The sequence below is a fragment of the Homo sapiens genome, chromosome 2 (assembly GCF_000001405.40).
Source record: "Homo sapiens chromosome 2, GRCh38.p14 Primary Assembly".
Lineage (NCBI taxonomy): Eukaryota > Metazoa > Chordata > Mammalia > Primates > Hominidae > Homo > Homo sapiens.
The window spans coordinates 195,582,295-196,615,604 of record NC_000002.12 but is presented as its reverse complement, the minus strand read 5'-3'; the positions used below and the strand labels follow the sequence as shown (position 1 = coordinate 196,615,604).

Sequence of the window (1,033,310 nt, the reverse complement as noted above, 5' to 3'; positions counted from 1 at the left end):
TCAGGGATTAATAGCCAGAATATATAAGGAGCTCAAACAACTTAATAGCAAAATAATAATAATAATAATCTGATTAAAAATGGGCAAAAGATTTGAATACACATTTTTCAAAAGAAGACAAACAAATGGCCAACACATACATGAAAAAATGCTCAACATCACTGACCATCACAGAAATGCAAATCAAAACCATGAAATATCATCTCACCCCAGTTAAAACGACTTTTATCAAAAAGCAGGGAATAATAAATGCTGGCAAGGATGGGAAGAAAGGGAAACTGTCATAAAACGTTGATAGGAATATAAATTAGTATAGCTACTATGGAAAACTGTGTGGAGGTTCCTTAAAAAACTAAAAATAAAACTACCAGATATTTCAGCAATCCCACTATTGAATATATATCCAAAGAAAATAAATTCAATATGTTAAAGATATCTGCACTCCCATAATTATTGCAGCACTATTAGCAATAGTCAAAATATAAAACCAACCTAAGTGTCCACCAATGGATGAATGGATACAGAAAATGTGGTATATACACATAATGGAATATTATTCAGCCATAATAAAGAATAAAATTCTGTCATTTGCAGCAACATGGGTGGAACTGGGGGTCATTATGTTAAGTGAAATAAATCCAGACAAATTTCACATGTTCTCACTCATATGGGAGCCAAAAAGGTGGATCTCATAAGGCAGTAGATTGGTAATTACCAGAGGCCAGGAAGGGTAGACGGGAGGATGAAGAGAGGTTGATTAATTTCTTTTATCAAATGTACACTTTGGTAGAAGAAATAAAACCTAGTATTTGATAGATCAGTAGGGTGACTATAGTTTACCAGAATCTATTGTGTATTTCAAAATAGTTTAAAAATAATAATTTGAATGCTTCCACCATAAAGAACAGACACATATTTAAGGTAATATATATATCCCAATTGCACTGATTTGATCCTTACAAATTATATGAATGTATTGTTATCATGTGTACCTCAAAAATGTGTACATCCATTATTTATCAATTTTAAAAAAGAAAATTTAAAGGCAGTGCATTAATAAAGGTTCTAATTAATTCCCAATAAAGCAGAACTATCTTCTGGGTATTTTATGATTTTTTTTTTGTTTATGACAATAACATCATTTAAAACTTTTAAACAATCTGTTGTATCCAAAATTGTGTTTCACATATCTTGTACAATATTGCAGGAAGCCAAAGATAATTGAAATTTTACCAAAGTAATTAAAAATCTTGAAACACATCTAATAGTAATTTAAAGGAGTAAGAAGTGAACATGTAGTTATTGACATGTTTAACAAATTAATTTTGGCATCCCTGGTGAAGGGTAATAAATAAGGGAAAAATGTTACTTATACATTCAAAAGATTATCCTGGTTTAGTCTTTCAGATTTGAGAGTCAGAATTTAGAAGAAAAGTATATATTGTATCTGCCATAGAGTTCTATAAATTAGGTAGTAATGTTAGTTCTTTCAGTGTTATACCAAATGATCAAAAAAGCTGAAAAAGAAAGCGCATCAGGGTGATGACTTAGGGGGTATGGGTTTCTTTTTGGGGTGATGAAAATGTGCTAAAATTGATTGTGGTGACGAATGCATAACTCTGAACATAGTAAAGACCATCTAGGCCAGGCGCGGTGGCTCATGCCTATAATCCCAGCACTTTGGGAGGCCAAGGAGGGGGGATCACCTGAGGCTGGGAGTTTGAGATCAGCCTGACCAACATGGAGAAACCCCGTCTCTACTAAAAATACAAAATTAGCCAGGCGTGGTGGTGCACGCCTGTAATCCCAGCTACTCGGAGGCTGAGGCAGGAGAATCGCTTGAACCCAGGAGGCGGAGGTTGTGGTCAGCCGAGATCGCATCATTGCACTCCAGCTTAGGCAACAAGAATGAAACTCCATCTCAAAAAATAAAAAATAAAGAAAAACTAAAGACCATCAAATTGCACACTTTTAATAAGTGAATTATATAGTATTTGAATTATATCTCAATAATTTTTTTTTAAGGCAGGGCAATGGTATTTATGGTATTTATTTGCTAACAGCATTTGTTTCTGCTGTCGTATCTCTGTTTCCCACTAGGGGAAGGTGAAGGATAGAACACTCAGCAATTCTGAAGTTGTTCAATTGACAAGAAGACAAATCTTCTCTTGTCTTGCTACCTCCCTAAAACATCAGAGCAGAAAAACAAGTCTACCCTTTTCTTCAGGGAACTCTGGAATCAATCTCTCTCTCTCTCCATCGCTTTCTCTTTTCTTTTGTTGCCAATGCATAGTAGTAAACAACTGTAGTGTCAGAAATCAAACTTGTAGTTTAATAACTTGGATTTTTAGTTTATGGTTGTATGGAAGGAAGTAGTTAACACATCATTTTAAAATTAAGTTTATAGGCCGGGCGCGGTGGTTCACACCTGTAATCCCAGCACTTTGGGAGGCCGAGGCAGGCGGATCACAAGGTCAGGAGATTGAGACCATCCTGGCTAACATGGTTCTACTAAAAATACAAAAAAAAAAAAAAAAAAAAAATTAGCCGGGCGGGTGGCGGGCACCTGTAGTCCCAGCTACTTGGGAGGCTGAGGCAGGAGAATGGTGTGAACCTGGGAGGTGGAGCTTGCAGTGAGCCAAGATTGTGCCACTGCACTCCAGCCTAGGTTAGAGAGCAAGACTCCGTCTCCAAAAAAAAAAAAAAAAAAAAAAAAATTAAGTTTATGTACTATCTGCTAATATTTGTGTTAATTATGAAAGTACAAAACAATCACATTGATAATTATCTGTTTGCCTTTCCAAATCAATTTTCTGCCCTTCTCTTTCCTGTTCTGTGGTGCAAGAAACTGACCTTTAAGGACAGCATCATATATTATAGGTTCTCCTGGCTTCTGGTTGGTTTTGGTCAATGAAAGGCACAGACAGGAGATCAGAGGAGGAAGGAAAGAGGGCCTGGTATTTATTTTCCTAGCAGGCCTTGGTTTAAGCAGCAAGCGAGATCCTCTAATTTCTCTGCTGAAGTTCTCAGCTCTTTTCTGACTCCTGTACCACTGCTGCAGCCCATGCCAGGCCCTGGGATCATTACTCCCTCCCCTTCCCCCTTCATATTCAGAGGTGGTAAGGGTCTCCCACTGTCATCACTCCTTGGACGTTTTACCATGTCTTCTTGTTCTTTGAAATTGCCAATCTCTATTTAAATAATCCCTTAATTACCCCTCTATTTATTCCATCTCTAATTGACCCTTTGAGTGTGCCATCAGTTTCTTGCTGGGATACTAACTGATTGAACCATAGTATATCTTGTATCTGAATATATGCACATGAAGAAAACTGTTACCAAAATGAAACAAAAAACCCACAAATAAAGGATGGGAATTATATACATCAACTTCAGGGTGTGGTTATTTCTGAGGAAGAGAGGGAAAATGGGAATTAGGACTTTTTAGCTTAGTTCTTTTTAGGACTTTTTCTTGCTTAGTTCTGAAAATAGTATTTAACTTATAAAAAAATGTGAAATAAATATGGCTAATTGTTTGTTTAATCTCAGTCATAGACACCTGCATACCTCTTTTCTATATTTTTGAAAAAGTAAGCAATAAAATTTACCTTATTTTGGATTGAATCTATTTGTAAAAGAATCTATTCTGCATAACAGGTTGGCTGTACAGATGAATGAGAATTTGGTGTACATGGTCTAAGAAAAGGGAAAACAAAGACTGAACATTTAAGGACCTAGACTAGTTGTCCAAAAAAGTAGCCGAGTCTATACATATAACAGAGATAGACTCCTGTTGTTCTCACGAGATAGTGCAAATTCTCTTTCTGGGTTCCTGGAAAAATCTTTTAGGAAAGTGGTCTGCTGCCACCTTAAATGTTCTACACAACCTCTGAGTTCATGTACTTGCATACTATGGCACTTTATGATTCCCTCCCTGGTTCTCAGCCATATTGTTTGTATGGGATGGACCCCACTCCCATCCATAGAGGTAGATCCTGATTGGCATAAACCAAACCAATTAACCTATTTCGGCTTCTTTCCCCTGAGGTGACTGGTTCAGAAATACACACTTAGGCTGGGCACGGTGGATCAAGCTTATAATCCCAACATTTTGGGAGGCTGAGGTGGGAGGATTGCTGGAGACCGGGAGTTCAAGACCAGCCTGAGCAACTGTATTAGTCTGTTTTCATGCTGCTAATAAAGACACACCTGAGACTGGGAAGTAAAAGAGGTTTGATTAGACTTATAGTTCCATATGGCTGGGGAGGCCTCAAATCATGGCAGGAGCTGAAAGGCACTTCTTACTTGGTGGCAGCAAGAGAAAAGGAGGATGAAGCAAAAGTGGAAACCCCTGATAAACCCATCAGATCTCGTAAGACTTATTCACTATCATAAGAATAGCATGGGAAAGACCTGCCCCCATGATTCAATTACCTCCCCCTAGGTCCCTCCCACAACAAGTGGGAATTCTGGGAGACACAATTCAGTTGAAATTTGAATGGGGACACAGCCAAACCATATCAGCAACATAGCCAGAACCCGTCTGATATGGTTTGGCTGTGTCCCATCCAAATCTCAGTTCCCATAATCACCACACGTTGTGGGAAGGATCTGGTGGGAGGTAATTGAATCATGCAGAGGGTGGGGGGGTGGTTATCTCCATGCTGTTCTTGTGGTAGTGAGTGAGTTCTCATGAGATCTGATGGTTTTATAAGGGGGTTTTCCCCTTTGGTCTGCAGTTCTCCTTGCTGCCTCCGTGTGAAGAAGGATGAGTTTTTTCCTCTTCTGCCATGATTGTAGGTTTCCTGAGGCCTCCCCAGCCATGCTGAAGCGTGAGTCAATTAAACCTCTTTCCTTTATAAATTATCCAGTCTCGGGTATGTCTTTATTAGCAGTGTGAGAATGGACTAATACACTGTCTCTACAAAAAATAAAAAAAATTAGCAAGGTGTGGTAGCATGCACCTGTAGTCCCAGCTATTTGGGAGGCTGAGGTGGGAGAATCCCTTGAGCCCAGGAGCAGGAGGCTGCAGTGAGCTATGCCCTCTAGCCTGGGTGACAGAGCAAGACCAGGAAATTCACACTTAATCAGAATCAATAATTGATAGAAGACCTTGTAGGAGCTTCAGTAAAAGAGAGGCTTTCAGTCTTTTTCTGAGATTATGGAAATAAAGGTATGAGGAAGATGGGATTGTTGCAGCCATCTTGCTACCATAACAGCAGACAGCCTGATGAGGAAATCCCAAAGAGGCAGAGTCAACCTAGGTCCTAGTGTTCTAGTTTGACCTAAGTCAGGCTGTGCCTGATGCCAGCCCTAACTGAAGGCTTCAGTTATAGGGCCTACATACTCTTTTTCCTTTTTGCTAAGTTTAGTTTGATAGCTCAGCTGATACAGAGGCACACAGTGCAGTGTGACTCTCGACAAATACCCCTGGGCCAACTGACATGGTAGATTTGCTGAATTAGTTTGTTGATGTTAGGCAAGAATTGTGTTTGGCTGACAGTAACATGGACATCAACAGTGACTTATGTACCCAAGAGTTTATTCTCTCATATGCAATAAGCGCAGAGTTTGGCAGTTCAGACTGGGGTATAGGGGCCCTGCAAAGGCCTAGGCTTATTCTACCTTTTTTGTTTCACTATCCTAGACATAGATTACATTCCCAGTATTAATCTCACAGTCCAATGTACTATTGGACTCCAGCCATTATGTCTGTGTTTGAGGCAGAAGGGAGGAAGGAAAGAGGAAGAAGAGAAGAGTGTACATTCCAGCTAAATCAACATCCTTTAACCATTCTTCCCCAAAGGCCCACCTATTTGCATATTATTGCCCAAAATTTAATATTATAACTGTATCTGGAATATACTTATAAATGTATTATTTTAGATGGTGATATAGCTACATGTGGCAGACTGAATAGTGCCCACCCTAATCCCTGAAACCTGTGAATATGTTATTTTATATGGAAAAGGGGCTTTGCTGGTGTGATCACATTAAGAATCTTGAGATAGGGAGATTGTATTAGTCTATTCTCATGCTGCTAATAAAGACATACCTGAGACTGGGTAATTTATTTATTCATTTATTTTTGAGACAGAGTCTCGCTTTGTTGCCCAGGTTGGAGTGCAATGACACGGTCTCAGTTCACTGCAACCTCCACCTCCCGCGTTCAAGTGATTCTCCTGCCTCAGCCTCCCGAGTATCTGGGACTACAGGTGGGTGCCACCACACCCTGCTAATTTTTTGTATTTTTTTTTTTTTTAGTAGAGACGGGGTTTCACAGTGTTAGCCAGGATGGTCTTGATCTCCTGACCTCGTGATCCACCCACCTTGGCCTTCCAAAGTGCTGAGATTACAGGCGTGAGCCACTGCACCTGGCCAAAACTGGGCAATTTATAAAGAAACAGAGGTTTAATGGACTCACAGTTCCACATGGCTGGGGAGGCCTCATGATCATGGTAGAAGGCGAAGGAGGAGCAAAGGCATATCTTACGTGGTGGCAGGGAAGAGGTCATGTGCAGAGGAACTGCCCTTTATAAAACCATCAGATCTTGTGAAACGTATTCATTACCATGAGAACAGCATGGGAAAAACCTGCCCCCATGATTCAATTACCTCCCACTGGGTCCCTCCCATGACATGTGGGGATTATAAGAGCTAAAATTCAAGATGAGATTTTGGTGGGGACACAGCCAAACCATATCAGAGATTATCTTGAATTATCCAGATGGGGCCATTGTAATCACAAGGATCCTTATAAGACAGAAGAAAGAGGGTTAAAAGCAGAAGAAGGAAATAGAAGTTGGACAATGAAAATAGAGATTGAAAATAGAGGTTGGGGTGATGAGTTTTGAAAATGGAAGAAAGAGTCTCAGGCAAAAGGAGATAGGTGACCTTTAGAAGCTAGAAAGGACAAGGAAATAGAGTCAACAGAAGGTAGACCAGCTGACACCTTGACTTTAGTCCAGTGAAGCTGATTTCAGACTTCTGACTTCCAGGACTGCAAGATTATAAATTTGTGGCTTTTTAAAGCCATCAAATTTATGGTCATTTGTTACAGCAGCTGCAGGAAACTAATGAATTGCACCAGATGAAGTCAATATTCTGTTACCAAGGAAATAGACTCTATCAGTTTCTGCTGGAGTGGTAGGTAAAAAATGTCTGAAGTGTTGTGCATTTCCCAAACTCACTGCTCCTTGGGTGCAGCCAGTTGAGAAGACAATTACCATTACATTCTTCTAACCATAAAAGCGTGGGTCCTCTAGGCCGGGCATGGTGGCTTATCCCAGCACTTTGGGAGGCTGAGACATGCAGATCACGAGGTCAAGAGATTGAGACCATCCTGGCCAATGTGGTGAAACTCTGTCTCCACTAAAAATACAAAAATTAGCTGGGCGTGGTGGCACACGCCAGTAGTCCCAGCTACCTGGGGGGCTGAGGCAGGAGAACTGCTTGAACCCGGGAGGCATAGGTTGCAGTGAGCTGAGATTGCGCCACAGCATTCCAGCCTGGTGACAGAGCAAGACTCTGTCTCAAAAAAAAAAAAAAGTATGGGTCATCTAAAAAGATAATTGCCTTAAGTCAATGCACTTTAATTTGGAACCACATTGGTGGAAAAGTCCCCACATTGTCATTTTCATCAATTCTTTAGCTCATAAGAGGCCTTTTTTTTTTTCTGGTGGTAATGGTGGAGTGAGGAAGAGGAGTAATAGCACCTTATATTTGCCACAGCTTTAGTTAATAAAAGAAAAAAATAAATATTTGCAACTGGATTTCAAGAAGTGGTTAGAGAGCTTATAGTTATATTAGAAAAGCTACCAATGAAAGTCTGATTGTCATGAATACAATGGTTACAAAAAGAGTATTTGGACAATTTTAATCGCAGTGTAATTTTCTAATGTTGTTGATACATACTAAGCATTTTGGAGAAGTTTGCATGTTGAATGTCAATGAAGTCATAATGAACCAGCATTCTTCCCCTAAATGGGAAGGCCAGGAAGGTTTTCCTGTGTCTTTTGACAGCTGAGTGGTAAGACAAAACTTGTTATAAATAAACTAAATGAAAAGAATCAAATGCGTAAAATAATAAACTATTCATTACTAAAAATAATTATATTATGCTCAGAGAAAAACAATATTTTCTTTAAAAGAGTTAAGGCAAAGTGAAAAGAAATTCATTATTGTGAGGTTTCTTTAATGCTCATTAGTTTCATTTCTTGAATGATGTTTAAACAAAGTCCCTCTGGCATGGCAACCGTTGCCAGATAGGGCTTAGCTTCCTAAGGAGTTCATTGAGATAAGAGGCTGCTTTTAATCAACAAGCTAAAGGAACCAGATGTAGCCAGTAGGCTGAGCACACAATATTTGGTCCCACAAGTCAACAGCCAGACAAAATAAACAAAAACCAAAGCGGCCATGGTGCAGATCTCTGTCCATATGCAAAGCTGAGAAAAATGCTGGCTTTCAAATGGGGAGCTGCTGGCACCGTGGTAGTTTCTTAGATGTCCCTCAGGCCTGATTTGATGATTTTCCTCCAATAGTGTGACCCCCTTAGCTTATTTTGGTATAAAGTCAGCTAAATAAGACTACAGGAAAATAGTATTGTGTGTGCATAATTTTATTTTTATAAAATAAAATTAACAAGTTTAACCATCTTTTTTAAAATACAAAGTTCAGTGGCATTAAGTACATTCACATTGTTTTGCAACCATCACCACCATTCAGCTCCAGAACTTTTTCACCTTTCCAAAACAAATCTCTGTATTCATTAAGCAACAACTCCACTTCCGTGCCCCCCGCAAGATCTTAGCAACCACAATTATACTTTCTGTTTCTATAAATTTGGCTACTCTAGGTATCTCATATAAATAGAATCATACAATATTTTTCCTGTTGTGTCTGGCTTATTTCACTTGGACTAATATCGTAGCATGAGTCAAGATTTCCTTCCTTTTTAGGATAAATAATATTCCTTTGTAGGTACATGCCACATTTTATTTGTCCATTCCACTGTTGATGGACATTTGTGTTGTTTCCACCTTTTGGCTGTTATGAATAATGCTGCTGTGAACATTGGCATATAAATATCTGTTCACATAGGAGCATGGTTTTTAACTATGGAAGTTACAATTCACCTGGGACATATTCTCAAAATATGTATGACAAGAAAGTGGGAGGAGACTGTCTTAGTCTGTTTGGGCTGCTATAACAAAATACCATAAACTGGGTAGCTTATAAACAACAGAAATTTATTTCTCACAGTTCTGGAGGCTGAGAAGTCCAAGATCCCATCCCCAGCAGAGCTGGTATCCGGTAAGGACCCATTTCCTGGTTCATAAATGGTATCTTCTAGCTGTGTCTTTGCATGGTGAAAGAGGCAAACAAGATACCTGGGCTTTTTTTTTTTTTTTAAATAAGGGTACCGATTTCATTTATGAGGGCTCTTCCATCATTACCTAATCACCTTCCAAAGGCCCCACCACCTAACACTATCACACTAGGCATTAGGTTTTAATGTAGGAATTTTGGAGGGACCCAAACATTCAGAGCACAGCAGAGACTCTAAGTATAGAGGCTTTGATTCAGTGTGTGTGGTGATTCCAAGGCACACATCTGGTTACAAATCACTGCTCTTATGTATCAAGAAGACATATAAACATATAAATAATGAGATTAAAAATTGAAACACATCAATGGGACTCTCCAGAAATAGCCAAGCTTAGGAAATGATTTCTAAGCATTTTTGTGAATGGGAAAAGAGTGTTATCATCCAGAAAAGTGTTATGTTTCATCTGGAAGATATCCGAAAATGATAAGAGGCTAATGTAAAATAGTTGTAACACTGGATGTTATTACTTGAAATAATGTCACGGAAGAAGCGTTTAGTACTATCAATGAGTATCCCCTTGGAGAAGTTGGGTGGTAGTTTGTCAGTAGGTCTATAGCATTTTCCGAAAGAGAGCAAGCTTTGGTTCTAAAAGTGGTACTGGTAATTTTTAAAAATTTTTCATTGGCTTCCAATATAAATACAAAAGGTAAGCCCCTATTGTAAATGTACGGCTCAATAAAGTTTCACAAATGAATCTACCTGTATAACTAGCACCAAGATTATATAAGGTAACATCACCAGCTTCCCAGAATCCCCTCTCATGGTTCTCTTTCAATCATAACCTCCCCACCCAAGGTAATTGCTATCCTGACCATACAATATATGCTTTTTTGTGTCTTTTTTCGCTCAACATTACGCTTGGGAGATTCAACCATATTGTTTCAGACAATGGTTGTACAGACCTTGACTTAACAATGGTTCTACTTATTATTTTTCCACTTTACCATGGTGCAAAAGCAACATGCATTCAGTATGTACCTCAACTTATGATGCAGTTATATCTGGATAAACTTGTTGTAAGTTGAAAATATTGTAAGTCAAAACCCACTTTCAACTTACAATGGTTTTATTGGAATGTAACCCCATCATAAGTCAAGACGTATTGGTATGTAGTTATAATTTGTTTATCCCTATTACTGTATAGTGTTCCCTGTAGGTACTGTGTTTGCTTTTGTTTTTTGTTTTTTAAATGTAGGCATATACTTGTGTATATAACAGCAATTCATATGTCAACATAAATTCATGGGAAACTCCCTTAAAAATATCCAGCGCCTCTAGTTCTAACTCTGTGCTCAACACGATACAAACATCTGATCTGTTATTTCAGATTCTAAACAGTATTACCCACCAGAAGGGAGAACCCTGGGTGGATGGCCTAATAGTTTTGATGCCAGAGATTTTCTTCTGCAAGTTAATAAATTGAATTTTGGAATTATCACTCAGTGTCCTATGGGTTTGTTTGACATAAATAGATTCCCTATGGTTCCATTATCTCCAGGTAAATTGATAAAATTAAAATTTTTGAACCTTCAAAATGTAAGTAAAAATTCTCAATGAAGCTAGGTCTCAAATGACCTGATGGCAATTGATTTGGTTTGTATTGACTCAAACTCTATTAATCTGAACTGTAAAGACTGTCTACTCTAAATGTACTTCTAACTGTGTCTGAATCTATCATTTCTTGGAGTGTAAATATCCTGAAAAAGAATGTCTGTCAAAAGCTCAGCAGAAAATAGAAGGCATGTTGAGCTGGGATGTTGTACATAATGTCATGAAACATCTATTCGCAGAGGCTTGGGCAGGGTTAAGAAAACTAACAAGGAATGTTGAAGCACCCAGGGATCTGCAACACTGGGATGCTGCTACTATTCATAGGCACAAAGGGAGGAGGGAAGGCAAGGATGTCCCTGGAGTCCAGAGAGGGCTGGGGCAGTGGAAGGGGCATGGACTGACAGGAGGGATGCTGGACCTGCATCACCAAGTCGAGGAGGAAGTTGGGGAGGAAAAAATCACTCTCACTTTTCTTTTCTTTCTTTCTTTCTTTCTTTTTTTTTTTTTTTTGAGACAGAAGCTCACTCTGTTGCCCAGGCTGGAGTGCAGTGGCACGATCTCAGCTCACCACAACCTCTGCCTTCTGGGTTCAAGTGATTCTCCTGCGTCAGCCTCCCAAGTAGCTGGCACTACGGGTGCGTGCCACAATGCCCAGCTGATTTTTGTATTTTTAGTAGAGACAGGGTTTCACCATGTTGGCCAGGATGGTCTCCATCTCTTGACCTTGCGTTCTGCCCGCCTCGGCCTCCCAAAGTGCTGGGATTACAGACATGAGCCACCGCGCCCGGCCACTCTCAGTTTTCTCTCTCCCTCCTCTCCAACCTCCCCCAGTTCCAGAGGGCAAGAGAGCCTGTTGTGCAGTCCATAGTGTCAGCCTTTCAGGACTCAAAGAAGGGCAGGGAAGGGTAGAACATGGGTCCCAGAGAATTGGCTTGGCATAAGAGACAACCAGTGCCAAAGGATAAGTTTTGTGTAGTATAACATTGGCACAGGACATAGGTAAAGAATAACACTAAAAATGACACCATAATTAAAATTCTTAATTTTATATGATTTTTCTAGGACCTCACACTTTAAATTTAGCAATGTATTTTCTATGTTTCTGTTTCAATTTAGCTCTCCTTAGATTAATTGCTGCATCAGCTGTCACCTCTGTGTCCTAAATCACAACATAGACTCCTTGGCCCAAGTTTCAGTAATGATACAGCTTCTGGGAAAGGTCTTTCCTTTGGCCAAAAACTGTAGCATCACCCAGTCTTCTTCTCAACAAACAGAATCAAGTTTTAGGTTAGAATTTGGAGCCAAGGGGAATTGCTGAGTTGATCTGATATATTTTTCTATAAACAAGAAAAAATAGGTAAATTATATTATACATTTTGGATTTTTTAAAGCATTCACTATATGTATATATACACATATATACATATATACACATATGTACATACATACACATATATACACATATACACACACATACACACACACACACACACACACACATATATATATATTTTTTAGACAGACTCTTGCTCTGTCACCCAAGCTGGAGTGCAGTGGCACGATCTCGGCTCACTGCAACCTCCACCTCCCAGGTTCAAGCAATTCTCCTGCCTCTGCCTCCTGAGTAGCTGCGATTCAGGCACCCACCGCCACACGCCTGGCTAATTTTGTATTTTTAGTAGAGACGCGGTTTCACCATGTTGGCCAGGCTGGTCTCGAACTCATGACCTCATGTGACCTCAGCCTCCCAAATTGCTGGAATTACAGGTATAAGCCATCTTGCCCAGCTGATATTTCTTAGATGCATAATTATGCTTAAGAGATTCACCCATATTGTTATAGATGGTAACCAAATATTAGAGGATAATAACCAAAGTATTATCCTCTCAGGGATCTCTTTCTATATGTTTGTTTATTTTGCCTTCTCATCTCAGGAAGTCGTGAAGATATATATTCATTCAAAAAGTGATTTGGGGATTTTCCTATATAAATATTACTGAAAATGCTATAAGGGGGTAGTAGCATCATGAAATATACTAACAAATAAAAACAATAAGAAGGTAAGAAACTTTAAAAAAACGATTTAAACAAATGCAAAAGAAATCTGAGCAAGCGAGTAATTTGAATGAGAGTGAGATTAATTTGAGGTGTCTTCAGGAAAGAAGTAATTTTAAAGCTATCTTAGCTTAACACAAGAGACAATACCCCATGGTAGAAAAACCACTGCACGAGGAGTTCAAAACCTGGTGCTGATCCTGGTAAATGACTTATCCTTTCTGTGCTTCAATTTCCTCACAATTAAGTTAGAATAATAGTGCAACTAATTCCTCAAAAGAGAAATTATATAGTGAACTTACTGAGTTCAATACCCTTTGCCAATAATGCGAGTGTAATATTTTAAAAATACCTCCTGATTTAGTTTCCCTCATTGTTTAGCAGACCTCTTTCCCCATCTTTACCTCCATGGAGGCTTAGCAGTGTGGCTGCGTTTGGGAGGGAACACATGCCATAAAGGCACTGGGAAGCCCAGAGGCTCTGCTTCTGACCAGAGGAAGTCGTAGGTAAACAGGAAGGGGCGGTGAAAGCAAAGACATCTCTTCCAGGTCTCGCAGGTCATGGGATAAGGCAGACAGGAGAGGCCCACCGTGTGGCAGATGTATTCCTCAAAATATATGCCCTTTCTGGGCTTTGGCCCAGAAGAGTGGATATGTTAGGGCAGGGACGCTTGCTTCAGCTTATATTTAAGGGTTAGGAAGGAGACTGCCTTACAGGATGCCCTGTTGCCAACCTGAGAGCAGCTGTAGCCAAGTAAATTCAGGGGTGCAGTGTCATGGTTAGGCAGAGAGAAACTCTGAGTTTAACTTTATTTACTGAGCCCAGGCCATGGAATTGATGGCACATGTGACTAAATGTTAGAGGAAGCTATAGCAGCAGCAGCAGCAGCAGCAGCAGCAGCAACTATGAGGAGGTCAAATCCGCTAGGGAGCAATGCAGGGCCCCGTGCAAGCTGAGAGATCAAACTGTGAGATCAAACTGTGAGTCACAGCAGCCACAGGCGTCAGTTGCTATAAGTGGAATCACCAGGGTGGGACCAGTCAACCTTCTGCAGTCCAGGCAACCCAGATGGCCACTCCCCATGACAGGCCGGCACGCTCAAGGATGCCATGAGGACAGCTGGATCCAGCAACCCAGCCGCTGTCATGCAATCACAGAAGCCACCATTGCCACCTTTCCTCCCAGCCACTAGCTTGAGAGTGGAGACAAATCTGGGAGACTGAGGCTTGCCAAACTAAACAAGTTGAGAATTAATCTAAATAGAATCCTTTAACCATTATATTTTTTCAGCCAACTAATTTTATCAGGTTGGCTTTCTTTTTTTAGATTAAAAAAAAGTTTTTGTTACCAAGCAGGAAAGATGAAATCATACACACAAAACAAAATGAAACATAAGTATTAATAGTAATAATACCTTTGCAGCAGAATCATAACTATATTTACATTAAACTCATATCTTTGTATTAGTCCCTGGAATACTGGAATACTTAACTTTTTTGAATAAATGGATGAATGAAGCTCATAAAAATAATATATTTTTTGGAAACTTGGTATGGGCAAATACTACTGTAAAGAATCTTAAAAACAAGGTGATGGTGGACAGAATCTCTGATACAGTCAGCACCTTTGTACTTACTGTTTCCCTTCTCCTTCTCCTTCTCCTCCTTCTTCTCCTTCTCCTTCTTCTTTTTTTTGAGAAAGTCTTCTTCTGTTCCCCAAGCTGGAGTACAGTAGTGACATGATCGTAGCACACTGCAGCCTGGACCTCCCAGGGTTAAGTAATCTCCTCACCTAGCCCCCTGGACTCAAATGATCCTCCCATCTTGCTCTCCCAAACTGTTGGCATTACAGGCATGAGCCACTGCACCTGGCCTGTTTCTCCTTCTTAGAATGCTCTCCCCCCACATGACTGCTTGTTTGGTTCTTTTTCTCCGGTCTTTATTTAAAAGTCATCTTCTCAGGGAGGGTGTTTACTATCTAATATTCCAACCCCTTGAAAACTTTCTATCTCTATCTTCTTTTCTTATACTTATGTGAACATAATTTACATTTTTAGATTTATTTGTGCTTAGGATCAGTAACACTAGCAGTTCTGACAACTAACTCCTAAATATGAGTGATTTAACATGAGAAATGGTTATTTCTTATTCATGTAACAAGTCTAGGGGTAAGTGGAGCTATTCTCTTGGGTAGCTCTTTTCCAAGTGGAACTCAGAAAGCCAGACTTTCATGTTGCAGTGCTGCTATCTTTCAAAATGTGGCCTTTCATGGTCTCTAGGGAAGGGGAAAAGGGAGACAGAGAAGGCACGTTATGTAATTCACCATCTCGGCCCAGATGTGACCCATATTAGTTCTGCTCACATTTCATTGGATAGTTAGTCACATTGCCATTTAACACAAGGAAGCCTCGGAAACATATAGAAGGACATAGTTACTGGTAAAGACCAATATATTGCCTTCTGGTCACCAAATATCCATTTTAGGCAGACAAATGAGTGAAGTCTCTGAGTGTGGGTGACATCTAAGTAGCTTAACACTTTCTTTCTTGCTCACATTACAGGACCCCACCAAATGATGGCTCAGGGATCCAGTCTCCTTCCATTTTGTGAGGATACCTTTTCAACACATGGCCCCTGTGGTTTCCAGTGAAGGCAAAGAGAATGAGAGAAGTCACACTATATTCTTAATCTTCACAGCCACAAGTGAGCCCCATCAAAACTCCTTAAGTTCTATTTGCCAGAAGTAGTCACATGGCTATCCTAATTGCAAACGAGGATGGAAAATGTAGAAGAGCATATGGATTTTGTAAACACTGATACTCTGCCACATGTTGCTTATTATTTGATCTCTGCTTCCCTATCCCACTAGAAAATCAGCATCACAAGGGCAGGGATTTTTGTCTATTCCCTTCACCTCTGCATCCTCAATAGTTAGAAGAGATCCTTTCTCATTAGTAAGTGGTTATTAAATATTTACTTAAAGGATATGTGAAATGGAGAACCCAGAGATTCTCATCATTGGTAATGAGTGAGAACTGGAAGACAGAAAGAAAGGATACTGAGCAACCAAAATAGATATCACGAAATTTATGCACCAAAGTTCATGTCCATTATCCACTGAACCTCCTCCCTCCCACAAGCCATTTTAGACAAAGTTCTAATATTTATTTAGTCTATCAATTCCATATAAAACCACAAGCAGGAAATTAGAATGAGATAAGAAAGATTATCAAGAAAGGAAAAAAATGAGCGGTGACAGGAAAAAAATGCGAGGTCCTAGAGAAAAAGTTACTCTTAAAGTACCACAATAACAAAAAAACCGATAGAAGCCTGAGGCCATTTAGTCTAAGGGCAAGACCACTTCTACATAGAAGCTTCTAAGAGTATCCCTGAATTAGAGCATGATAAATAAATCATAGCCACTATGAAAATAATGAGTCAATTATCTTTAGTATACTTTCTTTAAAAAGGCAGAAAAGTCATAATACATCTAAGAATATATTTTGGCATTCAAATGGATATCCTTTGGTCATTCTACAAATTCCCTGGCTGTAACTATTAATTCATTCTCTTAGGATTGTTGACAGATAAAATACTACAGAAATGACTGTCTCAAGGCAATATTGTGCTTAAGTTAGTCACCTCTTCAGTTGGAATCTCCCACTTTTTTTGAGATGGAGTCTCACTTTGTCACCCAGGCTGGAGTGCAGTGGTGTGATCTTGGCTCACTGCATCCTCTGCTTCCCAGGTTCAAGAGATTCTCCTACCTCAGCCTCCGGAGTAGCTGGGATTACAGGCACCCATCACCACATCTGGCTAATTTCTGTATTTTTAGAAGAGACTGGGTTCCACCACGTTGGCTAGGCTGGTCTTGAACTCCTGACCTCAAGTGATCCACCTGCCTCGGCCTCCCAAAGTGCTGTGATTACAGGCGTGAGCTACGGTGCCTGGCCTGGAAGCTCCCGTTCTTTGAATACTACACAGATTAGGTCACACTGAGGACAGATTCAGGTTCTGTGGAGACTGATGATTATACAATTCAGGACACTTCTTCCCTCCCTCTCCCCATCCCCTCCCCCTCCTCTCTCCATCCCCTCCCCCTCCCCTTCCTCTCCCCTTCCCTTTCCCTCCCCTTCCCCTTTCCCTCCCCTTCTCCTCCCCTTCCCCTCCCCTTCCCCTCCTCCCCTCCCCTTCCTTTCCCCCCTTCCCCTTCCCCTCCCCTTCCCCTCCTCCCCTCCCCTTCCCTTCCCCCCTTCCCCTCTTACCCTCCCCTTCCCTTCCCCCCTTCCCCTTCCCCTCCCCTTCCCCTCCTCCCTTCCCCTTCCCTTCCCCCCTTCCCCTCTTACCCTCCCCTTCCCTTCCCCCCTTCCCCTTCCCCTCCCCTTCCCCTCCTCCCTTCCCCTTCCCTTCCCCCCTTCCCCTCTCTTTCCCCTCTCGCCCCCACCTTTCCCTCCCCCTCCCCTCCCTTTCCTTCCCTTTCCTTCCTTCCCTTCCCTTCTTTTCTTTTTTCTTTTTTCGAGACAGAGTTTCGCTCTTGTTGCCCAGGCTGGAGTGCAATGGCATGATCTCGGCTCACGGCAACCTCTGCCTCCCAGGTTCAAGCAATTCTCCTGCCTCAGCCTCCTGAGTACCTGGGATTACAGGTGCCTGCCACCACACCCAGCTGATTTTTCGTATTTTTAGTAGAGACAGTTTTCACCATGTTGGCCAGACTGGTCTTGAACTCCCAATTCAAGACACTTTTTAAGAAAAAAAAAATACACATTATACATACAAAATGAGGTACTGAAAAGAATATATATCCAGAATTAAAAAAATCACAACAATTCGCACATTCAAAAAATCTTATAAGGCTGGGCATGGTGACTCACGCCTGTAATCCCAGCACTTTGGGAAGCCGAGGCCGGTGAATCACTTGAGGTCAGGAGTTTGAGACCAGCCTGGCCAACATGGTTGAACCCCGTCTCTACTAAAAATACAGAAATTAGCCAGATGTGATGGTGGGTTCCTGTAATCCCACCTACTCTGGAGGCTAAGGCAGGAGAACTGCTTGAACCTGGGAGGCGGAGGTTGCAGTGAGCCAAGACCGCGCCACTGCACCCCAGCCTAGGCGACAGTGACACTCCATCTCAAAAAAAAAAAACCAAACAGCAACAACAACAACAACAACAAAACAACCTTACAAGTATTAGATCACCAAATACAGAAAAATACCACGATCTTTAAATTAATTAACTGCCTGACATACCTCTGTGATATGTCTTTCCTACGTATTTTGGCTTTATACTCTTTGATTTATTCTTCATATGAAAATGATTTTGTGACATTATGTTCTATAGAGTTAATAGATATTCCAGTGTTTTCACTAGTAAAGTTGACTAAAATTTGTTTTTATTACTGATAGTTTAGAGGAGTTTCTTTTCAGTCCACAATGCATTATTGGGAAAGTAACATATTTTTAGGATTGTTTCAAAATTTAGGAAAATCACTATTAAATTTATTTCACATATAAACAATAAGATGTGGGAGGGTTTTCCATATTCTAGTTCTGAATCCGTACATACATTTCAAACATCATTTACCCCGTTACCCATATACTTCTGTGCTGGGTGCTGAAGTATGCAGTTATTAATACTTGGTGGTATAATTTCCATCCCTTTACCTTTGTGTCACAACACTGAAGGGCCCAAGTGACTGTCTTTGCACAGTCAAAATAGACATCACTGTCACAACTTTAATGCCCACAGACCACATAAATGTATTCCACTTAACCAATTCAACTTCCCTTTAGCCAGATCCCCACAAATGTCCACAATCACTCCACTTCTTTCGGAACAAGGGGAATTAGGACAACACGGAAGTTAGAATGAAAAGGGACAGCAGTCTTGTCTTAATTCAAGCTGCAATAACAAAGCATCCTAGACTGGGTGGCTTATGAACAACAGAAATTTATTTTTCACAGTTCTGGACGCCAGAAGAATGAGATCAGGGTGCCAGTGTGGTTGTGATGTGGGTGGGAAGGCCCTCTTCCAGTTGCAGACTGCCATCTTTTCTTTGTATCCTCAAGAGGCAGAAAGAGGGTGAGAGAGCTCTCTTGGGTTTCTTTTATAAGGGCATTTATTCCATCACCTCCCAAAGGCCCCACCTCCTAATACCATCACATTAGGGGTTAGGATTTCAACACATGAATTTGGGGGAGCACAAACATTCAGTCCACTGCAAATCGCTTGAGATTAAAATATCTTACTTTGGAAGCTTTTATAAAAATATAAGACCACATGAACATGTCTCTCAGGCTCCTTCTGTGTTGTTGGAAGAGGGCTGGAGTATAAGTTTCTTGGAATCTGCCTTTGGGTTTAGCTTTGGCCATATGCTTTAGAAGGAGCAGTCACAAACCTTGGCACATCTGTAGAAAGGAAGTAACCTAGGATGATGAAGGGTCAGGACACATTGCCATGTGTCCTGCATGACTTATGGGTCATGCAAAGATCTTGGAAAAGAGACAATTCAAGTGGTTCACAAGTTTGTCTTCAGTGCTTGGAGTACTCTCAGGTGGAAGAAATATTTCAACTCAATATAAGGGATCACTTCCTAATGTCAGGCCAGTTTCAATGCAGAATTGACCAGCTTGTAAAGTACTGAGTTCTCTTTAAGGGAATGGCTCCAGGAGAGGATAAGTGAGACCCGGTCAGAGATCTTGTGAAGGAGAGTGGTGGTGATGACGAACGGGGAGTGCAGTGTGAAAGAACCTACCTAATCTTTACACACCTTTGCAAGTTTGAGATTTTTAGGATGACTTTGCTATTAATGTTCTTTGATGCCTTAGTCTCGGTTTTAATGGTCGATATGTAGAAAGTTTTAAAGGTAGTAGGGGCTGCTTTTAAAGTGAGAGAAAAATGTTTTTTAAGACCTAGGGCAGCAATAGTGATTCACTTTGCCTCTATTCATTTTTAGGGTTCTTCTTTCTCCCTCCTTTCCTCCCTTCCTCCCTTCCTCCTCTTTTCTTTTCTTTCTTTTTCTGTTTTTCTTTTCTTTCTTTCTTTTTCCTCCTCCTCCTCCTTCTTCTTCCTCTTCCTCTTCTTTTTTGACAAGGTGACAGGGTCTTGCTCTGTCTTCAAGCTGGAGTGCAGTGGTGCAATCACAGCTCATTGCAGTCTTGAAATCCTGGGCTCAACTGATCTTCCTGCCTCAGCCTCCAGAGTAACTGCGATTACAGGTTCAGGCCACCATGCCTGGCTATTTTTATTTTTATTTCTTTCTTTATTTAATGTATTATACTTTAAGTTCTGGGATATATGTGCAGAACGTGGAGGTTTGTTACATAGGTATACACGTGCCATGGTGGTTTGCTGCACCCATCAACCCATCATCTACATTAGGTATTTCTCCTAATGAGATCCCTCCCCTAGCCCCACAACCCCCGATAGGCCCCTCCTCCCTGATGTGATGTTCTCCTCCCTGTGTTCATGTGTTCTCATTGTTCAGCTCCCACTTATGAGTGAGAAAACGCAGTGTTTGGTTTTCTGTTCCTGTGTTAGTGGGGTCTCACTATGTTGCCCAGATTGGTCTTAAACTCCTGGCTTCAAGAGATCCTCCTGCCTCAGGCATGATTACAGGTGTGAGCCACTGCACCTGGCCCATTTTGACTAGAATGTAACATAGTGGTTAATCAACACAAAGAAGCTAAGGATTGCAGGTGTGGGGTTGCTGGATTTGAGTAAGTTGTGAAGGAGAACATCATGTGGGAACAAACCTCTAGGATCCCTGTTCTTCCAGCAAGAACTGGAATTGGGCCTTTTGTGGGGTGGGGCTCTTTGATTCTGTGGAGGATCCTAACAGTGATGCCTGGGCTGATAGATCCAGGGGACTAAGAAGTCAGGGCTCCTCTGAGACATGTGACAAAACACAGCTGACACTGACTTGAAATAAAAGAGAGAGGATTTATTGGCTTCAAGGGTAGAGTTCACTGCAGACACATCTACCTCCTGAGGTTCCTGAGAGGGTGGGACATCACCCTCTCACCAGCAGCTTTTCTTCCCTCAAAGTTGGCTTCATTGGCATGCACTGTTGGTCCTTGTTACCGTAGGCTTATATCCTTCCAATTTAGTTATCCTAGTTTAAAGAGCTTATTTTTCTGCAGTAATACATCCAAAGCCCTAGGCCGAGTTCCTGGATCAACATGCCCAACCCAGAACCGATCACTGCGGTCCGGAAGATGACTGGCTAGTTCTGGGGGTTGAGGGTGGGAGGTGTCAGTACCCTGGAGCCACAAAGACTCATTGTGGGTGAGGGGGAAGGGCAGTTCCCATAGGAATAATGAACTGCTGTTACCAGAAAAGGCGGAGAAATGGATAATATTGAGCACACACTCAAAAGTCCCAAAGGAATGGCTATCCATTATTTGGGGACTTACTCCATATGGATATAGTTAAATTGTAAAATTGAATAAATCTTCCCTAAATCTGGACAGATGCAAGGGTGGGTGGGGAGGGACACAATATATTTACACTTTAGCATTTTTACTTTTTCTCCTACGTGGGACTGGTTGATGAAGATGCTATAGAAGTAAACAGAAAGCCGAAAGTATTAATACAGTAATTTTAAATTTTAGTGCCCTCTTTAGGCAAAGTATCTGGGAACGCTTTCAATAATCCATTTTTTCATCGTGACCACACCCTGTGTGTGCGACATGAGTATTACCGTCTTGCCCTTGCAGTTGGGGAAACCGAGGCATGACACTCCCCTATTCAGCTTTCTGGTGGGGTTGAGGAACAGTGTTGTCTGCACGACCTCAGAGGGTCTCCTCCACCCTCCGCGACACCTCTAGGAATCCTCCTGTCCTTCGACTTCGCAGAAGGAGAGCAACTCAGGCTCCGCCGCAGCCTCGGGACTCGTCCTCCGCCCAGCCGCACCCGCCCCGTTCTTCCGCACCTTCCTCAGGGAGGTCCCGCTGGCCAAGGTCTGGCTGTCCCTCCTGTCCTCTGCCCCCGCCTCCCTTCCACCGGTCCCCGACGTGCCGCCAGCTCCCAGCCCAGCGTCCCGCAGGGCGGTGCGGGCAGATGCCGCCGAAGCGTCTAGCGGGAAGGGCGCCGGCGCGGCTGGAGGTGAGGAGGCCGGACTCTTCGCTCTCCGCGGACCGGGGCACCGCGGCTGGAGCGGACGCCCGGCACCCGGGCGGGAGGAAGGTGGCGGCAGGGAGCGGCGAGAGGGTGGCGACGCAGGCGGGTCGGCGCCTGGAGAGCGAGCGGCGGGGAGCCGGGCGCTGCGGGGCCGCTCGGGGCCGCGCCGCGCTCGGCCACAAACCTCCCGGAGGCGCAGGACCCCCGGCGCCCTCCCGAGCGCGGGCGGGAGCCATGGCTTCGCGCGTCCCCGCTGCCGCTGCTGACTCGACACAATCGGCGGGTCGCGCGGGGGCCGTGGCGTAACCCGGGGGTGGGTGGCGGCGCGGAGCCGCCTCGAGAGCTCTGGGTGTCGCTGGGAGCTAGGAAGATGCCAGCACAAAGGCGAGCCGAGACCCAGCCCGCTGCGGAGGGCGGCGGGAAGAGCCGCTGAGGGGCGCGCCGAGCGCGCTCTGCCCCTGCGCCGCGTCTCTCCGGGCGCTTCTCGCGGTCTCGGGGTCGGGGACTGCAGCGCAGAGACTCTCGGCTCCGTGGCAGCGGCCGCAGCAGCCGTGAGCTGCATGCAACGCGCGGCGGCGCCCCCGGCCGCCTGCTTTCTCCTCGGCGCGCACGGACCGGCCGCAGGGCGCCGGGGCCGCGGGTCCGGGCGACTTTGGGGGCGCCCTCCCGCCCCGCGGCCGGGTCCCCACCCGCAGCTTGTGGCGACGGGCGCAAAGCCCAGGTGAGCGCGCGGCCCTCGCCGCAGGTAGCGGACGGCGGGAGGTGGCTTTGTTTTTCCTCCCTTGCGCCCCGGCGCGGTCATTCATTTGCCATTTCGGTTTCCGCTGCCCAGGATGTGTTGGATGGTTTGGTTCTCCAGGGAAACTGGGACTTTGGGGTCTATTTGAGCATCAGTTGAGGGAGAGGACGCTTCATTTCCTTTTTGGTTGGGAATGTGCCGTGAACATCCTCTGCTGGAGCTTGGGGCCTGGAGCAAACTGGGGCTGCAGATTTAGACGTAGACGTTTCCGAGGACGCGAGACTGCAGAGGTCTGACTCTCTCATGCCTTGTCTTCACTATTAGCAGCGCTCGGGTGCTTTTCGTCGTTTATTATTATTAATTTAGAGAACATCTTTACAGGCACATTTCTTTTAGAGTTAGAAGTCTTTGGAGTCAGTACAGAGAGCTCACAATTAGAGTTACAAGGGTTCAATCGATATTAAACTTCAGGAAGGAAAACATTTGTGATCATTACAGATAGAGGTGGACAGCATGCAAACTTCGGGGGCCTTTAGCTTTTGGGTTATGATTTCTGCTTTCACTGTCCTAGACTCACGCAAACTGTTTTCGTATATATATACCTTTGTGAAAGTGTGAAACTTGTCTTTTCTGGAGTAGTGTTCTATAGTTTGTCATTTAGAAGAAGAATATTTTAGTGTAATTAGTAGAGCTCTCCATGTGTTTGTCTTATAAATATGATTTTCTTTTTACTATTTCTCCTATTCCCTCGAGGGTTCATTTCTTCTGTTGCTTTGAGAGAGCTTTTTTTCTTTCTCTTCCCAACAGATGGCTGTATGTTCCAAGAGGTTATCTTTAAAATGACACACACATTATCTACAAAGAAAGAAAGATCAGTTATTGACTTTATCTTTGGAGTTATTAAAATAAAAGGCCTAATCTGGATGGGGATATTATTAATGGCGTGAAAATCTGGAGTTTGCTAATCTGTTTGGTCATCAGAAGATTCCTGCGGGGATTGTTTATATAGCGTGGGAGACAGATGGCATCCCTAGCAGACTAGAGAAGCCAGGCATAAAGGGTCATTGTATTCTTCAGAAATTATCCACTTCACTATTAGAGGTGGGGTAGGGTGGGGTGGAGGGTGGCAAAGACATTTTGATCTCTTAAAGGAGACACTGTAACGTTACTATCCAGCAGTCTAACCAGCTTTAATTTTTCTTTTTGTTGAACATTCAAAAAGTCCCAATTGAGCTATTTGTTTTGATTATTTCATTGGCACATTTTGGCTTCGATGTGGTTGTGTGAAGCAGTTTATTAACAAAAATGTCTTTGAACTTAAAAATAATCGTGCTGCTTCTGGGGGAAAATCAGTTGCACCTTTCTTAGCTCTTGTATATAAATGGCCCCTTGGACTCAAACCGTCTTCTGGCTGGAAAGACTTTAGTCTTCATTAGTTTGAATCCAGTTTCCTTCACCATCTCCGTGACAGGTGATTTCCAAATCCCCACCATTTGGCCGCAGACTCTGAGGTTTGGGCACCATGATGATTTCCCAGTCTAAGACATTCGCTTCACCATCGCCTCTATCACGGTATTGGGCAACATTTGGCAATGAATCTTTATGAATGGCTGTGGTGTCGGTAAAGAAATCAAAATCATTCTGAACATTTGAGATAAACCAGCTGGAGCTTTTCTGCGCCTACCACTGTTGTGGATTATCTATGTGTTGTGTAGATTGCAACCAGATCACAAAGCTAGTTTTCCCTCTTTATGAATGTGAAGGAAAATATTCCAGTAAATTAACATTTGCCAGCCACAGGACTAAATTTAATGAAGATTATGAGCAATGTTTGACCCCTCTGAACAGGAGACAAAAAATAAAAGTAAGCACTGGTTCTGTTTCACTTGGGCAATGTGATCTTGGGAGAAAAACCTATATTTTCTTACTCTTTTAAAAGGCTTTTGCAACACTGATTTCAGCCAAAGGCAAAGAAACCAAGGTTGTTACCTGTAGTTGAGGACAGATGCTTTGGCGTTTTCTCCTAGATGAATGTGTTTTGCAGGAGAGGTGGCTTTTGGGATCTTCCCAGTTTTAATATGTGCCTACACATCAATGAAATGATCTTGCATTCAAAATGCTTGTTAAGTCTATATGGTTGGTATCTGTGTAACCTCTAACCAGGTGGCTTTCTCTGTTGTGAAGTGTTCCTTTAAGAGAAACCAGAGGCTTCTCGCCTGGGGCTTGCTGTGGGCCTGGCCTGGATCCACATTCTTGTGCATTGCTGACTACTTTCTTGGGAAAAACTGGAACCAGTTTTGCTTGGTGTGTTGGATAGGGAATGGCAGCATTGGGTGAAAACCTTTCCAGCTCTGTTATCAAAAGCCAGGCCTGGCCTGAAAGAGGGAGGACTATGTTTGAAGTTTGATTGATTTAACAGAGGCAGAGGTTGCTTCATTACACACAGGATGCCTTTTGTATCAGGATATGAATGAGAGATTAGAAAGGTGACGAGATGCCCTGCTTTGCTTGTGACAGTGCCAGTTTACTCCTGTTGGTTTATCTTAATTATCAAAAGCACCCCCTTTCACATGTAAAAGTGTCCTGGTTTGGGTGATAATTATCTGGTCACCCTAGATATTAAGGAATCCTGAATTTTTTTCATCACCCCTCTTCCGACACCAGATTTTGAGTCTTGCCTTATTTCAGTCTTTTATTTATTAAATGCAAAGCTAGAAAATCAGAAAAATTTAAACCTGAAAAATATATAAGAAAAAATGAAATAGGAGGAAGGAAGATAGGAGAATGAGATAATTGCTTGTCATCTATTTACACACATAGTGAATAAAATAGTTTTATTCTTAAGTTACTAAGCATCTGCCGTGGCTGTAAGCCCATATTATTATTGTCTTCAAGCACAATATGAATTAACACCTGTCCATATATCTAGAGCTGACACTAATTGGGACAAATCCTTTGATTTGGGAGAGCAGTTTCTACAAAACCTGTTTGCAGACCTAGTGGTTACCATGGCTCTTAGAGGTAGGAATGCAAGTTTCAAGATCTAGTGTCTGGTCCAGATCTTGGATATTTACTGAGATTCCAGAACACAAGTGTTGTTGTGAAGACTTGATTCCACATTCTCTTAGTTTCCAAGCTCTCAGGGCCATGAGGATAATAGGAGGGCTTTTGTTTTCTGTACTCCCTTGTGTCTCCAGTGTTTGGTTTGGGTCTCAGCTTTTCATACAGAGGGGTCGCAGAGAGGGAGAACTGTTGTGTCTGTTCACCACATGAAAATTCTCTTGGGGGTTTGAGATTGTGCAGGTGACCTGGCAAGGGTTTGGATTCTTTACCCAACTTAGATATATGAAGTTTGTGGCATTTGCTTCTGCAGTAGTTGCTATGCTCCTTTACCAAAGAATTGTGTGTTTGTAACACAGCTCACTTACTATGTTGGCCAGTGGATGTTATAATTAATTATGGCTGTCACCTTTCCCAAACTCACTCCACTGAAGTCCTCAAAAGCTTGGTCAGCATGTCTAAATAAGAAGAAATTTATTTATTTATTTATTTTTTGAGACAGGGTCTCACTCCGTTGCCCAGACTGGAGTGCAGTGGTGCAATCTTGGCTCACCGCATCCTCCGCCTCCTGGGTTTAAGCGATTCTCATGCCTCCGTCTCCCAAGTAGCTGGGATTACAGGCACGCACCACTACCATCAGCAAATTTTTGTGTTTTTAGTAGAGACAGGATTTCACCATGTTGGCCAGGCTGGTCTTGAACTCCTGACAAATGATCCACCCTCCTCGGCCTCCCAAAGTGTTGGGATTACAGGTGTGAGCCACCGTGACCGGCCTATGTATCTTTTTTATAAGTAGGATGACTATGTAATTTAAAAAAATCCAGACAAGGACACTTTTGAGAGTAAAATATGGTACTAACTGGAAGGGGCATTAGATCAACAAGTATAAACTGAGACTGTGCCAGGAAAACTAGGATTTATGGCTGTTCTAACTATGACTCAAGTGATAAGCTTGTATATGTATTATATCCATATGATGAGAAATGTCCTTAGCTTCTTCTAGTCTTGTTCAACGTATATGTGTGTGTGTGTGTATGCAATGTATGTATAGATAAACATTGATAATGTATCTATGGATATGTGAATTGTAGGTTTGAAATAAACCACTTAAGAAGTCCTGGTAATTGGAAATTTATGCCCTTCCTTATCTCTTTCATTGGTTGACTTTTTAACTAAACTCTTTGGATCTAGCCTCTCCAAACTTTAAATCATCTCCTGACCTTGTCTATTTTAATACCATTCTATTGATATAATTCTTTTGCTTAAAAACCTCTGATGGCTTATCATTTTCTTTTTAATTCTCAAAGTAAGATCCATAGGCAGTTTGGTGGTTAGAAGGGAAAAGCAATGAAAAAATTTAATTCATTCATCCATTCATTTATTTGTTCATTCAAGTAATATGTATTGAGCTCCATCTGCGGGTTAGTATCTGATCTAGGTGCTGGGAATATATCAATGAATAAAACAAAGATCTCTGACCTTGTAGAGTTTTCATTCTGTTGGGGGCAGGCAGGTGGGAGGTGGGAGACAGATAATAAACCAAATAACTAAATTATATATGATGCTAGAAGGAGATGAGTGCTTTGGAAGAAAGAGAAAGTAGGACAGGGTAAGTGTGGTTGAGTAGGCTTCATGGAGAAAGAGACCTTAAGCAAAGAGTTAACGGAAGGTAAGAGAAGTTGCTTAATACAAATACCTGAGGGATAGAGTTGCAGGATGGCCAGTGCAAAGGCCCTGAGAAAAGAATGTGTTTGGATATGTTCAAAGATTTGCAAGATCAGCATGATGGGGTGGAATGACAAGGGGGAAGTCAGAAATGAGACCAGAAGGGTGGTGTGGGTGTTGCAAAGCCTGTAGGGCCTTGAGATAGGCCATTTAATTATGATTTCAGCAGACATCCCCTTATGTTCTTAAAACTTATTATAATATTTAAGATTGTATTTGTGCTGCAAAGACTGCACTGGTGAGTGCGTATAGCTTACATTTTGTTAATGGTCCACTTCATGTTTGTTAATATAATTTTTATATCATTTACTTATTTTTTATTTGTTAAAAGAATATTTTTTGTTTTTGCTGTTCTTAAATTGTATTCCCATTTCACAAAACTAGATAAGTGGTTCAAAAGTAGTTCATTGAAGTGTAAAAATAGTGATGAAAATAGTACTGTAAATGCTACATTTCAGAATACCATAAACATACTTAGAGAACTGAATCCCACTGCATATAAAATGGGAATATGTATGTATAGAGACAAGGGAATCTCTGAGAGTGACAATTTCAGAACAGTAGCTGAAATTGAAAAGTGCAAATGGAAATATGACAATGACTATCTCAAAACTATTTTTTATTGGACTTGCTATCCCCATTAGGACCAAATGAATCCGTAATCGTTGCCTGTTATGAAACTTTGTCCAATAGTGGCATGAAGCCATGGATGTTTTTGTGTCATTTTCGAACAAAGCACAGTGGCTTCTCTGTTATACTATTGAAGTTTTCTAGGACAGGCACACAATAATGCTTTCCTTTATAAAATTAATGTATTATATGGCTAAAGGTAGGTAAGAGATTATAATTCTATTAGCATCATTAAAGGATCCTTGTAGCAAAATAAGTATGAGTCATATTATTGAAGAGACACTTGGAAAATCAGCTGGAAAGTTAAAGACAAACATTATCCTTAGAGAGAAACCAGAAGTTATTGACAAAACTCCTTTGTCAAATAACATGGTTGGCTGTGGCATAATATCAGTGGAGTGGAGTGTGGAAGAGCGATTACTATCAAGTGCACGCTAGCAGATATTTCACTTTATGGTTGGATGAAACCACCGATGTCATGCAGAGAATGAATCAGCTTTTGGCATTTGTTCAGAAATGAGTGCTCGGTGATGCTTTTGTTCATTTGTCACTGAAAACTTGTGCTATAGGAAGAGTTTTTTTTTGTTTTTTTTTTTTTGGTTAACCATTATTCATGAGAGTGGAAAAGTTGCTCGGGACAGAACTGACAGGGTACTGGGCTCAGGTACAGATAAGGTGATGGCTTCATGAAGAAAAGGAGTTGTACTTAGAAAGAAGCCAATCCACATGCTACCCACTTCATGGAGAAGACGTAATACCCTCTGATCTTGAGGAAATACAAAAAGAAACAGTGGAAACTATGGATTCAACCAAACTGTGGCCCCTGTGTCTGTGAGTTTGCTGTGCAAAGTGATGGGCAGTGAGTGTAAGACTGCTTCCCCAAGCTGACATATGCTAGCTGCATAGTGGAAAGGTGCTCGTGTAATATTTTATCTGTGGAGTAAGATATCTTTGGAGCAAGAAAAACATTTCCTTATGACAGTGATTAGAAATGATTTGTGTTATATCAAGTGGTATACCTAAGTCATATGCTTAGCCCGTGGTGAACTGTGGCAAGGACAGAGAGGGAAGGGAGAATTATTAACAAATAAAACAATATGCCACAATCTTAGACTATGAAATTTTTTATTAGGGAGTTGGAAGTTCACATTGACTGTAAATTAAGGAAGTGATATTTTCAGTAATAGACAGCCATTTATATCATAAGCATAGTATCTCTCAGTGACCTGCTAGAAGAATAAGAGCTCAAAGTAATAGAACTTAGACCCAGTAAGTTTTGATGGGGAGTAGACACGAGTGTATATTTGGTATTTGAGAGCATGTAGAGAACCATGGCAGGAGGGACCCAGACTTTTAGGATTTTGCATGAAGATATTGGGTGGCAGGGAGTACAGGCTGAAGGAGGTAGAGAAAACTGTCAGATTTCTCTGACAGTTGGATATGATCTTTCTTAAGTTTTTGCCTTAGGCTTCACTTCATTTTATCCAAATGGACTTCATACTCTAAGGTTTTCAGGACATAATCTTTATTGCCATTGGCATAATCTAGAAAAAATGAATGATTTCTTCTGGTCTTATAGTGGTATTGGATACCCTCCGTATAGGCCCCCACCCCTTCCTCCCTCCATTTTTTCCTCTCTTCTCTTTCTCCTTCTCCTCCTTTGTTCTCTCCTTCTTTAAGCCATTGAGTTGGCATCTCTAAGCTACACGAGCTAGAAGAGCTCATCTTCTGTATCACTGTTATCTAGGCAGATATATGTGCTATTCAGGGAACAAGGGAAAGGAGCCCCTAGGGAAGGGAAGTTCTGTACCTTGCTCAACTAACTCATCCTAATGTCCGATATCCAGCTATAGCATGCATTTAAATGTAAACCCCATTCTTTAATAAAGACTCATTTCCTTTTTCCCCTCTTTGGACTTTTAATAAAGATGGAATCATTGTCTTTTGTTTAATAAGTCATCCATTGTGATGGCCCTTATTTAATACTAGGACAAAAGTCATTCATGCATTATTCATTGAACCTTATATGCCAGGCTCTATGCTAAGTAATGGGTATAAAAGAGGTTAATAATCAGACATGGCTCTGTCCAGATAAGACAGAATCTAATGGAAAACAGGCCACACATATATGAATAAATAAATAAGTATATAATTGCAAAACAAGGCAAAAATATTAATGTTTGTTAAATCTGGGCGTTGGTATGTATGGTATACCTCAGTAATATACTTAGGCCACAGTGAATCATGGCAAAGACAAACAAGGAAGGGAAAATTATTAGCAAGTAAAACCATATGCCACAATCTTAGACTATGAATTTTTTTTATTAGAGAGTTAGATGTCCACATTGACCATAAATTAAGGAAGTAATATTTGGTATATGGGCTACTGTTATATTAACTTCTTAACAATATGAACTTCTAAATGTATATTTTAAATATTTCATAAGCAACAAATGAAAAAACCTAGTTGGAAGTACATTAAGTGCTTTGTCGAGGTGGGCTTTGGCAGAGAATGTTGTGTAACTGAGACTTCCTTTAGATGGAGTGCTCAGGGAAAACCTGAAGTGTAATTCATCACTTGCCTATATAAGAAGGATGAGGATAATTTGGAAAGGGTTCAGGGAAGAGTAACAAAGATGATTGATGACAGAGTTGAAAATAGCCCTATGAGAACAGTCTTAGAGAACTGGGGATGCTAAGCAGCAATGGAATGCTTAACCTAATGCAGTGATTTAGGTTTTTTTTTTTTTAATTTATAGGGAGTTTTACACATCCACATTCTCTTCACTTGTCTGCCATGGTCAACAGCAGGCAAGACAAGTGATTCAATTTAGAATTATGGGTTGGAGAAGAATCAGAATTTTGTTCTGCACTTGAGGAAAAATTGGAAAGGATCTGAGAGGTAAACTAGTTTAGCCTTTCTGTAAAGAAATATCTCTTCAGTGTTTTTAACAGGTGGTCATCAGGTTTTTAGGAGATAGTTTCCATGCTTCCTCCACTAAAAATAGGGTGATGGTGAGTGGGACACTCTAGTTTACTTTAATTAGACAGGTCTTCTTCCTGTCCCATAAATACCCTAGACTCATCTCCACCTCAGTACTTTTACCACAGGAAGCAACTCCCACCTGGAATGCCCACCACTTCTACTTACTCTTTCAGGCCCCAGGTCTCCATTGCCCTTCTGTATGCAATTTAAAAACAGTGGTTTTTGTCATTTTTCCCACCTCATCCTTCTGAAGAATATGCCATTCCTGGAATTCAGTGTAGTTTCCCTTGTCAGTGATTGACAGTAAGAGTAAGGGTGGAGTAAGTATCTTATAGGAGGAGTTGGGAGACAGTGTGTTTAGCCTTCCACCCAGATGCTGATATGCTACCCTCTTGGGAATCACTCGTTTGTAGCAATTAAAATCTTAATCATCTGCTGTTTTAGGTGGTACACTAGTTATTGTTTTCCATTAGTCTTCTTGCCACCTAGATTTTAAGCACTCTAAATATATGGAAACTTGGCAGATGCCCCTGTGTAATGCCCAGTATTGATCACATAGTGAATATTCAATAACCAATGCCTAATGGCTAAAGGAACCATCTATTTCTTCTTCATGGACCATTATGAAGGGTTGTTATTTATATAGATCAGATATTAATTGACACAGGATACTAAAAGATTAACATTTTGGACTTTTAAAATGTCAGAAAGTCAAGTCTTGGAGGCCTAGTTCATTCAGATAACTCTCATCTCAGAACTTTCTTCCTTCGTAAGTCTTCTAACTCCTTGCTATTCAAAGTGTGGTCCACAGTCCAGGCAGCATCAGGATCACCAGGGAGCTTGTTGGAAATGCAGAATCTCAGGCACCACACCAGACTTATTGAATTTGAATCTGCATTTTTAAAAGATCCTCACATATGTTGGATGCACAGTAAAGTTTGAGAAACATCATTTTAAATCATCAGAACTCAGAAATTTAGGAGTATTTATCTTCAAAGAGAAGTAAGTGTGGAAATGAAGATTTCATCAGTCTGTGGATGAGATCCTCAGTGCCTTCTGCCATGTGATCTGGAATTTTGCTACTTCATATAGGAGCTTGCCAGGCCAGAAGATACCTCTGCAGGAGTTCCCTGGGGTAGTTCAGGTATGTAGGTGATATTTAGGATTGGTGATTACAGGAAGAAGAAGCAGTTGTTGGCATGAGAAACTAGGAGAGGTTGTCATAAGTAGAGGAGCATGGCAATACGACCCTAAACCAAGAGATCACTTTATGATTGGACACAACTTCTAACTCCCTGAACATGGACTTGTCTCAAACTCCAATACCTCCAGAGCCAACAGGTCACAAATGAAACCAGCTGGATGTGTTGTGCATGGTAGCCTTGTGGAGTGGTGAGGATCATGGAGAGACACACTTCATCAAAAGGAAAGGCAGTGTCCCCACTTGGCTCACCTTATTGTTGCCACATGGGAATTTGGACCCACCATGGCCAAATCTTCAGATTTTTCAAGTGAAGCTAAACTTAATTACATGTAAGTTTGTATGTAAAACATCTCTTGGGTGTAATTTGTTGGTTAAGTATACTGTTTTCAGAACAGCTCATGCCAAACGAAATTCACGTGCTGTTGTGGTGTCTGTGTCTGGTTCGCAGTACCTGTTCTGGATCAACTGAATGTATGAGGTGGTTTTGATACCTGGCTTCTTCAGTGCAGGGCACCAGACACAGGTGTTATGGATCTCTACCAAGAAAATGAAATAAAAAGACGTAAAAGAAGGGAGCTGTATATGCTTTGATGGCCTGATTTAAAATCTGTGATAATCTGAAGAACCTCAGTGGTGTTTGAAGAAAGGGTTAGGTGCCTAAAGGAATAAAATCCAGGTTTTGTAAAAACAGTAAGCAGGTGTTGAGGCAAGGGCAAGGAGATACAGAAACAGAAACTACTTGGCATCCTCAAGCTAGGATCACACACTGCAACAAGGCAGTCAGGGCAAGGATGCTGGACCATAGCTGGAACCTTCTTGTGCTAGAAGAGAAGTGTAACCGTAGCTAGAATTTGAGTTAGTTTATCTTCAGCATCTGGTTATTGAATTTGGTGGCTACCGAAATTGAATTTTGCTGGATTTTCAATTGAAGTTTGTTGTGGTAAAATTACATATTTTGAGAGTGAAAACCAGGTGAAGAAACCAAAATTCTTCCTAATGATTTGCTACTTATTGTATTTGTTAAAGACTAAATTTCTTCAGGGTAAGGATAATTTATTATTATTATTATTATTATTATTTTTCGAGATGGAGTCTCACTATGTCACCCAGGCTGGAGTGCAGTGGCACAATCTCAGCTCACTGCAAGCTCCGCCTCCTGGGTTCACATCATTCTCTTGCCTCAGCCTCCTGAGTAGCTGGGACTACAGGCTCCCACCACCACTCCCGGCTAATTTTTTGTATTTTTAGTAGAGATAGGGTTTCACCGTGTTAGCCAGGATGGTCTCAATCTCCTGACCTCGTGATCCACCTGCCTTGTCCTCACAGAGTGCTGGGATTACAGGCATGAGCCACCGCGCCTGTCCATGGTTTATTTATCTTTACATCCCTAGCATCTATCATAGTCCAAATCAATGAATGTTTCTTGACCTGAACTGATTATAAGACAAAATAAAGTTTATTTTCTATCTTGGAAGTCTATCTGTAGGTGTTCATTTTCCTAACTAAATTTTAAAAAACAGCTTTATTGAGGTATAATTCACATACCGTAAAATTCACAATGTTAAGGTGTATAATTCAGTACTTATTATTTTTATCTTTTATTTTTTATTTTTTTGAGATAGAGTCTCACTGTATCGTCCAGGCTGGAGTTCAGTGGTGTGATCTCAGCTCACTGCAATGTCTGCCTCCCAGGTTCAAGTGATTCTCATGCCTCAGCCTCCTGAGTAGCTGGGACTACAGGCACATGCCACCATGCCCAGCTATTTTTGTATTTTTAGTAGAGATGGGGTTTTGCCGTGTTGGCCAGGCTGGTCTTGAACTCCTGACCTCAAGTGATTCTCCTGTCTTGGCCTCCCAAAGTGCTGGAATTACAGGTGTGACCCATCATGCCCAGTCAATTCAGTACTTTTTAGTACATTCACAACAGTATGCAACCATCACCACTATCTAATTCCTGAACCTTTTCATCACCTCTAAATAGAAACTACATACCCATTAGTAGTTATTTCCCGTTTTTCCTGCTCCCAAACTCTTATTAACCACTACTCTAGATTTGCCTATTCTGGACATTTTGTATGAATGAAATCATATAATATGAAGTCTTTTGTGACTGCATCTTTCACTTAGCATAATATTTTTAAGGTTTATGCATGTTGTAGCATGTGTCACTACTTCACTCCTTTAAATGACCAAATATTTCACTGCATGAGTTTTGTTCATTTTGTTTATCCATCCATCAGTTGATGGACAATGAGGATGGTCTCATTTTTCGGCTATTATGAATAATGCTGCTATGAACATTTATGTAAAAGTTTTTGTGTGGATGTATGTTTTTAGTTCTTTTGCATATATATAGGAGTAAAATTGTGGGCCATATGGTAAATCTGTGTTTTGAGGACCTGATTAACAGAAAGTAGGTGCAACATTTTATATTCTAATCGATGTATGAGAGCTCCAGTTTCTCCACCTCTTTCCCACTTTTTTTTTTTTTTTTGCCATTGTAGCGGGTGTGAAGTTGTGTTTCATTAAGGTTTTCGTTTGTATTTCCATGATGACTAATGATGTTGAACATTTTTTCATGTGCTTATTGGTTATTTAACTATCTTCTTTGAGGAATTGTCTATTCAAATTCTTTGCTAATTTAAAAAATAGAGTTGTCTTTTTATTGTTGAGTTTTAAGACTTCCTTGTATTATGGATACTAGACCCTTAAGAGATATATGCCTTGCAAATATTTTCTTCTGTTTTGTAGATTGTTTTTTCACTTTATTGATAGTGTCTTTTGAAGCAGAAAAGTTTATAAATTTAATGAAATCCAACTCACCTTTTTAAAAATGGTTCCTTGTGCTTTTGGTGTTATAACTGTCCTTGTTGATCTTTAGTTGTTTTATCCATGAGGAGAAGTGGGATATTGATGTCTCTGACTATTGTTGTCCATTTCTCCCTTTAGCTTTGTCAGTTTTTGCCCATGTATTTTGCTGCCTTGTTGTTAAGTGCATATATGTTTATAATCATTATGTTTTCCTTTTCAATTGATCCTTTTATCATTACAGAATATCCTTCTTTGTCTTAAGTAACAATTTTTGTCTTAAAGTCTATTTTGTCTGATACTAATATTATCACTCCAACTCTTTTTTTGGTTGCTGTTATCATGTTGTATTGGTTTGCTAGGGCTGTCATAGAAAATACCACACTCTGGGTGACTTACACAACAGAAATTTATTTTCTTGCAATTCTGGAGGCTGGAAGTATAAGATCAAGGTGTTGGCAAGTTTGGTTTCTTCTGAGGCTTCTCTCCTTGGCTTCAGGTGGTCACCTTCTTGCTGTGTTCTCATATAGGCTTTCCTCTGTGCATGTATGTCCCTGGTGTCTATCTGTGTGTCAGAATTTCCTCTTCTTATAAGGACACCTGTCAGATTAGATTAAGGTCTATACTAATGGCCTCATTTTAACTTAATTACTTCTTACCGGTTGTATCTCCAAATTTAGTTACATTTTGAACTACTTGGGGTTAGTACTTCAATATATGAAGTGTTTTTGTAGGAGGGCAATTCATCCCATAACACATGGTATATATATTTTTCGACTTAAAATTTTTATTCTATTTTTATCTCTGATTATACAGTATCTCTTGTAGACAGCATATAGTTGGATCACTTAAAAAGTATTTTCTGCCAATTTCTGCCATTTGACTGGATTGTTTAATTTACTTAAACATTTAATGTAATTACTGATAATCAAGTAGCATTTATGTCTGTCTCTTTCCTGTTTGTTTTCTACATGTCTTCTACTTGTCTTGTAGAAGAGTTCCTGAGTTCCATTACTGTCTTATCTTGTGTTAAATATATATTTTCCAGTGTACCATTTTAATTCTCTTGTTGATATTTTTCTGGAGGAGGAGATTTTCATAGGTGTTTACTCCATAATTCCTGATGATACTGTTATGATATTTTTTGAGTTATTTTCTTAGTAGTTGCTCTGGGGATTACAATTAACTTCTTTACTTAAAACAACCTAGTTCAGATTAATCAACTTAAATTCAGAAGTATATAAAACTTCACTCCAATACTTCACTTTGCTCTCATTGTAATACAGATTACATCTTTATACATTATAAACCCGTGACTACACTTTTTAAATAATTGCTTTATGCAATTGTCATTTAAATTAGATAAAAAGAAAGGGTTATAAATATAAATATATTTATCTTCTCTGTGTAGATAGCTTTACCAATACTCTATTTCTGTGTGGCTTTGAGTTAATGTTTGGTGTTGTTTTTATTTCAGCCTCAAGGACTCCTTTTAGTATTTCTTGTAGGATGTGATGGTGACAGATTCTCTCAAGTTTTGCTTATTTGAGAATGGCTTAATTTTGCCTTCATTTTTTGAAGGATAGTTTTCCCAGTTATAGAAGTCTTGGTTGACCTTTTGTTTCAGCACTTTGAATTGTTATACTGCTGCCTTTTGGCATCCTTGGTTTCTCATGAGAAATCAACTGTTATTTTTATTCAGGTTCCCTGTACATGCTGGAATATTTTTTTCATACTGCTTTCGTTTCTCTCTTTGTGTTTTGACATTTTGACTATGATGTACCTTGGTGTGAATCTTTTTTAGTTTATCCTGTTTGGAGTTTGTTTGAGCCTCCTGGATACATAGGTTAATGGTTTTCATCAAATTCAAGAAATGTATGGCCACTAATCTTAAAAATATCCTTTCAATTTCTTTCCTCTTTTCCTGGAACTCCCAGTGTGCATATGTTGCTTTGCTTGTGGGTGTTTCACAGGTTTCTGAAGCTCTGTTAATTTTTCTTTGTTCTTTTTCTTTCTATTCCTAAGACAGCATAACCTCAGTTGATATATCTTCAAGTACACTGATTCTTTTTTATGCCTGTTCAAATCTACTATTGAACCCCTCTAGTGAATTATTCATTTCAATTACTGTATTTTTCCACTCCACATCTTCTTTTTGGTCCTTTAAAGCTTTTTTCTTTATATTGATATTCTTTGGTGAAGCATCATTTTTATACTGTACTTTAATTCTTTAGACATGATTTACTTTAGTAATTTGAACCTATTACATAGCCTATGTAAAGTCTTGGTCTGGTATGTCCAACACCTAGGATTTTTTGATTGCCTGCTTTATTTCCTGTGAATGGGCCATGCTTTACTGTTTATTTGTATGTCTTGTAAGTCTGTTGAAAAGTGGACATTTCAAGTAAGATAATGTGACATAGATTGTCCTCCCTCTCGAGGATGTGGTATTGTTGCTCGTTGTTGTTGTTTATTTATTGACTTCAGAATGAATTCTGTAGTCTGTATTCTTTGTCATATGTAGCTACTGGAGTCTCTGTCTGGTTATATTAGTGGTCAGCTGATGGTTGAAAGAGATTTCCTTAATTGCCTTGGACTAGTAAATCTCAGTCATTGCTGAGAGCTCTGTGTACATGTTGGGGGCATACCTTCGACAATCAGCAAGACAGTTGACAATTCTGCCTTAGCCTTCACTTACTGCTTGCACACATCCTCAAGGTGAGCCAGAGATTAGAGCCTTCTTAGGTATGTCTTGGGTATGAGTAAATACATGTGGCGTTCTAGAGTCTAAGGAATACGTCAGAGCTTTGCAAAGACCTATATGGACATCTCATTCCCCAGATCTTTCTTTTAAATTTTTTCTTTTTGCCAGTCTTTCCCCCAACATCAGGTCTAATAGATCCTTTTTCTTTGTTAATATCAAAGCCTTAAATAGATGACTAACATTATTATATTTAGTAAAATTTAATAAATGACTTTTTAATAAAATGACTAATTTGCAAAAGTAAAAATAAAGGTATAGTAGAAAAACAACATAATTAGAAGTTATAATAGAAACTTAAGCACAGCACACCTAATTTTTTCCTTATATTTTTCTGGTTTTGAAGGCATATATATTCCAATTGGGCAACATTCTGTGAATGCAACCAGCTGCATGTGGAGACATGTGGTGTATATGAACCTGGAACATATCCACCTTGTAAATACTGATTCTGAGATTCAAATATGTCCCTAATAAGTTCTAGCCTATCATTATCTCTTTTCCTTCTTCTTACACTTGCCTTGACAAAATCCGTTATTTGCATCATTTTGAAATATTTGATGTATCATAACTTTGTTGAAGAGTCTTCAGCCATTTTCCTTCCTGTATAAGTGGAAAACATTTTTATTCTTAGATGATTGAAAACTGGATTGACTGATGAATCCAATGGTTTATTTTTATTTCTACATCCATTTCCTTTTTTTCTAATAAACCTTTTTCCAGCTTTATTGAGGTATAACTGACAAATAGAAATTATATATTTATAATGTGTATAATTTGGTGTTTTGATATGTGTATACATTGTGAAATGATCACCACAATGCTTGTTAACATTTGTTATCTCACATGGTTATCTTTTTTTTGTGGTGAGAACACTTAAGATCTATCATCTTAGCAAATTTGAAGTATACAATTAGTGTTGCCAACTATAGATATCATGCGGTATGTTAGATTTCTTGAACCTATTCATCTTGCATAACTGAAACTTTGTATGTTTGACGAATATATCCCCATTTTCCCCACCTTCCCAATTCCTGGCAACCACTATTCTACTCTGTGCGTCTGAGTTGGACTGTTTTCGATTCCACATATAAGTGAGATCATGCAGTACTTGTCTTTCTGGACTATTTCACTTAGCATAATGTCTTCCAGGTTCATTCATGTTGTCACAAATGGCAGGATTTCCTTCTTTTTTAAGACTAAATAATATTTCATTGTACATACATGTACAGTCATGCATCACTTAATGATGGGGATAATTTCTATGAAATGTGTCATTAGGCAATTTAGTCATTGTGTGAACATCAAAGTATGTATGTACACAAACTTAGATGGTATAGCCTACTACACACTTAGGCTATATGGTATATATGGTATAGCTTATTGCTCTTGGGGTACAAACCTGTACAGCAGGTTTGTACTGAATACTGTAGACAATTATAACACAATGGTAAGTATTTGTCTATCTAAACATATATAAACACTGAAAAGGTATAGTAAAAATATGGTGTTATAATCTTATGAGACCACCGTTAATATAGTTTAGATATTTGTTCCCTCCAAATCTCATGTTGAAATGTGATCCCCAATGTTGGAGATAGGGCCTAGTGGGAGGTTTGGGTCCCACTCATTTATGAGGGGGTGGATCCCTCATAAACGGCTTGGTGCCCTCCCGTTGGTGATGAGTGAGTTATTGCTCTGTTAGTTCATGCAAGAGGTGGTTGTTTAAAAGAGCTTGGCAGCTCTCTTGCTTCCTCTTGCCATGTGACACGCCTGCTCCTGCTTAGCCTCCCACCATGAGTAAAAGTTTCCTGAGACCTCACCAGAAGCCAAGCATATATTGGTGCTATTTGTACAGCCTGCAGAACCATGAGCTAAATAAACTTATTTTCTTTATAAATTACCCAGTCTTATGTATTCCTTTATAGCAATGCGAAATGGACTAATACAGCTGTCATCTATGCAGCCCATTGTCTATGTTAAATGTAATTATGTGGCTCATGACTGTGTGTATATATCTATATACATACACCATATTTTCTTTATTCATTCATGTACTGATGGACATTTGACTGTTTCCATACCTTGGATATTATGAATAATGCTGCTTTGAACATGGGAGTGCGGATGTCTTTTTGAGATACTAATTTCATTTCCTTGGGTTATATACCCAGAAATGAGATTGTTAGATCATGTGGTAATTCTATTTTTAATTTCTTGAGGAACTTCCATATTGTTTTGCACAATGACTGTACCAGTTTACATTCTCACTAAGTGTACCAGAGTTCCATTTTCTCCAAATTCTTGCCAATATTGTCTTTTTGATAATAGCTATTCTAAAAAGTGTGAGGTGATATCTTATTGTGGTTTTGATTTGCATTTCTCTGGTGGTTAGTGATGTTAAGCATTTTTTCATACATACGTTGGCCAATTGTATTTTTTTTTTTGCAAAATGTCTGTTCGGGATCTTTGCCTTTTTTTTTTTTTTTTTTTTTTTTTGAGACAAGGCCTTGCTCTGTTACCCAGGCTGGAGTATAGTGGTATGATCATAGCTCACCGTAAGCTTGAACTCCTGGGCTCAAGCAGCAATCCTTTCACCTCAGCATGTGGATATTTAGTTTTCCCAACACCATGTATTTAAATGACTATCCTTTCCCTGTGATGTGTTCTTGGCATTCTTGTCAAAGATCAGATGACTGTAAATGAGTAGATTAATTTCTTGGCTTTTTATTCAGTTCCGTTAGGCTATATGTCTGTTTTTTATGCTGGTACCATACTGTTTTGATTAATGTAACTTGGTAATATGTTTTAAAATTAGGAAATGTGGTGCCTTTAGTGTTGCTCTTTTTGCTCAAGATTGCTTTAGCTATTAGTGTTCTGTGGTTCTGTGTAATTTTTAGGATATTTTAAAATTTCTGTAAAGGATGCCATTGGAATTTTGATAGGAATTTCATTGAATCTGTAGATCATTTTGTGTAGAGTGGACATTTTAATGTTATTAATTCTTCCAATCCATGAACACGGATGTCTTTTTATTTGTCTGTATCTTTAATTTTCTTCATTGATATTTTGTAATTTTTGATGCACAAGTCTTTCACCTCTTTGGTTAGGTTTATTCCTAAGTATTTTATTCTTTTTTTTTTTCTTCTTGAGACAGAGTCTCACTCTATCGCCCACACTGGAGTGCAGTGGTGCTATCTCTGCTCACCGCAACCTCTGCCTCCTGAGTTCAGGCAATTCTCCTGCCTCAGCCTCCTGAGTAGCTGGGATTATGGGTGCATACCACCACGCCCAGCTAATTTTTGTATTTTTAGTGGACACGGGGTTTCACCATGTTGGCCAGGCTGGTTTTGAACTCCTGACCTCAAGTGATCTGCCCGCCTCAGCCTCCCAAAGTGCTGGGATTACAGACGTGAGCCGCCATGCCTAGCCAAGTATTTTGTTTTTTGTCGCTATTGTAAATGGGATTATTCTCTTAATTTCCTTTTTGGCTAGTTTGTTGGTTGTGTATAGAAACACCAGTGATTTTATAATGTTGATTTTGTATCCTGGAACTTTTTTTTTGAAATGGGGATCCCACTGTATTACCCAGGCTGGTCTTGAACTCCTGGGTTCAGGCAATCCTCTTGCCTCAGTCTCCCAAGTAGCAGGGATTACAGGCATGCACCATCCTGTCTAGCTGTTTATTATTTCTCACTGTTTTTTTTTTGTTGTTGTTGTTGAGTCTGTAGGGTTTTCTATGTATATTATTATGTTACCTGCAAACAGAGATCATTTTACTTCTTCATTTATGAGTTGGATGCCTTTTATTTCTTTTTCTTGTCGAACTGTTCTGTTTCCCCAGCCTCTTGTTTGCCACAGCTGGTATTGCTGCCGAGGCATCCGCAGTGTTCGGCAATTGCAGCTGATTGTTTTCAACACATGCTGTGGGGATACGGCTTTTCCCATTGAGTGGGCACTGAGTCAGGTCCTATTAAGACAAGTCCTGAGAATAGGGCTTTTCCAGCTAACTGCCAGGTCATATAGTGATAATTTTCTGGGTTAGGGCCTTTTTGAGGAGCTCCAGACCTGTTTGCTCCCTTGTCCATGCACTCTGCCAGAGTGCTGTTTTCCATAGTTACCATGGCTACAAGGATCTGGGTTTTCAAGGGTCCTGTGATGCTGGGGAGAGAGTGATGGAAATAGGGCAAAAAATTAAAAAAAATAAAGCACACTGTCCTTATTGAGACTTAGATATTTTTCTTGAGTAAATCATCCTCATAATGTTGTAAGCCTATTTTTGATTTCCAGAGTTGTGAAAAAGTTGATTTTGACATTTTTTTTTTTTTTTTGGTCAGCATTCTTATTGCTTTTATGGAGAAACAAATTTCTGGGGGTCTTTATTCGGTCATTCTGAAAGTGTTTTCCCCTCTTACTGAATTATAAAACTGCCTGCCACTCTCCTGATGTTTTATTTGATTGTTTTCTTTTTTAGATCTTGAAACATGGTTTGTATTATCGCATTTCTCATCTTTGTCATCTGTTTTTCCACCCCTCTTCTCCCATAGGTACATACTTAAAGAAAAGTCCATGTGTAGATTTTAAAAGACTTTTAATTTGGTAATATACACGTCTTAGTCAGCTCTGACTGCTATAACGGAATACCATAAACTGGGTTGCTTAAATAACAGATATTTACTTCTCACAGTTCAGGAGGTTGGACAACCAAGATCAGAGTGCCAGCAGGGTTGGGTTCTTGGTGAGGGCCCTCTTTCTGGCTTATAGACAGCTGTCTTGTGGCTGTGTAGACACATGGCAAAAAGGGAGCTAGCTAACTCTGTGGCCACTTCTTATAAGGATACTAATCGCAGTCATGAAGGCTCTACCCTTGTGACCTAATTACCTCCCAAAGTCTCCACCTCCAAATACCATCACATTGGGAGTAGGGTTTCAACATGAATTTGGAGGGGGCAAGCACAAACATTTAGTCTATTGTAACATATACCATAAAATTTGCTATCTTAAACTATTTTTAAATGTACAATTCAGTAATGTTAAGTACATTCACACTGTTATGCAACCAATCTCTAGAACTCTTTCATCTTGCAAAACTGAAACTCTGGGGCATGGTGGCTCATGCCTGTAATCCTAGCACTTTGGGAGGCTGAGGTGAGTAGATCGCCTGAGCCCATGAGTTTGAGACAAACCTGGGCAATACAGTATGACTTCGTCTGTACAAAAATTTAAAAAATTAGCCAAGCATGGTGGCACACACCTATAATCCCAGCTACTTGAGAGGCTGAGGTGGGAAGATCGCTTGAGTCCAAGAGCTGGAGGTTACAGTGAGCCGAGATCATGCCACTGCACTCCAACTTAGGCAACACAGTGAAATCCTGTCTCAAAAAACACAAAACAAAAACTTCTGAAACCCTGTACCCATTAAACAAAACTCCCTGTGTCCCTCTTCCATCAGTCCTTGGCAGTCACTACGCTACTTTTTGTTTCTGAATTTCTGAATCTGATTGCTCTTGCTACCTCATATAAGTGGACTCATACAGTATTTGTCATTTTGTGACTGGCTTATTTCACTTAACATAATGCCCTCAAGATTCTTCCATGTTGTAGTATGTGTCAGAATTTCCTTCCCTTGTAAGACTGAAATATTTCACTGTATGCATATACCACAATTTTTTATTCATTCATTCCTTGATGGATTCTTGGGTTGCTTCTACCTTTTAGCTATTGTGATTAATGCTGCTATGAACATAGGTGTACAAACATCTCTTTGTGACCTTGCTTTCAATTCTTTTGGGTGTATGATTGGTTTATTTTTGCTTTGTATGGAAGCATCTACAGAAATACCCAAGTTGATAATTGATTTTTCTTTTATTTTTTTTTTTGAGACAGAATCTCATCCCATTGCCCAGGCCGGAGTGCAGTAGCATGATCTCGGCTCACTGCAACCTCCGCTTCCCATGCCTTTCGTGCCTCAGCCTCCTGAGTAGGTGGGATTACAGGTAACTGTCAGCACACCCGGCTAATTTTTGTATTTTTAGTAGACTTGGGGTTTCACCATGTTGGCCAGGCTGGTCTCAAACTCCTGACCTCAAGTGATCCACCCACCTTGGCCTCCGAAAGTGCTGGGATTAGAGGTGTGAGCCACTGCGCCCAGCCTCAACTTGATAATTTTTAATAGGCCAGTAGACTTAATGATTTGCTCAGATTTTGTTATTTTTGATACATTCTTCAGTAGACACAACTAAGTATTGTTTGCTGTTTATTCCCAAACATTAGACATTACCTCACTTGTTCTCTTGTGTTTAAAGTGATAAAGTTTAAACAATTTTAAATGACACAAAGCCATGTCAGGGATTAGGAAATGAGTACATTACAAAATTAAATGTAATCTGACTTCTGATTCCTAGTTGAATCCTTAAACTGCTGTGCTTTGTTATTATTTTTGTGTAAAGGAAGAGTATAAGGGTAAGAAGTATTGTAGTTCTTTTGAATAAGCAATTAACACAGCATTTCATAGTCTAAATTTCATTGATAAATTAGTAGGTTATTGGGGAAATATATTTAGGGAAAGAAAGTTACAGTTTTAGTCATTGAGATAGATGTGAGTGGCCATACGTTCTTTGAACATCAGGGAAACAAACTCAAATACCTGCACTGCACAAGCAGGTAACATAAGTCCGTGAAGCAAATGGGGTGAAGAGTCTGGCAAACTGGACCTCACATGCACTTTCTAAAGGGAAAGCTTCTACTGGCTATTGCTGGTTATTGTCCCATGATACTAGCTAGATATGCCAATTTTTCAAGAAAAATCAGAAATAATAATTTGTATGTGAAATCTTTTTATTTTGAGAAGTGAGCAAATAATTTATTTCTATTTTTAAATTATACTTTAAGTTCTAGGGTACATGTGCACAACATGCAGGTTTGCTACATAGGTATACATGTGCCATGTTGGTTTGCTGCACCCATCAACTCGTCATTTACATTAGGTATTTCTCCTAATGCTATCCCTCCCCCTACCCCCTACCCCATGACAGGCCCCGGGGTGTGATGTTCCCCACCCTGTGTCCCAAGTGTTCTCATTGTTTAATTCTCACCTATGAGTGAGAACATGCAGTGTTTGGGTTTCTGTCCTTGTGATAGTTGAGCAAATAATTTAAACATTTCAATAAAATACTGTGCTGCCCAACCAGATAAGTTTGCAAGCTTGATTTATGACTCTGACGTCGATAAATTTGTGAATTCAGAAGGTAGCTGGTTTGATAGGTGCAATATAAATGATATGTTCATTATAATCTGAGATAATTGACTAAAATGATTATGGTAATTACATTTCTCGTGTTGTAAAGTACCATAAGGATCATCTAGTGTATCCATTTTATTTTATAGTTAAGAAAACAGGACCTTACAACGTTTAATGACTTTCTGTGTTTGCAGTCATATCTATTGAGACTTTTAGAACCATACAAAGCAAGCTAAAGGGTAACAGTGCCAGTGCCGCCTTCTGAAAATGCATTTGGATATCTCTTGTGTCTTTTATTTTCAGAAACAAGGTATTGCTGTGATGTCCAGGCTAGAGTGCGTTGGCTATTCACAGGTGTGATCATAGCGCATTATAGGCTTGAACTCCTGGGTTCAGGCATTCTCCTACCTCAGCTTCCCAAGTAGCTGGGACTTCAGGCATGTGCCACCATGCCTGGTTCTTGTGTCCTTATTAGTAATAACTTGGGTTTATATAGCACTTTTCCATGTGCCTTCACATATAGGTGTTATTCTCATTTGGTCACAGAAGAAACTGAGTCCTAAAGAAGTTTTGTAACTTGCTTAAGTTCACACAGCTCATTTATGAGAGATAGTGTGTTCATTATAATTTATCCTACATCCTGGTACATCTTTGAGTATGATAATTACACTGGGACAATAGGCACAAATCGGGGGTCCTGGGAAGTCTCAGATAGAGGGTCCCCCTAGTGATGGAACTGATGTTAGGATCTAGTACCTTTATTTGTAAACTTTCCCTGTCTTAGCAGGAAGATAAATAATATGACAAAATTAAGGTTTCTCAAGGGAAAAATGTATGTGTGTAGAATAGAGAAGCATAAAAAAGTATCATATGGAAAAAGTAGACAGAAGTCATTTTCTTCTTTATGGTATTTATTTATTAAGGAGAAGTTGATGCTTGAGACACAAAGCCTATTTTATTTTATTTTAGTTTAGTTTAGTTTAGTTTAGTTTAGTTTAGAGACAGTGTCTCACTCTGTCACCCAGGCTGGAGTGCAGTGGCACAATCATAGCTCATTATAACCTTGAACTCCTGGGCTCAAGTGAGCCTCCTGCCTCAGCCTCCTGAGTAGCCAAGGTTACAGATGTGTACCACCATGCCTAGCTATTTCTTTTTTCAAAGTTTTTGGAGAGATGGGGTCTCACTATGTTGCCCAGGCTGGTCTTGAACTCCTGGCCTCAAGTGATTCTCCTCCCTGGCCTCCCAAAGTGCTGAGATTTCAGGCATGAGCCGCCTTTCCCAGCCAGAGCCTATTTTATAACAAAGCTGTGAACATCTCATGTAATTTAGTGAATACTGCACTGAAAGTAAAAAACAGGATGGTTATATGGGCATTCACAATTAACATACACAACTGAAAACACCCTGGACCTGGGATGTTTGAAGCATTGAACTAAAATTAATTGTGGATGCTGGGGATGCTACAGCGACCAGGTTATCAATTTCTCTGTCTCCTGATGAGGCTCGAGAGTAGCTGGTAGGGGACCCTGGAGTATCTATACTTGTTGATGGTTTAGTGGGCGTAGTGCTCTTCAAGAAGTTAGTAAGTATTGGTTTTTTACCCTTGCGATTGTGTGGCTGACTAGGATCTGTGGCTTACCGCACTACCCAGCATTGCAAGAGTATCACATTGTATATTGCTAGGCCAGGAAAAGATCAGAGTTCAGAATCTAAAGTACGGTTTCAACTGAATGCATGTTGCTTTCACACCATTGTAAAGCTGAAAAATTGTAAGTCAAACCATGGTTAAGTCCAGATGCTTCTGGATTTATTATGGGGTTATGTCCTGATAAACCCATGGTAAAATTGAAAAATCATAAGTAAGCTCACCTATCATAAGTAAGGGGCTGTCTGTATTTCCTAGTTTTTGGCTTAGTGCTTTGTTAGGCTTTTTATTTTCCCCCATGTATTTTACTCACACTTCAGGTCTCCATTTTGTAGTAGATAGGAGTGGGCGAAACTAAGTACTGTTTGAGTTTTTAAGTTGGCTGCATTGTCTGAGATGCTTTTAGGATGTAAGATTTCATATAATGGGAATACAGAAGTAACTATCATAACATAGAGGATTTTAATTTAGATATATATTTGAGTGTCCTAATGACTTTTTTCCCAAATTTTTAAAAAGAAACAGACACACAACTTCATGTTATGAGGTTTTAATGGATCCTTGAAAAAATTTGGAAATGAAAAGGTAATAAAGAGAGAACAAATGTAGCAAAACATGCAAACCCTTCAATTAGAACAATTCAATGTTTCTAGGAAATATGTTTGAAATATTATATTTATTAATTACTTTATTTTTAGATATGTGTAAGGTTAAAGTAAAATGAAAGATTTACTGGATAACTGTGCTTAAAATATTTACTGGATAACATGATTAAAATATTTTCTTTCAAGCTTTAAGATAAAATATTCCATTTCTTAATTTCCAAAATGTGAGAAGACTTTATTTAGGGCTTTCAGTTTAATTCCCATTAGGGAGGAATGAAATTAATCTAGAAACAGATTTATTAAGACATCCTACTACTGAAATTTTTATTGTAGAAGATAAAGAAGACTATGACTTTTGCCAAAGAACATAATTATTTCCAGGATTTCTTTGTGATAATGGCCCATATCAGCGTTAGATAATTAATTCTGGTTGAATATATGGAATCAGAGAAATATCTAATTCCTGCGCTTTCCATCATCTACTTTCCCTAGGGCAATAGGCTCTATAGGCATGTGATTCCGCCTGCCTTCAAGGGAGTCTCAGGTGACAGGTTTGGCAGGCATTTTACTGTGACAAACAAGGGTCACCAGTTTATGACCTTTTTCAGTTAGCAACATCTGCTTTCTTGTTTTGAGGGACCCAACTGCCAAACCAACGCTTCATATTTTATATTTATGTAACATCAGCACACCACTTCTGGCACCAGTTTCTATGATTGTTTGGATATGAGCTAAGCTGCTATAATAGGCACTTCTCCAAAGCACAGTGGCCCAGTAAAGACAGAAGCTTATTTTTGTCTTAACATTCTTTCTGTTATTTCTCTCTTATTTCTACTTAAGGGAAACAGGTGGGTCAGGATGGACAGCACTGCCCATTTCTTGTATTTTGTTGCTCTGCCATCCCTTGTCATCTGTGCGGTCAGAGATGCCTCATCCACATTTGTACCCCAGTCTGTGAGAACAGAGGGAAGCACAAGATGTGGAAATGGCATGTTACTTCCACTAACATTTCATCAGTGAGAATTTAATCTTATGACTATGCCTGCACTCAGTCAGGGGCAGGCAGGTGTTTTCTCTCCATGGATGGTCATGTACCCAGCTAAAATGCTGTTACTAGGAAAGAAGGAGAGATTAGATTTTGGGGAATGCCTAGCAATCTGCCAGAGTTACTTAATTCCTCGGAATCTTAGCTTCCTCTTCTCTAAAATGTGGTAATAATTTTATCTACCTCAGAGAGTTGTCTCGAAAATTGGGTAATACATAGAAAGTATAGTTTCTGAGGCTGAGGAAGGCAGATCACTTTGAGGCCAGGAGTTTGAGACCAGCCTGGCCAACATGCTGAAACCGCATCTCTACCAAAAATACAAAAAAAAAAAAAAAAAAAAAAAAATTAGCTGGGTGTGGTGGCTGGCACCTGTAGTCCTGGCTACTCAGGAGGCTGAGGCAGGAGAATCACTTGACCCTGGGGAGGCAGAGGTTGCAGTGAGCCAAGATCGTGCCACTGCACTCCAGCCTGGGCAGCAAGAACGAGATTCCATTTCAAAAAAAAAAAAAAGAAAAAGAAAAGTATAGTTTCTGGTATATATAATATGCTCAATAAATGTTAGTTTTTAATTATGAAGATATTTTTCTAACGACAAGAGTAGCTATTGCTTTTTAGTTTATTAATGCATAAAGAACTTGTAAGCAATGCTTATTTTACTTCAGAAAAATTCTACTATTTAAAGCAGTAAAAGGCGCAGACCTAAATACGTGGAGACCGTAGATATTACAGCACCATAACATCTGGGTTCTTTTTTTTTTTTTTTGCTTATTTTTGAAAAAGCAAAATTATTAATGGAACAACCATTTACACTGTTTCTTAGAATGGTTTTAATGTAGATAAAGCATAAGTAGGTTTTGAGGTAAGTAGTCCATTAGAGTAATTTAATTTCCCTTGCAAAAATTTTAGTTAGTTTTTTTTTTCCTTCTAAAATGGGTCATCGCTAAAAGCAATTCATTTATTTGGCAAGATATTCTTAGCATATGGATTTGATGCGGCGGTGAGAATTCTAAAATGCCTATGTAATTTAAAAAGTTGTTTCCTGGTAATTGGCTGAGGGAAACAAACGATAAAGTTTTTACTAGCCTAAAGAAAAACAAAAGCTGAAACATATACAAAAGTGGAAATAATTTACTAATATTTTAAACTGCTTGAGTTTGAAAGTAGGGAAAGTAACCTAGTATTATGACTATTCGCATGTACTATACATTATTTGTCATTGATAGCTATAATGAAACATTTAAATCCACAAACAATTATTCTTTATTATTTTATAGACAATTATTATTTTTGAATAAAGAAAGATAACTTTATTTTGGGTTTTGGTTTCTTTACTTGTTAATTTCAGCCAGTTAATTGTTAAGGTTCATTATAATTTTTGAAAGCACTTTTTAGCAGAACTCAGTTTTTGGTCAAGAAGCAAAGATGAAAAGTGACTAGGAAGTTATTCAGAGATTTTTCACTAGTTTTGTGAAATTGGTGGTTAATGTGGTTAAAGCAGTCTGTATCCACTAGAAATATGTCTTAAAGATGAGGAAGCTGAACTTTAAATCTATTTGTTCATCTATTCCCCACTTTCAAAGGACATATGGGAAAACAAAGTAAAGAACATGTCAAGTTAAATTTTTTTTTAAACTTAGCATCTCTAAAGCATGTTCATTTGTTGCATAAGAATTCTTCTTTGGTTTCCTATTTTTTGGGCAAAATGCCGAAAGAGGATATGTGTGCCATCTGCTTTGTCATCATCAATTTTAGATTAAATTCCCCAAATTTAGATTGAGTTTTCACTGATTTAACCTGCAGCTTTTGGTAATTTTTTTCCTTGATCTCTGGCATAGCTTCTGACTATTTTGTGGGTGAGTTAAAGATGATGTTTAGATGTAGTAAGATAGGGGTTGGGTTACTGCAGCCACTGGCCTTGCAATTAGTTAAGTTGGACTTCATTGTGAAGTTAGTGGGGAGCATTGGGCAAAAGAGAGTGGTGAATTTTACCAAAAGGTTTTTCTGTTTAATTAATTCATTATTAGCTAGGCTCCGTTTAACTATCTCTGTGAAGAAATAGTTAAATTGCTTGCCTCAAAAAAAAAAAAAAATCAAAGCATAGAAACAAATTACCACTCAACTTTTAATGTATTGTCTACTAGACTGTACTGCTCATTAGGCTTTTATTTGATATGCTATTTTATTTTTCAATTTTAAATTATAATCTATGTAAATTTGGAATATTGAATGTATAGGATGGAGATGACTTTAATTGCTGTCAAACTCCAAGGATAAGTTAAGTAGGAGGCATGAGGTTGAGGAACATAAGTTTTTATGAGAAAAAATAAGGTTAAGAGGGAATAAGAAAAAACAGTAGTGAATGTTTAAATTAAAAATATTTCCTCTTTCCCTCAATTTTTAATTTAAAAAAACTTCTAACTGCAAAAAAAGTTGAAATAAAAAGAAAAAGCAGCACTCATAAGATCCATCTGTTGCATTCTGTCACATTTGATTCTCTATGTATGTGATATATTTATTTAGAAAGCTTTTAAAAATAAGTTATAGATACCATTAAACATCCTGCCTGAATACTTCCACACTTCCTGAGAATAAGGACATTATCCTACCATCCCTAATATTATTGTTTTTGTGGTTATTACTGTTGCTGAATCTTCCTAATTAATCATAATTCAATAATATCATCTCATGTACATTTTATGTTGAATTATCCCATTTTTTAAGGATCCAGGATGCAATAAAATTTCACACATTGCATTTGATTGTCATGCCTCTTAATCTCATTTTAATCTGGAAAAATTCCCCTGCCTTTTTTTAAAATTATGACTAATTTGAAGAGTGTAGACCAGTTATAGGATGTTCTATATTCTGGATTTGTCTGTTTCCCATTTTTTAGATTCACTTTTTTTGGCAAGAAGACAGCTGAGGTGATATCACTACTACTTCCCATCAGAAGGCACAGGATGTCTGCTACTGGTGATTGTGGAATGGGATTGTTTGGTTAAGTGTTAACTACTGTAGCTTTCCCATATACAAGTACCTGTGTCCTTTTGTGATTAGTAAATAGTCTCTGGGATGATACTGTGTGAGATCATGTGAATATCCTATTCCCCAATAATATTTTCCCAGGTACTTCTAGGCATTCATAGGTGATTCTTGCCTGAATTAATTACAGTGAAGATTGCAAAGGGATTATGTTCTAATTCTGTAATCCCTTTTTCATTTAATAGATAGCATTTTGCAAGAACTTCCCTCACATCCTTCCACTCCCCCTTAATATGGATTCATGGATTTTTAAGTTAAATGTATTATATTTAATACTTGATGATCAGTATTATATTTTTAGATGCACAAATTATTCAGATCTAGCTAGTGGGTGCCTTTTCAAGCTGGTTCCTGTGTTCTTTACTTGACTCCTGTAGTCTTTGAGCACTTTCTTGCATTCAGGAATGAATTTTGTTTGTTTGTTTTTGTTTTTTGAGATAGAGTCTCACTCTGTCACCCAAGTTTGAGTGCAGTGGTGGTGTGATCTCGGCTCACTACAACCTCCGCCTCCTGGGTTCAAGCGATTCTCCTGCCTCAGCCTCCTGGGTAACTGGGATTACAGGTGTCCGCCACCACATCTGGCTAATTTTTCAATTTTTAGTAGAGGCGGGGTTTTGCCATTTTGGCCAGGCTGGTCTCAAACTCCTGACCTCAAGTGATCCACCTGCCTCGGCCTCCCAAAGTGCTGGGATTACAAGCGTGAGCCACCGTGCCCAGCCAGGAATGAATATTTTTTACGTGACTAAGATAACGTTATAACATTTATTTTATAATAAAACAGTAAAAGTGGTTTAGACATTTTACACAAACTAATTTTCTTCTATCATCAATTGTTTGATGGAAAGTTCTTCTTATAGTTTCAGTGATAACTGAAATAAGTGTATACCTCTTAATTATTGAAGATTATAAGCATATCAAGAGGCTGGTTTCTGGTGTGTTTCTCAAAGCTAGTACTTTTCTCTAATTTTTGAGACAGGGTCTCTCCCAGGCTGGAGTACATTGTGCGTTCATGGCTCACTGCAGCCTCAACCTCCCAGGCTCAAGCTATCCTTCCACCTTGGCCTCCAAGCAGCTGGGACTACAGGTGTGCCTCACCACACCTGGCTAATTTTTTAATTTTTTGTAGAGACAGGGTCTTGCTATATTGCTGAGGCTAGTCTTGAACTCCTGGGCTCAAGTGATCCTTCTGCCTCAGCCTACCAAAGTGCTGGGATTACAGATGTGAGCCACCAACCCTGGCCAAAGCTGGTACTTTTCTGATTTGTGATTCGAATAAAAAATTCTGAGTGCTGCCTCCTGGGAACCTCTGTGAATGGATGCCTAAGATGGAGAAATACTTTGGGACAGCCCGCCTTACATGTATTTCTGCTCTGTCCCTCCTGCTTCTTGTATATTTTGGAAATGCAGTGATAAGGCTGGGGTTTACTTGTGCTCATTTTCCATTATCTTTCCCACATTTTAATTGGACAATATCTAAATTGCTTCTCTGTATCCACTTTACCTGTCTTTTATATTTCCAAGCCCTCTTTCAGCTTTAGCTACTGAAAATGCCATTGAAAACAGTTTAAATAAATAACTCATACAGGGAGAATATCATTAAATTTTAAATATTGTCAAAAGAATGTGCTGTAAAGTATACTGAATTCCTCCTTTGTAAAATTCTGGTATAAGTGGTTTTACTTCTTTATACATTTAAAGTACATGTAAGAAATTTAGTATGTATCACTTGTGCTATTGTTTCTAACTTGGTTGGAGGGTGGGAGGGTTTAAAGCTGGGAAAGGGAAGGAACTATGAAGGAGTCTTTTACTAGACTGACATTTATTCCACCAATTCATTGTCTTTGGATATTCTGCTTAACCACCTGCAAATCTATTCAGCGTATCATTATTTAGGCTGCATGTCTCTATTCTTGGCTACAAGAGTGTTTTAAGAGACTTCATACCATGCCGACATCTAAATATGCTGTCTAAAGCGTTGTCATACCCACCATTCTCCTAACCATGTCAAAAGGAAATAACGTGTTTGGCATAACTTATTCTTAGTGAAACCCTGCTGTTTTCTACTGATTGCCTCTTTTCATTGCCTCTAAGTTCTCACAGACCACTTATTTGGTAAACTATTTTAGAGGTGTGCAGGGTAGGACATCAGGCTCTGTGAGTCTCAGAATCTACCTTTCCTCCTAATCTTTGCCCATCCCAAGACATCAGTTCTTTCCCTGTAGCTGGATGTTGCCTGTGCTGCTGGGTAAGGCAAATCTCTAACTAAGAAGTCATTGTATGTATTAGGGGAACCAGCCCCTGATATTTCAACATAGGTTCTTTTCTATTTTCCCTAAGTGCCGGCCGGTCTGAGAAATAAAGGGAAAGAGTACAAAAGAGAAAAATTTTAAAGCTAGGTGGCCGGGGGAGACATCACATGTCAGCAGGTTCCATGATGCCTCCTGAGCCGTAAAAAACAGCAAGTTTTTATTAGCAATTTTCAAAGAGGAGGGAGTGTACGAATAGGGTGTGGGTCACAAAGATCACATGCTTCAAGGGCAACAAAAGATCACAAGGCAGAAGGTCAGGGCGGGATCACAAGGTCAGGGCAAAACTAGAATTACTAATGAAGTTCCATGTCCCACTGTGCACGCATTGTCATTGATAAACATCTTAACAGGGTTCAAGAGCAGAGAGCACATCTGACTAGAATTTGCCAGGCTGGAATTTCCTAATCCTAGCAAGCCTGGCGGCACTGCAGGAGGCCAGGGCGTGTTTTATCCCTTATCTGCAGCTGCATAAGGCAGACACCCCCAGAGTGGCCATTTTAGAGGCCTCCTCTGGGAATGCATTCTTTTCCCAAGGCTGTTAATTATTAATATTCCTTACTGGGGAAAGAATTCAGCGATATTTCTCTTACCCGTTTTTGGTAATAAGAGAAATGTGGCTCTGTCCTGCCTGGCTCCCAGGCAGTCAGACCTAATGGTTATCTCCCTTGTTCCCTGAACATCGCTGTTATCCTATTCTTTTTTCAAGGTGCCCAGGTTTCATATTGTTCAAACACACATGCTTTACAAACAATTTGGGCAGTTAATGCAATCATCACAGGGTCCTGAGGCGACATACATCCTCAGCTTACGAAGATGACAGGATTAAGAGATTAAAGTAAAGACAAGCATAGGAAATTATAAGAGTATTGATTGGGGAAGTGATAAATGTCCATGAAATCTTCACAATTTATGTTCTTCTGTCACGGCTTCAGCAAGTCTCTCCGTTCGCGGTCCCTGACTTCCCGCAACAGTATGGACTTTTTTGTGGGAAAATTATTTGTGTGGATCTACCAAGGAAATGTCTGCAGAGTCCACTTTGAGAAAAGCTGACTTGAGAAACTGATTTTCTGGACACATTGTATCAATTATTTCTGTAAATGAGAAGTCACTGAACTGGTAAAATATATATCTTTTAGATTATCCAAAAAAATGAACATGCAATTAAGATTTTTTTTAAAGCTCAGTTCCCTGGGACAGGGACAGGGAGTGCGGGCATATGAAGATCTCAGATAAGAAACAGTGGTTAAGGCTGGGCACAGTGGCTCAGGCCCGTAATCCCAGCACTTTGGGAGGCCCGAGGTGGGCAGATCACCTGAGGTCAGGAGTTTGAGACCAGCCTGGCTAACATGGTGAAACCCCGTCTCTACTAAAAATACAAAAATTAGCTGGGCATGGTGATGGGTACCTGTAATCCCAGCTACTTGGGAGGCTGAGGCAGGAGAATCACTTGAACCTGGGAGGTGGAGGTTGCAGTGAGCCGAGATCGCGCCATTGCACTCCAACCTGGGCAACAAGAGTGAGACCTTTGCTGTTAAAGGGTGGTCCCTGCAGCAGCAACATCATCAGGGTGCTTCATAGAAATACAGACTCTCAGGCCCTAATCCAGCCCTGTTGAATCAAAATCTGCATTTTGACACCATCTCCAGGTGATTCATATACAAATTAGGTTTGAGAAGCTCTGGAAATCATTTTCATGGGACCGTCCCTCTCTGCAAGTGAACTGGTAGAGAGATAAAGACTCATCTTGTGAAGTACCTGCAGATACTAAATAGCATAATTAGGAAAATCCTTTTAGAGTGAAAGGAATTCAGATATTTATTGTACATTGTTGGCTCAATACAATTGTTTAATATTGACCTTCCCACACTGTACCTTGTGAGATTTAAGATGTATGCAAATACAATGACTATTATTTTCAAAAAATGATTTTTGTAGTCATTTTACTAGCCATAAGCCAGAGTGCTCAAAACCTTTCCCCCTTTTTCTGCTTTCTGTATTCTTTCTAAAGGTGGCTAAATTGTCGAAGTTATAATTCAGCATGAAGAGAAAACTCCAAGAAAAAAGGCTTTAGCTGGGGCCATGCCTCTGTTGTTTGCATCCTAACTTTGTTAGAGCTCCTTAAGCACAGTAGAGCCTCGTCTGTTCCATGACACTGCAGGCTTGTCGCATAACCCTATGAGCAGTAATCAACTGGACTCCAGATGTTGCTGTCTCACATTAGCCCAACGTTAGCTTCAATAATGTTGATGGCAGCTTGATATATATCAGGGTTTCCTAGCTTTCTTAGATGTCTTACTTATATTGGGGGTGATGAAGGAATTGAACCTCCTCCCTTTAGCTGAGACATCCCCACGTGTTTCTGAAGGGTGGACATGTCAGGTAGGACTCTGATGGGCTGGTGTATGTGCTGTTGAAGAAAATACTTTAAGCCAATGTCAGATTGCAGGTGCATCTTACTGGCTCACTCAGGTGGGAGGGTCTAATGGGAACTGTGGGTGTTGTGAGCTGGCAGAGGGCATCAGTATGGTGTAGTGAAAAGAACATTGTGTTTCTAATTAGGTAGATGTGGTTTGAATCCCAGCTCTCCTGCTTATTAGTTCTGCAACCTAGTAGCAGTTATTTAGTCTCTGATTTTTGAGTTCCATAATTGTAAAAATAGGGTTAATTTCTATCTCCCTGGGTTGTTGTGAGACTCTAATGAGATGATGTATTAAGAGCCTAATATAGTGCCTGGCATAGAGTAGGTGCCCATTGAATGGTAAGTTCACATTACTAATCCATTTGGTATATTAAACAATTCCATACAGGTTTTTTTAAATGCCTGCCCCAGCTAAACTAAGTAAGGATTTAAGTAGCTTCTGATAGTTTTGCCCATCAAATGTATTTTCAAGTGATTCTTTGCCAGGTAAGCATCATCTTCTGTTATTGCTGCTGTGGCAGACACAGGCCTTCAAAGGCACAATGCTGTCAACCTGGCAGATTCATCAGCTGGATCAGAGCCAGCAGGGATTACATGTCCAGAAAGCTGAGAATATTCCATTTTACACAAGGGATACGCCAACATGTCAGCTAGAATCAAGGAAAAGGGACTACGTGCTTAAAACAATAGCAAGTGGTAAAAAGAGCTTTGGTGAATTAATCACGTTCAAATGGTTGCAGTACCTGGTGTTGTTTTCTATGAAGAAGGCTATGAAATGCAACATTTTGTTTCAAAAAGTATGCTCATGCTCATATAGTATCCTGGAAAGGACATTTTTCTTTATAATTATAAAGGGTGTAGAGTTTGATGTAAAGCTCTCCAAATTCACAACTCTGCTTATATCAGGAAACCAGGAGGTGTGGCACAAAATCCTAACTTATTAGTGTTCTACCTGTGAATATTTGACTGTAGACTTCTTCCATTACTTTTCTCTCTCTATCTCTGAATCTGAACCCATAGCCCATCTGAGTTTGAAAGCTCTGATTTTAGGTATTGAAGTAGTGCCTTGGTTATTTTTTAACTTTTAAGTGGTTGCTGTTTAGAAAATGTTAGAAAAATAACTTTAATCAGATTTAAGAAAACTACTGGATGAAGAATATTTTTTGTTTTGACTAAATTACATTGATTCATCTTTTAAATGGGGATTATAATGGTACCTATTCCATAGGATTAGTATCTACCTTACAGAATAAATAAAGTATTAATAATATATGTGAAGTGTTTAGTATATGGTGCTTGGCATGCCATAAACATATTTTATAATCGTGTTAAGTATTATTAATTTTTTGCTATTGGTTTCTCTCTGCTTACAAAACAGAAATTTTCATTGTAGAAAATGTAAAATAAAACAAAGAAAAAAAATCACATAAATGCTCTAATAACAGATACTGACATTTTAGTACATCTTCCCAGCCTTCTGTTTCCCTACATGCATATATTTTACATAAGCAAATCAAAATTGTAGTAGTTTTAAACTTGCATTTTTCACTCATTATATTAGCAGTATTTTCCCATGAAATATTATCACATGATTTTAATGTCATTTTATTTTACTTATGCCCTAAAACTTGTTTCCTCTATTGTTAGATATTTGTGTTTTCAGTCTTTCATTAGTTATTAGGAGCTCTCCAGTGAATTTTTTTTTCCCCTTGGGCTGAGTTGGAAGAGGAATTACTGGATTAAAAGCTGTATACACTTTTGTGCACATTGCAAAACTGTCTTTCAGGGAAGTTCTACAAATTTATACTCATACTTGGAATATATGAAATTTGGTGCTTACTCCTTCTGACACTGGGACATGATACTTTTTTTTTTTTTTGAGGTGGAGTTTTGCTCTTGTTGCCCAGGCTGGAGTGCAATGGTGCAATCTTGGCTCACTGCAGCCTCCGCCCCCCAGGTTCAAGCAATTCTCCTGCCTCAACCTCCCAAGTAGCTGGGATTACAGGAATGTGCCACCACGCCCTGCTAATTTTGTATGTTTAGTAGAGATGGGGTTTCACCATGTTGGTCAGGCTGGTCTCGAACTCCTGACCTCAGGTGATCCGCCCACCTCGGGCTCCCAAAGTGCTGGGATTACAGACATGAGTCACTGCACCCTGCCAGACATAATTTTTAAAAAGTCTCAATTTAATGGGTTAAAAAATACCATTTTTATGTAAAACTTAAATATTTTCTACTAGTATTGAACTTTTTATGTTCAGAAACTCTATTATTCTATATGAGTTTGCTTATCTGTGTCCTTTGAACATTTTGTGGGAGTTAGTTATTTATAGAAATCTCTAATTTTTAAGGCTATCAACTCTTAATCAGGAATACTGCAAGTATTTTTCCATAGTTTTCAATTTGCCTTTTAAGTTTGTTCACAATATTTTTGATAGAGATTTTTAGTTTTTGGTAGTCAGATGTAACAGTTTCTTTTTCTTCTTTGTTTCTGCCTCTGTGTTATGCTTGGGATATCTATCTCCACTCCAAGATTACACCATCGTCTATGTTTTAGTTCATTTCTTCATCCACGTACTTTAATCCCACAGATGTTCATTGAATGTCTCTTATATGGCAGGGCTAAGACAATTGCCAGGCAAAAAGTAATATACCTTACACATTTGGAGCTTCAGTCTGGTAGGAAATTGACCTTAATAAGGACATGATGCTAAGTGAAATATGCCAGGCACAGAAAGATAAATACTGCATAATCTCACTTATAAATGGAAGCTAAAGAAAGTCAACTCATAGAAACAGAGAGTAGAAGGGTCGGGAACGGGAGAAAATGGGAGATATTGGTCAAAGGGTACACACTTCTAGTTATAAGATGAATACATTCTGGAGACTTACTGTACAGCATGATGACTATAGTGAATAATAATATATTGTATACTTGAAATTTGCTACGAGAATAGATCTTACATATTCTCGCCACAAAATCAAGGTAATTATGTGAGGTGATGGACATGTTAATTGGCTTGATTTTGGTAATCATTTCATAATGCATACATATATCAAAACATCATGTACTCTTTAAATATACAGAATTTTCATTTGTCAATTATACCTCAGTGAAGCTGCAAGAAGAAGAAAATAGGCCTTAATTTCTCTTAAATTTGCACAAATAAAATTAAAACTGTGCTAAGTATTATGAAGGAGAGGTAAATAGTAAAATAAAAATGTCTACTGAGGTTAACTGACCTGCTTGGGGAGGTCTGGGAGGGATTTCCAGTGGAAGTGGCCTTGATGGAAGATTGTAGTTGAATCACATAAGGACGTGGTGGAGGAAGGCATTTCAGGCCTGGCAGATGCCACTGTGGCTGAAGCACAGAGATCAAGAAAGATAAAGCAGGATTATGTCAAGAAATGGCTGGAAAGGAGTTTTGAAGCTAGACCTTGTGGGGACTTGTAAGTCTTGTTAAGGATTTTGATACTTTGTTGTAAGAGCAATGGAAAACCACTAATGCCATTTAAGGAGGATGCTCAGAGTAGGTGATATGATGCTGTCTTTTCTTTTTAAAAAATACTTAACTCTTTAATTCTTTTGGAGTTTGTTTTTATGGGGCCTACAAATTTTTTTTCTAAGCAGTTAAAGTCACTGTACCTTTAGCTGAATAATTTTTTCTTTTCCCATTTTTCTGAAGTGTACTCTTATCATAAAGTAAAATTTTATATATCACTTGTGTCTTTTATGCAGCAAGATGTTTTGATAGGACCTATGTGCTATGATCTGAGTGTTTGTGTCCCCACACCACCAATTCGTATGTTGAAATCTAACCTGCAATGTGATGGTATTAGGAGGTGGCCTTTGGCAGGTGATTAGGTCATGACAATGGAGCCCTCATGAAAAGGATTCGCACCCTTACAAAACAGGCCCCATGCAGCTGCCTTGTCCCTTCCACCACATAAGGACCCAGCAAGAAGGAGCTCTGAATCAGAAAGGAGCCCTCACCAGACACCAAATCTGCCTGCTTGATCTTGGACTTGATCTTGCACCTCCCCGCCTCCATAATGATGATAAATACATTTCTGTTGCTAATAATCTACCCAGTTTATGGTATTTGTTATAGCAGTCCAAACAGAAAAAAAATTGCTTGTTTTTTCTTCCTTATTTAGTCTTACTTCAGTGGAATCTGTTCATTCCTATTTTAGGCCATATTTATCCTTATTCTCAGTGTCTGTATTTTGGGCGACCTTGAAGGTTTGACAATCCCCCTTTGGCCTTTTAAAGTAGAGGGCAGAGTGTTGTGCACAGTCTGGACCCAACTGTGTTTTATCTTGGCCTTTTTGGCTGTGGATCTGTTGTCCCGTGCAGGGATTTTTTGGTCTCTTGTTCAGGTCTTTTTATGAGGGCGGGAATTGATTCTGTAATGATGTGAAAACATAAGTATTTTGCAAGCCAACAATTTTGCACACTGCAGAGCCTACTGCTCTTCGTTCTTCTAGGCTAAACTTCTCCGATGATTGACTTATGGATCAAAGCCCCAGACCCATTGCATGCTGGAAGATGAAGCTGGTGGAAATTAAAGTGGAATTGGAATAAGAAAAGACTTACTGAGAGAAAGGGACAGTTCTCAGTGATTTTAGAAAGCAGGTTAAGGGTGTAGTTTGCTCCCCTTTGTGTCCAAAGCCCAGTTTCTGGGAGGTGGGGCACATATTTTGGCTAGGTGAAGGAAATTCTGCTGTTTGACCATCCTCCTCATTCTTTGATTAAGGTCTCAGGGCTTCAACTGAGTTTTAGTTTTACTAACATTTAGTTAGTAGATGTTTCTTCAGTTTTTTCATAGGTCATTGAGCCATTTGTCAAGATTCCAGGACTGTGAAAACATCAATACGATGATGAGCCAGTGAGCCTAAGTCACAAGTTGTTTTTTGCCATCATAATTCAAAAATCTTTTTTTTTTTTTGAGACGGAGTCTCATTCTGTCGCCCAGGCGGGAGTGCTGTGGCGCGATCTCCGCTCACTGCAAGCTCCGCCTTCCGGGTTCACGCCATTCTCCTGCCTCAGCCTCCCGAGTAGCTGGGACTACAGGCGCCCGCCACTGCGCCCGGCTAATTTTTTGTATTTTTAGTAGAGACGGGGTTTCACCGTGGTCTCGATCTCCTGACCTCGTGATCCGCCCGCCTCGGCCTCCCAAAGTGCTGGGATTACAGGCGTGAGCCACCGCGCCCGGCCCAAAAATCTTTTTAAGAGAAGCCCTCCAGCCCTATCCTAGATATCAGGGAGCTACCCTCCCTGGCAAACAACCTCTTGGCTTTTGTGCCATTTGGGGCTGTATTATTTTGTTTGAGTGAGATGTCAAGTTTACTGACTGAAGAGTTTTTTATTGGTTAGGTGGAAGTGACACTAGCACATAAATATATTTTGAGGCTTGTGTGGATTGGATATTACTGATTGGATATTACTGAGGCTCAAGTTAATGGTGTTTTAGGTTAAAAACTTACCTAGTATGTGGAGCATCAGTTTGTTCAGTATACAATTCTATAAGAAGCTTTCTTTGGTCTAGTGAGCCACTGGCCTGAAGACTTCTACAGACTGTTGTTCCGCAAATCAGAGTTTAAATGCAGATGTCTCCTAGACCAACAAATTGCTGCAATTTTCTACCATGTTTTCTTGGTCACTGCTTCATCCTGCTGAGGAGCCTGATGGCAGTGGGGTAGTGCCTGGAAGTATAATTTTGTTGAAGGGTGTAAGGCAAACACTTATTACCATTTGTAATGCTCTGCTTACTTGCTTATTATCTGTCTCCTCAGTAGTCTCTAAGCAGTGGCATGCATATCTGTTTTATTCTCTACTGTGTGCCCAGGGTCTAGCACAGTATCTGGTGCTCCATGTATATTTGATGAATGAATGAATGAACTTGAAAGAGTCTCAGTGCCAAGTACCCACAGGTTACAGGGAAGTTATAGACAAGTTTTTGCCTTTATTTGTTAACCTGCAACTTCAATTAACTTGGTTCCAAAACCTCTTCAGATGTAGTAGAATTACTACATGTAGTGCATACTGTTGGGTGGAATTCAAACAAAATGGTGTTTCTGAAGAAGAGCAATTGCATGTGAAATACATTTTCTTGTGACTAGCAAAAATAATTTATTAGCCTCTAGCTCATTTAAATTTGATTCCTAGAAAGCAGTTATAGTAAAACACAAAAGCCTGTGAGAAAAGATGCGATATTTTCCCCTTTGGCCCTACTCGCCCACCCCTTCTGGGGCTTGGGGCACAGTCATCTCCCCCTGGGGCCTTATCCAGATTAGGTAATGGAAACATTTTTCCTCGGGTGGGATGGAGATTTGGAGACTTTCTGGGTTCTAGGGTTATACTGAGAGGGACTTTATTTTGCTAGAGACTTCCTTAATGCCGGAGACATTTTGAGGCCAGATCTGGAAGTTCCTTTCCCTGATTCACTGAAGAGGAAAGATTCACCCTCTCACTGCCATTCTGGCCTCTACCCTTTCCATGGAAGTAAAATCTAATGGAACCAAATGGTGGAGATGCTTGGCCAGCCACAGAGAAAGAATGAGAGGAAGCCTCAGGCTCAGGAAGAGGAGGTAAGACACTTAAGGAACCATAGGGAGCGGGAGAGAGGAAGGACTTCCTTTGGCCTCTCAAGGTGATTATGTGAAGAGTTGAGCTGGTGATTTAGGGAACAATAAAAGAACTGTTTTGTACCATGCTCCTGACTCTGCACTTTATCTTTTAATAGTAAGGCTTCTTTGCTAATGGACTATGAATATATCTCTGTTTTCTCTGAAGATGGAGGCTAGGTCATCTTCTGTGAGTGAGACAGATAAAGGCTGTGTGGAAATTTTGAGGAGAATGGGGAAAGTAAGAAATAGTTGTCATGAAAGTGGACCAGAAAGCTTCCAGGAGAAAACTTAGAAGGATTTCCAGGCAGCCAAGGGCCTAAGGGTCACTTTGTTGGGAGAATATAAACGTTTTCTCACACAAACCTGATTGGTCAGCTGCACAGCCTTTAAGAAGCTTTCTTTAACCATAAAGCTTTAAGTTTGATTTACAACTTAAATATCTCTCCCTGGTACTCTCATGTCAACTTGGCCATGCATTATAATTCTTATCATTTTGGGTTGAAATATTAGTTCCCTGCATCTCTCTTTTCAAAGACAGGTCATACCTTGTTTCCTCTTTACCTGTAGGACCTAGTCCTGTGGCGCTGTCTTAATAGGCTCTGGGTAATGTTTGAATTAACCCAGATAAGTAGAGAAGGGTGAGAAGTGATTCAGGATGGTATGTTGTCATGAAGGCTGAGGAAGTGATAGTTGACAGTAAGAAATGCTAGGAAAATAAAATGAAGAAGTATTGCATATGAAGAAGGTCAGCTGATGACCTTGGAGAGGAGAGCTCCAGGCAAATTTGGATCCTGAAGACAGATTGCAGAGGCCTATGAAAAGAATGCATGACTGAATATTATTGTTTCCTCAGAATTTAGTGTAATTTTCAATTCATATTGATTCTCTTTCAAATCAGGGAATAATTATTGTACATCTAAGCTTAAAAGAAATTAATAGTCATGTTTACCATTTAAACAAAGTTATCAGATACTGTATTTAGATGACCTGAAACTGCAGAGATGTTAAATCTTTCTTTATATAGTATGCGCAGGGAAAAATTATATTATACCAGTATAAAGAAGCATGTTAAATCCAGACATTTGTATATTTTGAATTATCATCTGGAATAGTTTTAGAGTAAACAGAAGCCAAGTTCTGCTAGGTTATGTCTATGAATATCAGTCTTTCCATTTTCTAGAGTAGAGTGATTCAAAATAGTTGTGTTATCTACAGACTGTCACTTTTTAACAATAGCTTGACTTTTTTTGGTCTTTTAAGGTCTCATACAAATGTTTGCAAAAAAGAGTATTTACTTACTATTTCTTTTCACTTAACTTTCTCCTGCCCCTGTCCTTGGCTGTAAGTGTGTTTGTGTTTCTTCCTAATAAAATGAAGTGGGTGTGTCTCTTAGCTGTTTTCATTGTGAAACTTTTATTCTTTTGGTCCCTGAAGTATTGCATTTCTTTGGCTTCTTCTAAACTTATGTAGCCTATGGAGCTATTTATCTGGTCTGTTGTGATGGAGATGAGAGGAACATTTGGATTTCATTTAACTTCTTAGTTGCCTTTGGAGGCAATGGAATTTTTACTGGATAAAAAGACAAACACTTAGATTTCATCCTAATTGGAAGTTTGAATGTTTGGCACTGTCTTGTGTACATGCTAGCAATAAGGCATGAAAGGTTTAAAATCTTTATTGATCTTATTAGAAATTCTTTTTTATATTAATTTTCTTGGTTGTAACTAAAGTTCTTCCAGTTGACTGTATTTGGTCTTAAGCTATAACAAACTGCTTAGGCAGAAGATAAGAATTGGATGTTCTCACTGATCATGTATACATCTTCCTGAAAGAGATTATTTAAATAGATGCCTAATAAATTATAGTACATTCTTACAATAGAATTCCATTTTGCCATTTAAAATGACACTGTAAGGAAAAATTTATTGCCACAAGGTGGTCTCTGCAATATATTTTTAAGGCAATAAAGATAGTCACAAAATAGCATTTATAACATGTTCTCATTTTTGTTATCCCTTTACCTGTGTATTTATGAATGGAAAAGAAAGTCTGGAAGGATATGTGGTAAAATGTCTCTGAGTATTAGAAATAAGGGTGGCTTTCACTTTATTCCTAATAACATTTATAGAGACTAAAAAGCAATAGTAATTTTAAAAGGAAAAGCTATTTTCTTAAAGAATTTTCAATGAAAATTTCATGTTTCTTAATTTTTTTTTTTTACTTAGCTCATTTCTACTTCATAGAGATATATCTGGAATGACAGGGAAAACAACTTCCCAACTGTGATTCATTTCGTAGAGGAGTCACATCACTGTTCGAACTTGTATTTAAATTACAATCAGAAAATACAGCTGATCATCAGGACTAGGAAATGAAGTCTGGATGGAGACTTCTAAGCAGGAATTAGAGTCCAAGCTTAGAATATGAAGTGAAAGAGAGTCAGTCAGTCTACCTTTATATGGATGGTAGATAAGTTAACCAAACTAGTGTCCAATTCCAGCCTGTGTAGGCAAGGTCAGAGCACTGAGGAAACTTCAAGTTGAATCGATCAAGAAGCAAATATTCTCTGTTGAAACTCCAACAAGAATTGGTCAAGCCTCTAAAGTCAGCACAGTCTGGCAGGTTACATTGAAGATTCTGTGTTTATCAGTGAAGCTTGTCAGCCAGACCCTGCAAATGCCTGTCTCCTTCAACCACTGAATCATGCCCTCTTTCACCTTTACCTTGCCATTTACACACTTTGGGAGAAAGGGTCTATGGGCCAGTTCAGTTTAGAATATTATAGCATTGCCTGAAACATATCAGGTCGATTGGTAAATATACTTTGCTATGAGTATCATTTCTTTTTCAGTTTTTCTAGGAAAATATCTGTGGAGGCATTGCTGAAGAAAATTGCTTGTATTATAATCTGTCTATGTAGGAGCTTTAAACAAAAAGTGATTTTGTAAGATAAAAACTATAAAGTCAGTTGTAGTCATAGTAGTTTCAATGTGTAGATATAACTTTGATGTAGACATTGAAGGATGTGGGGATGTTAAAAAAAAAAAAAAGAGCAAGACTGGCAAATATCAGAAAATGTAGTGTTGACCAGCTAAGTTGGATTTAGGTTAATGGAATATTCTTTGAAACCATTTAAAAATGTAATTACATGGATGAATCTTACAAATATCTTGAGTAAAAAAAAGACTCTAAATAATGTATTACAATATCGTTTCACTCACATGCAGTTCAAAAACCAAACTGTATTATGTTTGGGATACATTTAAAAGTGGTAAAACCATGAAGGAAAGAAAAGAAGTCATTTTCCTTAAAGTAACGATAGTGAGACCTCCTGGAGGAGGGAGGGGAGTGTGACCAGGAAAGCGCATACAGGGGTCCCAGACTGCTGACTGTGCTCTATTTTTTGACCTGGATTGCAGTTATGCATGTGTTTCCTTTATAATTATTTGTTATGCTGTAGATTGATGTCTTAGCATTTTCCAAATCTGTTATATTTTCCAATAAAAAGGCTTTTAAGAGGATAAAATGACTATCATAGTGAGTACCTACTATTTGGTCTGAGATGTAAAGGGTTTCTAAGTTTGTGGGGTTGGATTGTGTCCCCCGCAAAGTTCATGTGTTGAAGTGCCAACCCCTTGTACCTTGGAATGTGACCTTAACTGGAGATAGGTTCGTTAAAGAGGTAATTAAGCTAAAAGGAGGTCATTAGGGTGGGCCCTAATCCAGTATAACTGGTGTCCTTATAAAAAGGGGAAATATGGGCAGAAAGACACGCACAGAGGGAAGACTATGTGAGGAGGCATAGGAGAAAGACCGCCACCTATAAGCCAAGGTGAGGGTAGAACAGATTCTTCCCTCACAGCCCCAAGAAGGAACCAACCCTGCCAACACCTTGACTGTGGGCTTCCAGCCTCCAGAACTGTGGGAAAATACGTTTCTGTTGTTTAAGCCACCCAGGCTGTGGTATTTCTTATGGCAGTCCCAGTAAAGTAACAGTTCAGAAGACTGACAAACATTTTAGCTTTTAATCAGTGGCTTTACTTATTACAATGACCTGTTTTGGGGTTTTTCAAAGTAGAATGGGGCAGCTACCTTTCCCATGTGACTCAGGAATTTCTAATTAAAGTGACTGAAGGCTGGGAGCAAGGATGTAGTTTATCCTCAAGTCATCCAGCTTTTGTTTAATATAATAGTTATCTATCTTTCAGAGCCTTGACTATTTTTTTGGTGTTTTTTTTTCTTTTTGTAAGCATCTGTATTATGTAAGATCAGTGGATTTCTTTTTTCTTTTTCTTCTTTTCTTTTTTTTTTTTTTGAGATGGAGTCTTGCTCTGTCATCCAGGCTGGAGTGCACTGGCGAGATCTCAGCCCACTGCAACCTCCACCTCCCCGATTCAAGCAATTCTCCTGCCTCAGCCTCCTGAGTAGCTGGGATTACAGGCAGGCAACCACCACAGCCTGGCTTATTTTTGTATTTTTGGTAGAGATAGGGTTTCTATATTGGCCAGGCTGGTCCTGAACTCCTGACCTCAAGTGATCCACCCATCTTAGCCTCCCAAAGTGCTGAGATTACAGGTGTGAGCCACTGCGCCTGGCCCATAGTGGATTTCTTACTGGTGTTACTTAAGCAATGAGTTGCATTTGGATTAAAATCATCCAGGCTATGAAGAAGACCTCACTCGAATTCCCTCAGGTGATGAGAGTTGCCCAGAGAAGAGGTCCCCCAAGTGATGTCTTACAATATGATTCCACTCAGTTGCCCCTCAGTTGCTGGTATAGAGATGAGTTTCCTCACTGACTGTGAAGCTGGATATGATCATGTGACGAAATCTAGCCAATGGGGGAAAATCTAGCCATTTCTCTTTCTTCCTTCCTGCTGACTGGGAGATGGTGAGACTTCAAACAGCCACCTGGAAGTAGAAGTGGAAGCCCTTCCTGTGTATTGCTTATCTCTTGACTGTTAAATGTGAAACATAAATATTGCTCCTGTTCAGGCCACCTTACTTCTTGGTTTCTGTGTGGTGGCACCTGAATCTATATCCACAACTAATACACACCACTAGTTAGAGGTAGGTGAAAACTGTAGTCTCCTATCAATGCCCCCACCCTCAGACATGAAAGCAAATCTTTATTTGTAAGAGGACACAAAAGTACACCTACAACCTATTTTGTAAGTTTGATAGAGTCTATGACTTTGCCCTTTTAGGTGTTCCTTGCATTGTTTAAGAGGTTCACTTGGGGCAAATATAAAGTTTTTATATTATAAAGGCAGGATTCAGTTAAACTTACAGTTGGCCTTGGACAGCCAGAATCTTCCATCTGAATTGTGCCTGAGTGCAGTATCCCTCCTAGGGTCCTGTTCTTGAGTCCAGCCTTCTGAACATGCTAGGTTATAGCCCATCATGGAATGCTGGGGTGCCCCTGAAGTATTTCTAGTCAATTCACAAGTCTTGAACATCTTAGATTTTAACAGTAAAAACCCATTTCTACATTTCTGATATCCATTTTGATAACTGAGAACCTCAGCTCTTTACTAGAGGTAAAGATAGCTGAAAACTTTAAGAGACAGTAGCCATCTCTTAATGTGGCCCTTTTATTAACTGAGTCTTCATACTGTATTGTAGAGGAAGTTTCAGGTCACATAACAGTGGCTGTCATACTTTCCCGATGCTTACTTCAGCTTCTTTCTGTGTCTTTTCCTTCTCCTCTTTCTCTGCAGTTGTATATGCTCCTTTCTCCCTAGTGTCCTCATAGCTTTTGCTTATTCTTGGCCTCTCCTGCTTTAGAATTTCAGTTTTTACTTTCTCTCTTTTTTTTTTTTTTTGCTGTCCTTCTCCTATATGACAGGTCTCTCTGTACGAGTTGCATTCAAATGCACTGCAGAAGAATCTTGTTGTGTTGCCTAATCACTGTTCAGTACAGTTTATCACCTATGCGGTTGAGCTGTCATGCCTGACCACCTTGAAAGCCAATGGTCTTTCTCATACCCAGTCCAGAGCTGAAACCTTTAGGTAGGTCAAGCACCAACCCCTGATCCAGATAGTTGTAGCCAGGGTTGCAGGATACATTTTGCAAAGGTTAAAAACTTGTGCACCATAAACTGTTTCTTAAAGGGAAGTCACACACCAGATTTCTAAGACTTCTCTCCAATACCTTCCTTGATGCTTGAAACCAAACAATGACATAAAAGCCACAAGCCAGATATTCTGGTAAAATTCTGACAAGTTTAGTTAATTAAATCCATTCGACTAATGTTTACAGAGCATCTGCTAGACACTGTGCTAGACTAGTCATGAAATCATCTGAAGTCTAGTAGGGGAGACGTGTAAACAAGTGATGACAAAGGTTTGGGGAGAGAACTACTTGCTTCTCTTTGTGGCTTGGGTTAATTAAGACAAGAAGCTGGGAAGTGGCACTAAGGGGAGGTCCTCAAAGAATCTAACCACAGACAGGATTTGTGCCTATAAGGAAGAAACCTTCATTTGCATAAAAGGTAGCTGTAATAGGAGATAAATTTGCAAACATGCACTTTTGTCCTCTGAATTTCTTATCGTGGTGAGCATAAACAACTCCTTGTGTTCGAAATAATGTGGGTTTAAAGAACTCACCTTTATTAAAGTATGAGTGATGTGTTCTCCATAATTGAAAATGTCATCAAAGATATAGTCAAAGATATATACTTGGAAACTATTCAGTGTGTCATTTTGCTACTGTAAGTGATTTTTTGATGCCAGAATTCACTGGAATGAATTCATTGCATTTAATTTGGAGGAATTGAGTTCTCTTGGGCAACATAGAATTTTATAATCTATTAAGTGGTTTTCAATTACTCTCAGTACTTGGGACCAAGTGATGCATCCTCTTAAGAACTTGGGAACAGGGGAAATGTGATTGCTTTCTGAGAGTTAACTTTTAAAGTTATTGTATAATGGAGCAGAGACAGAATGACTTGCAGTCCTGCCAGAACGGATTGAATGTAAGAGCATGGTTTCAGAGAGACTGTGTTAGTGGCAGGTGTGCTTGGTTAGGTGTCAGAGCAAGATGCCTAAGGATGATCCCTGGCGTGCCCTTGTGTAAATGCTTTCAACTAATGCTTATTAAATATTCAAATCATATTACAAACTCTCCTTAGCCAGTTCCATTTTCCCTATCAAAACTCTCATCTATTAATCAGGACTTTTTGTTTGCAAGAGATAGTGATGTTGTTGGGCTGTGGCTGTCTCCATTTCTTCCTTCTGCTCTCCCGTTGGGCTTTGTTTTCAGTCAATGCTCTCTCTTTGATATGGCCCTCAGTGTGTTCCAGCTCATATCCTTACCCTTTAGCAATCTGACTAATTACTGAGGAGTTTCAGCCCTGAGACTGGCCAGTCCTGGGACATGTGCCCACCCAACCATCTAAATTATAAGTTCTCATCATGGGTGATGAATGGTTCCCAGAGGTAAAATTTTGTGATTTCGTAAGAGGGAGTAGATTTGAATAGGCAGACATTGCAGGTTTCCTCTGTCACTCTATTATTTGACTTCCACATGATGAGCTTACAGGAAGCAGTTTTCCCTGTCAATGAATACATTAGCATTCTTTGTGTTTGGGTATGTGTGATCACACACACACACATCCACACGCCCACTCACATGTAGATCTTATGAGTTTCACTAAAGTGAGCTTGCCCTTGAGAGGGGTCTACTCAGAATGTGGCAACTCATGGGGTTTCTAAGCTTCCCTGGCTAAGAAGCAAAATCTGAACTTGAGCAAAACAAAGTATGAGGTTCGAGGTCCTGCGGGGCCCTTTTTCCTTTGCTGTTCCCTGTTCCCCCAGCCCCTGTTCTTTACTGTTGAATTCCCACACAGATTACCACATTGTGTGTGTGGTATGCCAGTTTTTAAAAAGGGCATGGCAACAGGAAGATGGAATTGCCACAACTGATTGGACCTGTCATCTGGCCAGCTTTGTGTTTAATAGAAATACTCTCCAGGGACCTGTGATTTGACTTGCTGTCTGCGAAGTAGCACCATTATTTATCCCATTCCTACATCGTGCTATGCAAATGACTTAGGTTGAAATTCATTTCTCAGAAATGGTGGTACCTGTGGAATTGTGAGGTAGTTTTGGAAGAGTGGGCTGAGACCTTCCAGTGCCCCCCAACTGGATTGGTTACAGCAATCAGGAGTTGGGGAGTCACAGGTGTACGCTGTGAAAGGGGAGGGGATGGCTGTTCAGGTCTTGACTGTCCGTCTCTCCCCTTCCTTTCCCTTTCACACTGAGGGACTCATGTTTCTTAGCTCAAGGACAAATGGGACCTCATTAACCACTCTAGCCTGCCTTTCAGGGGCTCATGAGGCTGAGGGAGGGAAGCCAGCTTGAGTTGGGCACTTGGTCCTGCTAGAGGCTGGGCTGGAGGCCTGCCATCCCACAGAGGCCTGTGTGGGGCCTTTGGATAAGAGCAAGGCCATACTTCCGGTCTTGATCTGAGTGGAGTTGTGTCAGTTCTTCTGAGGAAAACTGGTTACTGTCCTTAATGCTGGCAGTAGTTTTTATAGTGCCTGCTTTGAGAGCTGCTTGAGGTAGTCACTTTGCCTCCTTCATCTTTGTATCCCCTTTACCTAGCAGAGTCCTGGAATGTGGAAACATGGGACTGCCTGATGGGTAGATGAACTGAATGCCCTGAGAATGCTGCCTAAGGCTTTCTAGATGTTTTATTACCAATTTACCTGTCTTTCTAAGAAAAGTTCCTGGCTGGGTGCAATGGCTCACGCCTGTAATCCCAGCAGTTTGGGAGGCCGAGGCGGGCAGATCACGAGGTCTGGAATTCGAGACCAGCCTGCCTGGCATGGTGAAATCCTGTCTCTACTAAAAATACAAAAAATTAGCTGGGCGTGGTGGCACGTGCCTGTAATGCCAGCTACTCGGGAGGCTGAGGCAGGAGAATTGCTTGAACCCAGCAGGCGGAAGTTGCAGTGAGCCAAGATTGCGCTACTGCATTCCAGCGTGGGCGACAGAGCGAGACTCCATCTCAAAAGAAAAAAAAAATAAAAAAAGAAAAGTTTTTAAACCATGCCTTAGAATATGAACAGCAGCACACAAAGGCTGATTACATACTGAGAAGGATGGCAATATTAAAGTTAAATTTTTGTAATTACCTCGCATCTGCACATCTATAATAAGATCAATAATTTAACATTTGTGTATGGCATTTTATATTGATTATATAATTATATGCACATTTACAAATACATTAAAAATACATTATAATATTTCCAGATTTGTCTTTCTGGGTAGGACTTTAAAATGTATCTTGAATGTTCTACACACAGAACATTTTTTTTTTTTACCAAAAACAACAAATTTATATATATAAAAATATATATCTAATTCTGAGAAATTATAGGCATCTAAATATGTGACACTCTTCACTTGTAGATTTGTATTTAACTGAACTACTGAACCACTGATGTCTAAAATATTTTCTGACTGTAGCAATATTTGATTACTACATAGAATCTGGAAAATATGAAAAGGCATAAAGAAAAAATAAAAATCACTGAAATGCTACCTCCCAGTGATAGCAACTGCTAATATTTGACAAACTTACTGTTGTCCTTTTTTCCTTTGTGTGTGTGTGTGTATTACAACTGAATTTTGAGGCCTGATTTTATATATATTAGATATGTATAATACCTATATATCATTAATATATAAATATATAATATATAGCTATCTATATCTATAGATCTATATTACATATATTAGATATACCTATATATAGATATATATTAGATATGTAATACCTATATTTTATTAGATGTATATTAGATATTAGATTATATATAGATATGTCTTTCTCTGTGTATCCATGTATCTATCTAGATATATTTATATATATATGCACATATATATCTTTGTATCCTACATTATTTATATAGGATACATTTGTATCCTATATTATTTTCATACCCACCTGCTTGTATACATGGACTGCCCCTAGAAGGAAACAGAAGAGTCTGTTAACAGTAGTTGCTTCTGGGGAGAGGAATGGGTGGCTGACAGAAAAGGGTGTAAGGGAGACTTTTCAATATTTACCATCTTATTGCCTTTGAATGTTGTACCATGTGCATATGTTACTTTTTCTAAAAATATGAATAAACTATCTAAAAATTATGCTATGAGCAATTTCCCATGTCAGTAGGAACTTTTTCAAAACATGAGTTTTAACCACTGCTTATTTTTCTTAATGTTTATTTTTCATGTCATTCGGTTTTCCAGTGTTGGATTTGCCTTTCTCTATGTCCAGTGTGGTTTCAATTCTAGTTCTTTTGTTCTTCTCTCTTGTTTACCGTACTTTTTAAAAACTTGTGCCTTTGTCTTTTTTTTTTTTTTTTTCTGAGACAGAGTCTCACTCTGTCGCCCAGGCTGGATTGCAGTGGCCAGATCTCAGCTCACTGCAACCTTCGCTTCCCGGGTTCAAGCAATTCTCCTGCCTCAGCCTCCTGAGTAGCTGGGACTACAGGTGTGCGCCACCACGTCTGACTAATTTTTGTATTTTTTTAGTAGAGAAGGGGTTTCACCATGTTGGCCAGACTGGTCTCGAACTCCTGACCTCGTGATCCGCCCACCTCAGCCTCCCAAAGTGCTGGGATTACAGGCATGAGCCACCGTGCCTGGCACCTTTGTCTTTTTCTATGTTACATTCCATTTCTTTTGTTTGTCCTGCTATTTATATATTTACCAAATATAGAAGTAAAATTTCTTTTTTTCTGCAATTATTCCTTTAGATAGTTCTTGCATACTATTGAAAATGTTGAACATTTTTCTGAAAAAATCTTCAGGTGTTGGAAGGAGTTTGTTTTTAAGAGATAGAGTCCTTTCTGGTTTCTGGGACTTGTAGTTTTGGAATGAAAGCAACAAAAAAAAAAACCTTTAAATGTTTTCTTATAGGGATCTTTAAATGTAACCAGTTAAAGCAGAGAATCATGAAAGGTGATTGAATTATTCCTTATGCACACTTACCAATCTTTTGATATAAAACTGAGGTCTTCTCTTTGAGTCTGCATCTGCTAATTTGAGTTCCTCTGGGCTTTCTTGCAGAAGCCATACCCATAAGCCTTCCTCCGTGCTTTCATCATTAGTAAAAGGACTTAAAGGCTCTTGGGAAGCAATCTGAGATAAGATTTCTTCTAGAATTTTAAGATTTCTCCCAATCCTCTAGCCATTCTGAATTTGACAGAAGTATTTTTAGTTACCCGCCTTTTACTAAACCTTTCCAGAGCATCTAACTTGGTTTCCATAGATATAATCACTTTTTCTTTTCCTCTCAAATTTTCTGTGGTTTACATAATATTAAATTATACAATTAAATTACATAATATTAATTATGTTACATAATTATATAATTACAATAACAAGTAGAGCTGGCATAAAGAGGTTTGTTAACAAATACAGTTGGCTTTTGGGGGCAGCCAACCCAGCTGATAGGTACAGAGGTGCACAGGCAGTCTGCAGAGCCGCTCCCAGGAGGTCCAGTGGGCATCACTCAGCATATCTTATGGAGGAAATGTAGAGCATTGGCTATTTGGGTGGTTGGTTAGTGAAGGTTAACTTGGATGAGGTTGGTAAGGGAATCTGTAGTATAAAGATACTGATTGACGGAAGGGCACATTGATGGATGGCTTTATGTTCAGTCTCTTGGCAAGATGCTACATTTACAAGTTTGCTTTGTTTTTTCTTTCTAGTTCCTGATAATCACATTCTCTGTCATCAGTAAATGGGAGGAACAGCCATTTCTTTGTATGATTATCCTATGGAGAAAGTGTAGTGATTAAAAATATTGTGCTTCCTCATAGTGACTCCTGTTCATTGTTTTAGAAAAAATATATGGTAAAAAGAAGATGACATTTGAAATTTAGATTCCTGACCAGGTGCAGTGGCTGATGCTTATAAACCCAGAGCTTTGAAGTAGGAGGATTGCTTGAGGCCAGGAGTTCAAGACCAGCCTGGGCAACATAGCGAGACCCCGTCTTTACAAAAACATTAAAAAATTAGCCGTGCATGGTGTTGTACTCTTGTAGTCTCAGCTACTTGGGAGGCTGAAGCAGGAGGATACTTGAGCCAGAAGTTCAAGATGACAGTGAACTGTGAGCTATGATCTTGCCACTGCACTCCAACCTAGGTGACAGAGTGAGAACCTGTCTCTAAAAATAAAAATAAAAAAAAGAAAGAAAAATAAATTATATTCCTTAAACACAAATACCCCTTTCTTACTTGATTATTAAATTCTGATCAATGTCATTGACATTAACAGATTTCTCTAGGGGAGTAATTTAAAGATTGATAAGTCATTAATAAGTAGAACAACTACTTGCTCTTTCAGTTTTTAAAAGTTTAAAGGAGTAACATTCATGATGATAAAATATTTGTTTATTTAAAAAATTTTAATCTTTTTTCCCCCAAAAATTGTATTGAAGGAAAAGTACAAAACATTTGAAGTACAATGTTTACAGTTACAAGTTGTAGTGAATGAATTCCCAAAAATATAGTACAACTCAAGTTGACTTATCTTGTTACATTAAAAAGCCTACTTTTGTCAAAGTAGTTCAGACAGTACATACATAGTGCTCCAGCTGTACCTACGTCAAAACAAAGTGACTGCTCATTCATCCGCTGTCCTGAATAGCTTGGGAAACATTCCTACCTTTTTACATGGGAAAAACAAAACAAAAGATAGTATCAGTTTTGGAATTCTCTATAATTAAACAAGGCATATTCATGTACCACATATCCTTGCAGTGCTCAGAGGTAGCCTCTTCACTTTATATTTTTTAAAAGTGGTAAAATTCCTTTCCTTTTGTGCTATTGAACCTATCTTATATTCAGATTCTCTCAAGGACTAATAAACAAAATACTTACTTGATTGAGGAAGATTTAAGGCAAGTTCAAGCCCTTCCAAAGGGACCCTCATGTGAGATTACTCGTACACGTAAAAGTATTTGTTTTCTTTTTTTTCTTTTTCTTTTTGAGAAGGAGTCTTGCTCTGTTGTCCAGGCTGGAGTGCAGTGGCTGGATCTTGGCTCACTGCAAGCTCCGCCTCCCAGGTTCACACCATTCTCCTGCCTCAGCCTCCTGAGTAGCTGGTACCACAGGTGCCCGCCACCACAGCCGGCCAATTTTTTTGTATTTTTTTAGTAGAGACAGGGTTTCACCATGTTAGCCAGGATGGTCTACATCTCCTGACCTCATGATCCACCCGCCTCGGCCTCCCAAAGTGCTGGGATTGCAGGCATGAGCCACTGCGTCCGGCCTACGTAAAAGTATTTGTTTATTGACCAACATTTTATGGAAAGTTGTCACACGTTTCCTGACATGTAAGCCTTAACATTTCCTGTGAGGAAGGATGGGAGGGAAGAGTTCCCTCATTTCACAGGTTTGTAAAAATGAGCCTGAGAGGTTAAGTGATTTGCCCGAGATCCTACAGGGACTGAGCACCCCAGACAAGAACTTAGGAGTGCTCAGAGTTTCTCCACCAAACTACCTTTAGTCTCGGCTTAAGACTCCAGGGCACTTCTGGACTTCTGCCACTATTCATGCCTTTTGGGCAATAGTTCCTTACTTTTAGGACTAAAAAAGTTGAATCGAGTCTTCCCTTTCAGACCACCACTTCTCACTGTTGGAAGCACTTGGTGTCTTTTTTCAGGGATATTTAGGAAACCCTTTATTTTTTCCACTTTCAAAGAGTACCTGAGCTCCGAGGAAACTGCTGTGGTGGTGCGTTGATTGGTAGAGAGGAGGCGGCTGGTTCCTAGGTGACTGCTAAGCTTTTATTGCTGGTGAGTTTTGATGAGCAGCCTGCCAGCTGGCCTTTCTTATCACTGGAGCTGTCCTTCATATAAAATGAAGGTACCTGGGAGAAAAACTTATACGAGCAAAAGCAAAATTGTCAGAACATGTTAGCTCATGAGACTGTTATAGTTTTTTTAAACTGAAAGTTTTTAATAAGACAAGTCATTTTTTTCTTACATACTCAAGGCTGGGTATAGAGGGGCACTGGTTAAGTCTGGGACTAACCAAACTCCAGGGTGGCTTCCCTGATACAAGACTAATCTAAGCTGCCATCCTAAATCTCCCAAAAATGTACTGTGGGACAGGAGTGTAAAGAACTTTCCCAAAACCTCTCTGAGGACTGCTAAGTGCGGTGTACCTTTTACGCTGCCAGAATGAATGTAGGGCTGCTATGCCAGCTAGCATATTACCCTTTTTACTGCCCTCACCGCAGTTCAGTGTTTGCCAAAGTGTGATCCAGAACTGCTTGTATCACAGAATCTCTTGGGACAGGGCCTGGCGTTCTTAATTTTAAACAAGCTCTCCAAGTGCTCAGTGACACTCTAAAAATTGACAGCCACTGGTTCCTTTATCACCTTCCTTGTTTGTCTTTATCAGAAAAAGTGGAGGATATGCCTCAGGTCAAATCGTTTTGTGGAAGGAGGTGGAGAGGTTACAGGGGAGCAATCTTTGTAAGGTAGAGAAACGATGCAGGTACTTGACTGTCTCTGTCGGACTCCTTCGTCTTTCTGTTGAGTACGAGTGTTACAGGACAGGGGTCCTGATCCAGACACCAACAGAGGGTTCTTGGATCTCCCACAAGAAAGAATTCAGGGCGAGTCCACAGTGCAGAGTAAAAGCAAATTTATTAAGAAAGTACAGTGGTGAAAGGACAGCTACTCCACAGACAGAGTAGGAGGTTCCCTAGCTACAATGCTGGTATATATGGGGAGATGGGCTCTGTTACAAGGGTTTGTGATAAAGGATTAATTTTCTCAATTGCTATATTTTGCAAGAATCAATATTATTATCTTCAAAGAAAAATTGGGAATGCCTTTGTTCTCCAGATATCGGGATATCTGGACACTCCCAAGTCTGGGTCTGTTTAGTAAACATGATTAATTTGTTCCCTTAACCATAAACATCTAGAGGCTAGGAATGCCTCACTTTCTGAGAATGCAGCCCAGCAAGTCTCAGCCTCATTTTCCTAGCCCTCACTCAAGATGGAGTTGCTCTGGTTCGAACGCCTCTGACACCAGTACCGTTCAGCCACACCTCAGCTTCTCCTGTTGTCCGTCCTGGTTCATGCTGTCCCTGGTTTTCTAGACATGTTTTCATAATTATAATCATCTGTGCCCTGTCTGGTCTGCTTGGCAGGCCAAGAGCTTTGCTGCCTCCTGATCTCCAGCTTCAACTGAATTGGAAACGTTTTGAATGTAGCTCGCCGGTCTCTGGGTTGGATGTTTAAATTCCTCTTGGATCTATTGGCTTCCATCGTGAGGCTTTCCATCTTCCCACCTCCCACCCTGTCCCCATACATGGACAGCACATTCTCAGTTTCCACACAGGTTTCCCCAGTATCGCTTTGTCAGTTTTCTGTTTATGTCTAGGAGCACATTTTCCTGGAAACTCTATTGTAGTGTTTAGATGTTCAGGTTCTTCCACCAAAGCTCACTCACCCCATATGGAACTGAATTGTTCTTTCCTAGGAGCAGGAGGCCTGAGATATGGAGGGAGAAGGAAGAAGAATAGCTTTCTTCCTTCTTCCTAGGATGGAAATGATTTTAGGCAAAATTGAACAGAAAGGAATTGGTTTTCGCCCCTGCTTTCTTTTTACTAATTTCATCTTTCCTGGCCTCGTATGTTTGAGATTAGGTGATTAAGCTGTGAGATGTGAGTGATTTGTGTCCCTAGTGAATTTGGGGACCTCTGGACTTGCTCAGTTACAGTGGCTGCTGTCTTTCATCCAACACAACCACCAATGCAGCCATCAAAGATCAAATGAGTTTCAGTGGCCTTCTAACTTGGTGTATTGATGCTCAGTTTGAGTAGCACAGTGGCCATTTAGCAGATTAATGATGGGAATAACTGACTCTGTGGCTCTCAGCCCCTAGTCCAGAGAGTTGGATTATGTGCTCCTGAAGATTATTTGCTGTGTGACTTTTTGAGATCTATAATCTCCTTTTTTCCTTCAAGCTGGAGATTAGTCCTTGGAGGGGGTCTGGGAACAAAATGGCAGACTCTAGTGGTTATCGGGAACAAAAGTTTTTTAAAATTGCTTCTTCGCTTGTCGGTAGAGGAATTTTTAAGGTTGGTGGGAACAGAGATACATAGGCAGCAGGAGTTTTGTGAGGCTGAGCATGCCAACTTTTAGTATCTGTGGGCTTTAGACACATCCTCTGGAAAGCAAGTGCCCACTGACATTTCTGATCTTTCCAGCTCTCTCATGTAGTCCAGTGGCCTTTACAGTAGTCCCTTATGCAGAATACTCTCACAGCTGCTACAGTTCAGAGTGGCAAACCATGCACCTAGGTGTACCAAGAAAACTAATGAACTCAGAAGTTCTTTAAAGCCAGAGGGTCCCATCCCGTAAGTTTTACAGGAGCATCAAAGTGTTTACAGATCAGGTTACTGGTTGATGAGACCTATTAATTATCGGCTTGTTCAGTGTGTCCTTCATGCCCACCCTTGGCCATTTAGAAAAATTGGTATTTATTTTCCAAAAGTTTTTAGGAAGTCATGTAAGTCCTAAGGGCACACATTACCTTTCCAGGTTGTTCTAAAGTGCTCCCAAATTATTTAGCCTCTATCAACCATTTTTTCCTCTCTGTGGTTCTTTGATAGATGTTAGAGTGGAAAGCAATCTGATTGTATTTTTCATAGTCTAGTGATCCCCCTGGAGGTAGATTTTTTTTTAACACATAATACTTGTTAACTCAGATCTCTAATTGATGACATCTCAGGCAATGTATCATAACAAAATGAGCCATTTCAAACATTCTAGACAAACGTGAAGGGACAGCATAAAATAATTTATGGCAGTTTGTCCCTGGAGTCTCTTCTTCTAAACTGTTTCTGCTTTCTCTGTTTTTGCTAGTTTTGAACTCATAGCACCTCTGCATTTCCAAGGTGACTGTGATGATTTGGGATCGATGAGGAGAGGGTAAGGCAGAGAATATCCAGGACTATTATGTACACATTTAGGGTCGACTGTGCCACAGACATTAGACCCAGAAAGGTATGTGGTAAGCGGATAAGGGATTTTGATGCAGCATTCTCACTTACAGGATCTAAGTGCAGTGTGCTTGAGCCTTATAATTAAATTGCCTTATAATTTGCCTTTAGTAAGTCTCTTATCTTTTAGTATGTTATCCAAGGCATTATACCAAACTCACCACTCTAACCGCTGCATGTAAATTTGATGTGGTATGGTATTACATGTTTAACATTGATGTATTTGGAATCTTGTCCTTTGCTATACATTATGTTTGAAGTGGCGCTTAAGAATAACAAAACTAGCATGGTAAACAGGCTGCAGTTCTCACAGTGGTGGCAAGGATCCACCCACATCTAGTTTAGTACTGATCTTGATTTTGTGTTTCTTCATTTGGAGTCTTTGCCAGCTTTATGAATACAGCACTGATTTTCACAAACTGGGAAATCTATTTTTCTCTCTTATGGGAGTGTTGTGAGAAATGAAACTGATGAAGCTTTAAATGTGAGTTTTAGGGGCTAGCGTTTTTAGCAGTTGAAGGAGAGTGGGTTTTTTGTTTTTTTTTTTTTGTTATATTGACAATTTGTTTTCTTCCTAATCGTTTTGTCGTGCAAATTGGTATAGACTGAAGGGGACATAGATTAGTTGGGGAGTTAGCCACTTTGTTAAGTTAGTATTTGCTGTTTCAAAAATTTCTCCATTAAGATGTGGAGAACTAAGTGGCAATTGAAATAGGATTTGATTTTGGTATCTTGGACTTGCAGTGAGATGTCTACCCTATCCCGCTCATTCTAGTCAGCCACACCCTGCCAGGTGAAGCCACTGGAGTAGGCAAAGCAAGCAGCATCTTGTTTCACAGTAGAGACTGACAATGGAAGTGCTTTCTGAGGCCGGGGCAGGCGATTGTGTTAAGCAGGTTCTTGGGAGCTACTTTTAGCTCTTTGAAAAATTTATATCTCAAAGCCCCAGCTCTCCCTCCTGCGTCACAGCAGCTGGCCTACATTTACCAGAATATGCAGACTCTCTTCTGATATTTATGGGAGATGGAGTGAGGCATCAGAGACTAGAAGAAGATTCAGCTATCATTTCAACCCCGTTCTCATTTCTGAGGCTGAAAAGATTCTTCCATGCTCCTTAGGCTATATATTATTTAAAGAGAAGAAAAGTAACAAATTCCTCCCTAGTATTTCACACTCACTGAATTGAGATCTCAGAGTACGTTGCTACTAATAATTTATACCTGTTTATTAATGCTGACATATGAGCAGTTTAGTGCATGAGGCAGGGAAGGGCTACATAGTTGAAGAACAAAGTAGAGTAAAGATTTTTTTTTTTTTCCTGCACAAAAACGGAGGCCCTGACACACACCGAAGACTCATTTACAGTGAGAGTGAAGCTTTCCTGTGGTCAGGAAATACTTCTGTGAAATAGAACTATAAATACCTGATCTTGTAAAGGATGCTAAAATTATACATACTACTTTCAAATTGTCTGATCTCATTTAGTTTAGACACAAAGTTGGGACTTCTTAGCAGATACATATTATCAGTGAAAGCAAATGAAATCAGGATTCTGGGAATAATGTGCAACAGTAAATCAGGGAGCAGCAACAGAAAAACAAATCAAATCCCCAGCCCAGCTGACAGCTCATGAACAGTATCAAAGTAGCAGATGCACTAGGTAAGGTGGTTCATAGCAATGAGGTTATAAATTATGTACAATAATTATTTTCCAGAAAGCTAGTATTATATTTTAGTCCTAAGAAAAATTTGGTTTCTTGTTCTTGATACAAAGCAAAATGGAAGCAGTTGTAAAGCTTTCATCTTACACACTTAATTAAATTCTCGAGTCTACCATTGACCTTATAACTGTTTTACAGTGAGATAAGTTGAGCCAGAAAAAAGTCAGGCTAGTTTAAGGTGACAGTAACAGAGCTTCTTGTCTAGTTAAACACATTGTTAATGGAAAATAAAGAATGAAATTACACCTATATATATATTCCTTTTCCAGTGTCATGGACAAGGATACATATGACTTTGCTGAGATTAAGGAATAGAAGCTCTTCCATCCTGCAGCCTGCAAACTGAAGGGGAAGGCAGGAGGGTGGAGGAAGAATTGAGAATTAGATAAAAGATACCCCCCCACACACACAAAAAAAGATGAGTAGTCTCTTGGCTGTTGTGATTCAAAATAATTTAAAGGGCAAGTTTCATTTGTGGTGGTTGAGGTTGCTTCCTGTTATGGAAGGGGCTCTATCCCACGTCAATAATAAACATTTTTATGCTAGAAACTTAACACTGGAAATAGATAGAGGTCATTGGTTGCTAATTCGTAATCAACATAGGGATCTTTGCTACAGTTTCTCTACAGAGGTTAAGATTACCTGTTTGAACATTTTCATAACATTATAATTTATAAGTTCACCAAAAGATCAGCTGTCCAATTCCTGGTTACCACAAATAATTAAAACATAGTAGCTAAGCATCTGTTTTGGTCTTAAAACAAACATGACTAAGATGCAATTGTAATCTTATTTAAGGTAAGAATAGTAAGGGGAAATTCAGTTGGTCTCCACACCAGAAAAATTACATGGTATGCACCTAAAAATATTAATATGATAGCTGAAGAAACTGTATGTTATCTGACTTTCTTCAACTTCCTTCCCCAAATATTTTCAGTGTATTTTCTTAATAAGATATCTTGGGGAGCAGCCTAGACAGAAGAGTTCACTGAGCCACGCTAAGTTATGCCAAATTAATGTGTCCCTCCTCCTTCTCCTCTTTTCCCCACCTCTTTGCTCTCCTTCTCCTTACTAGTGTTACTATAAGTAAAATAAAATAATATAAGCAATAAATATAGATGATAGCAAGGTAGTTGATAAGATCTCTCCAGAGGTCATTGTAGCCAGTGTGGAGGAATGTGCCCTGGAAGATGGTAATTTTTTTTTTAATATTAACTTTTATTCCCTATTGCACATACTATTTTTTAAATTATTATACTTTAAGTTCTGGGCTACATGTGCAGAATGTGCAGTTTTAATACATTGGTATACACGTGCTATGGTGTTTTAATGCACCCATCAACCCGTCACCTACATTAGGTATTTCTCCTAATGCTGTCCCTCCCCTAGACACCCACCCCCTGACAGGCCCTGGTATGTGATGTTCCCCTCCCTGTGTCCGTATGTTCTCCTTGTTCAACTCCCACTTATGAGTGAGAATATGTGGTGTTTGGTTTTCTGTTCTTGTGATAGTTTGCTGAGAATAATGGTTTCCAGCTTCATCCATGTCCCTGCAAAGGACATGAACTCATCCTTTTTTATGGCTGCATAGTATTCCGTGGTGTATATGTGCCACATTTTCTTTATCCAGTCTATCATTGATGGACATTTGGGTTGGTTCCAAGTCTTTGCTATTGTGAACAGTGCTGCAATAAACATACATATGCACGTGCCTTTATAGTAGAATGATTTATAATCCTTTGGGTATATACCCAGTAATGGGATTGCTGGGTCAAATGGTATTTCTAGTTTTAGATCCTTGAGGAATCGCCACACTGGGAAGATCGTAATGTTAGATGCCAGTTGTGTGCAGGGCACATTGCTAGGTGCTGCCAGTGCAGCAATAAACAAGTGTGATGTGATCTCTTCCTTCAAGGAGCTTATAATGCTTTTGAGACTTTTAGAAAACTAAGAGCAGTGAAATATGTCAAAGTGATGATGAGAGGGTACAGGGTCTTCTGTTGGAGTGTGTGATAGGGATCTAATGGACCTTCAAGATTAGGGAGAGTCTCTCTAAGAAGACAATTTTTAAATAGTGATCCAGAGGCTAAGAAGTTAACTAGGTTAACATTAAGAGGTGGTAAAGTATTCTGAGCATAGGTAACAGCGTGTGCAAAGGCTCGGAAGTAAAAGAGAGCTTGGTCTCATCCTGAAAACTTTTTTTTTTGTTTTTTTTTTGAGACAGAGTCTCACACTGTTGCCTGGGCTGGACTGCAGTGGTACGATCTCAGGACACTGCAACCTCCGCTTACCGGGTTCAAGTGATTCTCCTGCCTCAGCCTCCTGAGTAGCTGGGATTACCGGTGCCCATCACCATGCCCAGCTAATTTTTTGTATTGTATTTTTATTAGAGACGGGGTTTCATTATGTTGGCCAGGCTGGTCTCGAACTCCTGACCTTGTGATCCATCCACTTCAGCCTCCCAAAGTGTTGGGATTACAGGCCTGAGCTGCCGCACCTGGCCAAAAACATTTAATAATAATAAGTTTAGTGTATTTGTTAAAGTACAAGCTAAGCTGCTGTAACAAAGTCACTCCATATTACAGTAGATCGAACAAGACAGAAGTTTATTTCCCCTCCTGAAATAGTTTGGAATTAGTCAGCAAACCAGGGTGATAGGCAGCTCTCCTCTTAAAGGTCATTCTGGAACTTGGGCTCTTTTTATCTTGATCACTCATTTCACTAATGAAACATTATTTCTGGCATCCCTTATGCTAATTAATGAACCACAGTGCGTAAAATGACAGCTGAAAGTCAGAGAGAAGTCTGCTATTAGAATACATATCAAGGGAAATGGAACCCAGTCTTAAGGTTAGGGATAATATTGCGGAGGAAGTGAGAACTGAAGTAGAAGTTGGCCAGATGAAGGTTAGGAGGTGGGAGAGTTCTAGAGGGAACATGTGCGAGAACTCATGGTAAGAGGATAGTGTATTTAAGAAAATGAGAAACACTGGGTGTAGTATTAGGACATACTTTAAGGTACTGCAACAAGGAGGCCACAAATTACAATGAATCAAACAAGATAGAAGTTTATTTTCCTCCCATAGAACAGTTAGGATTTAGTATAGTGGCTTGTGGAGAGTGGATACCTCCATAGGGTCCTTGCAATGCCAGTAAGAGTAAATTACTGATTAGGGAAATTGAATTGTTATATTTAGTTGTTTATGAATAACTAAATAACTGTCTTACTGTATTTTAAAGTAGATTATAAGACAGCTCACTAAACCATGTTAAGGAGTTTAGGATTTATCCAAAGGTAGACATGAAACCATTTGAAAAGAGGGAATTAAGCTTGCAATTTATAAAGGTGGCACTGGTTTTAATGCCATGAATTAAGAGGAGAGCAAGATGGAAGGCTGGAAGGTCAGTTAGGCTATTGCTGTAATCCAGGTGAGAAAGGATATGGTGGTGGTCTGGATTCTGTAGGGATGGTTATCTGTTAGGCATAATATAATTAGTAGGCAGAACTTCATGGAGAGGAGTTTGGTAGAAATTATTTTAATCTATTACTGTCCAGGCCTGAGCTTCATAACATTGTATGCATCCCTAGAATTCTAAATGTCCATACATTTATTTAATGAGGGTTGCAAAGTCAAATATTTACCAAGGCTTGCTTAGCACAGGAAAACTAAATAAAGCAGGCTTGCTGTAAGAGTGGGAGGTTTTGGGGAACTGGACAGCACATGCACCCTTTAAAGAGGACAAGTCTATTCAGTTGCAGGCAAGTGTTGCCATTTGTAAATAAGAATTATTGCCAGATCTTCTGATTTTTTTCTTTTTCCAAAGTATCTTAGATTCTTATATGAAATCTAATTTTTACATGTTGATGTCTAAGTAAAAATTAAACAAACTTGCAAACAGAATACTGAGTAGGCCAACATTGTTAGAGCCAAATAAAACAAGTAGGAGTGGGATTTTGTTTGCCTGGGTTCATTTGTGACCTCCAGCTAATAACTGTATTAGTTAGGGCAGGCTGATATGACAAAGAAATCCAATAAGAAAATGGCCAAAAGAACAGAGATGTTTGTTTCCCATGTGACAGTTCCAGTGTGAGTGGGCCAGGTGGCCAGACATTGTTGCTCTTCATGGTCACTCAGGTGCTTTCCAAATTGTTATCTCCTAGTGTAGACTTGTTCACTGGCATGGTTGTAGCTGGCCATCACCATGTCTGGATTCCAGCCATCAAAAAGGGAAGGAGAGTATGGATGAACATGAGCACACTCCTTGTCCTAAGGCCCTGGCCATCTATTCATAACAATGTAATATTTATGTATGTTTGTGTAGCATTCTTTTCTGTTAATTTTTTAAATCCTTATAGCCATTTGAGCCTGGCATGAGGGGTATTATTCCTGTGTGACAGATGAAGAAGTAAGGTTCAGGTGGGTTGTGACTTGCCCGAGATCACAAAGAGAATTAGTGGTGGAAGACCAGAATCCACCTCAACTCTTTTTTAGTAATAATAAAATACCTTTTAAATGTATTAATAATAATTTATATGAGTTCCTATTACCAAACAAAATTGAGTCACTTACCAAAGTGTGAAGGGAGATGGCAACATGTTTTTCCTCCTGAAATATGTTACCATATTCCCCTTCCAAAATATCATTCTTGATCACAGCTAGCAGCACATGGGGAGGTACACAAGAGCCAGAAGTCCTTTGAGTTCTTAGTAGGATGGTTTTGCTCTGGAATACCAGAACATTCTTTTGTCTTAAATATTACAGGGTAATTGTGTGTAGGAATATTGATTCCATGTGGTGTGGCTTCTGCATGTGGTTATAAGCTTCAGCCTCATTTGATTTCTGTTTCTGAGAAAATGATGAGAGAGTCATGGCAAGAATTGCTCTCATTAGTCAAATCACTCTCCTGGTTCTGGGTAACCCCAACTCCCTGCACAGATAAAGGAAGTCTCATTTAACGGTTTTTGGAGCATTTCACTAATGTAGAAAAAGAGAAAGCCAGAGAGTTTCCAGGTACCTGACTGTTCTCATTCATGGTTACCCAAGTCTTTGAATGAAACATTTAAACAGTAAATTTGGAGTTCTGCAGAATGAAAAGTTAGAGGGATGTGGAATTCTTTCTCCTCATTCTTTTATTAGAACTAGGAAAAGAACCAGGCATGACCACATAATTGTGACTGCTCCCATGAAGAATGGGCAGAACAATGAAACAGTGATGTGCTGACAGTGCCTTGGATGTGTACAATAGAAAAGCCTTCCTTTTTTCTTTTGTTTTGTTTTGCTTTTGAAGGAGCATCCTGTTCTGGTTGGTTGAGGCCAGGATTATAATTCCAGGATACCAAGGTTCTAGTCCTGGTGTTTCTGCCCCTGATTCTCACCACTGACTTTGAAAATCTATTAGTGTTTGGTTGTTTCTGGCAACAAATCAGTTTTAAATAGGTGAGGCCAAGTATGTTCTGCCTCTTATGTGGAGAACAGAATAGTGTAATGTTGTTTTTATGTAATTTAATATACGTAATTAAAAATAATACAGTTGACTCTGCTTTCCACTAGTCAATTTTTAATAATATAGGTACCAATGTTAATATTTAATTAATTGCTTGGTAATGCGTTTATATAATTGAAATCATTACACATTTATGTAATTGAATCATTTAAAGAGATATTTTTAAAAGTATAGGTCATGTTTATTGAGGGAAGAATTTTGCATATTAAGTGATGGCCCAAATGATCTCTTGGTAAATATGGGAACTCTAATCAAAGTTACTACCACCATTACAGTTGCTATCACCTCCATCATCATCTTTTTAGTTCCTGCTATGGGACTCATTTTCTAGAAGAGGAAAAAGAACCTTTTAGAGGAAACCAAATCACTCAATCTTTTATGGGCTTTATGAACAAGAAATTAAGGAATCATTATCATTGTATTTTTAAAATGTGGAAATAATCAGAAGTGAAACCTGGTAGTTTTCAAGTCTGTGAGCCTTTTTTAAAAATTAATTTACATGACTGCTTATAAAATTTTAACCAGGACATAAAAGTCACTTAAATATGTTTCTTAAAAATTTCAAGTGGACTCCTTCTAGGACAGGGCTATAAACCCCTGGGGCTTGAAATATGGTTCAAAGCGTGCTGCTGTTAAGTCTGAAGTTTCTCTGCAATGTATTACTTTAAAAATTCATGCAGATATAGTATTCTGTTTTGTATATTTTTTGTTTCAACATAAAAATACTGTTTTAAATTATTCAATGTAGGGTAAAATTTGACACTCCAGGAAGGTTTTCTTGTGGTTTGCCCTTAACGTTGCCTCAGACCTGAGTTGAGCTTGGGCAAGCCCATTTATGTTGTTCATAGTGGCTGGATTAAAATGAAGGGATTCGAGGAGCCAAGATGGCCGAATAGAAACAGCTCCGGTCTACAGCTCCCAGCGTGAGCGACGCAGAAGAAGGGTGATTTCTGCATTTCCATCTGAGGTACCGGGTTCATCTCACTAGGGAGTGCCAGACAGTGGGCGCAGGCCAGTGGGTGCGTGCACCGTGCGTGAGCCGAAGCAGGGCGAGGCATTGCCTCACTTGGGAAGTGCAAGGGGTCAGGGAGTTCCCTTTCCGAGTCAAAGAAAGGGGTGACGGACGCACCTGGAAAATTGGGTCACTCCCACCCGAATATTGCGCTTTTCAGACCAGCTTAAAAAACGGCGCACCACGAGATTATATCCCACACCTGGCTGGGAGGGTCCTAGGCTCACGGAGTCTCGCTGATTGCTAGCACAGCAGTCTGAGATCAAACTGCAAGGCGGCAGCAAGGCTGGGGGAGGGGCGCCCGCCATTGCCCAGGCTTGCTTAGGTAAACAAAGCAGCCGGGAAGCTCCAACTGGGTGGAGCCCACCACAGCTCAAGGAGGCCTGCCTGCCTCTGTAGGCTCCACCTCTGGGGGCAGGGCACAGACAAACAAAAAGACAGCAGTAACCTCTGCAGACTTAAGTGTCCCTGTCTGACAGCTTTGAAGAGAGCAGTGGTTCTCCCAGCACGCAGCTGGAGATCTGAGAACTGGCAGACTGCCTCCTCAAGTGGGTCCCTGACCCCTGACCCCCGAGCAGCCTAACTGGGAGGCATCCCCCAGCAGGGGCACACTGACACCTCACAGGGCAGGGTATTCCAACAGACCTGCAGCTGAGGGTCCTGTCTGTTAGAAGGAAAACTAACAAACAGAAAGGACATCCACACCGAAAACCCATCTGTTTATCACCATCATCAAAGACCAAAAGTAGATAAAACCACAAAGATGGGGAAAAAACAGAACAGAAAAACTGGAAACTCTAAAACGCAGAGCGCCTCTCCTCCTCCAAAGGAACACAATTCCTCACCAGCAATGGAACAAAGCTGGATGGAGAATGACGTTGACGAGCTGAGAGAAGAAGGCTTCAGACGATCAAATTACTCTGAGCTACGGGAGGACATTCAAACCAAAGGCAAAGAAGTTGAAAACTTTGAAAAAAATTTAGAAGAATGTATAATTAGAATAACCAATACAGAGAAGTGCTTAAAGGAGCTGATGGAGCTGAAAACCAAGGCTCGAGAACTACGTGAAGAATGCAGAAGCCTCAGGAGCCGATGCGATCAACTGGAAGAAAGGGTATCAGCAATGGAAGATGAAATGAATGAAATGAAGCGAGAAGGGAAGTTTAGAGAAAAAAGAATAAAAAGAAATGAGCAAAGCCTCCAAGAAATATGGGACTATGTGAAAAGACCAAATCTACGTCTGATTGGTGTACCTGAAAGTGATGGGGAGAATGGAACCAAGTTGGAAAACACTCTGCAGGATATTATCCAGGAGAACTTCCCCAATCTAGCAAGGCAGGCCAACGTTCAGATTCAGGAAATACCGAGAACGCCACAAAGATACTCCTCGAGAAGAGCAACTCCAAGACACATAATTGTCAGATTCACCAAAGTTGAAATGAAGGAAAAAATGTTAAGGGCAGCCAGAGAGAAAGGTCGGGTTACCCTCAAAGGGAAGCCCATCAGACTAACAGCGGATCTCTCGGCAGAAACCCTACAAGCCAGAAGAGAGTGGGGGCCAATATTCAACATTCTTAAAGAAAAGAATTTTCAACCCAGAATTTCATATCCAGCCAAACTAAGCTTCATAAGTCAAGGAGAAATAAAATACTTCACAGACAAGCAAATGCTGAGAGATTTTGTCACCACCAGGCCTGCCCTAAAAGAGCTCCTGAAGGAAGCACTAAACATGGAAAGGAACAACCGGTACCAGCCGCTGCAAAATCATGCCAAAATGTAAAGACCATCGAGACTAGGAAGAAACTGCATCAACTAACGAGCAAAATCACCAGCTAACATCATAATGACAGGATCAAATTCACACATAACAATATTAACTTTAAATGTAAATGGACTAAATTATCCAATTAAAAGACACAGACTGGCAAATTGGATAAAGAGTCAAGACCCATCAGTGTGCTGTATTCAGGAAACCCATCTCACGTGCAGAGACACACATAGGCTCAAAATAAAAGGATGGAGGAAGATCTACCAAGCAAATGGAAAACAAAAAAAGGCAGGGGTTGCAATCCTAGTCTCTGATAAAACAGACTTTAAACCAACAAAGATCAAAAGAGACAAAGAAGGCCATTACATAATGGTAAAGGGATCAATTCAACAAGAAGAGCTAATTATCCTAAATATATATGCACCCAATACAGGAGCACCCAGATTCATAAAGCAAGTCCTGAGTGACCTACAAAGAGACTTAGACTCCCACACATTAATAATGGGAGACTTTAACACCCCACTGTCAACATTAGACAGATCAAGGAGACAGAAAGTCAACAAGGATACCCAGGAATTGAACTCAGCTCTGCACCAAGCGGACCTAATAGACATCTACAGAACTCTCCACCCCAGATCAACAGAATATACATTTTTTTCAGCACCACACCACACCTATTCCAAAATTGACCACATACTTGGAAGTAAAGCTCTCCTCAGCAAATGTAAAAGAACAGAAATTATAACAAACTATCTCTCAGACCACAGTGCAATCAAACTAGAACTCAGGATTAAGAATCTCACTCAAAGCCGCTCAACTGCATGGAAACTGAACAACCTGCTCCTGAATGACTACGGGGTACATAACAAAATGAAGGCAGAAATAAAGATGTTCTTTGAAACCAATGAGAACAAAGACACAACATACCAGAATCTCTGGGACACATTCAAAGCAGTGTGTAGAGGGAAATTTATAGCACTAAATGCCCACAAGAGAAAGCAGGAAAGATCCAAAATTGACACCCTAACATCACAATTAAAAGAACTAGAAAAGCAAGAGCAAACACATTCAAAAGCTAGCAGAAGGCAAGAAATAACTAAAATCAGAGCAGAACTGAAGGAAATAGAGACACAAAAAACCCTTCAAAAAATCAATGAATCCAGGAGCTGGTTTTTTGAAAGGATCAACAAAATTGATAGACCGCTAGCAAGACTAATAAAGAAAAAAAGAGAGAAGAATCAAATAGACACAATAAAAAATGATAAAGGGGATATCACCACTGATCCCAAAGAAATACAAACTACCATCAGAGAATACTACAAACACCTCTACGCAAATAAACTAGAAAATCTAGAAGAAATGGATAAATTCCTTGACACATACACTCTCCCAAGACTAAACCAGGAAGAAGTTGAATCTCTGAATAGACCAATAACAGGAGCTGAAATTGTGGCAATAATCAATAGTTTACCAACCAAAAAGAGTCCAGGACCAGATGGATTCACAGCCGAATTCTACCAGAGGTACAAGGAGGAACTGGTACCATTCCTTCTGAAACTATTCCAATCAATAGAAAAAGAGGGCATCCTCCCTAACTCATTTTATGAGGCCAGCATCATTCTGATACCAAAGCCGGGCAGAGACACAATCAAAAAAGACAATTTTAGACCAATATCCTTGATGAACATTCATGCAGAAATCCTCAATAAAATACTGGCAAAACGAATCCAGCAGCACATCAAAAAGCTTATCCACTATGATCAAGTGGGCTTCATCCCTGGGATGCAAGGCTGGTTCAATATACGCAAATCAATAAATGTAATCCAGCATATAAACAGAGCCAAAGACAAAAACCACATGATTATCTGAATAGATGCAGAAAAAGCCTTTGACAAAATTCAACAACCCTTCATGCTAAAAACTCTCAATAAATTAGGTATTGATGGGACGTATTTCAAAATAATAAGAGCTATCTATGACAAACCAACAGCCAATATCATACTGAATGGGCAAAAACTGGAAGCATTCCCTTTGAAAACTGGCACAAGACAGGGATGCCCTCTCTCACCACTCCTATTCAACATAGTGTTGGAAGTTCTGGCCAGGGCAATTAGGCAGGAGAAGGAAATAAAGGGTATTCAATTAGGAAAAGAGGAAGTCAAATTATCCCTGTTTGCAGACGGCATGATTGTATATCTAGAAAACCCCATTGTCTCAGCCCAAAATCTCCTTAAGCTGATAAGCAACTTCAGCAAAGTCTCAGGATACAAAATCAATGTACAAAAATCACAAGCATTCTTATACACCAACAACAGACAAACAGAGAGCCAAATGATGAGTGAACTCCCATTCACAATTGCTTCAAAGAGAATAAAATACCTAGGAATCCAACTTACAAGGGATGTGAATGACCTCTTCAAGGAGTACAAACCACTGCTCAATGAAATAAAAGAGGATACAAACAAATGGAAGAACATTCCATGCTCATGGGTAGGAAGAATCAATATCGTGAAAATGGCCATACTGCCCAAGGTAATTTACAGATTCAATGCCATCCCCATCAAGCTACCAATGACGTTCTTCACAGAATTGGAAAAAACTACTTTAAAGTTCATATGGAACCAAAAAAGAGCCCGCATCACCAAGTCAATCCTAAGTCAAAAGAACAAAGCTGGAGGCATCACACTACCTGACTTCAAACTATACTACAAGGCTACAGTAACCAAAACAGCATGTACTGGTACCAAAACTGAGATATAGATCAATGGAACAGAACAGAGCCCTCAGAAATAACGCCGCATATCTACAACTATCTGATCTTTGACAAACCTGAGAAAAACAAGCAATGGGGAAAGGATTCCCTATTTAATAAATGGTGCTGGGAAAACTGGCTAGCCATATGTAGAAAGCTGAAACTGGATCCCTTCCTTACACCTTATACAAAAATCAATTCAAGATGGATTAAAGATTTAAACGTTAGACCTAACACCATAAAAACCCTAGAAGAAAACCTAGGCATTACCATTCAGGACATAGGCATGGGCAAGGACTTCATGTCTAAAACACCAAAAGCAATGGCAACAAAAGCCAAAATTGACAAATGGGATCTAATTAAACTGAAGAGCTTCTGCACAGCAAAAGAAACTACCATCAGAGTGAACAGGCAACCTACAGAATGGGAGAAAGTTTTCGCAACCTACTCATCTGACAAAGGGCTAATATCCAGAATCTACAATGAACTCAAACAAATTTACAAGAAAAAAACAACCCCATCAAAAAGTGGGCAAGGACATGAACAGACACTTCTCAAAAGAAGACATTTATGCAGCCAAAAAACACATGAAAAAATGCTCATCATCACTGGCCATCAGAGAAATGCAAATCAAAACCACAATGAGATACCGTCTCACACCAGTTAGAATGGCAATCATTAAAAAGTCAGGAAACAACAGATGCTGGAGAGGATGTGGAGAAATAGGAACACTTTTACACTGTTGGTGGGATTGTAAACTAGTTCAACCATTGTGGAAGTCAGTGTGGTTATTCCTCAGGGATCTAGAACTAGAAATACCATTTGACCCAGCCATCCCATTACTGGGTATATACCCAAAGGACTATAAATCATGCTGCTATAAAGACACAGGCACATGTATGTTTATTGTGGCATTATTCACAATAGCAAAGACTTGGAACCAACCCAAATGTCCAACAATGATAGACTGGATTAAGAAAATGTGGCACATATACACCATGGAATACTATGCAGCCATAAAAAATGATGAGTTCATGTCCTTTGTAGGGACATGGATGAAATTGGAAATCATCATTCTCAGTAAACTATCACAAGAACAAAAAACCAAACACTGCATATTCTCACTCATAGGTGGGAATTGAACAATGAGATCACATGGACACAGGAAGGGGAATATCAAACTCTGGGGACTGTGGTGGGGTGGGGGGAGGGGGGAGGGATAGCATTGGGAGATATACCTAATGCTAGATGATGAGTTAGTGGGTGCAGCGCACCAGCATGGCACATGTATACATATGTAACTAACCTGCACAATGTGCACATGTACCCTAAAACTTAAAGTAGAATAATAAAAAAATAAAATGAAATAAAATAAAATAAAATAAAATGAAGGGATTCAAGTGACTTTGTAATATTCATATATAAGTTTCTGAAACATAATTGGGAAGCAAATTTTTTATAACTAGTGTCTATTAGAAATTTTCTGTATAAAATTAGGTATGAATTGGCAGTGATAGGATTTTCTTTTTCTTTCTTTTTTTTTTTTTTTTTTTTTTTTTGTTACTCACGTTTCCTAGTGAGGATGAAATACAAGAAAGACTGCAGGATAGAGGAAAACCCTTTGAAGTAATGATCCTGGGTGTGATGCTGGTCTCACTACTTTCTAGCTTTCTGAGCTTGGGCCTGTTATTATTACTTTACCTACAAAAGAGCTTTGATTCTTCCCATGTAAAATGGAATGATAGTACCTACTACGTTAGCTTGTTGTGAAGATGAAATGAAATAATGCTTTTCTCCTGATCTGAACCCACCCTAGTGTTGCATGCCACAAGGCTGCTGGGTTTTGTAGGGCTCGTTCCCTGGCTTTAAGCATCTACTTTCTTCTATAAATCCTAAAATCATACTGTTTGAGCTAGCTCTCTTTATTTATTTTTTCTGACCTTATAAATAATTTTATGTCTTATACGTGGTGAGTTATTCTTCTTGCGTGTCCTTCTGTGTGAACTGAGCATTACTGTTAACTAAATTGAATCCCCTCTGACCTACCTGTTTTCATCTTAGCTATGCTGCTTAACTGTGGAACGTTGATATATGATAGTCATTAAAAGCTACAGTGGAAAAACTGTTTTGAGTATTGTGTTACAAACTGATGTGAGACATTTTGGTTCTGCACAACTAGTAGGTTCTTTTGCTTTAGTGAACATTTCTAACCTCCAATATTTAGGGGTGATTTCTTACCAGATTACAGTGAAAGCAACTTTTAGACTTCATTCCATTTCATGTAAATGTGTTTATTAGCAAGAATGTAAAAACAAATATGCAACCTGTCTTAAAAGCCCTATGAATTTCCCACTGTCTGCCCTTTCAGGTGCTCTTAAGGTGCACATTACATGATAGTTTTTCCTGCGGCAATTGCAACCACATTCTATCAGGAAGATTTTGTTAACTACGTAGGGTTGGGTAGACAGGAATCCATTGGAACAGAGACTATAGGTAGGGTCTTTAAGAATCAAGCCTAAGATGCCAGCCTTAATGGCACAGTCTACCATGCTCACTGGATCTTTTTTTTTTTTTGGTAATAATTTGAGATTGACAGAAAAATTGCAAATATAATACAGAGTTTTAATATACTTTACCCAGTTTCCTCTATTGTTAGCCTTCTGCATTATCATGGTATATTTATCAAAAGTAAGAATTCAACGTTGGTACATTACTTTCAACGAAACTTCAGACTTTTCTCCATAAATACCCTTTTTCAGTTCTAGAATCAAATCTAAAATACCACATTGCATTTAGTCACTAGAGTTTTGTATCATGTTCATGGAAGGAGGCAGTCCACACATCTTAAACACTATTAATTTCACTAATGAAAACTTATCTCTAATATCTGCAGCACCTATGATTACCATCACTAGTGTGGATTGGAGGGAAGATCACTTCCTCTGGGAGTGTAATTCTCTTGAGTTAGTCAGTTGATTACCCCTGGAGCATGTCTCAATTAGAATGGAGATTAAAACTAACACATATGATTCATATAGTTCTCGTATTTTAAAGTAAATTCCAGGTAATGTAAGTGCCATTACACGTATTTTCTTGGCTTAAACATTAATTTTTCCCTTAAATCTAATTACTCCTGTGACCCCTGGCAACAAAGGTAAATGTCAGAAATATTTGCAGTCCATGAATCTGCATTTATCCTTCTCCAACTAAATGTTTCTGGGAAGCTTTTACCTTTTTGCCTTCAGGGGTGGACTGGCCTGATCTCAAGAGATGAGAGGCAAGAACAAAATTTTTTTTCTGGTATAAAGCATTACTTTTATTTAAGCAGTTTCTTACAGAATTTCATATTACATATTTTAAGAAATAAGAAGGTGTGCATTTTCTTCAGAACATAGACGGGTTACCATGCTGATATTATAGCTGAAGCAAGTTGCTAGTGCTGTTTTCTGTTTATTTATTTATTTATTTATTTTTGGTGCAGTTTGTTGAGTACATTGTGGGAGAAATTGATGACAGTGGCTTTGCATGTCTGCTCTTCTGGTGAATCTATGAAAATGGAATAGGGTGGCAGACGGAAGTCAGTTTCATGTGAAATGGGGAGTTTCAGTCCTAACTCTACCACCTTCTAAAGGTTTGAGACTGGGCATGCTGCTTAGCCCCTTCCCACTTTGTTTCCTCACCTATAGCATGGAGGTAGTGATAAATACCTCCTCAGAGAGCTGAAGGTGACATGAGCTGAGGTGGTCTATGTAAAGCACTTACACATATGCTAGCTATTATTAGTATTAAATGTGTTGTTTGGGAAATAGTTGAAACAATTCCAGTTCTGAAGTAGACATCTATTGAACTGTAATTGTTAAGCTCTGGACATGGCACTAGAGATGCAGAGAAATGACATGTTCAGGTTCTCAAGATTCTGCATGTAGTAGTGGAGACAGACGCCAACACCGTGGGATACTGTGGGCCAGGCCTGGCAGAAAGACTGGTGAGGAGGCAGAGAAGGCTGCTTGTAAGAGGCAGAGATACAGAGAGGAGACCCAGGTGGGCAAGAGGGCAGCAGGCACTGAGCTAAGGCCAACTTTTAAATTATTGAGGGACGGTAGGTCATATCAGAGGGAGTGAAGGATCCTGTGGAGCTTCAGAGTACAGAATTCTCTAAAGGGTTTTTTTTTTTTTTTTTTTTTTTTGAGACAGAATCTCGCTCTGTTGCCTAGGCTGGAGTGCAGTGGCGCAATCTCAGCTCGCTGCAACCTCTGCTTCCCGGGTTCAAGCAATTCTTCTGTCTCCGCCTCCCGAGTAGCTGGAATTACAGGCACTGCCACCATGCCCGGCTAATTTTTGTATTTTTAATAGAGATGGGGTTTCATGATGTTGACCAGGCTGGTCTCGAACTCCTGACCTCAAGCGATCCACCCACCTCGGCCTCCCAAAGTGCTGGGATTACAGTCGTGAGCCACCGCGCCTGGCCTAAAGGGATTCTTTAAGGTGATGCACAGAAGCCTTTTGTAAAGTGAGCCATCATTACTTAGCTCTTATCTTATAATTTGGTTTTAGGCATCCCATTTCTCATAACATCAGACTCAGATGTCTTTGTGTGATTTTGCATTGTTTTTCTATTATATTTTATTTTTTAATCACATTTTTGGATTACAAGAGACCTGTAACATCATCACAAAGCTTGAAAAACAGAAGAAAGGAGGAAAAATCCCTACAATTCCATTGCTGTGTTAGTGTAGGGGATTTCTGTCTTTTTTCATTTAATCCCAGGTGTGTTAAAAGCTTTCTTTCTCCCCTTCGTATTTATATTGCTAAAATTTGATTAACACAAACATTAAAGGACATTTGAATTGTAAAGTGCATGGTCTCTAAGGGGTGCAGTGTGAAGGGATTATCCCATGAGGTTTTACCTGGGTGATGCTTTGAGGTGGAATTAGGGGAAGTTATGAACCCCAAGCCTTTTTAGCAGTAGCTGCCCTCCCAGTCACTGGTGAGCTGCTGTATCCTGAAACTCTGGGGAGGTTGAGTTGGGGTGGTTCAAAGTAAGCATGATTTAGCGGAACAATTTTCCTAAGTTTTTACCTTATATGAGTGCCACCTGTACTATTGATTATCTGATATTTTTGTTCTATTTACTCACTTTTTATTTAAGAAAACTTATTTTAAAAGGTAACTGTAGTATTATTATATGATTAAGACCAAGTAACTGTAACAATCTTTACAGTGAAAACAAAACAATGTCACTGACTTCTAATTGGATACTGATACTTGCCAAAGGCTCTAAGCTAAATGTCTGTTCTTTGTTAAAATGGGAGATTACCAAGTATTGAAGATTTATTAAAGCCATCTTATCATTAAATACAGACTTTATTTCAGTAGAAATATTGTAATAAAATTTTTATATAGTGTTGTAATTTCTTTTTCCTTTTTAAAATTTTATTTTTAGGAACCTGTGACCATGGCATTATTGTATGGTAATTTAGTTTGAAAGTGATTTAGTATAAAGGGTATGATTCTTCTCTAATTTTCTCCTTAGAATGTGGTTAGTTATTATTCCAAGAACCCTCATAAGGAATTAACATCTTTAGTATTGAATATTTAGAACTTCAAATACTGGCTTAGAGATCTACCTTAGAGGATTTAATGAGCCTGAGGGATATTAGGAATAATTTTTTATGCATGAGATGAGTGCCTCCTTGTATGAATGAGCGGTGGGAAGCCCAAGAGTCACTGTAGTTTCACCAGGACACTGGCTTGTCCCGCCATCAGGACACCTTGGTGTCTCTCTGGGAGGAAGTCTGTCAAGTTAGATAATGGCAGGAAGAAATTGGGACTTTCTAGACCTATAAAACAGATTTGGTGCCTGCTGGATAATGTATGTACCTTTGGTTGAATGTAATCCGTGACTTGATATCTTTGTAACAGCTTGCGAGGAATGGGATATTTTGCCTGGTAGCAAGCTTGTGAGGAATGGGATATATAGCCTGTACCTAGCTTAACTGATGCTTACTCAAAGACCCAGACCTCTTCTGAACAGCTCATCTCGCAATGACTTTCCTACTGTCTGATTCAATGTAATTTAATGCCTAGTCTGTTACCAAGCAACACATCCTGAATTTGGGAAAATATGGCCCTAGGGAAAACTATGATTGCATAACTGGCTGGTTTCTAGCAGTTTGGGGTAGATCAATATTTTTCAGTAAGGGACTAATGTTTCTTTTATTAAATTTTAATTCCCGATACCTTGTGGACTGATACTGTGAATTACTAGAAAAACAAAATAAGAGCCAGACATACAAAATATAAACCCAGACTTTTTATTATTTGATTCAACAGACACAATTAAATTTCATTATATAATACGAATAAACATAGCTTAAGGAAAAAATTACAAAAATTATAATTACAAAAACAGTACACATGTTCCTTGAAAAAGTGTGTGTGTAGGCAGTTAATATAAAGAATTAGTATTACATTTGTAACTTGGTAGACTGCAATTATAGCTAAACAAATGGCTTTAAGAGAAATAGTGATTCCCTGTTTGTTTATATGCTTTGAACATAGACTGTCTGTATTAGTATTTAAAGTTTTTCATGCTACAAATGAGCTTGCTTCCTAAACCATGTTGGAGTGATGATAATGCTACTCACAAGGCATAATCCAACCTAAAAATATTTCAGGTTTTTGTTTTGTTTTGTTTTGTTTATTGAGACAGAGTTTTGCTCTGTCACCCAGGCTGGAGTGCAGTGGTGCGATCTCAGCTCACTGCAAACTCTACCTCCCAGGTTCAAGCGATGCTCATGCCTTAGCCACCCGAGTAGCTGGGATTACAGACATGAGCCACCATGTCCAACTATTTTTTTTTTTTTGTACTTTTTTTTTTAGTAGAGAGGTGGTTTCGCCCTGTTGGCTAGCCTGGTTTCAAACTCCTGACCTCAAGTGATCCGCCTACCTCCACCTCCCAAAGTGTTGGGATTACAGGCATGAGCCACCACACCTGGCCTAGGTTTTGTTTTAATAACACTCATAGTAGCAAAACCAGTTTTGTGGAAGGGATCTTAACAGGAGTGGAAGAAGAGATTTTTAAAGTAATGTCAGCAACCACAGGATATTAACTTTCCACTTTTATCCAAAGTAAAGGTATTATTTTCAGAATTAATCTTTCATTCATTCTCAGTAAACAATTTCAACAATATTGTAGTAAAGAATTTGCCTGTTGGAGAAATAAATGATTTCTGGGTTTGATACCCTTTTGGGTTATAGTTGGAAAGGGTTGCATGTTGTTACATGGTCCTGCTGCACATTACTGGCATGCAGCCTGTGCCACATGTGTTCTAACTGGTCAGTGATGTGCTCGCCAAGCCAAATCCATGGAACATGAGTTTAGATGTCAGGGTGTCATGAGATCGTTAGGGTGTTGCTTTGCCAGCTGGAAACCTCTGTTGCCGGCAGCACCTTCTGCCTGAGTTTTGTTTGCGCCTGCTGGGCTTATTCTGCCCACTTGGCCCAGCAGCCTGCACTTGGCTTGTACTAACAGCCTGGGTCTCACACCTGCCAAGCCGGGTGCAGAGCAGCGAGAAGTGTGTGGGCAAGTGAGCATGGGATCCGGCCACTGTGCACAGCCAGGCACGCCAGCTTCTGTGGCAGGGTGGGCAGCTCCAGGCGCCAGCACAGGTGCCGGCTCTGTGCGAGGCTGTGGCTGGGCCAGATGTACTGCACATGGCTTCTGCTGCAGGCACCTGCGTCTGGACAAAGGGAATGCAGTGGTCCCTGGAGGCTTGGAGAGGCCAGGAACTGCAGAGCCCCAAAGAGGGTGTCACAGCCCTGGCTTGGGGAGTCCCTAGGTCTGGGCTCCCTAAAGGGCCGCTTCTCTCCTTCTGGACCTGTAATGTGGTAAGCAGGGGTGTATGTTTCAGCCCTGTTTGTGTTACAGCGCTTTTAGTCCCACCATTTGGCTGGTCCCAAGTTCTTGTCCTGCATCCAGGAAGAATGAGGTGTGCGGACAACTGGAGGGTGAGCAAGGCAGAGAGGAGCTTCACTGAGTGGCAGAACTGCTCTCAGGAGACTCAGAGTGGGTAGCTCCTTTCTGCAAGCAGGTCGTCCCAATGAGGGTCCAGCTCTCCTTGGAGAGGAGACCCAGAGTCGGTAGCTCCTGTCCTCAGGGGGGTTGTTCCATCATCTGCCCAAGTCTGGGTGAGTCTCAGATTTTTTATGGACTTCAGAGGGGAGGGAGTGCATGCCGATTGGTCCATGGGTAGCCATGGGCGTGCCGGGAAAAAGCACCATAAGTTCTCACTCCAGTTTATGGAACTGACAGCCTGGCTTCCAGGCTTCAGACTGTCCTTGGCTTGAAGGTGGGACTTCATCAGGGACCCACCCCTTTGCACCCAGGAGCCCTTCTGCCTCCTGCTGCTGTTCATGGCTCCCAGGCTTTTCTGCTGAGGAGCGCCTACAGGCCTGTGCCGAGCCGCCCTCAGCCCCACTGTGGTCTCCTCCTGTGCTGGTTGGTGCCCAAAGTCTGAAGGGAACTTTACAGACTATACAGAGGCGGCAGGGGACAGGTGTGTCAGCGCCCTCCGAAGTGCTTGCACACCTGGCTGGGTTGTGACAGTGCTCAGACTCGGCCACAACTTTGCTCTGAAATTGGAGTGGGCACTAGAAGCAGGGAGAGGCCGGGCAGTTGGAACAGGTACTTCTGAGACTATGGGGTTGGGGAGCTTCCTGGGCCCCTGAGAGTGCAGGGAAGCCTGGGTCTGCAGCCCTTGATGGGGTGGCTGCTGCTGTACCTGGGAGGGCGAGGCTCCTGCCCCTCCAACTCCAAAGTGGGTGGGTCTCCAGCCTGTTGCTGGCTCCCACTGGCTCTGGAGTGGGCAGCCCCAGCAGCGCCTCCCCCACTGCCACCAGCGTCATGGCAGTGGCTGCACCAGATGGGCTGCTGCTACCATCAAAGGCAGTGCCCAAATGCTAGAAAGGTTTCTAACCACTTACCCTCTATTTCTGTACTTACTTCATGGACCAGTAGCAAACTGTTTGCCAACTGGCATTGGTCCATGGACCCCTCTTTGAGCACCACTGGTGTGGATGATCCCTTTTATCCGCTCTGTCTCTTCACATGTGACTTATATACCAGGACTATTGGAATCTTACTTTTGTGGCTTCTTACTATCTTTATTTGTTCTGCACAGTTAAATATTTCATTATATACTGTTTTTATATTGTCTTCTAGTTGTTGATGAGATTTTTTTCTCACCAACAAGAATGTAAGCCCTTTGAGAATAGGGGTTGAGCATTATGCTGAACAGGTATTAAATGCTTATTGAATACTTTTTCTTTTTGAGACAGGGTCTCACTCTGTCACCCAGGCTGAAGTTCAGTGTTGTGATCATGGCTCACTGCAGTCTCGACCTCCCTGGGCTCGGGTGATCCTCCTACCTCAGCCTCCTGAGTAGCTGGGAATACAGGCATGTGCCAACGTGCCCAGCTAATTTTTCTATTTTTTGTAGAGATGACATTTCGCCATGTGGCCCAGGCTGGTCTCACTCCTGGGATCAAGTGATCCACCTGCCTTAGCCTCCCAAAGTGTGAATACTTTTTATATGGATTCTTGTGAAAGATGAAATTACTACCACCTTCATTGTGGTAGATTTATGTTTAAAGACAGCAACATTTACTTACAAAAATTTAGAATATTATAAAATATACTATTACATCTTCACTGTAATCCATTCCTTAAATGAGTATGATTTCTTAGGCTTAAGTAATAAAGGACAAGAATAGTGGAATGGATTATCCTATAGTTTTTTGTTTTCTTGGTCTGAAGTCTTGTGCTAATAGTATATTAAAAAGTAAAATCAGCTAGGCATGGTGGCTCATGCCTGTAATCCCAGCACTTTGGGAGGCTGAGGTGGGCAGATTGCCTGAGGTCAGGAGTTTGAGACCAGCCTGGCCAACATGGTGAGGCCCCGTCTCTACTAAAAATACAAAAAAATTAGCCAGGCATGGTGGTGTGCACCTGTAATCCCAGGTACTTGGGAGACTGAGGCAGGGGAATTGCTTGAACCAGGGAGGTGGAGGTTGCAGTGAGCTGAGATTGCACCACTGCACTGCAGCCTGGGTGACAGAGCGAGACTCCAACTCGAAAAAAAAAAAAAGTATAATCTGGCCAGGTGCAATCTCACTCCTGTAATACCAACACTTTGAGAGGTTGCGGTAGGATTGCTTGAGGCCAGGAGTTCAAGACCAGCTAGAGCAACATAGTGAGACCTCATCTATGCCCTCAAAAAAAATTAGCTATGTTTGGTGGCACGTGCCTGTAGTCCTGGCTGCTTGAAAAGCTGAGGTGGGAGGACTGCTTGAGCCTGAGAGCTTGAGGTTGTGGTGAGCTGTGATCATGCCACTGCACTCCAACCTGGGTGACAGTGAGACTATGTCTCAAAAAAAGAAAAAAGTTAAATCAGTTGAAGGGTTAAAAAAGTGACATCTTCTGTACCTAGATAACTGACATAAAATATTAAAGGAAGGTTGCAAAGTGGTGGGTCACAAATTTGCTTTATTTGCCCCGTATAGTCTTTAAAAACTGAAATGTTTCACATGAAAATATTTTCAGATGTCTAGCTTCTCTTTTGAAAATCTCTTATGTTTGGCCCCGTGGGTCCTGCATTCTCACGTGGCCCGTCATTGTGAATGGAATGAAAGTTACATCCTGCCTGTTCTCCAGGTCTCCACAGGTCTTTCACACAGAGTGTGCATACATATGTCTTCATTCATTTTCTTCACCTGCTCGGCCTTGTGGGCAATGAAATTTGTGACCTCTGGCATAGAGTAGTGTGTTAAAATCATTCCTGCTCCACAGAACATGCAGTGAGCAGACCTCAGTGAGGGACACCATCTAAAACAATCCATCAGTTTGCTTCATTAGTAACATCATAAATCCTGTTAGCAAGGGTGCCAAGTTCCTGAATCACAGGGCCTGCTCTGAATAGCTACTTTTTTTCTTTACCACTTCTCCCATCCTCCTGTGCCCTTACTCCCCTTCTGGTCTCTCTAGAAACCTCCTTGTTATATCAACCTTGATTGTTTGCCTGCCCCTTAAGACTCTGCCCTTTGGATCACACACTTTTCTCATGCAATACTAACCTTGCAATGCCCCTGGGTTTGCCTTTTCTGTCTTCCTTGTTCAGGAATATTTCCTCATAGCACTTTTTGTTTCTTTAATAACATCTGTCATAATTTGTAATGATATATTTATGTGCTTATTTATTTAATACCAGACTGTAAGATCTGTGAAGATCCATCTCTGCTTTCTTCACCAGTGAATTTGCAACCACTGCTCTTGTATCTGGCATACAATAAATAGGTGCTCACATATTTGTCGGATGACTAAAATGAAGTTATCAGTGAAGTAGGCTTGAGGGTAGGTTGTGGAATTAATTTGTACCTCTGCAGTACACAATACAGCATTCAATCTTCATTTAAAGTCCATTTCTACCTTAACGATTCTAGAAAATGAATGGAAATATTGATTGGTGTTTTGATAACATCATTTAATTATATTTTTTGAGGTTGTGATTTCACATTTAGGAATTTAATATTTTATAATTCCCAAAATATTTATTGTACCTATATGATTATCAGTCAGGTTACAAAGTTTAACTTTTACCAGCCTGGCCTGGCCCACATGGTGAAACCCTCTCTTTGCTAAAAATACAAAAATTAGCTGGGTGTGCTGGTGCACACTTGTAATCCCAGCTACTTGGGAGGCAGAGGTGCATGGATCACCTGAACTTGGGAGGCAGAGGTTGCTGTGAGCCAAGATCACACCACTGCGCTCCAGCCTGGGCGACAGAGTGAGACCCTGTCTCAAAACAAACAAACAAACAACAGCAAACCCAAACAAACAAGAAAAAAACCCCAAACAAACAAAAATTCCCATTTTTAGAGATTTTTCAAGAGAATGGGGGAGTAGTCCTCATAGTCCTCACTACTAATTGCTTGTGGTTATAATCCTGAGGGGAAAAATAAGTCACCATTAAATTAGCTTCATACTACTAATTAAAACCACAGTGCTACACAATAATTAGAACTACTTCTCTATAAGCTCTTCTGGGCTTTTGATCACACCATTATAAAAAGATAGCTAAGTAAAAAAAAATAACAATTCCCATATTTGTGGAAAATAACAATTAAAACCCTACCTTAAAAAAATCAGTGTCTTTAGTATTGAGGGATGGAAGACTTAAAAAAAAAAAGGAATTATAACAATTAAAGGAATCTTCTAAAAGAAAACCCCACAACCTGGAGATAAAAGCATGAAGGCCTGTAAGTCTTCCTGAGTGTGTGCTCACATTCAGCATGAGTGGGACTAAAGGAGCATCCCCACTAGATTTTCCTGTTTCTCTGGTTGATCTGGGCGAGAGTGGGTGGAGGAGGATGCTGGTAAGACTATGAAATTCTTGCCAAGGGAGGAGTAATGCTGGTTTAATGATTATACTTTTTCTTTCTTCCCCACATCACCTCAATTTATTTTTCCTTTCCCCTGCCTGATGTAGTAGTTCTAGGACTGGTCTGCAACTACAAGTACAGAATTCCTAAGGGCCTGATGGTGGCGGGTTGTGGCTTCATCCCATCTAGCCAAATTGGGATTGAGAGTGAATGCAACCATATTGCCTGGTGGTAAAGATGGCTATGTAACCTTATCCCATCTGAATGGGAGTGGATGGGGGAGGCACTTGCTAGGCTGGGATTGCTGCCTGTAATCTAGACTAGCAGTACAATGGTGGAGTCTCATGTTTCTTCCAAAAGTGGTAAAGTTTGGCTATTAATGGAGAGAAGGAGGAATAGTAGTCAAGGCTTAAGAAATGAATAAATAGATTATGAGTTGAGTGGAGCACAGTATTACATTAATATCTTAAAAGAGTCTCAGAGCAAGCGATTGTATTGTCTTTTAGCTCACTTATGCCTGAAGGAGTGAAGCTATGTGTTTGCCAAGACCACTCCTGCTTTTGGAACCTGGCAGGATTGAATGGAAGCCTACAAACTTGAGTGGCCTCACCCTGGAAGTCATTTTTACAATATGATGGACTGGACTAATTGCTAATGATAGAATGGGATTCTGGCAATGTGGTACTATCTTTTGAGTTGTATGTCCTTTTTATTTAAGGGATCCAGGTTCAAAGACTAGGAGTGGACTGTGATACTGTGAGTTTCATATTTGGTCTTTGTCCTTGTTTCCTGACATACAATGTTTAAAATCCTTGGGATCCCCAAAGTGATGCCTTTTTGTATGCTAATGATTGATTGATACCTGGAAGCCCCTAGTAGCTTCAGGATAGCCACTGGTCACCAGAAAAACAAAGGCACTATTAGAAGATTGGGACTCCCAGCCCTACTCCTTGACTTCCAGGGAAAGGAGAGGGGCTGAAGGTTAAGTTGATCACCAGTGGCCAATAATTTAATCAACCATTCTTACATAATGAAGCTTCTTTAAAAACTCAAAAAGACTGGGTTTGGTGAGCTTCCAGATAGCTGAACACATGGAGGCTTACAGGAAGGTGAAAGAACTCATCCATGAGCCAGGAGGGTGGCACACTCCCATTCCACAGGTACAGAAGTGTCAGCACTTGGGACCCCTTCCACAACTCACCCTATGTATCTCTTCATCTGGCTGTTTATTCATTTGTAGCCTTTAAAATATCTTTTGTAGTAAACTGGCAAATGTTAAAAAAAAACCCACAATCCTATTAAACCTATTTATTTTCCTGCATTTGAGCTGAAAGCTTAATTAAACATTTAATACTTACTTTTGTCTGGAGTGCAGTGGTGCAATCTCAGCTCACTGAAAGCTCTGCTTCCCTGGTTCATGCCATTCTCCTGCCTCAGCCTCCTGAGTAGCTGGGACTACAGGCGCCCACCACCACGCCTGGCTAATTTTTTGTATTTTTAGTAGAGACAGGGTTTCACCATGTTAGCCAGGATGCATTTTTACAGAGTAATAAGTGTGGTTATTTTAAAGCTTAGGATGAAAATATTCACAAAAGAGACTCTGAAAGGAAAGAATGAAGTTTTCTTCAGGGATGGGGACAATGGAGGAGGAATGAAAGAAAGGAATGGGGGTGCTCATCCCCTGCTAAGATGCCTTTAGGGGATGAAGTGATGGAGGAAAAAGAGAGAGTGGAGGAAGGTTGGGGAGCCCCAATGGGAGTGATTTGCATACTTCACAGATATTAGTGGGAGGCTGGGATGAAGGAATTAAATCCGCTAAAGAACCAAAATACTGTTCTTTCTTATTATACCCCCACCTACTCATCCTACACACAACTCTCTGCACACACTGAAGCTTTTTATAATCCGTGAACTTTGAAAGTCAAACATTTCCTGCTCATCAGCTTCAGCGAGCATCCAGTAGCTTTCTTTGACCAGCTCTTAAATGGTGATCTTGAAGAAAATGTTTAATGGTTTTGTTTTCCAATTTGTATTTTAGCTGCACCACAGGGAAAGATGGAAATACTCAGCCTGTTTGTCTTGAGCATACCCAGAGATTGATGGATTCAGGTTTCTATATTTGACACAGATGGTTTATTAACTGTTCTTTTCTCCCTTCTGCAGTTGTAGTAAAGAAGTCAAAAACAGTTTAGAAAAAGTAGGTCAAGAGTGTTAGCTGAAGAAAAGTAGTGTATTTATGTCTCCTAACTTTTGTTTTTCAGAAAGCAGTACTCTTTTAAAGACAGTTGCAGAGGGATAAAAATACTTGTTTCAAGTAATCCAATCCCCCTACCATACATAAGTTGTATAAATGGCATAAGAAAACAATATTTAAAACACACTAGCCTATTATAAAAATTTCCAGAACAGTTTGAAACAATGGACCCCTGCTTCCAGAGCATATTGGGGTTGAAGAGGAGTGTTAATGTCACAGGAGAAAAAATTAGCTGCACAAATGCTTTGGTGGACTGCTCTTAAACCATCTGACCATTGATAGGTGGTAGAAGGAATCCCTGAACTTTCCTTACTGCTGGAAAAGTCATTCCACTGGGGGAGGAACACACCCGTAGAGCATTCTCTCTCCCAATCATGACTGTTTTGTTAGGTGTAATGTTTAGGTAAATTTTAGAGTTGGTTATTTGGAATTCACAGTGCATTTTTCCATGGAAATAATGTTTTAACTCAGTGATAGGGTTGCAGTGGGTATAATGAGAAGAGTCTTGGAATCAGATTTGGAGTTAGATGTTGCATTTCCTTTAAGTCAGGGTTTCTCAACTTCATCACTATTGACATTTTGAACTGGATAATTATTTGTTGTGGGGAGCTTTCCTGTGTGTTCACTGTAGGATGTTTAGCAGCACCCCTGGCCTCTAACTACTGTATGCTAGTAGCAGCGACCCCAGTCATGACCATCAGAAATATCTCTAGACATTGCTAAATTTCCCCTGGGCACAAAATAATTCCCAGCTGAGAACCACTGCTCTAAACATATGAGTTCTAAGACTTTGGTCATGTTATGTAACACTCCACAGCCTGTTTTTCTCTGTATATGTTGGGTATTACTTACCTCAAAAAAGGTAATGAATGGTTTTGAATATGCTCCGTAGTCTAGCTACATGTGTTTCTATTTATATGTGTGTAATATACACATATTAGTGTGTGTGTAATATACACATATTAGTGTGTGTAATATACACATAGTGTGTGTATAATATACACACTAACGTGTGTAATATACACATGTTAGTGTGTGTGTAATATGCACACATATAAATAGATTTTCCAATGTTGAGCCATTCTTTTATGCCAATATTCCATTTATTTCTGGAATAAAAATTCTAATAGCCATTCCAATATTACATTTATTTTTGGAATAAAACCTGCTTGGTAATTTTATATATGCATTGTTCTTTAAAATCCTTTCTGTATAGATTTTTCTAATACTGTATTTAAAATTTTGTATACCTGGGGGTCATAAGTCAGCTTGGCCTGTAGCAGTGTTTTTCCAAATGTGGTCCATGTGCCAGTACCAAGTATTGGCAGAATGTGAACTACTCTCAGGTAGTATGTGGAAAAATATTTTAAAAATTGTAATAGTTATGCAGTTGTTTTAATTAATTTTGACAAGGGGTACTGGTTTTCTATTTATGATAGTAATACATTTTTGGCTACTTTGTAGCCAAAAATTTAAATAAATATTAATTAAATAATATTTCTGTGTACTACAGTGGTATCTAAGTATGTCAGAAATTGAAAAGGTGGTACCTGAATGACTGAGGTTTGGGGACCTTTGGTCCATGAAATAAGTGTGTATGTGTGCGTGTGTGGGTGCATGCTCATGCTAGAAAAGGGGCAGGGGTGGGAAGAACCCTGTGTATACCAGGTCTTCAATGATGTCCTTTCATTCAGCATCATTTCATTGACCAGAAGAAAAATATATCCCCTGCTGGTAAAATTAGTTTCGTTATACATCATTTCACTTGAAGTTGCAGTTTCCAGAACTATTGATTCTGCGAAGTGACCGTTTACTGCATATCTTGTCTGATTTGTTTTCTAGATTCTGTAAGCCTCATAAACATTCAGAAATTTTCTATATAGGGCTTATCACTTCTTCAAAGCCTTGGTGAAATCCACCTTTAAAGCCATCTGAACCCAGTTTCTCCCATAGTTATTGATCTGTACAGTACTTTCACCTCGTTTGGGTCTTTTGTTGACTTAGAATGCATTTTTAAGGTCCATATCATATTATGCCATCCCCTTTCTCCCCTCCTCACTGAACTTGAACTAGCTGAGCACTGGCCAGTTACTTTTTGCTTGACCCACGTGGCCCCATCCCTCCCCGACTGCCTTATTGAGAGATACCCCTGCTCTGTTGCTCCCACTTAATCACCTTCATCTTCCTTCATAGCACTTATCACCATATGACATGCTATGTATTTTTAAATTTCTGTTCCCAGCCCTACCTCCCAAAGGAAAACTCCACAGTTGGGGGGACTTCATCTGTTTTGACATTGATAGCTCCAGTGCTTGGTCTATAGGAGCTCCTCAGTAAATATTCATTGAATGAATTAATATTTCTATGAAGTTATCCACCTGGGTTAAAGATCCAAATTTATTAGTATAAATCTATAATGTTTTCTTGATAAGGATTAGCCATTATGTCCCCTTATAATTTTAAAGAAAATTCTGGTTTTACTTGTGTATTTCCTCTTTTGAAAAATCAGACCAGCCTGTGATTTGTCTGCTTTATTGGTCTTTTCCAAGTATCATCTTTCGGTTTAGTAATCAAGTCTAGTTTCTTTGTTTTCTCTTTCTTCTTTTTTTTTTGATGAAGTCTCACTCTGTTGCCCAAGCTGGAGTGCAGTGGCACAATCTTGGTTCACTGCAGCCTCCACCTCCTGGGTTCAAGCGATTCTCCTGCTTCAGCCTCCTGAGTAGCTGGGATTACAGGTACACACCACCACACCCAGCTAATTTTTGTGGTTTTAGTAGAGACGGGGTTTTCACCATGTTGGCCAGGATGGTCTCGATCTCTTGACCTCAGGTGATCCACCCGCCTCAGCTTCCCAAAGTGCTGGGATTACAAGCGTGAGCCACTGTGCCTGGCCTTGTTTTCTCGTTTATTAATTGCTGTTTTTGTCTTAATTCTTACTGCTGTCTTGGTTTTTTAAATTACTTTAAAAGTTTTTTTAAATGGTAAGGTGTGGTTATTAATCTAATTTTATCATTACTATTGTGAACAAGTCCTTAAAAGCCTATTTAAGGCATGATGGAGCTGATGTCTCTGTTGACTGATACATAAGACTCTTTGGAGTCAACCATTCATGCAAGCAGGAAACTAATACAGTGGAATGACAGTAACATTGTATTAATAGTTTTACAGATATAGGTAGAGCTCTGTTTGGTGTGGTCAGAGATATTTTTAGCATTGTGGTCTTGAGTACCTTGCTTAATCTCTCTGCACTCATTTTTTTTTTCAGCCTGAAAATGTGTACAGTAATTATGGTTGATAAAAGTTTTGTGAAGAGTAAATGAGATAATCTATGTAAAAAGCACAGTTCCAGAGACTGGCAGACATGTTCAAAAACTCCTCCCCTAATATTGAGTGTATAATATGTAAGGTTGGTTCATACACTCTCTGTCCCAAAGAACTCACAAATAAACAATTAATTCAAGTCCAAAGAGATATGTCACATAAAAGAGAATGGTCTTGAATTCTTATGAGAGTGAGGGCTGGTGTAGAGGCTTGCTGAACTCTAAAGAGTAGACTGGTGGGCTGGCATGGACCTGTTAGCATTTCCTTAAATACCATAGCATTTGCATGGTGGATAGATAGAGAGAGAGGAAGGAGAGTTCATTTCTATGATGATCATGTGAGGCAGCCTCCCTGCCATATATCCTTGCTTGGAGGGACTGAGTGGGCCTCAGTCAGGTAGGATCATCCTGCAGGTGAGCCAAGGTGAGTATGTACTGCATCTCTTTGATTGGGGTTGGGCATAACAGGGTCCCGGCACCTGTGGTTAGCCAGTCATTGCATGGCCTCCACCAGCTTTTTTTTTTTTTTTTTTTGAGACAGAGTTTCACTCTTATCCCCCAGCTGGAGTGCAGTGGCACAATCTTGGCTCACTGCAACATCTGCCTCCCGGGTTCAAGTGATTCTCCTGCCTCAGCCTCCCGAGTAGCTGGGATTACAGGTGCCTGCCACCACGCCTGGCTAATTTTTGTATTTTTAGTGGTGATGAGGTTACACTATGTTATCCAGGCTGGTCTCAAACTCCTGACCTCAGATGATCTGCCCGCCTCGGCCTCCCAAAGTGCTGGGATTACAGGCATGAGCCACCGCGCCTGGCAGCTTCCACCAGTTTTTAATGAAGTCGGCGTTGGATGCTCCCAAATTACAAGCATTTGTGTTGGATTTGACAGTGGGAGTCCCTGGGTTGGTGGTTCTGCAGTTGGAAGTCTCACAAGGAGCACAGTAAAGCCTGTGGTGGGAAAAGTACTTTTAAAAATATGGGGGTTGTGTGTAATTTAATAAACAACTTTTAAAATGCTGCGGCTTATTTTTGAAACTTTTGTGTTTGTGTTTCTATCCGTCTGAGATGGGCAGAACTGGCCTTGAGCAGAATCTTAATAAACATCAGTTGCTTTCCACTTTTTTCTTGTTTTTTCTCTCCCCTCCTGATTCTGCTGGGCTGTGTACTCTGCTGTTACGGGGAGACACCACTCCCTGCCACAGCAGAGTAGGGTCCTCTCCTGTTTCCCTTCCCTTTGCTGCTATTGGCCGACTGGGTGAGGGGAACAGGAGGGCAGAAGGAGTAGGGGGAGCACTCAGTAGCATCAGGATAGTATGTGTTTTTCCCTTGTCCCTAGTTCTTTTTCTGCCCTTTCCTCTCAATGCGGCTCTTGACTGACACTGAACAATCTACCTCTGCCTGTAGATGAACCCACTACTGCCCATAGATCTAGGCAAGAGGCCCTTCCCTTTCTCTGGCCCTCTTCTATCTTGCCCCTCTGCACAGGGCAAGGAGTCCGTAGGCCCAAGGGAATGTATGCACCTGGAGCCCGTGCCCTGCCTGTGGCACTCTGAGATATAGGATTTCCATGCCCAAAAGCCCCAAGCCTGTTTCTTGGGGTTGTTTGGGGTTCTTTGTGGGGGTTCCTACTGGGGGCAAACAGAGAAGCCAGTATACACACTCTCAGTCCCAAGGGGTGTCTAAGGAGCAGCTAATTGCAGAGATGTGAATGGAATTTCATGAGCTGGCACAGGTGCCCATGATTATGCAGAGGTGAGGCCCCTTGTGGTGCTGAATGGAGCTAGGGGTGGAAGGATAAGGGTACTTGTCACCTCCAACACTCCTGCATTCTGAATTCCCAATTCAAATCTGGTCTTTTAGGCCATTATGAAAGTCAAGGTAGAAGAAGAGATCATATTTATTAGCTTAATTTATAGACTTTAAAATATTTAGACATAGGGATTTGGACCTCCATGTGTACTCTTTGCAAGTATGAGAGGTAGCCCTGTGTAAGAACATTGCCCATGCCTGTTTTCCACTGCCTGGTGGTATTGGGAAGAGCAAGGCTGGGTGAAGAGCATGCCTGTCCCACCACACATGAGCTCCATTGGGCGGGACCGTCCATAGTTGCTCTTACCCATTATTGTTCCTTAGAACCATGCCTGACACGTAATTGTGGAAGGAAGGAAGGAACAGTCATGGGATCTGAGGAGTAGTAGAAGGGAGGGAATTAGCCAGAAGTAGAAGGGAAATACTGCCACCATTGGAGTACGAATATGTATAACATAATCAGTCACATTGGAGTGTGCATAATCAATTGCATTGGAGTGCGATTATGTGTAACAAACGAAAGCCAGCTGTTCCAAGATGCTTTCTGATACTAACATGAAGTTTGAACTTTTTGTAGAATTTAGGGGTCCTCAGTTATGTGAATTTGATAATATGTTATTGTTTGACTTTGTAACATATTTTCTCTCTGAGGGAAGGGAGCTCCACAATAATTTTTTAATTCAGATTTTCACTTTAAATATCCATTCTAGGATGACGTACAGTTCAATTAGGTTGGAACAAACAAATAAAAACAAAGAAAAGTCTGGAACACCAAAGTTGGTTAAATGAAGACAACATATTAAGAAATACATTATAGAAAACTGTTGTAATTGTTGTTGATTGAGACTGTATGTTTTCAGCAAAATGAGAATATTATATTTTTTGACAATTTTTTCATATAAATACCAGCACTATTTTGAAATCATTTTACAAAATAAACAAAACTACGTGAGCTGGATTCAGGGAAAGTCCAAGTTTTCATACTAAAGAACGTTAAATTCAATATGACTTGAGTGATTGTAATCTAAGCCATTTGTGGGGATTGGGAGACTGTGCTAGAAGAGAATGTAAAGTGAGATTCATCCTGTGTCTTTTTTCCTTTTTGGGAATAAATGATAGATGAAGGCTTAGGAAAATATTATATACTGCTTTTATTTAGGCTTTGGAAAAGTATGGACTAAACATTATTGAATGCTCAAGAGAAGTATAACCATTCATGTTTCCAAACCAAAAGATATTATTTTTTTCTAAAATTTAATTAGAAGTAAGCCTAAGTCACTTTATGTTTTGATCTATGACAGTACTTGTAGGTTTAGATATTGAGAGTCTTTTACATTTTAAATAAGTATTTTAAAAAATCTAAAGCAGGAGAAACTGTGCTGTCATAAATGTAATTGCAAAATACATGGAGAACTTAGGCTTTTGGTTCTAATTTGAGAATTGGTAGTTTTTTCCTTAAAAAAAAATTCTTGGCCAGGCATGGTGGCTCATGCCTGTACTCCTAGCACTTTGGGAGGCTGAGGCGGGCAGATCACTTGAGGTCAGGAGTTTGAGACCAACCTGGCCAACATGGTGAAAAATACAAAAACTTATATTTTTATAGAGACTCCCACGCCTGTCTCTACTAAAAATACAAAAATCAGCTGGGCGTGGGAGGTTGCAGTGAGCTGAGATCACGCCACTGTGCTCCAGCCTGGGCAACAGAGTGAGACTCTGTCTCAAAAAATAAAATTCTTTTTGTCAATTTCTGTAATTGTGGCATCCCTTCCAACTGTCTCTTTAATATGATGCAACATTTAAAAGGCAAGTTTCACAGTAAAGAAACCAGTTTTTAGAAAATATTAGTCACCTTTTATAACTTATAATTTAAAAAAGTTATTCTGATATTTTAGGGTTTTCATAAAAAAGATAAAATGTATTTCTGCCATTATAATCAGACTACTTATTACATGAAAATTCTGTTATTATTACTTCAATTTCTGAAAAGAGCCACCTTCTGGATAAGAATTAAGTAAGTCTTAATCTTTAGCCTTGGAAATGATTTAAAGCGGGAAAATAAGGAAGCCCTCACTGTTGGAATCTTGCCTTCCATGTGGGGGCTTTGTTTCCCTCCAATCAAGCCTGCCTTGACTGTAGATTCTAAAGTGTTGAGTCCTGGATAGGTGACTCATCCTGTTGACAGAGATGGGGTGGAAGATTAAAGGAAGTAACAGGGGAATACAGACAAGAAATGGAGGTGTGGTAGGTTGTCCTTGAAATCCAGTATAGTCTAGATAAGTTGTTTTCAAATGCTGTTCTGAGGCAATGTTTTTATGGGCTTAGAAAAACATAGACAATGGACTTTTTATTAATGCATAGGTTATTCAACGTAAGGAATTAAATGGTAAAGTGGTGTTAATTGAGCTAGTTTAAAAATGTCATTGATAAATAAAAGTTAGTTACTTTATGTCAGTCTGCAAAATGTTTTTGGAATTTTATTGTTCTTTGAAACTCAAAAGTTTTCCATTCATGCTTTTAGTGACAGCAACAATTACTTAGCATTTACTCTTTTTTTTCTAGCAGTGGGAATTGTTTCTATGCAGATTATTTGAACTGCTCACATCCTTTGATGGTGTAAGATTGCATGTATGTATGTATGTATGCATGTATGTATGTAAGTATGATGAAGTGGTCCAACATACTGCTAATGCTTACAGTGTCTGGATGTCATGGGATGGGGAAGTAAACTTTGAATTTCTTTCCCTCCCCTCCCATAAAAGCAAAACATTGATATTCACAGAGTTGTATCTACTAAAAAAACTTGAAGTTCTAGAGTTGTGTAGAGCATTTTCACATATATCATCTCATTTGATTCTTCTTGGGGTCACAGAGGTAGCACCAATCATTTGAGAATTTTAATTATTAGCAAAAGGTTTATATAATCTTTTTTTTTCTTGAGGAGGAACATTTTTGGGGATGCTTGATATTGGAACAAAATATGTGGTAGAACTTTATGTAAAATAGAATCCAAGACTCATTATTCCATCTGCTGTCATATGTGTATAGAAAAGAGTATAAATGTAATACACAAGGGTGGTTTGTTGTAACAAAGTCATGTCTCTTTGAAAGGTCATACAGCATAATCATTAACTCAGAATGATTCAGAACAGTGAGGTTAAAATAAATAAAACCCTTGAGGAAAAGAACTTTCTGGAAGAACTTGAGTTCTTTAAAGGAGGTGTTGAGGGTTTGGTCAACATCAATGTTTAGTTTATAGTAAGTACTTTCTGAACTAATTTTTGTCCCTTTTAAAAAATGCATGCGTTTTAATGCATTGTCAAGTCTTAGAGCGAGAATTAAGTCCCAGAATTTAATTGAATATGAAAATCTGCAGAGTGGCAGGCCATAAGTTTGCCTTTAAGAAGGCTAGCAATAAAGATAAAATGTGTCTGGAGCTATCTGTAGATGCTAAGAAAAAAGTTAAGCCTCCATCTAAATAGCTTATTTCCTAATAAGCTCTTCTGAAGTCTTTACAGGGTCCCCTGCTTTGAAACTGTTAGATGCAGAGGACATTATTTATATTTGTAATGTAAATTATTTATATTATCAAGGCATGTTTAAGTTAGGAAACCTGCATTGATTAAAAAAAGAATGCTTAATGCTGGCAGAGGTCCAGTAGAACGAATACTTTCATAACCTGCAGTCAGAATGTATTTAAGCTTTTTTTTTTTTTTAAGAAGTTTGTCAATGTGTCAACAATTTTTAAATATATTACTTTCCTATTTCCATTTCTGGTTTCTATTGTAAGAAGTAATCATGTTACAGCCCAATGGGTTCTTCTTGCCTACTGCCCAGAAAAAGCCAATACACTGAGATGGCGGGTATTGCAGCAGAGAAAGCGTTTAATAATTGCAGGGCAAGCTGAGCAAGGAGATGGGGGATATTTCTCAAATTTGCCTCTCTGAGAATTTTGAGGCTAGGGTTTTTCAAGGATAGGTTGGTGGGCAGGGGGCTGGGGAATAGGGAAGGCTAATTGGTTGGGTCTTGGATGAAATTATAGGGGGGTTGAAACTGTCTTCTTGTGCTGAGTCAGTTTCTGGGTGCATGTTACCAGTCTGGGTGGCACCAGTTGGTCTGTTGGAATGCAAGGTCTGAAAAGAAAAGTCTTAAACACTAGTTTTAGATTTTACAGTAGGGATGTTTTCTATAGAAGCAATTGAGGAAGTTATAAATCTTGTGACCACCGGCCATGTGACTCCTGTTAGTAAGCAGTTACAAAAAAGGCAAGCTATAAAACAATGACTGGTTAGAGTTTAACTATACCTACATCTTAGCAGAGTTCAGGCCTCTACCGTAAACTAACCCTGTGGCCTTTCATTAGTTTTACAAAGGTGATTTCAGTTCCCTAGCAAGGAGGGGATTAAGTTTGGTAAGGAACTATTAGCATCTTTGTTTTAAAGTTAAATTGTAAACTAAATTCCTCCCATAGCCTGGCCTATATGCAGGAATCAGCAAAGACAGCTTATGAGTTTAGCAGTAAAATCGAGTCAGTTATTTTAGGTCTCTCTCACTGTCATAATGTTTGCAAAGGTGATTTCAGTCAGAAATCCATACAAATCTCTATTCATAAAGATGTTCACCATGATACTGCACATAAAAATAAAAAAGGGACCTTTAGGCTATTTCTAATTAATAAGAATGGTTAGAAAAATTATGATGTAGTCATGCAATAAGATATTTACATAGCTTTTAAAATGACATGCTGGAAATTTTTTAATTAAATGAAAAAAGCACTTATGTTATAATATTATGTGAAAAAAACCAGGCTCTGAGATTTATATAAGTTTCAGTTATTAGGAGTGACATTATCTCTTGTAGTCCAAGATGCTTTTACCTTACTGGTTAGTTGGTGCTGTAGGGGCCAAGGAAGAGCTTTCCCCTTGGCCCTTTGAAAGTTCACTGAAAAATCAACTCTCAAAAGGCAGATTAATTGGAGAAAAGGCATAAGGATTTATTTAATGAGTATACATAGGGGGCTTTAGAGTGAAGATCCAAAGATGGAGATGAAATTCTCTATTTTCATGCTTAGGTTCAACAAAGTGTGGACAGCCACATAGAAATAGGATTGGACAAAAAGAGTACGATCTAATGTGAATGGACTGAGTGGGGAAACCCAGAAAGCCCTGTCTGTCTAGATGCTTCTTGCCCTCTGTGATCAGCATTCCTTTCTTCTGGGTATGGAGCAGGACCCTCTGTGGTTAGGTAACTTCTCTATGGCTAGGTTTTGCAAGGAAAGGTGGAGGTAAGTTAGGGTAATATTTTTAGCTTTTTTGGCTGGTGTTGGGGAAAAGGGGTTCTAGTTTCTATGACACGCCTTGTGGAAGAGGGATTCTAGTTTCTACAGCTAGCCTTGGTGGGGAGAATGGGACTGAGAGACAGGAACATAGGAGAAGGTCAGAGAAAACCTTTTGCTTCTAAGGCTGTTGCTAAGGCCTTCATTTGGGGTATTGTTTTCTGGATCCCGACAGTGCATTATCATCATCTAATACTGGTCTTATAATTCATTCAGTTAAGTCAACAATCTCCCTTCTACTCTACCAGATATTGAGCTGGTCCTTGAGATACAAAGATGAATAGCCTAGGAACTACAATATTTGAATGCAAACTTAATATTTACTCATATTTATTTACTAGGAAGCTATAGAGTTTTAGTCAAATGTCACAGCCTGAATTTCTTTCCTAGGTGAAATGATTTGTTTGCTTTAGGAATCAAAGTCGTACAAACTAAAGTCCAGCAGAAAAAGAGACCAGGAAATACAAGTTACCTTAGGAAATCTTAAGTGGATGACTTGGTCTAAACATTTTTAGCATGCATATTTTGGGGGAACCTATAGATCTTAGAATTGGGATTTGAGAATAAAATTTGATATACTTTTTAATGTTGTATTCACCTTTCTCCCTCCTTTGGGCTCCTGAAAACCAATCCTGGTTTGATTTGGTCTAGATTATTAACTGGGAATGGGTCTGTCTACCCCACTTAACTGAGAATTCCTGTAAGGCAGATACCAAGACTTAGGTGCGTTTTACTCATTTTTCCCCCTAGTTTTTCATAGTGTCTGGCAAATGCTAGGTACTCATTAATGTTTGGAAAAATGAATTACTGGTATAGTTATAGTTAACTGCCATGATATAGAATAGATGGATGGAGACATAACGTTTGAGTAACATGGCCTCCACAGTGTTGTCACTCTTTTGCAGTGAACTTTTAGAAAAAATATTTACTTCTCTTTTACAGGCCAGTGAGGTTATATAGTATTTCATACCTACTATCTCACAAGGACTTAACAAATTTTAGACTAATTATAAAGCAACATAAGCTGCTTGGAAGAAAAGCGCTTGTATATCTGAATTGGAAATTTGGTTATTTTTAATTCTAGTGGGAGTTCAATGGCAAATGAAGAGTGAAAAAGGGCTTAAGATTTGGATGAAAACATGCTGTAAAAAGAATATGAGCTTTATGTGTGATAATTATAAAAAATGTTTGAGATTAGTCATCCTGATAGAATATAAACATATGAGAACTACTTTATATGTATGCATGCATGTATAAATATATGTACTATATATATATATACATATATGGAAAGAGCTTATCAGTGTTGCTCATATCAACCCAGCATACTGCATTTGTGATTAGTAAAAAGAAAATATTATCAGAAACATCAACAAATATGCTGAGTCTTAGGTTTCACATACAGTACTAGTCTCTGAGGCCGCCATGGCCCAAGGACTTATACAGCACACACCTGCACACACACACAGACACACACACACATACAAAGGTAAAGTTAAAAAATATATGTAAGCTGTAGAGTTTCAGCCAATTTTTTTAAAGCAGATCTAGAATTAGTATTTTCAACCTCTGTACTTATTGAAAACTCGTGTGGTCAAGCATAGGATGGGAAGCAGATCATTTTATAATTAGAGTTTCTTATATTTTAAATAAAAAGTCTGATGTTTGGAAAGATAAAAGATGCTCATCTTCCTTTCCTGTTCTAAAACCTTCAGTGGCATCTCTTGCATGTAGAATGAAGTCCAAAGTCTTCTTTGCTTTTTTTAACCTCTACAGTCTATTTTATACTTTCCGCCCACTGCTCACCATCATGAACTATACACTGCAAATTCACCTTCCCCAGTTTTCTGTCTCTGTATATCTGCTAAATATGATGCCAGCTGCCTGTGCCCTGTGCTAAGAGTCTTACATATATTATCTCATAGAATCCTAATGGTGACCGAAAGGTAGTTGCAATTATTCTCATTTGGATTCATTATTTTGTCCAAAGTCATACAGCTAGTGAGTGTCAGAGTCCTAACATAAAGGCAGGCTCTCTGAGCAGAAGCCTTTGCACATGCTGTCTGGCCTTTTCCCACCGCATGGAATGCCCTTTTGTCTCTGTCTCTGCATGTCTAAATCCCACTCATTCTGCAGGCTGTTTATATAGAAGTTCTTCCCTAGATCTTTCCTATTGGTGGTCTCTCTTTCTCTGACCACTCATCACTCTATATCTTTTTTAGAGCTATCCATCATCTTTCACAGTATATTATGGTATTTTTATGTTACATATCTCATCCTCCTCCTCTCCCCCAGCTCACAGGGTTTCTAGTATAAAGAGTGATGACAGGGCGTGGTGGCTCACGCCTGTAATCCCAGCACTTTGGGAGGCCGAGGTGGACAGATCACGAGATCGGGAGATTGAGACCAGCCTGGCGAACATGGTGAAACCCCATCTCTACTAAAAATACAAAAATTAGCTGGGCGTGGTGGCGTACGCTTGTAATCCCAGTTACTTGGGAGGCTGAGTGAGGAGAATCGTTTGAACCTGGGAGGTGGAGGTTGCAGTGAGCCAAGATCACGCCATTGCACTCCACCTGGGTGACAAGGCGAGACTCCATCTCAAAAAAAAAAAAAAGAATGATATATGTTACATTTTACCAACTTTTATGGATCACATACAAGGTGCCTGGTATCACGCCATTCCTGAGAGTTATTTAACACTCTCAGCAGTGCTGGGTAGAAGAAATCTGCATTTTGCAGAGGAACAGAGTAGGTCAATGATTGTTGGAGACTACAGAGTAGGTGCAGCCTGGATTTGTAATAAGAGAATCTTGACTTCAAGTTTGGAGCTCTTTTCACCATGTACAGCAGCCTCATCAAATGCTCAGTGGAATACCTTGCGTCTGGGAAGCTGGCAATAAAGATCTGTCAAGTGATTAAGCCTGAACCTGCATAATAGTCACCTAAAGAGTTATACATGAAGAAAATGTCTTGGGAAGTTTCAGTAGTCTTAGACTCTTGGATTTCATATATTCAGTTTTTTATCTGCATGTTAAGTTTTACAAGTATCTTGAACACAACTATCCACCCTCAATTGTCATGCCTTCCCTATGTGCTCTGTTTTTGTAAATGGTAGTACCATCCACCCAGTTGGCTGGAGGAATCTGGGAACCTTCCTAAACTTCTCCCTTCTGTAACTGTCCCTCTCCCTGCCTTCTCCCCATCTGATTAAATACTAAAGTCTGGAAATTCTACCCCTTGAAAATATCTCTTGAATCTGTATCATCTTCCCTGTTACCTGGGGCCATTGTAATTGTTTTCAGGTTTTCTCCTTTCGGTATCATCCTCCACAATGCTACTAGAATGCTCTTCTTAATATGATGGTCTGGTCATATCACTTTGTGGCTGGAAATTACTTTTCAGGGCTCTTCCCAGCCCCCGCCAGCATATCAGCTTGACATACATGTTGCTTTATGATTTAGATTCCAACTCTCTGTCCAGCTTCAGCTCCCACTGCTACACTCTTGGCATCACAGAAACATTTTCCTGAACAAGTCCTGCTCTCAGACTTTCATTCCCCTATGCTCGGGATTCCTTTCTCTTGGAATGCCTCTCCTTACTGGTGAATTCCTACTAATTCTTCAATACTGAACTCAAAGCCATGACGTCTGTGAGACATTACTGAATCCTTGGAGCAGGTTAGTCACACCCTTTTTGTTTCTAGCGCAATTTATCCTTAAAGTTGAATTGTAGTGTATCTACTTATATGACTGTTTTATCTCTTAGATTTTGAACACCTCATCTTTGTAGTCTAGCACTGTGCAGGTAACCACTGAATAGTCACTCAGTAGATGCTTATATTGGGAAGCCAGTTTCCAATAGCATAAAAGGCTTCTCCCTCCTCCCCCAAATTTAGGAGCTAATGTTGACTATTCTTTAAACCTGATTATAATCTCTCACCTACAGCCCCAAATTTGCTTTTTGAAAAGCATTCAGAGGACCTGGGAAATATTTCTCTTCTGTCTCTGGCTTAAATCATGACCAATTAAGCCCTTGACAAAGAAGAGAAACACAGACCTAATTTTTTAAAAAACTGATCACTTTTAATTTGTGGTGAATCAGTCTACTTATTCATTTTTGAATTTGTTTGCTGTGAGAGTTACATCATACTGCTTTAAAAAATATACTTTAAAAAAAGAGATGGATAATATCTAATACACTGACAGACTCAATAGTTAAAAACAAGTATTTTCATCAGTGGCAAAGATATATCTGAGTTTCTGTTTATGTCATCTAATTTTTTTCTGTGCTTTTTTGTTGTTGTTCTGACAGGGTCTCAGTACAGGGTCTCTGAGCCTGTTGCCCAATCTGGAGTGCGATGGTGCAGTCACATCTCACTGCAGCCTTGAGCTCCTGGACTCAAGTGATTCTCCACCTCAGCCTTCCTCATAGCTAGGACTACAGGTGATGCTACCATGCTCAGCTAATTTTTAAAATGTTTTGTAGAGATAAGGTCTTGCTGTGTTATCCAGGCTGGTCTTGAATTCCTGGCCTCAAGAGATTCTCCCACCTCAGCCTCCCAAAGTGCTCGGATTACAGGCATGAGCCACCATGTCTAGCCTGTGTTATCCAATTTCGATCTTATTAGAAATAGGCAGATTCTTCTGAAATATCCTGAATGTACATATTTCAGTCAGCCATCTCTATTCTATTCCCCCTATAACTTTACAGCAGTGTTTTTGTCTATTTATTTTTAAGACTCAAGACGTTTATTAAAGTTAACATCTCTGTTCTCTAACATCACAAACTTGAAAAGCCTTTGTTGTTTTTGTCAAAAAAAATGAGTCTGTTGAATTTTGTTTATGAAATTTTTGTTAAAGTAGCAGTTTTTCTGACTACTTCAAAGGTATGTCTTGCAAAATTCAAGCTGATGAAGACAGTAAAAGCTGTGACAACACTTACTTGCCACTACTGATATTACTCTTTTGAGTACAGTTTTTTTCCCCCCAAATTTTCTTTTAAATTCAGGAAAGAGAATACTTTGGTAATAACAATGGTATCTTTGAATTAACACCTCAGAAAGAAACAAGTATTTCATAAGGATTCCACTCCCGCCCCTTTCCCCCACAATCCTTTGTCCTCTGACTGAGGATGAATTTGCAGGAGAGTTTAATAACTTCAGTTTGATAATCTGTTCTTTAACAGGCTGACACTTTATGGACTATGTGAATTTTTTTTCCTATTTACTCTTCCATAAGTTGTTGCAGGTTTGGGCATTCCACATGGCACTGGGCATTTTCCCTGTGGTTTGTGGGAGTAACTTACATTGGAGATTTTTAGTGAGGGGCAGGAGGTCACCATAACTCTGTCTAGTGGACTGGCATCATGGGAACCCATGGTCTGGATGACGGTCCAGGCTAGATGTTGATGTCTGTTGGGTAACAAAGTGACACTTGGTTTGCTCACTGTGGCGTCCCCTTTGTCCCTGGAGCATTCTGTGACAATCTGCAGGTTTTGTACTGAGGAGTGTAACTCTAAAAAATAAACCTTTGTTTTTCTCTATTTACATTGCAACATTTTTGACTATGTTAAATTGTTTTGTAAGAGATTGTATATTTTTATTTTAAACATTAAATGGTGGTGTATACTATGTTTAAATCAAGATTTTAAGTGTTCACTCAGATTCAGAGATATAACTTACTTATTTGAAAAAAATTTTTACAAAATTGTTTCTCTTTTTGTTCTGTCACTATTATATTCACTTTAAATGAAATCTTAGAAGAGCTGATCTGGAATTATAGTGCTTTGTAATTGTTATCTTTATCTCAGAAGCCAATCATGTACTTGGAAATAAATTTTTTTTCTTTAATTATTGTACTAGTATGTAGAGAATTATAATACGGAAGAGATTAGATTTGAGACCATTTGCAAATGATATCTTTATTATTTTAAGTTATATCAACTATCTGACAACATCTTGAAAACTAGTTTTGATTAAGTGTGATTGGATTTCTTTCCTTAAAGACACAAAGCTCTTTGTTAATAAATTAGTCAGAAGGCTTAAACTTTCTGTTTTTTAATTTTAAATGTTAACATTCTAATATATATGTATATATACACACATATCTATGTGTATATATTATTTTAGGCTTATCCATATATACATATATATGTGTGTATATGTGTGTGTGTGTGTGTGTGTGTGTATATATATATATGTGTATATATATATATACACACACCTAATATACCTAAGTGTGTATATATGTGTGTATATACACACAATATATGCATACACACGTGTGTGTGTGTGTGTGTGTGTGTGTGTGTGTGTGTGTATATATATATGATTTTGTATTTGTTTTAGACATGGGGTTTCACCGTGTTGGCAGGGCTGGTCTTGAACTCCTGGCCTCAAGTGATCCATCTGATTCATCCACCTTGGCCTCCCAAAGTGCTAGGATTACAGGTGTGAGCCACTGCACCCGCCAACATTCCATTATATTTTAAGTTTGTTCAGTATAGTAGGAGTGGAATAAACCTTATTTTTAAATGGTCTGTGTACTCACACTTTTCTTACAACTTTATTGTGGTATGATTTATATAACATAAAATTTATGTATTTTGAGTGCGTGATTTGGTAGTTTTTAGTAAATTCTCTGAGTTGTATAAGCATGACTAAAATCCAGTTTTAGAGCATTTTCATCACCACAGTAAAATTGCTCATGACCTTTTACAGTTAATTATTTTCCCACCCCCAGTCCCAAACAACTACGAATCTACTTTCTGTCTTTCTAGATTTGCTTTTTCTAAATATTTCTTATAACTAGAATCATACAATATATGGTATTTTGGTTTTGGCTTTCTTCACTTAGCATGATGTTTTTGAGGTTCATTCATGTTGTGGCATGTATCACTACTTCCTTCCTTTATATGGCTGAATAGTATTCCATTTTATGGACAAACCATATTTTGTTTAATCATTCACCAGTTCATGGACATTTGGGTTGGTTTTTACTTTTTGGCCTTATAAATAATGCTGCTGTGAACTTTCATATACAAGTTTTTATGTGGGTGAACATATGTTTTTATTTCTCTTGGATAGATATCTAGGGGTGGGATTGCTGGGCTTTATGGTAAATGTATGTTTAACTTCTTAAGAAACTGCCTATTTTCCAGAGTGACTTTTCTGTCTTGCATTTCCACCACCATTTTCACCAGTATGTGAGGGTTCTTCTTGTTGGAATAACTTTTTAGAGTCTTTGAAGTCTCATTTTGGATCAAATGAGAGCATCTTTGTGAATGAGTTTAGCTTGTGCACAGATATATCTCCTGTCATTGTCAGGTGACAGATAGTGTGGCTGATTTCACGAGAAAGATGAAACAAAAAAGGGAGAGAAAATAAAATGGAGGGAAAGAGGGACAACCTTTGAATAACCCCTCTTTTAATTTGTTGTTGTTTTGTTTAATTTGGGTTTAGTTGTTGGTTTTTCAGAGCTTATCAAGTGTAGTTAAATAAAATCCTTCCCAAGGAGGGCCAAGCCCAGAGGGCAAATGGAGTTTGCCGGGCAATTGGGCACCTCTGTTGTTTTTTGAGGGGTGGGGGTCCATTAGCCATCTCCCACAGTGGCTGAGTGTGGGAAGGTAAGGCTTCTGACATCTCCTCTTGCTTTGCAGTGGTCATAGTGGAGAGTGGCATGGACATTATGCAGTATGGAGGAGCTCCCATATGGAGTCAGATAGCTTTGGCTTTGAAATTTGTTTCTGCCTCTTACTTTGTAGACCTGTTTAGGTCCCTTGGCCACCCCAGTCTTCAATGACCACATTCTTCTTGGTCACCTGGCACTTCCCTCTCTGTAGTGTTCTCTGCAGAGTAACCTCAGATATGATAATGGAGGCTAAAGTGTCATCCACTGAACAGAAGAAAGTAGGGGACAGTGCATTCCCATTCTTTACCTTTTGCTGTGCTGCTGCCTTCCCACTTCTCTTTGGGTTATTTCCTTAGTAAAAGACCTACTTCCCAAGTCTGGGGCCAAGTGGATGGGCCATCCCAGACTTAAAATGGCAAACTTGAGTGTGTTAAGGGTAAGTATTTGAAACAGGCTTGTGGTCTGTTCCTTCACACGCCAGGGATGTTTTTCTTTGGAATTTTTTAGTTTAATGATTGGAAGGAAAGGATTTGGAGTATGTTAACCCTGTGGGACTTTCATTATAGAGTGGAACCATGATGTGGGTTCTTTGGTCTTTCTTCTGGTCACTCATTAGTCCCTGTTGAATTTAGCTGTGTCCTCCAGCACACCACTGAATTATAATAGTGTCTTTGGGAATAAATAGCTTTGAGGACCTTAGAAGAAAAACAGTACTTTGTTGCAGAAAATGATAGCTTTGTTATAATAGGGGAGTTATATATCTCTCTCTCTTTCAGTCCTTGAAAAACCTCCTCACAGTTTCTAGTCTAGCATAAAAACAAAGCACTATTTAAAAATATGTTCAGTATACGCTTCTATAAGCCTACTAATTTATGACCTCATGCTGTCTTCTGATTAACAAAGCAAAACAATGCCAAGGACTTATTACCTCTGTAAATTCCATGTTTTTTGAGATCCTCTTTCTGTAATTTAAATAAGACTACAAGAACAAAAGGTAACTAACTCTATTCGTGTTACTCCCAAGTCTCTTTTTTGTTTTAGTTAGTATATACATTTTAATATAGCATAGTATGTGTAGGTAATATTTTTCCCTTTGCTTTTAACTTACTTCTATGTATGCATTTTATGCATGGAATTTTTAAGTTAATGTTTATAGAGTGCTTCTTATGTGTAGGCACTGAGTTTTGTGCTCTTCTCAGATATAATCTCATTTAGTTTCTACAATATCCTGTGTGAGGCTAGATCCTATTTTGACCTTAAAAATCATGGTCATTGTAGAAAAGTAGGAAAAGTAAAAATAAAAAAACTGTATTAGGAATTCAGCCATTTAGAGATAACTTTTTGGATAAATTTTATTCCTTTCCCCCTTAGAGTTTTATGGAATCAGGTATGTTTTATGTGGGGTGTGTGTGTGTGTGTGTGTGTGTGTATTCATTCTTCATGATAAAATTAGTATCTCATTGTATATGTTGTTTTGAAATGTGCTCTTTATTATTTTAACAAGATATAGTGGTATAGTGGAATAAACATTTCTCCATGCCATTACATCTCCTTCTGTAACATTACTTTAATGATTTTCCCTGCTTACCATAAAGGGAATAGAGCTCATTGTCATTCAGTTAGTCAATTCAGAAAGATAAAGAAGAAAGAGAAAGAATTGCTGTTTTGTGTCTATGCTTTGAGACTTTTTTCTGGTCTTGATCTCTTTTAAAAGAGCTATTTACATGTGGGTGGAAATATTTGTCAGAAATATAATGTGATATATCTTAACTCTTACTGGTTTTTATTGTAAGAGGGGAAGTAAATGTTATGTTGTTTTGAATATAAGAAGGATATGGTCCTCTTCCCTACCATACGCCTTTGAGAAATGGGATCATAATAGACACCTTGGAGAATATTAGCAAGCTGACTTCTATGCTTGTAGATCCATTGCTTAGTGTGGTAATGACAGTCTTACTGAATAATCCCCTATCTTGGAATACACACATACAGATTCTCATTTTAAAAAGGAAGCACAGTAAGTGGAATTTCAAAAACATCATAGTCTTTGAAGCTATCTCAACTGTTAATTTGTAGTTCTAGAGCTTTGCTTTATTCTTGTTATTTTTAACTAAGGTTTGTTCTTATTAGCCAGCAAATTTAAAAATAGAAATGTCCTGAAAGACCTAAGGACTCCTGTTATAAAGATGTTGCATTCTGGACAGATGTCATTGATACTGTACCCTTGGGAATACTGCCTAGTAAATATGCTGATCTAATAGCATTGCTGTTTTTATGTGGAAATTTCATCTTAACAACTATATCAAAATGTTTGAGTCATGCATTTAGGGTCAGTACTACAGTTTTGAGATGGTTAAATCCATGCAGTCTTTGGCTGTTCTCTTAGAAGACCGTGTGTGTCAGAGTCAAATTATCTAACAAAGCATTGCTCGGTGTGGGATGTAATGCGAGGCACCCCTTCTGCTGGTGCTGTGACCAAATAGGCCAATTTCTTTCCCTGGAGAGTGGGGTGTGGTTCCATGGCAGGGGTAAAGTCTCAACATCAGCACATTGGAACATTAGTAAGCAAGGTCTGGATAAGGTTACATTTTCCCAGAAATAAACAGGGAGCCTTTCTTCATGATCTAACTTGAGCATTATCATCCAGAGATTGGGGATGGAGCGATAATTACCCACAGCTCATGGCACCACTTGGGCAATAATAGAAGTTTATTTAAGTCCTTGTTATTTTGCTTGTTTGTTTTTGAGACAGGGTCTTGCTCTGTCACACAGGCTGAAGTGCAGTGTCAACAGCATGGCTGACTGCCACCTCAACATCCTGGGCTCAAGTGATCCTCCCACCTCAGCCTCCTGGTAGCTGGGACTCCAGGTGGAAGCCACCATGCCTGGCTAATTTTTTTTTTTTTTTTTTAGGCAGAGTCTCAATCTGTTGCTCAGGCTGGAGTGCAGTGGTGCGATCTTGGCTCACCACAACCTCCGTCTCCTGGGTTCAAGCGATTCTCCTGCCGCAGCCTCCCAAGTAGCTGGGACTACAGATGTGTGCCACCATGCCTGGCTCATGCCTGGCTAATTTTTAAAAAAGTTTTTTGTAGTGACAGCGTCTCACTATGTTGCCCAGGCTGGTCTTAATCTCCTAGGCTCAAGTGATCCTCCTGCCTCGGCTTTCCATTAAATCCTAGTTTGAAGATTTAATATTAGCTCTGCTTTCCTAATTTTAGTGAATAGAGGTGAAGCTGCTTAAAATTATCTAAGCTTATATTTGGAATCACATGGATAAGAGGTGGACACTGAGGATTTCTATTCTTGTTTAATAGTTCCCTTGGATGCCGGGTCCCAGTCTTTGTTACTAGGTTAAAATATCATTCTATTCATTAAACCTCTCTAAAAATAGTCCAAGTTTGCAGTAATAATTAAGGGAGCTTCATTCCCTGTGTCTTCTTCCCATTTCTGTCTCTTCCAGGGGAGGGCTGCCACCCACACCCCGGGCCCATAGAGGAGGCTCAGTGTTGCCACTTCTTTGTCTTTTCTGTTAGGGTCACTCCTGTGTATAATGCTGGAATAATGCATGGGCTTGAGGGTTTTCCAGAATCATAGTTTTTCTCTGAGCCCAGGGGGGTTGCATCTGTAGTGCGTGACCATGTGAAGCTTGGCCACCCTCCCTGTTCACTGACATAATGAGAAGCTCTGTGTAACTGCTAGTCCCACTGGCTGACATCAAGGTTAGGAAACATGCAAGCAGCTCAGCAGGGAGGCTCTGGAGAGCTGTGAAAATACCATTTAGTTTGCATAGAGAAATGTTGTGACTCCATGTAAACGCTCCAGCTAGAACTTCTAGAACATTTTCTCACGTTTAGAATTGCTCTTTGCCCTTCTATTAAGCTTCCTTCCTTCCTTATTCATAACTTTCCTACCAGACATGTTCCACGTAGCCAGTATCCCAATCTAGACTATCACCAGACCCTTTACAAAACCCACAAAAATTGCCATGTTTCTCACACTATTTTTGTGAGATATAGTGGGGAAATTATAGGTGCCATATTTGGTATTGGTAAGAGTTACGAATAGTGTGGTATGTATGATGCAAGCTAATTCTGAATTGATTCAGGGAATAGCTTCCTGTGTTTTGAAAGTGTCTACCTCCTGAGTTGCTGGGACTACAGATGCGTGGTACCATGCCTGGGTCTCCATTTTATTTTTCTAAATATCTTCCTCCCTCACACTTTTGATCACATTTTTCTTCTTTACCCTCATTTTTATTGTTTTACGAATTACTTTTGTAAGCCTTGGCTTTTATGGTGATACATCATCTTATTTTCCTTATGATCATGTCTCTGGCCAGTTCCTTCCCAGTAGCTTTCCTAAACACGCCTTCCTCGGTCCCCTTGTTATGTGTTGATGTTTACTATGGTCTGGATATCACCCAAAATTTGGTGTTGAAACTTAATCACCATGTGATAATGTTAAGAGGTGGGGCCTATAGGAGGTAAGTCATGAGGGTGCAGAGCCGTCTCTGCTGTCTCATCCCCCTGCCTTCCACCTCCACCTGTGAGGACACAACAAGGCACCATCTTGGAAGCAGAGAGACCTTGCCCTCACTAGACACCAAACCTGCTGGGACCTTGATCTTGGTCGTCCAGCCTCCAGAACTGTGAGAAATGAATTTCAGTTCTTTTAAAATTACCCAGTCTTAGGTATTTTGTTATAGCAGTAAAACGGACCAAGACAATGTTCTACCATGTTTTGTCTTTGACCTGATATTCTTCTTTTTCTGGTTTCAGCTGTGTGCTATGCTCCCAACTCAGCTTCTCTAAGCCACACCTTTCTGGAGACCCCCACTTCAGTATTTCACAGATACCTCACACTCGGTGCTCCAATAGAACTCTTCTTTTTTTGATATTTTCTTTTCTCCAATGGCTCTTTCTCTTGTGATCCCACTCTTAAGAAAGTGGGGAGTTATTCTGGACTTTTCCTCCTCTCAGTAATCACACTCAGCCCTGTTGGCCCTTCCTCCTTGCTGACTGATAACTCTGTCCTCTTCTCCCCTGCTCTCCAACCATACTGGGTTGATTCAGACTTGCCTCACTTTTGACCTAGAATCCTGCAACAGAACCTCTAACAGTTTCATCTTGCTACCTACCCAAAGTACAGCCGGAGGGTTGCTTACCGCATTGAATCTTTAACTTTCATGCTTGAATCCCTCCATCACTTTCATAGTTTTCAAGATGAAGTTGAAAGTCCTGCCTGTACATTCGGAGTCCTCTGTGATTTGGCATGTGGAGTGAATGAAGTATGAACTTGCCACTCCCCGGGGTTGGGGAGGGCGGTGCCTGGCATGGGGTGTATTAGGGGGTGAATGTATGAACCAAAATAGGTTGTACCCAAAAAGACTTAGTTTAGGAGATGAACAAGAGCCATTTTCTGGAGACCCCTTGATTCCTGGGATGGTATTATCTAAGTCTATAGGGCAGTGAAGGATAAGAACAGGGATTTGTGGATTTGGCTGCTGGGAGGGCAGGAGCAGAATAGGGTGACTGTGAGGAGGGACCGCAGAGTGAATAGTGAACTCCCATTAAGTGCAGTCCTGCAGGTTCAGGGTGTGCTGGGCAGCCTTCAGGATCACGCTGTGTAAGCAACCTGAGAGAGATTGTGAGCAAAGTCATTTTAAACATAAATTCTAAAGAAAAACCTTAAGTTTTGAACACTTAATGAGTGTGCAGTATATGGAAGTTGCAAGAGGAGTAACCTAGTTCAGATATTAGAGTAACTGAGCTGAGTGGAATCAATAGCAAGGTTTTAAAAAGTTCCTAAACATCTTAATAGTAATATACATGGAATGAGTGCTCACTGTGAACCAGGCACTATACTAAGCACTTCTTCATGCTGTAGCTTATAAACCTCCAACAACTTAATGAAGCAACAACTATTATTATTTCCCATTTTAGAGAGAGGACATAAAGCCAAACTTACCTGGAAACTTACCCAAATTTTTGTTACCCAGTCTCAGAAGAGATACTTCCAATCAGAAAACGATTTCAAAGCCTGGACCCTCAGCCATTACTCTGTCTTGCCTTTTTAACCATACATACATCACTGTTATAACATCTAAAAATGAACGGTTCCTTAATTTCATTAAATATCTTGGTCTCATTAATGTCATGTTTTTTCCCCCTCAAAAGATTCAAAAACCTTTCACAGAAGGTCCACACTTTGCAAGTGGCTGATGTATTTTTAAAGTCTCTTTTTATTTAATAAGTGTTCCTCCACATTGCAATTTAAGATTCAAAGAAATTGAGTTATTTTTCCTAGTATAATTTCCCACAGTTTGGATTTTGCTGAATGTGTCCCTTATGGTTTGGTTAATATGTTTCCTTGTCCCCTGTATTTCTTGTAAATTGGTAGTTGAAACTGGAGGCATGAGCAAATTAGGGTTTGATATTTTTGGTAAGACTTATACTTTAGAGGTGATGGTGTGTTCTCACTTACTGGATTCTGAAAGTTTGTAGGAAAAGGACTGTAACTCCAAGGTACTATCGGTTTTCTTGAGAAAGATGTTTCTACTAAATGGGAAGGGTCTGGTAAACCTCCTCCCTGTCCCACTCAGCAGGGTTAGATGTTTTCCCTTTGTGTTCCATGGCAATTGATTCTGTCACACTTATCAAACTAAAGTGTCAATTTTTGTGTCTGTCTTCTCTATTTCAGTGAGCAGTCTTCATTCTTCAAGGAGTTGTATAATTCTTGATTTTTGTAACATGGAGCTTAGCATAATGCCTGGCATGTAGACACACAAGATTTATTAAATATCCATCGAGTAAATAAATTATTAGAGATTAATGCATTATGAAGGCATGTTTCAATCCCATATTATTGTTATGCTTGTCAAGTTGTCTATGTTGTCAGTATTTGGAGGCTACCACCAGGGTTGGAAACACGATAAATGAGGGTGCTTTTTTTTTTTTTTTTTTTTACAACTATGAAATCAACACACATTGTGGATGTTGCTTAGCTTTTAAAATACTAGTCTGAAAATAATTTGTTCATTAAAGGGACACCTTAGTTTTCTCGAGGTAAGCCAACGAGTTGTAGCTGTTGGCAAAACTGGACTATATTTGCATGTTAGAGTTGTGTCACACCCAAGGACACTGAGAAGGAAACAAAAAGTCAGAGAAGTGGAGCTGGTGTTGCGATGTGTAACCAGTGAGTCACATAGGGCATCCCACTCAGAAAGGCTCTGCATTTGGGGCTCAGTGCTCTGTGGTTGCTATCTTGAATTCTTAGTGATTTTATTCTTGAATTTGTGATTTTGTAAGTGAAGTCCAATAGGACAGTGGAGCATGCGTCAGCAGCATGGAGCTCTGCCTTCTGTCACCTCCTTGCCTCCCAGGACAGATGCTCAGCAGCCAGCTCCCCTGCCCCCTGGTACCCTTGTCTCTCCTGGCCTCCCTTTGACACCACCATCAAGCAACCACTATTACCCTCTGTCCCTAGTTGGAGTCTGGGAGCAGGAGGGTCAATGTCTGCTATGAATACCCTGTGGTATCTTGTAGGCATGGTGCTGGCTGTCCCCACTCCCAGCTGGCAGTGCCATCATTCTTTCAGCAAGCAACAGTGGCAAGCCTCCCACTCATTCCTGATTCAGGTGCTGAGTGCATCCCAGCACAGAGGTTGTAATCCCTTGGAGTTGCCTGTCCACCATGAGCAGGGCAGCATGCTCCTTTGCAAGGGGAGATGCCTGGCTCAGGCCCGCCACCTCTGGGTTGGCACCGTCAGTCCAATAACTTGCAGAAGGGGGAGCCCTATAGCTGATGGGTTGCACACTTATGCCCTTGATCATGGGACAAGGCCCTTGCATGCCTATGAGGGTCCATATTGGCCCTGTGAGTATCCCTGTGCTCAAGGGAGTTTGATATTAATAGCAATTTAAAAGCACCATGAGAGGTTGAAAGAGAGACACAGAAGAAAGGAAAAAATTTATACTTTGGTGCCTTTAATGGCACTTTCATCCTATTTTTTTCAGCAAGGAAACTCACATTTTTATTTTGGATTAAGCCCTGCAAATTATGTATCCCACCCTGAAGAGAAGGTAGTTAGAAGGCATACAGAAAAAGTGAGAACTTGGACATTGTGCAGGTAGTTCTTTCCATGGGATGGGAGTGGTGGTCAATTTTCTTGGATTTTTATGGGAACAGTCTCTTAAGGTGTCTCATCTGAAATACCTTTGGTAAGAGCATGTAAGTCCCTTTTTATCTGATTTCAGTGTTCACCCAAGCAATCTTAATGACCATGGTTTGTCTTCCATATAGCTTAGCTACAGGAGAGAATGTAGTGATTAGGGGAACTTTAAGTTTTCTGATTCTTGTGATAGTTATTTTTTATTGTAAATTAAACTCACATTTTGAATTTCTGTTTTGGTCTGTAAGCTTGTTTTATGAAAGTCCGTCTTTGAAGATATATTCAGTTTGGAGGAATGCCACAATATGTTTTTGAGCTTGCAAGCCTGAGGGCTTGAACCATGGTCAGTTAATCCCAGAATGAGCAATACTCTGTGAGATCTCTAGGGAGATGGTCTGCCGGTGGTTTCCACTGTGAATGAGTCCACAATATTGCAATGTGGCAGAGCACATATGTGCTTATTTTTCCAAAGCATTTATGCTCTAGGGCACAAATAGCAACTGTGAAGCTTACTTTCGCCTAGAACAATACAAGCATAACTGTATCTCTTTTGGCAGCACCTATAAGCCTATGGCTCCTAAAAAGGATGAAATTAATATGTAATTGAAAGGGTTGGGGAGGCCAAGCTAAAATTGTGACATTCCACCTAATTTTAGAAAGATAAACAAGTTTGTGGTCTTCAAAAGATCTTTTAAAAAACATTGGCTGCCAAACACCTGCTTTACCATATGCCACTAGTACTTAAGCAGTCCTGAAAGCAGGCATGGGTTTTCACAGAAGAGTTTAATTGTGAATCCAAAGCCTTCTTGAAACTTGCTAATGAAAGCTTTTCAGTGTCTACTGACTACAAGTGATAAGGTGATGACTAAAGAGACTGCAAAGGGCTAAAATTAACTCCTCTTTTTCCTCACAATTAAACTATCTATTCTCTAATTCATGTCAAAAATATTTCTTGAGTACCAGTACTTAACAAGTACAATGCATGTATGTCTATCTACATGTGTCTCATGTACAGTAACTCAGTTGAGCTATGCACAGAGGGAAACATGAGTCAGGATCAGACATTCTGCTTAACTAGCCAGTAGACAATAGAAAGGATGGTGTAGCAGGACTCTGTGATTGTGAGGGACCTTAAGCAAGAAGAGAATATTTTTTACTCACGTCACTGAAAATTTCAAGTATAAGACTAGGTTTTGCGTGGCATTGTTGCCAAGACAAGGTCTCTCACCTTTCAGCTCTGTGTCCTGCAGTGGATCCAGCTCTCCATCCTCCCTATTCAGTGCTCTTCCCAGTTCTTGAAGAAAACTCACGGACTGAGTTCTGTCCCAGCACTGTCTTGTTGACTTGTACAATGTCCACATCCAAGAACCCATCACTGTGGCTGGGGGATGGAATATGCTACCTGTCCTAGGCTGGGATCCTCTTCTCTACCCTTGGGGCCTTGAGGGAGGCCTCGCCCAATTTTAATGGACTGAGAGTTGGGGGGAAAGGGATCCCTAAATAGAAGTCAGGTTGTCTCACCACGTGGCAAACAACCTCAGGATGTTTTTTCACTACAGCGGATAAATGAGCACAAAGAGAAGTATGTTAGGATAACCAAGTATAAACTGTGTGTGGAAGGGCAGATAAAAGGAGAAAGAAATCTTATATTAAAGAAGTTGGCAAAGCTACACGAGAGGGACCCCCCAAACTGATGTGATTTGAGTAGGAGTGTGGAAAGATATTTCAGACAGACACCTTTTTTTTTGTTTTTTAATTGGAAGTGATGGGGAAAACATATGGCTGAGATTGGAACCTGGTTGGGGAAGAATATACAGATTGGAGAATAGGTATTTTGGGGGGAGTGGCAGTGGTGTGCCAGGAAAGACAATGGAGTCATGTTATAAAAATTCTCAAATTCTAGGTCAAAGCATTTAATTTACTAGGCAATAGAGAGTCCTTTAAATATTTCTAAGCATGAATAATGCATAAATAGAGTTGAAGACAGTAGAAGTAGTTTCAGGATGCTCTGAAGGAGGGAGACCATTTAAGAGACAAGCTAAGAGTTCTTCAGGCAAGAGGATGGTAACAGGAGTAGAAAATCAGGGCAAGATGGAAAAGAAAATTGGGGCTGGTAGGAAGAGTCAAAGATAACTCAGAGCTCTTGGGTCAGGGTTCTATTATAGAAATAAGGAGATCTGGAGAGGTTGCTGGTGGAGGGAGAGGAGAGAGATCCTGAATTTGTCCTTGGAAATATTGAGTACTGTGTTAACACAGTGTAATGTGCTTGGTTAAGCATTGAGTGGAGACTCAGCCAATGAGACAGAATGCATAGCTGTGGTCCAGTGATCCAGTGATTCACAATTAGAGGCAGCCTGGGAAATGTGGTGGGGCAATCTTGATTGTGACTGGGAATGGCTACTGGAATTTAGTGAACACTGTTCTGCAATACTGGACACATCCCTGCACAAGGAAGAACTGTTCCACCCAAATGCCAGTAGCACTTCTTGTTCTGGAGATTGGAAACTCCTTACTGATGAAAGCCTCAGGACCTTGGCAGTGAAAGAGCATGCAATCTTGCTGCCAAACATAAATTATTGCTCCTTGTTGTTTTTATGTCTATAACAGAATGATGAATATTATGCCAAGTGCCAAAGGTACTTTGGGGGTTTTAGATAAAAAATTTCCTTTTGGGAGAGAAGGAGAAGATGTGTGGCTGAGATAGAGTTAGAAGTGGTGTGAAAGGCCCTGGGTTCACTTTCTTATTTTGCCATCAACTTGTATGTGCTCGCAGTGATCAATTTTCTGCACCACTTCTTCTTTATCCATTACATTGGAAAAGGAGAGGGAAACTTTGCATCCCAGTGGAGTGAGCTGATGCTCTACTGTATTGTTCTGAATTATGTACCCCTCTTGTTGGCCCTCACATTGGCTGTGTTGCTCTTCACAAAGTGGGGTCCTAATGAGTGCCGCTTGGCCTCTTCTTTCTCTTGGGATAAAACCCAGTAATCATCAAGTTTGCCGTAAGATGACCCCTCTTCTATGTACCACAAATAGAGGTTGTCTTGGCTGTAGCCCTGGCTCCTGCTTGTTCTAACTGGTGCTGTGGGTGAGTTTCTATTTGGGGATGCACATCAGCACAGAAATTCCCATGACATAGAGAGGAAGGTAGCTTTCTAGGGCCTTAAACTGCCCTGTCCTCCATTGTAGGGCTGGATTGCTTCTTCTGCTGAGTTGGGGGTCTCCTCTGACTCTTTTGACATACTTTTTTTAATGATAAGTTCTTCATGAAAATGTTTGTGGGGATTAGGTAAAAAGTAACTGTTGAGAGTGAAGTTAAAATGAATAGTGATAATAATAATTATTCCCGTTCAAGATACCGTTTTAATCCACTCAGTTTGTTGGGTATAAGTAACAGAATGTTTAAACTTAAAGAACTAGATAGATAACAGTGACTGCAAAGCTACTGGGCAATGTGAAACCTGCTTTTTATATCACTGGACAGTAAAAGTAGTAATACCATCACAGACCAGCAGCCAGGAGACTCATCTGTGGAAATGTCACAAGAACCATTGTGAGTTAGTTGAGCAGGGACTTCAGTGGGATGTTTTTCCTTCTCCTTTCTGCCTGTCCAAATCCTACAGCTCCTCAGAGCCTAGATCAGGTCCCTTCTTGGCCTGAAGCCACTCCTGATGTGGTGACACTCTGATTTCTCCTTTTGAATTTTCTGCTGTTTCTGTGCCTCACAACCAAGTGTCTAAGTTTCTTTAGAGACACGGTTCATGAGTGGGACTTGTGTACTCTGTGAGTTTTTTTTTGTTTGTTTTTGTTTTGTTTTTTGGATGTTTGTTTGTTTTTTGAGACAGAATCTCACTCTGTTGCCCAGGCTGGAGTGCAGTGGCATGATCTCGGCTCACTGCAACCTCCGCCTCCCAGGTTCAAGTGATCCTTCTGCCTCAGCCCCCCTAGTAGCTGGAATTACAGGCACGTGCCACCATGTTCGGCTAATTTTTGTATTTTCAGTAGAGACGGGGTTTCGCCATGTTGGCCAGACTGGTCTCGAACTCCTGACCTCAGGTGATCCACCCGCCTCAGCCTCCCAAAATGCTGGGATTACAGGTGTGAGTCACTGCACCCAGCCTCTCTGTGAGGTGTTTAACTCCTAGAAGACAGGGGTGGTCCTTGTACCCGCTTCTTTCCAAGCCTCCTTCCAAGCCTGCCAGTGGGAGCTTGGAATGTTTCTGTCAGTTTTATTCAGATTTCATGTAAAAGAAATATGTAGCACTCATTCAGATTTTTGTGATTATTTGAAAAGGATTAAAGGGAGATAAATTAATAGCATAGACTTTGTGTGAAATTATGGCTCTATTGAAAATGAAATCCCCTGTGACAGTTGAAGGGATTTTGAGGAAAAATGCATTATGTATCCCATTTAGACTTTTCCTTCTGAAACACTTGAAAGCTGAGAACTGCCTGGAAGAACTGTTTTCTTTATTTTAAAAAGCATGTAAGATTTCATACAAATGGTCTATTAATTTCTAACTTTAATAAAGGAATTTTGATTGAGTTTGATGTTTTTTAATGGCAGCAATTTGATGAATTGAATAGACCAAATTTTTATTAGACAACTGCTGGAAAAATATTCATTACAACATTCTTCCACATATTAAATATGGCCAATTTCTCATTTGCATGTATTCATTTAGCTTTTTCTTTTAATAAGTTGAGGTCATGATATTACTTCTAATTTTTTTTTTTTTTTCGCTTTTCCCTCCAGGGAAAAAACCTCACCTACACAGGAGTGCAGTGGTGTAATCACAGCTCCTGTTAACCTCAAACTCCTGGGCTCAAGTGATCCTCTCACCTCAGCCTCCCAAGTAGCTAGGATTACAGGTGTGTGCCACCACGCCTGGCTAATTTTTAAAGTTGTTTTCCTTTTTTTTTTTTTTTTTTTTTTTTTTTTGTGGAGATGGGGTCTTGTCATGTTGCCAGGTCTGGTTTTGAACTCCTGGCCTCAAGTGATCCTCCTGCCTTGGCCTCCTAAACTGCTGGAATTACAGGCATGAGCCATTGCACCCAGCTGAAAAACCTCAATCTTTTACAGTTCAGAATTCCACTGTTCTGTGTACCCCAAATTTTAAGCTCCCTTCTTTTCTGAATTTATCAGTAACCAAATTAGATAATTGTCACAATATAAAACCAGTGAGAGCTTTGGACAAAATGTAAATTAACTATAATCTTTTTAGATTGTTAGATGTTTAATGTCTTGTGGATTAAAAAAAATCTACTTGATAGTTATTAACTGAACTTTTTCAAAATGACTCTGTTAGAAGACTTAATTCCTAACATTTATTGAGAGATAACTTTCTGCTGGGCACTGTTTTAAGCACTTTGCCTGTGTCATCTTATTTTTTGCCCCAACAACTTGATAGATGTGCCATTGTCGCCTGCCTTTTTTTTTTTTTTTTGAGATGGAGTCTCGCTTTGTCATCCAGGCTGGAGTGCAGTGGCACAATCCCGGTTTATTGCAACCTTTGCCTCCTGGGTTCAAGTGATTCTAGTGCCTCAGCGACCTAATAGCTGGGACCACAGGCATGCGCCACCACACCCGGCTAAGTTTTGTATTTTCAGTAGAGATGGGGTTTTGCCATGTTGGCCAGGCTGGTCTCAAACTCCTGACCTCAGGTGATCTGCCCACCTAGGCCTCCCAAAATGCTGGGATTACAGGCATGAGCCACTGCTCCCAGCCCACCTGCCTTTTTTTTTTTGATGAGGAAACTGAGGCACGGAGAGATTATACAGCTTGCTAAAATGATAGAGCCAGAATTAGAACCCAGGCTGTTTGACTCTAGGGTCATTCACTACACCAAATGGGTTTTCCCTGTGTCAGAGAAATGTATTGAGGGTCCTATGCTAGATGAACATGGTGAGGCACAGCGGGTCCGAGGCTGGAAAAATGTGCAAGAGGATTTGAAGACAAGGCAGAACAAGGAGAGTCCTGAGATTGGCTGTGGTTTGCCTGAATGCTCTCCTGTAGCAACACCCAGTTTGCCTTTTGAAACTGTCCTTCCTTCTGATGCCGGAAGTGGGCAAATGGCCCAGGCCAGGCCAATCAGAGGAGTCCTTGCACCTCTCAGACCACAGTGATTGGTTCACAAATGGGCAGATAACCAACAGAGGCCAATTAAGCTGATGAGTTTTCATTCTGGAAATTTTATTGCAGTGCTTTAGAAAGAGATCCTGTCTTTTCACTGAATTTAAAGCTGGGAAGATGTAGGCCTGGTGCTGCTGGCAGATATCTTGTCACTGCTAAGATGAGACCCTGCTAGTAAGTGGGGATCATGCAGAGAAAAGCAGAGGTTAGAAATCGGGAAAAAGAGGTGAAGTTCTGATAATATCCCCTGGATCTGGCTATGTCTGAAGGTAGGAGACCCACTCCTCAATTTTTCAGTTATGTGAGCCGCCCTCCTTTTTTCCCTCCCCTCGTCTCTCTCCCCTCCCCTCCCTTCACTCTCTTTCTCCCTCCTCATCTTCCTATCTCCCCTCTTCCCTTTGCGCATCCCCTCCCTCCCTCTCCCCCCATCTCCTTTATTCTCCCCACTCCCTTCTCCTTCCCTACCATTATTTGCAGCTGAAGGAATTCTAGCATAAATGGTGATTAGATTTGGGAACTCTCCGATCTGGCAGGTTCCTCATTTCTGCCCTTGGCTGGAAGGGAGAACTGTTCAACTCTATAAGGGTACAGAACCAGGTGGGTGGGGGCAGTGTTAGGTGTGTGTGGGTGTCTTCTGAACATCTCAAAGAAAACCACTGAGAAAGGGCCTTTGGTTGTTGATGGTCCCTGGGAGGCAGAGCCGTGGAACCATGGACCAAGCCACTGTTGGTGTATCAGAGAAATTCGTTAAACTGTGTTAAGCGTCTGTAACGATGCTGCTCGCTGGGCCCAGAGAGTTGAGGATCAGGTGCGGGCGTGTGATGATACATAGCATGTCTTCTGCTATTGAACATATTCTAATAAATGGGCCTCTGCCTTAAGAGTCTAGATGTTAGAGTGATTAATTTGCTTAGTTTCATGCCCTTGAGGGAAGAAATTAGAAATCTCAGCAAGTGCTTTTATCAAAAACTTACCTACCCTGGTATGAAATTATAACATTCCATGCTGTACCTTGTAGGAATCAATCCTAAAAAAAGATGGCAATGGAGATAGAATGAGAATTGCTTCCATTGTCAGATATGAAATGACAGATAGCTTTCTATATAAGCTTTGCACATATAGAGCTATGTAGCTTCCTTACAGCAAGGTACAAAATAGATGTCTGTGTCTACTAAAGGCCTGTGACCTTTAGTGAGATTTTCTGAGCTGGTGTCCAAATGAATGTTTGTGAAGAATTCTTTGAGAAGGCTTTCTTTTGCCTGCCTGGTGGGAGAACATCATTATTATTAAGGTAAAATGCACACTATCCTAATAAATATATTAATGTCTCTCAATTTATGACTAATGATATTTGTGGTATCCACCCACCTCCATTTCTACTTCTGCCAAAATGCAAGCCATTATGGTAGCTGGCTGATGTGCACTTTCTTACATTATCTGCTCATTGTTAAATTGATAAGTGGTACATGTGAATAGTCCTCTCATTGTCCCCAAAAGATATTGAATACTTATTTTCACCAAAAGCATATTTATAATACTTTGCTAAACATTTGACAAAACTATATCCTGTTTATTATGAATGCTATTGGCAGTAACCAAGATCACTAGCTTGAAGGCCAAGAGGAGGAGTTTATTTTAAAATACTGCTTCTTTGAATAGTTATTTATAGTAAGATGATACTACTTGATTTCGTATAACTTATTTTATTGGAAGATTACACTCTAATCTAAAAGGTTTGTGAAACAGAGTTTTCTTTTCTGCCTCCTGAAGTTGGTTCTAGAAAAATTCTCGCTGCATTGTATCAGGCAAAAGCCCACACTCTCACTCACATTTTCTGGTGATGTGCCATTTTCTAAATATGTCCTGCCTGTTCCAAAATGAATATCAATAGCTGGAAGCAGTTGGAGAATGTTAATTTAGCACTTGTGTTACAGAGTGGCATTCAGTTTCCTAGATTGTGTCCTGTTCCCACGTGGGCTTTTCAAGTGATTTATTATCTTTTTCAAGCAAAGCATCCAACACGAATAAGGCCAGACCTGTTACTGCACTGGTTGGCAGTTATGTCAACCTTTGTCTTGAAGCCTGATATGAAATTTGGTCTGTAGAAAGTTGGCAGACATAGGCTATTTTCAGACTGTAGTTTTAGTCATCTAGTTCAAGATATTTTTTGACTAATAAATTATCTCTAAAAAAAATCCAGTCCTCCTGTATAATCTCTATTTTTAACTTTCAGGGTCTGGATGTAGGTTACTTGGACAGGTGGTTTAGAAAGTCCATTAATGGTCATCCCTAACAGTGGTTTTTAAACTTTTTAGACCTTGCACTTTGATCAGTAAAAAATGATTTATAAATGACATGACATACCACTGTGCAGGAATATATTATATAAATTAATTTAGATTTGTGTCTGTTATGTATTTTCTATAACAGATGAAACCTAGAAATTGAAAGGATTTTATGGAAAAACACATAGTTCCAATATTTTCTTCTTGTGGCCCAATGCACTCCACTTTGGAAGCTACTGATTTAGAAAACAAAACATTATTCAGTACATGCAAATGGTTCTTTTGGAGCTATCACACTTATCCTAGTTTGATTTTTGAAAAATGTGGTTTTTAGTAAACTTCAGAATAAATGTGTCTTGAGTACAACTTCTGGTCACGATCAATTGCTATCAGTTATCTGTTTCAGTTATCTATTATGGGAGTGTGGTAACCAATTAACCAGGACAAGATTCTACAATTTCATTATGAAATATTTAAGACATACAAAAGTATAAAATGTAATATGACAAATGTGCATGTTTTAATCCACCACCTTAAAAAAGTTACCTTCCAGCTGAGTGCGGTGGCTCCGGCCCGGAATCCCAGCACTTTGGGAGGCCAAGGCGGGTGGATCACTTGAGATCAGGGGTTCGGAACCAGCCTGGCCAACATGGCGAAACCCCGTCTCTACTAAAAATACAAAATTAGCTGGATGTGGTGATGCATGCCTGTAATCTCAGCTACTTGGGAGGGTGAGGCAGGAGAATCGATTGAGCCCGGGAGGTGGAAGTTGCAGTGAGCTGAAATCGCGCCATTGCACTCCAGCCTGGGCAACCAGAGTGAAACTCCATCTCAAAAAAAAAGAAAAAGAAAAAGAAAAAAAAGTCATCTTCCTCCTACAGAGATCCACTATTCTGATCTGCCTTTTTAAATTTCCATGTAACTATAGACCTATGTTTGGGTCCTAAACAGTGAGTTACTATTTCACTTTTTTTTTTTTTTTTTTTTTTTGACGGAGTCTCTGTCACCCAGGCTGGAGTGCAGTGGTGCAATCTCAGCCCACTGCAGCCTCCACCTCTCAGGTTCAAGTGGTTCTCCCACCTCAGCCTCTCGAGTAGCTGGGATTACAGGCGCCCCCCGCCCCTGACCACCCCCAAATTTTTGTATTTTTAGTAGAGACAGGGTTTCTCCATGTTGGCCAGGCTGGTATTGAACTCCTGACCTCAAGTGATCCTCCTGTCTTGGCCTCCCAAAGTGCTGGGATTACAGGCATGAGCCACCACACCCAGCCTGTTTTGAACGTTTTAAACTTTATGCAGTACCTACATACAATATATAGCATACATTTGACTACAACTATTTTTTTTTCGCCCTCTAAATGTGGTTGATTATGGGTAAATCTAGTTCATTCATTCCCACAGCTGCATTCTCTAAAGTTTGAGAATGCCACAGTATATCCATTCGTCTATAAGTGACTTTTAGGTTCTCTCTTGCTTTTCTTTTTTTTTTTTTTTTAAACTTTTGTTTTAGGTTCAGGGCTACACATGCAGGTTTGTTTTATAGGTAAGCTGTGTGCCATGGGGGTTTGGTGTACAGATTATTTCATCACCCAGATATTATACTTAGTACCCGGTAGTTGTTTTTTCTGATCCTCTCCCTCCTCCTTTCTTCCACTGTCAAGTAGGTCCCAGTGTCCCTTGTTCCCCTCTTAGTGTCCATGTGTTCTCATTGTTTAGCCCCTACTTGTAAGTGAGAACATGTAGTATTTGGTTTTCTGTTCCTGCATCAATTCACTTAGGATAATGGCCTCCAGGTCCATCAATGTTGCTGCAAAGAACATAATCTCATTCTTTTATATGGCTGCCTAGTATTCCATGGTGTATATGTATAACATTTTCTTCATCCAGTCTACTGTTGATGGGCATTTAGGTTAATTCTATGTCTTTGCTTTTGTGGGTAGTGCTGCAGTGAACATATATGTGCATGTGTCTTTATGACAGAACAATTTATATTCCTTTATGTATATATCCAATAATAGGATTGCTGGGTCAAATGATAATTCTGTTTTAAGTTCTTTGAGGAATCACCACACTGCTTTCCACAAAGGATGAATTAACTTACACTCCCACCAGCAGTGTATAAGTGTTCCATTTTCTCTGCAACCTTGCCAGCATCGGTTAATTTTGATTTCTTAATAATAGCCATTCTGACTGGTATGAGATGGTATCTCACTGTAGTTTTGATTTGCATTTATCTATTGATTAGTGATGTTGTTTTTTCTATTCCAAATAATCCTGCTAGGGATTTTAAAAATAAAAATTTGTTGATGTTTTCTTAGAATATACTTAGGAGTAGAATTGCTAAATTGTAAGATGTGTACTTTATTGCATTCATGAGATACTCCCACCATTGTCCATATGAATCTCCCTTGCTCCTTGTCCTTGTTTACACTTGGTATTGTCAGACTTTTTTTTTTTTTTGCCAATTTGGTGGATGTGAAATAATATCGCATTGTGGCTTTATTTTTTTGTAAACTGTTTATTGGCTTTTTTGATTTTATTTTCTGTAACTTGCTTATTCATATATTTTGCTGTTTTCTTTTTTTCTTTCTGAGTTTTATACATTCTATATATATTCAGGATACTAACCAGTTATCTATTATAGATGCCTGCGACCTGTCTTCACTTTTAAAAAATGTTGTCTTTTAATGAACAGAACTTTCATATATAAAGCTTCCATATATCAATGGGTCTATTTCTCCACACTCTATTTTTTGGTCATGTACTAATAATCTAAATTGCTTTGACTGGATAATAAGTATTAGTTATGGCAGAATAAGTGCTTCCCTATCTTACTCATCTAATGTAAAATTATTTTCTTCAATCTTGCTTAGTTTTTTATGCCTCATTTAAAAAATTGAATGGGCAACCAAGAATCATTGGACATTTTCTGAAAACAAAACAAAACTCCAAAACACAACTTCAATATGAAAGCAAGAGACGAAGATAAACAGAAAAAATAAAGTTTAGCATCCACAAAGTACTAATATGCATAAAGCAATATTATTTAGGACTAATCCTTACTCATTTGCAAAATATCCCTAAATTTAGCAGTGTTAACAAATCAGCCTTACTATGACCCATTTATTTACTTAATATATTTTATTGGGAAACTCAAAATTGTATCCTTTTTTTTTTTGGAGACAAGGTCTTGCTCCATCACCCAGGTTGGAGTATAGTGGTCAGAAACTGGCTCACTGCAATTGATGCTTGTCCAGATGAATAAGTAGCATACTAGAAGTATAGTAAGGTTTTGTTGTCATTATTGTTGTTGTTTATTTGCCTGGTATCTCTGTTACTTGGCTGTGTTATAAAACAGAATATAAATTTTTATTTTGCTTATGCGAATTTTTTTCTGTGATCCTTGTCTTTTCTGATCATTCTTTTATAGTGAATATGTATATTATTTTTATAGATAGAATGGGAAATTTTTTTAAAGAAAGTTTTAACTAGAATTTTTCTGATAATTAAGTTTTATTCTAGAAATTCTTGTAAGGTGAACTTGAATTTTTTTTGGATTCATTGTAAAAAAAAGTCAATTTCCCTTATAAAAAGTCATCCATATATTTTTTACTTTTATGACCTCCAATTAGTCCCCCGCCCCAGAGGTAACAGCCTTATTTTTTTTTCTTCATACTATATATACTTCTTGGTTAACTACTTGTTCTCTCATATGGATTATTTATATATTCAGGATGTTAACCTTTCATCATGTTATAATATTTCCTCAACTTTTCATTTGTCTTTTACCTCTGTTTATGAACTTTCTTACCACCTACATTTAAAATTTTTGTTATGACTATTTAATGACATATGTAAATAACCTCTATCTCAAGATCATAAAACATACTTAATTTTGTTTCAGTACCCCTATACTTTTTATTACATTTTTTATTTTTTAAATATATTATGAATATTCTAGATATATAAAGAATGAGATATTTAGCACCTGTGAACCCACCAGGTGATTCAGGAATAAACTATAATCTATCCTCCTAAACTTCGTGGGTGTTCCTCCCCAGTTGCATTTCCCTCCTTTTGCCGCAGAGGTAGCCCCTCTGCCAAAGTGGTGAGACAGTTGTCCCCATTTTTAAAATATATAACACTCTTATTAAAGTCTAACTTCTTACAGAAACTTGGTTCTGTTTCTGGTCCCTCTAGTTTGTTCTGTTTAGTTGTCTCTACATTTTGGCACCCGTAACATGTTCTTTTATTTAAGGCGGGGCAGCTCCTCTTATATTATTCTTCCTTTTTACAATTTTCTTGGCTAGTTTCACTTATTTACACACACACACACACACACACACACACACGCACACACACACACACACAGGTTCAGTGACCTGCGATAGAAAATAAAACCATTCTTTGTCTTCCTTCTTCACATCTGGCTCTGATGGGAAGTACCATATCACCTCCTCTCCTTGAAAAAGAATTGTTGCTTCTTCCATCACGATATAGTGTAGTGGATGTAACCTGTCATTAGCCTGCTAAAAAACATTTTGCAACTTAAATGCTGTCTAGGAGGACGAGGCAGATAAATGTAGGAAAAATCTCAACAACACTGGCTTTCTGTAATTCTTGCTTGAACACCTGTAGGCTTGGCTTAGGTAACCCATATATGTATATCATCCTTCCCTTTGCTTCCCCGCTCCCACAGTCCAAGTCCCTTCTTACAGATCTTGCTGACCTGAGTTATTTTGAAAACACACCTCAGACCTTCATTCATGTGGAAAATCTGTAGCTTTGGAAGTGGAAATATTAACAAGCAGGGAAAAAAAATGGAATAGTTTAGAGAATTGCCACTTAAAGTGTGGTCTGCAGGTGGCAGTGTCACCATCACTTAGAAGTTTGTTAGAAATGCAGATTCTCAGGCTCCACTCCAATCCTACTGACTCAGAGGCTGCATTTTAACAAGTCACGCTTGAGAAGTTTTGCTTTAAAAATCAGAATCCTAGGCAAGGTTGACCTGCCTCAGAAGTGTCCACTCCTCCTCTAATCTTTAAAAAGTAACTGAAGCGTAGGGGTGGGTGGGTGTTGACAATATTGTACATACTCCATGCAATTTGAGGCTTTACCAGTGAGAGATTAATTTGAGTTAATGTAATTAATTGAAACATTCGTCTTTAAAGAACAACCAGCTGGGCACGGTAGCTGATGCCTGTAATCATAACACTTTGGGAGGCCAAGGCGGGCGGATCACTTGAGGTCAGGAGTTCGAGACCAGCCTTGCCAACATGGCAAAACCCTATCTCTACTAAAAATACAGAAATTAGCTGGGCTTGGTGGCATGTGCCTGTAATACCAGCTACTCGGGAGGCTGAGGCAGGAGAATTGCTTGGACCTGGGAGGTGGAGGTTGCAGTGCACTCTAGCCTGGGCAACGGAGTGAGACTCCATCTCAAAAAAAGAAAAAAAGAAACAACTGGGAGAATGAAGGGTTGTTACCGGCTACTGGCTATTTGTATTGCCAGTATGATTATTAGACACTGTTGATGCTGATGATTATTAGACTCTGTTGCTATATTCTATAAGGACACGTTTAGCAAGAGAAGAGAAAGTAATTTTGTAACATGGACACTTAGGGAATAGGCTAGGCCTGGATTGGAGGGGGCTGTCAGGGAAACATGACATTTATTTAGTAAGAAGAGGAATTAGAGGGTGAGATAAAGGTAGCATGGGGGTTTTGCTCAGAAATGAGAAAATCTTCCCTTTTCCTGCTTTTATGTTGTGATAATTTGTATGCTCAATATCCAGTATTATTCTTTTAATCTGACTTTTCAAGTTTAACCTGGAAAGTTAATTGCCACTTCCAATATTGTTTCTGTTTACAAATACATAGCAGCCATTTCCTGCATGTAGGGTTCCCTAAGAAGAGTCAGACGCTGAAACCAACATTAGAATGAATGACTGTAAGCGCATCATAGAAGTATTGACTTGAGCCTCCGTGTCTTCCTTTTTCACAGGATTACAAGGAGGATTAAATGGAATCTGCAAGAAAGCCCAGAAAGCTCTCAATAAATAGCAGCTCCTCCTCCCCTTCCCTCCCTCCTTCCTCTCCCTCCCCCTCATCCTATACCAAGCAGTTTGATTCCAGATTCTGTAGAGGCTAATAATACTAAGAATAGCAGTAGTGGTAGAAATATTTATAAGGTGCAAAGATAAGGAGGAAGTAATTTTGTATTGGAAGAGATATTTGGGGTTCCAAGGGAATAGCTTTAAGAATGCATATGCAGAGTTTTGAGAATTGTCTTCATTTAAATTATAATAATTTACAATTTACTGAAGACAAGCTAGGCTGAAATTTATCCTAAACCATTTCTTTGGGAACCCCTAACAACAGCTTTAGGAGTTAAAGCTGACATCAACTGGTACTTGTGGTAATCCCTAGCAGGAGGTTCAGGGTTACCAAGTGACATGGCAGCAGGCTTGGTACTAGTATGCATTCTAGTCTAGCAAGTCTGAAAACTAAGACGGTTGGAGTTATCAGAGATCAGAAAAGAAGTTAAAGATCAGAAAATCGAGGAGTCAACAAAATTTGAAAGAATATTCTTAAAACACTTCTTTATCACTCTCATCATAGAACTTCAGTAGCTCCTTCTGCCTGGCTGATTTTTCAAGGTATTGCCAGACTGGCCCAAAGCCCATTTCTAGCTCACCTTATGCTTTTACCCATTTTTCTGCCTATTCAGTAATTCCCCTGGAGATGACACTTTCTACTTTTTCCAGCTGTCTAAAATCATAATCATCAATTAAGATCTGCTTCAAATCTCACTTCCCTTTCCTCTCTAAACTCTTCTGGAGAATTTCAAACAATCTGAATTCCTGCTGGCCAACCCTCTCACCAGCTTCAGTATTATTTTTGCACCTGCTTCTCTATGCATTTCCTATGTCTCTTCCCTGTGAATATTTTGGAAGTGCCCTGAGGGCTGGGAAAGCTATAATTTGATGTTTTTATAAGTTCATACTTACAAGTAGTAATTTCTTAATGTAAAAGGTAACCCTTGCTAGCTAAACTTTTATCCCTGGATTATCTAAACCCAGGGACAGAATGGATTTGGATAACATTTTGGAGAGGGAAATATTTGGAGGAAAGTCATTGAAGTGTAAATATTTTCATTGTGGCTTAATTCAAGCCAACAACCTGAGGTCTCAGGATGGGGAAGCCAGCTCTAGCACACTGCTGAAAGGGATCCTCCACTTTCCAACTCTTTATTCAAATCTCTGGAGCCAAATATTAATAGATTTGGGTAACACTGTTTTCCTCACTGTCAACCTCATGGATGGAGTAGGGAGAGTCATTTATACTTGATCACTGGATTCTGCTGGTATATAGGTGTGACAAAGAAAATTCTTAGCCATTAGGTAAATATGGTCGTTTCTAAAAAATATTCTTAACAGCCAGTCTGTTAGAGAAACAATTAAAAGGTTATGGGATTGGATGTGAACATAACTTTGTAGCTACATATTTGGACAGCCTGTGAAAGCAATTTCTTTGAAGGACTGTGAATAGCAAATGTTCAATAAATATTGGCCAGATGACTGATAGAAGAAAAGGGCTAAAGAAAGGGGAATGATTGCATTGTACATCCAGTGGAATTGCATGAGGCTAAAGGAATAGAAAACAAGAAATGGTGGGGCTTCATTTTCATTTTCTGTCCTTTTGGATCAGTGGTCCAGATCAGTTTCCTAACTGTGCCATGCAAATACGTGTCCAGAACGGCCACGTATTTGCATGGCACAGTTAGGAAACATGAGTTTATTTAAACTTAATATAAGCACAGGAATTTGTAGAGAAAGTTTACTAATCTTTATCATGGAAAAGCAAAAGTTAAGGCAGGTTCCCTAAAGTAAGATTAGGCTTACAAGCAGTAGAAAAAATGGTGACTTTACCTCAAGAGCACCCTAAAAATCATGATGTAAGCTGGGCCCAAATTGTCCTAGGCACATGGTTATTTTTAAATCCATGATTCCTACTTCGGAGGACTAAGAACACTGAATCCAGCATTATTTTAATTATTTGAATTTGGATTCCTAATTAAAGCTAACTACTGCTTCACAGATTAATCTAGATAAGAAAGTTAAAGCAATTCTGTTGCCTTTAATAAACACCTCTGAATCTGGAAGGAGACTAGATTAGCCAAAATCTTATTTTATAACTTGAAGTTCTAAAAAGCAATAGCAAATCAGCCCCTTAGCATTTCCCAAAATATTCCAATCCATCTGCTTAAAAAAATTACTGCCAAATACTTTAATTTGTTAGAAATAAAATACTTTACTCTTAAAGCTATGCTTTGAGTTGTTCATTCTCCATTGAGGTGCATGTAGAACCCTACCTCTCCAGGAGAGCATATTAGGATTACAGGCAAGTAAGGGTATTGCTATCCCCTTCTTTTTTTGAAACAGAGTCTTGTACTGTCACCCGGGCTGGAGTGCAGTGGCGCGATTTCGGCTCACCTCCACCTCCTGGGTTCAAGCGATTCTCCTACCTCAGCCTCCTGAGTAGCTGGGATTATAGGTGTGCGCCACCATTCCTGACTAATTTTTTGTATTTTTAGTAGAGACAGGGTTTCACTGTGTTAGGCCAGGCTGGTCTCGAACTCCTGACCTCGTGATCCGCCCACCTCGGCCTCCCAAAGTGCTGGGATTACAGGCGTGAGCCACCGTGCCTGGCCACTGTCCCCTTCTTTAAGCGAAGATTTTTACAAGCACAGTCTTATCCTATTTGGAGGTTTATCATCCTTTTTCCTAACATGAGCTTAAAAATACTATCATTACACTAACCTTTTGCCTCCTCTGAATTCTTACGGGTTTGAGCATGGCCAATGGGATAATTATAGACTGAATTTTTGCCTCTTGTTTGTAAAATCCTGGGAGTTATACTTTAGGTTTTCCTTTGGCTTTTCCCCTTTCTTGCTTATTTGGTATATAGTAGAAAGAGGATTGAATGTCTCAGCTTAGTCACCAAAAACCTGTAATTTGATATCTTGAAAGGAAACAGGATCTGCTTTAGTTTTGGTGGCATCTTCATGATTAGTAAAACAGAACAAAACAAAAATATTGATGATACTTAAGTTATCATTCTAACTCCCAGCGTTACTATTGAACCCTAGTTCTACCTGAAATTTTTTCCCCTCCTATGTAACCTATGTAGTTTTTCAGATGGGAATTCTGGGGTATGTTTAAAGGCCCTAAAATGAGAGTTAAGATGAGGCAATAACAGCTGGTGATAAAGTGGCAGCATATGCTTTCTTAGGTGCCATTTTCCTAATGTTTTATGTTGAGAGATCCAAAATGAAATTGGAAGCAGTTGAGATGATAATGGCCGCAAAAGTGGGTAGCAATTTTAATGTATTCCTATTCAGAAGTATTGGTTAAACCATTTCCAGAAAAAAAAAAAAAGGAAAAGCTGGAAGATGGAAAGATGGATTTGAAAGTAAAATAAAAGGACCTGAGTTTTCATAGGTGGAGGAAGGAGAATGGGAAAGTAGATCAAAATAGTACTTACTTTCAGTTCCTTTGTATGAAGCTTTCAGCATAGTTTGATTTGCATTTTCTGGGTCAAGGTGAAGCCCAGATATTGAATGTTGCTAGTTGGGCTCGTTGCCCCTGTGGATTTTCAGGGAAAGGAAGATCACTGTACAGGCTGCCACCTGGTTGTAGCAGTATAAAGGGTAGAAGGTTTCAGAGTGAGGCAGATTATAACAAAAAACAGTGTTATCTAATAGAATTCAAAGAACAAAGAGATCAGGTAGTTCAGTTAATCACCTTGGAAATAGTTTCACTTTGTAATATAAAATACAATATTATATAAGCAAGTTTAAAACAATGATGAAAAAATTAGCACTTTCTCTGCAATTACTACTGTTATAGTCATAATGCAAACGAATGCCACTCTGCATTAGTATTCTCAAAAAGCCCAGCCTTGTAGTTTTGAAATTTCATTTCTATTAAAATTTCCCCTTTGCAGTTGGAATTTTTCTTTTCTTTTTCTTTTTCCTTTTTCTTTCTTTCTTTTTTTTTTTTTTTGCAGGGTAGAGGGTGGTGGTGGGTGGTGTGCAGCCTGACTTGCGTGACGAATCTACATTGGATCTGTTTCAGTCCATTCCCAAACATTCTAGGCACTGAGGCAGCTCTGTGGTATTTTTAGAGAACTCATCTCTCACTCAGTAGTAACCCATGCTAACAGTTACAATTGATAATGCAATCACCTGTTACAATAATTACTGCTGCTTCTCTCCTAATCTCATGTGAAAGAGGTTGAGACACCCCTTCTGTTATACACCCAACAGGGTTTTTGATGCTATCACTAGTGACCATTAGAGAAGAAAGCACTGGGTTATTGGATGTCCCTATGACTAATTGCCACTTAGTGACTACAGAACTTACAAGTTAAATTTCTACCAAGACTCAGAAGCCCTGGCATACTACCACTGGGGAATGGGGGAGTTTGCAGTTTCTTTCACTGCTGGTGTGAGTGGAGGGCACTTCTCTCTTGTATTGGAGTCTCCCCGGACCAGGGGATAATGAATAAGTGAGAGTTTGTTTCTTTCATCAGGCATTTGTACACATTTGTTTCATCTCCTTAGGCCACTCTCTTAAGGCTTTCCCTTGCGTTTTATTTTCTAGTCTTTGTTGTTGAGATGAAAAAGTACAGTTGTTTTGACCTGACTTGTGTCCAAGATTACTCAGAATTGTTAAGTGCCTTGAAAGATCATTTCATTTTGTTCAACATCTTTTTTCGGGGGGAGGGGTGGGTGCTTGGGAGCTGCTTCAGAGATTTACAAGTTTATAATTTACTAAAAATTTCAAAACCGTCTGCTTTGTAAATAAGTGGGCTTAAAGGAAGACCTGTTAATAAAAAAGATACCTGTTTTGGTTATGTTTCTGAGAAGGAATGATTATATTAGGTTTTAAGATTCTGTTCACCTAAGATCTGATTAAAGCATCACCAGAAATTGGCCGTCTGGAAAGCACTATTAATGGATCCAGAAATGTCATTGTCATCTTGATCATATAATAGAATTTGCATTGAAGAAAAATATGGTGGGCTGAGTAGAATTCAAAGTCTATGAAAAACTCAGAGTTCCTTAATTTTATTCTTTCTTTAGGTCAATTTATTGCACATATCATTTTTAATTACTATTTTTCCCCTTTCCCATTTTCCCCCATCAAAATTTACATTATGATAGACTGCTTTTCAATACATTTTGAAATATAAATTGAATGATTACATAAAAAATAACAATCCAGGTTTTATTATTATAACTTTTTGCCTTTATAAAATTTTTGCCTTTCTTTAATATGATTCAAATTATGTTATGAAGAGGAAAAAACCTGTTTCTAAATGTGTACATATATGTATACATATATGTATACGCACACACACATATATATATGAGTACAGAAAAGGTCTGACAGGATGCTCACATATTGATGGACATTTGGGTTTTTTCCAGTTATGAGTTATTACAAATAAAGCTGCTAGTGAACATTTGTACATAAGTGATATGGTTTGGCTGTGTCCCCACCCAAAATCTCATCCTGAATTGTAATCCGCATGGTTCCTGTGGTCCCCATAATCCCCGTGTGTCAGGCGAGAGACCAGGTGGAGGTGGTTGAATCATGGGGATGGTTCCCCCATGCTGTTCTCATGACGTTGAGTGGGTTCTCACGAGATCTGATGGTTTTGTGGGTGTCTGGTGGTTCCTCCTGCATTCATTTTCCCTCCTGCCACCTTGTGAAGAAGGTGCCTTGCTTCCCTTTAACCTTCTGCCATGAATGTAAGTTTCCTGAGGCCTCCCCCGCCATACTGAACTGTGAGTCAATTAAACCTCTTTCCTTTATAAATTACCCAGTCTTGGGCAGTTCTTGATAGCAGTGTAAAAATGGACTAATACAATAAGTCTTTGTGTGGATATGTTTTCATTTCTCTGGAGTAAATAATTAGGAGTGGAAAAGCCGAATGGCATGGTGTGTGTATGAAAATGGTTTTCCAAAGTGTTTGTGCCATTTTGTACTCTGATCAGCAATGTATGACATTTACAGTTGTTCTCTACCCTTGTGAGCATTCAGTATTGGCTGTCTTAAATTTTGGTCATCCTAGTAATGGGTGTGTAGTAGTATAGTATCTTATTGTGGTTTTTCAGTAGTTCCTTGTTCATTGTCTTCATGCCAGACTTTGGTTTGTAATGTAATTCTTCTGACATGTTTTTAATCTCTGTTGCTTCTTGCCTGCCTGCCTGCCTTTCTTTCTCCCTCCCTCCCTTTCTTCCTTCCTATCAGGCTGTGCACTTATCCATGTATGCTTTCTTTTTGTTATTACCCATCTTCAACTGAAGGCCATTTTATCTATTACAACTGTTTACTCAAGAATTGAATGGGGAGGAGACAGAGAGTGAGTTGGGCCAACATCATCATTAATTCAGGCATTTTATCTCAGAATATTTTCTCACGTAATTAATTTGATCCTGTGCTGTGCTGTGTCTCCATTTAGGAGTCTCTTTATTAGGCTGGAGATGGTGGCTCACACCTGTAATCCTAGTACTTTGGGAGTCCGAGGTAGGAGGATCACTTGAGGCCAGAAGTTTGATACCAGCCTGGGCAACATAGTGAGAGCCTATCTCTCCAAAAAAAAAAAAAAAAAAAAAAAAAAAAATTGCCAGGTGTGGTGATGCATGCTTGTAGTCCCAGTTACTTGGGAGGCTGAGGTGGGAGGATCATTTGAGCCCAGGAGGTTAAGGCTGCAGTGAGCCAGTTATGGCACCACTGTACTCCAGCCTGGGTGACAGACCAAGACCCTGTCTCACAAACAAAAACAAAACAAGACAAAAAACAATTGAGATTTTTCCCTGCCCTGGGAGAAAAGCAAAAAATTAGACAGAAATTATATGTTCTCTGCTCTTTAAAAGAAAAAGCTAAATGAATACATGCAAAAAAAAAAAAAAAGGTTTAATCGGTTTTGTTTTTGTATCCTCATTCAATTTGGTTCAATTTTTACTTCATTGGAAATTATTCCTCATGGCTTGTAGATGAGATGGCCTTCTAATTAGGGTGAATATTGAGTCTGTTCTTTTTTGAGTTCTTTTTATTTTGGTTGTCTTTAGGAGGAAAGTCGAATAAAAATGCCTCTCTTCTGTTAACTTCAATCAAAAGTCTTACTTGATATTTCTTAGAGTCTTTTAATTATGCCCATCCCCATAAACTGTTAGTGGCTCTAATGCATCAAGTCTGACTCCTTGGTTTTCTAGATTTTTTAATTCCAGCCTCATTGTCAGCTGAAGAATGATGAGGTTCATAAATTTGGAAAGGAGAGCTTTATTTTTCATAAAGGGTTGCAGCCTGCAGGGTAGCCATTCTGACAGACTGGGAAGCATAGCCTTCCATTGGAGACCAGAAACAAACAATTGGAGGGTGAGAAGAATAAGACAGGGATTCACACTGAAGGAGGTGGAGGAATATTCGTGTTCTGTAAGCAATAGGAGGAGTCATGTGTATTTAGGAAGGGAGAAACATGCGCATGCACAGCTGAGCCTCATCCTTCACCAGGGGACCCATGGTTTTTAACTATGGCGGCATTAGCATGATCCAGGGTGGAATTTTCGGATCTCTGACTTCAAAAGATGAAGCAGAGGATGCAAAACCCCTCCCTGCACATCCTCCGTGGACTGGCCAGAACCACTCTGTGGTCTGTGGTCTCTTATCAAGAAGGAATGCTGGTTGGTTATTTTGTTGAAAACCACAAAAAGGAGGGGCGGTTTCAGGAGGTTGATTGACATCAGGGGTGGAGTGGGGCTTTCCAAAGGGCTGGTTTCTGTTTAATCCTTACGGAGGAAATCCTAATGTTGGTTATGGAGGGAGGGGACATCATGAGGCACGTCTGACCTCCTGTCTGGTCATGGTTGGGAACTGAGTTTTCAAGGATTTCTGGGGTCCCCTTGGCTAACAGGGGGTCTGTTCAGTAGGTTGGGGGGGCTTAGGATTTCATCTTTATTTTTTACTGTATCTATACAACCTAATTTTTAAACCACTCTCCAGTACTCTCCTTTATACTCAAATACTCTAACCTGTACTTTTCCCCCCTTTAACTGTTTTCTTCTCCTCATGCTAAGGCTCATTGGAGTTTCTAAGCCCACTTCTGTATTTCTCATAGTCTACATCTCCCATCTCTCTTCAGCTAAGTCTTCTCAAGCTTTAAGACTCAGCTCAGTGTTACTGCCTCAAAGATGCCTTCCCTGTCTAATCTGATCCGAAGTGGTACTCCTTTTCTGGAAATTTCTCCATCACTTATGTGCAGAATTTAACATTTAATTATACGTATAGTCTTGTGGTGTTTCTTGTGCTGATTTGTTTGTTTGTTTTTTTAGCATTATCTCTCCCAGCTGGACTACTCAGAGAACTACTAGAGAACATGGACCAAATCATTCCTTATTCTGTAAATCCTGCAGTACCTAACATGGAACTGGACATATAATAAATCCTTAATAAACAACTAGTAGTTAATTAGTCATGTGAACATATGAGTTTTAGCCAGTGTGTTTACACTTATCTTTTTTGTTGTTGTTGTTGTTGAGACAGAGTCTTACTCTCTTGCCAGGCTGGAGTGTAGTAGTGCAATCTCGGCTCACTGCAACCTCCTCCTCCTGGGTTCAAGTCATTCTCCTGCCTCAGCCTGCTGAGTAGCTGGAACTACAGGTGCACACCACCACGCCCAGCTAATTTTTGTATTTTTAGTAGAGACGGGGTTTCACCATGTTGGCCATGATGGTCTCGATCTCTTGACCTCGTGATCCACCCGCCTCGGGCTCCCAAAGTGCTGGGATTACAGGTGTGAGCCACCACGCCCAGCCTACACTTGTCATCTTTATCATCTGGTTTCACAGTTTTCCATCTGGAGCTTTTTAGAGTCTTGTATGATTTGCCTCAGTACTAGTAATGCGAAGTCACATATTTTCATCCCCTTGGGGTGTGTGTATGTGTGTGTGTGTGTGTGTGTGTGAGTGAGTGAGAGGGAGAGAGAGAAACAGTTAAGATCCAGAGACTCCCAGCATTATGAGACCTTTCCTTTTCAGAGCCTGGATATTTCAGGTGTAGAATTTAATAGAATTGGTAGAGTGCACAGGAAAGAGATAGTTCCCAATATTTTACTTTTTTAATAATTCTTAGAGACAGGGTTTTGCTCTGTCACTTAGGGATGGAGTGCAGTGGCACAATCATGGCTCACTGCAGCCTTGACCTCCTGGGCTCAAGTGATCCTCCTGCCTCAGCCTCCTAAGTAGCTGAGACAATAGGCATGTGCTGCCACACCCAGCTAATTTTTTAATTTTTTGTAGAGATGGGGTCTCACTATGTTACCCAGGCTGGTCTCGAACTCCTGGGCTCAAGCAGTTCTCCCACCTCAGCCTCCCAAAGTGTTGGGATTACAGATGTGAGCCACTGTGTCCAGCCAGTTCCCAGTATTGTAGAGTATGGTGACTTTTAAGAATTGTGGCTATTATCCCTTTTGATTATTTGTTTAGATCAAATACCATAATGCTTTATTGATAAATACTTTGGCATATTTGGACATACTTCCTAAGTATAGCGTGCTTGTGTATATAATGCTTTTCAGGTTTTGTGTAGTAGCGGGTATGAGTATGCTCTGAGAAAAAGAAGAATAGAAGTGAAAGACCTGGTTATACTTATTTTTAAATGAATCACAGACTTACAAAATTTGTAGAGCTAAGAGGTATCTTGGAAATCATATAGTCCCGCTCCTTCATTTTTAGGGTCGGGAATATAAAGGACCAGTGTGGTTGACTTACATAAGGTCACAGTAGTAGTAAGGAATAGCACAGTACTGTGAATAGGCTGAGATAATCAATTTATATTATTTCTGGATTTTCTGACCCAGTTTGAGGAAAGTATTGTGTATTTGAGAAACTCACACATTCTTAAAAAGTAATTTTTTAAACAGCTTTTCAAAAGATCTTTCATATGCTAAAATATTGAACAACATGCTTGGAGTATAGTTAAGAGGTGACAGTACCATGTAGTGGGCAGGTAGTTAAGAAATCTACATCCTAATTCCAGCTCTGGTACTTACAACCTTGGAAAAAGTCGTCCAGAATGAAGAAAGTCAGTTTGTATTATTCAAAATGAATGGATCAGGCGAGATTCTCTCTGAGGGCCCTTTTAGTTCAAAAATTCTGTGTAAAAGTGAAGCAGTTGTAAGCCATTGAAACTTGATGTGATCAAAGCTTTATGACATCAGAGCAGAGACATATGTGTAGTATCTCTCCAAAACGTATCAGCAGCTCAACATATAGAATTTCATATCTTGATTCCATGCCGTACCTACTCATTAGGCACTGTTGATTCTTTCCAGATACTTTCTATTTCTTAGGCTTAATTTGGATGCTCCTTCTTTGCTTGAAGCTTGGTACAGGAATATGAATACCAGGAATAGATATATATGAAGCAATAAACTTATTTGATAGTCTTTTGGCTCTTCCAAATGAATAGTTCACACATGTGTTAGATGTGTTGGTGTATTAAAGAATGAAGAAAACCCGAGGTTGCTTAAATTTGTAGCATCTTTTACTGTAAGGTACTATAACTGCTCTGTGGGCTAGTTTTGTTGAATTGGTATGTTTTGCTTGATCAATTTCCCTTATTTGATATTCTGGAAAATCTGTAAAAAAGTAAATCCGGAGTTTCTTAGCCAGCCTTACTCTAATTCAAGGAAAGTGTCCCATAAGAGCAGTAAAAAAGAAGACCATCTGGACCCACTTCAGTGTCATTGTACCTTGTCCCCTATCACTGATGCTAGTATATGGTTACTCTTATTTGCTGATTGCAGTGGTCTCCAAGTAATCAATCTGTGACCAGCCTAAGCTCAGACCATGTTTGCAGTGAAGCTTCCCCAACCTTTCTCCAGAAGACATATGGTCAGTCCCAAGGAGCCATTTACAATCCATATACAGAAAGTGCTTATGGAAGATTGTGTAGCAAGGGCAATGTGAAGCCAGTAGTGTGGCAATACTTTCCTTGCTGGGATAAGGTAAATCAGTGATAGGAGATAATGTATATAAGGCTCATAGCTTAGAGTCTGGCTCATTTATAAATGTTCAGTAAATATGTTCTTATTCTGCTTTACAATTTTGCCTTTGGACTTACAACCCTCAAGCAATCATGTATTTTGTTAAGGCTTGGGAAATCTTCTAGAATATTTGACTTAGTGTAGAGTTTTGATATAGTGTCCTTTCTTCTGTTGTTTAACTTAAAGAAGAGCTTAAATGTTTTGTGACTTCAGTATTCCTCATTTTGGGGCTTAGCAATTTAGGGGCATGATTTATATTAAAGACCTTCATATCTAGAAATAATTTATATGCCTTCTCAGGGTGTGGGAGTATAGGGGTATGAATTGTGAAAAATTGAGTCTCCTTTCCAAATGTATATGCTGTTTTAGGTCGAAAACACAAGAAGTCAAGAATACTAGATGAAAATGTTATCCTTAAAGTTAAAGGGCTCAATATTTTTTATTGCAAATGGTGTTCTAATTTTTTCTGTTATTTATATCATATATATTATTTAACAAAATAATTGATTTTGGGTTATTGTACAAACTGCATTATTGTCTGAATTTCTTTTGTCTTGCAAATTAATTTGCAAGAATAAAATAATTTTCTATTTTATCCTTTGTATTTCCAGTGTTAAAAATTACTGTGGTCTTTATTAAAAGTATGTGTTCAATTTAGTTAAAAAAGATTGTTTTAATGTAAAATGTTTAGTACTTTTTTCCCAAAAGAGAATGTCACAATTTAGAAGCAATCCAGAGTTTGTATTTAAAGGACTGTTTATAAGAAAACTATATGGAAAAAGTTGTCTGAATTACAACATTTTATTATTTTGATGTTTGAAATATTTTTAAAATTCTTTTATCATAAAGTCATAAATGAGATAAGGATATTTATGACCACTATTATCACTCACCTTTGTTTTAGAAGTTCTAACCAATGTAGTTATCTCAGAAAAATAAATCAGGAAGATATAGAAATCACTATTATTTATAAATGATATGATTGACTACTTTAGAAAAAGTTAATAAAAATTAAGTAAAAGGGGCCGGGCATTGTGGCCTACGCCTGTAATCCCAGCACTCTGGGAGGCTGAGGTGGGCAGATCATGAGGTCAGGAGATCGAGACCATCCTGGCCAACATGGTGAAACCCCATCTCAACTAAAAATGCAAAAATTAGCTGGACGTGGTGGCACACACCTGTAATCCCAACTACTTGGGAGGCTGAGGCAGGAGAATCTCTTGAACCCAGGAGGTGGAGGTCGCAGTGAGCCGAGATTGTGCCACTGTACTCCAGCCTGGTGACAGAGTGAGACTCCGTCTCAAAAAAAAAAAAAAATTAAGTAAAAGGGTCTGTGGTCAATCCCAGAAATAATCAAATGAATACAGATTAAACCGAAACATGAGATTTGCTTTTACCTTTCAGGTGGACAATATCTCATATAATAAGTACACACTTATTAAGTGTTTATTGTACATCAAATATCATATTAACTCATTTAATTCTAATAATAACCCTTTCAGGTAGGTACAATGATACAATCCCCATTTAACAGAAATCTGCAGAAATGTTGAGTAGCCTTCCAGAGGTCATAGAGCATGGCAGAGCTGAGATTTGAACTCAGCTATAAAATTCTAGTTCTAGAACCTATACTTTTATCCACTAAGCTGCCTCCAAAGATGGATAACATTCAGTGTTGGTGAAGGTATTTGGAAGAAAATAGCTACCTTCTCTGCACTGCAGATATGGGAATGCTTATCATGCCTCCTTTTCAAAAGGCATTCGGTAACACTCATCAACAGCTTAGGATACAGCTATTTTGCTTCTAAGAAATAATCCTAAGGAAATAATCAGGCAAGTGTGCAATAATGAATGTGAGGGTGTGTTTACAGCATAGTTTACAACAGTAATCTAAATGACCATCTTGAGGGAATTGTGTAACTAAATTATGGTATATACATCATACAGTGGAATGTTAAATAGCTATTAAAAAGGCTGATATAGTTTCATGTTTATTAATATGAATGCCCACTTTACATTTTGTGTGAAAACAAAGCAAGCTACAAAATAGTTTTGCTCTATAGTATCATTTCACCTTATTTATACATCAAAGTGGCTATACATTAAAGTAACTATACATGTATTATGCATGTATAAATCTGGCGAGGCGGGCGGATCGCTTGAGGTCAGGAGTTTGAGACCAGCTTGGCCAATATGGTGGAACCCTGTTTCTACTAAAAATACAAAAATTAGCCATAAATTGCTTGAACCTGGGAGGCAGAAGTTGCAGTGAGCTGAGACCGTGCAACTGCACTCCAGCCTGGGCAACAGAGTGAGTCTCTGTCTCAAAAACAAACAAACAAACAAACAAAACCCATAGAAGTATTTCTTTTTTCTGTTCCCCCAACTCTTATTATTTTGTGGTAAAATTAGGCCGACAATTTCCAGTTTGGTTTTTTGCCTTCTGAATGTGAGGCAGTCTTACATGGAGCTTTTCATGAAGCTCCACGTCACAATTTTGTTTTTGAAGTTTCAACTTTCAAGGTTATATTGATTCTCTATCCCCGAACTGCTCCAGAAATCTAGGTGTGCTGTCATTAGGTGGGGCTAGTGAGCTTTGGATGTTCTAAACTGCAGGTCCCACCCTCGTTTGCCTGAGCTTCCTGATGAAAACATGACTTTTAGGTAATATAATTTATAAGAAAATAGAACTCTGTTAAAGTAACTAAATATAAGCTATCACTGACTGTTAAAGCAGATGATATTTTAAGCTGCATTTAAAATCAACAGATGTCATTATTAATCAGGAATCTTTTGTCAGACAGTCAGAATTTTTCTCTGAGATGCTCTGTATGGATCCTAATTACAATACTCTTCCTAATTACAATACTCTCCTTCCTAAGTGTTAGGAAGAGCTTCCTAAAGCTTGTACTCCACAGCACACCCCATCCTGGGTTCAGTCTTAGCCGATATTGAAGTGCTTTGAGGCAGTTCATTTTCTACTCAAACTTTTAGTTCACATGCTTAAAACTAATGTAGTTGGCTGCGTTCTTTCAAAGTCTTCTTTAGAAGTAATTGTCTGATGCATTTTAGCATCACCCCAGTCCAAGACCCTAAACTGATATGATGTAAAAGAAGAAAGAGTCACTACTGATTTATTGCAGAGAACCCAAACTCTTGGTGTTAGAGATCTTGAAATTCTGTGTCCTTAAAGAGGAATGAAGCCTACCCCTTCTTTCTTATGTGAGTGGATTAATTTGCTTACATGGTCTCTGTAGGCAGAACAAATACAAAGGTCTTGCTGAGTTGCCTAAACATATTCCTTAGAACAGAACTGCTATAAAAAGCAAATTTTACAGAAAATAAGCTTTAAAAAAAATTTTGTCAGAGGCCACAATTTCATCATGGAGTCTCACTGGTTCTTACAGATGGGGTTTAGTCTCATTTTTTGTATTCCCAGCCCTGGCATTGATTTGCTCAAATTAGAAGATTATCTTATTGGGCAGTCTCCCATTGATAAGCCCTGCTCTGGAAATATACCAGGCTACATTTATTGGGCCCATGTTTTTTTTTTTTTTTTTAGTGCTTTGGGGTCAGTCACTCATTTGATCATGCATAGAAAAATCCCAGAATTGTTTTCTGAGGAAGATTTTGCCCAGAAATGATCCCTCCACCACCCTCCATGCAGGAGAGGAGTGGTCTTTTGTGCAGGTGCTCATGTTGGTTAGCTTTCTTCATCTTCATAAAAGGATGAAACCCTTCCAAAGTGGCTTTGCACTGGATCACATGTCAGATGTTCAAGGTCAGATTTATATTAGTGGATATTACCTTGAACTTTCTGTTGCCAGTTCTTACAAGAAATTCATTATAAAGAATTACTTGGAAAATAGGAAGCCCAGACATGGCTTTAAGAGTTAAAATTTAAGTCTAAATTTACCCTTGGACTGAGTTGGGAGTATAGTTGTTTATCCAGCACCATTCTAGTGAGCCACACATGTTAATTTTTAAAAATAGCCAAATTCAAAACAGATGAAATTAATTTTAATAGTATGTATTATTTAACTCAGTATATCTAAAACACTACCATTTATAATCTTGTAAAAACTTATGATCAATATGTCTTATTGATGAGATATTTTAATTTTTTTGTGCTAATTCTTTAAAATCTGGTGTGCATTTTATACTTGCAGCATATCTCATTTTAGGCTAGCCACATTTCAAATGATCAATAGCCACATGTAGCTAGGAGCTCCTGTAATGGACAACACAGTGTTGTACCATTACTGAGCTATGTATGCTTGTTCCTGAATTGGGCCTATTGGTGTTAGGCCAATGAGATGACATAAAAATGGTAATACAACACTATAGTATTTGATGTAGTTAGAAGAATGGAGACTAATACTTCCTACACCATGAAGACCAATTGGAGAAAGTTCTCCAAATAAGAAATAAATCATTTCTTATTTATTTACTTATTGAGACGATGTCTTGCTCTGTCACCCAAGCTGGAGTGCAGCGGTGTGATCTCGGTTCACTGCAACTTCCGCCTCCTGGGTTCAAGGGATCCTCCCACCTCAGCCTCCCAAGTAGCTGGGATTAGAAGTATGTGCCACCACGCCTGGCTAATTTTTGTATTTTTAGTAGAGACGGGGTTTCACCATGTTGGCCAGGCTGCTCTCAAACTCTTGACCTCAGTGATCCTCTTGCCTTGGCCTCCCAAAGTGGTTGGATTACAGGCATGAGCCACTGCGCCCAACCATCAGGAAATCATTTCTGTTTATCTTATGGATGGGGAATGGGTCTGTGATTCTTGTAACTCTTTGGATGTTAGAAAGATCAGAGATAAATTAATGGCCTGTTTCTAGTGTCTGAACAGAGGAGAAAAGCATGAGTTCTGGGTATAAACTTTACCCCACATTTCTTTTCTTTTTTTTTTTTTTTTTTGAGACGGAGTCTCGCTCCATCACCAGGCTGGAGTGCAGTGGCGCGATCTCAGCTCACTGCAACCTCCGCTTCCCAGTTCAAGCAATTCTCCTGCCTCAGCCTCCTGAGTAGCTGGGATTACAGGTGCGTGCCACCACGCCCAGCTAATTTTTGTATTTTTAGTAGAGACGGGGTTTCACCATGTTGGTCAGGCTGGTCTTGATCTCTTGACCTCGTGATCCACCCGCCTCGGCCTCCCAAAGTGCTGGGATTACAGACATGAACCACTGTGCCCAGCCTACCCCATATTTCTTAAGCTTGCTTTCCTTTTTTGACAACTTTCAGCTTGTTGAATGTAATACTGCAGTGTTTCAATTCCTTTTAATTAATAAAAATATTTTATTTCAATTTTCACAATGTTTCAATAATTATATCTGTCTAAATTTTATGGGAAATAGAATTTAAAAATTCTTAGGCAAATCTCTCGGTTGACTTTTGGTTCATTTTAAATTTGTTTAACAAATTTGGATATACTTGGAGAGATAGTGTCAGTTATTTGGTCTAACTTGGGACTACATATAGATAATACCTGGTGATTTCTTATGTCAGCAGTTCTCAAATTTCAGCATTTATCAGCATCAAATGGGGAACATGTTAAAAACCTGATATTTGGGCTGGGCGTGGTGGCTCACATCTGTAATCCCAGCAGTTTGGGAGGCTGAGGCGGGTGGATCACCTGAGGTCAGGAGTTGGAGACCAGCCTGACTAACATGGTGAAACCCTGTCTCTACTAAATGCAAAAAATTACCCAGGCGTGGTGGCACATGCCTGTAATCCTAGCTACTTGGCAGGAGAATCTCTTGAACCCGGGAGGCAGAGGTTGCAGTGAGCCAAGATTATGCCATTGTACTCCAGCCTGGGAAACAAGAGAGAAACTCCATCTCAAAAAAAAAAAAAAAAAAATCTGATATTTGGGCAGCATCTAACAGGTGGCTTATGATCAGTAGATTTGGAGACTAGACAATGGTGGTTGAACATGCTGTCTGCTGTTATATTCCTGGTAGCTGCCTCTTCCAGCTTTCTTCTTCCTCTCATCTCCAGAAAAAATGCTGTAACCCCACAATCCTTTTCTTTCTTTCCCTGCCACTCTCTGGCTAAGCACCGTGTTTTTATCGGTCAACTCAGATTCTTTCCCTTCTGCTTCACCTATTATCTAGGTTTTGTGTACTAAACAGTGGGACATATCCATTGTATTACTGAAGTTCTTTACATCTATGACAGAAACCCAACCTAAACTCTGCAACGCAAAAAGGGCAAAGTTTTGGATGCATAGGGATGGACTTTGCCTTAGGCATACTGGGTTAAGTCTGGAGGAATGGCCCACAGCTTTCTTTCTGGTTCTCAGCCTGGCACACCACCAAGGCCCCCATACTTGCAGAAAGCCAGGGGAGGGACAACTGTAGGCAGAGAAAATGCATATAAGAAGAGGAGACAAGGAGTGCTAATATTTATGATTCCAAGTCTCTTCTTTATTCCTGTTTCCCATGCATTATGACTGAAGGAATCACACCATTGCAAAGGGTGGGTTCTTGTCTTATCTTTCTATAAATTTAAAAAAAAATGGATTAATGAGGTAATGGATAAGTGTGTAGTGTTTGAAAAGATTTTTCCTAATTACAACCAGTTAAAACTTTTGCATTTTAATGATATTTTAATTCATTTGAAATTATTATTTAAGGCCATGGTATTTTTACATTTTAGTAGTGCAGCATTCTTAGCAAAAATAATTTATTTATAAACTGAATGGATTTATTTCTTTGAATAGATTTTAATCTATTAATGAAAATGCAGCTTCTTTTAGTTTATTGAATTTGGGAGCAGGAATCCAATTTCTATAAATATAATGAGTTAAAATAATTTGACTCACTAAAACAAATGAAATCTTTCAGCATCCATAGAAAGAAATCGGCAATTTTACTTATGGTCATATAGTACTATCATTTTGTAAGGATTATCTAATTATCTATTCTGCAGAAATCATTCCATCAGACTTCAAACCTTGCTTCATTTATACCTTCTCATGTGTTCCATTTTTAGTGGATAGTTACCACAGTGTTTCTGCCCCTGCACTAGATACATTGCTAAACTAGTGAGATGAGACAGAGGTGGGGAAGACCACAGACCATACAACTCATAGTTTCAAGGTCAGCTGGAGAGCTATAGTAGGTCCAAAGGATTAGTTCTGTGCATAATGTACTGGGGTGGGAGGAAGCTGGTACTGTAGCCCAGCGAAATTCCCAGACTTGGCACCACAGTTTCTTCCTTTTTCCCCATATCTTTAGGCTAAGAGACCATCACCATCTTCCTTTTTAACACATAACCAGGTGCCACGGACACTCACCCCAACATTGAAGTGGGAGGCAGAACTTCACATCTCAACTTACTGTAGGATTCCTGAGTACAAGTGTTCACATGCTTGATTTACTTTGACTCAAGGAGACATCCAAATACTTATTATTTTTTCCCCCAAAAAATGGATAGTGAGAGAGGAAGGGCAAAAAGGATGTGATTTGTATTGAGCTGCTACTCTGGAAGGGTTCCTAGCAGCAGAGCTACTCCTTCAGGCCTCTTTAATTATGCCTGCTTATCAACGAGTTGTCAGGGTCCATGGAGACTGTCTTGAGAGTGGGAAATTGCTACTTCTCAACAAGGTGATGGGCTTCTAAAGTTGATTTAAATCTGTGGCTCACAACAAATAAATAAATAATTGCTTTCTATATCTGCAAAGATAACAGTAGGTGAACCACAAATGAGAGTGAGAAAGTGAGGAGACACAGCAGAGCCAATCAGGCAGTTCTGCTTTGGCGGGGGAGGCTGCTTGGCTCCTGTTTATGGCACTGATTTTAAAACCTGTAAACAGTTGATTACGTCTTTCTCCCCAAATTTTGTGGATAAACCTGGGTTCCATATGATATAGCTTTCATAACCCAGTTGTAACCCAGAAGCCACAGGAGGCGTAGCATATTGGAATAAAATCAGACTTAAAAGACCTCAGAGTAGGTCTCAGCTGTGTCATCCACTAGCTTGGTGCCTGTCTGGAAGTCAAATCTAGGATTAAGAGCTGCATGATAACATGGGAGTGAGGGATGGGAGCGGAGGATAGACAGGAGTTACCAGGAAAGCAGGCCTCTTAAAGTAAATCTATTTACATTGATTGGGAAGCCAAATTGCAGAGTAAATAGGGAGACAAAGGGCTTGATCCTGACAAAAGTTCAAATGATGGGAATCAGTTTATTTTATCTTACACCAACATTTAGGTTATAATCACAAATATGGCCTGATCATTAGAAGGAACAAATAACAAATGAAGTGTTGAAACTTTTTGTTTGTTTTTGAGATGAAGTCTCCCTCTATTGCCGAGGATGGAGTGCAGTGGCACAATCTCTGCTCACTGCAACCTGTGCCTCCTTGGTTCAAGTGATTCTCCTGTCTCAGCCTCCTGAGTAGCTGGGACTACAGGTGTGCGCCACCACGCATGGCTAGCTTTTTTTGTATTTTTAGTAGAGATGGGGTTTCACCATATTGGCCAGGCTTGGCTCGAACTCCTGACCTCGTGATCTGCCTGCCTCGGCCTCCCAAAGTGCTGGGATTACAGGTGTGAGCCAATGCCCCTGGCCCAAAGTGTTGAAACTTTTAGAGGGTTGGGATAATTCATTTTTTTCAAGAAAACTGTGTGATAGCACAATACGATATTTGATTTTCTCACTACAGTCATAAAGAAAGTCATATTGCAAAAACTATTTCAAGCCTCTGTTAACTTTCCCATGGCTTCTGTCTAATCCTAAGAGAGTCAAATTATCCTTAATTTTTTTCTCTTTAAGTTACCAATTGTTCTAACTTTGCCAGATCCTTATTACTCAGTGGTTTTGCATGTGACTTTAAAATCACTTTGACTTTTATGAATTCCTGAATCTTTTACCAGTTCATGTAATTTCTCTTTGCCATCAGTTTATTGTTGGAACATCTAACATTCAGTGAGAGACTAGCAGAAATGGGGTTGAAAGGGGTTGACAGGGGTTGACTCTCTCATTGTATGGGAGAAATGGTTGAATGGGGACTAATTTTACGTCTTCAGTTCATCGTTGTGTGATACTTTTTGCTTTCATTGTCAGCCCGTTAATAGAGTGGAGCTGGGCCATGAACACTTAGGTCAAAAGAATCTCTTCTTTGTTAAAAAAAAACAATTGGAAAATACAGTGCTTTGTAGGTAGTCCTTTTGGAAAAGATTCCAAGCATTTTTTTTTATCCCAGTATTTGAAGTAAAATTAAACTTGGTATCAACAAGCTGGATCATGACACTGAAGAGAACTGTTTCCTTATTCACATGTTGCATATTCATTTAGTTTTTTGGTTCTTCCAGATGAGTCTTTGCCCTCATTGGGGATCTCATAAATTGAGTAGTTTATTATTATTTTGAATTCATTCTTTTTCTAGTCTTATGACTGTAAGTTCCTTCAGAATGGAATTTGTTCCATTTGTTTGTTCTAGTGCAAGAACAGTACCTCATACTTAGTAGGCATTGGATAACTCTTATTTGTATGAAAAACCAGGCAGGTTTGACACTCTTGTTTGTGACTTACATGTGCCCTTTCTTCCTAATGTGGTTATTCCTTCTTGTTGGATTCCATCCCTTCTTGCTTTTTTCTGCTTTGATGCACCTTTTGTTGATTTCTGTAGTAATGGTAAGCATCAGTTGGTAACCTCAGACTTTAAAATTTAACCTGTGTGTTTGCAACATCTGCTTACAACCATTGCATTCTGCCCATGAAATCACTTAAATTAAAGATCTTACTGTGGTGCCAAATAGTTTGTAAAATTAAAAACAATAATTGATTAATTAAGTGAAACATTATTCCAGGTGCTCTACCAAGAAAACCATGTAGGTCCAGCTGCCAACTTAGAGGTGATGTCTGTCTGTCATTTCTGACTCCTCATGAAGCATACATTCTAGGGGGAGGAGATGCAATAAACAGGTGAATAAGTCATACTGTATATTACAATATGAAAAGTGCTGCAGGAGAAAAATAAAGCAGGAAAAGGGGGTAGGTAGTGTTGGAGCAGTTGAAATTTATCATGGGTGGTCAGGGAAGGTCCCTCTGAGAGGCTGCCATTTGGTAAAACCATGAAAGAAGTAACAAAGTGAGCCATGTGCATACTGAAGAGAAGAGCAGAGGGAATAGCATATGCAAAGGCCCTGTGGTAGAGAGTGGCTGGAACATTCTAGGAGCAGCAGTGGGACTGGAGCGGTGTGAACATGGAAGGTAGTAGCAAAAGATGAGGTCAGAGAGGACCAACAGCCAGATCATGTGGGGCTTTCTAGACCACTGTAAGGGTTTTGGCTTTTTCTCTGCATGAGATAGGGGTTATTGGAGGATTTTTGGTAGAGAACAAAATGATCTAACATCTGAACAGGGTCACTCTGGCTGTCATATTGAGAATATACAAAAATCAAGAATGGAAGAGGGGAAGGAGGCTGTTCATTCAGAGGAGAGATGATGGTGGCTGGATAGAGTGAAGGTAGTGAAAGCTAATTCCTATCTATCTTTACTTTTTAGTTGTATTGTATGGCCTAGAATGCACGCCATATTTTTTAGTCGTACTCTAGTATGGCCTAAAATGCATGCCATGTTTCATGGCCTTCATATCTTTCAAGGTCCACCTCAGATTTTCTCATTAGACTTTTCTTTACTTCAGCCCCTGCTGATCATGCCCCATAATGAGCTCTCTTACTGCCTTTTGCACTTATACATTACAGTACAGAAGGCAGTTGCTTTCTATTTCTTTCATGTAGCTTGACTTTTATTTTTTGTATGCTGTAGCAAGAGCCTTATTTTATACTTTTTAGCACACAGTAGGCACTTTACTCAAAAAATCCTTTTTAGTTGGCTAATGTGGCTAATTCTAGTGACACACAATTTACCTATATAAGAAGCCTGCACATGTACCCCTGAACCTAAAGTAAAAGTTTAAAAAAAAGCCAATAATGCTAATTAAACAAGTGAATGGAGATGCTGTTAACACTGTGTCATTTTTCTGTAATGGATCTACCTTTGTAACTCAAAAATAAACTCCAAGTTTGGGGGAAAAAAAGAAAAGTCAAGATTTATTCATACTGTTGACTTTGTTCTTTTGCATTGTTATTTTCTCACTGGTAGCATTTGAAAAATAAACACTATTTGTGTAAGAGAAACAGTAATTTGTCCTCAAAAAGCTTATAGTCTGGCAGGAGAAGACATGAATCTTCATAATTAGAATATGAGGCACTGTGAAGTATAAGTGATAAGAATAATATAAAAAAGACAACTGGAATTGACATATAGGAATGTTGCCTTCTGGCTGGGTGCTCTTCAAAAAGAGAGTGTTCTTTAGGTCTTGAAGATGGAGCAGGTGGTAAGAATTGCATGGACACTGCTGGACTTGCTAAGCATTTGCAAGGGTAACAGAATAGATAAATTTGCAGGGAGAAAGTTTGCATGAAACTTTTGGTTTATTCAGGGAATTATAAAGAAATCCAGGGAAAAAAAATCCACCCTCTGCTCTCCTCCCTGACCCCCAGAGCCACCACTGAAATCTGTGCCTTCCTTGCTACTCACCTGGACTATGCAACCATTTGCTAACTTCAGATCTCAGCCTAATGAGCTTTAATGTCACTACTTGTGAGAGGCCTTCCCTGTTCACCCTTGTCCAACTTGGTTCCTTCCCTGCTCCTTTGTTCACTTCCATCATGGCTTTTTAATTACGTCATTTACTTGATTGGAAGGGTTGGCATTGAAAAAGTGCTGTAGGGAGAGAGTAGATAGATTGGCTGGGGACAATGTAAGGACCAGAGAGGTCTTTTAAGAAGTGGTGGTCTAGGTATGAAATGATGTGAACTTGGCTTAGTGCTGTTGTGGCAGTGGAAATGAAAGAGAGAAGCATTAAGGGTTAAAAATGTACTCTATGGAGTATAGACTGCATGATAGAATTGCTAGAATTTGTAGTTATGACCTCTGGTGTTTTATGGAATAAACAATTATATTGAAATACAGTTGGTCTTTTCTGGAAGCTTTTGCCAATCAGTAACTAGGAGCTTAAGTTTTGTGATTTGCTTTGCAAAGAAGACTTTCCCACCTAATGCGCTTCAGCCACCACAAAGTAATGTGGAATTCTTAAATATTTGAATTTCACTTACCAATAGTTTACCAACTTAACTACAGGTAATGTTTTGAGATGTATTCCACACAAAAGAGAAAAGATATCTTCCGCTTAAGGTTACAAAGGAGTAAAAGTTTCGTATCTTTCAAAAGGAATGAATGTAAGAGGAAATGATTCCACTTCTCTCATATAAACCATTAATAATTGTTTTTGTTTTTATTTTTGCCACAGGGTCTCACTCTGTTGCCCAGGCTGGAGTGTAGTGGCCTGATCTCGGCTCACTGCCACTACCACCTCTCAGGCTCAAGCGATCCTCCCACTTCAGCCTCCCAAGTAGCTGGGACTATAGGCGCACGCCACCATGCCCAGCTAATTTTTGTATTTTTTGTAGAGATGGGGTTTTGCCATGTTGCCCAGGCCAGGCTGGTCTCCAACTCCTGAACTCAGGCAGTCTGCCCACCTCGGCCTCCCAAAGTGCTGGGATTACAGGTGTGAGCCACAGTGCCTGGTTAGTATTTGTTAATAAACGAGCAAACCACCAAAAGTGGTTGATATAAAAGCAAAGAGTTTTTCTTGTTTTCGTTTCTTCTTTTTTGACACTTGAATAGACTATGACTTCATGTATGTTTACTGAAAAATAGGTTGGAATTTTTAAAAGGTAGTGAAAATATGTGAAGTTTTGGCTTTCATTTTCCTAATCTGGCATGACATTTAAAAATGATTCTTAAAATGAAGTTTTGCTCTTCTTAATTGACTAACATTTTAAAAGTATAGGTTAATGTAAAAAACTGATACCTCTGCCAATAAATATTGTTACAGTGGGGGCTCATCACAATCTATCCTGTATTTAGATAAATGAGTAAGAGATGTTGCCCTTGTTCTTCCCATATTTGCTAGTCTATATGCTTCTCGTTACACATTTAAGGGTCTATGATATTGGCACTGGTATTTTGTTAGTGGCTTTTTTCTTTTATCTTTGTCCAGCATTCATTTTTTATTCATCTAGTAACAGCAAACCTTCGTTTTCACTAATTTAATTCTTTTTGAGGAATCACTTCTCCCCAACTGCCTTCAGTTTTGGTAGAATTGCCCATCCATATGCCATCTCCTCTTCTCTGTAGGTCCATAGGATCCTGTCTCCTACCAGTCAGTCCTGAGCAACATCATGGAGAAAGGACGGATGTTTAGGTGGATTGATCCTGGTGGCTACTGTTACCCAAGAGCATCTTTGGTTCATTATTTTCCTTTATTTTGATTCTGTGGGCTACCTAGTATCTTTCTAGTAAATTTCCTTTCTGTTTCGGTTTATCAGAGGGGGCTTCTGTTCCTTGCAACTAAGGAGCCCTCGAAGATAACCATTTATTGTAATAAATAAATAATAGTAGGAACCATCCTTTCATATCAGAGGTCTATTTTAAATAACATTATTATATATCTTATTTGTAGAAAAATTCAAAAATTGAGTATCAAGAGGTAAAAACAATTGTAATCCCACTGTCTATAACTTGAAAAAGTATACTCTTTTTTCTATGTGTGTTATTAACACAATTTAATTATATTGTATATGTAACAGTATTTGATAATACTTAACCTTATAGCATGAACAAATTCCCATGTCAAATCTTAAAAATATGTTTTTAATGGCTTCATAATAGTCTATAAGGTAGATATGCTATAATGTAAACACTTTTCCATTGTTGGACATTTGTTTTGTTGTTAATTTGTTCTCTATTTTGAATAATGTTGTGGTGATCATCTTTTTATAACTCTTTGCTGGCATCTCTGCTTCTTTCCTTAGGGTAGAGCCCTGGAAATGAATCACTGGGCCTAAGGGTGTGAGCATACCTAAAGCTCCAGAAAGCTTTGTAGAACTATCCTCTCAGCAACATATGAGTGTTGTTTCTCACTGCATTTTCACTTGAGTACTACTGCTTTTCAATGTTGATGTTTTAGTGGACAACAATTATATCTTTTTTAAAAATGTGTTTTGATATATACTTATTGATTCAATTTTTTGGTAAAATATCTACTCATACCTTCAAAGAAGGTTTTAATTAAATAATTGAATTAAAAATCTCACTGCGTTTAAATAACTAAATGAGTTAAATATTAATGATTTTCTCTTTTTAATCTAGTTGCATATTTAATGATTTAAAGCTAAACCAACATCTTGAAAGCATTCTTGAACTGTCTTTAAAATTAACAATTTTTTGGAACTTAAAATTATTTCTATTTGTGTACATCCCTTTTCCAAATTTACATTTGGGTAATTTTTATGTTGTGGATTATAACATATTCTTTAGTAAAATTTTGGGGAAAACACGCTTTTCCTAAAGGGCAGCAGGCTGGAGGATAAATTGCATTTTCTGAGACTTTTCCACCTGGAAAGAGGAAGTGAGGGGCAGCTCCAGTTACCCCAGGTTCTCTATTCAGTTCTCATTTCCTAGCAGGTTGTGTAGAAGGACATTTTCTGGTTTTCCTAATCATTTTATTAGCATACTCTTGCTGAGTAAGCTAAGCATCAAGTTATGATTATCTATGATAAACACGGAGTTTATCTGAATGTTCATTTATACTGAATGACTGAAAATGCTCTCTCTTGCTACACACAGGGGAAATCCACTGGAGGGGGAGCTTTGGTGGAAGATTTGGTGACGTCTTTGTTCATCTCAGATGCCAATTGGCCTTGCTGGGGATGGGTTACTGCTTTCTTTTCCTATAGTTCTCACATCTCTACTTACTGCAGGCTAATTATATCTTGACTATAAATGTAGTTTTTCACCCTTTGTTTTCCTCATTTAGATAGTAAAAAATAAAAATAAAAAATCACTTGGAGTTTGAAGCATAGTATAGTTGAACAAGTGTGTGTGTGTGTGTTTGTGTGTGTGTGTTGTATGTTGTGTCTTTTGGAATTTGAAGGGTTAAACAAGTTTGTCTTTTATTATTATTGGTTTTATTTATCAATGCCAACTCTAGGAAGTTAGATCCTAGGATGCATTTCTTAAATTCTATAAAAATCCTCTGACAATGTTTTTCAGTACCTGCCCTTCAGGTGAGGTTTAGTAAATTGACATTCACCTCCAGATTCTTTAGCAAAACTATTTTCAATAAAAAACACTTGCTTAATGTATTTGTCATCTGCTACTGTCTATATCTTCTGAACAAAATCTGCTGGTTTTGGAATTGAAGTTGTATACTATGGCATTTTGTGATTTGCTTAGTAATTAAATCTCTCTTGACCTCTTGAAGAAAAATGATTTTGTTTTCAGTTGTTTGAAACAGATGTCTTTTATCTGGGAGAGCAGCATGGTGCAGACCTAATCATATTTAGAAGGAGGGTTTTTTTTAATTTTTTAAGGAGTGCTACATCATGTTAAATTGTGCCCACTGGGAATGGGACATATAGCTGCAGCACAGACTCACCCTGGGAGGGATGAGTTATCTAAGGAGCTTTAAAGGACCAGCTTTCTACTTAAGCCATATAGTGAATATTAACCTGCTTCCCTTGCCGTCGCCTTTATTTTCTGAAGCTTTTCAAAAGAACGTGGATAATTTTCTGAAGAAAATGTGTCTTTCTTATTGCAGAAGGCAATAAGAAATGTGAAATCAAGAAGCAAATTGAGAGTTCTTAGGTTTCAGTATTAGAAAATGCGCAGCAGCTGTTCTCTGTTATTGAGTAACACTGGTTTTCCCATATGAGAATATTACATTGAATAGGGTAGCTAAAACTCAAATTTTAGGTATAAAATTTAGAGTGCTTTGATTTTTTTCATTTTTATGTGACTTTGCAAATTAATTTTTGCACAGTACTTATTTACTATCAAAACATGAACTCTAAAAACTATATTACATTTCCTATAAGGGAAAAGTTAAGGTTTCCAAAGCAATTAGATAATAGTCCCTTGTTGTAATCTAAATAAAATCATTGATTTATTTCCTTTCCAGTTGGCCTAAGTTATGTAAAGTAAAACATCTGAATGAGGTTTTTAAACCCTGAAATAAGACTTTTAGGGATATATTGGCATAGTCAATTTTAATTAATACTAAGGCTGTTATTGAGCAGAGACTTGCATTTGAATATTTGTTTTATCCCCGGCCTCATAATAACCGACAATTTGGACCCACCCTCATAAGAGTTATATTTACTTGGATATATTGCATTTACTTCCATCTCACCTGAAATAATTTTGATTTTCTCAGCCCTGTCAATGTTTCTGGGATTCTGTTGTCACTTAGATTGAAAATCCACAATTTAGTCCTAATTTCACCCTCACTTTTATCCCCTATATTCAATCTGTCATCATGTCTATGTGTTCTTCCTTTGAAACATTCCTGATTGATATTTTCTTTTCATGTCACTAAAATCCGTCTTCTGCCAACAGCGCTGGGTTCCTTGACTGATCAGTTTCTCACTGGTTTCCCCACCTCTGTTTTCTTCCTGTTATAATCAGCCCTGCATAAACTCTCAGATTACGTTTCCTGAGACTTCCCTTTCCTATTTTTGCCTCTCTTCTCAAGACCCTGGAATGGCTCCCCACTCCCTACTGTTGGTCAGGTTCCAACAGGACTACTTCAAGTTCTGTGGCCAAGTTTCTTAAATTCTTGTCTCCTCTGTCTTACATCTTACACTGTCCCGTCGCTGGCTTGTGGGCGGTGGGCTCTGCAATTCTTTTCTAAGGGAGTTGTTTGGAGGTTGTCATTACTTTTTAATACAGAAACAGTTCTATAAAAGCTACGGTTGAGTTTCTTAAGCTGTAACTCAAGGCCTGTATGACCTAATGTGGCTAATTTCTGAGCCCTGGAAACCAGGAGCCATGTGGAATAGGTGGAGACAGGGGAAGGATGGACGTTTTCTTCTTCTTTTCTAAGTACAGGGTCATCTAGACTAGGCAGAACTTCTAGTGGTTTTTAATATGTAAAGTTGGTCTTCAGCATTTGCTTTCTGTTCACTGTCTTCCAAATCCTGGTGTTCCTCTCCCCAGGCTCTTAGGCATAAATAGTTACCCTAGACTAAATAATGCATTAATTAATTCAGTAGCTATAATGTTTGCCTACTAAAATAACCATGGCTACTTTTTATTGAACACTTTCATCCACAGTATTTCAATCCTTAAAACAACCTTGCATGGTACATTAAAATTACTTCCATTTAATAGGTAAATAAATTGAGGCAGGGTGAAGTTTAAATATATACAGCTACTGATTTATGTACTGACTTACAAATAACCGGTATATATTTGAATATCACTTAGGAAAAGTTTGTATCATATATGAGAGTTTGTTAAAGGAATATATAGAAAACCTCCATCCCTTCCCCACTTCATCTCCTCCCCTGACACACAAGCACCTCTGGGACACTGTTCTGCTTTTGAAGACTATACAGCTTCAGGGTAGAAGAAAAGAAGCAAAAAGAGTTATAAAAAGTTTCTGATACTTGTCAACCTCCCCATCCTCAAGTCTATCCCCAGAAAACCCTCCACCCCCGGACTGGATGTCTTCATATAACAGGATTGAACAATGATTCCTATTAGAGATTTGGCTCAAAAAGCATCTTTGTGCTAAAGTGTAATGAAAGAACTCTTGGAAAGATTAAGGAATTCTTGGTTATTAGCACATTATTGTCAGCTAGTTCAATGACATCTTCTTCTGAGCTACCTTCAGGGTCTTTCTGATCAATGGAGTTGAAAAGGAAGTGGAGGCACCTCCATGGTTTAAATCTGTACTTCCCGGTCCTGTATGTAGCTGTGGAGGACGTGAAATGTGGTCAGTTTGAACTGAAATGTGCTTTAAGTGTAAAATTCACACTGGATTTAAAAGCCTTAGTATTTAAAAAAAGAAAGAAAAAAATTAGTAACTGTTTATATTAATGTTGAAACAATAAGTTTGGCTATAGTGAGTTAAATAAAATGTTATTAAAATTTTCATCTGTTTTATGTTTTTAAAATGTGATTACTAGAAAATTTTAAATTACACCCATGGGTTGTGTTATATTTCAATTGGACAGTGCTGGTTTGGACTAATTCTCCACCTGTCCTGTGTCTTCCAGCTTTTGTTCGTCCTAGTAGCCATGCTCTGTACTATGTCTCCTCTCTTTCCTACATCTTCATTCTCTCCTCTTTACTGGCCCTTTTCTCTCAGTTTTTATTCATTCAGCAAATATTTCCTGTTTTCTTAGTTCCTATGCTGGTATTAGGAACATGCAGAATCTCTTCCATCCTAAAAACAAAACAAAACGTGAAAGCAAACAAACCCAACTCTGTCTCAATCCATGTTGCCCTCCCCACATGCCTCCTCTTCGCCATCCAGCCTTTTGAGGAAGAGCCTGGATTCTTTACCCCACTTTTACCACTCCATGCTAACTCTTCTGGCCACCAATTTTACCCACTCCTCAGTCTTTCCCTGCAGCATTTGACACTGTCCTTGGAGTCTCTCCTTCCTTGACTTCGAAGTTCTCTCTCTCTCTTTCATTTTTCTCTCTCCCGCTTTAACTTTGTTTTTAAGCATGTGACTGACTCATCAGCTTTGTGACGCTGGATGGGCCTAACCTCATGGAGCCTCAGTATCTTCTGTGTCACATTGGGGCTTGCATTCGTCAGTGGGCACTGTGGTGACCCACCCCCTCCAAGGCTGGTGCTTTTTTTTTTTTTGAGACAGAGTCTCACTCTGTTGCCCAGGCTGGAGTGCAGTGGTGTGATCTTGGCTCACTGCAACCCTTACCTCCCTGGTTCAAGCGATTCTCGTGCCTCAGCCTCCTGAGTAGCTGGGATTACAGGCATGTTCCACCATGCCCAGCTAATTTTTGTATTTTTAGTGGAGACAGAGTTTTACCATGTTGGCCAGGTTGATCTTGAACTCCTGACCTCAGGTGATCTGACTGCCTCAGCCTCCCAAAGTGCTGGGATTATAAGCCTGAGCCACTGCGCCCGGCTGGTGCATGGTTTCTTTTGCAGGATTCTCTTCATCTTCACCGGGTTCTGTGGAAACTCTACATTTGTTTTTTTCTTCTCCGCCTCCCAGTACTCTTCCTTGGTAGTTTCTTTGTATCCATGCTTCCAATTAGAATGCTCTTCATGCGTTTCTTTTTTTTTCTAATTCTTTAAGGCTCACCTCAGATATCACCTCTGCCACCAAGTGTTTTCTGTCTTCTTCAGCCAAACTTTTGCCTCACAAATCTTTCTCAGTTTCCTCATCTGAAAAGAGAGATAATGATGTTATCTCTTGGAATTAATTTACAATATTCTGAGGGCTTACTCGAGATACCTGATGTGAAAGTGCTTTGGAAAAGGTTAAGCCCATTATAAATATGTTTTTATCACTTTCAGATGCCCTACAACATTTATTGTCCCCACAAATTTGTTAAGACTAATTATACATGTATATAAAGTGCCATTGATACCAGCTTGAATTATCTCATATATGAATATTTGCTTTTGTTCCCCAAAATTTCAAGTTCCCACAGGGAAAGGGCTATGTTAGGAAAAGAAAAGAAAGAAATTGAAAAAAAAAAAAACCTTACTCTTTTTACTATTTAGCATACACTGCAGCTTTATGGTAGACATGTAGTAGTAGATGCTCCATACATTTTTGCAGGTGCAATTAAGCTAGCAGATTCACACATTTCTAGCTCTTTTTGTTCTTTCACTGAAAACAAATATGTATTATGTATTTGGTTTTTGGCCCTTAGTTGCGTGTCTTTTCTTGTTAGAATGCAGGCTTTTTTGAACTAGGGACTTTGACTTTTGCTCTGTTGTATCCTTAATGCTTTTCACTTAGGAGGAGCACAGTTATTTTTGCATGAACGATGAACCCACTACTGGTGATGAAGTTGAGTTTCAACTTTTTTTTTTTTTTTTTTTTTGAGATGGAGTCTCGCTCTGTCGCCCAGACTGGAGTCCAGTGGTGCAATCTCTGCTCACTGCAAGCTCCGCCTCCTGGGTTCATGCCATTCTCCTGCCTCAGCCTCCCGAGTAGCTGGGACTACAGGCACCCGCCACCACGCCTGGCTAATTTTTTCTATTTTGTAGTAGAGATGGGGTTTCACCATGTTAGCCAGGATGGTCTCAATCTCCTGACTTCATGATCCGCCTGCGTCGGCCTCCCAAAGTGCTGGGATTACAGGCGCGTGCCACCAGGCCCGGCTCGAAGACCAGGGAATGGCTCTTGTCAGTGTTATGGGGCCAAAGCTTGGGCTCTGAGATATCTGAGGTCCTCACTGCCTACAAGGCTCTTTTGTTTCTGTTAGGCGCTATGCTTTGAAATACTGAAGATGCTGATTAAGTAGAAGGGGTGGTGGGAATTATGGGAGTATTAAAACCAGTTCTTGATATAATTAAAGTAGAATGTAGTCACATAATGGTATTAATAACTAAACTTGACCAAGCACTTACTATATGCCAGACACTGTTTGAAATGTTTTATCTGTACTGATTTATTTAGTTCTCTCCAAAATCCTATGAGGCAGATGTTATGTTCTTCCTGGATAGGTGGGGAAACAGAGGGACAGAGAGTTAAAATAAATTGTCTAAGATCATAGAGTGATAGAAAGTAAAGATATAACCGAAATCCAGAAGTTGGGCTTCAGAGCTTTTTCTCTTAGCTGCTGTGCTAACCTGTCTCTCTGCTTAAATACAGATAATTTAAAAACAGTAATGTGGGCATACATACATGTTATTTCACTTTTTTCTAGAGAGGAATAATTGTCAGTATTTCTTCTGTTGTGATTTTAAGCTATAAGGGTTGTGGCCTATTTCTTTCTTTCAGGGAAGTAGTTTAGTTATATACAGCCTGCATTTTTTATTCAACTACAATGTGTTAGGAGTTGATTATTTATAGTTCTTGCTGAAGCTGATGTGCTGCATGACTCACTGAGTTTATAAAGAAATAATGGCCTGTTGAAAGTCAGTAAAATGAAATTTCTTGAAACTATCAGATTAGAAGTTGACCTGTATTTTAAGCTTCATAGATTGGAGATTTTCTAATAATTATGGATTCTTTTATGGTATCAGAGTTACCATAGACCACATACAGAAAATAAGTGCCAACTTTATGAAGAGAGATATGGGATTTAAAACCATTGAACTGAGTAAATCAGCTTATCTGTTCATTTTTATTTCTATCCTTTTCACAAAAGATATCTTGTCCAAGTTATTTTCATTCAAGAGATAGTGCTCAAAGTATGAGATCTACTTTATGGCAGAAACTATTTGAATAAATACATTTGCAAGTGCTATAAACCTAGCACAGGAGCATGTCCTCTTCATCCAAAGTGTCTGTGAACTCAATGGGAGGATGGGAGAAAAAACCCTATCTTCCCTTGCCCTCCTCTCAGACTCAGTAGCCAAGGTCGTTAGCTGTCATGTAAATATTGCACCCAAGGTTACTTTGTTTGTTTTTTAAATGAAAACTCATGCAGTGGGTGTTGAAATATATCATATGAGAAGTGGTAGTGTGAGTGGCAGAAAGTTTTTTCATAGACTTCCCAGGACCCAATAGGGTTTGCCCTGAGATGAAACATGGCATAATGAAGATGGTGGCAGGTACCAAGATTGCGGAATAAATGTGAAATCCATAAATTCATGAGTGGATTATGTAGTTCTGAAAGGGATGGTACAGAAGAAAATCAGATCAATTCTATGTAAAGCTAGTGAGATCCGAGTGAGGTAATGTAAACCCATGGCAAACAGGTAAGGCGCTGGTAGATAGAACCTTAGTTGTGCTGCGTTAAAGTACAGGAGGTACTGGAGTCTCTGTCTGTATCTGGAAGTATTTTATAACTAGACTCAGTGAGCCAAAAAGGGGCTGTCTAAGTTCCAACAGGGAAGGCCTTGTTCCTTTGGAACCAAAGGAAATAGCTTATCGGGAGCCAAAGGAAATAGCTTATCATGATCCAGATGGCCCAAATAATGTGGACCAGCCAGAAAGTCAGGATGGCAAGGGGCAGGCTCAGGAAAGGGACTGGAGATAAAAGTTATTTCAAGAAGTATCTAGGAGAAAGATGCTTACTCTTCCTGCATCTGTTATTTAACAAATATTTATCGACATGTACCGTGTAGCAGGCACTGTTGTAGACACTGGGGATAAAGTAGCCAACAAAACAGATGAAAATCCCTGCCTTTGTGAAACTTACATTCTTGTCAGGGGAAGTAGACAATAACCAAATAAATAAGTAAATTGTATGGTACGTTAGATCACAAAAATTGCTATAGAGAAAAATCAAGAAAGGAGGGATGGGGAATGCTGGGGTGCTGCAGTTTTAAATGTGATGGCCACTGTATTTAGGAGAAGAGGTAACATTTGAGCAAGCTCCTGAAAAGATTTCAGTGAGTTACATTCTTATGCTAAGGAAACTGAGCAAGTGAACTTGTACTTAATGGTGTACTTCAACTGTATTTAGCATGTGTCTCGCTATTTTAAAATTTCATTGCAGCAGCAAATAAATATGTGTGTGGGATGGAAAACGAGAAGAGGATGCCATGTTTGAACGTGGGGTGTTTGGGAAAGGATAGACCTAAAAGGGATGGCAAGGAAATCCTCTCCTCCTTGATTGCTAGGAGAAAGCTGTGCCAAGTGAAATCGAGGGTCGCAGGCATGTGACAGCCTTTGCCATCATGTGACTTGACTCTATAGAAGCTGTTTCTGACATCATCATTTAACAGTAGAATAATAGGTTTTATTTTGACAACAGAAGATTATTGCATGATCAGGCTTATTAAACACCCTTTAAGGCTTTATGTCTGGAAAGCTTAAATCTGATTCTTCGTATTGTAGCACTAATGTTTTATGTTTATCTGTCTCTTGCAGCTTTGTAGGCAGCCAATCCCAGAGAAGCAGACGGGATGGCTAGTTCAGCCCGGGAGCACCTGCTTTTTGTGAGGCGTCGAAATCCCCAGATGCGGTACACATTGAGCCCAGAGAACCTCCAGAGCCTTGCCGCCCAGAGCTCCATGCCAGAGAACATGACCCTGCAGCGGGCCAACAGCGACACCGACCTGGTGACTTCTGAGAGCCGCTCCAGCTTAACTGCCAGCATGTACGAGTACACGCTGGGGCAAGCCCAGAACCTCATTATCTTCTGGGACATTAAAGAGGAGGTGGACCCCAGTGATTGGATTGGACTTTATCATATAGGTGAGTCAAGTGGAATGGACTTGCATGTGACTCAGAGCATACAAGTTTTTAGTTTGACATTTTTACCATTCTGTATTTTCTTCTGGAAAAAAATTCACATGCACATATACACATAGCAGATTCTGGGAATTTATTTTTTTTCTTCTTTGGGAGGAGGAGATTCAACAGTACATTTGCTTATATTATGAAGTTTGTGGTTACATCTCTACCTCATTAAATGTCAGAACCTTCAGAACCTGCAGGTGTTACAGTATTTTCTCTTAGGTCGATGCAAAAGTAATTGCACCAATAAAACTTCACCTTTCTCTTGATCAGCAGTCCCATTTTAGAAAGAGATATCTATTAACATTTACTAACATTTTTAAACTGATGAAAGAGACGTGTAGATTTAGATGACATATTTTAAAAGCTCTGTATTTTCTAAAATTTGAGTTTTGTTAAGAACTACTTGTAGCCTAAGATGTCTTTTTATTTTTAAATTTCATGACTCTGTTCTAGATCAATTAGGGGAAGGAAGTGTCATGTTTTCCTGACAAATGACTTATAAATAATTGCTATTTGCTTTAATAAAAACAGTTCAGCTCTGTTTAGCTAATTTACGCTTGTTGTTCTTAGTGAACTTACATTTGCTGAGTGAGCGATGAATGAAACATCCCAAAAAGTACGATGTCTGCCACATTGGAAAGCAAAAATCTAACCTACCAACTAAACAAAAAGAAAATTGAAATCCAACCCAATAATAAAATCTAACATTTTCCAAAGTTGGAGAACTTTTTCATTGAATGAAGAAAATTCTCTCCAAAATTTAGCATCAGATATTAGGAAGACATTGTTGCTTTCAATGTAAGTTGTAAGCCAAGCATCCCCCCATCACCCCGCCGCCCTTTTTTTTTTAACGAATAAATCAGAGGAAAAAAAGACCCATCTGTTTATGGCAGTACTTCTTAGCCAGGGAAGATTTTGCCCCCTAGAGGACATTCGGCAAGGTTTGGAGACATTTTTGGTTGTCACAACTGGGTAGGGGGATATGAAGCCAGGGTGCTGTAAAACATCCAACAATGTAAAGGACAGCCTCCCTCCACAGTGATCTAGCCCCAAATGCCAATAGCACCACTGTTGAGAAGCCCTGTTTGAGGCAAAACAACACTCTTGCTGAAATTTTGTTAGATTGTTAAAGCCACTGAAATTTATTTTTCTCTGGGATAAAGAATTTTATATTGACTGAAATAAAAACATTTGATTTGTATTCACTTATATAACTCTTAATGGTTAATCATGCTGGAAAGCAAAAAATCTAAACTGGGCAAAGCTTTAATGAATTGTTATCTCTCTTTTTTTTCCTTATGGTAAACAAAAAAGGGGAAAAGTCTTCACAGCATTTTCCCTAAGTGTGTTTTAAAATATAATCAAATTGAGGAAGATACATAATTTAAAAATTACATTTGTATCATTATGTTCACAAAAAGTCTTAGTTTTGTTGGGACTTTAGATGTAACCCTTTTGATTTGAATGTAATTTCACTCTTTTGCACTTCATATAACTTCTCTTTAGACTTTCTCATTTTTTACCATTTTAGCTTTTATTTTATAATCTTAATAGAAGACTTAATATGAGACTACAAATACCAAATTGTAGTTTAAAAAATCCTTTTATGATATTTATTTGGGAAATAATCAGTTTTACTTTCTCATATAAGATGATTTATTTTGTGTACGAATAACTTAATCTTTAAACTGCTAGAATCACTTAAAAAGTTGATTCCCATACACACACTTGCTTTATTTCCCTGTCTAAATTTAATCAGGAAGGAACTAAGGAATTCCAACCGCAATGAATCTTATCTCCAAGTGACCAAACCCACAAAATCTTGATGTTGTTATATTTTACTTTCTAGAGGAAGAAGTATAGGTCAGAGTCCTAAGTCTGGAATTAATCCAAGGTTGTCACTAGGAAAGCAGAATTAGGAAATAAATCCCTTTTGAAAAATGATAACTCTTCATCAGTTTATTTCAAGAAGCTTCTGTGTCTTTCTCATGTAAGTTATCATTGTGTCTTTGTTCCCCTGTATGTTACATGTCTTTTTTCCCCTCCTTTGGCTACTTTCAAGATTTTTCTCTTTATCTTGGTTTCCAGCAGTTTGTCTATGCTATACTTAGGTGTGATTTTCTTTTTATTTATTCCAGTTGATATTCTCTGAGCTTCGTAAGTTAATGTTTTTGATGAAATTTGGACAAATGTTGGCCACTATTTCTTCAAATATTTTTTCTGTTTTTATTTTTTTCTTCTTTTTCTGAGATGCCAGTTATGCATATGTTAGAATCATTTCATGTTGTTCTGCAAGGCCCCGAGGCTCTCGTTCATTTTCCTTCAACATCTTTCCTCTTTGATATTCAAATTTGATAATTTCTATTTATCTATCTTCAAGTTCACTAACTTTGCCCTTTTTTTGTCTTCATTCTGTTGTCAGTCCCACCCAATGGATTTTTAAACTTTGAGTTATTTGACTTTTCATTTCTAGAATATGCATTTCTCTTTTTCTAGTTTTCATTTCTCTTATGAGATTTCTTGTGTGTTAACTCATTCAGATCATATTTTTGTTCAGTTCTTCAAACTGAATTGAATATAGCTACTTTAAAGATTCTGTCTTCTAATTTCAACATCTAGGCCATCTCATGATCAGTTCCTATTGACTATTTTTTTTTTCATTGACCATGGTTCTTATTTTTTGGTTTCTTTGCATAGCTAGCACTTTTTGATTTTACACTGGATATTAAGGATTCTATGTGGTAGAAATTCTGAATTCTGTGGAATAACAGTGTTGATTTTTTTTCTAATAAGCAGGTTTATTTCTTTGAGCTTGTATAGGTTTGATTTTTTACACTTTGTTAGACTGGATCTGTGGAAAGGCCAGTGTATTTTTCTACTATTTCTAACTTGATGGAATTCATCCTCCGAATTTGGTCTCCCCTGTGAATTTTGTTAGGTCTTGCTTTTGGGCTGTGGTAAAATCAGTGTATGGTAGGCCTTATATTAGTACATTCTGCTTACTCCTGAGCAGCAGCATTTCTGATGTCTTAGCTGGATACCTGGAGTGCTAGCCAGGTCTCTTCACTCTGGCTGGGCTGTAGCTCCAGCATTCACCAGCACTGCTTAACCTCTGGTCACTCTGTTTTCCTCTCAGCCCTGTAAAGCTGCTCTCTATAAAGCCTTGGTCATTTCTTTCTGAGCATGTGCACCCCAGACCTTGGCCAAGATTTGTAGGGGATCCCCTTTGTGGACTTCTGGCCCTCATCCTTCTAGAGCTCTTTTCTTTCCAGGGCCCTGGCCTGGAGATTCTAGTACTCCGGTTGACTCAGACTCAGATCTCTGTATCCAAGCTCAGCAGAACTGCTATGGACTCTAGCTTCTTGCTCTACACTCAGGAAATTGTCCTCCATCTGAGATCTGGGTGATCATAGAGTCACCTCATAAGTTTCTCTTTTCTCTGAGATTATAGTCTAATACCATCTGTTTTCCAATGTCTGAAAACCACTTCTACTTCTAATTTTACAGTTATGTACATTGGGAAAGCTAGTCTGGTGCTAATTACTTCATTAAGGCCTGAAGCGGAAGTTCCTTTATAATTTGATTTAGGGTGGGAGATAAGAGGTCTCAATTTTCCCCTCTAGCCATTTCCAAAGAACTGAATAAAATTGATTGCTTACATCTATGTTGTCACTTCTTACTGTATTTTCTAATAGATTTCTATCCCTAGCAGGAAAGAGGGATGAGGACCTGGCATCCCAGACCCCACAAGGGTCCATTTTCTGCCCCCTTCGCTCTGTAGTCAGAACCCTGATAGGGTCATTGTGAGCAGTAAGTCCTTAATCTCAGGGCAGGTAGGCCCCCCCCAGGCTCAGGAAAGGTCTAAACTTGTATGCTAATCCAAACATTGAGTAGTCTAGAAGTAGACATGTGACTCGGTTCTTGCCCATGAGATCTAATGGGAAACCTTTGGGGGAACTTTGCTTTCCAATGAAAAGCCAGAGTTTCATGAAGAGTCTTTTAAACTTCCTCTTCTCTTGTACTTGGAACTCTGGTGAAAAGACACGATTTCTTGAGCTGTTGCATCCATGTAGCAATCATGAGGCATCAATCAAGAGAATAAAAAGCTATGGATGGCAGAGCAGAAAATAGATCTTGGACTGGCACTCTGAAGTTCATGTTATATGTGGGAAAAAATGTTCTTCTCTTGGTTTAAGTCAGCAGCAGGCTTTCTTGTACCTGCAGTTGTTCCTAATAGAGCCACTAACACAGCTAGAAATACAAGAAAGGGAAAAGGGTAACAACTGCTTTTAAAGGCAAGATAAAGAATGAGTGGGCTGCTTTGGTAGTTACTACTTCGTGGAGAGTGTTAAGGACTATTTTAATATCTGTGAAAGCCACCAGGTTGTTTTTAAAAGAAGCAACAACAATTTTGATATAAAAATTCTGAACACAGTAACTCCAAGCCATGTGGAAATTTTCAGTGCTTTAATAGGACCAATACTGTGTTGGGAATAATCTTTCAAATGAGTAATTAATAACATGAAAATGTGCAAAACAATTTTTTGGATACTATTAAATGAAAGTAGGTAAAATGATACATTTGGAGAGGAAGTGAAAGAAAAGAGGAAACACCATGCTAGAACAGGAAAAGATTTTTGAGGTTCAGGTTAAGTCACAAATTTAATACTGTGTGGCTAAACAGGAACATGCATAATAAATTCTCTCTTGGGCTCTGTGAAATAGATGTGCTGAGAATCCAGGTTTCGTAACAATAGCATGTATGTCAGAAATAGCTTCAGATTTCTATACCTTTTGGTAGGAAGCAGCCTCTCCCCTTCAGTTGTGTCCTGAGAAGCCTGTTTCCTAGCAACTTCTAGTTTTAGTTATGGAACAGAGAGATGGTCTCTATAGAAATAAGTCCCAAAGGAGAAGGAATTTAGTAGAACATCAAGCTGACGAGGTGTGGCTTGTTGGCACACTCTGCATTTTGATTGTGTTTCTCTTGGCTTACATTTTCTTCCCCTCTAGAAGTGTGAGTTTTGTTTTTGTTTGGCTCATTGTGCAGAATGTTTTGAACTGTACAACTCACTCCAGATGACTTGTAGCACTTCTAATCTGGAGGGAAAACATATGCATGTGAATCAGAAAAGTAAATCCTTCTTTAGGCATTTTTAGGCAGTAAATAGGCCCTATTGGAAATACAAAGAAAAAAGTTGAAAATATCAAAGCATTATTTGAGAAGACTTTGGGTGTGAACACAGTTCTCAAAACATATGCTAATTATATTTCCTCCTTCCAGAAAGCCTCATATACACCCTGAGATTTCTAGAGATGATCACAATGGAGCTATAGGCCCAAACCTCCAAATTACAACAATTAATCCCTTGCAGATGGTTTGCGGAAATCACTAGGCTTATAATTTATTGTTGGTCTCCAAAATTAGAATTGATTCCTCACAAATTTAACAGTGCTATTTATTGCCTCCTCCTAAGTGCACCAAATAAAAAGAACCAAATGCTTATCTTATACAAAGACACTTAGGTCATCCAACACAAACAGCTTTCCATGAAGAATCAGATGGAAACAGTTTAAAGAGGATGTAGATGATAGTAAATTTGTTTCAGGCTCACTATCTAATTCCCCTTCACCTTTGGACCTATGCTCATTTTTCTGGCTGTTCAAAAGAAAAACAAACACTTCAAAAGGCTCCATTTGCCATTTCTCATTTGTAGGCAACTTCAGGTACTTAACAGAACTACGAAAGTGCACATTAAGACAATTATTTATTTTTTAATTTTGCATAACGAAAATGTAAAAGTGTATACTATGCTATGTACCAGCAGTTATTCAAAGTACTGGTCTGCAAACTGTTACTGATCTGTGAACAGATAAGGTGCTCTCTCCAAAATGTAAATCAATATACTGATTTCTTCGATGAGAAAATGTTGCTATGAAAAAAAATCATCTGAAGTTTCTTGATGTAAGTATTTCAGATTCTGGCTCAAGCTTCTTACATTGTCATGGACTGGTAACAAATAATTTACCAGCATTTCTCTGGACCACACTTTAAGTAGACCTCTCAGTGTCTATGGATTGATTATGTCTTCAAAAGTGAATGGCAGAACAACTGTATTTTGACTGTCAGTCTTAAAAAAGTATCATGGTAATATATTTTGACATCTTTCATATTTCTTCACATTTGGAGAATAAAATAAAGTAAGATTGCAATAGTAAACCAAAGCATTATCATCATGTATCTTAGAGCTTTAAGATCCCAAAGTTTAAGCTTATGTTTTATAAATAAATAACTAAGGTCTAGAATGATGATACCCTACAGCTTGTTGGGGGAAGAGTCAAGGCTGGAACTTCAGTGTCCTATGTTCCAAGTCTTCATTTTTCTTTCCTGTGCTGAGAATTGTAGTCTCGTATTTCCCAACTGTTAAGTACTTGCTCACCACCTTCTTGATTTTTTGCAGTTTTAGATGATTGGCTATAGTGTTAATATTTTCCTTTAAACTATCTAATTGACAAAGGACCAGAATAGACACTTCTCAAAAGAAGACAAGCAAATGTCCAACAGGTATATTAAAAAAAAAAATCAACATCACTAATTATCATGGAAATGCAAATTCAAACCACAATGAGATATCACCCCACACCTATTAGAATGGCTGTTATCAAAAAGACAAAAGATAACAAGTGTTGGTGACATTTGGAGAAAAGGGAACCCTTACACACTGTAGGTGGGAATGTAAATTAGTACAGCCATTATGGAAAACAATACAGGCATAACTAGAGATAGTGTGGTTTCGGTTCTGGATCCCCATAATGAAGTGAATAGCAAATTAAAGCCAGTCACAGTTTTTTGGTTTCTCAGTGCATATAAAAGTTGTGTGTACACTATACTGTAATCTAAATATTAAGTGTGCAGTAGCACTATGTCTAAAAAAAACTGATGTACATACCTTAACTTAAAAAGACTTTATCATAAAAAAATGTTAATGATCATCTGAGCTTCAGTAAGTCATCATGTTTTTGCTGGTGGAGTGTCTTGCCTCCATGTTGATAGCTGCTGACTGATCAGGGTGGTGGTTGCTGAAGGTTCGGGTAGCTGCACAATGTGTTTAAATAAGACAGTAGTGAAGTTTGCTACATTGACAGACTCTTCCTTTCACGAAAGATTTCTCTGTAGCATGAATGCTATTTGATAGCATTTTACCCACAGTAGAACTTTTTTCAAAATTGGAGTCAATCTTTTCAAACCCTGCTGCTAGTTTTTCAACTCAGTTTATGGAATATTCTAATTTTTTTTGTTGTTGTAATTTTAACAATGTTCACAGCTTCTTTATCAGGAGTAGATTTTATCTCAGGAAACCACTTTCTTTACTCACCCATAAGAAGGAACTCCTTATCCATTCAAGTTTTATCATAAGATTGGAGCAACTCAGTTACATCTTCAGGCACCACTTCTAATTCTAGTTCTCTTGCTATTTCTACCACATTTACAGTGACTTCCATCACTGAAGTCTTGAACCCTTCAAAGTCATCCATGAGGGTTGGAATCAACTTCTTCCAGACTCCTGTCAATGGTGATATTTTAGTCTACCCCATGAATTGTGAATGGCATCTAGAATGGTGAATCCCTTCCAGAAGGTTTTTAATTTACTTTGCCCAGATTCATCAGAGAAATTCCTATCTATGGCAGCTATAGCCTTAAGAAATGTATTGCTTAAATAATAAGACTTGAAATTCAAAATTACTCCTTGGCCCATGGGCTACAGAATGAGTGTTGTGTTAGCAGGCATGAAAACAACATTAATTTCCTTGTAAATCTTCATCAGACCTCTTAGGTGACTTGTCGCAGTTTTTTTTTTTTTTTCCAAGCAGTATGTCTCAATAGTGGCCTTAAAATATTCAGCAAAATATTCCGTAAAAATATTCAGTAAATCTAAATGACAGATGTGCTGTCATTTTGGCTTTGTTGTTCCATTTCTAGAGTGCCAACAGAGTGGCTTTAGTATAATTCTTAAGGGCTCTAGGATTTCTGGAATGGTAAATGAGCATTGGCTTCAACTTAAAGTCACCAGCTGTATGAGCCCCTAACAAGAGAGTCAATCTGTTCTTTAAGCTTTAAAGCCAGACATTGACATCTCCTCTAGCTATGGAAGTCCTAGATGGCATCTTCTTCCAATAGAAGGCTGTTTTGCCCACATTGAAAATCATTTGTTTAGTGTAGCCACCTTAATCAATGATCTTAGCTAGATCTTCTGGATAACTTACTGCAACTTCTACATCAACACTTGCTGTTTTACTTTGTACTTTTATGCTATAGAGATGGCTTCTTTCCTTAAACTTATGAATCAACCTTTCCTAGCTTCCAGCTTTTCTTCTGCAGCTTCCTTACCTCTCTCAGCCTTCATAGAATTGAATAGGGTTAGGGTCTTGCTCTGGATTAGGCTTGGTTTAAGAGAATATTTTGACTATTTTGATCTTCTCTCCAGACTCCTATAATTTTCTCCATATCAATAATAAGGCTGTTTCACTTTCTTATCATTCGTATGTACTTTGGAATAGCATTTTAAATTTCCTTCAAGAACGTTTCCTTTGCTTTTACAACTTGGCTAACTGTTCGAAGCAAGAGGCCTAGCTTTTGGCCTGTCTCAATTTTTGAGATGCCTTCCTCTCTAAGTTTAATCACTTTTAACTTTTGATTTAAAGTGAGAGATGTGTGACTTTTCCTTTCATTTAAATACTTAGAGGCCATTGTAGGGTTATTAATTGGCCTAATTTCAATATTGTTGTGTCTCAGGAGTTAGGACAGCTGAAGAGAGGGAGAAAGAGGATCGTTGGGTCAGTGGAACAGTCAGAACACACACAATATTCATTGATTAAGTTTATAGTCTTGGGCACAGTTCATGGTGCCTCAAAACAATTACAATAATATCATCAAAAGACCACTGATCAGAGATCATCACGACAGGCATAATAATAATGAAAAAGCTTGAAATATTGCAATAAATAGCAAAATGTGACACAGAGACATGAAGTGAGCATATGCTGTTGGAAAAGAAATGGCACCAACAGACTTGCTCAATGTGGGGTTTCCACACACCTTCTATTTGTAAAAAAAACACATTATCTGTGAAGTGCAATAAAGCAAAGCATCATAAAAAGAGTTTTCTATGTAGGCTTCTCAAAAAATTAAAAATATAAATACTATATGACCCAGCAATCCCACTTATGGGTATACATATCCAAAGGAAATGAAGTCAGCATACAGAAGAGATATCTGGATTCCCATGTTTATTGCAGCACTATTTATAATAGCCAAGATATGCAGTCAACCTAAGTGTCCATCAGTGGATGAATGGATAAGAAAAATGTGATAAACACACACACACACACACACACACACACACAATGGAATACTATACATTCATTAAAAAAGAAGGAAACCCTCTCATTTGTGACAACATAGATGAACCTGGAGGTGAAGTGAAATAACTCATTTGATTAAAACAAAACATGCTCTCTACCCTGACAATGTTCTAAGCAATAGTGTTAGAGAAAGGTTTGCGTTGTTAGGTATATTTCTTTCTGACATGCATTAACTGTTAAGGAATAACTTTTGTCAATGAACTACCCAGGACCGTCACAGCAGCACACTTTGAGAAGCTCTGACGTTATCAATTGTTGAGATCACAGGCGCTATAGTTAGACACATTAGTAAATTCAGTGAATGACTAGCTGAATGACCATGGGCAGATAATTTAACTTTTTAAACCTGAATTTCTCCATTTTTAAAAAAATGACTTAAACCACCAATATTATGAGAATTAAATGAGATATTGCATATAAAATGCTCGGCACAGTGCTTGGGCAGATTGTAAGGTTATTATTATAAACTATCATTAATATTTTGGTAATTATTAATAATAATAAAATCATTTTACTGGTAGCCTGAAGCTGCAGCTCAAACTTACCCACTGAATGAATTCCCAAGAAGGGATTTCCAGTTTAAAGTGACACAATGGGCCACTTCTACCTAAGGAAAACAAAATTCATTTATTTGAAGCAGAGCTCTAGAAATTATATAAGCACTTAAAATGTGAATGCTAAATAATACAGTATTTTAATTTGAGTATTATTTAGGTTCTAAATCAACATGCTTTACAAGGTGATGGGAAATCCACAATTTAATCTGAAATTCAATCAAATGGAACAAATAATGCATTAGGTTTTTCATCTTCAGAATAGCTATCAAATATAGTTAAGAGTGCCCGATCCTAAGTTCTTTTGATATTTTATCATGATTCCTGGTGAAGAAAAGTTGTTTTAGGTCATATTTTTAAAATTTTAAAATGCTCTTAGAAAGTAAGAGCTTTGAACATGTAATTGTTTTTTGGAACAACTTAACTCTAAATTCTTTTCACCTAGTCAGATTATGCTGCAATAATTTACTAACCCTAAATCCTCAGGGCTTAACAGAACAAAGGATTATTTATTGCTAATGCTGCATGTCTCGTGTGGGTTGGCAGGGGGCTTGATTCATACTGTCACTTAGGGACTCAGGCTCATCACCTTCTTTATTTTTTCCATATTAGATTATTAAAGGCTCAACCATTTTATCATTATGCCATCTGGACACATGACCTCTTTGGGCAAGTGTCAGGGGAAGAGAGAGCTGGAAACTCTTATGCTAGCTCTTAAATACTTAGACACCAAAGCCACACATTTCACTTCGGCTCAGAGCTCATTGTTCAGCATTGGTAGCAAAATTTTGTCTAACTGCAAGGGGACTGGGAAATGCATAGAAGCCTTTGGCTATTCAGTGAGCAATCAGTGTCTCTCCCATAGTAGAATGTCTTGCTAACAATGTGTCTGGTCCTCCAGTCTGTTTCAAAGCTTAAGGCATCCTTGTATGGTCACTGCAAGAATAGATACTAGGGGTTAGAAAGTCTCATACTTTGGAATACACTTTGCAAGGTGTTCAGAGACTGAATGAGCAGGCATACCCAGGGCAGTACCAAGGACAGTGCATGACCATTATAGATGAAAAATAGCTTAGTGGAATCTGAATTCACAGGATCACCTTGGTATCTCAGACTATCACGGATCTTCCTTTTAATATGCGTGTGGAAGATTTGGTCCACAGAGGAGTCCACATGTTCAAAATGGTTATGAAAGACTCCCCTGGATATTAGATGGGTTTTCGAAAATTGCATAGGTTGGTGTAGCCAAAGAAGCTTTAGTGTATTTTATGCTTTAACATATTGACTGCAAGCGATACTTGATACAGGCATTCTTCTCTCCATAGATTGAGATGATTCTAGAAACATTACCCTTATTGTATTTTTATTGCCCCCCATGCTTATTTGTGTCACTTTTCCTTAAAGGAGACTCATATAGCCAAAATTAGTAAATGTTAAATAATTGTAAATATTTTGTGATTGAATTAAGATAGCTTTTGCATGCGGTTTAGAAATTCTTTGTTCTGATTGCAACCATTACTAACCCACAAAATAATTCCTTACTATACATACTGATTTTATCGTGTTTGTTATAATTAGCTTTTTATACTTTCTTAAGGACTAAATAGTGGACACACCTATAAAGTTACTTATAATGCAATTATTTTATCCTGCTATATTTCTTAAAGTCTGTTTTGTCTGTTATCAGTTGTCACATCAACTTCCTTTCAGTTAGTTTTTGCTTAGTGTATCTTTTCCCATCAATTTACTTTCAGCCATTCTTTGGCATGCTCTAGATTTATCTGCTGTAAATCATGTAAAGCTTTATGATTTTTAATCTAATTTAAGTGAGCATCTTTTAAAATTGGTACATGTAGAGTTTTTTACATCTGCTTTTACTTTTGATATGTTTGGACTTTTTACAACATCTTATTTATTTTCTGCATATCATGCTTTTTCTTAGTTTTTTCCCCCTATTTTTATACCCTCAATGGAAATGATGAGTTGTTTTTACTCCCACATCTCACATTCTTCCTGAGCATATTTGCTTGGAATTTAAACATTCTAGTCTATTCTCTTAAAAGTTTATCCTTTCAATTTTTGACATATGTAATTGAGTTAGCATATAATGAATTGGGATCTTTCAGTGCCTCAAACTGTACAAGAATCTTAGGATCTTTTCATTCCAATCACTTTCTTTCCCATCTTCTCTTTTATTGTTGACGACATTTAATTCCATCCTATTTTAAACCCCTTCTTCCACATTAGTCATTACTATTATTATTGTGTTTTTTTCATAGACATATTCTATGTAACAAACCTCCATAACATAATGGCTGAAAACAGTAATCTTTTGGATAAATAAACAATTTGAAGATGAAAAAAAAAGAACTGACTTATCTGAATCAGCAGCACCAGAGTACAACTGGGCTTGATTTTCTTATAGAACACATACATACAAAAAATGTTGCATTATAAAATAAATGGAAGCACACAGGTGAAGTTTACAATTTAACTTCAAATCCTTGTTGGTTTACCAAACCAAAGAATATATTTTTTTCTTGATTAATGTAGGTTATGATGAAAGGTGTCAGATATATCCAAAATCTTCTCTTCATTTTCTCCAGTGGGTCTTCCCCTTAACAGGCTCTCATGTGTTCTCTATTTCATTTTGCACCAGCTATTTTTATCATTATTTGTAAAGTCAAGGCCTTAAACCAATCTTACGCTTGCAATCTTTGAGTTACAGTGGAGCTGTGATAACTATCAAAGTCATTATATTTTTTTCCGTCAATTGTTTCCCACAATCTGGCTGACATTATTGTTGAATTGTTGAATAAATACAGACTTGCCTCACAGTAGTGTGCAGTTCATATGGACTTCAGAGAAACTGCATTGAGCAACTCAGATTTTCAACCTGTTTTAAGTTTAGAAACCAGAGTATTGTAACTCAGATTTAGTGGTGACGTTAAGGGATTCTTCCACATTTTCATAGTTTGAGTTTTTGTACTTATTTTATTTAAATTATGAATTGCAAAACTCCAAATGTATGTTCATTGAGAAAGCATGATATTTCTCTTCCTTCATCAAAATGTGTAAAACAACAGTCAAATAGTATAAATGATCACATTTTCTTAGCTACTGTAGTTCATAAAATCATTACCAGAACCATCGTAATGCCTTACCTACAAACAAGCTGGAACTGGATAGAGTCTCCATTAACTTCAACATTGGGTAATAATACAGTGGCTCTGAGGATCGTTTTGGAGTGGGGGTACGGGACAGTAGTTGGCACTTGGAAGAGTTGCTGAACCATTCCGAGCTTCAATTTCTTAATATACCAACCTCATAAGATTGCACTGAAGGTGGAACAAGATAACATTTGTAATTGTGATACGCGAGTAGCCAGGTAGCCACCCCACTACACACATCCCCAACAAACATTTGTTGAGAACCTACTGTGTGGCTGCCACTAGGCAATAGGATAAAAAATGAATCAGCTCATAATAGGTGAGATATAAGTAGGAAGGAAATAATTGTAATGCACTGTATTCAGAACAATATTACAAAGACCACAGGAGCATGGAGAAGGGGCAGTTTAATGCCTGAGATGGGTTCAGAGATGGGAAGGGTATAGAAAGGCTTTACCAAGAAGATGATATTTGGACTTCATGTGAAATTGAGATGTTTTTTGGCATTCACACACAAGAAAGGTCATTCCAGGAGGTGGAAATTGTATGTGCACATGCCAGTCTTTTGTCCCGAAGGGTTTGCAGATGTACTTGAAGAGAACACCTCCTGTTCCTTTCCCTTTTTCTGTCTGAATTCCGTGTATCTTTTAAGTGAGGATTCAGAAAAATCGCCCACTCTGTGGGTAATCTACCTAACTATTCTGGGTAATCAGTCTGTTTTCCTACTCCCTTAGGTATTTTATAATATCGCTGTCTCAGTGCTGATTACACTGTGTTATTTATAATTTGTCTTTCTCCATGCTTCTTCCTTCCATTGCACTCTTAACTCCTTAACTGCATCTTGTTCATGTTGTAGGCTGAGCACCTTACCCAGCTCTCTGTGCTGCATTATCTGTGCAGATTCATTAATTCATTCGAGAGTTGGTTTTAAGCTAGAGTAATTATGGTGTGAGTAAATACTTTTTTATTGAGGATGATTCCATGTTATGTAGCTTTCAACTAATGATTTTATTGAACAGAATATCTTTGGTATTCATTCATCTGTTTGTTTAACAATGTTAGAACTTTACAATGTACCAGGCTTCTGAAAAAATTTTTTAAATATCCTCTATATTCAGGATCATAGTTAATAAGTCATCATTGCAGGTTTTTCCTAATTTTTTACAGTGTACCAGCCTTTTGTTTCCCATTTCCTTACCTATAGGATCTGTCTTCAATATTGAAAGCATTTTATGTTTAAATAGAAATAACATTTTCCTGAATTCAGTATGTCTACTGCTTTATACTCTCATTTTTTGGTCTTTTCTTATTCTCTTGTTTCCGAAAATGTGCATCTGTTGCTCTAAGCAGTCATAGATGTTTTCCTGAAAGTTATAACTTGTTTGACATGAAGAATATCTATTATATTTTTGACACTCTGAAATATGTACCAGTATATTTGCGATATAGTTATTATACCTCTAGTACAAGCAAGTGCTGTTTTGAGATTATTGATGGATCAAGAAGTGATCATCTGGCCGGGCACGGTGGCTCACGCCTGTAATCACAGCACTTTGGGAGGCCGAGGCAGGCAGATCACGAGGTCAGGAAATCGAGACCATCCTGGCTAACACAGTGAAACCCCGTCTCTTCTAAAAATACAAAAAATTAGCTGGGTGTGGTGGCAGGCGCCTGTAGTCCCAGCTACTCGGGAGGCTGAGGCAGGAGAATGGCGTGAACCCGGGAGGCAGAGCTTGCAGTGAGCCGAGATGGTGCCACTGCACTCCAGCCTGGGCAACAGAGCGAGACTCCATCTCAAAAAAAAAAAAGAAGTGATCATCCTTTCCCTCTACAAAATTAAGTACTGCTTTTTTGGGGACTATATTTATAGCACTAAGCTATACTATTAGACTCAAATATGTTAATGAATGACTAACCTAAAAAATGTGAAATTTCCAACTGGGAATTTACATTAAATTAACTAACAGGAATCTAAATATTTACTATGTATCTTTTTAAGGCATCCAAGTAAATAGTAGGGTTTTTTTTCTTTAAGTGTAAGTCTGTGGCATATTTTTGACATTGTAAAGCATTCACCATGAAAAGGAAAGCTTTAAGAATTCAGCGAACATCTAGAGGTTAAATTCTTAGTTTGGGGCTCCATGACAGCCACTTTTTCTCTTTTCACTTTAACTGCCAAAACCTGTCATTTCTGAGACATTTCAAGGAGATAAACAAGGTGAACTGTGCTATGCACATGACTCGATGTAACTGCTGATTTGAGCAAGGTTACTGGTCAGCATATGTAAGGTAACTTGGAGTTTTCTGGTCCATCATGTGATTCATTTGCCTGAATGGAGTGCTATGCAACTAATAAAATTCTTTTGAAAAATCAGCATTGTTTGCCAGTAGTACCAGTTACTCGGGAGGCTGAGGCTGGAGGATCACTTGAGCCCAGAAGTTTGAGTCCAGCTTGGGCAGCATAGCAAGAGCCTGTCTCTAAAAATTTTTTTAATTAAAAATAATCAGGATTATTACTTGTAAAATTCTTTCTAACTGCATCAACACTGCTAGGGCAAGCAGCAACATTGTCATCTTAGTGACATCTTATTATGTGATGCTGTCTTTGGAATCTCCACAATTCTATGTTTTAAATAAGTTTCACTCAAATCTAAGGAAACTATATTACTTATTTAAGGAAATTGAATGCTAGCAGTGAAGTATGATATTTTTCATCATTTGGAATCATTAAAATATTATTTATCTGTTGAAGTGTATTTTAAAATATAGAGCCATAAAGGTTTTAAATTTAGAATTAAAATTAATGATCATTGACTCTATCGGTCTCATTTTACAAATTAGAAGCCGAAGGCTTAGATGGATTAAGTAATGTGTACCTGGTTGCTCAGTAAAACAACAGGGAAAAATACAGTGCCTAATAGGAATTTCCTTCATCGTGGAGTTGCTTCTTAAAAGGAATTAGTTGCTAAAGCCACTTCCTGAAGGTGATTTTTTAGTATAGCCAAAATTACCCCTGAAAACTCCTTAGGAAAGCAATATGACTTAACACCAAATTCAATGGCAGGTTTTTCTTCCAGCTTTAGAACAGACTGCTGTCTCAGACTGAGTGCCAGAGAAGAAGTTAGCTTGTGTTTATGGGCTGTTTTTATAAGAAAACAAACAAATAATAACAACAAAGCCCTTGTCATCAAAAACTAAAATTCCCTGCAGCCTGGCGGGATACTTGGAAGAATTGTATATTTCACGTTCCCTCTTGGGTCACACATGCAGGGTTTGGAATTGTTCCCATGCTGCTTCAATTGTCCCCTTTGGCAGTCTCCTCTCTTGCACCCAGTAGGCTTGTGTGGTTACACTGAAATATGTTAAATGGGCATTTACTGGGCCTCCCACTGAACATGAATCTGATCCTCCAAGATTCAGTAGAATATGATGATTCAGTTTCTTAGATGGAGGCTCATAGAGGTTTAATTTATAATTTTTTGCTAGTTTTTTAATAGCACCATTTAAAATATCTCACCAATACTGTTTTTGTAAAGCTGCCACAGTTTTTTAGGTGATCTTTATGATCAAATACATAGAAATACTTTTTTTTCTGTTATCTCTTATGTTTCCTTTTTAGTGCAGCACACTGTCCTTGGGATTTTAAATCCACAGGGCTGAGTGCTTGCTTATATAAGCCCTAGGCATAGGAGAGAGTGAGATGATCTAACATGATTGTATATAGTACAAACATTTCTTTGCCACAAAATTTAAAACTTATTCATCTTTCTCTAAACTGTAACTGATGTAATTTATTGTTTTCTAAAGGTCAGTGTGACCAATGCAAGTGTCTATAAGCTAAAATATTTCAGCATAATTTCTTTAATATCTCTAGTAAGAAAAGCTATCTCTATTAAGAGAAAGATACGAAGAAATAAAATTCAAATAGAAAATTCTTATTTTTATGAGAAATTACAACTAGAACCCCTCTATCCCTACTATGTAGTAAAACCATGCACTTGGAAATCAACAATAACTCTTAAAAGTCATATTACTAAACCTTTTGTTAATCTTCAACTCCCAACACCCTTTGATACTGTTTTTTGCCCCTTCTTTTTGAGACTTTTTTCTTCATTGGCTGTGACACTGTCCTGGATCTCCCAGTTTTCTGGCCAATCCTTTCATTTTTACAGAAACTTGTTTCTTTCCTTATTCTAAATATTCTTCAGGCTTTGTTGTGGATGTCCTTCCTTTTAAGAGGCCAGTTTAAGCAGAAAGCTTCATCTCCAACCAAAGGTGCCTGGAGCCATCTCTTACTGGCTCCTGGGAGCCCATTCTGCATGTCATGCACGAAAGCTCAGCTCCGCATTCAGCGCGTGCACATTGGTAGCAGGAAGTCAGCTGTGATGAGAGCATTTACACCACAGGAAGCAGCAAACACTACACATCAGGGCTTTCCCACCCTCAGAGAGCCAGTGTCCCAGCATACCCCTATTGAATCCCAACCTCTGTCTAAAGCTCCCAGGATCATTTCTCTCCAAATATGCTACTCACTTTCAAACTCAGTTTGTTCAAAACGAACAGACTGACAAGCAAAACCAGTTCTTGATTCCCCTGTTTTTGTTGGTAGAAATGCCATTTTTTCAATCTCATAGGCTTGGAAACCTTGTACAAGATTTTGACTCCTACTACACTTTTAACATGCACATCCAGTCTCCTACCGAGGAATATAAGTACCCTGCTTCTTTTCAGTGTATGTATATGTTTTTGACAAAGATAACAGGTTCACCAGAACATAGACAGTGGCCCCAGAGAAATCCCCTATGAAATCAACAACTCCTCTCTCACCTGGTAGCCAGGTAAGGGTCATGAGAATGATTCTGGACCACCTTCTTCCCATGTCCTGCTTGGACAGTGAGGCATCTCACTTTGGACTTTGGGTATGGCTGTCACCTTTCACTTCAGGGCCTCAGCAGGGGTACTTCCCTCTACCTTAAGTCAGATGAGAGAGGCATGAAGGGAACTGCTCTAAGAGCTTCATGAGTGCTGTCTGCAGTGGACTGATATCCGACCCACACCTGAAGACTCCCAAGGTGAGAGGCTGTGGCTGGAACTCAGAGTGAGAGGGGCTGTGCTGACAATAACCTGCACGGTTTGAGTTGTTGGGGCAAGAACACATGATTCTTGTGGACCAGGTGTGGGGGATCCGCCCACAACAAAGCTGGTGTTGGGGCACTGTTACTCCTGCTGGAAAGGAGTCCCCAGGGGCTGATGTTACCCAGGGGCCTCAGAGGCCAGATGGAAGACCCTGGCAGAAAGAGGCAGTGTGTGGTCCTGAAGCCTAGTGTCTAGGGCTAGTGACCACCTCAGGGGAATTTGCAAGTGCAAGTCTCCAGAAATGGGTCCTCTCTCTAGGACTCAGGAAGGCCCCTTTGAGGGAAAGAGAGACACTCCACACTCACAGAATGTTCGCACCAGATCATGGCGATACCAGCTCAATCAGCCCTTCCCTGCCTCCTAAGCACATTTTATCTTTGAAGTTAGAAGGGGAGAAGATCCTAACACATACTGAGATTTGTTTGGCTTTATTTTTCAAGTTGGAAATGGAGATGTTACAGGAATGGAGGACAGGTAGGGTTTCAGTCTCAGATTCAGAGGTGAAATTGAGCTGACTCTGGCTGAGTAAAGTGGGATACAAAACAGTGCTGTTGGGGGAAATGTTGCCTTTCTCTGGTCTGTTGCTTCTGAGTCAAGCTAACTGACAGCTGTGCTCAAGTCCCCTGGAGAGAACCACTTTTGAAGAAATATTCACGTGGCGTGAGGCTCTGAACTATTTATGGAAAAGCAAAGCATTTCACTCAAAAGCAGCAAAGAAGAGAAAATCAGGGGACTGTCTTCTCAGTGCTTTTTGATGACTGTGTTGGTGGGGTACAGCTGAGTGCAGAGGTGAGCTGCAGAGTAGTGATCACCAGCAACACACAACGAAGGCAGAACCTGCCTCAGTCCTTGAGGCTTGAAGCACGGGGTGATGGAAATGAGGTCATCTGTCACTAAGAACAGCTTCCGCGTTCCTATAGAGACCAGCACCAGCCAACAGGCTAAGAGAAGTGCAGGCTGGTGTGGGTGGGCAGTGTAACTGTAGGAAACCTCAGAGAATACAGGGAGAGCTCCAGATTAGAGAGTGGAAAAGAGCAGAAGTAAGGGTTCAAGTTTTTCATCTGCTGTCCATTTTATCCATGATAATATTTTTATAGTGCTTTTATATTGAGAGAGCTCTTCTAATAATATTATCTCATATAATTTTTTTTGAGACAGGGTCGGCTGGGCATAGTGGCTTACACCTGTAATCCCAGCACTTTGGGAGGCCAAGGCGGGTGTATCAGCTGAGGTCAGGAGTTTGAGACCAGCCTGGCCAACATTTGAAACCCTGTCTGTACTAGAAATACAAAAATTAGCCGGGCATGGTGGTGCGTGCCTGTAATCCCAGCTACTTGGGAGGCTGAGGCGGGAGAATTGCTTGAACCTGGGAGGCGGAGGTTGCAGTGAACCAAGATTGAACCACAGCACTCCAGCCTGAGCAATGGAGTGAGACTCAATCTCAAAAAAAAAAAGACAGGGTCTTGCTCTGTCACCCAGGCTGGAGTGCAGTGGCACAATCATAGCTCACTGTTACCTCACGCTCCTGTGCTCAAGCGATCCTCCCACGCCAGCTTCCTGAGTGGCTGGGACTGCAGGCAGTACACCACCATGCCTGGCTAATTTTTTAATTTTTTTGTAGTGACAGGGTCTCTCTATGTTGCCCAGGCTAGTCTTGGACTCCTGGCCTCAAGTGATCCTCCAGCCTGGGCCTCCCAAACTGCTGAGAGTACAGGAGAGAGCTATCATGCCCAGCTCTATTTCATGTTATTTCATATTTCATATAATTCTTAGGGCAGCTCTCCACCTGATTAACTGTGCCACCTGATGGTGGGAACCAGAGGAGGAAGTTAACAGGTTAAGTTGCTTACCCATGACAGATGATGGTGACAGAATTTGGACCAAAGTTGTCTAATAATTTCCTAATTCAGAGGGCTCCTTCCAGCCTTTAGGGCTATGTTGAACTGGGGTAAAAGGATTTCATATGATTCATGGGCAGTATTTTAAAATTTAATTGTAATGTGTTTAGTTTTAAATTTACTTTCTATTTTTGGCAGGGATACTGGTTTTCCATTAATGGACTGAGGTAAACTCACTTAAGTAAAAAGAGCAAAGATGAAAAAGCATCAAGTAAATAGTAGCATCAAGATGTGGCAGTAATTGTGAAGGGGACTGTGAACATGAAATTTCAAAGCCACTGCTCTAAAGGCTTCCTGGCCAAAACAAAGAGTTTATCATTTGATTACATTCCCTAAAGGGTGTTCTGAATGTGTCCTGTGACTAAATCCTGACCTCAAAATGGGATGATAAACTCTTTGTGAATAAGGACTGTGCCTTCTATAATCCAGATGCTGTGTCCTGGCACCCCCCAAATTCATATGTTGAAGTCGTAACCCCAGTACCTCAGAATGTGGTCTTATTTGGAGACAGCGTCTTTACAGAGGTAAGCAAGTTAAATGATGTCATTAGGGTGGGCCTTAATTCAATATGACTGTTGCCCTATGGAAAGGGGAAGCAGCATGTGACATGAAGACGGTCACCTGCACACCAAGGAAAGAGGCTTAGAACAGATTTTCCTACACTGGTCGCAAAAGAAAACAACCTGGTCAACATCTTGATTTTGGACTTCTAGCCTCCAGAACTTTAACATTCTGTTGTTTAAGCTAACCAGTTTGTGGTAATTTATCACGGCAGCCCTAGCAAACTAATACAATAGGTTTGTGCATAAATACTGGGAACATAAATAATGAACCTTAAACTGAATAACAAGATCTTCCCGTGTAATTTTTATTCATTTATTTATTTATTTTTATTTTTTAAGACAGAGTCTTGCTCTGTCACCCAGGCTGCAGTGCACTGGTGCAATTTTGGCTCACTGCAACCTCTGCCTCCTGGGCTCAACTGATTCTCCTGCTTCAGCCTCCCAAGTAGCTGGGACTACAGGTGTGCGCCACTACACCAGCTAGTTTTTGTAGTTTTTGTAGAGATGGGGTTTCCCCATGTTGGCCAGGCTGGTCTGAAACTCTTGACCTCAAGTTATCTGCCCACCTCGGCCTCCCAAAGTGCTAGGATTACAGGCGTGAGCCACCGCATCCAGGCTTCCCATGTAATTTTGATCCAAGTCACTCCAAGTTTCTAATTAAAAATGCCTCCTCTTGAGCTTTAAGGCCTTGTTGGCCAGCTCTTCTCTCTCTTTGCATTTCAACAATGCTTCCCACTGCCCCAGTACTGCTATCTCCTGAGCTTGGGCATTTCCTGGTGTGTCTCCTTTTACAGAAGTACAGTGCCCTAGATGTCTGGACTTTGCCACTTGATTCATGTGGAGAGCCATCCTCCTTTGCACAAGACCTTTGTATTGAAACAGGATTGCTTTTTTTAAACCTTAAATGCCTTGCGAGTTTTTTGTTTGTTTGTTTAATTCCTCTGAGCAGAAAATAATTGTTACCTTTAGAAGTGATAGCACCCACTAAAAAGGAAGAGCACTGCACCCTGGAACCTGGCCCTTAATTAAAAGATGCTGCTAGTCCAGGCATGGTGGCTCATGCCTGTAATCCCAACACTTTGGGAGATGGAGGTGGGAGGATTGCTTTAGGCCAGGAGTTCGAAACCAGCCTGTGCAAAATAGGGAGACCTTGTCTGTACAAAACTAAAAATAAAAAAAATTAGCCATATATGGTAGTGTGTACCTGTAGTCCCAGCTACTCAGGAAACTGAGGCAGGAGGATCACTTGAGCCTGAGAGGTCAAGGCTGTAATGAACTATGGTCACACCATTGCACTTCAGCCTCAGCAACAGAGTGAGACCCTGCCTCAAAACAAAACAAAACAAAAAGCTCCTGTCTCTAGCTGAGCCATTGCATTGCCTGGAATGGCATTATGATCTCAGAATCTGCATGTATCTTCTCGGTGGGCTGTTGTTATCACTGCTGTCTGTATGCTATGTTGTTACGTTTGTGGATGTGCTAGCCTTCTACTGTGCTCTGTGGACTTCTTGACTTTACAGACTGACCATGTCTGAATCATATTTGGATCAAGTTCAATAAAAATGTGTTGAATAATGAACATTTTAAAAGGAGAACTGAAGTTCAGTGTCCTGTTGGCTGTATTTCTGTTTGATATACAATTGAATTTTGTGACATGGTTCACTGGAAGTATCCCTTTAGTCTTTAGATTTAAAATCTTGTTGATTTGGGGAAAGCTGTTAGTCCTGGACTGAATTTCCAAGACTTCATGGATCCTATATTCCTAGGGAGCTTTAAGAATTGTTTTCAATGGCTTAAGTACTGATCTGATCGGACATAACAGACTGACCTAAAAAACTCCCCCCTTTTTGTTTTAGTCTCTAAAGATTTATTTTTATGAATTAGATTAGATACATATGATCATTTTCTAGAATTCATTCTAAGTTTAAACTGCTTTGTCTATTTTTAAGTTCTGCTCTCTCTGACTGAATTTTTAGAAATCTGGCTCCAACACACTTACAAATAGATCCTGCTAGATATTGTTCTTGTCATCACTTTTAGGATTATGTCAAAATGTACCATTGCTATTTACTTGATCCCAAAATATGTTACATGCATTTTTCTTTCAAAGCGCATGACCATGGAACAAAGATCATATTTACAAATCTTTGCATCCCTAAGTGAGAACACTTGGCAGAGCAGAAGCAACATTTCCATTTTTTTTCAGGATGAAACCTTGCACAATAACACTGCCATCCTACATGATAGGATAAATCTGTGCTGGCTTGTCATGAGCACTTATTTTGAGGAGTCCTCTGTTGCTCTGGGAGAAACATTTAACTAAATGTTATTCATTGCCCATATACCAATCTCAGGTCAATGAACCCCCAAACTCTACCAAACCAGGGAATTGACTTTAGCAAATCTTTTTATGATTCTTGTGCCAGGTTTTGTGGGTAATACGCAGTCTCTCCCTTCAAGGGATTTACTGTATAAGGGATTCAGGATGGTGGCTCAGGATCAAGACTGGAACTCTGGTGTTAGGATATGTGCTTTTTAAAAATCTTCTGGTAGCATGGCACTTTTCATTCCTGCCCTCATACCTAGAGGGCTTCTTATGGAACCTCACAACTGCAACAAGATAGAAGTAGCATGCACTTGACAAATAATGGCCAGAAATGCTCTGAGAGCCTCTAGCCTAAGTCTAAATGTAACGCTTGAGTCAGCTGGAGGCTGTCTGAAACTTTCTTTCATGCAACTAAAAAATTAAGAGTCCTGAGAACTTTAGAACTATGACTAAGTTTGAGTGTGGTGCGTTGGCCAAATGCATCAGACTGAAACAGCACTAGACTGTGGTCTAGCAGAAGATGGGAAGATTGATCCATGTCTTGCTGCTGCCCAGCTTTTGGTTCCTGGAGAATTTCCTGTAAGATCTCGGGAGTCAGGGTAGGTATGACCTGGACAGAGAATCATAAAATCCCAAGTTTTAGATCCTAAAGAGATATTTGAGTTCATTTGTTTAACTTCTCTTAACATTTTAGTCAACAGCACAGAGATTTAGAAACTTGCTCCAGTTTTCATGGTCAGTTAATGGGAATATTAGAACTAGAACCCAGGTTTCTTGATTTATGAATCTTCTCTTTGTTCTCTGTTGGTGTTGCATTATCTGTTTTTCCCAGAGCCCAGAGCCTTTCTAGCCAAGTGCCATGGTCAGTAGTGTGTTGACAAACTGGATTTCTCTTTCAAACAAAAACAAAAAACCCTGGTCTGTAGTATTTTTAGATTTCCATGGTATAAATACTTCTACCATGGCCAATTTCAAGCTACCAACATCTAACAACCAGCTTGCAAGTTTCCTGAAAAAGTTAACAATAGACTCCCGCACACCATTGATTGTATTCTCCTGTATGCTTGTTCTTTTTGGCATTGTTGGTAGCATATCAGTGACCAACCTTTTGTGAGATAGGTGGGCCCCTTATGGCGATGGGAGATAAATTAATGGAATTAAGAGAAGGACTTGTTTCATTGATTAGCTTACTTCAAACGAGTCCAGCATTCCTCAGATCCTAATCTCTCCATAACACTCAGTAGTCCTCTTGACTTAACATGTGATAAAAAATAATGGAAGCTAAAGGGAGATATTTCCTTTGTTTCTAAAGCATTTTGAAACTTTTGTGTTGTGGGACTTAGGATTTGCTGTTCATAAAGTTTCTACTTCTACTTTGTATCTTGAAAGAAAGTTCAATGGAGGGGTGTAGAATTTCTAGAATTTCCCATTTATCTAGTCATTTGTTCATTCATTCATTTATGTTTGACTATTACCACTGTACCCTAACCTAATTATGGCAATCCTCTAGCTATTTTGAGTTCAGAGACTGAGGGGGATAAGATACTGGATACAGTGTCATAAAAATCATGACCACTTAGAGAGTAACAGATTTTAGAGCTGGGAACGACCCTACAGATGATCATCACCCCTATGCTGTAGATAAGGAAGCTGAGAGACTGACAGAAATCTGCATAGAATCACGCAGTTGTTTGGAGTCTTCACTGGGTTCATAACTTGTGATTCTTGATACCTCATTCAATGTTTTTCCATTATACCATTATAACTCATTTTTCTCCCACATTCAGAGCATGAAAAAAATATATAGCATATGTCTCTAGCCTGTGACTTCAGATTGAATAAATCTTAGATTTTCAGCACAGCCTTTTGATCATATCAGGAAGGGGGAAGTGAATTGGAGTACTGATTTAGAGGACTGCCTACTGCTCTTCTAACCTCCTGCATCTTGTGGCACATACATTGTCAGTGAAAGACTCAGAAGGTGCTGGATGGTGTGAAACTTAGGGCTTTTCAGAAGAATCATTAAGGGTTTTATATATTCAGAGTGAAGTCTTTAGTATTGAGATAGAATAACCAATCTGTTTTGCATGGAGAAGAAGACTTGGCTCTGATATGAGTATTCAGTTAAATTCAACAAGCATTTTAACACCTACAAGGTACCACGCACTGTGCTAAGCACTAGGAATACACAGATGAATAAAACATCAACTTTATTTTATAGGAACACATAGCCTGTGGGAAAAGAGACATGAACAAGTAACTTCAGTATAGTCTTCTAAGTGCAGCACACACACAGTTCAATACATTGTTTTCATTTGTTAATTTAGACTTAGTGGGAAGAGCACTGAGCAAGGAGTCTAGCCATTTAGGTTTTAGTCCCAGCACTGCCACTGCCTGACAGTGTGACCTGGTATAGATCATTTAGCACCTTCCTCTCTGTGTTGGGGAAAGGAAGGATCATGAAGACCTTCTAAAAGGTAATTGGGAAAATTAAACAAATGTTTGTGAAAGTGTTTTGAGCCAGGTGTGCTGGCTCATGCCTGTAATCCCAGCCCGTTGGGAGGCTGAGGTGGGCAGATCGTGTAAGTTCAGGAGTTTGAGACCAGCCTAGGCAACATGGTGAAACCCTGTCTTTCACCCTTCCATGGTGGAAGTATTTATACCATGGAATAAAGAAAATTAGCTGAGTGTAGTAACATGCACTTCTAGTCCCAGCTACTTGGGAGGCTGAGGTGGGAGGATCACCTGAGTCCAGGAGGTAGAGGTTGCAGTGAGCCAGGAGAGACCCTGTCTTAAAAAAAAAAAAAAAAGTTTTGAAAGTATTATCTGCCACATAAACCTAAGTATATTATTTTTATTTTGCAAATAGGTAACTTTTTTATACCAGAAAGCTCGTATTCTTTGACTAAGCTCTACTGAGAAAGCACTTATTATCAAATATTTATTGAGCATCCACTTGGCGCTAGACATACTTCTAGATCCTGGGATATGGCAATAAATACAACAGAGCGTCTCCCAACTTGTGGAGCTTACATTCTAAAGAGAAAAGATGGAAAATAAATACACAAGAAAAATGTCAGATAGTATTTCAAGTAAGTACAATGCAGATAATAAAAACAGTGTAATGCAACAGGAATGATTGGGCAGACTTTAGATTGGGAGTCAGGAAAGACCTTTCTGCAAGGTGATGTTTAGGCTGAGTGACAAGAAGGAACAAGCATTGCCAACATCAGAGGTAGGAGCATTCTAGGCAGAGAATGGTTCCTAAGGCCCTAAGCAGGAACGAGCTTGGCAGGTGTCAGGAACAGAGAGAGGGCCAGAGTGGCTGGAGCATGGCGGGCCAGGTGGAAATGGGACACAGTGGGTTCAGAGAAGAAGGTTGGGGTCAGATCACAGAGAACTTTGTCAACCAACATAAGGAGTTTGGGTTTTATTCCAAGTACAGTGGAGACCAGGATTTTAAGCAGGAGATTAATAAGGTTTGACTTTTAGAAGATGACTCTGGCTTTTGGAGGAGAATGGATTATAGGTCAGTCTTGTAGCAGTGCAGATGAGAGGGAATATGGGCTTATACTGGGCTAATAATAGAAAAGTTGATAAAAGTAGAATATGTGTAGGGTATCACTGAAGATGGTATAAAGAGAAACTCCTCATGGCTTAGATTGGTGTGGGAAACAGAAGTATCAGGTGTGGTTCCTTGATTGTTGGCCAGAGTAGGACAATTTACTGAAGGAAAAGTAATTATGGGGAATGAGGAGGAAAAGGAGAGTCAGGAATTGTTTTGACCCTGTGAAATTTGACTTGCCTATCAGTCATCTTGGTGAATATGTCAAGAAGGAAGAAGCTGGGTCTGCAAATCTCTAGTGTAGGAATCACTGGCACATAGATGGAGCTGGAGGAGGTTACCCTGAAGGACAGTGTACACAGAGAAAGGAAGGGGTTCTAGCTTGGAGGCTGAGCCCAGAGAGGAGGCACAGAAGGCTGAAAAAGAATAGTCAGTGAGGAAAACCATGAGAATGAGGTGTCCTGGAAGCTACTAGAAGAAAGTAGGGGATAATCAAGTAGGAGGGAGGTCAAGCAGTGTAAGAACAGAGAAGCGACCACTGGGCTTGGCAATGTGTCAAGGGAAGCTGTCGGCTGGTGTCTTGACAGGATTGGTGGGGGTAGAAGTTGAAATGAAATGAGTTGAGAAAGAGATGTGAGGTGAGGAAGTGGGTATTTCAGCTGTAGAGAATTCCCTTAAGAAGTTTGCTGTGAAGGGGGACAAAGCAATGGGGAATGCCTACTGGAGAATTCAGAACAAAGTAAAGATATCTGGTATGTTTGCACATTAATGAATATGATCTAGTAGACATTGTCCACATGACATTGATGTGCACAAGGAGGGATAATTATTGGAGATAAATCCTTGGGAAGGTGTGAGCAGATGGGATTTAGAGCATAAGATGGGGGGTTGGACTTCAACAGGAGCAGAGACATTTCATCCAGAAGAGCAAAAGGGAACACAGAGAAGTATGGCAGATGAGTGGTAGATGTGGCATTGAAAAGGTGAATCTGTTTGCTTCTGTTCTTTATGCATTTGAAAGTGGTGGGGAGCTAGAGGAGAGAGGTAGACATGTGATATCGTCACCTGGAGAAGTGAGGAAACACGTATGTAGAGCACTGTGGCAAAGTTGCCTGGCAGTATTGAGTCCCCTGCAAGATTTGTGGTCCTGAGTCTAAAGTAAGACTCATGAGCATGCTTGTGTTTGGTTTTGTTTTATTCTTCTACCAGCTGGACTGCAGGTGTGGTTTAAGTAGTAGCTAGTTTAATCACTGTTGGGTTTTTCCAGGGGAGTACAGTGGAAGGGGAGACGGAAGATGGAGTTAGAAATATTACCAACAGGAGGGGCCGGGCGCGATGGCTCACACCTGTAATCCCAGCACTTTGGGAGGCCGAGGCGGGCGGATCACGAGGTCAGGAGATTGAGACCATCCTGGCTAACATGGTGAAACCCCATCTCTACTAAAAATACAAAAAAAAAAAAATTTGCCGGGAGTGGTGGCGGACACCTGTAGTCCCAGCTACTTGGGAGGCTGAGGCAGGAGAATGGCGTGAACCTGGGAGGCAGAGCTTGCAGCGAGCCGAGATTGCACCACTGCACTCCAGGCTGGGTGACAGAGCGAGACTATGTCTCAAAAAAAAAAAAAAAAAAAAAAAGAGAAGAAAAAAGAAAAAAAAAGAAATATTACCAACAGGATGATTATAAGAATGGATCAGGGAATCTGGCAGGATAAGGAGGAAATTGATAACTGGGGGTGATTAATGGAGAAAAAGTGGATTGGAGAGCTTGAGATGGAAGGGTTTCTGTAGTGGGAGCACTGGAACTGGTGACCTGGAAGATCAGGAAATGTTTGAATGCAGAAATGTGCCAAAAGACAGGAAACATTTTCCAAGATGATAAAAATCTCAGTAGTGAAAATCTCTTTGGGGTTTAATGTATTTTGAGGCTTTCACCACAATTAAAAAGTGACACTAATTCTGAAGTTACAGATCTTTGACTAGGGGAGGCAGTAGAAGACCCTCTGAACCTTCCTGGCTGGTCAGGACAAGCTTACTGGGTTTTGGGAAATAAAAACATCATTTTCTTCTCCTAGAAGGTCTAGGAAGAGACTTTGAAGAATCTCTTTATTACAGAATCCTAGCAGACATGACAGAGAGAGGCATGACTAATGCTTAGGCAAGTAAGTATATATTCATGGGGCAAATCATAGGGAGAATTATGCTTTTTAACTATTAAAGTTCATGTAATGGGACTTACGCCCAGTCTCCAACTCAAGTGCCATGTTTCTCCTCAATTATTACAAAAATCAAGAGTATCCTATGTGGATACTACAAGTTGCTAAGCTCTTTATTGTATGGATTCAAACAGAAGACTTTTTTCTGGCACTCAATTGCATTTAGTAAAAATGTAGTATAACATGGTTAGCCAACCATAGCCATTGCATGGTTCCATTATATATTACTAGAGTGTTTTTCTCAGATGAATGTGAGGCCTAAAACACTCACAGTGACATAATTTCACAAGAAATTCTGGGTTCTATAGAGAAGGTTGGCAGTGTGATGCTGAAATATGTAACAGGCCTGAAATACAACCTGAAGGAATACTTGAAGAAGTGTCTGGCTTTCTGCTACATATCTTAAGCAGGAAGACAGACATGTTCTTTTTTGTTATTATTATTTCCTTCAAAAGATCTGAGGATCTGTTACATGAGGTCATTCTTCTTCCCTGTGTACTTCCTTAGGCTGACTGGTCTTATAGCCACGATTATCTTCCCTGCAGAGAATGAATTTTCCAGAATGTTTTGGTTCATTTCCTTGAGAGCTTTTAAGCTTTAGAATTTTTTCACAGACTAGGTTAGCTGTAAAACTTTAGGAAAGTGACTCAGTCTTCTTAAATAAATAATGTAAGCCACTGAGTACTTTGTAATCAAGTCACATTTTGCAGAAATGAGCTGCATAGTATAAATGTCTTTTTAAAAGTACATTAAAAATTATGGGCATCTTGAAGGTTTGTGTTTACTGTATCTCTCATATGAGGAGATGCATTTTTAATGACAGATCCTACCTTTCCCTGGAAGTCTTTTTAATAGTCTCTATGGATACCCTATGTGGAAAGCAGAAACACTTAAGCATCTGTTGCTTTATTACTGTGATCATGTTCCTGAACATGTATCTGTTAAATACTTTCTTGTACATTACGTCAGCTGTCAAATGCAGTATCAAAATACAGCATTTAGTTGAGTGACATTTTAGTAGCCTGTGGCTATTTAGTACTTATTTGCTCTTTCTATGCCTATGTCTGTGTCCTACCCAGCACAGTTAAAATTGGTCATCAGTGGAAAGAATGACAGAAGAATAAGAATCCCAAGGTGGACAGGTGTGGTGGCTCATGCCTATAATCCCAGCACTTGGGAGGCCAAGGTGGGCGGATCACCTGAGGTCAGGAGTTCAATATGAGCCTGGCCAACATAGTGAAACTCCGTCTCTACGAAAAATACAAAAATTAGCCAAGCATGGTAGTGCGCGCCTGTAATCCCAGCTACTCGGGAGGCTGAGGCACAAGAATTGCTTGAGCCCAGAAGGCGGAGGTTGCAGTGAGCTGAGATCGTGCCACTGCACTCCAGCCTGGGTGACAGAGCGAGACTCTGTCTCAAAAAAAAAAAAAAAAAAAAATTCCCAAGGCAAGGAATCTGTTTGTTAATTGATTACTTTATTTGATTTACAATATTCACATTTCCAAGTATGTATTTGACCTCCCAAATTAAATTGTTAGCTATAGAAATTTTGTTCGTTCTCTTACAGTTTGTTTTTTGAGTTTCAGGACTATTGTTAAAGGTATACTGTGACAATGTGTATTAGATACCATGAAAAATATATCATTGAATATGCTGTATCACTCACACTGACAAAAAGCTGTTAAATAAATAACAGAGAAACATTATGGAACATAATATCTGTCAGGGGGACTGAATCAGTGAAGGAAAAGTAGCCAAAGTAACCCATGATGTGGAGGTGCACCATGCACACTATTAATGGCTCAGAGTCTCTCACTCTTATTCCCATGTTAGACAACTATTTCAAAGTTTCTTTGACTAAGAATAAAAAGTAAATCTCTTGCAAGCCATCCCCCCAGAAATGAAACTCAAGGTCTGTTAAAGGGCCAGTATATAGCTGCACAATTATCAAATTTCTGAGCTAAAGCTTGTCATTTCTTTTTTCCTTTAGTAACTTATTATGGCAAGTTTCCCTCTTTTTTTTTTTTTTTTTTTTTTTTTTGAGACAGAGTCTCACTCTGTTGCCCAGGCAGGAGTGCAGTGGTGCCATCTCGGCTCACTGCAAGCTCCGCCTCCCAGATTCATGCCATTCTCCTGCCTCAGCCTCCCGAGTAGCTGGGACTACAGGCGCCCGCCACCACGTCCGGCTAATTTTTTTGTATTTTTAGTAGAGACACGGTTTCACCATGTTAGCCAGGATGGTCTCGATCTCCTGACCTTGTGATCCGCCCGCCTCAGCCTCCCAAAGTGCTGGGATTACAGGCGTGAGCCACCGCGCCTGGCAAGTTTCCCTTCTTATGACGCCTAGTTATTTTTGGTACCCTCTCCATTTGAGAACATAGTAGGTCCTTGATTCCATGTCTTAACTTATCTGAGGGATTTTGTTTTCCATTGGAAATCATATTGGTGAAGAAAATATTCTCATTAGTAAAAATTTTTTCTCTAAGATTATAAATGAAAGCTCTTTAAATGTTCATTTTAAAACATCCTGAATATTCACATCTGTGTGATATACAGGATGAATATATACCCTGACTGTGTATTCACTCCTGTGTATATAAAACATCTGTGAAAGGTATATGTCACCTGAACCTAATATTTTGAAATATTTGACAAAAAGAACAACTGATCCATATTTTTTGAGGTAGCGTTTTTAAAGAAAAATTCTATTTAAAAATTCCAGAAGAGTATTGTATTTTTCATAAAATTTCAAATAATACTAATTGTTTCCCTTTCTTCACCAAAGGAAAGAAGTGTTAATGGTGGATTATATATAATAATACACACAGAGAAACACATATGCACAAGTGTACTTTTAAACAAAAATGTATTATGTTATATGCATTCTTCTGTAAATAGTTGCTTCTACTTTGCAATATGCCTTAGACATCAATCCATCTCAATATTCATTGTTTATAACTTCTTGATAGTACTCCTTAATATGCTTGTACTATAATTTCTTTAACCATTACCCTATTAATGGTCCTTTGGGTTGGTCTTAATATTTGATATTACAAATAGTGCTGCAGTAAACATCCCTACACTTACATTTTTGAGCATTTGTGTCAGTATTTCAAAAAACAATTTCTAGGCATGAAACTGCTGAGGCAAAGAATGTGCGCATTTAATTTGAGACATACTGATAAATATCCCTACAGAAATGTTGTTTCAGTTTCCGGAAGTCTGTTATTAATCATGAAACGAAATAAATTAGAAGTTTCTCAAATGATAGGAATTACAAGTCTGCTGAATGATTAGGGCATATATCACAGATGAAGTTTTATAACTCTTTTTGGTTTTGTATAAATTTAAAATTTATATTTTAAGTAGACACAAGTTGAATACAAGACATGGAAATTATTTTAGCTCTTTTTTTTTTTTTGCATTTTGTGGGAATGGGGGTTAGTGGCTCAGAGAGAGGAGAGGGCAAAAGAGTCACTATTTGGTCTTGGAAATGGAGAAATGTAGGTGAGTGAAAGCATCTTTATAAGAATATGCTTTCTGGAACAAGATGATGTTTAGTAAGGTTTTCATGATTTTCAAGTAAACCAGCTGTGACTGGGATTCAGTCCAAGAAGGTCTTTGTGCTGGGACAATACAGATCTTTAGGCTATGGAATAGGAGTAGAACAACAAAATTTCCTGTGCATATTTGGTTTATAAAAATAACCTCTTTGAAAGCACATTTTAAGTTTCAAGTATCCCGTGCTTCTGAACTATTTCTAGGCTATCCTGTTTCAGTCAAAGGGCTTGATTTTAATACAATACCTAAGCTTATCTTTTCACTCAAGAGCAAAAATTCTATATCTTTTCCAGAGTTATGCAGGCATTAGTCATATACTCTACTCTCCTTCCCCGCCAACACGAAAATCCTTCCTCTGTCTGTCCCATTTCCTCACTGATGTATGTAACAGGAGTGATGCAATTTCTTTGCAATGTTGGCAGTTATAATTAGGCTATCTCTTTTGGAAAGGCCTCAAGAATCCCATAGTGAAGGCTGCAAAGGCACCACATGCTTTTTTATTCACTGTGTGATTAGAAAAATTATTGAAAATTTGAGATTTGATTCTTAGACCTATGAAGAAGCTCTTGTGAAACTGGCCTGAGAAAGGGAGCCAGTTAATTTCTTTATAAGACAAATTTCTCCATGCTTTCAGATTCCAGCATATTTTATTATTTTAGCAGGCACCCAGTTATTAATTACTGTAGTAATTCAGTTAAATATAAGATTGTTGAGTGCTCCTTAGGACCTTCTCCAGGAGTCTACTTAATTCCTGAGGACCCTTTCTTATACTAATACTGGGCTTGGCAGTATCTGGTGCACTATTCCCTCACCTAGGAAATGTCAGTAGACACAGCTGTGAAAGGCTATTTAACTGTTTGTTCAAAGATACGTTAATACTTGCTTATAATTTGAAGTATTCTTTTGAAAACTAGTTAGGCCTACGGTTCTATCTGTCAGTCCTACTTAGGAGACTGTGTGGTTAGAAAGAACAATAGCATTGGTGTTCAAATAGGCCTGTGTTTTGAATCCCACTTTTGTTTTTGTTACCTACTACAGTGGCTTCAGCTTGGGCAGGTTATGTCAGATGGGTATCATAACTCCTGTAGGACTAGAGAAAGAAGTGAGCAAATGTTTGTAACATGCATAACACCACACTTAACTTGGGGGAAGAGCTGGATCAGCAATCGTTGTTCTCTTCATTAGCACTTCCTTCTCAGTTTTGGGGAATCCTTAAAATAGTGCTTCCCAGAGTGTTCCACAAGGGTATTCCTGCTGCAGAAGATCATAAGCCCTCTGGCCTCTGGCAGTTTAGCCCAGAGTAGTCTGCTGCCAGGGGGAAATGACTTGAAGTCTTGTTTTACTTTAACCTCTTTGTAATATACATATGTTTTCATGCAGAAATGATGTTAGAATTACCAATTGAATAACTTAATGTAACTTGATGTTTCCCCTTCTTCAAATCCTTGGGGAAAAAATTAGCCTCCAAAAGTATGCTCCACACTTCTAATGGGGCTGAGTCTGGGGAAGCCCATTAGTAGTGCTTCCGGAGTGTACATGCTCAACCTGAGAACCATACCCAAGAGAAGCTCTGGAGATTAAGAATAGATTTTGGGGGCCAATATGTCATCATGAATTGAAATAAAATCATATAATAACATTGGATTGTAAATATATGTTGGTTTAGAAGCCATACTTTTGTCTCTATTTTTTGTTTTTAAAGAGACAGGGTCTCCCTCTCTTGCCCAGGCTGGAGTGCAGTGGTGAAATCACAGCTCACTGCAGCCTCTAACTCCTGGGCTCAAGCCATCCTCCCACATCACCCTCCCAAATGCAAGTAGCTGGGACTACAGGCGTGCACCACCATGCTTAGCTCAGTATTTTTAAAAATTTTATTTCTCCTCAGAGTTATTGAGCTTCTGTATCTGCAGAATAACGTGAGTCTTTTGCTCTCACTGGGGAAACCAGATATGGGGATACAAGGTATCAGAAGATTCATAGCTACATGCAGTGGCATATGATTAGGTGAGAAATGGTGGTGTGGATCATAAATAACATGTTTAATAGAGAAAGATGCCACCTTGGACCGAAAGCCAGAGGTGGTTTCTTCGAGGTGCATAGATAACTTGATGAGTTTGGAGAATGGGTGGGATTTGATTGGTTGGAAAACAAGGCATCTTGGGATATTTCTTCTTTTCCATTCTCATAGCTATTACTAAATCTTACTGCTTATGTTTTCCACCAGCTCCTGAAACACTAATTTATTTGAACCTATGGCAATATCTCTTGTTTTTGAAAAGACCTGTAGTAATGGTATAACATTTTTGTTAAATGTGTTTATTTAAAACTGTCACATTTTACTATATGTCTGTGTTTCTCTGCATGCATAATCAAACAGTATTTTTTCCCACTGACTTGGCCATATTGTTCTGTCTTCAAAACCCTTAACCATTAACCTTTCTGATCAAATTATGAGTCTTTCCCATTTAGCTAAGATTATTTTCAGGCCAATGTATCCTCCCTACTCACATGCATGCATTTTGACTTCCCAGGCCATTTTCCCCTAACTCCCCCACCCACCCACAAACCCATCCAGCCACCTTTCCCCTACACTCACTTTTTTCCCCTTCTATTGTGTCCTTCCTTCTCCTTTGCTTGCCTGAAACCACCTACCTCTTATTATAAAAGACTCCACTTCCTGGTGAGGTATCTCGGAAGGGTATGCTTTCTGCAGGGCTGTTAGAACTTTGTGGAAATACTTTGGCTCAGTGCAGCTTTATTGAGCCCTTCCATGAATATCTTTGGGAGCAGGTGAGGAGGATGGGGTATATGAAGCAATGGTATTGGGACTGCTTTGAGTCTTAAAAGACTACATTGGAAGCATTTGGGAAACAATGTCTTGGCATATATGGAAGGAAATGATATCTAAACAGTTGGTGGAAATCCCAACCTAAAGAATTTAACAACTTCCAAGGGAAAACAGATTGTTGCAATTTACTTTCTTAATTTAAACGGGAAAACATGCCTTGGCCATTTTCAACTAATGATGCTGTCTGGTATTTGGTGGGGGACTAAAGGGGATTCTGTCACTATTATCTGGAGGTTGTATAGAGAGCCAGCGAAGCTGTTAAGCATAAATAGAATACATTTTTTAAAAATAATAAAAAGAAAAAACAAACCAAACTCACTTTTATCCTTGCCCTCCGCTGCCTTCACCCCAAAAAGAATTTAAGATTTCACAAAGCTACATCCCTAGAGGATGGCCAGAAGAGGTTTGTGTGTAGATCATTGAGATGATATAAAATGTGGTAGGTTCACATGGGCCCTAGGAAGTGAATGTCAGTAAGCCCTTCCAGATATGAATGTAAAGCTTTTCAGAAGAAGAGACATTTCTCTGGTACCTGCATCATATTAGGTGCTACCTTATGTTACCTTAGTTGGGACAGAAAGCAGGGACACACAGCAGTGTCTTTCCTCTGTCACACCAATCTGTCTAAACAGCTCTGATTCTTCCATATGTAGAAGAATTCCCAAAGACGGTTTTTTATTTTTGTTTTTTTTTTTTTTGTTTTGTTTTGTTTTGTTTTGTTGAGACGGAGTCTCGCTCTGTCCCCCAGGCTGGAGTGCAGTGGCGCCATCTCGGCTCACTGCAAGCTCCGCCTCCCGGGTTCACTCCTTCTCCTGCCTCAGCTTCCCGAGTAGGTGGGACTACAGGTGCCCGCCACCACGCCTGGCTATTTTTTTTTGTATTTTTAGTAGAGATGGGGCTTCACCATGTTAGCCAGGATGGTCTCAATCTCCTGACCTCGTGATCCGTCCGCCTCGGCCTCCCAGAGTGCTGGGATTACAGGTGTGAGACACCACACCCGGCCATTTTTTTTTTAATTGGAATATATGCAAACCTAGGTCTGTAATATTTTTGCAAGACAATAGTTTGCTGGAACTGGAGGGGACATTGCCACATCCCACCCAGGCCACTTTACTAATTCTTGTTTCCTTCTTGATCTCTGTTAACATTTCAGAGCCTCTAAGGAAATGCCTCTAGGCAAGGCTCTAGGTACCCAAAAACATTAGTCTGGGGCATATTTCTCCAAAAGGGGAAACAATAGAGATACATTGATAGCTTGCGTTGAACATTTATACATTATTCTTTAGAAGATTGAAATGGTCTTATATGTTGCAACCAGAAATGTGTAATAATGCCTGTTTTTATCTGTTTATTTTTCTTTACCAGGTGTTCAGGGAATCTGTAAAAATGGCACTTGTGAACTTTTCTCTATGTGATAATTTACTATCTTTTTGGTTCTGCATATATTTGCATTCATCATTTTGTAAAGAGATCCTGGGAATTGATTATATGTGTTTATCTAAAAACTATTTCTATAGTTTGAATAGTAAAGTTCTCAATTACTTTTGTGCTATTGCTTGTTTGTATACTTTTTATTCCATTTAGATATGCAAACTTTTTCTCATTCATTCTCTCCTCTCCCCAGCCCCTGGCAACCATCATTCTACTTTCTGTCTCTATGAATTTGATTACTCTAGGTACCTCATGTATGTGGAATCATACAATATTTGTCCTTTATGACTGGCTTATATCACTTAGCGTAATATCTTCAGAGTTCATCCATGTTGTAGCATATGTCAGAATTTCCATCATTTTTAAGATTGGATCATGTTCCATTGTGTGTATATACTACATGTTGTTTATTCAATGGACACTCAGTTTGCTTCCGCCTTTTGGCTATTGTGAATAGTGCTCCTATGAACGTGGGCATACAGATACCTGTTTGAGTCCCATTTTAATCCCTTTACGTGTATACCCAGAAGTAGAATAGCTGGATCGTATGGTAATTCTATGTTTAATTATTTGAAGAATTACCGTATAATTTTTCATAGCAGCTGCACCATTTCACATTCTACCAGCAATGCACAAGGATTCCAGTTTCTCCACATCCTCACTAACATTTATGATTTTCTTTTTTTAAAAAAAAAAAACATAGTCATCCTAATGGGTGCACAGTGGTATCATTGTGATTTTGGCTTGCATTTTCCTAATGATGATATGCATCATTAGTGATGTTAAACATCTTTTTAATGTGCTTAGTGGTCATTTGTATGTCTTTGGAGAAATGTCTATTAAGTTCTTTGCGCATTTCTAAACCAAGTTGTTTGGTTTTTGTTGTCGTTGTTGAGTTGTAGGAGTTCTTTATATATTCTGGATATCAATCTCTTATCACATACATGATTTGCAAATATTTTCTCCTATTCTGTATATTGCTTTTCCATTCTGTCGATAGTGTTTTTTGATGTACAAGAGTTTTAAATTTTGATGAAGTCCAATTTATCTATTTTTTTCTCCTGTTAACTGTGTTTTTGGTGTCATATTCAAGAAATCATTGCCAAATCCAATGTCATAAAGCTTTTACCGTATGTTTTCCTCTAAGAGTTTTAAGTTTTAGCTCTATGTTTAAGTCCTTGACCCATTTTTGAATTAATTTTTGTGTACTCTATAATGTAGAAGTCCGCTATGGTCTGAATCTTTGTTTCTTCCCAAAATTCATGTATTGATACCCCCAAGGTGATGATAGTAGGAGTTGGGGCCTTTGAGAGGTGATGAGGTCATGAGGGCAGACCTCTCATGAATGGGATTAGTGCCCTTATGAAAAAGACCCCAAAGAGCTATCTGGCCCCTTCTACCAAGTGGGCACACATAAAAGGCATTATTTATGAGGAAGCAGGCCCTCACCAGACACTGAATCTGCTGATGTCTTGATCTTAGACTTCCCAGCCTTCAGAGGGAAATGAGAAATAAAGGTTTATTGTTTATAAGCTACCCAGTTTATGATATTTTCTGATAGCAACACAAAGGGACTAAGACATGGTCCAACTTCATTCTTTCACATCTGGAAAATGAGTTTTCCCAGCACTATTTGTTCAAAAGATTGTCCTTTTCCCAATGAATGGCAGACATTTTTAGAAGTAATATTTTCAAAGCCATTTTTCTTTCTCAGAGAGGTATTGTGATATATTGAACTTTAGAATCATACAAATCTTACTTCACTACTAATTAACTGATCTGGGATACATTAATTGACCTTTCTGAGACAGGATTGGAGAGATCGTTCATCTTTCTGGCTCTCGTGTCTGCCTTTAGGTGGTCTGAACTCTCTAAAGGGGGGATGTTTATTGACTCACTAAAATTACACCAGCTCCAATTTCAGGCAAAAAGATGGAAGGAATATTTTATTTTAAAACATGAGATTTTAGTTTCTCTCTATCTAATTGGTCTATCTTATACCTTAGGTTATAAGAAAAATAGAAAATAAATTCTGGTCTATCTTTACATTTACCACCTGTACTATTTTTCTGGGATCATTTTCTTTTCTTTTTTATTTTTAATTATACTTTAAGTTCTAGGGTACATGTGCACAACGTGCACATTTGTTACGTATGCATACATGTGCCATGTTGGTGTGCTGCACCCATTAACTCGTCATTTACATTAGGTATATCTCCTAATGCTATCCCTCCCCCCTCTCCCCCCTCACCCCCGGACAGGCCCCAGTGTGGGATGTTCCCCACCCTGTGTCCAAGTGTTCTCATTGTTCAGTTCCCACCTATGAGTGAGAACATGTGGTGTTTTTGTCCTTGTGATAGTTTGCTCAGAATGATGGTTTCCAGCTTCATCCATGTCCCTACAAAGGACATGAACTCATCCTTTTTTATGGCTGCATAGTATTCCATGGTGTATAGGTGCCACATTTTCTTAATCCAGTCTATCATTGATGGACATTTGGGTTGGTTCCAAGTCTTTGCTATTGTGAATAGTGCCGCAATAAACATATGTGTCCATGTGTCTTTATAGCAGCATGATTTATCATCCTTTGGGTATATACCCAGTAATGGGATAGCTGGGTCAAATGGTATTTTAGTTCTAGATACTTGAGGAATCGCCACACTGTCTTCCACAATGGTTAAGCTAGTTTACAATCCCACCAACAGTGTAAAAGTGTACCTATTTCTCCACATCCTCTCCAGCACCTGTTGTTTCCTGACTTTTTAATGATCTCCATTCTAACTGGTCTGAGATGGTATCTCATTGTGGTTTTGATTTGCATTTCTCTGATGGCCAGTGATGATGAGCATTTTTTCGTGTGTCTGTTGGCTTCATAAATGTCTTCTTTTGAGAATTGTCTATTCATATCCTTTGCCCACTTGTTGATGGGGTTGTTTGATTTTTTTTCTTGTAAATTTGTTTAAGTTCTTTGTAGATTCTCAATATTAGCCCTTTGTCATATGGGTGGATTGTAAAAATTTTCTCCCATTCTGTAGGTTGCCTGTTCACTCTGATGGTAGTTTCTTTTGCTGTGCAGAAGCTCTTTAGTTTAATTAGATCCCATTTGTCAATTTTGGCTTTTTTTGCCATTGCTTTTGATGTTTTAGTCAGTCATGAAGTCCTTGTCTATGCCTATGTCCTGAATGGTATTGCTTAGGTTTTCTTCTAGGGATTTTATGGCTTTAGGTCTAATGTTTAAGTCTTTAATCCATCTTGAATTAATTTTTGTATAAGGTGTAAGGAAGGGATCCAGTTTCAGCTTTCTACATATGGCTAGCCTAGCACCATTTATTAAATAGGGAATCCTTTCCCCATTTCTTGTTTTTGTCAGGTTTGTCAAAGATCAGATGGTTGTAGATGTGTGGTATTATTTCTGAGGGCTCTGTTCTGTTCCATTGGTCTGTATCTCTGTTTTGGTACCAGTACCATGCTGTTTGGGTTACTGTAGCCTTGTAGTGTAGTTTGAAGTCAGGTAGCGTGATGCCTCCAGCTTTGTTCTTTTGGCTTAGGATTGTCTTGGCAATGTGGGCTCTTTTTTGGTTCCATATGAACTTTAAAGTAGTTTTTTCCAATACGAAAATCTTTTGTATGTAAATAGTGGTGGTTTCTTGTCTTCCTTTTCTCCATTTATTACTGTTGTTTCAGTGTTGATTTGTATTGCTTTTGCATTTCTTTAATGTTTTCCAGAAATATTTCTGAAACATGGTGGTGGCATTTGGCATTTTTGTATTTTATATTTTGTTAAGGAGAATGATTCATGCTTTTCTGTTACCTACTCCTACTTATAACATTTATAATTATTTTGATGTTAGAATATGGAACACCTTGTGTTGCATTGCTGACAAAACACAAACAAATCTTTAAATTAATTAACAAAAATTTTTTAATGTACCACACTTCCTTAAACTTCTCTATGTAGCATTTTAATTAAGGAATATAAAACTTAAAAGCAAAGAACTAGAAGGAGCCTGATAGGTTACACAGCCCTGGCACCGAAAGTAGGTTTTATCTTACATTCCTATCCGAGTTGAATAGTGGAAGCTGCATAGAGTGCTATGTTAGGAAGACTGAGGCTTCATTCTGGAAGGAGTTGTATAATCAATTAGCGATGTTGGGCATGGGCAAGAGATGAAGCAAAATATTACTCAATTTTATTCTATTCATTACCAATCTTAATATAATTTATTTTACAGATAAAGGGATTGAATCTAAAAAGGAAAAAAGTTTGCATAGATTTACATAGCATATGTGTAGTGCTTTGAATAGTGTCCCCATAAGTCATGTCTTCCTGAATCTCCGAATATGACCTTGCTTGGAAGTAGGGTCTTTGCAGGTATAATTAGTGAAGATAAGGTCATACTGGATTACAGTGGGCCAATGAATCCAATGAATGTTGTCCTTAAAAGAAGAGGACAGGATAAGAGAAAGACACAGAGAAGACCATGTGAAGACAGAGGCAGAGACTGGACAGATTCAGCTACAAACCAAGGAGTATGAAAGATTGCCAACAACCATCAGAAGCTAGGAAAGGGCAAGACAGGATTCTTCCCTAGAGCCTTTGGAGGGAGGATGGCTTGCTAACACCTTGATTTTAGACTTCTAGATTCTGGAAGTATGAGAGAGTAACTTTCTGTTGTTTTAAGTCACTCAGTTTGTGGTACTTTGTCACAGAAACTCTAAGAAACTAATACAGTATCTGGGACTAAAACCCATACCTCCTTAATCTAATTCCAAAGAGTTAAGCACAGCATGAGAGAAAAAATATAGAACTAAACTTTGAAAAGTAGAAAAACTATGGGGTTACATGTGATAAGCCTTTGGGTTCCAAATGTGAGATCCTATCATCTAAAACATACATTCATGAGAGTTAAACAGTATAATGAGAGCAGTATCAATTCAGTACAAAAAACAGTGCAAGGAAGTTCTTGATTGATTGTTATGTCAGTCAGGGTCCCTGCCAGATGCAGATGGCCATCTCAACTTAGATCATTTGTGTGACCTTTAATACAGGGACTGTTTATAAAAGCATAGAGAGATCATAGGGGTGATACATTACAACACAGCCAGTAACAGTGGGGCAGGGTACTGTTACTACTCCTAGGCCTGAAGATGTAAGAAGAGGGAACAGTTACTAGAACCTGGGTTACGGAGAGAGCTAGGTTGAGGGGTCACCTGGTAGAAGATAAATAACCTGCAGAGAGACTATATATTTAGAACTGGGAGTTTAAATATTCCAGTCTTACTCTCCTCCCTGCCTCCTGTCTCTTGCTGGTGCTCCCTGTTGACTAAATCCACTTGCAAATTTGAGGTCAGTGGAGCTCAGTGATGCAGTACCTATAGGTCGGTTTCCCAGGGCAGAGAGCAGAGTGTATGGGGGAGGGAGGGAGGCACATGGAAGATAACCAGCCAATGCCAATGAGTATAAGACAGCAGATTAATAAGGAAATTGAGCTCGCACAATGTAGAATTTCCTAGACAATATGCAAAGCTCAAAACAGAAAGTCCTCTTGTGTCTAAGTACGTAGCCCATTCAAGTAAAAACAACATTCCTGCCTGTTGTGATGTCTTAATCTACTTATCTCCAAGCATCTTATTTCTTATGGTGACATGTTTTGCAAAGAATGTATTTGTGTCTAGATCCATGAATGCCTTGGACCCAACAGGCATCAAGTATGAAACTGTTGTGTTAATAAAAAACAACAAGGTTATAGATGGCATTTTTTCCCTTAGGAGGCTAAACATGCAGTCACAGTACTTTCTCTACCACATTATGAATTAGTGCAAGTGTGATTTGTGTTTTTCAGGTGAGCAAAGACAGGCACAGAAAAGGCTAGTAAGCTACCTAGGGTCACCTAGTGTGTTTAGTTTTCCATGCAGCGACTTTTGCTGTTTAGTTTCAGAGGTGACCAAGTGTCTGCTGCAAAGTCACGATAAGTGATCATTTGGGGGAGTACAAGGAGTGCTGGCAAGAATGTAAAAGCAGTTCCTTCTGATAATTAAACTATCAAGTTGACATATTGATCATTCCAACAACTTGGAAGGTTCTCCGATCTTTAAACCAGTAAAGCAGCTGGTAGAGAATGTGGATTCCAAAGACCAATGGCCTGGATGCAAATTTTTGGTTGGCCTTTCTTTTTCTGTAATTTTGGGCAAGCTACATAACTTCTTTGAGCCTCAGGTATTCATGAATAAAATGGATATCATAATAGGGTCTACCTCATGGAGTTGTCAGGAAAATTATGAGATAATAAATATAATATAATATAGTATCTGAGCATAATATCAGTATTTCATGCCATATCTAACATTGAGAAGGTACTAAATAAATGTTAACTATTTTTATTTCAAGCCTAAGCTTTCAAAGTATCTAAAGAGGTCCTGAACCATCAGAAAGGGTTTTGGCTGGCTGTGGAAGCTTAGCATGAGTGGTGTAGTCCTTTGTAGTGTCCATCCAGTGGCTGTTCAGGGAGAGGATACACTCATCCAAGGATGAGGTCTGTGGTCCCCAGGGCCACATGTGCATGAATCAGACTGTTAGCTAGAAACCTTTAAACATCTGAACTCACTCCCCCACTTCTGATTTCTTACTACCAAGAAAACTTGTGATGATAAATTGGCTTTCTCTGTAGTTTTCCTAGAAAGCCAGAAGATGCCAAGAATAAGGCCCCTTTCAAAGTTACCTTTCTTAGTCAATTTAGTCTGCCTTTCTGGTACTGACCACCTCTGAGACCCTGACAAGGTCAAGACTCTTGCAGAGGCAGGAGGCAGATCTGGAATAGTGGGGGATTCATCAAGTTACATTCCCCAGGCTGTTTGTAGGTGTTCTGTTATAAAGTGTTCCTGGGTTAAATCAGTTTAGGACGCCGTAGAAGGCAGAGGGCTTCCAGAGCTTTCGTATTATTTACTAATGCATGTTTTGAACTTCTAAAGGGGGAGTATGGTATCCACCACATCCTAGTCGTATTTGACCAGGAGCCCATTTTTCCTAGTAACACCTCAAAACACTAGGGTTTCTCAAAATGCATTTTAGAAAATGCTGCACTAAGGAAATAACTCTCTGTAGGTCTTCTTGGTAACACATCCATTTGCCCATTTGCCTGCCACAGACAGTTTTGCAACATGACAGTTAATTTCATGTGCTAAATATTCTTTAATTAATGGTGTGAAGTGGCTGTGACTTATAAAGAGAGAAATCAGATATGGGTGAAAAATTTGTAAAACCAGATATGGGTGAAAAGTTTGTCCTGAATGGTCCATAAAGTGACTCCACAACAGATCGCACTTCAGTCACAATTGGTATTTGCCAATATATTTATGCTTCAGATTCTAGGAACTATATAGCTTTTCTGTTGCCTATAAAGGCTATCCTGTAGAGACTTATATTTCTGTTCAGTTTTTCACTGGGGTGCCCCTCAGAGTGGCAGTAACCATGCTTCCAAATGCCAGTCTTCCCCGTCAGCAAAAGTTAATTTATGTAACAGCAAAGCAGCTTTGTGGACCAGTGACTCTGGTGTCTGAGAAGTATATACCTCTAATAATCTTAACATTTTCACTTTTGAAAAACTACCACAATATTTTGCTTTTGATACCTAGACAAATTTGCCTCTTATCTTGTTTTTCTAGGTTTCCATTCTTATAGATTGAAAATTATGCATATGATTAGATGCTAGCCATACATTAAGGAAAAAGGAAAAAGATATATGTTGAAGTCCCACAAGTAAATATAGAGTAGCATAGCATAGCAGTTACATACCTATACTCTGAAGCCAGATATCTGGATTGAATTCGGGCCCTACTACTGACTGACTAGTTGTGTACCCATGGATATATTACGTACCTTCTGTGTCTCAGTTTCCCCCACAGGTAACATGGGAATGATAATAGCATCTAATTTATAAGGTTGTTGTTAGGATTAAATAAATTTACATTTGTAAAGCACTATAAACCATGCCTGACAGTAAGCACTATGTAATTATTAAATCGATAGACCTAAAGAAAGCCATGAAAAAACAAAAATCTCTAGAAATGACGTTTTGTACAATTATAATAAGAAAATTGTAATTTTTTTTGAGACAGTGTCTCACTGTATCATCCATACTGGAGTACAGTAGTCCAATCATAGCTATTGCAACCTTGACCTGGGCTTACATGATCCTCTTGCTTCAGCCTCCCAGGCAGCTGAGACTACAGGTGCATGCCACCATGCCTGGATAATTAAAAATTTTTTTTTTTTTAGTAGAGATGAGGTCTTATTACGTTGCCCAGTCTGGTCTTGAACTCCTGGGCTCAAGCAATCCTCCCACATTGGTCTCCCAAAGTGCTGGGATTATAGGTGTGAGACACTGTTTCTGGCCACAAAATTGTATTTTAAGGAGTGTTTACTAATAACTCAGTGCTTACAAGCCTTGTTTAATTTAGTTGAGGTGAATTAGGGCCTTTGAATTTGATAAAACTTATTTACTGCTGCTACTCTTCAATGAAATACGGAGGTTGCTAAATGATATTCCCAAAGTCACAGCATGGAAGACAAATGCTGTAATTTGGCATGTTATTTTCTTACCTACATCACTCACCACACAGACCCCAGTGGTCTCTTTTCTACTGTTGACTTCATGCTGAAATAGAGCCACAAGATTCTGATCCCTGGAGATATATATATCTCTCTCTATATATAGATATGTAGATATATCTATGCATATTTTCAAGAGTATGTTTTTAATAAGACATTTTAAGTTTTGTGTTTTTGTTCAAAATAATCCACCTGTCTTAGTCCATTCAGGCTCCCATAACAGAAGACTTTAGGCTAGGTAATTTATAAGCAACAGAAATTTCTTTCTCCGTTCTGGAGGCTGGGAAGTGCAAGATCAAGGTGCCAGCAGATTCGGTGTCCAGTGAGGACCTATTCCTCACAGATGGTGCTACCTTTGTGTCCTCATATGGTGGAAGAGCAGAAAGGCAAAATGGGATGAACAAGCTCTCTCTTTTATAAGGATGCTAATTACATTCATGAGGGCTTTATCCTCATGACCTAATCACTGCTTAAAGGCCTACCTCTTAATAATATTGCATTGGGGATTTGAAGTCAACATATGGTTTTTTTGAGAGACACATCCAGACCATAGCACCCCAAAGTACTTAAGCATATTCTAACTAATGGAGATCATCAGTTTATAGTCTTCCTGCTTATAATATTGCTGTCACCAAGTAATACTGCTTTAACTGTCTGAGCTTATGAAAGAAGGTAAGAAGTAAGTTTAATATGTAAATTATGTGTTTGTGCCAAGAAAGGGCCAAAACAAAATACTTTTCTAATAGAGAAAAATGAGAAAAATTGAGTCATCACCTAGCACCATGCATTATTCTCATGATGGACTCAAAACAATCTTTGCTGTTAGGAGTTAGTATTATAGCCTTGTTATAAGCTATAACAAGGCTTATAACAAGCCTTGTGATTTAGTTCTAGCAAACGACTACAATCATTCACAGTGAGTGAGTGTTGTTAATCAGAACTTGATTCTTTTTCTAGTTTTGTTTGTATTTAATGCATCATTTTTTGTTTTATGAATTTGTTTAGCACTATTGGCAGTTAACTGTATGTTTTTGTACATTTAATGATACTATGATAACAGTATCTACACTGGGGATTGTGCCAGAAATTAGTCACATTCAAAAATCATTGCCTAGGAAGGAGATGGTCTTGTCCCTGAGGCCTTCATTTTGCTTAAAAAGAGACCCAGAGCAAAGAAGGCCAAGGATATTTTTCTCACCTTTTCCTAATTTGCAGTGCCCAGCTTGTCAACAGAGACAAGTCAAAAACAGTGGCAGCAGTGAAAAGCTAATTCAAACAGGTGGTCTGCTTCTTTACATTGCTGTTAATATCTGCACTCCTTTTATCTCTTTGCTGCTTCTCAAGCATGTTAGCAAGCTCCCTCATGGGGGCCTTTGCACTGATTGTTCTTTTTGCCTGGAATGTAAGGCCAAATCCAAGACCTCACTCAATTCTTTGCTCAAACATCCCCTTCTGAATGAGGCCTACTATGCTTCCCTACTCTCAAGCCCCAGCTTTCCCTCTCTGTTCTCTTTCCCCCAACACTTATAACCATCCTATACACTATATGATTTACCTTAATATGTTCCTTGTTTACTGTCCATCTCCCCTTTCCATCTCCCGCTAGAATGTAAGCTCCATGAGGGCAGGTGGTTTTCTTTTTGTTGAATTCACTCATGTATCCTAAGATCCTGGCACAAAGTAGGCACTCAGTAAACAGTTATTGAGTTAATTAGTCTTTCTACCATCTCGTTAGTCCGATTCTTCATGAAGTTATAGCCTAAGTTTCTCCTTTCTAAACAGTTTCAGGGTTGAGGGTAGAGGTGGCACATTGGTGTATGTTAATAGGAAGAAGTTCTAGATACACAGCTCTACACTGTTGTGACATTTTTCACATTAAATGAGGCATTTTACATTCAATGAAACATACCTAATAGGTTTTAATAAATAGGCTTCCAACCAAGTTAGTTTCATTTGGACCAAATTCCTAAGTAATTAGGAAAAAAAACAAAACCCATGTACTACAGTAGTTATTTTAATCTAGACAAGTTATATTTGCATTTATATTGCACTTTACAGTTTGAAGAGCAGCTTATACCAAAATTTCCTTGGATTTTCAACCACCATGACTGGTCTGAACAAGTATTTTCAGTCCCCATGTGCTCCAGTTCCAGAGAAGTTAAAGGACTAGCTTCAGATCACAAAAGTGATTCTCTAAGACCTGCCACCCAGGTCTTCTAGCGTCCTACCTTAGGTGAGTAGAGTGCTCTTTTTAATAAGAGGCTTTTGGTATCAGGTTTAATAAGAGGCTTTGGTATCAGGGCATAGGGCTTAATGGAGAGGGATGGCCAATGATACATGATTTTAGGAAGAAGTTCTGCATGATGGAAAATTAATTACCTTCTAGTGAGATCATATTTTAAAAATTTGCTTTAATATCTCCATGTTCAGTGGTTTGTTGAATACTTTTCATTAAGTAACTAGAGCTTTTATATTCTGATTAAATAAATGAGCCGGGGCTTGTAAGATGGGGAAGGCTTTTACTGTCTTAATTAAATAAGATTATGATTTATTGCATATGAGATACAGAAAAGAAACCATCAGACCAGGCACAATGGCTCATGCTTGTAATCCCAGCACTTTGGGAGGCTAAGGCAGGACGATTGCTTGAGCCCAGGAGTTCAAGACCAACCTGGGCAACATAGCAAGACCCTGTCTCTACAAATAAAAATTAGCTGGACATGGTAACTGGTGCCTACAGTCTCAGATATTTGGAAAGCTGAGGCAGGAGGATTGCTTGAGCCCAGGAATTGGAGGCTGCAGTGAGCTGTGATTGTGCCACTGCCCTCCAGCCTGAGCGAAAGAACAGGACCCTGACTAAAAAAAAAAGTGAAAGAAACAAAAAAAGAAACCATCTAACAGGTGGCTGAGGAGATTTATTGTTAGTTTCATGAAGTTACTGAGAATTGCAGAGAAGGATAGATTAAATAAAAGTATTTAGGAGAAGTGATTAACATTTTATAAAGCATGCTAAAGAAGTTAATCAATTGGCAGCCTAGTGTTTCTGTTTTTTGTAACCTTAATTCAGGATGTCATAATGAATGAATGTAAAAAATACTAGGGAGGGGCAATAAGTGTTTTGTTCATCATTTCATTGTGTAAATACTTATGAATAACTCTTCAGACTTCTGCTATTTTATTTGCCACCTTATGATTAAAACAATTTTTTTTTGGAGACAGGGTCTTGCTCTGTTGCCCAGGCTGGAGTATAGTAGTGCTGTCTCGGCTCACTGCAGCATCTGCCTCCCGGGCTCAAGTGATCCTCCCACTTCAGCCTCATGAGTATCTGGGACTGCAGGCGGATGCCACCATGCTTGGTTAATTTTTAAATTTTTTTGTAGAGATGGGGTCTTTCTATATTATGCAGGCTGGTCTCAAACTCCTGGGCTCAAGCGATCCTCCTGCCTCGGCCTCCCAAAGTGTTGGAATTACAGGTACGAGCCACCGTGCTCAGCCTAAAAGAATTTTTTATGTAGCCTGTGAGAGCTGGGATCAAGCCTTAATCATTTTTTTTGTCCCCAGGTTCCAGTAAATTAAAGCCCATGGAAAGGGCTTAATAAATGTTTATTGCCAAGTGAATGAGTAAGGTTAATGAACAGTGCTGAATGAGCTTGTTAAACAATCCAACCTTCAATCAGGGAGGTCAAGATTTAATTTCTTTTTGGTTTTACACAGATGGAAGAGTGAAGAAATATAATAGCATCTGAATGACTGAGCAGGCACTAAGCTAGTTGCTCACCTCATCTAACCCTCAGTAACCTGTTGAGGTTGTACAATTCCCATTGCCATTTTACAGATGAGTAATATGAGACACAGTCACACAAGTGATAGAAACAGGATTTTAACTCAGGGAATATATTTAACCACTATACTGAACTGTTTAACCTTTTGCCGTGAAATAAATGAGAATATGATTTCCATGTTCACGTCTTAGGGATTTTAAATGAGTGATGTGTGAAGGGCCACTACTGAATGATTTAGTTTTCTTAGTTGAAATGTTCACCTTCCATTTTATTCCTCAGCCCACCTCAGCCTAGCTTTCAACTCCAAACCTTGACTGTCACTGCCCCACTGAGGACATTGGAGCCCTTGTCATTGCCAACTGGGTGAAGTGGGGCTTTGTCCTCTTAAATCTTGACAGTATTTGATGCTGTTGATGTCACTGTTCCCTTCTTGAAAAGGTCTACTCTTTAATCTTTCCTAGACCCTTCTTTTCTAGTTACCTGCCTGAAGTTATTTCTGTTTTGTCCTTTGCTCTCTCTTCTTCCACCTTAGTTGGTGTTCCACAGACTTTTCTCTCCTAGGCTCTTTTCTCCTAATTTTGCTCTTGGCACCCTGCAATCTCATCTGTTTCCATGGATTCAGCCAATACCTATACACTTACATCCCCAATCTTCATTCTTTTTCTGAGTGCCATTATTGTATTTCTAGCTGTGGACTTGGCATCTCCACCTGGATTGGCCTCAGACCCCTCAAATTCATTGTAGCCCAAACAGAATTTGACCACATTCTTCATCCTCCTTCATACGCCTCTTTAATGTTGCTGGCAGCAGTTACGCAAATCAGACATTTGAGACTTATGCTTGCATTTTTCTTCATCACTTCCATCCAGGTGGCCTGGTCAATTAACCTCTTCAACTTATCTATATCTGGCTCCACTGCTTCAACTTTTATTCCTATCTTTGTTATCTTTCTCCTACCTTGAACCACTCTTCTGACTGATGCTTCTGCCACCAATTTCCTCTTACTGCAATTCATCCCCCATACTGCCACCAGAGCCACCTGTCTTATGAAAAATATAGTTTTGTCCCTGATCATGAAAGTTAAGCTTAGTGAAAAACATTTAAAATACAGAAAATAGAATAAAATGAAAGCTACTTGTGGTCCTGCTACCATTTGCAATATCATTTTTACTAGTATTGAGGCTGGTTACATTTCTAAAGGTCAGGGTTATCATGGAGCTACCCTGGTTTAGAACATTCATGTAAAGCAAGTGCCATTTCCGTTGGAAATGCAGTTGCTGTAGATGCTTTTTAAAGCCAGGTTATTTATAAATAATGAAGACAAAGTAGGGCACGTATTGCTACAAGACAGAGAATACAATCCGCTATTATATTGTACAGACTCTCATTCTATCCTTTTTCATGTTATATACCTATTCAGAAATTCTTTCTGGGGTTTACTTAGGGCTTCATCAACTAGAGATTTACAAAATCTGAATACATCTCTAGTTTCTAATTTTTTAAAAAACTGTAAGATAATGTTATTACATGTTTTTTTTTTGCCCTATGTGAATAACCAGAGGCCTTTTTTCGATTAAGTAATATAGTCATTTGGCCCAAAAAACTTTCTAAATGCAAAGAAGTAGTTTGACAGGTTTCCTTTCAACCTCTCATGCATTTCCAAATTTTTCCCTTTTTTTCTCACAGGTAACAATGCTCATTAGTTTCAGGTTTATTCTTTCAAAGTTTTTATACATATATGGATGGATATATATTCCACACATGTATATATATATATATATACACACACACACACATACTATATGTATATACACACACACATATACATACATGTATATCAATAAGCAAATACAACTATGTAGAAATTTTCACCTCTTTTAATATAAAAAATAGCAAAATATATGCACTATTCTACACTTTGTTTCACTTATATATTGTTCAGATTTTTCCAGGTCAGAACATAGAAAGAGTCCCATTCTTATATATGTGCACACTTTTATTGTTGAGATGTAACATAATTTATTAACTGGTATATTTGATGGGTTAAGTAGTGGACATTTAAATTGTCTCCAGTTTTCTCTATTACAAACAAATAGTGCTGTAATGAATAATCATACATATATGTATATATTTAAATCACATTAGTGTTTTGTCTTGCTTAATATTACGTTTAATTTTATTTCAGTTTAAACTAGTTAAAGACTAATGTCAGCTGTGTCCTGCAGTAGATTTCTGCAGGAAATCTGGCAGTTTAGGAAAGCTGTCTTCTTTATATCACACTAGACTTCTAGTCATGGTCCACAGAGAACCTTATCATGGGGATGTTGCCTTACTAATGACCCTTATAACCTCAGCTGGGTCTGATTTCTGGGAAACTCTTGCCCTCCTGGTAGGAGGCAAATGTCTGCTTCCTGACTTCCCAGAACTTTTCGTCTACTTTTATTTATTATAATATAAGGAACATTTTCTGGCTATTAATAGACTGGAACCTGCTTCTTTATAATCCTGACGCTATGAGAAACCAGTGACCTGCTTGAAAATTTCACTGTTGGTTGATTTTGGGTAGAATTTTATATGGACATTGATTTTACTTTATTTTTCTATACTGATTTACAACTTATTAACAGCTAAGGCACCAAAGCATTATGAAATGAAGATAAAACCTTCATAGAAGCTACTATCATAGTCCACATGGTTAGTAGGACATGCTGAATTTAATCATTTTTCTAGTAGGAGGGATGACTTTGTGCTGAACTGATCCTTAGACTCAGTGACGTGAGAACCATGTGGGGTGATTGGTGAGGTTCATGGTCACAGAACAGTGTCTTAAGGGACTTTAGACTTTCTAAAGAGCATCATGCTTTAAGCAACTGTGCTTATTGTAAATGGCAGCTGAGAAGCCGGGTAGGGTTTTCCTACGGGGCTTAGGTCAGGGGTTTTCTTACCCCAATCTAATCTTCAAGGGATGATTGTGAGGAGAAGCACTTCGGGAATGGTAGAGTGAGAACCCCCACCACCACATTCTGCTCCCCAAAAAAGCAATGAAAACACTGGAGAAAATTGCAAAAGTCAACTTTTTTAGAACTCTGGAAATCAGCCAAAAGCTTTCAAGTACATGAGGAGCATTTATTCAAGAAACAGGTTGAACTCAGCACAGTAGGCTTTGGCTGTGTAACATTTTATTATGACTTGCCTTTTATCATTCCTGTCTCCCCAGCTCTGCAATAACTGAAAACCAGAAGCTCTGCAACCATGGTAGTCATGAAAACAAACACACCTTACGAGCCACTAACGGCAGCAGAATGGGTTTGGAGCTTCCCCAAAAACCTCATCCCTGTTAGAGAATTGTCACTACCTGACATGTCTGGCAGCTCTCTGGAAAAGCCCCATTTGCAGGACTTTCGTTAACCTGGCTCATAGCTTCTTTGGTGCAAACAACCCTATCACCAGAACACTTTTCAAAAACAACCAATGACAGTTGTTTAACACTGCACTTACCTGAGGTGGCAATACCACTTGGGGCACATAAGGGACTAACAGAAAAAAACGGAAAAGGACAATATAGAGAAAGAGATGTGCATAGCAGGCTTTGAAAAGCTCAAATATATTCCTGGGAATTGGGAAAGCCAAATGCATACAAAGGGCTGTGTGCATACCCAGGAGAGACCTTATTTTCTTCTGTGCCTGACCTTCAGGCTCTGTGCAAGCAGGAAGTAAAAGTTAAGGCAGAGCTATAAACTGCTTAGAGTACTGAAGGAGTGTTCCATCAAACACACACAGCCCATCAGCAAAGGCTGGGGGACTTACTGATTGAGTGCATTTAAGCAAATCTTTGTGCATTTGTTATCCAACCACTGAGTGAACTGAGCAGGGACTTAAATAGCCACACAGGACAACTGCTTCACCCCTATGAACTTCTAATAGGGATATTTTCTTAAATAAGCAAAATGTCTTTATTATGCTTAATATTATACACAAGAATTATCTAATATTAAAATTTCACTGTTTCTCAAAAATAATTGATTTAAGCAAAATCCAGTTAACAATTTATTTATTATGTCACCTTTAATGTAGAGCAGTACCTTCTCCCCTCATCCTTTTTTTTTTTTTTTTGCTGGAGAATAGCATACATGCAGAGAAGTAAAATCATCATAAATTTATGGCTCTTGCATCTTCTCAGTAACACTCTTCCTTAAAGGTAACCATTGTCCTGACTTCAAACACCATAGGCTAATTATGTCTCTTTTATTGTTTTATTGAGGAATTGCACATATTTAGGAAAGTCCTTAAGGTGCCATAATCTTTTTGTTTTTTTTTTTTTTTTTTTGAGACGGAGTATTGCTCTGTCGCCCAGGCTGGAGTGCAGTGGTGTGATCTCAGCTCACTGCAAGCTCTGCCTCCCGGGTTCATGCCATCCTCCTGCCTCAGCCTCCTGAGTAGCTGGGACTACAGGCGCCCGCCACCACGCCTGGCTAATTTTTTGTATTTTTAGTAGAGACGGGGTTTCACCATGTTAGCCAGGATGGTTTCGATCTCCTGACCTCGTGATCCACCCGCCTCGACCTCCCAAAGTGCTGGGATTACAGGCATGAGCCACCACGCCCAGCCAAGTTGCCATAATCTTAAGTGTACTGTGTAATGAACATTTACGTATGTGTAGACCTGTATAACTGCCACCCAGATCAGGACATAGAGTATTCTCAGCACCTCAAAAGTCCTTCTCATACTCCCAATCACAGCCTCCTTAAGGCTTGATTGTAGGTTAGTTTTGCCTGTTTTTGAACTGTAAATAAAAATAGACTTATTTAGAGTGCATTAGTTTTATCTGACTCTTTTCACTATCATTTTTTCCTTTCATTTTTCACAGTGCCAGTGACAACTGTATCTGTTGTCCTTGAGAATGTCTCACATTCAGGATTTGTTTTTTTTTTTGCTCACTGGTATTGTCTTTTAACTTGTTCCACTGACTCCCTTATTTCTTATAAATTGGAGGTTAACCAAAAGGGTCTTGAATATCATCAAGTTAATGTTTTTCCCCAAGGATGCTTCTTTGGTGGTGCTGTGTACTTCATGTTGCATTCCATCAAAAGTTACACAAGAGTCTGACTGCCCCATTCTTCGTGATGCTAAGATTGATTAGTGGGTTCAAGTTGTGGCAGCGTAATGTCTTCGTTAGAATGTTTCTCATTGATTTTTTTGTCTAATGTTTTCAAATATATTATTTTCTTATGCATTGAAAAATTATGAATTTTGTAATTATCTTATTTCTTCTGTACTTATTTCCTGGAATTCTTATGTAAAAAGCACTTCTCCTCATGGCTTGTTAGTACCTTTGAAATACTGTTCATTCTGGAAAAGCAAAATGATGCTTAATTCTTTAATTTTCAATGACAGTTTTCAGAATATGTGGGCATTGGTGCCCTAGTTATTGTCAATTGTGACTAATGAGTTTTACTTTTATTTTATTTAGGGGCTACATATATTTTAATATTGCTATGAACTCGTGTTTAAACATTTTATTTTCATGTGTTCTAATGAATTGCAGGGTTTTGAAAATATTCTAATTGGGCCAATGGGGAAAGCTATACAAGAAGGTGTTTTAAGAGTAGTTTTATATTTTATCCCTGGTATCTCCACTCTGAACACTTATTCTCTCTGTAGGTAACCATTTGTGGTGGCTTCTTCTTTATCATTTCCGTGTTTCTTTTCATAAATAAAAGCACATTGTATGAAATTGTGTGTGTATGGGGGTGGTGGTGCAGTATATATGCTATTTCAGCCCTAGGCAATGGGAATTAAAGTGATTTAGCCAAGATGACAAAAAGATGACATGGTAGGGCCTGAATTTAAACTTAGGAATCTGACTTCTGAGCTTGGGTTTTTAACCACTCTGCTCTACTTATGGCAGTCCCATTGACTCCCAACCCAAGGAAAGGCCAAAGAGGAGACAGTTGTGATTTTGCTACTCTTAGAGTAATACGTGCAAAACTAATCTGAACACAGATTTAACAGTGGAACTTGTTTTTAAAATAATTGCAGAAATGCTTTGTGAGACTGCATCTGAGTAAACTTGTGCCAAGAAAATATATACTTCTTGATTTTCTTTCCTTTTTTTCTCTTTTGTATTTTGCTTGTTTGTTTGGTTCACATTTTCTAATTTGGCTTAGCAGTATTGACTTAATCTGCTGGTAAGAAACAGTGAGAAAAACTTATTTTAAGTGCTTTCAGATGTTGCAATTGTTATTGCATGAGAAATTTGTAAAATGGAAACTTTGCTTCATTCATGCATTAACTATGCTGAGGATATTTCAGGAAAATCTGCATGATATGGTTTGGCTATGTTCCCACCCAAATCTCATCTTGAACTGTGGCTCCCACAGTTCCCACGTATTGTGGGAGGAACCCAGTGGGAGGTAAGTGAATCGTGGAGGTGGGTCTTTCCCATGCTGTTCTCATGATAGTGAATAAGTCTCATGAGATCTGATGGTTTTATAAAGGGGAGTTCCCCTGCACAAGCCCTCTCTTGCCTGCTACCATGTAAGACGTCCCTTGCTCTTCCACCATGATTGTGGGGCCTCCCTAGCTATGTGGAACTGTGAGTCAGTTAAACCTCTTTCCTTTACTAATTACCCAGTTTCGGGTATGTCTTTATGAGCAGCGTGAGAACAGACTAATACACTGCATCAGGACAATTTTTAGTACCTTATATCAAGAATACAATTGTTGCAAGTAGATAACTTTAAAACTGACAAAAAAATCAAAATGACCATAATATAATTTGCCTCTTAGGTTGTGTTTGAGACTCTCTCTTCGGGATTCTCAGAATTTACTCATTATTTTATCACTGAAAGTTTAAGCTACTTTTCCGTGGCACTAACTAGCGGATAGCTTTGGCCAACCTGGTTTCTCTTTGATTTAGGAATTAATGTTATTAAAATTTCCTTGGCATGTTTATGAAATTTGAGTATGATCAAACAATAATTTTTATAGAGTTTGTAACTCTATGTTTTTTCCCCCAAGGAATGAAAAACGATCTTAATTAATTCATTCATTTATTTTTATGTATTGATTTTTTTTTTGAGATGGAGTTTTGCTCTTGTTGCCTAGGCTGGAGTGCAGTGGTGTGATCTTGGCTCACTGCAACCTCCACCTCCCGGGTTCGAGATTCTCCTATCTCAGCCTCTTGAGTAGCTGGGATTACAGGTGCATGCCACCACACCTGGCTAATTTTTGTATTTTTAGTAGAGACGGGGTTTCATCGTATTGGTCAGGCTGGTCTCGAACTCCTGACCTCAGGTTGATCCGCCTGCTTCAGCCTCCCAAAGTGCTGGGACTACAGGCGTGAGCCACCATGCCCGGCCCTTTTTTTTTTTTTTATGACAGAGTCTTGCTCTGTTGCCCAGGCTGGAGTGCAGTGGTGTGACGTGATGTTGGCTCACTGCAATGGCCGCCTCCCTGGTTCAAGCAATTGCTACCTGCCTCAGCCTCCTGAGTAGCTGGGATTACAGGTGCGCACCACTGCACCCAGCTAATTTTTGTATTTTTAGTAGAGATGGGGTTTCGTCATGTTGGCCAGGCTGGTCTCAAACTCCTGACGTTGTGATTCATCTGCCTCGGCCTCCCAAAGTGCTGGGATTACAGGCATGAGCCACTGTGCCCAGCCGAAAATCTATTTTAATTTATGTTTTGTTGTTGGATTCTTGTTTTTTACTTCTCAGTATGATGAGATTATTTTTGATGTGGCTTTTTGTCTATTATATTCTTAGTATCTCTTCAAATTGTTGTTTAAATAGTTGCTCTTAAATATACAAATTTGGAGACCAATAAGTTATGAAGTACTTCACACTTCTGGTTTGGGGCAAAGTTTGAGGGTAATAAAAGCTAAGATTCAGAATGTGTTATTATTCTTTTAATCAAAAATATGTATTGTGCCCTTCCCACCATTAGGTAATTGTTAGGAAAATGGAGATTAATAAAACGTGGTTCTGAGCCTGAAGGAACGTAGACTGATAGAGGGAATTGGACCTGACAGTGTATCCAAATGGACCAGATTTTCCTAACTGGCATAAGAAGGTACATGCGAAAGTACTTTGAATAGTAGACATATAAGCTTCAAGAACGTGTTCATCAGCCTTGGAAAAATGTATGGCATTGGTGATATAGAACAAGTGTCATTCATAATATCTGCATAACTGCAATACAGTAATAAGTAGAGGCTATTTCACTTTTATTCTGGACAATCTCCATTAGAAAAATTGAAATAGATGATGTTTCTCTGTAGACGTTTTCCCACCTCTCATGTTTGATTCCTTTTTCCTAGCCATTGCATGATACCAATATCCACATCTTTTTCCACTGTTGTGTTCCCACTAATAATCAATTTTGATTCTCAAGTATACACTTGCCAGTCTTTTACCCGTCCTGATGTTTTGAAAAAGGTTACCACTTCCTTTTCTTTCAAAACCCAGTGGTAACAAGCTGTGAAATTAAAAACATACTTCCCAAACTGGCAAAAACTATTATTTCAATGAAAAAAGTAAAAGTAGAATCTATTAAAGTTTATAGAGAAACTGGAAATATCTGTGATCATGAATGCTCACAATGATTGATTGCAGTGTGATTTCTGTGTGTGTCTGTCTGTGTCTGTTTCCAGTCAGAGTTAGAGAGGCTCTAAGATAGACTGGGACTCCGAATTCTTTTAATATTTATGTTTGATTTAAATTGATGTCATGATTCCATTTGGGACAGTTCTCTTTAAGTTGATATCTGCTGAATACTTGAAGTTTTGAATACAACAGCTCAACAGATTGAAACTAGTTTTCTTTTTCTTTTTTTTCTTTCTTTTTTTTTTTTGAGACTGAGTCTTACTCTGTTGCCCAGGCTAGAGTGCAGTGGCATGATCTCAGCTCACTGCTACCTCTGCCTCCTGGGTTCCAGCAATTCTGCCTCAGCCTCCCGAGTGGCTGGGATTACAGGTGCGCACCACCACGACTGGCTAATTTTTGTATTTTTTAGTAGAGACGGGGTTTCACCATGTTGGCCAAGCTGGTCTTGAACTCCTGACCTTGTGATCTGCCCACCTCGACCTCCCAAAGTGCTGGCATTACAGGCATGAGCCACTGCGCCCGGCCAAAACTAGTTTTCATGTGCCGTCTTTGCTTCTTTTTTTTTTTTTTTACTCTTCCCTTACTGGATGTATCCCACGTCTATGCTTTGTCCCCTAGAGGTGACCTTATGGTGGATGATACTTGTATTTTTTAGAATCTTGAGATATGAGTTGTTGATAATACTTTGTGGATAGCTACAAGGTCACTTTTTGGGGAAACTGCTTGATAAATGAAAACTTCTTTCTGAATATTTCATAAATCCACAGTACAAATAAGATTTTCAAATGTCAAAATAGTTGATGATTAAAGATAGATTTGCAAGGGCAGTGCAGAGGATGTAGAAAGATAAGAGAGAGATGCCAGCCTTCATTTTTTTCCTGTATTACTGTTTCTGTATTTGTCTGTGACACTAAGCCACAATGAAGCGTTTCTTTTCTGATTAGTAAGGTAATGCAAGTTCATTGTACACCACTTGGAAATTATGGACAAATATGAAGGACTTAGGTTTTCCAGCCAAGCTATAACTACTATGAACATTTTGGCATATTTCTTTTACAACTTTAAATATAGATTGTATACATATTTATTTTATAATCCAGTTAAGCTCCTATTGTACATATAATTTTGCAGTATGTTTTTCCACTTATTATCTCATGAACGTTTTCCATGTTATTAAAAATTATTTGAGAATATCATGGGATGGCTACATAATACCCTATAATATGACTGTACCACAATTTACCTTTTCATTAATTTCTGGACAGTTATTTAGCTTCTAATTATTATGAATCATGACATATTATTCACCGTTGAATTTATATAATCTTTGGTGGCACATATTTATTTATTTATTTATTTTATTTTATTTTTTTTGAGACGGAGTCTCTCTCTGTCGCCCAGGCTGGAGTGCAGTGGCGGGATCTCGGCTCACTGCAAGCTCCGCCTCCCGGGTTCACGCCATTCTCCTGCCTCAGCCTCCCAAGTAGCTGGGACTACAGGCGCCCGCCACTACGCCCGGCTAATTTTTTGTATTTTTAGTAGAGACGGGGTTTCACCGTTTTAGCCGGGATGGTCTCGATCTCCTGACCTCGTGATCTGCCCGCCTCGGCTTCCCAATGGTGGCACATATTTCTTGAGCATGCACCTTATTTTGCTTATCAAGCCATGGCAGATAATTTTTTTCATGTATAATCATTACTTTTTTGTTTGTTTCCCCTTGTACTCTTATCCTTTACTGAAGGAAGTTGTTAAATTTTAAAAACAATAGCTTTTTTTAAGTTTGAGATGTTTGTATATAAACCCTGAAATAGGTTAGAAGGTAAAATTACAAATCCTGATGACAGCAGTTTATGATGGAAATGCTTACGGACCTTTAAATATAGCTTGGTAGGGAAGGGTGGGAGTGAATCAAGTTGTTACAGTTTGTTCCAGGAAGGACATTTTGGATGAATGCCATCTGCTTTTACAAAGATGTCCTGTGATTTTAGTTATATTTGCTCCACTTAACCTTTCCCAAAGTGTGCTGAAACAAATGTATGTGGTACACTAAAAGAAATTAACATAATTATAATTCCTTTGGTTAATTGAAAACAGGCAATTCTTTTTCTCCAAAGATGTTACTTGAATTACAAACAAAGTACTGAATTTGAACATGGTTTGGGCATGTTAGATAACCTAGATCAAGGAGACTGCAGAGGCCAGTTCATCTAGCCAGCTGCCTTCCTGGTGGACTATCCTTTATCTATTTTGTGTACTTGTCAGAGTGAGAAAATTCCAAGAACTTCTCTAGATTTTATTTCAGTGATTTAGAGTCTTCCTTGTTAAGAATAACAACACTCATATCTGAGCTTTTACTGCAGCAAGCGTGGACTCTGCACCAGGTCGTGTGCTGCTGACTTTATGTAGCTTCACAATCCTCTCAAAATTGTACTGGCTGTGCCTCGTTATCCCAATTGTACAGATGTGAAAACTAAAGTTTAGGGAGTTAAATCACTTGGCCAACCTCACACAGCTAAAAAGGTGTCCATTTTTGGCCGCGGAACCAAAGCTGTTCTGGACAGCCTACAAGCTGTCAGAGAGTTCTTAGTCATATAGTTAACCGATTACATGAGAAAATGTCTTAAAAATTGGGTTTCTAAAAAAAATGTTAAGCAAATAAAATGAACAAATTTAGTGTGCAACTTATAAGCATCAGAAAGCAAATTTGGACACTTAATAGTTGACTTCCTAACTCTTCTCAAAGGGGGACACAATTAGGTAGGGAGGAAAAAATCCTCATTTTTATTCTTCCTGGCCAGAGATCTTGGCAACTGGGAAAGTGGTTGCTATTATTGTGACTTTACCCATTGTATGCACAGATTCATACTTCCAGGTTCTCCATCCTACACCTTTTATAAACACCATGTTTAACTTGGAAAGGGAAAATGTTATTCTTGGCAACACTTATATACCAAAAGTAGAAACTGTAGGGGACCACCAAAGGATATTATCAACCAGGAAGCAGATACCGTAAAGAATATATCTAACATTTAACTTTAATACTGTTCACAGTGCAGGTCTTCAATAAGGGAGAAAATTATGATTCAAAGTTTACTAGGAGGCAGGGAAACCACAAAATGAGATCCGTGTCCCATGTATTTATGACTAGAATAATTTACTGATACTTTGTGCTTCTTATTACTGTTATTGCCACATATCAAGAAAATCATTAGATAGTTGATAGGGACCTGGCATTAAGATGAGCAAAGCAGTTAAAGGACCTGCTTTTTGAGAATAGCAGAATGAGAGACCATAGTTTCATGTTAGCAAAAATGCACAGATAGGGTACAGATATTAATACAATGATAGCATTCGTCACTGAATCCTCAAATGTTAAGACTCAAGGGTCTCTTTGAAAATTAAAAGAAAAATAAAAGTGAAAAAGTACTACTTTACACTGTTGAAAGTAAACTTTTAAGAAATGTTACTAAAATGTTATTCTAAAAGGGGATACAAGCTAAAAAGAAGTTGGTAGATTCACAGAAAACAGAGATCGTTCATTGCTGACAGATTCACAGTAAGTAATTATGAGAAGTTGAGGATATTCACTTTTGTATTAAAATCCTGGGTTAGGAGAGGCTCACTGGACTAACCAAGAAGGCCGGTTCTTCTCTGTAGAGTTCACCAGTGCTTCGCAGACTACCTGTGGACATTGATCTTTTGTAAAATAGAGTGAAAATAAGCTAGTAGAAAAAGAAATGGAATAAAATACAAGATCTATAAAATATGAGTCCAAAATTTTATTATTAGATTGAATAGACATAAAATTACTCTGACAAATTTCTGTAAAAGTTTCTAAGAGCTTCCAGTCAGTTTCTAGACCTATCTCAGATTATAAACAACCAATTCATGGACCAGCACTTACCCATGGCCCACATTTTGTGGAGCACTGTTCTCAGCTTAAATAGAATCTAAAACTTTGTTCTCATGTTAGTGCCCCTTTCTGTCTTCTTTATTCCTGTACTTGCTTGTCCTTTTACTATGCTTTTTTATTCTTTATTTAAAAGTAGATTGAACATAATAATTGTGAGCTGTTAAGGTAGGGGACACATTACAGGTACAGATGTATGTCTGTTTTTGAGTTTAATAAAATGAATATGCAAAATCAAAAATGACATGTACCTATACGTGTACATTAATATATGGACTATTGGATTTTAAGACTCTACACCATTGTCTGTTAGAAATGTGGTTCAAAGAGTACCTGTATCAGAATTAGCTGAGGTAACTGTTTAAAAATGCAGACTTTAGGGGGCAGAGCAAGATGGTGGAATAGAAGCCTCCACTGATTGTCCTCTTACAGTAACACCAAATTGAACGACTCTCCACACACAAAAAAACACCTTCATAAGAACCAAAAATCAGATGAGCAATCACAGTATCTGGTTTTAATTTCATGCCACTGAAAGAGGCATTGAACAGGGTAGGAGAGAGAGTTTTTCATTGCTGACACTGCATCCCCCCTATCCTCCAGCAGCAGCAAGTGGCACAGAGAGAGAATCTGTGCGCTTAGGGGAGGGAGAATGCAGTGATTGTGGGACTTTGCATTGAAATGCTGTGCTGTATTGTCACAGCAGAAAGCAACGCTGGGCAGAACCTAGCTGGCACCCACAGAGGGAGCATTTAGATCAGCCCTAGCCAGAGGGGAATCACTCATTCTAGCAGTCAGAACCTGAATCCCAGGAAGCCTCGCCACCATGGGTTAAATTGCTCTGGGGTTGTAAATAAACATTAAAGGCAGTCTAGACCACAAGGACTGCAATTCCTGGGCAAGTCCTGGTGCTGTGCTGGGCTTAGAGCCAGTAGACTTTGGGGGCTTGTGACCTAGTGAGACACCAGCTGGGGTAGCCAGGGGAGTGCTTGTGCCATCCCTCTCCCACCCCCAGGCAGCACAGCTCACAGTTCCAAAAGAGACCCCTGCATTCCACTTGAGGAGAAGAGAGGAAAGAATAAAGAGGACTTTGTCTTGCAACTTGGATACCAGCTCAGCCACAGTAGGATACGACACCAGACAGAGTCTTGAGGCTTCCATTCCAGGCCCTAGCTCCTGGATGACATTTTAGACACAGCCTGGGCCAGAAGGGAACTCACTTCCTTGAAGGGAAGGACTCAGACCTGTCAGGATTCATCACCTGCTGACTAAAGAGCCCTTGGGCCCTAAATAATCAGCAGCAGTATCCAGGTAGTACTCACCATGGGCCTTGCTGAGACTTGGAGACATGCTGGCTTCAGGTATGACCCAGCAGATTCCCAGCTGTGGCAGCTAAGGGGAGGGACTCCTTCTGCTTGAGAAAAGAAGAGGGAAGAGTAAGGGGACTTTGTCTTACTGCTTAGGTACCAGCTTGTCCACAATGGGTGAGGACACTCCCCACTGGTGTCCTCAATTCTAGGTCTTGGCTTTTAGATGGCATTTCTGGAAATACCCTGGGCCAGAGGGGAGCCCACTGCTCTAAAGGGAGAGTTCCAGGCCTGGCAGCATTCACCACAAGCTGACTAAAGAGCTTTGTAAGCCTTGAATGAATATCAGTAGTAGCCAGGCAGTGCTCACCATGGACCTAGGGCAGTAGTGGCCATAGGGAGAAATGCCTCTGTTTGTGGAAAGATGAGGGCAGAGTGGAAGGACTTTGTCTTGTGGCTTGGGTGCCAGCTCAGCTGCAGTGGAATAGAACATCAAGTATATTCCTAAGGTTTCCTACTCTAGGCCCTGGTTCCTTGATGGCATCTTTAGGCCTGCCCAGGACTGAGGGGATTTTGCTGCCCTGAAGGGAAAGACACAAGCTTGGCTAGCTTTGTTATGTGCTGTGCTGATTGTAGAGCCCTAGGCCCTTGAGTGAACATAGGTGGTAGCCAGGCAGTGGTTAACATGTGCCTTGGGTGAGACCCAGTGCTGTGCTGGCTTCAGGTCTGACCCAGTGCAGTCCCAGTGGTGGTGACAACAGGAGTCCATGTGTCATTCCTCTCTTAGGTTCAGAGAGCTCATCAGTGAGAGAGAGAGAGAGAGAGAGAGAGAGAGAGAGAGAGAGACTCCATTTGTTTAGGAGGAGTAAGGGAAGAGAAAAAGAGTTTCTACCAGGTAATCCACAGAATTCTTCTAGATCCTATCCAAGACTACCAAGGTGGTACCTATAGGAGTCTGCAAGACTCACGCTGTTACTAGGCTTGGGATGCCCCCTAATGAAGATGTGGCTGCAGTGATCAAAAACTTAGATCACAACACCAAAGTCCCTTAAATATCTGGAATACCTTCAAAGAAAGACAGGCACAAACAAGCCCAGACTGTAAAGACTGCAATAAATACCTAACTCTTCAAAGCCCAGACCCTGAAGAACATTCACAAGCATCAAGACCACCCAGGAAAACATGACCTCACCAAAGGAACTAAATAAGACACTGGTGACCAATCCTGGAGAGGCAGGTATTTGTGGTCAGTCAGACAGAGAATTCAAAGTGACTGTTTTGAGGAAACTAAAAGAAATTCAAGTAAACAAAGAGAAGGAATTTTGAATCCTATCAGATAAGTTAAACAAAGAGCTTGAAATAACTAAAAAGAGTCAAGCAGAAACTCTGGAGTTGGAAATGCAACTGACATATTGAAGAATGCCTCGGAGACTCTTAGCAGCAGAATTGATCAAGCAGAAGAAAAAATTATCTTGAAGACAGGCTATTTGAAAACACACAGTCAGAGGAGACAAAAAAGAATAAAAAAGAATGAAGCATGCCTACAAGATCTAGAAAACAGCCTCAAAAGGGCAAATCTAAGTTATTGGCCTTAATCAGGAGGTAGAGAGAGATAGTGGTAGAAAGTTTATTCAAAGAGATAATAACAGAAAACCTCCCAAACCTAGAGAAAGATATCAATATTCAAATACAAGAAGGTTATAGAACAGCAAGTAGATTTAACTAAAACAAGACTACCTCAAGACATTTAATAATGGAACTCCCAAAGGTCAAGGATAAAGAAAGGATGCTAAAAGCAGTAGGAGAAAAGAAACAACGTACAATGGACTTCCAATATATCTAGCAGCAGAGAAGTGCACAGCAAAACTGCAATGAGATATCATCTTACCCCAGTTAAAATGGCTTTTAAAATGCTGGTGAGGATATGAAGAAAAGGGAACCCTTGTACACCTTGGTAGAAATGTAAATTAGTACAACCACTATGGAAAACAGTTTGGAAGTTCCTAAAAACTAAACATTGAACTAACATATGATCCAGCAATTACACTGCTAGGTATATATGTAAAAGAAAGGAAATCAGCATATCGAAGAGATATCTGCACTGTTTGCTGCAGCACTGTTCACAATAGCCAAGATTTGAAAGCAACCTAAGTTTATAACAGCAGACGAATGGAAAAAGAAAATGTGATATATATATATGTATCATATATATGTATCTCATATATGTATCATATATATGTATCTCATATATATATGTATCTATGTATCTCATATATATATGTATCTATGTACCATACACACACACACACACAAACACACACACACACACACACAATGGAGTACTATTCGGCCATGAAAAAGAATGAGATCCTGTCATTTGCAACAACATGGATGATACTGGAGGTCATTATGTTAAGTGAAATAAACCAGGGACAGAAAGACACACTTCGCATGTTGTCACTTACTTGTGGGAACTAAACATGAAAACAATTGAACTCATGAAGATAGAGGATAGAATGATGGTTACCAGAGGCTGGGAAGGGTAGTGGGTTGCGGGGGAAGTGCAGATGGTTTATGTATAAAAAAATATGGTTAGATAGAATGAATAAGATCTAGCATTTGGTAGCACAACAGGGTGACAACAGTCAACAATAATTTATTGTACATTTAAAAGTAACTAAGAGTATAATTGAATTATTTTTAACACAAAGAAAGGATAAATGCTTGAGGTGATGAATACTTCATTTACCCTGATGTGATTATTATGCATTGTATGCCTGTATCAAAGTATCTCATGTACCCTGTAAATATAGGCACCTACCATGTACCCACAACAATTAAAAATTAAAAAATGCAAACGCCTAAGACCCATCCTATACCTACTGAATCACAATTTCTGTAATTTGCTCTATGGAGTCTGAATTTTAAACATGAGTCCCAGATGATTCTAAGACACGTAAAATTTAAGAACTACTCTTTCAGCATGTGGGAATCTGTGCGATATGTTTAATTCTGAATCATACACTATGGTGGTAAAGTATAAATGCCAATTTTGTTCACTAATGTGAATATGTTAGAGTCTCTGAATGTGTTCTTTCAGGAGAGCATCTCCAGGGTATATTATTGTGTTCATTGCTATATGCAAAGCATTATTGGAAAAGGGTAATGTTCCCATTTTACAGACAGAAACAACATATATATACACAGATAAAATAATTTTACATCTTTCTCTACTAGTTTCATCTTAATTGAAGATTTTTGCATGCTTAAAACCTATTCTTAAATTCCCCCTGGTTTACAATAATATAATTTAATTTGGAATGAAAAATAACATAGCTGAAGAACCCATTAACTGTGCAGTTAAAGAGTTATAAATTGAATTAGAGAAGGGGGATTGTATTTAAACCCCTTAATATTTCACTTGGAAACATTTGTGTTTCCATTAATATGGAGTTAATGCAACGTTAACACAAAGTTCACCATTAAGGAAAAATATAATACTCTTGATGTTAATATGAAATTCTCCCATGAGGAAAAATACTACATCCTAAGAGCTTCAAGACATATGCCAATCAAATAAAGCAGATACCACTATAGCTGGGTCTTTAATTCTGTGGTGGAAGTAGGTGAAGGGAAAAGAACTACATTTATTCTGATTTGTGTATAGCTTTCAGAGTTTTTGGCACATTACATATGCTTGTGGGTATTGATCTGTTAAACATAGATAACTGAGGGTCATTTATTTTTGTGTACGAAAGTAATGGATCACAATGCTGATATTTTGGCTTGAATGGACATTCCTAGAGGTATTTCCTTGTCCACCGAAGATGAGGAAATCAGTCCTTTGGGAATTTTCTTCTCTTCCAAAGCATATTAATAGTTTCCCAGATAAAACTGAAAAACTTTAAGAAAGTAACAAGTCCTTAATTACTTTTACTAAACTCATTGTACCACACAAATTTCTTCTGAAATTGTGCAGGGTTCTGGGAAATCTCCCTCTGCACATTTCAGCCTTGCTGTGGTGCTCCCTTGATCAAGTTCCTGGAATTCTCTGAGCTCAGTTTCCTCATCTAGGGGCTAAGAACACTTCTCAGAATTACTGTGAGAATTCTTTCAGTGGATGATTCTTAATTACTGAGCGTAATTCTTGACATTTAGTGAATGGTAGGTAGTTATTGTGGGGGGAAGCTGTAGAAGAGTGGCAAAAGTATGGGTAAGCTTTGATGTTATACAGACCCAAGATTTGAAATCCAGCTAGTTTCTGGCTATGTGATCTTCTGTGAACAAGTTATTCAATCTATCCCCTAGTTTTCTTCATTTATGACATAGGGATTGTTACTCTGGTGACTCTGAGGATTAAATGAGTGTGTGTACACACTTATAGGGCCTAGCATGTATTCAGTTATTATAACAAATAATAGTCATGATCGTTTTTAGTGAGTTTAACGGCCTACTTTCTAAGCCAAATTTAAAAATACACGTATTTTGTACACATGTATCAACTTGGGTTTAGATTTGAGGTCCTACCCTTGATATTTTAGCAGCTACCTCACTTTTGTATATATTTTCAAAAAGCTTTCTGATTTATACACAGACTGATGTGTATTCCCATTGAAACATTTTGGGAATCTGAAAACAGAGTGACAACGGGACAAGCATTCCTCTGGCTGCTTTAGGAACACAGGGTTCGAAGAAAAAGTCTCCAATAAAAATTGCAGCAGATAGGCAGACACATCCAGTGAGGCTTCAATAATGTATATAAGTGATGTCAGCCTCAGAGGCATGCAAAATGCAAAACACAAAGGAAATTCATAATGGGATTTTCAGGAAAAGGGTTGTTCCTTCCTGATGTGCTAACCTTGATTCTAGTTGTGTTTTTAGTACCAGCATAAAGATAGGTGGAGGAGGCACTGCTGAATTTTTCCATTGCCAATTTGTGTTGTAATCTAAGGACTGTGTCTTTGCTCTTCCCTGCTTTACTTGCAATAAATATTCTGCGAGCTTTGGGGAATGAGCTACTTTAGTTAAGTGATGTCTTTAATTGTGTATAATTAATCCATTCAGCATCCATAAATCACATTTCCACCCATGGGCATCCTTGCTAGATCAATAGCTTTGAATGTTGAAAACTGTAATAATCAGGTGGGCTTGCAGTGGGAGATCTGATGGAAATGGGAAAGATAATTGGGGGATAATTTCCATTCCTTCATTCTTAAGCTTCCCTTTCTATCCCTTTACATCAATTCTTGAAATTTCTAGATGCTGTTCTCCTTCACCAGCCTCATCCCTTCAGAGCATGGTTCATATGCCAATGCCTTGAGTGAGCTTTCTCTTTTTCTCCTGACCACGTCATGTTGATGGCCCATCCATACTCTGAGGATCTTTTCTTTTTCCTTTGTAGCATGTGTCATAATTGTAATTAAAGAATTCATTTTATATTTATTTAATGTTTTTCTCTTTAAAATATAAGCTCTGTGAGGGCAGGGGCTATGTTTATTTTGTTCTCAGCTACCTCCTAGTGCCTAGCACCATATGATATCATAGTAAGTAAAAACATAAGAGTGTTTTGTTGATAAAAAGTCGTTATTAATGTGCTTCCCCATTTTATTTGTTGCTCTTGGTTTTGCTGGACTTTCCCCACAAAGGGGTGTGGTTTGGAGAAGGGAAAGCATATGTGAATTATGATACTCTGGATATACCTTCTCAATATAATCATTTGCTATGATTAAAGTAGTACTGGCTGAATTACTTGTGCTTAAAAAATTACCATCCCAGTGAAAGAGTACATGTGTGATGGCTTGAAATTGAAGCTCCAACATTCATCAACTGCTGTGGCCCTACACTTTTTAGTTTCTTTCTTGGTTAGCTGGGAAATCTAATTCCATTATGATAGTGTCTTATGCTGGGGGGAAGTAGGTTTTCTCCATATAGGAAAATAGATAGTCACATGTAGGTGTTGGTAATACGTGGGTAATCCAGAACCTAGAGCGCAGGTAAAGTGGTATATGTACCAAATGTTATGGTATTTGGAAGGCAAAGAATCATTGCTTGGAGGACCAGAGTTATAGGAGCCTCAGGTGGGATTCAGAGACCAGGGAGTGAGTGATAGTAAGAGCTGCACCATAAGCAGAGTAGGTGAGTCTCTCTTCTACCCAACAGAGTCTATTGGTCCATAACTAGAAAGTAGTCAAGAGCTCAAGATGATACTCTATTCCTGCCTGGGGATAAAAACAGAGAGGCTTACATTGTTAAGAAGTCTATTTGTTGTCCATAGGCTGTAGCCAACTTTGATGCCAAAAAGAGGAAATATATTTATTCTTTCTAGATTTCTTATTCTTTCTTTTCCTCCTTTCTTTTTCTTTTTAGAGACAGGATCTCACTCTGTTGCCCAGGCTGATTAGCATTGGCAGGATTGTAGCTCACTGTAGCCTCAAACTCCTGGGCTCAAGCGCTCCTCCCACCTCAGCCTCCCGAGTAGCTGGCACTACAGGTGCATGCCACCATGCCAAGCTAAGTTTAAAAAACATGTTTTTGTAGAGATGGTGTCTCACCATGATCTTGAACTCCTGGCCTCATGCGACCCTCCTACTTTGGCCTCCCAAAGTGCTTGGATTATAGGCGTGAGCCATGGTTCCTGGCCTAGATTTATTTTTCTTAATCTCCCAGTGGTGACTGAGCCCACTGTGGACCCATTGGCCACCTAAATTAGTGAGGTTGCTGGCATTTTCAAGAGTGTTATATGAGGAAGGCAGAGTATCTTAAAAGAGCTTGGGTTTAAGTGTCTTTCAGATGAGACTTTAAATCCTGGCTGTTATCACTTCTTCTCGGTGAGCCTTAGTTTTCTCATCTGTAACATGGGCCTAATGACACTACTGACCTTATTCTTAGAGCACAGTGACACTCATTTGATACTATTTTTAAAGCATCTTCTATGTGTCCCTGGCACATAGTAACCATTCTGAACATGCTTGCTATTATTGTTGTTTGCTAGGACACTGGAAAGTCATAGTGATTTGTTCTAAAACTGGGCTGGGTTTGCATGTCCAGAAGAGGCCTGGACAGGGTGATGGTGATCCTGGAGTGCCTGGCTTGCTGTGTTCACTCATCCAATTCCAGAATCAGCCCAAAGCTCTGTGGCCCTTCGAAGCTTCAGGGCAAACTGTGTCTGGGTTAAGGGAACAATAGAGAGGTAATTGCAGCCATCAAATGTAGTGTGAAGCTTAAATCTAGTTTGCATCTTTTCACAGCAAATGTACCTGACATGTAAGACCATTTCATCTAGTTTTCCTGGAGGTTGCTGGAGAGAGATGGTCTTATAGCCTTTGATTACATTAAACCAGCACCTTGTAATTGCAACCACTGACACAGGTGGGCTAACAGCTTCAGAAAGCCCCTTTCTCCATTAAAGAATGGTGGATCTGGACTGGGGATTTCCCTACCCCAACTCTTTCCAGTATAAGACAAGAGCATTAGCTAGATTGATGATTCTATCTGTTTTCACATTAAAAGTCAGGTTTGAAAATAACTTCTGCATTGATAACCGCATGTTTGAATTTTCATTAAAGCTATATTACGTTTGAAAAAGCTTTAGTCCTTTTTCACAGTTTGAAATCACAAGTCCACAAATTTCTCTCTGGATTAGTTAAAATACTGTAAGCCCATTTCAGTAACCTAAATGAATGCTATGTCTGATTTATGGTAATGGTAAGTTGGAGTTCTCAGGTAGTGACCACTCTATTCTGAGTAAATCAAATAGCAAGCTCCCCTTTCTGGGATTGCAGTCAGCTTGTTTGACATCAGCCCACTCTGTGTGTGTGTGTGTGTGTGTGTGTGTGTGTGTGTGTGTGTGTGTGTGTGTGTGTGTGTGTGTACACATAACTCATTCTTTGGAATTCTCCCATGGAAAAGCAAAGGAAGGAAGCTGAGGGGAGGATGGGGCGATTGCATCCTGTACCCTTTACAGGGGTGTGGCCACGACTGCCTCAGCCGAGGGGATGTGATACATTTTTTCACTTAGGATGCCTGGACAGTGATAAGTCTTGATGAAAGGCAGGAGTGGCTTTTAGTGTCATTCATACTGGACAGGAGCCTCTTGTTAGAGACCTGCCGGAATCCTGTCTAGTATTTCATTTCTAGAACTTTGGGGGAAGAGGAAGAGAAGCAGGAGCATCCGTGAAGTGGACCTGCAGAGCTTTCACAGCCACCTTAGAACTCCAGACCCGCCTTGACTTCAGTTCAGCTCTGGCTGCTCCTATGAATGAAACTGCCACGTGGGTTGGCCAGGTGTATGATTTTAAGGAAGAATGCCATGTTTCTTCTTGCTGCTGCCTAAGTCTCATTTGACTGATGGATTTTAAAACCTTTGGGATTATATGAGGTAAGATATTGGAAAGTGCTGTGGAATGAATTCCACTGTCACTTGATTTCCTTGTCCAGCTGTTTGGGATTTACAGTTTTCTCTGCCTTTCACTTTGAAAAGCTCTTAAAAGTGGTCCCCTCCCAGCTGGCTGAGGGACAATTATTAACAAACTATGTGGCACATTTATCACTTGGCAACTGGATATAAGAGATCAGTGCTGAGATTAAAGCATGCAAAACTGTTACATATAGACAGTCACCTCATTGTGAATTTTTAGGGTTCTGCTTGTTTTAAATGGATTGTGTTGTTAAGTACAGGTTCTACCTACAAGAAAATGCTTTTGAAAATTGCCTTAGGTTGAGTCTAAATAGATTTCATGGCCGGTTATCTGTCCCTGGAATAATCATGGTTTTTGACAAATTTTAAAGTTCTTCTCTCAGGGAGTGAGATGTGAAAACAGATTTACTTTTAGGGTAAAGTTCAAATGGACAAGTATTCATAGACATCCATATTCTAGAGACTGTTGATTGAATGACAGTCTTACAGCAACACTTTTAACTTGAGAATAAAACCATGGTTTTTATGTAGTATCTTGTGGCAACTGTGGCAAACTGACTCAGTTTTCTATAGACCTCTAAAATTTGCAAGCAGAAAATCCACTTTAATTAATTATTTAAAAACTGGAACAACTCCAGGGCAAAATTTTAGTTTTATCCTAATTCCTTACAAGTTAGTTTTATACAGTGAAATTTTTTACTTTTTGGCTATTAAATGCCAGTCAGTGATTCTCAAGAGGGGTGGTGATGTTCATTTTTATTGCCATGTAGGGTGCAACTGGCATTTAGTGCCTGAGAGCCAAGGATGCTAATGTTTCTGCAATGTATTGGATAGACTCTCACAAAGAATTACCCACTAGAATGCCTGTAGTGCCCTCATTGAGCACAGTTTAGTGAAAAGTATGTTGAAGATTTAGTAAAGACTTACATGAGCAGTCATCTCTGGAAAGGTAACTGATCTTCTGATAAAGCAGTTTTGGGGAGGGACCCACAGAGAGCAGTCACTTCATAACACTATTCTTTAGGATCAGGAGCAATGAATGTTTCAGAAATATTTCTCCCACCTGTTTTTTTTCCTATTTTAGGTTCAGGGGTACATATGCAGGTTTGTTAGGTAGGTAAACTTGTGTCACAGGAGTTTGTTGAAGAGATTATTTTGTCACTCAGGTACTAAGCCACTAGGCTTAATTTTTTTTTCTGATCCTCTCTCTCCTCCCATCCTTCACCCTCGAGTAGGCTCCAGTGTCTGTTGTTCCCTTTTTTGTGTCCATGAGTCTCATCTCTTAGCTCCCACTTACAAGTGAGAACATGCAGTATTTGGTTTTCTGTTCCTGTGTTAGTTTGCTAAGAATAATGGCCTCCAGCTCCATCCATGCTCCTGCAAAATACATGATCTCATTCTTTTTTATGGCTGCATAGTATCCCATGGTGTATATGTACTACATTTTCTTTATCCCATTTGTCATTGATGGGCATTTAGGTTGATTCCATGTCTTTGCTCTTGTGAATAGTGCTGCAGTGAACATGCGCAGGCATGTGCTATTATGATAGAATGATTTGTATTGTTTTGGGTATATACCCAGAAGTGGGATTGCTGGGTCGAATGGCAGTTCTGTTTTTAGCTCTTTGGAGGTTTGCTACCCTGCTCTTTTTGTGTAATTTTTTTTTAGAGACAGGGTCTCTCTCTGTTGCCTAGGCTGGAGTGCAGTGGCATGATCATAGCTCACTGCAGTCTGGAATTCCTGGGGCTCAAGCAATCCTCCTGCCTCAGCATCCTGAGTAGCTAGAACTGCAGGTGTGTGACACCGTGCCCAGCTAATTGTAAAAAATTATTTGTAGAGGCAGGGTTTGCTGTGTTGCCCAGGCTAGTCTCTAACTCATAGCGTCAAGCAATCCTCCTATCTTGGCCTCCCAAAGTGCTGGTATTACAGGCATAAGCCACTGCCCCCAGCCATTCCCACATGCTTCTAACTAATATTTTCAGGCTGAGATTAGATGAGCTCCAACAAGTATTTGGTTTAGTTCAATAAGAGTAACCTCCTTCTTTAAATAAAATTAGCTATTATAGTTCCTCATCCATATTATATGAACTCATTAAGATCAAAGGAATAATTTACTCCTAACCAAAGGATGCTTTTGTATTGAACATTGTATTTCATAATGATTGTATATTTCTCTGAATTTTCAGCCTTAGGTGCAATGTAAAAGTAACATCCTACAGGTTCTAGAATTTGCTAAACTTCACTTACTATTAAAAGAGATTATCTTTGAGAGCAGGCTTAATATATGCATGGTTTTGTTTGTTTGTTTGTTTGTTTGTTTGTTTTAAGATGGAGTCTCGCTCTGTTGCCAGGCTGGAGTGCAGTGGCACCACCTCGGCTCACTGCAACCTCTGCCTCCCAGGTTCAAGCGATTCTCCTGCCTCAGCCTCCTGAGTAGCTGGGACTACAGATGTGTGCCATCACACCCAGCTAATTTTTGTATTTTCAGTAGAAACAGGATTTCACCATGTTGGCCAGGATGGTATCGATCTCCTGACCTCATGATCCACCTGCCTTGGCCTCCTAACATGCTGGGATTACAGGCATGAGCCACCGTGCCTGGCCTGCATGGTATGTTTTAAATAATTAGAGGAAAGAAAGGAGGGTGTGTAATCAAATTGCTATTATCATTCCTGGTAACTCTTTACACACATAGTGACAAGGTAGAGATTCTCAAGTTGAACACTATATTCAAGGTCCTGGTTTCATTGTGTTAGGGAGATGAGGGCACCTCCATCTGGTTCTTTATCAAGCCAGGCTTAAAGCTCATTGACAGAATTTTAAGCTTTGAGTGACCTTCTGTTGAAGAACTGGGCAGTATGGAGATACTACATGTGAGATACTGTGCTATGCTCTTAGTGGCATAGTTTACAATCACTGTACAGTAAGGACTTCACCCATGCTGCCTGTTCTTTTGGCATCTATGGATTAAGAAAGCAGAGTTTCAAGAAACATAAATAAGCATGCCTTTGTTTTAATTTATGTATATTTATGAGAAATTAGAATAAAATAAATTTTAAAAGTAAAAGCTAAGGAAATGAAGTTGGAGAATTGTGCTTTTGAGTAATGAAATGAAAACATAGCTCCCTTTAAAAGAAGGAATAAATAGAGTTTCTTTTTTTTTTTTTTTTTTTTTTTTTTTTTTTTGAGACAGAGTCTTGCTCTGTCTCCCAGGCTGGAGTGCAGTGGCGCGATCTCGGCTCACTGCAACCTCCGCCTCCTGTGTTCAAGGGAGATTCAAGCAATTCTCCTGCCTCAGCCTCCCAAGTAGCTGGGATTATAGGCACCTGCCACCATGCCCAGCTAATTTTTTGTGTTTTTAGTAGAGACAGGGTTTCATCATGTTGGTCAGGCCGATCTCGAACTCAAGTACTCAAGTGATCCACCTGCCTCAGCCTCCCAAAGTGCTGGGATTACAGGTATGAGCCACCGTGCCCGGTCCGAAATAGGTTTTTAAAACTCGTATGTTTAGCTCCTGATATATGCCAGGTTCACATACTATACTCATGTACTCCTCACAGCTTTCTGAGCCGAAGTGTGATTACTATCATTTTATAGATTAAGAAAATGGAGTCTATGCAGTTTTCAAGATTTGCCCAAGGTCATAAATCCAGCGAATGGGAGAAATGGAATTTAAACCCAAATCAGCTGTTACCCAGCAGTGGCAGCCTGGCAATATGAGTATCAAGTGGTGTAATATTCTCATTGCACCTGTAATGTGTGATATATACATAGAAAAGGAAAATGTACTTCTGTTGGTGTATTAGTCCATTTCACACTACTATAAAGAACTTCCCTAAGACTGGATAATTTATACACAAAAGAGATTTAATTGACTCACAGTTCCACATGGCTGGGGAGGCCTCAGGAAACTTACGATCATGGCAGAAGGTGAAGGGGAAGCAGGTACCTTCTTCGCAAGGTGGCAGGAGAGAGAAGTGAGCAAAAGCAGGGAAAACTGCCTTACAAAACCATCAGATCTCATGAGAACTCACTTGCTATCATGAGAACAGCATGGAGAGAACCACCCCCATGATCCAATGACCTCCCTCCCTCGACATGTGGGGATTACAAGTCCTTCCCTTGGCACATGGGGATTACAATTTGGTAATTTGGGTAGGGACACAGAGCCAAACTTTGTTGGTGAATAAAGGTTTATGTAGGCTGAACACTAGTGCTATAGTAAAAATGTTGCATTAAGGGTTTTACTGAGCTACAAAGTGATGGACAATCAGAGCTTTATATTTTGACTGATTAAAATTGAGTGTGGGGAAAATTGGACTTTTGGGAGTTGTTTGAATAAAGAGAGGGAGGAGAAGAGCATGGTGGAGGTAGACAGTGAAATTACAGGATGGTGTTTGACTTGGAGAGGGCTTAGAGGAGGATGAGTGCCGCCCCCCCGCCCAAGCCCCCCACCAGGGTTGTCAAACTGAAGAGTGCGAGATTGGGTCACAGCCTTTTGCACTAAGGTGGATATTTGTATCGGCTATAGCTCTGTCTGCACAGGGAGGATGGAGAAGGAGGTGAGTCATGTCCAGGTTATGGCTCCCATGCTTGGTCGTTGGCCTGGGCATGAAGCATCGTGTGCCATCCTCTCTTGCCGTTCTACCATCTGTTCTGCACACAGCAGCCAGAGTTATCTTTATCATTTTTTAATGCAGATCATGTCACTTCCCTGCTTTAAATCCTTTAATGACTTTCCATTATCCTCAGAGTGTGGTCTAGACAGACAGTAAGGTGTAGTGTTGAGGAGCATGGTCACTGGAGCAAGACTGGGTTCACTCTGTGCATACAGTAATTCCACCTTATCCACGGGGGATACGTTCCAAGACCCCCAGTGGATTCTGAACCTGCAGATAGTGCTGAACCCTACCATACACTGTTATTCCCTATACATATATACCTATGATAAAGTTTACTTTATAAATTAGGCACAGTAAGAGATTAACAGTAACTAAAACAAAATAGAACAATTATAACAATATATTATAACAAAAGTTAGGTGAATGTGGTCTCTCTCTCTCAAAATAGCTTCTTTGATTGTGATCTCTTCCTCTGAGAATATCTTACTGTGTTGTACTCACCCTTCTTCTTCTTTTTGTGATGATGCAAGATGACAAAATGCCTGCGTGATGAGATACCATGACAGCTGATCTGATAATTGAGATGGCTACTAAGTGGCTGACAAGCAGGGAGCATCTACAGTATGGACCTGCTGGACAGAGAGATGATTTACATCCGGGCGGGATGGAAGGGACAATGCAAAATTTCATCACACTACTCAGAATGTACACAATCTAAAACTTATGAGTTGTTTGTTTCTGGAATTTTCCATTTAATATTTTCAGACTAAGGTTAACTTTGGGTAATGGAAATTGCAGAAAGTGAAACTATGGATACGAGGTGACTGCCGTACCAGCTTTATCATCCTAGACAAATTTCTTAATCTCTTCCTGTTTTACTCTCCTCATTGTTAAAAATTTTATAGATAATAGTTCCTACCCTAAAGGGTTGTTAGAGGTTTAAATGAGTGAATCAAAGTAAAACACTAGAACAGCACTGGCACATAGTAGGTTCTAGAGAGTGTTATTGTTATTGTTACAGTCCGGAAGCTGGCCCCTGCCTGTCTGTTTCTCTCATGTCTTCTTCTCCCACTCTCTGCCTCATCCATGCTGCTGTAGCTGCATCACTTGGCTGTTCCTTGGAACATGGTAGGCTTGCTTCTGTTTCAGGGCTTTTGCATTTTTGTGTTACGCCTTTTCCCAAAATCTCCCTGTGGTTCAGTCCCCTGCTTCATTCAGGTTCCTGTTCAAATGCTTCCCTGACCAACCTATGTAAAATTGTACTCTCCTACCAACCTCTCTCCACCCCATTCCCAAGCTTTCTTTCTTTAAGCCAGTTACTACTACTTGACATTACATTTTTGCTTATGTATCTGCTTACTGACCACTTTCCCCACCAGACCAAAATCTCCACCAGGACAGGGACTTTGACTCTTTTACTCCTACCCAAATCCCTGTCACTTAGAATATTGCCTGGTAGATAGTAGATGCTCAATAAATATTTGTTGAATGAATTTTTGTAAATTTCATTTTCTCTATCCCTTCTATAATTGCTGTTTTCATTCTGTCTTTGAGGCTTAAAATGTTCTTTTCAACTGTCTTTGGCCTGTTTATCCAAATGGAAAAAGAGCATTTACTCTGCTCTTTCTTATGAAAGTTCTTTGACAGCAGGAAGTCTTGTTCTACTACTTTGAGCCTTGTTACAGGGGATAGGATTGAGGCATTTTATCATCATTGTCATAGAAAATTCTTGAAGGGCCTAATGTTGGATCTTGTGCTAAGGTGTTTACCGAGCTACCAAATGCTGGCCATACTTCACCATTTAAAAGGGTTCGGGTTTACATTTTCATTATAAAGCATAATTGCCAAAGGAAAGTAGCCATGCAAGTATGATGGGGAAAATCATGTACTGACAGCAGTGTGTACTTGAAAGAGACTTTGGAAATCTTGAAGTCTGAAGTTTTACAAAGAACACCTCATTCCTGCTAACATTTTTATCATGAAATTGGATGCAACTATTGCAAATGCCTTATTCTGTTTTCACATGAGATTTATAGTAAGTTTTACAATATCCACCATAAATTATAAGTTTCTTGTTTGATGTAAGTAAGCCTTTAGTAATTTTCCATTTGAGCATTATCAAAGAATTTGAGTTCTCACAAATCCTATGTAGTAAAACATTCAGTTTGGGGAAAAAAATCTTAATTTAGAAATGTTCTGAAAATCCTTGTCAAGAAGGAACTTTAAGATGTTTCAAAGGCCTTACTCGAAACTGGTTATGTGATCTTAGGTAAGCCTCTTAATCTTTTTTGTGCTTTGGTGTGACCAACTGTAGGATATAAACAAAGTTGAATGTCACATCAGCAGTGTGGATGAATTAAGTGTGAATGTTAATTGGAAATTCTTATTATAAAGATCCAGAGTTTAAGCTGGTTTTGTGGAATTCGCCTGATAATGCTTACCAAGAATTTGCAATGTTGTCCCTGTTTTTCTCTACACTGAATAAGATGGAGATCTCTTTAAAAAGGCTTTGTGTGTTCCATGGTGAAAATGTTATTTCTTTTTTGTATATTTAAAGAATATAGTACTAATATTCAATTAATATCATATAATCAAAAGAAGATATCAAGATACTGATGCAGGATTTTTCTCAGCCCCCACAGCAGGAGGCACCCTGTCTAGTCAGCCCACCAGGCCTTGGTTGGCTTGCACTCCAGTGTGGAACCCAGGGCCACTGCGACTGTGTGCTCAGCCCCTAGCGGGAGGGAGTATGTGAGCAAGTGAGTGTGGGGTCTGGCCGGCCATTCCAACCACTGGTACAGCAGCAGGCTCCATGCAGAGCTTGTGGCTGGACCAGCCATGTCACCCTGATGGGAATGCGGTGGTGCCCAGGCAGGGGTGGCCACAACCCTGAAGCCTCAGAAGGGGTGTTACAATGTGGTAATTAGCTCTTTTAGTCCCACTATCTGCAGCCTGACTGATGGTGGTGTATTAACAGCCCAGTTAGCTCCTAGCCCCACTCTGGCCTGTGGCTCCAGAGCTGGGGCTTGGCCCTGATGTTGCTTCCTGTTGCATGGGGTGGCTGCCCTCCACTGGCAGAGGGCAAAGGGCCACAGTATTAACAGCCTTTTGATTACTTGCATTCGGTGGGTCCTGAGTTCTTGCCCCACATCCAAGAAGAATGAGGTCATACTGACAATTGAAGGGTGATGAGGTTGGAGAATTATACTGAGCAGTGAAACAGCTCTCAATGGAGAGGGGACAGGAAAGTAGTCTCTAACCCTAAGTCAGGTCATCTATCACCCTAAGTCAGGTTGTCTCTGCCAGTGTGGCTGAGTCTGAGGTTTTTATAGGCACAGGATGGGAGAGGGACAGACCATAGGCAGTATTGGAAAAGGCAACATTTGGTTGGTTAAAAAGCATTATTCAGAAAGAATCAATGGGGAAAGGGTGGGCAAACATGAACAGAGGTTCTCACTCTGAATCACGGCTTTCATCCAGAACCAGCAGTGTGGTCTTTCAGCCTTCAGGCTGTTTTTGGCTTGAAGGTGGCATTTCATCAGGGATTCGCCCCTATGTACCTAGGCATTTATCTGCCTCTTGTCATTATCAATATCTTCCATTCAACCAAATATTAGCACCTACTATGTGTCAGGTTTTATTCTAGGCACTTGGGATACATCAGTAAACAGAATAGACAAAATTCCTTGACCTCTTGGAGTTTACATTCAACAGAAGAAGACAGACAATATATTTAAATGTGTAACTAGATTCTTATAGAGTATGTGAGAAGATGATAAGGATTATGGATAGGAAATTGAGCAAAGTAAGATAGTCTGGGAATGCTGGAGGAAGACTTGCGTTTCAAAATGAAGCAGTCAGAGTAGGTCTCATTGAAAAGGTGATGTATAAGCCACAAAATTGAAGGGAGGAATTGAGCCATAACAGTATCTCGGGGAAAGTTCCAGGTGAATGGGATGGCCAGAGCAATGTCCCTGGAGCCAAATCCTGACCACACCTTTGGGGACATCAGGGAGGTCAATGTGGCTGGAAGGGGGTAAGGAGCGAGGCGGGGAAAGTAGGAAAGGGTGAGGTCAGAGCTGTAATTGGAGGGAGTGGGAAGCCATGTCCTGTGGACACTGCAAGCCATCATAAACACTTTGGATTTCACTCTGAGAAGAATAGGGAGCCACTGAACAGAAGAGAGACATGTTTCTATATGCCAGTGTGACGTGTGTTTGAAATTGATTCTTTTGTAAGCCATTTCTGAACTGCTCCTTATTATCTGGTATACTGGGCCATGACTGTAACTCTTGGGAGGGATTTACTGAAATGAGTCCAAGTGTTTCTTCTCACTGGGCTGTCAGTAATTTCTTTTCCTTGTCAAATGAGTGTTTAATCAAATAGTTTAGGACCAATTGTTTTTATCTAGGAAGTTGCTGAGCAGAGCCTCCTCCCTTTGCCTAGTACATCTAGAAGTGTGAGTGTGCAGGTGACCCCTCAGGGGTGTGGTTCAGACTTGACTATATGTCACCCAGTTTGGATCTAGTAAGACATTTCACATTCTCCAGTTGGCTCCCTGCTTGTGATACCCTGCTATAGAGGATACAGCAATAAAACATCTCTCTTAAACTTGATAGTACATATTGTGAGTTCAACAAGTGTGCCCTGTGCCTCTCCACTCTGCCAGCATTCCTTTCCAGGGCAGTGATGAGGTCCATGTCAGAGATAGTGTCCTGCACACCTTTCAGTGCACAGATATTCCCAAGGCCAGACCTTGCAGTCTTGTCATTGGCTCTTCTAAGCCCGTGTTGTTTTTTTCTACCCAGTAATGTGCTGGTGCCCATTTCTGCATTCTCGGGCACACTGTTCTCAGCAAATCATTCTGGTGCCATTCAAGTGGCTTCAAAGCCGTAGTCGCCAGTAGGTGCCCTCTTAGCAGGTGGCCTGGTGGTGCCATGATTGTCAGACACACTCTTGTCTCCATTCAGAGAAGACTTTAATATAAAGAATTGGGCATCTAAGGAGATTGTGTTAAAAACTAATGCTAAGTTTGCAAATTCATAAGGAAGTTTGCCAGTGAATTCTCCTAGCACTTAATAAAATTGGTGCTCCATTTGGTACATTCAGTTGTGAAGACCCACCTGTCTTCCACAGTATAGCTCAGCTCTCAAAGTCGTCGTCACAGTTTTCTCCTCAATGTAGCTCTGGGATTCCAGTAACTGGCCTGGTACTTGCTGGTAAATTTGTACCATTTTAACAGTCAAGCAGTCCCTCTGAAGGGGTGTTCTTTGCCCAGGTCTAGAATGATAATCTTGATTCAACTCCTAGCTTAGTATTGCTCTCCAATCCCAAATTCCAGACAGGCATCTAATTCCCGAGTGTACCCATAATAAGATCAAGCATCTTTATGGTTCCAATCTCAGGACATAGTTGTTTTCAATTTATATACAAAAGATAATTGAAAATCAATTTAGAATTTATGCCATTTTTTAAGAAAATGTAGAGAGGAGATGGAATTACTTTAAAGCAAAAGAAAATTTGTAAGTATTATTTTTCTGCTCTCTGGCACAATCGGTCACATGGCATCTTTCTCAAAAAATTTCTCGTCTATTTTTAACTCTCCTGGGTTGATTGGTAGGAGGGTAAGTGCTTTGGATACTTTTTTTGTTTCTATTTTATTTCAAGTACCGTATGGAGGTTTTGGAGTTATTTAACATAGACATAAAAACATTTCCAAATCTAGAATATGTTTGGATATGTCTGATATGTCTGTTCATGTTTCCTATATATTCTCTTATTATCTTAAAAGGATAATTTTCTGGAAATCCAAGAATCATGTACAGGAAAAAAATTAATCTTTTAAAAATAGTTTTCACACCCATCTCTGTGTGTGGAATATTATGGGGAAGAAAGAACTTGAAAAAAAATTTAAAGTTTTTCTGTTTAAATTATTTTAGCTTGGTGTGTCATTTTTTTTAAAAAAAAAGAATTAGTTTTTTAAAAGACTACTCTTTATAATTACATTGTAGGTTAATATAATTATCAACTTTTCCAGGGAAGAAAAGGATAATCTCCTGAGGCCCAAGCAAAAATGGTAACATTGACCTCTGAATTCAGCTTTAAATATGTTGCTTCTGATGACCATTCATAGAACCAAAAATGTGAACTGTGGAAGGTAAAGAAATACATATGTCTAGGGAATGGATGAGGAAACAATGTCTGGCTTAGATTTGTAGACTTCTCAAAGGAGATCTCCGTAAACTCTTCCAAAGACACTTTAAACCTAACAGCTCAGAACCATATGAATCAAGCACAGACACCAGGATGACTAATCATTCCTCCTCTTTTTTCCTCTTTTAACAAAACATGGTTACCTTTACCATAGTAATTTTCGCATTGCATTATATATCTATGTGCCTTATCCCGTCAGCTCCTTATGGCAGGAAATATCCCCCCTTATCCCGTCAGCTGCTTATGGCAGGAAATAGATGCTTATGGTCTTCATAGTAGTCAGTCAATAAATACCTGTCAAATGAATGAATGAATGAACAAGGTAACAAATGAGAGGGACAATGGTCAAAGACATATGCATGGTCCACAGCATTGCTGTGATTGCTCAACTTCCCTGGAAATAACCATGAAGCAGAATTTTTCAAAATGTGGTCTTTATGGTACTTGCATCTGAATCATCTGGTTGGGGTGCTTGCTAAAATTCAGATTCCTGAGCCCAGACTCAAACCTACTAAATTCAAAGTCTCTGGAAGAGCAGCACAAGAATTAGCATTTTATTTGTTTATTTTTTTAAGACGGAGTCTCGCCCTGTTGCCCAGGCCGGAGTGCAGTGGCACAATCTCAGCTCCCTGCAACCTCCACCTCCCAGGTTCAAGCAGTTCTCCTGCCTCAGCCTCCCGTATAGCTGGGATTACAGGTGTGTGCCTCCACACCCAGCTAATTTTTTGTATTTTTATTAGAGTCGAGGTTTCACCATGTTAGCCAGGCTGATCTCAAACTCCTGACCTCAAGTGATCTGCCTGCCTCGGCCTCCCAAAGTGCTGGGATTACAAGCATGAGCCACCATGCAGGAAGTAGCATTTTAAAGAAGCACCACCCACCCCCTCATTCATTGTGAGCCATGAAGTTGGGCATTCGTTGCCCTGGAGGATCAGGTAGCTAAAAGAGATGGTGACCCGTGAGGATCTGTGACAGTGAATGTGCAGGAGATTTTGGTAAGTCTGCTTATATAGAGATTCTGTTTAAGACCCCTAGGTGTTCCTCCTAAAAATAATGTGGTTTTAATGAAGGAAAAGGGGCCTATTTCTCACCTCATTAACAAGCTCTGAGAAGTTTCTCTGTGTCATTATATAGTTAGTAGAAGAGGGTTGTGTGTTGTAATCTTCTATTTCTACTCTTTTATCTCCTGGGTCCAAACACTTTGTTTCTCCCTTGAAGAAGCAGAATTAACATAACTAATTCCAGTATTAGTAACAGGATTAATGGGAGTAGCTCTAAGTTGTAATTTAAAATAATAATAAATGAAATCACTTTGGATAAGTATCATGTTCAGGCATGGTGGCTCACATCTGTAATCCCAGTACTTTGGGAGGCCAAGGTACGCATGTGTGCGCGCGCACACACACACACACACACGTTTCACTTTTCTATTTAGAGAAAATGTGTAGCCAACTAGACTTGTAAGAGAATGAAGAAGTCGTGAGACACAAAGGGACAAGCTTAATATAAAGCCTACCAAACAAAATTAGATTTAGAAGGTATTTGGGTATATATGTATTAACATCTCCAATGTCCCTTTCTTTGTAATTATATTTCCACTAGGAAGTAACCTAAGAATCTAGAATATATACTCCTGTAATATAGACTGTTTTGTAACAAAAAAACAGACACTTTAATCCTAGTACGAGAGGAAATAGGAATGAGGATGGGAAAGAAGGCAAGGAAGGTAATAGTCAAAGAACAAAGACAAAAGCAGGAGAATATGCCTCATGGAAGCTGACAGGTGTCTAGGTTGAGTGGAAGGTCCCTCTAGAGAAAAAGGTTAAATATTAAGATGACAGAAAGTGACTGGTGGAGAAGAGGGTGCCGCAGGCACCACTGTAAGGGGGAGTAGAACCCTGGGCAAGAAGGCAAGAAGTAGGCACAGATACAGAGGAGATAGTAGTAGGGAGATGGAGAAATCAAGGGAGATCAGGCCTAATGTCCTCTTGGATGCCACAGAATGCATGAGTTTAGGGACACAGAGTTCACACAGAGTTCCAGTGAGGGTGGAAATTAGGTAGGGGATGTGAGGACAGAGACAGATTTGGAATTGTTAAGAGAAACGAGAAAGGGAAGTGGCCAAGTATAACTTGGTTTTAAAGACCAGTGGCATTCTATGATTTGTCGGAACCTTTACTCAGTTAAAGGAAGAAATAAAGTTATAATTACTTCTATATTACACATGTGGGGGATTTAGAATTGTTTCTTTGATATACCTTTTTATATTCAGTTATTGTTCTTTTTTTTGAGTTAGGGTCTTGCTCTGTCATCTGGGCTACAGTGCAGTGGTGCAATCGTGGCTCACTGCAGCCTCAAACTCCTGGGCTCAAGGGACACCCCTGTCTCAGCCTTCTGAGTAACTAGGGCTACAGGTGCATGCCACCATGCCCAGCTAATTAAAAAAATTTTTTTTTTGTAGAGACAGGGTCTTGTTGTGTTGCCCAGGCTGGTCTCAAACTTCTGGCCTCAAGCAATCCTCCTATCTTGTCCTACTGAAGTGTTAGGATGACAGGCATGACCCACTGCACCTGGGCCCACTATTGTTCTTACTTTGGGTTGGGGGCATTTTGAAAAAACCAAATCACCTCATACAGGTACTAAATGAGGATAAAAAAGAATAGTTCATTGAATATAGGAAAAAAAATATGTTGGCCTATACAAAAAAATCCATGAACAATAGAGCTGAGCAGAGAAAATGCTACCACTCTAAAATGATTCTCAGGCTAGACCAAAATTGACTGCAACGTAAACAAAGATGTGAACAAAAAATTTAATCTAAAGGACTAATTAAAATTGATCTTCTTGGAACAAAGGAATTAGTCATTCTAGGCATTTCTTAGCATGATGTGCCAAGGCTGGCCATAGCTCTGCTAGCCACAGTAGGAGCAGTGGCAGTTGTAGAGATTGTAGTAGCCATTTCACAGTAATGTGAACTCTGTGTCCCTAAACTTATTTCTCAGGATTCATATTTGCAATTAAGGGTTGCTGCCACTCAGTGGCGGAAGTATTTGTATCTGTCAAGGATAATGAATTATCAAGAATATGATCACATCAAAGAAAAATTTCCATCTAGAATAACCAGAATATTAACTTGAGGGTCTCTTACTTGACAAGCACCATGGTTGGCAAGGAATAACGCAGCAGCTTTCCTTCCTTATGAAGGCCAAAGGATGGTCACTGGCCATGGCATTTGAACTTGTTTTCTGTAATCAAAACAGGCCCATCCAGCTTCTGCTCAGGGTCAGCTCATTCTGCTTCTGACCCATTTTTTGTCGTATATGGAACATTTGTGTTCTGTGTGAACCTGAATACTCATGGTACAATTTACCCATTTGGCTTCAAAGGGCTAACTTTTATTTCTTTAAATGTCACAGATTTCACCAGGCCAGGTGTGGTGGCTCATGCCTGTAATCCCAGCAGTTTCAGAGGTTGAGGCAGGCTGATCACCCAAGGTCAGGAGTTCGAGACCAGCCTAGCCAACATGGTGAAACCTCATCTCTATTTTGTATTTTGTATTTTGAAAAATACAAAAATTAGCCAGGCGTGGTGGCTTACACCTGTAATCCTAGCATTTTGGGAGGCCAAAGCAGGTGGATCACGAGGTCAGGAATTCGAGACCAGCCTGGCCAACATGGTGAAACCCCGTCTCTACTGAAAATATAAAAATCAAAAAAATTAGCTGGGCGTGGTGGCAGGCGCCTGTAATCCCAGCTACTCGGGAGGCTGAGGCAGGAGAATCACTTGAACCCAGGAGGCAGAGGTTGCAGTGAGCTTAGATAACACCACTGTACTCCAGCCTGGGTGACAGAATGAGACTCCATGTCAAAAAAAATAAATAAATAAATAAAAAGTCACCAAACGGAAATGGAATTTTTTTTTTTTTTTTTGAGACGGAGTCTCACTCTGTCGCCCAGGCTAGAGTACGGTGGCGTGATCTCGGCTCACTGCAAACTCCACCTCTCGGGTTCAAGCAATTCACCTGCCTCAGCCTCCCGAGTAGCTGGGATTACAGGCGCCTGTCACCACGCCCAGCTAATTTTTTTGTTTTCTGTATTTTCAGTAGACACAGGGTTTCACCATGTTGGCCAGGCTGGTCTCGAATTCCTGACCTCGTGATCCACCTGCCTCAGCCTCCAAAAGTGCTAGGATTACAGGTGTGAGCCACTGTGCCCGGCTGGAAATGGAATTTTCTACATGGCCTATGAACTAACCAGGGGAACTAAGGCAGAGTTACAGAGATATAGAGTTTATCCCAACCTACAGGAGCTGGTGGGTGGATTGAACACTTAACTCTAGGCTTGTTTCATGGTAAAGGGTCTGGGAAGAAAGCACACGTTATTTATTCTCCCTTATTTCCTACTTCTGAGACTAAGCAAGGGTATGCAAGTAGTACAATATTTATACCTAGAGATGAACCTAACTAGCAAAGGAAGTGATATTAGTGACCCACTTAGAATAAGAGATGCTGACACCAGTTCTCTGTCCAAGCTCCCTTCTAGGGACCATGTAAAGGAGCCTCAGGATCTCCTCTGTCCAGGGTTCAGGCCTCATCCTCATCCCATTCCTACCCATCCATTCTAATTTTTGACCCTCACTGGTCCATGTTCCCAAAATTGTCATGTCAGAAATGCGTTTGGATTAATTTATTGGCTTAATTGATTGCCTGGGGAGAAAAAGTTTAGTAATACCAAATAATGCATACACTTTTACAGTGAGGTCACATTAACAGGTACAACTTTTTTACAGTTGCTTTTTATCTTCTTGATTCTAGTACTTGCTCCTTAAAACCAGATTTGATACTGCCTCATCTTTTCTGAGGCCTCAAGAGGAAGGAATCTGTTACAACAACGTTTTTAGGAAATTTCCCATGTACATAACTACTTTTTTAAAAAGCTTTGTGAATAGGTGGACACCCTCTATCTCCTATGTGTGTGTTCTCTTTCTTTTAGAGTCCAGCCTTCTGTGCCTTCCAAGTGACCAGTAGCTAATAAGTAAATTTATTTGTGAAAATAGGAGAGTTCTTCTCCCAGCATCCAAGCAGCTCTGCTAATTAAAGTATCTTTCAGAAGGTGAAGCAAATACCCTTGTTGTCTAACCTGGAGCAGTGATCCAAACTTGAGGATTCCAGATCAAGTCAGAAATGATGAGTCTGAATCACTGAGTGGTTTTTAGGATGGGTATATCTGTTAAGAATTGTGTGTAGCTGCAGGTAACAGAAACACAACCACAGTGGCTTAACCAAATGGGATTTTTTTTTCCTAGGTAGCAAGAAGCCTGAAGGCAGGTGGGTCAGGGCTCAATGGATCATCCTGATTGCGTCTTGCTTCTTGCTCTGCCATCTTAGCAATGTGGCTTTACTTCAAAAAGAGGGGACAGGGAAGAGCAAAAGGATGTTGAGTTTGTCCTTTTCTTATTAGGAAAATTACAGTTTTCCATAGGGTTCCACCTAGTAGACTTCCACTTACATTTCACTGGGCAGAACCAGGCCACATGTCACCATTAGCTGGATGGGATTTTGGAGAGGTATTTTTAACAGGGCACATTGTTGCCTTGAACAAAATTGGGGTTCAGTTGGCAAGGTAGAAGCTCAGTGGTTATGCAGCAAGCAGGGTCTGCCCTGAGGAGCCATGTGATACCTTTCAAATCCAGTGATTTTTAAGTGATTGCCCGAGTACCATCTAAGTATCAGCATCTTGGTTATATTTCTGTATGAAATGGAGTTGTTTGCTCGCATTGTTTATCTAGGAGAGGATGTGATGCCATGAATGGGTTATGTCTTTCCATTCTTATAAAGAACAGTGGCTGCTTCTTGGCCTTTCACAGTAAAGAACCTTTGACTTATAATGTGCTCAATGCAAATGCATGAAAGGACCATCCCTCCCAAAGTTCTTTGGCTTTTCAATATGATGAAACTAGTAGGGCAACCACAAAAAAAACCAGAAATCCCTCTGTCCCCTTGCTTTGACCCATTTTCTGTTTCTTTCATGCTTAAAAGAAGAAAGGTTTTTCTCCTCAGGACTATTCCTTTGGGCTTGGGACCTTTTCTCCATCTTTCCATTTTTAGTGTAGCTCATACTTCACCCCGTCTTCTTTATTCCAACTCTCAGTTAAAGTGCAACCTTAATCCTTCCTCCTTGGAAAGGGATTTGGGGAAACAAATGAGGTACATCTGGCATTAAGAGCCAGGATCACTATATACTTTTTAATGTGCCTATAAAACTCCAAATTGTCTCCTTTTCGTGTTTTCTAGTTTCATTTCCTATTCTGGGCCACTAAGACAGAGCTTCAAACTAGTGTAATGTGAGCAAATTATAGAATATGAATCCCCAGTCCTCAGGGTGCTGGGGGCAGAGTCTGAGGAAGCCAGAGCATCCCTGCCTGTCATATTAAATTGTAATCATGGCCTCTGTTGAATCTAGTGTTGCCATACAAATACTACCACTTTCTTTGTGCCATGAGGTCAGAAAGCTTGGAAAATGCTGCTTTCAGGCCTTTTGGGGGGATCACTGTTCTTTCTATTCTTCTTCAACACAAAAGCCTATAGAGACTCTTTTTTTTTTTTTTTTTTTTTTCTTATCTTGTCTCAAGGTCTATGCCTTTGGTCTTTTGCAAAGGACTGTCCTGACAGATGTGATGAACTTGGTTTGTGTTCCCTAAACACTGTTCCTGGCAAAGCTGTGCTGTATCTTGACTCACTTTCGTAGCTTAACGTCCCTTTTGTTCATCCCATCTTGAATTCTGTTATATTCTCCTAGGTCTGTTCTTCCTTTCCTTTTTATAAAAGCGTTTTACAAATGGGAGCACACCCAACCCCTTTGTTATAAATCAGCTCATAGCTAAAGTTGTAGCAGTTGTACCCTTTGTTCTTTGCAGTTTTGTCTTTTGGCAACATTGACCACCTTGGCCAAGCCCAGAGATGCCATCTTCTTTCCCCCCAGCCTTCTTTCTCCCACATAAATGCAAGCACAGAAACTCGGGTAATACTCTGCTGGGAGGTAGTCATTAAGAATAATGTGCATTATATTTTCTCATTTATCTTTTTTCCATTTATTTTAGAACTTATGTTAATCTTCCTGCTACGGAGAGAAAGGTTATAATTAATCTGAAAAGTGTTTCTTTGGTTTTTCTAGATGAGAATTCTCCAGCCAACTTCTGGGATTCTAAGAACAGGGGTGTGACTGGAACACAAAAAGGGCAAATTGTATGGAGAATTGAGCCTGGGCCCTATTTCATGGAACGTAAGTAACTAAGTGTGAAATATAAACTTATTATTGAACATTGCATAAGTATGCAGAATTCTATGGAGTCTTTTTGAATGTTATTTTGAAATTCTTTGGTTTGGATTTACATATTTATGCCATGATGGAAAATATATTGTTTTAGAAAATGCTCAGTAAAGAATGTTCACATATTTTGAAAAAACTGTATGTGTTTAAATATACAGTTAGCCATCCATATCCGTGGATTTCACACCTACAGATTCAACCAACTGTGGATCAAAAATATTCAGGAAAAAAAAATGTCATTTTGTCTCTACTGAACAAGTACAGACATTTTTTCTTATTATTCCCTAAACAATATGGTATAACAATTATTTGCATAGCATTTATGTTAGGTATTATAAGTTATCTAGAGATGATTTAAAGTATACGAGAGGATGTACACAGGTTATATGCATATACTCTGACACTTTATGTAAGGAACTTGAGCATCTGTGGATTTTGGTATCCCATGGGGGTCTTGGAACGAATCCCCCGTGGATATCAAGGGACAACTATATAATATGTGCATGTGTGTATATGTATATACACACACACACACACAAACATACACATTTACATATATATGCAAATATTACATGTACATACATATACATGTATATATACAAAAATATATATAGTATATTTTATATTTTACATATACATAATGTATGGTATATAAATTATATATGGTTACTTTAATACTTTACACATTTTTATATACCCTTTATATCTATAATTAATATTTATTCATATGAATTTCAGAAAGAATAAGTCAAGATATCGCTTAATTTAATAACATGACTTGCCTTTGAAATATCTCATTATAATTTTTGCCAGCGGCAGAATAACTTCGTGTGTGGACCCCAGTCTTTTCAAAGTGTTGATGAAATAGACGGGCTCACTGACATTGAGGTCGGCTTACCAGAAAATCAGACATTGGCTGCAGATAACTCAACTATTACCTAATTAATTCAGTGTTATAGTCATTTATAAATTCAAATGCTCATATATAGTGCCTGGTTCACAAAAATATCTTGTCCCTTTTTCTGTTGGGTGATGGTGTTATTTATAGTTGCCACCAATATTATTGAAAAAATAGTAAATACTCAGTACATTTTTGTGGAATATATAGAAGAAGGAAGGAATAAATGCTTTACTAGTTGGTCCAGGTTAACTTCTACATTTATAGAATTTATTTTTCTTTCTTTCTTTTTTTTTTTTTTTTCTTGAAACGGAGTTTAGCTCTTGTTGCCCAGGCTGGAGTACAATGGCGCAATCTCGGCTCATCACAACCTCCGCCTCCCGGGTTCAAGCAATTCTCCTCCCTCAGCCTCCAGAGTAGCTGGGATTACAGTCATGCACCACCACGCCCAGCTAATTTTGTATTTTTAGTAGAGACAGGGTTTCTCCATGTTGGTCAGGCTGGTCTCGAACTCCTGACCTCAGGTGATCCGCCCGCCTCAGCCTCCCAAAGTGCTGGGATTACAGACATGAGCCCCTGTGCCTGGCCATTTTTCTTTAATGTAGAAAAAAAAATGGGCTTTTTAAACTTTTTCTGAGTTGTTGAGCTCTGAGTGAGCCTTAAGATTAGTATATGCAAAAGATTTAATATAAAAGAGAATGTGTGGGTACTAGTACTTAAAGATAGCACTTACTAAACGTGAACATTAAAGATTTGATTAAATGGAAACCTGCCACAAGCATATCTTTGTGAAGCATATCAAACTTCTCTAATACACAGTTATCTTAAAAGGTTAACATCTGTTACTTTGAATTGCCATTAAAGGCATGAAATAATTTCTTTTACCATCCTTACTAGTAAATCAGCACTCTAGAACTTTCTCTAATCCTGCTTCTGCCCCATAAGAAATGTCTTCTTTTCATATTCCAGTTTTCTGACTGGATTCTCTCTTAGGCCTTAAAAGAAATGTCATTTTTAAGGGAAAATGCTCACAAAAAGCAGAGAGAAAGGAAGGTCAGAAAGGGGAAGTAGGTACATTCAGCAGAATCCTAGCTAATAGCACAGCATATAGGAAAGTTTGGAAGAAAACTTGCCAACATGTGAATGAGGATGGTTTCTGGCAGGTGGAATTATGGATGATTTGTTTTTCCGACTTATGTCTATGTAACTTTCCAACATTGCCCCAGCTGGCACGACTATCTAAGTAATGAAGAAATAAGTGATAAAAGAATGTGGGAAAATGGAATGGGAAATAGCTGGTTTTACTTTCAGTGTGATTCCTCCTTTGAAAGGATCCTGGTGTTTAAAAGGCTGATCTAGCTGAGAAATATTGCCAACTGAACTTCAGGGGAAAAGGTAAAATCACTTCCTTTGGAGTGATTTTGGCAAAATCACTCCAAAATGCTGAAGGCTGCTGGTAATTATTGCCTGTTGGAGTGCACAGATTGATATTACAAGGCTCATGTGAACCCATGGGAAGAAGTCAGTACCACATGCTGCTATAGTTTGGAATATAATGTGAGAAAAAGCCCATTTACAGAGTATCCCCTTTACTGTGATTGATTTTCTTTCTCCCTCCCAAAGTGTTAGAGATTCATAATGTCCTGGCTGATTAGGCTATAGTTAAATAGATCTGTCTTGACTGATTTCTCTACATCTCACCCTAGTATTTAATAGAAATGGGCTTGATATTGAAACTAGGAGTTGGGAATGAAGAAAAGAGAAGGGTTTTTTTTTTTTCTTTTCTCCGTATTTTAGCATTTCCACCTTAATTCTTCTCACATAAAATTGGGAGTATTGCGGAGCATAATTGTAAAACTGGAAATATTCAGTGATGCATTTTTTAAAGACTGAGAAATGTAGTATAAGTAAAGTTCAGGACAGTGAATAGGAATTTCAGAAAGATTCTCCTTTGAATAAGTCTTTCTTCATTAATCAGAATGAAGCACTCCTTGCCCCACCAAAACACTCACCCCCTACCCTTGCAATATAAAAGAAGTTGTAATTATATTTATAGTGCCTAGAAATAGTCTATGCCTTTGGGATGTCATTTTTTTTTTTTTTTTTTTTTTTTTTGAGACGGAGTCTTGCTGCGTCTCCCAGGCTGGACTGCAGTGGCGTGTTCTTGGCTCACTGCAACCTCCACCTCCTGGGTTCAAGCGATTCTCCTGCCTCAGCCTCCAAGTACCTGGGATTACAGGTATGCATCACCATGCCCGGCTAATTTTTGTATTTTTAATATAGACAGGTTTTCACCATGTTGGCCAGGCTGGTTTCAAACTCCTGACCTCCAGTGATCCACCCACCTTGGCCTCCCGAAGTGCTGAGATTACAGACGTGAGCCACCGTGCCCGGCTGGATGTCATTTTTAAAACCCATTGTCTGGCTAGAGCATTCTTAAAGGGACTCACAATGGAATGTTGGTTGAATCTCTGGAGCTGATTGCATGGAACTTTTTTTTAAAATTGTGAAGAGATTAGACAGTTTCTAAAATATTTTCCACCTCCAATCCTGAAAATGCAAAGTATTTAAAAATGTTTGTTTTTATCTGCAGAAAGGAAATTTGTTTATCTTTAACTCACCAGAAGTCCAAACAAAGGTTTAAAAATCTCTGAAAATTGATCTATTAAAGTTCCAGGGAAAACCTGGATTTGAGCACTACGTAGGCTATTTGTGAATTTAAGATGGCTTTAGTTTGTCTGGATAAATCCCCAGAGGAGGCAGGTAGTCCAAATTTATTTCATTATAGGGCTTACCTGAATGGATTTGAAGGACAAAACCAAGTATAAATGTGGGTAGATGAGCCTCAGGGCATTCAAGAGGAGGGCCAGCTTCATCTACACTTACTTGTCATAAGACAGTCAAGTATTCAAGAGAGCTCAGGCTCACAGAACCTGAATGGGTCATTTGTGCAGTATGCATTTGTGAGTTTTAAAATTTAAGAGGTTTCAAAAGTACTGGCAGGCCAGAATGTCTGTTTCATTCTATACAGTCTTTTATGGGTTGTGGTCATTCATTTATTCATATTTGCTTTCTGTTCTTCCTTCCCTCCTTCCATCCATCTGTCCATCTATCTCCTCATCTATCCTGAAATATTCATTGAGTGCTACCTTTGTGCTGGGTCTTATTCTAGGTGCTCACTAAATCTTGTATCAATGAGTGAGCTTAGAGTACTAAACTTCATCCTACATTGCTATGTACTGAATTGATATGTGATCATTGAGGAATATGACAAAACACTGATATTTGTATAAATTACATAGCGATTTCACATACTTACCCATCCCAGCCCTGGGAAATGTATATAGGATTAGGAAACAGTATGCAAGTGACAACTGTGAGTGAGAGTCTTTTCTCTGAGTGGTGCTCAGGTTGGTACCTTGCCAGAATAGATGTGTCATGGGTGCCTTTTTATTTGGTGTAGATGGGGTGGCCTCGGTCTCTTATTTTTACTATCAGAGCCTTTTCTGTAACTTTCACCATTCCTAAGTCCCCTCCCACCAATATCAGAAAGGTCTTTTTGCCCCTTGGATGGAGATTTAATGCTTTTCATCCCCCATCTTCACACTTTATATTTTAGGCCCAGTTAGTTCTCTAGTCCTATTAGGTTTCTGCCACATCTGCATGGATATTGTCCCTTTTGTTTTTCTGAGTTTTAGCAGAGGAAAGCCTGGCCATTTCAGGCTCCACTGGCCCTTGTTAAAGAGAAGACAACTTCCAGTGACATGTAACTGACAAGTGAGCATGTCACTGGCATGTGGGTAAATTTCCTCAAAAGCATGAAGAGTAAAGCTGTGAATAAGAATCATAATATTAATAGTTTAATGAAAACACATAGGACAATGGTGAAAGTCATGTTCTAGAATAAATTACGATTAGCTTGATTCTTTAAGATTATTCTACCTTTTAAGTAAAATAGATATGATTAAAGGAAGAAGGACATTTTTATTCCATCCATCTTTATGCTTCAAATATTCAACTTCTAGAAACTTGGGGAAAATCCAGACTCTCTAAATAGGAACAGGCTGTTAACTACTGCCTGAGTGAATCGTGTAGCTATTTAAGATGATGGATGAGATCCTAGTCTGAGGCAAAACCATTTCTTGCAGGGAGTGGCTTGTAGAACCTTTTTGCAGAGAGGGCTTGAAATATAATCTTATATAAATGCCTAGGGTTAATACAGCTGAGTTGTGATTGCTTTTCTAAAAAATAATTTTGAATAGGTAATATACGAAAGAGTATAATGTTTAAAAAGTATAAAAATTGAAAGTAAACGTCTCCCCAGCTTCATGTCCAATTGCCAGTTTTCCCACCCTGAAGGCAACCACTACAACCAGTGTCAAGTTATCTATCTGGAAATATTTTATTCATATACAAACCCAGAAATGTATTCTTCTTTTAAACAGGTGGTAGAATGGTTGATTTTAAATGCAGTGTCAGAATTTCACAGTTACAGAAACCCCTTTACTCGAGAACAGGTTTAAGTTCCTAAACACTGTTCAAAGCCCCTCCGCCTCCCCAACTTGCCCTGGAATATGCCCAAAGTGACGTCTCACAAATGACCACCCTCCAACCCATGGTAGAGGGGAGCAGGCATGCTGCTACCCTGAGGGACATCTTCATTTGTATTTATGAAAATTAGTAAGTCAAAAATTTGAAAATAATGGGGCTTTTCTGTTTAAAGAATATTCAAATACAGAGTGCTAAATCTGTATTTTAGCAATGCTATAAGCAAATGTATCCTGAAGATTATCAAAAGGGGCCCTTATATTGCCATGATCTATGACTGGCTTCAGCTGTCCAGAAGGGACCTCAGAGAGCAGATGCCGCTCATCCTCTGTTCTCTTCCTCCTGAGGCTAGACCTGGCTCAGCCGATATCAGGTCCTTACAGGTTCGTACAGGATGCCTTTCCCTTTTCCTAGCTCACTGCCCTCTGAGGCAACATGCTTTCGATTAGTGAATTCAAAATACTCTTTTTATAGCCCAAAAGAATGGAGGTAGATAGATATATAACATATATTATATATTTGGATACATATAAGTATATGCAAATATTAAAATGTTTCTATACAAATATATATTTTATATATATATATTTTTTTATTTTTTTCCCATAATTTGAGGCCAGCAGGGGGAGATGTTGCCTGCCACATCAGGCTGTGGGAAAAAGCAGCTAGGATAGATGGACTCATTCATTGCTCTTTGGTCCATGTCCTCCATCTCTCCTGCTTATGAACAGGAGGGCTGGGCTCTGTGGATCACTGGGGTCCTCCCTAATCAGTCATCGTGCCTGTGCTTACTTCCACCTGCCTTTGTATATATTTCTCAGAAATAGCTTTTTACAAAAAAAAAAAATGCTCCTCTTGCAGTCAGAGGTTACACATTGTAGGTGCAACAGAAGCCTGTGCCCCTGGGCACCAACTTCCCTTTTCCATCCTTCTGAGCATTCTTCCGTTACCTCTTCCAATAACCAAAATATTCAAATATATTAATCAAAATGCTGCTCTCCCCCTTTGTCAGAGGGGATGTTGCTTAGTTACACCATTTTAAAAAATCTTGTATGATGTTCTAAAACATTAAATAACATTTAAAGATGAAAACTCCCACTCAGAGTGGAACATTCTGATATTTTTAGGGGCAGGAATCTTCACTGATGTCCTGCTGAAGGATCCAGCTAGTTTTCATCCCTACGCAAACCACTCCTCATTCTGTCCAGGACTGTTTTCCTCTCTAGTGACCAGCGTGTGTGGTTTTGTAATGGGTGATCTGTGGAAATCCCCTCAGCTTTTTGTTCCTGCGACACACAGCTCTGTAGCACTGGTGGGGGTGGGGGGATTGGATCATGCCCACAAAATCTACTTTTGTGCAATTCGAGATACATTGATCTTAGTTTCAGGGATTCTACTTTGTCATCTGGGTTGGAGATTTTTGTTATAGCAAGGAATAAAGTAACACCCAAAATGGGTCAGCTAGCAAAGTTGGCATGATTATCATCATCCTCCAAAAAAAATAAGCAGTCACATTTTTTTTATCTCATTGTCTGTTACCTAGTCGACTATTAAAACCTTAGGAAAAGAAGATGGCATCCTAACTTGAGACAGAGTTAGGGGAAGATATCTTATAAAAATGCACTTCTCTCTGTGGAAAAATGGCCTGCTCACTCGCTAACCATTGATTTGATCTATGAGGTGCTGCCTGTAGACAGAGCCACGGATGTTTGCTTCCCCAGCATGAAGAGTGTGATACCAATGAGCTCATGTCCAGAGAATTCAATCCCCATGCATGTTACCACACTTTATTCTGCTCGGACCGTCCTCGTGCACACTACTTAGCTTTGTTCTTGCAGACTACATGCTATTCGTCTTGGAAAAAAGCAAGTGGGAGAGTAAAGTTTGCTCAGGTCTGTCCAGCTACTACTATTTCAGAAATAACCAGTAATCTGTGTTTGTGTTCAGGAAAGTCATTTGCAGAAGAGTTCTCAGGGAGGCAAAGTAATAGTAAAGCTAGAATTCCTGCGTAGGTCATCTCGCCATTCTTCAAACCCAGCATGCTTCATCTGTGCCTCCCTGCTTTTGCCACTCCTTAACTCTCTCTAGCCCCATTTTGCTCATCCATTAGACCTGTTTTTTCCATGACACCTTTCTGACTCCACCATGTCCTCTCTCATCTTCTCTACGCTCTCTATGCTGTTCGACCTGGTGCTCTTCCTTTTTAGTGTGTGTCTTTTGTATTTTGCCATGCCTGTGATTGGCATCTCAGCAGCTACACTACAGAACAGCCACTAGACCAGAAACCTTTCCTTGATTCCCTTGCACTTTCTGGCACATTGCTTCCTGGCCATGTGCTGTGGCAGGTACGTAGTAAAAATCTTCTGGCCAATGATGCTTATTAAATTATGAATTATTGGATAGTGACTCACATAAATAATATAAGGACTCAATATTTTTACCCCATAACAACTTTTGTTTTTTTGAGATTTAGTATTTGTTCATTGGTAGGAAGAGTGTAATGATATAAATTCCTGGAAGAGGATTTTTCTTCAGTTATCATATCTTTCTCTTAAAATAAGGAAACCAAAGACCCTGCAGGAGGCCATTTGGTACAGTCGAGAAAGTCAGTGAAAGATGAACTTCCTTAGGGAAATACATTGAGCAGCCCCACTTTAATAGTCCTGGTGACTCATTTGAGAGAGGAACTCCCTCCCGTAGCCTAGGATTCTCCCTCCAGGGCCTGCCCATCAGCATCCTTGCATATTTAGAACGACACCTTGGGAGAAATGCATCTCGCAGTGACACTTCAGTGACTCAGACGCTTTGTATACAGAGAAATTCCAGTGACTGTAGGTTTATCTTTAACACAGTTTGGTTTCGTGCTTTGGAATTGTAGTTACTTTCCAAAAACCATAATTGGCATTTGTATTACTTTCTATCAAAGTGGAATTATCAGAAAAAAATGTATGAAATGTGTGGATTGCCACAAGCTGTGAGATATAGACATCAGTTGTTTGTAGATTTGATCCCTGTCTACTGGGTGTATTTAAATGACTTGGAAAATTAAAATAATATAAATTTACAGATCCTGTCACTAGAGAATCTACTACAGTATACTTCCATGCTTTGTTAGACTGCTTTTCCTCTATTTCCATTGAGAGCTACAGTCAATGTAGATAGAGGTTATGAGTGAAGGCTTTGGAATCAGACAGCTCAGGTTTGAGTCCTGACTCTCATTTCTTATCTGTCTGACCTGCAGCAAACCTCAACATCTCTTCTGTAATATGGGGAAAGGAATTTCTGCCTCCCAAGGTTCTGTGAGGGTTCACTAACAACATGAACGTGAGACATAACATTGTGGCACGTTAAGGAGCACCTCAATAAATGCCAGCTAGTCCCATTCTTATCGCTACACTATTTCTATTTTGGCATGTTGTTTTGGTGCATCATTTTTCTGATATGTTCAAGAGGTTACAAAGTTTTGGAGGAGCATATAAAATCAAACAGAAATTGATGTAATTTGTTGGCGCTGAGTGGAAAAAAGAGGTCATTCAGAGTCATGAGTAGGATTCCCTGAGAGGTGGTATGGTGGATTTCCACAGCTGATTCCTCCATGACTTGTTTCACTGTTTAAATTACTGTTTTCTCCAATTGCTTTGCAGCGGAGATAAAAATCTGTTTTAAATATTACCACGGCATTAGTGGAGCCCTGCGAGCCACGACCCCCTGCATCACCGTGAAGAACCCAGCTGTGATGGTGAGTGCCCCTCGCTGCCAGCTTCCTTGTGAGATCCATGCTGGGTCTTGATTTCTATTTTTACCTGTGCGGCCCTGACAGGGTTATGAGGAACAATGAAAAAGGAAACACATAACAGTGTGGGCACTGTTATAGGAAAGGAAATAGCTTACAAGGTTGGCACACCTGAATCCCTAATTCGAATCAGTGGAAACATAGGATTTGATTTGTAACAGCCATTTGTAGAGTCGACTCTCCGGGGAACCCATTCATGAAGCAAAGTAGCAAGTGCCCCATTTTGGAAGGTTTAAACTTAGTGTGGGTGACCAGTTGGTAGGAAAGAGTGGCATTGCATCTTATGTGAATTTTAACTATTTAAATTATGGGTGATTTACCTGCCAGTCAACTTAAGGAGCCGTTGCTCGGAAGGGAGTCTAAGTTGGCAGTCACAAATGCACTGTTTTCCTTAAGGTCTTAGTGCTGGTTCCTTCTCAATGCTGAGTTTGGATCTAGTGTCTAGAGATATGGCTCATATTTTGGGTAAAATGTGGCCACTCAATGGAAGTCAACTTCTTTAACTTCAGAAGTTGACTTCAGAAGTCAGGCCTTCAGTTGAAGAAACAGATACCTAATTTACTTTTGTAGGAAACTTGTTGTGTTGGACTTTTGAAAGAAAGCCTGCCCATTTCCAACATGGCAATTTTGTGATTTTTTAAATTTTATTTTAGAATCTAACAGTCTCACAATACACAGCTACACTGTATATGGGTGGTTGGACTCAGATGGTTTGGGGAGATTCTTAGAGTCTAAGATATGTAAATTACTTCAGTTTTAATTAGTCATTACTAAAAATGAGGTCATGAAAGCATAGAAAAAATACTGACTCCTATGACATAGAATCTTTACAACATTGTATGTGTGGGTGTATGTGTATATACACATTTATAGATGCTTGCATTTTTGGAAACAGGCAAGTAGTCAGGTTGAAATTCAGAAAGCAGTCTTTGCAAATGGCACTTTGAAATTGTTCAGACTCACCCTATGCTGTCTCTGATAGTGCTTGTACCTATCAAGCACTGTATCAAGCAGTCTTTCCCTCTCATCTATTCATTTAAACAAATATTCATTAAATGTCTGCTAAGTACTAAGCATTGTGCCACCACTACAGATGAAATGATGAAGAAAAACGCCGTCATTGATCTCGTAGGTCTGGTGCAGAAGAGAGACATCAATCAAATATTATATTTATTTGAGTGATAATTGTATGAGAGGGAGCAAAATGGGGCAAGAGAGCATGTTCTGTGTAGTAGGATTTGTCCTGATCAGGAAATTCCTGGAAGGCTTACCTGAAGGTGTGTCCGAGAGACAAGCTGAAGAATGAATAGAAGTTTTATAGGTGAAGAGGGAGGGAAGAGCGTTGCAGGCAGAGGGAATAGTGTGTGCAAAATCCTCAACATCTAAGTACTCTGCTCACATTAGAATTATATTTGAGTTTCCATTGTAGTAAACATAGTGTAGAACATAGAAGAGAAGCCTACATTTACTATATAAGACTTTGAAGGTCACAAAGAGAATAGCAATTGTTGATTACAAAGTCTGCCATGTCACATAGTAAGCACTGGAACAGACTTTAGTTAATATTCTAAAAACGGAAAGTTACAAAACTAGAAGAGTGGGGCTGTTTTTAATAAAATCTTTAAAAAAATCATTGTGTCTGAAATTAGACAACAGCTTCCAAACATTTTTAAGCATTTTCTGGATTTAGATTTTTTTAGACTTGAGCAATTTCAGTATTTAGATATCATTGAAGGCAGTGGGAGTTTACGGTTTGTTGAACACTGATCTTATTCCATTGATTTTTGCATTGAGATTGCTCTGTCAAAGCCTGTGGATAGTTTGGAGATAATTTGCTTCAAACAGGTTTCAGAGCATCTTGAAAGTGTCACAGATACAACACTGGCAATCAGTATAGTGTATTTTGGTTCAGAGACTGAATAATGCCATGGGTCTTTAATCGATTTCTGACCAAGCTTGAGACAGTTTGGTCTATGTCCAAAATTGAAAGGCTGTACCTCATGGGCACCTCATTTTGGGGATCAGGACTATGTTTCTATAATAGCATGATGGTCATCTAGGTATATGACATGTGTTTAGTTATGTGACTGATTAACATCCTTGATACTTACAAATCCCACTTAGTACAATTATACCATGGCCAGATACAAAGAATAGACCTGGAAGATGTAATTGAGAAACTCCACAGGGAAGGAAATGAGCTGTCATGCTAATCATGTGGTCTCTTTTCTCACGTATCCTATTGCGATGAATTGAAGATTAAAAAAAAAAGGGGGACCTCTCTGTCATTTGTATTTTGTTTTCATTGTCATTCATCAGCATACACAGTGATATGTGTCTTAGATACTTGGAACAGGAAATCTTTCGGCTTCAGGGACAAATTAAGGCTGCCATTACTCACTACCATGTATTGTTTCAACACTTGGTTGACGTTCTTATTTCTGGGTTTTCCTGGAATGAATCTATGGAGTGAGTTTATTTTAAAGCTAGTCTCTAAACATTGAGTGCAGATGTGTTTATTATCCCTAATATCCCTGTATCTAGTGGTAATGCCTGGTTTTTCCTGGCTTTATTGTAATGAATGATAAAAATTGAATTATTTGGATATGATTTCAGATGAGCATTTTGCCAGAGTTGTTGTTCAGGACACTTTTTCTGTGAAGTCTTTGAGAATTGTTTCAGGAAGCCTTTTGCCAGAGGGTGAATTACATTTGAAAAATGAGAATTAGAGGACATTTTCTTTCGTTTCTCATAATTTCTTATAATTTTCAAATAGGTTTTAAATGAAGACAGGTTATGAATTGTTTCAGCCTCATTAAACTCATTTAGCACAAATATCCATAGCTGACAGAGATGTGTTTTGAGGGGTGGCACATCTTACTGGGGCGTGTGGCCCATTTGCAGAGAGGCCGCAGTTTCTAGGATATCTTCCTGTGCCCAGGCACAGAAGGAATGGCAGGTTACCGAGGGTGTGTCTCAGTCATAGTCCAGCGTAGTGTGTGGTGAAAGCAGGATGAGATAGCCACAGCAGTTAGTTCTCTGGCCAGTGTACTGCTGCCTCTGCCCTAGTTAATCTGGAAACGCTGAGTCAGAGGAGTACAATACAATATAATAAACCACACATGTTTGTTGAGAGCCAACTCTATGACCCAGGAATTGGATCTATAGATGGAAGGAAAAACAGATACCTGGATGGACCCTGGTGTGTTGCAGAGGACATGTGAAGCAATCAGGATGCAGTTAAGTGGCACACAAAATAGTTTGACTAAGGTACAGGAGTTACAGCGGAGGCAGTAGAAATTTATACTTCAAAATTTGAATGGAATTTCTCAACTTTGCTTGGATTAGTGATGGCTTTTATCTCCTGGGGATGTGTGATTTTTATAAGAGTGTGGGGAATGCAGCAAAGATAAAGGGGAGAAAGAGTTTAAAAAAAAAATCAGACCTGGGCAGTAGTTAAGTAGTAAAAGCAAATTCAAATCACGAACTATTGCATTAGGGGAAAAGAGAACTCAATATAGAATTGGCTCAATTCCAGATACAACAAGGGAAAGTGGGGGTTAGTAGCCAAGAAGCAGGGTTGGAGTGGAGGGATTGGCAGATGGAAATTTACCAAGAGCTTAGGGGGATTCTTGTTAAACTGACCTAACAGAATTCTTGCTGATGGCGGGGCCAGAGTGATCAGATATCGCATGGAGGTTGGTGGGAGATGAGGAGTTCGATCTGATATCAAGGGTGATCACATATTGAGGGTGGGGATTGACTCTAAACTGACTTACCAGGGATTTTGCTAAAACTAAACTCTATAAGGATGGAGATAAAAGCCCAAGGCCTGCCTAGTTGAGCAGAGAGCTCCAAAGAGCCTGAGTAAAGTTTGCTCAAGGAAATAATCTTTGTCAGAAGAATTTAATCTAAACTTCAGAATTAAAATGTGGTTCTATTTCCCACATTTGGGTATATTCTGCCTTCAATTCTGTTGACTTCTTTTGACTTATTTTGCAGAGTAATATGAAGGTTTTTCTTCCTAATGTACCACAAATTGTGCATTAATTGTACATAATTTGAGAGAAAGGTCTAAATTTGCTAGGTGGTTTATAAATTACTGGCTTCTTGTGAGGTATAATTTACTCAAAAGCTTTCAGGAAAAGGTTATCAGTATAATAGCACTGCAAATTCTTATTATTGCTAATTATAGTAGCATGTGCCATGTACCTGCAGCACAATAGAACACAAGCCTACAAGGGAGATAGGACTCCATGTGGATTTTCAGAAATACTTGACGAGAGAGCATAATTCTGTATATATGGGTAGGTCTGATATGAATCAATTGTTTCGTTTATTCTAGGTTTTCCTAACAAATCTGAAGGAACTTGATGTTTGGTTTTTAACTAAAGAGAATGTTTAATATAGTAATAGTAATATATTTACTACAAATCAACTATATTCTTATCAAAGGGAAAAAAAGACATAGTTTGATTCATAGTTATTGGAAATTTTGAAGCTTATATATTTTTTATTTGTGGTAAAGATTAAATTTTAGTCTTTCCTCCAAGAATCAGCATTTGTGTCTCTGTTCCAAGATTGGGAAATGAAAGGACACATGATACAATACCCGTTTGATGCAAAAATCATTGCATTTAGGAACATACATGGTTTCCTAGTCAGATCCAGTGGCATCATATGCTTCTGAAACTTCAGATGCATGTTTTTTCTTTTCAGATGGGGGCAGAAGGCATGGAGGGAGGTGCTTCAGGAAACCTGCATTCTCGAAAACTTGTTAGCTTTACATTGTCAGGTAAGAATGTCTTTAAACGTGACATCCAGTTTGAAAGTGTACAGTTTCGAAGGTATGAATAGTCACTTCTTTCTGCAGACTTTCGTATATGATATGATGATATGTGAACTAGTTTTGGGGGGTCATACTTCTGAAAATTCAAGTATATCTCTTACCATGATAAATTAATTATTAATATAAATTCAGAAATTATTTCTTCTACCAAGTTTTCTGGCGATAGACAGTCTATATAACTATGTATAGTTACTTCAAGAAAAACTGTAACGTAATGTGCTAACCTCACTGAGGAGCTTTGATTATTGAAAATAATTTATTCTTACTTCAGCTAGAGAAAGAAAAAATTTGAAGACTGGAAAACAAAAGCCAATATACTTCTTTATCTGTGGAGGAATACACATGCAAATTGGAAAGTGGATAAGCCAATTATTTTTGGCTTGTTTTCTGATTAGTAAAATGTTCAAATTGCTTGTATGTTTACCATACAAGTAAAGCACGGCTTTTCAAGTTATGAGACAAGACTCATTTCCAGTTTGTAAGTTTGATTTAGTTAAAATCAGTAACTGAAAAAAAAAGAATAATGTCAGAGTTTACCACTAAAGGGATTTTTTTTGGGTAAAGCATCAATTTATATAAACTGAAAATTTTCATATACAATAATATACATCCCTATATTTATGTGTAGTAGGTTGCAATGTAAAATGTATTTCATACATAGGACACTGTTGAAAAAGTTTGAAGGGCACTGATTTTAGAAAATAAATTGGTAGTCATAAAGTCAAGAATAAGAAAATCCATATTTGAAATAGACTTTTAAAACAGATAACTATGCTACAATACATAGAAAATAAAGTCTAATGGATCTCCTTCACTGGAATATGTTTTGTTTTCATTTTTCTGTAGTTGTAGTACTTCCAAAATTTAAATTAGATCCACTTTTCTTGATTGCAAAAAACAAACAAACAAACAAAAAACGTGTTGTGAGAGTGAGCGTTAAAAGACCTGATCCTGAAACAGACTATTCCACAAAGCATAATTACCACATATGACTAAAGTGTACACATCAGTTCATTGCTGGCCCATGGCCTTCTGAGTATCTGTGCTTGGTTTTGCATGTTTCTCCTTTTCCCATATGAGCTTGCTTTTTTGCTTGGCTTCCCTGGTGAATTTCAGCAGCTGTAAACTAGTGACTTATGGTTCAAATTTGGCCAATAAATTTGTTTTGTTAGGAACCATCAGGGTTTAAAAAATATCTAGGTTTGCAGAAGGGCACTAAAAATAACCACTGCCTGTGGTACTATCTCCCTACCCCTCTTATCTGCCTGTTTCCTAAAAACATTTTGGCTGGACACCTGTGCTTTAAACCTTCACAGTATTGAGGGTCTGAAGCTACTAAAATCCCTGGTGACAGGCAGGAAACAATTTGTCGACCCTGATAGCTCAGAAAATTTAGAGTATGACCACACCATGGGTTTCTTGTTTTTGTTTTTTTAATTTACAGGTAAAAAAAATTTTTTTATGGTGTACAGCATGATGTTTTGATATAAACCATGGGTTTCTTAGTTTAAAATTATTACCCTATGCTTTTAGGTGATCCGTATCATTCTAAGCATGACACACACTTATTGGTTTTGACTCCAGATGGGATGTTATTAACTGACTATGTGAGAATGACCATCTGCAAGTTAAAAATCCTAGGGCATTTTCCTAAAAAGTAGGAAGTAAGCTTTGAGGCACAGCCAAATGCTTCTTCCTTACACATTTCTTCCAACATCGCACCTCTATTCACATGGAGGCTAGCTACCTAACATCTGTTTTATTTCTTACCATATAGCCAGACATTTGCAGACAGTGTACAGAAATGACTAGGAGCTGAAACCAATTCTATAATGTTAATTCTAAAAATTAATCTGGTTGTAGCATACTAACAGCAGATGATAATATTTATCTGAGAACATTTAAGCACTTTAGAATGGCTGCCTACAAATGTTCCACTCTTGATTATCTATGGATAGGTAGGGGCACAAATACTTGAATTTTATGGCTAAAATTAAAAATGTATTTTCATTAATATTTTAAACATGCTGCAAATAAGGCTTTATTTAGGATATTTAACACGTCAAACCTTTGTGACTTTGAGTCCTTCTTTGGCCTATTATATGGTGTGGATATTTGTGAGCAATAGCATATGTAAAAGACAAAAAAGAAAAGATCAGAAATGAGATGGATAAAGGGAACTGAATAATCAGATTAAAAATCACTGGTAGTTTATTGTATTTATTAAGGAAGATTTATTTGTACAATGTCCCATTGTGGAAAAATTTTGTATCAGGCTTATCTAACAGTGATATTATTTATCGCAGTGACTTAATTGTCTGGTGGAATGCTTTTTGTTCAAAGGAATATTTTTTGTGAATGATTTAGCTCTGTCAGACCTTGTGGCATTCATTTCTGTCTATGTTACTCTTTATTTACTACAAAGAGAACCCTTTTTTGGGCATAGATTTAATATATAAAGAATATCATTCTTCTGTCTGGGTTCAAGGGCAACATAATCAAGAAAGGCAAGAAAATGAATGTGGCAATTGCATTTTCTTCTCAAAGCTGTTCCCTGCTGAAGAAAGCCAAGTGAAAGTAGCATCATTAAACTGACAGTAAGATGCAAATTCTGCATTTAATAATGAGTACATAGTTTACGAAGTGTCAGGAATGGGGACTGCACGGCTAATGAGATTATGGCAGCCTCTCTGAAGTGCCTATCTAGTTCTTTACCCGTCTTTTCCTTCTCCTACTGGTTTTCAGATCAAAGATCTTGCTATATATTTCATGCAGTGTTCTCAATGTGCAGTGGCTCACGCCTGTAATCCCAGCACTTTGGGAGGCAGAGGTGGGCAGGTCATGAGGTCAGGAGATCAAGACCATCCTGGCCAACATGGTGAAACCCCATCTCTACTAAAAATACAAAAATTCGCTGGGTGTGGTGGTACGTGCCTGTAATCCCAGCTACTCAGGAGGCTGAGGTATGAGAATCACCTGAACCCAGGAGGCAGAGGTTGCAGTGAGCCAAGATCACACCACAGCACTCCAGCCTGGCGACACAACGAGACTCTGTCTCAAAAAAAAAAAAAATTGCTCTTAGTTTAATTTTTAAATATTTGCAGATATATCAAACTTTCCGCCTCTACTGCCAGGTGTGTGTCATTAGACCTTTCTGGAGTGTTTTCAGCACATGTACCTGGGCCATGAGTTCTTGTGGGCCACTGGTGAGCCACCTCCTGGGAGCTCTCCTTCAAGAATACGGTTCTATGGGCAATTTCAGGCCAATTCTATTTTTCTAAGAAAGACCTTGTATTTCAGGAATGGGCTTATGTGGGATGACCCTGGTGACCTCCTATAATTTAAGAGTCACTATCCAGGATCTGGTTGCCAGCTAATCTGGGTAATTCAAAGGTCTTTGGAGGTTCAGGGGCCATATGCAGAATTTCTCTCTGAACCACAGTGTTCAGAACCTCCCTAGATTAATCTTCCAGCATTTTCTAAGATTATTTAGCTCCCAGGCCTATCTTATTCAAACTGATATTCTCAGAAATGTTGAAGACTCAGTGGAGCCAGCTTTATTTCCTGACATGTTTGTGTCTCTTAGCCTGACCATGGAAAAACATACAGTCTCCTCACTAAATGGACTTTGGCTAGGACTTTTAGCAGCATATAGTGTGAAACAGCAATTTGTGAATCTAAGGTGAGTTATAGGACATTCTTCAAATATTTAAGTTACTTTACTGGCTATTTAAAATAGCAGGTAGCACTTACATTTCAGAAAACATTTCCCCTAACATTCATCACATTTATGGAATATATATGACATTTTGTGGTACAAATGGATATATGCTCTGATGTTTCATCTCCAATTAAACTTAGTTCTATGTATATGTAGAAGATTCATTTTTCTCTCATGAAGGAACATGTTTTTCAGTGAACTGCTTACTCAGTATTTCCCTCAAGACATTGTCTGAAATTCTGGTTGCCGAATTACATTGCCCTAGGAAAAAGGTGGTGAAGATGCACATGTTGGAATCAAAAGAGTTCCCAGGAAAAGTCAGTTTAGGGATGTGAGGTGGTGCTAAAGGTTTGGCTTCACTTTTGCGGCCTGTTAGGTGACCCCTCTGCTGAAATTACTACCATAACCCATTTGTCTTCACTTATCTAAGCAATCATAGTGTGAATAACTGCTATTGTGTTACAGAGCCGTTTCTGTTTAGAGCCTCCTGTGTGTTTATTTAAGAACAAATTATCTTTGAGCTGCTTGTTCTAATCAGGACATATGAATCCTTCCTTCTTCTGTCCCTTGTTCTCTCCCTTCCTCCTTTCTTTCCTCCCTCCCTCCTGCTTTCTCTTTGTCCCTCCCTCCTTCTCCCTCTTTCTTTAAAGATCTTAGGGCAGTTGGGCTAAAGAAAGGGATGTTCTTCAATCCTGACCCTTATCTTAAGATGTCAATTCAGCCAGGAAAGAAGAGCAGTTTCCCCACCTGTGCCCACCACGGGCAGGAGAGACGGTCTACTATCATCAGTAACACCACCAATCCAATTTGGCACCGAGAGGTAAGATGATCCTCGGGGGTCTCCTACTTGATGGTGAGGAAGTCAGCCCAGTCTCTCTCTTTCCTTGAGACTTTTGCATCCCTCAGGTTGTTTATGAAGTGTCTAGGGGTTCTGCTGGGAAGGGGTACAATGAGAATGAGCTATTCCCATCTCTCCAGAGCCAGGTCTAGGGTAAGACAAATGAAGCTGTCACATCAGGGGAACAATTTAAGGAGCCTCCAAAAAACTCAATTGTTAAAATAAAGGTCTTAATGCAGTTTTTTTTAACTCACAATTAATGCAAAAAATTCATAATGAATAAAATATGAACATTTAAAATAAGGACAGGATCAGTAACATTGCCTTGTAGAGTCATAGTAGGGCCTGAGGCAAGAGGAAAAATCAGCAATACTGATCTTGTTTTATTTAAAATTTTGATATTTTGTTGTAGCATACATTTAGTACAAATTAAAGGAATTTCTCTCTCTGCGGGCTTTGGCAAATGTTTTATGAATTTCTAGAGTTTTGTTAATTAGATGAGCCATTCAAGGAGTCATCATCCTGAGTGAAGCCAGATTGTGTTGATGGTATTTTAGACTTCCTCACAGCTACAGTATGCTACCAGTCATCTTAGTGCACCATATCAGTGAAATCAAGCAAAGGGTTTTCTCATTTGAACTACGGAAAGTCAAAGAATGAACAAATAGACACTTCTTATCTAGTGAGCAAAGCTTGAGCTCTCCCTCCATTTCTTGGAGATCTGAGGCATGTTTTACATAACTAGTGTGAAAATCTTTCTGGGCTGGCATAGGAGTTACACAGTTAATTAGATCATACCCTAAATATTTAATGACAACAATATGTTCTAACAATATTGTAGAAATATTTAATTGGAGAGAGGTATATCAGGGGATCTAAAACCGATTGCAGAAAAGATATAGTTATCTGAGACTTGCCAACACAGCAAGGCATTTCTCCTGGGCAGTTCCTATGGTTTTAGATATTGAATATTGCTTGTATTCTTACACTTGGTTTAAGAAACTACTAATGATCTCATCATGGTAAAAAAAAAAAAAAAAAACAAACAAAAAACAAAAAAAACTCTTAAGGGCATGCCACTTAGTCTAATGCATTTCAAAGCCTAGAAGAAATAAAAATATATCTCAATATGATTCTAGAAAGCACATAATAGATATGATAATGAAACAAGCAGTAACTATTTTCCTAACATTTTAAATTTGCAAAGTTTTTGACCATGTCACCAGTGCAAGCCTGAAAGGGAGGCACGAAGGATGAGATTATTATGTCTTCATTTTGGTGATTAAGAAATTGAAGCTTAAAGTGTTTATGGGACTAGCTATTCAGAGACAGAAGTGGGGATTAAACTCGGCTTTTTTATTCTAAGCAAGTACTTTTTTCCATTAAGCAGACTGCCAAATTGCTTGGCCCTTTGGAAAACCTTAATTGTTATGACTAGATAAACCTAGAGGCACCTAAGTGAAAAGTTGGCTAACACTATTCACATCACTATAGTTGCATGGATACTGTCAGGGAAGCAGTGAAATAATTTAGGTTAGATTCCTGGCACCATCATTTACTTATCCTGAGATTCTCATCTTCAAAAAGAAAGTTACATCGTTGTAAAGATAAAGTGAAGATAATATATGTAAAAGTCTCTGTGAGTAAAGCTCTTCATATTTATTTTATATCCTTATTAATGTCCGATCCAAATTTCCCCAGTGGCATTCTTAAAATGAAAACAACAAAAGCTATCTTAACCTCATACTTTTATTTTTCTGTCCCAGAAGAAATGACCCTGTATGCCTTTTAAACTTAAGGAAAAATTCCATTTAAACATTCTTTTAACATTTATCAGGGAAACCACAGTATTCTGCAGATGTTCCTATTTTAACCACTAAGTGGAGGAGTATTTTCAACTATGTTTTGCAACTTCAGAATTTCATGAGATTAGGAATTCAAATTGTCAATCAAATATACTAGTTAATTCTAATCCATTCTATAACAAGATATTAAATATCAAAGAATTGAGATACAATAAATGTAGGGAGTACTAAAATTGCATTGTGCATAACTTAATATTTGATAACATCTCCTAAAACTGTGAAACTAGGAAGGGCTGCATGATTGACTGAGAGGGCTTCTTTTGTCATACAGATCCTTGACTGCTGCTTTTTAATCATGGTGAATGCTAATCATTCTGAGTGAATAAAGGATTGACAATAGCTGCAGCTATTTCTAGCTATGTGGAACTCTGTATGTTGTTAGAATTTAAGAGATACCATTTCCTATACAAATAAAATGATATAGTATCATATTTGTCTTTCTTTTAAACCAGCATGTTATCTGTTTGTGTTTTCAGAAATATTCCTTTTTTGCACTTCTTACTGATGTCTTAGAAATTGAAATTAAAGACAAATTTGCCAAGAGCCGTCCCATCATCAAGCGTTTTCTGGGGAAACTAACCATTCCAGTCCAGAGGCTGCTGGAGCGACAAGCCATCGGGTAATCAGCCCTTACCTTTGGGGATCTTGTTGAGATTAGTTCATATAGGAAAAAATGACATGAAACTTGGTAGTCCTAGGACTTTTCATACTGATAAGAAGTAGTAACACAATTCTTTTAAAAATAAAAGTGTCCTTACACTTATTAAAATGTACTTGACAAAAAAGTAGTTTATTTTAATTATATATGTTTTTTGCGTCTTTATCTTTTCCAAGATGTACCCACTGTTAATATTTCAGTGTCAAATCTCATAGTGTTTGATTGTCTCTCAGTATATTGGAGCTTTTTATAAAAACTTCTCCCTGGGGCAGAATTCTTGGATCAGGTTGATGCCTACCTTATCCTAAATAATTCCATCCAGAGAACTTGTTACTCTTGAAAAACGGAAACAATCTTGTCTTGGAGCCATTTAAAACGAGACCTAGACTTGAAGAAGTGTTATAATAAAGCTCCTAGACATATACATTCATTCAAGCAACTAAAATTTATTCATTGACATTCTCTTAAAATTTAATGTGTAATTAATGTCTATTTTCTTTTTGTGAGCTTTTTGTAAGTTGTGAGTAAAGTAGTAAGTCATACTGAGGAGATAGAGAAGACCAAAAACAAGTTATGCAAATTAATAATGCATAGCTGACTAGAGGCTCTAAACTGTACAGTGGAGCAAAGAGTAGATAGAAGAAACATTGTATCTTCCTTCTGAAATAGCCATTAGAGGGCAGAGGTGGAGTGATTTGGCACTATCCTTTTGATGATTTTCCTTAATTAAGAATAAGTTGGCCGGGCACGGCAGCTCATTCCTGTAATCCCAGCACTTTGAGCGGACGAGGTGGGCAGATCACCCGAGGTCAGGAGTTCGAGACCAGCCTGGCCAACATAGTGAAACCCTGTCTCTACTAAAAATACAAAAAAATTAGCTGAGTGTGGTGGCGGGCACCTATAATCCCAGCTACTTGGGAGGCTGAAGCTGGGAGAATTGCTTGAACCCGGGAGGTGGAGGTTGCAGTGAGCCAACATTGCACCACTACACTCCAACCTAGGCAACCCGGGCAACAGAGCGAGACTCTGTCTCAAAAAAAAAAAAAAGAGAGAAAAAGAATAAGTCATTTAATTCAGAATAAGATTGTTACTTGTGTGCAGGAAAATGAAATGACTGCATTTGACTTTGATAAAGAAACAGACTTGAAACAGATGGAAAACTCCATCCTTCAGGAGGCAGACAGTCCAAGCCCGGGGCCCAGGCAAGGCAAAAACTAAACCTGCTTCCAGATCTGGGATATGACCCCACCACAGGGGCACATCTGGCTTTGCCAACCATCCCATCAGCACTGCTTACAAGGCACCCTGAGAATCAGTGATAGGCCAGGCTTCCCAGCAGGGAAGGCCAGCAGCTCCAGCCTCCTTACTCTACAGGTGAGGAAGGAGAGCTTAGCGGTCCTCTCCCCATCACACAGCCAGGGCTGCTGTCTTGGCTATGAAGGGCGCTTTCATTCTTGTGTTCTTGTGCTTCTCTCCCCTAAGTCCCAGCTCCTGTTCTTCAGGGCATAGCACAGTGCCCTACGTGCCATGTTGGGTGATAATCCTTAGCTGTGAGTGTCCTTTTAGAACCAGCTTTCTGTTGTGCTAAATGCCGAGGAACCAGGCTCTCTCCCCTTTTACACCCGAGTCAAAAAACCCCTAAAACTTGAGGCCTTTCACAACTCCTTTATGACCTTCAAAATGTCCTTTTCCTGGTCACCCTTAAAAGTGAGAGAGTGAATCAGTGTCCTTAAAAATATCACATAGCATATGATGTCTTGTGCTCGTAATAATAATTTTTCTTATGGCAACATTTCCTTTTATCTCCGGGTTTATAAGTGTTCCATTTGTATGAATGAATAATATTACATTGGACTATAATGGGCTTTGAGCCTTTAATGTTCTTGTGAGTCTGAAAGTTTTAAGAGAGATAGGAGGGATTTGGTGGGTGGCCTGTGGAAAGACGGCGAAGGCTGACTCCAGCGTAGTCAGGATGAAAGAAGCATTTCTCTTCTTGCAGTGATCAAATGCTCAGCTACAACCTTGGCAGAAGGCTCCCAGCTGACCACGTGAGTGGGTACCTCCAGTTTAAAGTGGAGGTTACGTCTTCTGTTCATGAAGGTGAGATATAAATATATCTGTATGAATACATTGCTATAGGAAAAACTTGTTAAACCTAACTCGATTGTCAGTTTGCTTCTGAACAGAATTGAATTCATGTTCTGTTTTGAAAGTAAAATAGCTGTCAAATAATTACCTGCTGAAATTTTCTAAGCAAGTAGGAAAGGCTGTTTGCCCAAAAATGTCTCTTAGATTGATGCCTGCATTTTGAAACTGGGCTGTAGAGTTTTCAGCCATGCTAACATACATAGCTCCTGTGCCAAGCTGACTAGCAGTCTCCTCATTTAGTAGTGAGTGGTGAATCTTAGCAAGTCAGTAGAAAGCCCTCAGAATGACTGATTTCTTTGAACTTATTGGTGGCAAAGCAAATAAGTCATAAAACGTTCACTTATTATTTCTGGTTAATTTTTTAGAAATGCTGTTTTCTCATTCAGATGCCTCTCCAGAAGCTGTTGGCACAATACTTGGAGTCAATTCTGTGAATGGAGACTTAGGTAGCCCTTCCGATGACGAGGACATGCCAGGGAGCCATCACGACAGCCAGGTGTGCTCTAATGGGCCAGTTTCTGAGGACAGTGCTGCCGATGGAACCCCCAAGCATTCATTCAGGACTAGCTCCACTCTGGAAATAGACACAGAGGAATTAACCTCTACGTCTTCAAGGACCTCACCTCCCAGAGGACGTCAGGATTCACTCAATGATTACTTAGATGCTATCGAACACAATGGCCACTCCAGGCCGGGGACAGCGACCTGCTCTGAGAGGTCCATGGGTGCCTCTCCGAAACTGAGGAGTAGTTTTCCCACTGACACAAGACTCAATGCCATGCTTCATATTGATTCAGATGAAGAAGATCACGAGTTCCAGCAAGACCTGGGTTACCCATCTTCCTTGGAGGAGGAGGGAGGCCTGATCATGTTTAGCAGGGCATCCAGAGCTGATGATGGAAGCCTGACATCTCAGACAAAGCTGGAGGACAACCCTGTTGAGAATGAGGAAGCCTCCACACACGAAGCTGCTTCCTTTGAGGATAAGCCAGAAAATCTTCCAGAGCTTGCAGAGAGCTCCTTACCTGCAGGCCCAGCCCCAGAGGAAGGTGAAGGCGGCCCAGAGCCTCAACCCAGTGCTGACCAGGGCAGTGCTGAACTGTGTGGCTCTCAAGAGGTAGATCAGCCCACAAGTGGCGCAGACACAGGGACTTCCGATGCATCAGGAGGAAGCCGAAGAGCCGTCAGTGAGACCGAGTCTCTCGATCAGGGCTCTGAGCCTTCCCAGGTGTCCTCTGAAACAGAACCCAGTGATCCTGCCAGGACAGAGAGTGTGAGCGAAGCCAGCACCAGGCCTGAGGGAGAGAGTGACCTGGAATGCGCTGACAGCTCCTGCAATGAGAGTGTGACCACGCAGCTGTCCTCTGTGGACACACGGTGCTCCTCTCTTGAGAGCGCACGGTTTCCTGAAACCCCAGCCTTTTCTTCTCAGGAGGAGGAAGACGGAGCCTGTGCAGCAGAGCCCACCAGCAGTGGCCCTGCCGAAGGGTCGCAGGAATCCGTGTGCACTGCTGGTTCTTTACCTGTGGTACAGGTGCCCAGTGGGGAGGATGAAGGGCCAGGGGCAGAATCGGCCACTGTACCTGACCAGGAGGAGCTGGGGGAGGTCTGGCAGCGGAGGGGGAGCCTGGAGGGAGCTGCAGCTGCTGCCGAGAGCCCACCGCAAGAAGAAGGCAGTGCTGGGGAGGCCCAAGGCACCTGTGAAGGGGCAACTGCCCAGGAGGAGGGCGCTACTGGAGGTAGGATATGGACACCACTGTGGCTCTTGGCTCGAGCGTAGCTGTGCAGAGAGAAGTTCTGTAGTTTTCCCCTCAATGTAAATAAGGCTGCAGGTTACATATGACCTGAATTCCTCACCTTGAGGTTCAGCAGGCAAGAAGAGAGGCAAGATTGAAAACAGGGCCAGGAAGAGAAGGAAACAGGTAACAAATGAGTGGGCAGCTGAAACCCTTCCTCTAGATTAGGCCTCCTGTTTCTGAGCGGGGAGACCTTGGGACTTAATCACATAGCTAGGAAGAAGGCAGCATGGTTTGCATCCAGATGGGCTTGAGTTCAAATTCAGTGCTCTTTTAAAAAATGGCTCTTCTGCTGCTGAAGTAACAGGCCTGTTAAACAGCAATCTTCAAACTTAAATAATGGGTCTCTATTGGAACCGGGGTTTGTAGATACACAACCAAACAGGCTGGCAGCTTCAACCTTAGTGTAATCTGCAAAGGTTATGAGAAACACCTAGCCACTCTTCCTTTCTAAAATTTCACAGTGGAAGATTAATGTATGCTATGCATCAAAGGTAGTGTTTTTGTCTTCTACAATTTAGGAATGTCAACTAAGTTAGGTGATGTCTTCTGACTTGGAGAATAAGCTGTTTTTGTATCCAAGGACACAAATTTACACCTGAAATTTGTATTACGCTCAGTGAATGCAGCTCTCTAGAATGATTCCTTTAATATGCCCTGTAAGGATGCATTAAAAATCAAAGAGCAATTTCATATGTCTGGCTGGCATAACTCAGAAATAGGAATGATTTTCTTTTTCTGTAATGTATTTTTCTACCTACATGATCCCCTTCTTTTCTTCCTCCTCCTTTTTTTTTTTAAATTTTGTTTCCTTCATTATATTGTAGCCACCATGTGACCCTAAAGCATTAGCGCATGACCAGGACAGAGGCCGTTATGGGTGAGGGATGAGGCAGGGGAAGCTGCAGGAGCGGGGGATACATGCAGAGGACATTTCTTCAGGAAGCCCTCTTCTAAGCATTCACCTCCTATTCTCTTCTTTTGTTTCTAGGTCCTCATATGGGAAATGAGACTAAACAGAGAAAAGAAACTAGCCTTGGGAATTATGTTAGGTTTTTTGTATAGAGTCTGTTTTGATACTGAAAGAGAAAACAATACCTGGTAACTTTCTACCTTTAATCCTAGGTTCTCAAGCCAACGGCCACCAGCCACTGCGATCACTACCTTCAGTGCGCCAGGATGTTAGCCGGTACCAGAGGGTGGACGAGGCTCTCCCACCAAGTGAGGACCTGTTAGTTAAAAGGGCCCACCTTAATCAAACGGTGAAAGGTGACAGGCAGACCCATTCCCATGAGTCTCAAAAGATGGATACATGGTCTTCAAGCGGAAGGAATCTGGGGGTTGCCACTTGACATAGCAGGTGTAGTCCGGGACGTGCTAGGCCAATGACTCTTCTCTGGCACCATTATGCTGAAAGAAAGGGCAGCTGTAAATCCTGTGTTGCCCATGGGGTAAATAATAATGGAGGTAGATCCAGATATTTTGGGAAATTGGGTGCATAATAGAATTGTTTTAAATTATGCCTAACCACAGCATGAATGTTCTTTCAGCTAATAGACAAATTGGTACACTCTCTTAGAAAAACCTCACTCTATGTAATATACTGCCTTTTTGTTCACTTACAGCATTTAAAATCATTAAGCACAAGGTTCTGATTTTTTTTCTTAGGGATATGCGAGAAGTATTGTTAATTTCAGAAATTAGTCTACTAGTTATTTGGGATAGGACAATTAGCTGGGGACTTGAAAGACATTTCATTTATTTCACTTTCAGAAAACACTTAGCACTTAAGGAGAAATGGTGGAGGATTAGGGATGCTGGGATATAGTTACATAATCTGTATTCAAAGGTATGAGTGATACCCTTAGCCAATCATAATCCAAATGAAGTGTAAACTCTATTTAAATTTCGACAGTCCTTTAAAGAGATGTAGCTCTATGAGAGCAATGCATTTTGATGAATATTGATAAAGCCTGGTAAACATTGCTTTAAAAAAAACACTGGAAGGTATACCCTTTTGCCTTACCGCTTTCCCTTCTTGCTCACCCCCTCCACTTACCCATCTTATATGTGACCATGACAACAGGCTGATGCTTTGGTTCCTCTGTTTTAAAAATGGTGGAACATAAAGAAGGGAGGGGACGCGTTTAAAGGGTTACAATTCTGAGTGATTAGTCTGGCAAGTAGTGACAAAAGAGCTGAATGGTACTATGAAGAGTTTATCAAAATATCAGCTTAATCCTTTTGAAATTCTTTTGGGCACAGATCTTTCCCTTGTTTGTTTATTTGGATAACTAAGGGCCGTGACTCATAACAAACATATTTTAAGCAGTTTAAAATAAAATGGACTGAGAGATTAATTAACCTTGTATCATCTTAAGCAGGTAGAGGGGCCCAGGGACCCGAGAGGGCCACAGAAAACTTCCTTATTGATAAAACAATTGGTAAACCTTTAGAGAAAAGATGAGTCAAAAAAGGAAAATGTTTCTGGAAGATATTTAGGTATAATTGGAGCAAAACAAATTCAGAACACTAGGAGAGAGTTCTGGGAGAGCTTTATTTTTATGTATATACAGATTAATAGTCATTTAGAGTTTCAGAGGGTTGGACAGGAGCATTGCAGAAGTGTGTTGATAAATCACGTCTTCCTAGCCACATCCAATTGCTGTAATTTTTGCTGTATACAAGTTTGGTCTCCTGATTGTATTTAATAAAGACAGATACTTTCCTGCTGAAATTATGACCATAATTCATAAATGACATAAGATGTTTGTGACATCTCAATGTATTGTTTAAATATTGGTGTTTGCATTACACCCGTAGATACATCTTGGGAAATTTTTTTTACAATTGGCAGTTCCTTTTAATGAGTTGATGTATTTGCAAAAGTAAAGGCAACTTAGTGACTCATGGTATTTAATCAGTGACTGACAAACAGGAGAAAAATTCTTAAGAAGTGTTCCCTCTTATTCAGAGGTTTTCAGTGATGGCAGGGGGTGCCTCCCACTACACGATGTTTAGAGTTGAGGTGGGGTGGCCTTTCAGTATAACAGTGGTTGAAGGGTGCTACTGGCATTTAGTGGGTGGGGGGCCAGTGTATCAAACATCCTGCAATGGGGAGACAGTCTGATACAACTAAGAATTGTCCCACCCAAAATTCAACAGTGTGCACTCTAAGAAACACTTATCTGTGCTAATTTATTTAATACTTGGTAAATAACTTTTTTTTGTAAAATATAAACAGAATTTTTATATTTTAAAAACTCAGAAGTGAAGATGCCTCCCTCTAAAAATATAAGTTATGCACACACACACACACACACACACACACACACACACACACACTCATACACTCGTGCTGTAGGACCAAGCAACTTGCAAATCTGGGGATGTGTATTCTCATGGATAGGTTTTGGATTGTGATCTGAGCATACCTGATTGCTGTTCAGCTCTGTCTCCCATTCCCATGTGTGTCTCATCCTTGTGACAGTGTTAATCGCTTGGCTGCCCTTGCTACTTGTCTGTCCTCACCTCAGCTGGATCCCTGCCCTCCTTTTCTAACTGGACAACTTTGCTACCACCTCTGGTCATGCGTCTGACTTACAGCTGTGGCATCTACACTCTGTGGTGTCTTGTGGCTTCTGGGCTCAGCTTGGGGTGTCTGGCTGGATCGTGCAGATTGGCCCATCTCTTAAATGACCTGATTGAATTTTAAGGCTAACAGTTGTGATTTTTAACACTGTTAGTTATTATAACTTCATTTTTGCGGTGATTTACACTTTACAAAGCACACTTTTGCATGCTTTCCTTTATTTTTTGTTCTTTCAATAATTTTGTGAGGTAGGTGAAGCAGGTCTTGTCTGTAATTAATAGGTTGTTGCACAGAAGTCAGCTAATCTGATTCTTTTATTTTATAGTTGCAGAAACTGAAGCCCAGATAAATTAAGTAATTTGTTTAAGATTTCATGCAAGTAAAAGTTGACACAGAGTCTCAAATATTCCCTCTCCTCTATCAGGTATTCTGATCTGAGATTGGAAGGGAAGGGCCTATTGTGTGGGTAGATGAATGTAAATTCTGAAAGTCTGGTTTGAGGCAGAGGGTGGCTTACACGGTGATATGTTATTTATTGGGCACCACCAATGCCTCACATCAGAGGGTTTGGGGGTTTCACTGAAACTTCAATATATTGCAGTGCTTTGAGGTCAGACCCACCAGGAAGACTCAAAAGGTGCTCAGCTTTCTCTTCTTCTGGGATAGAGTTATGCAAAGAGGCCCTCCCCAAGGAGGCCCCTCACCTATTAGGGAAGTGGCTGCAGGGGTTTGAGCCAACATCATGTGGTCCAGATAGATGTGCTCTATTCAGCATCTGTATTAGACCCAGCAGCACCTTTCCTCTCTGTGCAGGTCACTCTCTTTCTACCCTAGGGACAAGCTACTGAAGCAGTGTAGTTTGAGCTTTGATGGCCACCATGTGGCATGATCATGGTGCACTGCGGCCTCAAACTCCTGGGCTCAAGTGAAGCTCCTGCCTCGGCCTCCTGAGTAGCTGGGACTATAGGCAAGCATGATCATGCCTGGCTGGTTTTTTTGTGTTTTTATTTTTTGTAGAGACAGGGGTCTAACTATGTTGCCAGGGCTGGCCTTGAACTCCTGGCCTCAAGCAATCCTCCCACCTTGGCCTCCCAAAGTGCTGGGATTATAGGTGCGAGCCACTGTGTCTGGCTTTGATTCTTTTTTCTTTCTCTTTATCATTATTATTGTTGTTCTTGTTATTTTAGCACCTTTTCATCATATTTTCAGGGATTTACTTGTTTGCTTTCTTCTTTTTTCATTCTTATTTCTCCCATCTCAAGAAGGGAACAGATCTTGGACTTAGTACTAAGTTTGATCAGTGGTGATGGTGATCTACCAATTGGTTCTCAAAATCTTACTCTTGCCTTAGACCACACAGAGTGCACTGTGGCCTTGGTGGCTTGTGTAACTCCAGCTCTGGTTGAGAGATATTCTAATGATTCGTAAAAAATAAGAAAGTTCCAGGCCTTGGAGTCAGCATGACACTGTTGAGAGCCTCCCAGGGAAGTAGCTTGGACTCAATTATGCCCAGAATGCCTTAAGAATTTTCTGTATCTTCTCATTCTGATGTTACTGATGGTCCTGTCAGCTAGAGGTAGTTGAGGGCTAAAGCCCTCTAAAATATTATCGGTGTGACAAATGTTGGTCTTTTTAGCATTAAGATGAGTGAAAAAACAATCGCCAGCCCAGCCCCTCTGAAAAACTATTTTCTTTTTCTCTTATTGATTCCAGTGTAATTGTGACTTAACCCATTGCTGCATTGGAGACAATATGGAATTGTTGTATAAACGTTTTTCCCCCAAAATGGTAGTTTTTCTAGGAATAGGCCTAGATTCAAGATGAACAGTCTGGGTTAGTGGACTCTGATAGGATCCCAGGATGTTGCATATTGTTAGGACTCGTCTATTACTTATGTGAGGGGTTCAAACTATGGGGGAACATTTATCATTTTTGTGGTTGTATACTTTCATTATTAAAGTATTTTTTAAAATGAAGGCCTAAAACCATGCAGTGAATCTGAAAAGTATAATTAATCTAAACTTAGAATTTCTACTATGTTTAGGGTTAGGGACTCTTATTCTCTAAGGTTACAACTTTGTTTTGAGGAAAAAATGGATACTTTTAAACTAAAAAGCTACCTTATTAAAAATTGAAGATTAAAGTGCCAAATATGCAACTACTTGACTTTTTAAAAAACTTTTTGTTCAAATAAAATAGCAGAAAAGAGCACATATGGCCTCCCGAATTCTTTCTACTAAACATACATGGCAGGCCACGCCATCAGCATTCTAGAAGTCCCCTTTGTACCCCCTTTCAATCACTGACCGCAACTCCGTATGGGGAAATGGACCTACCGTCCTGATTCCTAAAGTCATAGATAAGTTTAGCCTACTTTTGTACTTTATACAAATGGAATTTTACTTCCTTGAGTGTTCAAATAAGAAAAAAATATTTTTAAACACTGTCATCTGTCATTTATCACAAAGCTTATAATTTTCCTTGAAAGTACCTTTAGTTCATTAGAACTTAATCATCTCGCCATTTTGGTGATGATACCTGTGGTTATTATAGTTTTTTATAGTGGATTTATACATTTATTTCACAACAATCAGGTGCTTGATTTTACTAAATCCAATGATAACCAATTCAAAACCCTACCCATAGCACCCCCCCACCCATCCCTGATACGTTGTAATTCATGCTGTTTAGTTGTTAACTTCTCAATATCAGCATCCACTGAGATGTATTCACACCTCATCCGATCATAAGCCAAGTGGTCCAGTGGAGACCGAGGTCTGATTTGAAGGGAGTGGGAAAGGATGATGAGATGAGCAGAGGGATCACAGAAACAACCCTGCGCCCTTCCCACATATGTTGATTTTAAAAACTGTAAACTCTGAAGACCTTACGTTCTACCTGCCTCTGTTCCCTGCTGAGGAGACCAGTGCTGTGACAGTAACCTTGGAGTAGTTTTACCCACTTTCTAATTCTCCGACTTTCCCTTCATGTCCAGCCACTGAAAAGCGCCTATTTATATTTAAGTCTTAGGGTGTCTAAGAGTCTACTTGCACCTGGATTTTAGGCAAGGTTTAGGGTTTTGTTTGTTTGTTGTTGTTGTTGTTTTGAGATGGAATCCAACTCTGTTACCCAGGCTGGAGTGCAGTGGCGTGATCTCAGCTCACTACAGCCTCTGCCTCCTGGGTTCAAGTGATTCTCCTGTCTCAGCCTCCTGAGTAGCTGGGATTACAGGCATGCACCACCACCCCTGGCTGAATTTTGTATTTTTAGTAGAGACAGAGTTTCACCTAGTTGGCCAGGCTGGTCTCAAACTCCTGGCCTCAGGTGATCTGCCCGCCTTGCCCTCCCAAAGTGCTGGGATTACAGGTGTGAGCCACCGCACCCGGCCGCTGAGGTTTAGTTTCTTGTGAGCCCCCATTTCATGGTCTCTGAGAAATCTAGCATTTGCCTCATGGGTTTGTTCAGCAAACTAGCTACTGTTTTAAGTTCTTATTAATTTGTGTCAGTGTTGCTCAAATTTTAGTGTGTCTAGGAATAAGCCGAGAAGGTTGTTAAAAGTGTAGATAACTGAGCCCTAGCTTCAGATAGTCTGATTCTGAAGACCTGGGGTGCATCATAGGAATCTGCATTTTTATTGATCCTCAAAGTGATTCTGGCACATGTTGTCAGAGTCCACCTACCTTGAGAAACATTTCTGTAGGTAATAGTTTTCAAACCTTATTATTGTCATGAAGCTATTTATGCAAATGAAATATTATGTGGAACACCAATATACACAGCAATAACATTGGAGCTGTCATGGCTAAAATAGGATTGTCAGGTGTTTGTGGAGCCCTGTCCCTCAGGGACTCAAATCTCCTGGCCCTGTAAGGCTAGCCTAGACATAAAATGTTACTAGGTTCTTGCTGAACTTAATATAATAAAATGGGCATAATTTTATAGATTCCTAGAATACTAGAACTGGAAGAGACCTTTGCAATTGTTTGATTGTGTCCTCTAATTTTTCAAAACTGTGATTCATAGGGGTGTAGTGACTTTTTTTAAGGTCTTGTAGTGAAAGTGTGTCAAGCCACAGCCAGAAATCAGGCCTTCTACCTCCCAATTCAGTGCAAAACACACACACACACACACACAAAATCGTTGCTCTCGTTTTCACTGCACCCTGATTATATAACATATTTGACAATGTGGCAAGACAAGGAAGTAAATGTTAAGTCCTCAGCCTTCTAACTCTGCCTATCTCATTTTAGCATTGTCTATCTGAAAGAAACTTTGATGCTATGAAATGAGTTTTCATATGCTTTCTTATACCAAAAACAAACCAGGCCCAATATAAAGACATATAAGATGTTGGAGCAGTTGTACCCAGCAAAGTAACTTTGATAGATACAACAGAGAGCTAACCTTCCTGCAGGCACCTCTGCTGCCTTTGCCTGGGTAGAATGATATTGACAGCGTGGGTAGAAGTGGATATGTAGTTCATGGATAAACCAATAGCATAACAGCCCTTCCTGATTCAGAGCCAAGCATTCACTTGAAATTGGCACTATAGAATTTGTCTTTATGGGGTCTTGAGTAATTACATCAGTGTGAAGATACAGTATTTGATAGGGATAATTTTAATATGTGTTCAGTGTTCCATGACCTTAGAAAGCAAATTTTTGGTCCTTGTTTTCTTATTCTCCCCATTGCACATTGAAAGGTCTTTATTGAACTATAAATTAAGGCTATTACTGGCCTTTGTAGAAGATGAATACAAGAATCATTCTTTTTTGTGGCTTTGTGTCATTTTAAATTATTTTTTCATTTATTACATGCTATGTGCAAGACACATTAATTTGGCTGTTCTCTCTTCCACCTAGCCATTTTGCTATACATATAGACCTCAAGCAAGCCATAGTCATATTTCACTTGGTAAATTCCTACTTTGTTAGTTCCAGGAAAAAATTCCATCTTTGAGAATTTCTTTCACTGTTTTTGTCAGAAAATGGAAAGTATGCAACAATATGTTTTCTTTTCTGCCATAACTGCCAGAAAATTAAGAGCCAAATTTTAGTAATAATCTAATCTTGGGAGTTTGGCAGCATCTTCTCTCTCTGTTTCCTTTAGCTGGTCTAGTTGGTCTCTATTTTTTTATCCTGAATTGACCTATTCTACATTTTTAAAATTGGGACTACTGTAAACATTCTTTGGAGAAGAATTGGTCATTTCTTTTCATGTGTATTTGATTTGATGTCTATGTGCCTGAATTACCCTGACTCCGATGAGAAAGGAATGAGATGGGGTAATTGGTTCCCAAAATCTTTTGAGATGGAAAAGCATGCAAGGAGCAGAGCAAAACAGTGAAATAAATCAAAGTGTTTTGAAAAATGGTTCCTGAAGATGCTTTAATGTACTTGCTATTTGTGAGCATATCAACAGGCTGGGCGTGAGGTCTTTTGAAAATGTCTTATTGATGGGACTGCAGTGCCCAAAGAATTCAGATTTGGCAGGGTGTTTCATGGTAGAGTCTGTGTTACCTTGGAACATGAATGGCATTGAGTTGTTTGCTGTCTGTGTGGTGCTTTTGTTCAGCCCAATTCCTCTTTCTTTTGCCATTTGTCATAAATTACAATGTGCTGAGATCAACAAAAGATGTCTTTCTGCTCCTAGCTGAGGTGATGGCCTTCAGCAATGGTCTGGTGCAGGCTGAGCTCTACCATGCAGGTCTTTCCAACCCTAAGGACTCTGTTGGGATACTTACCCTGTTCCCTTACAGAGCAAATGCCATAGGTGGTCAGGAGAAAATATGCCCTCCTTCTGGTCTCCAGGATTAGCCCCACTGTGTCTGTTGATAAGCATGTGATCACATGGACAGTTTTGGGATAGTTGAATGTGTCAGGAGAAAAATGCTTATTAATTTCAAAAAATAACTTACACAAAAATATAAATGCACAAAGAATTTTCCTGGTTAAAGAATAGATTTCTGCTGTTTTCATGTTTCCTGTGCAAATTACCCTTCACACTTGTAATAAGTTTCAAAATTTTGCCTTTTGAAAAGATCAGCTCATGCTCTGTGGATTTCAGTAGGTGAATGGCCTTTTAGAGAGTCACAAAGGTGGGGTGTCTGACTCTGAAGACCAATCTGCCTTCTGAACATTCACTTGTATATCTCTCTAGAAAGATTTAACACACTTAAAAATAAAATTAATCTTTTAAAACGTTATGTTTATTTGAGGTTGGGAAGCAAGAAATTGCACTTGCTCTGAAAATGTAGTCATCTTTGGAAAAGTGCAAATAGAAGTTTGTAGATAATGATACTGTTTCATCACTAGGCGAGCATAGTTATTTTAGTTATTTTTTTCTGAGGACTAAATTTACTACAATTGTGCATGAATATGCGTGTGGAAGTCTCCAGCTATGAGGCTTTCATTGAAGCTAGAAAAGACATGGAGAAATCAGGTTTTTTTGGTGAAAATAAACATCAATACCCATTTTGACGTGAATATCTGAAGTGTTATGAAACCAACTACATATATTTTTAAAATGCTGGGGCTCATACGTGAAGGGTGAGCACTGTGGGCAAATTTGGAAAGATTCTCTACATTTAAAGATTATTTAAGGGACTGGTATTATATGCACAGGATAGGCTAAATAATCAGTCACAACAGATTCTGGAGTGAACTGGGGAGAAGTATGGGATAGTGCAGTGAGATGTATGTTATTAGTCTCAGATTATAGCATGTCAGAGAAAGAAAACACATGCCAAACTTAATGAACCCTATTAATCATCTCAGCTCCTCCTCCTAATTCCTTTCGGTGCCTCACTGCCATTTAGACTGGGAGGCACGCATTGACAGCCACGGCAGGATCTTCTACGTGGATCACGTAAACAGAACCACGACGTGGCAGCGACCGACAGCTCCCCCAGCCCCGCAGGTGCTGCAGAGATCTAACTCCATACAGCAAATGGAGCAGCTGAACCGGCGGTGAGGATGAACATTTTGCTGTGACTGTTGTATTTTGTGGTTGGGCTAATTTTTACTTGGCACAAAGTAGAAGACATGGTTGTCTCTTTGATCTTTGTGTGTCCTGTCGTTAAAGTGTAGCTGTTACCGCTTTTGATTCCCAGACTTCAATTGGACTTCTCTTGATTAAAAAAAAATAATAATACTCACCCACATATATACCTTGTTTGGAAACTAGAGAACAAATAAATAAATGTGACCCCTTTAGTCAGCCCAAGCATTGATGTTTACTAAAGCAGAACATATACATTTGTTATTTAAAGCCAAACATCTTTTCTAGTCTCTAGAATCTTTATTTGTGGCTTCTCATTATTATCAACCTAAGCTTTTTAGATGAGTCATTCTTTTTCAAGAATTAATTGCTGTGGAACATAAAGTTTTTTTTCCTTTAACAATATAGGAATTTACTTTTCTTTAGTTAAGGGCCACAGAATTTTTTTAGTGTTATTAATTTGCCAGGAAGATGTTCCCCAAACAATGGACAGAAGAAATTTAATGCAGTGTAATTTAAACAGCAGGTGGCCAAGAAGTCCAGGGAATGGGGGTTGGAGGAGGAAATAGTTGAAGCTGAGAAGATAGTGAAAAGTTCTAGACTCTTGGGGAGCAGTTGAGTCCCATCTCTTAAATGCTGCTGGAATGTAACTCTAGGCTCATGATTTTAGATATCAGAGTATCCGCAGAACCATGACCAATGAGAGGCCTGAGGAAAATACCAATGCTATTGATGGGGCAGGGGAGGAAGCTGACTTTCACCAAGCCAGTGCAGGTAAGAGCTTTGGGCTTTGTTTTTGTAATTTCATAAAAGTGGAAAAAGAAGCAAATAAGGATTCCCAACAAGTAAGGCTTTTCTTTTGGAGAACTTTTGCTCTTCAATAAGATCTGGTAATCCAACTCAAAAAACAGAATTCACCAGAAACCTCTTCTAATCCTCAATGTTTAATTAATATAAAGAAAGGAATCACAAAACCCAAGTAGAATATAAATTTCTTTAATTTCTTGATCTGTGGGATACTGGAAAAAGAATCAGATCATTTAAAATACGTAAGAATGCATTAAAATGTTCATAGTAACTAGAAATATTACTTAACTGAATTTTAGTGTAATTAAGAACAGCCATGTTTTATGTATGAATTTACAGCAAAGAAAAAAGCATTGGGGGATTAAAATGATGACACATGATGTAGGTATCCTATGATTCTTTTGAAATGCAGACTGAAGTGAGTAGATAGTTTTCACATCATAGAAAGATTTCCCTGACCGCCTCTGTGGTCTGCCCCATCTAGATTTCCGACGGGAGAACATCCTGCCTCACTCTACCTCCAGATCCAGGATCACGTTGCTGTTACAGTCTCCCCCCGTGAAGTTCCTCATCAGCCCAGAGTTCTTCACCGTGCTGCATTCTAACCCTGTGAGTAGCGAATCTGAAAGAGTGTGAAGGAAAACAGCAGGCCAAAGCAAATGATCGTTGTTTCTGTAGTAATAGCAGGAATGATAATGGCGAATGTTTCCAGAGCACTTAGTGTGTTCCAAGCTTTGTGTTGAGCACTGTACACTTTAACCGGTTTAGTCCAAAGAAACCGTTTGAGTTCATTGGGCTGCTATAACAAAGCACTGTAAGCTGGGTGGCCTATAAGCAACAGAAATTTATTTCTCATGATTCTGGAGCTGTGAAGGCCAAGATTGAGGCACTGGCAGATATGGTGTCTGATGACAGTCCATTTCCTTGTGTGTAGATAGCATCTTCTCCCTCCATCTTCATATGGTCTAAGGGCGGAGGGTGCTTGCTCTCTCAGGCTTCTTTTATAAGGGTATTAATTCCTAATTACCTCTTAGGTCACCTCCTGCCCCCATCTCCTAATACTATTATATTGGTGATTAGGTTTCAACATATGAACTCTGGGGGACACAAACATCGGACCCATAACAGGAGGATTTAAAGGATTATTCCACGAGTCTCCGAGGGCTGAGGGAGTGGCTTACTGAAGATAGTAATTAAAGGAAGGTCATTTTAACTGCACATGAAGTGATTTAGAATGAGGGAAACATTGGCCATAGAAGTCTAGCAGGATATAATCCATTCATCATGGCATGTGTTGATAGGAACCTGTACTAGGATATAAGAAAATAGACAAAAAGGATTCAGCATGAGAGGAATCGCAGACAGGGAGTTGACAAGATTTGGTGGGTAAGTAGGCAGAATAGAAACTGAAGAAGTTGACCTTGAGTATTAATAATAATAATACATAAATAATGAACAATACATAATTAATAATACTAGGAAAATTCGAATGAGGGACTTGTTAAAGGAATTGAAGGAGAACATATTGAATTTAACAAGACATATCCTACACTTTCAGAAAAACAGAGTAGATCATAGAGAAAAATAAAAGTCAACATAGTCCTATCACCAGGAGTATGTGGTGAGGTAATTAGTATATATTAATACATATTTACTTATGTTAATATTTTTCTGCCTTCTTTAGCTTTGCTTTACAAGTATAAACATCTGTCTGCCTTTCCTCATCATTGTCTCCTGGTTTACAGGTTTAGCTTGGAGCAGAGAAGACTTGGGAGGAGAGTAAGCAACGAATAACATGCTAGCTATCCTCATATATTATGAGAGAGGGGTTAGATTTACTGAGCACTCAGCTTCGCAAGTTTGTTGATGATTATGTGCTAGGCACTGAGCTAAGACCTAGGGATACAGAGATGACAGCAACTGTGGGCCCTGGCATCCCAGACTTGAGAGCAATTATAATGTCATAACCAGAATTACAAGTGCAATAATGGATGGCTATAGAAGATACACTGCTGGAGTGGACGATTAACTCCAAAGGGAAGGCACATGGAAGGGGCCATAGACAGGTTTGGATTTGAGATTAGTTTTAAAGGCTGATTAAGAGCTTGTCCCAGAAACAAGATGGGCAGGAGTACTCTAGGTAGAAGAAGCATCATTTGCAAAACAATCGATTCGTGAAGCTGCAAGTCTGTCTTGATAATTACTGCAGAAGTTCTAAAACTGGATTATTAGTATTGTAAGCAATTCGGTGTTGCTGGTGTATTGAGAACATAGGACACTAGTGAAAGTCAGATTTGAGCCTGGGAAGGGATACAGAAGCTAGGCTACACAAACCTAAACTCATATATGGGACAATTCTAGGAGGTGACAGGCTTTCATGCAAGGCAGAATGGGCTAACATTTAGAGTTGTCACTGTAACACAGAAAAAAATCATGCTTTAATAGGAAGAGACTCAGACTTGGAGTCAGAAGGCACAAGCTCCCCTTTGTTTTTTGTTCATTTGTTCATGCCTTCATTTAATCAGTATTTATTAAATGCCTGTGATTTGCCTGGTACATTCTAGACTCTGGGAATAGAGTGGTAAATAAGACAGAGTAGAATATAGTTAACAGACTAGTGAATAAAAAAGATAATGCAGGTACTGTAGTGTGGTGTGAGGCAACTGAAACCACACACTGGGATAGAGTTACTTGGGGATGAGGTGGAGGAGGCACTATTTTATTTTATTTTATTTTTTAATCTCAAAATCTCACAAGGAGGCACTATTTTAGATCAGGTGGACAGGAAGGCCTTTCCAAGGGAGCCACATTCAAGCCGTCATAAAATGCCCAGAAGCCGATAAGGTAAATGTCTGAGAACAGAACCTGCCTTGCCAAGGAAGTGCAGAGACTCAGGGGTAGGAATGAGTTTTCTGTGGCACATAATATGGTCAGGGAAGCGTGCAGGGCTACAGAAGGTTGGGCTTGCATGATCTGGCAAGGTATTTGGGCTTTATTCTGAAAGGGTTTTCTATATGGGAGTAATTTAGAGTTTTTTAAGTTCCTTCTAGCTGTTATGCAAAGAATGGGTTTTAGAGGGCAAGCTTGGCATCAGGGAGACTAAGTGAAAAGCTACTGTGGTAAGGCATGGAAGTGGCTTGGGCTAACGCAGTTAGCAGTAGAGACGGTGACAAATGGATGAATATTGGATATATTTTGAAGACAGAGATGACATTCTTGCTAATAGATTGGAATATGGGATAGGAGAAAAAAGGGCTTCAAGAAGGAGCAACTGTAGCTAGACTAATAAAGTAGAAAAGAGATAAGACTCAAATAAACACAATCAGAAATGATAAGGGACAGATTACCACTGACCCCACAGAAATACAAACAACCGTGTCAGAGAATACTATAAACACCTCTATGTACATAAACTAGAAAATCTAGAAGAAATAGATAAGTTCCTGGACACATACACCCTCCCAAGACTGAACCAGGATGAAATTGAATCTATGAATAGACCAATAATGAGTTCTGAAATTGAGGCAGCAATAAATGGTCTACCAACCAAAAAAAGCCCGGGATCAGATGGATTGACAGCTGAATACTACTAGAGATACAAAAAAGAGCTGGTACCATTTCTACTGAAATGACTCCAAAAAATTGAAAAGGAAGGACTCCTCCCTAACTCATTCTATGAGCCCAGCATCATCTTGATACCAAAACTTGGCAGAGATATAACAGAAAAAGAAAACTTCAGGCCAATATCCTTGATGAGCATTGATGCAAAAATTCTCAATAAAATACTGGAATCCAGCAGCACATCAAAAAAGTTATCCACCACAATCAAATTGACTTTATCCCCAGGATGCAGGGTTGGTTCAACATATGCAAATCAATACATGTGATTCATCACATAAACAGAACTAAAGACAGAAACCACATGATTATTTCAATAGACGCAGAAAAGGCCTTCGATAAAATTCAACATCGCTTCATGTTAAAAACTCTCAATCAACTAGGTATTGAAGGAACATACCTCAAAGTAATAAGAGCCATATATGGCAAACCAACATCCAGTGTCATGCTGAATGGGCAAAAGCTGGAAACATTCCCCTTGAAATCCAGCACAAGGCAAGGATGCTCTCTGCCACCACTCCTATTCAACATAGTATTGGAAGTTCTGGCCAGGGCAATCAGTCAAAAGAAAGAAATAAAAGGTATTCAGCTAGGAAGAAAGGAAGTCAAATTATCTTTGTTTGCAGATGACATGATTCTACATCTAGAAAACCCAGTCCTCTCAGCCCAAAAGATTCTTAAGCTGATAAGCAACTTCAGTCTCAGAATACAAAATCAGTGTGCAAAAATTGCTAGCATTCCTATACACCAACAACAGGCAAGCAGAGAGCCAAATCATGAATTAACTCCCATTCACAATTGCTACAAAAAGGATAAAATACCTAGGAATACAGCTAACAAGGGAAATGAAGGACTTCTTCAAGGAAAACTACAAACCACTGCTCAAAAAGAAATCAGAGAAGACACAAACAAAAGGAAAAACATTCCATCCTCATGGATAGGAAGAATCAATATCATGAAAATGGCCATATTGACCAAAGTAATTTATAGATTCAGTGCTGTTCCCATTAAACTACCATTGACATTCTTCACAGAATTAGAAAAAACTATTTTAAAATTCATATAGAACCAAAAAAGAGCCTGAATAGTCAAGACAATCCTAAACAACAAGAACAAAGCTGGAGGCATCACACTTCCTGACTTACAGCTATACTAGTAATTTCTAACTATACTAGTAACTTACAACTATACTAGTAACCAAAACAACATGGTACTGATACAAAAACAGACACATAGACCAATGGAACAGAATAGAAAACTCAGAAATAAGACTGCACACCTACAACCATTTGACCTTCAGCAAACCTGACAAAAACAGGCATTGGGGAAAGGATTGATTCCCTATTTAATAAGTGGTGGTGGGAGAACTGGCTAGCCATATGCAGAAAATTGAAACTGGACCCTTTCCTTACATTATATACAAAAATTAACTCAAGATGGACTAAAGACTTCAATGTAAAGCTGAAAGCTATAAAAACCCTACAAAAAAATCTAGGCAATACTATTCAGGACATAGGCACAAGCAAAGATTTCATGACAAAAGTACCAAAAGCAATTGCAACAAAAGCAAAAACTGACACATGGGATCTAATTAAACTAAAGAGCTTCTACACAGCAAAAGAAACTATCATCAGAGTGAACAGACAACCTACAGAATGGGAGAAAATTTTTGTAGTCTGTCCATGTGACAAAGGTCTAATGTCCAGAGTCTACAAAGAACTTAAACACATCTACAAGAAAAAAAAAAAAAAAACAATCCCATTAAAAAGTGGGCAGAGGATATGAATAGACATTTCTCAAAAGAAGACATACACGTGGCCTACAAACACATGAAAAAAAGCTCAACATTACTGGTCATTATAGAAATGCAAATCAAAACCACAATGAGATGTCATCTCATGCCAGTCAGAATGGCCATTATGAAAAAGTAAGAACACAACAGATGCTGGCGAAGTTACAGAGATAAAGAAATGCTTCTGCACTTTCGGTGGGAGTGTAAATTAGTTCAACCATTGTGAAAGACAGTGTGGCGATTCCCTAAAGATCTAGAACCAGAAATACCACTTGACCCAGCAATCCCATCACTGGTTATATAACTAAAGGAATATAAATCATTCTATTATAAAGATACGTGAACATGTATGTTCATTGCGGCACTATTCACAATATCAAAGACATGGAATCAACCCAAATGCCCATCAATGATAGACTGGATAAAGAAAATGTGGTACATATATACCATGGAATACTGTGCAGTCATAAAAAGGAATGCAATCATGTCCTTTCCAGAGGCATGGATGGAGTTGGAAGCTATTATTCTCAGCAAACTAAAACACAAACAGAAAACCAAACACCACATGTTCTCACTTGTAAGTGGGAGCTGAATGATGAGAACCCATGGACACTGGCGGGGAACAACACACACTGGTGCCTGTCGGGGGTGGGGTAGGGAGAGGGCGAGCATCAGGGATAATAGTTAATGGATGCTGGGCCTAATACCTAGGTGATAGGATGATCTGTGCAGCAAACCACCATGGCACACATTTGTCTATGTAACAAACCTGCACAACCTGCACACATACCCCTGAACTTAAAAGATGAAGAAAAAAAAAGAGCAACTGATTGCATGGTAGTGTTCATGAGTTTTCTAGTATATGTTTAACCACTGGCTTTCTGGAGAAAAAAGTGTGTGTATATTTGTGTGTATGTAGGCTGTGTTTATACACACACATATATGTCTGTGTATAAATATATGCATGTGAGATATATGTATATATGTGTATAGATATAGATATAGATATATATGTATAGATGGAGGCATCACACTTCCTGACTTATAATTTACAAATAATAGTAAAAGAGACACTGAATGCTTTTGTTGATTTTTGCTACCTACAGTGGTAATTGAAGAACAAGTATAATTCCAACAAGAATATTTTCATTTGCATTAACAAGTAAAGACAACAGTGTAAAAGGGAGACATGTTGGAGTTTCATATTCCTTTGTCAATAGTTTTTGAATATTAGACTTACATTTCTTCATGTTATGTGTGTTTGTGCTATTTGCAATGTAACAGCACAATTTGAAGTTTCATCTGCATTCTAATTTTCTCCATTAATTTCTTAAGTCTGGACCTTAAGTAAAGAAAAAGGCAGTAAACTTTTCCTATAAAGGGCCAGAGAGTAAATATTTTAGGGTTTTGGCCCAAAGACAACATGTAAGCAAATGGCCCTGGCTGAGTTCCAATGAAGCTTTGTTTACAAACACAGACAGCTAGCCATTGGGCCTGTAGATTGCCCACCCCAGTCTAGACAGCCTACAGAACAATAAATCAAGCCCTGATATTGCATTTCCTGATTTCTGTAGTGTTAATACGCCCACTATGGCCAATGTCAAACCACCAATGACATCATGAAGCACAGAGTTCTAACTTCTCTCTTTGGGCTGCCGTCTTCATACAAGTTCCTCATCGCTGCATTGTTTCAAGTAGAGACTGGATAAATAGTCACTGAGTTGTGGTATAAGGCTGCGGGAATTTTTTTTTTTTTTTGAGACAGAGTTTCGCTCTGTCGCCCAGGCTGGAGTGCAGTGGCGCCATCTCGGCTCACTGCAAGCTCCACCTCCTGGGTTCACGCCATTCTCCTGCCTCAGCCTCCCGGGTAGCTGGGACCAAAGATGCCCGCCACCACGCCCGGCTAATTTTTTGTATTTTTAGTAGAGACGGGGTTTCACCATGTTAGCCAGGATGGTCTCGATCTCCTGACCTCATGATCCGCCGACCTCGGCCTCCCAAAGTGCTGGGATTACAGGCGTGAGCCACTGCGCCAGGCCCAAGGCTGTGGTTTTTAAACTTGGTGACTTTAAAAAATAAAATGCATATTCTTGGTACCCAGATCTTAGAGATTCTGGTTCAGTAGGTCTGGAGTGGGTCCCAGCAGTCTGTTTTTATTTTGCTTTGTTTTGTTTTAGGCCCCTTAAGTGATTCTGATACAACTGTGGCCTGTAGTCTGGGAACTCCTAGGATAAAGAGATTTTGCATTAAATGTCCTTACCGTGTTTGTTACAACTATAACTCTCCTGGACTTTTGACAACTAACATGTTTTAACAGTATGAAAATACTAAGCAGCTTACAGGCTTTTTTTTTTTTTAACTTATTTTGTTTTCGTGTTTTTATCGTGTTTCCTTTTTCTTTAGTTGGGCATGATTTTAGAATTTATTTTGCTGGATAGTCTATCTTGATTTCAAAGTATTCTTTCTAAAGCATTTTAATTTTTTTCTTCCTCTTATGAACTGCATTTATATTAGCTAAAAAGATGATCCATGCTGTACATTTATACATTTCTGTAAGACTTAAATTCTGTGGGTTTAGGAAGTATTATTTTCCTGACTTATATATGGCAAATATTGAAGTAGCTGAATTTGTCTTGCTAGAAGTCTCAAGGTATGAATTAATGGAGATAACTCAGACAATTTTTTCTAAAGGGCATTACTTGCTGGAATGTTTTCTTTTTTCCTAGATTAACAGAAAATGTTATAAAATAAACTTTTATTTGATTTCTGTATTTTAAGATTTATTGTCTAGGGTTTTTTGCTAGAATTGTTTATGATCTATACCTCTTTCAGTTACTTCCCTGTTCGTATTATTGAAAATGTTCAATATGCAAAAGGAATGTATTTAATAATTTTCCTAACTATTTTTTTATGACTTGAAGGTATCAGTTTATGTTGAAAGAAAGTCATGAAAAATAGGTGGGAATTGAACAATGAGAAGAACACTTGGACACAGGAAGGGGAACATCACACACCGGGGCCTGTCATGGGGTAGGCGGAGTGGGGAGGGATAGCATTAGGAGATATACCTAATGTAAATGACGAGTTAATGGGTGCAGCACACCAACATGGCACATGTATACATATGTAACAAACCTGCACGTTGTGCACATGTACCCGAGAACTTAAAGTATAAGAAAAAAATAATAAATGTAAAAAAAAAGAAAAATAGATTACGTGTAGTTGTAATACCTAGTAATCCTTACTGGAAAGAAAAGTGTTAAATAGATATATGGTTGTCATAACACTAAAGTAAAACTTGAGAAAGAAAATTTTGTGGGTTTTTTCTTTCTTTTTTTGCATTGTGGTTGCTTTAGGAATTATTCTACTGCCCTCTAATGGTTGTGATCAGATTTCTTTCAAAATTGTCCTGACAAACGATTTCTCTTGTTAATTCAAGATTTAGTTATTAGTGCCATGTCTTTTATAGCTGATGTGCCTATATTTGTCTAATTAATGTCATACATAAATATATTTCATTATATTCAACTGAATAATTTTCCAACATACGTGCCAAATAATTACTACTGTGGCTTTTAATGAGCTCTAAAAATACATTAATTCTAGCGTTTAAGTTTCTTAGTACTTAATGAAGAAAAATACTGTTCCAAAATCCATACGTATATTCTTAAAACTTGGGAATTCCTGCTATTGCAAAATAGATGAATTGATCATTTGTAGATAGTTTTGTTAATGTGAAAATTCCCTTCCATTTTACTCTAGCTAGATGAGAACAATGTAAATCCTGTAAAATTAAAAATATTATGAAGACAGACTGTATAAAACAGGACTGTTTTGATATCTCTGCATACATATTATGCAAACATTTCTTGATTTTGTATATATTAAATTTTGTTTAGTGAATAATGTATACAAGTGCTCAAATCTGCTCCCTTGTGAATATGAGAGATGTTTGCTATAGATTTGGTGACGTGCTTTTCCAAACCTGAATTCAGAATGCCTATTCTTGATGAAGGCTTTCTGAAATATGAAAGAAAGACTTTATTTATCAGTAATGTACTTAACTATGTTTTGAAAACAACAGAATTAGGTGAAATTAGGACTGGGCCAGGTAATCTAGGACATTTGGTCATCATAACACTAAGGAAAACCTGCAAAAAAAGGAGAGGGGATTGATTATTATTTCCATTGTGGTTGACAAGAACTAAGTATTTGCATGTAATTTTCTTATTCTGCTGCCAAATGGCAATGACATTTACTTCTACAACCTCAAACAAACATGTAACCAAACAAAAACACATTTAAGTTCTAAGGAGTGTTATTTAACAAAACTCCACTCAAGAAATTCAGTTGATCATTCACTCAACCATCAAGTGCTTATTTCTTGCTAGGACGATGAGAAACAACCAGGAGGGAAGTTGGAACAGGGATTTTTGGAATTGAGAAGGAATAACTAAAAAGAATAGTTAAATTATGTCAAAGGAAAACAAAGTGTTGTTTCCTTTAGAGATCATTTAAAGGGGCTTTGTCTACTATTAACAATTACCAATTCCTCTTAACTACTCGAGTCCACGTGCAGTGGCTTCCCAGGTGAATTCTGTTCATTATCATGAGACTATGTTATGAAATAGGTATCATGGGCTCTCCTCTAACCTACTTTTGTTTCAAGTAAAATATCAGATTCATTTACTGCATCTTTTTCTGTAAGATAAGCAAGCAAACAAACAAACATAGAAAAGGATCCTTACCTAGTTAGAACCACTAAACCCCAGGAGAACAAAGGAAAATATTTTCTCTTAACCCACAGCTTTGTTAATATCAGCTTCATGAAGACTAAACTCTGTCAACCTAATCCTATCTGTTTAGTGTTTTTGGCTCTTTGGACTGCTCCCATTCTTACCTCTGTTCATTCTGTCCGTGTGTTTCAGTATTTTCACGACTGTCGTGGCCTTTGTTTTTCCAACTCTTTCTGCCTCTGGTGAATCTCTTCCTTCCACCTCCCCCTATAATTCTCCTTCTTCATCCTTTTGAATGATCAGGCCTTGCTCATCTCTGTATCCTCAGGGTTTAGCACAGGGCTTAGCACATGGCTTAGCACATAATTAATGAAGCTTAGGAGACCCTTGTTCAGTTTATAGAATGTGGGATGCTGGGCCAGGATCTTCAAAGACTAAAAGTGGTGAACAATTTTGCCACTTTCTTTATCTGTTATAACACAGGTATGATAGATGTAATCCCCTATATATTTTTACTTACTTATAGCCTGTATTCTTAAAGTGATTTTGACCTTTTCAAATTACTTTACCATCCTTTGTCCCACTGGATTTGAATCTCACGTGCCTATGGAGAAAGCAAGGGAGTTATTATTATCCCATATTACAGTTAAGCAAATTGAGACAGAGATTAAGTAGTTTTCTTTGTCTCTATGAGTGACAGAGCTGAGACTAGAATCTGCACTGTAGTTCTATATGAAGTGGAGTATAAATATCCTTCCCAAACTATAGATATATAAATTACATATATATATACACACACATAAACTATATATACATATCTATACACACACAGTTTTTGCATAAACATATGAAGTTATTCAAACATAGTTTTTTTTATAGAAACATAGCAGTCTAGAAGTATGTTCCTGTTTGGCTTAAGAGTTTTGTATAGACCCTAACAGTCATGTACTTACTATTCAGACTTGAAAAGGCTGTGGATCTAAAGATTGTTTACTAGTTACTGAGAGAAATCTCCTGCATTGAATTACTTTGGTAGATGCTCTTTGCAAGATCAGATGTGTTTGGCACCATACTACATGTTTCATTGAGTGGAGAGGAGGAAGATGAAATGACATAATTAATTATAAGACCAGCCTTAAGATTTCTGTGCTTAAAGAGCTATTCAGCCCCAGGGAATTACTTCAGGTCTGAGGCTGGGATGAGTTTCTTAACTTAATTGCCACTGCTTCTTGCCCTAATGAAGTTCTTTTTTAACAAAGTGAGGAGCATTTCTGGTGCTCTAGATAAGAAATCAGAATGTGGCCTATTTAGTTATTTTAGTGAGAAGAGGGAGCAGTGAAGGCGATAAAGAGGTATACCTATTTAGAACAATGGGTAATGTAATGATTTATCCGACAGAATTATCCCCCAAATAATTTGTCCCTGAAGAGACTTAATATTTGTTTTACTCTTAGGTAGTAAGACCTGAAAGCTCATTATGATCCCTACACAAACTAGTGTGGTCTCAGGACTCTAACTTGCAATGACTTATGTGAAAATATATCAGCAACACTGAGCCAAATGCAGAAAACAGTTGCCTTGCTGATTGTATTTAAAACTCAAAGCAGAGTCAGCCAATAGAGCCAAAACTGTTACTTAGCTGAAGTTAGGTTTTTTCTGACACTGCCCAACTTCTGTTATTTCCTTCTCTGCTTTCATGGTATCACTTTCCTATCCTCTCATGCTCTCTAATTGCCCAGAGCCCATGCATAGGCCTGCCTGCATTGACAGTACTCTCTGCTCTGAACCACACAACTGCTCACAGCCATCAAAACCTCCTCTTATTTAGCCTGTCGGTTGAAATATGACTCAAAAGTATTTTATACTCAAGTGTACTGAGGAATTAAGGTTCAAGGATGGTTCATTGTGGTCTTCTTTCTTCTTCCCTTCCTCCTCCCTTCCTTTCTTCTTTCCTTTAATTTGTTTTGATAGGGAACAAGTATTTAATGACGGTAAATCAATCAGAATAATTTAGGTTATACTTCAATAATAATGACCAACAAATCTCAGTGGCTTAAGCTAACAAAGGATTACTTCTCATTCCAAGTCAGGTTATCAGGGTCCCTGTGGTCACTCAGGGACCCAGAGAGCCAGGCTGGGGAGCATCCCTGTTCAAACATTGCCACTTGCTGTGTCAAAGGGAAGAAAGCTCTAGAGGGACTCACATCAGCAATAAATGCTTTGACCTGGACATGACACATCTTGAGGGATCCTAGAAAGACTGGAGCAATGTTGACTGTCTTCACACTCATTCTTCTTTGATCCCTAATAACGAACACAGTACTGGGTACAGCAAAGACAATAAATGTTTATTAAAATGAAATCATTTCCAGAGACTCTAGAGTCCTTGGGGTTTGCCTTGGGCTGTCTTAGACTAAAATAGATAACAACCCATAAAGTTTAGACTAAAATAGATAACAGAACCCATACGATTTAGACTAAAATAGATAACAGAACCCATAAAGCTGGAAGAGGTCCAGACTCAGTCTAGTGTCCCTGAGACACTAAAGATAAAACGAATCCAAAGCCCTTTGAATCAGTCTGAGAAGAATAGAGTTCCAGGATGATCATTCACGGCCTGGTCAGTTTCATGAATATCATATTCCCTCTGATGATTCAAGGAAACAGCTGCCATACAGTTATTCCTCTTCTGCTGTTTTGTGCATGGTATTATGCAATAAATATTTATTGACTGACTCATATGTGGACAATCATGACATAGTCAGTTTGTGGAATCTTCTTTAAATATCATAGAAATGAAGACTGTAAGGTTTTGGACAAAACAATCACTTTTCTGTGTGGTGGTATAGTGGAGTTTTTTTAAACTTGCATTTCATTCATATACATCCAACCAAATATACACAGGGAAAAAGAGAAAAAAAGAAAAAAGAATGAGATGTACAGCCCAGGCACCTCAGCCTGCTATTCCATTCACCAAGCTTATATGCCTCTATGAAGGGTGAGATTCTAAAACCTCAGTCTATTGTGATCTCAGTTGAGTGTGATGGTCAGTGAGAGCAACTCATTCCATTGCATGTCCTTCTAGTATAGAAATGTATGGCAAGCATTTTTCCATGCAACTTGGCCCTTAAGTGTATACTAGTTGTGTCATCTGGCACTCACTCAGAGAGCCAATAACCTAGTCCAATACTGGGGGAGAAACTGGCTATGTCAGGGCTCTCTGTAAGGTGGCATATTCATCGCCAGTGTGGTATAATTTTGACTGTGTGTTTCTTTCCTAAAACCAGCTTCAGGATTTAATGGCCCATGTGCAGTGAGACTCCACAACATGTTTGTTCTTTAGTAAATTAGTTCAACCATTGTGGAAAACAGTGTGGAGATTCCTCAAAGATCTAGAACCAGAAATACCATTTGACCCAGCAATCCCATTACTAGGTATTTACCCAAAGGAATATAAATCATTCTATTACAAAGATACCTGCACATATATGTTCATTGCAGCATCATTCACAATAGCAAAGACATGGAATCAACCCAAATATCCATCAATGATAGACTGGATAAAGAAAATGTAGCATATATATACCATGGAATGCTATGCAGCCACGAAAAGGAATGAGATAATGTCCTTTGCAGGAACGTGGATGGAACTGGAAGCCATTATCCTCAGCAAACTAACACAGGAACAGAAAACCAAACACCACATGTTCTCACTTATAAGTGGGAGCTGAAAAATGACAACACATGGACACAGAGAGGGGAACAACACACACTGGGGCCTGTTTCAGAGTAGGACTGGGGGAGGGAGAGAATTAGGGAAAAATAGCTAATGCGTGCTGGGCTTAATACCTGGGTGATGGGTTGATAGGTACAGCAAACCACCATGGCACACGTTTACCTATTTAACAAACGTGCTCTTCTTGCACATGTACCCCAGAACTTCAAATACAAATAAAAGTTAAAAAAAGAGAACTAGACACCAGCTGTGGATACTGCCTTACCTTCTGTAGTCTTTATGTTTCATTTTGTTCAAGATATTTTGCTCTGTCTGCTGTTTCCATACATGGGTCTAGAGTTCTGTCAAAGCTTATATATGCATTTCATTACTTATTGGAAGATTAGCCATACCCATGTGTAGTATTTCTGGTGCTTCTGCATGTCACAAGTGGGTTAACATTGGTTCTCCATTCTTTTCTTTAGAGTGCCTACCGCATGTTTACAAACAACACGTGTTTGAAGCACATGATCACCAAAGTCCGGAGGGACACCCACCACTTTGAACGCTACCAGCATAACCGCGACCTTGTGGGATTCCTCAACATGTTCGCGAACAAACAGCTAGAGCTGCCGCGGGGATGGGAAATGAAACATGATCACCAGGGCAAGGTAACACGAGGGAGATGCCTCAGGGAGTGCCAAATGCCTGTGGGCTGCTTGTGGCTTCGACACTTGGCCCTACCCTTCAAGTGAGGGCCAAGGCTCTTTGTGAGGTGAAACATTCCACCTTCTGTTCAAGTGAAACCTGGACAGCAGGTTGTTTGTGACCACAAACAGTGACTGTGCCATTCTGAAGTCGTGGAGGGAGCGGAGGGAGGGCTGTGACGCTGGCAAAGCATTCACTTCTCCCTGGAAACTCTCCTACCTGTCATCTCTCTCTATGCTCTGCTGATTAGAGAAAAGGGTTCTCAGGCAGTGCTTCCTTATCCCTAGTGATACAGCTTGTGTTGTAGGTATTTGAATAAAAAGTTGTGGTATTATTTGGAGAAGGTGGCTAGGAGGTCACTAAGCAAGCAACTACATGAGGTGTGTCTTTGTGACACTGTCTGGGCTTGGGCTTCAGTCTTACTGGTTCAGAACTGTGATTTTGTTAGCACATTAACCAAAACTCACTGATTGATTAATTTATGACAAGAAATATGTAACTGTGCAACACAGGCCAGAATAGCTACATCCGTACTTCCTCTGTAGGTGGATGAACCAGAAAGCCTGGTTACAATCAGGAAGTCATTCTATGAGTAAGAAATCAGAATGAGAAAATTAGTGCTTGTTATAAGGTGACCCTCAGCTAAGATTTAATTTTTATTTAACTCTTATGTAGTACCTACTATGAGCCATGAACTGTTTAAGCTCTTAAGGTCCTCACCACAACTTTGATAAAGCAGTACTATTATTATTGCCATGTACAGATAAGCAGCTCCATGTGCAGAATGGTTCAGTGACTTGCCTGACATCACAGAGACAGGCAGTGGCTGAGCCACGCTGTAGGCCAGCCAGGCTGGTTCCAGGAACCATGCTCTTAACCATGACATTATGCTCTGCAAGTATTGAGTAACCAACCTCAGTTTCTCTGTCTATAAAAAGTCTGGGAATATGTGACTTGAAGGGTAGGGAAAATTAAAATGACATATTTAAAGTATTTAACAACCCTTGGAGTGTTTGTTCAACAAATATTTGTTGAGCGCCTAAGCAAAACAGGTAAGCCAACTACTTTGTAGAACTGTCATTCTCATGAATGCAGCATTCATGTCTCAGAGACAGGCAATAGACAAATAAATAAACATACTATTCTTTGTAGGCCAAGAGCTGATTAATGCTATGATGAAAAATAACGCAACAAATGAGGTCTAGTGAAAGACAGGAATGGAGAATGTTATTTCATAGAGGGTGGTTGGGGAGGATGTCACAGATAAGGCCATAGGTGAGCAGATACCTGAAAGAAGTAAGGAGTAAAGTATATCAACATTCAAGGCAAATGGAACACGTAAAGTACTCAGTAAATGCCATTTACCCCCCAAAGTTCCCTCTAGCAGAGGGAACTTTACCACAATAGCCTCTTACTTATCCTGAACTCAGCTTCCAGCAATATTACCTGAGAATCTATGAGTAGTCAAAATGGTTGTTACAAAATGCATGTATTTTAATGCATGGGAGAAGCCCTTAAACTCTCATTGAAACTACTGACTTGATTTCTGCAAGTGTTTTTAATAAACCTCTAATTCCCAGCCAAGAGAAGATTAGAAGTGGCAAGCATGAAGTTTAGGAGAGATGAAAGAGAATTGGGCTTGTGATTATGTCCCTGGACCACAGGTAAAATGACACTGAATTAGAGTCAGATGGGCGTGACAGAGAAGCCTTTCCAGAACACTGAGCTGGAAGCAGGGACACCAGGGGAAGATATGGCTTTGCTGGTACTATATTTGGTTCAACAGCCTGAGAGCCCAGTGCCTGTAAATATTCCATTGGATGGAAGGGCACAGATGGTCCAAGTAAGGACTTTGAAAAATACTGGTAGTATTATACCTGGGTATAAAAGAGTAGTAGCCCACCAAGAGTTCATCTGTTTTCAGCTCTGACAAGATTTTACCTGGAATCATGAATGAGGAGCTGTGTTCATTAGAGAATCAGAGGTCCAGGGAAAACCCAAGTTAAGATAATGGATAATGCTGCATCTGTTTCTGCTCTGTGTTGAGATTTAACTTGTTAAGGCAGGGGTTGGTCCCTTCTTGCCAGTCATAACTTGCCAGACACACTTTAGGAGAGAGGTTCTTTTACTAACCCCTGAACCTTGAAAAAAGTTTCAATTACATATAGGATACTATTGAAGAAGAGTTGTAATGTATTCTTAAGAACAAGTTCTGTCTCATAGCTTTTATAAAAGTTTTGGTGGTTAAACAGGAGTAAACATTATCTCAACCATGTTCATAACATGACTATACAAAACATCCTATTTTCTGGGGATGTTTTTACTAATCTGGGTCTTACAACTTGAAGTTGGCATTGTAGAGAACCCTGAGTGTAGGCTGGTAGAGAGCTGACCTCACAATCTGCTGCTGGCTTTTACATTAGAATCCTGTTTGGGGTGAAAGATTTGAAGGACCCCTGCCTTGTGGACAAGACAGATTAACAGGCAGACCCAAAAGCTTATCACTTTAGCCTGATCTCTCTCTGTCATGCATTAAGACTTTAATAAGATTTTTAGCTAAGCTGGACACCTTAACTAAAGCAGATTTATCTCCATGCGATTCTCCCATGTAAGTTTCTTTCCAAGTGACCAGCTTCCAGTAGATTAAAATAACTTAAAGGAGCATTCAGGGAGGCTGGTGCTCGGTCTCTGTTTGGCTACTCTGCTTTGGGCTGCATGTTAGGAGTCCTGTCTCCTGTCTTATGAATAGGCAGCTAATAGGTTTTCTGTCAACCCTGGAATTTTAGCCCCTTTTAATTGAATTTAATAATATTTATTTTAAGAGACAGGATCTTGCTATGTTGCCCAGGCTGGAGTACAGTGGCTGTTCACAGATATGATCCCACTACTGATCAGCATGGGAGTTTCAACCTGTGCCATTTCTAACCTGGGCTGGTTCCTCCTACCTTAGGCAACCTGGTGATCTCCAACTCCTCGGAGTTCACCATATTGTTGGGGAACTTAGTGTGGACACCTGATTGGCATAGCACACTGTAGTCCAGAACTCCTGGGCTCAAGCAGTCCTCCCACTTCAGCCTCCCAAGTAGCTGGAACTATAGGCACGTGCCACCCTGCCTGCCTTGACCCTTTTAAAAATGAGTTGCTGTGCTTCTAGAACATTTGAAGGGAGAAAACATTTTTCGTGTAATGCAACATCAAAGCTATTAACTATTATGAAGTTATTTTCCCACAGTGATGACTGATTTCTAGAGTTGATATGAAACAGGATGTCCATATCCTCATCTGCATGAAAGGAAATGGTTCTTAACAGAAATGTTCTCAGGCTAAAATTTGCCTCCATCTCCTCTTCTCTAGTGTAACATCTTCCTTTCGTGTTTTCACTTATTTAGTCATTCAGCAACACTTCTGAGGTGTGTACCATTGTGCTAACAATGATAAAAATTTACCACTTAGTGTAGTATTCTGGAGTATGTAGCATTGCCCCTGGGCCAGACACTAGTTCATTTAGTGCTCACAGCAGCCTGGAGATGGGTGCTATTTTTATCCACATTATATAGAAGAGGAAACTGAGGCACAGCATGATTACGTGAATTGACCAAGGTCCCACAATTCGTAAGTGGTGGAATTGGATTTGCACCCAGGCAGTCCAGCTCCAGAGTCTGTGCTCTTCTCCTGCCTCTCACCAGTAAGGAGGGTGAAGGGATATCTTCAGCAATTATCATGAAGATAGCAAGGGCTTGGCAGGATGCTGTGGGAGCCTCCTGATAATTTATAAGGTAGGTATTATTATCATTCATAATTTACTGAAATTTAGAGGTAGAAGTAGGGATCTATATAGAATAGTAACCAAAAAATCTCATCAGTTTGGCATTTCATGAAAATAATACAGATTTGTTAATTGATGAATCTTTACTCTTATAGGAAATGCATGATGACTTATAAGGGATATACTGTAGGATTCATGTCAGCATCCTATTCCTCCTCTTAAGGAACGGCTGGTCTCCCTTAACCATGGTGGTCTGAGAGAATGGCATTTTCACAGCAGGGTTTCTTTTTGGTGTTACAGTTCTTTGCTGTCCATGTTGTTCTTGATCACTGCAGGGTAGTCTGACCTGGGCTGTTTGCTCCTGCCTTACACCTGTATAATGACATGGAATGTTCTCTGTTTCTGTATGATGCATGCTCTGATACTGTGGTGTCTGAGTGGATTTGTTCTCTTGCTGTATCAGTGGAATTCTGCTCTGGTGGTTGTATTCTCCGTCAGCCATGATCATGAAACTAGGGTTTTAGAAACATCCTTGAAAGCCAAGTAATTTAGAACTGGAACTGAAATCAGATCGACACATTGGCACAAAATCATGTACTTCCTGGGTAAAGCCACTAACCATCCCTTTCCTAGACATTGCTCTTTTACCCTAAATGCCTCTTCTTTGAATTATAAAAGAATGCGTGCCTGTACACATATGTAACAAACCTGCACGTTGTGCACATGTACCCTAAAACTTAAAGTATAATAAAAAAAAAAGATAAAAAAAAAAAAGGATGTGTGCCTTAGCACTGGTATGTGCTATGCAAGGGTCCACTGTAGAATGACTTATTTATGGCATGAGATACCTGGAAAGTTTTCATAGTAACAGCAGTGTTTGAGGTGAGCCTTAAATGATGGGTTGAAGTTTGGTTAAAAGAGATTTTGGAGGAGAGAGAAAATAGGAATGGGGTGGGGAAAACACCCAAAGGAAAGGCACAGAGACAGGAAAGCACCAGGTGGGTATTTCTGGTTCCTGTGAAGAAATAATGAGTGAATTTCAAGAGACACATATGAATTACATGAAATCAGTGGATGCTGTACTGCAGAGAGTCAAACTGAGAGAATGCTACAAGATGACTTGGATAATGAGAAAACAAAACCGTGAAAGTTGTTATTTCTCAAGTTTACATAATGGGATTATTTGATTTAATTTTTAGAAAAAAAAGTCTCTTTTTTTAAAATTTCCTTTAAGATGTTAAATACGGACTATTTCCCCCTGCCTCTTTGCTTTAGACTCTCAAACAATATTAACCCAGGGTTTTTTCCCCCAGATTATTCTCTTTGGGCCTAAATCAAGATGCGAAGAAACTTTGAACTTTATAAGTGACATATCATAAATGTCATGAGATTTTAAAAAATAAAAATATACAATGGGAACCATCTTCTTATTTAAAGTGAAATATCTTTCCCATAGTTTGTTGTGTTTTTCCTTACAGAAATCATGTGTTACAATATCTCCCAGCTAAATTGGCTTCCATTGCTATGTCCAAGCTTTGTAACTCTAGAGGTTTTGACTTTGGGTGTCAGATTGGGAGTTTAAGTATCAGAATGGTCCAAATACTCATCTTTGAGAACCACAGCAAATAGCAGTTATGGTTATGAGGACAGATTTTAGAACAGAACAAATATTTGTAGGGTAGAAAGTACCACAGGCTGAGCCTATTTGAGAATTCTCATTTTACCAGACCCTAATAGCCTGTGTGGCTACAGTTGTTTCAGTAATGACCCAGACCCTGGTTTCAATCTTGCATGAAACTGATGGCAACTATTTACTGGGTCAAGTCCTATTTATCTCAGTGAGTAAAGTGCAACTTAATATTTGGAGGCCACAACTTATTATAATTTCAAAAGTCTCTTAGCAAGATAAGTGCTACATTTTGAAAAATATGTTGTCTACTTGACCACCACATTTGTTACTTTTGTGACACATTTTTAATTGCTTAGAAACAACTGATACCTCTTGTGGTGGGTATCTGGTTTAATTACCTTAAGTTATGCAGCAATCTAGCTGTTGATGGAATTAAACTATAAAATGATAGATAGCACATGGTTTTTAAGGACTTCTTGTCTATTTTAAAAGGTAAAAATATGTTAGAAAGAATTAATGCGTAAGTGTACATAGAAGGCAGATGGCAAAAATAAACTGTCTAGGGGTTGTGTACCTTTTTGAATGAGAAAATAGAGCAGAGATCGGTTTTATGAATAAATTTCTGAGTAAAACAGTAGACTCATGGAATCTTGAAGGAATTGCCTAAGTACAGAGATGGTCTTTGCCTTTTCTTTTTTAACAGTTGTCTTTATGACCTGCATGGATTTAAATATATATATATATGACCTCCATCTTAAAATATATATATATGAATATATGATTTCAACATTTCATGGTAATGCACTTCTACTCCACCTAAAATGTGGTAATTTGGATAACTTTATTCCCACTCTTCCACAGCTGTAAGTTGGGAAATGTTGAACAATCAGCTCTCTGTGGCAGGTGGAGAGGAGGGCTGATTTGTAGCACTTGCCAGTTTTGATGGTGTAAATTCTCCCAACATGGTCAATTACATGCTGTCAGCATCACATCAACCTGCTCACAGAATTCCTTAAAATTACAGTCCGCTCTCACAAGCTGGTACAAGCCATCTCCAACATAACACTGGCTCCCCTCTTACAGGTTGAACGCCTAAATACTGTCACTCCCAACATATAAAATACCACTCCCTTAGCTAACATTTTACATCAAAGTGTTGTACTTATATTGTGCTTGTCCACATCTACTAACCGACTGTTTTTGGGACTCTGGCCCAAGTACCACAAATCCCTGTTTCCTCTCCTAGCACCTTTAGAGCTGCAGTCATAGCAGTTAAACGTAATACTTTTCTATAAGCTTTTTTGTGACTGATACAGATGTCATGAAATAATTGGGACTACTGATTCCTTCAAAAGAACCAAGTTAGCATGACGATTTTTTTACTGAGGATAAACTGTATCATTCAGCCCTTTTCATCTCCACTATTTGTGACAAAGAGTCTGTCTAAGACATAAAGAAAATAATAGCATGTTTATTCCTTATAACTGGGGGAATCTTGGGGGAAGGAGCCAGGAGCTGAGAAGAGAGTTATAATTTGGAAGGAAGAGAATGGGTAAGTAAATACAATCTTTAAAAAATGAAAGTAGATTACAATGAGCCTTTTTTTGAGCACTTCCAAGACTTTGTAGGCTAAGACACCAGAATTTACAGCAGATACAATACATAGTGCTTCTGGCTTATCAATTATTGTCCTTTCACTGTTTACATAACTCTTTACAGAAAGAAAAATGGAAGATCGGATGTTCTGTCTTTCTGTAGCGTTCTGTAGCATAGTTACAAGCACTTTTTGTTTTATTTTGTTTATATAGCCTTTTAATATGTATTCCTTAGTGGCAAAATAGTAACTGGAAACGATTTCAAACTTCTTTAACTTAGATTTGTTGAGCCTGAGGTTGGTATTTCTTCATAAATAGTGATGGCTTTTTCTTTTCTTAAAATAATAGAAGTTTTTTTAAAAAAAGAAAAAAGAAAGAATTGTGTAAAGAAAGAAATGTATTTTGTTTGGCTTCACTAAAATACCACTTGGCTCCAACTAGCCCATATTTCCTGACTCTGACTATGCCCTGAAGCAGTGAAAGGGTAGATGTTTTTAAAAATGAGATTCGAGTTTGTGTATTTGCATTCCTTTCAGTTTTTGAGTTGTTAGTTGGCCCAGCACTGTAAAGCTTGAGTGAATTTCCTTAATGAAACTTAGCATTAGGGAATCAATATTGTTCAAAATTTGCTTTGCTAGTAGCCAATGTGAAAAGGATCTATTTTTCCATATTTTTCTTTTTTCATGCCTGCATTCTCGACATACTCTACTCTAGACAGCATTTATTAATATGTGATAGATACTTACATAAATAATTGCAGGCTATTCAAAAACTGTGACATAAAGTGATCCAAATGTACTAGGTCAGCTTCATTGCTGGCTTGAACTAGGTAGCATTTCCTGTGGGAAAGTGATCCATTTTCCTGACATAATTGATATGTGTGTCACAAATAGAAATGGCATGCTTGGACTTTGCATGCTCTTCTCTTCATTTTAAAGTAGAATCTATTTTTCACAATTCAGCTGTGACCTGAGTAATTTCCTTTATGTGAATAAAGCAAAGCACTAAGGAAACCTGTCCAAGGTCACACAGTGGGCCCAGAGCAGAGCCAAAACTCACACCAAGGGATTGCTCCTTAGAAGTGCTATATTCAGTCAGTGCCCTAGCTGTGTGGCTTTGATGGAGGTCTTAATTGAGACTTTTCCCCTAAGTACTTGGCAGATGTAAAAAACATGTGTAAACAATATACACATTCCATTTGACTCTGAAATAGAGCCCCTTGTGGGATACAAATAGGACCTATTCTCCACCCATGGCCATCCTTCCAACAGATTAGCGATGAGAATTGGACGCAGTATGTAGAGCATGCTGTCTGGGATCAGTAGCAGTCTTTCCACTTGAAACTTTGCAGTGTTGAAACTGGTGAGGCCAAGCACTGTGAGTGGCTGTTACCGTCAGCCTCATTCAATACATAATGAAATGTTTTCCTAAAATAAAGTATGATATAAGGTGTGAGGGGAGTGGGAAGAACATAAAAAGGAAAAGATGGTAGGCAGAAAGCAGAATGGAAAAAAGGAGATGATGTATGAAAAGCAGAGAGGTGGGGAAAAAGATATTGCTCATTGGGCTTTGGGGTCAGACAGAAACATGGGTTCAAATCCCAGCTTGGTAAGTTCCAACTGTACATTTCACTTAAATTGGGAATTGTATTCTGGCTGTATTAAAGGTGAATGATAGATATATCATTATTCACCAAATAGGGAAAATCCCTACATATAATGGTGGTTTCTGATTTTACTTTTAGAGAGACTGTCTTTCCTCTGCAGTGTGGAAACTTCACTGTTTCCAGTGGGATTTGATTTGACTGTATTGTAGTGGAAAACCCATATACGTTTTAACATACAAGACTGTATTCTCACCAGGCATGGTGGCTTACGCCTGTAATTCCGACACTTTGAGAGGCCAAAGCAGGTGGATCACCTGAGGTCAGGAGTTCAACACCAGCCTGGCCAACGTGATGAAACCCCGTCTCTATTAAAAATACAAAAAATTAGGTGTGGTAGCGTGGTGGTGCGTGCCTGTAATTCCAGCTACTTGGGAGGTGGAGGCAGGAGAGTCACTTGAACCTGGGAGGCAGAGGTTGCAGGGAGCCAAGATTGTGCCACTGCACTCCAGCCTGGGCAACAGAGCAAGACTCCATCTCAAAAAAAAAAAAAAAAGTGTATTCTCTCACATAAAGAAGTTGAGAGGTAGGCAGTCTAGGGTTGACCAGGGAGTTCATCATGTTGCAAGAGCCCCCATCTCCTTCCAACTTTTTTTTTTTTTTTTTTTTTTTGAGATGGAGTCTTGCTCTGTCACCCAGGCTGGAGTGCAGTGGTGTGATCTCTGCTGACTGCAACCTCTGCCTCCCGGGTTCACGCCATTCTCCTACCTCAGCCTCCCGAGTAGCTGGGACTACAGGTGCCTGCCACCACGCCCAGCTAACTTTTTGTATATTTTTAGTAGAGACGAGGTTTCATCATGTTAGCCAGGACGGTCTCCCTCTCCTGACCTCATGATCCGCCTGCCTTGGCCTCCCAAAGTGCTGGGATTACAGGTGTGAGCCACCACACCTAGCCGCTCCTTCCAACTTTTTGCTCAGCCATCCTTCATTTTGTAAACCAAAAATAAAATTCTAAACCCCTCAACCGTCTGAATGGACCCCTCCTCTCAGCCAAGGACATTCCAAAGTTAACCTAAAAAAGCTAGTTCAGGCCATGATGGAAAGTGGGGGGTTGGATATGCCTTGCAGCTGACCAGCATTAACACCAACACAGAGACCTTAAGACTGATAGAACAGAGCCTTTGAGTCTGATAAGAAATATTTACAGTCTATTCTCTCTGAAGCCTGCTACCTGGAGGCTTCATCTGCATGATAAAACCTTGGTCTCCACAATCGTTATCATAACCCAGACATTCCTTTCTATTGATTCCAGATCTTTAGATAATAACCAATTGCCAAACAGAAAATCTTTGAATCTCCCTATGACCTAGAACCGCCCCCACCCCTGCTTCCAGTTGTCTCGCCTTTCCAGACTGAACTAACATATATCTTGCATGTGTTTTTGGTGTCTTAGCCCTCTCTAAAATGTATAAAACCAAGTCCACCTTGGGTAGACATTCTCAGGATCTCTTGAGGGCTGTGTCACAAGCCATTGGCCACTCATGCTTGGCTCAGAATAAATCTCTTCAAATATTTTACAGAGTTTGACTCTTTTCCTCAACAATCACCATGGTTCAGTATGGCTACTGGAGCTCCACTATTAAATTTGTGTTTCAGAGGGTAGGATGGGTGAAGGACAGAACGAAGGATCATCTGTCCCTTATCAGATTTCCCAGAAGTACTATGTTTTACATCTTACTGGTCAGAACTTAGTCTCGGCCACACATACTTACAAGGAGCCTGTTAACAAACACAGTTTTCACTGGTCCTCCTTTTTTTGAGCCTTGTGTATGGGCTTTAGCAAGAAACACTGTGATCCTTAGGAAACTGTTTCAGAAAAGAAAACTATTATTTGTGAAAATAATAGGACCTCATATTTGACGTGTCACAGGCAGCATGCTCAAAAATTCATATGAACTATCTCAGTTAACCTTCCTTTAATGTAGTTATGATCCCCATTTAACAGGAAAAGAAACTGAGGTTTAAAAATTTTAACTAATTTGCCCAAGGTGACATTGCTAGTGAGTAGCAAACTAGAGCTCAGAACCAGGCTTGTCTTTTTCCAAATTCAAAGCATTTAATCATTATGTTGCCTCCCACTTCTCAATTTTTAAACTGGTACATTTACAATGGGATTTTTAAAATCTTCTGTTTGTGGTTTTAGGGTCTTTAGCTTCCCTCATTTTTTTCCCCCAAATCTTAAGTATTTCGGTAAAAGAACACGCTTTTTTTTTTTTTTTTTTTTTTTTTTGAGACGGGGTCTCACTCTGTCACCTACCCAGGCTGGAGTGCAGTGGTGCAATCTTGGCTCACTGCAATCACCACCTCCCAGGCTCAAATGATCCTCTCACTTCAGCCTCCCAAGTAGCTGGGACTACAGGTGTCTGCCACCACATGCCCGGATAATTTTTGAATATTTTGTAGAGACAGGGTTTTGCCATGTTGCCCAGGCTGGCCTTGAACTTCTGAGCTCAAGCGATCCACCTACCTCAGCCTTCCAAAGTGCTGGGATTACAGGTGTGAGCCATCGCGCCTGGCCCAAGAACATGCTTTTTAGCACTTGGTTAGTTAATTGTTAGTTGTCTCCTTGTATTTTGGTTGGAAATTCAAGTTTTTGCCAATTTGTTTTTATCTGAGCACCCTTTCTCCCAGGCACAGCCCTAAAAGCTATTGGGGATAACAGAGTGACTAAGATACAGTCACTACTGCAAGGCTTTTGCAGTATAGTTCTTTTGAGAATGGATTTTAGACAAGCCTCTTAACATCACATTAGGCTATGACACTACATACAAATCATAGTTGACCTACATGTAGACACCCATTTGTCTTTATAATTACAAGTGCATCATTGTACCGTTAATGACCACCCATCCCTTCAAAACATTCCTAAGAAATTAGGTAAATAGGCCATTCTAATTTATGCTCTTTGTATTTTTCCCTTAAACAAGATGGTTAATAGGATTGTGTTAGTAATAAAAGCTTGTTACTCTCCATTTACATACAGAGGATATGGGTTTGGTTCTAATATGTATTATTTAAAAATAGGTATTAGCCACATCCATTGGTGCAAAATAGTTTAATTGCTATTTTATGACATTTTGAGTAGTGGCAGAAATAGTGGACAATTGTATTAGAAGCACAAACCAAATGGGACCAATGTGACATTTGGGGTCAGAACCTGTCAATGCAAGTCCACACAGGTTTTATCACTGGAGTACTTTTTACAAGACCTGAGAAGAAGGATGTTTCACTCAAGGTTAGTGAAGAGGAAACATTACCCAGGATGTGAGGCTGATGACAAAATCTCACACAAAACCTTTATTTTTTTGTACCCAGAATTGGATAGTAAGAGAAAGGACTGGGAAAGATTCCTGTTCTGTCCATTTTTCTGCTTTGTTTTCTGGTACATCCATTGCTTAAAGTTATTTCTTTATAAAGATGTAAAAATGTTTTCTATATGGGACCTGCCCCATTTCTTGATGATGTACATAGAGTTCCATATGAAACATTCTGTTCCATAATGGGAAAATAGGTTTCTAAATAGGCATAAATATACTATCTGCCTCTGGCATTTGCCTAGATACCTTCATCTCTAGGTGTTAAGGTACTTTGTTAACTGAGCTCCATTGGTTTGAAAGGTCAGTTCTTTTTTGCCTGTTATTTGGCATACATCATGTGCCTTGATACTTGGTTTATAGGTACTGAGTCTCCTGGCTCTCCTAATAGCCTCTTTCATCTTTGATGACCTAATTAACTATCTGATCATGGAAAACTTACAATTTCTAATTGTACTTAAGATAATGGGTTTCATTATTACCTTGAGTCAATTTTACTTTGAAAACTTACAACATTGGGCCCCTAAGGATAATGATAGATAGCACTTGTATAGTTTTAGAATTAAACAAACAGACCAAAAAATGCTTTGCTACATTGTAGTCCATCTTACTGCAATGCTGAGGTAAATGGTTTATGCTCATTCATGATTTCATGTTATCAGAGATTCTGCAGTGATCATGACAGACATGGCTTCCATTCTTCTAACACATTATGGGGGAGAAATGTCAGGAATGAAGGAGACATGTTTTTGTAAGAAACATATAGCTCAGAGAACTTAAGTGACTTACCCAAAGTTCTAGACGGTATGTGATGAGTTTGTATGGGTGTGTAATGGGCGACTAAACTGGAAAGGCATGTAGGCAGACTGTTAAAGAGTAATGAAAAACTGACCAAAGAGTGGGAATGTCTTTTCTGTGGACAATGGATAGCCATGAGAAGCTTTGTATTGGGGTGGTGATGTAATTGAAGTGTTTAGAAAGAATATTCTTATAGTAACGGGCCAGTTAAATGACTATGGTGATAGAGATGTGGAGCAGCTGAGAAGCCACCAGCACTTACACACATAAAATAAAGTCCCAAAATAATGGGGTGGTGTTCAGGCTGGGAGGGGACAAATAGAGGACACTACAGTGAGAAAATGAGAAGGATTTTGTGGCTTACTGTATAGGAGAAGGAAGAAAGAAGAGAAGTCAATGATGTTTAAAAGTTTCGGCCAGGCGCGGTGGCTCACGCCTGTAATCCCAGCACTTTGGGAGGCCAAGGCAGGCAGATCACGAGGTCAGGAGATTGAGACTATCCTGGCTAACACAGTGAAACCCCGTCTCTACTAAATACACAAAAAATTAGCCGGGCGTGGTGGTGGGCGCCTGTAGTCCCAGCTACTCGGGAGGCTGAGGCAGGAGAATGGCATGAACCTGGGAGGTGGAGCTTGCAGTGAGCTGAGATCGCGCCACTGCACTCCAGCCTGGGTGACAGAGCGAGACTCCGTCTCAAAAAAAAAAATTTTTTTTTTTAAGTTTCAAGGTGGTAAGAACTTTATAATAACCACATATGACAGTAAGAGCTCAAAGACCATCAGTTAAGAGAAGCCTAAATGTCCATTCTTCTGGCTTCCTTCTTGGATCATGTCTTTGGTGACTATCTCGTGGAGCATTTCCTAAAACCAGGCATAATGTTCCTTCCTGCTCTCTTCGTTCTGGATCTCATCTAAGCTTGGCTTTCTCTAATCTGATCTGTCCTGTGTGGGTAAGGAGAAATTTCCCCAAAGATTGAAAATTATGAGAAAATAGAGCTAAGATTGTGACTCAGAAGTGAGTCTTTTCCTGACCGTCTGATGTTATAAGTCAGCTAAGACATGTGAGCGGCATGTATTTGACTCAGTGTATTGTATCCTAGGCATTCTTTGTGGACCACAACTCCCGCACCACCACTTTCATTGATCCCCGGCTCCCACTTCAGAGCAGTAGACCCACAAGTGCGCTGGTTCATCGGCAACACCTGACAAGGCAACGCAGCCACAGTGCGGGTGAGGTGAGTCATGCGTTTTGGGGACTGACCTGTTGGTTGATAGAAGCTTCTAGTATGTGATGGTTTGAGGAATTTGACTGATTTTTTTAAAGCATTTTTTCTTTTTTTTTTTTTTGAGTTTGATTTAGAGGCTGAAAAGCTTTCGAATGTTGACAGGGCTTCTCTGGAAATACATACAGCCTAAATCACAAATTTAAAAAGGTAGGATATATGAGGCAAAACTGACGAAATTTAAGATTTTTTGACTCAGAGGAAGGTGAGAGGGTGTTGATAATGTACTAAAATGTTCGAGACAGGAAGATGATAAGCCCATTTGCACACCCATTTTCAGCCTCACAGGAAGAAATGAATATAACTTGGTTAAATGTGGAATTTCTTTATATATATATATATATATTTTTTAATTATACTTTAAGTTCTAGGGTACACGTGCACAATGTGCAGGTTTGTTACATTTGTATACATGTGCCATGTTGGTGTGCTGCACCCATTAACTCATCATTTACATTAGGTATATCTCCTAATGCTATCCCTCCCCCCTCCCCCCACCCCATAACAGGCCCCGGTGTGTGATGTTCCCCTTCCTGTGTCCAAGTGTTCTCACTGTTCAATTCCCACCTATGAGTGAGAATATGCGGTGTTTGGTTTTTTGTTCTTGTGATAGTTTGCTGAGAATGATGGTTTCCAGCTTCACCCATGTCCCTACAAAGGACATGAACTCATCATTTTTTATGGCTGCGTAGTATTCCATGGTGTATATATGTGCCACGTTTTCTTAATCCAGTCTATCATTGTTGGACATTTGGATTGGTTCCAAGTCTTTGCTATTGTGAGTAGTGCCACAGTAAACATACGTGTGCATGTGTCTTTATAGCAGCATGATTTATAGTCCTTTGGGTATATACCCAGTAATGGGATGGCTGGGTCAAATGGTATTTCTAGTTCTAGATCCCTGAGGAATCGCCACACTGTCTTCCACAATAGTTGAGCTAATTTACAGTCCCACCAACAGTGTAAAAGTGTTCCTATTTCTCCACATCCTCTCCAGCACCTATTGTCTCCTGACTTTTTAATGATTGCCATTCTAACTGGTATGAGATGATAGAATTTCTTAAGTGAAGTTTTCTATATTACATTAAAATATCCATCCAGGGATATGGGATTATGGAATCCTCACTAGTATTCTTTAAAATTAGGATATTTTTGAGAGAGTTGATTTATATACTTTATGTGCCTGGAGAAAAAGGGCTGAACTAAGAATTACTAAAAACTGCTCTACTTTACCGATTTGCAGGGACCAATGGTAACCACACGAGGGCCCTCTAATATCCTAACCAAAAAAAAGAACAAACCTTGTTTCAGTTCTTCCTTTTGCAGCTTCAATATATAAAAGAAATGTCTTAAGTCAAGTTTTCTTCTCCTTCATATGGGCTTATGATTTGATTATATACCATCACTTGATTTACATTGTTTCTGAAAATTCCCTTAGACAATAGAATTTGGATCCTTTACCCACCTTTACATGCCTTTTCTGTGTCTATGTGCATGTCATATTTTCAGTATTATATTGTACATCAAATATCTTTGTAGCCATATATTTTGTATAAGAAAAAATATGAATACAATAAATAACTGGATCTGATTCATCAAAATTCTACTCTTGGAATTTCCCCTCGTGATTTATATACTTGCTCCAATGCATCATGTGTTTGCTGGTTGTAAGTGCAGATATAGAAGGGTGCACATGAGAAGCTCATATAAAAATGATATACAAATATATTACAGGATGAGGTATGTGCAAAAATTTTTCTGTTTTATGAGTAGCTAATAAATCTTTACCTTGCTGTCATGTAACCCATTAGTGGTGAACTGAATGGCACTAACAACATTCATCTTAAAAGCAGAACAGACCTCTCACCTTTGGACCTTGTGTGCGATGTGTAGCACAATTAGGGCTCTGTCTGATATTTTATTGCATAGCCCGTGCCCTTTAACCACTCACCTTATCATGACTTCACAGTATGAAGCTGGCTGTTTGGTCTAGTTAGGACTATTTTTCTGGGAAAACATGCATGAGATTAATAGCTATACTTTCATTTTCTTTCAACCCCTCTACCTTAAAACATGAATATTTTCATGGTCTAGTAGTAGTAGCCTTTATGAGAGAGGGACCCTAAGGGATACATTAAGACTTTTCCTCCTATGGCTGGAAACTGAGCAGTGGCCCAGAGATAAGTCCATACAGACTGAGTGTCCAGCCCTCCACATTGTTAAACCTTCCGGGGGAGTGTCCTTTCTGACACAGCTGTTGGAAGCATGCACATCCTGAAGTGCTGCCCATCAGAGGGATTGCCCACTGTCCGCTGGTCTGGTTGCAAAGACTGAGGTCTTAGGGAGAAGACCTTTGGCTTTTCTGGGAAATGATGAGACATGGCAACATACTGTGAGGAGAGAAAGTATATATTGGAGTGTTGAAATGATAAGTTATCTGACTAACAATCTGTACTTAGTGATCAGATCTCCCCAGAGAATAGCTGTATTCATTCCTCAAAGCCAGTAACTCAAGAGAAGCAGGATGAGAAGACTTCTAGTTACATACATGAGTCATTTGAGCCACTGTCTTATATTCCTTCAGCAAATATTCCATTCAGTAGAAATATTGATGTCTTTTCCATCTAACAAGTTAACACCAAACACCTGCTACAATGAAGAAACATAGTGGTTGCTGTTATGAGGGATGCAAATAAATAACACATTTCCTGCATTCTTTTTTTTTTTTTAAGACAGAGTCTTGCTTTGTCGCCAGGCAGGAGTGCAGTGGTGCGATCTTTGCTCACTGCAACCACCACCTCCCGGGTTCAAGAGATTCTCCTGCCTCAGCCTCCCGAGTAGCTGGGACTACAGGCACCTGCCACCGCGCCCGGCTAATTTTTGTATTTTTAGTAGAGATGGGGTTTCACCATGTTGGCCAGGATGGTCTCGATCTGTTGACCTTGTAATCCGCCCGCCTTGGCCACCCAAAGTGCTGGGATTATAGGTGTGAGCCACCGTGCCTGGCCCACACATTTCCCGCATTCTTAATAGGAAAGGAAAATATGAAACCCTACTACAAATGAATAAAAATATGAACGAAAAATGCTTTGTAAATTTTCTTTTTTAATAGTTGGGAAAGAAAAATATACCTTTAGATAATCATGTTTTCTTCTTTTTATTTATATCTTTCCAGCTTTAGTGAGGTATAATTGACAAATAATATAAACTGTTCACAATGGCAGCTGCTTGTTCTGTTTGTTCTGTGGGAGCTCAGAGGAGGTTGTATTTAACTTGGGCTTGAAGGAGAGGGAAGACCTTGTCGAGGAGGGGCTGTTTGAACTACGCTTTGAAGAATGAGTGAGAGCATTCTTGAAGGACAAGCAAGCGGTGGAGGGTGGGGAGGATATTTCCAGCATTAGAGTCTTTAGAAAAATCCTCAGCAAATACCCAAGTGATGCAACATGATAAAAGGGCTGCAAATGGTTGTGGGTGGAATAAAACTCTCTTTTCAAAATCCCAGTTTATAAATCCAGTACAGTGTGTTATTTTTTCTTATTCTCTCTTATACTGCTGTTCTGCTATTGTCTCAAAAGATTTCTGTAATATGGGGGAAAATGCTAAAGCAGAAGCAAAAACAACATTAGAGTTTTCTGGTAAGGCTGTTAATGGGTATTTTTGGTTATCTACTTGTGTGTATGAGTTTCTAAATCTATATTAGGTGCAATAAATAATTCTGGTTAGGACAACCCTATTTAGCTCCTCCACACCTGCTCCTATTAGCACCCTGGTGTGGGAGGCTCAAACCAGAAAGATCTGTTGTACCAGGTGTTCTAATAGGCATGGAGAATTGCTCCTGAGGAGATAATACACTAACTCGAAACCCCACATGAAGATTGCTGCTCTTCAACCCCTCCTCTGCTGAGCCAGGGAATTCCCTGGCCTGCCTTAGCCAAAAGAAGAAATATCTTGGCACTGCCCCAAAACATTTATACCACTCAGTCTTCCCTTTGATTGTGTTGTTGCAGACTGTGCTCTGTCAATGCAGAAGTTAGTCCTGATGAACAAGTCTGCTGTTTAGCTGCTGCAGCCTCAGTAATTATAAGCAGATTGAACTACTTCTGTGCCACTTGGTAAAGAGTCACTGCCCCAGCCCCTCTCAAGAATGTGGATGCCTCAACTCCCCCCACCATTTAGCCACTAAAACAAGGCTTTCAATAACTAAGAACCCTGCTTCAGCCCCACAGCTGGTATCTGTTCTGATCAAGTGGTACTTCACTATGCTCATTGTTAATATTTTGAACAACTTGGTTTGGGATGCTGATATAGAGCATTCTGGCTCTTGGTGCAGAACATAAATGATGCTTCTGTTTGCAGGTAGGAGAAGATTCTCGACATGCAGGACCACCAGTTCTTCCCAGGCCATCCAGTACATTCAATACAGTCAGTAGGCCACAGTACCAGGACATGGTTCCAGTGGGTATGTCATCCCTTTCCAGAAATCATCTGTCCTTTTGTGCCATTATCTGTACCATGTACACTGTGCTGATACTTCCCCTGTTGTTAGCCTGCTACTTTTTGCCCTATATTGAGAAATTGCTGCATTATCCTTAAGAAATGTATAACAAAATCCTACAGACTTGAGTCTCAAAGGGCTTCTGTCTTGTAATATCCTAAAGGATGAGATTGTTTTTTAATACCACCCTACCTTTCCTGAGTAGAGGTATCATATTAGATTATTGAAGTTAAGGAAAAATAATTTATTAAGGTAATACATTATGCAATCATTATAAATTAAGAATTTGGACTAGCATATACTTAGTATATATTTAAGGCCAAGACAGAATTTAAATGGTGTGTGAATCTGTAGCAGCCTCACAAAATAAACAATCAAAGAGAGCACATTCTTAAGGGCTTTTGTCACAAATAGAAGGCAGCAAGAACCTCTAAAATAGTAAAATAAAAATAAATGAGTGTGGGAGAAAGGCCTGAAAAACAACTTGAGTTGTTATTAAAAGGATGAGGTTGAAGTAGATCAGTGGTTGCCAAACCTGGAGCGCCTGAGGCAGGTGGAGTGGACAGACTGGTGGGAGGCCATATGGGCTCCGTGCTCCGTCTTAAATTAGACTAGGTTGGCTGGGCGCAGTGGCTCACGCCTGTAACCCCAGCACTTTGGGAGGCCGAGATGGGCAGATCACAAGGTCGACAGATCAAGACCATCCTGGCTAACACGGTGAAACCCCGTCTCTACTAAAAATACAAAAAATTAGCCAGGCATGGTGGCACGCACCTGTAGGCCCAGTTACTCTGGAGGCTGAGACAGGAGAATCACTTGAACCTGGGAGGCAGAGGTTCCAGTGAGCCGAGATTGCACCACTGCACTCCAGCCTAGGGACAGAGCAAGACCCAATCTCAAAAAAAAAAAAAAAAAAAAAAAAAAAAAAAAAAAAATTAGACCAGCTCTCCATTTATCTTTGTTTTAAAACGTCTTCTTTAAATTAAAAAAAAAATGTCATGAAATTCAATGTAATGCCCATGACCTAAGAAGCTTGACCTCTGGATAAGAAGAAATGTAGGGTTGAAGTCTAACAGTCTAGGTTTTTTTTTATGTTATTACTAATATGACACTAAATACTGCACATGGAATTTTAAAGCACTATAAAATTGTTGCTTAGACAGTTATGTGGGCTCTGAGCTCAGACGCACTATAAACCCCGATTCAATAATTATCCAAGTGTCTTCATTATTCATATATAGTGAAACGTGCACTTAGGGAACATTTGAGTTGACAATGGTATTCCATTTTAGCAGGTAGTATTTCTTTAAAATTGTTATTGTATATATAAATATACATAACTAAAATAGATATGTTATAGGCAATATGATGCAGGTAAGATTGGAAATGGCAGATCTCTACAGAATTATTATACTTCTTTTGTTTAATTATTTGTTAAAGAAAGGCATGTATCTTGATAATATCCTATACCAGAATCTCTGATGTTTAAGAATTTAGACACTCTGTCCTAGTTCTGTGAATTTAAATATATTTGTGCCTATTTATGATTATCAACAAATATAATCAAGATGAATCATCTTAAGTAAACAAATTCATTTTCTTGACAAAAGAGTATTAACGGTATCCTTAATAAATTTTAATTAACTATTTTTAAGTTTCTTTAGCCAACCTTGACTGGGATTTAGATTTTTCTAAACACATTTTGTTCATGGTTCGTGATGATGATTGTGTTGTAGCTGTTGGTATAGTTGGTTTGGTAAAGAGCTATTTGTGGCTTAATGGCATTTATTTCCACGTAGAGTTTTAGAATAGTTTGTCCTCTGCATTTTGGTCCTAGTTGTTGCTGCCAACTAGTACATTTTGGCAAATTGAGTTCTGCCTCTTTACCTCCCTGGCTGGCTGCTAATCAATCAGAAGATGGTTTTTCATTTCTGACTTGTCATTTCTGTGAGGCTGATTTTCGTAAGTTTAAATGATCAAGATCTAGAATCTCGTTGGTGACCTCATCTTGCCATTTGATAATAAATATGGCTTGTCAAATGAGTTTACTAAGAATGTTTAACTAAGCCACAGCTAACAGACCTAAGTCCAATAATCATATAAAAGGTTAGATACAAATTGGAATGTAAGCACCTATAGTGGTGGGCACAGTCTAGTTCCAAACTATAACTTTGAGTATAAGTAATATTAGCCAGAAAAACAGATTTCATTTATTTATTTTTTGTTGTTGTTGTTGTTTTTCAATAGAAACAAGTTCTCACTATGTTGCCCAGGCTGGTCTTAATCTCCTGAGCTCAAGTGATCCTCCCAACTCAGACTCTGAAAGTGCTGGGGTTACAGGCGTGAGCTACCATGCCTGGCTGAAAAACAGATGATTTTGAAAAGTTTGGATTTATAGGCCGGGCACAGTGGCTTACACCTGTAATCCTAGCACTTTGGGAGGCCAAGGCAGGTGGATCAACTGAGGTCAGGAGTTTGAGATCAGCCTGGCCAACATGGCAAAACCCCATCCCTACTAAAAATACAAAAAAAAATTAGCTGAGCATGGTGGCAGGCACCTATAATCCCAGCTACTTGCAAGCCTGAGGCAGGAAAATTGCTTGAACCCGGTGGGGCACACAGGTTTGGATTTATATACATAAAACTAAAAATAGATTCTTTTTTAAATTGTTGTCTTTTCTGATTTTTTTTTCAGCTTACAATGACAAGATTGTTGCATTTCTACGTCAACCCAATATCTTTGAAATTCTACAGGAGCGTCAACCTGATCTTACCAGGAATCACTCACTCAGGTAACAATAATATTGGTATTTGGTTCAAGTTGCATAAGCACAAACCATTAAATCTTAGTTTTACTGATAGTTGTCTTGGAAATTTATTCTTTCTTTCTGACATCCTTTGCAAAACATCTTGTATGCAAATATTTTGTCATCATCACCAGGTATTGTAGTGCTGGCTTCTCTCTATTAAGTATAAAAGTTGAATAAAATCGGCCGGGCACGGCGACTCACGCCTGTAATCTCAGCACTTGGGGAGGCCGAGGCAGGCAGATCACGAGGTCAAGAGATCAAGACCATCCTGCCCAACATGGTGAAACCCCGTCTCTACTAAAAATACAAAAACTAGCTGAGCATGGTGGTGTGTGCCTGTAGCTACTCGGGAGGCTAAGGCAGGAGAATCGCTTGAACCTGGGAGGTGGAGGTTGCAGTGAGCTGAGATTTGCACCACTGCACTCCAGCCTGGCGACAGAGTGAGACTTTGTCTCAAAAAAAAAATAAATAAAGGTGAATAAAATCAACTAAACAACCCAGAACCCTATTTAAAAAACGAAATATGAAAAAAAAATTTAAGCCAAGCGTTTATCCTAGAAGTGCAGATTATAATGAAATTAATGACATAACTTTTTGAGTGTAACTTGAGTAAGCAAAAGTAGCATACAGTTTATTGAACTGAGATATATAGAGTTCCAGACTTGGTATTCACATTTTTCCATAATAAAAACAGATTAGAACCTAAGTAGGGAATCTGATATTCTCTAAAACTGAGCCTCACCTTGCATGAGCCCTCTCTTCTAAACAACTTTTCAAAACATCATTTCTCAAGCCCAGTTTTACTTTCCTGAATACATGCTGTTCCCCTTCCCTGGCAAGCTTTTCTCTCCTTCTAAGTTTGGGAAGCAAGATTTTTCCACTAAAACCCAGCAGAAGCTTTCCCTCCTTGAAATCTTTCAACTCCACTGTGGACTCTCACTTTCATGATCTAGGCTAGTATTTCTCTATCTAAGTGTGCTAGGCATCAGTGGGAATAGGAAAAGAAGAGTTTCTGCTGAAAATCTTTCTTAACCCCAAGTCCAGTTGTCACCTTTACTGGTAGAAGTATATTTGCCTGGTGGTACCATCCTGGCCCACAGCAGTGATTCCCAAATACTGATCCACTAAGTTGTGCCAAACTGTTTTCATCAGTATCACCTGGGAAGCTTTATATAATACAAAATGCCAGGTCATGCCTCCTCCAATTCCTCTCCCTTCTCAGAATTTATACCCCTGTTCTCCCATGCCCTACCCAGAAATTTAATTCAAGAGGTCTGGGGTAGAGCCTAAGAATTATTTTTTCAAAACCTCTCTGTATAATTCTGATGGCACAGTTGGCTGCAATAACCTTTGGTCTTGACACTATTTTGATCATGAGTCATGAAATGTATCACATTGTCCTTTGTACTGGTTTGACTTTATGACTTTTGTGTTTTGATTTGACTTTTCAAGTCCTTATGCGTTATTTTCCAATTAGATTTTAAGAGCCTTGCAAATAGGGATCTTATCCAACTCATCATTATTTTTCCTCCTTACTGTTCAAATATCTAGAATAGCATTTTGCACATACTGAATGTAAAAATATATATGTATATAGTTGTCGATTTGAAAATAAATTACCAAATATACTCACGATATTCTTGGTCTCATGTCTTTTTTTTTTTTTTTTTTTTTTTTTGGAGGTAGGGGGAGACGGAGTCCCACTCTTGTCGCCCAGGCTGGAGTGCAGTGGTGCGATCTCGGTTCACTGCAACCTCTGCCTTCCGGGTTCAAGCGATTCTCCTGCTTCAGCCTCCCGAGTAGCTGGGATGACAGGTGCCCACCGCAACACCCAGCTAATTTTTGTATTTTTAGTAGAGACGGGATTTCACCATGTTAGTCAGGCTGGTATTGAATGCCTGACCTCAGGTGATCCTCCCGCCTCGGCCTCCCGAAGTGCTGGGATTACAGGCATGAGTCACTGTGCCTGACCTTGGTCTCATGTCTTTAAAGTTGTCATTACCTTCTAAAGTTTGTAAAGGCTAAAGCTACAAAAAATTTCAAGTATTATACTATAAACACTGTGTATATAAAAATCCCAGTTTCACCTGGTTTCACATGGTTAATAACATTTGACTCAACTCTTAGTGCCTTCCCCAACATAAGCATGCTGTTCTTAACCACGGAAAAATTATAATAATTATGCAAGTGAAGATTTTGCATGTTTGTTTATTATGGCATCCACTCAGTAATCCACGTTCCCCTAGAGAATCTTGTGTAAGAAGTTTTAGTTCTAAAAAATTGCAGAAACAAGCCCCTCAGTGATCTAATTAGAAATGTTAGCAATCCTAGACCTCAAAGCAAAACAAACAAAATTCTTCCTCTTTTGCTAATCACAAAATAAAGGGAACTCTATTTTCTCTCTCTTCTACCACTTCCAACCAACACATGCCACTAGTTAATATCTGTTCCTCTAAGTGTACCCCATCCCCCACAAAACAGGAAACTCAAGAAGTTTTTCACTTTTTCTCTGCGTTCCACATTAGTGTGTAATACGAATTAACATATCTTTAAATCTCCACCATCAGAGAGATTAGGTGATCTAATCTACCTGGACAGGGCATTTGTCATTAGTCTTTAATGACTTGACAGAATCTTAACAGATCCTAACAGAGGGAAAAGCTGCAGGCCCAAGTTGGTAGCTTCAAGTTTTGTTTTGTTTTCTTTCTGCTTTTTAGAGTCTGAAAAGTCTCTAATCTCCTAAAGATGTTGAAGATTTTTTTTTAGTGGCATCTAGAGTCCTCAGTTAAGCATAATCTTTCTTCTAACATAGGATTCACATGGTAATCTATTTTTATGCAATTATTTGATAGGCTATGAAATATATTTCCATCTTTACAGAATGTGACCATGGGAAGCAGATGCTGTCATGATAAGTAAAAGTAAATCAATGAGATAATACCACTCCTCCTATCCAGAGTGTGTGTCACACTGCACTTTCATTTTCTGTCAAGTTTTTGGGAGTTAAATATTTTGCTTATCATAACATCGTAAAGGGGAAGTTTGTATATCTAAGAGAACATTCTGTTTTATATAGTTGTGAGGAGCATTCCCACAAACACAGGGGTGGGAAATAGGCTGAACTTCTTTAATTTCCTATTTCAATGATATTTTTGATAACAGATTTATACATGGAATGGAGCCACTCAGTAATCTATGTGTCAAAGTTCACTGTGGACCTTATATTCATACCTGGAGCAAGGACTCCCAGTACCAACATAGCTTGGCATATGTCCTTTCTCATCTGTGGCACACCACTTAAGATAAATATTCCTTCTTATTTTTCCCATAATATAATGATAAAAGTGGTAGCCCTTGAGAGATTGAAGTAGGTATACCTCTTTACTTTGTGTTTTCTTGGTTTGCTTGTGATTCATCCTAAGCCAGAGGATAGCAGGCAATTCATTTAGTTTGCATCTATGTATAGTTTTCTCTTCCCTGAGACTTCACTGGTGTGTCTTCCTGTCTATGTGGCTATGGTTTTCCATGCATTGTGATATGGCTTTTACTTTCAACTGCTGTATTTAAATCACTGCTCCCTATAAATTCATTTATCACGCAAATGTGAATGGTACTAAGTTGCTGTCCTTTTTTTTTTTAAACAAACCTCAGGAGATGTTTATTTCCCCTGTTAGAAAAATCAGCTTCCAAACGTCAGTACCACATCTGTAAAATGGGTAGTGTCCCCATGGCATTATTATATGCTACTACTGGTTCTCACTGAAAGAAGATGTTTGTATGCTATGACACTAAAATAAAAGCTGAAAAAAAGTTCTAACATTTTATACGAATACAAATATATTCATTAGAAAACAACCTTTAACAGTATTTTATAGGTGAATGTAATGCACATTTAAAAATTCAATAAAATTTTTAGTATTGGTGTTTGTATAGCACTATGTAATGAGAAAGGCCATGAACCTGAGTTAAGAGTTGAGAATTTCCCCTCTAATATGATTATTAAGTCCAGCCAGTAAATCTGTTCCCTACTAGTCCAGCTCTCCCCAGGCACCAGTGATTATTTTTGGCAGCAGGCTGTTTCCTCCTTGAGTGCTTCCTATATAACTCCCCTCACCATGAGGACATGATCTGTGATAATTTTTTCATTCTGGGTAGATTAGATCATTCCATATTTTATGTTATCAGGAAATCAGTAACTTGGGAGTCAAGAAATTCTGAACCACAAAAGGCAAATGGATATGTGTCTCAGGATTCACCAGACTAGAGGCAAATGCAGACTTGAACCTTCTATTTCCTTTCATTATCCTATTTGAAGAGCCCTGGGGTTTTGTTAGAGTTTAATTTTACTCTTAATTTTTTTATTTTAAAAATAATGGCCCATTTTGAAGTTTATCAAACAATACAGAATTTTAGTTAATAAAAAGTTAAAGTTTCAAAAGCTATCTTTCTTAAGATAAACCCTAGTGTTCAAAATTGCTAACCTATTTCTTTTCTAGCTTTGTGGCAAATGAATTTTTCTGCATATAATATTAGACTGGAAATGTTAGTCTTGGTTAACAACTGAAGTACTTGGTGAAAATAGCATGAATTTACTTCTGATGATCCATATGCATTTTCCTGTTAAGACCTGCCTAGCTCTCTCCCTTAGTCCTCTCCTGATTTGTTTACTTATCACTCAGATGTCTGGACCAACATGGCAAACTTCTGATCTTTGCTGTACCAAACTTAAATAATAGCAAATCTGGACTGAGACTATTATTTTCCTACAGACAGTTTACATAGGGATAATTATTGAATTTTTAAAGACACCTTTTTTTTTTTCTTTTGAGGCAGGGGGTCTCACTCTGTTGCCCAGGCTGCAGTGTAGTGTCGCGATCACAGCTGACTGCAGCATCAACCTCCTGGGCTCAAGCCATCCTCCTGCCTCAGCCTTCCAAGTAGCTGGGACTACAGGAGCACACCACCTTGCCCCGCTAATTGTTTTGTGTTTTTTTTTTTTTTTTTTTAATAGAGATGGAGTCTTGCTATGTTGTACAGGTTCATTTTGAATACCTGGGCTTAAGAGATCCTCCTGCTTCAGCCTCCCAAAGTGCTGGGATAACAGGCATGAGCCACTGTGCCTGGACACCTGATTAAAATAATTTATTGACACCACATAGTAATGGTCATTGGGAAGTCCTAATAGTAGACTCTGTCTCACTGGGAGAGCAGCAGTAATGGCTCTTAGAAGGTAGTTGAGTATAGCTCTTAAGATTTTGTTCAGGTTTGGAGCCAGAAAGGCCTAGGTTTGAATTCTGGCTCTGCAATTTACCCACCAGGTGACTTCGAATGAGACATTAAACAACCTCCAAGTTGTCATCCTCGTCTGTAAAATGGGGATCGGAATTTCTAACTTCCAGCATCTTTTTGAAGATTAAATGAAATAATATATGTATAAACCATTTGATACTGTGTAAGCATAGTAAGCATATAGTAAATTTAAATCAATATTATATTAGTAGTGTGCCCTTCACTTCTTTGTTCTATCAGAAGGACTCAGTTTAAAGTAATTTGCCCCTAAACTTACTCTAATTCTAAAAACCACTATTCCTGAAATTAATCATGCATATAAATGGACCAGTGTGATTCTGTGGATATAATTTAAATGCAACTAGGATCTAGGATCTCTTTTCCTTTTGGGGGTGGGGAGCGGACAGAGTCTCACTCTGTCACCCAGGCTGGAGTGCAGTGGGCACAATCTCGGCTCACTGCAACCTCTGCCTCCCGGGTTCAAGCAATTCTTGTACCTCAGCCTCCTGAGTAGCCAGAACTACAGCAATGCACTACCATGCCCGGCTAATTTTTGTATTTTCAGTAGAGATGGGGTTTCACCATGTTGGCCAGGCCAGTCTTGAACTCCTGGCCTCAAGTGATCTGCCTTCCTGGGCCTCCCAAAGTGTTGGGATTATAGGCGTGAGCCACCCTGCCTGGCCATCTTTAATTCAACTATTAATTTGTTTATAGGAGGGCTTTTTAGTGGTGCTGTCACATTGTTTCCTACAGGGAGCGTTACTCTAAAATATTTTACATTTACACAATAAAACCAGCCTTGACTGCTCCATGCCTAGACTGAGGACTGAGCCTTCTGGCTCAAGGTTTAGCTGGAAATTACTGAGGGCCAAAATATCATGGCAATATCATTAAGATAACGTTTTAGAAGCCATCCAAAGGTATATTAAAATACCTTTCCAAGGAACTAATTATCTTGTAGGCCTATTAAGAGATTAGAGACTTTCTTCTTCAGGGCAGTAAGGAACACAGATTCTTAGAACCTGTCATCTATTCTATGACTTCTGCAAAAGGAATAAGTGCTAGTCATGTTTTATTTGAATGGATGTACTAATTTATAGATCTGCATATGCTTTTGAATTGTATATCACGTATATATCTAATTTTCACATTTTTGATGCATGGAATCTCTTTTAACTATTAATGTCAACTTGAAGACAACTGGACAGTCAATCACCTAAAATTTAAAAGGCCCAAAACAGGAACTCCAATAGCCAAAATTAGTTTAGGTTCTTTTCATAGTATCACTCTCAGATATTTGTTAAATTATTTTCTGATAAACATTGTTCTCTGATGTAACTTTGAAAGATTCCCCAAATTATACATGCATTCATCCACTGGATATTTCTCCAAAGTATTGTGTTTTTTTGCTAATAAGTGGTTCAATCATGATTTTCAAGATGGTTTTCTTACATGAGGAATAATAATATTTTAGGTACATCTGTTTTACTGTTGATTTTTCCTACATTCTGTTATATTTATGAAGAAAACAGTTCAGTAAAATGTCATTTTCCTTTAGTAACTCATTAGACTTGGACTGTCTGTGGACCAAAGCAAAATATCAGTGCTGAAACCAGTCTCAGTGCCTTCCCCAACCCCAAAAGAATAATAAATCCACTTCTGAATCACAGAGAACAATGAGTTATTTATGATAGCACAAAGTAGTTTTTAATAAAATCTGCTTTTTACTTATATTTAAATAAATTGCCCAGTTACTGAATCAGAAGCATTTCTTACAAAGCAAACAAAATAAGCATCCCTTCTATGTTAATAACATGTTAATAGTATGTTGGCAAGTTGATTTAGAACAACTTGCCAACAATACAAACAGAAAAAGGAGTGGGTCAAAGAAATCTAGTTTGGCTTTATTTTCAATAGATCATACTGTCTGTTGAAAAAGGAATAAATAATTATGGAGCCTATCTAATAATATACTCAATAGTTTGAAATTATTGAGTGCTTCCTATATAATAGGCTCCAGGCTAAGTATTTCATTTGCATTCTATAATTATGTTTATATTAACATGAGGAAACAGAGTTAAGTAACTAAGTTCTTAGCATGCAGATAACTTATATCTATTTATGACAAACTTTGTCCCTACACATGTGGCTGATTAATTTCATATCTCTGGGTCCATAAGAATCGTATGACCATAATGGACTTAAATTCCCATAACCTTTTAACTGCTCGGCTGTATCTGTCAAGTCAGACAGTGCCCTGTGACTGTAATAATGAGTATGAATGATCAGTGCTCGTCTTCCTTTCTTGACATTATACCATTAGGCAAGTCAAAGCATTTCTCTAGAACTGCCTGAGGGCAGTTTTTGAAAACGTTTATTTGTGAATGTGCCACTGAACTGTATCTAGAGGAACCAGGATGTGCAGAGTCGGCAATCCAGAGTTTTGTGGTTTTGAGCATTGCTGCTTCTGGTTGTCTCCGAACACATGCCCTTCTTTAACTTCACCAGAATATTGGGTGGTTTCATGAGAATGTTTTCTGTGGGAATTCAGTCTTGAGACTTTGTTCATTGTCCTCAAATGATCTAGTAGAGTTGATCTTCTGGGGTGATTCCGTGCAGAGGAGGAAGTGGTTACACATACTGTGAGAGTCTGAGAGACAGCAGTAGCTGGAGACTTTTTCCTGAGTTTGTCGCTGTATAGTTTAGGTTCTCATTTTACAGTTGTGAGTTTTCATGTTAAGAGATTGCCTTTTTACCTGCCTTTGCATTTCTCTCCAGTGGATTCTGTTTTAGTAAATAATTGGACATTGGCTTTCCAATTCTTTTTTTATTTCTCTGCCACAGGAAAAAAAGAAAAAAAAAAGATAGCAAGATTGTTTATTCCAAACACCGGGTGGAAATTGTTAGGAGCCACATACGTTATTTTGGCCTAAATTAATCATGTCCCTGCTTTGTATTTTACTAAGCACTTATCAGGTAGACAGAAAAGTGTTTTGTACTTGGGGAACACAAAGATAAAGGAGGACGGGCTGAGCACCATAGCTCGTGCCTGTAATCCCAGCTACTTTGGGAGGCCGAGGTGGGTGGATCACTTGAGGTCAGGAGTTCACCTGGCCAACATATGAAACCCTATTTCCGCTAAAAATACAAAAATTAGCCAGACATGGTGGCGCATTCCTGTAATCCTAACTACACTGGAGGCTGAGGCAGGAGAATCACTTGAACCCGGGAGGCAGAGGTTGCAGTGAGTCGAGATTGGGTCTCTTCACTCCAGCCTGGGTGACACAGTGAGACTCCATCTCAAAAAAAAAAAGATAAAGGAGCAAGGGCTTTTGCCCTGAAGAAACTTATGTTTCAAAAGGAATTTAAGTTGTACCTCACTAGCCAAATCAGAAGGTGTACCCATAAAAGTGCTAGAATGTACTCTAAGGGGCACAGAGAGATAAACGTACCCATGTAGAGAGAGCCAAATGATAATACTTTGTATTAGTATAACCTTAATCTTCATTATATTACCACTGAGGTTGAATTGAATTTCTTTGTTAAGAAGAAGCCAGGCTGATGCAGTAAGTAGCTCACTCCTATAATCCTAGTAGTTTGGGAGGCTGAGGCAGGAGGATCACTTGAGGCCAGGAGTTCAAGACCAGCCCAGACAACATAGCAAGACCCTGTCTCTACAAAAATGTTTAAAAATTAGCTGGGTGTGGTGGTACATACCTGTAGTCCCACCTACTCAGGAGACTGAGGCAAGAGGATCACCTGAGCCCAGGAGTTTGAAGCTATAGTGAGCTATGATTGTACCACTGCACTCTAGACTGGGCAACAGAGAGGACTGCCACAGATTCCTTCTAACTGTATACATTATAAACTTGAATAAATATATTAAAGTAATTTTCAAACATTCCTCTAATCATGATCAGTTGTCTTTAACAACATTTCTCAAACTTGTTATGTTATTCCAAACGCTGGGTGGACTCATGAAAATTTGTAAGAGTCACATCTGTTATTTTTCCACTCTAAAAGGAAAAAGAAATATTGCGGACCTATAATGTTGACGTTAGTCACTTTTATTTTAAACTTAAATGTGTACAAATATAAAATATGTATAAACCTCTTATGCTTACAGCTTTTATAAACTACAAAACCAAAAGACATACAAATTAAGTTAAAAACTAGAAAAAATCAATAACATTTGAATTAATGCTATTAATATGAGGATACTTTGTTTTTCAGAAGCCAAATCACCAATGTTGAGACCATTATTGGTGGAAAGACACATTTGCACCTTTCTGTGCTTGTGTTTGACTTGATTCTTTTGATTTTTTGCATCTCTGGCCTAGCATGTGCCTCCTTGGAATTATCAGTCATCATTTTTCCTTCTTAACAAAAAGCTTATTTTTATCTACTGATTCATTGGTTTGATAAGCCAATTCATTTAATAGTGTAACCTGAAATACAATACTGAAGGATAAAACATATCATTGAATGTGCCTTGGGATGAGTGGATTCTACCACCACTTTTCTATTTGCAAACTATTGCAGAGCTTTTGTTCTTAGAATAAGCCAGGATATCTTTTATGCATTATTTAGCATGAATGCATAATTTTCTTTTTAAATCCATCTCTTTTATTTTCTCTTTAGCCTGTGGTAATTTACATATACATTACTTAACCCCACTTGATCATTTTCATGATGCAAGTTAATACTGTAAGAGAAAAGGTTTTTTTAATTGCTAAGCGAAGTGTGCGTAAGTGGCAGATGGGGACTGGTGTTATTATCATATTGAACATCAAGGCCCTGACAGCCTAAGGGCAGCCAGGTGTGTTCGCCGTCCCTTTAAAAGCTCACCTCTGATCACTTTGCACCAAGTGCCCTATAAATACAAACATGGGACCCGAAGTCATATGGCAAGATTCAGTCATAAATGTCATCCATCTCATCTAAAATATTATTATATTGTTTCATGTGCTTTGATCATCGAAGTGAAGACACAAAATTTAAAAATTCTTGCAGAGCTTGAGCTTATGTATGCAAATTTCTAGTAGACCAAGGATGCCAGTTTGAGAATCACTGGTCTATAGCATATTGGGCAAATACCTGGTAACCAAGAAGTGGTTCCTTTGTTTTTCTCAGAAAAGATTGGTGACATTTCCAGGACGTCTGCTGACTTCTGTCTGTTCCTCAGCCTTGATCTGCTCTCTTTACAGGCAGTAAACTAATGCCTTCTTTGTTTCTACGTGAAAGGACTTTATAAAGAACTGTTTAGACCGGGAGAAGGTATAAAGCCTAACCACGCTTCAATTAAGTGAACAGAAGAATTTAAATATTTTCACATCAAATGAGAATTACCTTTTAACTTTCTCTCTTCCACTGCACTGTAAGCTCCTTGAAAAGGGACTTTCTCTTACTCCCCATTGGATTCCCAGCGTGTGGTACCATGACTGGCACACAATAGGCACGCAGAAAATGTTCACTGAAAGAATGACTCAATATCAACATAAGAAAGTACTTACTGGTGTGATGTACATCAGACGACATGTTCCAGTGTCTGGTTCCTGAAAGCATATGACCCATAGCTTGTCATTGTGATGAATTAGCTGGCCTGGTAGAAAATTGGTCTCAGCCTGCCTCTCATATGTTCTTACCTGAAAAATCAGACCAGTTGCCTTCACAGACTGCTAGTTTTTATCTGGAAAGTGATGAAAAGTTTCCCATTTGGCATACCTCCTCTGGTGCCTTTGTCCTTTCTTTTTCTCATCCTATCATCCTTGTGACTCAAGAAGCGATGATGTTTTTCTTATTCACAGGAAACTTCCAAGCCGCAGACCAGGGCCTGATATCTACCATCACTCAACTCCTTCTGTGTAGCTCCAGTTAAGGAAGGAGGGGAGAGTGCTCAGCCTGTTTGTTTTTTGTCTTGTTCTGTTTGCCTGGATTCACTGTGTTGATAGACAAAAGAGATAAGCTGCATATTTGTGGGAGATAGCTTTTGATTCTTCAAGATCAAAGCATGGTGTTACTGACCCTTATAAGAGTAGTTCTTTGGTTAAGTTATTATTCATTTTTCTTCAAGATAACTTTCCTCTGATTTAGCTTTTATCAGCCAACATTTACATCTCTTATCAGAAAAACCATTCACCAGATAATGGGCCTGGGTTTCCATCACGTGTTTCAGATGTATGATTCCAAAACTTGAGGGAAAATGTTCTGCCTGGTTCAAGCCTTCACTGAAATAACCTTAAGCAGAGAGAGGCTGGCCTTCTGAGCAACTCCTTTACGTACATGCCTACCACTAATTTCTAATAGTCTTTAAAAAAAAAATAGTAGTTAGCTGCTGGCAATAAAGTACAGAAAGGAAAGTTTGGCAAATACTAAAGATTAGCTGCTTCATCTATCATATAAAATGGATCTAGCCAGAAGAAACCAAGGACTGAACTCTGTTTGTCATACCTCATAAGCTGTGTGGCTAAGGGCAAATCCATTGACTTTTCTATGCATTAGGGAATTTTTCATGTGAACATGAAACCTTGCCTTCCACCTCAGTGCCTTCAAGTCAGCAAGCAATCTTAAGAAAAATATTTCAAATTTGGGAATATAAAAATCAGTGCAACTTGGCCAGGCATGGTGGCTTACGCCTATAATCCCAGCATTTGAGAGGCCAAGGCAGGCAGCTCACATGAGGCCAGGAGTTTGAGACCAGCATGGCGAACATGGCAAAACCCCATCTCCACCAAAAGTACAAAAATTAGCTGGGCGTGGTGACACATGCCTATAATCCCAGCTACTCAAATGTCTGAGGCAGGAGAATCATTTGAACCCAGGAGGCAGAGGTTGCAGTGAGCCAAGATCATGCCACAGCACTCTGGCCTGGACGACAGAGTAAGGCCCTGTCTCAAAACAAACAAACAAAAAAATCAGTGGAACTTTGTGAAAATATCAAGTAGAAAAACAAGTTGCTTGTAGATAAGAACTAAATCTAAATAAATACTTGTATCAGTGATTGGTATTTTACTTTATGGTATAGGAATCAGAATATATTGTCCATAGCACTCAGAATAAAATTGCATATTTGCATTATCCTGTATATTCCAATGAAATAGAATGATTTTAGTACCATAATTTGTGTTTTTATATTTTTCTTCATCTTATAAAAGTTAATATGGTGTGCTTTGAAATAGCATGATGTAAATAAGGGAAGAAAGCAACTAGGAAAAAAATTATTAAAATTGTATTCATATAACAAATTGAAAATAGTGACATGATGATGACTCATCAAACAAAAAAGAAAAAAGCTGGTATCACATTTACCTATAACAAAATAATGGTAGAAATAACTCACCTTGTGTTTGATATGTATATGTATATATACATTTGCACAGGTATGCACACAATCTATTTCACCAACTGTTGTAGCAAAGTATTTCAGTTTTTTCTTTATTTAAAAAAGGCATATGCTTTTACACTGAATATATACATATGCTTTTACACTGAATATATAATGCATAGATACTATCTGCTTCCAATTAGGAATGAGCTCATCACATGCAACTTAAAGGTATGGCCTCAGGAAAATAGATGACTCTCCCAACACAATCCCTTTTTGGAACAGCAGGGCATCAGCGTAAGACTATATCGCTAAAATTCAGGCCCACAGTCAGCTTTAACTCAAAGCAGACACTGATTTTATTGGTTGAATAGTATACTATTTATAGTACTTGGGCAGCAAAATGATGAAGCCAGTGAAAGAATCTTTCTCCCCACAACATTAGAACTGGGAGGTGTTGATGCTTACAAGATCCCCCCCCTTGAAGGCAAAGACCATGTCTCTCTTGGATGTGTATTCCTAGGGTATTACACAGTAGCTGCCACATAATAGGTACCAAAAAACATCATGACTATTATAAAAAATGCTCTTTACTACTGAGTTATAGCCTAAAGGTCTACCATATACATTTTGTGCTGTTTCTTTTCTTGATTAGGGAGAAGATCCAATTTATCCGAACTGAAGGGACTCCAGGATTGGTGCGCCTTTCAAGCGATGCAGACCTTGTTATGTTGCTGAGGTACATACGTAACACTCACTCTTGAAGCAGAAGGTCTCTTGTCATCAGATATCATGGAACATTGTAGAAAATAATATGCCAATATTCATAGCCTAAAAATTGTTCTTATTCTTTAGACTTGTGGAAATATTTTGAAGATTTAGGGTGCTGATTGAGTGATCATTCACTTCACGTTGCCATTTGTTACACTGAGATCTGTTTAATTTTGTTTTCACCCTGCTGGCAAGGGAGATGGTATTGGAAAAGGGAAAGGTTGTAATGAATAGAATCTCCCACTCACAGAATGGAACAGAAGGGTATCTGAACAAGGCATCCACCGTTTACCCCTCAGTGTTTACCCTTTCAGTTTAATATTCTTTCAAATGTTTTTCTCAAAATATGTTTTGTCCCCTTTTGCTGACTCAAGGCATTATTTATTTACCTTGTGGTTTTGAGGGTGTACGTTTGGGAAATCAGATCAGAAAGTTGACATTTGGTCTATGCTACTCATTGCCAACTTGATAGCCCTTCATAAAACTGACCAATTATTTTCACCCCCGCCCCTCACCCTCCAATGGTTAAATCAGCTTTGGTTTTAAATTTTAGAGTAGTTTAGAAAGGAAACTGGCAAGTTTTCAAAAGACTTTCTCATTTTTTTATTATCCCTCAAATGTAGGCAAGCCATAGTAAAATAATGCTTTGCTCTACCCAGTGGTTGGGACGCTCATCCCTGTAACCTCCAGAGAATTAAAAGGAACAGCATACTGAGCCTTTCAGGCAAGGTTTTGTTTATCCCTGAGTGCTAATAACCTCATTCAAGTATTCATGATGATCTTGACCCTGACCATTTCTAATTCTCCATTCCATAGTTGCCATATTTGTTGCCATATTTCTGACCTCCCATGTGATTGTTGTCAGAAAATTATTTTTCTTTGTGTGTAGTCAAAGCATAACTCAAAGGGATATATTCACTTTCTATAGATACTTCACTTCAGTTGACTCTGAATAGGACCTATGGTGGGGGTAGCTTCTCAACCTAATGGGTGGCCTCTCTCCTGTGGTATTGAGCCAGTTGTGAAACCAGCATATAGTATGCTAGGTGGTCAGGAAGACTACTGGTCAATTAACGTTAGAGTGTGATGTTTCTATCATGGTTTGGTTGGTGATAAAATAGTTGAAGTTTCTGTTAACAGAATTCTGGCCAGGATATGCTCTTTTTCTTCACTATAGAAAGCTAAGGTTTTTTTCTTTTAAACTAAGAATTCTGCTTTGGGAATTAGTAAAAACAGAAGTCATAATTATCATTCACCTATCCATAGTTAAATAATATTTAGATGGTATAGTCTTAAATTTATTTTACTATAGCTTATAATATTTGTACTTTGATAACACAACAGTTTGCATGAGTTTCTATGTGTTAAGTAGTAGAATTCAAATGTATTTGAATTCAAATAATTCAGAACTCATTCATACATAAAGAGCAAGGCTGCATTTTCTCCTCTTTGGGAAAATAAGCAGGTTCTGTAAAGCTAATGGGCCTTTGGAGAAGTGTGAGAAATTTTCTTACATATAATAGTTCTATAATTATTGTATACAAATGATGTCATTAAATTCTAGGCTTTTCATGTGGGTGATCACATGTGTTTATTATTTTAATAATAGTAAACAACACAATGTATTATATGTACATGCTTAATAAGTAATATAATTAGTGATTATTGAAAAATTTGGGGTTTTATTCATGTCCTCAATTATTTATTTATTTATTTTTGAGGTGCAGTCTCGCTCTGTTGCCCAGGCTGGAGTGCAGTGGTGAGATCTCATCTCATTGCAACCTCCACCCTCTGAGTTCAAGTAATTCTCCTGCCTCAGCCTCCTGAGTAGCTGGGAGTACAGGTGCAAGCCACCACGCCCGGCTAATTTTTTGTATTTTAATAGAGACGGGGTTTCACCGTGTTGCCCAGGCTGGACAAGAACTCCTGAGCTCAGGCAATCCGCCCTCCTCGGCCTCCCAAAGTGCTAGGATTACAGGTGTGAGCCACAGCGCTCAGCCCTTTATTTTTTATTTCACTTTGGAATTGGAATGATTTGAATTGGTGACTACAAACTTCAGTCAGCATACTTGTCACTTACATAATGGAAGCCTTTGTGTCTATTTTAATGTTTTGTCTGATTTCTTAAAAAGGAAAAATCACTCCTGGTACAAATTGACTTATCAGTAAGCTGCAATGTAGAGATAGTGTTGCTCTAGGACATTATTCAATTCAGAATAAACGCATGTAAAGTTATTTTCCAATAGGGCTATTTTAAAACCCAATAATTTTTAAATGACCTTGTTTAATTTGTTATTGATTTTTGTGTTTCATGTATCTTTTCACTAACTCAATTCATGTAAAAAATATACCTCTATCAGAGCTCATACAAGAAATGATTGATAAATTTGGCTACATAAATATTTTTAAATGGATATAATGAAAGATACCACATATAAAGGCATAAAGAAAGATAATCAACTGGAAGAATAGATTTACAACATGTAAAACAAAGAGATCAGCCAGGCGCAGTGGCTCACGCCTGTAATCCCAGCACTTTGGGATGCCGAGGCAGGCGGATCATGATGAGGTCAGGAGATCGAGACCAACCTGGCCAACATGGTGAAACCCCATCTCTACTAAAAAAAAAAAAAAAAAAAAAAATAGAAAAATTAGCTGAACGTGGTGACTCGCACCTGTAGTCCCAGCTACTCAAGAGGCTGAGGCAGGAGAATCACTTGAACCCAGGAAGCAGAGGTTGCAGTGAGCCAACATTGTGCCACTGCGCTCCAGCCATGCAACAGAGCTAGACTCTGTCTCAGAAAAAAAAAAAAAAAAAGGAAACCAGATTGTGGATACATAAAGAAGGCCTTTAAAAGAAGAGAACCCAATAGAAAAATGGATAAAGGTTATGAAAAGGCATAGAAATGGAAGTATGAATAGCCAATAAACCCATGGAAAGATGCTAGTAATGTAAGTGTAGTTTCAAATAATGAGATACCATTTCACAGTATTAGATTTGTAAGAGTCCAAAAGTCTGAATACCTAATGATACATAAGAACTCTCATATTGTCTGGGCTTAGTGGCATTGCAGTTTCTACAGTCTTATTGGAGTACAAACTGACACTGTCTTGTACAGCTGAAAAGAGCTCAGGTCTCTGGTTACTCTCTTTTAGGAGAATATCAGAAACAGACATTTCAGTATGGAGAAGAAAGAAGACATTAAATGGTCTAAGATCCAAATCCTCACATGTGAAAAATAGTAGCCAGGGTAAACAAGGGAGCTAATTATTTTGTGATTGTAGTTATTTAAGAGGTGTTTTGTTTTATTTTGCTTTTAATTATCAAATTAAATCCTAAGCCCTTCGAAGGCTGAGACCCTATTGTTTATTTCTTGGAATGAGGATATAGAACATACTTTGTATATTTATGATGGGTTCTCAATAAACATTTTCTATTTTGTGTTGGAATCCTGTTTCCAAATCTGAAAACCCAGGTATGATTTTCAAACAAACATGTACACTCAAACTCATATGTTGAAATAGTAAAATAAAGTCACGTTGTCCAAAGTTGGTAGGAAAACAGGGAAATAGCCACAGGGTTCACAAAAAGCACCACAGCCAGCCATTTTGTACCAAGAATTACCTGCAAGAGAAAGGGGGCGGATGCTCTCTTTGGGATATAAACCGGATCTTGGATGGAATATTCTACTCCTTTGGGATTTAGGCTTTTCCCCACTACTTTGGCTGAAGTGCCCGTTTTGTTTCTTGTCTTTCCCCAGCTTATTTGAAGAAGAGATAATGTCGTATGTGCCTCCACATGCCTTACTCCACCCCAGCTACTGTCAGTCCCCACGTGGCTCTCCCGTGTCATCTCCTCAGAACTCGCCAGGTGAGTCCACCTGCTGCTCACAGTGAATTCTCTGAGGAGTGAACCTTCAAGCCAGATGTTCTATCCTCCCTAAAGACAGAACAGTAAGGGAACACTTCAGGTACATCTTTGGTGTTAGCACAGATACACGTGTGCATTTCCTGTCTCGTAAGAGTGGCTTATTTCCATGAGGATTCATTTTGACAAACATAATGAATAGGAGGATTAGTGGTATGACATACTCAGATATAGAATTTACTTTTCATGATGTTATATCATACAATATCAGGACACAAAATATTAGGTTGCTTTTTGACTTTAGAAAGTTCTAGTGAAGAGAACTTTTTTGATATACAATGAAGATAAAGTCTCTACTCTCAAGAAATAATATGGAATTGAAATTGTTCAGTTTAATGGACTTGGACATTCCTGCAATTCATTAATTGCATTAGATAGAACAGAAATGGATTGGCAGATAGAAGATGTTGATAGGTAACCTGAAATGTGTACATTCAATCTCTTTTTGAAAGAGATAGGCCTGAATGAAAGAGTGAGTGGGTGGATGAATGGGTGGATGAGCAAATGGTAGGAAATGCAGCTTGGCAAATGAGCTTTGAAAATGAAGGCAGTCATGATGTTGACAGAATAGCAGATGTATATAGGTCCTTATTATAGGCAGTGCATTGTTCACACTTTAACAGCTGTCAGAACTGAAAATGATTTCAGTAGAAGTGCAAACTCCATATGTGTCACTAAGCTGCTGTATGTTCTTTGGTATATAACATGTGTTTTCACATACTGCAATGATAATGAAGATGCAGCCTAATTGGATACTGCAAACAGGAAAAGATGTATTAATATGTTCATTTAACACAGATTTATGGAGCATCCAACTATGATCCAAGCACTGAATTAGACTCTAGGACTACAGAGATGAATAATACAGTTTCTTCCTTTGAAGAATTCATGGTGTGGCAGTGAGTCAACAAATAACTCTGTGAAGCTCTGTAGTTAGTTCTGTAATGAAGAAATGTATGAGAACACAGCTGTGGGAACAATTATTCTTTCAGGGCTGGGGATGGGGTATTTGGGGAAATATGAAGTGGAACCTTGAAGAATGATGAATAGGAGTTTACCAGGTGGACCAAAGAAAGAAGGACATTCTAGTGAAGGGAGTGATGTGTTAGGCCATTCTTGTGTAACTATAAAGAAAACCTGAGGCTGGGTAATTTATAAAGAAAGGTTTCACTGGCTTATGGTTTTGCAGACTGTACAATCATGGTACCAGCATTTGCTTGGCTTCTGTTGAGGGCCTCAGGAAACTTCTACTCATGTCAGAAGGTGATGGAGAGCCAGCATGTCACATGGTGAGAGTGGGAGCCAGAGAGAGCAGGGGGGAGGTACCACACACCTTTAAACAATCAGATCTCCTGTGAGGTCACTCATCACCAAGGGAGTGGTGCGAAACCATTCATGAGGGATCTGCACTTATGATCCAAACACCCCCCACAAGGCCCTACCTCTGACACTGGGGATTATATTTAAACATGAGATTTAGAGGGAACAAACATCCAAAAAAACCATATCAGGTAGCATAAGCTAAGCCACAGAAGCATGAAAGTAGTGTAGGAAATAGATACAAGTAAGTTAATAGATACAAGGGAAGGGAAGTTCTCAAAGCTCAGGTTGGAAAGGTAGGCTAGGGCTGGTTGGTCATTGAAGCCTTATTATTATTATTATTATTATTATTATTATTATTATTTTGAATCGGAGTCACACTTCTTCGCCCAGGCTGGAGTGCAGTGGCGTGATCTCCCAGGTTCAAGTAATTCTCCTGCCTCAGCCTCCCCAGTAGCTAGGATAACAGATACATGCCACCATGCCCAGCAAATTTTTGTATTTTTAGTAGAGACTGGGTTTCATCATGTTGGCCAGGCTGGTCTCAAACTCCTAACTTCAAATGATCTGCCTGCCTCGGCCTCCCAAAGTGCTGGTATTACAGGTGTGAGTTGCCACGCCCAGCCAGCCCTATTCTATTGTCCATGTGAAGCCACTGAAAATGTATAAGCAGAGGAATACCAATAATATCCTGCTTTTCAAAGATCAGTCTGGTGGCAATTGGGAGGATAAATTAGAAAATGAGAGACTAGAGACAGTTTCTCAGAGAGGCCATTGCATTAGCCAGAGTAACATGATGAAAGACTGGACTAGGCAGTGGAGATGGGGACCAGGGAACAAATTGAAGGGATATGTAGGATGCAGAGACATCAGGACTTTGAGTAGAGGTAGGGAAGAGTCAAGGAAGATTCAAAGGCCCTCACTACCTAGGCTACCAGGCAGATGGTAGCACCCTCTGCCAAGAATGGGAAATGGTTAGACTCAAATTGGAAGATTGAGTGAGTTTGGTGTTGGACAAGTTTTATTGAGAAATCTTTGGGCCATCAATGGGAGATTCCCAAAGACAGCTGGAAATGGCAGCCATGGCGCACAGGAGAGGTTGAAAGCAAGGAGTTCAGTGTACTGGTGGCAACTGGAACCTAGAGTATAGACTAAAGCAACTGGGGAGAAAGTCATTGAAAAGGAGAGGAAATAGAGGATGATGTCATGAGAAACCTCAATATTTAAGGGATGAGCTGAGACAGAGAAGCAAGTGAAAGAAAGAGAGCCAACAGATTTTGAATAGAGTTAGGAAAGTCTTTTCAGGGGAGCCGGGTTTCACAGAGGAGTGGTCAATAGAGCCACATGCTCAAAGGGCTCAGGAAGTCCCAGCTACTCACGGGGGCTGAGGTGGGAGGGTTACTTGGGCTCAGAAGGTCAAGCCTGCAGGGAGCCATGATCATGCCACTGCACTCCAGCCTGGGCAACAGAGTGAGACCCTGTCTCAAAAGGGGGATAGGGCATCAAGAAGGATGAGATCTGAAAAGAGGCCTCATTTAGATTTGAAAATCATGACATTATCAATGGTCTTTGCCAAAGCAGGTTCTGTGAAGTAATAGGTTATAAACCGGATCATGATTGGTGACAGAATGATACAGGATCTGAAGCAGAAGTCAAATGCTCTTTTCACGAAATCTGGAGGTAAAAAGAAAGCAAAATAGAACAGTAGTTAGGAGAAGAGAGAGGGAAGGAATTTTAGGATGGGAAGTTGAGCATACATGTGCAGAGGACACAGGACGTGAGTGGAAGGAAAGTGGTTTGTGGAATAAGGCAGGCTCATGGGCAGCACGACACTGAAGGAAGAAACACAGGCCAACTTTGGAACAAAATAGGGACACCTATTTTGATGACACAGGCTGAAAGAAGTGTATGACACTACAGGTAAGTTTAAAGGTTTAGGGGAAAACTTCATGAAATTCCCAACTGGGAATTTCATTCTTTTAGCAACTGTCTGACTTTAGGCAGGGTACCTCCTTCCCTGAGCCTGAATCTCTTTTTCTATAAAATAGAGATAACAATAATTACCTCACCTCTCACGATTATTTTTGGAGAACACTTTGCTTGGTGCTTGGAACATAACAAGTAGCCAATAAAGGTTAATGTGTCGCTTTTTCTTTCTTTCTTTCTGGAAATTTGATTCTGAGAAGTAGTTTGTTCACATTTGAACCATTAACAACTGGAACATACGAACCCTGATTTGCAGAGCTGTCTGCTTAGATATTTAATCATGCAGAGTGGACTTTATCTTAGTAAGAGCCTATGCTGGGGTTTAAAGTGGACCATCCCTTTACCTGTGTTTTATGGTTAAAGACATGAAGCCATGTGGATTGTTGCTCGTGCCAGTCAAGGCTGTCCTTTTCCAGGCCTTTTGTGTGGCCTCTCCTCCCTGAGGAAAAGGTAAATTGCCAAATGCTGCCCCTTCCGTGCTCTTTAAAGGCATGCACTTGAAGACTGCACACATTCTTCAAGACTGTATGAGCACTCTAAATGTGGCTGAGTTCACTTCCTCATTTAGCATCGCAAATGCACATGAGTAATCATTGGTGACAATAAAATCCATTCTAGAAACTTACATTTAGAGTTAAACATTTTCCAAAGACCTGTGTAACCCAAATATATCTAAATTGCTAGCAGTGTTTGTGGTGGTTTTAATTTTCAGGAAGAATCATCTCCATATTTCTGGCCTACTCTGTTTCAGTGGGCTTTGTTTGATCTTGAAACTGGGTTGTACAGCCTGATATCAATGGAAGTCACTATAACAAATTCCACATGATACCAGGGCAGGACTACCTAACCTCATTTCCCCTCTGGAGGAATCTTCTGTTCCTTTGAATAAAATAGCTTCTCCTTCTACCAGGATTCCTGAAGGTTTTGTGAAAGCAACATTTCAAACAGATTTTTTTAAGTGGTCTGATCCTCCTTGTGACTATAATTTCACCCCTTTTAGTGGTGTGAGAATAATATCTTGAAAATTATGACAGTAATAAATTTTAATGATCTTCATTGAGAATTCCTAGGAACCTGGTAAACTTTCCCCCTTTTCCTCATTCCAAGCACGTTGACATGTATTTTCAAGTGCAGAAGAGAGAGGGGCTTTGGAAACTTTGACTCACTGCTTTTTGCAGCTGTTAGAGTGCTCACCAAAATTTGTCAAAATTTTGGAATGTGAAGGTTTGTTTTTCTAGGACCATTATAATGCCAATCCCAACCTCAGTGATGCCAGAAGGAAAAGATCTTTCCAAACACCATGTGGCTTATTATGCCAAATATGGGACCCAGAAGTTTATTTAAGCTGCACATTTCTAGGAAATTAAATGCAATAACACCTAATTTATCTGATATTATTGGAGATGTGCTCTCTTATGTGGATTTTCCAGGTAACCAAAGCTATGATTTTAACTGTATGAGAATTTGTTTGACCCCCTATTTGCTGAAACTCTTTCATAAATATATTATATTTCTCTTTACTTTCCTATACACTGCACATTGAGGATATTTCATGGTTTGGGGGGATCATTGTGCCTATGAATCATGATGCAGAGCTCTTGTTACTTGACTAGAGCTGGACTCCCTGGAAACTAGCACCAGCAGAAAGTCACCTTCAACAGAAGTAAAACACTCAGAGAGCACAGAAGAGCCCTGTGGGTCTTTACTAAAGATTGTCTTGAGGGGATGGGTTGTGAGAGGGAATTATTTCTCCCACCACATTGTGTGCCCTTAATGATCTTCGTTTTCTTTCTCCCACCACAAAGTCTTAGCATTTTACCAGCTGTTTATGTCATCTTCTCTTTTCACAAACAGTTCCTCTTCTCTGCTCATTCTCTCTCTCCTTTTCTTCCTTCCTCCCTCTCTATTCCTCTCTGTCTCTCTCTGTGTGTGTGTGTGTGTGTGTGTGTGTGTGTGTGTCTGTCTGTCTCTCTCTCTCTCATCTGTCCCTCTCCCTTTCCCCACCTTTCCTACAGTCCCTGAAGTAGCTTTAGAGTTGTTTTTAGAAAAGGTGTTTGATCCCTTCCCTTGACTCAGCCCTACAAAGATGATCTAGGAACCAAATTGCACAAATGAAGGATGCTCCCTGGGTGGGTAGGGATGGGGAAGTTGTGATCCCAGAGACCAAAAGAAAGCCACAGACACTGTCTCTCTCATAGTATAGAGACTTAACTTTTTGTGTTGTTAGTCTCCCTTGTCCTCACCCATAGAGCTATCAGAGGGTGCCTGCTATTGGCAGACCCTTTACATTTCCCTTTAATAAATCACTTCCCTGCCAAGATCTCTGTCAAGGTTTGAGAAGTCAGAGCATTAAGTTATTTTCAATAAATGGTATGTACATGAACATCAGCAAGCTCCAAGAAATGACTCGAGGGCCTTTTACTACTCAGAGAATAAAGCAAAAATGCCAGGTTTTCAGTGCTTGTGCTTTGTGCCAGGGATTTGGACGTGTTTTTTGTTAAGTTCCAGCGTTGAGCTATGTTCCAGAAGATGGAGCCTTCCAGAAATTATTGTAGTGCTTGATGTTTTGTTTTCATTCACTCACAGGGCATTTGTTTTAAATGTCATAGGGATTTTTTGAAAGTGAACCAGGAAAGAGATGAGCGTCTGAGCTGTCCCAGGACAGAGGCATGGAGCCATGCTGGATCAGGCTAAGATCCAGCCCCTGTCCAATACGGAGAACCAGTGCTAGTCATCAGAACAGTCCAGGTTCTGGGTCACACACCCAGAATCAAAAAAGACTGAGACTGCCCGGGAGTTGGATGCCAAGCTATTTCTAGTGTCTTCTGAAATATTTTGTCAGATAGAATTCTTTAGTTTGTATATGATTATGCAATTTTGTAACAGTATATGAAAATAGGGTAACACAATATAGAAGTTCTTTAGACCTGCCTAGCAATGACAAAGCAAAAACTCCCTAGTGTCTGTTACTGAAATTTTTTCCTGCACAGTATTAGCAAAATGCTGACTATCCATGAAGTCAGCCCTTCATTTGATGTAACATTGATCTTTTGTACCTGATTTTCTTTAAGACTGTAAAGACCATAAAATTCCTCTGTCTACAAAGTATTATGACCTAGAACTTCACTTGTAGTTCTCACACAATTTTATTAGCGCAATCTTCCAAGAACATTTTGTATTTCCAAAGTGGAAGTAACATCATTCCTGCTCTGGAATTTCTTGGCAATTATACCTCACTTGTATTAAGAATTTGACAAAGGCCAACAGCATAATTTACTGTAATTTTATTTATTTATTTATTTATTTTGAGACAGAGCCTCACTCTGTTGCCAGGCTGGAGTGCAGTGGTGCGATGTCGGCTCGCTGCAACCTCCGCCTCCTGGGTTCAAGTGATTCTCCTGCCTCAGCCCCCCAAGTAGCTGGGACTACAAGCACACCCAGCTAATTTTTGTGTTTTTAGTAGAGACGGGGTTTCACCATGTTGGCCAGGATGGTCTCGATCTCCTGACCTCATGATCCACCGACCTCAGCCTCCCAAAGTGATGGGATTACAGGCGTGAGCCACCGTACCCAGCCAATTTACTATAATTTTAAAATGAAATAATGTGTAAATGACTTCTTTCATGATGGAACTATGAGCAAAAGAATTTTTGCATTTAACAATTGCTGTCTCAGAGTTTTTATAATTAAATCCCTTTACCTAGAGTATAAACAGAATCAGAGCTAATTTTTATTGTGTCTGTATTGATATTGATGGAATGCATTATGGCATTTCCCACGTCCTTTTAAGCATCTCAAATTATATAGGAGTAGTTAGTGTCTGTGCTGTTTTTTAAAGTAATCAGCTCTTAAAAAAACATGTTTCTTGGCAGGGCACAGTGGCTCATGCCTGTAATCCCACCACTTTGGGAGGCTGAGGGGGGTGGATCACAAGGTCAGGAGATCGAGATCATCCTGGCTAACATGGTGAAACCCCGTCTCTACTAAAAAAATACAAAAAAATAATTAGCCGGGCGTGGTGGCAGACGCCTGTAGTCCAAGCTACTCAGGAGGCTGAGGCAGGAGAATGGCATGAACCCGGGAGGTGGAGCTTGCAGTGCCCGAGATCGTGCCACTGCACTCCAGCCTGGGCGACAGAGTGAGACTCCGTCTAAAGAAAAAAAAAAAGTTTCTTTTGTGTCTTAAAAGATTTTCGTTCAGTTCCTTGTTCTTCATTTTTCTCTCTCTTATCAATGATTTTGCTCTTGAAAGTTGATTCATTACAGCTGCGTTCTGCCCTGTCTGGGTTTTCTAGTCTGCAGTTTCTCAGACTGGAGCACTGACACTGATTGTGCCACCCTTGAGTGGACTTGAACTGCACGGTCCTATCCCTCATTCATCTAGGAGAGCAGCCTTGTGTTCATGGAGATAATGTTCCTTCGTGTTGCAAATTATGCCTTTCGGTACACAGGAAACATTTGCCCTGTGTTAGTCCCTGGATGCTGCCCATGTGTTTCACTGGTGATGTTTGACCTTCTTATAAGGGAATAGTGGTTCTCAGCCATAGCTACACATTACACATTGGAATCATCTGGACAGTTGTATTTAACACTCATGCCTGGGTCCCACCCCACATTCTGGGTCTTTACACATTTTGTTGTAATGCATCTTGGGTGTGGCCTGAACATTGGAATTTTTAAAAGCTTCCTAAGTGATTCTAATGTGCAGTCAAGATTGAGAACCCCTGCCTAGGAGTCTCTTCTGCTTCCCAGATCTTTAAAGTCAAGTTTATTCACTTGCTTTATGACATAACTCAGCTCTTTGCCCAGCTATACAAACAGATCTCCAGACAGATTATTGGTCAATAGCCAGTTTTGTACAAATTCATTAGTAAAATCTCAATTCATTTCCCTGTCTTTAGTATTCACCTCTATGCAGATAACAACAGCTAACACTTACGTGGGATCTCTTATGCAACAGTCACTGCATAAAGTGCCATAAACACACTAACTCAGCTCATCCACACGTGTGGCCCTGAGCTCTCACCCCAATTCCAGCCCTGTATTTTTCAGTCTCTAGGGCATTTTGTTAGCTGTCATATCCAAGTCAATATGTATAAAGTTTCACATGCCCTTGTCCACCTGCATCACTTCCCACACTCTTCATAGCATCAGGTAGATAGACTTGGCTCAAATCCCAAATCTACTGTCACTGGAATATGACTTGGACAGGAAACTGCACCTTCATTTTCTTTAGTTGCAAAGTGGTGTGTGATGGTCCTAGTAATACCCGCTTCGTAGACTTGTGAGGATTTCTCAAGATCCCCTGTGTAACGTGCATCATCTGTAATGTACAGCAGGCGCTTAACAAGTAAGACCTGTTGTTATTGTTTAAATACACTTTATATTATCATCATGCTTCCCATTCTTCTTTCTTGCTTATCTATTCTTTTCCCAGTGCATATTTCACATTGTAGATGTTTCTCTGAGTCACTCACTCCAGTCTAGTCCTTATCCCCTCAGGCTTCAATTACTGCAACAACTCCTAACTGGGGCTCTTTCCTCTTGCCCACCCTTAATTTACTCAACACACTCTGAAAATAATTTCTTAAATAAAACACCATTTGTATGTTATTCTTCTGCTCAAGAACCTATAAAGGCACTGTTCACTGCATCATGCCCAAACTCCTCTGCTAGGTTTTAAAAATTCTTGTCATAATTTGGCTCCAACCCTTCTGATCAATTTCATTTCCCATTTACTCCCAGCACTCCTCCTCCACTCTAGGCTAGCTTGGTTCTCTTGGTGTCTTCTGAACACACATGCAGTGCTCATGCCAGCTGTTGCTGCTGTGTTCCACTTTAGGATATAAATTCTCCTTCTTTTGCAAGGTGTGGTTCCAATTAAGCTTCCTCCCTAAGGCCTTTTCCACTTTGATCTCTACTTATACTCATTTCTTTTTTATAACATTACTATTACTTTTGTGTAACACTGATCTTAACAAATGCTTGCGGGGCTTGGGGGGCAGGCAGCCATGTCATTGAGTGGCTGCCGCAAAGTGGTGAGCTCATGCCTCGTCTAACAGAGTAGCTGCAGCTGCCCGCTGGATCCCCAAGGAAATGCAAGCCAGTCATTGCAAGATTTCCCAAATAATTTTCAAGAGAAAAATCTGGAATTTTTAAATTTGAAATTTAATTTGTAAATGTTGGCAATTAATTTAAAATATTCAAAAAAGATTATGGGGCAAGCAACTGGGATCTATAGGACTAGGTATAGCCCCAGGGGTATAGCTTTGTTTCCTCTGCTTTCTAGTCTGTATACCTAGTTCAGGACTTAATTATTCTCTAATTGTTTGATGTTTTATTTCTGTTTCCCCAACCCACTCCAGCAACCCCACCTTACTCATTTTGGACATCCATTGGTGAACCTAACATAGTATTCCCAATGAATAACAACTATTTAGTTCACTCATTTGTTAGAGACATTTTTAATGAACTTACATGGTATGTAATGAACAAGACTTCCCAGCTTTTGTTTTCTGGTTTCTTTCATTGGTTGGGAAATATTTAGTGGAAATATCCAGTGTTTTTGTCATGGCTCTGTGTCTGATTTCCATATTCATCATCAGTTTTCTATCCCAACCTGCTGCTTGTGTTACCCAGTGACACAAAACCAGATTTTTCTATGGAAAGAGGAACAATTGGCTGGGCATGGTGGCTCACGCCTGTAATCCCAGCACTTTGGAAGGCCGAGGTGGGCGGATCACCTGAGGTCAGGAGTTCGAGACCAGCCTGACCAACATGGAGAAACCACGTCCCTGCTAAAAATACAAAATTAGCTGGGCGTGGAGGTGCAAGACTGTAGTCCCAGCTACTCGGGAGGCTGAGGCAGGAGAATCGCTTGAACTCAGGAGACAGAGGTTGGGTTAGCCGAGATCACACCATTGCACTCCAGCCTGGGCAACAAGAGCAAAACTCCGTGTCAAAAAAAAGGAAAGAGAAACAATGTTACTTTTACATATTATTAGTGATAATTACCATTGAATAACGTATAAAATATGCTTATATAATCTAGATATTCTCAGTACTTGGCACATGTTAAGAATGCAATAAATGGTCTGGCGCAGTGGCTCACACCAGTAATCCCAGCACTTTGGGAGGCCAAGGCAGGTGGATTACCTGAGGTCGGGAGTTCAAGACCAGCCTGACCAACATGGAGAAACCATGACCCTACTAAAAATACAAAATTAGTCGGGCGTGGTGGCACATGCCTGCAATCCCAGCTACTCAGTAGGCTGAGGCAGGACAATCACTTGAACCCGGGAGATGGAGGTTGCGGTGAGCTGAGATTGTGCCATTGCACTCCAGCCTGGGCAACAAGAGCGAAACTCCGTCTCAAAAAAAAAAAAAGAATCCAATAAATATTAATATTATTTATTCTTTGTGCAAGTGCGCACTTTGTGCAAGTGAGACAGGTGCCTTTTGCAATTATGTGTTATATTAAGATTTTACCCTGCAATATGAGATTTATGTAATTATGTGTCTAAAATCATTCTTGGTGATAGTGCATATCTAAAAGAAGTTTTGTAGGCCAGGTGCGGTGGCTCACACCTGTAATCCCAGCAATTTGGGAGGCTGAGGTGGGTGGATCACCTGAGGTCAGGAGTTCCAGACCAGCCTGGCCAACATGGCAAAACCCTGTCTCTACTAAAAATACAAAAATTAGCTGGGCATGGTGGCAGGCACCTGTAATCTCAGCTATTTGGGAGGCTGAAACAGGAGAATCACTTGAACCCAGGAGGCGGAGGGTGCAGTGAGCCAAGATTGCACCACTGCACTCCAGCCTGCTGGGTGACAGAGTAAGACTCCGTCTCAAAAAAAAAAAAAAAAAAAAAAAAAGTTTCATGAGGAGTTTTTTGGTGAGGAATTTAGAGTGAATGATTAAAACCTCACTCTTGGTGCCACTTACTTATATACCATGTACTTTCCATTGCAACTTCCTGTCTAATTGCCATGATATCATTTCAGCAGCAAGCAAAGACATTTCATCCTAACAGTTACTACTAGACATGAGTAACTCTGTTTGACTCATATTAGTTTCGACTGAAAAGGGGAACATACTTGAGAAACACATGGGCACCATTGTAACTATTCAAACAGAATTTTTATTCTCAACCAAAATGCCACAAAGAGGACGTCACTTAAGACCTTGGTTGAGGTTTGTTATATCCTTCAACTTGCAGAAATCAAAAATGCAGAAGTTAAGACAGTTGCCTCATTTGACTTGTTGATTGTGATAGCTTTTGTCCATGGTGATGTGATGAACATAAGGACGAGGCACAAATCCAGATTGTCCTCTCTTTGTGGTTTGCTGCAGGTACCCAGCGTGCCAATGCCCGGGCTCCAGCCCCTTACAAGCGGGATTTCGAAGCCAAACTGAGGAACTTTTACAGGAAGTTAGAGACTAAAGGATATGGACAAGGCCCAGGGAAGTTAAAGTAAGTCAAAGTGACACAAACCACATAATGTATAGATGGTGAAAGGAGAGGGCACAGTTGGGCCTCTAGGAAATTGATTGTGATTTGGGATGACTAGCCTTCATTTTAGTCGGCATAATTATTTTGGAATTTGTAAATTATAGGATCATCTAAAACATAGTCCTGGAATGAAACATGATTAAGCTTAACATTTTAAAACAAATAGTGAAGACACTGCCACTTTTCATGCAAAAATAAAGGCAAAATAAAAGGCTGATTTATTTTTTTCCTCTGAAAAGTATGTCTTTGTTGGTGCATAGTATATTCATTAGCTATAAAGCTATCCCAATGTCCTCCACTGCAAGTTTCTGTCTCCTGAACTGACCTGAGTGTAGGAATAGTGCTCAGCTCTGTTCAGTTCTGTGAAACAAACTTCACAGCAGAACATGTCATGAATGTTGTTTCGGCCTTTCTTCATCCATCTCCTCCTTTCAAATGGGGAAACTGAAACATCATCATGTTGTTTGGCCTAGAATTGTTTCCATTCCCTACTTACCCTTCTTTCTCTCCTCCCTGCCTTCACCCCTGTCCCACGTCCCCACTGGAGATCAGTCTGCCACTGAGAGAGGACAGAGGAGGGACGGTCTCCACTGGAGCACCCCTGTGACCCTGGGTGCCTGAGAGACGGTCCAGAGACCAGACCAACAGCAGCCCCATGGCTCACTGCCCCACCTGCAGGAAGGCTTGCTTGATTAAAATCCACCTTCATTGCCCTAAAAAATCATCTGCCTGCCCAAACACCATACTTCTCTGAGCTTTACTTTTCTCACACTTAACTTACAAAGGTCTAGGATGATCCAGCTGTCATGCATTCAGCCTCCCTATCATCTCTCTGCCCATTACCATTTACATTAAGAGCAAATTGATATCTATGGAAGGATGACTTTAATTGGCATCATCACAAGTAGATTAACCTGCCACACTCATCATTCATTTGTATCTGTCCCTTAGGGACTGTCAAGATTCACTTAATTTAACAATTAACAATTGGAAACTCCTCTGCTTTGGAGGATATTGAGAATTTTTTTTTTCCTCTTTGTTCTCACAGTCATCTTGCTGGGCACTTAATAATTGAATTCCTTGTCTACATGCATTGAGACTTAAAACATTGCCTCATAGAGTTGTTCTTGCTTTACTAAACAAAATGTATGGGCGGGGGGCGGTGTGTGTGGTGTGTGTGGTGTTGTTTTATGATCATTTTTTTTCTGGGATAAACTGATTTGACCATTTAGATAGGATTCTCCGGTTGTTTACACTGGTCATAGGTAGGGTACTCTACCAATGATTCTCTCATGTAACTTTTGCTAATGCTATTAAGAGTTCAAGACAAATGTGTACTTTATTGCAGACAGCAATGATATTAAGTAACATTCTTCTTACCTAGTTAATTGTGGCAAATGGAAATGTTCTAGAAAGATAAGTAAATTATCTTTAATAGTATAGTAATAATTTGTATTTTCTAAATTGTCTCTTTATGGACAGGTTAATTATCCGAAGAGATCACTTACTAGAAGATGCTTTTAATCAGATTATGGGCTACTCCAGAAAAGACCTGCAGAGAAATAAGCTATATGTCACCTTCGTTGGGGAGGAAGGGTGAGTAGAACAGAGAAGTGGCCTGTGGAACATAGGCTGTGGCCACAAGGCGGATGTTTCTCCACGTCGCTGTGGTTGCCTGAAACAGGAAATCCTTCTGCCAGGAAGTGCTGTTCTCATACACTTAAACCTTTGGGCTTTTTTTTTTTTAAAGGTCTCCTCTGGCTTTTAAATCACTTGACATAGAAATCCTTTAGTAAAAACTTGTAGCTTTAGATCATTTTTGAGAACAGAAGCCTAGTTCAGTTTCTTCTCTCCGGACCTCTCTTTCTCTTAAAGGGAAAAAGTAAGGCTTTACAAGGAAAAAAAACAAGGAATTGCATTTATGCAATTCCTTTGTGATCTGTGATCTTATTTTCTACCCTGCAGGGCTAGGTAGAACGTGCTTCCTCTATTAAATAAGTTCAGTTTCAGAAACATGAATTAGAATCTTGCTGTTCTACCCAGAAGCCTCCACAGAAGTAACTCTTGGGCCTTGGCTCTTATTTCTCTGCCTCCAGTTTTTCTCTTCCCTTGGGAAGGCAGCACACCTACCAACATTACTACCTAACATAAACAAACATGTCCCGCCTTCCATGACTCTTCCATGAGTGTGCTCGTCAAGATAAGGGTTAGGAAATGAAGCGGGGAAGACTCCTACACAGTGTCTGTTGTGCCCAAATAGACATAACTGTTATTACACATCACATTAGAAGAGGCCAGCTGTCATCCCTCCCAGACCCCTTCTTCCTCATTTCAGGTCTGGGTTCAAGTCTCAACATCTTCTTCATAACTCAGCAGCTGCTAGAGGGAATTTTTCTAATACCATACAATTGTCTGATTGTGTTCTCTGTGGCTCTTGTTGATTTGGATCATTTTAAGGCTATCCCTCTCAGTCATGCCTGGGAATAAAGTATATTAGATTATGGAATCATATTAGTGATATTGAACAAATTCAGCCATTCAGTACACAGTGGATGAAATAATGACTCCAAACTATAAAATAATTTGCATCTGCTGATGGAACTAGGGAATAGAAAAATCAGGATTCAAATTCAGGCCGTTTGTCTTTCATCTGGTACTCTTGGACTAGCTCTGGGACCTAAGCAAAACTCCTGCACTCCAGCCCATCTGAATTTTTTCCTATCTCTGGACATTTTGCCCATTCCAGCTAATGACTGATAACTTCCGCTCTTGTCACATGCAGTGCTGTGTAGTCTCCCAGCTATTCCTACATTAAGGTAAAGTAGTATGTGCAAACACACTATGACATGACAAAATTTGTACAGAAGTTTGCATGAGATCTGAGCCTTTCATTGCTGATGTGCATAAGTGGACTTCTCACTTGTGTTAGTTGGCTTAAAGATGAAGGTGCACAGTTGAAAATGAAGGCAAATGTTAGCCTAATCACCAGTATGCATGAGATTCCAAGTATTTCCTTACATAATCAGTCTGGTTTGGATGAGAATACTTTTCCTCCCCCAGAACTCCAGCTGCCTCCCTTCATTGTTGGACCAGAGTTTGTTGAGATCTCAAAGATATAGGGAAGAGTCTTTGGAAGCACTGATATTTAAGTTTGAATAGAACAGACGTTTATCATGACTGGTTTTCCTAAAGCAGTCTCCTCATGGTGTGGATTAATGACATTAGTTCCTAGGAGGAGGTCCAGGGTGAGTGGGGCTTGATGCCTCTGTATTTGATTACATTACATTGATGTCCAAATGCTTCCTGCCTCCATCATCTGTCTCCTTCCTGTGACATCGGAGGGAAAACAAGGGAGAGGATGTTCTAAGCTGTGAGCTCAGTTAGCAGGGACAATTTCTTAATCTGTTCACTCTGCATATGGTTTATTGAAGCTGGATTTCTGGACTCATGACTTTGTCAGGTCAGTATCATAAATTATTAGATATAGACTTTAATTTGCTATTGAGGTACCGAGGATACATATGCTGTTTTTGAGAGATGAAAACAGTAATTGTGCTGGAAAAATAGAAAGCTAAAAAAAATAAAGAAAGAAAGAAAGAAAGAAAGAAACCTTGAGCTACATAAAAGTAAGGAGCTCTTTTAGCCTTTGCCACCTTCTCAAACACACTGACTCTATCACATGAAAATGAACAACCCTAACTTTTTTTCTGGATTATAATACATACCCAAAGGGAAGAGCGACCCAAATTTTCCATTGAACTATAAAAATGGAGCTGGAGGTTTTCTGTTTTTTTGTTTTGTTTTGTTTTGTTTTTTGAGACAGAGTCTAACTCTGCTGCCCAGGCTGGAGTGCAGTGGCATGATCTTGGCTCACTGCAGCCTCCGCCTCCTGGGTTCAAGTGATTCTCCTGCCTCAGCCTCCTGAGTAGCTGGAACTACAGGCACATGCCACCACGCCCAGCTAATTTGTTTTGTATGGAGGTTTTCTGTTACTTTCTCTTTACCAATTCTAATCCCCTCAAAATGTATCATTTTGTAAGTTCTTCATGTCTGGGTCTAGTAATGAGCATTTAAAAACACATGTATCTGGCACCCAGATCTAAGAATCAAGGTTTTTAGAGAAATGGCTGATTCTAACACTAAGCAGGAAATATACAAGATGCAGCCCGAAGCATCTTTTGGTGTCTGCCAGAGATTAAAGAAATCCTCAAAAATCCCAGTCGTGGGGTATGTTGAAAAAACCCAGGAGCCAACTGAAAGAGTTCCCAATGGACAAAGCTGAGATAATTTGAGCAACAAAATAAATACAAGGCTATTGATTATAAACCAAAGTATAAAATAAATAACCATACTGATATAAATACATGGTTGAATACATAAATAAATGGGGAAGAATAGAAAAGTAGAAAAATATCTTTTGCAAAATATGGAACCAGCCCAAAAGTCCATCAATCAATGAGTGGATAGAGCCAACATGGTATATATATACACCATGGAATACTACTCAACCATAAAAAGGAACGAAATAATGACATTCACAGCAACCTGGATGGAATTGGAGACCATTATTCTAAGTGAAGTAACTCAAGAATGGAAAACCAAATATCTTACATTCTCACTCATATGTAGGAGCTAAGCTATGAGGACACAAAAGCATAAGAATGATACATTGAACTTTTGGGACTTGGGGGAAAGAGTTGGGGGTGGCAAGGGATAAAAGACTACACATTGGATACAGTGTACACTGCTCAGGTGATGGTGCACCAAAATCTCAGAAATCACCACTAAAGAACTTACTCGTATAACCAAACACCACCTGTTCCCCACAAATCTATTGAAATAAACAAGAATAACAATTTAAAAAAAAAGAATCACTGCTCTCAAGGTAGATATCAATTTGTTTAAGGCAAACAGTAGAAAATATGCCCTTCAGAAACTGCTGTAGGTCTGGGGTAGGCACATGATGTAATTTGGCCCAATTAGACTGAAAGAAACTCTGTTATGTTGTAGCTGGTGAAAGGTTTCACTAAAAAAGAAAAAATCTATTTTGCAGAATATTTCCATACAATCAGCATAACTCTCTACTCTAGGTATGGAATGTGCATAGTGACTTTATTCCAAATAGTATAGTATGGAAAGAGGGGGAACAAAGTAACTTCACAGTAGAGAAACCTGACAAACACTATGGCAGTCAGGTGATCAAGGTCAACATCAATAGCCACAAGTCATGTTGATAATATGTACCCTCGGTATGATGCGTGAGGGTGGCACTTTACCTCTGTGGTCTTCCTCCCGAACACATAATGCTAGTCCAACCATGAGAAAAATGTTAGACAAAATCCCAACTGAGAGACATTGTACAAGATACCTTACCAGTACTCTTTAATACTCCCAAGGTCATCAAAGACCAGAGGAGCCTGAGAAACTGTCATAGCCAAGAGGGAGACATGACAATTAAATGTAATGTGGTTTCCTGTATGGGATCATGGAACAGATAAGGGACATTAGGTAGAAACTAGGGAAATGTAGATAAAGTATGGATTTTAGCTAATAATAGTGTATCAATATTGGTTTATTAATTATAACAAATGTATTATACTAATGTAAGATGTTAATCTGTGTGTGAGGTGTACAAGAACTCTCTGTTTTATCCTTGCAATCTTTCTGTAAGTTAAAACCTATTCTAAAACAAAACATTTATTAAAAGAAAATATGCAGTCAGGATTCGGGGAGATTTAGGAAATGTTTCCCTGGACAATTTGTTTCCTTGTTATCTGATAAATGACAGCCCCCAGGGTAAATTTTGGTATGTATATGCCTCTGTCTGCACTTGAGGTCATTAGAGTAATAAGTGTATATATGGGGTTAATTCTGTGGGAAGTCCAAATTAGTAGTGGCATTGGTATATATAAAGTATTATTTTGTGTTGCTTATGTCAACTGTGTTGTCTATGAGGGACTAATACTTTGCAATTCATATTGATATCATTTCAGTGATTATATTTTACCTGTCACCATCAAAGTCTTTATTTACAGTAGATTAGCTAAAGCATAAAGAAAAGGGAGTTTATTTTAAAGAATAACGCATCGGCCGGGCACAGTGGCTCATGCCTGTAATGCCAGCACCTTGGGAGGCCAAGGCGAGCAGATCACAGGTCAGAAGATCGAGACCATCCTGGCTAGCACGGTGAAACCCCATCTCTACTAAAAATACAAAAAAAATTAGCCGGGCATGGTGGCGGGTGCCTGTAGTCCCCAGCTACTCGGGAGGCTGAGGCAGGAGAATGGCGTGAACCCAGGAGGCGGAGCTTGCAGTGAGCCGAGATCACGCCACTGCACTCCAGCCAGGGCGACAGAGCGAGACTCCATCTCAAAAAAAAAAAAAAAAAAAAAAAAAGAATAATGCATCTACCTGTGCTCCAAAAAAGGTGTGAATGAGCAGAGAGATTTCAGCTCCACTTTCTTTATTTGCATACATCTGAAACATGATATATAAATTGTTCCTAAAATAGAATAGTTGAGTCAAGAGAAATGATGGGAAAATTTATAGTCAGAAATTTACAGGATGGCTGCAAATTCCATGCAAGGTAGAATTAGCCCCACAATACTAGAGATGTATGTATTCAATTTAGAAATACAAAAATAAGGCCAGGCGTGGTGGCTCACACCTGTAATCCCAGCACTTTGGGAGGCTGAGGCAGGCAGATCACGAGGTCAGGAGATTGAGACCATCCTGGCTAACTCATGGTGAAACCCCGTCTCTAATAAAAATACAAAAAAATTAGCTGGGCATGGTGGTGAGTGCCTGTACTCCCAGCTTCTAGGGTGGCTGAGGCAGGAGAATTGCTTGAACCTGGGAGGCAGAGCTTGCAGTGAGCTGAGATCACACCACTGCACTCCAGCCTGGGCGACAGAGCGAGACTGGGTCTAAAAACAAAAAAAAAATACAAAAATAATCCTAGAGTCTATAAATACAAATACTTTAGTTGATTAGTTCATCACCAACTAAGATCACATTTTATATTATGCTTTGGCTTTTTACAAAAAGTAGGTAGTTTCTAAGCCCTATCTTGTAACTAGTGATTTAATTTGGTTAGAGCTGGAGGTTTTGCTTTAGTCATGAAAATTTCCACACAACTTAATCTGGTTATCTGCCTTTGCAAAGTTGTGGGGAAGGGAGATCGGCAGTGGTGGAGTGGCTGAAAACTGAGTCATCTTGACTGAATGTGGCGTGAAATTGCACGCAGGGGTTGCCTATTTCTGCTGGGCATCAGTCTACTAAGAAGTTGCTTCTCTAGGGTTGAGGTCAATGAAATACTACATATTCTCCAGTGAATTATTCTACGTATTTTCCAGCTCTATTATTATACTGCACATTCTCCAGTGTATTATTTTCTTTTGAATTAAAAGTCCTAGCAACTAAAGTTATATGATTTAAAAAGTTACCTAGATGCTAGGCATGGTGGCTCATACCTATAATCCCAGCACTTTGGGAGGCCAAGGTGGGAGTATTGCTTCAGGCGAGGAGTTCCAAACTAGATTGGGCAACATAGTGAGACCCCATTTCTATAAAAAATAAATAAATAAATAATTAGCTGGTTGTGATGGCTTGTGTCTGTAGTCCTAGATACTTGGGAGGCTGAGGCAGGAGGATCGCTTGAGTCCAGGAGCTCAAGGTTACAGTGAGCTACGATTGTGCCACTGTACTCCAGCCTGGGTGACAGAGCAAAACCCTGTCACCCTGTCTCTTTAAAAAAAAAAAAAAACTGGATTAGACTGTTGTGTTCTGATAAGGCGTGGGGCCACTAATTTCTTAATACCCAAAACATTAAAGAAATAGTGGCCTGCGTAAAGAGAGGAGGTTTACACTGTGATTGCCCTGCCTCTTTTTCTCCATGGCCAACCCTGTAAAAGGCACCTTTCTTAAGAAAGAATGAGTTTATTATGTGTGAGGTGCCATCAATATGACATCAATCATGTCTTGCAGAGCCACACTTTGACTGGGGTGGAGATGTGTACAAGCAGTTTTAGTTTGGGAGTTTAAGAACTTCCTGTAATATCTTCCTTTTGAGCTTTCTGTAACTCCCCTGAGACAGGCAAATGAAAGCAACTAGGGAGGATGAGATCTGAAGGAGTTTTCTTCAGTCTCTGCTTATAAAGTAACCAACCAGTTCTTACATATGACTGGTCAGATCCTCACTAGAAGCTGTTTGAGGCCCTGAGCTTGGTCATTAATTTCTCAGAAATCTGTGAAGCTTCAAGGTACACTTTATGGTGTTCCCTTTTTTTCTTCCAAAAAGAGACATTCACAGGATAACCTAAATTACCCAAACCTTTCTAAAGAAGGATGCTTCTGTATCTAGGCTTTGGTTTGGTAGCACCTGGTAAGACTTTGTTTATCATATCAAAATACCTTACTCACCTACCAGGCTTTCTTAATTGGCTCAAGAACTAACACCTTGCTGCTATAAATATCTGAGGGTGAATCAGAAGGTGTGTAGGCCATGTGTGCCTGAACCAACTTGTAGGAAATGGTGTGACTTCCCAAGGCCATCATCTTCTTTCATTTTATAGTCTGCTTTCATTAGAATACTTAGTTTTCAGTAATTCTTAGTTGAAAATAAAGAATGGGAGAATAAAATTTGTTATTTTAACAAATTTTGGGTGCCACTGACAACTTGGGTGGAGTGCCAACCCAGCCATGTGATGATATTTAAAATGCTCTATCAGCACTTGGGGCTCCAGACTACATGGCCACCCTGGAGACATCTGTGCTTATTCGGAAATGCCCTCAGATGCAGCTGTTGTGCGGCTACACACCCGTCGTCCAGAGTTTTTATATTTCCGTGCCAAGCCTTTAGCTGTGGAACCAACCTAACTGGCAAAACAGGAATGTAACAGACAATCCCTGTGATATGAGTCATATTAACTATTTATATGAAAGAAGTTGCTAAGACATTACAGGAAGCAAAGGCATGATGTACCCTGCTGTGACATGTTTTACTGAGTTAGCTAGGCTTATTTATAAATTGTAATCTACAACCTGCTCTCAGATAGGCAGTTCTAAGCTTTGGATTATAATCAAATCAAAGTTTAAGACTATTTTGGCTTTAGAGGTGACTCCATCAGTGCTTCTAGAGTTAAAAGTCAGCAGATAAAAACTTGACCAGTTGAAGACACATTTTCTCCTAGAGGAACTAACTGTTAGCTCTGTTTTTGCTTGGGAAAACAAGACTTTTCATTTTCAGTTTAATTCCTCAGGGAACATTCATCTCATCTTCAGCCAGATTCAGCTATCATCATAAAAAGGGAACTAATCAGTGAGGTCAGTCTTTGTTGTTTTAGCAAACTTTACCACCTGAGAAGATATTACATGTTAAACTTTCTAAGCATAATTTACTTGATGATTTCTGACAATGTTTTCAAATTGAGCAACCTTTCAGGGATTGGTATAACCTGTTCATGTCATTGAATCAATATACCACTCAAAGGCAAATGTGCAAATCTGCTAGATACCAAATAACAATGTAAGCAATGTTGATTTTTCTTTAGAAAGCATCAAAGAGCTCCACTCATTGATTCAACAATATATATTGAGCCCCCACTGTGTATCAGGCTAGGTACAGATATAAAAATGAGTAAAACATGGTCCCTGCCCCAGTGTAGTTACAGACTAGTATGTATGTATAGGGGAGGCAGGCACATAGACAGATAATTGTAATGCACTCTATAAGTGCAGTATTATTAAAATACTCAGAGGTAAAGCTTAAAGAAACCCTGATACTTCTAACTGAATGCCACAGTTTAATTTTAAGCAGGCAAAATCCCATTTTACTTTTACCAGTTGTCTGTAAGAAAACTGACTCCTGAAGTATTTGCCTCATGTTTCAGCTGTCTCCGACCTTATCCATTGTATGCTCTATTGTGTCTGAAAGCCTCACAGAGAATGACCATGGCTGACGGGTGCTCACTCTGTGCCTCACACTTAGTATTCTACCCACTCCTTGAGGTTGCGTACACCCTAGGATATTGTAAGCTAGATTTTTTTTTTATTTGATACAAAGTCTCTCTCACTGTCACCCAGGCTGGAGTGCAGTGGCGCGATCTCTGCTCACTGCAAGCTCTGCCTCCTGGGTTCACGCCATTCTCCTGCCTCAGCCTCCCAAGTAGCTGGGACTACAGGCGCCCACCACCACATTCTGCTAATTTTTTGTATTTTTAGTAGAGACGGGGTTTCACCATGTTAGCCAGGATGGTCTCGATGGTCCTGACCTTGTGATCCGTCTGCCTCAGCCTCCCAAAGTGATGGGATTACAGGCGTGAGCCACTGCCCCCGCCCATAAGCTAGATATTTTAACAAGTAGTATTTTCCTCCTATTTTCTTTCTTTTGTAACAGAGGTTAGCAAAATTTTCCTGTAAAGGGCTAGGTGGTAAATATTTGGGATTTCACCAGTCAAACCTCTATGGCACCTACTCAACTCTGCCCTTGTAGCAGGAAAGCGGACAACATCAATACATAAATGGGCACAGCTGTGTTCCAGTAACACTTTATTTACAAACCAGAGGGTGGGGCAGATTGGACCTGCAGGTTTGCCAACCGCTACTCTATTAGCAGTATTTTTTTAGTCTTGATGAACATTTAAAATTGGCTGAAGGGTAGGCTGTAAGAAGTAACAAGCATTAAACTTGGGGTCAGGGCACCTGCCTGAAGACCCCAAGGCCTGCTGGTTCTTCCATTTGCAGTTTTCATGTGATACAAGTCAGTGATCTCTTTCGGCCTTAGTCGTCTCTATAAAATGATGGCATTGGACAAAATGACTTCTAAGATGACTTTGACCACGGGCATGCTCTGTTTCTAAAAGACACAGGGGACTAAGTCTCAAAAAGTGAAATTTTAATCGGGAAAAGTATGGTCTAGTGTTAAGGCCTTTTTTTTTTTTTTTTTTTTTTTTGAGACGGAGTCCTGCTCTGTCGCCAGGCTGGAGTGCAGAGGCGCCATCTGCAACCTCTGACTCCCTGGTTCAAGTGATTCTCCTGCCTCAGCCTCTCGAGTAGCTGGGATTACAGGCATGCGCCACCACACCCAGCTAATTTTTTGTATTTTTAGTAGAGACGGGGTTTCACCATGTTGGCCAGGATGGTCTCAATCTCCTGACCTCGTGATCCGCCTGCCTCAGCTTCCCAAAGTGCTGGGATTACAGGCGTGAGCCATGGCACCCAGCCATATTAAGGCTTTTAAAAGATGCAGCTACATGCAGACAGGATGGGGGAGTCCTGGGTTAAAGCAGTTTAGATGAAAGGTTTCGGGCTTTAGCTGATGACTAGCACTTTGTAAGTCAACAAAGTAAAGTGGTTGCTCCAAAGGCAGGATAAGTTTAACCTGCATCGCCGGAGAAAAGTGTCGAGGAGTTTCTAAGCTCTGTGCTGAGAAGACCTCACCTGGAGTGTTACGATCAAGTCTTTAATGCCACCAGGGTAGAGAAGGAATTCTCACCCCTGCCCTGAGAGAAGGTTGAAGGAAGTGGCCATGCTCAGGAGTGGGAAAGGGAGAGAAGGAGGCTGGGACCAGGAGATGGAAACTGCTAAACCTAAAGTTCCAATGGAAAATGACTTTGAAAACGTTTTATATCTTCAGGATCTAGATTAGCACCCCATATGTAATCAGCACACAGACTTTTGTTGAAAGAAAGCTTCTGAGTATGTAAAGAATGTTCAAGTGGAAGAAATATTCTATTTGTTCCTGGCGGCGTCACAGGCCAGAAGTAGGTCAGCGGGAGGAAGCCGCAAAGGCTGCCTTCGTCACAGCATAAGGAGGGACAGGTAGTCTGTGCATCCCTGCATGGAGGAGGCAGCCAGGGTACTGCTTTGGGAGTCCTCAGAGTAACCTGAGGGTAGTCCCACCGATCCTGGGAGCCACCTGTTAGCATGTTATATTCAGCTGCCCCAGAGGGCAGGTCCATTGTGTCACCTACAGCCTCTTTGGCTCTGGGAGTCTGCTGTTTGCATTTTTCTTTACATATAGGTTCCCTGTCAGCACAGTATGGGTGTGAGGATTTTTAATACCACTGGTGATGTGTTAAATGATTTTAGCTACTACAAAGACTGACTTTTTTATTTTAATATTCATGTATTCATTTTAAGGTACATTGGGAAACAATAGAGCTAGCACATCAAAACTTTATAAAGATTGTGTAAGACAAAGTTCTATTAAAAAGCAAATAGATTTAAAGTTGATTTAATGAAAAATATTAATAATGGTACATATATATTCAGATATAACAAAAATTGGGAAAGTAGTATGAATAATTGAAGTCTGTTCTGTGTAAACCATTTTTATTTATCTTCTGCCTATAGGATCCTTTTTGTTGCTGCTGTTCTTTCTCCATCACCTGGGCTGGAGTGCAGTGGCGTGATCATAGCTCACGCAGCCTCAAACTCTTGGGCTCAAGAGATGCTCCTGCCTCAGCCTCCCAAGTAGCTGGGACTACTGGCACATGCCACCACACCTGGCTAATTTTTTCTTATTTTTTGTAGAGACGGGGGTCTCACTGTGTCACTCTCTCAAACTCCTTGCCCAGGCTTATCTCAAACTCCTTGACTCAATGGATCTTCCCGCCTTGGCTTCCCAAAGTGCTGGGATTACAGGCATGAGCCAACATGCCCTGCCTAGGATCTGTTTTTTCCTCCTTCACACAATCCTATCACTGAACAAGACTCAGATTTTTTTTTCATTAAAAAAATGCAATGATGCCCACAAAAAAAAAATTCAAAAAGAAGAAAAAATAAGATAGAGGGAGAAAAGAGGAAGAAGGAGAAGAAAAGTCTTTCACAATCCCTCCTCCACCCCAGCTTCTCAGTTGCCTTCATTCCCTTTTCAGCATTCCTTCCCTATCTTTGAGCCCACGTGTATACTTTTTATCATAGGGTCGATGTACTTTATATTTTTCATTTTAAATTTAGCACATCACATTGCTTTACTGCAAACTCCTCCTTACTTTGCATTTTTTACTCTCGTCATTTTTGGCCACTTGTCATTCCTCAGACCTAACACAATCTTTTCTTACACTTCAGTTTGACCCTGACATCTTTGTAAGTAAAGTAGAATTTATACTGTAGCTCAGGTGTTAGAGTTTCAGCCTCTTTCTCCAAATGCCTTCCTTAGGAAGCTTTAGGCACCCTCATTTTTCTTGTCTGTAATTTTCCTTTGTGTTTTATCATTTAAAACATTTGCACCTTATCACTCCATTTTTTGCTACTGAGCTCCCTAATGGGACTTGTATCTGTAATGTCTTAATCTTGAATTCATGGAAGTATCTTTCTTCTCCCATTTAAAAATATTTCAGATATCCATGAGGACTCCATGTCCTGTGAGCATATGTAACTGATTCCCCCTGGTTTTACCCTGTTTAAATAAAGCTTTCTCGTTGTGCTCCCTTTTTGTATAAGCTTGCTCCTGACATTCGAAAGATTTACCTCTTTATACATGTTTACATAATCAAAATATTAGCATATTGCCTATTGTATGTATTAGAATGTTGCCTATTGTATGCCTGTTGTATGATGTGTGGCTTAGTTTTAGGTATGCTCCACATAAATGTCCATTTTACTAATCTGGGTCAAGACACAATGAGATCAGAAACTATGATCATTCAGTTTGTTTTGGACAGCTCTGGCATGTGGACAATTAGATTTGTAATGAGCATCCTATGGAAACTTGAGCTCTGGAGAAAAACTGCCCAATATCTAGAAAAAAAGTAACAGATTATTCTTTTTGTGGATTTTTGTTACAGGCTGGATTACAGTGGGCCTTCTAGAGAGTTTTTCTTCCTGGTATCCAGAGAACTCTTTAACCCATATTATGGCTTATTTGAATATTCAGCCAATGACACATACACAGTACAAATAAGTCCTATGTCTGCTTTTGTAGACAATCACCATGAATGGTAAGTATTTTTTCCCCAACACTTTTCTTCAGGCGATTTCCTATGATATTAGTTTTTTTATAGAACCCACATTTAAACATTAAAACATTTTTTCCCTTGGGCAAAGTCATATTTTCAGTTAAATACCTCATTTGACTCTTGTTTTTATTGTCAAATTTAAATATATAGGCAGTCTCCAAGCTAGGACTAGATCTGTTGATAGCTGGGAATTGATCTGCTCCATAAGATCAATTTAAGTGAGTTGGGTAGAATTCAAAAGGTATTTCCCATTGCAAGAAAGAGATGATGCGTTCCTGGTGAGATCCCTATATTCCTCTCTGTACCTTTGGGTGCCTATGAGCTCTAAGCTGAGGTGGGGATGAGGAGGGGAAGGGCCTGACCCAGAGATCAGACAGCTTCTAGAGCAGCCCTTGGGGCAGTGGCTGCCATGGGAGGAGGAGACAGGGCAGCTGGAACTCTGGCTGGGGCTCTGACTCTCAACTCTGGTAATGATGGTGCTCTAGTGGGCAGTGGGGCTGGTGTAGTGACCTGGGGGCATTGATGGTAGAAGGGCAGGAGTGGGGAGTCACAAGCAGTGGCCACTTACCGTATTAGCCATTTGAAGTTTGTAACCAGGTGTTGCCTCCCTCTTTCCTAATTTCTCACACAAAATCAAGGAAACTGATTTAGGATTCCCATCTGAAGATTATTTATGCTGAAAATCCCAAATTGCACTCTTTCCAAATGTCCTTACATCTTTTTTAAATCTCTGCATTTATACACTTCAAATATTTGTATAACCCCTGTTTGCTTGTTCCTGTTCATTTTCCCTGACAGCAACAAAGGAAAGAATATGAGCAGGATTCATGGAAAAAGCTTATTTGAATCATGAGATTAATATTGTTGGGTGGAGGGCGTTATCTTTTAGGACTTACTCTTCAAATTAACTTCTGTTTAGCTGCAATTTGAAGTCCTTCTTCTGTGACTATTACAGTTGTGCTAAATAAATGGAAATAAAGAGGAACCATACTGCTGGACATTGTTCTTAAAATGGCTGCCCAATACTAAAATTACAAACTTACTGTACGAATCTCAGTATGGATTTATACTTTTGGAAGGCATCAGACTTTCAAAGAGCTAGAAACTTGAATCCTTTTGAAAGAGAAAGTAAGTTTACATCTCAGGCAGCAAATCCAGTCATAACAAATATATTTAATAAAATTTCCAAAGTGATTCAGAATAGAATTGAGCCTTGAAATTTTAGAGAACAGAATGTCCCAGAAGGAAACTCCCCCAAATGTCCATGTGCACAATTCTTGAATGGTGAAAATATCAGGAATGGGTCTTGAGAGAGAATAGGGATAGGAACTTTCTTGATCTGAGACTGGGCCTTTCCTCAGAAAGGAATTGCTACTGAGTTTGTATTGAGAAATTCTGCTAATATTCATGCATACACACTAGGAGGGAATAGCATTTTCCCCACCTCCAGAGGTCTCATCTGTCAACATCTCTTAGAAGTGGTTTGGGGAAATGTCACTGAAATGCTCACAGGGGATTCATGAATGTGGGGTGCTACATTGTTGATATGCAGTGAAGGTGGAGCAGGGTCTCTAAATATGAGTGAAACTGATTCTTCAACAAGTAGGTATGAATTACTGGCTGTTTTAGCCCATTCTTGCATTGCTATAAAGAAATACCTGAGACTGGTAATTTATAAAGAAAAGAAGTTTAATTGGCTCATGATTCTGCAGGCTGTACAGGAAGCATAGCACCCAAATCACTGGGCTTTGGGGATGGTCTCAGGGAGCTTTTTCAATCATGGTGGAAGGCAAAGGGGAAGCAGGCACATCATATGACAAAAGCAGGAGGGAGAGAGAGAGAGAGTGTGTGTGTGTGTTGGAGGGAGGTGCCACACTTTTATATGACCAGATTTCATGAGAACTCACTATCATGAAGATAGCACCAAGCCATAAGGGATCAGCCTCCATGATCCAAACACCTCCCACCAGGCCCCACCCCCAGCAATGGGGATTGCAATTCAACATGACATTTGGGCAGGGACAAGTATACAAACTGTACCACTGGCCTGATGAAGACACAGCCCATGGTGCCTACAAATTCTCACTACCTAGTAGGCAATTAATATTGGAAAAATTTAGATGGTTAGCGCTGGAAGGCATTCTAGAAAGCATATGGAACCACCTAGAAACTGCTCCATGACATGTAAGCCATCTCATGTGTTTCCTTCACAGGTTCCGATTCAGTGGTAGGATCCTTGGTCTTGCACTAATACACCAGTATTTGTTGGATGCCTTCTTCACACGGCCCTTTTATAAGGCTCTTCTCAGAATGTAAGAATATTTTTATTGCCTGCATAATTAGCATGTAAAATGCAGTATTTACTTTTTTGAAAAAATTCTTCTGTCAAAGTCATTGTTTATCTGTTCACAATCTCAAATTTGTTGTTATTAAACCTAATAGTGGTTTAGATTTCTGAAACTAATGCAATTTCAAATATGATTACTGTGTTTTTCCTGCCTCTGACCTATTTAGCCCCCAGATTTTTAGTTTTGCTCTACCCCCCAAAATTTATTCTCATTTGTTGCAGCATGTGTTTCTTTAAAACAATTGTACTTCAAACACAGCCCTGGGATTCCTGTGGTATTAATGCAGATTATTAATAGAATTGTTGTGGGTTAGTCTTAGTGACTCACAGCCCCCCTCTCCTTTATGAGACACATTTTATATTTGGCTTGATGCATATTTTCAAATGCTTACTCCTCGTTCAAATCTTCATTTTCCTTTGTTTTGGTTTTGTTTTTTATTTGTTTGTCAAGGGTGGACAGTGCCATATGTTTCTTAAACTTTCTCTATGCCCTTAGTAATTTATTATGGAAAATGAAAATTCAGCATTCACAGAACTTTTTCTTCATTGTTAATGAAAGATTGCAGTTATTGTAAAATGTAGGGCTAATTGTTTCTGTCCTATAATCAGCAGCCATTTACAAGGCTGAACAGAAGACAACTGTCTGTGGGATAGTAGCTCAAATTTGCGATGAGAATGCACTGAATTATCACTTGGCTCTGTCCAGCTCATACCCTAACTGAGGCCACGCACTTGCTTACTGTAAAATGGAAGCCTAGACCTCAAATGAAAGCAAACAAAATGCTTCTTGTGGGCCCTTGGGAGGGTCAGTAGAAAGACTTTTGCCTTCTTCTCTTTCAGTGTCTTCACAGCTGTAGCACTGGGGAACAGGTGCCGTTTTCTGTCTCTTTGGTTCTTTGTGGCCCACTTTGCATCTTCCCATTTCATTGCCTTATCTCTTATCTTCTCATTTAAGCTTCCTGAAAAACTAGTCTATACTGACTGTCTACACTTACCTCAAATTCACACCCTAAGCACACTTCAGCCTGGTTTCTTTCCCACCAGAAAACCTGTGGAGGCATTTAAAGAATACTGATTAGTCCGTATCTTATTGGATCATGCTGCTGCTTCTGACACTGTGCACCACCCACACCCGCCACCATTTATTCCTGTGTCTTTCCTTCAGAGCTGGCATCTATGACACTGTACTTTGCGGGTTCTTTTTTTTAACTTTTCTGTCCCTTCATGAGTCCCTCTTCTGATTTGCCCTTAAGTCTTGGTGTACCTGAAGCTTCTATCACCAGGCCCCTCGTTTTCTCACTCAGTGTGCTCTCATGGGGGAATTTCTTCTCCTGTCTTATCTCCTCTGACTCCCAAATCTGTACTCTCAGTCATGATCTCCCTTAAGGTGTAGCCTCACATGGTCAACAGTCCACCAAATATCTCCACTCGGATGTCTTACAAGGATCTCAGAATCAACATGGTTAAGACTAAGCTCATCAAGTTTCCCTACGTAAAAGTATACCTTCTCCCATATGCCCAGTTACAGTTAATAGTGCCACTATTCTCAGGCCACTCTGGTCAGAAATTGGGAGTCACCCTTAAACAGCGATGACAAATACACACGGTACATGTTCTACTCTTCCCCATCTCTACTCTACCCCATCATTCCCAGGGTAGAGTTCACAAATCACCTGTGGTACTTTTTCCCACTGAACTCACTGTGGCCTCAGAAATCTTTTTAACTTATAGTGCTCAAGCCCAGCAATTAATTACAGTTAGTTTTGACATGAGTTCGTTTGTCACCCCTGTTTTAGATATCCTTCTTTATACTCCCCCAATAAAACCATTTCCTGATTGCTACATGTTTGCCTCCTAAATGATTTTCAAATTCATCTTCTTCTCTCCAACCTTAATAGCACAGCCCTAGTTAGAGCCCTTATCTTATTTTGGCCATATTACTGTAGTGGTCTATTCATTGGTCTCTACCCTCTAATGATAACCACCCCTCATCCCACCCCATTTTAAATAATCCTTCACACTGGGACTTCCAGAGGAGCTGTTTATAATTCACATTTCACGTCTGATCATGTCATGCCCTGTCTTAAAATCTTTTGGTAGTTCTGAATCACCAATCTCCTTAGGATGATATTAAGGCCTGCTCCCTTGCTGGCCTCATTCTCTAGAAATTCTGTCTTAAGGTTAACTCTCTCAAACTGCTGATATGCTTGGAGTTTCCTGTACACATCCATGCCTTGTATTTTGTTCATGTTATTCTCTCTTTCTCCTTTCTCTTTCCCCTTCTCCTCCTTCATGTATTCCTTTTTACGTCTCTTGCTTTTAAACATCCTGAAAGATTTAATGTAGGCATCATCTTCTGCAAAAAGCTTTTCCTGAATCTCTCAGTCAAAGAAAAGGCCCCTCATGTGTGCTCTGACACCTAAATCCCTATCCCTACCTTATCTTTTCTTAAATTGAAGTGTGACATAGATTTTAAAAGTACATGAATTTTAAGTGTTACCAATCTTATGTTATCACTTATCGCTTTATATTAACTTATCTGTTTGTGTACTTGGCTCCCCAACTAGCCCATTAGCTCCTGGGGGTAGTGACTATTCATCAAGTAGCTATTCAGATGTCTGGTACATGCTTGATGCCTAATGAATGTTCAGATTGAACTGAAAAAAAATGACCCTTAAAATTGGGTTAAGGGGAGTGAAATTTCAAAACAGCTATAGCAAATCAATGACTACCACTGTACAACTGGGCCATGGAACAGTAACTTACCTCATGTCGATTCTTTCTCTACAATTAAAAAAAGTGGGGGAAAAATACAGATTGACGGCAGGTTCTGTGGCTTACTATTTTCAGAATAAGAACCATGAAGAAAAAGGGAATGTATGTGAAGATGAATCATGTCTTTAATAAAAAATAAAATAAAATAAATATTAAAATAAAAATCATGTCTTTCAATTAAAAAAAGTTAAAATATAGAAATATATAAATAATTTCAAATTAAGATAACAGTATTTTAAGGTAGTATAATATGGCCAGAAAGAATAATGGATCCAAGTTGTCAACCCGAGTGCCAGTTCCTGATCTGGCATTGATGATGGATGACTGCGCAGATGGCACTCATTCTTTGCACCTCCAGTTCTGTGTCTATAAAGGAAGACGCAGGCTGAATGATTCCTGTGGCATATTATATATTTAGGACTTTCTAATTTTATAACAAATTTCTGAATTATTTCACTGGTTTGGTTTAATTACTGGACTTGGACTAAGAACATTCCAGAAATCACTGCCTATGTAGTGGCTCTTATTCTTCTCTTTAATTCTTAGTTTCTTTCCTTATGACTCTGGGTTTTTGCTAATAGCCATGCCTACATATTTGTTTCTGTCTGTTTGTCATCTTAGTCTATGTGACCTGAGTGACCTAGAATACCTTGATGAAGAGTTCCATCAGAGCCTGCAGTGGATGAAAGACAATGATATCCATGACATCCTAGACCTCACGTTCACTGTGAACGAAGAAGTATTTGGGCAGGTGTGTGTATCTGCACACCTGGCGCCTAAGTGTGGTAACTGAAGGCTATTGATGAGTGAAGAATTAACTCCATGGCTAAGATCAGATGCTTATTTATTCGTGGTTTATTGGGTGATTTAAACTCAGGATCACACACAGTTATAATAACCGCAGTTATAAAGATTAGAATTAATGTCAGCTGCAGATTAAGATGCTGTAAATTACAGATGGTGATAACTGTTTATGTTGTAAGCAATCTTCTTTTTATTTCCAACTAAAATATCCCCCAAAATATGAGAATTTACCTTATATAGAATGCAGTTTTTTAAAGTCCACACTACAGAATTTTTTAATTGGCATTTATAGAATGGTGGCTGGGCACGGTGGCTCATGCCTGTAATCCCAGCACTTTGGGAGGCCAAGGCAGGAGGATCAGTTGAGCCTAGAAGTTCAGGACCAGCCTAGGCAACATGGTGAAACCCTATCTCTACAAAAAATACAAAAATTAGCCAGGTGTGGTGGCACATACCTGTAGTCCCAGCTACTCAGGAGGCCAAGGTGGGAGGGTCACCTGAGCTGGAGAGGTTGAGGCTGCAGTGAGCCTGGATCATGCCACTGCACTCTAGCCTGGGGGACGAGAGTGAGACCCTGTCTCAAAAAAGAAAAGAAAAATAAAGAGAACCAAAATTGATTTTTTTGAAGCTAAGGGAACATAAACAATGTTTTGGGGAAGACTTAAGAACAGAATATATTAATTTTTTTTTCAAAATTGGTGGAAGAGTAGGGAAAACGTTTCTTCCAGAAATTATATACCAGTTTATAATTAATATTCTTATTTAGGCATTAATCTTTAGCTGCTTTTCTGCATTCCATGTGTTTTGAAAAAGTTCTCAATTTAACATTCACTTGAGTGTAATTCTGCTTTAAAGTAAATCTTTACGCTAGATATAGTCAATTCTGAGAAATTTGTGAAAATGGGTTTTGTCAAACATTCAAATAGTAGCAGGCTAGTATCTGAAGCCGATTCATCGGCATTTTAAAACTTAACCTGTAGTAACAGCAATACATATATATACTTTAATCACCAAAGCTTTCAAGCACCCCCTCAATGCCTATTTTTTCCTGAGTGTGTGTGCTCCGTGAGTGCCTGGGGCCTCACTGCCAGCTTGTGGGATGTGCCTAGGGCAGGGCTGGGACAGGTAGCTGGCTGATTTCAGCTCAATGCTAGTAATGTTGTTATAACATTAAGAGTATTGCTTTGTAGTCATTCTTTTTATTTTGTAATCTCAGATAACTGAACGAGAATTAAAGCCAGGGGGTGCCAATATCCCAGTTACAGAGAAGAACAAGAAGGAGTACATCGAGAGGATGGTGAAGTGGAGGATTGAGAGGGGTGTTGTACAGCAAACAGAGAGCTTAGTGCGTGGCTTCTATGAGGTAAAGACAATCAGCAGTAGGAGGAGTTTGCAGTCTGATATCAATGATGCCACAGTCCATCTTATTGTACTTTACATGTGTAGACTATTTCTGCTGTATTTACTGTTGCTCTTTCCATGCGAAAAGTTCAGTATTTTTTCCCTTATGTTTCAAGAGCACCAAAAGAAGCTTAACTCACTGTTACGAGAGATCACTGAAATAAATGTTATGGACTGCATTCAAGTAGCATTTGTTGATTTAATGACCACTAGTAACATTTAAGCCATGCATCTTATGCTTAGATATGGGTAATCAAATCTCATGCTTGCTATGTGAAATAATTATATCTGAGATCAGAATGAGTTGGCATGTATTGTATGTGACTTTTTCTGTAGAAACACTAGATAGTTTCCTAAAGGTGGACGGGACCTAGATTAATCAGCAATCAATTATAAAACAAAAATTCTGTCAAGGCAAATCTCATCAACCTTATACTAAAGAATGCCTTATATTTGTAGGGAGCTTTACAGGTTTTCAAGTGCCAACACAAGGTACACACATATTATTCCTGAAACTCCATGTGTCCCCTTTTCTAAGGCTTAATTATAGCTGATATTTCTCCAGGCTCCTAAGCCATGCCTTGTACTCTTTTTATTCCACAGGTGGTGGATGCCAGGCTGGTATCTGTTTTTGATGCAAGAGAACTGGAATTGGTCATCGCAGGCACAGCTGAAATAGACCTAAGTGATTGGAGAAACAACACAGAATATAGAGGAGGTGAAATTTGATTTATAGATGGCTAGATTTTAAATTTCAAATTAAAGGAAGGCATGGTTCAGCTTGCCAACTGAATATAGGACAGGCAACAGCACTTGGACTCTAATCATAGGTCTGATGCAGGCTCCCTTGAGACCTTGGGCAAGGTACATTCTCTTCTTTTCCTAATTACCTCATCTGTCAGATGGGAGAAGGACTGTTTACACACCGTCAAAGGATGTCATAACTCTTAATTGTTGGTGAGGAAATGTGACCGTAAGAACACTAATTAATTACTTTATCGTGTTGTCAGTGAAGCACCAAGGAGCTAACATCCAGCTGGTCAAACTCCACCTATTCCATTTTGTTTCTAAAACTTAGAAAAGCACACCCTTTGAGCTTCCCAATCAGCACAGTTTTTCCACTGTTCACTACGCTCCTTATCAGTTGTAATTCATAGTCAGAACACTTGAATGGAATAAGACACAGTTCCCAAAATACAACATTATTGGAGAAGTTCTAAATTCAAGCATGAATTTCAAGTGAAAAGAAGACTGTAGTAAGATTAATTAAAAACTGCACTATCTGACACTTCACAAAATGGGAAGCTAAAAAAGTGACACTTCTGCAGATCAGTACAAATTATTGATTAGTAACTGGGACCAAAGCCATTGAAATTTGAGTGTTAAACCAACACTTTGCAAGGGACCTGGTGGTAACCCAGAGTTAAGGTTTTATTAAATAATTTTAAGCAAAGAATACATTTTCTGAAAATTATCACCATGTTAGGAAGCCTTCAGAAATTCATGACAAATACCAGTTGTTTTCTCCTTTGGGTTTTGTTTTTTAACTCAAAGTATAAGAGATTAGAAGTAGTTCTGAACTTGGAGAATGAAAACTACAAACCTAACATCACTGAATTAATCACTTAGCAGAGTAAATTGAGAGCTGAACAGTTCTCTAGTTATCTCTAAGTTGAAGCAGAGATTTTTTTTAAAAAAGGTAGTTTTAAAAGTTTGTAGTAAAAAAATGCCTTAACATTTGCTAAATTGCTTTTGGTTATGCCTGTGCTTGCCTGTTCCAGCTCATCCCTGCACCATGGGCTGGCCTTGCTCACACATTTAATCTGAAAGGCTGTATTTAATTGCAGTTTCCATTGCTTCTATTTCTGAAGTCCAATTGCTGAAATAAGTATTTTCCAGTTGGCCCAAGTATAATCCATGTATCTCTTTGGTTATTATAATGTTGTTAACCCATCGATTTTTACTGAGAGCACAATTTCTCTGACATGCTACATAAGTTATATTTTACCATAAATATTATTAGCTCATTCTTTCCTTCCAGGAGATGAATTTTTTTTTTCAGACAGAGGGTGTATGCCACCATACCTGGCTAATTTTTGTATTTTTAGTAGAGATGGGGTTTCACCATGTTGGCCAGTCTGGTCTCGAATTCCTGGCCTCAAGCGATCTCCTGCCTTGGCCTCCCAAAGTGCTGGGATTACATGTGTAAGCCACCACGCCCGGACCCAGGAGATTCTAATAGCAATGCATTAATAGAATCAGCCATTTTTGTATTTTCATGGCATAAAATTTTATTCACTAAATCTGACTAATCAAGGACCTATTTATATGGTTATTGTAAATCTTATCAAATGAAATCTTTGGGAGGGGGAAGAAAAATGCTGAGAACCTCAGCTGCCATGTTTGCTCACCCAGCTACTTGGCACTGAGTAAAGAAGCGGCTGTGTGGCTGCCACCTGCCATATGTTCACACCCCAGCTGCTAGGAGAGAATATGATGAGACACATTCACTCTTCTTCCTCCAAAAGGTTTGGCACAAATAGCAAAAGGGAAGCAGAAAAGGGCTAATTCATAAGGTCAAAAAACTTTAAAGCTACAAAGAGCCAGTGCACTTCTTTTGTAGATGAGAAACTTTGCTCAGTACCAAATTGCTAGTCTTCACCAAACTCTGGGCATGGCCCATGTGTCCTCATGTTCAATCCAGTTTTGATCAGCCTTCTCTTTGATCCTTTTTTTCTCCAAAGGGGACTAAACATCACTGAAATGGTAAACAGTAAGGTGAGATTCCTCCCAAATCCTACAACTACTGAAATGTGAGGAAAAATTTGGATTAAAATAATTTCTACCCGCCTTCTATTCTGGACTACTAACTCAGTGCCCATTAACTATGTCTATTCATTGGTTTGAATCACTAAATCCTTGTTAGCCTTTTCTCTGAATTTAATTTTTGTTTTCACTGAAAGGTTTTTGGAATCCATCATCACTGCCCATGAGGTGATTCCTTTGACATTTTCTTAAATTCTACTAAAGTATGGAATAAGAGTAAAATTAAGTTGGTGATTACTCAGGATTTATTTAAGGAACTAAAGGTCACTTTTCCCTTTTTATTAGTAAGTCAATGTGAAACTAAGTTGATTTTAAAGTATGAATATTATATATAGCTTTTAAGAGAGCTTGCAGTTATGTATTTGTTTGTATAAATTATTTGATTAATGTGTCTCCCCTCTGCCAGAAGCCCTGGGAGGGTCTGTTTTCTTTGCCATTATGCCCCCAACCTTGGTACAGTGCTTGGCATAGAGGTATTTGAAAATTATTTCTTATGTGAATGACCGAAAGAGTTAAGTATTTCCAGTAACAACTGTTGTATTTTACAGAAATGATATGGTTAAAATAACTCATTTGTTGTTCTTCTCTTTACTAGTTTCACTTAGTGACCGTTAAATGAAAACAGAGACCTCTTGGTTTCACTTAATGTTGTTTTTGTTTAACTTTTGACATTCATATGATCATATATACAGTGTTATTCCTTAGTCTTAAAATTATAGACAACTTGTAAAGAATTCAAGAGGATGATTTATGTCTGGGGACTCTTCGTGTCACGTATCTTGGTGGCTTAATATAGAAGAGTCAAAGTAACATGGGCTTTTATGATTGGTTTGATAGGATACCATGACAATCATATTGTAATTCGGTGGTTCTGGGCTGCAGTGGAAAGATTCAACAATGAACAACGACTAAGGTTGTTACAGGTGAGATGCCATTATTTAATCTTTTAAATGTATCAATATGATTATTGTTGGAAGTGTATGTTTTTAATAACTGCTAACTATTCTCCATAAACACATACCATGTGTATCTGGAAATATGAGATACACCATTTCCAGACTCCTGATTGCATGGTTATGTGACTCCATGGCTATTCAGAACTTCCCTAAGCCAACTTAAAGCATTTCATGAGAGTTTAGGGAAGTGTCAAGTCCAGTCCAAGAATCCCAGTAACAACATCTGCCTTCAGGACAGCTTGGACCCTTCAGCAAGAAGCACCCAGGGTACCCAAAGTGCAGGCCGGCATCCCTAGCAGCAGAAAGAAATGATTTTAAGTTCTTTAAAAAGGGATGCAGTTAGTTGACAGTCCTTTCTTCTCTTTCATCTAACTTTCCACAAATTTGAGAAAACAGTGACATTCAAGAACAGTGGGAAAACTAACTTGTGTTTTTTTTTTTTTTGCGTGTGGTGTTTATGGTCATCCAGGACAATTACTGATCAGTTGCAGCTATAGAAATACCAGACACAAGGAAGTCTCTGGATGCTCAGGCAGAGCCTTACAAGTACTCTTAGCTCCTTTGGATCTTAGCTCCTTTGGATTAAGGGTCTGGGCCTCAAAATTGCAGGCCCAGACATTCTCTTTTTTAAATTCACCCGACATTGATCAAGGACTGATGCTAAGTTGACTCGGGTTAATTGATCCCACTTTATTCATCTATAGTGGGAAATGTGCCCGGTTTAAGCTTCTGAGCTGGTCAGCTGCATCAGGTGCTTTATTTTCTACAAACCCTCCACATCCCCTTTCCCTTTATCATGCACAGTATTCTCTTTCTTAGTATTATCTTCTGGCTCTGTGTCAGAATTGTGTTGTGATTATTCCACACCTGTGAAGTTTTGTCTTCAGAACTTTCCTGCCTGCTCTTCCTCAGGAGCTCTGCCCGTGAATGACGTGATGCCTTTCCTGGCTGTTGGTCTCTGGCTTCACCTTCTCCTTCTGTTTTCTTGGGTTGACAGTTTGTTACAGGCACATCCAGCATTCCCTATGAAGGATTTGCTTCACTCCGAGGGAGTAACGGCCCAAGAAGATTCTGTGTGGAGAAATGGGGGAAAATCACTGCTCTTCCCAGGTAAAATATAAAATAACATTTCTTTACTGTCACAACATTTGGTGGAGACATTCATTTATGTATATATTGATTAATTACTGCTTTTATATTAAAAGTTTGGGAGAGCGGAAAAGCTCTTAGAATGAATTTCTCCCTGATAACCTTTCTAAACGAAGAGGAAAAAAGATCTCTCTGGTCACACTTAAAATACATACATCCATATCTTAAAATACAAAACACAACAAAAGCAAAGTATTTGTTAGCATCAGTAAAGCGACGTTGGTTATCATGCTTGTGGCTTATGATTGTGGCTCTAATCAGGTGTTTCCAGAAGCTTGAGTTTTAACTTTATAACTATTTAGAATCCCTTCAGTAAAAATTACCGTTGTAGTTTCTAAAGGATATTAGATAATGTGGATGTGCTCTAGATCTCTTTAGCCTGTCTCGTACATGTCTTAATTCCATGCTCTCTGCATTGTATTCTCATTCATAGTAAGATTACATATTTCCTTAGAATAGAAAAAAAATGCTTTGCTGTTGCTGCTAATAAAAGCAAAAGACTGATCCTTTTGCAATTTGTCAGTGTGATAATTGGGTGTTCATGCACATATGTGAGATGTGCCACCCTCAAGCCTTATTACAACGTCCACACATTACCCATCTGATATGGAAAATAGAAGCAAGGACTAGTACAAAAAGTGTTTGAGATTGAGTGGAGATAACTGGAGCTGGAGCAACAGAAAAGGAGCATATGAACAAAAGAGGAATGGAAGAAAATTTGTTTTAGAATTCCTTTATCCAATTAGTAGTAATACTGTAGCATTTTTGAGGTAAAAAGGAGCTGAAATTGCCTCTAACTTTACTAATAATACAACTATACTCTAGAGAGATTAAATGATATTAGGTACCCCAAGATGTTATCCTAAATTGAAGTATAGATGACTTTGAGAAACCTATTTTATTAGTGATATTAGGTGATATTATTGTTACTATATAAGGTGACATTAGGTACCCCAAGATGTCATCTGTTTCTTTAAGTACAAGCAACTGAGCAATCTGTTATCAAAGCTTTCTTCTTAGCAATTGAAAGATGCCAGTTCTTAAGAACTGTATTGTCAGCATCAACAGATGAGAAAAAGGGTGCTGAAAATACAAATGGAGAGAGCGATAAAGAATGACTGCTCAAGGGTTTGCCTGAGCCTCCTTGGCCACCCCACACGCATCACAGTCTGAACAGGCTGTGCATCCAGACACCTAAGTATTACCTGGCATATTTGATTTCCAAATCTGGGAATTCATTATTTGATTTCATTATTTAAAGAACTAGCTCATTTTATTTATGCTTGGATAATGAGTTTTCTCCCCTTCAACACATAAATCAACAGATTTAGCCTATCTGAATAAGGCTTTTTACTCTTCTGAGAAACTCTTTAAGAATTTGCATTGAAGAAGGAAAGGGTAGATTAATGGTCAGCTTTTTGTTGAAATCTATTTCTGTAAAGCCACTAAAGTATATGGAATAAAGTGCAACAGTAAGCAGATATGTCCACTGTTCATATTTAATCACTGTAATTTTCACCAAACCTGATGGGTAGAGACAAGTAATTTGATATAGACCTGGAGCTTTAGCTTCAGAGAGACCTAGGCTGAGTCCCACCTCTGTTACTTACCTGCAGCAGGGTCTTGGTGAAGTTGCATGATCCTTCTGAGCCTCTGTTTCCTCATCTATCTGGTGGATTTGAAATTCTGAGGATGATGTGAAATCATTCATGAAAAATACTTAATACTGTCTCTGGCCATGAGTAAGCATCCAGTCAGTGATCGCTGCCATTGTGATTTCTGTCACCATCATCTGTAATACATATCAGGCAGGATATTTGCATATTGGAAAGAGGGCAGGGGTAGGAGTTAAAAGACCTAGCTTCTAGTCCCACCTCTGCCACCAGCTAACTCTGGGACCTTAGAGAACACTTCATCTTTGAGCCTTGATTTTCTCATTTGTAACAGGCCTGGAGGAGGTGGTATATTAGGTTGGGTTGAGCAAGAAGTAACACCGAAGGGTTGCTGAAGAATCTTGAGGGTCAGGCTGGATTTGCATTTCTGCTTCCCCCTGGAGCTCCAGGAAGTTCATGTGCTAACTCATTGTAAATGGTGGTATTCTTCATTATTGTAGCATACACACAGTTGGGTAACAGGCACTGTCCTTTCTCCCTGTCTTCACTATGACCTAAGTTTGCTTCTACATTCCTAGTTTTACCCAGATTATAAAACAGCACAAATAAAGATGGTCTTAGGCACATTGAGCAAGCAGCCTCTTTTCATACCCTCTCCGTAACAAGCCCCATCTTTTGGGGTCTGATGAGAAGAAAGAGTTACTTGGCTTTTCTGCTTCAGAGTTGCAGTCACCTTATGTAACCCAGGTAACACGCAGGAGCACAGATCTAAGCCCTATGACACACTAGTTACATCATCCTAAGCAAAACCCTAGATCCATCCCTCTAAGGTAGGAGTAACAATGTTCAGAGTATTTTTGACAATTGTAAGATAATGTATATGAAAGGCTTAGGAACACTGTGTTTACTTTGTTCTTTTTTAACTTTTTATCCTGACTTTTGTAAGCCACTGTACTACTTTAACTATTAACATTGGCTCCACAAAGAATAAAAGTACATTCGGAGGGAAAAAATTAAAAGAACTTAATTGCATGACAGTATAGTTATATGAGAAGCAACTTCTTCATTGACAACATTGTCATCACCCTTAATGAAATGTGGGGCATTACTTAGGTGTAAAAAAAGATCTGTAAAATTGGTTCTGGCCTAAAGAGATTCTTTTATATTATCAAGTCCATTTCTCCTACCATCAGAACAGATACACTGAAGCCATTTTTCTGCTATTTTTTGATAGGCGTTAAGTTGCACAATGGAAGAGCTGGTCTGTCTCAAGCTAGTTGGCCCCAGTGTATTTCTTTTTCCTATGAGTGAAATGATGTTTAACATTTAAAATGTGACATGGTACAAAAAAATAACAGATGCTGGTAAGGTTGCAGAGAAAAGGGAATGCTTATACACTATTGGTGGGAGTATAAATTAGTTCAACCATTGTGGAAGACAGTGTGGCAACTCCTCAAAGATCTAAAAACAGAAATACCATTCAACCCAGCAATCTCACTACTGGGTATATACCCAAGAGAATATAAATCATTCAGTTATAAGACACATGCATGTGTATCTTCATTGCAGCTCTGTTCACAATAGCAAAGACACAGAATCAACCTAAATGCCCATCAATGGTAGACTGGATAAAGAAAATATGGTACATATATACCATGGAATACTATGCAGCCATAAAAAAGAATGAGATCATGTTCTTTGTAGGAACCTGGATGGAGCTGGAGGCCATTATCCTTAGCAAACTAACACAGGAACAGAAAACCAAATACTACATCTTCTCACAAGCGGGAGCTAAATGATGAGAACACAAGGACACATAGAGGGGAATAACACTCACTGGGGCCTAATGGAGGGTGGAGGGTCAGAGGAGGGAAAGGATCAGGAAAAATAACTAATGGGTACTAGGCTTAATACCTGAGTGACAAAATAATCTGTAAAACAAACCCCCAGTGACACAGGTTTACCTCTATAACAAACTTGCACAAGTACCCCTGAACTTAAAATTAAAAAAAAAATTACATTGCACACATGGGAGAAAAATGGATAGATGTCCTTCTTACTTAAAAAATGAATCCTGGCTGGGCATGGTGGCTCACACCTGTAATCCCAGCACTTTGGGAGGCCAAGGCGGACGGATTGCCTGAGGTCAGGAGTTTGAGACCAGCCTGGCTAACATGGTGAAACCCTGTCTCTACTAAAAATACAAAAATTACCTGGGCGTGGTGGCATACGCCTATAGTCCCAGCTACTCGGGAGGCAGGAGAATCGCTTGAACCCAGGAGGCAGAGGTTGCAGTGAGCCGAGATGGCAATGCTGCACTCCAGCCTGGGCGACAGAGCAAGACTCTGTCTCAAAAAGAAAAAAAAAGAATCCTCTAAGAAGTCTGGCATGGTCTTGTGTCGGGCATGGGAGTTTCTGCCCTGGAGGGTTGGAGGGGCTGTAAAGGATGAGGGCAGTCCTGGCAACCGGAGCAATGAGGGAGAGAATCTTAGTCTTTCTAGACAAGGATGATGGAGGGCCTTTCAATTTTCAAGCAGGCAAATGTGAGTCTCATTCTTTTCTCAGATTTCCTAGTCTCACTTTGCGGTAGCAGTGGATAGCGCTGCTCACAGTATGAGTCAAGGAGTATATAAAAGTATATATGGTTGTCTCTGCAGCCAGTGCAAGTTGAATCCATGGCTCTTTTTTCCTCTTGTGGTTATGAAGTGACTAGAGACCCAGATGATAAATAAGGATGTAGACAGAAGGGTGTCTCCATGGAGACCTACAGCCTGAGCACATGACTGCACTTCCTCTGCTTCGCGGTCGGTGGTTAGCTCTGTATTTTGCATTTCTGTGGAAGACTTCATACCCCTGGTGCTCTGATGGACTTTATGAAAAGAGAGTACATTCACTTTGTGGCAATTGCTCTCAAACAGTCCAAAAAATGCGCTGCTAAGATGCCAGCCTGAAAACTGCAGAGCAGTCCTGTCTCCCACCATGGTGTGAGTTTCTGTGTTCATCCCCCAGGTTCTTGCCAAGTTGGGTGATGGGACGGAGGACCTGAGAGCTGCAATCGTCATGGGGGTGTGTTGGTTATTGCCAAAGGGAAAAGCGTTAATTTTTGAAAATGGCTGTGTCTGGAGATTATTATGAATGAAATGCTAACTGAAATTAAGAAATAAATTGTAAGAGTTAATTATGAAATAGATGTCTTATGGAGACAGTTAATCTAATGGAATAGAACTTTAAAAGATAAAATTATTTTTTAAAAACATAACAACTTTTTGTTTTTAAAATTCTGCTTTTTGGCAGAGTGCAGTGGCTCACACCTGAAATCCCAGCACTTTGGGAGTCCAAGGCAGGCAGATCACTTGAGGTCAGGAGTTTGAGACCACCCTGGCCAATATGGTGAAACCCCCATCTCTACTTAAAAAAAAAAAAATACAAAAATTAGCCAGGCATGGTGGTGTGCACCTGTAATCCCAGCTACTCGGGAGGCTGAGGCAGAAGAATCACTTGAACCCAGGAGGTGGAGGTTGCAGTGAGCCAAGATCATGCCACTGCACTCCAGCCTGGGTGACAGAGTGAGACTCCATCTCAAAAGAAAAAAAAATCTGCTTTTTATTCTAATTTATAAAAAGAAAATTTTACAAAAAATTGCTAAGAAATATATGTATATATTAAATATATATTAAAATACCTACATATGTATCAATCCAATGTCCACCCAATGTCCACTACTAGCTGGTCATGGTGGTGCATGCTTGGAGTCCCAGGTACTTGGGAGGCTAAGGCTTGAGCATGGGAGTTTGAGTCAAACCTGAGCAACATAGAGAGATACCATTTCTGAAGGAAAAAAAAGTCAATTACTAAGATAAGCTCTGTTAACATGTTAGAGTATGTGATTTCACTCATTTCTTCAGGTACACACAGGCACACAGACACACACATACACACACACACACATTTTAAAACAACATTCCGTTTATCACATGGAACATCTTTCCATGTCATTAAATATTGCTCTGTAATGTTATCAATAATTCAGTTTTCCCTCCTCCATTATAGGGAGCATTGTCTACTGTCAAAGTGAATTATCAGCCAGTATACCGGAAAATAACCAAGTCCTGAAATACAATGTCACTTTCCTCAATTAAAAGAAAAACCAGGCTGGGCACAGTGGCTCACGCCTGTAATCCCAGCACTTTGGGAGGCCAAGGTGGGCAGATCACGAGGTCAGGAGATGGAGACCATCCTGGCTAACATGGTGAAACCCCGTCTCTACTAAAAATACAAAAAGTTGGCCGGGCGTGGTGGTGGGCGCCTGTAGCCCCATCTACTCGGGAGGCAGAGGCAGGAGAATGGCGGGAGCCCGGGAGGCGGAGCTTGCAGTGAGCCGAGATCGCACCACTGCGCTCCAGCCTGGGCGACAGAGCCAGACTCCGTCTCAAAAAAAAAAAAAAAAGAAAGAAAGAAAGAAAAACCATCAGAACAAGAGATGAGTACTAGAAGGACCCTTTGGGGCCATCTCCTTTCTATATTTGCCCTGAGGTGTCCCTCGTTGGTCTTCCTAATTCCCTACCGCCTGCTGATGAGCTGATGTGGCTTTTCGTGTGGGAGAGAATTGACAGGAGATTCTCATACAGTGGTCTGCTCTGTAGTTGAACCTCAGGTCCAAGACTCTCTTCAACTCCTTTCCCCTCTGCCCTCTCACTCAGTTCTATATAACTGTATTTTAAATTTTCACTTTATTCTGCCATTGAATCTGCATGTACTAACAAAAACATGCCAGAGTTAACCCATCACATCACCATATTAAAGATTCTTAAATGTCATATACCTTTTGGATTGGTCTTTACTTTGGGAGGTGGGTAAATTTATCATAAAAACAGATTGTATTAAAAAAAGGGACTCTTCTGTAATTAATGTAAAACGTCAAGCTATTGAAAGAATTTGTGACTTTAATGGAATGAGATAATCATTCCACTTGCATTCCATCAGCATTGTTGCTGCTGACAACAGAGGACAGGATAGTCCAAGTCAAATCTACTAAAGGTCCTTGAGAGCTATTTCACAAGTCAGATTTTAAAGTGTCTATTTGTGAGTGACAGACATTGCAACAGTTAAAGAATGCTTACCCACTTTTCCTTGGCCTCAAGAGCAAAAACCAGTTTGGGCTCATTTCTTTCCACCAGCCTAGTCCATGACACCATCCCCCCTCACCTGGACTACTGCAGTAGACTGCTGGCTAAATCCCCTGCTTCTCCTGCATCCCACCATTCATTCATTCTGCACTCAACAACCACTGGGATCTGCAAACATCTCAAGGTCACCTCCCTCCCTTGCCTACACCCTCTGGTGGCTTAGAATAAAATCCAGACTCCTTCCCAAGGACTTCCTGTGGGGCCCTGGTCTGCCTCCTCCTGCAACCTCAACATGTACCCTCTCCCCCAACCCATGACACCTACCAGCCTCCTTCTGTGTATTCCTCAAATATGCCAAACTCAATTATGCTTCAAGGCTCAGGGAATTGCTGCCTATAACACTTATCTGCTGGTCCTTCATGCCTGGCTCTTTCTTGTCCCCAAGACTCGGGTTAGAGGTGATCTCCTGAGAAAGGCCCACCAGGCTTCTGTCCTTAGTGCACCTGTCACTCTTTCACCCCTTACTTCCTTCACTAGGCTTGACCCAATTCAGTCATCATGTTCAGTTATTGGTTTACTTGTTGATTATCTGTCTCCTCCTCTGGAGTATAATCCTGTGAGAACAAGTACCTTATCTGAATTAAACATGGCTTTGCTCCTAGCAGTGAGCCCAGTGCTTAGCACATGTACTCCATAAATATTGTTTTTAGTGAATTTGAAATCTTTAGGGATAACTTTGGACCACTCCAGACAAGAAATTCCAAAATCATAATCCAGACTTTCATATCTCTGTATCCATATCTGAAAAGTTGGGATAGAAATTAGCATTTATATTACAAAGTTGTTTTGAAGATTAAATGAGATAACATGCAAAGTGCTTAGAATAAGGCCTAAAACATCATTCAATAAATTTAGCCATTCTTACTATTCTTCCTAATATCTAGCCTTCAGGGCTGGCCGGATACTTTATAGTCTTTAGGTGTGTGAGAAATGTGCCATATTCACCCAGCGTGTTTGTATTTTGTTTGGACTTACAGGGGTTTCCATTCCTGGAACTGTCCTTACTGGACTTTGTTCTGTTTGGTTTAAATTCTTACATTTGAAAAGTATGTACCCTCTTTATCTCTCCCCAGAGGCATTCACAAGTGAAGAAGGTACCTGCTCAGAATGCATAGTTTGAAGAGTTTCTTCTGCTAGTTACCCCAGATACAGGAATTCCCCCCTATGGGAATATTCCACTTTGTATTTACAGATCCAAGTGCACCTTAACCAAAGTGACCTAATGAGACTTTGGAATAAGACATTAATTAGTGAATAGATTAATTCCCCTCACCCGTCTATAGATACTCCTCATGGCTTTACTAAGTGCCGAACCTTGTGGGAGATATACGTTGACCTTAAAACACAGGGAGAGAAGCAATGGATATTTACATGAACAGATAACCAACATCATTGGTCCCAAAATGGAACATGACCAATGAGTAGTTGGAATAGCAAGCACCATAGAATTTCTTTCCATGAATTCACCTTTACCGAACACCTGGTGAAGGTCAGGGCATTGTGCTCTGCTGCCATAAGTTACACACATATTTGTGCCCTACTCTTAATAGGAATTTCTGCTCTAAACCTCATGGCCTAAGAAGGTATTCATGAGGATATTAGATAAATTATGAATATTTTAAAAATTCTAACAAGTTTTACCATTAGTTGTGTTAATAAAGCTACCCAGGCTAACAAAACTATAACTGGATTCCTTTAATGGAATTCGATCACTCTATTTAATTGGTAACTTTGGATTTCTCATGCTGATTTCACGCCCTTGAATTCATCATCTGTCCCTCTACCCATTTCCTATATTCCCTGCCTTATTTAAAGATACCTCTGCCAACCCACTTTTCTTTCTTTCATCCATGAAATAACTGGAAAAGGTTTTTGCAAGAACACTCCTGGCTTCCTGATGTGTCCCTGCCTCCCCATCTGGCCTCAGGTCCAACCTTGCCTCCTGTCCCTTAGGCGCTTGCCCCTCTCAGGTTTCCTGATGATGCAATGTCATGTTCCATCTGCTGGGAACATCCTTCTCCTTGTTGTTGATTCAGAGAAAACCTGCACACCTACAAATCTTTCAAGCCTTGGCACAGATAGTGTCCTCTATGAACCTTCCTTGGCTCTGCTGAGCAAACTTGTAACTCATAGTATTATTAACTGTTTGTATGCAGGGCCACTAATAGCCCATCTTTGGGACTAATGAAACAAAGGTGTCTCCTAGCCTTTTGGAGAAATGCAGCCTGCAGCTAGGGCTCACAATTTGGCAAGCAGAGCCAAAGGAAGGCTGGATTTCAGTTCCTGCTTGCCCCAGAGCACAGGATACACAAACTTTAGAGGGTCTTTTTGCCTGTATATTTTGCTGCCACAGTGTAAACTCCTTGAGGACAGAAACCAGACTTTTCATCCTCATCTCTCAGAGGACAGCTGAATCCCTGGCATGGAGTATATGCTTAGTAAGTACTTATTCAGCGAGTGAAGGAATAAATGAAATATAATGCAAATTGGAAAATTAAGTACATTCACATACAGAGAGAGAAATTAATCAACAAACCAATCTATGGAAATGGAAATGTAACTGATACTTTTGGCTCACTGGATTTATCTAATTGACTTGTCTATCTGTAGGGAAAAAGGGAGGGTAAGCATGTGACCTCCTGATTAACATTTTTGAAGAATCCAGAAAGCACCAAGAGATCTATTAAGTCAGACCAGATGTCTGGAGAATTTTTAAATCTTCTTAATATTGATGCCAGCATGATTTCCCAAAGATGGGTTCAGACCTGCTTTCCTTGAGTGGTTCTGGCTAAATAGATTAAAATGAGGTAAACCCATTATAGCTTTAGTGTGACTGGCTTTGAAAGATTTGAAAAATGTTCTTTTATTGAGACTGAATAGCTGGATGCACTTTTGCTGCCAACATCAACACAGTCCAGGGCCCTCCTGTTATTTTCTGCTAAAGTTTTCTTAGGACATGGAATGGGGTGGGAGTGGGGGTGTGAAAAGCCTCCAAGGATTATGTGTTGCTTGCCATTTTTTTTGTTTTTTTCCTGGCCTTGGCTCATAGAGCAAGTTGATGGTAAATATTGGGCAATTTATTTAACCACACTATTCCTCAATTTCCTTATTAGCAATGCTGTCTTGTTTATAAGGAGTTTTGAAATTTCTGCAAGCACATAAAACACTGGTGCAAATAGCCAATGTAGGTATCATGTTGCTAATCCACTTGATGCCTCTCCAATAGTGGAGACCACCTGCATCAGACTCACTTGGCATATTTATTAAAATGCATATTCCCCCAGGCCCACCCCAAACCTTCTGAATTACAATCACAAGGGGTGCAACCAAAAATCTCCATTGTAAAACAAGCTCCTGGAGTGATTTTGATACACTCTAAAGTATCCTTTTGAGTATTTGCCTTCTTCTATTAAGCCTGAGATTGAGCTAGATGGTATGATCACCTAAAAATCCCCTGGTATTTTTCAGGGTTTTCTGGATTGACTCAATCTCAGCCATTTTCCCCAGAGCTACTGCATATTGTGATTGAATTATTCATTTAAAAAATATCTGAAGCTTTATTTTGCCAATCCTTGTCCTCAAAATGTGGATAATCTAGTAGGATGTTGAGGAATAATAGTTCGTAGTCAGAGGTAGGATAAAATTAATACTCAGGCTTCCAAAAGTAAAAGAATGAAGCCATGAGCATTAATCTCCCCGCTTTCAGTTTAATGTTGGACTTTCCCTAGGAGACCCAGAACTGAGGTCCTTTTCTTGATTTGGCCACTGACTCAGCTTTGACCTTGGGAAAACCATTTAATCTTTCCACACAGTTTCCCCCTCCACAATATATGCTTTCCCCATCATCGCGAAATATTTTCCAGAGGAGCTGTTTAGTTTATTAGAAGGAAAGTTGTGTTATGGTAACCATATATTATGCAACCAGATGTAATTTATGAAGCAGCAATAGCCTTAGATTATGGATTAGTAATGCTGATTATGTCTTACGACTGCAGAGGAACAAAAAAGGTTGTCTAGTCCTTCCCTTTGCCTTCCCTTTGTGTTGAGAACTGAAAAGAGTATTTAGGCTTGTGGATTTACTGGATAAGCTTCTAGAGTACCTGCAAAGATACTACAGAAATGGCAAAGAGACATTCAAAGTTCCTGTTTCTCTACTCAGAAACCTGGGAGAATGAAAGAACTGTTGCCAACCCCTAGCTTTGTTTCACCACCTGTCCTGGATAGATGATTCTACTGTATCACACTTAACATCACATTTGCCACCTTTTCTTGAACTGTTTCACTACCTTGAGACCTGTTACTGGTTCTACTGATGCAAAACAAATTACCACAAATTTAGCAGTGTAAAACAACACACATTTATGATCTCACTGTTTTCATGGAGCAGGCATCCAGGCACAGCTTAGCTGGGTCTTCTGCTCATGGTCTCACAAGGCTGAAATCAAGCTGTGGGTGGGGCTGCATTCTCATTTGGAGGACCAACTAGGGAAGAATCTGCTTCCAAGTTCCCTTGGGTTGTTGGCAGCATTCATTCCTTGCAGCTATAGAATTCATAGTAGCTTCCTTCTTCAAATTCAACAACAGTGAGAGTCTCTCTTGATTTTAATAAGAAATCCTAAGGCTTTAAAAGGTGAATGGACTTCATACCCATTACAATAGCTATTATAAAACAAACAAACAAACAAACAAAAAACAAGAAATAAGTGTTGGTGAGGATGTAGAGAAATTGGAACCCTTGTGCACTGTTGATGGAAATGTAAAATGTTGCAGCCACTATGAAAAATGCAATATGATGTTGCACTTCTGTGTATATCCCCCAAAAAATTGAAAAGGAGGACTTAAACAGATAATTGTACACTCATGTTCATAGGAGCATTATTTACAATAGCCAAACGGTAGGAAAAAAACTCCTGTTCATTAATGGATGAATGAATAAAGAAAATGTGGTATATACATACAATGGAACATTATTCAGCCTTAAAAAGGAAGGAAATTCTGACCCATGCTACAACATCAACCTTAAAATATGCTAAGTGAAATAAGCCAATCACAAAAGACAAATATTTTAAGATTCCACTTATATGAAGTACATAGGGTAGTGAAATTCATAGAGACACAAAGTAGAATGGTGGTTTCCAGGGGCTAGGGGGAGAGGAAATGGGAGTTACTATTTAATGGATACAGATTTCAGTTTTGCGAGATGCAGAAGTTCTGGAGATGGATAGTGATGATGGTTGCAAAATAACGTAGGTGTACTAATGCCATGGTACTGTGCACTTAAATATAGTTAAAATGGTAAATGTTATATTATGTATATTTTATCACAATAAAAATACTGAAAAGTTAATCGGGCAAGAGAGATGAACATATGGATCACAAAACAGGAAATGTAAAAAGCAAGAGGACATGGGGGAAAGATGCTCAACCTTATTGGTAACCAAAGAAATGAAAATTGTAAAATAGTATTGTGGTGTCATCTGTTAGTCTAATAGGATAATAAATGTTATTTGTCTGACACACACAGTTTGGCATAGAATTATATTCAAAACGTATTCTACTTTTCTGCTTCTTCCTCCCCTACCCCTGGAACAGAGATAAATCTTTATTTAATATTTTTATTCCAGTGTTTCACAGATGATAGATTATAAACCACTGCTAGGACTCTAGTGTAGTATACAAGTTGAATTTTTAAATAAGTAAAACCTTTTCTTGAGGCTCAATTTGCGTTCCAGTCTAAGGATATCAAATGCAATTCTGAAATGCTTATTGTATCAAAAAAGGGTTTGCCTGCAAAGATTCATTAGATGATTTCCACCAATATATCCCAGAGTTTACAGTACTAGGAGTGGGTGAGTCGGTACTATCTCTATACCCTAAAACTCATACAGTTGGAGTATCCCTAGTCAAAAAATTTTAAATCTAAAATGCTCCAAAATCCAAAACTTTTTGAGTGCCAACATGATGCCACAAGTAGAAAATTTCACAACTGACCTCATATGACAGGGTGCAGTCAAAAACGCGGTCAAAACTTTGTTTCATGAACCAAATTATGTAAATATGGTATAAAATTACCTTCAGTCTGTGTATACAAGGTGCATGTGAAACGTAAATGAATTTCATGTTTAGACTTGGGTCCCATTCCCCAAGATATCTCATTATATATATGCAAATATTCCAAATTCCAAAGAAATCTGAAATCCAAAGCACTTCTGGTGCCAAGCATTTTGGATAAGGAATACTCTATCTGTATTCTTACAATATAACAGATCCTGTTCACATTCCTGTTTTTAATAAGCCATGTGGCCACACACCTGCTTTATTATCCCTTTATTATCTCATCATTCTCATGGGTCATTACTATTTGTGGCAATTCACTGAAGGCAATTAGAGTCAAATCTTGTTGATAGTAATGAAATGTAGCTAACAATACCTCTATTATTAATTGGTCAAACACTATGAGCCAGTCATTCTATTAAGCATGTTTCTGTTATTTCACTTAATCCTCACATCCTTCTCAGACAAGTTATATAACCACCCTTTTAAAGGTGAGAAATACGGGCTCAGAGTTTTAATAACTCACTCCAAATCACACACTTGTTGATAGAGCTAGAATCCAAACCCAAATATGTCCAACTGCAAATCTCTGGTCTTCCCACTACATTACACTGCATCCAGGAATATTAATTATATTTATTTCATAAGGAAAAGGGATTTATCAGAGTAAAAGTATAGACATGTGACTTTGTAGAAATAGCTTGTTAATAATCATAGTTCCTAAAATTTCTTATTCAGGAGTATTTTTTTTAAGTCAAAGTTATGTAGGTCCCCCAAACAAGCTGTTGTACATTCAGAATAGAATGTTTCCTATTTCATGTCAAAAGTGCAGATTTGCTTCCTGATAAGATGTACTATTTGGAGACTGTCTATTTTTTATTGTGATTCAGATGCAAATAACAGGAAAACATATTTTTTTCCTATCTTGGCAAAAGAAGTATTTCTAAAAAAGAATACTTAATGTAATGATTTAAATTGCTTATTTTGTTATTGTGAATTGGGAGAAAGCAAATTTTAGCACAGGATTCAAAGAAGTAACAATGGCCTACTGACTTAGAAAAGTCCAGCCAGGGAATTTCCCAAGACTCTAAGCCATGAGGCAGGCCCTCAGAGACACTGGCTCCTCTTCCCTGTCCAAGAAAATGAAAAAATGCATAACTACAGAGTATCGAAGAGACACCCAGGCATATGCCAACTCAAAATGAACTACTTTGCAAGGCCTTATGTCCGTGTATTAAAAAAAAAATCTAGCATCAAAAGAGAAACAAAAACCAAACTTGTCTTTGTAATCCTTAGACCACTCAATAAATGGTCATTTATATGTAATATAGCTTTTAAATGGTGGTGAAATGTAAATAAAATATTTTTTTAAATATCCTCTTTTCCTTAGAGAAATTCAGTTCTGAATTTTTAAGGTCAAAATGTTTTCAAAGATTTTTCAAAAGGAGTGTGAAAATTGGCAACAAATAAATTTGAATGTGAAAGACAGTCATACACACACAGACACACACACACACACACACCACACACATTTTCATTTCACTCGGCCTGTTCTAAACTATGTGCTGTTTCTTGTGTTTTCAGAGCGCATACATGTTTTAACCGTCTGGATCTGCCTCCCTACCCATCCTTTTCCATGCTTTATGAAAAACTGTTGACAGCAGTTGAAGAAACCAGTACTTTTGGACTTGAGTGACCTGGAAGCTGAATGCCCATCTCTGTGGACAGGCAGGTTCAGAAGCTGCCTTCTAGAAGAATGATTGAACATTGGAAGTTTCAAGAGGATGCTTCCTTTAGGATAAAGCTATGTGCTGTTGTTTTCCAGGAACAAGTGCTCTGTCACATTTGGGGACTGGAGATGAGTCCTCTTGGAAGGATTTGGGTGAGCTTGATGCCCAGGGAACAACCCAACCGTCTTTCAATCAACAGTTCTTGACTGCCAAACTTTTTCCATTTGTTATGTTCCAAGACAAAGATGAACCCATACATGATCAGCTCCACGGTAATTTTTAGGGACTCAGGAGAATCTTGAAACTTACCCTTGAACGTGGTTCAAGCCAAACTGGCAGCATTTGGCCCAATCTCCAAATTAGAGCAAGTTAAATAATATAATAAAAGTAAATATATTTCCTGAAAGTACATTCATTTAAGCCCTAAGTTATAACAGAATATTCATTTCTTGCTTATGAGTGCCTGCATGGTGTGCACCATAGGTTTCCGCTTTCATGGGACATGAGTGAAAATGAAACCAAGTCAATATGAGGTACCTTTACAGATTTGCAATAAGATGGTCTGTGACAATGTATATGCAAGTGGTATGTGTGTAATTATGGCTAAAGACAAACCATTATTCAGTGAATTACTAATGACAGATTTTATGCTTTATAATGCATGAAAACAATTTTAAAATAACTAGCAATTAATCACAGCATATCAGGAAAAAGTACACAGTGAGTTCTGTTTATTTTTTGTAGGTTCATTATGTTTATGTTCTTTAAGATGTATATAAGAACCTACCTATCATGCTGTATGTATCACTCATTCCATTTTCATGTTCCATGCATACTCGGGCATCATGCTAATATGTATCCTTTTAAGCACTCTCAAGGAAACAAAAGGGCCTTTTATTTTTATAAAGGTAAAAAAAATTCCCCAAATATTTTGCACTGAATGTACCAAAGGTGAAGGGACATTACAATATGACTAACAGCAACTCCATCACTTGAGAAGTATAATAGAAAATAGCTTCTAAATCAAACTTCCTTCACAGTGCCGTGTCTACCACTACAAGGACTGTGCATCTAAGTAATAATTTTTTAAGATTCACTATATGTGATAGTATGATATGCATTTATTTAAAATGCATTAGACTCTCTTCCATCCATCAAATACTTTACAGGATGGCATTTAATACAGATATTTCGTATTTCCCCCACTGCTTTTTATTTGTACAGCATCATTAAACACTAAGCTCAGTTAAGGAGCCATCAGCAACACTGAAGAGATCAGTAGTAAGAATTCCATTTTCCCTCATCAGTGAAGACACCACAAATTGAAACTCAGAACTATATTTCTAAGCCTGCATTTTCACTGATGCATAATTTTCTTATTAATATTAAGAGACAGTTTTTCTATGGCATCTCCAAAACTGCATGACATCACTAGTCTTACTTCTGCTTAATTTTATGAGAAGGTATTCTTCATTTTAATTGCTTTTGGGATTACTCCACATCTTTGTTTATTTCTTGACTAATCAGATTTTCAATAGAGTGAAGTTAAATTGGGGGTCATAAAAGCATTGGATTGACATATGGTTTGCCAGCCTATGGGTTTACAGGCATTGCCCAAACATTTCTTTGAGATCTATATTTATAAGCAGCCATGGAATTCCTATTATGGGATGTTGGCAATCTTACATTTTATAGAGGTCATATGCATAGTTTTCATAGGTGTTTTGTAAGAACTGATTGCTCTCCTGTGAGTTAAGCTATGTTTACTACTGGGACCCTCAAGAGGAATACCACTTATGTTACACTCCTGCACTAAAGGCACGTACTGCAGTGTGAAGAAATGTTCTGAAAAAGGGTTATAGAAATCTGGAAATAAGAAAGGAAGAGCTCTCTGTATTCTATAATTGGAAGAGAAAAAAAGAAAAACTTTTAACTGGAAATGTTAGTTTGTACTTATTGATCATGAATACAAGTATATATTTAATTTTGCAAACTTTTCACTTGTTTGTATTCTTTTCATTATAAGGAAAAGTAGTATAACACACTTTTTTTTAAGTCACATATTTGATGGTATACAAGATGTTTCAGGGCTGGCATTCTCCAAGCAGCAGATAAAGGTTGCATTTCTTTCAAAAATACATTCAAAGACCATGTTATCCTTCATTTTGGTTTGAGACATTTAGTTATGGTATTTCATATTATTAGGTAAAAGATATTTGAAATAAAATGTATCTCTTTAATTATTTCTAACAAATATATTTCTTTATTAAGGCATCCAACTTTTTCCCAAATAACAGTACACTTTAATGTATGTAGACATTCTTAATTAGTATAATCATCTAGTTGATACTGTTCTCAGATTGGGAATTATCAAAGATGTACTTATCATATCAGAACACCATGCTAACTTATCTATTATTCTTTCTTAGTAAAACAAAACAGCCAGTAATAACTATATAAAATATTAAATAACATTTCCACAGAATAAATTAGACTTTCATGTACTCTACAATTAGAAATATCCATAAATATTTTCTTCTGGACTGTGAACCCAGATAACTAGGCTTTCTGGTCTTATTTTAAGTGATGCTCTTTATACTATAGAAGACACTCTTAATACATCATATATGTATGCAGAACATCTCTTAGATGAGAGAACAAGCACATCATTGGCATTCCCTCTGTGCCAGTTTGATGTTTGTTTGACGATGGAGCTACAAGAGTCTAAATCTGCCTTTGAAAAGCTCAGCTCACAGTGTAGTAGAGTAGACTCCAAGGTTCAAAAAAGTGTTTTTAATAAAATTTGGTAAGTTCTACAATCAAGGAATGAAGAGAGAAGAGAACAGCTTTTTCCATCTGGGAGATTCAATAATGGCTTCATATATAGATGATAGTGTGGCTAAAAAAAATTACATCAATGCTGTTTCTATTGGGAAGCAATGGCAAGTAATAGTATGTCAATACTGGTCAAGTGTTGAAGCCAGGATGCACTTACACAACGAGAGTGTAAAGTGTGTAGGGAGCTGATCTGTGAAGGAGCAACTCAAAGATTTTGAAATTATCAGTGAAATGCCAAAACAGGGAAAGTTTCCCTGTTTCCCTTCATCTATTCTACAATGCACCATTGGTTTTCAGTGTGAAAAATCCCAATCCCTGAGCCCAAACCACTTCTGGGGTCAAAACATTTTTCTTGTGCACAAAATGAATGGATCTTGGTCAAAGAAGTATGGTCACAATTTTCTAGCATATATTGCGTTTATAATTTAGCAGAAATTCTGCAATAAATAAAGGAAAATCTGTTTTACCTGTGCAACAATCAGAAATGGTAAAAATGCATTCAAGTGTTTGAAAGAAATGGTAGAATATGCTTGCATAGTGCTTTATAGTTTCAAAGTGCTGTCAGGTACATCGTCCGTTTAGCTCCTCACGCACTTTGTAGGGTACAAGCATCATGTTCCATCTGGGTTGTGGCTGATTTTCATGGATGGCTTGTGGCATCAGTTTCATTACTTCATAGTCACAATTCTGTGTTTCATCTTGAGAAATGTGGAGACTAATGTTTGTACCAGTATATTCCACATTCAGTGAGGTTTCCAAGATGCTTCCTCCAAACTCTCACTTTCTTAAACAGATACATTTAAAATATGACACCTTCTGAAAAGTCCATAAAGAAATTAGTATATTCATGGAAAAAATTTCCCCGTAGACTTATTTGCATTTCATGACTTGACATGAGAAATTTAAAAAACAGAAGGCAAAATGTGATTGCTTTTGATGGATTTATACAGAATAGTCATTTAATTTTCTCAAGTATTATTTGGAAACAAGATAATGGAAAACATTAATCAGAAGCCTTATTTTATTTTTAAATTTTTAATAGGGATGGATCTAGTAAGCCCTAATAGCTGAGTTCCAGTGATAAAATTCACAAATTTTATTTATGATTGGACCACTTCTAACAAGGCAAATATCTTATAATGAAGATAGGAGTCTGTTCAATTTAACCTTATTCAGGAAACTCCGTATTTATGTGAAATGATGCAATGCCATTATTAAGAGGTATCTGTAACCCTGCATAATAAAAACATGCATAAGAAGAATGTGGTCTAATCTCCAAACTGAGTCTCAGTTTCAGGGCCTTTTGCTTTCTTTGTTTGTTTGTTTGAGACAGTCTGGCTCTGTCATCCAGGCTGGAGTGCAGTGGCACATGAGCTCACTGCAACCTCCACCTCCCAGGCTCAAGCGATCCTCCCACCTCAGCCTCCTGAGTAACTGGGACTACAGGCGCATACCACCACACCTGGCTAATTTTTGTATTTTTGTAGAGACAAGGCCCAGGCACGTCTCAAACTCTTGAGCTCAAGCGATCCGCCCGCCTTGGCCTCCCAAAGTGCTAGGAGTAATTATAGGTGTGAGCCACCATGCTGGCAGTTGTTTTTGTTTATTTGTGATAAGGTCTGGCTGTCACCCATGCTGGAGTGCAGTGGCATGATCTTGGCTCACTGCAACCTCTGCCTTCCAGGCTCAAGCCAGCCTCCCACCTCAGCCTCCGAGTAGCTAGGACTACAGGCATGCACCACCATGCCCAGCTAATTTTTTTATATTTTTTGTAGACACAGGGTTTTGCCACGTTGCCCAGGCTGGTCTTGAACTCCTGAGCTCAAGCAGTCCTCCCACCTTGGCCTCCCGAAGTGCTGGGATTACAGACGTGAGCCTCTGGGCCTTGCTCTGTTTTGTCTGCTTTCTGATTTAGTAGGTGAGGGACAGCACTCTGGACCTTAGCCATTTTACTTCCATCTTACTGCCGTGAGTTTGATGAGAATGTCACTTTTAGACTCTAATTTTCAAAAACTTAGTTTCTTTCCCATTCATTTGTGTTTTCCAAATTAATTTGTTTGTCTAGTATGGATGCAAAGGAATGCTGAAGACATTAAAGCTTTCTGAATTGTGGCTTAAGGCCAGCTACTGCCCACTGAAAGGATGATAAAAATAAAAAAGGAGGAAAGAGGAGCCCAGCAGTTGTGCCACCCCGCAAGAATATAATGCTAATTATTGACCAACTGTCAAGATTCAGAGTGGTAACTGCATTCCGAGGAGCTGTCAGGAAGGATGACCGTGTGTGTGCTGTCCATATCATAGCCATCTGGGTCAGAAGGAGCGAAAGGATGGTTAGGACAGGAGTGTAGTGGAGGGAAAGTTAAAACAACGGTAGATGGATCATCTTAGGGCTTGCTGGTGGGGGTAGGAACATACTTCAATTTGGTTTCAGACTGAGAAGAAGAAAGCTATGCTCCCTGATGAAGGCACAGTTTGATCTACTAGATGGGAAATACCCTCATTTTATAACTTCAGTAATTTAACATTTTCTGTATTGCAAAGTGGAATTTAGTCCCAAAGTATTAAAGCTAACCATAGCTTGATCAGGAGATTTGACAATTTAGCATAAAATTATGTTGTGGATTTTTTTATTTAAGAATTATTGTTACTATTATTGAACACCATGTATGAAATGAAAGAAAGGGTGCTTTTATTTCATTATACTTATTTGGTTTTTTTAGCGGACATCCCTTGACATTAGAATAGCATTTGAGACATTTTCATGATTTCTAAAGATAACTTAAATGCTCTCTGTTAATCTGGAAAGTGAAATCCTAAGAGTGAGGTTGCAAATGGAGACTAAATTAGTGTTTCCAAGTCAGGAAGTTAATCAAGACCGGAAATAGATTTGCTTAGATTTTATCTGCAGAGTCGTTTATTTGGCTTTCGTAATTGAACAGCTCAGCAGAATAAGATGGCCCTAGTTGTATGGTTTCTGGGGAACACAGGAGAATTAAATTTATATATGTGATTTTTATGTGTAGTGCCCTTGGGCAGGTGATATCTTTCTATATGACTTTTAAGATATTACAACCTGAGGAGTGTGGATAGCCGTGTTGTGTGATTCAAACTGAATCAGCTATTACTGATGCAGGTAAGGAACCATCAGTCAACTTCTGGTTACTATCACCTTCATAAAAAAGAATGGATGATGTTCAGGAATTACCTTGGAAGGATTAACCAGGAATTAACACAGAATGGGATGTTCTTTTAGGACCCTAATGCTCTAAAAGATAAAATTACAACCTATTTTTCTTTATATGATAGCATAAGTAAAATTTGGGGCTGTTAATATGTTGGAAAGTGCTTAAAATTACATGTTTTTATAATAGGGATGCAGGCATTCCAAAATAAATGAATAAAAATACATGCATCTCTCTCGCCTCTTACTGAAAGTATTAATCTAATTTTATAGTAATGATTACTTTTTAATATTAAGGCTCTGTAAAAAAATTATTTCTAAGATTTCAGTAGAACACAGGTGGTGTATTTTTTTAAGCTTTTAATTTCTCTTCACCAACCTCAGTCATTACGTTCACCACACAGTGTGTCACAGTTAATAGTGGTATTTCAGTTTTTGCGTTGATTTAAGCTTCATATTTATTTAATGTGACTTTTGATGGAGAATAATAATGGGAGATGCTTGCTGTTAGCATTAAGGTTATACAGCTCTCACTTCACCTTATATGTAATTTTTTTTTCAAAGTAAATAATGCAGATTGTTGACATCCTAGAAATGGTTTCTGGGTGGTATTATATGGGGCCTAGGACTCTGAACTGGGACTAGTTGTTTATTTTCTGGGAAGTCTGTATTCTTATTCTCAACTGAACCCCTGACTCTTTTGTTGTATTTTTTATGATTCCGAAATGCTTTGAGGGAAAGATATTTTAATGTGTACAATTTGTTTTATTTTCATACTGATCTCTATTTTTGTTTAAAACCATGTTGCATCATGAAATCACTTAATCCAAAATAAATCTTCTTTAAAAAAAATAGATTATGACTTTTCTGTAATACTTTTGGGGAGGGAAAACTCAGAAGGGAGGAGAATAGAAGTAGAGATAAAGATTTCATGGCATTAGTTTGCAGCTCTATAAATATTGGAGGTTCTGTTTTCATAGTATTTATAGTATTTTGTTTATTTTTATTTATATTTTTATTATTTATTAATAAAATATTTGTTTATTTTGTTTGGAATCTACTTTGTTTATCCCTACAAGAATATTTTACTGTTTGATGGGCTGTTAATGTTAAAGGAATGAATTATAATACAAATCATAATTTCTTAACTCACATGGGTTGAGACTATTTGTTAAGCCATCTTATTTGAATGTTTAATTTATAAACACATAGGCACACCACTGCCGCCGCCACCACTACCACGCACATCAATTTAATCTAGGGGTCGCGTGTGCATATGCCTACAGGGACCAGATAGGTATTTAACGAGTGAAATTGGCTAGGTGGAAGCAACACACAGTGGTAGGGCTTACATAAAGGGACATTCTAATATTTTGCTCCAGCAGATCCTAGCCACATGAAATTCCAGTCTAGTGTTAAAAGATCTAATATATCAAGGGAAACCCAGAAACCCAAATTTTTGTGTGATATTTCCAGATCTTTTTAGTAGTGGGTGGATCAAACCAAATATAGCTACACATTGATTTGCCCTGCAGGTCACCAGTTTGGAACCCTTGTTTTAATGGATAACATTATCTTTTATATTTAGTTGACTAGTGGTGTAAATTGGCCAGATAAGTAAAATGTTACTAAAACACGGCAGTTAATAAAAAGAGATGGGGAATATATATATAGCGCCATATATATATGTGTGTGTGTGTGTGTGTATATATATATATCTCTACACACTATGAGGGCAGTCAATCACTAAGGGGTGCCCTTAAAATGATCTGTATTTAGCAACTCATGTTAATTTATATGAATTAACTCGTGAAAACCAACTTGTGTTAATTCATATGAGTTAAGAGCAACCCTGTCAAGATTTCATGGAATACGTGTGCCATTAAGCTTCTTATTACATATTTTACACTAGAAATGAACTTCATATATCACATGACAGCATTTAAGCAGAAGATTCATCTCCTATCACCGACTGAAGTCTGACATTGTTATTGAAGGGGGAAGAGGGGGAAGAGCAAGATACTGATTCACAGCACTGACTTCTGGCTTTTGTGCCATGACATCCCTCTGTATCCTTGGACCTCAGTGTGTTTTTAGAATGATAAATATATCTGCCTTCGTAATTTCCTTTAATCCTGAACCCCATTTAATTAGTGAGAGTTTAGTAACAAATAATAATGAATAATTCCCACTATCCACCATCCCAGGAAGTCTTTCATACTGTTCTTTATTTCATACTTAAACCAGTTAAAGACATTCTGGTTTAAGTATGAAGTAAAGTTTAAGTATGAAGTTGAAGTCTCTTCATACTTTTCTCCTCCTTTTCTTGCTCAAAAATGTTGACCCATTAACTACTTTTTTTCCCCTTCTAAATAGATACCTCATTTGTCAGCCAAAGTTAACTTTGGAATCGCAAGAATAAAGAAATGAGAACATCTGATAAAGATATAATGTTTACCTTGATACACATGAGTTTCACACACTTTATTTGTCCTATTATTTTCAAATCCTTGTATGGATAGATGCTTCCAAAAGATGTTTAATCACTGGTGTTTCACTTAGAAAGGAAAAGCTAGGGGCCAGGAGCAGTGGCTCAGGCCTGTAATCCCAGCACTTCGGGAGGCCGAGGCAGGTGGATCGCCTGAGGTCAGGAGTTCGAGACCAGTCTGGCCAACATAGTGAAACCCCATCTCTACTAAAAATACAAAAATTGACTGAGTGTGTTGGCCGGCGCCCGTAATCCCAGCTACTGGGGAGGCTGAGGCAGGAGAATCACTTGAACTGGGGAGGCGCAGGTTGCAGTGAGCCGAGATGGCACCATTGCACTCCAGCCTGGGCAACAAAGAGCAAAACTCCATCTCAAAAAAAACAAAAAGAAAGAAAGAAAAGAAAAGCTAGAAAAGTGTAAATTATTGGAACAATATATATTTTCTGACAATTTATAATGTGATTAAATACCACCCTTGCTACACAGAATACCACCCCTTGGCTAGTATAAGAATTCATATCTAGGTTGGTATTCATTTGGCATGGAAAATGGACCCCAAGTCCAAATTCTTGAACCTCATCAACACATCCCTCTCCCTGCTCCTGCCCCCAAATTAAATTCCTGATTTCATGGCCAAGTAAAGACCTACTTTTTATTACTATGAGGCTTTTGTCCCAACATCCAAATTAATCTCTTTAGAATTGAATTCAACCATATGAATGACATCTTTTGAGTATAAGTAGAGTCAGGTCTAAGAAGACTGAATGCTTTAAAAATGCATGTTTGTGTCCTCTCAAAATCTATATGTTAAAACCTAATTTCCAATGTGATAGTGTTTAGAGATGGGGCCTTCGAGAGGTGACTAGATCCTAAAGGTGGAACTATCATGAATGGGATTAGTGCCCTTATAAAAGAAACCCCATAGATTCCTTCTGCCATGTGAAAACACAGTGAAAAGACAGCAATCTATGAACCAGGAAGCCAGCCCTTAACAGGCTCCAAATCTGCCAGAGCCTTGATCTTGAACTGCAGAACTGTAAGAGATAAATTTTTGTTGTTTATAAACTACCAAGTCTCTGGTATTCTGTTACAGCAGTTCAATGGACCAAGGCCCAAAAGAGGCCAAGAGGTTGCTTGTTTTTTCCTAAACCCACATTCACAGCTTGACCTTCTACATCTTATTTCAAGGGAAGGCAAATTCCAGAAAGAGAAAGCCGGCATATAAAGAGAAGTAGGATAATATATTTTCTAATACTTAAAGCAGCGCTGGTCCAGATTGCCCACTTCAGGTCTTCTTGGGGCAGAGGAACCCTGAATGAAAAGAGTCCAGGTCCTTCTGATAGGTCCAGAAAAATGGGAGGGCTCCCAGATGAGATGGTCATACTTGCATAAGGATGGGCAACTTCCCTACACTCCAGCCTCATGGCCTGGAAATTCAAGAGAAATCTGAAGTGATCAAATCCCCAAGAAGAACACAACTCTGGATTCTTGAGCCTGTCCTAACTAGAACAGTGCTTCTCTGGGAGGAAGGGAGGGAGAATGAAGAGGAGCCATGCATTTCCCTTAGGGGCCAATTCTAGCCTTGAATGGTTGGCTTTCCAGAACAAAACAAGCCATTTTTAACTGTTAACTAAAGAGCTATTAACCAATTAGTGCTAATTTACTATTACTCCATATCAGCATTTCTTCAACTTTGTATCAAATCACCAATAATAATAAAGGACCCTTCAAATATGAACATGCAGCTAGCTCTACCAATACAAAATTATTCGTGTTTCATTTATTTTTAAGTAAATTTAAATTGTTCATATGTCAAACTGGGTTTCAATTTAAAAATATAATTTTTCCCCTTTAGCTTTAATAGCCACTTGTTATTATTAAGTAACCCTAAGTATTAAAGACATTGGATGATACACTAAGATACTACTTTGATTTTGCCTCTTCCTTGACTTGCTGCTTTGTACCCTGAGGTGTGTGTATCACTGGTTTGAAAAGCAATGTATATATCATCAGAGTCTCTTCTCACACCATAGTACTGATAATTTGGAGCGAAAATGTTTGGGTTTGTTTTTCTCTCATCTGCAATTAGCCTGTCTGTTATGTCACTCATAATAATGTTTAAGGAGGAATGAAGATAACAGGCTGCCTGAAACTTAGAACCAAGCAGGAATACCAATAATGTGGTGGCTGGAGTGTATGTACCTATCTTTTTCATCCTGCCACGGAGTTTAGGTGTGGTAATGGTTGTATGAGTGCACGTTAGCAAATGTATTCTAACTGACTTTGCACCTGTCCTTAGCTAAGTCTTTTTTACTTAAGACATAAAATAATATTTCAAAATTAGCCCTACTCCTTGGAGAAATGACTGCTTCTAGGAAATATACAAGATAAGCCTAGAGCATCTTGTAGTGCTAGAAACTGAAGTGAGTTTTAAAAATAAAACCAAAAAACACCATGAGAGTCTGTCAAAGGGATGCAGGAGCTAACTAAAAGAGCTCCAGTGGCCAAAGCTGGAACAGTTTGGACAACAAAATAAAGTAGTATCTGATTATAACACAAAGTTATTTTATATAACTAAGTTCATACTGATAAATAATTGATTGAATAATTAATAAATGAAGAGACAAATCTGGGCAGAAGAATTCCAAACAATTTATGTAGATACTCCACTCTTAAGTGGGGGCTACCCATACTGACTTCTTTCCAAAGAGTACAGCAAAGGAAGGAGGAAAGGGGAGAAAAGTTACGGTGAAGAAGCCGGAGAAACACTACCTCAGCCAGATGCTCAAGTTCAACATCAACAGTTATAAATCACGTGAATAGTGTGTGCCTTTGATATGATGGGATAAAAATGACACTTTATCTCTGTGGTCTTTCTTCCCAAATACATAATCCCAATGTAACCATGAGAAAATAATCAGACAATCTCTAATAGAGGGACACTCTACAAAATAGCTAACCAGTGCTCTTCAAAGCTGTCAAAGCCATCAAAACCAAGAAAAGTCTGAAAAATGATCACAACCAAGAGGAGCCTAATGAGATATGATGACTAAGTGGAATGTGGTGTCCTGGATAGGATCCTAGAACAGAAAGACAACATTGGGTAAATACAAAAGAAATTTGAATAATGTATGGACTTTAGTTAATAAAAATGTGTTGATTTCTTAATTATAGCTATTGTGCCATACTAATGTAAGATGTTGGCAAGGGAAACTAGTGTGAGGTATATGGAAACTCTACTATTTTCTCAATTTTTCTATAAATCTAAAACAATTTTTTAAAATTAAAGTATTTAAAATTTAATAGCTAATTTTAAAATTAGCCCTAAAAGCAGAATATGTAACACAGCCCCCCAGATCAATTCATTAATGGTTCTTTACTCATAGGGTAACAAGAGGCCAATCTTTAACTGCAACCAAATAGCAACTATAACAATGAGCACAGACAACTGCAAAAACACCAAGCAATGAGAAGAATATGAGGAAGCACTGCTGGTTCAGTGGCAGAATTCTCGCCTCCCACGCAATGAGAAGAATCTTTGCTTGATAGGTAAGCAATGTTTTCATCCTAAGCAATATAATTGTGTTATAGATAGTAAATCTGATATTTTGCATTAAAAGTAAATGGAGTTTTTTTTTAAAAAAAAAAAAAAAAAGAAGAAGAAAAGAGAATTATTGGTTACAGAGAAATATTTCAGTGACAGATTCCACCTAATAAAGTGAATAAAGTGCCAGAGATTTGGAAACCAGCTACTATGGTGCCATGCCTAGAAAGGTTCTGGAGTAGCTAACTCATTACACAGATGGGTGTGCAGAAATCTAAAGAAGCAGTTTCACACTAAGTAGTCAACTAAATTCATCATTCAAGCCACACATGACACTGTTTGTCAAGTAATTGATAATACATCTATTTATCTTTTTACTTCTTAGAGTAATACCTTCAGTTATCTTCCATTCCCAAGAACTAAATTATTCCACATAAAAGACTTTTACAGCTTATTATAACTCTCTAAGTGTGAAAAACCTAAACATTTTAACTCTTCTTATGGGGATCTTTTAAAAGATATACAAATTTCTATGATCTTAAATAGGACACACTAGAGAAAATGTATTTGTTGATAACTTAGGGTCACCCTTATAGACAACAAACAATATTATGCTGTAATAGTTGGGTAGATATTCAACTGTTTTATTCCTAAATTAAATGGTCCAGACTATGCTTTACTGTTAATACCATTCTAATTCTCCTTTCTGGTTCACTAAAATTTCATTTTTGCTTCATTTTGACTAAAGTAGCCCCTCCTCATTCTCTACTTTGCTGCCTTAAATTAGTAATATGCTGAGAAATCAGATACACAAACTCACCTAACCTTTGGCTATGTGAATAGAGAGGATGTTGTTGACAAGAACCTGAGGGCTATTCTTGGATACAAGATGAAAGTGCACATGTGTTAAAGAACAGTATGAAACAGTAACTTTCTCACCTGGTTGTCATGTAGCAGTAAAATTCAGCCCCACGCTTCAAAAGAAAAATATTGATTGGTGGGAACAGGAGAATGGCCTAGTGTTACAAACTACACGTACAGTTAAAAGGAACATTTGCCAATAACAAGTAGCAATTATCATCCACTCATCATTATTGCATAATAAGCAATAAATTTTAACATATTTATATAAAGAGAAGGAGAATCTCAGAATAGCTGTCCTTTAAGTAAATTAAGTTTTATTAATAATCAGGTTGGTCCAGAGTTGGAGAAAATTTTTGCAATCTATCCATCTGACAAGGGTCTAATATCCAGAATCTACAAGGAACTTAAACAAATTTACAAAAAAAACCACAAAAAACATTAAAATGTAGGCAAAGGACATGAACAGACACTTCTCAAAAGAAGACATTCATGCAGCCAACAAACATAAGAAAAAAAGCTCAACATCACTGAATATTAGAAAAATGCAAATCAAAACTACAATGAGATACCATCTCATGCCAGTCAGAATGGCAATTATTAAAAAGTCAAGAAACAACAGAAGCTGGCAAAGTTATGGAGAAATGGTAACGCTTTTACACTGTTGGTGGGAATGTAAATTAGTTCAACCATTGTGGAAGATGGTGTGGCAATTCCTCAAAGATCTAGAGCCAGAAATACCATTTGACCCAGCAATCCCATTGCTGGGTATATACCCAAAGGAGTATGAATCATACTATTACAAAGATAAATGCATGCATATGTTCATTGCAGCATTATTCACAATAGCAAAAAACATGGAATCAACCCAAATGCCCATCAGTGATAGACTGGATAAGAAAAATGTGGTACATATACACCATGGAATACTACGCAGCCATAAAAAGGAATGAGATCATGTCCTTTACAGGGACATGGATGGACCTGGAAGCCATTATCCTCAGCAAACTAATGCAGGGACAAAAAAACAAACACCACATGTTCTCACTTATAAGTGGGAGCTGAACAATGAGAACACATGGATACAGGGAGAGGCACAACACACATTGGGACCTGTCAGGAGGTAGGGTGGGGGAAGGGTGAGGATTAGGAAAAATAGCTAATGCATGTTGGGCTTAATACCTAGGTGATGGATTGACAGGTATAGCAAACCACCATGCCACATGTCTACCTATGTAACAAACCTGCACATCCTGCACATGTACTCTGGAATTTAAAATAAAAATAAATATTTAAAAAATTACGTTGGATTCTGTTATTTACAACCCAACAGTCCCAACTATTACCTTCTATAAAGCATAAAGCCCCAGGTGTAGCACACACAAAGTGCTCAAAATACAATAACTGTAGTGACAGTTGTCTGACCCTCTACATGAGGCAGGCACTTCCTCACTAACTTCAAACTAGTTCTGCTCTAATAGTCCAGTTCAAAAGGTGGACTGACTTTGACGAGGCTTTGTTCACCCCTCTGTTGGAGGTCTCTGTGGTTCTGACCAAAGAGGTGAAAGTCTTGCCCTTGGCTCTGACCCATTTCTCTATTTGTGTTAATTGCATTTGTGAGCCAGTTGTTAGTCTATTTCTATTCTTTGGGGAGGCTCCACTTCACCTAGTAGGTGGCCAGAAATGTAAGCCTCATTTTCTTGAGACCAGGGAGTAGTATCAAGTCAGATTCATGTAAGAGCCAGAAGCAAACTCTTGATCTTTCCTCTTCTGAGGGCTTATAACCCATTCAGAGGTGCCATGCATAGTTTATAAAAGCATCGCTTATCTTCACCAGAGTGACTCAAATGAAAAGAACTGATGATAGTTAACACCTATCAAGGATATGGAGCAATGGGAATTCTCTGCATTACTGGTAGGAGTGTAAATTGATGTAACCACTTTGATAAACTGTTTAGCAGCATCAATTACAGCCAAATATATGCACACCATGACTAGCAATTCCAGTTTCCGAGTGTGTACCCAACAGAAATGAGTGCTTATGTCCACCAAAACAAATGTTCAGGATTTGTTTCATAGCACTTTATTAATAAAACTGAAAACAATGCAAATGTCTGTCAATAGTAGAATAGATTGTGATTATAGTAATTCATGATAATATAACTCGGCGATGAAAAAGATCAATTGCTGCTGCAAGCAACAACGTAGATGAATCCACAGACAAAAGAGTCCTAACACAGCCGAGCACAGTGACTCACGCCTGTAATCCCGGCACTTTGGGAGGCCAAGGCGGGTGGATCATGAGGTTAGGAGTTCAAGACCAGCCTGGCCAACATAGTGAAACCCCATCTCTACTAAAACTACAAAAACATAAAAAATAAAAAAAAAAAGCTGGGCATGGTGGCGGGCTTCTATAGTCCCAGCTACTTGGGAGGCTGAGGCAGGAGAATCGCTTGAACCCAGGAGGCAGAGGTTGCAGTGAGCTGAGATAGCACCACTACACTCCAGCCTGGGTGACACAGCGAGAATCTGTCAAAAAAGAAAAAAAAAAAGAGTCCTAACGCAAAGAGGGCACACCGTTAAGGTTCCATCATGTGAACTTTAAAAACAGGCAACAGGAGCTGGTGATCATAGAAGTCAAAACCGTGCTTACCATGGAGATACTGGAATTGGGGAGGACTTCTCCATGGCCAGAAGTGTACTATTTCTTGATTTGGGTGGTGGTACAAGGGTGTATGCATATTTGTTATCAACTGCATACTTAAAATATAAGCACCTCTTGTATGTAAGTTATGGGTCAATAAAAAAAGACAAACATTTTAAAGTAAATTTGCTTCTTTTTAAGACAGGGTCTCACTCTGTCACCCATGCTGGAGCGCAGTGGTGTGATCATGGCTCACTGTAGCCTTGACCTCCTGGGCTCAAGTGATCCTCTCAACTCTGCCTCCTGAGTAGCTGGGACCACAGGTGCACCTCCATGCCCAGTTAATTTTTGTATTTTTTGTAGAGATGGGGTTTTGCCATGTTACCCAATCTGGTCTTGAACTCCTGAGCTCAAGCGATCCTCCCACCTTGGCCTCCCAAAGTTCTGAGATTACAGGTGTGAGTCACTGTGCCTGGCCAAATTTGCTTTATTAAAAAAAAAAAAAAGTGACAGATTAACTTCATATCCTGGTTCTGCACTTCATATCCTGGTTCTGCCACTTTGTTGGGTGACGTTGGGCAACCTCACCAGTGTAAGTCTCACTTTTTTCATTTGTAAAATAGGTGTTTTTCTTTCTCCTGCAGTGCTTTTTATGTTAAATAAGTCCATGTACAGCTATTAGGTTGGTGCAAGAGTAATTGTGGGTTTTACCATTACTTTTTTTTGAGACGGAGTCTCACTGTATCACCCAGGCTGAAGTGCAGTGGCACAATCTTGGCTCACTGCAACCTCTGCCACTGGGGTTCAAGTGATTCTCCTACCTCAGCCTCCCGAGTAGCTGGGATTACAGGCACCTGCCACTGCACCTGGCTAATTTTTGTATTTTTAGTGAAGACGGGGTTTCACCATCTTGGCCAGGCAGGTCCTGAACTCCTGACCTCATGATCCACCTGCTTTGGCCTCCCAAAGTGCTAGGATTACAGGCATGAGCCACCATTGAGCCACCGCACCCAGCCACCATTACTTCTAATAGTTCATTGCTTTGTACTTGTTAAGGGCTCAGTAGATGTTACTTTCCTTCCTCCTCCTGTCCCAGTGGACTGGCTTCATAGCTCCTGTCTATTGTCTTTGGGAGGCCACCAAATCTCAAGGCTATTTATATGGAAAGGGTGATTGAGCTACCCTAGCTCAAAACGTAATCCAGTCTTCCCTAGGTCAGACGACAAAACCACATATTTCTGCATGTCCCTTTGTCCATTCTTTCATCCATCCCATGAACACTTACCATACTTTGTGCCAGGTACCATAAGTGCTAGGAAACACTGCTGAATAAAGCAGCCATGTTTCCTGCCTTTGGGGAGTTTACAATGTCATGGGGAAGATGGGCAATAAACAAATAAGTCCATAATTACCAATGGTTATAAAAAGTGCTATAAAGAACAGGGAGCAGCAAGGGATGGAGAAAGCCTCTCAGAGGATGTAACATTTAAGATGAGAACTGAAGTTGGAAGAGCAGCCAGTCATTGGAAGATCAGAGGGAAAGCTCCCACAGTATCCTATCATTGCAGTCCTATAAACATCCAAAATAATTACAGCGTATACTTGAAAGACAGAATGGCTGCCAAGGAGAATCTTCTCACATGTGAACGTTGTAACATCTATTATGTTTCTCAGAAGAGTTTTGACCTACTTCCTGTTCCTTAGAAGTTAGATAACCAGATAAGTAGGTTCCCACTATAATAATATAAACTTATTTGAATAATGAGTTACAGAGATGGGACATAATGGAAAATAAAAGTGAGAACAGGTAAGCTGTACTTGGATTGTAGTGCAGTATCCTGAAAAGAAATGGGATTTGTAATCTGAGTTCAAATTTTGTCTTCACTCACTCCCTATATGGCCTTAAGTAAGTCACTCAAACTCTGTAAGCCTGGGTTTCCTCATCTGAGAAGTGAGAATAACCATTCAAGGTTGTGTTCCAAGAATTAAATAAAATGACGGATACATTGCACCTTGCGTATAAATGTATTGCCCCGCTTTACTTAGAACATTCCTCTGTGTCATTTCACTGTAAAAACAATTAATTATTTGTACTCTTAGTTCTTCATTCTTACTACAGAAATGTCAACTTTTAAAAACAGCAAGTACATTTCTTTCTCTTAAATATCTTCCTCTAACCTTAGCTCTTGGTTTGCAATTCTTAGTTCTGTGCTAAATCTTATTACTTTAGGTGGCAAATCATTCTTGATTTTCCTAAATCCCCACCTGAAACCTCCTCAGGCAATCTGGGCCACAGCAGGGAGTGAGTGTGGCCCGGCCAGATGGGGAGATGTGAACACTGTTTTGGGGCTTCTGGTGCTGCACACACCTGCAGGTAAGACAGCCGTGGGGCTTGGTCTGGCTTGCCATCTGGACTTTGGGTCCTCCAGAAAAATTATGTTTCCCTTTCTTCTGCATTGTTCGCAGCTGATCTGTCATAGGGCTCCTATAATGCTTCAGGCAAGGGGTGGGGTGAGAGAAAAGAGAAAGCATGTCTCAGGTAAGTGTGCTCTCTGGAGAGTCTTCTCTGTTAGGGGTCACTCGAAAGAGCCCACAGTCTTCAGCCCTAGACTGAACCCTGACCTCTGATGGACAAGTCACTCTCACGACCTCTGTTCTCATCTGTAAAATGGGATAACACTAGCTTTGCTAACAGTAATCCCCAGACTGTTGAGGCTCAGATAAGTCATTGCATGTGAAAGCTCTATATTGACTAAAATGCTGTACAGACATCAAGTGTTATTAATATTAATATATCCTGTGCCACATTCAGCATGTGTGATTGACCCAGAAGCTTTCAGACCTACTCAGGACTGAGCTACTAGAGGGGATTTTTCTAGGTCAATGAGTAACAGAAAGTGTCTCAAAGGTATTGCCTATTTTTACTGTGAAAGGACAACCTCCTCAGAGACAGGCTTAATGAGAAGAAGAACGCAAGGACTGGTGATTAAGAGATAATTATATACAAAACTAGCCTATTCTGATAATTTGTGTGATTTATTTGGGCAAATTATAAATGTGCTGTTAGCTTAGGTTAAACTAAACAAAGCTTACTGAATTAATGGCGACTGATCAAATCTTTATTTCTGCAATTTCCTGTTCTTAGCAGGAAGAAAAAAAAAAGGCCTGGGTGAGAGACAGGAAGAAATAAAGACAACTGATTTTATGCCTGTGGAACTTCTCTCAAGTAGACCAAGATAATCATCTGTCAAGTGCTCAAACATCTCATATTTTAAAAGGTGCATCTGTAGTTTAGGCTTGCAAGAAATAGCTTAACAATGGTCATTCCATGTGCCAGTTTTTAAATTTCTCAACCTGTTCTCAAGGTGGGGTGTACTAATTTATGCTTGTCTGTGGATTTCTACTATACACAAGCCTTTCTGCTGAGAAGTTAACTGTGGAAATTGGAGATGAGAGGAAATAGCAATGGGTTGCTCACCTTGTACGTTTTCCCTAAATTATTTCAAGACGCTGCTTCAAAGAATCCTTCATCTGTGGTAGTATTTCAACTGTAGAAGAAGATGCTTTTTCTAGTCAAAATTAATTTAAGTCCCTAATAATTCGAGTTAGCATGAAATGGAAAGATCTGAAGGGCCCAACTGACCTGCACACTTTTCACTTTTGATGTCTAGCAATAAGGTAGTAACTAGACTAGAATAGAAATGCGTTAAAATTTGCTTGCGAAATTGTAGAAGGCAGAACCATTCCAGGCACTAGCAGCTCAAACAGAAAAGCGTTATATTTTATATGTCGTATTAAATAATAATGAAAAGTAACCTAATAGGAACCAGTTCCAAAATCCTTTCTGGATAATTTGGTACATTTGAAATCTAGTATGCTTTTCATGCCTCTCTTAAGCACTCTATAAAACAAGATTCTCTCAAATGCGTTAGAAGATTTCTGTTTTGACTGGCTCAGCGAGGCTGGAGGTACTTGAAATGATTTATAATGAACTAAGCACATGGCATGGCGTCACCAGGCATTCTCTTCAGAGCCTCTTGCCCATTTTATAGAAATTGCACAGCTGGGAAGTAATACAATGAAAATCTTACACTCTGCTTGTTGAAAGTTGGATCACAATTCCAAAGTCTAAGTAAAAATGTATAGCCAGAGTAGAAGGCCAACATTTTTTTTCATCTTTCAAAAAGCTAGATGTTTTAACTTATTTGTGTTGTTGTTTGTTTTCTTTTTTTCTTTTTTTTTTTTTTTTTAAACAGGGTTGCCCAGGCTGGAGTGCAACGGCACAATTATAGCTCACTGCAACTTTGAACTCCAGAGCTCAAGCAGTCCCCCTTCTTCAGCCTCCTGAGTAGCTAGGACTACAGGCGCATGCCACCATGCCTGCCTAATTTATTTATTTATTTATTTATTTATTTATTTTTGTAGAGACAGTTTCACCATGTTGCCCAGGCTGGTCTCAAACTCCTGGCCTCAAGTGATCCTCCTGCCTCAGCCTCCCAAAATGCTGGGATTACAGGCATGAGCCACCGTGCCTGGCTGTTGTTCGTTTTCTATGGCAGATAAAACAAAGGGTACATTTATTTTGCTTTCTTTTTATTTTGGTTAACCATGGTTTATTTGTAGAATTTCAGAAAGGCTGATTAATATAAAAGTGGTCAAAATATATAACCACAGAAGCTAACTAAGAAATCAGTTTTTCATAGGACCAGTCAGAGTTCTTAATTGCAAGCAACTAAACATCTCTGGATATCTGAAGCTGAAAAACAATGTATTTAAAGGATATTGAGTAGTTCATAGAAAGGAGATCCAGGCTGGAGAACCAAAGTTAGGACAAGATAACTAGGAAAAACATCCAAAGTCATGTCTGTGGATTGTTCAGGGGAAGATGACGACACTATTGCCCAAACTCAGGATTCTACACTGCAGCTTGTGCCGTGGACACTGGAGATGCCACTAGACCTGCTGCTTCCAGGGCCTGATTGCTCCTTCCGTCTCAGCATTCTTCATGGCCCAGACTTACTAGCTCCAGATTCAAAGGTTCAAGTGCATATGTGTGATTGGTTGATAGAACCTAAGGTAATTGTTCCTCCCAAGCTACAAGGAGTATATTTGTCACTTTCACTGTCATGGACTCAAAAGGTGAGGAATTCTCTAAACACTGATGGGGTTAAGATACAGGGTGGCCATAGAGTAACAAATGTCCCAGTCTTGAAAGACTTGAAATCGGTCACTATGATGAGAATAGTGGTTCTCAAGCTGTTTGGTTCTCAAACTTCTACACTCAAATATTACTCAGGACCTCAAAGAGTTTTGGTTGATGCAGGTTATATCTACGTAGATAAGTAATGGTAAATATGGTAATCTAGTAAGTATAGTCCATAGGACATGGTTAGTATGCTCAATACTTACCATATTAGAAATTAAAGGAGAGGCAGGCAACATGCTAGATGAAAGATTCACTTTGTGATTAAAATCAGATGATATACATAATATTGAAACACAATTTTCTGGATCTCTTTCTGGATTCCTATTACATATACTTTTATCTGACTTGGAAATTTTGATTGGAGGTTGATATTGGATTGAACCTGCATCAAATTACTGGTACAATGGTGTTTTTAATAGACTGCAAAAATAATAGAAGGGCTATATTTTGATTATTTTATTAGTTCTACATTCTCTAAATTTGAATATTTAAAGCAATGGCAGACTCATTCATTTTTCTAAACAAAGCCTTTTATTTTAGAGCAGTTTTAGATTCATACCCAACCAATTTCCCTTTTTATTATAGGATCTTACATTAGCAAGGGTGCATTTGTCACAACTGATAAACCAATATTAATACATTATTATTAAATAAAGATTTCCTTAGTTTTTGCCTAGCATCATTTTTCTATTCCAGGTTCCCACCCAGCATACCACACTACACTTAGTCGTCACATCTCCTCAGGTCTCTCTTGGCTGTAATTATTTCTCAGACTTCCCTTGTTTTGGATGGCCTTGACAGTTTTGAGGAGTATAGGTCAGGTATTTTATAGAATGTTCCTCAACTGGGATTTGCCTAATGATTTTCTGATGGTTGCACTGGGATTGTGGGTTTTTGGGAGGAAGACTACACAGGCAAAGTATCATACTTATCATGTTATATTAAGGATACATAACATCATGACTTATGACTTATGACTACTGACCTTAACCTTGATCATCTGGCTTGAGGTAGGTTTCGTCAGGTTTCTCCACCCTAAAGGTGCTTTCTCCCCATCTCTTCCTATATTTCAGTCTTTGGAAGAAAGTCACTATGGGCAGCCCACACTTAAGGAGTGGGGAGTTATGCTCCACCGACTTGAGGGTGGAGTATCTGCATAAATTGCTCATATTTCTTCTGTATGGAAGATTTGTCTATTCTTTCAACCATTTATTTATGTCAGTATGAATTCATAGACATTTATTTTATACTTTGGGTTATAGTCTACTACTGCTTTATTTCTTGTGTTGCTCAAATTGTCCTAGCTTTGGCCATTGTGAGCTCTTGTAGTTGGCTCCTGGTTCCCTTCTCTTTGAATGCCCCCATAATTGCATGGTGGTGTTCGCTTGCACTTCCTTCTTTCTGGACTACAAGATACTTCAGGCCCATCTGTATATTTCCATCCTCAGTCACAGAAGCAGCCATTTCTCCAAGGAGCTTTGATTCCTTTTCTTGGAGAATGATATTAGAGACTAAGACCTCAGTGCTAAGCATGCTGTTGTTTCTGAGGTGTCATTACTTTTTAGGCACCCTCAGCTAACAGAGCAAGGAGCTATACATGTGTATGTCAACCCATGTATATACACATAACCTATAAATATTTCTATATGTAAACATCTGTATCTATATTAAGCTAAACAGGAGTTTCGACCAGATGTCTCTAACTCTGAGCCCTCTCCCTTTGCATTTTTTATATACTTGAAAAGTTATTTTAACAATAAAGCAATTTTGGAATGGTAGATATGAGAAGAAACAAAAGGCTGAAAAGAACAAGGACTCCAGGAACTAGATGAATAAAACACCCAAGAAGGTGTGCTCTTTTGTTAGTAGCTAGTTATTAAATATCCACACAGTAAAAGTCTGTGTAGGCTGAGTGTGGTGGCTCACGCCTGTAATCCTGACACTTTGGGAGGCTGGGGGAAGGGGGGTTGCCTGAGCTCAGGAGTTTGAGATCAGCCTGGGCAAATGGCGAAACCCTGTCACTACTAAAAAAAAAAAAAAAAAACAAAAACTGGGTGTGGAATGCACGCCTGTAGTCCCAGCTACTCAGGAGGCTGAGGCACGAGAATCACTTGAGCCTGGGGGGCAGGGGTTGCAGTGAGCTGAGATTGTGCCACTGCACTCCAGCCTCGTTGACAGAGTGAGAACCTGTCTCAAAAAAAAAAAAAAAAAGTCTGTGTAGTAGAGGATGGACTTGAATGACTGCGAGCAAGTATATAACTTCCACGTCCCTTAGTTTTCTGGTTTTTGTTTTTTTTTTTTGAGATAGAGTCTCACTCTGTTGCCCAGGCTGGAGTGCAGTGGTGTGATCTCGGCTCACTGCAAGCTCTGCCTCCCCGGTTCACGCCATTCTCCTGGCTCAGCCTCCCGAGTAGCTGGGACTACAGAAGCCACCACCACGCCCAGCTAATTTTTTTTTTTTTTTGTAATTTTAGTAGAGATGGGGTTTCACCATGTTAGCCAGAATGGTCTCAATCTCCTGACCTCATGATCTACCTGCCTTGGCCTCCCAAAGTGCTGGGATTACAGGTGTGAGCCACCGTGCCTGGCTAGTTTTCTTATCTTTAAAGGAGGAAAATATAGCACTGTAACTCATAGGAGGATGTGAGCATTAGATGAATTAACATAAGCAACACATTTAGAACAGTGCCAGTTTCATTATTTATGAACTGTTGTTGCCATGTACACTATGAGGCAAGTATATTATCTCCATTTTACAGATGAAAAATAGAGGCACAGAGATTTTCTAACCTGGTCAAGATCTCACAGCTGGTAAATTACAGAACCATTCTCTCATAATCTGTGACCTTTTAAAGGTTTCTGAACAGCTCTGAACTTACTGATTCTTCGGTAAAAGTGAAGCCATGAAATGCTGCTCTATAAATCTAAAGGAAAGGCCAACTACTAAAAAGATTCAAGAATCTTTGAATATTCTCAATGTCAGGAATGCTGTGATAATCAGGAATAGTACCATTTCCCACATTACTAATGCTTTTATGCCACAAAATGGCTCAACTTTCAGAGTAGATTGGCCTTCTCAATGTTCATGCTATCACCTTACACCAGTTGACACAAAGATCACTCCTAATGAGGGAGTTGCTGGGGATTAAAAGTTGGCTCTGCCTTATCTATATCTGCTACTGCCTGCTGTAAGAAGACTCACTACGTGAAGGGTTTCTGGAAGGGTACCTGCCATGTACCCTGGAGAATGTGATAGCAGGTTGTCATTCATGGTATATGCAGTTGGCAGAGGAAGTTTCTTAGCAAAGTGAAAAAGGAAGAGATTTATTAGGGAGAGCTAGTAGGCGTTATCTACTCAAATCAAATAGACAGCACCCTATATTTATACCCTGTATTTATTTCTTTGCACCACTTGATATCTACTTCCTTTAAACACTAGTGACTAATTTCTTTATCTCACACGGCCCCCTGGACTCCACCATTTGTTGACCCTTAGAGCTTCATTCCGAACTTGGGTGTCTCCACCAGATAGATACTGAAAGGAAAAGCAGTCACCTCCCTCTCCCCTTTCCTTTCCAATGACATTTTTCTCCCAATGATCCCTACTAGCATCAACCATAAGATGTGAGGAAAATCGAAAGTATCTTATAAAGCCATTTGACAAATATTTATATAGAACCCACAATGTCTTGAGCATCTTGCTAGTCACAGGGCGCAGTAGTGCACATGGGGAGCTGGCAAAGCACTGGTAAATAATAATAGCTTGTAGGAACAGAACCAAGGGTTTATTCTTGTTAGGCACTGTTCTTAGTATGCATTATCCCATTTCAATCTCATGGAGGTAGCTATTATTATTATCCCCATTTCACAGATGAGAAAACTGAGGATCGCCCAAAATCACACAACAAGGAATGGGCAGAACTGGGACTTGAAGGCAGGGCTGCCTGATGTCACACACTTAACCACACATATATCTTCTCTTTCTCTCTCACAGCTTCTCACGAGGTAGAACTTTAGAGCCTGGTGTGTTTGTGGCTGGAGCATAGCAGCTCTTCTACAACTTTACTGTAGTTTCTACTGAATATTTTGGTTTGCAAATATAAAGGATTCTCTGAAGCACAACCTTAAATAACGTGTGGTAGACACCTGGGAGAGGAAAACTGCAGACAGAAAAATGTGGCCGGATGCTCTGTGGGCGGGCGGCAGCGATGTTCGGCCAGGTGGCTCCAAGGAGAGGAAGCAGTGATGCATTGAGGTAAGAGAGCTGACAGATGAAACCACATGGACCCTAAGACAGAGTGGAAGGAGGGTGCCTTAAATATTGTAGGGTGTGCTCTTATCAGGTTATGAGAATGCAGTTGGGATACAGGTTTGCTTTCTCTTGCCTGTATCATCGGAGTGATGATTCAGATAAATTTAAAAATTACTTTATTCTGAAGTATGTCTGATGTGAAGAGGCTTAAATAATATCTTAGGATTAAGAGTCAGGAGACCTAAATTATTGTTCAGATATGTACCACCGAATTTAGGTGTGTGATCTTTTGCAAGTCCCTCAACTTCTCTCACTGTAGGTTTCTTCCCTTCTAAAACAAGGGAGTTGGGTTACTGAACTGCAAGAATTTTTCTAGCTCCAGACTGCTCTGATTGTCTCTAGCACTGGAAATTTAGACACAATTAGAAGGCACGTTTCTAGCCCTTCAGACCTACACTGCCTAACTTAGTAGCCACATGTGGCCATGAAACACTTGGGATGTGGCTAACATGACAAAATTTTCTATTTTATTTCATTGTCATTAAATTTATATTAAGAAACTGATACTGTATTTAGTTATTGAAAAACTTTATTTATTTTTGAGACAGAGTCTCGCTTTGTCGCCCAAGCTGGAGTGCAGTGGTACACAATCTCGGCTAACTGCAACCTCTGCCTCCTGCGTTCAAGTGATTCTCCTGCCTCAACCTACTGAGTTGCTGGGATCACAGGAACCTGCCACCATGCCTGGCTAATTTTTGTATTTTTAGTAGAGACGGGGTTTCACCATGTTGGCCAGGCTGGTCTTGAACTCCTGATCTCAAATCATCTGCCCGCCTTGGCCTCCCAAAGTGCTAGGATTACAGATATGAGCCACCACACCTGGCGTGAAAAACTTTAGTTTGTTCAAAACAACTTAGGAATGTGAATCTGCTTTTTGCAACAGTAAATTTTGTGAAATCTAAATACAGATCAAGTGTTTCCGATGAAAATTTGGCATCTGAATTGGGACATGCTGTAAGTATAAAATACTAGATTTAAGACAATATTAAAAAAGGAAGTAAAATGTCTCAATAATTTTTGTTGATTACATGTTGAAATGACAATGTTTTAGAAATATTGGGTTAAATAAAATAAATTGTTAAAATTAATTTTATCTGTGTTTACTTTTTAAAATATGACTAGTAGAACATTTGCCAATGTGCGTGGCATTTCTTTTGGACAGCTTTTACAGGACAGGTTATACTCTATAAACTGCAGTGAGTGGTTGGATTGGCATATTGGCCCTAGTTGATCATGGATGTTTTGGAGAGGAAAGCTGTGTCACCCTTTAAGGAAGACACTTGTACCAGTCTGAGTTATTACTCTCATCAGACAAAACTAGCCCCAATTAGCTTTGCTAATAGTGTTTCAAGAGAGTCAGGGGATGTGAGGTCTCTTAGAGTCTCTCTGGTTCTCAGTGCTTTCAAAATTGCAATGTGCTGTAGGCACCATGAGTAAATGCACTGCGACATCTCCATCTGAGTACACTCACTATTCCTACCTCCAGAGAGGGGATCTGTTTGGAGGAGCCTGTCTCCATTCAGTGAGCACCCCTGTTGGGTGGGGGGTTGAGCCACGCCCCTTCAGAGGCTGTTGGCCTTGCCTGCGTCTGGCTACCTTTAGCCTAGCCACAGGTTTCTGGTATATTCAGTTCTAGACAGGTAGTAGAGCTTGTTTTGCCTTTTCCACATGAATTCTTCAGAAGGAGGGTGTGTCAGTGGCAAGAGTTTTGAGTTTGAGGCCTTCTGCTCTGTGCAAAACCCTCCTTTTCTGCATCTACAGGGAGTAAACATGGAATCGGTGAGAATCACTTTCCTTGATCATTATGTGGTCAGTATGCGGTGACTGACTTGATGTGACTGGGGAAGGTCCCTTCCCTGGACAGAATATGGTGAGTGTCGTGCCATTACCGGAGAGGATCACCTTCCCTGGCCACATGTGGTAAGCAGTGACTGGGAACGATCATCGCTCCCAGTCAGTGTGTGATTACTAACCTGGAGTGATCCAGGAGGACCACTGTATTTGTTTGCTTGGACTGCCATAACAAATACCACAGAGCGGACAGCTTAAACAACAGACAGTTCTGGAGGCTAGAGGCTGTTGATCAAGATATCAGCAGGTCTTGTTTCTTCTGAAACCTCTCTGCTTGCTTTGCAAATGGCCACCTTCTTGTTATGTCCTCACAGGGTGGTCCCTTAGTCAGTGTTGTATGTGTCCTAATTTCTTCTTATCAGGACACCAGTCATCTTGGATCAGGGGCCACTCATATTATCTCATTTTACCTTAATTACCTCTTTAAAGGCCCTATCTCCACATACGGTCATACTCTGAGTTCCTGAGGGTTAGAATTTCAACGTATGAACTGGAAAAGAACACAACTGAGCCCATAACAACCGCCATCCCTGGTCGGAATGTGTCATTCAAGGATGGTCAACTTAATGAACTGTGTGGTCAGAAGCAATGACCACAGAATGACCATCAGGTCACCTGGAGATTTCCTACTCAAGGGAATGAGAGCAGGAACATATATCTTTGACACGGTGATGAATGAGTTTAGGTAAATGAGGTGGATGGAGGAATGTATTGACTTCTGAATTTTCCTGCAAGGCCACAGATGTACTGCCTCCTCCTCAGCACCAGGAATTCCTTGTTACTTGAACCACAGTGCCTGAGACCAAGTAAGTGTAGTTGAATGTCCTTGGGATAGTGTGGTAAGTCCTAGTTAACAAATCTGACATCAGGCACAAGGGTTAACAATCTATTTAGGGTCATAAAAGAAACACAAACTATCAGCCCTGCACCAAAGAACATAAGGCAGAGGTGATCAGGCTGGGAACAGAAAGTAGGAATCAGCAGAGTTCTGATTCCTGAAGAGGGTAACCTTCTTAAAGTCAGAAACTGATGAACAGGTATGGATGAGGAGGATGGTGATAAGCTGGAGCTAAGGCAGAAGCAGGAAAATGCAAGACATGACAATATCCCTAGGAGGCTGGCTGGTTACAGCAGAGGTATTGTGACCAAGAGGACTGGCTTACAGTGGTGCCAGAGAGAGAAAAGTCTGTGTCTAGGTGTGAAGTGATCTGGGACTGGATTAGTGACGGGGAGTATGGGGTGAGTGTGAGAAGATTGCTAAAAGCTGGCAATTGATGAAATGTTGAAATTAAGGAGGTCCAAAGTTAAACACACAACCCCAAAACCACCATAATGATGTAATCCTGTGACCCCCAAGAGGTTACTAGTTTTGGTACTGGTGCTGAGACCTCTGGAATGCAACACCTATGCTCATGAAAGAAAAGATGGGAACAGTCTCATTGCTTACGGATTCTTATACCCCAGAAAAGTTAATTCCAGTGTGTGGCATTTTATTTTCATCCTAACTTTAGGCTTCTCTAGTCAGCCCAATTGTTAGCAACAAGAAATTAGATAGATGGAAGCAATATTCTCCATTTGACAAGGTTTAGGGGCAAGACATTATTAACCTGGGAGGAGGAGTTAACCTAAGTAACAACAAACAGACTTCATAAAAGGGCTGTGATGCATTCTATACCTTTATCTTGGGGAAAATGCAGTAGGAAAGGGAAACAGCTAGCTTCACAGGAATTTGCTTGGCTTACTGGGATAGAACAAGAAAACCTGTCCTTTATATGCTAACTGAACATTAAGTCTTTTGAAAGCAAGAGGACGACTCCACTCCCAGTATCCTTTCCCACGGAAGGGTTTTCTGCAATTATCGTAAATGTCCTCTGAAAGCAATCCTAGATTACATAACTAATCCCATATATGTATGAGTATGTGTGTATCCTATACATATAAACTAGGATTATATATCTATGTAAAACATTTGTGTCTTGCACAGAACTTTGAAAATTTCCACTGTCTTCAAAGGATAACAGATCTTGAGTAGGTTGCTGAGGGCTTTCATCTTTTTCCTTAGCACTATAAATGCAAAATCGGCTATTCAGCCTATTGGGACCCTCCCTACACTGCCTTCAGTCAGTGCCTCAGAAGGGACACCATTCGCGACAGCGGACGTTAGCAGTGGGGTCTAGGTTCCATAAATCCCCAACTGATGTTGACACTCCGAGGAACCTCTGCCAAGTTGTAGCAAACTGGGTTCTCCACTTACAGGGTACGTTCCGGTCCTAAGGAAGACTCTCAAGAAGAGTCAGAAAATAGGTCTTTGGTAGGCACTGAAGTTTGGTAACTAGTCGCAGGCAGCTGGGACGAATTTTGCGGCTTCCTTCTCCCCGGTCTCCGGATATTCACACCTCTCGAACTGACCTCTCTGAAGGTGGGAAGGAGTACACAGAGCAGTAGTTCCAGCCCCGCGCGCCCCCTCTGCAGCGCCGCCCCCTCCGCCCCTCCCTCGCGGCAGCCCGAGTGCGCCCCACCTGCGCCGCCACGCCGCCGCGCCTCCCCGCCCCGCCTCGGGCCAGCCAGGCGCCGCACCCTCTCACCGCCGGGCCCCGCCCCGCACACGCGCCCCCGGCCGGTGCCCCGCCCCTCCCGTCACGTGACAGACCCACCCTCCGCACCCGTTCCGATTGGCTCTCCCGACCTAGGGGGAGGGATCTGGCGAACGGCGATGCCCCAGACGCGGCTGCAGTTTTCAAACCGCGACTGCAAGCTTCGGTAGTCCTCTCCGCTGCTGTCGCCAGGAGTCACTTCACGAGAAGCCAGGTCACAACCGTCGGCCCTTGTCTGGAAAAGTAAAAGTGGATCCTGCCACGTTCGGAGCTCCCTGGCGCCTCGCCCGGCTGGAGCTAGAGAACTCGTCCTGTGGCGGCCCCCGGCGTGGGGCGGGACAGCGGCCCCCTGGAGGGGGCAGTCCCGGGAGAACCTGCGGCGGCCGGAGCGGTTAGTGTCCTGCGGGATTGGCGGGTTGGCTCGGGGCTGCGATGGAACCAGCCGCCTCGGTACAGAGACCTCATACGTGAGGAAGGAGGACCCGAGGAGGGTTTAGGCGGTACGGTCCGGCTGAGAGGGGCTTGGACTCCGCCGCCCCTGAGGTGGCTGATTGCTGCTGGCGCCTCTCCGCTTTGCGGCTGGAGTCCGGGTTCCCTGGGGCTCCGCGCGGGGGGCGGCCGGCGGTCCTCCCACCACCCTCCTCAGCCCGGGGCGCGTGTCTGTGTCTGTGCGTGTCCGTGTGTCCCCGTGCGCCCTCCACCCGGCCGGCCCCGGCTCTCCCCAGGTCGCGCCAGGCAGGGCCCCCTTCGCGGCGGGCCCGCGCGGGTCCCTTCCACAGCAAGGCCACGCGGTCCCCCTAGCCTCTCCCGAGTCCCAGCTGCGGCGTGGGCGCGTTCCCATCGGGACTCGTGGACGCGTCCTGCTCCCAGCTGCCTTTCGTCTAGAGAAAGTTCGTGTTCATCTTGTGGGACGTTTTCAGTTACTGCTTGGGAACAGTGTTTTAAAACCAGCGAGAGATCAAGACGGGCTACAGCTGTTTCCGTGATTTTCAGCGATCTGATTTTTGCTTTGATGCCTTGTGACCCACTTAGTGTGCACGACTCATCCTCAAACTATACCACTACTGGATGCCAACGATTTTTGACATTTACCCAGGCTCTTTGTTTTATTGTAGGGAAAAGCGTTTCATTTGAATTTCCTCCGAGGGAGAAGTAGAGACAAAGTTGAAAGAGGCTTTATAGCAGCTGGTAGCTGGCATTAGTTTCTGTCTGGACTAGAGGCACTCTGACATCAATTTGGAAATTGGAATTAAGAAAATACGTTTTTAAAATCGTAATACTTATCAGATTTCACTAATATTTAAACACATGAGGACTGTGTATCACATTCACCGATTGTTTTGTCGACGTAATGTTTACATCTGTGGTGCTAATGATAAGCAGAACCTTGCCAGGGACGTTTGACGTGGTGTGGCCACTTTACGTTTTCAAGTCTATGAGAATGTCTGCGCGGAGACAGCATAGCTCTGTAGAAATGAGTGGCAGCGTATGTAACCTGGCATTTTGAACCCAGGAGCACAATTTTATTAAAGGAAAATAAACCTACTTTCTCATTGATAACACTGTTTTTTAGTTTTATGGTGAACTGTTCGGAAGTAATTTTCAACAAGTGCTTATTTTATAAATATTAGACCGTGTACCCCTAGGATTGTGTATTTTTTAAGAAAACTGGTCCATAGAAGCGGTGCAAAAGTTTTAAACTCATCTGCCTCGGATCCTCCTCCTCTGAGCAGATGCTCAATTAAACTTTTTCTAGTATCTTAATAATTGGAGGTATTAATAGATGTTTTATTTTTGAGATACATATTGTACATTTTAGATCTTTTTTTTTTTCTAAAGTAGGGATCCAAAATTGAGGTGAAATATATTTGCTTACATGGCAAGACTTTTTAAAAGTAGAATTTCTGTAATTGAAGACCATCCTTTTTTGTGTGTGAATAGAATGGTTGCGGTTTCTCTTGGGATCATTGATTAGTGAATTACGATTTGGTTAAGATAGAATGCGTTTTTAGGAAGTTGGAGGTTTGACTAATCGCTGTGTTAGCATATGAGTAACAAATTTGAAGAAGATACAAGCATTTTTATGGCTGACGTTTCTAATCAGATAATTTTATTTTTAAGCTTGCTCTGTTTTACTTTTGTTAAGTGAACATTTTAACATGTTTTAAAGCTCTTTGATAATTATAAGGGAGAATTTCCTTATGAAAATATTTTTGCTTTAATTTTAGAGACACAAGAAGTCAAGGAATTCAGTTAATAACACTTTCACTTAATCGTTAAATTGCCTTAAAATTGCATGCATAGTATATTGTAATTCACATTTTCTGTATGTAAGATTGGCAGTTAAGAATAGTATTCTGGCCGGGCGCAGTGGCTCAAGCCTGTAATCCCAGCACTTTGGGAGGCCGAGGCGGGCGGATCATAAGGTCAGGCGTTCGAGACCAATATGGTGAAACCCCGTGTCTACTAAAAATACAAAAATTAGCCGGGCATTGTGGCGCGCGCCTGTAGTCCCAGCTACTCGGGAGGCTGAGGCAGAAGAGTTGCTTGACCCGGAAGGCCGAGGTTGCAGTGAGCCGAGATCACGCCACTGCACTCCAGCCTGGGCAACAGAGGGAGACTCCGTCTCAAAAAAAAAAAAAAAAAAAAAAAAAATAGTATTCCTAGGCTTACTACTTTTAAAGGATACTGATTGATTCTTCTTTTCATAAAGAAATCTTCTGCACTGTATGGGTATTTGTTTTGTCAGAAACATTAGCAGTCATTTATCTACTACCTTTCCACTTAGGAAAACTTCAAATGTCAGTTGCTTTAGTTTTTCATAATATTGATGACAAAATTCAGTGATTTTATGTTTAAGTACTGTAGTTTGTATTCTATGCTGGGCTGTTATCAAAGGCTATTTCTTTGAATATTTCAGTTAAGAAATGTTCTTATAAAGTTACAAGCATGTATTTTTATTTAAATATGTTGTAATGTTGCAATTTTCAGGGCATACTTTATTAAGTTTTTTATTATCCTTTTTCCAGAACATTTAACCTCAAACTTCAGTGCCATTTAAAACATATATATTAGTTTCTTTTAATATTTATATGCATTGTATTTTGGTTCATCCCTGACCCTTTGCAATTACTCCAAAAGAGGGTGTAGTGATACTGTAAGCATTGAAAAATTTTAACAGTGAGATGGTAATTTCCTCTTTAATCCTTAAAGGCAGATTCCATTTTGCATTGTAATAGTTACTGAATAAATAGTACTTAAGCGGTGCTATTAAGTAAACAATATTTTACAACAGAAACCCAATTTTCCGTCTTGTGAGTGACAAGCACCATGCATTTGTTGCCCACCCCGGAATCCCCCACTCTATTTCCGTTTTTCAACCTTTTATCCTGGTTCACAATTAACAGGTTTAACTCTTTTTCTGGAGGTGGGAAGACACAGCATTAGGCCTTAGGGTCTTGGCACAGAGTCAGGCCTAGGAGTCATTGCCTGACACTTCAGCCCTTGGATAGTATATACTAGAATGGTTGGATTAGAGTTAGTTTAGCTGACTTCCTATTGTGATTTTTAGAGGATTAAGTTTATGAATTATATTTTCTGTTCAAAATATTTTAAAAAACAAAACCTGTTGGCAGAATACATATGAGGAATATAATCTCTTCCTTGAAATTGAAAATCATCATCATTTCCATCTTGATACCAATACTTCTAATCAATGACTAATTAAAAACACATACTTCTGCCACACCAGGAGAAAGTTCTTCCTTTACTTTTGATGGACGTTAAATCTCTTTTTCAGTTTCCTAGGGAAAGCTTGCTAGCAGTAAATGCCTTAAATGCCTATGTAGAAAGGAGTTGCTTCCCTTAGAATCTTCGGGCTTACTTTGCTTCCTGTTGCCTTTCCAATGTACTTCATGATGATCTAGACTTATCAGTGATAAATCTTGATAGGACACTTACCTGAATCTCCTGATTTTTGGAGGCTCTTAAAAGAGTGATGTTCTTAACTGCAGTAGGTATTTGTATTAGTAGCTTATATTAAAAACAAGTAGCCACCTTGTCTGGAAACAGTGGTAAAAACAAAAGGTCTATTGGCATTACATTATAGTATATGACAAAATAATTTTATCTGTGTTTCCAGACTTTGTGGCTACCTGTTTAGAACTGACATTTTGTAAGTGCAATTTAAAATAGTTACTTTATTTGTCCAAATGCTGAATTAAGCAGAGACTAGCTGCATTCAGAGCTCCAGTACTGTAAATTCAAGATGGATCTCAAGTTCTCCTAACCCCTCGAAGACATGAGATATACCTACAAATTCTTTTTTCTATATCTCATAATTCTTACAATTCAGTTCATCAAACATTTTTAAAATTCCTACCGGGTGGCAGATACCATGCTGGTTGCTTAGGCACAAAAGTAAAAGGATGCTGCCCTTTAAACACTGAACAGAATTGCAATCTAACATGTTACATTTTGAGGTAAAGAAGTATGCCAAGGATCCTCTTATTTGAAGCATAAAGGAGAAGCCTTTAAATCAGCCTGTGGTTTTTAGGCAAAGCTTCCTGGGGGAGAGGCCATTCTGTGTTGAGTTTTGAAGGATGTGTAAGAAGAGTTAGCCATTTAAGGAAAGTAGAAAGGCTTTTTCAGGCAAAGAAGTATAACAAAGATGTGGTGGCAAAATATGAAATATGAGTGCGGCAGGAAATGTAGCTGGTGTATACTTGGCCTCAGAGGCCTTTATGTGTCATGCTGTAAGTACTTGAAAGCTTGTAGATACTGGGGAGCTAATGAAGGAATCAAAACAGACAATTTGATTTTCTAAATGTCTTTATTATTGTATATTCTATTTTTTAAAAACTTTCTTATTTGATAATTTTGAAATAAATATCATGATAAATACTTTTTAAAATAGAGCTAGAGGTTTATAGAGATAGTCTTGCTTTTGTTCACATCACACTTGCTTTCTGCATTCAAGTAAGTGAAGGCCCAGATCAAGCCTAACATTTCCTTCTTTTCCTTCCTTCACTGATCTACTTCCAAATTCTTTTGGTAATTATTATAATGAGAATTAATGAAAAAAATCTTTAAAAATAAGTGAGATACCATTATTTGTAGTAGTACTGTGTGATTAAAAGCTTAATTGTGTCTTACCTTCTATTACACTTTTTATAGGATCTAATCGTGTATACACATGCATATAAATTTACTTACCAGGTCCCTTAAGATTTTTTTTAAATGCTATAACCTGATAAAATGTTATGAAATGAATTTCAAATGGAGTGAGACATATAGGTAATTTAGAATCGGTAATATGAAGTGTGGTAGAAGACAAGAAAAGGCCTGGGAATTGTTGGAGTTAAAGAGAATTTGGTGGGAAATTTAGGAAGATACAAGAAGGAGCGACAGAGAGCTGACTCATAACCTGCATGTACCTTATATGAAGGGCAACCAGATGTTTGAGGAGGGCTTGGTGGACAAAGGTGACATTCATGCTCCACTATATGCAAAACTGGCCAAAGGAGAGGAAATGGAAAAATATCTTGGCTCTGACAATTGGTTCAGATGCAGTAAATAAAAGGAAAATGAACTTAAGAAATGCTTAATGGATGCCTAAAGCAGCTTGTGATGTAGGTATATTTTTAATAAATAGATGAACTTATGAGGAAATTGGTACCCATATTGATCTTTCAGAACAATGGAAAAAAATCAGTGAAACTGAGCGCTATCAGAACTAAGAAGATACATAAGTAGTTAAAACAGAAAACAAAAATACTTTTAAGAATGAAGTTTAGACTAAGTTGGGATGAGAATTTTGTACATGGAAACAGTACAGCTGTTCAACAATGGCAGGGAACTGCAGGGAGAGTATTTTTGGGTAGAATGTTAATTTTGTTTTGTGGAACAATAGCGATATGCCCTTGTGACTTGCACTGTACCTGTGTCAGTGGACATGAGTTCAGCATATTTTAATTTTTAATCCTTGCAGCACTGGAAGATCAATTCTTTTATCATCCATACTTTAGAGGCAGCAAAATCGAAGCTTTCTTCACCAGTAAAAGGGAATGCGAAGTAAATCACAACAAAATTCCATTTCACCTTCATCACACTAGAATAGCCAAACTTAAAAGTCTGAATTGGGCAAGTATTGTCAAAGTAGTGATAAACCGTCCCATCCAGTGCTAGTGGGAGTGTAAACTGGGGGTGGAAAGAAGGGGCTATGTCTAATATGTTTTATTTTTAATTTAAATGAAATATGACCAAGTAATAAGATTGGAAAGTAAATGTTTGTATATAGTGTTCCTTATCTTACATTTGAAATATTATATATTTTGTTTTCTTTTTAAATAACTGTGTTGCCGCAGATCAGGCGACTTAACAGAAGTATATTTTCTCAACGATTCTGGAGGCTAGAAATCTGGGATCAGGGTGTCTGCGGGGTTGGTTTCTTCTGAGGCCTGCCCTCTTGGCTTGTAGATGGCTGCCTTCTCCTAGTGTGTTCACATAGTCTTTCCTCTGTGTGTGTCTGTGTCCTAATTGGCCCACTTTAATGACCTCATTTTAACTTAATCACCTTTTTAAAGGCCCTGTCTCCAAAGACAGTCACATTATGAGATACAGGGGTTAGGGTTTTTCAACTTAGGAATTTGGGGGAGGACACAATTCAGCCCATAACAATAGCAAAGTTAAATAATTTAATTAAGGTCTCATAGCTGGTATGATGGATGAATGGAATTCAGACCCAGGTGTCTTTCAGTCTAAAGGTTATTCTCAGAATGCTACACTACAACCCTTTGACTCCTAGAGATGTACCCCAAAACTAGTTAGAGCTGTTTCCCCAAAGACTAAGAGATGTAGAGAAAACAATTTTACTATCTAGTTATGTGAAAGCTATAATTTTAATTTAATTTTTTGAGACAAGGTCTCCATCTATCGCCCAGGCTGAACTGCAGTGACGCGTTCATAATTTGAGAATAACACCAAGAAGAGAAAATGTAGAAACTGAAAACGCTGAACTCTAATGACACTGCTTTTTGGCTAAGTAGACTATAGTTGGCATTTGAATTTAAGAAGATAAAGAACAGTACATATAAGTAGAAAATAGGAAAAAAAGATGTCAGAGGAGGAACAAATGCTTAGCGGGTTACTACAGGAGGGTGCTAAAAGAATAATAATTGATATTTTATTAAGTAGGCATAGCAATAAGTCATAAGTGTCTTGAAATATAGTATCTGTTATTGTTTTATGAATGCAATTAATATAATAGTTTTGATAACACTGAATGCATATAAACATCACAAATTTCCAGATACATATATGAGCTTCAGATACAGAACTTCGAAATAAAGCTTTATGTATAGGTTAGTCACTCTTCCAACAAAATTATTGAGCACTTCATACATAGCAGGCTCTGTGCTAGGTCCTGTCAAAGGAGGGACTCTTAAGACCTTTGAGAGTTTCTGAGTTTAGTACTGAAACATAGCCAATCCGTGGAAGAAGTTCTATTTCTTGTAGTCCTTCACGTCAGTAATATAACTCACAATATGTGCATTTACCACCAAATTTCTTTAGCCATGTGAAAATAAGTTTAAAATGAATAATTATTATCTTGTCGTATTAAATTACCTATTATGTGAAACCTATAACTTTATTTATTTATTTATTTATTTATTTATTTATTTATTGAGATAAGATCTCGCTTTATTGCCCAAACTGAACTGCAGTAGCACATTCATAGCTCACTGCAACCTCAAACTTCTGGGCTCAAGTGATGCTCCTGCCTCAGCCTCCCAAGCAGCTGGGACTACAGGTGCGAGCCACTACACCCAGTTAATTTTTAAATTTTTTCATAGAGATGGGATCTCGCTATGTTGCCAGGACTGGTTTTGAACTTCTGGCCTCAAGTGATCCTCCTGCCTCAGCCTCCCAAAGTGCTGGGATTATAGGCGTATACCACCATGTCCAGCTGAAACCTCTATAACTTTAAAGAATGGAGTTTTATGATGAAACTAAGTGATTGTTTGCATTATAATTTTATCATAACTATTTTTTTTAAATTGAGAGGATTTTTACCGTAGTTTTATTCTGAAATGAAGTCAGTAACTTCGTTCAAGTGCCATAGTGTTATTATGGTTTATGTGTATGCTTTTTGTTTTTTCCTCCTTGTGGATAGAATGTGCTCTTTAAATCTTTTTTTTTTTTAGTTGTATTTTATAGCTATATTTGGAGCTGTGTAATGTAATGCACATCCTGCCTGAGATAACATCTTTTCTCTGTATTCTCTTTTTTTGCATAGGTAAAAATAAGTGACTAAAGAAGCAGACCTGGGAATCACCTAACATGTCGAGGAGGAGATTTGATTGCCGAAGTATTTCAGGCCTACTAACTACAACTCCTCAAATTCCAATAAAAATGGAAAACTTTAATAATTTCTATATACTTACATCTAAAGAGCTAGGGAGGTAAGAAAACCATATGACGTGTATGCCATCTAAATTCAAATTTTGGATTTGTGTTTTTATAATTCTATAAAACTCACTTGGGATCATTATTTAACAATGATTAGGAAGGAAAGTTGTGATCTCTGTTGCTGTTACCTAGGGTCCAGTCTTAACTGACTTGAAAATCAAATCTGTGGAGGGTTTAGTGAACTTAAATCATACATCCTACCTAGCCTCAGAGCCTCTGATAGGAGGTCTCTGTCGTTACATGAGGCTGTGCATGGGAAGAGGCAGCTCAGCATAGTGGACTGCCGAGTTCAAGTTTGGACTCCACCAGTTACTAGGTGTGTGACTTCAACTAAATAACTGTACCTCTTTTTTTAATTTTTGTTTGTGGCGGGGTCTCACTCTGTTGCTCAAGCTGGAGTGCAGTGACATGATCTTGGCTCACTGCAACCTCCTGTCTCCTGGGCTCAAGGGATCTGCCACCTCAGCCTCCTAAGTAGCTGGGACTACAGGCACACACCACCACACTGGGCTGGTTTTTTGTAGAGACAGGGTTTCTCCATGTTGCCCAGGCTGGTCTCCAACTCCTGGGTTCAAGCAATCCTCTGGCCGTGGCCTCCCAAAGTGCTGAGATAATTGGTGTGAGCCCCTGCGCCCTGCCTACTGTACCTCTTAGTGCTGTCGTTTCCTCATCTGAAAAGTAGGGGTGAAGATAATTGTGTCTGTCTTATATGGTTGTTATGAGGATTAAGTTAGTTAATATTTGTAAAGTGCCTAGTACAGTGCTCTGTAAGTTTTTGTTAAATGAAATATTTTTTTAAATTCCTAGGGTATTGTGCTTGGCTTAAAAAAAAAAAAAAAAGAAGAAGAAGAAGAAATAGGGAGATTCTCCCCCTCTCCTAAGTTGAACAAAAAGAATGAATTCATATTTCATAGTCTGATTCTATGTCACAACAAATGAGTGGTTTATAAGTAAAAAGCCTTTACAAATTGTTTTCTCTTAACCAGTGTATAAACTCTGTACGGCCAAGGAGTGACATGATATTATGAAACCATTCTGTACTACCATTTTAATATATGAAAAGTTATAAAAGATATACCAAGTTATTTAAGTTATATATTCAGCATCTTTTGAGCTTTAAATTAAAGGTGCTTAATGAAGGGTTGGAAGATGGTAGTCATCATGTATTTTCAGTTTGATTTTAGTTCTGGAGGTAAATGTTTTGTTGTATGTTAAATGGTTTACTAAGTCCATATTTGTGTTGATAAATGTGCAGCAAAACAATGTGATTGATTTTTGTCTTTGAAAATCTCGATGTGAGAAGAAAAGTTGACTGAATCATGAAAAGTAATTTCATTCTTGGTGGCCTTTTACCTTAAGGGCAGAGGCAAGTCCTGGCTTTTTCACGTTGCAGATGTTGGATGCAGCCTTTCTTTTGCAAAATAAGAATTATAATATCTGGCCAGGTGTGGTGACTCACGCCTGTAATCCCAGCATTTTGGGAGGCCGAGGAGGGTGGGTCACGAGGTCAGGAGTTCGAGACCACCCTTGCCAACATAGTGAAACCCTGTGTCTACTAAAAATACAAAATTAGCCAGGCATGGTGGCGTGTGCCTGTAGTCCCAGCTACTCAGGAGGCTGAGGCAGAAGAATCACTTGAACCCGGCAGGTGGAGGTTGCAGTGAGCCGATATCATGCCACTGCACTCCAGCTTGGGCAACACAGTGAGACTTTGTCTCAAAAAAAAAAAAAAAAAAAAAAAAAGAATTATAATATCTACCTCACTGACCAAGAATTAAATACAAAAGCACATTTCATAATTCCTGGCATACTAATTTAATGTGCAAAATATTTGGGTGTTTTAATGGTGTATTAAAAGATAGAGTTTTTAGAACCTTTTAAAATGTTTTTAAGAAATTGTTCTAAATCTTAATTACTTCATTTTGCATTATAATAGGAAGAAAGGTTTTTTTTTTCTTTTTTTCTTTTTCTTTTTTTTAAGTTTCCTGTATCTCACATTGAACCATAGAATCTCTGCATTGGAAAGACTTCAGTGGTCCGTGGTCTTACTAATACAATGTTTGTATGCAGCGCAGCAATCTTTCCTATAATTTCCCGAACAAACTGTTATCCAGCCTCAGTTTGAATGCTTCAGCGATGGGGAAATGAATATTATGCAAGTCTTGAACAGTACACACAATAAAAGTCACTTTCTTTTCTATTTTTCTGAGTTACTATTTGATGAGTAAATTTACTTACATTTTTTAAATTAACTTTTCAAAATTGGGGACATTATAGGAGCTAAAAAATCTATAAAGTATTTTTGCTTTGAGGGCTTTGGATAATTTAAACTTTGAGGATGATATTAGTAATTCTAAATTGCTTTATAAATGAGGTGCCACCATAAATAAAGTTGAATTAGGCATACTTTTTAGAATTTTAGATCAAAAACTCATGATAGAATTTGATTAAAGCAAATTTAGATTGATTGCTAAATTCCCATTTTAAAATATCTTTATGAAAGAGACCAAGTAACATCTTTCTTTTGAATTGATATGGGCTAATGAGTCACATGGTAAATATTGATATGTTTAATTATTAGATCTTGATAAATTAGAAATCATGGCTTTTCATCTGCCAAGAATGTACTGAAAGTTCTTTCAATATTGTTACCAATTTTAATATCCTATGCTTTTGTGAAATGGAAATTAGAATCATAATCATTTCTTCTGAGGTTTGCACATTTTGAAAGTTATCTTTCTGAATCAACTTTTTTATTTCAGAGTGTTAGTGTTTAATAATTCATTTTCCTTTAGCAAATTAAAGGAAATTATGTAAAAGTTAACAGTTCATTTTTTACTATTCTCAAAAAACTTGAATTGTTCCTGTTTTTTAACATGTTGGGTAAGTTTTTTCTACCCCTCCCCCAACTGAGGCAAAGGTTTCATAGGACTTCTTGTGGTTAGAAGGGTGAGGCAGATTCAGAAATAAACGTCAGCTTCCTTTGTGGCTTACCCTCCCGCCTCCTTTCACATTTTATTGTGTATTCTAGAATGCAGAAGGGGAATGCAGAAGGGTAACTACTAGACCTTTTCGCTGCTGGGAAATCTAGTTAGCCTTGCCTTTTTAGGGTATAACTTAAGGATTATTTTTAAATGCTTTAACTTTTCTTAAATGTTTCAATTACATTTGGAATAGAAACATATTTTAAAGATCATTTTTTATACTTTTAAACTATAGCATTTTAGAATGGAAAACAAATATTTGGTTTTTTTCCTAAGTCATCTGATAATTATGGTAAAAATGTTTACCTTCATAGTATATAAATGAATACACACGCACACATATATATAATTTTATTGGAATCTCAATCTTTTAAGAAATACAAACACTTTAAGTACAGGATACAGAATAGCACAGTATATGGTATTATAGTGGGTACATATTTCTGGCATTCATTCAACAGATATTTCAGTTCCTATTATGTGTTAACAAACTGTAGATTTTATAATTACCATAATAATTAGGACAGATATGGTCCCTGCCCTCATGGAGCTTTTACTTAGTGGTGAACGTTGACAAATAAATAAATCATTATCCACATCATTTGGTCACCTTTGCCCTGGATTAATGAGTACTATACTTGTTTAAGAAAGCCTCTTGGGCTGGTGCAGTGGCTCATGCCTGTAAAATTTCAACACTTTGGGAGGCTGAGGCAGGAGAATCGTTTGAGCCCAGGAGTTTGAAACCAGCCTGGGCAACATAGGGAGACACTGTCTGTACAAATTATGTAAAAAATTAGCCAGGAGTGGTGGTGCGTGCCTGTGGTCCCAGCTACACAGGAGGCTGAAGTAAGAGAATCTTCTGAGCCTGGGAGGTTGAGGCTGCGGTGAGCTGAGATCCTGCCACTGCACTCCATCCTGGGTGATAGAGTCGAGACCCTGTCTCAAAAAAAAAAAAAAAACAACCTCTTGGTAATACCTGGAACAATTAGATAAGAAGTGTTATTTACAGATAAAATAAATAATAAAATTATTGCAGAACTGAATTGTCACAAGCACTACTATAAACTGTTTTTTCAGATGCACAGTTTTCTTGGCTAACTAGTTTCTGTTTCCTAAATTTTACAAGTGAATTTCTTTATAAAGCCCAAAATTTCCTTCCTGTTTTAGTCAAGTTTTTGCTTCGAAATCTAAGTAAGAATTGATAGAAGCAAGTGAGTTACACTTCTTTAACAAAACTGTTTTTTTGTTTTTTTTTTTTTTGAGACACAGTCTTGCTCTGTCCCCCAGGCTGGAGTGCAGTGACGTGGTCTCAGCTCACTGCAACCTCCGTCTGCCGAGTTCAAGTGATTCTCCTGCCTCAGCTTCCTGAGTAGCTGGGATTACAGGCATGTGCCACCAAGCCCGGCTAATTTTTTGTATTTTTAGTAGAGACGGGATTTCATAGTGTTAGTCAAGATGGTCTTGATCTCCTGACCTCTGGATCTGCCCGCCTTGGCCTCCCCAAGTGCTGGTATTACAGGCATGAGCCACCACGTCTGGCCCAACAAAACTATTTTAAAGGGAGGAATTGTTTTATAGTGATTAGAACAGAAAGTTAGGAATTCACATTTCACAGTTTTATTCTTGAGGCTCCGATTCCATTTATGAGCTTTCATGAGGTATTTAATCTTATTCTGACTCAATTTATCCAGTATAAAATTTATGAAACACCAGTGGATTGAATATAAAGGGACTAATTTTTGTGTGTGTGTGCTCATCGAAACCCATCAATTTGTATTCCTTCTGCATACAATGAGAAAATATTTTATAGTTAAGCATTCTCAAATCTTAAAACTGCTTTCAAAGAATCAGGTTTTTATATGCAAATTTATTTAGTTGATGTATTAATATATTTTGATAAATGTAGAAGAGTCAAATTATAGTTTGATTTCCAGTACTTTCCACTGACATCAATTTTGAGGAAATTTGGGTAATAAAAAGTAGGACTCTTTGTCATCTTGGCCTTTGCGAATAGCTAGTAAAATACAGTCAAGCAGTGTAGTCCCCCAGTTTCCACCCCGTACCCCCTAAACACCAAGTTTTGTTTTCCATGCTAAGAGTCTGATAGACTGTGTTAGAAATATATTGAAGGGAATTGAGGCAAGAGGAGTTATGGAACAAACATTGCTTCCTAAAGATCTTTTATTTATACCTGATTTGTTAGTATCAGAATCCAGAGAGTAATTCAAAATTTAAGGTAGAGGTTCTTAATTTTGGATCCCCTATACTCAGCCTTATAAGGTTTATGGATGGGCTTTAAGATCTGAAAACCCTCTGGAATTATATGTAAAACTTCCTATTTAAGGGCTTGTGTATATTTTTCTGGGTAGGCAGTCAATAGAATAGCTTTTATTAATTTCCCAAAATAATCCTTGACTCAGAATAGCTTTAGGCTTTTGTGAAAATAAATTTTTGGCCGCTGTAGACTTACAGTAACACGTATGCCAATAGAAATGAATTTTCGGTGTCTTTAAATTTTGGCAGAGGTACTAAGCACTGCCATTGGAGAGAGCTAAAAGCATACTTATTTCTAAAATGATAAACATGACCTTAATGGGTGTGTTTGTACATAGCTGTGATAACCATTATTTTCTTAGTTTATCATGAAGTATCTTTGAATATTTTCTGTAGGACACATATACCTTAGTTATCTGTTACAGGCTTCAAAGACTACTGAGCATTACTAAGAGACATATTGCTAAAACAATTGACAATTGTGATAGTTTCAAAGGTGGTAAAAATTGTGTTGAAAGGAAAAATTACTAATAAAATTAAATAAGTCAAATACCCATTTTTGCATTCACTTTAATTTCTTATATTTAAAGGTAAGCTATTCTAATTAGAGAGTTAACATGATACCCTATGAAGGGTACAGTTTTTGGAAATAGACCTGAGTTTAAATCTTTACCTTGACTAAATTACATATCTTCTCTGAGGTGTGAAGAACAGGAGAGCATTTATTATATAGGATTGTTGTGATACTTAAACACAATAATTTATATCAAGAGCATGGCATGGAGTTGGTGTGCAAATGAGATTATTTCCCTGCAATGATAATGTATCTTTTTTTTATTTTTTTTTTGAGACAGTCTCACTCTGTCACCCAGGCTGGAGTACAGTGGCATGATCTTGGCTCACTGCAACTTCTGCCTCCCAGATTCAATAGATTCTCCTGTGTAGCTGGGATTACAGGCATGCGCCACAACGCCTGGCTGATTTTTATATTTTTAGTAGAGACAGGGTTTTGCCATGTTGGCCAGGCTGGTCTTGAGCTCCTGACCTCAAGTGATCTGCCTGCCTCGGCCTCCCAAGATAATGTATCATTTTAGTAGTGAAGAATAAATATAATTCTGTCTTATCCTGTTGTTATAGTTTGCCATTTACATTTGTACGTGATAGCACTATAAATTTTATAAAAGTACGTATGATATTTGAATCAATTTAGAGAACAAAGATAAATTCCTAATGACACAGATATTTCAAAGAATTGACTTTAAGTTGGAGGTATAACAGAATCTGTAATATACTAACGTTGTTCTCTGCAGAAAAATTAAAATTGATTGTTCTCATCTTCCCCCAGAGGAAAATTTGCTGTGGTTAGACAATGTATATCAAAATCTACTGGCCAAGAATATGCTGCAAAATTTCTAAAAAAGAGAAGAAGAGGACAGGATTGTCGAGCAGAAATTTTACACGAGATTGCTGTGCTTGAATTGGCAAAGTCTTGTCCCCGTGTTATTAATCTTCATGAGGTCTATGAAAATACAAGTGAAATCATTTTGATATTGGAATAGTAAGTATATACTAAATAGTACCTATTTTAGTTGGTATGAAAAGATGATTAAAATGTCAAGAATAAGAATGATAAAGGTGTGACAAGAACTTGTAAAGATTCCTGTTAATAAAATGTAAAAGGGACCTAATTTATATTCAGATATTTTCATAAGACTAAATGTATAGCCTCGGGCACATACACAAAAACTAACAGCACAGAATAAGCAAATGACAAATACAACATTTGAGGAATGTGGAGAAATGAATATACATTATTTTCTTAATGGCTAATTGATTGAATTTTTCTGGAACACAATCTGATGGGCAGATAGAATTGAAGTAATTTGTATATTTTCTTCATCTATTTGAAAAATACCTTCAAGAAAATAAGAATAGAAAGGAGAATTGAAGTAATTTGTATATTTTCTTCATCTATTTGAAAAATACCTTCAAGAAAATAAGGAGAATAGAAAGGTAAACTGCATAAAACTTTGCTTAATACATTGTTTGTTAAAGAAATACATTTGGTATATGTAATGTGTAAAGCACTATGTTAGTTGTAGCAATAATAAATATATCTCTTGCCACAAGTCTGTGAAAAAGTGAAAACACCCCCAGTATTCTACAGTTCACCAGGTGGTAGGGGTAGAGGATTGTTAAGGTAACCGGTTTGTTACCTAGTATATTGACATGTGACTCTTACAGAGTGCCTTTGTTGCATGATTGTCTGTCACGTTTATTCTAAGGATGTAAAATGTGTTTGAACATCTGCAACAACTGGAAGAGATCAGCTAGATTTATGTTTAGTATACCTTGGGTGCCAATAGTTTTTAATGAAGTAAATATATTTTATGATAAACCAAGAAGAGATAAGTGTTTATTTTAGTAAAAAATGTATTGCTAACTATAGTAATTCTTTTTAGTAACTAACTTGCATCATTGCCTTTTTAAATTTAAAGGTATATTAACCTTATTTTTGTATTTAGTTATTTTAAAATTAATGTTTTTGTTCCACGAAATAGATTGGCTGGAATCAACTTGTGAATGAAAATGAAGATTTTGCAAAATGTTAAACTGACAAGTAGTTCATTTAAGAATGAATACTATGTACATTTCCCAGAACCGTCTTAAGGCGTGTTATATAGCACTTTCAAAATAAATTAGAATTGCAGAAAAGGCCAAGATACTACCAATATGATTTCAGTTTTCATATATTTTGTAATTATTTTTGTCAAAGATTCTTCAGCTGACCTTTAAAAAGTTACCTACTTGCATAACATCTGCATGTTTGAAGTGTGTAAAAAGTAGCTAACATTTGTCAAAACAGTAGTGGAATACTAGGTTTGGAGGATGAATATACATAAGAACATTGACTATTTTCATAAAATCCTCTTTTGGGGGTTCATCCAAACAGCAACGACAAAATACATCGGAAAGATTTGAGACATTTTATGGATGGACCTTGTTCATACTCCGGAAAATTGACTCAGGTACCTTACCCAGTAAACTGGCAGAACTTACTGATCTCTATACCTCTGGCTGAAATGTAGCAAGCACTCAGAAAATGTTTAAGTAGATTAATGTATTACATTTCTTACCAGAGTGACTAAGACCCACTAAAATTTATTGCTAGAACTTCGGCTTAATTACTATGCCTTCCGCTTTTGGGGTGGCATTGTCACATTTAGTAGTCTCAGTTGAAGGTAAAAATTTAATCAGGTTTAGTTGTTTTAGTAGTGTGGCATAATTTTTATATGGTGAAATTAAAACGGTGGAATCTTTAATAACTATCACCCAGTCAATTCTGTCCTCAAATCATCCTACACACTTTTTCTTCCCCAACTCTTATTTTACAAAATTCCAAATCTATAGAAAAGTTGAAAAACTAGTACAATTAACATCCTTATACTCTTCACTTTTACTCACCAGTTGTTGGCATTTTGCCACATTTACTGAACCATTTGAAAGTTGTAGGTATTATGATATTCCTTTTTGTGCTGAAGTATTTGGTGTGGGTGATGATGTGTATTTATTGTATCACATCAGGTGGCAATAAAGTCAGGTTTTATTACTGGTTTTGCTAAATTTGAACATGCTTAAGGTGTAGTCTTCTAGCTCTCCTCATTGTAAAGGAACATTTTCCCTTTTTAATTAATCTGTGTAGTGATATTTACAGACCATGTGATTATTATCTTTTGTTGTTGTTGTTGTTGTTGTTGTTGTTGTTGTTGGAGTCTTGCTCTGTCACCAGGCTCGAGTGCAGTGGCGCGATCTCAGCTTACTGCAACCTCTGCCTCCTGGGTTCAAGCGATTGCCCTGCCTCAGCCTCCTGAGTAGCTGGGATTACAGGCACGTGCCACCATGCCCAGCAATTTTTTGTATGTTACTAGAGATGGGGTTTCACCATGTTGGCCAATATGTCTTGATCTCCTGACCTCGTGATCCACCCACCTCGGCCTCCCAAAGTGCTGGGATTACAGGTGTGAGCCACCGCTCCTGGCCAATATTATCTTCTTAACTTTTCGTCTAGTGATTTCCCTTTCCCACTTTTTAATATTTCTGTGGATTTCATGTTTTTTAAATTAATCTAACACATGGCATTAATGGAAAATAACCCATTATGTTTTAATTAATGAGTTCTAATCAGTTTCTGCCACTGTCTTTTTTTCATGCTCAAATTGTCCCAAGCTTATCAGTGGTTCCCTTTCAAGCTACTTCCTATGTCCTTTTGATATAATGTCATTGGTGTTTGAAGACTCCCTTGCTTTATGCACACCAAAATTTCCAGGGTCATCTTGTTATCTTGCCTGCCCCAGACCTGTAATCAGCCATCTCTCTGAGAAGTTCTGGTTCTTTTAAGTGGGGAATAGCATTTAGAAACCAAATATGGGTGTTGGACATGCTCACTTTTAACGGAGCATCGTTATTTTTAGGACTTTTCTAAGGATAGTGTTAGGAAATCATATTTTTTCAAAATCACGAATTTAGTCTCATAGCTCCAATTCAAGTCCACCACTACAAGGTTCTTCATCACTTCTCACATTCTATATATGCATCTCCCCTCTCTCACAGTGAAAACCCAGGTTCTCAGCAATACTTGCTTATTCACTTTATCCAACAATACGTACAAAATAGTTTCAGCATAACAATACTAATACTGCTACCAACAGCAAACTACTTAGTACAACTGTTTTTTTTTTTTGGACATTGTTTTTGCACTTAGACTATAGTCCATTAAGGGTATCTAGTTAGAGTTATATATATAGTTAGATACATTTGTTTCTGTTGATATTCAGTGTTAGGATGTGATTTTTTATATTCTTATTCTGAAATTCTAAAAAAGGTTTGCATGATTCAAAACTTAAAAAAATGTGGCCAGGCATAGTAGCTCATGCCTGTAATCCTAGCAATTTGGGAGGCCGAGGCCGGAGGATCCCTTGAATCCAGGAGTTCGAGACCAGCCTGGGCAACAAACTGAGACCCTCATCTCCATATATTAAAAAAATAAAAAATAAATAATTGTTTTTTTAAACCACACAAAAAATGTATAAACATGTATCCCCTGTACTGCAAAATCTTGCTCTCATTCCTATTCCTTCTGCTCTCTTCCAACCATACCTATGTAGCTAACCACATTTATTCATTCTGGCTCATTCTTTATATGTTTCTTCTTGCATATATAAGCAAACTTGTATATATTTAATATTCTTACTTACAGAAAATGTAGTATATATACTCCTTTGCACCTTGTATTTTTGTTTGTTTACTTAAGAATATATTCCAGAAATCATTCTACATTAGTTCATAGGCATCTTTTTGACTATTATTATGGCCAGTTTCTTAAATGGCTGCATAGTACTCTGTTGTATGGTTGGATCTTGCTTTAGTCGACCTTCTGTAAATGGGAATTATTATGGAGATGTAGCTTTAGAGTAAATTCCTAGAAGAATGATTGCTGGTCAAAGAGTAAATGCATATGTAGTTTTATTAGATGTTGTCAAATTTCCTTCCATATGAGCAGCACACAATCACTTTTAAAAGGCACTTTTTTGGCCGGGGGTGGTGGCTCACGCCTGTAATCCCAGCACTTTGGGAGGCCAGGGCAGGAGGATCATGAGGTCAGGAGATGGAGACTATTCTGGCTAACAGGGTGAAACCCTGTCTCTACTAAAAAATACAAAAAATTAGCCGGGCGTGTTGGCGCATGCCTGTAGTCCCAGCTACTCAGGAGGCTGAGGCAGGAGAATTGCTTGAACCTGGGAGGCAGAGGTTGCAGTGAGCTGAGATCGCACCACTACGCGCCAGGCTGGGCAATAGAGCGAGACTTCGTCTCAAAAAAAAAAAAAAAAAGGCACTTTTTTGATTTGTACATTTGCTAATTATATGAATCAATCTAGAACTTTCTTCTGGAACAACTATAGCCTCTTTTTGCTTTTGTGTTTTGTTTTGCCTCTACCTAACCTATTTTTTGAATCAGTTTACTTTTGTGAATTAATCTCAAATTCTTGCAACCTGCTTGTCACTTTTAACAATTATTAAAATCTTTCCCTTCTTATTTTAATACATAGTTCATAGGAAAGTATTTCATTGCCAGTTATGAAGTCTACATGATTGTTTTAGCCTTTTATTTCTTCAGAAAGTAATATAAATCTTACTTTTCTGGAAGGTAGTATTAGATCTATTTATACATATGGAGGAAAATTTGAGGATAATTGAGTCATTCCATCACCACTATCCATGAGACAAAGACTTTTCCATACCAAGTGTCTTTAAAGCATATTTGTAGAATTAAATAAAATATAGCTATACATATTAAAAATCTTTTTAAAAAACTTCTGGAAGGAAGGTATTATCTAATTGGACATACTAAGTTTTCAGTGCTGCATTTTGAGCAAATTAAAGTTGGTCATAAAAAATACTTACCTTTGGCTGGACACGGTGGCTCACACCTGTAATCCCAGCACTTTGGGAGGCCAAGGTGGGCGGATCTCGAGGTCAGGAGATCGAGACCATCCTGGCTAACACAGTGAAACCCCATCTCTACTAAAAATACAGAAAATTAGCCAGGTGCCTGTAGTCCCAGCTACTCGGGAGGCTGAGGCAGGAGAGTGGTGTGAACCCAGGAGGCGGAGCTTGCAGTGAGCCGAGATCACACCACTGCACCCCAGTCTGGGCGACAGAGCGAGAGTCGTCTCAAAAAAAAAAAACTTACCTTTTGGAGAACACAGAACAAAAACTTTGTCCTAGAAATAGTGAAAATCAAAAGGGGAACTTACATTCATCAGAGACAACTCTGAGATTATGTGAGAATGCTATTTTCTTTTTGTCAAGAAATTTTGTCTACTAAACATCTCTAAGTAAATATTAAGTACCCAACAGAAAAGGATGGAGACTGTAACAAAACATGCAAAACAGAAAGCCTTACCTTCTGGAATGATCTCAATCACCAGAGAAATAACATTTTAATATGATCTTAACAATTTCAACCATAACGTATGTTGAACATTTACACTCTGGCAGGCACTGTGATAGGCACGTTATCTGTATTCTCATTTGATTTTTAAAACAATCCTCCAAAAAGGGAGATTGGTATTCACATCATATGTCTAGTTAATATTCTAATGTCTTTCCATTCTAAAATCCCATGGACTTTGTTTCTCCCATTAGCATAGGAATATAATTTTAAAGAGACTCTTAATATTCAAATTTTAAAACAAGTTCGTTTTGATCACTGGAAATAAATGCTTATTTTAAAAATCTTTACCATGGCTTTTCAAAGCTATATGACTAGATTTGCATTTTATGGGTAATTGAGATATTACTTTGTTTTACTGAAAATCTTGGCTCTCTATAACTCACAGAAATCTATCATTTTTGATAGGAAAATATTCTGATTTTAATCTTTCATGTATTAACTTTATGTTATAGGAATATTTCTAAAAGATCTTCTCTACTTGCTGTTCCCTATAAAAGACAGATGTAGAGCTAGATAATATATAGCACATAGGTTTTCATGACTGTGTAACCTGTGCTAAAGTACTCTTATCACGTATTCTCACACATAGCACATGTATATATGCATTAGCAAGTGAACATAGATGCTGAATTTCTAAATTTCTTTTGTTGATATCCCTGCAAGGGACAAACTCTTTTTAGAGAGAAAGAGCAGAAGTCACCTGATTTATCTCCCAGGTCAATGATAATGATATAGGCGGCTTTTCTGACTGTAGATATTTTTCTTTTTCTTTTTTGTCTTTTTTTTTTTTTTTTTTTTTTTTAGTCACTGCTCTGGGTGACTGCTCAGGGTGGTTTCCTTAACAGAAGTCTTGTTTGCTACTCACTGCTTCTGTTTCTTTTTCCAATTTCTGCCAACTTCTGCAATTTGCTGCTTGTGTTATCAGTTCTTTCCCTCCTCTTAAGTCTTCCTAATTTTCGTATTTTCTGTAGCTCCACCTATGTTCCTCTGTTGTGTGAGAAATGGCAGTCCTACGAAATACATTGGTCAGCTTGTCAAACTAAAAGGAAGAGACAGTGTGATTGGCTGACAATCATAGTATTTTATTTGATCTTATTATTAAAACAAGCAAAAAACTCTGAGGATACTTTCCCTGATTATAAAAGTAACACCCATTCATTGTGTTAAATTTAGGAGATACAGAAAAGGGAAATCACATGTAAATGATGGTTACTTTATGATATGTTCCTGTATTTAAAAATTATTCTTATTTTTTGGTCTGTGCGTATGTACTTTTAGAGACAACATTTTGATCTACTGGGCATATTCTATTGTAACTCTCCTTTTTCACTTAAGAATATAGTGTGTGCATCTTTATATGTACCATATAGTGTTTCTAAAAATAGATTTTAATTTAGCAAAGACTTTAAAAATTTCCTTCAAAATCAGAGTTCAACAAAAAGTCCCAAAATTTGGAAAGGCGAGATGTTGGCTAGATTTGCAATTAATGTTTGTTGGCTCATTATAATAGCTGATATTGGCTGGGCCCAGTGGCTCATGCCTGTAATCACAGCACTTTGGGAGGCCGAGGCGGGCGGATCACGAGGTCAGGAGATGGAGACCATCCTGGCTAACACGGTGAAACCCAGTCTCCACTAAAAAATACAAAAAATTAGCCGGGTGTGGTGCCACGCGCCTGTAGTCCTAGCAACTCGGGAGACTGAGGCAGGAGAATTGCTTGAACCCAGGACGGGGAGGTTGCGGTGAGTAGAGATTGCACTACTGCACTCCAGCCTGGGCGACAGAGCAAGACTCAGTCTCAGGAAAAAAAAAAAAAAATAGCTGTTATCTATTGAATATTTACCGTGTGTCAGACACTGTGATAAGTATTTATTGAAACGATCTGCTTTGATTCTTCTAGGATGTTTGTGCTCAATACTTTATGTGGATTATCCAATTTAATTCTTAGACCATGAAGTAGGAGCTATTCTATTATTCACATTACAGTAGAAGAAACAGAGGCACATTTTGTCCCAGTTCACCTAGCCTAGTTAGTGACAGAGCTAGAGTGAAACCCAGGCAGTCTTGATTTCAGTAAGCACTCCTATATGCACCATGCTATCCTGTCTCTTCCTAGGCACTGGGAATTGCTTTCCATACTTTCACTTTACTTTCTTGTATTTTGTTTTTAATTTTAGAATTGGTGGAGTGTTCTGGTTATTGAAGTAACTTTAACGAATTTGTAATATAAAATGTTGGTAAATAATCATAAAGTATTCAAGAATAAATGTCTTACCTAAACAATTTATGTTGCTGTACAAATGAAGAATACACATCTATTTTTTATATATTTAGGGGGTGTAAATATGTAAATTCATATTTTATACTGTTTTCTAATAATTTCAAGTTATTTGGTCTGATTTTTATAAGATAGGACTAGATTATCAGTATTTATATCTTGTAAAGTACCTAACAAAAAATATATTCTAAGAGAATCTAAAGTGTTCTTTCTTCATTTTCTTATTTGCTTATGATTGCATTAGTACTATTACCTAATATAATATTATTTGTAATATTATTTTGACTGTCTTTGCAGGAATATATTTAGACCACTTTCTGTTTTGAGACGATTTGTATCATTGAAACTAAACAGTGTAGCCGGAAAGGGAAGGAGTGATGGTGTCACTGCCAGTCTGTGCCTGGATTCCCACTCTGCCCTCAGGAGACCTTGAGAAGGGGTGTGAGAAATGAATACTGACATGCAGACCAAGGGCCGCTAGGCAGTGTGTATATTAATTATTCTTGAAGATTAGTGTATTTCTTTTTTTAGATTAAGAAAATGTGAATTCCCAAAATTGTCTTTCTATACCTTATTTTGGAGTTCACTACTATAAATTTAATAGCAAACTACACTTTTCAATACTCAGATTATCTTTATCATGATATGTTGAGGTAGATATTAAAATTAATGTCTCGGCCAGGCACGATGGCTCACACCTGTAATCCCAACACTTTGGGAGGCCAAGATGGGCAGATCACGAGGTCAAGAGATCGAGACCATCCTGGCCAACATGGCGAAACCTTATCTCTAATAAATACAAAAATTAGCCGGGCGTGGTGGCATGCACCTGTAGTCCCAGCTACTCGGGAGGCTGAGGCAGGAGAATCTCTTGAACCCAGGAGGTGGAGGTTGCAGTGAGCCGAGATGGCGCCACTGCACTCCAGCCTGGCAACAGAGTGAAACTCCATCTCAAAAAAAAAAAAAATATATTATGTCTCATGAATTTACAGCAAGTTTTGGTGAGTGTAATGGGGTTAAAGTGACATATATGTGATTGGAGCTTTCACGTGTATTCCTTATAAGCTGTCCTACAGAGTTTTTTTCTGCAAAGTCAGAAAGTGTAAAGCACCATATGTTTGCGGCTTCTAACTGGCTTACTGTGTTTAGATTGCTCAATTGCAAATTATATCTAGAGTGTGAAGTGTCAGTCCTTGTGACTTTCAACTTGGGACTGAAATTTGAGCCCACCATTATTTTTTCTTCTTATGGCTCCTAACACTTATGACATATTTTTTCCTCTTGGCAGTCACTGAGACTTCTGAATCCCCAGCTTCAACCCCTCTAAAGAATCGCTGCCCATTCCATCATTCATTCATTCAACAAACATTACTGACCACCTACTGCAGTGCATGCTAGATACTGTTCTTGATGTGGTTGTAGCAGTGAGCCAAAGAAGTAAAAATAGAGTAATAGTATTTTCCAGAGTGAGTTACTATTTTATCAAATAGAATATACTTGTGTATTCCCAAATATACCTTACAAATTTGATGAATAACTGTATAAATGTTTTTGCATGATGTTCTAATTTTATCTTATTTAGATTTAATCCCTCCTAAAAAAATCTGTGGATTTTATTGATATTTCTGCTTTATGGATGACTATAAGTAACTGACCCTAAGTTATATTGCAGGTAAATAGAAGAGTTAGGATTTATGTTTCGATAATTCATTCCAAACCTAGGAATTTTTCACTGTGCCTTTTTCAGCATTCTTTAAATTTCAGTTCTTTAGAATTTATTTATTTATTTATTTGTGTTCTGGCCCCAAGTATTCTGCATGAAGCTACAGTACAAGATGGTATTGGCTAAGAATGCAGATTCTTACTCATATTCAAGTTTGTTAACCTAATTGTACTTGTTTCTACTGTAAAATGGGTGTAGTAACCATGTACCTCACATGTTTGTCATGAGGCTCAAAATAGATGATATATATATAAGAATTCATATATATGAAAACATATGTATATATATGAATACATATAGATGTACATATATGAGGAGAGCACAAAGAGCTACTATTTTTATTATCTTTATTGCAGTGAAGGCAGGCTGCAACATTATTGGATCATAAAGCAATTCAGTTTTATTTATTAATATTCAAGTATTAGTACCCAGAATTTGAAATAGTCTCATCACTTATTTTCTTTTTTCTTTTTTTTGGGGACGGAGTCTTGCTCTGTAGCTCAGGCTGGAATGCAGTGGTGCCATCTCGGCTCACTGCAACCTTTGCCTCCCAGGTTCAAGTGATTCTCCTGCCTCAGCTTCCCAAGTAGCTGAGATTATAGGCACCTGCCATCACACCCAGCTAATTTTTGTGTTTTTAGTAGAGATGTTTCACCATGTTGGCCAAGCTGATCTCGAACTCCCAACCTTCAGTGATTCGCCTATCTCAGCCTCCCAAAGTGCTGGTATTACAGACATGAGCCACCGCACCCAGCCATCATCACTTATTTTTTTCCTTAAAGATCTCTCACTTCCCTGCCCTATTTTTAAGTGTAACGTATTAACATTTATATAGTTGTATGTCTTTTACTTAACAGGTACACAATATTTAAAAGTGTTTAGGTGAATGAATTTTCAAGTCTCTGTTCTTTGAATTTTATTTTAGTGCTGCAGGTGGAGAAATTTTCAGCCTGTGTTTACCTGAGTTGGCTGAAATGGTTTCTGAAAATGATGTTATCAGACTCATTAAACAAATACTTGAAGGAGTTTATTATCTACATCAGAATAACATTGTACACCTTGATTTAAAGGTAACGTAACGTGATTTAAAGTAATGCAACATCTGTGTTCTTCTTCTGCTCTTAGTATGCACAGTTGCAAACTGGTATTAACAGGAAACAATGGTTGGTTCCTGGTCTTCTAGACTGCACTGGTGTGCTCTTTGCTTACGTGTGCCTATGTGGCCTTAATTTTATATTGGCAGAAAGGAGAAGAGTGCATGTGTAAGCAGCTCAAATTACTGGGCTCTTAAAATGCATCATTCCTGTGTTCTAATCCTACATTAGATGGAATTATTCCATTCCATCCCACTCTTACAACCACATCCTGGACCTTCTTATTTTAAAATGCTGTCTATCTCTGAAATGCTCAATTGTGTAATCTCCATCTCTGAAAATAAATCCTGCTAATCCTCATGCATTTGCTCCTATTACCTTCATTCATTTTTGTCTTGAGGTTTTCAGTCTTTTGGCTTCTTCCAGATCGTTCAGGCTCTTTACCCAAGCCCCGAACCTCCAGTCTCTTATCTCCATCTCTCATGTTGTTATCCTTTCTCCTTATCCTTCTTTCATAACCACACAAGGACCTTAAGATCTGAATCAGTCTGTGTCTCATTTTTTGAGCATTAGATTCTTCTGTTTTTATATGGTGTCCTTGCATGACCCTTTGGCTTCTATTACCACTTTAATAATAATAATAATTCAAAAATCTCCACCTACAGCCCAGGCCTCTCCCTTAATTTCCAAATCCTCTTACCGCTTTTTCAAAAGAAAAAACCCTGTAGTTCTGTTTTGGGCCCCACTATGGAGCAGGGGGACAGTATTTACCATCTAGTATCCCTGCTATTTCCCCAACTGATAAAATATTGGAAAAGAAGCAACACAGTAAATGCCAAGATAATCACGCTCCCACCAGCTTCCTGTTGGGTCATTTTCCTGCTAACATCAACCCAAGTACATTACATAGCATCACATAGCCCTTGAAGTGGGATGGCATATAAACCTGTGGTTGACAACAACAGAGCTAATTACCTTTACCTTTTCTCCTGTAATAGGCTCTGTGCTTTAGTAATAAACAAGCATGAGATTGCCCCAAAGTTAAGCGACTGTTATAATTCTTTGCACAGATTTTGGGAGCAGCACCTTGGCAGAGGTATGGGTTATGACAGCAGCAGGGGACTTTGTAATAGGCCGTGGGCCTGCAGTAGTAGTAAAGCAAAGTCACGTGGTTTTAGGAGGCAATGGATGAGGTGTACTATGCCCTCTTATTGTCTAAGCTAAAGCCAGGGAACAGTCAGACCTGGCTCATCCAGAATCATCCCATTGTACTGAACCATTTTTCATTTCTGGAAATGTTTACGTTCTCATTCCTTTATGCCTTCTTTTGTGCTGTTCCCCAGAGCACCTTTCTGTTGTTCTTTTTTTTTTTTTTTTTTTTTTTTTTTTTTTTTTTTTTTGAGACAGAGTCTCGCTCTGTCGCCCAGGCTGAATTGCAGTGGTGCGATCTTGGCTCACTGCAAGCTCCACCTCCCGGGTTCACGCCATTCTTCTGCCTCAGCCTCCCAAGTAGCTGGGACTACAGGTGCCTGCCACCACGCCTGATTTTTTTGTATTTTTAGTAGAGGCGGGGTTTCACCATGTTAGCCAGGATGGTCTTGATCTCCTGACCTCGTGATCTGCCTACCTCAGCCTCCCAAAGTCCTGGGATTACAGGCGTGAGCCACCATGCCCGGCCTCTTTTTTTTTTTAATTTTTTAATTTTTTTTTTATTTAAGAGAGGGTCTCACTATGTTGCACAGGCTACTCTTGAACTCCTGAGCTCAAACGATCCTCCCACCCCTGCCTCCAGAGTAGCTGAGACTACAGGTTGACACCACCGTACCCAGCTACCCAGAGCACCTTTCTAACCAGCATACTCTTTTAAGTCTCAGCTTACGCATCATCTCTACTGCAAAGCCTTCTTGGAATTTCTTATTGACAGAATGAGGCAGTCTTTTTATTACTGAGTATTCTATATCTTAATCTTTCCATTTAACTTCTTTTCTCTTCAAACCTAGAATCCTTTTTGGGTGTGTTTTTGGCTTTATGCATCATTGAATAATAGCTCCGCCTAAGTAGTAAGTCAGTAAATGTTTGATGCATGACTCAATGAAATGTATAATAGCTGAGCAATATCTTCCACTTAATATACTTTCCATCTGAGACTAGTATGCTTTTTTGTATATTACTTATCATGTTTTTGTTGTACTTTGTTTAGCCACAGAATATATTACTGAGCAGCATATACCCTCTCGGGGACATTAAAATAGTAGATTTTGGAATGTCTCGAAAAATAGGGCATGCGTGTGAACTTCGGGAAATCATGGGAACACCAGAATATTTAGGTAAGAATTTCCTTTTATTTTCTATACCATTTTGAAATTTATTAAGTAAATGATACCTCTGTAGAACTATATTTTAGAGCATGTAATTCGATTCAGTTAAAAGGATTTGATTGGTTCAAGTATTTTGATACATTAAAACTTGGTTAGGTTAAGACACATTTAAATGAAATGAATAAAAGTATGAAACATTTACAGCAATTCAGGGGACACTGAATATGTAAGTGTACAAGTTGAATGTTTGTGTATAAAGGATTTGTACATAAGGAAAAAAGAAATGGGTAAGAGGGAAGTTAGGGAAAAAGAGAAAAATGGAAAAAGAAAAACTGCTGCAGTGAAGTGGCCCATGATTGTCTTTGAAGCCTGGCTGTTGGCTAGATCTCACTTCTATTTCTGGTCCCAATTCCAGAGCTGTTCACAATACAGATATCTTCAGTTTAAACTTACAGGAATTGTTAGCCGGCCACCTCATTTTTGTTTATTGCTGCTGCTTTAGAATATGAGGTTTTGCATAGGGTTGTGAAAGTAGGGTTTTGAAGAAGAGTGCCAAAAAGAACCTTTGATTAGGTAATCTGGGCATATTGTGTGAAATCAACAAATTAGATTATGCATATGAAAGGTTTTTAAGTTGTATGAAGCAGTATATAAATTTGAAGTATTTTAACTTATAATCTTTTTTCTTTTTTCTGTTTATTGTTTATACTGATGTCCCCATGTGGACATTGAAAAGATACAGTTAAACAGAACAGATGCGACTCAGCTAGGCAGCTGTCTTTTCCAAAAATAAAAAGCAGAGAAAATTACTAACTTTTGAATGCTAACTGGGGCTATAGTCCTAGAATAAATGAATGTAATTATTGGTAACACAGCTCACAGAAGTATGTGAAAATGTAGGTGGTTTAACAGAAGCTGACTGTATATGATTTAAAGGCTTTATTAATAAAAATGTTAGGCTTTAGGAAACAGTTTCTCTTTGGAGAAATTATGAAACCATATTGTGAAACAAGAAACTTATTTTTCACTCATAAATCCTAGTTTGGACTGTACTAATTCGAAATAATATGGTAATGTTTAGAAAGCATAGAGAATTTATTTTGCACTTTTTTTTTTGGCAAGTGAAGACAGCAGAAAATTAATTGCTTTGGAAATTAGGTCCTTGATAATTTAAGAGGAATGTTTAATTCACTGGAAAATCTAGCATTTCTGGCTGGGTGCAGTGGCTCACACTTGTAATCCCAGCACTTTGGGAGGCCAAGGCGAGTGGATCACTTGAAGTCAGGAGTTCGAGACCAGCCTGACCAACATGGTGAAACCCCATCTCTACTAAAAATACAAAATTAGCCAGGTGTGGTGGTGCATGCCTGTAGTCCCACCTACTTGGGAGGCTGAGGCAGGAGAATCGCTTGAATCCAAGAGGTGGAGGTTGCAGTGAGCCAAGATCATCATGCCATTTGTACTCCAGCCTGGGCAACAAGAGCGAAACTCCGTCAGAAAAAAGAAAATCTAGCATTTCCGAGAAGCAAAATTTGCTCATGATGTCATTGCAGATGCACATGATCCTATTTACCCCAAAAGAAAAACCTAAATTAATCTAAGAAAATAATGCAAATTAATTCTAAAGTAATAAAACTAATTTTTTTTTTAAATTCTAGCTTCCAGAGTTTTACTTTTTTATAATTGTTTTTTTCTGAGATTAACCTAAATGAGTTTAACTACCTAGCCACTAATTACTCCAAGAATATTATCCATGTTTTTGAACCACCTGATCATATAATTTACTCAATAATAGGGATGTTTAAATGTCCAATCATAGGATAATTAATACTGTGCTAAATTTCTAAATTTCTATCGTCTTATATCACTAGGCTTTCCAAAATTAAATCCAGTTACAATTTTTATTTTTTCCGAGACAGAGTCTCACTCTTGCCCAGGCTAGAGTGCAGTGGTGGGATCTCAGCTCACTGCAACCTATGCCTCCCGGGTTCAAGGGATTCTCCTGCCTCAGCCTCCTGAGTAGCTGGGATTACAGGCATGTGCCATCACACCTGGCTAATTTTTGTATTTTTAGTAGAGACAGCGTTTCACCATGTTAGCCAGGCTGGTCTCGAACTGTGATCTCAGGTGATCTGCCTGCCTCAGCCTCCCAAAGTGCTGAGATTACAGGCATGAGCCATCATGCCCAGTCCCAGTTATAACGTAATATAAAGTGATTTTCTTGTTTTAAAATTTGTCAATATTGAATTTAAGTTTTATCTTTTCTTTCAGCTCCAGAAATCCTGAACTATGATCCCATTACCACAGCAACAGATATGTGGTAAGATGTTGTTAGTTACCTTAAACATCTTTATGGAAAGTTGGGAAACGTATATTCTGGGGTTCTTTGACTCCAAGAGTAATAAATAATAAGGCTTTCTTCAAAAGATTTTATTTGAATATCATTATTATGCTACAGGAAAATATTTACCTTTCCATTATTTTTAAATAACACTTAACTTCTGAGCCAAAAGTACAGAAATTAATAGGAAAATCTCTCTCTGTGATGAAAACTCAGTTGAGTAAAAGAACAAAATACTTGCAGTACATTGCTACATATTTTATGATGAAGGTGAAATGCTTAATAAGCATAGAAGCAGCAGCAGACAGTCCATTGCCGGGCTCCACCTCACAAAGGGAGACATCTGATCTAGGTCTAAAAGAGTTGGCCGGGCGTGGTGGCTTACACCTGTAATCCCAGCACTTTGGGAGGCCAAGGCAGGTGGATCATCAGGTCAGGAGTTAGAGACCAGCCTGGCCAACATAGCAGAACCCTATCTCTACTAAAAATATGAAAATTAGCTGGACGTGGTGGCGCGTACCTGTAATCCCAGCTACTCAGGATGCTGAGGCAGGAGAATCACTTGAACCAGGGAGGCAGAGGTTGCAGTGAGCCAAGATCATGCTATTGCACTCTAGCCTGGGTGACAAAAAAAAAAAAAAAAAAAAAAAGCTAGAAGAAGGTATTTGTTAAGCAGAATAATTAGGTCAGGCCCACCCAAAAATGTACTTTTATGAGAGTACATCTCTGGGAAATTATGAGTTTTTGTAGCTAGCCAAGAGAGAATACCATAGGGAATAGAACCAGAACTGATACTGGAGCTTCAGTTGAGACCACAAAGGGGACTGACTCCTCAGACCAAGTGGAAGGTTTAGACCTGTTCTGTGTTCTGTGGAACTGCTCATGGGTTTGCCCAGGAAAAAAGATGGTATGGCTAAATAAGTTGGTGAAACATGTACTATATTGTCTTTTTCTGGCTCCTGGGCACCAGACTTGCCATTAACACATTTACAGATTTTAAAAGGTTTGCAGTGAAAAAATTTGCCTGCCCAGCTTTGTGCTTCGCCAAACTTGCAGCCTCTATTTGTGCAGAACCTCTCTTTACATCTCACAAGTCATTACTTTGCCATTGGAAACCACTTAGGAAATGCTGCAGCAGCTTTGTGTACTCCACGGCAGGTATCTGTGTGAAGGATAGACGGTAGCAATAATATATATTGAATACATTGTATTTATATAACACGTGCATTCCCTTGTGTTCTCTTTCTGTGAGGCACACTTTGAGATCATTATTTTAGTTTTAATAATATAGGAACTTTGAAAAGCAATGTAAATCTGTAGTTTAACCGTACCAGTTTTGAGGAGAGGAGTATGTTGAATGTCGATTGTACTTTGTATAAATGTTTAAAAATTAACATACATTTTAAGTTCCCCTCCCTTGTTTTTCAGGAATATTGGTATAATAGCATATATGTTGTTAACTCACACATCACCATTTGTGGGAGAAGATAATCAAGAAACATACCTCAATATTTCTCAAGTTAATGTAGATTATTCGGAAGAAACTTTTTCATCAGTTTCACAGCTGGCCACAGACTTTATTCAGAGCCTTTTAGTAAAAAATCCAGAGTAAGTAATAATTTGTTTAAATACTATTACAAATTTAATTTGTTTAAATACTATTACAGAATAAATAATATATACCTATTAAGAAAGTATATTCTAAAATAGTATAAAATTATTAGAAATATGTACAAGTTCTAGGTAAAATAGGTGGTATGAGCAATCATTAACAAATACATAACTTCAGATATAAAATATACAACAGGGGATTTTGAAGTAAAGAAAAGATTTGAGTTACTTCTCTCACAAACCACTACTAATCCCTGAAATTACCTAAAATAATTAGTCATAGAAATTTACAATACACATGGCTGGTTATGATAAGACTTTATTGTAAATGATTTACAGTTTAATGATTTTACGGCCGGGCGCGGTGGCTCACGCCTGTAATCCCAGCACTTTGGGAGGCTGAGGCAGATGGATCACGAGGTCAGGAGATTGAGACCCTCCTGGCTAACACGGTGAAACCCCATCTCTACTAAAAATACAAAAAAATTAGCCAGGCATGGTGGCAGGCATCTGTAGTCCCAGCTACTTGGGAGGCTGAGGCAGAATGGCGTGAATCCGGGAGGCAGAGCTTCCAGTAAGCAGAGATCGCGCCACTGCACTCTAGCCTAGATGACAGAGCAAGACTCCGTCTCAAAAAAATAAATAAAATAAAATAATTTTACATACATAACAAGTATCATTTACTGATTGTGAAATCTTGAAGGATTGGATGCCCTTTGACAACCTTACAAAAGAAGCGAGTCAGCTGAGCGAGGTGGCTCACGCCTGTATTCCCAGCACTTTGGGAGGCCAAGGCGGCCAGATCATGAGGTCAGGAGTTCGAGACTAGCCTGGCCAATATAGTGAAACACCATCTCTACTAAAAATACAAAAGTTAGCCGGGCATGGTGGCATGCACCTATAGTTCCAGCTACTCAGGAGGCTGAGGCAGGAGAATTGCTTGAACCCAGAAAGCAGAGGTTGTGGTGAGCTGAGATCGCACCACTGCACTCCAGCCTGGGTGACAGAGTGAGACTACATTGCAAAAAAAAAAACCAAAAAAAAACCAAAAGTGATTTGGAGGTTAGTTAAGCACCGTCTTTCAAAATATAAAGACCCACTAGCTTTACTAGTAACTCATCCTATGAACATAATTAGAGAAGATCCCAAAAAACATTTTCTCAATATTCATTGAAGCATATTTATAATAGCAAAATGCTAGAAGCTTCAATGGGCATCTGGTTAAATAAATTATGGTGTATCCATATGGAAGAGTACTAAATAATACAGCTGTTAATAAATATGTTAACTCTGTACTGATGTGGAAAAATGCTTGAGATGCATTATTGAGTAATAAAGCAAATTGCAGAAACATGGAGTATGTGAAGCTGTGTATGTGTATGTGTGTGTATATGTTTGTGTATGTATATGCACATATATGTAGAAAAAATATCTGGAAGTGGGATTGGGGAATGAGAAAACAATTTTACTTTTTATCTTCATGAGAGATAATATGGTGTAATGCTTAAAAGCACAGACGATAGAGTCAAAGTTCCACTTAACTACCATTTACAAGTTAGGAGATTTGGGGTAAATTTCAAGCCTCCTGGTACCCTACTTTGCATATCTGTTAAATGAGGGTAATAATAGTACCCATTTCATGAGTTTGTTATGATTGTTAAATAATGTATTTGAAGCGTATAGAATAGTCCCTGGCATATAACTAAGCATTCAGTAAATGTTAGCAGCTATTATCATTATTATTCTCTTCTGTACTGTTTGGATTTTATACTATGAGTATGTTTTATTTTCACAAGAAGTAAAAAATATGTCTATAATCTATCAAACTGAAGACATTTTCAACTTGATTTTTAGTTCTCAATTTTCCCTTGGTGCTTTCTTTCAAAGGAAAAGACCAACAGCAGAGATATGCCTTTCTCATTCTTGGCTACAGCAGTGGGACTTTGAAAACTTGTTTCACCCTGAAGAAACTTCCAGTTCCTCTCAAACTCAGGATCATTCTGTAAGGTCCTCTGAAGACAAGACTTCTAAATCCTCCTGTAATGGAACCTGTGGTGATAGAGAAGACAAAGAGAATATCCCAGAGGATAGCAGCATGGTTTCCAAAAGATTTCGTTTCGATGACTCATTACCCAATCCCCATGAACTTGTTTCAGATTTGCTCTGTTAGCACTTTTTTCTTTGACTCATTTGGACTGAATTTGAAATTTTATATCCACTCCAGTGAGATTATGATTTGTAGCTTCATATATGACATGTTTATATTGTAAATGCACTTTTCCATGGAATAATTTAGGGAAGTGTTTTAATGTTAAATTACTAGTTGCTAGCATGTTATGATTTCATATCCTGAGATAGCTCTGCAGATAAGAAAATATTTAAATATATGACAAAAAGTAAAATTGTACATGTGAGTTTACATGTTAATGAAATAATTCAACTTCAAATGAACTTACCAGAATGTTTTGCATATCAACAAAAAAAGTGGCTTGAGTTTTATTATAGTTGGTGTAAACTGAACACAGTGAAGACATTGGAATTTAATAGGTTCTCTCTCTAAGGTGACTCTTATACCATGCCTCTATCAACATAATTTGTTTAGGAAAGCAGTATGAAGTTTAAGCCAAAATAATTTCTACTTTATAGATGCTCAAGAGACATTTTACAATTGAAAATGTCTTTCAATTACAAATATTTTGAAACTTCGTAAGATTTTCATTCTCTGTGGTCTGTTATATGAGAGAGATCCTTTAACTAGAGCAAAGAGGGAGTTAGAAACCTGATCAGGGATATTCTTTACAAGTTGGAGCAGAGGAAAGAGTAGCATGCCTTCGTATTTTAACGCAAATGTCTTTTTCCTCCTCCCAACCTACTTGAGATCTGATAAGGTCTGGAAGATGGAGATATTTGGTATGCAAGTGTAGAGTTTTTTAATCCTCCAGAATTTCTAGAGTAGAAGATACTTAGGTATAGTTAAATATTCTGTATTTTTAGTCAAACATATTTATTAATTGAATATAGAAGAAAATGTTGACACACTCAGACAGCTTACTGAATTTTAGATGTCTTCTGCATCTTAGAATACAAGCCAGTCATTCAGAGTTCTAAAAGTATGCATAAAAAATTACAGCACCGGTAGGTCTATTAACACAGTGCCCGAGTCAGCGGTAGCAAGACTGATGTGATCATAAAACATGACATCAGGCTCGTCTGAAGTTCTTGTGTGAAATTCCTAGTGAGTGAGGAGGCTCAGCTTAAAGCCATCTGCAGAGTGGCCCCTCATTGTGGTCTTTTGCTGGGACCAATGCAAGAGACTAGGGAGAGCAAAATGTTTGCTTATGGCTAGAGACTATATCCAGCCCTAATGATGGGGAAAGTTAGTCCTTTTCGGGTAATCTTTTATGAATTTTCACCTGATGACCGTTATATTGGTCTGTTATCATGTTACGATAACTGTGATCTCATGACCATGTTGCTGTATCAGAAGAAATAGTTTGACAAATGGTAACAACAACCTGATGTTCCCCCTTTAGACCTTTAACTTCTCAAAATTTTGGTAAGTTTCCAAATTCTTTAATAATAACTTAAAACTTTTTGAATAACTATCAGGTCACTTTATTTGACCACATGGTGAATTCCTTTAATGTCTTCAGCATTTGTTAAGGAAAAGTTTTCTCTACTTGTGTGTGTATGTGTGCACATGTGTGTATGTACAGGTGTATGTATATATCTATAGATAGATACAATACATTCTTTAGACACTTTTCAAGATTCTTTGCTGTGGTATATTGTGCTCAACTCAGGTGCCAAAGGAGCTTTTTTTTTTTTTTTTTTTTTTTGAGATGGAGTTTTGCTCTGTCTCTCAGGCTGGAGTGCAGTGGCATGATCTCAGCTCACGGCAACCTCTGCCTCCCGGGTTCAAGCAATTCTCCTGTCTCAGCCTCCTGAGTAGTTGGGATTACAGGCGCATGCCACCGTGCCCAGCTAATTTTTGTATTTTTAGTAGAGACGGGGTTTCACCATGTTGGCCAGGCTGGTCACAAACTCCTGACTTCAAGTGATCCACCCGCCTCGGCCTCCCAAAGTGCTGGGATTACAGGCGTGAGCCACTGCGCCCCCGCCCAGGAGCTCTTTTCTTATGACATATAAATTATGACATTTATATTCTTTATATGACTTTATGTTCTCTTCTTATGACATTTAAATTCTTTAAGTAGTTTGTTGGTCCAATAAACTAGACGTTGTATAATCTAAATTGAGCCCTTGTATATCTAAAACTGATGAGTTGTTTCTAAATTGTTGATTGTCCATTTACTTGCCTTTGGTATTAAGATAATGCAAGTAAAGTTTAGTAAGTCATTGGATAATGAAATGATTATGTTTCTGAAGACCATATTATATTTTTAATTTTTAGAGGAATCATGCCATCCCCCAAAAAATCAAGAAATATTTGAATTTTAAATTATAAGTTCATTTGTTAAAAGACATTTTTACAAATGTCTGAAAATCTTAAAATACTTTACATCTACCTTTAAGTAGTAGAATACAGAGCTGTAAATTTCCATGCCTTTTTTCCTGATATTAAGTTTTATAGTAAAAAAGCAACTAGTGATTGCACAAAGAATATAAAAATCCACTCTTTTTACAAAGGTGTGAATTTAAATAACGTTATTGATTGGAATATGAAAATAGACCAATCATTTAAGAGCTTTTTAGCAAATGATTCAATTCTTACTCTTTTTCTCCCAAGATTGAAAAGCATAATGTATTTCTCTAAAGTAGGAATCTAGAGAGCCCCTGTGAGTGGACAAATGTCAGTAACACTTGAACACATGAGAAGATAAGTGTTATGTTGTGATAATTTAAAGTTAAATTTGCTTTTTGGGTAGGATCCCTAAATAGATGGGATTTTTAAATAGATGATATATAGATGACAATTGCAATTGTCATTTTAATTATTTTCCCTACAGTAAAGAACCTAGCTCTGAGCAGTGAAATTGTAATGGCACTTTAAAGGAAGTAAGCCGTTAACTGTTCTCTAGTGGAGCGATCTCCAACTGTTTTGGCACTAGGGACGGGTTTTGTGGAAGAAAATTTTTCCACAGGACTGGGGGTTTAGGGGGATGGTTTCAGGATGATTCAAGTACATTACATTTATCATTAGATTCTCATAAGGAGCATGCAACCTAGATCTCTTGCACGTGTGGTTCACAGCAGGATTCGAGCTCCTTTGAGAATCTAATGCCATGGCTGATCTAACAGGAAACTGAGCTCAGGCAGTAATGCTTGGCACCGCCCCCCACCTTCTATGCAGCCCGGTCGTGGCCTGGGGACTGGGGACCCCTGCTCTAGTCAGTAATAAGGTACTTGTGCCAGAATATAAATCAACACATTGCTTCCTTTATCAAAGAAGTCTTGTTATTTAAAAAAAGTCAACTGAGCCAGTATGATTAGTGATGTAATTGATTTTCATTCTGGCACAAGCCTCTTTCATTCTGGACAGCTCACAAATAGTTAATGGACCATGCTTTGAATAGCCTTCCTCTAAGCAACATTTATAAATACTGATATTTTAGAACTGTTTACATTTCTTCTGTTTATTTTTGAATTTTCAGTTTGATATCTTGTCCTTATTCATTGTTGTATAAACAACTGTACTTTAATTTCAAGTAGTATTAAAAGTATTTCACTTCAGTTTGGGGGGATTATTATCAATTTATAATTTTATAAAAGTATTTTAAAGAATAATTGTAAATTTTCCATAAATTACAACTTCCTGCCATATTTTATTAAATAATAATCTTGCTTAAGGCATATAGACAGACATTATTATGAGTATTCCAGTAAAAAAAATCTACATCAACTTGACCATTCTGGCTAAAAATTAAAAAGCACTTTTTTATATCTGTGGTTGTCATTTGTTTCAAAGCATTTCTAAATTTATTGTTCTTAAAAGTATGTCTGCATGTTCTAGCCTTTGACCTAGGTCATCTATGAACCCTCTTTGTGTCTAATAAACATATCTGTAAAGGCATATAAATCTGAAAACAAGTAGGTCTATTCGCTGGTATCAAGGAATAATTTTTAGAAAATGTCAATGAATTTAACTGTACTACATGTTGCACTATAGTGCACTACGTGTTACACACAAGATGAATGAGAGATTCTTCAAGATATTTATAATCTGGTTGTAGACTAAGGTACAGTCAATTCTCATTATTCATGGTAGTTATGTTCTATAAAGTTCCCATACTTTAGTTACTAATCATTGCTCCTAGGGGAAATACAGAGTTAGGTTCCTGCAAGGCTCTGTTCATAGCATTTTAAACAATTGATCAATGCATAGTTTTGTGTATTTCTATTTAATTGTACATTTAATATATATTGTTGGTTCATTAACATTGAACTAACAGGCAATAGCACTGTAATTCATGCCTGAATGAAGCTTACCTAACTTGTTTTTGAGGGAGAAGGAAAGGGAAAAATGATTGGAAAAATTCAGACTGCAGAAGCAGCCTGCCTGAAAAGTCACACAGCAACAGGCAAAAAATAAAACAACCTTGGAAAAAACTCAGGCTGCACATGGACAGGTAAGAAGATGAGGCTGTAAAACACAGATAAACAACTGGGGCACAGAAGGAGGGGGTGAGTCTCCCGGGTAATCACCAAACTTCACACTCATATAGTGGGCCCCAGTAAAAACAGTGGGCCTTAATAAGCACATTCCTTTCCTTTAGGCACACTAAGCTAGGGAAGCCAGAAGTGGATATTGGAGGGGGATACCTGCAGCTGGAAAAAAATGTCTGGGAACAGTCACAGAAACTCTCCCTCCCAAATAAGTGACACAAAGCAGCACACAGCAACACAGATTAAGAGTCTGCCTAGGTTGTCAAGGAATCAGGTAAAGGCTGATAGAAACTCATGCTCTATGCAGATAGCACACCTGGTCCCAACTAAAGCTTCAGGCCCTAGGAGGATAAGATGCCCCCTTCCTCAGTAGCCCATGTATAAAAACCCTGACATTTTTACTGGAAACCCACTGGGGACCCCTCTCTGACAGCTGTTCTTTCCTTTTACCTGTTAAACTCCTGCTCCAGTTTCTGTGTGGGTTTGTCTGCAACCTCAATTTCCTTGGCCATGAGACCAAGAACCTTGGTGTTTACCCCAGACAATGAGGCTGCTTCATTTTGGGGGCTCGCCCAGGATTTGAAGGTGAATTAATCAGAAGGGTAAGGGAGCAGACTCTCTACTTTCACTTCTGAGGCTTCTCATCCTCAGTTTTTATTCTCTCAAAGAACTATCAAAAAAACAAGGTATCTGTCTGCTGATTAATGAGCCACAAGGGCTAGCTGCCGGTCTTAAAAGACTCAAATGTGAGGCTTGCTGGGGAGGACTTAGTCCATCCCCAGTGCCCTCATGGTGCTGGGAATGTTGGCTCTGTCCAAACTAGTTTTCTGTCACACACAACTTTGCTATTGCATGGGTCTGGAAGAGGTCCTGGAGCAACTGAGGATTTCTGGCCAGGGCTACTCCTGGACTGACCCCAGCCTCCAATTGCCCAACCAGGTGTCGGCCATAGGATCACCAAGCTTTCCTATGCGAACCTTAGTTTCCTCCTTTCCTTTCCACAGTCACCATGTCTCTTGTGCCGTCTCTGTATGCACTGCTGTAGGAGTTTTTACATCCCGGGGAAATAATTCAATTAGGCAAGCTTAGCAACCACCTTAGCAATCAGGAATGCAGGTCAAAGTTTGCTGTTTTCGTGACTTTCTACAGACAGGGGGACTTCATGATCCAGATCTCAAAGACTACTTAACTCCTAATGATAGCACTTCCTGGGGTTGGGTAGGAGGTCATGCCCCACCCAGCGAACATCTCTCTTTCCACCTGGGCTGTTTCCTTTCCCATGTGGGGAGCCAATACTGCCCAGTTGTACTGGATAGCCCCTCTATGAGACAAATGAACTTTCTCCTGCTAGGAGGTATGCTGGGAACAACTTGCCACATGTCAGACTTCCCTCTCTGTCCTTTGTTCAGAGGGCATATGGAGGCAAAGTTACTGCCTGGTATTTCAAGGCTTACAGCGCCACCTAGTGGGATGAGAATTCCCTCCCTGGGCGACCTTGTATGCCCTTTGCCAAAAGCCTCTAGTTTTCCAGTTCTTCTCTTTTTTACATCTGCTAGAGACCGACGTTATGCCCCCTCTGCAAGCAGGAGATCTCTGCTTTCAGCAATGAGGAGAAATATGTCCTCCAAAACCAAATTTTAGTCTCAACATGTACCGCTAGGGTACATGTTCCCTTCTCATTACAGGACCTTAGGGAAATAAAGAGACACTTGGACAGCTTGGGCAGATTTTCTGATGACCCTGATACGTATATAGAGGCTTTCCAAAATTTAACCCAAGTGTTTAATCTAACATAGAGAGAGATGCTATGTTACTTTTAAGCCAAACTCTGTCACAGAAAAGCCTTATAGGCAGCAGAAACATTCAGAGATAAACAGCATATCTCCTATAGCCGGTCTAAAATTCTTTTTTTTTTTTTTTTTGACCAACTCTCCATTAGCAGGAAGGCCACCCACCAATTGACCCTTATGTTCTTTTGAGACACTTATTCCGCCTACAACTAGAATGGCATCTAAATAGAAAGGGGATTTTATGTCTGGAAGTTAACTAGAACTGCCACCTAAGAATACATTCTCTAGTCCGGTCCATAATAGTAGAGTATGAAGCTCAGTCCAGTATACTCCCTCCATTAAAGGACCTTGCTCAAATGCAACTGTTACATAATCTCTCTCAAGACTCACCCATCAAGGAGCCACGCAGGTCACACAAGTCTGGAAGATCAAACGGCAATCACCAGGCAGGGGACAAAGGCTACATGGGTATGCGTGACTATCCCCATTATTTAGCTTCTCTGGGACCATGGTTTGAGGGTCATGCCTGCAACCACTGGGTGGCACACACAGTGCTGGGACCCAGGGACCAGGGAGGGGAACAGTCAGGGGGACGCTCCCATTGTCTTCCCCTCTACCTTGGGTCATACCAAAAAGAACAAGGAGACTGAGGAATGCCTCTTCTCTTGTCTCTTTTCTAGGATGGGTAGCAAGCCATCTTCAGCCTGCACACCTCTGGAGTGCATTTTGAACTCCTTTGACCCCAAAACTAATTTTATTTTGCCCAAGTGCATGGTCGTCTTACCATCCCAAGAGTGAACAGACCTGGCCAGCTGAAGGAAACCTTGACTTTAATCTTATCCAACAATTAGATCTTTTCTGTAGACAGAAGGGCAAATGGTCCAAGGTCCCCTATGTACAGGCTTTCTCTGCCCTGCAAGACAACCCAGACCTTTGCAAGCATTGCACAATCACCTCAGCCCTCTTAGCAATCATATCAGGCAGGTCTATGGAGAGTAGTTCCCCTAAGAAGAGCAGGTTTTAGAGGAGCCATTGGAGGTGGCTTCTAAGTACCCCAGTCCTTCCAGTTTCCCTTATCCAGCGACCCCTCCAATTGTGCCATCAGCTCCTCCAGCTCCACCATCTCTGAAACTCCGCATTGCCCAGTTTCACTCCTACCCCTACAAGAAATGCCAGATGGAAGGGGTACCGCTAGGGTACATGTTCCCTTCTCATTACAGGACCTTAGGGAAATAAAGAGACACTTGGACAGCTTGGGCAGATTTTCTGATGACCCTGATACGTATATAGAGGCTTTCCAAAATTTAACCCAAGTGTTTAATCTAACATAGAGATGCTATGTTACTTTTAAGCCAAACTCTGTCACAGAAAAGCCTTATAGGCAGCAGAAACATTCAGAGATAAACAGCATATCTCCTATAGCCGGTCTAAAATTCTTTTTTTTTTTTTTTTGACCAAGTCTCACTCTGTCGCCCAGGCTGGAGTGCAGTGGTGTGATCTCGGCTCACTGCAACCTCCACCACCCAGGTTCAAGCAATTCTCCTGCCTCAGCCTCTGAGTAGCTGGGATTACAGGTGTGTGTCACCACACCCAGCTAATTTTTTGTATTTTTAGTAGAGACGAGGTTTCACCATGTTGGCCAGGCTGGCAGTCTAAAATTCTTGAAAGGAAAAAGTCTAAAGGAAAAAAAAGGGTAAAAGAGAGACAGGATCCCCATTCTCAATAGAAAGAGTGCCCCTTTAAAAAGTGTAATTGGAGCCCTAGTGATCCCACAAACGAATGGCAAAGAAAACACTTTCTAATGTGCATGTTAAAGGCTTGCAAAGAACCAGAACAAAACCTCTTAATTACTCTAAACTGTCCTTGTTGAACCAGAAACCAGATGGAAACCCCTCTGCCTTTTTGGAAAGGCTGAGAGAAGCTTGAATAAAATATACCTCCCTATCTCCCAATTCAATAAGAAACAGGTTCATTACTTAGGCAGCCCCTGATATCAAAATAAAGTTGCTGAAACAGGCTCTGTCTAAAGATCTTTCTAGTTTTTCTTACCCTCAAGTTACAACTTTGCAGTGTGTAAATGACATTCTCCTCCATGCCCCAATCAAAGAAGTCTCAGAAAGGCACTGAGGCTCTCCTCAATTTCTTAGCTGAAAGGGAGTATAGGGTCTCAAAATCTAAAGCTCAGTTCTGTCAAACTTCAGTAAAGTACCTAGGTCTAATCTTATCAGAAGGAACCAGAGCACCAGATAAAGGAAGGATTAAGCCCATTTCCTTTAACAGTTAAGGGGATTCATTTGTCATTACTGAATTTTGCAGTCTGTGAGTACCTAGGTACAGGGAAATGGCTCACCCTTTATATCACCTCATAAGAGAAACTCAGTTAAAACTCGCCCCCACCTGCTTTGGGAACCTGAGGCTCAAAAGAGCCTTTAACCTGCTAAAGCAATCCTTACTTAAAACACTAGCCCTCAGTCTTCCCATAGGGAAAACATTCAGGCTCTATGTATCAAAAATGAAGGAAACGACCCTGGAAGTTTTAACTAAGGCTTAAAGTCCAGCTCAATAGCTGGTGGGTTACTTAAGCAAAGAACTTAACTTGGCGGCTAAAGGATGGTCAGCCTGCCTCCAAGCAGTTACAGCAGTGGCTTTGCTGATGCCAGAGGCCACTGGGTTAACCACAGGGAATAACATAACTGTGTAACCCCCCACAGTATAGCAGGACTGCTGTCCTCTAAGGAAGGGCTCTGGGTAACAGACAATTTCCCCCTTAAGTATCAAGCCTTGCTGCCAAAGGGATCTGTAGGCCAGTTGAAACCTGCCCTTGCCTGAGCCCAGCCACTTTCTCCCAGAGAAAACTGGAGAACCTAAACATGATTGTAAACAGGTAGTAGTGCAAACTAGGGAAAAAATGGTAAGAATCACTGTTTATATTCTCTGTAAAGTTTTAATTAAGGAAAAAGGATTGTCTTAAAGAGTGCTCAGCTTAATTGAAAGTGGATATCCAAGCTATGGATATATTTAAAAGGCCGTTTTTCTCTTCATAAATCTGTTTTCCTGGAAAAGGTTTTTTTTTCTCAGTCAACTGAATTACTCTTTTCACTACGTGTTGCCCCTCCTGGTGCATGCATGAAAGACCCTAGAATAACTTCTGGTAGCCTGGGACTCCTTGGGAAAACAGAAAAGCTGCCACAAATCCCATTTTGGGAAAAATCTCTATTTTCCTCATGGAACTCCTGGAATTAGAAGGGAATAAGTATCTCTCCAAATCTGTCTTTGTCTTCTGGCTATGCCTATTTATTAGGCCCTGGAAATTGTATTCCTAGTCCTATTCTTAAAGGGCCTCACCCGGAGGCCAATAATCCAACTAGGAAATTGGCAAATGTAAATCATATAACTACTGGATCTTCTGTTTGTCTGTGTGATTATATGTGTGTTATGTGTGTAATGTCTTTTTAAAAAGAGCTCTGATTGGCCTAAGAAAAATAAGTGCTTAAATCAAATATTTTTAAGAAAAAAGTAAAAGCTGTGGTACCTTTCAGTTCACGTGACTTTAATCTTAAAAAATAAAAAAAGTCTTAAGAATTATTGGTAAAATATAAATGACTTCAAGGTGTAAAAATGTGGTCTAAATTACACAGGTCAGATACTAGGTTTGCTAAATGTTTTAAGATTGTAAACTGCTTCTTTAGCCTTTAAAAACTGTCCAGCTTGCCTGCTTCACATTTGATAAGGCCTGAGAACATATGGAAGTAACCATGCCCCTAACTATGCTAAAAGGAATCAAACTTTATCTGCATCTAGTACATAATTAAAACAACCTACCAGGTTTTACATTAAAGTAAAAATTTCTAAGAGTTACCATTATGACATGTAGTTGAAATTACCGAACATGGAATTGCATGCAAGATGTGTTAAAAAAAAAAAAAAAAAAGGCAGTAAAAGGTGTTTCTTGTTAAAGATTATAAGGCATGGAAAGGTACATTTTGCCCAGAAACAAAGGATTGTCTTAAATTAAAATAAAGCAGAAGGTTTCAGCAAATTGTAAAAAGATTATAAACATTAATCTTGCAAAGGAAACTCTGTGTGTGAACATATTAACTAAATTCAAAAGGGTATTATATGGTTTTTTCTGTAAATTAAACACTGGAATAAAAGCACAACAAGGTTTTCTTAAGATGCCAATCCACTCTTTAGCAAAACTTGTCAAGGGTTATAACGGATATGTAAAAATCTTACCTCATGGTCAAACTGGTTAAGATTAAGTAGGATTGTCTATAAGGTTTCATTAAAAATTAGGGTTAACATTAATAGCAAACTAATGCAAGGGTGAAATTTAACTTTCTCTCTTGAACAGGATTTTCATGTAATAGAAAAAGCTGATGAATGGCTTTTGCTTTTTCAAATTTTTGACTCACCATTTTGGCAAAACAAATAGAGTAATCTAAAAATTATGTTTCATAATATCAAGTGTTTTAAATTTCGAACATATTTAACAGGCTTCCCCAAATCAAACTTTAGTCTCAAGGTTGTCTTTCCTGACCCCTGTCTTTTGGGTGCTGAAGAGAGCCTCTGGAGCTTCTGGAAGAGAGGCAAACAGAGTTGTTTAATATGTTTGGTACATAGAATTGCCAAAATGATGTTTAATACTCTTCAGGTTATATTTTAGGGAATAATATCAACATATGTTCCAAAACTGTAAGAGATGTCCAAAGTTCCAATGTCTGAATATGTGCTATTAATCACAATTAAGGTTGTTATGTTGGGTTATTGTAAGCCATGGAAATAACCAAATTTGTCAATCATATTCTTGACTGTAAACACCCTGGACATTTTGTCATTTACAGGGAATTGTTGTCTTGTTTTAATCTTCTTCTTCTTAAAAAAAAGTTTATAATCAGTTATGGAACTTTAACAGGTGCTCTTAAATACAGATTTCTGATTAAAAAAATGTACAGAACTCATAAAAAGCTGAAACGTTTACAAATATCAAGCAGAAAAAGAGTTAACTGAGCGGACTGAACTAATAGAAAATTAAAGCAATATTCTTGATTTATTCTTGGAACATTGCTGATCCTTATTTTATTTTTCAAAGTCAAGGAAACTTGTCTTGAGCTAGCTACAGCCTTTAACAACTAAGTAAAGTATACTCCTGTAAACAAAGTTTCAAGCATGTTTGTTTCCTCTCTGCCTGGTTCCTCCAGAATTTAAAAACTAGTTGTAACATATAGTTGTTTGCATCAGTGCAATAAGAATCCACTTTATTTTGCAGCTGGACACAATTGGAAAAACTGGTTGTTTTAACAAGCCTTTGACGGGAAGGGTGTGTTTCCCTTTAAGAAGTCAGGCTTGACTTGCAGAGCCAATAAAAGCCCCTTGGGAAACTGGCCTCATTCCTTGGCTACACCATCTCCATACGGGATTCCTAACCTGTGGTGAGTAAAGAATGTCACTTTCTGACAGGCCTAGGAACTCCATGCTCTTGGAACCTCAAGAAGAAAGAAGTTTACCCAACTCACAGGTATTTGAAGGTACAAACCCATGGCTGGGCTGGGATTTAGAAAGGAATCTTATCTAAGATTCCTTGTGGAATAAAGTTCCATCAAAGCAAATCTAAAAGGCCTGTGTGGCTGGGCGCAGTGGCTCACGCCTGTAATCCCAGCAGTTTGGGAGGCTGAGGTGAGTGGATCACCTGAGGTCGGGAGGTCGAGATCAGCCTGGCTAACATGGTGAAACCGTGTCTCTACTAAAAATACAAAATTAGCTGGGCATGATGGCAGGCACCTGTAATCCCATCTACTTGGGAGGCTGAGGCAGGAAAATTGTTTGAACCCAGGAGCCAGAGGTTTCAGTGAGCCAGGATTGCACCACTGCACTCCAGCCTAGGTGACAGAATGAGACTGGTCTCCAAAAAAAAAAAAAAAAAAAAAGCCTATGTAAAAATAGTTATTCTTGTTGCACTTTATGCAAATAATCAAACCAAGTTTAAAACTAAAGTCTATTTTGCAAACAACTCAGTCCTATCATAATTTGTTTTTAACAGATATGAGGACTAGAAGAGGGAAAATATGTTCCAAACTTATCATGAATCTATTATTAACATCTAGTCTCATTAGTTGTTTTTAAGTTTTTGCCTACATTTTAAACTAACCATGCTTATTCCTGTGAGCCAACCACCAATCTCCAGCTGTGGCTCAACGGAGACAAAAAGGAATGGGTAATGTAAAAATCTGGATCAATATTCTAGTTCTAAGCAATTATCCTGCAGATCCTGCTGGGTAATAGGAATAAATAGGGTGCCCATAACCCAAAAATCTCTTTGGAAGGATAAAATCAAGAAAGTTTAACACAACCGAGCCCCAAACACTCAAATCTTTTGTTTGTTTGTTTGTTTGTTTGTTTGTTTGAGACGGAGTCTCGCTCTGTCGCCAGGCTAGAGTGCAGTGGCTAGATCTTGGCTCACTGCAACCTCCGCCTCCCAGGTTCAAGCGATTCTCCTGACTCAGCCTCCGAGTAGCTGGGACTATAGGCGTGTGCCACCACGCCCAGCTAATCTTTTTATTTTTTATTTTTATTTTTTTTTTTTTAGTAAAGACAGGGTTTCACCATGTTGGCCAGGATGATCTCAATCTCTTGACCTCGTGATCCACGCACCTCGGACTCCCAAAGCGCTGGGATTACAGGCGTGAGCCACCGTGCCCAGCCCATACACCCAAATCTTAACAGGCATAACTATAGCCACCAGTTATCAGGGAGTGTCAGCAGCCTCAAGATTTTAAGCTTATCCCCTCCTTGTCTCGTTTTAATACATGTCCCCTAATAACCCAAATTATTTCTTTTTGCCTAGAGGCTATCAAGCTCCAAGTGGTAATGCAAATGGAATCACGTATAAACATGCGTTTCATCTGAGGACCCTTATACCAGCCCCTGGAGGAATCCTAGCTGCTGTTCCCCACACAATTCCCCTCTCCAGCAGGAAGTAGCCAGAAAGATCAACACCCATCTGCCTAACAGCAGTTAGGGTTTCCTCTCCTGAAGAGAGGAATGAGAGAGAAGGAAAGGAAAAATCATTGGAAAAATTCAGACAGCAGAAGCAGCCTGCCTGAAAAGTCACATAGCAACAGGCAAAAAATAAAACAGCCTTGGGAAAAACTTGGGGTGTACCTGGACAGATAAGAAGATCAGGTCAGGCTGTAAAACACAGATAAACAACTCGGTCACAGAAGGAGGGGGCGAGTCTCCTGGATAATCACTAAACTTCACACTCATACAGTGGGCCCCAGTAAAAACAGTGGGCCTTAATAAGCACATTCCTTTCCCTTTAGGCACACTAAGATAGGGAAGCTAGAAGCGGACATTGTGGGGGAATGTCTGCAGCTGCAAGAAAATGTCTGGGAACAGACACAGAAACTCTCCCTCCCAAATAAGCGACACAAAGCAGCACACAGCAACACACACTAAAAGTCTGCCTATGTGATGAAGCAATCAGGTAAAGGCTGATAGAAACTCTGCTCTATGCATATAGCAAACCTGGTCTCACCCAAAATTTTCGGGCCCTAGGAGGATAAGATACCCCCTTTCTCACTAGCCCACGTATAAAAACCCTGACATTTTTACTACAACCTGGCAACTGCAACCTCTGCCACCCAGGTTCAAGCGATTCTCCTGCCCCAGCCTCCAGAGTAGCAACCCTCTTGGGTGGGACCCCTCTCTCTGTGACAGAGAGCTGTTCTTTCCTTTTGTCTATTAAACTCCTGCTCCAATCTTACTCTGTGTGTGTGTCCGCGACCTCAATTTCCTTGGCCGTGAGACCAAGAACCTTGGTATTTACCCCAGACAACGAGGCTGCTTCATTTTCTCTGTAAGTCACAGCATAACCCTCTTGCACATAGGACTACTACGCAGAACTTCAGTACTATACTTTGAGGTCATTTTAAATAGTGAAATCACTAATTAAAAGCATGAAAATGTGAAAAAAAAGGACACTAAATTGCCCATGAAAGGGCATTTGTTCTATAGTATGAGAGCTGAAACAAGAAGGCAGACTGTCATCTTGCTCAACCTCCGAATGAGTTGTGTCTGATGACTCGAATTTCTTTACCACTCTGGATATGTCGGCAAATGACCATAAAAGAACCATACAGGTTGATTTTGGAGCTCCAATAAATTTTGGCAAGTAGGTAAATTCACAGGTGTGGAACAACAGTTGATTCATAGGAATAACAAGGGTCAACTGTACATGATAGAATTACCAGGTAAAGGATTTGAAGTGTGATGAGAGACAAATGGTGTGCAGATCTTGACAATTAATTTAATCTGTAGGAAGGAGAAATTGGTATATGTTGGAACTTTTAAATTCTAACACTTCCCTTTACAGTTCCGAATTTTCTTATTCTGACACAAATGCATTCCCAAATTTTTCACCTTAGCCCAGATCTTATTCCTGGGTTCTGAGGTTTAGATATGATATAAGTAACTTCAGATATAAAATAGCTCTAAGTAAAATCATGATCATATTCTCCCTTTTGGTATCACCTCCTCACCCAAACTTCCTGCTCCATGTTACCTTCCTTAGTTAACATAGTACTGTTCACCCACACATGAACTGGAAATCTCTACATGTCATTAAAAAGTTTGTGTTTTCTTACAGCACTCTTTCCAATTAGTTGTTAACTTCAATCACTTATATTTCCTTAATATATTTTATAATAATCCCCTCTTGATTCCTTCTAGTAGACAGTCTTTCATCTAGATCTAGATTGTCTAGATCATCTAGAAAGGGGTCAGCAGATTTTTTCTATAAAGAGCCAGTTATTAAAATTTACAGGCTTTCCAAGCTAGACCCTGTCACTACTCAACTCTGCGGCTGGAGCGCAAAAGCAACCATAGACAATAAGCAAACAAAGGATGTTCCAATAAAACTTAATTTACAAAAGCAGACATAAGGACATTTAGTTTCTTGACCTCAATCTAGATTATTGCAATGATGGTTTAACTAGTTCTCCTAGCATGAGCATAATTAAGATGGGAGGAGAGGCCAGAAGGAGACAAGGCAGTGCAACGTCATAAGCTAAGGGAGAAACAAGTCTCATCTGAATTAACTTTGTCTAACAGACTTCCAAGAGGAAGAGGACTGATAGATGATCATTAAATATAATAATTTCACTCGAATGGTGAGTTTGCAAGTGGTTAAGAAAATGTGAAAGTTGGCCGGGCATGGTGGCTCATGCCTGTAATCCCAGCACTTTGGGAGGCCTAGGTGGGCAGATTATGAGGTCAGGAGATCGAGACCATCCTGGCTAACACGGTGAAACCCCGTCTCTACTAAAAATACAAAAAATTTCCCGGGTGTGGTGGTGGGCGCCTGTAGTCCCATCTACTCAGGAGGCTGAGGCAGGAGAATGGCGTGAACCCAGGAGGTGGAGCTGGCAGTGAGCCGAGATCGCGCCACTGCACTCCAGCCCGGGCGACAGAGCAAGACTCCGTCTCAAAAAAAAAAAAAAAAAAAAAAAAGAAAGAAAAAGAAAAAAGAAAATGTGAAAATAGAGGCCACAAGTACAGATTATTCTTTCAAGAAATCTGGGAAAAGCGGAAGAGAAGCATAGTTTGAAGAGTGTTTTAAAAATGTTTTAGGATGGGGAGGACTTTAAAATCTTTGTGGACAAAGAGATGGGGTCCACATGGAAGCAGCAGTTGAAGTGCATGAGAGGGCAAGATGATTGATGATAGAAAACGCTGAATGGCCAGGTGTGGTGGCTCACACCTATAATTCTAACACTTTAGGAGGCCGGGGTGGGAGGATCACTTGAGCCCAGAGTTTAGGACCTGCCTGGGCAACTTAGCAAGATCCCATTTCTACAAAAATAAAACAATTAACTCTGCATGGTGGTACACACCTGTAGTCCCAGCTAGTTGGGAGGCTTAGGTGGAAGGATTGCTTGAGACCAGTAATTTGAGGGTTTAGTGAGGTATAATTGCACCACTACACTCCACCCCAGTGACAGAGCAACACCCTGTCTCTAAAAAAGAAAAAGGGCCGGGCGCAGTGGCTCACACCTGTAATCTCAACACTTTGGGAGGCCAAGGCGGGTGGATCCCCTGAGGCCAGGAGTTTGAGACCAGCCTAGCCAACATGATGAAACCCCGTCTCTACTAAAAGCACAAAAATTAGCCAGGCATGGTGGTGGGCACCTGTTATCCCAGCTACTCAGGAGGCTGAGGCAGGAGAATTGCTTGAACCCCAGGTGGTGGAGGTTGCAGTGAGCCGAGATCACACCATTGCACTCCAGCCTCGGTGATGAGCAAAATTCTGTCTCAATAAAATTAAAAGAAATACATAAATAAATAAAAAAGAAAAATAAAAAGCCAGAAAAAGTGATGAGACTGACCACAAGCAAAAAATGGAGGGGTCAGCCTTGGGTAGAGGAAGGAAGAATAGTTTTCTTCTCATGGACAAAAATGAAGAAAAAGAAGGTGGATGATAATAGAGATGTGAAGTAGAGGGCTAATCAGTTTTTCCTTTACTAAGAAGATTGCAGCCAGTCTTCTGCTGAGAGTGAAGAAGATGAAGGTGGGTGTGGCTTGAAGAGAGAAAATTTGGCAAAAGGTGAGTGACAGAATAGTCCTTGAGCAGTGTGTGTTAACACTATAGAGCTTATAATCTATCAGGAGAGACAGACATTAAATACCAAATATTTTCATTTACGATTAAAGAGTTTATTGAATAATCGTTGGAGCCAAGCAATCTTTGTGATACTAATTTATCATTTCTGCCTATATTTTTCCCTTTTCCATCAGAAGGCTGTGCTTCTTTGTCTCAAGGGAGATATATTATTTTACTCAAAATGGGGGGAAAAACTCGAAACTTTCCTCTGGGGTTTTATTTGTAAATACTTTAGTCTTTTGGGGAAAGTACAGTTTAAAAAGAATAGAAAAAGCTCAGAAGCAAATAAGGAGAGATCAATCTCTGGATTTTAGAGCAGTGACAAGAACCTTGCCCAGTTCCCTAGTGCATGTTGAGAATATCGCAGGACCTTGTAGAGAACCATCCAACACCAAGAATGTGGCTTCTAGGGCTAAGATAAAACCAAAAGTTGTGTAGGGGTTAACGTTGTCTCTGGAATGAGCATGGGAGGGGGAAGATAGCATTGTGCCTGAGAAGAGTTTCTCATGTGGATCTTATTACAGCTATTCTTTTATTTTGGACAACAACAACATGAACTGAATGTTCTTCACTATAAAAGCAGTAGATTTCATGTAACTAGTTCTAACCGTGTCTCTTGGTGGAAGCTGGAAGTATAAAACCACAATACAAGTCCCTGAAGGTAATTCTACCATTGCTAAGGGCACTGTAGGTTGGCCAACTCACCAGTCATAGCCAAGGTCTTTCTCCCTTGCCTGCCTCCACTATAGAGGCTATTCCAGCTCAGTTGGAATTAGGGATGAACTGGAAGTCTGCTGGGTGGCTTCTGAAAGGCTTTTGATACCTTGATGAAAAGCAGAAATGCTGCTGACAGCCTTATACCTCCTCACCTTGTCCTCAGGGACAAGGGAATGTTGGAGATGCTGGCCCTGACATTATTGACCCACAGAAGTCACTGGAGCAGTAACAGCAGTCATCTCCTTCTTGACTTTTCAGTATATGATTAAAATAAACATCTGTTAGATTAAGCTATTTTCTTTTGGGTTTTCTATTATTAGCAGCTGAAAGCATCTTAATTGACATAATTATCCATGTTTCCCAAACTCACATTCCTCATAATGTGGCAAAGATATGTGGCACTAAGAGTTCTGTGCCCAACTATGTTTTGGGAACACCATATTTAACAGTGTTAAACTTGCATTTTTACTGCAGGATTCTTTGGAGGCTTTAATTTACACAAGGAATCTTCAAATGAGGATTGTAATATGTAATGTATTTCATAATTACTTCAACCTTACTAACATCTTTTTAAATATTAAGCAAGGACACTTATTTGGAAAACAAGGTACTAGATGTTAAAGCAATGTGGTCCAATAATCTCCAAAGATCTGGCTTATCCCGGAATTGAATTCAAGTTATTTTGTGGGAACACATCAGTTCTTGTACTGGAGAAGGGCCTGGGAAGGGCAGGCTCTTAGAAATTATTGATCCAAGTAAGACCATTTCAGTAATCCTCTTTGTAGCACTGTAAGCTTCATACCTTTATTAGAAAGCAGCAGTAGGTTCCAATACAACATGCTCTGGTTCTCATGGGCCCTCAATATCTTGAAGCTTGAATTTCTTGATACAAAGTCATTGTCAAGGCCTTCTGCTGGGGACTCAGCTTGGCCATGCCTTGGCTTCCAGAACCAGGAGACTGCACTCTCATGCCTCCTTTAACTCTATCAATTTACCTCTTTTGCAATATTTTCCATACCTGAAAATACAGGTCTTTCCATATCTTCTGACTTATCTATCAAAGCTTTCTAGTGAGAATAGGGAAGTTCCAACATTTTCCCATATAATTTACACACACACACACACACACACACACACACACACTTTTCCATCTTTTTAGATGGAAATGTAACTTTTTCTTGCAGGAAACAAGCCAATCATCCAGCTTGTTGAAAAGTCCTTCCCTGTAAAACACATTACTAAAGGCCAGGTGCAGTGGCTCACCTGTAATCCCAGCACTTTGAGAGGCCAAGTCTGGTGGATCAGTTGAGTCCAGGAGTTCAAGACCAGCCTGGGCAACATGGTGAAACCACGTCTCTACAAAAAAATACAAAATTAGCTGGGTGTGGTGGCAGATGCCTGTAGTCCCAGTTACTTGTGGGACTTCGGTGGAAGGATCGCTTGAGCCCGGGAGGTCAAGGCTGACATGAGCTGAGGTCGTGCCACTGCTCTCCAGCCTGGGCGACAAAGTGAAACCCTGTCTCAAAAATAAAATAAAATAAAATAAAATATACTAAAGAAAATGTTCAAGAATGCCTCCAATGGATAGGGTGGGTGAAACTGTGGTTGGGTCAGATGAATTATCTCTCACGTTTAGGTCCTGTGCCAACCCTGTGCTATGATCAACTCCCAGAATAAGCAAAAAATGGATTATTTTATAATTAGTTGCTAGGATTCCACTCTCTGTGGTTTCACCACTGGAATTTAAATTTAGTGATGGCAATACCCCTTTGAAAGGCCAAAGGAAAGATATATGCTAATTATACTGATATTTCTAGCCAGATTGTAAAATGCAACTGGGTCACCAATTACAGACACAATTGCAAGTGGACAGTTGCTCCAGCTATACTGAATAACAAACAATGGCTGCAAAATATATGTGGGGAAAAGAATAAGAGGGAATTATTGAATTAACAAAACACAGATTCTCCGTGTTCTATAATGCATATCACAATCCTCCTTTACTCTCTCTCTATATATGTCGATAATCATGAATAAATCTATGAGACTTAATGATCTTTCCTCATTTCAGCCTGGATCATTTTATGACTAAATTTTGTCATTTTTAGAATTGAATTAATTGCCTGTATAGTCATAGAAAGTCAAATTTTATAGATAAATTATTGTAGTTTGTTTCTTCTTTTGAAAGCAGTCGTTAGCCCAATTTAATAAGAACGTGATTAGGTTTTAAATTGGGATTTGCACAAAAAGGCCTCTGAAATAAGTGAATATCTAAGTAATCACAAACTAAAGACCATAGAAAACAAGTTTAAAAGGAGAAAAAGACTTGGCCATTTATTTAGAGGCCTTTTTGGCTGCTTTAACCTGTGTGAACATCAACTACTTCTTTCTCTTACAAAGCAGCCGTAATCAGCTGTTTGCTTCTTTGATTCGTTCTGGTCCTAATTCATTTAATACTAATGATTAAGCATGGGATACTACAAATAAACCTGTCCCCTTTCTTCCCAGAAATAGAATAATTACAATGGCCAATGGCTGGGGACTTTTTTTATTACTAAATTTGCTAAAGATTTAATTACTTTGGCTGGGCTCCAGTACCCTTAAAGAACATTACAAATAATCCCACGATATTGCATCTAAGTAGTCAATTTAATTTCAGAAGTTGTTTACAATATACATTTTTATGAAATGGTGTGTGTGTGTGTCTATATAAAAATATTTCCTGTGGGTATGTTTATATTCTGAGACATATGATGTATAAATTAAAAGAGAAAGAATAAAGTTTGCCAAGGGCCCATTATGAATCAGGAATTATATGTGGTTCTTTTATTCAAGATGTTTCATTTAATCTCAGCAACCCTGCAAATCAAATATTATCCTTATTTTATAGGTCAGAAAACTGAGTCTCAGAGAGGTTAGACAACTTTTCAGAGTTACCTAATTAATTACCCTAAGCTGGGATTTGAGCTCAAGTTTACCTGACTTCAAAAGGCTTTGCCTTTCCTATCACACCAAATATTAATTACATTTCCTAAGAATAAATTTTAAAACCTGGGGAAAATGAATGGAATATGCATAATCTGAATTGAAAACAAATTGGATTAAAATTTTAAATTTTCATATGTTTGTTTAAAAAACCAAAAATGTAGCTGGACGTGGTGGCTCACGCCCCTCCCAGCACTTTGGGAAGCCAAGGCAGGAGGATCACTTGAGCTCAGGAGTTTGAGACCAGCCTGGGCAACATAGAAAGACTCCATCTCTACAAAAAATAAAAATTACAAATTAGCTGTAAACGGTGGTGCGTGCCTGTGGTCCTAGCTACTCAGGAGGCTGAGGCAGGAGGGTCACTTGTGCCTAGGATGTCAAGGTGGCCATGATCTGTGATCACTCCACTGCACTCCAGCCTGGGCAAAAAGGTGAAACCCTGTCTCAAAAAAAAGAAAAGTTAAAATTAAAAATAAATAAATATTAAATAATTAAAAATTCATCATTCATGAAGTCAATTAAAGTTAAAAGAGAATACTCTAAATTGCAATATTTGCTGCATTAACAGACTGTAGTATTTGTTAAATAGAAGAGAGAAACATGAACAATTCACTGCAATGTTTCCTGGTGTGCCGTTTGTACTACACAAATAGGTGTTATGCAGATTGTCTATATTCACACACAATTTACTATATGTGGAGCAGAAATTGGTATAAAACGAGTCTTCTATAATTCTCTATTTGTAATGTCTGAAAACTGTCTTGTAAAGACAGCTTTTTTCTTTTCTTTTCTTTTCTTTTTTTTGAAACAGGGTCTTGCTCTGTTTCCCAGGCTGAAGTGCAGTGGCACGGTCATAGCTCACTGCAGCCCTGAACATCTGGGCTCAAACAATCTTCCCACCTCAGCCTCCCAAGTAGTTGGGACTGCAGATGCATACCACCATGCCTGGCTATTTTTTTTTTAATTTTAGTTTTTGTAGAGACAAGTTCTCACTATGTTGCCAAGGCTGGTCTCAAACTCCTGGGCTCAAGTGATCCCCCCACCTCAGCCTCCCAAAGTGCTGAGATTACACGCGTGAGCCATGGCACCTGGCCTAGTTTGCCTACTTTAAAATGGAATGATTTGTCTTTTTTTTTAGAAAAAAATTTGTTCTTAATTATTTATTTATTTTGAGGCAGGGTCTCACTCTGTCACCCAGGCTGTGGAGTACAGTGGCACAATCACAGATCACTGCAGCCTTAACCTCCTGGGCTCAAGCAGTCCTCCCACTTCAACCTCCCAAGTAGCTGGGACTACAGGTGTGTGCCACCATAGTCGGATACTTTTTTTATTTTTTGTAGAGATAGGGTCTCACTATGTTGCCTAGGCCAGTCTTGAACTCCTGGGCTCAAGTGATCCTCGTGCCTCAGCCTCCCAAACAACTGAGATTATAGGTGCGAGCCACTGTACCTGGCCTGTATTTTTATGATTGAATTGTAGGTGTTCTTTTTATGCTCTAGATACATTAAGAGGATACTTTGTATACATTAAGAGCATACTTTGTATACTCCTCTTAATTTTTGAGGGACTACATCAAAGAAAACAAATATTAGATAAATCAGAATGTCTGATGTCGGCACTCAAAATTGAGATGTACACATAGTCACACAAATAAATAAAGGTAAAATTCTTTCATATTTTGACAGGGATGGTTTTTCATTAATTGCAATAATAAAACATTCCAAGAGTGTACAGATATACAAAAGAGAGAAAACAGTTAAGCCCATTATGGCGTATTTGGGTAATGAAGCATGATTATGTCTTCAAAATGGCAACTATGTTCTTCATGACTTCTGAGAATTTCTGATACATGAAGAGAAAAAACCTCACTTATGCCGTATGATCTCAGCTAAGTTTTTAAAAGTATGTAGAAAAATATCAAGAAACAAAAATGCCAGTATCCACAGCCATAAAAAAAGAATGAGTTTAGTCCTTTGCAGGGACATGGATGAAGCTGGAAACCATCATTCTCAGAAAACTAACACAGGAACAGAAAATCAAACACCGCATGTTCTCACTCATAAGTGGGAGTTGAAAAATGGGACACATGGATACAGGGAGGGGAACATCACACACTGGGGCCTGTCGGGGGGTAGGGAGCAAGGGGAGGGAGAGCATTAGGACAAATACCTAATGCATTTGGGGCTTAAAACCTAGATGATAGGTTGATAGGTGTAGCAAACCACCATGGCACATGTATACCTGTGAAACAAACCTGCATGTTCTGCATGTGTATCCCAGAACTTAAAGTAAAATAAAAATAAAAAATAGGAAAATAAGCCAGTATGTTAATCATGTCAGCACCTGGGCAGTGGAATGATAGGTGACTTTTTTTTTTATTCTTTCCAGTTGTCTCTGATGAACATGCATTTCTTTTATAATCAGGCATTTGATGGGAGAGGGTGGCAAATCTGTCTTAGCAATAGCAAAAAAATTGCAAAATAAAAATAATAGATTGTCTTTAAGGAAATACGATGGTTTTAGAAGTACGTGGTATTTCAGGGCTTTCTGTTATATCTTTTTTGAGTAATCCCCAAAAATTAGAGTGATTTTTACTTGCAACATCCCACGACCATTTATCTTGGATATTATTTGTCCAGATGTTTAAGTGACTTCTTGGAGGGTAGTTTGGCACACTGAGACACATTTCCTTGCTTGGAAACAACACCTTATAGTATGAATGCACCTATCGACTTTGCAATATCTATAGAATCCTAATTAAGGACAAATTTTCTTTGTTTACTTTGATTATCTGTCTGCTTGCTTCATATATTATTAAAAAGAGGCCCGTACAGCTTTGAAAAACATATTTCATGCCACAATAAGTCTATGCAGCTTGTTTTGCTCAGAGGCCAAGGATATTCCCATGATGTAGCCAAGCAATGGCTCTCTGGCCTCAGTTCTTGCAACTGCTATCATTTCAAGAGAAACCACTAATTGCTGAGGAATTCACCGGGAGCTAAAAAAGAACTTTTCTTCATAACATACTCATTGAGACCTCTTGCAGATTTCTGTTGTTCTCAGACCCCGAGTTCTCATTATTCACTACAGCTCTCATTCCTTACTCTCCATGTGAATGTATTTTCAGGCGAAACTGCTTTTGAAAAACAAAATGTTCTGGTGGATCTGGAGCCACAGTGACACAGTGATACTGGCACAGAGCTGAGGACATGCGTCCAGAACTGCTGCTTGTAAATGTGATAGTAATTTTACTAAAAATAAGGACGTTCTTTGCAATTTCTAGAGGTATGGATAGAGGGAAAACTGCAGTTGTCCTTTGCTTCTCAAGTGCCCTTTCATTTCCTGCTGTGTGCTGATGTTTCAAAGCCTCCACATGAATTAAAGTTCCAGTGAGATTTGCCATAGCGGTTTCTTGGGAATGTCCATAAATATTTTTTTTTTTTGCTTTGGTTTTTGTTCTCAGTAGAAAGTGTTGTTTGTGGTTATCCCTTTTCTAAATTATCTCTTTTTAAGATCTGAAAAATGAGCTTTTGTGTGTTTCAGGAAGTAAACAACTTTTTTTCCCCTGCCTTGTACCGGGCTGAGAGGTTTTACTTTTGGACATGGAGCTAGAGTTTTCAATTATTGATTCTACTGGAAGGTGACAGAGAACTCACTAATGTTTTCCTCTTTTAAGTAAACTTTTTCTGCATTTTTCCTGTGAGTGCTCATTGTTTTAGCAGGTTAATTATTTCACCACATTAAATGGTCATTGTTCCCTATCCCCAGTGCACTGAATAATTTAGGACATTTCCTTGTATTGAGACGACTCTTTGCTGGACTTCAAGAATGTTTACCAATTTGTTCAGATTTTCACCCATCCAGGGACTTAAAAGATTTTACAATAATAAATAAATAAATAAATAAATAAATAAATAACTTTAAAGGAGGAAAAAGAATTATGCAAATCAAAGTGAATACCCTGAAGCGTAACCCCTGCTGGCCTCTGGGTCACAAAGCAGTGAATATATTACTCTCCAAGGCTTTGCAATATTAACTATGGTGTACAGCTCCTGTTTTCTTCTACTCCACTTTTTTTAAAAAAAATTCCTTAAGGCAAACACACACACACACACACACACACACACACACACAGAGGAAAATAAAGTAGGAACGCAAGGGCATTTGCAAATTCAAATTCAATTTCTTGCACTTTTTATTCCCTGGGGAACATTGAGGAATGTGGGAGGTTGTTGACTAATCTTGCTATTTGACATCAGCCACATAGGAATGAGCAGGTTTCAAATGCATGAGTCACGTGATGAACTTATTGATGCTAACAATAGCTAAAGCTTATTGAGTACTTACTTGCCAGGTACAAGGTAAATTCTACCCTTGTTACTCCAGTTCTCATTTAAATCTAAAACAACGGGCAGAGGTAAATATCATTATCTCTGTTTTACTGGAGTTAAATGAGTCAGCCAAGGTAACATAGCTGTCTTAGTTCAGATTGTTCTTACAAAATACCGTTAACTGAGTGGCTTAAACAATATAAATTTATTTCTCACAGTTGTGTAGGCTGAATGTTCAAGATTCAAGTGCTGGCCGATTCAGCTCCTGACTGTCAAACAGACACCTCCTTGTATCCTCATATGGTGAAGAGAGAGCTCATCTCTTTCCTGTCTCTTCTTACAAGGGCACTGATCCCATTCATGAGGGTTCTACCTTCATGATATAATTACCAAGACCCCACCTCCAAATATCATCACCCTGGGGGCTTCAACACATGAATATATGTGAAGAGACAAAATTCAGTCTATACAACAGTCAGCGAAGGACAGAGGCAGGAATTTAATGCAGGCCACCCTGGATAGCAAAGAGGGTTTGCTTTCTACCTCTGTTATTTTATATTCAACCACAAAAGTACCTACATCTGTCAATAGTTCATATTATTTCCTTATGCTTCCCATGGACAGGAGTGCAAGTTTGCAAATCTCAGCTGTCCATTAAAACAGTGCATAACCACTTCATATATTATACAAAATGTTTAACAAGGGGCACTAGAATCCTATGTGTTTACAGTGTTTTCAACAAATATTACATTCTATATTATTTGGAGTTTAATTGACAAAACTAGCAGAATATATATTTTAACAAAGTTATTCTAACAGGGATTGCAAGGTGAATGCCAACATCTGTTTGCTTTAATAGCATTTAGAAGTTTATAGGAGTTTAAAAAGCATTATATTTCATAAATATTTTTCTTAAAAGTATTACATTATATCTTATAAGTATTTTTATTAAAGTGGTAAATGCATTTACCACATAAAATACAGAAAAACAAAAAATGAAAAAAAATTTAAAAAATCAACTTAGAGCCAGGCGCGGTGGCTCACGCCTGTAATCCCAGCACTTTGGGAGGCCGAGGTGGGCGGATCACGAGGTCAGGAGATCGAGGCCATCCTGGCTAACACGGTGAAACCCTATCTCTACTAAAAATACAAAAAATTAGTCAGGCGTGGTGGTGGGCGCCTGTAGTCCCAGCTACTTGGGAAGCTGAGGCAGGAGAATGGTGTGAACCCGGGAGGCAGAGCTTGCAGTGAACAGAGATCACGCCACTGCACTCCAGCCTGGGCAACAGAGCAAGACTCCGTCTCAAAAAAAAAAAAAAATCAACTTAGATTCATATATTTAGTGATAATCACTGCTAACATGTTGGTTCATCTCTTTCTTTTACTTAACATATCATAAATATGGCCAGGCGCAGTGGCTCACGACTATAATTCCAGCACTTTGGGAGGCCAAGGCGGGTGGATCACTGGAGGTCAGGAGTTCGAGAACAGCCCGGCCAACATGGTGAAACCCTGTCTCTACTAAAAATACAAAAATTAGCCTGGCATGGTGGCACAGGCCAGTAGTCCCAGTTACTCAGGAGGCTGAGGCAGGAGAATGGCTTGAACCCTGGGAGCGGAGGTTGCAGTGTGCCAAGTTTGTGCCACTTCTCTCCAGCCTGGGTGACAAAGTGAAATTCTGTCTCATAAATAAATAAATAAATAAATAAATAAATAAATAAATGAGAAAAAGAAAAAAACAAATATATTCTTGTCACAGAATATTCTAACATAACATTATTTTTAATGATTATATACATTACATTCTATGGGTATAGTATCCTTTATTTAACCAATTCCCTATGTTGGATGTTTCATTTTTTAAAGTAATTGTTGAAAACAGTGCAGCAATTATCCTTGAAGGCAAACATTTGTGTACATTTATGATTATTTTCTTAAGATAATTCCTTAAAAGTAGAATTTCAAGGTCAAAGGATACATATTAGGATTTTTTCCTTCTGGAAAAAAAAACATACTATTTTTTTTTTCAGCTTTCTGATCTATCTATAGTGGAAAAATCATGCCATACTAAGGCCCATTGGCTAAGTAAGAGTGCCTGTTTGTCCACCCTTGTTAACATTGGATATTATCAATTTTCAAGTCATTACCAATTTAATAGGATAAAATAGTATTTTGTCTTGTTTTATTTTTCATTTCTTTTATCACTGTGAGACCAGGCATCTTTTTATGGTTTATTAGTCATTTGTATTTCTTCTTGAATTACATTTTGAGAAGCAAGATTATATAATATTTTTGGCTCAGTTTAAGCAATACCAAATATCCTGATGATAGATTAAAAAAAAAAAGTTTAGACTTTTTTCTGGAGTCTTTTTCCTTTATTTAGATGCCAAAACCATAGCCTTTGGGGTTTGTAGGGTAGCTTAATGTTGACACCATCTAGGTATGGCCTTGGTTAGCTTGGTGGCCTTTTCTGCTGAATGGATATGCACATGGTGGGTACTAAATGAACATTTGAAGAAATGTGCAAACTAATGACTAACATGACCCAAAGTAGAACTTTTTCTGACCTGACCAAAAACTAAAATGCTGAGTTGAGAGGCTATTTGTGGCTACAGAAATATTATTGGCAGGTAGTCTGGGGCTATCAAATTCAGTTTCATTTGTAATTGAATTAGAGACCTACATTCTTTTCTCCAACGAGACTAGTATACTAAATCCTGCCTTTGACATTTGATAGTATTAAACAGGATTTTAGCCAATGAACAAAGTTTCTATTTATGGAAAATGTCAAGGGATAAGCATGAAAGTGTAGTAATATCATTATTTTCTATCTAACTGAATAATTGAACATGAACAGTGAGAAAATTTCTGCCAAACAATAACAAATGTTCTGTCCTGAGAGGCTGGGTTAAAGATCTGTTGAATCGTAAAAGATCCAACACAAATGCAAAACAAATATTTCATGTGTGGGCAATTATAGGTGAAAAGAAAACCCCACGGAAACATGTATATGTTTCATTCAAAATGAAAGGAGCCTGTTCCTGAATGGCCAAGATAAATCCAGCTATTAGTCCCCTCTTTGTGGTTCATGTATTTTCCAGAATTTGAAAATTGTTATTTGCAATTGGAATATCCGTATCCCATACCCTGCCTCATCACCCCTGCACATGCATTCATGTGTGCATGCGTGCACACACACACACACACACACACACACACACACACACCAGTCTAGGACTGCATGTTCCTCCAGCATGAATTACTCAAAGTAACAGAGACTTTGCATGTCAGGCCTCCAGCACGAGTCTGGCACAAAGCAAGTACTCACTAAATGTAAATGTGGATCATGGAATGAAAGAAGAAACTTGCCGAAGCACTCCAGAATAAAGCATTCAGGAGGCAATCCTGGCATTGTCACCTCTATCTGTCAAGTGAGAAGACTGAGGCTGAGTGGAGACTTTCTCAAGATTATATAGTTAATGATGGAGCTAAGACTTGAATGCAAATATGCTATTCATAGAAAGAAAATTATGGTGTTTTAAATACAAAAAATACCTGTTTCTGCATTTTTGAGTCTACTCCATATCATGAAAGTGAATTTATAATATTATAAAGGTTGTCTTCCATTCTATATTTACACCTTGTTTCATTTCCCAAATAATTCAGAGCAAACTATGACTGTACAATGAGGTGGGGAACTGAGGTGAGGATGGTGAGAGAGGTGGTGAGAGAGAAAGAGAATAAAGATTAAGAACTGTGAAAATGTATGCTAAAATTATAACAGTTAACATTTAGTACGTGCTGTATGCCAAGCATTGTTCTAAGTGCTTGCCATAGATTAACTCATTGAATACACACAATTACTCTGTGAGGTAGGTACTACTGTTATCCCAACTTCACAGTTACAGGAACTGAAACACGGAGAACTCCAGTATCTTTCCTAGGTCACAGAGCTAAAAGATGGTGAGGCCAGTATATAAACCTAAGCAGTTATAGCCCTTGATCCCATGCTCAAAGCACTATATTATTCTGCCAATATATCCTTGGGATACATTATATCCTAGTGATATGGTTCAGCTGTGTCCCCAGCCAAATCTCATCTAGAGTTCCCATAATCCCCACGTGTCATGGGAGGGACCCAGCAGGAAGTAATTGAATCATGGGGCTGGTTTCCCCCATGCTGTTCTCGTGACAGTGACTGAGTTCTCACGAGATCTGATGGTTTTATAAGCATCTGGCATTTCCACTGCTGGCACTCATTCTCTCTCCTGCAACCCTGTAAAGAGGTGCCTTCCGCCATGATTGTAAATTTCCTGAGGCCTCCCCAGCCATGCGGAACTGTGAGTCAATTAAACCTTTTTTCCTTATAAATTACCCAGTCTTGGGCAGTTCTTTATAGCAGCGTGAGAACGGACTAATAGGATCTGTACTTCTCCAATTTTTGTCTCCTGACCCATACCCTGAAAGCCTATGCCCTAAATCTACCTCACACAGGGTTCTAAGAGCTGAATCCTAGGATCCTCTCTTAGGCTTGTTACACTTCCACTTTGGTAAATGAGTATTTGTTGAGATGAATATTGGACAAAGTTTTTTTTTATTTCCTCAGCAGGAGGGTTGATCCATATTAAGCTCTGATATTGAGCTCCCTTATTTACTGGTGGTGTGATCTTTGGGCAAGGCACCTATCTTTGTGCCTCAGTTTTCTCATCTGTGAAATATGGATAATATTAATAACTATCATATGTTTAGTGTGAGCATTAAATCTGACCATGGATGAAAAGTGTTAGCACAGTACCTGTCACATAGTAAAATTAATGAATTATTAAAGTAATGTTAGCTGTTATGATTATTATAAGAAAATATAATACTTTGAGTTTGTTACCTTAAGGCCCAGTTTGGTCAGATACTCAGAGAAGACTAAATCATCAGGACTAAAAAAATAAAATCAGGCCTAGATAATATAACCACCAACTGTTTGCAGTTTAGTCTTAATTAACCTCTAGCTTTCTGTTCAATTGCCTCGCCTTAATTGGGTAAGTTTAGCTCATCCAGACGCAGGTATAACATATCTATTGAATTTATTTTTAATCTGCAAGCTTTCTAGACCAGTTTGTTGTTTTTACATTTTAAAAGTATAATGCTAACTATAGAAATTTAGAAATTGGCTGGGCCCGGTGGCTCACGCCTGATAATCCCAGCATTTTGGAAGGCCGAGGCGGGTGGATTGCCTGAGCTCAGGAGTTCGCGACCAGCCTGGGCAACACGGTGAAACCCCGTCTCTACTAAAAATACAAAAAATTAGCCGGGGGTGGCAGCGTGCCACCTGTAGTCCCAGCTACTCGGGAGGCTGAGGCAAAAGAATTGCCTGAACCCGGGAGGCGGAGGTTGCAGTGAGCTGAGATGGCGCCACTGCACTCCAGCCTGGAGGAAAGACCGAGACTCTGTCAAAAAAAAAAAAAAAAAGAAATTTCGAAATTGTAGAAATTTATGTATAAAGCGAAAAAAGTCACTCATAATCTCCTATTTTAATAATGGTGAAAATGGAATGAATCAGAATTCTTGTTTTATGGCACATAATAATCACTGGTCCATGTATGGCCACTCTTCATTCTGTTTATTCATCATGAAATGACATAATGATTAATAAAGACCCTCTGCCCTGCCCAAAAGTTAAATGTTTATGTCTCCTGTACTTGTTTTCCCTGGTGCCTCCTGACCTGTGCCTTCTTGCCAGAGGTGACTGTTATCCCAAATTTTGTGCTTTTCATTCCTTTCTTTTAGTTTCATCATGCACACATGGACACTTGCAAACACACATGTACGTGTATATGTGCCTAAATAATATATTTAGCTTAGCTTTTTTCCGAGCTATCAACAGGCAGTTTTGATATGTTATTGAGATACTAAAATTCAACCCTGTTGTTTTATGTGGCTGAAGTAAGATCAAATGCCAAATGCAATTTTGCATTCTGCCATCTACATGTCCCTGCACTTGTCATATTTAAGAATTTTCTCATTTTATTGTAACTGTTGCAGACAATAACATCTCATTCAGTGGTTATATCATAATTTGCTTAACCATCTTGCCATTACTGGCCGTTTAGATTATTTCTTATCTTGGCTAGTATAATTACCATATGGACAAACATTATTTAACATAAATATATTTTCTGAATTTTGTCTTATTTCCTGAAAGTGACTTCCATAATCAGAACTATTGGGTCAGATACCCAAACATTGTAGGACTCTTGTGTATTCTGCCGAATTGGTTTCCAAAGGCCTGAGACTAATTAAAACTCGACCCGCAATGATTCAGCATGCCATAGAAATGTCAATTTAAAATCTAGAGATTCAGAGGAAATCATGTGTTCAGAACTGCTTGGCAAGAATAAATCAGCCGGGGAAACTAAATGCAAAGAGGAAGTACATTCGTAATTATCAGTGAACTATTTTAACCAACTCCTTAAAGTTATAACAAGAACAGTTTTAGAGTCAAGTTCTGAAAAGAAGAAAATCTGGATCATTGCTCTTTTCCTGGTACCATATCAAATATTTATCTGGAGTCATCCAGATAAATTACCAATATTTTCTTTCTAGACATTTCATATGTTTAAATGTAGCTGTAATTGAAACAATGTACTGCTATGATGAAAATTGTTTTGCTTTAGGAACTTTTGTGTTTTATGCTTTGTATTTTACCATAAATTAGCCTTTTATTTCCCTTTGTGTGTTTCAGGATTTTGTGTTCCTGAAGGCATTCCTTGGTTTACTTTGTATCACATAGTCTAGTTCTAACAGGACTCAGATGAGGGGAATTTTTTAAAACAAATCTTTATTTACTCAGTATAGAAATTCCTACTGTTCAGTAGATTATTTAAAACCATCTCAATTTCCCTTACAGTGCCAACCAACATAATGATACCAGCATTTTCAGGCATAATTATCTCTCCTAGAGGGAATCAGTAAATTTAACATGAAGTTTATTACTATCCCTATCTTTATGAAATGATTGATGAAAACATTTGGCTCTATTATACCTAAAACCAATAGCAGTAAAATGGATAAACAGTGATTGGGAAAGCCCACTAGCCAAAACAGAGTCTAGGCTTCTAAGTCTGGAATGGTTATAGCACAATATTCCATACATACTTTTGAAAGAAGAGGTTAGTGTAGAGAATAGTCAACATAGTTATACAAACATATAAAAACCATTAAAAATGTTGGTCTCCAACTAGGGAAAGCCAAAGGATTTTGATTCTAAGTCAACTACTTGAAATCTCACATTTTCCCTCTAGTTGATGAGTTTTATGCCACAATTTATAAAGTTTATATTTTTCTGTTGGTTTCTTTCCCACATACACATTACTTTTCATTTTGTTTTTGTCAGCCCTTCATTTAGGTTTGAATGCTGCTTATTTTGTTTAATTTTACACCTAAAAGAATTTTTTGGATAAAATCTCCCTGCAGTTTATATCATGTATCAGACATGTATTTCCTAAATTTTTATTACTTTCTTAAAAATATAATTAGAGAGCCACCCCTTTGGGAAAGGTTAAGCAGTGGCAAGGGGTGGCTCTCTAATTGCTCTTTTCCTGGTACCATATCAAATATGTATTTGGAGTCGTCCAGATAAATTACCAATATTTTCTTTCTAGACATTTCATCCATTTAAATATAGCCATAATTAAAACAACATACTGCTGTGAAGAAAATTGTTTTGCTTTAGGAATTTGTGGATTAGCAATGGTTTTCCTCTCTGTGCCTAGATTTCTTTATCTATAAAATGGGAATTAAAAACAGTACCACTTCCTATAGCTAAGGTTAAAAGAATTATGTAAAGTATGACAGGCACAAAGAAAATGTTATGTGAAAGTTAGTACTTTTACTTTTATGTATCTATGCCTCCTGAAATCTCCAATAGACTGTAAATATCAGCCCACATGGTTGAGAATCAAACAATAATACAATAATATCACTGGAGGCACAAATATTGACCCTGAATTTGGTAAACATTTATTTAGGGCTTACCCTATGCAAATAAAAATATAAACTAAATGAATGTGTTTCATTAGTCAGAAGATCCTAAGCAAAAAGAGTGAGAATTATAGACACTTGAACTCCTTGCCTAAAAGACAGCCCTCGTCTACCTTGGAAGATTGTTCTGTCTGGTAAGGTTGACCGCTCACAAGGAACCTTGAAGAGGGTGTATAACAGACATTGCTATTTGCTAACTGTGCCATCCTTCTCCCCTCTTCTTACTCACTAACACAAGCCATGAACTAGGCCACCACAACCTTCAAAAGAGGCCAGCCCTTCAGTTGTCCCAGGAGGTGGATCTTGATTCTATGCCTCTCTCAGCGACTGGTTTAGAAATGGCTGAATGACTCCATTCTTGCTAATGCTGTGAGAAGCAAAGCCTACCGGGAGACTTCTTGGGAAATATTCCTGGTACTTTGAAAATGACACAGGAAAGACGAGGTTTTCTCTTCCAACTTTTAGACGTTAACGTGTAAAGATATAGTGCTTAGAACTGCAGTAACCACTTTTGACCATGAGTGTAACTGCAGCAACCACATTTGACCATGAGTGGGTCAACCCAAAAAGATAAACCTTTGTGCTGAAAAAAAACAAAGCAAGGATTTGGGGAAAAAAAACCCTGGATCTTTGATGATGTCATTGAGCTGTTGAATGAACCAACTTGTAACATCCTGACTCTGTTACTCTGTTTTTAATATGTGAGACAATAGATCCCTTAACTGCAGAAACTATTTTGAGTTCAGGCTTCTGTTACTTGCAGCAGAAACATACAAACTAACAAAGGGAATTAGGGATCATGTCTCAGCTGGTTAGTCAGGTATATTAATTTCCTGTTGCAGGTGTAACAAATTACCACAAACTTAGTGGCCTAAAACAATGCAGATGTATTCCTTGACAGTTCAGGGGTCAGAAGTTTATAGTCAATCTGTAGGCAGGGCTGTGTTCCTTCTGGATGCTTAGGGGGGAATCTGTTTCCTTGCCTTTTTCAGATTCTAGAGACTGCCTATATTCCTTAGCTTGTGGCCCCTTCCTCACATCACTCCAGTCTGTGGCTTCCATCATCACATCTCCTAGTATTGACTTTCCTCCTTTTTATAAGGATCTTGGGCTCTCCTGGATAATTCAGGATAATCTCTCGATCTCACGATCCCTAATGTAATAACATGTGCTAAGTCCCTTTTATCATTGAACTAAATTAACATTTTCATAGGTTCCAAGGATTAGGACATTGACATCTTTGGGGACAGTGGTCATTCATTATTCAGTCTATCACACCAGGTGAACTAAACCAACCCTAGAGACAAATTCTGGATGAGAGCTGCAGTCACAGCCAGCTCACCCATGTAGTTAGCGGGAGTACATGGGGCTTCGGAAAAAGGCTTTTCTTCCTAATAAAAGAAAGCTTGATATGACTGAGCTGCTAAATCAATCCACCCTGCAACCCTAATTTTGGACTTCTTGTATAGAGAGATGATAAATTCCTTATTGTTTAAACTCCATTTGATATAGTGAAAATTGCACCAAAAATCATCCTAACTGGTCTTCAGGGGTAGGAACCTGAATTTACTTTCGATTTCTGGAAGAGTATTATAAGCCACAAACTATCAACTCCTATATACGTTGAAAAAATAAGCATTAATGGTAAACTGTAGGTATTGAGGAAATTGTGTTCATGCAAAGGGAATGAACATGATGAAGAGGGCTTGGTAAACTGTAATTATGATCTCCTCTATATTACTTTACTACTAGCCAGCCATGCCAGAGTGTCTGCCATCATCTTTCTCTTTGCAAGTGAGTATCTTTGTTCCTAGTTGGTATCCCTAATTTAGCCCCAAGTGATCAATCCTTCTTGCCTCCTCATCTCTATAACAACACTTGATAATTAAATTGTGTCTTTTCTATGTGCCAGGCACTGCTTTAAGAGCTTTGCCTGGGTTAAATTAATCATCAGGATGAGACTTTGAAATTGTTACTACTGATATTCCCATTTTACAGGTGAGCAAATTCAACTGCAATTTCCTCAATAACCCCAGTTTACCATGAATGCTTATTTTCTCAGCTTGTATAGGAGTTGACAGTCTGTGGCTCATAACAGTCTTCCAGAAGTTGAAATAAATTCAGGTTCCTACCCGTGAGGACCAGTTAGGATGCTTTTTGGTGAAATTTTCACTATATCCAATGGGGTTTAAACAATAAAGAATTTATTATCTCTCCAAACAAGAAGTCCAAAATTAGGGTTGCAGGGTGGATTGATTTAGCAGCTCAGTCATACCAAGATTTCTTTTACTAGGAAGAAAATACTTTTTCCAAACCCCTAAGCAGTGTTTCTTTTTTTGGCATGATCCCTACGCCATTCACAGGCAAAGGGGAATGGATGATCCATGACTCCTCTCTGAGACTGAGCCTAACTACCATGAGCATATTGTTGCCTGATCCCTGAACAAAGCCTGGGGTCTATTAGCAAAAGGAAAAGTGAGGGAACCAAAGGAGCCTTACTCTCCAGGACATCTGCACGCCACCAGAGTGCAGAATGTAAGCTGTCTTGCATGCGTATGAAAAACATAACTCTAACACTGACCCCAAGGTCTCTCCTGCTGTGCATAACTAATAGGCCCTGTGACTGCTTACTGCTGTGATGCAGAACAGACTTCACAGGTGCTCCTCGGCTGGGACTGGTGTGGCAGCGTGGGAGGCAGGGGCATACTGTCACTATGACTGAGCAGAGTATTATTGGAAATGGTGTTTGACTCCCTTCTTATTGGTGCAACTCAAAAGGGCAATGTAGTAAACAGTTCCAGACAAATTTGAAGACAAGATGTTTTTCATAAGGAAGGAAAAAATTCTCACAACAAGCCAAATGTGCATCTTTTCAGATAGGAGCCCTTCATATTCACTGGAATTTCTTAAAAAGTAACTTTCCACATATTTCCCCCAAAATAACCTATTTCACTAAGAGTAAAGCACGTGGCACCTAATTTATCTTCCCTGAACAGAGTAGAGCTGAGTCACTGACACAGAACTGAAACCTTCGCACCCAAGCAGGCTCAAGGGACTGAGCCAGAACTGATTCTCAGATAGCTCAACCCTCCCTCCCTCTCCCACAATAAAGGTTCATATCAAAATCACACTCTGAACATCTGACTCATATCTTGTGATTATTGAACATACTCCTCCTGTACCAATGTTCCTGTGGACATTTGACCATTTCCATGTTCATTTCTTAGGGAAAACAGGATTGTTTAGCTGGAGGTTGAATCAAATAGATATACATATTGAAACCAAGTGTCCTCTCTTGCTGTCTGAACATCCAAACAAAGCTAGGAGCAGCCCCCTTACCATTAATCAAGGACCAGATAAACAGCTATCTGCTGAAGAGGACTTCTGCAGCAATGGCTTAGCCCTCACCTCTGGCACAAGGAAGGATGGATGGGTGGGCTGCAATTAGTTGGCATGTTCAAAATAAGAGACAAGTGGCAGGGAACACCTCTTGGTTTGACTTCAGCTTGCATCACTGTGGCTCTTGACTGCCATTTCTACTTTTCCTGTGTAGATCGAAAGCTCTAATCCTTACCCCTAGTAAGTGCAATAGTGCCCTTTGTACAGTTGGAGACCTCCACCTCCTAGTTTGAGCCAGAATGTGTTCTGTGCGTAAATACATTACATGGAGTCCAAGAGATTTCTTTCTTTCTTAATTTACACATAATAATTGTACATATTCATGGGGTATGTAAGGATGTTTTGATACATATAATGTATGATGATTAGATCAGGGTAATTAGCATATCCATTATCTCAAACATTTATCATTTCTTTGTGTTGGGAACATTCAATATCCTTCCTTCTAGCTATTTGAAACTACATATTGTTAACTGTAGTAGTCCTACAGTGGTATAGAACACTAGAAACGTATTCCTCCTCCCTTGCTCTGATTCTGTAACCCTTAACAAATCTCTCCCTAAAGGTTTCTGTTAACTCCTAATAAATGATCGCGTGGGTTGGCAGAGTCAAGAATGAGGTTAAATGGAGAATTCTTGGCCTGAGGACTATGAATTCCTTTTTTTTTTTTTTTTTTTTTTTTGGCCCATTTGGTTCCACGTGTGCCTCCAGATCTCTGGTGCTGTGGAGCAGTGACTGTGCTGTGTGCTGCACACCTCACTCTCTTGCCGCTTTCCCTGGTCTCCATCAGGACTTTACCAAAACACTCAAGTGCTGTGGCATCTGAGAATGTCCCTCTATGCACTGTCTGTCCATATAGTGAGATAAGGGAGGTGCTGGAAACAATTGTTCTCTTCCTCTATGATTCCTGCAAGTATTGTTTTGCAATTGTGCTGCCCGCCTTGAAAATCACATGGTGCCCCACTGGCAGCTTTATGATCATTTCTCTAAATGAAAGTGAGAGGTTATCGAATTTGTCTAGTTTAGTGTGAGTCACTTATATGCCTGGGAAATGAAGTCCTATCCTGTGTTATTGATACTGGAAGCTGCACAAAAGGAATGAGTCTCTGGAGTTTGGAACTCACCTCATGAATCTCACACCAACCAGTGCTGTCCTGGCTTTTCATTGGGATGGAATGAGAATCAAGTCCCCATGGTGGAGGTTATCGTGAAAACCCCAGATTTTAATAGAGAGGTAATTTGAGTACATAACATATTGAACTTGAATATTATGCACTTGAAGGAAAAATATTTCCTTTGTAGTGGGCAGCCTCTATTATGTTTTGGAGGAATTTTCCAGTAAATCATCTAACAGCTGCTTTACTGTATAGGCCTTGAAATTTTATCTGTTCATTGGTTACAGACACTTTTGCTTTTGGAAACTTCACATGCTTCTCTTTACCAGTAATATTTTGTTCCCAAAATATCGGCTCCTGGGGAGGATTTAATAAAGGCTGACCCAACAAGACATGTTTTTGAGCAAACCTTTTGGATGTCTTTGGCTAGGAACCATGTCCTATGTAAGTGTATTCTATGTAAGATTATTACTAAAAATCCAAAAAGCAACCTACAGATTTTGTGACAAAAAGAAAATGTTAACCATCTCTGAACATAAAGGCATTTTGCATCTGTGAATGTAGAAACAGTGATTATAGTGGGTGCTAGTAGAGGTATAGAATGTATGTGTGTGTTTTGGAGGAGTGGCAAGGAAGAAACAATGGGACAAGCATTGGCAAAAATATGGCTGGTGGAGATTCTTTCCTTCAGACTGCAGATTGAAGACACCCTTCACAGACAGGAGCCACTGAATAAACACCTCTGAAGAAGATAGAAAGAGAATAGCTTGCTAATGCCGTGCTAACTGAAGTGAGCCTGCAATTCTCAAAATATGATCCATTTGAGGGTTACCTGGAAGATGCTTATTCCAGAATAGAGGCATGATGTGTTGATTTTTGGAAGGGGCTCCTGGCCAACAGCAATTGAAAAACTGAAAAAAATGGAGGCTGAAAACTCACCAACCATGACTTCAGTTCATGGGGCACAGTCATTATCTATGCCCTTTAAGAAAGAAAGATTCCACATGGACAGTGTGTGAAGACAGTGGAGAGGGTGAAGGAAGAGCAGAAAGGTTTGCTCTAAGAGGCCCATCTGACACTGGTCACAGGTCAGTATAAGGCAGAAGAGAGGAGGGCAGGAGGCTTAGCTTGGAGTTGGTAAATGAAAGAGTTTTCAAGGAGATTTTCCAGTCATAAATTAGAGAGAACAAGAGCAGAAGAGGGGGCTATTTATGGAAATATTTGCAATAGGTGAATAGTTTGCAAATTATTGGGGAACCTGCATTTCTTTTTGTCTCATCTATTTATTTTAAGTCAGAATAATCCCTTATTTTAAAAATTATATGTATTGGCATATTAAAAGATTAATAAGTAAAATAGTTCTTTCCCTCTTAGGTTCTGTAGCACTCAAACCAATGGAGACAAAAATATCAGTTTGATTACTGAGAACAATTATATTGCAGGGTATGACTATGTAAGTGGTCAAATAGACATGCTAATACTCCACTTCCTCAATCTTTGCCTTGATTCAGCCCAATCAAGGTAAGTTTGGGGTACTTTTACCCATGATTCTTGTGTCACATTAATTTGGGACATGGAGAGAAGAAAAGAGAAATTCCTAGTAATTACAGGTTTAAAAAGTTTTAAATAGATAAGCTCTAGTCAAATGAAACCAATAGATCTTACATAGCAATTATTAGAGGGTAGAACAACAGGACAAAAGAGTTACCTCTCTGAGCGAAGCTCATCTACTTTTAAAAACCTGTAACTTTCATATGACAGCATGTGTAGAAAATTATAATAATCATACACGATAGTAGAAATAAAAAGCTCATCTACTTTTATAAACCTGTAACTGTCACATGACAGCACATGTAGAAAAGTATAATAATCATACACGATAGTAGAAAAAAATGGATGAGTCAGCTTGAAGTTAGAGAAGTTAGCTTAGGGGCTCTGGCTTTCAGAAGCCCTTCACGGACTTGGTTCACTTGTAACCAAAGGTTGTGGTACACTATGTACATAGATACGGGATCTGGGCAAGCTGATTGGCAAGGTCAGCCCTAAAGGATCTGCCACCTGTTTTCTTATTGTACTTTTTGTGATGATCACGTAATTTTTCTTTTTTAATTTGTTAACCAGTGAAGTGTCTTTCCAATAATTCCTTGATTCTCTGACAGCAACTGGGTGTCCTATAATGTAGTTCAGTTCTGACACAACCCAGAATGAGTGCAGATTCCACAGGTTAAGGGCTCAGTCCCCCAAGACCACCCTCATTTCAGACACTGGTGGTAAGACCTGGAGGTTATGCATACTTCTGACTGACCAGCTATCCATTTGGGGTTCCCTATGACCTCCGCTCAGGTTTAATAAGTCACTAGAATGACTCACAGAGCTTAGGAAAGCTTTATAATTATGATTATGGTTTTATTATAAAGAATACAATTCAGAAACAGCCAAATGGAAGACAGGAGTAGGGCCAGGTATTGAGTGTGTGTAGGTGGGGCCAGGGAAGACACAGAGCTTACATGTGCTCTGTGTGCACCATCATCCCAGCACATTGATGTGTTCCCCCACCTGGAGGCTTCCAGAGCCTCTTGTTCAAAGTGTTTAATCAAGGTTTCATTACATACACATGATTGACTAAATCATTGGCCAGTGGCGATTCAACAATCTCCAGCCTCCCTCTCCTCCCCAAAAGTGGGGCGGCTGAGTGGGTGAGTGTGTAAGGCTGAAAGTTGTAACGCTCAGATCCCAAGCTTTGTCTTTCTGATGATAAGCTCCCATCCTGAAGCTATCTAGGGGCCCTGCCTTGAGTCACCTCAGCATGAACTCAGGTATGATGGAAACAAGCTCGTTATGAATAACAAAAGACACTCTGTCCCTCAGGAAAATCCAAGGGTTTTAGGAGCTCTGTGCTAGTAATCTGAGACAAAGGCAAATAAGTTTTTTATTATGCAGTAATAAAAGGGTAAATTATATTCATATATTTTTAAAAATCTTAAACGGTTCTTTCATTCTTTAACTGCTTATATTTTATATACTATTTGATTTGGTATACTAATACCTTGTTTTGGATTTTCACATAGTAAAAATGGCCTATAGTTTTCCTTGTTGATATTGTCATTGTCTAATTTTGTTAGCAAGGTTCAATTGGGCTTATTAAATTAGTTTGGGATATTTTCTCTTTTTCTAGTCTTAAAAAGAGTTTAAGAATATGTATGTTCCTTGAATGTTTCATTGAATTCATATATAGAACTTTCTGAGCTGGAGTTTACTTTTGAGAAGTCTCTTAATTACCATGTTAAAAGAAAAACTTTAAACAAATTAAATTTAATGGGATTTAATGCAGCAAAGAATAATTCACAAATCAGAAAGCCCTGAACCAGAACAGGTTCAGAGAGACTCCGGTGCTGCTGTTTGGTTGAAAAATATTTACGGACAGTAAAAGGAAAGTTATATACAGAAAATGGAAGAGAGGTACAGAAACACCCAGATTGATTACAGCTTGGCAGTTGAACACAAGAGCAGGTTACAATTTGTTTACCCATCCAGTTAGGTTACAGTTTACTATGTACAGAGAAACCTTTACGCTGAACTTAAAATACATAAGGAGGCAGATTCAGTTAAACTTTTAAAAACAACCGATTCAATAGCAAAAATGATTATAAGAGCATTCAGATGTTCTATTTATTCTTGAGTCTGTTTTGGTAAGTTATGTTTTCTAAGAATTTGTTCATATCATTAGGTTTTTAAACATGTGGACACAAAGTTATTTATATTTTCTTATGTCTCAATGCCAACTGCAATTATATTTATGCCCCTCTTTTGAATCTTCACACATTTCATTTTTGCCCAAGTACCAAGGCAGAAGCCATAGCTTATAATTCAATGGAATTCTTAATGCGAGCCCTGACAAAAGTATTTTCCCTTTAGATACTTTGTGTGTGTGTGTGTGTGTGTGTGTGAGTGTGTGTGTGTGTGTGTGTGTGTGTGTGTGTGAGATAGAGAGAGAGAGAGACAGAGACAGAGTCAGGCTGGAGTGCAGTGGTGCCGTCCTGGCTCACTGCCGCCTCCTGGGTTCAAGTGATTCTTGTGCCTCAGCCTCCCGAGTAGCTGGGACTAAAGGCACGCACCATCACACCCAGCTAACTTTTGTATTTTTTAGTAGAGACAGGTTTTCACATGTTGGCGAGGCTGGTCTCGAACACCTGACCTCAAGTGATTTGCCCACCTCAACCTTCCAAAGTGCTGGGATTACAGGCGTGAGCCACCGTGCCCGGCCTCCCCTTAGATACTTATGAATGATATTAATTTCTGCCATCTGCCCCCATACTGTCTCCCTAACCCAGGATGTAATACTGGTTTTGATAATCCTTCTTGGCTGGGGATGTGGAAAGTTCTAGACGCTTCCACCTGGCCATCTACACTATGATAGCCCAATGTGAGGTTATGCTAACTGCCAAGTGTGCCAATCCCAAATATTCAGTAGGAGAAAATAAACCTGCCTATAGAAATAGAACAAGAAATAACCCTGATGGTGAAATTAGTAGATAGGATTTTAGAACCACTATGATAAAGATATTCAAATATTTATTTATTTGCATGCTAATAATTTTTTATTGGATGCCAGAATTTGTGGATTGTACCTTTGGGGTGCTGAATATTCTTTTTCTTTTATATTATGCTTTAAGTTCTAGGGTACATGTGTACAACATGCAGGTTTGTTACATATGTATATATGTGCCATGTTGGTGTGCTGCACCCATTAACTCGTTATTTACATTAGGTATATCTCCGAATGCTATCCCTACTCCCTTCCCCCACCCCACAACAGGCCCCGGTGTGTGATGTTCCCCTTCCTTTGTCCACGTGTTCTCATTTTTCAATCCCCACCTATGAGTGAGAGCATGCAGTGTTTGGTTTTCTGTCCTTGCAATAGTTTGCTGAGAATGATGGTTTCCAGCTTCATCCATGTCCCTACAAAGGACATGAACTCATCCTTTTTTATGGCTGCATAGTATTCCATGGTGTATATGTGCCACATTTTCTTAATCCAGTCTATCATTGTTGGACATTTGGGTTGGTTCCACATCTTTGCTATTGTGAATAGTGTCTTAATAAACATAAATGTGCATGTGTCCTTATGGTAGCATGATTTATAATCCTTTGGGTATATGCCCAGCAATGGGATGGCTGGGTCAATTGGTAGTTCTAGTTCTAGATCCTTGAGGAATCGCCACACTGTCTTCCACAATGGTTGAACTAGTTTACAGTCCCACCAACAGTTAAAAGCGTTCCTATTTCTCCACATCCTCTCCAGCACCTGTTGTTTCCTGACTTTTTAATGATTACCATTCTAACTGGTGTGAGATGGTATCTCATTGTGGTTTTGATTTGCATTTCTCTGATGGCCAGTGATGATGAGCATTTTTTAATGTGTCTGTTGGCTGCATAAATGTCTTCTTTTGAAAAGTGTCTGTTCATACCCTTTGCCCACTTTTTGATGGGGTTGATTTTTTCTTGTAAATTTGTTTAAGTTCTTTGTAGATTCTGGATATTAGCCCTTTGTCGGATAGGTAGATTGTAAAAATTTTCTCCCATTCTGTAGGTTGCCTGTTCACTCTGATGGTAGTTTCTTTTGCTGTGCAGAAGCTCTTTAGTTTAATTAGATCCCATTTGTTTGGGTTTTGTTGCCATTGCTTTTGGTGTTTTAGTTATGAAGTCCTTGCCCATGCCTTTGTCCTGAATGGTATTGCCTAGGTTTTCTTCTAGGGTTTTTATGGTTTTACGTCTAACATTTAAGTCTTTAATCCATCTTGAATTAATTTTTGTATAAGATGTAAGGAAGGGATCCAGTTTCAGCTTTCTACATATGGCTAGCCAGTTTTCCCAGCACCATTTATGAAATAGGGAATCCTTTCCCTATTTCTTGTTTTCTGTCAGGTTTGTCAAATATCAGATGGTTGTAGAGATGTGGTATTATTTCTAGGGCCTCTACTCTGTTCCATTGGTCTATATCTCTGTTTTGGTACCAGTACCATGCTGTTTTGGTTACTGTAGCCTTGTAGTATAGTTTGAAGTCAGGTAGTGTGATGCCTCCAGCTTTGTTCTTTTGGCTTAGGATTGTCTTGGCAATGTGGGCTCTTTTTTGGCTCCATATGAACTTTAATAGTTTTTTCCAATTCTGTGAAGAAAGTCATTAGTAGCTTGATGGGGATGGTATTGAATCTATAAATTACCTTGGGCAGTATGGCCATTTTCACAATATTGTTTCTTCCTATCCATGAGCATGGAATGTTCTTGCATTTGTTTGTGTCCTCTTTTATTTTGTTGAGCAGTGATTTGTAGTTCTCCTTAAAGAGGTCCTTCACATCCCTTGTAAGTTGGATTCCTAGGTATTTTATTCTCTTTGAAGCAATTGTGAATGGAAGTTCACCCATGATTTGGCTCTCTGTTTGTCTGTTATTGGTGTAGAGGAATGCTTGTGATTTTTGCACATTGATTTTGTATCCTGAGATTTTGCTGAAGTTGCTTATCAGCTTAAGGAGATTTTGGGCCGAGACGATGGGATTTTCTAGATATACAATCATGTCATCTGCAAACAGGGACAATTTGACTTTCTCTTTTCCTAATTGAATACCCTTTATTTCTTTCTCTTGCCTGATTGCCCTGGCCAGAACTTCCAACACTATGTTGAATAGGAGTGGTGAGAGAGGGCATCCCTGTCCTGTGCCAGTTTTCAAAGGGAATGCTTCCAGTTTTTGCCCATTCAGTATGATATTGGCTGTGGGTTTGTCATAAATAGGTCTTATTATTTTGAGATACGTCCCATCAATACCTAGTTTATTGAGAGTTTTTAGCATGAAGTGCTGTTGAATTTTGTTGTAGGCCTTTTCTGCATCTATCGAGATAATCATGTGGTTTTCGTCTTTGATTCTGTTTATATGATGGATTACATTTTTTGATTTGCATATGTTAAACCAGACTTGCATCCCAGGGATGAAGCCCACTTGATCATGGTGGATAAGCTTTTTGATGTGCTGCTGGATTCGGTTTGCCAGTATTTTATTGAGGATTTTTGCATCGATGTTCATCAGGGATATTGGTCTAAAATTCTCTTTTTTTGTTGTGTCTCTGCCAGGCTTTGGTATCAGGATGATGCTGGCCTCATAAAATGAGTTAGGGAGGATTCCCTCTTTTTCTATTGATTGAAATAGTTTCAGAAGGAATGGTACCAGCTCGTCTTTGTACCACTGGTAGAATTCAGCTGTGAATCTGTCTGGTCCTGGACTTTTATTGGTTGGTAAGCTATTATTGTCTCAATTTCAGAGCCTGTTATTGGCCTATTCAGAGATTCAACTTCTTCCTGGTTTAGTCTTGGGAGGGTGTATGTGTCGAGGAATTTATCCATTTCTTCTAGATTTTCTAGTTTATTTGCATAGAGGTGTTTATAGTATTCTCTGATGGTAGTTTGTATTTCTGTGGGATCGGTGGTGATATCCCCTTTATCATTTTTTATTGCATCTATTTGATTCTTCTCTCTTTTCTTTATTAGTCTTGCTAGTGGTCTATCAATTTTGTTGATATTTTCAAAAAACTAGCTCCTGGATTCATTGATTTTCGAAGGGTTTTTGTGTCTCTATTTCCTTCAGTTCTGCTCTGATCTTAGTTATTTCTTGCCTTCTGCTAGCTTTTGAATGTGTTTGCTCTTGCTTCTCTAGTTCTTTTAATTGTGATGTTAGGATGTCAATTTTCGATCTTTCCTGCTTTCTCTTGTGGGCATTTAGTGCTATAAATTTCCCTCTACACACTGCTTTGAATGTGTCCCAGAGATTCTGGTATGTTGTGTCTTTGTTCTTGTTTGTTTCAAAGAACATCTTTATTTCTGCCTTCATTTCGTTATGTACCCAGTAGTCATTCAGGAGCAGGTTGTTGAGTTTCCATGTAGTTGAGTGGTTTTGAGTGAGTTTCTTAATCCTGAGTTCTAGTTTGATTGCACTGTGGTCTGAGAGATAGTTTGTTATAATTTCTGTTCTTTTACATTTGCTGAGGAGTGCTTTACTTCCAACTATGTGGTCAATTTTGGAATAGGTGTGGTGTGATGCTGAAAAGAATGTATATTCTGTTGATCTGGGGTGGAGAGTTCTGTAGATGTCTATTAGGTCCGCTTGGTGCAGAGCTGAGTTCAATTCCTGGATATCCTTGTTAACTTTCTGTCTCGTTGATCTGTCTAATGTTGACAGTGGGGTGTTAAAGTCTCCCATTAGTATTGTGTGGGAGTCTAAGTCTCGTTGTAGGTCTCTAAGGACTTGCTTTATGAATCTTGGTGCTCCTGTATTGGGTGCATATATATTTAGGATAGTTAGCTCTTCTTGTTGAATTGATCCCTTTACCATTATGTAATGGCCTTCTTTGTCTCTTCTGATCTTTGTTGGTTTAAAGTCTGTTTTATCAGAGACTAGGATTGCAATCCCTGCTTTTTTGTTTTGTTTTGTTTTCCATTTGCTTGGTAAATCTTCCTCCATCCCTTTATTTTGAGCCTATGTGTGTCTCTGCACATGAGATGGGTTTCCTGAATACAGCACACTGATGGGTCTTGACTCTTTATCCAATTTGCCAGTCTATGTCTTTTAATTGGAGCATTTAGCCCATTTACATTTAAGGTTAATATTGTTATGTGTGAATTTGATCCTGTCATTATGATGTTAGCTGGTTATTTTCCTTGTTAGTTGATGCAGTTTCTTCCTAGCATCAATGGTCTTTACAATTTGGCATGTTTTTGCAGTGGCTGGTACCGGTTGTTCCTTTCCATGTTTAGTGCTTCCTTCAGGAGCTCTTTTAGGGCAGGCCTGGTGATGATAAAATCTCTCAGCATTTGTTTTTCTGTAAAGGATTTTATTTTTCCTTCACTTATGAAGCTTAGTTTGGCTGGATATGAAATTCTGGGTTTAAAATTCTTTCTTTAAGAATGTTGAATATTGGCCCCTACGCTCTTCTGGCTTGTAGAGTTTCTGCCGAGGGATCCACTGTTAGTCTGATGGGCTTCCCTTTGTGGGTAACCCAACCTTTCTCTCTGGCTGCCCTTAACATTGTTTCCTTCATTTCAACTTTGGTGTATCTGACAATTATGTGTCTTGGAGTTGCTCTTTTTGAGGAGTATCTTTGTGGTGTTCTCTGTATTTCCTGAATTTGAATGTTGCCTGCCTCACTAGGTTGGGGAAGTTCTCCTGGATAATATCCTGAAGAGTGTTTTCCAACTTGGTTCCATTCTCCCTGTCACTTTCAGGTACACCAATCTGACGTAGATTTGGTTTTTTCACATAGTCCCATAATTCTTGGAGGCTTTGTTCATTTCTTTTTACTCTTTTTTGTCTAAACTTCTCTTCTTGCTTCATTTCATTCATTTGATCTTGAATCACTGATACCCTTTCTTCCACTTGATCAAATCAGCTACTGAGGCTTGTGCATGCATCACGTAGTTCTCGTGCCATGGTTTTCAGCTCCATCAGGTCATTTAAGGAGTTCTCTACACTGGTTATTCTAGTTAGCTATTCATCTAATCTTTTTTCCAAGGTTTTTAGCTTCTTTGCGATGGGTTCGAACATCCTCCTTTAGCTCAGAGAAGTTTGTTATTATCGATTGTCTGAAGCTGTCTTCTCTCAACTCATCAAAGTCATTCTCCATCCAGCTTTGTTCCATTGCTGGTGAGGAGCTGTGTTCCTTTGGAGGAGAAGAGGTGCTCTGATTTTTAGAATTTTCAGCTTTTCTGCTCTAGTTTCTCCCCATCTTTGTGGTTTTATCTACCTTTGGTCTTTGATGATGGTGATGTACAGATGGGGTTTTGGTGTGGATGTCCTTTCTGTTTGTTAGTTTTCCTTCTAACAGTCAGGACCCTCAGCTGCAGGTCTGTTGGAGTTTGCTGGAGGTCCACTCCAGACCCTATTTGCCTGGGTATCACCAGCGGAGGCTGCACAACAGCAAATACTGCAGAACGGCAGATGTTGCTGCCTGATCCTTCCTCTGGAAGCTTCATCACAGAGGGGCACCCGGCTGTATGAGGTATCAGTCGGCCCCTACTGGGAGGTGTCTCCCAGTTAGGCTACTTGGGGGTCAGGGACCCACTTGAGGAGGCAGTCTGTCCGTTCTCAGATCTCAGACTCCATGCTGGGAGAACCACTACTCTCTTCAAAGGTATCAGACAGGGACGTTTAAGTCTGCAGAAGTTTCTGCTGCCTTTTGTTCAGCTATGCCCTGCCCCCAGAGGTGGAGTCCACAGAGGCAGGCAGGTCTCCTTGAGCTGTGGTGGGCTCCACCCAGTTCGAGCTTCCTGGCAGCTTTTGTTTACCTACTCAAGCCTCAGCAATGGTGGACACCCCTCCCCCAGCCTTGCTGCTGCCTTGCAGTTTTATCTCAGACTGCTGTGCTAGCAATGAGTGAGGCTCTGTGGGTGTGGGACCCTCCAAGCCATGCACGGGATATAATCTCCTGGTGTGCTAAGGCCATTGGAAAAGTGCAGTATTCGGGTGAGAGTGTCCCAATTTTCCAGGTACCATCTGTCACGGCTTCCCTTTGCTAGGAAAGGGAATTCCCTAACCCCTTGTGCTTCTCAGGTGAGGCGATGTCCCGCCCTGCTCCGTGGGCTGCACCCACTGTCTGACAAGCCCCAGTGAGATGAACCCAGTACCTCAGTTGGAAATGCAGAAATCACTTGTCTTCTGTGTCGCTCATGCTGGGAGCTGCAGACTGGAGCTGTTCCTATTCGGCCATCTTGGAACCTCAAGATATTCAAATATTTAAAGAAAAACATGAACATATTGAGAAAACAGAGTATTTCAACAGAGAAATGAAATCTTTAAAAAAAGAAGCAAATAGAAATTATAATACTGAAAAATATGGCATATAAAATGAAAATATCACAAGATAGGTTTACCATTACTGAAGCAAAAACTTGAAGACAGGCCACAAGAACTATGGAAAACTGAAGCAGAGAAGGGAAAGATTGAAAAAAAAGTGAATGAAGCCTCAGCGACCCATGAAACATATGAAGTCTCTCTCTCTCTCTCTCTCTCTCTCTCTCTCTCTCTCTATATATATATATATATATATATATATATATATATGATAGATAGATAATCAGGAGGAAGGAGAAGGAACAGATTGGAGCAGAGAAACATTTAAAGAAATATTGGTCCAATATTTTCCAAATTGAATGAAAAATATAATGTAATAAAATTGATGAATATGAAGCAAGATGAACACAAAACTGCATCATCTTATAATCAAACTGCTAAAAGTCGATGATAAAGAGAAAATATTAAAAGCAACCAGAAAAAAGGCACATTACGTAGAGGTAAACAATATCAAGAATAATTGCTGACTTCTGAGAAAAGAAATACAGCTCAGAGCAGTCTGAGCTCTGTGAGGTGTGCACAATTCGTCAGGCCCAGAGAGACAGGAGTATGGGACTTCAGCCACACACCTCAATCCCTTCCTGCATCCATGTGCAGGCATGACTGTTTAAAGGTATTTTTTTCCCGACTGGGCATGGTGGCATGTTTGTGCCTGTTGTCCTAACTACTCAGGAGGCTGAGGCACAGGGATCACTTGAGCCCATGAGGTCAAGGCTGCAGTGAGCTATGATTGCACCACTGTACTTCAGTCTGGGCACAGAGCCAGACCTTGTCTCTAAAAAATATATATATATATATAACCACTTGTAATTGCTGTAACTGCTGCTAACCAGAGCATATATTTGAGCAACTTGAATCCCTAGGCTCCTGGGTTGCAGTGCTCAAACTTGGCTTAAATAAACTCTTTATTAATTTGTCCTCAGTTTTTTCCTTTTAGATTGACACTTCTCAGTAACAATACAAGCCAGAACTAATGGATACTTTTGGCCCATCACTTGGACCACTTCAATCCATGTGTATCTCTTCAGGTATGCTGTATGATGTTCTTACAGACAGAATCTGTATAGTGCTATTTCTAGCCAGCCTCCAACCCCAGGAATCTGGCTTAAATAAATCCAAGTAGTAAAGCCAGGAACATATCATATGTTATGGAAATTATGCATCAGGTGGAAAAATATCTTAGAGTTGTGGGAATACTTTGATATATGTTCTTATTAATCATCAATGTGCTATATAACAGAATGCATGCTGCTTTAAATTTTAAAACCGTTTGTGGAGAAAAAAAAAAGAACTTACCACCTGGCTGGGTGCAGTGGCTCACACCTGCAATCCCAACACTTTGGGAGGCCGAGGCAGGGGGATCACCTGAGGTCAGGAGTTCGAGACCACCTGACCAATATGGTGAAACCTTGTCTCTACTAAAAATACAAAAATTAGCCAGGTGTGGTGGCATGCGACTGTAGTCCCAGCTACTCGGGAGGCTGAGGCAGGAGAATTGCTTGAACCCAGGAAGTGGAGGTTGCAGTGAGCCGAGATCGTGCCATTGCACTCCAGCCTGGGCAACAAAGTGAGACTCCGTCTCAAAAACAAACAAACAAACAAAACAACAACAACAAAAAAACTATTCGTGGCTAATAATCTAATGTGTTCAGAAGAGAAACCCTAGTACAAGAAAAAGAATTCTGTGTGAAGAACTATGTGAAGAACTGTGTGAAGAAACTATGATATAGAAAGTCAGAAGATATTGTACATTACTTGTTCTAAAGCATCCTGAGAAAGCAATATTAAGATCTCAGAAGTAAGTACCAAGAAAAAAATGATGTTGGTTTCAAAAGTAGTAAAAGAAATGAGTTTAGGCCTGCCATGGTGGCTCACACCTGTAATCTCAGCATTTTGGGAGACTAAGGCAGGAGAATTGCTTAAGGTCAGGAGTTAGAGACCAGCCCGGGCAATACAGGGAGACCTCATCTCTACAAAAAATAAAAATATTAGCTGGGCATGGTGGCACATGCCTGTGATCCCAGCTACTCAGGAGGTGGAGGTCGGAGAATCACTTGAGCCCAGGAAGTCGAGGTTGCAATGAGCTATGATCACACCACTGCACTGCAGCCTGAGCGGCAGAGTGAGAAGCCTGTCTTGGGGGAAAAGGAAAACGAAAACAAAATGAGTTTATTCAGGCTGCAGAAGTTCAAGTCAAAGGAAAGCTTAGAAATTTTATTTACATCAAGATAAAGAAGTTTAAAGCATATGATTATTAAATATTTCGTTGGAAGATAGCATTTAATGACAGAGAAAATAGTTACGATATTATTATATAGAAATAACAAGTCACACATTAGTAATGGATGTGGTATCATCCAGTAATAGAGAAAGTAGGCTTAAAGGTAATTTTTACTTTCTTCTTTTTGCTTTTTTGTATACCATTATGCATTTTCTACAATAAACATTTTTTTAGGTTTGTACATTGCTTAAAAATGTTTGTTAGACTTTATTATTTTAAGAGGAGTTTTAGCTTTACAGCAAAATTGAGCAGATGGGTACACAGACTTCCATATGCACCACCACCTCCTCCCACCCGCAGGCATGGCTCCCAATTATCAACACTGCCCACAGAGTTGCATGTTTGTTACAACTGATCAACCTATACTGGCATATCATGATCACCCAAATTTTATAAACATGTTATTATTTTTAATATATTTTATCTTTTGAACAGTTTTAGGTTTACAGAAAAATTAAGTGGAAAGTACAGAGAGTTCCCATATTCCCCTTCACTTCCCCCACCCCAGATTCCATTATCAATAATACTAGTATTAGTGTCATATAGTTGTTACAGTAATGAGCAAATATTGATACATTATTAACTAAAGTCTGTAGCTTACATTAAGGTTTACACTTTGTGTTGTACATTCTATGGTTTTGACAAATGTATATTGAACTATATCCATTGTTACAGTATCAATTCATTATTTTTGTAATTAGAAAAATGGTTATAAACACAAAATTAATGATTATTACATAGATGATAGTGATAGTATCTCAGGCTATAGAGATAAGCTATTGCTTAATTCCACTGAAAACAGAATAGCTCTGGGAGTTCATTTCTATTTATTGCTTCTAATAATAATACCAATGGCTTAACCTAGAAAAATATTATCTTTCCCTATTAATTTATGTATGTACCCTTTGGGTCTGAGAAGGCAATTAGTTTCATTGAGGTCATTCTTAAAAAAAAAAATAGAACAATTGGAAGATTTTTACATCTTTTCAATTACATGTCTAAAACTATGCCAGGCACATTTGGGGGTCTCTAGTGCCTGGGATGATGAGAGAAGACCTTGTACAGAAGATGATCTTTGAACTAGAACTTAAAGAATAAGTAAAAATGGAAAAAGAAAACAATAAAAGGAAAAGGAGAGTAGCATCCATGCAAACTGTAATGGTTAATACATTACATTAGAGGGTTATACTGTGTGAATTCTTGTTAAAAAAGAATAGATCTTTGTTGGATGTTTGAGTAAAAGCTTAATAGACGGAGTGCCTTTAAGTTGGGTTGTGATAAAATTAGACAAAGAAAAATACAGAGGAAAAGTAAAAGTAAACTCAGCCGCCTGGGTGTGGTGGTTCATGCCTATAATCCCAGCACTTTGGGAGGCCGAGGTGGGCAGATCCCTTAAGGTCAGGAGTTCAAGACCAGCCTGGCCAACATGGTGAAACCCATCTCTACTAAAAATACAAAAATTAGCTTGGTGTCATGGCAGGTGCCTCTAGTCCCAGCTACTAGGGATGCTGAGGCAGGAGAATCACTTGAACCCGGGAAGTGGAGGTTGCAGTGAGCCAAGATCATGCTACTGCATTCCAGCCTGTGTAACAGAGTGAGACTCTGTCTCGAAAAAAAAATAAAATAAATAAAATAAATTCAGTCAAAATGTGGAGGATCAAAATCTGAGGAGTGATTCTATGATAAGTAATACAGAGAGTGCATATAGAAGAGGTTTGTGGGAGATAAAGCTTGGTTGGTGACAAGGAAGGACTTGATGGATAGTCTTCCGAGACGGGGTTTGATCACAGCAAACCCGAGATGGAGTCATTCTGTATTATATTAACGTTTTCTGCATTTAAATCTGTATATTGGATAGACTGGGGACAAAAAAAAAAGAGACAAAGACCCATACAATTATCTAGGCGTCCAGAGCCTACATTTAAAAAGTGACATAGGACTAGAAAGAAAGGATGATCTGTAAGACATTTCTATGAAAAAGTAGTATCAGGAACTAATGACTTGTATTAGTCTGTTTTTTCATGTTGCTGATAAAGACATATTCAGGACTGTGAAGTAAAAGAGTTTAATAGGACTTGCAGTTCCGCATGGTTCGGGAGGCTTCAGAATCATGGCAGGAGGTGAAAAGGACTTCTTAAATGGCAGCAGAAAGAGAAAAATGAGGAAGATGCAAAAGCAGAAACCCCTGATAAAACCATCAGATCTCGTGAGACTTATTTACTACCACAGGAACATTATGGGAGAAACCACCGCCATGATTCAAATTATCTCCCACCAGGTCCCTCCCACAATACATGGGAATTATGGGAGTGGAATTCAAGATGAGATTTGGGTGGGGACACAGAGCCAAACCATATCATTCTGTCACTGCCCCCTCAAATCTCATGTTCTCACATTTCAAAACCAATCATGCCTTCCCAACAGTCCCCCAAAGTCTTAACTCATTTTGGCATTAACCCAAAAGTCCACAGTCCAAAGTCTCATCTGAGACAAGGCACGTCCCTTCTGCCTATGAGCCTGTAAAATCAAAAGCAAGATACTTCCTAGATAAATGGGGGTACAGGTATTGGGTAAATACAGGCATTCTAAATGGGAGAAATTGAACAAAACAAAGGGGTTACAGGGCCCATGCAGGTCCAAAATCCAGCAGGGCAGTAAAATTTTAAAGCTCCAAAATGATCTCCTTTAACTCCAGGTCTCACATCCAGGTCACACTGATGCAAGAGGTGGGTTCTCATAGTCTTGAGCAGTCCACCTCTGTGGCTTTGCAGGGTAAAGCCCCACTCCTGGCTGCTTTCACGGGCTGATGTTGAGTGTCTGCAGCTTTTCCAGGCATACAGTGCACGTTGTTGGTGGACCTACCATTCTGGGGTCTGGAGGATGGTGGCCCTCTTCTCATAGCTCCACTAGGTGGTGCCCCAGTAGGAACTCTGTGTGTGGGGGGGCTCTGATCCCACATTTCCCTTCCATGCTGCCCTAGCAGAGGTTCCCCTGAGGGCTCCACCCCTGCAGCAAACTTCTATCTGGGCATCCAGACGTTTCCAGTCATCTGAAATCTGGGTGGAGGTTCCCAAGCCTCAATTTTTGACTTCTGTACACCCGCAGGCTCAACACCATGTGGAAGCTGCCAAGGTTTGGGGCTTGCACTGTCTGAAACCATAGGCCGAGCTGTACCTTGGCCCCTTTTAGCAACAGCTGGAGCAGCTGGAACACAGGGAACCAAGTTTCTAGGCTGCAGACAGCATGGGGACCCTGGGCCCAGCCCAAAACCATTTTTTCCTCTTAGACTTCTGGGTCTGTGGTGGGAGGGGCTGCCATGGAGACTTATGACATGTCCTGGAGACAATTTCTCCCTTGTCTTGGGGATTAACATTTGACTCCTTGTTACTTACACAAATTTCTGCAGTCTGCTTGAATTTCTTTTCAAAAAATGCATTTTTCTTTTCTACTGTATCATCAGGCTGCAAATTTTCTGAACTTTTATGCTCCGTTTCCATTTTAAAATGGAATGTTTTTAACAGCACCCAAGTCACCTTTTGAATGCTTTGCTGTTTAGAAATTTCTTTGCCCAATACCCTAAATCATCTCTTTCAAGTTCAAAATTCCACAAATCTGTAGGGCAGGGCAAAATGCCACGAGTCTCTTTGCTAAAACATAACAAGGATCACCTTTGCTCCAGTTCCCAAAACTTCTTCAACTCCATCTGAGACCAACTCAGCCTGGACCTTATTGTTCATATCACTATCAGCATTTTTGTAATAGTCATTCAACAAATCTCTAGGAGGTTCCAAACTTTACCAATTTTCCTGTCTTTCTGAGCCCTCCAAACTGTTCCAGCCTCTGCCTGTTACCCAGCTCCAAAGTTGCTTCCACATTTCGGGTATCTTTTTGGCAACAACTCACTCTAGGTACCAGTTTACTGTATTAGTCTGTTTTCACACTGTGGATTAAAGACATACCCGGGACTGGGAAGAAAAAGGGGTTTAATTAGACTTACTGTTCCACATGGCTGGGGAGGCCTCAGAATCATGGTGGGAGGCTAAAGACACTTCTTACATGGTGGCGGCAGGAGGAAAATGAGGAAGATGCAAAAGTAGAAATCCCTGATAAACCCATCAGATCTTGTGAGACTTATTCACTACCATGAGAACAGTATGGGGAAACTGCTCCCATGACTCAAATCATCTCCCACCAGCTCCCTCCCAGAATACGTGAAAATTATGGGAGTACAATTCAAGATGAGATTTGGGTGGGGACACAGAGCCAAACCATATCATGACTGGAGTAGAATTTGAAGAACAGAGAGAAAAACCAAGATGAACCCAAGATATTGAACTTAGAATACTGGTGAGGCTGAAGGTGAAATTAAAAAAGTGGGGAGGAAAGAGCAGTCTTAGACCTGTAGTTTTGGACAGTAATTAGAGGGAAAAGTCATGGAGGTAATTGGACACAAAAGAAAGGCATCCAAGTGAGAGAGAACACAGCAGGGAACACAAACTCAGGAGCCATAAGCATCAAGGTGAGAAATGAAACTTTGAGAGTAGATGAGCACTTGGCTGAGAACTGAAGGGAGAGAGTTCCCCCAGGCCTTTAAGGGATATCTGGAAAAGGAGGAACAGCAATGGAAGAAGAGCCAGAAAAGGAAGTGTGAGAGAACTAGGGGAATGAGGCTAGACAGTAATGACCAGAAAGGAGTAATTTTAAGAAGGAGGTGACAACATCAGCTTCTGAATAGTAGTTAAGAAAAATTAGAAGGGGGTCAAGGACATTAATAATATTAAGTGTATTTCAACGGACTGTGGAAATAGAAGCTGGATTATAGAGGGTTTCCAAAGAGATCAAATGGTGGGGAAATAGATTCTAAGTGGGTAATGACCACTCATTTGAGGATTTGGGATTTGAAAGGAAGGAGAAAATGATGTAGAATTAGAAAAAAAAAAGTCTATTCAACATATATTTTAGCAGCTAAGAAACTCATGAATGATTAAAAGCAGAAGGGAAGGAGTCTATTTCCATATTCTTTTCTGCATGTATTTTTTATTTTAAACTTGTAGCCATAGCCTGGTGTGGTGGTGCACATCTGTAATCCCAACTACTCAGGAGGCTGATGTGCGAGGATGGCTTGAACTTAGGAGTTTGAGACTACAGTGATCTAAGATCTCATTACCTGAGTATTCTTTTGAAAATATATTACCAGGCAATTATTTTGAAAATAATGTTGTTTCATTATAATTTTTACTATTTGAAAGTATAGTCCTGTATTGTCTTCTTGAAGAACATGCAACCTTGCCTAGGTGCTCCTTAGGGAAAAACTGGGCCCACTGTAAAGTGGAGTCACACTGCAAGTGGGTCACAGAGCTGCTAACAAGCGGTAAGAATTTAGGATTATTACTTTTCTTTTTTTTCTTGAGACAGTCTCATTCAGTTGCTCAGTCTGGAGTGCAGTGGCGTGATCTTGGCTCACTGAAACCTCTGCCTCCTGGGTTCAAGCCATTCTCCTGCCTCAGCCTCCTGAGTAGCTGGGACTACAGACACACACCACCATGCCTGGCTAATTGTTGTATTTTTAGTAGAGATGGAGTTTTACCATGTTGGCCAAGCTGGTCTTGAACTCCTGACCTCAAGTGACCCACTTGCCTTGGCCTCCCAAAGTGCTGGGATTACAGGCATGGGCTACCATGGCCAGCCAGGGTTACTACTTTTTTGTGTTATAGTTTGACACTCAGAAAACAGATCATCCATTTCATGTTTGATTTTTTATCCTTCATGACATTGAGGAACATTCAAATTCCAGCTTCAGCACCCTTTTATTCTGCAGTTTGAATGATAAATAATAAAACTTCAGTTTCTGCTTCAGTTCTTTGTATCATAAAAATGGAGTTATATTTACAGATGTCAAATTATCATGCATACATTTCATGACCAATAATAAGATTTGACTAAGGGATTTTCAAAGAAAAATGATCTACTGGTGATGAATATTTATCATATACTCTTTGCTACATTATATCGTAGGTGATGGCCATTACTTCATGGCAACTGTAATCTGTTCCAATTGAAAGTGAAACTCGGCAAAAACCATGGCCTTGATCTGGATGGTGAAACAAACAAAACTATGGCATGAGTACCAGAGTAAACCACACAAATAGAAGCCTAATATGTTATATATTTTAGTTATTTCTTTTTAATAATCTACAATTTTAAGGAAAAAGGTAATTTTCAGATGCTATCAGCAAAATGATTCAATCTGTATCTATACACTTATACCCTTGATGAGTTCTGTTATCAAACTGCATGCAACAAAATAAATTGAAGGAAAACTGACCTGGAGATACATTCAAGTATGTGTTGAACGTCTGCTTCAAGTGGAGCATTGTGAAATGTGCTAAAATGAAAAGCTATGAAATAGGGCATGACTTCTGCTTTAAAAACCTACCTAGTTAGAGAGATACAGGTAAATGAAATGATTAAGTAGAAATGAAAAGAATGTGTTGTCAGATGATTGAATTGGATAAATGTTATAGGTGTTTGTAAAGGTGATTTCAGTTAGGCTGGGAATGTCTTTTGGGGAAAGGAGGATTTGAACTGCACCTTTATGGGGGTGGGGAGGTAGAATTTACATTTACGGAGGGAAAAGGGAAGTTATTCTCTTCTGGGACTACAGCCCTTGCCTGACTTGCAGTGGCCTCCCTCTCCTCTCCCTTCTTCCAAGCCCATATTCAGGAGTAGCTGATCATGGACCGTGTAGGACCTTGGTGAGATTCTATACCTGGCCTAGTGGTGTAGAGTTGTGTAGAGCACAGGGCCATACAGCTCTGACCACGTGTACTTTTGCAAGTCTGCCTTATAAATGTGACCCAGGTCACATTCTGCACTTATCACCAGCACTTGACAAATACTTCAGAACACATAATCTATGAACATATGATTTATAAAACCATTTTAAAATATAAAGCATTTCAGATAGAAGGAAAGAGGAAGGCACAGGGAAGTTGGAATATCTGCTTTGTGCTAGGAACTAAGCTAGCTGCTTTTCATAATTCTCTGAATTAATGCTCACAACAATTCTAAAAGGTTGCAATTCCAATTTAGAGAAAAGAAAATGGTCGTTTACAGATGCAAAGTAACTTCTTCACTTTCACCAACCAGTAGAGACAAAGTCAGGATTTATACCAACTCTAATTCCAGAAAACAGTCTCTTTTCCTACACCATAATCCTCCCCTAGAGATAGAAAATATATTTTTTTCTCTTTAATTATCAGAAGCACTTTAGTGTTGAGGTTATGGAAAAGAGAACTTATTAAGCTAGTTACAAGGTCAAATAAAGTATTCGGTAGGGTAGGAACAGTTGGATAGGGCTCACACTCAATCTTTGATTGGAAAAAAGGACTTTTTTTTTTTTTTTTAGCATGTTTTAAGAAAGATTACCAAAGTAAATAAAGAGAAAGTTTTCTAGTTGCCCCAAGCAATCATGAAAACACTACATATCTATGTGATTACTTAGCAAAGTCAAAAAGCATTTTATTGGGCAAATAAAAAGTCCAGAATGAACTCTGTGCCCATGACCTTTAAGCCACCTGAAAAACATGGAACGTGATGAAGTACAGCACATTCTCAAAGTCCACAGACATAAGGTTGAGAGGCAATTCTTTGGACACTTGACTTACAGTAAGCCTATTACTGGAATTCCAAGGGAGGAAGAGTTGTTTCTTCAAATAAAAATTAGCTGGTTTATATGTTGTTGCTTTGCATTGCCCAAGGGAAAAATGACTAAGGTATCACCTGAAAATATAGTACATTATTAGCATATATAAAAGCCTTTTAGCAAAACCTGATTTAAAAAATATGTCAGGCTACTTTCTAAACATATGTAATTTGTTCCAGTGTTTTTTGTTTTGGAGACAGGGTCTCCTTCGGTTGCCCAGGCTGGAGTGCAGTGGCATGATCACAGCTCACTACAGCCTACAGCCTCAATCTCCTGAGCCTAAGCAATCTTCCCACCCCAGCCTCCCAGTAGCTGAGACTACAGGTGCTTGCCACCATGCCTGGCTAAGTTTTGTATTTTTTGTAGAGACAGGATCTCACCATGTTGCCCAGGCTGGTCTCCAACTCCTGAGCTCAGGTGATCTGCCCGCCTTGGCCTCCCAAAGTGCTGGGATTACAGGAGTGACCCACCGTGCCTGGCTTGTTCCAGTTTTATAATACATGACTGTATTTCTTGATGATTGTAAAAATAATCAAACTTTAAAATATTCTATGATTCTGTGGTAAGAGTAGTTCTGTAGGAAAAAAGGATTTTTCTATTTTCCTGATTTACAGGTGACTTTATCTCCCTCTAGTGTTCAAAGAAACTAATGCAATCATTTGTGTTTTTCAGGTCTGGTTGTGATTAGCTGAAGGTCAATGTGTGGTAATAAAGCAACATCATTATTTGTTTTCATGGGAATTGGTCCATACATAGCTCAGGGTTTTCACAAACAAATACCACACGCATGAACTGTCAACCACATTTTGTAGGGTTCTTTTATATCTCAGTTATCTATTATAACTCTAACTTTGTGCTTGCATAATTCTTTGATAAAATATGATAAAATATGTTGACAAAATATGTTATTTTTAAATTTCAAGTTTCCAGAAAGAGAAAACAACAGCCCCCAGGGCTTGGTCCTTAAACCATCTTTCTTTCTTTTTTTTATTTATTCTATCTCGTTTGATGATCTCATCTAATCTCATGACTTCAATGACCGTCTATATTTAGATGAACTTTGAATCTATACCCTGACAGGAGCTGCACCCAGACCAGGATGGTTTCCTGCCTCTTCAGCATCTCAACTGGATGCCTACTAGGCAACTGAAACTTAACATGCTTAAAACTGAGTTTTTAAGAAATAATCCCACCAAAAAGTGGGCAAAGAATATGAATAGACAGTTCTCAAAAGAAGAGATACAGCCAATAAACATGTGAAAAAATGCTCCACATCCCTAACCATCAGGGAAATGCAAATTAAAACCACAATGAGATACCACCTTACTCCTACAAGAATGGCCATAATTAAAAAGTCAAAAAACAATAGATGTTGGTGTGGATGTGGTGAAAAGGGAACAGTTTTACACTGCTTGTGGGAATGTAAATTAGTACAACCATTATGGAAAACAGTATGGAGATTCCTTAAAGAGCTAAAAGTAGAGCTGTTAGGTAGTTAGGTAGACATTAGCAGCTCGGAGGGGGTGAGAGAAGAAAGCAGAAGGGCTGTCACTAAGACAGGCCCTGGCCCACCTAAATTCAGCCCCCAAATCACCATAGCTCCACCCTAATGGACAGAATTTGTGATAAAGTCTGTGGCCAGCACATCCTGGGGAAAGAAAAACTGGGGCACAGATAAAAATTTCCTAATGTGACACATGCCCCGTCCATCTAGGCCAGGGGTTTTCCAAGCTTTTGGCTTCCCTGGGCCACATTGAAAGAATCATCTTGGGCCATGCATAAAATACACTAACACTAACAATAGCTGATGAGCAAAAAAAAAGAAAAAAGAGAAAAATTGCAAAAAATCTCATAATGTTTTAATAAAGCTTACAAATTTGTGTTGGGCCACATTCAAAGCTGTCCTGGGCCACATTTGGACAAGCTTGATCTAGGCCATAACCCTGGGGAACCCCATCCTTATTATACAGTCATTATAGTAAAATTTACTTGTGGTTTTGCCCCTCTGAGTGGGCTTTTCTTAACGAAAGATCGGTAAAAACATGCTCAGTTTAACTTCAGCTATGTAACTATAAACTGCCAATCAAATGACATCATCCTGTCACTCAAACACAGCCCAGGCCTCAACTCCTCCCATAAAAGCATCCTGAGCTCTGCAAAGAGTGGCTGATTTCACTTCGTAGAAGTTGGCCCACTCTCCCTTTGAGAGTGTATTACTGTGCCTTAATGAACTTTGCTTTGAGCTTGCACTTTGCTGTTAGTTTGCATTTCTTTGCTCACTATCACAAGAACTGAGATTGCTGGTCCAGAGCTCCAGCTCTGTTGATCTCGGTTAAAGGATCCATCCCAAGGCAGCATCCCTGGTAACAGAACTACCATTCCATCTAGCAATCCCACTACTGGGTATCTACCCAAAGGAAAAAAAGTCATTATATAAAAAAGACACATGCACACCCATGTTTATAGCAGTACAATTCACAGTTGCAATAATATGGAACCAACATAAGTACCTATCAACCAATGAGTGGATAAAGAAGATGTGGTATATATACACCATGAGTGCTACTCAGCCATAAAAAAGGAATAAAATAATGTCTTTTGCAGCAACTTGGATGGGTCTGGAGGCCATTATTCTAAGTGAAGTAACTCAGGAATGGAAAACCAAATACTGTATGTTGTCACTTATAAGTGGGACCTGAGCTATGAGGACACAAAGGCATAAGAATGATATAATGGACTTTGGGGACTCAAGGTGGGAGGGGGTGAAGGATAAAAGACTACATATTGGGTACAGTGTACATTTCTTAGGTGACAGGTGTACTAAAATCTCAGAAATCACCACTAAAAAAAACTGAATTTTAAATTTAATTTCCTTCCTTCCTTCCCTTCTTTCCACTTCCTTTCCCCCTCCCCCTTTCCCTCCCTTCTCCCCTCGCCTCCCTTCCTCTCTCCTTTCCTTTCCTTTTTTTGACAGTCTTGCTCTGTTGCACAGGCTGGAGTACACTGAGGCGACCTCGGCTCACTGCAAACTCTGCCTCCTGGATTCAAGCGATTCTCATGCCTCAGCCTCCCAAGTAGCTGGGATTTACAGGCTTACACCATGACACTCAGCTAATTTTTGCAGCATGTTGGCCAGGCTGGTCTGGAACTCCTGACCTCAGGTGATCCACTGGTCAAGGCCTCCCAAAGTGCTGGGATTACAGGCATGAGCCAACACACCCAGATGAGTTTTAAATTTTCTTTCACCTTCCAACATGTCTTTCTGCTTCCTGGCCTTCCTCATTTTAAGGCACAACCATCCACCAAGAGGTTCAGGCAAAAAAAAATAACCCTAGGAGTAATTTTACCTTATCATCATCCCTTACATCTATTCTAGCAAGTCCTAGCAGATTTTCTTCCAAAATATATCCCTGATTTGTCCTCTTCTCTCCATCTTTCTAATTTTGCCTCCTTCTAGTTTAAGCCACCATTGGTATTTCCCGGGCCTATTCCAGTAGGCTCCTAATTGGCTTTCCTCCTACCCCTCTTGCCCTGTTTGCGTTTATGATTTCTCCATGTAATTAAAATAACATCCTTCCTCACTATGGTCCTGGCCTTCTTCAGGCCTTTGGACATTTCAAACTCATTCCCCTACTTGGACCTGTGATCTAGCTGCTCTTTACTTCCTGGGAAACTCATTTCCAAAGTATTTGAATGGCTGGCTCATTTTGGTCATTCAGATCCCAGCTCAAATGTCTCCTGGAAGATGTGTTCATTGATGACAGTCTCTCCCATTACCTTGTTTCATTTTCTTTTTGGACTTTTTACCAACTCAAATTATTCATTTATTAATTTACTTATTTTTTTCTCACTAATTTTCCATTTCTCTTTCCTAGAACAGAAACTGGGATCTTGGCTGCTCTCTGTATCTCTCATGCCTAGAATGGTGTCTGGCCTACTGCAGGTAGGAAATATTTGTTGACTGAGCAAGATGAGGATAATGAGTACAAGTATCAGTTCACAAAGAGAGAAGCATGGCAAAACAACAACAACAAACCAGATTCTGGACTCTGTTTTAAGTTGTACATTTGATTTTCCCAATCTTATACTCCATCCTAAGGTAACAAAAAAGCTGCCACACTGCCTCAAAGGAGGATGTAAAATAAGCTCTAGCACTCCTTGCTTCCTTCCACACATGCTACAGTTTCAAAAGCAGGAGGTAAAAAAAAAAAAAAAAAAGTAGTAACAAATAACAACATAAAAAGTCAGAACTCAGCAGCTGCATAAGCTTACACAATATATTTTAAGGGAAAAAAAAAACATAGTCTTGTAAAAAATTCCCTTAGAATCAGCACAAGTTTGGGCATAAAATTCCTAAGCAAACATTTGGTTCATGTCTAATAAAATCATTTTAGCAAAAAACATCCAAACCATAAGAGAAAACACAAGATCATAAATGTAACTGAAGTTCAAGCTCAGGGAACCAAAATATCAGTAATTCAATTTCTTTTCTTTATTTGGTCTTTCATATTTGGTTAAATGGAGGAACCAGTTTTAGTCCCCAGATACCTTCTTTTAAAATGGACTTCCATATTTATAGATTAGTAAACCAAAAGCATACAGACAGCTTTACCCAAATCAAGCACTAAGTGCAAAAGAGGATCTTTCAAGAGACAAATGACAAGATTGATAAAGTTCCTTTTTATAATTTGTGAGATACAGTGGTCCAACATGTCTAAACAAAAACTTCATTCAGAATATTTTGAGAACTGTATTGATTCTTATCAGGATTTTGCGCTGGTCTTAACCTGAACAGTGGGGACAGAGATTAGCTAGCTTATTTCTCCCATCTCAGCATTCAGTATAATTGGTGACATTACTGATTATTGTGAGAATTACTCTAAGAAGTCAGTGCTGAAAGCCACATTCCTCTTGCTTGACAGGGATCACGATAACTGACAAATACAAAGGAATTGTCCTTGCCAATTTTTAAAAAATTACTTTCCTTCCATAATTCTGGCAAGATACCCACCCAAAGACAAATTTAGAAACAGGATTCTGCAAATCAGAGGTTGACTCCAGGGTTGACCTGAAAATAGAGGTTGACTCCAGCTATATATGGTGGCCTAGTGGAGGCAATGTAGCAAGTCAGAATAGCCTGATGTTTGTAGATTTCAACGATGGCTTTTGAGATTGAAGGTGAATGGACAGTGAGATAGCAGAGGATTGAAGAAGGAAAGCTGGCAGATGGTAAAGAGTGGAAGGTGGATGGCTAATGTTTTTAGGCTCATCTGTGTCTCATGCTGTTGCTGTGAATCCCTCAGTGTCTCCTGGCCTGCTCATGTGGACTATGACCCTCCATGAAGCAATCCAGTTAACCTTGAACTTTTGCCAAGAATCTGAAACTCCTTCTAAACACCTCGGAACTGCTGGGACTAGTTCTTTTGGCATCAGGTTGGCAGCTGCTAAACGTAGTACACCTTTATATCTGTTGGTTATTGCCTGTGGAGTAAACCCTTGAGGCAATCTTTTTTTTCTTAAGTGCTTTTTGCTTCTAATTGGCTGACTGAACCCCCTAGTACTTTACTGACTTTCAACGCTTATCACTGTACCCTTAGGCTATGAAACAAAACTACATCTTCAACCCATTCTGAGAACTCTATTCTTATCTCCAGGTCTTTAATGAAATTTGTCTCTCCCTCAAGCCTATTTCTGTTTAGGCTTTTCCATTCTTCCAAGTTTGGGATATGGGGTCTGCAACATTTATCTTCTGTTTTCCACTATGAATTCTTACTAATCTTAGGCTCATAGCATCTCCTCTCCTTGACTCAGCTTCATTCGTTGAAGACATCGGCTCACAGTTCTCCCCTACGCTATGCTACTTCAGCATCCATGCGAACAGCCATAGCTTGAGGAACTTAGTTCCTTGACCTTCCATGGCAAAGTCCTTTACTTCAGTCCCCACTTCTGTGGCCACACTGGGGACATTCTCAACACCTGGAATAGCTCTACTTCTGAAATCACAGAGACAATACCCTCACTGCTTCACTTTGTGTTTTGAGAGTTAGTTTCTCTCACTATGTCACCCTTTCTGAGACCCTCTCCATCCCATTCCCTTTCTCCACAGTTAACAGTCCTTTCTTCCTCTACTCATTATTTTAGTTTCTGTGATTTTTTATTTCAACTTCACTCTTATCAGATTCTCTATTCTCATGCTCTGTTCTCCTGTTATACCAGCCTGGGAAAGACACTGTGTGTTTGTCTTCTCTGAACCTAAGTCTGGTCTGTTGAAGACCTTTGGAGAGTGGTGCAGAGCCAAGTGGATAGTGGCTGGCGCTGATTCAGAGGCTTCAACTTCAGCTGAGCTTTTCCTCTATTTCTTTAATCACTTTTGTTCTCTCTCCATTTCTGCCACATAGTCATTGAAACTTCTTCCTCCTCAAATTTTTGACCATCCCCTGCCTCCTACCTTTCTTCTCGTTCTTGAAAGGTGATTTTGCTTTCTATACCACAGAAAAAATAAAATTCATTTTTTTTGGGGGGGGATGTCCCCAACTACACACAAGCAAGCTTTAAACACCCACATTTCCACTCATCCTTCCTTCTTCTTCCTTTTACAAGGCGTGCTTATAAGATCTCTCCATCTGAAATTAATCCTATCTCCTTTTACTTTTTCCTCTATCTTCATCTTCTCCTTTCCTATTTGCATTTAAACACAAACAAAACTTTCCTATTTGAAAAAATATAGTGCCTCTCTCCCTGAATCCATTCAGTCCCCAGTCTATCTCTCTTATTCATAACCTAAACTTTCTGAAGATTGTCTATTCTGGCAGTCTCCCTCCTTTCACTCTTCAGCCTCTGGAATCTGGCCCCAAATCCTCCCACTGCATTGTACTGAAACTCCTTTGCCATGTTCACCAATGACTTCCTTGGCACTCTATCCAATGGATACTTTTAAATCCTTAGATTACATATTGTCAGAAGCTTTTGATACTGTTCTCTATATTCTTTTTCCTGAAATATTGTTTTTCTTTGTTTCTATGATTCTATATTCTGAGTTCCCTGTTATATCTAGCTACTTTTTCTCGATTTTCTTTGCAGGATCCCCCTCTATCCAATTCATAAAGATTGGTAGTGTTTAGGTTTTAGTTTTTTCTTTACTAGGTTCCTTTCCGTTCTGTCCCTACATACTCCTTGAACCATTTCATGTATGCTCATGGATTCAGATGTCATTTATATGTAAGCCTCAGATCCATGTCCTTAGCCCAGGAATTATCTTCTGAGCTCTGACCAATATGTGCAGTGTCTACCAGCCACATACACACTTCCATGTCCTATAGATATCTCACACTCAATCTGCCCAATGCTGGACTTATCACTTTCTCTGTAAAGCCTGTTTATTCTCCTCCTTTTTCTTACTCAGTGAACGATACCACCATCCATTCAGGTATCCAAAGCAGTAAAATGATCCTCAACCTTTTACCTTTAAACATCCACATCTTAAGTCATCTCCCACATATCTCTTGAATGTGTCCACTCCATTCCTACTGTCATTGGCTCAGTTCCAGCCATCCTCATCCCTCACTGTACTCTTGTAATAGTCTTCTAACAGGTTTCTCTGTTACTGCCAGTCCCACCTACCTACTATCCCTCTACCATGCTGAAATTAGGGTGATTTCTGTAAAATGGGAATATGATCTTGTCATTTTTCCTTCTTTATTTTTTGGTTTCAGTTTTCCTCCTCTTACTTTAAGGATATTTAAAACAAATTTCTAAAATTATGGTAAAACATATATAACATAAAATTTATCATTCTAACCATTGTCAAGTGTACGATTCAGTGGCATGAAGTCCATTCACATTGTGGTGCAACCATCACCATCGTTCGTCTTCAAATTTTTTTTCATCTTGCATAATTGAAACTCTGTACCCATTAAACATTAATTCCTCATTCCCTTTCTTGGCCCTCCCTCTCCCAGTCCCTGGCAACCACCATTCTAATTTCTTTCTATATACATTTGGTTACTCTATGTATTTCAGATGAGTGGAATCATACAGTATTTCTTTCTTTTGTGACTGGCTAATTTCAGTTATAATGTCTTCAAGGTTTATCCATGTTGCAGCAGATGTAGCAATGTATCAGAATTTCCTTCCTTTTTAAAAGGCTGAATGTATATGCTACATTTTGTTTATGCATTTGTCTATCAAGGGACATTTGGGTTGCTTCACCTTTTGACTATTGTGAATAATGCTGCTATAAATATGAGCATATATATACATATATGTATATATATATGTATGTATGTTTGTGTCCCAGCTTTCACTTCTTTAGGTTTGTACCAGAAGTGGAATTGTTGGATCATAATATATTTCTATTTTAATTTTTGGAGGAACTGCCATACTGTTTTCCATACCAGCTGCACCATTTTACATTCCCACCAGTGGTGCACAAGAGTTCCAATTTCTCTACATCCTCATTAACACTTGTTAATATTCTGTACATTAATCCCTCATCAGATTTGCAAATATCTCCTTCCATTCTGTGGACTTTTTTTTTTTTTTTTTTGAGACGGAGTATCACTGTGTCGCCCAGGCTGGAGTGCAGTGGTGTGATGTCGGCTCACTGCAACCTCCGCCTCCTGGGTTCATGCCATTCTCCTGCCTCAGCCTCCCGAGTAGTTGGGACTACAGGTGCCCACCACCACACCCGGCTAATTTTCTGTGTGTGTTTTTAGTAGAGACAGGGTTTCACCATGTTAGGCGGGATGGTCTCGATCTCCTGACCTCGTGATCTGCCTGCCTCGGCCTCCCAAAGTGCTGGGATTACAAGCGTAAGCCAACACACCCGGCCTGTGTGGATTGTCTTTTTACTGATGAGAGTATTCTTTGATGCACAAAGGTTTTTTATTCTGATGCAGCCGAATTGTCTATTTTTTCCTTGTCGTTTTGGTGTCATGTCCAAGAAATCACTGCCAAATCCAATGTCGTGAAGCGATTCTTCTAAGTTTTCTTCTAAGAGTTTTATAGTTTAAGACCTTACAGTTACATCTTTGATCAATTTTGAGATAATTTTGTATATGATGTTTTTAGGTAAAGGTCCAACTGCATTTTTTTCCGCATATGGACATTTAGTTTCCCCAGCATCATTTGTTGAAAATAAATTGTTAAGGTCACTATAGTCTTGTAGTAAGTTCTGAAATCAAGAAGTGTGAGTACTCCAACTTTGTTCTTTAATTTCAAGATTGTTTTGGCTATTTATGACCCCTTGGGGTTCCTTGTTAATTTCAGGATGGAATTCTGCCATTTCTTAGCATAAAACTTTTCAGTGGAGGTCAGTTGCTTTTGACATCCAAACTCCTGCCCTTTTATAGGGTCCTTTAAGATATATCACCTGCTTATCACCTCAGCTTCTTCTCTAGACTGGCTCCAATCCCCTTTATCCAAACCTACTCATCGACCTCTCAGAACCATTTTCACTGCTTCCAATAGCTATGCTCTCTTGTCTCAGGCCTTTGTATGTGACCTGCTTTTTGCCCGGCATTCTTTGCCTGGCATTTCTTCTTCCTTCACATTTCAGCTTCCACATCCCTTCCATGCCCTCCATGAGAAAATTAGTTGGTGCTTTATGTTCTCACTGAGGACTGCCATTCTTAGCACCGTCTCCACTACACGGTAAGTGCTTGGCTTGGACACCCCCCAGCCTGTGGCGAATGGATGTCTTGGTCACATTTGTGCTTAGCACACCACTTTTCATGTAGTAAACCATCTGTGAATGTTGGTTTCAAGAATTGTTGGAAGGTTCCTTTACTGGTATTCTTCCAAAGGATAGTTTTCTGGAGTGTGGGAAGAGTCAACAGCACAGGGGTTGGAAGCACATGAATAATGAAAGGTGTTTACTGGATCCTGCCTCGCATTACTCCACTCGCCCACATTAGCAATGAAATCTGTAATCATTTCATTCCAGTGTTTCTCCGAGACCTCTGAGGGGTTAAGGCAGCAGTCCTGGGCATCCGGCTTATTTAGAAGGAGGGTGCGGAAGTGTGAGGATCTACTTCAGTAATCAGAGGATATTGGAGGAGACCCACCCAGTGTCTTTGGTTATTCAACGCACACCTTAGACCTCACAACACTGGCAGCAGCGCCCCAGAAAGCTCCTCTTGCGGGACCGCGCGCCAGCTTCCGGGTCCAGCCCCAGAAGGAACAGATGACCGGAAATGGAACCTGCGCGGGCCCGTTGCTTAGCAACAAACGCTGCCCGGACGCTAGACGGCTCTGGTGCGGAGGGAGCTGAGACCGCTGCAAGTCCCGGGGCCCTGCCTCTATCGTCCTAGGGGTTCCGCGGGCAGGAGCAACCCAGAAGCACCGGTGAGGCCAGCGCGTCCTCGCAGCCATGAGCAGTGAGCAGGTGAGAGGGCTGCTCTTTGCCAGGCTCGCCGCCGCCGCGACGCTTCCCAGGCGTTTCGGAAGTGGTGGAAGCCCCTCCTGCCTAGCGAACTCCCCAGCTGTGACTCCGCGGTGTACAGCTTCCTTCACCCCACTTGTGGCCTGGGTTACTGAGCGCTTTCCGTGAATGCCCTTATAAGTTCCCTTCCCAGCTGTTTGCCCTTGGTCGTCATAACAACCAAACCTAGCCGCCTAGCGGCGCGCCAGCAGGGGGAGCCACAGCCCAGAGCACCCCCAGAGTGCTAATGGCGGTGTGCTTGGGTGAGAGGCGGCTCTGCGAGGAGTTGCAGCGGGTTTGGGTTCTAAGGTGGGAATCGAAGCCAACTCCTAGCCATGTGACTTTGGACAAATCTCTTAGTCTTTGTAAGCCTTAGTTCTCCCACCTCTTATGCAGAGCGGGGGAAACATCAGAACAACTTTTCTTCTTTTTGAGGTTGTTGTCAATTTCAAATTAGATACCATGCCATACCATAACTATACAATATTATACTATACATGAAAGGCCTTGGTAAGTGACATATGGCACTTCTTAAGATGATATTCCATGGTATGTGATAAAAGATGCACTTTGCAATAGCTGCTTTTCTTTCTCTTTTTTTCTCGTTTTTTTCCTTTCTGTCTTTCTCTCCTTTTTCTTCTAAGAATTCTTTCTTTATTGAACTTAAGAGCAACTAACAGAAAGGCAGAACAATGGTCAGTCGTCTTAATATCAGCACAGAATGGGAAGATATTAAACGTGGTCATTATTCTGGCTAGCTAGAAAATAACTCTAGCTTTCTACGTAGTGATGAATAAGGAAAAGGACTCTATAAACCTCCTGGAAGAAAAACAGTTGTTTTTAAGCCTGCAAATTTCATTTAGCTTTTAAACAATATTAAACGGTAATTATTTCTTTTTTATTGCTTTATAATGCTTTTTTCGGTAGTGTTAGAATTTATTGTGGAAACAGTATTAAAACGGATTTAGTCTCCTATCCATTGAGTTGTACATTACTAACAGAACTATGTGAAGATCCTGATTGGTTAGTTCATCAAATAAGTAATTAATACCTGAAATGCTCAAGAAAATTTGGTTTGAACCTTTTTAAAAAAATAAGTATAATTTAAGAACTAAGAAATGGACACTGATTCATATGCTAAAGTATAATTAGTATTGGTATTAATAATAAAAGAGTAAATGACAAGCAAAAAACAAAAAGTTCAGATACAAGTAACCAAAAACACTGAGCAATTGTTTAATAGATCTTACTAGTTTTTTTCTACATGATATTAATGTAATCAGATTTAAAAAATAACATTTGTTACTGTCACCATTATTATATATTGAGCAGCTTCTTTGCTTGTTGCCCAAGTTAGTCTTCGGCCAGATCTTGAACCATATCCTACGTTGTTAGAGTTTAAAATACACTTTTACCACATTTCCAATGGTATTTCTCAATAGCTGTTTTTCACAATTCCCCTAACTTACCCATCTACAACTAAAAAGTATCCACAAAAAACCCACCAGCCGTTAAGTTCTAAATTTTGCTTCATCTTTATAAAAGTGATGTTGGGAAATGACACCCTAGTCTCTCACTCCCCCTCCAGAAAGGTTGTGATTTATTGAAGAGGCAGCGGGATCTTAAAAGAATGGACATGATTTCCATTTTCCACTTACTATTTTTGAACAGCAGAGGGCCCTCTATCACTGTTTTGGTTGATTTGTAATTTAAAAACTAATCTTGAGAATTTCATTTATGCTAATTTAGAGTGTAGCTTTCCTTTGGAAGGATGAAAGTTTTTATGTTTTAACCTAAAACAAACAGAATGGATTAAACTTCTGGAAATGCCATTTTTTATGTGACATTTACTTGTATATTCATTCAGTTTGAGAAAGTGAGCAGGTGGTAAAATCGTATTTGCTGAAGGAGATTTTAACATATTCATCTCATTAGTGGAAGGTTGAGAGTGACATGGAATTTTTCAGGAATAGCAGTCTGGGCTTTTCTCTTAAATTAGGCATTTAGAAGAAATGTAAATCTTTTGCAATTGCTCATTTCATTTTTAAAATGAGTTAAAACTTTAAAAGGCATTTTTAGTATCAGTTGAAAAACTTTGAGAGGTTTAAAGGCACAAATATCCGAAGACCAGGAAGCTCCCCACAGATATACTACAGATTGTGGGCAGAGAAGAGGAAAAAGCTGTCAGTCTTTTTCTACCCCAGCACTTTTTCTAGTTATGGAATCAAGTAATTTGTGTTTATATGATGTGATGCTCATTCCATTTTCCTTCATCATGTTTTTGAAATGTCATTGCTTAAAAAGGGGAAAGAATGAAAAAAGTTGGATATGAGACCAACAGCATGGTGATAACTTTAACAACCAGAACTCAAACGTGTGACAACTGACAACTATATTTAAATCAGTACTATGAAATTTTGAGAGGTTATTGTTGATTTAACCAGACACATTTATAGATTCTAGTCATTTGATCAGGAGGGTTAATACTTGGGCTATCCCAGGTTTATGACATCTCTTCCAGCAGTCAAGTAGGTGAAAATCAGTGAAGTAAAAACAAAATGCAAAGCCAGGCTATTTAAGGAAGACCCAGACTCCTTAGCAATTTTAATTTTAGAATGTAAAATTATATTAGTCAGGATCCCAACAGAAAACAGATGGCATACTCAAAAGGACTTAACTGAAGAACATTTATAAAAAGACCATTTGTAGAGGTGTTGGTAAGGTTAAAAACTAATCTTGAGAATTTCATTTATGCTAATTTAGAGTGTAGTTTTCCTTTGGAAGCATGAAAGGTAAGGTTAAGAGAACCACGAGGGATGAAGAGACACTCAAGGATTAACAGCAGTAGGACAGTAGGATGCCATTACCATGGCTAGGCCTGATGGGTCATTGAAACTGAACATTATTCTCAGACCCTGATGAGTGCTAGACGCTTGGAATGGTAGCTTCCTGACAGGAGCTGAGGTCTGGAAGAATTCAGCCACTATCAGAACAACAGGGAACAGGGAAGACTAGGAAACAAATATCCTAAACTTTCTGCCCTCCTGCTCTTCAGTCTCCTCCTGGTGCCTTTTTTGGATAATTCCTATTAGAAGTCAGAGAACTGAAGGCACAGATGATGTCCATCTGTAGAATTCAGCCTCCCAGGCACAGAGCAGGAAGAAGAGGGTAAAGAATTGATCTGAGGCAGAGCACAACCATCACAGACATTATTATAAATGGATGCAATCTTCATAGTTCCCTGTCCATAAATCAGTTGGATTAACAGTTGTTGAGTTCCTATGATGAATTTTTCATTTAAAATATTTATACCTAAGAATAAGTCTAAAAAAGACATATGACACCCTTATGAAGACTACTACAAAATGTTTCTGAAGGATATGCTCCCAGAATCTGAATAAGTAAAGAAATACATTGTGTTCAAAAGAGAGAAGAGTCAGTATTCAATGTGTTTCTATCATTGTCCTAAAAAATTTCATGCAGTGTAGATCCTAAATTTCACATGGTAGAAAAAAGGTCAAGATTGTTTACGATAATTTTTAAGAAAGGTAAAGTGGAGGGAATTGCCCTACAGATATCAAGACCTATCAGGAATCATAGTAAATTAGGCAATATAATACAAATTTTTTTATGGATAATAAACCAATGGAATTAAAGGGACAAAACAGAGATGCACATATATATTTATGTTACATATACACACATATGTATGTATATATGAGATACATGCCTAAGAACTGTGTGTGTTTATACTAAAATACATGCCCAAGGAGTTCGCTGAGACATCTTTTGTAATAGAGAAACATTGGAAATAAGTTAAATGTTCATTCGCTAGAGAATGGAATGGATACATTGTACTATGCTCACAGAGTACTATACAGCTGTGAAAATCATTGAGAAACGTATTAATGGGGATACATTTCAAAAATGTAATATTAAAAAGCATGTTGCAGAAGGATACAAATTGTGTGATGGCATTTATATAAAATTTAAAATCATGTAGTAACAATATCTTAGATTGTTTGACAATCATATGTAGTAATAAGTGTAGTAAAAATTTGCATAGGAATGATAAACACAAAATTCCAGGATGGCAAAGAGTTGGGTTGAAGATACATAAGTGTTCATGATGCTATTTTCTGTATGTTTGAAATATTTCCTAATTTTAAAGAGAATAAGACGTGAGTAAATATAGATAGTCTGCACAGACAATGTTGGTACAGGAAACAGATAAATTAATTGGGTGATAATTGGAGTGAAAAGCACAATTGAAGGTTTTGTTTTTCTTTTTATTATTTATTTATTATTTATTATTTATTTATTTATTTATTTATTTATTTATTTTGAGACGGAGTCTCACTCTGTCACCTAGGCTGGAGTGCAGTGGCACGATCTTGGCTCACTGCATCCTCCACCTCCCAAGGTTCACGCCATTCTCCTGCCTCAGCCTCCTGAGTAGCTAGGACTACAGGCACCCGCCACTACGCCCAGCTAATTTTTGTATTTTTGGTACAGATGGGATTTCACCATATTGGCCAGGCTGGTCTCAAATTCCTGATGTTATGATCCGCCTGCCTCAGCCTCCCAAAGTGCTGCGATTACAGGCATGAGCCACCGCGCCTGGCCTCCTTTCTTTTTAAAAATAAACATTCTTGGAGCTTCCAGATAGCTGAACAGAAAATCTTGAGCCAGGAGGCATGGCAGCCAAACCCAAGCTCTACTACTTTCATGTCAGGGGCAGGGTGGAGTCAGTCCTCTGGCTGCTGGCTGCAGCTGGAATAGAGTTTGAAGAAGAATTTATTGAAACAAGATAATAATATGAAAAGTTGCAGAAGGATAGACGCCTGCATTTTGGCCAAGTGCCTTTGGTTGAAATTGATGGAATGATGCTGACACTGACTACAGCCATCCTCAGCTATCTTGCTGCTAAGTACAATGTCTGTGGAAAGGACCTGAAGGAGAGAGTCGGGATCAACATGTGTGCTGAGGGCACCCTGGACCTGATGATGATGATGGCGCTGGCCCACTGAGGAAAAAGAGGAGAACCTTGCTCAGTTGTGAAGAAAGCTAAAACCCAGTACTTGGCCATCTTTGAAAAGATTTTGAAAGACCATGGAGAGGATCTTCTTGTTGGCAACAAATTCAGTTGGGCAGACATACAACTGTTAGAAGCTGTTCTAATAGTAGAAGAACTCAATGCTTCTGTTCTTTCTGACTTCCCTCTGTTGAAGGCGTTTTAAACAGGAATCAGCAACATCCCCAGAATTAAGAAATTCCTGCAACCTGGGAATCAGAGGAAGCCACTCCCTGATACCCAATATGTTGAACTAGTTAGAAACATTCTGCAGTTCTAGTGGCAGCAGGTCACATGATGGCAAGAATTAACGATCCAACCACAGTATCAGCACATGCCTTCCGTAGTGGATAATAGAAGCAAACTGTAGATCCTAGGAGGAAAGTGTCTGAAAAGAACCAACCTGGCCAGGCGTGGTGGCTTATGCCTGTAATCCCAGCACTTTGGGAGGCTGAGGTGGGTGGATCACCTGAGGTCAGGAGTTCGAGACCAGCCTGGCTAACGTAGCGAAACCCCATCTGTACTCAAAATACAAAAATTAGCCAGTGTGGTGGCACACGCCTGTAATCCTAGCTACTCGGGAGGCTTAGGCAGGAGAATGGCTTGAACCCAGGAGGTGGAGGTTGCAGTGAGCCGAGATTGCGCCACTGCACTACACCCTGGGTGATGGAATGAGACTCTGTGTCAAACAAACAAAAAACAAAAACAAAACCATGCTGCCATTAACAGCAAATGTTGATTAAATATAACATTAAAACAAAAATAAAAGTAAACATTCTTTATTTGAATGTTGATGGGAGTTCTGTAGCATAAAGGGAGGCATTGCTAATTCAAGGAAGAAGGAGGATTATCAGAAAAGCACTGTCTTCAATAAAGTGAAAGGAGATGGAGGGATTGGCCTGTGATCGTAGGGGCGATAGTGTCCCCAACTGCTTGTAGATGAAGGATAGAAGAACAATGAAGGTGTGATCGTAAGTAGGTCTGTAGATTTAGTTACAGGAAGATGGAGGCATTCTCAAGTACTAAAATGATGATGTGTGAGAAACTCTGGAGATAGGTCATTACAAAACTTAGGATACCAAATTTATTAGAAAATCTCAAAAGTTTTCAATGTCTGAGATTACTAATCATGCACTTAAAGTGAATCCAATAGGACTGGAGATGTGATTTTCCTCAGTAATACATACCTACTTGGGTACAAGCATAGAGAAGGTAAGTAGTTGAATTCCAATGGGATTATGGTTTAGTTAAGTATGTGCCAGAGGGAGTTGAGGGTATTTGATAGGGTGTAGTTGTGACTATGGACTGTAGAATCTAAATTGGGCAAGGAGGAAGAGAAGATATGAGGGAGCAGATGGATACTGAGAAGGAGCTTAGATATTAGAGGTCTCAGTCAAAACAAAGAAATATAGGAGGGCATCATATCATACTTGCTGGGAGCAAAGGATGTGGTGGTCAGAGAAAAGAATGTTTTAAAAGCAAGATTTCACAAGAGCTGCCATATTTAGTGATAAGATCTTAGAGGGGTTGCCATGAAAGTCATTGACAGAGATGAAGTGGAAGAGAAGGTTACAGATGAGGAGGTTAAGTAACTAAGAGACTAGGCTGTTAGGTAGATTTAGTCACATGTATATTTTTAAGTCACTGAGACTGATGACCAAGAGTAGAAGCTCTTTTTATTGTAAGTAAGTACGATGGAACTCAAACTTCAAAAAATAAAACAGATTTTTTATGGTTTACTGAACTGGGAAATCCAAGAGAATGGACATCAGAATAGATTCAGGTATGTAATGGACACATGATATAATAAGGATTCTGTCTCCTTTCCTCTTCCCGTTCTTTCTTGATCCCCCATTCTTTCTTTTTCTCCACCCCGATCTCTCTTTCCACTCTCCACTTTCTTTCCAGTTCCTTAGACCATGGTTACAGTAATAATGGATATTGTGAGATGTTGGATCCAGGATATATGTTCTAGGTAAAGCTCAAAGGGTTTACTACTGAATTAAATGTGTGATATGAGAAAAAGGGAGGAATCAAGGATGGTACCAGGGATTTTAGCTTAAATAATGGTGTTAATGGTGATGCCATTTACTGAGTTTAAGAAAATATGGGGAAGTTCTGGTAGGGTTTGTGGGAGTTTATTGATCAAACAATATTTTGGACACATTAAGTTAGAGATGTCTATTTGACCTCTGAGTAGAGAGAGCAAAAATCAAATATAGGAGTGGGGAACTTAGGATAAAGGTTAATACGGGGGAGATAAATTTGGGAGATTCCAGTATATGGGGTAATATTTAAAATATTTGGGCTGGATGGGGTCAATTAGAAAGGAAACATACCTGAGGATTGAGGGATGTCTGTCACACGAAGATCAGAAAATGAGAAGGAACAGGAGAAATAAGATCAAGAGATCTATTATACATCATGATGACTAGACTTCATAAAAATATATCCTTGAAAACTGCTATTAGAGTAGATTTTAAGTGCTCGTACCACAAAAAATAAGTATGTGGGGTAATGCATATGTTAATTAGCTTGATTTAGCCATTCTACGATTTATACATGTATCAAAACACCACATTGTATACCATAAATGTATACAATTTTTATTTGTAAATTTAAAAATGAACTTTAAAAAATGAGAATGAATTGGCAATGAAAAGTTTAAGTGTTCACAGAGTTAGGAAGAGTATAAAATATATAATCATTCTGGAAATTGAGTGAAGACAGTATTCAGGAAGGAGACAGTGATCAACTGTGTCAAAATACTGTTAAAAGATTGAGTAAAATGAGGCCTGAGAATTTACCACAGGACTTGGCATTGTGGAGGTAATCAGAGCTCTTGATGAGAGTGGTATGCAAGGAATAAATACCTCACTGGAGAACATTCTGGAGAAATTGGGAGCAGAAAAATCGGGCAATTGCTAGAGGGAATATAGGATTAAGGCTGATACTTTTTCTGATGGGATTTTAACATGTTTGCATACTAGTGAAAATAATAGGGAGAGAACAAAAGGCACATTAGAGAGAGTTTCAAATTGCTGCAGCAAAAACAATGTCCTTTAGTAGTTGACTGAAAAATGTATTAAAGGCCAAGTGATAGAAATAAAAGTAAATACCACCTTGGCCTCTATAAGGGAAACAACACCAGAGATAAGCAGAAAATCTTTAGACTGAGACAGAAAAGAGATTATCTGTGAATGGAGGACATATACATTGAAAATAAACCTCATTATTTTGGAAAAGAGAGTTTGGGGGATAATGGACAGACTGCAAGTAGATATTTTGAATACTCTGCTCCAAGCCATCTCTCTTTATTGAATGGAAACGTAGTTTTTTTGTTTGTTTGTTTTTGTTTTTCTTTTTTTTGAGACAGTGTCTCTCTCTGTTGCCCAGGCTGGAGTGCAGTGGCTCAATCTTGGCTCACTGCAAGCTCTGCCTCCTGGGTTCACACCATTCTCCTGCCTCAGCCTCCTGAGTAGCTAGGACTACAGGCGCCTGCCACCACACCCGGCTAATTGTTTTTTGTATTTTTAGTACGGACGGGGTTTCACCGTGTTAGCCAGGATGGTTTCGATCTCCTGACCTCGTGATCCGCCCACCTCGGCCTCCCAAAGTGCTGGGATTACAGGCATGAGCCACTGCGCCCAGCCAGAAACATAGGTTTAATATTAACCAGAATGTTAAGAGAGCAGAGACTCTCTGCTCGAAGAGAAGAGCCATCCCTTCCCCAAAGCCTTTAGATTTAAGACCTCATGGGAGAAGGTGTGGCTGTGGCCCAGTGGGTGGACAAACATTTGCTGAGGAGATGCAGGTCTGGGCTAGGAGGAGAAAACTACCTGCTGGGATCCTGAAAGTTTGCAAGGAAGTCTCCCTCTGTGATGTAAGTGAAACTTGTGGAAAGCTGCCCACAGGGATGCTGGCGAAACTTGCTGGAGGGTGTCTGCCTCTGAGTTAGCCTCACACCACAGATTGACAAGGTTGCTGACTGCTGGCAGCCACACCATGGGAGCTATGAGAAAAAGCACTGGAATCAGGAAGAAAGCCTCTTCCTCTTACAGTGCTTCTTGGCACCCATGATAATATGCTGGTTGTCAAAGGAGAAATGTTATAATGTCCTGTGACATATCCCAAAGGAGGGCAAAAAAGGCAGATTTGGAGCTGAGGCAATAAATTGACAACTGGCCAGAAGCACAACTCATATTATCTGCTTTATAGATCAAATTGTCATTTTCAACAAATGCTTCCTCTCACTTAGACAAAACTTCTACCATGGAATTATTCTCTACTGCAAAGGAGATTAGCCCCTTTCTCTTAAGGTTACTGCTAAGAGGTTCAAATGTTACTTATGGCAGCTTGCGGGGGGAAAAACCAGAATACATATTCACCTTAGGAAGTAGACCATTCTAGGAAAAAAAAAATTGAAGTTTTAGTTATAGAGAAGGGAGGTGGGGCCAAGTAAGTTTTGAATAAATTAGATTCAGACAGACTTCCAGAAGATATGCCCAATTCTCCATTAAATTGTCTTGGAACCCTCATGAAAAATCAATTGCCCATAAATGTCTGGGTTTATTTCTGAACTCCTAATTCTATTCCCTTGATCTCTGTTTATCCTTATGCTAGAGCAATGCAGTCTTTATTACTGTAGTTTTGTAGTAAGTCGTAAAATCTCGAAGTGTGAGTCTGCCAATTTGTTCCTCTTTTTCAAGATTGTTTGATTCTTCTTGATACATTTCCATGTTAATTTTATGATCAATTTGTTAATTTCTACAAGAAGGGAAGCTGGGATTTTGATAGGGATTATGTTCCATCTGTAGAATATTTTCAGGGTGTATTGCATCTTAACAATATTAGTCTCCCAATCCATGAACATGGGTTGTCCTTTTATTTATCAAGAACTTTAATTTTTTTCAATAATGTTTTATGGTTTCATTGTATAGGTCTTACACTTTTGTTAAATTTATTCCTAAGTCTTTTATTCTATTTCATGCAATTGTAAATGGAATTGTCTCAATTTCAATTTTGTATTAAATACAATTATATTAAATACAATTGATTTTTAGAATATGTATTATTACTGTTTTATTATAAGGGATACAAATCAGGAAAAAACACGTGGAGAGACACATGGGGATAGGCCTGGGAGAGTCCTGGGTGCGGAGCTTCCATGTCCTCTCCCTGTGGAATTGGGATGCATCGCCCTCCTGGCGTATCCTATATATATTTGATGTTTGTGTGTTGATCTTGTATCCTGCAACCTACCTGGATACAAGAACTCATTGACTAGCTTTAATATTTTTTGATGAATTATTTAAGATTTTCAGTATATAAGATCATGCCATTTGTACAGTATGTTTTAGAATATTTTGGATGATGTATGCTTACAATAAACACTGTAAAATTTGGTTGAGTGAATCAATTTTAGCATTAACGGAGTAAACAGTTTTGTTTTTTCATGTTTTTCATACAGGATAAATCGGCCAGCAAAGAAAAATCCAAGAAACCAGTAAGATTTCTACCACAGCTGTCTATGGTAATTTACCAATATACCATCATACTTCATTCCTTTATGATAATGTTTGTTTACTACTTTTCAAGCTTGAAAGTAAGTTACTGAATTTCTGATTTTAAATTTTATACAATTTTAAATTCCATTTGATTCTTTTCTGATGGAGGAATTCTGTGAGGTACATAGGAAGAATAATAACAATAAAATAACTATAGGCTGTAATTTTCAGGTATGTACAGGATGGTTGGGTCCAGGTTAGATTTTACAGAATAAAATTTGCTGTCTAGGTATGTTGAGTTTAATGCGGTTGAGTTAAACTATTATAACTTCTACAGAAGTTGAGTTTAAGTGGAGTTTCAATTCAAATATTAATTGTTTTGAAACATTTTAAGAGCTCAGCATGAACTGTGTAATGGAATTTGGACTGCTTTATGCAGAGTTGATTCCTAATGTTTTGAAATAAAAAAACTTGGATGAAAATTTTAAGTGTATGATCTTGGACATTTCAAGTACATGTTTTAATTGTGTACTTATTCATATTAATAATACCAAGATTACCAAAAGTTCTACAAAATAGAATCAAAGCATTTTTTTTAGTTCTGCAAATATTTATCTTGTTTCTAGTTTATAAGTAAACCTGAAATGAAATAGACATTTTCTCTTTTAAAAAATTTGACAAATTCTAAAATTGAAAAAAGGTATTAGCTTTTTTGGCGTGTTAAATTTAAATTTACTTGCTGAATAAATATTCAGTGGCTGAGTTGAATAATCTCTTCTAGTCAGCAAGGCATGTAATTGTCTAAAATGCTTTCGTTGGCTGATTTAAAACCTTATATTGTGCTCATGTTTGACTGGCTCTTGTAATTTTCCTTCCGTATCCTTTGAGTTTTATGTCTTTTAAAAGAAATTAGATTTTTAAGAGGTATTTAAAAACATTCATTTATTTAAAAATTTTTATTTGAATATTAAAGTTTGTTCCTGGCTATAAGTTCTTCCGCAGTAATTAAGACATAGAATGATTTTAATTACGGACCTTCGGGCTTCTAGAGGTGAACCCTGTAGTTGAAACTGGCACTGGTGGCTCTCAGCCCCTGTGAGCTGGTGACCTGATTCTCACCCTTTCTGCACACCTCATTCATATCCCTCCCACAAGTCTTAAATCTTTTATGGAACAAGATTAGAGTTGAACAATGAAAGAGCAAATGGAAAGATGAAAGAGCACTGACTTACATGTTTTCCTAGCCTATTTTCCTGTGCACAAGTTATCTGAAACAAGGACTTGTGTGCAGGTAGTGTATTTGAGACGCAATAATAAGAGACTGAGGAGAGTAAAAGTAGGAAGAAGGAAAGGCCACACAACCATGGGCTATCAAGTTGATTAGCACAGTAGGCAACTGGTATGTCCTGCCATGACCTCTGAGCTTATAGAATGCTTCCTGGAATTGATCACCTGAGGAGGGTCAAGGAATAGCATTTATCTGTCATCTTTCATCCTGTATTGGTGAAAGATTGTTCCTGGGGATGTTGACTCCCATCCTCTTCTGGCTGCTCATGTGTGTGAGCAGAGTGGGCTCTTCCTAGAGTCCCATACTGTAGCATTAGAGGATTCCCCCTGCAGAAAAGAAAAAACATTTCTTTTTTCTTTTTTTTTTTTTTTTCAGACAGAGTGCAGTGGCATGATCTTGGCTCACTGCAACCTCCGCCTCCCGGGCTCAAGCAATTCTCCTGTCTCAGCCTCCTGAGTAGCTGGGATTACAGGTGTATGCCACCACGCCTGCCTAATTTTTGTATTTTTAGTAGAGATGTGGTTTCACCATGTTGGCCAGGCTGGTCTCGAACCCCTGACCTCAGGTAATCCGCCCGCCTCGGCCTCCCAAAGTGCTGGGATTACAGGCGTGAACCACTGCGCCCGGCCACAAAAGATATTTTCTTGATGTGAGAAGCTAGCACAGAACTGTTTACTGCAGCCATGTCTGGAATCCAAGGTGAGGCCAGCAGGATGTGAGGCATCATTTGCCAGATGATTTTTCTGACATATGTGTGGCTGCTTGTCTTGGTTAGCTAGAGAAGCACTATTTGTAAAATATTCTATAAGATACATATTCCGCACTGCAATGTAAGAAGAAAACATTAAGGTCCTCACCACCCTTCTTCACCTAGAGTGATGGTGAGACTTGGAGAAATAGCTCAGCAACAGCATGGATGATGCAGAGATCTTAAAAAGTCAGGGTGGTGGCAGTGATGGGGTTGTTGTATAGGAGGCTTGGGTTACATAGGGTGTTTTGGATATTTGTAGTGACTCCAGGACAATAGATGTCATTCGAATTACCTCTGTCCCTGATGTGAAAATTCCAGGGCACTTGGACTAGACATCCCAGAGCCATTCCTCTCTGTCATCTATAACTGCATTCTTCTCAGGCCTTTGCCACACCCTCATTCTCCCCAAAGGGAAGGCTTCAACTCTGAGAACACCTATTGCACCTGTTAGCTTGAAAATGTTGTGCTCATATTTCCCTTCCCATTGTGTAGCCCAGTGGGAATTGTAGAAACCAGAACCATTTGGGTTACAGCATTGTATATGTGTGAAACGTTCCCCTAATCTGGTGCTTGTATTTCAGAAAGTACTGTCTGAAGCTCATTGCACTCTTTCCTTTTCTTTTCCTTTCTTTTCTTTTCTTATCTTTAGTTATCCATTTTTTAGGGCATGGTTAACCATTTTGTAATTTTTTTTTGAGACAAGGAGGTCTTGCTGTGTTGTCCAGGCTGGAGTGCAGTGGTGTGATCATGGCTCACTATAGCCTCTACCTCCTGGGCTTATGTGAGCCTCACCAGTAGCTGGGACCACAGGCATGGGTCACCACGCCTAGCTAATTTTTGTATTTTTGGTAGAGACAGGGTTTCACCATGTTGCCCAGGCTGGTCTTGAACTCCTGGGCTCTAGTGATCCTCCTGCCTTGGCTTTCCAAAAGTGCTGGGATTACAGCTGTGAGCCATTGTGCCCAGCCTCACCATTTTATGATTTTCTAAGATAAAGCTAAAATGACTTTAAAGTCAGTTTTCCCATTGTATTAGTTCCTTCTCATGCTGCTATGAAGAAATACCCGAAACTGGGTAATTTGTGAAGAGAAGAGCTTTAGTTGACTCACAGTTCCACATGGCTGGGGAGGCCTCAGGAAACTTACAAACATCGTGGAAAGGGAAGCAACTTTCTTCTTCACATGGTGGCAGGAGACAAGAGGGAGAAGAATGAGAGCCAAGTGAAGGGGAAGCCCCTTATAAAACCATCAGATTTTGTGAGAACTCACTATCACAAGACTAGCATGGGGGAAACTGCTCCCATGATTCAATTACCTCCCACCCAGGTCCCTCCCATGACACATAGGGATTATGGGAACTATAATTCAAGATGAGATTTGGGTTGGGACACAGCCAAACCATGTCACTCATCTCTATAAGACTGATTTAGTAGGTGGAGGTGGGGTGGGGTGAGGGGTTAGGAGAACAGTATAGGTAGGTGTACACATAATTCATATATCAGAATATATTTTATTTATTTAAAGACAGGTGTCTCTCTGTTGCCCAGGCTGGAGTGCAGTAGTGCAGTCTTGGCTCATGGCAACCTCCACCTCCTGTGCTCAAGCAATCCTCCCTCCTCAGCCTCCTGAGTAACCGGGACCACAGGCACCACCATACCCAGGTTATTTTTGTGTATCTGTTTTGGTAGAGATGGAGTTTCACCATGTTGCCCAGGCTGGTCTTGAACTCCTGAGCTCAAGCACTCCGCTCCCCTTTGCCTCCCAAAGTGCTAGGATTACAGGCATGAGCCATCACACCCAGCCAAAAATAATTTAAACAATAAAGAATGCTATGCATCTTCAAAGGAGATTACTTACAGTTGGAGTTAAGAAATGAAATGTAAACTTTTTCGATTTTGGTCTTAAAGGGCTAGATTTTAACAGGGAGATATTTTGGAACCTATTGGTGGCTCTGACAGGGTAATTAATACTATCTGACAAAACAAATGGAAGTCGAAATCTCAGAGACTTAACCCAACAAAGATTAGGCCTTGCTCACATGAAGTCTGACGAGGGTCAGGTAGCGCTGCATCTTATAGCTATGCCAGTGGGAACACATGGGCTTCATGGGTGTGAGATAGTGATGGAGGAAGCACACCAGCTCTTAACTCCCTGTCCCTCTAGCTCTTAACTGCCTGTCCCTCTAGCACTTAACTGTGTTTCCTGTTGTGCTCACATTTCACTAGCCACACAAATCATATGGCTACAAAGTAACTAAGAGAAGCTGGAAAATAGTTTGGAGTATGTTGAGGAAGGCTTTGGACACCAAGAAGAGTTGTGCCTACTTCAACAGGGGGCTTTAAAATGTTTCTGAACAGGGGAGCAGTATGATCAGAGCAGTGCCTTTGAGAGGTAGAGGTGACCTTTTGTTACCAGCATTTTCTGTAAATCCAGGCCCATGTCTCCTGTTGCCTATATTATTCTTAAAAACCTGCTAAACTAGCCTCACTGCTGACTCTAGTCCCCTGCTTCTCATGTATCCTGTTTGTATCATCAGAACCATTTATGAAATAGCTTTTGTATGTCTCTACATCATAAACAGGATAGCATTATAATTTATCATCTAAACTAAGATGCCATTGAGAGCGAAAGTTCTACTAGTTATGCTTGGGCAAACTGAGACTAAAGGTGTAAACTGAGACTGTCTTCCGCAAACTGAGACTAAAGTTCACCCTAAAAGGAGACTGCAGTGGCTCTCTATTGCCAGCCTGGCCAGTCAAGCCCTGAAACCCATGTCCTCCTTAATATAACAGCACCCACTTGTCTAGCTCTAGTTTGTTCTTCCCCTACCTTTTATTCAGGTTCCTATTCAAACATAACCTCTGCAGAGAGGGTCTTACTACTCCATCTACCTAGCACTTTTCCACTCCTTCCCTCTCTGTTCCTTCACACTGTTTTATTATTCTTCATTGTACATACTAGTTTCTGAGATTATGTTATAGATCTGTTCTGAAATAACTGTACCTCCTCTAGAATGTGTACTCCATAAGCAGAGGGACTTAGTCCTTTCCACGACTATGGACTAGGTATCTTAGTCTGTAGTCCTATGACTTAGTCTATGAGCCCAGCACATGGTAGGAGCTGGTGAACCATTGTTGAGTTAGGGAATGGATTACCTTCCCCATCCACTCCAACATAGCCTCAAAGCCTGCCATTGACATTTAGACTCCAATTCTTGATGCGCCCTCTGACTTCAGTAAGCTCTTTGCTGTCCTTCTCTGTGGAGATCCAGGTATGCTTTAAGGCTTAGCTCCACCCTTTTTCTTTTTGAAACGTTCTTAGAATACTCTGCTCCACATCCTGTCCTAGATGGAAGCACATGGTCTTTAATATTAACTGGACTGTGTGCTTTGTGAAGGCAGAGACTACATGATTTCTTATCTACGTAATAGGCATAAAAGTGGTACAACAGTATTTACCCCACAGCGTATAGAATATTAAAGGTGTTAATTCATGTAAGCTTCTTAGAACAATGTGGAACACATATGGTAATCAACATAAAATATGCTCTAATCAATATATAAACATTGATAATTTACATTCTTTGTGTTTTGTACTAAGTCTTCAACATCTAGTACATATTTTAAACTTAAACACATCTCACTTCAGAGGAGCCGCATTTCAAGTGTTTGGTAGTTACAGGGGGCTAGTGCATACTGTTTTGGACAGCACAGCCCTGAAGAATAGAGGAATAGCAGATATAAGGAGCAGCCACTCCCTCTAGGTCTGAGAGAGAGTGCTCAAGGAACAAACTTGGAAGAGCCGTCCCTTCCCCAAAGCCTTAGATTCAGACCTCATGGGAGATGTGGCTGTGGCCCACTGGATGACAAAGACATTTGCTGAAGAGCTGCAGGTCTGGGCTGGGAGGTGAAAACCACCTACTGGGATCCTGAAAGTTTGAAAGGAAGTCTCTGTCTGTGGTATAAGTGAGACTTGTGGAAAGTTGCTGTCAACTTGCAATATAAGCATACAAGTAAAAAGGTTTTATTTGAGAATAATATACAGGAAGTGAGATTGCAATCCAGGACTTACGTACAGACTAGGGTGGCCTCCAGTATGTCTGGAGAACAAGTTAAATGATTAGGGTTTAATTGGGGAAAGAGGAGGTTATACAAGTTGTTCTGAAAGAAAGTTTATTGGCACTGGCAGTGTCTTACAAGAGCTGGCGAGTTTTGATTGGTGAGTGTCAGTAGTTCCTAGGTAGAACTTGTTATTTTTTATTTATTTTTTTTTCTTGAGACAGAGTGTTGCTCTGTCGCCCAGGCTGGAGTGCAGTGGTGCGATCTCTGCTCACTGCAACCTCCGCCTCCTGGGTTCACGCCATTCTCCTGCCTCAGTCTCCCAAGTAGCTGGGACTACAGGCACCCACCACCACGCCCGGCTAATTTTTTGTATTTTTAGTAGAGACGGGGTTTCACCATGTTAGCCAGGATGGTCTCGATCTCCTGACCTTGTGATCCGCCCACCTCAGCCTCCCAGAGTGCTGGGATTACAGCCACCGCGCCTGGCCGGTTTTGCATACTTTTTAAAGCTTTCTGATAAGTATTGCTGGATATAATTTTCCTTTATTTTCTTGCTCTAAAGAAAACAATTCTGAGACAAACCTGAGAATTTAAAAAGCAGTAAAGTTTATCTTTGAATATGTTGGATAATATGTACTTTTTAAATAGTCTTTCTGTAAAATTTGGTTCAGTGAATCAATTTTAGCACTAACAGAGTAAACACTTTTTTCCCCTTCATATTTTTCACACAGGAGAAATTAGCCAGCAAAGAAAAGTTCAAGGCACCAGCAAGAGCTTTACCACAGCTGTCTATGGTAACTTATCCAAATATATTCTCATTGAATTTTTGTGCTTCAAAAAATGTTTATTAGTTTTCTAACTTGAAAATAAGTAAGCAAATTCCTGCTCCATTTGATTCTTTTCTGATGGAGAAATTCTATGAGGTGTGCATATTAGGACAAATAACTATCTTAGTAAAGTAACCATAAGCTATAATTACCTGTATATGTAGAATATTTCAGTATTCTGAATGAACGACTTGCCAAGATTGGTTAGCAAAAGGAGTATTAGCGTTGGAGTAAATAAAAAAGGGCTTGGGGTAAAGCTTTGCCTCTAATGGCTCTGTGCCCTTTGGGGAGTCACTTACCTCTTGAGCCTCAGTTTCTGAGTTTGAAAATGAGCTGAGTTGATTTGATGATCTTCAAGGAGATGGGTCTTCCAGCAGAAAAATGCTGTACTACAAAATATTTCTTAGATTTTGGAATCTTTTTTCATTATTTTGACTATAAAGTGTCATTGTCTTGTGGAAGAGGCAGTTAATAGACATTTTCAGTTGATAAAGCCCTGTACAAGTTAGATTTTAATGTAATAAAATTTATTGTCTAGTAATTATGTGGAGTTTAATGCCACCAAGTTACAGTCTTGTGACTCCTGAAAGTTAAATTTAAGGGGAGGGTCAATGCAAATATTATTATTTTTTAAAAAAATTGATAAAATATACATAACATAAAATTTACCATTTTAACCATTTTTAAGTATTCAGTGACATTCAGTACATTCACATTGTTGTATAATTATTACTACCACTCATCTCCAGAACTCTTTTCATCTGACTAAACAGCAACCCTGTCCGTTAAACAATGACTCCCCATTTTCCCCTCCCCCACCTCCTGGCAAACCACCATTCTACTTCTTGTCTCTATGTATTTGACTACTCTAGGTATTTCATATTGGTGGAATCATACAATATTTGTCCTTTTATGCCTGGCTTATTTCACTTAACATAATGTCTTCAGGGTTCATCCAAAGCATTATTTGCTTTGAAAGATATTTTAAAAGCTGAGAACAAACTATAGAATTGAATTTGTGTTGCTTTGTACAGAGAATATTACTGATAATTTGAAATGAAGGACAGTTTCGCTTAGGAAACTTGAACTAACATTGTTAGATTAATTATATTGAACATTTAAAAATACAAATCTTAATTGAAAATATGCTTTTATTGATAATGGCAAATTATTGTAAAATGCCTGCAGAATCGAGCCATAGCATGTTTTCTCTAGTTCTGCAAAATCCCTCTTAATTTTCTAGTGTAAAAGATAAAAAACTGAAATGGAATAGACATTTTTTAGTTTGTTGCAGATTGTTAGTTTACAGATGTAGAAATATAAACTTAATTTAAATTTTCTTATCGAATATCTATGGCTGAGACGCATAATAATTCTTGCTTGTGGGCGAAGCATATAATCATCTAAAATGCTTTTATTGACTGATGTAAACCTGGTTTTGTATTCATATTTGGCTGTGTCTTGCAATTTTTCCTCAGCATTCTTTGAGTCTTATGGGTTTTAAGGGAAATCATATTTTCAACAGATATTTAGAAAATGAGCTATGGATTATTTTTTTAAAACTACTTTTATTTGAATACAGTATTAAGGTTTGTACCTGGATAGAAGTTCTCCAGCAGTAATTACGACCTGGAGTGATTTTCTTTACAGACTTCAGGCTTCTAGAGGTGACCCCTGTAGTTGAAATCAAGAATGATCTGGCACTGGTGGCTCCCAGCCTCTGTGACCTGATTCTCACCCTTTCTGTACAACTCCTCGTAGCGCTTCTATGAGTTTTAAAACTTTTATGGAGCAAGACGAGAGTTGAGAAATGGGAAGGGCGGGTGGAAAATGGAAGAGCACTGTCTTACATGTTTTCTTATCCTATTTTCCTGTGTAAGAGGTAACTAAAATAAGGACTTGTGTACAGGTAGTTTATTAGGGAAGTGGAAGTAAGAGATTAGGGAGAGTAAAACTAGGCAGAAAGAGAAGCCAGTACAGACATGGACTTTTAAGTTGGTTTGGATTTGAAAGGGAGAGACAGACTAAATTGTGCTAAAAATATATAGATTTTACTTTAAAATCCGACTGTCTGGGTTTGTTGAAGAACCATAGGCTTCAGCAACAGTAGGTTTGTGTTCTGGTATTGCAATAATTGGCTTGAGCTAATTAGTCATTGCGTTTTTAGAAGATGAAGGTGCTCTCTCCTCTGCCACAGTCCTCACCACACACTGTTGTTTCCCAACATGGAGCCTGAGTGCCAGGAACCTATCATCATTAGCCTTCTCCCTTTTTATGACACCTGCCAAAATTGTGTATGTATAATAATTTGTCACCCCTGCCTGAAACAATGGAATACATTTGTGAGTTGTCAGAGCAATCTAGGGTGGTTTACAGCCATGAGAACAGGAAGACCTTTTGGAGCTGGAATGCAGAGGAGACCAGCAGAGAGCACTTCTCATTAAAATAGAAGGTTTAAAGACACTTGACAATATCTGGGGATGAGGAGTAGCCTCTCTAGAATGAAGACCCTGGTTTTAGGTAACAGGCATTCACATCCAACCAACAGCAGGACTTTTGTTAATGTCCCCCAAATGGTGCACACCATGACCATTCACAGGCTTGAATAAGATCTACTGTTGAGTATTTTCTATCCAGATGTTCTGATCTGTTTGAGAAAATGTCTGTGTTTATAAACACTCGTGCATTTCATGGAAAAAGGTTTTTTTCTGATATTGTTTGTTAATGCTATTTAAATTTTGTATTTTAGGTGAGTACAAAGCCCCACTGGCAGCAGGCAGCTCCATCATTCCATTTGAGTGTAAAGCAGGATGATGAGAGTCCAGAACCATTTAGTGTTAAAAATGAACAGTCCCATGGTAAGAACTTCAATATTCTAAATTAGATTTAAGGATAATTTGTAGAGAGAGACCAGACAATATTTAGTTAATAGTGTAATAGAAGTACAAAACCTGAATGACATTAATGTCAAGTAGAAAAAAATTTTCCCAATACATCTTCCCTCAGAAAATAATTGATTGTAGTTCTCAGTTATTTTAGGCTGTTGTAAATGCTATAAGAGCTGATATTTTAGGAATTGGGTTGTTGATACTAAAACGTTTATTTATTGTGGTCAGAATTTGCCTCTACATCAAAGACTGAGATTTTTATAAGAGAGATTTTAATAAATTATATTTCTTTTTAAAATTTTTTGTGGGTTTTAATAAATTGTGAACATGACTTCCAAATTAGTCATTTTAATGTTTTTATTATTTTGACTCATTAAATGTAGTGTTTATCAGATTGATTACAGTTAATATTAACTTTTTGTCATGGTTCTTTAAAATTTCTCAAATAGTTTTGTATCCTGTTTTTATCATAATTTTAATGTTCACTTTTAGAGAATCATATGTAAATATAATAGAAAATTTTATTAGTATATTAATCAAAATATAAATCAGTGGAATATTCTTGAAATAGATGTTTCTAGTTATGATGATACAAAAGAGGAGTAGTTTAACCTCCTGATAGTAAAAAAAAAAAATTATACTTAGGATTACTTGATAATGTAATTTTTTATTAAAAGGTGATTTAGCATCTTATTTTAAGCATGTGAAATGCTTTAGCTTACCTTTTAGATGAATAATTGTGCTTTTTTTTTTGTTTTAATTTAAGCTGAATACATGGAACGTTTTGGAAAAAAGGGCAAATTACCCCACCAAGTTGATGATAGTTATGTTGGACCATCTACTTCCAAATCAAAGGGCAAATCTCCACATAAAGAACGAGAAAACTTTAGAAGTACTCTTGTTAATGTCATTATGTAAGTTGTATAGGCTAACCATTACGTGTTACCCATGTTAGAGCCCCTGGCAACGTTTAACCTAAGAATATTAGAATTCTGTGCATCTCTAAGGGTGCCTCAAAGGCTTGTTGGAATGAGGTCAGAGTATAAATAAAGAATGAAAGAGATTGAGTTTAACCCTGTTAAGTGTGTTCCACTTCTAAATATCATGAGTTGTAAAGGTAGCAATGTTAATACTTAATGTTGGCTGAATTTCTGGGAGTTCTTATTATAGCCATGGTAGCCAGTGGAGGATTCTAGCAGGTTTTTTTTCCCCAATCTCATCTGCTCAGGTGATGGGGGTGACTTTTCCGGCATTGTGATTCTCCTTGTATAGAAAAGGAATTGGGGTGAAATGGTCAGCAGTGTGTGCAGGGCCTGGTCTTACCTGGGTCTCACTGTTTCAGGACAGTTCATAAAGAGCAAGGCAGATGCAAGTCACCAGCTCTTCTTTGCCTTGTTTCCACACCGCTTTGTGCTAGTTGCTTAGTATTCTCTTTAGTTTCGTTATGATTCTCAGGGTGTACACCATTTGTGGGACGAGTGGGGTTTCATGACCCATTGTGGTAAGTAACTCACTCACAGGACCCTGTTCTACTGTCCCATGTGGGACTTTACTGGCTAGATGGTCATCTTGAAGGGAGGACAGTGGGTACTGAGTGCTTACAAGGCTAAAAAGGAGTGTATCGGAGTCCCATGCAGCTGGGTTGAGCGTATGTGCTTCTTCTAGAGTGGTTTCGAGTTTGCTTTTGCCAGGTGCCACTAGGATGCTACCAGCTTTCCCCACTTATATTGTTTTCTTGACTTAAGCACTCTCAGATCAAACAAGCAGTATGATCAACACCCAAATCAATGGAGGGTAGACCTCTGGTTACAAATTTTTAGAAGAATTTTTTTTTTTCTACCTGGAGCCCTGCCCAAGAAAGATAAGCTTTCTTGACACAACTTCCTGTGCCTGTTATTTTTAGTCTTCCCTTATTTGAGGGTAGGGCAGATCTTGTTTCAGCTTTATACAGGATTTCAGTTGGAATTCCCCATTTCACTCAGGCCTATGGCATCATCTTCTTCCCCATATGGGCATGAAAATCCAAGGCCCTGCCCCCATAAGGGCAGCCGTAGCCTTAGGATGGCCATGCCTGTCTACTTAATTTATTTTCCTCCTGATTTTTCTGTTTCTTTCTTGTAAGCTCAGCTATACATTTAAAAGGAGCTTTGTGATATACTATCCAGTATTTATACAATTGTACTGGGAGGTTTTTTTTTTGTTTCTGTGTTGTAAGAAACAGAAGTCTATTTTAACCATCTTTTGTCATTTTTTCTGTTTTGCCTTTTATAAACAGGATATAGATGGACTTACTGAAATTCAATCTTAGAGTTCTGTGCTTTAATAGCTTGTTTAATCCCGTTTGTATTTATTGGTATTTCTCATATATGTGGACTTCTACCAATGTATTTTATGTTTCCTATTTATCATATGTTGCTTTTGCTTATTTTTTTCTCTTTTTCTGCTTTCTGTTGAATTTTCTCTATTCTTCCTTTATTTTTATTGGTTTAGAAGCTATGAAATATATTTCTGTTCTTTTAATGGTTACCCTAACATTTAAAACTACATATTTAATTTATATTTCTTAAGGTTGAAAATTCATTTTTTTCTATCTTCCTTCTGAATAACACACAAAGACCTTAACATGATTTAATTTAGCTCTGAGCTTTCCTTTGTATTTTCTATGTGATTATTGTTTAATATTTCAGTTCCACCAAGTCCTTAAGTACCCATATTCTCTCTCTCTCTCTGTATTTTTTTTAAGTTAACACTTAGATTTACTAACATGTTTTCAAAATTTTTAGAAAGTTGCTTTTGCATTCCACTCCTCATTTCTGGGTTCATTTTCTTTTTTGCTGAAGTTTGTCTCTTAGTAGTTTGCTCTTTCTTTCTGCCTTTCTTTCTTTGTCTCTCTCTGTCTCCTTTCTTCCTTCCTTCCCTCCCTCCCTTCCTCCCTCTTTTATTCTTTCCTCTTTTTTTTCTTTTTTCTTTTCTTTCTCCTCCCTCCTTCCCTTTCATTCCCTTCCCTTCTTCTTTTTCTTCCCTCCCTCTCTTTCTTCTTCTCCTTCTCCTCCTCCTCCTCCTTTTCCTCCTCCTTCTCCTCTTCTCTTCCTCCTCCTCCTCCTTCTTCTCCTCCTCCTTCTCCTCCTCCTCCATCTCCTCTTCCTCCTCCTCCTCCTCCTTCACCTTCTCCTTCTTTTCTTCTCTCCCTCTCTTTTTTGAGACAGAATCTCATCCTCTTGCCCAGGCTGGAGTGCAGTGGCATGATCATGCCTCACTCCAGACTTAGACACCCTGGGCTCAGATGTTTCTCCCACCTCAGCCTCCTGACTAAGGCACGTGCCACAACACCTGACTAATTTTTTGTATTATTATTATTTTTTGTAGAGATGGGGTTGCACCATGTTGCCCAGGCTGGTGTCAAACTCCTGGGCTCAAGTGGTCCCCTACCTCAACCTCTCAGAGTGCTGGGATTATAGGTGTGAGCCACTGTGTCTGACCAGTAGTTCTTTCAATGAGAATAAAGAGTAGTAAATTCCAGATATTCATGTCTATAAAGGTCTCAATTTCATCCTTTTTCTTGAATTAATGGTTAAGTTGGCTGTAGAATTAAAGAATAATAGCAGTTTTCCCCTGTACATCTGGGAAATTATAGATTGAAAAATATTAATGATTACCTTTTTAAAATTATTATTTCAGTAGTTTTTGGGGAAACAGGTGGTGTTTGGTTACATGGGTAAATTCGTTAGTGGTGATTTCTGAGATTTTGGTGCACTCATCATCTAAACAGTGTACACTGTACCCAATGTGTAGTCTTTTATCCCTCACCCCCCTGCACCCTTTCCCCCTTGAGTCTCCAGAGTCCATGATATCATTCTTATGCCTTTGTGTCCTCATAGCTTAGGTCCCACATATGAGTGAGAACATTCGATGTTTGGATTTCCATTCCTGAGTTACTTCACTTAGAATAATGGTCACCAACTCCATCCACGTTGCTGCAAATGCTGTTATTTTATTCCTTTTTAGTAGTATTCCATGGTGTATGTGTGTGTGTATGTATACACACACACACACACACACACATATATATATATATAAACATTTTTTTATCCACTCATTGATTGATGAGCATTTAGGCTGGTTCCATATTTTTACAATTGTGAATTTTGCTGCTATAAACGTGTGTGCAAGTGTCTTTTTTATATAATGACTTATTTTCCTCTGGGTAGATACTGAGTAATGGGATTGCTTCATCGAATGATAGTTCTATCTTTAGTTCTTTAAGGAATCTCCATACTGTTTTCTATAGTAGTCGTAGTAGTTTACATTCCCACTAGCAGTGTAAAAGTGTTCCCTTTTCAACACATCCACGCCAACATCTATTATTTTTTGATTTTTAAATTATGGCCATTCTTGCAGGAGTAAAGTGGTATTGCATTGTGGTTTCGATTTGCATTTCCCCAATAATTAGGGATGTTGAGTATTTTTTCATATGCTTTCTGGCCATTTGCATATCTTCTTTTGAAAATTGTCTATTCATGTCCTTAGCCCACTTTTGATGGGATTTTTTTTCTTCCTGATTTTTTGAGTTCCTTATAGATTCTGGGTATTAGTCCTCTGTCAGATGCATAGTTTGCGAATTTATTCTCCCACTCTGGGTTGTCTGTTTTCTCTGCTGATTACTTCTTTTGCTGTGCAGGAGCTTTTTAGTTTAATTAGGTCCCATCTATTTATCTTTGTTTCTGTTGCATGTACTTTTGGATTCTTGGTCATGAACTCTTTGCCTAAGCTAATATCCAGAAGTTTTTCTGATGTAATCTTCTAGAATTTTTATGGTTTCAGATCTTAGATTTAAGTCTTTGATCCATCTTGGGTTGATTTTTGTATAAGGCGAGAGATAACCATTATGTTTTGGCATGCATTGTTGACGAGAACCCTATGTGACTTTATTTGTCATTATTTTGTTGGTAATCTGTCTTGGTTCTCTCTAACCTTTTTTGGGGGGAACATTTTATTTTCAAAGCCTCACAGATAGGCTTTTTTTTCCCTTTTTTTAAAAAAAGCTTTGAGAGATAATTCACATGCCTCTAAATTGATCTATGTTAAATGTAAAACGTAGTGAGTTTTAGCAAATTTTTGTAGTTGCACAACCTTCACCAAAATCCAGTTTTAGAATACTTTTGTCATTCACAAAAGCTTCCACTTGCCCGTTTCAATTAATCCTCTTGCCCACTGGTTGCCCCAGGTAATCGCTAGTCTTCTTTCTATCTCTATACTTTTACCTTTTCTAAAATTTCATATAACTGCAATCATATATTTATTTCTGAGGTTTATTCATGGCATTTATTGTGTTTGGGTTTTGACTATTATGAATGATGCTGATGTGAACATTTGCATGCACGTCTTCTTGTGAACATACATTTTCATTTTTGCTGGGCAGATAGCTGAGTGTAGAATGAAGAGTTGTATAGTAGGTATATGTTCAACTTTTTAAGACATGCTAAATTGTTTTCCAAGCTGCTGTACATTTTCTATTCCTACAAACAACAAATGAAGAAGTTTCTAGTTTCTCCACCTTACCCACATTTTGTTTTTATTTTGTTTTGACACTGTAGCCATTCTAGTAGATGTGTTTTATCTTATTATGACTTTAAGTTGATTTCCCTAATGACTAATATTGGGTATCATTTTTTGTGCTTGTTTGACATTCATGTATCTTCTTTGATGAGGTGCCTATTTAAATATTTGGCCCTTTTTTTATTGCGTAGTTTGCTGCTGCTGTATGCATTGGAAGAGTTCTTTATGTATTTCCTTTACAAGTCCATTTCAGATATCTTTTGCAAATATTATCTCCCAGTTTGTGCCTTATCTTTTCACACTATTGGTACATAATAATTTTATATATTTATGGGATACATGTAATATTTCAATATATGTCTACAATCAAATCGGGGTAATTGGGATATCTGTCCCCTCAAATATTTATTATTTCTTTGTGCAGATAACTCTTTGATATACTTATTTTCTTTATTTCGAATATATACACAGCAATAGGATTTCTGGATCATATAGTATTCTGTAATTACTTTTGCAACAATCTAATAATTCTATGTTTAGTTTTTAAAGGAACTTCCATACTGTTTCCTATATTGGCTGTACTAATTTACATTCCCACCAACAATGTGTGTGTGAATTCTCTTTCTCTACATCCTTGCCCACATCTGTTATTTTTTGTCTTTTTGATAATAGCCATTTTAACTGGGGTAAAATAATATCTCATTGTGGTTTTGCTTTGCATTTCCCTGGTGATTAGAGATGTTGAGCAAGTTTTCACACATCTGTTGGCCATATGTACATCTTCTTTGGAGAAATATCTATTTGGATCATTTGCCCATTTTTAATCAAATTATTATTATTATTATTATTTGTTGTTGAGTTGTTTGAGTTCCTTATATATTCTGGTTATTAATCCCTTATCCCTTGTCTATGGATAGTTTGCAAATATTTTCTCCCATTCTGTGGGTTTTCTCTTCATTCTGTTGATTGTTTCTTTTGCTATGCAAATATTTTTAGCTTGATATAATCTTGTTTTTCTTTTGTTGCTTATGCTTTCGAGGTCTTACCCCAAAAAATCTTTGCCCAGACCAATCTCCTGAAGCATTTTTCCAATGTTTTCTTCTAGTACTTTCATAGTTTCAGGTCTTAGATTTAAGTCTTTAATCCATTTTCATTTTATTTTTGTAGATGGTGAGAGATAGGGTCTAGTTTTATTCTTCATATGGATACCCAGTTTCCCCAGCACCATTTATTGAAGAGGCTGTCCTTTCCCCAATTTATGTTTTTGGCACCTTTGTCAAAAATGAGTTGAATATAAATGCATGGATTTATTTATGCTTTCTCTATTCTTTTCCACAGGTCTAAGTGTCTGTTTTTATATCAGCATTATGCTGTTTTGGTTACTATAGCTTTGTACTGTATTTTGAAGTCTGGTAGTGTGATTCCTCCATTTTTGGTCTTTTTGTTGTTGTTGTTGTTAAGGATTAGGGCTATTTGGGGTCTTTTGTGGTTCCATATAAATTTTAGGATTGTTTTTTCTATGTCTGTGAAGAGTGTCATTTGTATTTTGATAGGGAGTGTATTGAATGTATAGATTGCTTTGGGCAGTATGGACATTTTAACAATAATAATTTTTCCAATCCATGATTGCTTTGCATTTTTTAAGGGATTTTCTTCAATTTATTTTTTTCAGTGTTTTTTATTTTTCATTGTAGAGATCTTTCACTTTTTGATTAAATTTCTTCCTAGGTAATTAGTTTCTTAGCTGTTATAAATTGGATTGCTTTCTTTTTCTGAATGTTTGCTATTGGTATATTGAAATGCTACTGAGTTTTGTATGTTGATTTTGTATCTTGCAGCTTTGCTGAAATCATTTATCAGTTCTAACAATTTTTGGGTGGAGTCCTTTTTTTTCTTTCTAAATATAAGATCATGTCATTTGCAAACAAGAACAATTTGACTTCTACCTTTCCAATTAGGATGCCCTTTCTTTATCTTGTGTAATTGCTCTGGCTAAGACTTCTGGTACAATGTTGAATAAAAGTGGTGAAAGTGGCAACCTTCTCTTGTTCCAGATCTTACAGAAAACTATTTTAATTTATCCCCATTTAGTATGATGAAAGCTGCAGATTTGTCATATATGGCCTTTATTGTTTTGTGGTATGTTCCTTCTGTACCAAGGTTGTGGAGAGTTTTTTCACAAAGGCATGTTGAATTTTATCAAATGCTTTTTCCACATCTATTAAGATGATTGTATGGTTTCTCTTTCTTTGGTTGATGTGGTGTATCACATATATTGATTTATGAATGTTGAACCATCCTTGCATTCCTAGAATATATCCCCCTTGATTGTGGATTGTGGTATATTATCTTTTTGATGTATTATTGGATTTGGTTTTGGTATTTTGGTGAGGATTTTTGTGTCTATGTTCCTCAGGAATATTGACCTGTAGTTTTCTCCTTTTGTTGTATCTGTATCTGGTTTTGGTATCAAGGTAATGCTTACCTTGTAGAATGAGTTAGGAAAAATTCCTTTCTCTTCAAGTTTTTGGAATAGTTTGAGAAAAATTGGTGTTAGTACTTTAAAATTTTCATAGAATTCAGCAGTAAAGTTATCCAGTGTTGGGCTTTTCTTTTTGGGGAGACTTTTTATTACTGTTTCAATCTCATTACTCATTATTTGTCTGTGCAAATAATTTTGTTACTGATTCAATCTCATTACTCATTATTTGTCTATTTCTTCCCTGGTTCAATATTGGTAGGTTATATGTGTCTAGGGATGTGTCTATTTTTTCTGGGTTTTTGAATTTATTGTTGTGTAGTTGTTGATCATAATAGTCTTTAATGATTTTTTCTTAGTCTAGTTAGTGGTTTGTCAATTTTATTTATCTTTTTAAAAAACTAAATTTTGAAATCTTTTTTTTGTCTTTTTTTTTTTTTTTGAGGCAGAATCTCACTCTGTTGAGTACAGTGATGTAACCTAGGCTCACTCCAACCTCCACCTCCTGGGTTCAAGTGCTTCTCATGCCTCAACCTCCTAAGTAGCTGAGATAACAGGAACACACCTCCACCCCCAGCTAATTTTTTCTATTTTTAGCAGAGACAGGGTTTTGCCACGTTGGCCAGGCTAGTCTCTAACTCCTGGCCTCAAGTGATCCAGCTGCCTTGGCTTCCCAAAGTGCTGGGATTACAGGCGTGAACCACTGCACCTGGATTTTGGTCTCTTATTTAGTTCTACTCTGGTCTTTATTATTTCTTCTACTAATTTTGGATTTGATTTGTTCTTGCTTTTCTATTTCCTTAAGGTATGTTTTTATGTTGTTTATTTGAAATCTATTTTTTATGGGTTTCTTACTATAAACTTCCCTTCTAGCACTGCTTTTGCTGTATTCCATAGGTTTTAGTATACTATGTTTTCATTTTTATTTGTTTCAAGAAATTTTTTATTTCCATCTTAATGTTTTCATTGATCCAGTGGTTGCTTGGTATTTAATGTCCCTGTATTTGTACTGTTTTCAAAGTTGCTCTTGCTATTGGTTTCTAGTTTTACTTCATTGTGTGTGATTTGATTTTTTTTACATTTGCTGAGACTTGTTTTGTGGCCTAACATGTGGTCTAACCTGGAGTATGTTCCATGCACTGATGAGAAGAATGCATATTTTGTAGCTATTGAAAGGAACATTTTGCAAATGTCTATTAGGTCCATTTGGTCTACAGTGCAGTTTAGGTTCAGTGTTTCTTTGTTGATTTACTGTCTAGATGATCTGTCCAATGCTGAAAGTGGGGAATTAAAGTCCCTTTCTATTGTATTGGGGTCTATGTCTCTCCTTAACTTTAATAATATTTTCTTTATATATCTGAATGCTCCAGTATTGAGTGGGTATATATTTATAATTAGATCTACTTGGTGAATTGATCCCTTTTCATTATATAATGACCTCCTTTATCTCTTTTTATGTTTTTTTACTTAAAGTCTATTTTGTCTGATAGAAGTATAGTTACTACTTCATCTGTAAAGGCACACATGGACTAAAAGTGAAGATATACCATGCAAATTCTAAACCTGTTTTTGGTTCCCATTTGCATGGAATATCTTCATTTTTAGTCTGTAGGTGTACCTTTACAGGTGAAGTGAGTTTCTTGTCAGCAGCATATAGTTGGGTTTTGTTTTTTTAATCAACTCAACTAGTCTGTATCTTTTAATTAGGGGAATTTCAACTGTTTATATATATTAAAGGTTGTTATTAATAGGTGAGGGCTTACTCCTGTCATTTTAATGATTGTTTTCTGGTTGTTTTATATGGCCTTTGTTCTCCTCTTACTGCTTACCTTTGTGATTTGGTGTTCTTCTATAAAGTATTGCTTGACTCCTTTTTCTCATTTGTGTATCTGCTCTTCTAGTGAATTTTATGCTTTAGTGTGTTTTCATGATGGTGGATATCATCCTTTTGCTTCCAGATGTAGGTCTCTCTTAACCATTTCCTGTAGGACCTGTTTAGTGGTGGTGAATTTGCTCAGTTTTTATTTGTTAGGGAAAGTCCTTATTTCTCCTCACTTCTGAAGGATAGCTTTGCTAAGTATAGTATTCTTGATTGACAGTTTTTTTTTTCTTTTAGCACTTTGAATATATAGTCTTATTCTGTCTTGGTCTTTAAGGTTTCTGCTGATAAGTATGCTGTTTTTCGGTTGGCTATTCCCTTATATGTCACTTGACAAGAAAATTTTACAGCAAGTTTTCTTGTGCTGTTTTTAGAATTCTTTGTCTTTGACTTTTGACAGATTAACTATATATGTTGTGCCACAGAGAGGAACTTTTTGGATTGAATCTATTTGGGGATCTTTCTGAGTTTTGTATTTCTAGATGTTTATATCTCTTCTAAGACTTGGGAAGTTTTCAGTTATTATCTCATTAAATTAATTTTCTATGCTTTTCCCCATCTTTTCTCCTTCTGGAACTTGCCAAATTTCAATATTTGTTTGCTTGATGGTATCCCATATGCCCCTCAGGCTTTCTTCTTTTTGATTCATTTTTATTGTCTCACTGGGTTATTTCAAAATACCTGTCTTCAAGTTAAAAAATTCTTCCTTCTACTTTATCTAGTCCATTGCAGAAACTCCTGATTTTTTTATTTTGTTCATTTCTTCAGTTTCAGGATTTCTGTTTGGTTCTTTTTTGTGACATCTATCCTTTCATTAAATTTCTAATTCAGCTTATGAGTTTTTCTGATTTGCTTATATTGTTTATATGTGTTCTCTTGTATCTTGCTGAGTTTTCTTGAGATCATTATTTTTAATTCCTTTTCAGGGGTTTTTTAGATTTCCTTTTCTTTGGGGCTTGTTGGTAGAGAATTATTGTGTTCCTTTGCAGGTGTTGTGTTTCCTTGATTTTTTTCATGTTTCTGTTGTCCTTATGTTGATATCTGTGCATCTGTTATAACTGTCACTTCTTCCAATTTTATGAAGCAGCTTCCATAGGAAAATACTTTTTCTTGTGAATGTATCAGTATGTTAACTGGGTAGGGTGCTTTGGCTTTGGTTCTGGGTGGACACCATAGTGTAATGTTCGTATGATTACTTTGATTGTATTTGATATCAGTAGTGTCTGCAAATTACTTAGTGGCTAGGCTGTGGGTGTTTGTGGAGGCTGTGATGAGGCTTTGCTAAGGACAGGGATACCAGGTAGGCTAGTCCTTAGGTCCCTAGGTGGTACATGGGGGCACTGGCAGGGATTTGGTATGACTCATGGAGGGCAGTATCTGGGTCCCAGGAGGGGTGTGTGGGTGCTGGGAATGGTGGCAGTGGGCTGGGTGGACTGGTCCTTGGTTTCCTGGGTGGCATGCATGGGCACCGGCAGTGTTGAGCCCTGGGAATGCCAGTCCTTAGGTCTCTAGGCAGAGCATGTGGGCACTAGTAGGCAAGGAGATCTGCTCTTTGGGGCCCAGATGGGTTGCATAGATGCCAGCAATAGTGAAGGCAGGTTGGTCCTTGAGTGCTAGAATGGATCACACCCAGATTATTGGTGTCGGCCACAGGCCAGCTGGAAAGGTCCAGGGTAGGGCAGGTGGGCACTGGCAGCATCTGCAGTGGGGTGGGCAGGCTGGTCCCTGGACCCCCAGGTGGGACACACAGTGTCCCTGCTGATGAGGGGGCAAGGTCATTGTTGGTGGCAGTGGCCCCAGGTAGACTGCTCTTAGGCTCTGGGGAGTACACACTTTGGTTCCCAATACCTTGGGGGAAGACTCCTGGATATGCTGGATCGCCTATTCCTTGGGTAGTAGGACACTGCATGAACTTGGGTGCTGGTGATGTGGCAGTCCACTGGGTTCAGCCAATGCCATGCTATTGTAGCCCTCTGGGTGGATGTAGGGGGATGTCAGTGGGGCCTTAAGAATGTGGAGGCCAGGCACAGTTGCTCATGCCTGTAATCTCAGAACTTTGAGAGGCTGAGGTGGACAGATCACCTGAGGTCAGGAGTTCGAGACCAGCCTGGCCAACATGGCGAAACCCTGTCCCTACTAAAAATACAAAAAAATTAGCTGGGCATGGTGGCGGGCACCTGTAGTTCCAGCTACTTGGGAGGCTGAGGCAGGGGAATCGCTTGAACTCAGGAGGCAGAGGTTTCAGTGAGCTGAGATCACGCCATTGCACTCCAGCCTGGGCAACAAGAGTGAAACTCTGCCTGGAAAAAAAAAAAAAAAAAAAAGAATGTGGAGATGCAGGTACTGTTGTACCAAGGACAGGATATAATCCTGTGGTGTTGGCTCTGCTCTCAAAATGGTGCAGTGCTATGGCAGCTTGGGTTCCAGAAGTGGGATTTAGCCCAAGTTCCATCTCTGGAACAATGCAGTTGTGGGTGCTCCATGCAGCACCCTATACTAGGCTCAGGGATCCTGAGAGCCAACAGGCTTTTCTGTATCTAGGACTGCAGGTTTCTTGGGTGGAAATGTGAACAGCTGGGCAATACCTCACTTACATTTTTCCTGCAATGGAGCATTCCTCCTGGCTCTGGGCTGAACTGGCCTACTGCCCTACTTTCCTCTCTACATTGCCATCTTAAGTTTTCCATGCCTCAGAGGGTCCCTGTTTTTTCTCTGCTGGATTCCAGTGTTCTCCCCTAGATGATCTACTTGATGTGTGTTTATGTACTTGCTGTTTTGGTCCTTCTTTATGGAGAAGACAGGCACTGGGCGCCTCTCTTCAGCTACTTCATACAATCATCCTTGAGAGCTGTTTGGCAGTAAACATGACAGTCTTCTGTCATCTTCTCTTCTCCTTTGTTCATTTAGTTTTCTTCCTCCAACAAATCCAAAGTGCCTTAGAGGTGGTGCAAAGACCCATCAGACTTCATACACTAGAAGGTGATGCAACAATGGTTGCAGGTTATATCAATATTTTTTGAAAATAAAAAGTTTCACATTTTGTTAAAATATAATTTATCAATTTTCCTTTTGTTGTTCATACTTTTGGAGTCATATAAGTCTTTTCCTAATACAAATTCTCAAAGATTTCCTCCTGTATTTTCTTCTGGAAGTCTTATAGGTTTTTTTTTGAGATGGAGTCTTTGTCTGTCACCCAGGCTGGAGTGCAGTGGCGTGATCTTGGCTCACTGCAACCTCCGCCTCCTGGGTTCAAGCGATTTTCCTACCTCAGCCTCTCAAGTACCTGGGATTACAGGTGTGCACCACCATAACCAGCTAATTTTTGTATTTTTAGTAGAGATGAGGTTTCACCATGTTGGTCAGGCTGGTCTCAAAACTCCTGACCTCGGGTGATCCACTTGCCTCGGCCTCCCAAAGTGCTGGGATTACAGGCATGAGCCACTGTGCCTGGCCTAGGTTTTTAAAAATAATTTTAACTCTTACGTTTACATGCATGATACATTTCAACTTCATTTTTGTCTATGGTGTAAGGTACGGTTTGATGTTCAATTTTTTGGCATATAAATGTTCAAATGTTTCAACCCCTAATCCCTTGAATTACCTTGGCATACTTGTGGAAAATAATTTCACCATATACGAGGGGCTATTTCTGTTCCATTGATCTATGTGTTTATTTTTACACCAGTACCATACTTGTCTTGATTACTTTAGCTTCATAGTAAGTTTTGAAATTAGATAGTTTAAGCCCTCAAAATTTATTCTTTTTCAAAATTATTTTGGGTGTTTTAGGTCTTTTGCATTTCTACATATATTTAGAGATCAGCTTGTCAGATTTTGCAAAGGAAAAATGCCTACTGGGACTTGGAAAGCATTGCGTTGAGACTGTGAATGAATTTTTGGAGAATTGTCATTTCAGTAATATTGAGTTGCCTAGTCCATGAACATGTTATTTCTCTCCACTTATTTAGATCTTCGGTTGCTCTCAGCACTTTATATACATTTTTGTGTAGAAATCTTGCCCTTCTTTTTAAAAATGTAATCCCATTAATTTTATTGTGAATGAAATTATTTAATTTTATTTTCTGGTTGTTCTTTGCCAGTATATAGAAAAATCAATTGATTTTTGCTTGTTGACCTTATGTTTTTGAGACCTTACTAAACTTACTTATTTTAGAGCTTTTAAAAGTTCCTTAGAATTTCCTATACATACGATCATGTGTATGCAAGTAAAAACAATTTTATTTCTTCATTTCCAACTTGGATGCTTTTTTCTTTTTATATCCTTTTTGCACTTATTAGGTCCTTTGGTATATTGTTGAAAATAATTGGTGAGAGTGGAATTCTTAGTCTAAGGGAGAAAGCATTCAGATTTTCACATTAATGTGAAATGTTAGTTGTAGGTTTTTAAGACACTTTGTGGAGAAAAGGAACCTTTGTACAGTGTTGATGAGAATGTAAATTAGTGCAGCCATTGTGGAAATTTGTATGAATATTTGTCAAAAAACTAATAATAGAATTACCATATGATCTAGCAATCTCATTTTTGGGTATTCACCCAAAAGATTTGAAATTAGTATGTTCAAGAGACATCTGCATGCCCATGTTCATTTCAGCACTGTTTATAATAGCTGAGTTATGTAATCAACCTGACTGTCCATCAGCAGATGAATGGATTAAAAAAATGTGGTATATATACACAATGGAATACACTTCAGCCTTAAAAAAGGGAAATTTTATCATTTAACTTGGATGGAATCGAAGAACACTATGCTAAGTGAAATAAGATAGGTACAGAGAGACAAATATGCATGTTCTCATATGTTTAATCTAAAATACTTGAACTAAAAGAAACAGAGAGTAGAATGGTTGTTACCAGAGGCTGGAGGGAGGCAGGGGGAATGGGGAGATGATGGTTAAAGGCTACAAAGACTTAGTTAGACAGGGGTAAGTTTTGTTTTTTTCTTTAAAACATATTGCACAGCATGGCAAATTTAGTAAATGTATTGTGCATTTCAAAATCTTTGAGAGTAAATTTCATAAATTCTCCACACAAAGTGTTAAGTATTTGAGGTGATGGATATGTTAATTAGCTTTAATTATTCCACATTGTATTAATAAATCATAACACTTTTTACCTTATAATCATATACAACTATAAATCATCAATTTACAGTTAAATTACATATTAAATAATTAAGAAAAAATAACACAACGTGGGCTCAAAAAATATGTAAAGGAAATAGATATCTTTTATCATTTCCTTTCCAAATTTGTTGAGAGATTTTATCATGAATGAATCCTGGATTTTTGTTAAATGCTTTTTCTGTGTCTGTTGAGGTGATCATTTGGTTTTTGTTCTTTATTCTATTAATGTGATATATTACATTAGTTGCTTTTTATATATTAGTGCAACCTTGCATTCCTCTCACTTAGTCATTGTGTGTAATCCTTTTAATATGTTGCTGGATCTGATTTGCTAGTATTTTGTTCGGGATTTTTTAGTTTATATTCATGAATGATATGGCCCTGTAGTTTTCTTGTGATATTGTTGTCTGGCTTTGATATCAGGCCACTAATGGCCTCATAAAAAGAGTTGGGAAGTGTTTTTACCTCTTCTATTTTCTGAAAGAATTTGTGTAGAATTGGTATTATTTCCTCCTTGTTTGATCAAATTCATTAGTGAAGCCATCTGGACTTGAACTTTTCTTGGTTGGCAAGCTAATTACTAATTCAATTAGTGTACTTGATACAGATCTATTCAGATTTTCTGTTGTTGATTGGGTCATATTTGATCCTTTTTTGCCTTTTGGGAACGTATTCTTTTTATGTAATTTGTTGGCAGAAAGCTGTTCAGATAACCTCCTGGTTTTCAGCCTTCCTACTCATTCTCTCCTTTGGTATCTGCCAACCCTGATACCAGAGCCTTTTCTAGTGGTCTCCCAGGCAGATTGTTTTCCTTCCTGTATGAGTTTTGGGCTGTGGTGTTTTAAACTGTTTCGTCTGTCCTCTCTTTTATGGTTTGGCTCTGTGTCCCCACCCAAATCTCATTTGAATTGCACTCCCATAATTCCCATATGTTGTGGGAGAGACCTGGTGGGACATAATTGAATCATGGGGATGGTTTCTCCCGTACTGTTCTCATGGTAATGAGTAAGTCTCAGGAGAGCTGATGGTTTGATAAGGGGAAACCCGTTTTACTTGGTTCTCATTTCTCTCTCGCCACCACATGTAAGAAGTGCCTTTTGCCTTCTGCCATGATTGTGAGACCCCCCCAACCACGTGGAACTGTAAGTTCTATTAAACCTATTTCTTTTGTAAATTGCCCAGTTTCGGGTATGTCTTTATCAGCAGCATGAAAATGGACTAATACGGTAAATTGGTACCAGTATAGTGGGGTGTTGCTGAAAAGATATGTGAAAATGTGGAAGCAACTTTGGAACTGGGTAAAAGGCAGAGGTTGGAACAGTTTGGAAGGCTCAGAAAAAGATAGGAAAATGTGGGAAAGTTGGGAACTTCCTAGAGACTTGTTGAATGGCTTTGACCAAAAGCCTGATAGTGATATGGACAATAAGATCCAGGCTGAGGTGGTCTCAGATGGAGATGAGGAACTTGTTGGGAACTGGAGCAAAAGTGACTCTTGTTATGTTTTAGCAAAGAGACTGGTGGCATTTTGCCCCTGCCCTAGGGATTTGTGGAACTTTGAACTTGAGAGAGATGATTTAAGGTATCTGGTGGAAGAAACTTCTAGGCAGCAAAGCATTCAAGAGGTGACTTGGGTGCTGTTAAAGGCATTCAGTTTCATAAGAGATGCAGTGCATAAAAATTTGCAGCCTGACGATACGATAGGAAAAAAAATCTTATTTTCAGAGGAGAAATTAAAGCCAGCTGCAGAAATTTGCATAAGTATCAAGGAGCCAAATGTTAATCCCCAAGACAATGGGAAAAATATTTCCAGGGCATGTCAGAGGTCTTCACGGCAGCCCCTCCCATCACAGGCCCAGAAGCCCAGGAGAAAATGGTTCTGTGGGCCAGGCCCAGGGTCCCCGTGCTGTGTGCAGGCTAGGGACTTGGTACCCTGTGTCCCAGCTGCTCCAGCTGTGGCTGAAAGGGGCCAACGTGGAGCTTGGGCCATGGCTTAAGAGGGTGCAAGCCTCAATCCTTGGCAGCTTCCATGTGGTGTTGAGCTTGCAAGTGCACAGAAGTCAAGAATTGGGCTTTGGGAACCTTCACCTAGATTTCAGAAGATGTATGGAAATGCCTGGATGCCCAGGCAAAAGTTTCCTGCAAGGGCAGGGCCCTCATGGACAACCTCTGATATAACAGTGCAGAAGGGAAATGTGGGGTCAGAGCCCCCACTCAGAGTCCCTACTGGGGCACCGCCTAGTGGAGCTGTGAGAAGAGGGCCACTGTCCTTCAGACCCCAGCATGGTAGATCCACTGACAGCTTGCACCGTTTGCCTGGAAAAGCCGCAGACACTCAACACCAGTCTGTGAAAGCAGCCAAGAGTGAGGCTGTACCCTGAAAAGCCACAGGGCAGAGATGCCCAAGACCATGGGAACCCACCTCTTGCATCAGCATGACCTGGATGTGAGACCTGGAGTCAAAGGAGATCATTTTGGAGCTTTAAAATTTTACTGCCCTGCTGGATTTCGGACTTGAATGGGCTCTGTAACCACTTTGTCTTGGCCAATTTCTCCCATCTGGAATGGCTGTATTTACCCAATACCTGTACCCCCATTATATCTAGGAAATAACTAGCTTGCTTTTGACTTTACATGCTCATAGGCGGTAGGGACTTGCCTTGTCTCAGATGAGACTCTGGACTGTGGACTTTTGGGTTAATGCTGAAATGAGTTAAGACTTTAGGAGACCGTTGGGAAGGTATGATTGGTTTTGAAATGTGAAGACATGAGATTTGGAGGGGCCAGGGGTAGAATGATATGGCTTGGCTCTGTGCCTCCACCTAAACTGCATCTTGAATTGTACTCCCATAATTACCACATGTTGTGGGAGGGACCCAGTGGGAGATAATTGAATCATGGGGTTGGTTTCTCCCATATTATTCCTATGATAGTGAGTAAGTCTCATGGGATCTGATGGTTTGATAAGGTGAAACCCCTTTCCCTTGGCTCTCATTTCTCTGTCTTTCTGCTATCATGTAAGAAGTGGCTTTCGCCTTCTGCCATGATTGTGAGGCCTCCCTAACCACATGGAACTGTAAGTCCATTAAACCTCTTTCTTTTTTAAATTGCCCAGTCTCAGGTATGTCTTTATCAACAGTGTGAAAACGGACTAATATACTCTTCTTTTCAGGTTCCAGAAATTTGTGAAATATCTCCTTAGCTGATGACTTTTCTTCTAGTTTCTTCATAATTAATGGGTTAAAATTATTTCACTACCATTTTTTTTCAGGGCAATTTAAAAAAGGGATGCTCATGCCACCATCTTGAACCAAAAGCTTCTACTGATTTTGTAAAGAGAAAAAAAAATAAATATAGTTCTTTTCATTTTTGAGAAATAAAGTACATCATATTTTCTCTGTACCCAGGCCACATGTCTCCTCTATTGATCGTTTTATTTCTGAACGGAATAAGCACAGCTGTTTGGAAGCACATATGGAAGGGCAAATTCTTCCTTTCATAGTTAATTAGCTGTATGACCAAGGGGAGGTTATTTAAACCTCTCTGACATTCACTTTCTTCATCTGTGAAATGGGAATAATTATGTCATTGTCTTCTTTAACAATAGGTGTGAGGATTATAAATAATATATGTGAAACTATTGAGGGCCTGAGTAGGTAATCAATAAAAAGCTGCCATTATTATTGCTCTCGGTGAGGAGCAATAGTAATTGCTGGCCCTAGAATGATAGAATCATGGAGTTTTAGAGCTGAAAGGATCTTCACTCTGACTGGAAGAACTTCTACAGCCATTCCTACAACCCCCAACCTTCTACCTCCTCACCCACCCTTGCCCTGATGCATCTTTCTAGGCAGGCGTTATTCACACAGAGAATGAGGTTTGTTTGATTCTTAGAATTCAGCAAGGTAGGTAGGATGAGCATTTCTGCCATAAAACAAACAAACAAACAAACAAACAAAAGTTACTGAGGTCATATGCTTTATGGTGGCAGACTCTGAACCCAGATTTCCTGATTCCTGAAATATGTTACTGCTGAGTTCTCTTCTGTGTAGTCAACAATGTAATGAGGTTATATTTGTAGTTAGAATAATCAACCCTTTTCTCTCCATGTGCTAAATACTTTGAGGATTTCTTCTACTTTCATACTTGCATTCCCTCACTTAACAAACATTTATTGATCACTAGCTATCTATTGAATTAAACTGAGACATTACCCAAAGCCTTGACTCTTTTATCTTGTCCATTTAATTGAAAAGAATATGTAAAATTCACAAAACACTGCATTCCTGGATTTGCAAAAGATAAATAAGTTAGAAGATCTATTCTGGATACCCACTTTGGTATGGTATCTCAGATATACTCAATGAACCTCGAGTCTCCCCTCACTGGGCAGTTAGTGGGAAGGTGTACTTAATTATACAACATCACTGACCTGTATCCATTTTAGATGAAGTTGAGATCCAGAGAATGATACAGTCAATTATAAAGAGGTTAAAGCTATCCCACAACAACTTATTTTTCTGAAAATGTGAACTATGCCTTTCTGCCCAGTGCAGCCCCAGAACATGTCACAAAATGTGGCTCATATTTGGCATATATTTTGAATTGAATTATAGTTACAAACATTATTGTATTATATGAACACATACCCAATAATAAATACATAGGCACATAAAAGCTTCCATGTCACTGATTGCTAACTTGTATGTCTATAGAAATCTGAGAAATGGCCTTTTGAAGAATGTGTCTGTGTCTTCTGCAAAACTGTGTTTAAAGTACTTTCCATCAGTGTTCTTTTTAAAACTCATATCTATAAATAACCATACATATTTTAGGAATAATGCAAGAGTGTTCCTTTATAATTTCAGAGAAGAGAGAGCTTGATTCTTGAGTAATGAGGAAGAATAAGTAAAGGCCATCAAGGAGGGTGTGATTTCTGAATAGGTCTTGCAAGTAACTTCCAATATAATTGTCTCTCTATGAATAAAGTATTTGGAGAGGAATATAGCACCAAACAAATGTGTATGCTGTTTGTAAAATGTTCAACAATTCATTTTTCCTTATGATTTAATAGAAAATAGTCCTGGTGTTCCTATATCCATTGTTTTATGTTCTAACTGCCCCTTATCTACTTTTGAATAGTATGTTTATCATTTTCTTAGGCAACAAGATGCTGACTTAGACTCAGCTGTCCCTGATGGAAGCACAATTCCAAAACCGACCGCTTCTGCTATAGAGAAAGACATCTTGGTAACTGGCCATTTGTTTTGTCTGTATAATTGAAAAGGAAAGAAACACTTGAAGATAATTTTATACTTTGGAGACCACTCTGTGCTTCTCCTTTGTGAAACTCTGTGGACATAGGAATAAATACAGAGTTCTATAAAAAGGCACCATGGGATTTGTAGAAGAAATCATTCTCTCCCTTGCCACCTAAGACCACAATTTAAAAAAATTTCAAATCTACCTGCTCTCCATATTAAAGCCAGCTTCAGTCATGTATAGCTTTACATGCCTTAATTTTTTTATGAGAAATTATCCTATAATAATTATATAATGTATATTTTACAAGGCATATTAACGTACTTTAGGAATAGTAATTCTTCAAGTATTTAAATACATAATAATTTTTTAAAATGTAAATATCAAAGACAACACTGCTAATTCAAAAGCATTTTGACATTTAAATTTTTTCTAATAAGTGACATGTAAAAATTTGTGAACGTATATTGAAGTTAAATGTTCATTATTATAGAAATAATAACTTGTTTTAAAATGAATATTTTATGAACACACACAATAGCAGCTATAAAATTATAGTATGGAATATTAATAGGCCAGTTGGAAATGTCCTAAATCCTATTGTATAATATTTCTGGAATTAATATATAGAGATACTGATTTGCTTACAGCTTTTAAGATCTACTTCTGATAATAATAAAAAGAGAAAAACTAACAAATCATTTTTAAAAATTAACAAAACACTAATTCAGCATGGACTCTGTTAAGTACATCATATATTTGGTAATATAACTTGATGTTTTACAGTATAGTTATTAACTGAGATAAGAGTTTTAGTTTTCATGAAAATACACATTTGTAACATTTAGGAGATCTCAAATAATACCTATGTGAATTGTACCAAATACTTTTTTATGCTTTATAAATACTTTGTTCTCCTAAAACTTGAATTTTGCTTGGTAGTTTTATTTTTGATAAACATACTTCTTTTGTTAAACATCTACATTTTTCCTATCTTCTTTTTGTAGAGATATTACTATTATATTCACCATGGAATTGATACAGACCATGTAGCCCCAATGGAAGATTCTTGGCTAGAACACGTACTGGATTTAGTTCCACAACATCTGAAAGTCTTCACTGACAGCATAGTTACATTATCTGATGAAATGAGAGAGGATTATCTTCTTAGTGTAAGGAAATCCATAGGTAAATTGGTATTATGCTTTGATTTTTAATTCAAATATGTGTCTCATTAAAGATTATTTTTGTATTAATAATACCTATACTTGAAACTAGTCACAATATTATAATTATGCCATTTCTTACATTGCTGTTATATTACTTAAGATCTTAGGCAAATTCCATTAATGTAGTATTACAAAAAATAATTCTATTTCTATTTGTAGGGATATATCCCCACCACAAAGGATAGCACTGAAGAAAATTATAAAGCATTAATTTCAATCCCTCAAGATATTTATTGAGTGTCTAATTTATGCGAGGCATTAGGCATTTAGGAGATAGTCTCTCCCTTTAAGATGGTCTCTTCATTCCAGGATCTTTTGGTGTAGACATGAGACAAGACATACATATTTAAATAATTACCTAAAAGTGTAAGCATTAACAATGAACATTAGTATTACCGATGTCATAAATTAGAATGTGATTAATACAAAATTGTTGCAGTAGACCAAAGGTTGACAAACTATAGCTCACAGGCAAATCTGGCCACTGCCTGTTTTCATAAAGTTTTATTGGAACATAGCCACACTAATTCATTTGCATGTCATCTACAAATCTGGCTGCTTTTGAGCTACAAGAGCAAAACTGAGCAGTTGTGACAGAGTCCTTGTGGCCCACAAAGTCGAAAATAGTTACAGTCTAACCCTTTACATAAATAATTTGTTGACCCATGGTACAGACAAATAGATTCTAAGGCTGACTGATTACCAGAACCGTTTTAAAAATACTGACTTCTGGCCCCACCTGAATTAAAATCCCTGGAGTCAGGGCCTTGGAATCTGTACTTTAAAAAAAGCGTCTCCAGTTGGTTATGATAGTAAACCTAGTATGACGGATGCTGTGTTCAAAATTGGAGAAATAATAATGCTTTGGAGTAATGTGGGGACCCTTATTGGTGGAGGACATTCATTGTATTTATGACTTCTATGGAGTATCCTGGTGATATAAAAATAAAAAGCCTAATCCCTGCCCTCAGAGTTCATAGTGTAATGAGGGAGATAGACAATTAACTAAATATAAAGCAAAGTAATAAGTCCAAAGAGGAAAGAAACAGAAGATACACTGTAAGGGAGAAGAGGTCATCTCTAACTTGTTAGGAAGGACTCTGGAGGAGCCTAAACTAAGTCTTGAAGGATGAAAAACAGTCTAGTCGGGAACATGCTTGGCCTAGGAAATGGTGTGAATGATAGCAGACGCCCATGAGAGGCTCTTCTGGGCTTGTAAGCAGTTCTGAAGCCAAAGCATAGGGTGCATCTGGGGAAGGGGACAGAATCTGAAGGGCTTTATATGCCTTTTTAGAGCGCTTAAAGGTAAAGGAGAGTCTCTGAAAGATTGTAGGGAAGGGGGTAATACATATGATTTGCATATTAGAGCTTCTTGAAATATGGGCAGAAGAATTAGAATTAAATGTGAATTAAAGACCATAGAAGACAGAAGCGAGGTAGCTGACTTCTCTGATTTTATAACAAGACTGTTTTATGCTCTTATGCAACTTAAAAGAGAACAAGGCAATACTGTTGTTCCTTGGTATCCACAGGAGATTGGTTCCAGGACACTCCCCTCCCTGACAGATACCAAAATCTGCAGATGCTTAAGTCTCTGATATAAAATGGCATAGTATTTGCATATAACCTATGTACATCCTCCCGTATACTTTAAATCATCTCCAGATTTCTTATACTACCTCATACAATGTACATGCTATGTAAATCGTTGTTACACTGTATATTTTTATTTGTATCATTTTTATTGTTGTCTGTTATTTTTATTATTTTTTCTGAATATTTTTGATTCATCGTTGGTTGAATCCATGGATGCAGAACCTGCAGATACAGAGGGCCAAGTGTATGTACCTTTTCTCGGTGAAATAGAACTACTGCTATCCTGTATTGTTGACCTTCAATTCAACAAGAATATTTTTGATGGAATAGCTATAAAGGAAAATATAATATTAAGAGCAATTATTCCTTTCAAATGAAAGAGGAGGGACACATTGTGTTAAGAAAGGGAACATATATCCTCAAAGACACAGACATGATACATTTTCTTGTAAGGTTTTAAAAATTTTCTTCTCCTCATAAATGCACAAATTTCTCATTATTAAACAACTTTAATATAATTTAAACAGTTAATCTTAGTAGAACTAGCTTTGCAATTGCTTGGAAATGTACTACAGTTAATATAAGGTTATTTATCAGAATTTTAAAATTTTCTTTTAGTTGATTTTGTTTTAAAAGATCCTCGAGAGAAAGGAGATGATAAGAAGACAGATGAACTTCCAGCCCATCGTGCTGAGTAAGTGATCAGATTTCTCTAAGAATGTTGATTATGTGACCATTTCTGTATATGTTTATATCACCAATTATATTTTCTCAAATGTATGTTTATAATTTATATATAAATGTATATGTGTGTATGTATGTATTTCATATACAGGCATGCCTCATCTTATTGCACTTTGCTTTATTGTGCTTCACAGATACTGTGTTGTTTGCCAGTAGGAGGTTTGTGAGGGTTTTTTGCAACTGAAGGTCTTTGTCAAGCAAGTCTGTTGGCATCATTTTTCTAACAGTGTGTGCTCACTTTGTGTCTCTGTGTCAGTTTTGGTAATTCTCACAATATTTTAAGCTTTTTCTGTTATTATTACATCTGTTATGGTGAGCTGTGATCAGTAATCTTTGATGTTACTATTATAATTATCTTGGAAAGCCACAAACTGCACCCATGTAAAATGGCAAACGATGTCAATAAATGTTGTGTGTGTTCTGACTCCTCCACCAACCAGTCACTCCCCCATTTCTCCTCCTTTCCTAAGGCCTCCCTAATTCCCTGAGACAGAACAGTATTGAAATTAGGCCAAGTAACCTACAGTGGCCTCTTGAGTTGCACATTTCTCACTTTAAATCAAAAGCTAGAAATAATTAAGCTTAGTGAGGAAGACATGTTGAAAGCCAAGATAGGCCACAGCTAGGCCTCTAGTACCAGTTAGCCAGGTTGTGAATGCAAAGGAAATTAAAAGTGCTATTCCATTGAACACATGACCAACAAGAAAGTGAAACAGCCTTATTGCTGATATGGAGGAAGTGGTCTGGAAGAAGATCAAACCAGCCATGACATTTCCTTAAGCCAGAGCCTAATCCAGAGCAAAGCCCTAACTCTCTTCAGTTCCGTAAAGGCTGAGAAAGGTAAGGAAGCTGCAGAAGAAATGTTTGAAGGTAGCAGAGGTTGCTTCATGAGGTTTAAGAAAAGAAGCAATCTCCATAACGGAGCAAGGGTTGAAAAATTAACTATTGGGTTCTGTGTTAAGCAGTTCTTATGTTGCCTTAAAGAAATACCAGAGACTGGGTGATTTATAAAGAAAAGAGGTTTAGTTGGCTCACAGTTGCTCAGGTTTTATAGGAAGTATGTTGCTGGCACCTGCTTGACATCTGGGGAGGCCTTGGGAAGCTTACAATCATGGCAGAAGGCAAAATGGGAGCAGGCATCTCACATGGAGAGAGCAGGATGAAGAGTGAGAGGGAAGATGCCACACACTTTTAAACATCCAGATCTCATGAGAACTTACCATTGCGAGGATAGTGCCAAGAGGATGATGCTAAACCATTCATGTGAAACCTGTCCCCATGATCCAGTTACCTCCCAACAGGCCCCACCTCCAGCACTGGGGATTACATTTCAACCTGAGATTTGGAGGGGATATACAAACTATATCAGGGACTGTGCTGGCACCTGGGTGTTGGGATCAACTGTTCCCCAAACCTCAGCATCACACAATATACCCATGTAACAAATATACCTGCACCTAAACCCCCTGAATCTAAAATAAAAGTTGAAATTACAGAACAAATTTTTGAAAGGCTATATCTACTATAGTGATTTCTCTGAGGGATCTTGGCAAAGTGAATTGAAAACTTTCTGGAAGAGATTCACTGTTGTAGGTGCCGTTAAGAAAATTTGTGATTCATACAAGGTGGTAAAAATATCAACATGAGCAGAAGTTTGGAAGAAGTTCAACCCTTACGGATGACTTTGAGTGGCTCAAGACTTCAGTGGAGGAAGTCACTGCAGATGTGTTGGAAAGATGTGTTGGAAGCCAGAGAACAAGAATTAGAAGTGGAGCCTGAAGATGTGACTGAATTTCTCCCATCTCATGATAAAACTTGAACAGATGAGGAGTTGCTTCTTATGGATGAGCAAAAACAGTGGTTTCTTAAGATGGATTCTACTCCTGGTGAAGATGCTGTGAACACTGAAATGACAACAAAGGATTTAGAATATTACATAAGCTTAGTTGATAAGGCAGCATCAGAGTTCAAGAGGATTGATTCCAATTTTGAAAGAAGTTCTAGTTGGGTACAGTGCTATCGAATAGCATTGAATGCTGCAGAGAAATCTTTCATGAAAAGAAGAGTCAATTGAGGATGTGGCAGATGTCATTGCTGTCTTATTTTTAAAAATTGCCACAGCTTGGTTAGTTAGAAGCCATTAAGACCTTCCACCAGCAAAAAGATTATGACTCGCAAAAGGCCCAGATGATTGTTAGTATTTTGTGGCAACAAAGTATTTTAAAATTAAGGTGTATACATTTTTTTTTCCCGAGACAGGGTCTCACTCTCTTGCCCAGGCTGGAGTGCAGTGGTGTGATCTTGGCTCACTGCAACCTCTGCCTCTGGGTTTCAAGCGATTCTCCTGCCTCAGCCTTCTGAGTAAGTGGGATTACAGGTGTGCACCACCACGCCTGGCTAATTTTTGTATTTTTAGTAGAGACAGGGTTTAACCATGTTGGCCAGGCTTGTCTCAAACTCTTGACCTCAAGTGATCCACCTGCCTCAGCCTCCCACAGTGCTGGGATTACAGGTGTGAGCCACTGCACCTGGATTCCTTTTTTCATTTGTAATTTTCTTGAGATAGGGTTTCTTTGTTTCCCAGGTTGGAGTGCAGTGGCATGATCACAGTTCAGTACAGCCTTAACCTCCCAGACCCAAGTGATCCTCCCACATTAGTTTCTCAAGGAGTTGGGACCACAGGTGCGTATCACTATGCCCAGCTAATTTAATTTTTTTTTTTTTAGAGACGCAATCTCCCTATGTTGCCCAGGCTGGTCTCGAACTCCTGGGCTCAAGAAATCCTCCCACCTTGGCCTCCCAAAGTGCTGGGATTACAGGTGTGAGCCTCTGTGCCTGGCCCTATATTTTATTTTAAAGATATAATGCCATTGCCTGCTTAATAGACTACAGTATAGCATAAACATAAGTTTTATATGCACTAGGAAACCAAAAATTTGTGTGACGTGCTTAATTGCAATATTTGCCTTATGGGGGTGGTCTTGAACCAAACTTGCAATATCTCCATTGCAAGCCTCTATACAACTAATTGTTCTTATGTGCTTTGTTTATTTATGTATTTAAGCCTAACGTTACATTTATGAGTTGATGGATCGATAGGTAGATGACTAGACATAGACAGGTGGACACTAAGTTGGTTAAAACATAAGTACTTGGTGGAAAGAATATGATATAGGTTTTTTAATCCCCATAGCAACTAGCACAGACTTCAGATATGGTAGGGGCATAAAAGCTTGATTTTGGGAACATTGGGAACATTACAGAATATATATATTTATAGAATGTATTTCAATTTATTACATGGATGGAAATATAGAACACATAATGGGAAAATCTCCTTGCTGTATATTTTCTCTAATAATAACATTTAGGAATAAATCTCTTAAATAGTTTGAAGGATGGAACTTATATGATTAAATAACCACTTCAGTTTTATTTTCTTTTATATCATTTTAAAATGCCCCAAAGGCCAAGTGCGGTGGCTTACGCCCGTAATTCCAGCACTTTGGGAGGCTGAGAAGAGCAGATCACTTGAGGTCAGGTGTTTGAGGCCAGTTCTGGCCAACGTGGTGAAACCCTGTCTCTACTGAAAATACAAAAGTTAGCTGGGCATGGTGGCGTGCACTTGTAATCCCAGCTACTCAAGAGGCTAAGGCAAGAGAATTGCTTGAACCCAGGAGGTGGAGGCTGCAGTGAGCTGAGATCGTGCCACTGCACTCCAGCCTGGGCAACAGAGTGAGACTCCATCTCAAAAAAAAAAAAAAAACAAAAGCCCCAAATTATTCCCCATTCCACACACACACACAAAAAAAGTTATGTACCCATTTTCCATATCCTCTAGGGAGAACAACTTTTCTCCTGGGAAAGACAAAAATCATCCTTCATAATTGCAAAGGTGATACAGCCACATATGAAAAATTGAATTAAACTTACTATATACACAGAAAATGTAAATGTTTAAATATATTCTGAAAGATGAAGATGGCACATTTCAATATATAAAAGATGATTATTAAAGTCATAAGAGTTACAGAATACAGTTGATCTTTAACACGGGGGTAAGGGCCACTGAGCTCCTATACCACATATAATTTTTATACGTGGTTAAATATATAAGCTTAACTTATATATAACAAAGCTTAACTATTAATACCCTACTGTTCACTGGAAACCTTACTGATAACATAAACAGCCAATTAAAACATATTTTATGTGTTATATGTATTATATACTGAATTCTTACAATAAGCTAGAGAAAAGAAAATTTTATTAACAAAATCATAAGAAAGAGAAAATATATTTACTATTCATAAAGTAGAAGTGGATCATCGTAAAGGTCTTCATCCTTGTAATCTTTACATGGTGGTGGTAGTGATAGAGGAGCAGGAGGAAGAGGAGGTGAAGGAGGAGGGAAAGAAGAAGGGGGAGGAGGAGGGGGAGGGAGAGGGAGATTGGTCTTGCTGTGCGGGGAGTGGGTGGTAGAAGTGGAAGAAAATCCACATGTAAGTTGATGTGCACAGTTCAAACCTGTGTTATTCAAGGGTTAACTGTAAATGTGTCTTCAAATAAAAACGTTAGTGTTTGTGATTTATAAATGATGTTTACATATTAACGGGGTAAAGTTCAAGGGGATTTCTATGGGAAGGTTGGACTATATCCTTAAAATGTTTTAAAAATAAAAATAAAAGAGGAATTTTAAAAATAAAGGGAAAATTTAAATGTATGTCCTGAAATTAGTAGAGAATCTTTGAAGATGTTTATGAGAGATAGCTGGCTGCTGTTTTCATTTGTTCATTGTAAATTATTTGTGGATTCAATAAGATCAAGTATTTGGAGATAAAAATTAGTTACCTTTTGTTTTAAAGATTTAAATCTAATTTCAGAGTCATTTTTATAATGAAATTATACTAAACCATAAAACATATGATCTTTATATATTTTAAAACATAATTGCTTGTTTTGTTATTATGATGAGGGATACAGCACATATTTTATTAAAATTAAATAATTATTACCCAAAATGTACAGTTACTATAAAAATACTTTTTTTGAGACTGTAACTAAATATTTTCTTTGTTTTCAGAATGGAAATTCTGCCAAAACCTTGGAGGAAATCTTTTTTAGCTGCAAGCAGTTATATTAGGGATCACTTGAATGCAATGAACCCCACAATGCTGGCTGTACTAGATTTGTGGCACACTAATTTTAAGTGAGTATATGTGGCCTTATAGAGGTTTTTAAAATATAGAGGGAAGTTGTTTTACTATATCTTAATTATTTCTTTTACTATTTTAACTGCAAAGTAAAACATTACCATTTTAATGTAAGTATTCAAACATGGTTTTAAATAAACAACAAAGAAGTATATAGAGCAAAAAGTGAACACTGCTTTTCTAAAATTTTAAATTTTTTAATTTTTTGAGTACATAGTAGATGCATATATTTATGGGGTACATGAGATATTTTGGTAGAGGCATGCAATGATTAATAATCACACCATGGAAAGTTTGGTGTCCATCCCCTCAAGCATTTTTCCTTTGTGTTACAAACAATCCAGTTATACTCCTTTAGTTATTTTAAAATGTACAATTAAAGTATTATTGACTGTAGTCCTCCGGTTGTGCTATCAAATACTAGGTCTCATTCATTCTGTCTAACTATATATTTTCTTGTACCCATTAACCCAATTCTGCTATTAATGGACTCTGATGCATTCTTCAGCACGTCAATTGTGTTTTTCAACTCTAGAATTTCTGCTTTATTTGTTTTAATTATTTCGATCTCTTTGTTAAATTTATCTTATGGAATTCTGAATTCCTTCTCTGTGTTATCTGGAATTACTTTGAATTCCAAGGACATTTATTTTATTTCAGTTTCTGATACTATGAATAATGCATCAGGAAATAACCTTGTAAATATGTTATTATTCACTGGTCCCTTTGTTTACATGGGATAGATTCACAAAAGTGGGATAACTAGATCATAGCATATTTATGTTTTTATTTTAGTATATTTTGCTGGATTTTTTTTCCAGAAATGTTTGATACTATACGTTTTTACCAACAGTAAATGAGAACTTCTTTCCCTAAAATTCTAACTATGTGTATTATACTATTTGTCAATCAATGTAAAATGCTATATCATCATTACTTCGATTTGCCTTTGCTAGACTACTAGGGAATCTGAACATCTTTTCATGTGTTTGTTAGTTATTTGAATTTGATTATGAATTCTCTACTTATATCTTTGTCAGTGTTTTGTTGGTTCTTCATCTTTTCTTATCAATTTGATAACCTCTTAGAATAACAGAGGTTTCAGTTCTGTGTCTAGTACCTGAAACAAATCAAACAACTGCTAAAACTTAGGTTTATAATTTGTCCATTGACTGAGTTTATAGTTTCCTTCGATACTCTGAAATTAAAAATTTTTATACTGTTAAATATGTCTCTGTTTTCTTCTGAATTCTCCTAGTCTTGGTTAAGAAGGTCTCCTTATTTAGTAAATTGTATGTGAGATCTTCCTGGCTAACTAGTAAAATTTTTTTATTTTTTTAACATTTTAGTTTTTTGACCACCTGAAGGTTATTTTTACCAATGATGTAGAATGAAATTCATTTTTATTTTCTTCCAGATAGCCAATTGTGCCAGCATCATTTCTTAAACAATCTTACCTTTTCCCCCTTAATGGAGCGATCACCTTTGTCATGGATTAACTCTTCAATCTATAGAAATCTACAGAATTTATAGTAATCAGAATGTCTTTCTGGATTCTCTATTTTTTTCTTGTAATATTTGAATCTCTTTCCGTACAAGTACAGATTAATTTGATTAGGGTGACTCTATGGCATGTGCTTATATTTGGTGAGAGGAATCCCAACTCTATTTTTTATGCTCTTCTTGGCTATTTTTTAAACATTCACTTTTCCTTCTTAAGTTTAAGCCTATTTTATTTAATTCAAAAGAAAGATGGAAAGAGAAAAATTGTCCGTGTTCTGATTGGAATTTATTAAGTTTTTATATTAATCTCAGAAAATAGACATGTGTAATTAAATTAAGAAGCACTTTGGGGCCAAGTGTTGTGGCTCACGCCCGTACTTCCAGCACTTTGGGAAGCCGAGGTGGGTGGATCACAAGGTCAGGAGTTCAAGACCAGCCTGCCGAAGATGGTGAAACCTCGTCTTTACTAAAAATACAAAAATTAGCTGGGTGTGGTGGTGGGCGCCTGTAATCCCAGCTACTTGGGAGGCTGAGGCCGGAAAATAACTTGAACCAAAAGGCAGAGGTTGCAGTGAGCTGAGATAGCTGAGATCATGCCAGTGCACTCCAGCTTGGGTGACAGAGCAAGACTCCAGCTCAAAATAAAATTAAAATTAAATAAAATAATAAAAAAGCACTCTCGCTCATATCCTACATATATTTCAATATTCAATCTCGTGTATATATTTCAGTAAGAGTTCGTAATTTTTATATAGATTTTCGGTTTACAGAATTCCCTCTCATTTCTTCTTTACAGCAGAATTTCTTTATAAATTTTGAGTGATTCCCTTTTGGGAGGGATACTTGGGCATGAAGTTTCACTCCAATGCCTTTCTAGGAAGCTTTGCCTTCTCCATGTGGGTAAATTATTCAAGTTTATTTTTTCCTCCCCTCTTTTCATTTGCACACTGTGGAACTCTCTGAACTTACAGACTCGGCTTACTTTGCTGAATGAACCCAGGTCTGCAGAATGTAATGAGATTATACAGGGTTTCTAACACATATTCTGACCTTCTACATACTTCAGGGGCCTCTGCTGACTTCAGAGAATGGGCTAGGATCCTTAAAACTGGCTTTAGCTTTCAGAATACATACTTCCAGGAAATGCATTCTTCCACCTTTCCATTGTACAGTATGGATTTCTTTGTCTGCTTAATTTGACTTGTACTAAGTAGGAAGAGGCTACTTCATTGCCCCATGTTTTTGTCATTTCTTTTCTTTTGAATATTGGAGTTAAAATACCTCTTCTCAGCTGACAAGGCCCATGATCTAATTTTGCATGCAGTCATGAGGTCATACAATATAGTATATTACTTTCACAAATTATGTTTGTGTAAATTAGTACATTTCATTTTCAAAACAACACCACAAGTTATCGTTTTTTTTTATATCCACTTTCAGAACACACTGAGCTGGACACTGAAGGATGGGACTCCATGACCTACTACTGTCCATAAAATGCTAGACTTGGTCTGTTAGACGATTTCAGGAGGCAAGAGATAAGAAAATGAAAAGGGGGAAGAAAAAGTAACAAAGCTGAAATTTAAAAAACAATAGAAAGTGTATGTGTCCAAAATTAGGCTCCGTAGTTGTGGTGGCAGAGATGTTAGCAGCAACTGAAGCAAACTTCAAGGCATCCATGGTAAAGACACATGGGAAAGAAGCCTTGCAGTCTGTGGGTGAAAGAAGAGCTCCACAAGCTCCTATGTTGCCTTTGAAAGCCTAGGTTGTTTTTATTCTCTATGTGAGTATTAAGAGTGGGGGGACAGTCAACAAGGGCTACCCCTCTGAGTAGTAGCCAGCATTGAATACAAAGGGCATGCTTCTAGTGGCAGTCATTTACCCTGAATCTCAGCAGACCTTGAAAATATACGACATCTCTATGTGTGGCAGTGGGTTGGGGAATGTTAATGCAAAAACGTGTCTGAGTGACTCTAAAATGCATGAGTTTGGAAACCTGATAAGATGCTCTCTAGAAAAGATGTTGAAATTCATGTTATTGGTATTTACACTTACAGAACCCACTTAATGTCATAGATAGCCTTTGTAATGCAGTCATACCCTACACAACACATATTTTTGCTTGTAAAATAATGCGTATATGAAGATCACAAGAGAATGTAGAAATTACAGTGTAATATAAATCATCATAGTTGAATGTAAAAGCAGATGTCTGAGAAAGTTAAGCTCATTTTAAAGATGAAATGGCTTTTAAAAATTTATTATTTGATGAAGATGAATCTAGGAAAAAAATTACTAGATAAGAACACTATAATTGATTTACCGTACAGCACACAGGATACAAATGAAATCATTTTTAAACATGTTAAAAAGATGCTTAACCTAACTCATAATACAAGAAATGTAAAGAGATTGAAATTAAAACTATACTGAGAAACTGTTTTCCCCACAAATTACAAAATTTGATATCCCATTTTATTAGTAAGGCTTGAAGAAATGGGCTCCCATTTGAGGGAATCCTAGCCATACCTATCATAATTACAAATTACAGGTAACACTTGAATCCAGCAATTTCACTTTTGGATAAGTAGTGTACAGACGCACCCGAGAATGTAGGAGGTGATATAGTTATAATGCTATTTATGGTGGCATTTGTTTATAAGAGACTGGAAACAAGCCAGCATCCATTGATAGACTAGTTAAATAAGTTATACTATGCACAATGGAATATTATGTAGTTATAAAATATGAGTGAGAAAAATCTCGATGTGTTAATATGAAAAGGTCTCCAGGAGAAGATATTCAGTGAAAAAAGCAAGTGCAGGACACTGGCCTATAGTGTGCTACTTTGAAAGTTACAAAAAAAGGAGGACGGCAAAAGCAAAACATGTTCCTAAGAAAGGGAAAATTTCATGGGACAACCAAGAAATGTAGATACTTCGAGTGGAATTTCTGTGGGAAACTTGGTAAGAAGAGAGAAGATTAGTTTTGAGAACCAGAGAACAAAGGTAGAGACTGACTTGATGCTAAGTCCAGAGTATTGGACCAGGACTGTTGAAATTCCTCCTGCCTGAAAATCAGTGACAGAGCCAGGGGTCAGGGTGGGTTTCAGCTTGGGGTGAGCATTAAGTGACAGTTGTGAGGGCAGGAGGGATATGTGACCAATAGATGGGTCTACAGAAATTCACTTCTGATTGGATGTGGGAAGATAAAGGATAGGAAGAGTTCAGAGACAGTCCTGAGTTTCATGGTCTGGGTGATTTGGAGCTGTTCGGTTCTACTAATAGAAAATTGCAATCAAGAAGTTATTTTGGTGATTAGAAGACTCATCATCATAAAACTTTTAAAGAGACTTGCATTTCCTTCTGCTAACCAAATTGAAGCTAATGCATAGTGAGTAATATCTTTTTTCCTGATCCTTTCTATTGTCTTAAACCAATGATTTAAACTATTGTTTCACTGCTGGGTTATTGTAGGGACTATCCTGAGAAAGCAAGAACAGTGTCTGGTAGTATTTTTCCTGTTTTCTTAACAATTCATCCTATTGACCAGATGGGTAATGCTATCTGCAGAGATTTCATGGGAAAGTTATTGTACTGTGTAAAACCTTTCAATCTCAAAACATCAAAGATGGTATTCTATGCCTCGAATTCTGTTTCAAATCGAATACGAAGAAACTAAGGAAAATTGGTCTGGTGGCTCAATGGCAAGGTGAATTCCAGAGCTTGTGCCCTTGCAACTACTACTTATTCAGTGCTATCTCACACCGCATGCATCTGCATCCTGATTACAGCTGCAATTTTAAAATGTAAAATAATGTTGAAAGCATTGACTAGGAAGCTAAAGAGATCAGATCATGTTTACTATGTGCTATTATGCTATATTTTAAACATTTTATTTAAAACATTACATTGCTCAATTATGCAGAATAACACATTGGTTCTCTAGCAGTGGTTATACGTACTTTGTGCCTAATTATTATCAATGTCATGTACGGAGTACATTATAACTCAGATGAATTTTAGCTTGTGGAAGAAATATAAGGAAATAGATTTGAAATGTGTTTTATTTACTAACCAGTATTTTACATTGGTCTTTAAGGAAACATTAAATGTGATTTTTTAAAGAACAAGTTAATGCTAATATTATTCTTTCATTTTTGTTAACCTGACAGAGAAAATACTTAGATGAGTAAACCGTGTGTATAACAAAGATCTATAACATTGTAGTCAAAAGAAGGATTGTATTGAAAGTTGTTGACTCCAGTAATCCCTGTGTTCTTTAAAAAAAACCAGACAGGCTCAAAAGAGTTTGATATACTGGTTCTTGATTAGATGTGAGACTCCTTCAATCCATGGCTGCCTGAAATGAGGGCCACTTTCTTTTCAGAGAGGCTGCAATTTTTTCTTTTCAGAGCAGTGGATCCTAGAAGCATTGAGCCCTCCCTCTTTTCCTGTTTAAATTATTACAGTTTAAAAGCAAAAACCAGTTTAAACTATCCTTCATATCCCAGTTATTGCAACTTTCTTCTACTTCACAGTGAAGTTATGTATTTTGTTGTGTTCCTATTGAATTTAATTATATGAATTATTTTTAAAATTAGAATATCTTGTGTTCTTTAACATTTAATTATATAGAACACAATTTTTAATGATTAAACCTAGGAATATGATATTTTTAAGAAGGAACCAATTAATAAAATATTAAATACCAAAAAAGTCATTGTTAAATTACTGTTTATTTTTATCTTTTGCAGAAAATTACGTTTAGTTGATATCAAAGAATTTCATAATTGCCAGGATGCATTAGAGCTGTCAAGTTTTCAGAACATTATCATGAGACACATGGACTCTGCCAAAGAGACTCTACTTAAAATGTAAAGGTTTGAAATTTCATGTAGGAAAGCATAAGTTTAAAAATATGATTGTGGGCTACTGCATTTTAACTGCTTTTAGAAGATCCAATTTTAATGTTTTAAATCATTTCTACATGATTTAAATATAATATCTTTAATTATCTTAGTCTGTAATATTTGTCCAGATGTTCTACACAGCGTAGATTGTGCAGAAACTAAAATGTTCATGACAACTGGTTACTTTTTTCTAAGTGTCTGGTTTGTACCTATCCTTTGAGAGGGGTGCTGAATACCATGAGAGAATGGTTACCTAATCATTATTCACCAGGTATTTGTCATCTGCTGTTAACACATGCTAGGCTCTGTACCTCCCTTCATTTTGTTTTTGGATGGGGAAAGCAGAAGAGTTTAAAGAATGGTTAAGTGGGGAAAGTATATCGTTTAAATGAATTAAAAAAATCTCACTAGAAGGCAGACCTATCAGATGATAATTGAATATCTCCTTGGATTGGCTTTTCGGAATGGAATAGCCACATATGATAATTCATAATCTGGGAATCAGACAGTATGCTTTGAAGCAACTTAGGAAAATTGTTTCTCTCATGGGTCATTAAGTTATTATAAACAGGACATTAAAATTCAGTCAAATTTAAGGTAGCAGAGGACATGAAACTGCTAGCATAGCTTCATGATTTCTAAAAGTTACTTAGAAAGATATCTTCATAATTTGAGATTAAATATTTCCTTTATCTTGCTTTCTTCTCCAATGTGTTAGAATAAAATTCTTTGATATTACTTGAAAAAACTTTAGCCTTTTATTTTATATTAGTATTTAGTTAATGTAAAAGTAGAGTTAAGAGGTGATAAAATGAAAACCCATAATTAATTACAGAGAAGAAAGTGACCTCTTAAGGACAGGATACAAATAAATTATCTTGATCTATAACTTCTGGGTTCTACCCTAGGAATACATTACCACTGTAAATTTTAGTTAAATGGGTGTCAAATTACAGAGTAGAGTACAAACCTTTATTGAATTATTTTTTTGCTGAGAAATGCAGATTGATTAGCTGTATCTCTTGATGCTTCCTGATTGATTCTCAGGGAAGAACTCTCTGACCATATTTTAAGTAGTGAGCCAGAAAGTGTTTATCATGACCAAAAGGCAGAGCATCAGCTCACAGAGGAGAAACAATTAGCAAATGATTAATTATGACTTCCACCTCAAACCCAAATGCCTTTTCATCGTCCTCATCTTCCATTTTTACTCACAGTGTGTGGTTTCCAGACTTCTGGAAACCCGCTTTTCTGTGCTGCTGTGTTTCTCTAGTTCTTCTTCCATTTATCTTTTTCTGGCTTTACTTATTATTATTCCCTACAAGTAGGGTTCCCCAGGTCTTTGTTGTTATCTCTCTTCTTTATATTTTCTTGACAATTTCATGAATTCTTCTGCCTCAAGATTTTGTCTTCTGAGCTTTAGGCCTGTCTTATCAATTTTTAAAATTGATACATAATAATTGTACATATATAGGGTACATATATTAATGGAATATTTTGATGCATTCATACAATGCATAATGATTCAATTAGGGTAATTAGCATATCCATCACCTCAAACATTTATCATTTCTTTGTGTTGGGAGCATTCCAAATCTTCTCTTCTAGCTATTTTGGAATATACTATAAATTCTTGTTAACTATAGTCACATTACACTGCTGTCAAACACCAGAACTTATTCCTTCTATCAACTGTATTTTTGTGCGTATTAACCAACCTCTCTTCATCCTCCATCCCAAACCTGCCCTTCCTAGCTTCTCTTAACCGCCATTCTACTTACAACCTCCATGACATCAATGTTTTTTTAGCTTCCACATATGAATAAGAGCATGTGATATTTATCTTTATGTGCCTGGCTTATTTCAGTTAACACGATGTCCTCCAGGCTCATCCATGTTGCTGCAAATGACAGGATTATATTCATTTTTATGACTGAATAATATTCCATTGTGTATATAAACTACATTTTATATACTATATTTTATGTACATTTTATATTTTGTTTACATTTTATATACTATACACACACACATACACACACTATATTTTCTTTATCTATTCACCCACTGATGGGCCAAAGTTGATTCTGTATTTTGGCTATTGTGAACAGTGCTGCAATAAACATGGGAGTACAGCTATCTCTTTGATATATTGATTTCCTTTATTTGGGGTATATGCCCAGCAGTGGAATTGTTGAATTATATGGTAGCTGTAATTTTAGTTTTTTGAGGAACCTCTGTAGTGTTCTCTCTAGTGGTTGTACAAATTTGTGTTCCCAACAGTGTATGAAAGTTCCTCTTTTTGTCAGGGATGGTGGCTCACACCTATCACTCCCAGCACTTTGGGAGGCTGAGGTGGGCAGATCACTTGAGGTCAGGAGTTTGAAACCACAATCAACATGGTGAAACCCTATCTCTACTAAAAATACAAAAATTAGCAGGGTGTGGTGGCGCACACCTGTAATCCCAGCTACTTGGGAAGCTGAGGTGGAAGAATCGCTTGAACCTGGGAGGTGGAAGTTGCAGTGAGCCAAGATCACACCACTGCACTCCAGCCTGGGTGGCTGAGCAAGACTCTGGCTCAAGAAAAAAAAAAAAAGAGAGAGAAAGAAGAAGAAGAGCAGGGAGGGAGAGATGGATGGAGGAAGGAAGGAAGGAAAGAGTTCTTTCTCTACATCCTTGCCAGCATCTGTTATTGTTTGTACTTTTGATAGTAGCCATTTTTAACCAGAGTGAGATAATATCTCAGTGTGCTTTTGATTTGCATTTCCCTGATGAATAGGAATGTTGGCATCAGTGTGCTTTTGATTTGCATTTCCGTGATGAATAGGAATGTTGGGCATTCTTCATATACCTGTTGGCTATTTGTACATTTTATTTTGGGAAATGTTTATTTCAATCATTTGCCCATTTTTAGTGAGATTATTTGGATTTTTGCTGTTGAGTTGTTTGAGTTCTCTATGTATTCCAGTTATTAATCCTTTGTACAATGAATAGTTTGCAAACATTTTTTCCCATTCTGTAGGTTGTCTCTCTACTTTGTCTAGTTTCCTTTGCTATGCAAAGCTTTTTAGCTTGATGTTATCCTGTTTGTTAATTTTTGCCTTCTTGCCTGTGCTTTTAGGTATTCCTCAACACATCTTTGCCCAGACCAATGTAATACTGAATATCTTTAGTTGAATGTCACGTCAGCACCTGAATCTCAGCATGTTTCTAGCAATGCTTATTCTCTTTGTTCCAAACCTGCTACTCTTCCTGTTGTGAACCATTACTAGGCCAAGTTGAAAACCTTGGGACTTTTTTTGTTCTCTTTTGAAATTTCATGTAAGAAAGCATGAAATTTTAGCTCTGCTTCCAGCGGTACCCAATGTATTGCTATTCTTTTTTTATTGAGAAATAATTCATTTACCATAAAATTCACTACTTTAATGTGTACAATTCAGTAGTTGATAATATACTCGCAAGGTTGTGCAACCATTACCATTAGTTCCAGAACATTTTCATTTTCACCATGCCGTATAGTTTGGATGCTTGTCCCCTCCAAATCTCATATTGAAACGTAATCCCTAGTGTTGGAGGTGTGGCCTGGTGGGAGGTGTTTGGTCATGGGGGCAGATCACTCATGAATAGCTTGGTTCTGTCCTCATGATAATAAGTGAGTTCTTGCTCTGAGTTCACACAAGATCTGGTTGTTTAAAAGTGTATGGCACCTTCCTCCTTGCTCTCTTGCACTCGCTCTGGCCATGACATGGCTGCTCCCCCTTCACCTTCTGCCGTAATTATAATGTTCCTGGGGCCTTCACTGGAATCAGATGCTAGAACCATGCTGCTACAGCGTATAGAATCATGAGCCAATTAAACCTCTTTTCTTTATAAATTACCCAGTCCCAGATATTTCTTTATAGCAACACAAGAATGGCTTAATACGCCCTAGAAAGAAACTCTGTACCTGTTAGCAGCCATTTCCCATTCTTCCACCCAGAGGTGCCTGGTAACTATGCTAATATTTTTTTTGTCTCTATGAATTTCCCTACTCTGGACATTTCGTCTCAGTGAATATATGGTCATTTATGCCTGGCTTCTTACAGGAAGCATAATGTTTTCAAAGTTCATTCATATTATAGCATGTATCAATATGTCATATCTTCTCATGGCCAAATGATACTTCAGTATGGCCAAATGATATTTCAGTATATGGATATAAGACATTTTATTCATCCAGTCATCAGGTAATGGACATTTGGGTTGTTTCCACTTTTTGGCTGTTTTTGCTATGAACATTTATTTTGCATAAATATATTTTTAAGTTCTCTTGACTGTATACCTAGGAGTGAAATTGCTGGGTTATATGGTAATTCTGACTTTTTGAGGAACACTCGCACTGTTTTCCAAAGTGACTATAAGATTTCACATTCCTAACAACAATTTATGAGGGTTCCAATTTCTCCACACACTTTCCAGCACTTGTTATTGTCCATCTTTCTGCTTGTAGCCACCCTCGTGGTTATGAAGTTGTATCTCACTATGATTTTGATTTGCATTTCCCTCATGACCAATGATGTTGACTATCTTTTTATGGGCTTATTGTCTGTTTATTTGTCATCTTTGGAAAATGTCTATTCAAACCCTTTGTTCATTTTCTACTGGGTTGTCTGATTTTTATTTTTGACATGTAAAATATCTGATATTTTGTTGTTGAGATTTAAGAGTTCTTTGTATATTCTGGATACTAGACCCTTATCAATTATATTATTTGCAAATATTTCTCCTATTGATAGTATCCTTTGAAGCACAAATATTTTTAATTTTGACGAAGTCTCATTTATGTTTTTTCTTTGGTTGTTTGTGCCTTTTGGTATCTGTGTTAATCTGTTCTCACACTGTTAATAAAGACATACCTGAGACTGGGTAATTTATAAAGGAAAGAGGTTGAATTGGCTCACAGTTCCACATGGCTGGGGAGGCCTCACAATCATGGTGGAAGGCAAATGAGGAGCAAAGCCCGGTCCTACATGGCGACAGGCAAGAGGGCATGTGTAGGGGAACTCACATTTATAAAACCAACAAATCTCGTGAGACTTATTCACTACCACAAGAAGAGTACAGGGGAAACTGCCCCTGTGATTCAATTATCTCCACTGGTCTCAGCTTTGACACATGGAGATTATTACAATTCAAGGTGAGATTTGGGTGGAGACACAGCCAAACCATATCAGTATCATATCCAAAGCCACCAAGATTTACCTGTTTTCCTGTGTGGTAAACAGAACTAATCATTCTATAGTTGTAGCTCCTACATTTAGGCCTTTTTGACCTTTACAAACCAAATTCATTTTAACTTATACATGGTCTGAGGTAGGAGCCCAAATTTATTATTTTGCATATGGATATCTGGTAGTCTGAGCACCATTTGTGCAAGACTCTTCTGAGTGAGTTGTCTTGGCACCTTTGCTGAAAATCATTTGACCATATATGGGAGGGTTTATTTCTGGGCTCTCTATTCTGTTTCATTGGCCTATTTGTCTTTATGCCAGTACCAAACCGTTTTGTAGTAAGTTTTGAGATAAGGAAGTGTGAGTCCTCCAATTTTGTTCTTATTTTTCTGAGTTGAAAAATTGTTGTTGTTCTGAGTCCTTTGTATTTTATATGCATTTTAGTAGCAACTTGTCCATTTTTTAAAAAATGCCATTGGGATTTTAATAGGGAATGCATTACATCTGTACATTAATTTTAACTTAATAATGTTAAGTCTTTCAATTCATGAACACAGGATGTCTTTCCATTTATTTAGTTCTTCTTTAATTTATTTCAACAATGTCGTGTAGTTTTCAGTATATGTGTATTACATTTTTTGTATGTAATTATGTATGTAATTTTATATGTATTAAATGTAAATACAAAAATGTATTTACATTTTTTGGTTTAATTTTTTTCTAAGTATTCTTCTTGATGCTATGTAAATGGAATGGTCTTCTCAATTTCATCTTCAGATTGTTGCTAGTGTGTAGAAATACAACTGAATTTTATATATTGATCTTGTATTCTACTACCTTACTAAACTTATTTATTAGCTTTAATGGTTTTTGCGTGTGGATTCTTTATGGCTTTCTATATATAAGATCATATCATCTGCAAATAGAGACAGTTTACTTCTTCCTTTCCTATCTGGATATGTTTTTTTTTTTTTCCTTTCCTTAGCTAATTTCCCTGATTAGACCCTCCAGTACAATGTTGAATAGAAGCAGCAAGAGCAGATATGGTTTTTTATCATGTAGTGTTAGATTTTGTAAATGCTTTTTGAATCTATTGAGATAATCATGTGATTTTTCCCTTTTATTCTATTAATATGGCGTATTACATTGATTTTTCATGTATTGAACCAACCTTGAATTCCTGAGGTAGATTCTACATGGTCATGGAATGGAGATAATCCTGTCTTTTTTTGGAGACAGGGCCTTGCTCTGTCAGCCAGGCTGGAGTGCAGTGGTGCGATCCTGGCTCACTGCAACCCCTGCTTCCTGGGTTCAAGTGTTTCTTGTGCCTTATCCCCCTGAGTAGCTGGGACTACAGGCATGTGCCCAGCTAATTTTGTTCATTTTTGTAGAGACAAGGTCTCACTGTGTTGCCCAGGCTGGTCTCAAACTCCTGGACTCAAGCAATCCTCCTGACTCAGCCTCCCAAAGTGTTGGGATTACAGGCATGAGCCATCACATATGATCATATAATACTTTTTATGTGCTTCTGGACTTGGATTTCTAGTATTTTGTTGAGGATTTTTATGTCTTCATTCATATGAGATATTGGTCTGTAGTTTTTGTGTGTGTGTGTGTGTGTGTTATGTCTTTGTAGTTGGTATTATAGTAATACCTCACAGAATGAGTAGGAAAACATTCTTTTCTTTTTTCCTTTTTGGTTAGTGAATTCTTTACAAACCAAACATTTGGTTTGGTGTTAATTTTTTAAATTCTTGTTAGAACTACCAGTGAAGCCATCTAGTCCTGGCCTTTTTTTCCTGGAAGGTTTGTAAATTATTAATATTAATTTGATCTCTTTTACTTGCTACAGGTTTATTGATATTTTCTATGTCTTTTTAAGTCAGATTTGGTAGTTTTTGTCTTCATAGAATTTGTCCGTTTTTTCTAGATTATCAAATTTGTTGGCAAACAATTGTATATTATATTCCCTTTTAATTCTTTGTATTTCTGTAATGTTAGTATTAGTGTCTCCCCTTTTATTCCTGATTTTAACAATTTGAGTCTTTGCTCTTTTTTCTTGGTCAGTTTAACTATAAGTTCATGAGTTTTGTTGATCTGTTTAAACAACCAACTTTAGGTTTGTTGATTTTTCTTTATTTTTCTATTCAATATTTTTTTGTTTGGACTTACCTCTTTATTTCCTCCCTTCTCCTTCTTGTTTTGAGTTTAGTTATATATATATATATATTTTTGTTTGTTTGTTTGTTTGTTTGTTTGTTTTGGAGATGGAGTCTTGCCCTGTCACCCAGGCTGGAATGCAGTGGTGCCATCTTGGCTCACCGCAAGCTCTGCCTCCCGGGTTCATGCCATTTTCCCACCTCAGCCTCCTGAGTAGCTCGGACTACAGGTGCCCACCACCACACCCGGCTAATTTTGTTTTTGTATTTTTAGTAGAAACGGGGTTTCACGGTGTTAGCTGAGATGGTCTTGATCTCCTGACCTTGTGATCTGCCTGCCTTGGCCTCCCAAAGTGCTGGGATTACAGGCGTGAGCCACTGCACCCAGCCCTTTTTTTTTTTTTTTTTTTTTTTTTGACACAAGGCCTCATGCTGTTGCCCAGGCAGGACTGCTGTGGCATGAACATGGCTCACTGCATCCTCTTGACCTCCTGGGCCCAAGCCATCCTCCCACCTCAGCCTCCTGTGTAGCTGGGAACACAGGCGCATGTCACCATGCCTAGCTAAGAGTGTGTGTGTGTGTGTGTGTGTGTGTGAGACAGACCCTCACCATGTTGTCCAGGCTGGTCTTGAACTCCTGGACTCAAGAAATCGTCCCACCTTAGCCTCCCAAAGTGCTGGGATTATTACAGGCATGAGCCACCATGCCCAGCCCTCCCTTGTTTTTGACATAGGTGTTTACAGCTAAAAATTTCCCTCTAATCACTGATTTTGCTGCATTCCCTGAGTTATGCTATGTGGTGTTTTCGTTTCCATTCATCTTGTTTTCTAATTTCCCTTATGATTTCTTATTTGAGTCATAGGCCATTTAGAAATGTGTTGTTTACTTTAGACATATTTGTGAATTTCTAAGTGTCTTTCTGTTATTGATTAATGATTTTGTATGATTTTAAACCTTTTACATTTATTGAGACTTATTTTATGACCATCAACTATTTTTGATCTACTCTCAGAAGCAACTTGCATGTGTATCCCTTCCTCTTAATCCCCAGGACTACTACCCTTGGCTGGCCCTCTTAGCCTCCCATATAGCCTATTGCAAAATCTGAATAACTGCCATATTCCTTTGTCTCTGGTAGCTTTCTTTTTCAAGCCTAGCCTGTAAACCACTGCTCGATGAGTCTTAAAATATTCCCCAGTTCAGTGCCTCCCTTTTGTTGAGAAAGTAAGTCCATATTTCTTAATATGCCTTTAAAGGTTTTCTGTAATATAGATCTAACTTGTCTTCTCCATCCTCAGTTCTAAAAAGACTTTCACCTTGGATCATGCCTGTAGAAATAGTCATGTTAAATAAAACAGAATATAACTTCTATGAATAGTCTGTAACCACACCTTACCACTGTTAAAAATCCATCTGTGGACTAAGTTTGAAGGCTCTTTGTTCCCCCTTTTAACCAATTACTGATTTTTAAAGTAATTAGTTACTCCTTATTTGTTTTCATTTGTGAGATGGGAGTGCTATGAAAACTTGAAACTCTGAGACTCTTAGCATTGTCATCTTTGTTTGACTAATTATAAAGATTGAATTAGAGGTTAAGGAGATTAAAATGGAATAAGGACCTCTTGCACACTATCAGCAAACTGTTATGGTTTACACTATTTAGAATGCTTGATGCAGGTCATTACTGGAGAAGACTCTCTTCTGTCCTTCAATACCCAGCCTAAATGACCCTTCTTTCATGAAATTTTTACTGTTATCTCATCAAAAGTGATATCTTCCTTATGAATGCCTCCAGTACTTTGTTCTCTTCTAAGTCCTTTTTAAAAACAATATTTATTTATGTATGTATGTGCCTCTTTTCCTTCACTGATCTATTAAGCACTTTGAGAATTAAGAAATCTTTTGTACCCCAAATGTTTCATTCATAATAGGGAGTCATATAAATATTTTTGAGAGAATGAGCAATTGAATACTTTTTAAAATACATCGTATTTGTCCTCTTTCCAGTTCTGCAGACCTAAACTTATTTCATCTCTTGCCTGAACTGGACCTTCCCCTGTGTATTTCTTCCTGTTTTCTATTCTGTTGTCTATTTTAGACACTGAAATGATCTGATAACCCTACCTACTCCATTTATTTTTCTTTATAATTCTTCCACTTTGAATCTTTCTCTCAGGGCCTTCCTCATTCTCTTTTCCATCTTTTTTTTTTTTTTGGTGAAATTGCCATCTTCACTATGAAACCCTTCTTCATTATTTAAATGGAAAATTATATCTATCCTTTTATTTCAGATTTTTTTTTCTTTTATGACACATTGCCTTTATTATTATGAGAGAAATGATGATACCATCTTTTTTTTTTTTCTTTTTGAGACGGAGTTTCACTCTCGTCACCCAGGCTGGAGTGGAATGGAACCATCTCGGCTCACTGCAACTTCTGCTTCCCAGGTTCAAGCAATTCTCTTTCCTCAGCCTCCCGAGTAGCTGGGATTACAGGCACTCACCACCACACCCAGCTAATTTTTGTATTTTTAGTAGAGATGGGGTTTCACCATGTTGGCCAGGCTGGTCTTGAACTCCTGACCTCAGGTGATCCACCCACCTTGGCCTCCCAAAGTGGTGAGACTACAGGTGTGAGCCACTGCACCCAGCCGATACCATATTTTTTATATCTTCTACAACACTGTTCCTAGTATGTAGTAGACACTTAACACATATTTGTTAAAGGGATGAATAAATATATTTCAAATTTAGATTTTCTCTCTTGGAACATTCAGGAAACTCCTGAAATTATATTGACTATTTAAAAAATTCATTATCTCTTATAAAAAAAGATAACAGTATTTTAAAATTCTGTAGTGTTGGAGAGTGGTTTTATAAGTTGAAAACTTTGCTTATTATCATCATTATGTACCTATATATGAAATTACACTGTAATCCTTTTATTACAAGGACACATACACATTCGAAACTTTGTTTTAGATCAGACACTCTTTCAGGATATCACATTAAGGGGAATGAGAAAATAAATACCTGATTTTGTTGATTTGTAAATTGTTTTCAAGTAACTGTAAACAGATAGAATAGCATGAAACAACCAAGTGTATTGAACATGGTATAAGCCCTCCCTTGGTTAATCAGTTATTCACATTTTAACTTTAAACTAACAAATATATTCCCTAGATAATATTTAGGAGATTGGAGAGGAGTATTTTGTAATATCCAGTAAAGTTAGTTCTATATTTCTTTAAAAAGTCAGGAGCCATAGTTCCAGGAGTTAGAATTATGTCTTTCTCACAGCATCACATCACTGAGTAATTTTCTATTGGCTAAGATTTAAAATTTCTTTTCCTAGAAGTGACATATTTTAACACTTACATTTCGGAGAGTGGGTAATATCATTTAGCAATATACTTCTCTATGAAGACCTTTAGATGTCCAGAAATTAGTGTTAATGCTTAATATAAAAGGAGTAATTCACTGAAAGCACTGACTTTTAAAAGTCTTTTGTTCTTTCAAGGTGGTTTCCAGAAGTGCAGAATATTTATTACCAAGGTAATAAAAAAAAGCAATTGCCAACTGGTGACAGCAGTGCCAAATTGGAATCTTTTTTCAACTGTGCTGCTGCACTTATGACTTTACAGCTGCAGGACCTCACTTTAGTCTCCATGCAAGATTTCACGGACTTAATTGCACAACCCCCAGTAAGTATGGTTCAGTTCACCAATATGTATTTACAAATTTATTTATTTTTAATTATTTCAGAGAGGAAAATAACATCTCTATCAGTGAGAGGGCAGAAAGTACATCTTTAGACCTATTACACTTATCTTAAAAGAAAAAATTGTCAGCCAGGCATGGTGGCACATGTCTGTAGTCCCCACTACTCAAGAGGCTGAGGTGAGAGGAGCACTTGCGTCCAGGAGTTTGAGGCTGCAGCGAGCCAAGATTGTGCCATTGCACTCCAGCCTGGACAACAGAGCGAGACCCTGTCTCAAAAAAAAAAGAGTTAATGTCAACCTGCATATTTAGGATATATGATTGTCATGACTAGAGATAAGATTAGTGAAAATTCACATAATTGGGAAATTTGGGTCATGAAGGCTGGAGAAAGTTACCATGAGGTAACTTTAGCAAAGAAGAACCATTTCTGTTTCTGGAAGGAGGTCCTGTTGCAGTGTGAGCAGGGCCTTGGAATTGGAGTGTTCTTCTCTTGGGCTCTATCTTGTATGATTCTAGAACTCCACTGCTATGTACGCTTGTTTTTCTGGGACTTTGACCCTGTAGTTGACCTGTAGTCCCAATGGATACTGGATATCATCAACTGTAGCTCAGAATCACTCTTGCTCTTTTTATTAGAGCTCCTCCTTGGCTTAGCTGTCTGGGTCATAAGAGAAAGTGTGGGTTCCCATGTATTCTAATTGGGACTGGTGTACTACTTAGTCTGTCACAATTCATACATATTTATGTATGTAAATTTTTTAATTTTTTGCAGGATTCTGTTAGAGCTTTTGAACATCCAGGTTTCATCATGAGGCTGATTCTTGATAATGACACCATTAAGTTTGAACCTGAGTTGAGTGACTATATAGATATCTTTCTAAATGTTTATGACGTCATGATTAAAGCTGTCAGTTTTGTGCCAAGAGTTGAGACAAAATTGTATTCCAAGTGGGTAAGTAACAAGGATATTAAGATTGCTTGAATTTGCATAATGACATTCACTTCAAGTAACTTCTGAAAGTTGAAGGCAGGTATCCTCTGCTTCACAGAATATAATAATGTTGGCTTATAAGAAAGTTTTCCTAAAAAACTACCATTTTCCAAATGGCCTCTCAAAATATACCTACTTTCCTAGTTTAGTCTTCCTTTGGACTTAGCTAAAAACTTTCTGAGGAGAAGGAATTAAAGTTGTGATCAGGTTTGAAGCAGCCAATGAGTGTTTACTGTAGCTCTCCTACCATTTCCTGTAAACTCATGCCATGCTGTAGGTCTCTTTATGCTTTTCCAGCTCTGTAAAACTGTCCTCGAGTTTATTACTCCCCTCATATACCTTTTTCCGTAATAGTGAGCTCCTTTATACTTTCAACTCATAGATCTAATCTATGACATTTCCACAGTAGTTATTGGAATCTAGTATATGAAATGAGCATGTCTGAAAATTCTTCAACTTACAATGTTTTCTAGTTTTGTAAGTCCAATCAGAAGCTTTCTCCTTATTTTTGTATTTTTAAAATAACTTATACATATTTGCTGTATACAGAAGAGTGCAGGAAACTAGTGTGTAAAGGCTTCAGTAGTAATAAAGTTAACACCTAAATTGGCACAGCCCATCTTGAGGGATAGAATATTGCTGGTACCTTTAAGCTCTTCCCCTTTGCTCCTTCTTGTTTACATCCTTATCTCTCCACCTTCTAGCAAAAGAATCACTATCTTGAAGTTTTGAGCTTTTGTTCTTAATTTTGAAAAATAGGCTTACTACTTGTCTGTTTATTACTAAACAATTTATGTTTAGTTTTTCCATGTCTTTGTATAAGTGGAAGCATCTTATAAGTAATTGGTGTTTTGCTTATTTCACTTAACATTATATGAAATTATCCATTTTGAGGATATCCTTTTCATTGAGTTTCCAATTTTTTATTCTATTTTTATTTTTCAGGAATTCCATTAGGTTCTTTTCAAATAGGCCTAGTCGTTTTTGATAGTCTTTTATACTTAGTCATGTTTTCATTAAGCTTTTACTTCTCTTTACACAGATTAAATATTTTTAATACTCTGTATGCGATACTACCAATATCCACAGTTTTTGCTGATCTGATTCTGCTGTTTGCTGACTCCTGCTCCTGGTGGTATATTTCTCTGGGTATTTTTCCTTTATTATTATACTTAGGCTTGTAAGAAGTTTATGAAAAAAGTCTTTGAGGACTTGGTTTAAGTTGATTCCTTTGGAGTTTCCATATTCTTGTGACAGGTGCTCCCCAGACCCTTGCAGACCAAGGACCATTTTTAGCTGAATTCTTGCTTAATGATTTCAAAGACAATACTGGTTGTGCGAATATTCACTCAAATCTGTGTGAAAATAGACTTGTGGTTACAAATTCTTAAGGCAACCATCTTTTGTTTTTTTCCTCTACAGAGAAACAAAGCAAAACCAGGACATTTTTACTTTTCTCATATTCAAAGGTCTGTCACCTTTCAGCATTCTGAAGTTTCGTCTCCTCAGAACTCTCATTTTAAGATTGTGTCACCCTTCAGTGTTCTTGGCTTTACATGGAGATGCCAATTATGACTTCCAACTTTGCTCGACCTTGAGGCTTTGTTTCCTGGCAGCCCCTCCCATGCATCCACCTTGCCGGAAACTCATTAAAGCAAAGCTTAGACCACCAAGGATCAGCAGGGTCCCCAGGGCAGCTGCTCACTTCTGCACATAATGACCTTTCAACTCATGCTTTCTCTCATTTTGGTCCCTTAGACTTTTTTTTTTGTTGTTATTTCCTTAGCTATACGTTATAAAAGATAAAGTCAGCTTTATTATCCTGGCATATTTATGTGTTTTGAATTGAGTAGTTGTTTTCTGGATATCTATTCCTCATACTACCATGAATAGAAGTCTCTCAAGAAACATACTGCTTACTTTGTCTTTTGTGTAATTCTAGTTCATCTATTGCATTCTTTTCTATTCTGTTTGTACCCTGACTTTTTCAAGAATGATTTGACGTAACTTATGAAACAAGACAAATTTAACAAGTTAGTAAGAAAAGAATTAGTAGACAAAGGTCAAGTGAAGAAAAGTAACTTTTTTTTTTTTTTTTTTGAGTTGGAGTCTCGCTCTGTTACACAGGCTGGAGTGCAGTGGTGCTATCTTGGCTCTGCCTCCTTGGTTCACACCATTCTCCTGCTGCTCAGCCTTCTGAGTAGCTGGGACTACAGGCACCCGCCACCATGCGTGGCTATTTTTTGTATTTTTAGTAGAGATGGGGTTTCAACGTCTTAGCCAAGATGGTCTCGATCTTCCTGACCTCGTGATCCGCCCACCTCTGCCTCCCAAAGTGCTGGGATTATAGGCATGAGCCACCGCACCCAGCCATAACTTTTATAATTATCAAAAGGAATGCAGTTGCTATAGTGTTACAGTTATAAAATATGGCCCCAAGCTTCCTGGTTTCTAAAGGAAAGTATGACAAATTTTAATTATGATTAGAACAGTTAATTGAAACTTCTCAGGAAGAGAGATGTTTTTCATGGTATCAAATTTTGAGAGATAAAGCCTACAGTTGGCATCATTCATGGGTAATGGTTCTGAAACCGTATGGATTATCATCATCTGGTAACACATTTTGTTTTTCAACTTTTATTTTAGGTTCAAAGGTACTTGTGTAAGTTCGTTACATGAGTAAATTGCCTGTCATTAAGGTTTGGTATACGAACGATCCAAATTCCAGGGATCACCATCACCACTCACCATTGTCCCTTGCCCCAGAGATACAGATTCATAAAGATGGAGTCAGTACTCAGAAATCAGTACTGGTAAAATATGCCTAGATGATGCCCTACAAGTGATATGTAGGGTATCATGAATAGGATAATTGAACATGATCTCAGTGATCTTTGACAACAATTGCAGAAATGGAATTTATATAGCTGTTTCTTAACACAACCTTTGGTAGAAATTGAAAGTGAACTAAAATACACTTTTTTTTTTCATGGAAGGTAAACCTGCAATGGGTTAACGCACCATGAGTCCAAGCATATCACTATCTCCTGATTTAATGTGATATGCTTTAGAACATCTGGAGGTGTCTCATACAAAATATCATTTCTCATAACTGTTAATTAGGAGATGATTAAATTCATATCAAAATGAATGACTCCATCTTGCTCTGTCACCCAGGCTGGAGTGCGGTGATGTGATCTCGGCTCACTGGAAGCTCTGCCTCCTGGGTTCACGCGATTCTCCTGCCTCAGCCTCCCCGCGAGTAGCTGGGACTACTGGTGTGCGCCACCATGCCCAGCTAATTTTTGTATTTTTAGTAGAGACGGGGTTTCACCAGGTTGGCCAGGATGGGTCCGGATCTCTTGACCTCATGATCTGCCTGCCTCGGCCTCCCAAAGTGCTGGGATTACAGGCATGAGCCACCATGCGTGGCCCCAAAATTATACTTTCTAATATAGTTTTGAAGTCGTAGTATCCGATTCTGCTTAGAAAGGTAAACCTATAGGCTTTACAAATTAGATAGGCTATTAATAAATTTAAGAAACAATCTATAGTGAATATTAGCTTCACATGAGATCAAGTAATTTTACATTGCACACAGTACATCATATAGATTGCTTTATCTTAAAAATTTCTGTTTTCCAAAAAGATGATACCAAGCATCTAATGAGCCCAGGTGGGAAACAGTGGTGGGATTCACTAATGTTCTCATGAAGTACCTAGTTCTAAGCAAGATGATTTCCTGAAATGCCCACTGGGGGAATAGTAGGCAAATGCCCCATGGATAACTGAGAAAATTACCCAGTTGCCTAAGGAATCCTTTGATACTATCAATTTGAATGTTGTAGAATGTCCACTGCAGACATGATTTTGTTTTGTTACAATATAGATAAAATCTGGGCAACAGGTAGAGCATATGTATATTTAAGAGTAAGTTGGGGACGGGCATGGTGGCTCATGCCTGTAATCCCAGCACTTTGGGAGGGCGAGGCGGGTGGATAACCTGAGGTCAGGAGTTTGAGATCAGCCTGGCCAACATGGTGAAACCCTGTCTGTACTAAAACTACAAAAATCAGCCGGGCATGGTGGTGGGCACCTGTAATCCCAGGTACTCAGGAGGCTGAGGCAGGAGAATCACTTGAACCCAGGAGGCAGAGGTTGCAGTGAGCTGAGATCATGCCACTGCACTTCAGCCTGGGCAACAGAATGAGACTCTGTCTCAAAAAAAAAAAAAAAGATTAAGTTGGTTCAGGTAATAAACCATGTGGGCATATTTACTTGTCCTCTAAAATGGAAAGAAAAGGAGATAAACTGTTAAGATTTGTTTGCTTATTTAAAATTGTTGTCTGGTCCATTCTTGCCTACAATTATTATAATCCTGAGAGCAGAATGCAAATTTTGCAGCTAAGGATTTTAGTCTGCTCTGGTTGCTGTTCACAGAATCAAAGATCAAAGGTCAGTGAATAAGTAGTCTTTCTTTGATCTAGATAGATTTCTCCTCAACGTGAAAAAGTATTGTGTTTAAAGATTATGATGATATGACATTGCACTCTAGTGTATTTTCTGTCAACAGTGAACAGTGCAAGCACTGCCTTATAAAGCTAGCATATATGATTGCACAAAGTGTGGATTTTTCTGTGTTCATAAATGGGAAGAATTAACTATGTTAAAATGTCCATACTACCCAAAGTGATCTCCAGATTTAATGCAATCTCTATCAAAATACCAATGACATTCTTCCCAGAAGCAGAAAAAAGAATCTTAAAATTCATATGAAATCACAAAAGACCCTGAATAGCCAAAGCAATCTTGAGCAAAAAGAACAAAGTTGGAGGCATCACATTACCTTACTTGGAAATAGACTACAAAGCAGGAGGCAGCAGGGGTTGCTGGAGAGTTAGGGAACCACTTCCTCTTGCACACAGGCTTCCTGGCCTGGGACAGTCCCAGCGCCCTCGCATCTGCCCAGCACCACCACCCTTTATCTTCTCTCCCTAGTCCCCCACTGGTGCCCGCCTTCACCCCCACACCACTGGTCTGTTTGGCCCTCCGGGTCCCCTCTCTAGCTGGCCTCCCATCTTCCCCTGCTGAGCCAGGTTGGTTTCGGAAATGCCCTTACAGCAGCAGGCAAAGTGAAGCCTAGAGCTAGGAAAGGCGCTCACAGTACCTCTCAGATGGTTTCAAAACCCCTGAGGGCAAAAGAAGAGCTGCTCTATGAAGTCCAGATAGTCCTAAAACTCCAAAAATCTCCCTCAGAAAAACGCCATATGATACATCCCTTGGTGTGCTCACCAAGAAGTTCATTCAGCTCCTGAGCCAGTCTCTCCATGGGGTCTTGGATTTGAACAAGGCAGAAAAACTGCTAAAAGTACAAAAGAGAAGGACTTATGATATCACCAACATTCAAAGCATCTCCCTCATTAAGAAGTCTAAAAATAGCCGGGCATTTTGGCTCATGCCTGTAATCCCAGCACTTTGGGAGGCCAAGGTGGGCAGGTCACGAGGTCAAGAGATCAAGACCATCCTGGCCAACATGGTGAAACCCTGTCTCTACTAAAAATACAAAAATTAGCTGGGCATGGTGGTGTGTGCCTGTAGTCCCAGCTGCTCGGGAGGCTGAGGCAGGAGAATCGCTTGAACCCAGGAGGTGGAGGTTGCAGTGAGCCGAGATTGCGCCACTGCACTCCAGCCTGGCAACAGAGCAAGACTCTGTCTAAAGAAAAGGAAGAAGGAAAACATCCAGTGGGCTACAGTCTGTCTGAGGATGAGGACATGCTGGCCCAATGTCAAGGCCTGTCAAAAGAAGCAACCAAGCTCAGTCAGGAAGAGAAAAAATTAGATGAACTGATCCAAAGCTATACCCTGGACCTCAAACTATTAACCGCAGATTCAGAGAATCAAAGGTTAGCTTATGTTACGTATCAAGATATTTGAAAACTTAGTGGTCTTAAAGACCAAATGGTTATAAGTTGTGAAAGCCCCTCCAGAAACAAGACTTGAAGCACTTTACTCAATAGAGAGCCTACAGATACATTTGGCAAGTACCCAAGGACCAATTGAGGTTTACTCCTGTCCGGAAGAGATGGAAACACACAATCCAGTGAAAACAAACAACCAAGACCACAATGGGAATATCTCTAAACCCAATTCCAACGACTTGGATTCAACCAACACAGGACATGGCGATTGGTCAATTTCTATGGCAAACCTTTCTCCCTTGGCCTCCCCAGCCAACTTTTTACAGCAGACTGAGGACCAAATTCCTTCTAACCTAGAAGGACCATTTGTAAACTTACTGCCTCCCCTGCTGCAAGAGGACTGTCTCCTGAGCCTTGGGGAGGAGGAAGGCATCAGTGATATCTTTGATGCTGATGATTTGGAAAAGCTTCCACTGGTGGAAGACTTCAGGTATGGTTGATTATGCTTCATGTGCATTCTCCTTACAAATCAATAATTTTTTATCATGGGACCAGAACATCTGTCATGCAGTGTGGTCCCTTCCTACTTTCTTCCTCCAAGAAATTATCATGAAGTAAACTACAGACTTCAGAAGAAAGCTGACATTTTAATGAATTTAAAAAAATAAACAACTTGTCTAAATGCACAGTTGCAGGCTCCCTTGGGAAAACCCTGCTTTTCTCCAGGCTCCATGATCTCCTGGATAAGTCAGGAAATGAAAAAATATGCAATCAGGTGTTTCTCACTCTAACTTTTTCTTCCTCCATTCCTTCTTCCCGGATTGGCTTGCTGTGGCTGACAGATGGGCTGTAGAATGGGGTCTGGCCACCTGACCCACTGGTAAACAATGATCTTCCTTAATAGCATTTCAATCTCTGCCTTCTCCACAGAATGTATGCCTTTGGGGTATGCTAATATGGAATGGAACTGCCGCAAATGCAAACTTGAAGTCATGCAAAAGTATGAAATGGACTTCAGTTCTTCTTAGAAATATTTAAATTCAATTTAAGCTCTGGACTCTGTGTCCCAGAAGGAGGGGACACAAAACTTCCTCAAAACCCTTAAAAGCTCCATAGCCTTTAGGATGAAGAACCTGTTTTCAAATATACTTGTTGCAGTTACAGAAGACTAGTAGAGTTCTGCCACTCTAAGCTGTTGTGGATTTTTCTATCTCCATAAACTGTGCCCACTCCCCTATCCCCCACATGTTTGTGACTTTCCAGTTGATTTGTAGTAAATGCCTACTTAGTTCTTTGTGGATTATTTTAGACTTTTTGTATTTTTTTTAGCTGCCATTTATGTATTCCTGTGACATTCATCACCATTTCAATTTAATTGCTTACTTTGAAGGAAATTTTACAAATTCACATTACATAAGCAGAGGGACAGAACCTCTCCTGATTAGAACATCTAAACCTGTGTGATCTGAGGTTTATCAGGCTCTGCAAGAAGCATTGTCCCATCTTGCTTCCACTCCCAGCTTGGAGCAAGTCAGTCCTGGGGCTTGCTGACAGGAGTGACCCATTGGAAAGGAGAACCAGGTCAAATGATGTAACAGTCCCAAGGAGCAGCAGGCATGGATCCCTTAATCCTTGTGCTTCCCACACCTCTGTTACTGGGAAAGGACTGTTAACGCTGCACTCGGAGACCACTTCTCAGGATGGGGTCAGGTGGAGAGGCCTCTAGGGAGAAAGACATTCCCATTGTGTGAGTGGCATTTTCTTAAGCTGGCAGGAACAGGGGGCTCCCACTGTGTCAGAGGCTGGAATCATTCTGGCTAGACCCTGTTCCCCTTCCTCTATGAAGGAATGAGTTGGACCAAGGAAAGCCAGGATGTAGAACATGGAGCAGAAGAATGCCAGGGCATTTCCCGCTTTACTCTTCAGGAATGGCGTCCCAAGTTGGAGGGTTTGTGTCAGCTGCAAATCCTACCAGTTACGTTGAAGAATAGCTTTCCCATTGGCAGGAGGCAATGGCCATCTCCCACTGGGAATATGGCATAGTACCTTCAATCCATTTTTTGGATACTAAGGACTGTGGGAATGAGGGAGTCAGATAAAGAACAAACCTCAAAATGAACAGTTAAATTGAAATGCTATGTGCCTGACCCAGTGGCAGGCACACAGTAGGCACTCAACTCATACATGTTTAATTGAATTGAAAATATCCCTTAGGAAATAAAAACAAACAAACAAAAAAACACAAAAGCCCCAGCCAGTTTACTGCAGGAAGATTTCTACAATATGCAAAGTGGTTGTGGGGTCAAGACAGATGACACTAGTGCTTTAAACTCTTTGTGTGGGTGTGCATGGGTGTAAGTTTGGGAAAAAAACAAAGGTGAAGACTATCTGCCTTTTTCTTCTTCAGCTTCCACCTGTGGTCTCCTCCCTTCACACACACTAGACTTAGTACAAAACATCAGTGTGGTCCGAGAGGAAGCATTGGGGTGGAGGAGGGAGAGGGAGCTTTGTGTTGTCTACTAGAAATGCACTGAGGTTTTTTTTCCTGTATGGGAAACCATTTATGCCAAGCTTTTCCCTGTTTCCCATATCTATCTCATCTGGTTAGCTGCCTCTACTTTCAGCTTTGTGTAATTATCTTTGCCAGCTGCACAAAGCTGATTTTTTGCAACATCTAAAGACAACTCACCTGGCTAGGTTGTTGTGTGTTTTGTTGAAACTTTTTGTAAGGTAATGCTGTATTTATTGTTTTAAAAACTAAAGGAATCCTAGTAAATCTTAAAAGTTTCTTCATGCATAAGATTTTTCCGGTTGCTGGGCTTAACTGATGTACATTAATTAGATGTCCATACTGTATTCTTGCATCGTCATTTTCTTTTTGACTTAGTATCTGAGCCCACAAAGTGAGTTAGTAAGTACCAGTTTTTGCATTACTTTAAGTTCTAAGTATGCAGGTTTCCTGGTACCATTGGTTGCTGCTATTAAAGCTCACATATTGTATGGCTGAAAGTTACAAGTGTGCGAATTATGACTGCATGAGCCTTAGAAAATAAAATGAATAAAGGGCAACACATTAGCATGACAGTGTTAGGTGTGTGTTTATATGTACAGGGTTCTGCATAGCAGTTGTTTTATTGAAGTTGATATGTAGTTTGCTCACATTTTTATTATTTAGCAATTTTGTACAAAAATAGCAACTAATTTGTAAACACTGCCAGAATATTTTCTAGCTGTTTTGTAATTTTTTAAAAGTGTTATTTTGTTTTGTTTTATTTTTGTTGTGGTTCTTGTTTTCACTTTTGTTTATGTATAGATCTGTAAATAAAATTGCAGTATTTAAAGCTTAAGCTTTCAGGAAAAAGAAAGTAAGAATTCACTGTGTGCATGACAACTTATCTGTATGAGAAGGAGGGATTTGAAGGAAGATTCCTTGCAGAGAAAGTTGGGTGGCAATTGTCAGCATGTGGGAATTTATTTTCCTACAGGGTACATGATTTGGTAGAAAGGAAATATTTCTCCCAAAATTGGGAGTAGGCAAACTATGAGTCAGTTTAGCTTTGTGTTGTATGCTAGCTTAAAAAAGAAAATATGTAATGTAATGTAAAAAACAGCCAGAAAAAAGCTTTTATGATGAATTTTGTAAATAGATTTGTTACAGGGTGACCTGTTCCCTAGCTGTGATCTAATCACCTCAAATGGGTGTAATTTGAAAAAATGTCGTATGGTAAAGTATCAATAAAATGATTTTAAACACTTAAGCATATATATATATATATGTATATATATTTAAGTATATATATGTATATATATTTAAGTATATATATGTATATATATTTAAGTATATATATGTATATAAGTATATATGTATATATTTAAGTATATATGTATATATATTTAAGTATATATATGTATATATATTTAAGTATATATATATACACACACACACACACACACACACACACACACACACAACAAAGCTATAGTAACCTAAACATCATGGTACTGGCATAAAAACAAACACATAGACCAATGGAATGGCATAGATAACCTAGAAATAAATCCACACTTCTACAATAACTTTTTTTTTCGAGACAGGGTCTTACTCTGTCGCCTAGGTTGGAGTGCAGTGGCATGATCATGGCTCGCTGCAGCCTTGACCTCCTGGGCTCAGGTGATTCTCTCACCTCAGTGCCCTTGGAGTAGCTGGGACTACAGATGTACACTATCACTAATTTTTTGTGTTTTTTGTAGAGATGGGGTTTTGCCATATTGCTCAGGCTGGTCTTGAGCTCCTGGGCTCAAGTGATCTGCCTGCCTTGGCCTCCCGAAGTGCTGGGATTACAGGTGTGAGCCACCATGTCCAGCCAGTAACTAATTTTTGACAAAGGCACCAAGAGCATACATTGGGAAAGGGATAGTCTCTTTAATAAATGGTGCCAGAAAAATTGGATATCCACATACAGAAAAATCAAACTAGACCCCTGTCTCTCACCATATAAAAATCACCTCAAAGCGGATTAAAGATTTAAATGTAACACCCAAAACTGTGAAACTGCTAGAAGAAAATATAGGGCAAATGCTTTATGACATTGATCTGGACAAGGATTTTTTGGATAAGACCTCAAAAACACAGGCAACAAAAATAAAAATTGACAAATGGGATTACATCAAACTAAAAAGCTTCTGCACAAAGGAGGCAGTGAATAAAGAGCCCACATAATGGGATAAAAAATTTGCAAACTGTACATCTGTGACAGGTCATTCTTGTATCGCTATAAAGAGATACCTGAGACTGGATAATTTATTTAAAAAAGAGGTTTAATTGGCTTATGATGCTGCAAGCTGTACAGTAAGCATAATGCTTGCATCTGCTTCTGGGGAGGCCTCAGGAAGCTTACAGACATGATGGAAAGTGAAGAGGGAACAGGTGTCTCACGTGGCAGGAGCAGGAGCAGGAGAGACTGGAGTGGGGAGTTACCACACACTTTTAAATGACCAGATCTCATGAGAACTTGTTTGCTATGGCAAGGGCAGAACCAAACCATGAGGAATCCACCCCCATGACCCAGACACCTCCCACCAGGCCCTACCTGCAACACTGGGGATTACAATTCAACATGAGATTTGGCAGGGACATATATTCAAACTATATCAATGTCTGACAAGAGGTTAATATTCAGAATATAAAAGGAACTCAATAGCAAAACCAGAAATAATCCTATTATTGATGGAAAACCTGACAAGACATTTATCACAAGAAGATATACAAATAGATGGCCAACAGGTATACTAAAAAATGTTCTACATCTCTAATTATCAGAGAAATACAAATAGAAACCACAATGAGATGTCACCTCACTCTAGTTAGAATAGCTGTTCTTGAAAAGACAAAAGATGATGTGTTGACAAGGATGTAGAGAAAAGGGAACCCCTACACACTGTTGGTGGGAATGTAAATGAGTGCAGCCAATATAGAAAACAGTAAGGAGGTTCCTCAAAAAATTGCAGGTAGTACAACCATATGATACAGCAATCCCACTATTGGGTATATATGCTAAAGGAAAGGAAATCAGTATGTTGAAGAGCTATTTGCACTCCCATGTTTATTACAGCACTATTCATAATAACCAAGATATGGAATTGACTTAAGTGTCCATCAGTGGTTGAATGGATAAAGAAAACATGATATATATATACACAGTGGAATACAATTCAGCTATAGAAAGAAGGAAGTCCTGTCATTTGCAATTATATGGATAACCCTGGAGGGCATTATGTTAAGTGAAATAAGCCACACAGAAAGACAAATACTGAATGATCTCACTTATATGTTGAATCTGAAAAAGTTGATCTCATAGAAATAAAGAGTAGAGTAGTGGTTACCAGAGGCTAGGAAGGGTAGCAAGGAATGGGGGAGATGGGGACAGGTTGGTAATTGAGTACAAAGTTAGTTAGATGGGAGGAGTAAGTTCTGGTGTTCTATTGCACATTAGGGTGACTATAGTTAACAATAATGCATTATATATCTCAAAATAGCTAGAAGGGAGGATTTTGAGTATTTTTACTACAAAGAAATGAGAAATGTTTGAGGTGATGGATTTACTAATTATGTTGATTTGATCAATACACAATGTATACATGTGTCAAAGCATCACATTGTATTCCATAAATATGTATAATTATGTGAATTAAAAATAAAATTTAAAAATGTATATCTTGCTGTTTTTTATTCTAAATATTATTTTGTATATATTTTCAATTGACTGTTCTTTCATCCATACAGAAAAACGAAACACAACTAGGTAGCCTTAAAGAAAACAAAAAATTATATGAACCTAAATTTTAAAACACTGCTGCAATTAGTCTAATATCTTTCTATAGATTAGAGGTTAAACAGTTAAAACAACCTTGTGAATAAAAAGACAAGAAACATTGTAAGATTGGCGTTTGTACAAAGATAAATGATATAGTTACTTTAAGATATTTTAAATACTATTATTTTTACCCCCTTGTTTAGGAAAGTAAGTCTAAACCAACAACCTTGAAGCCCATAATTCTGAATGAAATTGTAGATGCTCACAAAGAAAAGATCAAGGAAGTTATTATGAAAGAGAGTGTGGCACCTACTGAGCACCTCAGACTCTATGACAAGTATGACTTTTTAATTACCAGAAAAGCTGAGCGAGATGTTGATAACTTCCTCGCAGAAAATCATAGTTATGAAAAAATAATAGATGAAATTTGCAAATACCAGAAACTAATAGAGGAAATACAGTACACATCCATAAAGGTAAATGACTCCAGTTTTGTGCAACTGTTATCTCTATCTGGTATCTTTTCCCCAGTTTTATTAGGATGTATTTTTAGAACACAGATAATTAGAACATTATCATCAACAGGAAAAATATTTATTGAGCTTCTGATGTGTCCCTAGCATTGTGGTAAGCCCTGAGTATAAGAATCTAGGCAAAACACAATTCTTGTGCTCATGTAGCTGAGACTCTACTACCGCAACTCTGACACGTATTTTATATAATTTGCCCCATCCCTATAATTCCAAGAACCTATTTGATTTTTGCCTTAGTGTTTATAAATCCTGTGGATTTATATGGAAAATATGGTAATTACACCAAAATATGGTTCTGTTTAGTAGAATACTAGTAACTTAAAATTTTCTTTTCTGTCCCCCTTTACATTTTCTAAATTTTCTACCATGAACATGTATTTTTTTTGTACAGAGCAACTATAACGTTTGAAACCTACATTATTTATTTAGCAATACAGTAATTCAATTCACCAAAATTGTTATTGCTAATATTGTCCTGAGATTGAATTGGCTTCCAAGATAATAAACTTTTCAAGGATATTTACCCAGAAGATAGTTGTATAATACAAATGATTATTTGGAAAACCCTCCCTGAATTATATATATTTTTAAAAATCTCAATCTTGTTACATCACACACAAAAATAAAAATTATGAGAATGGCAAAATTGTGAAAATTTATTTGTTTTATTTCTTCTTATGTTGATTAAACTTTTAATCTTTTGCAGACTATTCGTTTAGGAATGTTTGAAATGCACTGTGAGGAATTAATCAGAGCTTTGGTGAAGCGAGCAGATATTATTTGTGGGAAACTTCTAGCTAAAATGTTCAGAGATCATCAGGAAGTAAATACAAGGTATTTATGTGATACTGGTTTTTTTATTTTTTGGGAGGGGATGTTTAATAGAATCAGCTGTCACTCAACTAGAGTAATTGATTAAAGCAATGCCATAAATGATTCCAAAGAAATGATTATGCTAAACTTATTTCTGCTTGGCTTTAAGTGTCACTTTGTGATGTGATTATTAGTATTTATTATTTTTTTCACCACAAATGTGCCTCCCCAATTGTCTGAGTTAAGGTGGTATTAAAATGTGTATTTCTTTTACACAAGTCAAGTGGACATTATCTAAATTCAGATTTTTATATTTGTGTAATCAATATGCAAAGTGGGTTTCAAAGTGGATTTACATAGTAGTTGTTATGGGTCCTAAGGGACCATCACATTTGAAACTTCATCTTCCTAAAATTACTCTTGAGGGCCATGGTAACTTTTTCTTTTATCTGGAAATTCATTTGTGACTAACCTAGGGATTTTCGGGAAAACTGACCCATGTTAAGTAAACTCACAGAATACTAGTGTATAAAGCAGAATACCTGTTTCTTTAAGACAAGAAGAACTAGTCTTCCAACAACTGGTGGTAATGTTGCTCTGGGAATCTCTCGACTAGCATCAGTTACATGGGTGAAAAACTCTAAATAATCAGGATATATTTTATGATTATGGTATCAGAGAAAAAAACAGATCATTAAAAATATTTCTTTCAAGCTGTATAGAAGCCTGAAGGAAGTTTTATTTACCTACCATGTGTTAGGCACAAGACTAGCCACTTCGGCTCTAAGGCTCTAAACATGAATAAAACTGCTGAAGGAAGTTACAATGTAGAAGGAGAAATAGACACACAAACCAGTAAATTACAATACCATGCAATAAGTACTGTAATGAGCCACAAGGTAGAACAGAGAGGACAGAATTAATTTCCTCCCAAGATGGAGTTTGGGGGAGAGGGGAGAATCAGGGAAGGCTGCAAAGAGGAACTGACATGTGAATTTTATTTTGAAGGAAGAGTGGGAGTCCGTCAGGTGTACAGTGTGGGTAAAATAATTCCAGGAAGAGAAGATAATATGTAGAGGGCAGTGAGGTGTGAAAATGGCAGGGTGTATTCCAAGAACTAGGAGTGTTTTGCATTGCTTTCACAGACAGCGTGAGGGAAGAGAAGTGAAAGGAAAGGCTGGGGATGAAGGTACTGTGTGAAAGAGGACTAGGACTTGAGTACCTTATCTAGGAACCAGATCATATTTTCAGCTTAAAGCACCTTTTCCTGTAAAAGAACTAGAAGAATAGTGAAAGTGTCTTCTTATTGCTGTTCATGCTGGGTGAAATACTTATTTTAATTTCGTAGCTACTTCCCCTGCCTCTTAATGTTCTCTGAGCTTGTGCCAGTTCTACTTTTTCCCATTTTCTCCTAATTATGCCTCTTGCCTCTCACCAGACTCCCTAGGATGGACAGAGGACATATCAGGACTATTAAAGGAGTCATTAGATATGAATGCCTTCCACTTCTTGCCCCTGCATGGTTTGACTCACCTCTCCAGAAAGCCTGTCTCCCACCTACTCAGAGGGCAGAAGTCTGTCACACCATTCAGTTTTTCTCTCTGCCTAGGAGCTCAGCCCCATTGCTTTCAATGCCTCTGAACCTGGCTCCTTCAGTTATCCCTTCTATATTCCTTATTTTGAACCTCTCCTTCCCGGTTGATTTTCCCTCTGAAGGTTACAAACATGTTGGAGGCCCTCTTTCATCTCCCAGCCCCAGACTTTAACCCATTATCCCCATGCTGTTCCACTCTCCTTCACCTTTCAGCCAATCTTACTGAAGAATTGTTCTATTCGTTTCATTTGAACTCCCTTAGCTCTTGCTACTTTTTTTTTCTGTATGCCAAAATAAGTTCATGGTTTGTATTGGCAGCAACCCAAATCAGTAGGAAATATTTGCATATTACTGGAAGTTCCTGAGCACACAGGCCTATTTTAAACAATCCCTCCAAGTATAGTTAATCATTCCTTTCCTTTGTACTACTTTCTTTGTGCCATCTCAACTAAATCTCTCTTAGAGCCCTTAAAGCTCAGGTTGGAAATGATTGTTCACAGTCCTATCTCCCTTACTGTATTGTGAGTTGCTTGAGGGCCATTATGCTATCTGATTCATTTATGTGTCACTGTCACAGTATTATAGTTAAAAATGTACTAGATCATCAAATGTGCACTGAATAAGTAAATGTATGCAAATTTGCTTTTAATTATTAGATGTCATATAGCTAAGTTATAGTTTTTATTTTTCATGCAATGGAATATTTAAACAGTATACAGGAATATATTTTGGAATTAAATTGAACTGTAAATATGTAAGATTGGTTTTACTTGGTGTTTCAGATTATGCGATGAATTTGAGAGGATAGCTGAAAAAGCTCTTAGCACTCCTCCAAATACAGCAGAACTAATGGAAATGAAGGTATTGTTTATAGCTTCTCCATAATTGTGTGTGTATCAATTAATTATTGACACAATAATGCGGAGTAACAAATCACTCGAAAAGTTAAGACAGATTAAAAATAATAATGACTTTCAATTAGCTGGGTGTGGTGGCATGCGCCTGTAGTCCCAGCTACTCGGGAGGCTGAGGCAGGAGAATCGGTTGAACCCGGGAGGCAGAGGTTGCAATGAGTCGAGATTGCGCCACTGCACTCCAGCCTGGCAACACAGCAATACTCTGTCTCAAAAAAAATAAATAAATAAAATAAATAAAAAATAATAATGACTTTCAAAATACATAGCTCATGAGTTTGCAGTTTGGTAATTTAGGCTAGATGCTCCTGGTTGGTTCTTCTGGTCTCCATGGGGTCACCCTGTTGGGTCACTCACTTAGTTGGGTTGACTAGTCTAACTAACCTTCAGCAGGTTGACTTGGCTCCACTTGTCCCTCAAGCCCCAGCAGGCTCATCTGGGTGTGTTCTCATGTCATGGTACAGACATACAAGCAAATTCAATTGTACAAGTGCTTTTCAAGACTCTGCTTGTGTCACATTAGCTAACATCTCATTGACCAAAACAAGTCTGATTGAGAGGACCCTACAGGGCATGGATACTGGAGAGGTGAAGTATTGGAACAATTAATGCAATTATCTATCAGGTTATTTTTGAGAACACGCAACAATTATTGCCATGCTAACAGGAACAAACCAGGACTGTCCCGGGAAGCCTGAGCTGTGTAATCACTCTTCATTTGTTTTATCAACAAATATTTAAGCCTTAAGTGACATTTTATTTTTTATAAAAGCTGTATTTTGTTTATATTAAGCTTTTCTGTGATAGTTTGTTGAGCTATATTTAGGCATAGAATTTATGACACTGAAAATATTAGATAAGTCTCACTTTCATCATTTCTCATGTTACTTCTATGTTTGAAGTTGATATAGTTTGAATGCTTGTCCCCTCCAAATCTTATGTTGAAACATGATCCCCAGTGTTGGAGGTGGGGCCTAGTAGGAGGTTTTTGGTGGATCCCTCATGAATGGCTTGGTGCCTTCCTGATGGTAATGAGTGACTTCTTGCTAGTTTAGTTTTCTTGAGATCTGATTATTAAAAAGAGCCTGGCACCCCCTCCTTTCTCTTCTGCTCCCCCTCTTGCCATGTGTCACATTACCCTTTGCCTTCTGCCATGAGTAAAAGCTTCCTGAGGCCCTGACCAGAAGCAGATGCTGGCACCATGCTTCTTGTACAGCTAGCAGAACTGTCAGCCAAAAAACCTATTTTCTTTACAAATTTACCCAGCCTCAGGTACTCCTTCATAGCAACACAAAATGGATTAATACAGAAGTCTACCTAATGGCAAATAAAATAATGTTAAACAACTAGCTAATTGCCATTTCATTTTGTTTACTTTTCATTCTTATAACATTAAGTTTTTGTGGTATTTTTCCATTATTATTCAAAAAATCCTTTTAAATTTTGTTTTTAATTTTCATGGGTACATAGCAGGTGCATATATTTATGGGGAATATGAGATATTTTGATGTAGGCTTACAATGTGTAATAATCACATCAGGGTAAATGGGGTATCTGGCACCTCAAGCATTTATCCTTTGTGTTTCAGACAATCCAATTACATACTTTTAGCTATTTCAAAATGTACAATTAAATTATTGATATAGTCATCTTGTTATGCTATCAAATACTAGATCTTTTTCATTCTTTCAAAATATTAATATATTTTTGCACCCACTAACCATCACCACATCCCCCACATCCACCCACTACCCTTACAACCTCTGGTAACCATCCTTCTATTCTCCACTTCCATGAGTTCAATTGTTCTAATTTTTAGCTATCACAAATAAGTGTGAACATGCAAAGTTTGTCTTTCTGTGCCTGGCTGATTTCACATAATGACCTTCAGTTCCATCCATGTTATTGCTAATGACAGAATCTCATTCTTTTTTATAACTGAATAGTACTGCATTGTGTACCACATTTTCTTTTTCTATTCATCTGTTGATGGACACTTACATTGCTTCCCAATCTTGGGTATTGTGAATAGTGCTGCAACAAACATAGGAGTGCAGATATCTCTTCAATATACTGATTTCCCTTCATTGGGGTATATACCAGCAGTGGGATTGCTGGATCATATGGTAACTTCAGTTTTAAGTTTTTCAAGAAACCTCCAAACTGTTCTCCATAGTGGTTGTACTAATTTACATTCCCACCACCAGTGTAAGAGGGTTCCCTTTTCTCTGCATTCTCAGCAGCCTTTGTTATTGCCTGTCTTTTGGATAAAAGCCATTTTAACTGGAGTGAAATGATATGTCATTGTAGTTTTGATTTGCATTTCTCTGATGATTGGTGATGTTGAGCACCTTTCCATATGCCTGTTTGCCATTTGTATGTCTTTTGAAAAATATCTATTCAGATAATTTGCCCACTTTTTCATCAGATTATTAGAGATTTTTCTATAGAGTTGTTTGAGCTCCTTGTATAGTGCTGCAATAGTATAGTTCTGGTTATTAATCCTTCGTCAGATGGGTAGTTTGCAAATATTTTCTCCCGTGCTCTGGGTTGTCTCTTCATGTTGTTGATCGTTTCCTTTGCCATGTAGCAGCTTTTTAACTGGATGTGATCCCATTTGTCCAATTTTGCTTTGTTTGCCTGTACTCGTGGTGTGTTACTCAAGAAATATTTGACCAGTCCAAGTTCCTGGAAAGTTTCTCCAATGTTTCCTTGTGGCAGTTTCATAGTTTGAGGTCTTAGATTTAAGTCTTTAATCCATTTTGATTTGATTTTTGTATATGTTGAGAGACAGAGGTCTAGTATCATTCTTCTGCATATGAATATCCAGTTTGCCCAGTACCATTTATTGAAGAGACTGTCCTTATCCCAAGGTATGTTCTTGGCATTTTTCTCGAAAATGAGTTCACTGTAGATTTATGAATTGGTTTCTGTGTTCTCCATTCTGTTCCAATAGTCTGTGTGTCAGTTTTTCTGCAAGCACCATGCTATTTTGGTTACTGTAGCTCTATAGTATAATTTCTAATCAGGTAATGTGATTCCTCCAGTTTTGTTCTTTTTGCTCCGGATAGCTTTGGCTATTCTGGGGTTTTTGCGGTTTCGTATAAATTTTAAGTTTTTTTTTTCTATTTCTGAGGAATGTCATTGACATTGACATTGCTTTTTGGGGTAGTATGGACATTTTAACAATATTGGATTCTTCTAATTTATGAACATGGAATATCTTTCCTTTTTTTGGTGTCTTCAATTTCTTTCATCATTGTGTTATAATTTTCACTATAGAGATCTTTCACTTCTTTGGTTAATCCTAGGTATTTAATTTTATTTATGGCTATTGTAAATGAGATTACTTTCTTGATTTCTTTTTCAGATTGTCCCACCTTTGGCATACGTAAATGTAAATGCTACTGGTTTCTGTATGTAACTTTGTATCCTGCAACTTTACCGAATTTATCAGTTCTAATAGTTTTTTGGTGGAGTCTCTAGGATTTTTCAAATATAATATATTATCTGCAAACGAGGATAATTTAACTTTTCTTTCTGATTTGGATGACTTTTATTTCTTTGTCTTATCTGATTGCTCTAGCTAGGACTTCTAGTACTATGTTGAATCACAGTGGTGAAAATTGGCATCCTTGTTGTGTTCCAGATTTTAGAGGAAAGGCTTTCAGTTTTTCCCCATTCAGTATGATACTAGCTGTGAGTCTGTCCTGTGGTTTTTATTGTGTCCTCCTGTGCACAATTTTTGAGGGTTTTTTTTTTTATCATGAAGCAATGTTGAATTTTATAAAATGCTTTTTTAGCATCAATCAAAATGGTCATATGAATTTTGTCCTTCATTCTGTTGATACAGTGTATCACATTAATTTGCATATGTTGGATCATCCTTGCATCCCTGGGATAAATCCCACCTAGTCATGGTGAATGACCTTTTTAATGTGTGGTTGAATTCAGTTTGCTAGTATTTTATTGAGGACTTTTGCATCAATATTCATCAGAGATATTATCTTAAAGTTTTCTATTTTTTGATGCATCTTTGTCTAGTTTTGGTGACAGAGTAATACTGGCCTCATAGAATGAGCTTGATGAAAGTATTTCCTCCTTGCATTAGTTTGTTCTCATGCTGATATGAAGAAATACCTGAGACTGGATGACTTATAAAGGAAAGAGGTTTAATTGACTCACAGTTCTGCAAGGCTGGGGAAGCCTCAGAAAACTTACAGTCATGGCAGAAGGGAAAGCAAACATGTCCTTCTTCACATGGCAGCAGGAAGGCAAAGAATGAATGAAGCCCGGTGGAAAAGCACCTTATAAAACCATCAGATCTCCTGAGAACTGACTCAGTATCACCAGAACAGCCTGAGGATAACTGCCTCTGTAATTCAATTACCTCCCACCGGGTCCCTCCCATGACACATGGCGATTATGGGAGCTACAATTCAAGATGAGATTTGGGTGGGGACACAGCCAAACCATATCGCCCCTCCTCTAGTTTTTTTTTTTTTTTTTTTTTTTTTGTATTAGTTTGAGTAGGAAGGTTTGGTAGAATTCAGCAGTGAAGCCATCAGGTCGTGGGCTTTTCCTTGTTGGGACACTTTTTATTATGGATTTGATCTTGTTACTTGATCTTGTTACCCGTTGGTCTGTTAAGGTTTTGTATTTCTTTGTGGTTCAGTCTTGATAGTTTGTATGTGTCTAGGAATTTGTCCATTTCTTCTAGGTTTTCCAATTTATTGGGATATAGTTGTCTTTAGTAGCCTCTAATGATCCTCTGAATTTCTGTGGTTTTGATTGTCATGTCTTCTTTTTCATCTCTGATTTTATTTATTTGAGTCTTCTCTCTTTTTTTCTTAGTCTGGCTAAAGGTATGTCAATGTTGTTTAGCTTTTCATAAAACCAACTTTTCAGTTCATCTTTTGGTATTCTTTCCTTTATTTCAATTTCATTTATTTCTGCTCTGATGTTTATTATTTATTTTCTTAGACTAATTTTGGGTTTGATTTGCACTTGCTTTTAGAATTATTTAAATCAGAGCATTGCTTATTTGAAGTTTTTGTACTTTTTAATTTAGCCACTTGTAGCTATAAAATTCCCTCTTTGTGCTGCTTTTGCTGTGTCCCATAGGTTTTGGTATGTTATGTTTCCATTATCACTTCCTCCAAGAAATTTTTTCAATTTCCTTCTTAATTTCTTCATTGACTCACTGATCATTCAGGAGCATATTGTTTAATTTCCATGTGTTTGTGTAGTTTCCAAAATTCCTCTTGTTACTGATTTCTTGTTTTATTCCATTGTGGTCAGAGACTATACTTGATATTATTTCAATTTTTTGAAAGTTTTAAGATTTGTTTTGGCATCTAATATATGGTCTATTCTTGAGAATGATCCATGTGCTGCAGAGAAGGATGTGTATTTTGCAGCCATTGGATGAAATGTTCTGTAAATATCTATTAGGTCTATTTGGTCTATAGTGCAGATTAAATCTGATGATTCTTTGTTTATTTTTTTGTATGAATGATCTTTTTTTGTATGACATATGACATACAATCCTTTTTTGTATGACATGTTTTGTATGAATGTTGAAATGGGATATTTAAGTCTCCAGTTATTATTGTATTGAGGTCTATCTCTCTCTTTAGCTCTAATAATATTTGCTTAATATACCTGGTGCTCCAGTGTTGGGTGCCTATATATCTTCAATTATTATATCCTCTGGCTGAATCAGCCCCTATATCATTACACAATGACCTTCTTTGTCTCTTAATAGCTTTTATCTTGAAATCTACTTTTTCTGATATACGTGTAGCTACTCCGGGTCTCTTTTGGTTTTCATTGGCATGGAATATCTTTTTCCATCTCTTTATTGTCAGGCTATGTGTGTCTTTGTAGGTGAAGTGTGTTTCTTGTAGGTGAAAGATCACTGGGTCTTGTTTTGTTATCCATTCAGCAAGGCTATGTTTTTTGATTGGAGAGTTTAGTCCATTTACTTTTGATGTTATTGTTGTTATTGATAATTTTGATTGATAAGTAAGGCTATACTCCTGCCATTTTGTCATTTGTTTTCTGGTTGTTTTGCAGTCTTCTCTTCCTTCTTTTTCTCCTTTCTGTCTTCCTTTTAGTGAAGGTGATTTTCTCTGGTGGTATGTTTTAGCTTCCTGCTTTTCGTTTTCTGTATGTCTGTTGTATGTTTATTGATTTGAGGTTACCATAAATTTTGCAAATAATATCTTATAATTTATTATTTTAAATTGTTGACAACACTGATTGCATAAACAAATAAGCAAGAAAAAAGAAAATTAATTTAAAAATCTTATGTTTTGACTGTATCCCCCTGCTTTTTAACATTTTGTTGTTTCTGCTTATATCTTACTGTACTATCTGTCTGGAAAAGTTGTAGTTATTTTTTACCAGTTCATCTTTCTGCCTTTCTACTTAACATATATATATAGTTTACACACCACAATTACAGTGTTATAATAGTCTGTGTTTTTCTGTTTATTTACCATAATTGATGAGTTTTGTACCTTCAGATTATTTATTATTGTTCATTATTGTCCTTTGCTTTCAGATTGAAGAACTCCCTTTAATATTCCCTGTAGGACAGGTCTGGTGTTGATGAAATCCCTCAGCTTTTGTTTGTCTGGGAAAGTTCTTCTTTCCCCTTTATGTTTGAAGGATATTTTCACCAGATTTGCTATTCTAGGATACAAGTTCTTTTTCCTTCAGCACTTTAAATATGTCATGCCACTCTTTGCTGGGTGGTAAGGTTCTCACTGAAAAGTCTGCAGTCAGACATGTTGGAGCTCCATTGGGGGTTGTTTATTTTCTCTTGCTGTTTTTAGGATCCTTTCTTTATTTTTGACCTTTGGGAGTTTGATTATTAAATATGTTGAGGTAGTCTTTGTTGGGTTAAATCTGCTTGGTGTTCTAAAACCTTCTTGTACCGAAATATTGATATTTTTCTCTAGGTTTGGAAAATTTTCTGTTATTATCCTTTTGAATAAGGTTCTACCTATCTCTCTCTACCTCTTCTTTAAGGCCAATAACTCTTAGATTTGCCCTTTTGAGGCTATTTTCCAGATCCTATAGGTGTACTTCATTCTTTTTTATCCCTTTTTCTTTTGTCTCCTCTGTGTATTTTTAGGTAGCCTATCTTCAAGCTCACTAATTCTTTCTTCTTTTTGATAAACTCTGCTATTAAGAGTCTGATGCATTCTTCAGTATGTCAATTACATTTTCAACCCCAGAATTTCTTCTTGATTCTTTTTTCATTATTTCAAATTCTTTGTTAAATTTATATGATGAGATTCTGAATTCCTTCATGGTGTTATCTTGAATTTCAAAGAGTTTCCTGAAAACAGCTATTTTGAATTGTCTGTCTGAAATCTCACATATCTCTATCTCTTTGGGTTTATCTCTTTGGTGCCTTATTTAGGTTGTTTGATGAGGTTATGTTTTCTTGGACAGTCTTGATGCTTGTGGATGTTCATTGGTATCTGGGCCTTGAAGAGTTAGGTATTATACCTTTAGCATTCTGGGCTTGTTTGTACCCTTCCTTCTTGAGAAGACTTTCCAGGTATTTGAAGGGACTTAAATGTTGTGATCTAAGTTTTTGGTCACTTCTTCTGTGTCTGCATTAAGGGATACCCCAAGCCCAGTAACACTGTGGATCTCATAGCCTTGTAGAGGTACTGCCTTGGTGGTCTTGGATATAATCTGGAAGACTTGTCTTGATTACCAGGCAGAGACTCTTATTCTCTTCCCTTAATTTCTCCCAAATAATTAGAGAGTCTCTCTCTCTCTCTCTCTCTCTCTCTCTCTCTCTCTCTCTGTCTGCCTCTCTGTCTCTCTCTGTCTGCTAAGCTGCCTGGAACTGGGGGAGGGGTGACACAAACACCCTTGTGACCATCACCACTGGGACTGTGCTTGGTCAGAACTGAAGCCAGTGCAACACTGGTTCTCATTTAAGGCCCATGGTAACCTCTTACTTGCTACTGCCTGTGTTTATTCAAGGCCCTAGGGCTCTACAATTGGCAGATGGTGAAGCCATCCAGGCATGTGTTCCTCCCTTCAGGTCAGTGAGTTCCCCCAGCTCCGAGTGTCCCTGAGATGCTGCCTGGGAGCCAGGGCCTGGAGTAGGAAACCTTAGGAATCTATGTGGTACTCTACTCTATTGCAGCTGAACTGGCATCAGACCACAAGACAAAGTCCTTCCCACTCTTCCCTCCCCTTTTGATAAGCAGAGGAGACTCTTATGTCCACCACCACCACAGGTCCTTGGGGAGTATTGCCAGGCCACAGCCAATGTTCACTTAAGGCCCAAGGGCTCTTCAGTCAGGTTGTGGTGCATGTTGCTAAACCTAGGACCCACTTTCACAAAAGTGGGCTCCCCTCTGGCCCAAGATAGGTCCAGAAATTCCTCCTAACAGCCAAGGCCTGGAATTGGGGATCCCGAGATCCCACTTCATACTCTGCCACACTGTGGCCGAGCTGCAAGGCTGAGGTATCTAAACTGCAAGACAGAGTCCTCTTTACTCTTCCCTCTGCTTTTCTTAAGCAGAAGGAGTCTCTCTTGGTAGCCACTACAGTTGTGAATGTGCCAGATCACACCTGAAGCCAGGACATCTCAGAGTCTCATCCAAGGCCCAGGGTGTTTCCTAACTGGCTACTGCTCCTGATTATTCAGTGCCCAAGGGCTCTTTAGTCAGCAGGTGATGAATTGTGCCAGGACTGCATCCCTCCCTTCAAGCCAGTGGGTTTTCTTCTGGCCCATGTGTGTCTAGAAATGTCTTCCAGGAGCTAGGGCCTAAGATGGGGGCCTCACTACTCTACCCATTGCCCTATCCTGCTGTGGCTGAGCTGGTATCCAAGTTGCAAAGTCCTCTTTACTCTTTTCTCTTCCTCTCCTCAAGTGGAATGAAGGGGTCTTCTTTGGAGCAGTGAGCTGTGCTGCCTGGGGTTGGGGGAGGGATGGCACAACCACTTCTTTAGCTAGGTATATCACTAGGTCATGTGCACCTCAAGCCCACTGGCTCTGACCCCACACGGCACTAAAACTTGCCTAGGAGTTGCAGTTCTTGTGGCCTAGACTGCCTTTCAAGTTGTTTAGAGCCTCAGAACACTTTAGCCCATGGTGGCAAGGTTTGCCAAAACTCAGGTTGTAACATCTGGAATGGGTGATTTCCCTCTGGCTAGGGCTGCTCTAAGTGGTCCCTCCATGGGCATTTGCTGAGGTCTGTGCATGTTGGCAGCACCGAGTTCCAACACAAAGTCCCACTCTCCCTCCCTGAGAACAGAGATTCTCAGTGCCTAGCAGCTGATGCGGGGGGCCAGGGGAGGGATGGCATCCACAATTCAAGACTATCTTTCCTACCCTCTTCGGTGTCTCTTTCAGTAATATGAAGTTAATACCAGGTACTGTGATCATTCACTTGATGTTTGGTTTTCATGAAGGTGCTTTTGGGTTTAGATGGTTGTTAAAGTTGGTATTTCTATGGGGAGAATGATCAGTGGAGGCTTCGATTCAGCCATCTTTCTCTGCCTCGATCCTGATTTTAAAGTATTTAAGTGCGCCCAGCAAATCATAAAAATCATTCAAAACTTTCTATACACAGGAAATTATAAAAAAGAGTTAAAGTGATTACATATGTATTTTTAAAAATCATTCACTTAAATGAAAATTTGTTAAAATCATTAGAACCAATTTTTACGTATCAGTCTTTAAGGAGAGTTCTGTCCTTTGGAAAGTATTTGTACTTGGATTGAGGTCCTTCATATGTGACTGTGTGTGTGTGTGTGTGTGTGTGTGTGTGTGTGTGTGTGTAAAATATACATACATGCCTATATATATTTTTAGAATATTTTTATATTTTATATTATTGTTGGACATCAAGTGATTCTTTGGTTATGAATGATTATAAATGTAGTTGGAGAGTTAAACTGTAAATTCCTGTTCATTAAAGGAAAATTCCTTTGGGAAAATGAATATTGAATATGGAGAGTATCATCATTTATTTATCCTCCTAGCTATTACTGGAAATATTTAGGAATTTGGGGATTATTTATTGTGAATTTCTACTGTACATAATAGCCTTTGACAGAATTAGCAAATAGGATTCATTGCCTGATATTTCAAATATTTCTATATTTTAAAAAAGATTATTACCACAAGGGCAAAACAGTTGGTGAATTTATTCAGTATAGAAATCAGTCCTTTATTATCAGTAAGGGGAAATAAAAATCCCAGTCATTTGACTACATAGATAGCTGATTAACTAAATTATCAAAAATATATTTTCAGTTAGACATTTTGTTACTTGTGGAAACCACCATGGTTTGTATCCTGTTGGTTTGGATTTACAACATAAAAGCATTTAGTCTAATTAGAATAATATATCAATGAACAATTTCTAAGCAACTTTCTCCTTCAAAAACATTGTTAGGTCTTCATTATTTCCTTCCTTCTCCCTTTCTTTCTTCCCTTCCCCTTCCCCTTCTTTCTTGAAATGGAGTCTCATTCTGTCACCCAGGCTGGAGTGCAGTGATGTGATCTCAGCTCAGTGCAACCACTGCCTCCTGGGTTCAAGCAATTCGCCTGCCTCAGCCTCCTAAGTAGCTGGATTACTGGCGCCTGCCACCACACCCGTCCAATTATTTATATATTTTTAGTAGAGACGGGGTTTCACCATGTTTTGAACTCTTGACCTCAGGTGATCCGCCTGCCTAGACCTCACAAAAGCCTAGGGTTACAGGCATGAGCCACCACACCCGGCCGATTTTTAATATTTTCTTAAAAATACAAAGGAAGGGTCAGCCGCGGTGGCTGACGCCTGTAATTCCAGCATTTGGGGAGGCTGAGGTGGGCGGATCACCTGAGATTAGGAGTTCGAGATCAGCCTGTCCAACGTGGTGAAACCCCATCTCTACTCAAATTACAAAACAAACAAAAAACAACCTAGCACATGCCTGAATCCCAGCTACCTGGGAGGCTGAGGCAGGAGAATCGCTTGAACATGGGAGGCTGAGGTTGCAGTCAGCCGAGATTGTGCCACTGTACTCCAGTCTGGGTGACAGAGTGAGACTCCATCTCAAAAAAAACAAAAACAAAAACAAAACAACAAACAAAAAAAACTGTATAGGTCCAAACAGTTCAGGGAAAGAGGAAAAAGTGGAATTTACAGTAAAGTGCATCCATGTTTAGGTTATCACATTCCCACGCGCCCAATACCCACCCATAAAACAAGAATTTCATTCCATGACACAAAGGAGCTCCTATTACCTTGAATGGTAGTCCAGAAGTATTGGTACCAGGGGGACTGGAACTAACGAAGAAATGTTGGTTGTCCTTGAGTATTCAGTACTGGGATAAATGAAACAAAGCCATCTGCTGCCCTACCACTCTGGTCTGCTGCCCTACCACTCTGCTGCAGTGCTGCTGGCCCCTCAGCCCCTTACCCTTGCTCCTTCTTGCCACTGGGCCCATGTTCTCTCCACATGCAGCCCTCTCCACTTGTTTCATTCCCTCGTTTCCTTCTATTTGTGCTTCTCCAAGATACGGGAACTACCCTCCACCTCTCACTACTTCACATCCTTATGATATGCTCCGAGCAGTGTGCCTGTGTAGCAGTTGTCTCTGTTGCAAGCTCGAAGTTTTACATTTGTTCTGGTGGTTATTTGGGTAAAAGAGACTCCCCAACTGGACTGCAAACTCAGGGAGGGCAGAGCCCATGTCTGTCTTTCATCACAGTGTATTGCCAGCACCTGGCACAGTGTCAGGCCCATAGCAGGTGCCCATAAAATGTTACTCTGAAAGAGTAACTCTTCACTCAGATAGTATCTGCTTCATATCTATCTTCTGTGAACCCACAGCACTCCTCCCTGGTTTTCCATGTGTTGTTGAGCATTTTCTTTCTTTTTCTTTTTTTTTGTTGTTGTCATTTTAGTGAGATGTTTGGGAGGGATGAGAAGGAAACTATGCTGTAGTCCCTGATTTTGAACCAAAAGTGTTGACTTCTAATAAGTCTGTGCATAGTTATACAGTGTATTTCCGCAGGCTGTTTCGTGACATGAGCTGTTCGTTAAAATGTCACCTGTAATTTTTGTTTTCCCTCAGGCTTACATTCAGAAAGTGGAGGTAACTGATATGATTGAACTAGAACAGAGATTAGTGGATTCCAAAAACTGCCTCGCCTTCCTCATCGAGTATGTCAACTTTTCTCCAGCAGACATGAGGCTAAATAATAGTGTTTTCCAGTGGTATGGAAGGATGGGAGAAATTTTTGAAGAACACAGGAAAATCATTAAAGAGAAAATAGAACAATATCAAGAAGGTCTGAAGGTTGGCATCTTAGATATTTTATTTTCATTTTCTGGAAATGTTTTGTTTTTATCTTTTTATGTAGCATTGTCAATTATTTTATTTGAGTGCATACTTTTTTAGCTTTCTCATACTATAATGCTATAATCTCACTATAAATATTAGTGGGAGACAGTAATATATTGGATCTTTTATAATGCTTATTGGATGATTAAGGAGTCAGTAGTATATTGATCAATATGCAGTCATTTCTTGATTTTTCAAGATAATGTGAAAAAAATGGAATATATCATGCATAGGTGATAGTTAATAAAAATAGTATTTATCTTACATAATTTATAGTACTATTTTCGGTTTTTAAAACTTGTTTGAATATCAAAGCTCCCTTGATGAAATGTGCTTTCATACCTCATAATTGCTCACTCTCATGAGCATTGTGCCCAGAATCGTCACTCTAACATTCAGTAACTCCAGCTTTTTTCTTGGGGGGGAGGGGGCAGTCTTCCATATAAGATGATTTATGATTTGCCCATTTCACTGTCCAGCCTCATTGCCTACTTCTCCCCACTCCTCACTCATGACTTTTCAGTAACCCTGTCAACTTCTAGATGTCTGCTCTCCTATGCTTCTTGTCTCCTGCACATTCTCCCCATCACTCTGAGCACACCCCCGCCCCACATGTGCTTGTTCATCTAGCACACTCTATTCATTTTTCTGAGAAGCCCTCTCAGCAGACCTCAGTGCTACTTGTTCTCTCCTGTGCTCTCACTTTGACCACATCTCTATCGGACAATTATCTGATCATTATGTTAGTGTTTGTAAGTCTGCCTCCTGATGGGATCATCAGCTCCTTGAGAGCAGGGCTGTTTCATTATTACATTTCTCCATTTATATCCACTTCCCAGCACAGTGACTGACACACAGAAATGCTGTGAGCATTCCATAGCTACTGTATTAGTAAATGACTTAATATTTACAGTCTCATTTTACAGGTGGAAGAGTAAGTTTCCCAAAGATTAAGAGACTTGTTCTAGGTCAGCCAGTACAGATGTCCTTTAATAGCAAGCCATGCTTTCTTTCTATTACATTATAGCAAATATAATTGGCAAAATATGTTGTTTGGAGAATAATTCATAGGCTTAAAAAACTCTTCATTTTAAACTGTAGTTTGTATTTTTGTTTTACATTAAGGGTATATCAGATTTTTTTAAAAACTGCAGAAAACATCATGAGTAGTAAATATTAGATGTTTAAGTTTCAGTAAAATAGGCTCTTGGAAAATTGCTAAGTGGCCCAGAATTATTTATGCTATGTTTTAAAGTATACTATTCCACAAACTACACACACTGTTGATGAACTTTTCCTCTCATTTTCCCTCCCCGACTGGGCTAGAGCAATAAGTTTGCCAGGAAACTAGAGAAAAGAGGACATAAATCAGCCTAGATAATCTATAAAATAGAAAATCTATTTTTGAATAACCTAAATTTTTTGAATATTTTATTGAGCTATTTTTTAGAGCCATTTAATTTGGAATGCCTTACCAATACCAATTATGTAATAAGGCTTTTTTACTTAAAACATACATACCTATCTTATATTAGAACACTATAGTTTTTAAGTGTTTAAATCTGGATTTATTTACCTTACGTGTTTCTTGTGAAGAGAGCCCATTGGACAAGAAAAATAACCTTGGAATATCTTGCTTTAGTATTGCTGATTGAAATGATATCAGAGTACAATTAAAGAAATTCCGTTTTTTTCAGTTTATAAAAATAGCATAGGTAAAAATTGAAATTTTCTTTTAGTCCCATTCTTGATTATTAAGAGATTTTTCAAATGCTGATAAATTATTTGTTTGCATAAATTCTTCAGCATATTAAAGATCACCATTGTCTAACATTTTTATTAATTTTATTAGCTAGAACTTCTTACATAGATAATACAGAGTTGACTTTTTCTAATCTGTGAGTTAGAGGAATCTAAATCCATTAATTTAAAGTTTTACAATTCTGCATATTTTAGATCTCGTTCATTTTCCAGATCATCCTTTTATGTTTTACCAGTGACAAAATATAATAATAATTCTGATAACTCCTACAATGTTAAAATTTTTTGACAGCAAGGGGTTTTAACTTTTAAGAATATTAACAACAAATTGTTTTTATTAGTTACGGTGTGAACGGTTTGTGGAGGAATTGGAGAGTTATGCTAAGCAATCAGAAGAATTTTATTCATTTGGAGATCTTCAGGATGTTCAGCGGTACCTAAAAAAGGCTCAAATACTGAATGGAAAGTTGGATTTAGCTGCAGATAAGGTATAATTCAAAAATTCTTAAAAAGATGAATTAGTTCAATTGAAAAAGCATTGAATTCGTTTTAGTTATTCACCTTTAAGAAGTAGATTCAAATAAAACAGTAACCACATTTAATTAGAGGATAATAGAATGACACAAATAGATTTTATAGACATGCTTCAAGGAATAGCAGTATTGCTGTTTTCTATTGGTAGTGATACATTTTTTTCCTATGTTAAAGATAGAGTTATATCTCAGTCTTCTTTTTAAACTTTGCTTTGCATCATTTAATTATTTGCATCATAGTTCTACTATGATAGTTGGGAGTCCATAGTTTTGAGCAGAAGCAGGCAAATGATAGTACCTGGTTACGGTTTAGTTCTTCCATCTTCATAGAGGACAGCTTAGATTTAGTGGTCTTGTTTTAAAATAAGGTCCATTATTTTCTCTCACCAAGCAATTTTGTTCCCAATACTACCGTTTCAGAAATCAGCTTTTTCATTAGAGGAAGCTGGAGGAAAAAGAGCCATACCCTTTGCCATATAAGATATTTACAGAGTTTAATTGTATTTTATATGAAAAGGAGAATGAAAACATATGATTAACTATGATGCTCTATCATTTTTCTTACATTGAAAGATCTTAATATCTTATTAGTTCAGGTAATTGTTTTATAATAATCACAAATATGTCAACATACGTGGAGAAAATAAAAACTCTGTAGTTATTTTAAACCAAGGCCACTGAGGTGGAACAAAATGGCTGAATAGAAGCCTCCACTGATTGCTCCCCCCACCACCCACAGGAAACCAAGTTTTAACAATTATCTGCACACAGAAAATCACCTTCATAAGAACCAAAAATCAGGTGAGCAATCACGTTACCTGGTTTTAACTTCATATCACTGAAAGAAGCATTGAAAACAGGAAAAACAGTCTTGAAACGCTGATGCTGCCCCTCCGCATTCCCCAATAACACCCATGTGGTGCAGAGAGAGAATCTGTACACGTCGGGGAGGGACAGCGTAGTGACTGGGGGACTTTGCATTGAACTCAGTGCTGCCCTGTTGCAGCAGAAAGCAAAACTGTTCTGACCTCAGCTGGCACCTACCCACACAGAGAGCATTTGGACCAGACATAGCCAGCAGGGAAGCACCCATCCCAGTGGTCAGAACTTGAATTTCTCAGCAGGCCGTGCCACTGTGGGCTAAAGTGCTCTGGAGTCCTAAGTGAATTTAAAAGACAGTCTAGGTTACAAGGACTGGAATTCTTAGGCAAGCCCTGATGCTGTCCTGGGCTTAGAGCTGGTGAACTGGGTTAACATGTGACCTAAGGAGACACCATGCAGGGTGGCTGAGGAAGTGCTTATGCCATGCTTCTCCCAACCCTAAGCAGTGTAGCTCACACCCATGAAGGTGACTCCTTCCTTCTGCTTGAGGAGAGTAGGGAGGAGAGAAAAGACGGCTTTGTCTTGCATCTTGGATACTAGCTCAGCCACAGTAGGGCAGGGCAACGTGCAGGGTTGTGAGGCCCCCATTTCGGGCCTTATCTCCCAGATGACATATGTAGACATACCCTGGGCTGGAAGAGAACCCACTGCCTTGAAGGCCTTGAAGGGAAGGACACAATCCTGGCAGGATTCATCACCTGCTGACTAAAGAGCCCTTAGGCCCTGAATAACCAATAGTGATATCCAGGTGGTATGCTATGGGCCTTAGGTGAGACTCTGATACATGCTGGCTTTGGGTACCAACTCAGCCACACTGGGATAGAGAACCAGGTGGGACCTTGGGGCCCCCAAGTCCAGGCCTAGGCTCTTAGACAGTATTTCTGGACCTGCCATGGGCCAGAGGGGAGCCCACTGCCCTGAAGGCTGAGTCCCAGGCCTGACAGTATTCACCACAAGCTGACTGAAGAGTGCTTGGGCCTTAAATGAACATTGGCAGTGGCCTGGCAGAACTGCCCATGGGCCAGTGGTGGCAGCAGCAGGAGAGGCTCTTCCACTTGTGGAAAGAGGAGGGAAGGGTGGGAAGGATTTTGTCTTGTGGTTTGGGTTCAAGCTTAGTAGAATAGAACACCAAACCTGGAGAAAGATGCCAATATTCAAGTACAAGGTTATAGAACACCAAGCAAATTTAACCCAAAGAAGACTACCTCAAGGCATTTAATAATCAAACTTCCAAAGGTCAAAAATAAAGGAACCTAAAAGCAGCAAGAGAAAAGAAACAAATAGCACACAATGGAGCTCCAACACATCTGACTGCAGGCTTTTCAGTGGGAACCTTACAGGCCAGGACAATGGCATGACATATTTAAAGTGCTGAAAGAAAAAACTTGTACCCTAGAATAGTATATCATGAAAATACCCTTCAAACATGAAATAGCAAGACAGACTTTCCCAGACAAACAAAAGCTGAGAGATTTCATCAACACCAGACCTATCTTACAGGAAATGCCATAGTTTGCGAATCTGAAAGAACAGGATGAGCAATAATAAATCATCTGAAGGCACAAAACTCACTGGTAATAATAAGCACACATAAAAATAGACTATTATAATACTGTTTAATTGTGGTATGTAAACTACTCATGTCTTAAGTAGAAAGACTAAACGATGAGCCCATCAAAAATAATAAATGCAACTACTTTTCAAGATATAAACAGTACAAAAAGATATAAAGAGAAACAAAAAAAGTTAAAAAGCAGGAGGATGAAGTCAAAGTGTAGATTTTTAAATTAGTCTCCTTTTTGCTTATTTATGCAATCAGTATTGTCTTCAGTTTAAAATCATGGGTTATAAGATATTATTTTCAAGCTTCATGGTAATCTAACATAAAAAACTATATACAACAGATAAACAAAAAATGAAAAGTAAGAAATTAAAACATACTACCAGAGAAAATCACCTTCACTAAAAGGAAGATAGGAAGGAAGGAAAGCAAGAGAAGCCCACAAAACAACCAGAAAACATAAAACAAAATGGCAGAAGTAACTCCTTACTTATCAATAATAATATTGAATGTAAATGGACTAACTTCTCTAATCAAAAGATATAGCATGGATAAATGGTTTTTTTAAAAAAAACAGCAAGACCCAGTGGTCTGTTGCCTTCAAGAAACACACTTTACCTATAAAGTCACACATAGACTGAAAATAAAAGGTTGAAAAAATATATTCCATGCCAATGGGAACAAAAAATTACCAGGAGTAACAATGCTTGTATCAGGCAAAATAGACTTCAAGACAAAAACTGTGAGAAGACACAAAGTATTATATAACGATACAAGGATCAATTCAGCAAGAGGGTATGACAATTATAATTTATATGCAACAAACACTGGAGTGCCCAGATATATAGAGCAAATAATATTAGAGCTAAAGAGAGAAATAGACCTCAATACAATAATAGCTGGAGAGTTAAACACCTCACTTTTGGCACTGGACAGATGTCCCTGACAGAAAACCAACAAAGAAACATCAGATTTAATCTATGCTGTAGACCAAATGAACATAATAAATATTTACAGAACATTTCATCCAACAGCTGCAGAACGCGAATTCTTCTCCTCAGCATATGGGTAATCCTCAAGGATAGACCATATGTTAGGTCACAAAACATGGTTTAAAACATTTTAAAAAAGGAAATGATATCAAGCATCTTCTCTGACCACGGTGGAATAAAACTAGAAATTAATAACAAGAATTTTGGAAACTATACAAACACATAGGAATTAAGCAATGTGCTCCTGAATGAGCGGTGGGGTCAATGAAAAAATTAAGAGGAAATGGAAAAATTTCTTGAAACAAATGATAATGGAAACACAACATAACAAAACATATGGTATCTAGTGAAAGCAGTGCTAAGGGGGAAATTTATAGCTATAGGTACCTACACCAAAACAAACACACAAACAAACAAAAAAATCTAATTATGCACCTTAAGGAACTAGAAAAGCAAGAGTAAACCAAACCCAAAATCAGTAGAGAAAAGAAATAATAAACACCAGAGCAGAAATTTAAAAATTGCAATGAAGAAAACAATAAAAATTAATGATATGAAAAGTTTTTGAAAAAATAAAATTGATAAACCTTTAACTAGACTACCCAAGAAAAAAAGAGAGAAGACCCAAATGAGTAAAATCGAAATGAAAAAGGAGACATTACAACTAATTCTGTAGAAACTCTAAGGCTCAATAGTGGCTACTGTGAGCAACTGTATGCCAATAAATAGGAAAATCTCGAGGAAATGCTTAAATTCCTAGATACACACAAAGTACCAAGATTGAACCATGCAGCAATCCAAAACCTGAACAGACCAACAACAAGTAAGAAGATTGAATGCATAATAAAAAAATCTCCCAGTAAAGAAAAACCCAGGACCCAATGGCTTCACTGCTAAATTCTAGCCAACATTTACAAAAGAACTAATGTCAATCCTACTCAAACTATTCTGAAAAATATAGGAGAGAATACTTCCAGATTTATTCTAGGAGGTTAGTATTACCTTGATACCAAAACTAGACAAAGACACATCAAAAAAAGAAAACTTTAGGCCAATATCCCTAATGAACATTGAGGCAAAAATCCTCAACAAAATACTGGCAAACTGAATTCAACAATGCATTAAAAACATCATTCATCATGATCAAGTGTAATTTATCCTGGGATGTAAGGATGGTTCTACATAAACATATCAATCAATTTGATGCATCATATAAAGAGAATGAACGACAAAAATAATATGATCATTTCAATTGGTGCTGAAAAAGCATATAACAAAATTCAACATCACTTCATGATGAAAACCCTCATAAAACTGGCTATTGAAGGAACATACCTCAACATAATAAAAGCCATAAAAGACAGACCCACAGGTAGTATCATACTGAATGGGGAAAAACTGAAAGAAAGCCTTTTATCTAAAATCTGGAACACATCAAGGATGCCCACTTTCACCACTGTGAGTCAACATAGTGCTGGAAGTACTAGCTACAGCAGTCCAATGAGAGAAGGAAATAAAGGGCATCCAAACTGGAAAGGAAGAAGTCATATTTTCCTTGTTTGTAGATGATATGAACTTTTTTTTTTTTTTTGAGACGGAGTCTCACTCTGTCACCCAGGCTGGAGTGCAAGTGGCGTGACCTCGGCTCACTGCAACCTCTGCCTCCTGGGTTCAAGCGATTCTTCTGCCTCAGTCTCTCTAGTAGCTAGGACTACAAGCGCGTGCCACCATGCCTGGCTAATTTTTTTTTTTTTTTTGTATTTTTAGTAGAGATGGGGTGTTACCATGTTGGCCAGGCTGGTCTCGAACTCCTGACCTCGTGATCCGCCTGCCTCGGCCTCCCAAAGTGCTGGGATTACAGGCGTGAGCCACCGTGCCCGGCCAATATGATCTTGTAGTTGGAAAAATGTAAAGACTCCTCCAAAAAAAAAAAAAAAAAAACTATTAGAACTGATAAATTCAGTAAAGTTACAGGATACAAAATTGACATACAAAAATCAGTGGCATTTATATATACCAAAGGTGGACAATCTGAAAAAGAAATAAAAGTAATCCCATTTACAATAGTCTCAAATAAAATTAAATACCTAAGAATTAATTTAGCCAAAGAAGCCACAGATCTCTACAATGAAAAGTATAAAATATTGATGAAAGAAATTGAAGGTGACACATAAAAAGGTATATTCCATGTTCATGGATTTGAAGAATCAATATTGTTAAAATGTTCATACTACCCAAAGCAATCTTCATATTCAGTGTAATCCCTATCAAAATGCCAATGAGATTCCTCACAGAAATAGAAAAAACACTCCTAAATTTTTTTTGTCTCCTGCCCATCCCCACAGTTCTACAATTTTTATGGAACTACAAAAACCTTAGAATAGCCAAAGCTATCTTGAACAAAAAGAACAAAACTGGTGGAATCACATTACCTAGTTTCAAATTAGGATTCAGAGCTTTAGTAACCAAAGCAGCATGGTACTGGCAGAAAAACAGACGCATAGACCAATGGAACAGAATGGAGAGCCCAGAAACAAATTCATAAATCTACAGTAAATTCATTTTAGAGAAAAGTGCCAAGGACATACTTTGGGAAAAAGACAATCTCTTCAACAAATAGTACTGGGAAAACTGGATATTCATATACAGAAGAATGAAGCTAGACCCCTATCTCTCACCATATAAAAAATCAAATCAAAATGGATTAAAGACTTAAATCTAAGACCTCAAACTATGAAACTACTACAAGAAACATTGGAGAAACTCTCCAGGAATTTGGACTGGGCAAAAATTTCTTGAGTAATACCCCACAAGCACAGGCAAACAAAGCAAAAGTGGACAAATGGGATCACATCCAGTTAAAAACTTCTGCACAACAAAGGAAACAATAAACAACATGAAGAGACAACCCAGAGCATGGGAGAAAATATTTGCGAACTACCCATCTGATGAGGGATTAATAACTGGAATACATAAGGAGATCATACAACTCTGTTGGAAAATCTCTAATAACCTGAATTTAAAATGGGCAAAAGATGTGAAGAGACATGTCACAAAAGAAGACATACAAATGGCAAATAGACATTTGGAAAGGTGTTCAACATCATTGATTATCAGAGACATGCAAATCAAAACTACAATGAGATACCATGTCACTTCAGTTAAAATGGCTTTTATTCAAAAAACAGTCAATAACTGCTGTCAAAGATGTAGAGAAAAGGAAACTTTCTTACACTGTTGATTGGAAGGTAAGTTAGTACAACTACTATGGAGAACAGTTTGCAGCTTCCTTAAAAAACTAAAACTAGAGCTACCATATCATCCAGCAGTCCCGCTGCTGGTATATACCCGAAAGAAAGGAAGTCAAGATATCAAAGAGATATCTGCATTCCCATGATTGTTGCAGAACTGTTCACAATAGCCAAGATTTGGAAGCCTAAGTGTCCAGCAAGAGATGAATAGATAAAGAAAATGTGGTATCTGTATACGATGGTGTACTATTCAGCCATAACAAACAAGACGATTCTGTCATTTGCAACAACACTGATGGAACTGGAAGTCATTATATTAAATGAATAAGCCAGGCACAGAAAGACAAACTTTGCATGTTCCCACTTAACTTGTGTGAGCTAAAAAGTAAAACAATTGAACTCATGGAGATACAGAGTAGAAGAATGGTTACCAAAAGCTGGGAAGGGTAGTGATGGAGTAGGGGATAAGTAGGAACGTTGAGTGGGTACAAAAAATAGTAAGAATAAATAAGGTCTAGTATTTGTCAACAATAATTTAATTGCACATTTAAAAATAACCTAAAACAGGGCCAGGCACAGTGGCTCACACCTCTAATCCCAGCACTTTGGGAGGCCAAGGCAGGCAGATCACTTGAGCCAAGGAATTTGAGACCAGCCTGAGCAACATGGTGAAACCCTATCTCCACTAAAATTACAAAAATTAGCCAGGCATGGTGGCATGTGCCTGTAGTCCCAGCTACTTGGGAGGCTAAAGTGGGAGGATCATTTGAGCCCAGGAAGTCGAGGCTGCGTGAGCCGAGATCTTGCCACTGCATTCCAGTCTGGGTGACAGAGCAAGACTGTCTCAACAACAACCAACCAACCAAAAGTGTATAATTGGATTGTTTATAACACGAAGGATAAATATTTGAGGGAATGGATACCCCATTTAACATATGATAGGCATTGTATACCGCTATCAAAGTATCTCATGTACACCATAAGTATATACACCTACTTCTGTGTACCCACAAATATTTTTTTAAAAACTGAGGCCACTGAAATTTTAAGTAACCTCGTAACCCATGTATTTAGCTAACGAACACTTTTCAGTTCTCTTCTCAACTGTCCATATCCTCACATATTTCACAACTAAAGTAAGAGGAAGTGTTCAAGACTGAACTCGAGTTTCATTTTCTTTACAGAAGCATCTGTGACTGCAGTATTTCAGCACTCTCTCTCAACTCTGGGTGTTAGCATTTTATAGTATATTTTATTCATTTTAAATTTATTTCGCTGAGATGTCTTTTCTATTGCTTTATATTATTATTATTGAAAAATTAGTTAAATTTTCACCTATGTATATATTTTCTCCTGAGCTGGATTACTAACTCCTTGGAGTTAGTATTTTGCAATATAATACTTTTTTTCTATTTTCCACAGTACCTAACACAATGCTGTGTGTATTAAAAAATATTTAAGTTCTTGTTAACTAAAGAATGATGCTGTGTCCTCAATGTGTCTAGACAGACAAAAACTCTTTCTTTATATATGTAAATGTGCATTAACTATTTTAACTAATGTAACCAGACATTGTTCTCTGAAAACTGTAATAAAAAAGAAATAGGGGAATGCTATTCAGCCTTAGAGGGGGAATAAAAATGGGAAATCCTGTCATTTGTGACAACATGGATAAACCTGGAGGACTTATGTTAAGTCAAATATTCCAGGCACAGAAAGACAAATACCACATGATCTCAGTTATAGTGGAATCTAATAAAAAATCAAATTCATAGAAGCAGAGAGTAGAATGATGCCTACAAGGGTGGGGCTGGTGGGTAGTGGGGATTGGGGAAGATGTTGGTCAAAGGATAAAAAATTTCAGTTAGGAGGAATACGTTTAGGTATCTATTGTACAAATTGGTAACTACAGCTAATAGCAATGTATTGTATACGTGAACATTGCTAAGAGAGTAGGTTGTGTAGTGTTCTTATTACAAAAAAATCAGTGTGTGAGGTAATGTATGTTAATTAGTTTTATTTACCCATTCCATAATTATACATTTTCTCAAAACATGTTATGTACCATAAATATGTACATTTTTGTCAATTAAAAAAAGAAGTAAATAGGAAAATGAGATTACTGCTCTGTTTTTCTAGATTATTGAAGTTTAACTTCAGGGCTTAGTAAGGTTTTTTTGGCTCACATTTGAAATAGATATTTAAAAAAACTTAATTTGCAGTATCATTCACTTTCAAAATAACTAATATATTCAATACTTATCCTTTCAGATTGAGCAGTTTAATGCTGAAGAGGAAGCATTTGGTTGGCTACCATCTGTATATCCTCAACGTAAAAAAATCCAAGATGGCTTGAACCCTTATCTTCGTCTTTATGAAACTGCTGTCGAATTTAGCAGCAACTATAGAGCATGGACAGAAGGGCCATATCATAAAGTGAATCCAGACCAAGTAGAAGCAGATATTGGAAATTACTGGAGAGGATTATATAAACTGGAGAAAACCTTTCATGATTCTCCATATGCATTGGCAATGACAAAAAAAGTAAGATCAAAGGTGGAAGATTTCAAGCAGCACATTCCTCTCATTCAAGTGATCTGTAATCCTGGTTTGCGCCCCAGGCACTGGGAGGCCATGTCTGCCATTGTTGGTTACCCTTTGCAGCCATCAGATGACTCCACAGTCTCCTCTTTTTTAGACATGAATCTGGAACCATATATAGACCGATTTGAAGGTATTAGTGAAGCAGCTAGCAAAGAATATTCTCTTGAAAAGGCGATGGAGAAGATGATTACTGAGTGGGATGCAGTGGAATTTGTCATCCATTCTTATAGAGAAACTGGGACATTTATTTTGGCATCAGTTGATGAAATTCAGATGTTGTTGGATGACCATATTATTAAAACACAAACTATGCGAGGATCTCCTTTCATTAAGCCTTATGAAAAACAAATGAGGTAAAGTGATATTTATATGGCAATGTTTATGCTATGTTACCAAAATCACTTGTGTTTAATGTAAAGTTCTTTTGAGAATTATTTCACACATAATATTTCATACTTAATATTTTATTTCTTTTGAGAATTGATTTTGCATTTCATACTTAGCATTTCATACTAAATATTTAAGGTCTTTAAATATTTAAAGATATTATAATCAATGGCTTCATTGCTATTGGACGATTGCTCATCCTTTGCTATCATCTTAATGGTTTGTTAACTTCTGTATTCATAACAAAGACAGTGGACAATCAACATCCAGATATTCGTTTTTATTGCCTACAATATGATCTTATTTTTTAACTCTCAAAAATAATTTTGTATCTGTGAACGGAAGATAATAATTTTGTTTTAAAAATACATTAGCTTGTCATAGAAGATTGCTGAATATCTATTGTAATTTCTACTCATATGCATGCGGGATGGCAAGTAAGTGAAAAAGAATGAAACTATAATTTTAGTTGGGAGTTTTAAGTATCATACACAGCCAATTAAAGTAAGCCTAGCTGTCTGTCAATGTTTCCAGTTTTTGTAATTTACATTAGGCAGGCTATATATTACCTTAAAAAAACAGAGTCCATCAAAATCAGACTACTGTCTTCAGTGGATTTGCATGGCAAGGGAATGCTAACAGCTTGGTAGTATCTGCCTCTGGTGACTTAGGTGTTATCGTACACTTGGGCATGTTCTGATTGGTCTTGGCTCATTCTCTGTGTTTGGTCCTTCTGCCTCCTGCCAGCTTGCTCCAGCATGCACATTAAGAGAAGAATTTTTAAACTACTCTGAAAGTGGTACATCTAGATTCCATTTTAAGGGACTATGCGTGATATCATTAGCTGCTTGGAAATTTTCTGAATCACACAAAAATTAGATAGAAAAAGAGGGAAGAAGAACAACAGAAGAAAGCAGAAGCATTCAGGTCTTCTTGTGCAAAGAGGTTAAACAAATTCAGTGATAAGCATTGAAAGAAAAATATTTTAGAAAGACATCTGAAAATGCCTGGTTACTTGGTGAACTCATTAACATTTCTTTGTTTTAAAGATCTAAAATCACAGAGCACCACTTAAATGATGAGTAATGTGTTAATATACGTAAGACTATGCCACATCTAAGTTCTGTTGCTATTTAATTAAATTAATTAATTAATTAATTAATTTGAGATGGAGTCTTGCTCTGCTGCCCAGGCTGGAGTGCAGTGGCACGATCTCAGCTCACTGCAACCTCCGCCTCCTGGATTCAAACGAAGTTGCTATTAATAAATCATTCTTCCTTATGACTATGTTATCTCTGATAGCAGAGTAATTACAACTGTCTGGGTTCAAATCTTGGCTCTATTGTTTATTATCTGGCTAAACTTGAGCCTGGCACTTGCCTCTATGTGCCTTAGTCTCTCCATTGATAAATAGATGTTACAATGGACCTTACCTCATAGGGTTGACATGATAATGGACTAAACACATAGAGACCTTAGAAATGTACTTGTAAAATTATTAGTTTATGGAGTAATTATATTTATTCTTGAGGAAATTAAATCATTATCTATATTCTCTATACTTAGAAACAAACTGATAACCTATTGTAAATTTAAATATTCCACCTTCTCATGAGTGCCACACTGTTTTGGAGTATGTACATTTTTCTTTAAATGCCAGTTACATCTTATAAATTGAAATACAGTTGACCCTTGAACAATTTGGGGTTTTAGGGGCGCTGACCCCCCACACAGTTGAAAACCTGCATATAACTTTTGACTCCTCAAAACCTTAACTACAAATAGCCTACTGTTAACCAGAAGCCTTAAAAATAACATAACACATACTTTGAATGTTACATGTATTATATACTATATTCTTAAAGTAGGCTGGAGAAAAGAAAATGTTATTAAGAAAATCATGAGAAAAATATATTTACTATTCATTAAGTGCCAGTGGATCATCATGAAGATCTTCATCCTCGTCATCTTCATGCCAAGTATACTGAGGAGGAGGAGGAAGAGGAGGGGTTGGTCTTCTTATCTCAGGGATGGCAGAAGCAGAAGAGGGGGAGAGGGTGTTAGGGGAGACAGGAGAGTCAGGCAAAGTCCATGTAACCTTTATTGAAAAAAATCCGTGTAAAAGTGGACCTACACAGTTGAAACCTGTGTTGTTGAAGGGTCAACTATATTTTAGAAATAAGGGCTTTATTCTAGAAATAAAGCCTTTATGAGCCCAAATTAAGGGGGGAAAAAGAACATTAAAGGAAAAGAGTATTGGATGTAACTATCTTTCCTCAGAAGCTCAGAGTACCCTTGATTGGGAATACCTTTACTGTCAACAAAATCTCATTTTTCAATTTGTACTCTCTAGCCATGGAACTAGATAGCAGAAAGGTTTATTGCTATGACATATACAGAAACCAGCCCAATAGTAGATAAGTATATCTTAACGTGTATATCTCTATAAGCATAAATGTTATATTATTATCTTTAAACATATTTTGTAGAACAAATCTAGTGATTTATCTTTAAATGCAACTAGATGAATGGAAATTGGAATATTATATACATTATATACAAGATTGTATATAATGTATAACAATTGTATAACATTATATACAAGATTGTATATAATGTATAACAATTGTATAACATTATATACAAGATTGTATATAATGTATAACAATTGTATAACATTATATACAACATTGACAACCTAGTTGTGGTTTGAATTTTGTCATTTGAAACATTTGCTTGGTTTGCTGTCAGTAAGAGCCACTGTGTTTTGCTCCTCAGAGAATGGGAGGGCAAGCTCCTACTGCTTCAGGAGATTCTGGATGAATGGCTCAAAGTCCAAGCCACGTGGCTGTATCTGGAGCCCATTTTCAGCTCTCCAGACATTATGTCTCAAATGCCTGAGGAAGGCAGACGATTTACAGCTGTGGATAAGACATGGAGAGATATAATGAGAAGTGTCATGCAGGTAGGTGAAAAAATCTCCAAAAATGTCATTATTTGGTTGAAGTGACATGATTTTTGTTTTCAGAAATCCATATAAGCCATTATTGTTTCCAATAAGCCATTATCTGTTTCATACATACATTGTCTTTTCAGCTATTATTTTAGAATGCCAGGAGCAGAAAATGTCGCAAGCAAAAGTAGGTATTTTGTCCTGATTACTCCTTGAGGTCCAAATTGGAATTTGCATTGTTTAACAACCTTTGGTTCTGTTATTGGTTCTTATCTGATGCACTGGAGGGAAGACACTGTACGAGGTACTTGCTGTCTCCGTCTATTCTGTGGCTCTCTTGTTATGGAATGCAACCCACTGAAACTCACTGTGGTGCACACATGTCAGTATGCCAACCTCTCAACACATGTTTCTGGTAGGGACCTAAAAAAAGATGAGTTGCAAGGATAAATATATCTAAAAAGTCCAATAAATGCAAATAAAATGCAATAAAGAAAGAAAAATACACAAATACTGTGGAGGAGAACTTAAAATTTAAGCTAAAGAGAGAATTTAATAAAAACCAGTAACACTAAAAAAAAGTACGTTTTTTGTTCAATTCAGAAGACTTTTTTTTTTTTTTGAGACAGAGTCTCGCTCTGTCACCCAGGCTGGAGTGCAGTGGTGCAATCTTGGCTTACTGCAACCTTTGCCTCCCAGGCTCAAGTGATTCTCCCGCCTCAGCCTCCCAAGTAACTGAGATTACAGGTGTGTGCCACCATGCCCAGCTAATTTTTGTATTTTTAGTAGACATGGGGTTTCACCATGTTGGCCAGGCTGGTCTCGATCTCTTGACCTCAAGTGATCCACCCGCCTCGGCCTCCCAAAATGCTGGGATTGCAGGCGTGAGCCACCATGACTGGCAGAATACATTTATTCACTGCCTCGGAAGCATGGTTGTGTGTCATTAAATATTAAAATAGAAAAAAGTTATTAAATCATATCATTAAATGAATATAAACTTCTGCATTGGTATTTTGATAAAATATAATACTATAAGGTAGGATAAGTATTATCTTAAAAATGTCTTACCCTGAAATAGAAATATGCATATCTTTATTGTTATTTAAACTTTAAGAGCTGTTACTATAATCCGAAATATTGATAATACTGTATTGACGTCAACTATATGATCTGATAGGAAAATATTCAGAAAGATGGACATGGTTTTATTTATTTAATCTTTACCTCATTTATGTAATAATACCTGAAACAAATCTTTTTATAAACCAAACTTCTGTAAAATTAATCACACTGGAATTAATTCCATATTTAAAGAACCTATTAGTAAGTTGCTTTGTAACACAATCATCTCTAATTAATTTATGTCATAAATTCAGTCTTTTATATATAGTTTCCTTACAACAGTGCAAAATCCTTATAATATGGATATATTTCCATTTAGAAGGTGATGAAGGAGAATTTTTTGTTGTTTTAAAAAGCAAAAAGTAGATACTTGTATTCTTTTAGTTAGTATATTTAAAAAATTAAATTCTTTTTAAATATGTAATCAAAATACTCTTCAAAATTCCATATTGCCAAGAAATTTTATAGATATCTCAGTTCCTTGAAAGGGCAGCTGTGTTGGGCCTTGTAAATAAAGGAGGCAAATTTTTATCCTATGAAACCACTGGAAACAAACAAAAACATTACTTACCCTAATTTCTAAATAAATAGGTATTTTCTGTTGGGGAGGGGAGAGTAACACTTCATTTACTTTTGCTTAAGACTTGATTGTCTTAATCCTAAGCCAAAAGAACAAAGCTGGAGGCATCATGCTACCTGACTTCAAACTATACTACAAGGCTACAGTAACCAAAACAGCATGGTACTGGTACCAAAACAGAGATATAGACCAATGGAACAGAAGAGAGCCCTCAGAAATAATACCACACGTCTACAACCATCTGATCTTTGACAAACCTGACAAAAACAAGAAATGGGGAAAGGATTCCCTATTTAATAAATGGTGCTGGGAAAACTGGCTAGCCATATGTAGAAAGCTGAAACTGGATCCCTTCCTTACACCTTATACAAAAATTAAGTCAAGATGGATTAAAGACTTAAGTGTTAGACCTAAAACCATAAAAACTGTAGAAGAAAACCTAGGCAATACCATTCAAGACATAGGCATGGGCAAGGACTTCATGTCTAAAACACCAAAAGCCATGGCAACAAAAGCCAAAATTGACAAATGGGGTATAATTAAACTAAAGAGCTTCTGCACGGCAAAAGAAACTACCATCAGAGTGAACAGGCAACCTACAGAATGGGAGAAAATTTTTGCAATCTACCCATCTGACAAAGGGCTAATATCCAGATTCTACAAAGAACTCCAACAAATTTACAAGAAAAAAACAACCCCATCAACAAGTGGGTGAAGGATATGAACAGACACTTCTCAAAAGAAGACATTTATGCAGCCAACAGGCACATGAAAAAATGCTCATCATCACTGGCCATCAGAGAAATGCAAATCAAAACCACAATGAGATAACATCTCATGCCAGTTAGAATGGCAATCATTAAAAAGTCAGGAAACAACAGGTGCTGGAGAGGATGTGGAGAAATAGGAACACTTTTACACTGTTGGTGGGACTGTGAACTAGTTCAACCATTGTGGAAGACAGTGTGGTGATTCCTCAAGGATCTAGAACTAGAAATACCATTTGACCCAGCCATCCCATTACTGGGTATATACCCAAAGGATTATAAATCATGCTGCTATAAAAACACATGCATATGTATGTTTATTGTGGCACTATTCACAATAGCAAAGACTTGGAACCAACCCAAGTGTCCATCAGTGATAGACTGGGTAAAGAAAATGTGGCACATATACACAATGGAATACTATGCAGCCATAAATAAGGATGAGTTCATGTCCTTTGTAGGGACATGGATGAAGCTGGAAACCATGATTCTCAGCAAACTATTGCAAGGACAGGAAACCAAACACCACATGTTCTCACTCATAGGTGGGAATTGAACAGTGAGAACACCTGGACACAGGAAGGGGAACATCACATACCAGGGCCTGTCGTGGGGTGGGGAGAGTGGGGAGGGATAGCATTAGGAGATATACCTAATGTTAAATGACGAGTTAATGGGTGCAGCACACCAACATGGCACATGTATACATATGTAACAAACCTGCATGTTGTGCACATGTACCCTAGAACTTAAAGTATAATTAATAAAATTTAAAAAAAAGACTCGATTGTCTTTCTCATCTGCTTTGCATTTTCTCTTTCTCCATATGTTAGTATTCAGGGAAGCTTTTGCTCATGCTCTCCAAAGAGCTGAAAATAAACATAAACCCATATTCTTTTAGGAAGTCTAATGACATGGTGTGTATAGTAGAGGCCACTGGATTAATTGCTTGGTACATCAGGTTATTGCCTTCATTCTTAGGAGTTCCTAATAAAGGTTCTTTTAAAAACCTCAGAGGTTGAAAATAGGATGTAAATACTGTTGTTAATATAACTGGCTTACAGTGTAAACAAAGCCGCTGGGAAGTTCCAACTGGGTAGAGCCCAGAACACTGCAGCTCAGCAAAGCTGCTGTAGACAGACTGTCTCTCTAGATTCCTCCTCTCTGGGCAGGGCATCTCTGAAAGAAAGGCAGCAGCCCCAGTCAGGGGCTTATAGATAAAACTCCCATCTCCCTGGGACAGACCACCCATGGGAAGGGGCGGCTGTGGGCACAGCTTCAGCAGACTTAAACGTTCCTACCTGCTGGCTCTGAAGAGAGCAGTGGATCACCCAGCACAGCGCTTGAGTTCTGCTAAGAGACAGACTGCCTTCTCAGGTGGGCCCCTGACCTCTGTGCCTCCTGACTGGGAAATACCTCCCAGCCAGGGTCAACAGACACCTCATACAGGAGAACTCCAGCTGGCATCTGGCGGGTGCCCCTCTGGGACGAAGCTTCCAGAGGAAGGAATAGGCAGCAATCTTTGCTGTTCTGCAGCCTCTGCTGGTGATACCCAGGCAAACAGGGTCTGGAGTGGACCTCCAGCACACTCCAGCAGACCTGCAGCAGAGGGGCCTGAGTATTAGAAGGAAAACCAACAAACAGAAAGGATTAGCATCAACATCAACAAAAAGGGCATCCACACAAAAACCCCATCCGAAGGTCACCAGCATCAAAGACCAAACGTAGATAAACCCACGAAGATGAGGAAAAACCAGGCAAAAAGGCTGAAAATTACAAAAACCAGAATGCCTCTTCTCCTCCAAAGGATTACAACTCCTTGCCAGCAAGGGAACAACACTGGACCGAGAATGAGTTTCACAAATTGACAGAAGTAGGCTTCAGAAGGTGGGTAATAACAAACTCCTCCAAGCTAAAGGAGCATGTTCTAACCCAATGCAAGGAAGCTAAGAACCTTGAAAAAAGGTTAGACGAATTGCTAACTAGAATAACCAGTGTAGAGAGGAACATAAATGACCTGATGGAGCTGAAAAACACAGCACGAGAACTTTGTGAACCATACACAAGTATCAATAGCCAAATTGATCTAGTAGAAGAAAGGGTATCAGAGATTGAAGAGCAACTTAATGAAATAAAGCATGAAGACAAGATGAGAGAGAAAAAGAATGAAAAGGAACGAACAAAGCCTTCAAGAAATATGGGACTATGTGAAAAGACCAAACCTGCATGTTTGATTGGTGTACCTGAAATTGACGGGGAGAATGGAACCAAGCTGGAAAACACTCTTCAGGATATTATCCAGGAGAACTTCCCCAGCCTAGCAAGACAGGCCAACATTCAAATTCAGGAAATACAGAGAACACCACAGAGATACTCCTCGAGAAGAGCAACCCCAAGACACATAGTCGTCAGATTCACCAAGGTTGAAATGAAGGAAAAAATGTTAAGGGCAGCCAGAAAGGTCGGGTTACCCACAAAGGGAAGCCCATTGAACTAACAGCAGATCTCTCTGCAGAAGCCCTCCAAGCCAGAAAAGAGTAGGGGCCAATATTCAACATTCTTAAAGAAAAGAATTTTCAACCTAGAATTTTATATCCAGCCAAACTAAGCTTCATAAGTGAAGGATAAATAAAATCCTTTACAGACAAACAAATCCTGAGAGATTTTGTCAACACCAGGCCTGCCTTACTAGAGCTCCTGAAGGAAGCACTAAACATGGAAAGAAACAACTAGCATCAGCCACTGCAAAAACATACCAAATTGTAAAGATCATTGACACTATGAAGAAACTGCATCAACTAATGGGCCAAATAACCAGCTAGCATCATAATGACAGGATCAAATTCACACATAACTATATTAACCTTAAATGTAAGCAGGCTAAATGCCCCAATTAAAAGACACAGACTGTCACATTGGATAAAGAGTCAAGCCCCATCGGTGTGCTGTATTCAGGAGACCCATCTCATGTGCAGGCACACACATAGGCTCAAAATGAAGGGATGGAGGAATATTTACCAAGCAAATGGAAAGAAAAAAAAAAGAGGTTGCAATCCTAGTCTCTGATAAAACAGACTTTAAACCAACAAAGATCAAAAGAGACAAGGCCATTACATAATGGTAAAGGGATCAATACAACAAGAAGAGCTAACTATCCTAAATATACATGCACCCAACATAGGAGCACCCAGATTCATAAAGCAAGTTCTTAGAGACCTAAGAAGAGACTTGGACTCCCACACAATAATAGTGGGAGGCTTTAGCACCCCACAGTATTAGACAGATCAACGAGACAGAAAATTAACAAGGATATTCAGGACTTCAACCCAGCTGTGGACCAAGCAGGGCTAGTAGACATCTGCAGAATGCTCTGCCCCAAATCAACAGAATATACATTCTTCTCAGTACCATATCACAGTTACTCTAAATTTGGCCACATAATTGGAAGTAAAACACTCCTCAGCAAATGCAAAAGAACAGAAATCATAACAAACAGTCTCTCAGACCATGGTGCAATCAAATTAGAACTCAGAGTTAAGAAACTCACTCAAAACCACACAACTACATGGAAACTGAACAACCTGCTCCTGAATGACTACTGGGTAAATAACTAAATTAAGGCAGAAATAAATAAGTTCTTTGAAGCCGATGAGAACAAAGACACAACATACCAGAATCTCTGGGATACAGGTAAAGCAGTGTTTAGAGGGAACTTTATAGCACTAAATGCTCACAGGAGAAAGTGGGAAAGATCTAAAATCGACAGACACCCTAACATCACAATTTAAAGAACTAGAGAACCAAGAGCAAACAAGTTCAAAAGCTAGCAGAAGACAAGAAATAACTTAGATCAGAGCAGAACTGAAGGAGATAGAGACACAAAAAACCTGTCAAAAAAAATCATTGAATCCAGGAGCTGGGTTTTTTTTTTTTTTTTTTTTTTTTTTTTGAGACAGAGTCCCACTCTGTTGCCTAGGCTGGAGTGCAGTGGCATGGTCTTGGCTCACTGCAAGCTTCGCCTCCTGGGTTCACGCCATTCTCCCACCTTAGCCTTCCGAGTAGCTGGGACTACAGGCACCCGCCACCACGCCTGGCTAATTTTGGTTTTGTATTTTTAGTAGAGATGGGGTTTCACCATGTTAGCCAGGATGGTTTCGATCCCTTGACCTTGTGATCTGCCCGCTTCAGCCTCCCAAAGTGCTGGGATTACAGGCGTGAGCCACCATGCTCAGCCAGGAGCTGGTTTTTTGGAAAGATTAACAAAATAGATAGACTGCTAGCCAGACTAATGAAGAAGAAAAGAGAGAAGAATCAAATAGACACAATAAAAAAAATGATAAAGGGGATATCACCACCGGCCCCACAGAAATACAAACTACCATCACAGAGATTACTATAAACACCTCTGCATAAATAAACTACAAAACCTAGAAGAAATGGATAAATTCTTGGGCACATACACCCTCCCAAAACTAAACCAGGAAGAAGTTGAATCCCTGAATAGACTAATAACAAGTTCTGAAATTGAGGCAGTAATTAATAGCCTACCAACCAAAAAAAAGCCCAGGACCAGAGAGATTCACAGCCGAATTCTACCAGAGGAGTGCAAAGAGGAGCTGGCACCATTCCTTTTGAAACTGTTCCAAAGAATAGAAAAAGAGAGGGACTCCTCCCTAACCCATTTATGAGGCCAGCATCATCCTGATACCAAAACCTGGCAGAGACACAACAAAAAAAGAAAATTTCAGGCCAATATCCCTGATGGACATTGATGCGAAAATCCTCAATAAAATACTGGCAAACCAAATCTAGCAGCACATCAAAAAGCTTATCCAGCATGATCAAGTCAGTTTCATCCCTGGGATGCAAGGCTAGTTCAACATATACAAATCAGTAAACGTAATCCATCACATAAGCAGAACCAATGACAAAAACCACATGATTATCTCAATAGATGCAGAAAAGACCTTTGATAAAATTCAACATCACATTATGCTAAAAACTCTCAATAAACTAGGTATTTATGGAACGTATCTCAAAATAATAATGTATTTATGACAAACCCACAGCCAATATCATACTGAATGGGCAAAAGCTGGAAGCATTCCCTCTGAAAAACCGGCACAAGACAAAGATGCCCTCTCTCACCACTCCTATTCAACATAGTATTGGAAGTTCTGGCCAGGGCAATCAGGCAGGATAAAGAAATAAAGGGTAAGCCAGGCGCTGTGGCTCATGCCTGTAATCCCAGCGCTTTGGGAGGCTGAAGCAGGTGGATCACCTGTGGTCAGGAGTTCGAGACCGGCCTGACCAACAAGGTGAAACTCCATCTCTACTGAAAATACGAAAATTAGCCAGGTGTAGTGGTGTGTGACTGTAGTCCCAGCTACTCAGGAAGCGAAGACAGGAGAATTGCTTGAACTCGGGAGGCAGAGGTTGCAGTGAACTGAGGTTGTGCCACTGCACTCCAGCCAGGACAATGGAGTGAGACTCCATCTCAATAAATAAATAAATAAATAAATAAGTGGTATTCAAAAAGGAAGAGAGGAAGTCAGATTGTCTCTGTTTGCAGATGACATGATTGCATATTTAGAAAACTCCATTGTCTCAGCCCAAAATCTCCTTAAGCTGATAAGCAACTTCAGAAAAGTCTCAGGATACAAAATCAGTGTGCAGAAATCACAAGCATTCCTATATACCAATAATAGACAAACAGCCAAATCATGAGCGAACTCCCATTCACAATTCCTACAAAAAGAATAAAATACCTAGGAATACAACTTACAAGGGATGTGAAGGACCTCTTCAAGGAGGACTACAAACCACTGCTCAAGGAAGTAAGAGAAGATACAAACAAATGGAAAAAGATTCCATGCTCATGGATAGGAAGAATCAGTATCGTGAAAATGGCCATACTGCCCAAAGTAATTAATAGATTCAGTGCTATCTTCATCAAGCTGCTATTGACTTTCTTCACAGAATTAGAAAAAAACCACTTTAAATTTCATATGGAACCAAAAAAGAGCCCTTATAGCCAAGACAATCCTAAGCAAAAAGAACAAAGCAAGAGGCATCACGCTACCTGACTTCAAACTATACTACAAGGCTACAGTAACCGAAACAGCATGGTGCTGGTACCAAAACAGAGATATAGACCAATGGAACAGAACAGAGACCTCAGAAATCACACCACACATCTACAACCATCTGATCTTTGACAAACCTGACAAAAACAAGCAATGAGGAAGGCGTTCCCTATTTAATAAATGGTGTTGGGAAAACTGGCTAGCCATAGGCAGAAAACTGAAACTGGACCCCTTCCTTACACCTTATACAAAAATTAACTCAAGATGGATTAAAGACTTAAACGTAAGACCTAAAACCATAAAAACCCTAGAAGAAAACCTAGGCAATACCATTCAGGATACAGGCATGGGCAAAGCCTTCAAGACTAAAACACCAAAAGCAATGGCAACACAAGCCAAAATTGACAAATGGGATATAATTAAACTAAAGAGCTTCTGCACAGCAAAATAAACTATCATCAGAGTAAACAGGCAGTCTACAGAATGGGAGAAAATTTTTGCAATCTATCCATCTGACAAAGGACTAATATCCAGAATCTACAATGAACTTAAGCCAATTTACAAGAAAAAAAACAACCCCATCAGAAAGTGGGCAAGGCATGTGAACAGACACTTCTCAAAAGAAGACATTTATGTGGCCAACAAACCTATGAAAAAAAGCTCATTATCACTGGTCATTAGAGAAATGCAAATCAAAACCACAATGAGATACCATCTCATGCCAGTTAGAATGGTGATCACTAAAAAGTCAGGAAACAACAGATGCTGGAGGGGCTGTGAAGGAATAGGAACGTTTTTACAGTGTTGGTGGGAGCGTAAATTAGTTCAACCATTGTGGAAGACAGTGTGGTGATTCCTCAAGGATCTAGGACCAGAAATACCATTTGACCCAGCAATCCCATTACTGGGTATATACCCACAGGATTATAAATCATTCTGCTATAAAGACACATGCACACGTGTGTTTATTGCAGCACTATTCACAATAGCAAATACTTGGAACCAACCCAAATGTCCATCAATGATAGACTGGATAAAGAAAATGTGGCACATATACACCATGGAATAATATGCAGCCATAAAAAAGGATGAGTTCATGTCCTTTACAGGGACATGAATGAAGCTGGAAACCATCATTTTCAGCAAACTAACACAGGAACAGAAAACCAAACACTACATGTTCTCACTCATAAATGGGAGTAGAACAATGAGCACACATGGACACAGGGAGGGGAACGTCACACACTGGGGCCTGTTGTGGGGTGAAGGGGTAGGGGAGGGATAGCATTAGGAGAAATACCTAATGTAGATGACTAGTTGATAGGGTCAGCAAACCACGATGGCACGTGTATACCTATGTAACAAACCTGCACGTTCTGCACATGTATCCCAGAACTTAAAGTATAATCATAATTTAAAAAAATAAGACATGTGGCTCACGCCTGTGATCCAGCACTTTGGGAGGCCAAGGCGGTGGATTACCTGAGGTCAGGAGTTCGAGACCAGCCTGGCCAACATGGTGAAACCCCGTCTCTACTAAAAATACTATATATATAAAAATAATATATAATTATGTAGATATATAATATATAATTATAATTATATATATTATAATTATATAAATATATATATAATTGGCTTTATTGAGATGTCTTGGTTTCCTTGAGGTGTAAACATGAAATAATCTTATAATTCATGCTACCAACTATACTCAACCAGTGACCTTTCTCACTCAGAGAGGCTCCCTTATTGATCTTTCAATCTAATTCCAGAATTTTTCAGTCACTTTTGCTTATTAAGAGAGTTTTGTACCTGTTTCAAATCCTCAGTCTTCTGTTCTACTCTGAGCTCTCCTCTTCCCCACAGTGCAAGTAAACATGAAGTTCCAGGGGTGGGGAGATATGGAGACTACTCTCCCACTCTACTTCTCTCCTCCTGTGCTTCTCATCTGGGTTTGGGACAAGGACCGGGTGAAGAGAAGGAGGAAGGGAGGGATGGGGAGAGAGAAAGTAAGAGGGAGAGAGAAAGAGAGAGAAAGAAAGAGAGAGTGAGGGTAAAAGAACATTTTCTGATATACCTGATCCTGCAAAATGGGCTGTTCTTTTTTGTCAGTGGTCATAAGGTAATTAACCTCCTGTCAGTGATGTGAAGGCCCTGTGCCTTTTCTGTTGGTCTTTGCAACTGGTCTAGCCTGTTGGAGAGTTGTGGGTATGTAATGAGCACAGATTAATCCGGGGTAGACAGGTGAAGATCCAACACAGGTCTGGCTGCTGAGGGACTTCATCTTGAGTATCTCCCCTAGGTTTGTTCGTTGTCTGGGAGATTTGGCTACATCTTCAAACTGACCTTCTGATGTTGTATTTTGCCATATTTTTGTTGTGTATGTCTCTTTACCCCATACTGTAGCAGTATTTCACAAATCTTCAGCCTTTAATTTCATATGCCTGCTTACTTTTAAGATTAGGTTATGGGAAAAAATTTTTCATCTGCCTGCCATAGCCCAAAAGTGGGGTCTGCAGAAGGGCACAATTCATCTTCCCTACCCACTTTGTTTGTATCCTTGAGCATATAGTTCTTGCCCCTTCTTCACTGGCCATTCCACCACACCATCTTCTCCCAGAGTTTTTTTCCTGTTCTAGTAGCATTGGAGCAGTTCAGCACACCGGGTGACTGACCAGATCTCCAGCTAGGAAAGATGTCAGTTTCCTCTCCTTTCAGGCCCTTAGAAAATTTATTAGGGACTCTCTTGGGCCCCCCTTCTTGAGATTCAGGGAATGGGAACTAGTTAATTACCCACCAGATGGAGATGAAGTAAGTGGATAATCCCTCTCTGCATGCTGCATTTCACCCCCAAACTTGGTTTTTGACTCATCCAAGTCTTTTGTATTTCATGCAAAGCAGACAAAAACACTCTTAAATTTTTTCCCAAACATTTTCCTTTTCTTGTCTAACCCCATCTCAATAAATATAACACTATTCTTTCTGTTGCTCAGGCCAAAAACTTAGTACTCATTCTTTATTTTCCTTGTTTTCTTTACTGTAGTAAATGTAATTTGGCAACAAGCATTTCACCTCTATCTAGTGAGCTGAAAAGCAGAAAAGATCATCTGCCAGGCTCTCTACATCTGACTTTCTGGAAGTGAATTAGATCTTGTCAGTTAGATACACTCATTTGGGATTTGGATGGAAAAAGTGAAAGTGACCAGCTTTCTGTCATTTTAGCTATTTCTGCTGTCAAGGAAGATCGTGAACACATGACTTTTTTTTCCAACAGGACTTATCTGGTTACCAGTTTTATAGGTATTATGAGGCAGTGATAATGGTGGCCTCCTGATCCCACCCAGTGAACTCTGGCATCAGAGCCACCATGATGGGTTGTTGAACTCAGTATTTCCAATGGTGTTATCCTTTAGTCCTGATTGGGGCAGAAGTAGTAAATCCTGAAAAGTCAGTTCTTATGTTTTAGTAGTCTGTCCTGGAAGTATGCTCCCCTAGGCTTTCCAGTGATTTTGTAATCACTTTATTCCCTGTGTTAAATTCCTTTTTGCTTAATATGTAGAAGGGTTCTGCACTGAACTTGAATAAACTATACCAGAACCTCAAGTATGAGATCTAGGATTGTTTATGACCCACTTGGGTTTTAGAGTAGTGAAGATCTAGTTATTGCTTGAAAATAGGACACTAGGAGTATCTGGTATGCAGTGTAAAAATCACTCAATCAATTATGTTCTTAGACTTCCAGAATGAACAATCTGTTGTACAGGGAAGTGTTTGGTGGACCATGAGGCTGCTTGAATAGGTCAATATGATAAGAATTTGAAGTACAAGGGAGGTGAGATGGGCTGAATTCTTTAAAAAGCACTGGAGAAATAAAAGACATGGTATAATTTGCAGTTTTAAATTCTCTGCTCAAGATGTGGTCAGAAAACTAAGAAACTTCTGTGATTTGCTAAAAGAGCCTTTTATTTCTCATAGCTACAAATTTGATATAGCCAAAAATGAGTTATAGAATCTGATTCAATAGGTCACCAAATTTCAATGTAATTTAATTCATGGCCTTTCTAGATCTGTTATGTGAAAGATAGTTTACTTATTGCAAAGCATGGGGTGGTGAAAACTGAAAATGGGGACACTTGGATGTAATTGACTCTGGGTACCCTGACCCTCAAACTCTGTTTAGCCTCACTTGCCAGAATCCTTGGCAGAGGTGTAGATAAATTAAGTGGCAATATATTGTAATGGTGCTTGTGTAGGGAGGAAAGAACATAAGTTAGATGTGGTCAAATGTGTTGATATGGGTGCACTTACCAGAGATCCTGTTTCAAGATGCTAGTCAAGGAGCTGTGAGTGGTTCTGTTTACTTGTTTTATTGACCAAACCTGGCTTCTGTAATGGCCTGTCTCAATTAGATAGAAATGGTAGAAAATCCTTGATTGGATTTAAAGAAATTAGAGAGTTGCTTGCAGATGTTTGTGCCGCATATGCTTGCACCATCCAGAAGTGGAAATTATAACTCCACTTAGGGGTGGACTTAACAATAGGAAAGAAATTCTTCTCATGGGCATAACTTCAATAATTATATTGGTTTTCTAACTTTCCTTGGAAAGAGTGCTTGGTCAGAAGTATGAATTTATGTTGATGATGGTCAGTAGCAAACAGTTATGCTGCATAATCAAGGACTTAGAAACAAGTTTGAAGGATTGGGAAAAAGGAAGACTGGGGAAGAGGTATGTAAGGAATCAGAGAATATACCTAAAAGCGAGCATATTTGTGTTCCATGTGATTGCTTAGTAGCAGGTGCAACTGCAAAAGGAGGAACTTAATTATATGGTTGACCAGTTGACCTAGTCTGTACATGTCAACCGGCATATGCCACTATGTGCACAGTGAGCTATGAAATAGAATAATCATTTAATATATTGTCCAAATTGGAGAACATTTGAGAGTTAAAGCAATTAATAATCTGAGAAAGCAAGCATGAACCAGAACTATCTTCATCAAACTGGGATACATGGCTAATGTAGCTATAAATGAAGAAGTCATGATGGCAGTGGTGGGAATTATGGAAGGAATTACTATCGGAGACTACCCCTCACCAACACTGCTGGGTGCACTCAAGCTGCCAACAGCAGAAATTAACATAATGCTTCTGATACAGCACTCATTTAGAGGGAATTGAATATTACATTGGCCCTCTTTCAATATGGAAGCCAGCAGTGTTGTGTCTGCACGAAATGAATTTTTGTTTTCCCACAGCAAGTTTCTGCCAATACTGTCATTCATTGACTTACTGAATGACTTACTCATTATCACAGTTTCCACACAACATTGCATATGCTAAGGAACTCACCTTATAAGGGAAATAAGACAGTTGACTGACATCGGTAATAGTAAAGGTCCTACTATGAATATTGACCTTAAACAAAGTGAATTGGCTTATATTGAAGATTAATTTGCTCTATCTGTGTATGTTCGTCTGTTCTCATGCTGCTAATAAAGACATGCCTGAGACCAGGTAATTTACAAAGGAAAGAGGTTTAATTGACTTACAGTTCCACATGGCTGGGGAGGCCTCACAATCATGGTGGAAAGTAAATGAGAAGCAAAGTCACATCTTACATGGTGGCAAGCAAGAGAGCATGTGCAGGGGAACTCCCCTTTATAAAACCATCAGATCTCATGAGACTTATTCACTATCATGAGAACAGCACAGGAAAAACCCACCCCGATGATTCAATTACCTCCCACCAGGTCCCTCCTATGACACACAGGGGTTATTACAATTCAAGGTGAGATTTGGGTGGGGACAACAAACCATATCACTGTTGGAAGGTGATGGGAGTTTGGGCTGCAGTTCTAGAGTGTACATGGTATATGTTCTCTGTCCACTCCAGGGATATGATTTCTCTCATAGGTAGAGTACATGGATCTGGGAATTAAAGAGTAAAAATAGAAGTGACATGTCTCACCAATTAACCATGTAATCTGCTAACAACAATTTTGCTTCTCAACTTTTGGCTTTTCTAGATGAAATCTAGTAGAGATTATCCTAACTAGATTAAGTAATCTCAGTGTCCAGGGAAGAAATACTTCTATATGAGGGACATATTAATGATTTCATTAAATGGGAAGTTCTTGATCTGCTCATTCCACGCTTTTACCTCTCTGTCTTTATAACTTTTCACTGTACTTACTCTATTCCAGCCACACTGGCTATCTCCTCTTCTTCCTCCTTCCTCCTCCTCTTCCTCTTCTTCCTTTTTCCTCTTCCTCCTCTTCATCTTCTTCCTTCTTCCTCTTCCTCCTCTTCATCTTCTTCCTTCTTCCTCTTCTCCTTCTCCTTCTTTTGCTTCCTCCCCACCCTTCCTTCTTCTCAAATAACAAACACACTGTATCCGAGGGCGTTTGCACTGGTTGGACCCTCTTCTGGAATGTGCTACCTCTAAATATCTGCGGTGTTAATGCTTTGCTTTCTTGATATATTTTCTCAAATATTACCTTTATAAAGAGGCTCACATCGAACATCCTATTTGAAATTAACCCACCTTTGACTTTTTTGGCACTTCTTATCACTTCTTTCTGTTTTGTAGCATCTATCATCTACCTTACTATATAATTTATCAATATGATGTTTGTTATTTATTGTCTGTCTCCCCCATGGAGGCTGGGATCTTTGTTTTGTCCACTGTTGTCACCCAAGCACTGAGAAAGGTCACTAACGTGTATTAGCCCTTGGTAAATGTTTGTTAAATGAGTAATAATTGAGATTGATGCTTGAATTATTGTTAATTCTAAGATTCTGAGTTTACTCTGGAAAACTTCTGAAAACTCAATTTTAGGCAAATGGGCCCTGAGATTTAGGTTAATCCTAGAAATACATTGAATCTAAATGAAAGAGTTTCTGCTCCTGATGAAGTCAAGGACTCTTAAAATTGTAAGAGGTTTTAAGTTCTACTCTGTCAACCTACATTTCCTTTCTTGAAGTGCAAAAGGTTTAATGAGGATCTTATCAATTTTCTGTTGTCCAGGGATTTTGCATTAGGAAATTTATGCTCCCAGAAATTTACCAGGCAGGCTTGAGCTTAATTCCATTAAGTATACAAAACTGCATTATCTCTTTTTTTATTTTTTATTATTTTTTATTTTACTTTAAGTTTGGGGATACATGTGCAGAACACGCAGGTTTGTTACCTTCGTATACATATGTCATGGTGGTTTGCTGCACCTATCAACCTGTCATCTAGGTTTTTTTTTTTTTTTTTTGTCATCTAGGTTCTAGGTTTTAAGCCCTGCATGCATTAGGTGTTTGTCCTAATGCTCTCCCTCCTCTTGCCCCCCAACCCCCGACAGGCCCCAGTGTGTGATATTTCCCTCCCTGTGTCCATGTGTTCTCATTGTTCAACTCCCGTTTATGAGTGAGAACATGCAGTGTTTGGTTTTCTGTTCCTGTGTTAGTTTGCTGAGAATGATGGCTTCCAGCTTCATCTATGTCCCCGCAAAGGACATGAACTCATTTTTTAAATGGCTGCATAGTATTCCATGGTGTATATGTGCCACATTTTCTTTATTCAGTCTATCATTGATGGGCATTTGGGTTGGTTCCAAGTCTTTGCTATTGTGAATAGTACCGCAATAAACATACGTGTGCTTGTGGCTTTATGGTAGAATGATTTATAATCCTTTGGGTATATACCTAGTAATGGGATTGCTGGGTCAAATGGTATTTCTGATCCTAGATCTTTGAGGAATCGCCACACTGTCTTCCACAATGGTTGAACTAATTTACACTCCCACCAACAGTGTAAAAGCGTTCCTATTTCTCCACATCTTCTCCAGCATCTGTTGTTTCCTGACTTTTTAATGATTGGCATTCTAACTGGCATGAGATGGTATCTCATTGTGGTTTTGATTTGCATTTCTCTAATAACAAGTGATGATGAGCTTTTTTTCATAGGTTTGTTGGCCACATAAATGTCTTCTTTTGAGAAGTGTGTGTTTATATCCTTCACCCACTTTTTGATGGGGTTGGTTTTTTTTTTAATTGGCTTAAGTTCCTTGTAGATTCTGGATATTAGCCCTTTGTCAGATGGATAGATTGCAAAAATGTTCTCCCATTCTGTAGGTTGCCTGTTCACTCTGATGATAGTTTATTTTGCTGTGCAGAAGCTCTTTAGTTTAATTATATCCCATTTGTCAATTTTGGCTTGTGTTGCCATTGCTTTTGGTGTTTTAGCCAATGAAGTCTTTGCCCATGCCTGTATCCTGAATGGTATTGCCTAGGTTTTCTTTTTCTAGGGTTTTTATGGTTTTAAGTTTTACAATTAAGTCTTTAACCAATCTTGAGTTAATTTTTGTGTAAGGTGTAAGGAAGGGGTCCAGTTTCTGTTTTCTGCATGTGGCTAGCCAGTTTTCTCAGCACCATTTGTTAAATAGGGATTTTTTTCCCAATTGCTTGTTTTTATCAGGTTTGTCAAAGATCAGATGGTTGTAGATGTGTGGTGTGATTTCTGAGGTCTCTGTTCTGTTCCATTGGTCTATATATCTGTTTTGGTACCAGTACCATGCTGTTTTGGTTACTGTAGCCTTGTAGTATAGTTTGAAGTCAGGTAGCATGATGCCTCCAGCTTTGTTCTTTTTGCTTAGGATTGTTTTGGCTATAAGGGCTCTTTTCTGGTTCCATGTGAAATTTAAAGTAGTTTCTTCTAATTCTGCAAAGAAAGTCAGTGGTAGCTTGAGGGGAATAGCATTGAATCTATAAATTACTTTGGGCAGTATGGCCAGTTTCATGATATTGATCCTTCCTATCCATGAGCATGGAATTTTTTTCCATTTGTTTGTGTTCTCTCTTATTTCTTTGAGCAGTGACAAAACCGTATTTTCTATGAAACTTCCTAGTAGCAGAAATGAGAAAGCTCTCTATATACTCAATGTTTCGGGCCCCTGATATCACATTCATTTGGTTTAGAAATGTAAACCTAGTAGATCATCACTAGAGCTGATGAGATTGGTGGGTGGTTGTGAAGTAAAAGAAGACACTTAAAAATTGTCAGTCAGTGTTCTTTTAACCAAAAAAATGACAATTAATAATTCAATTCTTCCCCTTTAGGAGACAGAAAGTAATTAAAGTGTCAAAGAAGTCATACTAAGATTCAAATTTCTAGTAGCTTCCTGTTACAACATCTTATTGCTATGTTCTGAGGACATAGCTATGAAGTACCAGCCTTCTGTGACATGGAGGCTTGTACATTCCTTGAGTTTCCCTGTATGAGCCCAAGTGCAGTTCATCCTGCATTTGCTGAAGCACTCAACATGGAATGGTGACTCTGTACCAGGATTTGATGGCGATTCTTAGAGGAATTTAAAGTCAGTGTTATTTTACTATGATAAATACCTTTCTTGAAGGATGGAAGATTATAAAATGTTCATTTTAACTCCATAAAACATGGAGTGATGTAAATGCTTCATTTTCCCCTTTCCCCAGAGTCAATCCTTCCCCACCTGCACTCTTTCTAACAGACAATTTTGGGGTGAGGAGAAGGAAAGGGGGAGTAAAAGGGTCGCTTCAAGTGTCTGTGTGTTTTAGACACCATATTAGTCACTTCAAATACATTATCTAATTTAGTCCTCATACCGATTTTGAGAGAGGGCTTTTATCCCCATTTTCAAGATAATAAAAAAGGGACTCAGATTAAGCAGATGATCTAAGGTCGCACAGGTAGTGGGGAATAGAGTGTGGACAGACACCAAGTCTGTTCAACTTGGGCCCCTTTCTTTATCTGATACAGTCTTTATTATGTTTGTCTTCTCACTGGGAGAGAGTAAAGGTAGTTGAGTTGCCAGTCATAAGATGATTACTTTTATTTTAAAATCTTAAATCCATATACAAAGATACATAGATTATTGCCTGTGTTCATTTAAAAGTAGCATATTTGGTTCAGAGTTATTAAGCTAATCTGGTTAAATAGGTTTGACCCTGGAAATTCAATAATAAAAAAAGTTTACCTGAATGCTCTTTCCATGGTTTGTTGTTGTTTGTTTGTTATTTTGGCAATTATAATATTTAGCAAATGGAATATACTGGTTTAAATAACTGAGTTTTTAGCTTTCAAATCTTAGATTAAGAATGGAAACATTGCAATAATTTTTTTGGTTGAGAATAACAAATACTGTTCATGTGTGAAAGGAGTTTTTTACATTTATTAGCCACAATTCAGCTTTTTTCCCCAAACAAATACAGGCATACTTTTCCAGAAGGTGGCACTCTAAGAACATTATTTTGATATTTGGATTTAGGCGAACATGATGGCCTGAGTCTGTTATGCTGTGTGTGTTTGTGTGTGTGTGTGTGTGTGTGTGTGTGTGTGTGTGTGAATGTCTATTTGAAACATAAAACAAGAAGCATAATAAAATTCCTTTTAAAAATTATGCACCTTTAAAGATAAATTGATCTAATTATATTATATGATTTATATATTCATGTTTTATTGAGGAAACAAGTAATGATAATTATTTTCTTTGATTAAATTGCTGTTTCCAAATTGCATTGTTGTAATCCAAAAAAAGCAAAAATTGTATCTTTCCTTTTCAGACACATTCAAAGTATGTTCACAAAAACATACTTTAGAGACTCCTGCAATTGAATAAAATTCCTATAGGAAAAAATTTACTGGTTACATTTTTGGTTATCTCTCAGTCATGGCTAAATACCAAAAATATCTAATTAGTTAATCTTGAAATTTAGTATTTAGTTTTTAACAATATTCTCTTGATTTAATTTCATATAAATTTCCTAAAATGCCCTGTTACATTAATAAATGTCTGGTGTATTTTCATGAGGTGTGCTACTTGGCGATTGAAATCTCTGTTGTGTTAGCACCTTTTTTGTTTTTTCAACACCTTCAAGCTTATTAAGTAAAGAACTTTCCTTACATTGTCAATGATGTCAGTGGTGAACACTGACTTTGGAATTATAAGACCAAGAATAGACCCAGATGACATCAACCATGTGTTAAAGAAAAAAAAGTAAAAAGAATTCTATTTCAACTATATCTAGGCTGTATTTTTATATGTATTTCTAAAGATTTTCATAAACTTGGTGGTTACTGTATAGATATTTTGAGAAATCAATAAACTCTATTTACTTTTTTTAAAAAATATGAGTTCTTTAAGATCAGCTTTTGGTTATAATTCTTATTTTGAATACACAGGATAAAAGAAAGCTCTTTTAAAAATATTTGATTGTGTTTGAATCACTTTAAAGCAAACAGCTCACAGTGACACTTTCAAGTGAGAATGTTCACCATGCCTTAAAGGTGGAACAGTCTGTCTCTAGAGAGTTCAGGAAGAGCACACCTTGAACTTCAGTCCTTCAGCAAGAAGTGTTATAAAGTAGTTTCAAGGGTCATTGTTTACAATGTAAGATCTTCTTAGAAAGCTTTCTTCCTCATTTCCTCAACCCTTACTTTTTTCTCTGTAGTTATAAAACAGGGATTCTGTTATGTTATTATTATTCATAACAATAAAATTCAAAATAATAATTATAATGATGACTTATTGTTTAGAATTCTTTTCCTCAAAGAATAAAATACAAAAGAAAATATCTCATACCAGTTTGTTTCCACTGTCCTTCTTGTGAGTTCAGGCAGTGTTCTCTCTCTCTCATTTTCTGTTTCTTACACTTCTCAACTTAGAATGAGAATCGTTATGAACAGGGCTGAGGATTAAATCAATGTGACTTTTACAGAATCAGAGAGGCCAAGTAGACCTAGAATATGCAAGACTACTTTTAAAAAACAAATACTCCCCTTAAAATTTACATAACCTTTGTTTGATTACAAACATATAATCTCAAATATAATATGAATATAAATAGAGTTAGTATCTAATATTTTTGAATTGAGTGTTTTTTATTTTTATTTTTAGGATAAACATGTTCTGACAGTTGTAACCATTGACAGAATGCTGGAAAGGCTGAAAAAATCTAATGAACTTTTGGAGCTCATTCTTAAAGGACTTAATGAATATTTGGAAAAGAAACGCCTCTTTTTCCCCAGATTCTTTTTTTTGTCCAATGATGAACTTCTTGAGATACTATCTGAGACTAAAGATCCCACTAGGTAAGTAATTTACATGTAGAATACATGACTAAATTTATCTGCTTAAACTTAATTTTTAGAACAAAGTAGAACATAAATATATATAATCATGTTTATATAATATTTTTTCTACAAGAATGTTCCAAGTATTATATAATCAACTTTGGATAATTATTAAAAATGTAACTAGTATCACTGAATGAACCGTGGAATCGTTTTCTTTTTTTGTTTGTTTTTTTGTTTTTGAGATGGAGTTTCACTCTTGTTTCCCAGGCTGGAGTGCAATGGCGCGACCTTGGCTCACTGCAACCTCCGCCTCCCAGGTTCAAGTGATTCTTCTGCCTCAGCTTCCCGAGTAGCTGGGATTACAGGCGTGCGCCACCATGCCCAGCTAATTTTGGTATTTTTAGTAGGGACAGGGTTTCACCATGTTGGCCAGGCTGGTCTTGAACTCCTGATCTCAAGTGATCCACCTGCCTCGGCCTCCCAAAGTGCTGGGATTACAGGCGTGAGCCACCGTGCCTGGCCAGATTTCTTAACTTATCACATCTTACAGATTTTTCAGAACACAGCTCTTTCACAGCACATTCAGAATAAAAGCCACTGCTCTCATGATGGTTTGCAATGCCCCACACAGATTATCCTTCCCCTGTTATCCTTCCTATTCATCTCCTACTAGTCTTCTTGCTCACTCTGCATGCAGCCCACCAACCTTTTTGCAATTCCCCGGTAAAAGGGGCAGCCTCCTTTCTCAGTGTACTGTTCTCTTGCCTGGGATGCTCCTTACCCAAATGTTCATCATACTTCTTCCTTTACCTCCTATAAGTCTTAGTGGAAATCTGGTTAAACATCTGTCATTCAGGGAGGCCCTCCCTGACCACCATATTTAAAGAGGCAGCTCCCTCCATGCTCAACTTGCCCTCTTTCCTGGACTTATTTTCCTTGCCTCATTTTCCTTCTGCATAGTTGTTATCATCTGGCATACTCTGTAATTTACTTATTTGTTAATGGCATGTCTTCCTCTAGCGGAATATAAGCTCCACCATGGTAGAGATTTTTTGACTGTTTTTTTCCCACTGCTGATTCCCCAATCTTTAGAAGAGCATCTGATATAAACAGTGAATAGATACTTGTTAAACAAATGTGTTAATTTTGTTAACTTGTGCCTTCAAAGTAGGGGATATGTAATCTAAACAAAAGGTAAATTTAGGCTCAGATTTCTATCTGAGTTTTTATACTTTGCTTCTTTTTGTCCATTTGAAAGATGAATGCAACGGGTTATTGGTAGTGTGCCAAAAATGAGTTGTGTCAGTCCCATCTGTATTACATTGAATAGACTAATAGTTGGATACTGTCAACGCAGTTGATTTAGTAAACTGTAAAGTACCTAAGTTACTAAACATAGTCCACAATTTTCAAGCAGTCTCTGAAGAACCCAGTTGAAATGGCTACTTTTGTGCATTTGAAGATTCTTCAGATTCATGTATTTATCTGTTAGTCAAGATTGGTTTTCTCCTTATGTTACCTTTAGCATCTTTTAATTCATTGTATTGAAGACAAAGCCTCGTGGTTGTCTCTGTAGCTCTTACTATAATTGTAATTTTACAGATGTTTTGTGATTATTCAGTTAATACTGACATCTCAATGGACTATATAATGCATGTAGGCAGAGCTTGTGTTTTTTGTTTGTTTGTTTTGGGGGTTTCCGGTTTTTGCACAGCATTTCATTCCCAGCAGCACCTAGCATTTATGAACTTTAAACGAAGAACTCTGGAGTGTAAAGAATTGTTTTAACTTGGTTAATTATCTTAAAAATGTTTTTCCTGACAGGGTGCAACCTCACTTGAAGAAATGTTTTGAAGGAATCGCAAAGGTAGAATTTACGGAAACTTTAGACATTACTCACATGAAGAGCAGCGAAGGAGAGGTTGTAGAACTCATAGAGATTATTTCAACAGCCAAAGCCAGAGGTCAAGTGGAGAAGTGGTTGGTTGAATTAGAGAGAGTTATGATTAACTCCATCCACAAGGTAGCTGATTATACTGATGATTTTTAGAAAAGGATGCTAGAATATGAATGTTATTAGAAATATTCTGTTGATAAATGTACTGTTATTTAAACAGAAATGGAGGCATGGAATTACCAATTCAAATGTGATAGATAACTTGAAGGCAAAGAGATGTTCTATGATAGTAATTTTGTAGTGACTCACTGGAAAAGTGGGACAAAATACCATCCATACTACAAAACACTTGGGTTTGAATAATGCATCTGCTCATTTCTTGTGGCCACATGCTAGTGCTTTCATCATTAATTAGATACACTTTGTTCTATGCAGTCTCTCTTTAGTCTTGCCTTGGAAGCACCTCTCTACATGATCACATCAATCTCCTCGACATGTATGAATCTTTTTTTCGGTGTATATATGAAATGCATACAAAATGTTAGAAAATAATGTATGCTTCCTACAATTAATAACAACTTCATATTTTCCACATTTCATGAAACATACTGTGAGCTCAATCATTTGTGATTACTTTTGTTGGTAGAGAATTTCAAGGCACACCAATAAATAAAGATTGAGCACTCAGTTTTTTTTTTTACTGTAGTGTGAGCTTAGCATTCAAGTTTTTAGTCAAGAATAAAAATCATGATGGAGCAAAGGAACAGAAGGGAGTATAACTAATTAATTAATTTTAAATTTTTATTTTTTATTTGTTACTATACTTTAAGTTTTAGGGTACATGTGCACAACGTGCAGGTTTGTTACATTTGTATACATGTGCCATGTTGGTGTGCTGCACCCATTAACTTGTCATTTAACATTAGGTATATCTCCTAATGCTATCCCTCCCCCCACCCCCCACCCCACAACAGGCCCCGGTGTGTGATGTTCCCCTTCCTGTGTCCATGTGTTCTCATTGTTCAATTCCCACCTATGAGTGAGAACATGCGGTGTTTGGTTTTTTGTCTTTGTGTTAGTTTGCTGAGAATGATGGTTTCCAGCTTCATCCATGTCCCTACAAAGGACATGAACTCATCCTTTTCTATGGCTGCATAGTATTCCATAGTGTATATGTGCCACATTTTCTTAATCCAGTCTATCACTGATGGACATTTGGGTTGGCTCCAAGTCTTTGCTATTGTGAATAGTGCTGCAATAAACATACATGTGCATATGTCTTTATAGCAGCATGATTTATAATCCTTTAGGTATAGACCCAGTAATGGGATGGCTGGGTCAAATGGTATTTCTAGTTCTAGATCCCTGAGGAATCGCCACACTGACTTTCACAATGGTTGAACTAGTTTACAGTCCCGCCAACAGTGTAAGTGTTCCTATTTCTCCACATCCTCTCCAGCACCTGTTGTTTCCTGACTTTTTAATGATCGCCATTCTAACTGGTGTGAGATGGTATCTCATTGTGGTTTTGATTTGCATTTCTCTGATGGCCAGTGATGATGAGCATTTTTTCATGTGTCTTTTGAAGAAGTTGAATCTCTGAATAGACCAATAACAGCCTCTGAAATTGAGGCAATAATTAATAGCTTACCAACCAAAAAAAGTCCAGGACCAGATGGATTCACAGCTGAATTCTACCAGAGGTACAAGGAGGAGCTGGTACCATTCCTTCTGAAACTATTCCAATCAATAGAAAAAGAGGGAATCTTCCCTAACTCATTTTATGAGGCCAGCATCATCCTGCTACCAAAGCCTGGCAGAGACACAGCAAAAAAAGAGAATTTTAGACCAATATCCCTGATGAACATCGATGCAAAAATCCTCAATAAAATACTGGCAAACCGAATCCAGCAGCACATCAAAAAGCTTATCCACCACAATCAAGTGGGCTTCATCCCTGGGATGCAAGGCTGGTTCGACACACACAAATAAATAAATGTAATCCAGCATATAAACAGAACCAACGACAAAAACCACATGATTATCTCAATAGATGCAGAAAAGGCCTTTGACAAAATTCAACAACACTTCATTCTAAAAACTCTCAATAAATTAGGTATTGATGGGATGTATATCATCCCATCAATAAGAGCTCTCTATGACAAACCCACAGCCAGTATCATACTGAATGGGCAAAAACTAGAAGCATTCCCTTTGAAAACTGGCACAAGACAGGGATGCCGTCTCTCACCACTCCTATTCAACATAGTGTTGGAAGTTCTGGCCAGGGCAATCAGGCATAAGGACATAAAGGGTATTCAAGTAGGAAAAGAGGAAGTCAAACTGTCTCTGCTGCAGATGACATGATTGTATATCTAGAAAACCCCACTGTCTCAGCCCAAAATCTCCTTAAGCTGATAAGCAACTTCAGAAAAGTCTCAGGATACAAAATCAATGTGCAAAAATCACAAGCATTCTTATACACCAACAACAGACAGAGAGCCAAATCATGAGTGAATTCCCATTCACAATTGCTTCAAAGAGAGTACAATACCTAGGAATCCAACTTAGAAGGGATGTGAAGGACCTCTTCAAGGAGAACTACAAACCACTGCTCAATGAAATAAAAGAGGATACAAACAAATGGAAGAACATTCCATGCTCATGGGTAGGAATAATCAATATCATGAAAATGGCCATACTGCCCAAGGTAATTTATAGATTCAATGCCATCCCCATCAAAGTACCAATGACTTTCTTCACAGAATTGGAAAAAACTACTTTAAAGTTCATATGGAACCAAAAAAGAGCCCACATTGCCAAGTCAATCCTAAGCCAAAAGAACAAAGCTGGAGGCATCAAGCTACCTGACTTCAAACTATACTACAAGGCTACAGTAACCAAAACAGCATGGCACTGTTACCAAAACAGAGATGTAGACCAATGTAACAGAACAGAGCCCTCAGAAATAATGCCACATATTTACAACTATCTGATCTTTGACAAACCTGACAAAAACAAGAAATTGGGAAAGGATTCCCTATTTAATAAATGGTGCTGGGAAAACTGGCTAGCCATATGTAGAAAGCTGAAACTGGATCCCTTCCTTACACCTTATACAAAAATTAATTCAAGATGGATTAAAGACTTAAATGTTAGACCTAAAACCATAAAAACCCTAGAAGAAAACCTAGGCAATACCATTCAGGACATAGGCATGGGCAAGGACTTCATGTCTAAAACACCAAAAGCAATGGCAACAAAAGCCAAAATTGACAAATGGGATCTCATTAAACTAAAGAGCTTCTGCACAGCAAAAGAAACTACCATCAGAGTGAACAGGCAACCTACAGAATGGGAGAAAATTTTCGCAACCTACTCATCTGACAAAGGCCTAATATCCAGAATCTACAATGAACTCAAACAAATTTACAAGAAAACAACAACCCCATCAACAAGTGGGGAAGAATATGAACAGACACTTCTCAAAAGAAGACATTTATGCAGCTAAATTTTTATTTTTTTAAATATCAACTTTTAGATTCAGGGGTACATGTGCAGGTTTGTTACATAGATATATCGTGTGATTCTGAGGTTTGGGGAGTGATTGATCCCATCACCCAGGTACTGAGCATAGTACCCAATAGTTAGTATATCAACCTTGACCCCTCTCTTCCTCCTCCTTGTAGTAGTCCCCAGTGTCTATTGTTGCCATTCCCATCTGTGACCATGAGTACCTAAGGTTTAGTTTCCACTTACTTGTAAGTGGGAACGTGTGGTATTTGATTTTCTGTTCCTGTGTTAATTCGCTTAGGATGATGGTCTCCAGCTGCATCCATGTTGCTGCAAAGAACATAATTTCATTATTTTTGTGGCTGCATAGTATTATATGGTGTATATTTATCACATTTTCTTAATCCAGGCCACCATTGATGGCACCTAGGTTGATTCCATGTCTTTGCTATTGTGAATACTGCTCCAGTGAACATATGAGTATATGTGTCTTTTTGGTAGAACAATTTATTTTCTTTTGGATATATACTCAGTAATGGGGTTGCTGGGTTGAACGGTAGTTCTGTTTTAAGTTCTTTGAGAGATCTCCAAACTGCTTTCCACAGCAGCTGAACTAACTTACAATCCCACCAATAGTGTATAAGCATTCCCTTTTCTCTGCAGCCTTATCAGCATTTTTTGTTTTTTGACTTTTTAGTAATAGCCATTCTGAGTGGGGTGAGATGATATCTCATTTTGGTACTGATTTATATTTTCTGATGGTTAGTGATGTGGAGCATTTTTCATATGTTTTTTGGTCACTAGTATGTCTTCTTTGGAGAAGTATCTATTCATGCCTGCTGCTCATTTTCTTTTCTTTTTTTGAGGCGGTGTCTCGCTCTGTCACCAGGCTGGAGTGCAGTGGTGCAATCTCATCTCACTGCAACCCCCATCTCCTGGATTCAAGCAATTCTTCTGTCTCAGCTCCTGAGTGGCTGGTACTACAGGCGTGCGCCACCACACCCAGCTAATTTTTGTATTTTTAGTAGAGACGTGGTTTCATCGTGTTGACCAGGATGGTCTCAATCTCTTGACCTCGTGATCCACCTGTCTTGACCTCCCAAAGTTCTGGGATTACAGGCGTGAGCCAGCGCACCTGGCCTGCTGCTCATTTTTTAATTGGGTTGTTTGTTTTTTGCTTGTTCAATTGTTTAAGTTCCTTATAGAATCTGGATATTAGACCTTGGTCAGATACATAGTTTGTGAATGTTTTCTCACAGTCTATAGGTTGTCTGTTTACTCTGTTGATAGTTTCTTTTGCTGTGCCAAAGCTCTTTAGTGTAATTAGTTTCCACTTGTCAATTTTTGTTTTTGTTGCAATTGCTTTTGAGAACTTAGTCATAAATACTTTCCCAAGACCAATGTCTAGAATGGTGTGTCCTAGGTTTTCTTCTAGGATTCTTATAGTTTGAAGTCTTACCTTTAAATATTAATCCATCTTGAGTTAATTTTTGTATATGATGAAAGTTGGGGGTAAAGTTTCATTCTTCTTCATATGGCTAGCCAGCTATTTAAGCACCGTTTATTGAATAGGGAGTCCTTTCTCCATTGCTTATTTTTGTTGACTTTGTCAAAGAGCAGATGGGTATAGGTGTGCACCTTTATTTCTGGGCTCCCTATTTTGTTCCATTATTCTGTGTGCCTGTTTTTGTACACATACCATGCTGTGTTGGATATGATAGCCTTATAATATACTTTGAAGTTGGCTAATGTAATGCTTCTGGCTTTGTTCTTTTTGCTTAGAATTTCTTTGGCTGTTCAGGCTCTTGTGGTTCCATGTGAATTTTAGAATGGTTTTTTCCAGTTCTGTGAAAAATGATGTTGGTAGCTTGATAGGAATAGTGTTGAATTTGTAGGTTGCTTTGGGCAGTATGACCATTTTAATGATACTGATTTTTCTAATCCATGAGCATGGAATATTTTTCTATTTGTTTGTGTCATCTGTGATTTCTTTCAGTAGTGTTTTGTAGTTCTCCTTGTAGAGATCTTTTACCTCTTTGGTTAGATGAATTCCTAGGTATTTTATTTTTGTCTGTGGCTGTTGTGAATGGGATTGCATTCTTGATTTGGCTCTCAGCTTGAACATTATTGGGGTATAGAAATGTTACCGATTTTTGTACATTGATTTTATATCCTGAAACTTTACTGAAGTCATTTATCAGCTCCAGGAGTCTTTTGGTGGGGTCTTTGAGGTTTTCTAGGTGTAGAATCATATTGCCAGTGAAGAGGGATTGTTTGACTTCTTCTTTTCCTATTTGGATACCTTTTATTTCTTTCTCTTGCCTGATCGCTCTGTCTAGGACTTCCAGTTAATTTATATTTAAATTAATGTGTCAGACTCTCCCACAAATGTGTTGGAAAAATTCACTGGAATCTAGATGTTCAATGTTACCATTGTTTCTTTCTCTTCTTAATGTTTCTGTTAAATATGGCTTTAATGCTTCCCTACACAATATTTTCCAGAAAATTTAAAATCTTTTGGATAGGTCTGATTTTCTCCCTATTATGAATTATATTATAATGAATGTACTTATGCATATATCTGGTTTCTTTGAATTTTAATTTTTGTGTGATAACGGCCCATGTCTGGGTTTACTGGGCCAAAGAAGATGAGTTTTCATAGGCCTTGATAAATATTGACAAATAGCATTACTGTTTTTGTAACCATTGGCAATATTAATATATTCCACTTTGGCCACTCTTTAGCAGCATTAAATTGGCTTATATGATTTGCTAATTTATGTAGTATAGAGTAATAAGTCATTATTTTATGTATATCTGATAATATTTAAACTACTCCTTTAATTTTGATTGTCAAAGTACTTGGAGAAAATATTTTGGTTGCCATTTCAAAGCATTAAGATAGGGTGGCAAGAAGTTGTATAGGATATGCAGGCATGAAAAAGAATGGAATCATGTCCTTTGTAGCAACATAGATGGAGCTGGAGTCCATAATCCTAAACAAATTAACACAGGAACAGAAAACCAAATACCATGTGTTCTCACTTATAAGTGGGAGCTAAACACTGAGCACACGTGGACATAAACATGGCAACAATAGACACTGTAGACCTCTAGATGGGGAGAGAAGAAAGGGGAGCATGAGTTTAAAAACTAACTATTGGGCACTATGCTCACTACCTTGGTGCAATATGCCCATGTAACAAACCTGCACATATACCCCCTGTATCTAAAATAAAAGTTGAAAAATACAAAAAATAAAGTTTAAAAAAAGTGATGTAGAAAATAAGTATCTTTTAAAAATCTTCCTGTATAAGTTTGTGTTGACAAAATATCCAAGCAAGTGCAGTATACAGTTCTACAAATAGGAGATATGTGTGTTACTGTGTTGTGCTATGTGTATTTGCATGCTTGAAAGGCTACTACATATATATGTTATTCTATATATATCATATATAATATGGTAAACATAGATATAATAATAGACTTTACATATAATATTGTGGAACTTTATATAATCATATTTCTCCTCATCTAACTATATAGAAATCCCTTTTTGTGATCCAGATTTGAATGTCTTTCTCTTGTTCTCCCCACAGTGTCCTTCTAGAGCACATTTTTACTCCATCTTCTTGGCATTTCTCTGCTACGCCTATTTTTTTAATTAATTAATTAATTTATTTATTTATTTATTTACTTGCTTCTCTCATCCCTCAGCTGTCCATTTTCACCTGTTCTTTCCGTGGCTTCTTCTGCTCTTAAAAATGTCTTTAATATCAACACCCAGCATTCTGCCCTTTATCATTGTTCCATTCTATAAATATCCCAGCAAGAGTAGAAATCCAGAGTGGTTTAACCATCCTGAGATATTTTTCAGAAAAATCTAAGAAATCTTTTCTGAAATTCAAACATTAAAGTACATACCACCTCACAGACATCACTATTTTTGGTTGATGCATGTAACAGACTAGTGTGTTTCCCACCGATGGCTGGTAGAAAAAGTAGATGTATCAGTCCACCGAACGTAGGTATTGAAGTACAAAATTAGACTTCCTGACTTTACAGCCCTCAACTCTCCATGAATGAATCGTACATCTGTCTCTGTCATCATTGCTTTGGGCTTCAAACTACAGGATTGAGAGGGAGTGAGGCCTGGAAACACAGGAGTAACTTGAGAAAGATTGTGTGATGCCCAAGTGTGCATGTGTACAGGCATATGGCTGAGTGGAGATCTGATTAAATTAAAAGAAAATAATCTATAAATTTGATGGATCTCATTTTGGAATTATTTGAATTTGTATTTTGCAGTAAAATTGCTCATGCTTGTTCAATCCAAATGTATCTAGGATGTCTTTGGCTAAAATTATTCAAATGAATATTTGATACCATGTGGTTCACACAAATTGATAGTACATCAGGAAAATAAAATGTTATGTAATATGTTTGCCTTGCTTATAGGTATGTGATTAAACTTGAATATAATTAGTTGTAATCACACGGTTTAAGTGAGTCTTGCATAAATGTCTAAGAATGTTGTAAAAAATTGAGCAGTATGAATTAATCTAGTTTAGTTTAGCTCTCAATTGTATAACTTGTTCAGGAAATGGTTAATATTTAGCATATTCTTTTTTGATTAGGTAACTGGAGATGCAACTTTTGCCTATACAAAATATGAACGAATTAACTGGGTAAGGGATTGGCCTGGACAGACTGTTCTCTGTGTATCCCAAATCTTTTGGACAAAAGAAGTACAAACAGCTATTCCAATGGGGATAAAGGTAAGGTTTTATTAACCCTCGGGTTTTTTTAAGCATTTTTTCAATAGTATTATTGCCAGAATACACTTATTTTAAAAACTAAAATAAATACAGTTCACTTAAAAATCTACTTTATGCTGCAAGCCAAATTACAGATTTTTTAAATAAAAATTGCACATAACAAATATGTAGGAAAAATTTATACCAATAATTTCAAAATTTATGTTTAAATCATGTTTATTCACGGTATATAAAAGTCAATGATACTTGAACCTCAATCTTGTTATTATATACATTTTATGCCTTTAAAAATAGAGTGATAATAGGACTAAGAAACTCATAAAGATTAGCAGGAAATAAAGTAACAGTATTCTCTTTTATACCTTGAGTAAAACTACCCTATATAGATAAGGCTCCAGTTGACTTATTGTGACTGTTTTTATTTCTAATGTATTGATTGTGAATACATAATAATTATGAATATTTAAATGATGCTTAGTATTAAATATGTAAACATTCTAATATAATTGGATATATTAATTTAATATTAATTAGATTGTAATTGTTAATGAAAAACTAAAATTACATTCATTGCAGCAGTTCTATCATTGAGATAGGATTTTAAGTGAGTCAGCTTTCAGTTGACTGAGGGGTCAACTGGAAACTAGCAAATATAGATCTGTAGTTTAAAATCATAATTGTTAAATATGTTTTTGACATGGAATTTGAAATGTCTTTAAGACATTGTTGAACAGGGGTTTGAAAATGATGCAAGTTCTCTGTAGACAGACAGATTCCAAAGAGTAAGGGACTGAGTGACACATGTTTAATTCACTCCAACTTACCAACAGGTCACCTACTTCTCCTCTACAAGAAGGAATAGGGTGTAAAACAGGAAGTCAAGGGTTTTCAGGAAAAGGTCTTTCTTCATGAAAAGCAGGGCACTGGGGCATAAGAGTATCCCTAATAGCAGTAAGCCCCTGAGTTTACTTTTGGGCCCTTGGGTGTTTCTCCCCATGTGTATTTTTCCTTTTTCCTCAGTGAGTCCAGAGAATTCATTTTGTCTTTCTACTTTTAAGCTACCACTCACCAACCACCACACTCAGAGGGATTTCTCCAAGGTGGCCCGCCAGGGGACGTGCAGCCTCCTGGGATCTCCCTGCTTGTGGTTGAACATGGGTGGGACAGAAGTTTATTTTTTGCTACTGAAGAAGAAAATTAATAGCAAATTAACCGTGTAAATAATAGAAATGAAATAGTGTTTAGGCACCAAACCTTTGAAAACTGATCTTTCTTAAAAAAAAAAATAAAAAAAGATGAAGTATTTCAGGAAACAAGAAAAGTGCCCCTTGGAGAAACAACTTGCAGTCCTCATCTCTGTCTTTTAAACTTTTTCTCATTCTTGGGAACCCTCACTTTTAGTTTCATTGCTGCCACTTAGCAATGGCTGTAACAGAGTGAAATAAACTCCGTGGTGTACAGTTTTATTAAATGTTTTTAAAGTAGAAAAAGCAGCCACTGGAGCATATTGATATGTCTCTTAAGCACAGTGTTTTTTGTTGACTATAATTTTATTTTTGTCTTTTTTAACTTACTCATTAGATTTACCTGCCAGAAAAGAGAAGCAAGCCTGGTCTTCAGAACTGGCATTAGCTTATTATAAACTAACATATTCAATGTTTTGTTTATTAGCATCTTTATATTTCAAGAAGCACAAACCCCTTTCAGAAAGCTTATGTGAGAGTTACTAGAGGGACTCATAGGATCTAAACAGGAACAGTCAGAATCAGGACCTCAGGGCTGCATGGTGCTGTGGCCTCTCTCTTGCTCTCTCTCTCTCTTTTTTTTTTTTTGTGATGGAGTCTCGCTCTGTCACCCAGGCTGGAGTGCAGTGGCGTGATCTTGGCTCACTGCAACCTCCACCTCCCAGTTTCAAGCTATTCTGCTGCCTCAGCCTCCCGAGTAGCTGGGATTACAGGCACATGCCACCACACCCAGCTAACTTTTTATATTTTTGGTAGAGACGGGGTTTCACCATGTTGGTCAGGCTGGTCTCAAAACTCCTGACCTCAAGTGATCTGCCCGCCTTGGCCTCCCAAAGTGCTGGGATTATAGGCCTCCACGCCCAGCCCTGGGCTGTCTTTTGTTGTTGCTTTCTATCTCTCTTGGCTCTGGTAGGCTTTATTCTGTAGAGCAGAAGACAGCTTGTAGTTACTTCAAGTTGGCATATCCACAGCCTACCAAGCCTAGTGAAGAGTACTTTTTCTCTCAATCTATATAGCAGTCCCCAGGAAGAACTGTGATTGGCTCTGGTTTAGTCACACATCCCCTCCATATTGCCATGGAGAGTGGGCAATATGATTGACAGCTCCAACAAAACCACAGAGAATAGAGAAGAAATAGAAAAGGAAAGGATAATGAGTAGACACAAATTACATATATCCATTATACGTGGCCTGATTGGTCTTGTTTACCTAGTATCTTTGTAGTCAGAAAAACAAATTATTTTTAAATTGTATTACATGGAAAGTTGTAATCAAAATGCAGAGAATAATCTGTATATATACTAGTTCAGAATGTTTTGTTCAAAATAATTTTGATCACATTGGGAAATCATATCTTATTTTCTTTTCTTTCAGGCTCTTGAGCAATACTTGAAAACATGTAACAGACAAATTGATGATATTGTCACTTTGGTGCGTGGCAAATTGTCCATGCAGAATCGCGTAACTCTGGGAGCACTTGTGGTACTGGATGTCCATGCTAGAGATGTCCTCTCATCACTTGTAAAAAAAAATATTAGCGATGACTCTGACTTTGAATGGTTAAGTCAGCTTAGGTACTACTGGCAAGTAAGTGGTATCACTGAATGTTATATTACACAGCAATTTCAGCTCGTAGTTTTAAATTTGTGCTTGCTTGCTCACATGGGAAATAGTAGCAGTAATCTGAGATCTTTTGCTGATGGCAGACTATACCCAAGTAAGCATTTCTTTATATTGAAGATTAAGCTGCTGATAACTATGTCATCTGTATTGATATCTGTATCCTTATCTATATTCAAAAGTATAGTTATATATAAACATATATCCATATATAGATACACGAAAATGATGAGTAATTATCAAAAATTACTCATTTTAAATGAGTTGCTAGGCTTGCTGAATCTGCAAAATGTTGGGACTAGTCAGTTTAAAATTGTGTTTTTAGGTTCTTGATGCATCTAAAGGATGTATGAATCAAACTCTTTCAGTCTGATTTAGTCATTAAAGTTTCCTCTCATTGCTGGGCATGGTGACTCACGCCTGTAATCCTGGCACTTTGGGAGGCCAAGGCAGGCAGATCACTTGAGGTCAGGAGTTCAAGACCAGCCTGGCCAACATGGTGAAACCCCATCTCTACTAAAAATACAAAAATTAGCTGGGCACATGGTGGGGCGTGCTTGTAGCCCCAGCTACTTGAGGACTGAGGTGGGAGAATTGCTTGAACCCCAGGAGGCAGAGGTTGCAGTGAGCCGAGATTGCGCCACTGCACTCCAGCCTGGGTGACAGAGTGAGACCCTGTCTCAGAAAAAAAAAAAAATTCCTCTAATTGATCAATTGAAGAAGCCAGAAACATGGTTTTTACCAGGGCATCCAGGTGGATGGTGATGGTAGTCATGATGGGGAATGCAAACAGGGCAGGAACAGTTAGTAAAGTGGGCAAGATAGGGCCTATTGGGCGTGGGCATAGACAGGTGCATAGTTTTCATCATATAGGCTTTTGTGGAAGTCTTGGGAGGTATGGGGTGGGAGGAGAGAAGAAGTGAGAACTAGCGTCCTGGGAAACAAATTGAGGGGCAGCGTATTTAGTACTGAGCTAGAAGCTCAGATGGCGGAATCATTTCAGATGCCAGATCCTCCCGTTACCAGATGTATAACCTTGGGGAAGTTACTTATTCTCTTTAAGCATCAATTTCCTCATCTGTTAAATGATGAGTAATATCCACTCTATTGTTAACACAAAATGATTAAAAATATGGAAGAGGTAAGGGACAAATACTAAAATATTTTATGGGAAAAATTAAAGCCAGTGACTTCAATTATTCATCGATGGAAACTAGATACTTAATTCTGCCATGGAATCAAATGACACCTGAAAAGTGAACTTTAAAGATGTCTATATTATGGTTATTACTTATTAAAGAGCTTGAGATTTCATATTATTTACAATTTTATTGTTTAACTTCATTTTATTTGATTTATCCTAGGAAAATCATTTAGAAACAAAAATGATCAATGCTGGTTTGCGATATGGATATGAATATCTGGGTAATTCCCCTAGGCTGGTTATTACACCACTCACGGATAGATGTTACAGGTAAACCCTTTAATTTAAGGATCTATTGGAAATAACTTTCACTCACCCCTGTACCACTGATTTATTTAAAAATACCAAATTGTCTCTCATACTGTTAATTTAGCCTGTGTTATTTTTTCCTAGACCCTTGATTTTCCTCTCAGGTTTGTCTTCGTTTTCTCTTTCTCTGCTGGCTTCCTCCTCTCAATACTAGGGCTCTAAGTATTAGTAGGTGTCACTTGTTGTTGACGCTGTCCATCCCTCCTTTCTTCCTGAAACTTTCTGACTTTTTCTTGGATCATTTGAGTCATTTTATTGTTCCCTTGAAACACTGAATTTTCTTTTTAAAATTGATATTTTTATTATTTCAATAGGTTTATGGGGAACAGGTGGTGTTTGGTTACATGGATAAGTTCTTTAGTGGTGATTTCTGAGATTTGGTGCACCCATCACCTGAGCAATGTCCACTGTACCCAATGTGTAGTCTTTTATCCTGCACCCACTCTCACCCTTCTCCTCAAGTCGCTAAAGTCCATTGTGCCATTCTTAGGCCTTTGTGTCCTCATAGCTTAGCTCTCACTTATAAGTGAGAACATATGATGTTTGGTTTTCCATTCCTGAGTTACTTCACTTAGAATAACAGTCTCCAACTCCATCCCGGTTGCTGTGAATGTTATCATTTCCTTCCTTTTTATGGCTGAGTAGTATTCCATGGTGTGTGTGTGTGTGTGTGTGTGTGTGTGTGTGTGTGTGTGTACACCACATTTTCTTTATCCACTCATTGACTGATGGGCATTTGGGCTGGTTCCATATTTTTGCAAGTGCAAATTGTGCTACTGTAAACATTTGTGTGCAAGTGTCTTTTCCATACAATAACTTCTTTTCCTCTGGGTACATACCCAGGAATGGGATTGCTTGATCAAATGGTAGATCTACTTTTAGTTCTTTAAGGAATCTCCACATTGTTTTCCATAGTGGTTGTATAGTTTACATTCCTACCAGTGATGTAAAAGTGTTCCCCTTTCACTACATCCACACTGACATCTATTTTTTTATTTTTAAATTATGACCATTCTTCAGGAATAAAGTGGTATCAAATTGTGGTTTTGATTTGCATTTCCCTGATCATTAGTGACACTGAGCATTTTTTCATATGTTTGTTGGCCATTTGCATATCTTCTTTTGATAATTGTCTATTCATGTCCATAACCCACTTTTTGTGGGATTAGTTATTTTTTTCTTGCAGATTTGAGTTCCTTGTAGATTCTGGATATTAGTTCTTTGTCAGATGCATAGTTTGCAAATATTTTCTCCCACTCTGTGGGTTGTCTGTTTACTCTGCTGATTATTTCTTTTGATGTGCAGAAGCTTTTTAGTTTAATTAAGTCCCATCTATTTATCTTTGTTTTTGTTGCATTTGCTTTTGGGTTCCTGGTCATGAACTCTTTGCCTAAGCCAATGTCTAGAAGGATTTTTCCAATGTTAGCTTATAGAATTTTTATGGTTTCAGGTCTTAGATTTAAGTCTTTGATCCATCTTGAGTTGATTTTTATATAAGGTGAGAGCTGAGGATCCAGTTTCATTCTTCTACATATGGCTTGCCAGTTATCCCAACACATTTGTTGAATAGCATGTCCTTTCCCCACTTTACGTTTTTGTTGGCTTTGTTGAAGATCAGTTGGCTGGAAGTATTTGGCTTTATTTCTGGGTTCTCTGTTTTGTTCCATTTGTCTGTGTGCCTATGTGCCTATTTTTATACTAGTACCATGCTGTTTTGGTAACTATAGCCTTATAGTGTAGTTTGAAGTTGGGTAATGTGATACCTCCAGATTTGTTCTTTTCACTTAGTTTTGCTTTGGCTAGGCAGGCTCTTTTTTGCTTCCATATGAATTTTAGGATTTTTTTTTCTAGTTCTGTGAAGTATGACCATGGCATTTTGATGTGGGAATTGTATTGAATCTGTAGATTGCTTTTGGCAGTATGGTCATTATCACAATATTGATCCATGAGAATGGGCTAGAAACACTGAGTTTTCAAGAGTTCTGTTTTCATGTAGTGATTTATCTCATGCCTTGTGGTTTTCTGAATGTTCTCATCCAGTCCCATGCTTTAATGGCCTACATCTTGAAGACCCCATATCTGTACCTCTGGCCAAGGTCTCTCCTATAAGCTTGCTATACACAAGCCTACTTGATACTTCCATTTGATATCTCATAGATACTTACATTTACATTTCTTCTAAAAGCAAATGTACCATTTTACCTCCCAAATTCACTCAGCCTCCCCTAGTCCCATCTCAGGAAATGACAGTGGCTATTTATCAACCCAGTCATCTCTATAAATACCTAGTTTTGTCCTCAATTCTTTCTCAGTTCTTCACATGTAGGCACACAGTAAGCCCTACTGATTTAATTGAATTAAATGTATTTATTTAATTCTCTTCCTTTAAAAAAGTAGACTTTTTGGCCTGGTGTGGTGGCTCATGCCTGTGATCCCAGCACTTTGGGAGGATGAGGTGGATGGATCATTTGAGCCCAGGAATTTGAGACCAGTCTGGCCAACATGGTGAAAACCTGTCTCTACTAAAAATATAAAAATTAGCTGGGTGGGGTGGTGTGCATCTGTAGTCCCAGCTACTCAGGAGGCTGAGGTAGAAGAATCACTTGAACCCAAGAGGTGGAGGCTGCAGTGAGCCGAGATTGTGCCACTGCACTCCAGCCTGGGTGACAGAGCAAGACTCTGTTTAAAAAAGAAAAAGACTTTTTAAAGAGTAATTTTAGATTTACAGAAAAATTATGCAGAAAGTAGAGAATTCCTAACCTCTCTCTATCCCACCCAGTTTCTTCCATTAACATCTTTTTTTTTTTTTTTTAAACAAAGTCTTGCTCTGTCTCCAGGCTGCGTGATCTCAGCTCACTGCAACCTCCGACTCCCTGGTTCAAGTGATTCTCCTGCCTCAGTCTCCCGAGTAGCTGGGATTACAGGCGTGCACCACCACACCCAGCTATTTTTTGTATTTTTTAGTAGAGACAGAGTTTCACCATGTTGGCCAGGATGGTCTTGATCTCCTGACCTCGTGATCTGCCAGCCTCGGGCTCCCAAAGTGCTGGGATTACACACTTGAACCACTGCGCCTGGCCCAAAATCTTTCATTAGTGTGGTACATTTGTTATAATTGATAAACCAATATTGATACATGCCTGTTAACTAAAGTCCACAATTTATACAATTTATATCAGGGTCTACTGCGTTGTAGAGTTCTGTGGGTTTTGACAAATGCATAATGTCATATATCCACTACTAAAGAATAATTTTACTGCCCTAAAAATGCCCCCTTGCTCCACATATAATTTCCTCCTCCTCTCCCGCAGAACCCCTGTCGACCACTGACCATTTTTGTCATGTATATATATTCCAAAGTGTCATATAGTATCTAGAATTATACATACTGTCTCTTTTCACTTAGCAATATGCATTTAAGTTTCCTCCATGTCTTTTTGCAGCTTGATAACACACTTTTATTGACAAATAATACTTTATTATATGGGTGTAACACAATTTATCCATTCACCTGTCGAAGGACATCTTGGTTGCTTCCAAGTTTCAGTGATTATAAATAAAGCTGCTGCAAATATTCTTGTGCAGGTTTTTGGGTGGACATCGTTTTAAACTCATTTGGGTAAATAACTAGGAGCATGATTGCTGGATCATGCACTAAGCCTATGTTTAGCTTTGTGAGAAACTGCTAGATTGTTTCCCAAAGTGGCTATACTTTGGAACTCCATTTGCATTGCCATCAGCAGTGAATGAGAGTTCCTATCTGGTGTTGTCAATGCTTTTGATTTTAGTCATTCTAATAGATGTGTAGTGGCATCTCATTTTGCTTTATTTTGCAATTCCCTAATGATATATGATGCTGAGCATCTTTTTATATGTTTATTTTTATATGGATACCTCTTTTGGTGAGGTGTTTGTTCAGATCTTTTGTCCATTTTGTAATTGGGTTGTTTATTTTTCTTTTGTTAAGTTTTAAGTGTTCTTTGTACATTTTGAATACAAGTCTTTTATCTGATACGTGTTTCTGCAAATATTTCCTTCCAGTATGTAGCTTGCGTTTGTATTGTCTAAATACTATCTTTTGACTGAGTGCAGTGGCTCACACCTATAATTCCAGCACTTTGGGAGGCCAAGGGAGGAGGATCACTTGACACCAAGAATTCAAGACCAGCCTGGGCAACATAGCAAAACTCCCATCTCTACAAAAAATGTAAAACAAACAAACAAAAAATGGTCAAGTATGGTGGTGCACACCTTTAGTCCTAGCTACATTGAAGGCTGAGGCAGGAGGATCACTTGAGTCCAGGAGTTGAGGCTGTAGTGAGCCATGATAAAGCCACCATGTTACTGGTGGCAAAGCCATGTAGGTCTGAAGCAACCTCAATTCCTTGCCTCCTCAGAAGAAAAGAATTTGACAGAAGGGCATAAGCCAGAAGGAGAGATTGAGGCAAGTTTTAGAACAGGAGTAAAAGTTTATTAAAAAGCTCTGAAGCAGAAACAAAAGGAAGGAAAGTACACTTGGAAGAGGGCCAAGTGGACAACTTGAAAGACAAGTGCACAGTTTGACCTTTTGACTTGACATGCTTCTGTGGTCTTGTGTTCTTTCTCCTGTGATTCTTTTCTTAGGGTGGGCTGTCCACCTGTGCAGTGGCCTGCCAGCACTTGGGAGGGGAGCATGTGCAGTGTGTTTACTGGAGTTGTACCCATGCTCACTTGAGGTGTGTTTCCCTTACCAGCTGAATGTCCCTAGGAGATCATATACCTGTCAAACTCCGCCATTTGACTCTCTCAGTGTGCATTTGTGAGCCCACTTGCCCAACTCCTGAGATCTTATCGGGAAGCTGCTGATCACCAGCTTCAGATATTTCTTTTTTTTTTTGAGATGGAATCTCACTTTGTCACCCAGACTGGAGTGCAGTGATGCAATCTTTTTTTTTTTTTTTTTTTTTTGAGGTGGAGTCTCACTCTGTTGCCCAGGCTGGAGTGCCGTGGCACAATCTCGGCTCACTGCAAGCTCTGCCTCCTGGGTTCACGCCATTCTCCTGACTCAGCCTCCCGAGTAGCTGGGACTACAGGCGCCCGCCACCACACCTGGCTAATTTTTTGTATTTTGTTTAGTAGAGACGGGGTTTCACCATGTTAGCTAGGATGGTCTCGATCTCCTGACCTCGTGATCCGCCCGCCTCCACCTCCCGAAGTGCTGGAATTACGGGCGTGAGCCACCACGCCCGGCTGACGCAATCTTGACTCACTGCAAACTCCGTCTCCAGGCTTCAAATGACTCTCCTGCCTCAGCCTCCCGAGTAGCAAGGACTACAGGCATGCACCACTATGCTCAGCTAATTTTTATATTTTTAGTAGAGATGGGGTTTCAGCATTTTAGCCAGGCTGGTCTCAAACTCCTGGCCCCAAGTGATCCACCCACCTCGGCCTCCCAAAGTGCTGGGATTACAGGTGTGGGCCACTGTGCCCAGCCAGGTGTTTCTGTTTATTGTGAGTCTGCCTTTCCCTGGAGCTGACTATGACCAACTATTATTTTAGAGAGACCGTTAACAACTGCCTGACCATCACCTGACGGTCGCCTGACATTCCTGGTGGGGCAGGGGTGGGGGGGTGGGAGGAGCCCTCTCCTGCCCTACTTATGTCTGACTGACTACCTACTGTAACAACCACACTCCAGCCAGGGTGACAGAGTGAGACCTTGTCTCAAAAAAAAGAAAAGAAATAGTGACTTTCACAGATAATTTTTACCTTTATGAGTCCAATTTTTCAAGTTTTCTTTCATGAATCATGCTTTTTGGCATCATATCTAAAAAGTCATCATCAAACCCAGCATCACCTAGATTTTCTTTGATGATGTCTTATAGAAGTTGTATAGTTTTAAGTTTTACATTTAAGTCTGTGATCCATTTTGAATTAATTTTGTGTCTAGATTCACTTTTTCCAGTTGTTTCACCACCATTTGTTGAAAAGACTGTCTGTTCTCCATAAAATTGCCCTTGCTCCTTTGTCAAAGATCTGATTTTATTTTAGAAATGTTTCTTAAATATGTGTTAGGAATTTGGAATCTACATTTTTCTTCCTTTCAGAGCACCTAAAGAGCTAAAGTAATGGAAAATAAACTATTAGTTTATAAGTGGCTGAGCAATTATCTGATCCTCAATTCAGAGCTCTCATGTATAATCTGGATTGAAGAATGTAGCCTAGCTTGAAGATGACTGATTATTTCCTGCTCCTTGAAGCTAAGCATGCATGCTTTCCATATGGCTGAAGAACTGAATCCAAGAGAAAAAATAGTGGATCTAATTCATCTAGTTGCAGATGGGGAATGAGAGCCACACGATGACTCCAACCACTACTTAAACAGGGTCCCATTTATGTCAGGATTTGACCTCCTAAGTACAATATGGATGGAGTGAGAAATTAGAAGTTTTGATATAAGTTTCCTTCATATGGCTGATATAGTCAATAAAAGAGGAAAGATAGAAAGATTCTGCTCAATACTCTTTTCTTCTCATTGGCTCTAATAGCACCATCCTATTAGCTACTTTAATATCTTCCCAATTTTTTAAGTTCTGATATAGTATATGAGGTGCAATATAATCTGTCTATTGGACTCAGTATTCCAGTAACACCAAACTCTTTCTTATGCATACCATTCTACTTCTTCACTCACTACCTGTGCACACAGTCTCTTGTTTCCCTGGCAAGTTCTCTCCCTTTCTTTTGTTCCTCAATAAATACAACTAACTCCTACTTAATCCTTTGGAACATCACCTTTTACAGGTAGCCTTTCTCTGACATTCCCTACATTACGAATCTCTCCTCAGTGATTCTCATCACACCATGTATCTTCTTCTGTCATAGCACTCATCATAATGGATTGAAAATATATTTGATATATCTGATATTCTTTATTGTAGTCTTTTCATGGACAAAGATTGTGCCCTATTTTTCTCTCTCTCCCCAGCACCAACTCGTTTCCTGGCATAACGCAGGCATTTAATAAAATGTATTGAATATCCACAAACTGAAAAGCAGTTTTAAATTATATTGTTTCCTAGAGAATGATTAGAATTGTAAATGTTTTGGCCAGGTATGGTGGCTTAAGCCTGGAATCCCAGCACTTTGGGAGACCAAGGCGGGTGGATCACCTGAGGTTAGGAGTTTGAGACCAGCCTAGCCAACATGGTGAAACCCTGTCTACTAAAAATACAAAAATTAGTGGGACATGGTGGTACATGCCTGTAATCCCAGCTATTTGGGAGGCTGAGACAGGAGAATCACTTGAGCTCAGGAGGCAGAGGTTGCAGTGGGCCAAGATTTTGCCACCGCACTCCAGCCTGGGTGACAGAGCAAGATTCTGTCTCAAAAAATAAATAAATAAGTAAATAAAATAAAATGATGTTTTTCAGATAGAGGATAGTGCTTAATGTGTGAGTCTTCCTCATTGGCCTGGTAGGACTATTATTTATGAAGCATCAAATGAATCAGGGCAAGTGGTTCAGAATTAAGGCCAAGAACAATGCAGTTGTACTGGAATCTTCTTTGATATCATGCCAATTGTATGGCACAGGGGCAGGCCCAATCACTTGAAGAACCTATACAGGATCTAACACTAGTGCAATTGCTTACAGCTGTACCTTGTACCCAGTGGAAGTCTTTATAGATTTTACAATATAGGAATCCCTTTACAGTTAACATTACATGTGTATATCTAGCAAGTAACTGTGAGAAAAAATAATTCTTAAATTTCACCTATCAATCCAAGAAGCAATTTTGATTAGCTACTATATACCACATACTTTAGTAGTGCTCTTGATAGAGAAAAGATATAGAGTTTCTGTATTTAAACATTTTTCAGTCAGATGGGAAAGTCAGTTTAAAAAACAATTACAATACAGTGTACTGAGTGAAATATTAGAGGTAAACATTAGGTGCTACAGATATATTAATCCAGAGGGGAATGGAAATTCATAGGGGAATGGAAATTCATGGGGGAATGCTTTGAGAAGGAAATGGTTAATAAAAGATCTGCGACTTGGCACGGTGGCTCGCGCCTGTAATCTCAGCACTTTGAGAGGCCAAGGCAGGCAGATCACGAGGTCAGGAGATTGAGACCAGCCTGGCCAACATGGTGAAACCCCGTTTCTACTAAAAATACAAAAACTTGCTGGGCATGGTGGTGGGCACCTGTAATCCCAGCTACTTGGGAGGCTGAGGCAGGAGAATCGCTTGAACCCGGGAGGCGGAGGGTTGCAGTGAGCCGAGATTGCGCCACTGCACTCCAGCCTGGACGACAGAGCGAGACTCCGTCTCAAAACAAAAAACCAAACAACAACAGCAACAAAAACATGTGGATGGAGATCTTATATTAGGAGATCTAATATTGAAGGATAAGGAGATTTAGCCAAATGAAAATGAAGAGGGGCTGGCTCTGTATTCTTTGACTGACTACCAAGTATAACACATTTATATTTAATGTGATTCATAAACTATTTGGACTTCTTTAAATCATCTTATTTTGTGCTTTATATTCTCCAAGTTTAACATTTTATTTTGTTTTGCTTTGTTTTTCTCATGTCCTATCTTTTATTAAGTGATTGAGTTTTCTTTATTCATTTATCTCATTTGATACGGATATAACGTGGGATATGATATGGGCTATGATATAGGATGCTGTTTCTATTCTCTTAAAGGTTATCTTACATTTAAAGAATGCCTATTTTGCTTAATAAAGCCTAAAGTTAATAAATATCTCTATTCCCTTTCTGAATAATAAAATGTCTTTAACTACTTTAACTCCAGGTTCCTATCTCTTATATTCCAAATACTAAATTAAACTTTGTTTTTAAATTTCTTTCCAGAAAATTAGTCATTTTAAGTAGTTTATTGAGTAAACCAGTTTTAGGATGCAAGCAGAAAGCAATTTTATTCTTTCTTATTACTGTTTTTTTTAAAGTTGCTCTATTAAATAAATATTTCTCATTCCTGAATGAAATCTAGGGTAGATTCCCTAGCTTTTCTGGTCACTCTAAAATATTAATTATAAGTGTCATTTTTTAAAATAATAAAAGTCCACTTACAGCTAATCAAAATTAATAATAGCTCCCATCCAATTTAAAGCTCCCTTCTCCCTCAACTCAAGCCTGACTCAGGCTGAGAGCCTGAATTTGGAAAATAGATGTGCTCAATTTTTAGCTATTTTTATCCCTGTCCTTGGTTTCATCCCTCAATAGCTTATCTTTTGCTTCCCCCAGTATTGGAGGTTGAAGGGGAGAAAACAGAAAGAAGTAGGTTTATATGTGACAAGTGTCTTGTGTGACAACTATCTCTTGGCTGTATAGTGATGTCTTGGTGATGGCACAAGCCCAGATGTGCCAGATCTTCCAAGGGATGTTTATGCGGGTTCCTTAAAGCCCTTCCAGTGACCGGATTCTCCCACCTGTGGAAAATGCCTTCTCGGGCTGGCCGCAGGTGGCTTTTGCTTCAGCCTCTGAGGCTCACCACACACAGACCCTCTTTTGGGGATTTTCTCCTGTTTCAGATGGGCCTTCTGCATAGGGTCCCATTCAGTGTGACTCAAATCTGGCTCTCGGGATCTGGACCTGGCCAGGTGATAGACATACATTTGTTTTGCCAGCAGTGGGAACACATCTCTCTGTTTCTTTTCTCCCATTCTGCCATCAGGAGAAGTTCCAGGCATCTTTTCAGCTTGAAATGTTTTCGGTTGTGAGTCAGCACTCAGTTTCTGTGCTCTAGAAAATCCAAGGGGCAGATGGTGTGTCGAGTTTTCTGAGCAGTCTCAAAGGCCCCTCTGTTAGCTTGGGAGAGGGAAAAGTGCTGCTCTTTCTTCCACCATACAGAGAGAGGTAAAAAACACAACACACCAATGATTCTTTCCAAAGAAGTCCTCACTCCTGATCACTCACTTACGGTCTTCTTATCTAACTTTTATATGCCCTGATGATAGCTAATGTTCCAAACCAACTTCACCATCTATAAGATAAGATGAGATGGTATTTATTGTTCTCAGCTTGGGGCTTTAGTCAAAATTCCAAGAAAGAACCCTATTAAATAGAGTGTTACATATTTTTTACTATTAATATACAGGTTTACCAAAAATTTTTATCATTTTCTTTACTCACCAGTGCTTCTTGCTTTGCCTTACTTTTGGTTTAATTTTCTTCCCCTTACTAGGCAATGTCTTCTAGTAATTGTTCCAGGGAGGCTCTGCAAGTAATGAGCTCTATCAGTCTTTGTCTAAAAATGCTTCTTTGTGTGTCTTTGCTCAGTTATTAAATGACAGAGTAGCTAGGTATAGAAGTGTAGATGAACAGTAGTTTTCCCTCAGCCCTTAAAACTCGTTATTCTCCTGGCATCCATGGCTACTGCTGGTAAGTCCCTGTTATTCTTATTCTTTTGTAGGTAATTTTCTTTTCTCTGTTATAGTTTTTAAGATTTCTCTTTATTGTTGATGTTCACTGTAAAGTTACTAGATGTAGATTAGTTTTTATTTATCCTATTTGGGCCTTTTTCCATTCATGTTTTTCTTGAATTCTGAAAAATTATCAGTCATTGCTGTTTAAATTTTGCTTCTTCCCCATTTTCTTCCTTCTATGTCTCTTAACTTTTCTTACATTCAGTCTCTGTATCTCTTTGAGTAATTTTCAGTGCATAATTTTCTGTTTCCTTATGTTTATTCTGCTATTTAACTTGTTCACTGAGTTTTTAAATTATATTTTTATTGCTAGAGTTTCAAATTGTCTCATTTATAAAATTGGCTTCTGTTTTTCTCTCACAATTTTTTGATGTCTATTGCTTTATATTTAAAATCTCATTTAACAGACCGCCAGGATACCATAGAGAGTAGGACGCCATTTATATAATAACACTCTTTGTCCATTGCTTTTGCCACAGCAAGGCTGACTCCTAACTCTGATCTCTCTCTCCTGTTTGAACTGTGAGCTGGTTTTAGTAGTGATTGTTTCCCCATGCAGTCTTGCATGTTGTCACCCGTGGAGGTGTCCATAAGGAGCAGTTTCATATTTATCTCTGAGGAAGACTCTAGAGTTTTTTTCTGGTTCAGAACAAAATGTTAATTTATCATTTTGGATTAATGTGCCCATGACTAGTAGAAATTTGGACCTCTTTTTCCCTGCACAAATGATACAAGCTTTTCATCAGGCCCCGCATGAAGGATAGGCTTCTTTGTCTCTTCCATAATTGACTCTTCTTTGTCTCTCTCCAGTAGGTTGCTGGAGTGATTTTAGTTTCCATTTAGAGACAAGACAGCCTTTCAAGACTTCTAGATTTATATAGGTGGATCCATTCCAGCTCCCCACATTGCTCACTTCTGAGGGTTTATTTTCTGTTTCTATCTGAGCATAAATATACTCATTTATTTATATACTGATCCCGAAACAATCTTTTAGTGTCTAATTCTCCGGCTTTGCATTCCCTCTTCGTTGGTAATTTTCTTTTCATTCTTTCAAAAATGGCCATGTATTTTAAATTATTATTTGTTTTCTTATCTGTAACATTTCCATATGCTTACAGTTGGCGAATTAGGGGATTCAAAGTCAACTGAATTCTTCATATTGGCCAGAAATCAACATTAAATTTCAAAAGTGAATTTGTTCTCAATGTGGCATATATATAGCTATTCAGAAATAAAATATAATAACAGACAAAGTAATGAACTATCAGAGATTTTCAGAGGTTACTGGGAAGGAAGAAATTATCAAAGAGGAAGCTGGAGGTTTGGTTCTCAATTTAACCTTTTTCTCTTCTTGGCATGTGAATGGAAAAAAAATCACATTATTCTACAAAGAATGTCTATTTCATATGTTTCAGAACCTTATTTGGAGCCCTTCATTTGCACCTTGGAGGAGCACCTGAGGGTCCAGCTGGCACTGGGAAGACTGAAACTACCAAGGATTTGGCAAAAGCTGTAGCCAAACAATGTGTTGTTTTCAACTGCTCTGATGGGTTGGATTATTTGGCTTTGGGAAAATTCTTTAAGGTTTGAATTAACTCCTCATTTCTTTACAACAGGATAACTGATCAGAGATGGTTATTTATGATGCAACATAATTGAATACAAGTAAAAGATTTACTGTAGCTTAAGTAAAAGTAAAAATTGAAGCACTATCTCAATAATTCTTAAAGGAAATAAGGTTATAGCAAAACCCTATTTGCAGAGAATCTCTACTTTCCTCTCCAGTCCCTACTGTAACAAGTCATTATTACTGGTTGGAATAAGTGGTGTCCCTTAAATACATTGGAGCAGATAAGAGTTTGAGAACGATTGCATCGTGTAAAGGTCGTGGGATTCTAAAGACATCTTTAACCTACAGATCTTGTTATTGAGAAGTTATTTTGAGTTAGTAATTTACTTTTATAGACATATTCTAATCAGTCATTTCAGTGAACTTGAAATCTTAAGTTTTATTATTTGTTTTTATTTTTAAAAATTTATTTTTATACATTATAGATGTACATATTTTCAGGTTACATGTGCTAATTTAATAATTCCTAAAGATCAAATCAGTGTATTACTTTTTTTAAATTCTAAGTTAGATTCTTGTCAGTCCATGAGCTTCAAAAGGTAGAATTAGAGATACCAAGTCCCTGCCTATAAACCTATAAACATCTGATTATTTTAGCAGCTTGTGTCTGTAGCCTGTTATTCCTTAAAATGTTAGGTGACACAACTGAACACAAAATGATCCACTTGAAATTATATATTTATTTATGTTTTTCTGTAATTTTTCAAAGCACATTTTATTTTATTTTTATTTCCAATTTTTATTTTAGGTTCCAGGGGTACAGGTGCAGGTTTGTTACATGGGTAGATTGTGTGTTGCGAGAGTTTATCTGGTGTACAGATAATTTTGTCACCCAGATAATCATCATAATAGCCAATAGGTAGTTTTTCAATCCTCACTCTTCTCCCACCCTCCACCCTCAAACAGGCCCCAGTGTCCATTGTTCTTTTCTTTGTGTCCGTGTACATGCAAAGCACATTTTAAAAATTCTAGAATGTTTACGTTTCCAAATTTTCTCCAGAAAAAGTTAACATTAAAAAAGATAAACAAACTAGCAAAATAGAATATACCAACCCTCACCCATGCAGTAAACTGTTCCTGGCTGGAATATGACTGATCTGGAGTTTAATTACTTTCCATTTGTGATACTGGAACAATTAGAATTAGAACTTTTAAAAGCTCAAAATTATAATTAATAAAATATGAAAACATTTAAATGACCAATTAACATTTTAATTCATTCTCTGTAATGATTTACAACCTTGTTGAAATGAGCAATATTCCCAATAGCAAAGATATGGAATCAACCTAAGTGTCCATCAGTGGAGAAATGGATAAAGAAAATGGGGTATATCTATACAATGAAATACTATTCAGCCATAAAAAAGAATGAAATCATGTCTTTTGCGGCAACATGGATGGAACTAGAGGTCATTATCTTAAATGAAACAAGCCAGGCACAGAAAGTCAAATATCCCATGTTCTCACTCATAAGTGGGCGCTAAGAAATCTGTACACATGGCTGTAGAGAGTAGAATGATAGAAATGGAAGGGCGCGAAGGTGGGAGAGGGGTGTGATGAGAGATTAGGGGCAATGTATGTTATGCAGGTGTTGGATACCATAAAATGGTATGGATACCAAAATGGTATGATACCAGTGTATGTTATTCAAGTAAGGGATACCAAATTGCATAGTGACTCAGTCACTATGCAGTCTATGCATGTAGCAAAATTGCACACATACTCCATAAATTTGTACAAATAAAAATATATAAATGAAAGAAAAAAATAACAAAACTAAAGAATTCTACATGCAGTTTGAATAGCCATCACATTATTAAATGTCTAAAGAAATGTCTGGTATATATTGCTCAGTTTTTGAATCTATGTAATGACCGTCTTCATTCTTTTATTTAGAGTCATAAACTTAATAGTATTAAATTTGCTTATTAGTATTTGTAAATAGCTTCTTTGTGTAGGCATTTAGCTGAATAATGGGGGTAGAAAATTAGACATGATTTTTATTATCAAGAATCTCAAAATGTATATAACTGCTTGAATATGACATCCAAAGCATTCTGTTCTCTGTGATCTGTCGCCATGCATTAGAGGTCAAAGTCATTTATAGGGTCTTCTCCAACTAATGAGAATGTACTATTCTTTGACATCCATAGAGTTCGTGTACAATCCAGTGTGGTTCGGAAGAATGAAATGTGTAAAAATCCAAGGTCAGCTGCTATAATCTGTGTGGCTTTGTGCTAATTATTTAACATCTCATATGGTATAGCCTTAGTGTCCTTGCATAAAATATGCATATGAAGTGCTGTGAGTCACGGTTGGCACATACAGTGTACTCGATATAACATATGCATGTGTGTGCTTGCATGCACACACACAATCTATAAAATGTATGTTCAGTACATATTTGTTGAATCATTTGATGTTTTTAAAAGTAGATCTGAATTCAGATGAAACTACTCATGCTTGATTTTCCAGTTTTTCCTTATGATCGAATGGCACATATCTGTGAGGTAGCTGTGGGTTAGGACCGCAAACTAGGGCCTTAAACTGTGGTAGTTGGCTATTAAGGTGCTCAAACCACAAGGCAGTCTCACTGGCAACAGAAGTCATCTTATTTGGATGGTTATTATAACCTATGCTATAAAATCCATGTGGAGTAAGCAAGTAAAATCAACTTGTAAATAAAAAGCAGGAAAGGCTTTGAGATTATAGGTGTATGTCTAAATGCTAAAAAAAAAATGCAGAAAGGAGAAAAATGTTAATTGGAAAATTTTCCAATTGATCAAACTCTTTTATTCGTGCAGAATAATGAATTGATAATGAAAAAATCAGCTGCCTTTAAAGATAAAGGCGAATAAGCAATTTCTTTGACAGGATATTAAATCCTTGAAAAGATCAGGTGAAAATACAACATTTCATTGCAACATTGAATCAGATAAAGTCAAAAATTTTCATTACTCTTTTCTCATAGGGACTGTTATCTTGTGGAGCCTGGGCTTGCTTTGATGAGTTTAACAGAATTGATTTGGAAGTACTCTCTGTGGTTGCTCAACAAATCCTTACTATCCAAAGAGGTAATGGACTAGTTTGTCTTTGCATTATGTGAAAATAAAAGAAATATGAGAGGTAGTGAATGGCACAGCTCATGTTTATATGTGGTATTACTAAGTCATTTCATTCCTGATTACCTACAGGTATTAATGCAGGTGCTGATATACTGATGTTTGAAGGAACTGAACTAAAACTTGACCCCACATGTGCTGTCTTTATAACAATGAACCCTGGGTATGCTGGGCGATCAGAACTGCCAGATAACCTGAAGGTATGGAAGGAGTTATTATATAATCTATTTCTTCTCTATAATTTACAAAGTTAATATATGAAAAGAGCTGGGCGTGGTGGCTAACGCCTATAATCCTAGCACTTTAGGAGGCTGAGGTGGTGGGAGGATCACTTGAACTCAGGTGTTTGAGACCAGCCTGGGCATAGTGAGACCTTGTCTCTTAAAAAAAAAAAAAAAAAAAAAAGAAAGAAAGAAAATATTTTAAAAGTGTGTGTGTGTGTGTGTGTTTCTGTGTGTATGTGAAAAGAAAGAATATGCTATCCTTGAGTTTATGTAAAATATTTTGTTTTAGCTATAATGTTTTAGAAAATTGTTTTAGAAAACAATTTTTAAAGCTTTGAGTATTTTTACAGAGTAAATATCCACACCAGGAACAATTCCCAAAATATTTATTTTTAAAATAGTGCTAATTTTGAAAAATTACAAAATATAGAAAAATGCTAAGGGTGTACCCATTCTACTGCTTACTGTAGATTGTGTCCCCCTACTTTTAAATGCCTTTTTACAATGCTGGAAACACACTATTGTGTATGCTTGGTGGGTTTTTTTCACGTTAATATTATATCATGAGCACGTTCCCATCTTTATAAGCATAATTCCAACTATTAATACATTTACTGAACTGTAGCTTACTTTTGGACATTCAGTGTGCTTTCAGTTTTCCTGCATTATAAATAATATCACAATGAGTAGTTTTTACTAAAGGCGTTTCTCTATTTTGAAATATTTCTTTAGATGGAGTCATGGGACTAAGATATTTATTGCTAAATTGTGCTCCAAGACAGGTTGAAATGATTTTCATCCCATATCAGTTCTCAATTTTCATTGACACCCAGCATTAATTTTTTAATGAAAAAGAACAAAACACTTTCTTGAATTGACCAGACTTTACTTTAAAAAAAAACACACCATTTTCTTTGATTATTAGTAAAATATGACATTTTCCCCATATTTTGGTTAACCATTTTATATCCTTTTCTGATGAATTGCATATGTATGGCACATATACAGACAGCAATGTTGAAGAATAATGCAATAGTAATTGTGGATCCAAAACCAAATCTCCTGACTAGATCCTATATTACTTCCACACTTCACATGCTTAGACTGACAGCTTCCCAGACTAAATGAGCAGTTTTTCTTTTCCACCAAAAAGACTTGATATGACTAATTGCTGCCAAGTGTTTTTGTATTTCCATTTCATGCCCCTTTATATGTTAAGTCTTATGTTTTAGGATTTTGCTTTAGTGAAGGAAGGCATGATTAACAAATGAAAAATGGTAAATCCTCTTCTATCTAAGAAACATTTTACAAGTTTTATTTGGCATTTTCTTTTGGAAAGCCTTTCTTGTTGTTGTTGCAGTTCTTGTATTTGTTCGCTATGTTATTCATTTATTTGGTAGGATCAATCTGAATATGTAAATTTGCAAAGGTAGGAAAAGCAAAAATCTGTGAGTAGCTTGTTATAGAAAGCTGGGAGCCATTATTGGTTGAGTTTGTTAATGCCCTCTGCAGACTTTTCCATGGTTTTATTTACTGTGCAGGTTGAAACAGTGCTAACATATTCACCTGGTAGTTCTTGGGGATAATGTATTTTCCTTCTACATGAGGCCAAAAGCTGTTCTCAATTCTCATAGCTTCTCCTATTGTGCAGCCTTCTTGGTTCAAGCTTCTACAGAGCATCTGTTTTCAGGTATATATGGAAATACCAATTACCTAACAAGTCTGAAATGAAAGAGTTACATATTCCTTAAAAAATAATAAAAGCCTGATGGGGCCCAGAAAGTATCATTACCAGTTTTCGGAATCATTCTCAAAAACTCCCTCTGTTTCACCTGGTGATTCAGTCAGTCACCAAGCCCAGGGTTTCCATTTCACACAACTCCTACAATCCCTGCTGTACTGACCTGGTCCCCCTGCCACACCTTGCTGCTCCCTGCCTTCTGTCTTCTCCCATATGTCTTATTGCAATAGTTCACTTGTCATCAATTTCTTCTCTATTGAAATTCATTATAATGAATTCCCCATCACAGTGCTACCAGTGTTATCTATCAAAAGAAATCTAATCATATAATCTTCAGCTTTAAAAAACTGCTGGGCTCCTTTTTGTCCATGGACTAAAGTTCACATTTCTTAGTACAATCTACAAGAGCCTTGGCATAAGGACTCAGTTGCATCTGTCCTGCCATTTCCCTGCCTCTGTCTGTTACACTGGGCCTCACTAGCCTCTGAAGGTCCCTTGCCTTTCTACATGCTATTTTCTCTCTCTCAAGTGCTCCTCTAAGCCTCCTCTTTCCTGTCTGACAAATTCATGGTCATCCTTTAAACTAGCAGTAAACGCTAAACATATGTACAGTTCAGATCTGACCTTCTGGGTGAAGTCCCTGGACTTGGCTGAGATTTATAGCTGAGTTCTGTCATGTGCATGTCCATGGGTTCTTCAGAGACTCTCCCATTAGGAGGAGTCTACTTGTAATTCCTGAGGCTTGAGTGATGGATTCTGTTTCTCCAGTTGTCATTGCCTTCTCTTTGCCTGGATCTCTGTGGTCAACTCCATGTAAACTTCACTGTTGGAGAGCTCTCACTCTGCCAGAAGGTATGTAGGGCAGCACTTATAGAGCTTCAGTGTGGCCCTTCTTTGTTGTGTACCGCTCATAAATCCTTTTCCCAATAAACCCTGGGTATTAATCCTGCTACCACAGGTCACTATCCTTTTTCAGACATGAGTCAGGCACCAGTCCATGTCTCCCGAAATGCAGGAGTATCTACCAAGCTCTCACAGAACTTGGGTGTAGTGAGGAGGGTTGTGGGGACTCAGAGCATAACGACAGCTCCCTTCAAAGGGAATATTTTCACAACTCCTTCCTCTCTCAAGTATTTTGTAATCTACAAGTAGACGAGAGGGTTCAAGGTTGTAGACATTTCCTTTGCAGATTTTGTATATTGAGAAGATCATACTTACTGTAGTAACTGATGTATCATATCATACAGAAAGAGTCCCATTTTGACATCCTGTTACATTTAGACAAAATCTGCATAATAAAGCAATTTATTAAATACATCTTCACTTTAGAGAAGCTATATTTTAGATTTAAACTATTCTGAAGAATCAGTAGTCAATGATCATTTTAGAATAGTTTGTTAGAAGCCACGGTAAAATAGACACATTCTAGATCTCCTAATGTCACAAAGCCAATAAAGTGATACATAGCTTTTCAGAGTATATGTAGGGTGAAACACTAATAGTATTGAGGGGAAAAAAACAAAGTAGATCCTAAATCCTCCATTTCATTCAACTAAAATCCAGCTTGTTCCTGAACAGATCAAAATATTTATAAAATCGATTTGCAGTTCCTTAAAAGTAAATGGTAAAAAGTTATTGCTTAATTTTTTTTTTATTGTACCAATATGTAGTCCTTTGAAAGCATGCTCCAGAAAGTATACACATTTCCTTATGTACCACCCCCCTTCCTCCACCAATAGAGCAGAAGCAGTAGAACAGCTATTCTTGATCATTTATTTTTGCTGAGATAAACATGAAGATTATGTTCACATGGATTACATGCACTGGAATTTACTCAAGTCTTGGCATGTTACCTGGCTCTGTACCCTCTTTGTTTTCACACTCAACAAACTATGTCACTGGTTAAGCTAGAATCCAATTTAATTTTTTTAACAAAGCACTAAATTATCTTCAAACTTACTGCTATTACCAACAAATTATTTCTGGTACATCCAAAATCGAACCACATTATAACATTATATCTGTATGCTGCACAACCTGTTTGAGAATCACTGGTTTAGGCTTAAAAAATATTTCAATCAGGATGTTTTTCATTGTGTTAAGTATCATTGTTCAATCGTTGGTGGAGGACTCCTAATAAATGGAATATCATGATACCCCTTGACACTTGTTTACCTCACTTTATTTTTTGTTCTACTAGTCAGAAATATGTCTGCTTCATCATTTTCCACAACCGTATTGCTAACAGTGCTAAGAGGTGAATAGGATATTTGTGAAGTAACTAGGGTGGTCAAAGGGAAACCTACAACACACAGTCCTGGATGTTGACCTCAAACTAGTAGGAATTTGTGCTATTGTAGAAAAACTTTACCACCCTAACCCCATTGACTGGCTGACTGATTTGTTAGTTCAGTCATTCTTTTATTCTTTAAAAAAGTAGTTGTTGAGAACCTACCCTTTAAAAGAGATACCAACTGTATAGCAATTCTCATGCTCTTTTTTCCCTGATGTGTGTAGTGGTTAGAACACTTGCTTAAGCTTTTTTATTTCAAGTTATTTGCTCAAATTATATTTTTTAAACATTTTATTCTTTCCATTCTTTAATGGTAACCTTATTGATAAAATAGCAGCACTATGGCCTCTAACTAGTAATTAACACAACACATTAGAAGGTTCTTACTTGATACAAATCTTCGAATTGTTCTCAACTTAGAAGAGTCATAACAGATCATTTAAACAAGATGTTCTTATTTTCTATCTACCTTGAGTTTTTGGTAATTCAACTAATTCCCAGAATGTACTTATGAACTATCTGACTATGATTGTCATTCACTAGAATAACTTCTTTTTCCCTTAGAATATTGCTGTCTTCCATATTTTGTACAAGAAAGCCATGTTTTAATACATGAGCTATTGAAGTGAGTCCTCATACATACTAATATTCTATACCTAAATTCTTATTTATTCTTTCAAAATATATTGTTTTCTATTTACTTACCATCAAAAACATCATATAACCTCAGTATTTTAAATATCATGAGAAAAAGTTATCTTTACAATTTGTAAAATTGATTTATCTCTAATAATAATTGTGTATTACTTATTTCCGGTTTTCTTTCCTTTATTATGCTTGTTGAAAGACTGACATTGTGACTTCAGATTCAAAAAAGTTAAAAATATCTCAAAATGGATAATTTGTCTAACACTAACATAATCTGGTAAACCTTAGATTATATAATTAAGTAGATCCCTGTAGAGCCTCGCTTGAAGCCAGGTCTCCCAACGTGGGGACACTCAGCAGCCCAGATGAGAAACCCAACTTTTGAACATCCTGGGAGAGTCTGAGGTTCTGTAACATGTTGCTTCCCATGAAGAATATAATGTAATTGAAATTGAACACTTAGACGAAAAAGAATTGATACAAAAAGCTAATGATATATTTATTATATACACAACAGGAAATTGATTTTTTAAGTTGCTTTTTATCTATATGATTTGAACATTAAAATTTATTTTATTTTATATTTTCAGAAGCCAGGAATTTGTCTGTTTATTTGTTTACTTTTTAAACTTCCAGGTCAATGATTTTTTTATTGAAGTATGATTGACAAACATAATACATATTTAAGGTGTACAATGTGATGTTTTGATATACATATACATCGTGTAACAATACCCCTAATCAAGCCAATCAACTTACCCACCACCTCACATATATACTTTTTCTGTTTTCTTTCTGTTGGTAACACTTAAGATCTACTCTCTTGGCAAATTTCAAGAATATAATACATTATTATTAATGGACTATGAACATTAAAATTTAATGCTATTGTAGAAAAGGTATAAAGTCATAACATTATGAAATAAAGAGCATGATTATCTTTACAATGGTCTTTTTATTTAATTCCCTAACCTCTTTATTTATATATTTTTGCCTTTTAAAATTATTCTTAATGACATACAATAATTGTATATATTTATTGAGTAGAGAGTGATAGTTTGATGCATGTAAACGATGTGTAATGATCAAATCAGGGTATAGTGTATCTATCACCTCAAATATTTATCATTTATTTGTGTTGGAAACATTCAAATTCTTCTCTTTTAGCTATTTAAAAATATAGAATAAATTATTTTTAACTATAGTCACCCCACAGTGCTACAGTACACTAGAATTTATTTCTTTTATGTACCTGAAATTTTGCATTTGTTAACCAGCCTCTCCCCATTGCCCCACCTCACCTTTCCCAGCCTCTAGTTACCACTATTTTACTCTCTACTTCTATGAGATAAACTTTTTTAGCCTCCACATATTAGTGAGAGCGTGTGGTATTTATCTTTCCATGCCTAGCTTATTTTATGATGATCCTTTTAAAAGTAACTTTCTACCTACCCATAGGCTCTCTTTCGGACAGTAGCAATGATGGTACCTGACTATGCCATGATTGCTGAAATAGTCCTATACTCCTGTGGGTTTGTCACTGCTCGACCACTGTCTGTAAAAATTGTGGCTACGTATCGCTTGTGTTCAGAGCAGCTGTCATCTCAACATCACTACGACTATGGAATGAGAGCCGTGAAGTCAGTTCTTACTGCTGCTGGGAATCTGAAGGTAGAGAACACAATATTTCTTACTTGTAAATTTCCTATTTGTAGATTTCCAGCCTAATGGGTCTTCAGAGAATTCCAATAACTTGTTGGTTTCCTTAATTGATTGAAAAAAATCAATTATTAAACCAAAAATGTATTATCTTGTACACATGAAAAAAATTTTATAATGATTTGTAAAACCTTACACGTGTAATTCTTAGTGATTTGAGTTCTGTTTCATTAACGGGGTACTACCAAGGAATAAAATTGCTTACTCCTGAGAAATGTTTTGAATGCTCTCAGTCTATATAAACATATAAACAAATATAGCATTAAATGAAATAAGTATAATAAATATACACAAAAGATTCTAAATATTGTCACTTATTATAATTACACAATTGCAGCCAACTGTGGACTAGCAGTAGTAGATTTGCAGTATGATGTTTACCTTCAAAATGGTCTAAATTATAACTGTAATATATGAAAGCCCAAATACTTTAAGCTTTGGTTGACTTTTCATTGAGAGTATATTGTAGAACCATGAAATATAACTGTACATTAGTTAGTTCTTTATGAAATCAGATAGGCTTACTTAATAGAAAAATGCAAAATGTGACCTTGGAGCTTGCAAAATTTTCACATTCATGATTTGTAGAAGATACAGATTTTAAATTATATCCTATGTGATTAAGAACAATAGGATGCATTTTTATCTTCCATAATAATGTTATCAAGAATTCTGATATATAGTGGTGATATTCTATTTCACATTAGCCTGACATAACTTCAGGTCATTGTTTGTTGCAATAAACAAAAGGGACTAGAGGCAACAATTTGTATTAAGTTGGCATGTCAGGATTAGATTGTGGTCAGATAATGGGAAGTATAATGCATTGTCCTAGTGTATGTCATCACTGAAATCTTGACTATGGAATTGAGCTATTAAAGTTATGCAGCAAATGAATCCTGCAAATGAATCCTATCATTCTTTTTCAAAGCTAATATAGAATTGTTGAATGTTCTGGCCTGAATATTTTGAAGCTTGTTTCTATTATAGCAAGAAACAATTTAAGCATTTGCTTTAAAATAACAGCCTCTCAAAGAACAAAAGAGACTTCTGACACTGCATAATTGATGTGCAGTTAGATTGATCCAAAAACAAAATCCAGATCAACAGGACATGCTCTGTCATTGGGGAACTCGAGTTTCAGAGACTGACTCTGACTGCTAGGCATCACACACTTTGTAAGGCTGAAGCTAATTAAGTGAGAATATGGCATTTATTAGGCAGAGAGATTCTAGAGAAAAGGGAGAGGGTTCTGGAAAATTATATGCATGGTGGTAGGAGAAGCTTTGGAGTGAGATGTTGAATAATGTATTAAAGTTGGAAGAAATAATTCTGAGTTTGGATTTTTGTAAATTCATGTGAACATTATTATAGGTATGAGTAACAAGTTAAGAGTTCAACCAGATTTGTAGTAAACTTTGGGTACACCACAAATATTTTGGAATCTAATGTGAGTTTTCTTAAACACACTTTATTAAACTAACTTAGTGCATGACCAGCCGTCTCCACTCTCTCTGTGGAACTTGCTAACATGTGGCGTTCTGGGCGTGCAGCCAGCAGCATCCCCTGCTCTGCCCTTCCACTTCGGCTTCTGTCAGATGAGCTGCATTCCTTACTCAGAGCCGGTTTGCTTGTTCTTGAACCTTTTTGAAGCCGCTTGGACACGTTACTGTTATTATGTCATCTAACTGCATGGTGCGAAAACTGATGATATATAAGCATAGAAAGAAGGAATTTTTTTCCTGTGAAAACTAAGTTCATGTTTAAGAAAGATTCAATAACGATGAAATGCTAAAATTTTGACTTTGAATAAGATGTTGATAAGAAGTGTGTATAAAACTGAAGAAAAACTTAAAAATTTATCAGAATGATACACTTAAATTATATTACAAGTATCTTTGAAGAGCACTGGCCTCTTTAAAAAACAAAAACAGAACACAACAAGATAGAATAGATGATGTGTTATTGATGCTTTTGGAAAAAAAAATTGTGCCTAACTGTATATGCAGAGAAAAGGCCTTGGCATCAAAATATGGGAAAATTAGTGAATGTTTATATGTTTTAAATTTAAATGCCTCTTTTCAAAATGATTGCCCACTTTTAATAATTTTCATTTGACCAGTCTACTGCTAGTCATGAATACATGCAGAGAACAAGCAAGCTCTACCCAATATAAGGGATGGCAGCTGCCAAACTATATTTAATTCATGTTAATACCTCTTTACTTAGCATATCTGTGAAAAGGTAGTTAGTTTAACCTGTATTTTTATTATAAACTAGTAAAAAAAAACACAACAAGTTTAAATGTCAGTTTCTAAAATTCATAACAATCCAATATAAAGAAAGAAGAGCTGCATTTGTTTAAACTGAGTTACAGGGTCTGTAGGTTTGTGTGTATGCGAACACGAAGCGGGTAGGTGCTGTTAGGAGATGCAGATATCCTCATGAGTTTTTTTTTTTTTTTTTAGCTGAAATATCCAAATGAAAATGAAGAAATTTTGCTGCTTAGATCTATCATTGATGTAAATCTGCCAAAATTTTTATCCCATGATTTACCACTCTTTGAGGTAAGAACATTCATTATCCCAATGCATCAAAACTCTTATAATAATGTATTTATCACATGTCTAAGGTTGTGAAGCTCCCACTATGGAAAACAATGACACAGTACAGAGAAACATAGATAATTCCATATTTTATTTGAAGTGTGTTTAGCTAGCTTTGTCACTTTGAGAACTTTCAACAACTTGGGATTTTAAAATAGTACTTTTAAGTTTGTTACTGCAGAAAATAATGGGCACATGAAAGTTACAAAATATTTGCTTATAAATTCCACTAGAATGCAGGCTCCGTAAAGAAAAATAATTGGTCTAACACACCACTGAATCCCTAGCACAGTATAGATATAGTAAATGCTTGTTCAACTAATGACTGAAGAAATAAAATAGATAAATATGCTTAATTTCCTTAAATGAGATGACTTTTATGAAATTGTTTTTTATGATAACATAAGAACTAAGCTTAATAATCTTATTATAATTTAAGATTATGAGTAATTGAGAGGAAGTATTAGAATAATGGTTAAAGTTTTCATAATATCCTTTGGTGTCATTCTTTTCCTCTTCTCCATACCAGGTAGAAGAACTCAGAGGGGTAGTGAGTGCCTCCTAAATGTTAGATGTTGGACTAACTTACGCTGTTTTGGAATTCAGGCAGTTAGCTTGCAGTGTGTTACATATTTCCAGATATAGGAATCTAGTTTCATTCTTCTGCATATAGTTATCCAGTTTTCCTAGCACTGAAGATATTGTTATGTCATGGGGAAGGGGAGAAGAGATGCTGTTGCTAGTATTGTCCAGTGTCATTAGCTACCGATGGCAGCCATGTCTCATCATTCTGAAAAGAGCTTTACTTAGTATTTAGAGTTGACATGCAAATATATTATGGAGCAAATCAACAAGGAAAGAGTTCAGATTTTCTCCTTAAAGTTTTCCCTCAATTTGTTTAGTACTGGTGCACTGTACAGATTTTCCAGGAGTAAAACCTATGTTTATTTTCAGAATATGGAAATATACCTCACTAGATGTATTGTCATGCAGTTGTATATTCATTCAGCAAACATTTATTAAGCAGTATTTCTCAAGTGGAGGTGAGGAGTGAAGTCCACTTGCTTCTACGCTGCCATTTTTGAACTAGAAGTCAGGACTCCAACTTTTTAACTTAAAAATAACATGAAACTAAATGTAAAACCTCAAGCTCTAACATTTCTAGCAGAAAACCTTTGTGACTTTGTGTTAGACAAAGATTACTTAAGTACAATACCAAAAAACACAATCCATAAAAGAATACATTGACAAAATTGAAAAAAAAAAACTACTCTTTGAAAGACACATAAGAAAATGAAAGACAAGATCAGGAAAAATATAAACATATGGCCTAAGCACAGGTAAAGAAGTTACTCATTGGAAAATACAAATCAAAACCGTAACAAAATATCACTGCACAGCATGGCTAAAATTTAAAAGATGGATCATACCTAATATTGGAACTTTTATACATGGCTAGAGGAACATGACTTAGTACAACCACTTTAGAAAACAGTTAAGCAGTTTCTTAAAATGTTCAACACCTATCCACCATATTCAGGTTATTCCATGTCTCAGTATTCACCCAAGGGAAATGAAAGCATTTGTTCATACAAATTCACACACAAATGTTTGTAGTCACTTTATTTGTAGTAGCCTAAAACTGGAACAGTGAAAATGCACATCAATAGGTGGATAGATTTAAAAACTGTAGCACTTTGTTACGGTGGAATATTACTCGGCAAAAAAAAAGAATAAACTATTGATACCTGCTGTGACATGTTTGAATCTCAAAATATTTATGCCATGTGAAGGAAGCCAGAGGGAAAAAGTAGTATGTATATGGTCTAATTTCATTTATATTAAAGTCTAGACAATGCAAATAAAAATAGTAACCAAAAACAGATCAGTGGCAATCTGGGGATGGAGGTAGGAGGCAGCAAGGAGAGGAGGGAAGGAGGATTACAAAAGGTTACAGGAAACTTTTTGAGAGTGATGGATATGTTAATTATCTTGGTTATTTTGACGGTTTTATTTATGAAATTTTATACTTTAAAATACTGCCACCTATAGTCCCAGCTACCCAGGAGGCTGACGTGGGGGATGGCTTGAGCCTGGGAGGCGGAGGCTGCAGTGAGCCATGATCGTGCCACTGCACTCCAGCCTGAGCAAGAGCCAGACCCTGTCTCAAACAAAACAAACCAAAACAAAAACTGTTTGCAAAACGAACATCATAAGGATCACAATTTAAAAATTGAAAAAAAGAAAAAAATACACGTTTGCGTATGTGAACTATTCCTCTATAAAGCTGTTAAAAATATTGTTGAACTATTATTATCTAATGGCCCTATTTCCATCAATACAAAATATTTGTATTTAATATAAATATATAAAATGTAAATCCTTCAAATCATCTATCATCAGGGAATTACTTCGGATTTGTTTCCTGGGGTAAAATTACCAAAACCAGATTACAATGATTTGCTGGCAGCTATCAAAGACAATTGTGCCTCCATGAATTTGCAAATGACTGCATTCTTTTCCGAGAAGATTCTTCAAGTATATGAAATGATGATTGTGCGTCATGGTTTTATGATTGTTGGAGAACCATTTGGAGGAAAAACTAGTGCATATCGTGTCTTAGCTGGAGCACTAAATGATATATGTGAAAAGGCAAGTATATTATTAATGCATTAATTTATTTATAATTGACTTTGTGCAAGGTAGAATGTACCATTATTTTAAAAGATGCATTCAATGTGGCAACTTAAAATCATGAGAAAAATGAGTCAAAGAGAAAATAAAGTTTTAGAAAAGTAAAATGAAGCAAATAGGAAGTTCAGCATATAAAGGGTATGCCACAAACTTGCTTTCGACCTTTTATTTCTTTTTTAAAAAAATTATTAAAGTAATACATGTCTCTTGTAGAAAAAAGTCTGAAAACAGAAAAATCTGAAGGTTTTCCTGCAATACTTTCAGAGGAGTCTTTTTTATTTTCTAGATAGATTTGTAATGCAAGCTTCTGTTATTGGCTGCTAGTGGTATTGAACTGAAATGTGTATATGTGCATATGTGCACACATATATAATGACACATTCAGAATTCTTATACACATCACATTTTGATTGACTTTGAAATGCTGAAGGAGTGGGGCTGTTTTAAATACTTCAACTAATATTGCATTTCTATTTACCTCTCCTTATAGATATTTCAAATAGTTTTCACTTTATAAATTTCAATGTTCATATCCTATATGAGGTTTGTGATGATTATATCTTTACTTGAAGAGTCTCCCTTTCAATCAATATGAAATTACTTACTTTTCTGTTATTTGTTGTGATCTACTTTGTCTAATTTCAATATTGCTACCCCTACTTTCTCCCTGTATGTATATTTGCCCATGTCATTAATTATATCCTTGGGTGTCACTGTGATTTACTTTCTATAGAGAATAAATAGCTTGACTTTTGTTTTCTACAGATCAGTGGTCTTTATCTTTTCAAAGATAAGTTTAAAGTCATTTGTATTTATTATACAAACTGATACGCTACTTATTCCTGCCATCTGTTTCTTCTGCTTTTACACTTCCATGCTGTTTTGTTTCTTTACTTCCCTTCTCTTTTTTCTTCCATTTTTTCACTTCTTAATTGTCTTCTGCATTCTTTATCTTATTTATGGCTCATTTGTATTTTTCCTGTTTTGTTATTTTATTGTCATAGGAACTGATCTTTTATATATATATACATATATAAAATAAAGTCTCCAAAAGAACCCAACAGGTCACTGCTCAAAGAGTAGAAGGAGATGAAGATATGAGCATGTATTCTGGTCCACTTGTAAAGTCTAAATGGCTCATTACCAGGGAATTCTAAGGGTGACATTGTGATTATGTCATAGGGCAGTCTTCCTTAGCCAACCAAGCTATCGCTTCACACTAGCCTTGCTGCATTTAGGATAAAAACTTTTCTTTGGTGACAGCAACTTTGTTCTGATTAAGAAGATAATAGAGATTTCCTATACTTCTTAATTTAGGAAGATACATTGTTATCGCCTTCCTGGCACACAAAAGAAAGCAAAGATATTGAGCTTGTTTTATTGTTTAAGATTACTATTCTGGGCTGGGCACGGTGGCTCACGCCTGTAATCCCAGCACTTTGGGAGGCTGAGGCGGGCGGATCACAAGGTCAGGAGACTGAGACCAACCTGGCTAACATGGTGAAACCCTGTCTCTACTAAAAATACAAAAATTAACCAGGCGTGGTGTCGGCTGCCTGTAGTCCCAGCTTCTAGGGAGGCTGAGGCAGGAGAATGTCGTGAACCCGGGAGGCAGAGCTTGCAGTGAGCCGAGATCGCACCACTGCACTCCAGCCTGGGTGACAGAGTGAGAAGATTACTATTCTGCCGGGAGTGGTGGCTCATTCCTGTAATCTTGGCCCTTTGAGAGGCCAAGGCAGGCGGATCACTTGAGCCCAGGAGTCCTAGACCAGCCTGGATAAAAGTAGAAACCCTGTTTCTACTTTAAAAAAAAACACAAAAAATTAGCTGGGCGTGGTGGCATGTGCCATGTGTAGTCCCAGCTACTCAGGAGGCTGAGGTGAGAGGACCACTTGAGCCCAGGAGGCTGCAGTGAGCCGAGATTGTGCCACTGCACTCCAGCCTGGGTGACAGAGTGAGAGCCTATCTCAAAAGAAAAAAGAAAAAAAAAGGTTAATATTCTCACTTTTTTTTTTTTTTTTCCAGTTTGGTAGTTTGTGTCCCAAGCTCGGGAGTGCCAGGCAGAAGGCAATATTAGAAAGAGTTGAACTTGTTATGTTTTTATATATAAAAAATAAATGATTGCCAATAGGTGGAGCACAGGATTTTTAGGGGAGTGAAAGTGTTCTGTATGGTACTATAATGGGGGATAATGATACTACACACTTGGCAAAACCCATATAATTATGCAACACAAAGAGTGAACCCTTAGTGTAAACTATAGACTTTAGTTAATAGTAATGCATTAATATGAATTCATCAGCCATAACAATGTACCACACCAATTCAAGATGTTAATAATAAGGAAAACTGTTGTGTCTTGGTAGTAGAGAGAGTATCTGGAATCTTCGTACTTTCTGCTCAATTTTTCTGTAAACCTTTTTTTAAAAAGCCAGTTAATTAAAAAAAAAAAAAAGATTATGTCCAAAGGGCATTAATATCTCTTATAATGCCATAGACCAGCTTTCAGGGTTTTGGGTAAAATTGACAATTTACCAACATTAACTTTTTCACTCCACAAGAAATAGACATTTCTGTATATTTAGATCTTTTAATTTTCTCTCAGAGGTTGTTTTGTAGCAGGGGTCAGCAAATTACAGTACATGGGCCAAATTCAGCCCCAAGCCTTTTTTCGTAATGCCAATAAACTTAGAATAGTGTTAACATTTTAAACATTTGTTAATTAAAAAAAGAAAACATAGAAGAATATGTGGCAGATGATATGAAACTTGCAAAGCCTATATAATATTTACCATCTTATCTTTTACAGAAGAATTTGCCAACCCATTTCTTAGTTTAAGATATGTAGATCTTGCACAACATTTGCTAATTTCTTCCTAAGTATTTTGTGAGCTTTTAAATACTATTGTGAATACTTTTTAAATTTTATTTTTCAATCGTTAATTAGCATTGCATATAGATAATATAATTGATTTTATATATTGACCTTGTATGCTGGGACCTTGTCAAATTCACTACTTCTAATACTTTCTTTGTAGATTCCTTAGGATTTTCTGTATGTGCAATAATGTTTTCTATGAATAAAGACAGTATTCTTTACATAAATAAATGTTTTTTTTTTTCATTAAGGGGCTAATGGAAGAAAACAAAGTTCAAATAACTGTTTTAAATCCTAAGTCTGTCACCATGGGCCAACTGTACGGACAGTTTGATTCAGTGTCCCATGAATGGTCTGATGGGGTCCTTGCTGTCAGTTTTAGAGCATTTGCCTCTTCAGTGGTAAGTTCTAACACTTTCACATGCATATCTTAAAAGGTTAAGATATTTATTTCTGACCAATTTCTGATTTTTTTTTCAAACAAACTAATTGTATCTATAGATTAAGATATTATTTAAAACACAGTACTGGATATTCTGGCAGTATTTCTGTGAAGAAAAATGTCAGCACCTACAAAAATGCCAGAGACCAAGCTCCTTTACCCTGGAGGAATACAGAAGAGAGGGTAGAAAAAAAAAAAGGCCAGGGCAAAGTATTTCTGGTTATTTTCTCCGAAGTGAGATGAACTAAAAATGAGAATATCTGAATGACATGATCCTTTTGCCTCTTCAGTAATGTTCTTCCTCCACCCACTCTGTGGGCTGCTGCTATTGTCATGCCTGCTAATTGTTAGATATACGCCAATGCTTAGAGAAGAAATTGCACACCTTTGCACAATGATGTCTTAAAGTTCCCACACTTTTCCTTTAGCATATTAGAAAGAGAATGACTGCCTTGTGGAAAGCAGAGGAGACAAGTGGCTTGCCAGCTGCTACTGGCTGTGAATGGAGAGTGGGCACTTAACCTACTCCTGGCTTATTCTGCTGCCCACTCCCATAAAAAGAATCCGCAGACCAATACATATTAACTTGGTTGCCATATTTTAGCAGGTTCTGCAGAGCATGTGATTATACGGGAGACAGCTTGCTAAAGCTGGTAGTATAGGAAAAGGGGCCTAGGCTCAGGACGTTTAAGTTGTTTATCAAATCATTCTTTTTATAAGTGTTTTCTTTCTTCTGACTACCATACATTCTAAACTTGATGCTGTCTACCCACTTAAGGACCTAGCAGAGCATGACTCATGAGTCAGGTAATAATGGATAAAACGTGAAATCTCAGCTCTGCTCTTATTGCTGGAAAGACCTTAGGCAATGAATGACATAAGGACTGACTCTCATGGGGCAGAGATCTTGCCCAAAGTCAAGTGTTACTAGTAATTTCAAGGATAAAAGAAATTGTGGGCACAAGTGAAGCAGACAGAGCTCTGGAACCCTTGATGTGGCTTCTTAGGTCCTATCTTGCCACAATGGAGGCACTCTGGCTCAGAATAAGAGATGAAGTCACTAGATAATATATACAGTTATATTATTTACACAGAAATAATCATGAGATACCTCTATTTTATACTTACAACTTACATTACATTTTTCAGGAAGCTATGTCCCACAAATACTGAGTCTCAGGGAGTTTAAGTAGTTCACCTGAAGTCCACAGCTCATAAGTAGTAGAGTCAAATGAAAAGTGAGGTCCTTGAGACTGTGAAGCCCAAGGTCTCGCCATTGCACGGTAGTGTTTCCCAAAGTGATGCATAACAGGCATGGGAAGCCCACAGCAGGAGAGGAAGCTGATCTCAAGATGATCACCGAGCTGTGGCTCTTCCTTGCTTCCTGAACACAGCTAGAAGTGGCCTCTGAGTGTGGGTGTGGGGTGGCTTGAGCCTGAGACAGACCCGTTATCTTATAGATTAATGCAGTTGGCTGCAGGGACTGAGAACGTGCTAATATGGATTCAAATCCTTCACCACTTCAACTTGAAATCATATTTGCTGAAGGAAAAGCAAGGAATCATTGGTGTATACAAAAAAGGTTGAATTATAAGGATCTGAAAAGGAGAATCAGTCTCTGTACACTCTGGCTAATACCTGGCTACTGTTTCATATCTGTTGAGCATTTACTATATTCTGGACAATGTATAAATATTTTCATATTTATTATATCATTGTGGGACTGTGAATGTTATATTGGTTGTAATTTTCTATACCATCAGGAAAGAGTTCAGCCCAAGTGGGTGTGTATACGTGTATGTATGTGTGTGAATTCATTCAGTGAAGGGGATAAGAAATTTGCTTTAGCACACAATGGTAATTAATTTGCATAAACATGGTACTATATAGAGTCAGATAATCTGAATAATTTTGTTTTTCCTAGAAAGTAGATATTTTTTACTTATATTACTTTCTAAAACATGTTAATATATTTGAATTCAGAAACATTGATCAAGGGCCAGGTGCAGTGGCTCATGCCTATAAATCCCAGCACTTTGTGGGGGCAAGGCAGGTGGATCTTGAGCTCAGGAGTTCAAGACCAGCCTGGGCAACATAGTGAAACCCCATCTCTACCACAAGAAATAAAAAATTTAGCTGGGTGTGGTGGTGCGCACTCGTGGTCCTAGCTAGTTGGGAGCTGAGGCAGGAGGATTGCTTGAACCTGGGAGTCAAAGACTGCAGTGAGCCATGATCACCCCACTCTGCCCTCCAGCCTGGACAACAGAGTGAGACCCTGAAAAAAAAAGAAAAGAAAGAAAAAGAAAGAAAGGAAGGATGGATGGAAGGAAGGGAGGGAGGGAGGGAGGAAAGAAAGGAAGGAAGGAAGCAAGAGAGAAAGAATCTTAAGAAAAGATGACATATGTCTGTCTTGTCCATGGCATATATAGTATAGGCTTCTTTAGTGATACATATTATATACATCTGTGCACACACACACATAGTAATCTTTATTCAAAAAGTGCTTTTACGTTTTCATGATGAAATTAATCCTAGTACTTATATTTTAAAATTTTGAAATAATATTATTGAACTGTTTCTTTATATTATCATCATTACGTTTTTGCCCTCTGTTCACATATGCATGAAACAGACTCCAGATAGGAAATGGTTAATTTTTGATGGCCCAGTAGATGCAGTGTGGATTGAGAATATGAACACTGTGCTGGATGACAACAAGAAGCTATGTCTGATGAGTGGGGAGATTATTCAGATGTCACCACAAATGAATCTAATTTTTGAGCCAATGGATTTAGAAGTTGCTTCCCCTGCCACTGTAAGTTCTCCATTTTGACATCTTTTTATAAATTATAAAATGTTATAAATGCATGTATTTGCTTAGTACCTTTGACTTTAAACAAAAAATATTAGCAGAATTTCTTTTAAGAGCGATCTGTGATTCTCAAAGTACAGACGTTATCTGTTGACATATCTTGACTAATTTAGTGGTCAGGATGTTTTTCTCTTGGTTTAGGACTATTTGGTAAAGTCAGACACAAAAATCGACATCATGAAATTATATAATATTAAGCTTCCCCCCGCCCAAGACTTTGCTGAAGGTTATAAAAAAACAGAGGTGCCAAATCATATTTATTTTATAAGCATTATTACCTTGATGGTAACCAATTATGGCTTTCCAGGTTTCCAGATGTGGCATGATTTACATGGAGCCTCACATGTTAGGCTGGAGACCACTGATGTTGTCCTGGGTGAATCTGTTACCTGCGTCAGTCAGTGTTATTCAAAAGGAATTCATAATGGGCTTATTTGACAGAATGGTCCCTGTTTCGGTTGAATTTATTAGAAAGCATACAAAGGTAAGGGAAATGAGAATTTTAAGATTAAAAAATAAATGGAAAACTCAAATTAGACTTACATATCAATTTTAATGTCTGTTTTTATTATCAGCTAAGAGATATTAAATCAAAACCTTTTTGATTAAATTAAAAATTTAGATTAGAATTCATGCAGTTCACTAAAAATATTTCAAATGAGGTATATTGGTGCTACTCTTTTCTCTCTAAAAAAAAGAGAACTCAAAGGCCCGCATAACCATGTCAAAATGTTATTTCTTTCTTCTGATGGGCTATTGCATTTTAAATAATTTCCATTATTACAATATTATTTATTATCCAAAGTTCCTAAAATAAGCCAGTCAGTCCATGGTAGAAGGACTGGAAAGAGGTCCCAAAGTAGGCAAATTCATTTTTCTTTCTTTCAGTACACACTGGGGAGGGGAAGAGGAGGGAGGGGGATGGTGGGAGGGAGGAAAATGACAAGGAAATGGGAATCTCCTGCCTCTGAGAGTTGATGAGCTTCAGCGAGGCTCTTAAACTCTCTCTAGCTGGAAATTACAGAGCAAGAATGTTTAATTTCTGCTTTGGGAGATGCTGACCAAAGGTCTTTTAGAATGACTTTGGCCCTGGAGCAAATGTAGGGAAATAGGGTTGATAGTTCTCTTGATGTTGAAGATATAACAAAAAATCTTGAGGCAGAAGTTTAGCTCAAGGTACAGATTTGGAAAATGGACTTTAAAACCATGTTAATGTAGATTACCTAAAGAAAAAATCCAGAGAAAAAAAGAAGAGAGCAAGAGATAGACTCACAGGTACATGAGTGACTTAGACAAGAGAGAGGAAAGAGGGAAGAACATCTGAAGGAAGTGATGTGTCTTCCACCCTGCTCTTTCAAGAAGTTTGGCTGTAACTGAAATATGTTGTAGATACGAAGTAATCATGTTTCAAAAACAGTTAACATATATGAACTGAAGTCATAATAAAATAAGTTTCAGGGCCTTTATGGGGTTTTTTTTCCAGCATTGTCAGAGAATTTAGATAATACAAATAATAAACGAATTTTCTATGTAACTGAAACATCCTTTCTATAGGAAAGCATGACACTTATAATGCAAGCTTTTTAAAATGTGCTGTGCACTTCTGTTATTTCTTGAAGAAATTAGGAATGCCTGTTATTTACTATGTAGTAATAAGTATCTGTTTTATTTGTAATGATAACTATTTGTATTTTAGTGTTGCATCAGTAATACTTAGTCCCACACTTAGAAACTCAGCTGTCATTTCTGATGTTTCTACTGGGGTGGCAACTGAACATGAAGTCACCTGCCTCTAATCTTCAGGGAGTCTGTCTCAGAGAGTTAATTTTTACTTGTTAATCACCAAACAATGTGACTTGGCAATTGGAAGAGAGCTGCGTGGGGAGAAGACAAACGCCTATGAGAACTTGCTATATGCTACATAGTTCTAGGAGCATTACACGTTATTTCATTTATTTTATAAACTATCATGGTGACAAGCAAAAGAGTAAAGTGCACGACAAGTTCAGCACTCCAGCAAGGCTTTTGAGGGCTCCAAGACTTGGAATTGTATTTCATAGTGATGAGTTTACCATGAGTATTGCTGTGGCTTATACATATGCTCTAAAATGGATTTTACTAATTAAGCATTTTAGATATAGAAATTAACTGCCGTCTCTGAAATTTTTTTAGTGTTTTTATTTATAAAATTAGTATACCATGGAATCCATATCTTAAATTAACTGCACACGTAACAGCAATTTTTTAAAACTTGAGAATCGATGCGAAAGGTTAAAGAGTACACACTACCTAAATGTAACATCCAGTTCTCCCAAGTGAATTGTAATAATAGTACCTACTCGTAGGTAGTATGAATTTAAAATTATTACTACCTGTTAAAATTAAATGAGCTTAATAAATATTAGCTGGGGCTATTTTAGCTATTACCTAATTTAAATTGTTTAGTCATTTTTCTTACTGACTTTTCAGGAATTATCTCCTACTTCCGATACAAACTTGGTCCGGTCCTTAATGAATCTAATAGACTGTTTTATGGATGATTTTGCTGATGAAGTCAAACTAAAGGAGAGAAATGATCGAGAAACTTACTCTTTGCTTGAGGTAAGGTCCGTTGCCTTCTGTATCCTGCTACAGAAAGACAGGTATCTACTGCTTTCCCCAAAGCTTCCTAATTTGTGAAACTCATTTTGCCCCTGAAGTTGGAGACTAGTCAACGGGTGGTAGCTGAAGAATGAGCAAAGAGCCAGGCCCCAAATTCTGAGTGCTGGTGGGGAAGCTTCTTGCCTGGGAGTCATGATGCATCATGAGGTTCGGGCGGAGCCCAGTGATCACATCAGATCTGCTACTGAAATCTCAGGTCTTTTGACCAGCCTTAGACATGATCCATTCCCAAAATGTCAGTGACCATTTTGGCAATGAGATTTACCTCCTTTCCAAACTATAATAATTTATTGCTTTATTTCCCTTGATTTTTCTTCCTTTTTTCATGAGATATAAATTATTTGTATGTGTGTGTGTGTATAAATAGATATTTGGATTAAGGAAAGCAAGAAAATATGTAGGTAATAAATAAACCAATTTTTAAAATGGGAATAAAAATATCAGTAGACTTTGGATTTTTTAATGAAAATATTACTGCATTACTCGTGGTAGCACTTCTACTGTGGTCAATATGGTACTTGCTTAACTTATATGTTTTAAAAGAAATTAATTTTTAATTTAGTGTTAAATGGTTTCTGGAGAGAAAGTCTGTGAGTAAACTAGGAGTAGGTGAATAGGGTTGAAGTAGAGTCCAGAACTTTTATGAGCATAGTCCAGAATCTCTTGGCTTTGTACTTAATAAAAGACCTTGTTTTAAACAAGCAAACAGGCTTCCTACCTTATTGGTAGGTCTTGTCTTCTACTCTGTTTCCTCTTTTTGAGTCTGGAAAGAAGAAAGCTAGTATCTTTTGCTTGCAGAATTGCAATTCTAGTTTACACACTTAATGCTCAGATATTACAAATAAAATCATTTAAATTTGTTCTTAAAGTAAACCCACCATATCAAAATTTAAATAGAAAATGGATATGTAGGTTATTTGCCTTATTAAAGTGTGCCTTAATACCTTAATAATTTATTTCTATGTTCCTTTTAATATCAAGCTGCTGTCATGTGTTGAAAATGTGAGATTTACTAGATTAATCATTCTGAAGTTTCACTATGGCCAGAATGTATACTTTGTTTTGTATCATCTTCTCTAAGATTTTATAAGCATGCGATTTGATTTTTAAAAACCCTTATGATTACAAAATCCTGAGATGACCTACTAATATATTTGAGCTTACGTGTTTCCTTTCAGAGATACTAATCTGGCTGATCTGATATGTAAGCTTCAAGGACAGATTAAAATTATTCTTTAATTGTTCTTAATCTTCTCATCTGTCCAATGCAGGGCATTTTTCTGTTTTCATTGATCTGGTCCGTTGGTGCTTCTTGTACAGATGATGATCGATTGAAATTTAATAAGATTCTTCGAGAACTAATGGAAAGTCCAATTTCAGATCGAACTCGAAATACGTTTAAATTACAGAGTGGTACTGAGCAAACATCCTCAAAGGCACTAACTGTCCCATTTCCTGAAAAAGGAACAATTTATGATTATCAATTTGTCACTGAGGTAAGAGTTCTGAAGCAAGATTTGCAGCTGCCAGCCTGGCAGAGTCCCCTCTCTGACACATAGCATATAATGGCCCTGTGGCCACCTTCATCATCACTATTTACCATAAGAGACAGCATAGAATAGAGGAAGATGCACTGGCTTGAAGTCAGACACCTCTAGGTTTGAGTCCTAGTAAAGTCACTTTCTTTCTGTATAGCCATGGACTAGTTGATTTCTCTGAACATAGTTCTTTCCAATGATACTATGAGATAATAATATCTAATGGACCAGTTGCACTCATTAAATAGAATCACACCAGGCACATACTGTTTAAGGACAGCTGTTAGAAGTTCATGGTGCATGTTAGTATACTAGGCACTAAGAAGTCCTGTAGGAATCCAGCTGGTATAATCTTAATTCAGTGCTTCCCAAACGGATTTGAAACTAAAACTTGGGTGGTAGTGGTTTTTGTATAACAACTCCCACCCACAAGTATTGTACTGAGGACCAAGTTTAGGAATATATGTTATTTAAATATATACAGATTTAAGTACAATTGGGATCATACCACATTCCCAATGGGCAGCTTTATATCCTTCTTGTTTTCTTAATGAGAACAGCTTTCCCTTTCACTAATGTTTCTTCAGTAAACATGCTTTCTAAAGTCAATTTCCTACCCTTGGACATTGGACTGTTTTTGTTGTTTTTAGATTCTCACTTTTATAAGTACTACTTTGGTAAATATTCTTAGATACAAGTCATTGGGTACATATCTGATTATATCCTTAAGATAAATTTCTAGAAAAGGCATTACTGTATTGCTTTTTGGATTTTTATGGTTCTTGCAATGTATTGCTATGTCACCCCAAAAGGCGCGACTGTGCCCAACACAGATATTTTTACTTTATTTAATTTCAAATTGCTGATAATACCCTGCATTTTCAGGGTAGTTTACAGTTTATTAAGCTTTCTGCAATTATTTCCATTTCATTTTTCAACACCTTGGTGAAGTGGGAAGGATAAGATTATTTTGCAAGTTTTGCCATTGAGGAAATGGGGCTCGGAGATTTAATGTGATTGTCCCAGCATCACACAACCTCTAAATAACAGTACATTTCAGCGTTTCTGATTCTTTTTTTTTGGGGGGGGGGAGCGGGGACTGAGTCTCGCTGTGTTGTCCAGGTTGGAGTGCAGTGGCACGATCTCGGCTCACTGCAAGCTCCGCCTCCCAGGTTCACGCCATTCTCCTGCCTCAGCCTCTCCGAGTAGCTGGGACTACAGGCACCCGCCACCATGCCCAGCTAATTTTTTGTATTTTTAGTAGAGACGGGGTTTCACCGTGTTAGCCAGGATGGTCTCAATCTCCTGACCTTGTGATCGGCCCACTTCGGCCTCCCAAAGTGCTGGGATTACAGGCGTGAGCCACCGTGCCCGGCCAGGTTTTCTGATTCTTAATGGTTCCTTTCCTATACAGTATCAAAAGACACATGTTTGAAAAGATTATCAAGAATTTGGGAAAGGCATTATTTTCTTCGTTGGTTCTAGAAATATTTCTTTATAATACAATTTTCAGAGTGATGTGAATTTAACACCCCGAAAAAAAAATTCTCTGCTGTACGCACAGCCTTGTACCTGAAGATACAAGAATGAATAAAGCACAGTGCTAGCCTCAGTGAGTTCATAACCTCTTCAGATGACAGTCATGTGCCGTTCTGGCCCAAGGAGTGCCATGCATCAAAGCTCGGGCCCAGGGAAGCGGGGTGGGGGGACCAGCATGTGCATCAGTGAGGCCTGGTTGTGAAGGAAGGATGGGTCCGAATTCTGATGTACTTTGAATGACCAAGAATTTAGATTTTATTCTGCAAGAAGGGTGGTGGTGTTTTTCTAAGAAGACAGAGTTATCATGATGTTGTTGAATGTTTTTGTTATAAACACTGTCATAGCAAATTAAAATTTTAGTTCTCAAGCTAATTGGATGCAAAGATATGGCACAATGTTAACTCATAATAATAATCTCATATTAAGAAATCTTGCCTGTTCTAGAGATCTGTTACACAGCAATGTGAACGTAGTTAACACTACTGAACTGTACACCTAAAAATTGTTAAGGGTAAATTTTATATATTTTTTTCTATACATTTTTTAAAAAGAAATTTTGCCTGCAATGATAAGCTAATGTTATAAATACTGTTATAAAAGTCAAGCAATATGCAGCTTATCTTCTAGGGAGAAAAAATTCTGTATTGGTTAACATTTATTGAATAAAGTTCTTTACTCTTTAGCCTATTGGTTAGTTTGATTTTCTCAATGCCATTAAATAATCTAACATTTGGCCACAATAATTGATTATTAGGTTGGCATAAGCAGTGATTTCAGAGCATCAAAAAACCACAGTATTGCTGTTTCATTTGTATTCATGTAAAAGCTAGTTTCTCCTTAATTTACATGTACAATTTAACCTTCAAACTGAGTGTAAAGTGTCTTAAAGGATAAAACAAATGTATACATATCAGGGTTTGTTGGTCTTAGTCTTTTCTACAATGGCACAGGAGTATAGAGCTTTTTAAAGTATTTTATAGCATTCATTACTTGGTTGTTAATTATAAACAGGGAATAGGAAAATGGGAACCATGGATAAAGAAATTGAAAGAAGCTCCTCCAATTCCTAAAGATGTAATGTTTAATGAAATCATTGTGCCAACTCTGGACACAATTCGATACTCTGCATTAATGGAATTGCTGACCACCCATCAAAAGCCTTCAATATTTGTAGGACCAACAGGAACTGGGAAAAGTGTTTACATTACGGTAAGTACTGCAGAAATCTGCGTATTAAACTGTGCATAATCTTCCTAAGAATGTTTTTGAAATAGCAGACAAATAATTTTTTAAAAATACTCAAGTACTTTGATGTTTGAACTGCAGAGAATTTTTGAAAAATTGCCACTTATTTTTTTTTGTTTTAGCCAAAAGGCCAAGAAGTGATAATTGCCTATTTATTTTCAAAAGTTGATTAATGATACGTTGCCATTTTATACCATTAAATTGTTGTCCCATTTATTTTGATATTTTAATAAGAATTGCTTGTTCCACATGAGAATTTCATACCTCTTGAAAAGTGTGTTTTAGTTACACTTGATATTTTCTAAGTTATTTTATATCTGAAGGATTATTATGTAGTAACAAGACTGATTTTCCTTAATGATGTCTGGAATTGGCTGTTAGTTAAGATAATGCTAGATGCTGTAATAGAAAATGCTGCAGTCTCAGTAGCTTTATGCAGCCTGTGGAGGAGAATGAAGATACTTTTGAGGGCCCCTCTTTGATTGTAGCTTCCAGTTAATTCACATTCTCCCACAGTACCTGTTTCTAGTTCTTTATTGACTTTAACATTACATCTTACAGTCTTTCTGAAATGTATTTGGCAGTATAGTTACATAGCCATCCTAGTATTTATTGAATAATCTCTTTCATAAAAGATTGGAATGACATCTCTCATAAAGTAAATGCTTGCATGTATGGGAGTATCCAAGAGGAGGCAGAGATACATTTTCACTGAGAATTTAAATCAGGGAGTGTTTTTGGCCTGGATTAAAAAAAAAAAAAAACTAAAAGTGTACAGAAAGCTGAGAGATTTATCTAAGATATCACCATGGGTCAGGGAATGGAGACATAACATGATTGAAGGCAGTGGTTAGAGGAAAATGCAAGCCTTTTGTCATTTATACCTTCATCAATTTCAGCCCAGGCAATAAAGTGCCTAGGCATAAAAACATTACTTTTCACAAACTTAGGAACTTACTTCTGTAATCTGCTTTTAAAACTAATATTGTAAATATTTTTCAATTTCATTATTCTTCTACAAGATGATTTTAAGGGTATTGTAATATTTGATTCTATAATTTTATGATAATTGATTCAAATCCCTAATTTTTCTAACATTTTGCTTTAGAAATAAGTTTGCAGGCCGGGCGCAGTGGCTCACGCCTGTAATCCCAGCACTTTGGGAGGCCGAGGCGGGGGGATCACTAGGAGATTGAGACCATCCTGGCTAACACGGTGAAACCCAGTCTCTACTAAAAATACAAAAACAAGCAAACAAAAAAAGTAGCCGGGTGTGGTGGCGGGCGCCTGTAGTCCCAGCTACTCAGGTGGCTGAGGCAGGAGAATCGCTTGAACCCAGGAGGTGGAGCTTGCAGTGAGCCGAGATCGCGCCACTGCACGCCAGCCTGGGCGACAGAGTGAGACTCCGTCTCAAAAAAAAAAAAAAAAGAAAAAGAAAGAAAGAAGATTGCAATGAACGTTTTTATAGCTAAGTCTTTGTTCTTATCTTTGCTTATTTGTTTAGGAAAATATCCTAAGATTCCTGGACATGGAATTGTTGATTTTTTTGATGAATATTAAGCTGTTCCTCATAGAGGTTATTGTCCGCCATGCCCTTCAGGGGGATTTCATTGCCCCAATTAATTAAGATTTAGTTGTATTGTAAATAATACAAATATAGGGTTACAATTTAAAGTGATTTTTCTCTTCAAATTATTGCATGTCTATTTATATTTTAAATAAATGATGAAAAAACGTAGTATTCTATTTAAAGATTACCTAAAAATGTAAGTTAAAACAATACAACAAAAAAAAATTAACTGAAGACACTGGCTGACAGCAAATCTGTTGAGGGAGTTTTAATATCTTGATAGTGGTAGGAAGGAGTCTATAATTTCATACAATTTACTTAGTTGAGAACTTAGATTAAAATAATTGTTAACAAATACAATATTTAATATTCATTATAGCTATTTCTCATTTAAAGATTAGCTCTATTGGCAAATGAGTATTTTCCCTTTCACATAAATACACAGCTTTTATAGAATAATTTTAATCAACACATATAATTTGATCATTAAATTGAATAAACAAACAAGTAGTTTTTATAAGTATGTACTTAATTTTGAGTGTTAAATGTAAACATCAAAAATATTCATCTTTCAGTAGACCAAGTGAAATTTTATCTGCGGTAGTATTATAAGAGGTATTCATTTAAACTGAAGAATAAGGCTTACCTGACGATAGCTTATGAAAACATAAATTTTGTTTATATAATTTTTAAGGCATCCTGATAAAAAGTGAAAATGTGCCATTTAGAATTTTTTAAATCACCTATAAACTCCTGGAATTAGGGCAACATTCTGATAATGGTCTGATTTGTACATTTTATCTCTATATATGACGTAAGCAATACACAGAACCATACTCTATTAATTGTCCCCTTTAGTTACTTCTCTTTTGCTTTCTTTTTGTTTTCATTTACATGATCTATTTTTGCTTATTCTTTTTAAGTATTTCTGATCATTTAGACTCAGCGTGTCGCTGCATTTTTTATTTGTGTTAATCTGAGCCCTTTTTCCTTTTAATAAGGAAATTGACCTCATACATAAATTGTCATAATGAGTCATACTTTTGTATTCACATTTTCTGTTTAGCTTTTTATATGCTTTAAACATTTTTAATTACTGTTATGATGGTGTGTTTATAATATTTTGTTCTTCCTATTGATTTGGAAGGGTACGTAAACTATTTAAAATTCTTCTAGTGTTTATTTTAAAACACTAAGGTTTTTTCTAAAGTCTACAGTTTTTTTCTAAATTCAGTTTTTAAATTATCAATATTATGAATGACAGTATCCATTGACCTCCTTCCCCTACCCAGTTAATGAGGAAGAGTGAAATACTGCTATTTATCACCAATACCTTTCACCATCTTCTGGTAAGACAGAGATGTTTTGAAACCTCAGTTTATTTTTGCCAAATTTTTAATATTATGCAGCAACTCTTTTGGAAGTTTTTTATATTAATTACATTTGGATTTTGGTTTTAGAACTATTTATGTTTATTATGGTTAGATTTAGTTCTGTTTTTAGATGGCCTCAATGCTCACTGCCAAACTGTTCACACCATGGCTTATGTATGTGTTGCATTCTTATTTTCATTATTTTATTATTTTTGAGAGACAGGGTCTTGCTCTGTCCCCTAGGCTGGAATGCAGTGGCACAATCACAGCTCACTGCAGCCTTGACCTCCTGGGCTCAAGTGATCCCCCCACTTCAGCCTCCCAAGTAGCTGGGACTACAGGCATGCACCACCACACCCTCTAATTTTTTATGTAGAAGTGGGATCTTGCTATGTGGCCGAGGCTGATCTCCAACTCCTGGGCTCAAGCAATCCTCCTGACTTGGCCTCCCAAAGTGCTGGGATTACAGGCTGGAGCCACCACACCCACCCTTTATTTCACTCCTGTTTCATTTAGTTCATGCATCAATCCAACAAAAATTTATTGATTACCTACCATATGGCTTCCACTGTTAGCTAATAAAAATATATTATAATACAGTGTTTACATTGTACATCATGTAGGCAAGCTAAGTGAAATAATATTTTAGAGTCTTAAGCAATAATTTTTAAAAACTTGTATAAATTTGCTTTACTCAGACATGTCATTCCTTCATTACAGTTGTTGCTCAGAATAGGGAGTTGTTTCTTTAAATAAATAGAATAACTTGTTTTCAAACTATTATTCCTCTTGAAATAATCTATCACTTACATTATAACTATACAATCATAAAAGAAATTTTAATCATAAAAGTCACAAAAATATATTCCTACTTTTATTCTAAACTTCCCCATTCCCAGTTTTTGCTATTCTAACTGGCAATCACAGGTACAAACACAAAGTCTTCAAAGATTTTAAAGAACTTCCATTTTAGAATGTGCTCATTCTGTGAAAGGAAAATAATTTTAAATTTAAAAAGGTAGCTCCTGCTGGGCTGATGGGAGGAGTAAAAGCCTTCCTCCAGAATCTCTGACCAGCTTGTTACCCTACGTCTTCCTTATTTTCTATATTTGTTCTGCCTCCTCGTACTCCTGGCATGTGTGCTAAATGTAGTCATTAATGAGAACATCATAAGTCCTTTTTAAAATATGTATTGCCTTGATGAATAGATTAATATTCCAAAGTATGCTTTCAGAATTTCCATTTGCTTAATTATGGTAATGTTTAGTGTATAATCACATCATGAAAGGAGGACTTGCTTGAGGTATTTTACCATTTGATATTTTGGGTTAATAATTTAATATCTTAATTATAAAGCTGAATGCTGCAAGCATTTAATGCAAGTAAAGTTTAGAACAGTCAAAAAACTTTACCGTTTCCCTTCCTTTATTCATATGTGCATGTGATAGATATTACTGTTCATTAAGAAAATATGTGATTTACATAGGATGTTTTCTAATAAATTGGTCCTTAAGTGGCAAGGGATTGTGCCCTATACAGAACTCTTGAGGGAGGGAAGGGGAAGAAAGAGTGAGGAGAGGCAATTTTATTTTGAAGAGCTCCTCAGGGAATTCTGGTATGTCCTGTCCCTGGCATACATCTTGATTAAGAACCATTGTAATTCCACCTGGTTTCCAGTGAATTCCATTTTGAAAATACAGTTATATTTTTAAGCTTTCTAACTTACAGAAAGATCGCTTTGTATGTAAGTGGAAAGATAATAAGATATATGAAAAAGAACATTCATCTAGAGAGAGACAAATGGCAGTCTGAATTCTTGCCCATCTCGGAGAACTTAGGCAGGTTTCCTAACCTCTGAGTCTCTGTGACTCCATGTTAAGGAGGAATGTGTATTCCCCAGTAGCTGTGAAAACCAGAGAAGTCACATGCAAGAGGCTGGACAGATGGAGACACTCCATTGGCATGGTAACTGTTATTCCTACTGATTCCATCTATTTGTACAATGTTACAACACTTAAGGTTAAATTCGAGTCTATCAGTAATGATGCTTAGTGTTTATTCTGAAATGTCAAAACATAATTCCAACTATGGCTCATTTTATTATTTTGTTATATAGAATTTTCTTTTAAATCAACTAAATAAGGAAATCTACAAACCTCTGCTAATTAACTTCTCAGCACAAACTACAGCAGCTCAAACTCAGAATATTGTCATGTCAAAATTGGACAAGAGAAGAAAGGGAGTTTTTGGTCCTCCTTTGGGCAAGAGAATGGTAATGACTCTTTGTACAGTACCCGGGCCTATTCATATACATTGCTGCAGTTGGAACAAGGAAACCAAATATCCTGGGGAGAGACATCTTTTTGTATAGTTTTTTAATGTCACAAATTTGGATTAAAAGGTTCTCCTAAAAATGTAGTTACATTTGTATGTGCACTAGACAGCTTGATGTTTAAAACAAGGAGTTGCCCTTTGAGTTGAAGGTAGAATATTCATCTGAGAAATTATCTACCTTCCTAATTTTTTCACTAACATTTTTATTCAGCAGTCTTTGCTGCTTGCTTTTGTAGACCTTCAGCAACACAGCTCTCAATAGATTTACCTGTGTTCCTCTGCAAAGAACACCCTTCTCACCCTAATCACACTTTTCTCATCTATTTTCATGAATTGAAGTGTAGTACAAGGAAAAAATATGCAGTATATTGAGAAACAAATTGTATGAGAGGATTAATAAGTCCTAAGCTATTAACCTACGAAGATTAGTAATGAGAATGTCTCCCTATTTCTTAAGGAATATGAATCCTAAAAGCATGGAAGCTAAGGATATTATCCTTGTTTAGAAAAGAAACCATCACTTCCTCATATGTACTCTGCAAATAGATAGCTAAGTATTTGCCTCAATATTGTTTACACAATAGGACTGTATGTTGAGATGTTAATATTTTCTGTACCTCTTCTCTTCTCATTCTCAGGTTGTCTTTGTAGATGATGTCAATATGCCTGCTCGGGAGGTATATGGGGCTCAACCTCCCATTGAGTTACTTAGACAGTGGTTAGACCACTGGAACTGGTATGATCTAAAAGATTGTTCCATGATTAAACTAGTGGACATTCAGATCATGTGTGCTATGGGACCTCCAGGTACATTTTTTGAGTTTGTGATTACTAAGATGGAAAAATCTCCCTAGCAATAGCTAAAGAAATAACTGGAAAAAAATCCTCTTTTGAGTTGCAGTGTTTTGTGTATATGTTTTCTATGTGTATCTATTGTGACCTAACAGAGTGTATCATATGACCAACTCTATAAAGTGGGTGACCTTGGATGGGCTATGCACCCACCAACTCTTCCAAAACTTTTTTTCTCCCACCTTCTGGAACTTTTTTCTCCCACCTTCTGAAACTTTTTTCTCCCACCTTCTGGAAGTCTTCCAAATCCTTTTTTCTCCCACCTTCTGGAATTTTTGCTCCCAATTTCCTGTTTCTGCCTTCTGAGAACTCACATCGTCCTGGGGCATCTCATCTTCCTCTGTGTCATTCCTTAATGCTTCAATTGTATAGAATGGTCCCTGCTTCAGAAATCATCTTTATTCTACCCCAAATCAAGTCCCATTCAAGTCAGTCTCTGGATTTAAACAGGCTGCTGAGAAGAATTTAAGTAGGGAATGGCCAAAAGATCCTTTAAATTTTCCAAGATAAATTTATACTCAAAGGAATCTCTGTGTAGAGGAAATTTGCTTTTTAATGCTGGGGTGTCTAAAATGGCTTGATTACTAACAAGAAATCTTTAACTGTTTTCTTCCTGACTATTTTCTTCAAGCCAGTATTCCATTTTTTAAAATGTTGCTTGTGTTGATATACCACTTCAGGGAATCTCTCCGGTATTTGCTCCCTAACCCTGACCTTTATCTGACCTGTAATGCAGTTTGTTCTGAGTCAGTAATTGCTCTCAGCACATTCCCTGGGCCATTTTGAACACTTTCTGTTTGTTTGTTTTTGAGACAGGGTCTCACTCTGTTGCTTAGGTGGGGTGCAGTGGTGTGATCATAGCTCACGGCAGCCTTAAACTCCTGGGCTCAAGTGATCCTCCCACCTCAGCCTCCTGAGCAGCTAGGACTACAGGCATGCATCACCATGCATGGCTAATTTTGTTTCATATTTTGTGGAGACAAGGGCTTGGGGGCATATTATTATGCCCAGGCTGTTTTTTTTTTTTTTAAATAAAAGACCATATTGCTCCTGGGTCTCAGACTTCAGTTCCACTTTGTCTCTCCCCCACCACCCCAAGCCAGGCATTTATACTCACATGTCCACTTTTCCCTGCCTCTTCAGGCATTGGTAAGAAAAGTATGCTGAAACCATGAGGTATCTTTTCCTTTCGGACCCCATTTCTGTTTTCTAAAAATATCACAATTCTGAACATTCTCTGGAAGGGTTGGAGACAGAGCTGGGGTAGATGATCTTACCATCTTTTCTTCTGCAACCCTTTCACCATCTCCTTAAACTGTTTTATATTTTCCAAAAGAAATGTATAAGCTCAAAGGAATCTTTCATTATTTTGTGGAAAAATCCCCCAATTTTTAAAGATGCAAGCAGCCAGTGAAGTCACTATATGAACTGTATAGACTCGTCTTGGGTAAATTCGCTTCAAGATGTGGGGGAAGAATTTGGCTATATGTCATGGTTGTGCTGAATTCGAGCCTTGTGGGAAGTACCCTAAACTTTGGTCAGTCAGATTCACCAGAGTTACGTTAATATTGTATAATATTACATTTTAATATTGTATTGAGGATGTTTACCATTTACTGCTTTAAGCTGTAAACTGTGGAGAACATGGCCTGTGGCTTTTTCTGCCTGGTCTGATTTCCCTTAGTAATATAGTTTTGACTCAAGATTATGTCTAATTAGTTTAACTCATTCAGATAATTCACCTAGAAAAGTAACGTCTTGAATTTGAGGGAAAAATAGTTTTGATGTCAGGGTTATCCAAACAATTGATTACTCTTAACTTCATGTGCCGTGAATTTGTCCATCTTTCAAGTTACTTTAAACTATAGAATATTTGAGAAAATACTCTTGTATATACTAGTAACATTATTAAGAGTTATACTTTTTAATATTTAGGTGGTGGTCGAAATCCAGTAACTCCTCGATACATGCGACATTTCAATATTATAACAATCAATGAGTTTAGTGATAAATCCATGTATACAATCTTCTCTAGAATCTTAACTTGGCATTTAGAAATCTGGTAAGTAATCAAAATTTGTTTTTTTTTTAATTAGGAGGTATAAAATATTTTAGAAACATATCAATATTAAGTAGCGTATTTCAAAGAACAAAAGCATTCCTAGATAAGGAAAAGTTAACAGACAACATCGTTTGCCTCTGTTCCTGCCACCTCCCAGTGTGGGAGCATAACACAAAGAGGTCTGACCATTCTGCTATGTAATATGTTCACGTTTGAGTTATTATTTTGAATTTTCACCACTGAGTTCAATTACTGCTGGAAAGATGTACCAGGTTTATGCTGTGACTTTGATACCCTCTAGTAGAACTTGAGTTCTGCAGGGGTATTCGTGTCCAAGTCTGAGAAGTAATGCCTTGGAGCTGCCTAGCTGCAGAGATTGTGCTACTCCACAAGATGCAGAGATATCAGGGAGCCAAGCTGACCTGGGCAGGGGAAGTCTGTCTGTGTGCCCATGCCCATTCTCAAGAAATTGTCATTCCTTGCCTTATCCAGTGATGATGGAGTAAACACCTGGCTCCTAGACAAACCAGAAGTTAAATATAGGCAATCTTTCTAAATGAAAATTATTTCTCTACATTCTTTATACTCTAATCATGCACTTTGTCTTGGCTCACTGTTTTACTTTCCTTTTTTTCTCTTTTCCTTATTTTTTTTACGTATTTTAATTTTCTTCCTTTTTTTCCTCTGAAAATACCTGTTTCACCAGTGTTCCTTATGGATTATATTTATATGCAGTTGAGAATGCCAGGGAATGAAAGAGGTCGGGAAATACTTGTCTAGTGGATTTGGGATTACATAATCTGGGTTCCTTGGCTGTCTCTTCTGTTCACTTACTTAAGTGATTTTAAGTCCATTAAACTGGCCCTGCTCATTTCACAGGGGTCTTTTGGACATAACATAAAATAGTACATGGAAAATAGCTTTAAAAGGAGTAAAAATCTATTAGTATTATTATTATAATAAGATATGGTAATTTTATAAATGAAATTGATTTAATCAAAATTAAAATTTTATGTTGGTCCTGCTAAATATCCTTTTTGTGTCGTAATTCTATAATTGCTAACATTTTCCTTTCTTTTTATTTAAAAAATTTTTAAGTTATAAATTTCCAGATGAATTTCTAGATTTGACCACACAAATCGTAAATGGCACAATGACTCTGTATAAAGAAGCAATGAAGAATCTCTTGCCTACTCCAGCTAAATCTCACTACTTGTTCAACCTCCGTGATTTCTCCCGTGTCATTCAAGGTGTTTGTTTGTCAAGACCAGAAACAACAGAAACCACAGAAGTGATTAAACGTCTTTGGGTTCATGAGGTAAATTTTCCTGTTATTGAAATGGGATTATGTGAGAAACAAAGATTTGCCATGCCAACAACTGGGTAAAAAGAATATTCTTCAATTTATATTGCTGAAATATATTCAGTTATTTGGCATTTTGAAGGCCAGTGTTCAGAAAAATTTTAAAAATATTTAACACTGAGATATTTTATGATGTTTAAAATGCTTTATCTCCCATATGCAGATTTAGGAATTTCTGTTGATTTATAGAATATTTCAAAGTAGGTGTCACTTTGAACCAGTTTCCCTTAAGTAGTTTTTTTTTTTTTTTTTTTTTTTTTTTTTTTTTTTTTTTGAGACGGAGTCTCGCTCTGTCGCCCAGGCTGGAGTGCAGTGGCGGGATCTCGGCTCACTGCAAGCTCCACCTCCCGGGTTCACGCCATTCTCCTGCCTAAGCCTCCCAAGTAGCTGGGACTACAGGCGCCCGCCACTACGCCCGGCTAATTTTTTGTATTTTTAGTAGAGACGGGGTTTCACCGTTTTAGCCGGGATGGTCTCGATCTCCTGACCTCGTGATCCGCCTTCCCTTAAGTAGTTTAATCCTTGTTAGTTTGACTTCAAATAAATTTGAAATGGAACACTTTTTAAGGAGATGTTTTTATAAGAAGTGAATGTGGTTTTTTTTTTTTACATTACTTATTTGTATAGTATTACTAGATGCCAAAAGAATTGCAAAGCAAATTCTTGAGAGCATAGAAACTATATAAAAATGTATTTAAGCTCTCTTGGGAATAGGTATGTGGATGAGCATTTTCTTATAAGAAGTGGTAGAGGAGGCTCATGCCTGTAATCCCAGCACTTCAGGAGGCTGAGGCGGGAGAATTGCTTGAAGTTAGGAGTTTGAGGATGCAGTGAGCTATGATGGCACCACTGCGCTTCAGCCTGGGTGATAGAGCAAGACCCTTATTTTAATTTTAATATGCAGTTAAGAAACATAGAACACGAGAATGTGCTACTGTGTTACAACCATGTACTACAGAGATATAAATTTCAAAAGGTCTTTTAAAAATCCAGTTTCTCTGGACTTTTTAGATATACAGTTTGAATTCCTAAATCATCACACATTCAAATATATGTCCACGTGAAGATCCGTTCCACTTGCATGTTTTGGCCACAACAAGGTCTCCAAAAGTGATTCTTTGGAAAGGATGATGTAGAGATTCTTATAGCACTCCACAGCAGGTTACCTAATTGCCTGAATGGGACCCACTTCCCAGGATACGGATGCAGGCTTGTGTTTGGGGGCCACATGGGTAATAGAAATGTACTGAGAGCTGGAGAGTGTGGGGGAAGTGAACAGGGAGGATGATGCTGAATTCATTCAAGGAGCATGCCTTAGTCCATTCAGGCTGTTATAAAACGTACCTAAACTGGGTGGCTTGTCAACAAACTGAAATTAATTTCTCACAGTTCTGGAGGCTGGAAAGTTCAAGATCAAGGCACTGGCAGATTTCATGTCTGGTGAGGGATTGTTTTCTAGTTATAGGTGGTGCCTTCTCACCATGTCCTCAAATGGTGGAAGGGGCAATGGGCTCTCTGGCCTCTTTTATAAAGGCACTAATTCCATTCATGAGGGTTCTGCTCCCATGACCTAATTACCTCCCAGAGTCTCCACTGCAATACTATCACCTTGGGGGTGAGGATTTCAACATATAAATTTAGGGGGAACATAAACATTGAAACCATAGCAGATTGCATTGCTGAAGGCAGCATTTTGTCATGGGTGAATCTAACTCACGAGGAAGCATTTGGCATCCTCCACCTCAGTAACTTTGCCCTTGATATTCCTTCTGCCTAGAACACTCTTTCTCTGTTATCTGCAGGCTTGCCCACTTCCTTCCTTCAGATTTTTGCTGAAATACCCCCTTTTCATGCAAGCTTGCTTTGGGCCATCCCTACCCCCCTTGATTTTTTACTGCTTACCTTGCTTTGTTCTTCATAACATTGAACATCACCTGACACCTTCTAAATTTGGGGCTTACTTATTGTCTTTGCAATAATAGAAACTTTATGAGAATAGCAGTTATATTTATGCGCTGGTTTTCCCAGTGCCTGGCACACAGAAAACACTCAATAAATATTGGTGAATGAATGAGTGCATAAAGAGAGGAAGGCAGGCAGGCTTGCTACACATGACATGTTCTGTCACTTGAGATTATACATAACAGTGCTTTCTTCCAATCATGGGAATAGGTTGTTTGTGCTATTGTATATGTGTTAGACATAATTACTTTTAAGAGTTTTTTAGATTCTGTGCTGCTTTAGATGTCAGATTATTGAGTTTTGATAATGGTTGTTGAGCTCTTTGGGCATTTAGTGAGGTTTACTACTTCATATTTATACATACCTATATAAAACATAATGAATTTAGTCCTCAGCTCAAAACCTTGTATTAGCACCCTACTTCATTCAGAGGAATTTCGGATAAAAGTCCAGTGGCCCATGGGATCTGGGATGTGTTCCTCTTAGCCTGTTCCCCTCAGGCTGCCTCCTGCTCTCATCCTCATCCCCCTTTCACCAGCAGTACAGGTCTCCTGGCTATTCTCTTCTGCCTGCAATATTTCCCCCAGATATTGATGCTCTGGAATAGCTCCTTCCCTGCCTTTGATCAAATTCTTCTTTCTAGTTGAAGCTTTTTAATACCACAGCCTGACTCCCCTCCCCTATCCTAGTAGTTCCAGTCTTTCTTATCCTGTCCTATTTTACTTCTTTTCATAATATTTTCCAACGTCCAACATGTTGTAGAATTCATTCGTTATATGTGTTGTTCATCTCCCTCAGATAGCAGGCAAGCCCCATGAGAGCAGAGATTTTCCTCTCTCTTTTTTTTTTCTTACTGCAGTGCCAAGAAGGATGTTTGGTACATTATTCTCAACATCTTTAAAAATATGAGGTAATTGTGAGACAGTAGGTGGGAAGGGATCCCCCGAGAAACTCCAGCCAGCCAGTGCACTGGGGTGGAACCACAGAAGTTCATGCTGTTTGCAGTGGGGAGGAGCCTGGCCCCTCTTCTTCCTGGATGGAACCTGGGATTCAATCTGCAGGGTGGGAAGCACTCTAGAAGGGACGCTGGCCTTGTGGAGAGTCCCTGTTTCCCCCTTTTCTTCACTTTCACTCAATAAAACCTGTTTTACTCACCATTCAAATAGTCTGTGAGGCAAAATTTTCATGGCTGTGTAACAAGGACCCCACCTTTAGCTGAACTAAGGAAAAGTCCTGCAACAATTGAACTTAACACTAATTTGTGCTTTATTTCTGTTCACTCAGAAAATATTTCTTCAGGGTTTAATATATGTTAGAGACTACTTTACATGTCTTTTTCCTTTCCAGACATCATTATCATACTAGATAACCTTATATAATTTCACTAAATGGTTTCTAAGGTATAAAACTGACAACTCATTCCCTTTGGCTTCTCCATGGCTCTGAGACATTAGTTAATGCACGTATCACCTGGTTTGCTTGTTAAATACAGATATTCTGCAAAAACAAGACCCCCAAAATAGATGAATATGTTTCATCAAAATTAAAAAATTTTATGCTTCAAAAAACACCATCCAAAAAATGAAAAGACAATATATAGAATGGGATAAAATACCTGCAAATCATATAAACTGTTAAGTATCTAGTATCCACAATACATAAAGAACTGTTATAACTCAACAATAAAAGACTAATAATGCAATTTAAAAGTGAGCAAAGGATTCAAAGACATCGCTCCAAAGATGATATACAAATGGCCAATAAGGACATGATTAGTCATTAGGGAAATACAAATCAAAACTGCCATTAAGTACCTTTCACACTCAATAGGATGGCTGTAATAAAAAAGATGAATAATAGGCCAGGCGTGGTGGCTCACACCTGTAATCCCAGCACTTTGGGAGGCCGAGGCAGGCGGATCATGAGGTCAGGAGATCGAGACCATGGTGAAACCCTGTCTCTACTAAAAATACAAAAAATTAGCCGGGTGTGGTGGCGGGCACCTGTAGTCCCAGCTACTCAGAGAGGCTGAGGCAGGAGAATGGCATGAACCCGGGAGGCGGAGCTTGCAGTGAGCCGAGATCGCACCACTGCACTCCAACCTGGGTGACAGAGCGAGACTCTGTCTCAAAAAAAAAAAAAAAAAAAAAAAAGATGAATAATAGAACAGTGTTGGTGAGCATGTGGAAGAATTGGAACCCTCATACATAGCTGGCAGTAATGTAATATAGAAAACAGTTTGGTAGGTCATCAAAAGGTTAAAACATAGGGTTACCATATGACCTAGCAGTTCCACTCCTAACTGTGGACCCAGAAGAACTGATACATGTCCATGCAAAAACTTGTACATGAATATTATTAGCAGAATTATTTATAATAGCCAAAAAGTAGAAACAACCCAAATATCCATCAGCTGATGAGTGGACAAACAAAATATTGTAAATACATACTGTGGAATTGTATTCAGTCCTAAAAAGAAATACTCATATATCCTACAACATAGATGAACCTAGAAACATTGTGCTAAGTTAAAAAGTCCATACACAAAAGGTCACCTATGATATGATTCATTTATATCATATATCCAGAATAAGCAAGTTAGTTCCATAGAGATAGTAAATAGATTAGTGTTGGCCAGGGCTGGTGGTAATGAGAAGTAGCTTCTATTGGGTACCAGGTTTCTTTCTGGGGTGATGATAAAGTTCTGGAGGGAGATAGTTGTGATGGTTGCACAACTTTGTGAATATTCTGATTCTGTATTCTTTTAAAGAATGAATTTTATGGTCCATGAATTATATCTCAATTTTAAAAGTCTGCAATCAAGACTTTGAGGTAAATAAATTCAAAGCACAAATTACAATATAAATATACCAGAAATTATATCCTTTGCAACAATTTAGATTTATAATAGAAAGTTTTAAGTGTCAACTTTTTAAAATGTGAGAGGTGGTGATAGAATAATGGTTCCTTGTTGGGGAGGGAGGAAAGCAGGGACCAACAGTAGTGAGCATGAGGGAGCTTACTAAGGTGCTGGAAATTTTATATCTTGATCTTGGTGGTGGTTACATGGATGTATAACTGTGTGCCAAAATTCTTTGAGCTGTACACTTAAGATTGTTGTACCTGTATTAGTCCATTTTCATGCTGCTGATAAAGACATACCCGAGACTGGGCAATTTACAAAAGAAAGAGGTTTATTGGACTTACAGTTCCACATGTCTAGTGATGCCTCACAATCATGGTGGAAGGTGAAAGGCATCTCTCACATGGTGGCAGACAGGAGAAGAGAGATTGTGCAGGGAAACTCCCCTTTTTAAAACCATCAGGTCTCGTGAGACTTATTCACTATCATAAGAACAGCACGGGAAAGACCCACCCCATGATTCAATTGCCTCCCACCAGGTTCCTCCCACAACACGTGGGAATTCAAGATGAGATTTAGGTGGGAACACAGCCAAACCATATCTGTACCTTAAATAAGGAAAAAGAAAAAACAAAAAGAAATGGAAAGATATTCCCAGGAATCATCCTCTGTGTTTTTAAGTCAACAGATCCACTGTGGGGCCCAGGAATTTGCATTTTGAATAAGTACCTCAGATGATTTTAATGCAGATGTGTTGACTGTCTTTGAGAAATGCTGCTATAGGTTCTTGCTAAACTGCCAGCTAGATAATAATATACTTGTTTCATGCTTAGGCATTGATCCTGATACATGAAGTTGACTTAATTTAGGAATATTGTCTGAGATCTTAAGTACCTCAATTCAAAGATTGGCCATTGGCATGTATTGGGAAATTAGATTGTCTCACAGAGAAATAACTTTTGAACTGGTTGGAATAAGAAGGAAGTTTAAATAATACCATTTGCTTATGCAGACACTATTAGTGAAAAAAAAAAAGGATAACACTATGAAATCATCAATTTGATAACAATACACTAAAACCACGATTCCTGAACACCATTAACCTTAATGCTAGGGCAATTTGCAGTAATTATCTATTTGAATTCTACAGTGTTTTCACATATTTTGTCATGTTACTTTTTCCCCAAATCTATGAGATTTGCGAGGTAGGTAATACTACTTCTATTTTATAGGTGAAGAAGTTGATGCAGACATTTTCAGTGATTTACTCAAAATGGTAGAGCAGAGTAAGGATCCAACGTTCCACTGACGAAATATGCATTATTTATAGCATATATGTATTAGTTGGCCATTAACAAAATAATACAGACTAAGTGGCTTAAACAACAGAAATTTATTTTCTCACGCTGGCTTGCTAAAGCCACCTTGTCTCTGTGTCCTCACATGGCCCTTCCTCTGTGCATATAAGGGCTGCCCAACAGAAACAAGAACCAGAGAGAGAGAGGGAGAGAGCGCTTTAATGCCTCTTCCTCTCCTTATAAGGACACTATCCTATAAGATTAGGGCCCTACCCTTATGACTTAATTTAACCTTAATTGCTTCCTTAAAGGCCCTATCCCCAAATCCAGTCACATTGAGAGTTATGGCTTCAACATAAGAATTTTGGGGGGACACAATTCAGTCCAAAATAGACTGTACCCCTGGGACACACTTCTTTAAGAAAACAGTTGCTACATGTAGCAAGCCTGATGTTTCTTGCAGTCCCATAACATGTGCATATAACCGGAGATTTATTTTAGTAGATTGCTCTCTGTAACGACTTAAAACAAAAATAATTAACAGGTATCCCAAACAACTCTCCCTCTACCCAAGACATTTCCTGTTCTAGAAAATGTGCTTTTTGAAAAACAAAAACAAAAGCAAAAACTATTGATTTGTCAATAACTTTCAAAATGTTATCTATCTTAGAAAAAGGAAACATCACTGGAAAGGTGTTGGGTACCCCCTGGGTACTGGTGCCCAGCTCTGCTATCCACATCTGAGCAGCCAGCAAAGGCAGTCACTAACTTCTCAAGGCCTTAATTCTCTTAGCATCTCTACATCTGCTTCAGCTCCCACCCCCAAAATTACCTTTCATTGATTGATAACTGACTATAACCTTATTATTCTAAATATAGAGTTAAAATTAACATTTAAAATAACATTATTGTGAATCAGTCCTGATTATTTGGATATACTTTTAATAAAACCTGCAGAAATTTTCTAATATTTTTATTACCTGAGATTAGCACAGATATAATAACACTTTCTTAAAAATCAGAAGAAAGTTTCTAAAGCTGCTTTTTAATTATTATACAGGTCCTTCGAGTGTATTATGACCGCCTTCTGGACAATACAGACAGAAGCTGGCTCATCAACTACATTCAAGAAATTTTGAGAAACTACATGTATGAAGATTTTCATGAGCTTTTTCAGCGTTTGGATTTTGATAATGATGGCATGGTGGAAGCAGATGACTTACGCAGCTTAATGTTTTGTGATTTCCATGATCCCAAGAGGGAGGATACCAACTACAGAGAAATCGCAGATGTGGATAATCTTCGAATGATAGTAGAAATTCACCTAGAAGAATACAACAATATAAGCAAAAAACCCATGAACCTTGTCTTGTTTCGATTTGCCATAGAGCACATCAGCAGAATTTCCAGGATCCTGAAGCAGCCTCGCAGCCATGCTCTCCTAGTAGGGGTTGGAGGGAGTGGAAGGCAGTCTGTCACCAGATTAGCTGCCCACATGGCTGATTATTCAGTTTTCCAAGTTGAAATCTCTAAGGGGTATGATACTACTGAATGGCATGAAGATTTAAAAGTGATCTTAAGGAAATGTGCGGAAGGTGAGATGCAGGGTGTCTTCCTGTTTACAGATACTCAAATTAAAGAAGAGTCTTTTCTGGAAGATGTCAGTAATCTGCTAAATGCTGGGGAGATTCCAAATCTCTTTGCATTAGATGAGAAGCAAGAGATATGTGATAAGATGCGTCAGTTAGATCGCCAGCGGGATAAAACCAAGCAAACAGATGGCAGCCCCATAGCCCTTTTCAACATGTTTATTGATCATTGCCGCAGCCAACTGCATGTGGTCCTTGCCATGAGTCCCATTGGAGATGCATTTCGGAATCGTCTTAGAAAGTTCCCTGCTCTTGTTAACTGCTGTACCATTGACTGGTTTCAGGTATTGTCATGTACATTTTAGATAGACTTCTAGAAATGTTGAATTTCCACTATCATCATGACTTATTTTATAGATTCCCAACCTGTAGTTTACCCCAAAATATTGTTTAGCAGAATCTTCTGATCAGTTATATCTTATGAAATTATAATTCAAGAAATTATAATAGAAAAGTATTTATTAAGAATATATGTGATCACTAACTTCAATATATTATAGGAAGTGTTATGATAAAATTGTGTATCAGAGTCCTGACAGGAAGCACAGAGCAACCTTGAACCCTTCACCGAAGAAAGCATAATGAAGGAACTGTTCACAGAGGGGTAGGCAGGGTTAAGGGAACCAAGAGGGGATGTTGGAACACTCAGGAAGTGGTAGGTGGAGCAATAGCAGGAAGTGTTACTATAACCGTGTATGAAAGTCAGAGCTTAGAGCTGTGGATATAAGACTGCCCAACAGGAATAGGAACCAGAAACGTAGAACTCAGCTACGGCTGGAAAGGAAGGGAGGATCAAAATACCCCTGTGTCTCACTTCTTCCACCCTGCCCCCAATCTCTTCCCATTAGCTAAACCCAAAGGAGTTAAGAGCGAGAAAGCCAGAGTGACCTTTTTTTCTGTGGACTTCAGTACTGGGAAGTACAGAGCAGAGCAGAAAAAGGCAGCGAATGGATGGGGGGTAGGAACGAGGGGTGGGGAAGGGGAGTAGCAAAGGAAGAGTAACTAGCTAGATGTGAATAGTAATTTAATTCTCCCTTCTGGCTTTAACAGCATATCACAATGCATTCTCTACCTGTGTGGTAAAAAATCTGTGGGCTGTGACTGAGATCCCGTGAGTGGGTTTTGACAGATAAGCATTTATGACCTTGGAAAGTTTACAGAACCTCTCTGTATCTCTACTTCCTGGTAAAATTAATTATTTCATGCAAAACATTTATTGAATTCTGTTTTGCTTTGTAGCAAGTCTTAATCTAAAAGCTGGAGATGAAGCACATGAAATAGACAAGACCTCTGCTCTCCTTGAGCTTCTTGTCTACAGACAAATAAGCAAAACACAATTTCATCAGACAGGGTAGCAAATAGGGAGTAAATGCTTTGTTGTTGTGTTTGTTGTTTTGAGATGCAGTCTCACTCTTGTCACCCTGGCTGGAGTGCAGTGGTACAATCTTGGCTCACTGCAACCTCTGCCTCCCAGGTTCAAGCAATTCTTCTGCCTCAACCTCCCAAGTAGCTGGGATTACAGGCACCCACCACCATTCCTGGCTAATTTTTGTATTTTTAGTAGAGACGGGATTTCACCATGTTGGCCAGGCTGGTCTTGAACTCCTGACCTCAGGTGATCTGCCCGCCTCGGCCTCCCAAAGTGCTGGGATTACAGGTAAATACTTTTTAAATAAGGGACCAATTAAGGGTTTGAAGAGGAAACTGGAAAGACAAAAAAGTGTCAGTATTGAGATCTGAGCAGAGAGGATAAACTAGTGAAGTCAAGTGTCTAGACAGAAGGAAGGAGAGGGTGACAGAAAATCAGGGTGACAGGAGCACAGGAACTGTGGGGGGAAGTGGTATAACAGTTCAGAAATGTGGGAAGGGTCAAATCAGTTAGAGATTGGCAAGTTGGTTCGGATTTTAAGAATTCTAGGAAGTCTTTGGTTATAAATTGGGGAGTGTGACATGAGCTGATTTATATTTTGAAAAGCTCACTCTTGCAGCTATGTAGAGAATGCAAGCAGTTTGGATGCTACTGGAATCTTCCAGGCAGATGATAGTGGAGGCTTGAATTGGGATGATTGAGGTAGACAAAGAAAGAAGAGAGGATTTGGAAGCTATTTCAGGAATAATGCCTACATCATTCTCAGGGAAATGTTAGGAGAATTAAATGAGATAATACCAGTAAAATGCATACAGAAATAGACATTCCATAAATTTAGTTCATTTGCCTTTCCTTTCTCCTGCAACACTCATGAACAATTTCTCTAATCTCAGAACAAACCACACACAGTGAATGTTATATGCACTAACTAGCTCCTGGCTCCCTCCCCTAAGTATGCAAGTCCTCGGGAAAGTTTCTTATGAAATTGTCTCTCCCACACCATCCCTCACACTATTCCCCTTCACCCCCAACATCCATAAGTTGTAAAGGGCTGCAGTAGTAGCAGATCCAGATTCGTAATCTTAATAAAATGCTAAAGCATTTATCTTACATTTAGTCATGGCCTGAAGATGCACTCCAGGCAGTTGCCTCACGATTCTTGGAAGAAATTGAAATGTCAGAGGAAATACGAGATGGCTGTATCGACATGTGTAAAAGCTTCCACACTTCTACTATAGATTTATCCAAATCTTTCTTTGTTGAACTTCAAAGATACAATTATGTGACTCCTACCTCTTACCTCGAATTAATCTCCACCTTCAAACTGTTGTTAGAAAAGAAAAGAAGGTAAAAATCAAATTTCATATTTCTAAGTAAGCTATGGCAATTAAAAATACTTGTGTGTGCAAAAACGACATAATATATAATGGAGATTTATTTCGTAGAAATATACTGTAAGTTTTGTTACATCTTTAAATTATTTAATCCACAGACATTTTGAATTTAGGGAGGGGTCTTATCCTTCTCATATGGGCACATTGCCTAGCACATCATAGATGCATAATAACTCTTGGAAGAATGAAGATATTCCAACCAGAGCTGTGAATATTGAGTAAACACTAGTAGAGAGTGATTTTTCTCTGATAAATAATTGGGTAATAGTTAAACCCTCTCTTTGAATACTGAACAGCTGAGACTCTAGGGAGGGACAGCCACTCTCTAATAAACTGTCATTTGAAAACATCAATATAAACATGAGTAAACTTACCTGCTATAGAAAGTGTCAATGTGAGTTTTTTTAATGTTCTGGAGGGTGACTTGTGTGTGCACAGAAGTTTATTCAAATATTTCTTTGGTTCCAAAAATTAAAATTCAGTATGTATATTACAAAATTTAAAAACATTATAACATTAAGGTAGAAAGTAGGAAGTTTGGAACATTTTAGTGGTTACCTTTAAAGGGGACCTTGGATTAATGTGTGGCTCCATTCAAAAGCTTGTTTAAATAAAATTTTTAATACATTATTTATATTTCCCTTTTAAGTTCTGATTTAACAAATCAAACATTACTAGATACTTAAATAATTTATAAGTCTAGTATTTTAAACGTATACATATGGTAAGCCTTAAGTACTTTTAAATGTTTGAATATTATCTATAAATTAATATGATTTTTACTTAAAAGCACAAATGTAAATTTACTGCTCAGACACATGATTTATATTGAAAGCTCAAGCCTGATCCACGAATTGAACAGACCAAATTCTTTTAAAGATTAAAAAGAATACATAAAACAACAAATGTGCACAGATAATATAAAAATATTAATACTATGAGTTTGATTTTTATATATATTTCTATGGTTAATTCTAAATCTTCCTATGGCTAACCCACTATCTCAAGCATTTTGAAGGACCTTTTCTCATATTGGGCAGCATGCTACCTGGATATGGATATGACACTCCTCATCTGTATTCATAGTAACTATTGCTGTGCCCTCCCAACAGGACTGTCATAGTCACTGTGGTCTACAACCCTGTGTTTGAATCATACCTTTAGGAATTTTTCAACTACCTAGTGAAATCGGCAGTGCCCACCGTGACTGCTGCATAGCTTGGCTGGAATTTATTATTTCTTTGGCTCTCAAGATAATTGTCTTTCTGTGTCGAGCTTATGATCTTTAACATAATGGAAACTTGCTTTTTTTCATATTTTCTTATCCAGGAGGATCAAAAGCTCTTGGAGATTGATTAAATTTTGGATATCACTCATGGCTTTTGTTTGACTCTGCACTCACAATAGTAAGGCCACCCTAACAAAAAAAAGGATTATAAAAATGAGAGGCAAACTTATAGGAAGAGTTTAAACTTATTGGTTATAAGTTTTAAAGTTACAAAGTTATAAGTTCAAACTTACAGGTTGAAAGTCATAGTTTTTAAGGTATTTTCAAATATTCTTATTTGCCCTTCAAATTTTCCTTTTTCAAATTTTTTCTTTTCAAAATTCCTTGCAAATGAAAAAAAAAGATATTAAATTATCCTTTACCTCAACTAGAATTCCTATCCTGTGATTATTCTTCCCATAATAGCTAAAGCCTTCAGATCACGACAGCCAGGTAGTGCTGTAACCTAGAAGCAAGTTTTCAGGTTACTTGGAAGGAAATCTATGGTTAAGCTAGCAAAGCGTCACTTGGGATTAGCCACCATATTGAAACTGTCTCAGGCTGGCAGGAATGAGACCTTTCCTATGCTTGTTGCACAAGGTTTCAGCTGAAACCAAACTCACAGATAATACAGGCCATACATTCGGTCCCCTCTGTTCCCATTACTTTCTAATATTTTGCACACTCAGGGAATTTGACATGTGACAAAAATGTAGCATGCTCTCACTTATGAATTTTTTTAAAACAAAAATTATAATCCTTTCAGTGTTCTCCAGGTTACCTTTTCCAGCTCAAGCCAGTTCCTTACTACTCCAGTCTGTTTTTTGAAGGGGATTTTAAAAACATGTCATTTTTTTACTTGGAGACATTATGGTATATCAAGTATTTTAAAATGAAATTATAAAGAAGAGTTTTCTCTATAGAGACATATATATATATTTGCAGATAAATGCAGATTAAATTTTTGACTACATTAAAATATTAAACTTTTAAAATATGCTAAAATATTACATTATTTCTAATCATTTGTTATTACTTTATAATCATTTTGCACCAAACAGGGTATTGAGCTTTATGATCTGCTCTATTTGTTACTTTTTCTTTAATAAAACAAATCTCTTGTTTCAAGATGTATAATACATGTTAAAATCATTTTTTCACATTTGGAAACATTCAAAATAATATATTTTGAGCACTGAAGTGCGTTTAAAATAAGTGATCATAAAAAGGTTTAAAGCAGCAGTAGTGTTGCTGGGATCAACTTACCAACTTTAGAGGTACATCATTCATTTTGATACAGGAGACTCCTTGCCTCATCGCCAGTGTATTTATTCTTTTGAATTTCTGTTGTATGCGTTGATAACATATAGGTACTGAAAACACAAAAATGAATAAAACACGCTGTCTGCTCTTAATTGTGCACAAATCCGACATTCTAGGTTTCATGTTTTGACAGATTGTCATTTATATGAAAATCTTTTAGACCACTCCGTAGTTATGTCTTGAAAAAGCCTAGAAAGCTCAGAAACACTTAAGTTTTTCCTTCATGTAGGATACAGAGCCTCATGATTAACTTTGTTTTATCTATTTCCTTCCAGTGAAGTAATGAAAATGAAAAAGAGATATGAAGTGGGTTTGGAGAAACTGGATTCTGCTTCATCTCAAGTAGCCACAATGCAGATGGAGTTGGAGGCACTACATCCTCAATTAAAAGTTGCTAGCAAAGAGGTTGATGAAATGATGATAATGATTGAGAAAGAGTCTGTAGAAGTTGCCAAAACTGAAAAAATAGTGAAAGCTGATGAAACAATAGCGAATGAACAAGCTATGGCTTCCAAAGCCATCAAAGATGAGTGCGATGCTGACCTGGCAGGTGCCTTGCCAATATTAGAGTCAGCACTGGCCGCCCTTGATACTCTTACTGCACAGGTAAGAGCTTCGCCATACACTTTCTAGGACACATGTCATCATAGCCCAAGAAAGAAATTAGCATTGTGTTCTAGTCTAGTTTGTCTCTCCGAATTAGCCTGAAATTTTAATGAAGCTGAAATCATTTTGAAATTGGCAAAAGAATTCCCTAATTGACTTGAAAAAGAAATGCATGTGCATGCAAAAACACCTTTGAAATGGAAGAAAGCGGCCAGATGTTATAGCCTACCATAAAGCAACAGTTATTTCAAGAACTTCATACATCTTTGCACTGCAGTAATCAACAAAGACATAAGCTTTGAGATTATATTTTGATTCTAAGGGGTACCTTTTTCATATTTAGACACACTTGTCATTGGAATACATCTTATAGAGCATGTGATAAAGTATTAATTTTGCCAGTGATTTTTTTTGGGGGGATACATAAAATAATAATGTGTTTTATAATAATTTATTTTACAATAGCAATGTCTTAGATTTCATGAGGTGTATTAAAAGTTAAGATGTGAAAGGGGAATATTTTAATTTAGAAAGATGAAGATAGATTTTTAAAATAAATAGTGCAGAGAATTTTGGCTAAACTTTTGGGTGGGACTGAGGAGAAAAGTGTAAGTGCAGTTCTATTACTGTCACCATTTCTACCCAGTGAACACAGTGAGTTTCTGTATGCTTAGTTTGAAAATAGGAACCACTTACAATTACTGTATAAACAAACATGTCTTTTAAAATAATTAACGTTGTTATTTCAAGGATATTACAGTGGTAAAATCCATGAAGAGTCCTCCTGCTGGTGTCAAGCTTGTTATGGAAGCTATATGCATCTTGAAAGGAATCAAAGCTGACAAAATCCCTGACCCAACAGGTTCAGGGAAAAAAATTGAGGATTTCTGGGGCCCAGCTAAGAGACTTCTTGGTGACATGAGGTTTCTGCAGTCACTTCATGAATATGACAAGGACAATATTCCTCCAGCTTATATGAATATCATAAGAAAAAATTATATTCCAAATCCAGATTTTGTACCAGAAAAAATCAGAAATGCTTCTACAGCGGCCGAAGGTCTGTGCAAATGGGTCATAGCAATGGATTCATATGATAAGTAAGTGCTGATAAAAAGAAATCCAGCTGGTATGGTCTGTCTTCACTTCTGGTCAGTTAGAAAATATACAATTTAAAAGTTATGTAAGTGAGAGGCTCCTTGGAAAATCCTGTCTGAATTTGCTTTGTGTTTGCATATTTACTGGAGGCAAGATTATGCCAACTAATAGTATAATACAGTGGTTCTTAAACTTTTTGGACTCAGGAACTGTTTATACTCTTAAAAAGTATTGAAGACCCCAATAAAATTTTGTTTATTTACCATATTAGAAATTAAAATGGAAAAATTTTAAAAATGTTTATTAATTCATCTTAAAAAGCAATAAAAATGTTACATGTTAATACAAGTGATTTATTTTTATTTTTTATAAATTTACATGTTTTTCTTTTAAAAATAGAAAAAAATACTGATGAGAAGAGTGGTATTTTATTATACTTTTACAAATCTCTTTAATGTGTGGTTTAATGTGAGATAGCCAGACACCAAAATCTGCTTCTTCATTCATTCTGTTGCAATATGTTGTTTTAATTAAAGTATATTAAAAAAAAATCCACCATCACACAGAGGTTTAGTTGGACGAGGGAAGACCTCGTGAGCTCCCCAAAGGGGCAAGTGTCGTCAGGATCCCCAGGGGTCCTTGGACCACACTTTAAAAACCACTGGCATAATGTATTCTTGTGAAATAAGGAGCCTTTTTTGGTGATTATATGAGAACTAGTTATATCATACGCAAAACAGGGTAATTATTATTTTTTCAAAAAACAACTGTCATAGGATGTTTTTCAAACTCATATCCAATTTTAATCATTCTATATATATAGTAGTGCTATATATGTTTCAGACCATGATATTAGTTAATGATTAATTTAATGTTTGTTAGATAACATGACTGACTCCATTTTCCAGATACTAGGGAGAGAATTTAGATCCATCCTTTTTCCTATATAATTCCTTTTATTACCACATACGTATTTATAGGATAACTGTTTTTGGTTGATGTATTCTAGGATTTTTTTAAGTAAAATGACAAAGATAAAAGATACCTCACTTTCTCATGAAAACTCACCTTTAACCAATTAGGCTTCTAATAACATTGTAATATTCTACATGACTATCCTACTCTCCTTTTGGAAAGTTATCAAAATTCATACTGGCAAAATGTTTTTTGTATATTTGATGTCTATTTTAATAAAAGGCCATTTCTTGTGTCCAGGATCAAGTTTGGATGATTGTTAGATGAAACAGGAAATATGGAAATCGGTTTAGATTTTTGCATAAAGAAGTGTTTTCAGTTATAGTAAGGGTATTAGAAAAGTAAATTCAGTGATAGAAAGTGTACTGGAATATTAAATGAATATTTAATTTTTCAATTTTACTTTTTGCAGAGTGGCAAAAATAGTAGCTCCCAAAAAGATAAAACTGGCTGCAGCTGAAGGGGAGCTTAAAATTGCCATGGATGGTCTTAGAAAGAAGCAGGCAGCCCTTAAGGAAGTTCAGGACAAGCTGGCCAGGCTTCAAGACACACTTGAATTAAATAAACAAAAGAAGGCTGACCTGGAAAACCAGGTGTGTGCTGATATAGAAAAAGATGGACAAATTCTCAGTTATCGTAACTAAGAATGATGTTCGTACTAGCACATAACACACCAGTCCTGTTTCCTTCCTGGTCAGGGATTGGCAAACTATGACCCGCAGGCCACATCTGCCCATCGCCTGTTTTCGTGTGGCCCAAGAGCTAATAATGGTTTTGACATTTTAAAATAATTACATATTAATGGCCATATAAATACCCATGAAATATGTAAATATCCTCAGTTTTGCTGCTTGGCTCACAAAGACTAAAATATTTATTCTCTGGGCCTTTCCAAAAAAAAAAAATGTCAGTCTGTCTGCCTTAGATTACTAGAATATAATATTGAGCTAGATTATTTAATCATTTTTCACTTTGCAAGTAAGGAAATTGAGAACCAAAATGTTAAGTGACGTAGGTTGTATGGCAGAGCTGAAATTAGAACTCAATACTCAGAACCACACAGTATCTACTAAAAATATTTTCAAGACTAAAAATACTACTCTAACTTAATTAGTGATACCATTTGGAAAAATTAACTGCTAAAGTCTGATTATGGGCCAGAAGAAATTCATAATATTTTATAACAGTCAACATTTATTGAATGCTTATTATGTACAAAGGCCGGTTGTTCTAAGAACATTACATATTATACTATTTATTCTCACAATAACCTTTTGAGGGAAGTAATGATTTTGTACCATTTTGAAGAAACTAAAGAACAGAAAGATCAAGCAACTTGTCCATCGTCAACCCAGTTTCTGAGCATCAAGTCTGAGACCTGAACCCAGGCAGCCTGATTCCAATAGCTGTACTCTTTCCAGGACACCAGACTGCCTCTTTCTATAGTAACTATCCTGTATTCTGTATTTGCACAAATGTAAGACATTGTGCTAATCTTTAGAAGTGTAACATATTATGGCATGATTTTTGAATGATCAGTTTTAGTTTAAATAATATAACCAACAAATGGTTATGCAGTTGCTCTCTTTAAACATTTTTCAACTCTCCTATATGTTTGAAAATTTTATTTTTTATGATAAAATATTAGAAAATTATGGTAATATAAAATGAACATATGCATATATGTGTATTACAAATGTGCTTTTGGAGGTAAAATTTTAGCCAAAATATTTTTACTTAGTAGTTTCTGATGGCAACTTTGCCATAGTCCAAGACCTGATTCAGTTTATCATAAACATTGTTGAAAGAAGAATAGGTGAGGAAAGAAACTAGAAAGACAAAAGATATTTAAAGAGGGAACATTAAAAGGGAAAAAAATTAAATTTAGGAAGTATCACAAATACTGCAATTACATACCATTTGCTTTTTTCAAATCTATCTTTAGATAAATTGATACAGAATTATACATCTTTTAATCTAAAATCATTGACTTGATATACATGCTAATAACATTAGTAAAAAGCACAAGCCAAATTCCTATTCCAAAATAACCTAAATGTCTTCGTTTTTGTTGATTGTTGAATTTATCTTTTCATGTAATTATTTTTGAACATCAAGATAAGCTTTATTTAATCTCATCTTCTTCCAAGAATAATGATGTTAAGGTACTTAAAAATTTAATCAAAATAATTCACATATTCTGCTGGAATATTGCTATTGTGTGAACTGAAATAACTTTTCACCAAGTTTGCCACCTTTGTAATTATCTCTCTTTTGTTATCATATTGCTTAATTACATATAATCACATTTGGTTGACAGTCTTATGCACCAAATAGGCTCTCAGCTATTGATTGGTGTCCTAATTTAAGCTGAATTGCAAGTGCCTGAGTAGTTTGACACAATTTAACAACCTGAAAATTGTGCTTTGTAAATAATCATAAATTATTAAAACCTTTAAACACTTAACCTTTAAGGCCATGATATAAGTTAAATGAGGGGAAAATGTTTGTAGAATATTTAAAACAAAATGCATCTAGATTATTTAAAATGGAGGGAAAATATCTATATTTGCAGAAGAATGTCCTTTATTAATTAACTTTCAGTGTCTTGTACTGTATGTCATTTCCTAAATACAGCTGTTCTTTGTATTATATGGTAAATATTCATTCATTATTAATTTCATGAATTATATTAGACACTTTATATTTACAAATTCTAAAATATCATGGACTTTCCTATATCATAGTGATATAGGAAATCCCAGGCAGAAGTCTGTCATTAAAAATAATAATTCACTTCTGAGGGTAAAATCTTGCAGAATTTTAAACTTCTTATACTTGTAAATGTTGATAAAAGCTCACTTTTATTTTCGAGGTTGACCTTTGCAGCAAAAAACTAGAACGAGCTGAACAGTTGATTGGAGGCCTTGGAGGTGAGAAAACTCGATGGAGCCACACAGCTCTGGAGCTAGGTCAGCTGTACATCAACTTGACTGGGGATATCCTCATTTCCTCCGGAGTGGTTGCTTACCTCGGAGCCTTCACATCCACCTATAGACAGGTAAGGGACACTATTCCATCTCTTCCTGACCCTCTGCCCATCACAGCCAATATAACCCTTCAAGGTTTTGTTTTACTTTGGTTTCAGTTTTTTGTTAAGTACAAGGAGGAAGGTATTTTTGCATGATTTCTGCTTGTGTATTTTAATTATTCTGTAAATTAGCTGGTTAGCCAAAAGATGCATATAATATACTCTTCAAAAATCTAATTGTTTTAAAAACAAAAATATCTACTTTAAAATGTAATGTGAAAATGGGGAGTCTCTGAACCTATTCTAGTTTGGGGCTGCCTGATTAAAAATAAAATTTTTTTTAAAAAGTAATGGGAAAATGGTAGCCTCTACTGATAACATCTCAGTTCCTAAGCAAGTACTGTAAAAAGGTATCAGAACTCTGTCTCTCTCTCTCTCTCTCTCTCTCTCTCTCTCTGTGTGTGTGTGTGTGTGTGTGTGTACTTCATCAGCTGTTTCCTATCAGTCTCAATAACAAGCCATTTCAAAATCATTTCAGGGAATGAAACTTGAAGGGAGGAAAAGGTGAGCCTGCCTAAAACCCTGTTGATAAGTGGCTTTGTTCCTTAGAAAACAAACCCCACGTTCCCTGCCTTGCCTCCCACCTCTCTGACTGATTCTGCCTCTTTCTTCTCCCTGGCGGAACATCTAACCCTAGGAGTTAATCCTAATTATTCTTCCTGCCTTTCTCTTCCACTTTTTAGTTTTTACTGAATGAGAGACCCAACATACTATTCAGCTCTTTTTAGAAAAATGGAACTGGAATCCAACCTGGGTCATGGCCCTATCAAAGCAGGCAAAGAGATTTAGAAAAATTAAGATAACTAAAAGAAAAAATGGGAGGGATGATAATGAGAATAAAAGAAGGGAGGAATTCAGAACATTTGGCAATAGTTTTTGGTGTCAAATGAGAAAGAGTACATGTTACATCCCCTTTGTATAGGGCTTTATAATTTCACTGAGCATTGGCTTACACGTGGTCTCAATTGAGCCTCATTTAATTTCAGAACTATCTCCTAAGGAGGGTTGACTCTTGGTGGTGGTGTTTTTCTTTTTTTGTTTGTTTGTTTGTTTTTGAGAAGGAGCCTCCCTCTGTCGCCCAGACTGGAGTGCAGTGGTGCGATCTCGGCTCTCTGCAAGCTCCACCTCCTGGGTTCACGCGATTCTCCTGCCTCAGCCTCCCAAGTAGCTGGGACTACAGGTGCCCGCCACCACGCCTGGCTAATTTTTTGTATTTTTAGTAGAGACGGGGTTTCACCATGTTAGCCAGGATGGTCTCAATCTCCTGACCTTATGATCTGCCCACCTTGCCCTCCCAAAGTGCCGGGATTACAGGCGTGAGCCACCGTGCCCTGCCAGTGGTGTTGTTTTTAACTAAATGTTTAAAATCCTCACCTAGTGGGTGCTTCTGTCTTTAGCACTCAGTGGTTACCTGCATCCTAATTTAGCACTCTTCCTACTCTCCTACATTGACATTTTGAACAATAAAAGGAGTAGCTTCAGCCACCCTTACCTTTCCCTGCTGGTTCAGAGCACATCACTAGGTGTCTGCACTGGCTCCTGTCTAGCATTCCAGAGCTCAGCAGAAAGTGTATTAGCACTACCCAGTGCACTAGCAGAATCCACTTTACCCAGTGCTTGGAGAGCTAGATGTACCATCCTCCCAACCAGGCCCTCTCTGACAGACTCAGTCCAAGGGACTGCCTCTTCTGACTTTGCCATCATCACCTAGCTACTATCAGAATGGGGGGCTGCTAGTCAGACCACCACACAAATGCTTCAAGGGTGCCTTAAGCATGTGAACTGAGACTTGGAAATTTACTGACAGACACAAAGCCACATTCAACTTAGACACAAGACATGCCAAAGCTCAGAGTGCCTTCTGTGAACTCATTCACTGTCTGAACCCTTGATTCAAGTAGTCACTTCATCCCATGCCACCTCATCTCTGTGAAGGCTTGAAGGCAATTTTATTCCTTCCTTGCTTCGCTAGATCAACCTGAATTTTTACTTTCCTTAACAAATCTCTCATGTCACTCTCATGTCACAGGAAGGAATTCCTGTGGATTAATTCTGAGTCCCACTTTGTCATCTTCACTCTTTTATCTGTTTCTCTCAGGTCAAAACAGCGAGCAGTTTATTTCCCATCAAAACTGTCTCATTCAATTCTCAGCGTAAGGGTTGGATGGCAAACATCAGGGCTCTGACCAGAGCCCTTCCTGGCTTCTGTGTGCTTTCACACCCAACGACTAGCACCTGTGGCTCTTTCTGTCAGACTTCCCTTGGGTTCCTAGAACCCACTTTACCCAGTGTTTGGAGAGCAAGAAGTGCCTGGGAATGTACTTCCCTCTTGAGCAGTCCTTAATGAATAATTGAAGGGAGCATGGGAGTCTCTCTCCCTTCCCCCTGGTTGGGACAGCTCCAAGGAATAGCTTACACTATGGAGGCTCCCTGTGGCATCTAACGAGGCCACCTGCTGCAGAACTTAGGCTGGTCCCTCACCCTTTATTGGCTTCTACTCCTCCTTGTCCTGCTTCCCCCTGCATCCTTTCCTCAGCATGTCCCCTCACATGAATCTTCATCCCACAGTCTGCTTCAGGGAACCCAAACTAAGAGACCTTACAACATTTGGTGCTTTTCTGACATCAAAGGGTTTCAAGTCTCTGGATATCAAGGGCCCTCAATAAATAGCTGCATTTCCCCTCCAAGCTTGAATCTGAGTAGTCGTCAATTATTTATCAACTCTTTTATAGATTCCTGGCACTTTTCATAAATAAAACATAGGAAAATCCAATTCTTCCAGGGTAACTGGGCCCACAGCTCTCAACTGCAATGCCTGTGCCATTTTCCAAAACAGAATCCTACAGTGCTATTATGAATATACAAGCCCTGGATTTGAATTAATTTGAACCTTCTAATTGACCTTTATCTGCCAATAACCAAAGTAGAAACTGTTTTAATGGTGTTGGGTATTTTCACCAAGATGACACTCTTAATGGCCAGTTTTCCACTTCTACCATCTCTCTCTCTCTCCCCTTTTTTTTTTTTCATGACCTTATGCCAGCAAATCCACCATCTAGCTCATCACCTGATTACCAGCCAAGGCCATTGGCTTGAATTTTGAGATGCTTGTTCGGAGTCCTCCATGCTCATTTTGGTTATTCTCTGATATTACACCCTTATAGACATGTAATTAGGCCTCTTAAATTGCTAATCCAGAGTTCATCTGTGGTAACATACTATACCTGTCAACTCTAAGCTGAGCATTCTGCAGAAACTATTGCTTCTATTTTCTCTACTTCTTCCCTATGTCATAGGCTAGCATGCCTACTCCAGCTTCAAGCTAGATCCAAGAAAGCTTGCAGACCTCTCCAAAATGTCTGTAGGCCAACCTACAGCCTGAAAACAAATGGAACAAAACATGCCAGTAGTGCTGGGTGAGGTGGCTCACACCCGTAATCCCAGAATGTTGGGAGGCTGAGGTGTGCCGATTGCTTGAGCTCAGGAGTTTGAGACCAGCCTAGGGAACATAGTACAACCCTGTCTCTACAAAAAATACAAAAAATTATCCGGGCATGGTGGTGTGTGCCTGTAGTCCCAGTCCTGCTTGGAGGCTGAGGTGGGTGGATTGCTTGAGCCCAGGAGGCAGAGGTTGCAGTGAGCAAGATCATGCCACTGCACTCCAGCCTGGGTGACAGAGTTAAGATTCCGTCTCAAAAAAATAATAATTAAAAAATTAAAAATAAAACATGCCAGAAGCAACTGTGTATAGAAGTCAAACTGGAAATGCTATCTGTCCCTCCTCCCTACGTAGCAATACCATCTGTTCCTCATATCAACAACCAAATAAAACAAAATAGCCAGATGATATTTATTAAGTACTTATGCTAGGGAGAATTTTGGCCCCTATGATCTTCACCTCCAAGTGTTGTATCTGTAACTATGCCACGTTACATGGCAAAGGGACTTTGCAGATGGAATTATGGTTGCTAGTCAACTGAGCTTAAAGTAGGAAGATTATCTTTGGCTATCTTGGACTTCACTGTAAGATAAAGCTGAAATGTCTTTTTTGAGCAAGAGTAAGGAAGTACCCAGAGAAAGATGGGGCCATGTCAAAAGGACACAGAATTTAGCTTAAGGGTATTCCCACTGGCCAAACTTGGACAATTTCAGCATCGCAATAAATAGTGACAGTAACATAACTCATTGGATAAAATATGAAAAAGATGAATCTATGCTGACATAAATTAGTAATAAAAAAATTGAATGTTTGAAAAAAACAGGACATTTTCATGGTTACAAAGTATCTCCCCGCAGAATGCTTATTACCTGCAAAGGGAATGGGGAAAAGAGCAATTTAACAGTGGGGAAGTTATAATATAATATTTCACAAGTGCTGTCTTAACCATTTTAAATAACAGTTAAAAACGCAGAATTCTTTCTTGTAAGTAGTTTGCTAAGCCCTCACCCCAACCATTTTCTTTACTAGGCTGGAACACTCCCGGGTTACAATAGATAGCTTCCAGAGGCCCCCAGATACCAGGGACAGCCCCTTCTTCCTTGCAACCACAGAATGATTCAAAATACCCAACCCCCAGGAAACATGTGAAACCCAGCTAATTCCATCCCATTTACCATATATAAACTGCCTCCCACAGCTCTAGCTTGATGCTACACTGTCTCCTGACAACACCTGTGTGGCCCTGTGTGCAGCCTTCTCCATTTGGAGCTATAACTAACAGAGTTCTGCCTTTCATTTATCTGAGTGTCTTTGCGTTGCATCCCACCATCTGAAGAATCTATAATCACACATAAGCTCATATAATTATGACACAGAAGCCTGGCAGACAACACTTTAATCAAGTGATAAAAATTAGTGTCATCAGTAAATGAACATCAAAGTGTCATCAGAAATGAAATTGTGTGCCATCTGATGGATGCAATGAGAAGAGCACATGATTTCTGTGACATTTCTGCCAAAGATGCATAACCTGGCATGGTGCCAGGAATCATGATGGAACACCATACAGACCCAGTTGTGGGGCTTCTGCATAATGTTAACAGGCTTATCAAGGTCATGAATGTCATCAATTCCCCCAAAACTGTGATGCCCTTTCTTGTGCAAACCTCAAGGAATGTTGGTCCAGCCTACTCAGCAGGAGCCTGAGGGAGATGGCAGTGCCCAGCGTGGCCTCTCAGCCAGCGCCACCTGTGAGCACCCAGCACCCTCATCAACCCAGAGGCTGGTACCAGCACCATACATATCCACCTTCCCCTTGCCTTCGTCTAACTCCTTTCTCTCCAGTTATGTCTTTCACTATTTCTGAAATCTTTTATCTGTAAACTCAACTTGGATACTGACTTCTGACTTTCTGAACACGAACCTTGGCTTGTAGTACCGCCCGGGTTCCTGAGCATCCTACAGACTGTCCCCCAGGTAGAGTCTCACAAACTGCATTATGTGCCCTGATCCTTATTGGCACTGAAATGCCCTGCCGTAGCCACTCGCAGGGCATGTGAGTCAGAAGTAAAAGTTTTCCGTCTCTCCTACTGGTTCAAAATGGATTTACTTTTCTACTATAATATTGTATGTGCTAGATATTTGTAACATAAAGAAAATACTTGGAAAAATGTGGTGGTCCCAACTACTTTGTAAATTGAATCTTTGTTTTTTTTGTTTTTTTTTTAACTTTTAGGTTCAGGGGTACATGTGCAGGTTTTTTACATAACCAAATTGTGTGTCAACAGGGTTCGGTGTACAGATTATGTCATCACCCAGGTAATAAGCATAGTATCTAGTAGGTAGTTTTTCAGTCTTCACCCTCCTCCCACCCTCCACCCTCAAGTAGGCCCCAGTGTCTATTGCTCCCTTCTTTGTGTCTATGCCTTGTCATCATTTAGCTCCCACTTATAAGTGAGAACATGCAGTGTTTGGTTTCCTTTTCCTGCATTAGTTTGCTTAGGTTAATGGCCTCTAGTTCCATCCATGTTGCTGCAGAGGACATGATCTTACTCTTTTTTATGGCTGCATAGTATTCCATGGTGTATATGTACCATTTGAGTTGATTCTATGTCTTTGCTATTGTGAATAGTGCTGCGATGAACATACACATGTGTGTTAGGATTCTCTAGAGGGACAAAACTAGTAGGATATATATATATCTGTTTATATATATAAGTATATATCTGATATATATATAAGATATATATATATCCGATATCCCACCATCTGAAGAATCAGATATATATATATCAGATATATATATATATATATGGGAGTTTATAAAGTAGTATTAACTACTAGAGGGACAGAACTAATAGGATTCTCTAAAAGGGCAGAACTGATAGGATACACACACACACACACACACACACACACACACATATATGGGAGTTTATTACGTAGTATTAACTCACAGGATCACAAGGTCCCACAATAGGCCATCTGCAAGCTGAGGAGCAAGAAAGCCAGTCTGAGTTCCAAAGCTGAAGAACTTGGAGTCTTCACATTTGAAGGCAGGAAGCATCCAGCATGGGAGAAAGATGTAGGCTGAAAGGCTAAGCCAGTCTAGCCTTTTCACGTTTTTCTGCCTGCTTTATATCCTGGCTGTGTTGTCAGCAGATTAGATGGTGCCTACCCAGATTAAGGGTGGGTCTGCCTTTCCCAGCTGACTGACTCAAATGTTAATCTCCTTTGACAACACCCTCAGAGACACACCCAGGATCAATACTTTGCATCCTTCAATCCAATCAAGTTGACATTCAGTATTAACCATCACAGTATGCATGTGTCTTTATGGTAGGACAATTTATATTTCTTTGGGCATATACACAGTAATGGGGTTGCTGAGTTGAATAATAGTTCTAGGTTCTTTGAGAAATCACTACACTGCTCTGCCCAATGGCTGAACTAATTTACATTCCCACCAGCTGTGTATAAGCAGTCCCATTTCTCTGTGACCTCGCCAGCATCTGTTGTTTTTTCACTTTTAACAAAAGCCATTCTGATTGGTGCGAGATGGTATCTCATTGTGGTTTGGATTTGTATTTCTCTAATGACTAGCGATGTTGAGCATTTTTTCATATCCTTGTGGCTGCGTGTATGTCTTCTGTTGAGAAGTATCTGTTCATGTTCTTTGCCTACTTTTTAAAGGGGTGAGTTGTTTTTTGCTTGTTAATTTGTTTACGTTCCTTATGGATTCTAGATATATTGACCTTTGTCAGATGCATAGTTTGCAAATGTTTCTCCCCATTGTGTAGGTTGTCTATTTACTCTGCTGATAGTTTATTTTGCTGTGAATAAGCTCTTTAGTTTAATTAGGTCCCACTTGTCAATTTTCGTTTTTGTTGCAATTGTTTTTGGCATCCTTGCCATTTAATCTTGGCCAGGGCCTATGTCTAGAATGGTATTTCCTAGGTTTTCTTCTAAGGTTTTATAGTTTTAGGTTTTACATTTACGTCTTTAATTCATCTTGAGTTGATTTTTGTATATGGCGTAACGAATGGGTCCAATTTCAGTCTTCTGCATATGGCTAGCCAGTTACCCTAGCACCATTTATTGAATAGGGAGTCCTTTCTCCATTGCTTATTTTTGTCAACTGTGTCAAAGATCAGATGCTTGTAGGTGTACAGCTTTATTTCTGTGCTCTCTATTCTGTTCCATTCATCTATGTTTTTGCACCAGTATCATGCTGTTTTGGTTATTGGAGCCTTGTAGTATAGTTCAAAGTCAGATAATGTGATGCCTCTGGCTTTGTTCTTTTTGCTAAGGATAGCTTTGGCTATTCGGGCTCTTTATTGGTTCCATATGAATTTTAGAATACTTTTTCCAAATTCTGTGAAAAATGTCATTGGTAGTTTGATAGGAGTAGCCTTGAAAATGAAGCTTTATAATAACAATTGGTAATTATTTTTTCCAGATACAAAATTCTGACTTAAGTGCTTAATCTAGACTTTTATCTCAACATTGAATATGTTGAGTACATAGCTGACCTTCTCAATTAAAATTTTATTTGAAATAAGAATCTGAGAAACAGAAATCATTTTTGAGGTAGAGTTTCCACAATGGTTTGTTGACTCAATGAATACAGTATAAATTGAGGAATTATAAAGCATGCTTTTGATAACCTCCAGTCTCATTTCTTTATCTTTCTGTGGATGTTCTAAAGAATCAAACTAAAGAGTGGACAACTTTGTGCAAAGGAAGAGATATCCCCTGCTCAGATGATTGCTCTCTTATGGGTACCCTGGGAGAAGCTGTGACAATTCGAACTTGGAATATTGCTGGATTACCTTCTGACTCATTTTCCATTGATAATGGGATAATCATAATGTAAGAAAAATATTTTTCTCACAAATGGTCTTTATTAAATAACAGTAGATTTATCTGTGTTCCTTTAACAATTTTAGGTAGCAAACTTTTACAGTATTAAAAAATTACTTAACTAATTAGTGAAATTAAGTATGAGTAATCACTTCCTTCTCTTATTAATATTATAATAGTTGAGTATTAGACACTGTAGTAAACAAATGAACCAGATGACTTGTACTTAATTTTTTTAAATTAATTTTTAGCAAATAGAGCAAAACCCTGCCTTAAGTAAGGGAAGTCCAAAATTTTCATTTCCATAAAATACAGGGTTTTGTTATTAGAGGTTAATGAAATGTGCATTAGTGTGTCATTGGTGGTGATTGGGCAGGGTGTTCCAAATTCCGTCTTAGTCCCTAGTGTGGGACTGTTTTAAATTAGATGGATGTATTTCTGGGTCCTACACTGATAGGGAATAGTAGCCATTATACCTGTAGTTTCCTGGTTAGTAGAGAAAACCTGTGTAGTCTGGGCTGGGAGAATATTAAAGGCTTGTCTGCCTTACCCTCTCCTCCAGGTCTCACCTCCCAGAAACCAAGGACTTCAGCCTGTCACAGTGTGAGGACAATCTTGTATTATTTCCAAGTTCACATTACCGTGAGCCTTTTATCACTCGGCCAGTTTTCTCAGAGTTTTAGCATGTTAACGATAGCACAGATATTTCCTACTATCAGTAGGAAATGCTCTGTGTTACATGACTATTTTGACTAATTGTTAGGTTACTATGAAAAAGTAATTGATATGATGGTACTTTTTAAAGTAAAAATGTTTGAGGCATGGAAACTTTTAAAATAGAAGTAAACACTAAATGTGGAGACTAGTTATTCCTAAATTTTATGTATATGGTTTTTGGGTTTTTTGTTTTTTTTTGAGACGGAGTCTCACTCCGTTGCCCAGGCTGGAGTGCAGTGGTGCGATCTTGGCTCACTGCAAGCTCCGCCTCCCAGGTTCATGACATTTTCCTGCCTCAGCCTCCCGAGTAGCTGGGACTACAGGCACCTGCCACCACGCCCGGCTAATTTTTTGTATTTTTAGTAGAGATGGGGTTTCACCGTGTTAGGCAGGATGGTCTCGATCTCCTGACCTTGTGATGTGCCCGCCTCAGCCTCCCAAAATGCTGGGATTACAGGCCTAAACCACTGCGCCTGGCCTCTACATAGTATTTATGAAAATCATTTTACAAATTAAAACTCTGGTGAACACATTTATTTTCCAATAAATTATCCTGACATATGGATTTCTTTAGCATTCATTTACTAAATTGTTCTACAAGAATTTGAGGTATGTGCAGTATGATTATAGTATAAAACAAGATAAAATCTGATGAGACCACCTAGGGTAAGTTAAAGGAGTAGTTACTGTTAGAATTTGAGACAAGCTAATTCCTATAGCTGGGCCCTGAATTAAGTTTGACGCTTTCTGATAACTAAGACAAAAATAAAAAGTTGTATCACATAGTTTTTGTTTTTTAACCAAGTAAACTGTAGTTAAAGAGACCAACTTTTTCAGGAGCTAAAGTTAAATTTAATTATTTTATTTATTTAGAGAAAAAATCACTAAGCTTTACTTTGGGGAACTAAAATACTGGGTACTCTGATCCAATAATCTAAATTAATCCAAGGAGAAAATAGATAATCTAAAATCAATGATAAATATGTGCATTAGCTGGCTGCTAAAATAAAGATTTTAGCAGATTTTTAAGCGCCTTTTACAAAGCACAGAAGGGCAGCTCGTTGTTGAATTACTTAACATGTGGCATGCAGGCAGTGTGTGTTGATGTTTAGTGTTAGAATATACCTTACAGATTGACACAGGTGGGAGATCTCTGAAATTTTGGAAGTCTAACTTTTACTTTCACTTTTGTCTAGCTGGACCAATTAACTACAGCATGAAAATAGTCAAATATTTGCTGCTTTTGTTATTGTTTTTATCTCAGAAAAGAGCTTTGGCTCTTCTCAAGCTCTTGTGAACGTAGCTGGTCATGTCCTACATATTAGTAGTTACTGAAGTGGTAGTCATTGTCTTGATTTGCAATTTATATATCATGGTTCTGCCTAGCAGGACATCTATAACCACTGTATCCACCATCAGAGGCCAAATTGCATCTTGTTTTCTAGCAAATAAACATACCCTTATTTTGGGGTCTAGTCATATTTCAAAAATAATAGAACTGTTGATGGATATATCTGCATATAAGATTCTAAACCATTCAGTGATTATTTTTCAAGACAGCACACTCACATTTTGGGAGGGATGGAGACAGAAAATTATGTTAATGAGTCATAACCCCTACATCTTTACTATTCATTTGTAGAAATGTTGAAATATTAGCAGAAAGTTGTGGTAGCAACTATACTAAGAAGAAAATATTAACAATTTTCATTCTTGGCTTCTTTTCCCAATATATTTTGGTAATCTTATACTGAAAGCTTTCAGTAAATATGTTTAAAGTGATCACTTTGAAGTATCAGCTAAGTATCTTCTTTACCTGTGCAGTGCCCTCTTCCATTCCCCAGAAACTCTTGCTTGACAACGATAGTATCTAATATTGAGCACTCACAGAGGACCTAATCCTGTGCTAAGTGCTTTTCACATATTATCTTAGCTGAGTGAGGAGACGATTATTTAGGAAAACTGGAAGAATCTATAAAATTTGGGCAAGTTAGAATATAATTAACTTTTGGGGCTGTTGACTCCTAAAGGTCCCTGGCTAATTAGAATTTCAAAGATTAGTGATAACATTAAATGTAATTAGATTGTATCTGAACATTTCACGGGTAAAGGATTAGGATTATTTAACAGCTTGGTAAGTAGATCAGACCTGTATCTGATATAACTCTGCTTTTTAAAAAAGTAAATTTTCATTTCCATAGAAGAGAGATATATTAGGTTTAATTCAGTAGCAATAATAACTGAGAAGAATAACACCTTTCCTTGTCTGTTTTTATGAATTTATGTGTGTGTAAAAACGAAAATATCAAAACTCTGAAATGTATTGCTGCTTCATATTCAAAATCTGTGGTCTGTGCAACTGCTGTGAACATGTATTTTCACTGTTAGAAGTCCATGTTTTCAAAAAGCCCACAAAAGCACCAAATAACAATCCTCTCTAGACAGTAACAAAAGAATACACACTGTCAAAACTTGGAACATTGAGTGCTATAAAAATTCAATTTCCATTTGGGAACCACTGATTTTAAAGCCTTTGTAGATTCAAGAATGTTTGATGGAGGAAGTAAAAGAGAGAAAGATTATGTGGAGAAAAACATTTTCTTGTTAAAAAAAAAATACAAAATAATAATGGAGAAGAAGTAAGCAAGTAAATGTAGTGCTTGTTCGTTTTGAATTCAGAATTTGTATTCATCCAAAGACTGAAGTTATTTAAATCAGTTTGTTGCATACAGCTTTCCACAATTGTTGGTATATTTGTTAAACTAGTATTTTCTTTTTTATCTACATTGAAGATTATCTCCTTTAAAATTTTATTCATCTAATATGTTATTCTATGGAAGCCCAAATCTTTAAAATTGAATATAAGCTGAAGTCACAAACATCCTGTCTTTGGATAAAAAAGATGTTACATTAAGACTGTTGTCTGGGAAAAATAAGTTTGATATAGTTATTAACTGGATATGGAACAACAAAAGATTTGTTTGTGTATAATTGCACACATCCATATATGGGGAAAGAGGGTTGGGGGTGAGGGGAGAGAGGAGAGAGAGAGACAGAGAGAGAGAAAGAGAAAGAGAGAGAAAATATACAATTGTTCCAGCATAATTTGTTGAAAATATTATCCTTTTTAAAATCGGATTGCCTTTACGTCTTTGTTGAAAATCATTGGTTCACATGCATGTGGGTTTGTTGCTGAGTTCTCTGTTCCATTTACCTATTTGTCTTGATGTAAATACCATATTTCTTTGATTATTGAAGCATATTAAGTCTCAAAGTCAGGTATTATATCTTTCACATTTGTTCTTCTTTTTCAAAATTGTTTTGTCTACTTGTAACTCTACATATAAATTTTAGAATCAATTTTTAAATGACTACACAAAATCTTCCTGGGATTTGTATTGGTACTAATTGAATCTAAGATCAATTTGAGAAGAATTGACAACTTAGTATATATTTCTACTATATGAACACAGTGTATTTCTTTGTGTACTTAGGCCTCCTTTGATTTCTTTCATCAGTGTTTTGTGGTTAGATTTATACCCAGTATTTCTTTTATTTCTGTGTGGTACTTAAAAGATTGTGTTCAACTATTCATTAGGAAAGCAGTTTATTTTTGAATATTGACTTTTTACCCTGTAGCTTTAATAAACTCATTTATTAGTTCTGGGATCTTTTATGTAGATATATTGGAATATTTTATATGTAGACAATCATGCTGTTTGCAATTAGTGACAGTTTAACTTACTACTTTCTAATCTGTATGCCTTTTATTTCTTTTTCTTAGCTTATTGCACTGACAAGGGCTTCTAGTATAATGATGAACAGGGTTGATGAAATCAGACACTGTTGCCTTTTACCTGATCTTAGAGAGAATCAGTTTTTTACTATCACATGTGGTATTAGCTGTAGGTTTTTTTACCTCCTTTGTATCATGTGAAAGAGACTCCCTTCTATTCCTAGTTTGCTGATGGTTTTTAACATTAATGGATGTTAAATTTTGTGAAATGTTTTTTCTGCGTCTATTGAGTTGATCCTACAGTTTTTTTATGTTTAGTCTGTTAAAATGGTAATTGTACCGATTGATTTTTGAATGTTGAACTAGCCTTGCATTTCCAGATTAAACTCTACTTGGTCATAATGTATTCTCTTATTTATATATTTTTGGATTCGATTTGCTAATGTGCTTTGAAGAGTTTTGCATTTATGTTCATGAGGAATATTGATCTGTGTTTTATTTTGTTGTAATGTCTGTATGGTTTTGCTTTCAGAGTAATGCTGGCCTCCTAAAAGGAATTGGGAAGTCTTCTCTCCTATTTTGTGGAAGAGATCATGTAGAATTAGAATTATTTCTTTCTTAAATGTTTCATAGAAATGACCAAAGAAATTATCTGTGCCTGGAATTTTTTTGTCATTGAAAGATTTTATCCATGAATTCAATTTTTGAAATAGTAACAGGTCTATCCAGGTGATCTATTTCTTCCTAAGTGAGTTTTGGCAGTTTCTGTCTTTTCAGAAATTGCTCAGTTTCATCTAAGCTGTTAAATGTATGACCAGAGAGTTGTTTATAGTATTTCCTTAATATTTATTTAATGTCTGTAGGGTCTGTAATGATAATCTCACCTATCACTTCTGATTTGATAATTTGTGTATTCTTTCTATTTTCTTGGTCAATCTGGCTAGAGTTTGATAAATTTTGTTGATCCTATATAGGAACAAGCCTTTGGTTGCATTGTTTTTCTCCATTCTTTTTTTGTTTTCAATAATACTGATTTCTTCCCTAATATTTATTATTTCTTTGCTTCTGTTTGCTTTAGGCATAAATTACTTTTATGTCTCTGGTTTCCTAAGGTGGAAGGTTATTGATTCTAGATTTCTCCTTTCTAATCCATGGACTTAATGCTATATGTTTCACATTAAGTATTGCTTTAGCTACATAGCACAAATTTTGATGTTTTATTTTAATTTTAATTTCCTTTAAAGAATTTTCTAATTTTTTTTGAAATTTCCTCTTTGATTCATGGATTTTTCAGAAATATATTTTTTTAATTTCCAAATACTTGGAGACTTTTAGGGTATTTTTTTGTTACTGTTTTTAATTTCAAATTTATTTGTTATTTTCAGACTATCATTGTATGATTCCAGTTGTTTAAAATTTTTTAAGGTTTGTTTTATAGCATAAAACTTGTCTATATTTTTAATGTTCCATGTGCACTTGGAAAAAATATCCTGCTATTATTGAGTGAATGGCATTTTGAAAGTTGGTTAGGTTGAATTGCTTGATACTGTTGTTCATGGCTTCAATATCCTTGCTAGTTTTCTGTCTACTTGTTCTCTCTTCAGTCTTATCAGTTTTAGCTTTATTTATTTTGGAGCTCTGTTGTTAGAGGCATACACATTAAAGACTATTATGTCTTCTTGATGAATTGACCCTTTTGTTGTTGCATATGTCCCCCTTTATCCTTGATGGTTTTCTTGTTCTGAAGTCTATTTTTTCTAATATACTATCGCCAGTACAGCTTTATTTTGTTTAGTGTTTTCATGGTATATCTTTTACCATCATTTTACTTTTAATATAACTATATTATTATATTTAAAGTGGGTATCTTGTAGACAGCTGACAGTTGGATCGTATAGTTTTATCCAATCTGATAGTGTCTCTCCTTGTTGATCAAATTGGACTATATATATTCATCTATCTTCAGCTTCACTGACTCTTCTGTTATCTCTGTTCTGCTACTGAGTCCATACTATGGGACTTTTAATTTCAGATATTATGTTTTTCAGTTCTAAAATTTCCATTTGGTGCTCATTATCCTTTCTGTTTTTTTTTCTCCTGAGAATGTCTCTATTTATTTCAAAAATGTTCACCTTTGTCTCATGGAGGATGGTTATAATATCTGCTTTAAAGTTTTTTCTGGTAATTTCAAATCTGTCTATTTCTTTGAGAATTAATCACATCCTTATTCTTTGTGTGTTGAGTAATTTTGGATTGCATCCTGGAAATTTTGAATATGAGACTCTAGGTCCTGTCAAAATCCTCTGGATAAGATTGATTTTTTGGTTTAGCAGTCAAATAACTCAGTTAAGTTTAGATCACAATTCTTAGTTCTCCTTCTGTGGGTGATGTTGCAATGTCAGTTCAGATTTGTAAGCCTTCACTATACTGTTTGAATCTACTCCTCGGCATTCATTACTCAGGAGTTAAATGGACTAGGATTTATGATATTGTTTAAAGCCTCTGATATGCTTCTTTAGAAGTGTTCCATGCATGCACAGCTTCAGGTCTTTTCAGAATTTATCCTACCCCTGCCCCACTTTCCATATCCCAGGGGCACCTTTTTTATACTTTTTTAATGGCCAAAATGATGAAGTTCTTTCAGAGTTTTCTCTTCCCTTGCTATTGCACAATTTCATGCCAACACTGGGGGCAAAGTGGTAAGAAAAAAGAAAAATACTTGGATTTCCCTTACATTCTGTGTACAACAGGGGCCTCTTTTTTTACTTCTGTCCAGAGAGACAGGTTTTTGCTCAGTGTTTTGGGTAACTGCACCACTGCTTTTTCTGTCATGATAATACAGTTCTGTGAGTGGGGTTAACCTTGGGGTAGAGATAAAGGAGAATAAAGTAAAAAAAAAGCAAAACATGAAATAAAACATGGATTTATGCCCATGCTCTCTGGCTCACATATGGTCATTTTTTCAGTTACTTATTTTGAGTTATTGCTACCTGTGCCTGCTGCATGGTTCCCCCACTAAGCCAGAAAATAGAAAGAAAGAAGAAACTTAGAAAACTCACTACCCCATTACTGATAATTCCTCAAGTTAGGATTTTTCTCCCATTCACTTGTTATTATTTACTTTTTAGAATCTGTAAGTAGTTGTTTTTTGTATTTTGTTCAACATTTTTAGATGTAATCAGTGAAAGAGATAGGCTGTAAAAAGCCCAGCCCATCTTGGTTAGAATCAGAAGTCCTTTCCTCTGGTTTTGAAATGCTGCTTATTGGACAAGTATTTTCTGTGCAGGGATAATCTCTTAGAGAATTTCAAGCTTTAGAATTATTTAATTTGTATGGTGTTTGCCCCATGACTTTACTGTTTCAATATCAGTAGATTGTCACATGCAACCTTTATTTGATCTAGGAAAAAAAGAATAAAGAATGAGCATGGACCCTTCCTTTAAAGGAATAAACAATTTAGTTGGATGATGCGGCTAAGGAATTATAGAATTACCATAATAGAATATTACCATTACATGCAAATACCATAAATATAACATGGATGAATTGCTAAAGAAGTTCAGAGAGAAAAGAGATGGAGAGAGGCTTTGTGGACTATATAGCTTTTGAGCTGATGTTCAAACATGAGTAGGACTTAAATGGGAAAAGATGGGAGAGAAGTGCATTTTGGACAAATAAACAGGATGAACATAGGTATTGTGGCTAAAAAATGTGGAAGTGATACAAGAGTGAGTAATTCAATTTATTTAGGAAAGCATAAATGCTGTTTAACATTCACACATAATCCTCCAAACTTAAAAATATATTTCTAAAATGTGACATAATGAAAACTTTTTATATATTTATATTTTTATTTCTTTCTAATTTCCCTTCTCTCACTCTCTTTAGAGTGATTTTTCATTAGTTAATTGCATCTAAGATGTTACATTACTCTTTTGATGTCTTTTCTTACATAATTAATGTCATAGACTGAATTATGCTGCCCCACCAAATTTTTATGTTGAAGCCATGACTCCCATGTGACCGTATTTGGAGATAGAGCCTTTCTTTTTTTTTTTTTTAAGACAGGGTCTCACTCTGTCACCCAGGCTGGAGTACAGTGACACAATCCCAGCTCACTGCAAACTCAAGTGATCCTCGCACCTCAGTCTCCCAAGTAGCTGGGACTACAAGTGCCTGCCACCATGCCTGCTAATTGTTTTTTGTAGAGATGGGGTTTTGCTATGCTATCCATGCTGGTCTCGAACTCCTGGGCTTAAGTGATCTGTCCACCTCAGCCTCCCAAAGCACTGGGATTAGAAGCGTAAGCCACCATGCTGGCCCTGAACATAGGTCCTTTAAAGAGGTAACTAAGGTTAAATGAGGTCTTAAGGGGGAGCCCTAATCAAATAGTAATGGTGTCCTTGTAAGAAGAGGGAGCAGCACCAGGAACATCTTGCATGGAGCAGAGGCCATATAGGACACAGCAAGAAGGTACTATCTGCAAGTCAAGGAGAGAGGCTCTGCAAAAACCAAACCTGCTGAAACCTTAGTCTTGGACTTTCAGGGTCCAGAACTGTGAGAAAATAAATTCTGTTGTTTAAGCCACTCAGTCAGTGGTATACTGTTATGGCAGCCAGAGTGACACAAGGATAATGCTCACATTGGAGGATAAGAAAACTATTTTCTTTTTTATCTAAGCTACATTTTTGTTTGTTTTTTTGTTTGTTTTGTTTGAGACAGAGTCTTGCTCTGCCGCCAGGCTGGAGTGCTGTGGTGCAATCTCGGCTCACTGCAACCTCTGGCTCCCTGGTTCAAACAATTCTCCTGCCTCAGCCTCTTGAGTAGCTGGGATTACAGGCATGCACCACCACGCCCAGCTAATTTTTGTATTTTTAGTAGAGACGGAGTTTCACCATGTTGGCCAGGATGGTCTCGATCTCCTGACCCCATGATCCGCCTACCTCGGCCTCCGAAAGTGCTGGGATTACAGGCATGAGCTACCGCACCCGGCCTAAGCTACATGTTTTATACCAGGCTCTAACTAATAACTGATAAAAATATGGTTTTTTTTATTTTGGGGGACAAGTCATCCATTGACGTTCCAATTTCATGTTATAATGAGAGTGAATTTAATATGTTATCCTGTTATATCCCCCTACCTTTTTTTCTTTTCAATTTTTTTTTTTTTTTTTTTGCCTCAGTCACCTTTTATTTTCTCCTCCTGCTCTTCTAATGACCTAAATGAATTGGCTCTGCTCACTTTTGTTTTTTGTGGGTTTTTTTTTACTTAATTTCATTAAAATGTCGTACTTCTCATGCTCTGCTCACTTTTGAAGGGTGTGGCAGTATCTTTAGAAAATTGGCCAGGATTAGAGCTTGTGTTGATTGAAACTTCTAAGAGAAAGAGAAAGAATAGTGATTTTGTTGCCAATTACATTTCACACAAGGTGGAAAGCTATGTGGTTGAATATCATACAGTAATTGCAGATACTGATGAAGTCATCTGTTCACTACACCCTAGAAAATAAACTGGGTTCCTCCTGGGGTATTGCCTTTGTTCTTATCATAAAGCAAATATGTAATGAACTACATATATGACACTAAATACAGAAGTGTTTGAAACAAAGATTGGGTCAACAATTGTGTTAACACTTAAGTGTCCCTGGATATTATGAAGTTCAGATGATATAAAATTATGCTTTTTACCTTTTTGTTAGGCCGTTATTTCTTTAATGGTCTAGATTTTGAGATATAATATTCCAAACCTCTTTCCCTATTATACAAATGACAGCAGGTGGGAACTAAGGAAGCAAAGTGACTTACTCAAGGTCACATGATTCATTAATGGGAGGGCTTAGTGAAGAACTGGAGTTTCCTTATTTCCAACGCAGTCCTCTTGATGGTTGTCACTGTGACATAATTAGCAAGAGCAGCAAATATTTTCAAAAGTGTAATTTAACATTTAGAAAATGTAATTTTCCAAAAAGAGTATAATAACTTGTGCGAACTTTGCAGGATGGTTTCTGTAGTTGCCGTTCAGGTAGCCCACTCAATCTACACGTCTCTGTTTTAAGAACATAGTTTCTCATAAGTTAAAAAGTAAAATATTACAATAAAGGGCAAACTTTTAAAAAGTGACCTGTGATGTGAACATGATTAAGTAGTGTAGAAACAAATCATGGCTTGACCAGCATCGTCTTTCTCCTCCTTTTCAGGAATGCAAGAAGGTGGCCTCTGATGATAGATCCTCAAAGTCAGGCTAATAAATGGATCAAGAACATGGAAAAAGCCAATAGTCTTTATGTGATTAAACTTAGTGAACCTGACTATGTCAGGACTCTGGAAAATTGCATCCAGTTTGGTACTCCTGGTATGTAGTTGAATAACTAAGATACATTACAGAACTGCCTGGAGAGGGCACAATTAACCCAAAACTGTATAGATTGTTTCAAGCGATCCTCCCACCTCAGCCTACCAAGTAGCTGAGACTACAGGCACATGCCCCCACGCTTGGCTAATTTTTGTATTTTTTGTAGAGATGAGGTTTCGCCATGTTGCCTAGGCTGGTCTCAAACTCCTGGGCTCAAGCAAACTGCCTTCCTTGGCCTCCTAAGACAGGTTGGTGAAACCCTGTCTTTACTAAAAATACAGACATTAGCCAGGTGTGCTGGCGGGTGCCTGTAATCCCAGCTACTCAGGAGGCTGAGGCAGGAGAATCGCTTGAACCTGGAGGTGGAGGTTGCAGTGAGCCGAGAGAGTGCCACTACACTCCAGCCTGGGTGGCAGAGCGAGACTCCATCTCAAAAAAATAAAAAATAAAAAGAAGTGGCAGAGAGGAGAGTACAGATTTTATGTGCCTGGTTATTATCTGCCATCTAAAATAAAGAGATTATAAACATGACAAAGATTTTTCAATACAGCTCTTATGTAGATATCACATTTATCAAAACGAAAAACAGAAAACTTGTGATTTGAGTAAATTGGGGTTATTAGTCATGCTTTAAATTCATGTAGCCCATCAAATTTTGACTATTTACATGGCCAAATAAAGGTAAGCCCTTATGAAACTACAATCTATTTAGCTCCAGGACAGTGCAGCAAGTCTCACTTGTTATTAGACCTAATATAATATGGAAGAATCATAATAAATATTCCAGGTAGTCTTACAGACACCTTATTTGTGCACATTAAGAGGGAGTTAGTCTTCAAATATTAATTATAGTTTTAGGCTCTATTAGAATAAGTGTGAAATGAAGACAGTCTAAGTCTACCTATGAAATTTTGTGTTTATGTAATAGACACACAGACACATGCACACGTGTTATTTCATTCATTTAATTGGTGTTCTTAGCATATAGAATGTGATATAGGAGTTACATAGAAAAGGGGAACATGATCTCTACTATTAAATATTTTGCCTGTTTAACAGTAAGATCAGATATATGTGTGTGTGTGCATCACTGTAATAAAATTAGAAAGTGGTTATCACTAATTCTTATTGGGATCAGTGTAGTTAATGGGCAGGGGACTGTCCTTGGATTCAGAGTACTTGCCTCTGTCACTCAGTGTTTGCTTCAGTGACCTTCCTGAGACTCAGTTTCCCCATCTATATTTTAACCATATAGTTTGAGGAAGAAATAAATTACTGTATGTTGGATACTTACAGCGGTGTCTATTGATCAATTTATGTTTTTTGTTGAACATTTACTGTATGATTTATGTGTATCATATTTTAGTATGATATAATAAGAAAGGCACAGATGATGTACTATAGGAATTCAGAGGAACTGGGGAAGACTTCTTGAAGGAACTGGCACCTTAAATACTTTAAGTAGGCTGGACACAGTGGCTCATGCCTGTAATCTCAACACTTTAGGAGGCTGAGACGGGAGGATTACTTGAACCCAGGAGTTTGAGGCTAACTTGGGCAACATGGTGAGACCCATCTTTACAAAAAATACAAAAATTAGCTGGGCATGGTGCTATGTGCCTGTGGTCCCAGCTACTCAGGAGGCTGAGGTGGGAGAATTGCTTAAGCCCAAGATGTCAAGGCTGCAGTGAGCTATGATAACACCACTGCACTCCAACCTGGGCAACACAGTGAGACCCTGTCTCAAAGAAAAAAAAAAAAGAAAGAAAGAAAAAACCAAAAACAGAACCCAAAACATTAAGTAATTAAAATTACTTAGGTTAATTTAAATATTCAAATAATTTCCTTGACATAGTAAAAGACAATTAAATGATAATTGAGCATCTACCATATGCTTGACATTCTGGAGATTTCTGTGATGTCAGTCACAAATCTTGATGTTAGAATTCCATAATTTTAGACACAAAAGGGCCATAGAGATTATCAGTTTAGTGTTTTCCAAAGTATGGGTCATAACCATGGGAGAGATAACCAATTTAGTGGGTCATGACCAATATTTTGTTAATAAGATGCAATAGGAAGGAATAGAACATAGTAGGCTGCAAGGCATAGTATAAAGGTAAGCATCATTTCATGAAATTTTTGTTTAAATTTTATATGCATATATATGTACTTAGTCAATATTTAAAATGTATTTCCTACTTTGAGTTGTGGCCAGAAAAGTTTGAAATCCAGTGGTGATTCCAGCCACTTCATTTTATTAACAAGGTAAGTGAGGTATTAGAGAATGTTAATTAAAAGGCTTAACCAAGGTAGTTAACTACCCCTTAACTATACTGGTCCCAATAAGGGTTAGTGATGGACGTTCCCTTTCTATTTATGTGTATATCATATCACCATACTATATGCTAATTAAGCCAGTTAAGAGGAGTGCTGAAACTAGTCCCTAAGTCTTCTGTCTTTGTCTGGTGCTTACTGTGTTACACAAGCAAGATTTTCTTTCAGTTGATTTAACCTACTTTTTGGAATAAAATACTTTTTAAATGCTAATGATTATTTACAATGCTTTCTAACATTAGTCATCAGAGAAGAGTGAAGTTTTAATCTCTTAATGGAAGGAGAGATAGATGGCAGATTCTAAAGCTATTTCTATATTTAACCATCAAGTAAAAGAATTGGTTACTGTTATACATTTACGACATAAAGACTCTTCCATTTAAGGAGTTATGTTTAGATATTGGCCTCTTCAGAGTCAGTGGCTTTTGATCTATTGTCCCTCACAGGCAGCCTGGGTTGAGCAGGCAGAAGTTTTTGCCTGCGTCAGCTGCCTGCTTCAGCTACCTGCCTCTACTTCAGCCAGAGCAGGTCTCACTTTTCTTTTTTATATTGCAGTTTATGATAAGATCCTCTTTGAAAAGAAGTATTCTGCTGCTTAAAAAAAAGTTTGAAAGCCAATGTTCTAGAAAATAAAGGTACATCTGTATTAGCTATGCCAATGGATAAAGTGTGCATAAAATACTAATCATACAAATATTGCTGATAAATCAATTTGTAGAGAAGATATTTTAATGACTTTCCATTGAATCTATAAAAAAAAAACTTTGTATCAACAGCAGAATTTATCATATCTGAGCCTTCCTTACTTTTCTCATCTCCCAGCACTTTACTTTTCTTTCCCCCTTGTATGTAACAAACCAGGGATACAAAACTACTTCCAATTTAGTGTTTCTTTCATTTGCTCATTTATTTGTCCATTCATTCATTTAATTAACATTTATTTTGCAACTACCATGTACCAGGCAGTGTGGTAGGCACTAAAAACAACATGAATAAGACAGACTCAGTCTTTAGTTTCATGAAGCTTATAGGTTAAAGGGGCAGAAAGAGATTACAGACAAAATGAGGATTTAGAAGATGGGAGTGCAGGGTACTTGGGAGCAGCCAGCACTGAAACAACATGGCATTGTTTCAATCTCTTAGCTTGTTTTTGCTCTTCCATCCATCTGGTGGATTCCTTTAAATTCCATCCTTTAAGATACAGCTCAAATACCTCTTTTTCTGTGACATCTCGACCCCTTCAATGAAGTACCAACACTGAAACTTTCATGAATTTCCATGATTGCCCTTATTTTATGTGCATAACCGTTTGTTTCTCTTCTACAAGCTGCTTAAGGGCACCTGATAGGTGCTGAGTAACTGTTGAGTCTATTTTTGATAAAATATGCTACAGAGTTGAACATAAGTTGTAGAAGAAGATTTTTTTCTATTAATTTGAAGTCTCACATGGGATAATATAGATAATTCATAACTTAAAAACCACATTATTTAATGTCCTACATGCAAGAGAAATTTGAAAAGAACATTTAATTCTCATTATGTTTCTGTTGCTAAGGATAACTGTTTGTTTTGAGTGAGATGATGATCTGCCTTACTCAAAAGTATTAGTGGCTGTGTGCTTGGATTCCTAGTCTTGATTTCCCATAAGCTTTGCAAATACTGTGATGTCTGGTGCTTGAGAATGAGAAATGAGGTTTTAACATAAACCAGCAAATTGTTAATCTTGATGATAGAAACATGAAGAGAAGTCTGTCTCTTGAATTTGCTCCTATTACTTTAACATGGTATATATTTTGATCTAATTAAAAGTTAAAGGAGTCAAAATAAAATAACGAAATTAAAGAGAGCATCCTGGGTAATTCATGTACCTATACATTTTTTCCTTTTTTTAAAATTCAAAATGCTTTAAATTTTTAAAAAATTTAAAATTTTCCGGTGAGACGCATAATATAATAAATATTCAGTACTAAGGATATATTTCTTTGAAATCAAGACACTACAAATATCTTTCCTAACAGGATTAAGACTTGATTCTAGCAATAAGACAATAAATTTTTCAAAATTGGGGGAAAAGAATCAAGTCTGTAATATTTAAGTTTCATAATGTATATTTTAGCTTCAAAAATGATTTTTACATATATTAATATAGACACTCTTAATTACATTTCAAAACTAAGAAAAATGTTAGGGTGAGTAGGGGATGAAAATATATAGTTACTTTTAGCCAACATTAAATATCAGATTTTATGTAAAAAATTAATATTGATAAATGTTGAGGCAGTAAGAGAAACTGAAACGTTATAATCTTCCTTAAACAGAATTTTGGTTCAAAATGGTTGAGCAAATTAGATTTTAAAAATATGATCATGTAAAAGTGAAAATGAGAAATTGATATCTGTTATGACTGTTATTGTTTAACATTGTTAGGAAAGTTGTTTTCAGTGCCATAAAACAAGAAACAATGAAGGTGCTATAACATTTAAAGGAAGAAACAATTGATATAGTAGGGCCACATATACTGAACAAAAACAAAAAAAGAAAGGAAACAAAATTATCATATTTATAAACAATATACCTCATCTAGACAACTAAAGATAATTAACTGAAAGGTATCAGAATTTAAAAATTCAGTGGAAGAGATATATTCCAAAAAGAATATTAAATCAGTGACAACTGAGAACCACCTATTTTGGTAGTTATTATAGTCAACCAGTGAATAGAAAGCAAAGCAAAACAAAACAACAAAATAACAACCTAGAGTAATTTTAACAATAAAAAGTGAGAAAAAGACAAACTTTTCAGAAAAACCAGAGAAGGCTTAAGTACGACAGCTCTTTTTCTCTGACAGGAAAACTGAAAGTTGTAAAGATGTAAACTTTCAGAAATAAATGTTTAGAAAACAATACTTAACCTAGAAGAAAAGAGAGTAGTAAGCCACAAAACATTCAAAAGAGTAAGTTTGGAGTTAACTGGAATAAGCTCTGGAATGAACCCTAATATATGTAAGGCTTTGATGCACTATAAATTAAACCTTATAACCAACAGAAAAATGATACATCACACCAGCAAGTGGTATTAGGAAAATTGGCTTTGTGGAAAAATATTTTAGGTCAGAGTCTCACTTCACACCAAAATATGTTCCAGATGAGTTTAAAAATTAAATACGAAAGAAAAAAAGACAAATGCTAAAAGGAAACATAGTCCTTTGATGGGAAAGGATGTCCTAAGCAAATATGCAATAGAAAAAAAAAAAAAAAATATATATATATATATATGTTATTTTTGAGATGGAGTCTTGCTCTGTCGCCCAGGCTGGAGTACAGTGTCAAGATCTCGGCTCACTGCAAGCTCTGCCTCCTGGGTTCACGCTGTTTTCCTGCCTCAGCCTCCCGAGTAGCTGGGACTACAGGCGCCAGCCACCACACCTGGCTAATTTTTTTGTATTTTTAGTAGAGACAGGGTTTCACTGTGTTAGCCAGGATGGTCTCGATGTCCTGACCTCATGATCCGCCCGCCTCGGCCTCCCAAAATGCTGGGATTACAGGCATGAGCCACTGTGCCCGGCCTGGCAGAAATATTTGAAAAGAAAGTTTCAACCTATGAAACTTATTTGTATCCTAATTTAAGCCGTAACACTATAAGCCAAATACCTTAAGACAATGGGGAATTATATTTTCTGTCTTGATACTTGACAAAACTGTGAATTATTAATTTTTTAAGATGCGTCAATTTTTAAACAGTTCTTATCTCCAAGAGATACTTGCAGCTGAAGTTTTATGATGTCTAGGATTTGTTTATAAATAATCCAGGTTAGATAAGGAATGGATGAAACTAGATTGGCCGAATTTACAATGCCTAAAGCAGGATGATTGGTAGTTATATCAAGTACCAATTATATACTATTCTCTTTATTTTGAGAAAGCCTTGAAAATTTCTACAACAAAAAGTTAAATTATAAGAAGAAATACAGGCAAATATAAAAACAAGTGGAAGGTCGGGTACAGTGGCTCATTCCTGTAATCGTAGCACTTTGGGAGTCTGAGGTAAGAGGATTGGTTGAGCCCAGGAGTTTGAGACCAGTCTGGGCAATGTAGCAAGACCCCATCTCTGAAAAAAAAAAAAATTAGCTGAGCCTGGTGGTCCATGCCTATAGTTCCACCTATGTGAGGTTGAGGTGGGAGGATTGCCTGAGCCTGGAGGTTGAGGCTAGAGTGAACTGTGATCACACCACTGCACTCCAGCCTGGGAGACACAGCTAGACGCTGTCTCAAAAAATAAAATAAAATAGGCTGGAGGCAGTAGTTCACACCTGTAATCCCAGCATTTTGGGAGGCTGGGGTGGGTGGATTGCTTGAGCTCAGGAGTTTAAGAGCAGCCTGGGCAACAACATGGTGAAGCCCTGTCTTTACCAAAAACACAAAAAATTAGCTGGGTGTGATGGTACCCACCTGTAGTCCCAGCTACCCAGGAGGCTGAGGTGGGAAGATGGCCTGAGCCCAGGAGATGGAGGTTGCAGTGAGCTGAGATTGTGCCACACTGCACTCCAGCCTGGGCAACAGAGTGAGACCCCATCTCAAATAAATTAATTAATTAAATAAGAACAAGTTGAAAACTGGGGGAAATATTTGCTAAAACAATGTTTAAAAATACAGATAAAGTTTTTAAATTAGCACATGTGGCAATGAGTGCTGGTTGTTCCTGCCATCCACTCACCTTTCTCTTTAGTATCAGCACCCCTGTGTTACATGGGCACATTGCATCCAGGGTAAAGAACTGTATTTTCTAACCTCTGTTGTGGTTATATATGGCCATATGACTATGGTTGGGTTTGCTCAAATTACTGTATTCTGGCCAACAAGACGAGAGTGGAAGTACCATTTGTGACTGCCAGGAAACACCCTTAAAGGATATTTCTTCTTTTTTTTTTCTAATGGTTGGAATGTGGATGTGGTATAAAAGGCCATATTGGCCAAAGAGATCAAAGCCATTTGCCAAAAATAGTAAAGCTGCAAGATGGCAGGATCTTGGATCCCTCACTATTTAGATACACTGTCCTTTCAGCCTTGAGCTGACTATCTTGGGCTCTCCTGTACATGAGACATAAATTTCTCCTTGTCGTTGCTATTATTTTGGGTTTTCTGACGGTTGTCACTGAACCTAATTGTAAATAATATATCCTACAATGAAAAGATGGTCAAGTATGTTAGTATACAGTTTCCAGAAAAAAATATATAGTTAACCAAAGAACAGCTAAAAACACCCTGCCAAAAATATAAATTTTAACAGTATTTTTTATCTATCAAATAATAAAAGTCACAGATACATTATTGAATGCTGACAGTATGGTATAGTGGTTAAGAGAGCGACGAAGGAGCCAGACAGCCAGGTTCATGTCCCTGCTTTGCTTTGTCATTTACTAGCTGATTTAACTGAAAAATTTATTTTGATTTATTTTGATTGCCTGTCCTATTTCATCTGCAAAACATACTTTTTACAGTTATGAGCATGACAAGAAAATACAGTGCCAGCATGGTGTCCAGCATTTGTAAATACAGTGATATTTTGTAAAAATAGGTTTAAAAACAAATGACAAAATGAGTGCTCATTGCAACTCTGAAATCTCTACAGCTTTTCAGGAAAGTAACTTGGAATATAAATAGCTTTTAAAATGTTAATAACTGTTGACCATTAATTCTACTTCTAGGGCTCCAGCCTGATTAAGTAATTAGAGATGAACACAAAGGTTCATTCATAAAGATGTTCACTGTGGCATTATTAATAATAGTATAAAAGTAGAAGCAATCTAAACAACAGAAAATTAACATATTTAATACATTATGATGCATTCATATTATTTAACCATGAAAAATAATCATTTTATGCAAGTAGAAAATAAAAATGAGTTCAAAAATAATCTGACAGGCTGTTGGCTGAGATCTCAGCAATGGAGCAAATCACCAAGAAGACAATTTTAGGAATTCATTTAGCCAGGAGTAACCTGTGGGAAGGAGAAAATATGTCTGCACTTTCATGGCAATTGAGATCCAAATACCTGTCACCCCAGCACCCTGAGCCCCTTCCTTCCCATCCAGATTGTACACCCATCCTTTGAGGGACTTCTACAAAATGCCATCATCCAAATTTGGCTATGATAGCATCCCAAACACCAAAATGTAAGACTTTACTCAGCAAAGATATCAATAGCCTTAACAATGTCACTGATCTTTGATCCAGGGATTCCTGTTCTAGAATGCTATCAGAGGAAAATATTCTGAAATGCAGTTTTTTTTAATACAGTGTTTGTTATAATATTCAGAACAAGAAACAATCCAAATATCTAATAATTGAATACTGGTTTAAAAAAGAGAACACTAATATGATACACTATTATGCAGTGATTAAAAGCATGCTTATTAGAGTTTTCAATAACATGGGGAAACATTTATGCTGTTAAGTCAAAAAAATAATTAGCATGCAAAATTCAATGTGTTGTTTAGTCTCAACTATGTGTGGAGAAAGATAAATAACACTAGAGAGATAACAATTTATTCAACAGTTATACTATATGTAGTTTGTGTCATTTTTCTTTTTTTTTTTCCTTATTTATGTTTGAGACAGGATATTGCTCTGTGGCCCAAGCTGGAGGGCAGTAGCTTGATCATGGCTCACTGCAGCCTTGGCCTCCCAGGCTCATACAATCCTCCCAGCTCAGCCTCCCAAGTAGCTGCCACCTGGCTAATTCTTGTGTTTTCTTTGTAGAGACAGGAGCTCGCCATGTTGCCTAGGCTGGTCTTGAACTCCTGGACTCAAGCAATCCTCCTGCCTCGTCCTCTCAAAGTGCTGGAATTACAGGCATGAGCCACTGTGCCTGGCCTTTGTGTCATTTTTCTATCAATCTATATACTGTGTGAGTCAATTATTAAAATATTAGGGAGAAGTAGAGAGAGTAATTAAGCAAATCTAATTAGGAGCAGTTTTCCATTTCTTATTTATACCTTTCTTCCTGTACTTTGCAGATGTTCTACAATAAGCATTTTTAATAATTAAAAATACGGTAACAATTTAAATAACTACAACTGGAAATGCCTTTTCTCTGGTGTCTCAGATGGATAAACTTCACTGCCATAATACCTGGGCGCCTGGTGAACCCCAGGCCAGGCAGCATGCACCCAGCAGGACTATGACTCAGGAGAAGGGAAGCAGGCAGGATGACTAGGTAGACCCACCACTTAAGTCCTTCCCACAGAATGTAGCTATTTTTATGGCATTATTTCTTTATACTTTTCAGAAGACAAAAGTAATTTTGTAGGTATCTAGGAACAGAATTTATCTATAAGGCTGAAAGAACTTGGAGGGTTGAATATTTATAATATTTATAGTCAATATTTAAAATAACATGAAATCTTTTCTGATTTTACTCCAGTGTTGCTAGAAAATGTTGGCGAAGAACTAGATCCTATTTTGGAACCTCTTCTACTAAAACAAACCTTTAAGCAGGGTGGGAGTACATGTATCCGGCTTGGGGACTCCACAATTGAATATGCACCTGACTTCCGCTTCTATATTACTACCAAGTTAAGAAATCCTCATTATCTTCCTGAAACATCAGTAAAGGCCAGTATATAAAATGAATGTTTCTTTATCAGATTTTGTAATTAGTGACTATATATTCCTCCTGAGTCATAAGAAGAACAAGTCTTCCTAAGAAAAACGGATTTTGCCTTATTTTGGTATTTCCTAAAATTATTGCTATAATAATTTCCAAATGTTGCATTGGTGAGTACATGTAAGTAATAAAGGAAACTTCAGCATGCTGTGAAAAAAGGTCATCAGAATCAAATTTCTACAATTGATATGATTCTTAGATTTTCATTGTTAAAAATAGAAGATATATGCCCACATTCTTTCTTTGTAATAAATGATTATATGCTAATTATTGAAATTGAAATTCAGAAACAGAACTCCATTCTTCTTTCTCAGACTAAGGTTGCTGCTGTCTGATTTTATGTAATTACTTAAAAGAACTGTTTTCAATCACTTCTTTTAGAATACTAAAAATTCCTTTAAAGAGTAAATTGAGCTTAAAGTTTTTTAGTCAGTGACTAAAATGTCCTGAGATGTTGATCTGCAGCTGAGCTCCTAGGTTTATGGCCTACACCTTATTCTGTTTTTAGTCCTACTTCTTAGCCTTGGTTGGCATTCATTAAATGTTTGTGGAGTGAGTGAATGAGTGAGTGAAGGATTGCTTTCATTTACAGAGGCAAGCAGGAGAAGACATTAAGAAGCTTATTTAGATTTTGAAAGTTATATAGAGAGGCAAGAGTTATATAGTGAATTCAAATACTTGCCTGTATTGGAAATATTTAAATTAACATAGGCATCTCTCTGCAGAGAGGCAGAGAAAAGATCGAGATGGTGTAATTTATTCCCTCCAAGATGAATAAACATGATCCCTGCTCTCCAGAGGTCTATCTTATAAATAATGTGTATGCAAAGTGACCGAATTGTGTGACTAGGAAGACACAGCGGAGCTGCAATGTGTCCTGGGAGCTCAGAGTTGAGGATATACTTAGGGTGGACATTCAGGGATGTCAGGAAGACTAGGGGAAAATGGAGTGACCCTTGAACTTAATTTTAAAAACAGAATGTTAAAACATGGAAATTCTTGGCTATTTTTAATTAATTAAAATCCAATATTATTTAAACACTTTCAAATGTCTACTATGTATTTACCTGCTAGGGAAGGGAATATCCAGTAGTAGTTAAGGCCATAGATTGGGGTGCTACTTGCCAGGTGTGCGATTTGGGACATTTCATGTAACCTCTCTGTGCCTCAATTCTCTCATCTGTCAAATGAGAATAATAAAAGTATCTATCTCATAGAGTGATGTGAATTAAATAAATTAATCTGCATAAGATGCTTAGAATAAAGCCAATAGATAGTATTACTATGAGTGTTACTTATTAGCAATATTATTTAACATTTAAATATAAGTGAAAAAGAAGGAAGCAAAAAGGAAATGATAAAATCCCAGAGCTGTGTTAGAGAAAAATGTTTAAGTAAATGACATGGAAAACCTTTTTTACTGTTCAGTAAAATACGTGGAACTATCGCACATAACATAAACAATTTTTAGTTCACTAATAACTGGTTATGGTAGGAGTCATAAAGTGCTGTGGGGAGGAAACTGACCTATGATTCAGTATCAAAACCCTTAAGATCCCTAGAGTGTCTTATTGCTTTATTATTTTTAATTGCTGGGATTGATTAAACAGGGATTAGAAAACATAGTGAGGCAGTTACTTGCTTTCATTTACAAATTATAATACTTCCTCTGGATCCCACTTTTAGGATCTTTTATGTACCTTTTGCTTTCAAAAGCACCCAAGGGATGGTGTCGTGCTGGTATAATCCTTTTGAGTCTAAATGAAAATAAAATTATGAAACCATAGTTTATGTTCTTAAATGTTTATTTGAGAATAAATGGCTTGATTTGAAAAGTCTTGATGTGAAAGGACCCAACATTAATGGAATATGAATGGATACTTCCTTGTGTCTGAACACAGTGAAGTAAAAGTTGCAAAACATGCATTTTGCTACCACTGTGCCTATGGTTTTTGGATTAAAGCAAATGTAGCCTGTGGACTTGGTTTCTCATGCCAATAGGGAAAATATCTTCAAAGCTTTATACTTTTTCCATGAATAAATGGCAAAGCAGTAGAGAATTACATAACATTTAATGAGTTTTCCAAATTGCTCAATTTTAAAAATTGCTTATCTCATATAAATTTATGATTATATCTATGTAGTCTATAGTTAGTGGCCTCCATGGTCTGCCATGGGACAAGTGGGGGAAAAGTTTTTAACCCAGATAATACCCCACTGAGGAGGTGCCTAGGTGTGGGCGGAAGGAGGGAATCATCTTCCTAGGGGTTTTGCAAGAAGCTGTTTTACACTTATTGGCCACAGGCAGGACATTTTCTTACAAAAATAAAATTACTCTGTCCCTGCAGAGGAAATATTTTCTTATAAGTAAAAGCAGGGAAACACGATATCTCCCACCCAGTAGCAGGAGCTGGGAATACAGAGATGTGGAGGCTAAAGCAACTCCATCTTGGATGCTAATCCACCAAGTTGGCTTCTGATTTACCTCTGTTCCGGGAAAGGTCTAAGATTTCCAGTTTATCTACTGTGCCTCCTGTAAGAGCAGGTACTTACCATACGTTCTGCTCTTCGGTCAAACAACCTTCAATTATTCTACACATCTCTTCTAAATCGTTTCTCCTGTGATATATGAGCCCTGGGTCTTGTGGGTAATGGCACAGGGATCCACCGACTTGTCTCCCTGCCACCCAGGACACAGACATGGCTTATGTTTGTTAAGTCCCTATTAGATGTTTCTTTCTAAGAAGTTAGATATGTCAGCCTCTTTCTTCAGCCTCAGCTTCTGCTGATTTCAGGGGTAGGTTTGCAAAGACCTGCCCACCAGGAAACAACAGATGAAAAGACAAAAACCAAAAGTAGAGAGAACAGCAACCTCAGTAACAGCATTACCTATTTTTAGTTTGTAAAAAAGGAAAACCTTTGAGCCTTGGCAATGCAAACAATTTATAAATCAGGCAAAACCTCCAAAGGTGCTTTAAAAAAGTCATTAAGATTAGAAAAATAACATTTTTGACTCTTCTTCTTCTTCTTTTTTTTTTTTTTAACCTTCCCACCAGTTGGGTAAAACACTGCTTGTCTTTAGGAGGGAGAGTGATGGCTCCTTCTATAGTTGTGCAGTCTGTACATAAAACAAAGGTGGAGTTGAAGAGGGCTGAAATCTAGCCCCAAGTTGCTTAGGCATTGGCCTGGTGCGGGGCTGATTCTGCATGCAGACAACATCTTTTTCTAATCCACACAAGGTACTTCATAGACTAGCAGAGCCTTGAGAGGAATAAAACATAAAAACAAGAACAACGCTTTTGCTTTGCAAATAAATCTTTTGAATAAGCTGCCTGTATTGGGTTTGGTTGATTATAATCTGCTACATGTAGGTAGTTTGCCCATGGGGTTGTTTCTTCTCTCCTAGTTCACATGTTTTATGATTCGAATTAAAATTCTAATTTAAAAAAACCCTCAGATTTCGGTATGCCAAAATGGCATTTTTTAGCTGCTACAATTTAGGTTAAGTTGTGATCGAAAATGTGTTTAAAAGTTTTGGACAAAATTGTCACTAACATATAGAATGCAGTGGTGTTATCTGGGTTTGGGAAAGTACTTTCTATTAAGGAACCTCCTTTCATTAGGGAAATGATGAAATCAGGAGCAAACACTGAGTCACCTCTGATGATTTGTGGTAGTTGCTGAAATTTTTGTAGCATTTTCAAGGGTAAAAAAACAAGTATTTCTTTTTTTTTTTTTTAATTTTACTTTAAGTTCTGGGATACATGTGCAGAGCGTGCAGGTTTGTTACATAGGTATACATATACTATGATGGTTTTCTGCACCTATCAACTCGTCATCTAGGTTTTAAGCCCCATATGCATTAGGTATTTGTCCTAATGCTCTCCCTCCCCTTGCCTCATACCCCCCAACAGGCCCCAGTGTGTGATGTCCCCCTCCCTGTGTCCATGTATTCTCATTGTTCAACTCCCACTTACGAGTGAGAACATGCGGTGTTTGGTTTTCTGTTCCTGTGTTAAAAAACAAGTATTTCTAATATTGCCGACTGCACACATTGAATTCTGATACATGTGGTAGAAAATGTTTGCCTTCAATTATAGGTAGTAGACGAAGAGTGCTCCTTGGGTCATACCTGCACACTCTCCAGTGGTAGAATAGATTCCTCTAAACGTGCTTTGCTTTCTCTGCTGCTTTGTCTATGCTGTTTCGTTTGCCAAGAGCAATTGTTCTCAATCCTGGCTGAACATTGAAGTCACCTGGAGAGCTTTTAAAACTCCAAATACTCAGGCCACACTCTAGACCAATTAAACCAAACTCTCTGGACATAAGACCCAGACACTACTGGTTTTTAAATTTCACAGTATATTCCAATCAGCATCCAAGGTTGAAACTTTCTGCCCTGTAGAATGTTGCCCTCTTCTTTCTCTTGACTAACTGCTGATCACGCTTAAGTTTTAGCTCAGGTGTCCTTTGCTTGGGGGAAGTCCTTTTTGCCTCCCTGAGCTGGGTTGGGTGCCCTCTGTGCTCCTGTAGCATTGCAAGCTGTCCACTCTCAGAGTCCTTATCCCAATGTATGTTCTTTGTTCCTCTGTTTGCTCAACTAGATGAAAACTTTTTGAGGGCAGGGACCAGACTGTATCTTACTCTTCTTTATATCATAGAGCCTGATTCATGGTAGCTATTATTTTATATAAAATGCCTTTGGGAAGAATCATCAAGTGACTAAAATTTTAGGAAATAGAAGTAGCAGAGAGCAACTCTATGAACAGGGAATGTGGGCATTCTGATTGTTCATTCAATAAGTTTGTAGGGAGCATGACTTTGTGCTGAACAATACAACCATGAAGTCAAATAAGAGACGACCCCTGTGCTAAAGTTACTTTCATTCTGGTCTGGGAGAGAGGTATATATGCCCATGATTGCATACAGTGTAATATGTGCTGTAATGAGTTAAGACCCCTATGAGGAAGTGCAGAAAGTAGCTTGGGGTAGTGATTTGGGTAGAACACATTGTATGGGAAAGTGTCCAAGAGGAGCTGACACTTGATCTGCACACTGACAGATGAATAGGAGCTAATCTGGTGGATAACAAGGGGAAGGGCGTAGAGCAAACACTGAAGCACATGGAGGCATTTCATAGATAGTGTGTATGGGATTCCACAATCAGTTCCTTGCAGGAAAATGAAAGGCATGTGAATGGGAGTAGTGGGAGGTGATGCTTAAGACATAGGTGCAATGTATACAACTGTTATGTATCCATAAAAATTAAAAATTAAAAAGATTGGTGATACATGGTGATAATAAAGAGCCATCTTTATTATTAAAAAAAGACATAGATGTGATTCAAGACATTAGGTCAGGCAGACTGCAGTATACATGAAAAAAAAAGTGAGGATTTCAAATGAAGCCAAGGTCAAGACAGTGTTTATTGACTTACGGGTTCATTGGTGACCAGAGCCAGGAAGTTACTATGGTTTATAGCAGTGTGTGTGGATGAGTGTGCAGAGGCAGGGCAGGGAGCAGATTGTAAAGGGCTGTATCATGAAATAAAGTGGAGGCAGAAAATATATATAAATAACATTTTCAATAAGTGTCGTTTCGAAAGCCCAAAGAGAGGTTATTCCATAGCTGGAAAGGATTGTGGGAGCAATAGAATGATTTGTTTGTTGTTTGCTTTTTTTAAAAAAAGAGTCCTCAGCATGTTTGCATGCTTATGGGAAAGAAACAGGAGATGTGGACAATGAAGAGAGACCTGCCTGTAAGAGCAATTAGGTCCCCAGATGAAGCAGGTGTTAGCAGACAGTCTTGATGGACACCATGAAAATGTAAATTCCTTAGTTCACAATAGTGGCTGATTATCAGATTGTAAAAATACTTCACTCATGACAAGTAACTACAGTGTTCCCTTTTCTCTTATCTCACTTTGTAAGATTTCCTTTACTTTTGACACCACTAGAATCCTTAAAATGTAAATCAGCTGGTCCAACTATTATGATTCTAGAGCCAGGCTTTGAACCATATATTATACCATGCTCTGATCAACTGAAATGAAAGATAGCTTCCAACCTGATTCTAATGAATTTTGCTGTTAAAGAGTTCTCAGAAATTGGACTAGTTTGAAATGAGAATAAGTTGATCACCAAACAAACCCTTTGAGGTATTAGATTTTTGACTATGAGAAACTGAGGTGGGTTTTAAATCCAACAATCATATTTGCCTATGTCGTTAATCATAGTCTCTACAAATTACACCTTCACAAGTACTACCATATATAGTAAATAGAGTCTATTTTAAGGGCAGAACTTGACACATAAAAGCAGAGACTTTTTAACAGAAATAATGATGTAATTTTTGTATATTTTTTCATTTATAGGTAACATTATTAAACTTCATGATAACCCCTGAGGGAATGCAAGATCAGCTTCTGGGAATTGTGGTGGCACAAGAAAGGCCAGACCTTGAAGAAGAAAAGCAAGCCTTGATATTACAAGGAGCTGAAAATAAAAGGTTTTAAATGTCATAAACAGAACTATTCTTATTTGTTTCTAGATCACTAGAATGAATTAAAATACATTTTACAGATCTCTTTTGTTAGATTTAATAGGAATACTGCAAGGGAAAATATAACAGGAAAATGTAAGGAATTATACCTCTATGTCAATTTAGAAAACTGCGTTACTGAGTATATTTTTACATGCAAGTTCTTAGGCACTGGAAGAGCTAGAAGGCCTGCCAGAAGTCAGGGCAGGGTATTTTCAAATATTCCACAAAGTTTTAGCACAAGAGTTTTGGTATTCACTGTGTAACTGAGGTAAGCTGTTTTTACTGGAGCATGGTATGAATGAATATGTTGCATCCCACTTTCTGCTCATAACATCTGTATCATAGGTAGAAAGAGTAAAGCTGTATAAGTCATGTAACATTTCAGAAAATAAATGGAGTGCTACTTTCTATTCACTCTGAGCTGAGATCCTTGATGGCAGAGTAAATTGGCTTGCCGTATTTCTCTCTAGTTAGCCCATAAATGATCATTAAAAAGGGAACTGGAGCAGAAAGGCCCATCTTTGTGACATTTTACGAGATAAGAAATTAATTATAAGGCATCACCATTACAGATATTTGTCACAAAGTGATGCATTTCTTTAGGTTACAAGTTCTTTGTTTCTTATAAAAGAACATATACGTGAAATGATTTTAAATGACTTCTTTTTCTTCTAAGAAAATTTTGTTTTATTCCAGGCAGTTAAAAGAAATAGAAGACAAGATTTTAGAAGTTCTTTCATCTTCGGAAGGCAATATATTAGAAGATGAAACTGCTATTAAGATATTATCTTCCTCCAAGGCCTTGGCTAATGAGATTTCTCAGAAGCAGGAAGTAGCCGAAGAGACAGAGAAAAAGATTGACACCACCCGCATGGGCTATCGTCCTATTGCCATCCATTCTTCCATCCTATTTTTTTCTCTTGCTGATTTAGCCAACATTGAGCCCATGTACCAGTATTCACTGACCTGGTTTATTAACCTTTTCATCCTGTCTATTGAAAATTCAGAGAAATCAGAAATTTTGGCAAAAAGGTATGTAAAGGAAATACTAGTTAATATTAACTAATTAATGCATGAAATCAGAGAGTAATTTGTGACCTCTATTGTTGTCTCAGAGTGGTACAAGCATTACAGCCACTTACCTAAAATGAACTTGATTAATCATCGTATCAGAAGTAAATATGGGGGTTAGAAATTGAACAGATGTGTCCAAATTCAATCTGCCAAGAAACTGTTTACAGAGATCTAGAATTATAATGTAATTCTAGAAAGAGAAAACGTTTACCTTATTTTTCATCTGCAAAATATATTTATGAATGGAAGTGTAGAAAGAGTAGTTAATAATTTTTAAAATATGACTCCTGTACGAACTGGCATTCTAAAAGTTGCAAATTCACAGTTTAATATACACATCTGTAAAATTTGTCAAATGCTAGGGTAAAAAAATCCCAAGCCTTGTTGCGATTATTTGTGGTAATAGATCTTCTTTTCTATTATTCTTATTTACATAAAATACTTTATATTACTGTTGGCTATTACAATAAGTAATGGAATTAAGACCTGACTTAAATCTACAAGAGAATTAAATTTCATTTGATTTTTTAAAATCAGTTAGATAATTTTCAGTTTGGTATTAAGACATGTTTTTGTTTTGTTTTGTTTTGTTTTGAGACGGAGGCTCACTCTGTCGCCCAGGCAGGAGTGCAGTGGCGCAATCTCGGCTCACGCAAACTCCGCCTCCCGGGTTCACACCATTCTCCTGCCTCAGCCTCCTGAGTAGCTGGGACTACAGGCACCCACCACCATGCCCGGCTAATTTTTAGTAGAGACAGGGTTTCACCATGTCAGCCAGGATGGTCTTGATCTCCTGACCTCATGATCCACCTGCCTCGGCCTCCCAAAATGCTGGGATTACAGGCGTGAGCCACCATGCCCGGCCAAGACATGTTTTTAATAGAGTTTAATGTGTAGTTACTTTTTGAAAAAAGAAAGTAATTAATAACAACTTTTGCCTTTTATAACCTTCTTGATCAGTATGAACCTAAATACTTCAGTTTCTTGACTGTTCAGACCCACAAGGGAAACTCAATTTAATTTTTATCACTCACAGCTAAGAATTATTTTTAGAAATCCAAAATGTTAATCTCACTAAAATCTGAATTTAATTCCTTTATCATAGTAGAGGTCTAAAATTTTGAGTGTTCTTAGACTTAGCAATTTTTTGTTAGTAAGATTTATTATTTTACAAGTTTGAATATGAGACTAATAAAGGTGTGAGTCCGACACTTTGAGCTTGGCCAAAAATATATATAGATATATAGATATCTGCCATTGAGAAAGAGAGGGAGTAGGTAATTTTTTTTGGAAGAAATGCATTGCGTAATGATAGAGTTTATTCATCTTTATGATATTTGAAAATGTTTAGTTTATTTCTTCCAGTTCTGAAATTTTCAAGTTTAGCAAGGATTACAGAAATAAAACAAAATTTTAAGTGATCTTTCTTAGAAAAGTTCCCAGCTATTTGCATTATAAGTTAGTTAATTAAACATGCATGTCTGGTTTTCATACTAGATTCTGAGTTCCGTGGGACAAGAATTAAAAAAAAAAAATTATCCCCAGCCTGGGCACAGTGGCTCACACCTGTAAGCCCAGCACTTTGGGAGGCCAAGATGAGCAGCTTGCATGAGTCCAGGAGTTTGAGACCAGCCTGGACAACATGGCAAAACCCCATCTCTACAAAAAATACAAAAATTTAGCTGGGCACGGTGGTGTGGGCTTGTAGTCCCAGCTACTGGGGAGGCTGAGGTGGGAGGATTACTTGAGCCCAGGAGGTTGAGGCCGCAGTGAGTCGTGATTGTGCCACCACACTTCAGCCTGGGCAGTGGGAGTGAGACCCCATCTCCAAAAGAAAAAAAAAAATTATTCCCAGTAGTTACGACAGTGCTAATCACATTATAGCCACACAATAAATAATGCTCTGCTTTTCACTACTGGTCTTAATTTCTACCTTGCTTATAACAATAACCACTAGAATGTTAATCTGTTAATTAGCTTAAAATCAAGGTATTTTCTGGAGTCTAGAGAAGAAAATTTCTTTGGTCTGCCATTTAAAGACATTTTTCATATAAGCTTTAAAAATTCAAACAATCCTATGCTTTGAAAATAATGATGGGTCCTTTATTGTCTCCTATTATATCAAGTTAGAACTCATCCAAGGTATGAAATTTGTTTCTTCATTACTGTGCTTTTGTCCCTTAAGATATAAGGAAAAGCAAATCCTTTTTACCCAGATGTGTGATTTGGATGAAATTTAGAAAACAAAATGTGGCCTTTTCTTTTTAGTTGAACTTCTTTAATTTCAAAACAATTAAAATCTTATGTATGTCTGCCGTAATACTAAAAGTATAATTTTGGAACCAAAAGGTAAATAGAGAAAATAGATTTTAAAACTTTTATTGAAGTTATCAATACACATGAAGAAACGTGCAGAAATCAGAAGTATTTGCCCAGTGAATTCTCATAAGTGAGCAAACCTGTGTAACCAGCACCTAACTCAAGACACAGAACATTATCAACAGCCCAGAAGTGTCCCCTCCTGATCACTAACCCTCTCCCCCAAGGTGACCACTGTCCTGACTTCCAACACCACAGGTTAGTTTTTGCCAGTTTTAGAACTTCATATAAATAAAATCACACAGTGTCTGCTTTTTTGTGTCTGATATCTTGCACTCAACGTCATGCTTGTGAAATTAATGCACATTGTTTTCTCTAGTGCAGTGTTTTACTTACTTATTTAATTGTTAGTTTTCTATTGTTGGGGAAGTATAATTAAAAACTACATCTTTTCCCAACCCAGAAACTCTCTCCTCAAAGACAGTAGAGAAAGAAAATAGTTTTATTGTTGAATAAACATTAAACGGAACATGACACATAATCAGAGACAATCACAAAGAGATTGCAAAGACAGAGAGGAATCTCACCCCCTTAATTATCGAAGCAGATAAACCCATTACATCACACTTAGTTCATCCTAACTTTACTTGGCAATTGAAGTGACCATCTGTGTTAGCAAACTGGCTTTATCCAGAGGAAAACCAAACTTTTCGTATCTGTATGACAGGAGGTAGTTTTGCAACTTGAAATAAGCTTAACTGAAGTTAGGCTCCTACCCTTCTGCAGCACTTTGGAGACAAGTGGGCTATCTCCCTTGATGTTTAGATTTCAAAGAAATGGCTTCTGGGTCTTTGAGAAAGACATTACTGGGTCATAAAACTGACAAAGGTCTGACTAGTTTTCAAAAGGGTTTATATTCAACGAGAGGAGGAAGTACCTATAATTTTAGGTTTTCTAAATTAAGAAAAAAAGGAGGGAAGGAAAATCTCTCTCCTTATTTTCAACATAAAGAATTGAGTCTCTTATTTTCAATTTTTACTTGTCCTAATACTGTAACACAAATCATTTATCCATTCTACTGTTGAGGATATTTGGGTAGCTTCCAACTTGGGGTTATTATGAAATTTTGCTTCCTTGAACATTCCTGTACATGGCTTTTGGTGCCGATATGTATCTGTCTTTGGTGGGTGTATATCCAGGAATGAAATTGATGACCACAGGGCATGGTTATATTCCCTTTTAGTAAATACTGCCAATAGTTTTCCAAAGCATTATACCAAGAGAGAAACTTTGATCAGTCCTATTTAATCTTTTTTTTGTTGTTAAAGTAAACTAAGAGTTTCCAATTAAGAAGCTAGCTCCCAAATCAGAAATTAAAAAGAGAATGAGTTCTCACAGAAATGATCTGTTTTTCTGCCAATCATTGATAGTCATCAAATAACTGGTAGACTTCAGGCAGTTATTGGACGATAGTTCTACCAAAAGCATAGAAAACATGTGACTATTAACACTAGCCAACCTGATTGTTTTAGAATCTTAATATTGGTCTAAAATTATTTCTCATTTCTTTTTATTTAGGGATATAAATGTATTTCATTCTTGTTTGTCTTCTGGTAGTGATTATTATATGGTACCAAGAATGTATTATGTTACGACTAGTATGGTATATACTGTGCAATTGCCATAACTTGGATCATCTGTTATTTATAAGATTTTAATGCATTAGAATTTATGTAACAGAATAAATAACTTTATGTAGCAAGCAAAATAAAACAAAAATAACATAAATATAGAAACCAAATCTAACTAGGATATGGTTTTGTTAAATATCCTGGAATCAATCTGTTGCTGTACAAATATGCATGTATATGTAATTGTAACCACCCAATGGGTTCTTCCTGTCTGCCGCCCATAGAAAATCAACCCACTGAGACCATGACATTGTGATAAAGAAAGAGTTTAACTGATGTGAGGCCAGCCACACCATGCTGAAGATGGAGTCATTACTCAAATTAATCTCCTGAAAATTCGGAGGCTAGGGCTTTTCAAGGATAGTTTGATGGGCAGGGCGTTAGGGAGGAGGGCATGCTGATCGGTTGGAAACACAATCATAGGAACTCAGCAAGGAAAACAGTCTTCCCTGAGTCTGCTTCTGGGTGGGGACTGCCAGAGGAGTTGCTGGTCTAGGTGAGGCCATCCAATAGTCAGAAATGCAAAAGCCTGAAAAGATAGCCCAAAAGGTCAATCTTAGGTTCTACAATAGTGATGTTATTTACAGGAGTGATTGGGGAAGTTGCAAATCTTACCACCTCTGGTATCATGGCTAGTAAACTAAATTTCTTCCAAAGTTAGCTTCGCCCATGCCCAGGAATGAACCAAGACAGCCAGCCTGTGAGGCCAGAAGCAAGATGGAGTCAGCTATTTCAGATTTCTCTTACTCTCATAATTTTGCAAAGGCAATTTGATAATTACGCACACAGTTTTTTTTTTCTTTCACTTCTATCAAGACCATTCTCTCATGTTATTAAGTATTCTTCTGAAACATAAGTTTTAGGAGTTGCACAATATACATACCATTGTATGAATGTACCATAATTTTTGTATTATAAGACTTTTGGCTGGGTGGGGTGGCTTACACCTGTAATCCCAGCACTCGGGGAGGCTGAGGCGGGCAGATTGCTTGAGCCCAAGGGTTCGATACCAGCCTGGGTGACATGGCAAAACCCTGTCTCTACAAAAAATGCAAAAATTAGCCTGGCGTGATGACATGCACTTGTAGTCCCAGCTACCTGGGAGGCTGAAGTGGGAGGACTGCTTGAGCCCGGGAGTTCTAGGTTACAGTGAGTTATGATCATACCACTGCAATCCAGCTTTGATGACAGAGACCCTGTCAAACAAACAAATAAATAAAAACACTTCTAAGTGGTCTCCAGCTTTTATATTGTAAGTAATGCTGCAGTAAATATAAGTGTCTGCATCTTTGATTATTTTCTTAGGCTGAAATCCCAAAATTAGGACAAAGGTGTTCACTTCTTGCAGATTCCTGATATAAATTCCTTTCCTGGAAGATTATTCAAACACACAATTCCATCAGAGGAATATGAATGATCCTATATCACTGTATCACTCACCAGCATTGAGAATGATAATTTTAATCTTCTTTTTCACCTTAAAAGGTTATTAACATATCATATTATATGTCCATTTTTACTAGTGATTGAACCTGAACTTATAATATGATTAACCTTTATAATTTCCCTTCAATCTTTCTGTCTACAAGAAGAGACTTGTTTTAAAGTGCAGAAAATTTTGTTTTACTCTGAAAAGACCAAATGTGAGTCACCCTGTATTAATTGTATGGTACTGCTACAAGTGAGACAAATTCAATGCCATGCATGAAAAGACAACCTATTAGCATAATAATGGGGACAGAAATAGTATGTTTATTTTAAGTCTTCTAAGAATTCAACTGTATTTTAGCAACTATTGCCAAGGCTTTCTCTACAAAAACCTTTTTTTTGAAGTTCCCAATTAAAAATAAGATACATCAATTTGTTGTAATTCTCTTTATGGGAATGCTGCAGGGGATAAAATAGTTAAGAAAATAGGCACGTAAGGAAAAGTGGGAAAAAAAAAAAAAAGCTAGGATGATTGACAGCTTAGAATATCAGTTAGGACATTGCCAAAATTAGCCAGGCATGGTGGTGCACGCCCGTAGTCCCAGCTACTTGGGAGGCTGAGGCAGGAGGATGGCTTGAGCCAGGGAGGTGGAGGTTGCAGTGAGCCAAGATTGCATCACTGCACTCACTCCAACCTGGGTGACAGAGTGAGACCCTGTCTCAAATAAATAAATAAATAATAAAAAGGAAATATTGTGATTATTCCTATTTTCGTGTTTTGCCTCTAGCAAATAAAAATGGAGTTTGCCAAGTTTTGTGATTTCTTCAGCTTTTATGAATTTATAATGAGTAGCACAATACTAAATTTAATAAAGAAGCTACTAATTTTAGACTATTCATTTAATATACAATATAAAACATTTGAAATTATTTGTTATAAAGAGGTCAAATTTTACCCCCAGAAATGCTTTGTAGATAAAAACAGTCTGTAAACTTTTTAATCTAACAGATTAATATACCATCCACTAACTTTTTTCCAAGAGGAAGATTAAGTTTTAAAAAAAAAAAACTCAGTCCACAGTAAAATGCAATTGGACTGAAGTGTTTCTACATTGTGTAGCTCTCAAATTGGTACACCCAATTAATGAGGATTCTTGATTGTTTGGGGGGTAATTGACCAGAAAGTTTATCAGAAGAACATACATGTAAGTTTCTTAAGAGCATTATCTTTAAAGTATATTTTTATTTATTTCCTTTATTTTCTGTTGACCCTTAGGCTTCAGATTCTCAAGGATCACTTTACTTATTCACTGTATGTTAATGTCTGCCGGTCACTCTTTGAAAAGGATAAGCTGCTCTTTTCCTTTTGTCTAACCATAAATCTACTGCTGCATGAGCGGGCGGTCAGTACTGTTTTCATTTGTAAGAAAAAAACCCTTAATAACGCTGATTCATTAATTTATTAATTTGTATGGGAATATATATAAAAAGATTGTAAATAGTTAAGCAATAATACTGTTTGTTATTATAGTTAAGGCAAGATGTTATCAGGAGGATAAATTTCACAGAAGTGAGATATAAATTAAGCACAGATTTCATTATGTTACTATTAAATTATGTTTTATTTTAAAATAAATTGATTATATTAGATTTTCATACAGCTATGCATATAAATTTACTTAATATTGATACGTTTACACCAGGTAGTAGTGTAAATGTTTTTAAAGACTTGTGCAAATTACTGAAATCTGTGTAAAGTCACTATTTTATACACTTACGTGTTTAAGATTTATGGATTTTATATGGTGATGTATTGGTTGAATTCTGAAGAAATAAATACTTTATTCTTGCATTTCTTGCAAAAGTTGTGTATCAGTAACTCATTATACTTTATGGAAAATAGTCAAAAACATGGCACATTGATGGGTTTCTGCCTTTCTACAATTTCTAGAGCCAATAGGGCTCTAGGCAGTCATTTTGGAAAACACGTATTCGAATAGAACATATTCAGATTTTCACATTTAGACAAGTAATTCTGGAGGAAAATTGTCAAAAAGTAACTATTTGAAATGGAACTATTTTGAAAACTGGTTATCATGAGTATACTGGTTTCCTATGAATAAATATTGAGCTATAACACTAGCTATAGAATTTCATAGAGACCACATCTGAAACTTGGAAGTCAACACTCAACTCTTTTATAATGGTTGTAAGCTTACTAGTTTATGATGAACTCGTTTCTGACTCTTCACGCTGCCTTGTTTTCCAAAGATTAATAAAGCTGAGTGGAGATTTCTGCTAACTGGTGGCATTGGACTGGATAATCCTTATGCCAACCTTTGTACATGGCTTCCTCAGAAATCCTGGGATGAAATATGTCGATTAGATGATTTGCCTGCCTTCAAAACCATTCGTAGAGAGTTTATGCGCTTAAAGGATGGATGGAAGAAAGTATATGATAGTTTGGTATGTTTTAACCCTCTCACTTATTCCAATGTTTTTAAATGGAGAAAAGAATGTTAAGTATCTTTTCATAAAAGCAAGATTTAAATAAGCTTTAAACAACTGGTCACATGTTAGAATGCAAATTTTGATTTATGTTATCCCCCCTTCTAAGTCAGTGGTTCTGTTTGAACTTCCATTCAAACTCCTTGAAATGTATTAAGATGCAAGAATGCTGTGTGGTTCTTGAGAATATACTTGTTGAATTTCCATGCCAGATTTTTATTCATTATCAATGTAGATTTTGGCAATCCTAATAGCAGATGAGTTAAAGTTTATGGAACAGCTGTTGTTTAGATTTTCTGAATGCAGGATACAAGCTGATAAAATTCTGTGTGTGTGTCATTTGAGAAAAGGAAAAAGCTTGTACAGTAGTTCTAAAACAACTTTCACGAGACCTTGTTTTACTAACTGGGGAGTATTATACTTGACACAGACATAATATTCACAGTTTCCCATCTGGGATATATAGCAATTGTTGCTTTCTCTCAATTTTTCTTTAACACAAGGGCTAATATTTTTCCAATTCCCAGTTAATTTTTTCTATTCCTTTGTTTCTACTCTCTTGACTTCCTGCTTTCTGTGAGTTTAATATGCAAGAGCTCTCCTAGGGAGAGGTTGGAGGAAAGAAAGCTAGATATGCAGAGAGTATGTTTTGTTTGGTTAACCTATACTTTATTTTGTTACCTATACAACCTATATTGTTGTATTATATGTGAGAATGAGATTATGTCTTCACACGAATTCAAATATTTGGAAGTGATCTCTTTTGGATTTCTCCTTGTTAGTAATAAAAATGTTTTCTAGAGACAAGTATGTGTTGTGAGTACCTCAACTAATTTAAAATTAAAATTTTATTACTATGCTGAAGCATGAAGATTTCTAATTTGAGATACCACATAGCTTTTCCTAAAGTTTCACAGGTACACGTTTCCTTTTTTCCCCACCAAGGTTTACCCCTTCTGGTACCCTGATGGCTCTCTTCTTGTGATTTTTTAATAGCTCTCAATTGGCTTCTTCATTACACACATTCTCAAGTCTTCCTTTATAAAACAGTATTTTTAAAAAACAAGAAATAATACAATAAATTTCAGTACAATACCCTTTTTACTTGTTTTGAAATATTTATTTATTTTTGTAAATAGATGATGAGGTAAGTGGGTAGGTTTTTAAAAATGTTTTTGTTCCAGCTGGGAGCAGTGGCTCATACCTGTAATCCCAGCACTTTGGGAGGCCAAGACAGGTGGATCACTTGAGGTCAGGAGTTCAAGACTAGCCTGGCCAACATGGTGAAACCCCATCTCTACTAAAAATACAAAAAGTTAGCTGGGTATGGTGGTGCACCACTGTAATCCCAGTTACTCAGGAGGCTGAGGCAGGAGAATTGCTTGAACCCAGGAGGCAGAGGTTGCAGTGAGCCAAGATCACACCACTGTACTCCAGCCTGGGCGACAGAGCAAAACTCCATCTTAAAAAAAGAAAAAAAAAAAGAATGCCTGTGTTTGGAGGAATAAAGGGAAAATAGTAGCATATGCACATTTACTTTTTTCATAATAGGGATCATTTTGTCTGTTTATTAGTGTTCATGTCGACATTAACCTGATTAGTTCATGTCCTTGTTTTGACTCCTTTAAAGAATATTAACTTTTCTTATTATTATTTATTTTATAATGTCCCAACTTTACACTAAATAGTAAAATTTAGACAAGCATTCTTGATTTCATTTATATATTCTAAAAGTTGGTTTATAAGTGAAAATACTGTTCTCTTTATAATCTCCAAAATAACTGAATTATTTACACTGTAATTTTAGGAACCACACCATGAGGTTTTCCCTGAAGAATGGGAAGATAAAGCAAATGAGTTTCAAAGGATGCTTATTATTCGTTGCTTGAGGCCAGACAAGGTAAATGTGGGCTTTGAAAACAGCTCAATGATTCCAAAGCCTTATGCCTGCTCAGTCCATCCAAATGTGCGTTTCCTTATGTAATCATGGGGGAGGTAGAGGAGCCTGCGGGAAATAATCCCACTTCTTTCTAATGCAGACATTTTTTTCAAAAAGTTTGTATATTTTTCTAAAACCATCCTAAATCAGTAACTAGTTGGATTATATTGTATAATTTTATTTATTTTGTGATTATTTGTTTTTAATTTATGGTTTTCAGTACTCACAATCTACTCCCTTTACATATTTGTAGTCTTATCTTTACTGTTAATACTTTGGTGAAATTAGTCAGTGATGTCAACATCAAGCTGATAGACTAGAATCTGTGGACTTCTCAAGTGCTATCCTTATATATAGTTTTTTGTTGGAATTTGAATTTAAGACATTCGTCATTATTGACAACAAAGGAAAATGTCAATATTGTTACTTTTAACTTCTTTAAATAATAAATTATATAACCAGTGAATCAGCAGACCTGTTATATTAGCAAATGTCAGTATTCATTAACATCCTCATTTGTATTAGATAAAAAAATTCACCTATGAATATTGACCGATACCACAAAGATATCAATGTGCTCTAAAAAAAAAAAATAGACATTAGCTATGTTGGAAAAAATTGAGAAAATATCCTAGTTGTCCATTATTACCACTCAAATTAAAGTTTGACATAAATATTTCAAAACTTATATTCAGTTTCATCTGTTAAGGAATAGGAGAAATATCTCCATCCTAACCAAAAGAAAAAAAAATAAAGCAGAATTTAGATTGTCAAAGTAATGTATTAATTTTTTAAAAATACACATCAGTGATAATATGGGTTAGGGGCATTTTTCCCTCTATGAGCCCTACTCTGTTCACTGAACACATGTAATTCTTGCATGATGTGGCAGTCTGTTCTTAGCCAAGGCCCAAGTATCCATTAGGCACAGGAGGCACAGTGCTTGGGAACCAGAATACTTCCAGGGGTCTATGAAAATGTTGTAGTTTCTTTTAAAATCAGAAGAATATAATCCAGTGTGTGTATATTTGTCTTTATACCAACAATGGTAAAATATAATTTTTAATTTTTTTTAAAGGAGAAAGGGGCCTATGAAGTACCTTGGGTCCACGAAAGTCACTCTGCTACCCCACTCTCTTATGCTGGAAGTAACTACAGTAGTTTAGCATTCTTTATGACCCTGGTGAGACATCCTACCCCTTGGTAGCCCTTTTAAAAAATGTAATCTCCATGAAAATGCTAGTGTTAAGCCTCACAAGTTTTCACTTCATATGTTAAAGATGGGAGAATATGAGATGCTTCACACTGTTGTTTAATGTGGCTTCCTCCTCTAAAACATTTTATTAAAATTTTCAGTTTTTCACTTTGTTTTCTAAGCTAGATAAAAACTATTATAATGGCTCTGGATGTACCACTGACCTTCCTCCCTCAATATTAAAAAAAAAAGTTCGTGTTTTATATTAAGTTTAATTAAAAGTGATTAATGAGGCATTTCCTAATTGCAGCAGTTTTGTCTGCAAATATTTTCCCCCAGTTCAATGTTTTTAAAAATTTGACACTTTAATCTGAAAATACATGGAGCTATCAATAAGATGATATATCTCTTTCTACGTTCACTCTCTTTTTAAAGTATATTCGAGGGAGGTGGGAAGTTACATAGTCAAGCTGAGGGGTTTTTTTGGTGGGGGACAGGTTGGTTTGTATGTTTTTTGTTTGTTTTTAAATCATTGGAGGTTAAATTTATGGTTTTATACTTCTTTCAGCTACTTTGCCTAGTACTTTAGCCCTCTGTCTTGTATCATCTTCATATATATTTTAAAATCTCCTCTACAGTTTCCCCATTTTACTTGGATAGATAGATAGATATGTGGACAATACTACTCATCAGTATTTCTGGTTCTTCTCTCCTGTGCACACTTGAAGTGGGAGGATTGTGTCCATACATCTTACTTTGACCAATAAGATGTGAGCAGAAGTGTTAGAGCAGAAGCATTTAACTGCCAGGGTCAGATTCTCTGAGGTGCTCTCCCTGCCATCAAAATAGTGGAATCACATATTGCTGCTATTTAAGCACTATAAGCAGGCTTGACTGCTGAGCCAATGCATGGAGACAGTTGCCTTAAGACTCAGATGACTTTGCAGGAACAAGAAGTAAGTTTTCATGTGTTAAGCCACTGCAGTTTGGAAACTGTTTGCCAGCACAGCTAAACTCAGTCTATCGTGGTGATACAATTAACTAGGTACCATTAGCGACACCTCCACACTCATGTCCTTAATAAAAAAATAATTGTTAGTATGCCGTTATATTATCCAGTAGCTTCAAACCCTTTAATTTTACTGTTACCAGGTGCTCCAATTTCTATTGGTGAAATTATGATTTTGGAATCTATGTATGATAAAATAATACATGGCTATTATGCTTTTAAAAGAATGATTTTCCAAAGAAGAATGGTAGTAGAATACCAGGAAGAAGAGCATTGCTGAATGGGGCTAATATCTGAGCTAGTACTCTATAAGAGTTTATTTCTTTTTCACCTCTAAGAGATAATCTGTATAGCCACAGATATCCAGGAAAATCAGCAATTAATTGCTCTCTAGTTTACTGTATGCTCCATGAGCACAATTTGGGGGGGGTCTCCTTCCCCCCCTCTCCCCTCAAAACCAGCCCCACTCAGTGGTAAGAAGCCACAAATAGCAGGCCCTCTAACGCTCCAGTTTGAAAAAATGTAAGAGTCTCACTAAATCACCAGTAGAAAAAATGAGATGGGCTTGCACTTTCCTTTAGAATTTAATAGTTTATAGTGTTTTATTGACAAAAGAAACATATCAAATAGATAAATACTGAGGTGTGGAATGTTTTGAGTCCATTTACAAAATGAAGAGCTTCTGGCCACAGTTCTGTCCTTCAAAATGGTAAACAAACAGCAAATTAATCAGCTTTCAATAAGAAACTTGTCAAATATAAGTTAATATGTTTCTCTGGCCTCAGATAAATCCAGTAGGAACTTGCAATAAATAGCAAAACATACATAGAAGACCGCAGACTTCTTCCCTGCCTGTGGGAGAATGGTTGCCTAAATTAGTCTGTAAGTTTTGTTACTGACAGATTTCATTTTACAAACCTAACGCTGGCATAATCAGATTGAAGAGGCAAACCCAATTCTGTTGCCTTGCAAACTGAATAGCTAACGCAGGTTCATTTACCTCGGGAGTTACAATTCAGTCTTGGGAGCAAGTTAAGTTTTGTTCAGCTTCGACATTAAGAGTGAAACACTGCAATTTGTCTCTGATCACTCTCAGGTGAGCACCCCTAACTTGATCCTCCAGTGCTAGCAGACAGAAAGAAGAATCACACTCTGCCAGACCCATTTGCCTGTGCAAAGTGACACCAGTTTGAACCACTCACAGAAGTGAGGCCATTTATAATTCAAACTTGCTTCAAGTAAAACCATGCACTTAAAACCCATGTTCTTTTCATTTTGTTTGCAAAACTATAATTTCATGAAGTTAGCCGTGGGAAGAAAGAGATTACGGAAAAAGTGGGGTTTTTTTGTTAATTTTTAAAAAATCTATCGAGAAAAGACCAGCTATAGGAAAATAATAATAAAGAAAAGGGTAAGGCCAAGTCCTGGGACAGACAATTAGGATATTTTTCATCTTCTGACAATAAGTTTGACATCTGTGACCATTCAAAATATCTGAAACATTTATCATATGTGAAATAAGTCAGACACAGAAAGACGAATACTGAATGTTGTCACTTATAAGTGAGAGCTAAATAATGTGTATATCTGGATATAGAGTGTAGAATGACAAACAGAGGAGACTCAGAAGGGTGAAGGGTGTGGCAGGGTGGATGACCAGAGATTACTTAAGGGGTACAATGTACATTATCTGGGTAACGGATACCCTAAAAGCCCTGACCTTACCACAACACAATCTATGCATGTAAAAAATTGCACTTGCACCCTATAAGTTTATACAAAATTTTTGTTTTTTTTTTGTTTTTCCTTTTTGATTTTGTTTTTTTTGTTTTGAGACAGTCTCTTTGTCACCCAGGCTGGAATGCAGTGGCACCATCTCCTCTCAGTGCAACCTCCACCTCCTGGGTTTGAGTGATTCTCATGTCTTGGCCTCCTGAGTAGCTGAGATTACAGACATGCACCACCATGCCCAGCTAATCTTAAAAAAAATTTTTTTGAGATGGAGTTTCGTTCTCGTTGCCTAGGCTGGAGTGCAGTGGCATAATCTCGACTCATTGCAACCTCCACCTCCCGGGTTCAAGTGATTCTTGTGCCTCAGCTTCTCGAGTAGCTGGAATTATAGGCACACGCCACCATACCCATATTTTTAGTAGAGACAGGGTTTCACCATGTTGGCCAGGCTGGTCTTGAACTCCTGCCCTCAGGTGATCCACCCACCTCAGCCTCCCAAAGTGCTGGGATCACAGGTGTGAGCCACCACGCCTGGCTGAAATTTATACAGATTTTAAATAAGAACAAAAAACAAAACCTGAAACATAAAATAACATCTATAAATGAAACTTTATGTGTAGGTGAATTAATTATGTATAGATGAATTAATTATTCTGTGATTTTTAATATTTTTGTAATTAGAACCCCACTTTCACAAAAGTAGGCATCCTGAGCTTTTTATCAATTTAGTCATTCAGTGGATGTTTATTTTGTGCAAACAGTATATATGTCATCCTCATAGGTAGGTCCATGCTATCAGGCATTTATAAATGTGTTGTTGCTCACCTATACATTTTCCATATTTGAATGAATCTAGAGAAATATTGGGAGGGATTAAAAAAATCTGATCCCTAACACACATATTCCTCCATTGGCTCTCAGCTCCCCACCCTAACACACTCAGTCTCTCAGTCACACATGCACTAGGACTGACAGAAGGCATTGTGACATGTCAATTATTTTTACTTACAGATCTTGTATAAATAAATGTTTCATAGACTATAAAATCGAAGTTTGGAAGTATTTGCAATGTTTTACAGAGTAGACCATCGTTTTAAGATACTTGGCACCTGCACATTGCTCCTGCAGTTTGCTTCAAGTTGAGAAAAGTTGCAGGCTGGTGGAATTGTCTACATAGTGCAGTGTGTTGTATATACACACAATTCCATTCTTGTATCTGAGCAGCTATTCAGTCGGGGTGGTGCTGGGGCCTTCAAAAAATCTTTCCATTACTCCTTCTCTTGAGATATCGCTGTTCTCTTCTGAAACTGGTATGCTTTTGTAGCCCCTTGTCTACTAGGAGTTTAATTTTAAACTGTAAGGTAGTGTTCACAATATTCTGTGAAGGGGGAATCTATTCATTTGCAAGAATTTGTGACTAAAAAATGAACAACAAATATTTATGACAATTTTGTGCATATATATATATATATATTTCAGAGCAGGAAAAAAAGTACTTTTGGTAGTTAATAGACGAGAAATTGAAATTAGATAATAGTCTTAGTCTGTTCTGTGTTGCTGTAACAGACAACCTAAGGCTTCGTCACTTATAAAGAAGAGAGATTAGAAACTCATGGTTCTACAGGCTGGAAAGTGCAAGAAGCATGGCATCAGCATCTGCTTGGCTTCTGGTGAGGGCTTTTGTGCAATGTCACAGCATGGCAGAAGGTCGAAGGGGAAGCAGACACCCAAAGGGTGTCTTGACTTTATATCAACTAATTCTTCAATTCATTCCATTTGTTTTGTCAGCACAGAAGTACTGGATATAGGAAAAGAGAAGCATAATAGTAAAGGGAGTACAGATTTGAAAAAACAAAGGAGAAAATTGAAACATGAAACATGAGTGGATTTTTCTCTCCCACATTATTTTCTCCTGTGTTTTGTTCCTAGATTTACTTTTGCCTTTCATTTTGAGGCTTTTTTAATGAGTAAAAATAGGTATCAATTGATTTTTTTCCAGGAAAATAGAATAGCTTTAGGCTGAGTAATTAACAACATTGTTTCAATTTCTGTCGCACTTAATGAAGGTGTCAAAATATTTGTTTGATGTGAGTGAGGCATGAACATGGGAGCCAGGCGACAATGTCTCCTGCTTGACTTTATCAGAAGCATTGCAGATGTGCCCTTGAAAAGTGAAGTAGAAAAAGATCCGTTACATGTTACTAATATAGCATTTAATCCCCTGTTCAGGGAGAAGCATTTTTAGGCCTTCCTTGCTTTGCTATATATTGAATTTTCTTTTTTGCATAAAAGACAACCAAGCCGAATTAACAATATCATGTTAGAGTATTGAAATACCAAATAACTTCTTTAAAGTAGCTACTTTAGAGTAATAAATGTATACCTTTTATCACACATCCACTTGCCGTGATTGGAATTTATATTCACTTTGAAAATAGCAGCTACAAATATACATATGGACAACATGATGAACACAATTTGTTTAATTATTGGTGTACTTTGAGTTTGTCCCCACCAAAGCTCACCTTGAAATTTAGTCCCAAATGTGGCGGTGTTGGGAGGAGAGGCCTAATGGGAGGTGTGAGGGTCATGAGAGTAGATCCCTTATAAATGGCTTGGTGTAGACCCTTTGTCAGAAAGCAGGAATGATGTACCCGAGGCTGTACATCAGTCATACTGAATGCAATTCCACCCCCAAATCAAGGCCTGAAAAGGACCAATTAACAGAGACACCAAGCTGCAGAGTTCTGCTGTTTCTCAAACAGGCTCCCAGAAAATTCTCAGACAATGCTATCAGAAATTCTACACAACATAGTTTTGTCTGGTTTCTTGGGTGTGTGGCTTGTTTCTCTTGAATAGAGCTCTTCCTTTCCTTCTTCTTTTCCACAGTGACATCAATTCTTTCTGGATGATGTGGGAAATTTTGCACAACTTAAACTAAAATTTCTACTTTTGAGTTGTGAATTTTTGAAACATAATTAGTGTTTTATAACTTAAGAGTTCAGGTTCCTTCTTCAGCCACTATGCCTTGAACATTCATTTCAAGGGGACAAAAAAAGTCTTTGAATGTTTGTATCAATTACCACTAATCTTTTATTATCTAAATATTTTATAATATTTCCTATCTAAAAGGCATTTATATAAACATTGATGCCTTGGACTCCCCACCATTAATGAATACCTAAACTAATAGAGCTAGGGTATTTTGTTTTAAAACTCCTTTGAATCTAAATTTTTAATGGTTTTAGGCAGATTTTGAATATTCTTCCAACTATATCCTTGTCTCTTTCTAGGTTATTCCAATGTTGCAGGAATTTATAATCAACAGATTGGGACGTGCATTCATTGAACCACCCCCCTTTGATTTAGCCAAGGCATTTGGAGACAGTAACTGCTGTGCACCACTGATTTTCGTGCTCTCTCCTGGAGCAGATCCCATGGCTGCCCTTCTAAAATTTGCTGATGACCAGGTACCTTACAATAGATGAAGTTATCGGATATTATTTTAAAAAAGCAATACTTGCTTATAATTGAAATTTTAAGGATGAGGGAAAGGTAGAAATTTGTCATTCAACCTTTGAAAGTTATCACAAGTTGACAGAATCCCAAGAAAATGATACTAAAATGGCAGCACTGACACTAAAAAAGAACTCCTTATCCAAATTAAAATTTAATTAAAACTAGAATTGGGATTTAAGTGGCATTTACTTTTATTTGGGGTTGGGGGACAGGAAACTCTTTGACATTATTTGCACCAGTGTATGAACTTGGGTTGATTTAATGAATTCAAGCCTGGACAGTGACCTCAGGGGTGCACCTTTTCTGATCCCACCCCTCTGCCACTCTCTAACGGGGGGCCTTCATTGACTTTCCAGAACAATTGTACGTTGTGGTCACTGTATTAGATTAAAATATGTTCTGGCCAGGCACGGTGGCTCACACCTGTAATCCCAACACTTTGGGAGGCCGAGGCGGGCAGATCACGAGGTCAGGACATCGAGACCATCCTGGCCAACACGGTGAAACCCCGTCTCTACTAAAAATACAAAAAAAAATTAGCTGGGCGTGGTTGCAGACGCCTGTAGTCCCAGCTACTCGGGAGGCTGAGGCAGGAGAATGGCGTGAACCCAGGAGGCTGAGCTTGCAGTGAGCCGAGATCACGCCATAGCACTCCAGCCTGGGCGACAGAGTGAGACTCCATCTCAAGAAAAAAAAAAAAAAAAAAAAATTCTACTATTTACATGCCTTGTCTTTAAAAATTAATTCAAATGAATTCAGTACAAATGTTCTTACATCATATGGTCTAGAACAAGAAAATAATAATAAACAGATGATTGGGCATTTCCTGAGTTGAATTTTTTCGATTTGGTACAATTAAAATAACACAGTGTGGTAATGCTACTGATATTTCTAAAGCCACCACCACCACTTGTATTGAGTGCTTAATGTATACTGTTGACTTTGCTAGACCTTGTTACATACATGTTCTACAACTCCATAAGGTAGATGGTGGTATCTCTATTATACAGATAGGAACACTAAAGCATGGACAGGTTAAGTATCTCCTCAAAGGCCATGTAGCTGAGAGGTTAAAAAAAATTTACTAGGCCAAAAAAAATTGATATAAGGCATAGAAAAAAATTTAAGAAGACTTTTAACATAAGGAGGAAATAAAAAGGACTGGCTGCCTTGCAGCAGCTCCTAAAACCTAAAGCTGAAAAGAAAACTATAAATAGGTGAACTTGTCCTATTTCCTCCAGATTTTTGAATTATGTATTTTTGCATGAGTGTAATTCTCATATGCAGAAGAATAGATAGCTTAGCATAGTACTTATTATTTGTTGAAGAAGCATTGGAATGTGGCTGTGGTGATTGGAGGAGATGAGGTCTGAGATGTGTGAAGGACCAGATCATGTAGGGTCTCTGGAGGCCACATTAAGGACATTGAGTAAGATGGGAAGATGGAGGAGTAGGGTTTTAAGCAACAAACTGACATGATCTGACCTATAATTTATAAAGTTCATCCTAGTTGGAGCCTGAAGAATTTATTTGGGTGGTGCAGAATAGAAGGAGGCCCCTAGTAAGGGCGTTGGCTATTGAAAGTCCAGGAAGAGCAATGGTGGGTAGGAGTAGAGTGGGAATGGTGGAAGTGTTCACTTCTACGAAGGACTCACCTCCTAGTCAACACAAGCTTGACGACCCTTTGAGCCCCTCCTAGTTGCTTTTATATCTCTCCTCACACTGTACATATGATTATTCTCTGGCTCCTATGTGGGTCCTGCTCATGCATTCTCTTCTCTTGCTGTCTCCTCTTCTTCCAGAAACAGCAGGATCCAGCTCTACTTTGTTTTCTGCTGCCTCTACCAGCTAGTGACAATAAGCCATGGGCATTCGGGAGGGGCTGAGACCCCACTCTTCCGTATCCAGGCCTCTTCTAAAGGGGCAGTCTAGTGATAACTACCCCAGAAAGGAGACCCAGAAGCCAGGGACGAATTAGAATACAGTAAAACTGAATATAGGAAAACATTCCCACAGAATTCTCTAAAGAAACTGACATGGGAATCAGTGGCAATTTTAAAAATTCTCTTTTATACAGTAGCCAAAGTAACTAAAATATAGTTATTCAAAGATATGGAGGAAACAGGACAAGTTCATCTGTCTCTTTTTAGTTTTCTTTTCAGATTTGGATTTTAGGAGTTGCTGCAAGACTGCCAGTGCCTTTCATCTCCTCCTTATGTTAAAAGTCTATTTAATTTATTCTTTCTATCCCTTCTATCAACAACCAAAGACTCTACAGAATTTTCCATTTATTGCCATGACTATTTCCTACGTGAATTGACTTGCTTTTTATCGAAGTGTTTATAAGATTCTTTGTCAAAGAGAGTTTTTTAGGGATGCATGTGTTTGGCTTTTTGAGACATGTGACCCAATTAAGTTGTAATATAGTCAATGTTAACTTTTAAAAAAACAATATTGATGTTTCTTAAAATGTGATTTTAAATAACATCTCTACTATTCTTGTACACAGGGATATGGGGGATCAAAACTTAGCTCTTTATCTCTTGGTCAAGGCCAAGGGCCCATTGCTATGAAGATGTTAGAAAAAGCTGTCAAGGAAGGAACATGGGTTGTTCTTCAGAATTGTCACCTTGCCACCTCTTGGATGCCAACCCTTGAGAAAGTCTGTGAGGTAAAAATGCAAGTTTATACTTATTAGATTGCATTCCCTGGATCTAATTAGTAATATACATAACATTCGGGTAGCTCCATTCCCCTCTAATTTGGAGCGTTGCAGGTTAGTGCTTTGGCTGGATTGCAGGAGAGAGAGGCTCACATTGAAAACCAGATCTGGAGGAACAGAGGCGAGCACATAGCCAGGCCTGGGCAAATCCCTCTTAACAGGGACAAGGGCTCATCCAGTGAGATGGAAATATCCTCAATCCTGAGGAGCAGGCTGAAGGAGGAGAGTAAACCACAGGGTAGATATACATCAACTTACTTTTTATAACAATGGCCTAAAGCAACCAAGGAGGACTGTTCAAGGTGAAATTCATGTGGCCACTCTCAACTCAAAGGCTTCAGAATGTCACTTTTCTTTAACTTACTTCTCTCCCACTTGGCCAGTTACCCTGCCACAGTAGAGAAATCTGAAACCCAAAGGGCACTGTTCCCACCCACCTTGCAGTGGGTCGTGGGACTTCCCTGTTCTGGTTGGCAGAAATTCCAGGAAAAAAACTCCATGTAGCTCAACTGAGTAAACAGAAAGCCTGGCACTTGATCTCAACAAACAGAGAAAATGAATCCTCTGGAATTACCCATGACTCTAGCCCACTCCTAACTCCCTTCTAAATAACCATGGTGATGATAGAACTTGCACCATCCACCCATCTGGCTTTGTTTTTTCTTTACGTCACTTAGCGCCAGTTTGTTCTGGCCGTGTCTCCCACTAGAATGTAAGCATCATGAAGACAGTGACTTTGTCTTTATCTGTTGTATTCTCTGCTTTCCCTCCAGCACCTTGAACAGTGAGGCCCATAGGATACAATCAAGCAATATCTTCACTGCCTGACACTTTTCAATGGCCTCCCAAGGCATGCAAGACAAAGTTCAAACCCCCAACATGACCTACAGCACTCTTCAGAACCTGACCTTTGCCTACTTCTCAAGTTTCTTCTCAGGCCACTTTCATCATGACTTCCATGCTCTAGCCTTTTGAACTTCTTTCACTTTTATTGGTGCAGCACACTTTCTCAAGAGTATACGTCATCATAGTTGATGTAATTTCTGCCTGAAAAACTATTCTTTTTATCATTTGCCTTACAACATTTCCTCATACTTCACGCCTTATATCAGAGGTGTTTGTTGTTGTTGTTGTTGTGGTTTTGAGATGAAGTCTCAATCTGTCACCCGGGCTGGAGTGCAGTGGCACGATCTTGGCTCACTGCAACCTCCGCCCCCTGGGTTCAAGCGATTCTGGTGCCTCCGCCTCCCGAGTAGCTAGGATTACAGGCACCTGCCACCATGGCCGGCTAAATTTTTGTATTTTTAGTAGAGACAGCGTTTCACCATGTTGGCCAGGCTGGTCTCGAACTCTTGAGCTCAGGTGATCTGCCTGCCTTGGCCTCCCAAAGTGCTGGGATTACAGGCGTGAGCCATCATGCCTGGCCTATCAGAGGTTTTATGTTTGTGCCTGTCTGCTTATGGTTCATCTGTCTCCAGACTGAGACTGTTCTCATGACCTGTTGAATTGTATCATATATACCCATCACAGAGTCCTGTAAGAGAGAAATCTGTCCCTGACTTATCTGAGTGCCTTGTTTATTCTCACAACCTGGCTACAGCAAGAGAAATGGATTAGTCTTTAATCTAGCTCTGGGGCAGAGAATTATTTCTGTAAATATTTCAGCAACATCAGTGCACATACAAGAGTTTTGGGAACGTCTTAGTTATTTTAACCAACTCTAAATTATATAGCACTTTTGTAAACTTTATAATCATATGAATTAATGTTACCAAGGAGAATGACAACACCTTGGGCCTTCTCAACAAGGTGTTATTGTTTTAGGAGCAGCATCAGATTTTAAAGCTTTTGCTGAAAATTGCAGCAGTTACATTTCTACTTTGTAAAAATACTTCCTCCCCCTTCCAACTCATCCTTCATATGTATGCTTTTGAGATTTTCTTTGGGTTTTATTTACTCTTTTGTATCTGATTTATTTTCTTACAGGAGTTAAGCCCAGAGTCAACACATCCAGATTTCCGAATGTGGCTAACGAGTTACCCATCTCCAAATTTCCCTGTGTCAGTACTGCAGAATGGAGTGAAAATGACCAATGAAGCACCAAAAGGTTTACGGGCTAATATCATTCGATCATACCTCATGGACCCGATCTCTGATCCGGAGTTCTTTGGCAGCTGCAAAAAGCCTGTTAGTAATGGTTAAGTCTTGTTACCTCGGCCCTGTAAAGCACTTCAAGTGGCCCCTGGTGATCATGGATGTGTGCACTGAGTAAAACTAAAAATTAAATAGGCCTCCTGCACCGCAGTGCAGTAGGTTTTGATAACTGATTATTGACTGTGCTGAAGTCAATTTTGTTAATATTTTATTTTAATTTTAGCACCAGCCTCATTCCTGCTCAGCTGAGATCTTATGGGGTGTCATTAATAATGTAGCTTTCTATTTAGAAAGTCAGCTGTAAGCCATTCCCAGTACAAATCTGCAAGGTTGGAGAATCTTGTTTCAGGATATTAACTGAGCCTTGTGCTATTTAGAGCCATGTCTCTAAATTAAAACATAAAAATATTTCCTTCATATAACTATAATGAGAGCCAAAATGATTTTACTTCTTGATTGATGGGACTCATAAGGGTCTTTTTTAGCGTCACCAGGCAAGCAGGGAAACCACCCACTGCTTTCATGATTAGAATTGTGTACGTGAATGTCTGTGACCTAAAATTGTTTCACAGCGTTTTGCCATAATTAAAAATGGAAGAGTTTCTTTTTAAGAGGGGTTATGAACTTTAGGAAGTTTTTGCTGTTAAAAAGCTCACACGCTTGATGTCTGAATTTGTTTTAAGTGCACATCAAAGGAAAACATTAAAAATAAAGAAGTACTTTCATTAAACAAAAGTCTTGGGTACTAAAAAATAAAAGGGGGCCTATATTTAAAACTAAGTCAAACCATCTCTTAAGCTTCTAAGATCTGCCATAGGACTAGCTTTTGTATTGATTAGGGCCAGAGAGAGCAAGTTACTCCCAGATAGATGATGATGGCATTTCTGCGTATGATGGACTAGACAGAGCCTCTTTGCAAAATTTTAACTCAAACCCTCCCTTTCTTCTAGATCAAAAGGTCTCTCCAGCAGTAGTCACCTACATTTCAGGTCCAGGAATTTATGAAACACAGCCCGAACGAAAACCAAAGTCTCATTAAATGCCAAAGCAGCACATCATAATTTTTGTTTTAACTTTTTATTTGAAAATAATTTTAATCTTACAGAAAAAATGCGAGTATAAAAATAGTACAAGGGCCAGGCATGATGGCTTACACCTGTAATCCCAGTGCCTTGGGAGGCTGAGGCAAGAGGATTGTTTGAGGCCAGGAGTTTGTGGTCAGCCTGGACAATATAGTGAGACCCCTACCTCTATAAAAATAAATAAATAAAAAATTAGCCAGGCCTGGTGGCACACACCTATAGTCCCAGCTACTCGAGAGGCTGAGGAGGGAGGATCGCTGGAGCCCAGGAGTTTAAGGCTGCAGTGAGCCATGATCATCCCACTGCACTCCAGCCTGGGTGACAGAGCAAGAAGACCCTATTTCTAAATAAATAAATAAATAACAATAGTACAAGGAACATCCCTACACCTTTTTACCCATATTCATCTCCTGTTAATATTTTATTCCTTTTGCTTTATTATTTGTATTTCCTCTCTCTCTCTCTCCCCCTTCCCCTGACCATCCCTCCCCTGCCCCCACATCAGGTGCATGTAAATTAGATAAGTTAGATATATCATGGCCCTTTATCATTACATTTTTTTGGTGTAAATTTTGTAAGAATAGGGATATTATCTTATTCTGGTACAGTTATTACTTTTAATAAGTTTAAGAAGGATACACTGTTATTTAATCTATCATTTGTGTTTCAATTTTGTCAGTTGATGCAGTAATATCCATTTCCTGTCCCTGACAGCATTGGTCTAGTATTCAGTGTTATACTTAATTGCCTCGTCTCTTTTGTCTCTTTTAATCTGGCACATTTTCCTATTCTTTCTTTGTCTTTTATGACATTGATATCTCTGAAGAAGTCATCTCCCCCTGTTTTTTTAATGTGTGTGTGTGTGTGTGTGTGTGTGTGTGTGTGTGTGTGTGTATTTTTTGGTTTTTTTGTACTTTCAACTTTTATTTTAGATTCAGGGGATACATTTACAGGTTTGTTAAATGGGTATATTAAGTGATGCTGAGGTTTGGGATATGAATGATCCTGTCACCCAGGTAGTGAGCATAGTACCCAACTGTTTTTAAGCCCTTGCCCCCTCACTCCCTTTCCCCTTAGTAGTCTCCAGTATCTATTGTTCCTTTTTTTTTTTTTTTTTTTTTTGAGACAGGGTCTCACTCTATTGCCCAGGTTGGATTGCAGTGGCTCAATCACAGCTCACTGCAACCTCCACCTCTTGGGCTCAAACGATTATCCCACCTCAGCCTCATGAGTAGATGGGACTACACGTGCACACCACCACACCTGGCTAATTTTTATATTTTTTGGTAGAGACTGGGTTTCACCATGTTGGCCAGGCTGGTCTCAAACACTTGACCTAAGTGGTCCGCCCTCCTTGGCCTTCCAAAGTGCTAGGATTACAGGCATGAGCCACTGCACCTGGCCTATTGTTTCCTTCTTTATGTCTGTGTTTACCCAATGTTTAGCTCCCACTTATAAGTGAGAAGATGCAGTATTTGGTTTTCTGCTCCTGCATTAACTGTCTTAGGATAATGGCCTCCAGCTGCATCCATGTTGCTGCAAAGGGCCTGACTTCATTCTTTTTTATGGCTGCATAGTATGCCACAGTGTATAAGTACTACATTTTCTTAATCCAGTCCATCATTGATGTACACTAAGGTTGATTCCATGTCTTTGCTGTTGCAATTAGTGCTGAGAATATATGAGTTCATGTGTCTTTTGAGTAGAATGTTTTATCTTCTCTGGATATACACACAGTAATGGGATTGTTTGGTGGAATGGTTGTTCTGTTTTAAGTTATTTAAGAAATCTCCAAACTGCTTTCCACAGTGGCTAAATTAATTTACATTCCTACCAACAGTGTATAAGCATTCCCTTTTCTCTGCAGCCTCACCAGCATCCATTGTGTTTTGACTTTTTTTTTTTTTTTTTTTCCTGCTTCAGCCTCCCGAGTAGCTGGGACTACAGGCGCCCGCCACCTCGCCCGGCTAATTTTTTGTATTTCTAGTAGAGACGGGGTTTCACTGTGTTAGCCAGGATGGTCTCGATCTCCTGACCTCGTGATCCACGCGCCTTCACCTCCCAAAGTGCTGGGATTACAGGAGTGAGCCACCGAGCCTGGCCTTGACTTTTTAGTAATAGCCATTCTGACTGGTATAAGAAGGTATCTCATGGTGGTTTTGATTTGCATTTCTCTGATGATTAGTGATGTGGAGCACTTTTTTTGTTATGTTTCTTGGCCACTTGTAAGTCTTCTTTTAAGAAGTGTCTGTTCATGTCTTCTGCCCATTTTAATGGGGTTATTTGTTTATTGCTTGCTAAATTGTTTAAGTTCCTTATAGATTCTGGATATTAGACCATTGTCAGATACATAGTTTGCAAATATTTTCTCCCATTCTGAAGGTTGTCTTTTTACTCTGTTGATAGTTTCTTTTGCTCTCCAGAAGCTCTTTAGTTTAATTAGGTCTCACTTGTCAATTTTTGTTTTTGTTGCAGCTGCTTTTGAGGACTTAGCCAAAAATTATTTTCCAAGGCCAATTTTGAGAAGGGTATTTCCTTGGTTTTCTTCTAGGATTTTTATAGTTTGAGTTTTTACATTGAAGTCTTTAATCCATTTTGAGCTAATTTTTGAATATGGTGAAATGTGGGGATCCAGTTTCATTCTTCTGCATATGGCTAGCCAGCTATCCCAGTACCATTTATTGAATAGGGAGTCTTTTCTCCATTGCTTATTTTTGTCAACTTTGTCAAAGAGCAGATGGCTGTAGGTGTGCAGCTTTATTTCTGGGTTCTCTATTCTCTTCCATTGGTCTATGTGTCTGTTTTTCTTTTTTTTTTTTTTTTAACCAGTACCATGCTGTTTTGGTTACTGTAGCCTTGTAATATAATTTAAAGTTGGGGAATACGATGACTCTGGTATTCTTCTTTTTGCTTAGGATTGCTTTGGCTATTCAAGCTGTTTTTGGTTCTTTATGAGTTGTAGAATTAATTTTTTCTAATTCTGTGAAAAATGATTGATAGTTTGATAGGAATGGTGTTGAATGTGTATATTGCTTTGGGGTGTATGGCCATTTTAACAGTATTGATTCTTCCAGTCCATGAGCATGGAGTGTTTTTCCATTTGTTTAGGTCACCTGTGATTTCTTTCAGCGGTGTTTTGTGGTTCTCCTTGTAGAGATTTTTCAGCCCTTAGTTAAATGTATTCTTAAGTATTGTGTGGGGTGGGAGGCAGCTATTATAAATGGGATTGTGTCCTTGATTTGGCTTTCAGCTTGAACATTATTGGTGTATGGAAATGCTGCTCATTTTTGTACATTGATTTTGTATTCTGAAACTTTACTGAAGTCATTTATCAGTTCTAAGAGTCTTTTGGCAGAGTCTTTGGTGTTTTCCAGGTATAGAATCATATTGTCAGCAAAGAGAGATAGTTTGTCTTCTTCTTTTTCTATTTGGATGTCTTTTATTTTTTCTTTTGCCTGTTTACTCTGGCTAGGACTTCCTCTCTGTTTTTTAATAAATTTCTCATTTTGGGTTTTTTTTTAATGTTTTCTCATGATTAGATTCAGGTGATTCATTCTTAGCCAAGATATTCCATAGGTGATGTTGTATGCTCAGAGATCACATCTGGAGGCACATGATGCCATTTGTCCCTCATTGATGATACTAATTCTGATCACCAAGACAAAGTATTGCCTTATTTCCTCACTGTATAATAACTGCTTTCTCCTTTGCCAGGAATAATCAGTCTGTGGGGGAGATACTTTAGCACCATGAAAATATCCCATTCCTCATCAAAATCCAGCCCCAACCCAGAATTAGTAATCATTGATGATTCTTACCTGATCCAGTTATTCTGTGATGATTGTAAAAATATTATTTCCTACCCGAGTGCTCCCTTCCACATTCGACACTTGGCACTCTACTACAAGCAACAGTTCTCCCTTCTCCGCCATTTGTTTATCTATTAATTGGCATGGACTATGAATTCCTATGCTTTTTTTTTCCCCTCAATGGTACATTAAGTATTTTCATTGCTATACTTGAGTCTTTTGGTACTCAGATTCTTCCAGAGTTGGTCAGTTAGGGCTCCTTCAAACTGCTTCCTCTGTACTTGGTATAGGTTCCATATTAAAAAAAAAAATTCTATTATCTGGTGATTAGTAGCAGTAGTACCTCTTACTTTCTGGCATAAGATGTTCCAGGCTCATGGTGTACCTATCTTGCCCCAGCCCTGGAATCAGCCATTTTTCTGAAGAATCCCATTTCCTTTTAATGGAGAATGGCATTAGAGAGCATGGTTTGGGTGTTAGAGGAGCTTATTGCTACTGCATTATCTGTCTGTATTTTCTTGACTCTTTCAGTGGAGAGAACTTGGAAGTATATACATGTACACACATACACAAATATACAAATATACATGCACACATACATGCAAATATACAAATACACATACATGCAGACAAGTTCATGTGCACATAAATACTACATACATATTTTAGAAGTGATGAATTCATACTAATACCTCCAATTTCAGTCACTCTTCTCAGATATCTTTTTTGCTTTTCCTCATTCCATATTTGTATGTCCCTTCTTCTGCAATGAGAAGCCTGGTTTTCAACACATCAGCACATTTACTGATTTGCTCAATTCTCTAATATATTGAAAATAGTCCAGAATTAGCCCAGCATGTTTAACTACCTCTGTGGTTAAATTTATGCAACTTTTTTTTTGTCTCCCACTCTACCTTTCAAAGTTATTCTGTGAGGGAAACCCTTCCCCTGCTCTTGTATAAAATGCCATTTCTTTGACTTTTCTGGTTACTGTTAGGTAGTAAAGTGTTCTGTAGTCATTTTAAATTGTAAAGCCAGCCTTGATTCAGAAACCAAGAAGTATAATGTAATATATTGATCATTACTTCAACTTTTATTCAAAATCTAGGTTTCCACTTCCCAGTGTCTCACCTTGGGCTTGTAGTTGGTGGCCTTCCTGCCCTTGGGGGAAGATGGAGTTGGCATCTTTCTTCTTGTGACTCCTCCTGCACTTGATAGCTGCTGATACTGACTGCTCAGCTCCAAGTGTGTGTGAGGGCAAGGCTGGGAGAGGCAGAAATTCCTGATGGCGGCTGCTATTGCCTACAGCTCTCTGGACTTGGCAAATCATTTAAAGCTGACCCTTGAGCTCTTTGTGAAATCTCTTGTGAGTGTTTTCATGGGTTCTCCTTAGGCTCCCCTGCTGGACTTCTGTGACTGTGACTCTGTCACCTTTGGCAGTGTCTCTACTCAAGATGGCTACTCCAAATCCTCCTCAGCTTCTGGTTCTCCAGCACTCCCTTCATACAGGCTCTTACCCTTGGGGTTTCCTCACCCCGTGGCAGAAGTCTTCTTAACCAGGGCACCTTTAAAATGACCCCCAGCTCCCATTCTCAGCCCACACTCTCCGTCTGCTCCTTGGGATTCCCACTGGATGGGCCCACTGTTGGAGGAGTGTGGCGACTTCACTTTTACCATCCTCTCCCTACTTTCCACCCTGCCCCAGCTGCAGGGGACATGTGTCAGCTCTCCAGGTGGCCCCATCAATTCCTTCTCACTAACTCGAACTTAGAGGGTAGACCCCACACAACCCTCCCTACTGGGGATTAGGGGAAGGGGACTCCCAGCATAACAGCTGTTCCCTCCCAGGAAATCTCTTCACAAATCCTCTTTAAAGTTCTATTTTCCTTGTTTCCTATTCTCCTCGTGGGTTTTAGAGACCTCTAATCGGTTCGAATTATCTCCTTTAACATTTCTCCATGGTGATCTGGGAGCACACGTTGGAATTGTTACATGTTGCCTTATGATGCTTCAGTAAGGACCTCAAAAATCTGTAACGCAGCATTAAGTTAGATGAGCCTCCCATGCTTCCTAAAAACCTGGGGTACACAGCTATGTGTGCATAGCTATGTGAACATATACACAGACGGACATACTTTGCTTGAAAAGCTGTAGAAACATACTTAACTCTGTTATAATTGTAATTTGGGATGAATATGTCCCTATGCTATTTATAAATGAAAGAAATTTGCTTTCATTTTAAAATATGGTAAATATAATGCAATATATGGAGAAAATAATGATGCGGCATCATTTCTTCTCATTACAGGAGGAATTCAAGAAATTGCTTTATGGCCTGTGTTTCTTTCATGCTTTGGTACAAGAAAGACGGAAATTTGGACCCCTAGGGTGGAATATTCCTTATGAGTTCAATGAGACAGATCTGAGAATCAGCGTACAGCAGCTCCACATGTTCCTGAACCAGTATGAGGTATCATAAAAATCACAGCAAGGACATTACCTATGTTGCTCTTTATCATGTTATAAGTGTGTTATAGTAAGTGGGCACTTCTGATTAATTTCTACTCTTATGAAATGAATAGGAGAGTAGTTCCCAACAGCTTATTAAGTAGTACTTTATTGTAATAGGGTATTATAACTGCTATACTAGGTAGTTAGGACATCAGTTTGTCTATTAGAAACCCATGATATATCATTTATTTTGACACACAAACACTTAGGGAGATCCAAAAAATGATAATATTATACTTATTTTGAAAAGGACTTGAGAAGACTATTAACCAGGTTCCAAAATGTAAAAAACAAACAGACCAGTTGTCTTCCTTTGTGGAGTATGACTTTATTTTTAGGGAAATGTCGTTATACCATTATTCCAGAGCTTGGACCATTTGTCAGGAAAAAAAAAAAAAATCTATTTAAGCCATTGGTGTTAACCTGGGGTATAGACTGTGGAAAGAAGCCGAACAGCCTAATGTTGTCACATAGACCACATTTCAGCCTCTCCAGTTCTGATGTACTCATACACATGCAGCATGGCGGTACCCTTTCTCTCTTTGCTATTTATCAATGGGATTTTTGACATGCCTGTACCTTTGAAGAAGCACTTGGTAAATAAACCCAAATGTCCTATAAAAATATGAGGCCTTTTTCTGAAAGTTAATCCTCTAAGTTTTGACAATTTTGTTCAAATTTAGTTTGAAATCTATAACTAAATCATTTCGTCAATTGAGTATGAAAAAGTTTTGGTTTTTGAAACTTAGTAAATTATGACTTTTTAAAGAGGCTTACAAACAGGAAGGCATTGGATTCTATCTCTATAAAAGTAAAGAAGAAACTGAACAAAATAAATACTGAGAGTTCAGATGGTGTATCTAAACTTATGTGAAGAATCTTTTATTTGGGCTTCTGTGTTTCATCAGACAAATTCTTATTCTATAGAATGAATTCAGAAAGCCCTCAATTCTGCAGCATCTAAATTTGACAAAATATTCAAAAGAATCATAAATTTAATGAGCTTTGTTCTTGTAGTAACATTTATCCAAAAAATACACTAATAAGGGAGCAAAAATGCAGTGATACAGTGCCTGAGGAAGTATTCGAGCTATAATTACACTTTTCAAAACAAAAAAAATAAAAAAGGATGAGAAGCTCTTCCATTTAGGAATTTGTTCTGAACACTTGTAGGGTATATTCTAATTTAAAATATTATTTAATGAAGAGTCAGTTAAAAGTATGCAGGTATGCGAGACTGGTTTAACATTACAAATTCAGTTAATGAATTAGAAGGCTGAAGAAGAAAAACCACATGATCATATCGATAGATGCAGAAAAAACATCTGAAAAAATCCAACTCATTCATGATTTAAAACAACAACCAAAAAAAAAAAAAAAAGCTCTCAGTAAACTAGGAATGGAGGGGAGCATCCTCAACTTGATTAAACAAACATACAAAAAACCTACAGCTAATTGTACTTAAATGGAGAGAAACTAGAAGCTTTCCCACCAAGATCAGGAACAAGGCAATGATATCCTTTCTCACTACTGCTTTCGACATTGTACTAGAAGTCCTAGCTAATACAAGTCCTAGCTAAACAAGACCCTGTCTTAAAAAAATAAATTAAATTAAATTAAAAACACACACACACACAGACAGACTGAGAGAAAATGTTTGTAAAAGACGTATCCGAAAAAGGACTCTTATCCAAAATATCCAACAAACTCTTAAAACTCAACAATAAGGAAACAAAATTCCTGGTTTAAAAATGGGTCGGCCGGGTGCGGTGGCTCACGCCTGTAATCCCAGCACTTTGGGAGGCCAAGGCAGGCAGATCACGAGGTCAGGAGATCGAGATCATCCTGACTAACACGGTGAAACCCCGTCTCTACTAAAAATACAAAAAATTAGCCGGGCGTGATGGCAGAAGCCTGTAGTCCCAGCTACTCGGGAGGCTGAGGCAGGAGAATGGCGTGAAACCGGGAGGCGGAGCTTGCAGTGAGCCGAGATCATGCCCACTGCACTCCAGCCTGGGTGACAGAGCGAGACTCCATCTCAAAAAAAAAAAAAAAAGGGTCAAAGATATTAACAGACATCTCAGTAATAAATATATACAATATGATAAGCATATAAAAGATGGTCCACATTATATGTCATCAGAGAAATAAAAACTAAAACAATGAGAGACCATTACACATCTATTAGAATGACCAAAATCTGGAACATTGACACCACCAAATGCTAACAAGGATGTGGAGCAGCAGGAACTCTCATTAATTGCTGGTGTGGGTACAGCCACTATGGAAGATACTTTAGCAGTTTCTTATAAAACTAAACATCCTTTTACCATATGATCCAGCAATCATGCTCCTTTGTATTTTCCCAGTGCAGTTGAAAACTTAGGTCCACACAAATACCTGCATATAGATGTGTAGAAGCTTTATTCATAATTGGCAAAACTTGGAAGCAACCAAGATGTCCTTTAGTAGGTGAATGGATAAACTGTGATACATTCAGACAATGGGATATTATTCCGTGCTAAAAAGAAATAAGCTATTAAACCATAAAATGACATGGAGAAAACTTAAATGCATATTGCTAAGTGGGAGAATACAGTCTAAAAAGCCTGCGTAGTCTGTGATTTCGACTATATGACATCCTGAAAAAGGCAAAATTGTGGAGACAGTGAAATGATTATTGGTTCCCAAGGCTTAGGTAGGAAAAAAAAATGAATAGGTAGAACACAGATGATTTTTATTTAGGGCAGCAAAAATATTCTATATGATACTGTAATGGTAGATACACAGCATTATGAATCTGTCCAAATCCATAGGATGTACAACCCTAGGAGTGAACCCTAATGTCAGCTGTGGACTTCGAGTCCTCATGAATGATGTGTCAGTGTAGGCTCATCATTTGTAAGACGTGTGCCACTTTGGTCATGGATGTTGATACTGGGGGAGGCTGTGCAGGTATGGGGACAGGGAATATGTGGGAAATCCCCATACCTTTTGTTCCGTTTTGTTGTGAACCTAAAACTGTTCTTTAAAAATAGTCTTAAAAAAAAAAAGTACAAATCAGTGAAAAAATTTGGTTAACTGTGAGTGATTTGGAACGTTATGCCATGCCAACTAATTTGGTGGTTATTCTGTTGTTATTGGTGTGCTTTTTGGAGACTATTTTTGCCTTTTAGGAAGATCACTCTTACAACAGAATGGAGAGTGGATTTAGAGAGACTTAGCTGGCAGGCTGGTTTTAGGAGATACTAGGAGTTGAATTGTGTCCCTGTAAAAGACATGTTGAAGTCTTAATCCATGGTAATTCAGAATGTGACATTATTTTGGGATGGGGTCATTGTGAGTGTAACTAGTTAAGTTAAAATGTGGTCATGTGGGAGTAGGTTGGGCCGTTAATCTAATATGACTAGTGTCATTATAAAAAGAGAGAAATCTGAACACACCCAGAGAAGGAAGACAGCCATGTGAAGACAGAGGCAGAGACTTGAGTTGTGCTGCCACAAGCCAAGGAACACCTGGAGCTACAACTAGAGGAGGCTGGGAAAGATCCTTACAGAGGCTTGAGAGAGAGTGTGGCCTGCCAGTCCCTTGATTTCAGACTTTTAGGCTCCAGCACTGTTAGAAAATAAATTTCTATCATTTTAAGCCACCTATTGGTGTCATAGAAAAGTAATACAGGAGACTATCATGATAACCCAGGCAGATAACGATAAGAGTCTAAACGAAATCATTTGAGCAAGATTAGGGAACATGGTAGAGATACAATGGATATGTAGGGGAAAGGATTGAAATGACTTATATATTCAATGGTAAAGGGAGAGGGAGAAGCCTTGGTTGATGTGAGTTTTCTGGTGTGGATTGGTGGTGATTTCATTCATTAATCCAGACAGGGAATAGAACCAGGCATTAATAGGTATAGAGCAGATGGGCGAGTGGATATCCAGGTAAAAATGTCTTTTAGGCTCTTGGCATATAGATATAAAACTCAAGGGAAGAGAGAGCACAAAATAGAGATTTATAGGTTATTCAAGTGTTAGGAGAAGCCTGAAAATAGATGAGATTTAAAGGGGGGGCCTTGTGCTGTAGAAAAAGAAGAGAACAAAGATTGTATGTTGGTGAGCACCAAAACACAATGGTAGGAGAGAGAACAGAAGACATGGAGGGCAGATGGTGCAGCCAGGAAAAAAAGCAGGAGCGAGCAAGCTGAGTAAATAAAGAGTATCAAGAATAGTTCATCCTGTTAAATGCTGGAGAGAATAAATTAAGTGCCTGTTGGATTTGCAACAGTAATTTCAAAAGTGTTATGTCTTTTTAAATGCTGAACTCCATCTAACTTTCAGGACTTCGCAGAAATAATACGATTTTTTTTGGAAAAAAATGGCTAATTTACACGTTTTTCTGTGGTTCTTTTAGTTCATTTATAGTGAAAGAATATGATATTTAAATGTATTAAATAAAAAATGATAAATAATTATGTGGTACAAGTATGAGCTATTTCACTTTCTTCAAGAATCTTTAAATGACATGTTTCACTGACCAAAGTGGTTCCTTCTATTAAATGACAAGTCAGCAAGTGCTTCACAATTCCTCCAGCATAGTAATTGTATTGCAAACTTGCCAAAACTGCTATACTTGAGTCATGTATACTTCATCATGAGTTAAAGAGGGATTCTTTGCGGAATGTGGATTCATAGCTCCCTTTGACATTATTAAGTCTAATGCACTCCTTCTTGAACAATCAACATTAGAAATGGAAGAGGTATTCGATAAATGAAGTTAGAATAATTGGTTATTTGCTAAAGTAGATTCTTCATATATAATTTCTGTTGGATCCAAAAAGACTAAATAGAAAAAATTAAAAGTGTAAAAGAAGAAAATTTAGGTGGATATATATTATCTACTTGACAGATGGGCAATTGCGTTGTCATTCTTGTTTTGGTAGGGGTGTGTCTGTGTGTGTGTGTGTGTGTGTGTGTGTGTGTGTGTGTGTGTATAAGACCCACCTCTCACCCCTCATTCTGACCCTAACTGATCCCCAAGGCAACCATTTTCACATCCTGGGGCATATGTGCCTGGACATTTTCCTGTGCATATATAGATACACATATATAAACACAATACACACATAATTTTTTCTCAAAAACATTATTATAGTGTACATATTTATCTTCAGCTTACTTTTTTTTACCTACATATGTTGTGGATAACTTTCAAAGTAGATAGAGATCTTCATTTTAATGACCACTTACACAGCATTTCCCCTTTTTGATAACTAAGATTTTGTGTGTGTGTGTGTGTTTTGCTAGTTAAGGTTAAAACGAACTTCTTATATAACCATGAATACTAGTTGTTGACTTCAAGCCCTGTTTTCACCTACTCTCTCCTGCTGCTCATTGTCTCAACCCTCTTGTAACAAGGAACAGGGAAGCAATCCAAGCAGCAAACTGCCACTATTTCTAGAAACTTTAGTAATCTACATGCCCACCAACCCACCCACCCCTGGGGAAAACACTCCTCAATTTAATTGGCCCTGGATTTGACCAAACTTCTGAGAGAAACAACAGATAGCATTTACCTCATGGACTCTCAGGGGCATGTTGGCCAAGTTTAACCCTTATGAAATTCTCCTCCTCCATATCTCATCTATGTCTACATCACAAAGCCTTCTCAGGGGCTAGCTGATCCACCTCTACCTCATTTACTACTTATTTGATTTGCATTGAGTTTTCTTATTATATTTCATTTTCTTATTGTACTTCATTTTTATGGGGTTAGGGCCTGTCAACAGCGCAAGCCCAGGCAGTGTGTGTATCATCAAACTCCACTCACATTTGCAGTTGGAAGCATATAAATGTTCTGCAATTCTTCCTGATTTGATTTGTTTTTTTTTTCACAAGGGCTTTGTCACTGACACGTGTTCTCCTAAATTCACTGCCTTAAGTTCTAGTTCTACCAAATAACAAGTCTTATAATTTCCAGCATCTAATTCAATAAATTTCCCCTCTCTAATCACTACTACTTACCCTAGTGCTACTGTTTCTACTTGAAAGGTTTGCTCAAAGTGGGATCACTAGAATGTCAGATCTATGCACTTTAGATTTTAGTAGGTTACTGTAAGGAGGACACAGAAAGCACAAAAATGATGAAAAAATTCTCAAGAGATTACTATATTTTAGTATAAAAATATATATATTTTTTGAGATATATATATATATTTTGAGACAGAGTCTTGCCCTGTTGCCCAGGCTGGAGTGCAGTGGCACGATCTCGGCTCACTGCAACCTCCACCTCCCAGGTTCAAGTGATTCTCATGCCTCAGCCTCCTGAGTAGCTGGGGTTACAGGTGCTTGCTCCACCACATCCAGCTAATTTTTGTATTTTTAGTAGAGATGGGGTTTCACCATGTTGGCCAGGCTGGTATCAAACTCCTGACCTCCAGTGATCTACCTGCCTCGGCCTCCCAAAGTGCTGGGATTACAAGTGTGAGCCACCGCGCCTGGCCTAGCATAAAATATTTTTAAATATTGCTATATTAAACTATCATAAACATCATAGAAGTAAAAGATAAATCAAAATGGATAAAATATTTAAAATTTTATCTGAAAGACTGATTCAGTTTTTACAAAGAGCTTTTGAATAAGAAAAAGAAGATAACCATTTAAATTAGAAAAACATAGATCAGAGTGAATAATTTATAAAATAAGAAATACAAATGGTGAATAAAAATTTTGAGAGTGCCAATGTCAAAATCAAAATTAAAAATAATTATATTGTTTTATTATCAATTATTTTCCTAAATGATAATACTCTGTTTTCTTGAGAGTAGTGAGAAATAGAATTTTCTGTACTGCTAGTGGGTGTGTGAGTATTTATGCTCAGGATAAAATAAATTGCAATGTGAGAAATCAACACCATTGCATTCATAAACTAAAAATTCTATACACTAAAGAACATAATAAAATACTTTTTAAAACTAAGTAGAAAAAATATTTCCACAAATTTGAAAAATAAAAGTCAGTTTATAAAAGAGTATATACAAAGAAGTACTATTAAAACTTTAATAGGGCAGGGTGCAGTGGTTCATGCCTGTAATCCCAGCACTTTGGGAGGCTGAGGCAGTGGATTGCCTGAGCCTGGGAGTTCGAGGCCAGCCTGGGCAACATGGTGAAACCCCACCATTACATAAAATACAAAAATTAGCCGGGCATGGTGGCATATATCTGTAGTCTCAGCTACTTGAGAGGCTGAGGTAGGAGGATCTCTTTAACCCTGGAGGTGGAGACAGTGAGCCCTTATCACACCACTGTACTCCAGCCTGGGTGACAGAGCAAGACTCTGACTCAAAAAACAAACAAAAAAAACCCTACAATACTTTAATAGGAAAAGTAGATAGGAGGCTAGTTTAAAAAAAAAACAACAAATATTATAAAACATATGAAATAATTGTGGACCTCACTATTGTTCTAGAAATGCAAATTAAAATAATATTATTGACCTACCATATTAGCAAAGATTTTAAAACTGGCTGCTACAAATGCTTCAGCTTTTTGGAAAAGCAGACTGGTAATGTTTATAAATTGCTTTTTATAAGCTTCTTTCTTTGGAAAGAAAATAGTAATTTCCTTTTCAGGAATCTAGACTGAAGAATCATTAGACATTTTAAGAAATGTATATTTAATGAACATGATTCAGCACACTAAAAAATTAGAAGCAATGAAAGTGTTTAATATTAGAAAACAGTTATTAAAATAGTATTTTCAAAGAATGTTTTATGAAATTGTAAAAGAAGTCATATAGGAATTTGTGGAAAAAAAAGTGTACAGTCTGGCTGGGAGCGGTACGTCACGCCTGTAATCCCAGCACTTTGGGAGACCAAGGCAGGCGGATCATGAGGTCAGGAGATCGAGATCATCCTGGCTAACACGGTGAAACCCCGTCTCTACTAAAAATACAAAAAATTAGCTGGGCGTGGTGGCACATGCCTGTAGTCCCAGCTACTCGGGAGGCTGAGGCAGGAGAAATGCTTGAACCCGGGAGGTGGAGGTTGCAGTGAGCCGAGATCGTGCCATTGCACTCCAGCCTGGGCAACAAGAGTGAAACTCAGTCTCAAAAAAAAAAAAAAAAGTGTACAATTGTGTATATGTATATATATGATTCAAATTGTCAAATATATATGGATATTGAAAGGTGGTGAAGTAACACTGCTGATCTCTGAGTTTTATTATATATATATATGTGTATATATATATGTGTATATATATGTGTATATATATATGTGTATATATATGTGTGTGTGTGTATATATATATATATATATATATATATTTATTTATTTATTTTTTTTTTTTTTCAGACAGGGTCTTGCTCTGTCACCCAGGCTGGAGAGTAGTGGCACAATTATTGTTCACTGCAGCTTCGATCCTCCTACCTCAGCCCTTTCCCTAGCTGGGACTATAGGCATGTGCTACTATACCTGGTTACTTTTTTTTTTTTGGTAGGGACAGGGTCTCCCCATGTTGCCCAGGCTGTTCTCAAACTACTGGGCTCAAGTGATTCTCTCGCCTTGGCCTCTCAAAGTGCTGGGATTACAGTTGTGAGCCACCATGCCCGGCCCTCTGAATTACACTCTATCTGCTTTGCATGTCACTCAGCTGTGCAAAGTTTTCATAGATGATATTATGATCTAATTCATTCGTATCTGGCACATAGTAGGTGTTGAAATAATTTTGGTTGAATAGACAATAAATTCACAACTTAATAGAGGAATTCCATTCTCAGCATTGACTGGATGGAAATAAAAAGCCAGAAAAGAAGTGAACGGCCCTGGGAAAAATGGCAACAATTAGCAGGGAAGCATACGAAGGGAAGTTGTGTTAATGCGAACTTTTTGTAAGATGTTTAATTTAGTAATAGGAAAAAACAAGAAACACGATTCTGTATAACATGCTACTGATAACTGGTTGACTGACACGCACTATTTTAGGAACTGCCGTATGAGGCTCTGCGGTACATGACTGGCGAATGCAATTACGGAGGCAGAGTGACCGATGACTGGGACCGGCGCACGCTGCGCAGCATTCTAAACAAATTCTTCAATCCCGAATTAGTTGAAAATTCAGACTATAAGTTCGACTCAAGTGGCATCTATTTTGTTCCTCCTTCTGGTGATGTAAGTATGCCCTTCAAAAAAACTAAAAGCAGTAAGACATGAAATTATTTTGGTAGTGATGATATTTTTTAAATGGTGATTTTGCTGCAGGCCTTGTTTTTTTGTTACCCTTGTCTGTGCTTTCTTCAGTCATATAGGGATAAAACAAAGCTCACGCTATAGGTGGAGTTAGGGGTTTCCTGTTCACTGTAATGTAAGAAGTATCAGAAACGTGTCTCACGCTTTTTCAGTGACCTGAAGTTCTGTCATCATAAACTCAGTCCTTTGGCTAAAAAGACATTGTCCCCAATTAAAATGAAAATACATAAGAGATGGTATTAGCAAAATATTATTAGCAGTAGTAGTTAATATTTATAATTATTTGGAAGTCAGTTGCAAGTAATTATCTCACTAGAGCATCAAATTAACATTGGTATTATTATTTTATCCCTTTTACAAATGAGAAAGCAGGTTCATTACAGTAGAATAATTTGCCCAAGGCCACACAGGTAAGAAGGTGGCAGCGAGTCACAGACCCACCTGCAGCACAAGACCAAGATTCCCTTCTGCTCTTCTCCAGTCCTGTCCACTGCCTTCTGATGATCACAGTGGATTTCTAGAGATTGCTAAGACAATCAAGTTGGTTCTCATGTTATTCCCAGAAGTCAAAGGGCATATATTGAAAGTTAAACACAAGCAACAGAAACACATACTGTAACCCCCCAACCCTAACCTCATCTTCCACTAGGATTAATGCTAGCCAAGGGCAGATGTTGGTATAGATAAAGGGAAAAATCACTCCCAAAGCCTAGGTCACTGTTGGGTACAGCAAGTCAACATGGGAGCTGGGGTAACAAGATCTCCAATGATGAATTGCCAAGTGAGAAAAAAGCAAGATGAAGTAAGGTGTTTGCAAAGTGACCCAAATCATAAAGCCATCCATGACCAAACCCCCTTTGCCATGTGTGTGTGTGGATGTTTGTATATGATTCTATGAGCATCAAGGAAGGTATGAAATTTTAATAGACGTCCATTTAAATAAAATATAAAATATGTGTGTATGCATAAAAAGAAGTATAATGTTAATGGTGATTATCAGAATAATAGAATTTTAAATAATTTTTACTTTTTTGAATTGGGTGAATTTTTTACAGTAAGAGTAAACAGAATAATCAGAGTAAATCAGAAAAAAAATATTTTTATTGTGATAAGAATAATCATCAGCAAAATATGACACAAAGATTTCTCTGTAGGTAATTTCTAAATGAAGTTACCAGGATTCCCCTCCCCCCCATTAAAAAACCCATTCCAATTGAAAGGTACATTTTCTTTTTCTCTGTAAATACATTCTTTTTTTTTCCTCTTTTCTTTTTTTTTGAGATGGAGTTTCACTCTTCTCGCCCAGGCTGGAGTGTAATGGTGCAATCTCAGCTCACCGCAACTTCTGTCTCCTGGGTTCAAGTGATTCTCCTGTCTCAGCCTCCTGAGTAGCTGGGATCACAGGTGTGTGCCACCACACCCGACTAATTTTGTATTTTTAGGAGAGACGGGGTTTCTCCATGTTGGTCAGGCTGGTCTCAAACTCCCGACCTCAGGTAATCCACCCGCCTCGGCCTCCCAAAGTGCTGGGATTACAGGCGTGAGCCACCGCGCCTAGCTGTTCATATTTTTTTTTAAACTTTGGCCCAGGCTGAAAGAAAGTGAAAGCACTCAATGTCCAGTGTCACAGGCCTATCCAGTCAATAACTTGAGTATTGAAAACTGCCTCTTTTCTGTGAAAAGTTCTAGAAAGTAATTGATTTCTAACCTCCTGACTTCTTGTTATTCATCTCTGCAGCACAAAAGCTACATCGAATACACAAAGACTCTGCCACTGACCCCAGCACCAGAAATCTTTGGGATGAATGCCAATGCAGATATCACTAAGGATCAGTCAGAAACTCAGCTGCTATTTGATAACATTCTTCTTACACAGGTGTGTGATCTGTATAGGACCTGGATTCTGAGGCCTGGGAAGGATGCTCCCCAGGCACGTGTGCCAGCACTGAACAGGCTTCCTTACACAATTCTGTTCAAGTGGAGAAACATTTAAAGGAAAAGACAAAAATACATACATAACTTAAATAAGGATTTGAACACTAAGTACCTGAACGTGTGTTTTTTTTTTTTTTTCATCTATCTTTTTTTGGGAACCCAGATATATTCTTTAAGTATCATTCTGCTTCTAGGAGTTTCATTTTGCCTTTCTTGCCCTACCTAAATACATCATACATTGTGTCCCTTTTAAATTTCTTTAAAGAGGAAGAAGAATTGCAAAGATACTTGGGAAGCAGTTTGATGAGAGAATTCATCTAAAATTTTACCTATTTTATTTTCCAGTCCCCTAGTATTTCAACAGCTGTTCCAGAACATTTAAACTGATTTACATGGACACAGTTTCATTCACACTCATATTTTTTCAGATTTATATTAGTATAACATTTAAAATATAATTGCAATAGTAAGTACAAAATGAATTTAAAAGTATAGGAGAAGAATTTGTAGATGCAGCTCTCCTGGAGAGTGCATAAGCGCACTGGGGTGTGGGAAAGCAATCTGCAAAGACACCAGAATTTAGCTGCCGTGAGCACAGGTCAGTACATTTTAATGAAGAACATCTGCTAATCTTGCTTGTCTATTAAGAGATAGATTGGGTTTATCACAATTCAGAGGTAAAGAGACCAGAACTACAGAGCTTGGAGAGCAAGTTAATGATGACAAGACTTTGTATTTAACTAATTTATCTTGGAAAAAATAAAAGAGGAAGCTATCTTGTATTGTTATTCCTTTAGAAGATATGCTCAGTTGTTAATTTGATTTGTTTTTGAAAGGAAATTAGTCCAAATGGCAAGAGTTCCCATAATGATTCAATAAAATTTTGATGAATTAAGGAAGAATAATCAGTCAAGCAAATTATCCTATTAACTGAATTGTAACTGATCTTTTTGTGGCATCTCAGAGTAAAAATGGCAACAGTTAATACTTTTGTATAGTGCTTACTCTGTACTAGTGCTGTTCCAAGTGCTATTATGTATAACAATGCAATGCTAATGACAGTCCCTCGAAGTAGAGTCTAACTATTACTATTCCCATTTTACAGTGAGAAAAGTGAGGCACAGAAAGATTAAGCAGTTTGCCCAAAGTCAGCTAGTACGATTTCAAATCAGGACTCAAAACCAAGCGGTCTGGCTCCTACCAGTTTGGCTCCAGAATCTTGTGTTCTAAACCACTGTGCTATATTCTCTTTCCAGATTCTGAAAGGCAGATAGCCAGAGATTCTTAAAAAGCTAAAAATTAGAAGGATAATGTGGACTATTCATTAGTAATAGCATAATGGAATAATGGAAGAGTCCATGGAACTCCTATCTCTGGTCTACTCTACTATGACATTTTCTAATAAGGGAAAAGGAACAAAGACTATTTTTACATCCATTTTAGATATTGATAGCACTAAAATCAGTTATTGCCTGGGCATAAAAGTATATGTGCAAACATGAATGAGTAGCTCTTTAGGAGCATTAGATTGCATGTAATACACAACAGTCTGACAACAGGACATTAACAGTGTCTTTTGGCTTTACTTAAACTTGACGGGGTGTGCCACATTACAGAATACGTAAAACAGTGGGGTCATTCCAACAGAAAATGACTCTGAACCAGACAAATAAGTTTAAATACACAAGGGGTATCTTTTCAGTAAATAATTAAACAGCCTCTTTCAATCCTCAAACTCAGGTTGGCGAATACAATTATAGTTATGGGTGAGCAGTAGTTCAGTGATTCTAGATTGGGTTTATCACAATTCAGAGGTAAAGAGACCAGAACTGCAGAGCTTGGAGAGCAAGTTAATGATGACAAGACTTTTTGTATTTAACTAATTTATCTTGGAAAAAATAAAAGAGGAAGCTATCAGAGCTAAGAAGTTTGCTTGTGCAGAGCTCCTTTGCTTGTGGTTAACTGCCACACACTATTTAGAATAGAAAAATTGTTTCAACTTAGAATATTATAAAACTAGATAATAGTCTAGGATCTCTGAAAAGGTTAAACTTTCTGATGTCTCTGAAAATGAATTCCACTTATCTTTAAGAGGAAAATAACCCTTAGAAGATTCCAGATGCTATTTGTGATAACTCTAAAGAAAGATAGTAAAGAAGAAAAAGCTAAGATAAATAATTATAAATAAATAGGACCCAATTGCTCTTAATTATCAGTATCAGTTGGATATTACTTTCAAAAACCTATCACCGTAATCATGTGATCTTTGTGTGTGAGAAATAGGTAAGGGGAATGTTTGCGTTATTAAATTTTTTTTTTTTTACGTTTTTTGAAGAACCATAGACCTGGATTTGTTTTTTTTTTTTGCAGAGGCACAGCTCTTGTTAGAATATGGGAATATTTTAATGAGTTTTTGCTGCCTTTTATGCACACCAAAATACTACTGGAAATCAGCATAGATTCTTTAAATATAATGGAATTAGATATTTCATTAGTTTTAGCCAAATACTTTTCGTTCTCTATGATTTGTTTTTTATATTTTGTTGTAAACCCGGTACTATGGAATCATAATAAAGGATTATTATACGAGCATATCTCTTTTTTAATAGCCCATAATTAAAATGTACCAACATTTAATTATTTTATTGTGTAACTGTATAGGATATTATGGTGGTATGTGGTAAGTAGTGTTAAAATCACAGTAGAGGCCGGGCACGGTGGCTCATGCCTATAATCCCAGCACTTTGGGAGGCCGAGGCAGGCGGATCACCTGAGGCCAGGAGTTTGAGACCAGCCTGGCCAACATGGTGAAACACTGTCTCTACTAAAAATACAAAAATTAGCCAGGCGTGGTAGCAGTCCCCTATAATCCCAGCTATTTGGGAGACCGAGGCAGGAGAAGTGCTTGAACCCGGGAGGCAGAGGTTGCAGCGAACGGAAATCGTGCCACGGCACTCCAGCCTGGGCAACAGAGTGAGACTACATCTCAAAAAAAAAAAAAAAAAGTCACAGTAGAAACTTAGGTAAAAATAATTAATATTAAAAAACAATAAAAAAGTTAATATTTTCAGAATCAATTTTGAGCATGTTAATATTTATAGTACAGAAACCAGGAAACAAAATCTAAAAGAAGACTAAACACAGTTTCCTTTGACTGGTAAAACATGAGATGTATTTATTTATGTTCTAATAGTACTTGTTTTCTTTCAACACATACCCCATATTCATTTGTTCTGAGGATTTAATTTTTTTTTCAGAAAATATAGATTCATTTACACAATGCCACCATAAATATAAAAAACAAAAATGGAATTGAAATTCTCCTTCCTTGCTTCCAACGTGAATCACTAAAGTCTGTCTTTCGTCCATAACTCTTCCAGCTGCTTAGAGGAGATGAGCTTATTTTCTTTCTCTCCTGGTTCAAGGAGAAAACTATATCTCTGCTTTTGGCAACCAGTAGACACCAGAGTTATTGGCAAATATATTTTGTGGCATGCTTTCTCAAAGCAAGATGAGATTTCCCCCATCTGGGTTTTAATGCCCGCCATCGCTTGGCCACTCCACCAGTGCAATGCTTTTTCTTCCACTATCTGCAGCATCTGCAACTCCCCCTGTACCCTGGCAGCCAAGCATACAGCTTATTTGCTTTCTCCAGATCCTCTTTTGCCTCTGAACACATTACATGCCCTTATTCCTCCTCTCTAACAATAGTTTTCCCTTGAAAATCCATCCTCCTGCCTGTTACCATCACTTTAATAAATCTTGTGTGGAGATGGATCATGGATAAAATAGAGAGCAATGTTCTTTCTTATAAAGATTTACCTTAGGATTTTTCCTATTCAGCTATTGTTAGACCTTTATGAGGATTTTTGAGTTATAGTTTGGATTCTTCATAGTCTCGTTCAGCAGGTGCTGGTGCAAAATCATCAGATGAAGTAGTGAATGAGGTCGCTAGTGACATCTTGGGCAAACTTCCAAACAACTTCGACATCGAGGCTGCCATGAGGAGGTACCCAACAACTTATACTCAGAGCATGAACACTGTACTTGTCCAAGAGATGGGACGGTTCAATAAGTTACTGAAGACCATAAGAGATTCGTGCGTAAATATTCAAAAAGCAATCAAGGTAAGGTGAAAAACACCAAAAAAAACCCCCATTAAATTATATATAGCATTCATTTATTTAGCAAATACTTGTTTAGCACAAATACTGTATAAGCACTGTTTTGGGTTCTGGGGATAAATAAGATTAGAAAATAATTCTTGCCCTTGAGGAGCTTATAGAATTCTGGGAGTGAGAGTTAATAAACAGGGAAATAAGTATAGAGGATGTTAGATAGGGATAGGACCCTGGATTGGATATATGCTAAGGAGACACAGTGTGGTAAGGAATGAGCCCTTGCCTTCATAAAGCACATTTTTTCATTTATTATTATTATTTTTTTAGAGATGGGGTCTCACTCTGTCACCCAGACTGGAGTATAGTCATGTGATTACCGCTCACTGCTGCCATGAACCCCTGGGCTCAAGGGATTCCTTTGCCTAACCTTCCTGAGTAGCTTAGATTAGAGGTGTGAGCCACCAAGCCTGGCTATTTTATTCTATTTTATTTTATTTTATTTTTATTTTTTTAGAGATGGGGTCTCGCCATCCTGCTCAGGCTGGTTTTGAACTGGGCTCAAGTGATACTCCCGCCTTGGCCTCCCAAAGTGCAGGGACTATAGGTGTGAGCCACCAACTCCTGGCCCAGGCTCACATTTTAGTGAGGGAGGCAAACTGAGAAATAAACTGGCCAAGTGTGGTGGCTCATGCCTGTAATCCTAGCACTTTGGGAGGCCAAGGTGGGAGGACTGCTTGAGTTTGAGAACTTCCTTGGCAACACAGCAAGACCTTGTCTCTTCTGAAAAAAAAAAAAAAAATGCTGGGCATTGTGGTGTATGCTACTCAGGAGGCTGAGACAGGAGGATCACTGGAGACTGGGAGGTTAAGGCTGCAGTAAGCTACGATCCTACCCAGCCCAGGCAACAGAGTGAGACCCTGTGTCAAACTAAAAATAAACAAATACATACAAATTTTGGTAAGTGATAAGTTTTATGGAGAAAAATTAAACAAGATTAGGGAGTAGAGAATTATGGGTGAGAAGCTCTCTTAGGTTGGGTCAGGTCCCTCTGAGGAATGACTCTTGGAGAGAGACCTAAATTACGTTGAGGGGCAATCCATGGAACGTTTCAGGGAAGAGTATTTCAGGCAGAGGGTATAACACAAGTGTAAAGCCAAGAGAAAACAAGCTGGGCCTGGTCCAGGAACACAAGTAGAAAGGCTGATTGGCTAGAGTGGAGTGAGCATGAGACAGACCCTAATACTAGAGAGAAGACGCCAGAGGCTGGATCGTGATGGTGTTAGCCATAGTTAGGGTCTTAAATTTTGTTTTATTTGATTTTAAAGTATAAATATAAAGAGAAGGCTTCAGAGGGTTTTAAGCACTGAAGTGAAATGACCCATTCTACATTTTTAAAAGTTTACTCTAACCACTGCTGAAAGGATTATGGGGAAACAGCAGTACAGACAGAGACCAATGATATGATTGAGAAATCCAGCTGAACTGGTCTCTTGTTCAGCAACTCCCTCTGCATTGGAGGCAGAGGGAGGTGGCTGCTTATGAGTTATTACTGAAAGAGGAGTCTACTATGCTGGCTGAAGATTGATGTGTGTGTGAGCAAGAGAGTAGTTAATGATAACTCCTAAATGTTTGGCCTAAGCAAGTGGAAAGTCTGGGCAAGGAACAGATTTGATGTAGAAAATCAAGAATTATATTTTGGTCATATTAATTTTGAAATGCCTGGTAGACTCAATGGGGAGGTCGAGTTGTTAGATACCTCCTTTAGAGTTCAAGAGGGAAGTCAAGGCTGGTGATAAATTTCAGAGTCTGTATCACGTTGATTATATTTGAAAATAAAATGTATAAATTATTTCAAATATTTTGGTAGTACTGATGAGCATTTTTCGGTGGCAAGCAGGTCTATGCAAACCTATCCACAAAGGCTGAAAAACTGAGAGGCCAAAGAAAGAAGCTGGACAAATCCAGTTTCTCAGAAAGGAACATTTAATAGTGACTTACGAACAGAAGTCATAATGTCCAGGCAGCCGTGAGAGGAGATAGTGGGTCCTAACACCTTTACCCCCTAGACCCAGGGCTGATGCATCATAGGGAAGGAATGTGTAGGACAATTGAAGACGATCCCTCAGGGAAAGGCAATAATGCTATGTGAATCTGCCCAATGGCAGGGTTTAATGTCAAGGTTGTTTTGACCTAAGGGCAGGATTTATGGTAACAGTGGATAAAGTAGAAATCTTAAAGGCATTCTCAGCAGAGGGGTTAATGAGATGCCAACATGGCAGACTGGCATCCAAGATGGAGTTGCTGGCCTAGTGCAGTGGCTCACACATGTAATACGAGAACTTTAGGAGGCTGAGTTGGGAGGATTGTTTGAGCCCAGGAATTCGAGACCACCTTGACAACAGTAAGACCCCATCACTAAAAAGAAATTACAAGATGGAGTTGCTTTATTCTCCGCAAGCATAGATTACTTTGAAGCATCAATTTCTTTCACCCAACTCATATGAACTACTTATAATGTCCTTTCTCATGCCATTCTTTCATCATTCTCTTCATATTTCACTAATTTGAGGAAGAAAATATTTCAAATTTGAAAAACCTAACTTGACATGATATCTGTGACCAATGTAGCAATGTAAGACCTCATATTAAACTCATTTCTTTTTCCAATATCTCAGTGAAAGACACAATCTAACTGGGACAATTTTATATCACATTCTCTGGTATAATGCTAAAACCAGATGTATTTTTAATGGCAATATCCAATACATAAGACAAAACCTATTTCTTACAGTTACACAAAAGGTAAATTATGACAATAAATTTAGCAAACGAACATGTTGAACCTATATATTTGTAAAAGATCAAAGCTCTACTAAAACTTAAAAGTTCAATATTGTAAAAATGTCAAAGAATTGCAATTATAGAAGGACTCAATTTTAATTTACCCAGGATTCCAGCAAATATTTAAATACTTAGCAGTATTCATTGTTGGCAGGTTAGTCATCAGGCATTCTCATATGTGTTATTGGAAATGTAAATTGTTGAACCTCTTTGAAGTACAACTTGGTAATACCAGTAAAAATGTTAAATCTTCTTTATCCTAAATATATATATATAGATACATGCACACGTATGCAAAGCTATAAGCACAGGAATGGGCAGCACTGCATTGTTTCAATAAGTGATTAATCTAAATATTATCCAGTGGTTATGATAATATACACGATGAAATGCCCATCAATTAAGAGTGAGATAGTTTTATAGTTGCTGATGTGGAAAGATGCCAAGACATACTGATAAATGAAAAAAGGTGTATAATTTTATGTATTGTTTGACTCAATTTGTGATTTCTTAAAAATATGCATATTCTCTGTAAAATTATATTTTCCTAAATTTGCCATATTTGCCTTATCATTTGCCCTCTGCTTTTCTCTATATATATCTTAAAGATATATATTTATAATATATATATAAAAGATATATATATTAAAGATATAAATATATATACCCATATATAAGTGTTTTCTGAATTATTTGAGAATAATGCTTGCTTATACCCCTTTATCTCTTAATACTTTTAAGGTGTACTTTCCAAAAACAAGAATATTCTTTTACAATATCACAATACAGTTATCAAATTTAAGAATAAAAACCTAAATGTAATATTTTTATCTAATCAGCAATCAAATACTTCAATTTTTTCAATCATTCCAGTTCTGTCTTTTCTAGCAAAATCTATTCTGACACAGATTTCAGACCAGGATCAAATATTTCATTCCGTTGCCATGTTTCTTTATCTTCTTTATTCCAAGACAGTTTCTTAGCCTTTCTTTATCTTTGATAATATTGACATTTTTTAAGAATACAGAGCAATCATTTTATAAAATGTCCTGTGTTATTTTTTAAGTGAAATAAAAAACTAGTTGGCAGTTTTTAAAGAGTGAAACAATAAACAAAAGAAATTACACATTATAATTATGGGATAAAGCTGAAGTTACACCCAAGAAAATTTATAGTCTTAACTTTATTTTTAATTTAATTATTAAACAAGAAAGATTGAAAAGAAGTGAATTATTTGGCTTAAGAGACAAGAAAAAGGATATCCTGTAAGTTCAGTACTAGAATAAATAAATTTTAAATGCTAAAACTGAACAAAAAAAAGGAGGAGGAAATTTTGAGGAGGAGGAGTAAAGGTATAGAAGTGTCGAACAACTCCATTTACAAATTGAGCTAACTGGTGTATATGGAACACTGATTCCCACAAGAGTATAATATACTTTTCTTTTCAAATTAACATGGAACATTTACAAAGAATGACTATATAAAAACTATAAAACAAGTCTCAATAAATTAAAAGGTCTCAGATCATCAGACTATATTCTCTGATCAGAGAGGAATTAAGCTAGTAATGAATAACAAAAGCACAATGAGAAATACCCATATATTTGGAAATTTAGTAAAACACTTCTTAATAACTCACAGCTTAAAAAATTTAAATGAAAATTTAATAATAATTTCTGTTAAATTAGAGTGAACAGATATCAACATGCCAAAAATTGGAGAATGCAGCTTCAAATATATGTTAGAAAAACAAAAAGCATAATAAAATAAAGACAAATTAATGAAATAGAAAACAAACATAATAGACTCAACAAAGCCAAATAGTCCTTATTTTAAGACTAACAGAAGTGACAAAGCAAAAAAAGAGAAGTAACCAGAAACTAATATCAACAATGGAAATGAAGTAATCAAAATAGACACTATAGTCTAAGAGATCTGAAGATGACATCATGAAAACATTATGCCAATACATTTTACTTATTTATTTCTTATTTTTGTGGTTATATAGTAGATGTATATATTTGTGGGATACATGAGATATTCTCATACAGGCATACAATGAATAATAATTACATCAGGGTAAATGGGGTATCGATCACCTCAAACATGGATCCTTTGTGTTACAAACAATGAATTATTCTCTTTTAGTTATTTTTAAATGTGCAATTAAATTATTGACTGTAGTCACTCTGTTGTGCCATCAAATACTAGATCTCCTTCATTCTTTCATTTTTTAAAATATTCATTAACCATCCCTACTATTAACCCTACCTACCACTACTCTACCCAACATCTGGTAGCCATCATTCTACTCTCTAACTCCACAAGTTCAATTGTTTTAATATTTAGCTTCCATGGCCTGTGCATGGTAGCTCACGCCTGTAATCCCAGCACTTTGGGAACCGGAGGCCAGTGGATCACCTGAGGTCAGGAGTTTGAGACCAGCCTGGCCAACAGGGCGAAACCCGTCTCTACTAAAAATATAAAAATTGGCATGGTGGGAGATGCCTGTAATCCCAGCTATTTGGAAGGCTGAGGCAGGCGGATCGCTTGAACCAGGGAGGCGGAGGTTGCAGTGAGCCAAGATTGTGCCACTGCCCTCCAGCCTGGGTGACAGAGCAAGACTCTGTCTCAAAAAAAAAAAAAAAAAAAAAAAATTAGCTCCCACAAATTAAACGAGAACATGCAAAGTTTGTCCTTTAGTGCCTGGCTTTTTTCGCTTAACATAATGATCTCAGGTTCCATCCATTTTGTTGCAAATGACAGGATCTCATTCTTTTTATGACTGAATAATACACTGTTGTGTATAAGTACCACGTTTTCTTCATCTGTTCCTTTGTTGATGGACACAGGTTGCTTTCATATCTTGGCTTTTGTGAGTAGTGCGGCAATAAACATGGGAGTGCAGATATATCTTCAATATACTGATTTCCTTTCTTTGGGTATATATAGCAGTAGGATTGCTGGATCATATGGTAGCTCTCGTTTTAGTTTTTTAAGGAATCTCCAAACTGTTCTCCACAGTGGTTGTACTAATTTACATTCTCACCAACAGTGTACAAGCGTTCCCTTTTCTCCACATTCTCACCTGCATTTGTTACTGTCTGTCTTTTGGATATAAGCCATTTTAACTAGGGCGAGATGATATCTTATTGTAGTTTTGATTTGGGTTTCTCTGATGATCAGTGACATTGAGCACCTTTCTGTATGCCTTTTTGCCATTTGTATGTCTTCTTTTGAGAAATGTCTATTCAGATCTTTTGCCCATTTTAAAATTGGATTATTAGAGTTTTTCCTACAGAGTTGTTTGACCATCTTATATATTCTGGTTCTTAATCTCTCATCAGATAGGTAGTTTGCAAATATTTTCTCCCATTCTCTGTGTTCTCTGTTCATTTTATTGATTGCTTCTTTTGCTATGGACAAGCTTTTTAATTGGTGTGATCCCATTTGTCTACTTTTGCTTTGTTTGTCTGTGCCTGTGGAGTATTACTCAAGGAATCTTTGCCCAATCCAAGGTCCTGGAGAGCTTCTTCAATGTTTCCTCACAGTAGATTCATAGTTTGAGGTCTTAGATTTAAGCCTTTAATCCATTTTAACTTTTTTAATATGGCAAGATGGGGGTCTGGTTTCACTTTTCTGCATATGAATATCCAGATTTCCCAGCACCATTTATTGAAGAGACTGTCAACTAAAGTATGTTCTTGGCAACTTTGTCAAAAATGAGTTCACTGTAGATGTATGGATTTATCTATAGGTTCTCTCTCCTGTTCTATTGGGCTGTGTGTCTGTTTTTATGCCAGTACCATGCTGTTTTGTTGATTATAGCTCTGTAGTATAATTTGAAATCAGGTAATGTGATTCCTCCAGTTTTAATCATTTTGCTCAGGATAGCTTTGGCTATTCTGGGTCTTATGTGGTTCCATATAAGTTTTAGCGTTTTTTTTTTTCTATTTCTATAAAGAATGTCATAGGTATTTTGATGGGGGTTGCACTGAATCTATAGACTGCTTTTGGTAGGATGGACATTTTAACAATATTGATTCTTCCAATCCATTGACATGGAATATCTTTCCATTTTACTGTGTCTTCTTCAATTTCTTTCACCAGTGTTTTATAGTTTTTATCATAGAGGTCTTTTTACTTCTTTGGTTAAGTCCTAGGTATTTTATCTTTTTGTAGCTATTGTAAATGGGATTCTTGATTTCTTGATTTCCTTTTCAGATTGTTCACTCTTGGCATATAGAGATGCTACTAATTTTTGTACGTTGATTTTATATCCTGTAACTTTACTGAATTTATCAATTCCAACAGTATTTTTGGTGGAGTCTTTAGGTTTTTCCAAATATAAGATCATATCAACTGCACACAAGGATAAGTTAATTTCTTCCTTTCTAATTTGGATGTGCTTTATTTCTTTCTCTTGTCTGATTGCTCCAACTAGGACTTCCAGTACTTTGTTGATAACAGTTGTGAAAGTGGACATCCTTGTTATTTTCCACATCTAAGAGGAAAGACTATCAGCTTTTCTCCATGCAGTATGATACTAGCTGTGGGTCTGTCATATATGGCTTTTATTAAGTTGATGTATGTTCCTTCTATACCCAGTTTTTAAAGTTTTTTTTTTAATCATTAAGGGATGTTGAATTTTATCAAATGCTTTTTCAGTATCAATTGAAATTATTATACAGTTTTTGTCCTTCATTCTGTTGATATGATGTATCACACTGACTAATTTGTGTATGTTGAATCATTCTTGCATTCTTGGGATAAATCCCACTTGATCATGATGAATGTATTGTTGAATTCAGTTTGCTAGTATTTTGTTCAAGATTTTTGCATCAGGGATGCAAAAATCAGGGATATTGGCTTGTAGTTTTTTTTCTCTGTAGTTTTCTTTGTTTGATATGTCTTTGTCTGGTTTTGGTAAAAGTAATACAGGCCTCATGGAATAAGTTTGTAATTATTCCCTCCACCTCTCTTTTTCAGAATAGCTTAGTAGGATTGGTATTCTTCTTTAAATGTTTGGTAGAATTCAGTACTGAATTCTAAGCTATCAGGTCCTGGGCTTTTCTTTGCTGGGAGACCCTTTATTATGGTTTTGATCTTATTACTTGATATTGGTCTGTTTAGTTTTTGGATATCCTCATGGTCCAATCCCGGTAGGTTGTATGTTTCTAGGAATTTCTCCATTTCTTCTAGGTTTTCCAGTTTATTGGTATAATAAATTGCTAATAGTAGCCACTAATGATCCTTTGAATTTATGTGCCATCTATTGTAATGTTTCTTTTTTCATCTCTGATTTTATTTATTTGGGTCTTCTCTCTTTTATTTTCTTAGTTTGGCTGAAGGTTTGTTGATTTTGTTTATCTTTTCATAAAATCAACTTTTCATTTTGTTGATTATGTACTTTCTTCATTTAATTTTTCCTGCTCTGATTTTTATTATTTCTTTTCTTATATTAATTTTGGGTTTGGTTTGCTCTTGCTTTGCTAGTTCTTTAAGATATATCATTAGGTAGTTTATTTGAAGTTTTTCTGCTTTTTTGATGTAGGCACTTAAACTACAAACATAGTTTAGAAACACTTAAACTATAAACATCCACCTTACTACTGTTTTCACTGTATCCTGTAGGATTTTGCATGTTGCATTTCCATTATCATGTGTTTCAAGAAAATTTTGAATTTCCTTTTTAGTTTCTTCATTGATTCACTGGTCTTCAGGAGCATATTGTTTAATTTCCATGTATTTGTATAGTTTCCAAAATTCCTCTTGTTATTGATTTCTTGTTTTATTCCATGTAGTCAGAGAAGATACTTGATATTATTTCATTTTTTTGGATATTTTGAAACTTTTTTTGTGGCCTAACATGTGAACGATCCACGTGCTGAGTTAACCATGTATTCTGCAGCCACTGGATGAGACGTTCTGTAAGTATCTATTAGGACCATTTGGTCTGCGGTGCAGTTTAAGTCTGATGTTTCTTTGTTGATTTTCTGTCTGGATGGTCTGTCTGATGCTGAAAGTAGGGTGTTGAAGTCTCCAGCTACTATTTTTATTGGTGTCTGTGTCTCTCTTTGGCTGTAATAGTTGCTTTATATATCTTGGTTTTCCAGTGTTGGGTGCATATGTATTTAAAATTGTTATATCCTCTTGCTGAATTGACCACTTTATCATTATATAATGGCCTTCTTGGTCTCTTTTTGTAGTTTTTGTTTTGAAATCTATTTTGTCTGATATAAGTATAGCTACTCCTGCTCTTTTATGGTTTGTATTGGCATGGAATATCTTTATCCTTTTATTTTCAGTCTATATGTATCTTTATAGGTGAAGTGTGTTTCTTCTGGGCAACAGATCATTGAGTCTTGTTTTTTAAAAAAATTCATTCAGCCACTGTATGTGTTTTGATTGAAAAGTTTAGTCCATTTACATTCAACATTATTATTGATAAGTAAGTACTTACTCCCGCCATTTTGTTATTTTCTGGTTTTCTCCTCCTTTCCTTCCTCTCCTCTTAATGAAGGTGATTTTTCTCTGGTAGTATGTTTTAACTTCTTGCTTTTTACTTTTTGTGTATTTATTATATGTTTTTTGATTTGAGGTTACCATGAGGCTTGCAAATAATATCTTGTAACCCATTATTTTAAACTGATGACAATTTAAAACCGATTGCATAAACAAAGAAACAAGCAAAGAGAAACCTAATAAAAACTCTACACTTTACCTTCATCCCTCCTGCTTTTTAACTTTTTGTTTTTCCTATTTATATCCTATTATACTGTCTCTGTCTTGAAAAGTTGTTGTAGTTATTATTTTTTATTTGTTCATCTTTTAGTCTTTCTCCTCAAGATATGAGTAGTATACACAACACACTTATAGTGTTATAATATTCTGTTTTTCTGTGAACTTAGTATTACCCTGAGTTTTATACCTTCAGATAATTTCTTATTGCTCATTTACATCCTTTTCTTTCAGGTTGTAGAATACCCTTTAGTATTTCTTATAGAACAAGTCTGGTGTGGATGAAATCCCTCAGCTTTTGTTGTTTGGGAAAGTCTCTTTATTTCTCCTTTATATTTGAAGGATATTTTCACCAGATATACTATTCTAGGGTAAAAGTTTTGTTCCTTCAGCACTTTAAATATGCCATGCCACTTTCTCATGGCCTGTAAGGTTTCCAATGAAAAGTCTGCTGCCAGACATATTGGAACTCCATTGTGTGTTGTTTCTTTTATCTTACTGTTTTTAGGATCCTTTCTTTATTTTACTACCTTTGGGAGTTTGATTGTTAAATGCCTTGAGTCTTTTTTGGCTTAAATCTGCTTGGTGTTCTATAACCTTCTTGTACTTGAATATTGATATCATTCTCTAGGTTTAGGAAGTCCTTTGTTACTACTGCTTGAATAAACTTTCTTCCCATATATATCTCTCTCTACCTCTTCTTTAAGGCCAATAAGTGTTAGATTTGCCCTTTTAAGGCTATTTTCTAGATCTTGTAGGTGTGCTTTCTTGTTTTTTCTTTTATCTCATCTTACTGTGTATTTTCAAATAGCCTGTCTTCTAGCTAACTAGTTTCTTCTGCTTGATTAGTTCTGCTGTTAAGAGACTCTGATGCATTATTCAGCATATTAATTGCATTTTTTAGCTCCAGAATTTCTGCTTGATTCTTTTAAAAAAATCTCAATCTCTTTGTTGAATTTATCTCATAGGATTCTGGATTCCTTCTCGGTGTTATTTGGAATCTTTTTTTGCATTTCCTCAAAACACTTATTTGAATTCTCTGTCTGCAAGGTCACATATCTGTATCTCCAGGATTAGTCACTGGTGCCTTAGTTTATTTGGTAAGGTCATGTTTTATGAATGGTCTTATTTTTTATTTTATTTTTTGCTACCCAGACACTATTCAGTATCCTAGATGGTCTTGATGCTTGTGGATGTTTGTCAGTATGTGGGCACTGATAAGTTTTTACTGTAGTCTTTGCAGTCTGGGCTTGTTTGTACCCATGCTTCTTGGGAAGGCTTTCCAGATATTTGAAGGGACTTGGATGTTGTGATCTAAGTTTTTGGTCACTGCAGCTGTATCTGCTTTAGGGGGCACTTAGAAGCCCAGTAACACTGTAGCTCTTTCAGACTCATAGAGATACTGCCTTGGTGGTCTTGGATAAGGTTCAGAAGACTTCTCTAAATTACAAGGGAAAGAGTCTTGTTCTCTTCCCTTTGTTTCTCATAAACACATGGACTCTCTCTCTCTCTGCTGAGCTGCTTGAAGCTGGAGGAGGGGTGACAAAAACACCCATATGGCCACCAACATTGAGACTGTGCTGGGTCAGACCTGAAACCAGCACAGCACTGGGTCTCATCCAAGGCCTGTTGTACCCACTCCCTGGCTACTGTCTATGTTTGCTCAAGGCCCTGGGGCTCTACAGTCAGCAGGTGGCAAAGCCAACCAGGCTTATGTCCTTCCCTTCACAGCAGTCAGTTTCCCTGGGCCCTGGATGAGTCCAGAGATGCTGCCTGGGAGTCAGAGCCTACAGCCTGAAACCTTAAGAATTCACCTGGTGCTCTGTTCTACTGCTGCTGAGCTGGCACCCAAACTACAAGACAAAGCTATTCTCAAACACAGTTGTGTTATCTTCTTTCCCCTTTCCACAGGCAGAGGAGCCTCTCCCTGTAGCTGCCATCATCACAGGTTCACAGGGAGTACTGCCGGGCTACTGCTGATCTTACTCAAGGCCCAAGGGGTCTTTAGCCACCTTGTGGTGAATGTTGCCAAAGTTAGTCTGTGATTTAATAGCTAGCAAGTAGCCAAGTATTGATTAAGAAGATTTTTCTATTAAAATTTGGTTAGATCAGGTGCAGTGGATCACACCTATAATCCCAGCACTTTGGGAGGCTGAGACAGGAGGATTGCTTGAGGCCAGGAGTTGGGAGAGCAGCATGGTCAACATAGTGAGATACCATCTCTACAATTTTTTTTAAGGGTCTCACTTTGTCAACCAGGCTGGAGTGCAGCGGCACAATCTTGGCTCACTGCAGCCTCAACCTCCCAGGTTCAAGTAATCCTCTTGCCTCAGCCCCCCAAGCAGCTGGGACTAAAGACCTGCACCACCAACACCCAGCTAATTTTTTTATTTTTTGTAGAGACGGGGTTTCACCATGTTGCCCAGGCTAGTCTTGAACTCCTTTCCAGAAATGCCATCCAGGAGCCAAGGCCTGGAATTGGGGACCCTAGGAGACCTCTTGGTGCATACCCCACTGTAGCAGTCAAGCTGGTACCTAAGCTGCAAGTCAAAGCCCCCTTTACTCTTCCCTGTGCTTTCCTCAAAAAGGAATCTCTCCTGGTAGCCACCAAGGTGGAAACGTGCAGGGTCACACCTGAAGCCTGCATGGCACTGAGTCTCACTCAAGGCCCATGGTGTGTACTACCTGGCTACTGCTGCTTATTATTCAGGGCCAAGAGCTCCTTAGTCAGCAGGTGATGAATCCCACCAGGAGTGGGCACTTCCCTTCAAGAGTGCAGGTTCCTTTATGACCAAATATGTGTCTAGAAATATTGTCCAGGAGCCAGGGCTTAGAATGTGGACCCCAGGACTGTTCCCGGTGCCCCATCCTACTGTGGCTGAACTGGCCCCCAAGTTGCAAGACAAAGTCCTCTTTACTCTTCCCTCTCCTCTCCTCAAGCAGTAAGGAAGTAGTCTCTCCTGGAGCTGCAAGCTATGCTGCCTGGGATTGGGGGAGGGGTGGTGCAAGCACTCTATTAACCACCCTGGCAGGTGTCTCACTAGATGGCATGCCCCCCGCAAGCCACTAGCTCCAAGTCTAGCACAGGACTAGGCCTTGCCTAGGAATTGTCGTTCCTGTGGCCTAGACTGCCTTTCAAATTTATTTAGAACCCCAGAGCACTTTAGCTGGTGGTGGCAAGGCTTGCTGAAACTCCTGTTCCAACTGCTGGGATGTGTGCTTCCCCTGTAGTTAGGGTTGGTCTAAATGCTTCTTTCACAGGCATCAGCTGAGCTCTTCCTGGTGTTGCTGTCTTCTGTGACAGGAAAGCACTGAGTTCCAGTACAGTCTCAATCATTGTGCTCTCCCTCCTACAAGCGACAGATTCTCAGTGCCACACTGCCACTGCCGGGTGATGGAGGAGGGTTGGCATCAGCAATTCAAGACTGTCTTTCCTGCCCTCTTCAGTGCCTCTTTCAGTGATTAAAGTTAAAACTGGGTACTGTGGTCATTCACCTGATTTTTGGTTCTTATGAAGTTGCTTTTTTGTGTAGATAGTTGTTAAATTTGGTGTTCCTGCAGGGAGGACGATTTGTGGAGGCTTCTATTGGCCATCTTGCTCTGCCTCCCTTCTCAAACCTATGCCAATACATTTAAAATGTAAATACATTTTAAAATGTAAATGAAATAGACAAATTCTTGGGAAAACATATGTTACCAAACAGATACAAGAAGAAACAAAAAATCAGAATAATCTTTTTTGTGTTTAGAAGTTGAATGCATAAGTGAAAAACTTTACATGTTAGAAGCCTTTTCTGGTATCTGATAATTTGGGGTTGTCTACTTATGTTTAAGAATGCGGCATTATCATGTTGAATGAACACAATAAGAATACCGGTGATTGTTGACTGTGGTCTTCAATGTAGTGTTACCTGGCTAGGCTGTTTAAGAAACATTCAGCATGATTATGTATTTCTTCTTGACCTGCTTCTTCTTGTGTCCTTCCTGGAAGATAAAGGGCTGGCTCTAGTATTCTGGGAACTAAAAGGGAAAAGAAGCTCCAGGGAATCTCAGCATCCAGTATTCATGCATTCACTTAATCCCCCTGATTTCAGTATGGTAACTTTGGCCCTAACGGGGCCTGCCATTTCCCACTCTAGGGATTTCTGCATTTTCCTCTCCAGATTATATTCAAGGTAGGCAATGCATAGTTTTTGGGGCGGGGGAGGAAGATCTGTTTTTTAAACCAAGTTTTAATGATCTTTAACACTGCCCTCCTCGCCCCACTTTCAGAAGTATGTATGACATTCATTCCCAAGATTTAGGGGTATTGTGCAGTGTATGTCTGGTTGATTCTTAGCTTTTCCCCCTGCCAATTCAGGATCAGGTTTCTTCTGTATGCTAAATCTACTACCAGCAGTCCATATGCTTTCTAGCTCCCACAATTGTGTTGTCATTTTCCCTTCCCCTCTTTGTTTCTACACTTGGGGGCTTATGTCTTTAAAAAGTAAATTCCTTTACTGCTGTTTTAGCGGGGTTTTGAGAAGATGGCAAATGAAATGTGTGTATTTAGTACATCAAATTTACTCCCAAATCTTTTCCCTATGTTAGTTGGAATAATATTTTCAACTATAGAAAAGACAGAAATGAATAATAGCAACTGGCCCAGTTAAAAGTCAAATAAGCAGGAATTATCAGGGCCTTCAAAGTTTTAACATCCGTGCATCAGTCATTCAAAATGGGAAATGGTCAACTAGACTTCATAATTCAATTCCAGGACATTTTAACTTTTCAAAGCATTTTATGTAATTTTTCTAATTTTATATTTATCACCATCCTTTTCAGAATGCAGTATAGAACTGTATTACTTATTCACTTAATAGACAGTAAACTAAGTCAAAGTTAGTCTGTGATTTAATAGGTAGCGAGTAGCCAAGTATTGATTAAGATTTTTCTATTAAAACTTGGTTAGCTCAGGTGCAGGTGCAGTGGCTCATGCCTTTAATCCCAGCACTTCGGGAGGTCGAGACAGGAGGATTGCTTGAGGCCAGCAGTTTGAGACCGGCATGGGCAATATAGTAAGACCCCATCTCTACAACTTTTTTTTTTTTTTGAGACAGGGTCTCACTTTGTCACCCAGGCTGGAGTGCAGTGGCACAATCTTGGCTCACTGCAGCCTCGACCTCCCAGGTTCAAGTGATCCTCTTGCCTCATCCCCCCAAGTCACTGGGACTACAGGCGTGCACCACCACACCCAGCGAATTTTTGTATTTGTTGTGGAGGTGAGGTTTCGCCATGTGGCCCAGTCTAGTCTTGAACTCCTGAGCTCAAGTGATTCACCTGCCTCGGCCCCAAAGTCCTAGGATTACAGGCATGAGCCACCTTGCCTGGCTTCCTATACAAAAAAATTTTTAAAGTAAAAAATCAGTTGGGTGTGGTGATGCATGTCTGTAGTCCCAGTTTCTTGGGAGCCTGAGGTGGAAGGATTAATTGAGCCCAGAAGGTCGAGGTTGCAGTGAGCCATGATCCCACCACTGCACTCCAGCCTGGGCAATAGAGAAGGATCCCGTCTCAAAAAATAAAACAAAAAATGGTTAGATTAAAATTGTTAATATTTTTCTAAGGAATAATTCAAAGACTCCCTGGCCTACTTGTAAGGAAAAACAAATATCTTCACTTTTTTTTTTTCCTGTATGACTCAACCTTAACTAATCACAATGTAAACAAAGGATAATCATGAAGGAGGTATTTAAAAGGTGGTTGCTTATAATCTATCATAATCTATACTATTATATTAACCAAGGTTAAATGTGTTTCAGGGGCTTGCAGTCATGTCTACAGATCTTGAAGAAGTGGTTAGCAGCATTTTGAATGTCAAAATTCCAGAAATGTGGATGGGTAAATCCTACCCAAGCCTTAAACCACTTGGCAGCTATGTGAATGACTTCCTTGCAAGACTAAAATTCTTGCAGGTAAGTTCGTCTAAATGATCGTATATTGTTAAGTTTCTCCTGGTTTCATTTTCTTCGTCAGAATGCTTAATGTAATGAGTATTACTCTCTAGTTTTTCTGTGCATCCCAGGCACAAATCACCACTACTTAATATTTCATATAATGTATGTAACTGCTACACTGAACTGTCAAAAAGCTAGCACTAAATGAAGGCAGAAAACATCTAGCTATGTTGGTTTTTCCACTAGGTATTTAACATTAAAATAGATACCTACAGCAAAACATTTTCGAAAGCCAGTCAAGCTTCCAGTGAGGGGTATTATAGCTTCATTGCCCAGAACTTTTCTAGGTCATGGAATCACTAGATTGCTGGTTCAGCCCAAGTCAGTAATGACCTCAATGGCTAATTGTCTTGGAAATGTTGAGTGGGCAGAAGCCTATCTACTAATTGTCTGGTAATATTGGTGCTTAACTATGTTCTTATTAACAACTCTACCTATTAGAAATATTGATTAATTTCCTAGATTCTGTATATAATGTGTCAAAAGCTGCCTATGAAGAAATTTCTGCAGGGATAAAAATGGTTAAATTCCCTTTTCATAATTCAGGCCTTTTGTTATGCTACAGTCAATACTAAGGAACTAAGATTGTTTTTGAAGGATAAAGTTATACCTTGGGCTCTTTTAGGGAAAAGCTTTTCAAACTCATTTCTTCAGATTGGCTTCTCTAATTTACTATCTAGTTAAAGTTGGTATTCAACTGACTCACCATTAGAATCTATGTTATGAACAGAGAACTAAAGTATCTTGATATTTCTAAAGGCCTTAAGGTCTCACTACCCTGCTTCTTCCAGGAATTCCTTGTACAATATTGTGTTCCTATATGTTGAATTTTACTGTGTTTTAGTGAAGTAGGAAGAAAAACTTCCAAAGCAACATTCTATTGGGTACTAATGACTAATTAGAGAGAGAAGAAAAGTGAAAAACATAACCATCTGACCAGACTTTATGGGGATCTCTTCTTCTGTTCAACTATGTAACATGATATATTGTGTAGCAATGCGTATTAGATATTCACTATTGTAGGGAGCGTTTCTGAAAGAATCATGGGGCATGTATAAAACAGACATTTGTTTGCATTAATGCACATTGTAATTTCCAAGCTGATATGATAGGTATGAAATTGAAGTCAGGACAAATACCGAATATACCACCTGTTTTTAAAACCTTGAGAGTATGGCTTGTTACTCCTCAGGGGTTATTTGTTAGTTTATCTAAAAGACAACAAATGTCTTTGGATACATTTTATTAAGTAGTGTTGTATTCAAAAGTTGAAAGGCTCCCTAGGTGTGGTGGCTCATGCCTGTAATCCCAGCACTCTGGGAGGCTGAGGAAGGCATACTGCTTGAGTCTAGGAGTTCAAGACCAGCCTGGGCAAAATAGCAAAACCCCTTCTCAACTAAAAATACAAAAAAATTAGCCAGGCATGGTGGTATGTGCCTGTATTCCCAGCTACTTGGGAGGCTGAGGTGAGAGGATCACCTGAGCCCTGCCTGGGCAACCAGAGATCCTGTCTCAAAAAAAAAGAAAAAAAGGTTGAAAGGTGCTACTGTTAGCCCACTTGTGTTTTACACCCTAGCAATGGTATGAGGTTGGTCCTCCTCCAGTCTTCTGGCTTTCTGGCTTCTTCTTCACACAAGCCTTCCTGACCGGTGCCCAGCAGAACTACGCCAGGAAATACACAATTCCTATTGATCTTCTTGGGTTTGACTATGAAGTGATGGAAGACAAAGAATACAAGCATCCTCCTGAGGATGGTAAGTGCAGGGACAGAATGAGTCGGCTCATATCTGGGCACTGAACAAAAACATGACATTCTAGCATACTTTCCTCAGCTGTTAAAAAAGTAATAAACATGAATGTAATTTACCTTAAATGCCAGAGAAAAAAATTATTGAGATACAGAGAGCAAATGAGTGAGCCAGGTGGAAAGAGAGAGAAAGAGAAGGGGTGAGGGGGAATGATCAAGCAAATAGGGGAAGAAAATGATAACAGTAGATGAATCTGGATAAAGAATATATGTCCTTTGTACTTTTTGCAAAATTTTGTAAGTTAGAAGTTATTCCTAAAATGTTAAGAAGGTAATCATCAAATTAACAGCATATAGGATAATCAGCCATAATCTTATGTTGGCTGTGGGGACTTGACATGTACAGCATTGAAAAGAAGGTTTTTCCTGGTCCCTTGAAGCATATACCTTCATAGAATCCTAAGATATGTATTCTTTCCTGTCATTCCAAAACCTATAGCTTAACATTCCAAAACTTATAGCTAATAGAAACATTTGCTCTGTGGTTGAAAGATTGTGAGGAAATCTTTATTTTCTTGATGATTGTCTACACTTTATGGCTACCCTGATATTTTATTTCAAATTTAGTGGACAAGGCCACGATTTTAAATAAGAGTTATTTTTTAAATGCTACAGATTCCAGAATTTTATCAAAATTGTCTTTATATAAATGACATTAATCTCTAAGTGCCTGTTAATGTGTACTGCTTTAACTAGTGTGTTGAAGACAACTTCCTTATTCATCACTGAATGATGAATTCACTGGCTCACTCTTCTATCAGGCACTGGAGATATCAACAGGGAACAATTTAGGATCTTGTCCCTCAACTAATTTATACTGTGGTGGGAGACACTAACAAGTAGATATGTAATCACAACAGTGTATGATAATCGCATTACTGTGCCAAGAAGTTTTATTTTAAATTGATGGTCACAAATCTCAAGATGGTTTGTAACACTATGAAGCAATCCCACTACTATTCCCGGGGATATTTGCTTTCCTCCTCTCAAAACAACCACTTATGCCCTCTTTGCCCTTCCTTCTGCTCCCACATCTCACCTTATCCTTCATGAAAAAAAAAAGCCATCTGAAGAGAGCTTTTAGCACCACCGACTCAATACATTTGTCAACATCTGCACCCTTGAGGCATCCAGATCCCATTTTCTTTTTCCTTCTCAAGGGCTTTGCTCCTTTAATTGTGCCCTCTCTTTCAGGAATAAATTATTTCTCTCTTACTAGTAGATACTTCTTGTCAGCCTACAACATGCTCTAGAATCTCTCATCTTAAATCAGCCATTTCAATTGTCTTTCTACAATCCCCCTCAGCTGCTGTCCTGTATCTCCGCTCACCAGTATAGCAAAATTCCTCAAAAGAATTGTCTTTACATGCTGTCTGCAGGTTCTCACTTCCTATTAGTTATCTACCTTTCATCCCCTCTAATCAACTGATGCTGTTCTTTTCAGAGTTAGTGATGACTTCTATGTTGACAAATCCCATGAATTCTCTTCTGTCTTCATCTTAACCTCTTAGTGATTTTTACCAGTTGCCATCTTCATATTTGTAGAGACATGCTTCTCTCTTTGTTTCCAGTACATCTCCCTCTCCTGATTTTCCTTATCTCATTGGCCATATTCATGCTGGTTGGCTGGTTTAGGTTCCCCTAATATTAGAGTTTCCAAGGACTGAGTCCTGGGACTATTTCTCTTTTCTGATAGCATCCTACTCCAAGTGACCGACCTTATTCTTTTTTATCTTTAAACATTAACTCTTTGCTTATGTCCTCCAAATGCAAATCTCTGAATCTTCAATCTAGATCTTTCCTCTAAGATCAGACCTCCATATCCAATTGCCAACCTGAAATCTACACTTTGGTATCTCCTGAATATGTAAAATGAGTCATTTCAATAAATGGCACCACCATCCAGACAGAAACCCAGGAACTCTTCGTTCTTCTGCTCCCTCATCTGTTCATATCAAGGGCTGTTGCTCACCTACAGTCCTACTGCCACCACAATTTTTTTTTTTTTTTTTTGAGATAGGGTCTCACATTGTGACCCCACCTACAGTGTAGTGGCATGATCTCGACTTACTGCAGCCTTGACCTCCTGGGCCCAAGTGATCCTCCCACTCAGCCTCCTGAGTAGCTGAGACCAGAGGCGTGCGCCACCTTGCCCAGCTAATTTTTTCATTTTTTTGTATAGACAGGGTCTCCCTGTGTTGTCCAGGCTGGTCTCAGTCTCCTGAGCTCAAGGAATCCACTCACCTTGGGCTCCCAAAGTGCTGGGATTACAGGCGTGAGCCACTGCACCTGGCCCCACCACCATTGTTATCTTGCCTTCTCCTCTAGCCTTTATCCTGTCTCCCTACTGTCATTACCCACTTATTGCCCTTAATTTGTATAGAAGCCACAGAACTTTTTTAAAAAATGAAGATAGATAATATCAGCCTTTGGTCTCCATTGAAAACCCAGGCAACTAAATAAGTTTTTTCCCTTTGTGGTTTGAATAAAATCCAGACCCCTTATGGTGACAATGAGGCCAGGCGTGTTCTAGCCGCCGCCCACCTGTACAAGCTCATCATGTGCCACTATGCTCAGGTCACGCTAACCTCCTGACAGTTTCTAGAACGGCTCATGTTCTTTTCTCTTTGGGATCTTGGGAACACCACTTCCATCTGTTGGAGCCGCCCATTTCACCTTATTATCCTCTCTTGCGACTCTGCTTATTAACTTCAAAGCATCAGTCAGACTGTAATTATTTTATGTATTTCTTTCTTTATTATCGCTCTCCCTCACTACAGTACAGATACCAGAAGAGTGGTGATCTTGTTTGTCTGCACCATTCTTTCTTGAGTGCCTCTCAGTGTCTAGCACATAAAGGGCCCTCAAATGCTGCTGGGGGAAATTTCAAAAATTATGCTACCGGAATCCACTAAAAATGTATGGACTCGAACCCAACCTGTTAAAGATACCTCTTATTCCAGTCTCTAATACTTAAACAGTTTTATTGCAGAAACACATTTAAGAACAACAGATATAAGGAATAAAGAATCATTGGGACATATGATATCTTAGAAATATTATTTTTCAGCCACAGATGCCTAACATACCATTATTCTGACCATTTGTTCAAAATCCCTTTATTCTTAACATACTCAAAAGAAGCTTTATCCCACTAGAGGCTTTTAAAATAAATAAATAAAACAAATACAGAAGGAAATTTAACAACCTTCTGCTAAGTTATTTAGTTTATTGTTTCCTTAATAATATAAGCTTTAACAAAATTTTTTCCCATACAGCTCACTATATTACATGTCATAAAAGACACTAATAAATATGAGTTTGAGCCCCTGCCCTCATAAAATTAAAAGTATAGTTAGATAAATTTAGCACCATACTGGAAGGATAAATAATTTGGCTCAAATTAAGTATTTGGCAATGGAGGAAAGGAATGTCTAAATTGGGTAAAAGCAAATCAAAGAAACAGCATGGATACCTATGGTGGGGCTGCTCTGTACCACTGCTGGGCTGCCCAGTCCATTACACTGAATCCTCACAATACCCCTATGGCTCAGATACTACTATTATCACCATTAGACAAGGTGGAAACTAAGGCTCAGGGGGGTTAAGTAACTTGCTGAAGGTCTCACAGCTAATGAACAGAGGTGAGATTCAGACCCAGGCCATCTGGCTCTCATGCTTAGCTGCTTTCTCTATGGCCTACTGAGTATTTTGGTAGAAGTTTGAAAACATCACATTTCTCAACGAAAGTTTTCTTAAAGGAGTTATGGTTAATTCTTAAGTATTTAATTCAGATGCATGAATTTTTTTCTAGTTCTTTTTGTATTATTATAATACGCAGAGGGTCACATTTGGGTTGAAGTTTGAGCAGCACTGATGATGTCTTTCAGGGTTATATGTTTTTGAACTCAGCTAAAAGACTGAATTTATAAGCATTGCCAAAAGCTTCTGAACTACCTAATACCCAAGATCAAACTATTGTGTTGCCCATTATTATATACTGAACATAATTATTGTACAGGGTAGTTGATATTTATTTTTACGTTGATTTACTAATTTAATCCACAGAAGCTCTTATAAAAGAAGGTGAAGTATTAAAAATCCAAAATCATCTTGAAAACAGTGGAGTAAAAATAAAGCACAACTTATTAAAGGATCCATAAAGCCTATTTAGTGTTCCAAGATCATGCACTGAAGAGTAGTCATCAGCTAATTAAACTGTTTTACTGACTACCACAGTGTTGGTCCAGGCTTAATTTATTTATTTATTTTATTTCTTTATTTTATTTTATTTTATTATTATTATACTTTAAGTTTTAGAGTACATGTGCACAATGTGCAGGTTAGTTACATATGTATACATGTGCCATGCTGGTGTGCTGCACCCATTAACTCCTCATTTAGCATTAGGTATATCTCCTAAAGCTATCCCTCCCCCCTCCCCCTTCCCCACAACAGTCCCCAGAGTGTGATGTTCCCCTTCCTGTGTCCATGTGTCCTCATTGTTCAATTCCCACCTATGAGTGAGAATACGCGGTGTTTGGTTTCTTGTTCTTGCGATAGTTTACTGAGAATGATGATTTCCAATTTCATCCATGTCCCTACAAAGGACATGAACTCATCATTTTTTATGGCTGCATAGTATTCCATGGTGTATATGTGCCACATTTTCTTAATCCAGTCTATCATTGTTGGACATTTGGGTTGGTTCCAAGTCTTTGCTATTGTGAATAGTGCTGCAATAAACATATGTGTGCATGTGTCTTAATAGCAGCATGATTTATAGTCCTTTGGGTATATACCCAGTAATGGGATGGGTGGGTCAAATGGTATTTCTAGTTCTAGAACCCTGAGGAATCGCCACACTGACTTCCACAATGGTTGAACTAGTTTACAGTCCCACCAACAGTGTAAAAGTGTTCCTATTTCTCCACATCCTCTCCAGCACCTGTTGTTTCCTGACTTTTTAATGATTGCCATTCTAACTGGTGTGAGATGGTATCTCATTGTGGTTTTGATTTGCATTTCTCTGACGGCCAGTGATGGTGAGCATTTTTTCATGTGGTTTTTGGCTGCATAAATGTCTTCTTTTGAGAAGTGTTTTTTCATGTCCTTCACGCACTTTTTGATGGGGTTGTTTTTTTCTTGTAAATTTGTTTGAGTTCATTGTAGATTCTGGATATTAGCCCTTTGTCAGATGAGTAGGTTGCGAAAATTTTCTCCCATTTTGTAGGTTGCTTGTTCACTCTGATGGTAGTTTCTTTTGCTGTGCAGAAGCTCTTTAGTTTAATTAGATCCCATTTGTCAATTTTGGCTTTGTTGCCATTGCTTTTGGTGTTTTAGACATGAAGTCCTTGCCCATGCCTATGTCCTGAATGGTAATGCCTTGGTTTTCTTCTAGGGTTTTTATGGTTTTAGGTCTAACGTTTAAGTCTTTAATCCATCTTGAATTAATTTTTGTATAAGGTGTAAGGAAGGGATCCAGTTTCAGCTTTCTGCATATGGCTAGCCAGTTTTCCCAGCACCATTTATTAAATAGGGAATCCTTTCCCCATTGCTTGTTTTTCTCAGGTTTGTCAAAGATCAGATAGTTGTAGATAAGCGGCGTTATTTCTGAGGGCTCTGTTCTGTTCCATTGGTCTCTATCTCTGTTTTGGTACCAGTACCATGCTGTTTCGGTTACTGTAGCCTTGTAGTATAGTTTGAAGTCAGGTAGTGTGATGCCTCCAGCTTTGTTCTTTTGGCTTAGGATTGACTTCGCGATGTGGGCTCTTTTTTGGTTCCATATGAACTTTAAAGTAGTTTTTTCCAATTCTGTGAAGAAAGTCATTGGTAGCTTGATGGGGATAGCATTGAATCTGTAAATTACCTTGGGCAGTACAGCCATTTTCACGATATTGATTCTTCCTACCCATGAGCATGGAATGTTCTTCCATTTGTTTATATCCTCTTTTATTTCATTGAGCAGTGGTTTGTAGTTCTCCTTGAAGAGGTCCTTCACGTCCCTTGTAAGCTGGATTCCTAGGTATTTTATTCTCTTTGAATAAGTTGTGAATGGGAGTTCACTCATGATTTGGCTCTCTGTTTGTCTGTTATTGGTGTATAAGAATGCTTGTGATTTTTGCACATTGATTTTGTATCCTGAGACATTGCTGAAGTTGCTTATCAGCTTAAGGAGATTTTGGGCTGAGACAATGGGGTTTTCTAGATATACAATCATGTCATCTGCAAACAGGGACAATTTCACTTCCTCTTATCCTAATTGAATACCCTTTATTTCCTTCTCCTGCCTGATTGCCCTGGCCAGAACTTCCAACACTATGTTGAATACGAGTGGTGAGAGAGGGCATCCCTGTCTTGTGCCAGTTTTCAAAGGGAATCTTCCAGTTTTTGCCCATTCAGTATGATATTGGCTGTGGGTTTGTCATAGATAGCTCTTATTATTTTGAGATATGTCCCATCGATACCTAATTTATTGAGAGTTTTTAGCATGAAGGGTTGTTGAATTTTGTCAAAGGCCTTTTCTGCATCTATTGAGATAATCATGTGGTTTTTGTCTTTGGTTCTGTTTATATGCTGGATTACATTTATTGATTTGCATATATGGAACCAGCCTTGCATCCCAGGGATGAAGCCCACTTGATCATGGTGGATAAGCTTTTTGATGTGCTGCTGGATTTGGTTTGCCAGTATTTTATTGAGGATTTTTGCATCAATGTTCAAGGATATTGGTCTAAAATTCTCTTTTTTGGTTGTGTCTCTGCCTGGCTTTGGTATCAGGATGATGCTGGCCTCATAAAATGAGTTAGGGAGGATTCCCTCTTTCTCTATTGATTGGAATAGTTTCAGAAGGAATGGTACCAGTTCCTCCTTGTGCCTCTGGTAGAATTAGGCTGTGAATCCGTCTGGTCCTGGACTCTTTTTGGTTGGTAAGCTATTGATTATTGCCACAATTTTAGAGCCTATTCAGAGATTCAACTTCTTCCTGGTTTAGTCTTGGGAGGATATATGTGTTGTGGAATTTATCCATTTCTTCTAGATTTTCTAGTTTATTTGCGTAGAGGTGTTTGTAGTATTCTCTGATGGTAGTTTGTATTTCTGTGGGATCGGTGGTGATATCCCCTTTATCATTTTTTATTGCGTCTATTTGATTCTTCTCTCTTTTCTTCTTTATTAGTCTTGCTAGCGGTCTATCAATTTTGTTGATGCTTTCAAAAAAACCAGCTCCTGGATTCATTAATTTTTTGAAGGGTTTTTTTGTGTCTCTATTTCCTTCAGTTCTGCTCTGATTTTAGTTATTTCTTGCCTTCTGCTAGCTTTTGAATGTGTTTGCTCTTGCTTTTCTAGTTCTTTTAATTGTGATGTTAGGGTGTCAATTTTGGATCTTTCCTACTTTCTCTTGTGGGCATTTAGTGCTATAAATTTCCCTCTACACACTGCTTTGAATGTGTCCCAGAGATTCTGGTATGTTGTGTCTTTGTTCTTGTTGGTTTCAAAGAACATCTTTATTTCTGCCTTCATTTCGTTATGTACCCAGTAGTCATTCAGGAGCAGGTTGTTGAGTTTCCATGTAGTTGAGTGGTTTTGAGTGAGTTTCTTAATCCTGAGTTCTAGTTTGATTGCACTGTGGTCTGAAAGACAGTTTGTTATAATTTCTATTCTTTTACATTTGCTGAGGACAGCTTTACTTCCAACTATGTGGTCAATTTTGGAATAGGTGTGTTACGGTGCTGAAAAAAATGTATATTCTGTTGATTTGGGGTGGAGAGTTCTGTAGATGTCTATTAGGTCCGCTTGGTGCAGAGCTGAGTTCAATTCCTGGATATCCTTGTTAACTTTCTGTCTCGTTGATCTCTAATATTGACAATGGGGTGTTAAAGTCTCTCATTATTATTGTGTGGGAGTCTAAGTCTCTTTGTAGGTCACTCAGGACTTGCTTTATGAATCTGAGTGCTCCTGTATTGGGTGCATATATATTTAGGATAGTTAGCTCTTCTTGTTGAATTGATCCCTTTACCATTATGTAATGGCCTTCTTTGTCTCTTTTGATCTTTGTTGGTTTAAAGTCTGTTTTATCAGAGACTAGGATTGCAACCCCTGCCTTTTTTTGTTTTCCATTTGCTTGGTAGATCTTCCTCCATCCTTTTATCTTGAGCCTATGTGTCTCTGCACGTGAGATGGATTTCCTGAATACAGCACACTGATGGGTCTTGACTCTTTATCCAATTTGCCAGTCTGTGTCTTTTAATTGGAGCATTTAGTCCATTTACATTTAAAGTTAATATTGTTATGTGTGAATTTGATTGTGTCATTATGATGTTAACTGGTTATTTTGCTCGTTAGTTGATGCAGTTTCTTCCTAGCCTTGATGGTCTTTACAATTTGGCATGATTTTGCAGTGGCTGGTACCGGTTGTTCTTTCCATGTTTAGTGCTTCCTTCAGGAGCTCTTTTAGGGCAGGCCTGGTGGTGACAACATCTCTCAGCATTTGCTTGTCGGTAAAGTATTTTATTTCTCCTTCACTTATGAAGCTTAGTTTGGCTGGATATGAAATTCTGGGTTGAAAATTCTTTAAGAATGTTGAATATTGGCCCCCACTCTCTTCTGGCTTGTAGAGTTTCTGCCCAGAGATCTGCTGTTAGTCTGATGGGCTTCCCTTTGTGGGTAACCCGACCTTTGTCTCTGGCTGCCCTTAAGATTTTTTCCTTCATTTCCACTTTGGTGAATCTGACAATTATGTGTCTTGGAGTTGCTCTTCTCGAGGAGTATCTTTGTGGCGTTCTCTGTATTTCCTGAATCTGAATGTTGGCCTGCCTTGCTAGATTGGGGAAGTTCTCCTGGATAACATCCTGCAGAGTGTTTTCCAACTTGGTTCCATTCTCCTCGTCACTTTCAGGTACACCAATGAGACGTAGATTTGGTCTTTTCACATAATCCCATATTTCTTGGAGGCTTTGTTCATTTCTTTTTATTCTTTTTTCTCTAAACTTCCCTTCTCGCTTCATTTCATTCATTTCATCTTCCATCACTGATACCCTTTCTTCCAGTTGATCGCATCGGCTCCTGAGGCTTCTGCATTCTTCACGTAGTTCTTGAGCCTTGGCTTTCAGCTCCATCAGCTCCTTTAAGCACTTCTCTCTATTGGTTATTCTAGTTACACATTCGTCTAAATTTTTATCAAAGTTTTTAACTTCTTTGCCTTTGGTTTGAATTTCCTCCTGTAGCTCAGTGTAGTTTGATCGTCTGAAGCCTTCTTCTCTCAGCTCGTCAAAGTCATTCTCCGTCCAGCTCTGTTCCGTTGCTGGTGAGGAACTGCATTCCTTTGGAGGAGGAGAGGCGCTCTGCTTTTTAAAGTTTCCAGTTTTTCTGCTCTGTTTTTTCCCCATCTTTGTGGTTTTATCTACTTTTGATCTTTGATGATGGTGATGTACAGATGGGTTTTTGGTGTGGATGTCCTTTCTGTTTGTTAGTTTTCCTTCTAACAGACAGGACCCTCAGCTGCAGGTCTGTTGGAGTTTGCTAGAGGTCCACTCCGGACCCTGTTTGCCTGGGTAACAGCAGCGGTGGCTGCAGAACAGCGGATTTTCGTGAACCGTGAATGCTGCTGTCTGATTGTTCCTCTGGAAGTTTTGTCTCAGAGGAGTACCCGGCCGTGTGAGGTGTCAGTCTGCCCCTACTGGGGGATGCCTCCCAGTTAGGCTGCTCGGGGGTGAGGGGTCAGGGACCCACTTGAGGAGGCAGTCTGCCCGTTCTCATATCTCCGGATGCATGCTGGGAGAACCACTGCTCTCCTCAAAGCTGTCAGACAGGGACATTTAAGTCTGCAGAGGTTACTGCTGTCTTTTTGTTTGTTTGTCTGTGCCCTGCCCCCAGAGGTAGGCAGGCCTCCTTGAGCTGTGGTGGGCTCCACCCAGTTCAAGCTTCCTGGCTGCTTTGTTTACCTAGGCAAGCCTGGGCAATGGCGGGCGCCCCTCCCCCAGCCTCACTGCCGCCTTGCAGTTTGATCTCAGACTGCTGTGCTAGCAATCAGCGAGACTCCGTGGGCGTAGGCCCCTCCGAGCCAGGTGTGGGATATAATCTCCTGGTGCGCCGTTTTTTAAGCCCGTCAGAAAAGGGCAGTATTAGGGTGGGAGTGACCCGATTTTCCAGGTGGTGTCTGTCACCCCTTTCTTTGACTAGGAAAGGGAACTCCCTGACCCCTTGCGCTTCCCGAGTGAGGCAATGCCTTGCCCTGCTTCGGGTGGCGCATGGTGCGCTGCACCCACTGTCCTGCACCCACTGTCTGGCACTCCCTAGTGAGATGAGCCCGGTACCTCAGATGGAAATGCAGAAATCACCTGTCTTCTGTGTCATTCATGCTGGGAGCTGTAGACTGGAGCTGTTCCTATTTGGCCATCTTGAAAGGTGTCCGGTGCAGGCTTAATTTATAATAGCTGATACATTTCTGCAAAATCTTGAACTTTATTTACTTACCAATGCACAATATACGTTTCACCAATAAGCACATATATCCACAAATTAGCCTTTTTGTCATCCTAGCTTTTTCCTTCCTACTTAGCTAATTATCAGAAAGAAATAGAGAATCCATGGAATGATTTAGATAAATGGGTTTTTCCCCAAGGAATCACTTTCTCATAGGACCCTAGTGGGAGGGACATAGATCCCACCTGAGAACAGCTTGGGATAGAAGCCAAGTTTCTTTTTTTCCAATCTCTACCCCTTTACCATACTTTAGACATATTTTTGTTATGTTCCTGTTTCTAGGGTCTGGGCCTCATAACACTGTCATCCTTATATAGCTAAGATTAAATTAAAATACAATGAAAAGGGGCACCTAAAGGCTACAGTGCTGCTGAACGTTTTTTAGTATTTGAAATCTGTATTAGGGTTCTCTAGAGGGACAGAACTAATAGGATATATGTATATATGAGAGGGAGTTTATTAAGGAGAATTGACTCACACAATCACAAGGTAAAGTCCCACGATAAGCCGTCTGCAAGTTAAGGAGCAAGGAAGCCAGTAGTGGATCAGTCCCAGTCCCAAAACCTCAAAAGTACGGAAGCAGACAGCGCAGCCTTCAGTCTGTGGCCGCAGGCCCAAGAGCCCCTGGCAAACCACTAGAGTAAGTCCGAAAGTCCAAAAGCCAAAGAACTTGGAGGCTGATGTTTAAGGGTGGGAAGCATCCAGCATGGGAGAAAGATGAAGGCCAGAAGGCTTAGCAAGTCTGCTCTTTCCAACTTCTGCCTGCTTTATTCTAGCTGAACTGGAAGCTGATTAGATGGTGTCCACCCACACTGAGGGTGGGTCTGCCTCTCCCAATCCAATTGACTCAAATGTTAATCTCCTTTGGCAACACCCTCTTAGACACACCCAGGAATAATATTTTGCATACTTCAACCCAATCAAGTTGACAATATTAATCGTCACAGCATCCTATATTGTAGATGCAATTACCTAAGATTCCTCTTATCTGAATTGCTAGGTACTACTAGGTGACTCAGTCACCAGTTGACAGCACTGCACAGCATGAAGGGAGGCAGAGAATAGTGTAAAAGAGAGGAACTAGAAAAACCATAGCTGACACTATGTGCTGATGACATCTCACAGATGGCAAAGGGCATCACTCATAGAGCAGGACAGCTGTTAAAAAGGACCTGTTAACATCTACCTGTCATTTTCTATATATTCTATGTATCTATATCCTCATGGTCCTTACTAGCCATGAGAAATAAGAATGTATTTAAAGATTCTCATTATATCTCCTATACAATTGATGGGTTGGAAAGAACGTTTATCCCTATCACCACTTTTCTAGGTGTTGAAATGAACTCTTTTGTTTACTTTCTATTATATTATCACTCTTCCCAAATGAGGAATAACTAATCTGATTGGTTAGAGGCAGAAATTTGTTGGGCAATGTTTTCGAGTCAGTGAGGCAGGGTATTAAATAGCTCACTTGGACCTGTGTGTAGGTTCTCTTTCTTTTCCATTGTATTCCATACTATAAAGTTCTCTTACTTTGCCCTATCCCCACCTGTTTTGGTGACTGATGGACAGGCCTTAGAGCTGGCCACAGAGGTAAAGACGCAGAATGTGCTCTGCAGACCCATCTCTCCCCTCACGCAAGTCCACCCCTCCACTGCCCTGGAATCAAGGTCCATTTTGCAATCCAGCTTTACCAGAGTTATACACTGGCAGTTATTGGACAAGTGCTTTGTCAATTAATAAAACTGATACTATATTCCGACGTATTCTTCCCATCAGCTAAAACCCAGAGAAGAGAAAGGGTAAGTCTTTCCCTCAACTCTATCATTAAATTATCCACATGTGGCCATTTAAATTTAACTATAATTAAAATAAAATTTAAAATTCAGTTATTTGGTCACACCAGCCACATTTCAAGTGTTCAGCTTACTAATACCAGCCTCTTATAGCTAGCGGCTACCATACAGGACAACACATAGAACATTTCCATCACTGCAAAATGTTCTACTGGACAGCACTGCTCAAGTAGATTTTCATATGCTACTCTACAAAGGCATTTCCCCCTATGTTAGCTGATTTGATTCTAACAACTCTACAAGGTGGACAAAACAGATATTACTATTTTACAAATGTTTTTAAGGTTGTTCTCCAGATGACAAAACAGGTTTTGAAGTTAAATTAATTGCTCAAGGTCACACAACAAATTAGGAACTAAAACTTTGGTCTTCCCAAAGTCTACATTGCTTGACATCTGTACTGTTACAATCAGTTTTACCTGCAGACTCCAATCCATGAGGCTTTACTGATATGTAAAGCCAAAGAAAGTAACTCATGTTTCACTGATTGCCTAAATTGTACTCTTTAGCTGTTAGTGTACAACATGACATTCTAGAGAGAGTTCATCATGTGTCTTTCATCATCAACAGACTAAGGAGAGCTCTTGGCAGTAAGAATAAATTCTAAAAGGGGAGGAGCAATTTAACTCTTACGACATTAGAGATCTGCAGAAGGGTACTTTGTTCATATGCTGCCCACTAGCCACCACTGGATCCCTATTACATTAAGAACTATTTTTTTCCCTAGATTTCACAGCTTCTGAAAACACAGTATAATCATTGACCAATTAACAATATAAATTTGATAATGTTCACACACACACACTGAGAACTTCCCATAGACCTGTTTAAAATTTCTTTCCTCTCGTCTTCCACACCTAATTTTACTATTGTCTTATTTCACTAGGCAAAGTTTCAATGTTCTTGAAATATGGATGTTAAAACACTCAGGAGATTGCTTTCATTGGAGAACAAATCTTAGGCTGCAAATCTAGTATCACCTGCATAGTACTTACATGTAGAAATTTCAGATTCAGAACTCAATCAAAATGCATATTTCAAGTGTTATATTAATGTGTTTCTTTTATATTTAGGTGTTTTCATTCACGGATTATTTCTGGATGGAGCTTCCTGGAATAGAAAGATCAAGAAACTTGCAGAATCGCATCCCAAAATTCTTTATGATACAGTGCCTGTGGTTAGTAAATTCTAATTATATATACATGTGGAATTATTTTATACATATTTTATATATTATATATAAAATAGACCCCATATTGTGTGTATATATGTGTATACATATGTGTGTGTGTATATGTATATATATATATATATATATATATATATACACACACACACACACACACACACACACACATATACAGTCAATTCTTGTTATTCATGGTAATTATGTTCTATAAAGTTGCTTCCAACATTGAATTAGCAAATACTGAACCATTGCTCCTGGGGAAATAAATACAGGGTTCTTTCTTTGGTCACAACATTTTTGTTAGCTGATCAGTAAATAACCTTTATTTTGTGTCTGTTTAAAGACACCTTATTTAATACACAATGTTGAGTCATTAACATTAACTCATGGTCAAAATGCTATGAGCTTCGTTGAGGCATGAGCTAATATTTTCTCTATGAGGCGCATCAGCCTTCTTGCACTTAGCACTGGCTGGGCGCAGTGGCTCACACCTGTAATCTCAGCACTTTGGGAGGCCAAGGCAGACGGATCACCTGAGGTCGGGAGTTTGAGACCAGCCTGACCAACATGGAGAAACCCCAGTCTCTACTGAAAATACAAAAATTAGCCGGGTGTGTTGGCAGGTGCCTGTAATCCCAGCTACTAGGGAGGCTGAGGCAGGAGAATCGCTTGAACCTGGGAGGTGGAGGTTGCGGTGAGCTTAGATCGCACCATTGCACTCCAGCCTGGGCAACAAGAGTGAAACTCCATCTCCAAAACAAAACAAAACAAAAAAACAGCACTGTGTTACACATGGGGGTCATTTTAAACAGTGAAATCGCCAACAAAAACACAAAAATGTGAAAAACCTGGTACTAAATAGGCCACGAAAAGGACACTTGTTTACGGTTATGAGGTGAAACAAGAAAGCAGAGCCTCACCTGGTTCAACCCGAGCTGGGAACGTGTGTTGGATGATGCAAATCTTTGATGCTCTGCAAATGTCCACCAAGGAGCGTGACAATGCTGCCAATTGATTTTAGGATTAGAAATAAACTTTGGTGAGTAGGCAAATTTGGAAATGTGGAATCCACAAATAGTGAGGTCCACTGTATATACATACACACACACGTGTTCATTATATTTTTCTTATACTTTGACTTGAAAATGTGAAATTTGCAGATTAAAGATTACAAAAACCATCAATTTAAAAAGCCACATTTCCTAGGCACCTATCCAGTATTGGCAGATTAAGCTTTGTAAAATATAATTAAGATTCAATCTATAACTGCATCATGAGAAAATGGCTTAAGAAAATAGCAATTTGAAGGGTAGATCTGGGATGCTGTGATAAAATATAGGCAGTGGGATTTATGTGAATTTTCTTTGCAGGATTCTGGCAGCAGCTCAAAGACAGGTTAAAAACCCCTTCAGAGCAACTGTAACAGGATCAGTGAGGGGTCAACTGACAGCCAATTGCGAGAAAGCTGTCATACATTTTAAAATACCATGGGCACAAAAGTTTAAAATACAAGACCCAAATTGAAAGTTTCAAGGACAAATAAATGCAATTTCAGGAGCTGATCGAAATTTAGTCTTTCTTTCACATGGAAACTCTTAAGTAGCTTGCAGTGTGTACAAGAAGAAATTAATTTATAAATGGATAATGATTCTCCTGAATAAGCAGCTAGTTAGAAATAAAAATTCTCATTAGAAAAATCCCCTGGGGTTGAAATGAAATCTGAGTTAGGAAGAGTGCTTCGAGTTTTACATTGTAGTTAGTATTTGCAAAACTGCCTTGTGGATCCCCCTTATGAAAATCTGGATTCCACAGTTAAGTGGGAGAAATAGAGAAACTGGCATCCTTATAAGCTCCTTCAACAATCTGTGTTTTGACCTGAGAAACCTAAAAGAGGGGTCTGAACATTGGGGCTGTCAAGTCCTATCATCTCGAGGATTGCTATTACTTCCACTCCAGAAAAATAAATTGAATTAAATTCTAAAATATCTTTATGAACATAGTTTGTTCTTACTCTTACATTCAAAGATCAAACTGCCTCAAAATCTTATTTTTAAGATTGATGAGGTCTAATAACAAATTGTAGGAATTTAATGACTAAAAAGAATGGGGTATAGATTGTGGTTATAAAGGAATGCAATTATATTTTAAACAGCATAATATATATAGTATCTATCTCCTTTATAATAGTCTCCTAAAATGGGAAGGTTCTCTAGCTATACAGCTGTTGATAAAAATCCCTTCAGAATTTTTTGGGACTGGCTTTCAATTAATATAAAGGCACATGATTCTCAGTATCAGTGTGGCAATTCTCTCCTTTGAAAGTGTATCTGATTTTTTTTTTATCATTGTAAGCACTAAAAGTCATTTCCCAGGTAATTGTGGCTGAGTGAGAGATAAATAGGTAGAAAATATGCTTTTAGAAAGAGAAGGCGAAAACTATTTTTTTCAGTTATGAGAGTTCTATAAAATGTTTTGAGCAATCACAACAACACTGCTGGTGAAAATAAATTTGGGCCACAGAAATCTGCATGCATAACCTTACTCTGAGAATACTATAGTAGGCTCAAACACATGTACATTTAACAAACAGCCTTGACTTAAAGAGGTGTTATGTACTTTCTTCCAGATGTGGCTAAAGCCCTGTAAGAGGGCAGATATACCAAAACGGCCAAGTTATGTTGCTCCATTGTATAAGACAAGTGAGCGGAGAGGAGTATTATCCACCACTGGCCATTCCACGAATTTTGTGATTGCCATGACTCTTCCCTCTGACCAACCCAAGGAACACTGGATTGGACGAGGTGTAGCACTGTTATGTCAACTTAATTCATAACCAGAAGACATCATTTCCTTGTTCCTATTTCTTGTTGGCTGGCTGAGTAGAGAAAGCATATTTTACTACTTAAACCTTTTTTTTTGTTTGTTTAAATACATTTGACTAAAGTTATAATTATGAATTTACTTATGAGCAAATGCAGCTAAACTTAATATGACTCATACTTAAATGTAAGGAAATGTTCTGAAATAAAGACTAAAGAAAACACACTGGCATATTTGCTCTCTTTGAGTAACTTTATTTTGGAGGAGTTCCATAAGCATTAGGAACATACATAAAATGACACACCACTGTTGACAATGAAAAAAAAAAAACAGCATTTGATATTTTCCAGCTTTTTAAGTTAAAAAATGATTCAGTTAAAACAAAACAAAAGTTTAGATATTTTAGCAAGAATCACCTTGCAGGACCATAATCACATTTAAGCCACTGACTTGTTTGTTTGTTAATGGAAAAAATTCACACTGCATCTAGTTACTATAGTATTTCTAAGCATAATCAATCAATCACAGCTGATTGATTGAATGCAATGTGATTGATTGATTGATTGATATATACCAAAATTCATATGGATGTCACACAGTGACAGCATTGTACAAGTAACGTTAATGACCTCCAACAAACACATTTTAAATTAGACTGGTCAAGCTAAAAGGAATGTTGGAGCCAAAAGAAATGTAGTGGAATTCAGATTGTCTATTAAGACTTGAAACTATACATTAGAATGATGTGGAACCCTAATACTAGCAGCAACTGTTACAGCCCTCTTAAAAGATTTGTAAGAATCTAGCAAATAAAGAAAGATAATACCATTTTTGAGAGAATATAAAACTTCTTTATATACTTCAGCATAACCTACTTGCTTTAAATCAATCAGGCATTTATTTTAAAACTGGGAGTATATTCCAGCTATTGCTTTTATAAAGGTTCTAAAATGAAGCAGATTTAATGCTGGAATGCAGAATCCTACCGTGGGTATAAAAACCCAAAAGTGAACTATAAATATATCTTGGTTCAGAAATCTAGATAGATAGATATCTAAATCACTTGAAGTTGGCAGTACTAAATAAAATATCAGCACCTTTTAGCTAGGTTGCTTGAAGGGCCAAGCAATGAGATGAGGACTGTCCTAATTCAGTGCCCAATGCTGAAAATTAATTATATATAAAACTTCTACTTATTATAAGGAGGCCATGGAGTAAGTCAGAAATAATTTTTCAGATTCAAGCATAAATTAAAGAAATAACACCTAAGCTCCCTTGCTTATAGCATACAGAAAAGACACTGGCAATAATCTATAAATACCTGGATGCATGTGCTGCTCTCAAAGTTTTGTTTTTGTTTTGAAGTTCATAGAGTAGGAGGAAAGAAGAGTACTAAATGAAAACATTTTAGATGGAATGGAAAAGAGTTTGGCTCTTATATATTTGAACAATAAGATAGATTGTTACAGCAGCTACACTGGTTGCCAAGCAGATTAAAACAAAGCTAGCTGCACATAGTTCAAATACAGTTTACCTGGCATAAATGAAGACCATGTGGCATAGGATGTAAACAGAAAGCTACATGCATATGACTAGTAATACAAATTATTAAGTAAAAATTCAGGATAAACATGGCTTGCACTTCTCACAAATCATTCACAATTATGGTAGGAGAACAGGGCACCTAAAAGACTAATCCCTATCAGGCACCAACAGCATATCTTGGCACAAGATGATCAAGTGATTTCAGCTGAGTAATTTAAATGCATCTTCCAAGTCACTTGGGTACCATGACAGCCATGGCAATAATGGAGTTTATCCTAGTAACTGTTCTAAATTGACACTTCATGTACACATTACAGACATGGTAAACTTCGATTTTCTGCTTTACAACCTTGTAGCCAGCCACGACATGTGCTCTTGGTTCCAGTGCCAAACTGGTAAAGCAATGTGAACATTCAGAACTTACATTTCCCAATTAACTAGTTGGTACTGTTAAAATAGGAAAATCAACTATTTAAACCACGTCTGGTTCATTTCTTTGATATTTTCTAGAGGGTTACAATTTTTTAAAAAGACCACATGCTCCAAACCCTCACCTACCCCCGCCAAAAAAAAAAAAAAAAAATCAAAACAAAATTAAAGTAAAAAACAAAACAGAAAGAACACCCCAACACCAAGTATTATAATAATACAAAGAACCATTATGAATCTTTCATTAAACTGAAGCTCACACAAACATACAATCACAAATTTCAGTAGTTTAGGCTGCAGGTTTAAACACTATGCAAATATATACAAAAATAGTAACTCTAGATTCAAGAATAAGGGCTTTTCCCAATGCTAAATTCATACTCTAATGCAGCCTGAGCTTTCCTCTAGTTCCTATGTCTACTTTATGCAGTTTCAAAGTTGTGTCAAGTTGATCCCTATCACCACATGAATATATGTAGCTGAATTAAAGAGCACTACAATTCATTCTTAAAACACACAAAAAATGTCTCCCCAAAGTCCATTTAAAATATTTTTAAAGTTTAAATGATTTTTTTTGGTTCGATCTCTATTTCTGCATAGCCACAGAAGTTTCTACTAATAAAGAGACTAGTGTTTTATATGATTATTTTGTGAAAAGTCTTAATCAAACATATCAACACTGGTTCATGGAGTCCCATATTCTCCTCTCTTTATCACAAGCTTTATATTTTTAAAAGACCCCTACGTGCAGGGAAAACAGTACTAAGCACCAGCCTCTTGTGGTTAGGCTCAAATCTATGAAACTTGTAAGTAGTGCAAGCCACTGACTTTCCTTTGAGCAATGTGCATACAGTACAAGGAACAGATGCAAAGCTGCATGGTAACATTCTCGTAATCAACAGTGATTACTGGGAAAGGTCAAAACTGGATGTCAAACACAATTTTATCTTCATAGAGGGCAATCACCAGCATAATGGCAAATCCAAAGAGCAATCCTAAATTCTGAAGGATGAATTGCCCCACAGGACAAAAGCCATGTTCTTCATTGTCACCATCACCATGCAACATTTCTGGAAGCTAGAAAAATAAATCTTCACATTAAACTTTGTATAATACTTCTGCTCAAAACAGTTTTTAAAAACATTTTCCTACTTAAGAAAATTAGTGACTGAAGTGTAACTACAGACAAAATAATTATTTTATTGAACACAATGCTACCCACCAGATGTATTTTAGTCAAATACTGAAGAAATTTTATGCTTTTGCTAGGAAATACTAACTCTGTTCCCTCCTCCTCATCCCCCACAACAAACACTTAAAATATGCACATTAGTCATTTTTCAAACAGTTACTATCCACTGACCTTATAAATTCTGACATTTTACTTTATGCTAAAGCATAAAGCAACTTATTACCAATAAGACACTCCAAAAACCGATCACCACAATTCCCACATTTACTAATGTATCTTAAACTCAATAAGAAAGCAAGATTCTTGGGCCGGGCACGGTGGCTCACGCCCATAAATCCCAGCACTTTGGAAGGCCGAGGTGGGCGGATCATGGGGTCAGGAGTTCAAGACCAGCCTGGCCAATATGGTGAAACCCATAAAAATACAAAAATTAGCTGGGCGTGGTGGGGCACGCTTGTAGTCCCAGCTACTCGGGAGGCTGAGGCAGGAGAATCATTTGAACCTGGGAGGCAAAGGTTGCAGTGAGCTGAGATCACACCACTGCACTCCAGCCTGGGCAACAGAGCAAAACTCCATCTCAAAAAAACTTTTTTTTTTTTTTTTTTTTTAAAAAAAAAGGAAGATTCTTTTGGGAAATGGCCTAATTCAAAATGGTTTCACTTCTTCACTCTTTTCCACTTGAAATTCTTATTTCCCACTGCTCATGACAGCAAAGAGATACTTGGGGACAAATCCAAATTGGCATCTCTATGCCCTTATGCCATTGCTTTCATTCCAATAACAGACACAGAAAACAACCTAGCAGAGCTATCCAGCATAACTAGTACCAAGTCATGCACACTGCCCTCACAGTGTATTCTCTTAATATTGTTAAAATTTCAAAATTCTGAAAATTATCACATCTTTGAAGGCACAGTGCTTTGAAAAGTTTATATATGGCTGGGCGTTGTGGCTCATGCCTGTAATCCCAGCAGTTTTGAGAGGCCGAGGCGGGCAGATCAACTGAGGTCGGGAGTTTGAGACCAGCCTGAACAACATAGAGTAACTCCGTCTCTATTAAAAATACAAAATCAGCTGGGCATGGTGGTGCATGCCTGTAATCCCAGCTACTCAGGAGGCTGAGGCAGGAGAACTGCTTGAACCCAGGAGGCGGAGGTTGCGGTGAGCCAAGATTGCGCCACTGTACTCCGTCCTGGGCAACAAGAGCAAAACTCCGTCTCAAAAAAAAAAGAAAAGAAAAGTTTATATACTTAATTTCTAAAGCATACCACATACTATTACATCTAAGAATAATCTGTAGATTCAAAATATAAAAATTAAATTCCTTTAATTTGTCTAAGTAAATAAGATTTGTGGAAGAAATACATTTGCATCATTATAGGCATACATTCTTTCCACCCAAACCTAATCTAAAATTGTGAAGGAATTGCTACTTCCAATTTTTACTTTCACTTTTCTGCAAACATAATTCAAATTTGCAGTCATTATCTACAGAAAGATGACACTGATATGCTACCCTCTGGGACACTACGTTTTGCTCCAAAACAGTATCTTGGTGATTTGGGTTTAGGGAGGAGAAATCTAGTGTTAAGTCACATAATTCTTAATTCATACTTCTTCCTGTCTAGGAAGAAACATCATTATTTGTTATTAAATAATGGGTACAATTAATCTAACCACCATGCTCTGACAGTGCTATGGTATATTTTAGCAATCTCTTAAAGGTCATATTTAAGAACTACAGCATGCTATCATAAATTCTGTTTAAAAGTCTATGGTAATGGTATATAATAGCTAGTAAAGATTATTTTCTTGTCCAAACCATTCACAAAATCACTTTATCAAATCAACTAATGGTCTAAGGGTTGGCAAACCATGCTGAATCTGGCCATGCCTATTCATTTACACATTGTCTATGGCAGCTTTTGTGCTACAACAGCAGAGGCGCTGTCCCAGGAACCACACACTACCACAGCAGAGTTGAAAAACTGTGACAGAAACCATATGGTCCCCAAAGCCTAAACCATCTACTATCTGGCCCTTCAAACTGACAGCTTCCTACATATGGTTCTAGTAAGACTATTTTACTCTATCCTTTCTCCTCCTTCCAAGTTTTTATTGTTACAAAGATTTTTCATTATGACTTTCCTTAAATACTTAAGCATAAACAATATGCAGCATGTTTTACAGAAATATGCCCTCTAGATATGTATACATACCAACTAGAATAGGAACTATGGCTTTGCCACATTTAATTCTAACCTGAATGTCAACACCCACACTGTTTGTCATAACCACAGCTAAGAGCCAACCAACACCTACCGGTATGGCCATATTTGTTTAAAATATTACATAAAAATGCTTTGATACTGATTGATAAACAGCACCACCCAAAGTCCTCTACAACTAGATACTTCCACCTGGTTATCCTATAGGTATCTCAAACTAAAACTTCTGGTACTGTTGATATCTTATTGAATGGCTTTAAATCAATAAAAGTCTTCCTCCATAGAGCCAAAGTCTTTCTGAAACAAAAATGTGATCATGTCATTCTACTGCTTAAACTTTTTCATGGCTCTCCAAAGTTTACAAGATAAACTCTCATCTTTTTGGTATGGCATGTTGTGCGACTGTCAGGATATGGCCAACACCTACCTGACGACAATATGGATCCATTTTTTCCTACTTAACATTAGAAAATACCCAATTTCTGGGTCATTAAAATCTCACAAAATATATGTGGACAGTTTCTTCCCTTTCTCTTGAACATTTAGAGTGTTTCCAATATAATTGTGACATTATAAATACTACTGCAAAGAACCACGTAGTGAGGTTTTATTTTTGTTTGCTTGTTTTATCAGGAGTAGTCATGTTATTTCCTCAGAATATAGTCCTAGCTATAGACTTACTGTTCAAAGGAATGATGTTATAAATCATTCAGCTTCCTCATACGACCCTTCCCCTTGCTTCTAATAAACTCCATTCTTTAGGACTCAGCTCGGATTTTTTTGATGGAAAAACTTTCTATTCCCCAACTTTTTAGCCAGCCTCTCTGTAGTTCCACAAACATGGTGCAAAACTCTATCATAACACATATCAAAATAACTGTAGTTATGACTTTTCTTCTTCATTAAACTATAAATCCTTTCTGTAAAGACTCATTCTTCTTGTATCTGTAACTTTCTAGTGTTACAGATGTAAGGAAATACTAACTATATATAAACTAAATTTCCAGCAGTATATAAAATAAGACAAAAATGCCTGTCCTCCCAGAGCTGACATCTTAGTGGGGAAGACAATGAACACGATAAATAAGTAAAATGGTGTTAATAGGTTGAGATACACGTACAAAGGAGAAAAAGTAAAGCAGGGATAGAGGATATGAAATGTTGAAGGGGAGATTTAAATTTTAGATAAGATGCCTCCTAAGCAGGAGCTAGCCATGAGGACGTCTGCAGGAAAACTATTCCGGAGGGGTGATCAGCAAGTGCCACAGCCCTGACGCAGAATGTCCCTCAGGGAGAGTGGGAGGATTTGAAGTAAGGATAGGAAAACTAAGGAGGACAAGGGAGTGGAAATGTTCAAGGATGATGAAAAACTTTGCAAGTCAAAGAAAGAACTTTAGGACTTTTACTCTGAATGGGATGAAAAACCACAATGTGAAGCATACAAATGTGATGATGTGATCTATGGCTTAAAAGGATTGCTCTAGTTGAGCTGATACAGAGTTGGAAGGCAGGGCAAGGACAGAGCAGGGAGAGTAGTTAAAAAGAGAAAGATGGTGGTGGCTTGGATGAAAATGATGAGGGTACAGGTGGTTAGGCGAAAGAGGCCTCAGGACTTTCTGGCAAACAAGATGTGGGAGGGCAAAAAGTTGAGTCAAAGGACAACACTCAAGCTTTTTGAGCAACTAGAAGAATAGAGGTATCATCATTTCTGAGATGGAGACTTCTGCAAGACAGGCTGGTCAAGTAGTAGTGTTGGCAACGTCAAGAGCTGTTCTGAACATGTCAAGTGCACAATGCCTTTTAGACATTCAAGTACAGTTGGATTAGTCTGGAGTTAAAGGAAAGGCCTATAATAAAGATACGAATTTAGGAATCATCAGCCAACAAATATTTAAAGCCATGAAACTAGATGAAATTACTTACATCTTTTGCCAACATTTAGATGCAGGGGGAGAAGAGGAGGATCCAGTAAAGAGTCTGAGAAAAGCCAGCAAGGTGGAGAAAAGGCCAGGAAATTGTGGTATTATAGAAACCTACTGACAAAAGACTGGGCGTGATGGCACATGCCTGTCATCGCAGCTACTTGGGTGGCTGAGGCATGAAAATTGCTTGAACCCAAGAGGCGGAGGTTGTAGTGAGCTGCGATCATGCCACTATACTCCAGCCTGGGCAACAGAGCAAGACTGTCTCACAACAAACAAATAAACAAACAAACAGAAGCCTACTGACACAAAAGCATTTCAAAGAAAAGAGAATGACCAACTGTCAAGTTCTGCTGTTATGACAAGAAAAATGAAGACTGGAAAATGACTAGCAGACTTAGCGATGCCATGGTCAATGGTTAATTTGACAAAAGCAGTTCTGGCAGAAAAGTCAGGGGGAAAACCTGCTTAGGTTTGGCTCAAAAAAAGAGGAAAATTTAAAAATAAACAATGGGCAGGGCATGTTGGCTTATACCTATAATCTCAGCACTTTGGAAGGCTGAGGCTGGAGCATTGTTTGAGGCCAGGCATTCAAGACCAGCCTGGGCAATATAGTGAGACTCCGTGTCTACAAAAAAAAAAAAAAAAAAAAAAAATTAGGCATGGTGGTGTGCACCCATGGTCCCAGCTACTCAGGAGGTAGAGGCAGGAGGATCACTTGAGCCTGGGGAGTCGAGTCTGCAGTGAGCTATGATTGCACCATTGCATTCCGGCCTGGGTAACAAAGTGAGACCCTGTCTCAAAAAATAACCCAAAACAAAACCAACCAAAATATCCTAAAAGAGAGCAGCAATAGGGTGATAGCTAAAGGGGAAGTTGGAACTAAGAGAGGTCCCCCACCTCTTTAAGAAGGGAGAAGTAATATGAGGTTTATAGGCTAATAGAAATAATCCAGCAGAAGGGGGGAAATGGTGTGGGAAAGAGAAAGGAGAATTTAACGGAGTCAGCACGAGAGGATCAGTTCTAGGGAACAGTTTGCAGGAGCACCAGCTAGGAAATTTCCTTTTGGTAACAGGAAAGAATGTAAATGGGCATAGATACAGCAAGGTAAGCAGAAGTGATGATGAGAACTTGTGGATTGATAGCTTCGGTGTTCCCCATGAAATCAGAAGCAAGGTTATCAGCTGAGGGTGAGAATAGGAAATGAGATATTAAAAGTCAGCAGGGAAGATGACTACTCCTAGGTAACTTTGTAAACAAAAAGAAACAATTGTTTACATTTTCAAAACCTTCTATGATAAATAGGCATTAATTCTGTGATTAAAAATTTAGGCTGGGCCGGGTGTGGTAGCTCACACTTGTAATCCCAGCACTTTGAGAGGCTGAGGCAGGAAGACTGCTTGGGCCCAGGAGTTTGAGACCAGCCTGGGCAACATAGAAAGACCCTATCTCTATAAAAAAAAGTTTAAAAAAAATATTTTTGCTGGCTGTGGTGGCAGGTATGTGTAGTCCTAGCTACTCAGGGGCTGAGGCAGGAGGATTGCTTGAGCCCAGGAGGTCAAGGCTGCAGTGAGCCATATTCATGCCACTGTACTCCAGCCTAGGCAACAGAGCAAGACCCTATCTCATAAAAAAAAAAAAAAGGCTGCATAATTTTGAAATAAGACTGTGATCTTACCAGAAAAAAAAAAGTAAATGTCCTATCTAGTCAAACAAACAAACATAAAAACCTAATTGCTAGTTCTGTAAATACACTGTCTAACATATTTGGGGTATTAAAGTAAAATCAAAATAAAACAAATTGTTAGCATTTACATTTAACTTTAAGCTAAATTTAGAAATAAGAGAAATTACATAAATCCTATGGAATATATACCACTTCCTTCCAGAAGACTGGCTTACCTAACAGGAATAGTATTTCTCTCCTGTTTGCCATAAAACAAACTCAAAAAATTAATTTTGCTAACAAAAATAAAACACTTCTACACCAATATTACAAAGTCTTTAAAGTAGTATAATAATTCTGTAATTATAACTCTACTACTAATGATTATTTAAATAGTAACATGATGGACAGACATTTTCAGCAACTCAACTGGTTTCCATAAAAGGAAACCTCCTACTTAAATGTCCTTCCTTAAGAGATTATTTAGGATATTATGTCTTTAAAATGAGTTATATTTTCAAAAATAGTTTGGCTTCAAACCACTTCCAAGGATTTCTTTCATTTGCAGGTTTAGTACCACAAAAAAATATAAAATATCTTACCATATCCACCAAGGCTACATAGAGGAACATGCCTGCAGTGACTGCAAAGATCCAAAGTGTGATGTTATTGGCATACTGACCAACAGCTGTGCCTATGAGCATGCCTATGTAAGCCATCATGGCAGAGAGGAGGTTGTATACAATTGCTTGCTTTACAGTCATGCCTGCTTTAAGAAGAACTGCAAAATCTCCTGCAATTAAGAAACAATGGGAATGTTTTAAAACCACAGGATTTAAAACACAAATCTGAAAGGAGAAAACAAATAAAATCAGCATTAAAAAGATACACACTTTTAATAACAGTATTTTATGTGATATATAAAATATTTTACTTATTAAACCATAATGCATGCAAAAACTTGGATGAATCTCAAAGGCATGATACTGAAAGATGTCCATCTGAAAGGTTATATATCTATTCTGAAACAGACAAAACTATAATAATGAAGAACAGTTAGTGGTTGCCAGGGGACAGAGATGGTGGAGAGCTGCGACTCTAAAGGAAGAGCACGGGGCAAGGGTTGTTGGGGGTGACAAAGCTACTCTGATCCTGATGGTGGCAGTGATTACAGAAATCTATATATATGTTAAAATTCAAAGAACTGTACTCACAAAAAAAGTCAATTCTACTGTACAACTTAAATGTCAAATTTTTACAAAAGAAAAAAACATGGTCACCGCTCTTCTTGTAACCAACAATCAAGACCTCCCTGCTCGAACTTCTACCCTTTCTTCAAAGGGAAATGGCCTAAGGAAGAACAGAGGTAACAGGTGCTTTAAGTATATTTTATGCTATGGTTACAGTTATTTTTTTTTCCCAGAAAGAAAAACTTTAATCCTGAAAATTCTAAAAATGTAGTAAGAATGAAGAGCTCTTCCTACCACTTTTCCGTGCTTCTACAATGATGCACATAAATATCTGGCTGAGGCTCCGAAGAGCATCGACAATGCTGAAAATAGAGCAAATGCCAGGTTCTTATTAAGCCATACTCCAAAGTCTGTTTCTAACTGTGCTGATGAAGAATGGTGACACTGGTGACTGTGAAATCATCCATGACCACAGAGCTGATGTAAGACAAAAACTCACAGGAGGGAAAATACTGAAATGCTTTTTCTAAGGATCCTCAATGGACTCTCCTCCCGCCACCCCCTCCCTCCAAATAAGAAGAAAGGCACTTTTCTTATTCATCTGTCTAAAGTTGGAACATTATCTGCAAGCTTGACTAGTGCCTATGAAAAATAATGAAGTTGGAACATTAGGGGGAAAAAAATATTGCTCAGAGAAGTGTCAGTGGAAGGACAAAATGATGCTAGAGATAATAATAGTATTGAAGCTAATGGGTCGAAAGCAATAGCTTGTTCCACCTTGAAGAGGTATGAAAGAAAAAAACCCATTAGCTTTACATACTATAATAATTTTGTTTCAGTTACTACATGAACAAACATCTAATCAATTATTGAACACTCAGCATATGCAAGGTGCGATACAGAATACTAACTGGGCTTGTTTCTTTCCCTTAAGGATCTTAACAGCTACGTATCTAAAAATACATGATCTATTATTCTTCTATACCTCTCATGGTTACAAGGTTCATAGTCTATAACAAGGAGAAGTTAACAATAAAGAAATTACTGCAAGGTTTATTTCTACCTTCCAACAAATTGCTACAAACTAAACACTGCAGCATTGTTTTGGAAAGTTAAGATAATGTACCTAAGGAGATTATCTACCAATGGTTTCTAAGTTGTAATTGTCCAGTTTTCACCTAATGCTATTCTCCTTACATCTTTTCTCCTCTGATCCTAAATACCTTAATTCTCCTGCTGAGACCCGGATTTAATATCAGCTTTTATCTCTTCTCTCTCCTGGAGTTTCGTTAATTTTCTCCAGTCTTTCTCAGCTTTTTCTCTGTGGAAAGAGCTCCCTAACTTCCCTAACAAATTTCCTCTCCTTGTTTTCAATAAATCACACACCAACTGTGCTAAAGAGGCAATTTCATTTAGCAGGTTATGTAAAACAAACTGAGACTACAGAAGTGTCTTTTAGATTACAAAATGCATTGCTTCCTTTTATAATTTAATAATGCGTTTAAAAATGAGCATTATTTAATACTCAATGAACAACGGTGTCATGGGTACAAAATACACCAACTTTGTTGCCATAGCAAGATGGTTTAAGTTCCTTCCTAAGTAACAACCAAACAGCATGAATTAACAAATCAAGATTCAAGGCGAACTATTTTCATTTAATACTTTTAAAAACTGTGGTATAATTACACAACTATTTCATTTTTTAAAAATGTAGACTTCTATGAATTTGGACAAACACATACACCCTATAACCATAAACACCATTAAACTCTAGAACTTTTTCATTACCCTTCCAAAATTTTTTTAGGCCACTTGCCCTTAGGCAACCAACAATCTGCTTTCTGTTCCTGTAATTTTGCCTTTACCAGAACATCATCTAAATGGAAGCACACAGTATGTAGTCTTTCAAGTTTAGATTTTGTTCACTTAGAATAATGCATGTAAGACTCATTCGTGTTACTGTGTATATCAGAAAATTATTTTATTGCTCAGTAATATTCCATAGATGAACCATAGTTTATTTATCTATATTCACCAGCAAAGAACATTTAAGTTGTTCACTGTTTTTGGCAATTATGAAGAAAGCCACTGCACACATTCATAAACAGGCTTTTATGTCAACATAAGTTTTCATTTCTCTTGGGCAGACACCTATTAAGTGGGGTCACTGGGCCACACAGTTAAGCATATTTCTAATTTTATAAGAAATTGCATCCCCACCAGCAATGTATAGGAGCTCTAGCTGTTCCACATCCTTGACAGCCCACAATTTGAAATCCAGCATCTGAAATCTCATCTGTATACTTTCTTCAGTGAAACATTTGTTCAAGTCTTTTTGTCTATTTTATTTTGTTGGGCTGTTTGTTTTACTATGATTGAAGTCTTTTGTCAGATATGTATTGTCCAAATATTTTGTCCCAGTTTGTGGCTTCCCTTTTTGTTAACTGTCTTTTGTGAAGAGTTTTTAATTTGTAAGAAGTGTATTTTATGACTGTTTTCCTTAATGGAGTATGCTTAGTGCTGTATCTAAGAATACTTTGCCTAACCCAAAGACACAGAGATATTCTATATTTTCTTCTATTTTTAAGAATCTCCATTTAGATTACCTACTTTGAGTTCATTGTTTTTTCTATAGTGAGATATGGGTCAAAGGTATTTTTCTTTCTTCCTTTTTTTTTAATTGCATGTAGATGTCCAATTGTTACAGCGCCATTTGTTGAAAATACTATCCCATCCTTTCAACATGGAATTTTCTTTGTACTTTTGTTGAAGATTAATTGCCATATATGTGAGGACTCTTTGCTTTGTTCCACTGCTTTATGTGTCTACTCTTTCACCAATTCCAACTGTTTTGATTACGGTGGCTTTATAGTAAATCTTAAATCAACTTTGCTGCCCTTTTGCAAAATTCTACTGGCTATTCAAGTTCCTTCCCCTTTCCATATAAAATTTTTAAAAAAGCTGTTCATCTCTGCAAAAAAGCCTGCTGGATTTTTTACTGAGAATGCACTGTGTCTATAGGAAAAAATTAACATCTTAACAATAGTCTTCTGGTCCCTGAACCTGGTATAGCTCTTCATTTAAGTCTCCTTTGGTTTCTTTTACTGATGATTTGTAGGTCTATGCATATTGTTAGATTTAAGCTAAATATTACATATTTTTGATGCTATTATAAGTAGATCCTTTTAAAAATTTTATTTTCAACTGTTGATTACTAGTATATAGCAATACAAATGATTTTTGTATACTTATCTTTGTATCAAGTGAATTATTTCATTTTAAAATCTATCTTGGTTGTAGTCTTATCTCAGGTTATAAATTCTCAAAGGTATCTGCATATTTTTCTCTTTTTCCTCATTTCCCTTCTCAGTGAGAACCTGTATAAACATTTTAAAACTAAGTCAAAGGAATCCTCACAGCAGGGATTTATAGTAAACATGCAAATCTATTCATCTTTTGATAAATCAATATTCTTTCCTTCCTGCTGACAAGGGATATCATTAGCACAATGAATGAGGTGTGCCTGCCAAAGCTGTTAAACTAATGAGATCCAATGCTACAGATGTTAACATCTGTTAACATCCACTACTGAGATTTTTTAAAACATGTATATATTTTAAGGTTCTTTATTCTTGTCTTAAATAATGGTTGTATACATGTTAAAATTCTACATAAATGTATACAATGAATGTTCAATTTCCTGTGGACAATTTAACACATTATGAAAATCTTATTTTAAATTTCTATGTAATCCTTAATTTGACAGAAAGGAAAAATGTACAACACTATAACCTCTCTTAATTGAGTCTTAATAATATGGCTACATATTTTTTTCTTTTTCAACTTTTATTTTAGAAGCATGGGGTACATGTGCAGGATTGTTACAGAGGTATATTATGTGATGCTGAGGTGTGGGGGTATGACTGGTCACCCTGGTATACTACACAATAGTACCCAGTACCCAATAGGTAAGTTTTCTAACCCTTGCCCCATGGCTGTATTTTTTTTTTTTAATCAAAATGTTATTTCCTTGAAGTTGAAACACATTACTCAACATCAAGAAGAATGTTTGGGAAATTGTGATAGACCAAGATGTCAAAATGGAAGGTGACCCACTCATATCCCAACATCCACAAGAATAATTCTGCATCCATCCACAGTCAAAAGCCTCTCTGTGGGAGTCTCAGAATTCCGGCAGGAGTTTGTGAAACCCTGGTGGAGTCCAAGACTCTGGGGCTGTTCTGAGAGTGCAGACGACACTCAGGTGGTTGATCTGTCCTGAGTTCAAACCTGGAAGCGGCTGTCTTCCTCCTGCCCTCTGGATGGTCCCCAACATTACATTACCTATAGATGGCCTCCTCCTACTACAGGCTTTTCTGTAAATTATTCTTCAAATGCTTATACAGTTCCTTATTGAAGGAAGGTGGAAAACAGTGAAGAGATAAGACAAAGTAGTATTGTAACTTAAATTCAGCTACATAAGTTCGGCAAACACAGAAAAGAGAGTAGTGACTTAGTAATTCAGGCAATTTAACCCATTACCACACCAGAGAGCAAACACAAAATGAGATGTGAGTTTGCTATTTCCTCAAATGCTTTCAATTTCTTCATGTCTCTTACAGTCAAATTCCCTGAACTATATGTTATTCTATGGTTCTAAGGATATGTCTTTACGTATCACATTCCTAAACACAACTACAAAAAACACCTGCAGAAACTGCAGAGAGAAAAAGGGGTAAGTGCTAAGAAGGTAACCATCATTAATCTCTAAAACAACTTGTTTTCAATTCTGTGTCTCAGTGAATATACCACGGGAAAAACAGCAATCTGTTCAGAAAGGGAACACTAGAACTTGGAATTACCAACTGAGGGTCAGTCTCCATGTATTGCAATGTAATTGGAAAACATGTTTTTCCTCCAAGGGTCTGAGGTCAGTATGGAAATCTCAGAATTGTTTTAAGAATTCATAATGAAAAATGTAACAGGGCAAAATAGGTTTTAGATCAAATAAATTATCCTGAAATGTGACATACTATACTACTTTGTCAACATCTTAACCTAGAAAGTGGGAAGTGGACTTCTCCCTGGCTCTATCTGCCCATGCTTCTAACTCAACCTATAGAGGAATGATTTTCCCTGTGCTTGGGAGTTCTGAGGAAGAAGCTTGTATGCCTTTCTCCACATCCTGTTCCTCTCCGAGTAAGAATAGATGATCTGATCAGAGTAGGGACACTGACCTGGTCCTATTGTACAAAAAGTGCCCTTTGCTGTGCCTTAAGGCAAAAACTAGGCTCCACAATCATATTTTTACTTCCTTTATTTATGGTCCCTAGACCACTTCCTAACTTGTTGATAGATACAAGGACCAGAGCCCTTTCTGTCACCTCCAGAAGAGGAAGCTGGGTCATTTCTTTACACTGTTTCTTCCCTAGTAGCCTATCCAGCTACAGTATGGTATAGTTTACATCAATTTAACATTAGGAAAAATGCACATTTTCTAAAAGCCCACTCCTTTCCCTCTAGCAAAATTCAGTATACTCTGGCTTGACATATCTTCTCATAGCAGTAGCAACATCTCAGCCTCTGATTTGTGGGATAAAACAGGTAGACATCTGAGGTCTGAATGTCTCACTAGGGGTTCCTGGTCCAAGCAGAGTTCTCCGCTCCAGTTTTTTACCAGAGCTCTGCATTGGGTATCAAGGGCTTCCCTAGCTATTAATGTATGTAATGCATTTGTTCTACATGTGGTTATCAGCCCTTGTGTGTCACTCCTTCAATGAGAAATTGCAGACAGAAAAAGGGTGGTAAGAAGGTAACCATCCTTAATCTCCAACTTGTTTTCAATTCTGTGTCTGAGTGAATCCTTCAAGGTTATGGCAATTCAGTAAAACCACACTTAAACTTGAAGTAGCCTGACACTCCATTTACCAGGTAGTGGGTAGATGAACAGGAAGGAAAGTTGGAGGTTTTTCTAGTATATTATGGAGGTGTATGCGTGATTATCCAAGTCTATTACTAAAAATAGTTTTTAAGTGAAAGATTAAATATGAGGCAACATGTTAACTCATATATAAAAACTGATAGCCTTGATTTGTGGAGTTAGGCTAACAGCAGTATGTGATAGACCAACAGCAGTATGTGATAGTTAGAGAAGAGCATAAGACGTCGTATCTGTGCATTAAAAAACTACAGTTTAAGAAATACGGCATCTAACAAGAAAATGGGTGAAGGACCCCGAGAAAGCAAACAATAAAACTAAGAGGAAACAGTAATCCAAGGCATGAGGTAAAAGACAGTAATAAAGTTGAAGATTCTTAACATGATAAACTAGGAATAGAAGTATTTGGGCCAGCCATGTAGGAGAATGGTATAAACAAGGAAACAGATTCAGGCACCCACACTACACATTTGGTGAATTGCATTTAGTTGAAATGAAAAACATGTAACAGGATGTACTGCAGGTAACACTAAAAAGCTAGGTAGAGAGAAGAAGTGAAGGTCATTGAAAGTGTGACTCATAGCTGGGCGTGGTGGCTCACACCTGTAATCCCAGCACTTTAGGAGGTTGAGGGAGGTGGATCACTTGAGCCCAGGAGTTCAAGACCAGCTTGGGCAACATGACAACACCCTATCTATCAAAAATACAAAAATTAGCTGGGCATGGTGGTGCACGCCTGTAGTCCCAGCTACTCAGGAGGCTGAGGTAGAAGGATCATTTGAACCCAGGAGGTCAAGGCTGCACTAAGCCGTGATCAAGCCACTGCACTCCAGCCTGGGCAACAGAGGGAGACCCTGTTACAGGGGGAAAAAAATATATAAAATCCAGCTCTATTTTATATGTCAGGAAAGCTACTGGAAGACTTTAATTACATAAGAACATCACATTTAAGCAGATATATCTGGCAATGATATACTACAACAGAATAAAACCAGAGATATAAAGACTATGAAAACTGTCTAAGCAAAAACACCACAAAGGCGGTGATGACTTGGTCTGGATAAAGGATAATGGGCATGAACAAGAGATAAGATTATGTGTCTGAAGTTGGCAAGGTAAATGAAACCATACAGAATCAAGCCCCAAGGAATTAGCACCAAGTATGCACTAATATATTTTTACTGCTTTATGTAAGAAGTTATTGATTTTTCAAGAAATTTATATGATAAGTTCTATTCAAAATGAGCAAATACTACAAATCAAGACAATTACGCACAGTCAAATGACAGACATTTCATAGCCAGGTGAGTTTTCAGAAAAATTAAATTAGAAAACACATGAAGAAATCCCTTGCATATTCGAAAGGTGGCATTAGCATTTTTTCTTTCAAATTAATGCCATCTCCATTTCCCTCAGATATTTTCCATGTGAATGAGTATTTACATCTTAAGCTACTGTTTTTTAATTTATAAAAGAAGAAAACCAAAGTAGTATTGCATGTGGAGAGAAACTAAATTGGTAAACCAATAAATACCAACTAAAATAAAAAAGAAATGGTTTACATCCATTACCTTGGTAAAAAAGAAAAAGTTAAGGCCAGGTGCAGTGGCTCACACCTGTAATCTCGGCACTTTGGGAGGCCGAGGCAGGCAGATCACTTGAGGTCAGGAGTTCAAAACCAGCCTGGCCAACATGGTGAAACCCTGTCTCTACTAAAAATACAAAAATTATGGCCGGGCGCAGTGGCTCATGCCTGTAATCCCAGGACTTTGGGAGGCCGAGGCAGGCAGATCACCTGAGGTCAGGAGTTCGAGACCAGCCTGACCAACATGGAGAAACCCCGTCTCTACTAAAACTACAAAATTAGCCAGGCGTGGTGGCACAAGCCTGTAATCGCAGCTACTCAGGAGGCTGAGGCAGGAGAATTACTTGAACCCGGGAGGCGGAGGTTGAGGTGAGCCGAGATCACACCATTGTACTCCATCCTGGGCAACAAGAGCAAAACTCTGTCTCGAAAAAAAAAAAAAAACAAAAATTAGCCAGGCGTAGTGGCCCATGCCTGTAGTCCCAGCTACTTGGGAGGCTTGAGGCATGAGAATCGCTTGAACCCAGGGGACAGAGGCTGAAGTGAGTCAAGATCATGCCACTGCACTCCAGCCTGGGCAGCAGAGGAAGACTCTGTCTCAAAGAAAAAAAAAAAAAAAGAAAGTTAATGCCAAGTGCTGGGAGGGTTGTGGCAACAAGAACTTTCAGATATTGCTGTTTGGAAATCATACTGCTTTAGCATGCATACCCTAGACCTGTCAATTCTGTTTCTGAGTGTATATCTCAGAGAAGTCGACAGGTATCAAGTCTAGAAATGTTCAATGCACTATCTCTGATGGGAAGAAATTAAAGGCCACGTGCTGTGTCCAATAACAGGTGCTACATATGTAAAATGTGGCGAAAGCACATTTCTGAGTACTGGGCAGAAACAACAGATTAAATTAACTCATCGTAATCGGGATGGAGAGTTTTAAAACACAGTAATAAGTAACATAAGGTAAGAAACACAAGGGTTGTATCAGGAAAGCGAATCAAAGCGAGGAGGAAGTAACCCATTTCCCTTTTAGAAAAAAAAAGTGCAGCTCATTTCTAGCGCTCATTTCTAAGGGCAAATGGGAAATGCATTCGAAAAAAAAAAAGAATGAAGTCCAACATAATATATATGATTACTATAGTTGAAAGTGTATCAATAAACAAGAAAACATTTTTTTAAATGAAAAAAGAAAAATATAGGTTTTTAAAGATTATTTTTTGAGTATTCAGTTCCATTCGACCAAAATCACATAAGAAACACATACTAGATTTTTGGGTATTAAGATTATAATATTAAAATATATAAAATGAAAACAGAAATCATCCAACCTTCTTACTTCATAAAATAAGAGCTTTGGAAATAAATGATTACTCTAAAACCTCAGTGCTGGTTAGTAACCGAGTTAAGAACCTATCTATCTTTAATAACCATCCAGGTAACATTTTTGAACATCAATATTAACTTTCTATTATTTATGAAGAAAGACTGCCTTAGGTACATCTAGGACAACTTTCAATTATGTAATTACAAACTTTACCCTGATTCTTTTAAAAATATAGTCTACATGGTATATGAAATAAAAGTAGATTAACAGCAAAATGTGGCATTTAAGAAATATTTCTTTTTAAAAGTTATACTTAGTGAACCAGTCATAATCTATAATCTTCATTATAACAGCATAACTATGTTATTGAATGCAAAGGAAACCACACAGAAATGAACATTTCATCAATCTTAAGGAGCATTTTTTTTTTCATATTTTAACATCATGAAGTATCTTACAATTAGTGACACTATAGTTGCCATCAGCCATTTTTTATGCTTGAACATCTCTGAAATTTGAATGCAATTACAATTAAGGAAGTCTTAGATTTGATGAAATCTGGTAAAATTTTTAAGGTTATATTACCTAATTCATGTGGCAGTTCATGACAGAAGACGGCTATAGAAGTACTGATTCCTCCTGTCAATCCAGCACTGAAAGCTGCACCTGAGGAAGATAAGAAAAAAAACAAGTGAGGTTTGCTGATCTTAACTCTTCACATTTTCATTAATGACAGATGCAGTTTCTTTTGCCTATCTAAATTAATTTCTTAACATATGAGTGACTCACTTATCTTACACACTATAGTTTTTGAACATATAGTGGAGTATAATAAGTATGTAACAACTAGAGAAATAGCTATTCAATAAAAGCAATATTCCATATTCAATTTAATTCTCTATTTTTGTAGCCTTCCAACTCACTAATATCTCGGGAATAGTAACAATTTTCAGAACTTCAAAGTAGTGGTTTGATGGTCAACTTTAAGTCTTATAAGTCTAAGATTGTACTTGCTCTCTCACATTGATCTTTATAGGGATTTAAATGGCTAACATCCTTATCAAAACTTTCCTAGACCTGGAAAATAAATGGCACAAAGTATTACTTGTCTGGTAGTATTGAGGACTGAGGTCAGATTTATAAATGCATCTAGGTCTACTAGCAGAATTATTTATTCTTTAGTATTAACAGCTACTATAGGCTGAGCAGGTGGCTCATGCCTGTAATCCTAGCACTTTGGGAGGCTGAGGCAGAAGGGTTGCTTGAGGCCTGGAGTTCAAGACCAGCCTGGGAAGCATATCTAGACTGTCTCTATTTAAAAAAAAAAACAAAAACAGCTACTGTAAATTCAAAAACATGGTCTCCGCTTTCTGAAAGAAACCAAAGCCTACTTCTGGGTGCTAAAAGAGTCTGGATCTCAAAGAAAATTATGTATTGATCACATTTAATGTTCCTTTTAACTGGTAATATCCGTTTACTCTAGCAAGATACTAATATATTTGAATTTAGTACAATGGATTTTCAATGTTGTAAATTTTTTTTTTTGCTTTTTCAAAGATATGGCAAATTTATTAAACCTAGGATTGAAATTAAACTGTTCTCTTTTAGGGATATGTAAATACATTTGAAAATATAATGTTAAGCAGTTTTTTCAATATGGTAACTCTACTTTGAGAAATCAAGTTATTAAAGAAATATACTACAGACATTTGTTTACGTGTTCTAAAAAACCCCACTAAATTATACCCTTACACCTCCAAATGTAACAACTGAACACAAAACTGTAGCCTTTGGGAAAAATCAACTGACCAGAGTGATACATAACCATATATTTGTTAAGCTCCAGCCAAATTTAATCATACATATTATAGTCCATAAGATTAGCATAGACAGTGGTTTCCAGTCCACTTACCAATTGCGAGCCCATCACTGAAGTTGTGGATGCCATCCCCCATGATCACCATCCAGGCTATATTAGCTATTCCTGTTTCTTTCAGATCGGATCCAGAATGACAGGGGCCATGGGAATGATGAGAATGCTTGTGGTGCCACTGGTGATTATGCTTCCTCAGCACAGTTTTGTTCTCGCCGTGGTGGTTATGTGCAGCAGCATGGAGATCATGCTCATGAATGGTATGTAATCCATCACTGTGAGAATGGTCTATGATTTTCTCCTCTTCTATACAAAGGTAATTTTTAGGAGGGGATTCTTGTTGGCCTTCTAAATCTGTCAGTTCAGTTTCATTAAGTCGATCTTCAGAAACAACCGAGTCATCAGTTCCTGTATTTATAGCAAAGGATATGCTTTATCAATAATTAAATGCATGGATATTTGCTAATTTAAACAGAATAGCAGTGCAATGAACATTTCTTAAGTGAATGTCTTTTAGAATTCTTAAATAATTTCCTAAAATTATTTAGAAGCCATTCTAATAGAAAAATGATTTCTGGAGTTAAATTAAAAAATAAGCAAAACAAAACAAAACAAACATACACACACAAAGAAGAAATTGGGTTTGGGGGGAGATTTAAAAGATGCTCCGGATGAGGTCAACGGGAGGGAACTGAAATCAAAAGCAGGCAAAGTGAGGAGAAAAACTGGAAAGCATGAAGATAAAAGTTCGGAAAGAGTTCATCTTTGGATAGAAAGCCTTTTTTAAAAAAAATTACTCCCTCTAGACCCCCTCCTCCCTTATTGCAGCAGCCTACTGAGAACTTTATTAACTGTAGCTGGCAAATTAGAAGCTACAATAATGATAAAGAGCAGAATTGTACTTAAAGTGCAGATCCTCGTTCTCTGACAATTTGTGATGTCTGAAAAGCCAGAACCCAAAAAGCTATGCTGAAATGTACAGGCATTATTTCAGACAGTAAATGGCTTGTGATACTCTGACACTTGTTTTCAAATGTATTTACTAACTGTAGTGTTGACTGCCTGACCAAATTCCAGTGAAACTTAATACACCAAAATATTCCTTCTCAGTCCTATTTACTAGTAACATGCACGCTGTGACTGGCTGGTATAACCACCCCAGTTAAACTGTTTTCATAATTAGTACTGCCAGCAATAGTGGCAAACACTGCAACTTTTCTGCATAAAAAGCATTTATTGCATGCCTACCAGCCACACAAATAGATAAGTTTTTCTGACTTCACGTTTATTAAGTGAAATTTATTTCCCTTGCTGTGGAAAGTTTATTGAGAACTTCTATTTCATAAATGGATATCCCTACTATGACTATGAAAACATGTCAAGTGTCACATTAGTGTCACAGAAAGCATACACCTATGCTGTATTGCTTCTTTATATTTATTTGTAAAAATTCAAGCCTAGTTTAAAAGATGTCAGTATTACTAGTCTTGAATTTCTTTTTTTTTTTTTTTTTTTTTTTGAGACAGAGTCTCACTCTGTCACCCAGGCTGGAGCGCAATGGCGCGATCTTGGCTCACTGCAACCCCCACCTCCCAAGTTCAAGCGATTCTCTTGCCTCAGCCATCTGAGTAACTGGGACTACAGGTGTGTGCCACCACACCCGGCTAATTTTTGTATTCTTAGTAGAGACGGGGTTTCACCATATTGGTCAGGCTGGTCTTGAACTCCTGACCTCTTGATCTGCCCACCTTGGCCTCCCAAAGTGCCGGGATGACAGGCGTGAGCCACCGCACCCAGCCACTAGTCTTGAGTTTCTAAGAGAGTTCTTTATGATTATACCAGGTAAGTATATAAAAGAGATTATGTGCTTTTTTCATCACTTATTTTCTTTAAAATCAGCTATTATAGGAAATATTTTTATTTTATACATGCTGTTTTTTAATTAAAATATAATCACTTAAGCTTACTAATTTGATTATAAGGTTTGTAGCATTGCCAGGCGCAGTGGCTCACGCCTGTAACCCCAGCACTTTGGGAGGCTGAGGCAGGCGAATCACGAGGTCAGGAGATTGAGACCATCCTGGCTAACATGGTGAAACCCCATCTCTACTAAAAACACAAAAAATTAGACGGGCGTGATGGCGGGCGCCTGTAGTCCCAGCTACTCGGGAGGCTGAGGCAGGAGAATGGCATGAACCCAGGAGGTAGAGCTTACAGTGAGCCAAGATCACGCCACTGCACTCCAGCCTGGGTGACAAAGTGAAACTCCGTCTCAAAAAAAAGGTTTGTAGCATTACAGAATAACTAAATTTGGATTTATAAACCAGCAGTGATTAATAATGTAAAGTATTAAATATTGAACTTGAACCAGATTTTTAGGAAAATTATGTTGTTTTTTCCCCTTTTATGGTTTTAACTAATTTGAATCCTTCAAGAGGGATTTTTCCACACTATTTTTTGAGACAGAAGATAATCTGAGGGGGAGGGGTGGAGAATGCATCTGTGATACTCTATAAATTCAACATTCTTTACCACAGGTAATAAATGATTATAAACAAGATGCATCTTATATAGTATTAATATTCTGAGCCTTGGATCATATATTTAATATAGGACCTATTTTGAATATTTAATCATATGGCTCCTAGCTTACAAGGGCTAGATCTAAGATTATTCCCATGAGAAATGCTGAATTTATGAAGAATAGATTTTGAAAATGGTTAATTTCTCAAAAACATCAATGTCCAAACATCTACCTTTTTTCATAGGAGGAGACACTAGCAAGCTAGACAAACTATCATAAAAGTATTTGTCGGCCGGGCGCGGTGGCTCACTCCTGTAATCCCAGCACTTTGGGAGGCCGAGGTGGGCAGATCACGAGGTCAGGAGATGGAGACCATCCTGGCTGACACGGTGAAACCCCGTCCCTACTAAAAATACAAAGAAAAAAATTAGCCAGGCGTGGTGGTGGGCGCCTGTAGTCCCATCTACTGGGGAGGCTGAGGCAGGAGAATGGCATGAACCCGGGAGGCGGAGCTTGCAGTAAGCCGAGATGGCGCTACTGCACTCCAGCCTGGGCGACAGAGTGAGACTCTGTCTCAAAAAAAAAAAAAGTCTTTGTCATGCATAACCTGTGGTCTGTTGCTGATTAATACAGTACTTTTTCTTGTGTAATTCTTATCTTTATAGCACAAGTATTATCTCAGTGGATCATCTAGAGTAACATCTGAAAGATAGGTTCATCTATGTGTTTGCTCTTTAAACTGTTGTTTCTCCTATCCCAAGTTGGCTTTGCATCTATCAGTAAATAAATTATTCAGCTGCCTTATTAAGAGTGCTATGAGGGTAACACCTTTTCTGCTTTTCATCTTGTATTTAGTTTACTGTATTATTTAATTTCAGATTGAATGAATGTAAATAGAAATTAAATGTAAATTTGAATGAAAAAAAAAAAAGAAAAAAGTTTGTCTTGAGTCAGAATTGCTGTCTACCGGCAAGAGGCTTGAGTTGAAGCCAGTCAGAATCTGGTGTATTGTTTAACTTGTGATCTGAAAGCTTTCTTCCAATAGTTGATTCTTCTGTGTTCTGTTTCATAAACCATTTCTGTTTTCCCTAAAAAAAGAAAAAAAATAGTATCTGATATTAGTATAAAATGTGAGGACACAATTAGCAACAATATTGACTCATTAACACCTACAGGTAAAAATGGTGTTAACTTTATATATAAATTATTTTAAAGGGGCGTGAAAAAAAATTCTTGGGAGTAAAGCAATCCAGAGATGAAAAATCCAACTAAATTTGTATTTTTTTAAATATTCAACTAAGAGGTTCCATTCATCTACTTTGAAGTTAAGAACAGAGCACACAGTACTGAATTATTAGATGCAACAAATGAAACGTGTATAACATGTGTAAAATCTCTTATCCAATAGTGTAAGGTAACAGAAAGTTCCAAAAAACTAAAGCTTGTTTGAATTTCATTCACATTTAATGCAATCTATATTTCCCTGAATGTGACGTAAAGAAGAGTCAAATTTGAGTGAGAATCTTAAGTTTGTAGTTTCCATCTGACACTTAGGCAAGTTTGTTAAATTTATTGAATATAAGAATACTCATCTGTAAAAATAAAAATAACATTTTTATGAGGATTAAATGAGGTGATGTATGAAAGGACCTATCACAGTAAGTGACTCTTAGTAGTCTTATAGTAAAGACAAGCATCCTTTCTTATCACCTTGGACTTAGATGGAGAACATAATTTAATCTGTCCTTAATTAGTTACAAATACTAATTATTGTACTTCATTGTTTAGGTTTAAATTTTTCTTACTGTATGTCTTCACAGTCTGGCTTTTACTGCTTTCTTCTTTTATCAATGTAACTACCACTAACAACTCTTCCAACTTAAATTTCTGCTTCTAATGTATGCTAATTTAAGAAAGCAAATAATTATTCTAGAACACTGTTGAAAAAAAAGTTTTCTCTGGGAGACGCTTACTGACTGGCATGGCATTTTTTTGTTGCTGGTTTTGTTTATAGGCTGTTAACTATGTTTCAGATGTTTAAGTCGTCTAACTGCTGCATAAGTAAGCTTGCATGGCTAGTAGAGCATAAGGTAATCTCAAAGATGGCCACTATCAATTTCCTTCCTCCCTGTATGAGCATTCTGCTCCACCCATGAGGACATGGAATCTACCCCCCTGCCCTGGAATTCTGGCTAGCCTTTTGACTTGTTTTGATCAATAGAATGCAGGAGAAGTGATGCTGTGCCACTTCCAAAACTAGCTTTATAGAGATCTGGAAGCTTTTGCTTTTGCTCAGGAAAGCCAGCCACTATCCTATGAAGAAGATTGGTCTCTCCTAGAAAGAGAAGCCATGTGGAGAAGCATTAAGATGCAGACAGGGAGTGAAGTATTCTTGGACTTTCCAGCCCTATACATCCTAATCCAGTGGCCTGCTGAATTTTAATGTAATAGTGTTAAAGACTCTAGCAAATGGCAAGTAGAGAGGAACTCCCCATTTGAATCCTGGCACAGAGAATAAGAGAAGTAATGGTTAATGTAAGCCACTAAGCCGATAGAAACTGGGAAGAGTTAAGACATTCACAGGAAAATAATGATACGGACAAGTCCTAAAGAGAAGAAAAAAAACGGCAACCATGAGTTAAGGGGAAAAAGGGGAAGGAGGAGCCAACAATAGTACAAAAGTCAATGAGAAGGATATAGAAATTAAAGAAAATGAAAACACCAGCTGAGATTTTGTTTAATTGCTTTGGTTCTGATAGTCCACTTTCTTAGAAGCTTGCAAATCATTACCCTCAAGGTCCCCAACTTGCTGAAACAAGTCAACATCTAGTGTATTATTTAACTTGTGGTTTGAAAGCTGAAACAGTTGATTATTCTGTGCAGACTGTCAAATGTCTATTCTACTCAAGTATCACTAATTCCCTTTCTTCAAAAGAATGCCATAACCTTTTCATCTTAGGTTACTTATTGTCCTATTTACCATAAAGCAGATGCCCTGACTTATCTGGCCAGATTCCCTTCTCTGATATAGTTGAGAATTCCTTACTATTTAATATTTAGAGAACACTCCCTGCATCCAAGGTGTTCTTCCAGTGTTTTACTTCCCACAATTTCAAATTTACAAAAAAGCTGTCATGGTTTGGTGACTCCATTCTTGTATCAGTTTTCTTTGCAAAAATAAATGTATAAGCACCAGTAAGCTTAGGTTCAAAATGAGATTAAAAAGATCAAATTATAAAAAACAAAAAACTTGTTTATCTGAAATCTGAAATGTTCCAAAATCTGAAACTTGAGTACTGACGTGATGGTTAAAGGGAAAGCTCACTGGAGCATTTCAGATCTTAGATTGTCACATTAGAGATGCTCAATTGGCAATTCTAAAACTTCTTTACAAACTTTGCAATATCTAATTTATTGTAGTGATGAACTTTTAAATACTTATATGTCTTACATCTAATCAACTAAGAAGTCTTCTTGATTCTCCCATCTAAATAATTCCCTTAATCATCTTTTCCTCTCCTATTTCTTCTGCCATGACCCTCACTCAAGCCCCACCACCTCTTTTGAATTATTCTGCAGTCATCTACTTAGCCAACTCTTGTTTCCCTGCAGCCCCTTCTGTGTTGGCATCCCTCCCACCATATTTTATTCTCTACTCGTCCATCAGAATTAATTACTTCACCTTCCACAAGCCCCTTCAAAATCTAAATACTGTTAGCTCTCTTTTACTTTTCTCTAAGTTGAACTTTCCCAGTTCCTTTTATCATTCTTCTTTTCTAGGCTATCTTAATCACCTCTCCTTTGGAGGCAAACAAATGTGATGATGTCCTGACTAAATATAACTAAAATATACAATTTGAAATAAGATACGAAAATACAGATGAGAAGTAAGATTTCTTTCTCATGATTTAGATAACTACTGGAAATCATGAGGAGTGAGTCATAGTCACACAAATAAGTTTTATGTAAACCAGAATCACTCCCATGAATCCCAGTTCAGAGATCTGTTCCAAATCATGAAAGGAATATATACAAAACACACACATATGCAAACAAAACAGAAACAAAAATAGTATAAAATTGTATCTTAAAAGTAGACTGCACATCTTTAAGATCTTGACCATCCCAAAAAAGGTATCTGGAATTAACTAACAAAATGAATTTTCCAACTCTTTTTTTTGTGGAAAGCTTTACTTAAACAGAATATACTGAAGATAATCACTGTTAGTATCACAAACATGTTAGTGAGATGTATTCAGGATAGAGCTTTAAAAGGCAGATGTGAACTGAAGTGAATAGGGAGGAGTATAAATCATAGTGAATGGCAGCAGCCCTGAATTTACTTTCTTGGAGGATAATTCTTCTTAGATATTTTTTGTATTCTCATAAATGTGAGGTGAAACAGACAGCTGCATCACCATCAGAGTATTTAAGCAACAGTTCAACCAAGCGTCAAGCATCATCTCCAAAGTGGTGCATCATTCTTGAAAAGAGTCACCATTTCCATCATTTCATTTTATTTTCTTCCTACAAAGCCCCCTTAATCTGACTTCTTACCTCCAGTAAGAAGTGTGAAAACACTTTTTGTGTGAAAACATTTTCATTAAAAAATACTACAATAAAAGTCACATGATTAAAAATATTACCTAAGAAGACGGATGAAACTTGCTTCTCTTTACATACTTTCACATTTTTATAATAAACTTAATTAGAAAATATCTTTTGCCATCCTATTTAAGTCAATTAGGTATGATGTAACACAAAATAACTGAAACTGAGACTGCTGTATCTTGATTATAAATGCCAAAATAAATGTAGTAACAAAAATGGCAAAGATCAAAGTCATGTAGGGTGTGGTGCCTCATGCCTGTAATCCCAAGTCTTTGAGAGACTAAGGTGAGAGGATCACTTGAACCCAGGAGTTCAAGACCAGCCTGGGCAACATACTGAGAACTCTGTCTCTACAAATAATTTTTAATAGTTAGAGGGCACCAGGCATGGTGGCTCATGTCTGTAATCCCAGCACTTTGGGAGGCTAAGGCAGGTGGATCACTTGAAGCCAGGAGTTCAAGACCACCCTGGCCAACATGGCAAAACCCTGTCTCTACTAAAAATACAAAAACTAGCCAGGCATGGTGGTGCGCAGCTATGGTCCTACCCACTTAGGAGGCCGAGGCACAAGAATTGCTTGAACCTAAGAGGTGGAGGTTGCTGTGAGTGGAGATCATGTCACTGCATTCTAGCCTGGGCCACATAGCGAGAATCTGTCTCAAAATACATACATACATACATACATACATACATACATACATACATACATACATACAAGTTAGCTGGGCATGGTGGCATGTGCCTATGGTCCCAGCTACTCGGGAGGCTGGGGCAAAAGGATCACCTGAGCCCAGGAGGTCAAGGTTGCAGTGAGCCATGATCACAACACTGCATTGCAGCCTAGGTGACAGAGGGAGACCCTGTCTCAAAAAAACCAAACAACAACAACAACCACATATTTAATTTTAAAAAACCAAAGTCAGCTTTTTACTCTAAAGATTAGCTGTTACAAAACTGAGACTTAATACACACCAACATCATAATTAAGGAAAGCATATACCCAGAAAAGGATAATTTTTGTTTTGAGTTTTATGGTATAAAATTAAATAAATAAAAAATACTTACTCTTTGTTGTTTGTAGTGCTTAAACATTCTAATGCAGTGTTCAATGATAAATAGCAAGTAAATGCCTCCTAGAGCAACAAGTCCTTTCAATACAGCATCATATTCTTCCAAAAACTTGTTAGATTCATGTCCATGAGAATGTCCATGCCCATGTGCATGTTGGTGACTGTGATCATGTCCACCCTGAGACTATTAATAAGAACAAATAAAACTTCTAAACAAATAATTGAAATGCTATTTAAAATTTTGAAATTATAATAATTATAATCTCCTAAATGACACAGAAAAAATACCTTTCAAGTTTTAAAGTGCTCCCCTAGATATTATCTCACTTAGTCTTCCATTTAATTTGCTTTACTCAGTTGTCCAAAATACTACTACATTTTACAGTAACTCAAAGACACCAAGTCAAATGCTATAAGAATAAGATACATACTACAGTGAGAGAATCAAGCCAGAAGTAACAATAGGGAGTGATGGGTTCTTTGTAAATTGAAGTGAACATGATCTACTTACATGCCAAATATTTAGTAAAAATGAAACAAAACACACAAACTAATTCACCAGCAGTCACTTGTGATTCCCTGTAATCTAATTCTTTCTTAAACTGATTATCATATATTTTTTCTTTTAACTTTTATTTTAAGTTCAGGGGTACAAGTGCAGGTTTGTTACACAGGTCAACTTATGTCAGGGGGAGTTGTTGTACAGATTATTTCATCAGTTTCTTCTCTTATAAAATTATTTCAGAGGTAATAAGGTCGCTATCTCTGCATATACTGTGGAAAGTTAGCAAGAGGGTATCCTTAAATATGTAATTTTCTATATTTTAAAGCTTTAGCAATCATAAATGTATGTATAGAAAAGGTTATGTTTCAACATTATGAAATGTACAAGTATCACAACAGTAATCTTATAGAACATAAGTTAGATAACTGCACTTAGGTATCTTTCTTCGTTCTAAAATTTATTTGTATTCTTTTCCTGTTAACTAGTGGTCAACCAAAGAGATATCTAAACCTCTCAGAGGATATCAGACCACTCAAAAAGGTAACAGCTAGGTTTAGTTAACCCTTCTTAATACAAAAACAAGTTGAACAGCACTTAAATACTGTTCTCACTTCAATAACTCTTACTAGGCCCAGTTCTAAAGGAAACTGTTGCTATTCTTGATGGCTAGTAGAAATGGTGAAACAAAAACTTCATATTCACAGCCTTAAGATTCATTAACCTGTTTATTAAAAAAAAAAAAAGCAATGCCATATATTGCTGTAGATACTAAATCTGGAATTCTCAACCAAGAGTGCAGAAGAGAGGAGATATACACAACACACAAATATAATCCTGTCTCCCAAATTCTCTAGAAGGGAAATACTCAATACTTCAATTTTATATTTGGAAAAGAAAAATCCCCATTGTTTTCATAATTTGAAGTAAAAATAGTAAGAGTGAATTAAATACTCTTAGCTGGTGATAGACAGCTATCTACCTAACTAACTATTGATAGGTTATAGAGAGCAACTTTTAAAAAGGTTGGTAAGCATGGTACTAGGAATATGGGCTTGTGATCATATAATTAGAAGTGTCCCCAAAGAGAAGAAAAGGACTGGCATGACAGGTGAAAAGATAAATGCCCCCATGTATAAAGAGCTAAGTGTAAAACAGCGCACTGAGTGTATCTGCCTACTCCCGCTCAAAGATGCTGATGGCATACCACCTACAGGCATAATCATTACAACATATCTTATGCATTTCTCCTAAAGGCTAACCTGATATGCTACACAGATAAAAAAGACCACTCACTGCTACTGATATTGCAAATTTTAATCCAATGAGTTTTTTTTAAAGACTATTGAAAGCAAAGTTGACCTAATGATTCAATTTATTTAAAAAAATATTGCTATTAAAACTCTGAAAATGGAGAAAAAAATACTTCATCCTATAAGCAAATAAAACAATACAAATACTAGATTACTGTGCTATAGCTTGCTAATGAAGGACCCTTTCAGCTTAAATATTTTTATTTTAAATTTTTAAAAACATTAAAAACATTTCTTACATGGGGCAGTAGATGAAGAAGGGCGTCTCCACTCATTGTTCCTACAGCTAATGCAACAAGGAATGTAAGAAGGAATTTGAAGCATCCTTGGTTAATGATAGGAACCAAGATCACGCCTAGCAAGGAAAGCAGGCTAATGACAGTGATAGAAATGATACCACAAATCCAGGCTGTAGAAAAGAAATTAAGAGTCAACATTAGTATAACAATTTAAACCAACAGACTACCAAAAAGAATAAAAATATAAGATAAATGAATCGTAGAAGGTAGACTATTTTACCCAGATTATGAAAGCTTTAAGGCATTGTTTAAAAACAAAACAAAAATATGACATATAACTAACTTAAACATTTTTAAAAAGAATTAAGACACTCAGATCAAGTTATAAATAGTACCTTCAATGGCCCACGAGATAAGAACCAGTGACTTAAAATGACTGAAGGCTGTGATTCACTTAATAGCTAAACTATAAATAAAAATTTCCCAAGTCTAAAGGCAGAGCCACAACAATAAAGCTGTTTATTTAAAGAATATAATTATAAAACTCACCTGAGAACATTAAAAAAGCCAAGTATCTATTTAACGTGTTACAATCTTTGTAAATCTTTCTAATACAGAGTTTAAGAAATGTAACATAGCCCCAAATGGAAATATATTCATATGATGAGATAACAAAAAAGTCTTATTACTGGTAGCTTTATTGTTACAAAGGTTAGTTCAGTCCTATTTTTCTTGATTTTTTTTCTCCACACCTGGTTCCAAACTCCCATTCCTCCAATTTGGGTTTCTGTAACAATTTACCACTTAAAAAAAAGTCACTATATAATTTTAACTGGCTCAGAACACAAGAGAAATGTTTTCACAATATGACTTAAAGAAAAATAGGTATGGTGGGGAAGGGGAATTCTGTATACATGTCTTTATCTAGGTCATTCACAAACAGGTAAGACATCAGAAATATATGCCAGTGGTTTGGGGGCTGGACATTTTCATTACAATTTCTATTATTGGCCTAAAATGAAATAGAAATGTTATTAGTTTTTAAAATTCTGCTTATTTTAAGATCTATCTACAGAAAATCTCACTGAAGAGCAATAATTTTATAAAGATTTTAATCTAAAATACTATTTTTCAAATCAAATCTAAGAGGACTATAAATCTGCTGAAAGACTTTATATTAAGTCTGTGATATAATATTGAAAAAATACATCTCTTCATCAAAATAACTCAAAATTTTCAACAACAAGGAAAAGTAAAGATAGGGAGATGATACTAACTGTCCCACTAAAGGCTGAACTTTATCAATAAAACTGTTTTATCCAATGGGCGTTGTATTCACAATATCCAGTAATGTTAACACTATAGCCAATACTCATTAGCTCAATTATCTCACCGAATTAAAACAATAGATAATCTATCACTAATAGAAGCTCTGTGGCTTCCCCTGTATCTTAAAAGAGAATTCCTATCACATAAATATAGGTAACCTAAGAGGCAAAATAAGATTCAAACACAACCAGTATTAGAGGGCTGAGGATCTACCCACTAGATTTGGATTCAATGGCTTCAATCCTTGCAAGGATTTTGGATTAAGGAAGGAGCAGGAACTCAATTCTTGAGGAACCAGGATCATATTTATTACAAAAATAATATATCCTGGTTAGTGGAAAGAAAGGATGAGGAGGATTGCGGCCTGGCGTGGTGGCTCACGCTTGTAAACAGCACTTTGGGAGGCTGAGGCAGGCGGATAGCTTGAGTCCAGGAGTTTGAGACCAGTCTGGGCAACACGGTGAAACTCCATATGGAATAAAAATACAAAAATTAGCCAAGCGCGGTGGTACATGCCTGTAGCCCCAGCTACTTGGGAAGCTGAGGTGGAACGATCGCTTGAGCTTGGGCAGCGGAGGTTCCAGTGAGCTAAGATTGTGCCACTGCACTCCAGCCTGGGTGACAAAGTAAGACCCTATCTCAAAACAAACAAACAAACAACAACAACAAAAAAACACAGGGGCAGGGGTGGGGCAGTGATTGCTCTAACTAACTATTGTTGGGATGACAAACCGCGGGGAGCTGATGTCAAAAACCTTATTCTAGAAAGAAAAAATATATGCTCAAATAAGGTTTATAGGCTAACTTAATGATGATCACCAGGCTAGTTTGTTTGTCCCGTTTATAGACAGGAAAAATAAAATCAGTGGAAGAACTTAATGAAATAAGTCAGAAGTAGTCATAGGTATAAATTTTAGACACGAGGTCTTAGAGCCAATAAAGTTATTGGCCAGCTAAATCAAAAATGGTTTGTCAAAACTACTGCAGCTCTCTAGATCCAATCATATTGAAGAAAAAAATAGAGATAAAAAGGACAGGGAACTTACAATAACTACATGGGACAAAGTGAGTTGGTAACAAAAGCATTAACCTGAAGATAAACTGTATCTTACACAGTAATATATAACTTTCCCTTTACAAATATATTTCTCCTTATTATTTTGGCAAAAATCTAATATAGAAGCAACTTTTCTAAAAGCAACAGCCTAAAAGCAACTTCAATTAAGAACTTGAAAATGTGCACTCTAAACTACTTGGAAAAGCCAGTAATTCATACTCTAAGATACTCTAGGAGAAAAAAATAAAATGTATTTACTTACTAATGTAAATATAGGTGAATGGGGACTGCCAGAACTACAGACAAGACCCCAAATACACAAGATATACAAAGTAAACACCTGATAACCCTTCATAGTTATTAGAAATTTTTATTAATCAGAATTATTTTAGCCAAGAATGCACTAGAATTAGTCACCAAAATTACCCAGTAAAAATATTTTAATGGCTCAGGGTCCTTTGCTTATGCCTGTAATCCAAGCATTTTGGGAGGTCGAGGCAGACAGGCTGATTAAGGTCAGGAGTTTGAGACCAGCCTGGGCAACAAGGCAAAACCCCATCTCTGCAAAAAATATAAAAATTAGCCGGGCGTGGTGGCATGTGCCTGTAGTCCAAGCTCCTTGGGAGGCTGAGGTGAGAGGATGGCTGGAGCCTGGGAGGCTGAGATTGCAGTAAGCCAAGATCATGCCACTGCACTCCAGCCTGGGTGACAGAGTCAGACCCTGTCTCACAAAAAGAGTTCTTTTGTGGAATAGTGTTTTGATGAAAAGAAAACTTAAATCAATAAATAGTCTCTGTATTACTTTGAACATTTTAACTCTTTAAAAATATTTTTCTATTTCTTTTAGAGGAAATATGTATAGCATGCTTGCTATATAAAATATTTTAAAGACTACCTTCAAAAGATTTTTAACTGACTAAAAAAAAAGACCTAAATTCTAGGACTAAAATTGATCCTATATCTTTTGATAACTTTGTTTTTGCATATAAAACATAGAGGGCACAACTGGAAATATTATAACATAGTTAATTACTCCTTCATATATACATTGCCTTGATTGACAGAGTTGAAAATTATAAAAATATTTTCAAAGATGCCAATTATTCTGCCCCTTTAAAAAGAGAATTGTTCTAAATTATTTGCTTGTGATTAGCTACTTGAACTGGCCACATACTAGCTATTGTCATATTATACTGCTAGAAAAAACTTTAATAATCTAGCATTTCTCAAACTGAGCTCATTAGTTCTATGAGATAGGGGGTATTTCAAAGGGGAGGGAGGAGAAATTTGATAATCAAGTAAGTTTTGGTAATGCTGAATTACACAGGTTCCTTCAGAGCCTCTAACAGTTTAATAAGCAATGTGAATCTCTGAAAGAAGAATACAATATGCAGCATTTTCCCAACTTATCTGATCATGGAATTTATTAGTCTAGGAGAGGGTCTTCAAAAAGTTCATGGAAAATGCATATTATGAAAAAAATCAATTTACTTGTGCCCTAATTGAAAAGGACCAACAATTAACAGCACAAACAATACTCAACACCACAGACATCTCAGCTGGTTGACCTAACACAATTCTGACAGAAAAATTAAAGTTGAACAAACTTTCCGCTCAACTGGTGCCAAAACTCCTGTGCCCAGATCAGCTGTAGACAAGAGAAGAACTTTCCATGGAAATTTTAAACAAGTGGGAGCAGGATGCTAAAGTATTTCTTTGAAGAATTGAAGAAGGAAATGAAACATGGCCTTAATAGTATGATCCTGTAATTAATGCCAATGAACTGTATACTTAAACATGGTTAAAAGAGGAGGATTCTGGAAAGACTGTGGAGTAGGAAGCACCAGAAATCTGTATGCCTCCTAAACTGTAAATGAACTGACAAAATCTGTCTGATGTTAACTACTTTGGAACTCTGTAGTCTATTGAAGGCTTGCAACTTCTAGGGGAAAGCTCGATGGTAAAATGTGGTTAATTCTGATCAATTTCAGCTCTTAGTTTAGTGGCAGCTACCCATCTGCCATCCTTAGTCCTTTGAAAGGAAGCTGTGCCTGGTGTCCTGAATTCAATCTACAGGACCCTACAATTACAGGAGCTAGAGTAGACAAAATGTATTTTGCTCCCCAAATATTGAGGATCTGTACTCTGATCACTGATTCTGATCACAGAAGTACAGGCAGAGACAGGTGGCCATGTTGCTGTACCTCTCCTCATTTTTGCAAATCTCTCTCCTGGCTAAAGTGACTTCCAGGGGATTTAAAAGGCCAGCACCTCTTTTTCCTCCCTTCTTTTTTTCTCTTTTGGGAGCCAGGCAATAAATATTGGAAAATTCAAAAATAACTACATACTTGGAGAAAATTAGAAAGTAATCATGCATGCCTAGGGAAAGGCACAGGCTCAAAAAGGACCTGTGAAGATAGGCTAGGTGCAGTGGCTCATGCCTGTAATCCTAACACTCTGGGAGGCTGTGATGGGAGATTACCTGAGCCCAGGCGTTTGAGACCAGCCTGGGCAACATGACAAAAACCCATCTCTACTAAAAATACAAAAACTAGCTGGGCATGGTGGCACATGCCTGTAGTTCCAGCTACTCTGGAGGCTGAGGCGGGAGGATCACCTGAGCCCAGAAGGTTGAGGCTGTAGTGAGCCATGATCATGCCACTGCACTCCAGCCTGGGTGACAAAGTGAGATCCTGTCTCAAAAAAACAAAAAACAAAAAAAACCTGTGAAAATCTTATGTTTATCCCACAGAGACAGCATAAAACAATAACCCTCCCCAACCCAAATTAATAACAAACAAACACAATTTAACAAGAAAATAGCAAACCCTGGGGAAGGAGAAGAATCTGACTTCCAGAGTTAGCATATTATTAGAATCAAATGTCCAGTTTTCATAAAACCAAAAGGCATACAAAGAAACAAAAAAGCAAGGCACATTAAAAAAAAAAAAAAAAAAAAAAAAAGAATCACAGAAACTGTCCCTGAAAAAGACCTAATGGCAGATCTACTAGACAATGACTTTAAAACAACTGTCTGAAGGATGCTAAAAAAAAAAAAAAAAGTCAAGAAGATAATGTATAAACAAAATGGAAGTATCAATAAAGGGGTAGAAAAACTAAAGATAAATCAAAAAGAAACTCTGGAACTGCGAAGTACAATAACTGAAATGAAAAATTCACTAGAGAGATTCAAAGGCAGATTTGAGCAGGCTGAAGTATCAGTGGACTTGAAAACAGGACAATGGAAATTACTGATGCTGAAGAACAGAAAGAAAAAATATTGACTAAAAACGAACAGAGCCTATGGGACCTGGAGGGTACCACCAACAGACCAACATCCATATACACTGTAGAAGTCAAGTAAGATGAAGGGGAGGGGTGGGGTGGGGGGGAGGGACAGCAAGAATATTTTAAGAAATAATGGCTAAAAACTTCCCAAATTTGATGAAGGGCATGAATATAACCATCTAAGAAGCTAAATGAACTCCAATAAGAGGAACTCAAGAGACCCACACCAAGACATATTATAATCAAACTCTTGAAAGACCAAGAGAGACTCCTGAAAGCTGCAAGAGAAGCAACTCATCACATATAAGAAGCTCTCAATAAGATTACAAGCAGATTTCTCAACAGAAACTTTGTGGGTCAGAAGGCAATAGACCGATACATTCAAAGTCCTAAATGAAAAAACAAAATTGTCAACCAAGAATCCTATATGCTGCAAAATTGACGTTCAAAAGTGAGGGAGAAACTAAGACATTCCCAAGTAAACAAAAGCTGAGGGAGTTTGTTGCCACTAGACTTGCCCTGTAAGAAATAAGAGAGTCCTTCAAGGGGAAAGGACACTAAACAGTAACCTGAAAGGTGTGGAGAAAGGTGTGGCGATGAAGTTGTAAAGGAGCAGAATTTTTGTATGCTATTGAAGTTAAAATGATATAAATTCAAATTAGACTGTTTTAACTTTAGGCTGCTAAACGTAATCCCCATAATAACCACAAGAAAACAGCACAGAATATACACAAAAGGAAATGAAAAAGGAATTTAACCTTTTCACTACCAAAAAAAGTCAACTAAATACAATGGAAGACATTAGCAGTAGGAATGAAGGACAAAAAAAGCATTAAGGCATACAGAAAAACAAACAGCAAAATAACAGAAGTCCTTCCTTATCAGTAATTACTTTAAATGTAAATGGATTAAACTCTCCAATCAACTGACAGAAATTGGCAGAATGAATAAAAACACATGAGTCAACTATGTGTTATATACAAGAGACTCACTTTACATCAAAGACACAAACAGGCTGAAACTGAAAAGATGGAAAACGATATTCCATGAAAATAGTAACCAAAAGAGAGCAGGGGTGGTTAAACTAATATCAAACTAGACTTTTAAATCAAAAAAGGTTACAAGAAACAAGGAAGGACAGCGATAAAACAATTATAAACGTTTATGTACCTAAAAATAGAATATCAAAATATACAAAACAAAAACTGTCACAATTGACGGGAGATAATAGTTGGAGACCTCAGTACTCCACTTTCAATAATGAATAAAACAGCTATCCAGCAGACAGGCAAGGAAATAGAGGACTTAATACAATAAACCAACTACATCTAATATACATATAAGGAACACTACTCAAAACAGCACTAGAAACATTCATCAATGCACATGGAACATTTTCCAGGATAGACCATGTATTAGGTCGCAAATTAAGTCTCAAGAGATTTAAAAATATAAATATAATACAAAGTGTCTTCTCCTACCATAATGGAATAGTTAGAAATCAACTACTGAAGTAAAACTGGAAAATTTACAAATTCATAGAAATTAAACAACATATTCTTAACAACTGGATCAAGGAAGAAATTACAAGGGACATTAGAAAATACTTAAGAGACAAATGAAAACAAAACTACAACCAAAACTTAAGGGATACATCTAAACTAGTGCTAAGGGAAAAACAGATAATTATTAACACTCACATGAAAAAAACAAGTAAGATCTCAAACCAAAAACTTAACATTACACTTAAGGGACTAGAAAAAGAAGAACAAAATAAGCCAAGACTAGCAGAAGGAAGAATATAATAAAAATTAGACCAGAGGTAAATGAATAGAGAGCAGAAAAACAAAATCAATGAAACCTATAGTTGATTCTTGGAAAAGATCACAAAATTGACAAACCTTTAGCTAGACTGACTAAGAAAAAGAGAGAAGATACAAATTACTAAATTCAGAAATTAAAGTGGGGATGTTACTACTGATTACAAAGAAATAAAAAGGATTATAATAGAATACTATGAACAGCTGTAAACCAACAAACTGGATAACCTATATGAAATGGACAAATTCCTGGCAACACAAAACCTACCAAGACTAAATCATGAAAAAACAGAAAATGGGAATAGACTATAACTGGTAAGACTGAATCAGAAATCAAAAATCTTCCAACAAAACAAAGTCCTGGACCTGATAAATTCTACCTAACATTTAAAGAAGAACTAATACCAATCCTTCTCAAACTTTTTCCAAAAAAATCAAAGAGGAGGTAACACTTTCTAACTCATTCTATGAGGCCAGCATTACCCTGATACTAAAGGTATCAAAGACACTACAAGAAATGACAACTACAGACCAATATCCCTTATGAACACAGATGTAAAAATTGTCAAAGAAAAAAAAAACTAGCAAATAAAATCCAGCAACATATTAAAAGGATTATACAACCTGACTAAATGGGATTTATTGCTGGAATGCAATAAAAGTTCAATATATAAAAATCCATATGTATTAACAGAATAAAGAAAAAAACACCCACATGATCATCTCAATGAGCAGAAAAAGCACATGACAAAATTCAATATCCTCTCATGATCAAAAGACTCAACAAACTAGGAACAGACAGAAACAACCTTACATAATAAAAGCCATATATGAAAAACTTACAGTAAACATCATACTCAATGGTGAAAGACAAAGCCTTTCCTCTAAGATGAAGAACAAAACAAGGATGCTTGCTTTCATCACTTCTATTCAATATAGTACTGGAAGTTCTAGCCAAACAATTAGGCAAGAAAAAAATTAAAAACATCCAATTTGGAAAGGAGTAAGTAAAATTACATCTGTTTGCACTTGATCTTACATATAGAAAATCATAAAGATTCCACACAAGCACTTGATTTTTCAAGTTGCCTGCTTGGCCCTCTTCCAAGTACTCTACTTTCTCTAATAAACTCTCACTTTTCTTAAAATAAATTCTCTGCTGTTTAAAAAAAACAAAAAAGATTTCACACAAAAAAGTATTAGAATGAATTCAGCAAAATAGCGGGATACAAAGTTAACACAAAAATCAGTTGCATTTTTATATATACTAACAATGAACCATCTGAAAAGGAAATTATGAAAACAATTCCACTTACAATAGCATCAAAAAGAATAAAATACTTAGCAATTAACTTAACCAAGGAGGTAGAAGACCTGTACAATGAAAACTACAAAACATTCTGACTGGTGTAAGATGGTATCTCATTGTGGTTTTGATTTGCATTTCTCTAATAATCAGTGATGTGGAGCTTTTCTTCATATGCTTGTTGGCTGCACGTATGTCTTTTATTGAAAAGTGTTTATTCATGTCCTTTGCCCACTTTTTAATGGGGTCGTTTTTTCTTGTAAATTTGTTTAAATTCCTTATAGATGCTGGAGATTAGAGCTTTGTCATATGCATAACTTTGCAAAATTTTTCTCCCATTCTGTAGGCTGTCCCCTCTATGAGGGGAACAAGAGACACTGACGCCTATTCCATGGTGAAGGTGGGGAGGGACAGCATCAGGAAAAATAACTAATGGGCACTAGGCTTAATACCTGGGTGACTAATCTGTACAACAAAATCCTATGACACAAATTTACCTATATAACAAACCTGCATGTGTAACTTGAACTTGAAAGTTAAATTTAAAAAAAGAGTAAAAAAGAAAACTACAAAATATTGCAGAAAGAAATTAAAGAAGACAAATAAATGAAAACATACCCCATGTTCACGGATTGGAAGACTTAATACAGTCATCACTTGGTATCTGCAGAAATTAGTTCTAGTACCCCCCTACAGACACCAAAATCTGTGGATGCTCAAGTGCCTTATGTAATATAGCATAATAATTGCATTTAATCTATGCACATCCTCTCTTATATTTTAAATCATTATTAAATTATAGTTGATCATTGAGCAACATGGGTTTGAACTGCGAGGATCCACTTAATACATGGATATTTTTCTGCCTTGGCCACCCCTGAGACAGTTAAGACCAACAGATCCCTCCCTCTTCCACCTCTGTCCTCAGCCTACTCAACATGAAGATGATGAGAATGAAGACCTTTATCATGATTCACTTTCATTTAATGAATAGTTAATATGAATAACGAATAGAAAATCCTAAAGATTCCACACAGGCACTTGATTTTTCAAGTCACCTGCTTGGCCCTTTTCCAAGTGTACTATACTTTCTCCAATAAACTCTCACTTTGCTTAAAATAAATTCTCTGCTGCATATCCTTACAATTAATAATAAATTCTACATAAATTCCTTATGATTTTCTTAATATATTTTCTTTTCTCTAGCTTATTTTATTCTAAGAATATACAATATATAATAGATATAACATACTGTTGACATAAATTGACTATATTATTGGTAAGGCTTCTGGTCAACAGTAGGCTACTAGTAGTTGTATTTTGGGAGAGCGAAAAGTTATACACAAATTTTCGACTACACGGGGATTAGCACTGCTAATCCCCCCACGTTGTTCAAGGGCCAACTGTAATTTATAATATCTAACACAATATAAATGCTATGCAAATAGTTGTATTGCTTTTTATTTGTGTTATTTTTTTACTCTTGTATTATTTTTATATTTTCCCCAAATATTTTTGGTCCTTGGGTTGGTTGAATCTGCACATGCAGAACTCACAGATATTAAGGGTGGACTGTACTGCTAAGATGTCAATGCTGCCCAAGTTGATTTACAGATTCAATGCAATCCCTATTAAAATCCTAATGATAGGTTTTTTTTTTTTTTTTCAGAAATAAAAAATAAAAAACATCCTAAAATTCATGTGAAACTGCAAGGAACCCAAAATAGCCAAGATAAACTTGAAAAACAAAAACAGAACTGGAGGACTCACACTTCCTGATTTTAAAACTTACTACACAAAGCTACAGTAATCAAAACAGTTCAGTAACGGCATAAAAACAGACATACCAATGGAATAGAAGAGAGAGCCTGGAAATAAGCCTTCAAATATATGGTTAAATGATTTTTGACAAGGGTGCAAGATCATTTAATGACAGAAAGAACAGTCTTTTCAACAAATGATGCAAGAAAAACCAGATATCCACATGCAAAAGAAAGCAGTTGGACTCTTATTTAGCACTATACATAAAAATTAATTCAAAATGAATCAAATACCTAAATTAAATATATGACCTAAAACTATAAAACTCTTAGAAGAAAACTGGGCAAAAGCTTCACAACATTAGATTTGAGAATAATTTCTGAAAAATGAAACCAAAGGCACAGGCAAAAACAAAAAAACAGACAAACTGGATTTCATAAACATTTTAAAAATTTGTGCATCAAAAGACAATTACGGATTAAGATGGCGGATAGGCGGCTGGAATAGCTTGCAGCTCCTGCTCGGACAGAGCAGCATGTGGAGACTCACATCCTGAACTTTTCCTCCAAGAACTACCACAGCAACATACCAAAAAGCTGAGAGAATTCACAGACCTTTGGAGGAACTGGATTGCCTCTGCAGGCTCCCTGAGACACCAAAAAAACTGTGAGTCCACTTGCTTTCTCAGTGGGGAGGCTGGTGATCTCGGGCAGTTCTCAGTCCTGCTCACTGGCTGCCTGGAAATAGACTCGGTGCTTCTCCGGGGGAATGGTGGGAGTGAGACCCACCTTCAGGACTGCAGGTTGTGTGGGAGTGTGGTGAGGCCTGTGACTGCCAGTTTTCCCCCACTTCCCTGATGACCTGTGTGACTCAGCAGAGGCAGCCATAATCCCCCTGGGAACAAAACTCCATTGGCCTGGGAACCACATCCCCATCCCCCACAGCGGCCACAGGAAGCCCCACCCAAGGAGAGTCTGAGCTCAGCCATGCCTATCTCTACCCCAACCTGGTGGTCTTTCTCTACCTGCCCAGGTTGCCAAAGGCAAAGTGAGACAGCCAGGTGGGAGGGGGTCCCCAGAAAAACTCCAACTGGCTTGAGCACTGAGAGGAATGCGCACTGGGGTGGAGCCTCAGGAAGTTGCCTCCGTTTGCAGCTGGGAGAAGCCTGGCCCCTCTTCTTCCTGTGTGGAATCTGGGATGCCTACCTGCGAAGCGAGAAGCACTTTAGCAGGGACTCCGGCCCCGCGGAGAGTCTGTTTTCCCCATTTCTTTCTTTCACTCAGTAAAACCCTGCTGTGCTCACCCTTCAGACCCCATCTGCGAGCCTAAATCTTCATGACCGAGGAAGGACAAGAACCACATCTTTGGTTGAATTGAGGAAAAGTCCGCAATAAAAGGACATAATCTCTTGGGAGCTCTATAGCCCCACCCATCGCCTGATCCTCCCTATACAACTGCAGCTGATGCACTCTTGAAAGCGCCACATCCTGGCTCGATGCCAACCAACACAAAACCAGAGCGCCAAACAAAACTAAAATCAAGGACCTTCACAGTGTCCATTTCACTCTCCTGCTACCTCCTCAAGAACAGGTGCTGGTATCCACAGCTGACAGACCTGAAGGTGGATCACACCACAGGTCTCTCTGCAGACACTCCCTAGTACCAGCCTGGAGCCCAGTAGCTCTCTGCTGGATGGCTGAACCCAGAAGAACAAAAACAATCCTGTAGCTCAGGTCTCCCCTAAGGAAAGGGGGAGAACACCATATCAAGGGAGCACCCAGTGGGACAAAATAATCTAAACAGCAGACCTTGAGTTTTGACTTTAATACTCCACTGACAGCACTAGACAAATCATCAAGACAGAAAGTCAGCAAAGAAACAATGAACTTAAACTATACCCTAAAACAAATGAACGGAACAGATATTTACAGAACATTCTACCCAACAACTGCAGAATATACATTCTATTCATCAGCACATGGAACACTCTCCAAGATAGACCATATGACAAGGCACAAACAAGTCTCAGTAAATTTAAGAAAATGAAAATTGTATCAAGTACTGTCTCAGACCACAATGGAATAAAACTGGAAATCAACTGCAAAAGGAACACTTAAAGCCATACAAATATAAGGAAATTAAATAACCTGCTCCTGAATGGTCATTGTGTCAACAATGAAATCAAGAGGGAATTAAAAAATTATCTGAACTGAGCGATAATAGTGACACAACCTATCAAAACTTCTGAGATACAGCAAAAGCAGTGCTAAAAGTTTATAGCATTAAATGCCTATTACATCAAAAAGTCTGAAAGAGCACAAATAGACAATCCAAGGTCACACCTCACAGAACTGGTGAAGCAAGAACAATCCAAACCCAAACCCAGCAGAAGAAAAGAAATAACAAAGATCAGAGTAGAAATAAATAAAACTGAAACAAACAAACAACAATACAAAAGATAAATGAAACAAAAAGTTGGTTTTTTGAAAAGATAAATAAAATTGATAGACCATTAGTGAGATTAACTAAGAAGAGAGAAGATCCAAATAAGCTCAATTAGAAACCAAACAGGAGGTATTACTGCTGATGCCACAGAAATACAAAAGATTATTACTCAAGACTACTATGAACACCTTTACACACATAAACCAGAAAACCTAGATGAGATGGATAAATTCCTGGAAATATACAACCGTCCTAGATCAAACCAGGAAAATATAGAAACACACCAATAACAAGCAGCGAGATTGAAACAGCCAACAAAAAAAAGTCCAGGACCAGACAGATTCACAGCTGAATTCTATCAGACATTCAAAGAATTGGTGCCAATCCTACGGACACTATTCCTCAGGATACAAAAGGAGGGAATCTTCCCTAAATCATTCTATGAAGCAAGTATCACCCTAATACCAAAACGAGAGAAGGACATAACAAAAAAAGAAAACTACACACCAATATCCTTGATGAACACAGATGCAAAAGTCCTCAACAAAATACTAGTGAACCAACTCCAACAGCATATCAAAACGGTAATCTACCATGATCAAGTGGATTTCATACTAGGGATGCAGGAATGGTTTAACATCTGCAAGTCAATAAATGTGATACACCACATAAACAAAATTAAAAACAAAATCACAAGATCATCTTGATAGATGCAGAAAAAGCATTTGACAAAATCCAGCATTCCTTTATGATTAAAACCCTCAGCAATTTTGCTGAGAAGGGACATACCTTAAGGTAATAAAAGCCATCTATGACAAACCCACGGCTAATATTATACTAAATGGGAAAAAGTTGAAAGCATTCCCTGAGAACCGGAACAAGACAAGGATGCCACTTTCACCACTTCTATTCATCATAGTACTGGAAGTCCTAGCCAGAGCAATCAGAGAAGGGAAAGAAATCAAGGGCACCCAAATTGGTAAAGAGGAAGTCAAACTGTCACTGTTTCCTGATATGATCGTGTACCTAGAAAACCCTAAAGACTCATCCAAAAAGCTCCCAGAACTAGTAAATGAATTCAGCAAAGTTTCAGGATACAAAATTAATCAGTAGCTCTGCTATACACCAACAGCAACCAAGCTGAGAATCAAATCAAGAACTCAACGCCCTTTACAATAGCTACAAATAAAATAACTTAGGAATATACCAAACCAAGTAGGTTAAAGACCTCTATAAGGAAAACTATAAAACAGTGCTGAAAGACATCATAGATGACACAAACAAATGGAAACACGTCCCATGCTCATGGATAGGTAGAATCGATACTGTGAAATTGACCACACTGCCAAAAGCAATCTACAGATTCAATGCAATTTCCATCAAAATACCATCATCATTCTTCACAAAACTAGAAAAAAAAATCTTAAAATTCATATGGAACCAAAAAAGAGCCTACAGGGCCAATGCAAGACTAAGCAAAAAGAACAAATCTGGAGGTATCACATTACCTGACTTCAAACTATGCTATAAGGCCATAGCCACCAAAACAGCATGGTACTGGTATAAAAATAGGCACATAGACCAATGGAACAGAATAGAGAAACCAGAAATAAAGCCAAATACGCCAACAGATCTTCAACAAAGCCAACAAAAACATAAAGTGGGGAAAGGACACCCTATTTAACAAATGGTGCTGGGATAACTGGTAAGCCATATGTAGAAGAATGAAACTGGATCCTCAGCTCTCACCTTATAAAAAAATCAACTCAAGGTGGAGCAAAGACTTAAATCTAAGACTTGAAACCAGAACATTGGAAACACCCTTCTAGACATTGGCTTAGGCAAAGACTTCATGCCAAGAACCCAAAAGCAAATGCAATAAAAACAAAGATAAACAGATGGGACTTAATTTAACTAAAAAGCTTCTGCACAGCAAAAGAAAATAATCAGCAGAGTTAACAGAAAACCCACGGAGTGGGAGAAAATCTTCACAATCTATGCATCCGACAAGGAACTAATATCCAGAATCTACAAAGAACTGAAACAAACCAGCAAGAGAAAAACAAACAATCCCATCTAAAAGTGGCTCAGGGCATGAATAGACAACTCTCAAAAGAAGATACACAAATGGCCAAGAAACATATGGAAAAATGATCAACAACACTAATTACCAGGGAAATGCAAATCAAAACCGCAATGTGATACCACCTCACTCCTGCAAGAATGGTCATAATCAAAAAACCAAAAAATAATAGATGTTGGCATAGATGTGGTGAAAAGGGAACACTTCTACACTGCTGGTGGGAATGTAAACTAGTACAACCACTATGGAAAAACAGTGTGGAGATTACTTAAAGAACTAAAAGTAGATCTACCATTTGATCCAGCAATCTCATGACTAGGTATCTACCCAGGGGAAAAAAAGTCATTATACAACTAGAATACTTGGACACACGTTTACAGCAGCCCAACTTGCAATTCCAAAAATATGGAACCAGCCCAAATGCCCATCAACCAACGAGTGGATACAGAAAATGTGGTATATATATAGATACACATATATACCATGGAATACTACTCAGCCATAAAAAGAAATAAAACAATGGCATTTGCAGAAACCTGGATGGAATTGGAGACTATTATTCTAAGTGAAGTAACTCAGGAATTGAACACCAAACATCGTATGTTCTCACTTATAATTGGGAGCTAAGCTATGAGGATACAAAGGCATAAAAATGATACAATGAACTTCGGGGACTCAGCGGAAAGGGTGGGAGGGGGGTAAGGGATAAAACTACACATTGGGTACAGTATACACTGGTTGGGTGATGGGTGCAACAAAATCTCAGAAATCACCACTAAAGAACTTATTCATGTAATCAAACTCCACCTGTTCCCCAAAAAACCTATTGAAATAAAAATTTAAAAACAAAAAGACAATTATCAACAGAGTAAAAAGGCAATACATAAAATGGGAGAAAATATTTGCAGATCATATATCTGATAAGGGAGATTAATATTCAGAATATAGAGAACTCCTAAAATTCAACAACAAAAAGAATAACCAGATTAAAAAATGGGCAAAGAACTGTAATAGGCATTTTCTGAAAGGAGATATACAAATTGCCAAAAAGCACATGAAAAGATGCTCAACAGCACTAATCTTTAGGAAAATTCAAATCAGAACTACAATGAGATACCACCTCACACCATTACGATGACTACTATCAAGAAAACAAGTGTTGGCAAAGATGTGGAGAAACTGGGAGACTTGTGCACTCTTGGGGGTAATGTAAAATGGTACAGCCATTATGGAAAATAGTATGGCAGTTCCTCAAAAAGTTAAAAACAGAATTACCAAATGATAGGGCAATTCCACTTCTGGGTATATAACCAAAAGAATTTAAAACAGGGTCTCAGAGAGAGAGAGAGAGATGCCCATGTTCACAGCAACATTATTCACATTAGCTAAACTGTGGAAGCAACCCAACTGTCTATGGACAGATAAATGCATAAGCAAAATGTGGTATATACATGTAATGTAATATTATTCAGCCTTAAAAAGGAAGGAATTTCTTTCTTTTTTTTTTTTTTTTTTTTTTTTTTCAGAGAGTCTCACTCTGTTGCCCAGTCTGGAGTGCAGTGGTGTGATATCGGCTCACTGCAACCTCTGCCTCCCAGTTCAAACAATTCTCCTGCCTCAACGTCCCAAGTAGCTGGGATCACAGGCACCCGCCACCACATCCAGCTAATTTTTGTATTTTTAGTAGAAATGAGGTTTCACCATGTTGGTCAGGCTGGTCTCGAACTCCTGACCTCAGGTGATCTGCCCACCTCAGCCTCCCAAAGTGCTGGGATTATAGGCGTGAGCCACTGTGACCGGCCAGGAAGAAATTGCTGATGCTACAACATGGATGAACCTTGAGGACATAATGCTAAGTGAAATAAGCCAGTCACAAAAAGGCAAATAATGTATGGTTCTATTTATATGAGATGCTTAATCAAAATCATAAACATAAAGACAGTAGATTGATAGGTCCCAGGGTCTGGGGAGAGGGGGAAATAGGAGTTACTATTTAATGGGTATAGAGCTTTGGTTTTACAAGATGAAAAGAGTTACAGAGGCAGATAGTATGGATCGTTGTGTAACATTATGAATGTATTTAATATCACCAAACTGTATACTTAAAAATGGTTAAAATGACAAATTTTGTTACTGTATTTCATCACAGTAAAATTGGAAAAAAATTTGTTAAAATGGCAAATTTTATGTTATATAATTTTACTACAGTTTAAAAACATTTATATAGCTAAAAATAGCAAAGTTAAAACTAAACCCAAAGTCCTCTTTTTTTTTTGAGACAGGTTCTCACTTCGTTATCCAGGTTGGAGTACGGTGGTGTGATCACAGCTCACTACAGCCTCAACCTCCCACGCTAAGGTCATCCTCCTGCCTCCGCCTCCTAAGTAGGTGGGACCACCGGCATGCACCACCATGCCCAGCTAATTTTTTCAAAAATGTAAAAATTATTTATAGAGACATGGTCTCCTTATGTTGCCCAGGCTAGTCTCGAACTCCTGGCCTCAAGGGATGCTCTTGCCTCAGACTGTCAAAGTGCTGAGATTACAGGTGTGAGCCACTGCTCCTAGCCAGTCCTCTAATTTTTAATCCACTGTTTTCTCCACTAAATCATCACAGTCTTTTCAGAGAATCCTTGGCCAAATGATTTATTTATGACTCCTGTGTTTACCTCATAGAGGTGGAGTCACAGAAAAGAAAATCTATAAAAATATAAAGTACAATTAAACATGAAAGTAGGAAGGATTACTAACTTTATTAATCCAAATGGCAGTCCTTCTAAATTTGAGCTAATTAGGATAGAGGCAGACAGGCAAAAGAGTATCTCTACCTTGACAAAACAAACTTATAACTACATAAAATTATCGGAATATATTTATTTCAATGCCAACTAAAAATATACATAAGTAGTAAGGTTAATTATTTATTTTGCATGTAACACACATTGTCACTTACTCCTGCCAGTCCCAAATAAGGAGTAAAAAGCTAGATTTCCCTTTTCAGATAAATCAGAAAATTTCCAGATATTTTCTGTAGATTGCAACTATTTCTGGACAACTATTTCATCAGGAAAACAGTCCTACTACTATTCTCCTAAGTATACAACATTACGAACATGTCTTCTTATCCTGAATTATTAATTTTAAAAAAACTTCAGTTTTCTAAAAGCACTACAAATTCAAATGATAGTTCATTCTTCTAACAACTTGGAATCTTCCAAGGAATAATCCTTTTGACCTATGAGCAGAAATGGGAAGTTGTTTTGAACTTACTGTACTAAAATACTTTCCCATGTTATTTAAATACTTTATTTGTAGAATTTATAACATTTAAATTTAAGCTTACATAAACTCTATCCTAATTTCCTACACGTAGGAAAAAAAACCAATGGTGGTAATAAAATTGTTTTGATTTCTAACCAAATTGTTGTGCTTTTTAATCACAATTCATTTGGTATAAAGCAAAAACTAAACAAAAGGTATCTTTTAAAAACCTTATATAAAACAATATACAAACTATTAAATACCACTAATAAATGTTTTCTTTATATGTACCCAAGATACCATATGCAATAAAAAAGCGCCAAATGTCTGAAACAAGCTTCACTTATTCTGCAAATTGGGTTGCTTAAAATGCTAAAGGTCTTCAAGCTTAGTTATTCACTGACTCCCTTTCTCATTATCTAGAGAGAAAATGCATTCTTTTAAAAAGAAGCGCTCATCTGTGGAAACTTTCTAATTAACTTGGTTCAAAGCATGTGCAAGATGGCAGTTTTCTACACTGCTTCAGCATTTTAATTGACACAAAATGCTTAGCAGCCTATTCACATCCCCCCTTGGTAATTAAGCTAGGGTCAACTCTAGGACTAAATGAGCCAATCTTGTGAAACAAACGATTTCTACCATACACAGTATATAGCATATTAGGTTTACAGCAGTCTTTGAACAAAGTTAATGAGGTAGTAGCTGTGCCACTATGGGAGATTTATATAGAACAAGTTAACCTTTCTTAATGGTGCAGTAGTCATTAAAACTAATTACTAGCAGGGCATTATCTCTAACAATTATTAGCATCTATCAGCACATAATTAATTCAAGCTGCATTTCTGACAATGCTAATAACCACCTGCAAACAACTAATCAATATTCACTATTAGTAACATATTTGTTTTCAAAGCAAGTACAATTTCCTCTAAGGCTTTTCAGATTGAATAAGCTGTAACTTTCAGTATTGCTATAGTCAAGCATCTGTCAACAGCTTCATTACAATATATTGATTATGGCAATATTACAATACAGACAACTCTCATTAAAAGTCATAATCCACAGGTAACATAACAACAAAGAATAAGAATCTTTTCAGAAGCCTTCAAAATAAGAAAAAAAAGCTATTAGTTTTAACTTTAGATCAATCTTGTCAGTCTCCATTTTTCTCTGTAAGGAACAAATAAATCTATTTTATTTTTAATTAAGTTTAATCTCAGACCTAGCTTCCCCTTTCTCCTGCCACAGTGAGAATTTACAGGCACCTGAGAGGGACTAGGCCTCTCAGGGCGCTTATTCATCCACCAAGATCAATAAGCATGAAGTCAAGAAAGAGGACAAATTTATCTATTCGAAGATCAGAATTCAAATCCAGTTCAAAGCCCCACTTTCTCTCCTTTTACTCATCTTACCAGAGAGCCCCACTTGTTTACCAAGAAGACCATTCTTGGATTTTGTTTTAAACCACCAACTTATCTATACTTAAAACAATACTTGCAAATCTGTCAAAATACTACTAAAAATAATTCTATAAAACTGGCCTCATTTCTCTGCCACTTATATTCTAGCAAAGCACTCTCCAAAACCTTTTCAGGAGGAAACAGTAGAACAGGAAGTATAAGAATTACAGCACAGTGGTTATGATTATATGTTGTAGAAGGAGAATACTATAGTTCATAGCATGGCTCTGCTACCTGGCAGCAGTTTGTGTGACCTTGGGCAAGTTACCTGACTTATTCTCTAAGCCTCCTTTTCCTCACCAAATGAAAGTAAACAGAAGTGCCTGTATAGTGGGTTTAATAAATTAAAAGAAATATCCTTGTAAAAATGTTTAGTACAGCACATGGTAAAGTCCCAATAAACATAGGTTTTTGTTTTGTTTTGTTTTGAGACGGAGTCTCACTCTGTTGCCAGGCTGGAGTGCAGTGGCGTGATCTCAGCTCACTGCAACCTCTGCCTCTCAGGTTCAAGCAATTCTCCTGCCTCAGCCTCCCGAGTAGCTGGGACTACAGGCCGCACCACCATATCCAGCTAATTTTTTGTATTTTAGTAGAGAGCATAGGTTATTATAATTAATTTATCTAGTCTAAATTTATTTTCCTATTGCAAAGATATTAACCAGAAATAGAAATGTAGGTGCCTAGAAGACTTTACTTTTTATGTAATAATATTTCCTTTTACTTGTATCTCTATCTCAAATAAAATTCTTATACATTGGAATGGGATGTCTACCTTATTCCTATGCTATGAAATGTTTAAAAATTCTGTCCTCTCAATCCTTTATTATGCCAGAATTCAGTTTTAAGTCCATATTCATATACATCATTTTGCTCATTTTAATTACTATCCTCTAAAGCCACTCTGTCTTTGGCATTTCATCCAGAACTGTGTTCACAGTAATTCCGTCATAGTTTTTCATTACTTCATGGTAAAAAAGTTCATGAAAATCCAACTAATTTTGAGAACATTCATTATCGAAGTATACCAGGCTGACTGATACATTCACATAATGATCTTCAAAGACACATTTCAACAAGTATCTTTCCTGGATTATAACTGAACGCTTATAGACTAATATTAAGCAATTGTATTCATTCAATCAACATAAGAGCTTAAATGGTTTAGTCACTGTATTAAAGCAACTAAAGTCCAACAAAAACAGATTAATTCAATTATTAAGATCCCCCAAGATCTATACTATGAGGGAGACATCTAGAGATGTCAAGGAAGGGAACATAATTTAGCCTAGGATGGTCACTAAGTTTACCCAGAAGGGCCAATACTTGATCTGAATCTTTGAAGAATCGTAGTCGTCAGTCAGGCATGGGGGTTTAGAAAGTGAAGAGGGAGAAAGGGATGGGAGAAAAATGGCACAATCTATTATCAGTAGTTTATTATGGTTAGAACTGAGAAAAGAGGAGAGAAATGAATGATGAGCGTTAAGAATGTCAAGGCAGGCAGGGAGGATCATATTACGGAAAGCCTTGTGGGCCAAGTAAAGGGCTCTGAACAATATAGCATGATGCAGTTTCCTAAAATGTATGAGAAAAAAATATAACTAGCACATCACATCAAATCCATGTTCCAGAGATATAAAAAATATATATTAGTGATAAAATACAAAGTATTAAATAGTGTAAAGATATATGGGAAAAATCACAAAGGTGATACCAGAACTAACTTAATTTGGAAGACAATGTCATAGGGATTAGATACTCAGAGGTTTCATCAGACAAACCTTAGGGTTTGTGGGCTCTGTCAGTTTCCTTATCTTGTTTTTAAAAACAAGGATCATAATATCTCCCTCATAGGATTACTGCCAAAATTTAGTGAAAAAAAAATGCATTTAAAACAACACATAAGATAGCAAAATGGTTACAGGACTAAATCCCAGTACTACCACTTATTAGCTCTGAGATATCAGAAAAGTTACTGGGAAGAGTAACATTACCTATCTCATAAAAGTGTTGTGAGGAGTAAATGAATTCAGCTTAGAACAGTGTCTGCGATATGTGTTTAAGTAAATAAGATTTAAAAAGTATGTATTAACAAAATGTTAGCTATCACTATAAAGAAAAAATTCTGTGTCAGAATCTCTTTGCATTTTAGAAAGGTAAATCTAGTTTAAGTGCTAAGAATGTCTTGCAAGGGGACAAGAACACAGGCAGGGAAGGTTATGAAGTTATTTCAACAATCCAATAACCAAGAAAATCCAGAATTGTTATGACAGAGTGGATGAAGTTAGAAGATACTGAAGAGATAGCTTTAACTGGACTTCATACCTGATTATAGAATGGGAAAAAAAGGAAAAGAAAAAAAAGAGAAAAAGAAAGTCAAAGAGTTCTAGATTTTATCAAAAGAATGAAATTAATGATATTTGGGATCCATTAAGGGGTACAAATTTTGTGTGGAGTATAAGTTTTGAAATATTAAGTGGGAGGTACCTGTGAACACCAAGGTGGAGCCAAGTGGGTACGATGAAAAAAGAGCCTAAGAGAAATTTAAAAATAGTTTTGGTTTTACCCTAGTTGAAGCTCTCTAGAAATACCCATAATAAAGTTCACATGTCAAGTTTGTTAGGCATTTCCCAGACATTCCTGGAGTTTACACACAGTAGCTTCCCTTTTTATGTCTTTAAAATTTTAATCATCTTTGCTTTTCAACAGAGGCACCCTGATAAATGTTAAGTAATTAGAAGAACAAATAACTTTATTTAGGGGGTCCCATTATTTATATTTGCTCATCAAAAATAATCAACTTATCACAAATCTATATTTCATTTTTAATCTAGTTCTCCGTCCATAGCAAAATATCCCTTTGTAATATACCAGAAGAGATAAATAAAACACATTGTGCCCCCGTCTTCCCCCAGTTTCTTTTAAATATGCATATCTAAACCTGATTAAAATATATTTAAAGTCTGACAACAAAAGAAAGTCAATAATTTAGGATTCTTTTCTAATTCAACTATAGTTTAAAAAGTAAGTACAGGTACTATTTTAAGGAGAAAAAACTTAAAATCTCTCTTACCTGATGCCCCTATATTTGCCTCATCTTCAGGAACCAGGTTTTTATCCTTATTTATATCTTCAACTAAAAGTTTGTCAAAATGCTCAATACAAAGTCTGCTGTCGATTTGATATAACAATGCAGGGCAAAGGTATGTAAATAAATCAGTTGAGATGGGAGAGTTGGCACCATGACCATAGTATTTTAATAACTGAGTGACGTTCAAACACTGCAAGGAAAGTGATAAAACAAATTAAATAAGAGTGTCTTTAAGGAGATTATGCAAAAAAATAAATTACTGCCTAAGAAATACTCTAAATATTACTTGCAAATAATCTGTAATACATAGATATCTATTACAAATAAAACTTTTTAATAAGAATTTGTAATAGGGATACACTCAACTATATTACCCAAAACTTTTCATGGACTTTAATAATTTTTCTACTCCAACACATGAAAGATAATGACTTTCTGTCATGGATAAGGATGACTCACAACTATATCCCCAAGACTCTCGTAGGATGATGAGAAAAATCATTTCCCTATCAAATTGCAATCATCGGTGACTCAAGATCCTTATCTGTGAAACAGATTAAATAGATTTAGAGTACTTTAATGGCTTATATAGACATTTTCATTGCCAAATGCACTCTAAAAGCATATTGTTTTGGAAAATTCTAGCCCAATGTCGGTTGATAGGAACAAAACTGGAAGATAAAAATAAAGGCAGCTTCATCCACTGGTACTTTAAAAACAAACAAAAAAAAAAGTAAGCTTAAAACTGATTAAAGAGGAGAAAGAAAAAAATAATAAAAAACAAAACAACGCAGAAAACAAATAGCAAACAAGTTTGGATCCATCATATGGTTAAAAACAAGTATCTAATATTACGGCAAAAGAGATTGGCACTGTCCCTTTGTCACATATATCTGCTCTGGTTGCATGCTTGTTTATTGACTTGCTACCTCACTATATGGCTTTATCTATGGCACCAAAAAAAACCCATCAAAAACTAAAATCAAAACCTATAAACACAGAAAAATGATTCTTCTTAGTTTTTTTTTTTTATTTTTTATTTTTTTCTATTTAGCACCACTTAATTGCTTTTGATCTTCTTAGGTCTTAACTACCATAAGGTACTACTCTATTAAAAGTATTGAACATTTCAGAATCATGAGATTCCCAGTATACATCAGACCTATCAGAATAGCATTAACAAGTCTAATAATGCAAACCTCACGGATGTGATACAAAGAGGAAATGAACAATAAAATCTTGTAATTATCAACAAAATATTCTAGGATATTATCCTAAGTCATAATAATTAATTATCCTAAGTCATAATAATTAATGCACTGTAATCCCAGCACTTTGGGAAGTTAAGGCTGGAGAACTACTTGAGGCGAGGAGTTTGAGACCAGTCTGGGCAATATAGTGAGACCCCATCTTTACAAAAAATAAATTTTTGAAAATAATAATAAAATGAATGCATACTTTAAAATCATACTAAGATCTTAATATATGTTATTTTAAAATCAGTGTTTATAACTGCTGAAAACCAAATAGCTGATGATTTATCAAGGGAAGAAACACAAAGATCTTTACCTAGACATAAAACATATCTCAACGACAGTGACAGAAAAGGATGTGGTCATTTTCCACAGTTGATGGTGCTACTTTCTATACATATGAACAACAAACTCAACAAGTTTTTCTAAACTTTAATAAGAATGCTAAAAATAGAATAAACAAGGAATCAACATCCCTTTAATGAAACTAAAATGAATGTGCTTAAGGTGAATAGTTAAAAAGAAAATCAAGGAGTCAACCAAATGTGTAAGTACCCAAGAGTATGAAAATTTTAAAGGAAAACAGGACATCCCATTACTATTAGTTTCTTATTATTATACCTTTTTATATTCATCCTAAGTCTGTGAAAGGCCTGAGACAAAAACAATTATCATGAGTAAGTAGGCCTTATCATAAAGTGACACAGAGAAAACAAGCTAGCCATATGTGCAAAATACCTGACTTTGGAGCTACACCAATGACTTGGAACCACTCAATAGTTAATTCAATAAATTAACAATTTATGAACTAGAAACTGTTCTAGTTACTTCCCAAGAGGACAAGTTGAACAACAATTAAAAAATTTTAATTTTCAAATACCTAGAACATGGCTAACAATAATAACAGTAAGAGACTAGCTTGGAGGGTCAAATAATTCATAAGGAATACATTTTCTAACAACATTAAAACACTTAAGTCTTCAGATACGTGCTACAAAAAAAAATTTCTTAAAAATACGTTTGGATTTGAGGAAACCAAATTTGAGAATATAAGAAACAAACAAATACAAGTGAAATTCAGATTTTAAAAATCTTTTTTCTTTCTTTTTTTGAGATGGAGACTCACTTTGTCGCCCAGGCTGGAGTGCAGTGGCATGATCTCGGCTCACTGCAACCTCTGCCTCCCGGGTTCAAGTGATTCTCCACCTCAGCCTCCCGAGTAGCTGGGGCTACAGGCGCCCGCCACCATGCCCCGCTAATTTTTTGTATTTTTAGTAGAGACGGGGTTTCACCATGTTAGCCAGGATGGTCTCAATCTCCCGACCTCATGATCTACCCGCCTCGGCCTCCCAAAGTGCTGGGATTACAGGTGTGAGCCACCGCGCCCGGATACTTAAAAATCTTTACACTGATTCTGATTCCTTAATGTATTCTGTTCATGAACATTACCTGATATTTCATAGGTAAACATATGGAAATAAGTTTAAATATGATTAATACTCCACTGTTACTTATCCTGTTTTTAAAATGCACCACAATTATGTGAGAATTACGAAGCAGCTATCGGACATCTTTTTATACTTACTTCATGATGATGGTCATCTTCATTTAGATCTTTTCTCAAAGAAATTATTGCATTATTTTTAACATGTGGTGCTTCTCTCTTTCTAGTATGTCGAAGTTCACCTTCATTATCAGGATCAAGATCTTGGTGTCCACGACCAGGATCATGACCATTACGTTCTGGAAGATGTACATGAGAATGACCTGGGTTATGTACACGATCAGGTTTGTGGACCCGATTATGCTCATACTGTTCACCCTGATCATGGTTAGGGGGAAAACCTGGTGTAATAACCTCAGAATTTTCATTACTTTTCCTCCCTTTTTTCTTCCTCTTTCCTTTCGGTAGTTTAACATCAGATTGTTCCTGGGTTTTATTGGTCTCTGTTGAAGGTTCATTGCTAGGCTCCCCACGCTCACTGGGAGTAATGGAATCATTATGAAAATGGTGAGTGTTGTTATGATCAAGATGATGATGCAAACGATGGTGATGACGTAGGCGGTGATTATGGTCATGCATATGTTTATCATCAGATTTTACAGACACTTCAACTGTCTCTTTCTCTGGATCACATTTATGGTTTCTTTTTGTGGATACACTGGTCACAGTTTGATTTTCTGAATTTAAATGATTATGGGAATGCTGGTGGTTATGTGAGTGAAAATGCTTTCCCTCTTGAACTGCCAAAATATCTAAATGAGAAACATGATCGTGGCCAAGATCCTCATGATTAATCTCAACTACTTTTCTCTCTCCAAGGCCCAAGTTTGTTAAAAGTTTCTCCAAACCAAAAAAGGATAATCTTCCATTTTCACCATAACGCTCAAAAAGTTTTTCAATATAGTATTTTTTTTCATTTTCAGCAGCTTGCTTTGAAAATTTGCTTGGCTCCAATTCTGTCATTCCACGATGCTGTCTGTGAAGCGCTTCAGGGCCATGGTCATGTTCTTCATGGCAATGGTTGCAATGATGAAAAATAAATGTCAGCAAACAAATGAGGCAAAATTTTGTGTGCATATGTACCTTCATTTCTATTTTTCCTAAAGAGATTTAAAGAGAGAGACAAGTATTAGTTTCTACCTAGACACATTCAAAACAATCTAATTCTCTGGAAGTTGCCAATCCACTAAAAAAAGTTTTACTCCATTTCCTTCATGATAAAATATGTTAAGAACCAGAGAAAAGTGAAACTGTCATTATTCACAAATGGTAGAATTAATTATGCAGCATGCCTTAAAGAATCTTTAAGAATAAGTTAGTTTAGTACAGTTACTGAATATAAGGACAGTAATAAATTATATTCCTATATATCAGCAATAATTAGAAAATAAAACTCAAAAATAGTAACATTTACAACAGTAGCAAATAGCTAGGAATGTATCTAACCAAAGACATACAAGAACTTTACATAGAAAAGAGAGAAATTATTGAGAGAAATATTATTGACAGAAAATTACTGAGAGAAATAAAAGACCTAAATAAACGGATGGCTATATCATGTTATGACTGGATAAGCTATGTATCCAATACAACCCCAGTCAAAATCTCAGAATTTTGTGAAAACTGATTAACTGTTTTTAATATTGATGTGGAAATAGAAAGGGCCAAGAACGGCTAAGATGTATTCCTTGAGGAACAAAATTGAAGCATTTACTCTATGAATTATCAAAGATGCTGTGGTATTTGGTGCAATAACAAACAGACTAAAGGAACAGAAGACAAAAGCTAAAAACCGGAAAGGATGGTCTTTTCCTTGGTGCTTGGTCAATTAGGTTTCCACACAAAAGAAAATAATAAATAAAATCTGACCCTTACCTCACACATCATTACAAAAATCAATTGCTAATAGCTCCTGAACATAAATCTGAAACAAGAAATGCTAAAATGATAAAGTGTCCAGAACTGTCCAATTCAATGGTAGCCACCACTAGTCACATACGGGTACTTAAATGAACTAAAATTAAATTTAAAATGCAGCCTCTCAGTCACCCTGACTATGTTTTAATTGCTCAACAGCCACATGTAGCAAATGGCTAGTATGTTGGACAACGTAGACGCAGAACATGTCCATCATTATAGAAAGTTCTATTGGACAAGCATACTTCAAGAATCTAGAAATATAATAAGAGCCAATTATGTAATTCTGAAGTTTTCCAGAATAGATGAAACTAATTTCATACTATTCTATTTAACCCATTATATCCAAAATATTATAATTTCAACATCTAATCAATATAAAAATTATTAAAATATTTTACATTCTTTTTAATACTATGTCTTTGAAATCTGTCATGTATTTTACACTTACAGCACATCCTAATTCAGTCTAACTGTATTTCAAGTGCTCAACAGACGTGTGGCTACTGGCTACTGTACTGGAAAGCGCAGATCTTGAAGATTTGGGAGACTAATTTTAAGACCTTCGAGATAGAACACAAAATTGATAATATATTACACTGAAATTAAGAATTTATGTTTCATCAAGAGACATCCAAAAAAAAAAAAAAAACCTAACTAAAAAGGCAGGCTGCAGACTGGGAGAAGACTACCACAATGTATACTCAAAAATATATAAGGAACTTCTATAAATCAATATGAAAATTACAATAAGACGACCCAATGAAAAAATGAGTAGGTAACTTGAACAAGCACTTCATAACAGCAGCCAAACTCCTAAAAAGCAAATGAAAATATGTTCAGCTCAGAAGTCTTCAGGAAACCAAATTAAAATCACAATTAGATACCACTATATACCCCATGAAAATAACTGAAATATAAAATACTGCCAATATCAAAAGTAGGCAAGAATATATAGAGTTAAATGGAACTTGTGTACTGACAGTAGTATTAGAGATTGTATCTTCTGAAAAACTGTTTGGCAAGATCTGCCAGAAGCTGAATGTAAGCCTATGTACTTACACAGCAATTTTAATCTGGGGTATATGCCCAACAGAAATCCATGTACATGAATACCAACATGAATATTCACGTAATCATTATTCATCACAGTCAAAACTGAAAAAAGGCTGGGTGTGGTGACTCACACCTGTAATTCCAGCACTTTGGGAGGCCAAGGCAGGCAGATCACCTGAGGTCAGGAGTTTAAGACAGGCCTAGCAAACATGGTAAAACCATTTTTACTAAAAGTACAAAAATTAGCCAGGCGTGGTGGCATGTGCCTGTAAGCCCAGCTACTTGGGAGGCTGACACAGGAGAATCACTCGAACCCAGGAGGCAGAGGTTGCAATGAGCCCTGATCGTGCCACTGCACTCCAGCATGGGCAACAGAGACAGACTCTGGTCAAAAAAAAAAAAAAAAAAATCTGATAAAAGCCTAAATGTTAATCAACAACAAAATGATAAATGAAACAGAAAAATCTATCACACAGGAATAAAAATGAAATTACAGCTTCATGCATAGATGAATTTCACAAATATTGGGAAAAAAATGACAAACACCAAAGAAAGCAGTATAATTCTTATATAAAGGTAAAAAGGAATAAAACTAAACTTTGTGGATTTTTTTTTGTTTGTTTTTGAGACAGGATGTCACTGTGACACCCAGGCTAGAGTACAGTGGCGCAATCATAGCTCACTGGAGCCTTAAACTTCCAGGCACAAGAGATCTTCCCACCTTAGCCTTCCAAGTAGCTGTGTGTGCCACCACGCTCAGTTTTAATTTTCTTCTTTTTGGGGTCTTGCTCTATTGTCCAGGCTGGTCTCAAACTCCTAGCCTCAAGCACTCCTCCCAACTCAAATTCCCAAAGTGCTAAGATTGCAGGTGTGAGCTACCATACCTGGCCATGATTACTTTTTGAAAGAGAGATAGAGGGTAATAATTGGGAGAAGACCAGAATGGAGGGGACTGCAAAGTGTAATGGTCTTTCCTGATATCAGTAGTAGTTATGTAAATATGTTTACTTTGTGATAATTCATGGCACTTATGCTCTGTGTACTTTCTGAACACAGTCTATTTCAATACAAAGTTTTATAAAAATCAAATTTTCTTCACTGAAAACCAATCACAAAATGTAATTATAAACAACATTGTATGGTTTCTAGAATTAATTAGAACAAGACATATAAAACCACTAAAAGGAAAAACTTATTAAGATGTTATTGAAGGACAGCAAAGAACTGAAAAACCTGGAGAAACACATCATCTACATGAATAGATGGGATATACTGCATAAGGTACATAAAATCTTCCCAAGTGTATATACAAATTTAACTCAATGCCAGTTAAAATCCTGGTAGCTGTTTAGTTTTGGTGAGACTTCATAAGCACATTCAAAAACTCATAAAAGCAAAAACCCAAGGACAATCAAGACAATTCAGAAGATTAGCAAGGTATTAAAGACTTCTTTTTATAAAATTATACTAACGAAAATAACATAGAACTAGCACAGGGGTAGATAGGCCAGTGGAGTGGAACAGAGTTCTGAAAGAGCATCAATAATATTGACTGTGAAAATGTTTCTTCCTCACACTACACACAAAAGTCAATTCCAAGAACATTAAAAACCTATATGTGAAAAGCAAAATTATCAACAAGTTCTAGAAGAAAATGTAAGAGAATGTCTTTATGTCTTTGGGATAGGGAAATATTTTTTAGGCAAGACACAAAGCACATATCATGATGAAAATTTTTGATTAACTAAATTCTTTAAAAAATACTCTATAATAAAGGACACTATAAAAAAAAAAAAAGCTTATAGGCCAGGCGCTGTGGCAGGCGCCTATAATCCCAGCTACTCAGGAGGCCGAGGCAGGAGAATTGCTTGAACTCGGGAGGTGGAGGTTGCAGTGAGCCAAGATTGTGCCACCACACTTCAGCCTGCCAGCCTGGGAGACACAGCAAGACTCTGTCTCGGTGGCGGCAGGGGAGGGGGAAGCTTATAGCAAGCCATATACTAGAAGATATTTGCAATGTGTATATATAAACAATGTATATAAAACATCAGTATCCAGAGTATATAAAGCACATATAGTAATAAAAAAACTCCACTACTACATAGACAACTATGAAAAGAACATAAAACAGGTTGGTAAAACAGCAACATGATGACTAATAATCTAGGCAATTCAAATCTAGATAAGGCTCTAAGACAGTAACAGGCAAAAATTAGTATCTCACAATACTAGATGTTAAGTAAAGGTCTAATATAAAGAAACAAACTACCTTATGCGTCTGGTGGAAGTATATATTGGTACAGCCATTTTGGAAAGCAACTTGACATTTACTACAGCCAAATATGAACACACTCTACAGCCCCCAAGTTCCATTTTAATTACCCTTGCACTTAGGCACGCAAAGACACATTCAAGAATCCTTACTGGGGCCAGGCATGGTGGCTCACGCCTGTAATCCCAGCACTTTGGGAGGCCGAGGTGGGTGGATCATGAGGTCAGGAGATCGAGTACATCCTGGCTAACACGGTGAAACTCCATCTCTACTGAAGATTCAAAAAAATTAGCCAGGCATGGTGACGGGCGCCTGTAGTACGAGCTACTCGGGAGGCTGAGGAGAATGGCATGAACCCGGGAAGCGCAGCTTGCAGTGAGCTGAGATCACGCCACTGCACTCCAGCCTGGGCGACAGAGCGAGACTATGTCTCAAAAAAAGAGAATCCTTATTACAATATTGTAAATGTTTTTCTAATGTGAACTATTGCAATAACAGAACACTCAACCAAAGTGGGTAAAACAGAGGAAAACTTTCACATAAAAAGAAGTCAGGAGAAATGGGTGATTCTAGGACAGTACCAAAAATCCAAGCACGCTCAAATTTACCCTCAGAGTCCCAAGATAACCTTGCATAATCATATTCAAAACTGGAAGATTTATCTTTTTTAAAATACAATTTTTATTTTTTTTCCTCCTCAGAAATCTTGTTTGGATGGAAGGTTCATCTTCATGTCTCTCTTTTTATCCAGGGAGAAAAATATTTCCCTCAAGCCTCTCTTTACGTATCTTTGATCAGTCAGGTCTCTACCACATGCCCATGCTAAAGCCAATCACTGGTTTACAGTAGTGTATAGTAATGTCCCAGGCCTTCACATTCACTCACTGCCCACTCACTGACTCACTCACAGCTGCTTCCAGTCCTGCAAGCTCCATTCATATTAGTGCCCAACACTGGTGTACCATTTTTAAAATCTTTTATACTGAATTTTTACTGTACCTTTTCTATGTTTAAACATACAAATATTTACTATTGTATCACAACTGCCTACAGTATTCAGTATATCAACAGGTTTGTAGCCTAGAAGCAACTGGCTATACTCTATAGGTAGGTGTATAGCAGGCTACACCATCTAGGTTTGTCTAAGTATACTCTATGATGTTCACACAATGACAAAATCACCTAAGCCTGCACCTCAGAACATACTCAGCATTAAGCAATGCATATGACTGTATGTGGGAGAGGCAATACTCACAGAACATGGGGGAATAAGAGGCCTCAAGAAAAAAGGAGGTAAATAAAGAAAAGCAGGCCGGGTGCAGTGGTTCACACCTATAATCCCAGTACTTTGGGAGGCCGAGGCGGGTGGATCACCTGAGGTCAGGAGTTCAAGACCAGCCTGACCAACATGGTGAAACCCCATCTCTACTAAAACACAAAAATTAGCCAGGCCTGGTGGCGGGTGCCTGTAATCTCAGCTACTCGGGAAGGTGAGGCAGGAGAATCGCTTGGACTCAGGAGGCGGAGGTTGCAGTGAGCCGAGATCATGCCATTGCACTCCAGCCTGGGCAACGAGAACAAAACTCTGTCTCAAAAATAAAATAAAATAAGGAAAAGTGGTCAGCTGTGTAACCATTATGTTGCCTGCTACAACCTAAATGCTCATCATTAGAATAAATAAATATGGTATATTTATTTAAAGATTACACTGCAGTTATAAATGTGACTATGAAGGACTTTGTATTAACATGCAATAATCTCAGAAATATAATTTTTAAAATTGCAAAAAGATACATGCTGTATAATTTACAGACAATCTTAAAACATGCAGAATTACTTATTTGGGGGTATATATTCATGTAGCAAGAGAACATGGGATGATTACATTCTGGAGTCATTATCTTCTCAGAAAGGGAAGGAGGGAAATCAGCTGATAGAGGAAGTACACAGATTTAACTGCATTTGCAGTGTGTTATTTCTTTAAAAAAGGGAAAGGGATCTAATGCAATATGATAAAACATTTAATATTTGTTAAAGCAAGATAATGGGATTCAGGTGCTTGATTATTCTTCTGTGTACTTTTCTATAAATCTGAAAAGATACCACATAACCTGCATCAGTGGTTAATCAAACTGTGGTTGTGAGAGCAGCATAAGCTTGCTAGAAATCTGAAAGGCAAATTCCTGCATCCCACCCAGACCTACTATAACAGAAACATTAGGGATAGGACCCAGCAATGACTTATCCAGCCTTTCTAGTGAGTCTGATGCAAGCTACACAAAATTTGAGAGTGCCTATTTACACATATAAATTAGCAATGACTTATCCAGCCTTTCTAGTGAGTTTGATGCAAGCTAGACAACATTTGAGAGTGCCTATTTATACAAATAAATTACCAAACACTTCCATTTCTCTAAAATGATACTTTGGGCTGGGCACTGTGGCTCACGCCTGCAATTCCAACACTTTGGGAGGCAGAGGTTGGCGGATCTTGAGCGCAAGTTCAAGACCAGCCTGAGCAACATGGCAGAACCCCATCTCTACAAAAAAAATACAAAAAAAATTAGTTGGGCATGGTGGCGTGTCAGAAGCCAAGGTAGGAGGATCATCTGAGCTTGGGTGGTCAAGGCTGCAGTGAGCCCTGATCTTGCCACTGCACTCCAGCCTGGGCAATAAGAGACATTGTCTCAAAATAAATTAATAAATAATAGTTTAGTCAACTGAATGTTATGATCTATCTGAATAAATTAAGTTGAATTATCATATATGGCATATATAGGTTAAGCATTTTTTAAAATAGCCTATAAAACAATTCCAAAGCAGCATTAAGTTTGAGATGTTTTTTAATCTCACAGTCTCATGGATAAAGTCACCATTTAAACGGTGTATCAATTTTACTCGTACACTAATGAAGATAAAAAGGCGTGGGTGATTAAGACCACTGTTAAGCAAAGGAAGATACATATTCCTTTAGCTCCCTGTTACACTCCCTGCAGTTACCTTGATTTTCCACTAGAAGATGCTAATTAAAGGTGTGAGTGTTGCTTCATTCAGCTGATATGTAAATACCATGAGGTTTCTTTAATGCATGTTATCTCACTGTCAAATGAATAGGTACCAGAGGTGGAAACAGGACATTCATATATATTGATCAGACATCATCAAATGAATGACTCCACGAAACACAAAAGCTGTAGATGGTTTACACAAGCTTTAAAACGTCATTTGTCTCTACTTTTTAAATACATCATACTCTATTATGGAAAAGATTTTAAGTATCTTGAGTACTCTAATCACTTACATTTAAGAGAATATAGGAATACAATGATACAAGCAACGTTATGAGGTAATACTAAACCTGTGCTTTTTTTTATTTATTAAAGTAAATCATTCACTAACTTTGCAACTTTAGTTTAGAACTACTATAGCAGATGTATGCTTTCAGAATCATTTAGGCCAGGTATGGTGGATCATGCCTGTAATCCTGGCACTTTAGTAGGAGGCCAAGGCAGGAGGATGGTTGAGCCCAGGAGTTTGAGGCCAGCCTAGGCAACATACTGAGAGCTTATCTCTACAAAAAAAGTAAAAAATTAGCTGGTGTGGTGGTGTATGCCTGTACTCCCAGCTACTTAACAGGCTAAGGTGGGAGGATTGATTGAACCCAGGAGGGCCAGGCTGTAGTGAGCCAAGATCGTGCTGTGCTGTGCACTCCAGCCTGGGTGACAGAGCAAGACCCTGTCTCAAAAGAAAAAAAAAATCATTTAGATGAAATATGCATTTTGTTATCACAGGCTAAGCAGCTATTGATTGCAAAGAGACCCCTCTCAAAAGGCAGTGGTTTAAGAAATGGGCAAGTTTTTGTCTCTCTCAATAACAGTTGAAGATGACTACTCCATATTAAATCACTTGGACATTAAAAAAAAAAAAGATGACCGCTCCGGGTCTGAGTGCAGCTCCGCTCCAGTCATTCAGAGACATAACATTCTTACATAGTTGATATTCCAGCCAACAGGGAAAGAGAAAGAATGGAAGTCCAGGTTCAGAAGTTTCTTCTTCAGTATCAAGGGAAGTAGAAGTTGCAGGCATCACTTCTCATCACATTCCATTGGCAAGGGGTTAGTCACATGATCTCAATTGGCTAGGAGGCCAGGGTCTCACCAACTTACAGAGTTTCCCAAGCATTCCAGTAGATGTTAACAATCTTTTCCATCGACAGCACAAAGAGGATCTCTGAGATGGAGACAGGAATGGGGGAAATGGTAGAAGCCCATATACCACTCAACCCTAAAAACTGACATTTATAGGACACAGCTTTGCCCAAGCCAAAATATTCTATTATGTCTCTTGTGTTTTGGAGTTTTCCAAGTTTTATGCATTAAGAATATGTTAGTTTTATAATTGATAATATTTTTTCAGTTCAGCTGAGTTACATCTACTGAAGAGTTCTGCTAGGTGCTGTCAACATCAATGGATGAGGCTACTGACAAGAAATGGGAAAAGGGATTCCGGTAAATAACTAGCAGTGCCACAACAAATTTATTTTCATCTTTTGCTGTTGATTTCCAATACATAACCACAGTTAAAAGCCTAAGTATTCTATCACTGTATAATTTCTGCATTAAGAGTGGGGCTAATTTACAGTTAGGAACTTAATCATTGTGCTAATTATTATACTATTTTGAATGCAAATATTTTGCTTTGGATGCAAAGAAAAAATGAAGTTCACTAATATTCTCTTGTATTTAAGACTAAAACCAGAACTAAATATGTAGTGAAGTGATTATACTTTGGTGTGGGGAGTGACTGGGCAGAATCATGAGAGGAATTCTGGGTTCCTATTAATGTCCTATTTCCTTACCTGGGTGCTGGGTACATGGTTGCACTTCACTTCATGAAAACTGCTTGAATTTTACACTTAACATTTGAGTACTTTTCTGTAGCTGTGTTATATTTCATCCAAAACTTAATTTTTATTCCCCACATGAAGTTTATTCCAACCTTCAATTAGTAAAATCAGTAACACATAATTTCTAGAAACACATCCATACTTAATAATACGCAAAGGGAAATGTGCTTTTTTTAACTTATTTTGAAATAATTTAAGATTCACAAGAAGTTGTAAAATTAGTTCAGAGTTTCCATGTACTCTTTCCCCAACTTTTCCCAATAACATCTAACATAACTGTAGTACATGTTCAAAACCAAGAAACTGACATCGATACTATTAACTACGAACCTTATTCAAATTTCATCAGGTTTTACACACACTCTAAAAAATATTGTAATAGAAAATCAATTTTCTAACCAGAAAAAAATGGCATTTTTGTAATAAAAAGATATTGCTTAACAAAATACATGGTTATACTTAAGAGAAAGGTTAACTAGATCCTTAAATGAAAGGAATTAGGGTGTGTGCTTCAGCAGCACATACACCAAGATTGAAAAAATACAGAGAAGATTGGCATAGCCCCTGCACAAAGATAACATGCAAATTTGTGAAATGGTCTATATTGTTGAATGTTGTCACCACAAAAAAACATGGTATGTGAGATAATGTATTTGTTAGCTCAATTTAGACATTCCACAATGTATACATGTCTCAAAATACATGTTGTACATAATAAATATATACTATTTTTGTCAAAAAAAAAAAAAGGAATTAGGGTTGATATTCTCCATAGCAATTTCTCCTGTAAAAGCTTACAAAAAACTTTTTTATTTTATTTTTGGAGACAGAATCTTGCTCTGTCACCAGGCTGGAGTGCAGTGGCATGATCTCCGCTCACTGCAACCTCCAGCTCCAGGGTTCAAGCGATTCTCCTGCCTCAGCCTCCCGAGTAGCTGGGACTACAGGCACACACCACCACACCCAGCTAATTTTTGCATTTTTAGTAGAGACAGGATTTCTCCATGTTGGCCAGGATGGTCTTGATCTCCTGAACTTGTTATCCACCCGCCTTGGCCTCCCAAAGTGGTGGGATTACAGGTGTGAGTCACAGCGCCCAGCTCAAAAACCTTTTTTAAAGACATTTATTCATTTTTATTTTTCATATAGAGATGAGCTCTCACTATGTTGCCCATGCTGGTCTCAAACTCCTGGGCTCAAGGGATCCTCCCCACCTCAGCCTCCCAAGCTGCTGGGATTACAGGTGTAAGCCATCGTGCCCAGCCTACAAAAACCTTAACTATAGGCTTTGGATTGTAGTTTTGAAATGTGTAAAATGCCAAGCTACAAATTTTAAAAATTTTAAATAAAATTAAACACCTAAATAACAAGTTCAGTAGGAATATATACAAATGGTTAACATGACAAATCTTCCTACAGATATTTTGTCTTAGATTGTTTTTTATTTCATATAGATGAACATAATAAAAATGTAGAATGTTTGAGATTTTAAAAATCCTCAGGTGTATTTAGCTAAATAATGTTATGTACAAGGAATCTAAGACCCAGAAAAGGTATCTAACGTGATTAAGCTGTTATTTCAAGTCTGTGGCATTTCTCTGACTTGAAAGACAGGGGCTCTTTAGTCTACTACAGTAGCATATTTGTGTATCTTGAAACCAGAACACTGTGAGATCTTTATTAAAGTCATCTAAAATATACTACAAAGACTTTTTTTAAGGGAAAAGAAATTGTCTCCTAATACTACTTACTCAATAGAAAAAACCAAGACATTGTGAATAAATTTAGATTACTTAACAAAATGACTGTCTGACATAGTAAGAAAAATAGCAGATAAATACTAAAATAATCCTAGTTCCAACTGCTGGAGAGGCCAATCAACTTAGTAATTTTTTTTTTTTTTTTTCTGAGAGGGAGTCACCCTGTTGCCCAGGCTGGAGCACAGTGGCACGATCTCGGCTCACTGCAACCTTTGCCTCCCAGGTTCAAGGGATTATCCTGCCTCAGCCTCCTGAGTAGCTGGGATTACAGGCGCCTGCCTGGCTAATTTTTGTATTTTTAGTAGAGACAGGGTTTCACTATGTTGGCCAGGTTGGTCTTGAACTCCTGACCTCAGGTAATCTACCCGCCTCAGCCTCCCAAAGTGCTGGGATGTGACCCAAAGTGCTGGGTGCGAGCGACAGTACCCGGCCCGATCAATTTAGTACTTATTGCCTGTGTGTAATCTACTTAACTCATTTCACTAAAACCAAAACCAACAACCAAAAAACAAACAAACAACAACAACAACAAAAACCTCTTTTTACTCTAGGGAGTATTTTTTTAAAGGAAAATGAAGACCAAATAAAAGAATGAGAAGTTATTATCTGTATCGCAATTCTTTCTTTCATACCCATGTGTGTATGCACATGTGCACATGCACACAAACACACAAAATATGCTAATAATGATGGGGAAAGATACTATAAGTTGCTTAGCAAGGTTTTAAAGCAAGCTTTTTCAGTGTTCCAGATTGCTATTCTGAAGGTAAATAAGGTAGAAACCAAAAGATTAATCACTAAAACCCTCATCCTGGATAATATACCATGTTTTAAGTAAACTTAATGTGAAAATCTATTCAATAAATGTATATACAGTTTCCTAATTTCATAAAGGACTTCATTTTTTAAAAGTTTCATTACAGGACTACTTTAAATGGTTGAAATCAGTTTTATAGCCTCAATCATATAAACACAGCTGGTATCTATATGACTGAATGGCTTTATCAAACTTTATCTTGACAGCAATGTAGGTAGTCAAATATCAATTTAGTTTCCTTCTGTGATTCAGTAATGGCACACACAGAGTAACAGAGAAGCAGTGAGGCTGTGTGCATAGTGAAGATAGATTAGCCTAGGAGTCAAAGATGTTAGAGATCTGACTCTGCCATTTATTAGCTATGAGTCCTTGAGCAAGTCCCTTAACCACTTTAAGTCTTATTACTACTTATAAAGTGGGACTGTTAATTTCTGTTCTATTTTATGGTAACTATAAGAACAAAATAAAATTACGTACATATTTTTGTAAAATATTTGTTAATTTTCCTACATTATTTGCAATATTTAAATGTTATTTAAGTGCAAGCTATTAATAATATAAATTGAGTTCTGTCCCTACTTCTCGTATATCCATTAAATGTGGTATTTTGTATACAGTACAGAACCAGGAATCAGAAACCTCTGTCTCTAGTTCATCCCGGTTGTGCCACTGTTTTCTCTCTGCAAAACAGGGAAAATAATACCTACACTTATCCACCAAATAAACCAATGTATACGAAACTGCTTTGTAAAGCAATTAAATATATTAACCTAAGGTATTACCATTATTAGATGTAGTATTATGTATCTTTCACTTAAATTACAAAAAGTATGGTGGAGGGGGAGGAGTCTCTCTGTTGTGACTCTTTTGAAAGAATGCTAACAAAATATTACAAGAGCACATGCATCGTTAGCACATCCAAGACCTGCTCTAGATTGCAGGAGGCACCCAATTCACTAGTATCTGAGCAGAAGTTGGAAAGACTCACTACACCTTACCAGTTTCACTGACATTAGAATATTCTTCAAGGGATAAAAAGTATTTTAGTAATGAGTTCTCAGCAGGGACCACAAAATCCTCTTACAGCTTCATGGTTTGCTTTTTCATCCCCCTACTTCACCAGCTATCTAATCTACTGGAAATCATATTCACAGTTTGGAATGCCACTGCAACTCTTCCAATAAATAAATAAAAGCACAGTTCAGGCAACCCAATCTTTCCACTGAGATTCATTCATGTAAAAAGTTAAGTGCATGCTAATTAAGCTTGGGCATTAACTCAGTTCTCCTGTTTCACTAACTTGAGAGAGAATATAAACATTTATACCTTGATTTAAAGTATCAAATCAATCAACAACACATCATATCTATCTTTATTGTATTCTATACATTCATGTACAAACCTACATTTTCTCATCAAATGTCAAAACAATTACCTGCATTTCTGCTTTTCAGCCTTTCATTACAGGGAACCTGGAACCATATTGGAGAAAGCTACCTGTAATATTGCTACCTCTGTTCTGCTATTTGTGAATACAAACATCTGAGATTAGTAAATGCAGTCGTTGGGATGTCTTTTGAAGCTACTAAAATGTTTATGATTTTAGTTACATGCATTATGAAGCAGACTTACAGTGCTAACCAGCCAGATGCAGTGGCTCACACCTGTAATCCCAGCACTTTGGGAGACCAAAGCAGGCATATGGCTTGAGCCCAGGAATTTGAGAGCATCCTGAGCAACATGGCCAAACCCCATCTCTACAGAAAATGTTTTAAAAATTAGCCAGGTGTGGTAGCCCATGCCTGTAGTCCCAGCTACCTGGGAGGCTCAGGTGGGAGGATTACTTGAGCCCGGGAGGTCAAGGCTGCAGTGAGCTGTGATCGTACCACTATACTCCAGCCTGGCAACAGCTTATTGTTCTCTTTCCACTCATCACTGACAGCTGTCTTTATTCTAAAAATAGCTACTGCTGCACTACCTCAAATCTTTATTATTCCATGCATTTTCACCCTTCCCTTTTTCAGTGTCTTGTCACTGTTATACATCCTTGATTTTATACCAGCTTGCCATTGTAAAAACTGCCAGCTAAAATGATCCTTCTTTTCCATGACGTCATGGGAAAAAAATAATCAAAAAATCTCCAAGTCAATCTTTGTATAACATTGACTTTTTTTATGTTTCAGACAACACAGAGGCTACTTATTCCCCAACATGGGAGCTTTCTGTCCAATTAATTTTTTAAAACTACATAAAATTCTTGAACATAGAGTCTTGACCACATTCCCCTTTCTTATATAGCTACATTCAGAAACACAGAGCTGGGGTCTTTTAATATATGCATATTAAATAAAAGGACAAAAAAATCAAGCTAATTATTACCAGAAAAAACAAAGTTGTGCAGGAAAGTAGTCATTTATTACAATGGCACATTGTATAAAATAATATTTATAGCATAAAAATGTAACCCCAATTACTGTTCTAAACCAAAATTACAATGAAAATTGTACGGAGAAACTGGAGTACAGGAAATAGGAAGGTATGCACAGAAGTGAAAGAGCACTAAAATCATTCTTCATTAAATAGATAATGGTTAGAACTGAAAATCAGCTGCAAGTAATGAACATGTTATCTGGAGACATGGTAATGAATAGCAAAATAATCAACTAAAGGAATTAAGGGGTTCCTTATCTCTCTAGGCAGAATATGAAAGGAACAGACAGGGGACTGATTTTTCCCCCCAAGAAACTTCACACAACTATTTGATTCTTTAAACTATATTCATGTATAACTTTGAAAAAAACCTAAAAGTTGGCAATTATAAATTAAATTTTAGTTGACAAACCAATAAAATAATGTCACATGTGGAAGAAAATGAATTCTAGCTTTAAGATTTTCACAAGCATTTGTCTGTGGGTTTTTCAAGTATTTATTTTTTGAGGCAGGTTTCCACTGTTGCCCAGGCTGTAGTGCAGTGGTGCAATGATAGCTCACTGAAGTCTCAAATTCCTGGGCTGAAGCCATCCTCCTACATAGCTGGGACTACAGGTGCGCAGCACCACACCCAGCTAATTTTATTTATTCATTTTTTTGACAGAGTCTCGCTCTGTCACCCAGGCTGGAGTGCAATGGCGCAATCTCTGCTCGCTGCAACCTCCATCTCCCAGGTTCAAGCAATTCTCCTGCCTCAGCATCCCAAGTAGCTGGGATTACAGGCACCTGCTACCACACCCAGCTAATTTTTGTATTTTTAATAGAGACGCCATGTTGGCCAGGCTAGTCTCAAACTCCTGACCTCAGGTGATCCAGCCCCCCTCAGCCTCCCAAAGCGCTGGGATTACAGGCGTGAGCCACCGTGCCCGACCTCACACTGGGCTAAATTTTTTGTCGAGATGGTGGTTTCCCTATGTTGCCCAGGATGGTCTCAAACTCTTGGCCTTAAGTAATCCTCCCACCCCGGCTTCCCAAAGTGCTGGGATTACAGGTGTGAGCCACTGCACCCAGCCTGTTTGCAGTCTGAAACACAATATGCAAACATTTTAATTCCAATTTGTGCTATTATCTTTGATTACTTGCTTCGAATGAATTCCAAGATGAGGGGAAAAACTATAAAAACTTTAACACTTTTCAGGTTTTGTCATATACTTACTTTCCAAATTGATTTCTAGAGAAATTAAGCTTGGTTATACTGCCACCAGCAGTATGATCATAGCACTCTCATTCACATTATTATAAATTTTTAAATAAATAAAAGGTCTTACTTTATTTTTAATTCATATTTTTAAAGTTATTCCTGATGTCTCAATATTTTTTCCAACATATATGAGCTTTTACATAACATGATTCAGTCACATTTTCTGCAAAAACCCTGCAGTTCTGTTCCTTTTTATTTTGATCATGTTTTCCCTTTCATGTATAGATGTTTTCATGTACATGCAATGAAACTTATTAAGGTTTCTGCAATTTCTTCTATGACTGCTGCTAAATTTTAAAAGTTTTTTCTCCCCATATTTTAGTGTATATTTTCTTATTTTTTTTTAAAAGAAAAGCTATAATTAAAAATAACTCCTAAAAAACTAAAACCCCTAACATCTATTTCTTTTTTAGGAAAAAGAAAAATGTCAGTTGCACTAACATCCAACACTTTCACACACATATCAGTTAACTAAAAAACCTTAAGTACTTGTGTTTACGCAAAAATCTTCACAGAAAAAGATTTAAGAATTTGTTTTAGAAATTATATATTCCATGAAATTATATTTACAGTGAATTTAAAGAACTTTTTTCTTAATATATTTCAGTGATTTAACTTTAGCATACCTTTCTGATTTTCAATTTTTAACTGGCATGATTATTTGCTTGAAAATAAATTCTATATGTACACTGTATGTGCTTTCATAAGATGTTATATACATTCAATTATTCACTTTATTTGGAAAAAACGGGAGAGAAGGAGGAGGGAAAGGGCTGAAAAACTAGTTGTTGGGCACCATGCTCAGTACCTGGATGACAGGATCATTCATGCCCCAAACTTCAGCATCACACAATATAACCCAGGTAACAAACCTGTACATGTACCCCCTGAATCTAAAATAAAAGTTGAAAAAAAAAAAAAGAAAAAAACTATAGACTATCCTAATTTAAAACCCAAATCTTTTTTCTGTTTTAATATACAATTTACTTTTCTCTTATTTCTTTTTTTTTCATAACTTCTATATTCTTGAAACACCATAAAATCAAAATCTTAAAAACAGTATATTCCAAACATTAAAAAATTATGAAAATATGATATGCTTTTCTAAAAAAGGTCCATGGGAATAGAAAACATGATCTCACTGCCTTATAATGTATATATACACAGAATACGTTATGTGTATATTATACTATCTTATTATTACGTTTTCTTACATTGTTTTACTGATCTCATTTTATAATGTAGTAACACACCATGTATTGTTTCATTTATATTGATAAAGTATTTAAATAAATCTTTCCCTAGCCCCTTTCATCAAGAAGCTATGTTCCTCTATAACACAGTGCAAAGTATATTTCTTCACATGCAAGCAAAATAATGTAAGGAGTCATCTTCAGTAGAAGTGCACTGAGTTAATATACCAAAATATTTGTTTAAAGGCCTGTAAGCATGCAGTTTTGAATTGCTTTATGAGGGGAGTGAGAAGATAGGAGGGAAAGGGGAAGGGAAAGAAGACATGAGACATAGGCGGCATAAAAATATGATCCATTTCCTGCTCTGAGAGAGTTACAAGGAAGACACAATCAGCTTTTCAATTAGAAAAGGTAAACTGTGAGAGAGCTACATAAGTAGCTACAAACAGTGTGACAGTTCGGTGGTAACCAACAGTTGAAGGCCAAGGGCTTCACATTCCTTTTCCGACTCCAAGCATAATAAAGCATAATTCCCTCTGCAGAGGAAAAATGGAAAGCGGAAAGAGACAAAAAGCTTCTCTACTATGTAGGTAAAGAACACCTGCAAATTCACATTACCTATGAATTGATCATTTGACTGAACATTTTTCTACTAAAGTATTTTACCGCAAGAGCAGCTATAGACAATACACACATCAATAAGCAAGTTTTGTTCCAACAATTTACAGAAGCAGGGATATTTGGCCCATAGTTTGCTGATCCAAATTTAATTTACAGATTTTTTTTTAAAGTGCCAATCCAGCAGACAATTATAGGGGAAACCACTATTTTAAAACTCAAAAATTCAAATATATAAAAGTGAATTTAGAAAAAAGCCTAGAGGTGGGAAGGCAAGGAATATCTGAAATTGTTTCTTTTTATTTATAGATATTAAAGTAATAGCATAGGCTGGGCACGGTGGCTCATGCCTGTAATCCCAGCACTTCAAGAGGCCAAGGCAGGTAGCTCACTTGAGTTCGAGTTTGAGACCAGCCTGGGCAACATGGTGAAACTCTTGTCTCTACAATAAAAAATACAAAACATTAGCTAGGCATGGTGGCACACGCTCCCGTATTCCCAGCTACTAGGAAGGATGAGGTAAGGGGATGACCCAAGCCCAGGAGGTCAGGGCTGCAGTGAGCCCTGATCTCACCACTGCACTCCAGCCTGGGGAACAGAGATACTGTCTCACAAAAAAAAAAAAAAGGGAACACCACAGTAGGATACATATCTCTGATGTTCTTACTACACTAAAAGTGACTGAGGTTTTTCTTCTTCCTTTATTCAATGAAAATCTAAAACCTAAAGTGATCACTGATTAAATCTTCATTATAGAGGATTAAAATTAACCTCCTTCGTAGTTCACAGTTCTTATAACAATACTTCTCGTCCTATGGAAGTACATAATGATATTAATAAGGATACATCCTACAACATTCTTGCTTTTCTAATCCCTAAAAATCTTAACGGGATGGGCTGTCCCCCAAAGTCGAGTATATAAAAGGGTAAAATTGATTAGAAATATTAATACAAGGATAAGTATTATCTGATACCTCCCTTTCAGCAGTATCTAAAAATGAGTAATTATAAAACATGATTATAAAAGGTTATGACAAAATATTTACTTTTAGATTGTGAAAATAAACACTACCTGAGCAAGATTTTAGATTTTGTCCTTATACTTGTACAAGCCTGCAAACCTGTATCACCAGTAGCATCCTATTCTAACATCTTTTAACATAAAAATATCTACCATTAAAAATCTATTAAATAACCACTCCTTGTATCTGGCAATCCAAAAAAACCCTTACGTTCTGATAGGAAAACAGTATTCGACACAGAATTACTGATGTGATACAATGAATTGTGTCCTGTTTTAACATGTCTGAACATTGTATGTGGTCTCCTAAGCAGTTAATTTGGAAATAATTTAGTATTACTGGCTGGGCACGGTGGCTCATGCCTGTAATCCCAGCACTTTGGGAGGCCAAGATGGGAGGATTGCCTGAGCCCAAGAGTTTGTGACCAGCCTGGACAACATGGCAAGATCCTTGTCTCTATATAAATAAATACATACTATTATTTAAAACTGTAATTTTGATTCTATATTTCTTCATACCTACTATACTTTTAAGCATTCCACTAATTTTTTATTGAGAATATGTTTGGATATTTTAGAAAAAGCTAAAAGTTATCCTGTGGCCTATCCATAGAACTTATAAGGGATAATAAAAAGAAAAAAAAGAGTTTGAAATACTGATATTGCAATAATCTAAATAAAACCTAAAACCTTAAGAGTTTGCATTGACTACAGAAAATCCTTTCTGTAAAGTAGATTTTGTAGAATGTTATCTGTTCATTGCCTTTGTGTAGTGGTATATTGTGTTATAATATCTGTGTGTAAACTGAATACTTGGGTTTCATTATAGTATTCACATAAAATAATATTAATGATATAAAAAAGGAAATCTTGTGGCTATGAAGAGGTCCTTGAAACTATTTTTTAAGAATCATTCTATAAAAGTCATAGAAAATAAATTCGAATTTTAAAAAAAAGCTCACAATGTAAATTTAACACTTTCAAACTTTATTATCAGTACAGTCAAAGCAATACAAAGTTATATGGAACTAAATTAATCTAGAAAGTAGATTTTTATATCATTCAAGATAAGGAGAAGCCCAGATTAAATATATAAAATTGTTGTTATTTACACAGCTAACTTCCCGCTTTGAAAACAATCCCATACGTAAATTTCTTTTTTGGAGCAAGGTAACTTGGTGATTGTTCTATCTCTACCCAAAATTCACCCCTATTTGGAAAACTGGGGGCTAAAAGCAATCAGAATTCACCAGTTCAAAAACACTTACGTCCATCTTATTAGCAACACTAACTACCCAGAGGAAACTAAAATAGACCAGATTTACAGCAGTAAGTAAATCTAATTGTAATTTAAACATTACCTTATTTTAGCAAAAGGTGAAGGGAATCAAACGCTAGGGGGCAGCATCAAACTGTTGTGGGTTAGGCTGGGCAGCCTTGCAAACTTTAAGCTTTAGGGTATTTTTAATGAGAATTACACTTACATAAAAGATGAATTATAAAACTTCCGTTATAAAGGAAAAAACTAGTTGTTTTGATTCCCTACATTTCTCTTCCATTTCCCATTGTGTACTTTCTTTTGCAACTATGACTGGTATCACTTTAAAATGCACTAGTAATAATGTCCTTCTGATACTAAACTCATGGCATTTCCAATACTGAGGTAAGCACTATATAAACACAAGCTGACATTTTTAGCCTAACCATAATGGTTAAGTTTTGATTCACTCAATTAGCATTTTAAACTTAATTAAAGAGCTTGACAAGCTCTGCATATTCATGTGTCATAAGCAGTATGTGACAAAAAAAACTGTGCAGTATGTACCCCCTCACGAAATTTAGTTTGGCAGGGAAAACAAGATGCACATGTTATTATAAATTAGAAAATGGAAGAGAAGTAGAAATAAATCCATGAGTATTATATATAAGTAACAGAACAAAAACAACAGGATAATGTATCCCCCCCAAAGGCCCAGTAGAGACCATCAAAGCTCATTCTGGGGGTAGTCAAGGAGGGAGTGGAGGGAGAAAAAGAACGCAGACCTTCAACCACTAATGAAAGAACTGAAACATCTGTATGTAGAAAAAAGGTAAAATCAACTCACTATCATCTTCAGCCTTTTGGTTATCTCATTTAATGGTCACAGTTAAGTCCGTGAGTAGGGTTTTTGTACTTGAAGTTCAAATAGAAGATTAAGATAAGCAACTTCCTCAAGGTAAGCAAACTAATTAATAGATCAAGGTTTTGAACTTTTAAAATTTCACTCCAAAGCCCTAAATTTTTTCCAGTATTGGTCAACACTGAGGGTAGAAGGGTTGGGTGAACAGAATATTAACAAGGTAAATTTCTCTAATCAGAAGGAAATGATCATCCCAGATGCTGAATTTTCCTTGCTATAATACTACATCCTATCTTCTCCAAAAATCACTTTTGAAAAAGGCACACCCCCTAGATTAGTACTTGCATACGACACTTGAGGCCTACTCAAAGTACTTCAAATCAGGTGCTCAAAAAAAGGGAAGGACCGTGTTAGCTTTTAAGCAGTTAGAATTTAAATTGGTAACAGTAAGAACTAGTATAGGTTATCATGCAATCTATTATTGATGTCATTTCCTATGAGGTCTTCCCCAACCACTTTTTTTAAAGTAGCACCAAAGTCATTCTTGCACAGGGGTTCTTATCCAGGCGTCTATGTACGGAACGCAGAATGTTTGTAAATATGGACAGGTAAAAAAAGAAAAAGATTTATCTTAACCTCTGACATTTACTTATCTCTTCAGTTACGAATGCAGGCAAAAATTACAGCGATGTGAAATACCTGATAGCAATTTTAGATTAAATTTAAGCCAAATTCTTTAAAGATCATTTACAGTCCTCACTAATGCTTTACTAAAATATAGATGTCATATTTAATATCTTCATTATTTCATAACTGGTTTCTGTTGCAATTCTATGTATTTCATACATTTAAAACCATCATTCTGTGGTTCATCACATAAAAAAGTTAAAAATCCATACCAGCACATCATTGTTTTATTTTCTTCACAGCACTTATCACTGATATTATATGTTTCCAGTAAGGAGCCACTGGAGTAACCAGTGTCTGCAGAATGTGCGTTGTCTGGCATGGATCCAAGATCTAGAAAAAGTAACTGACTCATATTAAGGTACTCAAATATTTGTACAATAGAGTCCTAATACAAAACAATACACAGGAGTCTTGACTTGAGGCTTTCAATTGCATACTAAGTTAGAAGGAACTAAGTTCTACATCTCCAGCTTTTCCATTACTTGCTTTTTCTTAATTATGTACAATTTAGATACACATCCAAAAAGAAAACAAATACAAACCTATTCTAGTTTTGCTCCAAGAATGACTCAGTTCCAATGTAAAATTAGAGGACTTAACAGCAAAAGGCATAAATAAAAGTTTCTTTTAAAAAACAGTATAACCTACCATACTTTTTGTTTTTTTCTAACATGTGTTTTGTGTCACTGTTACTTAGAATAGGTACTCGAGTGAACGACCCTTCCAACGGAGGGCTTCAGGTTCTGCAGTGATATTTCTTCCTCGTGCCAGATCCTTAGTACAGCCCATGTGGACAGGCTCCCACGTGAACATTTCTTTACAGAAGCCACAGGAAGACCTTGAACGTCATGTTGCTCGCGCCCTGGCAAGGCCCCCGCCCTTCTTAGCTGGGGCGTTCGAGGGACCCCAGGAGAGGCAAGGAGTTCAGCAGATTCCCAGACCCGGAGAGGCGGTGCGCGAAGGTTCCTCTACGCGATCCCCCTGCCGCGCCCCACATCGCTCTCCACCTAAGGGCTTTCCGGAACAAAGCCGTGCGGCCGCGCCACCTCCGGCCCACCCGGCCTGTCCCACCGACCCGGCCCCACCCTCACCCTCAGCTCCAGGGACCCCCAGCAGGCCGAGATCTTCACACCCCCGCGCTCCGCCTCGGCTTTTCGGTTGGTCCGGGAGAAAACTAGTAGGAGCAGAGGCGCCGCCGTCCGTTAGCCTCGGTCCGGAACAGCGGTGCCGAGGCTCCATCCCGGGGTCCCCTCGCCCCATTACAGACCAGAGAGAAGGACTGGAGAAGAAAAAACCGGGGCGCTGGTCGCCAAGCCCCCGAAGACCTGCCTACAGATCCCCAAAGCCTCGCCCGCCCGCGCCTGCGACGCCATCCGCGGCCGGCGCGCAGCCCCCTAACCGCCGCCACCCGCCCAGCGGTCACTCCCCCACCCCGGGCGCGGCCCGCGAGGCTCCGCCAACCTCCACAGGAAGGTGAGGGGGGCGCGAGGCTCCGCACGCGAAGTGGATGCCGCCGGCTCCCGATCCCGCGGCCCGCAGCAGCCCAGACCGCACACGAGGAGCCGCGGCGCCCAACACTCTGCCCACCACGCGCTCTGCTTCGGCTGGCCGCCGCCGACTGCAGCAGCTGCGGGAACCCCAGCGCCCGCATCCCCGAGGGAACCAGCCCCGACTCCCCGGTTCTGTTCTCCCTTTCTACCCCCACGCCGTCCCGGGACTCGCAGTCTCCGCCGCGCACGGGGCCGGTTCTGGGGGAGGGAATGTAAACAAATCGGGGTTTTATAGTTACCTCACACTCGAGTGCCGTGTGCATCTCCTCTCCGCTCGGTACCAAACCCCGGCTGCACCAAATCGTGTATTCACCAAAGCAGACTGCGCTAACTGCGTCGCAGAAACCGGCGCGTCTGACACCCTGCTACGCTTGCGGCGTACAAGGTCCACTCAGCTCCCTGCGCAGCCGCACCCCGTCCGCCTATGGGTGCTACGCTATGGGCGTACACGCGCCACCTAGCTATTCACTTCGGATAACGCCAGTTGCGTAAAGGAGTCGCACTACTCACGGATTCCACATGGATCGTCCGAGGAATAGGAAATTCAAGTCTACGCAAACTGCGGAGTTCCGTGGCTCCGCGCTAGTTTTGTTCCAAGAAAGAACGCCGCGGGGGAGTTGGGGCGGCTTCTTAACGCATGCGTGGAGCGCCCTTTATCATTCGCCTTTTCTCCTGGCTTTCGAACGTCGGTTGCTGAGGCCTTGGGCAAGGCGAATGAGTAATGGAAGCTCTAAACCCAAACGCTTTAGCCAAAAAGCTTCAGAGTGATCAACTGGAATGTTCATCTGTATACGAGTTAAACATCTACGTTAAGTTAACCCCGCCCCCTTTGTTAAAGTAACCTTTTCAGTCTCTTAGGGCAACAGCGAACTTTATTTAGTGCTAAGTGCGAGGTGTTTTGCCTAGCTCCCCTTCCCACCCATTTAATTCTAAAGCACACTTACTGCGGGTCTTCCAAACCTAAAAGAAAAAGTTGAGTCCTGAGAACATGTCACACATGTAGAGAAATTCTCGAGGCTTTTGGCAACTTTCCAAGGTCTTCACTCCTCTACTCCTCAACTGATCGACTATTTCTTAACACTCTATGACAAAAAAATCCCGATCCAGCCAAGCAGTTCCATGGACTTGTGCCTACACCGTGCTCATTCTTGCCCTTTGCTCACGCCATACATCCCATCTAAATTGTCTCCTCCCCTCTTAAGCAACCACCAACCCACATTTTCTTAAAAGGTGACTCTGGACGTCTTATTTTTGCTTCATTACTCTGCTTCCTGGCTCTTACTTAATCCACATGTTGAGGCGTATCTGCATTCCGCCTGGGGTGCCTGTGTTTCTATATCCAACCAGAATCTACTTAACACAGCGAGTTCTGGGGGTGCCTTACTGGTGTCTAGTAGAGAAAATAAAACCATGAACAGCAGTAATCGCAGGCTTGACTGTGTGTCAAGTACTCCACATATATATTAATTTAATCACCATAACACGGTGAGGTAGGAAACTGAGGCACACAAGACTTTAACTTGCCTGGTATCACAGAGCAGGTAGAGAAAAGAGTTGGGATTTCCAAACCCATTCAGTATGGACGGCTAGGTAGTCCCGCTAACCTGCATATTATACCTTCATGAAAGAAGGTTATTTTTTGTTTTGTATCTCTACAAAAAACATCCAAAACAACGAAAATGGTGCTTGATAAATGCCTACTGATTGCCATACGTAGTTCAGAACACTGAACTACTCATATGCCCTTTTCCTTGTTTGGAAAGCCAGAGCATGGACCTCACTCCTGCTTACAAAGGGAGAAGTCCTGAGGTGTGGAGAAAAGAGATTAAGCCTGAGTCCTAGTTTCAAGTCTCACCATTGCCACTAAATGTGAGACAATAGCTGTGGTCCTCAGATTCATTGATAAATTAAGGGGATCGTTTTAAATATATTCTAAGGTTCATCCTAGAACTAAAGTCCTTAGAGTTCATAAAATCATGATAGTACATCCTTTGTGTGCAAAGCATAAGAAGCTTCCAAATTAGCTTGATATTTTATGGCTCATACTTATTTTATTGAACACATTATTATCAACACCCTTAAAACATACATAACCTTTCTTTCAAATATCAATAAGATATAGCGCTTGCAGTCCTTACATTTTAGGGCACCTACACTGCTTTTTTAGTTATGGATATACAAGGCTAATGTTCAGCTGGTACACACAAGTACGGCTGAACCAACTAATCAAATACTGAAATACTTCAATGCAAGTTGGTTAACAGCTGCAACTCTGAGTGGTATCCCCCCATGCTTCTCACCCCTGTGCCAGTCCTTCCTCTCAAGATTCCCCAGACCTCCACATTTTAGGAACTAGTGGGTTAATACCTGGCTAAGATAGAGCCCTTTGGACCCAGCTCTTATTAGTCACTCCCATTCTACTTGGTTGGTGCCTATTCTTTACTAATTGTTACATATTTTAAATGTCATCCCTATAGAAAACTATGTGGTAAGCAACTTGAAAATAGAGACTGTGTCTCCTAACACTTTTTAAACTCACCCAAACATTTATTTACTTTCAAGTGTATACACACTGATTTGGGCAGATTTTCAAGCAAAATTATCAGATAGAATAAATGATTCTCTGCATACTAGCATATTACTTTTCCTACTGAGAAAAGGAATCTCAGAAAATGACTTGCAGGCTTACACAAAATCACCTGCTGAGTCAAATAATGGACACTACAGCAACAATATATGAATTTCATTTTATCTTTACCAGTTTTATATATAAGAAATATGTTAGGGTAAAGACTTTCTAATATGTTATAATCATAAAACTTTCTGAAAGTGTAAGACATTTTCTTTTTCCAGCCACCTCACTTGATTCATAAAGAAGCTCATCTCAACTATAAAAATAGTATAAATGATTTTCAGTACCTGGGGGAAAGAGAGGTACTGAATTATGTGTAAATGGTTTACCTTTCACTGTTTAGCTTATTCATGCTGCTTCAGCCACAATATTAGTTCACATATCTAAAATTTCAAATGTGACCAGTCTACCTTTGTGAGACATGATATAGTAAATCCAAGGGTCTTTTTGCCCCTCAGAGGATTTGAAAAGAACCAACTATTAATACAAAAGAGGAAATAAGAAACCTACTTCATACCCCAATCTTTAGCAGTGGCTGAAGGAAGTCCATGTCATAAACCTGGGTTTCCCTCTTACAGAGGAGAAAATAGTCATCATACACAACAAAATTAAGAGTCTTTAATGAAATCTATAAAGAACATGACTAATTCTGCCAGGCGTGGTGGCTCACGCCTGTAATCCCAGCACTTCGGGAGGCTGAGGTGGGCGGATCACCTGAGGTCCGGAGTTTGAGACCAGCCTGTCCCACACGGAGAAACCCCATCTCTACTAAAAATACAAAATTAGCCAGGCTTGGTGGCACATGCCTATTATCCCAGCTACTTGGGAAGGCTGAGGCAGGAGAATCGCTTGAACCTGGGAGGTGGAGGTTGCGGTGAGCCGAGATCATGCCATTGCACTCCAGCCTGGGCAACAAGAGCAAAACTCCGTCTCAAAAAAACAAAACAAACAAAAAAAAGAACACGACTAATTCTAAGAAATCAGGCCTTTCAAACTCACTTGTTCTTTCCGTGATTCAAGATTAGTAATAACCAATGATAAAGACCCCTTCCTAAATTCATCTCCAGTTTAAACTGTTACTTTTACATGGCCTAAAAGTTTACTTTAGACAAAGCTATGCCTAGAGAGGCTGTGAACCAAAAATAAAATTTTAAGCCTCCCAACTAACTGAATGGTCACTTCTTCTTTGCCAAGGGCATTCCAAAGTTAACCTGAAACACTAGTACCAGGCATGATGGGAATGGATGGTTAAACATGCCTCATTATATTCTCCTCACTTTAAAATTCAGGCACAGGCCGAGTGTGGTGGCTCACGCTTGTAATCCCAGCACTTATGGAGGCCAAGGCGGGTGGATCACCTGAGGTCAGGAGTTCGAGACCAGCTGGCCAACATGGCAAAATCCCATCTCTACTAAAAATAACAAAAATTAGCCAGGCATGGTGGCGGGCACCTGTAATCCCAGCTACTCGGGAGGCTAAGGCAGGGAGACTCGCTTGAACCCAGGAGGCAGAGGTTGCAGTGAGTTGAGATTGTGCCATTGCACTCCAGCCTGGGTGACAGAAGAAGACTCTGTCTCAAAAAAAAAAAAAAAAATTCAGGCACAGATGACCAGTATTAACATTAAAACAGACCTTAAGACTGATGAAAGAGACTTTTTGTAGCAATGATACCAACATGACAGATAGCAGGCTCTGAAAGAATTCTAAGTATTTTTCTCCAAAATATATTTCTTTGACATGTTTTGAAATGGCCTTGCAAAACTGTCTCTTGTGGGAAACATCTACATTCTATAGAGCAGCAGTCCCCAACTTTTTTTGGCACCAGAGACTGGTTTCCTGGAAGACAATTTTTCCACAGATGGGGGTGGGTGGGGATGGTTTTGGGATGAAACTGTTCCACCTCAGATTATCAGGCATTAGTTAGATTCTCATAAGGACTGCACAACCTAGATCCCTCACATACACAGTTCACAATAGGGTTTGTGCTCCTATGAGAATCTAATGCCACCATTGATCTGACAGGAGGTGGAACTCAGGCAGTAATGCTCACTGCCTGACACTCACCTCCTGCTGTGTGGCCCCGTTCCTAACAGGCCATGCACCCGAACCAGTCTAGTGGCTGGGGGACCCCTGCTGTAGAGAATCCCCTTCCCTTTCCAAGTCTCTTCCCTGATCCAGGAGAGAATTAACTGAGTCTGGCGTCTTTTAAAGTCTGGTAAGAAACACAATTTATTCTCTCTGAAGCCTGCTAGGTGGAGGCTTCATCGGCATAATAAGAACCTTGGTCTCCATAACCCCTTATCTTTTTTTTAAAATTTTCTTTCTTTTTTTTTTTTTTTTTAAGATGAGTCTCACTCTGTTGCCCAGGCTGGAGTGCAGTGGCGAGATCTCGGCTCACTGCAACCTCTGCCTCCCAGGCTCAGGCGATTCTCCTGCCTCAGCCTCCCGAGTAGCTGGGATTACAGGCACCTACCACCACGCCCAGCTAGTTTTTGTATTTTGGGGGAGAGACGGGTTTTCTCCATGTTGGCCAGGCTGTTTTCAAACTCCTGACCTCAAGTGATTCACCCGCCTCGGCGTCCCAAAGTGCTGGTATTACAAGTGTTAGCCACCACGCCTAGGCTAAATTTTATTTCTTTTCTGACTACTTATCCCCAAGTTCTACATAGCCCCTTATCTTAACCCAGACACTCCCTCATATTGATTCCAGGTCTGTAGATAAACTATTTCAACCAACTGCCAATCAGAAAATCTTCGAATCCACCTAAGACCTGGAACCAGCCCCTGCTTCCAGTTGTCCCACTTTTCTGGACCAAACCAATGTACATCGTACATGTATTGTGTCTTATATCTCCCTAAAATGTATAAAACCAAGCTGTTGCTTAACTACCACCTTGGGCACACATTCTAAGGATTTCCTGGGGTTGTGTGACAGGCCATTGGTCACTCATGTTTGGCTCAGAAAAAAATATCTTCAAATAAGTTACAGAATTTGACTCTTTTCATTGATGAAGTCATTAGGAGTACAAGGAAGACTAAATTATATTGCTGTACCAATGTGGTGGGGTGTGGGGATATTAAGTACCAGAACAGGTGTTAAGATTTGGAAAAGGGGGCCATGGGCAGTGGCTCACACCTGTAATCCCAGCACTTTGGGAGGCCAAAGCGGGTGGATCACTTGAGGTCAGGAGTTCAAGACCAGCCTGGCCAACATGATGAAAACCCATCTCTACTAAAAATACAAAAATTAGCTGGATGTGATGGCAAGCGCCTGCAATCCTAGCTACTTGGGAGGCTGAAGCAGGAGAATCGCTTGATCCTGGGAGATGGAGGTTGCAGTGAGCCGAGATCATGCCCCTGCTTTCCAGCCTGGGTGACATGGCAAGACTCTGTCTCAAAAAAAAAGAGATTTGGGAAAGGAAGATGTCAGCAATATGTAGGTAAAATTCCAAACTGAGGCCTCAAACTTAATAGCTACTATTCATTTTTAGAGACTATTTCAGCCTGGGGATTGAAGCTCCAGCTCTAAAACTGATGCCAGAGATATTTAAAGGATACAAATTATTTCCATTATTCGAGACCTGTGGCACTGTGTAACATCTAACACGGCAAACACACTGTCAGAATGGGGAAGTTGGACCCATGCGGTAGTCTTTTTCTGATCCCTGAGAAATTATGGCTCTACCATCTCATTTTTGGCAAGCTCTAAAGACTAAGGTAGGATAAATGGGCCTTTAGAAGTCCATGGGAGTTCTCACTAGAGGAGCACAGCTCCCCTTATACTCCTTTCTAAATAAAAAAAAAAAAACATTTTTTTTGAGACGGGGTCTCATTCTGTCTCCCAGGCTGGAGTGCAGTGGTGCAATCACAGCTCACTGCAGACTCAACCTCCCAGGCTCAAGCAAAATCCTTCCACCTCCCACCTCCTTCGCCTTCCCCACCCACAGTAGCTGGGATTTTTTTTTTTTTTAAACTCCTTTCTAAAGAGCAAAAATTGCATATCTGGGAAGGCCATCCTCTTCCACAGACCCCACCATTTTGAGATGGGCACACGAAGGCAGGGAGAAATAAACCAATACAACTCTGGTGAGGGACAAACTTGTCTGATGCGCCTGAGATCATTCTGAATTGGTAGGCTTGTGCAATAAAACCGAGTTTCAGGCTATTTGCAGAGACAAAAATAGATTGGAGAAATGAAACAATTGACACAAAAATTTAAGCAACTTCTCACCCAGGGGAGAAAAATTAACTTTTTTATGATCTGCCTACATGATCCTAACCTAAGAATAACCAGAACCCTTAGTTTAAGGGTTTGTATTGCCATGGCAATACAAATAAAAGGTGTTAGCATTAGGCATCTCTCCTGGAAGACAGACAATAACAGAGAAGCTTAAAGCCTCTGATTGACCATGGCAAGTCCTTTCGAAAATACAGATGAGACCAGGCTCAAGAGAAAGAGAAAGACCTACTCAGAAGAATGAACAAAAGCAAAAAACTCAGAGCCAGAGCCAGACTAACACGTTGACCACACATTTGCCCACGTCATAGTGCCATGAAGACTTCTCACCCTAAACCAATTTTTTTCTTTTCTTTTTTTTTTTTTTTTGGAGGAGGAGTCCATCTCTGTCGCCCAGGCTGGAGTGCAGTGGTGGGATCTCGGCTCACTGCAAGCTCCGCCTCCCGGGTTCATGCCATTTTCCCACCTCAGCCGCCTGAGTAGCTGGGACTACAGCTGCCCACCACCATGCCCGGCTAATTTTTTGTATTTTTAGTGTACTTGCCAATTCCTACAATTACACAGTTAGCATTTCATCCCTGGGCCTTGAAACCGGAAGAACTTGGAGGGAAATTGCTACAGTTGTATTACCTATTTATACCTCCGTGAGAATATATTTTCCTTAGGTTTTTTCTAAAGAGGAAGTTCTAAGAAAAGAGAAAACACGGTTGTCTAGATTCTTGAGGGTAGTGTGGTACAAAGGGAAAGAAGAAAAACTGTAGACAAATTGCTAACTTCTCAATCTTGCTTCCAGGCAAGCTCATTCACTCACAGAGTAGTAAGATGAAGAAAAACAGGTGTGGTAGGTAGCCATTTTAGGTCGTTTGCAACTCTACTGGCACAGCAGAAATTGACTTTTCAGAACATAACTCCTAGTCCAAAGGAATTAGAAAAAAGTGGCATAAATATCCACATGAATATGGCAAACTTCAAAAGTATTTGTGGGTGATTACACTTCAATTTAAGGAAAACTGTCAACATGGAAATGAATTAACAATAAGTTACCACGTAAATTTTTTTAAAAAGGCTCATTTGTTAAACTGGTTGAAATTAATACATCCATTTTAAAATGTCATCACATAAGATCAAATTTCAAATTTTGCCTAAGGCTTTAATTAATAAGGTGACCCATTTCACACCTGACATTTATGAAAATAATCAAGTACATCTTCTAAAATCAAGACACACGTGTTCTGTCTTAGCAAATACTGCTTACCTTTATTTCTTAAAAAATATTTGATGGCAACAATGCAGCAAAATTCTAAATATTAGGGAAGGCAAGAAATGAATTGTCAAAACAAGAATAGCTTGCAGGGATTTCTGAATTTTTCTTGTACTATTTCTAGGTAAAGCTTGGATTATATTTTGTATTTCATACAATAAGCCACTTTCACATTCTTCATAGAATCCCATCTCTTCTTTCCAGCACATATCTTTTTGTTGTTGTTGTCATTCTTTTTTTGTTTTGTTTTTTCAAGCACACGTCTTTAGAGAAGATTTGGAAACTTCCTAATGTTTCATGAGAAATGCTTCTGGCAGTGCCCGGTGGTTAGCGACCCATCATGCTTGGCTTTTTCTTTCTCATAGATGATCTCACCTACAGCCTCCAATGATTTCATCACACCCAAGTTTCATTTTAATTACAACGACAGTTGCTTTCTCTAAGCATTTATGTTTTACAATCTTCCTTCCCACCCTAACCACATGAAGCGGTATTATTTAAAATGTGCCAGGCACCATTTAAATGCTCTAAATGGAACTCATTTAATTCTACAGTAACCCTCTGAGGTGGATATTACTGTGTCTATTTCACAAATGAAGAAAACTGAGATGGTTACATAAAATATGGCAGAGCCAGGATCCCAGGCTGGCTCTAGAGTCTCTGTTCTTAACTCTTACATTATCCAACCTATTTTTATTTTTGTTTTTTTGAGATAGGGTCTAGCTCTGTTGCCCAGGCTGGAGTATACAGTGTCACTATCTCTTGGCTCACTGCAGCCTCGACCTCCCAAACTCAAGTGATCCTCCCACCTCAGCCTCCTGAGTAGCTGGGACCACAGGCATGCACCACCATGCCTGGCTAATTTTTGAATTTTTTGTAGAGACACAGTTTCATCATGTTGCCCAGACTGGTCTTGAACTCCTGGGCTCAAGCAATTGGCCGACCTCCATCTCCCAAAGTGTTGGAATTACAGGTGTGAGCCACCATGTCTGGCTGTTTCTTTTTTAAATTACCAACATTTTCAGAGGAAGTGGTATAGAAATTCTTGCAAAAATAGTGACCTGTGCACAGTCTTGATATAAGAAGCCAGATAAGGGCCGAGTTCAGTAGCTCACCTATAATTCCAGCATAGGCGGAGGCCAAGATGGGAGGATCGCTTGAGCCCAGGAGTTCAAGACCAGTCTGGACAACATAGCGAGACCTCTTCTGTACAAAAAAATTGTTTTAAAAATTAGATGGGCATGGTGTCACACACCTGTGGTCCCAGCTACTCGGGAGGGTGAAGCAAGAGGATCACTGGAGCCCAGGAGGTGGAGGCTGCAGTGAGCCATGATTTTGTCACTGCATTCTAGCCTGGGTGACAGAGTGGGACCTTGCCTCAGTAAATTAATTCATTAATTAAATGAAATCCATTTGGAGGATTAAAGGTACATTTACTTTTCAGTCCTTAGATTTATATGACTCTACATCCTCTATAAGTCTGTCTTGGAAAAAGAGACACATAAATATTAAGGGATATATCTTTAAGCAAAAGTTTGTGCTTCTCAGTTAATAGGGTTGCTTTAAAAAATAGAAAGTTTGTGTTTTTATTGTGTGCAAGCCACTCTGATAAGTAACTGATACAAGGGTGAACAAATGAGAGGCTGACCCTTAAGTTGCCTGTAGTCTCGTGGTGGTGGTGGTGGTGGTGGTGGTGGATGGTAATTAAAGAGATAATTACAGTATCGCATGGCAAGTGCTATGTTAGATATAGGTATAGCTTGCAACGGTAGCAAAGGCCAAAATTTGGGGATACACTCAGGCTTCCCAAAGGAAGTCACATCTGAAGTCTGACTTATGGATGAGTAGTAGAGTCAGATAAAAGGCTGGGAAAAGAGCAAACAAGCAGATGAATGAGATGAGTGAATGCCTGGTTTTCAGTTTGGGGAAGTGAAACACACAATCTTGTTGTGTGTTTTGGGCATGGGGAGTTGGGAGAGATGAGACAGGACTGGTAAGGAAGGCCTTTGTGTATCACATTAAGGAGCCTGAATGAGTCTGAATGCTACCCTGAGGGCAACAAGGGCCATTGAAGAATTTTCGGTGGGCAAGTGACGTGATCATGGGCAAGAAGGGAAATCATATTATCATACGACTAGGGTGGTAGACAGAATAATGCCTCCCCCATAAAGACATCCACATGCTAATCCCTGGATCCTATGAACATGTAGATTACATGGCAAAGGGTACAAAGGCTGGAGATGGAATTAAAGTTGCTAACCAACTGACCTCGAAATGAACAAATTAGTTTCAATTATCCAAATGGGCCCGATTTAATCATAAGAGACTCTAAAAATGGAAGAGGGAAGAAGAGGAGAGTCAGAGGAAGATAAAGAGAAATGACACTCAGAGAGATAAAATGATGCTGAATAAAGGGAGCCACAAGCTAAGGCAGCAGTCCCCCAACCTTTTTGGCGCCAGGGACCAGTCTCCTAGAAGACACTTTTTCCACAGATGGCAGGGGGATGGCTTCGGGATGAAACTGCTCCACCTGAGATGATCAGGCATTAGATTCTCATAAGCAGTGTGCAACCTAGATCCCTCACAGGCACGGTTCACCATAGGGTTCGTGCTCCCATGAGAATTTAATGCTGCTGCTTATCTGATAGGAGGCAAAGCTCAGGCGGTAATGCTCGCTCACCCTCCGCTCACCTCCTGCTGTGCAGCAGTGTTCCTAAAAGGCCCTACCGGCCTTACCGGGTCTGTAGGGGGTTGGTGGTGGGGGGAGGTGGGTGGGGGGTGAGGACCCCTGAACTAAGGAATGTGGGTAGCCTCTAAAGCTAGAAAAACAGGAAATGGATTCCTCCTTAGAGCCTCCAGAAGAAACGTGGCCCTGCTGACACCCTGGTTTTGGCTCAGTGAAATTCGTGTCAGACCTACAGAGCTGCATAACAAATTTGTATTGTTTGAAGCCACCACATATGTGGTAATGTGTTATAGCAGCAATAGGAAATTAAAACAATTAGGAAACTGTGATAGGGACAACCCATGTGAGAAGTGACAGTGGATAAAGAGAAATTGTTGAACTGCAGAAGTTTCAAGAAGATAGAATTGCTGGGCACATCAGGGTACGCTTAAGTAAATAAAAAAATAAAATAAAAAGAATTGTTGAGTGTGCTGGCTCACATCTGTAATCCCAACACTTTGGGAGGCTGAGGTGGGCGGATCGCTTGAGGCCAGGAGTTCAAGACCAGCCTGGGCAACACGGCAAAATCCCATCTCTACAAAAAATTCAAAAATTAGCCAGGCATGGTGGTGCACGCTTGTAGTCCCAGCTACTCAGGAGCTGAGGTGGGAAGATCGCTTGAGCCTGGAGGTCAAGGCTGCAGTGAGCTGTGATTGTGCCACTGCACTCCAGCCTTTTTTTTGACACAGAGTGAGACCCCATCTCAAAAACAAACAAAGAAAAAAAGATAGAATCAAATCTGAACACCATCTCTTCTAACTTATTTCCTGTGGCTTTAACGTGATCATTAAGCTTCATTTTCAGTACCTGTAGAATGATCAATACTTTGCAGGATATTGTTTATTTTAATTTTTATTTTTTTGATCAAGGTAATACATTAACATTAGCTTTGGAATTCAAATAGAAATACATGCTACAACATGAATTAACCTTAAAAACACTATGCTAAGTGAAATAAGCCAGACACAAAAACACAGACATTATATGATTTCACTTCTATGAGGTATTTAGAATAGGAAAATTTATAGAGACAAGAAAGTAGAATAGAGGTTACCAGAGGGTTGGGTAGAAAGAAATGGGGAATGGGAAGTTAATGTTTAATTGGTAGCGTTTCTGTTTGGAAAAATGAAAGTAAAAAATCAAGCACTGCAATAAATACAAATTAAACAAATATACTATCTAATGTCTATAATGCTCAAGGAATTGAACCATATTATAGTACGTAAATGATTTTATAAACCTAGAATTTTTCAATGTAATTTTGAGAATAAGTTTCCAGAATTAGTTTGTAATACTCTCCCTATATTTTAAATAGGAATTTCAAGTACAAGCAGTAGCTTTGTAGCTGGAACAGTTTTGAGATTACCAAAATGTATAGGCAATGACATTAGCCAGTATGATGCTGTTATACCTCTGCCCAGCACTCATTTTTTTTTTTTTAAATAAAGTAGTTAGATGGCCAGGCGCGGTGGCTCATGCCTATAATCCCAGCACTTTGGGAGGCCGAGGCAGGCGGATCACCTGAGGTCGGAAGTTCGAGACCAGCCTGACCAACATGGAGAAACCACGTCTCTACTAAAAATACAAAATTAGCCGGGCGTGGTGGCACATGCCTGTAATCCTAGCTACTAGGGCGGCTGAGGCAGGAGAATCGCTTGAACCTGGGAGGCAGAGGTTGCGGTGAGCCGAGATCACGCCATTGCACTCCAGCCTGGGCAACAAGAGTGAAACTCTGCCTCTAAATAAATAAATAAATAAATAAATAAATAAATAAAGTAGTTAGATTGGTCATGGGTGAGGCAACTGGGCAAAACTTGAACATAATACAAATGTGATTTTCTTTTGTTTTCCTTTTTTTTTTTGAGACAGGATGTCTCTCTGTTACCCAGGCTAGAGTGCAGTGGCGTGATAAAGCTCAGTGCAGCCATGACCTCCTGGGGTCAAGTGATCCTTCCACCTCAGCCTCCTGAATAGCTGGGACTACAGGTCAGTGTCACCACACGCAGCTATTTTTTTAATTTTTTAGTTGAGGGGCCTGTGGCTCATGCCTGTAATCCCAACACTTTGGGAGGCCGAAGCGGGCGGATCACAAGGTCAGGAGTTCAAGACCAGCCTGACCAACATGGTGAAACCCCGTCTCTACTAAAAATACAAAAATTAGCCGGGTGTGGTGGTGCATGCCTGTAATCCCAGCTACTCAAGAGACTGAGGCAGGAGAATCGCTTGAACCCGGGAAGCAGAGGTTGCAGTGAGCCGAGATCGTGCCACTGCACTCCAGCCTGGGCAACAGAGCGAGACTCCGTCTCAAAAAAAAAAAAAAAAAAAAAATTTATTTGAGACAGGGTCTTGCTATGTTGTTCAGGCTGGTACTGAACTCCTGAGCTCAAGCAATCCTCCCACTTCGGCCTCCCAAAGTGCTGGGATCACAGGCGTGAGCCACCAAACCCAGATTTTCAAATTAATTGGCTCCATTCCAAAACGAATCCATCCTCTTGGAAGGAAATTAAAAAAAAAAAAAAAAATGAATGTACATTTAACCTAATTAAATGTTCAACTCTGTTTAGAACTGAAGCTCTAATACGCCTGTTTATATCTCCTTTTATTTGTTTTGATACTTTGTAGCACTCCACATTCATGTTGAAAGCAAAACACATCTTTTAAATATTTACTGCATATGTGCAATATCTAAGCTGGTACTCAACAATGTGTGGTGTTAACAATGTTAACTAACAAGTTTGGTGGCTGATAATCAGCCAATTCTAGATTAACCAGGTAATGGGGATGATGTTGGGTAGAAAGGAGGAAACAGCAAATACAAAACTACTGTAACAATGAAGTTCTGACAACCTCTTATTTAGCAGAGATACATCAACTTATTTGTGGGCTACCCATGGTTGAATGATGGTAGAATTTTACCAGTTTGGGGCTAAGATTATTGGGCAGTAGAGGACAGGTAAGAAGGAGACTGAGAAATTCAGATTCAAGGTTCCAGTTTCTCCTCCTTTCTCATCTCCCTCATCCAACCCCAAACTACTGCAGCTTGGCACTTCTTTCAAGCCATCAGTAATCAGCTATAGTTATTCTGCAAAATGGTTTATCCATTCAATTACTAGTAGAAGTGACAGTATGACTGGAGATCATTTGACTGATTTAAATATATAAACATAAATTATTTAATGAGTATATTTATGAAGCAGAGACAGAGATTCTGTGGTTTCACAGTATTGACTCAACCTACAGAATAGAAATGAAATAGGATGAATACTGTGAAAGAAGGGCACACATCCCTTAGCATTTCCTAAGTGAACATCCTTGTATGCACTCTGCCTTCTCTCTCCTCCTTTTCTCTGCCAAGAAGACTTTTCTACACTAATTTGACCCACTTGTTCAACTCATCTATTGCAGCTGGGCTTCCATTCCTGCTAGGTCATCCAAATTGCCACCCAATGGCCTTAGTTACTAAATCCAATTGTCACTTTCAACTGGTACTCTATTTACTTTCTCTGTTACTTTGAGGCAGTGACTTCCTCCAAATCCTCAAGGAATTTGATAAATTTGGTGGTATGGTGAGGTGACATCCCCAGGACAGACACCTTGAACAGTAAGCAAAGAATAGTGCTTTTTTCCCATGCTGATTGTCCCACCAAGTAAGGTACCTACCTAGTTGTCCCACCTTCAGTCTTGTTCCCTTTAAATAAGAATCTGCCACTCCCCTCTACTTTAATAGCAGACAGGACTTTTGGTTTTTCATTAACCTCTCTAGTGGCTCATTTCCTAGCTGCTTCAAGGGCTTTTGTTCTCTAACCTTCCATACACACAGGCAATCTCCTTCTGGGTCCTCTTATATATTATTCTACTCTAGTGTGTGTAAAGGAGTGTTTTAAGCACCACTTGCATCAGTTCCTAGGGGCTCTTATTAAAAACGCAATTTCTAGCCCTCTCCCAACAGCTACTGAACCAGTAACTTGGGGATAAAGCCAAAAATCTGCATTTTAAATCAGCTCCCAGGTACTTTTTGTTTTTAATTCAGGTATGAGAAATACTGTTTAATCTACTCATCCTGGGTAATTTTATCCAATCCCAGGGCTTTGGTTACTGTCTGTATACTGGTGACATGGACTTCTCTGTTTCACATGCAAATGTTACGCTTGGATAATTTAAAATGTCCCAAGCAGAACACATTGTTTCTCAATCCTGCCATTCTTCCTCTTGTTTCCCCCAATCCTTAAAATGGTTCTGCTGTGTTCCTCAGGGGTTTGAGGGAGAAAGCAGAAGTGAGGGGGCATTCCTGTCTTCTCAACACACTTCCAATCCTTACAGATTCTCTTACAGTTACAATTCTCTTACAATTCTGTTACAGATTCCTTACAATTCTTACAGATGCCTTGTGTCCATATTCTACTTCTCACCACACCCAAGTTACTCCGCTGGTTAAGGTTATTATCATCTATGGCCTAGTTGGCTTCTGATCAAGTCCACCTATAATCCATTCTCCACCGTGAAAGTTAGAGTCATCACTAATTTGATCAGGTCCTCCCATGCATAGACCTTTCACAGCTTCCCATAACCCTCGGGTTAAACAATTTCGCTGACAAACAATATCTGCCCTAATCTGCTCCCATATTATCTCTGCAGATTAATTGCTCGTGACTTCACACTAGAACTATACTATCAGGCCAGGCACAGTGGCTCACACTTGTAATCCCAGCACTTTGGGAGGCCAAGGTGGGTGGACCATCTGAGGTCAGGAGTTCAAAACCAGGCTGGTCAACATGGTGAAAACCCGTCTCTACTAAAAATAAAAACATTAGCCAGGTGTGGTGGTGCACGTCTGTAATCTCAGCTACTTGGGAGGCTGAGACAGGAGAATCACTTGAACCTGGGAGGCGGAGGTTGCAGTGAGCAGAGATTGCACCACTGCACTCCAGCCTGGGCAAGACTCCCAGAGCGAGACTCCAACTCAAAAAAAAAAAAAAAAAAGAACTATACTATCTAATGTGGTAGACACTAGTCACATGTAGCTATTGAGCACATGAAATCTGGCTAGTCTAAATTGACATGTGATATAAGTATAAAACATACGTTGGATTTCTAAAACTTAGTACAAAGAATATAAAAAGTCCCATTAATAATTTTTCATATTGATTACATGCTAACATTTTAAGTACATTGGGCTAAATAAGAATATTATTAAAATTTCTGTTGACTCATTTTACTTTCTTAATGTGACTACTAAAAATTTTTAAATTGCATGTGGTTCACATTACACTGTTATTGAACAATGCAACTCTAAAACTCTACAATCCAGCCATACTGAAAGACTTGTTACTTCCTCAGCTGTCATGCTTTTCCTTGCTTAAAGTGCCTCATCTCCTCGGCACCCCTTCCCCTTGCACCCTCTGATTACTTCCTATTTGTCCTTCAGGATTCAGTTTATAAATCACTATAAACTTGCCTGTCCCTCTCTGGGTTAGGTGTCCTCCTATACACTTACACATGTATCTTCCACCACAGCACAAGGTTTGCACTGTGCTACATTTGTGGCCCACTTATCTCCCGCTCCCTGCACCAGGATGTCTCCTATACTCACCGATTCCTTGAGAGCAGGGACTGTTCCTTGTTCAATGTACTATCTTCAGCATCTGGCACATTGCTTGGTGCAAAGTGGGTACTGACTGAATACTACTAGAATGGCTGCTGGAAATGGCTTCCCTGGACCCAACACATGAACCATTGCTGATAATAGTGTGTGTGGGAGGAGTTATAAATTAATATTTTCTCTTTATCCTTAACCTGTCGACACCCTATCAAGCAACACCCCAACTCTCTCTCGCTTTTTTTGCCCCCAGTTAAATTTTAAAACTTCATCAGTTAATTTGAGGAAATGATCAGAGAACAAAATGAACACAACTTTTGTGTTCTAAATATTTTAAAATTGCTTTACTGCTAGAAGACATTCACTGTGAGAAAAATTACCTATTCATTGGAAAACATTTTTATAGCATTTCTGAAGATCAAGTCTTTGCAGGAATTTAAATGAGACCTAAAATCAAATCATTTTCTCTATAATCCTGCACTGTTGGCATTCATAGGGAAGCTTTAAGTACATCAAATATTCTGGCATACTCACATTATAATTAACGTTTACATTACTCCCTGTTTAAAAAAAAACTAGTGTATGCCAAATATTAAAGCCATAAGAACAAACAGTAACTATTTTCTTTTTTCTTTGGCTCAACCTCATCAGATATAAATTTTTAGTGGTGTCCTCGGTGTTCATCCAATTTGATCACTCTGGGATTTTTAAGGTTTTTTTTTTTTTTTTCTTTTAATGCTTCAGGGCTTTTCATGGCATAGGCAGGGCTTTCATCTACCTGTGTTTTATGAGATTAAAATGTCTTAAGGACTTATAAAGACAAATATTAAGCCTCACCCTGATTTAAGGTGCTACTTAACTGCCTTTGTGCTTCCACTTCTTCAACACTTATTTACTTCTCAACGTACTGTTATGCTGTGTTTACCACTCTGGTGAAATTGCTCTCCCAAGAGTCATCATTGAATGAGGGTATGTGAAAGAGTCACAGGAGCCAATTGAAACAGCTCCCAAAAGGCAAATCTGAGAAATTTGAGCAACAAAATAAACAGTTTTGGATTATAATCCAAACTATAAAACAAATATCCATGACTCTACACTGATAAAAATTAACTAATTAATTAATTAACAATGGCAGAGAACAAATATCTCCTGCAGAAGAATTCCAAATAATTTATGTGGATTTTCCATCTGTAAGTATTAAGAGCAGTTGGGCACTGTGGCTTATGCCTGTAATCCCAGTGCTTTGGGAGGCTGAGCCAGGTGGTCAGGAGTTCAAGACCAGCTTGGGCAATATGGCGAAACCCGTCTGTATTAAAAATGCAAAAATTAGCCGGGTGTGGTGGCACTCGCCTGTAATCCCAGCTACTCGGGAGGTTGAGAATTGCTGGAACCCAGGAGGTGAAGGTTGCAGTTAGCAGAGATTGCGTCACTGCACTCCAGCCTGGGTGACAAAGCGAAACTCCATCTCAAAAAAATCAAATAAAATAAATATAAGAATTCAGAGCATAACTTCCCACTCATTAAATGTGGGCTATCCATAGTGACTTCCTTTGAAAAAGTACAGTCTAGAAATGGGGAAAAAGAGTAACTTTAAAGTGGAAAAACCTGACAAATGCTAACTCAGCCAAAAGATCAAGGTCAACATCAACAATGATAAATCATGTTGCTAGGAGATAGCTCTGATACAATGTGATGAAAATGGCAGTTTACCCCTGTGGTCTTCCTCCTCAAAACTCTTAACCCCAGTCTGATCATGAGAAAAACATCAGGGACATTCTGCAAAATACCTGACCAGTACCTCCTTAAACTGTCAAGGTCAGTCAGATACAGTGGCTCACGCTTGTAATCCCAACACTTTGGGAGGCCAAGGTGGGAGGATCGCTTGAAGCCAGAAGTTCACCACCAGCCTGGGCAACATAGCAAGACTTATCTTTACAAATCTGAAAATTCGCCAAGCATGGTGGTGTGTGCCTGTAGTCCCAGCTACATAGGAGGCAGAGGCAGGAGGATCACTTGAGCCCAGGAGTTAGAGGTCATAGTGAGCTACGATGGTTCCACTGCACTCCAGCCGGGGCACCAGCATGACCCTGTCTCAAAAACAAAAACAAAAAAAAAAACTGCCAAGGTCATCAAAAAACAAGAAAAATTTGAGAAACTGTCACAAGCAAGAGGAGACTAGGGACTCATAATGACTAAATATAATGTAACTTAGATATGATTCTAGGATGGAAAAATGACCTTTGATAAAAACTAATAAAATCTGAATAAACTACAGTCTTTAGTTAATAAACGTATATCAATATTGGTTCATAATTGTAACAAATACACGAACAGAAAATGGTAATAATAAGACAAACTGGATGGGGGGTATATAGAAACTCTCTGTACTATCTTTGCAATGTTTCTGTAAATTTAAAACCGTTTTAGGCTGGGTGCGGTGGCTCATGCCTGTAATCCCAGCACTTTGGGAGGCCGAGGTGGGTGGATCACTTGAGGTCAGGAGTTCGAGACCAGCCTGGCCAACATGGTGAAACCCCATCTCTACTAAAAAAAAATACAAAAATTAGCCGAGTGTGGTGGCAGGTGCCTGTAGTCTCAGCTACTCGGGAGGCTAAGGCAGGAGAATCGCTTGAACCTGGGAGGTGGAGGCTGCAGTGAGCCCAGATTGCATCACTGCACTCCAGCCTGGGCGACAGAGTGAGACTGTCTCAAAACAAAAACAAACTAAAAAAAAAGTTTAAAAAAGTAGCTTATTTATTTTTTAAAGTTATTTTTGAGGCTGGGCACAATAGTTCATACCTGTAATCCTAGCACTTTGGGAGGCTGAGGCAGGAGGATGGCTTGAGTCCAGGAGTTTGAGATCAGCCTGGACAACATAGCAAGGTCCCGTCTCTATTTATTTATAAAAAATTGGTAGATAAAATAAATAAATAAAATTATTGTTGACCTCTTACTTGGCAAATTTTACTGACTTTTCACAGTCTTCATCCTGTACTGTACTGAGAACAATCTCCTTATGGGAGCTCTCTTCTTTAGCATCTTTGATAATATCTTCTCTAGGATCTCTTCCTTCCTAATACCTTTTCTAGTCTCCAATACAGGATTGTTCTTCTTCCCATCTCTTAAGTGGTATTTCCTAAGTTCCTAACTTTAACTAACTTGTCTTATCACTTCATATTATCTCACATGGGGAAAGAAATCTCAACTCCAGCAGCTTCGACTATGGCCTTTATGTTGCACTTTCCGAGACTCTAAGCTCAATCTTTTTTAAAGGTCAAATCATAGTTCCAACTACCTGGTGGACATTTCTACCTACGCAGACCTTCAGGGATGTTAAACTCAACATGTCCAAAGAAGAAACCCTTGTTTAAAACCTGAATCCTCTGGCTCCTGTTGTGCCTCAATTATGGTTAAGAATGAGCATTATAACTTCTCTATTCTTCCAACAGGAGCTGTACATATACCCATTACTGTTTTCTTGACCACCATTATTCTCTGATCTCATACAAATATTGTTTGACTGTATTTCTACCTGCTCCCTTTACTGTCACTGCATTCATTTTCTTGCATAATTACTAATCCATCATTCAAAACAGCCTTGGCTGACTGTAGAACCTGGAAGTGAGCCCCAGTAAAGCTGAGTGAACCCCTACAGTCCTGGTATGAGATAAATATATGAGATATTTTGTGTTCCCTGGGAAAGAACCAAAATACCTCTCATGTGGGGCAAAGACCGCCATTTGTTTCTGACAGGCAGGCCAGAGACTCAAGTTGATCCCCCAACTAACTGCCTCTGTCCACTTTCTACATGCAGCTTATGGAGAAAGCTTTCCCCTAAAATTTGGCAGCCCAGGAGCATTGCAGTGTGAGGCCTCTGTCCCTGAGACATGATAATCTTTTCTCAACATTTTCCAAGAGGTTACAGCTTGCTGACTGCCACATGCCACTGGAACAATTCTCATTCACCTTAACTGTGGCAGACCATTGCTGACTCATCAAGCCATTAGCAACTCCCTCCCCTTTTTCTTTGTTAATAATATCCTGCTTTTAGTTGAGACTAGAGGGAATTAGGTACATAGGGGAGGCCAAAACCAAGCCCCAAATGGTAAATATTTTATTAGTCTAAACCAAATGGTTCTCAAATTTCTGGTTTCAGGGCCCTTTTATACTCTTCAAAAATATTTTTTTTAATTTTTTATGGAGATGGGGTTTCTCCATGTTGCCTAGGCTGGTCTTGAACTCCTGGGCTCAAACGATCCTCCCACCTTGGCCTCCCAAAGTGCTGGGATTATTTAAAACTTTTTAATTTTTTTTCTTTAGACAGAGTCTTGCTCTGTCGCCCAGGCTGGAGTGCAGTGGCGCGATCTAGGCTCACTGCAAGCTCCGCCTCCCAGGTTCAAGCCATTCTCCTGCCTCAGCCTCCTGAGTAGCTGGGACTACAGGCACCCGCCACCACGCCCAACTAATTTTTTTTGTTTTTTTAGTAGAGACTGGGTTTCACCGTGTTAGCCAGGATGGTCTCGACCTCCTGACCTTGTGATCCACCCGCCTCAGCCTCCCAAAGTGCTGGGATTACAGGCGTGAGCCACTGCGCCAGGCCAATTATTTAAAACTATTGAGGACTACAAAGTGCATTTGTTTATGTGAGTCACATCTATCAATAATTACCATTTTAGAAACTAAAAATAAAAAAAATTTAAATACTTACTATTTCATGTGGAAATAAACCAATTACATATGATATAACAATATTTTACAGAAAAATAACTATAGTTTTCAAAGTAAGAAAAAAATGTCAAGAAGCCTGGCCTAATAGAAGACATGGATTCTCATATCTGCTTCTGCATTAGTCTGTTGTCTTGGCTGAAATGTATATTGAGTCTCATACAAATATGTTGTTGAAAGAGGAAGAAATATTTTAATAGCTATCTCAGATAAGTTTGAATATTCTTCTTTAATACTACATTAAAACTCAAAAAAGTGGTAGTTTGCTGAAGGTTAATTACAAAGTGAAATCAGAAAACCTATAAGTGAAATTTTGTACTCTGTTCCCCTTAGATCTTTTGGCCTAGTATGCATTTTGAATGGATCTTTTAACCCATCTGTGATTTTGTATCATGCATTGATCATACTGGTTCACTGAGTTATGCAGATCTTTCAAATACATTTCATCATACCATGTAAAAAAATCACTTTTGTTAATATCAACACCAATCTCAGACAAATCCTTTCATTATCTGCCTTTTGTTTTCCTTGAAATGGCAGGCTCACATTTTTAATTTTCAAGAAAATGTCTGCAAAACATTCAAGTCTACATAACCATATTTTCTTTGTCAGTCTTTCAAGTAAAAAAAAAAAAAAGTGGGGGGGGTTCCACAAAAAAAGCAATCATTTCAGCTCACAATTCAATTACTTAAGGGATACTGTGACTTGAGATAACTAAAGCACTTTAGCATGTGCCAGGAAAGCAAGCAAACAATCAAAACATGAAACTTTATATGGTGCCTGTGAAGAAGACGGCTTCTAGTATGTGCCACTTCTTTGATTTGTGCTAAACTACTGGCAGTGCTATCCACTACTGCTGCTTCTGCACCATCAATGCAGTGAAAAAGGCAAATAATATCTTAGCATTATTAGGGTAAATGATTTTAACCTTGTGAACTCCCTGAAAGGATCTCAGGGCTCCCAGGTTCCATGGACCACTGCTGAATTAAGCCAATTGATATTCCATTTTACTTACCAATTAGTTCTGGAATAGATACATGACACAAGTCTGGCCATAACCCAGAGGGGCCTCCAGGAAAGGTTCTTCTTTTAACAAGATACGTGGAAGTGAAAACAAATTTCCCTTTTCTGCCTTTGGCATCTATATGGGAAGCCTAGAAATAACCTGCCCAAGAGGACAAACAACACACTCAACACACTGAATTTGGGAAAGTGGAAAAATGAAAAACATCTGGGCAAATTGATGTCAGTGTTCTTTTGTTTTGTTTTGTTTTTTGTTTTGTTTTGTTTTTTTTGGAGACAAAGTCTTGCTCTATTGCCCAGGCTGGAGTAGCAGTGGTGCGATCTCAGCTCACTGCAACTTCCACCTCCCAGGTTCAACCAATCCTTCTGCCTTAGCCTCCCGAGTAGCTAGGATTACAGGTACCCACCATCATGCCTGGCTAATTTTTGTATTTTTAATAGAGACAGGGTTGCACCATGTTGGCCTGGCAGGTCTTGAACTCCTGACTTCAAGTGATCCACCCACCTCAGCCTCCCAAAGTGCTGGGATTACAGGCATGAGCCACCACACCTGGCCTGAGGTCAATGTTGAACCACTGAATTACTCAACACTGAAACTGTCCTATCGCTAGAATTCTTATTATATGAGATAAAAATTTTCCTTATCAAGTGACTTTTAGAAGGATTTTTTGTTCCTTACAGTTGAAAGCATCTTTACTCATACATATTCTTACATTTCTGTCAATACATCAATATTCAAAAGACCCAAAATCCTGATTACCAGAGTTTGATACATTCTAAACTCCCTGAAATCAGCAAGCAAAATAAAATTATTACAAGTCATTTAACAAGGCACAGTAGCTGGAAGGAGGCACATCAAGTTGAACAACTAAAACAGGTGGCTTATATGAAGGCAAATCAAATAAAAGAGAAAAAATTAAATTTTAATAAAAACATAATGAGAACACTTAAGGGGATGAGAATATAACACTAAAAATTCAAGGACTATGAAGCATTATTCCTCTGTTATATAGTAATCAGGATCAGAAAGTAACCAGGTGTTTAGGAGCAAAACCCTTGGCATATATCCAGCGTCAGGAAATGGAATCAGATTACGTAGATCAATAGAAAAGTATTCGTTATTCTGTGTTAACACAACCAGTGTTCTACCACCAAAGCTGGGGATGTGGTCTTTAGTAAGATAAGTAAAACATATTTGTGTTTGTAAATTTTCAGGTTACAGCAGAGTTCTTTTCAAAATAAAGTTGCTCTATCTTTTGATACCTGCATGTGAGTTTGAAGATTTTGAATCTGAATTTCTTCTTTAACCTTTATATATCACACTGTTGATAGGGACAGGAGGCAGAGAAATTCTAGGCAGAAAAGGGCAGGGTCCCTGGCGAAGCCCCACCCTCAAGCCGAAAAGCCTGAGACCATGGCCTAAAGCGAGAACTGATATCTCTGTTTTCCCACCCATGGCCTCACCCCACCCCACCCTGTGTCTATAAAGACCCCAGAAGCAGCTAAACATCAAGAGGAGAAGAAGCAGCTGAATGTTGGAGAGAAGTAGTTTGACTTCAGAGGGACAGCTCGACAGCGGGACTTCAGAGTGGAGTCCAGCAAAGATGGCCGGACTTCAGGGGAAGAATACTGTCCTGCTCTATCCCCTTTCCAGCTCCTCTTCCCGCTGAGAGGCACTTCCATTGGCAATAAAACCTCCCACATTTACTATCCTTCAGTTCTTTCCTGTGACCTGATTTTTCCTGGATGCTGGACAAGAGCTCGGGATACAGCAGGCTGTCACACTAGACCCTCTGCCCTCACTGGCAGAGAGCAACTATCTCACACAAAAAGGCAGAGGGCCCACTGAGCCTGTCTGCAGATGGCAAAAACTAAAAGAGCCTCACTGTACCACTCTTCTGGGGCTTCAGGGGTCATCGGTATTCCCTCTTAGACGCTGCCTCGGGTCCCACATGGAGTTTTGCTCCTGCCGGTGCTGAAAACACTAGCCTAGCCTCCTGCAACCGCTCACCTGCGTGCTCCCTCCCACGAGGGGTTGAGCGCAATGCAACAGGTTTGAGTTGAGTGGAGTGGAGTTTGCTGCTACCACTGAAATGGCTGACTAGTTCTAGTGCCCACACTCTAGTTCCTGCCCATGAAGGGGTCAGAGAAAATTTCCTGTTTCACTGTGAGATTCAGAAGACAAAATGATTACATCAGAGAAATAGAAGAGAAAAAACTGGTCTTGTTGATAGAAAAAATTATTTTTTTTAGCTCTCTTATCCATTTCCCCTCTGTGTGAAAAGCACACAGAAAAGCAGAAATGGTTCACAGCTAATTGTGCCTTGCAAGATCCAAGTTCCTATCTCTACAAGGAGAATCTAGTCCCCGTTATAAAGGATGGTTTTAGGAAAATAACAATCTCTATCAATCAACTTTCAGCTCCTCCAATGTATAATAATTCTAAAACTGAATGACAAAGATGTTTTAAACTCAAACATTAAATATCATTGAATTGCATATTTTAATTTAAAGGAACTCTGAAATGAGTAGAAATTACCACATCAGAATTATTTTAGAGGTTTCAAAATAAATAAGTGCTATCTTTTCATCACCAGATGAAGAGACCAACTTCATGGGTAGAAATGGGTCTAGACTCTAAGAGAAATGGATGAAACCATGAATCGTAATTCACATCAGTAGATCAAGTACTACAATTGTTTAAAAGGAAGTAGAGCCAGGTGTGGTGGCTCATGCCTGTAATCCCAGCAGTTTGGGAGGCCAAGGCAGGTGGATCACCTTAGGTCAGGAGTTTGAGGAGTTTGAGACCAGCCTGGCCAACATAGTGAAACCCTGTCTCTACTAAAAATACAAAATTAACCAGGCGTGGTGGCAAGCGCCTGTAGTCCCAGCTACTTAGGAGGCTGAGGCAGGAGAATCACTTGAACCCGGGACGAGGAGGTTGCAGTGAGCCGAGATGGCACCACAGCACTCCAGCCTGGGCAACAGAGGGAGACTCTGTCTCAAAAAAAAAAAAAAAAAAAAAAAAAAAGGAAGTAGAATGAGAGCTGGTGACCTTTGTATTTGACATTACCACTCAAATTTCACAGAAAAAGCTTTGATAAGAATAACAAAACAGGCTGGGCATGATGATGGGTGTGGTGGCTCATGCTTATAATCCCAGATCTTTGGGAGGCCGAGGTGGGAGGATCACTTGAGTCCAAGAGTTTGAGACCAGCCTGGGCAACATAGTGAGACCCCATCTTTACAAAATTTAAAAAAAGAAATTGGCCAGGCATGGTGGCACATGCCTGTAGTCCCAGCTACTCAGAAGGCTGAGGTGGGAGGATTGCTTGAGCCCAGGAGGTTGAGGCAGCAGTGAGCCATGATCATGCCACTGCACTCCAGCCTGGATGACAGAGCAAGATCCTGTCTCAATAAATAAATAAATTAATAATAAAATAAACTCCCTGAACAAAGAGCCTCAGCAATAAATATTATGTTACACAAAGAGTTACAGTCATGGTAAGATGAAGCAGCTATAGCAATTGTGCTATAAAGATAATAAGTGATGGTACATATAGTAGTAGTTGTGCATTTACTGAAAATTTTCACCCTACATCATAAATATAATCTAGTTGCTTTGTCTTTTATAATGATCAGTATATCTATAAAAGTTTGCATTGCTTTCTACCTCAGAATGGAATAAAACTGATCTTGCGTAAATGCCAATACTTTTCCCACATCTCTGTTGCAAATGAACATAGATGTTATATACTGGTCAATATTCTTGATCACAAATTGAGATTGCTTTTAAGGATATTTTTTGGAAACACTTTAAAGACCCAGCAAGGATTAATATATTTTCATTCAATAGCATGTTTAAGTATTTTTAAGCACTAACAGAAAAAATGGGTGGTTATCAACAACTCTACATTATGGTTAAATGAATTATGTTACAATTTCGTTTAACAATTTGATCTCTCTTTTTTTTAAGTACAAGTTATTTAAACTTTGAAGTAATACTGTATTTTGAGGGTGTTATAAAAATTAGCTGTATATATATTCTATTTTTATTTTTATATTTGTAACTCTCTAGCTCTATGTCATAAAGCTGATATATATATCTCTATATATATAGATATATAGATATATTTAAGACAGAGTCTCACTCTGTCTCCCAGGCTGGAGTGCAGTGGCGTGATCTCAGCTCATTGCAACCTCCACCCCCTGGGTTCAAGATTCTCCTGCTCAGCCTCCTGAGTAGCTGGAATTACAGGTGCCTGCCACCGTGCCTGGCTAATTTTTGTATTTTTAGTAAAGACAGGATTTCACCCTGTTGGCCAGGCTGGTCTCAAACTCTTGACCTCAAGTGATCCACCTGCCTCGGCCTCCCAAAGTGCTGGGATTACAGGCATGAGCCACCGCACCAGGCCAAATGCTGATATATTTTTTAAATAGCTGTACAGCTTGGGGCCAAAATATGTTTGGTGTTTTAATTAGAGATTGAATTTTTTAGTAGGATATTTGACTTGACATTTTAAACTCAGATGTCAAGTGAAATAACCAGTTCAGTTCTTCCAGTAGTCGTGTGAAAATAATTTCTTCCTCAAATTCTTCCTTTTGGTTAGGTGCCTGTGGTGTTATGATACATAATGGTTTTCGTCCATGGTTCCCGGTTCATAACTACCATTGCCCTTGTTGCAGTCTTTTGTTACACTGTTGGGTGTGTTAGGCCTCTCTGGCAGGCCTCTGACCTTCTCTTGCCCTTCTTCTACTCTAATGTTTCCCCGACTTTCTGATTAAGGGTCTTAAGACCCTTCTCTGAAAGGCTCCCACCCTATGGGCAAAGGAGTGCTGATGTCCTGAAGCTTCTCTGAAAAACCAAGAGGACAGGATTCACAGAGCTTCCGAATAGCGGAATACTTGGAGGTTCTTGGAGGGTAGTGTGCCCAGGGAGGGCATGGAAGCCCTGCATCCCTTCCACCATCCCTCACCCTACACATCTTTTCATCTGTATCCTTTATAATAAACCAACAAACATGCTACACTGAGTTCTGTGAGACAATCCAGTAAAGTAATCGAATCCTAAGAGGGGGTTGTGGGAACCCCAACTTGAATGCAGTCAGTCAAAAGCCCAGGAGTTTGTCTCAGTTTATTAAACTTGTCTCAGTTTATTAAAAAAAAAAAAAAAAAAACCCAAACCATACACACACACACACACACACACACACACACATATAAAATGAGTTTTCTCTATATAGTACCACAGGGAAAAATTAATTTTAAGTTACTGATAGCCTTGGAAGGGTGCAGTAGTGGCTCATTCCTGTAATCCCAGCACTTTGGGAGGCCAAAGTGGGCAGATCATTTGAGCCTAGGACTTTGAGACCAACTTAGCCAACATGGTGAGATCCCCTATCTCTATAAAAAATAAAAAAATAAAAAATAGCCAGGCATGGTGGCATGCACCTGTGGTCCCAGCTACTTGAGAGGTTGAAGCAGGATTGCTTGATCCCAGGAGTTCAAGGCTACATTGAGCTACAATCGCCACTTTACTTTAGCCTGGATGACAAGAGCGAGATTGTCTTAAAAGAAAGTTATTGATAGCCTTACTAGCCATCAGAAAAGAAAGTTTGCTGAATCATTTGTATAATGTAAGAACAAAGCAATTGCCATGACATATACTGAGATAAAAGAATCTCCTCCAGAATGCTGTCTGTGGCTCCAGAGCTGTGGTTGTATTCAGACAATATTGAGTTTGTGTTTATTGGTGCTACTGCAGTAATCCAAGCAAAATATGCTGGTGTAGAAGCAGTGTCAAAGAGAGGAGACAGACTTGAGATATATATTTTGGAGGTAGAATTGATGGGACCTGGCTATAAACTGTGTAAGATGTGTGTGGGGGTGGGTTGAAGGTCAAGGATAACTCTTTTTTTTTTTTTTTTTTGAAAGGAATCTCGCTCTGTCGTCCAGGCTGGAGTGCAGTGGTGTGATCTCGGCTCACTGCAACCTCTACCTCTCGGGTTCAAGCGATTCTCCTGCCTCAGCCTCCTGAGTAGCTGGGACTACAGGCACCCGCCACCACATCTGGCTAATTTGTGTGTGTGTGTGTATTTTTAGAGATGGGGTTTCACCGTGTTAACCAGGATGATCTCGATTTCCTGACCTCGTGATCCGCTCACCTTGGCCTCCCAAAGTGCTGGGATTACAGGGGTAAGCCACCGTGCCCGGCAAGGATAACTCTTGAGTTTCTGACACAAACAACTATGTGGATGGAGGTATCTTTTACCAACAAGGAGAAATTTGGAGGAGGGGCAGATTTGGAAGTGGTGATGAGGAATGAAGACTTAATAATTGAGATATTTCAAGTTTGAGATATTAATACACAAGAGACATCAGTGGAGATGCCAAGTAGGTAATGGACTATGCAGGTCAAGCTCTGAAGAGAAGTCTGAATCAGATAATACATTTTGGAATTGTCAGCATTTTAGATTACATTTGAAACTGTAGGACTGGATAACATTGCTTAAGAATAATGGGTTAGAATGTAAAGAAGATTCAAGATCTCCGCCTGGAAAATGGGAGGAACTGGTCCACCCTATCTCTTCCAGACTAACTTCTCATATTTTCAGGTCTCTGCTTAATTTTCACTTTTGTTGAAAGAAATTTCCTGAGCACCTTCCCATTCACCCTCATCCTTTTTCTTCAAAGTGCTTATCACATTTGCAATTAATTACTTGCGATTATTTGTTTTATACTTGTCTTTCCACTAGAATGTATGTTTCATGAGGACAGAGGCCTTTTGTTTCCATCTGTATCCCAGTGCCTAGCACAGTGCCCGGCATATAATATATACTAAATATGCATTCAGTAATGAATTAAAGTGGATGTGGCTGTTGGTTGATCTAAGATGAGCCTGCTAAGGTGATAAAGCAATTTAACAATCATTAATATATGTAAAAATTTAAGATGTTAGCCAGATGTTAAAAGTTCACTTATCTTAAACTTTCCTAAGGGAAAAGTAAATTAAGTAGCAAAAGATTCAAGCATTTTAGTTTACTGTTTCACTCTCCATGGAGCAACTGTGATATATGAATGTTTTTGGAGAATTTCATATGTTCAAAGTACAGACAATTCATCAACCCTGCAAGTGTTATCTCATAAGCTCCCAGGGTAGAGGGAACATCTAAATCTTTCTCACAGTTTTCTTACAGATGATGAATAGTACATAAATATTTACTGTTTCAATGTATGCTTTAATTATAACATTAAAGTAGTTACTTACATGTTTTAATTGTAGCATTAGTAAAGATGGTAGAAATGACATTGACTTTGCTGATCTAATGCAAAGCGGTTATCTTTGTAAATGTTCCTTATACCAGAGGTCCATATTTCTAAAATGCATTTTAATGTCTCTTTAAAGAGAGATCTCTTCCCCAAAGGACTTAATAAATTGTTCACACAGTAGACAGTCCCAGAAGCATGAGATAGCCATCCTCTCCCATCTTTGGAATTTCTTTTCCTCTTCAGTGCTTTTTTGCTGCCCCTCAGTATTTAGAGATTCTCAATGCAGCTCCTGGCCATTCAGTATACAATGCACATCTTCCTTCCCTCAGACTTATCTGTCTTGTTTCCAATTCCTTCCCAGTCTCACTTTGTATTATACAAGAAAATGTCTAGCTGTGGGTTAATAAAAAGAAATTAAGAAACATATATGGCATGTTAGAATTGGCAGATCCTTAGAAGTTGCTCATCCTCACATAGTTGCTCCATGGAGAGTGAAACAGAAGTCACTCATCCTCATTTTTCAGCTACTCAGGTCTTCTGGGTTATGTTAATTTGGATAAAATAATTGCCTTTAGGGAGTGTTGCTAATGGTGGGAAGCTGGTGTGGCTCGAATCACATCGCCAGCCCTCCTGTATACAGAATGGCATAAATTTGGCACAATTTAAATGGGCATCTTCATAGCTTATTCCATTTTAAAATGGAAGAATGGACAATTATTGAAGTTGTAGCTATTTTGCTTTAATCACTGAGGTAGATGTGAGTCATTGGGCGCGGGGTGGGGGTGTCATTTTGTTTTGTTTAATGCAGATTTCTAGAACTACTGTTTCAAAATGTTTTGAAAAATGGCTCAGGACTAAACTCTCTAGAGTCATTATAGCAAATTAGAACTTGCATATCTCTGGTTCAAAACTCCAGATCTAGGTAATAGTGAATTCTTCATTTAATTCAGAAAAGTAATATTTTAAAATGCAATTTTAAGGCAAATCTTTGAGCTGTTAAGAATATACTGATGCATAATCATGAATATATTTTCCCCCAGAAATACAGATTAATGCTTTGAGATAAAAACAGCCAAGGGATATGGGAAGACATTTATGTGCAAGGAGAGAAACCGTATCTCCAGGCTACAACTATTTATCAATTTTCCTGGCAATAAAACTTGCCAGCCAGTCTGTAAGCCTGGGATACAGATGAGGAACTCTATATAGAAAAATCATGTCTTTTGGAGAAATTTGCTCGGGAAAATTACTACCCATTGATAATATTTTACCTGGCATTCTTTTTACCCTCATCTGTACCTTGCACAAATACTTTCCAGCTGACTCTAACTATAGCCTACCCTCTGCAGTAGAAACGCCTGAGGTCTTCCCTAAAAGCTAGATAGGTGGTTTGGTATTTAAATGAAGCTCTTCTACTTTCATTTCTACATAATTATGTAAGTCTTGTTTTTTTTTAAGATAATATATAGATTAGTAATGCTTATCTTACAACCCTGAAAAAAAGTACTTGTATTATTTTCTCCATTATATGTCTAATTAAAATTTTGTTACTGTCATCTCAAGTCTTCAGGAACAGAGCCATCAAGAGAAAAAGAAATTGGAAAGGAGCCCTAGTATATAGTCAGACAATCAAGACAGGATTGAATTCATTGCTGTCAGGGTCTGACAATCTGAATCTGAGCAAGACCTTATCACAAGGGGAATCTGACACATTTTAGGGTTTTTGGTCATAAGACTGCTATCTGTAGGGGAATAATAAAGTGCACAAAACATAAGAAGATCTCAGAGACTTTTAATCTCCTCAAGACTAAGAGTGCAAGGGAGGGCCTCATTTAGAGGAGGCCTGAAGCTTTGAAGAGCTTGTGATTCCTCATATATTTTTCAAATAAAATCAGCACCTAGTTTTAAATCGGAAAATGTACATATATACTTAAATTAAGAGCTTCTCTTTGCTTGTAAAAATTTGGCCGGCCAGGCACAGTGGCTCACTTCTATAATTCCAGCACTTCGGGAGTCCAAGGAGGGCAGATCATTTAAGCCCAGGAGTTCGAGACCAGCATGGGCAATGTGGTGAAACCCTGTCTCTACAATAAATACAAAAATTAGCCAGGTATGGCGCAGGCAACTGTAGTCCCAGCTATTCAGGAGGCTAACGTGGGAGAATTGCTCGATCCCTGGAGATTGTGCCACTGCTCTCCTGCCCAGGTGACAGAGCGAGACTGTTCTCCAAAAAGAAAAATGTGGTTAAGTGTATCATCACTGAGCTTTCCTCCATTTTTGGTATCACTGCTTTGCTGGTGTCCGCTGAGCAATCCGGAATGAACAAAGATCTTATCTTAAATATGCATTTTCCTGGCTCATCTTCCATAGCAATGCCTTGCACACAATTAGGTACTTAATAAAAGGACTAAGAGTGGGGACATATAATGGTGAAAATGGACTCCTTATATAACTGGCTAATTAAAATAAGTTGTCAGGCTGGGCGCAGTGGCTCAGGCCTGTAATCCTAGCACTTTGGGAGGCCGAGGCGGGCGGATCACCTGAGGTCCGGAGTTCGAGATCAGCCTGACCAATATGGAGAAACCCCGTCTCTACTAAAAATACAAAAAATTAGCCGGGCGTGGTGGCAGGTGCCTGTAATTCCAGCTACTCGGGAGACTGAGGCAGGAGAATCGCTTGAACTTGGGAGGCGGAGGTTGCGGTGAGCCGAGATCGTGCCATTGCACTCCAGCCTGGGCAACAAGAGCGAAACTCCGTCTCAAAAAAAAAGAAAAAAAAAGAAAAAAAGTTGTCAACAGTTTTAAATCTTTCTTTCTTTCTTTCTTTCTTTTTTTTTGAGACAGAGTGTCCCTCTGTCGCACAGGCTGGAGTGCAATGGTACATTTTCAGCTCACTGCAACCTCCACCTCCCGGGTTCAAGCGATTCTCATGCCTCAGCCTCCTAAGTAGCTGGGATTACAGGCGCCCGCCACCACGCCCGGGTAATTTTTGTATTTTTAGTAGAGATGGGTTTTCACCATGTTGTCCAGGCTGGTCTTGAACTCCTGACGTCAGATGATCGATCCACCCGCCTCGGTCTTTCAAAGTGCTGGGATTACAGGCGTGAGTCACTGCGCCCGGCCCCTTTTAGAAGTTTACTAAACTTTTTTTTTTTTTTTTTTTTTTGAGATGGAGTCTCTCTCTTTTCGCCCAGGCTGGAGTGCAGTGGCAGGATCTCAGGATCTCGGCTCACTGCAATCTCCGCCTTCTGGGTTCAAGTGATTCTCCTGCCTCAGGCTCCTGAGTAGCTGGGATTACAGGCGCCCGCCATCGACCACATCCGGCTAATATTTGTACTTTTAGTAGAGGTGGGGTTTCGCCATGTTGGCCAGGCAGGTCTTAAACTCCTGACCTCAGGTGATCCACCCGCCTCGGCTTCCCAAAGTGCTGGGATTACAGAAGTGAGCCATCGTGCCCGGCTTGAAGTTTACTGACTTGAATAAAATGTGCACCCCCTCCCTCCTTCTGAGTGGACAATCACCGTATCTTGTATCTTTAATACCTGGAAACAACAGGCCTTCTTTTATTACTTTTTTTCTTCTTTTTTTAAGTTATTTTTTATTTTTTAGTGATTTTTTTGTCTTGTTTTTAGGCCTTCTTCCTTTTTTTTTTTTTTTTCCTTATTTGAGACGGAGTTTTGCTCTTGTTGCCCAGGCTGGAGTGCAGTGGCACGATTTCGGCTCACGGTAACCTCTGCCTCCCAGGTTCAAGTGATTCTCCTGCCTCAGCCTCCCGAGTAGCTGGGATTACAGGCGCCCGCCAGCATACCCAGCTAATTTTTTGTATTTTTAGTAGAGGTGGGGTTTCTCCATGTTGGTCAGGCTGGTCTCGAACTACCAACCTCATGTGATTCACCCGCCTCGGCCTCCCAAAGTGCCGGAATTACAGGTATGAACCACCGCACCTGGCCAGGCCTTCTTTATATACAAATACAGCTGAAGGGATCACAAGATTTTGACTGGTAAATGATCTTTCTCTTAATTTTATTCCTGAGTACAAATTTTTAGGAAATGACAAAGTCTTTAACTTTTGAATCGTTAATGTAATTTTTCCCAACCTGCATATCTAAGACGGTGTGTGTGTGTGTGTGTGTGTGTGTGTGTGTGTGTGTGGTTTTTTGTTTAGTTGGTTGTATTGTTATTTTTTTTAATAAATGACCAAAAACCTCCTTACTTGGATGGAATATTTTTGCAATGTTACAAGCATATTCACAGTGTTTTCAGGCTCTCATTTTCAAAGGCTTAAAAAGCAAGTTGCTGAGAAAAAAGAATAATACACATAAAAGTGTATAATATGGTAAATTCATTTTGCCCTATTTAAAATTCAAAAACAAGCAAGTTTACAAAACAAAAAAGTGTTTTCTTGTCTGAGACAAATTTCTGTTTTAGTGCTAAAGCATCCAATTAATGGATTGCCTCAAACTTTAGCTATGAACTCAAGGTAAAAATCACATTAAGATTGTAACTGTGGAGTACCAGTTATTTGTTTCATAGTAAGTATTTGGTTTACTGTGACCTCTTATTTAAGAAACATACTGAACCCAAAAATTGTGCACTTCTAGTGCAAGAATGTATCATTAACAATTTATTTACAATAAATTATACAACACGGCGTAAGGATGGGTAGTGGGGGACAAGGAAATACTATGTTCTTTTATTAATATTTAAGTATTACTACTTACACTTAGGAGGGAAACTCCTATTGTCAAGAAAACAACACACATAAGACCAATAATGTCATGAAAATACATGCCCTTGGGTAATTTGGCAGGGCAACCTTGAATACAATGGATCTTTTTACTAAATGGATCTGAAATTCTACTTTGAAGGGAAGTGATTCATTTACATACATACTTTCACACTTAACTTTCCTCATACCCCTTTCAATCATACTCTCTAGGCTTAGCTGACTTAGCCTAGGTAATCATTGCTTGGTGACATTATCTCTGTGGCATCTCTAGCTATTGTCCTTTCTGTCTATTCTTCAAGCCCAGACATGAATGATGTTCAAACTTGGTTCTTTTTTTTTTTTTTTTTTTTTTGAGACAGGAGTCTCGCTCTGTCACCCAGGCTGGAGTGCAGGGGCGCCATCTCGGCTCACTGCAACCTCTGCCTCCCAGGTTCAAGCAATTCTCCATCTCAGCCTCCTGAGTAGCTGGGATTACAGGTGCCCGCCACCACACCTGGCCAATTTTTTTGTAATTTTAGTAGAGACAGGGTTTCACCATCTTGGCCAGGCTGGTCTTTAACTCCTGACCTTGTGATCCACCCGCTTTGGCCTCCCAAAGTGCTGGGATTATAGGCGTGAGCCACCGCGCCCGGCCCTCAAACTTGGTTTTAATTCACAAGTCACTATCACATTCACCACTATTTCTCCCTCAAACATTTGAGCTCTTTTAAAACTCCCTGACCTTAAAAAATTACCTTTACTTATGCCTGGAAGGCATGGCTGACTAGTAACAGTGTTGGTGTTGTCATCTAACTGCTATTAATCTTTGGCCTCAAACAGAAAATATTCACTTCAGAAGGCCTACTTAACCCAAAAAACACTTCCGGGAATGTTGAAATCTTTGAACTTAAAAGGGTAAATTCTAAATCACTCATTTTCTTTCTTCATCTTCTCTCTCTTTTATTTATTTATTTTTTTAGAGACAGGGTCTCACTCTTGTCGCCCAGGCTAGAGTGCAGTGGCATGATCATGGCTCACTGCAGCCTTGACCTCCGGGGCTCAAGCCATCCTCCCATCTCAGCCTCCCATATAGCTGGGACTACAGGCACTCACCACCATGCCCAACTATTTTTTGTATTTTTTGTAGAGACAGGGTTTCCCCATGTTGGCCAGACTGGTCTCAAACTGCTGGGCTCAAGCAATCCACCCACCTCGGCCTCCCAAAATGCTGGGATTATAGGCATAAACCACGGCCCCCAGCCCTAAATCACTTGTTTTCTTAAAAAAGTACAATGATAGGCACAATAGCAAGACATGATGTGATATAATGAAAAAGATACAGACTTAGACCCAGACAGATTTCAGTCTAAATCCCGGCACAACCATTTACTATATGGGACTCAGTTTGTTTTTGTTTTTTTAATCTGCAAAATATGCCTTACTTTACAGGGTGTTTATGAAGAGTTAACGGGAAAATTTTCATGAAGCACCTATCATATTTCCTATGTGTGGTATGTTGATCACTGTATTTATTATGATCATAGGTAACTTCTCTATAAAAACACAAAGAATTAATTTCAGAATGCTCACTTCATACTATAATTATTACAAATTTATTCAGGTTAGTTTGCAAATCTCTGAATTAGTGAAAATTCTTCCAGTGAAATGATCTGTTCCAACAGTGCTGGCTCTGGACCTTTTCTCCCTAATTCTACCTTCTGCCACTGCCACTTCTTTCTGAGAATCAGGTCGAATGATAGAGGGAAGCTTCAAAGTATTTGGAGGAAAATGACAACCTATCCTACAGGTAGCTTCTAAGTCAGCATAGTTGAATTCCACAAAGATAAAAACAGTCCTTGCCCCTACGCTGAATTCAGTACCAAGAAAACAAACTCCATCAAACACTTCCTTCAAAGAAGTCAAAGAACTCACAATCAGTATGGCATTAAATTTCCAATTCTAAATATGCACTTAAGGACATTCAGCTGATTTTTCAACATGTACTTTTGTGTTAGCCTTCTTTCCAAATATTTTGTTATCAAACATTTAGAAAAACATAGTATATCTATATGTACTACATAAACAACCTAAATAATGTATATTCAAATTTTGCCTGTCTCAACAATTCATATAATTCACTATGATTCCAAAAAGCACCATCATTGATCATCCTGCTGTCTCATCCACTACTAGCAGTCAGACAGCAGATAGTCGAAAGGAAATGAGTAAACCCAATGAATAAATTATATCTTAGATAAATTTGAGATAAATTAAAACTATAGAAAATTTATGTTCTATTTGAAAAATATTAGATCCAGACTCTTGAACCCTCTATTTATTTTTGGAGCAAGGATTCTCTGTCCCCTGCATTGATCTCTGAGATACCAGAGTCAGGCAGAGATATGAGAGGAAATGGATGAGCGATCCAAGAAGTGGGAACTATGGCAAGAGACAGGTTTTCAAGAAGGTAGGTTTTACAAGAGCTGAGCTGCTAGTTGCTCAGTACCTGAAATGGAGCAACATTCAATAAACTTTGATTGGATACATTCCTTTCTTCTGTTTTGTTCACTCCATATCTTTGGCATCTAAAATAACAACTCCCGTACATTGTTTATAAATAGTTATTCAATGAATGAATGGCTCTTGAAGGGGCGCTGACAGTGTAGATGACTTAGAGTGGGGATTTTATGGCAGTATTTGCGGTAGGCTTTTCCTGGGGATCAGGAACTTCAATCCTTAACTACAGAGTGCTTGCTAAATAGAGGATTTCCTATGTAGTTCTCCAGACTTTAAAGATTCACAAGCAGAAGATTTCACAAAGTCTAGACAACATGAACTACCCAATGTAACTCTAATATTTAACTTTCACCTCAGGAAGTTTTGCACTATATTTCATGCATATCAGTTTACAATGTAATCCCCTCTCTTTCTCTGAACTCTGGGGAAGTATTTCTACAATGCCTTCATTTATTTATTGTGAATGGAGTCACCATTGGTTCTTCTTTTCTCCAGGCTAACTCAAATATACTTTTATACCTCAGCTATATTTTTCTAACCCTTTAATGATCTTGGTTGCTCTTTGAATGTTCTCCAGCATTCTAATGTCTAAAGTCCTGGAGGCAGGCTGGGCACGGTGGCTTATGTCTGTAATCCCAGCACTTTGGGAGGCCAAGGCGGGGGGATCACTTGAGGTCAGGAGTTTGAGACCAGCCTGACCAACATGGTGAAATCCTGTCTCTACCAAAAATACAAAAAATTAGCTGGGTGTGGTGGTGGGCACCGGTAATCCCAGCTACTTGGGAGGCTGAGGTAAGAGAATCGCTTGAGCCCGGGAGGCAGAGGTTTCAGTGAGTCAAGATCGTGCCACTGCACTCCAGCCTGGGTGATGGAGCGAGACTCTGTCTCAAAATAAATAAATAAATAAATAAATAGTAAAGTCCTGAAGACTCTGTCTCTAAATAAATAAATAAAGTCCTGGAGGCCACACTTGGACATAGTATGCTGGGACTGGCAGGCGGAGGCTAATACTAAATTATTATTCTAAGACCACCTCATGCTTCCTATTCCATCTTACTCAGACTTGTGTCAGCTTTAGTTTAGTTTTTTTTTCTTTTTTTATTTTCATTACATGCTCCATTTGCAAGTTCATTCTGTCTCACCATTGCTGAAGTAGTTATCTTTTACATTGGGAATTCACAGATCTAATTTGTCATTCTATAGCTTCTGCATTTGCAATTTCCTTCCTTGAGTACATTCCTCGTGTACATCAGCATTACATTTTCTCTTTATTTCTAAACACACCATAGCTAGGCACATCACACCTCAGCCCTGTGTTAGGCAAATGCAAGCACTCCAAATATAGTATTGATATCTGAAACCGAAAACCACACTCATTCTTTTATCAGTATCTCTCCATCCCCAAACTTGTTCCTTCTGCTAACTCCTCAGTCTGGATTCTTCTGGATTCTCAGCAGCACCACATGCACAAGCTAGAAAGGTCAATCAATTTTATTACATTCTCTTTTACTACCTATAGCTAATTGGTTTCCAAGTCCTGCTGAGTTTAATTCTGACATGTCCTGTTGAGTTCGCTCTGGAAGATGGCCCTTCCCCTTTATTTTACTCTACTACCTAAGTTCAGGTCTTCAGCATCCCTGGATTGGTCTACCCGTATTAGAAGCCTTTGGTTTCTCTCATTCAATGCATTATTCTTTCCTTTCTCTCTCTCTCTTTTTTTTTTTTTTTTTTTTTTTGAGACAGAGTCTTGCTCTGTTGCCCAGGCTGGAGTGCAATGGTGCGATCTCAGCTCACTGCAACCTCCGCCTCCTGGGTTCAAGCGATTCTCCTGCCTCAGCCACCCGAGTAGCTGGGATTACAGGCACCCGCCATCATGCCAGGCTAATTTTGGTATTTTTAGTAGAGACGGGGTTTCACCATGTTGACCAGGCTGGTCCCAAACTCCTGACCTCAAGTGATCCTCCCATCTCAGACTCCTGAAGTGCTGGGATTACAGGCGTGAGCCACCGCACCTGACCTCTTTCCTTTCTCTTAACACATGTATTATCATGCCATTTTTTACCTTAAAAAAATTCACATTGTCTCTATTGCTTAATATGCATTCAGGACCCTGATATCACCTGCCATTTCAGACATATCTCTTGCTATCATTCCTTCTAAACCAAATTCTACACCAGGATAGCAAATGTGTTTATTTTTATTAATTGAAAGTTGCTGCATAAAACAATATATTGTAAGGAAAAGTGCCATGAAAAATTGGCCATGCCTACCATGAAGCGGAGGTAATGACAACACCTATGTAAAATATTAGCTATCCATCTAGCTATACAGATTGAATATTTAAATTTCCCCAACACTTCATTTACTTTGGTACTCTATGACTTACTTTTCTAGAACTGATCTCCTGGATTTGAATCTTGCTTTCCTTTCTCAATACTGTCAGTTAACTTTTTCTCTCTCTTTTTTTTTTTTTTTGGTGAGACGGAGTCTCATTCTGACACCCAGGCTGAAGTGCAATGGCACGATCTCAGCTCACTGCAACCTCTCCCTCCCAGGCTCAAGTGATTCTCCTGCCTCAGCCTCCCGCGTAGCTGGGATTACAGGCATGTGCCACCATGCCCTGCTAATTTTTGTATTTTTAGTAGAGACACGGTTTCACCATGTTGGCCAGGCTGGTCTCAAACCCCTGACCTCAGGTGATCCACCCCACCTCAGCCTCCCAAAGTACTGGGATTACAGGTGTGAGGCACCGGCACCCAGCCCTTCTTTTTCTTTTTAAAATAGAGACAAGGCCGGGCGAGGTGGCTCACGCCTGTAATCCCAGCACTTTGGGAGGCCAAGGTGGGCGGATCACGAGGTCTGGAGATTGAGACCATCCTGGCTAACATGGTGAAACCCCGTCTCTACTAAAAATACAAAAAATTAGCCGGGCGTGGTGGCGGGCACCTGTGGTCCCAGCTACTCGGGAGGCTGAGGCAGGAGAATGGCGTGACCCTAGGAGGCAGAGCTTGCAGTCCGCCGAGATTGTGCCACTGCACTCCAGCCTGGTAGACAGTGAGACTCTGTCTCAAAAATAAAATAAAGTAAAATAAAATAAAATAAAAGAAAAGAAAAGAAAAGAAAAGAAACAAGGTCTCACTATGTTGCCTAGGCTGGTCTTGAACTCCTGAGCTCGAGTGATTTTCCCAGCTCAGCCTCCCAAAGTGCTCGACTTACAGGCGTGAGCCACCATGCTCGGTCATCTCAGTTAACTTTCTTTTTTTCTTTGAGACGGTGTCTCTCTCTGTCACCCAGGCTGGAGTACAGTGGCACAATCCCGGCTCACTGCAACATCTGCCTCCCAGGTTCAAGCAATTCTTCTGCATCAGCCTCCCGAGTAGCTGGGACTACAGGTGCGTGCCACCACACCCGGCTAATTTTTTCTGTTTTTAGTAGAGACGGGGTTTCACCATATTGGCCAGGCTGGCCTCAAAGTCCTGACCTTGTGATCTGCCCACCTTGGCCTCCCAAAGTGCTGGGATTACAGGCATGAGCCACTACGCCCGGCTCAGTTAACTTTTAAAAAATAATTTTTAAAAAGATATTTGGACAGCAAATGGGCATGCAAAAAAATTTTTTTGATCCATGCCTTATATCATATATGAAATATATATGAAAGATCAAATACTTAAAAGTAAAAAGGTGGAGCTGTAAATGTCCTATAATGCACTATCGAAGAATTCATTTATAGTCTTGGAGTAAAAAAGGACTTTGTAACTATGTCTCAAAATCCTGAAATCATAATGTAAAATATTGGTAAGTTTAACTATCAAAAGCAAAACTTCGTATAAGACAAAAACTGATAGGCCAGCAACTAACAACACAACAACAAAACAGGTAGTTTACAGAAGGAAAACATCAATGGCTCTTTAACAAAAGATTTTCCGGGCCGGGGGCGGTGGCTCCCGCCTGTAATCCTAGAACTTCGGGAGGCTGAGGTGGGCGGATCACGAGGTCAGGAGATTGAGACCATCCTGGCTAACATGGTGAAACCCCGTCTCTACTAAAAATACAAAAAATTAGCCAGGCGTGGTGGCGGGAGCCTGTAGTCCCAGCTACTTGGAAGGCTGAGGCAGGAGAATGGCGTGAACCTGGGAGGCGGAGCTTGCAGTGAGCCGAGATGGCACCACTGCACTCCAGCCTGGGCGACAGAGGTTCAACTTCACTCATAACAAGATAAATCCAGGCCAGGCGCGGTGGCTCATGCCTGTAACCCCAGCACTTTGAGGGGCCAAGGTGGGAGGATCATGAGGTCAAGAGATCGAGACCATCCTGGCCAACATGTTGAAACCCTGTCTCTACTAAAAATACAAAAGTTAGCCAGGCGTGGTGGCACACACCTGTAGTCCCAGCTACTTGGGAGGCTGAGGCAGGAGAACCACTTGAACCCGGGAGGCAGAGGTTGCAGTGAGCCGAAATTGCGTCATTGCACTCCAGCCTGGTGACAGAGTGAGACTCTGTCTCAAAAAATCAATCAATCAATCAATCAATCCAAATTGAAATATTAAAATATCAGTTTAAAATCTCCTAGATCTGGCTGGGCACGGTGGCTCACGCCTGTAATCCTAACACTTTGGGAGGCCGAGGCAGGCAGATCACATGAGGTCAGGAGTTCAAAGCCAACCTGGCCAACATGGTGAAAACCCGTCTCTACTGAAAATACAAAAATTAGCCGGACTGGTGGCTTATGCCTGTAATCCCAGTTACTCGGGAGGCTGAGGCAGGAGAATCGCTTGCACCCAGGCCGTGGAGTTTGCAGTGAGCCAAGATTCTGCCACTGCACTCTAGCCTGGGCGAACCGGGAAACTGCTAGGAAACATAAAAAGAGGTGAGACAATCTCTGCCTTTAGGTAGTTTATCAATCAAGGAGGTTAAGATAAATACACATAATTAGAAAGCAGAATGTGGTCACTGCCATAGGAATTATAAGCAAAGTTGTATAGGATTTAGAGCGAAGTAGAATTTTGTAATGTTAGAATAATTTTTTAAATGTATTATATATCTGAAGAATGCAGTGGTATTTGAAAAAGGGTTTTGAAAGACTAGTGTGATTTCCTTAAGAAAGGGCAAGGTATTTAATTCAGAAAATCACATGTCTCTAGGGGCCAGGCAAGTAATGTCTGTAAGTGAATGGACTGCCAAGAGGAAACGGAGATAAATGAATCTAGAGGTTCTTAAACTTGACTGCACATTACCATCATCTGCGAAATTTAAAAAGTCCCCGTACTCAGGCCATAACCCAAGCCAACTAAATCAGAATCCAGGGAGGTGGGATGGGGTGAGAGTGGAAACTAAACACCTGTATATTTTTAAAAAACTGGCCAGATGGCCGGTCATAGTGGCTCACACCTATACTCCCAGCACTTTGGGAGGTTGAGGTGGGAGGATTGCCTGAAGACAGGAGTTAGAAACCAGCCTGAGCAGCAATAGCCAGACCCTGTCTATAAAACAAACAAAAACTGCCCCAGGTGATTTCAGTGTGGACCAGCAACATCTTCATTACCTGGAGATTTGTTAAAAATGCATATTCCCAAGCCTCACTCTGAACCTACCCAATCAGAAACTGCATTGTGATGATATCTCCAGTGATTCTCACCTACACTACAGTTTGTGAAGTTCTGCTCTAGAGAACTTTATCCTCCTCTGAGGGAACAAACATTCACTACCCAGTATCTATCTAGTACTTCTATGAGGGAAACCAGACCCCCTCTATTTTCCCTTTTTTTGTTGCTTTTTGAGACAAGGTCTCACTGTTCCCCGGGCTGAGTATACTGACATGGTCACAATCACGGCTCACTGTAGCTTTGACCTCCCAGGCTCAGGTGATCCTTCCACCTCAGCCTCTCGAGTAGCTAGGACCACAAGGCACACACCACCATGTCCAGCTAATATTTTATTTTTTGTAGCAGGGTCTTGCTATGTTGCCTAGGTTGGTCTCAAACTCCTGGACTCAAGTGATCCTGCCACCTCAGCCTCCCAAAGTGCCAGGATAACAGTCCTAAGCCACCATGCCTGACTATTTTTTTCATTTATATTGCTGGCAATAACACAAATAATTGAAATCAGTTTCAAGTCATCAAAAGATAACTGAGGCTTCCCAGTTTGTGGGGGAGAAAATGGTGAATTAGCAGAGTTTGTCTAAAGCTTAAGTTCTTTTAGAGTGAAAGTGTTTTAAGGGGGTTTTTTGATATTAACATTAATACCAAAAGCCAAAACATCTCTGCCAGCAATATTTTATGTCAAAGTTTAGTATGTGACACTGCTCAAAGTGGGTAAGGGTTGTGGAGCGCTACCAGATGAGCAATTCTTCTCTACAAGTTCCTTAAGCAAAATGTACAGGAAATTGAATATTGGAAATGAATCCATAAAAGTGTGGAGGGCTCGGAATGCAAAAGTAGAGCTTACATGCTTAATTTTGGCACCGAAAATTCACTCAATATTTTTAAAGCCAGGATTATAATTACAATACAAACAAAAATGAAAACTTGCTCCATCATGATCTGGTTAGATGTATAACTGGTGCAAAGTAAAACAGTTGAAGACTTTTAAGCAGCAAATACTTCTCAAGCTCCTACTATGTATCAGATGCTATTCCAAGCCCTTTAACTTAATTCCTTCTGTAGTCATGGCCTTTATCTTTATTCCCAGCCAGCCAGCCTTCTGGAAAATTGATGTCATTGCTCATAGAATGAATGATCTCACAAGATAAAAGTGTGGATGACTCAGAGCAGCTCATCCATCCAACTAGAGACTAGAGACTGTCAACAGCTCAGTAACTTTGTCTGAATATGAAGGACCCGAAGGACCACTGAGATTGGAGACAGAACAAAGGTAGGGACAGAACAGGTGAAAATACACCACCGAAGATTCCTTTCTCCACATTGCTAATAAGTTTGACAACAGTTACAAAATTTAAACGGAAAATAGTTGTGGCTTTCAAAGAATAATAAATATTAGCAACCATTTTCTCTTGCTCCTATAATCCTTATATGATCTATTATTCTTTTTTAGGTTAATTTGTTGCACTGGGTAATGTTTTTATCTACCTCTGCTGAAATGCTATATAAAATCACTTCTGTGGTTAAATGTAATTGATTAATTGCAGATGAAAAAGACAGTCTAAAAGCTTTAATCTGTTGAACTTCCACTTTATTAAACTATGCATTATTACTACTAAAACACATTAGGTATTTTTATATACAATTCATAGGAGCAAAAATAAAACACTTCACAAAATAGGTTTCTGTAAGAAGTTTGTTGACAGATTTTTAAAAAGAAACTCCTAAGCACTTTCAAAATTTTAAACACTCTAAGAATATAATCAGAGAACAGCTGTACCATTCCTTTGTAATTTTATAAAGCATGCACTTACTTTGTTTGGACAAAAAGTTCACATTTGTTTTTGAGACATGCACAAGCATAGTAACAAAGGAAATGAGAAACAATGTACTGTATTAGATAGGCAAGGCACACAGACATGACAAAGGAAAAAAAATTCTCCTTTTGAGCTAAAAAGAGAAAAATGATTACTATCATCAAGGAGGAAGAAAGGCATCTCCGAGAAAGAAATATTTTCCCAGTAGTTATCTAGGAGGATAGAAGGGTGGGGTGGGGGAACAGAAGGGTGCCAGGTCAGAGAACATTGTTGATGGTCCCTATGAACAGAACTTTGATTTATACAACAAATCAATTCACTTACAGGACGTGCTTAACTTCACCTGTTGGGAGTAAGTTCAGTCTCTTTCCCTTCTTTGAATGAATGGGAAAGGTTTTCCACTCATCCGCTGCCTCCCACCACAGGAATGCTTGCTATCTGGAGAGTTGTTTTGAAACCCATAGCACTTAAAGGAGCTGTATCAACAGGTTTTTCCTTCTCCCTCACACTGAGCCAGTTGTAAAGTTGAATGAGAACCTTGAACAGGTTAAACACTATTGCAGGAATTCAAAACCAGCTCTAGCTAGGGTTCCCCCCACCAAGAGAATCTCAATTTACAATTTATCACTTCAACCTTTCTGAGGGAGGGCTGTAGAGCCAGGACTATTTCCTGGCAGTATAATACAAAGCACATTTTAAGGAAAGCCTGAAAGTTGGCCTTGGAATTTAGTTGAGACAGAGAAATGTGACTTCCCAGATGGAGCTGCTAATGTGTGTCAAGAAAACTCAAAATAGCCAAAATGTCTTTCCCACCAACGTAACAAATTCCAAGCCCTTATATACTTATTTCTACTTTTATTTTTGAGTTGGAGTCTCGCTCTGTCACCAGACAGAGTGGAGTGCAGTGGCGTGATCTCGGCTCACGGCAACCTCTGCCTCCCAGGTTCAAGCGATTCTCCTGCCTCAGTCTCTCTAGTAGCTGGGATTACAAGTGCGCGCCACCACGCCCAGCTAATTTATGTATTTTTAGAGACGAGGTTTCACCATGTTGGCCAGGATGGTCTTGATCTCTTGACCTCATGATCCACCCGCCTCAGCCTCCCAAAGTGCTGGGATTACAGGCATGAGCCACCTCACCCGGCCATATACTTATATAGAAGTATTTCTATGGTCACCACTCATCAACACAAATATTTATCTTTTTCCTCTCAACTTTGGCCTGTAGAGTTTCTATTCCATCTTGAAATAAAACTGCTTCCAGCACGTGGGTGATGGGGCAAAACACTCATCTTAGAAGCTCCACTCTACCAGCCCTAAATGCTAGAGGGAAAGTCATAGACAAACTCGAACTATATTTTAATCTTCTAATATGAATGTTAAAAACTAGAAATTGAAAAGTCATTTGTATTTTTTCCTTAGATTAACCTTTTTTTTGGTTGAAGGGCTAATGTCCAGAACTTGGCTTGCCATGTTTGCACAGCCATTTGTCACTATTTTCATATCACTTTCAATTTATTTTGCACTACCAAGTGGCTACTTTTAACAGGTTCTGTGGCTTGAAATAATTTGATTTATCATAAGGCTTCTCAAACTTCATTTGGCATAAACTTTATTGGAAATGACTGTACTATGATATCAAACATTGAACAATGATGTGATAAAGAATATGCATTTTTACTATAAGTAAACAAACAACACAATTAAAAATAAGCTGACATTCCCAAAATGAACACACAGTTTAAAAGACTATCCTTAATCTTAATGAAAGAAATTAAGATCTCTGTAATAAAAAAATAAACTACTGGGCAAATAACTTGCTATGTACAGATTATTTTAACTAGTTTCCTAGATGATCTATATACAAAAATTGAAAAGGGACAGTGTTGGTTAGGCAGTGGCTCATGCCTGTAATCCCAGCACTTTGGGAGGCCGAGGCAGGAAGATTGCTTGAGCCCAGGTGTTCAAGATCAGCCAGAGAAACACAGTGAGACCCCATCTCTTTTTTTTTTTTTTTTTAAGACAGAGTCTTGCTCTGTCACCCAGGCTGGAGTGCAGTGGCACGATCTTGGCTCACTGCAACCTCCGCCGCCTGAGTTCAAACAATTCTCATGCCTCAGCCTCCCAGGTAGCTGGCACTACCGGCGTGCACCACCACTTCCAGCTAATTTTTCGTATTTTAGTAGAGAGGGGGTTTCACCATGTTGTCCAGGCTGGTCTTGAACTCCAGAGCTCAGGCAATCCACCCACCTTGGCCTCCCAAAGTGCTTGGATTACAGGCATGAGCCATGGCGCCTGGCCTGAGACCCCACCTCTACAAAAAAATTAGAAAAAGAAACAAAGAAAAAAAAAGAAAAGGGATAATGTCTAGGTAACTAGTTAATTTATTAATGTAATAGATTCTAGGGCTCAACAAAAAACTTGAATGTCTAATTACTCTGCATTTGAGGAAGCAAAATAAAGTAACAACAAAAGCAGAGACATTTAAGGAAATGAAATAAGGAATCAAAACATAAGAGTCAGCAATGGAGATGGCTTGTCATAGTGCACAAACCATAGTGAATACTTAAAGATACATTTTACTGTGTTTCTCAGCCTCCCTGAGATTCATTCAACAGTTTGGAGTCTTCATCAAGTTAAACAACAAACAAAGCAACAACAAAAAAAGCCTTTCAGAAAAATACTTAAAGTCAACCAAATTACCTACTGAACTTTGCCCTAAAATTTGCACTAGACACTATGATTTTATCACTTTTTAAAGGGATACAACAAAGTTTTTTAAAAGAATTTCCAGAGGGCATAAAGTGTTTCCAAAAGTGAGGAAAAGAAGTCTATAATCATGTAAGCATTACTTATTTAGCCATTGCAAATTAAGATGATCAGATATCTCCATAAAATGGGAATTATTAATTTAAAATTTTATACTAACATGCCTACACATTTTCCCATCCTCCCTCCCTCCTTTTCTCCTTCCCTCTCTTTCTCTCTCTTTTCTAAAATCTGGGGCTACAGAGGAGTGAGTTAGTTTGTTTGCTTGTTTGTTTTGAGACACAGTCTTGCTCTGTCTCCCAGGCTGGAGTGCAGTGGCGCAATCTCAGCTCACTGCAACCTCCGCCTCCTGGGTTCAAGCGATTCTCCTGCCTCAGCCTCCCGAGTAGCTGGGACTACAGGGGCATGCACAGAGATTTTTCATCTTCCTTTAAATTCTGGTGCCAAAGTAACCAAACCAACGTGGAGCAAGATTAGCTGGGAACATGTAAACCCTCTGCAGAATTTTATTTATCACAATTTCTACAGGGAGTGGCATGAAAAAATTAAGAATCCACAGTGGAGATGTTCAAGGCATCTTCACGTGTAATAGCAATATTCATCAATAAAAAGATTCATCAACAGGGAAGGATATGTTGTGGTACATTCATGCCATGGAATACTATGAAACAAAATAACAAATTACTGACACATGAAAGTACATAGTTTATGGTTCCATTCACATGAAGGTAATAGCAGAGTTTACCAGGGAGGAGTTATTGGTTGGGAAAGGGCCCCAGGAGCCTTCTGTGGGCTAAAAATGTGCTAGATCTTGAGTTGAGTGAAGTATACAGGTATATCAATGCATAAACATTCATTGAGGTATAATATGATTTGCACACTTTCCTGTATCTAGGTTGTTCCACAATTTAAAATTTCAATAATGAAATTAAAGAAAAATTCACAATAGAGGGAAAAAAGTCCAAGTTAGAAAGCCGCCACCAAAATGCCAACAGGTTCAACAAAGTGGAATTCTCAAGAAAGAGAATTCCCGCTTTAAAAAGTACAGAGAAATAACCCCCTTCCCCAGGGGTTGAAAGAATGAGCAACTTGTTTTTCTTTTAAAGTTCCTTCTCTCATTAGGCATAGGAGGGAAAGTAAAGAATGATAAAACACCCCCAAAACTAGGAGGTTTGGGGGACTTCAGTTACACTTTAGAATTGTTTGGTGTCTCCTCAGAAGTTGTAGGGGGTACTCCGATTTTCTTTTGAGGGAGATGGCTGCTAAGTGACCGAGAGGACAAAGAGGAAATCGATCATCTGGGTTTCAAGTAGAGAATTAAAGTTTGGCCTCAAGCTTACTTTCTATATTGCTCAACAAGAGGGAAGACTGTGGGCAGAAGTACCATCCAGGTATGAATGATGTACATTTGGTTGGACTTTCCTTTGTGTTCTTTCTGGGAAAAACCAACAGCTTGATCTGGTAGATCAGGAGTAGAAGGATGAGAAGCCCTAGTGTTTATTTCTAGTGAAACTCTTTTGATATCATTTATGTGCTCTTCTTTTTTAAAAAGCTATTGCAAAACAAATCCCTGCCTTCGTAGCCACTTTTCTTTTTTCCAGGCTTTTTAGGCACACGATGAAGGCTTTTCTCCTATTCTCCCTCTGGGTACTCCCCAGCCGTGGGAGGTTATTTCAGACAGTAGAGGCTGTGGCTGGTGATGAATGTTTAGAAGGCTTCAGCTTGGGCCTTGAGCTTCATGATCTGGCATTCCTACCTCCCGTCTGAAATTTTAACACTAGCTCACTGTCTCATTCACTACTCAAAAGTGCTGCCAATTATAGCCTGGCTGCATTTATGAAATTGATTTAGAAATCCTAGACCAAAATGAATAGAGACAATAATGGACAATGCTAAACCTGAACATTTCATTTAAATAATATGTATGAGGGAAGATAATTAAAAACTTAGGGCCTATGTATTAGGTGTTTTGTATACATTACTGCACTTAGCCCTCATGACACCTCTATAAGCTAAAAGTTAGTATCTTCATTTTATAAGTTGAAATCTCAGACTTCAAAGAACAAAAGCTGGCCATATATGTATGATGGCTCACGCCTGTAAGCCCAGAACTTTGGGAGGCTGAGGTGAATGGATCACTTGAGCCCAAGAATTCTAGACCAGCCTGCAACATGGCAAAAAATGCATCTCTACAAAAACCACAAAAACTTAGCCAGATGTGGTGGCACACACCTGTAATGACAGCCACTGGAGAGGCTGAGGTGAGAGGACCACTTGAGCCCGGGAGACTGGGGCTGCAGTGAGCCAAGATCACACCACTGCACTCCAGCCTGGGTGACAGTGTGAGATCCTATCTTGAAAAATAAAATAAAAAATAAAGGAACAAAGGTACTAAGTGTGCACAGCTAGGTTTCAAGCTCAGATTCACCTAACTCCAAAACCATTTTATCTTACTGTTGCTCAGACAAGATTCTTACTCAACACACACAAAGCTAAATTGTTCTTTTATCCTATGACAGAACATACATGATATATTAAATCAGCTAAAATAGATGGTAACCTCCTTGAGGGCAAAGGTTGATTACTCTTCTTTTGGCGTAACATAGAGTGTGCCTTGATGTATTAGATGCATACTTCCAAATAGGTGCTCATGGGATAGATGTTGATTTTTAAAATAAATTACAAACATACACACAATACATAAATTTTCTCAAAGCATGTATAAGCATCTACATCATTGTCCTTATGGATTCAAACATGCAAAAAAATAAAATTTACACATTTAAGACGATGCAGTAAAAAGTGAAGTCAGTGCAAAGGATGGTTAGAACGCCAAATGATAACATAACCAAAAGAATTTTTAAAGCTGGGTACTGAATTGCATTTGCCTGTCTTTAGCCTAAAAGCAAATTGGTTAATGTTTGTTATTCCACAATTAACAAGAAAGGAAGAATAAAGCCTTTCATGGCATAACTGATCCTAAATACAAAATCACTTCAAAAAACAAAAACATGCAAATACAAGATGTTCTGCTTATACAAGATGAAACCTAAATGAGCAGACTAAAATCTAACTGTTAGTAAATTTATACCCTCATAACCAGTTCTTTACACCAAAAAATCCAAAAGCTGACTGAAAACTTTATTTACTGCGCTTCTCCCCCATTTTACTTTCTTTGTGTGGAATAAAAGTTCTGAAAAAGATTTAAATTCTTAATGCCTTATTTTTTCATGAAAATTATAGTCTGAACTAGCTTATTTACTTTTAAATTCAATCATAATTTCTCACTCAGAGAACTGTACCTAGGCCTTTCGTTTCTGTGTTGTCAATGATTCTTTGTAGTTAAAGACACGCAGATTTCCAAGGTGGTGTGCTTTGTTATTTTCTTCTTACTATTAAAATTCTGAGCTTGCCTGAAGGTAAGTAACTCAGAATTTTAAATTACTTCATAGAATAAAAATGGCTTCTTTCAATAATGAATGCTTATTTGGCTTTCTGGTAGAATTATCCAGGTTTTCAAGTTTGTGGTGGTTGTATTCGTGCTTCAGAATTATCTAAGGATGAGTTTGGTTGTGATTCTAAATCTACTCATAAGTAGTTAATCTCCATCCCAATATATTTGGTTAAGTCCAGTTTTGAGATGATAAGAAAAAGAAAAACAACACCCAGTGTTTCTTCCTTTCAAGACCTTGTCTTCATTACTTTCTTCATGATACGTTATTGCAGTAAACAGACATTCCTGAAATGTTAATAATGTGTACCTATGCACTGTAATTTTTTTCCTCCATTATTCAAAAATGTTTCCTCTTATTGTTTACTTTTGTGATTCTCCTTTCAACATTTTTTAGAGTGGTCATTTTCTATCAAAAGGAATGTCTTATGTTGACTAAATTTGGGGAGGGGGCATCTCTTTTCAATCATTTTGAGTTACTTTTGCATACAGCCTTTGGTCCACATTATACTTCTTAAACCAATCTGTTTGGGCACATAAATTTCCTTCTTGTTCCTGCTTCTCCATTTTTAATGCTTGTCATTGTCTCAGCATTCTCTCAGTTTTAAGTCGCATTTTTTTTTTCTATTCCTTTGTATGAATCTACATATTTCTTCCTTTTAATTGGTAGCCACTTCATTCTGTTTTAAGGTCTTTAAAATTTACTTTTGGTCCCCATTGAGTCCCCTGTTGATGTCCATTTAGTAACACACCAAAGATTTACTGAATGGCACACTCCCTAAATATGACACTTCTGGTGTGTGGATGGAGGGCATGTCTGTCACTCTCAGAATGACTCCAGGATGACTGAAGACATTGTTACCCAAAAATCAACTACTAAAAGAAATGTCCAACTGTTTAACCAATAGTATATACTATACCATTTAACAAATGGTTAAAAAAAAAAAAAAAGAAAGAAACTTACCCTTTAAAGATTTCAGTAGATGATATAGGATCTTTACTTCTTTATTTCAATTCAATCCAACTCAGGTAACAATTATTGAAGCCTCTCAGGTCCAGGGGCTGTGGAGACCACAAATAGAAGGATAAAGCAAGCCCCTCCTCTTAAATTTGCATTCATTTAGATCAGCTAAGGCTTTCAAACACCAAACTTTATATAAAGTGTTTTCCTGGAAGGGTGTGTAGTAACTGTTTTCTCCAGCCAGTGAGGATCTTAGATTCCCCTATTTTTAAAGCTTCAGGTTGTTCTTCAGCTATTCCTTTTATGTTGAATATCCTCAGGGGATTATGCCCACTTTTCTATTTAATGTATTTTAATTCAGCCTTGTAATGATCTCTATATATGTATTCATGAGCTCATATTTCCCTTAGGACTTACACAGGTAGCAGAAATTACATTGGCATTCTTTACTACTTCCTGGCAATTGCAAGTCTGACTTCATAAATACTTCTATTTCTGTGCTTGCATCTAAAAGTTTCAGAGACACTGTGATTACTTGATTACATAAATAAAACAAGGTCTTTTGGACTGATTTGTTTTACAATACCATGACTATAGCAAACTGGCAACACACACAATACAGAGTCTGGCTTTTCCTCTTCTTTAAATCATATCCCCACCCAACCAACCTCAACTTTTTTCTTTTTCTCCCTGTGAAAGATCCCTTTGAAATCTTGCAGGGTTTGTATCCTTTCTCATAGCATGCATTATGCTCCTACCCTGAGTATAATATTTCATGCTTACTTTGTTGACCTTATTGGCCCTAGGACAAAAAATACCTTTTGCATTTGAAGACAAAGAAAAGCATTTTTCTTCCCATTTCTTTCTTCTTTGGGCAAGGAAAGTGGGATGAGAGGGTGGGTGGGAGAGAAGTAATGCCCAAAAGAGAAACCGGTGAATCCTGATACAACCATATGCGGCATCTTCAAGGAAGGTATGGTCTGGAGGGATTCTTAATTGAAATGATATCAAATACCACCTCCTAACTCAAACAACTCAATAGCAAGAAAACAATTAACCTCATCAAAAAACCGGCAAAAGGACCTAAATACATTTCTCAAAAGAAAACAAGCAGATGGCCAACAGATACATATAAAAATACTCAGCATCATTAATCCTCAGGGAAATGCAAATTAAAACCACAATAATATACCATCTCACACCTTTTAGAATTACTATTATCAAAAAGATGAAAGATAATAACTGTCGGCAAGGGTGTGGTGAAAAAGGAACCCTAGTGCGCTGATAGTGGAAATGTAAATGAACACAGCCACGATGGAAAACAGTATAGAGGTTCCTCTACACTGAAACTAGAATTACCGTATGATTCAGCAATCCCACTACTGGGTGCATATTCAAAGAAAATGGAATCAGTATGTAAAAGAAGTATCTGCATTCCCATGTTCATTGCAGAATATATATATATATGTATAAATATACGTGTGTGTGTATATATATATATTGCATATATATTTTGAGACAGGGTCTCACTCTGTGACTCAGGGTAGAGTGCAGTAGCACAGTCATGGTTCACTGCAGCCTTAACCTCCCCAGGCTCAGGCGATCCTCCTACCTCAGACTCCCTAGTAGCTGGGACTACAGGTGCCACCACGCTCAGCTAATTTTTATATTTTTTGTAGAGACAGGGTTTTGTCACGTTGTCCAGGCTGGTCTAGACCTCCTGACCTCAAGCAATCCACCCGTCTCAGCCTCTCAAAGTGCTGGAATTACAGGTGTTAGCCACCACACCTGGCCAGTTAAATTCTAAGGTGAAAAAAAAAAAGAGAGAAACTTCTCAACTTGGAAGACTAAGCATTGTTCCCTGTTGAACTATATAACCAGACCCCCTGTGCCTTGCTTAGGGTAAGAAACAGCCTACATCTGTCCGGGGGCTGTAGTCACTATGCAGTGGCTCTTTGCCTGAAATATGGGAAGCAAGCACCAATGAAGAGAGCAAAATAAGGAAATGAATATGGAGGCCAAGATTTACTAGATTAGGTCACAGTCCAGAAAGACCAAATGTAGATGGGCCGTTAGACGCCGGGTAAACAAGTTGATCTTAGGCATTTGCATTATGAATCTCTTGCCTCATATCACTTTGTTCAAAGTGAAGGCAATATAATGTTTAAGAATGCATTAATTCAGGGTCTGAAACCAAAGCACATATTTTACAAAGTAAACAAGACCTGAAGCAATAAAAGAGTGCATAATTTGGGGTCAGATAGATCTGGGTTTGAGTCTTGGCATTGACATTTATTGTGTTAGTTACATAACCACACACACAAACACCTCCCCTCCCATACCCTCCAAGACTGTTTCTTTATTTGTAAAATAGGATAATAATTAAACATACTTCATTGAGTACTTGTTGTGCAGGTTGGATGACTTAATGTATGTAAATGAAGTCCTTAGCACAGTGCCTGACATTCTCAGTGGATGGTAGTTAAAAACAAGCAATGAAACATCAACTGCTCAGCAACTCCTATCTGGAAAAAGGTGACAGGATTGAAGAAAGCCTGTGGCACGGGAAATCAAACAGACTCTATCCCTCTGAACAAGGGCTGTCACACGCCCTCTGTCCTCTTGTTATTTTAGATTCCCTTCATACTCCCCTGCCTTGCCATGGCCAGACGCTGCTAAAGACATTTCTTCATTTGACAAATGTCTAATAAGTGCCAACTCTGTGTCAAGTAGTCAGCTATGGGTTAGGGATATATTGGCGAACACCTCACAGAAATATTTGAAAAGATAGTTAATAAATAAGATAACCACACAAATACAAATAAGTGTCACTTGTAAGAAGAAAAAAAACCAGCTGGGCGCGGTGGCTCACGCCTGTAATCCCAGCACTTTGGGAGTCCAAGGCGGGCGGATCACGAGGTCAGGAGATCGAGACCATCCTGGCTAACACGGTGAAACCCCGTCTCTACTAAAAATACAAAAAATTAGCCGGGCATGGTGGCGGGCACCTGTAGTCCCAGCTACTCGGGAGGCTGAGGCAGGAGAATGGCATGAACCCAGGAGGCGGAGGTTGCAGTGAGCCGAGATAGCGCCACTGCACTCCGGCCTAGGCGAAAGAGATTCCGTCTCAAAAAACAAACAAACAAACAAACAAACAAAACCAGGATTCCTCTCTAGGTGGGTTGACAAAACAAGATCTCTGTGAGGAAGGGAAATTTAAGCCGAGACACACCAAAGATAAGAGCGGCCGTGGTTTTTCTCCACACGTTATGGCCTTTCTCTGAAGAGCTTGTGATAATCACCAGCCTTATCTGCCCTGTAACTTCCTTGTACTCCCTGGCTATCATTCTCTGGAAGTAATATCAAGAGACATCAAGGACAAACTATTTACTAAACTAGAGTGACCCTGCGACCACACTCACAGATATAGCCACCAGGCAGCCACATGCATATTTGCACTGGCTATTACTACGTAAGCACGCCAGACAAGCCAAGTACCCTGGCATGAGTCTGTATTCTCCTGCCTATGGGGAAGGGTGGCTTTTTCTACTTCACACAGGTAGAGCTGGCCAGTGGCCCTGGACATCCTCAAAATAAAAGTACACTCAGAAACCAGTGACAGGTTTTAATTTTTTTTAAGAAATGAGGTTTCACTATGTTGCTTAGGCTGGTCTTGAACTCCTGGGCTCAAGTGATACTCCCGCCTCAGCCTCCCAAAGTGCTTGAGCACAGGGATTACAGGTATGAACCACAATGCCTGGCTGAGTTAAAGGTTTTCAAAAGAAGGCTGGCAGGTCAGGCGCAGTGGCTCACACCTGTAATCCCGATACTTTGGGAGGCTGAGGCAGGCAGATCACTCGAGGTCAGGGGTTCAAGACCAGCCTGGCCAACATGGTGAAACCTGGTTTCTACCCAAAATATAAAAATTACCCGGGTGTGGTGGGTAATCCCAGCTACTCGGGAGGCTGAGACAGGAGAATCACTTGAACCCGGGAGGCGGATGTTGCAGTGAGCTGAGATCACGCCATTGCACTCCAGCCTGGGAGACAGAACGAGACTCCGTCTCAAAAAAAAAAAAAAAAAAAGAGGCTGGCACTGAAGTGTCCTCCCAGGACAACCCAACATAATACCTAAGTATAAGAGTTATAGAGAACCCATAGTACTATAGCCATAGTACTATAGACTTGCACCATGATTTATAACCCCGTGTTTTTTTTTTTGTTTTGTTTTTGTTTTTTGAGATGGAGTCTCGCTCTTGTTGCCCAGGCTGGAGTGCAATGGCACGATCTCGTCTCACTGCAACCTCCGCCTCCCAGGCTCAAGTGATTCTCCTGCCTTAGCCTCCCAAGTAGGCTGGGATTACAGGCTCCCACCGCACACTCAGCTAATTTTTGTATTTTTAGTAGAGACAAGGTTTTACCATGTTGGCCAGGCTGGTCTCAAATTTCTGACCTCAGGTGATCTGCCTGCCTCGGCCTCCCAGAGTGCTGGGATTACAGGCGTGAGCTACTGCACCCGGCCTATAACCCTTTTTTTTTTTTTTTGCTTCAGGAAAAGTGTGTGTTTCCTCCTCTTGGCATCTTAAGGAAGACAGAGAGTCTGTGCTGGCTTTCTAGCTCAGTGGCACGGTGCGGGGACATCTGGCCAAGGGAGGGGCAGCCTGGGCGCCCCCTTGCCTGAGTCCTCACACAAGCCCTCACTTCTTCCAGCAAGGGCTCCTACAAGAGGTCTCTGTCTGGCACTGATGGTCCTCAAAACTATGACTAATGGTCTCCTTCTCAGGTTCTCAAAACTGAACGGTTCTTGTTAGATTTGGAATGATTCTCCTTCATACCAGAGCAGAATCATTCTTCCTGATTACATAAAACAAGGCACAAAGAAGCTCTTTGGGGTTGTAGTAAGTGGTGGGAGTAACAGGAGAAGAAATAGGAGAGAAATGTAGGTAACCACGAGCTAAAAACAACAGAATGTCAAGTGATTGTTGGCATACTCAGAGCAGTATCTAATTAAAATATTTCAGGAGGTAGAGGAAAGATTTTTATAGAGAATCAAGTTAAGTTAGTTTCAATAGGTTTAACAACAACAACAACAATCCACATATAATATTCTCTTGGCTAGCTGTCTTATATATTAAAATCTAGAATTATGCAGATACTTTCTCAGGCTAAGACATGTTTTGGCCTAATTAAAAACATCTCAGACTAGCACACACACAGGACTCTATGATTTTAAAGATAGCACTCATACTTAAGGCAAGAACTAGCAAAACTGGCCAGACTTGATTTCTAGCAAGGTTTTCTTGGAGGAAGTTAAGAAAGATAAAGAAGAAAAAGGTCTCTTAGAGAATTGAAATGACAGCAGAGCTGGACATCAATAGTGTGCAAACTTGACATGGATTAATTTGGATGCACCAATTAAGAAAAATATAACCCTGGCCAGGTGCAGTGGCTCACACCTGTAATCCCAGCACTTTGGGAGGCCGAGGTGGGTGGATCATCTGAGGTCAGGAATTTGAGACCAGTCCGACCAACAAGGTGAAATCCCGTCTCTGCCCAAAATACAAAAATTAGCCAGGCGTGGTGGCACGTGCCTGTAATCCCAGCTATTCGGGAGGTTGAGGCAGGAGAATCACTTGAACCTGGGAGGTGGAGGTTGCAGTGAGCTGAGATCGCGCCACTGCACTCCAGCCTGGGCAATAAGAATGAGCGAGATTCCGTCTCAAAAAAAAAAAAAAGAAAAGAAAAAAGAAAAATGTAACCCTCCTGCCACATTTGAAGACTGCACAAATTATAACTCTAGTTAATACGTTTTAAAATTCTAAATTAGTCACAATCCCAATCCAGAGATCCTGGTTTCTCTACCAAGCTAATATATTTATAGTAATTTCAAGGGTATTGTAAAAATCTCAGAATAAAATTAATATTGATTTGCCTGAATTTTAAAAAGAAATAAACACGAAATATAAGTTTGTGGGGGGATGGTGAGGTTACTCTAAAAAGACTGATAATCTCTACTGCAAGAACTACCATTTTTATTCCTGGGCCACAAACATGGCTGACAGCTCTTTTGCAGAGTTATGCAAAGAAACAAAAGCTTTGTAAAGAAAGAGTGCAATAAGAAATTTGCAATCATTCAAGAATGTACTTATGATATAAAAATTTCAGGGCCATGCAACCATAAAAAAGAATGAGATCCTGTTCTTTGCAGGGACATGGATGAAGCTGGAAACCATCATTCTCAGCAAACTAACACAGGAACAGAAAACCAAACACCGCATGTTCTCACTTATAAGTGGGAGTTGAACAATGAAAACACATGGACACAGGGAGAAGAACATTACACAACAGGGCCTGTCAGTGGGTGGAGGGCAAAGGGAGGGATAGCATTAGGACAAATACCTAATGCATGCAGGGCTTAAAACCTAGATGACGGGTTGATAGGTGCAGCAAACCACCATGGCACGTGTATACCTATGTAACAAACTTGCCCGTTCTGCACATGTATCCCGAAACTTAAAGTAAAAAAAAAAAAAAAAAAAAAAATCAGTGCCATCTCTCTTTTTTTTTTTTTTTTTTTTTCTGGTCTCAGTCCCTACCCATCCTCAGCTGTTTACCATGAAATCAAATTTGTACTGACTTGCCATATACAGATTTGAGGGCTTTTTCTCTGGTATGTTTTCTTTTGGAACAGTATTGAAAGGCAGCTATCTCTTGAAGTTTAAATAATCAGAAATACAGTAAACGCTGCAGTGATAGACCTAGAAATGCAAACTACATGGCCTTTCAGCTTAATACTCATATGCAATTGCTTGGGTGCTAGTGTAGATACACTAATTACATTCGAATTATTCCTCAGCCAGCCTAATCTTTAGAATTCTCGGTGAGGGTGAAAATGAAAATCGTCACCATAATATAGATCATTCATTCACACAACAAATATTTGCAAAGAACCTACAGTTCTAGGTGCTTGGGATACAGCAGCGAACAAACTGTATCAATACTATCAAACAACTTGAACTAAATGACATATATAGAACACTCCATGCAAAAAATAACAATTCGCATTTTTTTCAGCATAAATGGAACATTCAAGAAGTTACATCAAATTTTGGACTTAAACATATATCAATAAATTTGTAGGAATTTAAATTTTAAAAAAGATGTTCCCGGCCGTAACGGAAGGAAATTATGGGGTTCAAGACATGTTAGCCCAAAATATGGTACCTCGACATTTGAGAAAACAGCAGAAGCAGGAAGCCTTCTCTTCCCATCACTCTTCTCCTCTGAGGCAGGTCATAAGACTCTCATTACAAGGGCCCTCTCTTGCTAAGTTCTCCCAGTTTATTAACATTAGTTCATACTCCTTTTGTCCTCCAATCATATTTTCCCAAAACTGTTCACTTTTCATCAAACCTAAGCATGAATATATACGGGTTTCCCTGTTTCCTTGTTTCCGTAATGAATGTACTCATGTCACACAACATTTATATTGAATAAATGTGTATGCTTTTCTCATTAATGTCTTTTATTTTATTTTATTTTTTGGAGATGGGGGTCTCCCTCTGTCACCCAGGCTGGACTGCAGTGGCACAATCATGGCTCACTGCAGCCTTGACCTCTTGGGCTCAAGCAATCCTCCCACCTCAGCCTCCTGAGTAGCTGGGACTATAGGCATGCACCACCATGCATGGCTAATTTTTTTATTTTTTGTAGAGACAGGGTCTCACTATATAGCCCAGGCTGGATTCAAACTTCTGGGCTCAAGGGATCCTCTGCCTTGCCAACACACCTGGCTCTTAATGTCTTCTGTTATAGGGGTCTCAGCTATGAACCTAGCAGTGGATAAGAAATCTTTCCTTCTCCACAGAAACGAGGTATCAATAATTTTCAAGATACATGGAAAATCCTCAAATATTTGAATTAAGCAACGTACTTCTAAATAGCACATGGTAATAAGAAGAAAATACACTTATGTGAATACAAATTTAAAATACAACATATTGGGCCTGGTGTGGTCACTTACACCTGTAATCCCAGCACTTTTGGAGGCCGAGGTGGGTGGATCACTTGAGCCCAGGAGTTCGAGACAAGCCTGGGCAACATAGTGAAACTCCGCGTGGTGGCGGAAGCCTGTTGTCCCAGCTACTTGGGAGATGGCGGTAGGATGATCAGTTACACCTGGGAAATCATGGCTGCAGTGAGCCGTGATCGCACCACTGCACTCCAGCGTAGGTGATAGAGCAAGTCCGTATCTCAAAAAAAAAAAAAAAAAAAAAGTTACGTTATGCTGCCAAAACAGTGTTTGGTGAGAAATTTATAACATTAAATGCTTATGTTAGAAGAGAAGAAAGGTTTAAAATGAATGCACTAAGCTTTCACATTAAGCAACTGGAACAAATTAAACTTAAGGTAAACAGAAGGATGAAAAAGGATAAAGAGTAGGAATTAATGAATCAGAAAATGGATCATAATAATAAAAGTTGAAAAAAAATTAGAAGCTATATACATGACCAAAAACTTCAGTCTAATCAAGGGTAAAATTTGTTTGCAACATGTTGCTAAATTGATTTCTCACTTGCTAAGAAAATCTATAAAATCCTATCATTTCTTTCAAAAGAGGATGTTTGAAAGCAGCAGCACATTCATATTTAAAATTGAAGTAACATAGTTACAAAAAAAATAAAATGGAAGAAGCAAACAGAAAAAAAGGAACAAATTTAAACACTTTATTGATTGGTAAAAACACTTAAGAGAATAAGAAAAATAAACCAAGAGAAATGATATTGTTCAAAAGTCAAAAAGAAAGACATATATAAATCAAGAGGAAAATAGCTTTAATCTCCTAATTAGGAGGCAGAAATAGAGAAAAAAATCCAACCAGATGGGCAGGGCTCTGAGGGCAGCCTTATTATTGGATTTGTGGCTGCCAAATAGTGTAGGCCATTTCCAGAAATTGGGTTCTATACTGTAAGAATTTAGTATCTAGAGATGTGACATTAATTAAATATCAGTTTTTGCAACAAGCCCTATATTCAGAAGAGACTCCCTAGCTTCTGCAGAACACACTGCCAGCCAACATATTAATAGTTGAGGGGTATTTCTTCCATTTCAAGATGACAGCTGCATTCCTTTCTTTGGCAATTAGACTTTCAACTCTCTGGGGAATGAAGATTCTTTGCAGATTTGCAACAATTATCTTAACTTGCCTTGTACTACTTTACTGTTGCTTTGCACTGCCCCCGCTGATCTGCTGGTCAGTTCTGCTACTCATGCCTGATGAAGCTATTGTAAAAGATAGAAGAAACTGAGAAGCCCAGTGTGTTGACTTAGGACATTTCATTTTCTCTTTAAAAGCAGACATCCTTGTAATCTACGCCCTCGTACCATAACTTTTCCTTCTATTTCTGTAACTTATTAAACGAAGGCACCATGCATTGAATGATTTTTCATACCAAATGATCTTGATAGATGCTCATTCCTGAAGTACCTGCTGTATTAAATATTTAAGGGCAAAAGATTCTGAGAAGGTACGACCTTGGCAGAACGTCGTTCAAGCCTAATGAAAATGAGCATATTCTTGAAAATGCTACAGAGCATACACAGAAGTAAATAATTCCAATGCAATGAGATATTTCCCTCAGCAGTTTGTGAGGCAAGTGAGATTTCTGAAAAGCATTGCCAGCTTGTGGGGAATGGCACAGAGATGAAGATTGATCCTTTACCTGTATCTGCATCCAGTGGGACTGAACAGCCCACAGCACTTGTGGGCAACGGGTTTCAAAGGGGCTATGGGTGCAAGAGGTGGAGCCAAATGCAGGGCTTTAAGAGACTGTTAAACTCACTTCCAGGAGCCTCATCTCACAGAACGACTGTGACGCTGATGCTGAAGCCATCAACTAACTCCACCATTACCAGAGTTGTTGCCCAAAGAATGCTTCAAAGGGGCTAAAGAACCAAGCCATCCAATATTTTGGCTAGGCTATATTGCTCAACTTAAATGTGTTCTAAGGTCATCGTTTGCATTCAGCTGAGTTGTTGTGACTAGTTTGTGTGAGGTTATAGCACATTCTTATAATTTCGTGTTGCCTTGACACCCATTTTGAGTATAAGCTGGGCTTTCTCATACCAGAAGCAAGACTTCCTCATCCTTGACAGTTTTCAGTTCTCTGTCTCTTCCCAGTTCCTCAGTGTGCTTGATCCAGATGTCTTATCGGCCTCTTGCTGTCCACCTCCCTATGGTAGAGCTAAATGCAATCTGCTTGACTCACCCCACTGACCCCACACCCTGCATGGACTTCACAGATATGCCTCAATGACCATCTTAGTCCACAAGTGCCTCCGTGGAACTTGTGCCTGCTTGCTCTAGACTCACTGATTAGAACGCCGCACTGGAAACCTGCTCAGGTAACACCCTGGACCCCAATAAAGGCTTTAGCCCTCTTGTCTTTTCTCTCCTTCTCTCTCGCTCCCCATCAAGCATGTGTGTCCTGGATGGGCCCCTACTTTGCATTTCCCCTTCCAGGCATGCAGCCCTCTTCTTTTCGGACCTGTAAGTAATAAACTGCTTCTGTTATTTCATGTGTTTTGTTGAGTGGTCTCCTCTGTGTCTTACCTGGCTGACACAGCTGAACCTAACTTCTTTCCTGATCAGAGCTCTCCTAGAGATTGGCTTTCTTACAAGATTAAACAGGACACAGGTCAGATGAGAGCCACAAGTTTCTCTGCCAATATAAACAAGTTTCCTGTGAGAGGGACACCTGATCAGAGGTTGGACACTTAGACATTAGGCTGTCCACTATCATAAAGAAGTATCCTGTGAAAAGCACCCTGTAAACATCCACAACCACCATCCCTGAAGCCCCATCAGCGCAGGGCTAGAATTTATAGTCATTCTCCAGAGAGACACCTCAAGACCAAATTTGAAGAAAATACGAGACATGTCAATTAATTTGTTGTTCACAAGTTGTAAAATTGGCATAAATGTTTGAAGTTTACTTAATACATACACAAGGGTGGATTCATAGCTTTCCTTATATTCATTTGCATTCTACAACTCTGAGTGTGAAATGAGGGATTTCAATACAGCTAGGAATTCCTGGAATTGTATATAATCTCGGGCACACCCAAGCAAGCATTTACCCCCTACTAACATCACCCACTATGTGCATCAGCAAGATAATTGAGAAGCAGTCTGATAAAGCTGTCGTACTATTGTAAATTCAATTGTTCTGTTTTTTGTTTGTTTGTTTGTTTGTCTTTAAAAAAAAAAAAGATTACCTAGGACCCAAGAAAAAGTACTGCACTCTTTAGGCTCTAATAGTGAGATAATAAACTTGGCTAAATTAGAATTACAACTAGATTTTTAATTCAAAAGAGTATCTTTCCTCTGTTTAAAGGAAGCTGGTTATTATTTGCCCAGAAAGATATTCTTATGGCTTCTTCAGTTAATCAAAGATGAATTAAGTCTCAGGAGACACATATCTAAATGCTTCCTTCCTTTTGTCATTTTCCCAGAACATTCAACCTCAGACAGTTTGACAAATAAGGTCAGAACTTGAACTTGCACACATTGATCATTAATTCTTCTGAAAGAAAATCGCTAATTAAGTGACAGTATCTTTAGAGTTTACAAATAGTGGAAAATAAGGCATTTTGGTTTCTGATATGAAAAAGGACACCTATCAGCAAATATCACTGGAAAGTTTTCCATTGTTTTTGGAAGAGATTACTCTTGTTTTCTCTTTCAGTATCTTATCTTCCTTCTTGTCAAACCTACCAACTCTGGTCTCTACCCTTTCAGTTTCTATATCAGGACAATGAACTTGCATAAGAATAGCTTTCATTAGTGGAGTATTAATGTTTTCTCTTTAGATAACTCAGGCTGTAACTTGACAATCAATAGCGGAAGTAATGATTTAGATCAGAGGTCGGCTAGCTTTTTCTCTAAAGGGTCAGCCTGACCTTTTAGAGAAAAGCTATATATATATATATATGTATTTTTTTTTTTTTTGAGATGGAGTTTCACTCTTTGTTGCCCAGGCTGGAGTACAATGGCGTGATCTCAGCTCACTGCAAACTCTGCCTCTCGGGTTCAAGCGATTCTCCTGCCTCAGCCTCCCCAGTAGCTGGGATTACAGGCGCCTGCCACCATGCCCAGCTAATTTTTTTGTATTTTTAGTAGAGACAGGGTTTCACCACGTTGGCCAGGGTGGTCTTGAACTCCTGACCTCAGGTGATCCGCCCGCCTTGGCCTCCCAAAGTGCTGGGATTACAGGTGTGAGCCACCGCGCCTGGCCCAGGTAATAAGTATTTAGGCTTTGCCAGCCATGTGGTCTCTGTGGCACCTACGCAACTCTGCCCTTGTCACACAAGCAGTCCTAGACAATGTGTAGACAAATGAGTGAGGCTGTGTTCCAATAAAACTCTACTTATAGCTGAAACTCAAATTCCATATAATTTTTATATGTCAGAAAATATCCTTTTGATTTTTTTCAACCACCGAAAAGTACACAAAACATTCTTAGCTTGCAAGTTGTAGAAAAACAGGCGATGACCGGATTTGGTATGTGGGAAGTAGTTTGCTTACGTTTGACTTAGAATCACACTAACCTATACTTCACCCTGTAATTGCTGTAAAAAAAAAAAAAAGAAGAAAGAAAGAAAGAGAGAGAGAGAGAAAGAAAGAAAGGAAAGAAAGAAAAGAAAGAAAGAAAGAGAGAAAAAGAAAGAAAGAAAACCAATCAAAATGCCATAAACTAAGTCTAAATAATTAAATAGTAATTTGGGGTTTTCATATTGCACTGTATTACACTGTTTGTATTGGTCCTCAGGAATCCCCGGGAGACTGCTTGAATTGTGTCTTTTAAAAATTTTCCGTAAAGTACTAATTGTGAGAAACGTAAGGGAGTCTAAGAGGGCATAGTTGTCATGAAACTGGCCTGCCGCAAATATAAAATTTCCTTCAAGTTCTATGTTTTGTCTTAAATGTTGTTGTAAATTTTCCATTCTATTCCATAATATTTCCCCTCAAATTTTCTAGAAAAGCTAAAAAAAAAATGCCTGTTTGTACAGATTCTTATGCTTACAGAGAGATGTGGTACTTTAATTTGAAAAGCCAAAGAGGCAAGCTTAGATAATAGCATAATCAAATAAAATTAAAAGGAAGGTAAAAATCTAGTTGCAGGGTCCTATGTATTTAGTTAAATAGCTTCTACCAGGAATAATTGTTCCTGGTAAACTGCTGCAATGACACCGTTTTTAAATGTAGCTTTTCTGTAAAAGAGGAAAAGAAGTATAATGCGATTAATATGTATAGAAACAATGACTTCAGAATGAAAAGAATATAGGAAAACAGTAGGATCAAATGCGCTGAATTGGAGTCTTCCATAAGTAACCAAAAGGACAACAAAGAAGCTAATAGCAGATAGCTTCAATTCTAAAAGAATGTACATATTTTAATTACCAAATAGCTCCAATTGCTTTTGACTTTTAGGTTCTTTCTTTTAGCCCTGCAATTTAGTGTGAGTCTTCTCCTCCAGACTTGGCAAGACTTACCGGTTGACTTTTTTCTGTTGTTTTTCACCCAAGACACCTACTTTTTCAAAAATTCAAACCAAAACCTTAAATCGGTTTTGATCCACTTCCAAAAGACTCTTCTGTTACTCGTGTGTGTGTGTGTGTGTGTGTGTGTGTGTGTGTGTGTTTGTAAGAGGGAGACAGGATCTCGCTATGTTTCCTGGGCTGGTCTCAAACCCCTGGGTTCAAGCTATACTTCTGCCTCAGCCTTCAGATTAGGTGGACTACAGATGTGCGCCACTGTGCCCCACTTCTCACCCATTTGATGCAAGCAGTTGATATTCTCTTTTAAGAATGTATCCCGAAATTGTTCCCTAAAGCTCACAACAGTCTTGTACCCTGGTGAGTTACCATGGTAACCCTCAGATTAGCTTCTGGAAAACAGTAACAAGGGTTTTATCCTATTTCCATCACTACATTACACAGCCTCATCCTGCCCTTTGAATCCTAACATGAGATCAGTGCTAATTTTTCTGCTTCAACTTCTTTTCTTTGAAGAGGTGAGATTAGGGGAAGAGGTTAACCTCTCTCTCCTTGAAATGACTACAATCAAGGAAAGAAACTTTGCCAAAATCCTGGAGTTAGCATTTTGCTTTAAAGGGTAGTTTTGACTTGGCTTTTGAATTTTTTGTATTAAATACTTTTTCTTTTAACCCAATGGATGAGTAAGTTAAATCTAGGGTTATGTTTTACAATATTGGGCACTCTACCTTCACGGATTTACAAATGAAGCCACAACCAATTAACTTTGGAAGGTCGCTGTCTTGAGAAGAATTTGGAATCCGACTATATACATTGCTTTTCCACAAGCCTTTAGTGGCTAAAGGAAGCAAGGCAAAGCATAGCAGAGCTAGAATAAAGACTTTCCAGGTATAGTGGCTCACGTCTATAATCTTAGCACTTTGGGAGGAGGCACGAGGATCATTTGAGCCTAGGAGTTTGAGACCAGCATGGGCAACGCAGTGAGACCCCATCGCCACAAAAAAATAAAAATAAAGGCTGGGCGCAGTGTCCCACACCTGTAATCCCAGCACTCTGGGAGGCCAAGGCAGGCAGATCACCTGAGGTCAGGAGTTCGAGACCAGCCTGACCAACATGGAGAAACCCCCATCTCCACTAAAAGTACAAAATTAGCTGGGCATGGTGGCGCGTGCCTGTAATCCCAGCTTCTCGAGAGGCTGAGACAGGAGAATCGCTTGAACCGGGAGGTGGAGGTTGCAGTAAGCCGAGATTGCACCATTGCACGCCAGCCTGGGCAACAAGAGCGAGACTCTGTCTCAAAAAAATCAATCAATCAATAAATAAAAATAAAAATAAAACAATTAGCCAGGCATGGTGGAGCACACCTGTGGTTTCAGCTACGTGCGAGGCTCAGCTGGGAGGCTAAGCTGGGAGGATCACTTGAGCCTAGGACGTTGAGGCTACAACGAGCTGTGACTGTACCACTGTACTCCAGCCTTGGTGACACAGTGAGACCCTGTCTCAAAACAAAAAACAAAAGACTGAACTTGCTGGCCCAGACAGAGGGCTTGTGGCTTTGCAGACTCTGAACCTTGATTCTTTCTGATTTAATCTTTCTACTTCCTTCGATCCAAAGGTCACTTCTTCTTAGCAGTTGCACAAGAGACACCATCCCACTTCCATGTCTAAAGTATAGGAAGAATAAGGAGAAACTGTGCTGGTTTGGTAGGTTGCCAAGCTTCCCTTTACTCTGAAGTATTACTCCTTATGCACAGCCTTTGATGTCAGGGTTTCTGTTCAGGGGTTCCTTGACATCTGAGAGGCCTTGATCTTTGTCCTACACAATTCCAGAATATACCCTTATTTATAAACACTATTGGTTTCCTTTGGTTTTATTTGTACTCAAACCAGGTTTCCAGACAAAAGCAAAGTCATGCCCTTCTCCCTTCTCCCATCCCCTGATGTGCCAACTCTTTAGTTGGCACACCTAGAAGTGTGCTGAGTGGTTAAGGCATTTGGCCAAAGGATAGTGAGCCAGAAATAGTTCATCTGTAAGCCAGGGTTTAGCCTTAATTTATTATTTTTATAAGAAGAAAATAATAAAATGCTAATGTTGGCTCCTTTGAAAGGCTTTTAGAATTAAGTACTACATACCATAAGGTCTGGGCAGCCTGCAAATATTCCATTTTATAAGTGTATATAGTAGTTTCTAAAATTTAGAGATTCAAACAGTGCAAAATACCTCTTGGTCTGCAAGTATTGCAGCTGCAATCAGGGACCTGCTAACAGCGGCCTGACATTACAGGTCATTGTTGTCCTTCAGGCCCTGTGTGTAGAGAGTGCTGTGTCTGAGGCTCACCTAGCCCTCTCTTTAGTTCTTGAAACCTCAATCTTAGAGTTTCACAGTAAATGATGGATTATTTACTTATATCAAAGTAATGCTTTGCCTACCTGAGGTACCTTTATGAGAAATTCTACCACATACAGCTTTATTTCTGGATACAATTTCCTAAACTATGAACATTTCAGTGTTGGCCATTGAGAAATGAGAAGAACTCCAGTTTGTGGTAATCAAAAAAGAGGAATATGGGAGATTGGGGATAGAAAACAGAGTTGAAGAGGATTAGCAAAGAGAAAAGAAGCTGAGAGGTGGACATTCCAGGTCTCTGAGATGCATGTGAATCGCATCCTAAGGAAAAAGGCAACTGAGACTTGAGTGGATAATCTAATATCCGAAGCCTCAGTGTGAGGTTAAGAAGGGAGTTTAAGACTAGATCAGCACAGGTTTTAGACAGGATTGAGAAATATCTACTAGGCTATATACAGTAGGTCAAATAAAGACAATCTGAAACTGGGCCAGGCGTGGTGGCTCATGCCTGTAATCACAGAGCTTTGAGAAGCTGAGGTGGATATGTACACCTGTAATTCCAGCTACTTGGTGAGGCTGAGTCTGGAGAATCGCTTCAACTGGGGAGATGGAGGTTGCAGTGAGCAGAGATCACGCCACTGCACTCCAGCCTGGGTGACAGAGTGAGACAATGTCTCAAAAAAAAGATAACCTGAAATTTAATTATTAATTATTAAAATTATTGTATGACAAACAGCCTGAAGATTGAATAAAAGACAAAAGATGCAAACACCACCACCATCACCCATGTCAATAGAAGAAAAACGAAACAAAATTCTTCCAGATTTACATTACTGATGTGTCATGGTTTCACTTAGTGTGCTCATTTCATTGATTTGTTTCAGTGAATGACAAAATAGTCATCAGGATTTCTCTAAAGCTACTCTTGACCTTCGTTTCTAGAATATTATTTCTTCAGGAGGTTTTGCCCTTCTAAATAACATACTTCAGGGCTGGGTGCGGTGGCTCACGCCTGTAATCCTAGCACTTTGGGAAGCTGAGGCGGGTGGATCACCTGAGGTCAGGAGTTCAAGACCAGCCTGGCCAGCATGGCGAAACCCCATCTCTAGTAACATTACAAAAAACTTCGCTGGGCATGGTGGCGTGCACCTGTGGTCCCAGCTTTTTGGGAGGCTGAGTCATGAGAATCTCTTGAACCCTAGAGGCGGAGGTTGCAGTGAGCCAAGATCGCGCCATTGTACCCCAGACTGGGAGACAGAGGGAGACTCTCTCGAAAAACATTATTTTTTAATAATTAAAAATAAATACATAACATACTTTTTTTGTTTTCTGTTTTGTTTTTGTTTTTTTTTTTTTTAATTTCAAGGCATTCAACAAGAAGTATAAATAACATACTTTCCAAGAGAGAAGTTTTCAGAAATCTAAACTTGGGATGGGCCTGCTCCTTTTGGGAGCAAGAATATTTTGAGCTGGAAGAGAGTTTGCACCAACAGAGTTAATTCACACTTCAGCCATTCCAATAGCCTGGAATCTGTGCTTCTATCCCAGGGACTGGACACCCCCCAGTACACTTAGCAGTTGGCACTGACCTAAAATGCCTACTGAGCAGTCTGGGCCTGTAAGTAATTTTCTTTTATTTTTAAAATTATACCCTTGCCACAGCTAATCTCAAGGTGCAACATATTAACATTTTTTTAAGACTACAAAGCAATTCCAGTGGAGGATATATAATATAAACCAGGATTTGAAAATTTTTTACCCATTTTCAGTGTTCAATATTAGTTTCCCAGAAGGTATTAAGTACTATTTAATGACCACAGTTTTGTCTCTGTATTGTACAACCTCTCTTTGTATTATCTTTGATTCTTCAACCTTAAGGCCAGCATCGTGAAAAGCGCACATGCTCTTTAAATGTTTTAATGTGCATACTTTACATTGTATGGAAATTTATCTGCATTTATTTTTATCATCTCTTGTCCTTCCTAACATCCTTTTACATTCACGTAATATTTTTCTGTTTCACCATTTCATAAAAGTGTTTTGCAGTTTGAATCAGTGCTTCTAAATGACTCGTTTAGAGTAGAAAAAACATTTTTTTGAGACAGGGTTTGGCTCTGCTGTCCAGGCTGGAGTGCAGTGGTATGATCATGGCTCACTGCAACCTCCGCCTCCTGGGCTCAAGTGATCCTTCTGCCTCAGGTTCCCGAGTAGCTAGGACTACAGGCCTACACAAACACATCCAGCTAATTTTTTTTTTTTTTTTTTTTGTAGAGCCTGGGTTTCACCAGGTTGCCCAGGCTGGTTTCAAACTCCTGAGCTCAACCGATCCAGCCTCCTTGGCCTCCCAAGTGCTGGGGCTACAGGTGTGAGCCACTGCTCCTGGCCTAGAAAAGTTTTTAGTGTTCAGTTTAACCCTTAGTTTTTCTGTATATATTCCTTCATCACATAATTTAGGTATTTGGGGGTTTAATGATCACTTTAAAGACATGAGGTCATGCTAGCAGTATATCTTTTTCATTACGATTTTATGTATTTTACTGATTTAATATTTTACTATTTCCATTTTCTAATCAGCCTGAAAATCTTTCTTGATCAAACTGCTTATTTTCTTTCTTTTTTTTTTTTACAGAATTACACACAAGCCTCAAACTATTTATAAGCTGCTAACCGAAGGACTTTAGTGTATCATCTACTGTGCAAATTACTGTGATGTTATGAACCATCAGCATAGACATATGCACCACTATCTGTGTCAAAATTATATATTTCACACAGAAGGAGCTAAAACTTTTTTGTTATTGTTTCCTTTTTCTCTTAATTCAAAAGTTTATCCAGAAAGTTGCCTGTAATCCCAGCACTTTGGGAGGCTGAGGTGGGCGGATCACTTGAGGGTGGCCAGGAGTTCAAGACCAGCCTGGTAAACATGGTGAAACCCCGTCTGTAATAAAAATACAAAAATTAGCCGGGCATGGTGGTGTGCATGCCTACAGTCTCAGCTACTTGGGAGGCTGAGGCACAAGAATTGCTTGAACCTGGAACGCTGAGGTTGCAGTGAGCCAAGATTGCGCCGCTGCACTCCAGCCTGGATGACAGAGCAAGACTGTGTCTAAAAAATAAATAAATAAATAAATAAATAAATAAATAACAGCTTATCAGGAAAGTTAAAAGACACATTTTTTTTTGCGCTTTTGTTTATTGCCTTAAATAATGTTGCCTGAGAATTGTGTCGTATATCCAACATTCTGCATGATCCTAGAATCTAGACCCTCATAATTGAAAGCAACATTGAGAGGAACAAATCAAATCTATAATCTTTGTCTTACTTGATTCCTCACAATTAAATTGTGTGGATCACACTACTGACTCATAAGCTATTAGATGGAACACCACATCACTTAGAGAGATGGCAAGGAAACCAGTCACCTCAGTTTTGTTTCATCTTATATTGAATTGCTTTTAAAAACATAGATCTAATAATTTAAGCTTCAAATAAATGATCTCCTGTGTATATATTAATATCTGTAATTCAGTTTTCTATGTGCCAAACACTTATTTTGTTACTAGACTTAGTCGTTCCTAGATTTATTTCTCTGCTAATAAGATGAGAAAGGAGGCTGGATGAGAGAATGTAGACAAGGTACACAAACCTTAGATTCAAAGTTGACAAAATTTTTCTTTGGGTAGTCAGTTTCTATTCTGTAGAAATTTGTATCTTCAACAAAATATTTCATTAATACACCAGAAGCACTCTACCATCCTTGAATCTTGGTTGGGTGCCAGCCCCACAACATCAAGTTCAAGTGCTTAAATAGTACAGAAATACACAGTCACGTCAGAGAGGCACTAAATATCCTTTGCCCAGCCTCAGTAATGATATGCCTTAAATCCAGGGTGGGTGGAACATAAGAAGACTTACCCTGGCAACAGCTCTTCAAGGTGCTCTGGGTCCAAAGAAGAATGCCAGTTGTGCTTTCCCTAAAATAAATCTCCCTCTGTGTTGGTAGGAAGAGATAGGATGAAAGGTCAAAATGGTCTGAGCCTACCTCAGCCTAAGGTATTCCTGTGATGAGCTTTTGGGAGGGGCTTGCTGTTACTAATTAGCATCACCATGGATCCCCATCAAATCTTAATCTACTGCAAATTTCTAGCTTTTGTAATTTTTATAGCTTGTTAATTCTCTCCATTTTTCTTAGCACAGATAAATTTTCCCTAAACATCCAAACTCCATTTTACAATTTTATCAAACTCTGTAGGGCTACAATTTTACACTTGAGAGATAACTGATGTTAAAACTTACACCTTTAAAGTGATGATTCTAAGGACTTTGCTGTGTAGTTTTCACTGCAAAATGAGCAAATGTCAAATAAAACAGTGCTGACTTTGTGAGTTCTTTCTCTTCAGAAGCAGCTTCCACATGATTCAAGAGTGGCCTTTTCTTTTTTCTTTTTGATTTTGACAGAGCCTCGCTCTGTTGGTCAGGTTAAAGTGCAGAGGCACCACTTGCAACCTCCGCCTCCCAGATTCAAGCGATTCTCCTGTCTCAGCCTCCCAAGTAGCTGGGACTACAGGGCCATGCCACCACTCCCGGCTAATTTTTGTATTTTTACTAGAGACAGGGTTTCACTATGTTGGCCAGGCTGGTCCCAAACTTCTGACCTCAAGTGATCTGCTCATCTCAGCCTCTCAAAGTGCTGGGATTACAGGCGTGAGCTACTGCACACAGTCAAGGATGGCTTTGTCATTCTTCAAGTCTACACACACCTTAAGTAAGAATTACTGAGGAATAACATTAGAACTACTGTAAGTAAGTAAGAATTACTGAGGAATAAAGTTAGAATTCCAGTGTCCTGTAGACGTCCTGTAATTCTGCAGGACGCTGGAATTCTAACATTTCATTTCTGTATGAAAATTGCGTTCTTAAGGAGAACAAGAGAGGTGGGGAGGGCAGGGCTTAGCTTTTAGTTTAGGTAAAACTAGAAGCCTCTGGAGGAAGTTTAGAACCCTTGTAGAACAAGCATCATCATTACCATCATCAGTAACAGTATTGCAACTGGTAATTTTATTTATTTTTTTGAGAGGGAGTCTTGCTCTGTTGCCCAGGCAGGAGTGCAATGGCGTGATCTTGGCTCACTGCAACCTCTGCCTCCCGGGTTCAAGCAATTCTCCTGCCTCTGCCTCCCAAGTAGCTGGGTCTACAGGCACGTGCCACCATGGCACCAGGCTAATTTTTGTAGAGACGGGGTTTCACCATGTTGGCCAGGCTGGTCTTGAACTCCTCACCTTGGGTGATCCACCTGCCTCGGCCTCCCAAAGTGCTGAGATTACAGGCGTCAGCCACTGTGCCCGGCCTACAACTGGTAATTTTATAGCAGGCTTACTGTGCACTAGTAAGACACCAGACATTGCACTAAGCATTTCACATGCATTATCTCATTTTAATCTTCCAAACAATCTTATAAAGTAGGGGCTATTATCTCTATTTAACAAAGAGGAAAATGAATTTATTGGAGTAAATTGGTCAGACTTACTGGAGATTAAGTAATGAGTGGTACTATGATTAAAATACAGAATAACTCTCATTATCTAAAACTGGACTTGCTGAGATCCAGTTAAAAATTAATTTAAACATTAACTTTTTTAATTTTAATTTTTTTGTTCTTTAAAATTAATAGAGAAGAGGTCTCACTCTGTTGCCTAGGCTGGTCTTGAACTCCTGAACTCAAGTGATCCTCTCAGACGTGGCCTCCCAAAGTGCTAGGATTACAGTCGTGAACCACCACACCTGGCCTTAATTTCTAAAGCTCATTTGATCTAGGCACTGAGTGTCTTGTGAACTTAATGAATTATCATGATCACGTTATATATTTAGCTTATAAATTTTTTTTAAATTATATATCTACTTCTGGTAAACCCTCTACAAAAAATACAAAAACTAGCCGGGTGCGGTGGCATGCCTGTAGTTCCAGCTACTTGGGAGGCTGAGGTAGGAGGATTGCTTGAGTCAAGGCTGCAGTGAGCCAAGATTGTGCCACTGCACTCCTGCTTGGACAATAGAGCCAGACCCTGTCTCAAAAAAATATTTATATATGCGTATACATATTTTTTATCTAATCCCTAATTCCCTGACCTGATATTCAAAATGAATCAAAAGTATCAATTTATGAACTGTTTACTTATGAGAAATTATATAATATATAAACCTAAACTGCTCTGCCCGGAACAGCCTGTGCTGTGTCTGTCCCTAGTCGGAGGCCCGGCCCCCTTCACCTGTGTCCCCCACTCTATGCAGAAGTGCTTCCAGCATGTCTGACAAACTGCCCTACAAAGTCACTGATATGGATCTGGCTGCCTGGGGACACAAGACCCTAGACATTGCAGAGGATGAGATGCTGGGCCTGATGTGCAGGTAGAAGTTGCACTCAACCTCCAAACCACTGAAAGGCACCTGCATCGCTGGCTGTCTGCACATGGACTGTGGAGACCGCCGTCCTCATTGAGACCCTCATCTCCCTGGGTGCTGAGGGGCAGTTGTCCACCTGCAACCTCTTCTCCACCCAGGACCATGCGGCACTGCCATTGCCAAGGCTGGCATTCCAGTGTATGCCTGGAAGGGAGAAACAGACGAGGAGTACCAGTGGTGCATCCAGCACACAGTGAACTAAAAGGACGGGCCCCTCAATGTCATTCATTCACACCAAGTTCCCACAGCTCCTGTTGGGCATCGAGGCATCTCCCAAGAGACCCTGACTGGGGTCCACAACTTACACAAGATGATGGCCAATGGGATCCTGAAGGTGCCTGCCATCAATGTGAACGACTCTGTCACCAAGAGCAAGCAAGCATCCCTCACAGATGGCATCATGCAGGCCACAGAGGTGGTGACTGCCAGCAAGGTAGTAGTGATAGTGGGCTATGGCAATGTGGGCAAGGACTGTGCCCAGGCCCTCAGGGGTTTTGTGGATCATGTCATTGTCACCGAGATTGACCCCATCAATGCACTGCAGGCTGCCATGGAGAGCTATGAGGTGACAACCATGGACAAGGCCTGTCAGGAGGACATCTTTGTCACCACCACAGGCTGTAATGACAGCATCCTTGATTGGCACTTTAAGCAGATGAAGGATGATGCCGTCATGGTAACACTGGCACTTTGACATGGAGATTGATGTCGAGTGGCTCAACAAAAATGCTGTCGGGAAGATGAACATCAAGCCCAGGTGGACCGCTCCTGGTTAAAGAACGGGTGCTGCATCATCCTGCTGGCTGAGGGCTGGCTGGTCAACCTGGGTTGTGTTATGGGCCACCCCAACTCTTTGATGAGTAACTCCCTCACCAACCAGGTGATGGCACAGATTGAGCTGTGGACTCACCCAGACAAGTACCCCATTAGGGTTCACTTTGGGCCCAAGAAGCTGGATGAAGCAGTGCTTGAAGCCCACTGGAGCAAGCTGAATGAGAAGCTGACCAAGCTCACTGAGAAGCAGGCCCTGTACCTGGGCATGTCCCGTGATAGCCCCTTCGAGTCTGATCCCTACTGCTACTGAGAGCCAGGCCTTCCCTCTACTTTCTAGCTGCTGTGCTTCCCTGGACCCCGCCTCTCCTGCCCAAGAGCAAATGGCACCAACTTTATGATTGGTTTGTCAGTGTCCCCCATTGGCACCCTGAAGTTGGTCACTTAGTTTTTGGACTCTGCTGCATCCCTCATACTGTTACAAATGTGGCAGGGGGAATTCAGAGGCCCCTCCTGAAGCCCTGGTTATGATGGAGGTATAATGGAGACAGCCAGAGGGAACCATGAGCTCAGTGGTCTTGGAACTGCTCACTAAGTCAGTTCTTCACTAGCCTGGAGGTTGATAGTGGGGTCACAAAACCCATACATTTTACCATCTAGGCCTTCACCAGGCCTATGGAGTTATACCCATGTGTTTGTTTATAGGCTCAATGGTTCCTAAGTCCATGACAGCTGAGAAGGAGCTATATCCAAGGGCAAGGAGGAACTGTTGGAGTTGGAATGTTCCTGAAAGCCTGGTTTAGTGCTG

General features: G+C 38.4%; 4 protein-coding genes, 5 long non-coding RNA genes, 1 other non-coding gene and 5 pseudogenes across 53 annotated transcripts, besides 45 other annotated features; 8 read left to right on the top strand and 7 right to left on the bottom strand.

Moving 5' to 3' along the window:
• On the top strand, positions 22,051-421,533 carry HECW2 (HECT, C2 and WW domain containing E3 ubiquitin protein ligase 2). 12 transcript variants are annotated; one of them, NM_001348768.2, is made up of 29 exons: positions 22,051-22,097; positions 182,147-182,473; positions 271,841-271,948; positions 281,087-281,181; positions 285,955-286,030; positions 290,456-290,625; positions 292,985-293,127; positions 295,166-295,266; positions 295,701-297,053; positions 298,236-298,331; positions 307,520-307,670; positions 308,372-308,475; positions 308,993-309,117; positions 322,855-323,040; positions 336,943-337,077; positions 341,482-341,584; positions 344,316-344,412; positions 357,699-357,782; positions 361,576-361,685; positions 373,401-373,521; positions 375,043-375,156; positions 387,351-387,503; positions 389,735-389,833; positions 393,265-393,394; positions 394,664-394,810; positions 395,452-395,566; positions 398,512-398,597; positions 399,628-399,740; positions 414,217-421,533. In NM_001348768.2, exons 2-29 carry the CDS (start codon positions 182,182-182,184, stop codon positions 414,326-414,328), a joined length of 4,719 nt encoding a protein of 1,572 aa, NP_001335697.1. In that variant the 5' UTR covers positions 22,051-22,097; positions 182,147-182,181; the 3' UTR covers positions 414,329-421,533. The 12 variants fall into 12 exon arrangements, with proteins under 12 accessions (NP_001335697.1, XP_006712709.1, XP_047301153.1 ...); XM_006712646.4 differs by having other exon boundaries at positions 295,680-297,053; XM_047445197.1 differs by lacking the exon at positions 22,051-22,097 and adding an exon at positions 22,622-22,833.
• Positions 22,093-22,362: a silencer, noted in NCBI's record as "silent region_12205". NCBI's record gives its function as "represses an Ori minimal core promoter by ATAC-STARR-seq in GM12878 lymphoblastoid cells {active_cell/tissue: GM12878}" and the evidence as "EXISTENCE:reporter gene assay evidence [ECO:0000049][PMID:35858748]".
• Positions 22,443-22,822: a silencer, noted in NCBI's record as "silent region_12204". NCBI's record gives its function as "represses an Ori minimal core promoter by ATAC-STARR-seq in GM12878 lymphoblastoid cells {active_cell/tissue: GM12878}" and the evidence as "EXISTENCE:reporter gene assay evidence [ECO:0000049][PMID:35858748]".
• Positions 84,581-84,640: an enhancer, noted in NCBI's record as "active region_16909". NCBI's record gives its function as "activates an Ori minimal core promoter by ATAC-STARR-seq in GM12878 lymphoblastoid cells {active_cell/tissue: GM12878}" and the evidence as "EXISTENCE:reporter gene assay evidence [ECO:0000049][PMID:35858748]".
• Positions 139,892-158,344, bottom strand: LOC105373821 (uncharacterized). 5 transcript variants are annotated; one of them, XR_007087827.1, is made up of 5 exons: positions 158,258-158,344; positions 151,679-151,779; positions 140,823-140,875; positions 140,314-140,425; positions 139,892-140,019 (listed from the first exon to the last, which is right to left on the bottom strand). It is a non-coding gene; the product is annotated as an uncharacterized LOC105373821 (long non-coding RNA). The 5 variants fall into 5 exon arrangements; XR_007087815.1 differs by having other exon boundaries at positions 158,255-158,340; XR_007087817.1 differs by having other exon boundaries at positions 139,892-140,016; positions 158,255-158,340.
• Positions 161,505-161,604: an enhancer, noted in NCBI's record as "active region_16908". NCBI's record gives its function as "activates an Ori minimal core promoter by ATAC-STARR-seq in GM12878 lymphoblastoid cells {active_cell/tissue: GM12878}" and the evidence as "EXISTENCE:reporter gene assay evidence [ECO:0000049][PMID:35858748]".
• Positions 166,383-166,542: an enhancer, noted in NCBI's record as "active region_16907". NCBI's record gives its function as "activates an Ori minimal core promoter by ATAC-STARR-seq in GM12878 lymphoblastoid cells {active_cell/tissue: GM12878}" and the evidence as "EXISTENCE:reporter gene assay evidence [ECO:0000049][PMID:35858748]".
• LOC105373822 (uncharacterized) lies at positions 178,423-187,352 on the bottom strand. The gene is made up of 3 exons (XR_923746.4): positions 187,310-187,352; positions 179,734-179,821; positions 178,423-178,536 (listed from the first exon to the last, which is right to left on the bottom strand). It is a non-coding gene; the product is annotated as an uncharacterized LOC105373822 (long non-coding RNA).
• Positions 201,476-201,525: an enhancer, noted in NCBI's record as "active region_16906". NCBI's record gives its function as "activates an Ori minimal core promoter by ATAC-STARR-seq in GM12878 lymphoblastoid cells {active_cell/tissue: GM12878}" and the evidence as "EXISTENCE:reporter gene assay evidence [ECO:0000049][PMID:35858748]".
• Positions 207,052-207,101: an enhancer, noted in NCBI's record as "active region_16905". NCBI's record gives its function as "activates an Ori minimal core promoter by ATAC-STARR-seq in GM12878 lymphoblastoid cells {active_cell/tissue: GM12878}" and the evidence as "EXISTENCE:reporter gene assay evidence [ECO:0000049][PMID:35858748]".
• Positions 210,431-210,621: a silencer, noted in NCBI's record as "fragment chr2:197269708-197269898 (GRCh37/hg19 assembly coordinates)". NCBI's record gives its function as "represses an EF-1alpha promoter that drives an FKBP-Casp9 reporter gene in an ReSE screen in K562 erythroleukemia cells {active_cell/tissue: K562}" and the evidence as "EXISTENCE:reporter gene assay evidence [ECO:0000049][PMID:32094911]".
• Positions 215,106-215,400: an enhancer, noted in NCBI's record as "tiled region #6737; K562 Activating DNase unmatched - State 6:EnhF". NCBI's record gives its function as "activates a minimal TATA promoter and a strong SV40 promoter by Sharpr-MPRA in K562 cells {active_cell/tissue: K562}" and the evidence as "EXISTENCE:reporter gene assay evidence [ECO:0000049][PMID:27701403]".
• Positions 230,571-230,690: an enhancer, noted in NCBI's record as "active region_16904". NCBI's record gives its function as "activates an Ori minimal core promoter by ATAC-STARR-seq in GM12878 lymphoblastoid cells {active_cell/tissue: GM12878}" and the evidence as "EXISTENCE:reporter gene assay evidence [ECO:0000049][PMID:35858748]".
• Positions 235,071-235,210: an enhancer, noted in NCBI's record as "active region_16903". NCBI's record gives its function as "activates an Ori minimal core promoter by ATAC-STARR-seq in GM12878 lymphoblastoid cells {active_cell/tissue: GM12878}" and the evidence as "EXISTENCE:reporter gene assay evidence [ECO:0000049][PMID:35858748]".
• Positions 237,925-238,164: an enhancer, noted in NCBI's record as "active region_16902". NCBI's record gives its function as "activates an Ori minimal core promoter by ATAC-STARR-seq in GM12878 lymphoblastoid cells {active_cell/tissue: GM12878}" and the evidence as "EXISTENCE:reporter gene assay evidence [ECO:0000049][PMID:35858748]".
• Positions 296,795-297,296: an enhancer, noted in NCBI's record as "H3K4me1 hESC enhancer chr2:197183033-197183534 (GRCh37/hg19 assembly coordinates)". NCBI's record gives its function as "activates a minimal SCP1, AML or CMV promoter by ChIP-STARR-seq in primed H9 embryonic stem cells {active_cell/tissue: H9 hESC(primed)}" and the evidence as "EXISTENCE:reporter gene assay evidence [ECO:0000049][PMID:30033119]".
• Positions 325,898-326,196, bottom strand: RN7SL820P (RNA, 7SL, cytoplasmic 820, pseudogene; annotated as a pseudogene).
• Positions 351,401-355,581, bottom strand: HECW2-AS1 (HECW2 antisense RNA 1). Of its 2 annotated transcripts, none has more exons than NR_110226.1 (3): positions 355,365-355,581; positions 355,233-355,274; positions 351,401-352,554 (listed from the first exon to the last, which is right to left on the bottom strand). It is a non-coding gene; the product is annotated as an HECW2 antisense RNA 1 (long non-coding RNA). The 2 variants fall into 2 exon arrangements; NR_110225.1 differs by having other exon boundaries at positions 355,233-355,364; positions 355,444-355,581.
• Positions 352,271-352,390: an enhancer, noted in NCBI's record as "active region_16901". NCBI's record gives its function as "activates an Ori minimal core promoter by ATAC-STARR-seq in GM12878 lymphoblastoid cells {active_cell/tissue: GM12878}" and the evidence as "EXISTENCE:reporter gene assay evidence [ECO:0000049][PMID:35858748]".
• Positions 354,913-356,112: an enhancer, noted in NCBI's record as "CDK7 strongly-dependent group 2 enhancer chr2:197124217-197125416 (GRCh37/hg19 assembly coordinates)". NCBI's record gives its function as "activates an origin of replication core promoter dependent on BRD2, BRD4, P300/CBP, MED14 and CDK7 cofactors, with strong dependence on CDK7, by STARR-seq in HCT116 cells {active_cell/tissue: HCT116}" and the evidence as "EXISTENCE:reporter gene assay evidence [ECO:0000049][PMID:35650434]".
• Positions 374,347-374,396: an enhancer, noted in NCBI's record as "active region_16900". NCBI's record gives its function as "activates an Ori minimal core promoter by ATAC-STARR-seq in GM12878 lymphoblastoid cells {active_cell/tissue: GM12878}" and the evidence as "EXISTENCE:reporter gene assay evidence [ECO:0000049][PMID:35858748]".
• Positions 395,853-396,053: a silencer, noted in NCBI's record as "peak4000 fragment used in MPRA reporter construct". NCBI's record gives its function as "represses an SCP1 promoter by STARR-seq MPRAs in K562 erythroleukemia cells {active_cell/tissue: K562}" and the evidence as "EXISTENCE:reporter gene assay evidence [ECO:0000049][PMID:32103011]".
• On the top strand, positions 400,283-400,386 carry LOC124906154 (small nucleolar RNA U13). Its single transcript, XR_007088743.1, has one exon. It is a non-coding gene; the product is annotated as a small nucleolar RNA U13 (small nucleolar RNA).
• Positions 403,830-403,879: an enhancer, noted in NCBI's record as "active region_16899". NCBI's record gives its function as "activates an Ori minimal core promoter by ATAC-STARR-seq in GM12878 lymphoblastoid cells {active_cell/tissue: GM12878}" and the evidence as "EXISTENCE:reporter gene assay evidence [ECO:0000049][PMID:35858748]".
• Positions 428,862-428,911: an enhancer, noted in NCBI's record as "active region_16898". NCBI's record gives its function as "activates an Ori minimal core promoter by ATAC-STARR-seq in GM12878 lymphoblastoid cells {active_cell/tissue: GM12878}" and the evidence as "EXISTENCE:reporter gene assay evidence [ECO:0000049][PMID:35858748]".
• Positions 439,045-439,304: an enhancer, noted in NCBI's record as "active region_16897". NCBI's record gives its function as "activates an Ori minimal core promoter by ATAC-STARR-seq in GM12878 lymphoblastoid cells {active_cell/tissue: GM12878}" and the evidence as "EXISTENCE:reporter gene assay evidence [ECO:0000049][PMID:35858748]".
• STK17B (serine/threonine kinase 17b) lies at positions 439,122-482,022 on the top strand. Of its 7 annotated transcripts, none has more exons than XM_011512170.2 (9): positions 439,122-439,379; positions 441,198-441,356; positions 452,178-452,343; positions 458,954-459,166; positions 469,550-469,694; positions 471,919-472,045; positions 474,308-474,356; positions 475,806-475,985; positions 477,876-482,022. In XM_011512170.2, the coding sequence occupies exons 3-9, from the start codon at positions 452,222-452,224 to the stop codon at positions 478,156-478,158; spliced, it is 1,119 nt and encodes a 372-aa protein (XP_011510472.1). In that variant the 5' UTR covers positions 439,122-439,379; positions 441,198-441,356; positions 452,178-452,221; the 3' UTR covers positions 478,159-482,022. The 7 variants fall into 7 exon arrangements, with proteins under 7 accessions (XP_011510472.1, XP_011510471.1, XP_047302290.1 ...); XM_047446334.1 differs by lacking the exons at positions 439,122-439,379; positions 441,198-441,356 and adding exons at positions 444,027-444,272; positions 449,871-449,953; XM_047446333.1 differs by lacking the exons at positions 439,122-439,379; positions 441,198-441,356 and adding exons at positions 444,027-444,272; positions 449,871-450,022.
• Positions 442,757-444,066, bottom strand: LOC101927454 (uncharacterized). Its single transcript, XR_923737.2, has 2 exons — positions 443,974-444,066; positions 442,757-443,700 (listed from the first exon to the last, which is right to left on the bottom strand). It is a non-coding gene; the product is annotated as an uncharacterized LOC101927454 (long non-coding RNA).
• Positions 443,732-443,961: a silencer, noted in NCBI's record as "silent region_12203". NCBI's record gives its function as "represses an Ori minimal core promoter by ATAC-STARR-seq in GM12878 lymphoblastoid cells {active_cell/tissue: GM12878}" and the evidence as "EXISTENCE:reporter gene assay evidence [ECO:0000049][PMID:35858748]".
• Positions 444,482-444,701: a silencer, noted in NCBI's record as "silent region_12202". NCBI's record gives its function as "represses an Ori minimal core promoter by ATAC-STARR-seq in GM12878 lymphoblastoid cells {active_cell/tissue: GM12878}" and the evidence as "EXISTENCE:reporter gene assay evidence [ECO:0000049][PMID:35858748]".
• Positions 448,375-448,444: an enhancer, noted in NCBI's record as "active region_16896". NCBI's record gives its function as "activates an Ori minimal core promoter by ATAC-STARR-seq in GM12878 lymphoblastoid cells {active_cell/tissue: GM12878}" and the evidence as "EXISTENCE:reporter gene assay evidence [ECO:0000049][PMID:35858748]".
• Positions 456,095-456,595: an enhancer, noted in NCBI's record as "H3K27ac hESC enhancer chr2:197023734-197024234 (GRCh37/hg19 assembly coordinates)". NCBI's record gives its function as "activates a minimal SCP1, AML or CMV promoter by ChIP-STARR-seq in primed H9 embryonic stem cells {active_cell/tissue: H9 hESC(primed)}" and the evidence as "EXISTENCE:reporter gene assay evidence [ECO:0000049][PMID:30033119]".
• Positions 501,907-502,435: an enhancer, noted in NCBI's record as "OCT4-NANOG-H3K27ac hESC enhancer chr2:196977894-196978422 (GRCh37/hg19 assembly coordinates)". NCBI's record gives its function as "activates a minimal SCP1, AML or CMV promoter by ChIP-STARR-seq in naive H9 embryonic stem cells {active_cell/tissue: H9 hESC(naive)}" and the evidence as "EXISTENCE:reporter gene assay evidence [ECO:0000049][PMID:30033119]".
• Positions 514,013-514,112: an enhancer, noted in NCBI's record as "active region_16895". NCBI's record gives its function as "activates an Ori minimal core promoter by ATAC-STARR-seq in GM12878 lymphoblastoid cells {active_cell/tissue: GM12878}" and the evidence as "EXISTENCE:reporter gene assay evidence [ECO:0000049][PMID:35858748]".
• Positions 514,383-514,532: an enhancer, noted in NCBI's record as "active region_16894". NCBI's record gives its function as "activates an Ori minimal core promoter by ATAC-STARR-seq in GM12878 lymphoblastoid cells {active_cell/tissue: GM12878}" and the evidence as "EXISTENCE:reporter gene assay evidence [ECO:0000049][PMID:35858748]".
• Positions 514,553-514,642: an enhancer, noted in NCBI's record as "active region_16893". NCBI's record gives its function as "activates an Ori minimal core promoter by ATAC-STARR-seq in GM12878 lymphoblastoid cells {active_cell/tissue: GM12878}" and the evidence as "EXISTENCE:reporter gene assay evidence [ECO:0000049][PMID:35858748]".
• Positions 518,081-518,669: an enhancer, noted in NCBI's record as "OCT4-NANOG hESC enhancer chr2:196961660-196962248 (GRCh37/hg19 assembly coordinates)". NCBI's record gives its function as "activates a minimal SCP1, AML or CMV promoter by ChIP-STARR-seq in naive H9 embryonic stem cells {active_cell/tissue: H9 hESC(naive)}" and the evidence as "EXISTENCE:reporter gene assay evidence [ECO:0000049][PMID:30033119]".
• Positions 528,256-528,335: an enhancer, noted in NCBI's record as "active region_16892". NCBI's record gives its function as "activates an Ori minimal core promoter by ATAC-STARR-seq in GM12878 lymphoblastoid cells {active_cell/tissue: GM12878}" and the evidence as "EXISTENCE:reporter gene assay evidence [ECO:0000049][PMID:35858748]".
• Positions 546,768-877,902, top strand: DNAH7 (dynein axonemal heavy chain 7). Of its 12 annotated transcripts, NM_018897.3 has the most exons (65): positions 546,768-546,908; positions 557,489-557,551; positions 564,356-564,418; positions 567,201-567,309; positions 568,106-568,253; positions 587,558-587,645; positions 588,665-588,845; positions 591,101-591,176; positions 596,310-596,435; positions 602,699-602,818; positions 613,747-613,930; positions 614,722-614,901; positions 627,376-627,648; positions 628,412-628,539; positions 630,895-630,973; positions 643,139-643,363; positions 645,511-645,657; positions 654,660-655,345; positions 658,158-658,344; positions 678,813-679,006; positions 680,816-681,014; positions 689,039-689,179; positions 691,798-692,010; positions 693,408-693,517; positions 705,410-705,578; positions 708,596-708,698; positions 708,819-708,946; positions 715,111-715,323; positions 717,840-717,938; positions 720,381-720,629; positions 723,801-723,950; positions 726,624-726,806; positions 727,171-727,347; positions 729,333-729,464; positions 730,796-731,020; positions 733,613-733,810; positions 738,906-739,061; positions 739,762-739,930; positions 741,911-742,037; positions 743,136-743,355; positions 750,584-751,456; positions 753,659-753,888; positions 756,801-757,131; positions 757,882-758,228; positions 759,614-759,794; positions 762,077-762,262; positions 770,440-770,603; positions 781,245-781,399; positions 791,160-791,350; positions 797,776-797,909; positions 798,642-798,977; positions 805,734-805,860; positions 806,729-806,923; positions 808,773-808,865; positions 816,133-816,309; positions 818,868-819,029; positions 821,067-821,267; positions 828,434-828,595; positions 837,620-837,805; positions 839,622-839,759; positions 843,715-843,945; positions 859,320-859,472; positions 861,091-861,268; positions 874,736-874,839; positions 877,478-877,902. In NM_018897.3, exons 1-65 carry the CDS (start codon positions 546,894-546,896, stop codon positions 877,682-877,684), a joined length of 12,075 nt encoding a protein of 4,024 aa, NP_061720.2. In that variant the 5' UTR covers positions 546,768-546,893; the 3' UTR covers positions 877,685-877,902. The 12 variants fall into 12 exon arrangements, 11 of the variants coding, with proteins under 11 accessions (NP_061720.2, XP_011509790.1, XP_016859993.1 ...); XM_011511488.4 differs by lacking the exon at positions 602,699-602,818; XM_017004504.3 differs by lacking the exon at positions 627,376-627,648.
• Positions 546,857-546,946: an enhancer, noted in NCBI's record as "active region_16891". NCBI's record gives its function as "activates an Ori minimal core promoter by ATAC-STARR-seq in GM12878 lymphoblastoid cells {active_cell/tissue: GM12878}" and the evidence as "EXISTENCE:reporter gene assay evidence [ECO:0000049][PMID:35858748]".
• Positions 547,427-547,476: an enhancer, noted in NCBI's record as "active region_16890". NCBI's record gives its function as "activates an Ori minimal core promoter by ATAC-STARR-seq in GM12878 lymphoblastoid cells {active_cell/tissue: GM12878}" and the evidence as "EXISTENCE:reporter gene assay evidence [ECO:0000049][PMID:35858748]".
• LOC100420572 (glutathione S-transferase alpha 5 pseudogene) lies at positions 551,642-552,259 on the top strand (annotated as a pseudogene).
• Positions 619,911-624,606, top strand: E2F3P2 (E2F transcription factor 3 pseudogene 2; annotated as a pseudogene).
• Positions 756,185-757,384: an enhancer, noted in NCBI's record as "BRD4-independent group 4 enhancer chr2:196722945-196724144 (GRCh37/hg19 assembly coordinates)". NCBI's record gives its function as "activates an origin of replication core promoter dependent on BRD2, P300/CBP, MED14 and CDK7 cofactors, and independent of BRD4, by STARR-seq in HCT116 cells {active_cell/tissue: HCT116}" and the evidence as "EXISTENCE:reporter gene assay evidence [ECO:0000049][PMID:35650434]".
• Positions 826,584-827,783: an enhancer, noted in NCBI's record as "BRD4-independent group 4 enhancer chr2:196652546-196653745 (GRCh37/hg19 assembly coordinates)". NCBI's record gives its function as "activates an origin of replication core promoter dependent on BRD2, P300/CBP, MED14 and CDK7 cofactors, and independent of BRD4, by STARR-seq in HCT116 cells {active_cell/tissue: HCT116}" and the evidence as "EXISTENCE:reporter gene assay evidence [ECO:0000049][PMID:35650434]".
• On the bottom strand, positions 852,589-877,483 carry LOC107985972 (uncharacterized). Of its 2 annotated transcripts, XR_001739837.2 has the most exons (3): positions 875,772-877,483; positions 874,658-874,772; positions 852,589-857,505 (listed from the first exon to the last, which is right to left on the bottom strand). It is a non-coding gene; the product is annotated as an uncharacterized LOC107985972 (long non-coding RNA). The 2 variants fall into 2 exon arrangements; XR_007087797.1 differs by lacking the exon at positions 852,589-857,505 and having other exon boundaries at positions 871,763-874,772.
• Positions 870,884-871,384: an enhancer, noted in NCBI's record as "H3K4me1 hESC enhancer chr2:196608945-196609445 (GRCh37/hg19 assembly coordinates)". NCBI's record gives its function as "activates a minimal SCP1, AML or CMV promoter by ChIP-STARR-seq in naive and primed H9 embryonic stem cells {active_cell/tissue: H9 hESC(naive and primed)}" and the evidence as "EXISTENCE:reporter gene assay evidence [ECO:0000049][PMID:30033119]".
• A 2-nt stretch (positions 877,903-877,904) lies between the features above and the next one.
• SLC39A10 (solute carrier family 39 member 10) lies at positions 877,905-1,002,576 on the bottom strand. 10 transcript variants are annotated; one of them, XM_047445143.1, is made up of 11 exons: positions 958,324-958,379; positions 943,885-943,948; positions 934,555-935,573; positions 931,699-931,906; positions 908,820-908,989; positions 906,761-906,949; positions 902,052-902,172; positions 898,600-898,968; positions 897,273-897,353; positions 887,256-887,446; positions 877,905-880,722 (listed from the first exon to the last, which is right to left on the bottom strand). In XM_047445143.1, the coding sequence occupies exons 3-11, from the start codon at positions 935,560-935,562 to the stop codon at positions 880,564-880,566; spliced, it is 2,496 nt and encodes an 831-aa protein (XP_047301099.1). In that variant the 5' UTR covers positions 935,563-935,573; positions 943,885-943,948; positions 958,324-958,379; the 3' UTR covers positions 877,905-880,563. The 10 variants fall into 10 exon arrangements, with proteins under 10 accessions (XP_047301099.1, XP_011509806.1, NP_001120729.1 ...); XM_011511504.3 differs by lacking the exons at positions 943,885-943,948; positions 958,324-958,379 and adding an exon at positions 1,002,515-1,002,576; NM_001127257.2 differs by lacking the exons at positions 943,885-943,948; positions 958,324-958,379 and adding an exon at positions 958,595-958,647.
• Positions 910,635-911,135: an enhancer, noted in NCBI's record as "H3K27ac hESC enhancer chr2:196569194-196569694 (GRCh37/hg19 assembly coordinates)". NCBI's record gives its function as "activates a minimal SCP1, AML or CMV promoter by ChIP-STARR-seq in primed H9 embryonic stem cells {active_cell/tissue: H9 hESC(primed)}" and the evidence as "EXISTENCE:reporter gene assay evidence [ECO:0000049][PMID:30033119]".
• Positions 919,627-920,826: an enhancer, noted in NCBI's record as "P300/CBP strongly-dependent group 1 enhancer chr2:196559503-196560702 (GRCh37/hg19 assembly coordinates)". NCBI's record gives its function as "activates an origin of replication core promoter dependent on BRD2, BRD4, P300/CBP, MED14 and CDK7 cofactors, with strong dependence on P300/CBP, by STARR-seq in HCT116 cells {active_cell/tissue: HCT116}" and the evidence as "EXISTENCE:reporter gene assay evidence [ECO:0000049][PMID:35650434]".
• Positions 920,126-920,420: an enhancer, noted in NCBI's record as "tiled region #4685; HepG2 Activating non-DNase unmatched - State 10:DNaseD, and K562 Activating DNase matched - State 5:Enh". NCBI's record gives its function as "activates a minimal TATA promoter and a strong SV40 promoter by Sharpr-MPRA in HepG2 and K562 cells {active_cell/tissue: HepG2 | K562}" and the evidence as "EXISTENCE:reporter gene assay evidence [ECO:0000049][PMID:27701403]".
• RNU6-915P (RNA, U6 small nuclear 915, pseudogene) lies at positions 945,131-945,233 on the top strand (annotated as a pseudogene).
• Positions 957,611-957,710: a silencer, noted in NCBI's record as "silent region_12201". NCBI's record gives its function as "represses an Ori minimal core promoter by ATAC-STARR-seq in GM12878 lymphoblastoid cells {active_cell/tissue: GM12878}" and the evidence as "EXISTENCE:reporter gene assay evidence [ECO:0000049][PMID:35858748]".
• Positions 957,911-958,030: a silencer, noted in NCBI's record as "silent region_12200". NCBI's record gives its function as "represses an Ori minimal core promoter by ATAC-STARR-seq in GM12878 lymphoblastoid cells {active_cell/tissue: GM12878}" and the evidence as "EXISTENCE:reporter gene assay evidence [ECO:0000049][PMID:35858748]".
• Positions 958,061-958,110: a silencer, noted in NCBI's record as "silent region_12199". NCBI's record gives its function as "represses an Ori minimal core promoter by ATAC-STARR-seq in GM12878 lymphoblastoid cells {active_cell/tissue: GM12878}" and the evidence as "EXISTENCE:reporter gene assay evidence [ECO:0000049][PMID:35858748]".
• Positions 965,243-965,322: an enhancer, noted in NCBI's record as "active region_16889". NCBI's record gives its function as "activates an Ori minimal core promoter by ATAC-STARR-seq in GM12878 lymphoblastoid cells {active_cell/tissue: GM12878}" and the evidence as "EXISTENCE:reporter gene assay evidence [ECO:0000049][PMID:35858748]".
• Positions 1,001,969-1,002,830: an enhancer, noted in NCBI's record as "OCT4-NANOG-H3K27ac-H3K4me1 hESC enhancer chr2:196477499-196478360 (GRCh37/hg19 assembly coordinates)". NCBI's record gives its function as "activates a minimal SCP1, AML or CMV promoter by ChIP-STARR-seq in naive H9 embryonic stem cells {active_cell/tissue: H9 hESC(naive)}" and the evidence as "EXISTENCE:reporter gene assay evidence [ECO:0000049][PMID:30033119]".
• Positions 1,027,037-1,027,536: an enhancer, noted in NCBI's record as "H3K4me1 hESC enhancer chr2:196452793-196453292 (GRCh37/hg19 assembly coordinates)". NCBI's record gives its function as "activates a minimal SCP1, AML or CMV promoter by ChIP-STARR-seq in naive H9 embryonic stem cells {active_cell/tissue: H9 hESC(naive)}" and the evidence as "EXISTENCE:reporter gene assay evidence [ECO:0000049][PMID:30033119]".
• Positions 1,029,087-1,029,676: an enhancer, noted in NCBI's record as "OCT4-NANOG-H3K27ac hESC enhancer chr2:196450653-196451242 (GRCh37/hg19 assembly coordinates)". NCBI's record gives its function as "activates a minimal SCP1, AML or CMV promoter by ChIP-STARR-seq in primed H9 embryonic stem cells {active_cell/tissue: H9 hESC(primed)}" and the evidence as "EXISTENCE:reporter gene assay evidence [ECO:0000049][PMID:30033119]".
• AHCYP5 (adenosylhomocysteinase pseudogene 5) lies at positions 1,031,482-1,032,823 on the top strand (annotated as a pseudogene).

Bases quoted from the DNA above. Each gene is read 5' to 3' on its own strand.
- HECW2 (XM_006712646.4), top strand. From the start codon at position 182,182: ATGGCTAGTTCAGCCCGGGAGCACCTGCTTTTTGTGAGGCGTCGAAAT. The intron at 293,128-295,165 runs GTAATCAGCCCT...CTCTTCTTGCAG, and splicing joins CTGGAGCGACAAGCCATCGG to TGATCAAATGCTCAGCTACA. The intron at 298,332-307,519 runs GTGAGGACCTGT...ACTGCCATTTAG, and splicing joins GGACGAGGCTCTCCCACCAA to ACTGGGAGGCACGCATTGAC.
- STK17B (XM_011512169.2), top strand. From the start codon at position 452,222: ATGTCGAGGAGGAGATTTGATTGCCGAAGTATTTCAGGCCTACTAACT. The intron at 459,167-469,549 runs GTAAGTATATAC...ATTTTATTTTAG, and splicing joins ATCATTTTGATATTGGAATA to TGCTGCAGGTGGAGAAATTT. The intron at 475,986-477,875 runs GTAAGTAATAAT...TTTCTTTCAAAG, and splicing joins CTTTTAGTAAAAAATCCAGA to GAAAAGACCAACAGCAGAGA.
- DNAH7 (NM_018897.3), top strand. The intron at 797,910-798,641 runs GTTTTAAATGTC...GTTTTATTCCAG, and splicing joins CAAGGAGCTGAAAATAAAAG to GCAGTTAAAAGAAATAGAAG. The intron at 861,269-874,735 runs GTAAGTGCAGGG...TTTTATATTTAG, and splicing joins CAAGCATCCTCCTGAGGATG to GTGTTTTCATTCACGGATTA.
- SLC39A10 (XM_005246689.5), bottom strand. From the start codon at position 958,347: ATGCACACGGCACTCGAGTGTGAGGTAACTATAAAACCCCGATTTGTT. The intron at 906,950-908,819 runs GTAAGAAATGTT...TCTTATTAATAG, and splicing joins TTCTTCATCTACTGCCCCAT to TCTCAGGGTGGACATGATCA. The intron at 898,969-902,051 runs GTAGACAGCAAT...CTATAAATACAG, and splicing joins TCAACTCAAGCCTCTTGCCG to GAACTGATGACTCGGTTGTT.